Raw genomic sequence first — 1,107,981 nt, 5'->3', positions numbered from 1 at the left:
CAGCTAATTTTTGTATTTTTAGTAGAGATGGGGTTTCACAAAGTTGGCCAGGCTGGTCTCGAACTTCTGACCTCAGGTGATCCACCCACCTTGGCTTCCCAAAGTGAGTGGATCACCCCCGGGATTACAGGTGTGAGCCACTGCGCTTGGCCTATTTTAAGATGCACATCTTTCCATATTTTAGTATCTCTAAGTTGGAGTATGTCTTACAATTAATGGCATCTGACAGTTATAACTGGCAGCATTTGTGACTGAAAAACATCTTAGATGCAATGAAATACAGTGTGTGTGTTTGTATTGTGCTGCAATATAAAATGTATTTCAGGCCAGGTATGGTGTCTCACACCTGTAATCCCAGCACTTTGGAAGGCCAAAGTGGATCACTTGAGCTCAGGAGTTCGAGGCTGCAGTGAGCTGTGATCATACCACTGTACTCCAGCCTAGGCAACAGAGCAAGACCCAGTCTCTAAAAAATAAATGAAAATATGTTTCTTATTGTGGATCACAGTCAAAAGTTTGAAAAAACACAATCTGTTTGAATAGCACTACTTTCTGACAGGAAAACCCCAACAGGATTAGAATCTGTATATTCCTCAGAGTAAGAATTTTTCTAAAAAGTTTTTTAAAACTTGAAGTCTTACTGATCTCTTCCTATGCTCCAGTTTTATAGATATAACTTAGCCTTGCGAGGTGATATAATTAAAGTCTAAGGTCAAGTTGCTGTTGACCATAGATCTCAGATCTTCTGACTTCACAACACCTTTCTCCTACTTTCAGTGGGTTTTTCCCTCCTAGGAACCAGAGGTTCTCTACGGGATTAAGTTTCTCCATCCCTTTTGAACAATCTAGAAGTCTGTTTCTCTTAACCTTCAGTTCCCAATCCCACCCTTTGTAACATATTTCAGGTTAAGCATTTATGGAGTTGCCATGCTTAATTAGCCATTATGGCACTCACTCTATTTCAAAGGTTATCACAGAGTTTGGAGGCTGTAGGGGAATTCAGAGAGTGTGAATTTCACTTAAACAGCACCCTCTGCAGACTTAAAATACTTTTCCTATATCTGAAGACAATAATAATTTCTTAGAATTTGCTAGGCTAAACAACTATTTTTTAGTCCAGTGGCTTGTAATTAAGTCATTTTTAGTCTTTAATTATGTTGGTTGCTTTTAGAATTATCTTTTAGAGTTGGTCTACATCCTTTTAAAACATGGGCAATCCAAATTTAAAACAGTAAATTAAGATACATAAAAAAAAAAACTGCCTAAATTTAAAAAGAAATACTTATAGAATATACTGTATTTTGACACAAGACCAGACTGTGCTATGTGTATGTGGTGTTTCAAGTAATTTAAGAAAACTGCTTGAATTTTCTGCATTTCCAATTTCATAACAAACAACCTCAACAAGGGCCGTTTAACTCAAAATTCAGAGGTATTAATTATAGCTCTGAAGAAAAATACTGATGAGCAGTTATACAAAATGAGAAATTGAGTTCTAAGAAATGTATCCCTAACCTCACCATAAAGATAGCTATGAGAAAACATTCTTTGTACCCAACCATAACTGAATAAAAATCACCTCATTTCTCATCAGAAGTTTACTGAGTTGCCAGTTATATATAGAATCCTGCAAGAGACTCAACAGGGAAGTCCAAAGAGCCAATCAGGAAGGTATGAGCACGGCTAAAGTGGGGGACAATGCTCCATGAGGTTCTTCTTTTGTTGCACCAATATAGCTTCACTGTTAAACCCATATGGTTACAATCCAGGCCTCAGAAAATGTTGCAGATGCCCTCACCAGAAGGCTGAGAACCAGTTCCTCAGTTTGCATGTCTCCAGACAGCACTAGAACTCAAACTCAAATCGCTTACATGGTAACCCTAGTTTACTCCAACACCAACTAGGATATTCCCTCAACGCATGATTTTACTGAAAATATAACCAAGTTTTATTTATGTTTTTTCATTTGATATTTATGTTTTTCATTTGGTATTAGCCATCTGGCATTTGACCTCTAAAACCACACAATCTTCTATATGCTTTTTTCACTGGAATACATGAAACTGCTTACTTTTGACTTAGGTCTATTTGGCTTTGTACAAGCAATAACCCACATTTTAGACAATGTCTCAAAAGGGATTGTGTTAAAGGAAATATCCACATTGCATATTGTTGCTTTTATCTGTTTTGAGTTAGCTTTAAATGTAAAGTTTGACAAAAGCAAAACTACAGGAACTCTTTTAGGGAAAACATGACTGGCTAAAATAGAAACTTTTAATTCCTAGTACAAAGACTATTTACTCTCACCTTGACCTTATAACTCTAAGTGGCAGAGCAAATTACTTTTGTGTGCCCAAAAATGGCAAGTAAATTTAAAGCTATCACCTACTTCACTTTGTTTTTATTAAACATTTGATAAAATTTTCACAACTGCCTTGTGATTAAAATTAAGAAATATGGCCTATGTTATAGTATTGTTATGTGAATTTTCAACCACTTGGCCCACCATAATCAAATAACAGTTCTCTAGTGCAGTACCACAGACCTCTGTCTTTAGATTTACTTTGTCTAGTATTTAAAAACACAAAAACATAAATATCAGATCTGTAAATCACAAAGTCCACATTTTTACTTATTCATGCTAGATAGCAGGCTCCAGATACAAAATTATCTAATGAGATGATAACATACAGCAGTGATAAAGCAAACTCCTAACACTGGAGTTTTTAAAATTAACCATACAGTGGTATGGTGTCCTGAATTGGATCCTGAAACAGGAAAAAAGGCTATGAATAGAAAAATTGGTGAAATCTGAATAGTCTGGAGAGTAGTAACATAACAATGTAGGCTGGGTGTGGTGGCTCATGCCTGTAAACCCAGCACTTTGGGAGGTGGAGGTGGGAGGACTGCTTGAGCTCAAAGTTGAGACCAGCCTGGACAATATAGTGAGACCTCATCTCTATTATTTTTATTAGAAAAAAAAAGTGTCTTAGTTTTGACAAATATACTATGATAATGTAAGATATTAACATAACGGAAGGCAAACTGGTTGAGGGTTATATGGAAAATCTTATCTTTGCAACTTTTCTGTGTATCTAAAGTTATTCCAAAATAAATGTAAGAGCCAGGCATGGTGGCTTACACCTGTAATCCCACCACTTTGGGAGGCCGAGGCAGGCAGATCACGAGGTAAGGAGTTCAAGACCAGCCTGGTCAACATGGTGAAACCCCGTCTCTACTAAAGATACAAAAAATTAGCTGGGTGTGGTGGCTCATACCTGTAATCCCAGCTACTCGGGAGGCTGAGGCAGGAGAATAGCTTGAACCGGGAGGTGGAGGTTGCAGTGAGCTGAGATCACACCATTGTCCTCCAGCCAGGGCGATGGGAAGACTCCATCTCAAAATAAATAAATAAATAAATAAATAAATAAATAAATAAATAAATAAAATGAAACAAAATAAATGTAAGAAAAAGACCATACACGGGCAGATCACTTTAGGTCAGGAGTTCAAGACCAGCCTGGCCAACGTGGTGAAACCCTGTCTCTACTAAAAATAAAAAAATTAGCTGGGCGTGGTGGCACCCTCCTGTAGTCCCAGCTACTCGGGAGGCTGAAGCAGGAGAATCGCCTGAACCTAGAAGGCAGAGGTTGCAGTGAACTGAGATCGTGCCACTGCACTCCAGCCTGGGCAACAGAGTGAGACTCTCTCTCTCTCAAAAAAACAAACAAACAAACAACTGTCTGGAAGAACAGCATGGGAAGCATCTAGAAACCATGTGACCTAAGATTAGATTAAGAAACAGCTGTAGGAACTGAAAGTGTTTAGCTCAGATTTAGCTCAGATGTGACTAAGGGGTATCAACTGATGTCTTCAAGTATTGTGGCTCTTGTAGATAAGAGAATGAAAAGCACAAAAAAGAAAAAAGGCAAAAGTTTTTAAAAGAGAGAATGAAGTAATTTAATTACACTAGAGCCTAGGTGTAATGAGAAGTTAGCCAGCAGGCAAATTTAAATAAATATTGAAGGGCGGGGCGCGGTGGCTCAGGTATGTAATCCCAGCATTTTGGGAGGCCAAGGTGGGTGGATCAGTTGAGGTCAGTTTGAGCCAGCCTGGCCAACATGGTGAAACCAATCTCTACTAAAAATACAAAAATTAGCCGGGTGTGATGGCTGGTGCCTGTAATCCCAGCTACTCGGGAGGCTAAGGCAGGAGAATCACTTGAACTCAGGAGGTGGAGGCTACAGTGAGCCAAGATCACACCACTGCACTCTAGCCTGGACAGCAGAGCGAGACTCCATCTCAAAAATAAAAAATACAAAATAAATAAATATTGAAAACAAATTCACAGCCTGGTGTGGTGGTTCACGCCTGTAATCCCAGCACTTTGGGAGGCGGAGGTGGGGGTGGATCACTTGAGGTCAGGAGTTCGAGACCAGCCTGGCCAACATGGTGAACCCCATCTGTACTAAAAATACAAAAATTAGCCAGGCATGGTGGCATACGCCTGGAGTCCTAGCTACTTGGGAGGCTGAGGCAGGAGAATCACTTGAACTCAGGTGGTGGAGGCCATAGTGAGCCAAGATCGAGTCACTGCACTCCAGTCTGGGTGACAACATGAGACTCTGTCTCAAAACAAAACAAAACAAAACCAAATTCATCTAGTAACAGGACAATTTAGGAGAAGGTAAACTTCCCACTACTAACTTCTCTATGCATCAGTCTGTCATCTGTAACATGGGTACCTGCCCCCTGCCATGGCGGTTGTGAGGAATTCAGAGATGTCTCTGGCTCCAATGTATGACACACACATCATCAAGGTAATCAAGGTCAGGTGCGCGGCTCATGCCTATAATCCCAACACTTTGGGAAGCCGAAGCAGGATTGTGTGAGGCTAGGAGTTAAAGACCAGCCTGAGCAACATAGCAAAACCCCTTCTCTACAAAAAAAAAAAAAAAAAAAAAAAAGCCAGGTGTGATGGCACCTGTAGTCCCAGCTCCTAGTGAGGCTGAGGCAACAGAATTGCTTGAGACCAGGAGTTTGAGCTTGCAGTAAGCTATAGCCATGATTGTGCCACTGCACTCTAGCCTGCACTCTAGTGAGACCTTGTCTCTAAAATAAAAAAATAAAAAAGTAATTAAATATTTCAATGAATATATTCAAAGTTTATTTGAGTAGGTTAGATTCGAAGATTTTTAAGTTTTCTTCTCAGATTTTCTGATTCTATGTGATTGTCCTGAGGCCGAATTAAGCCTTAAATACTGAGATGTCTAAAAAGTAATACAGGGCGGGTGCGGTGGCTCACGCCTATAATTGAAGCACTTTGGGAGGCCAAGGCAGGTGGATCACTTGAAGTCAGTTTGAGACCAGCCTGGCCAACATGATAAAACCCCATCTCTACTAAATACAAAAATTAGCTGGGTGTGGTGGTGCACGCCTGTAGTCCCGGCTACTTGGGAGCCTAAGGCGCAAGAAACGCGTGCACTGGGGAGGTGGAGGTTGCAGTGAGCTGATATAGCGTCACTGCATGCCAGCCTGGGCAACAGAGTGAGACTCTGTCTCAAAAAAACAAAAAAACAAAAAACAAAAAACCCAAAAAAGTGTCAAACAATAAATAAAATAAAATAAAAATATACAGGGCCAGGTGTGGTGGCTTACACCTGTAATACCAGCACTTTGGGAGGCCAAGTCAGGTGGCTCACGAGGTCAAGAGATCAAGACCATCCTGGCCAACATGGTGAAACCCATCTCTACTAAAAACACAAAAATTAGCTGGGCGTGGTGGTGTGCGCCTGTCCCAGCTACTTGGGAAGCTGAGGCAGGAGAATCGCTTGAACCTGGGAGGCGGAAGTTTCAGTGAGCCGAGATCAAGCCACTGCACTCCAGCCTAGTGACAGAGCAAGACTGTCTCAAGAAAATATATATACACACACACACACATATATATGTGTGCATATATATATATATGTGTGTGTGTGTGTATATGCACACAATGTTTTCATATTCTCCCCTAACTCCTAATACCTTCAGGTCTCAGGTATTCCTGGCAGATACCTTCTCTGTCCAGTCTAAATTATGTCCCTTTCTTTTAATCTTCTCCCTCATGGTGTACTTCTCTTTTCCTTCATAGTACCACCACAAGTCAAAATTAGCTACTTTTATTTATTGAATCTTTATCTCCCCCACTAACTATAAACTCAAAGGTCAATAACTATGTCCATTTTGTTCATAGCTCTATCCCCAGTGCCTAGAACGGTGCCTAGAACATAGTAAGCACAATATTTTCTAAACAAATTACTTCACTGACCTACAAAATCTCAGTTTAACACTCATGTAGTCTATTTGTCTTCCTCAAAAAAATTAATCTCTTAATTACCATTTGGTTCAGCCACTTTGGAAACAGCTTGGCAGTTTCTTATAAAGCGTACACTTTGCCACTCAGCCTAGTAATTACTTTCCTAGCTATTTACGCAAGTAAAACAAAAACATCATTACACACAAAACTGTATGTGGACATTTATAGCAACTTTATTAATAATTGTCCAAAACTGGAAACAACTAAATGCCCCTCAGCTGGGAATGAATACACAAACTGTCATACACCCATTAAAAAGGAAGAGATTACTGATATATGCAAAATGAATACATCTCAAATGCATCATGCTAAGTTAAAGAGGCCAGACTCGGCTGGGCGCGGTGGCTCACGCCTGTAATCCCAGCACTTTGGGAGGCCAAGACGGGCAGATCATCTGAGGTCAGGAGTTGGAGACTAGCCTGACCAACATGGTGAAATCCTGTCTCTACTGAAAATACAAAAATTAGCCAGGTGTGGTGGTGGGCACCTGTGGTCCCAGCTACTCAGGAGGCTGAGGCAGAAATGCTTGAACCTAGGAGACGGAGATTCCTGTGAGCTGAGACCGCGCCACTGCACTCCAGCCTGCATGATAGAGTGAGACTGTCTCAAAAAAAAGAGGCCAGACTCAAAATGCTATAAACTGTGAGTCCAGGTATAGGACAGTCCTGCAAAAGCAATGAGGATAGAAAATAAACCAGTGGCTAACAAGTGCTAGGGGTAGAGAGGTTGACTACAAAGGGGCGCAGGTTGCCAGGTGCAGTGGCTCATGCCTGTTGTCGTAGCTACTTGGGAGACTGAGGTGGAAGGATCGCTTAAGCCCAGGGGTTCGAGGCTTCAGAGAGCTATTAGGCCACTGCACTCCAGCCTCTGTAACAGAGCGAGACTTCTCTAAAGAAATTTTAATGTTTGAAGGGGCACAGGTGAATTTTACAGGGTGACGGAACTGTTCCATATTTTAATTGTGGTAATTTGTATACATGTTGAAATTTGCATTAATTATATACTTTTTTTTTTTTTTGAGATGGAGTTTCACTCTTGTTGCCCAGGCTGGAGTGCAATGGCACGATCTCAGCTCACCACAACCTCTGCCTCCTGGGTTCAAGTAGTTCTCCTGCCTCAGCCTCCCCAGTAGCTGGGATTACAGGTATGCGCCACCAAGCCCGGCTAATTTTGTATTTTTAGTAGAGATGGGATTTCTCCACATTGGCCAGGCTGGTCTCAAGCTCCCGACTTTAGGTGATCCAACTGCCTCGGCCTCCCACAGTGCTGGGATTACAGGGATGAGCCACCGCAACTGGCCTGCATAACTACATACTTTTAAAGGATGTGGCAGAGTGCAGCGGCTCATGCCTGTAACCCCAGCACCTCACTAGAGGGCAGGAGGTTGAAACCAGCCTGGTCAACATAGTGAGACTCTGTCTCTAAAAAAATATATATATATATATATATTTACAATATATATATCTCTAAAGTATGGGAGCCTTCCAAATATTTTTGCTTAAAGTTTTCTATGATTTACCTTTTTTTTTTTTGATATGGGGTCTCACTCTGTTGCCCAGGCTGGAGTGCAGTAGCACCATCATAGCTCACTGCAGCCTCAGCCTCCCAGGATGAAGCGATCCTCCTGCCTAAAACCCCCAGAGAAGCTTGGGACTACAGGTGTGCATGACCATCCCCAGCTCATTTTTATTATTTTTTGACAGTCTTGCCCTGTCACCCAGGCTGGAGTGCCCTGGCAAGATCTTGGCTCACTGCAACCCCCACTTTCCAAGATAAAGGGATTCTCCTACCTCTGCCTCAGTTGGGACTATAGGCATGTGCTACCATGCCTGGCTTTTTTGTATTTTTAGTAGAGACGGGGTTTCACAAATCTTCTCGCCTTGGCCTCAAGGAACTAGGACTCAAGGAACTGTGCCTGGCCTTTTTTTCTTTGAGACGGAGTCTTGCTGTGTTGCCTAGGCTGGAGTACAGTTGTGCAATGTTGGCTCACCACAACCTCTGCCTCCCGGGTTCAAGCGATTCTCCTGCCTCAGCCTCCTGAGTAGCTGGGACTACAGGAACCTGCCACCACACCTGGCTAATTTTGTATTTTCAGTAGAGATGGGGTTTCACCATGTTGGTGAGGCTGGTCTGAACTCCTGACCTTGTGATTCCCCCACCTTGGCCTCCCAAAGTGGTAGGATTACAGGCATGAGCCATCAATTGGCCTGCTTCGTTTTCTAATATCCCTTACTTAGAATTATTGCAACATCTTTGTCATTGTCTCCCATAGAGCCCACAAACTAAACCCTGAGATCCATGGGCCTGCTAAAAACAGTACCAAAGTAAATGATAAAAATGTTTAATTGCAAATAATTAGATGAGAAAAAGCACATTTGAATTTCAGGGGTTCTAGCTAAATGAAATATTTTACACTAAAAGATAAATGGTAAGTTACTATGTTTGAAACACGAAGATCACGAAAACCCAATGCTAAAATCTGGCCTATCAATGTAAGCTGTCAATATTCTCCACTAGAAAGAATTGAAACTGGGTTGAGGTTAGTAGGTCTGAACAAATTGTGTCCCACTAAGAGCACATAGGTTCTTCCTTGAGTCACTGCTGAGGCCCTGGTACATCTGAGATTTGAAAGGTAAGTATCAGTTTAACTGGGGAAGATATACAGGAAGACCACTTGAGCCTAGGAGTTGGCCAGCCTGGGCAATTGGCAAAATACAAAAATTAGCCAGGTGTGGTGGCAAACACCTGTGGTCCCAGCTATTCAGGGAGGATCACTTGAGCCCAGAAGTCAGGGCTGCAGTTAGCCATGACTTCCATTCTAGCCAGGTCAAGAGTAAAACCCCGTCTAAACAAAAAGCGCCAAACACTAGCTTGAAATACTGTAGTTCTCACTTTTGAAATCCACTCCAAAAATTTTAACCAATTCCAACATAGTAACTGTCAAGAGAAATGCCACTTCATCTTAAAGCTTAAAAAAAATTCATTTACTGTAGCAAGCTAGTTTGTAATAAATACCAGCAGGTGGTGCTCAAGCCACAGTTGTCTAAGACACTGGATTTCACAGAGAAGTTAATCTCAGTATGCAAGTAAACTCTTTCCTGTTTCCAGTGGAACAATTTTTTCAGTTAAGTCTTGCTTCCTTGCATGTCAACAGAACTCTCCACTGGTAAATCTTACAGCTGTCAGCTGTCAATAGAGGGCGTCTACTGGCCACCTATTAAAGGCCTTACCTGTCTTTTCTACGGTCATCCAGCAAATCTTAGGCAATTTACTTTTGTAAACATGAAGATAGCAAAAAAACTAAAGAACAAAAATCTAATTTAGACTTGATACCTCAGAGAATTGGTTGATGGGAAGGCATTTTACCTAATTCAGACTTAGATGAGGGAAAAGGCTAACATTTCAAGTTACAAACTTGTCTATAGCCAATTCAAGTACCTTTGAACCTTGAGCAACACAAAGGCCTTGTCTCTCGTGCTGCTTTAACTCCTACTTAGCATGTCCTTATAGAACATATGTCCTGGCCGGGCATGGTGGCTCATGCCTGTAATTCCAGCACTTTAGGAGGCTGAGGCGGAGGGATCACTTAAGGTCGGAGTTTGAGATCCTGACCAACATGGAGAAACTTCGTATCTACTAAAAACACAAAATTACAGGCACATGCCTGTAATCCCAGCTACTTGGGAGGCTGAAGCAGAATTGCTCTAACCTAGGAGGCAGAACTTGCAGTGATATTTCACCATTGCATTCCAGCCTGGGCAACAAGAACTCCATCTCAATAAAAAAAAAACCATCACACAAACAAAAAGCATGTCCTTTAATTTGACCTATCCTCCAAACTTAACCAAAAATTTTCCTTATATATCCGAAAAGATACCTTTAGATACTCTTCTACATCTGGGAGATCAGGCATAGTGGCTCATGCCTGTAATCCCAGCAGGAATATCATTAAGTTTTTCAAATGCACAAATGCTTAAGATTCAGGAGTAAGTGGGCTATCACTGACACCTGTTAAGCTTATGACCACTTCATTGCTAGTGACCAAGCAGACAAATTGCTAATCAAAGCATAAAAGGTATTAGACTCTGTAGGAGGAAAGAAACTTAATATTAGGCTCTGTCCAATTTTATAGCTACTTCAAATTGCCATCTTTGTTAGCACCTTGTTCCTATTCTGAATAGCACTCAGTAAAACTTGTGAAACCAACTGGCATAAAGCTAACTCCACTGACTTTAAAATGGATCCCTCCACTCACATAGGGTGTGCACTAGCAACTACTTACTTCTTATGTCAGGGGAAATAGTCAACTTCCACTGCCCAGTCATTTTAACCTGTTTTAAAACGCACATCCCTGTAATTTGGAAACTATTTCATGTTTCCAAAGATTCACTTAACATTGGTTTAACTACATTAAGCTTTCTATGCAACACAAGGACTCTATTACAGCATTTGGCCTTCCTTAGTGACAGGCCATCAGTAACATGCTGCATTTCTCTCCAATGTGGAAATCAAAGCAGCCCTCCCATAGCTTAGATTCCTTCCCCTTCCAAGTACGTGGGAGGAAAACAACCTTATCTCCACCTAGAAGTGTTAACTTGAGAACTACATTTTCATAAAGTTTCCACAAATTCATAAAACCAGAATTACATGTCTTTCTCCTAAGCGAGGTAAAACTTGAAAGTTTCAGTGTTGACCAAAGGAACACACAGGTTTCTCATTAAACTTTTTTAATGGGTCTCAAAATTCTGTGACAAATTTTTGGTCAAGTTGTTTCCATTAAAAAGTACTGATTTTAAAAACTAATAACTTAAAACTGCCACACGCAAAAAAGAAAACCAAAGTGGTCCACAAAACATTCTCCTTTCCTTCTGAAGGTTTTACGATGCATTGTTATCATTAACCAGTCTTTTACTACTAAACTTAAATGGCCAATTGAAACAAACAGTTCTGAGACCGTTCTTCCACCACTGATTAAGAGTGGGGTGGCAGGTATTAGGGATAATATTCATTTAGCCTTCTGAGCTTTCTGGGCAGACTTGGTGACCTTGCCAGCTCCAGCAGCCTTCTTGTCCACTGCTTTGATGACACCCACCGCAACTGTCTGCCTCATATCACGAACAGCAAAGCGACCTATTAAAAAAAAAATGTAGTATTACCAAAACTGTTCACAGTTGTATTTTTCATCTTTAACACAACTTATTTACGTTTAAGTAATCATCCTTACCCAAAGGTGGATAGTCTGAGAAGCTCTCAACACACATAGGCTTGCCAGGAACCATATCAACAATGGCAGCATCACCAGACTTCAAGAATTTAGGGCCATCTTCCAGTTTTTTACCAGAACGGCGATCAATCTTTTCCTTCAGCTCAGCAAACTTGCATGCAATGTGAGCTGTGTGGCAGTCCAACACAGGGGCATAGCCAGCACTTATTTGGCCTGGATGGTTCAGGATAATCACCTTGGAAAAAAAGATTTGCGTTCAGTGTAAATCCAAAGTCTCAAATGACTTTAGCCTCTGCAATAAGGTAGGAACATGTTACTTTAAAAATTGTTACCTGAGCAGTGAAGCCAGCTGCTTCCATTGGTGGGTCGTTTTTGCTGTCACCAGCAACGTTGCCACGACGAACATCCTTGACAGACACATTCTTGACATTGAAGCCCACATTGTCCCCAGGAAGAGCTTCACTCAAAGCTTCATGGTGCATTTCGACAGATTTTACTTCAGTTGTAACGTTGACTGGAGCAAAGGTGACCACCATACCGGGTTTGAGAACACCAGTCTCCACTCGGCCAACAGGAACAGTACCAATACCTAAAAATATTTACAGCATACTAAATACCTATGAAGGAAGATAGTACTCTACCAACTCAAATTCAACTTTGTTGACACCCAACTTACCACCAATTTTGTAGACATCCTGGAGAGGCAGGCGCAAGGGCTTGTCAGTTGGACGAGTTGGTGGTAGGATGCAGTCCAGAGCCTCAAGCAGCGTGGTTCCACTGGCATTGCCATCCTTACGGGTGACCTTCCATCCCTTGAACCAAGGCATCTGAAACACAACCATGCCAATTTGTGTAAGCATGAAATCGCCATTCCCAGAGCTTTTTAACAACGGTCTTGAAAGCCACTTACGTTAGCACTTGGCTCCAGCATGTTGTCACCATTCCAACCAGAAATTGGCACAAATGCTACTGTGTCGGGGTTGTAGCCAATTTTCTTAATGTAAGTGCTGACTTCCTTAACAATTTCCTCGTATCTCTTCTGGCTGTAGGGTGGCTCAGTGGAATCCATTTTGTTAACACCAACAATTAGTTGTTTCACACCCAGTGTGTAAGCCAGAAGAGCATGCTCTCGGGTCTGCCCATTCTTGGAGATACCAGCTTCAAATTCACCAACACCAGCAGCAACAATCAGGACAGCACAGTCAGCCTTTAAAGAAAGCAAAGACATATCCCTGTCAACTCTCCAAAGGACAAAACCAATGCACAAGACAGGCATTTCAGGGGAAAAAAAAAAAAAAAAACAACCTAGAATTATTAATCCCACCAACCTGAGATGTCCCTGTAATCATGTTTTTGATGAAGTCTCTGTGTCCTGGGGCATCAATGATAGTCACATAATACTTGCTGGTCTCAAATTTCCACAAGGAGATATCAATGGTGATACCACGTTCCCGCTCAGCTTTCAGTTTATCCAAGACCCAGGCATACTTGAAGGAGCCCTTTCCCATCTGTAAGGATTAAGAGTTGTTACTTGGTTACTAACACACAAACTCCAGCTTCAATTTCTTTGCCCCCAGCCCTTAATTGGCACATAGTTTCCACTTTACAACTGCAAGTCCTAAGTGATTTTAGTCACTTAGATAGGGTTACAGAAGCAACCAAAAAGCAAACTTTTTAAAGTAGGATCTTGACTATTAATATCCAAATCGAAACTACTCACTAGCAATACGGTTACAGAAGTAACCAAAAGCAAACTATTTTAATAAGTAGGGTCAGATCTAAACCACTCACTAGTTCTGGGGAAATCACTACCACTTAATGATTCTGCTGGTAAAACTCATTTTAGTTCATCTTTCCCATACCTCAGCAGCCTCCTTCTCAAATTTTTCAATGGTTCTTTTGTCGATGCCACCGCATTTGTAGATCAGATGGCCAGTAGTGGTGGACTTGCCCGAATCTACGTGTCCAATGACGACAATGTTGATATGAGTCTTTTCCTTTCCCATTTTGGCTTTTAGGGGTAGTTTTCACGACACCTGAAATGGGAGAAAAAAACTTTGAACCACTGTCTGAAGCTTGAGAATAAGCCAAGATCCAAATTCGAAAAGGGCAAATTCCAAGGAGAATTACATCGAGCGCCAAGCTGGCCTAACTCTTCAGTCTCCACCCACCAAGTGTGGGGAAACTCCACCGCACAAAACCCCTCCCCCAAACCTAAGGAAGACGTACTCCAAAAGCTCGGAGAACTAATCGAGGTGCCTGGACGGCGCCCGGTACTCCGTGGGGTCACATGAAGCGGCGACCGAGGAGGGAAAGGCCCTTTTCCTTTGTGTGGGTGACTCACCCGCCCGCTCTCCCGGGCGCCGCGTCCTCCATTTTGAGCTCCCTGCGGCAGGGCCGGGAAGCGGCCATCTTTCCGCTCACGCAACTGGTGCCGACCGGGCCAGGCTTGCCGACCAGGGCGGGGCGACACACCGCCGCGCGAGGCCCGGCACCAGAGCAGGACGGCCAGCTTGAGACTCCCCCCGTCCGACTCTCGGTGGCCGCGCTCGCAGGCCCCGCCTCGCCGAACATGTGCGCTGGGACGCACGAGCCCCGTCGCAGCCCGCGGCCCCCAAAACCCCAATATCAGTGTGCAGATCCTGGTCCGCATTTATAAGATTATCTCGCCAGAAAAAAGGCGTTGCAGCTGGTCATCAAAAATTTTAAATGGCTAGAAACTTAGTGAAAGCAGCGGGGCAGGCGCGAAGGTGCTACCAGATTCGCACGCGGCAGCCCCAGAGCCCAAGCCAGGCCTCGACTCAAGCACGAGGCGAAGGGACTCCTTAAGTGCAAGGCCTCGACCTCTCCCACCCACTTCCAACCCGAAGCTCGGGATCAAGAATCACGTACAGCGGCCAGGGGCGTGTAAGTAATAAAAGGCACGCGAGGGCCATAGCCCGTAAAGAGGCCAGGCCCGCAGGAGCCACACACAGTACTTACCTGTGTTCTGGCGGCAAACCCGTTGCGAAAAAGAACGTTCACAGCGACTACTGCACTTATATACGGTTCTCCCCCACCCTCGGGAAAAGGGCGGAGCCAGTACACGACATCACTTTCCCAGTTTACCCCGCGCCACCTTCTCTAGGCACCGGTTCAATTGCCGACCCCTCCCCCCAACTTCTCGGGGACTGTGGGCGATGTGCGCTCTGCCCACTGACGGGCACCGGAGCCTCACGCATGCTCTTCTCCACCTTGGTGATGACGAGAGCGGGCGTGTGAGGGGGCGGGAACGCAGCGATCTCTGGGTTCTAGGTTAGTGGGAGTTTAACGACGGTCCCTGGGATTCCCCAAGGCAGGGGCGAGTCCTTTTGTATGAATTACTCTCAGCTCCGGCCGGGGCGGGGGGGGAAGAGGAGGGGGAGGGGGAGGCGACGAGGTGGCGGCCTGGAAGGGACGTCCAGAATCTTTCCTCTACCATTGCTAGCTTAGCCCCAAAGGTTGTGTTGAGATTAGGGTGTACCTTCGCCCCCCAATCAGCCTCCTGTCCTCAGCCTTGCTATCTCGCTAGTCCGTGACAAATCCCTAGAGCGTCGTCTTCTGCCGGTCTCAGCCCAGCCCCGGGTTGGCTCCTCCTCCGCCCCGGCTTCCGCGCCCCTCCCGCGTGGCAAGGAGTACCAGGCCCGGGGACCCCGAGGGGCTTGGGGCGAAGGGTCTGGACTGGAGGACTCCTTAACGGCTCACGGACCTGCGAGAGGTTCGGCTCGATGGCCGTGAGCTCGACGAATCCGCTCCTGTGCTGGCCTCTTGGCTCCTTCCATTCAAAGCCAGCTGCTTTTATCAAAGCCCGTAACACGTCATCTCCCCCTGGTACTCCAGATGTCCAGGCTTTCAGTTTAGAATAGACTCAGTCCTACAGTTAGCTTTAGATCTAATTCTAGTTTTGTTACGCCAAAAAGTTCCTGCGAGTGTGTGTGTGCCTCATGGTACTTTTTAAATTAAAAGGTGTACAGTCATTTGATTGCAAACATAAGGAAGCTAAAAAGCTTTCAAATTCAGATTTTCCACGTGATCTCATGTAGAGACTAAGATCTACAGCATCAGCAAGTTTATCCACCCAGTTTCCTAACCCCAACACTTGCTATGAAGTCACAGCTTCTCCTATTTAAATAAGTGCCTATTATATTTAAATAAGTGCTTTCTTTTTCTGTCATCCTATAGATTGTAACTGCATTTTAGCATAAATCTAGGGCAAGATTGGATGAGCTTGGCCGTTTTGGATGGCTATCAAGACAGGCCTTGGGAAATGCTCCTCTGAGGAATGAAGAACGTTTATTTTTAATGAGCTAATTACTAGATCATTATGTTTCTTCTTCCAGCTGTAGAATATTACTGCCCAGCTTCTCGAACAAACTTATTTATTAACAAGTATTTGAGAACCTACTATGTGGCCAACGCTAAGTACTGTGGAGTTCCTTCTGGAGAGGAACCCACAATCAAATTGGAAGAGGAAAACAAGTTGGGAAGCAGTTAAAGGCAAACGCGTATGGTGCTTTCTTGGTTTTTGTATCTTTGTAGTATAAAGTTTTCCTAGTCCATTCGGTTTTCACAGTCCACTTTTTTTTCCTTTTTTTTTTTTCCGGATGGAGTCCTACTCTGTTGCCCAGGCTGGGGTGCAGTGGCGCGATCTCGGCTCACTGCAAGTTCTGCCTCCCAGGTTCAAGCTATTCTCCTGCCTCAGTCTCCGGAGTAGCTGGGGCTACAAGCGCGCCCCACAAATTTTTGTATTTTTAGAAGAGACGGAGTTTCACCATGTTGGCCAGGCTGGTCTCGAACTGCTGACCTCAAGTGATCCACCCGCCTCAGTCTCCCATAGTGCTGGGATTACAGGCGTGAGCCACAGCGCCCAGCCACAGTCAAAAGTTTTTCCTCAAGCCCCTGTGATTGCGGATAATAGTAAACGCTTTATAAATACCTTACAGAGAATGTTTTTTAAAATATCACGCAAGGAATGGCAAAATTACATGAATCCTTGATTTATACCTTAGTAACCTATTGCGCAACACCGACTGGGTGTTCTGAGTATTGCGATAGTGGCTTGCGATAGAGACTTTCATTAGGTGAAGGGAGATCTCAATTCTTGCGTTTAAGAACCAACACTGGACCGGGCGCCGTGGCTCAATGCCTATAATACCAGCACCTTGGGAGGCCAAGGCGGACGTATAACTTGAGGCCAGGAGTTCGAGACCAGCCTGGTCAACATGGTGAAACCCTGTCTCTACTAAAAATACAAAATTAGCCGGGCGTGGTGGCGCATGCCTGTAATCCCAGCTGCTCGGGAGGCTGAGGCAGGAGAATCGCTTGAGCCCGGGAAGCGGAGGTTGCAGTGAGCCAAGATCACGCAATTGCACTCCATCCTGGGTGACGGAGTGAGACCTTGTCTCAAAACAAAACAAAAAACCAATACCTTTGAGCCCATCGGAGCCGTATTATTGTGCGTTGGGGTAGTCGCTGGCCACGAGCATTTTCTCAGGGCAGAGATCACATATCTGCTCTCAGTCCGGCAGGGGTGGGCCGGAAGCTGGAGAGGGACTGGAACGCCGGTCCCGGGGAAGCCCCGCGCTCACCCGGCGCGCCCGGCTTCCTAGGGAGGGAGGCTGGGGCGGCAAGGCGGGCGCGGGTGGTCCTTGCGCCGCGCCAGCTCGCCAGGCCACATCGCTGGCGTTTCTCCAGCGCTGGGTCACCTGCGGGCCGGCGGGGTCCCGCGGCGAACAGCTGAGCGGTATGGATCCGCCACTCGAGCCTCCCCAGCGTCAGGTCGCCAGGGTCCGCCCTGTCTCTCCCCCCACCTTGAGGTCGCTTTTCTTCCGCCTTCTGACTGCGGAAGGAAAGGCCAGGGAGGAGGCAGAAAACCTCACGTGGCTCGGGGTGAGGGTCGGTTTTTGTCACCGTGAGCTGGCCTCTAAAAAACTTTTTAAGTCTCAAGTCTTTTTTTTCCTTCTTATTTTAAATCCCTTTTTCCCCAGACCCTATGTTTTCAACATAATCATAACGGATTCCCCGCACCGTACGGGAGATCCATTATGCTTTTTACTGTCTTAAATGTTAAAGCGGTAACAGTAATGATGTTGAGGCTCGTAAATATGTTTTGGGGTTATAATCTAAGGTGATATTTGTTGAAGGTTTTTCCTTTTTTTTTTTTTTTTGGAGATGGGGTCTTGCTCTGTCGCCCAGGCTGGAATGCAGTGGCGCGATCTCGGCTCACTGCAAGCTCCCCTTCCCGGGTTCACGCCATTCTCCTGCCTCAGCCTCCCGAGTAGCTGGGACTACAGGCGCCCGCCACCACGCCCGGCTAATTTTTTGTATTTTTAGTAGAGACGGGGTTTCACCGTGTTAGCCAGGACGGTCTCGCTTGCTCATAACCATTTAGAGTGACAAACTTAAAATACATTGTAAGTAAACATCTACATGACCCCTTTTAGGAAGAAAAACAATTATTTCAGTTATTTACATAGTAATAAGGCAAACAAGAATCCTTCTTTGAGGTACATAATTGTGATTCACTGAGCTTTCAATATAGTCTAATCACTCTGCTATTAGTCTAATTTAAAGCAGCCTTAAGTAGTTACATTTTGCCATGGCTTGCCACGTGAAAATGATTTTTAAATCTTTTTATCTGCTGTATCTACCGCTGAAGAAAAGATGATAGCCAGGTGTGATGGCTCACGCCTGTAATCCCAGCACTTTGGGAGGCTGAGGCAGGTGGATCACCTGAGGTAAGAGTTCGAGACCAGGCTGGCTAACATGGTGAGACTCCCGTCTCTACTAAAAATACAAAAATTAACCAGGCATGGTGGTGTGCACCTGTAATCACAGCTACATGGGCGGCTGAGGCAGGAGAATCGCTTGAACCTGGGAGGAGGAGGTTGCAGTGAGCAGAAATCGTGCCACTGCACTCTAGCCTGGGTAACAAAGTAAGACTCCATCTCAGAAAAACACTATATATATATGTGTGTGTATACACACACACACACACATATATATATATATATATATATATATATTTAAAGGGGTATTTTAGAATATGATTAAGCCAAGGAACTACTTGGACTGAGAATCCAAATAAAATGGTGTTTTAGTGTGACAGGCACTGTTCTAGTATTTGCAATATTTATTGTAATCCTACCACCCACATGGTATAGATGGAGCAGCAATGGGCAACAGATAGTTTATGCATAATAAGCAAATATAGACATATATTCTTTTTAAAAATTTTACCTTCTTTTTGCACAAAATGGTAAAATACAATGTGCCACCTTGCTTTTTTCACCTAATACAGCTTGGTGATCTTTTTTCGTGGATACCTTAGGGCCCAGCAGATCAGGATTGGAACCAGGGTAATCTGATCAGAGAGCTGGTCCTAACCCTTACCAGCAGGTCAAGGCAGCCTGGTATAATGAAAATATCAGTGGCATCAGTGTCAGAAAATTAGGGATTTAGTCCTCATTCTTCTGCTTAGACCTGTGACAGCCCAGCAGTTCTGAGTACATCTGTGAAATGGGTCGCCTCTTTGTTCCTACTTAACACCTATGTCACAGTTCTAATATGCAATGACATGAAAAAACATGGGGGCTTTTTATTAGTACAAAAGACAGTGTTTCTATAGGCTTTCTGGAGAATGCCTGTCCTTAATTAGTATGCCTGTGACACCAACTTGAGTCAGTAGAGAAAATAAACTCATTGGTATCTTTGTAATTGTAAGCATTTTTACATAGGTAATACATGTACATGGTAAGAAATTATACAGAGGTTATACAATGAAATATTACTCTCATTTTAGCAGTTTAAAGAAAGTCTGAAGACTACTCCAGGAAAATTGAGGAAACTAAAGCTATTTCTACTACTGCTCTCATAATTGCAAAGCCAGTGCCTGCCATGATAAGTGCTGTCTTACTTGGTATGAGGCAATGATTTTCTTCTCTAACTATTATTTTTAGTAAGTATATTATTTTATTGCTACATTAGAAATAAAAATAAACTGTGAGAAGCTGCAAAAGCATGCAACTTCATGAAGATTATGAAGCAGGCCGGGCGCAGTGGCTCAAGCCTGTAATCCCAGCACTTTGGGAGGCCGAGACAGGCGGATCACGAGGTCAGGAGATCGAGACCATCCTGGCTAACACGGTGAAACCCCGTCTCTACTAAAAAAATACAAAAAACTAGCTGGGCGAGGTGGCAGGCGCCTGTGTCCCAGCTACTTGGGAGGCTGAGGCAGGAGAATGGCGTGAACCCGGGAAGGGGAGCTTGCAGTGAGCCCAGATCGCGCCACTGCCCTCCAGCCTGGGTGACAGAGCGAGACTCTGTCTCAAAAAAAAAAAAAAAAAAAGATTATGAAGCAATGGAGACACTCATAGAGGGTTAAAATTGGCTTTTCCTGTAGGAGGTGCAAAGACTATACATATTGGCCGGGCACGGTGGCTCAAGCCGGGCGCGGTGGCTCAAGCCTGTAATCCCAGCACTTTGGGAGGCCGAGGCGGGTGGATCACGAGGTCAGGAGATCGAGACTATCCTGGCTAACATGGTGAAACCCCGTCTCTACTAAAAATACAAAAAACTAGCCGGGCGTGGTGGCGGGCGCCTGTAGTCTCAGCTACTTGGGAGGCTGAGGCGGGAGAATGGCGTGAACCAGGGAGGCGGAGCTTGCAGTGAGCCGAGATCACGCCACTGCACTCCAGCCTGGGAGACACAGCGAGACTCCGTCTCAAAAAAAAAAAAAAAAAAAAAAAAGACTATACATACACAGGTCATCAATGGTTAGATTATTGGCAGCATCTGCCATGTGGAATTTATGCACCAATGGGAAGATTTTTGGTGTTTTGCTTTGTTTTGTTTTGTTTTGAGATGGAGTCTTGTTCTGTCACCCAGGCTGGAGTACAGTGGCATGATCTTGGCTCACTACAACCTCCGCCTCCCGGGTTCAGGTGATTCACCTGCCTCAGACTTCCGAGTAGCTGGGATTACAGGCGTGTGCCACCATGCCTGATTCATTTTTGTTTGTTTGTTTGTTTGTTTGAGACGGAGTCTCACTCTGTCACCCAGGCTGGAGTGCAGTGTCCCAATCTCAGCTCACTGCAACCTCTGCCTCTCGGGTTCAAGTGATTCTCCTGCCTCAGGCTCCCGAGTAGCTGTGACTATAGGCACGTGCCACCACACCTGGCTAATTTTTGTATTTTTAGTAGAGACAGGGCTTAGCCATGTTAGCCAGTGTGGTCTCGACCTCCTGACTTCAGGTGATCCACACACCTCAGCCTCCCAAAGATTACAGGCATGAGCCACCATACCCAGCCCCCATTATATGATGTTTGAACACCCTCTTTCTCCTGCTGGATAGTTTCCTTGGAAGAAAGAGTATTTTTTTCTCCAGTGTTAGTTTTCTTCAATTTTGACCTATCAAACTTCACTTCTGACAAGTAATGGGTTTATCACTCATCTTAATTAAAAGAAAGCCTGAAGGCTTGAAGACTCGTGAAAGGCTGGGCTGAGACCATATTGCTCACTCTGGACCAGATTAGGGTTCCTGAGCAGAGCCCAGCAGTTGTAAGGCCAGTAGTAGGGCCCCCTCACTCAGTATTCATTTGTGAATCCATATTTTATAAATAATATCAATTTTCCGTATTTGTCTTCATAGGTGATATAGTTAATAGAGCACTTGACTAAGAGATAAGCTGGAATATATTCGTAGCCCCACATAATTTCTTTATCAGAGTGATCTTGAATAAATCACACTTGAGCTCATTATTTCTTTTTTTTATTTTTATTTTTTGAGATGGAGTCTCGCACTGTCACCCAGGCTGGAACGCAGTGGTGCCATCTCTGGTCACTGCAACCTCTGCTTCCTGAGTTCCAGTGATTCTTGTCTCAACCTCCCAAGCCGCTGGGATTACAGGCGCCCACCACCACACCCGGCTAATTTTTTTTTGTATTTTTTTGTATTTTTAGTAGAGACGAGGTTTCACTATGTTGGCCAGGCTGGTCTTGAACTCCTGACCTCAGGATCTGCCCTCCTCGGCCTCCCAAATTGCTGGGATTACAGGCATGAGCCACCGCACCTGGCCTGAGCTCATTATTTCATAGTAAAATAATCTAACATCTATTTCATAGAACTGATCATAAAGATTAAATAAGATAATGGACCAGATGATGCAAACCATTTTTACAAATGTCAGAGCTCATTATACTTAGAAAATAATCATTAGCGCTTTTGTTTTATTTATTTATTTTTTTGAAAGTCTTGTTTTGTCGCCCAGGCTGGAGTGCAGTGGCATGATCTTGGCTCACTGCAACCTCTGCCTCCCAGGTTCAAACAATTCTCTTGCCTCAGCCTCCGGAGTAGCTGGGATGATGAGCACACGCCACCATGCCTGGCTAATTTTTGTATTTTTAGTAGAGACGGAGTTTCGCCATGTTGGCCAGGCTGTTCTCAAACTCCTGACCTCAGAAAATCTGCCCGCTTTGGCCTCCCAAAGTGCTGGGATTACAGGCGTGAGCCACCGCGCCCAGTCAACTCTTTTAAAAAGCAAGAATCTGGCTGGGTGCGGTGGCTCACGCCTGTAATCCCAGCTCTCAGGGAGGCAGAGGCGGGAGGATAGCTTGAGCCTGGAAGTTTGAGACCTACCTGGGCAATATAGTGAGACCCCGTTCTCCACAAAAAAGGAAGAAAAAAAAAAAAGGCAAAAACCTGTTTAAAATGTAGAGAAATTTACTCTACAAATATTTCAATTTCATTTAAGCATTAGAACTATAGATTCACCAATCTATACAGGTGTTATACACATATGTGACCGTGTGTGTTCTGTAAGTGGCAAGGACTTTTGAATTATGACATTCAATTTATGTTGGTGCTGGGCATGGCAGCTTGTGCCACTAAGTCCAGCTACTCAGGAGGCTGAGGTGGGAGGATTGCTTAAGGCCAGCAGTTTCAGGCTGCAGTGAAATATGATTATTGCCATCTGGGCAACAGAGTGAGACCCTCATGTCTGAAAGAAAAAGATGATGGTAATTGCACAGGACTTCTGAAGTCAGTCTTTATTCATCTATCTATCAAACATTTATTGAGCATCTGTTCTGTGCCAGGCACTGAGCTAGGCACTAGGAGACAGAAAACAATCTCTGCTGCGTAGCGTATGTGGCAGAGCCCTGGAGATGTAGGGGAAGGAAGACAAATAGTAAACAGGTAACTCCAGGAGAGCGTGAGTCCTGGAACCAAGTATGCCTAGGGTATGCCTGGAACCAAGTATGCCTTTTGAGCACTCAGGACAGATCCAGACTCAGGGAGGGGATGAGGACAGCAGCAGGCAAAGCTTCCCAGAGGGCAGAGAGCCTTACCTGGGTTTGGAGGACAGCAGCAGGGAAACCTTCTCAAAGGACAGAAAGTCTCACTTGGGGTTGGTATGAACTGTGGGCATAAGCCGGTGAAAGTAGGCTATGAAGGTGGGAGGCTACAGAGGTGACTGCTCTAGGAAAGAAAGTGGGAGGAAGAGTTTACTCCTACAAGACAGTAACAGCAAGATAGATCTGTCTGGGGGCATCCACCAAGGCCTTCAAGGAGCCTGTGAAGAACGCTGAGTCTCTGGAAACAGACCAGCCTGGATCCAAGTCTTGCGTCCACCACTTGCTGAACATGTGGCTCTGGGCAAGGTATTTGGTCTGTTTAAGTTTCAGATCCTGTGTCTGTAGAAAGGAGATAATAATAACTATTCCGTAAGATTGCTGTGAAAAATTAGATAAGAAAAGTATTTCAAGTGCTGAGCAAGATTTCTTTGCACCAAGTTAGAATAGCAATTTGCAGGAAGTTTTTTGTTTGTTCTTTTTTGTTTGTTTCAATCCATTGTGTTAATTACATATTACTTTAAGAGCAAAGAAGCTCTGAAGTTAGAACATTTTCACTCATATCTCTGTTGGCTCGACCACAACCAGAGGTAGAATGTTTAGATGTTTAGCATTTACCTCACTGATTTAACCACTGAATTACCTCAGTGATTTAATCTCACTGGCCTCAGTTTTCATATCTATAAAGTGATGATAATAATAAATAATATCTACCCCATAGGCTCGTGGTAGGGATTAAATGAGACAATCAATATAAAATACTACTTAACCCAGTGCTGGACACGTAGTAAGCATTCAGTAAATTTTAATTGTTCTTTGATTGATATGTTATTTAATTTTTTGTTATTTGAGATTCCTCATTAACTAGCATCTTATTATAGAATGAACTTTCTTTACAAAGAAAATGCCATAATGATCTTGCCTTGAGCTCTGTGTTTAATATTCCTGCATTTTAGGTTTCCTTATTAATTTTCCTATAACCTGCATTTTCAGAATCTTAAAGATGCTGTTCGCTGGGCATGGTGGCTCATGCCTTTAATCCCAGAACTTTGGGAGGCTGAGGCAGGCAGATCAGTTGAGTCCAGGAGTTCAAGACCAGCCTGGGTGACATGGTTAAACTCTGTCTTTCCTTTTTATCTTTTTTTTTGGAGACGGAATCTAGCTCTGTCGCCCAGGCTGGAATGCAGTGGCGTGACCTCGGCTCACTGCAGCCCCTACCTCCTGGGTTCAAGCAGTTCTCCTGCCTCAGCCTCCCAAGTAGCTGGGACTAGAGGCGTGCACCACCGAGCCCAGTTAATTATTTTTGTACTTTTAGTAGAGACGGGGTTTCACTATGTTGGCCAGGATGGTCTTGATCTCCTGACCTCGTGATCCGCCCACCTCAGCCGCCCAAAGTCCTGGGATTACAGACGTGAGCCACCACACCGGCCTATTCTATTTTTTTAAAAAAGAAAAAAAAGATGCTATTTTAGTTCACTTGGGCTGCTATTACAAAATACCTTAGACTAGGTAACTTATAAACAACAGAAATTTGTTACAGTTCTGGAGCCTGGGAAGTTCAAGATCAACGCACTAGCAGATTCTGTGTCTGGTGAGGGCTTGCTCTCTGCTTCAAAGATTGTGCCTTTCAGTTGCATTACCACATGGCAGAAAAGTCAAGGGGATACCCTCAGACTCAGGCTTCTTTAATACAGGCATTTATTAAAGGATAGAGCTCTCATGACTTAATCACTTCCCAAAAGCCCTACCTCTTACTACTATCATACCTATTACATTCCAACTTATGAATTTTGGAGGGACATCAACATTCAGACCATAGCAGATACCATGGCTTTTTTGTTTTTGAGACAGAGTCTTGCTCTGTCACCCAGGCAGGAGTGCAATGGTGCAATCTTGGCTCACTGCAATCTCCCTCTCCCAGGTTCAAGCAATTCTCCTGTCTCAGCTTCCCTAGTAGCTGGGACTGCAGGCATGTGCCATCACACCCAGCCCTGGTTTGTTTTTTGAGACAGAGTTTTATTCTGTCACCAAGGCTGGAGTGCAATGACACAATCATAGCTTATTGCAACCTTGACCTCCTGAGCTTCAAGCAATCCTCCCACCTCAGCCCCCAAGAGTAGCCCGGACTATAGGCATGTGCCAACACACCTGGCTAATTTTTAAATTTTTTTGTATAGACGGGCTCTCCCTCTGTTGCCCAGGCTTATCTCAAACCGCTAGGCTCAAGCTATCCTCTGGCCTCCGCCTCCCAAAGTGCAAGGATTACAAGTGTGAACCATAAAGCCTGGCCAGATGTCATCTCCCTCCCTCCCTCCCTCCCTTCCTTCCTTCTTTCCTTCCAGAGTTTCACTCTTGTTGCCTGGGCTGGAGTGCAATGCTGCAATCTTGGCTTACTGCAACCTCTGCCTTCTGAGTTCAAGTGATTCTCCTGCCTCAGCCTCCCGAGAAGCTGGGATTACAAGCATGTACCACCATGCCTGGCTAATTTTTGTATTTTCAGTAGAAACAGGGTTTCTCCATGTTGGTCAGTCTGGTCTCGAACTCCCAACCTCGGGTGATCTGCCTGCCTCTGCCTCCCAAAGTGCTGGGATTACAGGTGTGAGCCACCGCGCTCAACGATGTCATGTTTTAAATAATTGTGGATGAGGCAGGAGGATTGCTTGAAGTCAAGAGTTCAAGACCAGCCTGGGCAACAAAGTGAGCACACATCTCTACAAAAAAGTTTTAAAAATTCGCTGGGCATGGTGGCACACACTGTGATCTCAGCTACTTAGGAAGTTGAGGCTGTAGGATTGCTTGAGCCCAGAAGTTCAAGGCTGCAGTGAACTATGTACCATTACACTCCAGCCTAGGCAACACAGTGAGACACTACCTCTAAAATGATAAAACATGTAAAAATACCAGCCTGGCCAACATGGCAAAACCCCATCTCTAATAAAGATACAAAAATTAGCTGGGCACGCTGGTGCACGCCTGTAATCTCAGCTACTCGGGAGGCTGAGGCAAGAGAATTGCTTCAACCTGGGAGGCGGAAGTTGAGGTGAGCCAAGATTGCACCACTGCATTCCAGCCTGGATGACAGAGTGAGACCATGTCTCAAAAAAAAAAAAAAAAGTAAAAATAAATAAATTATTATGAACATTATGGAGTTAGAAATATTAAGGAAAACAAGCTTGTTTAAAAAAAAAAAAGTAGGATTTTTTTTTTTTTTTTTTTTTTGATGGAGTCTCACTGTGTCGCTCAGGCTGGAGTGCAATGGTACAACCTCAGCACACTGCAACCTCTGCCTCCTAGGTTTAAGCGATTCTCCTGCCTCAAGCCTCTCAAGTAGCTGGGACTACAGGTGCCCACCACCATGCCTGGCTAATTTTTTTTTTGGTATTTTTGGTAGAGACAGGGTTTTGCCATGTTGGCCGGGCTGGTCTCGAACTCCTGACCTCAGGTGATCTGCCCACCTCAGCCTCCCAAAGTGCTGGGATTACAGGCATGAGCCACTGCGCCCGGCCAAAATCCTAGGATTTTTAAAAGAGGAAAAGCAGCATAAACAATCACTTCTAATTCTAAAATCCTGTCATGTCTTTTCAAAGATTAAATCTTCTTTATTCTTTTTAATTTTTTTCTTTTAAAATATAGTATCTCTTGTATTGTTGCTATGTCATCGCCTTTGTTTATCTAGTACCATCTGCTTCTGCTATATCTATTGGCAAGCTGTTCTTGCTGCAAAAGGAACTTCGCAGATTTAGTTTTAAAAAACGCCCAACCATTTCATATGTCACACACTCATCAATGAAAAGGGAAAACCAGGTCTCAATAACTAGAAAACCACGATGGTAAACTCTTAGATCATCTTCTTTTTTTTTATTTTTATTTTTTTTCTCAAAATGAAGAAAGAATCTGGAAGAAGCCATCACGTGAATACAAACTATTGACAATTCTCTCCATTAATTTGTTGTTGTTGTTGTTTTGAGTCAAAGGTTTTACTCTTGTTGCCCAGGCTGGACTGCAATGGCATGATCTTGGCTCACTGCAACCTCTGCCTCCTAGCTTGAAACGATTCTCCTGCCTCAGCCTCCTGAGCAGCTGTGATTACAGGTGCCTGCCACCACCCCCAGCTAATTTTTTTTTTTTTTTTTTTGAGACGGAGTCTCGCTGTGTCTCCCAGGCTGGAGTGCAGTGGCGTGATCTCGGCTCACTGCAAGCTCCGCCTCCCGGGTTCACGCCATTCTCCCGCCTCAGCCTCCCAAGTAGCTGAGACTACAGGCGCCCGCCACCACGCCCGGCTAGTTTTTTGTATTTTAGTAGAGACGGGGTTTCACCATGTTAGCCAGGATAGTCTCGATCTCCTGACCTCGTGATCCTCCCGCCTCGGCCTCCCAAAGTGCTGGGATTACAGGCTTGAGCCACCGCGCCCGGCCTAGCTAATTTTTTATATTTTTAGTAGAGACAAGGTTTCACTATGTTGGCCAGGCTGGTCTCAAACTCCTGACCTTCAGGTGATTCACCCACCTTGGTCTCCCAAAGTGCTGGGATTACAGGCGTGAGCCACCATACCCGGCCTCTCCATTAATTTGTATATCTGCCACCTGGGGACCCACTGTAAAATAACTAGTACTGTTCTTTTATGGATAGTACTGTATTATTTTCACACCTGATTTCATTAATTCCAGTTAACGTATACCAACCTTTGTGCTCAAGATCTAGAACGCTAAACTCTTCACTTTGGAAAACAGTTTAATCTCCATGTAGTGAAAACCACTAATTTTACAGGTGAGAAAGTGTGGGAATGATTGAGCGATTTGCCCAGTGCTCATGTGGCTAAAGATCAAGCCTGCCCACCTTCTGACTTCCATTTTTTGCTTTTAGTGAGTAAAGCAGTAGGGATTAAAAGTGTATGTTCTAGAGCCCGACTAGCTGGGTTCCAAACCCAGCTCTTAATATTTAATAGCTATGTGACCTGAGGCATATTAAACTCTTTAAGTCTTAGCTTCTTTATTTGCAAAATGAGGATATTCCTTATTTATAAAATTATGACAATTAAATAAGTTAATATACATATTCTAAATTATTTACATTGTCTAAGTATTAACTATCATGTTTTGTTCATTATTCTACCTTCAGGACCTAAAACAGTACCTGCACAATGACTGTTTGCTAAATGAATAATTGAATGGATAAAGGGTTAGCTGCCTCCCTATGCCATTGTTGACTAGTTGACTCAAAAAAAATTTTTGTAATATATATTTTTGTGGAAGGATGGTTCTCACTGTCAGAAATCAATAGGTTAGTTTGAGTTGCAGAAGGTAAGTGAAACCTTTAGGTAGGATTACTTTCAAGATTTTTGATCTACATTAATATGTTATGGAGAAATAATATGGCTGAACATGTCCCAAATTTAGTGAAGGATAGATTCAACACAATGAATGAAAACCAAGCAAGATAGTAAGACTTCGTTTAGGCACATTGTAGTCATCAGTTGGACTAGTGAAAACTAAAGATTAAGAAAAAAACTTGGTTGGGCTTGGTGCCTCATACCTGTAATCCTAGCACCTTCGGAGGCCGAGGCAGGAGGGGATTGCTTGAGCCCAGGAGTTCAAGACCAGCCTCAGCAACAAAGTGAGACCTTATTTCTACAAAAAATTAACTGGGCATGGTGGTATGCACTTGTGGTCCCAGCTAGTTGGGGAGCCGAGGTGGGAGGATCACTTGAGCCCTGGAGGTTGAGGCTATAGTGAGCCATGATTGCAACACTGCACTCCAGCCTGGGTGACAGAGCAAGACACTGTTTCAAAAACAAAAACAAAAACAAACAACACAACAAAAAACTCCTTTTGGAGGGCAGTGGCCAAGTCTGTAAATGCCACTCCAGGAATGGGAGCTGTGATATTCCTTCCTCTTCCACTTTCCATTGCAACCAATAAAGATGGTTTGTAACATTAAAAAAAGAAGGAAGAAAGGAAGGGAGGAAGCAAGAGAGGGAGGGAAAGGAAAGAAAAAGAAAAAAACTGAAAGTTCTCAGAGAAAAACACATTACATACAAGGGATACATTACATACATGGGAGCAATGGTTGACCGCTTCTCATTAGAAACAGGGAAGCTGGGAGGTAAATGAACAACATCTTAAAGTACTGAAGGAAAAGACAAAATCTGTCAACCCAGAACTCTGTATCTGGTGAAACTATCCTTCACAAATGAAGACAATAAAATCACAATGCGATAGCACTACACACCCACTAAAGTAGCTAAAATTTAAAAAAGACTAACAATACCATCTCTTGGCAAGCAATTAGGAGTCTTATACAGCTGGTGAGAATGTAAAATGGTACAATCTTTCAGGAAAACAGTTTAGCAGTTTCTAAAAAAGTTAAACATACATCTACCATATGACCATCCATTCCACTTTCAAGTGTTTACCCAAGAGAAATGAAAGCATATATCCAAACAAAGAATTGGGCCAAAATGTTCATAGCAGCTTCATTTGTAATCACAAACATGGAAACGACCCAAATGTCCATCAACAGGTGAATGGAAAACAAATGGTGGTATATCCATATACTAGAAAACGACTTAGCAATAAAGACAAATGAACTATTGATACATCCAAAAACATGAATGACTTTCAAAATAATTGTGCTGGGCAGGACATGGTGGCTCCTGCCTGTAAATTCCAGCACTTCAGAAGCCCGAGGTGGGAGGACTGCTTGAGGCCAGGCATTTGAGACCAGCCTGGACAATATAGCAAGACCCCCATCTCTATTTAAAAATTTTAAAAAAATGATTGGGCATGGCGACTCATGCCTGTAATCCCAGCGCTTTGGGAGGCTGAGGTGGGCAGATCACCTGAGGTCAGGAGTTCAAGACCAGCCTGGACAACATGGTGAAACCCTATCTCTACTAAAAATACAAAAATTAGCCAGGTGTGGTGGCTGGCGCCTGTAGTCCCAGCTACTCGGGAGGCTGAGGCAGGAGAATCTCTTGAACCTGGGAGACAGGTTGTAGTGAGCTGAGATCGCACCATTGTACTCCAGCCTAGCAACAGAGCAAGACTCCGTTTCAAAAAAAAAAAAAAAAAAAAAGGTCCCCTGTTATTTTCCATTATAGCGTCGTCTTTGTTTCCTTCTAAACACTTACCACAACATGTAATTATCTTATTCATTTGACTATTATTTCAGCTTTGTCTCCTCTACTAGAATTGAAATTCCAAAGCAAGGATCTTTCCTTACTTTTTGTTTAACCATGGTATTCAGTGTGTGGTGCATAGTAGATGTTCAGTAGACATCTGTTGAATGAATGAATAGAGAGGGAATCTGGGAGTGCAGTCTGCTTCTCCTCAGATATATTTATTTCACTGACATTGTCTTCAGTTTTAACTATGAAAACCTGCCTTTGGGTATTAAAAATCATTCTATAGTTCATATGTTTTCCAGCCGTCTTCCTAATGTGCCTTGGTCTTTTTCTAGTTTGGACTTGCACTATGTTTTCTTGCTTGTGGTTTTTGTTTTGTTTTGTTTTGTTTTTGTTTTTTTTTTGTAGCCCAGGCTGGAGTGCAGTGGTGCAATCTTGGCTCACTGCAACCTCTGCCTCCCGGGTTCAAGCAATTCTCCTGCCTCAACCTCCTGAGTAGCTGGGATTACAGGCGTGCGCCACTACGGCTGGCTAAATTTTGTATTTTTGGTAGAGATGGGGTTTCATCGTGTTAGTCAGGCTGGTCTCGAACTCCTGACCTCAAATGATCTACCCACCTTGGCCTCCCAAAGTGCTGGGATTACAGGTGTGAGCCACCCCAACTGGCTGACTTGCTTGCCCTCTCTCTCTCTCTCTTTCTTTTCTTTTCTTTCTTTCAAAGAAACGGTCTTATTCTGTCGCTTAGGCTACAGTGCAGTAGCATGATCATAGCTCACTATAACCTCTGACTCCTGGGCTTGAGGGATTCGCCTGCCTTAGCCTCCTAAGTAGCTGGGATTACAGGCCCACACCACCACACCTAGCTACTTGCTTAATTTATTTTTTTATTTTTTTATTTTTTTGCTTTCTAACATCTTTTACTTCTTGACCTTTTGAAACATCCAAAAATTAGTCATATTATAATCTGTGTCACAATCTTAACAGTTAAGAAAAAACATAAAATGAAGGCCTAGAAAAATCTTTATTACTCATCTAGAATTATTTGGTATAACAGTATTTTCCAATGGAGGAAGACTATTGGATTTCAGGCATAAAACAATGCAGAAAAAAATCTCAAGGCATCATAGGGAGAGGGAGATAACTTCTGACTCTGGTTTCCCATGCTTCAGGCCAGAAAGAGCAAGGGGAGAAAAATATCTGTCCATGGGAACAAGTAATCATGCTTTAAAGGACAATTTCATTCGAACCCATTCATTTCCTTTTCATGCAAAATTTCAAAGATAAAGCAACATAAAATATGGGGCCAAAGAAAAGGGAGAAGGTCTTCAAGGAGAATTTGTGCCTTTAAGTTTTTACTGGTACAACAGTCCATCAGCCTGGAGGTACTCAAAGACGAATCATGAAAAAGAAAAAAAACTTTATTTCAAGCAGGTTCAGTGATATATGTGTGTGCTACAGCAAAGGCTGGTTGTGGCAAAGTTTCATTTCAAACTGTATGATGTGGGCTGGGGAAGGTGGCTCACGCCTGTAATCCCAGCACTTTGTGAGGCCAAGGTGGGCTGATTACCCTGAGGTCAAGAGAGACTGGCCTGGCCAACATGCCAAAACCCCGTCTCTACTAACAATACAAAAATTAGCTAGATGTGGTGGCGCGCACCTGTAATCTCAGCTACTAGGGAGGGTGAGGCAGGAGAATCGCTTGAACCCGGGAGGCGGAGGTTGCGGATCACGCCACTGCACTCCAGCCTGGGTGACAGAGCCAGACTCAAAAACAAAAGAAAATAAAACAAACCAAAATACCAAAACTGCCTGATGCATAATTTTGACATTATGTGGGAACGCTTAACTTCTGCCAAAATGTAGATTCAATCCAACATTATTAATTGTAGTCCCTAAGTTTTCATAACCAAAAAAAAGAGAATAACCTTACAGTTACCTACTAAGGTAATGAACTGTGAAATCAATTCCCCAATATTGCTTTGAAAATAAACCCCTTGGTTGTTATGAGAAACTCCAACTTCCAACTCCATCCGAATGTATTATTTAACCGGTATTCTTCAGTCATCATCTACTGTTGGCTTGATTGTCACTCTTCTTCTTATCTGACCCCAACCAATTAAATGCCAGTGTTTTTCAACTCTTCTGCTAAGGGCAATTTTTTCTCCTATCTCTGTGCACACTGGATTGGTCAAAACAATTTTACACAAATCGGCCTTGACAAGTCTAACTCTCCCTCATGTCGACAGGGATCCTATGTTCACCATGAACACTTCATTCTTAGACAGCTTTTGAACCTTTGCTGCCTTCTTGTCTCCTTCAGTGCGTACACCTAGAAGCCGTCTAAGCAGGAAATAGGAAATTTCCAATTCTGTGAATATCTCAGGTAAAGCTCTGACTGCACCAAGTACTTGCCCCACCATTCTGTCAGCCCGGCACAAAGTGGGGTCAATTTTTGTTCCAACTCCAATAAGACTGCCTGGAGCAGCATATTGCAGATCATGATGCTCTGCAAAAAGTGATACAATTTCGGAAAAGATTGGTTTACACATGAGTTTTCCTTCACTATTTTTGGAAACAATACCAGGTCTTCTATCTCCTGGCCCACCTTTTTTTTTTTTTTTTTTTTTTTTTTGAGACGGAGTCTCGCTGTGTCGCCCAGGCTGGAGTGCAGTGGCGCCATCTCAGCTCACTGCAAGCCCTGCCTCCTGGGTTCACACCATTCTCCTGCCTCAGCCTCCGAGTAGCTGGGACTACAGGCTCCCGCCACCTTGCCTGACTAGTTTTTTGTATTTTTAGTAGAGACGGGGTTTCACCATGTTAGCCAGGATGGTCTCGATCTCCTGACCTCGTGATCCACCTGCCTCGGCCTCCCAAAGTGCTGGGATTACAGGCTTGAGCCACCGCGCCCGGCCTGGCCCACCTTTAATACTCCTTTTAGTATACTACCACCAGCTACACCTCCCTTAAGGTCATCAACTTCACAGCCAGGTTTGTTGACATCAAAAGATCTAATAACAATAAGCCGGGGCTCTGAAGTAAAGTCTCTTGGGGATACTGGAATTTTTCTTTACTATGTACTCACAAACAACTTCAATATTGTATTTCAGCTGAGCCAAAATTGGCATAATGGGAGCTCCCTCTGCTACTGTACCTTGGACAAATGCAAGGATCTGTTTGTATTGTTCTTTAGTCTGACTTTCTTTTACCAAATCAATTTTATTTTGTAGAATCAAAATATGCTTCAGTTTCATGATCTCTATAGCAGCCAGGTGTTCAGACGTCTGAGGCTGAGGACAAGATTCGTTACTAGCTATCAACAGAAGAGCTGCATCCATCACTGCTGCACCATTCAGCATAGTAGCCATCAAAATATCGTGGCCAGGACAGTCAACAAAGGAAACATGTCTGACTGATTTGAAGTTCCCTTTTGTCCCTGCAATGTCTGTAGGAAACTCATGAGGTATACTGCTCCCACAAGATCTATAACATTCTGGCTGAGGGCAACTTGGGTCATCAAGTTTATAAATTTTAGCATTAGCATATCCAAGCTTGATTGTAATATTTCTTTCTAGTTCATTTTTGAACCTGATGGAGTGAACTCCAGAAATAGCTTTGACGACTGTGGATTTCCTATGAGCTACATGACCCATTGTACCCATATTAATTGTGGCTTGTCTGCTGATAACTTCGTGTGAAAGTAGCGTCAACTTGGTAACATCCAACGTGGTGAGATCCTGATGCGAAAGACGTGGCTGCCCCAGAGTCACTCCAGCTTCTTCACCCGCCATGTTGCCGGAAGAGCTACTTGCTTGATTTTTTAAAGTTTGCCTAGGAGTGAGGGTTTCACCCAGGCCCTGGTAGAGGCAGGGAACATCCTTAAACATCGTTGCCTTGCTGTCTACTTAGCAAATAAAGAATGACATTTTCATGTGGCCTAATCAGAAGAGTTGGTCACACTTATAACTAGGACTGGCTTACAGAGAAGTAGGGGATGGTAAGGGCTGAAGGAACTCATTGAGAACAGAGATATGCCTCTGTTTCTTTATCATCCAACCATCAATCCATCCCCTCTTTCAGTAATTATAGTGTACTGATCTCAGACCCAGACAAGAACCATTCTACATGTTTTATACTTATTAACTAATTTAATTCTTACAGTTACTATAAGGGTAAATACTGTTAATATCCCCAGTTTATAAATGAGAAAACATATGGCCGGGCATAGCGGCTGACACCTGTAATCCCAGCACTTTGGGAGGCCAAGGTGGGTGGATCACCTAAGGTCAGGAGTTGGAGACTAGCCTGGCCAACATGGTGAAAACCCATCTTTATTAAAAAAAAAAAAAAGGCCAGACGCAGTGGCTCACGCCTGTAATCCCAGCACTTGGGGAGGCCGAGGCGGGTGGATCACGAGGTCAAGAAATCGAGACCATCCTGGCTAACATAGTGAAACCCCGTCTCTACTAAAAATACAAAAAAATTAGCCGGGCCTGGCGGCGGGCGCCTGTAGTCCCAGCTACTTGGGAGGCTGAAGCAGGAGAATGGCATGAACCCGGGAGGCGGAGCTTGCAGTCAGCCGAGATCGTGCCATTGCACTCCAGCCTGCATGACAGAGCGAGACTCTGCCTCAAAAAAAACCCAACCAACCAACCAAACAAACAAAAAATAGCTGGGCGTGGTGGCGGGTGCCTGTAATCCCAGCTACTCGAGAGGCTGAGCAGGAGAATTGCTTGAACCCGGAGGCGGAGGTTGCAGTGAGCTGAGATTGTGCCATGGCACTCCAGCCTGGGAGACAAGAGCGAGACTCCGCTTAAAAAAATAATAATAAAATAAAATAAATGAGAAACCTGATAAGCACCTATTAAGCATTATTGTTCAGTGGACTTTGAGAATGATCAGATAATCGTTATTGAGTCAGATAATGCAGTTTACAAAAAAAGCTATAATAGTGGTTCACGCCGGTAATCCCAGCACTTTGGGAGGCCAAGGCAGGCAGATCACAAGGTCAGGAGTTGGAGAACAGCTTGGCCAATATGGTGAAACCCTGTCTCTACTGAAAATACAAAAATTAGCTGGGCGTGGTGATGGGTGCCTGTAGTTCCAGCTACTCAGGAGGCTGAGGCAGGAGAATTGCTTTAACCTGGGAGGCGGAGTTGCAGTGAGCCGAGATCGCGCCACTGCACTCCAGCCGGGGTGACAGAGCAAAACTCCGCCTCAAAAAACAAACAAACAAACAAAAAAGCTATGATAATTTTCCAAATCATTTTTGAAAAGTAATGATGATAGAACGGTATTTGAGCAAAATTACATATACTGTTTTAGGATTATGGAAAGTGTTGTTACCATATAAATTATACATTTTAGGATGAAGTCAGTGCTAAACAGGAGAAATAAAGTGCTGTGGCTGCAGGAAGGACACTGGGGGAATGGAAAGAACACAGTACTGGGTTTGGAGAGACTTGGCACTGAATCAGGTCTCTGTTCCTCACGAGTTCTGTGATCTTGGGCAAAGTGCATTAGCTTAAGTTTCTACAATTCTGAGTAAGAGTAATGAAGCCTCTGGAGGTCTTGTGAATTCCCCACATTGAGCTGTGCCCTTATCTGTGCTTTCCCGTCACTGTCTGCAATGTCTTGCATATCATTTGCCACATGGAAAGTACCTTTATTTTTTATTCTATTTATTTATTTTTGAGACAGTGTCTTACTCTGTCGCCCAGACTGGAGTGCAGTGGTGTGATCTTGGCTCACTGCAACCTCTGCCTCCCAGGTTCAAGTGATTCTCCTGCCTCAGCCTCCAGATTAGCTGGGACCACAGGTGCCTGCCACCACGCCCAGCTAATTGTTGTATTTTTTAGTAGAGGCAGGGTTTCACCATGTTGGCCAGGCTGGTCTTGAACTCCCGACCTTAAATGATCCAACCACCTTGACCTCTCACAGTTCTGAGATTACAAGCATGAGCCCCCGTGCCTGGCCAGAAAGTACCTTTTTAAAAAATTAACTTTATTTATTTATTTATTTATTTATTTATTTATTATTTATTTATTTGGGACAGGGTGTCCCCCTGTGGCCCAGTCTGGAGTGCAGTGACACTATCATGGCTCACTGCAGCCTGAAATTTCTGGGTTCAAGTGATACTCCTTCCTCAGCCTCCTGAGTAGCTGGGACCACAGGCACATACCACCCTGCCTGGCTAATTTTTTATTTTTTGTAGAGATGGGGGTCTCATTATGTTGCCCAGGCTAGCCTCGAATTCCTGGGTTCCAGCGATCTTCCCATCTCAGCCTCCCAAAGTGTTGGGATTACAGGTGTGGGCCACCATGCCCACTATAAGCATGAATAAGCCACAATGCCCACTTGTCTTAGTTTGTAAATATACATGCATTGTAGTGAATATTTGATAATTGTCTCCTTTGCCCCTTGCCCCATAGGCCTCAAGAAAGCAAAGACCAGGTAGATAATGGTTCACCACTAGATTACACCTGGGGAATCCTCACAGAGAATATGGGTCTTGAAAGATGTCAAGAGGCTGGACGTGGTGGCTCACACCTGTAATCCTAGCACTTTAGGAGGTTGAGGCGGGTGGATCACCTGAGCTCGGGAGCTCAACACCAGCCTGACCAACATGGAGAAACCCTGTCTCTACTAAAAATACAAAATACAAAATTAGCCGGGTGTGGTAGCGGGTACCTGTAATCCCAGTTACTCGGGAGGCTGAGGCAGGAGAATCACTTGAACCTGGGAGGCAGAGGTTGTGGTGAGCCCAGATCACACCTCTTCACTTCAGCCTGGGTGAAAGAGGGAGACCACCTCAGAAAAAAAACCAACCAAACAAAAAAAAACACACAACAATGTGAATTCATGGTTTGTTTAAGGAAAACTCATGTTTTAGGAAAAGTCATGTGTGGTTCTAGAACAGTGATTCTCAAACCAAGAGTGATTTCATTCCCCCTGTCCCCACCCGCTCCCCTGGGACAATTGACAATGTCTAGAAACATTTCTTTCTTCTTTTTTTTTTTTTTTTTTTTGAGATGGAGTTTCATTCTTGTCATGCAATGGCAGGATCTCAGCTCCCTGCAACCTCTGCCTCCTGAGTTCAAGCGATTCTCCTGTCTCAGCCTCCTGAGTAGCTAGGATTACAGGTGTGCACCACCACACCTGGCTAAGTTTTGTATATTTATTTATTTATTTTTTTGAGATGAAGTCTCACTCTTGTCCTCCAGGCTGGAGTGTAGTGGCACGATCTCGACTCACTGCAACATCCGCCTCCCGGGTTCAAGCGATTCTCCTGCCTCAGCCTCCCGAGTAGCTGGGATTTCAGTGCGTACTACCAAGCCCAGCTAATTTTTTGTGTTTTAAGTAGAGAGAGGGTTTCACCATGTTGGCCAGGCTGGTCTCGAATTCTTGACCTCAGGTGATCTGCCCACCTCGGCCTCCCAAAGTGTTGGGATTACAGGTGTGAGCCACCATGCCCGGCCTGAACTTTTCTTATTGTCATGACTTTGGGATCCTACTGGCATCTAATTAGTGGCAGCTAATGATGCTGCTAAACGTCTTACAGTGCGCACAACAGCCCCCTACAATAAGACACTATCCAGCCCCAAATGTCAACAGTGCAGAGGCTGAGAAACCCTGCTCTAGAAAAAATAAAGCTAGGTACACAGTTTGAGGCTTTATCATGGGACTCCAAGTCCAGGTTTACAATCTCCAACACTGATTAGGGCTAATAAATACTTGGGAATAAATTTAAGCCTTGAAAAACCAGTTAAATGGTAAATTCAGGGCAAATGTTGAAGAAAAATTGACCAGATACAGAAAGGAAGAGGAAGTACTTTTCCTCTTCAGTCAGGCCATCTCTTCAGACATATGTCATCTTTTTTTTTTTTTTTTTGAGATGGAATCTCACTCTGTCACCCAGGCCAGAGTGCAATGGCATGATCTTGGCTCACTGCAAGCTCCGCCTCCCGGACGTGCCATTCTCCTGCCTCAGCCTTCCGAGTAGCTGGGACTATAGGCGCCCGCTGTCACGTCCGTTTAATTTTTTTTTTTTTTTTTTTTGTATTTTTAGTAGAGACGAGCTTTCACCGTGTTAGCCAGGATAGTCTCAATCTCCTGACCTTGTGATCTGCCCACCTTGGCCTCCCAAAGTACTGGGATTACAGGAGTGAGCCACTGTGCCTGGCCATATGTCATCTTTAAAAGGATTTTCAGGCTGGGTGTGGTGGCTCACGCCTGTAATCCCAGCACTTTGGGAGGCCGAGGCGGGTGGATCACCTGAGGTCAGGAGTTCAAGACCAGCCTGGCCAACACGGTGAAACCCCACAACTACTAAAAATACAAAAATTAGCCAGATGTGGTGGTGCGCATCTGTAGTCCAAGCTACTTGGGAGGCTGAGACTGGAGAATCGCTTGAACCTGGGAGGTGGAGGTTGCAGTGAGCCGAGGTGGTGCCACTGCACTCTAACCTGGGCGACAAAGCGACACTGTCTCAAAAATAAATAAATAATTTTTTTTTTAAAAAGAAAGGATTTTCAGGCCAGATGTGTTGGCTCACGCCTGTAATCCCAGCACTTTGAGAGGCTGAGGCAGGTGGATCACCAGGTCAGGAGTTCAAGATCAGCCTGGTCAAGATGATGAAACCAGGCCGGGCGCGGTGGCTCAAGCCTGTAATCCCAGCACTTTGGGAGTCCGAGACGGGCGGATCACGAGGTCAGGAGATCGAGACCATCCTGGCTAACACAGTGAAACCCCGTCTCTACTAAAAATACAAAAAACTTAGCCGGGCGAGGTGGCAGGCGCCTGTAGTCCCAGCTACTCGGGAGGCTGAGGCAGGAGAATGGCGTAAACCCGGGAGGCGGAGCTTGCGGTGAGCTGAGATCCGGCCACTGCACTCCAGCCTGGGTGACAGAGCGAGACTCCGTCTCAAAAAAAAAAAAAAAAAAAGATGGTGAAACCCCATCTCTACTAAAAATACAAAAATTAGCCGGGCGTGGTGGCAGGTGCTGTAATCCCAGCTACTTGGGAGGCGGAGGCAGAGAATCCCTTAAACCCAGGAGGCGGAGGTTGCAGTGAGCCAAGATGGCACCACTGCACTCCAGCCTGGGTGACAGAGTGAGGCTCCATCTCAAAATAAAATAAAATAAAGGATTTTGCTCAGCCAGGTGGGGTGGCTCACGCCTATAATCCCAGCACTTTGGGAGGCGGAGGCAAGAGGACTGCTTGAGCCCAGGAGTTTGAGACCACCCTGGGCAACATAGCAAGACCTTGTATCTGGAGGAAAAAATGGATTTTCCTCTAATAAGGATCACTTTCTATTTCATGTAAAGGTGGATATGTTTGAAACTTAATCCACCAGTTTAAAAAATATTTAATTCTTTGTTTAAATCTTGTTTTTTTTTGAGATGGAGTCTCACTCTGTCGCCCAGGCTAGAGTGCAGCGGCACGATCTCTGCTCACTGCAAGCTCCGCCTCCCAGGGTCACAGCATTCTCCTGCCTCAGCCTCAGAGTAGCTGGGACTACAGGCGGCCGCCACCACACCCGGCTAATTTTTTTTGTATTTTTAGTAGAGGCGGGGTTTCACCATGTTAGCCAGGATGGTCTCAATCTCCTGACCTCGTGATCCGCCCGCCTTGGCCTCTTAAAGTGCTGGAATTACAGGCGCGAGCCACCGCGCCTGGCTAAAATCTTTTCTATTTTAATTTAATTTAATTTTTTTGAGAAGGAGTGTCGCTCTGTCACCCAGGCTGGAGTGCAGTGACGAGATCTTGGCTCACTGCAACCTCCACCTCCCGGGTTAAAGCAATTCTCCTGCCTCAGCCTCCGGAGTAGCTGGAACTACAGGAGCGTGCCCCCACGCCCTACTAATTTTTATTGTATTTTTGGTAGAGATGGGGTTTCACCATGATAGCCAGGCTGGTCTTGATCTTCTGACCTCATGATCTGCCCGCCTTGGCCTCCCAAAGTGCTGGGATTAGAGGCGTGAGCCACTGCGCCTGACCTTTAATTCTTTTAGTTACCTTTTCTAGGCAACTTGATTATCTTTGATTATGTTGTTTCAGCCTATTTAATTGTCTGTTAGATTTCAGGGATGGATAATGGAAACAAACAAAAAGTCTTTGCACATTTAGCTTTTTTTTTTTTTTTTTTTTTTTTCTGGAAGCGGAGTTTCACTCTGTCACCTAGGCTGTAGTGCAATGGCAGGATCTCAGCTCACTGCAACCTCTGCCTCCTGGATTCAAGCGATTCTCATGCCTCAGCCTGTTGAGTAGCTGGGATTGCAGGCACCCACCATCATGCCCGGCTAATTTTTCTATTTTTAGTAGAGACAGGGTTTCACCATGTTGGCCAGACTGGTCTTGAACTCCTGGCCTCAGGTGATCCACCCACCTTGGCCTCCCAAAGTGCTAGGATTACAGGTGTGAACCACCACGCCTGGCCATTAAATATTCTTAAATTGTTTCTTGACTGGGCATGGTGGCTCACGCCTGTAATTACAACACTTTGGGAGGCCATAGCAAGAGGCGCTTGAGCTCAGGAGTTCAAGATCAGCCTGGGCAACATAGGGAGACCCTGTCTCTACAAAATATAAAAATAAATTAGCTGGGCGTGGTGTCACACCTGTGGTCCCAGCTACTTGGGAGGCTGAGGCAGGAGAATTGCTTGAGTCCTGGAGGTTGAGGCTGCAGTGAGCTGTGATCGCACTGCACTCCAGCCTGGGTGACAGAGAGCTTGTCTCAAAAAATAAAATAAAATTATTTCTTGCAGTTACTAAGCATACATTTGAATTTCTGAGGTTAACAGTATGGGACTCCTTTTAGAAGTAAACAGATTACTGAATCAAAAAATAATTAACCAGGCTGGGCAACATGGCGAAACCTCATCTTTACAAAAAACAAAAACAAAAACAAAACTAGCTGGGCCTGGTGGGGAGTACTTGTGGTTCCAGCTACTTTGGAGGCTGAGATAGGAGGATTACTTGAGCTCTCGGGGCAGAGGTTGCAGTGAGCCATGATTGTGCCAGTGCACTCCAGTCTGGGTGACAGAGTGAGACCCTGTCTCAAAATAAAATAAAATTAAAATTAAATAACCAAAATATACAACTATTAATGTAGAAAAGGTACAATATCAAGCTGAAAATAGCAAATGAGTTTAAGAGTAGGGAGTAACTACAGTAGGACTGTTTGCACAAAAAAGAAAAAAGAGGGTATAATGTTGTGGTCATATCACTCAAGAGTTTCCAAAGGACAGTATTAGAGATTGTAAAACACTATGAAGTAGTCACTAATTTCTACTTTAGTCAATCGTTTGCCTTATTTTGTTTAAAAAAAAAAAAAAAAAAAGACCTCTTAAGGTTAAAACTCTTAGTCACAGAGCTTTTATTTTTAATGCTCGATTAGAAGTTAAGGAGAGGCCACTCATGGTGACTCTCAAGCCTGTAATCCTAGCACTTTAGGAGGCTGAGGCAAGCAGATCACTTGAGCCCAAGAGTTCGAGACCAGCCTGGGCAACATAGTGAGATCCTGTCTGAAAAAAAAATCCAAAATATTTAAAAAATAAAATCAAAGAAGTTAAGGGGGAAAGTTTTTAATCAGAATGCACAGCTGGTTGGTAGGAAATCAAGACAGCCTTGTAATACTGTCTAAAGCCCAGAGTATTGAAATGCAAATGTCTGCATTGAAACAACTGATCTCAACATAAGAGTGATTGCTTTGTTCTAGGTTATGGTTATTCCTATGTTGTCTTTTTTAGGATTTATAAATGACCCTGTGTATTTTTGAAGATTTGTGTGAGAGGCTGGGCATGGTGGCCGACACCTGTGATCCCAGCACTTTGGGAGGCTGAGGTGGGCGGATCACGAGGTCAGGAGATCAAGACCAACCTGGCTAATACGGTGAAACCCTGTCTCTACTAAAATTACAAAAAAATTAGGCGGGCATGGTGGGGGACGCCTGTAGTCCCAGCTACTTAGGAGGCTGAGGCAGGAGAATGGCATGAACCCGGGAGGTGGAGTTTGCAGTGAGTTGAGAATAGCACCATTGCACTCCAGCCTGGGCTACAGAGTGAGACTCCGTCTCAAAAAAAAAAAAACCAAAAAAACAAAACAAAAAAAAAACAGTAGTTTTATTACAGAAGGCTGCCTTAATGCTAGAAAGCTAGAAGACAATCAACAGGAATGATTGTCCCAAGACTGGAGAAGATAGAGCTGCAAGGAGAATAGGCAAATGTTTGCACCGTTCTCATAAATCCTGGGCTTCTTTTACACTAGACATTCCATAATTAGTTATATAAGTAGCTATTTTTAGAGTGAGGTCTGCCTATTACAGAGGGTTTTCTTTTCTTCTTGGACAGGGTCTTGCCATGTTGACTAGGCTGCTCTCAAACTCCTGGGCTCAAGCAGTCCTCCTGCCTCAGCTTCCCAAGAAGGTGGGACTACAGGCATGCACCACCATACCTGGCTTTCTCCTTTCTTCTTTCTCCTCCTCCTCCTCCTTTCTTTTTCCTCATCTTCTCTCATCTTCTTCGTCGTTTTTGTTTGCTTTGTTTGAGATAGGGTCTCATTCTGTCACCCAGGTTGGAGTGTAGTGGTGTAATCTTGGCTCACTGCAACCTCCGCCTCCTGGGCTCAAGTGAGCCTCCCACCTCAGCCTCCCAAGTGGCTGAGACTACAGGTGCACACCACCATGCCTGGCTAATTTTTCTCTTCTTCTTCCTCTTCTTCTCCCTTCTCCTTCCTCCTTCCTCCTCCTCTTCTTTCTTCTTCTTCTCCTTTTTTTTTGAGATAAGGTCTCTCTCTGTTGCCCAGGCTAGAGGGCAGTGGCATGATCATTGATCTGTGCAGCTTTGACCTCCTAGGCTCAAGAGATCAAGCTGGGACTACAGATGCATACCACTCAACCTGACTTATTTTATTTTCCTTTTTCTTTCTTTCTTTTTTTTTTTGTAGAGATGGGGTCTTGCTGTGTTGCCCAGGCTGGTCTTGAACTCCTGGGCTCAAACAGTCCTCCTGCCTCAGCCTCCAGAGTCAATTTGCAGACATTCTTACATCTCCTTCTCCACCTCTACACCTCTTTTCAACAAAATCCCTGTTCTTGTTTCATTAGGACTACAACGAAATCCCTATTCTTGTTTCATTAGGACTACAACAAAATCCCTATTCTTGTTTCATTAGGACTACATTAGGACTACCACAAAATCCCTATTCTTGTTTCATTAGGACTACATTAGGACTACCACAAAATCCCTATTCTTGCTGAAGTCAGGAGTCTTTTTTTTTTTTTCTCAAGATGGAGTTTTGCTCTTTTTGCCCAGGCTAGAGTGCAATGGTGCGATCTTGGCCCACTGCAGTCTCTGCCTCCCAGGTTCAAGCGATTCTCCTGCCTCAGCCTCCCAAGTAGATGGGATTACAGGTGCAAGCCACCACACCAAGCTAATTTTTGTATTTTTAGTAGAGACGGGGTTTCATCATGTTGGCCAGGCTGGTCTCGAACTCCTGACCTCAAGTGATCCACCCATCTTGGCCTCCAGAGTGCTAGGATTACAGGTGTGAGCCACCGTGACCAGCCAGGAGTCTTTAAAAAAAAAAAAAAAAAAAAAAATCAATCAGTCAATGAAGGCCAGGCTCAATGGTTCACACCTGTAATCCCAACACTTTGAGGGGGTCAAGGGAAAAGGCTTGTTTGAGCATAGGGCAATATAGTGATACATCACCCCTGAAAAAAAAAAAAAAAAAAAAAAAAATTAGCTGGGTGTGGTGGCACACTGTAGTCCCATCTACTTGGGAGGCTGAGGTGGGAGGATCACTTGCGCCTGGGATGTCGACACTGCAGTAAGTTTTGATCGCACCACTGCACTCCAGCCTGGGCAACAGAGCAAGACACTGTCTCAAGAAAAAAAAAAAAAATGAGTGCATTTCATGATATGTAAATTTTACCTCAGTAAGTTTATTTTTTAAAGATGAAAGTGTCTCAACTACTCATCCCTCTTCCCAAATCATTTTATTTCCTTTGGCAGGATACTGTTAAAATACCAAATTCTCGGCTGGGAGAGGTGGCTCACGCCTGTAGTCCCAGTACTTTGGGAGGCTGAGGTGGGTGGATCATGGGGTCAGGAGTTCAAGATCAGTCTGGCCAACATGGTAAAACCCCATCTCTACTAAAACTACAAAAATTAGCCAGGCATGGTGGTGGATGCCTGTAATCCCAGCTGCTTGGGAGGCTGAAGCAGGAGAATTGCTTGAGCCTGGGAGGCAGAGGTTGCAGTGAGCCAAAATCGCACCATTGCACTCCAGCCTGGGTGACTGAGCAAGACTCTGTCTCAAATAAATAAATAAATAAAATTCTTTTCTAGAAGTCCTTCAGGTCATTAAGTTACCATGTGTTTATATGTGCATAAAAGCATACTGTCCACACATATGCACAAAATTTAATTCAACTCACTGGGCCTCCAGTTATGTTTTAATGACATATGATGACTACATGTGGCCTGGTGCGGTGGCTCATGTCTGTAATCCTAGCACTTTGAAGGGCCAAGGTGGGGGGATTACTTGAGCTCAAGAGCTCAAAACCAGCCTGGGCAACATGGTAAAACCCTGTGCTCTACTAAAAATACCCCAAAAAATTAGCCGGATGTGGTGACACACACCTGTAGTACCAGCTACTCAGGAAGCTGAGGTGGGAGGATTGCCTGAGCCCAGGAGGCGGAAGTTGCAGTGAACCAAGATCATGCCACTGCACTCCAGCTTGGGTGACAGAGTGAGAGCCCCATCTCAAAAAAAAAAAAAAAAAAAAAAAGACAATATCATTTGAAATCACATTACCAGTTTTCGGACCTGAAAGCTGAAACAGCCTTTTTTGAATCAAAAGTGATGGAAAAGAAATTCTTAGAATCCTGTAGAAAGAGGAAAATAGCATTCATATTCCTCTCACCACTACTCCATTTCTCCTAGTTCCTGATGTATTGTGGGTTCTTTTTTTTTTTTTTTTGGTTTTGTTGTGTGTTTTTGTCCTGATACTAATTGTTTTGTTTTGTGGTTTGTGGTTGTGAAAATTGAGTTCGAGAATTGAAGAGAAATTGATTTTCAAGACAGAATAAAAATAACCCTAAAGATTGAGCTTGAAGAGGTCAAATATTTTTTCTTCCTTCTATACTGTAAACAAAGTGCAGGGGCAGGTACATTCCTTGTAGAAAATCATCAAACTTTTGAAATAACCCAAAGATAACTTTTTTTTTCTTTTTGAGACAAAGTCTTGCTCTGTCACCCAGGCTGGAGGGCAGTGGCATTATCTCGGCTCACTGCAACCTCTGCCTTATGGGTTCAAGTGATTATCCTGCCTGAGCCTCCCGAGTAGCTAATATTTTTGTATTTGCAGTAGGAGGGGGGTTTCACCATGTTGGCCAGGCTGGTCTTGAATGCCTGACCTCAAGTGATCTACCTGTCTCCCAAAGTGATGGGGTTACAGGTGTGAGCTACCACGCCCAGCCTGATAACTTTTTTCTCCTGGGAGGTGGCAAGGTTTATCTCGATAAGATACATAACATAATGTCCATCATTTGAACCACGCACAAGTGTACAATTCATTGGCTAAACTATATCCACAATGTTGTGTAATTATCACTATCTATACCTAAAATTTTTTTTATCATCCCTGACAAAAACTTTATACCCATTAACTAACAGCTCTCTCTTAGACAAGGTGGCATGGAAATTAAAAATAAAACAAAACAGAACAAAACAAAAAAATCTCTCCCTTCCCACTCCCCATAGTCACTGGTAGATGCTCCTCTATCAGAGAGTTTTTAAATATTTGAATTTTTTTTTTTGAGACAGATGCTTGCGCTGTCACCCAGGCTGGAGTGCAGTGGCGCTATCCCGGCTCACAGCAACCTCCACCTCCCAGGTTCGAGTGATTCTCGTCCCTCAGCCTCCTGAAGTAGCTGGGATTACAGGGGCATGCCACGACGTCTGGCTAATTTTGTATTTTTAGTAGAGATGGGGTTTCAGCATGTTGGCCAGGCTGGTCTCAAACTCCTCACATCAAGTGCTCCACACGCCTTGTTCTCCCAGAGTGCTGGGATTACAGGCATGAGCTACCGAGCCCAGCCCTTCTGCTCTTTATTAATATGTTTGTTTTTACAGAGGTCTTGATAGCTTATTTAGGCCCCCTGAATTTCTCAAGTTGTGAACACTTCAACATTGCGTTAGAGTGTCAAGTCCTACTCATGTCTGAACAGTGAAAGTACTGATAAAAAAAAAAGATCTTATGCTAGCAAGTTATTATTATTATTATTATTATTATTATTTTGAGATGGAGTCTCGCTGTGTCGCCCAGGCTGGAGTGCAGTGGCCGGATCTCAGCTCACTGCAAGCTCCGCCTCCCGGGTTTTTACGCCATTCTCCTGCCTCAGCCTCCCGAGTAGCCGGGACTACAGGCGCCCGCCACCTCGCCCGGCTAGTTTTTTGTATTTTTTAGTAGAGACGGGGTTTCACCGTGTTAGCCAGGATGGTCTCGAACTCCTGACCTCGTGATCCGCCCGTCTCGGCCTCCCAAAGTGCTGGGATTACAGGCTTGAGCCACCGCGCCCGGCCGCAAGTTATTATTTTTTAAGATAGAACTGGCCCGGCGCGGTGGCTCACACCCGTAATCCCAGCACTTTGGGAGGCCGAGGAGGGCGGATCACGAGGTCAGGAGATTGAGACCCTCCTGGCTAACACCGTGAAACCCTGTCTCTACTAAAAATACAAAAAATGAGCTGGGCATGGTGGCGGGCGCCTGTAATCCCCGCTACTGGGGAGGCTGAGGCAGGAGAATGAAGTGAACCCGGGAGGCGGAGTTTGCGGTGAGCCAAGATTGTGCCACTGCACTCCAGTCTGGGTGACAGAATGAGACTCCATCTCAAAAAAAAAAAAAAAAAAAAAAAAAAGAATACAAACTGTAACTTAATTAACAGCCTTGTTAATTATTCTTTTCCAAAGCTCTTTTTGAAGTTACTCACCTGCTGGTCACATGTGAGGCATTATCTCATTCTCTGTACTTCCCAAATCCATTCATAGTTTGTCCTTCTCAGTAACTTAACTTAGGCCTTCATCAGTGTTAAACTATTCCAGTCCATGAAAAGTAGATTTGTAAGGACCTAATGAAATAGCTAGGGTTTTTATTATTTATTTACTTTTTTAAAGCTAAAACATTACTCAATTTGTGTGGCCATGTTGCAACTGTGAGAGTTTTGGCTAGTCAATATTAGCTCAGGGGTAACATTCATTAAAATTCAAACCAGTTGTTAACTTGAAAAAACAGCAGTGCAATAATACATCCACTTGGAATTTACTCCCTGTTCAGTGCTGTCCTGAGTTCCCAGGGGCTACAAAATAACCACACTGGCCGGGTTCGGTGGCTCACACCTGTAATCCTAGCACTTTGGGAGGCCAAGGTGGATGGATCACCTGAGGTCAGGAATTAGAGACCAGCCTAACCCCATCTCTATGAAAAATACAAAAAAATTAGCCGGGCGTGGTGGCAGGCACCTGTAATTCTAGCTACTTGGGAGGCTGAGGTAGGAGAATCGCTTGAACCAGGAGGTGGAGGTTCCAGTGAGCCAAGATCGCACCATTGCACACCAGACAGGGTGACAGGGCGAGACTCTGTTTCAAAAAAAAAAAAAAAAAAAAAAAGAGCTACACTATCTTTGAGGAGCTTTCATTTCAGTGGGAAAGACAAGATAAATGTACATGAAACTATAATGCATTTATTAATTAAGTAGACAACTCCCATTTGCTGCAAGTCACTGTATTATAAATTATTTAGTCCTTACAACTATTCAATGAGATAGGTATCATAACCATTTCACAGATAAGAAAACAGAGGCTTTGAGAAATTAAGAAACTTGCTTAAGGTAGCAACCCACAAGTGACTGCCTGGCTCCAAAGCAAATTCCTTTTTTTTTTTTTTTTTTTTTTAATAAATTAAAAAAAAGAGAGAGAGATGGGGTCTTGCTATATTGACCAGGCTTGTCTTAAACTCCTGGCCTCAAGAGATTCTCCCATCTCAGCCTTCCAAAGTGCTGGAACTACAGGCATGAGCCATCATGCCTGGCCTCCAAAGCAAATTCTTTTCCTCCTCTACCACTCAGATTATCTAGTCCACTCTCCTCCATTTAAAAAATAAAGAGTTAGGCCGGGCGCGGTGGCTCAAACCTGTAATCCAAGCACTTTGGGAGGCCGAGACGGGTGGATCACAAGGTCAGGAGATCCAGACCATCCTGGCTAACACGGTGAAACCCCGTCTCTACTAAAAAATACAAAAAACTAGCCGGGCGAGGTGGCGGGCGCCTGTGGTCCCAGCTACTCGGGAGGCTGAGGCAGGAGAATGGCGGGAACCCGGGAGGCGGAGCTTGTAGTGAGCTGAGATCCGGCCACTGCACTCCGGCCTGGGCAACAGAGCGAGACTCCGTCTCAAAATAATAATAATAATAAAAATAAATAAATAAATAAATAAATAAATAAATAAAAAGTTAGCATGGGGAAAACAACTTATTTTCTTCCTAACTTATAATAATAGCTGTTGTTAAAATCAGTGTAACAAGAATAATGTGCTTAGGCAAGAAGGTCATGCTGATGTAAGAAGCTCATACCAGACAATTCATTCATAAGAATATGTTTTGCATGGGGTAAATGCTATAAAGAAAAAACATTTAAACTAAAATTTAAAATATTTAATCTAAATTTAACTTAAATTTTTAAAAATTTGCATTTAAATCTAAAGTTATTTTAAAAGTAAAGCTACAGTGCTAGAATCTATCAAAGAAGGTAGATATAACTGTGATTTGGTGCCTATCATGTTTGCAGAGATCATTTAAGTCAGTCCCCAGAAGATCAAGTCAGCCAGTCCTCGGAGGTTTGTTTCTGGAAGACTAGGAAGAAACCAGAATGTCTCCTACTTAGATTTTCAAAAGTGGTAGCTCATTTAAGTAAAGTTCCTGTTGGTCAGCACTGCTAATGTCATCAATAGGTAAAGGCCAGGCTGCCACCAGGGTATTCAGCATGTAGGCCTATGCCAAAATATGCCAGAATTCCTAGGACTTCAAATGGAAGGTGGAGAGAGCATTATCATCCCCTAAAGAGCTTTGTCCAGAGATTCAGTGAGGTTAGGAAATGATAACATAGACACAAATAAAGTAAGGGGGAATCTTGCCTAGCACGATCAGGAAAACAACCAATTAACCAAGATTATGTTAGGATGCTGTGATTGACGGTTACACATAACAAAGTCCTTAGGATTATTTCTAAACATAAATCTTATCCTGTGTGAGTGTTTAATGGGAACTCTCTGAACTCTCTTTGCAATTTTTCTGTAAATCTAAATTATTCCAAAATAATTAGAGAAAATAGTTGAAGAAAAAATCTTATCACTTCCTTGATGGGATTAAGGAGTGGCGGAGTCTGGAGGGGGAGGGTAAGGAAAGCGGGGGTGTTGGAGGGATGCACCTCCCTTCCCAAGCAATGTTTTTTGGAAGCCCCAAGAAAACGAAATCCTAACAGTCTTTTACTGTTAGAATGGGAAGTAAAAGCACAGGGAAGTTACCCTAAGAAGCTAACTATCCTATGTGTAAACTTAAATAATCAGTATTTGTGGCTGGGCATGGTGACTCACGCCTGTAATCGCAGCACTTTGGGAGGCTGAAACAGGAGGATCACTGGAGGTCAGGAGTTCGAGACCAGCCTGCTCAATATGGTGAAACCCAGACTCCACTAAAAAACCACAAAAATTAGCTGGTCGTGGTGACAGGTGCCTACTACTAGGGAGGCACCTGCTACTAGGAAGTCCCAGCTACTAGGGAGGCTGAGGGAGGAGAATCGCTTGAACTTGGGAGGCAGAGGTTGCAGTGAGCCAAGATTGCGCTACTGCATTCTAGCCTGAGTGACAGAGTGAGACTTGGTCTCAAAAGGAAAAAAAATTGTATTAAAAAGAAATAATAGGCTGGGCATGGTGACTGATACCTGTAATTCCAGCACTTTAGGAGGCTGAGGTGTCTGGATCACTTGAGGTCAGGAGTTTGAGACCAGCCCGGCCAACATGGTGAAACCCTGTCTCTACTAAAAATTAAAAAATTAACCAAATGTGCTTGCTTGGATCCAGGAGGCAGAGGTTGAAGTGAGCCAAGATTGTGCTACTCACTGCACTCCAGCCTGGGCAACAGAGGGAAACTCTGTCTCACAATCATCATCATCATCATCATCATCATCATCATCAATATTTGTTCTCACATGGAAATCCATTTTAGTTTTAGTTCCAATTTTATTTACACTGTTAGTGCAATAACTCTTTTTCAAGTTCACCTGTTGTCTCACAGCTGCCGCTAAGAACTCTCAAAATCAATCACTTCACTTTGATGGATCTCTGTTGGTAGCCTTGAACTCGTGGTCGTCAGGGGGAAGCAAGCATTTCAGGGTTAGAAATGTAAATAATAACAGTAACAAGAGTTAGAGGCAGGCCGGGCGCAGTGGCTCACGCCTGTAATCCCAGCACTTTGGGAGGCCAAGGCGGGTGGATCACGAGGTCAGGAGATCGAGACTGTCCTGGCTAACACAGTGAAACCCCGTCTCTACTAAAAATACAAAAAATTAGCCGGGAGTGGTCACGGGCACCTGTAGTCCCAGCTACTCTGGAGGCTGAGTCAGGAGAATGGCGTGAACCTGGGAGGCGGAGCTTGCAGTGAGCTGAGATCGTGCCACTGCACTCCAGCCTGGGTGACAAGAGTGAGACTCCGTCTCAAAAAGAAAAAAAGAGTTACAGGCAGGGCATGATGGCTCATGCCTGTAATCCCAACACTTTGGGAGGCCGAGGCAGGTGGATCACCCGAGGTGGGGAGTTTAAGACCAGCCTGACCAACATGGAGAAACCCCATCTCTACTAAAAATACAAAATTAGCTGGGCATGGTGGCACATACCTGGAATCCCAGCTACTTGGGAGGCTGAGGCAGGGGAATAGCTTGAACCTAGGAGGTGGAGGTTCTGGTGAGCCGAGATCACACCATTGCACTTCAGCCTGAGCTACAAGAGAGAAACTCCATCTCAAGAAAAAAAAAAAAAAAAAGTTAGAAATTACAGATCTACTTTATTTTTAAATTTTATTTTATTTTATTTATTTGAGACAGAGTCTCACTCTGTCATCCAGGCTGGAGCGCAGTGGCATGATTTCGGCTCACTGCAATCCCGGTGTCCCTGGCTCATGCACAGATCACATTTTAAAAGCAAGTAGATATGGCTGGGTGCAGTGGCTCAGGCCTGTAATCCCAGTACTTTGGGAGGCTGAGGTGGGCAGATCATGAGGTCAGGAGTTTGAGACCAGCCTGGCTAAAGTGGTGAAACCCCCTCTCTACTAAAGATATAAAAAATAAGCTGGGTGTGGTTGCAGGCGCCTATAATCCCAGCTACTCGGGAGGCTGAGGCAGGAGAATGGCTTGAACTCGGGAGGTAGAGGTTGCAGTGAGCTGGGATCGCGCCATTGCACTCCAGCCTGGGTGATAGAGGGGAGACTCCATCTCAAAAAAAAAAAAAAAAAAAAAGTAAGTCGATACAACACCTTAGTTGTTGCCTTCCATTGTTACAGATGGCTCCTCTGAGAGACAATGTACTTGGCCTTCCTACATAGCATGATGCTTTCAACACCTGATGCTATGAATATGTAAATGTTTTCCATCTTCTCCCTCCCCTTTCATTTTCCTTCCTATTTCTTCTCCTTTGGTTTCTCTTTTCTGTCTCTAGTATAAAAATGCTGGAAAGTGATACACTAAAATGTTAACAGTGGTTGTCTCTGGTGAGTGCAACTGTGGATGGGTAATTTTCTTTACCTTCTCCACTTTCTACTTTCACCTTTGCCAATGTTAAGTCAGTCAGCAAACTTAAAAAAAAAAAAAAAAATGTAGCTGGGCATGTTGGCTCACGCCTGTAATCCCAGCACTTTGTGAGGCCAAGGCGGGTGGATCACTTGAGGTCAGGAGTTCGAGACCAGCCTGGCTAACATGGTTAAACCCTGTCTCTACTAAAAATACAAAAATTAGCTGGGCGTGGTGGTGGGCGCCTGTAATCCCAGATACTCAGGAGGCTGAGGTAGGAGAATTGCTTGAACCCAGGAGGCGGAGGTTGCAGTAAGCCAAGATTGCGCCACTGTACTCCAGCCTGGGCAACAGGGCGAGACTCCATCTGAAAAAACAACAAAAAAGCCACATGTATATGAGAAGGGAGAACCCTGTGGAAGGAACCACTGGCTGCCTTAAAAAGAGGGAAAGTAGGGAGACTAGTGATATGTTTGTGTTTCTTCACCACTTACATGTAGCTTTTGAAAATAGGAAAAATTAAAACTTTCTCTAGTTTTTTTTTTTTGCTCCCTTTTCTTCCTTTTCTTGCTGATCCTATCTTTTCACCCTCCCCAACTGAGAATTCTTTATTAGCAAAGCAGCTGGCTGACACTTGCTGGAATGAAAGAGCCACTGTCCAGTCTTGCTATTTAAGTTTAAGTCACACTGCATTATGTATAGCCTCTTTCTCCTGGAGGATTGAGATACCTCTTTATAATTCCACTGCTATTTTTAACATCCTCACAGAGCAAAGAGCATGCTAGTCCCTTCATCTTTGAGCTGGTCACTCGTTTTCTGAATCTCCATTTTCCCAGGGCAGATAATACAGAGCAGGAGAGATCTTCACAGTTGGAACGCGGTCTTGGGTCATTACCTCTTTCCATACTCTTAAAGAATCCAGACCTCTTAGTTATTAAAAGGCCATAGGGAAGTCAGGAGAACACATGTATATTGTTTTGTATTGGGGGAATGATCTTATAATCATTTATAACTTCAGCAGCATCACACCACTTTGCTCTCTAATCCTGAGTGCAGACTGCCCCAGACAATGAATAGCTCAGTACATCCGGCAAAGGCAAAAGATATTCCAGCAGGCGCTCCAGGCTCTCAGGCCCCGGGCCATATGGCCTTGATAACTTCCTCGATTACTCTGGAAACTGTTGATTTTTCAGTCTGCACTTGAAACAGAGCTATAATTGTCCATCGAGCACAGAGAAAGAAGGTAAGTCAGCCCCTGGAGAAGGTACCCTGAGCACTGCCCTGTTGCCATGGCTGTGCCCAGGGCACTCGGCTTGCAGACAGAGAATTATACCCAAGAAAAGGAGGCCCAGGCAAGCTGCCTCGCCTGTGCCCTGCTCGGGCAAGAAGGAAATGAATTTTAACTCCAGATGCAGCACTCACTTTTAGCTATGGGGATTGTTTTAGCTATCTCCAGTTTTCCAGTCTGGGTTTATGTTCGAAGTGTGAAGACATTAACCATCCCTCCCAGCCCCACACCTTTTTTTTTGAGACAGGGTCTTGCTGTGTGGCCCAGCAATGGGGAGAGTGCAATGGGGAGATCATGGCTCACTGCAGCCTGGACCTCCCGGGTTCAAGGGATCCTCCCAGCTCAAATTCCTGGAGTAGAAGGGATCACAGGCATGCACCACCACACCTGGTTGTGTGTGTACCATGCCTGGCTGTGTGTGCGTGTGCATGTGTGTGTAAAGATGGGAGTGTCACTATGTTGCCCAGGCTGGTCTGGAACTCCTGGGCTCAAGTGATTCTCTCCCTCAGCCTCCCAAAGTGTTGGGATTACAGGTATGAGCCACTGTGCCCAGCTTAAATATTTTAAATAGTCCTAAAGGCAGAAGTCCCTTGACTCTTCAGAAAAATGGGAAAATAGTTTAAGGCATTCTCACCACCACAAATGGCTGTGGCAGTACATTCACATTTACAGTTGTCAGGGCATTTATAGTTGGTTAGGGATTCGTCCTTTATAAAACTACTTCAACCAATCTTGCTCTCATCTTTCTTTTGATTTTGGGTTACTTTTTAACATTAGAGACTAAATGTAGGCTAATGGGTGAGACTTCAGGGAGAAACAGAAAATGGGAAGTTTTAATCAGGGTTGTAAGCTGAAAGGAATATTTTAACTTGAATTGCCCAGTATAAATATACATAGATAAACCAAAAGCAAAAAGATTTAGAACCTCTCTATTTGCTACATTTATGCATAAGAAAGCCTAGCTAAAATCAGATTCTGTAATCAACAGTAATCTATATGCTTTTCTTAATTAAAATAACTTAAACATTCCAGTGGGTGTTGTGATGAATGACTACTGATGTCATTCAACCACATTAATTCACCCAATATGCCCCAAGGAGTAGCTTAGCCTTAGTGATCCAGAAACATAAAAGACAGGTCGGTCAGGTCCTTCACCCTCTGGAAGGCAGGTGGGGGTGGACTGATGGCACTGGAGGGGACAAGGGTGAACAGAAAGTGATACGTATTTCAGTATGGTATTAACAGGCTCCCACATCCTTCCAACCTTGAAATATGAGGTTTCTGGGCAGCTCAGAAAAGGGAGTCTTACAGGGTTGGGGGTGTCTAGGACTGAGCTTAGTTATTGTCTTGCTTTGCCCAGGACAGTTGCAGAGTTGGGGAAGGGAGGCGGAGGAGCCCCATCCTCCAGGAGGGGGAGCAGCACCTGGCATCTGCTAGGGAACAGCGCACCCACACTGAAGACAGAGGCTGATTTTCCCTCATGTTTTTCTTTCTTCACTAATTTGACCTCTGCTGTTACAGAGGTCAAATTTTGTTCTTTCTCCATCCTCATTCCCCACCTTGCCCCTTTCTTTGTTCTCACTAAACAAAAATAACAAAGAGCCTTGGACTCTAAACTGAGGTATGTTGCAGGTGGTGGGCTTGGTTAGTTAAGATTCTAGAGTCTAGGGCTTCACTTGGTTCTGTTTCTCTCTAATCATAGAGAAACTTCCATACTTGTAAATTTTCCTTCCTTTCTTTTTTTTTTTTTTTTTCTTTTCTTCCCCCAGACAGCATCTTGTGCTGTCGCCCAGGCTGGGTGCAGTGGGACCATCTTAGCTCACTGCAACCTCCCATTCCAGAGCTCAAGTAATCCTCCCACCTAAGCTTCCTGAGTAGCTGGGATTACAGGGGTGTGCCACCACATCCGGCTAGTTTTTGTAGAAATAGGGGGTTCTCTCCGTGTTGCTCAGGCTGGTTTTGGACTCCTGAGCTCAAGAGATTCTCCCGCTTTGGCCTCCTAAATTGCTGGGATTAAAGGAGCAAGTTACACTGCCCGGCCTCGCTCCTTTCTTTTCTAAGTGAGTGTGTGTGTGTTTGTGTGTGTATTTTATTTTATTTATTTTTGAGATGGTGTCTCGTTCTGTCACCCAGGCTGGAGTGCAGTGGCGCGACCTCGGCTCACTGCAGCCTCTGCCTCCCGGGTTCAAGCGATTCTCCCGCCTCAGCCTCCCCAGTAGCTGGGATAACAGGCGCCTGCCACCACACCCGGCTATCTAAGTGCTTTTCAAAATGGCTACCTAACCCTTTTGCCTTGTTTGGTTACAAACTTCACTTAGAAGCCAGTTCTTCCCATTGTTGGCTCTTGGCATTAACAAAATGAACAAGCCGGGCGCTGTGGCTCATGTCTATAATCCCAGCACTTTGGGAAGCTGAGGCAGGTGGATCACCCGAGGTCAGGAGTTCAAGACCAGCCTGGCCAACATGGTAAAACCCCGTCTTCACTAAAAATACAAAAATTAGCCGGGTATGGTGGTGGGCGCCTGTGGTCTCAGCTCCTCGGGAGGCTGAGGCAGGAGAATCGCTTGAACCTGGGAGACGGAGGTTGCAGTGAGCCGAGGTCACACCACTGCACTCCAGCCTTGGTGACAGAGCGATACTCTGACAAAAAAAAAAAAAAAAAAAGAAAACCCTAAATGAGCAGAAATACGTTTTTTATTGATATAGGATCTGTGACATCATCCTTTAAAAAACCCAGGAAAAGCCCACAAGTACCTATGAAATAACTTTGAAGCATTTTTTAAGAAAACATTATCTGGCGGAAGGCCTAAAAAAACTCCGAGGTAACTGGTGATATTTTCAATTTTAAATACTAGGGGATTAAGGCGCAGAGGTGACTAAGGTTTACACAGCAGAAAGCTGCAGCGGCTAGAGTCAATGCCAGTGATTGTTAGCCCTGGACTATTTCTGCCACTATCAGGATTTTCAACAAAAAACAGTACGTGTGACAAAAATCCATCTGTTTGTGTCTCTTTTTGAGTTACTTAACCTTTGAATATTCAACATTTTGCCCTCTTTTGCTTTATGTTTTCATGCCATCTTATCTTCAAAGAAGGGGAAATACTTATCTTCTTTTGTTAGCCTTTGTATCTAAGAACACGAATGAAGTGTTTAGGGACAATTGCTTTGACTTTCACAAGAAAACTCAGTGGCTATTTTGGGTGACAGTATGCTTTGCTAGCAGATAGAAATAGAGAAAATCCGGCATCTCAAGGTGAAATGAGAGTAAACAGTTTCCAGAATTTTCTTCCTCTCTCCTTCCTTAATAATTGCAAATTGCCACTGCTTATAACCATAATAGAAACTAGACATGTCTCTTGGCCTTCCTCGATGAAAAAAATAAAAAAGAAAAGAAACTAGACATGTCATAGAAATGTCACTTATGAAAAAGAAAAAAAAATTCAAAGGAATCTCACTTCTACTTTCAACATCCCTTACCAAATCCAGTTTCTAGGACACAAATCATTCGGCAACCCTCCTTCCAATTTCTTTTTTTTTTTTTTTTTTTTTTTTGAGACGGAGTCTCGCTCTGCCACCCAGGCTGGGGTGCAGTGGCCGGATCTCAGCTCACTGCAAGCTCCGCCTCCCGGGTTCACGCCATTCTCCTGCCTCAGCCTCCCAAGTAGCTGGGACTACAGGCGCCCGCCACCTCGCCTTGCTAGTTTTTTGTATTTTTTAGTAGAGACGGGGTTTCACCGGGTCAACCAGGATGGTCTCGATCTCCTGACCTCGTGATCCGCCCGTCTCGGCCTCCCAAAGTGCTGGAATTACAGGCTTGAGCCACGGCGCCCGGCCCCTCCTTCCAATTTCTAATCCTATTTGAATCATTGAAATGGGCAGAGTCAGATTTTATGTATGACAACTAATCCCCTATGCAAAGTTAAAACTAATTTTAGAGTAAACAAAAAGTTAACTTCAAAGAGCGAGGGGCTGGGCGCGGTGGCTCACGCCTGTAATACCAGCACCTTGGAAGCCGAGGCGGGCAGATCACTTGAGGTCAGGAGTTCGAGACCAGTGGCCAACATGGGAAAACCCTGTCTCAACTAAAAATACAAAAATTAGCCGGGCGTGGTGGCAGGTGCCTGTAATCCCAGCTATTCAGGAGGCTGAGGCAGGAGAACCGCTTGGACCCCGGGGGCGGAGATTGCAGTGAGCCAAGATTCAGCTATTGCACTTCAGCCTGGTTGACAGAGTGAGACTGTGTCTCAAACAAACAAACAAACAAACAAACAAAAACACACACAAAGAGCTAGGAATTAAAATCTCGGGAAACACTCTACTCCTATCACTCTATCACCATAGCTTTCTTGATACCTGTCTGATAACTAAATGTCAGTGCTAATAGCTCAAGCTCTCTCTCTAAAGTTTAGAATTTCCTTTGTTGTTGTTTGTTTGTTTGAGACAGAGTCTCACTCTGTTGCCCAGGCTAGAGTGCAGTGGCACGATCTTGGCTCACTGCAACCTCCATCTCCTGGGTTCAATAGATTCTTCTGCCTCAGCCTCCAGAGTAGCTGAGATTACAGGCACGTGCCACCACGCCCAGCTAATTTTTGTATTTTTAGTAGAGACAGAGTTTCGCCATGTTGGCCAAGCTAGTCTTGAACTCCTGACCTCATGATCTGCCTGCCTCGGCCTCCCGAAGTGCTAGGATTACAGGTGTGAGCCACTGTGCCTGGCCAAGTTTAGAATTTTCTAAGTCACCGAAAGGCTTTGACATTTTAACCATTCGCCCAGACATTTGATGGAGGCCCCTTTGCAATTGGGAAACTACTTGGAAAAGAATAATGTTCATTTGCCACTGGAAATTTTCTTTTCTTTTTCTTTCTTTGAGACAGAATCTCGCCCTGTCACTCAGGCTGGAGTGCAATGGTGCCATCTTGGCTCACTGCAACCACCGCCTCCTGGGTTCAAGCGATTCTCCTGCGTTAGCCTCCTGAGTAGCTGGGATTACAGGTGTACGCCTCCATGTTCAGCTAATTTTCGTATTTTTAGTAGAGACGGGGTTTCACCATGTTGGCCAGGCTGGTCTTGAACTCCTGACCTCGTGATCCACCTGCCTCGGCCTCCCAAAGTGCTGGGATTACAGGTGTGAGCCACCGTGCTCAGCAACCACTGGAAATTTTCAAAGGGATTAGTTGAATTTATCCAGCAGTTCATGAATACCTAGTATCACCAGGAACCAATTTGGGTCTACATGGGTACATTCAGTGGTTACTACCCACTAACCTTATCAGAAGGTGAGTAGGGAATGGATAAGCAAGGAATTCATCCAATTTCTGTCATTGGCCTAGTGACTATTCTCCAAAGAGAACGAATGGAATCTCATGCCCATTAAAAAAAAAATTTTTTTTAATCCTTTAAGGGGGTGTATAATGTAAGAAATGACTTGGATTTCTACTCCTGGATGTTATAGTTTTGGAGATTTAGGCTCCAATCTCTAAAGTTTGCCTCTGTGATTGTGTAATCGTTAGGTATTATTTTATTTGTCTATGAAGTATGACTACAGTTGTATCATAAAACATAATTATTAATAGTAAATCTCAGTTGATTTACTATTAAGTAAAACTTAAGAGGTGTGAGCCACCGCCCCCAGCCAGTGTTTGATTCTTTTTTTTTTTTTTTTTTTTTGAGACGGAGTCTCGCTCTGCCGCCCAGGCTGGAGTGCAATGGCCGGATCTCAGCTCACTGCAAGCTCCGCCTCCCGGGTCCACGCCATTCTCCTGCCTCAGCCTCCCGAGTAGTTGGGACTACAGGCGCCCGCCACCTCGCCCGGCTAATTTTTTGTATTTTTAGTAGAGACGGGGTTTCACTGTGTTAGCCAGGATGGTCTCGATCTCCTGACCTCGTGATCCGCCCGTCTCGGCCTCCCAAAGTGCTGGGATTACAGGCTTGAGCCACCGCACCCGGCCAGTGTTTGATTCTTAATGAATATTCTTAGATACATTTTTGTCGAGTAAACAAATAAAAGTTCCAGTGAATGATCTTTTTGGAAATTAAGTCGATTCCTAAATTACAATGGAGAAATTTAAACAAAAGCCATCTCATGGTTCCTATTGTAAAAAGTGACATGCTGGGCACGGTTGCTCACACCTGTAATCCCAGCACTTTGGGAGGCTAAGGTGGGTGGATCATGGGGTCAGGAGATTGAGACCACTGCTTGAACCCAGGAGACGGAGGTTGCAGTGAACCAAGATCGTGCCACTGCACTCTAGCCTGGCAAGAGAGCGAGACTCTATCTCAAACAAAAAAAAAAAAAAAAAAGGGGGGGGGGGACAACATAGGCTGGGTGTGGTAACTCACATCTGTAATGGGCCTTTGGGAGGCCCAGGCAGGAGAGTCACTTGAGCCCAGAAATTTGAGACCAGCCTGGGCAACACAGTGAGACTCCGTCTCTATTTATGCACAGAAAAAAAAAAAAAAAAAGTGACAACATGACATATTAGGCAAATATTATTCAAGTAATTGTTAGCCAATAACTTAATAATATATGGTATGAGGAACTGTGTGCATGAAATGGACTACAGAAAACAATAATAATTCTAAGGTCAGTTTTTATGGAGGAGACATAACTGAACTGAGCCCTAATTGCTTAGTTTGTAAAAAGCAAAGGAGATAAGCAAAAATACTCCAGTGAAGGGGATATGTCACAGTAGGCTGGGAACAGTGAGAAATCTGCTTGACTAACCTGAAAGTGGGAAGGCTCAGAATACAATGGGAAAGGGTGTGTCAGATATTATAGGCCTTGAAGATCACATAGAGGTGTTTGAACTTGATCCAGTCGGAAACAGGGAGCCACAAGGGGTTTCAATGGGGTGACCAAATTAATGAAAATAATGTATAAGAAAGTTAGCTGGAAATGCCAATAATACTAACTTCCTTCCATTGAACACCTGACGTGTGCCAGGCACTAGGCCAACAGCCCTAAGCTAAGAATTTTTGCTCCCATGTAATGGTTTAGTTAAATGAGAATCCAAGAGGTGACTTACTTGAGCCACAGAGTTAGTAAATGGCTGAGTTAAGACCCACACTTGGGTCCCTATGTCAGAGGCGTGTGAACCAGAGCAACTCCATCTTGAGCAGGGGCTAGGTAAAATAAGACTGAGACCATCTGGGCGGCATTCCCAGACAGTCTAAGTCACAGGATGAGATATGGGGTCAGCACAAGATACAGGTCATAAATACCTTGCTGATAAAACAGGTTATTCTAAAGAAGCTGGCAGTGAGGGTGCAGTGAGCCGAAAGTGTGCCACTGCACTCCAGCCTGGGTGACAGAGCAAGATTCCATCCCCCCCCCAAAAAAAAAATTGTTAAAATACTGTGCTATTTTGACTGAAGGACGAGCCTAGCAACTAGGACATTGGGTAACTTAAGACTAGGAGACAGAGGCGGAAGGGACAGGGTCCACAGACATTTAAAGAATGTGTGCCATTTGAGTGTGCACAGGCAGCTACACATTCCTGCCCTAGGCCTCTGGGATTCCTGCATATTTAGTGTAGGAAGCCATATGCAAGTTAAAATACAAATCTGTATTCCTTATTATTAAAGTGTGCTTTGCCATGGCATTTTTTTTTTTTTTTTTTTTTTTTTTTTTTTGAGACGGAGTCTTGCTCTGTGCCCCAGGCTGGAGTGCAATGGCGCGATCTCGGCTCACTGCAAGCTCCGCCCCCCCGGGTTCACGCCATTCTCCTGCCTCAGCCTCCCGAGTAGCTGGGACTACAGGCGCCCGCCACCTCGCCCGGCTAATTTTCTTGTATTTTTAGTAGAGACGGGGTTTCACCGTGTTGGCCAGGATGGTCTCGATTTCCTGACCTCGTGATCCGCCCGTCTCGGCCTCCCAAAGTGCTGGGATTACAGGCTTGAGCCACCGCGCCCGGCCTGCCATGGCATTTTGAACCAATGATAATCAAATGAGCCAATATTCAACTTCCCACCTCCCCAAAATTGGCCTGAAGGACTGCTTGGAGGGAAGTTTGAAGAGATAGTAGCTCAAATATTTTGCTAATGCAGTTTTGAAAATGCTAGAATAGATGTGAGTAAGATGATATAGCCTGCATCTTCTGTCAAAGGTACCATTTGACGGTTTTCTAATTTTCTTTCTTTCAAAATTTTCAGAGTCTCTGTCACCCAAGCTGGAGTGCAGTGGTGCAATCTCAGGTAACTGCAACCTCTACCTCCTGGGCTCAAGTGATTCTCCCACCCCTCCCGAGTAGCTGGGACCACAGGTGCACACCACCACGTCTGGCTAATTTTTTGTAGACATGGGGTTTTTACATGTTGCCCAGGCTGGTCTTGAACTCCTGAGCTCAAGGGATCCACCCACCTTGGCTTCCCAAAGTGCTGGGATTACAGGTGTGAGCCACCGCGCCAGCCTCTAATTTGCTTTTTAATCATTACTGAAATTCAAGGAAGAATTTACTGGCTCTCCAGTTTGTAACCACCCTGGAGTTTACGTTCATAATCTCCTATTATATGCCACTAAACATCACAGTATTTCCATTTTCTGAGACTGTGGTTCCAAACTAAATATTTAACGATGAATTTGCATTTGCTCAACTAATAGATAATATGCTAGGCCCCAAGGATATATATGTAAACAAGACAGAACAAAAAGTTCTGAATTCCAGAAAGTTGACAGTCTAAAGAGAAGATAGATATAAAAGATGGTAAACAGCAAAACATTTTGGGCCAGCAGAGGAAAAGAAACAAGTGACTCTGACTATAAATGCTGATAAAGATATATATGTATTATGCATTTCAAATATTTTTATTTTAAAATATTATATATACATACATATACATATACACATATATACCTATTTGTGTATGTGTATATATGTATATGTGTATATCATGTATATATGTGTATATTGTATATGTATGTATATGTATATATTGTCTCTTTCTATGTATCTATATGTATATATTGTCTCTTTTTTTTTAAAAAAAGACAGGTCTTGCTCTGTTATTTAGGCTGCAGTGTAGTAGCACAATCATATTGAGAGACAGGACTAGCTGGAATTTCCTAGGCTGACTAAGAATCCCTAAGCCTAGCTGAAAAGGGAAGGTGACCGCATCCACCTTTAAACATGGGGCTTGCAACTTAGCCTACACCTGACCAATCAGAGAGCTCACTAAAATGCTAATTAGGCAAAAACAGGAGGTAAAGAAATAGCCAATCATCTATTGCCTGAGAGCACAGTGGGAGGGACAAGAACCAGGATATAAACCCAGGCATTGAGCTGGCAAGGGCAATCCCCTTTGGGTGCCCTCCCCTTATATGGGAGCTCTGTTTTCACTCTATTTCACTCTATGAAATCTTGCAACTGCACTCTTCTGGTCCGTGTTTTGTTATGGCTCCAGCTGAGCTTTTGCTCGCCGTCCACCTTTGCCCCCGTCGCAGACCCGCCGCTGACTTCCATCCCTCCAGATTTGGCAGGGTGTCCTGTGCTCCTGATCCAGCGAGGCACCCATTGCCACTCCCGATCCAGCTAAAGGCTTGCCATTGTTCCTGCACAGCTAAGTGCCTGAGTTCGTCCTGATCGAGCTGAATACTAGTCACTGGGTTCCACGGTTCTCTTCCGTGACCCACTGCTTCTAATAGAGCTATAACACTCACCGCATGGCCCAAGATTCCATTCCTTGGAATCTGTGAGGCCAAGAACCCTGGGTCAGAGAACACCAGGCTTGCCACCATCTTGGAAGTGACCCACTGCCATTTTGGAAGTGGCCTGCCACCATCTTGGGAGCTCTGGGAGCAAGGACCCCCAGTAACAATAACTCACTCCAACCTTGAACTCCTCGACTCAAGCAATCCTTTGCCTCAGCCTCCCTAGTAGCTGGGATTGAAGGAGTGCAACACCATGCCCAGCTTTTTTTTTTTTTGAGACAGAATCTTGCTCCGTCACCCAGACTGGAGTACAGTGGTGCAACCTCCGCCTCCAAGGTCCAAGCAATTCTCCTGCCTCATCCTCTGGGATAGCTAGGATTACAGGCATCCGTCCCCACGCCCGGCTGATTTTTGTATTTTTAGTGAGGAGGTTTCACCATGTTGGCCAGGCTGGTCTCGAACTCCTGGCCTCAAGAGATTCACCTTCCTTGGCCTCCCAAAGTGGTGGGATTACAGGCATGAGCCATCGCGCCTGACCTGATTTACTTTTCATAATTTGATTTTGAGTCCTGGCACGGTGGCTCATTTTTTGTAGAGACAGAATTTCTTCATGTTGCCCAGGCTGGTCTGGAACTCCTGGGCTCAGGTGATCTGCCTACCTCAACCTAGGCATAGTGGTGAGTGCCTGTAGTCCCAGCTACTTTGGAGGCTGAGGTGGGAGGATCACTTGAGCCCGGGAGGTCAAGGCTGCAGTGAGCTCTGCTTCTGCCACTGCAACACAGCCTGGCTGACAGAAAGACTGTGTTTCAAAAAAAAAAAATTTTTTTTGATTTCCCATTACTTTGAGGGAGCCAGTATAACACATCCTAACTGGTGGCCCCACAGTTATTCCCGGGAGGTGGGGCTTCCTGGTGTGTTTTTGGTGTATTCTTGGTGTGTTCTGGGCTCACAGGGCAGAGTCAGATTTTCCTTGTGCTCAGCCAGCTTGGTGACAAATTGAGGTTGCGTAAGGGAGCAGCGTACAAAGTACATGTGTTGTGCTTCAGTTTGCATCCACTTGGTCTGTTACACATATTATCTGGAAAATACTGTAGGGTGGGTGGTGTGAGGGCAAATTGGGGAGAAGACTAAGTGAAACATGAAGGTGAAGCTGAGCAGAGGTGGGGAAGGGTATGGGACTAGCAGCCAAGGATTTAGGATTTAGACTGCCAAAGACTGTGAACTGAGGTAGAAAATAGGTTCTTGGAGTGACTATGATTACAGCAGGCCAGCTGGGGCTGCCTGGTTCCAGATTCCATGCAAGCCAGGATGATGATGGTCCGCTTGATGTCTTTACTCTGGAGCTTTGGCAGGAGGCTTCAGCACTTTAAAATAGTGTTTGTCATACCTCAGAATACGCCCACATTACCTGGAGGCCAGGTGAACTGAAAACACAGATTGTTGGGCCCAGAGTTTCTAATTTGGTAGGTTTGGGTAGGACTCAGTATTGCCTTTATTTATTTATTTTTGAGATGAAGTCTTGCTTTGTTGCCCAGGCTGGAGTGCAGTGGACTGCAATCTCTCTCTCCTGGGTTCAGAGGATTCTCCTACCTCGCCTCCTGAGTCACTGGGATTATAGGTGCCCACCACCACACCTGGCTAATTTTTGTATTTTTAGTAGAGATGGGGTTTGGCTGTGTTGGCCAGGCTGGTTTCAAACTCCTGTCCTCAAGTGATCCTCCCACCTTGGCCTCCCAAAGTGCTGGGATTACAGGCATGAGTCACCGTGCCCAGCAATAATTTGCATTTTAACAAGTTTAAGAGTAATGCATATTCTTTGAAACTACTGGTCCTTATAGCACACTTTAAGAACCATTGCTTGATGACTGGTTAAGAAACTCTGCCTTGGCCGGGTGTGGTGGCTCATGCCTGTAATCCCAGCCCTTTGGGGGGCAGAGGCAGGCAGATCATGAGGTCAGGAGATCGAGACCATCCTGGCTAACACGGTGATACCTCGTGTCTACTAAAAAAACAAAACAAAACAAAAAAATTAGCCGGGCATGGTGGCGGGCGCCTGTAGTCCCAGCTACTCGGGAGGCTGAGGCAGGAGAATGGCGTGAACCTGTGAGGCGGAGCTTGCAGTGAACCGAGATCGCACCACTGCACTCCAGCCTGGGCGACAGAGTGAGACTGTATCTCAAAAAAAAAAAAAAAAAAAAAAGGAAAAAGAAACTCTTTGCCTTAGAAATCAGACTTAGAAACCAAGTGGCTTGCTGGGGGGTCAAGAAGTTTCCCCAAGGGCCAGTTCCTTACATTTTCCAAGCTTCTTCCTTCCCCAAATCCTGCCAGTCTGCAAGCATCAATTCAGAAATAGTTATTTCCCAGTCATTTTGCCCTTTTAACATATCTCCCAGTTAGTTTATGTGCATGTTGAGTATAACAGTTGAACAAGTATGTCTTTAAATATAATAATGTCTTTTTTTTTTTTGAGATGGAGTCTCGCTCTGTCGCCCAGGCTGGCTGGAGTGCAGTGGCACAATCTTGGCTCACTGCAACCTCTGCCTCCTGGGTTCAAGCAATTCTCCTGCCTCAGCCTCCCAAGTAGCTGGGATTTCATGTGTGTGCCACCATGCCCAGCTAATTTTTGTAATTTTAGTAGAGACAAGGTTTCACCATGTTGGCCAGGCTGGTCTCGAAATCCTGACCTCAAGTGATCTGCCCGCCTTGGCCTCCCAAAGTGCTGGGATTGTAGGCGTGAGCCACTGTGCCCTGCCAGATACAATAATGTCTTTATAAATCAAGAATACCGCTAGATAGGCTGTAGGATAATTTCAAAGAATTCATACTTATAAAATGGAATATTAGACCACTCTCTTAGCAGGACTGCCTTTGGAAAGCACATGGTCAAATCCTGTGGGTTCCAGCAATCTTTCTGGTGTCTCCTTAGTACATTACTTGCCCTTTATTCTGGCTCCCCAGCTGTTGCTGTTTTCCTCTCAGCTCACCTGAGTATGTGTATTGGCCTACAGTGTTCTCTGGAAAAACTTGTGGGAACAGAGCAGTTTGAGAACTGAACAGCAGGATTTGGGCAAGGCATGATGAGGAAGCAGGCTTTCAACTGAGACAGTCGTTCATCATTGTAAAAATTACTACTGCTGCACTGAGCTTGCTCCAAACTCCAGCGGCGCATAACTCCAGGGACTCAGAAGGGCCAAGAACCCTAGCGTGGAAGCCCAGCTGTGTTTGGCACACATAATCAGCATCTCCCTGTTTAACTGAAACGGATACTTGGTTAAGTGATTCCTCTTTGAGTTTGTATGCATTTTATTTAACTGTTTGGCTATAAATTCCCTGGCATATAAGCAAATGATTTTATTTTTAATTGTTATATATTTATTTATTTATTTTTGAGATGGAGTCTTGCTGTGTTGCCCAGGCTGGAATGCAGTGGCACGATCTCGGCTCATTGCAACCTTTGTCTCCCAGGTTCAAAGTGACTCTCATGCCTCAGCCTCCCGAGTAGCTGGGATCATAGGCATCCACCACCATGCCCGGCTAATTTTTATATTTTTAGTAGAGATGGGGTTTCACCATGTTGGCCAGGCCGGTCTGGAACTCCTGACCTCAAGTGATCCACCGGCCTTGGCCTCCCAAAGTGCTGGGATTACAGGCGTGAGCCACTGTGCCCATATTTTCTTGTGTATGTGTGCACTTGCACCTGTATGTGTGTGTTTTCTAGTTTAGTGTGCAGGGCCAATTATTCTGGGAGCCAGGCTGGTGTAGCATGTTCTCCTTCATCTTTAGATACAGGGACCAAGAAGCTTAGTTCCATGTGGTATGTGTTTCCTTGGCTGGGACAGAAGGTGTCTGTGAGCCACTGGTATTAGGGTTAGAAGGAAACAAGACGTGGCATTCAGACGTGACATATTAGGGATAGAAGGAAACAAAATGTGGTACCATTCAGAGGGCCTAGGGAGCTGGATCCTACACCTTGGCAAACTGTTTTGCAATTAGATGCTGTAAATGTTTTGGAGTGTCACCCTTGATGTATAAGCCTTATTTTTCACATTGTTTTTTTCCTTTTCCTTTTTTTTTCTTTGTGAAATGATCAGGAAGAAGACGTATAAGCCTTAAAGCTTAGTAAACCTTTGGGTTCTGTGCATTTGGCCATCGTTTCAGTCCTCAGCATTGTGCAGGACAGGTACTTGAGGTCTGTTATTGAAAACCAGGAACCCGAGGCACAGAGCAAGTAAGTGGATAAAACAAATGCTGTAAGAACAAATAATTTTATTTAAAAATTTATGGTTTTCATTTATTTTTCAGAAGAAGCATTAATGAGTAGGTAGTAGTTTCTGGGTATTAAAAACCATCAGAGACCTTTCTTTTTCCTTATAAAAGAAGTCATAACAGTGAACATTTATAGCACTCAGCTTACTAAGGGTTTCACATCCTATAATCCCATCACTTTAGCAGGCTAAGAGGGGAGGACTGCTTGAGGCCAGGGGTTCAAGACCAGCCTGGGTAACATAGCAAGACCCTGTCTCTATTTAAAAAAATAATAAAAACAAAGGGTTTCACATGTATTTTAGAAATTAGACCTTCCAAAGTTGTGAGATTTATAATAACGCTCATTTCAGAGACTGAAAACTAAGCCTCATGAAGGCCATGTGACTGTCCACCATTGCACCAGTGCTGAGTGGCAGATCTCTGGCCTGGAAGCCACATTCTTCTCACTACACCATGTTGCCATTTTTCACCAACTGGTGCATGATGCATATTCTCCAAGACAGAAGGGAAGGAGGCTTGATTAATTGTGGCTCAGCCTTTCCTCCTAGTTTTAGGGAGGTAAGACCTGTGCATGTGAGTGAACCATAAGGTCTGGTTGCCTCAGAGCAGATTAGTTCACACCTTGCTGCTGCTTTTAAGCAGTGCAGGATGAATGGAGCTTGGTAGCAATTTTCTCTCACTCCTATGGTGGCATCTCTTCAGCTCACTTTCTTCGTGCTGCTCCTCTACGGTTTATGGCCGTGCAGTTGTCAGTGCTCCTGTCAGTCTTTCCAACCTTCCTTCTAAATTCCTGGCACCAGCAGCTGGCCTAGAACACGCTGATCTCAGCACCCTGACAGAAAAGGCTGCTATCACAGTGGAAAGTGTGGCTTCCTGGGCTGCCTCTTGGCAGAGGGCTCTAGCTTGTCCAGATTTGGGTCAGCCCCAGGATTTATCAGTTCCAGGAGAGGTGTTGAAGGGCTGTGACAAATGCCTGCCCTGGCAGATGGAGGAAGCTCTGGCTAGCTTGAGAGCGCAGTGTAATAACAGCTGCCCTGAGAAGGGACTTCCAGTCATTCTTGTGCTCTGAGATGACATCGGCAGCTGTGCTCACCCACCTGTTAGGTGAAGCCTTCACAATCACTAGCATCTGTAGGGATCTTTACTTCCAATTCATTGGCAGTTACCACTACGGTGCCACAGAAAGAATCAAAGAGGGATCCAAAAGAATTAGCCAAAATTCCACTGGGTATGGTGGCTTATGCCTATAATTCCAGCACTTTGGGAGGCTGAGACGGGTAGATCACCTGAGGTTAAGAGTTCGAGACCAGCCTGGCCAACATGGTGAAAACCTATCTCTAGTAAGAATACAAAAATTAGCTGCGTGTGGTGGTGTGAACCTGTAATCCCAGCTACTCGGGAGGCTGAGGCAGGAGAATTGCTTGAACCCAGGGGACGGAGGTTGCAGTGAGCCGAGATCGAGCCACTGCACTCCAGGCTGGGCCACAGAGCAAGACTCTGTCTCCAAAAAAAAAAAAAAAAAAAAAAATTAGTCAGAATTCTTTCTTGAGAGCCATCCTTGTCAAGAAACCTGGGTGTAGGAGGCTGTAGACTTGGATTCCAGGGTTAGCTCTGGTGTTGGGATATTGTTTGATGCTACAGAAAACTGACTCAGTCTGGCTTAAACAAAAGGGAAATTTATTATTTTTCATAACTAGAAGTAGGTTGAGCTCTAGTCCCGGTCTGATCAATGGCTCAGCAATGTCATTAAGGACCCAGGGTACTTTCTGTCTCCCTACTCCTCCTCAATGTTGGTGTCATCCCAACACCAATGCTGCTGATTTTTCCTTATGGTTCTGAGATGATTCCTACTAAGGCTGCCAGTAGCAATCAGAGCTATAGGCTTCTCTTGTAACTATCAGCAGGCAGAAACCTCTCCTATTATGGACTATAAATCCTTTGTTTCAGTCTGATCAGCCCAACTTCGGCCTCCAGTCGACACTCCTGGATCAATAACTGTCACCATGGGAATGTTGTGCTAATGGGCGCAGAACTGCCCTGTCCAATATGGAAGCTACTAGCCATATGTCACTATTGAGCATTTAAAATGTAGTCCGAATTAAGATATGTTGTAAGTGTAAAATACTCCAAAAACTTCAGCTGGACATGGTGGTTCACGTCCGTAATCCCAGCACTTTGGGAGGCCGAGGTGGGCTTGAGCCCAGGAGTTTGAGACTGGCCTGGCCAACATGGTGAAACCATGTCTCTACTAAAAACATAAAAATCAGCCAGGTGTGGTGGTATACATCTGTAGTCCCAGCTACTCAGGATGCTGAGGCAGGATAATCACTTGAACCCAGGAGACTGAGGTTGCAGTGAGCCAGGGGAGGTCACGCCACTGCACTCCAGCCTGGGCGACAGAGCGAGACTTGGACTCTAATTTAAAAAAAAAAAAAAATTCCAAAAACTTCATAACATACACACACGTAAAACATCTATTTAATGTTTTCTTCTTTTTAAAAACTAGCTTTATTTGTATTTTTTACTTAGAAACAAGGTCTTACTATGTTGCCTAGGCTGGTCGCTAACTCCTGAATTCAAGTGATCCTCCTGCCTTGGCCTCTCAAGTGCTGGGATTGTAGAAGTGAGCCACTGTACTCAGCTTATTTATTGTTTTTTATATTGATTACATGTTGAAGGCTGGGTGTGCTGGCTCACGCCTGTAATCCCAGCACTTTGGGAGTCCGAGATGGGCAGATCGCTTGAGGACAGGAGTTCAAAACCAGCCTGGTCAACATGGTGAAACCCTGTCTCTATTAAAAATACAAAAATTAGCTGGGCATGGTGGTTCATGTCTGTAATCCCAGCCACTCAGGAGGTAGGAGCATTGCTTGAACCTGTGAGGCAGAGGCTGCCGTGAGCTGAGATCACACCATTGCATTCCACCCTAGGTGACAGAGCAAGAACCTGTCTCAAAAAAATAAATAAATAAGTAAATAGAATTAAAAAATCAACAACAAAAACAACCATGTTGAAATAATATTTTGGACATACTGAGTTAAATAAAATTTATTATTAAAATTAATTTAACCTTTTTTATTGTTTGTTTTTTTCTTTTTGTGGAGAATGGGGTCTTGCTATATTGCCCAGGCAGGTCTCAAACCCTTGAGCTCAAACTACTCTCCCACCTCTGCCTCACTGAGTGTTGAAATACAGGCATGACCCATTGTGTTTGGCTATTTTTAATTTTTAAATTTTATTTCTTTTTTTTTTTTTGAGATTGAGTCTCACTCTGTTGCCCAGGCTGGAGTGCAGTGGCGTGATCTCGGCTCACTGCACCCTCCCCCTCCTGGGTTCAAGTGATTCTCCTGCCTCAGCCTCCCCAGTAGCTAGGATTACAAGTGTGCATCATCATGCCTGGCTAATTTTTGTATTTTTAGTAGAGAAGGGGTTTCACCATGTTGGTCAGGCTGGTTTTGAACTTCTGACCTCAGGTGATCCACCCACTTCGGCCTCCCAAAGTGCTGGGATTACAGGTGTGAGCCACCTCGCCTGGCCTACTTTTTATTTTTTTGAGAGACAGAGTCTCACTGTGTCGCATAGGCTGGAGTGCAGTGGTGCGATCTTGGCTCACTGCAACCTCCACCTCCAGGGTTCAAGCGATTCTCGTGCCTCAGCCACCCAAGTAGCTGGGATTACAGGCGTGAGCTACCGCACCCAGACTATTTTTAATTTTTTAATGTGGCTACTAGAAAATTTAAAATTACAGGTTAGGTGTGGTGGCTGATGCCTATAGTCCCAGCACTTTTGGAGGCCGAGGCAGATGGATCACTCTGAGGTCAGGAGTTTGAGACCAGCCTGGCCAACATGGCGAAACCCCATCTCTACTAAAAATACAAAAATTCTCTGGGCTTGGTGGCATGTGCCTGTAATCCCAGCTATTGGGGAGGCTGAGACAGGAGAATTGCTTGAACGTGGGAGGCGGAGGTTGCAGTATGAACCGAGATTGCACCACTGTACTTCAGCCTCGGTGACAGAGGGAGACTCTGTCTCAAAGTAAATAAACAAAATGGAATAAAATTACGTTTGTAGGTTGATTTCTGTTTCTGTTTGATAGCACTGACTCAGACAAATCAGGATCTAGTTCCAGAAATGGAGAGGGATAGATTCCTGAACAAAATCATGGTTTTTGTTTTTTTTGTTTTTTTTTAAGAAAGAGGAAGTATTTTCTTTTTGAAATAATCAATGCATTATATTTCTGTACAGATACTTAACAGAGAGGATGGATGGAGGGCAAACAATGAGAGGCTATACATTCACTGAGAACTAGTTATGTGCAAATGTGCTGTGCTCAGTGTTGTGGGGAAAAGAAATTGCTGACCATGTAGGGGAGATAAGATATGTAGGCATGTGAGTGGTGAAGATAAAGCCTGTAGAATTTCAGACTTCAGAGATATTCTGTCTTGTGTGACAATGAACGCTAGCTTGATCTGGGCCTTGAAGGTAGATGGGGTTTCAATAAAAGAAGTCAGGTGGAGAGAGATGGCTCGGGAGGCATTCTAGGTGGAGAGAAAAGCACAGAGAAAATGCTGAGGCAGGAAAGCATAAACTGAATATTTTAGTTTAGCTGAAGCTGAGTGCTAGAGAGAAAGAAGACTGGGTCACACTGTTAAAGGCCTTACAGCACCAAGGTGAATCTTAGTAGCAGCTTTATTATGGGATGCCCGAAGGGAACATTTATTAGAGGCATAGGCAGCAGTAAAACACATCTTAATGTACTTTAGCAGAGGAGCTTAATTAAGCTAGGTTGCACCTCTCCTATTGCTCTTAGGAAGCATTCACAGGTCAGATCAGCATAATTTAGTGCTTGGGAGCATGGTTCTAATCCCACCTGTGCAATTTATTAGTTTTGAGATTTTGGGCAATTTAACCTCTCTTTGTCTCAGTTTCCCTACCTGTAAAAATGGGAATGAAGGCCGGGCGAGGTGGCTCATGCCTGTAATCCCAGCACTTTGGAAGGCTGAGGCGGGCCGATCACTTGAGGTCAGGAGTTCAAGGCCAGTCTGGCCAATATAGTGAAACCTCGTCTCTACTAAAAATACAAAAATTAGCCGACCGTGGTGGTGTGTGCCACTTGGGAGGCTGAGGCAGGAGAATCGCTTGAATCTGGGAGGCAGAGGTTGCAGTGGGCCAAGATTGTGCCACTGCACTCCAGCCTGGGCAACAGAGCAAGACTCCGTCTCAAAAAAAAAAAAAAAAAAAAAAGGAATGATAATAGTAGTACCTACTTCATAGAGTTTCAGATTTAACTGATTTAATATATATGTAACAGTAAGACTACACAGCATCTGCACATACAGTACCTACTATAAGAGTTTGTTTAAAATAATTTGGTTTTTGCTATTGCTAACTACACATAGGCAGCTAGGAAGCCACAGTCAGGAAAAAACTCTTTTTTCCCCCAAATCTGTATATATGTAAGTAATAACTCTATGTGTATAAAGATAATGCACAGAGAGAATCCTGTGGGAAGAAATACCACTGTTAGGTCAGTCTGGCTAGTTCTACATCCCCTGTGGCACTTGCTAACCCTGCTTTGCTGATGTCAACAGAAATTGTTGTGTGCGTTTACAGATAAATCTCCAAGTATTTAACAAAAGTGGAGTAAAATACACTGACTAGGTCTAAGCATTTTTAACAAAACAGGGTATTTTTCAAAGTGTAGTGCTGAATTAGGCTTTTTTTTTTTCCTTTTTTTTTTTTTTGAGATGGAGTCTGGCTCTGTTGCGCAGGCTGGAGTGCAATGGTGTGGTCTCGGCTCACTACAACCTTCACCTCCCGGGTTCAAGTGATTCTCCTACCTCAGCCTCCCCAGTAGCTGGGATTACAGGTGCCCGCCACCACGCCTGGCTAATTTTTGAATTTCAAGTAGAGATGGGGTTTCACCATGTTGGCCAGGATGGTCTTGATCTCTTGACCTTGTGATCCACCCGCCTTGGCTTCCCAAATCTTGTTGTAATCCCAAATCCTGTTGGGATTACAGGCGTGAACCACCGCACCTGGCCGGAAGGGAGATTTAGAGGACAACTTGTCCTCTAAATGGTATGGTATCTTGGGCTGTGGGGCTGGCAGGAAGCTGTCCTGGACAGGGCACAGTGTGGCTGGGACAACAGGGAGGAGAAGCACCGGCCAGGGGGGATTTGCCAGAGGTGGTGCCTCCCTTCCCCAGCAGTGCGTGTGCTCCAGATCTCGTGCCACTTGGCATGCAGAGCCTGGGTGCAACCTGCAGAAACCACGTGGGCTGTGCCCCAGCCTGGGGGTGGGTGTGGACCTGGTCTCTCTGGGGACACTGGAGGAGCCTCTGAGAGATATTTAGGGCGACAGCCTGGACATCTTCTATACCACGCACTGGCAAACACACAAACAACAAAAAATCAGGGTATTCAATATATTCTATTGATTTTTAAATGTTGGCTGCAGCTGCTACATTCCTCGAGAGTAACTGAGTCCCACACAAGAAACCCTAAGCTCAACAGATTCTCTATTAGATGATTGCATTTTTTCAGAAACAATCTCCTAACCACCAGGCCTCTGGCCAATTTCTTTTCCAAGTTCCTGTTCCTGCCAGAAAGGGCAAATTCATATCCTGTGAGGTCCAAACTGGCCTCTTGCAAGTACAGCAAAGCATTTTACCCCTGGCCTGGAAGGAAAGGCTTGCCATGTGAGGCCCTTGGGCTTTTTTTTTTTTTTCGATAGTTTTCTGGTGAGTTAAATAAACGTGCTCAGAGTCCTACCCAACCCCACCCCCATCCCCAGCCCGGGCGACTTGATCTGTGGTCTCCTGGCAATTGTTATTTGCTGCTCAAGTGACCCTGGCCTCTGGGAATGAGGCCCCGGACCTTTGCTTTTAGGTCCCAGAGCTCCTGTGAGTTTTACAAAATTATCATAATTATATTTCAATCTTAAGAGTTAGTTCTTCATTTTAGGCTAAAAAGCAAGAAATGAGGGACAAGAAAGTCACTTGGCTAGTGTCCCTGCTGCCCCCAGCGGCCAGCAGCCTCTAGCGCTGCGGGTGTAGACCCGGGTTCTGAGGCCCCAGTGTGACTTTCCATTGTTCGAGAGGCCCTCGCCGGCTGCGCCGCCCGGGCTGAGTCATTCTAAATTCCTTTCTTTGTGTTTTCTCTCTGCAATTGCGCAGAAATGGTTGCTCTACTAGTCATCTTCTTTCCTTAAACCAAAAAGAAAAAAAAAAATCTAGCCTTTGATAGTTCTTACTCACTAATCAGCTGAAATATGAGTCAAACACAAGTTTCCTGAGAGCTATAAATATTTGCTGTACCCCACCCTACTGGGAAACACCGACAGTCCATGTTTCGCCACCGAGTGGCTCAAATCTGGAGGATTTCTTTGGTGTCTGGGGTAGAACAATCCCTGCTGTGAGTGGTTTTTAGGGCAGTGAAACTGTAATGTATTCCAGGCTTCTGAAGACAGAGAGGGGGTGTGTGTGTGTGTGTGTGTGTGTGTGTGTGTGTGTGTGTGTGTGTTTATGCTTTAACAATCAGTTTTTAAAACGTATTTTTTAAAATACAAAGTCCTTATGGTGAAAGTTATGGACATTGACACTGGGATAACACAGTGGAGAAAGTAGTGAACTGAATGGCATCCTCCAGGAGTGTTAGTGTTTTGTTTTTTGGTGTTTTTATTGGCAAGTAAATATGGGTCATTTGGCATGGCCAGTGGGCTGACATGAATATCAACAAGGTCCACTTTGTAGGCCACAGAAGCCACCTTACCGTCCAGTCTGAGGTGTCAAGTTTGAGGGTGGATTGGGGAGGGTCACTCCAGCCTGAAGCCAAAGGGCCAGAGACCCTGGCTTTGGGGTTCTAAAGTCAGGCAGAACAGTTTTGGGGCTGACCTTGAGTTTTTGTATTTGCTTTTTACAATGCATTCTTTTTCTGATTGTTATTGTTATTTTTAACTACCCAAAGCAATCTACAGTCAATGCAATTGCTATCAAAATACCAATGATATTCTTCACAGAAATAGAAAAAAAATCCCTAAAATTAATATGGAACCATAAAGACCCCAGCTAGCCAAAGCTATACTGAGCAAAATGAACAAAGCTGGAGGTATTACACTATCTGACTCAAAATATACTACAAAGTGATAGTAACTGAAACCGCATGGTTTTGGTATAAAAACAGACACAGACCAATGGAACAGAATGCAGAACCCAGAAATAAATTCATGTATTTACAGCCAACAATTTTTTATAAAGGCACCATGGACATACACTGGGGAAAGGACACCTCCTTCAATAAATGATGCTGGGAAAACTGGATATCCATATGCAGAAGAATGAAACTGGACCCCTCACTGACTCTGGACACACTGCCTATGAGTTAGCCCTACTCCTCACACAGCATCAGGAAAAAAAAAAAAAAAAGTAAAAAGAAAAGCAACTAGATCTCTATTTCTTACCATATACTAAAATCAACTAGTCTGGGTGTGGTGGCTTATGCCTGTAATCTCAGCACTTTGAGAGGCTGAGGCAGGTGGATCACTTGAGCCCAGGAGTTTGAGACCAGCCTGGCTGACATGGCAAAACCCCATCTCTATTAAAAATACAAAAGTTAGTGAGGTGTGGTGGCACGTGCCTGTAGTCCCAGCTACTCAGGAGGCTGAGGTACGAGAATCACTTGAACCCGGGAGGTGGAGGTTGCAATGAGTCAAGATCACACCACTGCACTCCTGGGTAACAGAGTGAGGCCCTGTCTCAAACAAAAAAAAAAGAATAAGACACCTGTATGTGAATGTTTTAGCAGCGTTATTCACAACTGCCAAAAAATAGAAACATCAACTAATGAATAAACAAATAAATAATACATCCATTCAATGGAATATTATATGATAATAAAAAAGGAATAAAGTACAGATACATGCTACAGGAGGATGAACCTAGAAAACATGCTAAGAGAAATAAGCCAGTCACAACAGATCACATATTTTATAAGAAATGTCCAGGCCAGGTGCGGTGGCTCATGCCTGTAATCCCAGCACTTTGGGAGGCTGAGGTGGGCAGATCACACGGTCAGGAGATCGAGACCATTGAGACCATCCTGGCTAACATGGTGAAACCCCGTCTCTACTAAAAATACAAAAAAAAAAAAAAAAAAAAAAAAAATTAGCTGGTTGTGGTGGCGGGCGCCTATAGTCCCAGCTACTTGGGAGGTTGAGGCAGGAGAATGGCCTGAACTAGGGGGTCAGAGCTTGCAGTCAGCTGAGATGGCATCACTGCACTCCAGCCTGGGCAACAGAGCAAGATTCTATCTCAAAAAAAAAAGTAATGTCCAGAATAGTCATATCTATAGACTTAGTGGTTGACTGGGACTGGGAAGAGAAAGGGAATGAAGAGTGACTGTGAATGGATATGAGGTTTCTTTACAGGGTGATGATATGTTCTGTAATTACACATTTAATAGTTGCACAACCCAGAATACACTAAAAAATCACTAAATTGTACACTTTTTTAAAGAAGAGATAGGGTCTTGCTATGTTTCCTAGGCTCAAGTGATCCTCTCTCCTCAGCCTCCTGAGTAGCTGAGCCCTACAGGCACACTCCATCATGCCCAGATGAATTGTACACTTTATTTATTTATGAGATGGAGACTCGCTGTGTTGCCCAGGCTGGAGTGCAGTGGTACAATCTCAGCTCACTGCAACCTCCACCTCCCGGGTTCAAGTGATTCTCCCATCTCAGCTTCCTGAGTAGCTGGGATTACAGGCATGTGCCACCATGCCTGGATAATCTTGTATTTTTAGTAGAGTCAGGGTTTCACCATGTTGGTCAGGCTGGTCTAAAACTCCTGATCTCAGGTGATCTGCCTGCCTCGGCCTCCCAAAGTGCTGGGATTACAGGCGTGAGCCACTGTGCCTCAACATTTTTGAGGTCTCTATATGATCCTGAATTATATTATTCCATAATAAACATCCACCAGATTTAACTTATATTTCCCTCATCATGGACACCTAGGTTGCCTCCAACTCTGTCACAGTAAACAGTGTGGAGTATATGCTTGCTTTTTTTTGAGATGGAGTCTCTCTCTGCCACCAGGCTGGACTGCAGTGGCATGATCTTGGCTCACTGCAACCTCTGCCTCCCGCGTTTAAGTGATTCTCCTGCCTCAGCCTCTCCAGTAGCTGGGACTACAGGCGTGCGCCACCACGCCCAGCTAATTTTTGTATTTTTAGTAGAGACGGGGTTTCACCATGTTGGCCAGGCTAGCCTCAATCTCTTGACCTCGTGATCCGCCTGCCTCAGCCTCCCAAAGTGCTGGGATTACAGGCATGAGCCACCGGGCCCGGCCTGTGGATATGCTTTCTTAGGGACTTCAGCAAATCACTCTGGGACATATACCCAGATGTAGGGCATATATACAGGGCCAAAGGACACATTTTTATTTAATTCAAATACAAACATTTTGCTTTCTGGAATGGGTTTGCCAGTTTATATCCCACACCCACTCCCTTTGTGGACAAGAATTTTTGTCTTCCCACGTCCTTTGCCAACACTTAGCATCAGGTTTTATAATTTTTTTTATTTTTTTAGATGGAGTTTTGCTCCTGTTGCCCAGGCTGGAGTGCAATGGTGTGATATTGGCTCACTGCAACCTCCACCCCCTGGGTTCAAGTGATTCACCTACATCAGCCTGCCTAGTAGCTGGGATTACAGGCGCCCGCCACCACACCTGGCTTATTTATTTATTTTTAGTAGAGATGGGTTTTGCCATGTTGGCCAGGTTGAGTATCGAGCCCCTGACCTCAGGTGATCGCCTGCCTCGGCCTCCCAAAGTGCTGGGATTACCGGTATGAGCTACCATGCCCGGCCATGTTTTCTAATTTTTGCCAATCTGATGAATCTAAAGTAATATTTCACTATAGCTTTAGTGTGCATTTCTTTTCTTCTTTCCTTTCCTTTTCTTTTTTCCTTTTTTTTTTTTTGAGATGGAGTTTTGTTTTTGTAGCCCAGGCTGGAGTGCAGTGGTGCCACCTTGGCTCACTGCAACCTCCACCTCCCGGGTTCAAGCAATTCTCCTCTCTCAGCCTCCCTAGTAGCTGGGATTACAGGTGCCCACCACTACGCCCAGCTACTTTTTGTATTTTTAGTAGAGACAGGGTTTTACCATGTTGGCCAGGCTGGGCTCGAACTCCTGACCTCAGGTGATCCACCTGCCTTGGCCTCCCAAAGTGCTGGGATTACAGGTGTGAGTCACTGTGTCCGGCCTTCTTTTTTTTTTCTTTATACATTTTTTTCATTCTTTTCTTTGTTTTATTTTATTGTTTTATAGAGGAGGGGGGGTCTCACTATGTTGCCCAGGCTGGTCTTGAACTCCTAGAGTAATCCTTCTGCGTCAGCCTCCCAAAGTGCTAGGATTGCAGATGTTACAGATGTGAGCCACCACGCCCAGCCTGAAATATCTTCTTAGTGTTAAAAAAAAGAGAAGTGCATTATAATAGATATTGTAGGCTGGGCATGGTGGCTCACGCCTGTAATCCCAGCATTTCAGGAGGCCAAGGTGGGTGGATCGTGAGGTCAGGAGTTGAAGACCAACCTGGCCACGATGGTGAAACCCCGTCTCTACTAAAAATACAAAAAAATCAGCTAGGTGTGGTGGCGGGCGCCTGTAATCCCAGATACTGGGGAGGCTGAGGCGGAGAATTGCTTGAACCCAGGAGGTGGAGGTTGCAGTCAGCTGAGATTGTGCCACTGCACTCCAGCCTGGGTGACAGAGCGAAACTCTGTCTCAAAAAAAAAAAAAAAAAAAAAAATTACATATTATATGGGTGATTTATACAATATACAGACTTGAATTTCCTCTAACAGTATTCATTACTTCATACAAAACAGTTCTTCTTCTTCTTCTTTTTTTTTTTTCTGAGATGGAGTCTTGCTCTATTGCCCAGGCTGGAGTACAGTGGTGTGATCTTGGCTCACTGCAATCTCCGCCTCCTAGGTTCCAGTGATTCTCCTGCCCCAGCCTCCTGAGTAGCTAGGACTACGGGCTCACGCCACCATGGCCAGTGAATTTTTGTATTTTTAGTAGAGACGAGGGTTCACTGTGTTGGTCAGGCTGATCTCAAACTCCTGACCTTACACTTAAGGTCACCTTCGGCCTCCTTCTCCCACCTCAGCCTCCCAAAGTGCTGGGATTATAAGTGTGAGCCACCATGCCAAGCCCAAAACAGTTCTTAAGCATTAAAAAGACCAGACTCTTTATCCTTTCCAGATCACTTTCAATATCAACAAAACTTCTGGAGAAAGTTCAAGTTTCAGGCTGTAGAGTGAGGGCTGTAAAACGTGCTTAACACAAGGGGCTATTTGTGGTGCTCTAAAGCATGACCGGGACCACGATGCACACTTGATCGGAGAGGCGATAACACTGTTGGACATGTTAGCATATTTCAGTTGTTTCTGACGGTGAGAGTGCTTAAGAAAAAGATTTAATACAATATACATGTATATTCCTATCCCTCTACCAAAGTCTAGACGATTAAGACTGAGAATGTGTGTGAGGGGAAACGGATAGTTTCAATAGTTTTTTAGCTCAGTTGTGCAACGGTGGCTTCTCACTCGCAAGCACAGGACTGGTAGTGATGTAACACTTCTAAGTTTCCGCCTCCCCCAACATCAAGATAAAGTGAAAGTAAACAGATACTTGGAAAATTACTAGTGTTCTTCCTCTTCCAGGCACATAAGAAAAGGGGGCAGAAAATTCCTTACATTTCATTTCCTTTCAGTATTGCTTATGCTCACAGCTTTCCATTGCAGAGCTCCTAGAAAGAATTTTCTATATTATCCTTTGAGAGTACAAACTTTTATAGTTGGCTTTTCTGCTTATGGTTGCTCTAAAAGGCAGAGGCATCTGAAAAGGCTTTGTGATCCGTCTTAATTTGCATGTCTATGAGAAAGATAATTTATTTTTTAACTGAAATTAGATATTTACCCCATGTCTCCTCTTCTGAGGCAGTAACATGCTTTTACTGAGAGGAACCAGCCATTTCCTATTGTGTTCTTCCTGCCTTCATATTTAAATGTTACATCAGTCTTTTTCTGTTTGGGGGAATTTCTCTCTCTCTTTTCTTTTTTCTGAGACCACGCCTGGCTCTGTCACTCAGGCTGGAGGACAGTGGTGTGATCTTGGCTCACTGCAGCCTTGACCACTTGGGCTCAAGCTATCCTCCCACCTCAGCCTCCTGAGTAGCTGAGACCACAGGCACGCACCACCATGGCCGGCTTTTTTGTTTGTTTGTTTTGTTTTTGTGATAGCTTTGGTCCCAATATTTGGGGGAATTTTATTTTGAACATCCAGAGAGGAGATAAGATAATCTACTCTGCAATGGTGTCTAAACTCAGATGCCTCTATTTCTGATTTCCTGAAAATGAAACAAAGGCTGAAGTAAGAAAGACCTTACCATGGCTAATACAAACTGCTGTCTTCAGCGTTTGTCTCATGTTCTTTCATAAACTGGATTCTCAAGGTCAGTTGGCACGCTTCTTTCCCATTGGATTTGCTTGCTGGGTGGATAATAATGCTTTTACATGAGAGGTTTTGAAGGCTGGAGCTTATAAAGAAAAACGTTTGATAAATAAAAGTGTGAGCTCCAGGAGAAAAGGGACTTGGCTTATTATTATTATTATTTTCCACTTCTATGTCCTTGTGCAAAACGCAATGCCTAGTACATAGTGGATGCTCAATAAATACTTGTAGAATAACTGGGAGAAGTATTTTGCATATACAAAACTAAGCTACTCTCAAATACTTTCAGAACTATTTGCTAATAATTACCACTTATAATTTATTTTGATGTTAGCATATTTGTTCATTAAAAGCTTGCACTACTGTTGACCTGGAACCTTATTGAAAAAAAAATTAAAAAGCAGTTGACACATTTATTTAATTTTGGGGGCAGCAGAAAACAACATATGAAAAAAACAATATATGAGATCAAAAATTTCTATTTATTGGCCAGGTGCAGTGGCTCACACCTGTAATCCCAGCACTTTGGGAGGCCTATCTGGGTGGATTACCTGAGGTCAGGAGTTCGAGACCAGCCTGGCCAACATGGTAAACCTCGTCTCTACTAAAAATACAAAAATTAGCCGGGCATAGTGGCAGGCATCTGTAATCCCAGTTATTCGGGAGGCTGAGGCAGGAGAATCGCTTGAACCCAGGAGGTGGAGGTTGCAGTGAGCCAAGATCGTGCCACTGCACTCTAGTTTGGGCAACAAAAGCGAAACTCCATCTCAAAAAAAAAATATATGTATTTATGTATTATTATTTTTTGAGACAGGGTCTTGCTCTGTTGCCCAGGCTGGAGTGGCATGGTGGGAACATGGCTCACTGTGGCTTCAACCTCCTGGGCTCAAGTGATCCTCCCACCTCAGCCTCCTGAGTAGCTGGGACCACAGGCCTGTGCCAGCACACCTAAGTTTTTAGTTTTTAGAACATTTTTTTGTAGAGATGACGCCTTGCCTTGAATTGTGCCTGGTATTGAATTCCTGGGCTCAAGCAATCCCCCTGCCCTAGGCCTCATAAAGTGTTGGGATTATAGGTGTGAGCCTTTGTGCCTGGTCAAAAATATCAATTTATAGTCTATTTAACTAAAGGGTTGTTATTTAATAAGCATCCTAAGTGAACTAAGCACATGTTGTTATAAGTGAGACCATGCTGAGATGAATGGAATGGACCCTGCCTTCAAGATGCTTGTGATGAATCTATTACTGGGACAGACACAGACATGTGTTCATAAGTATTATAAAGAAAGAGGGCTGGGCGCAGTGGCTCATGGGAGGCTGAAGCCGGCGGATTGCCTGAGCTCAGGGATTCGAGGCCAGCCTGGGCAACAAGTTGCAACCCAGTCTCTACTAAAAATACAAAAATTAGCCAGATGTGGTGGTGTGGACCTGTAGTCTATTTGAGAGGCTGAGGCAGGAGAATTGCTTGAACCTGGGAGGCAGAGGTTGCAGTGAGTGGAGATTGTGCCACTGCACTCCAGCCTGGGCAACAGAGCAAGACTCTGTCAAAAAAAAAAAAAAAAAAATGAGGAAGGGGATCAAGGGGTCAGAAGGAGCTCCAGGGAGGGAAAGGGCTGTGTCAGATGCATCTGTGTATCCTTGTTGCCTAGCAAAGAGTAGATACTTAGTATTCGCTGAATGAATGAAGAAATTCTCTCTTCCACAGAACTGAGCCTAAACCCTCGAGTTTAAAATAAAGGAAAACCCAAAAATAAATAAATAATGTGGCATTTTAGCAGGTGAAAGGGAGACACCACATCTAGATCGGGGAGGGTGGAAGAAATTAGGGGTCATAAAGGAGGTGGCAAGGTTGAAGAGAGAAGTTCCAGGCCCAAGGAAGGAAATTAATAAAGGTATGAAGAGGAAAGGGAAGATGGAGAGCAGGCATGGGGAGTGAAGCAGCCAGATCACTGCAACAAGGCATTGTTCTCACCATAAGATAAGGGTAGGGTAGGCTGAACTTACGGGTGAGGAAGGCACAGCTGCTGGGTGGGAGAGTTTACTGGGCAGGCCCAGGGAAGCCATGGGACTCACCATGGGGGTCAGCGTGGGGGAGCACCTTGATCAGAGAGATTAGTTGTATTGGGATGATGAACTCAACACCGGTGGGAAGCTGGGATGGAAGAGGGCAAGACTAAAGGCAGTGATACCACTTAACTTTTCTATTCTAGGTGGAAACAAAAGCTACTAGGCTCTTACTTAGGAGATGACAGAAGATTTTGTTTTGTTTTGTTTTGTTTTGTTTGAGAAGGACTCTCACTCTGTCACTCAGGCTGGAGTGCAGTGAGATCTCAGCTCACTGCAGCCTCGACCTCCTGGGCGACCTCCTGGGCTCAAGTGATTCTCCCAACTCAGCCTCCTGAATAGCTGGGGCTACAGGTATGCACCACCATTCCCGGCTAATTTTTTGTATATTTTGTAGAGAACAGGTTTCACCATGTTGCCCAAGCTGGTCTCAAACTCCCGGGCTCAAGCCATCTACTCACCTTGACCTTCCAAAGTACTGGGATTATAGATGTGAGGCACTGTGCCTGGCCTGGTAGGAGGATTAACAAAAAAAAAAAAAATTCCAGGCCGGACATAGTGGCTCACACCTGTAATACCAGCACTTTGAAAGGCTGAGGCGGGAGGATCACTTGAACCCAGGAGACTAGACTGGACAACATAGTGAAAGCCCATCTCTACAAAATACAAAAATTATCTGGGCATGGTGGTGCAGACCTATAGTACCAGCTAGTCTGGAGGCTGAAGTGGGAGGCTCTCTTGAGCCTGCGAGGTAGAGGCTGCAGCGAGCTGTGATCGCGCCATGCCCTCTAGCCTGGGTGACAGAGTGATACTCTGTTTCAAAACTAAGAAAAAATTCCAGAGACGTGAAAAAACTGAAATGGAAGAGGCAGGTGGGGTTTTTGTTGTTGTTGTTGCTGCTTTTGTTTTTGTTTTTTGACGGGGTCTCCTTCTGTCGCCCAGGCTGGAGTGCAGTGGCGTGATCCTGGCTCACTGCAACCTCCATCTCCTGGGTGGAAGAGATTCTCCTGCCTCAGCCTCCCGAGTAGCTGGGAACCGCAGGTCTGCACCACCATGTCCAGCTAATGTTTTGTATTTTGTAAGACTAAAGGCATGCGCCACCATGCCCAGCTAATTTTTTTGTATTTTTAGTAGAGAAGGGGTTTCACCATGTTAGCCAGGCTGGTCTCAAACTCTTGACCTCAGGCAATCTGCCCGCCTCGGCCTCCCAAAGTGCTGGGATTACAGGTGTGAGCCACCGCGACTGGTCAGCAGGTGGTTGTTTTGACACAGAGTAGGGGGTTTGGTGAGAGGCTAGGGAGGAGGAACAAAAACGACTTTGGGCCAAGCCTCAGTGACTGTGGAAATGTACTTTTAAGAGAAATAAGAAGGTGGCAGCTGGTTTAATTTAGAATGGGGGTGGGAGAGTGAGGTTGGATTTAAATAGTCTCAGGTGCAGGCAAGACTAGCCAGCTGGGAATGTCCAGCAGGCAGCTGAAAACCTAGCAGTGATTACACAACAGCTTGGGCAATGTTTTTAAAACAATATTATTTGGCCAGGCACGGTAATCTCAACACTTTGGGAGGCCGAGGTGGGCGAATCACAAGGTCAGGAGTTTGAGACCAGCCTGGCAAACATGGTGAAACCCCATCTCTACTACAAATACAAAAATTAGCCGGGCATGGTGGTGCGTGCCTTCAGTCCCAGCTACTCAGGAGGCCGAGGCAGGGGAATCGCTGAACCTGGGAGGTGGAGGTTGCAGTGAGCCGAGATTGTGCCACTGCACTCCAGCCTGCAACAGAGCAAGACTCCGTCTGAAATAAATAAATAAATAAATCAAACAATATATTTATTTGAATAGGTCATACTGCCACATTTGGTAAAGTGAAAATTAATTCCCCTTCCTATCCCTAGTTGCCGATTTTCGCTCTACAGAGGTAACCATTGTTTGTGGAAAAATCCACTCAAACTGTGTTTTCTTTTTTTTTTGAGACCGAGATTCGCTCTTGTTGCCCAGGCTGGAGTGCAATTGTGTGATCTTGGCTCACTACAACCTCTGCCTCCCGGGTTCAAGCGATTCTCCTGCCTCAGCCTCCTGTGTAGCTGGGATTACAGACATGCGCCACCATGCCCGGCTAATTTTGCATTTTTAGTAGAGACGGGGTTTCTCCATGTTGGTCAGGCTGGTCTTGAACTTCTGACCTCTGGTGATCTGCCTGCCTCAGCCTTCCAAAGTGCTGGAATTACAGGCGTGAGCCACTGCAGTGGGCCAAATGTGTTTTTTTCTTTTTTCTTTCTTTCTTTCTTTTTTTTTTTTGAGACAGAGTCTCACTCTGTCGCCCAGGCTGGAGTGCAGTGGCATGATCTCGGCTCACAGCAAGCTCCACCTCCCAGGTTCATGCCATTCTCCTGCCTCAGCCTCCCGAGTAGGTGAGCTACAGGCACCTGTCACGATGCCCAGCTAATTTTTTTGTAGTTTTAGTAGAGGCGGGGTTTCACTCTGTTAGTCAGGATGGTCTTGATCTCCTGATCTTGTGATCCACCCACCTCGGTTTCCCAAAGTGCTGGGATTACAGGCGTGAACCACCACGCCCGGCCCAAATGTGTTTTTTTCTAATCTCTCATTCAACAACAATAAACACAGAAGACTTCTGTGATTAAAAGGGTGTGGGTTTTTCCTCACACACCAATTAAGCAATCAGTTCTGCAACAGACACCAGCTGGGTGTCTCCCAATTCAGTGCTGACACCGTCTACCTGGAGGGAGCATCAGATCCCACAGGTGGAAGGCCCAGTCCCCAAGATTGCCCACCACTGCAGACCCCAGTCCCAAGTCTAGGTTTCTGGAACTTGTGACTTGCTGGCTTCAAGTTGAGGTTTTCACAACCACCTCTTTTGGTTCAATCAATTTGCTAGAGTGGTTCGAAGAACTCAGGGAAACATTTATGTTTATCATTTATTATAAAGGATATTACAAAGGACACAGATGAAGAGACGCATAGGACAATATCTGGGGAAAGGGATGAGAAACTTCCAGGCCCTCTCTGGGCGTGCCACCCTCCAGGAACCTCCATGTGTTCAGCTATCAGGAGGCTTCCCAAACCCTGTCTTATTAGGCCTTTTATGGAGACTTCATTGGATAGTCATGATTAACAACCATGAAGAAATGTGATTGGACAGAAAGGGTGTGATCTAACACTAATAGACTCAGAGGGAAACCCAGCAAGACCTGTCCAGATTCTTCTTGGCCTCTCTGTGCGGCATTCTTTCCTCCAGGATATGGAGAGGACCTCTTCTCAAACGTGGGCATGGGGTCTTACGACCTATAGTCCAACAGGGTAGGCCACAGAATTTCTTTTTCTTTTTTTCTTTTTTTTTTTTTGAGACAGAGTCTTGCTGCGTCACCCAGGCTGGAGTGCAGTGGTGCAATCTCGGCTCACTGTAACCTCTGCCTCCCAGGTTCAAGTGATTCTCCTGCCTCAGCCTCCCGAGTAGCTGGGACCACAGGCGCCCGCCACCACGCCTGGCTCTTTTTTGTATTTTTAGTAGAGATGGGGTTTCACCATATTGGCCAGGCTGGTCTCGAACTCCTGACCTTGTGATCCTCCCACCTCGGCCTCCGAAAGTGCTGGGATTACAGGCGTAAGCCACCGTGACTGGCCACAGAATTTCTTTATGACCAGTTCCAAGACAGAATGGTGGGGGAAGATTCCTGCCTTAGGAGAAAAAGCAGCAGGTGAAGGGAGGGCAGGAGAGGATCAAAGAGATTCTGTTTCCTGAGGTTGCTTCTGAGGCCTAAAGGCACCCAACATAACAAGAGCTATGGGAGTTATGAGTCAGGAACCATGGAACCATGGATGAAAATCCATATCTATATCTATCTATAAAATCACACACTGTTTTCCAGTTTCTTATTAGAGATATTCTGTACACTTGTGATTTAATGTCCCCAGGAGATGTCTGTATTTTTATTTAAGGACTAGAGAAGACGTGTGTATATCTGAGACAAAAGGAAAAGAACAAGGGGAGAGACTGAAGAAGTAAATGAAAGAGGAGCTACTAACTGGGCGTGATAGCACATGCCTGTGTAATGCCAGCTACTTGGGAGGCTGAGACAGGAGGATCGCTTGAGCTCAGCTTGGGCAACAAAAGCAAGACCCTGTCTCAATTATTTATAAAAAGAAGAATTACTGAAGGAAGTTCTTAGAGGAGGTGGGAGAGAGAGAATCAGTGTAGCGTGGGCATATGCTTTAGCAAGAAGGTTTGACCCTATTCAGAGCTAGGCAGGGTAGGTTGACGGCAACAGAGATTTCTGATGCAGTATCCCTTAGGAGGCCCAAGTTCCTTGGCTTTGTGGTAGCAGAAATGTGTGTAGAGAAGACGATGGCTCAAGCAGGATGCAGAAAAGATGTCAAAGAGTCACAGTGGACACTAGGAAATGTCACAGAACTGTCAGATCCAAAAATCAATTCACAAAGGTTTATTTTGATGATTGATAAAGGAAACATTGCCATAGCAATTTAAAGCTATTTACAAATTTAAACATAAATTTACATAAATGTATTCACATCACATTAATCAGTTTTAAAATATTACAGGTAGTGTTGAACAGAAAACATAAGCGAAGTTTTAAGCCACATAGGTGCTCTGAAAGCATGCTCAACAACCACAACCACTGGAGGATGGCCCACTGGAAAAATATGATTTCAGGAACCAGAAGTAAAGATGATTACCCTAGTCTCAGGTGATGTGGCCTTTAAAAGTCACTTTAACTTTAAACTGCAACCACAAACTTCGATGAAGACAGACTGAACAAATAGTGAGAATTAGTTTTTAAAAAAATTCTCCTGCAGCTTCAAAAACACAGAACAGGCTGGGCACAGTGGCTCATGCCTGTAGTCTCAACACTTTGTGAGGCCGAGGCAGGAGGATCGCTTGAAGCCAGGAGTTCAAAACCAGCCTGGGCAACAAAACGAGACCCCATCTCTACAAAATACAAACAAACAAAACACAGCACTTAGAAATGTATACTGTGGTCCATGTGAGAGTAGATTTAAACTAGGATGATCTTATTTGTGATGGACTGGGCATCGCACTTTTCTTTTTTTTTTTTTTTTTGAGATGGAGTCTTGCTCCATCGCCCAGGCTGGAGTGCAGTGGTGCGACCTTGGCTCACTGCAACCTCCACCTCCTGGGTTCAAGTGATTCTCCTACCTCAGCCTCCTGAGTATCTGGGATTACAGGCGCCCGCAACCATGCCCAGCTAATTGTTTGTATTTTTAGTAGAGACGGGGTTTCACCATGCTGGCCAGGCTGGTCTTGAACTCCTGATCTCGTGATTCGACCACCTCGGCTTCCCAAAGTATTGGGATTACAGGCGTGAGCCACCATGCCCGGCCGCTTCGCACTTTTCTTTTGCAGGTTGCATGCCAGCCGATATTCCTCTGTGCTGGGAAGGGAAAGTCTGAGGATGTATCAAGACCACAGCAGTGGATCTCACTGCTCCTGCCTACTCAGGGCTTTATCTACACATTAATAGCCCCTCAGAGGAAAGGCACCAGCCGAAGAGTCGACACTGGCTCTGGGCTTGGATGCTGCCTCTGATAAATGCTGGGCACTCTGACCCTGAAGCCAGGGAGGGAGTGCCTGGCAGCTGCCTGGGTACACTCCCCTCAGTCTCGTTGCCAGGCCAAATTATACAGTGGATGGCAGCTCCACGGAGATGCTAAAGTTTGAGATCTAAGTGTCAGAGAGACCTGACAATTTTTATGAGGAAAGTGAACAACAGGTGTTTATCAATACCTGAGAATTATCATCTAGTTTAATTAAGCAAAGGTATTCAGAGCTCTGTTTCAGCTCATTCCCTTAAGTATGGCCCTAAAAAATCAACGGAACTCTCCTACTTCATGTTGCCCGACTTGCAGGCAGGTATGTGAACCTAAAGTAGAAGTCCTAGCATATATATTATTCACAATTAAACACGGTTCATTTTATTAATCTGGCAACTAGTGATACTTCATGATTACAGGCCTTAAAAATCTAATACAAGTACAATTAAAAAGACATAGAATGCTTACACAATACCGAAGGCACTTTGAGGTTACATGATAAATAAAAATACATTAATAGAGGCAGGATTATTTATTGGTTCCTTCAGTGTCTGTGTCCATGGTGATCATCGAGAGCCCAGTTTTGTACTTCACCTTTGGCGAATAGTGTAAAGAAAATGGCACCAAAAACGTTAATAGCAGCAGCAATATAGAACACGGTTTGCCATTCTCCAACAGTGTTCTGTACAGAAAGAAAAAAATGCAAGTGAAATAAAATTTTGTTTGTAGTTCACTTCATTAAAAAGATGATGTCACAAGACTGTTAAAACAGCCACATTATTCATAAAAGCCCCATCCCTGAAACAACCCAAATGTCCACCAGCAGTAGGACAATGGTATAGTTGTTCAATGGAATACGGTACAGCAATGAGAATGGGCTACAACATCATAAATACAGCTCACAAACAAAATGTGAAGCAAAAGAAGCCAGACAAAAAGGGTACATACTAAATGATTCCGTTTACATAAAGCTCAAAGTCAGACCATACTAATCTATGGGGTTAAAAGTTGGGAGAGTGGTTCCTCTTGCTGAGGCTGAAGAAAGAATAGCAGGAAGTGGTACCCGGGATCTTACTGAGGGAGGTAATACTCTGTTTCTTGATTGGGTGCTGGTTACACAGCTGTATTAACTTTGTGGAAATTCATCTAGCTGTACACTTTAGATTTGTGCATTTATTTATTTTTGTTTTTATTTTTGAGACAGAGTCTCACTCTGTCACCCAGGCTGGAATGCAGTGGCGCAATCTCGGCTCACTGCAGCCTCCACTTTCTGGGCTGAGGCGGTTCTCCCAACTCAGCTTTCCAAGGAGCTGGGATTAAAGGTGCATGCCACCATGCCTGGCTAATTTTCTTTGCTTTTTTAATTTTAATTTTTTTTTTAGTGGAGATGGGGTTTTGCCGTGTTTCCCAGGCTGGTCTTGAACTCCTGGGCTCAAGTGGTCTGCTCGCCTCAGCCTCCCACAGTGATGGTATTACAGGTGTGAGGCACCACGCCTGGCCTAGATTTGTGCATTTAAAAAAAGTTATACTTCAATAAAAAGTTTACTGTAGATAGATATACTTCAATAAAAAGTATACTGGTATGTCCCCGAATCATGCCTGACTAACACTAACACTAAGAAAGTTTTAGCCTGTGCATGGTCTCCCAGGGTCTTAGGTGAAAGGTGTCAGGTGGATCAAGTAAATATGGTTAAGATGAACTCAAGTTCAGCTCTGAGGATCTGCCACATCAGAGAGAGGCCTGGCAAGTATAAAAGATCTGAATGGCACATAAAGCAGGATATAACATGGGATCTGCCAGTAAGACAACTGTTCCGTGTATAATCCAATCCTGTGGCATAAAAATATCAGACAGTTATCCAAATTTCTGGGTCATGTGACTACCTTTAACAACCATTTTTTGGATTTTTTCAATTTCAGTCTAACCAGAGTGGTGACTATATTTGCAGCATTAAAAAAAACACACACACACACATGGCCGGGCGCGGTGGCTCCTGCCTGTAATCCCAGCACTTTGGGAGGCCAAGGTGGGTGGATCACGAGGTCAGATCGAGACCATCCTGGCTAACACGGTGAAACCCTGTCTCTCTCTATATTAAAAATATAAAAAACGAGCCAGGCGTGGTGGCCGGCGCCTGTAGTCCCAGCTACTCGAGAGGCTGAGGCAGGAGAATGGCGTGAACCCGGGAGGCGGAGCTTGCAGTGAGCCAAGATTGCACCACTGCACTCCAGCCTGGGCAACAGAGCGAGACTCCATCTCAAAAAAAAAAAAACACAAAAAAACGGGCTGGGTGTGGTGGCTCATGCCTGTAATCCCTGCACTTTGGGAGGCCAAGGTGGCTGGATCACCTGAGGTCAGGAGTTCAAGGCCAGCGTGGCCAACATGGCGAGACCCTGTCTCTACTAAAAATACAAAAATTAGCCAGGTGTGGTGGCAGGCACCTGTAATCCCAGTTACTCAGGAGGCTGAGGCAGGAGAATTGCTTGAACCCAGGAGGCGGAGGTTGCGGTGAGCTGAGGTCATGCCATTGCACTCCAGCTTGGGGAACAAGAGCGAAACTCTGTCTCAAAAAAACAAAACAAAACAAAAAAAACCAGGCTGGGCGCAGTGGCTCATGCCTGTAATCCCAGCACTTTGGGAGGCCGAGGTGGGCAGATCACGACATCAGGAGATCGAGACCATCCTGGCTAACAGGGTGAAACCCCATCTCTACTAAAAATACAAAAAATTAGCCAGGTGTGTTGGCCGGTGCCTGTAATCCCAGTTACCTGGGAGGCCGAGGCAGGAGAATGGCGTGAACCCAGGAAGTGGAGTTTGCAGTGAGCCGAGACTGTGCCATTGCACTCCAGCCTGGGCAACAGAGTGAGACTCTGTCTCACAAGAAACAAACAAACAAACAAACAAACAAACAAGTAGACCAGGCATGGTGGATGCCTGTAATCCCAGCACTTTGGGAGGCCGAGGTAGGTGGATACCTTGAGCCCAGGAGTTTGAGACCAGCGTGGGCGAGGTGGTGAAACTCCATCTCTACAAAAAATGGAAAAATTAGCCGGACATGATGGTGCACACCTGTAGTCCTAGCTACTTGGAAGGCTGAGGTAAGAAGATCACCTGAGCCTGGGGAGGTTGAGGCTGCAGTGAGCCATGATCGCGCCACCGCACTCTAGTCTGGGCGATGGAGACCCTGTCTCAAAAAACAAACAAAACTAAACAAGCAGTAGAACTAGCAATGAGGAAGTGAAAGAGAAGGCACTGGGAAGCCAGTAAGAGGTCATTTATTTGGGAAAACAGGAGAAACATGCAGAAAGAAACACCCTGTGGTGGTTATACTTGTCTGAGATGAATGCATTTTAGTGAAAAAAAGTCTTAGATACTCATCTTAAATTCTGCTGAGCAATCAGTCAATAATTACATCTTATACCAGAAAAATGTTTGAAACAGCTTCTTAGGATTACTAAGACAAAGGTGCCCTGTGTGGTCTCTGGGATAAAATAATACTTCAGTGTTATCTGAAGGCAATGAGTGAACTTAAAATCAATCATTGCACTAGAAGTCTCACACAGCTCCTAGTTTGTTTTTTAACAAAATTTCCACCAGTTTTTGGAGAATACTGTTTTGTTTATAACAACATCGAACCTTAGACACACTTTGAATTTTAATTATTGCATTATTTATTTATATGCTGACTCATGCCACAAAGTTTTTGAGGCAGTGCTCATTCCATAAAGTAAGAAATTACAGGCTAGGTGCGGTGGCTCACGCCTGATACCCCAGCACTTTGGGAGGCTGAGGCGGGTGGATCATTTGAAGTCAGGAGTTCGAGACCAGCCTGGCCAACATGGTGAAACCCCACCTGTATTAAAAATACAAAAATTAGCCGGGTGTGGTAGCACTTGCCTGTAGTACTAGCTACTTGGGAGGCTGAGGCAGGAGAATCGTTTGAACCCGGGAGGCGAAGGTTGCAGTGAGCTGAGATCACGCCACTGCCCTCCAACCTGGGGGACAAGTGAGACTTTGTCTCAAAAAAAAAAAAAAAAAAAAAAAGAAATTACAATTGTGAAGGCAAGTGTGTGCTTTTCCTTTTTTAAAATAATAAACTTTAGAGTTTTCTTTGGCTAGGTGCGGTGGCTCAGTCCTGTAATCCCAGCACTTTGGGAGGCCGAGGCAGGCGGATCACCTGAGGTTGGGAGTTCGAAACCAGCCTGACCAACATGGAGAAGCTCCATCTCTATTAAAAATACAAAATTAGCTGGGTGTGGTGGCGCATGCCTGTAATCCCAGCTATTTGGGAGGCTGAGGCAGGAGAATCACTGGAACCCGGGAGGCAGAGGTTATGGTGAGCTGAGATTGCGCCATTGCACTCCTGCCTGGGCAACAAGAGTGAAACTCCGTCTCAAAACACACACACACACACACACACACACACAAAAAAAAAAAAAAAAAAAAAAAAAAAACCAAAAACAAAAATTAGCCGGGCATTGTGGTGGGTGCCTGTAGTCCCAGCTACTCAGGAGGCTGAGGCAGGAGAATCGCTTGAACTTGGGAGGCAGAGGTTGCAGTGAGGTGAGACTGCACCACTGTACTGCAAACTGTGTAACAGAGTGCAACTCCATCTCGAAAACAAAATAAAATAAAATAAAATAAGTTTTATTTTTATTTTTATTTTTATTTTTATTTTTTTATTTATTTTTATTTTTTTTTTTTTTGAGACAGAGTCTCGCTCTGTCGCCCAGGCTGGAGTGCAATGGCCGGATCTCAGCTCACTGCAAGCTCCGCCTCCCGGGTTCACGCCATTCTCCTGCCTCAGCCTCCCGAGTAGTTGGGACTACAGGCGCCCGCCACCTCGCCCGGCTAGTTTTTTTTGTATTTTTTAGTAGAGACGGGGTTTCACCGTGTTAGCCAGGATGGTCTCGATCTCCTGACCTCGTGATCCGCCCGTCTCGGCCTCCCAAAGTGCTGGGATTACAGGCTTGAGCCACCGCGCCCGGCCTTATTTTTATTTTTTTTTTTGAGACGGAGTCTCGCTCTGTCACCCAGGCTGGAGTGCAGTGGCCGGATCTCAGCTCACTGCAAGCTCCACCTCCCGGGTTCACGCCATTCTCCTGCCTCAGCCTCCTGAGTAGCTGGGACTACAGGCGCCTGCCACCTCGCCCGGCTAAGTTTTTGTATTTTTAGTAGAGACGGGGTTTCACTGTGTTACCCAGGATGGTCTCGATCTCCTGACCTCGTGATCCGCCCGTCTCGGCCTCCCAAAGTGCTGGGATTACAGGCTTGAGCCACCGCGCCCGGCCAATAAGTTTTATTTTATTTATTTTTTTGAGACAGGGTCTCCTGCTCTCACCCAGGCTGGAGTGCAGAGGCGTGATCATAGCTCACTACAGCCTCAAACCCCTGGGCTCATGCATCCTCCTGCTTTAGCCTTCTAAGTAGCTGGGACTACAGGTGCAAACCACACCCAGCTAAAACAGTGATATCTTTTTAACAGCATTAAACAAATGCTATAACATATCCCAAATCAAGCGCAGTTCCCACTTGTAAACATAAAAGACTTTAATCAGGAATCCATATTTCCCTAGCAGAAGCGCTGGCATTATCAGTAAGTGAAACTAACACATGGTAGTGTGCTGACTTAGGTTCTGGTGTTGCCACCCCACTCCATGAGAACAAGGATAATGTTAAACATTTTGGACATGTCTATCCTGAGACACAGAACTTTAGAAAAAGCATTTCTACAACATTCCTTTTTATTAAGTGAGAGGAAATAGTAACAGGGAGGTACTGCATCACTTAAGGAATTAGAAACGGTAGATGTGGAGAAGAAATAGGAACACTATTTGTGGGGAACATATATATGTCTGAAATCAGTATATTTGGTAATAAGAAAGTCTGTAAGTATGTCCTGGAATTCTTTTTTTTTTTTTTTGAGGAGTGTCATTGTGTTGCCAGACTGGAGTGCAGTGGCGATCTCGGCTCACTGCAACCTCCGCCTCCTGGTTTCGAGCAATTCTCATGCCTCAGCCTCCTGAGTAGCTGGGACTACAGGAGCCTGCCACCACACCCGGCTAATTTTTGTATTTTTAGTAGAGACAGGGTTTCACCATCTTGGCCAGGATGGTCTTGATCTCCTGACTCTGTGATCTGCCCGTCTCAGCTTCCCAAAGTGCTGGGATTACAGGCGTGAACCACCACGCCCAGCCGTATGTCCTGAAATTCTAAGGATTACACATGGCGTTAATTTTATCACAGAGACAAAAGAGAAAATTACCTCTTTCAGAGGTTTGAGTTAGCCTCTTAAAGAATACCTTATATACCTTTTTTGAAGGTTAGAAAATCAAAGTTGAAAGGGGCCTTTGAGGCCTTATTTATTTATTTATTTTGAGACAGAGTTTTGCTCTTGTCACCCCGGCTGGAATGCAATGGCATGATCTCAGCTCACTGCAACCTCCCCCTCCCAGGTTCAAGCGATTCTTCTACCTGAGCCTCCTGAGTAGCTGGGATTATAGGTGCAAGCCACAAAGTCCGGCTACTTTTTTGTATTTTTAGTAGAGATGGAGTTTCACCATGTTGGCCAGGCTGGTCTCACACTCCTGACCTCAGGTGATCTGCCCGCCTCGGCCTCCCAAAGTGCTAGGATTATAGGTGTGAGCCACTGTGCCTGACAATGTATCTAGCATATTAATAAGCACCTAAGAAATGCCTGTTGAATAAATGTTTGACTGTTTCAGGGGTTACTAACCCTTAAGGTGGCTCATTCCATAAAGTAACAGCCTTGAACAAAGAATTTTCCCAGTGTCTCTTTATAACTTCTCTCAATCTGTCTTTGTGGAACTGCTGAGAATAAGTCTCCATCTTACATTTAGTAGCCTTTCAAATATGTGAAGACACCTTTTATGTCTTCCCAAATTTTCTGGTCCTCTAAACATTCTCGGTTATTTCAACTTTTCCTCATTAATTCTCACATGATTTCCTGATACCTCGCCTTCATGGGCCTACTTTTTGAATAATTTTACACTGTCAATTTTTATTTGTTCAAATCAAAAACAAAAATTATTTGTCTAGTATAATATCACAAATTTTTCTGAGATGGGATCTCACTCTGTCACCCAGGCTGGAGTGCAATGGCATGGTCTCGGTTTACTGCAACCTCCGCCTCCCAGGTTCAAGGGATTCTCCTGTCTCAGCTTCCTGAGTAGGGGACTACAGGCACGTGCCACCACACCTGGCTAATTTTTGTATTTTGAGTAGAGAAGGGGTTTCACCATGTTGGCGAGGCTGGTGTTGAACTCCCGACCTCGTGATCCGCCTGCCTCGGCCTCCCAAAGTGCTGGGATTACAGGCATAAGCCACCACGTCCCGCCAATATCAAAACTTTTAACTACTTGTGTGGTTTCAGCTACGTCTTCATTTGACTTAGTTCTATTGTTCTGTCTAAAATCCAAAAAGTGTTCTTTGAAAATATACTTTCCCATCCATTAAGGCATTTAGCTTTTTGTTGCTAAAAAGAATTTCATAAGAACATTTAGAATTTTACACTTAATTAAAATACACTGAACTTTGACACAGATGTGCAGCTCCAAAACCTTTCCAGTTTACAAGCAAATTATCTACTTACATCAGGGGTCAGACTTTTAGCAATGACGGGCCCAATCATTCCTGGAATAGTGGCAAATGTATTTGTGATGCCCAGGAGGATACCAGCATACCTGTAGAAACATTTTCATAGAAGTTTATTATTGTGCTACACATTTAAACAGCTTCATTCTTTCCTTCTTCTTTTTTTTCGAGACAGTCTCACTCTGTGGCCCAGGCTGGAGGGCAGTGGCATGATCTCAGCTCACTGCAGCCTCTGCCTCCCGGGTTCAAGCGTGCCTTAGCCTCCTGAGTAGCAGGGACTACAGGCATGCACCATCATGCTGGGCTAGTTTTGTATTTTTAGTAGAGCCGGGGTTTCACCATGTTGGCCAGGCTGGTCTCGAGCTCCTGACCTCAAGTGATCTGCCTGCGTCAGCCTCCCAAAGTGCTGGGATTACAAGTGTGAGCCACCGCGCCTGGCCGCTTCTTTCAATAGACAGCTATTCTGCTCCAGGTTGTGTTCTTGTGAAATTTTATGTCTAAATAAAATGTCCTATTGAAATGGGATTTTATATTCAGCTGGTGAAAAACTTGCATTTCAATAGTTAAGTAGCATTTTAACATTACATAGAGGAACACAGCCATGGAAATAACCCCTTTTATAACGATATAGGAAAGTTCTGAGATATCATTTTCATACAGAAAGCATGGCATGTCTAGCTTAAAGTTTTTTAAGTTAAAAAAAAGTTTATTTCCTGATTTGAAAATTCAATTGTAATTAATTTTTGAAAATTAATAAGAAAAAAGAAAAAATAAGTAAAATTACCTATAATCCTATAATTCTTCCTCATAGAGATAATCAACATTAACATTTTTGTAATATCCTAATTATTTTTTGCTATCTCTATATATTTCGAGCATATTATTATAGACATGAGATCATATAAAACATACAATTTACTTGTTCCATTAATTTGCTTTTTTTTTGAGATGGAGTCTCTGTTGCCCAGGCTGGAGTACAGTGGCGCAGTCTCGGCTCATTGCAACCTCCGCCTCCCGGGTTCAAGTGATTCTTCTGTTTCAGCTTCCTGAGTAGCTGGGACTACATGCACGTGCCATGTAGGTCAGGCTGGTCTTGAACTCCTGATCTCAGGTGATCCACCTGCCTTGGCCTCCCAAAGTGCTGGGATTACAGGTGTGAGCCACTGTACCTGGCCTAATCATTCATTTTTTAAATTGCTGCCTCTTTTTTTTTTTTCTGGAAACAGAGTTTCGCTTTTGTTGCCCAGACTGGAGTGCAATGGCATGATCTCAGCTCACTGCAACTTCCACCTCCCCGGTTCAAGTGATTCTCCTGCCTCAGCCTCCTGAGTAGCTGGGATTACAGGCATGCACCACCATACCTGGGTAATTTTGTATTTTTAGTAGAAATGGGGTTTCACCTTGTTGGTCAGGCTGGTCTCGAACTCCTGACCTCAGGTGATCCGCCCACCTTGGCCTTCCATAGTGCTGGGATTATAGGTGTAAGCCACTGCACCCGGCCTAAAATTGCTGTCTCTTTACTAGGATGTTTGTCCTGTATATATTCATGAATTCTGGACTGTGAAGATTGTATCTCTTAGGTATCGTTTTGCATAATCTTATACCTCCTGTATTTCCTGTACACTGATAGTTTCTAGACCCTAAATCCTAGGGCGTTCATTAGATTTAGGTTTAATGTTTTTGGTAAAACAAACAAACAAACAAATAAAAAAAAAACTTAAAGTGGCGGAGGAGTTCAGTTAAAAAAATTCTGCTTAACTAATTTGGTTATGTATAAAGATCACAAAGTTTTTTTTTTTTTTTTTTTGAGACGGAGTCTCGCTCTGTCGCCCAGCCCAGGCTGGAGTGCAGTGGCGCGATCTCGGCTCACTGCAAGCTCCGCCTCCTGGGTTCACGCCATTCTCCTGCCTCAGCCTCCCGAGTAGCTGGGACTACAGGCGCCCACAACCGCGCCCGGCTAATTTTTTGTATTTTTAGTAGGGTTTCACCGTGGTCTCGATCTCCTGACCTTGTGATCCGCCCGCCTCGGCCTCCCAAAGTGCTGGGATTACAGGCGTGAGCCACCGCACCCGGCAAGATCACAAAGTTTTATGTTCAAGACTTGTGCATACACACAGCACTATAACAAAACCATGAGGCACAGATCTTTTTGGCTTATCCCCTTTAGGGAGTGTATCTAAATTAACCAAGCTTGGCAGAGCCTCTCTTTTTTTTTTTTTCTTTTTAAACCATTAACACCTTGGCAGTAAGAGGAGTCAACTGCAATGCTGCCAGCCTTTCCAGTGACAGATATTAAGTGCAGACGAATGCCGTGAAATTCTAAATGTCAGCAACAAGAAGCTCATTCAAGTACTTATATTTCACTTGGCCAGGACAGGCCATGAAAGATTGATGACTACTTGGAAGAAAACAAGTTGTATGGACTCAGTCTGGAGTCTGTGCTGTTGGAACACTACTGGAATTAATAGCTGAAAATCTATCTAATTCCCATGAATCCGGGCAACAAAATTACCATAGAAAAATCTCTATTTTGGGGCCAGGTGTGGTGGTGCATGCCTGTAATCCCAGCATTTTGGGAGGCCGAGGTGGGTGAATTGCTTGAGCCCAGGAGTTTGAGACCAGCCTGGGCAACATGGTGAAACCCTCTCTCTACAAAAAATAAAAAAACACACACAAAAATTAGCTGGGTGTGGTGGCTCATGCTGTAGACCTGCTACTCAGGAGGCTGAGGTGGGAGGATTGCAAGAGGATTGCTTTAGACTGCAGTGAGCCATGATCTTGCTACTGCACTCCAGCCTGGGTGACAGGGGGTGACCCTGTCTCAAAAAATAATAAATTAATAAAATAAAATCTCTATTTCAGTCTATAGAAGTAAAGGCCTATAAAATCCAAGTACACATTTATATGTTAATAGGAATATTATTTATTGGAAAACCTTGTATCTATTTACTTTTTATTGGAAAACCTTATATCAGACATGTTTATAAGGGTTTTATATATCATATTATATCATTTTAATTATAAAATCAACCCCATGAGGTACGATTATTTTCATTTTATTTTTTAAATTTTAAAATTTTATTAATTTTTTTAGAGATGGGGTCTTGCTATATTGTCCAGCCAGGTCTTGAACTGCTGGGTCCAAGTGATCATCCTACCTTGGCCTTCCAAAGTCTTGGGATTACAGGTGAGAGCCACCGCAACCAGCTGGATTATCTTCATTTTACAGATGAAAAAAACCCATAAAATGTCACCCAATTTGTCTGATTCTGAATCAGTACTTAATATTATAATGTTATAATCTACAATGCTACCTTGTTAAAAAAACAAAACAAAACAAATAAAACAGTAATCACTGAACCCAATCTGTAGGAAAGATAAATTTTCTCATGCTTCACTTTTCACCACAAGCCCTGGTGTTGAACGCTTGTTTATGGTCCTCGAGTGCTCCTGTTCTAACTAGTAGAGTGTTACACTGAATGGGCCCAACTATGAAAAACATAAGATATGTAACCCCCAATAAGATACGTAGCCACGTAGCCAAGACTCCTGCAACTAGAAATAACTGGTGTGCTTTGAACCAAGAAATCCCAGTTGGAAAAGAGAAACTAAAAAGCTCATCTGAAGAGCTGAATCAAAATATAAGAAAGTTATCCTTTGAGCTAGAACTGCAAGGTTTAAAAACACACACACACACACACACACACACACACACACACACACTCTAAGGGAGATAAATAATTTCGATTTTGAGCTGAACCCAAGAGGCGGAGGTTGTGGTGAGCTGAGATCGCAGCATTGCACTCAAGCCTGGGCAACAAGAGCGAAACTCCGTCCCAAAAACAAAATGAAACAAACAACAAATAATAATAATACTTTTGACTTTGATGAGATTTATTTATTTATTTTATTTTTTTGAGACTGAGGTTTGCTCTGTAGCCCAGGCTGGAGTGCAGGAGCACAATCTCTGCTCACTGCAACCTCCGAACTACCGGGTTCAAGCAATTCTCATGCTTCAGCTTCCTGAGTAGCTGGGATTATAGTTGCCCACCACCACACCTAGATAATTTTTTAGTTTTAGTAGAGATGGGGTTTCACCATGTTGGCTAGGCTGGTCTGGAGCTCCTGACCTCAAACGATCCACCTGCCTCAGCCTCCCAAAGTGCGGGGATTACAGGCGTGAGCCGCCTGGCCCGGCCTACTTCCATTTGAATAGTTGTGTCTCAGTCAGCTGAGAGCAAGTACAGCAGTCCTCATTATCTGAGGCATAAAGGCACTTGCTTATCATCCTCCTAACTGCTACAACTATTTGCTGGCATCATTTATGTTACTAAAACTGTTTAGCTTCTTATGATATCTAGATAAATGTCTTTTTTGGCTTATAAGACTCATAAGATTTCAGGGTTGGACCTGGGTCTTTAAGATGTAGACTTCAACCATCCACCTGATGGTTGAAGCTCAGGCACAGGATTCCACCTGCTGCCTGTCCAGCATTATACTTCATGACATGAAGCACCATCCTCCAGGCCAGCTTACGCTTACACAGATGCCAGCAGGAATCATGTTACTTTCATGTTTGTGTCTTCAACATCTGGTACAGTGCCTGGCACAGTGTTTCTCAAATGACTAGATCCGTTAATCAGCATGCTATTACACTGAAATTTAGTAGTGACAAATTTATCTAATTGTACATCCAATTCATCTTTCTCCACCTTGTCCAAAAGGGTATCTATCATAGGAGACCTGGCTGAAGTCCTGACATATCAAATCTACTATATTTTCTTTATTCTATTAGGCTAAAAATTACATTGAGAAATTAGACCGTTTTGCCATTTTGGCTCTTAGTGACCCAGTGGTGGCTCTTTAGTGGTCAGCATTTTCCTTTCTGAAAGCACACCAATCATCACTTTAATATTTTACTTGGATTGATCTGTGACCCTGGTCACCACACCTGACTCAATTACAGAAAACAATTACATTTATTGCATTATATGCAAATACATTTATTGCATTATGAGCAAAGTGTTGTGTGTGTGCTCTATTTAATCTTCACAATGATCTTACTAGGTAGGTACCATGGATATTTGTTTTTTTTTTTTCTATTTTCATCCTTTGACAATAGTGCTAATTTTCTTTCTTTTTTTTGAGATGGAGTTTCACTCTTATCACCCAGGCTGGAGTGCCATGGCCCACCGCAACCTCCACCTCCCAGGTTCAAGTGCTTTTCTGCCTCATCCTTCCAAGTAGCTGGGATTACAGGTCCTAAAAATACAAAATTACACCCCACCTGGCTAATTTTGTATTTTTAGTAGAGACAGAGTTTCACCATGTTGGCCAGGCTGGTCTTGAACTCCTGACCTCAGGTGATCTGCCCGCCTTGGTCTCCCAAAATGATGGGATAACAGGCATGAGCCATTGCACCTGGCCAATCAGAGCTCCAATTTTTATCCGATGATCCAATTTTCTTTCATTGCCAGTTCAAGAGAGCAGGGTTGGGGGCCCTCATCAGATTCCAGAGATTCTGACAAGACTTCAGGAACCTGATGAATCCTAAGCTACCTTTCAGATTTATTAAATGGAATGGGTGACTTACCACCTTCCTCTGGCTGGATGGCTGCTGAACCAATTTTATGTTCCTTATAATTTTTTTTTTTTTGAGATGGAGTCTCACTTTGTCACCCAGGCTGGAGCACAGTGGTGCAATCTCGGCTCACAGCAAACTCCACCTCCCAGGTTCAAGCAATTCTCCTGCCTCAGCCTCCTGAGTAGCTGGGATTATAGGTGTGTGCTACCATGCCCAGCTAATTTTTGTATTTTTAGTAGAGACAGGGTTTCATCATGTTGGCCAGGCTGATCTCGAACTCCTGACCTCAGGTGATCCACCCGCCTCAGCCTCCCAAAGTGTTGGGATTACAGGCGTGAGCCACCACACCTGGCTCAAAAATGACTCATGTTTATTCACATCTTCATGTGTTATAGTGGAGGTTATCGATGGATTCCTCAGCATCCATTCCCACTCTCCACCTCCATCTGTGTAGTAATAATGACATCTGAGGGGCACTGACCCTTTGACCTCTAACTTTTGGGGTAGGTGCTGATTTTCCTAAAGTCACATGACATTCTCTTGGCCATTGGGGTTGGTTCATGTGACTCAGTTTGGGTCAACCAAAATGAAGCCCAGGACTTATTTCCATGGTTGAGAGAGGAAAAGATCTTTTTCTTTCTGCTTGATGTGAATGAAGAAGCATGTAGTCCTGATTGTTGCTGGCAATCATTTCATTGTGTGATTTTATAAGCAGACCCAGTCTTAGGATAAAACTACTACTGTAAAAGACAGAGAGTGAGAAAGAAACAATCTATGGTGATATTAGTAGGCAGCTGGATATCAGCTCTTGCCTGAAGCCTATTATCTCTGGATACAATTAAGTGAATCAATAGATTATGCTGTTCAGCCCAGTTTGAGTTAGAATTTCTATACTTCAACTAAAAACATCCTAAGTGATAACATAGCCTAGAACTATTTCTCGAACTCTCAATTCCCATATCCCTTTGACTGTTCGTCAACTCTAGGCTTGACAAAACCTCAAGTCTTGGCCAGGCGCTGTGGCTCACGCCTGTAATCCTAGCACTTTTCGGGGGCTGAGGTGGGAAGATCACTTGAGGCCAGGAGTCTGAGACCACCCTGGACAAGACAGGGAGACCCCATCTCCACAAAGTATTTTTTGAAAAATGAACCAGGCATGGTGATGTGTGCCTGTAGTCCCAGCAACTCAGGAGGCTGAGCAGGAAGGATTACTTGATCCCAGGAGTTCAAGGCTACAGTGAACTACAATGGCATCACTGCACTCTAGCCTGGGTGACAGAGTGGAGCTTATCTTAAGAGTATTTATTGAAGGGATAGGAGGCTGAAGATTCATAGAAATCAGAAGATTCTGTAGCAGTCCAGGTGTGAAGATTTTGAGGTAGTGAAAAGAGTGTAAGAGTCCATCTGTCTTTTCTCCAAAATAAATTCATATCCATTATTTTTACAAATAAAGTGTATTAAAACTTTTGGGTTAAAATATTTACACAGCTCCCTTATTTACCTTGTCAACTGGCACAAAATGGTTCTAGAAGTATGTGACTCAAAGAATGTTTCCAGAGAGGTAGCTGTAGAAAGAATTTTGGGCTTAAAAGTAAAAATTTTAGGTTCAAGTTTTGGCTCTATCATTTATTATATTAGTTGTGTGCTGTAAGATAAATCACTTCTCTTAAGTTTCTTTAGCATTCAAATAGGGCAAAAATACTTCATAGGCATGCTTTAAGGGTAAAATGGATAGTGTTTATGAAAGTGATGTGTAAACTATCAAGTGCTACACAAATATATTTGCACATAGGTAATACAGTTAGACAAATCAATTGGTCTACTCTTTGACATTCATTCATCTGACAAAATGCCTACTGCATGCCAAGTGCTATGGTGAGCCCTGAGGACAATAAGGGAGTTTCTGCCTTCACAGAGTTCCTAGTCTAGCTGGGTGAACAGACACAGTTATAATGAGTTATTGCAATGTTCTAATGAGAGCACTGTGGACAGAGGTGATGACAGTTAAAAGTTTAAATTTAGAAACAACATCCTGCTTTAATTATTGTGTAAATTAAAATCTTGTAAAGAATTTAAAGTCATTCCTATAGTAGTAAAATCCATAGAGGCAGAAAGCAGAATATTGGTTGTCAGGGCCTGGGAAAAGGGAGAAATGGGAGATAGTGTGTAATGGGTACGGTTTCTGTTGAGAAGATGAAATTGTTCTACAGATTGTTGGTGGTGCTAGTTATGTAACAATGTGAACACTTAATGCCACAGAACTGTATACTTAAAAATGTTAAGTTTTATGTTATATCTATTTTATCAGGGTTTTTTTTTTTTTTTTTAGACGGAGCCTTGCTCTTGTTGTCCAGGCTGAAGTACAATGATGTGATCTCGGCTCACTGCAACCTCTGCCTCCTGGGTTCACGTGATTCTCCTGCCTCAGCCTCCTGAGTAGCTGGGATTACAGGTGCCCGCCACCATGCCTGGCTAATTTTTGTATTTTTAGTAGAGATAGGGCTTCGCCATGTTGACCAGGTTGGTCTCAAACTCCTGACCTCAGGTGATCCGCCCGCCTCGGCCTCCCAAAGTGGTGGGATTACAGGCGTGAGTCACCGCGTCTGGCCTTTTATCAGGATTTTTAAAAATACAATTTAAAGTCAATCACAGCAAATCTTTATATTAGTACTCACGAAGGAGCAATATCCAGATGGTTAATGCTAAATCCAGAAGAGCAAAAGCCTCCCAGTGTTGTTGATATAGTTAGGAAAGCAACGGCCAAAGAATAATCACAGCCAATGAAGCCAGCAGCTACCAGGAATACTGCAGGTCCAATCATTCCTAGAGTTAAAAAGTTATAAAAGGGAAAAATACCCAGCATTAATATTTGCTCTGCCTTAATATGGTATAAGTCTGAAATTTGAAATTGCTGCCACCTACTGTAGAAACACTATATTGCCTGGAAGACTAACAGATTTCATGGAAAAACAAAACAAAACTGCTGGAAAACATGGGCGTAATACAACTAATATACTATAAAAGGAAAATCTCATTATGCAATGTTATTAAATCTACGTGTGGCCAAAACTCAGCTAAAATTCCATGGTGTTAGAGAAGAACGAGACAAGAACAACTTAAAAATACGTTTCTAGAGAGAAGCAATAGCTGACAACAGAATGTGATTTAAAATACATATAACCAAAGGAGATAAACTAAATAATAGACTCTATTGGATGAGGTTAGAAAAAGACTCCATCTTGCCTGGGTGTGGCAGCTCACCCCTGTAATCTCAGCACTTTAGGAGGCTGAGGTGGGAGAATCACTTGAGGCCAGGAGTTTGAGGCCAGTCTGGGCAACACAGCAAAACCCTGTCTCTAAGAAATATTAAAAACAAAATTCACCAGGCATGGTGGTGCACACCTGCAGTCCTGGCTGCTCAGGAGGCTGAGGCGGGAGGATTGCTTGCGCCCAGAAGTTCAAGGTTACAGTGAGCTATGATGGCACCACTGCACTCCAGCCTGGGTTGTCAGAGCAAGACCTTGTCTCTCTTTTTTTTTTTTTTTTGAGACGGAGTCTTGCTCTGTCACCCAGGCTGGAGAGCAGTGGCATGATCTCGTCTCACTGCAAGCTCCACCTCCCAGGTTCATGCCATTCTCCCACCTCAGCCTCCTGAGTAGCTGGGACTACAGGCACCCGCCACCACGCCTGGCTAATTTTGTTTTTTTATTTTTGGTAGAGATGAGGTTTCACCACGTTAGCCAGGATGGTCGCAATCTCCTGACCTCGTGATCTGCATGCCTCGGCCTCCCAAAGTGCTGGGATTACAGGCGTGAGCTACCGCGCCTGGCTAGAGACCTTGTGTCTTAAAAAGATTTAAAAAAAATCTCTGTCTTCATTCTCTCTCCCTCTCTCTCTCTCTCTCTTTTTTTTTTTTTTTTTGAGACAGAGTCTTGCTCTGTCGCCCAAGCTGGAGTGTAGTGGCATGATCTGGGCTTACTGCCACCTCCGCCTCCTGGGTTCAAGTGATTCTCCTGCCTCAGCCTCCTGAATAGCTGGAATTACAGGCCTGGGCCACCACACCCAGCTAATTTTTGTATTTTTAGTAGAGCCGGTATTTCACCATGTTGGCCAGGCTGTCCTCGAACTCCTGACCTCAAGTGATCCCCCCACCTTGGCCTCCCAAAGTGCCAGGATTACAGGTGTGGGCCACCATGCCTGGCTTTGGTTTTTTTTTTCTTCCCCACATAATCTGCAGGAATCCTCCCTAGTATTAACAACTGATAAGAATACACATTGGTCATTACAGGCAGTTAAGCGTAAAATACAGTAAGGGACTTAATGAGTGGGCTGTCAGTTTTTCTGTGTCTATAGCAGTGCTATCCAATAGCTCTCTGTGATGATGGAAATGTTGTATTTGTATATACTGCAACTGAGGAACTTTTAAAAAAATTTCAATTAAATTTATTATTTATTTATTTTCTTATTTTTTTGAGACAGGGTCTCACTCTGTCATCAGGCTGGAGTGCAGTGGAACGATCATGGCTTACTGCAGCCTTGACTTTCCAGGCTCAAGTGATCCTCTGCCTTGGCTTCTTGAGTAGCTGGCACTACAGGTGCACACCACCATGTCTGATTTAATTTCATTTCATTTCCTTTATTTATTTATTTTGAAATAGGCTCTCATTCTGTTACCCAGGCTGGAGTGCAATGGCGCAATCTCAGCTCACTGCAACCTCCGCCTCCCAGGTTCAAGCAAGTCTTGTGCCTCAGCCTCCTGAGTAGCTGGGATTACAGGCGTGTGCCACCATGCCTGGCTAATTTTTTTTTTCCACTCTTTTTGCCCAGACTGGAGTGCAGTGGCACAATCTTGGCTCACTGCAACCTCTGCCTCTGGGTTCAAGCAATTCTCCTGCCTCAGCTTCCTGAGTAGCTGGGATTACAGCCACACACCACCACACCAGGCTAATTTTTGTATTTTTAGTAGAGATGGGGTTTCACCATGTTAGCCAGCCTGGTTTCGAACTCCTGACCTCAAGTATCCGCCCACCTCCACCTCCCAAAGTGCTGGGATTACAGGCAAGAGCCACCGAGCCCAGCCAGAGTCTTTTTATTATGTAATTACTGAAGTATAGTCACCGAGACTTCCAGGGTCTCTACTGGGGACCTTAAAAAAGTTAAATGATTGTCTTAGATAGTTTTATTTTTATGTACAATTTTTTCTAACTATTTTTAGAGACAGAGTATTGCTCTGTTGCCTAGGTTGGAGTGCAGTGTTGTGATCATAGCTCTCTGCAGCCTCAAACAACTAGGCTCAAGAAATTTTCTCACCTTAGCCTCTGGAGTAGCTGGAACTACAGATACATACCATCACGCCCAACTAATTACATAGATTTAAAAGTTATCTTTCTAGGCCGGGCACAGTGGCTCACGCCTGTAATTCCAGCCTTTGGGAGGTTGAGGTGGGAGGACTGCTTGAGCTGAGGAATTTGTGAGTAACCTGAGCAACATCGTAAAACTATGTCTCTACAAAAAATAAAAAATAATTAGCCAGATGCTGTGTCGTGACCCGTATGTAGTCCCAGCTGCTCAGGAGGCTGAGATGGGAGAATTGCTTGAGCCTAGGAGGTTGAGGCTGCAGTGAGCCATGGTTTTCCATCCTGGGCAACAGAGCAAGACCCTGTCTCAAAAAAAAAAAAAAATTATCTTTCTGAAAGTAGAGTCTGAAACACATGATTATTTATGGTTTGAGTTATTTGATTTATAGCTCCTTATTTGATATAATAATGCTAGTAAATATTTTTGGATTGAAACTTAAAATGAATTCACTTAGAAAAGGGATGGAGGCTTAAAAATTCTTTCATTACATCTTGTCTAAAGTTGATATAAAAACTTCATTGCAAAGTCTGAGCTGAAAGCACAGTGATTTACAAAATTGTGAGGGGTGATGTTTGGCACAGCAAGCCATTTTAAAAATAATTATAAGCAATGGTGGAGATAATAGGATATTATAAATCTTTTTTTTTTTTTTTTTTTTGAGACAGGATCTCACTCTGTTGCCCAGGCTGGAGTGCAGTGGTGTGATAGCTCACTGCAATCTCTGCCTCCTGGGTTCAAACAATTCTCCTGCTTCAGCCTCCCAAGTAGCTGGGATTACAGGCACTCACCACCACACCCGGCTGATTTTTGTATTTTTAGTAGATGGGGTTTCACCATGTGAAACCTGGTCTTGAACTCCTGACCTTGTGATCTGCTTGCCTCAGCCTCCTAAAGTGCTAGGATTACAGGCGTGAGCCACTGCGCCCAGCAAATATTATAAACCTTAATCCTCAAAATGTATGATTCAAAAAGAAACATATTGTAAAGAAATGCATCGTAGTGTTTTGTTATGTGAACAAAATAAATGGCTAATATTATCATTTTTATTTTGTCTTGAACTGTTGTGATATTGTGATTAAAAAAAATATGGCTGGGGGCTGGGCGTGGTGGCTCACACCTGTAATCCTAGCACTTTGGGAGGCTGAAGCAGCAGGATTGCTTAAGGCCAGGAGTTCAAGGCCAATGTGGGCAATAAAGCGAGGCCTTGTCCCATTAAAGAAAAAAATTAAACAAAATGGCTGGGGCTGGGTGTGGTGGCTCACTCCTATAGTCTCAGCACTTTGGGAGGCCAAGACAGGCAGATAGCTTGAATTTAGGAGTTACAGACCAGCCTGGACAACATGTTGAAACTCCGTCTTTAGTAAAAATTAAAAAATTAGCTGGGTATGGTGGTGCATGCCTGTAGTCCTAGCTACTCAGGAGGCTGAGGTGGGAGGATCACCTGAGGCTGAGGAAGTTGAGGCTGCAGTGAGTTAAGATCATGCCACCACACTCCAGCCTGGGCTAAGAGTGATCCCCTGTCAAAAAAAAAAAAAAAGAAAAAAAAAGAAAAGAAAAGAAATATGGCCAGTGTGGTGGCTCATGTCTGTAATCCCAACATTTTGGGATGCTGAGGCAGGAAGATCACTTGAGGCCAGGAATTCAAGGCCAGACTGGGCAACATAGCAAGACCCCATTTCTATTAAAACATTGTTTTAAAAAAGAAATATATATTTGGTCTCTGCCCCTGGTTTTTGGCACACAGCTCCTAAAACTTTTGGAATTTCTGGAGTGGTAACAGTATCTTTTGTATGCTAACGAGACAACTGGTGGTTGGGGGTCCCCATACAGCTTCAGGATGGTGGCTGGATTAGAGGTCTGGGACTTTTGGCACCACCCCCAAACTCCAGAGAGGGGAGAGGGGTTGAAGGGTGAGTCAGTCACCAATGGGCAATGATTTAATCAATCACGCTCACTTAATGAAGTCTCCATACAAACTAAAAAGGACACGGTTTGGATGAACTTTTGACGTCGGGGTTCTTGGAGGGTGGTGTTCCAGGAGAGGGCATGAAAACTCCCTATTCGGTCCCACATATGTTGCCCTGTGCAGCTTTCCATCTGGCTGTTCATCTATATCCTTTGTAATACCCTTTATAATAAGTGGGTAAACATAAATAAAGTGTTTCTCTGAGTTCTGTGAGATGCTCTAGCAGATTAGCTGAACCTGACAAGAGAGTCATGGGAACCCTGATTTATAGCCGGTCAGTCAGAAGCAGAGGTCACAAGCTGGGACTTGTGATTGGTATCCGAAGAACAGAGCCCTCAACCTGTAGGATCTGATGCTACCTCCAGCTGGACAGTGTCAGAACTGAATTGCAGGACACCTCGCTAGTGTCCGCTGCAGAACTGGTTATGTGTAGGGAGAAATCTGCACAAACATTTTGGTGATCAGAGCGAAGTGTTCTGTGTTAAGTATTGTGTTAACTGTGTGCAAAAGTGGGAAACACACTTTGTTTTCCTATCTCCAATAACTGTAAACATGGTAAATAACTGTAAACCAAAACAAAATCTGATTTGTTTCACTTACCTATAAGGCTAAAAATTCTGCGAACACATAAAGTTGAAAAATTCCATTTTGCCCTTAAGTTGTCAGCAGCTTGACCAGACAGGATCATACATAACCAAGAGCCTAAATAAGGCAATGAAGATAAAAACCCATTCTGGAAGGAATAAGAAGATACAGGATTAATTATGGTGAGAGGAGAAAACAAAACATACACATTCATCACAGCCAGTGACCACCACTTGAAAGCAAAGGAAATGCATAGCAATATGTTGTTAATTTTTTTATATAATTACAGCAAATAAGTCTGGCTTTCAGAAGGATTATGGGGTTCGGTCCAAGGCAGTCCCTAAGAGTCTGTCTCAGAGGGAAATAACGCTTGCCATAATCCTGTCTGCTTCGGGTAATCTTGACTGTTTCTCTGGGATTTGGGTTGTGGGAGAAGACAAGCCTTCCTGTTAGCCTATGGATTCTCCCTACTGAACATTTTCATCTTCCATTCTCATTTATTTTTTAAAAATATTTTTTACGATAAAACACAGATGCAGAAAACCACATAAGTCAAACATATAGCTTAATGAATCATTCTTTTTTTTTTGTTTTTTTTTTTTTTGAGACAGAGTCTTACTCTCGCTCAGGCTGGAGTACAGGGGTGCGATCTCAGCTCACTGCACCCTCTGCCTCCTGGGTTCAAGGGATTCTCCTGCCTCTGCCTCCTGAGTAGCTGGGGTTACAGGCACCTGCCACCACAACTGGCTAATTTTTGTATTTTTATTAGAGATGGTGTTTCACTGTCTTGGCCAGGCTGGTCTTGAACTCCTGACCTTGTGATCCACCCGCCTTGGCCTCCCAAAGTGCTGGGATTACAGGCGTGAGCCACCGCGCCCAGCCTCATGAGTCATTCTAATGACCATCTAGGTCAAGAAATAGAACATTGCCAGCCTTGCCAGAAGACCCTTTATGCTCCTAGTCCTATCACAGCTCCCTTCCTCCCCCCTCAAATAAACATTAACCTTGTTTTGGTGTATAGTAATCACGTACTCACTTTTATTTATAGTTACATCACCCAAATGTACATCCCTAGACACTTCAGTTTAGTCTTGGCCATTAAAAAATTTTTCGTTTGTCTTTTGTGTCTCTTTAAATCTGTAAATTCCCTTCCATTCATTTTTTTCTTACAATTTATCTATTAAAGAATGTAGGCCACATTTTGCTTTCAAAAGATCAGTGCCAAGTAAAACCATAACTCAAAAGTGCATTACATGTTTATCTACTACACACACACACACACACACACACACACACACACACACGTTTATTTTTAACAGCACCAGAGAGTCTTTTTTTTTTTTTTTTCTTTTGAGACAGAGTCTTGCTCTGTTGCCCAGGCTGGAGTGCAGTGGGGTGATCTCGGCTCATTGCAACCTCCGCCTTCCGGGTTCAAGCAATTCTCCTGCCTCAGCCTCCTGAGTAGCTGGGATTACAGGCGTGTGTCACTATGCTCGGCTAATTTGTATTTTTTGCAGAGATTGGGTTTTGCCATGTTGGCCAGGCTGATCTCGAACTTCTGACATCAAGTGATCTGGCCGCCTCAGCCTCCCAAAGTGCTGGGATTACAGGGATGAACCACTATGCCCAGCCTCTGAGAGTCTTTCTTGATGGTTTCTTTTTCCTCATATTTCACGTCCAATCACCAAGCACTCCCTATTCTACTGCCTTTCAAAAATAAATAAATAAATAAATAAAATAAAGGTTGGCTGGGCACGGTGGCTCATGCGTATAATTCCAGCACTTTGGGAGGCCGCAGACGGAGAATCACTTGAGGACAGGGGCTCAAAACCAGTCTGGCCAACGTGGTGAAACCCTGTATCTACTAAAAATACAAAAAATTAGCTGGGCATTGTGATACATGACTGTAATCCCGGCTACTTAGGAGGCTGAGGCAGGAGAATCGCTTGAACTTGGGAGGTGGAGGTTGCAGTGAGCCAAGATTGCCTGGTGCAGTCCAGCTTGGGTGACAGAGCAAGACTGTCTCAAAAAGAAAAGAAAACAAAAAACAATAAAAAAAACTTCATTCCATTTAGACTTCTGCATAGTGGGATCACATCTATCATTATTTGTGGCAAAATCCGTATAAGAATAAATGGTTTCAAAATATTAGTACTCCTACTACTCCTAAACAAAGAATAAGCTGTAGTAAATCAGAGAAGTGAATTTTCTGATCTTGATTTTGTTTCCTGGTGGGATAAGGTTGTAATTCTTCACAGTTATTGAATTTTTCCACTTCAAGTTGCAATGTTAAAAACTCCTGGCTGGGCACGGTGGCTCACGCCTGTAATCCCAGCACTTTGGGAGGCCAAGGCAGGCAGATCACCTAAGGTCAGGAGTTTGAGACCAGCTTGGCCAACATGGTGAAACTTCATCTCTACTAATAATACAAAAATTAGGCGTGGTAGTGGATGCCTGTAATCCCAGCTACTTGGGAGGCTGAGGCAGGAGAATTGCTTGAACCCAGGAGGCGGAAGTTGCAGTGAGCCGAGACTGTGCCACTGCACTCTAGCCTGGGCACAACCTAAATACACTAAAGTCTTCAGCATTTATACATTCCACAGGCACCTTCCACAGTTTCTCTTCAAGGATATGATCCTTTGTATTCATTTATTTTAAAAAATTGATTCCAATTTTTTTGCAGGTGCAGTGGCTCACGCCTGTAATCCCAGCACTTTGGAAGGCCAAGGCAAAGGGATCACTTGAGGTCAGGAGTTTGAGACCAGCCTGGCCAACATGCTAAAATTCTGTCTCTACAAAAATAAAAAATTTAGCTGGGTGTGGTGGCACACACCTGAAATCCCAGGTACTTGGGAGGCTGAGACAGGAGAATCGCCTGAACCCGGGAGGTGGAGGTTGCAGTGAGCTGAGGTTGCACCACTGAACTCCAGCCTGGGCAACAGAGCAAAACTCAGTCTTAAAATAAAATAAAATAAAATAAAATAAAATAAAATAAAATAAAATAAAATGAGTTTCCAGTGGTGACGACCTACCAACGAGAACACACTTCTTGCAAAAAATCTCCTTCATCCCTCTCCAGAAGAGGAGAAGAGGAAACACAAGAAGAAATGCCTGGTGCAGGACGCTATAAAATCACCATGGTCTTTACTCATGCACAAACAGTAGTTTTGTGTGTTGGGTGTTCCACTGTCCTCTGCCAGCCTACAGGAGAAAAAGCAAGGCTTATGGAAGGATGTTCCTTCAGGAGGAAGCAGCACTAAGAGCACTGTGAATCAAGATGAGTGGAAAACCATCTCAATAGAACACATTTTAGATAAAAGATTTTAAAAAATGAGAGATGTGTGACTCTTGCTTTCACTTGAATACTTGCAGGCCACTGTAGGGTTATTTATTTTATCTTTTTGTGGAGATGGAGTCTTGCTCTGCCACCCAGGCTGGAGTGCAGTGGTGCGATCTCGGCTCACTGCAACTTCTGCCTCCCGGGTTCAAGGAACTCTCCTGCCTCAGCCTCCTGAGGTGCTGGGACTACAGGCACGAGCTGCCACGCCCGGCTAATTTCTTTCATATTTTAGTAGAGATGGGATTTCACTGTGTTGCTCAGGCTGGTCTCGAACTCTCGAACTCAGGCAATCCGCCCACCTTGGCTTCCCAAAGTGCTAGGTGCATGAGCCACCATGCCTGGCCACTGTAGGGTTATTAACTAGCTTAATTTCAATATTGTTGTGTCTCAGGGAATAGGCAAGCTCAAGGAGAAGCAAAGAGATGGGGTGATGGCTGGTTGATGGAGCTGTCAGAAGACACTCAACATTTATTAAGTTTGCCATCTTATATGGGGAAGGATTATGGTGCCCCCAAACAATTACAACATTAACATCAAAGATCAAGAGCCCTGAAGTGAGCACATGCTGTTGGAAAAATGGTGCTAACAGATTTGCTCCATGCAGGGTTAGCACAAATCTTTAATTCATAAAAAATACAATATTTGCAGAGTATAATAAAGTATAGTGCAATAAAAGGAGGCATGCCTGCACCATGCTTCTCAAAGCAAGCTTTATTTTGAACAAAGGCCATTTGATGGCCAGGCAGGGTGGCTCATGTCTGTAATCCCAACACTTTGGGAGGCTGAGGCAGGAGTTTCATTTGAGCTCAGGAGTATGAAACCAACCTGGACAACAATGGGAGACCTCATCTCTACTATTTAAAAAAAACAAAAACAAAAACACCCAGGTCATTTCATGAATATAATATATTGATTTTCAAGAAGAAAATCCATTAAAAAATAGGCTATATAACTATAGAATTATTTTCAAACTCTATTCACATTTCTTTTTATTTTACAGACTGAAAAAAGGTCCTATATTTACATTTCTTTTAATTTTAATTAAGATAATACCTTTTTGTCTATGAATGCAAGATAAAAGATCCTTATTTTAAAGTACACAACGTTAATTACTGGCCAGCTATTGATATTTTATTTCTTCCATACATAGTTCTTCCTGGAAAATGTCAAATAGAAACATCAGTGTAGTAATCTTTAAATATACTTCATAAGTAAAATAAGAGATTTTGTTAATATGATTTTGAGAATTTGCTATTTTTTTTTTTTTTTTTTGAGATGGAGTCTTGCTCTGTTGCCCAGGCTGGAATGCAGAGGCTCAGTCTTGGCTCACTGCAACCTCTGCCTCCTGAGTTCCAGCGATTCTCCTGCCTCAGCCTCCTGAGTAGCTAGGACTACAAGCACCTGCCACCATGCCTGGCTAATTTTTATATTTTTAGTAGAGATGGGGTTTCACCATGTTGGCCAGGTTGGCCTCGAACTACTGACCTCAAGTGATCCACCCACTTCGGCCTCCCGAAGTGCTAGGATTACAGGTGTGAGCCACCGGGCCTGGCTGGATTTGCTATTTTTAATCTTCCTGTGGATCTCAGTTTTACCTCAATGATAATTACCAAATTAACCTTTCAATGCACAGTTGAATGCAATTAATCACTGTAGTAGTATATTATTTATTTTATTTTTTTCTTTTTTAAAAATTAGCCCCACTTTATAGTTGAAATGTGGTAGTAGATTATAATCAGGCTCTGTTAACAGAGAACTTGGGAAAAATAAGGTTGCTCACAATGAATCCATCCCATGATATTGCCAAAGCCTAGTTTCAATTTAACTTCTGTCAGTGCAATTTGTGGATATATTTCTATAGAGTGACCTTGTTTTTCAGAAGTAGACACAGGAGTTCTTCACAGCTTAGCTGTCTGAAGTTTTAAGGTTTGGTCCACATAGCCAGGCCAATGTTTACAGTATACTTTGGAATGTGAGTGACTGAGGATTCACTTTAAGTTTTTAAAGCTGGTAAGTCCATGTAGCCAGTAAGGCTGTGCAGTCAGCCTTGTTAGTTTTTTTTTTTTTTTTTCCTGGGACAGAGTCTTGTTCTGCTGTCCAGGCTGGAGTGCAAGGGCATGATCTCAGCTCACTGCAACCTTCACCTGCTGGGTTCAAGAGATTCTTGTGCCTCAGCCTCCCTAGTAGCTGGGATTATAGGCGTATGCCACCATGCCCGGTTAATTTTTTCTTGTATTTTTAGTAGAGACGGTTTTGCTGTATTATCCAGTCTGGTCTCGGAACTCCTGGGCTCAAGCAGTCCTTCCGCCTCAGCCTTCCAAAGTGCTGGGATTATTTTTGTATTTTATTATTATTATTTTTTTGAGATGGAGTTTCACTCTTGTTGCCCAGGCTGGAGTGCGATGGCTCGATCCCGGGTCACCACAACTTCCGCTTCCCAGGTTCAAGCAATTCTCCTGTCTCAGCCTCCCGAGTAGCTGTGATGACAGGCATGCACTACCATGCCCGGCTAATTTTGTATTTTTAGTAGAGACGGGGTTTCTCCATGTTGGTCAGGCTGGTCTCGAACTCCTGACCTCAGGTGATCCGCCTACTTCGGCCTCCCAAAGTGCTGGGATTATAGGCGTGAGCCACCGTGCCTGACCTTTTTTGTATTTTTAACAGAGACAGGGTTTCACCATGTTGCCCAGTCTGGTCTCAAATGCCTGGCCTCAAGTGATCCACCTGCCTCGAACTCCCAAAGTGGTAGGATTACAGGTGTGAGCCACTCCACCTGGCCTGATATCAGGCATCCTTACATGTGCTTATTGGCCATCTGTATATCTTTCGAGAAATGTGTATTTGTATTCAAGTCCTTTGCCCATTTTAAAAACTGAGTTCTCTTTTTATTATTGAATTGTAAGAATTCTTAATATATCTGGATACTAGACCCTTATCAGATGTTTGATTTATAAATGCTTTCTCCCATTCAGTGGGTTTTCATTTTCTTGATAGTCCTTTGATATATAAGAATCTCTAAAATTTAGGACAGCAGAATAAAATGGAAGATACAAAATAACTTCATTTTATATAGATGATAACAAATTCTGTATATGGTCTTATTATATATATATATAAGAAGCATATATAAGAAGCAGATGATTTTTTCTTACCTCTTGAATATTGAACCTTAGGATCTCCTTCATATACGTAGGCAATAATGTCAATAAAGTATAAAAAGTCCAGTTGTAAGAAAAGTGTGCAACTACAATAGCCCAAAGTGGCAGGGATTTTAAAATGGGTACCCACGGCACTGACTTCTGTGAAGAAAGCTGAAGAAAACAGGAATGATTAGGATAAACTACGGCTATGTTAATGCTTAGATCTGTACCATATCAGCTAAAACTCTATCCAGAATTCATACAGAATATCACCTTAATTAGTAAACTCTAAATTTTTAAATCAACTCCTTTGAAGGGGGGACGGGGGAGGGATTGCATTGGGAGTTATACCTGATGCAAATGACGAGTTGATGGGTGCTGACGAGTTGATGGGTGCAGCACACCAACATGGCACAAGTATACATATGTAACAAACCTGCACGTTATGCACATGTACCCTAGAACTTAAAGTATAATTAAAAAAAAAAAAACTCCTTTGAAATATTAAATAGCAAAATACATGATAAATATTCAGTTGTTTGATTTTTTAAAAATATATTAACTAGACAGTCCATGATTCAGATTACAGGAAAAAGTAAAAATGTATTCATAGAGCTATAATGTCAACCCTAAACATTCCTTATGAATGTCAGAAGTCACCTGCAGCATTGATTTCTCTCTTTCTCTCTCTCTTCCTTTTTTTTTTCTTTTTTTTTCTTTTTTGAGACCGAGTTTTGCTCTTGTTGCCCAGGCTGGAGTGCAATGGCACAATCTCGGCTCACTGCAACCTCTGCCTCCCGGGTTCAAGTGATTCTCCTGCCTCAGCCTCCTGAGTAGTTGGGATCACAGGTATGTGCCACCACGCCTGGCTAATTTTTGCATTTTTAGTAGAAACGGGGTTTCGCCATGTTGGTTAGGCTGTTCTTGAACTCCTGACTGCAAGTGATCCGACCCAAAGTGCTCGGATTACAGGCATGAGCCACTGTGCCCGGCCTGAATTCTCTGTTTCTAAAATATAGTTTCATAGTCAAATTCAGAGGTTGGCATAAGAGTAAAGGAAAGAGATTGGAAGGTCCTGTTAGAAGTCATGTTTAATTATCCAATCTTTATTCAATTGAAATGATTTATAAGAATTAGGCAATACAAGGTTTCTGTAAGCAGTCATATGCAGTAGTGGTCTTTAAAGCAGGGTAAAAGCACCATGGGGGTGTGCAAGATGATCTGCTGGGGTGAGGAAAGACATATTTCTATTTGTACTCATTTTTATTCTAAAAATAAAAAAACACACTCTATTAATATTTAATAAATATGTTGGCCCTGGAGTATGTCAGGTGATCACAAATCATATGAGTCCCCCAATTCAGAGGGGTTAATAATGGCATCCTCACTTGTTTGCTTGCCCTCAAGAGTATTATAGCATATTGCAGTTTAAGTACTATTTTATTTTATTTTATTTTATTTTATTTTATTTTATTTATTTTAGAGAGTCTTGCTCTGTCACCCAGGCTGGAGTGCAGTGGCATGTTCTTGGCTCACTGCAACTTCTGCCTCTCAGTTCAAGCCGGATTCTCCTGCCTCAGCCTCCCGAGTAGCTGGGACTATGGGCATGTGTCACCATGCCTGACTAATTTTTGTATTTTTAGTAGAGACAGGGTTTCAATATGTTGGTCAGGCTGGTCTCGAACTCCTGACCTCAGGTGATCTGCCCGCCTCGGTCTCCCAAAGTGTTGGGATTACAGGCGCGAGCCACTGCACCTGGCTTTTTTTTTTTTTTTGAGATGGAATCTTGCTCTATTGCCCAGGCTGGAGTGCAGTGGTACAATCTCACTGAGATTGTAGAGCTCACTGCAACCTCTGCTTCCCGGGTTCAAGCTATTCTCCGGCCTCAGCCCCACAAGTAGCTGCGATTACAGGTATGCACCACCACATCTGGCTCATTTTTGTATTTTAGTAGAGCGGGGGGTTTCACCATGTTGGCCAGGCTGGTTTTGAACTCCTGACCTGAAGTGATCTGCCTGCCTTAGTCTCCCAAAGTTCTGGGATTACAGGTGTGAGCCACTGCCCCCAGCATAAGTGCATTTATTTTAAGTGTCTTTTATTTATTTTTATTTATTTTTTTATTTTTGAGATGGAGTCTTGCTCTGTTGCTCAGACTGGATTGTAGTGGTGCAATTTTGGCTCACTGCAACCTCCGTCTCCTGGGTTCAAGTGATTCTCCTGCCTCAGCCTCCCGAGTAGCTGGAATCACAGGCGTGTGCCACCATGTCCGGCAAATATTTTGTATTTTTAGTAGAGGCAGGGTTTCACCGTGTTAGCCAGGATGGTCTCAATCTCCTGACCTTGTGATCTGCCCGCCTCAGCATCCGAAAGTGCTGGGATTACAGGCGTGAGCCACCGTACCTGGCCGAGCTGCCATTTTTCTTGAGTCCTTTGTCAGCTACTTCACCAAGCAAATAATGGCAGATCATTAACTATAATATAGTCAAACACATTGCTCCCTTTAAACATTACTATATTAACAAATTATGGCTGGGCATGGTGGCTCACACCTGTAATTCCAGCACTTTCGGAGGCCGAGGTGGGCAGATAACTGGAGGCCAACAGTTCGAGACCAACCTGGGCAACATGGTGAAACCCTGTGTCTACTAAAAATACAAAAATTAGCTGGGTGTGGTGGCGCGACCTGTAGACCCAGCCACTCGGGAGGCTGAGGCAGGAGAATCGCTTGAACTCAGGAGGCAGAGGTTGCAGTGAGCTGAGATCACACCCCTGCACTCCAGCCTGGTGACAGAGCAATACTCTGTCTCAAAAGAAAAGAAAAGAAAAAAAAAATACATACATTCCGATTGTGAGCCTCCCACCTGTTGATTGATTCTTGCATGATCAAGAAAACTTGGATACCACTGATCTAGGGCATCAGATTTTTATGTTTCCGATACACTAAGACTGTTGTTTTTCTCAAAGCAAGAGCAATCTACGTTTCTGCCTTCAGGGTTCACAGTTACTGTTATTTTAAAAACAGGAAGAACCAGTATTGCCCAACCTTCTTTCGGCCTTTTTCATATGGACTTTTTACTTGACATCTTTGTAGATACGCTCTTGTGTTTTCTAATTACAAATTAAAAATAATTATTATTTATTTATGAGATGGAGTCTTGCCCTGTTGTCCAGAATGGAGTGCAGTGGTGCAATCTTGGCTCACTGCAACCTCTGCCTCCGAGATTCAAGCAATTCTCCCGCCTCAGCCTCCCAAGTAGCTGGGATTACAGGCGCCCGCCACCACCCCTGGCTGATTTTTGTATTTTTAGTAGAGATGGGGTTTCATTGTGTTGGCCAGGCTGGTCGTGAACTCCTGACCTCAAATGATCCACCAGCCTTGCCTCCCAAAGTGCTGGGATTACAGGCGTGAGCCAGTGTGCTTGGTTGTATTTTTTTTTTTTTTGAGACGGAGTCTCGCTCTGTTGCCCAGACTGGAGTGCAGTGGCCGGATCTCAGCTCACTGCAAGCTCCGCCTCCCGGGCTTACGCCATTCTCCTGCCTCAGCCTCCCAAGTAGCTGGGACTACAGGCACCCGCCACCTCACCCGGCTAGTTTTTTGTATTTTTGTTTTTTTAAGTAGAGACGGGGTTTCACCGTGTTAGCCAGGATGGTCTCGATCTCCTGACCTCGTGATCCGCCCGTCTCGGCCTCCCAAAGTGCTGGAATTACAGGCTTGAGCCACCGTGCCCGGCCGGTTGTATTTTTTAATATGATCAAAGATGTACAGATGTAGGGAAAGAGAAGGAGAGAGAACATTTATTCTTTTACAGCAGTGGTTTTCAACTCCAGCTATACTTTACAGTTATAGGGGCCTGTGTTCTAAACTCCGCCTTTTGAATAAACAAAACAGAAACAAGTAAAGCAAAAAAAAAACTCTGAGTGTAGGGCCAAGGAATCTGAGTTTTAAAAGGTTTCACTGGTGATTCTGTAGAGCAGTAGGTTCCCAAACTTTGCTGCATATAAGAATCACCCAGGGGAGCCTTAAAAACACTGAGACCAAGGTCACACCGCAGACCAATTGAACAGGTTGTAGGTGGGTGGCAGGTAAGTATTCCTAGTTTATGAAGATCCCTGGGTGATTTCAATGTGCAGCAAGTTTGGGACCCACTGCTGTAGAGATTAGATTTTAAAAGGTCTGCCCTTATCCGTCTTGATTGAAAAGCTCAGGGCAGAGAGTATTTTAGAGTTTGAAGGAATCTGAAACATAGCTCTTTTTATATGGCTTTGAAATCCACAAAGGAAGTGAAATCATTCTTTTATGCCGAAAAGTATAAGCGTAAATGTATTTGATCTCTGAAAACTGAATGTATTCTGAAGAATGTATCCTACCTCTTGGAAATACAACCTGTAATAAGACATATTTAATTTTAGTCACACTGGTATGTTTTTACAACCTATAAATATCAATTGAATTTTTGATAATCTGATGTTTTTGGACAATCACCCAACCAAGATGAGCTGTATGTCTAACACATAAGCCTGACACATGGCAGGTTCTCAATAGCTGCTTATCAAACGAATACAAGGCCCACGGGGTTAGAGGCTTAGAAAGAAGAACGTGAAATGTATGTATTCCAGCTTAGTGTTCATTTGTAACTGAAGTACAACACAACAGTTTTCTGTTCTCCCAATATGAATCGTAAGATCAACTTATAGTATTTCCACGTTACAAGTTATATTTCGGGGGGAAAGTCTTCATTTATAAAAACTTTCAAGTTAAAGATGAATTTTCAAATGTTACTAGGAGAAACTATCCAAGTATCACTACCTTCAACAAGAGTTTAAGGTAGTGCTGTCCAGTGGAACTTTCCATGATGATGGAATGTTCTACGTGCACGGTTATTAAATCCTTGTCCTTCTAACAGGTTGATGAAAGAAAACAAAATGAAACGAAACAAAACCCTTGTCATATGTGTGACATATGTGTGACTAAATTTTTTTATTTTTAGATGGAGTCTTGCTCTGTTGCCCAGGCTAGAGTTCAGTGAAGTGATCTTGGCTCACTACAACCTCCGTCTCCTGGGTTCAAGCAATTCTCCCGCCTCAGCCTCCCGAGTAGCTGGGATTACAAGCACTCGCTGGTCATGCTGGGATAATTTTTGTATTTTTGTAGAGATGGGGTTTCACTAAGTTGACCAGGCTGGTCTTGAACTCCTGACCTCAGGTGATCCGCTCACCTTGGCCTCTCAAAGTGCTGGGATTACAGGCATGAGCCACCACGCCTGGCCAGAATTAGTTTTTTTTTTTTTTTCCTTGAGATGGAGTCTCGCTCTGTTGCCAGGCTGGAGTGCAGTGTCGTGATCTTGACTCACTGCAACCTCCGCCTCCTGGGTTCGAGTGATTCTCTTGGCTCAGCTTCCTGAGTAGCTGGGACTACAGGCATGTGCCACTATGCCCGGCTAATTTTTGTATTTTTTAGTAGAGATGGGGTTTCACCATGTTGGCCAGGATGGTCTCGATCTCTTGACCTCGTGATCTGCCCGCCTCAGCCTCCCAAAGTACTGGGATTACAGGTGTGAGCCACTGCACCTGGCCAGAACTAAATTTTTAATTAAATTAGTTAAATTAAAAGTATAATAGCCACGTGGGGCTAGTGGCTACCATACTGGACAACACAAGGTTGGGCTTAAGAAGGTACAAAACAGCTTTTTTTTGATGTTCTTTATCTAGAAATTATTCTCTTGCTATTGTTTCTAACACACTACTATTTTGCCAATCAAGCAATGTAAACACATTCTCTCGATGGCTTCATCATATCTAATTGTTGGCAAAAAATTAAAAATTATGAAAGCATTTTTTTTTTTTTTTGAGAAGGAGTCTCGCTCTGTCACCCAGGCTGGAGTGCAGTGGCACGATCTCAACTTACTGCGGCATCTGCCTCCTGGGTTCGAGCAATTCTCCTGCCTCAGCCTCCTGAGCAGCTGGGATTACAGGCGCCTGCCACCATGCCCAGCTAATTTTTGTATTTTTAGTAGAGACAGGGTTTTACCACGTTGGCCAGGCTGGTCTTGAACTCCTAATCTCAGGCAATCCACCTGCCTTAAAAGTGCTGGGATTATAGGCGTGAGCTACTGTGCCTGCCGCTGTGCTTGCTTTTTTTTTTTTTTTTTTTATTGATACAGGGTTTCACTCTGTTGCATAGGCTGGAGTGCAGAGGCACCATCACGGCTACTGCAACCTCAGCCTCCTGGGCTCTAGCGATCCTCTCACCTCAGCCTCCTGAGTAGCTGAGACTATTGGCATGTGCCATCATACCGTGTAATTTTAAATTTTTTTGTAGGAATGGGGTCTCCCTATGTTGCCCAGGCAGGTCTCTAACTCCTGGGCTCAAGTGATCCTTCCACCCAGGCCTCCCAAAGTGATGGGATTACAGGCATAAGTCACTGCACCTGGTCCTGAAAGTTCTTATTAGAGGTCTACATTATTCTAAAATACCACTGCTGATAAAAGATGGTACATATGCGTGGCTGGGCGCAGTGGCTCACACCTGTAATCCCAGCACTTTGGGAGGCCAAGGCAGGTGGATCACTTGAGGTCAGGAGTTCAAGACCAACTTGGCCAACACAGTGAAACCCTGGTTCTACTAAAAATACAAAAAATTAGGCAGGAAAGGTGGTGCGTGCATGTAATTCCAGCTACTCAGGAGGCTGAGACATGAGAATCGCTTGAACCTGGGAAGCAGAGGTTGCAATGAGCTGAGACAGTGCCACTGCTCTCCAGCCTCAGGAACAGAGGGAGACTGTCCTTCCCACCCCCACCCCCCCAAAAAGGAAAATACATATGGGCAAAACATTTTAAAATTGCTCAGATCATTTCCTCAGCCAACATTTTGAAAGCAAATGTACTTTGGAGATTTAAATGATAATGGAATTTGTGAAGGAAAAATCAATGAGATCCTGAATCTTGTATGCAGAATGTATCATTGAATTTCTAATAACAGCTCAATCAACTTTTTTTCCATATAAGTTGAAACAGAAAAAGGACAAACTATAAAAATGATTTGTCATGAAATGTATGAAATACAGAGGGTAAGATCACTTGACAAATACTTGAATACCTTCTAATATGCCATTCTACAAAAAAAATTTTCTTGTCAAATGCAAGTAACAGCAGATTGATTTAGCAAAGTTACATGTAATAAATGCTCTTAATTTCTGTCTTAATTTGACAACTAAATATTCAAACCAAGGTCCCCATTTGATTTGCTTCGCAATGCTGCAAAATTGTATACTCTTCCTAAAAGGCATAAAGGAGAAGTAAAAGAGTTACAAAACATGCTCTCTTCAGGCTGGGCATGGTGGCTCATGCCTGTAATCCCAGCACTTTGGGAGGCTGAGGCAGGCAGATTACTTGAGCTCACAAGTTCAAGACCAGCCTGGGCAACATAGCAAAACCATCTCTACGAAAAATACAAAAATTAGCCAGGCTTTGTGGTACACACCTGGCATCCCAACTACTTGGTAGGCTGAGGTGGGAGGATGGCTTGAACTCAGGAGGCGGAGGGAGGTGGAGGCTGCAGTTAGCCAAGATCATGCTATTACACTCTAGCCTAGTCAATAGAACCAGACCTTGTCTCAAAAAAACAAAACAAAAACAAAAAAACCCAGAACCAACCAAACAAGAAAACCCCATGATATCCTTGGAATTAAGAAAAGAAGAAGCCAGGCATGATGGTTCATGCTTATAATTCCAGCACTTTGGGAGGCCGAGGCAGGCAGATCACCTGAGGTTGGGAGCTGGAGACCAGCCTGACCAACATGGAGAAACCCTGTCTCTACGAAAAATACAAAAACTTAGCCGGGTGTGGTGGTGCATGCCTGTAATCCCAGCTACTTGGGAGGCTGAGGCAGGAGAATCACTAGAACCCAGGAGGCGGAGGTTATGATATAGTGAGCCAGGATCGTGCCATTGCACTCCAGCCTGGGCAACAAGAGCGAAACTCTGTCTCAAAAAAACAAAACAAAACAAAACAAAACAACAAAAATAGCAGATATATAGGAAAGAACACTTCGATGGGTGAAGTGGTAATGTCTTTCCATAATTCATTAAAAAGAGATCTTCAACACAGAGGAGTAGTCGATGATCTTAAAGCACTCACTAGTCATGAGATAGCCCTTCTGAATTTAACTGCAGGGTGCAATGAAGGTTTTTTTTTTTTTTTTTTCTCTGTCTCTCTTTTTTCTTTTTTTTTTTTGAAATAGAGTCTTGCTCTGTCGACCAGGCGGGAGTGCAGTGGTACGATCTCGGCTCACTGTAACCTCTGCGTCCCAGGTTCAAAAGATTCTTCTGCCTCAGCCTCTCGAGTAGCTGGGACTACAGGCACACACCACCATGCCTGGCTAAGTTTTGTATTTTTACTACAGATGGAGTTTCACCATATTGGCCAGGCTGGTCTTGAACTCCTGACCTCATGATCCACCTGCCTTGGCCTCCCAAAGTGCTGGGATTACAGGTGTGAGCCACCGCACCCAGCCTATTTCTCTTCTTGTAGACATTTCTGAATCAGAATTAGAACTATATATGCTATCATAATTGTAAAATCCACTTATTGTAAGAATGAAATCACATTTCTACCTATAAGTACTGACTTTGTCTTGGTTGGATAACTGAGAAAACATTCTAACTGCAACTCTTGCTTGTCTAGCTCAGATCTCCTTCGACATGACTGCCAGCATAAGCTATCTAGAATGCAAACCTGATTCTGTCACTTCCAGCTTACAGATACTTCATGGCATCCCAGTGCCTAAAGGATAAAGGCTAAGCTCCTTAGTGAGGCACAGAGGACCCTCCATGACCTGACTTCCACCTGCTTCCTCCTCCTGACGTTTTTTGCCTTTGCCTTACGCAGAAGAGCAACACCCAACAGTCACACTTCCTAGAAGGTGTCACTCTCTCTAGAAGATATCACTCTTTCTCTCAGGAAAGTGAGAAAGAAAAAAGCAGTCAGGCTGGATGTGGTGGCTCCTGCCTGTAATCCCAGCACTTTGGGAGACGAAGGCGGGCAGATCATCTGAGGTCAGGAGTTTGAGACCAGCCTGACCAACATGGAGAAACCATTTTTAGTCTCTACTAAAAATACAAGATTAGCTGGGCGTGGTGGTGCACACCTGTTATCCCGGCTACTCAGGAGGCTGAGGCAGGGGAGTCACTTGAACCTGGAAGACGGAGGTTGCAGTGAGCTGAGATTGCACAATTGCACTTCAGCCTGGGCAAAAAGAGCAAAACTCTGTCTCAAAAGAAAAAGAAAGAAAGAAAGAAAGAAAAAAAGCAGTCCTGGGCTGTGGTAAGCTAAACTGTCCTGGTTCTAACATCTAGGCCTGGGGTTCTCCTGTTGAACCGAAACCAGGCCACTCTATGAGCATGCTGGAGCATGACAAAAATAAGACCACTTTACAGTGAGCCGATATCACCCCACTGCATGGCAGCCTGGGAGACAGAGCGAGACCCTGTCTCTAAAAAGAAGAAGAAGAAAAAACCCACTCCACAGTCATGTTTGAGCACAGACAAAAACAAGAATGCCATAAACTACAAAAAACGCGCAAACGTCTTCCTCTCCTAGCTAATATGAGTGACTGCTGTGCCCTTACTAATCACAGCTTTACCCCACCTTCTAGATAAAAATTCATCATAGAATTATCAAATCCAGAGCAAAACATTAATTCTTTAAACCCTTCCCGAAGTCATCTAATACATGTCTAAACTGCAACAAGTTCCTCTCAACTCTACACTGAGATGCCCTCATGGTCCTTCATGGTGTGCTTTCTTCCTCACTGCAATGAACCAAGACACTCAACTTGTTCAACTGTAAGTGTGTTCCTGATGGGCTTTGGCCAGAAGGCACTGACATAAGGAAGCTTTTCCTATCTGCCCCAGGCTGGCTGAGGACTGCCACCTTCTCTGTTCCAAAGATGTCCTGTACCTTATACACTGCATTACGCAGGCTATATTATATTGAAATTCTGTCCATCCATGTCTGTCTCCCTCTGGAGACCTCGGGTCCCACAGGAACCATGTTTTATTTTTTTCCTCTTACTCATTTTTAAGTCCTCAGCTGACAAAGAACCTAGGTCATAGTCAAGTATCAAAAAAAAAAAAAAAAAAAAAGTTTAAAGAATGAATGAGTAGAGGCTGCACATTTCTTGGGTCCAAGATTTAAAGGTGGAGCTTCATGTAACACATCATTTTACGACATTATCAACTATAACATCATGTGCTTTAAGAATGCAGTCTGGTTGTACGTGGTGACTCATGCCTGTAATCCCAGCATTTTGGGAGTCTAAGGCAGGAAGACTCCTTAAGCCCAGCAGTTTGAGACCAGCTTGATTATCATAGGGAGACTCCATCTCTACAAAAAATAATTAGCTAGGCATGGTGGTGTGCACCTGTAGTCCCAGCTACTTGAGAGGCTGAGGTGGGAAGACTGCTTGAACCTGAAAGGTCAAGGCTGCACTGAGCTGTGATGGTACCACTGCACTCCAGCATGGGTACCGAGCTAGACTCAAAAAAAAAGAACGCAATCTGGGCTTCTCCTCCTAAATCTCTTGCCTCTGGATATTCCTTTTTCTGAAGCGTGTGGAGAAACAACCTAAGTTTGGAAAGATTAAGACACATACCAATGTAGAGAAAGATTTTTTTTTTTTTTAAGACAAGGTATTGCTCTGTTGCCCAAGCTGGAGTTCAGTGGCACAAACACAGCTTACTATAGCCTTGACTTCCCAGGCTCACGCAATCCTCCTGCCTCAGCCTGCTGAGTAGTTGGGACTACCTGGCTAATTTTTAAATTTTTTGTAGAGATGAGGTCTCTCACATGCCCAGGCTGGTCTCAATTCCTGGGCTCAAGCAATTCTTCCATCTTGCCTCCCCAAGTGTTGGGATTACAGGTGTGAGCCACCACCCCTGGCCAAGGGAAAGCTTTTAAAAAAATTTAAACAAACTCAAAAGTTTTATAAGTTCTGGAAGATCATGATAAAAATGAAATATTGGAAGAAGCAAGCTGTTACCCATCAGTGTTGAGAAAATGACAAAACATAGCAAGTTTTACACGGCAACATCTGTTTATAATGTGTTAAATTTTTTTTACCTGTTCCTTAAGGGGAAAAAGTGGGTAATTCAATTAACATCATGCAGGACTCTAAACTTTCAAAGTAACTTAACTTTTTATTTTGAGACATGGGCTTGCTCTGTTGCCCAGGTTGGAGTGCAATGGCTGATTATAGTTCACTGCAACCTTGACCTCCTGGACTCAAGCAGCCCCCTTGCCTCAGCCTCCTGAGGAGCTGGAACTGCATGTGTGTGCCATCACACCTAGCTAAAACTTTCTTTTTATTTGCATTTATTATTATTATTATTATTATTATTATTATTATTATTTTCTGCTGGGAAGACTCAGACCCAAGTAACCTTGGATATGAGCTCTCCGCCTGGTTAAAACTTTATTACAGTGCTGATTTCTTCTGTTTCTGAGTTTTTGCCAAATCAAGACAGTTCATAATTCTTTTTTTTTTTTTTTTTTTTGAGATGGAGTCTGGCTCTGTCGCCCAGGCTGGAGTGCAGTGGCCGGATCTCAGCTCACTGCAAGCTCTGCCTCCCGGGTTTACGCCATTCTCCTGCCTCAGCCTCCCGAGTAGCTGGGACTACAGGCGCCCGCCACCTCGCCCGGCTAGTTTTTTTTTTTTTGTATTTTTTAGTAGAGACGGGGTTTCACCGTGTTAGCCAGGATGGTCTCGATCTCCTGACCTCGTGATCCGCCCGTCACGGCCTCCCAAAGTGCTGGGATTACAGGCTTGAGCCACCGCACCCGGCCCATAATTCTTAAAGTTCAGCTGCTTGTAGAGACATTTATAGCAAAATAAAAAAACTTAAAAATAAATGCTAAAGAGTACATTTTTATTATTTTTAGAGATGGGGTCTTGCTATGTTGTCCAGGCTGGGCTTGAACTTCAGGGCTCAAGAAATCTCCCTGCTTTAGCCTCCCAAAGTGCTGGGATTACAGGCATAAGCCACCATGCCCAGTCAAGACTACGTTTTTAATTTTACTGCCTGGTTATACTATATATAAATATTTAAAATATCAATCTTGGGCTGGGTACAGTGGCTCACACCTGTAGTCCCAGCACTTTCAGAGGCCAAGATGATAGGATTGCTTGAGGCCAGGAGTTCGAGACCAGCCTGGCCAATATGGTAAAATCCCGTCTCTACTAAAAATACAAAAATTTAGCTGGGAGTGGTGGTGTGCACCTGTAATCCCAGCAACTCAGGAGGCTGAGGCAGGAGAATTGTTTGAATCCGGGAGATGGAGGTTGCAGTGAGGCGAGATCATGCCACTACACTCCAGCCTGGGTGAGAGAGCGAAACTCCGTCCCCCCCAAAAAAATAATATATATATATATAAAATAAAATATCTATCATGATAATTTAATAGGAAAAGTTTAAAATATTTTATGTTTTTAAACTAATAAAGTGACTTTGAAGTCAATAAGAATGCTGAAAACAAACTGTGTATATTTTAGTCTTTCCTAATTTTTTTTTTTTTTTTTTTTTTTGAGACAGAGTCTCGCTTAGTCGCCCAGGCTGGAGTGCAATGGCGCGATCTCGGCTCACTGCAAGCTCCGCCTCCCGGGTTCACGACATTCTCCTGCCTCAGCCTCCCGAGTAGCTGGGACTACAGGCGCCCGCCGCCTCGCCTGGCTAATTTTTTGCATTTTTAGTAGAGACGGGGTTTCACCGTGTTAGCCAGGATGGTCTCGATCTCCTGACCTCGTGATCCGCCCGCCTCGGCCTCCCAAAGTGCTGGGATTACAGGCGTGAGCCACCGCGCCCGGCCTCCTAATGTTTTTATGTTCTTCTTTTATTCTACTCAAAAGGCAAACATTTTGTTTCCATGGTTTGAGAATTTAGTATATTGAATTATGATAGACTTTTATTTCTGATTTGCCTTTGTGCTTAAGTGATTGAAATCCGGTTTTAATAAGATACACATTTTTTTCTTTTTTTCTTTTTTTTTTTTTGAGACGGAGTCTTGCTGTGTCACCCAGGCTGGAGTGCAATGGCCAGATCTCGGCTCACTGCAAGCTCCGCCCCCCGGGTTCCCGCCATTCTCCTGCCTCAGCCTCCCGAGTAGCTGGGACTACAGGCGCCCGCCACCTCGCCCGGCTAGTTTTTTTTTGTATTTTTTATTAGAGACGGGGTTTCACCGTGTTAGCCAGGATGGTCTCAATTTCCTGACCTCGTGATCCGCCCGTCTCGGCCTCCCAAAGTGCTGGGATTACAGGCTTGAGCCACCGTGCCCGGCCAAGATATACATTTTTTTCTAAAGACTTACTCTAGAAGAACAAACAGATGCATATCATATAATATTATACCATAATAAATATGCTGTTCTCTTTCTTTAATGACACTTGTTTAAAAATATAGATACGGGTCCAACATCCCTTGTCTGAAATGCTTGGAACCAGAAGTGTTTTGGATTTTGGATTTTAGAATATTTGTATCACATACCTTCCCAGTTAAGCATCCTAAATCTTGTTTTTCTTTTTGAGACGGAGTCTCGGTCTGTCACCTAGGCTGGAGTGCAGTGGCCAGATCTCAGCTCACTGCAACCTCTGCCTCCTGTGTTCAAGGAATTCTCCTGTCTCAGCCTCCTGAGTAGCTGGGACTACAGGTGTGTGCCACCATGCCCAGCTAATTTTTGTATTTTTAGTAGAGACGGGGTTTTGTCAGGTTGGCCAGGTTGGTCTTGAACTCCTGACCTCAGGCGATCCACCTGCCTCAGCCTCCCAAAGTGCTAGGATTACAGGAGTGAGCCATCACAGCTGGCCAGGCATCCTAAATCTTAAAATCCAAAAATCTGAACTCTGAAATGCTCCAATGAGCATTTCCTTTGAGCATCATGTGGGTTCTCAAAAACTTCTGGATTTCAGAGTATTTTGGATTCAAAATTTTCAGATTTGTGATTCACAACTGTATAAACACACTAGTTGGTTTTCTAACAACTAATGGTCAGAATGAGAATCCTTTCATGGATAACATATTTTATTTTCTACCAATCAAGTGGAAAAACAAACTTCAGACTCATTTGATAATCACTACACTAAAAGGTTGAAAATGACTTAAAAATATTTTTTATAGTTTATAAAACTATACTTTCTATAAAAAAATGAAAGAACTGAAATTCTTCAGACAATATTTTATGTATTTTAAAAATATTTTTAAAATGTTTTAAATGTTTTGTAGAGAAAGGGTCTCACTATGTTGACTAGGCTAGTCTCCTAACCTCAAATGATCCTCCCACCTAGACCTCCCCAAATTATTGGGATTACAAGTGTGAGCCACTGCACCCCGCCAGACAATATTTTGGATATTTATTTCATTTGCCTATTCTACTTTGTCTAGAGCATGCACAATAGGAATATCTATTTTTAAAAATTGATATCTTAATTCTGAAGAAAAAAAGGTTCTGACATTATTTTTAAAATGTGTCAAAGTCCATACCTGATTTCTTAATGATGAAAGAATGTATTCCTTTTCACAATGGGTAATTCTCTTGTGTTTTTGTGGTGTGTCACTAACTAACCAGATCCACAAAAGAAACCAAAATATTCCAATAGTACCTTAAAATAGAAAAATAATAGTTAGATAAAATTAGAATATGTCAAATAAAAAACAAAACAAAACAAAAACACAAAATTAGAATCCACCAACAACAATTTTTACATGTCTTGAAAAAATTATGTAACTATAAATTCAATGTAAAACTGACTTCAGTCTGGATTCAATTTAATGGGATAATTGCTATAACTGTATTATTGCTTATACATTTTGAAGAAAACAACTTTTTTTTTTTTTTTTGGAGATAGAGTCTTTGCTCTGTCACACACGCTGGAGTGCAGTGACGTGATCTCAGCTCACTGCCATCTCTGCCTGCCAGGTTCAAGCAACTCTACTGTCTCAGCCTCCTGAGTAGCTGGGACTATAGGCACATGCCACCATACCCGGCTAATTTTTGTATTTTGAGTAGAGACGGGGTTCCACCATGTTGGCCAGGCTGGTCTTGAACTCTTGACCTTGTGATCCACCCACCTTGGCCTCCCAAAGTGCTGGGATTACAGGTGTGAGCCACTGCGCCCCGCCAGAAGAAAACAACTTTTAACCACATGACTTTGCCTATCAGGGTCTACCAGACAAACCTTTTTGAAGATATATTTCCACAGTCTACATATTTCCAAAGGTGTCTGTTTTTGTTAGTTGATTTTTAAATTTTGATTGCAGATACATTTCTTGCATGACACGTCTATGTGAAAATCTAATTTATTAAAAATGTGTATCATGCTGCCAAGGAAACAGAAATAAAATGCCTTGGGACTAAGTAAAAAGAAAAAAAAAAAAACAACAAACATTAAAACCACCAAGTGAGAACATCCTACTTTGCTTGAGAAGAAACTTAAAATACCCAAGACAGTAATTTTTTTGATAGCAAATGTACTATTTAAGTCCAGGATCGAGAGTCATTTCTACCGAGAAATATTCCAAAACTAACATCAGGTCATAATTCAAATAGGTCAAGTAAACCATACCAACTTGAAAAACAGGTTATCAGGAAATGTTTTAGAACTCTGTTTCCGTAATTTGGAAGATATATTTTTAACACATTATTAGGCTACTATTATTATATTTTGAATTTGTTACATTATAATTCAGCCACAGTTTTAAACTTACCAAAAAAGTAGAAGACATAAGTCCAATTCATGTAGTAGCAAATTATTCCAGAAAGAGGAAGAGAAATTACTGTCCCAAGCTGTGCTCCTAAAACAACACATAAGACTATTTTATAAACTTTGGAGAGAGAGACACAAAGATAGGACAGACAGGTCTACTGCTTACAGACAATGGGTAACAGGCTGGGCACAGTGGCTCATGCCAGTAATCCCTGCACTTTGGGAGGCTGACGCGGGTGGATCACCTGAGCCTAGGAGTTTGAGACCAGCCTGGGCAATATGGCAAACTACTATCTGTACTAAAAATACAAAAATTATCTGGGCGTGGTGGTGGCGCACGCCTGTAGTACCAGCTACTTAGCTACTTGGGAGGCTGAGGTGGGAGGATCACTTCAGCTGTTGAGGCTGCAGTGAGCGGCAACTGTGCCACTGCACTCCAGCCTGGAGTGAGACTCTGTCTTAAAAAAAAAAGCCTAACATTTGGTCCCATAGAAACAAGATTAGAAAACAGATATAGAGGTAGTGTAACAGGACAAGCAAAGGAATGGAAGTAGGAAAGCAGAGAGTAGGAGGCTTGGGAACTCCATTTGGGTAAAGGAAAGAAAAAGAAGATAAAGCTGGAAAAGCAGGTTGGACAGTGGAACAGTTACTGAGTACCTACTCCAAGCTAGGCACTATCTGCCAGAGTTATAAGGCTAGCTGCAATAAAGCCGTGAAGACTGTAAAGAATCTTGCCCTTAGTGCAAGGAGTTTGGGATTTATTCAATAGGTAAAGGGGAACCTTAGATAGTACCTGTTCTTGAACCTATCATCAGATTTCTCATCTCAATCTCCACATAGCTGCAAGAATAATCTTCTTAAAATGTAATTGAATCATGCCTCTTAAAAAACAATCTACATTCTTTCCTGTAGTCTATAAGACTTGATATAACCCGACTCTTATCTCTTTCTCTAACCTTATCTTATGCCATTATCCTCCTTACTCACTGAGTTCTAGCGACCCAAAGTAGTTTTCCATTTGTTTAAACCTTTATTATTATTTTTTTTAATTTTTATTTTTTGAGACGGAGTTTCACTCTGTCGCCCAGGCTGGAGTGCAGTGGCCGGATCTCAGCTCACTGCAAGCTCCGCCTCCTGGGTTCACGCCATTCTCCTGCCTCAGCCTCCCGAGTAGCTGGGACTACAGGCGCCCGCCACCTCGCCCGGCTAATTTTTTGTATTTTTTAGTAGAGACGGGGTTTCACCGTGTTAGCCAGCATGGTCTCGATCTCCTGACCTCGTGATCTGCCCATCTCGGCCTCCCAAAGTGCTGGGATTACAGGCTTGAGCCACCGTGCCCGGCCTAAACCTTTATGTTATTTCTTGCCTGAGTGCCCTGGTACATGCTGTTCTGATTGGCTGAAATGCTCTTCTCCCTGCATGAATGGTTTGTTCTTATCCTTCAGATTTTAGCTTAAAAGTACCACAGAGAGGCCTTTTCTCAACTACTATATTTAAAAAGCAGTCAGGTGGAAAAATTTTAATTCAGTCAATGAAAGAAAGGCTAGAATATCTTATGCAATCTGGTAAAATTATAATTCACATATATAAAACTCATCTTATCTCACCTGTAGATCAAAATGATGGCAAATAAAGATGCATAGAAAAAAGACACATGAAGAGAGGGGTTGAGAATCATGATACATTCATTAGTTAACCAAAACAGAAATCACAATTTAAGGACAAAAACATTCAATTTTCTAGCTACTGGCCCTTTTTTTCCTTTTTATTAAAAAGCATCTCTAAACAAGCAAAAATAAATTTTAAAAACCCCAAAAAAGTAAACAGAAAAAGAAAAAAAAAGAGCATCTTTATACCGATATCTGAAAAGGCAACATACTTTGAAATAGATGATGGCAGATGGGGAAAATGACATTAGTCAATTAAGCCACATTACTATAAGTTGTTGAGCCAAAGAGAAAAATTAGTAATAAAGTTGTACTACCGAAACTTAATGTTCTCCCCAAAGGGGCATCCAATCCGACACTGCATCATTCTGGTATGCAGGCACTTTTTCCCCAAGGTTGATATATACATAACATATTACAGCAAAATTTGATAATTGTTATCTCACCTGCATATGAAATGCTAAGAAGCTTGCTTCTTTCAAGAGGGGGAGCCCAAGAAGACCACATGGCATGCATGGCTGGAAATGTAACACCCTGAGAGAAGGGAACATGATATTTCTGATGAAATGTAAGCTAGTTTTGTTAATGTTTTAACGTAAATTAAGTATTTTGCTACAAAAGCATTTTCTGCATCAGAATAAAACCAGAATCAGGTTCCATGAAGTGAGATATTTTTAGTGGTAAGTGAAAATACCTTAAAATGAAATACTTTCAGAATTTGAGGGCTGGGTGTGGTGGCTCATGCCTATAATCCCAGCACTTTGGGAGGCCAAGGCAGGAGGATTGCTTGAGCCCAGGAGTTCGAGATCAGCCTGGGCAACATAGTGAGACCCCATCTCTTAAAAAAAAAAAAAAAAAAGTAAAACTCCCCAAAGATTCATGGATTTTGGAACTGGTTTGAAGATGACAAGATAAGGGTTATAATAAATCTAAAATAGTTGTACTGAGTGAGGACATAAAGGGATCACGCTCAAGGTTAATTTTACTCATTCACTTTATTAATCACCTGAATGAAAGGGAATATTACTAAGTTACAACTTTAAAAAATACTGAGCTAATACTTTGGGATACTGAAAAAAAATTCAAGTTGACAACCAACTGGAAAAACAGTCCTATTAAAAAAAGGATGAATTCAATCAGCATGTTTACAGCCTTTTTTCTTTTTTTTCCTGCAATAACGAGCCTAGTAGATGCCAATTACTGACACGGAGAGCTAATGAGATGTGGAAAGAGGCAGTTTCATAGAGACTGGTTAAATGAGGAGATACCACAGGAGAGTGAGAGAGAATAGCTCTCCTTGGACACTCTCTGTGCCACTTCAGAAAGATTAGTTAACCTCCTTGAACTTCAAGGCAGTTGCATAATTGTTGTAAAAATAAATGGTAGCTAGTGCTATTATTAGTGTAGAGAAGAATAAATGTTTTAATACTTTATACTTTCTGCTGACTCTTTCAAAACCGAAAACAAACAAAAAGGAATTAAAAAACGTAATACCAATGAAGGCAAAGATGACTTAGATACATTGCAGATCAGTAAGAATCTACCTCATGGAGCATCCACAGGATGAGTCATTATAGAAGAAAACTTAAGATGTCTGGAAATGCCCACAGAGATTATGTTGTAGAAAACTTTATTATAAAACCTAGGGACAATGTAGGCATATTTATGGTGAATCAGATGGTAGGAAAGAAAGATAGTAATCTAAGTGTCCTTTATGAATGAGGAAATGCATCTGTGATACATACTGGAGGGATGAAGAAGGATGAGAGAACCTGAGTATAAACACAACTTAAATTCTATTTAGTTGTTGGTCGGACATGGTGGCTCATGCCTGTAATCCCAGCACTTTGGGAGGCTGAGGCGGGCAGATCACTTGATGTCAGAAGTTCGAGACCAGCCTGGCCAATATGGTGAAACCCTGTCTCTACTAAAAATACAAAAATTAGCCAGGCGTGATGGTACGTGCCTGTAATCCCATCTACTTGGGAGGATGAGGAAGGAAAATTGTTTGAACTCGGGAGACGGAGGTTGCAGTGAGCCGAGATCATGCCATTGCACTCCAGCCTAGGCGACAGAGTGAGACTCCGTCTCAAAAACTAGAAAAAAAAGGAAATAAAATGTTACCTGAGATAACAGTAGTAATATGATCAATATGCCGTAATGTTAAATTAGTGGTATAAACTGGAAGTAAAATATGGGAATACATTCAGCAAGGAGATTCAATACTAGGATCAGAGAAAATATGCTAGATTTAAGTATATTTTACTTTGTCAAGAAGAATAGGAACCTGGTAATAGAGGAGTAATTTTAATTTTGTGATCAGGAAGGGTTTACTTTAATAGATCTCTATTGATACGAACAAAATAAAAACATTCAGATGAATGAAACATCTTTAAATAGTACCTGGCAATTTCCAAAGTATTCTAGCAATCCTTATCACCATATGAATTTTATATCTATCCTGTGACTGAAAACAGGGAAGGTATTTTAGTCCCAGTTTAAAAAATGATGGAACTGCGGTCTAGAGATTAGAGCTTACCTAAGGTTTCACTGTTAGATACAATAGAGCTATTATTCAAACTCTGGTCCAGTGTTTATTCCAACAGCATGATACGCTGCTACTTAAAATAATCTTTATGCTCTACACCAAGCCCAGTGGCCATTATCTTGCTTGAATTAAAGAAATGCAAGAGATCAAAATACACCTTTCCCTGGGTTTCAGAGGTAGAAGTTCAAAGTTATAAAGGAAAAGTGAAAATTATTCAGTATGGGGGTACACATGATGTAATACAAAAGAAAAGTGGGACAGAAAAGAAAGACAAGAATCAAAATTTTTAAAAATGATAAAACTATTAAGAGGAGGGAAATAAAAGAGGCAAAAATTAATAATACTTCTAAAAATAGCAGAATCATAGAACTAAATTGAGATAGTTACATAAAATAATAAAATATTTGTCTCTAAGTTACAAGACCAGAAAAAATAAAAGAATAAGTGATAAAAAAGAAATTCAATGCAACTCAACAGTCTATTGTGTAAAATGTGCTTCAGACCTGGGCATCAATGATACAACAGAGTTAAACTGTGGCAAGAGTATAAGAGGTAATGATGGCCAATCTTAACCCTTTTTTTTCTTTTGAGATGGAGATTTGCTGTCATCCAGGCTGGAGTGCAGTGGAGCGATCGTGGCTCACTGCAACCTCTGCCTCCCAGGTTCAAGTGATTCTCCCACTTCATCCTCCCGAGTAGCTGCGATTACAGGTGTGCACCGCCATGCCTGGCTAATTTATTTTTAGTAGAGACAGGGTTTCACCATGTTGGCCAGGCTGGTCTCAAATTCCTGACCTCAAGTGATCTGCCCACCTCGGCCTACAGGCATGAGCCACCACACCCGGCCTATCTTAACCATTTATTAGTGGTTTATTTTCTTCTCTCCTAAAGTATGACCTATGAAGTCTCTTCTGGAAAAACGTTTTCTCTGGTTTTTGAGTAAAGTTTCCAATTTTGGGGTGCTCCTACTAGATACCTCATTTACCACAAACAAAATCTATTCAGGTAAATTTCTAGTTAGTCCTTTCTCTAAAAAATAAACCCCTGTTATCATCCAATGTTATTTTTTGGTTCATATTCATACCAAAGAATGATATCTTTAAGAAGAAGAGAAGGAGACACAGGGTAAGAAGTAAAACCAGAGAGAAAAGGCAATTACCTCTCCTAGTCCTTCTAGTGCTCTGAGTACAATGAGTGGTCCAACTCCTAAATCTGCAGCAATAGGAGTGAACAGGGTGAGGACAGCAGTGCCAAGGATCCCAAATCCTAGCAGCAGTTTCCCCCCTATTTTGCTGGCAACATATCCTCCAGGAATCTGTGTGATGATGTAGCCATAAAAAAAGGAACCGAGAATCCATCCTTGAGTTTCTGCATCCCATTGGTACTTCTTACCCTACAAAAATCAGAAGAGAATAAAACAATCCTTTAAGACCTTCACGCAACAGCTCTTTTCTCTTACTGGTATGCAAGTACATATAAATGAGATTTTGAACCACTATTTTGGACTGAAGAACATGCAAACTTTCCAGTAGGTGGGTGAGTCATAACAATATAGACATACAGTATTTAGAAGTGAATGAAAAAGAACTGACAGCTGTAAACTTCAAGAAGGCTTGCAATTTTATAAAACTAGACTGCAGGATGAGCTGCAGATAGCTTTGTAATAACTATGACCAAGAAGGCTCACAAAAGAATCACAAAAAAGGCTTTGGTGTCTCTGAGCGTACTATGGCTTGGGAGGCTGCCGTCCCCCCCGGCCCTGCCTCCCCCTCCCAAAAAAAGAGTCACAGGCTTAATCCAGAAAGCTATTAAACAGAAAACTGTAGAGGCTGAGCTAGGCTTTGGGAACCAGGCTTGGTTTTCATCTTAGCTCTACTACTTACCGAATGTGTGATCTGGGAAGAGGAAATGAAATAGGCACATAAAATAAGGCTTGATGCACAGTTAATGCTGGCTATTAACATGCATACATATAGATATTAATAATATCTCCCCATTTCAGACCAAGCACTTAAACAAGCATATGGAACTATACCAAAGAGCAAGAATTTAAATCAAGCCACAAACTTCATGCGAGTAGACCTGTGTTTTCATTAGTAGCAGCACATAGTAAGGTACTAATGAAGATTTAGTGACTGATATGAGTATCTGACATCTTTAATGCAGTGTAGCTGTATAACCAAGCCAACATGTCAAGAACCATTCCAGGATTTCTTTCTACTGTTGATACAAGGCAGATGAAGATAAGTAGCAGGGTCAACAAAAGCACTTTGCAAAGAAAAAGACACAAAGCAAACTCATACTTTCCCTTATTTAGGGTACCAATTAGACGTTTATCTGTGGAATTCTAGGATTTCATGTACAGTCCAGCAGTGTTGTCCCTGAAGGTCACAGGTCGGAGTGGAGAAAGTGAGTGATGTGTACCCAAATGTTACTCAGCAACATTATTAAAGTTATATAGAAAGATTTTTGGAGAGATTTATTTTGTTTAGAGAGAAATCCTCTTTCCTGCTTGAATGCTCTGCTTGTAAATGATAGAGGAGATTCACCTAAGTATGAACTAGCACCTTTGTGAGCATTTAAAATGGGTGAAAATATATGCTTTTTTTTTTTTTTTTTGAGACGGAGTCTTGCTCTTGTTGCCCAGGCTGGAGTGGAATGGCGTGATCTTGGCTCACTGCAAACTCCACCTCCCAGGTTCAAGCAATTCTCCTGCCTCAGCCTCCTGAGTAGCTGGGATTATAGGTGTGTGCTACCACGCCCAGCTAATTTTTGTATTTTTAGTAGAGATAAGGTTTCACCATGTTGGCCAGGCTGGTCTTGAACTCCTGACCTCAGGTGATCCACCCGCCTCAGCCTCCCAAAGTGCTGGGATTACAGGCATGAGCCACTGTGCCCAGCCTGAAAATGTGCTTCTAAAAAGAATACTAGCTTTTCTTTCTGTACTATCTCCTTGTGTGATAAGCAACATAAAATGAAGTGTATATAACTTAATTATAAACAAATGATGAACACACATTGATCAATTCCACTATAACATAAGGCAGGCAAAATGACTTATGTAGCTTAAGTTAGGCATGTGTACATGCAGAAGAGAATGTCCTAAGAAACTGGCCAGTTCTTACTTTTCATCTTGCAACTGAGATTATCTAAACTCTCTTGTAGCTGTAACCCTATAAGTGATATAGGGTTATAAATAATATTCCTATAAAAGCTATTTAGAAAATTTAAAACAGTTTAATTTTCTGTTATATAAAAGAGGTTTTTCCAAATTTTCTTCAAGCATGGTATGTTTACAGAGGGAATGGAAGAACTACTTCTCAAACAGATCAAGGTGTATTATGGCATAGCAGTAGTAGCTATAGTTACAAGTTATTGCCCAATCAGTTCCTGGGAAAACACAAAAAGAAAGTAATTCAAACTATACATAAACAAAGTGTGGTTTCTGTAGGATGACAAAAGACCTTTTAATATGTTTACTTGCAAGTATTTTAGAATAATTAAAATTGTTTCCTTAAAAAATAGCACCTACCGTTTGATTATGATGAACTTTTATGGGAGCAGAATGCTCTGGACACGCCTTGGAAGTTCTATTATCTTCTAAAGTTGTATTTGAATCTACCATATCCACTAACGCAACACTCAGATTCACACGTAATGCATACACAATGAAGAAACCAAAAAAGGCCAAAATTGCTAAGTTGTAACGAGCAGAGCAGCACACTGGAGCTGAAATAAAGATTGGGGAAAATTTTTTATTTATTTTTAAATTTTTATTTTTAGAGACAGGGTTTTGCCACGTTGTTCAGGCTGGTCTTGAACTCCTGGACTCAAGCCATCCACCTACCTCAGCCTCCTAAAGTGCTGTGATTATAGGCATTGGCCACCACACCTGGCTGCTTTAATTAAAAGAGTTAATTACACGATATTGTCTAAATAATGAAAAAGGTTGCTTCTGAAAAGTACAAAAATAATTAAGAAAAAATTTTAAAGAATATTCTTAGATTAAGCAAATCTAAGAAACATTTATCAAAGATTAGCTGTTCCTCGTATCTGTAGTTTTGGTAAAAATTTCACACATGAGAGCCTGAACTATAAGAAAGTTCATTAAAACATGGAGGTACTAGCTTTATCACCTTTGCTGAGAAAAAGATCTATTCCAGATTCAAACTGAACCCCTATTCGTTGTCAGCTGGCAAAAATATACGGCATGAGAAAAGCAGGTAAGGAGGTTTAATGGCGTTACTATTCCTGAAAAACTATCTGAAACATGGTCAAAAAGCACTTGAGTACTTACAATGACATGATATATTACTGACTATGAGTTAGTAGCCATCTCATTGTTAAGTGTAGCATAGCAAAAAAAAAAAAAATTAAAAAAAAAAAAATAACGCCAAGGGTAGGGCATGAAATTTCTGTTGATAAATTTCTTACCTCGAAGAGTATCCTCAAAGTCTGGGTTTGAATCAGAAGCCATGATTAATACTTAAAGCCATCATAAACTACATGCATTTAAGAATCTAGAAGCAAACTTGCAGAACCTATGACAGTTGCAGTATCTGTGACAGTTGCTCAGTAGTTATCAAGCTTAAAGGGCTCACAGTAAAACGGGAAATAAGTGAATGCACCACGATGATTTAAAAAAAAAGGAGGCCGGGCGCAGTGAGTGGCTTATGCCTGTAATCCCAGCACTTTGGGAGGCCGAGGCGGGCGGATCACAAGGTCAGGAGATCGAGACCATCCTGGCTAACACGGCGAAACTCTACTAAAAATTTTCTCTACTAAAAATACAAAAAATTAGCCGGGCGCGGTCGCGGGCGCCTGTAGTCCCAGCTACTCAGAAGGCTGAGGCAGGAGAATGGCGTGAACCCGGGAGGCGGAGCTTGCAGTGAGCCGAGATCGCGCTACTGCAGTCCAGCCTGGGCGACAGAGACAGAGACTCAGGAATGCAGAGTAGGTTGGAGGAACCAATAAAAGGATCATGTGAGAGGAGGAGTTTGACCTATTTTTTACTCTAACTGTGGGCTTATGCATAGCTTCTCTTTTTTCTTCTTTTACTGAGTTTCAGAATTGGCGAAGGATGGGATTCAGGATGCTGACTAAGGATAATCAACCTCTTAGTAACAAAGAGAAATTAGCTAATCCAGAGTCTGAACATCTTTACATTTAGTAAACTCTGAGTGGCTGATAAATATCTCTTTAAAGGTATAAATGTGTATTTCATTAAGCAATGACATATTACAACTAAAATGAAATCAAAAATATGTGTGCTTTTATTTGGTAATGACACATCAACATCATGCAAATGTGTGTACATTTTTCCCCTACTTAAGAATCCTGGTATTTTCATTAACCTAGCATCAAAGGGCAGAATATGTTTTACAGAATATGAAAGTCTTGATACTGGCTCAGATGAACTGATTTAGACTGAAACATTAATGAATATGCACAACTATACTTAGGTTTATATTAATATATTATGATCCTACTCACTTTTTTGTATGCCCTCCTATATTTAACAACTGTTATTATTTTTTTCCCCTGTGTAAGATTTACTTCTTTTAAAAGAAAACTTTTCATTTGGAATACTTAAATCCTTTCTTCAGGGGTACAGCTATGAAATTTATGGTACCACTACTATAGTTAGATCCAGATCTGTAAGAACTGAATTTCTAAGGTTCTAATCACATTGTTTCTATCACTAGAATGTAGGCGAATTTGCTTTTTGCTCCAACCAAATGGGCAGTTGTCCAGTTAATGACATTTGGATATTCTGAGGCATGTTTTGTAAAAAAAAAACAAAACATTTTCTTTTTTCTTTTCCTTTTTTTTTTTAGAGACAGGGTCCTGCTCTGTTGCCCAAGCTGGAGTACATTGGGTGATCATATCTTTCTGCACCCTCAAACCCCTGGACTCAGGTGATCCTCTCACCTCAGCCTCTTGAGTAGCTGGGACTAAGGGCATATGACAGCACATCTAATTTTTAAATTTTTACTTGTAGAGTCAGGGTCTCACTATTTTGCCCAGGCTGGTTTTGAACTTCTGGTCTTGAGCAATCCTCCCATCTCAGCCTCCCAAAGCACTGGGATTATAGACGTGAGCCACTATGCCAAGCAGAACACATTTTCTTTATCATTGCTCTGTGTCAGGTGATATTACCTAAAGGTCTAGATGGGAGACTCAAAATCTCGCTAAATTCGTGCATTAAAATGTGTTACTTTGAGCAATTTGGAGCAAGAAAAATCCAGATTTATATATTATGTCTGTTTTGTCAATGCAGTATTTAAAAAGATCATTACCTATTTCAGCAAAGGAGTGACGAGATGGGATTTATGGTTTAAAGAGCTTATCCGGTTGATGGTTTAAAGAGTTCATCTGGTCCCTGCATGGAGACTACAGAGAGGAGAAAAGTGAATGGGTGTGAGGAATATAGAGTCAGGGAGATGACTTAAGGGACTACTGTAGCTTTCCAGGTAAGAGATGAAGGTGGCTTAAACTAGAGTGAAAGCAGCAGTGAAGAAAAATGGGCAGATTTGAGATGTTTAAAGGCAGAATTAACAGGCCTTGCCCAAATGTTAGATGTGGGAGTAAGTGAAGGGGAAGGATGAAATTCTCTTACTCTAAAAAACTATATTTTATGCTATTCTAATTTGTAATGTTATTACTCCATTCTATCCTTATTTGCAGTTATCTTATTTTACTGTATGTTATTAGTTTTCCCTGAGTGATACTTTATTTGGACTATGATATACCTTATCATGTGAATTACAAGGGGCTAGAAGGTTGTGAAGTGAAAGAAATGTAAGTAAAATGATTTCAAATTACAAGTGGTATTACTTGGATATCTGACCTACAAGTTATAGATCAGGCAACTTTAACTTTTGGGTGCATAGTCAATAACTAGAAAATAAAAAGCGGCGAGGCACGGTGGCTCACACCTGTAATCCCAGCACTTTGGGAGGCCGAGGTGGGTGGATCACCTGAGGTCAGGAGTTCGTAGACCAGCCTGGCCAACGTGGTGAAACCCCATCTCTACTAAAAATACAAAAATTAGCCGGGCGTGGTAGCAGGTGCCTGTAATCCCAGCTACTCGGGAGACTGAGGCAGGAGAATCGCTTGAACCTGGGAGGCGGAGGTTGCAGTGAGCCGAGATCATGCCATTGCACTACAGCCTGGGGACAAGAGCAAGACTTCGTCTCAAAAAAAAAAAGGAAAATAAAAGGTCAACTTAGGTGTCACAAAATATATTACTATGAGATTCTAAGAAATAATAAAAATAAACAATTACTAGCTAATAAAATGGTTGCTGATTACAAATAAATTCAATCAGAAAATTTTTATTTCAAGAAGTTATAGCAGTAAAGAAAAACATGCCTGTGAATGTGAATAATCTTTGAAACTGATCCAACAAAAGTATGCTTGCATGACCGAGAGAGAACACCCATTGAGCATCAAGTTCAAAGCAAAATCGTGCTTGCATAAGGAACGTGGCACCCATCGAAACAAACATCAGCTTCTAAAATATGTTTTAAACTTAGGAATGTGTGTGGGCGTAACTGAAAGTACACAGGCTAATTTAGAGTGGGACCTGGGAATGAATCTCTGTTTCTGATTTTCACTGGCTATGTGCTTTTGTAGAAATTACTTAACAGTTTTCATCCTCAGGTTTCTCAGCTATAAAATGAGGAGACTACCATCTACTCACTGGGCTGCATGGGGATTAAATGAAATACTGCACAACATTATAGCAGGCACTTAGTAAAAAGGATTTCTTCCTCCTTTTTATCTGGAGAAAGTTATGCCAATAAGACTAAGTACTATGTACATTTATATAACAAGGAACAAAAGAGGCACACTAATCTGCAGGAGGGGACAGTGGAGACAGAGAAGGCCTCTTGGAGAAGTCTTCTTCAAGGAGCAGGAAGTCACCAGTAGGGACAGGTGGAACAATCCAAGCAAAGGCAGCAGCATGTACAGAGGTATGGAAATGAGACAGATAAACATACGGAGAGCAGAACATTCTAAATGATCTGCAGTATCTAGATTATGTACTGTAGTAACTCTAAGAACTAACACTATTGAGTGGGATAGTGGGTATTAAGTTTAATAACATAAAATAATACATAATTTTTTTTTTTCTTTTTTGAGACGCAGTCTTTCTTTGTCTCCCAGGCTGGAGTGCAGTGGCACGATCTTGGCTCACTGAAACCTCCATCTCCCAGGTTCAAGCAATTCTTCTGCCTCAGCCTCCTGAGTAGCTGGGACTATAGGCGTGCACCACCATGCCCAGCTAATTTTTGTATTTTTAGTAGAGATGGGGTTTCACCATGTTAGCCAGGCTGGTCTCAAACTCCCAACGTCAGGCAATCCGCCCACCTTGGTGTACCAAAGCGCTGGGATTACAGGCGTGAGCCACCATACCTGACCAATAATAGATAATATTTATTAAGCAAGCTGGGCATGGTTGCTCACACTCGTAATCTCAGCCCTTTGGGAAGCTGAGATGGAGGAGGATTGCTTGAGCCCAGCAGTTCAAGAGTAGCCTGGGCAACATGGTGAAACCCCACCTCTACAAAAAAATTTACAAATTAGCTGGTTGTGGTGTTGTCACCTGTAATCCCAGCTACTTGGGAGGCTGAGGTGGGAGGATGGCTTGAGTCTGGGAAGTTGAGGCTGCAGTGAGCTGTGATTGTGCCACTGCACTTCAGCCTGGGCAGCAGAATAAGACTGTCTCAAAAAACAAATATTACTAAGCACTTTCTATATGCTTGGCACTAGTCCAAGTATTTTGCCTGTATTAGGGTTATTATAACGATTCACTGAGTTAGTAACATAAAATACTTAGAAGAGTGCTTGGCACAGAGTAACTGTGAATTATTATGTTTTTTTCCTGGAAATTAGGAATTGAGGTTATTTGTTAGGAATTGAGGTTAGTTCTCATTTGTGAGAAATTAGGATCTGGGAAAAGTAAGAAGTTGTTGAAGAGAGTGGGATCATGAGGTTCTCAGTGAAACACAGGAATGCTGAGCAGATACCCAGACAGAATTGGTGAGAACAATCTGCCCTAGCGTGTAGCTTCATAAGCACTGCATGCCTGTGCTCAGGAGTAGGCACTAAGAAAACAGATAGCTGGCACTGAGATGGATGTGATGACAAAGCAGGGGGAAAGGGAACTGAGAGTCTTGGCAAGAAAACAAAATGTTGGGCTGGGCAGGAGGATTGCTTGAGCCCAGGAGTTTGAGACCAGCCTGGGCAACTGAGACCTTGTTTCTACAAAAAGATAGAAAAAAATTAGCCAGGCATGGTGGCACATGCCTGTAGTCCCAGCTCTTCAGGAGGCTTAGGTAGGAGGGTCACTTGAGCCTGGGAGGTTGAGGCTGCAGTAAGCCCTGTTTGTGCCACTGCAATCCAGCCTGGGCAACAGAGCGAGATCCTGAAAAAAAAGAAAAGAAAATAAAGTGTTGGACTTTGATTGTAACCCAAGAAGAAAGCAAAATGCAGAGGGCTAAAGGTTTAGGAAAACATACACTAGAACATAAAAGTCTATAAGGGCAGGAGCTTTTGTTCTGTTTTGTTTACTTCTTTGTATCTCCAGTGTCTAGAGCAGTGTATGGGAGAATTAGCATGCTGACACAATTTTGCTTTCTATACTTCACATTCTACTTATGGAATACTCATGACAGTAATTCAGACAGACAGACTCATAATCCTATCAAACCTTCAGATCTACTAATTACCAATTTACAGTAAACCAGGAGGGCAGAAGATGTTAAAGGACAACATAGGGCTATAAAATTGCAAGGAAAAAAAAGGAGGGGGTGGGGAACAGATTAAAAGAGACAAAAAACATTTCAATCATTTGGAAGGTATGGACATTACTGAGATCCTGATTTGAACACACTATAAAAAATTAGGACATAGGCCGGGCCCGGTGACTCATGCCTGTAACCCCAGCACTTTGGGAGGCAAAGGTGGGTGGATTACCTGAGGTCAGGAGTTAGAGACCAGCCTTGCCAACATGGTGAAGCTCCGTCTCTACTAAAAATACAAAAAATAGCAGAGTGTGGTGGCGTGGGCCTGTAATCCCAGCTACTCGGGAGGTTGAGGCAGGAGAATCACTTGAACCGGGAGACGGAGGTTGCCCGAGATCACACCACTGCACGCCAGCCTGGGCGACAGAGCAAGACTCTGTCTCAAAAAAAAAAAAAAAAAAAAAAAAAAATCAGGACATAATTGAGGAAATATGAACACTGAGTATTTCGTAAGTATTATTATTATTGTTATTTTATTATTATTTTTTGAGACAAAGTCTCACTGTTTTCCCCTAGGCTGGAGTGCAGTGGCATGATCTCAGCTCACTGCAAGCTCCGCCTCCCGGGTTCACACCATTCTCCTGCCTCAGCCTCCCGAGTAGCTGGGACTACAGGCGCTGGCCACCTTGCCCGGCTAATTTTTTGTATTTTTAGTAGAGACGGGGTTTCACCATGTTAGCCAGGATGGTCTCGATCTCCTGACCTCAGGTGATCTGCCCGCCTGGGCCTCCCAAAGTGCGTAACTATTATTTTTATTTGCTGTGATAATGGTACTGTAATTATGTTAAAAAGAGTCCTTATCTTTTAGAGGTAAACAATTGAAATATTTACATATGAAATGACATGGTATCTGGGATTTGCTTCAAAATACACAGTATGTATGAGCATATGGCAAGACTGGCCATGAATTGATAACTGTTTAATCTGGGTGCTGGTTACATGGGGGTTCATTATATACTTCTCTTAATTGCCATATATGCTCCTCCTCTATAAAACTCTTATCATACTCTAAACAGCAAAAACAGTATGTTACTACTATTTCCACTTCACTTGCTCTCCAGTGGGTATGTAAAGAGGGAAAATAAAAAAGAAAATGGTTATAACAAAGGTAGCCACCTCAAGCCAGGAAGGACAGGGCCAGTACCATAAGATGTATATACTCGACCCCATGAATCAAGCAGCGATTGTTTTTAAAAGTGATGCTATGAGCTACTTTTTAAAAATCAACTTTATTGAAGTATAATTTACATGATAAATTTATACATTTGTCCATCTCAATCTTAATTGAGATGTATAACTTTTCTATCCACATCTCTGCCAACATTTGGTATTCTCTGCCTTTTGGATTTTAGCTATTCTAGTGGGTGTATAGTGCCTCGTTGTGGTTTTAATCTGCATTTTCCTGAGAATAATGTTTAACATTTGTGCTAAATTTTGATTATACGTATACCTATTTTTCAATTGTAACAATGTAATAGTCTCTGGGAAATATCTTTATTATAACTTTTATTTCTATATTTCTATATTATTTTATGAGGAATATCATACAATTTGAACTCTACAAGCCGCAGAAAATGATCAGTTTATGGAACTAAGTCCGACTGCCAGGTAAAACTTAACTATGGTATGGTATTTACAGTTTGTGTTGACTAAAATAAGCTCCCAGCTGCCAGATGGAGCTATAATGTTGCCACCTCTACTGCCACCATCTGGTAACATTAAAAACAAATAAAAATATAGAAAACTATACAATTCTGGGTCAGCCAAAGTCAAATTTCCAATGCAACTCTTACACACAGATCTTTGAAACTATAGAATGCATTCAAACTGATTTGTTCTTTAGTTTTCCTTACTTTTAAATAAACTATATTACAAAAGTGTCAAATAGCAAAATATTTTAATTTTCTCAAATTCAGGGAAGATGCTTTATGAAGTACCTGCTTTTCGATTTGTTCCAAGACCTCTGGCAAATTACCTTAGAACTCTGTAGGTATCCTGAGGATAACTGAACTGTTTCCTAACTTAAAAAAATGTTTTCGATGTTTTTAGTCTCTTACTGTACAACGTCAAATAGTCGCTGGGTTATGCAATAATTGCCCTCTGCATACTCACAAACGTTAACTCCAGTCCTTTTTTGTCTCCCTCCCCGCCTAAAAAGCTACCAGGTCACATGCTGGCGGATACGCAGTGGCGGAAACCTAGCGGTGACAGGGAAGGACAGCCCTCTGCCTACTGATCTGCAGGTTTCTCCTCCAGTTTGCTCTTACACTGGGGTCCTCCGCCCGGACCTTAGCCCATTCATTTGATGGTTCTCTCCCAGTTCGTTCTTCCACTGGGTCCCTTGCTCAGCACTACCCAAAATAACTATCAGCTCAGAGCCTGCTGCGCAGCCGCTCCCCGCCTCCGCCCCGTAGGGCTGCACCCGCCAAGGCCCCGGGTCGGCTCCGCGATCACGGTCGCGGCCCCCGGGGTCCCCGAGGGGCTTCTGCGCACTGAGGCAGGCGGAACTGAGCGGGACTCTGAACGGGCTCCCCTCCTAATGTCCCCTCGCGCCTGAGCAGCTCCGGTCCCGCCAGCGCAAGGTGCGGGTACCAGGGCCACGCCCGCCCAGAGGCCGCCGCCCCCAGGACCGCCGCCCACCCGAAGCCCCTGGACGACCCCGCCGCTTACCGGCTTCGGCCCGTGGGGCGCCCGGCAGAAGAGGCGTGCGGTCCGTACTCTCCTCGCCATCGTTCCGGGCCAGGTCTCGAACTGGGGACCTCATGACGCCTACGTGGAGCAGGTGTCCTCGCCACCTGGCAGAGAAGGGCGCGCCGGCCCGACAGCCCGAAGCCCCCGGGCCAAGCTGGCCGGACCGGGCGGGGCGGGGACGCTGGCACCGCCCTGTGGCCACGTCTTGTCCCCGCGGTCCCGCCCAGAAGTGGCCGCGCCGACTCCGCCCCCGCCGCCATCTTAGGTGTGGGCAACTGTGTCGTGGGTTGGACTAGGGAAGCGGAGTTCCGGGAGTTCTGGCAGGATTGGCGCAGTGAGCTCGTCCCGCCGGTCTACGCTTGCCGGGGAGCCGGTGTTCAGACGACAGTCTCCCGCTCCTGCACCCCCTTGTAAAGTGCAGGGGCCGCCTTTCCCGCAGGGAGGATGAGTGGAAGCTTGCGGGCGGGCAGTGGGGACTAGAATTGCACGTAATTATGGGGAGGGCTTCGCCCGAACTAAGGAAGTGGGTGGTGTGCTTTTCATAATTTGACATTCAGTTGTTAGCACTCAGTGCCATACTGTTAGCAACCCTTGTACGATCTACCCCGTGACTGTGACGGCATATTGTCCCTAAAATAGTTTTTTTTCCCCCCCAGACAGGGTCTTGCTCTGTTGCCCAAGCTGGAATGCAGTGGCGCAATCACAGCTCACCGCAACCTCGAATTCCTGGACTCAAGCGATTCTCTTCAGCGCCCCCAAGTAGCTGGGACTACAGGCGCATGCCACCACGTATGGCTAATTTTGTTTTTATTTTTGTAGAGGCGAGGTCTCCTTGTATTGCCCAGGCTTGGTTTCGAACTCCTGGGCTCAAGCAATCATCCTCGGCCTCTCAAAGTGCGGGGATTACAGGCGTGAGCCACAGCTCCCGGCTCTAAAATAGCTTTGAGGTGGGAAAACAGCAATGGAAATTTGTTGCGTCCTATGATGTTGCTGGTTTTATAGGTAAAAATAATCAACATAGGTAGTTTCATATGGTTCGACCTATGGAATCCTCTGATGTATGATGTATGTGTGCATATTATATCTCCACGATAGAATTTGGATAGATTGTGCTAGCATTTGCGGACTCTGAGAAAGTGAAACTAGGAAAACCCAGCTTGCCTTGTCAGGGTAGATCTGGAGCCGCTAATAAAGGCTGTCTCTGTGGAGGTAGAAAATAAGATGTAGATGTTCTCGGAGAGTTTGGTGTAGACAGGGAAGACCCGCAAGCCACTAATTCAGTAAACCAGGTTAGAAGCTTAGTGAGGTCCACGTGGGAACAAAGGGGAGGGTCCTTTACCTAGAAGGGAGGGTGAGGATTTCTGTAGGCCTTCCAGATCAGTAAATGCTAGGAAAGTTCTCAAGTTAAAGCAGCAAATCAAGCCTTGTTTCTGAGTTACTGAATTACCACGTAGATTTTTACTCTCTAAGGGTTGTAGAAAAATGCCATTTTCAAACTTGATTATGCAGAGTCACCTGGCAAATCCTTTTAAAATGTAGATTCAGATTCGGCAGATCTGGTGTGATGGTTGATTTTATGTGTTAACTTGCTGGATGTCTTTGGATGAGGTTAACACTAAAATCATTGAACTTTGGGTAAAGATGGCTCCCTTCCATAATCTGGGTGAGCTTCATTCAATCAATTGAAGGCCTGTCTAGAATAAAAAATCCGACTTCCCCACTTCTCTTCCCTAAGCAAGGGAGACTTCTCCAGCAGAGTGTCCTCAGACTTGATCTGCACCATAGGTCCTGGGTCTCCAGGCATGTGCACCATCATCTGCTTTGGGTCTGGAGTCGGCCAGCCTATATTGTGAAAGCCAAAACGTTATTACCCAAACTACCCAATTGGGGTTATTTCTCTGAGAAGCCTGTACATCTGGGATGGGCCTGAGATTCTGTATTGCTAACAAGCTTCCAGGTGACCAAGGTTATTGATAACTTGGGCCAGGGAATACAGGTTGCAGCAGACTTGACAGACTTCAAACCAGAGGAATTCTTTTTTTAAATATTTTTTATTTTAGAAATTTTAGGTTTACATAAACATTGCAAAGATAGTACAGTAAGTTCTCCATACCCTTTGCTCAGTTTGCACTATTATTAAGATCTTACGTTAGTATCATGCATATATCATAACTAATGAGCCAGTGTAGATAATTATTAACTGAAGTTCATACTTAATTTGAATTTCTTTAATTTTTACCTAATATCCTTTTTCGGTCCCAGGATCTCATCCAGGATGCCACATTACATGTCTCCTTAGGCTTCTCTAGATTGACAATTCCTGACTTTCATTGCTTTTGCTGACCTTGACAGTTTTGTAGAGTAGTAGGTTTTGTAGAAAGTGTCTTAATTTGGGTTGTCGAATTTTTTTTGAGAAGGGTTCTCCCTCTGTCATCCAGGCTGGAGTGCAGTGGCACAATCTCGGCTCACTGCAACCTCCGCCTCCCAGGGTCAAGTGATTCTCCTGCCTCAGCCTCCCGAGTAGCTGGGACTATAGGTGCGTGCCACCACTCCTGGCTAATTTTTTGTATTTTTAGTGGAGACGGATTTTCACCATGTTAGCCAAGATGGTCTCCATCTCCTGACCTCGTGATCCAACCGCCTCGGCCTCCCAAAGTGCTGGGATTTACAGGCGTGAGCCACCGTCCCCGGCCTGAATGTTTTTCTTATAATTAGACTGGGGTTATGGATTTTTGAGGGAAAGGTCATAGAGGTAAAGGGCCAGTCTCATCTTGTAATGTCAAGGGAATGTGCTGTCAACGTATTTCTCACTGATGATTATCACTAGTGATGTTAAGCCTCATCACATGCCTGAGGTGGTGTTTGTCAGGTGTTTTCACTGTGAAGTTAATTCTTTTTCCCCGGCCTTTTCTCTTTGGGAGGAAATCAGTAGGTGCAGCCTTCACTTAAGGGGTGCGGAGTTATCTATACTCCACCAGTTTGAGGGGCAGGATTCTTGGCTCATTGGAACCTCCACCTCTCAGGTTGAAGCAATTCTCCTGCCTCAGCCTCCCGAGTACCTGGGACTACAGGGGTGTGCCACCATGCCCGGCTAATTTTTGTGTTTTTAGTAGAGATGGGGTTTTGCCATGTTGGCCAGGCTGGTCTCAAACTCCTGACCTCAGGTGATCTACCCGCCTTAGCCTCCCACTTACAGGCATGAGCCACTGCGCCCGGCCTCGTATTTATTCTTTAGTTGATACTTTTCCTTTATCAGCACTTTAGACCAGCATTGTTCAGTAGAAATATAATGCAAGCCATAGATGTAATTTTAAATTTTCTAGTAGCCACATTAAAAAAGTAAAACAAAGCAAAACAAAATGGGGAAATTAATTGTGTAACATGCATTTTTAACCCAATGTATCAGTTCAACATGTAATCAATATAAAATCATTAATGAGATAAGCTCTTTTTTTGGTAGTAATTTTTTTTTTTTTTTTTTGAGATGGAGTCTCGCTCTGTTGCCCAGGCTGGAGTGAAATGGCATGATCTTGGCTCACTACAACCTCCACCTCCTGGGTTCAAGCAATTTTCCTGCCTCAGCCTCCTGAGTAGCTGGGATTACAGGTGCCCACCATCACACCTGGCTAATTTTTGTATTTTTAGGAGAGACGGGATTTCACTATGTTGACCAGGCTGGTCTCGAACTCCTGACTTCAGGCCATCTGCCCGACTCGGCCTCCCAAAGTGTTGGGATTACAGGCGTGAGCCACCACGCCTGGCCTGGTACTAAATGTTTGAAACCCAGTGTGTATTTTATATCTGCAGCACGTCTCCATTAGGACTAGCCACATTTCAAATGCTCAATAGCCACATTGTGTCTGGGTCTACCATATTGGACAGCATAATTCTAGACCATGTGAGGGCTTAAACTCTCTGTCTCCCCCACCCCCCATCCTGTCTTTGGATGGGAAAGGAACACCTTTTGGATAGAGTATCTAGTTCAAAAGCCTCTAGCTGTTTTTCTCAGTTTCTTCTTCTCTTAAATAAAGATAATAATAGAAACATTTTCATAGGGGTGTTGTAAGAATTAGATGATTAAATAAGATAATGCATGTAAATTACAGTACTATACCTGGTGGGCATTGTACTGTAATTATTATATTTCAATATATGTTAGCCATTAGTATTTTTTATTTTTTTTTGAGATGGAGTTTCACTCTTGTTACCCAGGCTGGAGTGCAATGGTGTGATCTCGGCTCACTGCAACCTCCTTCTCCTGGGTTCAAGCGAATCTCCTGCCTCAGCCTCCTGAGTTGCTGAGATTACAGGAGCCCGCCACCTGCCCAACTAATTTTTGTTATTTTTAATAGAGACAGAGTTTCAGCATGTTGGCCAGGCTGGTCTTGAACTCCTGACCTCAGATAATCCACTCACCTCGGCCTCTCAAAGTGTTGGGATTACAGGCATGAGCCACTGTGCTTGGCTGCCATTAGCATTTTTTTTAGAGTTAAATTTGCTTTGCAAAATGAGTTTACCTATCTTAGGAACAACTGGTTTGATTTTAATTATATCTCTTTTAGGATACATATCATTTTCTGTATGGAATTTTATAGTTGGTAGTTGATTGTTTAATGTTTTAGTTTCCTTTTATAACTGTAGGTTTCCTAGGAGCTGGAACCAAGTCTTATTTATTTTTTGCAACCTGAGCAGATCCTAATTCTCGTCCTTTCACTGTGTTCATTGTGTTTCACAGTGCCTTATCATATTGGCCTTAGCGAAATTTTCAAGTATATAGGAATATATGCGGAATAAAAAGTTAAATGGAGGGGCAGATATTTAAATCACCAATTTAGTAATTAATTACTTTTTGAGACAGAGTCTCACTGTGTTGTCTAGGCTAGAGTGCAGTCGTGCAATCACTGCTCACTGCAGCCTCCACCTCCAGGGTTCAAGCAATTCTCCTGCCTCAGCCTCCTGAGTAACTGGGATTACAGACACCTGCCACCACAACTGGCTAATTTCTGTATTTTCAGTCAAGACAGGTTTCACCGTGTTGGCCAGGCTGGGCTCGAACTCCCGATCTCAAGTGATCCGCCTGCTGTAGTCTCCCAAAGTACTGGGATTACAGGCGTGAGCCACTGCGCCCAGCCTGAACCATTAATTTAGATTTGATAAACTTGGTGAAGGAATTTTTTGGTGAACAGTATGGTTCTATAAAATAACCCTTTTGTGCCAGGCGCAGTGGCTCACGCTTGTAATCCCAGTACTTTGGGAGGCCGAGGTGGGTGGATCACCTGAGGTCGGGAGTTCAAGACCAGCCTGACCAACATGGATAAACCCCGTCTCTACTAAAAATACAAAATTAGCCGAGTGTGGTGGCGCATGCCTGTAATCGCAGCTACTCGGGAGGCTGAGGCAGGAGAATCACCTGAACCCAGGAGGTGGAGGTTGCTGTGAGCCGAGATCATGCCATTGCACTCCAGCCTGGGCAACAAGAGCAAAACTCTGTCTCAAAAATAAAATTAAAAAAAAATCCTTTTTTAAAATACCAGCTTTTCCTCTAAAATAAATTATAATAAATTATAAAGATTATTGGCCAGGCGTGGTGGCTCATGCCTGTAATGCCAGCACTTTGGGAGGCAGAGGTGGGAGGATTGCTTGAGCCCAGGAGTTCAAGACCAGCCTGGACAACAAAGCAAGACCCCCCGTCTCTATAAAACAAACAAACAAACAAAAACCTAAAAGAAAAAGTTGGTCGGGCGTGGTGGCTCACGCCTGTTATCTCAGCACTTTGGGAGGCTGAGATGGGCAGATTACCTGAGGTCAGGAGTTCGAGACCAGCCTGGCCAGCATGGTGAAACTCCATCTCTATTGAAAATACAAAAATTAGCCGGGCATGGTGGTGGGTGCCTGTAATTTCAACTATTTGGGCTCAAGCAATCTGCCTGCCTTGGTCTCCCAAATTGCTGGGATTACAGTCATGAGCCATGGTGCTAGGTCTGTTACCCCTTTTAAAAACCTTTCAATAGTAGCTTTTTGCTTAGATATTCACATTTTTGATTGTGCATCCCATCACTAAACATTTTGAATATGCACTGATAAGGGCAGGACAAGGTATCTTTCCTCACACATTGTATGGGGCATGGCTGACACTCGTATAACAAAAGGTTAACAAGATCAGATAACAGATAACAAATTTAATCAAAGTTTTATGTGATATGGGAGCTTCAGAAATGAAGCTTCAGTGACCCAGGGCAAACTCTCTCTTTTTGTGCTTGGGTTCAGCGAAGAATGGAGAGCTGTGTAGAAATGTGATTGAATAAAAAAGTATGATCTAGTGGCAACAGACTGAGCATGGGGAAACCCAGCAAAGCTTGTCAGTTCAAAATCTTAGTCTCTGTGTAGCATTCTTTCCTCCTGGATATCGGACAGGGTGACTCAGGAATGAAGGCCTTCAAGGGAGAAAGGAGAAGTGACCTTTCTAGGTTTTATCACTTGCTTTGGGGGAAAGGGGTTCTAGTTTCTATGACCTGCCTTGGAGAAGAAGAATCCGGGTTTGTATTACTCAGTTTGAAGAAGAAAGAGAACGGGGAGACAGGAGGGCAGGAGAAGGTCAGAGAGACCTTGTTTCTGAGATTGCTTCTGAGGCTTCCCAATCTCCTTTAGTTCAAAGTACTCAGCATGCCAAAGTGCCATACTTTGGGGTATCTTTTTCTGAGCCACAACATATCCAATATGTATATATTTTTCTATAAAGTACACACACATTATAAACACTCAACACTTAAAAAGGATGAATTGCAGACTTTTGATAATCATAATATATAAGGAACTCAAACAACTCAATGGCAAAACCCACAAATAATCCAATTTAAAAATAGGCAAAAGACCTGAATAGACATTTCTCAAAAAGAACACATACAAGCGACCATCAGGTATATTAAAAAATGCTCAGTATCACTAATTGTTAGGGAAATGCATACCAAAACCACAGTGAGATATCATCTCACCCTATTTAGAATGGCTATTACAAAAATACAAAAAAATGACAAATTCTGGTGATGATGCAGGGAAAGAGGAATGCTTGTACACTGTTGGTGGGAGTGTAAAGTAGTACAGCCATTATGGAAAACAGTTTGTAAGTTCCTCAAATAACTAAAAATAAACTATCATATGATCTGGCAGTCCCATTGCTAGGTATATATCTAAAAGAGGAAATCAGTGTATTGGAGAGGTATCTCCACTCCCATGTTTATCATAGCTCAGCTCTAGTCTCAGTAGCCAAGATATGAAATCAACCTGTGTCCATCAACAGATGAATGGATAAAGAAAATGTATGTATATACGATGGAATATTATTCAGCCATAGAGAAGAATAAAATCCTGTCATTTGCAGCAACATGGATGGTACCGAGGGTCATTATATTAAGTGAAATAAGCCAGGCACAGAAAGACAAATTCATATGTTCTTACTCATATATGAGAGCTAAAAAAGTGGATCTCATGGAGGCAGAGAATTGAATAGTGGTTACCAGAGGTTGGGAAGGGTAGGGAGAAGGGGGGATGAAGAGAAGTTGGTTAATGGGCACAAAAATACAGTTAGATAGAAGCAATAAATTCTAGTATTCAATAGTATAGTAAGGAGACTATAGTTAACAAAAATTTGTTATGTATTTCACAATAACTGGATGAGAATTGGAATGATCCTCACACAAAGAAGAGAGAAATGTTTGAGGTGATGAATATTCCAATTACACTGATTTGATCATTACACATTGTATACAGGTATCAGAATATCATATGTATCCCCAAAATATGTATAACCATTATATAGTAATGAAAAGCTCATCTAAATAATTAAAAAGGATGAGAAAATATATAAATGTTCTAATTTTTTTTCTGGATCATTTGCACTTGCTCTTGGGTGAGTGCACCCCACTTTGGAGATCACTGGAGGATAAAATCAAAATTCTTTGGTATAGATCACAAGGCCTTTACAAACTGGCCGCAGCTGACATTTCCAGTCCCATCTTCCACAACTGCGGCCACCTGCTCTGTGCTGCACATGTTGTTCTATTCGTCGAACTTCATACATACCATGTTTTCCTTGTGTTGTTTCCTCCACTGTTTGCTTCTTTTGTGTATGGTAAGTTCTTATTTGTCTTTTGAGGCTAAAAGATAACCTTTTATTTAATGATTCCTTGATAATCTCTCTCTTACTCTGTGCTCTTATGTATATTGTACACACCTTTGTTATAGCATACTGTGTTAAAGTTACCTAAGGCAGTTGAATAGTATGTGAGTCATTCCTTGAGAGCAGGAACCTTGACTTACTTATTTTTCATTTCCTGCTTTAAGCAGAGACAAGTATTTATGGAGCTCCATATTATCTGTAAGGCACTGTCCTGGTTGCTATGGGAGTATACACTGTCAGTAGAGCAGATAGATATACAAAATGTGTAAGTATGGTTTCTGCTTTCAAGGAGCATATAAGTGAAAGGCACTTTGAAGGAAATATTTCTTAAAACTGTGCAAGTGAAATATGGAGTATTTTCCTAACAGTTATGGAAGTCAGAGGACATATTTTTGTAACTATTTTCTATTAAGCAAGTGCCATATGATTAATGTATTCCAGAAGAAGAGGGATTAATATTTTTAGCAAAGGGTTTCAATAATGGAATCTGGACATACTTTCCCATATCCTATTTCCTCTAGGCAGCTGTACTGTCAGATGTCCTCAGATAGTGTTCAAAATATAATCAAAATAGGAGAGGCATTTTTGCATAGTTTTCTGTTTATCTTATGGCATGCACTCATTGTTTTTATAGCAGAATTTGGATTTCCTCAGTGCTTTTCAGCTTAACAATTGGGTAGTTCTTGTGACGTATCCACAGAGACATGAGTATGATTATAACCATTTTAAAGAGGAAAACTAACAGATGGCAACTGAATGAAGTGATTTGTCCGAGGTTAGCGACAGCCACTGTTACAATTCAGATTTATTGCCTTTCATAGTATTCAAATTCTAGGTGGTGCTTCTTCATAATTGTCTTAATTTTGTACATGTTGTATGTTATTTTTGCATCTTAAAACTTGGAGCACAATTTCACTTAGTCTTGGAAGTCATTTCAATGATAAGTATATAATATGTGATCAATTGCTGATTACAAATTATGTGGCATTTTCTTTGTCAATTTCAGTTACTTGCTTTAGGGGAGCTGAAAACACAGTCACTGTAAATATATATATATATATATAAACGTGTAAACACATATATTTATATATAAAAAAATATATAAACACATTATATATATACACACACATACACACACATACACATTAGTAATGTTACATCTGTGAAAAGCTTGGAAGAGAGCAATCTTTCAAATTTAAACACATTGAACAATGTAAAAAGACTTGTCACAGTTTTATCTCTTTTTTTTTTTTTTTTGAGATGGAGTCTCACTGTGTTGCCCAGGCTGGAGTGCAGCGATGTGATCTCGGCTCACTGCAACCCCCACACCCTGGGTTCAAGCGATTCTCCTGCCTCAGTCTCCTGAGTAGCTGGGATTACAGGTGCCTGCCACCACGCCCAGCTAATTTTTGTATTTTTAGTAGAGAGGGGGTTTCACTATCTTGGTCAAGCTGGTCTTGAACTCCTGACCTCATGATCCACCTGCCTTGGCCTCCCAAAGTGCTGGGATTACAGGTGTGAGCCACCATACCCGACCAGTTTCATCTTTTTGACTCCAGAGAATTTGAAATAAATCAAATTTTGCAGGTATTATAAAATATTAGGGGAGCAGATAGAAAATCAGCTGGTAGAATCACACAAGGAACAGAATGACCTTTAGACATGAGCTAAAAGTGCATGCAAAGCAAGTAAAAATTGCGACTCAGGCAGATTAAAAGATTAAGGTTCAAATCTATTCTTTTAAGTAATATGTGAAGCCAAAGAGGGCTGTTGAGTCAGCCTTTCCTGTTAATCCTTTTTGGTCCGTAATCTTTTCACATATCATATATTCATATTTTCTGACCAAGGAAATATACAGGGGCTCAGAAACTAATTGCTGTTGTTTTATAACAGGGGAAAGTCTCAGAATCAATGGAACTAAAAAACTGCTACAATGAAGTATAACTGATATATGAAAATTGCACTATTTAATGTAGACAATTTGGTGAGTCTAGACATATACCCACATCTCTGAAACCATCACCACAATTGAGGTAGTAGACACATACAGCACCTTCAAAAGTTTCCGTATGCCTTTTGGTTTCTTCTGGTTGTTGTGAGAACACCTAACATGAGATCTACCCTCTTAACTTTTTAAGTGCACAGCACAGTATTACTAACTGTAGGCACTGTGTTGTACAGCAGATCTCTAGAATTTATTCACATTGCATAACTGAAGTTTTGTAGATACTAAACAAAAAGTTAAGAGTTAAGACAGTTCTAGAACAAAAGTTCTAACAGTATTTTGAAGGATAGGACAATTGAGAAAAGGTATTTAATCTGTTAAATTTGCATTCTCTTTTACATTAATTTGTGTTTGTTTGAAAAAAATTTAATAGCTCTATTGCTTTATCATTACATGATTGTCTCTCATGTAGCAAGGTTGCCATCTTAGCCATTGTGATGTCAAGAGAGGCAGACCCGGTACAACACTTTTCGTGGAGAAGAGCCTTGGTGAGTTAATAAGGTAATGATAATGCCTTTTATGGGGACAGCAGGGTTGCTTTTGTTTTTCCTGGAAAAAAATCATGGGTGGACTGTGGGGAGGACTTTTACCTGAAGGAGAAGAGATGATTATAGTAAAGCCAGAAACTAAGGTTATTGATATGGTTTGGCTCTGTGTTCCCATCCAAATCTCATCTTGTAGCTCCCATAATTCCCATGTGTTGTGTGAGGGACCTGGTGAGAGATAATTGAATCGTGGGGGCAGATCTTTCTTGTGCTGTTCAAGTGATAGTGAATGAATCTCATGAGATCTGATGGTTTTAAAAGTGAGAGGTACCCTGCACAAGCTCTCTTCTTTTGCCTGCTGCCATGTGAGACGTGCCTTTCACCTTCTGCCATGATTATGAGGCTTCCCCAGCAACATGGAACTGTTAAGTCCAATAAACCTCTTTCTTTTGTAAACTGCCCAGTCTCAGGTGTGTCTTTATCAACAGTGTGAAAATGGACTAATACAGTTATTAACTTCTTAATAACTCTGTGGCAACTGTGCTTGCAAGCTAAAATTCACATGAAAAGAATATACCTGCCACTGCTTTGGTCCAATGTAATAAGAAGCAAAAGAAAATGAATACTCAGTGCCTGCTATGTGTCAGACACCACAGTAAGAAGTTATACATGTTATTTAACTCTCTAGCATCCAGTGTTTGGTATCTTAAATTTCTTTTTTTTTTCTTTTTTTTTGAGACAGAGTCTCGCTCTGTTGCACAGGCTGGAGTGCAGCGGTGTGCTCTTGGCTCACTGCAGCCTCTGCCTCCTGGGTTCAAGTGATTCTCCTGCCTCAGTTTCCTGAGTAGCTGGGATTACAGGCATGCACCACCACGCCTGGCTCATTTTTGTATTTTTAGTAGAGACGGGGCCTCTCCATGTTGATCAGGCTGGTCTCAAACTCCTGACCTTGTGATCTGCCCGCCTCAGCCTCCCAAAGTGCTGGGATTACAGGCGTGAGCCATTGTGCCTGGGCTCCCCCCCAAAAAAATTTAACTGAAGTAGAGATGGGGTCTCACTATGTTGTCCAGGGTGGTCTTGAACTCGTGGGCTCAAGAGATCTGCCAGCCTCAGCCTCCCAAAGTGCTGAAATTACAGGTGTGAGCCACGGCACCCAGCTATGTTTGGTATCTTTATACTCATTATATAGTTGAGAAAATCTGACATCAGAGAGAGTAACCTGCTTAAGCGCAGGAGTTAGAATGTGTGTCAGGCTTCCTCCAGATCCCATGCTTTTTCCATGCTGAGTTCCAGTACATCATTTATGTATTCCTCATGCACAGGGAGGTAAAGATGGTAGAATGGGAGATAGATGGAACAAATTTGGCAAAATAATCTATAGTAGTTGATTATCTTATTCTTTGCCTGGTGTAGATTTGAAATTTTTCATAATGAAAAGGTTCTTTAAGGAATATACCATTTTTAAAGGATGGTGCTGATCTGTTTCCTCATGACAGTAGGGTATAAGAAATGGAATTAGAATATTGTCTAGGTTTCCAAATCACCACCTGTTGCACAACAATGAAGAGGGACAGGGTGGGGATGACTGGGTTTTAACTAAGTAATAATTGGAATTCCTTTTGAAGACTTGTGTTGTATTGACCATCGAATCCAAAGGTAGGATAATTTCCTTAAAACTTTATCATAGCATTCAATGTATACATTCCCATGCCTAAGTAATCAGAAATAAACCAATGAGAAACAATGACTCTGAGATAGAACTGAAGCTATCATTGCAAGTCCTTTCAAGCCTGGGCAACATGGTGAAACCCTGTCTGTACTAAAAATACAAAAAATTAGCCAGGGTGCACACCTATAGTTGCAGCTACTCGGGAGGCTGAGGTGGGATGATGGTTTGAGCCCTAGAGGCAGAAGTTGCATGAGTCCAGATCGTGCCACTGCAGTCCAGCCTGGGCGGGAAAAAAAAGGAAGTCCATCCCTTCCAAGCTTTATAAAGTTATGATAGCATTAATTTCCTTAAACCAGTGTCATAACATTTAATTCACTCATTCCTATGCCTAAATAATCAGAAAATGTCAACAACGAAAACACTCACTCTGAGACATAATTGAAACTATCAAAATAATGTCGGCCAACTGAGCTTTGCCAGAATGGTTGGAATCATACAGCATGTAGTCTTTTCAGATTGGCTTCTTTCATTAACAATAAGCATTTAAGGTTCCTTCATATTGTTTCATTGTTTGATAACCATTTATTTTCTTTTTCTTTTTCTTTTTTTTTTTTTTTTGAGATGGAGTCTTGTTCTGTCACCCAGGCTGGAGTGCAGTGGCACCATTTCTCACTGAAACCTCCGTTTCCTGAGTTCAAGCAATTCTTCTGCTTCAGCCTCCTGAGCAGCTGGGATTACAGGTGTTTGCTATCACAACCGGCTAATTTTTGTATTTTTAGTTGAATTGGGGTTTCACCGTGTTGGCCTGCTGGTCTCCAATTCCTGACCTCAGGTGATCTGCCTGTCTGGGTCTCCCAAAGTGCTGGGATTACAGGCGTGAGCCATCATCCCTGGCCTGGGGTGACAGTTTTTGTATAATTTGATTTATGTCAACTGAAGGGATGAAAAAAAAAGTGTCTGGCCAATAAAGAGCTAAAGCTAGTCAAGGTCTACCAAGTAGTGACTCTTTCTTTCTTTCTTTTTTTTTTTTTGAGATAGAGGCTCTCTCTGTCTCCTAGGCTGGAGTGCAATGGCATGATCTTGGCACACTGCAGCCTCCCACAGGGTTTCACCACGTTGGCCAGGCTCCTGACTTCAAATGATACACCGACCTCGGCCTCCCAAAGTGCTGGGATTACAGACATGAGCCACTTGAGGTCAGGGGTTCAAGACCAGCCTGGTCAACATGGTGAAACCCCGCCTCTGCTAAAAATACAAAAAATTAGGCCGGATGGCACGGCGGTGACTCATGCCTGTAATCCCAGCACTTTGGGAGGCTGAGGTGGGCAGATCACAATGTCAGGAGTTCGAGACAAGCCTGACCAATATGGTGAAACCCCGCCTCTACTAAAAATACAAAAATTAGCCGGGCATGATGGCATATGCCTGTAATCCCAGCTACTCAGGAGGCTGAGGCAGGAGAATTGCTTGAACCTGGGAGGCAGAGGCTGCAGTGAGCAAAGGTTGCACCACTGCACTCCAGCCTGGGTGACAGAACAGGACCCCATTAAAAAAAAAAAAGAAAAAAAAATTAGCCAGGCATGGTGGCACATGCCTGTAATCCCAGTTACTCCAGAGGCTGAGGCAAGAGAGTAACTTGAACCCAGGAGGCGAGGCTACAGTGAGCCAAGTTTGCGCCACTGCACTCCAGCCTGGGTGACAGAGTGAGACTCCATTTCAAATAAATAAATAAATAAATAAATAAATAAATAAACCAAAAACTAGCCAGGCATGGTAGTGCTTGCCTGTAATCCCAGCTACTCGGAAGGCTGAAGTGAGAGAATCACTTAAACCTTGAAGGTCAAGGTTGCAGTGAGCCAAGATGATGCCACTGCATTCCAACCTGGGCAACAGAGCGAGACCCTGTCTCAATAAAAAAAACAAAAGAATTACTTTTTGTCTGGGCATGGTGGCTTATGCCTGTAATTTCAGCACTTTGAGAGGCCAAGGCAGGCAGATCACCTGAGGTTAAGGTTTCGAGACCAGCCTGGCCAACATGGTGAAACCCTGTCTCTACTCAAAATACAAAAATTAGCCAGGTGTGATGGTACACACCTGTAATCCCAGCTAGTAGGGAGGCTGACGCAGGAGAATAGCTTGAACCTGGGAGGCGGAGGTTGCAGTGATCTGAGATTGTGCCACTGCTCTCCAGCCTGAGCAACAGAGCAAGACTCAGTCTGAAAAAAAAATTACTTTTTTTTTTTTTTTTTTTTTTTACAATTAGGAGCATCTTAGTTTTATCAATAACTGTATTACCATTGTCACACTGTGCTCTGGTATGAATGTTTATGTCCCTCCACCCACTACCCCAAATTTGTATGTTGAAACCTAATCACCAATATGGTGGTATTAGGAGGTGGAGCCTTTTGGAGGTGATTAGGTCATGAGGGCAGAGTCCTCATGAATGAGATTAGTGCCCTCATAAAAGAGGCCCCAAGAGAACTGCCTTGCCCCTTCTACCATGTGAAGACACAGCAAGGAAGTATTATCTATGAACTAGGAAAGGGTCCTTACCAGACACTGAATCCACTAGTACCTTGATCTTGGACTTCCCAGCCTCCAGAACTGTAAGAAATAAATTTCTGTGTTTGTGTCTATTTTGTTATAGCAGCCTGAATGGACTAAGAAACATTGTTACAGACATATCTTTTTTTTTTTTTTAAATTTTGAAATGGAGTCTCACTCTGTCACTCAGGCTATAGTGCAGTGGTGTCATCTTGGCTCACTACAAACTCGATCTCCTGGACTCAAGCGATTCTCCTCTCTCAGCCTCCCAAGTAGCTGGGATTACAAGTGTGCATCACCTCGCCCAGCTAATTTTTGTATTTTTTATAGAGACAGGGTTTCACCATGTTGGCCAGGTTGGTGTATATATATGCATATATGTATATACATGTATACACATGTAAAATTTATATATATATAATTTTTAAATTTTAAATGTATAGAGATGGGTTCTTGCTATATTGATCAGGCTGGTCTTGAGTTCCTGGCCTCAAGCGATCCTCCCATCTCGGCTTGCCAAAGTGTTGGGATTACAGGTGCAAGCCACTGCTGCTGGTTTGTAACAGAAATATATGTTCTCTTTCCCTTGATTTTACCCAGTAATCATTAACTCTGAGACACGAGAAAAGGATGAGGCTATGTGGGGTTCATGTAGTATCTCCAATAATATGTTGCATCAACTTCCTTGACCACTAGGTGGCAGGCTGGTGCAGAATGGCAGCTGCTAGGGAACCTGGACAGTGTTCTGACTGAGTTCTATGGACACTGGCATGATGATGACCATCTGCAGCAGGCTTTTCCTGTATTCAGAATGTAAAATGTAGATGAACTCAAGTGTCTGTCACCTTATGGACCTTCAGCCCCAACTGCTATTCTTCATTTCTGCTTTAGACCTTCATACACAAAAAACTAAGTGTCTTATTGAGGAAAATTATTATCTTAATGTTATTCCAGGGGTCCTTAGATAGACATCTGGAATGAAGAGGGGTCACACTCTAAAATTTTGAGTCATTTCTGAAAACCCATATAAACATGTAACAAAGATTAAAAAACAAAACAAAACAAAACACCAAAGAATCCAGAAGTGGTGATGGGAATTGTAAAGAATGTATTAACTACGGTCCCTGGAGAGACACTGCAGCCCAAGAGAATTATCTTCACTTTTCACTGTTTATGAGAAGTCAAAGGTTTCAGGGTGAATTGGCTTTTAGGGGTCCTTCCTTGGTGAGGTGAGGATCCAGCTCTTTTCTCTTCCACTTTACTCTTTTCTCCTTTGTAATGGTATTACCTCCAGTATTGGGAGGGGAAGGCCAGTGTCTCAACCAAAATAAAGCAACTTTTGCTCTTAAGCTCTTTAGATTGAACAAACTCCATTTTGGAGACTGACAAATTGATCTGCCATAAATGACCTCCATGGGAGTGACGTTGTTGTCTGGTTGAGCTACTGCCTCTGGTGCTTGAATCTTTCCAGACTCTCCCCTTCCCTCCCTCCTTCCACTCCAGCTCTTGTCTTTCATGGCCTGACTTCTGGTTCCAGTGCTAGCCTTTCCCCCTGAGGTGAGCTATTTTATATCCTTGCTCAGTATTCCAAAGTTGCCTTGTTAGTCCTGTTGCTGTGTTATTGATGAGGCTTTATGACTGGCACCTGAACTTCTTACTTATCCTACTCTTCTGTTTTGAGACTCTTAGTGCTATTCACACTCAAAGTGTATTCACACTTTTACTTTTTTCATTTCCCTGTGGTTGCTTTATGGAAACAAATTAATAGAAAATTCAAGAGAGCCATGCGTGGTGGCTCACGCCTGTAATCCTAACACTTTGAGAAGCCGAAGCAGGCAGATTGCTTGAGCTCAGGAGTTTGAGACCAGCCTGGGCAATATGGTGAAACCCTGTCTCTACTAAAAATACAAAAAATTAGCCAGGCATGGTGGCTCATGCCTATAGTCCCAGCTACTTGGGAGGCTAAGGTGGGAGGATTGCTTAAGCCCAGGAGTTTGAAGCTACAGTGAGCTGTGATTGTGCCACTTCACTCCAGCCTGGGTGACAAAGCAAGACCCTGTCTCAAAATAAAAAAAGAAAGAAAGAAAATTCAAGAGGCTTTACAGACATACTTTTAGGAACTTATAAGAGTTCAGTGAAGAGTTCAGTAGGGTTGTTGAATACAAGCCCAAAATGCAAAAAATCTTGTATATCACCAATAACCCATCAGGTAATGAAATAAAATAAAATGCACCATTTACGAGAACGTTAGGTCTATAAATCTGACACAGGATACGTAGACATTTATGGAGTAAAGTATGAAATATTATTGTAGTACACAAAAACATCAATATGGAACTATACCATGCTCATGTATAGGAACATTCAGTTTCATAAAGGTGTTGATTCTAAGTTAATCTACAAGTTAAATGGAAACATCATGGCAATAAAAATGCCATCACACTTTTCCCTCTGGAACTAGACGGACTAAAATTCAAATGGAGAAGTAATAGTCTAAGAACAGTCAAAAACAATTCTGAAAGAGAACTAAGGGTGGGGATTTGCCTATTAGATATCAAAACCTAACACAAAGTTATATTAGTTAAAGCATGAGGTGTTTGGCCCAGTGATAAATAAATCAATGGAAGAGAAATGAGAACTTACAGATAGACTGAAGGATACATGGCAAATTGATATACATGTAGTATATTAGTTATCTCTTTCTATGAGTAATAGAAATCTCAAAGTTGCAATGGCTTAAACAAGATAGATGTTTATTTCTCTCACAAGAAGTCCAGAGGAGGGTGGGGGAGTGGTGACTTATGCCTGTAATCCCAGCACTTTTGGAGGCCGAGGCGGGCAGATCACTTGAGCTCTGGAGTTTGGGACCAAGCTGGGCAACATGGTGAAACCCTGTCTCTACAAAAAACACAAAACATTAACTGGGCGTACTAGCAGGCACCTGTGGTTTCAGCTACTTGGGAAGCTGAGGTGGGAGGATTGCTTGAGCCCAGGAGGCAGAGATTGCAGTGAGCTGAGATCACCCCACTGCACTCCAGCCTGGGCAACACAGCCAGACCCTAGTTTTTTTTTGTTTTTTTTTTTTTTGTTTTTTTTTTTAAAGAAAAAGAAAAAGAAAAAAGAAGTCCGGAGGAGCCAGGCGTGATGTCTTACACCTGTAATCCCAATGCTTTGGGAAGCCGAGGTGCAATTGCTTCAGCTCAGGAGTTCAAGACCAGCCTGGGTAACACAGTGAGACCTTGTCTCTACTAAAAATAAATAAGGTTATTCAGGTGTGGTGGCATGTAGTCCCCATGGGCAGGCTGAGGCTGAGGTGGGAGGATCACTTGAGCCCAGGAGTTCGAGGCTGCAGTGAACTATGATCCAGCCATTACACTCCAGCCTGAGTGACAGAGCCAGACACTTCAAAAAGAAAAAAAAAAGAACTCCAGAGGAGTCAGGGACTTAGACTTCTATCATTGGGCATCCTTTTCTTTTTTACTTTTACTTTTTTTTTTTTTTTTTTTGAGACGGAGTTCCACTCTTGTTGCCCAGGCTGGAATGTAGTAGTGCGATCTCGGCTTACTCCAACCTCCACCTTCCAGTTCAAACAATTCTCCTGCCTCAGTCTCCCAAGTAGCTGGGATTACACGTGCGTGCCACACCCAGCTAATTTTTGTATTTTTAGTAGAGATGGGTTTCGCTATGTTGACCAGGCTGGTCTTGAACTCCTGACCTCATGTGATCCCCCCGCCTCGACTTCCCAAAGTGCTGGGATTACAGGCATGAGCCACCGCGCCCGGCTGGCATGGCCTCCTTTTCTAAACTCAACTGCTGGTTCTAGATGGCTGCTCCAGCTCCAGCCACCATGTCTGTATTCCACTAGAAGGAAAGAGGGAAAGAAAGGGAAAAGAAATGCCTCCTCCCTTTGGGGACATTTCCCAGAGGATGCACACACTATTTTCACTAACAACTCCGTGGCCACACTCAGCTGCAAGTAAGACTGGGAAATGTAGTTAATTTTGGGTGCCCATGTTTCCAGCTAAAAATTCTTTTACTATTTTTAGAGCTGAGCCTGGGAGGGTGAGCAGAAGTGAAAATGTGGCAAGTGTGTGAAAGACACAGGCTCAGGGCGAGTCCTGAAGTGGGGACTGCATGGCAAAGCAAGTCCAGCCAGGATGGATGAGATAATGTCAGAACTGAGTCTGACGAAGTATATTTTGCTTGTAGAATGTCATGTGAAATGTAAAGGAATCACCATTGTTAATATAAGTTTTGGAGGAAAAAAGTTATATTCCAAAAGTTTTTAGAGCCCACTTCTAAAGGTTTCTGCAGTTTACAATTAAAATGTCCTTAATCCTGTACCCTTGGATAATTAAAAAAAAAGTTTAATATTTTATCAAGCAGGGAAAGGCAGCATTTCATATTTTAATACTAGCAACAATAGAGAAAACAAATGAGAAAAAAATAGAGAAAACAAATGAGAGAAAAATCATAGATGTTTTTCTTTTCTTTTTTTTTGAGATGGAGTCTCCCTTTGTTGTCTAGGCTGGAGTGCAGTGGCATAATCTCAGCTCACTGCAACCTCTGCCTCCTGGGTTCAAATGATTCTCTTGCCTCAGCCTTTGAGTAGCTGGGATTATAAGCACGAGCCACCACGCCCAGCTAATTTTTGTGTTTTTAGTAGAGATGGGGTTTCACCATGTTGGCCAGGCTGGTCTCGAACTCCTGACTATAGGTGATCTGCCTCCCTTGGCCTCCCAAAGTGGTGGGAATACAGGCATGAGTCACCACGCCCGGGTATAGATGTTTTTCAGTGTGGTTTTGGTGAACCACATTTTACGTGGAAAGTTTATGATAGTGTTTTGTTTTAGAGGAAAATAAAACTATACGTGGCTGATAAAGGATTCAGCCCAAGATCTGGGGCAGGTAACCTAAGAAAGTAAAGCCAAGACCACAAACCCAGAGATATGAGTGAATTTGTGATTCATTTCTATTTGGTTTGTTGCCATTTCAAGCCATTTTTATATTTCTACGACTATTTTCTAAATATATTACATGCAGATTTATGTACGTGTATTATTTTTTATTCTTTTTCTTTATACAATTCCTTTTTGAAGAAATCTGATTTGCTAGAAGTTCAACAGGCAAACACATTTTTGCATAAGGAGGTAAATATAATCTTTTAACAGCCGTTGAAGCTTGATTGATGATACCTTTGACTAAAATGTGCCAGTGGAAGGGCGTGGCATACTTGAAAGAAAAGTATTTAAGAGTAGGTGCGGAAATTGCCCCTAGGCAAAGACGGCTTAACCTTGGTAGAAATCACTGACCTAAAGGGTGTGTTTGTTGTATTTTGTGGGGGCAGACAGGATGTGAAAAATGAGCTTTTGTGTTCTGGATGAGCAGTGAAAGGGCAGTGGCTGCAGAGAGAGCTTTGAGGCAATGGTAGACTCTCCATGCAGCTGGCCAATCTTACCCAAAGGGAGAGTCCTCTGGGGGAAAGGTCCATGCCTGAAAGTCTGGCACTTAGTCAGGAGGTCCTTCCTGCAAAGAGATGGATTGATGGGGAAGAGGGCATTTGGCCCAGTCCAGGGCTGCTACAGCTGCTTTATTGTGCACTTAGTGATCCAGTGTTTTCTACCTCTCATTCCAATCTTCCCTTCTTGGGTGTCATTCATCTTCTGAGTTTCAAAGCATGGTGCCTGGGTTCTGGGCAGGACAAAAGTGGAAGAGCCAAAGGCTAGTTCCCTTGAGGTGTTGTCTCCATTCAGGAAGAGAATGCTTTCTCTTCAGTCTTCATTTTACATCTCTTTGTCAAGGATTACCATACATGGACACGTCTAGCTGGATTGAGCCTAGAAAGTTGCCTATTTTAGCTTTCCAGACTCTGGCAAAGGAATACACAGCAGAAGGAAGGAGTGGATAGCTTTTTAGTGCCCCATCTGCAGTGCTCCCTCGTAAGACAAGTTGGTAGTTACATAGGAAGTGTCTGAAAACCAAAAGTCCATTTAAATCCATGGCTTCGTTCCATCCTCTCTTTTTTACCCCAGTGATATTGAGGTGTAATTGACAAAATTTTATATATTTAAGGAATACAATGTGATGTATGTGATGTTTGATATACATTGTGGAATAATGACCATAAGCAAGCTAATTATAACATCCATCACCTTACAGTTACCATTTGTGTGTGTGTGTGTGTGTGTATGTGGTGAGAACATTTAAGATCCACTCTTTAAGCCAAAGCATATTTCAAGAATACAATACAGTATTATTGTATTAGTCTGTTTTCATGCTGCTGATAAAGATACACCAAGACTGGGTAATTTATACAGTAAAAAGGGCTTAATGGACTTACAGTTCCATGTGACTAAGGAGGTCTCACAATCATGGTGGGAGGCAAGGAGGAGCAAGTCATGTCTTTCACAGATGGCAGCAGGCAAAGAGCGAGCTTGTGCAGGGAAACTTCCACTTTTTTTTTTTTTCTGAGATGGAGTTTCGCTTTTGTCACCAAGGCTGGAGTGTAATGGTGCAATCTGGGCTCACTGCAACCTTCACCTTCCGGGTTCAAGTGATTCTCCTGTCTCAGCCTCCTGAGTAGCTGGGATTACAGGTGCACACCACCACGCCTGGCTAATTTTTATATTTTTAGTAGAGACAGGGTTTCACCATGTTGGCCAGGCTGGTCTCAAACTCCTGACCTCAGGTGATCTGCCCACCTTAGCCTCCCAAAGTGCTGGGATTACAGGCCTGAGCCACCACAACTGGCTGGAAACTCCGATTTTAAAAACCATCAGATCTCATGAGACTTATTCACTATCATGAGAACAGTACAGGAAAGATCCCCCCACCATGATTCAATTACCTCCTATTGGGACCTTCGCACAACATGTGGAAATTCAAGATGAGATATGGGTTGGGACACAGTCAAACCATATCATTCCACCCCGACCCCTCCCAAATCTCATTTCAAAACCAGTCATGCCTTTCCAGCAGTCCCCTAAAGTCTTACTTCAGCATTAACTCAAAAGTCCACAGTCCCAAGTCTCATCTGAGATGAAGCAAGTCCTTTCTGCCTATGAACCTGTAAAATCAAAAGCAGATTAGTTGCTTCCTAGATACAATGGAGGTGCAGGCATTGGGTAAATACAGCCATTTCAAATGGGAGAAATTGCCCAAAACAAAGGGGCTACAGGTCCCATGCAAGTCCAAAATCTAGTCAGGCAGTCAAATCTTAAAGGTTCAAAATGATTTCCTTTGACTCCATGTCTCACATCCAGGTCATGCTGATGCAAGAGGTGGGTTCCCATAGTCTTGGGAAGTTCCACTCCTGTGGCTTTGCAGGGTACAGCCTTCCTCCCGGCTGCTTTCACTGGCTGGTGTTGAGTGTCTGTGGCTTTTCTAGGCACACGGTGCAAGCTGTGGGTGGATCTACTATTCTGGGGTCTGGAGGATGTGGTCCTCTTCTCACAGCTCCACTAGGCAGTGCCCCAGTAGGGAATCTGTGTGGGGACTCCCACCGCCCCATTTCCCTTCACAGGTTCTTGCCCTAGCAGAGGTTCTCCATGAGGACACCACCCTACAACAAACTTCTGCCTGGGCATCCAGGCATTTTTATACATCTTCTGAAATCTAGGCAGAGGTTCCCAAACCTTAATTCTTGACTTCTGTGCACCTGCAGGCTGAACACCACGTGGAAGCTGCCAAGGCTGAGGTTTGCACCCTCTGAAACGACGGCCCGAGCTCTACATTGGCCCCTTTTAGCCACTAGAGTGGCTAGAGTGGCTGGGACACAGGGCACCAAGTCCCTAGGCTTCTCACAGCACAGGGACCCTGGGCCCAGCCCATGAAATCACTTCTTCCTCCTAAGCTTCCGGGCCTGTGATGGGAGGGGCTGCTGCAAAGGTCTCTGGCATGCCCTGGAGACATTTTCCCCATTGTGTTGGTGATTAACATTCGGCTCCTCATTACTTATGCAAATTTCTGCAGCCGATTTGAATTTCTCCTCAGAAAATGGGATTTTCTTTTCTATTGCATTGTCAGGCTTCATATTTTCCAAACCTCTATGCTCTGTGTCCCTTTTGAAACTGAATGCCTTTAACAGTACCCAAGTCACCCCTTGAATGCTTTGCTGCTTGGAAATTTCTTCCACCAGATACCCTAAATCATCTATCTCAAGTTCAAAGTTCCAGAAATCTCTAGGGCAGGGACAAAATGCCACCAGTCTCTTTGCTAAAACATAACAAGAATCACCTTCGCTCCAGTTCCCAACAAGTTCCTCATCTCAGTCTGAGACCACCTCAGCCTGGAATTCATTGTGCATGTCAATATTTTGGTCAAAGCCATTCAACAAGTCTCTAGGAAGCTCCAAACTTTCCCACATTTTCCTGTCTTCTTCTGAGTCCTCCAAACTGTTCTGACTTCTGCCTGTTACCCGGTTCCAAAGTCACTTCCACATTTCTGGGTACCTTTTCAGCAGTGTGCTCTCTGCTGGTACCAATTTACTGTATTAGCCCGTTTTCACACTGCTGATAAAGACATACCTGAGACTGGGCAATTTACAAAAGAAAGAGGTTTAATGGACTTACAGTTCCATGTGGTTGGGGAGGCCTCACAATCACGGTGGAAGGCAAGGAGGAGCAAGTCACATCTTACATGGATGGCGGCAGGCAAAGAGAGAGAACGTGTGCAATGAAACTCCCGTTTTTAAAACCACCAGATCTCATGAGATTTATTCACTATCATGAGAACAGCATGGGAAAGACCTGCTCCCATGATTCAGTTACCTCCCACTGGGTTCCTCCCCTGACACTTGGAAACTGTGGGAGTTACAATTCAAGATGAGATGGGTGGGGACACAGCCAAAGCATATCACTATCTGCTAATGGGCATTTAGGTTGATATCATAGTTTGGCTATTGTGAACAATGCTACAGTGAATATGGGAGTTCAGATCTCTCTTTGAGACTAATTTCAGTTCTTTTTGATATATATTGAGAAATGTGATTGCTGGATCATATGGTAGTTCTATTTTTAATTTTTTGAGGAGCCTCCACATTGTTTTCTCCTTCCTTCCCTTCCTCCTTCCCTCCCTCCCTCCTTCCCTCCTTCCTTTCTTTCCTTCCTTCCTTCCTTCCTTCCTTCCTTCCTTCCTTCCTTCCTTCCTTCCTTCCTTCCTTCCTTCTTCCTTCCTTGTTTTTACCTTCCTTCCTTCCTTGTTTTTACCTTTCTTCCTTGATAGGCTAATTGTCCTTCGTGAAAACATTGTCTTGATGAACAGAACACAGCTTTTTGGCAAATTTTGGTAACTGTCTGTGGTAGATTGAATTATTTGTCCCAATTTTCTCCCATCCATATCCTTTACCACATAATTAAGTTTGCAGTTCCTCTAACCAAAAGGTGGAGTATGCTACCCATTCTTGACTTGGTCCTTGACCATGAAACTTGCTTTGGGCAACAGGATCTTCACAGATGTCAGGTAAACAGGACCTAAAATGTGCTTGAGCAGTGGAGCTTGTTCTCTTGTGCTTCTACCATGACCACAAGAAGGCCATCCTTCTCCCAGACTACTTTTCTGAGGAGAAGAAGAAACACAAAGTGTGATCTGCCTCAGCTGGCCTGCAAACTTGGTATCTGAAGCAGAAGTTTATTGTCGGTGTAATTTTGAGGTTGTTTCTTTGCTGATTAATAGATTAATAAGTTTACAAATTGTCCCATTAGGCAACAAATTCCCAGTTGGCATTGGTAGATGTAATCTCAGATTAATGTATCTTCCCCAGATAGTACTTTGCTGTTCAAAATATAATAATTAAAATCATGCACTAGAAGAACACTAGAAACTTTGTAAGAACTCAAACTGTGATTCCTTTTTGTCTGGTAGATTTTTTTTTTTTTTTTGAAAAAAATACCTTTGCTTTTACTCTGATATTTATGATAATATATTAGTATTTTAATTTCTAATTGGCTGTTGTGCAATAAAAAATACACATATTGGTCTCTGCCCCCTAGTCCCTGGCACAGAGTTCTTAAAACTCTTGTAGTTTCCTGAGCAATAGGAGTGCTAGGAGACTCTTTCATTTTAATGTTTGGTTTCTGCTCTGGTTCTTGAAACAGAGTTCTTAATACCTTTTTAGATAGTGGTGCTAGGATAATCTTTTGTTCTAATATTTGGTCTCTGCTCTGGTTCCTGACACAAAACTCCAAAGACATTTGTAATTTCCTGAATGTTAGCATCTGACACAGAGCTCCTAAATCCCTTGGAATTTTCTGGGCAATAAGAGAGTCTTTTGTACTAATCAGGTAACTCTTGGTAGGCTGCTGGATAGAGGCTGGTCACCAGAAAGATCAGGCTATGATTAGAAGCCTGGAACTTCCAGCCCACCCTCATTCTCTGGAGAAGGGAGAAGGGCTGGAGATGGCATTAATAATTATTCCTATTTGATGAAGCTTCCATAAAAATTCCTGGATTATAGGATTCTCAGAGTTTCTTTTCTTTTTTCTGAGACAGGGTTCCTTTTGTCACTCAGGCTGGAGTGCAGTGGTGTGATCAAGCTCACTGCAGCCTCAATCTCCCAGGCTCAAATGATCCTCCTGCCTCAGCTTCCTAAGTAGCTGGGACTACAGCCACGCACCACCACATCTGCCTAATTTTTTTGATTTTTAGTAGAGACAAGGTTTTGCTATGTTCGAGACCAGGCTGGTCTCAAACTCCTGAGCTCCAGCAGTACTCCTGCCTCAGCCTCCCAAAGTGGTGGGATTATAGGCATGAGCCACCAAGTCCAACTGCTTCTGTTAATTAATTAATTCGTTTGTTTATAAATTATTCCATTGGGTGACATTTTCCAACTTCCAAACTAGCATTGGCAGAGGTCATTTCTTATACCCTTTATTAATAAACTGGGAAACATAAATAGCTTCCCAGAGTTCTGTGAGCTGCTGTAGCAAATTAACCAAACCCGAGGATGGGATTGTGGGAACCCCAATTTATAGCTGTTGGATCAGAAGCACAGGTCACAACCTGAGTTTGTGATTGGCATCTGAGGTTGGGGGCAGTCTTATGGGAAGGAACCCTCAACCTATGGGATCTGCTGCTATTTCCAGGTAGTTTGTGTTGGGATTGAATTGACTTAGATGATGCTCAGCTGAGTCTGCTGTAGAATCTGCCAGAGAATTGATTGCTTGGTCAGCGTGGGGGAACCTCTTCTATGCATTTTGGTGGCCAGTGTGTTATATTGAGTGTATAAAAGTGGGAAAACCACTTTGGTTCAGTTTTTCTTATATCCTTACACTACTTTATAGTCTTAATATGCTTATGACATATTTCTTGATCCAAGAAAACTGTAGACACTTTTTTTTTACTTTATAAGGTTCTTAGTGTCTCAGTCAGTGCTTTAATTCTTCATCCCTCTTTGACTTTGTAAATTTTTGTCATCTGTGCTTTTTAAATTTTTAAGTATTAACACCATTTACATTCTGTTTTGTAAACATTGTGTATTTCACATATTTCATAAAATTTAAGATATTCCACTTACTTTAATACCAAGAAAGAAAATATATTGTCGATTATTATTATGACACCATTGATTGTAAGATCAGAAATGTTAAAAATGTGAAAAACATGTATTTTAGAAATGGCGAAACAGTGTAATTAAATCTTCTTTGTCAATACTTTTATTCTGTTATAAATCAATAAACCATACTTACATCAACACGACTAAATATTTTTCACTGCAAAGCCAACTAATGAATCATGATATTTTCTTTTTTATTCAGTGTTCGCTTTTCCCTTGAATTTCTAAATTCCCTTCCTTTTTACTGCACTATTTTACTTTATCATAGTCTCAGTTTTCTTGTATTTCATTATGTACATCTATTAAGATCCCTTTTACTTCCCTTAAGACCTTACCCCTGGAATTCTTCCTATTACAAGTTCTCTCTTCATTTTTTTCTGGGGTTATATATACATTTCCCTTTTTCTTGGCTTATTTCAGTGGGTTGCTAAATATGTCCTCCTAAAGTAACTTCCTAAAATGAATTTGTGAAAGGCAAAGTTTCTGAGTCATTCCATTTCTGAAAATGTTTTTATTCCTTTTGTTTGTTTTATTATGCAGCTGATGAACTTTTTTTTTTTTTTTTTGAGACGGAGTTTCACTCTTGTTGCCCAGGCTGGAGTGCAGTGGCGCAATCTCGGCTCACTGCAACCTCTGCCTCCCAGGTTCAAGCAATTTTCCTGCCTCAGCCTCCTGAGTAGCTGGAATTACAGGCATGTGCCACCACGTCCGGCTAATTTTGTATTTTTAGTAGAGACGGGGTTTCTCCATATTTGTCAGGCTGGTCTCGGACTCCTGACCCCAGGTGATCTGCCCGCCTCGGCCTCCCAAAGTGCTGGGATTACAGACAGGTGTGAGCCGCCGCGCCTGGCCTGCAGCTGATGAACATTTTATCTAAAAAAGGTTTGTGAAACATGAAGAAATGCTTATGATGGAATAATTAAGTGGGAAAAGTAGGATACAAAGTTGTATTATGTTTATAACGTAATTACTCCTTAAAAAGGATACCAGCAAATTATGTGGAGAAAGAAAGAGAGAAAGGAAATACAATAAAATGAAATAATGCTTGTCTCTGGGTAGTGGTAAGACTGTAGGAGATTTCTTTTTTTTCCTTTTTTTTTTTTTCTTATCTTTCAACATTTTGTGTACTGAGCAGCTACTCTACCTGACCTCTCACCCCTTCTCCAGGGGGCTAGATAGGGTCACCTTCATGTTTCTGCCCTGTTCCTCCCCTCTTCCCTTTCAGCCACCCACCTGCACTCTGCTTTCCTGCTCTTCTCCCCAGCCACCAGAACCCACAGGCAATTAACACTTTCTGAACAAAGGAGCCAAGGTTTTCCCCATCATTTTTCTAAAGGCAAAAGTGCATGGCTGGGGAGGGAGACTAGAAAGGCAAATAACTGCTCCCTGCCAGTCCTGGTCTCACCCCTCCCAATGTCCATCTGATGGGGACATGGACTCAGGTGGCCCCCGGGAAGCCCCCAGCTGGTGTCATGGGCAGAGCAGACTCTATAAAGGGGAGGTGGGGTATGCCATACACCTGTATTTTTTACTTTCTGAAGCTTGGTTTAGAGTGCTAGGCAGGAGAGAACACTTGCCCATATTGTTACCAATGCGCTACTTCACTTTTGTGGGTTTAGGGCCACAATCAGGCCTGTAGCTCCTTTATTTCTCAGAGGCTGTCTTCCTTCAGTTTTTCTGAATTGTGGGACAAATGCACATGCAGCTCTGGACAAAGGACACTAGCTTCTCCTGCAGGTTACCCATGACATGGAAGTTGGAGGTGGTAAGATGGACATGGATTCCACTTCTCAGTTTTTTCTTTATTCTTACCCACATTTAGCTTTTTTCCCCTGGCTGACTCATAGTTATGTTATGCTCCACACCACACACAGGGGCAATGGCCTGCACAAACTGCCCTACCAGCTCCCATGATTGCTTAGGGTCTGTCTCACTCGTAGTGGTTCTGCCTTTCTCATTGAACCACATCTGTATTACTCTGTTCTTGCATTGCTCTAAAGTAACAAAAACTTGAGACTGGGTAATTGATAAACAGAAGAAATTTAATTGGCTCACAGTTCCACAGGCTATACAGGAAGCATGTCAGCATCTGCTTCTAGGGAAGCCTCAGGGAGCTTTTACTCATGGTCTCAACTTGAACATTGCCAAAGTATGGCGGAGCGGACTGATATATGGGTTCATGGCATCTTACATGGCAGGAGAAGGACCAAAAGAGGTGGGGGGAAGTGCCATACACTTTTAAACCACCAGATCTCATGAAGACTGTCACAGGAACAGCACCACAGGGGAAATCTGCCCCATGATTCAATCACCTTCCACCAGGCCCCACCTCCAACATTGGGGATTACAATTTGACATAAGATTTGGGCAGGGACACAGATCCAAACCATATCAACACCCTAAAGACAGCTCAGGAGGGACACAGGAACAATGTGGGATTCTTATCCAAGAGACCATTTGGTTTTCATGCAATAAGCATAGATGATATTTTTGGTATCAAAATTCAGAAATTTTATTCAAAAGAGCTTCTAAGATGCCTTCTCAAAAATTATTTACTAAAATAATATCACTATTATTGTTTTCTTCTTCTTTTTTTTTTTGAGACGGAGTCTCGGTCTGTCGCCCAGGCTGGAGTGCAGTGGCCGGATCTCAGCTCACTGCAAGCTCCGCCTCCCGGGTTCACGCCATTCTCCTGCCTCAGCCTCCCGAGTAGCTGGGACTACAGGCGCCCGCCGCCTCGCCCGGCTAGTTTTTTGTATTTTTTAGTAGAGACGGGGTTTCACTGGGTTAGCCAGGATGGTCTCGATCTCCTGACCTCGTGATCCGCTGGTCTCGGCCTCCCAAAGTGCTGGGATTACAGGCTTGAGCCACCGCGCCCGGCCTATTGTTTTCTTCTTAAAGGAGATATATATTTATTGTAGGAAACTTGGCATATCCAGGTAATCACCAGGATACTAACATTTTGGTGAATATCCTTCAAGTCTTTCTTCAATACATAGATCTGTAATGTCTATGTACACATAAACACACTTTATTTTTTATAAAAATAGAATGAAATGTAAATTCTGTTTTATAAAACAGACTTCTCCTCTGATATGGTTTGGCTGTGTTCCCACCCAAATCTCATCTTGAATTGTAGCTCTCATAATTCCCAAGTGTCATGGGAGGGACCCAGTGGGATGTAATTGAATCAGGGGGGCGGGTCTTTCCCATGCTTTTCTTGTGATAGTGAATAAGTTTCACAAAATATGATGGTTTTATAAAGGGGAGTTCTACATATGCTCTCTTGCCTGCCACCATGTAAGACTTGACTTTGCTCCACATTCGCCTTCCACCATAATTGTGAGGCCTCCCAGCCATGTGGAACTGTGAATCAATTAAATCTCTTTCCTTTATAAATTACTCTTACTTTTATAAATATAAAATTTATAAATTTTCCTTTATAAATTTCCTTTATAATAAAGTATGTCTTTATTAGCAGGGTGAGAACAGAATAATATACCCTCCTTAATAACGTATGACTATTTGCCTCTAGATGATTAAACAAGCTCCAATTAAACAAATAGTTTTTAATTATTTCAGTATTCCATTGCATGGATACACTGTAATTTATTTAATCCTGTTTTTGTCTGTTTTGTGTTGCTATAAGGTAGTACCCAAGGCTGGGTAATTTATTAAAAAAAAAAAAAGGTTTACTTAGCTTACAATTTTGCAGGCTGTTCAAGAAGCATGGCATTGGCATTTGCTCGGCTTCTGGTGAGGTCCTCAGGCTGCTTCCACTCATGTGAAAGGGGAAGGGGAGCTAATGTGCAGAGATCCCATGGTGAGAGAGGAAACAAGAGAAGCGGGAGGTGCCAGGCTCTTTTTAACAACCAGTTCTTGTGGGAACTGAGTACTCACTCACCCCCACCTCCAGGGAGGACATTCATCTATTCATGAGGATCCACCCACAGGACCCAAACACCTCACATTGTGCTCTTCCTCCAACACTGGGGATCAAATTTCAGCATGAGCTTTGGGTGACAAACATCCAAATGATAGCAAACCCAGTATCTTATTGTTACATGTTCAGACCATTTTCAGGTTTCCTTTTGAGACAGAGTCTTGCTCTGTCAACCAGACTGGAGTGCAGTGGCACGATCTTGACTCACTGCAGCCTCCACCTCCTGGGTTCAAGTGATTCTCATGCCACAGCCTCCCGAGTAGCTTTTATTACAGGCGTGTGCCACCATGCTGGGCTAATTTTTGTATTTTTAGTAGAGACAGGGTTTCACCATTTTGACCAGGCTGGTCTTGAACTCCTGACACAAGTGATTTGCCTGCCTCGGTCTCCCATAGTGTTGGGATTACAGGCGTAAGCCGCCATGCCTGGCCCATTTTCAGCCTTTCTTTTCTTTGTTTTCTTTCTTTTTTCCTTTTTTTTTTTGAGACGGAGTTTTGCTCTTGTTGCCCAGGCTGGAGAGCAATGGTGCGATCTCGGCTCACTGCAACCTCCAATGCCCGGGTTCAAGCAATTCTCTTGCCTCAGTATCCTGAGTAGCTGGGATTACAGGCATGTGCCACCATCCACACCTGGCTAATTTTGTACTTTTAGTAGAGATGGGGTTTCACAGTGTTGGTCAGGTTGGTCTCGAACTCGTGATCTTAGGTGATCCACCCGCCTCGGTCTCCCAAAGTGCTGGGATTACAGGTGTGAGCCACCACGCCTGGCCTCATTTTCAATTTTTCTTAATTAAAAAAACCCACTTCTGAGATGAACATTTTTCATTAATCCTTTTAACAAATTTTTATTGAATAGCTACTCTGTACCAGGCATGTAATAGCCTCATCTCTATGCAAATCCATATGCCTAAATTTCTGCATGACTACGCCTTTCAACAAATGTGTATTGTTGGAAGGAGGGCATAAACAGGAAGGTGGCATTACTTTAAAATTCACACAGATTTACTTTTATACAATGTGGTTCTAAGCCTTTCTGTAAGTCTTCTCGGGAGGCGACATTATCAACTAATCTTTTGCAGTCCCTCTTATGTTTGTCTACCTCTAGAATACACCTGAATTTCTTAATCCACCTTTATGAACTGAAAGATTGAGAAGAATTTTCTGTGTTCCTAATTGCCTTTGCTCATCAAAGTGCCCCCAAATCGCCCCCACTTGTAGAGCTTCCATGGCCCACTGTCTTCTAAAGTAAAGCAGAATCCCAGTCCTTGCTCCAGACCTGCCAAGTCAGTGTCTGTTTTCATGTGATTCCCATACAACTGGCATGTGAGAAGCACTGAGTTAGATCTTGGTGCTTGGCCCACCCTTGACCCTGGTCCTCCTCTCTGAACAACAGAGGTGAGGAGACCAGCAGTAACAGCTGTGTCAGGAACAGGTCAGCACCCAGGGATCCACACAGACACTTTTGGTCTTTCCTAAGTCCTGCCTGCAAAGGAAGTTGGACACTAAAGATAGGCTGCCTGTAGGAAACGACATAAGGACCTTTGCAAGCTGTTCAGCAGGGAGAGAAAGGGGTGGAACAGGAAAGGGAGGAAAGCCAAGTTTCTGGACTCCCCAAACCACAGTGTGTCTAGGTGCTACTTTCTCACTTTTCCTTATTTAGCACATAGCTTTGTCATGAGACATCTTTTTGCTGACCTCTTTTCCGTTTGCATTTTGCCCCATATTAGAATGCTACCTTCTAAAACCCCTCTATGAATTAGAAAGTTTTAAGTTGTCAGGGACTGAATGTGTCTGTTTTCCAACAGTTTCTGGCAGTTCCCTGCTTTTATGGTGTAGTCATGGTGAAACCTGAGTCATCTGAAGATGGTGGCAGTGCCAGAGAGCAGGGGAGAGGAGCTGCAAACAAGCCAGGAAGAGTTGGGCATCAATAACTCCTGGGCACCACCGGCCACTGGCCTTCATTCTGACAGGAGAGCCACCCGAACCCTAATTGTGTTCAGACAGATTGCTCCAAGCTTTACAGTTCTACCGAATTCTTTCTGTAGCAAAAACATAAAGGCATCTTCTTATTTTTTTTTTCAAGGTTCCAAGTAGCAACACCTAACGTCTGCAGTGCCAGTTCTTTTCTTCTTTTTGTTCTTCTTCTTTTTTTTTTTTTTTAGGTGAGAAATCATAACATTTTCCTGGAAAGGAAAGCAGTAGACCTCATTTTTTGTTTTAAAGAAAAATAGTTTTTCTCTGTTTCTATTCATATACATTAAGTAACTACCCAGGAAATATGACCCGGTTTGGCGCGCGTGTGCGTGTGTGTGTGCCGTTTCTCTAAAATTCTGACTCATAGTCTGGAGGACAATGATTGACTTTTTTCCACTTCACATAGCTGCTGTGAATTTCTCCTCACAAGGATGGGCCTGTTTACTCACCCTGGGCATCGTTGGTAGAGCGCTAGTGTAAACACCCTGAGGAACCCGGTGGGCCGGGGAAGTGGGCGCGCTCTGTTCTCTGCGGCCAGCCGGGACGCCGGGGCCAGGTGGGGCCGCCTGCGTTTAGCGACTGCTTTCTCACCCCTTGGATTGGCGATGTTTTTCCACAGCAGCGAGAAGCGCCATTGTAATGGGGATGGGAGGGGTGGAGCCTCCAAGTCCTGTCTCAATTTAGATCTCTTACTCTGCTGTTAGGCGCGCCCATTTCAGATTACTAAACTCGAATTAAGAGGGAAAAAAAAATCAGGGAGGAGGTGGCAAGCCACACCCCACGGTGCCCGCGAATTTCCCCGGCAGCGGACTGTAGCCCCTGCAGACGCCGTCGAGATGCAGGGCCCGCAGCTCCTGACCGCCGCCCACCTCCTCTGCGTGTGCACCGCCGCGCTGGCCGCGGCCCGCGGGTAGGAACGTGGGCGCGCGGGGGGCGCGCGGGCGCGCGGGCCTGGGCCGCTCTGTGGCTCCGGGCCGGGGCTTCGGGGAGGTGGCGGCTGCTGTGCCGCAGCGGGTGGGAAACGCCCGCGCGGCTGCAGTCCCCAGCCTGGCACTGGCCTGGGAGTTTGACCATATGTAGCTTCAGCGTGGCTCTCCATGGGACAGTTACTTTCTCTACTCATGAAGTTGTTTAAGCGTCTCCCTGGCCATAACAACTTTCTGAAGAAGAGTCATTTTATTTTTAGTTCACGTTGCCTCTGCCTTTTGCTTTTCAACTTTTTGCTCCCAGATTGCGTTTCTTCTCTCAAAGACATGATGTATTTTTTCTAATCAAGATGTCTCAACCTTAGCATTGCCAAAGTGTGGCGGAGGGGACTGATGTATGGGTTCAGGGGCAGACATTATAGGAAGATAACAACAGCACCCAATAATGGAAAGCCCCATTCATTCCTAAAGATTTCTGTAGTTGAGGCTTAACCCCTAATTAAAGCGGAGAAAGTGCTCCTTTAGTGACTTCTTTTTATGATCCGTTATACCTGGAATTTTCACCAGTTGTAGTTTATTTTCAAATGGTATATTTCAATCAACGGTATTGGTTAAATAATTTTTTATCCTCGTTGGGCAGCAACTCAAACATAAAGGTTTGAATAAGAAACAGGCAAAATCTTAAACACCACCACCAACAAGAAAATAATCACGCTGGGATAAGGTCGTCTGTAAAGGAGAAGCTTAGAGACGTGCTTTGCCAATAACTCCAGTATGCCCCGGTGCAAGCCATTTACATCATGGTTCCTTCTGTGCTGTTCGTGGTTTATAAAATGGAAATAACACAGGCCTTCCTCTAGTAGTGATGCATGAATTACTGCATTAAAATTGATTTATGGGAATTATTGTTGTTTCAGTAGCATTTCAATGCAGTTGCTAAATAGAGCAGTGGGCAATGTTAACGGAAACGACTGCAATTGGCACAGTATGGGGTGCCTATCGCACTAGGAAATCTGAGGGTCACAAAGGAGAGGAGATGTGAGGATAAGAAACTTTGTTTTTCCATTGTTGGGAACTCTTTAGGCCCCGGTTTCTGGTGACAACCCCAGGGATCATCAGGCCCGGAGGAAATGTGACTATTGGGGTGGAGCTTCTGGAACACTGCCCCTCACAGGTCACTGTGAAGGCGGAGCTGCTCAAGACAGCATCAAACCTCACTGTCTCTGTCCTGGAAGCAGAAGGAGTCTTTGAAAAAGGTAAGATAAACAGCATAAAGTCTTACCCTTCTGCAGTAATAATTGGAATATGTTAATAAGGTCATGTGTTAGGTAGTATAACAGAGAAACCCCAAATTTGCAGTAGCTTACCTAATATACTTTTAATTCTCACTCGTATAAAGTCCTAGATAGTGTTCCCGGATGGTCTTCCAAGCGCAGATTCAGAGACCCAGGTTCCTTCCATTTTGTGGCTCCATTATCAGCATGTGGCTCCCAAGACTGCAGGGGAAGAGCATGGAGTTTCTTCATGGGAGAAGGGGAAGAGCATGGGAAGAGCATGTAGAAGGTTTTTATGGGATAGGCCTAGAAATAGCTCACATCACTAATGCTCATATGTATAGGCAAAAGAGGATGGGAAATGTAGGCTAGTGTGTGCCCCAGAAGAGGAAATGGGCTAGTCTCTAACACAAAACCATATTTATTGAGTGCAAAGTATTTTACAGAATAGGCCTGTGGGAAGGAAAGGAAAAACTACACAGTAGTTAAAATCCAGTTTTATGGAATATTTCTTAAGTTTTAAAGTAACAAGAAAAAAAGAAAATAGTGTGAAAGTGGGAGCCATTTGTAACAGAACCAAGTTTGGTTCTTGTTTCAAGTCTGGGTTCTAACATGGCCCAAGATTAAATTGGGCCAATGAATGTCTTCTTTTTCAGTACTAAGGGAAAAATAATTTTGGGGGGAAGAGGTAAATACTTAAAACTTTTTTCATTAAAATGAACTTTTATTGCATTTTTTTTCCTTTTTTAGATTATTATAATTATTTTTAGAGACAAGCTGTCAGCATGTTGGCCAGGCTGGTCTTGAACTCCTAAGTTCAAGTGATCCACCCACCTTGGCCTCCCAAAGTGCTGGGATTACAGGCATGAGCTACTGTGCCTGGCTGAGACATACATTTTTGTAAAGTTAAGAGTTATTTTTAAAAAAATCATTTAAGGCATGTAATGAAGGGTGGATGGTATTCCATAACGGTTCATTATAGAAGTGTTTATTCTCTACGAGCATAGAGAAATGAACACCATCATGAAATGAAATAAAAGTAAAAGTTTATCTGCATCTGTGGTTCTTTCCCCACTGGAAGTTCACTGGGTAGGTATATTTGGAATAGGAGTCAGGACGAGATGGTGTGTGTAGGGGCAAGTCACTTTGTCCCTCATAGAAGCAATGTCAGGGAAGTGGGAGGTCTTATTTCCCTGGAGGGGAAGTATAGGTTAGCCCTTAAGATCTGAGTTTGAATCCTGGTACTACTTTGCTACTAGTTGTGTGATGTTAGGTAGGTTACTTAACTGCTTTGAGCCACAGTTTCCTCTTCTATAAAATGGAAATAATGAAATTGACTTCCCAGGGCAGTTATAAAGTTAAAATCTGTATGTAGTACCTCTTAGGCATACAATAAACAATTGCTAATATTATTAGTATAATAATATTGCAGAAGAGGATGCAGAAAGCCCATTTCCTTTTTACATGGGGGCAGACTTCAACTTTCATTATTGAACTATCATTTCTGAAAATGAATAACTCCTGATTTTATGATAGTTGCTAAAGAAAATATTGAAATATTAAATAACAGGACATAATACGTAAGGTAGTTCCACATTCATTGTTTATTCATTAAGAATTATGAGTGGGAAGAGGGAGGTGATTGAAAAACCACCTATTGGGTACCACACTTATCGCCTGGATGATGAAATAATGTGTACGCTAAAACCCTATGACAGGCAATTTTCTTATATAACAAACCTGCACATGTATCCCTGAAACTAAAGTAAAAGTAAAAGGAAAAAAAGAATTTATAATATTGGCTCCACTAGTGTGGCAGTTTTCCTGCAATGCAGAGGTCCAGAATATATACAGATGTTTTTGATAAATATTTGAGCTTTGCTTGGACATTTACATACTCTAATTTTAGAATTTCACCTGTTAGGTCTTTTCTGTAATCTCCATTATCAGTCTCTCTCTTTTTTGCAACAAATGGTACCTCCATTATCAGTCTCTCTCTTTTTTGCAACAAAAGGGGGTGCATGTTGTTGTGGCTTGGTTTTCAACTTTATTCTTAGATCTTCTTTTGGGAGAAGGTTTCCTCATATGCCCATGGGAAAGTTCGAGTACTCAAGACTGGGTGGGGCAAAGCTGTCCTGGGAGCAGAATGGATCTATGGAAAGGAAAAAGGGAAAATGCTGCTTCTTTCGTGGGCTGTTTTTGACTGTATCGACATAGAGTTTCATTGACAATGGCATTGCTAGGAGCACTCTCCTCTTTCAAAGGAGAATGTTACTGTATTATCAGAGGCTGGGAGTTATTGTTCTCAGAGCAGATGCTTCCTGTAATGTGAGGACTTGAGGATCAAGACGCTTCTCCCTGCTTGTCTTCACTTCCTTTGCTTTATTTGGCTTCTCCAGTTGTAACATATGTAGATAAACCAGGACTTCTAAATCAGGGGTCTGGATCTTCAAGTATCTGGATGTGGATTCGTGTTTTGTTTTTTTCTCCATCACATAAACACCAACAAATAAATACCTTTTGTTTTTAAGAGACAGGGTCTCACTCTGTTGCCCGGGCCAGAGTGCCTTGGTGAAATCATAGCTCACTGCAACTTGGAATTCTTGGGCTCAAGTGATCCTGCTGTCTCAGCCTCCTGAATAGCTGGGACTACAGGCAAGTGCCAGCACGCCTGGCTAGGTTTAAAATTTTTTTTTTTTTTTTTTTTTAGAGATGGGGTCTTGCTATGTTGCCCAGACTGGTCTTGAACTACTGGGCTCAAGTGATCTTCCTACCTCAGCTTCCCAAAGTTCTGGGATTATAGGTGTGAGCCTGATTGTTTCATCATTTTCTTTTGAGCCACCCCACCCCCCCAACAGAAGGTTGGTTTTAATAAAGATTTATCTGGTAGTAGAGCTGGGTAAGGCAGTGGACTGTTTCTTAGTAGCTTATTTCCAGCAGTTCTGGACTTCTTAGAAATCCTCAGGGTAGGGAGGTGTTTTACCCAAACCACAATAGATTTCTGTCTCAATTTGCATCAGAAATAGTAATAACTAAAGGGTTCAAATGGAAAATGTATTTAATAAAGATGAAAAAGTATGGCATTTCTTTAGGGAAGAGTTCATTTGTTTGTTTGACAGATATGGGGGAGATTTTATTTACATTTCTACTTTTATGGCCAGGAGTGTAGGTTATATTACTGTTATTCATTTAAAAAATACATTAATCCTGTATTTATTGGGGATTGATTGTAGTTTTTTTTTTTGAGATGGAGTCTCGCTCTGTCACCCAGGCTGGGGTACAGTGGTGTGATCTTGGCTCACTGCAACCTCCGCCTCCCTGGTTCAAGCGATTCTCCTGCCTCAGCCTCCCTAGTAACTGGGACTACGGACATGTGCCACAATGCCTGGCTGATTTTTTGTATTTTTAGTAGAGACGGGGTTTCACTGTGTTAACCAGGATGGTCTTGAACTCCTGACCTTGTTACCTGCTCACGTCGGCCTCCCAAAGTGCTAGGATTACAGGTGTGAGCCACCGTGCCCGGTGATTATGGGCTTTTTTTTGGTGATTAATAGACCTTTAGAAAAAGTATTTCTGCTACACTTTGCACAGTTCTGGAAAAGTGTATCAATGCCTTTCTAGTAGTGAGATTCAAAAGATTGCTTGTCACTGTCACCACTGTCACCACGTCTACCACCATCAGCATCATTGCCATCATCTCCACAGTGATTAGAACTATGTTCCTAATCTTATCTTCCTTTGCATAAAGAGTTAGTTAAATAAACATAATTGACAAAAACATAGTAAAAGTTCAGCAGGTAATAATTACCAGAGGAGAGAAGATGGCGCAGCTATTGGCATTTAAAATCAAGTCAGACTATTGTATTGGGTGGAGAGTGAGTCTGTCCCTTTATCTCTTCATATATATATATATTTTTCTTTTTCCTTACTGTGAGGTTGCTCTGGAGTTCCATGCCAAATCAAGAAAAAAAAGTTACGAACATTTTGAGAACTGTCCTCTCATCTGTAAGGCACATAAAATAATTTAATTTTTGTGATGTCCTTGAAACCATAATTTCTGTTTTATTTTCCCTTCTTTTTTTTTTTTTTTTTTTGGAGACGGAGTCTCTCTCTGTCGCCCAGGCTGGAATGCAGTGGCGGGATCTCAGCTCACTGCAAGCTCCACCTCCCGGGTTTACGCCATTCTCCTGCCTCAGCCTCCCGAGTAGCTGGGACTACAGGCGCCCGCCACCTCGCCCGGCTAGTTTTTTGTATTTTTTAGTAGAGACGGGGTTTCACCGTGTTAGCCAGGATGGTCTCGATCTCCTGACCTCGTGATCCGCCCGTCTCGGCCTCCCAAAGTGCTGGGATTACAGGCTTGAGCCACCGCGCCCGGCCTTATTTTCCCTTCTTTTGCTACAATTTGACATTTTCATTTGTAAACTTTCAGTAGTTTTCCTGAACAAGAGTCACTTCAAGTAATAAAGAATATAGCCTTTCTCCCTCACTAATGAATTCATCATCATTAGTTTCATGTAAACCTGGTTTAAGAAAAAAATCCTAGAGGCTGAGTGCAGTGGCTCACAACCATAATCCGAGAGCTTGGGAGGCTGAGGTGGGAGGATTGCTTGAGCCCAGGAGTTTGAAACCAGCCTGGATAACACAGTGAGATTATATCTCAAAAACAAAAACAAAAGAACCCCCAAAACCAAAAACTCCCAAAAAGCGAAATCGAAAATGCCTACCGAAAAATCTGGGGACTCTGCATGGGCGTCTCCTGGTAAGTGCCTGCTGGTTTGGTAGCACCATTTTTTAAATGCTGCCAAGCCTACTTCCATCTTCCCATTGAGTTATTGGGGTGGGATGTGCTCTATAAATGTGTCTATAGCCTTTAATAACTTGCTTTTTCTTTTTGCCCTAAAATTCTGGAGAGTTAATGGAGTATTAACCTTCTTTTTTAAAAGATTTTTTTAAAAAATATGTTTTTTTTCCTTTGTTGTCTTTCTCACATTGACTGTGGTATATTTTATTTTCCATCTTGGCTCAGTAAGGGTGGGAAATTTTTAAAAATTGAGATATTAGCTGAAAAACTTAAAAAAATCATCCAGTTCGGTTAGGATGGTTTTCTGGTGGAAACAAAGCTCCTGAACATGCATTTCATGCCTCGTAGATAAAAATCAGTCCCATGGTCTTTATGAAAGTAGATTAATTAGTGTAATGTGTGGGCAGATCTCCCAGAGCAGGTTTTCACAGGCAGCTTTGCCAACAGAACTCAGTCTGAACCTGCAGTTATGTGAGAATTATTTTTAAAGGGTGAAGGCTTTTCATTCACACATCGTCTTTGCTATTGTGTGTGATGTGTATTAACAGGTAGGTGGTGCTTGAGAATAAAGGACCACAGCGTAATCACAATGTGCCTGGGCTCTGGAGTCTGGCTACCTGGGCACAGGTGCTGGCCATTCCACTTAGTGGTTGTGTGGCTGTGGGCAGTCATGATCTCACCAGGCTTCAGTTTCATCATCTGAAAAATAGTGGTTTCTGCCTTATACAATTATGTGGATATTGTGAGGATTAAATGAGGTAACATATTCAAGGCACTTAACACAAAGGAATTATTCAAGAAAATGGTAGCTATTGTTACTAGAAGAGAGTAGCAACAGTTTATGTCGAAGGCAATTATTAATCACCTATTGTGATGGTCTTGAACTGGGAGCTCTATAAAAGACACACCCCTAGGAAGGGATTGGAAGGGATTTAACATATTAAATATCCAGTTTCCTCATAGTACCAAGGACTTTATGCACAATATTTAATTTTAACACCTGATGAAGTAGATACTCTTGTCTTCATTTTGGAGGTGAGGAAATTGAGGCAAAGAGAGAACAATTAGTTTTTCTGAGTTAACCCAGTTAGTAAATGGTGAAGCCTGAATTTGAAGTTAGTTGTATCTGAGGTCCAGAGACAATAAGGTTTTCTATTGCTGGGAAGAGAGTGAAGTATTTTTGTTTCCTTGATTTTGGGATATTGATGCAATGTTGCATAGTCATCTTCCACTATAATCATTTTCACATTGCTTGCAGTAGTGTAGACCTGGATCTTATGAAATCTAATTTGAATAGAAAGAATTACAAGATGAAATGCTAGCTCTCCTCTTAGTTTACTTTCAGCCTCATAGAGTTTTGGAGCTGGAGGGGACCTCAAAGATAAGCCAATTCAATCGCCTAATATATGGCTGAGGAGACTGAGGTGAGGCATGGGATCTGGGGATTTTCCCAAGGTCAAATCACTTATTGGTGGCAGAGTTCAGGTTGAAACAGATTGCAGGTTCCCAAATTTGCAGTCCAGTGCTATTTCCATTATATGCTACGAAACTTTCCTAACATATGGAGAGCTGAGCTTAAGACCTAAGATATATTTACAAATGCTGATTCTTCTGATATGGAAGAAAATAAGGCTAACTAAGGAGTTTAAAAATGCTTACTTGCATCTTGTAAAAGTTTCTTATTTTAGCTCAAGGTGGAGTTGCTCTTTATGCACTAATGGTTCTGTATAAGGGATGGGGGCTGGGTTAGAAGCTTCACAGACCTTTTAAAAACTAAATTCTGTTGCTGTGTTTCTCAAAGTGCAAATTGTATTTATTAAAAAGGTTGATTCATGGCCTCCCTCAAGACATGGGTAAGAATCAAGAATCTCGGCTGGGTGTGGTGGCTCACGCCTATAATCCCAGCACTTTGGGAAGCCAAGGTAGGTGGATCACTTGAGGCCAGAAGTTCAAGACCAGCCTGGCCAACATGGTGAAACCCTGTCTCTACCAAAAATACAAAAATTAGCTGGGTGTGGTGGCGCGCGCCTATAGTCCCAGCTACTCTGGAGGCTGAGGCAGCAGAATCGCTTGAACCCAGGAGGCAGAGGCTGCAGTGAGCCGAGATTGCACTGGTGCACTCCAGCCTGGGCGACAGAGCAAGACTCTGTCAAAAAAAAAAAAAAAAAAAAAAAAAAAAAGAATCTAACCTTTATGTTCCGCCATCACCACAGGTGATTCTTAGTCACATTAGAATGAGAACAACTGCCTTTTGGTATCTCACAAATTGTGCTCGACCAAATGCTGGAGAGCTCGAGGGTGAGTAGCATGCCCCTGCAAGCCTGTGATGATTCATGGCAGCGGAGGGAAGGCTCCTCCTGGACTTTCATGTTTGCTTTTAAGCAGCCTTCAACCCTAAGCGCTGGTGTTCACTTTCAGCCACAGAGAAACATGACTTGGGGTTTGATTGTGAATCAATGATTGGGTGAAGTTAAAAGTGAACACACTGATTCTTTAAACTCCAAATTAAACATGTGCTGCTCCTCTTCTAGCACTGAATGAGTCACTGTCCTAGTGACTCACTGAAGGGGTGTGTTGGAAATAGAAAACAGATCCCATAAGAATTTGGGCTGGGTTACTGTTGATCCTTTATGTCCTGTGAAGAGGGCTTTACAATGCTGAAACTAGTTGTTTCCCCACAGACATTTCTTCTCATTAATGTATTATTTATTGATTATTTGCTGTATGTGAAACATGAGTGAATGGGGAGTGGGGAATAAGAGAAAGGAAGGCACTGGAGGAGATTCAGAGGTCCCAGAAGGATAATATAATATTAATAGTGCAGAAGGCTGGAGGAGTTTTTATTTTTTGTATAAAAAATTCAATGTGGTTTGTAAACAGTGCTTCTTGTATGTGACCCTGTGCCTGGTACTGTTACCTTTTACTTCCAGAGCTATACAGATGTCCATTCATAAATGTCCCATCTCTGCTGACATATTTGGCATTTGGAGGGAACAGTTACTTCCTGTACTAGAGACAGGAAGGGTGTGCCGGAGGAAAGAGCTGCTGGCTAGGTGTGGCAGTTAAGAAAAGGAGTAGGGGTTTGTGTATATATCTTTTGAAAAGATGTTTCATTCTGCTTTGGATATGAGTTTGGGGAGACATCCAGGTGGAGATGTCCAGCAGATAGTTTTGAAACTGCAGCTGGGGAGAGAGATTTAGGCATTGTTTTCATAGAGGTAGACAGTATTTTGAAGTCCTGGAAATACATAAGATGCACAAGAGAGACAGAGCTCATGGGAAGAACAAGACTTTTGAGAGAAGCTTGGAAAGAGGAAAATAAGTTAATGAAAGGGAGAAGACCGGACACAGTGGCTCATGCCTGTAATCCCAGCAACTTGGGAGGCTGAGGCGAGCAGATCGCTTGAGCTCAGGAGTTTGAGATCAGCCTGGACAACATATTGAAACCTCATCTCAACTAAAAATAAAAAAAATTAGCTGGATGTGGTAGCATGTGCTTGTAGTCCCAGCTACTCAGGAGGCTGAAGCGGGAGGATTTCTTGAGCCTGGGAGTTCAAAGCTACAAGTGAGCCACGATAGTGCCACTGTACTCTAGCCTGGGTAACAAAGCACGGCCCTGTCTCAAGAAGAAAAAAAAAAAAAAGAAAAGAAAAGAATAGACAATGAGCAGTCAGAGAAGGGTAGATTGAAAATGTTTCAGAAGTCAAGGGAAGAAGAAGTTCCAAGAAGGAAGGTTTAATAGTATCAATTCTCTCAGAAGGCCAGAGAAGAGAAGATGAGGACAGAGGAAAGAACATTGGTGACCCTTAAGCAAGTGGCTTTAAGTCGAATGTTGGGAGCAAAAGCAAATTTGAAGGAATAAATGGATGGTGATAAATATAATCAGAATTTATTCTTTCCAGAAGTTTGGTGGTTGAAAGGAGAGAGGTGGATGTTCCCTCAAAAGGCACATTAGAAAGGTGAAAGTGGTTAAGGCAAAGGAGAGGGTGGATAATTCCTGGGTTAGAAGGGGTGAGCTCAGTATTAGGGGCAGAGGGAAGTGGATTATCCTTAAAAAACCCTCATACTTTCTTCTTTGAAGAAAGAAAGAAATAGAAGAGAATCAGTAAGGAAAGAAATATTTTGAGGTATGAAATTGAGACGAAGAATAAAATTGAAATACAGTTTTAGGAAAACTTATCTACCCACCTGTAAATTGCACAGATCTGGCCACCACTTTATAGGAAAAGGGAGTAAAAGTTAAAAGTAGTGGCACACCGGAAAGAGAAACACAGGATTGGAGATCTTCCCTGGTGGTGCCCTGAACTGGGTCACCATTGGATTGTAGGAAATTGGAATACAGGGGCTGAAAGTCATATTCATATTTGGGGGAGCTAACACAGAGGGGAAAGAGAAGAGGAAAGGGCTGTTTACCATGAAGATATGCCTCAGTTGAAGCTCAAGAGGACTGGGTGGAATTACTTTATTACTGCCATGGTTGTCAGTGAATTTGTAATTCACCATCTCTTGGTCTGGGCCAAGATGACCAGCATACGAAAGGTGCAATGATAAAACTTGGCGAGGAGGATTAAAGTGGATCTTGGTCTGGCTCTATCTCTTCCACTCTTCACTTCCCTTGGAGAATTCTTTGAGGTGATTTTCTTCCCTTGCAAGGCTCAGGGTGAAATTGGTCAAAGATTTGGTGGAGGGGGTAGCAGTAGGTAGGTAGATGGCAGATCTGTGGGTTGTTAATTCTGAAGAAACGATTCATAAGTTAAATTCCAAAAACCAGACTGGTAAAGAGCTTGGAAATAAATGGAGAGGAACATTTTTAAAGAACACATAGCAGCTCCCTTTTGGCTGGGCTGTGTTAGGAATTTACATTTATGAAAATGTAACTGGCAGAAATGATTTAGTATTACAAACTTAAGTTTCATTGCAATATATGTTAAAGCTCTTCAGGAATATAGATAAGATGGGGAATTTATTATTCTCAGCACTTCAAATTTATTCAGCACCAAACTACATATGGCACAATGCTGAGTGACAAATATTTGGTGACCACACGAGGTTCTTGTGCCCATGCTCTTCGCAGGGAAGCAGAGTAGGCTTCATTTGATGTGTCAGCCCAAGTTGATTGTAGAGGCTGATTGGAGTGCTGTGTTGACAGTTTCAAAGTCAAGCCTGGGTTTTCTGGACTAGAGAGCTGGATGAATTAGCTGTGTCTGCCATGGACATGGGAGTTGGGGAATGTGGTATGAATGCTGCGAAGGATTCTGCAGCCCATCCATACATTTTATTTGTGGATCAGTTGAAGAGGAATGGTCGAAGAGGAATGGTAACCTACAGAGCTACATAGGGGCTTGAGGTAGTAACAACATGGATAAGAGAGGAAAGATGAAAGAGTGGGTGTATCCAAATAGTAAATGAGAGTGCAGCAAGCTACAGAGGAGGAACAAGGAGAGAAGGAATATGAGGTTATGTTTGCACTACTGTTTTGGAAGGAATAGCTAGGTCTGTCCTGCACTTTTTGGGAGGCACAGTGGGTTTGAATGGGCGCTCGGAAACCACACTGAAATTGAACCCTAGCATCACCTAATAATAGTACCCACCTCATAGCATTGTTGAGAGGATTACATGAGATAATACTTAAGAGCTGTATCATCCAATATGGTAGCTACTAGCCACATGTGGTTTTGAGCACTTGAAATGTGGCTCATATAAATTGAGATGTGCCATGAGTATAAAATACACAATGGATTTTGAATACTTAGTTCCAAGAAACGCAATAAAACTTGTGATTTTAAAATAATGATTTCATGTTCAATGTTAATATTTTGGACATATTGAGTTAAATAAAATATGTTTATTAAAATTGATTTCACACACTTATTTCTATTTTTTTTTTAGTGCACATCTTTAAAACATTTATCACAATGCTTGGTACATAGAAAACACTCAGGGAATGTTAACTATGTTGTACCTGGTGTTTCCCAGTATCAGATATTAATACTGATGCCTGACCATGAGCCTGTGGCATGAGTCCAAGTCTCCCTGCTGATGACTCATTTTGGCTTAGGTGGATCTTCAACCTTATTCCTTATCCCTTGAAGAAGAAGAAAATCTCCCTAAAAAGAGCCACAGAGGTCGGCAAAATTTCTGTAAAGGGCCAGATGCTAAGCGTGTAGGTTTTGCCAACCTTCAGGTCGTTATTGCAGCTGCTAACCTCTGCCTTTATAGCTTGGAAGCAGCTGTAGATGGTGCGGAAACAGATGAGCATGGTTGTGTACCAACAGAACTTTATTTACGGATGCTGAAATTTTGAGTTCATATAATTTTTACTTATCACGAAATATTATTCTTCTTTTGATATTTCCCCCAGCTATTTAGAAATGCAAACCCATTCTTAGATCATGAACTGTACAAAAAACAGGCGTGGGCCAGACTGGATCTGTAGGCTGTGGATTGCTGACCCTGCCATTAAGAATGCCCTGTATGGCCGGGCACGGTGGCTCATGCCTGTAATCCCAGCACTTTGGGAGGCCGAGATGGGTGGATCACGAGGTCAGGAGATCGAGACCATCCTGGCTAACACGGTGAAACCCCGTCTCTACTAAAAAATACAAAAAACTAGCCGGGCGAGGTGGCGGGCGCCTGTAGTCCCAGCTACTCGGGAGGCTGAGGCAGGAGAATGGCGTAAACCCGGCAGGCGGAGCTTGCAGTGAGCTGAGATCCGGCCACTGCACTCCAGCCTGGGCGACAGAGCGAGACTCCGTCTCAAAAAAAAAAAAAAAAAAAAAAAAAAGAGAATGCCTTGTACATTTAGCAGCCAAGAACCTTGCTTGACTTTGGGTTTTTCATTTGTACTTAATCTAACATTTACTTTATAGTGCACCATTTTATTTATTTTACTTTTAGTAGGTTTGTGTTTGACCTGCTTTTTTTTTTACTCAGCAGTCTAAATGGAACAAAACTTTGTTTATGAAACTCAAATTTATTAAGATATTTGTAAGCAAAGGGAAACAAGAGAGAAAAATATAAAAGGAGTATGTAAGGGACGAAAGGAGATTTTTTTGTTTGGTTTTGTTTTGCTCAGAATACTTGTGTTTTCTGTGTAGATTGAATTTCCCCAATAGTTATTTTGCCTTAAAGTGACATTAAACTGTGAAGCAGAAACATTGTATTTTTAAATCTTACTTTAAGTTTTTAAAATTTTTTATTTTTATAGATTTAGGGGGTACATGTGCAGTTTTCTTACATGGATATTTCGGGTAGTGGTGGAGTCTGGGCTTATAGTATAAACATCAGCCAGATAGTGTATGTTGTATCCATTAAGTCATTTCTTATCCCTCACCTGCCTGCCATATGAATCTCCAATGTCTATTATTTCACTGTCTAAAAAATATTGTATTTTATACAAAAATTAGCCAGGTATGGTGGCTCATACCTTTAATCCCAGCTACTAGGGGGGCTGAGGCAGGAGGATCGCTTGAACTTGGAAAGCAGAAGTTGCAGTGAGCCGAGATCATGCCACTGCACTCCAGCCTGGGCAACAAAGTGGGACTCCGTCTCAAAAAAAAAAAATTGCATTTTAAAGTTTTGTTTTCCATGAATTTGTGGGCAAAAACCCCTATTTCTCACCTTGTTTATCTGTATATCAAAGAAACTGCTGAAGCATGAGGAAAAAAATTTAGTAAATTGATAAAGAGATCAAAATTTTCAGCTAAAAAAGTGATAAACTTAAATGTATTATTGCATGAGACTGAGTAGCAAAAGGTTGCCAAAAATAATTAAGCAGCAAACACTGTCAGGCATATATATATATATGTATAGTGTATATATATGTATATAGTGGAAAATCCACTTTTTTTTTTTTCATAGAGAGTATTTCTGTACCTAGTTGGATTTCCATTTACACAGTACTCCTTCCCTTCAATGATTTTCCAAAGCTATTTGGTGAGGACAGATGTCAGATCAGAAGAGGCAGCATATAATGGTATTACCGAGTATGTTTAAAAAGTTAAGGAAAGGTTAGTTTTTGTGTATGCTTATTACACAATTTAAAAATAGCTTTGACTCTATTTGTAAATCAAACGGCCAGTTCTCAGGCTGTGCCAAATGCAAAGTCTTCAAACAAGGTTTCTTCCGAGTTGCTTAAGCAGCACTGGGAAGGAGAAAGCATCTGAAAGGGATTTGAGATTGACTGTCTCTGGTTATACACAGAAATGATTGGAGTTTTATAAAGTTATCTATAAAAACGCTAAGAAGAACCTTACATAACAGAGTGTGTCTTTAGTTAGTGATTTAAAAAGAGTGCCATACTGGGTTTCAAGAGGTGGTGACTGTTTCCCGTGTCCGAATGGAGCCTCGCCAAAAGGGAGAAAAATGTTCACAACAATTTGCAAATACTATCTTTTTAATTCTCAACCTAGCAACAGCAGAGAAAGAGATTATTATTCCTCTCTCATCTATACTGCCCCCATTCTCCTCCCTGCTGCTCCGATTTTGTGTTTTGGTTGTGTAAATTATTTCTAAATGAATAGAACTTTCAAATAAGTCCTATGCTAGGACTTCATAAGTGCCTAGGAAATTCCAAGCTGTATTTGTAAATTTAAAGGGAAGATCAGCAGAAAAAAATGTCAAGTACTTAAAATCGACCTTTTAATAAGAACACATGAGACCAGCGAGTAGGCCTTAGATTGGATGTGTCCACACATCCTCTGAGTCGCTCCCTGGATCCAGCAAGAAATAGGGGTGGGTGGGACATCTCTGTCCCTACAGTATAGCGTTTGGGAAGAGTCCTTTGTATTTTGTATTTTTATTTGTTTTTAAATAGAGATGGGGTCACACCATGTTGCCCAGGCTGGTCTTGAACTCCTTGCCTCAAGGGATCCTTCTGCCTCAGCCCTCCCAAAGTGCTGGTATTATAGTCGTGAGCTGCCATGCCTGGCCTGGGTAGGACTTCTGTTTCTAACTCTGTATCTTTCTTGCATCGGTGAACAGATAAGGTCATGTGTCTGAGCACTAGGACCCAGGCATGCAGCTGAACTGCTCTTCCAACTTCTCTCTAGTGAGAGAATTCCTCAAAGATTTGACTTGATTCAGAGCTGCATTAAAAACAAAAGAAAACAAAAAACACTTCTACTATGAAATGAGATTTCCTGCACTTCAAATCTGTTTAGCTTGTTTTGAAGTGCCAGAATACTTGGCCTCCAATAAGTCAATGTCCGAGAGCCTCATTTGGATTGTAGATTCCCAACTGTTTTTTTGCTTTCTCCTTGCTGATGTCATTGGATAAAAATAAATTACCACCCCCACCCCCGTCATTCTTCATCCGTATACATTTTGCTGCCGGTGGGTGGGTGGTAGCTGGTATCAGACCAGGGCAGGAAGGAAGCACATTACTTCCTCCAGTTATGGACCTAGCATAAGAGTCAACCCCTGATGATTTATCCTAATACAATGAAAAATAAGTAACTCTCAATAATGGAGGGTGCTGGTTTGTTGGGGCGAAGCTCACTGCAGTTCGTTTCTATTTTATTCCAGTGTGGGACATTGTGGTGGATGCTGTGTTTTAGGGCCCAGATTGCCCTTCAGGGATGAAGGACCTTTTCCTGAAAGCTGCTGGGAGTGTTGTGCCCAACTGCCTTCAGAGCCAGTTCCCTCTGATGATTATATCAGCTAGAGAATTGCCTTGCCCGTGGTGGCCTCCCTTCTGGGGATGGCCTGCATTATGTGACTGATTGATGTGGGGTATGAAGGTCCAGCCCTTTCGTCCCAGTTCAGGACACCTCTCACTGGCTGTGACTGCTTCTGAGCTGCCCTGGTGGATGCCTCTTTGAAGCCTGCATTACAGCCCCACTGCTGTCTCCCTTAGTCCAGTTTCCCCCGTTCCCTTCTGCAGGTGCTGATCCACTGAATACTCCTTAGTAAACCTCCTGCATTGTAATTACCATCTCAGAGTCGGCTACTGTTTAATTTTCCTTTGAAGAGGAATGTTTCAGATCTTGGAATCAACTTCAAAACATGTCAAAACTGTGTAGTGTGAAGAATTGACATGAGTTGGGAAAGTGTTTAGTTTTTATATCCTTTTCAGAGTTCCTGTATGACACAAATTATTTTAGAGTTAGCTCCGCTGCTGCATTGCTTAGAGTATAACTCTAAGTTTCTTCTAAGGGCAACTTCATGGAAGAAGAATCCACAGGTTCTGGTGAGTGATAAACTTAGAGCTGAGGAGAGAAAAGAGTTCAAGATGACTGAGATTTTGAACATCTGTGATTGAGGAAGTGGTGATAGCAACATATACAAACAGGCTATCCAGGCTGAGAAACTTTTACTATAATCAAAAATATGTATAATAAAAATAATGGTGAGGCCCAGGGCCGGGACCGGTGGCTCATGCCTGTAATCCCAGCACTTTGGGAGGCTGAGATGGGCAGATCACTTGAGGTCAGGGGTTCGAGACCAGCCTGGCCAACATGACAAAACCCTGTCTCTACTAAAAACACAAAAAGTCAGCCAGCTGTGGTGGTGCTCGCCTGTAGTCCCAACTACATGGGAGGCTGAGGCATGAGAATCTCTTGAACCTGGGAGGTGGAGCTTGCAGTGAGCTGAGATCATGCCACTGCACTCCAGCCTGGGCAACGGAGCAAGACTCTGTCTCAAAAACAGACAAACGAAAAAGCAGTGATGAGGCACAGTGACTCACATCTGTAATCCTAGGGCCTTGGGAGGTCAAGGTGGAAGGATCACTTGAGCCTAGGAGTTTGAGAGCAGCCTCGGCAACATAATGAGCCCCCATTTCTATAAAAAAATAAAAAAAGTTAGCCAGGCGTGGTGGCCTGTGCTTGTAGTCCTAGTTACTGGGGAGGCTGAGGCAGGAGGATCGCTTGAGTCCAGGAGTTTGGGGCGGCAGTGAGCCATGATTGTGCCACTGTGCTCCAACCTGGGTGACAGAGTGGGACCCTGTCCCCTCCCCCCCAAAAAAAGTATGTATAATAAAACCAACAGTACAACTGATTCTTTTTTTTATTTTTAATTTTTGTGGATACATAGAAGGTGTATATATTTACAGGGTACATGAGATACTTTGAAATAGTCACGCGATGTCAACAACCACATCATAGCAACTGGGGTATCCGTTCACTCAAGCATTTGTCCTTTGTGTTACAAACAATCCAGTTATACCATTTTAGTTGTTTAAAAATGTGCAATTAAATTGTTATTGACTACAATCCCCCTGTTGTGCTATCAAATACTAGGTCTTATTCATTTTTCTAACTACTTTTCATGCCCGTTAACCATCCTCACTTCCTCTCTAACCCCTCACTACTCTCTCCAGCTGGTCTCAGACTCCAGACATAGGAGACCCTGTGTCTATTTATCTTTAAAAAATAAATTAATTAAAATATTATATCATCTGCGAACAAGGATAATTTGACTTCTTCCTTTCCAATTTGGATGCCCTTCATTTCTTTCTCTTGTCTGATTGCTCTAGCTAGGACTTCCAGTACTGTGTTGAGTAACAGTGGTGAAAGTCTTGTCGTCTTCCTGATCTTAGAGGAAAGGCTTTGAGTTTTTCCCCATTTAGTATGATACTGGCTGTGGGTCTGTCATATATAGCTCCTTTATGTTGAGGTATGTTCCTTCTATATGCAGTTTTTTGAGGGTTTTTATCATGAAGAGGTGCTGAATTTTATCAACTTTTTTTAGTATCCGTTGAAATGATCATATGGTTTTTGCCCTTCATTCTGTTGATATGATGTATCACATTGATTGATGTGCATACAACTATTTTTTTTTTTTATACTCAGAGTCAGTGCAGAGCAGTGGTTTGGAGCTCAGACCCACGAGACAGGTGGCCAGGGTCAGAAGCTTGGCCCCAGTACTTTTTGTCTGTGTGACCCTGGGCAAGTCATTTCACATCTCTGTGTCTCAGTGTTCTCATTTGTAAATTAAGGGTAATAATAGTATTGTTGTGAGCTTTAAACCCATTAATATATGTAATGCTTTGGAACACTCTGTAGGTGATAAGTACTATTATTATTATTATTTTATTCATATAACTAAAAAATTGCATTCTGTCTGATCTGTTGGTTGTTTTATTATTGCTAAACACAAATTTAAGTCTTCTATCCCCTAAACTAGTTCTGTCCAATACAAGTATAAGTCAACTACATAAGTTATTGGAAATTTTCTAATAGCCACACTAAAAAAAAGAGAAACACGTGAAGTTAATTGTAATAATATATTTTATTTAACCCAATAATTTACAAATATTATTAGTTCAACATTTAATCACTATAAAGTTATTGACATGACATTCTACATTTTTTTTTGGGTTGTAAGTCTCAGAAATATGGGGTGTATTTTACACTTGCTGCTTATTTCAGTGGCTCAATAGCCACATGTATTTAGAGGCTCCTGTATGTGACTGAGCAGCTTTAAAGAGTTGCTAGTTAATCTTGCTCATTTCTGAAGTGTTCCAATCAACTGTTGCTGTGAAACAAGCCACCCGCAGATTTAGTAGATTAAAACAACAGTGGTTGATTATTTCTCACAATTCTCATTTAGCCTGTACATGCTAGATTGGTGATTGTTGCCATTATTTTTGTGATAGTTGTGAAATTTTTGAATTCCATGATTCCTTCTACAATTATTAGTTGGAATTCTGTGGTAAGGAATAACTCTTTCTTCTCTTTCACTCAGTCATGTATTTAATTGTCTATCAGCATGAACTCATAGATTCTTGTTTTATTCAGTAGGTTGTAACCCATTATTTATTTTAATATTCAAGTGACCCGACCATAATATTTTAAATTAAGAAAACACCCTCTCCACACATGCTGAGGTACCTGGTGAGATCAGAACAAATTCTGCTATATGGATGGTATTCTCAGTTCCATCCACCACCACCCCTGTATTGCAATGTTTAAATGTTTCAACCCAAATATTTCACAAAGTCTGCTTGCAGAGCCCCATGCTTCTCTTCACAAATGTTTTTACAGTACAAAATTTGCCCTGTAAATTGTCTCTCTTTATGGTTCCTTTGAAGGTTTTACCAAGTTTACTTGCCGAAATATCCTGGGGCTTTTCAATTTCACTTCAATTCAGTATAGAATATAATAAGTCTTTCCCATTAAAAGTAAGCTTAATGAACAGAAGTTTCTTCCTACAAGGTAAGATACTCCCAAAGCACAGCTGGTGTATATCCAACGATATAAAATCAGTATGTTAAAGAGATATCTGCACTCCCACATCCACTGCAGAGTTATTCCCAATATCTAAGATACGGAGTCCATGTTAGTGTCCATCAATGGATCAATGGATAAATGGATAAAGAAAGTGTGCTGTATATACATAATGGAACACTATTCAGTCTTATAAAAGAAGGAGGTCCTGTCATTTTCAGTGACGTGGATGACCCTGGAGGACATTATGTTAAGTGAAATAAGCCAAGCACAGAAAAACAAATATTGCATGATCTCACTTATATGTGGAGTGTGAAAAAGATGAGCTCATAGAAACAAAGGGTAAAATGGCAGTTACCAGAGGGTGAAAGGAATGAGGAGATGTCGGTCAACGGACACAAAATTCAGTTATATGGGAAGAATAATTTCAAGAGATCTAGTGTACAGCATGGTGACTATGGTTAATATCAACATATTGTATACTTAAAAATTGCTGAGAGTAAATTTTAACTGTTTCTTTCCACAAGTAGTTATGTGAGCTAAGGCACATGTTAAATAGTGTGATTTAGCCATGCCATAAAGTATACCTCATTCCATAAGGTATGCATGTATCATCTATATGTGGTATACCATGAATATATACAATTATTACTTGTCAATTAAAAAAAGAATAAAACATTTTCAAAGTTAATTTATGTGCACATTAAACCCATCCTAGAATAATAATTTTCTAACCAAAAACAGATCCAGAACAATGCTAAATCAGGATGCTGGAATAACAGTGTCAACGGGGATAATCCTGGTGAGGACTCGTCTTGTCCAAAGAGCCCCTTGTGATCGGGCCAAGCCTCCTGGCTACTGTTCTCTTTCTGTCTGTGGTCTTTGCTCACCCAGCTCTTTGGTTTAGTAGACTCAGGTTGATCTCCACTGCTTTGCATTTGCTGCTCTTCTGCCTGTAACATTGTACCCCTCCTTGCTCATATGGCTAATTTCTTCATATCCTACAACCCTAGACACTGGCATCATTTTCTCTAGGTGCCTTCCCTTCATCCCTCCAATGTGCTCCTTGTCCTACCTGTACTACATGTATCTGTTCCACAATACTTCCTTCTTCACCTTTTTGAAACACCATGTTCAATATCCTGTTGTTTAAGAATCTTACTCTTTGCTTCCTACGATGACAGTTATTAGATGAACTGATCTGTGCTAGGTGGTAAGTGATGGTGATGAGTTACTTATCTGTTCCTGAAAACATACTTGTATTTCATTGTGGCCCACTGGGGTGGTAGTCTTCAAAGTGGGTGTGCACACATCTAAGAGTATATAAGACCATTTATAAGGATGGAAGTAGAAGATGTAGTACTTTTTATTTCTATTATTTTATTAAGCAAAGCTAAGAAGTTAAAGTTTTTCTCTTTTTCTTTTTATTTATTTATTTAATTTTAAGACAGAGTCTTGCTCTGTTGCCCAGGCTGTAGTGCAGTGATGTGATCTCAGCTCACTGCAACCTCCACCTCCTGGGTTCAAGCAATCCTCCTTCCTCAGCCTCCCAGGCAGCTGGGACTACAGGCACGCCAGTATGCCTGGCTAATTTTTGTAGTTTTCAGTAGAGATGGGGTTTTGCCATGTTGGCCAGGCTGGTCTCGAACTCCTGACTTCAGGTGTTCTGTCTGCCTCAGTCTCCCAAAGTGCTAGGATTACAAGTGTGAGCCACTGTGCCTGGCTATAAATTAAAGTTTTTCTAATGTTTAATATTTTGGTTGAGAAAATACATGTATATAAGTTTATAAATCTAATTTGACATTGGTAAGGTATACTAAGTGTTTTTATTGATGGAATACTCTATCATAAAAATTTGAAGACCATGTCTGTAGGGGCATACTGACATCCCCAATGGAAAACTCTTCAAGCTTTTTGACACTATAATAGCTAACATATATCAAGTGTTTTCTATGTGTCAGGCACTGTTCTATATGGTTTACAGGTATCAACACACTTATTCCTTACAACCACCTCATGAGATTGGTATGATTGTTAGCATCCTCATCTTATGGATGAAAAAAATTGAACTGGAGAATCAGGTAATTTGTTTAAGGACGGGCCAGTATGTATCAAATTCTTGATGTGGTCTGATTCCAGATGCTGCTAGCTTAACCCCTGCTGTGTACTGTGCTTTGCCCTGGTGCCTCTGCTCTCACCTGATAGACCCATTTGGCTTCCTGGAGGAGAGGGACCACATCTGTCTTGCACATTGTGCTATTTTTTAAATGAATGAAGGAACCGGGGCCTATTCTTTCCCTCTCTCTCTTTAAAATCATCTTTTGCTCCATTTTATTTCCCAAGGGCCTGCCATCTTCGATAGGAACTTTGGACAAGTACTCTTTTATTTTTAACATGAAACCATTTTTCCCCCGGAGATAAATGGATCTGATGAGAAATTGGCATGAGTTTAATTAGCAGTCCTATGTATAGAAACTTTACATGAAGAAAAGTCTGCATCACCCTAGTACTCATGAGTCAGTTATGAGTCCCAGCTCACCCCTGACATGACTAATGCCTTCCTTTTTTCTTTTATCACGAGGGTGTGAGAACAAGAAATAAACTTCAGGCTACTACTGTACAGTGAAGTGCCCCGCAAGCACGTATGATCTTAAAATAGCAACAAGGGCAGCAGCACCATGACAACAAAAGTAATAATGGCAAAGAGAAGCAGAACCTAATGTTTTTGGGTTCGCCCACTAGATACCCTTTTAATCCTGATTTTTAATCATTTGGCACAAAGATATGTAATAACTTATTGGGTCTTCTGGGCATTTAAATGTTATTTTGGTTTGACCAAATGTATTTATGATTCCATCTACACATATAAGAGTATTGGGAAAGTTTTGGAAGGTTTGTGTTCTATCATCATATTCAAATTGTGCTAACTCTGTTTTCTTTTCTGTTTTCCTTTTAGGCTCTTTTAAGACTCTGACTCTTCCATCAGTAAGTATTCATTTAAAAATTTTGGTTTCAGAAATATATTGCATCAGTGAGCTAAATAAATATTTCATTGGATTTTATGTCAATTCACATATTTCACATAAATTTGACTTGAGTTTAGTTCAGCCTTCAGATTATTTATGAATAATATTATTTCAAGGACATTGATTATGAGGCTCTTCAAACTCTTGGCAGAGATTTTCCTCTTGTAAAATAGAGGACTTCACTGAAGGAAACTAGCCTGGACTATTAGCACAGAAATCTGTACTGGTCATAAAAAAGAATGAGACCATGTCCTTTGCAGGAACATGGATGGAGCTGGAGGCCATTATCCTTAGCAAACTAACATAGGAACAGAAAACTAAACACCACATGTTCTCACTTGTAAGTGGGAGCTAAGTGATGAGAACACATGGACACATAGAGGGGAACAACAGACACTGGGGCCTACGCGAGGGTAGAGGGAGGGAGGACGGAGAGGATCAGGAAAAATCGCTAATGGGTTCTAGGCTTAGCAACTGGGTGATGAAATAATCTGTGCAACAACCCCCATGACACAAGTTTACCTATGTAACAAACCTGCACTTGTACCCCTGAACTTAAAATAAAAGTTAAAAAAAAAAAAAAAGGCATCTGGACTGGTTTGGTCCTACTTCTGTGGTAATGAGCCTTCTAGTGTGGAACTCTGCTCCTCAGTTTCCTTGTCCTTGAAAAGAGCAGTGCCATGCTGAGACATACTAGAACTTGAGGCAAAAGGAAAAATCGGTAACATTGACCCTGTCTTTGTTTAAAGCGTCGACTTTTTTGTTTATAATTTTTTGCATTAATTTTGGTATTTTAAAATATTGTATTAAAATATTATTTGCTTGATTGCTAAGTTTTTTGGTACCCCCTTAAATTTTGCACCTTAGACAAGTGCCTCATTCACGTCACCATAGCCCTGGCCTTGGAAAAGAGAATGAAGATACCATCTTTATCTCACAGCATGTCCTGGAGTGAAATGAGATGTGGAAGTGTTGTAGCACTTGCTATAGAAATGGAAAGGGGTTATTATTTTGTTGAGAGAGTCATAAAACCTCATTATTAAATGTTTGCGAATGAATCTTCCTATAGCTTTGATTTAGAAGTTTATACTTTCATTACTATGCTTTGTTTTGGGGCTTTGCATGCTTAATGTACGGTACAGTAAACCACAGCATCCAACATCAGGTGCAATTTGATATATGTAATTTTCTGAGAACAGATGACTAATGACTTAGGCCCTGACACATTGCATACTTGATTAGTATCAGTATTACCTCATAAGCCAGGTTTGCTTATTACCTTAATTTTTTTTTTTTTTTTTAGACAGGTCTTGGTCTGTTGCCAGGCTGGAGTTTGGTGGCACAATCATGGCTCACTGCAGCCTCAATCTCCCAGGTTCAAGCAATCTTCTCACCTCAGCCTCCCGAGTAGCTGGGACTACTGGCATGTGCCACCATGCCTGGCTAATGTTTTATTTTTTGTAGAAACAGGTCTCCCTATGTTGCCCAGGCTTATCTCAAACTCCTGGGCTCAAGCATCCCTTCTGCCTTGGTCTCCCAAAGTGCTGGGATTACAGGAGTGAGCCACCACACGTGGGCCACTTAGTACCTTTTGAAAGTTACTTGTCAAGCACGTTCTGAAACCACATTTATATTGGGGGGTTCATAAAGAATATTATACTCTCAAACAATACTTTATAAAAATTACTTAGTATGCTATATCTATTCTGTTTCTTACATATTATATTTGTACTTCCTTTCCTAAGAAATATACTGTTGCTGATAATAGAAAGCGGAGGAAAAAAAAGGCATAAGCAGGCAGAAGTAGGGGGAAAAACCCTAGAATCTTTGTGGCAATAAAACATTAGATTGCATTAAAATAACCTAAAACATTAGATACTGGCCCCAGGGCCTGTGTGCAGAACTTTGTTGAAAGGGTATTCCAGTGGTAAGAAGAAAATAAATCCTGTGTCATATATTTGCCCTATAGCAGAAGGAGGGTGGGGTTTAAGCTCAGGAATCACAGCCTAAAGTACAATAATTGTCTGGTTTCCTCAAGGGAGTTTGCAGTTTCACATACCAGAAGTGTAGAAAGGCTGAAAGGAGAAGGTGGGGCAAGATCATGAGAGTTTCTTTCAGTGATACTAGTATAAACTGTTCGTGTCTGAGCTACTATTAACTAGAAATTTGGCAACTACACTTCTTTTTTTTTTTTGTTTTTGAGACGGAGTTTCCCTCTTGTTGCCCAGGCTGGAGCACAGTGGCGTGATCACGACTCATCGCAACCTCTGTTTCCCGGGTTCAAGATTGTCCTGCCTCAACCTCCTGGGTAGCTGGGATTACAGGCATGCACCACCACGCCCAGCTAATTTTTTTTGTATTTTTAGTAGAGACAGGGTTTCGCCATGTTGGTCAGGCTGGTCTTGAACTCCTGACCTCAGGTGATCCACCTGCCTCAGCCTCCCAAAGTGCTGGGGTTACAGGTGTGAGCCACTGCGCCCGGCCTACTGTACTTCTTTTAAGTCTTAAGTATATGAAGTACTAACTCTCACATCCAGTATTTGTCTCTGATATTATGCCATTTCAATTGTATATAAATATAGCTATTATTTATTGAAAGCTTTACTAGATATTATATTTTGGAGTATATCTCTTTTTAGTAAGGCACGGTTTGAAAGACTTAGAAATAAAGTGTATGGACAAATTGGAAATGCTTGACAAAAAAAGAAGGCTCTGCATTTCAATGAGTTTTCAATTAAAGCAGAACCAACTTTTGTTTTTTCCCAGTGAGAACATACCTGTGAATAGAACCACCTTTTAAGTGCACTTGCATTCTGACATTTGTAAATGTAATATTTTAAATTATTTTTAAGGTCTTTATGGCTTTTTAGTGTACAATATAAATATTTCAAGAGTGTATTAACACAAATGTGTTTTTTATTTCTGATTTACTCATTGTACTTCAAGACACTAAAATAACCCTCAATATGAAGTAAATAAAAAACATAAATTGAGACAGTATAAATATTATTGTTTTGTACACAATATGGCAGAAAAACTTATTTTGTTCTCTTTGTCAAATGAGGGAGTAGTTTTATTTGATTAGAAATGTTTTTATTGTGTAAGTATAATTACTAATATATTTTTAATGGAAACTATCATCTTAGATTTCTCAATTTTATTTTGAAAAATTGTCTCCATTATGTTTAGTAACTGGCATTATTCCTGAAGTATATGAGGATAAATACTATTGTGTTGTCTCAGTTTCCTTATAGCAATGAATCCTTCAGAGAAGGTGAAATGGCTTTAGACAGCCCAGATTAGAATAAGTAATCCTTATTTATTGTCTAGCAAGAATGTTTTTGAGCATGCTTACCTTATGTATCCTAGGCAGAGAGCTATCATCTCCTCAGAGAGTTTGCATTTATGTATACACAAAATAGACGTGTATAAGTGAGAATCAACACACCCAATCCAGAGGCTGATTGATATTCTGTTGGTCAAAGCTTTGGGATATTGTCAGTTCCCAGACTCTTGTCCTGCTTTCAGACAGCCTCTCTCTGTGGGAACTGCACCTTCCTCCAGCCCTGTGCCCTCTGGTCAAGGAGTCCAAAATCTCTGTGGGTAAATAATTGACTCTGTGTAAGAGCTGTGGAAGTCACTTATCAAGGAACAGCTTTCCCTCCCCCACCCCCACCAATTTTGGGAACCCTTTTCAATAACTGTGGCCCAAGAAGGCAGAAGGCAATTTACCAGTAAAGATGCAGGAGCTTCTATTACCTCATGGTGTCCACTCTACTCTGGGCAGGTTATAACCCACTCCAGATCAGGCACAGAGAGAGAAACTTTCATTAAAATTGCTTAAAGTCAATAATCTTTTCTCCAGTCTCATTATGTGCCCCCATTGTTAACAATGGAGCACTGAAGTCTGCATTGACACCGCAAGACTCTGGAGCACCACCCAGAGAGCATGGTGACACCCCAAGACATGTGGTGTCTTGCGTGATGACCCGTGCTTCGTACAGGCACCCATGTCTAATGACTCACCAAGGCCCATATTGTCATCTCTGGGTGGCCTCCCTGGGATTAACACTGAGTCTTTGAGGATCCAAAATTACCTAAAGTTTATATATGGCAAGGTGGGGTGTTTAACAGGGAAAGTTAGAAAAGCAAATTAGTTAAGGTAACCCAAAAGAGCAGCAAGATAGTCAGTAATGTTTCCCCTGAGTCAGTGTCAGCTCCCTGAAGGAGGGTGGACTAGGAGGTAGAATAAAATGTTTTTGGGCACAAAGCATGTGTTTATTTTAATTCTTTGACCGTTTAGGCTGCTTACGGTTAATAGGCTTCTTTAGCTCTAGGCCTCTGTGTCATTAATTTGACATCAGTCTTCAATCTAGCATCTGTTCTGGGACCTCTGTGCCACTAAAAATGATAAACTTATGTCAAATCATGAAGAGCAATCCCATCAAATATATTTTTAAACATGAAATATTTAGAAGTCGATGCCATTTATAAGCATGTTATATTCTGTTTCCTGTGCCAGGAAACAGAATATTGTGTGCTTATAAACAGAATATTATATATATATTTTCTTGTTTATAATATTAGAAAATCTGATTCAAAGAGTCTGAGGACTGAAGTATCACTTGAGAAAGTAGGATTTAAGCTTGCAAGTTCCAGGCTAGACTCTCTGCTCTACCAGGGAACAGGTCTTTGGTTCCTGTTGTATCCCACGTACCCAGGATAACCTGGTACACAAAGGGTGCTCAATAAATACTTCTTTAGGCTGGGAGTGGTGGCTTACATGTATAATCCCATCATTTTGGGAGGCCAAGGCGGGTGGATCACTTGAAGTCAGGAGTTCGAGACCAGCCTGGCCAACATGGTGAAACCTCTTCTCTACTAAAAATACAAAAATTAGCCAGGCGTGGTGGCGCACACCTATAGTCCCAGCTACTTGGGCTGCTGAGACAGGAGAATCGCTTGAACCTAGGAGGTGGGATTGAGATTGAGCCACTGCACTCCAGTCTGGGCAACAGAGCAAGACTTCGTCTCAAAACAAAACAAAGCAAAACAAAAAACTTCTTTATTGAAGAAAAGCAAAAATTGACACCAGAAGTCATTTGAAGGTAACATACTGATTGTTTTTCCTAACATTTTATTATTAACTTTTCAAATATAGAAAACATTTCATAATGAACACTCCTATATTTGCCATTTAGGGTCTACTGTTAACATTTTACTATACTTGCTCTATCATACATCTATCCATCTATCCATCTATCCATCTACCCATCTTTCTATCCATTTATTAATTCATCTTATTTTTAAATGTATTTCCAAGTAAATTGCAGACATCAGTACTCTTCTCCCTAAATACTTCCTGCTGACCATTTTATTGTTGACAGTGGTTTCTTGCACTTTCTTCATATTCTTAACTACATTGATAGCATTCTGATGTCTGCTATTATTGGAAAATCCCCTTTGAGTTATCTGTAGACAAAACTTATTTGCAAAAATGAGTCAGGATATAGTTTCAGGACCTCAGTTTTAATATGAAAATCAACTAAAAGTCAAGCATGCTAGTTATCTATTGCTAAGCAACCCTAAAACTTTGTGTCGAACAACAATAAGTTATACTTTTATTACTTCTCACAGTCTTTGTGGGTGAAGAATTGGGAGCAATATGGTTGGGCATTTCTGATTTGGTGTCTCACGAGGTTGCAATCAAGATATCAGCCAGGACTGCAGTCATCTGAAGGCTTCCCCAGGGCTGAGACATTCTGTGAGGCAGCTCATTCACCAGGCTGACACGTGGTTGGTGGTGGTTGGTGGGAGGCCCTGGTTCCTCCCAATGTGGACCTCTCCACAGGCTTCTCTAGTGTCCTTACCACACCACTTTGGCTTCCCCCGAGTGAGTGATCCAAGCGAGAAAGAGAGACAACAGGGCAGAAGGTATTCTTTTTCTGACATAGCCTAATTCTAGGATTTAGAAGCAAATCGCTAAGTCTGGGGAATTAGGCTTCACCTTTTGAAGGGAGGAAAGTCAGATAATTTTTGGACATATTTTAAAATTACCACATCAAGGTGTGTGCGTGCGTGTGTGTGTGTGTATGTGCAGTGTGTGTGTCTGAAATGATTTTAATAAGAATATCCACCTGAGGGATTGTCGTGAATTAAAATGACATAGTGCAGGTAAACTGCTTAGTATGACTTTGGTCTGCTAATGCTAGAAGGTAGGATTTCTGTTGTTATTATTGTTATTATTATTATTATTATTATTTTGAGACAAATTCTCACTCTGTTGCCCAGGTTGGAGTGCAGTGGCACGATCTCGGCTCACTGCAACCTCCGTGTTCAAGCGATTCTCCTACCTCAGCCTCCCAGAGTAGCTGGGACTTCAGGCGCGTGCCACCACACCTGGGTAATTTTTGTAGTTTTAGTAGAGATGGGGTTTCGCCATGTTGGCCAGGCTGGTCTCGAGCTCCTGACCTCAGGTGATCCGCCTGCCTTGGTCTCCCAGAGTGCTGGGATTACAGGTGTGAGTTACTGTGCCCGGGAAGGATTTCTGTTATTCATAGTAGTAGCAGAGGTAGCAGCATCATCATCCCTCCCAAGACTATGACACATAGGCACAAGATGCATTAGGAGAATGCATCTCAGAAAACAGATTGAGAGAATATAGCAAGAAAACAAGTTTTGTGCAAAAGAGCCTTTCATCAGTTGACTACCTCAAATAGGGTGATCGTGGGAAAGAAGGTTGAAGGATGTTAGATATTCTGACCTGCAATAACTGTTACGGAGGATGAATTTGCACTTGGAATAGGAAATGGCAAGGTGACTCCTGCAGAGGGAGAGCACTGGGTTATGTGTCCCCCATTCCAGGAGCCCTGTGATGTAATTGGAGAGCAAACTGCAGGATGTTAAAAGAGGGAAAACAAATTATTTAACTCTGATGCCTGGGAGGGGCAAAATTTCAACATCGCAGTTACTTTTGATATTACTGTGTATTTACGTTTTTTATTCTAACTTGTAATTAAAACATTTTTGAGGTAAAATAATGAGACCTTGATGTGTGATCTCTTTTTCCCCCCAGCTCCCTCTGAACAGTGCAGATGAGATTTATGAGCTACGTGTAACCGGACGTACCCAGGATGAGATTTTATTCTCTAATAGTACACGCTTATCATTTGAGACCAAGAGAATATCTGTCTTCATTCAAACAGACAAGGCCTTATACAAGCCAAAGCAAGAAGTGAAGTTTCGCATTGTTACACTCTTCTCAGATTTCAAGCCTTACAAAACCTCTTTAAACATTCTCATTAAGGTAAGTGCCAGACAGAAATGAAGCAAGGAATTGTAGCCATCTTACTAAACCCCTCTGGGAAGTTCTGCTTGTGTTATTGACACTGGAATATCTTAGAATTCACCTAAGATAAGCTTCCCTCCCAACATGGAACTCCTCCAATAGGAAGGGAGGTGGTGCATGCAGCACTGGGTTAAGAGCTCAGCCTCTAGAGTCAACCTGCTTGAGTTCCAGGCCTAGCGTCTTCATTGATTTATATAGTTGTCAAACATTTATTAAACTTCTGCGTTCCAGGCGCAGCTATAGGGCAGTGAACAGAAGAGATTAAGTCCCTGCTGACACTAAGTTTATTTTTCAGTTGGGTAGTAGGAGACAGACATAATAAACATACAAATATATATTTATAAAGGGACAGATATATATATGTATTTGTGTGGGTGTATGAGAGAGAAAAAGAGAGAGAGTTTGTGTTTGCTACTTTCTTTCTTTTTTTTTTTTTTAAGATGGAGTTTCACTCTTGTTGCCCAGGCTGGAGTGCAATGGCACAATCTTGGCTCACTGCAACCTCCACCTCCTGGGTTCAAGTGATTCTCCTGCCTCAGCCTCCCAAGTAGCTGGGATTACAGGCATGTGCCACCATGCCCGGCTAATTTTGTATTTTTAGTAGAGACAGGTTTTCACCATGTCGATCAAGCTGGTCTCGAAATCCTGACCTCAGGTGATCCACCCACCTCGGCCTCCCAAAGTGTTGGGATTACTGGTGTGAGCCACCGTGCCCAGCATGTTTGTTGCTTTCTCTAGGGTTGTCTGGGAAGACTGATTTGAGCAGAGAGCCAAAGGCAGTAAAAAAAAAATAAGCCCATACAGAGGGGGAAGCACATGGAAACACCTCGAGGGGGAGCTTGTTTGGTGCATTGGAGGAACAACAAGCTGGCAGTGTGCTGGAGCCCCGGGAGTGAGGGGACAGGTGCTAGGAGATGAGGTCATATACAAGTAGGTGGGTTAGGGTGGGGCTCATGCAGGGCCTTATTGGCCATAATAGGGACTTTGAAACTTATGCTAAGTGAAGTGAGAATTCACTGGAGAATTCTGAGGACAGACTTGATGTAATCTAACTTAACATCTTAAAAGGATCACTGTCAGCTCTAAGAAGAATAGATGCTAGATGCTAGCTGTGTGATCCTGGGTAAATTTATTAACCTTCTAGAACCTCAGTTTCCTTATCTAGAAAATATGTAATAATAGTAAAACCTCACGAGGTTTTTTATGAAGATTAAGTGAGATAATTCAAATAAACCATTTAGAACTGTGTCTGGCACATAGTACATGCTCACTAAACGTTAACCATTATTATTATTTTAGGAACCCCTTTTGAAAGGTAGTAATTTTGTCTGCTGCTTAATACTCTGATGATTTGGAGGCACTGTGGTTAGCACACTGAGTGCTTTCTTGTGAGAATCAAGTTGAAGACAACTGAGATCCAGCTGGGCCTGCTTTTCTATATTTAAACAGAGAAGAACACTGGACATTTGATCGTTACTTGGAAATAGGGTGACTAACATCCCAGTTTGCCTGGGATGCCCCTGAGTTTAAAACTGAAAAGTCTCTGGTCCTGGGAACCTCCTTAGTCTCAGGACATTGGTTACTCCAAATATTCTAATGAATAACATAGGGTGGAAGGTAAAGTAGGCCTTTTAGTTTGGTATCTTCCTATTCTTAGTTTATTTGTTGTTATAAATTAAAACAACAAAACCCAATCAAATAAACATGTATGCATTTAACTTTGAGCCAAGATATGTTTGTAGCCAGTACCACATTGGTTGCCATGGTGCTCAATGCATATTTCTTGAACTGAACTAGCATTATTTCAGAGTTTGCCTTTGCTATGTAATGGAATGTTTGTAAGGCAGGTTGACAGAGTGAATAGCATTTCTAAATTCATGTCACCCTCTGAGCAGAGTTGAACTGGCTCCATTCATACCATCCTTCATCATTTATCCACATATATGGAGAGCTTACTGTATGCCAGAAAGTATGTGTACAATAGATGGTTTAATAAATGTATGGCTGTCTGTGGGTGTTTACATTCAATGCTTCCTTCTATTGCAGGCAAATAAAAGCACTGCATAAATTACCTGTTCTAGACACTAACCCAGAACTAACCCTGCTGGTTCTGGATAGTCTGTGCATTTTCATAGTTCTGCCTCTTTGCACTGGTATCTTCCTTTGAATATTTGATTTGCAGATTCTTTGGGCTCTTCTGTGCAGTTTGGGACTTAGCAGACCACATTTGGCTTTCTGAAAAGGGCTCAGAGAGACATTCCTCTTGTTAGCTCTGGTACTGATAGGACCCTCTTGGTCAGGGGAGGGGAGTTTAAACTAAAATTCTACCTGGAGCCCAAAGTGTTTTGGAACTGTGAGTGAGGGGTGGCCATGCTCCTGTCTCTGTACCTGGGAGGTGATACTCAAGGTGGACTCAGGTCTAGCTGCCTTCCTCCTTGTAACTTGCAGAGGCCAGGTGGGAGCACTGATGTGAACTCTTTCAGCTGAAAACAGACAATTGGTGGCTTGGCAAAACTTTTCAGAAAAAATTGGGACTTAGCCTAACTGGAGCCCCTGACTGAGACAGTTGTACTCCTTGGCGCAGCACCACCTGCAGGCTGATGTGGAGAAGTGCACTTGAGAGTTAACTTGGGGCCCATCTTGCCCAGCCAGGAATGGCTGCAGGATGTAGCTAAGATACTGACTGTCACAGCACATTCAGGGTGTTCAGCGTTGTTCTTGGGGACCGCGGGCCATCTTTGGGTATTACTCATTTTGCATGCCCGGATAACTGGTCTTCTTAGGAGGGAAAGGAGCTTCGAGGCCTTTCGGCAGTAGAAAAAGCATAACCTATGTCTCCCATGCTTCTGGCCTCCTCTAGCCAATTTGGCCTGACACAGTGGAAATGAGTGCCTCTGACACTGCGGTGGCGGCTGGCATGGCTGGTTTCTGCTCTGACCTCTCCGTTCAGAAGCTGTTGGTACGGGTGAATGATCTTGTAGGGGAACAGGTGTTATTGGCTTGGGGGTATATCCTGTGACTGTGCCCTGACACTCTGTTTTGGAGCAGTGGTGGCCAACTCAGAATCTGACCCCTGGCCAGGTGAGGAGCCTACCTTATTTGAGTGATTTGAATTCTCTAATTCTACATGCTGGACAGACATGTCCTTCACACATAATCCAGAAATAGTACTCATGGACATATTCTCCAGCCAGGGAGCTTACTGCTTGAGACAATCAGGTACCGTGTGCTGTGTTGAGGCATCTGACAGAGATCCAGAGCCATCTAAAGGTGACTCGAAGGGCATGTGGGGCCACTATTCCAGGATCTCTGGCCTGAAGCTTTTCTGGCTGTGACGGGGCCATCGCTCATACTGTATGTGGCTGTGTTGTAGCAGCAGATGACCACATGTAAATGCTGGGCTCTGCTGTGACACCACCGTGTTTGGCTGGTTCAAATCCTGATGTGCCTTGTAGACTTCTGGTGTTTCTGCATTCTCCACCTCTGCCTTATTGGTGACAGTTAGACCTAGGTCCAAGACAGGCGTGGGAAAGCAGAGGAATTATCTCATTCACCCCCAACACTCCAGATCCCCCAGGTGCAAAGTCATCCATGAGGTCAGTTCAGACTTCATTGTCCAGGAGAAATGTATGCCCTCACTACCATAATGTTTCAGTCGAATATGGGCTTTCCGTTTTCCTACACTTCAGGTAACACCAAGAATTATTGTTGTTATTATTTTTATCTGTGTCAGTCTGACAGAAGAAACACAATATTATATTGTTTTCGTTTGTATTTCCTTAATTAGTAGGCAGCATTTATTTATTGGCTATTTGTATTTCTTCCTTTGTTCCTGAGCCTTTGAACTTCATAGCCTTCCCATGCATCATGCCGTGGCAGGCACAGTAGGACCAACTGCTGATTACAATGCTTGGCCCAGGAGTTTGCCAAGGATACAGCGACCTGCTTGTTCTTGACTTGCTTTTGGTCTCTGGTTTTCACAATTGGTTTCTGGCTTATTAGACTGCTTTCTGCACAGTTCTCAGCATTGTACTTACCCCAACTGTCATATCTCCACTCTGGGAGAGAGGTTTCTTCTGGTTTCTAATAACTGGCCCCACTCACTACTTCTAGTCAAAGTTTAGAGAATAAGACTAAGGGAAAATATTCAACCGCTGCTCTCAGTCACAGTCTAGTTGGGAGTAATAAAATATAAATTTTTGGCAAAATAAAATATGTAAAAGAAACATATTTTACTGCCTTTAACAAAAATATGTACTCAAGAGAGAGAAACTCCAGATATACTAGGGACTTTCCAGGAAGCAATCACCTCTGCCTATTGGAGGCATGTATAGGAGGCAAGAAGCTGAAACTGATTTCACCAGTGGACAAGGAAGGGAGGGATTTCCATGCAGCAGTTGCAGAGACCTGCATGCATGGGCTTTTGGGAGTAAACTGCAAACAAATCTGTACGTTTGGAGGAAGATGAGCCTAGAAATGTAGATGGAGTCATATTAGTAAGGGCCTTGTAAACTATGCAAAGGAGTGTAGACTTCCTGTAGGCAAACAAAAGCCATGAGTACCTAGTGGTCTAATATAATAATCATATACTATAATCAGGGACTATAAAAAGTGTATAGTCACTGCTTTTTATATACCAGGGACTATGCCAAGTATTTTAACCACTGTAACTCATTCCCAGATTTGTGTTTCAGATGGATCACATTATTGGCAGCGGGGAAGATGTATTGGAGAGGGCAAGACTAGAGGGGGAAGATTAGTTGCATTAGTTAGAAAATAGGACATGGTGGCTGGATGTGAGGATGGAAAGAAGGAGACAAATTAGGGATATATTAATCTAACAAAGTTAAAAGGTCTGGAAATATGAGAGAGGAATCTAGGATGACTGCTGGAATGGCTTGGATGAATGTGCATGAAGGATTGTTGTTTGGGAGGTTATAGGAAGAGTGAAGTGTTTTTCATGTATATCCGTGATTGAAACATCTCTCCAATATGCTTTTGTTGAGTTAAAAGGCAGACATGAGTTTGGATTCTGAATTTCATCATGCACTGGTGCTGTAATATTGAGTCATGCCAGTCACTTGAATGCTCTGATCCCTCTCCAGGCATCAGTTTTCTCAACTATAAAGTGAGGATAACCCTGTCCTAAAGGAGAATTGTAATGACTAGAGATAAGGCAGAGTGCCTGACACATATTGGGCCTTTAATAAATAGGGCCTGTTATCTCTACAGTTAGATTTTCTTTTAACACTACTACCACCACCGCTGCCACCAGGGGTTTGGTGATGTATGTGTTGTAGTGTTTCATGTAGAAGGAAACAGGGTGCCAGGAATTAAAAGGTGGAGCAGAATCAAGATGAACTCAGGAGAAATATGAGAAAAGAATAAACTTTGATTTGTCTTCTTTAGTAATATAAAGCCTACATTTTCCAAAAACTATTCTTGTGTCATATTTTGGAGTAAAGTTCTGGATCTGGGTGGGAATGCGGCAAGGCATCATTCCTAACCTGATAAGATACGCATGCACATGGGCAGCCTCTACATAGTTACATGTCTGGTTTTCATTTTAGGACCCCAAATCAAATTTGATCCAACAGTGGCTGTCACAACAAAGTGATCTTGGAGTCATTTCCAAAACTTTTCAGCTATCTTCCCATCCAATACTTGGTGACTGGTCTATTCAAGTTCAAGTGAATGTGAGTATAAATATATTTTTTGGGGGAATGTTAAAGTGATTTAATTAGGTCAGGTGGGGAAATATCTCCAAAGTCGTTTATACAATGAAGAGAAAAAAATTAAGGTGAACATTTAGACAATTTAAGCGGTTTATTTTTAACTTACGATGTTTATCAAGGGGTTATTTAGCCTTCATTCTAACATATGAGAATTTTCATCACTGTTGTCTTTTTCTATGATATAATGTGTAAAAGTTAAAACATTTTGACATTTTAGTACACAGTGTTTACTTATTTGTTTCATGCATTGTTTTAAAAGTAAGTAATGAATACATAGCTATTATTTGGCAAATTTTATGCCTTAGAATAATGACTCCTAATGAATGATTAGACTAACCTACTTTTATCTTTGTTTTAAGAAACAGTGATTTAAATAACCACACCAACCTCTGATCCCCAATCCTTTCTCCCTAGCTTCTACACCTATTGCCTTTATTTGCTGCCGACTTGTATAGCTCTGAAATCTAAATGGAGGGCATTAAATGGCATATAAATCTAAATTAAGGGCATTCATTGAAATGAATGAGACACAAATACAATGAGACATAAACACTTTTAAAAAGCAATGAGACTTAACTGTTTTATGTGATATAAATTGGTCATTTAGTATATAACATGTAAACCTTTATATTTTTCTATAATATATTTATGTGACATATAAACATATAATATATAATAAATTTTTTCTGTATCTAAAGGGGAAGATATGTAATATGAAATGCATGAAATTATAGCTTATTCTAAGCATTGTTGCTGAGCCTTGAGTAGGTGGGACTCGTGTGTGAATTGACCTGTATGAGTGAGAAGAGTCTGGAGGCACAGTGGACTCTCACCATTTGCTTCATGGCTACCCTGCATCTTTATGGGTGTTTGTATGATGTGTTTACCAATATTACCCTTTTTAATGTAGCAGAAGCTCTATTGAATGTATGATGTGGTTTTTAAAGAACACTGGAGGCCATATTATGAAAGGGGTTCATACTTTTAGAGAACAATGTAATGCATGACCATTAAAGTCATGGACAATTTGCAGTGTGGTCTTTGCTTATTTTCTTATTTATAACAGTGTAATAATAAGCACTGTTATAAATGGAAGCCTAGAGCAGGGTGTGATGAGTTCTAGGGGCAGTGGGATTCTTTATATCTGAGCTTGTAGAGAAAGTGGAAAGAGAAAGGCATTTGTGAAACTTAGAAGATAGGGAAAAATTGGTGTAGGAGTAGGGAAATGGAAGAGAACCTTATGTGTCCGGGGATTTGGGAGAAGTTGATGTTACTGGAGCATGTGGAGAATGATGGCGATGTAGATTAGGAAGCACACTGTGAATTTAAAGTAGTTTGAATATTATTTTCAGTTCCCACTTAAATTCTTCAGAATCACCTTTTTTGTCCATCTGTCTATCCATCCATCCATCCATCCATCCATCCATCCATCCATCCATCGATCCATCCTTCCATCGATCCATCCTTCCATCCACCCACCTACCCACCCACTAACCCAGTATGTGTTAAAGACTTATATGGCTGTGATGAATACAAAGAAGGGAAACACATGACCTCCATTTTCAAAGGTCGTTGTCGTGGTGACACGAACAATATGATAAAAATTAAATGACATAAGGGGGACAGACAAACACAAGGCAGTGCAGTAGCAGAGGAATTGTAAGGTGCTCAGACCAGCTTGGTGATAAAGAGGGTTTATCGTTAGCACAAGCACTGATGTTTTGGGGCCAGCTGCTTTTTCTGTCTCCCATGGTCTGCTCTGTTCTCCTTTCACTCTTCTGCCAACCTTTGAGGTGTTCTTCAGTTCTCATTCCATTGGCTTAGCTAAATAACCATCATGCCCAGAGTCTTTATTTTATTTATTTATTCATTTATTTTTATTATTATACTTTAAGTTCTAGGGTACATGTGCATAACGTGCAGGTTTGTTACATATGTATACATGTGCCATGTTGGTGTGCTGCACCCATCAACTCGTCATTTACATTAGGCATATCTCCTAATGCTATCCCTCCCCCCTCCCCCCACCCCACAACAGGCCCCGGTGTGTGATGTTCCCCATCCTCTGTCCAAGTGTTCTCATTGTTTAATTCCCACCTATGAGTGAGAACATGTGGTGTTTGGTTTGCTGTTCTTGCAATAGTTTGCTCAGAATGATGGTTTCCAGCTTCATGCATGTCCCTACAAAGGACATGAACCCATCCTTTTTTATGGCTGCATAGTATTCCATGGTGTATATGCACCACATTTTCTTAATCCAGTCTATCATTGGTTGACATTTGGGTTGGTTCCAAGTCTTTGCTATTGTGAATAGTGCTGCAATAAACATATGTGTGCATGTGTCTCTATAGCAGCATGATTTACAATCTTTTGAGTATATGCCCAGTAATGGGATTGCTGGGTCAAATGGTATTTCTAGTTGTAGATCCTTGAGGAATCGCCATACCGTCTTCCACAATGGTTGAACTAGTTTACAGTCCCACTAACAGTGTAAAAATGTTCCTATTTCTCCACATCCTCTCCAACACCTGTTGTTTCCTGACTTTTTAATGATCGCTATTCAAACTGGTGTGAGGTGGTATCTCATTGTAGTTTTGATTTGCATTTCTCTGATGACCAGTGATGATGAGCACTTTTTCATGTGCCTGTTGGCTGCATAAATGTCTTCTTTTGAGAAGTGTCTGTTCATATCCTTTGCCCACTTCTTGATGGGGTTGTTTGATTTTTTTCTTGTAAATCTGTTTAAGTTCTTTGTAGATTCTGGATATTAGCCCTTTGTCAGATGAGTAGATTGTAAAAATTTTCTCCCATTCTGTGGGTTGCCTGTTCACTCTGTTGGTAGTTTCTTTTGCTGTGCAGAAGCTCTTTAGTTTAATTAGATCCCATCTGTCAATTCTGGCTTTTGTTGCCATTGCTTTTAGTGTTTTAGTCATGAACTCCTTGCCCATGCCTATGTCCTGAATGGTATTGCCTAGGTTTTCTTCTAGGGTTTTTATGGTTTTGGGTCTAACATTTAAGTCGTTAATCCATCTTGAATTAATTTTTGTGTAAGGTGTTAAGGAAGGGATCCAGTTTCAGCTTTCTATGCATGGCTAGTCAGTTTTCCCAGCACCATGTATTAAATAGGGAATCCTTTCCCCATTTCTTGTTTTTGTCACGTTTGTCAAAGATCAGATGGTTGTAGATGTGTGGTATTATTTCTGAGGGCTCTGTTCTGTTCCATTGGTCTATATCTCTGTTTTGGTACCAGTACCATGCTGTTTTGGTTACTGTAGCCTTGTAGTATAGTTTGAAGTCAGGTACTGTGATGCCTCCAGCTTTGTTCTTTTGACTTAGGATTGTCTTGGCAATGTGAGCTCTTTTTTGGTTCCATATGAACTTTAAAGTAGTTTTTTCCAATTCTGTGAAGAAAGTCAATGGTAGCTTAATGGGGATGGCATTTAATCTATAAATTACCTTGGGCAGTATGGCCATTTTCACGATATTGATTCTTCCTATCCATGAGCATGGTATGTTCTTCCATTTGTTTGTGTCCTCTTTTATTTCACTGAGCAGTGGTTTGTAGTTCTCCTTGAAGAGGTCCTTCACATCCCTTGTAAGTTGGGTTCCTAGATATTTTATTCTCTTTGAAGCTATTGTGAATGGGAGTTCACTCATGATTGGGCTCTCTGTCTGTCTGTTATTGGTGTATAAGAATGCTTGTGATTTTTGCACATCAATTTTGTATCCTGAGATTTTGCTGAAGTTGCTTATCAGCTTAAGGAGATTTTGGGCTGAGCGATGGAGTTTTCTTAATATACAATCATGTCATCTACAAACAGGGGCAATTTGACTTCCTGTTTTCCTAATTGAATTCCCTTTATTTCTTTCTTTTGCCTGATTGCCTTGGCCAGAACTTCCAACACTATGTTGAATAGGAGTGGTGAGAGAGGGCATCCCTGTCTTGTGCCAGTTTTTAAAGGGAATGCTTCCAGTTTTTGCCCATTCAGTATGATATTGGCTGTGGGTTTGTCATAAATAGCTCTTAATATTTTGAGATATGTCCCATCAATACCGAATTTATTGAGAGTTTTTAGCATGAAGGGCTGTTGAATTTTGTCAAAGGCCTTTTCTGCGTCTATTGAGATAATCATGTGGCTTTTGTCTTTGATTCTGTTTATATGCTGGATTACATTTATTGATGTGCATATGTTGAACCAGCCTTGCATCTGAGGGATGAAGCCCACTTGATCATGGTGGATAAGCTTTTTGATTGTTGCTGGATTTGGTATGCCAGTATTTTATTGAGGATTTTTGCATCGATGTTCATCAGGGATATTGGTCTAAAATTCTCTTTTTTTATTGTCTCTGCCAGGCTTTGGTATCAGAATGATGTTGGCCTCATAAAATGAATTAGGGAGAATTCCCTCTTTTTCTATTGATTGGAATAGTTTCAGAAGAAATGGCACCAATTCCTCTTTGTACCTGTGGTAGAATTTGACTGTGAATGCATCTGGTCCTGTACTTTCTTTGGTTGGTAGGCTATTAATTATTGCCTCAATTTCAGAACCTGTTATTGGTCTATTCAGGAATTCAACTTCTTCTTAGTCTTGGGAGGGTGGATGTGTCCAGGAATTTATCCATTTCTTCTCGATTTTCTAGTTTATTCGCATAGAGGTGTTTATAGTATTATCTGATGGTACTTTGTATTTCTGTGGGATTGGTGGTGATATCCCCTTTATCATTTTTTATTGTGTCTATTTGATTCTTCTCTCTTTTCTTCTTTATTAGTCTTGCTAGCAGTCTGCCAATTTTGTTGATCTTTTCAAAAAACCAGCTCCTGGATTCATTAGTTTTTTGAAGGGCTTTTTTGTGTCTCTATTTCCTTCAATTCTTCTCTGATCTTAGTTATTTATTGCCTTCTGTTAACTTTTGAATGTGTTTGCTCTTGCTTCTCTAGTTCTTTTAATTGTGATGTTAGGGTGTCAATTTTAGATCTTTCCTGCTTTCTTTGTGGGCATTTAGTGCTATAAATTTCCCTCTACACACTGCTTTGAATGTGTCCCAGAGATTCTGGTATGTTGTATCTTTGTTCTCATTGGTTTCAAAGAACATCTTTATTTCTCCCTCTATTTTGTTATGTACCCAGTAGTCATTCGGGAGCAGGTTGTTCAGTTTCCATGTAGTTGAGCGGTTTTGAGTGAGTTTCTTAATCCTGAGTTCCAGTTTGATTGCACTGTGGTCTGAGAGACTGTTATAATTTCTGTTCTTTTACATTTGCTGAGGAGTGCTTTACTTCCAACTATGTGGTCAATCTTGGAATAGGTGTGATGTGGTGCTGAGAAGAATGTATATTCTGTTGATTTGGGGTGGAGAGTTCTGTAGATATCTGTTAGGTCCACTTGGTGAAGAGCTGAGTTCAATTCCTGGCTATCTTTGTTAGCTTTCTGATTCATTGATCTGTCTAATGTTGACAGTGGGGTGTTAAAGTCTCCCATTATTATTGTGTGGGAATCTAAGTCTCTTTGTAGGTCTCCAAGGACTTGCTTTATGAATCTGGGTGCTCCTGTATTGGGTGCATGTATATTCAGGATAGTTAGCTCTTCTTGTTGAATTGATCCCTTTACCTTTATGTAATGGCCTTCTTGGTCTCTTTTGATCTTTGTTGGTTTAAAGTCTGTTTTTTCAGAGTCTAGGATTGCAACCCCTGAATTTTTTGTTTTCCATTTGCTTGGTAGATCTTCCTCTATCCCTTTTGAGCCTATGTGTGTCTCTGCACGTGAGATGGGTCTCCTGAATACAGCAAACTGATTGGTCTTGACTCTTTATCCAATTTGCCAATCTGTGTCTTTTAATTGGAGCTTTTAGCCTATTTACATTTAAGGTTAATATTGTTATGTGTGAATTTGATCATTATGATGTCATTATGATGCTAGCTGGTTATTTTGCTCATTCATTGATGCAGTTTCTTCCTAGCATTGATGGTCTTTACAATTTGGCATGTTTTTGCAGTGGCTTTTATCAGTTGTTCCTTTCCATATTTAGTTCTTCCTTCAGGAGGTCTTGGAAGGCAGGCCTGGTGGTGACAAAATCTGTCTGCATTTGTTTTCTGTAAAAGATTTTATTTCTCCTTCAGTTATGAAGCTTAGTTTGGCTGGATATGCAATTCTGGGTTGAAAATTCTTTTCTTTAAGAATGTTGAATATTGGCCCCCACTCTCTTCTGGCTTGTAGAGTTTCTCCCAGGAGATCCACTGTTAGTCTGATGGGCTTCCCTTTGTGGGTAACCCGACCTTTCTCTCTGGCTACCCTTAATATTTTTTCCTTTATTTCAACTTTGGTGAATCTGGCAATTATGTGTCTTGGAGTTGCTCTTCTCGAGGAGTATCTTTGTGGTGTTCTCTGTATTTCCTGAATTTGAATGTTGGACTGCCTTGCTAGATTGGTGAAGTTCTCCTGGATAATATCTTGCAGAGTGTTTTCTAACTTTGTTCCTTTCTCCCTGTCGCTTTCAGGTATACCAAGGAGATGTAGATTTGGTCTTTTCACATAGTCCCATATTTCTTGGAGGCTTTGTTCATTTCTTTTTACTCTTTTTTCTCTACACTTCTCTTCTCACTTCATTTCATTCATTTGATCTTCAATCACTGATACCTTTTCTTCCACTTGATCAAATCAGCTACTGAAGCATGTGCATGCATCACGTAGTTCTCATGCCATGGTTTTCAGCTCCATCAGGTCATTTAAGGACTTTTCTACACTGTTTATTCTAGTTAGCCATTCATCTAGTCTTTTTTCAAGGTTTTTAGCTTCTTTTGATGGGTTCGAACATCCTCCTTTAGCTCAGAGATGTTTGTTATTACCGATCGTCTGAAGCCTACCTCTCTCAACTCATCAAAGTCATTCTCCGCCTAGCTTTGTTCCGTTGCTGGCGAGGAGCTGCATTCCTTTGGAGGAGAAGAGGCCCTCTGATTTTTTGAATTTTCAGCTTTTCTGCTTTGATTTCTCCCCATCTTTGTGGTTTTTTCTACCTTTGGTCTTTGATGATGTAGAGATGAAGTTTTGGTGTTGATGTCCTTTCTGTTTGTTAGTTTTCCTTCGAACAGTCAGGACCCTTAGCTGCAGGTCTGTTGTAGTCTGCTGGAGTTCCACTCCAGACTCTGTTTGCCTGGGTATCACTAGCGGAGGCTGCAGAACAGCAAATATTGCAGAATGGAAAATGTTGCTGCCTTATCGTTCCTCTGGAAGCTTTGTCTCAGAGGGGCACCTGGCTGTATGAGGCATTAGTTGGCCCCTATTGGGAGGTGTCTCCTAGTTAGGCTACCTGGGGTCAGGGATCCACTTGAGGAGGCAGTCTGTTCATTCTCAGGTCTCAAACTGTGCTCTGGGAGAACCACTACTCTCTTCAAAGCTGCAGATGTTTCTGCTGCCTTTTGTTCAGCTATGCCCTGCCCCCAGAGGTGGAGTCTACAGAGGCAGGCAGGCCTCCTTGAGCTGTGGTGGGCTCCACCCAGTTTGAGCTTCCCAGCCGCTTTGTTTACCTACTCAAGCCTCAGCAATGGCGGACTCCCCTCCCCCAGCCTCACTGCAATGTTCCAGTTTGATCTCAGACTGCTGTGCTAGCATTGAGTGAGGCTCCGTTGGCGTGGGACCCTCAGAGCCAGGCACAGGATATAATCTCCTGGTGTGCCATTTGCTAAGACCGTTGGAAAAGTGCAGTGTTAGGGTGGGAGTGTCCCAATTCTCCAGTTACCATCTGTCATGGCTTCCCTTTGCTAGGAAATGGAATTCCTCGACCCCTTGCACTTCCCGGGTGAGGCAATGTCCCGCCCTGCTCCGTGGGCTGCACTCACTGTTGGACAAGCCCCCGGTGAGATGAACCTGGTACCTCAGTTGGAAATGCAGAAATCACCCATCTTCTGCATCGCTCACACTGGGAGCTGTAGACTGGAGCTGTTCCTATTCGGCCATCTTGGACCCTCCTCCGCCCAGTCTTTAACGGAGCCTCTGCACAGGTGGCTGGCAGCCTGTGGGTGGGCTGCCCTTGGGTCAAGGTGTCCATTGTTGGTCCATTCAGATGCCACCTCTGCACAATGACCAGCAAGAGCAGTTTTAGCTGGATAACAGGTGCAGAGGAATTAATTTGTTCATTGAATGGTGGACAGAATAAGTACCCGATGAGAGGGGGATAGAAAAATAGAGGAAGACTTTGCAAAAGATGTGAGATTATACTTTGAAAGATTTGTAGGATTTATCATGTTGTGGTTTGTGGTCTTGGCTTGTCATATTGCTTTTATAGAAAGACATGTTCTTAAGGAAATTTAAGTGCTTAAAAAATGAAAAGCATTTGCAAGATCTGGCCCTTGCCCACCTTTTCAGCCTTGTAAAGTGCCGCCCTTCCTTTTGAACTGTATGCTTTAGGCATCTTATGTCCTTTATGTTTCTTAAATTCACCCATCTGTCTCATTCTAGAGCCTTTCATCATGCTGTTCTCTCTGCTGGGAATGTTTTTTCTTCCTTATTCTTGCTACTTGCTTTTAACCTGCAGGCATTCTCTAAAGTGGCCTGACTGTTCCAGACATTCCCATAGCGCTGTGTGCTTCCCTTAGTTCATTCATGTCACTTTTAATTAGTGGTCCATGATAGACAGTAGCCTTTGTAAAGCTGGTGGCCTTCTGGTCTTGCTCACCTTTCTATTCCTGGGACAAGTTCAGTGCTTTTGCATGTAAGTAGAAAGCAGTATTTGCTTAAAACGAATGTGTGAAAACTATGTTACGATAATTTGTCTTGAACCAAATATAATTTTCCCTTTTCTATATTCTATAAAGCATCTTTATCTTTTTGAAGACAAGTATATTGGTCAGGTACTGATCATTAGAGGTATGTTAATTTGAGTCATTCAACTAAGAAAAAATAAGCCCCTTAAAAAAAGAGCCCTTTTAGGACCACCAGGGGTCAGTATAACCAAGGAAATGTTATGAGAAGCAACTGAGGCCTTGGTCTCTGGCTTTTGTTTTTCTTTGACTAGTGCGCAGCCTTAAAGGACTGTATATTGCTTATTATTAAACCCCTTTTCTTTTAGTAGTGAATTATAACGTGGAGGAAATGTATTTATTATTTAAATAGCCCACCATTAGAGACTATATTTTTATTTTTCGGAGGCAGTCACCATTCTCAGTATAAAACTCAGGGAGAGGAAAATACTTATTTTCAAGAAAGTGTTTTTTAATTTTTTAATTTTTAAGAGACAGGGTTGCCCTCTATCACCCAGGCTAGAGTAAAATGGCACAGTTGTAGCTTACTGCAGCCTCGAATTCTTGGGCTCAAGTGATCCTCCTGCCTTAGCCTCCTGAGTAGCAGGGACTGCAGGTATGCACCACTACGCCTGGCTAATTAAAAAAAAAAGTCTTTTTCATAGAGACAGGGTCTTGTTATGTTGCCCAGGCTGATCTTGAGCTCCTGGACTCAAGCAATCCTTCTGCCTTGGCCTCACAAAATGCTGGGATTACAGGTGTGAGCCATCATACACAGCCTTTGGGAGAGTGTTTTGAAATTCAATTTTGTCTGTAGAAAAAATATGGAATGATATGAGTGCTCCCACTGATGGACAATTTCTTTAAGAATTACCGGAGTTATCAGAGCTTTGATTTGTAATGACTATACAGGTGGTTAGAAAGTGCTGTTCTTCTGTTACCCTTTGTCCTAGGTCAGGAAAAGGATACTTTAAGTAAAACATACTTGAGGGCTCCTTGGCATTTCTCCACTTGTATTAATAATATGTTTGTTTGTGGAATAAGAGTGAATAAGTCCTTTATGATACCGTGTTAACCTTTCTAGATTAGTCTAAATTGTTTGCCCTTCAAGTATTGTATTGCTTTTCACCTTCAAAATATTTTATGATAGTAATGGTGAATAATCATTTTGGTCTAGTAGGATTTCTAGTTTTCTTCTTTTTCTTTTCTATTTTTTTGAGACAGAGTATCACTCTTCTGCCCAGGCCATGGTGTGATCTCGGCTCACTGCAACCTCCACCTCCCAGGTTCAAGCGATTCTTCTGCCTCAGCCTCCTGAGTAGCTGGGATTACAGGCGTGCACCACCACACCCAGCTAATTTTTGTATTTTTAGTAGAGACGGTTTCATCATGTTGGCCAGGGTGGTCTCAAACTCCAGACCTCAAGTGATCCACCCTACTCGGCCTCCCAAAGTGCTGGGATTACAGGCATGAGCCACTGTGCCTGGCCAAGAAAGGAAACAGATGTTTTGGGGGATTAGTTAAGTGATTTGCCCGATGTCCCACAACTTCCCAAACTAGGATTAGAACCCAGGCCTTTTGACACTAAGTCCAAGGCCCTCTCTACACTGCCACCTTGCTTTTCCATCTTATATTTTATCTCTTTCATTGCTCAGCATATGATGGTGGGACGTAATAAGTTCTCAATATATACATAGACTTTTTTTTTTTTTTTTTTTACAATGCTAGTTTAATTAATTGCAAAGAAACTCTTGATGATTATAATTTTTAAGACCTCTTAAAATTAGTAAAGTTTAGTAAGAACCCTGGCTTTTTTTGTTCTACTTATATATATGCTCAATTGACATACATATTCTAGTGTGAATAGTTCTTTGCTACTTTGGGGATTGTACTTCTTCTCTTGAGAATATGACCAAGTTTTCTACCTCTGCCATACTTTGATTGCCCAGCTCTTCATCATTTCTTTGTCTAGAGCACCAAGCCCTCCCCTCAGAGGGCAGAGGTATATTTTAGCTATAACATCTTTTCATAGAAGTGTGTTTTATAGGGCTGTTATACTTCAGGTACATTATAAGTTGAGTGTGGGAGTATATTCTGATTTGATAATTGACTTGAAAATAAACCTTAAGAAGATAATGTGTTTTAAAAGTTAGACATTCCTTGTATTTCATTTTTTTGCAATATACTTCTCTAGGAACCTTACCTTATCTTTAGGTATGTTACCTCTTGATTGGTGTTGACAGCTTTCTCAAATAATTGCAAATGGTTTTTTTTTTTTTTTTTTTTTTTTTTTTGAGAAAGAGTCTCACTCTGTTGACCAGTCTGGAGTGCAGTGTGCAGTCTCAGCTCATTGCAACCTCCACCTCCCGAGTTCAAGCGAAATTCCTGCCTCAGCCTCCTGAGTAGCTGAGATTACAGGTGTGAGCCACCATGTTCAGCTAATTTTTGTATATTTTTAAAAATTATTAGTATACTTTAAGTTCTAGGGTACATGTGCACAACGTGCAGGTTACATATATATACATGTGTCATGCTGGTGTGCTGCACCCATTAACTTGTCATTTACATTAGGTATATCTCCTAATGCTATCCCTCCCCCCACCCCCTCCCCACAATAGGCCCTGGTATGTGATGTTCCCCTTCCTGTGTCCAAGTGATCTCATTGTTCAATTCCCACCTATGAGAGAGGACATGCGGTGTTTGGTTTTCTGTTCTTGTGATAGTTTGCTCAGAATGATGGTTTGCAGCTGCATCCATGTCCCTACAAAGGACACAAATGCATCCTTTTTTATGGCTGCATAGTATTCCATGGTGTATATGTGCCACATTTTCTTAATCCAGTCTGTCACTGGTGGACATTTGGGCTGATTCCAAGTCTTTGCTATTGTGGATAGTGCTGCAATAAACATATGTGTGCATGTGTCGTTACAGCAGCATGATTTAGAATCCTTTGGGTATATACCCAGTAATGGGATGGCTGGGTCAAATGGCATTTCTAGTTCTAGATCCTTGAGGAATCGCCACACTGTTTTCCACAATGGTTGAACTAGTTTACAGTCCCACCAACAGTGTAAAAGTGTTCCTATTTCTCCACATCCTCTCCAGCACCTGTTGTTTCCTGATTTTTTAATGATTGCCATTCTAACTGGTGTGAGATGATATCTCATTGTGGCTTTGATTTGCATTTCTCTGATGGCGAGTGATGATGAGCATTTTTTCATGTGTCTGTTGGCTGTATGAATGTCTTCTTTTGAGAAATGTCTGTTCATATCCTTTGCCCACTTTTTGATGGGATTGTTTATTTTTTTCTTGTAAATTTGTTTGAGTTCTTTGTAGGTTCTGGATATTAGCCCTTTGTCAGATGAGTAGATTGCAAAAATTTTCTCCCATTCTGTGGGTTGCCTGTTCACTCTGTTGGTAGTTTCTTTTGCTGTGCAGAAGCTCTTTAGTTTAATTAGATCCCATTTGTCAATTTTGGCTTTTGTTGCCATTGCTTTTGGTGTTTTAGACATGAAGTCCTTGCCCATGCCTGTGTCCTGAATAGTATTACCTAGGTTTTCTTCTAGGATTTTTATGGTTTTCGATATAACATTTAAGTCTCTAATCTGTCTTGAATTAATTTTCATATAAGGAGTAAGGAAAGAATCCAGTTTCAGCTTTCTACTTATAGCTAGCCAATTTTTCCAGCACCATTTATTAAATAGGGAATCCTTTCCCTAATTCTTTTTTTTTTTTTTGTATTTTTAGTAGAGACGGGGTTTCACCATGTTGGTCAGGCTGGGCTCAAACTCCTGACCTCAGGTGATTCACTCGCCTCGGCCTTCCAAAGTACTGGGATTACAGGCATGAGCCACTGTACCTAGCCTGCAAATGGTTTTTCCCTCCTTTTTTTTTTTTTCCTGTAATAAAATACACGTAACATAAAATTTACCATCGTAACCATTTTTAAGTGTATAGTTCAATGATATTAAGTAGATTCATATTGTTGTACATTCATTACCACCATCCATCTCCAGAACTCTTTTCATCTTGCAAAACTGAAAATCTATACCTGTTAAACAATAACTCCCCATTCCCTCACACCCCCCAGCCCCTGGCAGCCACTGTACTTTCTGTCTCTGTGGTGTTGGTTAGTCTTGTATCAGCAGAATCATACAGAATCCCTTTTTGAGACTGGCTTTTTTCTCTTAGCATAATGTTATTATGGCTCATCCATGTTGTAGCATGTGTCAGAATTTCCTCTCTTTTAAAGGCTGAATAATATTCCATTGTGTGAATATACCACATTTGGTTGCAAATGTTTTTGCATCTGTGATTTAAAAATTATATTCCAGGTTACTAGAAGGTGACTTTAGGTGTTCTTTAAAAGAAAGGCTAATGTTGGTGTCTGAGAACCAGGCTTCTGGGAGCCAGTAGGGATCTGGCCAGAGCAGTGCAGCCCACAGCCCAGAGTTCTAGGTCTCTGTGTGACCCAAGCACTGGTGCTCATGTTCCTCCGAGAGCCCAAAAGAAGAGCCTGAGTCACTGAGAGATTCCTGGTCATTTGATGACGGCAGCCCTGTGCTTTCTTTCCTCAGTGTCAGATGGAGGTCTTTTCTTCCTTCTAGAGTGGCTCAGGCATTTGAGTTTACCATAATGGCCACCTGAGGCTGCAGCTGGTTCTGAAACATCAGTGTGCCACAGAATCAATGGACTAGGAGCTTGTTTAAAGATGCATAGTCCAGGTCTCACTCCCAGATCACAATTTACTAATTCTGGCATGGGACCTAGGAGTTTGAATTTTAAATAAGCACTCCAGGAAATTCTACTGGTTTTTTGAACCACATTTCGAGAAGTGCTGATAAATGCCCGCAGCTAGGCATCTTTAGAATGCATCTTTTCCATTGAGAGGCAGTGTTGGGCAGTCAACAAGGTATGGAACTGGGGACAGGCCATCTGATTTATTCTTTGAATTCCCCAGCAGTGCTACTTTCTCTATTTACTTTACCTTTCTAGGTAATCAGCTCAGTAGAGCTCCCCAGCACCTGAGACACACCTAAGTCAGAATTTTTGGGACAATGTATGTCCTTACCAACAGCTTCTCTAGTGCTTCAGATGCACAGCCAGCTTGGGAACCGCTGAACTTGATAGTCTTGTAGTCTTTTCTATCTGTCACCAACTACAATTTCTTAACCCTTGTCTTAATCTTAAGCCATTGTTAGGGGTAGGGAACAAGAAATAGCAAGCCGAAAACTCAACAGGGTTAAGGCTTGAAATCATTCTTCTGGAGCCCTGTATAATGAAACGGGGTATCAAATTATTATGTAACTCAGAAGCAATCTACATTGAGTTATTTCTTTGCTTCTAACAGTTATATCTAGTTTCTTTTGAGTTAGTTGTTTTTTGTAGATTAGGTGAGGGTTACCAACACCTTACTGCTTTTTATAACCTTTCAGGATATTCCTTATTTTTTCTGGCCTTGTTGCCCAGCCTCTGCCTGGGTCAGCTTGCTGCTTCTGTTAAGTTTCTTTGGAGCTGTTTTTCTTTTGCAAAATAGCACATCTTTGTTTGGACAGTTCTTGTCCCTAAAGCACTCTACCAGTAGCATCTGCTTAACCCGCCTGGCTTGTGATGACAACTTAACAGAAAGTAAGGAGCAAAACTTTGACAGGTCAGAACAGAGTGGCATTCTCTCTGAAATGTGGTTGTGGCTTCCAGAATACTTTTGCTAGTCTTTGCTTATAAGAAGAATGCTTTTTTTGGGAAGGATCTCAAGCTCTTACTTCCTTGTTCAGTGAGAAAGGGAGGAAGGAGTTGGTTTTAGAATATTGATTTCTTAGAGCGTCAGCTGGCAGAGCTCAGCACTTTCTCCTCCATTCTTCCAAAGGCCCCGATAAACACCCCTAGAATAGCATTTATTAATCAGTGTAGTATTATTTTCCTTTTAAAAAATTGTGGTAAGATGTACATGTAAAATTTACCATTTTAACAATTTAAAAGTTAAGTAGCATCAAGGGCATTCACATTGTGGTGCAACCGTCTACCACCATCCATCTCTAGAACCTATTGTTATCTTCACATACTTAAAAAAATGTCTGCCTCATTTCTTAAATTGTGAGCTCCTTGAAGACAGGAATTCTATTTGATTAATTTTCATATTTATTCTAATGTAATATCTGACCTGTTAATGGGAACTCATTCGTGCTTGTGGCATGAAAGAATGAGTGGATAGAGATTCTTCTAGATGATTGTTGTTATTATCCTTTGTGATGTTCTTTGACTTCTAGTCCCATTCTGCTATATGATCTTGCAACTTAGTAGAAATATCTTTGTATATTTTCATTTTGAGAATATATATCGTTGCTGTATTTGATGAACCTGTGAGCTAATGGAAAACGGGACTTTTGGATTAATGCCCTGGACTTTCTTGTTTTGAAAATTAAAAAAAGATCTTAGGCAATAACTAAATATTCTAGTTTGTTATACAGTCTAAAATGCACTCATAATTTTGGTGCCGTATTATTCTTGTGTCTTTATTGAGCCATTTGATCTGCTAGTGCCAGTCCTTTGGCAGTGTGCATTTTAATTTCTAGGCCTCATATACAGATTTTTATGAGGAGTACTTTGTTTTGTTCTTTCTTTCCAGAAGCCACAGGACCCCTCCTTTCAAATGTGTCTTCTGTACCCCTCTCTGAAGGTACATGTTTTTGGCATCAGTTAGAAAACTTTGGGGTCAGACTTTAGGATGTTGTGTTCATCAGTGAAATGGAGGGTCTGAATACGTAGCATCATCAGCACATATCATAGGGTCTCAGTGCTATAGAGGATCCTAGAGGTCACCTAGATCCATCTCCCCGCTTTATGGAGGGAGAATCTGAGATAAGTGACGTGACCTGGTTAGGCTCACACAGTGTGTTGTGGGAGGGTCAAGACTAGAAGCTATTTTACTGATACTTTCAGTTCTTTTTTTTTTTTTTTTTTGAGACGGAGTCTCGCTCTGTCGCCCAGGCTGGAGTGCAGTGGCCGGATCTCCGCTCACTGCAAGCTCCGCCTCCCGGGTTTACGCCATTCTCCCGCCTCAGCCTCCCGAGTAGCTGGGACTACAGGCGCCCACCACCTCGCCCGGCTAGTTTTTTGTACTTCTTTTTAGTAGAGACGGGGTTTCACCGTGTTAGCCAGGATGGTCTCGATCTCCTGACCTCGTGATTCGCCCATCTCGGCCTCCCAAAGTGCTGGGATTACAGGCGTGAGCCACCGCGCCCGGCTACTTTCAGTTCTGTAAAATTAAATTATTTATTATGTGCAGCAATTGCTGTTTTATTTATTTATTTTTTCTGAGACAGAGTCTTGCTCTGTCACCCAGACTGGAGTGCAGTGGTGCCATCTCAGCTTTCTGTAACTTCTGCCTCCCGGGTTCAAGCGATTCTCCTGCCTTAGCCTCCTGAGTAGCTGGGATTACAGGCATGTGCCACCATGGGCCTGGCTAATTTTTGTACTTTTAGTGGAAACAGGGTTTCACCATGTTGGCTAGGCTGGTCTTGAACTCTTGACCTCAGGTGATCGGCCCACCCCGGCCTCCCAAAGTGCTGGGATTACAGGCGTGGCCAGCAACTGCTGTTTTAATATGGCCTCCTTTTAAGGTTTAATTTAGATGTCAACAGGGCTTGCTGTATGCATTGGTGGAGAAGATACCCACTTCTTTTATATGACTTGTGGATGCCACAGGGATCACCTTGTTTGCACATTGGATTGTTCCCACCGTGTCCCAGATTCTGACCACAGCAGCCATGTGTTTAGATTGAAGATTTGAGTCCAGCATGTAGGTTACTTGGTTGATCTATTTAATATCCATTAATATACTATTAAGGATTACGCTGCTGTCACCTCACAGCCTCTATAACCTTGGTCATATGAGGCATACAAAGATTTTTTTTTTGTTGTTTGTTTGTTTTTGAGACAGTCTCGCTCTGTCGCCCAGGCTGGAGTACAGTGGCACAATCTTGGCTCACTGAAACCTCCGCCTCCCAGGTTCAAGCAATTCACCTGCCTCAGCCTCCCAAGTAACTGGGACTACAGGCACCCACCACCATGCCTGGCTAACTTTTTGTATTTTTAGTAGAGACAAGGTTTTGCCACGTTGGCCAGGCTGGTCTTGAACTTCTGACCTCAAGTGATCCACATGCCTCTGCCTTCCAAAGGGCTGGGATTACAGGCATGAGCCACCGTGCCCAGCCAAGAAGATTAATTTTTAAAATAACTGTTTACCTTTAGGTAGATTCACAGAAAGTTGCAAAGATAGCACAGAGAGGCCCTATATAATCTTTACGCGGTGCACCCAGTGGTTATATCTTATGTTATTATAGTACAATATAAAAAGCAAGAATTTGATGTTAGTATGGTATGTGTGTATAGTTCTATATGATGCTTTGTTTTCAGTGGCATAGAGGGAGTTTTGGAAAATGATAACTCACTGGGCTCTGACTAGTGGTGGCAGCCCTGGGTGAGGGGGAAGATGGCACTGAAATGAGTACCAAGTCCCTGGGTGGAGTGAGGAAGGGGAGAAAGAGCAAGAAATGGAGTTATTTTCCCTCAAGGGTAACTTTCCTATTCAATACGAAGCTGTAGCTATGCTACTGCTTTTTTTCCCTTGCTTGAGATAGGTGCCCAACAAAGGTGGTCATGTTACATGTCTTTAAAAACCATAATTCCTTCAACTTTGAGTAGGAACAGAGAGGGTTAAATGGGTGGTTTTTGTTTATTGTTTGTTTTTAAAGGGATATGTTTCTAGTTAGTACTTTTTTAACATTAAGGAAACAAGTTTGTCCCCTGTACTGCAGATGGTAACACTGTTTTAGGAGTATGAATGTGCTTGTGACACTGGATACCTGGCCACTCTCCTGCTAACTGGAGGCTTGTATGGTTTATGTCTTGGTCATTGGTTAGATCCATTATTCCCAAGTCCTATCACTATGAGTGACTGTCAGTTATAGACCAGCTTCAGTTCTTCAGGTGTTTAGTTCCGGCCTTGATAAGAACCAGAATAATATTTGTAATCCTTTCTAATGAGGGACAGGATTCAGGAAAAAAACTGTCTCCTGGGGAGGTTCTTATTCCTCCCTCCTCACACTCAGCAGATTATCTTCCTTTCCACTTCACAGAGAACACAGTCATCAGATGGGAATTTCTTTCACTTTTTCTGCCAGATTTGCATGTCTTGTCTGTGCCCATCTCGTGCTTATTCTCTTCTTTTTACAGGAAAGGTCCTATTCTTCATATCTAAGACCAGCATCCTGATTTCTGCCTTGGCTTCTTTCTTCCTCTACTTTCTCAGAAAACTTACAGTGTTGACAATCTGTTTCTTCTCAGTCTTCAAACTGGATCTCTTTCTGTCTTCGATCTTTTTACAAAATCTAATATGTTTAATTCCTTCTCATTGAACAAACCAAAAATATAGAGAAATACTATACTTTAACTGTACTTCCTTTTCAGTGACTTCACATTCCCATTCTAGCCAGTCTTCTAAAAAAAATGTTGTCTAATCTCTCTGCCTCCATTTCCCCAACTCACTCCAATTTGGCTCTGAGATTTCTTTCTACTTGCTTGGTTTCTTCTTCTTGGTCACTTTTGTCATTTACTCTCTATTACTTATTGATATCTTTCATTTCTCACTCTAGGGATGTTCTTCCACAGACGTGGTTTCAGTTTCCATCTATGCACCAGTGAGTCTCAAATTGGCCTCTCTGAGAGGACCTACACCTCTGAGTTATAGACCTTTAAAACTATCTACCTATTCAACATCTGTACTTGGATGTTTCAAAGCACCCCAAGCTCTTCATGTCCAGTATCATTCTTAACAATCTTTCCCCACCACACCTGGCTCTTCTGTAGCATTTCCTATCTTATTTAATTGCTCTATCCATTCAGTTGTGCAGGCTGGTAACCTTAGAGTTCTTGACACCTCATGCTGCCTGACCACCCACATTCAGGCCTTCACCAATTCCCACAGCTTTTGTCCTTAAATACATTTCTTTCCTTCCATTTTTTTTAAACCCTGAGACAGAGTCTTGCTCTGTCACCTAGGCAATCTCAGCTCACGGCAACCTCCATCTCCCGAGTTCAAGTGATCTTCCTGCCTCCGTCTGCTGAGTAGCTGGGAGTACAGGCGTGTGCCACCATGCCTGGCTAATTTTTATATTTTTTGTAGAGATGGGGTTTCACTATGTTGCCCAGGCTGGTTTCTAACTCCTTAGCTCAAGCAATCTGCCTGCCTCAATCTTAAATGTATTTCAAATCCACCTACTTCTCTATTTCCACCTCTCCCTCCTGTGTCCAAGTCACTATTATATTGTTCCTAGATATTACAGTGTCTCCTAGTCTCTCTGCAGTTAGTTTTTTTCCCTTTGCAACCAATTCTCTACACAGCAGTAAAAATAATCTAAACATTAGTTGGATCATGTTATTCCCCAGCTTAAAACTCTTCAAAGACTTTCCACTGGCCTCAGAACAAAATTCAGATGTTTTCCCATGGCCTACACAGGGTCTTACCTGATCTGACTCTGTTTTTCCCATCTCATCTCCAGATTTCATAACTCTCTGTAAATGTTAATTCACAGTTTTTATCATAATTTGTAATATATACTCACGTATGTGGTTATTTGATAAATATCCTTCTTTCCACCAGATCAGAAGGTCCGTGCAGGGTTGTATTCCTATTACACTTGACACTCAGGTGCAATGAATATCTCTTGAAGGAATGGATGAATGAATACATTTGTTGTGTTTGGGCCTCGGCCCTGGTAATTCTGATTCAGTAGCTCTGGGGTAGGAACTGGACCTCTCTATTTATTAAACCCACCACAGCTGATTCTGATGCTGAGTTTGGGTTGAACCCTCAAGAGAAATACGTTGCAACTACAGTTTAGACCACAGATGTTTAGACTGTAAACAGGAAAGGGAAGGAAAGGATGATGTAAATGTTAACCAACATTTTCTCTCATTTTGCAAACCCTATTGACTCTGTCATTCCTCTAAGTAGGTCAGTGTACATCAACTGACACTTTTACAGGATGATGTTTCCATTGTGATTTCTTGTTTATTTTTAAGCTCTCCCAATTTTATGGTAAAAATAAAAGAGGGGAAAAATAGGATATTACATGATTGCTGTTATGTAGGCAATAGGTTTAGGCATAGTCAGATTAGCAGGGATCTGAAGAAAGCTAAAAATATGAAGCTTTTCTGTTGTATGCGAGGGTGGGAAGAAACACCAGTCAGTACAGCATCTAAAGGTGATAAGACACAGACCTGGCCTTCAAGGAGCTTACAATCAAAGAAGCTTCGTCTAACAAATGCAAAGAGCATTAGATTAGGAGTCCTAAGACCTGGGTACTGTGCTCTAGTCAAGGGTGCATGGCATTTCAGCTGCGGTTCTCCATTTCCTCAGTGGTAAAATAAGCAGTTTGGATCAAGGGATTTTTAAGGATCTTCACAGCTTTACAAGTCCAAGATAGGGCTGGAGGGGACTGTAAGACTTTGATGGGAAGTGGTGGGCTCTGAGCTGGCTGACAGGGCTCTGGGGCCGGGAGCAGACACTGGCTGGAGTGGAGGGCTTGTAGAGAGTAGTAGTTGAAGAGAAAGATGGGGGAGTTTGTGGGCCGAGCTGTGGAGGTTATTGGCTAACAGGCTGAAGTTTTATATTTCGTTCTGTAGACAGCAGAGAGCTCTAAAAACTTTTGTGTGTTTTACTTTGAATTTCAATCAATGACGCAAATTTCAATATAGAACTTCTGAGGACAGAGGAAACAAAATGTGTGTGAATGAGTCTCTCTCAAATTATAGAAGTTATAGGATCATACATTCATAATTTTCCTCTAATTATAAAAGTAATGCACGAATAAGGTAAAAACATCCAAACATGATAGTGTAGAAAGTGTGACACCCTTATCATAAACTTCCAAACAAATAAAAATCATCAGTATGTGTTGTCTTCTTATTGCTTGAGTAGAAAGTTTCTACATAATAGTATGACATGATTAAAGTTGCATTTTAGGAAGATCACGTTGGTGGCAGCATGTGGGGTGATTAGAGGGAGAGAAGCTAAAGTCCAGGGGGCTACCAGGGAGTTAGTATTATTGTTTAACAATATACGAATACCTTCAATGTTAGCTTGTAATCAAATACCTTCATTGTTAGTAAGTTCAAAGGTAATAGGGGGCTGCTGTATGAGAGCAGAAAAAATTAAAGAGGAATGGATGAATTCTAGAGACACTTAAAGGCAGTATTATTAGGGTTAGTGACTGGATTTCGATTGGACAGAGGAGAAAGAGGAGCAAAAGGTGCCTGAGAATTTCAAACTGGGTCTTTGGGAGAATCACCCGTGATCAGTTCTAGAGAAGTCAGGGATGGAAGCTCAGTTTGGGTGAGTGGTATGAGCTGGATGTATTTGGACTGAGCCATCAGAAATCACATTTAGGAGCAAAGCAGAGAAGCCATCCAAAGCAATAGAAAAAGAACAGCCAGTTTTGGGAAGAGAAAAGCCAGCAAGTTCAAGCACAGAGCAGAGGGGAAGAGATTCAGAGAGAGTGGCTTTCCAGGTGCTGCAGAGGCCTCAAAGAGAGTGAGGCCTGAGAAAAGTGACGGGCGGTTAGACGAAAGCAACGTGGCATACCGAGCATCTTCTGGTGCCAGTGAAATGGGAGAGGCAGAATCCAGATTTCAAGGGCAAAAAAGCACATAAATAGCTATACATAATATAGCTATGTAATGTAGGCTATTGTATACAAGAGTCTACAACTTCTGTTCCTAAGAAGGAGAGAATTAATATGATTATCTGGTGGAGGCAGCAGCAATATAATTTCATTTATGTTATGGTATTCCTATTCTTACTTAACGTATTCCTGCCCAGTTATTTATGTGTAACTGTGAGGTTGAACATTTATTACTTGACAGGTGAAGTAAAAAAACACATTATTCTTGTACCATTTTGTCCTGTTCTTTGGGATGAATTCTTCTCTACTCCTTGGATAAAATGCAGGGAAAAATCCCATCATTTTTATGGTTACTCTTTGGTAACAAAAGGTCCTGTCACGTTTGGTTACTTTCATATACACAAACGGTCTACATTCAGTGATTAATATGTACAGTCTAATAAAATAAAATGCTCCCTTCTCCAGCTTGGGTCTTCTTTGGTCTGGATGCCTGCCTCCAACTCACTAGGCTGCCTTTGACTCCTCCAGATTGAATTGGGTGGAGGAAAGAGAAGTAAGGGTAACAAAATTCTCATCTGATGTATAAGGATGGGTCATGTGAACTTGCTAATATTTGTCCTACAAAAATGGCAATTTAACGTAGTTCAATGTAATACTGTTGTCATCTGCATTAGACCTCTCTGGGAGGTCAATGGAAAAACTAACATTTTTTCTTTTTAAAACTCCTTTCTGTATTCCTAGGAGGACCCTTAAGATTGCTGGGAGGTCTTTCATCCAAAGTACCCTGGATGCTTTTGAATCTGTCTCCTCCAAATGGCAGCTCATAACTCCATCTTTAGCTCCTGGGCATCTAGATCATACACCTCCAGCTTCCCTCTTCTGAAGGCTTGCCTTATTCCTACTAAGGCTATTTTGATCAGGAGAGAAAGCAGTCCCATGCTGACTTGCTCTTTTGGCATGTCTAGTTGAGGGAAAATGCTCATGCTTTCTCTGATCCTCAACACCCAGGAGATGCAGACCACTTCTAGCATAGCACACTCTTAGCTCCACTGTCAGCACCAATATTATACCCTTTAGAGTTTTCAGGTGTGTCAAGAGCCTACTCACTGACAGCTTGAGGATGCTCCCAGGGACACATACCCGGTTGTCTGCATTGTCTATGGAAGCCCCTTTCCCTAGGGCTTGAAATGAGGGCCAAGCAACTCTACCTGATGCCCCAGGGTGGAGTGTGTGCCACTCCTAGTTCATTGAAAGCTCTCTCCTGAAATTCTCGTCTAGTTTTATTTTTATCTTGACCTTTCCACCTTGGTGATGGGTTAAGAGTTGCAAAACCAGTTTTTGGAAACCTCCTTTGCAAGTGCTATGTGGTAGTCCTTCACCTATGGAAGGTGGACATAGTTGACATCTATTGTCTTGGGGGACAAATGCAAAACTGAGTCTGACATAGTTCCCTTTTAACCTCCCGTTATGTGCAGATCTCACAAATTCAGTGCCTTTCTTAATCTTTAAGTAAAAGGTACATCCAGACACTGGAGAGTAGTGCTAAAACAAACTATTAGGGAACTGAAATGACCATAAAAGAACATAATGAACAAGCAGAAATAATCCAACCAGCACCTTAGTTTTGATTCTGGCATTGCTTTTTACTCCAGAAGCAAGAGTTGAAAGAAACTGACCTGCATTTTTAAATGTATTTTTTAATGGTCAAGGAATATGCTATATTTCTTCAAATTTGTTAAAAATAGAAACTCAAGAGTTGGATGGCATCATGGTTAGGGAAGAAAAATTCTGTAACTGAAATAGATGGTTTTAGTAATTCACATGTCTCAATTTGTATTCTAGTCATAGCATACTTCTTAAAAGGGTGGTAAAAATAACGTGTTTTCTCTTTCCAAATTCATTTGTCTAGTTTCTGTAACATACACCCTCACAACGAATTACTAACTCAGGGACAAGAGGTAGAGAAATTACAGCGGTTGCTAAGAATACCTGCTGACTCTTATTTTCTACTTCTGCTTTAGAAGTTGTTTAGAAAATCTAATCAAGACAGGCTTACATCCAATAGAAACAGAGAGTGAATACATGTGCTTCGGAGCAGGTTTTTAGGAGAGAGCTTTCCCCATGGAACTGTGACCATATTGGGGAAAGAAGAGCTCAGAAGACATGAGTTATGCTTCTCTTGCCTGGGGAGGTGTTTGCTTAAAAAACATGCTGCCCAAGTATTTAAGCCTTCAGGTTAGCCTTTTTCCAATTGTTGGCAGAGTGAATGAGCATAAACTATATCTGATGAACTACAATTAGCACAAATACTCATTTTGAAGAGGATAAAATTATTTCAAAACTGAAGGAAAATTGTTTAGTAAGAGAAACTTGTACTTCCTACAAAAGGACTGGATTTTTTTGCTACACCTTTTTAGTAAAGTTTAGTAAAATTTTGTTTAGTTAGCTAGAATGAACAGAAGAGTTTGGGAATACATTTTATTCATTTTTTTAAACTAAAGGTTAGCAAACCCTGGCAGAAAAACCAAATGTAGCCTGATACCTGTTTTTTGTAAATAAAGATTTATTGGAACATAGTCGTGCTTGTTTGTTTACAAATTGTCTCTGGCTAACAATCTCTGTTGCATTGCAACAGCATTGTTAAGTAGTTGGGACAGAGACCATATGGCCTGCAAAGCCTAAAATATTTACTATCCTGTTCTTTACAGGAAAAGTTTGCGGATCCCTGTTCTAGATTAATGAAAGTACTCAGTATCGGTGTTTTTGTGGTTATATATGGCATAAATGGCTGTTAATTCTCTGAATTATTATTAATTTTAAATATTTCAGTGTCTTTTGTACTTGATTATATATTTCATTAAAACAACTGAATCAATTCTGAAAATTGGTATGGCCTGTTTGCCTAAAGGACAATACACTGGACATTACAAAACTCATTTCTGCTTTTCAAATCCCTTGGACAGTAAAATAATTTATTTGTTGATTTGCATTTTACTACTTATAAGCACCTTGGGAAGACATTGTGTAGTAGAAAGCATGCTGTCAGCACTCACTTACAAAATGTTTTCTAGATTTATTGGAACAATTTAAAATGTCAGTGAAAAGAAAAACTTTTCTTCCTTTGTGTTCTTCGGTTTTCTATGATGGCTGGATGCCTCCACTCCTTGGGGCATTCATGTTCCTTCTACGTAAAGGGCAGAGAGTTAAGGTTACTCTGTGGATCATTTGCCTCTTCAGGGTTGTTTGATCCTTCTCAAGAGAAGATTATTTTAATGCGTTGCAGGAGATGCTGCCTAATAACTGAGGCTGATTTATTGAGTACTGTAAGAACCAGACTGGGGACAAGAATGGACTCATTTATTAATTTATACTTATGTTTATTTAACAAACATTGAAGGCATGCTTTACCAGGTTCTGTGCTCTCAAGGATTTCATAGTCTCTTACAGGAGATGGACACGAAGCAAGTGATTATCATATATTGTGTTAGGCAAGATGATTGAGTTATAGACAGGATATTATAGGAGAGAAGGGGCATCTAACCCACCATGGGGAGAGGGCAATCAAGAAAAGCTATTTGAAAGAGGCTAAATCCAGATCAATAAATCCAGGACATTGTGTCAGAAGTTGAGGTGGAGATGTCTAGCAGGTGGATTTGAGTCTCAATCTGGGATAGAGATAAGGATTTAGGTGTCTTTATGCTAGAAATGGCAGTTAAAACCCTGAAGAGTGGGAAGAGGGCTCAGCATGGGAAAGGCTAACATTTAAGGATCAGAAACAGGTGCATAAAGGAAACAAGGAAGGTGTCAGAGAGATATTTAGGAGTAACAAGAGAACAAAAGACAAGAGTGTTTAGAGACTGAGTGAGGGGATGGAGACGGTCAGTGGAAAGATGGAAAATCCAGGACTGATCAGGGACTGGCAGTGTAGGAGGAGGAGGGGAGATGAAATTCATTTCAAATATAATCTAATGTAAACTACTTGTGTGTTAAACAAATGATGACCTAAAACTTAGTTTCAGGCTGTTGTTTTAAGTAGGCTCAAATAAGTAAGTTGATTTCCTATATTTGTAAAAGCCAATAATTTTTATTTAATCAAACACACATTTATTGAGCACTTATTTTGTACTAGGTTGACACCTCAAGGGACAAACTATGAGGGATACAAAAATGATCAAAAAATGAAGTAGCAATATTTAAGCTAAGCCCTGGAAAATGGGGAGGGATGGAAGTACATGTAAGTCAAGAATAGGCAAGAGTTAGAGCAAAAACACAGTGCATGAAACCCCAGGACCCTGTCAGTCTTGAATTATCGTTCTTGACTATGTCTGTCTCCACCACTAGACCCTCTAATGCTGAGGACTGTGATTTATAGAGCCTCAGATGGTGTTTTGCATGTCGTATTTACTCAGTTAATGTTTGCTATACGAATGAAACTTGAGAAACAGAAACATCATAATTGTTACTTATTCCATAGTCTTGCCTGTGCTGGCCTCAGTAATAAAGCAAAAACTAACTTAAAGACTAACATTCCTATGTTCATCAGTAAAACAGATAATAGGTAAATTACCTTCTTGATTTGACTTTTGAGAATGACATGTTAGAACTTATAAATGAATCAAATACATGTAATTTATAATGTTACTATATGATATGAAAACAATTTGAGATAGAAGCCACAAATATGAAATTCCTTAAGACTTTGATCAAAACAGCACAATTTCTTGAGATTTCCTTTTTTATTAAAAAATTTTTATTTTTCAACAACAGCTAACCAAAGATGGGATCTTCTTTACATGACAATGTCGAAGTCAATTTATACACAATTTATTTGTTAGCATGTTAGTGATTATATTTGTTTTATATTTTGAAGTGAACTATGGCCTTCTTTTAGGACTGAACAATAACTTCTTGGTGTACAGATGCTTTAGATTAACCAAGGGTACTTGTTAACAAAAGCTATTATTTTATAGCTACATCTCAATGTTTGAGTTGATAAATTTGGGAATTAAATTTACAATACAAATTTCATTAGTGGAATTACATAGCCAGTTTGGAGAGGTTCTATTTATTGTGCTACCTTGATTAGAATGAACGATTTAGAAATATGAAGAGTTGACTGGGCATGGTGGCTCACACCTGTGATCCTAGCACTTTGGGAGGCCGAGGTGGGCAGATTGCTTGAGCTCAGGAGTTTGAGACCAGCCTGGGCAACATGGCAAAATCTCATCTCTACTAAAGAAAAAAAAAACAAAACAAAACCAAACATTAGCAGGGCTTGGTGACTCGCCTCTGTAGTCCCAGCTAGTTGGTGGGCTGAGGCAGGAGAATCGCTTGAGTCCAGGAGGTTGAGGCTGCAGTGAGCCATGTTTGTGCCACTGCACTCTAGCCTGGGTGACAAAGTGAGACTCAAAAAAAAAAAAAAAAAAAAAAGAAGAAGAAATATGAAGAGTTAGATAAATGATATGGTAATAGCCCACATGTTTTCTTGTTGATTGTGGAAAAGGAAATAATTAGCAGTATCTATTATAACAGCATAGGATGTATTGATTTAAGGATTATAGGAGAAAATAATTCAAGGAATTGGAAAGGTGAAGCATGTCGTTCCCTGAAGATTTTCCATCCTTAATTATTTATAAGTATTTGAGTTATGTGTAACTTCACTTTCTCCATTAATTTTTGATAATGATATCCAAAACAAATCTGAAGTTATTTGTTAGTTTGACCTGTGTTATCCTTGCTTCATAAATTCCTGAATTATCTAGTTTAATCTAGTGCTTATTTCACAAATGATGGAAGTCAGATTAAGCAGTTTGTTTAAATGACCTGCAATGAATTATAAAGATAGGTCACCTTTTTATGCTAACGGGTTGGCAAGAAAAATTCCTGAAATTTTACGGGCTTCATGCTGCAGTTGTCTACAAATACACTTCCATAAATGAAAATAAACAGGTTTGTTCATTGTATCATTATAAATGTAATTTAAAAATTAATTTTCTAAATTGTTTTATGCAAGTAAACAAGCAAGCAAAATAAATAAAAACTCTTATATTTTCTTGTCTTTTTTTTCCCCTGCCCAATAGGACCAGACATATTATCAATCATTTCAGGTTTCAGAATATGGTAAGAGTTCCTCAACCTACTTTGGAAGAAAAAAGCATTTGTTACTTTCAGCAGAGATTAGAGAAATTTTTAAGAGATGTGTTATTTGAAGTAAAAATATCAATGGAGTTAAAATTCTGGTTTTTTTTTTACAGGCCTAAACATATTTTTTTTTCCTTTGTAAAATTTCTAAAATCTCATTATACAGAAAAAAGTAGAAAAAAATCGCTTATAGTTGTATTATGCTAGTCTTTTTCTTATCCACAACATAATTTTTCTATTTTTCTACTTTGTCATGATCATAAAATATTTAAAATGTTGCACTTAAAAATACTTAACAAATTCTCTTCCATATTTTTCATTTGATTGGCATTGGTAAAGATGGTCTGTTTCTCAGGTAAATCCTTTTCTTGCAGGTGCCATACTTACAATATCAGTTAGAAACCCATAGATAAAAACAGTGGGACCCATCTATTTTGTTGGTGAATGGAGAGGAATGAGAGATGAGAGTGAAAGCATAGGATCTTAGTATTAGTTATAATTTGAGTAGTTATTTTGAGGTTACACATGGAGTTCTTCATTTGATTTGAGCTTCTTTTTGAGATTGGGTTTTATTTAGGCAGTAGAAATTATAATATACAGGTAGTAATATCTCAGGCTCTGTGGGCCATGTGTGTCTGTCGTTACTACTCAACTTTGCCTTGGTAGCATGAGAGCAGCCAAAGATAATATGTACATGATTGTTGCTGTGCTGCAATAAACTTCATTTTATGGGCATGAAAATTTGAATTTCATATAATTTTCATATGTCATGAAATATTTTTCTTTTGATTTTTTCCAACCAGTTAAAAATTGTAAAAAATGTTCTTGGTTCATGCTGGTCATAGTTTGCTGAAGTCTGATCTGTAACTGTGCTCTCCAGTAGCGGGGCCACTTGCCATGTGTGGCTCTTGAGCGCTTCAAATGTGGCTAGTCCAAATGGAGACACCAGATGTCAAAGACTTAGTACAAGAAAAATGAAAGCAAGAAAAATAGTTCATTAATAACCATTTTTAAATTTTGGTTATTTGTTGAAATGATAATCTTTTAGATATATGGGGTTAAGTAAAATATAAAAATTAATTTCACCTGCTTATTTTTGCTTTTAAAATTTGGCTACTAGAAATGAAAAATTACACATATGGCTCCCATTTTATGTCTTTTAGACAGCCCTGATCTAGAAGAATAAATCATAGGGGACCAACATTTTTATAGGCTATCTTTATATCCCATTGTGGTGGTATACTGGGTGGTTGTATGTTGTTGCATGAGGTATAGTGGAGGTGGGGAATTGATTGCAAACCTGTGATGTTTGAGGAAGAGGCATTTGGAATTCCTTGGTGGTGGGGGTTGGGAGAGTCATAGTTGACTCATGTGACTTTTTTGGTCTCCCTGTCCTAGACTGGTCTAGAGTCTAGGAGTGTCTTGGTACATTCAGGGCCATTAGCCTTGATTGGAGCTGAAGGTCTGCCCTATATTGTTGACCCTTTGGTTTTTTTGATACTTCTCTTATGTTAATTGAATGGTGAGGTGCCTTGTTATGATCCACCTGCCTCAGCCTCCCAGAGTGCTAGGATTATAGGCATGAGCCACTGCTCCCGGCCTCATACCTTCATTATATGAGTTGCTTCTTTCGTCAGAGAACTATAGAAAAAAAGTTTTACAGACTGGAAAGAAACACACATTTTTTACTCTGGTGGAGTGCTTTATATCAATTATAGTATTAGTACTTATAAAATGGTTTATACCTTAATTATTATTATTATTTTTTGAGACGAAGTCTTACTGTGTCACTCAGGCTGGAGTGCAGTGGCATGATCTCAGCTTACTGCAACCACTGCCTCCTGGGTTCAAGCAATTCTCCTGCCTCAGCCTCCTGAGTAGCTGGGATTACCGGTGCGCACCACCATGCCCAGCAATTTTTGTATTTTTAGTAGAGACGGGATTTCACCTTGTTGGCCAGGCTGGTCTCAAACTCCTGACCTCAGGTGATCCACCTGCCTCAGCCTCCCAGAGTGCTAGGATTATAGGCATGAGCCACTGCTCCCGGCCTCATACCTTAATTATATAAGGCTGACCAAACTAGGGATTTCTAGTTTTGGGTGAAACAAAGGGCTTTTCATCTGTCTTAATATGTATTTGGATTCTAATGAATTTAAGTTCAAATAGTACAAATTATCAACTCCTTCAGAACAATTTTATTTTTCATTTTGTTCAGTGGAAGATGATAGTGAAAAGATTTACCCTTGCTTTTCTTTTCCAGTATTACCAAAATTTGAAGTGACATTGCAGACACCATTATACTGTTCTATGAATTCTAAGCATTTAAACGGTACCATCGTAGCAAAGTAAGTGTCATTTTTCTTTTGATATGACTTGAAACCATTATAAGACTGTTTGACCAAAAGCTGATTATATACTTCAGAATATTAGGGCAATTTTTGCTTATTAAAATACCTTAGTGGACAGTAAATGACTATTTCTAATAAATAATGAAGCATAGGACAGATCTCTACATTTCTCTGCATCCATCGCTCTGCTTGCAAGCTGACCCAGTCCTAAAATATTTCCAATAGACTAGGGTCTTTCTTAGACTTATTAAGGGATTTATATTATAGATAGCCCTTTTTTTTTCAGATGACATGGAATTGAGGTAACTTATCTTTACTTAAATTCTATTTTTTTCCACTGATAATGGAGATAGAGCTCTTGGGGGAGAGAATAGGTTGCCTTATTACAATTAACAGATGAGTAAATAATCCACATTTATCCATTACATCACATCGTATGAACACAGAGACTTCCAACCCACCTAACACAACAGATCTATGGTGGCTGTCATGCTTTTCACTCACTGTGTTGAACAATGCAAGGCATTTTGTTTTGCTGAGGCAAAAAGCGTCATCAGAGTTCCAGACTAGTGGTTCTCTGAAGTGCAGGCTGGGATTGCCCTCAAGTAATTCAAGGACTCTTCTCTTGTAGCTTGAGAGTGAAGTTCAGATTCTTTAGTTTATTTTGCAGGGCTCTTTTCTGGATTCATGTCTTTTGAAACATTCCACCTTTCTCTACTCCAGCCCATTCTCTACTGTCCCAAACTCTATTCTCACATTTTACTTTAGCTTCTAAAAATGTAAAATGCTTTTTTCTAATAGACCATTACATAGGTAATTTCAAGGCTTACTACTTGCCCCCAACCCTCCTTATAGCCTTCATAACACTAGTCACACAGTGCTGCTGTTTGCTCGTCCACCTTTCTGAACGTGGCTCTGTGTCTTATGTACTATAGCACCTTGGTGCCTACTACAGTGCCAACCGTGGAGTAGGTATCCAATATATACCTAGTAAAAGAACAAATAGGCCAGGCACAGTGGCTCACACCTGTAATGCCAGCACTTTGGGAGGCTGAGGAGGGTGGATCACTTGAGACCAGGAGTTTGAGGCCAGCCTGGCCAACATGGCAAAACTCCATCTCTACTAAAAATACAAAAATTAGCTGGGTGTGGTGGCACACTCCCAGCTACTCGGGAGGGTGAGACATGAGAATTGCTTGAACCTGGGAGGCGGAGGTTGCAGTGAGCCAAGATTGTACCATTGCACTTCAGCCTGGGTGATAGAGGGAGACTGTCTCAAAAAAAAAAAAAAAAAAAAAAAAAAAAAAGGAAAGAACAAATAGATAAGCAACATGACCCTTAAGATTTCAGCTCTAAGCTATATGTAGCACAGCAAAGGTCTTCATACCAAATCAAAAGCCAGATATTTGGAGTTCTGTGGATATAGGAAAAAAGAAATTCAGTTTCTCCTATATCCACATTCAACAATTAACACAGAAGACTTCTGTGACTTCTGGTCAGGAAGAAGTGGGTGAGGATTTCTCCCCACCAAAACCCAATCAATCAGTTCTGCAGGGGACACCAGGGGGTCTCCTCTAGTTCAATTCAAGCCTGACACTATCTACTGGGAGACAGCATCAGATCATAGATGACAATTTGCTCCAAGACTGCCCCTACTCCAGATGCCACTCACAAGTAATAGATTGTCACGTATGCTTCTGACTGATTGGCTGTAAATCGGAGTTACCACTACCTTCTCTTTGGGTTTGACTAATTTGCTGGAGCTGCTCACAGGACTCAGGAAGACACTTTGCTGGCTTATTGCAAAGGATGTTACAATAGATATCCTTGTAGAACTGGAAGAGATGCGTTGGGCGAGGCATGTGGGAAGCAACACAGAGCTTCCATGCCCTTTCTGAGCACGCTGACCTCCAGGAACCTCCATGCTTTCAGGTCTCTGGAAGTTCTCCAGAGCCTGTCCTTTTGGGTTTTATGTTTTCTTTTTCTTTTTCTTTTTTATTTTTTTCATTTACCACTGATCAGAAGGGAAGGTATTATTTTATAATCTTTTTGTCCTTTTTTGTGCTATGGCTGCTTTCAGAGAAAAAATTCCTTGTTTTGTTAATGATACTATCCTAGAATATTTTTATTTTTTATTTTATTTTATTTTTTAAGTGATGAAGTCTCACTCTCTCACAGGCTGGAGTGCAGTGTGCAGTGGTGCAGTCATAGCTCACTGCATCCCTGAACACCTGGGCTCAAGCGCTCTTCCCACCTCAGCCTCCCGAGTTGCTAGGACTACAGGTGCGAGCCACCATACCTGGCTCATTTTTTTTTTTCCTTTATAGAGATGGGGTCTTGCCATTTTCTCCAGGCTGGTCTTGAACTCCTGGCTTCACACGATACTATTGCCTTGGTCTCCTAAAGTGCTGGGACTACCGGCATGTTCCACCACTCCTGGACTGATTTGCTTTTTAAAAATTAGTCAAGCTTTTATTTTCTGAGTGATTAACTTATCCCAAATGCTTCCAGGTTCTATTTGGGACAATAATTGTATCTTTGTTTCACAATTATTATAGCCAGCTTTGTGTTTGGAAAACTAAATCTGTTTCACATTAAAGTCAAAATTAAAATTTTTGTGTCTGAGAGTACTTTAAATTATATTTGGTTTTTAAAGATCCTTTTACTATCATGTGATATAACTCTGTTAAAATACAATATCCTGGCATTCTAGTTTTGCTTTTATTTAATCTTTAGCACGATACAAGTAGAGTCAGGTTTTGAAGACTCTTGAATGAGTGAATTTGATGCTAAGGTTGCTAACCAGGGTTTCCACTGACTTTACTGTTTTTATTTGGAAGTGTGGGGCATTGGAACGTGGATTTTTTTTTTCTTCTTAGTTTGGAATATGCTATATTTTAAGATTTGCTTTTGAGTTGAGTTGATCCAGATGAGGGGCTGTTTCTGTGTTCAGTTAATGGACTCAGGAAGCAGCCATTTACTGCTATGATTTATAGACTGCAAAGCAAAATTGACTTCCATGTCTGGCTCAGCATTTCACAATAGAGATAGAAGCAACCCAGGAAATGTACTTAAAAAAGGCTTTCTGGCAGTAAAATGTATTGCCTCTTCTTCACGTGGAAAGACTTTCCTATAATGAGAGAGGATAAAATTAATACGTAGAAAGAAAAGTAGCAGAGAATGATATTTGACTCACGAAGCTAAGTTTGGACTGGGCTAGGTGGCTCGTTCCTATAATCCCAGCACTTTGGGAGGCCAACATGGGTGGATCACTTGAGATTAGGAGTTCGAGGACAGCCTGGCAAATATGGTGAAACTCCATTTCTACTGAAAATACAAAAATTAGCTGGGTGTAGTGGCAGATGCCTGTAATCCCAAGTGCTTGGGAGGCTGAGGCAGGAGAATCGATTGAACCCGGGAGGCAGAGGTTGCAGTGAGCTGAGATCATGCCATTGCACTCCAGCCTGGGTGACAGACTGAGACTCTGTCTCAAAAAATAAAATAAAATAAAATTCGCTGGACGTGGTGGTGTGCGCTTGTCATCCCAGCTACTCAGGAGGCTGAGGCAGGAGAATCTCTTCAATCCTGGAGGTGGAGGTTGCAGTAAGCCGAGATCATGCCACTGCACCCCAGCCTGGGTGACAGGGTGGGAGTGTGTCACAAACAAACAAACAAACAAACAAACAAACGAAAAAACAAAATAAAACAAAAACAAAAACCAGAAACTAAGTTTGGTATTATGGATTTTAAAAATTATTCTTATTTTAAATTTTTCTGCAAAAAATCAATTTTTGACAGCCATGAGCACATTTGGTGCTCCAGAATCTACGGTCTAATAAACCTTCCTGGCTGATACCGGAACATGCAGTAATAGACCATGGTGATTGCACTATCAGCTGACATTCAAAAATCTTTTAAAGCTGTGAAGTTTCGTGGGCAAGCAGTTAATGGGCCACTCCAGATTTCTAGGAGTGAAAGATTTATGTAATCTTTAAAAAATCTTTGGGCAGGAAACTGTCACTCCCAATTATGATCAGGTGTTTTCTGGAGTCTTTCAGATGGTCAGAGGTTGGGCAGAGTGTGTTTTAAGAACTGTTTTAAGGTACTATAGTTAAAAGTCTTCCCATTTTGGAAGCTTAATTTCAAGGATCACCTTTTATTATTTGTTTAGTTTTTGAGATGGAGTCTCACTCTGTTGCCCAGGCTGGAGTGCAGTGGCACGATCTTGGTTGTGGCCTCCGCCTCTTGGGTTCGAACAATTCTCTGCCTCAACCTCCCGAATAGCTGGGATTATAGGCACCCACCACCATGCCCGGCTAATTTTTTTGTGTTTTTAGTAGAAATGGGGTTTCACCATCTTGGCCAGGCTGGTCTTGAACTCCTGACCTCGTGATCCACCTGCCTCAGCCTCCCAAAGTGCTGGGATTACAGGTATGAGCCACTGTGCCCATCCAGGATCACCATTTATTAAATACATTTTTTGTTGGTTTTAGTTTAAAAAATTACAGTAGTAGTATGTTTTTAATGTAATTTTTTTTCTTTTTAAAATTTTCTTTTTTTAGTATTTTGCCATCCCATAATGTATTATTTATTTATTTATTTATTTATTTATTTATTTTGAGACAGAGTCTCGTTGTGTCGCCCAGGCTGGAGTGCAGTAATACAATCTCAGCTCACTGCAACCTCCACCTCCTGGGTTCAAGCAGTTCTGCCTCAGCCTCCAAAGTAGCTGAGACTACAGGTGCCTGCCATCATGCTCAGCTAATTTTTGTATTTTTAGTAGAGACGGGGTTTCACTATGTTGGCCAGGCTGGTCTTGAACTCCTGACCTCGTGATCTGCCCGCCTCGGCCTCCCAAAGTGCTGGGATTACTGGCATGAGCCACCAGGCCCAACCCAGTGTAATTTTTAAAAAAATGTTGGATTGCTAATGTATACTATTGAAAGTAGTATTTGTATTGTGTTCTGACAATATCAAGTTGATACATAAAAAGACTATGTTTATAATTATTCAGGTATACATATGGGAAGCCAGTGAAAGGAGACGTAACACTTACATTTTTACCTTTATCCTTTTGGGGAAAGAAGAAAAATATTACAAAAACATTTAAGGTAACTTTTGCAGACGTTTTATAACTTGTGATGGGTAAAATATGTGTATTTTTTCTAGAAATAAGATTTAGTATTGACTTAACAAAAAGTTAAGTGTAAGAAAATCAAGAGCTTTCTAGCACTGAACAAGTGAAAATTTACGCAATTATAGTGATTAAAATGGTACTAGAGCTAACATATTTTGTGACTTAGTTTGAGTTTTATTTCTAAAATTTGAATTGCTAAAATGATAATACTGAACTTTTAAACAAAACAGATAAATGGATCTGTAAACTTCTCTTTTAATGATGAAGAGATGAAAAATATAATGGATTCTTCAAATGGACTTTCTGAACACCTGGATCTAGCTGCCCCTGGACCGGTAGAAATTTTAGCCACAGTGACAGAATCACTTACAGGTTTGTAGACTTTAAAGTGAAGGTAAAACGATTTATGTGACACTGCTTTATCATCTTTCTTATTATAACTGGCATTTTCATTTGGGAGCATCACTGGCTTTCTAAAGATGCTATTTAATGTTGAGATTGTTATGACTGTTAGTCTAAATTGCAGGATGATTTTGTAATGGGGGACCTTATTTTCTATGGAAGTCACTACTTCAACCACATGTGATAGCTCTTTGTAATTTTTTTTTTTTTCCCCATTTCTACTCTTTCCCCCTGAAAACTACATGGAAAGGCTTACATTTTCAGCTGGTTACCTTCTTTTTAAACTCGCTGAAATCTCAGCTGCTTCTACACAGTTTTCACTTTTAATATGCAAATAAAGTTTAGTTTCTTGGACCTTTCTGTTAGTATTTCAACAGCGTTAGCCAATCCCCGAAAGAGCAAAAGACTATTCTTTCATTGGCCTTAATTTGCTGCTGTTGTACATGTCACTGTGGTAGAATGGCGGCAATGGTGCTTAGAAGGATCCATAGAGAACATAATAGAACTGTGTGGTGCTTGTAGTGTCAAAGCCAATACGGGAATGAGGCTTATGTGCTCTGATATTTTAAACCTGTTTGGCAATAGGTTAGATGGAGAGATTTGGTGGATAGAAGCTTTTGGTGAAACATTACTTCTGTTTTCTAAATTGTGCAATTTCTGAAAAAGGTATTGCAAGAAATGCAAGCACTAATGTGTTCTTCAAGCAACAAGATTACATCATTGAATTTTTTGATTATACTACAGTCTTGAAGCCATCTCTCAACTTCACAGCCACTGTAAGTTGGTATATTTATTTCCAGTCCATAGCAGTAAGTTCAGCTTAATGAAATAGAATGGGAAATAATATTTTCAATGCTTTTCCAAAAATTTAAGCCAAACAGTATATAACTTTGTTTCTTTAGATATGGGGGGCATGTAGATTTGTTTCCAAATGACCTTTGTCTATTTTTTCTAAAAAAGTAGTTTTCAACAATAAAAATATTTTTTTGAAAATGTATTTTTTTATAAGCAATTTAAGTTAGATGTGGATTGCTACACTGAAGCTTTTATTAATTAATTGAAATAATTAGATGGTAGTCAAAAATTGCAATTTCGGTTTGGTTTTTATAATGATTAATTATAGTTCTAGCAAAGATGTTACATTAAAAATTATCAACAAATTTCATTTTTTTGAGATGATGTTGAATTAACACATTAATTGTGTGAATTTTGACAACGAGCAAGGCATGGTGTTGGGCAGGGCTATGGAGCTAAGAAGGGCTCAATCTCTACCCTCAGGTTCACAGTTTTTGTGATGGTGACAGGAAAATATATACATAACTGTAACTCATGGCAGATTAAGATTAGTGTTACAAATTACTTTCTGTAGGGATTTAAAGCAGGGGTTGGAAAACTTTTTCTGCAAAGGGCTAGATAGTAAATATTTTCAGCTTTGTGGCCATGCAGTCTTTGTCACAGCTACTCAGCTCTGCCATTGTATCGTGAAAGCAGCCAGAGCGAATTTATAAATACGTGAGAGTGGAATGTGTTTCAGTAAAACTTTATTTACAAACATGCTGGATTGGACTATCAGCTTGCAGTAGTTGGCTGACCTCTGATTTAAAGAAAGGAGGAGTCAGGCTGGATGTGGTGGCTCACTCCTGTAATCCCAGCACTTTGGGAGGCCGAGGCAGGTGGATCACCTGAGGTCAGGTGTTCAAGACCAGCCTGACCAACATGGAGAAACCCCGTCTCTACTAAAAATATAAAAAATTAGCCAGGCATGGTGGCACATGACTGTAATCCCAGCTACTGGGGAGTCTGAGGCAGGAGAATTGCCTGAAACCGGGGAGGCGGAGGTTGTGGTGAGCGGAGATCATGCCATTGCACTCCAGCCTGGGCAACAAGAACAAAACTCCGTCTCAAAAAACAAAACAAAACCAACCAAACAAAAAACACCAAAAAAGAAAGAAAGAAAGAAGAAAGGAGAGGTCACTTGTTGAATGGGTCAATTATTGTTTCAAGTAGTTTCTAATTGCCGTGATCTTAATTTAGTTTGAAAAGGTAAGTTAAAAAAAAATTGAAGCTGCAAATGGTAATTTCTGAATGAGTAGAGTGAAACCATGGGTGTTCAGGGAGGGAGAGTTGGCTGTGGGATAGGCATGGAGGTTATTATGGGATGCTTTATGGAAGAGGACGGTCTAAACCGTTTTTTAAAAGATTAGTTGGATTTTAAATGCTTGGGCATGGGAGTGGGAGGTGGGGAGCAAGATAAGAAGTGAGACAGGAAGGCGAGCTCTGCTGGCAAGTTCAGGGTGCACTCAGAATTTGAGGGAGACTGCTCAGGCTGTGTGCAGGAGGAAGGCAGTAGCCCAGGAGTAAGGGGATGGGCAGCCTTGTGGTGGTAGCTGTGGGAGTAGAGAGGATGGAAGAGAGAAGCTTAGGACTTTGGTGTTCATTGGATTTGGGGGACGGGGGGGGGGAGAGGGAGGGAAAATTCAGAAATGTAAAGTCTTGCAGAATTGTGATGTTAGCAAAAATAGGAAAATGACATGGTTGCTCATTTTAGATGTGTGAATTTGAGGTGTCTAGGATATCCAAGTAGAAATTTCCTGCAGGTAATTGGAGGTGTTGGGCATGAGCTCCAGAGCAAGGCGAGGATGGGAATTTTGGCTTCAGGGTGCAATGACAGAGATGACAAGCTAAGCCATAGGAGTGCTGAGACCTTGGAGGAAGAGAAAAGAACAGATGTCCAAAATTCCCACATTTAGGGAGAGGGAAGAGGAACTGAAAAGGACACTGAGAGGATGCAGAAAGAGAGGTAGGAAGTGAAGGGGGTTGTTTTAGAGCCATGGAAGGTAAGGGAATCCATAAGATAAACAAGGGAGTATTCAGTGATGCTGGATGCCTCCTAGAGAGAGGCCACCGAATCTGGATATTATAGTGCTATCAATAATTTTTGAGAGTTCAATTTCATGAGAATACTACAGATGGGAACTGTATTTAATTGTATTTAAATCCTTGGGTTTTAAAGATGTTTTGTTTTGACCATTAGGTGAAGGTAACCCGTGCTGATGGCAACCAGCTGACTCTTGAAGAAAGAAGAAATAATGTGGTCATAGCAGTGACACAGGGAAACTATACTGAGTACTGGAGCGGATCTAACAGTGGAAATCAGAAAATGGAAACTGTTCAGAAAATAAATTATACTGTCCCCCAAAATGGAACTTTTAAGATTGAATTCCCAATCCTGGAGGATTCCAGTGAGCTACAGTTGAAGGTGCCATCTGTTTCCCATCATTGTATCACTGCAACAACACCATTACAGTTGTAATATTGTGGTAGGCACTCAACCTGTCAGACCTGAAAGTACATAGGAAGTGGACACATGTTTCTATTTTATAAAATGGAGGAGAGTGGTAAAAGTAATTTAATGACAGTGACTGAAGGTTAGACTAAATTTTTCCTTGTAAGTTCATTTTGAAGAGCACAGCAAAATACTGCAATGTGAAGATATGATGAAGTTCCTCAAACCCCTAGTCTAGGGTTTGAGGTCAGTCATTTGAAATTTTATTTTGGCAGAAACTGAAAGAACTGAAAGGAATATATATACACATACACACACACACACACACACACACACACACACATATATATATACACCTTTCCTGTGTTTTAAAGCTATCAGTTTCTTTACAGTATAAGCTATAAAATGATGAAAATCCAATGTCTGGTGAATGTATTTTTCTTGCATTAAAAAAAAGTGAAAATAAATTTGGTTTTTAATAACTGTTCAGCAGGTAGCATGTTTTCTCAAGGTGTTATTAAAAATGAACATTTATAGCTCCTTTTCTTTTGTTACAGGCCTATTTTCTTGGTAGTAAAAGTAGCATAGCAGTTCATAGTATGTTTAAGTCTCCTAGTAAGACATACATCCAACTAAAAACAAGAGATGAAAATATAAAGGTAATGCTTACAACTCACTTGATAATTGTAATATAATTGGACTATCTTGCTTTCGATATGTACATATTAATTAAGTTTTTTTTCTAGGTGGGATCACCTTTTGAGTTGGTGGTTAGTGGCAACAAACAATTGAAGGAGTTAAGCTATATGGTAATCTCTTATAGAATCTAAATTAATGATCTATTATAGAATCATCTTTTTATTCACATTTAAGTTCAGGGGTACATGTGCAGATTTGTTATATAACTAAACTCATGTCATGGGGGTTTGTTGTACAGATTATTTCATCACCCAGGTATTAAGCCTAGTACCCATTAGTTATTTTTCCTGATCCTCTCCCTCCTCCTACCCTCCACTCTCCCATAGGCCCCAGTGTCTGTTGTTCCCCTCTGTGTGTCCATGTGTTCTCATCATTTAGCTCATACTTATAAGTGAGAACATGTGGTATTTGGTTTTCTGTTCCTGCATTAGTTTGCTAAGGATAATGGCCTCCAGCTCCATCCATGTTCCTGCAAAGGACATGATTTTATTCTTTTTTATAGCTGCATAGTATTCCGTACTATATATGTACCACATTTTTTTTATTCAGTCCACCTTTGATGGGTATTTAGGTTGAGAATGATCTTAAATGGTATCTACCTTATATCTACATTAAACTTACTAATTTTTATAACTCAGCCTCATACCTTTTTAGCCTGTCCTTTCTACATTGAAATCAAATAAAAAACCTTTTTCATTTCTTCACCTATATTTGCATTTCCAATTTAAAATAGATAACTAAATCTTGTTTTATGTTTAAGATTTAAAATTCTATTTGATAAGCAATATATATTCATTATAGAAAATTATACAATGTAAGAAAAACAAAAAAGAAAATAAAAAGTGCTATCCATGACCATGTAATTTTGCTAATTCAACTTTCCCAATGGTGCCCTGTATTCCTTCCAGTCAAAAATAGATTCTTGACTATGAAGCTACTGTTGCTCCAATCAGTATTACTTTAATCTTACCATTTTCTGTTTCTCGGTGTATGCTCTCTGTGTTTGTCAGAGAGGTTTTCCTGCATTCAAAAAGACTTTGAAGCTGGTTTAAGTCAATAATTTGTGTGTATGCATACAATTATGATTAATTTAGTTTCAGTTGAGATCCTACTAGGTTTGGCAATAAATTAAACCCATCTACTATTCTTTTCAGGTAGTATCCAGGGGACAGTTGGTGGCTGTAGGAAAACCAAATTCAACAATCTTCTCTTTAACACCAGAAAATTCTTGGACTCCAAAAGCCTGTGTAATAGTGTATTATATTGAAGATGATGGGGAAATTATAAATGATGTTCTAAAAATTCCTGTTCAGCTTGTTTTTAAAAATAAGGTAAGATTTAAGGTAATGATGTTTAAAAGAAAACTATATTAGTGAAGTCTGAGAAATGTAATTTTTTTTTAGAAAAGTATCATTAAACCAAATTGGTTAGAAATTTACATTATTCTATTTCTAGAACTATGGTTAAACTTTTTAATATTTAGCACTACATATGTATTTTCACTTGTGGAGTTATTGGGGATTGATAGTCTATTTGTAAACTATGGTTCTGGTCTTTTAAGACTTTAACTCAGATCATGAAACCGTTTCAGAATTTTTCAAATGGTTGAATTAATATTGTTCAGGAACAAAATTCCAGTGGTAACATGGAATTCGTGTGGTGTTGATATTGCAGTGATGATATAAAGGGTGTGGGAGGGAGTAAGGCCATCTAGGATAATATGTGGAAGCAGAGCTGGGCTTTCATTCATCTATTTAATTAGCTGGAAACTAGCCCAGGGCAACTTTTCAATGAGCTTGATTACCTTGCATGTGAGGATCCGTGTGGAGTCTAGTCTCCAAGTGCACCAGTGTCTTTTTTAGCCCAATGTGACCAGCTTGAGTAGGAAATCCCTTTGGAACCCAGCTCTGAAAAGAAACTTGATTGCATCATCTTATGTATATCAGAATGAGCCATTGCTCTCACTAACAACTGCTGCCCTCTTGGTCCTCTTATGTAAAAAATTATTGCTTTAAATAGTGATTTGCAGAGTATGGTTCTTCTATTTCTTTTTTCTTTATTTGTTAAAATATTTGAGAAGTAACAGTACTGATCTGTACCTTCTTTTTTTAAAATTTGTGTTTATTTATTTTTTGAGACTAGGTTATGAGATTGGCTAATTTTTGTGTTTTTGGTAGAGACAGGGTTTTGCTGTGTTGCCCAGGTTGGTCTCTAACTCCTGGGCCCAGGTAATCCACCTGCCTCAGCCTCTCAAGGTGCTGGGATTACAGACATGAGCCACTGCGCCAGGCCTGTACTTTACTTTTGTTGAGAATTATTACTCTCACTTTGATTGTTAAAACATAATACAAACTTCTGTGTTTTTTAGCTTGTGAAAAGAGTTCTTGCAAAGATAACACTATGTTTTGTTAGTGTTAGAGCACAATTTTTGACTTCTAGTTATCCTAGTAATTGCCTGACAAAGGTGAATTTTAAAGTAGAAGTTATGGAGGCTTAAACATTTCAGAAAGCAAGACCAGGTTCTAACGCTAGTTACAGTGTAAAAGATCATGGACTTTGAGGAAGCAGAGTAGGTTAATAGCATACTTTCAAGCAATTTCTTAACTATAAGAGATTGGAAATTAGTTTCAGTTCCATTTGCAACGATATATCTTCCTCTTATTTTTATGTGATAATCATCACATTTATAAAGAAACAACATAATTAGAAATGGAGTATGTCTAAGCAAGAGAAAGTTAGTGAATGTTTATTAATGTTCAGTAATGACTATGGAATAAGTGAATGAGCTGTAGGAGGAGCAAGAGATGTAGGTTTAGAAATCATCCACACAGAAGTGCAAGTTGAAGCCATGGGGCTCTGAAGTACAGAGTGAGAAGCACAAGGTCTAAGACTAAGCCTTGAACATGCTGCCCCCTCTCCCCCACCTGTTAGTGTGTAGGTGGAGAAAGTAACCTACATACAGTGGTTTGAGAGGCATGTCAGAGAAAAATTGCACTGGACGAGTTAAACAGGTAAGGAAGGCTTTATTCAAGACTATTGCAATAGAAGAGAAAGATTAAACTCAACTCTGCTGAAACAAAAGGCAGGAGAGTTTTTAAGCACTGGGGTGAACTCATCTAAAAGTGCTGGAGGACATTGTTGGGAGGTTGGTCAATGTGATTAGGTAGTCTGTGTTTGCTAATTAGTACTTACTGAAGTTAGGCTTCCACCCTCCCACAGAGACTGAGATCAATTGGGACTCTGTCTTTCTTGATGATTATACTTCAAAGGGATGGCCCCGAGGTCCTTGAGAAAGAATGCCTGGGTTGTAAAACTGCCCAGAGGCTGGGAGAAGATTTATATCTCAAAGGGTTGGAGAAAGAATTTATAATTGCATATTTTCTAAAATAAATGCTCTAAGAAAAGGGCGCTCAGGGGCTTATAGTTAGGAAGAGGCCTGTCTTTATGAAGTAGAGTCAACTTAAGGGGAACGTTAAGGCCCTCTTGGTCAGACATTATAATCACTGGCACAGCAGAATGTTGAGATAGAGCTAGATGAAATGAAAATTCCCAGTAGGGGTCAGGTGCGGTGGCTCACACCTGTAATCCCAGCACTTTGGGAGGCCGAGGCAGGCGGATCACCTGAGGTCAGGAGTTGGAGATCAGCCTGACCAACATGGTGAAACCCTGTCTCTACTAAAAGAGATACAGAAATTAGCCAGGCATGGTGGTATGCACCTGTAATCCCAGCTACTTGGGAGGCTGAGGCAGGAGAATCACTTGAACCCAGGAGGCGGAGGTTGCAGTGAGCTGAGATCGTGCTATTGCACTCTAGCCTGGGCAACAAGAGTGAAACTCCATCTCAAAAAAAAAAAAAATAAAATAAAAATAAAAAAGGAAAATTCCCGGTAGGAAGGGGCCTCATGACAAGGCCATTTGGTTTAGCAGGGATGCAATGACTGATGCTCTTTATAAAGTATTAGATTAGCAGGTCCAGGACCATGCTTTCCTGAGGGTAATGGTGAGGAAGTTTAGAAGGCCATGGAGACACAGAGCATGAGGGCCTGACTAGTATTTGCTCTAACCACCCCCTCCCTTGGAAAGGCCTCCTGTCACCCCCAGTCCAGGGTGGTTCTGTGAGTCCCGGAGGAGCTTTCCTTGCTTTCACACCTAAGTTCACATCACCAACACGTAGGCATCCTCTTTTGTGTTTCTCCTTTGTATAGTGGCCTTCCCCAGGTATGCTAGACACTGCTGTCTTCTACTCAGCACTGGCTGGGATCTGAGGGCTGGGAGATGGACAAAGGGAAGAAAAAAGATTCAGAATTGAAGAATAATTCAGATTTATACCACTGTGAGAAGTTCTATGACTTGCAAACACTCTGGGAGTAGTTTTTTTATTCCTTTCCCTAGAGAAGGGTTATGTATGGTTTTAGAATTATCCCTGAGCCAAGGCAAATGTAGAATCTTTGCTATATTTTGAGCCATTGATCTGCTATTGGCAAAAATATGCTTTAAAAAAGTGAAATAAGTTAATCCTCCTTTCTCTCTTTTTTAGATAAAGCTATATTGGAGTAAAGTGAAAGCTGAGCCATCTGAGAAAGTCTCGCTTAGGATGTCTGTGACACAGCCTGACTCCATAGTTGGGATTGTAGCTGTTGACAAAAGTGTGAATCTGATGTATGCCTCTAATGATATTACAATGGAAAATGTGAGTTTAGCTATTTTTTCATTATGAAAATTCATATTACAAGAGAAAAAAGAAACTTTATTGTATTACTTTAAATATTTAAAGAAAATTTCATTAGTTCCTTTGCATGTGTAAGTCAATAATTAGCAAAGCTTCCAAATAAAAAATAATCTGTATGGTAATGGTTATGTTGGAAAGAAGCTTATGTGGTTAGTGTCCTTGCTGTCTTTCATGAGAATTATCACCTAAAGTTAGATGGGAGGAATAAGTTCTGGAGACCTATGGTACAACATGGTGACTATAGTTAATGTACCATATACTTGAAAATTGCTAAGGGAGTAGATTTTAAATGTTCTCACTGCAAAAAATGATCAATATGTGGTATGTAAGGTAATAGATATGTTAATTAGCTTAATCATTCCACAGTATATACAAATATCAATATGTCACACTGTACTCCATAAATATATACAATAAAAAAATGCCACTTATAGTTTTCCTTCATTTTCATGTTACATTTTAAGACACTCAAGGAAGTACTAGGAAATTGACTTGCATAATTCTGGGTTACATTAGATAAGAGAGCTTTAGATAATTTTTGAAGCGTGTTCTATTTTGGTTATACATAATGGTTATAACTAATTACAGTTCCCATTGGGCCGGGCATGGTGGCTTATGCCTGTAATCCCAGCACTTTGGGAGGCCGAGGCGGGTGGATCACGAGGTCAGGAGATCGAGACCACCCTGGCTAACACAGTGAAACCCCGTCTCTACTAAAAATACAAAAAATTAGCTGGGCGTGTTGGTGGACGCCTGTAGTGCCAGCTGCTTGAGGGGCTGAGACAGGAGAATGGCGTGAACCTGGGAGGCGGAGCTTGCAGTGAGCCAAGTTCGTGTCACTGCACTCCAGCCTGGGCGACAGAGCGAGACTCCGTCTCAAAAAAAAAAAAAAAAAAAAAATTGCAGTTCCCATTGAATCAGGAATTTACAGTATATTCATGGGGTGAAATCATGTTACTCTGCAGAAAACTTATAAACGAAGAAGTATATGAACATCTAGCATTGCATAAATGAATCCCATATTCATTAGTCATTTGATTTTTATTTATATGTTCTTGATATATTCTTGTGTACCATTGTCAGTTGTAAACTAGATTGTATAATTTATGTCTATTAATGGATTCAGTAGAGTGATTAACAATACATCAGGAAGAAAGTTATACATAGGTTGATTTGGTCATTATATTGTAAAATTTAATTTACTTGTGAAAAATTGTACATTTTCTTCAGTCTATACAACTATTTTTTTCAATCTTTTCTTTTTGTTTTGAAAACTTGTTTTACAACCAATTGGTCATTTTTTTCTCTTTGACTTTTCCTGAGTTCACATTATTTTTATAAGTCTGTAGATCTTGCATTTGATTTAACTGAATATAATAGCATCTGTTATTTTATAGCTTTCTAAATACATTGGTAAATATATAATTACATTTTTTTCTTCTCTACATATGTGTATGTTTGTATGTGTGTACGTGTATGTGCTGTGCTCTATTTACATTTATACATATGCATGTAATATATATATATTTACAAGCATATTTATATATACATATAATATGTGTATATTTACAAGTATATTTATATATACAGATAATATACGTATATTTACATTTTTTTTCCAGATATTAAGATTGCTTTCTCAGCTTTCTTTTGGTTCATATTTTCCTGGTGTATTTTTACATTTCTTATTTTCAACCTTTTGTAAGTTTTTAAGTGTATCTTTTAAATAGCATATTACCATATTGCTTTTGTTTTTCAATCTAATCTAATAGCCAACATCTTTTAATAAGCTTTTATAAGTATGGTAATTCTTTTTCTAATGGGGACTTTTTTCTGCTTTTTTTATATTTTAAAATTTAGATTCTTTTTCCGTGGGCTAGATTAAATTTGTTTTGCTGATTTAGAAGTTATGCATTCTATTTTTGTTACTCTGTTAGTTAAACTGTACCCATATTAATTTCTCCTTGTTGGTTTCTAAAGGTTATCAATATTTGAATCTAGTATGCTCCTATATCCTTTTGGTCTCTACCTCTGTCTTTTCCTTCTCCTCCTACCCTGGCCAGATCATTCTGTTCGTGTACAGATTTTTAGCTCCATGTTATCATAGACTGCCCTTTCAATCTATGCTGTTCTTTCATTTTTTAATTGTGGAAATCTGTGTTGATTATTTCTTCCTCTCCATTTTATTTTTTCTTTCCTTCTGGGACTTTTGTTATTTAGAAATTGACACTTTTACTTCCATCCTGCATATCTCTTAGTTTTTTGTTTTATGTTTTCTAACTCTTTGTCTTTTCTGTGTTTCTCTGGGAGAGTTCCTCAGTTAACTATTCAGCTTAGTGATCATTCATTAGCTGTATTTCTCCTACTTTAATCTCTTATATTGTGTCTTTTATGTCAGCTATCGTTTTTAGTATCTATCATTTTCCTTTGTTTCTTGTTTTTGTTTTATATTCTAATATTTCCCATTATCTCCTTGTGTGTATTTGATATGCGTATTTTAAATTATTGAATTGACCTTTTCAGTAATTTTGTGTCACATGCTATATGTTGTCTAGTTGGATGTCTTACTTTTACAGTATTTATACTCTTTGGAAGTTTAGTTGATTTGGCAGATCCTGTGATAATATCTATTTGGGAAGACTGAGCATCAGGTTCCAATCTGTGTAAGTCCTGTGAATCCCTCCTGAGGGGAGAGGACTAGCCTCATGGACTAGAGAATTACTCTTGATCCTTTCTGCAGCCTGCCTCTATTCAGAGTTTCACTCTTAAACCCTTGGGGAGAAGAGCACCAGTAAGAAAAGGTCTCCTGAGGTTATGATTCACCAGCCCTGAGCGTTTGGAGGAGGAGGAGAGGAAGAGTGAATGCTTGAGGGACATAGTTCTGTCTGCTGTTTTCCTCACTTTCCCACACTAGAAGGGCAGAGGTGCTGACCTGGTATTATCTTTTGGATACTTGCACAGGCAGTCTGAGCTGCTACTGCTGTTGATTTTGGCAGCGAAGTTGCCAGGACTGTGTGTCCTGAGCAACCCCCTGGAGGGAAATAAGGGCAAAATTTAAAAACCTCTCCTCCAGCCTGTTTTCTGACTGCTATGTCTGCTGCTGTGTCTGGCTGCCTTCTGCCTTAGACTGAAGCTGTGCAATTTCTCCCAAGACCAATTCAAGATGTCCGCCACTCTTCCTGGGGTTTTCTCATTATGCATGTTGAAGTTTCTTGCTTGCTTTTATTGTTTCTCCAGTTGGTTCTGGAGGAGGGAGTCAGGAGCCTGTCATAGTAGACTGTTTTGGCGTCTTTTTTTTTCTTGTTAAATTTACATGTATTGTCAATAGCCTCTTGAATGCCTTGGAATAATTTAAGTATATAGATCTTCCAGGAATAATTTTAGATGTTAGCCTTCTTGTCGTTAGCCTATGCTGCAGCTTTGACAATGCTTTGTTTATTGAGCCAGTGAGAACAGGAAGATTTCTTTATGAGATAGATGCTGCTTTTTCTTTTTTCTTTTTTTAAAAATAAATTTTATTGTGTATATTTGAGGTTTGCAACATGATGTTATGGAATACATATAGGCAGTATAGTGGTTACTGTAGTGAAGCAAATTTACATATTTATCATTTCACATAGCTACATTTTTGTGACAAAAGAAGTTAAAATTGATTTAATGAAAACTCCAAATATCAGAATTCTATTAACTATATCTCTCATGTGGTAGATTATATAACTGCATTTTTTCATCCCACATATCTGCTATTTTGTATCCTTTGATGTCCATATTCCCATTTTCTTCTTCCTTCCCCCCTTGCCCCTGTAACCATGTTTTGTTTATTCATTTATTTATTTAAACTTTTAAGTTCAGGGGTACATGTGCAGGTTTGTTACATAGGCAAACTTGTGTCATAGGGGCTTGTTGTACAGATTATTTCATCACACAGGTATTAAGCCTAGTACACATTAGTTGTTTTTCCTGATCCTCTCCCTCCTCCCACCCTCCACTGTCTGACAAGCCCTACTGTGTGTTGTTCCTCTCTATGTGTCCATGTGTTCTCATTATTTAACTCCCACTTATAAGTGAGAACATGTGGTATTTGGTTTTCTGTTCCTGCGTTAGTTTGCTAAGGATAATGGCCTCCAGCTCCATCCATATACCTGCAAAGGAGATGATCTTGTTCTTTATGGCTGCCTAGTATTCCGTGGTGTATGTGTACTATCATTGCTGGACATTTAGGTTGATTCCATGTCTTTGCTATTGTGAATAGTGCTGCAATGAACATGTGGATGCATACATCTTTATAATAGAATGATTTATATTCCTTTGGATATATACCCGATAATGGGATTGCTGGTATTGAAATGGTGTTTCTGTCTTAAATCTTTGAGGAATTGTCACATTGTCTTGTACAATGGCTGAATTAATTAACACTCCTACCAACAGTGTATAAGTATTCCTTTTCTCTACAACCTCACCAGCATCTGTTATTTTTTTGACTTTTAAATGATAGCCATCCATTCTGATTGGTGTGAGATGGTATCTCATTGTGTGTTTTTATTTTATTTTATTTATTTTTGAAACAAAGTCTCACTCTGTTACTCAGGCTGGAGTGTGGTGGTGTGATCTTGGCTCACTGCAACCTCTGCCTCCCGGGTTTAAGCAATTCTCCTGCCTCAGCCTCCTGAGTAGCTGGGACTACAGGTGTGCACCACCATGCCTGGCTAATTTTTAAATTTTATTTTAGTAGAGATGGGTTTTACCATATTGGCCTAGCTGGTCTCAAACTCCTGGCTTTGTGATCCATCTGCTTTGGCCTCCCAAAGTGCTGGGATTACAGGCGTGAGCCACCACGTACATGGTCTGTTAGCAAAATTTGCTTGACAAAATCTCGGTCTGTTACCCAAGCTGGAGTGCAGTGACGTGATCTTGGCTTACTACAACCTTCACCTCCTGGGTTCAAGTAATTCTCCTGCCTCAGTCTCCCAAGTAGCTGGGATTATAGGCGTGAGCAACCACGCCCAGCTGGTTTTGTATTTCAATAGAGACAGGATTTCACCATGTTGGACAGGCTGGGTTCAAACTCCTGACCTCAAGTGATCCTCCTGCTTTGGCCTCCCAAAGTGCTGGGATTACAGGTGTGAGCACTGCACTTGGACTCTTTATGGTTCTGATTTTCATTTCTCTAATGATCAGTGATGTTGAGCTTTTTCTCATATGATTGTAGGCCACATGTATGACTTCTATGACTTCTATTGAAAAGTGTTGGTTCATTTCCTTTGCTCACTTTTTTTTTTTTTGGAGATGGAGTTTCCCTCTTTTTGCCTAGGCGGGAGTGCAATGGCATGATCTTGACTCACCGCAACCTCCATCTCCGGGTTCAAGCGATTCTCCTGCCTCAGCCTCCCAAGTAGCTGGAATTACAGGCATGTGTCACCATGTCTAGCTAATTTTGTATTTTTTAGTAGAGACGGGGTTTATTCATGTTGGTCAGGCTGGTCTCAAACTCCTGACCTCAGGTGATCCGCCTGCCTTGGCCTCCCAAAGTGCTGGGATTATAGGCATGAGCCACTGTGCCCGGCCCCTTTGCTGGCTTAAAAAAATTTTTTTTTTCTTGTAAATTTGTTTAAGTTCCTTACAGATGCTGGATATTAGACCTTTGTCAGATGCATAGTTTGCAAAACTTTTCTCCCATTTTGTAGGTTGTTTACTGTGTTGATAGTTTCTTTTGCTGTGCAGATCTCTTTCATTTAATTTGATCCCATTTGTCAATTTTTGCGTTTGTTGCAATTGCTTTTGACATCTCTGTCATGAAGTCTTTGGCTGTGCCTATGTCCTGAATGGTATTGACTAGGTTGTCTTCCAGGGTTTTTATAGTTTTGGGTTTTACATTTAAGTTTTAATCCATCTTAAGTTAAGTTTTGTATATATGGTGTAAGGAAGGGGTCCAGTTTCAATCTTCTGCATATGGCTAGCTGGCTTCTGCTCCCAGCACCATTTATTGAATAGGGAATCCTTTCCCCATTGCTTGTTTTTGTCAGGTTTGTTGAAGATCACATAGTTGTAGATGTGCAGTCTTATTTCTGGGTTATCTATTCTGTTCCATTGCTCTGTGTGTCTGTTTTTATGTGAGTCATGCTGTTTTGGTTACTATAGCCTTGTAGTACAGTTTGAACTCTGATAGCATGATGCCTCCAGCTTTGCTCTTTTTGCTTAGGATTGTCTTGGCTATACGAGTTCTTTTTTGGTCCCATATGAATTTTAAAATAGTTTTCTCTAGTTCTGTGAAGAATGTAGTAGTTTAATAGGAATAACATTGAAAGATAAATTACTTTGGGCAGTATGGCCATTTTAACAATATTGATTCTTCCTATTCATGAGCATGGGATGTTTTCCCATTGGTTTGTTCATCTCTGATTTCTTTGAGCAGTGGTTTGTAGTTCTCCTTGTAGAGATCTTTTACCTCCCTAGTTAGCTGTATTCTTAAGTATTTTATACTTTTTGTGGCAGTTGTAAATGAGAGTTTATTTCTGATTTGGCTCTCTGCTTGTATGTTGTTGGTGTATAGGAATGATAGTGATTTTCACACATCGAGGCTTTCCTGAAGTTGTTTATCAGTTTAAGAAGCTTTTGGGCTGAGACTATGGGGTTTTCTAGATATAGGATTATGTCATCTGCAAACAGGGATAGTTTGACTTCCTCTCTTCCTATTTGGATGCCCTTTATTTCTTTCTTTTGCCCGATTGCCCTGGCCAGAACTTCTAGTACTATATTGAATAGGAGTGGTGAGAGAGGGCATTCTTGTCTTGTGCTGATAACCGCTGTTTAGATGCTGCTTCTTGAATAGTTCTATGAATTGGTGTCTGAGCAAGAGCAGAAGCAAATCTTCATGTATTTGTATTTTGTGACAGAGTTAGAGTCATGGAACTATAGCCTTTTTCTCTCCAATATGCCTGGCTCTGGCTCCATTGTCTACTTGCCAGCTTGTTGAGACATTATGAAAATTTTTTCTTATTTTATTGTTTTCTTACTGGTGCCTGTTCTAGTTACTTACTGTGGATGCAGCTGTAGTTGTTGTTAGCATTGTAGAAATAGTGGTTGCAGGTGTTTAATTTTATGCTGGAATGTGTTTTTTTCAACTTAGATTTTTTTTGTGATTTTTAAATTCTGACTTTGTCTTAATTTGGTTAATGTAAATTAGAGAGAAGTATCAAAATCATTATCCAAAAAGGTATAATACTTGATTGAAGTAACTTTATTGAAGTTAAATATATATAAAATAAAATTTGCTGTTTTTACCATTTTAAGTGTTTAATTCAGTGACATTAATTACTTCACAATGTTGTATGACCATCACCAATATTTCCAAAGCATTTTCATGGCTCCAGACAGAGACTCTGTAATCATTAAGCAATAACTACTCATTTCTCCCTCCCCACAGCCCTTGGGAACCTCTGGTCTGCTTCTGTCTTTATGAATTTACCTATTCTAGATATTTTAGATTTATATAATATTTGCCCTTTTATATCTGGCTTATTTCACTTAGCACAGTGTTTTCAAGATTCTTCCATGTTGTAGCATGTATCAGAGCTTCATTTCTTTCTTTGTTTTTTTGAGACTGAGTCTAGCTCTGTCGCCCAGGCTGGAGTGCAATGGCACGATCTTGGCTCACTGCAACCTCCGCCTCCTGGGTTCAAACCATTCTCCTGCCTCAGCCTCCTGAGTAGTTGGGACTACACGTGCCCGCCACCACGCCCGGCTAATTTTTTGTATTTTTAGTAGAGACAGGTTTCGCTATGTCGGCCAGGCTGGTCTCAAACTCCTGACCTCATGAATCGCCCGCCTTGGCCTCCCAAAGTGCTGGGATTACAGGTGTGAGCCACTGCATCTAGCCTCAGAGGTTCGTTTCTTTTTACGGCTGAATAGTATTGTGTTGTGTATATACACTACATTTTGTTTATGCATTTTTCTGCTGATGGACACAGGTTGTTTCCACCTTTTTGGCTGTTGTGACTGATGCTGCAATGAACAGTGGCATGCAAGTATTTCTTGGAGTTACTGTTTTCAGTTCTTTTGGGTATATACCTAGGAGTGGAATTACTGGGTCATATTCTAATTCTATGTTAATTTTTTGAGGAACCAACAGTTTTACTCACTCTTTTAGCCCATTTTACCCATTCTTGCTAGCAATGATACTATTCTTTTTAAAGAAAGCATTGCTAATGGGGTACATGCAAATATCTCACTTTTGAAAAAACTGTATCTCATGGATGTTGTCATTTGCCTTGCTTTGATTATCAGTGAGGCTGAATATTTTTCTGCTTATTAATAACTTATATTCCTACTTTTGTAAATTGCCTCGAGGTTTTTTTTTTTTTTTTTTGTAAATGTAGGTCACTGACATTTTGCAGAGTTTATATTAATCTTCAACAAAGTTAACCTGTTTATCTCTGCCAAAAGTATGGGTCATTTTTAATGCTGACCTCTGCCTGTTGGTCTTGTCAAAGAGTAACATGTAAGTTCTCCCTGGCAGAACTCAAGTCCAGACTTCTTAGGAACTCTGAATTGTTGAACAGAGTAAAAGTAAGTGTAGGTAAGAAATGTAGTTTTGGCTGACGGAATGATGAACAAAGCAATTACATATTCACTGCTCCTCAATTTGTGTCATTTTCAAGGTGGTAAACATGAAGGCTAAGTCTTATCTAAGTTACTTGGAAGAAGTGTTGTGGAAGGTTGCTATGAATCCATTCATTCTGTGTATTTTATCTTCTCCTTAGGTGGTCCATGAGTTGGAACTTTATAACACAGGATATTATTTAGGCATGTTCATGAATTCTTTTGCAGTCTTTCAGGTATGTTTTGCTTACTATATTGAAAAGATATTAATGCTTTTTACTATTGCAAACCCTTTCAGAATTAGTGATCATTTTGAGATGTTAACCTTTTGTTAAATGTGTCACTGAAGTGCAGTCTCATGTAAGTATAATTTGAAATGGAAAGATAATCATCTTTCCAGTTTTAAAAGTGAATGGAACAATTCACCATTGGAAAAGTTAATAGAATTGACATTAAATAATTTTTCCTTTATGTACATGTATTTCCGTATAAATATATTTTATATATATTTCCTTGACTGAAATGGCTCTTTATGCATGAGTGTGTGTGCGCGTGTGTGTGTAAGATCAATGTGTGTGTTTGAGTGTGAAAGATCGATTTGTGTGTGCGTGTGTGAAAGATCGATGTGTGCGTGTGTGTGAGAAAGATCGATATGTGCATGCGTGTGTGTAAGATCGATGTGTGTGTGCGTGTGTGTGAGAAAGATCGATGTGTGCGTGCGTGTGTGTAAGATCGATGTGTGTATGCGTGTGTGTGAGAAAGATCGATGTGTGCGTGCGTGTGTGTAAGATCGATGTGTGTGTGCGTGTGTGTGAGAAAGATCGATGTGTGTGTGCGTGTGTGTAAGATCGATGTGTGTGTGCGTGTGAGAAAGATCGAGGTGTGTGTGCATGTGTGTGTGTGTAAGATTGATGTGTGTGTGCATGTGTGTGTGTGTTTGAGTGAGAAAGATCGGTGTGTGTGTGTGAGAAAGATCGGTGTGTGTGTGTGTGTAAGATCGATGTGTGTTTCGTGTGTGTAAGTGAGAAAGATTGGTGTGTGTGTGTGTGTGTGTTTGAGTGAGAAAGAGAAAGGTTGAATGTATGTGCATGTGTGTACCTAAGCTCTCAAAAATGAGCACAAGTGAGCAGTGTGGGAGAATGCCTTGATAATTCAGAGAGCATTTAAACTGGTGTTTTAAAAGAAAATTAAAATTATTCTTTTTAGGAGTGTGGACTCTGGGTATTGACAGATGCAAACCTCACGAAGGATTATATTGATGGTGTTTGTAAGTAATATATGGCAACATGCTTGTATTTGTCTTTCACATGATATTCAACACTACTTATATAGGTATGAGTATTTTCTAGATGAACATAGAGATTGTGATTTTCATTTTTCTGTTCTCTTCTCCCAAAATGTTTGGAGTTTAATGTACTTGGAAGTATATCTGGGCCATGACATGGAATGTTCATCTGAGCTCCTGTCTAGATCTTTGAAGTGAATGCTTTCCTTTTTCTCTTGTTAATCCTCTGAGGTAGTTATATTTTTGGACATACTGGAAGCTGCTGTGCCTCTGATTTGTATCACAAACTGTGCTATTCTTTTGGAATTATTTAAAAGGAGCAACATATTTTTGAAATATTTTTGTTCTCTAGCTTTTTGATGTTCACCTAGAAAATAGCCCAGATGCCATCATGCCATAAAGTATTCTGGTACACACACACACACACACACACACACACACACACACACACAGAGACATAGACACCACAGACACACACACGCACACACAGACATAGACACCACAGACACACACACACACACACACACACACACACACACACACACCCATCAATCTGAGTTCTTCCTGGGCAGGATTATATCTGTACATCCTAGTTTCTTGAATTGCTAAATATAGTTGGCTACCAACTAATAATAAGTGTGCTTTTAGAAAGAAGTCATAAAATATTTTGACTGAAGGAAATGTATAAATTAGAATGGTTAACCTTAGAAGGGGTTCTCTTTTCTTTCAGGTAAAATTATACTAATATCATCTTGAAAGGCTTCTAGAACTGTCACAGTTTCTATCCCTGAATTCCCTGTTTCTGTCAGGTATTTTGTTATTCCGTGCTAAGCCCCAGGGTCTCTTTGGGCTGATTCTTACCTGATCCTCTGTCCTGAAACTTAAAAGATAATTTTATAGTCTTGAAGATGTTATGAAGTCGTTATGATTTCTCTATATTAAAGACATGTGATTCATTTGGCTTTCTTCACATAACCCTGTATCGTAGACAGTCTTCCAAGCATCTTTTTCCATTTTTCAGTCTCAGTTTTTGCCCATCTTTGTTCTTTTTTACATATTGAATCCTTCTTGATGCCCACTGTAATACCCATTCTCTTGCCAGTAATACTTACTGTATCCTTTACCTTTTCTGAAAACCTTCTTCTACCTTTTCACTGTAATAGAAGGAACCCGAACTCTCACTGGCACATTATGTCTCTGGACACCTTCCCAAGTGATTGACATTCATTCTGTGTGTGGAGTTTACAATTCATTCTCTCCAGTGACTGTTTTTCTAACTCTTGTCCATGTTTATTTATAGATGACAATGCAGAATATGCTGAGAGGTTTATGGAGGAAAATGAAGGACATGTTGATATTCAAGACTTTTCTTTGGGTAGCAGTCCACATGTCCGAAAGCATTTTCCGGAGACTTGGATTTGGCTAGACACCAACATGGGGTAAAAACTTACAAAGTTCTTTGCCCATATATATTTTGTTCAGTGTTTGTTTTAAATAAGCTTTGCCCTCTTTCTAATGTTTAAGTACAAACATAGTGTAACTAAGAACTAAGTAGACCAAAATGATTTTTTAGGAAATGATATTTATTGAATCCGAATACAGTTTTTGATAAAGCCACACACAAATTATGGCAGGAAGGTCTCATCAATGAGGAGACAGGCTTTTTTTTTTTTTTTTTTTTTTTAATTAATGAAGGGCGATTTTGACTTCCTTGAAGTCTCATGATTCTTCTTGAAGAAAAATTGCTGGGAGTACATTTGTTGTCACAGGATGGGAAGCACTCATGATTATCTCCTGCGACCCCTGGCAGTGCTGCTAACTGAACCATACTCCTCACAAAACATTCCCAGGAGTCACAGGGAGAAGGGGCATGGGTGGTGGAAGGAATTCAGCTTAGCTGATAAAACCCGTACTACCTGGCCTGATAATTGAGCAGGTAAATCATGAAATCCACATCGTATTTTATAGTCAGCTGTTTAAAGATACTTGAGTTAGCACATGAGTGAAATCTCAGGTAAACAAATAACAGCATTGACAGGGATACACAGAAAATCTTCTGCAAATTTAGAGAAAAAATTGGAGTTAAGGTTGAAAATATGTATTTATTATTTATAAAAAATTTGTGAAAAAGTGATGTTTATTCTGAAGATGTAAATATTGCAGGAAGATTTTATTAGAATATGGATTAATATGCAGTATTATGACCTTGCGATGACCTATTCTTTGAAAAGTTGGGATCTACTATTTTATAGTTAAACCTTTTAAATGGTTTTAAATTCAGATATGCAAATAATATGAAAAATTGAACTTCTTCCAAAAATAGTTTAGATTATGTTGACTTATTTCAAAATGTATCGGTTCTTGGTTTTTGTGATGTTTATGTTTATTATCTTGACTTCAGTTCTAGGATTTACCAAGAATTTGAAGTAACTGTACCTGATTCTATCACTTCTTGGGTGGCTACTGGTTTTGTGATCTCTGAGGACCTGGGTCTTGGACTAACAAAGACTCCAGTGGAGGTATTGTATTAAAGAGCTGCTTATCAATGTTACAGTGACATTAAGCTAATAGAGCATCAGCTCCTCAATGTTTTCTTTTTTTTTTTTAAATGACTGCTTATAATGTTTATCACCGTTTAGAGATTCCTTGGCTTCGTCTTTTGCTTTTTATCTGTTTTATATTTAAGAATGTGAGCTATATTTAGCTTTATAAACTGTTAAATATGGGAAGCCCATATTAACATTTGGGTAGAAAAGTTTATTATTGACCTGAACTAACCATCTCCAAAGGCCGGAAGAGAGAGAAAGGAAAAGAAAGAGAGAGAGAAAGGAGAGGAGAGAGTGAGTTTTTCTATTTGTCCTCTTCAAGAATGAACAGAACTTCTCAAGATGTTCGCTAGCCAATATTCCATCATGTCTTTTGGTCAAATTGCATCATATATTGTTTTCTAAGCCAGTCACTGGCAGGAGGAATATAATGGCCATGAGTGGCCTGAATTGTCTCATTTGAAATTGAAATGTAATTTCAATTTACAAAATAGTTGTATTCATGAAAAATTCAGTGTATATTGAAAAATGCTTTGGGTTTATATAGAAATTGGAATTAGATTGTAAGCTCAGGCCATTATAAACAGACAATTCAGCTACATAAATGTCTGAAGGGACATTCAAGAATCATGAGGAACATGGGGCAATTTTTCATTGTCTGGGGCTATCCTGAGTATTGCAGACTGTCATCCACTAACTACCTATAGCACCTTCGAGTCATGGTGACAGTCTAAGACACCTTCACAAGTGTCCAGATAAACTCTAGAGGGAGTTACTGCTGCCAGCAAAACCACTGGCCTAAACTAATCCAAGTTTAGCTTTAGATGCAGGGGTGGGGCTTGGCCTTTTCTGTAGGACTTGGCCAATAATATCAGAATTGGATCACTGAGGAGGAAGCACATGTATTCAGATGTCCCACACATTTTCTCATCTGTATGTAAAAATAAATTGTATATATGTTTTAGAAATAATTTCCAATTTCCTCTTTAAATTTAGTCAGGAGGCACATGTATTCAGATGTCCCACACTAGAACAGGGGCTGCTGGATTTGGCAGGACTTTTAAAGCAGATTGGTGGAGTCAATACAGTATGAAAGAAGAGCAAATTGCTTTGGAATTAGACAGGCTGGGTTCTAGTTCTGGCTCCTCTACTTGCCAGCAATATGAATTTGTACTAGTTACAAAAATCTCTAAAATTTAATTTTCTTTTCTATAAAGTAGGAGCCTAACAGTAACCTCATGGGGTTGTAATGACCAAACAAAATAATGTATGTGAAGATCTTGGTTGCTATAAGGCACTGAATAAAGTATCGTGATGATTATGTTAAGTAACATAAATCAAGTCAATTTGCCATCATTCATTTGTGATAAGTTGCTGTTTGCTTTCTGTTGATAGCAAGTTGACATTTCTAGCTGAAGTTAAAAGCTTCACAGGTTTTATGAAGATTGCATTTAATTGCATAAAATGTGAAGAATTTTGACCTGAATAAAAATATGTACTCATTGTGTTCTTTCCAGCTGCAAGCCTTCCAACCATTTTTCATTTTTTTGAATCTTCCCTACTCTGTTATCAGAGGTGAAGAATTTGCTTTGGAAATAACTATATTCAATTATTTGAAAGATGCCACTGAGGTAATATATTCAAACTTTTGTTGATCATTTACACTACAGGAGAAAATGGAGGTAGCACGAAGGGATTGGGTTGTGTAGTATCTGGGCATTTGGGATTCTAAGCACTTTATACATTTCTGGGAGACTGAAAATAGACCTGTCTTTTCAGTGATTTCTTCTGCTAATTAATGTCTAAGGATATCATTAGCATGTCTACATATTACCTCCTTGAATTTTCAGCATAGGTTTTCTACTTTTGCCATGGAAGTTCCTTATTGTCCCTGAAGCATGCCTTTCTCTTTCCTGCCTCCCTGCATTTTCCCCTGGTTTTCCCCACATCTGGAATGTGTGGCCACTTCTCACTGCCACTCTGTGCCCACTGCAGTTTTTTTTTTTTTTTTTGAGACAGGGTCTTGCTCTGTCGCCCAGGTTGGAGTGCAGTGGCGTGATCTTGGATCACTGCAATTTTTGTATTTTTCATAGAGACAGAGTTTTGCCATGTTGGCCAGACAGGTCTTGAACTCCTGGCCTCAAGTGATCCGCCTGCGTTGGCCTCCCAAAGTGCTGGCATTACGGGCATGAGCCACAGAACCCGGCTGCCATTCTGTTATGTTTGTAGCCCCCATGTTTATATTTTCAAGGATTCACTATTGGATTCATGTACTTTGTATCTCCTTAGCTAGTCATTTCCCCAGGAGGCAGGAATTAGGTTCACTGTTTGTGTTGTGCCCACAGTATGTTAACCAAGTGACTGATTTTTCTTCCCCCAGAATAAATAGGGATATGTAATTAACTTTATTACATGCATGAAAATGCCATAATCTCTTTAGGCACTTTATACATAAACTTTTTAAATTAAAAATTTAATTTTTTAAGCTTTTTATTGGCATACTTGGCTGACAATGTGGGAAGTCAATTTTTTTTTATTTTTAAATTTTACTTTTTAACCCGGTCATCATGGTACTGTTTAACAAGCAAAAGATCTAGAGTCAAAAGGCCTGGATTCAATGTTGAATCTACCACTTACCAACAAGTGACTTAATTGTAGTTTCCACATCTATAAAATGGAAATGATAATTATTATACCCATAAAAGATACTCTGAGAAGCAGATGAAAAAATCAATGGGAAAATAATTAATAAAATGTAAGGCCTAGATAAATGCTATTATTGATGAGACTGGTAACTTTGGGATAATTTATAAAAGTTTACAACCAAGATATGCTTCAGGACTAATGTCTGAGTTGTACTTTCCCTGCAATAGTTTTTTACAGAGACTTTGATAAATTCAGTAACATTTCATGCTGTTTTCTTCATATTTTTCTAATGGGACCAGTATGTTCCAGGATGACATAGTTAAATCAAGCTGGTGGTAATATCAATATATGAAATAGCCTTTCTGTGCACATCCTTAGAGAGAATTTAATATTAGCGGGACGACTAGAAATGGGGCTAAAGAGTGCGCTTTCCCCACCTATCTTGAGGTTGAGGGGAAAGCATAGAAAGGAAAGGAAGTTTTTCCTGATACCCTTTGATACTCTCCTTGGTCAAATCTTTGTCTCGTCTTTTCTCTAGTCTTTAGCCTCACAGATTTGACAGTACTTAAATTGGTGATGAAAGAGTACTTTACTGAAGGGCATTTATTATACAAAACCTTTGATTTGTTTTTTCTTTCAGGTTAAGGTAATCATTGAGAAAAGTGACAAATTTGATATTCTAATGACTTCAAGTGAAATCAATGCCACAGGCCACCAGCAGACCATTCTGGTTCCCAGTGAGGATGGGGCAACTGTTCTTTTTCCCATCAGGCCAACACATCTGGGAGAAATTCCTATCACAGTCACAGCTCTTTCACCCACTGCTTCTGATGCTATCACCCAGATGATTTTAGTAAAGGTAAATATTTGATGTCTGAAAGCAATGAAATGGAAATACATAATTAAAAAGAGCAGAAGATTTTTTTCTCTTGGTTAAATTTTTTGGCATATCTAGTAGGTCGTCTTCTTTACCCTTCTGGTAATGCCTAATCACTTTGTCGTCTGTATGTAAAAATAAATCATTGAGAAATAATTGCCAATTTCCTCTTTAAATTTAGTCAGGAATGTGACTATAAAGACTAACATCTCTTTTGCAGTCATTTACATCTACAGACTGTGTTACATTGGGATCCTATTAAAACACGGTCAAGTTGATTTGTGGATTTGGAATTTTGGAATGTTTCAGTGAAGGTAAAAGAGATTTTGTAGATTTTTTTCAGAGAAGACATTCTAGACAGAAAGATAATGAGCATAGTGGATGAACACTTGTATTCTGGGGTGAGGCAACCCTGTGTTTGAATCTCAGCTCTGCCAAGTATGATTTTGAACAAGGCATTTAATCTCTCTGTCTTTGGATAATAATAGGAACTACCTCAAAGGGTTTTTCTCCTTACATTTTCATCTTCTTCTCTGTCATTTCCTTTTTTTTTGTTATTATATTTGAAGTTCTAGGGTACATGTACACAACGTGCAGATTTGTTACGTATGTGTACATGTGCCATGTTGGTGTGCTGCACCCATTAACTCGTCATTTGCATTAGGTATATCTCCTAATGCTATCCCTCCCCCATCCCCCCACTTCACAACATGCCCCGGTGTGTGATGTTTCCCTTCCTGTGTCCAGGTGTTCTCATTGTTCAATTCCCACCTGTGAGTGAGAACATGCGGTGTTTGGTTTTCTGTCCTTGCGATAGTTTGCTGAGAATTATGGATTCCAGCTTCATCCATGTCCCTACAAAAGACATGAACTCATCCTTTTTCATGGCTGCATAGCAGTCCATGGTGTATATGTGCCACATTTCCTTAATCCAGTCTATCATCAATGGACATTTGGGTTGGTTCCAAGTCTTTGCTATTGTGAATAGTGCCGCAATAAACATACATGTGCATGTGTCTTTATAGCAGCATGATTTATAATCCTTTGGGTATATACCTAGTAATGGGATGACTGGGTCAAATGGTGTTTCTGGTTGTAGATCCTTGAGAAATCACCAAAGTGTCTTCCACAATGGTTGAACTAATTTACAGTCCCACTAACAGTGTAATAGTGTTCCTATTTCTTCACATCCTCCCTAGCACCTGTTGTTTCCTGACTTTTTAATGATCGCCATTCTAACTGGTGTGAGGTGGTATCTCATTGTGGTTTTGATTTGCATTTCTCTGATGACCAGTGATGATGAACATTTTTTCATGTGTCTGTTGGCTGCATAAATGTCTTCTTTTGAGAAGTGTCTGTTGTTTGCCCACTTTTTGATGGGGTTGTTGGTTTTTTTTTTTTTTTCTGTAAATTTGTTTGAGTTCTATGTAGATTCTGGATATTAGCCCTTTGTCTGATGAGTAGATTGCAAAAATTTTCTCCCATTCTGTAGGTTGCCTGTTCACTCTGATGGTAGTTTCTTTTGCTGTGCAGAAGTTCTTTAGTTTAATTAGATCCCATCTGTCAATTTTGGCTTTCATTGTCATTGCTTTTGGTGTTTTAGTCATGAAGTCCTTGCCCATGCCTATGTCCTGAATGGTATTGCCTGGGTTTTCTTCTAGGGTTTTTATGTTTTTAAGTCTAACATTTAAGTCTCTAATCCATCTTGAATTAATATTTGTATAAGGTGTAAGGAAGGGATCCAATTTCAGTTTTCTACATATGGCTAGCCAGTTTTCCCAGCACCATTTATTAAATAGGGAATCCTTTTCCCATTTCTTGTTTTTGTCAGGTTTTTCAAAGATCAGATGGTTGTAGGTGTGGTATTATTTCTGAGGGCTATGTTCTGTTCCATTGGTTTATATCTCTGTTTTGGTACCAGTACCATGCTGTTTTGGTTACTGTTGCCTTGTAGTGTAGTTTGAAGTCAGGAGGTGTGATGCCTCCAGCTTTGTTCTTTTGACTTAGGATTGTCTTGGCAATGTGGGCTCTTTTTTGGTTCCATATGAACTTTAAAGTAGTTTTTTCCAATTCTGTGAAAAAAGTCATTGGTAGCTTGATGGGGATGGCATTGAATCTATAGATTACCTTGGGCAGTATGGCCATTTTCATGATATTTATTCTTCCTATCCATGAGCATGGAATGTTCTTCCGTTTGTTTGTGTCCTCTTTTATTTCACTGAGCAGTGGTTTGTAGTTCTCCTTGAAGAGGTCCTTCACATCCCTTGTAAGTTGGATTCCTAGGTATTTTATTCTCTTTGAAGCAATTGTGAATGGGAGTTCACTCATGATTTGGCTGTCTGTCTGTTATTGGTGTATAGGAATGCTTGTGACTTTTGCACATTGATTTTGTATCCTGAGACTTTGCTGAAGTTGCTTATCAGCTTAAGGAGATTTTGGGCTGAGACAATGGGGTTTTCTAAATATACAATCATGTCTTCTGCAAACAGGGACAATTTGACTTCCTGTTTTCCTAATTGAATACCTTTTATTTCTTTCTCTTGTCTGATTGCCCTTGACAGAACTTCCGACACTCTGTTGAATAGGAGTGGTGAGAGAGGCCATCCCTGTTTTATGCTGGTTTTCAAAGGGAATGCTTCCAATTTTTGCCCATTCAGTATGATATTGGCTGTGGGTTTGTCGTAAATAGCTCTTAATATTTTGAGATATGTCCCATCAATACCGAATTTATTGAGAGTTTTTAGCATGAAGGGCTGTTGAATTTTGTCAAAGGCCTTTTCTGCATCTATTGAGATAATCATGTGGTTTTTGTTGTGGGTCCTGTTTATATGATGGATTACGTTTATTGATTTGCATATGCTGAACTAACCTTGCATCCCAGGAATGAAGCCCACTTGATCATGGTGGATAAGCTTTTTGATGTGCTGGATTCGGTTTGCCAGTCTTTTATTGAGGATTTTTGCATCGATGTTCATCAGGGATATTGGTCTAAAATTCTCTTTTTTTGTTGTGTCTTTGCCACGCTTTGGTATCAGGATGATGCTGGCCTCATAAAATGAGTTGAGGGAGGATTCCCTCTTTTTCTATTGTTTGGAATAGTTTCAGAAGGAATGGGACCAGCTCCTCCTTGTACCTATGGTAGAAATCGGCTGTGAATATGTCTGGTCCTGGACTTTTTTTGGTTGGCAGGCTATTAATTATTGCCTCAATTTCAGAACCTGTTATTGGTCTATTCAGGGATTCAACTTCTCCCTGGTTTAGTCTTGGGAGGGTGTAAGTGTCCAGGAATTTATCCATTTCTTCTAGATTTTCTAGTTTATTTGCATAGAGGTGTTTATAGTATTCTCTGATGGTAGTTTGTATTTCTGTGGGATCAGTGGTGATATCCCCTTTGTCATTTTTTATTGCGTCTATTTGATTCTTCTCTCTTTTCTTCTTTATTAGTCTTGGTAGTGGTCTATCAATTTTGTTGATCTTTTCAAAAAACCAGCTCCTGGATTCATTGATTTTTTGAAGGGTTTTTTGTGTCTCTATCTCTTCAGTTCTGCTCTGATCTTAGTTATTTCTTGCCTTCTGCTAGCTTTTGAATGTGTTTGGTCTTGCTTCTCTAGTTCTTTTAATTGTAATGTTAGGGTGTCAATTTTAGATCTTTCCAGGTTTCTCTTGTGGGCATTTAGTGCTATAAATTTCCCTCTATACACTGCTTTAAATGTGTCCCAGAGATTCTGGTATGTTGTGTCTTTGTTCTCATTGGTTTCAAAGAACGTCTTTATTTCTGCCTTCATTTTGTTATGTACCCAGTAGTCATTCACGAGCAGGTTGTTCAGTTTCCATGTAGTTGAGCAGTTTTGATTGAGTTTCTTAATCCTGAGTTCTAGTTTGATTGCACTGTGGTCTGAGAGACTGTTATAATTTCTGTTCTTTTACGTTTGCTGAGGAGTGCTTTACTTCCAACTATGTGGTCAGTTTTGGAATAAGTGCGATGTGGTGCTGAGAAGAATGTATATTGTGTTGATTTGAGGTGGAGAGTTCTGTTGATGTCTATTAGGTCTGCTTGGTGCAGAGCTGAGTTCAATTCCTGGATATCCTTGTTAACTTTCTGTCTCCTTGTTCTGTCTAATGTCAACAGTGGGGTGTTAAAGTTTCCCATTATTATTGTGTGGGAGTCTAAGTCTCTTTGTAAGTCTCTAAGGACTTGCTTTATGAATCTGGGTGCTCCTGTTTTTGGTGCATATTTATTTAGGATAGTTAGCTCTTCTTGTTGAATTGATCCCTTTACCGTTATGTAATGGCCTTCTTTGTCTCTTTTGATCTTTGTTGATTTAAAATCTGTTTTATCAGAGACTAGGATTGTAACCCCTGCCTTTTTTTGTTTTCCATTTGCTTGGTAGATCTTCCTCCATCCCTTTATTTTGAGCCTATGTGTGTCTCTGCATGTGAGATGGGTCTCCTGAATACAGCACCCTGATGAGTCTTGACTCTTTATCCAATTTGCCAGTCTGTGTCTTTTAATTGGAGCATTTAGTCCATTTACATTTAAGGTTAATATTGTTATGTGTGAATTTGATCCTTTCATTATGATGTTAGCTGGTTATTTTGCTCATTCATTGATGCAGTTTCTTCCTAGCATCGATGGTCTTTACAATTTGTCATGTTTTTGCAGTGGCTGGTACCGATTGTTCCTTTCCATGTTTAGTGCTTCCTTCAGGAGCTCTTGTAGGGCAGGCCTGGTGGTGACAGAATCTCTCAGCATTTGCTTGTCTGTCAAGGATTTTATTTCTCCTTCACTTATGAAGCTTAATTTGGCTGGATATGAAATTCTGGGTTGAAACATCTTTTCTTTAAGGATGTTGAATATTGGCCCCCACTCTCTTCTGGCTTGTAGAGTTTCTGCTGAGAGATCACCTGTTAGTCTGATGGGCTTCCCTTTGTGGATAATCCAACCTTTCTCTCTGGCTACGTAGTTATCATGCCTTGGTTTTCAGCTCCATCAGGTCATTTAAGGACTTCTCTACATTGGTTATTCTAGTTAACCATTCGTCTAATCTTTTTTCAAGGTTTTTAGTTTCTTTGCGATGGGTTCAAACTTCCTCCTTTTGCTTGGTGAAGTTTGATCGTCTGAAGCCTTCTTCTCTCAACTCGTCAAAGTCATTCTCCGTCCAGCTTTGTTCCATTGCTGGCGAGGAGCTGCTTTCCTTTGGAGGGGGAGAGGGGCTCTGATTTTTAGAATTTTCAGCTTTTCTGCTCTGTTTTTTCCCCATATTTGTGGTTTTGTCTACCTTTGGTCTTTGATGATGGAGATGTACAGATGGGGTTTTGGTGTGGGTGTCCTTTCTGTTTGTCAGTTTTCCTTCTAACAGTCAGGACCCTCAGCTGCAGGTCTGTTGGTGTTTGCTGGAGGTCGACTCCAGACCCTGTTTGCCTGGGTATCAGCAGCGGAGACTGCAGAAGAGTGAATATTGCTGAACAGCAAATGTTGCTGCCTTATCATTCCTCTGGAATCTTCGCGTCAGAGGGGTACCCGGCCGTGTGAGGTGTCAGTCTGCCCCTACTGGGGGGTGCCTTCCAGTTAGGCTACTCAGGGGCCAGGGACCCACTTGAGGAGGCAGTCTGTCCATTCTCAGATCTCAAACTCCTTGCTGGGAGAACCACTACTCTCTTCAAAGCTGTTAGACAGGGACATTTAAGTCTGTAGAGGTTTCTGCTGCCTTTGGTTTTGCTGTTGATGTTCTTCTTAATGTTAAAGTCTCTGAAAAGTATTCAGGGCTCCTTCAGCGTTTAAGAAGTAGTCATCTCCATGTTTACACATTTTTGTTTCATTTTTTCTTTCCAAGCTTTCCATCCTCTTTTCAATAAAGGAACTGCATCTCGCTCTGTTGTCCAGGCTGCAGTGCAGTGGCGTGATCTTGGCTCACTGCAACCACCGCATCCTGGGTTCAAGCGATTCTCCTGCCTCAGCCTCCCAAGTAACTGGGATTACAGGTGCCTGCCACCAGGCCCAACTAATTTTTGTATTTTTAGTGTAGATGGGGTTTTACCATGTTGGCCAGGCTGGTCTCAAACTCCTGACCTTTAATCTACCCACCTCGGCCTCCCCCAAGTACTTCTTCTTTGTCATTTTCAAGGCCAGTCCATGAGATGCCTTATCTAATTTAACTAGAACTTACTAACAGATTTGAAGTAAGAATAACAAAATTTTAGGCACTGTGTCATCAGATTTAATTCAGTTCCATGGAAATGGTGCCTATTAAGTGTAAATCCTATTGAAAAACAAATTTCAGTTAATGAAGTGTACTGTACTTAGTGAGAAAATGTAAAAGTAGGAAAAATTAATCAAAGTTATGGTAATTTATTATAATACAAACTAACAAGAAAACTCATTCTGTGAAATGAATATATTACTTGTTTAAATAAAATATCTAATTTAAAGAAAACAAAAGAAGAAATGATAGGTGCTTATCTAGCCATACACAAACCTTAGACATAACAGGTCAGATGTTTGTGTTCATATCTGTGTATAGTTCTCTGTAAATATGTGAGTAGAGACCATGTTGATTGTGTTCATTTTTTTCAACAGGCTGAAGGAATAGAAAAATCATATTCACAGTCCATCTTATTAGATTTGACTGACAATAGGCTACAGAGTACCCTGAAAACTTTGAGTTTTTCATTTCCTCCTAATACAGTGACTGGCAGTGAAAGAGTTCAGATCACTGCAATTGGTAAGAATAGAGTATATCACCATTGATTGATTTAATTGTATGCAATCATATATGTTGTTCCTGTAATTATAGATGTATTTTCTTATTGAGTCCTAATAAGAAGAGATGGCAAAAGTTTTAAATTGGGCCCAACAACTGATTATAATATGAAGGCTGGCAAATCATGTATCCTAAAATAGTTCTCAGTCATCAATGTGCATAAGAATCACCTGGGAGTCTGGTTTACTAGGTCTGGAGTGGGGCCTGGGAATCTGCATTTCAAACAAGCTCCTAGGTGTTGGTGATAGTTTTGGCTTGTAGACCACACTTTGAGTAGCAAGGCCTCACTATACTGTGACTGGAGGTAGGGGTCATTCCTAAGACCAGAGCTTCTGGCTTCTGCGGCTCTCCGCCACTGGTGAATATCAGAATCTTCTAAGGAGCTCTATAAATACAGAAATGTCTAAGCTCTACTCTAGACCTACTAAGTCAGAATCGCTTGGGCTATGACTTGGTCATGTATATCTTAAAAAGCTTTCACAAGTGATTCTGATAACCAAAGGTTGAGTACTACTGCCCAGAGCAGTTCTCTGTGCAGGATATGAGTAACCTTTACAGTAGAAAGTTACTCACTGACTTCAGTCACCTCTCCTAGTTACTTTCCGTAACATAATAGTACTTTTCAAAAATTGGCAATTTATAATTGTATAAATTTATGGGATACAAAGTGGTATTATGATTTATGAATGCAATGTGGAATAACTAAATCAAGCTGGTTGACATACTCATCACCTCAAATACTTAACTGTTTTTTTTGGTGGGGGAGAACATTTGAAATTTGCTCTCTGAGCACTATTTATTTATTTATTTTATTTTTGAGATGGAGTCTCACTCTGTCACCCAGGCTGGAGTGCAGTGGCGCGATCTTGGCTCACTGCAAGCTCTGCCTCCCAGGTTCATGCCATTCTCCTGCCTCAGCCTCCTGAGTAGCTGGGACTATAGGCACCCACCACCACGACTGGCTAATTTTTTTTGTGTTTTTTAGTAGAGATGGGGTTTTACCGTATTAGCCAGGATGGTCTTGATCTCCTGACCTCATGATGCACCTGCCTTGGCCTCCCAGAGTGCTGGGATTACAGGTATGAGCCACTGTGCCTGGACTTTATTTATTTATTTTGATGGAGTCTCTCTCTGTCTCCCAGGCTAGAGTACAGTGGCGGGATCTTGGCTCACTGCAACCTCTGCCTCTTGGGGTTCAAGCGAGTCTCCTGCCTCAGCCTCCTGAGTAGCTGGAATTACAGGCGCGTGCCACCACGCCCAGCTAGTTTTTGTATTTTTAGTAGAGATGGGCTTTCGCCATGTTGGCCAGGCTGGTCTCGAACCCCTCACCTCAGGTGATCCACCATCCTTGGCCTCCTAAAGTGCTGAGATTACAGGTGTGAGCCATGGCACTTGGCCTTTCTTAGCAGTTTGGAAATGTACAATACTCTTGTTATTAACTATATTTACCATGCTTAAAGTACTTTTTTTTTTTTTTTTTGAGATGGAGTCTTTCTCTGTACCCCAGGCTGGAGTGCAGTGGTGTGATCTCAGTTCACTGCAACCACTGCCTCCTGGGTTCAAACAATTCTTATACCTCAGCCTTCCACGAAGCTGGGACTACAGGTGTGTGCCACCATGCCCTGCTAATTTTTTGTATTTTCATTAGAGACGGGATTTTACCATGTTGTCCAGGCTGGTCTCAAACCCCTCACCTCAGGTGATCCACCTGCCTTGGCCTCCGAAAGTGCTGGGATTACAGGCATGAGCCATTGCGCCCGGCCTAAAAGTATTTTTTTAATTAAACACAGTGTCTATACAATTGGTGTTATTAGTCAGGGTTCTCCAGAGAAACAGAACCAATAGGAGATACTTATATATAAAAGGAGGTTTATTATGAGGAATTGGCTCATGCAATTATGTAGGCTGAGAGGTCCCATGATCTGCTTTTGCAAGCCGGAGACCCAGGAAGGCTGGTAGTATAATTCACTCCGAGTCCACAGGCCTGTGAACCAGGGGAACTGATGATGTAAATCCCAGTCCTCGGAGAAGATGAGATGAGATGTCTCAGCTCAAGTAGTGTGGCAGGAAAAAAAGGTGAATTCCTCCTTCCTCAAGCTTTTGTCTATTCAGGCTCTCAGTGGATTGGATGGTGCCCACACACACTGGGGAGGACAATCTGCTGGACCCAGTACACCGATTCAAATGCTAGTGTCATCTAGAAACACCCTCACAGACACTCAGAAACAATGCTTAATCTAGGCATCCCTCGGCCCACTGAAGTTGACACACAAAATTAACCCTCACGAATGGTTTGTTTATATAGTTGTGCTTTACAAATAACTGAAGAAAACATTTTAATTAATGACGTCTAATAGTTTGTTAGGTCTTTTTTTTTTGTGATGGAGTCTCGCTCTGTCGCCCAGGCTGGAGTGCAGTGGCAAGATCTCCGCTCACTGAAAGCTCCGCCTCCCGGGTTCATACCATTCTCCTGCCTCAGCCTCCCGAGTAGCTGGGACTACAGGTGCCCGCCACCACACCCTGCTGATTTTTTGTATTTTCAGTAAAGATGGGGTTTCACTCTGTTAGCCAGGCTTATCTTGAACTCCTGACCTCAGGTCATCCACCCGCCTCGGCCTCCCAAAGTGCTGGGATTACAGGCGTGAGCCACTGTGCCTGGCCTGTTTGTGAGGTCTTTAAGGTGTTAGGACCTAAAACACGTTTTTACAGTTCTTTTATATTTTCACTGGCAGGTGTAATGCTTTTTTATTATAACCCAAACAACCAGTCCGTAGGTAGAGGACTTTCTTTGGAGGCATATATATATGTGTGTGTGTGTATATATATATGTAGATATATACACATATATATACACACATATATATGTGTGTTTGTATCTATCTATCTATCTATCTATCTATCTATCTATCTATCTATATATTTTTTTTTTTTGGAAGAGAGGGTTTAGCTATGTGTGCCCCAGGCTGGACTTGAACTTCTGAGCTCATGCAGTCCTCCTGCATCAGCCCCTTGTGTAGCTGGGACTACAGGCATGCATCACTGTGCCTGGCCAATTCTTAAAAGGAATTAAATAAGCTCTCTGTTTAGGGGAATAAATTCTTTTTAAGCATCTCACACAGTGTTGGGATGCTGGGAAATGCACTACACATACACACACACACATGCACACACGCACACATATACACAGAGGGAAGGAGCCTGGCTTTTTAAATATATACCATCACTCCTTACATAGGAACGATTCTATCTGTGGTCATGGAAATACCCTGAGGCTTAATTTTTATGCTTGATGTAAAGAATGGATTTTCAAGTTTTATTTTTACATGTTGTTTTAAAGGCCTATTTTGTATCCCAGAATGTATGAATTTTAGCTTCCTTCTTTGAACTTTGATAGTCTATGTTCACTTTGAATATTAAACACATAGCCTGCAGTGGTAATAATATAACCTCTATTTTTTTCTTTGTATTCACATCTAAAATTTAAGCAATGCTGGCACAGCTCCGGCCTATTCATATGAAACAGGTTCTTTTCCCTTTTTTTTTCATAATTTTTAGGATCACATTTTCACTAGGTATTTGGACTTGGCATGGTATAAGTTTTCAAGTAAACGACATAGAAGGATACTGTTATCTATACAGCTTAATAATGGCAGGGCCAAAATTAGAACTCAGCCTTCATATTTCTGAAGTTTTACTATTTTTCCCTGAGTTGTGGTGTTGGGATGTGGGTAGAGGGTTTTTAAAGCATGTGTTTTGTTTAATTTTAGATTACTAACTTTGAAGAATATTCCTAATCCTTTTGATCCTGAGATTAATTGAAATAGTTGTATTTGTTGTTGCTAAATAGAACACATTGGAAAACACTACAATCCTCATTGTTTTTTAAAAAATTATTTCTGAAGTGCTTGTGGTGTATTAGTAAGAAATAAGAATAAAATTTTGTTTGCGTGAATACTACTAATAAAACGTTTCTTTCCTGTATGAGTGATGGTGTCTTACTGATCAATTCTGTACATTTTTAAAATTTTTTTTAAAAATTATTTTTTGCCTAATTTATGCCATATGCTTAACTGAGCTAAAAATGTCATCTTTCATCACACGACCTACAAGTTCAGTACCAGAGCATTGTTATTTTTTTGACCAGTCTTCTAAAAGCTTGATGTAAAGTTTCAACTGTGTTCTAAGCAGTGGAATATTCATATTGCTTCAATGACAGAGGCCTTCTGTACTCAGTGGAAGTCTCTTTGCCACCAGCAGGTAGTTGTTACCGAGTATTTACTGAATGAATTGCATGTCTTGTGCTTCCAGGAGATGTTCTCGGTCCTTCCATCAATGGCTTAGCCTCATTGATTCGGATGCCTTATGGCTGTGGTGAACAGAACATGATACATTTTGCTCCAAATATTTACATTTTGGATTATCTGACTAAAAAGAAACAACTGACAGATAATTTGAAAGAAAAAGCGCTTTCATTTATGAGGCAAGGTAAGCATTTTAGAGACCTACATTTGTTCGTAGAAAAAAATTTGTTTTTTTTTTCAGGTAAGGTTCATTCTAGACCATATTGCAAAATAGGTGGATTTTGTCTTAGGTAAGTGATGGGCTACACGGTGTTGACATGTGCAGGAAGTGCAAACAGTGGAAAGCTGTTACTATTCTTCCTTTAGCTAACTGTTCACTCACTGCTACTAAGATGTTTGTTAGTAATGGCTTAAGAGTTAGTTTCTGGAGGGGACTTGTAGTATACTAAGGGATCTGAAATTTAAAACTCCTTAAAAATCTAGAGGAATACTCATTCATTCATTATTTACACATTTGTGGAGTGTTTCTTAGTGCTAGGATCAGTTCTTGTGCCAAAAAAACAGAGGGAGCCAGGGCCTGTCTTCTTAAGGAATTCGCTGCTCAGTGGAGAAGATGGTTTGTATGTAAACAGATGCAGTGCTGTGTGGTGGGGACCTTCTCGGTGCATTTAAAATGTCAAGCAGATGGGGGTTAGGGGAGAAATGTTTGTATGAAGAGGACCTGCTGGACTCGAGGAAATGCCATGCTAGTGAAGACTGTATCCTGAATCCTTGAAAGGTGGCAACTGTTCACAGGCACCCAGATCCTTTGTTTTGGCAACTTGTTAATAATAGCAGTTGACATGAGATGAGCGTGTCCTGTGTGGCAGGCAGTGTTCTAAGCACTTTACATCTCATACCTCATTGAAGGCTCACCATTAGTATTAGCATGATCCTGTTTTTTGCAGATGAGGAAGCTGAGGTGTGGAAAAGTTAGCTAACTTGTCCAGGGTCATATAATCATATAGAGCTGGGATTTGGACTCTGAGCCTATGCTCTTGACATCCATACCTAGGAGGAAACAAAGAGATGTGAGACACATTTAATGATAATAGTAAAGTAAATTTGATTTTCTGAAATACTCCGAAAGCCAACCAAAAATTACAGTCTCAGTTTTTCATTTCCTTATTAGTGGACCTCTAGCACAAACTCTCCGGCTATTTATCTCTGCACAATTTGTATGATGTATCCTGTCCATCAAATTCATGAAGATTAGAAGGGCTCACACAAACTGATGAAAAATGAGGATTCACTATAATCTAAGAAAAATGTAGTTCCACACTTTCCAACTCCTATTTTTTTTTAGTTTTTGTTTTTTGTAACAAATGGATTAAATGAAAAGTAGAGGCAAGCTATTAATTGATTGCTGATTTTTCCACAGAAGAATTAGAAAACTCGGTAAAGACGCCATTTTAATACGAGCTTTTCTTCCAGTTTCCCGTATTGTGTAGAGATTTTTTTTATTCTAAACTAATTCTATGTAATGACAGTAATAGCAACTAAGTCTGTTTAAATGTTTTATGCATGTTTCATTTAATTCTTACAAAAACTCTAGGAGTAGGTGCACCATTATTATTTCCATTTTATAGATGAGGAAATTGAGGTACAGAGAGGTTAAATAATTTACCCATGGTGGCCTGGCTCCACCGTCCACCTTGTTCCTCAGAACACTATGGGATAATTCTGATTTGCGGTGTTCTCGGGTTTTTAGAAGCAATGGGATATGATGGAAAGGACCAGGAATCGGGACAGGATGCTTGAGTATCACCACCGTGTAAGAAGTCTTACTGGAGGTTTTGATAAAATAGTAAGGGAGGAACATGGGATCCTGTAGGGAAGGAGGCACCAAAGGTTAGAATATGGAGTGTCAGATTAGACTGAAGTAAGCTATAAGGTGTTGGGTTTAAGTAGATGAGCTAGAGTCAGTGTCTGAAGATCTCCCTGGGATAGAATGGCACAGACAAAGGCTGAGTGGGAGTCAAGGGGTTGTGGGTCAGGAACAATGCAGTGTATGAGACCACAAACCAAGGGAGACCAGCGTTTAGAATCAGGGCTGAGTGTGGCCTGAGTTCTGATGTGGGGAAGGACATAGTGGTATATTTTCTCTTAGATTAGGGCCAGACCCTGCAGGCACTGTGACCAGCCCTGAAACGCAGCAGGTGGTTAGGTCCTCGGGGAAATTTGTAGAGCTCCAGCAGTTGGAATTTCCTGTATAGAGTTGCCCATGTAAAATTATCCTTGTTTATACACATTTGTGGATTGGTCATGTTTTAAATATATACATACAGGAATAACCTTTTTCAAACCTTATTATAATTAAATTTAAGTGGTATCAAGTGGTCTCTGTGGTATATTGTGTGCCATGCTAAAAACAAATGAGATCTTTACACATTGGCATAATGGCTGTAATTAAGGAGATAAGTAAAAATTATTTGGAATTATCATGATTGAACTTTGTAGCTTTTGAAAACAAGATTCCAATTTGTATTCAAGATTTAGTTTGTTTTGAAGTAGAAACTACATAGGGATTAAACTGGTGCTTTATAATTTGGTATATATTCTTTGGGATATTTTAATACAATAAGGTAAAATATTTTAGAAAATGCCACATAACTCCATATTTATATATGCTTTATGAGCTGTAACTTTGGCTAATCAAATATTAATGCTTTAAAAAGATAGAATAAATTTTACATAGCTTGAAACATGTAAGCAGTGAAAACTCATTCCTTAAAAATAATTTCAGTAGGTGTTTTAGATACTTTCGCTGTCAGCAGCCATCCTACAAAATGAATGGTCCAAATCCTCAGTATCTGTTGTTTTCCCAAAGCAGTGCTAGTCCCTCAGGTCAGTCCTGGCCAGGTAGGTGGCCAAACTGTAGTTTTTCGAAGTAACCCAGTGAGGGTCTCTACTACTTGCCTGAGATCCCTCCTCACATCTGTTGGTTGTTAGAAAGTGCAGTGGCCAGAGTGCAAAAAAAGCATCATTCTCTAAATGCCAAGTAGTCCTCCCAAGTGTTGAGGATGCTGAGCGCTACAGCTGTTAAGTAGGCGAGTCCCCCCTTGGGAGGAAGTAGATTGGGGCATAGCACTGGCTGTGGAGGCAGTCAGACCTAGGCTTGCATCCTGGCTCCCACCTTGGACCAGGTCCTTAGTCTCTCCAAGGCTTGGTTTTCTCACCTGCAAGACAGGGATAGTAAAAGAACCCGCTTGGATAATAAAAGAACTCCTTGTTTTGAGGAGTCAGTGAGATATGTCAGCATTTTATTCAACACATAATAAGTGCACAACGAATATCAGCTATATTAGAATTGGTTGCCTCTAACTAGGGAGTTAGGGGTTAATGTCAGCGAATAAATGCTGTCCATTCTCCCTCTAAAAACTGATATGAAATTCTTCTACTTCTCTCCATCCCACTGCTTATTGTTCCATACAAGCATGATTGCTCGCTGGACTACTCCAATGGCTTGCTGAGTAGTCTGTCTTTTTCTGTGTTCCCTTCCCTTCTGTACATTCTCCATATAATATGAAAGGGATCTTTGAAAACGTCAGATCTTGTCACTTGCTTGCTTACGATCCTGCAGTGGGCTCCCAGCTTCAGCCTACAGGGTCCTGGGTGACCTGGCTTGGCCTCCCTCCTTAGCCTCATCTGGAGCTGGCTGTGTCTGGAACACTTTGAGCTCCGTGCTGCTTCAGGGACATGGCGCTTGCTCTTCCTTCTCCTGGCATGCTTTCCCCCTAGATCTTTCCATGGCTGCTCCTTTTCATCATTCAGTTGATGTTTGCCTCAGAGTGGCCTCCCCTGACCACTTAGTAACTCTAATTTGTACTACTCCATTTTATTTCTTCACTTAACATTATTTAAAATTCTCCTGTCCATCATCTGTCCCTGCATTTAGAGGGGGAGCTCTGTGACAGTGGGGACCATGTTTGACCTTCATTGTATAGCTATGTGGGCACTTCAATAAATCCAGAATGGGTGAATGACTTATTATTAATATTAACATTTTTGGACTTTAGGTCCATCATCCTAATGTGAATATTGGGTCCAGAAGATCTCTGAAGCGCCCCACAATGTAGTGTGATGATCTCTGGGCACTAATGGGTCTACCTGGCCTTGGCATTCTCTTAGCAGCTAAGAAGTGTGACCAGTGATTTCCATGTGCTACTCTTTGAGCTGGTGAAGTGGCTGATGAAAGTCAGCACGGTGGAGCTTCCCAAAAATACATCATCTCACAAACTGAACTAAATTATATTTCAAAGTATTGGACAAAAGCTTCTCGGTATAATGCTTTTCATTATGAAATCAGTGTCTCATTTCAGAGTCTCTCTTTTTTCTTTTGCCATCACATTTGCCAAAGTCCTTTAAATATACCGTAGTTGTTTTTATTGTTTTAAGAAATTAAAGTAGCTTCGGTGTGAGTCATGATTATATTATTTAAATGTCATTTATGGAACAGCGCATTGTTTTACTTAAATCATGCTTGGCCCAGGAGTTCTGTAACCTAAGCTATTATTTTGTTGGTCGAAACAACAGCTACATCATTGAATGAAGTGTCTTTGCTGTCAAAAAGCAAAACGGAACCATAACATGAAAACTGTTTTTGATAAGGACTGGAAATCCTGAACCTGTTAATTGAAGATTTAAACCATTTGTTTTCCTCAGATATTTAAATCATAGTGCTTGCAGTTCAACTTTTTAAAGTGAGACTCAAACCAAGTCTAATTGAAAACATTTTATTTCCTCCATTGAAATAAAAACAAGAGAAAGAAGGCTTCAGAATTCGGATGTTGCCATTGGTCACAAGTATGGCTAGTGGCCATAGCTTAAAAAACAGCTTAAAAAACCGTGATGTTCTCCCTTTCCATTTCATGTCATAGAAAGTAAGCAAGTTCATAATGATTTCTTTTAATACAGAGAATTTTTTTTATCAGCTTATTACCAGAGAAAATTCTTGAAATAGTCACAAGTAGCCAACTTTACTTCTTTTATTTACATGTAATTTTGACACTTAAGGTAAATCAAGTTAAACTATGTTTAGAATGTTACTTTTTCATTTGTTTGTGAACAGTGTTTTTATCTTTATTACAATAAAGTTTGAAATTTTACATTCATGGCTATTCCAAAGAAAATTTGTAACCCAGAACAGGATGTGTCTTATCTGACCGTTTATGAAGGGCTCATGGGTTTTTATCCTAATAGCCTCTGGACTTCTCCTGCATTTCAATATTCAGAAGTCTATGAAAGTTCTGAGCATATGATTACTTTTCAAACTCAAGAGCTGTTCCTAAAATGATTATCTTATAGGTGATACTCTTATTTCTTCATAAACTTTAGGAGAGAGCTGTTTTTGCCTTTCTCATCTCTTGTGATGTAAAGTCTCCAACGTAGATGACTGCTCTGGAAAGCTGAGTTGTTGTATTAACAACAAACATTATAGACAAGTCATCAGTGTCCTGTTTTTGAGATGGAGTCTAGTCTGGAGTGCAGTGGTATGATCTCGGCTCACTGCAACCCTCTGCCTCCCAGGTTCAAGTGATTCTCCTGCCTCAGCCTCCCAAGTAGCTGGGACTACAGGTGTGTGCCACCACACCTGACTATTTTTGTGTTTTTAGTAGAGATGGGGCTTCACCATATTAGCCAGGCTGGTTTCCAACTCCTGACCTCAGGTGATCCACCTGCCTTGGCCCCCCAAAGTGCTGGGATTACAGGCATGAGCCACTGTGCCTGGCCCTGTTTTGTTTATGGAATGGAAATTAGGCTTGATACACTGGGACGATTTGGAGGACAGACAGCCGAGGGATCCACAATGATGCATGCTGGTTTAAGATGAGGAAGGAAACCTCACAGGAGACTCCCACAAGGAGACATATGAGTTCTCTCTAGGTTCCGAATTTCTCCCTTACTTTTTCATGGGAGCAGAGCTAGTAGTTTGGATTCTCAGTGTTATCTAAACCTGCTCAAGAAATTCACTGCAAAACAGTGATTGTCTGTGGCCTCTTCTCTGGGCTGGCTGCCTCTAGTGGAAGAATGGTGCTAGTTGTTGATATTAATGGGGAATGTTGGAGGTCAGCCACCTGAGGGGTAATTTCCATAAGCACTGATCTCATCTTCATGATCTCATCTCTGACCAGTTTCACAATATCTCATACTTGGAACTGCCGTTGTTGATGTGATCTGGGGGCGTGGAGGCACATGGTCCTCTCCTCGAGGTTGGTCTTTCTGTCACAAAAGTACCTCCTGTAGGGATTGAGGGCCTCAAACCTCTTTTCTTTTTTCTTCTTCCCTCTCCTCTCCTCCTCTCTTCTTTCCTTTTCCTCTTTTTTCTTAGATTGAGTTCATAAACTCTGGCTATCTGAAGAATTTAGTCCTTAATTGAAAATTGAGGGAGAATGCCCTGGACTCTCTTGCTGACTTTTTTGGTGAACATTAATTATTTTGCTTCTCTGTGATCCCTGGCTGCCTCTGAAAAATGAGATAGTATACTGCGTTTTTAAAGTTTATGTGAAAACTAAAATATGATAAAATGAACTAGAGTAGTGATAATGCCTATCATTTAATTTTTTCCCACTTTTGTTTATGTTTTGAACATGTAGAACATTAACATGCTTCCAAAAGACAAACTGATTGATTTTGAGAAGTATATTCAAAAGAGTATCTCTTCTTCCCCTTTTCTTTTTCCCTACTCCTCGTTGGTAACTGTATCAGGCAGTTCTTGCATTACTATAAAGAAATACCTGAGGCTGGGTAATTTATAAGAAAAGAGGTTTAATTGGCTCATGATTCTGCAGGCTGTGCAGGAAGCATAGTGCCGGCATTTCCTTCTAGGAAGGTCTCAGGAAGCTTACAATTGTGGCAGAAGGTGAAGTGGGAGCAGGCATATCACATGGTGAAAACAAAAACAGAGAGACAGTGTTGTGGGGAGGTGCCACAAACTTTTAAATGACCAGATCTTGCGATCACTCACTCACTCTCTCAAGGACAGCACCAAGATCCAATCACTTCCTACTGGGCCTTACCTCCAACATTGAGGATTATAATTGAACAGGAGATTTTTTTTTTTTTTAAAAAGACAGGGCGTCTCCCTTTGTCCAGGCTAGAGCGCAGTGGCACAATCACGGTTCACTGCAGCTTTGACTTACTGGGCTCAGGTGATTCTTCCACGTCAGCCTCCCGAACAGGTAGGACTACAAGCACGTACCACCATGCTATTTTTTTTTTGTATTTTTGTAGAGACAGGCTTTTGTCATATTGCCCAGGCTGGTCTCAAACTCCTGGGTTCAAGTGTTCCACTCGCCTTGGCCTCCCAAAGTACTGAACCTTGGCAATAAGTGAACCTTGGCGCCTGGCTTCATTTCCCCTTTTTATTACACAGAAGGTAGTATATCTAGATGTACTATTTTATACTTTGCCTTTTTCACTTCACAGTGTATCCAGGAAATTACTCTGCATCAGTTGACCGAGATATTCCTCATTCTTTTTTTCACAGCTGCATAGTACGCCATCATGTGTATGTGCCATAGTTTATTCAATCAGTCTCCAGTTTTTGGGCACTAAGATTGTTTCAGTTATGTTACAATTACAAATAATGCTGTAATGAATAATCTTCTGCATATATATTTTTGTATTATTGGAGGCGTGTCTTCAGGGTAGATTCCTAGAACTGGAATTACTGGGTTGGGGGGTAAAGTCATTCCCCTACATGGTAGTTATACCCTTCTGAATTCCCTCTAGCAGTGGTTTCCATACAGCTCACTGCTGGTTTCCATACAGCTCACCCAACAGAAGTAGTGATCAAAATTTTGAATCTTAATGCTAATCTGATGGGAGAGAAATGGTATTCAATGTAGGTTTAATTTGAGTTTCTCCTATTATGAAGTTGAACATGTTTTCTATATTGAAATTTGTCTTTATATTTTTGTCTTTTGTGACTCATCTCTTTTGTCTTTTATTCACTTATTTTTATAGGACTTTTTATCCTTTACCCTACTTTTTAAAAAGTTCTTTATGGCCAGGCGCGGTGGCTCACGCCTGCAATCCCAGCACTTTGGGAGGCCGAGGCGGGTGGATCACAAGTTCAGGAGATCGAGACCATGGTGAAACCCCGTCTCTACTAAAAATACAAAAAATTAGCTGGGCGCGGTGGCGGGCGCCTGTAGTCCCAGCTACTCAGGGGGCTGAGGCAGGAGAATGGCGTGAACCCGGGAGACGGAGCTTGCAGTGAGCCGAGATCACGCCACTGCACTCCAGCCTGGGTGACAGAGTGAGACTCCGTCTCAAAAAAAAAAAAAGTTCTTTATATATGTATGTACATGTATGTAATAACATATAAACATACACAAAAATTGTATAATATTGATATTAGCTGTTTATCCATCTTATATGTTGCAAATATGGTCTTTTAATTTATTTGTTAAGCCTTGCTTATAGTCTTTTTTGCCTTGGAATAGTTTAAAAACTTAAAAAAAAATCAAATGCATCAATGTTTTTATTTTATTGCATCTGGTGCTTAGAGAGCCTTCCTCTACACCTATTAGAGAGTAATGCCTGTTGTTTGTTGAGAGCTTTCCATGTAAACGGTGCTATACTGAGGACTTTTCTTCTTTTATCATGTTTAATAATTGGAAGAGCTCTGTGATTTACTAGGAGCCAGTGGCCTTGGAGCCAGTGAGACCTTGGCTGCTCAACTTCACTCCGTCAGTGGTGTGATCTTGCACATGGTGTCTGTATCCGCTGAGTTTCAGTCTCATTATCCGCAAAAAAGGGAATAATAATAGCGTCTATGTCAGAGGGTTCTTGTGAGAATTACCTGAGTTAATCCTGCAAAGGACTTTGAACAATTCCTGACATCTAATGAGTGCTGAATGAAAGTTGGCTAATTACTGTACCATAATAATTCAATTAGAAACATAAAGGGTATAATCTAATGCTCCCTTCTTCAAATTGAGCAAAGTTCTGTCATCACTTTAAATGTTTATATTTCTTTTACCATAAGTTTTAAATATCACCGTGAAACAGAGTATCTTGTTTTCTTTTTTTCTTTATGTATTTTGTTTTATTGTAACTTAAATCAGATACTTAAGTCTAGGGTTTCTTTTGGAAAGACTCAGGGAGAAATTTGGGACCTGAAGGTGAGAGCACATTAACCGTAATTTCAAACCATTAATGCTTATGTTTCGTTAGTCAAATAAGAATTGTGTTATAGTTCTGGATGCTTCTAAAATATGATGTTCATAAAGTCAAACTTGTTTATTACTGCAGTTCATTGGGGAATGATTTCAACATTTTACAAATGAGTATGGTTGCCCGGCTTTGCCATGGCTGTGCTGCAAAGCTCAGGCTGTGTGCCCTTCTCTGCTAATAGTGGAATCCTGTAATTTTTAGAAGGATTTTTGGCTATTAGAGAGTCGTTGATAATTCCTTGAGCTGGAAATGTTCCTGCTAATGCTTGCTTTTTTAGTGATAAGTTATTGCTGTCTTAACTTTATTTTTAGCAAGTTAGTTTATTGCGGGTTGTTTGGTGAATCCTTTAGTGTTTGGCCTATGTTTACTCACACTGGACTTGGAGATCTGCGTGCATTGCTTTGCAAATGTGAAACATCTGCTTTTTATTTGCAATCATTTATTTGTAACTATTTGCAAATATGACACATCTGCTTTTATTAATGCAGATATATAAGCCTTAACCCCCTCCCTAATTTACTTCTGTAATGATGCTTCATTGCCACCACTGAATGTATATATATGGAAACATGGAATTGCTGGGTAGGCAGGCAAGTTGGTTTTTTGGTTTACCTCAGTTGGCGATGGCCCCAAAATTTAAGAGCCACTGTCTTAGATTATTTAGCATTTCCTCCTCTGTATTGCTGGTCTAAGAATAGAAAATGCTTTTATTTTCTACTTTGGCCTTAAACTTTAATTAATGATATCCTACATAGTATTTTTCTTGTGTAGCAAACAATTCTAGATTACTAAGCATTGAAACAATTATGGTGAACACTAGAGAGTTAAATAAAAGTCTACCTTTAATTTGCTTGCTTTTGAATGGCTAGAAGTATTATCTATGCCATGGTGATCTTTAAATTTACTTTAATTTGGGATACCACAGGTTTTTTTTTTTTTTTTGAGATGGAGTTTTGCTCGTTGCCTAGGCTGGAGTGCAATGATGCGATCTGGGCTCACTGCAACCTCTGCCTCCTGGGTTCAAGCGATTCTCCTGCCTCAGCCTCCTGAGTAGCTGGGATTACAGGCATGTGCCACCATGCCCAGCTACTTTTTGTATTTTTAGTAGAGATGGGGTTTCACCATGTTGGTCAGGCTGGTCTCAAACTCCTGACTTCAGGTAATCCACCTGCCTCGGCCTCCCAAAGTGCTGGGATTATAGGCGTGAGCCACCATACCCGGCCAGGATATCACAGTTTTTATTTTATGCATTTTGCTTGAAAAGTCCTGGATTTTAAATTTCCAACAGCACTTAAAATAGAAGCTACTCAATATTAGTTCTTGGTTTGATTTCTTCTTTCCCCTCTCTGCCCATATTTCCTCAAAATGAAGTCATAATTAGAAACTTTCATCCATTACAAGTTAATGATTACTTTGAAGATCTGTCCATTTTTATGTCTTTAGGTTACCAGAGGGAACTTCTCTATCAGAGGGAAGACGGCTCTTTCAGTGCTTTTGGGAATTATGACGCTTCTGGGAGCACTTGGTAAGTGTTTTTGCCAACTGAACAAATCTGTGTCATGGAATGAAATTGACAGATATATCTCTATATATTGTAGACTGGGAGGTTACTTTTTCCTTAGTCTGACTTTAAAAAGAAATTTTCTTTTTAAAGTATTATTTTCAAACATTAACAAATCAAATGTTTTTATTTAGAAAAGATAAGTTATAAATCTTTTTGTGTGTGTGTGTAAGAAACAGAAATAAAAATACTTTATGATGATGGTGCAGCTGATAAAATCAGTTAGAAATGCCGGGTGATTGTGGCACAGCTTTTTTCTTAATCTTCCACGACTAATGCAAGTGTTGTGTTAATGGAGTCAAGGTAGTTTCTTTAAGATTTTGTGTGTGTGTGTGTGTGTGTGTGTGTGTGAGAAAAACAAACACTGATGGAATTAAGTATGAACAGCCAGTTTCCTCCAGACTGGAATCTCTATGTGGCTGATTTTGGATGATTAATCTCTCTTCTTGTACTTATCTTCAATTTGCTATTGTACTCAGAAAAAGATTAACTCACTGTATCAATCAGGATAGACTAGGAGTGCTGTAGTAACAACCAACCTACTCAATCTAAGCAATTAACAGTGAAGGGATTTCTTGTTCTTGCTGCCTTTCCATTGTGGTCAGCAGGGGGCTCTGCAGCTGCCAACGTGTCCACGTCTCCAGTAGGAGGCTCCAGGTTTGCCACAGCCCGGAAAGAGGAGGCTGGAATCTATAGCACTGGCAATTAGAGACTTCATCCTGAATGTATCATTTCTACTCATTTTATCCTTCTCAGAGCTGGTCACGTGGCTATGCCTAACCTCACTGGGGCAGGAAAGTGAATTCCTCTGTGTAACCAAAGTAAAAGAGAACTGGATATTATTGAATATTAGTAATGTTTACCACACGAAACTTGATATAACATGAAACAGATCTGCTTCACATTTTCTCTTGGCCTTGGCCTGAGTCAGGATATAGAACCATAAATAGAAACCTTTTAGTGTTTTAGTGCTTGATGTTCTTTTTACCTCAGTATAGTGTTTTGTAGCAGGGACTGGCCAACTGTTCTGTAAAGGGTCAGATTTTAAGTATTTCAGGCATTTCGGGCCACGTAGAGTCTCTGTTGCATGCTCTTCCCTCTTCCTCCCTCTCCTCCCTCTTTCTTTCCTGTCTTTGTTTTTTTCTTTTCCTTCTCCTTTTAATTTGGCAGGTGGGGGCTGGGGTGGTACACACATAAACAGGCCCTGAGCTGTATTCTGCTTGAGGGCCAGATTTGGGCCGGGCAGATTTGGCCCACAGGCTGCCGTTGGCTAACTCCCATTCTATAGGAGAGAAAAATATTTCCCCCACTTGAAGTACTACAGTTTGCTTGTGAACTATGTGTACATTCTTCATCCACAGCTTTGGGGTTGAGTGAAGTGTGTCAGAGCTCTTCTTTGGTAAATATCTAGAACAGTCCAAAGATGAATAACCTTGGACAATTTATTTAACTCTGTTGGACTGTCAAATTCTCAGTCTACAAAATAATGGAGCTGGATTACATAATTTCTAAATTCCTTTTCAAATCTGAAATTTTTGAGTCAACATGGAATTTCTTGGCCAAGCTCAAGTGGAAACCAGGTCTGCCTGCTAGAGAGAGTTGCTTCCCTTGTCCCTTTGCTCTTTCTTTTTTGCTTTTTTTCTTTCCTTTGTTCTATCTTCAGTGATTCCCCCTTTGGTGAATCTTCTGATGGGGAGAAAGTGTTGTTGTTTTGCTTGCTCAGTGTTATTTGATGGACCTTATAAAGTGCATTTTATGTAATTTTTTTCCCTTTTCATAAAGGTTGTCAGCTTTTGTTTTAAGATGTTTCCTTGAAGCCGATCCTTACATAGATATTGATCAGAATGTGTTACACAGAACATACACTTGGCTTAAAGAACGTCAGAAATCCAACGGTGAATTTTGGGAGCCAGGAAGAGTGATTCATAGTGAGCTTCAAGGTGGCAATAAAAGTCCAGTAACACTTACAGCCTATATTGTAACTTCTCTCCTGGGATATAGAAAGTATCAGGTATTTCATCTTTAATTTAATAAATGATAGATGGGAAACACAAGGAAGGTAGGTCTTAATGGGTCAAATATGTGTGTGGAAACTTAACAAGTTGCAATTTTACAGCACATGTGAAATCTGAATTTGAGTACTCTTTTGCTTTGCATTTTGTGGCCATGTTCCAAAATCTGAGAATAAAAACATTAACCCACTCTTTCAGAATGACTAAGAGAATTCTAAAAATGCTTTTTAATGTATGTGTTGTACTTGCTATTGGTAAGATAAGTCAATACATGTTTTATCATTGAAAAAGTTAATTTCTGAGGGGAAAGAAAATTATTTAAAATTTGATAATGTGTTCTAGCAAGTTTAGATTGTGAAGGATTTTTTTTTATTTCTAAAACATCATGGAACAGTTACAATATCTGTTAATTTAGTGCTGAGAACACTCATACCCTGAAAAGTGTGTTGAATGGGCATGGATGCCTGGATGAGAATGAGTGTGCATGGAAAGGTATGCTGACGAGCTTAAGTTTGCTCCAGAGCTGTCCTGGTGATTGATACCGTTACTGCTTACTGCCTACTGCATTTTATGAGATCACCAAAGCCATTCTCTTTATTAGGCCCCCCACTATTTTCCTATTCTACTACTAGGCATGTAGAAGCTAAACTTTTCCTGAACTTAGAGCCACAATAACAGAGATCAAATATAAGAAATATATTTCTCAAGCAGTTTGCTGTTCTTGTCTGAGTTTATGATACTGAGTGGGAGAAATACTAGCAAAAGCTCTACATTTTTCTTCCAGGTAATGATGCCTGTTATAAAAACTGAAAAAAAGTATTATTTTCAAAATGCATGGCAAATCTTTAAATGTCAATGATCATGGTTGATTTTCATTGCCTAGGACAAGGTCAGGTGCTTCATAGACACGGAACTTATTTTTTAAATGCATGTTTCAAAGTACTTTTTGTTTCAATATGTGGTAATGGGTTACTTTGGATAGTAAAAAATATACTTTTTTTCTTCCAAGCCTAACATTGATGTGCAAGAGTCTATCCATTTTTTGGAGTCTGAATTCAGCAGAGGAATTTCAGACAATTATACTCTAGCTCTTATAGCTTATGCATTGTCATCAGTGGGGAGTCCGAAAGCGAAGGAAGCTTTGAATATGCTGACTTCGAGAGCAGAACAAGAAGGTAATGTGCCGGGCCCACTTGAGGTTGTTATGCATTATGAAATATATAACTTACGTGAGAAAAATTTTTAGCCAGGTTTGAAATTGATTACATCTACATCTTTTGGTGAAAAGTAAAACACACAATGAGATCAGGATGGGCCTGACATGGCCACAATACTTCTGGTCTCCCCAGGGTTTTTTTCTACAGAATTTCAGGGCTCAGTGTCTCTTTATTCTAGATATGTCATGCCCTATGTCACTTACCCTTTGAGTGTCTGATACCATTTCAGGTTTGGCAGCCTTGTAGTTTTCCAAGACCTTGGGTTCTGGAGAGACTTAGGTTCAAATTCTGGTTCTGCAAGTTACCTTTATGAGGTTCGGTTTTATCAACTGTACAGTGGGAATAACACCTATTTTAGAGTGGCTGTGAGGATTAATGTGCAATGCTGCTGCATAGCAAATGCTCAAAAATAGGAACGAAAATGCTAATTAAAAGAAATGTGAATACCAAAAAACGCTGCTAGTAAGTGGATTATGTGTATTTTATATATGAAGTAGACAGGGATCCAGGTGCGTGTGTGTGTGTGTGTGTAAGAAACAGAGAGAGATGTGAGTGGGTTGGCAGAAATAAGATAATGTCCAGTGATTCAAATTTCTGTTAATTCAAGAAGGGATAATTGTGGAAAGTGTTTAGAGGCTTCTTCTGAGACTGTAAAATATGTTGTATTAACAGTAACTTAGATTGAATCCTTGTTACCTATTCCAAAGCTGGGGACTAGAAGATTATCGCATAGAGGCTAAAGCAGTCTTTGACATTTTTTCTTGTCTGCTTGGCTAAGTGGTAGTTATGTAGTATTCTACCTAAGTGTAGTCATCATCTAAATAGTAATATTTGAGAGAGGGCACCAAGTGGGATGGTCCTCTGGGGGCTAGAGCAGAATTATCTCTAGGAAGGTTGTTGAGTTAGCTGGGGTTCCTAATTTTTTTCTTGGGGGCTTGAACCTCAAACTCATAACACCAACCTTCAGATAATGAAAATAGGAGAGTCTTCCCAGAATAGTAGAGCTAGTTAATGGCAGATTCCCAGAATAGGATTCTTTTCAATGTGTCCTAAAATATTTTGGGGATGGCCTGGTCAGATAAGTAATGTATATTATCTTCTGGAATATATTATTTTTTTCCTTTTATTTATAGCTATTTAGCCTTGAGCCAAACGTATGGAATTTCTCTTAGGAAAATTATTTTCATGAAAACATCCTCAAATGTAGGCAATGGGAAAAGGATGAAAATTTATAAATATATATGTTGAGCATCCCTAATCCAAAAATCTGAAATCCAAAATGCTCCAATGAGCATTTCCTTTGAGTATTATATCAGTGCTCAAAAAGTTTCAGATTTTTGAGCATTTCAGATTTTGGAATGTATGTATTCTGTAAATATTCCAAAAATTCAAACATAACAGAAATTGGACACACTTCTGACCCCAAGGTTTTTGGATAAGATGTACTTAACTTGTAGTAGTTTAAAAAAGTGACACATAGGCACATGTATACATATGAATGTGTGTGTGTGTTTGTGATAAATACATGTTTGGCATAAATCAATACATGTATACAAATAGATGTATTTTTATGCTAGTTAAGCACAACTTGGACCAGAGTAGGAATATTTAATTGTATAAAATGTAATTTTTCTGGATAATTGATCAGAATGTTTTTATTTTTCTCTTGTAGGAGGCATGCAATTCTGGGTGTCATCAGAGTCCAAACTTTCTGATTCCTGGCAGCCACGCTCCCTGGATATTGAAGTGGCAGCCTATGCACTGCTCTCACACTTCCTACAATTTCAGGCTTCTGAGGGAATCCCAATTATGAGGTGGCTAAGCAGGCAAAGAAATAGCTTGGGTGGTTTTGCATCTACTCAGGTGAGAGATGATAGTTTTTTCCCTTTAAACTATAATATATATAATATATATTTCTTGTTAGATATATTTTATATATCTAATAAAATATAAAATATATTTTATTATATAATTATATATAAAATTTATATTAAAAATTATGTAAAAATGTGTATATATAAAATTATATATAATATAAATATTTAATATAATAAAATATAAAAAATAAAATATAGTATATATTATAATATATATAAATTATATATCATGTATTAAAATATATATTTAAGTATTTGGTTGCATTTTTTCCTTGATTTCTTAAAATTACTTTGTAGTTTCAAAGTTTAGTAACTTAAGCAAAAGGCTAAATTCACTGATTTTAATTTTTTTCTCCTCATTATTATGAACTTTATATCTGATATTTATATGGAATAAACCAGTTCCCCATCTACATTTGCCATTTTTCATCTGTGGTAACTGATACAAGAGTAGATGTTCAGTTCCATATAGCAAATATTTTCTATTTTCTTTTCTTCTTTTTGGAAAGGAAAAACTGGAACTTTTAATTTATTGATAATATGTTCATTTATGTGCAAAATTGAGTGGGATTACAAAAATGCTACTAGGATTAACAAGTGAGTTTAGTAACATTGTGGTATAAAAAATCAATGTTCAGAAATCCATTGTATGTATATATGAGCAATGGAAACTCAAATCAAAGTAGCATAAAATGTTAACTATTTAGGGATTAATCTGACAAAAATCAGTAAGATCTGTACACTAAAAACTATGAAACATTTCAGCAAACATTTTCTGAGCCTCTCCTGTACTCTAGGCCAAGGAGATTCAAATATGAGTCAGGGAGCATTCTGCTGTGAAGGAAGGTGATTGAATGTCCAGCAACAAAACACTACTAAATTTACTCTTTGAAGACCTTGACATATACTTATATGTACAAATGTTTTTTTTCCCTCAACAGGATACCATTGTGGCTTTAAAAGCTCTGTCTGAATTTGCAGCCCTAATGATTACAGAAAGGACAAATATCCAAGTGACTGTGACGGGGCCTAGCGCACCAAGTCCTATAAAGTTTCTGATTGACACACACAACCGCTTGCTCCTTCAGACAGCAGAGGTGTGCACAAGGGGCAGTTATTTAAAAATCAGTGTAGACAATTCTTTATGCTGGAATACTGCTTTATTTGTAATCTGTTGATTTCAACAAAGACTTGTTTCCAGAGCTCTGTAGAGGAATAGGGAGAAATGGTGCCCTCCTTTGGTTGAATTTGCTGAGCTCTGGAAGGGCAGGGAACTTTGGAAAGATTGGTGGAACAGGAGAAAACACGGGCACTGTAACATTGAGAAAGGAATGAACATAGAACCCTGTTGCGTTTCTGTTCTTCATAGGCACTGTGCTAGATTACTTTACATATTCTATTGCATTTACTTCTCAAAGTAACTCTAAGAAGTAAGTACATTTATCCCTGTTGTACATATGATAAAACCGAGGCTGAGAGAGGTTAAGTGACTTGCTCAAGATCATGTTACTAGTAACAGTTGAGCTAGGGTTTGAACTCATCATTCCAAAGACCATGTTCTTTTCAGCTGCTCCACATGTCTTCTTAGGAGAATTGATAGAACCAGTATTCTTACTTTAACTGGAATAAAAGAATATGCTAGTTCTTAACTTTATTCCCTTGATAAATTTGTGGGAGGTTGAGTACAATGGATGAAGGTGATAACTTCAATTCTGGAAAGTGAGGAAGAGTGGTGATGATAAAGGAAAAGAAGGAATAAAGTTAGGCACAGTCATAGACAATGTGTTATTGTGCTCCTGGGAAAGCCAGGGGATTAAGCCTTGATTAAGGGAGGTCAGGGGAGGGAGATGACTTTAGTTTCTTGTCTTTTATGCTTCAACCCCAATAGGAGGACAGACTTGTCAGTAGCACTAATGTGCCCTCCCATGAGCAGAGGTGAGGGAGCTTGGGGAGTGTGCACTTTTCCTTCCATCACCTTGCTTACCTATTTGACCCATAGCTTTTGATATGTGAGACAGTATAAAGCTTTTAGTGCTGTCAGTGATTGCTTCTGCTCCTAATGAGGGATAGGACTGATCTGTTGTGCTACTTGGAAGGATCTACATATGGAAAATTAGCCTCATTCACTTTTTTTCACCTTGATTCAGCTTGCTGTGGTACAGCCAACTGCAGTTAATATTTCCGCAACTGGTTTTGGATTTGCTATTTGTCAGGTATGTAATGATGCTTATTTTTTTAAGTTAAATATGACTTTTTATAATAATTATTTGGTTTGGGGCTTTGCTAAATCTTAGATAACTTGAATATAATTCTTAATAATTTACATCTATGACTTAAGCAAGATATATCACTGTCTTTAATAAAAAGTATTAGAGATGTTGCCAGCCAGTGAATAGAGAGCAATTATATAGATTGATTTTCTATTTGAAAAATATTTCTTGGATATTATTTGCTTTTTGAAGTGAGGGTTAATGTCCTCCAATGTGATTCCTGATAACAAATACATGTTTTACTTACAATTTCTTAATATTCATCTGAGAATATGAAAGTCAACATGGTAGAATTACTGACTTGAGGGGAGGAATTGTGTCCCTTTAAAATTAATAAAATCTCATATAATAGTAAATATAACAATTAGAGCATAATTATGTTCAATCCTCTGGTACAGAAAGAAAATCTAAAGAAATCTACATTTTTATGGTACAGCGGGAGCTACAATAAAAATGGAAGTAGTATGAAAAATACTGAATAAGATAATCATTACACTAAATAGTACATAAAAATATTGAGGACTTTAAAATCATCTCATTAGAACCTCAAGATAATATGTGATAGGACCAAAAATGGTTGCGTGCTTAGGTAGAAACAAACAACCAAACAACCAAACAAAAACACTGAAACACTTACTGAGAAAGGAAAAAAATGGCTATTATGGAGAAAAAGTACTTTTTTCAAAAACCAGCACTATCATTCTAGTTGAGAGAGCAGATATACTTGCTGAGTAGGGCAGGTATACTTTGCTAAGCAGGTATAATTTAGAAACTTCCAAATAATTCTAAGATTATTTTGCATTACACTCAGAATACAGTACACATTTTTTAAAACTAAAGGAAAAATGATCACAGTGAAAAGGAATGGTATTTAGTGAAAAGGTCAGAAAGAGAAAGTAAACAATTTATTTTGATCTTTACTAACAAAGACCATGGGAAAATTCTCATTCTCAAACTGTCTTGCAATCCAAGAGTAAATCTAAAAGTAAATATGCTGTGTATTCTAGATAAAATTGAAAAACTATATGTACTTAAATCACCAAGTTGGTTGGAATTCATTTTTGATAAACCAAATGTAGAGAAATTACTGAAACCAAGTGATGTTTTACTTGAGGCTTGAAGCACACAGGGGTGAATGTGGTACTTGCTGGTCAGAATGTTCATCAATCCCATGTCAATCTCATAATGCAGAAAACAAAAGGAAGGAACCAGTAGGCACTTCTCATGAGGGAGGAAAAAAAATTACAAAGAAGTTGGACACCCAGAAATGGGTATTGAGATTTCTTACAGTTGATATTTTTATATGTGCTCTGGAAAAAGGAAGGCAAAGAAAACTCATGAGTTTGTAGTAAATATTACCCTCTTTTGGGTAATAAAATATTAAACTGTTGGAAATAAACTGCAAGATCTTTTAAAGTTCCCTGAGTGAGCAGTTGAGCTTTATTGCCAAATGTAAACCCTAATACTTAGTTATGGATGGGCATTAATTATGACCCGAGAGACAAATAGAGTAGTCCTTGTTTGTTTCCTGATAGCATTGGTCTCTAAAGGGATAATTGCATGCCACTGAAAGGGGAATGATGGAAATAATAGAGAGCATCTCTCCAATTTTATGAGACTATTCTTCAACTGCTTCAGGAATACTCTATAATTTAATCGTTATACTTTAAGGAAGAGTTGACAAATGTCCAAAGTAAGATAACCAGAAGGATCAAGTGGATGACAGATTATATGAGTTTGGATTGTGGCAGAATAAGAAGACTGCAACTTTTAGATTTGAAAAATGAAGGCTTAGAGGACTTTTTTAAGTGTGCAAATCCATGAGGGACATTAGATGTTAGTTCTGAGGTGTGTGTGTGTGTATGCACATGTGCATATGTGTATGTGTGTTAGGTATAAGTTAAAAGAAAACACAACCTTACAAAGTAACAGTAAGCTTTACGAACCTTGTTATAAAAAAGGGGATGAGGTAAAACATTTAAGTAGATTGCAATCCATCCGGGGATGAGACTGGACTAGGAAGTTTTGAGTACGTGCCTAAGCTTCTGATTTAGGATCCCTTTGAGAAAGACGCAGGTCCTCAGGCTCTCCCATTATGTCTACAGCACCTTTAACATCAGTGGTGGGTACAGAGTAGATGCCGAGAAAGACCCAGTTGACCTGAAAGCTGTCATTTTATCATCTTTGACAAACGTTGTATGAACAAAAAGAATCCTCAGCAATGTTCAGCTAAGGCTCTTCAATGTTTTAGTTTTGATTTATCCTACTGAGAGTTTGTGAAGTTCTAGTTAGAGAGAAATGACTCCATTTGGGCAACTAATTTCCTTAGAAATTAGTGAATGCTCTCAAGATGGTTTTTTCCTCAAGGGAATGTTTACCCTCTTTGACAAAACATTATCCCCAAATATCACCCATGGTGTTTTATTGTACTTGTTTTGGAATATTACCTAACAATGTTAAAAATAATTTTATAAATTGTAATACTACTTGTTAATAGTGATACTTTGTTAGCAAGTAAAATTAATTTTTTTTTCTAGTTTGAAGATTAAAAATCTTACTGGGTCCATCCAAAGAGAATCATTACCTAATACAGTATTTAGAAGGCATAATGATAGAAGTTTATGTCCAATTTGTTATTTATGCTAGTTTATTTTTTACAGCTCAATGTTGTATATAATGTGAAGGATTCTGGGTCTTCTAGAAGACGAAGATCTATCCAAAATCAAGAAGCCTTTGATTTAGATGTTGCTGTAAAAGAAAATAAAGATGATCTCAATCATGTGGATTTGAATGTGTGTACAAGGTAAGTGTCTGCTTAGGTCTCTCTCCTTTTTTTCCTTTAGAAAATAGACTTGAAGGTTTAATTATTTATAGTTGTCTAACTATATAAATATAAGAAGTTATACTGAACAAAGAATTCAATTATGTACTACACTTCAGATTACAAACTAGAAATACTACTAATTATATTCAAGCATTTATTAGATGCATACAAAAATTATTTACAGGTTTTCCCTGAATGTATAACAAATTTGAATAGAACAGTGTGTATATAAATTAATAAAACTCAGGTCTAATTTAGGAAATCATATTTAATACTTAGAATGGTTATTTCTTGTTATGAGTTATTTTTCTGTTGAAATAATTATTTCAGGTTCATACTGAACTTTAACTGTTAGGCATTTAACCCAAAACTTTATGATAACATGCAAATTCAATCAAGAGGACAGGTTTTTTTTTATATACATTGAAAATATTCCAGTTTAGGAGTTTCTCATATTGGATAATTAGACACTTAACAGCTGAAGCTTCTGGGAGTACTTTTTAAGTTGACTCTTAAATTGTTCTATATCCAAAGCATCTGAGAATCTTGTTAAGTAATAAAGAAAAAGGATTCTACCTCAACCCTACCAACTTCACAGTAAGACTGGGAAGCTGCAGAGTTTTGGTCATTCCACTGCCCACAGGAATTTGAGCACACTCCTTGTGAAAGTTTTTGAATAGAGGCTTCACATTTTTTTCTTTCGTGAATCTATTCTGTTACATCTGCCTTATTTGGTCTTGAGCTGGGACTTAAAGATGCTCTGGCATTGAGGAGCTGCTGTTTGCTCTTCTAAAATATCCCATAGTGTCCTGGTTTCACTGAGCTTATTGTTGAACTAGAAGTCCCTGGTGTGGTCCTGAGCTGGCAGATGTTCTTCAAGGTCATCTCTGGGTGTTCATCCAGGTGGCCAGCCTTCACAGCCATTGCCTGGACCCAGTCTCCACCATTACCGCTACTGTCTGTCTTTATCTTTAGACCTTCTTGTTCATGATTTTGGGGTAAAATGTCCCACATTTGTCCCATTCTTCACCTTCTTGGGCATTTTGGGCCAGCAGTAAGAGGATATCAGAATCTCTGCAGTGGCATCCTTTTCAGCTGAGAAGAAAGTGGGACTCCAATTATTTTTTACTAGTCTTCCAATTGGTCTCTGTTATAGAATAACAACTTCAAGTTATTATTATTATTATTATTATTATTATAAACAATAACAACCTACAGTGATTACAAACTTATATGCCAGGCACCGCACCAAACACTTTTACATGCATATCATTTAATTCTTACAGTAACTCTGTAAAGTATGTGTTATTATTATCCCTGCTTTTCTCAAATTCCTGACCTCAAGTGATCTTCCTGCGTTGGCCTCCCAAAGTGCTGGGCTTACAGGCATGAGCCACTGTGCCCTGCCTATTCCTGCTTTTCTCATTCATTTATTTATTCCCTCAGCAAGTATTGGTTGAGCCTCTACTATGTGCCAGGCATGGTGTCTGTGTGTCAGGTGTGGGAATGTAATTGTAAGCCAAAAAAGACACAAGCTCTGCCCTTGTGGAACTTGCTGTTTGAGATGGATACAGAAATTAATGGAAACAATCCCCTAAGCAAGTCTCAAATTCCAATTTTGAAAAGGGCAAAGAAGAAGACCCTCATGGAGTTATGAGAGGGAGACTTTTACCTCTTAAGAGACATCAGGTGAAGAAACATGAGGAAAATGAGGTGGAGCCAGGATTCAGACTATGAAGAGACCTCGGCATTTATAGGGGTTCATGTAAGAATGCAGGATTTCCAATCTTAAGCATCAGGAATCAGATGGACAACAGAGTTTGGGTGGTAGGTAGAGCCTGAAGAAGGGAACTGTTTTCATGTGAGGGTAGGGGTTTCATAAAAAGGTTTTAAATGCTGCTACTAGTTTTCTGAGAAAAATCTGGTATGAAAGACAAATAATATTTAAGTGTATTTTTTCACCAGCACATTATAAAAAAGAGGAAATGACGAGTTGATGGGTGCTGACGAGTTGATGGGTGCAGCACACCAACATGGCACAAGTATACACATGTAACAAACCTGCACGTTGTGCACATGTACCCTAGAACTTAAAGTATAAAAAAAAAAAAAAAAAAGATTACCTGATATTTCAGACACTTTATCCTATCAACAGGGTCCAAGACCTTACCTCATACCAGGCTTTCTGTGTGGCATGATAGTTTAACAAATTCTGCCCCAGGCTGGTAGAGAGATCAGATCAACCAAGGTACTTTTAATATGTACCAAAAGTATAATCTGCATTGTGCTTTTAAATGTTTAAGCATATTGACTGCTTTTTCTCATCTATATTTTTTCTCATATGCAAACACCTCTAGTTTCAATCCATTTATTAGTTCTTAATAACATCTACTTTGGCTCAGTGCATTGCCAGCAGATGGTTTCAGTTGCTTGGGATTGCAGAACCGGCTGAAGTCAGCAGTTGTACTCTATGGCTTTTCAATCAGTCATGTTTGGCAGGCATAGGTTTTCTGCTCTAAAAAGCAAGGTTTTTCTAACAGCCCTTCTTGCTTTTGCCATTTAAAAGGACAACAGGTACTAACTTAATGCTATGATCCTTTTAAATTGGAGGCAAACATCTTTCCATACTCACTTAGCTGGGCTCCTTCTGCTCCAAATGAAAAACTCTTGCCATCAATTCATTTTAGAAAAATATTTATTTGTAAGGAGATAAAATGTTGTTGGTGCCCGGATCCTCTGATGCTCACATCATGTACAACAGGGTGAGAGAAGGATGCAGTGTAATAAAACTTTCCAAGGCTTGTAATTCCCTCATGGTGTCCAAAGAAAACACAAAATGTTCTTCAAGTATATGGGAGAACAAAGGGAAGGCCTTTCCCTACTGGTCTGAAGTTTCTAAAACCAGATGAATAAAAGGTTGCTAAGAACTTGGATGGGACTATCACTAAGTGGTCAAGTGAGGCCTCCTTCTCAGGGCCTGGCTTTCTTGGAAGTTTGGTGCTGTCAACTTTTGACAAAAGAAAAAGTGCAATTCGGTTTGGAATCACTGCTAGAAAATAGAGTTGTCTGTTGAAAGGATGTATGTTGTACTGTCACAGTTTATAAGCACAAGCCTGTTACACTGCAGGCATTGCACACTATCTGTCAGATGAACACATTGTTGTATCATTGTTCCTTATATGGTTGAAAGTTATAAGATTACCACACATATAAGAAAACGATAACCTGTTTTAAAATTCTCTATAGTGAATTTTATTTGAACTCAAACAGTATTTGGAATAACATTTGGTGGGTTTGATTTTTGTATGAAGATAATTTGATAACAGCTGTGGGTTTTTCCTGAGGAGTTTTCATTCATCTCCCCCTCTTTGATTTAGGTTTTTGGGCCCAGCTAGGAGTGGCATGGCTCTTATGGAAGTTAATCTACTAAGTGGCTTTATGGTGCCTTCAGACACAATTCCTCTGAGCGAGACAGTGAAGAAAGTGGAATATGATCATGGAAAACTCAACCTCTATTTAGATTCTGTAAGTAGGAAAACATAAGGTAACCTGTTGACAAAGCTACTATGTTTTGTGTTCGGATGTCTACCTTACTTTAAGTATGTTTTCTTTAAGTCATTGTTATTTCAAGTTTTTGTGTCCCTGAATGAGTTTAACATGGCAACCATATACTTATCTCCATTAGAAAGACATAACTATAAAATCAGTTTAGAGAGTTGCTGTTAATGACGAGCCTGATGCAGGTCTTCGTAACTAAATCTTTATTTCATGCCAGATGTGAAATACATAGAAATTTCCATATTATTATTAAAACAGTTCAGTCTAGATCTGAATTTGAGAGCCTCTTTGCCTCAGGGAATTGCCTAGGCTGGAGTGCAGTTGTGCAATCATAGCTCACTGCAACCTCCAACTCCTGAGCTCAAGTGATCCTCCCACTTTAGGCTCCTGAGTAGCTGGGACCACAGGTGCATGCCACCTTGCCTAGATAATTTCATGAGAATTTTTTTTATAAAGACGGGGTCTCACTTTGTTGCCCAGGCTGGTTTTGAACTCCTGGCTTCAACTGATCTTCTGGTCTTGGCCTCTCAAATTGTTGGGATTACAGATGTGAGCCGCGATGCCTGGCTGGAAGACGAATGCCTTCATTACACATTTTAAAATTCTTCCATGAAGCTTCTAACAAACCTTGAAGGGGTTAATGTTCTTACCTTGAAAAATTAGGTGCTAAATCATGGAGGATTATTCTCAGAGATTTGATCTTGACATAGAATTGTTACATAACCTTCATGTACTCTTTCCATCGCTGAATGACTACTACTGATTCGAGAATAAGGTGAATACAATGTGTAGGTGAAGGTAAGTGAAGAATTCCAGACTCTGCTTGGTATGTCTCAAAACTGGTGGTATGTAAGTTTATTCTTTTCTTATAGCATTTATATGAGCTTCATAGGTTGAATTGATATTGAGTTCATAGTATTCTAAGGATTTCATATTACCTGGGTGGGTTTGATGTTTCTTATTTCAGCTTTGCTAAGTATGAGTCAGAAATATATTGCTAAATATGTACTTTTAAAAAGACAGTTCTTGAATGTTCTCATTTGTTTTAGCACTTCAAAACCTCTTTGGTTCAAGCCCCGTTAAAACTAATTCAGTCTCAATATAATGTTAAATAACAGTCTCTAGATTCTTTTGCTCTTTAGGAATTATCTTACATTAATCACTGCTCGAAAGCCATGGGCCTGATTTGGAACTTAAAAAACAAATTTAAGGTTTTAATTTAGTAGTGTAATTGGTTTTGGAGTTTGTCTTCTATCTTTGATGCTCTTGTTAATGGTTATTTTAATTTGAGTGCCCAGCACTCTTTGAGTGGTCAGTTTGACTTTTCATTTACTACTATTGGCAAATAAGGGAATGTTTGAAGGAATTTACTAATTTCTGATTCTTTAACGAGTGTTGTTTGCCAAATTGGCCAAATCTATTCCTCTTGGAGACAGAGAGGCTGGCCTTGTGTACCCCATCTCAGTCATTGGCTGTGGAGTACAACCCCATCTTAGTTACCTCACGTACTGGGTAACATGGCTTGCATGAACTGAGGGCGATTCCCAGGAGAAGGAGGCTGTGAGCCATTAGTAGTAACTGGGGGTGGGGTACACCATCTGAGACAGGAGATCTAGGTACATGCACCCTCAGGCTTGCTACTTACTTAACCACTCTAATTCTCAGTATCCCATTCAGCAAAATGGAACTAAGAACAATACCTTTTTGTAAGCATTGTTTTACAAGTTAAATAACATAGTTCATAGGAAGTACTTACTGCAGTATCTGACATGTAGAAATCCTCCCTAAGTGTTAGTCTCTGTTTCCTAAAATGGTAAGAAAAAGAAACGTCTTTACTTAATGATGAACACACAGTGTGCCAACCCCTTAAGACTGTTTTGCATTTCTCAAGGTAAATGAAACCCAGTTTTGTGTTGATATTCCTGCTGTGAGAAACTTTAAAGTTTCAAATACCCAAGATGCTTCAGTGTCCATAGTGGATTACTATGAGCCAAGTAAGTATGCTCTGGAGTTCTTAATACTTTAGAAATTAAGCCAGGCATTCGTTCACTTATTGGAAGTGACCACCTGTTGGATTGGTTCTGTGGCGAGGGCAGGATTTGGTAGGAGGAAGTATAGGCGGTGGGGAGGCAGGAAGTAAGCATCCCATTTCAGTGAAGACTATTGATAATTTACAAGGGTCACATGATAGGTTTTAGCATATGAAATTTAAACACGATATATTTTTTTCATGTTTTAGGTTTTTAACTCTCACAATTATAAACTTTACAAAGAAAAATTGACATAGAGAGTCCAGTTATGTTTCATTTGCAAGGTATTGCTTCTATTCCAAGCACCCATTCCATCTGGTTCCAGCTTTAAAATGGGAGTTCTTCTAAAAGTAGAGCTACCATTTGTTCCCACAATCTCATTACTGGGTATATACCCAAAGGACAATACATTGTTCTACCAAAAAGACACCTGCACTCATATGTTTATTGCAGCACTAATTCACAATAGCAAAGACAGGGCATTGACCTAGCTGCCCATAAACTGTGGATTGGATAAAGAAAATGTGGTACATGTACATCATGGAATACTATACAGCTGTAAAAAAGAAGTAAATTATATCTTTTGCAGCAACATGGATGCAGTGGAAGGCCATTATTCTAAGTGAATTAATGCAGAAACAGAAAACCAAATATCACATGTTCTCACTTATAAGTGGGAGCTGAACATTGGGTACACATGCACATAGAAATGGGAACAGTAGACACTGGGGACTTCAAAAGTGGGGAGGGAGAGAGGGGAACAAGGGCTGAAACACTCTCTGTTGGGTACTATGTTCATTATTTGGGTGACAGGGTCAATAGAAGCCCAAACCTCAGCATCACATAATATACCCTTGTAACAAATTTGTACATGTACCCTTGAATAGTAAATAAATAAATAACAAATAATAAATAAAATGGGACTTCTTCAGGAGAGAACATGAACAGCATCTGCAATGCAGTAGCATTGGCTGGAGTTAACTGTTTCTCTATCAAGGGACTCTGGTATTTTGCTGAAACCTACCCTTGATAACATGTTTTTAAAAGTGCATCAAGAAAAATATAGCCTGTTTGGAGAATAACTTGAGCTTCTTTGATTTTTCTGGTAACTCATTTTTATAAAATGATGGAAATTTAGGATGTAAAAAGAGAGAGCTGGTCTGGAGATGGCCCAAGTTTAATAGGACGAATCCATGTTCAGTCAGAGTGACTTTTTGTATGTGATCTCTGGCCTAATGTTTCTAATTGTAATATGTCTTATTTTGAATAAGTACTTGTGGTGGCTCAGAATCATCACAATGCATGAGACGCATGAGCATTTTTATGTGTTAGGTCGTTGTAGATAATTACACTTTAAATGAGATGAACTAGTTCCCATTGTTATTAGTGCTTCATAGAGTATTCAAGACTAAGATGTAGCACCAGTTCTCTCCTCTTAGTCAACGAGCCAGTTCCTCTTGTCTTTTGCCTCCTGTTGGCGCTGAGGAAGAGGATTCACCCAGGTTCTTGTGGGACATTTGGGAAACAGTGATGTGACTCTTTTTTCCTAGTGGACGGATGGAATACACTGTGGAGACCCAATGACAGTAACTAGTTATCCAACTTTATTACTTAACTTAGTTGCAAAATTCCCCAACTTATATTTCTTGGGTACATGGGGAACATTTTAAACATCTGAGAAACAAAAATAATTCAATCTATGCAAATTTTTATGGAAAACAACTTACTTATGAGGAGGCCATTTTAAAATGAAAATATGGGAAAGATCAGAATAAGCTAAACCTTCCAACCCATTTTAAAAAATCCCGAAACACATTTACGATATGGACAACAGTCTCTGAAAAATCATGAATAAATTTGACAATAGAATATGTTTTTAAAACATTATAAAACTCATTTCTGTTTTACAGTGAGTTTACTGTGGTGTTATAGGTACTTTATGTAGTTTTTTCATGTTAGCTTTTAGATACTATATGCTCAGTGTTTTAAAACAAGGTATTGCATAGGCAGTCTTCCCTTCATATTTATGTATTTTTTTACTAGAGCCCAGGGTAAATGCCTCTTTTCAGTAGTTCTAATGATTAGAATTTGATTTGAGTGCATAGAGAATGTCATCCTAAAATAAACTCTTGAGGAGGTTAAACAGTCCTCAACTGAAAATTCTCCCTGATGCAGTAAGAGATGAAAGTGGTGCTTTTGATTGCAGTGTGCAGCTGCAGTCTATTTGCTGTCTTTTAATGCTGGCCAACTGCTGGTGGTAGACAGATTGGACTGAATGCATTGTTTCTCTTTTGGATTTGGTTAGTACTTTGGATCATTCTTGGACATTTCAGTTGTTTCTTGTAAAGACAAATAAAATTAGGTGAAGAATGGAAAACTCAGAAAAGTGTATCGAAATGCTCTTATGTTTTGGCAAAGTCAAGGTTTCTAAACAAGGGAGCCGTGTGAACTGATGTCTGCTTCTTTGAACAGGGAGACAGGCGGTGAGAAGTTACAACTCTGAAGCGAAGCTGTCCTCCTGTGACCTTTGCAGCGACGTCCAGGGCTGCCGTCCTTGTGAGGATGGAGCTGTAGGCTCCCATCATCACCCTTCAGTCATTTTTATTTTCTGTTTCACGCTTCTGTACTTTTTGGAACTTTGGCTGTGATTTATTTTTAAAGGACTCTGTGTAACACTAACATTTCCAGTAGTCACATGTGATTGTTTTGTTTTCATAGTGGAATACTGCTTCTATTTTGAAAACAGTTTTTTTTTCTTTCTATGGGGTTATGGGGGTGGTGTACAACAGGTCCTAGTATGTATAGCTGCGTAGATTTCTTCACCTGATCTTTGTGTGGAAGATCAAAATGAATGCAGTTGTGTGTCTATATTTTCTCCTTTCAAAATCTTCTAGAATTTTTTTGGAGGTGTTTGTTTTCTCCAGAATAAAGGTGTTATTTTAGAATAGGCATTCTCCTCATTTTGTGAAAGAAATGAACGTAGATTCTTAAGCATTATTACACATCCATGTTTGCTTAAAGATGGATGTCCCCAGGAATGGGAGAAAACAGCTAGTAGGAGGAGCTTCATCTGTTCCCTTCCCACCTCCAACCTAACCCTACTGCCGACCCCACCCCAACCCACCCCATGCCCAGTGGTCTCAGTAGATATTTCTTAACTGGAAATTCTTTCTTTGTAGAATCTACATGGTGAATTTTTTTTTTTTAAGTGGCACGGTCTTTTTCTGCTTGAAACCTGATCACACACCCCAGCCATTTCCCTCCCTCTCTTTCTCTTCTGTAGAGAAATGTGAGGGGCAGTACATTTCCCTGTGCTTTGCACACCATCTCAGAGGTTGAGGAGCATACTGAAAACTGCCCTGGGGGTTGCTGGGTGTGCTGTGTCCTTCCCACATCCTCAGCCCCACACCAGCTCTATTTCAGGGGTGAGAGTCAGAGAGCACAGAAATATGTGCCTCATGGGACTTCGATTAGAAGATCCTAGACCAGGAGACACTGTGAGCCAGGAGTACAGCAAAATACTAGATAAGTCACTGCAGACCAACCTCCCCGCAGTTTGGGAAAGAAGCTGGGTTTGTGGAGAATCAGAGCATCTTGACATGATTGCTGACCTACAGATCCCTGGCATTGGCCCGGGATCCTGTGTCAACTGTTCTAGGCTCAGGGGTGTGAGCATCAGACTGCCAGTTGTCTAGTGACATCTCATGCTGGCTGTGAACTTTTAAGATCCCCGAATCCTGAGCACCTCAATCTTTAGTTGCCCTGTATTCTGAAGGGTAATATAATTTATCTGGATGGACATTTTAAAGATGAATCCCCCTTTTTTCTTTTCCTCATTCTCTCTTTCTTTTCTTTCCTTCTCCCTTTCTTCTTTGCCTTCTAAATATACTGAAATAATTTAGATATGTGTCAACAATTAATGATCTTTTACTCAATCTAAGAAATGGTTTAGTTTTTCTCTTTAGCTCTATGGCATTTCTTTCAAGTGGACATGGGAAAAAGTAATTGCCATGGGCTCCAAAGAATTTGCTTTGTTTTTAGCTATTTAAAAATAAATCCATCAAAAAGAAGGTATGCAAATGTATCTTTTAAAGTTGTTTTTTAAAAATGCTCTTGCTTTAGTGAATTTTCAGAAATTGTAGTGGAATGGATGCTCATATATTGCTTATGGATATTTTGGATACCAGGGTAGGAATAACTGACAATCAGTATTTTAAAGCTGGCAAACCTATACGTAGAAAATAGATTCTCAGACAGTGGTCTATGAAGAGGGCAGTTAAGTATCGAATACCTACTTTTCTTGCCTTTTTTTTTTTTTTAGTGGGAAAAAGTTTCTAGATCTCTTACACTTCTGACACAATCTGTTCTAAAACAGGCACTTGTTATGCTGGGGCCTCCTTGTAAACGTGTTTTTGCCCTTTATACTCTGGGAATTCTTTAAAGGTGAAATCATCTTATAAAGAAATCGGGGGAGGGTCTTGGCAAAGGATTTTCCCTTCCTCTTCCCTGGCCTGGGAACCTTATACTGACAATCAATACTTTATATTTTAAAGTACATAATTTATAGTTAACTTTTAGTGTAATATATTAGGAAACACTAGAATGGAAAGGCCATTGGAAGACAGGTCGTATCTTTTTCAGACCATATTTCCTTGTTTAAAAACTAGCATTTGAATACTTTTTCTATGAAGAACTCCAAGTTTTCAAGTTAAAAGTCACCTCCTAGGCTAGGCACAGTGGCTCACACCTGTAATCCTAGCACTCTGGGAGGCTGAGGCAGGTGGATCATAAGGTCAGGAGTTTGAGACCAGCCTGGCCAATTTGGTGAAACCCTGTCCATACTAAAAATATAAAATTTAGCCAGGCATAGTGGCATACACCTGTAGTCCCACCTACTCAGGAGGCTGAGGCAGGAGAGTCACTTGAACCTGAGAGACAGAGGTTGCAGTGAGCCGAGATTGCGCCACTGCACTCCCACTTGGGGGACTGAGCGAAACTCCATCTCAAAAAACAAAAAACAAAAAAGTCACCTTGTAACTCATCTCTTTTTATTGTAAGTTTATTAAAAGTGAAGAGGACAACAATGAGAAGGAAGAGAAAGGGTTAGCAAGCACTGCCTCCTGGGGCATGGGGCTGTGCAGGTGTCCCGGCCACTTCTTCCTTCATACTTCCCTTAGAGAACTTGCTCTGCTACAAGCAGTGGGGTTGGACTAAAAGTGATTAAAATACCACAGGCATAAGGAGAAAAGGAGAATATGTAGTAGTAATAATTAATAGTATAAATCATTTTCTTCATATGATATGAGTAATAATATTAACTCATTTCACCATTAAGATTGCTTATGCTGAAGCTCTTCCATTTAGAATACTGTCAATGTCATTTACTGGTATGAACTAAAGTCCCCCTTCTTTTCTACTCACTGTGAACCTTAGTAAGACACCAGCATATCTCACCTCCCTTTCTGATTGGCCAATGCTTCCAGAGACTGAATGTTGGGAAAACCTAGTAGCCAAACAATTCTAGGACAGAATAACACTTTTATATTTGGTTTCCCCATCTTACTACCTTTAGTTAGAGTTTTAAAAAAGAAATTCAAGCCCATTAAAATATGCCTGGTCAATGAAATGCTTCCTTTTATTGTGTTCTATTGTACATTGTTTTTCAAAACATTCTAAAAATAGTATCTTTGGTTTAATATTTTGGATTATATATTATAATCTGAGGAGCATTTTGCTTATATAGAATCCAGATATATTTCTGTTACTTAGGAGTTGTTACTTACATGTGCAATACCGTATCCTGCATGTGGGAATTTTCAGAATTGTAGATAGCATAACTCTCCCTGCTCCTGTTGTTTTGAGCCTAGGTATAATTTTTTTTTTTTTTTTAAGAAAAAGATGTATTTAGCTTTAATTTCTATTTATGCTAAAGATAGTTATAAATAGTCTGTCGATATAGTACCAACTATTTTTATTTTGACATAATTCAATTATTTCATTTGACATGTCTGGCTGAATCAAGACATTAAAAAATTGGATCTATGTTGAGACCATCCTGGCTAACACGGTTTCTTTACTAAAAATACAAAAAATTAGCCAGGTGTGGTGGTGGGCACCTGTAGTCCCAGCTACTCGGGAGGCTGAGGCAGGAGAATGGTGTGAATCCAGGAGGCAGAGCTTGCAGTGAGCTGAGATTGCACCACTGCACTCCAGCCTGGGCAACACAGTGAGACTCCGCCTTGAAAAAAAAAAAAAAAAGGATCTCTTATTTTTCTTTGTCATTTTTAAAAAAAGAACCATTTTATTAACCTGCTGGCATATAATCTGGAGTTCTTTTGACAACCTTACTTTTTCTGATTTGCTTTATTGAATGATTGAATACTCATTTCTTTCTAAAAATATGTTGTAAATTCTCCCTTGGCAAGATTTCTCCCTATGAGGGTACTTATTATTTGAGTCTGCCAAGTGGTTACCATTGGGCAAGGTGCCATGATATATTCTTGGGTGCATTAGTTTTTTGCACGTTGTAAATTTAAGACACTTATAGTAAGTGGACTCATTCGTGGATGAGCTTCAGAACCTTTTACATTCTCAGTAGAGGCTTCTGTTGGACAGGCAGAAGAGTATCTTCCTCACTTTTTTTTTTTGTTTTCAAATTCCAGGAAGGTATAGCACTTTTAAGAAATTAGAATTTTTCTATCATCTATGCAAATGATATTTATGTTAATATTAAATATCTTATGTTACACTGGGAGTAATTTGAGGTGCAATTATTTTTATCACTACTTTGAATAGAGGACCATTCTCCTTCTTTCTTCAGAAAACTAAGCAGTAAGTATAACTTTTAAAATAAGTATGTATCAGTGAAAGTAGGCTTGTTTTACAACTATTTCTAGCCAGTGAGTTGTGTTTTCATGTCTCATCAAGACGGTACCACATTGCATCATTTTACAAAATACATTGTCATTTTCATTTCAACTGTAACATAGGAAAATAGATATTTCCTAGATGATTTCTGAGTTTCTTACTGCAAAGAAAAGTTATCAATTGGTATACATGTGTCTCTGTAATAGGGATAAAATTGCTATATCTGTTGCGACATATTCAAGAATCATTCTATCTTATGTTGTCTTGAGGCCAAGATGTACCACGTTTGCCCTGTATATTGAATTGGTGGTAGAAGGTAGTTCCATGTTCCTTCCATTTGTAGATCTTTAAGATTTTATCTCTGATAACTTTAATAGAATGTGGCTCCATTCTGGTCCTTCAAGCCTTTATGGTTTGGATTTTCAGCAGGGGACAGTTGATGTGGAGTCAATCTTTTTTGTACACGGGAAGCTTTATAAAATTTCCTTCACGAATCTCCTATTTTGGGAAGCTGTTTTGCATACGAGAAGAACACTGTTGAAATATTATTTTTCCAGGAACTAAAGCTTTATATATTGATCAAGGTGATTCTGAAAGTTTTAATTTTTAATGTTGGAATGTTATGTTATTGTTAATTATACTTTATTATGTATTCAATAGAAAATCATGATTTATTAATAAAAGTTTAAATTCCCATCTATTTATTATGTGTTCTTTTTATTTTAGCATAAAGCATGTCTATAGCACACCTCCCTTATGTAAGCCTATTTATGAGAAACAGGATATTTGAGGCTAGCTTAGAGTAGGGATTATTGTGTTGCAAGGTAGCAATGTAATGAAGTTGAAGAAATTTGATCACCAGCCTCCTTTACCTCCCCACTCAGTGGAGAGGTAAGTAATACACAAATTGAAAAAAATTAATGTGAGGTGAGCACTCAAGCTCTGGAAATTATATAGAAGTATATAGAACACATAGTTTTTATACACACAGGAAAATGGAGGCACGGATTGTCTTAGCCAGAACATAAGATTTCATGTACATTTTCTTAATTCCCATCCAGTGTTATTTAATATTTCTGTTGCCATGAATTTTCTGGGCTTCTGTGAAATACTAAAGATGGCATTTCACAATTGGGGGTTCTCAACTGGAAGTGATTTTGCCTTCGGCTACCATTTGCCAATGTCTGGACATGGTTTGGTTAACATAGTTGGAGGTAGTGCTGTTGTCATCTAGGGAATGGAGGCCAGGGATGCTGCCAAACATCCTACAATGCATCAGACAGCTCCTTACAACAAAGAATTATTCTACCCAAAATATCAAAAGTTCCGAGGTTGAAAAGCACTCTAACTAAGTGATGCTGGGCCCTTCTAGATCACCTCATGATGCCAATTATTTAATATGATTAAGTTAATACACTCTTATACAGGAGTAGAGTCATTGGAATCACTGGACAGATATTTAGATTAACCAATAAGTTTATATCCCAAGTCTAGGAAACTTAGCTTGGAGACTGGGAAAAGATGAAGTAATTAGTTTTTGAAAATATCTACAATGGTAGTTTCCAAACTTGATAGCCATTAGACTCTCTAAGAGCTTGGTCTGATAAAAATTTCTGGCCTTACTTTAAGAAATCCTAATTCAGCATATCTAGAATCAGGTTCTGGATCTGAATTATTAAGCAAATAGGTGATTCTGACGATTATTTTAATCTGAGAACCACTGGATTATTTAATGAGTTTTCCAGGCCTCATTGGCGTGGGTATGAAATGGGATCCCGGAAATAGCATCATCCATGCCATCTAAATGATGATGTAGGGCCTCCAGCCCCGCCGGACAGTCCTTCCCAGTGATTCCTGGGGGCTTCCAGGACTGTTCCATGCTCTCACAAAAGATCCCAAGAGCTGTCACCTGGGATTTGCTTTGTTCTTTCTCTCCTATCTGGCCCACTTTGTTGATGTTCAGTGTAGCAGAGACTGCCACTTTCTTCCTCCTATTCAACCCCTTCTCTTCCTCCTCCTTAGTCTCAGGAGGAGCTACATTTCCCAGATGCCTTTGCAGCAAGGTTGAGTTCTCGACCAGGTTCTGGTCAGTGGGATATAGGCTAAAGATACTAGTGATACTTGTGAGAAGTATCCTTAAAAGGAAGGGAGTAGGTATCTTGCACAATTTTTTTTTTTCTTTTTCTTCATCCTGCTGCCTGGATTGTGGATGACTGGCTGAAGCTCCATCAGTTTTTTGGTCCTTTACGGGGAAGACCAAACCCTCAGGACTGGAGGCTGGAGAGCTTGAAGGAGCTGGGGTCCCTGATGACTATGGTGCCACCCTGAACCACCTACCTTTGGATTTCTTCTGCAAGTGAGAAAACATCTACTTTGTTTAAACCAGTTGTGGCGGTGGGGAGGCCCTAGGGTGGGCCCCATGGCCCTTGCCTGCTGGTGATCAGGCCATTGTGGATCCCTTCCCTTGAGTGTGTGTCTGACTCGTGACTTGCCTCTGGCCAACAGAATATGGCAAAGGCGACAGAGTGTGTATTAGATTGTAGTTACCCGCTTGCTGGAGTCTCTCCATCCTTTTCTGGCTTGGAAGAAGTGAGCTGCCCATGTGGGCTGCCAATTTTGGGCAAGAAATTAAGAGCAGATTTTAGGAGCTGACAGCAGCCTCCAGCTGACAGCCAGTAAGAAACTGAAACCCCTACAGCTGTAAAGAACCGAGTTCTGTCCACAAAAGTGGATGTTTCTCTCGTTAAGCCTCAGAACAGACTGCAGCCCCAGCTGGTGCCTTGATTATAGCTGCAGGAGACCCTAAACAGGGAACCCAACTACATGCCCAGTCTATTGATTCAGAGAAACTGTGAGAAAAAAATGTGTATTGTTTTCAATCACTCAGTTTGTGCTAATTTGTTATACAGCAATAGAAAACTAATAAGAAAATAAGTTAAAAAATTAATTGTGATGTATGCAGCTAACATTTCTAACTGGCAGCACTTGGTGTTGCCATCTTTTCTACCATTAAGGGCCTATAAACACATGAGCATTAGCCCTGGTGCCCAGTCCTCCCTGAGTTTTGCCATTTCCATCTCTGTGCCAAAGATGAACTGTGTTCTCTGGAGGCCTCATTGCTCTCAAGCCACAGTGAGTTCCACAATGAAGTGAGGAGTTATTCTCTCCCTGTCTCTGTGCTATATACTTTATCGTTTTGTATTCTTTTTTTTTTTTTTTTTTTTTTTGAGACGGAGTCTCACTCTGTCGCCCAGGCTGGAGTGCAGTTGCCGGATCTCAGCTCACTGCAGCTCCGCTTCCCGGGTCTACGCCATTCTCCTGCCTCAGCCTCCCGAGTAGTTGGGACTACAGGCGCCCGCCACCTCGCCCGGCTAGTTTTTTGTATTTTTAGTAGAGACGGGGTTTCACCGTGTTAGCCAGGCTGGTCTCGATCTCCTGACCTCGTGATCCGCCCGTCTCGGCCTCCCAAAGTGCTGGGATTACAGGCTTGAGCCACCGCGCCCGGCCGTTTTGTATTCTTAGTAGGGCTAGTTGTGCCTCAGTGCTCACAGAGTTTTTAAATGACAACTGTTCTTTTAATTTCTGCCTGCCCCCCTCCTCCCCATGCTCTCTCTCTCTGAGACCTAAGATCCGGGGGCTGGACCTTAAGCCATGAAGTACAGGTATTTTACTGTCCTCCTAATCTCTCTTCTTTCTGACACAATCTCAATCTCCCTGTCTCCCTTTCTCTCTCTCTCTCTGTTATTGCTCCAAAATCTTCAAGCAAAATTGACTCCTTGTAGCCCTCCCTGCCAATAGTGCACTAGACACATTCATCTATAGATACTGTGATGGGTAAGAGCATGGGCTTTGGTGCCAGGAAGGCCTGGCCTTGAGTCTTGGATCTGCCTCTTGTTAGAGGGGAGAGAGTTTTCTTTCCTGGTGTGTATGAGGTGGAATTTTTCCTTAAATTTTCTTAGAGTCTCTTCCTTCACTTGCTCCATCCCAAAGGAGACAGAGAGCTTTTCTGCACTGTCAAGTTAGGAAGAATTAAATGGCAATGGTGGGCTCATCTCCCTCTTGGGTTCCACCCTGACATCATCCTCAGTTCCCCTGTGCTGACCTAGGTCTTGCCTAGGCCCAGAGCTGCCTGCAAAGGTTGAGGAATTCTGGCCAAGAACGGGCTATAGTGGGAAGATCCATTAGGTACTCACACCAGGTTGTGTCCCCCATTTAGCCTTTATCGGTAATAGGGTGAATATTTTGGTTCCTTCATTTGTTAGCTTTTGTTTACCAGATGGGAATGAAGGATTTATTGCATTTCCTCAGTAACCCCAACACCTCCACCAAGAGCATGATATTGGGCAGGTTTGCAGTATCTAGTATATATTAGGTGCTTAGTAAATCATGGTTATAACTATATGTGTGCATACATCGGTGGATACAGTTTAGGTGTTAGCTGTATATGTGTAACTTTGGGTAGGAGGGAAGGGAATTCTATTATTCACTAGCTGAGCTGCTGCCGAAGGGTGGGTCTCTTTGATGCCCTGTAGCCTGTACTGATGTTATCTCTAATAATTACAATGGGCTAGAGGTGGTACTTGACTTGGGGGCTGATGGATTCTCTTCTCCTTCCCACTACTGCCTGTGCCATCATTTCTACTACAGTGAATTCATAAATGGGACCACAAAGAAGGAAATAATTTATTCAAAATCACTGGTGATAAATCCCGATTATAAAGATGCAGATATAGGAATATTGTGGCCCCTGATCTAGTTGCATTGTCCTGTCAGCCTGTACAGGAATATTAGACCTCACTGCCCAGACTTTGACAGTGTCCTATGCTAGCAGAGAAACTTGTGGGTGGATTCTCGTTGCTTTGTTTAGGCTATGTCCCTCTTCTTCCCTACAGAAATCCCCTATTTTATCTCTGTTTTTCATTCTGAAATTCCCACGTTTTCCGCTTTTCCTGTCAGTTACTGTGTTTCAAAATCAGCAAGTCCCAGGTCTCCCTTTTTGCCTTAAGTTTTCTGTTTGTTTCATGGAAGTTGTGGGCCAAAGCTTTCTGTCTTCTGCCCGTCTACTGCAAGGTCATATCCCTAGGGTAAAGGGGTGATGAAAGAACTTTGGATGATTCTCCACTCTGATTGGTAGTTGGCTTTTATTTCCTTTTATGTTATTCCAATTATCTAAAAAGTCAGACAGCTGCGTGAGTTCAGGATGAGAGGGAAATTAAATTGCAGCACCCATGAGAAAGACTTGATGGTTAAGAAAAGTATGAGTCAGTGACAAGACAGCAAATGCTTCCCGTTTTCACATGAAGGAGGGTATTAGTTCTGCATGTTTCAGGGTATTATGTCCAGTTACTAATGTCACGATTTAGGAAAGTAGACCAACTGGAGTCCACATGCAGCAAAGCAGCCGTAATGGTGTCAGGATGAAAGATTAAAGGATATGCAGAGACTCAGCTGGTGGAAGAGACAACTCAGACTCTAACACTTCTCTTCAAATATACGAAAGACTGCTATGAGCAAGCTCAAGTCGCAGAATCATTCCAAGTGGGTAGAGTTTGGCTCAATATTAAGAAGAACCAAATAGAGCATCCCTGAATCAGAAGGTAGTGAGCGCATGGTCCCTGAAGTTGGTTAGTAGAGTGGATGCTAATTAGTGGCTGACGCTTCTTAAAATGGTATCTTATCCATTACTATTTTTTTTTTTTTTTGGCATCGAGCGTTGAATATGGTAGAGGTTAAAAGGTTTGTAAATTGAGCTTGTGTTGTGGGTTGAATTGTGTTGTCTCCAAAAAAGTATGTTGAAGTCCTAACCCTTAGTACCTTGGAATGTGACCTTAGTTGAAAATAAGGCCATTGCACATTTAATTAGTTAATATGAGGTCACACTGGAGTAGAGTGAACCCCTAATCCAATATGACTGCTGTCTTTATAAGGTTATAAGAAGACAGCCATCAGGAGACAGGGGCATACAGAGAGAGTACCATGTGATGATGAAGGCAGAGGTTGGAGTTATGCAGCTGCGAGCCAAGGAACGCCTAAAGTTGCCTCCAAGCCACCAAAAGCTAGGAAGAGGAAAAGAAGGCTTTCCCTACAGGTTTCAGAGGAAACATGGCACTACAGACGTCTTGATTCAGACGCAGCCTTCAGAACTGTGAGACAATACATTTCTGATGTTTTAAGCCACCCACTTTGTGGTACTTTGTTATAGCAGTCTTAGGAAATGAACACAGCTCCCCAATTATACTAAGACCTAGGGAGATGAAGTGCCTTGCACAAGTCCTAAAACTTCTATTTTTTCCTCCCTTCACAACTTCTCAAGAGCAAAATCAAGACGTCTGTGTGGCATGAAGCAGGGACTCCATGACTGTTGTGGCATGAATTTCCTTAAGTCTGAATTCTAGCAGGTTGATGGCTTTCCCAGTTCCTGCTTCCTGTCCTGTTCCTAGCCAGTGCTGTTGGCTCAGCCCCAACACTTACCCTTTGCTCTTGGCACACCTGCCTGCAGTCACAGATGGGAGGACTGGAATTGCCATCCATTCTAGGAAAACTTACTCATTGTGTTTTTAAAAATAAACTCTTACAGTTAGGATGCCAAATTGATGTCCTCTTGAGTACCAGCTGAGATCAGTTGGAAATGACTGCCCTGGGGGATTTTGCCAGAGTTTTGAGGGCCACTTCTGAACCTGGTGGGAATAAGAGCTGGAATTAACTGTGGATGTCTGCACGGATGAGGCAAGGCCAGATGGTGGCATTTGAGCGGGAACTTTGCCATTCCCACTTTAGGATCTGTACTATACAAATTACCATTTAACTATGTTGCCTCGCATTGTGAACTAATTTTTTTTTTAAAATTGGTGTTGGTTTTAATTCACAGTCCACATCTTAAGTTCACATCTTTAGAATTTCTATCCTACACCATAGATTCTATCTATCATCTATCTATCTATCTATCTATCTATCTATCTATCTATCTATCTATCTATCTATCATCTATCTATCTATCTATCCTATCATCTCTATCTCTCTATCATCTATCTAATAAATGCTGAGATCTATGATAGATCGATCTATCTATCTATCTATCTATCTATCTATCTATCTATCTGTCTGTCTAATACATCTGACTGAGGTACTCAGTGTTCTCTGTAGGCTTCACATTGTATAATTTAGAAATAATGATAATGTTGTAATAATAAAGTTATGCACTAAAGGTCTTGGCATCACAAACAAGTGAAAATGGACAACTACCTTTCTTCCTGGAGTCTTTGATTTTGTAGTTTTCATTCCCCCACATCCCCCACAAGTTACCATACATTTTGTTTTCTTAGGAATTGGTTGACAGATATTGAAGAACAGGGTAAATTATTTAGGAATATAAGATTATATGGCAGGTTGGTAAGTAAAAACTCGTGGTTTGAAGGATTTTATTTTTCTTTTTTTTACTATAAAGGAACACATAGGAAGGGACTTTTTTCTATTATTAGGAAATGCAAACTAGGTTTACATTTCTCTCGGTAGCTTCTGAGAGTCCTATTTTCACCTCTACTATTGCCCCTGTTTCCCTTTATCTTTTCTCTACTCTGCATATCAATGCAATGAGAAGCACATTGCTGGAGGGCAGGGGTTATGCCTTACTTAGTTTTTAATCTTCACTATCTACACAGAGTTCAGCATATAGTAGATACTCAATATGGCAAATGCCAAAACATTTAGTTTATTTAATGAAGGAAATAATATTTATTTTTAAATCCTATTGTCTGATATTCTGCAGAAACTCAGTTAATTTGTTTAGCTACTAATTACAAGGACAAGTACAATGCTCTGTCTCTCACAGCATCTAACATTACCTTTAACGCTGTACATGTTCAGGAATGTGTAACTGAATAGAATTTGAGGTACCAGCAATGAACAACTTTCCCACATGAATAAATAAAAGATAAAGAAATGGCAGTAGAAGTAAAGGGAGAAAATGATGGAAAGAAAGAAATGCAAATGAGAGGGAAATAAGAAATAGTTCTAAGCATGACTACTGGGTGATTTGTTAAATTTCAGTTATGGAGATTAGTGCAGAATCTCAGCTGAGTCTCAAACACCATAGATATTTCAGTCTTGTGTTTAAACTGCCAAATAAAAAGTTAACCTCACTCATACAATTATGAGCGAATGCTGCTCTGTGTGTTCTTATTAAATTATTTACTTTCTTTCTACGCTTGCCCAAGTCTGCAGGAATAAGGTTTCAATTGTTTTTGGTTTTAACTAATTTCAGTAATTAACATAGTAGTTGTGAATTATTAAATATACTTTTGGAGTATTATAATGACAAAATAAAAGATATTATGAAAAGATAGTAATTGACTTCTCTCTAGCAGAACTGAAAAAAATCCTAAAGCTTCCCCTCAAAAATTCTGCATCTTTCTCAGCTTTGACTCTATCTCATCTCTTTTCATAGCTAAACTTCTTGACAGAGTTTTTTATATTTATTACCTACATTTCTTTGTCATTCCTCAAGCCACTAAAACCTGGGTTTACCTTGCATAAGCTACTCTAAATCTTGTGATTGGCTCTCTACTTCTCCATCTAATGGACAGTGTCCTTGCTTGTCTTCTTGACATCTTAGCATTTGGAACTGTTGACTACTCTTCTTCCTGAGTCCCCTTTTTCCTTTACCTTCTTTTAAAAAATTTTTTAATGATTGTGAGTACATAGTAGGTGTATACATTTATGGGGTACATGAGATATTTTGATACAGGCATGCAATGTGTAGTAATCACATGAGGGTAAATGGGGTATCCATCACCTGGAGCATTTGTCATTTGGGTTACAAACAATCCAATTATAATATTTTTGTTTTTAATAATGTATAATTAAATTACTATTGACTCTAGTCACCCTGTTGTGCTATCAAATACTAGGTCTTATTCACTCTTTCCAGTTTTTTGGACCCATTAACCATCCCCACTTCTCCCCATCCCCCGACTACCCTTCTGAGCCTCTGGTAACAATTCTTCTACTCTCTATTTCCATAAGTTTAATTGTTTTAATTTTTAGCTCACACAAATAAGTGATAACATGCAAAGTTTGTTTTTCTGTGCCTGATTTAGTTCACTTAACACAATGACCTCAAGTTCCATCCATGTTGATGCAAATGACAGGATCTCATTCTTTTTTATGGCTGAATAGTACTATGTTTTGTATATGTATCACTTTTCTTTATACATTCATCTGTTGATGGACTCTTATGTTGCTTCCAAATCTTGGCTATTGTGAATAATGCTGCAACAAACATGAGAGTGCGGATATTCCTTTGATATACTGATTTCCTTTCTTTTGGGTGTATACCCAGCAGTGCCATTGCTGGATCATATGGCAGCTCTATTTTTAGCTTTCTGAGGAATCTCCAAACTGTTCTCCTTAGTAGTTGTACTAATTTACAGTCCCACCAACAGTGGATGAGGTTTCCTTTTTCTCTACATCCTCGCCAGTATTTGTAATCATGTGTCTTTTGGATAAAAGCCATTTTAACTGGGGTGAGGTGATATTGCATTGTAGTTTTGATTTGCATTTCTCTGATGATCAGTGATGTCACACACTTTTTCATTTGCTTGTTTACCATTTGTATATCTTCTATTGAGAAATGTCTATTTGGATATTTTTCCCATTTTTAATTTTTATATTATGTATTAATCCCTTGGCAGATGAGTAGTTTGCAAATATTTTCTCCCATTCTGTGGATAATCTCTTTATTTTGTTGTTTCCTTTGCTGCGCCAGTAGTTTTATAGTTTGAGGTCTTAGATTTAAGTCTTTAATCCATTTTGATTTGATTTTTGTGTATGGTGAGAGACAGGGTCTAGTTTCATTCATCTGCATATGGATATCCAGTTTTCCCAGAATATTGAAGAGACTGTCATTTCCCCAATGTATGTTCTTGGCACCTTTGTTGAAAATGAGTTCACTATAGATGTATGGATTTGTTTCTGGGCTCTCTATTCTGTTCCATTGTGTGCCTGTTTTTATGTTAGCACCATATTGTTTTGGTTACCATGGCTTTGTAGTATAATTTGAAGTCAGATAATGTGATTCCTCCAATTTCATTTTTTTTCTTGGTATAGTTTTGGCTATTCTGGGTATTTTGTGATTCCATATAAATTTTAGGATTTTTTTTTCTATTTCTGTGAAGAATGTCATTGATATTTTGATAGGTATTGCATTGAATCTGGAGATTGTTTTGGGTAGTACGGACATTTTAACAATATTGATTCTTCCAGTTCATGAGCATGTGTCTTCAATTTCTTTCATCAGTGTTTTATAATTTTCATCATAGAGATCTTTTACTTTTTTGGTTAATTCCTAGGTATTTAATTTTATCTGTAGCCATTGTAAATTGTAAAAAGAAAGCCATTACTTTCTTGATTTCTTTTTCACATTGTTTGCTGTTAGCATATAGAAATGCTACTGACTTTTGTATGTTGATTTTGTATTCTGCAACTTGACTGAATTTGTTTATCAGTTCTAATAGTTTTTGGTGGAGTCTTTAGGTTTTTCCAAGTACAAGATCATATCACCTGCAAACAAGGAAAATTTGACATCTGCCTTTCTAATTTGAATGCCCTTTATTTCTTATTCATGTCTGATTGCTCTGGCTAGAACTTCCAGTACTGTATTGAATAACAGTGGTAAAAGTGGGAATCCTTGTCGTGTTACAGATCTTAGGGGAAAGGTTTTCATTTTTTCCCCATTCAGTATAATATTAGCTGTGAGTCTGTCATATATGCCTTTTATTACATTCAGGTATGTTTCTTTTATAACCAGTTTTTTGAAGGTTTTTGTCATGAAGGGGTGTTCCATTTTATCTTTTTTTTTTTTTTTTTTTTTAGTATCAGTTGAAATGATCATATGTTGATATGGTTTGGGTGTGTCCCCGCCAAATCTCAAATTGAATTGGATCTCCCAGAATTCCCACAAGTTGTGGGAGGGACCCAAGGGGAGTTAACTGAATCATGCGGGCTGGTTTTTCTGTGCTATTCTCGTGATAGTTAAAAAGTCTTATGAGATCTGTTTGGTTTGGCAGGGGTTTCTACTTTTGCTCATTTTCCTCATTCTCTCTTGCTGCTACCATGTAAGAAGTGCCTTTTGCTTTCCACCATGATTCTGAGGGCCCCCCCACCAAGCCATGTGGAACTGTAAGTCCAATTAAACCTCTTGTTCTTCCCAGTCTCTGATATGTCTTTGTCAGCAGTGTGAAAACAGACTAATACAATAAATTGGTACCAGTAGGGCATTGCTGAGAAGACAGCTGAAAATGTAGAAGCAACTTTGGAACTGGGTAACAGGCAGAGATTGGAACAGTTTGAAGGGCTAAGAGGAAGACAGGAAAATGTGGGAAAGTTTGGAACTTCCTACAGACTTGTTGAATGGCTTTGCCCAAAATGCTGATAGCGATATGGACAATAAAATCTAGGCTGAGGTGGTCTCAGATGCAGACAAGGAACTTATTGGGAACTGGAGCAAAGGTGACTCTTGTTATGTTTTAGCAAAGAGACTGGTGGCATTTTGCCCATGCCCTACAGATTTGTGGAACTTTGAACTTGAGAGATATAATTTAGGGTAGCGGCAGAATAAATTTCTAAGCAGCAAAGCATTCAAGAGGTGATGTGGGTGTTGTTAAAGGCATTCCATTTTAAAAGAGAAACAGAGCATAAAAATTCAGAAAATTTGCAACCTGACTATGCAATAGAAAAGAAAAACCCATTTTCTGGGGAGAAATTCAAGCTGGCTGCAGAAATTTGCATAAGAAGCAAGGAGCCTCATGTTAATCCCCAAGACCATGGGGAAAATGTCTCCAGGCCATGTCAGAGACCTTCATGGCAGCCCCTCCCATCACAGGCCAGGAGGCCCAGGAGGAAAAAACAGTTTTGTGGGCTAGGCCCAGGGTCCCCATGCCGTGGGCAGCCTAGGGACTTGGTGTCCTGCATCCCAGCCACTCCAGCTGTGGCTGAAAGGGGCCAACATACAGCTCAGGCTGTGGCTTCAGAGGGTGGAAGCCCCAAGCCTTGGCAGCTTTCATGTGGAGACTGTGGGTGCACAGAAGTCAAGAACTGAGGTTTTGGAACCTCCACCTAGATTTCAGAAGATGTATGGAAATGCCTGAATGCCCAGGCAAAAGTTTGCTGCAGGACTGGGGCCTTCATGGGGAACCTCTGCTAGGGCAGTGCAGAAGGGAAATGTGAGGTGGGAGCCCCCATGCAGAGTCCCTAGTGGCATGCTGCCTAGTGGAGTTGTGAGAAGAGGGCCACCAATACCTTCAACCTTGCACCTGGAAAAGCCACAGACACTCAGTGCCAGCCCATGAAAGTAGCTGGGAGGGAGGGTGTACCCTGCAAAGCCACAGGGGCAGAGCTGCCCAAGATCATGAGAATCCACCTCTTGTGTCAGCAAAACCTGGATGTGAGACCTGAAGTCAAAGGAGATCATTTTGGAGCGTTAAAATGTGACTGCCCCCCTGGATTTCGGACTTGCATGAGACCTGTAATCCCTTTGTTTAGGCCAATTTCTCCCATTTGGAATGGCCATATTTACCCAATACCTGTACCCCCATTGTATCTAGGAAGTAACTAGCTTGCTTTTGATTTTACATGTTCATAGGCAGAAGGGACTTTCCTTGACTCAGATGAGACTTTGGACTGTGGACTTTTGGGTTAATGCTGAAATGAGTTAAGAATTTGGGGGACCATTGGGAAGGCATGGTTGGTTTTGAAATGTGAGGACCCAAGATTTGGAGGGGCTAGGGGCAGAATGATATGGTTTGGCTGTGTCCCCACCAAATCTCAACTTGAATTGTATCTCCCAGAATTTCCACGTGTTGTGGGAAGGACCTGGGGGGAGGCAATTGAATCATGGGGGCTGGTTTTTTCTGTGCTATTCTCATGATAGTGAATAAGTCTCACAAGATCTGATGAGTTTATCAGGGGTTTCCACTTTTGATTCTTTCTCATTTTCTCTTGCTGCTGCCATGTAAGACGTGCCTTTTGCCTCCCACCATGATTCTGAGGCCTCCCCAGCCAGTGAAACCTCTTTTTCTTCCCACTGTCTGGTATGTCTTTATCAGCAGCATGAAAACAGACTAATACATATGGGTTTTGTCCTTCTTTCTGTTGATATGATGTATCACATTGATACATTTGCATATGTTGAGCCATCTTTGCATCCCTGGGATAAATCTACTTGGTCATGATGAATGATCTTTTTAATGCATTGTTAGATCTGGTTTACTAGTATTTTGTTGAGGATTTTTGCATCAATATTCATCAGAGATATTGGCCTGTAGTTTTCCTTTTTTGATGTGTGTTTGGTTTTGGTATCAGGGTAATACTGGCCTTGTAGAATGAGTTTGGAAGTATTTCCTTCTCCTCTATTTTTTGGAATAGTTTAAGTAGAATCAGTATTAGTTCTTTAAATGTTTGGTAGAATTCAGCAGTTAAACCCTCGGGTCCCAATTTTTTTTTTTTTTTTTTTCTTGGGAGACTCTGTTATGACTTCAATCTCATTACTTGTTATTGGTCTATTCAGTTTTTGGATTTCTTCATAGTTCAATCTTGGTAGGTTGTATGTGTTTAGGAATTTATCCATTTCTTCTTGATTTTCCAATTTACTGGCATGTAGTTGCTCATAATAACCACTAATGATCCTTCAAATTTCTGTGGTATCAATTGTAATGTCTCCTTTTTAATCTCTGATTTTATTTATTTGGCTCTTCTCTCTTTTTTAATATTGTTTGTTCTGGCTAAAGGTTTTTCAATTTTGGTAATCTTTTCAAAAAACCAACTTTCATTTCATCCATCTTTTTTATTGCTTTCCTTATTTCAATTTCATTTATTCCTACTCTGACTTTTATGGTTTTTTTTCTTTTTCTAATTTTGGGTTTGGTTTGTTTTTGCCTTTCTAGTTCTTTAAGATGCATCGTTAGGTTGTTTATTTGCAGTTTTCCTACTTTTTTGCTACAGGCACTTATAGTTATAAACTTTCTTCTTAGTGTAACTGTCTCTGTATCCCATAGGCTTTAGTATGTTGTATTTCCATCACTTATTTAAATTTGTTTTCAATTTCTTTCTTAATTTCTTTATTGACCCACTGGTCATTCAGGAGCATATTGTTTAAGTTCCATGTGTTTGTATAGTTTCCAAAATTAATGTTGTTACTGATTTCTAGTTTTTTTTTTTTCATTGTGGTTAGAAAAGATGCTTGATATTATTTCATTATATATTCAAAATTATGATATAGTTTTTTGAATGTTTTAGACTTGTTTTGTGACCTATGGGCTATCCTTGAGAATGATCCAGGTGCTGAGAAGAAGAATGTGTATTCTTCAGCTACTGGATAAAATGTTCTGTAAATATTTATTGGGTCCATTTGTTTTCTAGTACAGCTTAAGTCTGATGTTTCTTTGTTGATTTTCTGTCTGGGAAATCTGTCTAATGCTGAAAGGTGGGGGTTGAAGTCTCCAGCTATTATTGTGTTGGGGGTCTATTTCTCTCCTTAGGTCTTATAATATTTGCTTTATTTATCTTGGTGTTCCAGTGTTGGGTGCATATATATTTACAATTATTATATCCTCTTGCTGAATTGACCCTTTTATGATTATATAATGGCTTTGTCTGTTTTTGTAGTTTTTGTCTTGCAATCTATTTTGTATGCAATAAGTATAGCTACTCCTGCTCTTTTTGATTTCCATTGGCATGGAATATCTTTTTCCAACCCTTCATTTTCAGTATATGTACATCTTTATAGGTAAAGTGTTTCTTGTAGGCAAGAGATTACTGGGTCTTGTTTTAAAAATCCATTCAGCCACTCTTCATTTTGATTGGAGAGTTTAGTCTATTTACATTTAATACTATTATTCATAAGTAAAGACCTACTCCTGCCATTTTGTCATTTGCTTTCTGGTTGTTTTGTGGTCTTCTCTTTCTTCTTTCCTTCCTTCTCGTCTTCCTTTTAGTGAAGTTGATTTTCTTTTGTGGTATGCTTTAATTTCTTGCCTTTTATTTTTTATGTACCCATTGTATATTTTTTGATTTGAGGTTATGGCTTGCAAATAATATCTTATAATCCATTATTTTAAATTGATGAAAAGTTAACACTGATTGCATGAACAAAAAAGCAATAGGAAAAGGAAAAGAAACTCAACACTTTTAACTTTGTCCCCCTGCTTTTTAACTTTTCATTGTTTCTACTTATATCTTATTGTACCGTCTATTTCTTGAAAAGTTGTTGTAGTTATTATTTTTGATTGGTTTACCTTTTAGTCTTTCTACTTAAGAGTAGTTTATATACCACAATTACAATGCTATAATATTTTGTGTTGTTGTGTGTACTTAGAATTACCAGTGAGTTTTTGTCTTCAGATAATTTCTTAAGTTCATTATTTTTTTTCCTTTCTGATTGAAGTACTCCCTTTAGCATTTCTTGTAGGACAGGTGTTGATGAAATCCTTCAGCTGTTGTCTGGGAAAGTCTTTATTTCATCTTCAGGTTTCAAGGATATTTTTGCTGGATATACCATTCTAGGGTAAAAGTTTTTTCCCTTTGCACTTTAAATATGTTATGCCATTCTCTCCTGACCTGTAAGGTTTCCACAGAAACGTCTTCTGCCAGGTGTATTGGAGCTTCCTTGTATGTTATTTGTTTCTTTTCTCTTGCTGCTTTTAAGGTCCTTTCTTTACCCTTGACCTTTGGAAGTTTGATTATTACATGTTTTGAGGCAGTGTTCTTTGAGTTAAATGTGCTTGGAGTTCCATAACCCTCTTGTGCTTGGATATTTATATTTTTCTCTAGGTTTGCGAAGTTCTCTGTTATTATCCCTTTCAATAAATTTTCCACTCTTATATATTTGTCTGCCTCCTCTTTAAGGCCAATAACTTTTAGCTTTGCCCTTTTGTAGTTATTTTCTAGATCTTGAAGGCATGCTTTATTCTTTTTTATTCTTTTTTTCTTTTATCTCCTCAAATGATGTATTTTCAAATAGTTTATCTTCAAGCTCATGAATTTCTTCTTCCGCTTGATCAATTCTGCTATTAAGAGACTCTGATGCATTATTCAATATGTCAATTATATTTTTCAACTCCAGAATTTCTGCTTGATTCTTTTAAGTTATTTCAATTTCTTTGTTAAATTTATCTGATATAATTCTGAAATCTTTCTCAGTATTATTTTGAATTGTTTTGAGTGTCCTCAAAAGAGCTATTTTGAATTCTCTGTGTGAAAGGCCACATATCTTTGTTTCTCCAGGATTGGTCCCAGGTGCCTTATTTAATTTATGTGGTAAGGTCATGTTTTCCTGGATGGTCTTGAAGCTTGCAGGTGTTTGTTGGTGTCTAGGTATTGAAGAGCTGGTATTTGTATTTATTGTAGTCTTCACAGTCTGGGCTTGTTTGTACTTGTCCTTTTTGGGATGGATTCTCAGGTATTCAAAGGTACTTGGGTGTTATGATCTAAGCCGTATCTGCATTAGGGAACACGAGCACCTCCAGCCCAGTAACACTGTGTTTCTTGCAGACTTAGTGGTCTTGGATAAGATCTGGAAGAATTCTCTGGGTTGCCAGGCAGATACCATTGTTCTTTTCACTTACTTTCTCTCAAACAAATGGAGTCTTTCTCTCTGTTCTGAGTCACCCAGAGTTGAGGGAGGGCTGACACATGTACTCCTGTGGCCATCGCTGAGACTGTATTGGGTCATACCTGAAGTCAGTACAGCACTGGGTCTCACCCAAGGCCCACTGTAATCACTACCTGGCCACCACCTATGTTTAAGACCATGGGACTCTACGATTAGCAGGTGGTGAAGCCAGCCAGGCTTGTATTCTTCTGTTCAGGGCAGCAAGTTACCCCAACTCCTGGGCAGGTCTAGAGATGCTATCCAGGAGCCAGGGAGTGGAGTCAAAAACCTTAAAAATCTGCCTTTTCTTCTATTCTACTACAGTTAAGCTGGCACTTAAACCACAAGACAAAGTTATTTCCATTTTCCTTCCCCTTTCCGCAGGCATAGGAGTCTCTTCCTATGGCCATCATTACCACAGGCCCATGGAAAGTACTGGCAGGCTATGGTCAATGTTCTCTTAAGGCCCAAGGGCTTTTCAGCTAGCTTGTGGTGAATTCTGTTAGGCCTGGGACTCCCACTTCGGGGCAGTGAATTCCTCTCTGGACCAGGATAGGTCCAGAAATGTCATCCACAAGCCAAGGCCCAGAATCGGGGACCCCAAGAGCCTGCTTGGCGCTGTCCTCCACTGTGGTTGAGCTGGTATCTGTATCCTGATTTCTGCTTCTTATGAAGATGCTTTTTTTTTTGTATAGATAGTTACTAAATTTGGCTTTCCTGCAGGGGGGACAATCATTGGAGGCTTCTATTCAACCCTCTTGCTCTGTCCCCTCCTTTGCCTTCTATGTTCGCACACTCTCCCACTTGTCAGATGCATTCTCTCAGTTTCCTTTGAATTCTCATTTCCCTTTGTCTATTCTTTATATGCAGACTTGGGGTATTTTGGAGGTCTTATCAGTAAGACTTGGGAATAGATTGGATGTAGGAAGTGAGGAAAACAGAGGATTCAAAAAGTCTGGCCTTACTTCTAAATATGAAAAGCCCAGAAAAAGAAAAAATTTCTGGCCTTAGTAACTAGGGGATGGGAGAAAGGCACTTACTGAGATGAAGAAAGACAGAGAACGTGAAAGTGTATGTGTGTGTGTGTGTGTGTGTGTGTCTGTGTTTATCAAGGATTCATTTGAGTGAAGCTTATTTCATCTCATTTCATCCCTAGTGAGGAGAACCAGTAGATAGTCAGGACCCGTGAGTAATCTGCCAATGCACAGAATAACAACGTATTAACTAATTATTCTTATACAACGCTCTATTCCTATTTTTGTTCTTTCATAATTTAGAGGAGTTTAAACATTATTGAGAAATTCAGAAAAATCCAAAGGAATCCATACTGTGAACTCATTGGTGTGGGCTATAGAATTTTACTTTAAAAACATTTTTAATTTTGAAATAATTATAGACTCACGAAAAGTTGTATGATAGTACACAGAGGTCCTGCATGCCTGTCATCCTGTGTCCCCCAACAGTGACATCTTATCTAACTATGGTGCATTATTGAAGCCAGAACATTGATTAGCCGGAAACAATTAACTAGACTACAGACCTTACTGGGCTTCATGTTCTTTTTACAGGCATTTATTTTTACATGTATTTTTTGTATAATTTTAGGACATTTTCATCACAGGTACAGATTTATGTAACTACCATTTATAGTTAAGACACAGATTTGTTTACTCATCATGAAGGAACTTCTTCATGCTGCTTAGGGTCACACCCTCCTTATCCTTCCTTAATCGCTAGTAACTACTTATCTATTCTCTGTCTTGATAATGGTAATTTTGAGAATGTTATACAAATTGTCATACAGTATGTAAGCTTTGATGATTTTTTTCCCATTGAGCAAAATGCACTTAAGATCATCCAAGCTGTTGTGTGTGTCAATGTTCATTTCCTTTTACTGCTGAGCAGCATCTCAAGGATTTGCTTTTGATACCCTGCTGGAGTTGTAGCTATGGAGTGTATATTAGTTTATCAACCTGATATGGTGTTCAAATAAAATAATTGAAGTTGATATATTGGGACATAATAGGTGTGACAAAGGAAGAAGAGTCACAAAGAATGAAATTCTCAGTCATCCTCAGGAGAAAACAAGAGGGTTGAGAATAATTCTTAGATACCAACACTTCCCCAAATGGTATTTTGTAGGACGCTAACAGGTCTAACGTGAAAAAAAGTATTTAATGGCAAAGTTTAGGAAATCACAAAAAGCATCATTGCTGTAGGATTTATCTTTAATATAATAATGTATACTTTGAATTCTAAAAGAAGGATATGATATTCCATGCTTTCTGAACCTTTAGCCCAGCACATGAATGTCATTTTACCCAGAATACCTCTGGGCGTTTTCCAGGGAAAATATTTTAGATAAAGTTGTTGTAAGTTAATACACAATATATAAGTACTAGAATAATCGTGAAGTTTTATTGCATAGTCAGATGTGTTTATTAAATTGGTTTTAAGGTTTATGACAGGGGTAAAATACAATAGAGTTACTCTAATGGTGGAAATATAACAACCAGATATTCAAAATGGCAATTATCTTGTATGACATAAAAATATGCGACCATTAGAGGGCAGAAGAGGATTAGAGGGAAGAAAGTACCTCCCCCAAATTGTTGCCTAATTTCAACGTTCCTGTTGAATACTAAGAATGAAACGAGATCTCAAGGCTTTTTCTCTTTTCTGGGAAAACAGGTGATAAGGTTATTAAAATAATCTGCTTATTTCTGTTACCACATACTTTTTAGGATGTATTCTTATTTTTGGCATGTAATTTATGCATAATAATTTGTTATTCTTAGAGTAAAAAAAAAAGCCATGTACAGAGTGGGAGTTTCTTTTTGACTTTATAAAAGTAAATCCTGATTTTCGAAACTGAAGAAATCATTAACCTCTGGACAGTTTAGAAAGAGGTACTATTGCCAAATTCTACTGTCATTTCTCTAGCCTGTTTTGGTTAGGGAATAAGTTATGGCAAGTAAAGTTTGACCTAGAATTTGTGGAATTTTAATCTCCTAATGGAATCAAGAATCCTGATTAATCATAGAACACGTATTTATTACTATTTTTTCCACCCACTTTTGCTTTGTACTTGAAGTATGTTTCTCCCCAGGGTGTCCTCTTTTATAGTCACAGCTGGAGAAGAATAAACATGACAGAAAAGACAACAAAATGGACTTGTTAGTGGAGGTTTGGTTGCCTGGAGGGCTTCTCAAAGCCCAACTTCATTGTACAGCACTCAACTTCTGCGTGTTCTTTTTCATTGTGAACTAGCTTTTCTATAGAGAAACGTTTTATGATAATCCAGGAAACCCTTCTCATTTGGGAGGATTGTCTAGAAATTCTCTAACAGGAAAGTGCATTACTGGGTTTGATACCATAATGAAGGGAGCTTACCTCCATAAGGCCCAGCCATCCTCTTTTTCCCTTCAAGTGAATACTTGTTTGTGACACAGTTGTCCTGGTGAGAGAGGAAAGGTGCTGGGGTGGGAATTTCTTCTCCCTAAAGGAGACAGTAATTCCTGGGACCGTAATCTGGGGGAAGTTGTGGGTCCTTAGGAAGAAAACTGGAAATCGGGAGGTGGGAGAGGGAGCTCTTGCATTTCTCTGGGTATTGCTGTCTTGGCTTTGGGCAGGGATATTTGGATACGCCTGTGGATGCTCCCAGGAAGGAGGGGTTGAAGACACCTCTGTCATACAGACAGGCTGGGAAACAGGTGAAGATGGGTGAACTGTGCCACCTAAACCAGATTATTTAGTTGCCCATTTTCTTCTCATTCTGTTTTCCCTTGGATGTTAGTGATTTCTAAATGTTTTGGACCTATTTCAGCTATACTGAATGGAATTTAAGAAAGCTAAAATTGTAATGTGAGAGCCATGCCTCCAGGAGAGGCCAGCGTAGGGCCTAGCCCTCCTTTTGCATGAGAGCGTTTGTTTGTTCATTGCCACCTTAAAGTGTGACAGGGATTCCACTCAGAGACAGTTGTTCTTTCTTTTCACATAAAATGCTACAGAGAGCTGCACTCTAAGCTTCCCCCTTGACGGAATTCTTTCAAATCTATCAGTTATTGGGTAGAAGAAGAAGGCCAAGCAGAGGACTTATCCGTTTGAAGGAGAAGGCCAAGCAGAGGACTTATCCGTTTATTATCAATTTAGAACTGACTCCCTCACCCAGCTGTTTTCAGGTGAGGAAACCAGAAACAGGTTCAGAGAGGCCGAGTAATGTTCCCCACATTACAAGGTTAAAGTTGGGGCAGGGGCTAAAACAGGTTTCCTGCATCCAAGTTGTTTTCACATTTCCCCAGATCAGGATGTTTTCGCTTTCTTGGCTAGGTCTTACTTTGCAATGATACAGAAGTGTCAAGATACAAGAGACAGAGACCAGTGAAAAGAGGTTTCTGCAGGTTCTTTACTTTAAGACAGTGCTGTGCAATATTAGGTGTTAATTGCATTGTCTTCAGTCCCTGTGTTGAAAGTGGGGTTCTTTCAAGGACTTTGTGGCCCATTGGTTGAAGGGCTGAAATAGAAGGATTCTCCTGCACCTGCATTTGAAGGCACGACAAAGTGAGTGCTTCAGTGTGTGTGTGTGTGTGTGTGTATGTGTGTGTGTGTGTGTCTAGGTGTAACTCCTTTTACTGCTTCTTTGGGAAAGATACGTTGTGCCAGGTTGCTGTCAGATCACTACCCTCTTCCTTTATCCAGTACACAGAAGGATAAGTCCTCTCTAATGCTGGGGGGACGTGAAAGAAGCAAGCCATCCCAATTTTAAACAAAGGAGCTTTGAGCAGGAGAGTCCAGATGTTTCATTTTCTCTTCCTCAGGGCAGTTTATTTCCTGGGAAAAGAACACCAAGATGTTGATGACAATTGCTTAGTAATCACAGAGTATGGACTCTGTGTTCTCTGTGTTCCTGTGAGAAAGGAAAATCATCATATGGCATTGTCAAGGGGCTCATCCATAACACTTGTCCAGTCTTCTCTCCAATAGGGCAGCTGTTGCTGGCCACCATCTGTCACTTGTGGCAGCAGCTAACATTGACTGCTTGACTACAATGTGTCCAGCATTGTTTTAAGTGCTTTACATGTTTAATGCCAGGTAATCCTTCCAAATGCCTTACAGGGTAAGTGCAATATTATAGACGGAGACACTGACAAATGAGGTGAACTATGTATCACATGATAGTAGGTGTATAACCTGGACTCATATCCTAGCAATCTGGTTCCAGAGCATGTGTTACTAACCATTATACCACCCTGCCGCCTCATTTCACTCACTGACTTTCACCAGATCCTATTGACCAAGATTAAGTCTTGCAGAATTGATCCACAATCCCCTAGCTCCTGGTGTGATCACAAACATTGAAGATGTATGTTTTGGGGAAAGCAATCTAGAGTAAAAACTGGAGTCTGATGATAAAACACTACAATGCCATTTCAGGAATAATAGGATCTGGTATATCATTGTGTATTCTTAATATTATCTTCAAATATTCAGCTAATATGTATCAAAATATTATTTAGTACTTAAAGCAAATGTTTTAAATTTATTGCCTCTTAATTCATCTAGTCACCAAATGGGGAAAGTACAATTATTGTCCCTAGTTTAAAGATGAGTTTAGAGTTGTTGAGTTATTTCCCAATGTTATATAGCTTCTTAAGAGCAGAAGTGAGATTTGAACCCACACTGTGGCTCCAGTGCCCACTTTCTTAATCACAGAGTTTATATCAGCCTTCTAGTTGGCTCTCTTGCAATTCAGGACAGACATCTTTCCAATCAGTGAGCGTTCCTGAGGATCTTGGGGCAGTACAGGCTTGGTCTTTGTGTTCTTGAATTTTGTTTTGCTGATTCCGTTCTTCTCTTGAACCATCTGTGTGCCATTCTTTCTTTAGTATTCAGCTTTTGTCGTCTGGCTTTGATTTGCTCAAACTCTTTTCTTTATGCAATTTGTATTGTTTTGGTTTCTTTTACTATGGAAACCATTTTTTTGGTAGTTAATGTAATAATACATGTTTTTACTACTTTAAAGTCTTCTTTCACTATAGTAAAGGAATTTATATAATATGAATTCTGGTGTTTTTAGTAAAAATTATATATAATGATACACATATATAATTTTAAGTTTATAAACTTTTAGCCCTGTAATTATCCTTATGAATTGTTTGTCAAACACCACAACTGACCCAAGCTTGCTTGCCAATGCCACCTTTTCCCTGCAGTTAGATTTGTAGAGTGTAGAAAAGTTTCTGCCCTAAAATATTTGTTAATGGCATAGAGAAATAAAACATTTTATCCAGAAAGTCTTGTGAAACTGCTCACAGGATCACTCAAGAAGGACCATGTGTTATCATAAGAGCCAAATGGGTTGTTTTGAGTTGCAGAGTGGGATGCAGCCCTTGGGAAAGGGATTTGGGACATGTAAATTCCTCCCTAGTACAGAGTAGTTTATTTAAGGTATGTATGGGTGGGCCAGTGAACTTACAGAATCTGATAACCTTAGAGAATGTAGGTGCCAGTAAGAGCAAGGGATATGAAGAGAAAATGAGCAATTTGGAAAAGTATGGAAAGCTAAATATGTGTGTGGGTTTGTAGCAGACATCCGTGTAGCTACCTGGCCACCCCAGTGGTTTTTCCTTCTCTGGTAACTCCTCATTCCTTGCCCCTGCTTCACTGCCCCCCACCCCAAGGCCATTTACGTGACTACAGTAGGAGCATCCAGGTTCACACAACCTGTCTCTGCCTTCACAGGTGATTGGACAAAAGTGGGGCAATGTATCCCTTCTCACATTTAGCTCTGAGACCAAGAGATTCAAGACAGTGGTTGTTCTCTCAAACAAAGGAAGTATAAACCAAGTCTGCAGTGAGCAAAAAGAATGAGGCAGATGACAGACAGTGGCAGAGATGAGAAATAGGATCTTCTGGTTCTCTCCAGTGGTCTAGTCACTTTTCCTAATTCATTTCCCCAGGACCATGAGTAGCTCTGCCATTGGCATTGACAGACTCCTCTGCCTTATAACATATCTTCCTTTTTGCTTAAACTAGGGCACTTTATTGAACTCCCTTCATGCATAACTTGCAACGCTTTTATCATGGTAAAATATATATCATATAAAATTTTACCATTTTAACCTTTTCAAGTGTATAGTTTAGTGGCATTAAATGCATTTCACATTGTTGTGCAACCATTACCACCATCATCTCCAGAACTTTATTTCCCTAAATGGAAACTCCATATCCATTAAAGAACAACTCCCCATTCCAGCTCTCCACAGCCCTGGCAACCACCATTCTGCTTTTTGTCTCTAAGTACCTCATATAAGTGGAATCATACAGTATTTGGCCTTTTGTGACTGGCTTATTTCACTTAGCATAATGTCATCAAGGTTCATCCATGCTGTAGCATATCAGAATTTCTTTCCTTCTTAAAATTGAGTAACATTCCATTGAATATATATACTTTATTTTGTTTCTCCATTCATCTGTCAATGAACACAGGTTGCTTCCTTTTAGTTATTGTGATTTATGATGCTATTAACATAGGTGTACAAATATCTGTTTGAGTCCCTGCTTTCAATTATTCTTTTTGAGTACGTAACTAGGAGTGAAATTGCTAGATCAAATGATAATTCGGTGTTTAACTTTTGGAGGAATCACCATACTCTTTTACACAGAAGCTTCATCATTTTACATTTTCACTAGCAGTGCACAAGGGTTCCAATTTCTTCTCATTCTCACCAACACTTGTTATTTTCTGTTATTCTGAAAGTAACCATCCAAATGGGTGTGAAGTGACATCTCGTGGGTTTGATTTGCATTTCCCTATTGACTAGTGATGTTGAGTATCTTTTCAAGTGCTTACTGGCCATTTATATGTCTTCTTTGGAGAAATGTTTATTTAAGTATCTATTGTTTAGTTGGATGTTTCTTTCTTTGTTTTTTATTATACTTCATGTTCTAGGGTACATGTGCACAACGTGCAGGTTTGTTACATATGTATATATGTGCCATGTTGGGGTGCTGCACCCATTAACTCGTCATTTACATTAGGTATATCTCCTTTGTTGCTGAATTGTAGGAGTTCTTTATATATTCTGGATATTAATTCCTTATAAGATATATTATTTGTAAATATTTTTTCCCATTGCATGAATTGTCTTTCACACTGCTGATAGTGTCCTTGGATGCACAGAAGTTTTAAATTCTGATGTAGTCCCACTTATTTATTTTATCTTTTGATGCCCATGCTTTTGGTGTCATATACAAAAAAAATCATTGCCAAATCCAATGTCATAATGTTTTCCCCCATTTTCTTCTAGGAGTTTTAGCTCTTACATTTAGCTCTTTGGCCCATTTTTAGTTAATTTTTCACATGGTGTAAGGTAAGGGTCTAATTCCATTCTTTTGCATGTGGATATTCAGTTTTCCCAGTGGAATTTGATGAAAAGACTGTCCATTCTCCATTGAATGGTCTTGGAATACTTATAAAAATCATTTGATGATATATAGAAGGATTTATTTCTGTGCTTTCTATTCTATCCCATTGGCCTATATGTCTGTCTTTATGCCAGTATCACACCATTTTTATTGCTATAGCTTTTATTTATTTATTTGACCTGCTCCTCATTCTGAGACATGATTACTATAGCTTTGTATTAAGTTTTGAAACTAGGAAGTGTGAGATATCCAAATTTGCTCTTCTTTTTAAAGATTGTTTTGGTTATTCATGGTCCCTTGAGATTCCATATAAATTTTAGGATGGATTTTTCTATTTCTGCAAAATTGTCACTGGGATTTTTTTTTTTTTGAGACAGAGTCTTGCTCTGTTGTCAGGCTGGAGGGGAGTGGTGTGATCACAGCGCACTACGGTCTCAACCTTCTGGGCTTTAGCCATCCTCCACCTCAGCCCCCGAAGTAGCTGGGACTACAGGTGTGCACTACCATGCCCAGCTAATTTTTGTACTTTTTGTAGAGACAGCATTTTGTCATGTTGCTGAGACTGGTCTCCAACTCCTAGACTCAAGCAATCCACTTGCCTTGGCTTTCTATAGTGCTAGGATTACAGGCATGAGCCACCATTTTGATAAGGATTTTCTTGCTTGAACTCCTGTATTTTTGCTGTGAGCTCCTGATTTATAGAACTAATTAGTTCATTAAGTTTTAAAGTTTGCTTTTATCTGCTGCATGGAAACAATTTTTCTTGTATTTTTTACCATTTGTTTTATCAGTTCTCTCTTCTCTTTTATTCTTTCTCCCTCTTTTATACTACACACACACACACACACACACACACAAACTCAAACACACGAACAGACACATAGACATGCAGAGACAGACACATATGTGTAGGTTTTTAGGTGGTATTTTGGTGAGGTTCATCTGATGGCTCCTTTTTTGTTTTTTCGTCTCTCATTCTTGAACCAATCGTGTTCTTTCTGTACTGTATATAGTAGAGAAGCTTTATGTGAAACAGGGGTCAGGGAATTTTCCCGGCTTGTAGAACATTTCCCTTACAAGTAAAATTCCTTATGACACAGGGTTATGTGGGTAAACTCTTTTAGCTTTTATTTCTTCCCAGCCACCTGAGATTGGCAGGCCAGCATGTATGTAATGTATTCTACTCAGCCTTACCTCCCTTCCTGACAGTTTTCTGAAAATATGGTGTGTGTGAGTAATTGCTGGTTTACCCCTACCTTTCCTAATCCTCCTTGATCCAGGCTACACACTCTCTCAGGTTGTCCTACAAGCCATGGAGACCTGTACTCTTTTGGCTTTGTTTGAAATCTTCAGCTAAATACTTCATTTCTGGGTGTCTTCCCATACCTCCATTTGACCTGCAATGCATTTAGCAGCTCATCCTTATGTATTATGTTTTGAGATTATAAAAGTCTCTGAATTTTATTAAAAATAGAGCTCACCTTTCTGTTTCTCATTCTAGTAGTTGTTTTGGGGTGATTTCCTGACGGAGAAGAAACTAGCCTTATGGTTTCCAACACTGAATCTGGGAAGCAAGAATGTTAACTAGTTGATATAACAATTATAGAAAGTTGACTTTCACGGGCAAGAAATGTGAGGAGAATGGATAATATCAGAATACTAAACAATTTCTTTATGGTGAATTTTAGCTAAGTAAAGATACCTGCATGTCTGGGAGAACCCATAGATGATGAATGACAACACGTGAAACGCATAACTGATGTGAATTTGCTGCAACTGCCCTTAACAGTTAACCTTAGGGTGCTCTGGAGATCTCTGCTTTAGTGTTGTGTGTGTTTCTCAGATTTCCCTTTTGAATCTAGGATTGTCATTTGGTGTTTCCACCTCTAACTATCCTGGCTCAAATGCTTTTCATATTCTTCCCTGTGACCTTTATTTTGTCTTGCTTGGTCCATTGTCTCTATTTTCGTTTCTCCCTTCCACCCATCACCGGTAACCAAGTATCTGCTTAGAAGACTGGGCAGATTTCTGGATTTTCAAGATAATGTTAATGTGACAGGAAAACAGTTGTCTTCATTTCTATTAAGGCTGTTGTAACTGGAATTACAAAGAAGAGATAAGAAATCTATGCTTGTCACCATGACACACGTTTACATGTGTAACAAACCTGCGCACCCTGCGCGTGGAACTTACAATAATAATAATAATAATAAAAAGAAATCCAGATTGTATCTTACATTCAGGACATCATCAGAAACTGGAATCAGGTGTATAAAGAAGAATTTTGCATTCTACATGAGATTGAAAATGTTCAAATAACACTAGTGCTTGGCCAGTCAAAAAGTGGCAATGGATATTGCAAGGAGGTGATGTGCAGAGAGGTTTAGATAAGGGGTTTGTTTCCTTTGTAGTTGACACCTACAGAAATATTATCTGGAACAAAGTGCTCCATAAAATACATTAATGGGTAATATCAAAGTGGTATGTTGAAGAGGAGTGGCTAGGTAGAGTCTTTAAAGCAGTGGATTCATTCAAGTAGTGGCATATGGTAATAGTCCATAAAACATTCTCAAAGAAAATGGGTTGGACTTCCCCTTTATTTTTCCAACTGTGCCCTTTTCATATTTTTCTTCTTGTGATTCCTTTTCTCCTTCAGATCTGCTTTAGATGTTCATTTTCTCTTGTATAAAATTGTGAGATGTGGCAGATGATTGAAGAGGTTGATGAGCTCACACCTGTAGAGAGGTCCTTATGTTAAGCCATGTAGATATCCTTGATATTACAACAAAGAATAGAAGCGTTATTTAACCAAGGTCATAAGATTAGCCATCAAAATACTAGAAGTAGAATACCTTTTAAAGTTCTCCTATAGTCCTGGTTACAGTTTCCCTTATGTTAAAGCATATTACTTCTAGGTGTTGCTTCTACAGAGAAATAATGTGTCTCCTGAATCTGTATATTAAGGAAGGAACAGATGTGTATGTGCTGTTATCAAGCATAATCAAGTACATATGTTCTAAGTTATACAGTTAATTGTTTAAAGTTTTTAGAAGAACAAATTTCATAATATACATTTCAATTTCCAGGTAGCTTAGGGTATTAACAATTACACACTTTCCAAATGAAGAAAATCGGTTATATTAGAAAAATTAAGAGAGAAACCATATACTTGGTTCTAAAATGAAATAATGTGTTGTCACATTCTTTTAAAGTTGTCTAAAATCTCTTATGTGCTATATATATATCGTAATAAGAATGAATTGATCTCACTCTTTTCCAACTGCATCTCTTTCTATTATATGAAATACATGTTTTTCAAGTTCCAGGAAAGATTCTTTGTCAAATTTATATTTGGCTCCTTTAGTTCCCAGAGCTTGAGAATAATGTTGGAGTGGGAAATATTGTGAATTATCCCAAATAATTGGAATTTTGGAAGTGAAATTATTACTCCATACAAGTAAAATAAAATTTTTGCCTATAGTATGTTAATTCCAATTTTAATACCCATCTTATTTGTAAAGTTTCCTTACTTTTTATATGGAAAATGTAAGGAATAGAGTGGCTATAGACATTTCAATTATGAGAACCTCTATAGTAAAATAAGCCAAATTGTTAAAAATGTGCAACACATTTGCACTTCTAGAGTAAATATTTCCATAACTATTATATAAGAAAGGGGATCTTTCAGTGCTCTTTTCCAAATGTGATATATCTTTTAAAATAGCGCATGGAAGATTTATTTGAATGATGAACCCAGATTCTAGAGAGTTCAATTTTTCAGATGTCCAAAGTAAGATACAATCCAGAGTTCGAACCAATTTTTCTTCCCCTCAAAGGAGAAATAGAATTCCTATGTTTTTCATTTACATAGTATAGAATCTTGTTGGCAGAGATCTAATTTACATTTTAAATCCATAGAGGTTACTTATTTTCAAGCTATTTGATCCAAGAATGATGGGCCTCTTCTTGGTTGTTTGTTTCCTGGCCATGTTAGTTAAGGGTTGTTAAACTAAAACATCAAAGAAGTAAGCTTAGGTTAAAAATAAAAACTGTGCATTGTGATTGGGTGCTAAGTTTGCCAGATATTTTTGTGCAATCTCCTGGTATCCATTAAATGGGTTTGATACATCCGTAGGAAATGATGCCCCAGTGCTTTATAGACTGATTAGATGCATTTCAAGTTTAATGGCTGGTATTTTCATTTTTCATTAAGCATTTGTAGTGTAAGTAGTAACATTGAAAATCTGAGCTGTGATATGAGGATAATGTGAATCCAACAAGATGCATCTCTTCTTATTGTTAAATATTATGTAAACATTAGAAAAATTTATTGAGTGCCTAATATGAAAAAAATCAGTGTATTTGCATATTATAGTACACATATGCTTTTACATAACATAATGCACTATTTATTTATTTTTATTTTTATTTATTTATTTTTAATTGTTTGTTTTTTATTATACTTTAAGTTCTAGGGTACATGTGCACAACGTGCAGGTTTGTTACATATGTATACATGTGCCATGCTGGTGTGATGCACCCATTAACTCGTCATTTACATTAGGTATATCTCCTAATGCTATCCCTCCCCTCTACCCCCTCCCCACAATAGGCCCCGGTGTGTGATGTTCCCCTTCCTGTGTCCAAGTGATCTCATTGTTCAATTCCCACCTATGAGAGAGAACATGCGGTGTTTGGTTTTCTGTTCTTGTGATAGTTTGCTCAGTATGATGATTTCCAGCTGTATCCGTGTCCCTACAAAGGACACGAACTCATCCTTTTTTATGGCTGCATAGTATATATGGCCACATTTTCTTAATCCAGTCTGTCACTGATGAACATTTGGGTTGATTCCAAGTCTTTGCTATTGTGAATAGTGCCGCAATAAACATACGTGTGCATGTGTCTTTATAGCAGCTTGACTTATAATCCTTTGGGTATATCCCCAGTAGTGGGATGGCTGGGTCATATGGTATTTCTAGTTCTAGATCCTTGAGGAATCGCCATACTGTTTTCCATAATGGTTGAACTAGTTTACAATCCCACCAACAGTGTAAAAGAGTTCCTATTTCTCCACATCCTCTCCAGCACCTGTTGTTTCCTGACTTTTTAATGATTGCCATAGTAACTGGTGTGAGATGGTATCTCATTGTGGTTTTGATTTGCATTTCTCTGATGGCGAGTGATGATGAGCACTTTTTCATGTGTCTGTTGGCTGTATGAATGTCTTCTTTTGAGAAGTGTCTGTTCATATCCTTTGCCTACTTTTTGATGGGGTTGTTTGTTTTTTTCTTGTAAATTTGATTGAGTTCTTTATAGGTTCTGGACATTAGCCCTTTGTCAGATGAGTAGATTGCAAAAATGTTCTCCCATTCTGTAGGTTGCCTGTTCACTCTGATGGTAGTTTCTTTTGCTGCATAATGCACTATTTCTACATGCAAGATATATTGCTAGATACTGTGGGAGATAAAAGTTAAGGAAGGTACAATTTCTCTCTTCCAGGAAATTAAAATCTAGCAGAAGTGATACATGTACACAAATAAATGGAACATGAGGCAGAGTAAGGAAAGAGCTAATGTTATTAACTGAGTTTCAAATGTATGTAAGAAACATTTATAAATAGAAAACAAAACATAGTTTACTTGCATGTTAATTAATATTCAATTTTATTAAATGTGTACATTTTAAAACGTTGTTTTTTTATGCCTGTAAAATCAACTTATTAATTTAATATTTTACTAATAAATTTGATTTTTTTTGCATTGCAGTCACTTTTACATTTGTTTTTGGAATAATGTTTAATAAATCTTAAAGTTTTAATATATGAAATGTTTAATATATAAATATTTAATGCCATTTGTACGCTTGATTAAATTCTCTTAGTCATTTCAATCTTGCTATGGTTTGAGTTTGTCCCCACCAAAACTCATGTTGAAATTTGATCCCCAGTATGGCAGTGTTGGGAGACGGCGCCCAGTGGGAAGTGTCTGGGTCATGTAGGAGGCTCTCTCACGAATGACTTGGTGCTGTTCTTGTAGTGTGTGAGTTCTCCCTCTGTTGGGACTGCATTAGTTCTCTTCAGAGTAGATTAGTCCCTTGAGAGTAGATTATTTAAAAAAAAGCAGGACATCCTTCAGGTTTTGCCTCTTCAGATGTGTCTACTTCCTCTTTGACCTTCTGTACCATATTTTGACTCAGGATGAAAACCCCCTTCAGAAGCCAGGGCAATGCCCTTGAACTTCTCAGCCTGCAGAATCGTGAGCTAAATAAACTTCCTTTCCTCTTAAATTACTCACTCATAGGTATTCTGCTGTAGCAGCACAAAATGAATGAAGACAAATCTACATTTGCAAATTTAAAATAATTGATTCATGAAAACTTGTAAAATACTTATAAGGTAGTGTTATATATTTAACAAACATAATATATCTTATAAATATTATACTATAAACTTCATATACTTAGTATATCAGATCATGTTAGTGTTTCAAAGTCTTTAAAAAACAAAATATACACAAAGTAATATAAAAATTACAAAACCTATAAATACCAATACTTAATTTACCCCCCAAATTAATACTATGTAATTAATTAATTTATTCATCATATCTTTTAATTCCATCTCTTCCTGGGATTGCAAGAGGAGCAGAATTGTCTGCGTAAGGCTGCAGAGTTACTTGTTTTGGTATTTGAAATTGAAACATGGCACTTGAGTGAACTTTCTAGGATGGTTTGTTCTAAACAGGTGCTTTTCAGGGTAAACCTCAAAAGGTAGGTATGAAAATGTGTTGTGCTAGGGATTTGAACTTTGGTAAAAACTATTGTAGACTTTTGAGTAGAGAACGTACACAATCCGGGTTGGGTTTTAGAAAGATTGATAGTTTCAAATTGTTTTCATGTATGTAAGTGTATAAATTCTACTTTGAATAACTGTAGAGAACAAAATTTTGTTCTATAATTTTAAAAAATCAGAGTATATAATAGATAAAACCAATTCAGAATGAACATGACTTCCCTCCCTTCTTTCCTCATCTCTCTCTCCTCTTTGTTTTGCTTTCATCAGTCATTTTATACAACTTGTTCTCAAATAGGGAAGAGTTTTTATCTTCCTCCCCAGAGTACATTTGACAATGTCTGGAGACATATTTGGTTGTCATTTCTGGGGAGAGGTAGAGAGTATGTGCTGCTGGAATCTAGTGTTTACCTGAGACCAGGGACTCAGCTAAACATCTTACAAGAGTAGGACAGTTATCCACAACAAATGATTATCTGGGCCAAAATGTCAATAGTGCTGAGGTTGAGAAACCCTGGTCTACACATGTTGTGGGAATACTCTATGCAAAGCACTGAACTAAGCTTGTCACTCTCTAGTTTTCAGTCCTGTTTGATTGTCATTTTGGTGGGAATATAGGCCTCTTTGAGGGACCTGGGTGATCGTTTGTATTTTCTAACATCTGGATGATTATATAGAATATGCTTTGAAATTAAGTTTTTAAAGTAATTCAGTATTAATAGTATCTTTATTTTTATTTAGATATGTTTTTGTTTAAGTCACATTTCCTAAAATATAATGTATGAACATAGTGAAAAATCAGTAAACAGCTTACATCACAGGTATTACTGCGGTCTCACAAAACTAGAGTTATAGAAGGTCGAAGTTCATATGAAAGGACGGTTTAAAGATTCTATGTTATTTACCTCAACAATAGTAATGTTGTAGTTATTTTTTCAAGGTAAACTTTTAGTAGCTTAAAAAGCAACAAGAAGTGGTGATCATATTTTTTAGATATTCTTAGGAAGTCAATCTGAAAATATATTTGATTTTGAAGTAACTCAATTTTTAGAAATCAAGACCTGATTTCTAAATCAATCTGGATTTAGAAATCCAGATTATGACCTGCATCAAGACCTGTGCCTTTGTGACAGGATTTTAAACTTGTAACACTTTATTTGGAAAAACTTCAAATCTTGCAAGAATAGAACAATGAATTTGTGCATACTTTTCACCTAAGATCACTCATTACTAACATTTGTCCTATTTTCTTTCTTTTTCCTTCTCTTAATGTGTGTGTATACAGATATAATGTTTACTTCTTTTCTGTGCCTCCTAAAAACAAGGAATTCATTTATATAACCGTAATCACACTATAATGATCAAATTAAGAAAATTTAAAATTAATACAATAATTATCTGACATAGAGGTCCTATTCAAAATTTGCCAACTGTGCCAATATTGACATTTATAGCATGCCATATCTCCCTCATCACTTTAATCTACAATATTTCCTCAGTGTTTTTTATGACTGATATATATTGGGAGAAGACAGGCCAGTTATTTTGTAGAACATTTCTTAATTTAGGTTTGTCTGATTGTCCTTCATTTTTTCCAGATTATGATTATTTGGTAGAGTTATTATGATATAAGATATGCTGTGTCCTTCTCACTGTGTCATACCAGGAAGCACCTGATGTCAGTTTCTCCCATTATTGATGGTAACTTTGATCAGCAGGTTCAGGTGGTATTTTCCAGATTTCTGTACTATAAAGGTACCATTTGCCCCCTTTTGAAATTAATTAATAAAATTTCTGTGGGGAGATATTTAAGACATTGCAAATTATCTGTTCCACACAAATATGCATTAGGTGATTTTAGCATCCAGTGATAGTTCTTGCCTGAACCAGTTATTAGTATAATGGTTGCAAAAGAGTGATTTTTCCAGTGTGATTATTTCTTCTATATTTATTAGAATGTGGCTTTCTAATTTAAATAACATTTTCTCTTAGTTAACTTGTTGTTTGCTTTAGTCTCGGTATGGATTATTTTTATTCAAGGTACTATATAATCTGTGACTTTGATTAGTCATTTTGATGCTTAAATTGTTGAAAGTATGGACACTAGAAACTGTCAGCCTGGTTTCTGTGTCGTTTTGATAGATCCCCATCATTTCTTGAGCCCCACTTATTGGCATATTAAGATATTTCAGGTTCAACTTACATTTTCACTGGAATCAGCCTTTCTCCCTTTAGTTAGAAATGGTATGTAGAAAACAAGATCTGGATGTCAGATGTGCCCACTGCTACTGGGGATATCATTGCCTCTAGGCCATTTCAGTAGTCAGAACTAGAAATATATATATTTTTTCTTTTAAAATTAGTTTAAAAATTTAATTGTGGTAAAAGATACATAACATAAAATCTACTACCTTGACTTATTTCAAGTGTTCTGTTCAGGAGTGTTAGGTATTTTCACAATGTTGTGAACCAATGTCCAGATCTCTTTTTGTCTTGTAAAACTAAAACTCTGTACCCAACAACTCCCCATCTACCATCCTCTAAGCTCCTGGCAACCACCATTCTACATTATATCTCTATAAAGTTGACTTCTCTACCTCTTGTAAGTGAAATTATACAGTATTTGTCTTTTTGTGACTGGCTTATTTCAGTTTAGGTTTATTTTTAAATCATGAATTGAGTAAGAGTATTTTTGAAGCATCATGTAATGGATTTTATTAAAGTTGATGAAACTTTTTTTGACAAATATTATTGTAGAAATAAAACTTTCAAATATATTTATTATAATTAAGGATGTTGATCAAGTATTTGGCATCTAAATAACTGTCAGTTTCATTAAAAAGTAAAAGTTTGTCCTCAGTAGCTTATGAATCTCATCTACTTTTTTCTCAGCACACTTATTCTTTTCTTCTAGAATTGTGTGAGTACTTAGAAAAGAGAATATGATTTAAGGTGTATTCTCTTAAATAGGACTGGGATAAATAAATTTATAAGTAGTTAGTGAAACTATCACTGAAGAACATGAATTTTGTGTTACATTTTCTAGCTGGAGCGCTGAAAAGTCACTGAATCACATTTTAAGATATAAAATATATATCTACATATCTATCTATATATAGGACAGACATATATTGAAATAGTAAATATCTAATTTCCTAAGGGAGTGTTTCAAATATACGAGGTGATGCTTTTGATAACTGACCAGTGAAGCCAAGAATTACTGAGGGCTGTAGAAGATGGACACTTTGGAACTGCATGTAATTTAGAAGATTTTTGGATGGATTCCCAGAGTCTAGGTTAGGCAGAATATGTGAACAAATTTGGGTTTGATTTGTGAAGAATTTTCTTATCATATCATGTAGTAATGAAAGTTGCTTGAACATGAGCTAAATAAGACAAGACATTCTAACCATCTCCTTTTCCTTTAAAAGATCTACTGTAGTGTACTCATTATTTAAAATGATATAAATTAGCACTGTCTTTTGGATTTGGATTGAAGAGATCTGATGAAATTCACTGTGAAATATGGGCCCAGGAAGTAGGTATAAGAAATAGAATTGGTTCCCCCAAATGAGTTTTTCATTAGGGCCACTTAGTCACTGGGCCAGAAGGCTCTGGAACCATAAAGATCATCTAGTCTAAAACTCTTTAACTCTCTCAGATACATTGCCAAACCTACACCCTCACCCTTTCCTAAGGCTTATGTTTCCATCATTAGAAATCTCTGGCTGCTAGAAAATTGTCTCCTGATAGCTTTCACCCACTTATCCTGGTCTATGTAGCCATAGAGAAATGTCTAATCTCTAACATATGACCAGCTTTCAAATCTTTATAGACAATATTCTATTTTCAAAGACTGAAATCTTTCATCAATATAGCCCAGGGCTCAATTCAAGATGCAGAACAGATTGCAGAAGAGGAAAACAAAGAACTGACAGATCTGTCCATTCCCCTTCCGTCCCCCACTTCCCATTACTTCATACATCAGAACAAGATTTGCTGGTTCTGCCAGCCAGGGGTGGTTTCCCCACTCTGCCCCCTACATGCAGCCCTGTTGTCAGTTAGCCTAGTGCAGGTATACTTCAAATTCCATAGCCCGCTCTCACAGTATTTTGTTGCTTTTGATTAAAAAAAGTTGGCACGTGTGGATAAATTTTATACTCCACTTCGTAGCCATTTAAGGATGAACAAAACTTGCTGTTTCACAATTAAGAACAAAACAGGAAAGTGAAAATTACCATTCTTATCAAAATCGCCACTATATCCCAACCTGGGCAACAGAGAGAGATCCTATCTAACAAAAATAAAATTAAATAATAATAATAAAAAAAGCAGGGACTGAGTGTGAAGGTCATTATGTTCATCTTTTCATTTGACTAGAACATTGACTTTCCTACATGTATCATGTTTGGGGTGCTAATTGTTATAAAAATCATATAAAAACTGTGTAAGGTTTATGACGTGTGAGTCTAAGAGCTCAGAAAGAAAGAAGAGTGGCCTGGCACGGTGGCTCACACCTGTAATCCCGGCACTTTGGGAGGCCAAGGCGGGCAGATCACGAGGTCAGGAGATTGAGAGCATCCTGGCTTACATGGTGAAACCCCGTCTCTACTAAAAATACAAAAAATTAGTCGGGTGTGGTGGCGTGCGCCTGTAGTCCCAGCTACTTGGGAGGCTGAGGCAGGAGAATGGCGTGAACCCGGGAGGCGGAGCTTGCAGTGAGCCGAGATTGCGCCATTGCACTCCAGCCTGGGCGACAGAGCGAGACTCCGTCTCAAAAAAAAAATAAAAAAAATAAAAAAAAAATAAAAAAATAAAAAAAAGTTAGTAAATAAACAAAAAAGAAAAGAAGAATACCTTGAATTCGCTTCCAGCATTCTCACTGTCTTACTGCTTTCACTGGTTTGTACTCCATAGCAGGTAGCGATGGTGCTGTGAACAGCAGAACCATGATTTTGCCCCAGGATTCACACTTCAGTTGACTGTGTGCTTCAAAGGAGAAGGCCCTGTATCCAGCCCCAAGGGCTGATGACAGTGATTCTTAAAGTTGGGAATCCGTATTTTAGACAACAGGTGAATTCTTTGCTTTGTGGGAACATATCATGCATTGCAGGACATTTGACATCCTTGATTTCCATTGTCTAAATTTCAAAAACATCTCTGATCACTGTATCACCTAAATACTCCAAACATTTCTAAGTATCCCATGTGAACAGGGTATGGGGGGAAGTGTAGGAGGACATGCTGAAGTGTAGGTAGGAGATCTGGTTCCATGTGAGAACCACAAGTCCAGGGCAACACGGGGCCCCTTTCCTCTTGCCAGTGACTGGTGTAGGCATGGGGATCTGACACAATTCTGATCAATGAGATGAGAGGGAACGTCTGCTGGATGGCTTCTGGGAAAGTTTTAAGCCGTTGTTAAAAATGATACATGAGAAGAAATAGTTTCTTATTGGTGTCTTGCCATTTTCATGAAGATATGTTGTGTAGAAACTGTGGCTGTCATTTGTCAGAGGATGAAGTGAAGTTGCCGAAGACAACTGAGAAAAAGAGGAAAAGAACCTGATCCGTAATGGTGCCAGTGAGCTGCTAAATTAATCAGTCCTGGAACATTTTGTATTTTGACTTCTTGCTATGTGAGATCATAAATTCCTTATTGATTGAATAAATTGAACCGAAGTTTTCAGTTACTTAAGTTAAAAGCATATTAAATGATATGTTTTATCCTGTTTTCTTTCTCCCTCCCCAAATCTGAAAGATCACTTTGTTAACACAAATCAATATTAAAAAATATCCACATTTGAAGAAACATCAATCCTCTTTGAAAGACCGACCTGGGTATGTATTCTACACTCTTCATTTGTTAGATTGAAAAGTCTTCTATTTTAACAGAATAATAACTTCAAAAATCTGAATGTTTGGACCACAATATAGTTGGGAGATTTGTCCTCCCCAAATCTCATGTTGAAGTGTGATCACCAGTGTTGGAGCTGTGGCCCAGTGGGAGGTGTTTGGGTCATGGGGATGATCCCTTTATGAATGGCTTGGTGCCCTCCCCATGCTAATGAGTTCTCACTCCATTCACGCACAAAGGAGCTGGTGAATATAAGTCATAAAAATAAAGGCTGTGTCAATTCAAATAAATGATTCCAAAGCTAGAACTAATTCTATGAGTAGTTAAACGTTTTCCTTTTAAAAGTTTACTGGTATTTGAATATTATTCATATAATACCATGTCATGTCACAACATTTAGTCATGGTGGCCTTGTCTTTTTCTTTTTGTATTTTTACTTGAATTATAACATTAATTTTAAATTTTTTTTTCCAGTAGATGTTTTCCAATTTGACCATGGCTTTTGCCTGAAAATAAACACATGCTTGGAAACTAAGGGCAATGTCTCATGAATGAATCTGTTAGTGGTGATCTTAGATCTTATTTTAACACCACAGATCTGTGGAATTTTGGTGCTTGGGTGGACATCAGAGGTAATCTAGTATGCATAAATCATTTTTAAATCCTTAATTGGAAGGGGGAAAGTGGGTGGTAGAGTGTATTTTAAAGTTACTATGAATTATTTAAGAAATAGCATGGCATGGTGAAATAAAAGGCACAGGTATTGGGGATGAGAACACTTCATTTCTTCTGATCCCAGGTATGATGTTTCCCAGGTGCATGGTATGAGTACATTATTTACCTCGGTTTCTTTATAAAATAGGCTTAAAATAATGCTCTGCTTGTGTTGGAAAATTGTAATGAGAATTAAATACAATGTGTTATCCAGATGGCAGATTTTTTTTTTTCTTTTCTTTTTCTTTTTTGAGACAGAGTCTCACTGTGTCACCCAGGCTGGAGTGCAATGGCGCGATCTTGGATCACTGCAACCTCTGCCTCCTGGGTTCAAGCAATTTTCCTGCCAGCTTCTCAAGTAGTTGGGATTACAGGTGCCCACCACCATGCCTGGCTAATTTTTTGTATTTTTAGTAGAGATGGGGTTTTGCCATGTTGTCCAGGCTGTTCTTGAACTCCTGACCTCAGGTGATCTACCCACCTCAGCCTCCCAAAGTGCTGGGATTACAGACGTGGGCCACCGCGCCTGGCCTGACAGCAGATGTTAAAAACAATCACAACTACCACAACAGCACCCTGCTGGGTGAATTTATTTTCAGTAAAAACCATTGTAGATACAAATGAAAAATAAAAACTCAGCCAGGAGCAGTGGCTCACGCCTGTAATTCCAGCACTTTGGGAGGCCAAGGCGGGCGGATCACGAGGGTCAGGAGATTGAGACCATCCTGGCTAACATGGTGAAACCCCATCTCTACTAAAAATACAAAAAAATTAGCCGGGCATGGTGGCAGGCGCCTGTAGTCCCAGCTACTCGGGAGGCTGAGGCAGGAGAATGGCGTAAACCCGGGAGGTGGAGCCTGCAGTGAGCCGAGATCGCACCACTGCACTCCAGCCTGGGCGACAGAGCAAGACTCTGTCTCAAAAAAAAAAAAAAAAAAAAAAGAAAAAATAAAAATAAAAAATAAAAACTCCATTGCTTGCTAGAACTACTTTCCTCCTTCTGTCATCAGGTTCACTCATTATCTGTCATCAACCTCTGCTCAGACATCACTTCGAGAAGCTTCTGCTTCCTCTTAAGAGCAGTTGAAGTCAGGTGCTCTGCCTTGTGCTCCTTTAGTCGAGGACAGCATTTATTTGTCACTGTCTTGCTCTTCAGCAGTGGTTCTCAAAGTACCTAAGAATCACTGGGAAACTCATTAAATAAGAGATTATTGGGCCCACTCCTGGAGATGGCGATTCAGTAGGTCCTGAGACCTGGGAACTTGAATGTTTAGCAAGTCACTACTGGTGCTCTAATGAAATGATCTTTGGGCCGTACTTTGGGAGCTTACTAATCTTGAGGATGATCTCCACGAGAGCTGGGCTCTTATTTTCCTCTTGCATTCCTTGTACCCAGAACCCCTTGTACCTAGAATATATATATTATTCATTTGACTTCCCACATATAATTCAGACATATTGCAAAAAGCAGTACACACCTAAAAAGTTTTGCTTTTTGTGGTCTGTATTAGTTTGTTTTGGAGTACTATAAAGGAATACCTGAGGCTGGGTAGTTTGTACAGGTGTTTATTTGGCTTATGGTTCTGCAGGCTGTACAAGCTTGGCACCAGTATCTGCTTGGTTTCTAGTGTGGCCTCAGGGAGCTTTTATTCATGGTGGAACGTGAAGGGAGTGGGCAGGTGGGTCACATGGAGAGATTGGAAGCAAGAGATGTAAGGCTCCTTTATTTATTTTTATTTTTGTTTTTATTTTTTTATTTTATTAATTTTTTATTTTTATTTTATTTTTATTTTTTATTTATTATTATTATTATTATACTTTAAGTTCTAGGGTACATGTGCATAATGTGCAGGTTTGTTACATATGTATACTTGTGCCATGTTGCTGTGCTGTACCCATCAACTCGTCATTTACATCAGGTATAACTCCCAATGCAATCCCTCCCCCCTCCCCCCCCATGATAGGCCCCTGAGATGGTGCATGAAATGCTTTTGTGAGCATAATCTTTTATTTATTTATTTATTTATTTATTTATTATTATTATACTTTAAGTTCTAGGGTACATGTGCGTAACGTGCAGGTTTGTTACATATGTATACTTGTGCCATGTTGGTGTGCTGCACCCATCAACTCGTCAGCACCCATCCCTTCCCGAGTCCAAGTGATCTCATTGTTCAGTTCCCACCTATGAGTGAGAACATGCGGTGTTTGGTTTTCTGTTCTTGTGATAGTTTGCTAAGAATGATGGTTTCCAGCTGCATCCATGTCCCTACAAAGGACACAAACTCATCCTTTTTTATGGCTGCATAGTATTCCATGGTGTATATGTGCCACATTTTCTTAATCCAGTCTGTCACTGATGGACATTTGGGTTGATTCCAAGTCTTTGCTATTGTGAATAGTGGTAAGGCTCCTTTAAACGGCTGGCTCCTTTGTGCATGAATGGAGTGAGAACTCATTACTATGGGAAGGGCACCAAGCCATTCATAAGGGGATTGCCCCCATGACTCAAACACCTCCCACTGGGCCGCAGCTCCAACCTTGGTGATCACATTTCAATGTGAGATTTAGAGAGGACAAATATCCCAACTATATCATGGTCCAAACATTCAGATTTTTAAAGTTATTATCATTCTATTAAAATAGAAGACTTTTCAGAATGTTTTTAGATGTCAGAGAAATGCAGAGAAAGTGCTCATTAAAATAGTAATTTATCAGTTGCTTTCAGCGTGTGTACACTGTGTTGGGGAACACAAAGATGGAGGTATTACAAACAAGCGTAAGAGTTCAGATGCTCAGGAAATAAAAGGTGTATAAAATAACTCTGCACTAATATGAATGATAGAATGTAAATTAGATGAGGTACAGGGAATAGGATTATTTAGGAAGAGATTTGAGGAGTTGCTGAGCCTTGAGGAACTGGAAAATGAGAGGGAAATACTTTTGAGGAAGGTGGAACTATCTTATAAAAGGCTTAGAATCAACACTAACATGACTGTGTCAATATAAAAAATATGAAATGATGGATATGTTAATTTGCTTCCCTATGGAAACCATTTTGCTGTCTATATGTATCTTATAACATCATGTTGTATGTCTTAAATGTATACAATAAAATTTATTTAAAAAAACAGGCCAGGCGCAGTGGCTCACGCCTGTAATCCCAGCACTTTGGGAGGCCGAGGCGGGCGGATCACGAGGTCAGGAGATCGAGACCACCCTGGCTAACACGGTGAAACCCTGTCTCTACTAAAAATACAAAAAATTAGCCGGGCATGGTGGCGGGCGTCTGTAGTCCCAGCTACTTGGGAGGCTGAGACAGGAGAATGGAGTGAACCCGGGAGGCGGAGCTTGCAGTGAGTTGAGATTGTGCCACTGCTCTCCAACCTGGGTGACAGAGCGAGACTTAGTCTCAAAAACAATAAATAAATAAATAAATAAATAAATAAATAAAGCAGGTAGGAAGGAGATTCGGACAGAGTAAACAATAAATGACCACCCACCAAGAGCATAACAATATTGATACTTGCTGAGAAAGGCAGCCATGAACAGCTTGCTTGACCCTTGCAGTGTCTGATACAATTGTGCCTCAGGCCTGGAGCATTTCCTTCCAGAGAGACAGGGAGCCATCATAGCTTGTACTGGACTCATCATCTTGTTTGGAAGTATCTTTCCCTGTTGTTTCCTTGATGTGTGCTTTGTTCGGCTTGAGCGTGTTCATATCATGGCTCCTGACCAACCCTTAGAGGGTTGCGGTGCAGACTGTCTACCTGCATTGGCTGTCGGGTGAGTCCTGCTGGGCTGTGGGGGACCAGTGCTCACTTATTAAAGCTGATCTCGCTCTGTGTCTTCTCTGTGAGTAAAGTGTTATTCCATTTATAATCACAACAACAACAACAACAACAACAAGAGGTATGGCTCTAGCAGATAAACAGTGTTAGAGGAGTAGTGGGTCTCAATAAACCGTGCCTCCTCCTCCTTCCCTTACTGCTGAATAAACAGAAATAAAACAAAGGAATGGCAGATGAGAAACCAAGACATCACATTCATTTCTAATAAAGGTTAAATCTGATATTCTAGTTTTGTGTGAGACCCAAAAGACCTCATAACAGATCCCTGAAGGAGTAGCATAATGAATGATATCTATAGGCAGCTCACTCTTAAGAGGAGGAAAGAACTAAACTGGGCATGCTGCCCACATTTGCTAATCATGTGAGTCACTGCATCTCATCTGCTTTGAGAGAGGAAAGTGGCAGCAAGAGGTCAGAATGGCCACTTCAGTTAAGCAACCTCTACCTGGAAGGAAACAACAGGAGTGTCGAGGAATGTTTCCCCTAACATTCTCTGCCTTGTGCTCTCTTGCTCATTGGGCTTAATCATTAAGCTCAAGGTCAACCGGGGGCACAACCATCCCCTTTGGGTAAGATGATCGCTGTCTTCAGGATAATCCTGATCCCATCTTCACCTGGTTACCCTTCAATACCAAACACTGTTCCTTTAGTTGTTATTCTGGGACCAACTGGTAGGCAACATAGATTTTGACCCAGAAAGTACATACGTGGTTAAAACATATTAACGAAACTCAAAAACCACTTTGTGTCCAAGGGTGAAAGTTATTTCCTCTTCTAATTGCTATCCCAATTTATGCCCAACATTGTCTCTCAAGGTTTTGTTGTGATTATATGACTGGTAAATAAACATAACAATAAAACCCAGCATAAATCCTTTGCCTTTTAAAGCGGTAATTAGTTTAGCTTTTTCCACAACTTTGGGATGTCCAAAATCTGAATTCAAACTTCTGCCCTTATAAAATTCCCTGAGAGAAATTAAAATGTATATTAAAAAATTAAGGTCACAAATCATGTTCTGTTGCTTTTATGAGTTAATAACATAAATTACTGTCCTTCCCAGTTTCTCATTCTGTTCAGTCTTGGTTAGAAGTCCTTGGCCTCTGTGTACACACCTAGATCCCGCATGCCACTCATTTGTATGGGTACAATTGACTTAGGGCCTCAGAATCTCTGATGCCAGTTCTCTGACAAACCTCCTTTTTGAAAAGAGTACAAAGAGTCAACAGAGCCTCACAGTGCTAGTCCCACACCCAACAACTTTAGTGAGTAACTTAAATGATATTCCCAGAACCCAGTATGTAGTGTTGCCAAAGATCACAGAAGAAACCCTAGTATCTGATGTTAGAAGTTTAGATGAAACCAGACAATAATAACCAACCAACCAATGACAGAAACCAATAGTTGGTTTTAGTTTTATCAGGATGCCAATCAATGCCAGTTGTCCAGAAACCACAATGAATTAATAACCTAATATCAACTGGAAGAAATTTCTCATCAGTTTTGTTTAAGGGAAAAAAATCCATCCTATTTTCACTCTCAGAAAGTGGTACCTGAGACATCGCTACCTTCTTGCAAAGTTGAGAAATTTGCAGTGGTGGCAGCCCTACCACCCTTTCTTGTGCAACCATTTTGGTCCTGCACCCCTGTAGCTGTTTTCACGATTTCTTCTGTGGAGCTGCGTAGGCCTGTGAAATCTGCCCCCTGGGGAAGGGTACTTTCTCACGTATGATTCAATTCAGAGCCTAGTTGATAGTCTTTGCTAGTGAGTAACTGTAGATGTGTTGACAAACCATGAGGTTGGTCGTGCTACAGCTCCCTCTTTGGAAATGCAGAATGAAATTCTGTGCAGCCAGCCCAGAACCTAGTCCTGGCTCTAATGAGTTAAATCTAGAACCTTGAGCGTGCTCAGTAACACTGGTAAAATTCATCTGCCCTGAAGACCTGGCTGAGAAACACAACAGCCTGAAGGACTGGGGAAGAATCTATTCCACCTATAACAGAGTCTTTACCCCAGCCTGCCTTTGTGGCTCACTGGCTTAGTTTGGGATGCTCAAGGCACAACTCCCTCCTCCCACTGCAGGTTCCTTCAGATGTACAAGTTCATGGTTAAGCTCTACAGCTGTGTCCTGAGGCTGCCTGTGAGGGCTCACTTACCATTTGCCTCAGCCTACCCTGTATCTCACTGTAAGCGAGAGATTCAAGTGAAAAGCCCCATGTGCTTGCCATTCTTCCTCATGATGCTCTCTATTCTTCCTCGTTTTTACTTAAGGCCAGGCTTGCTAAAGACCCTCCTCTTTGCTGAGGCCCTCACAGCCCATTATTACCTAGTTCAGTTCCACTTCAGGCTGTCCAGGTCAAACTGTCTGTGGTTAGCTGCATTTGGCTGAGTTCTTTCCAGTCATTGGAACTATTATCTGTGGGCAGACATTTAGGATAGGAAGGGTGAGTCTAGTCTGGATGTTGTGGTGAGCCATTTGAATAAGAATTGTTTTTGTTGTTGCTATTCATTTGTTATTGAGTTGGGGAGTGTCAAACTGCATAAACTTTTTTTTTTTTTCCCATAAAGGCAAATGTGGTATGTGGGCTGATTTGGAGTAGATAAAAAGGTTGATTTTGGAGTGGCTATGGGGATTTTGGGAGGTTATTCCAGTAATCCAGATCACAGAGGTGGTGGGGACAAAGGGAATAGTTTCTGAGATATTTACTAGCATTGGAAGGAATAGATGACAGGGTCAATGGGATGCAAAATCCTGCAAGCAGTCTTGGCTACAGACTCAGGGATGCCCTCCCCGCTTTTCCTTTCTCTCTGCCCCTGTGGCTTTTGGGGGGAAGGACACATCACCTAGGGGGATTCAGGGGGAACATTCATTAGATAACAATGGAGTAGTTATAACAGATGTCATGAAAGAGTCTTGGCGTGTCTTGAGTTATGTTGTTGGACAGCATTGGAATGTGTCTGCTTTTCCCTCTCAGGTAGTTAAATGATGCCCTCCTATCCTGAGATAAGATCCATCCCAATGGTAGTTTTAGACATCTGGGGCTAAGACAGTGCTCTTGATGAATAGCTAATATTTTTAATAAAGGAAAATATTGCATCAGAGGATTTTGCTTATTTCTCAAATGGCACTAAAGCCACTAGATGTGTCATTGTTAAAAAGTCTCCTGGACTCTGGAGAGCTGGAAGTAATGAAGAGAATTTTGCACTTTTTTCCCAAATTTCTAGGCCCTAATTTAAAGAGCATTCCCCTGACAGACTCATCGCCTTGCCTCCTGTAAAGGGAGATAAATTACTTTTTATCCAATGACTATTTGACCATCATGGTAATGATGTCCACCTGTTTTCTTTTTTAAACAAACACAGCTGTTTTCTTTCATTCCAGGAGCACTGGGCATAAAATGTCTCACCCACCGTCAGCACTTGGCCTCTAGGGCTTGAGCAGCATCCAGATCGACTTAAATTCCTAGCGATCTTCTAATGAAACACAGCCTCACAATCCATAAGTGATGTAAGGTGTCCTGTCCTAAACTGGGCCCCATGCAATTCACCCCAGAAGAAATGGGGATGAGATATTTTTGTTTCAGGGAATTTTCAATTTTCCCACTCCTGCCCCCAGGGCCATTTGTAACCCATCACTGCGATATTTTATTTAATAAACTATTTCACTAAACTCCAAGTGAGAGGGAAACATCTGGAGGAAAACAAGAGTCTGTTTTTGTATTAAAGGAAAAATGCCACTTGATAGTTGCCATAAAAATGGGCCTGTGAAGGAATTGAGCATTACTTAATGATAAGGCATTGGGCCTAATGCTGAACAAGATTAAACAAAGAAGACGATCTAGTCCCTGCCAGCAGGGGATATGCAATCTGCAGGGCCTTCCTGCTGTTGGCCACTGGCTGGCCTGACTTGACAGGCTGCTGGCCCCCTTCTCTACCTTACAGTGGAGACCTTTCCTGGGCAATCTGTGCTTTATTCTCCCCAAACCACCAAACTAGCTGTTTAGGTGTTTGCAACTTTCTTTACTAAGGGGCCTAGGCAATTAAAAATAAAAATAAAAAGAACTTAAAGGAAGTGGGAAGTAATATGATGTACTTAGTGATATTTTCTCCGAAATCCAAAGAGCAAGCAGTTAAGAAAGAAGCAAGCCCTTCTGTTTGAGAGGGTTTGGAGCACAAGTCCCTCTGTAGGACCAGGCCAGGTGAGGGCCCATCTGGCTATTTACCATTACTCCTGTTAAACCCAACAAGTGCTCACGTATCTCCCAAGGTTAAGTTTTAATTCTTGGGCAATGGATCGTTTCAATTCCTAAAGAAGACGAAATTGTTTTCTTGTCTTATAGTTTGCAAGCTGTTTCTCTCTTTTCATGTAGGCTAGCATTCTTTTTATTCCTGTTTCCAGATCACGCACCTTAGGGACTGCAAGGGCAGGAAAGGATCTGCATCCCTTTCTGTCTTTTTCTTTGCATGTATAAAGGCAATCTGTGAGATGACTGTCCTAGCAATGATTTTTCTTAATCAAGGAGCTTATTAGTCTCTGGGGCAAGGCAAGAGGTAGGGCCTATAGTCTAGCCACATCGTTTCTAATCTTGCTAATAAGGCTATATATCTTAGTTATTTAATTAGCACCTTCCGAATACTAATGAAATCAAACACTTTCATATATTTATCTCTCGATTTGTATATCTTTAGAAAATTGTTTGTTCATATTTCCGCAGGCATGTCACGCTTTTTAAAACGGATTTGTAACAGTATGAGCACAAAATTTGGTAGTGTATGCCGGCATGCAAAATTAATGTGTTTTCTCCCTCCTCTTGTGTAGTAACTATTGTGTTCTGAGAAAATTAGGCCAGATAAAGCCCTTCTGATTCTGTTTGTGGTAGAATGTTTGTCATAATTTGAAGGAACAAGATTGAGGATTTGTATTAAATAGGAAGTATGATACCTTATTTATATATTGTTTTATAACTTAAAAAGGATCTTTTATACATGTAATCGTATCTGGAACCCAATGAGGTGTTCTCTGAGTTCTTAGACCAACTGGAATGGAGTCTCTTTGCATATATCATAATGATTTGATCTGTATTAACTTGTTATTGTTTATATTTCATGAGACTTTCAACTGCTTGGCTGTGGGCTTTGTATTACAGCTAAATGCTATGACTCTACCCTCGTTAATGCTAAGCGATGGAAGAGAAAGGAGTGTGTTCCTTGGCACTGATGTTCAATTTGGCTGATTCACAGTTGGACTGGGATTCAGTGTATCTCAACTGGAGGTGCCATTGCATTTTTAATGGTGGTAAAATATATGTAACATAAAATTTACCGTCTTAACCATTTGTAAGTGTACAATTCAATGCTGTAGAGTACTTCACATTGTCGTGCAACCAATTCCATTGTCCATCTTCAGAACTCTTTTAATCTTGCAATACCAAAACTCTCTACCCATAAGATAGTGACTCTCCATCCCTTCCCTGATCCTCATTCCCATCTGCTGGTGACCACCATTATACTTTCTGTCTCTGAATCTGACTACTCTAGATACTTCATATAAGTATTTCTCTTCTTGTGACCGGCTTATTTTACTTAGATAACTTGCATTTTAGTGGGGACAATTCTTGGTTGTATGGGAGTGTCCAACTGTCTCTCACATGACATTTGGCTCCTTGGGTTACCCTCAGATGGGAGATGCCTGAGGAATTATCCCCACAATGTGGCAATCAAAACTGTGGGACAGTATTTCTCCCAGTTGAGGACTCCGCCTTTGACTGGGTCTCCAAATAAAACCTGCAAACCATCTGAAGTTGTTTCTTTCAAGGGCAAATATGTATTTGAAATGTAAATAGCTTTTTATCCCAATCTTTGTAAACAAGTCCCAGATGCCACTCTCTCAGACCTGTGAAAGCCAAAGCCAAGTTTGATCAAAGGCTCTTTCAAAGTTCAGTTCCTTACTAGTCACTTGTAAACATGTTTAAATGCCCTGCTTGAAGTGTGTGGTTGGGACTGTTAGAATCCAGAGCTCTTGACTTCTTCCAGCAGAAATAGACTACAGTCTTTTCCTCAACTCTCCAGTCAACGGCTTTTGATAATCCCACTTAATGCTCTCCACATAAACAGTTTACCATCACATTTATTACTTACTGCATTTTTCCAAGTATTATTTTAGTAGAAATGCCACAAATAGCTTTGAAATACTTGAAGTAGCAAGCTTGTTTTAAATGCCAGCATGGAAGTTGGGCTTGAGGCAAATAGCCTTTCTAGTAGAAATGGGCATCCTGATAACTCCAGGCTTTCATTAGGCACAAAGAACAGGTCATCTTGAGGGTCATTGTGAGACATATTCACCAACTAAGCCTTTATTTTTTGAAATTTCTTTGTATTATAAGAGTCCAGGTTTACACAGGTGGTGATGTTTCCATTTTAGGCACTCCTTTTAATGTGGATTAACCATGTAGCTGTTCTCTACCACATGGTTAATGCACACCTTGAGGATTCAGTGATGGTTATTTGTGCATTGAGTCTTCCTAATAGACAGTACATTCCTGGAGAGCCTGATCTGTAACTTACATTTCCCATGACTTCCTCATAGCATAACACACAGATGCAGAGCCCTCATGTGCATGGGTTCATGCCCATCTGCAGTAGGGTTTTCAGTATAATAATTTAAAGAGCATCACTGCATCACAGGGTTGCTTTGCATGCAGTTGGGGGTGGAAAGAGGAAGAAGATGATGGTGATTTGGGGATATAACCTCAGGCATCAGTGAAGGGAAGAGAGAAAACAGAAGGTTGGAAAGAAGGGCTTCAGATTACCAGGATAAATTTTATCTACATTCAATTTTTCCTAGAGGCAGGCCTGAAGGTGGAAAGAGTTTGGCTCATGTTCAGTCTTTTGGACAAGAATACTTGGAGAGAAGGACATGTACACTATGTCACAGGTCAAACCCTACCCTGCCACCTCTGCTCAGGTGTGCTTCCTGCTTTTACCTTGTCATTCAGATCTGGGCATAAATGTCATTTCTCTGACATTTCCCTGTCCACTCAAGCTAAGGTTACCCTGTCTTCTACCTCCCTGAAGCAATCACTTTTTTGATGCATTTTGGATTTCTTTCTCTATGGTCCTTATCACTAGTTGAAATGTTACTAATTCTTTTATAAACTTACCATTTTATTGCTTGTTTTCCCCAGTAGATTATAAGTTCTAACTCTCTCTCTCTTGATTTCTCTTGTTTGCTCTTAGAACAGTTCCTGGTGCTCAAGAAATGGTGGTTGAATAAATAAACAAATAAGTTACATATAGTCACAATTAGCTGTAAGGAGACATCCAATTAATCTGTTGACTTGAAATTTTATTATCAAATGTTGCTTTAAAATTGTACTACTGGCCGGGCGCGGTGGCTCACGCCTGTAATCCCAGCACTTTGGGAGGCCGAGGCGGGCGGATCACAAGGTCAGGAGATCGAGACCATCCTGGCTAACACTGTGAAACCCCGTCTCTACTAAAAATGCAAAAAATTAGCCGGGCGAGGCGGCGGGCGCCTGTAGTCCCAGCTACTCGGGAGGCTGAGGCAGGAGAATGGCGTAAACCCGGGAGGCGGAGCTTGCAGTGAGCCGAGATCGCGCCACTGCACTCCAGCCTGGGCGACTAAGCGAGACTCTGTCTCAAAAAAAAAAAAAAAAAAAAAAAAAAAAAAAAAAAAAAAAAAAAAAATTGCACTACTGTTGGAAGGCTGAGGCAAGTGGATCACCTGAGGTCAGGAGTTCGAGACCAGCCTAGCCAACATGGCGAAACCCTGTCTCTACTAAAATTACAAATGTTAGCTGAGTGTCGTGGCACATGCCTGTAGTCCCAACTACCAGGGAGGCTGAGGCAGGAGAATCGCTTGAACACAGGAGGTGGAGGTTGCAGTGAGTTGAGATTGTGCCACTGCACTCCAGCCTGGGTGACAGAGCAAGACTCCTTCTCAAAAAAAAAAAAAAAAAAAAAAAAAAAAGTTGCATCATTTGGATCAGTGTTGGAACTACTTAAGCACAATTTTTTTGTAGGGGAAATGCAACTTGAACTACTATTATTATAGTACCTATTATGTTACCACTACATGGCCACGGAAGATGGTGGTTAGTAGTTAGGATAGAAAAGAAAGCCACTATAACATCGGGGACCGAACAATGGACCAGGTGTAAGGCTCTCTTATCTTAGTTTTATCTCAACTGTCAGATGACAAGGTTGGTGTATCGATGATCTCCAGGGTACACTGTAATTATGTGAGCTTTTTGTGAGAAGAATTAAGAAAAAACAGAGAATCTTAATATGTGCATATAAACTAACATGTTAGAACATTTCTTTAGAAGAAAATAGGACATCCTTTTAAGCCATTGTGAAGCATGTCAATGAATTAAATGATTATGGTTCAGTCTTGTAGGAAGAGCTTAGAGAAAAATATGAGGGAGGAAACAATTTCCAACATTTCATTGTTGAACAGATAGCTGTCTAGTCAATACAGGAATTTTCCTTTAATTTAGACCCTAGTTGATGACATAAGTTGGCTAATCCAAGCATACTGAGAAATTTGTAGCCAAACTTGAAGATTTCTTTTTTAATCATTATTTTTAATCAGAACTCGTGCCCCAACTCAAAGAATAAATTACTGCTGTTTTCCTTTCCAGCTGCAGGCTATTGCTTTTAATTTTACCTGATTGTTATCTTGGCACTAGGTTTGGTATGTGTGCTAACAGAAGCATTTAAAGTAGAAGCTAGTAGAAGGCCAATGGTTCATTTACAGATGCAGGTAATTTGGAATCCTCCCCGTTTCCCTTTTAAAATCCACTACAAATAAATACATAAAATAATGGCAATGCTTAATGAATGGAGAAGCTGAAAAAGGAGTGCCATCGTAGTGAATTGTGACAGCAACGTGCTGAATGACGGAGGGTCTCTGAGCAGGTATAACTCACTTTCATTAGATACTAGATCCTTCCTACTTTTTCTTTAACTTATTATATTCACCATTTAAGAAAATGAACTTTCCGCTGGGTGTGGTGGCCCATGCCTGTAATCCCAGCACTTTGGGAGGCTGAAGTGGGTCGCTTGAGCCCAGGAGTTGGAGACCAGCCTTGGCAAAACCCTGGTCTCTACAAAAAAATACAAAAGTTAGCCGGGCGTGGTGGTGCGTGCCTGTAGTGCCGGCTGTTTTGGGGGCTGAGGTGAGCAGATCGCTTGAGCTGGGGAGGTTGAGGCTGCAGTGAGCTGAGATTATGCCACTCTCTCCAGCCTGGATGACAGAGTGAGACTCTGCCTTAAAAAAAGAAAAAAAGGAAGTTAACTCATGTTTCTGTTAATGACCGTTAAGGTAATTTTTTCCAAATAAATGAAAAAAGAAGAAGAAGAAGAAGAAGAAGAAAAAGGCATGTATAGAGCAAATCCCAGGCAGGAAATCTGGATTAGTTAATTACCATTTGTTTTTGCTGTGCTTATTTAAGTAAAGCTATAAATACCATTGATGGTTTTATAGGGAGACACAAATATGTTCTGATAGTTCAGCAAAATTTCTTGGTTGTGAATTAAAACATGATGGATTGAATGAGATTTCCTTTAAAAATTTATCTTTGGCCGGCGCGGTGGCTCACGCCTGTAATCCCAGCACTTTGGGAGGCTGAGGCAGGTGGATCACGAGGTCAGGAGATTGAGACCATCCTGGCTAACAGGGTGAAACCCTGTCTCTACTAAAAATACAAAAAATTAGCCTGACGTGGTGGCGGGCGCCTGTAGTCCCCAGCTACTTGGGAGGCTGAGGCAGGAGAATCAATTGAACTGGGGAGGTGGAGGTTGTGGTGAGCCGAGATTGTGCCACTGCACTCCAGACTGGGTGACAGAGCGAGACTCCGTCTCAAAAAAAAAAAAAAAAAAAAAAAAAAAATTCTTCCAAAATGTGTATATACATAATTATCAGAAAAGTAACATAGTGTGGAAACAATTTTGGACTAGTGGTCAGGACATTTGGGTTCAAGTCCTGGCTCTCTTTTAAGAGCTGTCCTGGCCGGGCGCGGTGGCTCAAGCCTGTAATCCCAGCACTTTGGGAGGCCGAGACGGGCGGATCACGAGGTCAGGAGATCGAGACCATCCTGGCTAACACAATGAAACCCCGTCTCTACTAAAAATACAAAAAAATTAGCCAGGCGAGGTGGCGGGCGCCTGTAGTCCCAGCTACTCGGGAGGCTGAGGCAGGAGAATGGCGTAAACCCGGGAGGCGGAGCTTGCAGTGAGCCGAGATAGCGCCACTGCACTCCAGCCTGGGCGACAGAGCGAGACTCCGTCTCAAAAAAAAAAAAAAGCTGTCCTACAGCTACCTTATTTATAAAATGTCTTGATTTGGACTTCTTCCTGCCGTACAATCCTACAGAATTTAAGATTTATGTAAAAATTGTATTGATCTTTGAAAAAATAAATGTGAGGAAATCAGAATGAATTTATATGATTTTAAAGACAGTCTTTGATTATTTTTACTAGGATTTCCTAATTCTTGCTTCATCCTCTTTTTGCATGGGAACACAAACTCCCTATAAGATTTAGGAAAAAATATTTTTCTACCCAGTTGAGAGGTAGAGTTGATTCATCCTGGGAACAGTGCTCCTGGTTGGATACATCGTTCAACTAAAGATTCCTCTTGTCTCTCCCCCGAGCTGAAAGGCAGGAGAATGAACTAGAAAATCTTCAGATGTGTCTGGATTGGCAGCCCCAAACCTTGGTGTCTTCTGGACTTTGCTGTGTGTCTTGGGGCCTCTGCCTAGGAGCCCAGCTCCTCTGGTTTGTGTGTGTGTGTGTGTGTGTGTGTGTGTGTGTGTGTGTATACATCTGTGTATGTATGGAGGGTAGGTGAGAGGGGATGAGGAATTTATTTTTGTCTTCCTGGAAGGATAGATTCTTCTTTTTTGAATTAGCCCCATTAAATTTTTAAGTAATGACTCCTGAAAAAGGACAAAGGGATAAGACTCTTTTCCAAAGAGTTATCATTTTGTGCCAGCAATCAGTCATTACTCCCATACCATGCCATGTGACACAGGATGTGGTCTGATATTTAGTTTAAATACATGCTTCACTTTTTTTCTGCTACAGAGAAGGCAATTGTAATGCTCCTTTTGTTATGGAAATGACTTCTCCGAAAAGTGCCTTCTCTCCTCCTTAAAAGCTAGATTTATTCAGACTAGGGTGGAAAAAAAAGTCAATCCTGGCATTTAAGTGCTTTCTGGCCCCCAGAAGCCATCTTAGTAGAAGGTGATGAATATGTTTAGTGGCTTCCTACTTCTGGAATATGAGCAGGGTCAGTTTATAGCAGAGTCAGAAGGGCTGTCCCTCCAGGGATCCAGGAGGGCCTGCTAACCTCACTGTATAACCCAGTCTTTTGGGGAACAAAGTTGACACTTCTAAATTGTCCTGTATTTCATTTCTTTGGACCCTACCCCACTAAACTATACATAAAATTGGGGCAAGTGGAATGAATGTAATAAATCATCCTTTTCACTCACATATGTTAGTGGTATATTATCTTTTATGTAACAAAATGCCTTAAGTTAGTTATTGTATTTATCTAGAATTTTCCATGATGGGGAGGTTATTTCTTATACAGGGTTATTTCAAATCAAAGCAATATAGTTGTATGATTTGCCTACAAATATGAATAGCTATTGATATTTTTATTAATTTGCTGATGTTCTCCTTAAGTGAATAAAGCATATCATTAAATAAAACTTTTGTGAGGCCTTTAACGTTTCTGGAATGCTGGCTTCCCTGCCCCCTATGTTGTTTTAGTTACTTCTGTTGGCTTTAGCTATGCTCATACATGACATGTGCTTATATTTTCTTTTCTTGCCCTGTTCTTATATAGTTTTGGGGAAAAAAATGGCCTGATTAAACAGGCTTGCATTCTTTTACTGTTTTTGTGAATGATTAGTAGTAATATAGAATTTAATGATTCAGTCACACAAAAAACTGTTTGGTGTTGTTTTTTCTTTTTCTTTTGTGGGGGAAGTGAGATCTTTACCTTTTCAGATTCTTTAGTCCTAATTGGCTTATCTAAGTTTTCTATTTTTTTCTTGCATCAGTTTTTGCATTTAAAAATTTTCTAGCCATTTAATATTTTCATCTAGATTTCAGAATTATTCACATATAATTATTTATAATATTTTTATTATTTTTTAAGTTCTCCCAAATTTCTATGGTTAGTTTCCATTTTTTCATTCTGCATTTTGTTGGTCAATATTATTAGTCTGTTCTAGAATCAGCTTTAGTTTTATTACTTTTCTCATTATTTAGTATTTGGTCTCTATTCTATGTATTTTTCTCTCTGTCTTTATTACTTCCTTCCTTCTTACTTCTTTAAGTTTATTCTGTAGCCCTTTCCTTAACATCTTGAGTTGAATGACTCATCAATTTATTTTTAAATTTTCTTGTATCTTGACAAATGTAACGTTAAAATTTCTCTGAGTACTGCTTTAGGTATGTCCAACAAAGGCTGAAAAGCAAAGTTGGTATTACCAGTCAGTTCTTTATATTGTTTCTCTTCCTCTTTAACGCAGGGACAATTTGGCAACATACATTTCCAAACAGGTGAGGTTTTTTTTTTTTTTTTTTTTTTTTTGAGACGGAGTCTCGCTCTGTTGCCCAGGCTGGAGGGCAGTGGCCGGATCTCAGCTCACTGCAAGCTCCACCTCCCGGGTTTATGCCATTCTCCTGCCTCAGCCTCCCGAGTAGCTGGGACTACAGGCGCCCGCCACCTCACCCGGCTAGTTTTTTTGTATTTTTTTTTTTTTAGTAGAGACGGGGTTTCACCGTGTTAGCCAGGATGGTCTCCATCTCCTGACCTCGTGATCCGCCCATCTCGGCCTCCCAAAGTGCTGGGATTACAGGCTGGAGCCACCGCACCCGGCCTTTTTTTTTTTTTTTTAAAAGCTCTCTGTTTGTTTGTTAGTAGTCACTAATTTTAATGCATTGTGCTAGAAGAATGCAGTATATAAACCACTGATACTGTGGAATGCATTGAATCTTCCCTTATAGACAAATACAAGATTTAACTTTTTAAGTGTTATACGGTATGCTTAAAAAGATCCAATATTCTCTTTTAGGTGAAAAGTTCTCTATTGTCTAATAATTGGAACTTATTGTTTAAATTTCTTCAGGTTATTGACATTACTGCATATTATTTTTTTCTGGCTGATATATTAGTCTCTAAGAAGGTATGTTAAAATCTATATCTAAAATTGTTGATACACTGCATCATTGACTGACACATTTTTCAATTGTTCCTGTTTTTTGTAACATTCTTCTTTATCTCTTATGATTGTTTTTGCCTTGCATTTTTATTTTTCAGAAATTATGATTCCCATCCCATGTTTCTTTTTCTTTTTGTTTAAATTTTTAAATTTATAATACATATAAATTTATATTAGCCCACTCCTTCCTTCAGTGTGCCATGGATGTGAGACATGGTGTCAAAATAGATTATTTTGAAGTTTTGATTCTTAAAGACTGCCCTACTGGGTTTCAAACTTGCATGTGGCCCAAAGACCTTTTGTTTTGACCAGTTTCTCCCATTTTGAATGTCAGCATTTACCCAATGCTGGTACCCCCATTGTATCTTGGAAGTAACTTATTTTTGATCTTACAGGCTCAAAGGCAGAAGGGACTTGCCTTGTCTTAGATGAGACTTTGGACTTGAAATTTTGAGTTAATGCTGGAATGAGTTAAGACATCATGTGACTATTGGGAAGGCATGATTGGTTTTGAAATGTGAGAAGGACATGAGACTTGGAAGGGGCCACAGGTGGAATAATATGGTTTGGCTCTGTGTTGCCTCCCAAATCTCATCTTAAATTGTAATCCTATGTGTCAGAAGAGGGACCTGGTCGGAGGTGATTGAATCATGGCGGATGGACCTCCCCCTTGCTGTCCTCAAAATAGTGAGTGAGTTCTCATGAGATCTGGTTGTTTGAAAGTGTGTGGCACATCCCTTCCTACTACCCCTACTCTGCCATGGTAAAATGTGCGTGCTTTCCTTTCACCTTCTGCCACGATTGTAAGTTTCCTGAGGCCTCCCAGTCACACTTCCTGTTAAGCCTGTGGAACTCTGAGTTAATTAAACCTCTTTTCTTCATAAATTACCTGGTCTCAGGTAGTTCTTTATAGCAGTGTGAGAATGGACTAATACAGGTAGTGTAATGCCTTTAGCTTTGTTCTTTTTGCTCAGGATTGCTTTGGCTATCTGGAGTCTTTTACGTTTCTGTATGAATTTTTAAAGATTTTTTTCCTATTTCTATGAAGAATGCCATTAGTATTTCGATAGCAATTGCATTGAATCTGTAGATCACTTTAGGTAATATGGACATTTTAACAATACTAATTCTTCCAATCCTTGAACACAGGATATCTTTCCACTTATCTGTTTCTTCTTTAATTTCTTTCATTATGTTTAGTAGTTTTCATTGTAGAGATTTTTCATCTCCTTGGTTAAGTTTATTCCTAGGTATTTTATATTATTCATTGTAGCTATTTTGAAAGGAATTATTTTCTTGCTTTGTTTTTCAGATTGTTTGCTATTGCTATATATGAACACTACTTATTTTCATATGTTGATTTTATATTCTACAACTTTACTAAATTCATTTACAAGTTCAAACAGTTGTTTTTGGTGTAGTCTTTAGGGTTTTCTCTATGTATAATCCTGTAATTGCAAACAAGAACAATTTGACTTCCTTTTTTCCAAATTTGAGGCTCTGTTTCTTTTGCTTGCACAATTACTCTGGCTAGAACTTCTAGTACTATGTTGAATAAAAGTAGTGAAAGTGGGCATCCTTGTCTTGTTCCATATGTTAGAGAAAAAGTTTTAGCTTTCATCATTTAGTATGATGTTGGCTGTGGGTTTGTCACATATGACCTTTATTTTGTTGAGGTATGTTCCTTCTATGTCCAGCTGGTTGAGAGTTTTTATGATGAGGGATGTTGAATTTTATCATATACTTTTTCAGCATCTATTGAAATAATCATATGGCATTTGTCCTTAATTCTTTTAAAATATTTTCATTGACTCATTGGTTATTCATAAGCATGTTTAATTTCCATTTATTTAAATAATTTCCAAAGTTCTTCCTGTTTTTGATTTTTAGTTTTATTGCACTGTGGTCAGCAAATATACTTGATATGATTTCAATTGTTAAAAATTTTTTGAGACTTGTTCCTGTAGTTGATCCTGTAGAATGTTCCATGTGCTGTTAAGAAGAATGTGTATTCTGCAGCTGTTCAGTGGAATGTTCTGTAAATATCTGTTAGTTTATTTGGTCTAGAGTGCAGTTTAGGCCGGGCACTGTGGCTCATGTCTGTAATCTGAGCACTTTGGGAGGCCGAGGTGGGTGGATCACCTGAAGTCAGGAGTTCGAGACTAGCCTGACCAACATAGTGAAATCCTGTCTCTACTAAAAATACAAAAATTATCCAGGTGTGGAGGCGCATGCCTGTAATGGCAACTATTTGGGAGTTTGAGGCAGGAGAATTGCTGGAACCTGGGGTGGGGTGCGGTGTAGGGGTGGAGGTTGCAGTGAGCCAAGATGGCGCCATTGCACTCCAACCTGGGCAACAAGAGTGAAACTCTGTCAAAAAAACAAAAAACAAAACAAAACAAAACAAAACAAAAAAACGGCGTAGTTTAACTCCAATGTTCCTTTGTTGATTTTCTTACTGGGTTATCTGTCTATTGCTGAAAGTGAGATTTTGCAGTGCCCTACTGCTATTGTATCACGGTAAATCTATCCCTTTAGCCCTGTTAATATTTGCTTTATATACTTAGGTGCTTCAGTGTTGAATGTATATATTTAAAAATTATTAAATTATCCTGCAGTATCGACCCCATTATCATTATATAATGGTCTTGTCTTTTTAAAAAATAATTTCTGACTTAAAGTCTATTTTATCTGATAAGTATAGCTACTCCTGCTCTTTATTAGTTTCTGTTTGCATGGAATATCTTTTTTTCATTCCTTTGCTTTCAGTCTATGTGTGTTTTTATAGGTGAAGTGAGCTTCTTGTGGGCAGCATATGATTGGGTCTTTTTAGCCATTCAGTCACTTTCTGTCTTTTAGTTGGAAAATTCAGGCCATTTACATCCAAGATTATTATTGATAGATTAGGACTTAATACTGATATTTTGTTACTTGTTTTTTTGGTTATTTTATAAATCTTCTCTTTTTTTTTCTCCCTTTCTTATAGTCTTCCTTTGTGGTTAACTGATTTTCTCTGGTAGTAGGTTTTAATTCCTTGCTTTTTGTTTTTAGTGTATCTATTGTAGTTTTTTGCTCTGTAGTTATCACGAGGCTTACAAAAAACATCTTATAGTTATTATAAGTTACAAAATTTTTCAGACCTTGTATAATTGAGAAATTTTTTACTATATGCTCAGTGTTGAATGACTGGATATAAAATTCCATATTCAAGACTTTTGCTTGAATACCTTAATAAATTACTTCACTGTTTTATTTCATCTAATTTTGCTTTGAGAAGTCTAATGCCAGTCTACTTCTTGATCTTTTGTAGGTGATGTGCTCTTTCTTTCTGGAATCTTTGAAAGTTTTGTCTGCCCTTAACATTCTAATTTAACTTTAATATATCTCTGTGGCTCCCCAGTCTCTTCTGTTTGGCACAGAATTGGCCTTTTTAATGTGAGGTCTTTCATCTTTCTCTAATTCTAAGACATTTAATTCTATTACTTTTTCTAATATTTCTTCATTTTTTGCCTCCTTTTAAGACTCTTATTATGTGGATGTTGCTACATTTAGTTTTGTACTCTCTGTATGTTTTTCCTTTTCTCTTTCTCACCGCCTTCTGGGGAAACTCCTCAACCCAGTCTTCTTACAGTTGATTTTTAAAGCATCTGCCTGCTATTACACCAATCTACTATGTTCTCTCTTTTGAGTATTTCATAGATAATATTTCCACTCGGTTGTTTGAAAAAATTTTTCTTTGTTTTATTTTATTTTCCCCTTATCTTCTAAAGAAAATCTATCATGCTTAATTTAAAATCTTGTCTGTTCCAACAATATTGTTTCAAATGATATATATTTTTCAGTTTGTTGACTTAAATAACTTATACTTCCCAGATATCTTGTTTGTTATTTGAGTCTGTAAGGCAATGTTTTCCTGGGACTACCAGCTATTTTGTTTGGTAATATGTTAGGAAGGAGATAAGTACTAACCCCTACTCAGTCAGCAAATTAGGAAGAGGGAGGAGGAAAAGTCCAGGAGCCACAAACATTCATTGATAGTTGCTGTTTGCTGCCATTCTGCTCAGCTGCTCTCTGGTCAGGGACTGATCTTGAAATTCCTGGAAAGAGACATCACTGGAGGAGACAGCCTCCTGTGTTTAATCCACAGCCCTGGGTTTTGAAGAGTTGAGGATGGGTGGTCAGTCGGCATATTTTCCAAAACTCTTTACCTCAAATGGACTTGTGCACTGCTCTGATATTTCCCCTCCATGATCACAAAGGGCCCAGGAAGTTGCTACTATCTGTGATATAGCGTCAGGAAATGAGTTTTCCAAGACAAAGCGGGGGTAAGACTGGAGAAAAAGCTTTCCTCCAACCCATTCCCTCATCACTGGCTCCTGGGTTTTGGCCACCCTACTCTCACACAAATCAATTTATAGCAAGCTTCAGTCTGTGTGGTTTTCTTACCTTTTTTTACTTGCTGTTAATTGCTGCATTCTGTGTTTCCATCTAGCATCTATAGTTTTTCTAGAGTTGATTTTGGGGGAGGGATCCAGCAGCCTGTCCTAGATTAACTCTTGGCAGGAACCAGAGCTATCTTACAATTTCTCTTCCTGTAGCCCTGACCTCATTAATAGTTGTTCAGAGTGTATGAAGCAAATATTTGGGAGGTAATTTATGAAGTCTATTTATTTTCATCCAGTAAATTATATAAGCATCTGCGGACCCCTGTTTATCCTCTTAGTAGGAAAAAGAAGCTTCGTTTGTGCAGACATGTTGTAGCAAAACTTCCCCCATTCCCTTTTATTTTTCCAAAAGACATCTAGAAAACAAATTTTATAATGGATAAAAGTAAAGCAGCTCAACTGGAGTAGGAGAGGGGCTGCACTAGGCACTCAGCTTATCCACCTCACAGTGCAGTACATGGGGTGGCCTCCAAGGCACTGCTGCAGAACCTCAGGCTTCCATCAGTTAGGAAATTCACTTTTTAAGTCTTCAGAATATTTTTTCTTAATAGCTCTACTTGAGACTAACAACGTAGGAGGCCATTTGCCTGAGGATGTCTCCATACTTTGAGTTCCTATGTAACAAACTACAACCTAACTTAGTATGTAAACAAACAAAAGCCTAACTTAGGAGTGTAACAAACAGCCAATTCTCAGACAATCATAAACAGCCAAGCTTCAGCCATTATGGGCAGCCAAATGATCAGACCATACACAACCAACACAAATGCTTATCTGCAGTCAATCAGATGACTTCTCTACTTTGCTTCCATATTTGTGTTATAAAACCTCACTGTTCATGCTGCTGGGTGGAGTTCTCTGAACTTCTCTGGTTTTGAGTGCTGCCCAACTCATAAATCATTCTTTACTCAAACTCCGTCAAACTTGCTTTGTCTAACTGGGCACAGTGGCTCACACCTGTAATTCAAGCACTTTGGGAAGCTGAGATGGGAGGATACTTTGAGCCCAGGGGTTCAAGATCAGCCTGGGAAAAAAAAATAGGGAGACCACATCTCTACAAAAAAAAAATTAAAAAATTAGCCAGGCATAGTGGTGCATGCCTGTAGTCCCAGCTACCCAGGAGGCTGAGGTGGGAAGATTGCTTGAGCCCAGGAAGTAGAGCCTGCAGTGAACTCTGATTGCACTACTGCACTCTAGCCTGGTGACAGAGTGAGCCTCTATTAAAAAAATTAATTTGTCTGAAGTTTTTCTAACACAAGTTGTTTGCCATACCTTGCCTAATAGTTTTACTTTATTCTTCCTACAACTTCCTCAAATAAAATAATTCTACCCATTAGTGACAATTACTTGGTCTTTATTATATTAATAAAGTCATTATGATTTTTTGTTAATCAATAGCCATTACTTGTATAACAAGTCATTTTCATGTTGAGTAAGAGAAACTTTATTTATTTTTACTATCATTGTATTAATATTTTTCAGTACATACAAATAGACTATACCATAAAACACATTTACATAAATACATATGCTTTAGAAAAACAGCCTTCAAGATTATTTTCCTTTTGGTACTATTAAATACATTGAAGAAATAATAGTTTTCTTAATATGAGTCCACATAGTTTTCAAATAATGGTAACACTTCTTTTGGCATTTATTAAATTGAGTTTTACTATCAGATTATTACATATTCATGATAAAAACTTAGGAAACACAAAAGAGAAAAGGAAGAAAGAAAAATGGAAAGAAAAGTTGTCAACAATTCCATTATTCATTGCTAACATTTTGGGCTATAACCTTCGTCTCCTCCCCATGTATATGCATTTTGTGCTTTCTTTTTGGTAGAAATGTGAGATTATATTGTTTTCTGTTTAGGTTTAAAACTTAGCATATAGCCAATATCTTTCCATTTCATGATTTATTTTTCCACAGTACATTTTCCTATTCTTGGATACTTAGAATGGCTCAAGGCCCACTTTTATAAATAGTTTAGTGCATTAGTTAAGGTGCTTTCAGTGGCAAGCACCAGAAAACTTGATTTATAGGAACACTCTTGATTGACATAGAAGAATGAGGATCTGGGAATGGGGTTACCTTTACCTGACTCACATGGAGGAAAGAGTAACATCTGTAAGGAAGAAGGAAAAATAAATTTTGAATAGGCATCCAGCACTACTATCACAGAATTAACTTCAAATTATTATCTCCCAGTGAATGTGCCAACATTCTTGCAATTGTGTGATGGATCTAGAGTAGGCAATATCAGATCTTCTCTGATAAGAAAAGCACTATGGAAGAGAGCTCCTTTCTACCTGCTTTCGTCCTTTCTGCTTGGAATGCTGAGAGCATGACTCTCAGATCTGTTGCAGCCATCCTATGGTCATGAGGGAAGACACTGTTGTGCTGAGGATGGCAGATGGGAAGAGTGGAAAGGGCCAGAGTCTTAGTCGACATTGTTGACTTAGTGAATCCACTTGGGACCATCTATCTCTCTACTTGTAAACAGTAAATGTCTTCATGGTTTTAGCCATCATTAGTTGTGTATTCTGTTACCTGCAGACAGATATATCCTAAATGAAATAGAGTTTGTCTAATAAGTAAATCAAAGCAGATTTTCTCCAATTCCCATCTTGATTTTATATTCTTAGTAATACCAAATAAGACATCACCTAATTATGACAAATACAAATGTATGATTTTTTTTTTTTTTTTTACTATATTTTCCCTTCTCTTCCAGACACCCCATTGTGGCATAGATAGACATGCTTTTCTGAAGAATGCTTTGGGCTGGTGTTTTAGAACCTCTGTTTCAAAATAATGGAAGCTAGAATGGCATTCCAAAACCTTGCTTTTGTCATACAATTGCTGATATAAACAAATAGAATGTTCAGACACATAATAAAACACACTGTTTGTATCATTGTCTTTTTTAATAAGAGGAATTGTATTTTCACCTGACACATTTTCGTAAGTTGGTGTGTCTCTCCTGATGTTTTTACAAAGTCTGACATGGGGTGTCTGTTTCAAAGTCCATACTACAAGGCCTTAAGTCATTAATTTGAGTTCTAGGATTGGCAAGCCTCCACTTTATAAATTTTGTGAATGTTCAGACCTTTGATAGGAAGGGAGCTAGAATTTGGAAAATGGAATTTTGAACTAGAGGAAGTCTGGTGAGTTAAGAATTTCAGTTGTGGATTTCATGGAACAAGAGACAGTTTAGATGCTCACTGAACATAACGAATATTTATTTCTGAGTACAAGAAAATATAGATAGTGTGTATATGATTAGAGTTGTTTTCTATCATTCTTAATACTCTTCTTATATTGCTCCAGATGTTCTTAGTCTCAGGATAATTGGTTTCCTTCCTGTGTTTACAAATATGTAAAAGTTAAACCTTAGCATTTTTTGAACTTAAAAAATTTTCAAAATATTCTCCCTAGCCTAGTTTTTATTCTGATTTTGTAACTTCACAGTGATAGAAATAATGTCTCTGAAAAATCCCTCCCTGATATTGTGTTTTAGACAAAGACCAGCAAAGTGAGCACCAGCCTAATTATAGATTTTCCAGATAACTTTGAACAACTGAAACATGTTAGTTTTAAAAGACATTTTAAATAGTTCTCTTGTGGAATTTATGGCTTCTGATGCAATTTTACACTGTTCATACTTTTAAAATAAAGTGCTATTAAGGCCATAAAAGTGTCTAGGACACACAAAACAGAAACTTTGAATGATGTTGTAGGCAGATTCTAAGATGACCTCCAATGACTCTTACCCTTGTATGATCCCCTCTCATGTAAGTGTGGGTAAGTGTAGGAGAAATTACTCTCATGATATGTTATATGACAAAAGAAAGATTATCTGTGGGAGGAGGCTTGAAGACCACTGATTAGGGGCATTTTATACCTTCCTCCTTTACTGAGAACCAAAATTGTGAGTACATAATCACACTTAGAATAGATAATCCAAAAGAGAAAACTAGAATTCAAAAGAAAAGTGACAGAAAATACTTAAAGCAAGGAAGGAAAAGGGAGCAAGGCAACCTGCTCAGCCAGGATCATCTGGGAGCCAAGAGACTCCCCAATACAGGGAAAGGGGAAGTGAAGAACCCTTACTGGTACGCATTTCCACAACGAACTCCTGCATGCCTAGCCATGAGAGAGCCTATCGACCCTTGCAGGTCCTGAAACGAACATAGGGAGCTACCAAGAAATCGTGGGATGAAACTGTCCAAAGAGGGAGCTCATATGGGGTCCCACACATTCCCTGGGACCTAAGCAGCTATAGCAAGGCTCCGATTTAGAGTTCTACCCCCAGGAGACTGAATACTGTCTGGAAGCCCAGCAGCACTGGGCCTAAGGCATGAGAGAGGCATGGCTGCTGCCCATAAGGCTTAGATGTGAGTGGCTGCAGGCTACTGCAGCAGGGGCTGAGGCATGGCCAATGCACGGGCTAAAAATGTTGGGCCTAAGGCCTGAATGTGATGCTGCACATTAAGCAGTGGCTTAGGCATGAACACACTGGGGCTAAGGCATGAGAGGTGCATGTGTTCCTTACCAGCCAGCCTAGGCTGCCTGCCACTGAAGGCAGTACCACCCTCCACAGTGGAAAGGTAGCAGTGTGGTCACTGTCACCTCTCACTTGAGTATCCTACCAATGACCTGGGGATTTCCTGCCCCTGTCTACCACAGCACAGACCACTGGGGTCCTGAGAATAAACCTGCCCAGCCTAGCTTTGCTCCTCAGTGCCAGAGTACATAGTCTAAGGGCTAAGAGATTGCCCAGTTTCATCTACTTCCATTGGCATCTGAACAATCCTCCTGGGGGTGTGAGGTTGGGCCTCCCCACTCAGATGCTATACCATAGTTGGCACTTACCTGCACACGCCTCTTGCAGGCCTGGAGACAGACACACTCAGCCTATCTAAGCCAACACCAACACCAGCATACTGCCCAGGAATTGGAAGGTCATCTCACTACTGCCACTACCATCATCCACACCATGCTAGCCTCCCAGTGGCCCAATAACTCATCGTGCTTTCCAACCCACTGCTGCGGCTACCAGCAAATGAGTAGGCCACATGGAGACCCGAGAATCAGCTTGCTTAGACACACTAACTCCAGGTGCCAGCATATCCCGCCTGGGTCCTGGGGATAGGCAAGCTCAGCTCACCACTGAAACCACTGAGGCCTGAAGACTGGCCCAACTGGCATCCTAGTCCCCAGAAAAACTTCACCACAGCCTCCAATAATAACTGCACCCTAAGCCACTGAGGAAATCACAGATATCACTGATGCTATTATCTGAAGAAATCACACAGAGACTACATTCCTGCATGCACCCAGAATTGAAGCCAAAGTGCCCTACTTAACCACCATCATAGATTCATCTCTAGGAAATAGTCCCCTCATATGAAGGTAATTCAAAAAATTAGAAGAAGCAATGGTTACACCAGATGAAGAGATATCAATATAAGTATGCTGGAGGCATAAAAAAGCAAGGGAACATGACACCTCCAAAGGAGCATAAAAATTTTCCAGGAAGAGATCACAACCAAAAATAAATTCACAAAATCCCAGAAAAAGAATCCAACTTATGATTCTAAAGAAGCTCATTGAGATACTAGATAATTTTGAAAAACAATAGAAAGATAGCAGAAAAGCAATTCAGGATATGAATGAGAAATTTACTAAAGAGCTAGATATTATACAAAAGAATGGAATAGAAATTCTGAAACTGAAGAATTCATTGAATGAATACAAAATACATTTGAGAGCTGCAGCAATAGACTAGACTAAGCAGAAGAAAGAATCTCAGAAGTTGAAGACAATCTTTTCAAATAATCCAGTCAGATAAAAATAAAGAAGAAGAAGAAAAAAGCAATAAGCAAAGCCTTTGTGACTTATAGGGTACCATAAAGTGACCAAATATTGAAATTGTTGGGATTAAGAGGTTTTCACTGGAAGGTGAAGAGAAAATGAAAACGTTAGAAAACCTCTTAACAAAATAATAGCTGAAAACTTCCCAAGTCTAGCAAGATATTTAGACATACAGATACAAGAGACTCAGAGATCCCCAAAGAGATACAAAGCAAAAAGGTCTTCTCTATCACACATTATAGTCAAACTGTCTAAAGTCAAAGACAAACAGTGATTAAAAAAAACAGCAAGAGAAAAACGTATAGCCACCTATAAAAGAACTCCTATCAGACTAACTGTAAACTTCTCAGCAGAAACATTACCAGTCAGGATAGAATGGAATAATATATTCAAATTGCTAAAATAAAAAAAAACTCTGCCAGCCAAGGAAACTATATCCAGTAAAATTATCCTTTATAAATAAAGGCAAAAAAGTATTTCCCAGACAAGCTGAAGGAATTCGCTACAAAAGCTGAAGGAATTCACTACTACTAGAACAGCCCATTGAAAAATGTTTAAGGGAGTCTTAAATCTAGAAGTGAAAGGACAAGATTTACTATCATGAAAACAAAGTTAAAAAACTCACAGGCAAAGTAAACACACAAATGAGGAAGAGAAAGGACTCAATTAGTACCATTACAGAAAACTACCAAACCACAATACAAACAATAGAAGAAAATGACAGGAACAAAGAAAAGCAAAACAACCAGAAAATATGAATAATATGACAAAAACAAAACTTCACATAACAATAAGAACATTGACTATAAATGGATTAAATTCTACCCTTAAAAGATGTAGACTGGTTGAATGGTTAAAAATGTATATGGTGCCTACAAGAAATGCACTTTAACTATAAAGACATGAATGGAAAAAAGATATTTCACATAATCAGAAACCAAAAGTGAGCAGGAATAGGTATACCTATATCAAATAAGACAGACTTCAGTCAAAAGCAGTAAAATACAACAAAAAAAGATGTGGGGGTCTGTCCCGCAGACCCTGACCCAACAACAGATGAATAAAGTATGCTGACACACAGATATTCTGCCTTGTCAGTTCGGCTGAGCATCTGGGTCACTTAGTAGCAGCCGTGGCCTTGATCAGTCAGTGAGACTTGTATTTATTCAGTAAAGATTAATGGACAAAGGTCACGAGTAAACACCACTAGAGGGTAATTGGCATTGTGGACCTCCTAAGTAGAAAGCAAACACCCGAGATAGATCAAAGGTTAGTCTTAGGACCACATGAGTAAACAAGCTAGTTAGGTAAACTACTCTATCTTCCTTTGTACCCACTTTAAGCTATTTACTCAAGGTAAGGCTTAGGTTGCCTTCAGCCATAACCTTATCCTGAGGCTTTTGCAAAAACCTTCAGGCCTTCCAAGAAGGTTTGTGGCTTATAATTTTACCCACCATCCTGACTAAATCCCTACAAAAAGACAAAGAGGGTCGTTATATAATAATAAAGGGATCAATCCAGCAAGAAGATACAATTCTAAATACATATGCACTTAACACTGGAACACCCAGATTCATGAAGCAATACTACTAGACCTAAAGAGAGAGATAGATTGAAATATAATAATAGTGGGATACTTCAACACCCAAATTTCAGCCTTAGATCATCTAGACAGAAAATCACCAAAGAAACTTTGGATTTAAGCTGGTCTTTAGACCAGATGGGCCTAACAGTCATTTATAGACCATTCTATCAAAAAACTGAAGAATACAGATTCTTCACATCAGCGCATCAAACATTCTCCAGGATAAACCATATGTTAGCCCACAAAACAAATCTCAGCAGATTAAAAAAATCAAAATCGTATCAAGTATCTTCTCAAATTATAACGGAATAGAACCAAAAATCAATACCAAGAGGAACCTTGGAAACTATACAAATACATGAAAATTAAACAACATTTTCCTGAATCATTATTTGATCAATAAAGTAATTAATATGGAAATAAAAACAATTCTTAAAACAAATGAGAGCAGAAACATAACATGTAGACCTGTGGGACACAGCAAAAGCAATTCTAATAGGAAAACTTATAACCAAAAAACCTACATCAAAAAGTAGAAAGATTTCAAATAAACAATCTAAGGATGCACCTCAAGGAACTAGAAAAGGCAGAACAAGCCAAATCCAAAATTAGCAGAAGGAAAGACATGACACAGACCAGAGTAGAACTAAATGAAATAGAGAATAAAAATTACAAAGGATCAAAAAACAAAAGTTGGTACTTCAAAAACATACACAAAATTGATAAACTGCTAGCTAGAGTAAGGAAAGAAGAGAGAAGAGCCGAATAAACAATATCAGAAATGAAAATGGAATATTACAACTTATATCACAGAAATACAAAATTCATCATCACAGTGTATCATGAACAACTATATGCTAACAAACTGGAAAACTTAGAAGAAATGAACAAATTCCTGGAAACATGTAACCTGCCAAGATTGAATGAGAAAGAAGGAGAAAACATCCAACCACCAATATTTAAAGTGAAAACCTCAATAATGAGTAGTGAGAGTGAATCGGTAACAAAATATCTTCCAACAGAGAAAAGCCCAGGACCAAATGAATTTACTGCTGAATTCTACTAAACGCATAAAGAAGCTAATACCAACCCTACTCAAACTATTCTCAAAGATTGAAGAGGAGGAGATTCTCCCTAGCTCATTCTATGAGGCTAGTACGATTCTGATATGACCAGACAAGTACACAGAAAAAAAAATCCTTCATGAACATAAACGCAACACCCTCAACAAAATACTAGCAAATTGAATTCAACAGCATATCAAAAAAAGAATACCCCATGATCAAGTGGGAGTTATGCCAGGGATGTCAGGATAGTTTAACATACCCAAGTCAATAAATGTGATACATTATATCAACAGAAGTAAGGAGAAAAATCATATGATCATCTCAATGACACAGAAAAAGCACTTGATACAATTCAGTATCACTTTATGATAAAAATGCTCAACAAACTGGGCATAGAAGGAACATACTTCAAAACAATAAAAGTCATATATGACAAACACAGAGCTAACATACTGAATGGAGAGAGAAGATAGACAATTGAAGAGATGCAGCTATGAGCCATGAAACCTCAAAGATTGCCACTAAACCATCAGAAGTTAGGAAGGGGCAAGGAAGTTTTCCCTTACAGGTTTTGGAGGAAGCATAGCTCTAATGACACCTTGATTTCAGACTTCTAGTTTTCAGAATAGTAAGACAACACATTTCTGTTTATTATATTAGGAAACTAATATACCTGCTAATACCTTCACTGAATTAAAAAAACCTGACCCACTTGTACCTGGCTGTAGGTAGCCTGAAGGAATTATGTGCAGGATGTCAGTCATGCCAAAGAGCTTGGTTAGCTGCTAACTGCAAAATGAATGGTGGCAGAGATATCTCTGGGAAATGTTGCCCCCTGCCACTGTCGCCCTGCTCTTTCCCAGCCAATCCTAGTTTCAGGTGAGTGTGACTTTGATTAATACTTTATCAAGGGATCCACTTAATACCCTTTGGGTCACAAAATCCTAGGTCTTTTTTCATTTATTTACATATTCTGTAGAAACCTCTACCCTCTTAAATTTTTTAATAATTCTGCTTTCTTGAGGAAATTTTCTTTCTTGAGAGTGTTTTTTTGAGCCGTAATTCTTGAGAGTAATTTTCAAACATCAACACTTTTGCTAATAGAAAACTTTGAATGATGTTTCTCAAAGTGTGTTTTATGGACTCTCAAAAGATACTGTTTAATAAAAGTTTTTCTGAGGCCAGATACATTTAGAAAACAGTGAATTAAACAAAACTAAACATGTTTCTTCCTCCATTCCTTCCTTTTAAGATTTCTCATGGCCTTCAATAGGTTCCCTTGTATTGGGAATTTCTTTTTTTCTTCTTTTTTTGAGACATAGTCTCGCTATTATCACCCAGGCTGGAGTGCAATGGCATGATCTCAGCTCACTGCAACCTCTGCCTCCCAGGGGTCAAGCGATTCTCCTGCCTCAGCCTTCTGAGTAATTGGGATTACAGACACCTGCCACCATGCCCAGCTAATTTTTGTATTTTTAGTAGAGACGGGGTTACATCAGGTTGGCCAGGCTGATCTCGAACTCCTGACCTCAGGTAATTCACTTGCCTCGGCATCCCAAAGTGCTAGGATTATAGGCCTGAGCCAAAGCGCCCGGCCTGTATTGGGAATTTCCTCTTCCTCTTCCTTCTCCTCTTCCTCTTCCTCTTCTTCTTTTTGTTTTTTACAGTTTCAAGTCTTTTGTTTGTTTAAGTCCTTAATGTGTTTTGAGTTCATTTTCATATATGATGTGAGATGAGAGTCTAATTTCTTTCTGCATATGGATATCCAGTTTTCCCAAGACCAAGAAGAGATTGTCCTTTCCCCATTGCAAAAGGCCATTGTTTTTGGCCTCTTTACTGAAAATCAATTGACTTTAAACATGTGGATTTATTTCTGGACACTCTATTCTGTTATGTTGATCTATTTGTCTCTTTTAATGTCAGTACCATGCTGTCTTGATTACTATAGCTTTGTTGTATATTTTGAAGACAGGTAATGTGATGCCTTCAGCTTTGTTCTTTTTTTTAAATTATACTTTAAGTTCTGGGGTACATGTACAGAACATGCAGTTTTGTTACATAGGTATACATGTGCCATGGTGCTTTGCTGCACCCATCAACCTGTTGCCTACATTATGCATTTCTCCTAATGCTATCCCTCCCCTAGCCCCCTACCCCTTGATAGGTCCTGGTGTGTGATGTTCCCCTCTCTGTGTCCATGTGTTCTCATTGTTCAGCTCCCACTTATGAGTGAGGACATATGGTGTTTGGTTTTCTGTTCTTGTGTTAACTTACTGAGAATGATGGTTTCCAGCTTCATCCATGTCCCTGCAAAGGACATGAGCTTATCCTTTTTTATGGCTGTACAGTATTCCATGGCATATATGTGCCACATTTTCTTTATCCACTCTATCACTGATGGACATTTGGGTTGGTTCCAAGATTTTGCTATTGTTAATAGTGCCGTAATAAGCATAGCTGTGCATGTATCTTTATAGTAGAATGATTTATAATCCTTTGGGTATATCCCCAGTAATGGGATGGCTGGGTCAAATGGTATTTCTATTTCTAGATCCTTGAGGAATCACCACACTGTCTTCCACAATGTTTGAAATAATTTACGTTCCCACCAACAGTGTAAACGCATTCCTATTTCTTTACATCCTCTCCAGCACTTGTTGTTTCCTGACTTTTTAATGATCTGCATTCTAACTGGCATGAGATGGTATCTCATTGTGGTATTGATTTGCATTTCTGTAATGACCAGTTATGATGAGGATTTTTTCATATATTTGTTGGCTGCATACATGTCTTCTTTTGAGAAGTGTCTGTTCATATCCTTTGCCCACTTTTTGATGGGGTTGTTTGATTTTTTCTTGTAAATTTGTTTAAGGTTTTTGTAGATTCTGGATATTAGCCCTTTGTCAGATGGATAGATTGCAAAAATTTTCTCCCATTCTGTAGGTTGCCTGTTTACTCTGATGATAATTTCTTTTGCTCTGCAGAAGCTCTTTAGTTTAATTAGATCCCGTTTGTCAATTTTGGCTTTTGTTACCATTGCTTTTGGTGTTTTAGACATGAAGTCTTTTTCCATGCCTGTGTCCTGAATGGTATTGCCTAGGTTTTCTTCTAGGATTTTTATGGTTTTAGGTCTTACATTGTATCGGGAATTTCTAATGAATAAAATGAAAATGTGAATAGATTTGCGTGGTCTCTTAAAGGTTTTTGCATATGTACAATTTTTGTTTTGGAGAAAACATTAGAAGGACCACTGTTTCCTAAAATATACTTTGAGAAATGCTAGCAAAATGATAAGATTTTTAGAGCTGGAATACAATTTGGAGATGACTTATTCTAATCTTAAGATTTTAAGTTATCTAAAGTCACAAAAGTAGTTAATGGCAGAAATGAATCTTAAAGCTCAGGCATTCTGAAGCCCAGTATAGCTGCTGTCAACCATTTTGTATAACTTACATTTAAAAATAAATATCTAAAATTATATAAGTTTATTATAACAAAATAAAGGAGGTTAGCCTGGGCTTTTAAAGTTTTAATGAAATATAAAAGTGATGATCTATCTTTCTGTTATCTGAATAATATTCTCTAGAACTGTTGCATTTCCTTCTCGATCTACAGTAATCCTTTTGATTACTATGCATACTTTTCATGAGAAGAAAGTGTTATCATTAGATTTTGGCATTGTCTGTCAATGCTGAAAGCAATTCAGAAACAGATGGAGACCAGGAGGTGTATAGATGGCAGGAGTGTGGGGGAATGGGAGACAGCAAAGGAGCCATCCAAGTGAAAAATGTTGGAATGGCTGAATCAAAGCGGAGCTTTATTAAAGTTTCCAGTTTCTGTTCTGAAATTTGGAAATGTTACCATTCTGTAATTCCTCTAGGGGTTTCTACTTGCCTTTTTTTCAGACTGGAGAGGAAATGGCAAGCAGCCTTGTTCTATCATCAATCCCAGGGAGCTCTTGCATCTCCAGCCCTCATGCTCTGTGTGCATGCCAGCAAGTTGATAATTCCAAGAAGCTGATCTCATCTCAGGCACTTGGGAAAGGTATGAGTTCTAGGACTGGGAAAATCTTTGTCAGTTCATTCTATTGGGCAACATTGAAGATAACCATGGCAGTCTTCTCAAATCAATTTCCAGGTGTTTTGTCTTCCTTACCTGATATAGACCCCACCCAAAATGCAACAATCAAATGAACCTTTGGAGATGTCTGGGATCTAGTCCAGTGTCTGATAATCATCAGTCTGTGGACATTTCACAGGACCCTGGATGAGATTCGAAGGGTCTGAGAACCCCTGAAATAGTACACAAAAGTTGTGACCAAGTTCGTTCTTCTGAGAAAGGAGTTTATAATTTCATTAGATTCTCAAATGGGTTGATATCTCCAAACCATTTAAAAACCACTGATCTAGTCTCTCCATCCTAGATTACACATTTGAGGAATTGAGCCTCAGAGGGGCTTAATGAATGAAATTATTTAAGAATAAAACCATGCAGTTTTCAGAGGAGATTAGGCTTATAGTAGTTTTCTAATTCTATTTAAATTAACCATCAAGCATTAAATAAGTAACTTTTTAAGAAATAATAGTTTTTCATATTTGGACTTTCAAATTTTGAAGAGAATCTGGCTTCCATGTGGGATTAACTATTCCAGGATGAGGTTCTTTTTTCTTCTCTGTTGTTTTGAGACAGAGTCTTGCTCTGTTGTTGCCCAGGCTGGAGTGCAGTGGCACATTCTCAACTCACTGCAACCTCTCCCTTCTGGTTTCAAGTGATTCTCATGCCTCAGCCTCCCAAGTAGCTGGGACTACATGCGTGTGCCAGTATGCCTCAAATTTTTGTATTTTTAAAAATAGAGACAGGGTTTGACCATATTGGCCAGTCTGGTCTTGAACTGCTGACCTCAAGTGATCCACCTACTTTGGCCTCCCAAAGTGCTGGGATTACAGACATGAGCCACTGTGCCTGGCCCAATATGAGGTTCTTAATAGTTATTTGTGAGACATTCATAAGTGAGAGGATAAAGTCACTCCCTCTGCTATGATATTGCTCATACGTTTTCATCCACTCGTCTACTAAGCATCTCTTTTTTCTTTTTTCTTTTTCTTTTTTTTTTTTTGAGACGGATTCTCACTCTGTTGCCAGGCTGGAGTGCAGTGGTGCAATCTTGGCTCACTGCAACCTCCACCTCCCTGGTTCAAGTGATTCTCCTGCTTCAGCCTCCAGAATAGCTGGGATTACAGGCACCTGCCACCATACCAAGCTATTTTTTGTATTTTTTTTTTTTTTTTTTAGTAGCGATGGGGTTTCACTATGTTGGCCAGGATGGGCTCGATCTCTTGACTTTGTGATCTGCCTGCCTCAGGCTTCCAAAGTGCTGGGATTGCAGGTGTGAGCCACTGTGCCCGGCCGCATCTCTTTTTTCCTGGTTACTTACATACACCCATAATGAGGAACAAAACTTGCAAGGAAGTCTCATCGTGTATGTAGGATCAGTATCAGTTAGAGTCCAGCTAGGAAACAGTATAATCACTATAGCTGTTCAGCAAAGAGAATTTAATAAAGGCAATTGGTCAAACAGATGATAAAAATGCTCAGCAGCCAAACAGGGTATAATAAGGCAATCCAGAGAATGGCAACAGCAACACACTACTCTCTCCATCACATGAGAAAAACAATGGAACAACTAATGTTTTCAGACCCTAAAATTTTAGAATACCTGGAAAAATTTAGGAGCATGGTAGAGGCTGCAGCTGAGAGCTAGTACTACAGAAGAAATACAGCCATTGCCAGTGGCACCACCAAAGGCAAAGAGAGAGAGGGAAAAATACTCTGGCTTCACTACTCTTCCACTCCTATCTTCTGCCATTGCCTGTCATTGCCAAATCTTCCAGAAAGGCGGAAGATAAGACATCCTGGGAATTTTAGTTTTCTGAAATACAGGACATAATAGGAAATGGGAATATGAGCAACCTGAGAGCCAAAAACCAGTCATATGGCATAGATTCTAAACCTAATATAAAAAGCAAGGGCCCCCACACTACCATTGCCACTGCTGCAAATGTCCACACAAAGACTGGCAACCCTGTACCTGCCAGTGCCCCACCTCACCCAAAAAGCATGCACCAATGCTGCACTACTGCTGCTGCTGCTGGCAAGTGTGAATGAGTATGGATCCTGCCGCCACTGCCTGATGAAATGCTTTGGCTGGCACCACCAACAGTCTGGGAACACATTGGCCCCTCCAGTACAGCAGGTTCCTAACCTTGAGGACCCAGAGAACAAAGCTGTGGATGTGACACCAGTACCCCCTAGAGTTCGAGAATGCAATTCAGAAGTCCTGAGCTGAGCTTTGGCCCCCTAAAATCTTCCAGAAATGAAGCCAGTTGACTGAACCCACCTTATACCACCATCAAACCTTCAAGGACATTACAAGGACAAAGGAAAAACAATCCAACCAAAAGACAGTAATTTCAAAGATTGAAGAACATCAGATCACAAAGATAAGAAAGAATTCTGGCAACTCAAAAAGCCAGAGTCTTCTTATCTGAAATGACTGCACTAGTTCCCCAGCAACAGTTCTTAACTAGGCTGACATGGCTGAAATGACAGAAATAGGATGCAGAATATGGATAGGAGTGAAGATTATTGAGATTCAGGAGAAAGTTGAATCCCAATGGAAGGATTCTAAGAAATACAACAAAATGATACAGGAGATGAAAGGTAAAATGGCCTTTATAAGAAAGAACCAAACTTATGTGATAGAGCTGATAAATTCACTACAAGTATTAATATTTCAGAACTCAATTGCAAGTATTAACAGCGGAATCAACCAAGTTGAGAAAAGAACCTCAGAGCTTGAAGACTGAATCTCTGAAATAACTCAGACAAAAATAAAGGAAAAACAACAAAAGAAGGATAAACATAACATCTGAGAAGTATAGGATTATATAAAGTGACCAAATCTATGACACACTGGCATCCCTGAAAGAGAGGGAGAGAAAGCAAGCACCTTGGAAAACATTTTAGGATATCATCCCTGAAAATTTCCCCAACCTTGCTAGTAAGCCTGACATTCAAATTCAGGAACTGCAGAGAACCCCTGTGAAATACCACACAAGAAGACCAATCACAAAACACATAGTTATCAAATTTTCTGAGGTCAAAATGAAAGAAAACATATTAAGAGCAGCCAGAGAGAAGGGTTAGGTCACCTACAAAGAGAACTCCATTAGGCTAACAGTAGACCTTCTAGCAAAACCCCTATAAGCTAGAAGAGACTGGGGGCTCATATCCAGCATTCTTAAAGAAAAGAGATTCCAACCAAGAATTTCACATATAACCAAACTAAACTTTATAAGTGAAGGAGAAATAAGATCCTTTTTCAGACAAGCAAATGCTAAGAGAATTTGTTACCACAAGACCTGCCTTATAAGAGGTCCTGAAGGAGGTGCTAAATATTGAAAAGAAAGACCATTACTGGCCACTAAAAAAACACACTTTAAATACATAGACCAGTGACACTATAAAGCAACCACACAAACATCTGCATAATAACCAGATAACAACAAGATGACAGAATCAAATCTACACATATCAATACTAACCTTAAATGTAAAGTAGCTAAATGCCCCAATGAAAAGTTATAGGGTGGCAAGTTGAATAAAGAAGGAAGACCCAATGCTATGCTGTGTCCAAGAGCTCTATCTCACATGCAATGACACCAATGGACTCGAAGTAAAGGGATGAAGGAAAATCTACCAAGCAAATGAAAAACAGAAAAAAGTAGAGATTGCTATTCTAATTTCAGACAAAAAACAGACTTTAAACCAACAATGATCAAAAAAGACAAAGAAGGATATTAGATAGTGGTAAAGGGTTGAATTCAACAAGAAGATCTAACTATCCTAAATATATACACACCCAACACGGGGTGTCTCAGCTCAGTCAGTGGCGTTTCCCTTGGACAGAGGATACAATGTCAAATCAGCTCTAGGATGCTGAGCTGCTCAGCTTAGCCAGGGCACCGATTCTGCAGGGTGCCATTTGTCAGTTTGGCTCAGGCCTGGGTGTCGTGACTACTCTGGGTGGCCCAAGCACTTTATCCCTGGGATGCAGGTTGGAGCTTTGGCTTAGGTACTATGGCGCATAACTGCTCTGGGTGACCAGGCAATGTTTCTTGAGAGGTAGGGCATTGCTTCCATTTAGACACCTGAGAGGCGTGATTGCTCTGAGTTTCCAAGGTACTGTTTGCTCAGGATACAGGGTGGTGCTTCACCTCTGGCCCAAGGGGATGGGGGGAGAAGTAGGTGGCAACCTCTGCTTGGCCCCATGGAAAAGAGTATAAGAGATGCTGACAGCTCAGCTTGGGGATGTCAGACCATTGGACTGGGGTGGTTTGGTGGTGGCTTAGCCTCAGTATGAAGGAGAACCATGGCTACTTGTCTCCAGAGCAAGACACTTCCAAGATGCTTAGTGCAGTAGCCATGTGGGCCACAGAGGGTGGGGCACAGTGTTGGCATCTTTTCTGGAGGGAACATGGCTATGTGGACTCTAGCCAGCTCACTCAGCTGGGCTTACTGCCTGTGGCTGTAAAGATGGCAAATGACTCCAGTGGTGAGGTCTGTAGGTGTCCAAGGTGTTGTCAGGGGTTGCTGTGATCCACCTGCTTATCACCTTGCCTTGGAAAGAAGTTCCTAGAGATTTCTAGCTTATCTCAGTTAGGGGATGGGATGGTGTTGTCCTGAGATTTCCTCTGATTCTCTATGTGGCCATCCTGAGTTTCTGTGCTCACCAAGACTTCTGTTACTTCTCTGATGCGCTGTGATGCTCTCCTTCAGTTATTTTGGGAGGGGATGAGTGCTAGGGGCTTCTAGTCTGCCATCTTGCTGATGTCACTAGTTAGTTGTGGTGACTGAACAAACAAACCAAATAGGTGGGATACAAGTTGAATAATGCTGGTCTCAAGTAACTTATAACCCTCTGGTTGTTTTTGGCTCCTCCAGCAGAAATAAGAGTGTCATCCCTAGGTGGATCACCACTTTCAGCAATCTATTTTAGCCTTTTAAGTCCTTTAGGAACAGTGTAGTATAGTGAAAAGTGAATGGGTTTTGGAATTAGAAGAACTGGGTTCAAATTTCTGCTCGATAATTGTCTGTTTGACTTTGGACTAGGCATATAATCTGCTAGAGTCTTTCTTTTCTTATGTGAAATGAAGAAAATAGTACCTACTATGTAGAGTTGTGAGGATTCAAAATAATTACTGTAAAACATCTGATCTGAAAGCAGGGCCTAATAAATTGTGGCTATTATTGTGGATTTATATTTATATTACAGTTATATATAACTCTCCACATATTTATAGAAATCTATATATATAGATTTATATATTATATTATAGTTACCCCACACTGGCTTTATTAGACTTTGGTTGCTGAAGAAAGATTCATTACTTTTGAAAGGAGAGTTCCAGCCAAAATTTAACTAAAAAAAATCCATTTCTCCTCAAGAGTTTCTTTTCTCTATTGCAGCTTTCTACAAAGGTTCTTTTAATTTTTTTTTTTTTTTTTTTTTTTTTGAGACGGAGTCTCGCTCTGTAGCCCAGGCTGGAGTGCAGTGGCCGGATCTCAGCTCACTGCAAGCTCCGCCTTCCGGGTTCACGCCATTCTCCGGCCTCAGCCTCCCGAGTAGCTGGGACTACAGGCGCCCGCCGCCTCGCCCGGCTAGTTTTTTTTTTGTATTTCTTAGTAGAGACGGGGTTTCACCGTGTTATCCAGGATGGTCTCGATCTCCTGACCTCGTGATCCACCCGTCTCGGCCTCCCAAAGTGCTGGGATTACAGGCTTGAGCCACCGCGCCCGGCCGGTTCTTTTAATTTTTGTTGTTGCAGTTTTCTATGAATTTGGGAGTCCTTTGTTGCACAGTTTGAAGGAGTGCTGCAGAGCTAAATGGTTGTACTTTTACTTAATGGACCTCCAGTAGGCTAGTACCAGTTGTGTATCTTCTTCTTCTTTTTTTTTTTTTTTTGAAAATTATAGGGTTTTATTGTTTATAAAATTCTATTTTTTAAAATTTAGATTTGGGGTAAATGTGCAGGTTGGTTACAAAAGTATATTGTGTGATGCTGACATATGGGCTTCTAATGAATGATTCCTTTGCCCAAGTAGTGAACATAGTACCCAATAGGTAGTTTTTCAACTCTTGCCTCCCCATCTCTTTTCCTCCTTTTGGGATCCTCAGTGTTTATTGCTCCTATCTTTGTGTCTGTGTGTAGTCAATGTTCAGCTTACACTGATAAGTGAGAATATGTGGTTTTGATTTTCTGTTTTTGTGTCAATTTGTGTAGAATAATGGCCTGTAGCTGCATCTATATTGCTGCAAAGGACATGATTTCATTCTTTTTTATGGCCGTGTAGTATTCCATGGTGTATATGTACCACATTTTCTTTATTCTATCTACCATTGATGGACACCTGGGTTGATTTCATGTCTTTGCTGTTGTGACAAGTCCTGTGATGAACATACAAGTGCAGGGGTCTTTTTGATAGAACAATTTATTTTCCTTTGGGTATATACCCAGTAATGGGATTGTTGGGTCAAATGGTAATTCTATTTTTAGTTCTTTGCAAAATCTTTAAAGTGCTTTTCACAGGGGCTGAACTAATTTGCATTCCCATCAACAGTGTATAAGCATTCCCTTTTCTCCACAACCTTGCCAATTTCTAATTTTGGACTTTTTAATAACAGTCATTCTGACTGGTGTGAGATGGTATCTCATTGTAGTTTTGATTTGCATAGCTCTGATGATTAGTGATGTTAAGCAATTTTTTCCACATTTATTGGCCACGTGTGTGTCTTCTTTCAAGTGTCTGTTCATGTCCTTTGCCCACTTTTTAATAGGGTTATTTGTTTTTTCCTTGTTGAATTGTGTAAATTTCAATAGATTATGGATATTAGTCCTTTGTTGGATGCAGAGTTTACAAATCTTTTCTCCCATTCTGTAGGTTGTCTGTTTACTCTTTTGATAGTTATTTTTTTCTGTGCAGACTCTAGTTGTTTACCTTTATAAAGGTGCTGTGAATATGTGAATCAAAGCAAAATGAGATGTTTCTTAATTACTTGGGACATTCTAAATATGAAATTTGGAAATAATGCCACCTAAACTACATGTTCTAGGATTATTTAGATTGTTCTGCTCATTTTCTTTGAGGACATATTTAATCAGCTCTTAAGGATGTTCTTCACTGTTATTTTTTTATTTTTATGGAACAGAGTCTCGCTCTGTTGTCCAGGCTGGAGGGCAATGGCAATCTCAGCTCACTGTAACCTCTGCCTCCTGGGTTCAAGCAATTCTCCTGCCTCAGCCTCCTGAGTAGCTGGGACTACAGATGCATGCCACCACACTGGCTAATTTTTGTATTTTTAGTAGAGATCTATTGTATGCATATGTACCCCAAATTTCTTACTATCCTTCTAAACTTTTTAATATGGCATTGTCAGACTTTCTGAAGTTATAGGCTTAAAAAAATTCCAAATAACAAGTGATAGGTAGAATATTGACTTTGTTACTGTCTGCAGTTCTCACGAGCAAGGACAAGACTGTCGATTTGAGGCTGAGAGTGTAATCTGGAGAAAGAGGAGAGAAAAGTAAAAAATTTAGGAAATATACCTGTTTACAAACTGTAATCTCTTTCTTCCTGTACTTTTTTTTTTTAACCACTTCTTTAGTTTCTAATTCTGCATTTTCATCCATGGATTTGTTACTCTTCCTGTAGGACATCAACTTTATTATAGCCAAAATTACAAAACACATTCTCATAGTATTTCTAAGGTAACCTGTAACTTTTCAGTGTTACACTTGCACAACTTTTCAGCGAACTTCCATTTGTCAAGTATGGAACATAAGGGACAGAGGGAGAGAGTGAGACAGGGAAGGAGCAAAATAAGGGAGAAAGGGAAGGACCAGGTGATTTCTTACAGTGCCCTGGAAATAAAGGGATGGTAGAATAGCTCCTTTAGATGAGAACCTTATCTTTATCTCCGTTTCTGAGCCTCTAGTTTCAGCCTCTCTCTAATCCCTTCCAAAATGCTCTTTCCTACATGTAAGCAGATGCAGAATTCCCCATTGTTTACAGAAAAGCTTAGGAGCACAGCATCTAAAACTCTTTAAAAACGCTTTTCAGCCTTTCTTTCTCCTATTACATTCTTCAATTTGCTTTCTGTGCCAACCCTATTACACTTCTAGATGTTTCCTGAAAAGTATATACTTTTCTTTTTACATATAAAAATATATTTATATATGTGTAAGATGTAAAGAACAGTAATGAAGTGACTACTCTTTTATAAACATTACCAGTATCCCAAAAAGCCCACGTGATCCTTCTTACTGCTCCACCTTTCCATATACATTTTTTTGTATTAGTATTTCAGCTGGAAGCAATACAATCTTGAACTAAAAATGGCTTAAATAATAAAGACATACATTATTTGGATAACAAAAAGCCCAGTGGCAGATGGTGTTGATAATTCAGCTGCACAAGGACAAAACCTTTTAATGTTTAATTTGCATTCCACACATGTCAGCTGTGGCCTGTGTTCATCCCCAGCCAGGCTTCACACAATCACATCCAAAGAAGGGAAGACGTTTCTTCTTGCATTTTCTTTTCTTTTAAGTCAGAGAGGAAAGTCTTTTCCAAGAAGGCCCCCAGCTAACTTCTTCATAGGTCTCGTTTGCTAAAAGTATGTCCATCCTTAAACCTGTCTTGACAAAATATCACAATTTTATTAATCCCATGTACCTGAGCAGGATCTCACCTCTCTGGAGGGTAATGCTGCCTAACTTTTGAAAAAGCAGGGTTCTAAAAGTCAGGATGAAATGGGGTTGCCATTTATTTAATGTACTCTGTGTGTTTTCAGAAGTTGTCCTAACAGTCTTGAATTCCCTTTTTTCTCTTCTCTACCTGGCTTTGCTGTTTGTAAAGATGTATCTTAAAATCATTTCTATACAACATTTCTCCTAACTCACTTTACCATGTAGCATTGCTTTATTCAAAACCACATTTTTTAGTAATGACAGAAGAAATTTACAAAACCACAATGATAGTGTGAGCCTTGAACATGGATCTCTAGGAATCTGATCTATCAAATTAAAAACAAAAAGTCGATGTGTAGGGAATTTGAATAATAAAATTAACAATTTTTCTCTCTTTCTCTTTGTGCCTACCATATAAAAATATTTATTCTATTAAAATTATGATGTAACATTTATAATCATGTTTGTTAGTCACACAAAATTTCAGTGATTTTCAAAGTAAAAATAATACACACTATGTTTTCTGAACACATGAAAGGAAAAAAATAAAAACTGACAAAAAATTAAAAATGTTACCTATACATTTGAAAATTCAAAAATATTTTTCTAAAAACCTTTTGAACTGAAGACTCAAATAGAAAGTAAAATAATTGTCTATTAGAAATGAATAAAAGTTAGACTACTTACATCATAAAAATTCTATAATATACTGCCTAAATAGTACTAAATAGTCTTAAAGGCATGTATTAAGAAATGAGTATCTTTACAATTTTGGATTTTATGAAAACTAGATAATTGGAAGGCATAGAGAAAAATATTAAAAGATTTAATTACATAAAATGTTAAAACTTTGATATGGCAAATGACACTATAGTTACTATTAAGAAATAAGTTCACATATTTGCAACATGTAAAATAAAGGCTTACTATGCAAAAAATATAAAGATAACATACATATCAATAAAGGAAGAGGCCATCAATATAATAGAAAAATGGGTGAAAGATACAAACAGGCAATTCAGATGAAATACAAGTGGCCAAAAATCTTAAAAATATGTAAATTTAAAAAATGAGGTAATACTTTTAGACTATAAAGTTAGTAAACATTTTAAAGATTGGTAATGCTGGTATGGGTGAACATATGAAGAAGCATATACTCTCACAAACTGTTGCAGGCAGAGTAAATTAATACAGCATCTTTGGTGGGCAAATTGGCAATACCAATTTATGTTACAAACACATATGCCCTTGAAACCAGTAATTTCAGTTCTAGAAACCTATTCTACAGTATTTGTACAAGGATGGTCATTTTAGCAATATTTATAAATGAGACAAACCATAAAATTGCTATTGGGATGCCACTGCTCCCAGGCCCTTTCAGTGAATAGAACTAGAGAAAACAAGAATTAATATGTGCTTAAATTTGGAAATTATTAAGTAAATATGATATATTCATATTATAAAATGCCCTTTTAGAATGTGTAGATCTATGCATAATGATAAAAAATGACTATTATATTTTGTGAGAGAAAGGAAGTTGCACAATGATGCTGAAATATGATCATCTTTAGGTTAAAAATTTGTATTAATACCAAGTTTCCATATTTCTAAGATGTGCATTTCCTTCTTAATATATCTGTAATTGGAAGGTGGTGTGGAAAGACAATCTGTAATTGTCTGCCAGGCATAGGAAAGTTGTCAGTGTCACTGTACATGCAAAAACTATGTTACCCACAGATGTCATCAGTTTACATAATCACCACTTCAGTATAATTATGTCATTATTATCTTCACAAGTGATTGAGTTTTAAATATGGATCACTAATTGTAACACAAAACATATTCAAAAAGATGGTATAATTATGTATTAATAGCAGTAAAACAAAAATTTGTTCCTGTCAAAGAATGCGTGACATTCTATAGACAATGCAATGAGAAGTAGTAGAAATTGTCAAATGTCTTAGAGTATATCATACAATTTTCAAAGCTAAGAGAGCTTGCTCTTTTTTTGTGTAATTAAGAGATTATTGTACATATAATGAACACATTTCTGTCAAAAATTCACCTGACTTTCAGGAAAGACTGTGTAACTTCATTTGATATGGAGGTCAACTAGGGAAAAAATAAACAAGAAATGGAGTTAATATCTTCCATATACCTTGAGATTCCACTGTCAGTCTTAAATATGGTGAAAAGTCAAGATCATTATCTTGCATGATAAACAGCAGATCATTCATGGTGCTATGCATAACTGCTGATGTCTAAAAGTGATTGAGAAGAGTCATTAAATTTTGTCCACGAAGAAGCCCTAAACTCAGACCTTGAGTGTGATACTGGAGAAGAAGGCAGAATGTAATCACATGAGCCCATGGCAGATTGTTGTGGATTCACGTATCTGTTAGAAATGCATTCATCTCTAAGTAACAGAAGACCTAACTGCTTAATGGCTGATATGACTGGGATTTTCTTTATAGCTCCCTAATACCATTTGGCAGGGAAGCTCTCAAGGGCTGTATAGGAATCCCAGGTTCCTTCTAGCTTTTTGCTCCACCATCCTTAGTGACGGCTTTTATTCTTGTGGATCCAAGACGGCTGCTCTATTTCTGTATATTATATCCATATTCTAGGCAGGACGAAGGGAGGAAGGTAAAGAGAATAGGAATATACTAACTGAGTCTTTTCATTTTTAAAGCTCTTTCCTGGAAGTTCCATCCAGAAACTCATCGATCAGATGGTGTAAATGCACCAACCCCTCTTTGGCTGGGGACAGTTTGCCCATTGTCTCAGATTGAGTTTCTAGGGGGACAGACTTTGAGATGAGTATTTGCATGCAGGAAATTTACTGTGGCAAATCCTCAGGAAACTTACCTTTGGGAAAGCAAAAGGAAATTGTACTGGGCAGAGGAAAGGGTTGGATTGAGATGTAGTTGTAAAAAGATCACCTCCAATCCCTGCCATCATTTTGATGATGGTGCAGACTTTTAGAGTTTGGTCACTTAAAGTAGAGTAGCGTTGGATCTTTGTGTTCTATATTGACCGGTTGAAGATGCAGACTGCTGCTGAGGAGGAGTGCAGACTTGGGCAAGGCGGCTCTCTTTGGCTGGGGACAATCTCTTAGGAATGGCTTAGCTGAGAGGGGCAACTGCCAACACTCCTGGAAGCTGGAGGAATGAATGCCTCAGTTCTAAAGGGAGCATCTGGGTAGCCCAGTACAGCATCTACAGCTGGATACCGTGCTTCTCTGAACAAAATTCGGCTTTGTTTGCAAATGTTGCAAATGCTTTTGTTCAGTTTGCTATTTCCATTGAATTTATTTGTTCTTGGCTATATAAAATTTGAAACAACATACCAGTTTTTTTCTCTATGATACTCTTCTTTGCTGTTTTGTTGAGAAAGTTCTTCATTCAATCTAATTATTTTAAAGTTTTAGCAATTTTTTTTTTCTAAAATCACAAGCCTGAGAAAAGTTATAAGAAGAGGAGAGAGAATACTTATTCCCTGAACTATTTGAGAGTAACTTTATGATCTTATGCCTTATCCCTAAAATATTTAATGTGCATTACTTAAACTCATCTAAATCCCAGGACATTCCCCTACATAACCACAATGTAAACATCAAAATTGGGAAATTAACATTAATACATTTATACCATGTAATCCTTCAATCTCACTCACTTTAATAACTATCACAATAATATTTTTCCTATTAAGTGGATCTAATTTAGAACCACAGTTGTTATGTATTTTTTAAGTTCCTTCAGTCTTGAGCAGTTCTTTAGCCTTTTAAAAATTTTTGTGTCTTGATAATTTTGAAGATTCCAGGCCAGATTTTGGTAGCATGTCTCTCAGTTTGGTTTTATATCTTATATTTCCTCATGACAAGATTGAAGCTAAACATTTTCTTTTGTCAGGACTATCACAGAGGCAGCACTGAATGCTTCTCATTGTATCCTACCAGGTAGCATGTGATTTCAATTTGTTTCACTAATGATTTAAATTTTGATCACCTGATTAAGATGGTACCTGCAAGGCTTCTCTGGGTTAAAGTTATTGTTTTCCCCTTTGTAAGTGATACATATTTTGTGTGGAGGTATTTTGAATCCATTTCTTATCAAATAGAGTTTTAATTCATTCACTTATTTATGTTGACATGGACTCAGAATTTTCTATTTTATCTTATGCATTATGATGATTACAATCAATTATTTTGATGCTCAAATGTCTCCTTATTTAGCTAGTGAGAGTTTATTCATGTTGGTTTCTGTGTCCTTTTGGCATTTCCCCTTCATTATTTGACCACCTTCTTATTTTTTATTTTTTGACACAATGAGATGTTTGTTTCACACTCATTTTGTGCTTATCCTGCCTCAGCCTTGAAATGAATCATTTCTCCAAAAAGAGTGGTTCTCTTGTTCCTCTTAGCAGAGATGGTCTTTAGAAGTCAAAACATGGGTACCTGGTGGGCTCATTGTTATTGGGATGCCATTGCTCCCAGGCCCCTTCAGTGGATAGAGCTAGAGAATATATTGTATATATTTACATCTCTCTATATCATCCAAATCTTAGGGAGTTAATTCTAGTTTTCTCTTTTTCCATTTTTGTAACTCTCTTCTCCAGTATTATTTGTTGTTAAATCTTTTGTTGCTATTGCTTCTCTTCAGTCCAGTGGAATCAGCATTCCATGTCAGGGTGCCCCTTCATGGTAATAACCTCCTCACTTCATTTGGGCTCTAATACCCTGTGGCCATGGGCACACACTTCCTCACTCTATTCTTGGCTTGATTGACATCTCCCAAAGTAAATATGCTCACCCTGCTCAAACTCTGAGACCTGGTGCCAGGAATTGTACCCTTGCCCCAACATGGATGTGCTTTTCATTCTTCTTAGGCTCTGACACCCAAATTTGGGTTGCTGCGTTTCCTCTGTCTTTGATGTGGACACCTAACCTTATTTTGCCGCAGCCAATGGCTTTAGAAGTAAACTATTAAACAGCAAGGGAAGTGAAAAAAAGGAAAAAAAATGAAGAGGAATAGGAAGGGTTATGGGCTGAATAATTCCCTGTCCCCCACTCATATATTTAAGTCCTAAACCCAAGTCTCTCAAAATGTGACTGTATTTGGAGATAGGGTCTTTAAAGAAGTAATTACATTAAAATGAGATCATTAGGGTGGGTCTTAATTCTAAATGAGTGATATCCTTATACGGAGAGGAAATTAGCACACTGACATGCAGAGAGGGAAGACTATGTGAAGACACAGGGAGAGGATGGCTATTTATAAGCCAAAAGGGTAGGGGCCTCAGAAGAAACCAATGCGGCTGACACCTTGATCTTGGACTTCTAGTCTGCAAAATTCTGAGAAAATAAATTTCTGTTGTTCAAGTTACTCAGCATGCAGTACTTTGTTAGGGTAGCCATAGCAAACTAATACAATGGGGATTTAATTTTTATATTTAATTTTAACATATTTTGGTATGTTGAGGTAGGAATTTAGTTTAATTCAACTTACCCCTAACTCTAAATATATAGCCAGTTGTCCCAGAGCTATTTGTTAAATGATCTTTCCTTTCCCCATGTATTCTCTTTTCTTATAAAATCCTAAATTTTTATAATATTAGGGTCTATTTTGGGGCTTTATGTTTTGTTTAATTTGACTACTCTTGCCCCATTCAAAATTATTTAAATCGGTATATTCTTTTAAAATGTTATGGTATTCAGAAGCATAAGTCCTTCTACTTCCTTCTCTCTTTTTCTAAAATGTATTCATTATTTTCACATGTAGAATCCCTTTACAAAATAAAATGATAATCTTGTTTAGGTTTTCAGTTGTAGTTGCATAACATATACGCTAATTTAGGACACATGAACATCTTTAAAATATTGAATCTTCTCATTCAGAGACATAGAATATCTCTTACTTTTTAGAATGTTTTTAAAAACTATGTTTTGGTAATGTATTGTTATTTTCTTAAAAAATGTTCTGTACATTTCTTATTAAGCTTATTCCTACCATCAGGGACTACAAAAGTAACATGGTCTGTTGACCACAATGCTAAACATCCTGAGACTGCCCTTCTTATTGACTGCTTGATTCTAATTTTATAGCTCTTATAGTTTGCACTCTTTCTGTCTTACAGTATGCTGTTGATGCCGACTGCTGCTCAAAGGTCTCATTTCAAATGTGCTGCTTCTAATGTGACATGGGCTGGGTAATTAATTATTAATGATGACCAACAGTCATTGGATATTTAACTTGGAGAGGTTAAATGATGCAGCCACGTTTACACAGGCAATAATGCTGCGTCTGGGATTCAAACCCAAGTAGTTTGACTTCAAAGCTGTTTTCTTACATGTCAGTGCATCTTAAATATTTGTCTGAAATAAGAGTAATTAATGTGCTTAAAGTTCTGTTTGGTTGCCTAAAGTTGAGTTTATTCAGTGGCTTTTAAAATATTGTTCTTGGTTCCCCATGTTCTTCTATCTCTGGGGCAGCAGCTACCATTGGGTGATTGAAGTGATGACCAAACAGTGATGTATTATTTTTGCTATTCTTCCACAAATCTTGCTTGTATTTTTTATGATTACTTAAAAAAGCTATGAATTTTAACCTCAGTGTTAGATGTACCAAAATCAAATTCAACCATGGTGACCTTGATCTCATATCTGAGAAGGTTTTCTATAATTTCAGGAAAACTCTTTCCTCTAAAGCATTTACAAGAGGGAAATGAAATGAAAATAATAGGTATTGTACCTAGCATTTTGTTTTCAAACCTGAGTTAAGTGCTTGATAAAAATAATTCTGCTTTCTGATTCATGGCTAATTTCTCCATTAAAATGAACCTTGCCCAATATCTTCACTTTTATGATCTTTTAAAAATGTACATATTTTAATGCATAATTAGTCTTCCATTGGAATAAGCATAGCTAGGTTTTAGGAGTCACAGAATGGGAATCTAACTTGAAAATCCTCTCCTATATCTGCTATTTGAAATATTCCCTATTCATCTCACTTGCCATTTTAAAAAATGATCTCCTTCTCAACATTCAGTTAAAAATTCTGTGTCCTTGTGGTACCTTGATTGTCTTTTCCATGAGACTGTAGATTAAAATGTTGAGGGCAAGAAACAGGTCTCCTTTGGCTTTAATCTCCCATAGGCTTTCAGAGTTTATATATATGGTAAATGGAATATTTCTGAGAGCAAAAGTTGAATGTGAAATAAGCCTGTAGGGATTAGATAGTTCAACAACTTAATTTATATGGGTGGTGAGTATGGCAATTCCTCTGGCACAGCAAATTAGTTTGTATGAGGAGAAGGAAAGGAAGAGAGGTATCTAGTTTATATATTTGGGTTAGTCATATTTTTGTCCATCAATTAATCATTTTAAGTTTTTATCTTAATACATTTTCTTATTTTCAATCCAAGCCTATTCAGCTGTTTTGTTTTGAGGAATTACAAGTAATGAGCACAGGGTGGGGATTGTATGAAAAGATTGGCACTGAGCTCTTTTGATGTTTAGTTTTTTTATTCAGAATATTTTAAAAGATCTGTATCTAATTTCATCACAGTTTTTATCTAAAGGAAATGAAAAGTTAAAGCCATAAATTAAAAGCTGCAAGCTATAACAGATGAGTCAGCTGTTTGATCATTGCTAAAGTGCAAAATCCCTTAAAGCAATGGCTTACTACATTCATTTTAGCAGCTGTGAGAGAGATATAGAGTGGAAGAAATGGGCACTAGATTCTAGTTCTGGCTACGCTACTTACCGACCAGGGGCAAATCATTTATTCTTTATCTGTAATTAATTTATTATTTATCTGATTTAATTTCTTTATCTGTAAAATAAGATGACTGAAGATAATATTGGTAAGTTTCTTCCATCTCTACTGTTCAGTGACATCTTCCAGTGTCTAGTAATTCCTGAAAAGTCTCAGGTATTTTTTTTCCTTAAGTGTGCAGTCACTTTAGTAAATGGCACAGATTCTTCTGGGGAGAATTCGGAGGAAAATGTATAGTCTATACTTGTGACAATGCTGAAGGATTCTTCCTCAAGGGGACCTGGCCTCCCCTTCACTCAAGATGCACCAGGTGTATAAATTTGTTTAGGACTGAAAACAGAATGAGAGCCATGACCCTCCACTGTAATAAGTCAAGTTTCTGGTCACCAAGCTGGGAGATTTTTCTGAGGTATTGGTGTTTCTAAGATAGTAACATTTTAGTAGGCTCTCCATCTCTTTCATTCCCAAGGACACTGTGACTTAGCCGTGCCAAGGATTCCTATAGGTCGAATAACTCTGATTGCCATAATGCCCTACTGCCCTTTATGGTGAATTCATCCACGTTGTCTCTGGCAGCTAAGCACTGTCACCTGGGCTTTGTCACCTGGTCATGAGGTCACCAGGATCTCATCATCTCCACGGAAATCTGGCAGTCATCTCAATGGTGTCATCTTCTACCATGATACATGGCCTACACAGAAAGCAACAACAGAGCTTTTCAAGAATGTTAATACCCTTCTTACTAATGTATTTCTTAATGCCTTGGTAAGGGGAGTATCCTCGGGGAACTCTCAAGGGATGTAGCAGGAGTGAATGTGAATGCAAGTCACATATGATACATTTACTTTACCATTCCTATCTCCCTTGACCTTTGGTTTCCTTGCTCTGCATTATGTCAGGGAGGTTCTGAGACCCCAGCTTCATTAAATGTAGGTCAAAGTTAAGTCAAAGTTTTAGCCAAAAATGAAATAAACTATAGGAGCTAATTCCAGTTGCACATTAAACCCTAAATCTCTGGAAGTCTACCCATGTCACTAAATGTAGCCAGATTCAGGGTTATAGTCTGTTCTCTTTGGTTGCAGGTATATATCTACACACATGAGTAAAATCTCATAATTCTTTTGGTATATACGGTATCTCTTTTTAGTTTGAACTTTGTCCTTTCTCCCAGGAGCATGATGAGATGGAACCCTAGTATTGGGTCTAATGGCAACAAATGGTAGTTGGGGTGAATCTTGGTGAGAAGTCATCGTCCTTAAAAGACATCTGTCCCAGATGAGGCATTACATGATGTTCAAGCAAGGGATGACTATTTCCTTAGACCTGGGAGGGCAAGCTGGAACAACTGGTAAAAAGAGCTAGTTTCTGCATGCATGGTAGGAGGAGTGGTGAGAGCTGAAGCTGATTTAGAATCCTTTAATAAATACCTGATAGAATACACTTTCAAGATGAATTATGCCTCATGAGCCATGTTGATACACATGCTTGAATAAAGCTTCTGAGAAAGAAGTAAGTAGTGGAAAAACAAAACAAAAAAACCTGATCATAAGGTCATTTACAAGATGGCAAGTACTGCAGTATCCACTGAGCTGTCTATTCAGTCTTAAAGCTGCTTCTACTGCTAGAATGTTATGTTTATAATAGTTCAATCATGAATACTCATATGGACTAGGTTAAATACAAAAAGGCTACCTTACCTTTATTGTATTGTATTTCTTTGCACAACATGCTTTAGAACTTTCACTTTCTCTTAAATCCACTTATTGGAGGCATTTCTTGACAATGGAAATATCTCCAGTACTTTTTGTTTGTTTCCTACACTGTTCATGGTTTGCTCTTTCCAAAACCTTTCATCTCTGCTAACCCCATCCCAGCCGAAACATTTGTGGACAGCATACAAACCAGAACTACTTTTGGATAGTTCAATATTTTCTTTCCCAAACAACACACACACACACACACACACACTTCTAGCCTCTTGCCTTTCATTGGAGTATAATTCTCCCCTGTGTACATTTCAAGTTTAGCTTCATTCTAATATCATAACAGCTATTTTCATTTTTCTCGTATTTGCTTATTTTTAAAAGCTCATTTAAAGAATGATTTACCCACTTCACAGACTCGTCATTTTTGGACAAGAAAAAGATCAACCCTTAGATCATCTGGTTTCTTTCTGCCTCCTACTGCCAGAGCTGTTCCCACAATGCATTTGCCAGTGACAATCTTAGTTCATTAAAAAAACTTTCAGGCACTAGCACTTACACTATTCTCTTGGGGTATGACATACAGAGTAAGACACTTCATTTAGTAAAATGTTCTTTTCCCACTGTAGATTTACTTAACCTCCACTAAAAACTTAAAAATAGTCACACATGAGTAATATTTTGACTTGGTTTCTACCTTAGGAATTGGTTTCTACCTTAGGACTTGGTTTCTACCTTAGGAATTTTCATATTATGGGACTTTCAATTGAATAAACTCTCATCTGTAAATTCTCTTAAAATTGGAACTTTTCTGCTTTATATGCAGCGACCTTGATTTTCTCTCTTTTTTTAAATTGTCTTTTAACATCATAACTGTTTAACATGCATCTGTAGAGACTTGGTAGGTCTTAAAATGCCAAGTATATTTAAATACGACTTATTTTTCATTTATTTACTTATTTTTATTTAATTTTAAAATTGATATTTTACATATTTATGGGGTACATGTGATATATTGTCACATGCATAGAACAGGTAATGATCAAGTCTGGGTATTTAGGGTATCTGTCACCTTGAGTATTTATTATTTCTGTGTTGAGAACAATTCAAGTCCTCTCCTCTAGCTACTTTGAAATATGCAATATATTGTTATTAACTGTAATCACCCTACTTTGTTGTCGAACATTAGTACTTGTACCTTCTATCTAAATATATGTTTACACACACTGACCAACATCTCTTCATCCTCCCACCCTCTGTCCTCCATGCCTTCCTAGTCTCTAGTATCTTTCTATTGTCTACCTCTATGAGATCAACTTTTCAAATAGTCACTCTTCTCTACTGTGAAACATTAGAACTTATACCTTTTATCTAAATGTGCCTTTGCATTCATTAGCCAACATCTCTTCATGCCCCCGCCTACCTACACACCCTTGCCAGCCTCTGGTATTATACTGTCTTTCTCCATGAGATCGAGCTTTTCAGCTTCCACACATATGAGTGAGAACATGGAATATTTGTCTTTCTGTGCCTGCGTCATTTCACTTAACATAATGGCACCCAGTTTTATTCATGCTACTGCAAATGACATGATTTCATTCTTTTTCATGGTGAAATACTGTTCCATTGTATATACATACCACATTTTCTTTATCCACTAATCTATTGATTGACACTTGGTTGATTAATATCTTTGCTGTTGTAAATAGTGCTGCAATAAACATGGGAATGCAGGTTTCCCTTTGATATGCTGATTTCTTTTCCTTTGGATAAGTATCCAACAGTGGGATTCCAGGATTATATGGTAGCTCTAGTTTTAGTTCTATGAGAAATCTATGCACTATTTTCCATACTGGTTATACTAATTTACATTCTCACCAATAGTGTATAAGCATTCCCTTTTTTATGCATCTCCACCAGCATTTGTTATTTTTTTGTCTTTTTCATAACAGGCATTTTAATTGAGGCAACATGATATCTCATTGTAGTTTTGATTTGAATTTCTCTAATGATTAGTGATATTGAGACCTTTTTAATACACCTGTTGACTATTCTTACATCTTCTTCTGAAAATTGTCTGTTCATGTCATTTCCTCATTCTTTGATGAGGTTATTATTATTATTATTATTTACCATGGAGTTGGCTGAGTTCCTTGTATATTTGGGGTATTAGTCCCTTGTTGGATAAATAGTTTGCAAATATGTTCCACCATTCAACAGGTTGTTTTTTCATTCTGTTGATTGTTTCCTTTGCTGTTCAGAAGCTTTTTAGTTTAACATAGTCCCATTTGTCTTTTTTTTTGTTACCTGTGCTTTCAAGGTCTTAACCATAAAATCTTTGTTATTTTCTCTATCCCTGTATCATGATATAATAATTTTCTTTGTCTTTTTTTGCTTTTGTTTTGTCTGTTTTATCTGATATAAATATAGCTATTCCCACTAGCTTTTGTTTTCCATTTGCATGGTAACTTTTTCTATTCCTTTCCTTTCAGTGTATAAATGTCCTAAAAAGTAAAGTGTGTTTCTTATAGGCAGCTGATAATTGCATCATGTTTTTTCTTTTTAAAAATCCTTTCAGCTAGTCTATATCTTCTAAATGAATAGTTTAACTCATTCACATTCAAGGTTATTATTGTTCTGCAAGGTTTTGTTTTTCTCATATTGTTAATTGTTTTATGTTTTTAAAAATATATTATTTGTTCCTTTCTTTTTCTCTTATTGTTTTTCATTGTAGTTTGGCTGTTATTCGTAGTGGTACCATTTGAGTTCTTTCTCTTTCTCACTTGTGTGTTTGCTTTACTATTGAGTTTTATACTTTTGGGTGTTTTCATAATGGTAAATGTTGTCCTTTTGCTTCCAGGGCTCCCTCGAGTGCTTCATGTAGGACTAGTCTAGTGGGGATGAATTCTCTTAGCTTTTGCTTGTCTGGGGAAGACATTTTTTTTTTCTCCTGCATTCAGGAAGGATAATTTTGCTGGATATTGTATCCTTGGCTGGCAGTGTTTTTTCTTTCAGCACTTTGAATATACTATCTCTTTCTCTTTGATCTGGAAGATTTCTGCTGAGAAGTCTGCTGCTAGTCTGAAAAGGATTCCTTTATAGGTGACTAGATGCTTTTCTCTCTCTCTCTCTCTTTTTTTTTTTTTTTTTTTTTTTTTTTTTTTTTTTTTTTTAGAATTCTCTGTCATTGATTTTAGATATTTTGACTATAACATACAGTGGAGACTTTTTTTTTTTGCATTGTATTTTCTTGAGGATCACTGGGCCTCCTGTACCCAGATGCCTAATTTTTTGCTAGATGTGGTAAGTTTTCAGCTGTTATTTCATTAAATAGGTTTTTGAACACTTTCATTTTATCTTCACCCTCTGGGATACCAATAATTCATAAATTTGGTTGCCTTATGGTGTCCCATATATCATGAAGGCTTTGTTCACTCTTTCAAAGTGTTTTTGTTTTTATTTTTGTCTTACTGTGTTATTTCAAAAGACCTATCTTCAAGTTCTAAGATTCTTTTGCTTTATCTAGTCTGTTTTTGAACTGATTAAATGTGTTTTATAGTTTATTCAGTGAATTCTTCAGTTTCAGTATTTCTGTTTGGTTCTTTCATGTGATATCTATCTCTCTGGTAAATTTCTCATTCATATCCTAAATTGTTTTTCTGATTTATTCATTTTCTTGAAATTCTCTGCTATCTCCCTGAGCTTCTTTAGAATCAATAATTTGAATTCTTTTTTTCCAGGATTTTGTTAATTTCTGTTTGATTAGGATCTATTGCTGGAGAATTTTTTGGTTCCTTTGGAGGTGCTGTATTTTGTTTTTCTTTTTCACATTTCCTGTGTCCTTATGTTGATATCTGTGCATCTAGTGTATCCATCATGTCTTCTACTTTTTTGAATTTGCTTTCATAGGTGATTACTTTTTCCTGAAGATGAATCCAGGGTGTTGACTGGGTAGAGCACTTTGGCTTTGATTCTTGGTGCATGCAGCAGTATAGTCTCTGATTTTTTTTGTCTGTGAACAGCATCAGTTGTATCTATGATTTCCCTTCTGGCTTAGGGTGTGGTTGTTAGTTGAGGCTGTGGTGATGTTCTGCTGGAGACTGGGATGCCAAGTAGGCCAGTCTTTGGGCCTCAATGGGTATAGTGGTGGGCTAAGCATGCCTATCCTTTGGTCCCAGGGTGGCATATGCTGGCATGGGTGTTAGTGGGTCTAGGCAGGCCAATTCTTGGGCCTGTTGGTGGCTTACTCATGGCTTACTCAATGTTGTCAGCCATGGGCTGGGCAGATGGGTGAGTTCTCAGGCCCCTGGGCAGCCAGTGCCACATGGGTAATGGCAGTGACAGGATAACCCTCTGGGTCCTGAGCAGTATGCGATGGTGTCGGCAATGGCCGTGATGGGCAGGGTAGCCCAGTCTCCAGGCCTGCGGGTGGTTCCAGCTAGGTGTCAGATATGGTGGTAGTGGCTGGCTAGGTAGGCTAACCTCAGTCTCTTGGGAGAAGTGATCAGGTGGTGATGCTGGTGAACTGGGCTGGACAATCCTGTGGCTCCCAGACTGTGTGCTCTGGCATGGGGACAAGGGGCAAAGTGGGCTGGGCTGGATCATTCTGAAATCCCCTCATGTTGTATATAGGCACTGACCATGGTAGGCATGGTAGGCAGGGGTGGGACAATCCCTCGTGCTGCTGCCCTGCCACTGTGGTGGGAGGTCACTGCCTTCACTAATGGCATTCTAGACTGGTGACTGCAGAATATGTGTACCACTTGCTCTTCAGCCCCAGGTGCAACTGCTTGCACCTAAGACCCCTAGTCAGCAGCTAGCTCTTCTTTTGCAACTTAGCCCCAGAATCACTGGGCTCCAGAATGGTTCACATTATGTTGGGTTAGGCTCTTACATGGTGCTTCACTTGAGTCTCAGTCCTAAAAGTGGCATCCTGCACCTCCTTCATGCTTTTGCCTCTGGTGCTAAACTCCAGGGGCAGCAGCCTGTGCTTCTCTTGAACCTCAGCCCTGGCACTACTGGGGTCCAGGCTACTCTTAAAAAAAAAAAACTTTTCTAAGAAAGGAAACAATCAGATAGGCCATAGTTAGAGGGAGATTTGGGGTTAAGGGGAGGGTCTTAAATATGGAATAGGTTTGTTCATGGGAATAGGCTGAGAAAAAAGGCAGCAGGAAGGGAGAAGTAAAAGATTGTCTTGATGTGATAGAGTCCCTAAGACAATAAAGGGGTTGGGATACAAAATAGAGCAGAGAGACTCACTGCAGACTGAAGAAAAGACAGTGGTGCATGGAGATGAGAGAGAAAAATGGGTGGATAGATGTAGAGAGAGGAATTTGAACTTTCTTATTCCAAATATTGACCGGGCAGAGCAAGGCCAAGGACAAGAACATTTATCCAATCTGCTCTAGGCATCAACTAAGAGTTAGAAAACGTATTCACAGAAGCTTGTGCCAATGACCTTTATTTTCTTTGTGAAGTAGATAATGACCATTAACTAGGAAGGGGAGGGAGAAGTAATAGGGCTAAATACTTGAACAGACTTATGAAGATATGAAAGAGCCTCAAGATGGAATATGAAGAGAAGCCATTCAAGGACACAGAAAACTGTTTGCCAGCATTAAAATCATAATGGAGTTATATATGTGCCACATTTTCTTAATCCAGTCTGTCATTGATGGACATTTGTATTGGTTCCAAGTCTTTACTATTGTCAATAGTGCAACACGGCACATGTATACATATGTAACAAACCTGCACGTTGTGCACATGCACCCTAGAACTTAAAGGATAATAAAAAATAAATAAATTAAAAAAATATAATGGAGTTCTACATCATAAATATGTAGGAGCTCAAATTCTCTCACCTCATACTTCATTTGTAAAATCTCTGTTCAATGGCACTTAATAACCTGGATATGGAGCAAAGAAGAACAGCTGGATTGGTTCAGAGGTGTATTTCTAAAAAAGCGAATGGAAGGGCAAGTGGCAAGGGAGTTTGGATTTTAGTCAAAGTATGTTTTAAATGATGATCATGGTAAATAAGGAAGAAAAAATATAAAGTGGAGGAATAAACCATACTGGAGGACATATCAAGGATGAAGAATAACCTCAGCAGGAAAAAGAGAATGAGAGAGCAAGGTAGACAAGAGACAGATATGAGAGAGAAGACCACTGAAATTTGACATCTCAGGGCTGGGGAATCACTCAATAAGGACAGGATGCCAGGCAGTGGCCAAGGGAGGGAATGGGGGAAGGAGGAAGGAAATAAAATTTGTGAAATTAGAGGAGGTTAGGTAAAACTGAGGTTGTAGAGCGTACTTGAACACTGAATTCCTTCAGGATAATGAAAACCAAGATGCCATACATCCTTACTTGTTGCCCGAAAGATAAAGACAGTTATTTTCCAAATACTGGCCAGCAAAGCACAAGATTATGGCTTACTTGTGTTTGGAATTTCCAGTGTATAGCAAAATGACTGAGACATATCAGTGCTCAATAAATCTTTGTTGAATAAATAAGAAATCTAGATGTGATAGGTAAGTTTATGTTCTTCCAATTTATTTATTTCTCAAATGAAATAAAGGAAATGACATTCCTTGTTTTCCACCAAAGGATTAAAAAAAGGTAAGTAAAGCTGAGAATGTGCAGAAATTATGAGGATTTCTTATGGAAGAGGCTTGTGATTTTGGCTCAGGTATTTGAGATTGTTACCATTATTGATTACTGTGCCTAAGCTTATAATTAAAAAACACTGTAAACTAGGCCAACACATCCAAAATTGATATGTTCTATTAATTATTTTTTGGCATTAAGCCCTGGCCAACAAGGTAGGGAAACATAAGGCAGCAATTGGGAATACAGCCAGGTTAGGTCTTTTTTTGTTTGTTTGTTTTTGTTTTTTGAGATGGGGTCTCGCTCTGTCACCCAGGCTGGAGTGCAGTGGCACGATCTTGGCTCACTGCAACCTCTGCCTCCCAAGTTTAAGTGATTCTCCAGCCTCAGCCTCCCAAGTAGTTGGGGCTACAAGCATGCACCACCATGCCTGGCTAATTTTTATATTTTTAGTAGAGATGGGGTTTCACCATGTTGGCCAGGCTGGTCTTCAATTCCTGACTGCAAGTGATCTGTCCACCTCGGCCTCCCAAAGTACTGGGATTACTAGCATAAGCCACCGCGCCTGGCCAGGTTAGACATTTTCTGTGTCACACCTGCATCCCCTAACTCTTCGTGGTTGAGAGGGCAATTCTTGCTCTTGCTTCAGTGGAACAAGAAGTCAGTCCTGAGGCTTATGATCTTCCATTTCCCTGTCCATGTGTTTACTGCTTTCATAATTTTAGCCGGGCGTGGTGGCACACGCCTGTAGTCTCAACTACTTGGGAGGCTGAGGCTGGAGAATCACTTAAACCTGGGAGGCAGAGGTTGCAGTGATATTGCAGTTGTATTCCAGTACAACCTGCTGACTCCTTCATACAAATCTGACAATTGGCGTTTACAGAGGTGCCACCAACCCGTCCTTACCCTCAGCCTTACTTTCTCTGACTGTTGGCTTCCGTTAAACTTGACTTCCTATTGATATTCTGCATCTCCTTGGCTGAGTTCCTCTAGCTTGCAATTTCTTTGGCTCCTTTTCCAGTTTTTGACATTTGACTCATTCCATTTGGCAAATGTATTTCCTTTGGGGATGGAAATGGCATGGATGATGTGAAAAGAGGGTCTGAAGTGGCCCAGGAGAAATTTTACTTACTTTATTATATTCTGGGGATCTCACTGATATTCCAGTTCTGAGGATTGGTAGTAACAACAGACTTTAATAACCATGTATAATTATTTCTTTTGTTATTTTTGGTAGTATTTAGTTAAATATCACATGTTTGGAAGGTGTTCACAATGCATTTACTAGTGTGGGTTTTGTTCTACTCAAGCAATCCTTTTGTTTTCTCACAAAGGCTTTGAGTTACAAGCATACCTTTAGATACGACCAAGGTGAGATCTCTGAGCTGGGTAAATCTGGGTTTATATTTAAAGTATTATGGGCCAGGAAGAAGACTGTGACTGAAAGGTGCCCAAAGGCCTTTGCCTGTTTGACTGTTCCATGTGATTAGAATGGTACCTGCTCTTTTTGTAATAAAAATATATTCTATAGTGCTTTCACTATTTTAACTATAGTCTCTCATAATGATTTTTTTCATCTACTTAAAGATTTGTAGTAATCGAAACAGCATGAGGCATTCCAATAGAATGCTAGTAGTCCTTTCTGTTGAAATGATTATCCACATTTTAGAGGTGCTTTAGATAAACATAATTTTCAATAATGATATTCCATAAACTAAAGGCCAAAAGACATTTTAATAGCATGAATAAAGGTCATTTGGTCCATCCTGTCTGGTAAAACACATTTTGTTTTTTAGATGATAGCATTTGTTTCCTGTGCCTTTATATACACTTTGTGCAAGCTGTAGAAGTGTAAAATGCAAAAGTTATTTATTTTATATTCCTTATTCTTATGTTACGTTTATAGCAATGTCTTTGTGTTTTTGGGAACTTATTCAGCATTGTCAAACTAATGTGTTTGACAATGATTAATGCAATGTAAAATACACAGATTCAAAGATTAAATTTCTGGCTATTCTATTATTTTGCTCCTCCCATATTAGAAGATTAAAATAATCTTATTTACTTTACTCAACAGAAATGCATAGGGACCCAATTTGTTCATCCTTTTCAAGTGAATTAAAAGCTTGAATGCTTAGTTGAGATGGTTTATTTTGATGCTGAGGATTTTTCATAAATTTAATCCTCTGAATATACCTTATTTATTTGTGGAATTCTGGTATGTTTTATTTTTTCTCATTTTCTGCTGCCAAAAGTGTTAATTTCATGAACATTGGGAATTTGGGCCAGGATTAGTTTGGTTGGTAGTATTTTTGATTTTGCTGTCAATCTCTTTCAATGTAACTAATTGGGTAAGTAAATTTTTGTTCTAAAACAAGTTGGCCAGGAAACTTCTCCCATCAGCTTCCTACAATATCTCTACCTTATATTTTTGTACCACAAAGGCAGTTTAGGAATGCAATTCTAACTCCTGCAGTTACCAGATCATTGAGGTAAAAAAACTTTTAGATAAAAAACCTGCAATAATTCCACTATTGATTCACAGTTAAAGTTTGAGGTCAGGGCTCAAGGTTTTAAAAGAGAGTCTGTGGGCCTCAATGCTCATGGGACTTAGGTGCTAATGTACTTGGTCACTAAAGGGTTTCTGTGGATTACACTGCTGCTTGAACTACTATACACAGAGGTACTTGTTTGTTTGGTTAAATTATTGAATCAAGATCCCTGCAATAAGTAGACTAGATTTCAAGGATGTTTTACAATGATTGTATTAGGGGCAAAAATCACCAGGTCATCGCTACCACTTGATGGCCCATTACCCTATATACATGGGAGAATCAGTTTGGTTTGTCATGCAAACTAGAAATCACAGCATGTGTATATATGGGCTGGGAGGGGAGGGGTGATAGTGGCAGGAAGTTAAGGGTAGCCTGGCTCCAGGGGTGGTGGGATATACTGTCAGGGTTATACATTACAAACAAATTGTAGTCTTTCAAATTCAAAGTTTAAGGCACTGTTTAATTTAATTTTATCATTATTATTATTTCAGTAGTTTTTGGGGAACAGGCAGTTTTTGGTTACATGGAAAAGTTCTTTAGTGATGATTTCTGAGATTTTAGTGCACCCATCACCCCAGCTGTGTACACTGTACCCAATGTATACTCTTTTATCCTTCACCTCCCTTCCACTATTCCCCCCGAGTGCCCAGAATCCATTGTATCATTCTTATGCCTTTGTGTCCTCATAGCTTAGCTTCCACTTATAAGTGAGGACATATGATGTTTGGTTTTCCATTCCTGAATTAGTTCACCTAGTGTAATGGTCTCCAACTCCATCCAGGTCACTGCAAATGCCATTATTCCATTCCTTTTTTGTGGCCGAGTATTATTCCATGGTATGTATGTGTATGTGTGTATGTGTATATATATATACACACACACATATATATATATACACACACACACACACACCCCATTTTATTTTTTCCACTTGTTGGTTGATGGACATTTAGGCTGTTTCAACATTTTTGCAATTGCAAATTGTGCTGCTAAAAACATCCATGTGCAAGTGTCTTTTTCATATAATGACTTACTTTCCTCTCGGTAGATACCCAGTAGTGGGATTGCTGGATCAAATGGCAGTTCTACTTTTAGTTCTTTAAGGAGTCTGTTTTCCATAGTGGTTGTACTAGTTTACATTCCCACCAGCAGTGTAAAAGTGTTCTCTTTTCACCACATCCATGCCAACATCTATTACTTTTTGATTTTTTGATTATGGCATTCTTGCAGGAGTGAGGTGGTATCACACTGTTGTTTTGATTTGCATTTCCCTGATAATTAGTGAAGTTGAGCATTTTTTCAAGTTTGTTGGCCACTTGTATATCTTCTTTTGAGAATTATCTATTCATGTCCTTAGCCCACTTTTTGATGGGATTATTTGTTTTTTTCTTGCTGATTTATTTGAGTTCTTTGTAGGTTCTTGATATTTGTCCTTTGTCAGATGCAGAGAATGCAAATATTTTCTCCCATTCTGTGGGTTGTTTGTTTACTCTGCTGATTTTGCTGTGCAGAAGCTTTTTGGTTTAATTAAGTCCCATCTATTTATCTTTGTTCTTGTTGCATTTGCTTTTGGGTTCTTGGTCATGAACTCTTTGCCTAAGCCAACGTCTAGAGGAGTTTTTCTGAAGTTATTTTCTAGAATTTTTATGATGACGATCCAGTTTCATTCTTTTACGTGTGGCTTGCCAATTATCCCAGCACCATTTATTGAATATGGTGTCCTTTCCCAATTTTGTGTTTTTGTTTGCTTTGTCAAAGGTCAGTTGGCTATAATATTTGACTTTATTTCTGGGTTCTCTATTCTGTTCCATTGGTCTACATGCCTATTTTTATATCAAAACCATGCTCTTTTGGTAAGTATAGCCTTGGTTCGAAATCGGGTAATGTGATGCCTTCAGATTTGTTCTTTTGTCTTAGTCTTGCTTTGGCTCTGCGGGTAAGGCTCTGTTTGAAAGTATGATGTGTTGATCACCTGCAGCAGATTTCTTGGGGTGCTTATGAAAACGAAGATTCTGAGGCTTCACTTTGCACCTTATGAATCAGAAACTCTGAGTGTTACAATCAGGAATCTGTATTTCCAACAGTCTCCCTAAATGATTCTAGGATGTTGAGAACAACTGCAATCCTAAGTAAACAAGGCATTTGTCTGCTTTCTATCACTCCAACCACTAAAGCACCATCTGCCATCCTTTTATAGTCAGAGATTTTAGCATAGCACTTCAAAATGGCAGCCTTCTGGGTTACTAAAAGAAAACACTTGCAGATTTTAGATCAAGTAAAATGAAAAGTGTTACGGAATTCTGAAATTCCCATTGCTTGGTAACAATCTCATTATTTTGGCCACAAAGAGTTTTTAAAAATTCTCTTTATGTGAAATTCCTCTTTTGGAGAAGCTCTCATGTGCCCCTTGCCTGTTAAGCAAAATGCAACTATGACTGTCCGGATCTACACAGAAAAGGAAGAATATTATTGTTTAAGTAACAAACTTAACACATTTAACACAGAATTTAGCTTGCTAAAATATAGAATTCTAACCCAGTTTTTAGTACTTCGTCTATTATGTAAATTGAGATAACCTTTTGATGTGGTTGGCTAGAAAATGGCTTTGTGTTGTGGGAAACCTGGAAAGGTCGGGAGGATTCAGCGGGAAAATGTATAGGTAAGTTAAAATTACCTGGAGTGCAACTAATTTTACCATCTCTGCAGAAACCCTGTATTGTGTGATAAGGCTGATTGGTTGTTGACCAGTCACTGACTCAATGCTCATTTCTGAGCATTTGGGATATGTGATTTCTGGAGGAACTGCCAAACTCAATTACTTGTACCTGCTGGGACCTAACACAGGCGAAGCCCAACTCATTGCAAATCTAAAATTCTGACATTCTTTTTCTCTAAAACTTTGGGCCTTTGAAAATATTGTCCTTAAGCAATAGAGACCTTAGCTCCAATGGTGTCTCTCCCAGTTTTTGCCATAAATAGTCCCCTTCTGGACAACTCGTACATACCTTTTACCTCTGTTTTTGTTTTGGGTCCTTTACTTCTCTGTCTTGACATGCATTTTGTTGTATAACCTTATATCAGCAACAGAGAAGTTGTCTGCCTCAGGCAGTTTGGAATTATCACAGGGCCGAAACAAAGGGGCTTTTTGTGTTGTTGTTATGGCATGTTCAGGATTTCACTAGTTGATCCAGTAATTCTAACAAACTTAAATATTTAGGATTTTAAATGCATTTTCCATCTTATCTGTTCAAAAATTGCTTCTATTTTAATAGTATTCTGGATATGATCTTTGAAAAATGAAATGTTTCTGCTCTCACCACATGCTTTTCCCTAAAAAAGAGCCAAGGATTTAAGTTCAGTAATTTATATCTGTTGGTTGATAGTTTGATTGCATTTTTGTAGGAACCCATTCACTTTAAAGTGTTACTACAACTAGCATATATGTCTGTTTGGACTTTTAACTCTAAGAGATTAAAATGTTTTGTTTTTTCCTTTTAAAGCAGTTTTAGATATCAACAAGGAGATAAAATGAAGGCAACACCTCAAGGTTATAACTGGGATGTGAGTTGGGATAATAAAGGACTAATGACACAAGAGATGGTCTGGGGCATCTTCTCCAGAGTGCTCCCTCCACCCTAAGGCAGATGAGCTTACCTGGTTTAGTGAAGGATGCTGGAGTTCTTAATTCATCATTGGATTCTGCCAGGTCCCAGAACTTTTTGGGTATGAGTAACAAGGACCCCAAATAATGGTGGCTTACCCAAATTAGAATTTTTTCTCCTACATACAATTTTGTAAGTAGACAATTGTTGTGGATTGAATTGTGTCCCCCCAAAAGATATGTACCCCCAGAAAGATACCTTTCCCCTCCTTACCTGTGAATGTGAATGTGGCCTTACATGGGAATAAGCTCTTTGCAGATGTCATCAAATTAAGATGAGGTTATACTGGATTACAATGTACTCTAGTCCAGTGACTGGTATCCTATTAAGAAGAGGGAAATTTGGACAGAAAGACACAGAGACTGTGCCTTGTGATGACAGAGGCAGAGACTGGGACGATGTAACTACAAGCCAAGGATTGCCTGTGTAAGGGTAAATACAAATTAAAAATAAGAGGCTTAATTTTCCCTGTGAACATTTACTTTAGGAAACTTGTAATTATAAATTCTTTATCTGCCTGTTAGAAATTATGTAAATCTTTTAAAAGGTAAATAAGCTTCTTTTCAGCTTTCTTCTCTTTAGAAATGTCTTTTTTCCCTTACCTGGGAGTCATCTCTTTGAAATTCAATCATTAAGGAAGATAGTACCCCTATTTCCCAGTCTTCTTCTTCTTCTCCTTCTTCTTCTTCTGAGTGGGAGCCTAACTTGGGCAGGCACCACTCTCTAAAACTATCTCTTGCCACAAAGATAGGAGAAATTTATTTTTCCTTTGGGTAGATCCAATCAGCAAACACAGACTGTCACCCAGCTGCCAGGTGAATCTAGGATGTGTAACAAATGGTGCAGTCAAGTCCTCTTACTTAAGGACTAGTTATTTGTTTATCTTGAGAACATGTATGGAATGAATTGTATAGGCCCGTCTGTAGAAAAGAGTGAATTTTGTTTCCTAGGTTTGCAATCTCATTTCCTAGGTTTGAAATGCCTATGATGAACATCCCATTCTAGTTCACGCTTACTGATTAATAAAATTTTCTTTTTCTTCTAGCTTTGTTGAAAGGTTTTCTGGGTTAAGTGACTATTTTGTTTTTAATTCATTTTCCCAACACCAGCAAACACCAGAGACGGGAGAGGCCAGGAAGGATCCATACCTAGAGGCTTCAGAGTGAGCATGGCCTTGGTTATGTGTTGATTTTGAACTTCTAGCCTCTAGAGCTATGAGAGGATACATTTTTTCTCTTTTAAGCCACACAGTGTGTGGTATTTTATTTATTTATTTTTTTTTGAGATGGAGTTTCACTCTTGTTGCCCAGGCTGGAGTGCAATGGCACAATCTCGGCTCACCACAACCTCCGCCTCCTGTGTTCAAGTGATTCTCCTGCCTCAGCCTCCCGAGAAGCTGGGATTACAGGCATGTGCCACCACGCCTGGCTAATTTTGTATTTTTAGTAGAGATGGGGTTTCTCCATGTTGGTCAGGCTGGTCTCAAACTCCTGACCTCAGGTGATCTGCCCCCCTTGGCCTCCCAAAGTGTTGGGATTATAGGCGTAAGCTGCTGCACCTGGCCAGTTTGTGGTAATTTGTTATGGCAACCCTAGGAAAGTAACGTAGTAATCTAAGGCTGGATGGTAGCAATGCTTCTCAAAGTCCTCAAGGACTGAGTTCTTCTCTGGCCTTTATTCTGCCTTCCCTAAGGTCCTTGTCTTCATAGTTCGAGATGGAGATGAGGCCATCACATCTGTATCCAAGCAGCCGGATGGAGGAAGAAGTAAGAAGGGGCCAACAGCTAATACCAATTGTTTCTTTAGGAAATCTTCTGCAAACTGTTACAGGAACTTCTACTTATATCCCATTGGGTTAAAGATCACTGAGCCACATCTAACTTGTTGGAAATTTAGCGCTTATTGAAAGTGGTCAGGTGTGTAGCTGAAATGTGGATTACTATTAGAAGGGTGTAAACCAAAAAAGTGTCTAAGATAGTTCTCAATCAGTTTAGAGGTTTATTTTGCCAAGGTTGAGGATGCATCCAAGGAAAGAAGACACAAGCCACTTTGGCCTGTACTTTTTCCAAAGAGAATTTTGAGGGCTTTAATACTTAAAGGGGAAAAAGCAGGCAGGAGGATAAGGAGAAAAAAAAAGAGACAAATGAGACAAGCGGTTACATTCTTTTGAGGCTTTGAGTAGCACTCACTGAATCCATATGTTGCATGGGAAGAGGAGCGGGTAGAGGAGTTTTTAATTATGTATTCATCTTATACTCAGTAGGTCTATATTTGACATAAGATAAAGTAAACATAGAGTAGAGGAAGATGTCCAATAAGCATTCATCTCAAGGTGGGTGGAGGGGCTATTTCTAGTCTCCTCTGTCCCACACCCATGAAGATAAGCTGTCAATTTACATTTGTCTGGTGAGGGAGGCCCCCTGTGAAGATATGTGGACTTCTATTTGTAGCTGTTTAGGAACAAAAGGAGAGACAGCTGTTTTTGCATGACTCAGTTTCCGAGCTTAACTTTTCTTTTTGGCATAGTGAGTTTGGGGTCCCAATATTTTATTTTCCTTTCATAAGGGGAAAAATAGAGATGAAGGACAACTTGTACTCTTTAATGTTCCCTCCTGTCCCCTTTCTTAGTTTGTCTTCCTGAATACATGACACATTCCTAATCTGAATTTAACACCTCTCACACTTTTTCTCTCCCCAGGATGGTTAGAGCCATATTTTGTAATTTTCTCTCAGAGTCAGATGTTATTTGATTAGTTTAAAAATATTTTCATATACATAACATCCTTCCCTCAAATTGATGTTCCGAAATGAACCCCCATGATTGAAAAACCAGGCCCATCTCAGGCAGTAAGATTTCCAACCCAGCAAGGTGGCTTTGGGAATTCTTCATCAATGTTGAACTGTTACCATGGATATGCTTTCATAGGAAAAACGAATTCAAGAAGAAATAGAAAATAAAACTGTCCTTAAATAATCCATAAGTGACCTAACTCAATAGAAAGGCTGTTACATTGCAACACGTGGTACCAATTTCAAAATTATTGTCTTCCCACAAGCATCACTGTTTTAGAAAATATAAAGAATGTAGTCTAAAAACTACAGAAATATTTTAATTTTCAGCTTTTATCATACTAATAAATAATGTGGTCTTTTAAAAAGATGTGACTAAATTTAGTTTTTTAATTGAATATTAATTTTGGGGGGTAGAATAAGTGATGGTGGTGGGGTTTCCGGGTTTTTAAGCTTTGCTCTTCAATTCTACATTATCTCTAAATCCTTACAACAAATAAAGTTCCCATCTGTTTCACAAAACATTGAAAGACATTTAATTAGTGTTCATAAATACATCTTTCAATGAAGAGAGATTCTTCTTCCTTTTTTTAGTGTGTTGAGTGCTCAGTTTAGCTGTCTTCTCACTTTATTCTTGGTGTGTTTCTGTTTTGTTTCAGCAATCTCTACAGCAAATTCTTGTTTGCACTAAAAAGTTGTCATATGGATTGTTTTGACTGTTTCCATGACATGTAAATGGATAAGGATTTTAAAAAATGTTCTCGGCTTTAAAACAAACTATATTTATTTACACATCTAGGTAACCAGACCTCCTCTTAAACTTTATCGCTTGTTCTTCCTCTGGCTGAAAAGAGAACATTTCTGTACTTTTATGAGATATTGGCAAAATGCCTGTTAATGCTCTAACCTACTGCTAAATATCACTCTGGCCTATTACCTGCTTTATAGCCTTTTAGTTAGTAGTAGTACTCCTGGACAACGGCTACCACAGCTCTGCCCATAGCCAGTTGGACAGAATTTCTATCTAGTAGGTTGTATTAGCAAATGAGGCTAGAAGCTGAGCAGGGAGCTGAAGAGCCTTCAGATTTCTATGAAGCAAAAATGCCCTGACATAAGGAATCTCTAAGGGCTCAGCTGCCTGTCTGAAATAGCAGAAGAGGAAAATGCAGGGAGAGGCCAAAGTTAGTATCCCGATAAAATGATCCTGTCACTTATGAATGAAATTCAGAGCTAGTTAGGAAGACTTGGGAGGCATTTGTATAGAGATGATAGTTGAAGCTTTCTAAAAAAGAGAATAGTTCAAATGAAGCCTCAGAGAAACTCTGGGCAGAAGGAAATAGAGTCAGAGATGCAGTATCAGGTAGGTCAATGAAGATAATGATGGAGACAAGGCCCCTAGGTTTACTGGTTGAGAAACCAGTTTTAGAAGCACGTAGGAAAATAAATCTGATTTTCAGGGGATGAAGAAATAAGTAAATGATAATATGCAAACAGGGGTACAGATAGCCCCTTTGAGAAGTTGCATGAGAAGGAACAGGATGGAGTAGCTAATGAAGGTTGTATGGGGGCGGAAAATGTTTTTCCAGGCTAAGAAGATTTTTGATAGCTTTGTGTGCAGGGGGAAAGGAGAGATGGAGGATGCAGGAGGACCCAACAAGGTTAAGGGGAGGCTGTTGTGTGTAGGGAAAAGAGAGTTTAGACCCTGAAAGTGCTTGCTAGAATCCTCTAGCTATATATTGGTCAATTTAATTGGCACACCGGAATCATTTTATTCGTCAGCAAAATAAAGACAAAATGCAGATAAAATAAAGATAAAAGTCTAGTGCAATAGTCTGACTCCTAGTGTGATTGAAGCATGAGGAGAGATGACAGGATGTTAGGGCTGGGAGACTGTCTAGTGACAACATGCTTATTTTACAAAGAAATGACACCCAGAGGAATAGAGTGGCCTGTTTAAAGTTATGCAACTGGTTGGAGAACTAGAATCTGCACCTGGAATTTCTGATTCTTAGTCCTCTTCTACTATGTCATAGCACTGACAGAGGAGGAACTTTACAGGACAAACATTAACAGTAACGCTCTAGGCTTGGCTTAAAGAACAGGCTACATGAGTACAGTTCGGAGAGGAAGGTTAAAAGGACAGTTGACTTATTACCAGTTTAGATAGGATAAACTTCAGGGATCTTAGTTTTCCACAAGTACAATATGAGCCAACAGTACAATCTGCTTCTGGAAAGGGTGACTCGGGAGACGGCCCAAACTGAGGATTTCAAACCACACCAGGAGTGTTCTGCCCAGTGGGGTTCCTTGGTAACTCAATGTGAGACCAGAGGACCAGTGAGCAGAGTGGTGAGGTGGCAGTTTCCTTTGGTGAAGAGTTTTAGGGTTAAAATAATAATATTTAAAGGACTATTATGACTATTTAGACTTACAGAAAAGTTGCGGAGATAGCACAGAGAGTTCCCTTTATACCCAATATACAGATCCACTTTGCCCATCCATTACTGGAGACATCCAATTGCTAAACCAACCTTGCCTCATAACAGCGCCCAGTCCCTAGTTAATCCTTATTTTTCCTAGTCTTGCCCCAAGAAACAGCAACCAATGTAGAACTTGTCCCTGCTTCCCTTAGATCTTCCTCAGAATCTTTCACAGAAGACAAACTTTAGAAAAGTTGCTTCCCTCCTCCTACCTGCTGAGTAGCATTCTGTGTTTGCTTGGTTGTGCCCTCCCTTGCTGCATCTACATTGATAAATCTGAGTTTGTTAGAGTACTGGCTTGCCTCCAGTGGTCTTTGGCAGATCAGACTTTAATAACTTATATAATAGGAGGTCTGCTAGACTCCGCCATACTTTTTAGAGATTTAAAGTTGATTTTGTGCATGAATGTACTGAATAGCCTATTTGATGCGATTTTGAAGGCAATGGATGAGCAGCCCTCTGGTGTGTCTGAAGTGGTGGTGAGGTTGGTAAAGATGGACCAGGGCTTTGCTATACTAGATTAAAATTTTTATATACAGTGTCTATTTTGTTAATGAACAATTAGAGATGGTAACAACACTAATAGCCTCCTCGGTTTTGGTAAATGCCTTTTCTTGAATTCACAGGATGCACTAGGCAGTGTGTCAAGTGCTTCCAGACATTATTTCATTTTATCCTCACAACACTTCCAATTTTCGAACAGGGAATGTGTGGTTCTGAGAAGTCAAGTTAGTTTTCTTTTTTTTTTGCTGGGAATATTTATTTATTTATTTGGTCTATTAACACCAAGATCTGCAAAAAACAACCTCTAAACACAAGATAAGAAAACTCGAACATTAACATTCTTCAATTTTGTGTAAACTCCGCAGTACGGAAAATATACAAACTTCAAACAGCTGCAAAAATAGTGTCTTTGGGAGAAAATAGAGTTTCTACATCGATACAAGAAAAATAGGCATTTTTCTAATCCAATCCAGCCCTGGGGCGGGCGGAGAATATAGATTTGCCATTTGCCACCTGGAGGAATGCCAACTCTCCTCCCCACTACCCATCTGGGGCTGGGCGGGCTGGCCTGCTACTTAAGACAATCTTTAGTCAGGGTGAAAGCGAGATGAAAATGCCACTTGGGGAAACACTTGTTTCCTCCTTCTGCCAGCAGCTGAATTGGTCAAGTGTTATGGCCCATTAGGACTGCTTTGGTCAGCTCCTCTAATGAGAGGGAGGCGTCGGGATAGGGCTGAGAGGATGGGGGATCTATCTTATGGTCTCCTGGAAGGGAGGGAAGGAAATCTATGGCGTCCTCTCTCCTTCATTCATGGCCAGCTTGCTCTGTGACAAAAATAAGGGCCTCCTATACAGTCATTTGGACTGACACCCAGGGGTGAGGGACTCCAGACCTTCTGGGTGTTTTCCACCAAGTGAGGGATGTGGCAGCTACACAGGTGTGAGTTGTGAGCTGCCCAGCTGCTAGTGGAGAAGGCAGGTCCCATCACGTTCAGAGGGGCCAGTGCCCATCAAAAAGAGGACCCAGGACTTTGACACGATAAGTGAAAGAAAGTGCTCAAAGGCCGAGAGGGAAGGGCCCCTCCATACCCCATCTCAGGGGACCTGGGGAGGGACCTGCCACCAAGGCACTGGTCTCTATGGTAAAGTGGGGCAGGGATGGGACCCTCAGACCATCAGGGAGCTCTGGAAAAGCACAGACTCTTCTGATGGTGGGGTGCGCTGCCATGGCTCGAAGGGCAGTGGGGAGGCCTTGGAGGCCTCCGGATCCTTCCGAGGTGGTGGCCTGGGGCTGGCCGGGGGAAGGGGAGACCCCGGGTTTGAGGGGCAGTTACGGAAGATGAAGCCCATGCCAGGGAAGAGGGGCTTCATCAGGTTGACGGGGCAGAAGGCTGAGCCGGTCGGGTTGAAATGGACTTTGTTCTTGTCAGGACAGGAAGTCAGGAAGGCCGGGTCAGGACCTGGGGACGTGGCTTCTTCAAACACACGCACTTTCTCACAGCCTTCTGGGGGCTCCCGTTTGAAGACGTAGCTATGATTAGGCCGAGGGGAGGCAGCAAAGGCAAGGACAGGAGATGGGCTGCCATCTTCAAGAAAGGCTGGGTGGCCTGGAGAGGAGGCTTTGTCGTTGGGGGTGGATGCCAGCTCCTCGGCGGCACCCCGGTGTTCCTCATGACTGGCCGGGCCACAAGGCTGGGGGGATGCCAAGGAAATGGAAGGAGAGCTGGCAAAGTTGCCAGACTCCAGGAGGAGGAGGGGATGATCACAGCTGCCACTCTGGGGAGGAGCTGGGGCCCGGTTCCCATCAGGGATCTCAAGGATCCTCAGCAGCTCCTCTTCTCCCTGCTCCTTCACAAACACCTCCTCCAGCTCTTGGTTGAGCCCTTCCAGGCTCCTGTGCAGGCAGGGGCTGAGTCGCAAGACAGGGGACCCTGAGGGGAAGCTGGGAGGGGACACCCTCAGTGCTCCCCGCACTGCGTGGTCCCCTGGGAGTAGGGAACCTCGCTCCTTCTCTTTCCCACTGCGGCTCAGCTTTTGTCCTCTGCAGTTGTTGCTTCAACTTGGAAATCTCTTTTCGGTGGTCTGTGCTGCCCCAGGATGCTGAGCGCTTGTGTGCACAGGAGCTGGCACGCTCACCTTCTAGCTCTTGCCAGGACAGGGGTGTCTGGGTGGCCTTGTCATTGGTGCAGCAGGTGAAGGCCCCATCAGCATCTCGTGGCCACTGGCTCGGAAGGTAGGAGCTGAGGATGGTGTCCAGGGAGAATGTACGCCGGACCTGAAGTGGCTGAGGCCTAGACACTGACTTTTCTGGGGCCACCGAGCATGGGACGCTGGCTGCACGGCCACCCCCGTCCCGGCGCTGGTGCGGCTGCTGCAGCTGGAAGGGGATCGTGGCCCTGAGCGGCTGCAGCCCAGCCCGGGGGGAGCCGGCGGGGGCTGGGGGAGAGCAGCCCCGTCGGAGCACCCCCGACCCTCCGCGCCCCGGCCCCCAGGCACCTCCGCCTCTGCCGCCCGCTGCGGCCCCTGCCATGGCCAGCCCGGCTGCCTGCCTCAGCCCCACAGCGAGCCCCACGCCGTCAACTTAGTTTTCTAAGATGGAAAGTAGCAAGGTAGGATTTGGACTCAGGGCTCTCTGATTCTGTCTTCTTAGCTTCTGTTAAGTTGTTTCGTTTACAGATTTTTAGGAGCTCCGAAATTGTGAGTTTCCACCCAACCCCCTGTCCCCTGCCCCAGTTAAGTTTCAGAAAAGTCCTTTAACTTTTGTTCATTGTAAAATGTATCTCCAGTAGAAGGGGTATGATATGGTTTGGTTCTGTGTCCCCACCCAAATTTCATCCTGAATCGTACTCCCATAATTCCCACGTGTTATGGGACAAACCTGGTGGGAGGTGATTGCATCATGGGGGCGGGTCTTTCCTGAGCTGATCTCGTGATAGTAAATTAGCTTCAGGACAGCTGATGGTTTAAAAAAAAAAAGAGAGAGTTCCCCTGCACAAGCTTTCTTTGCCTGCCGCCATCCACTTAAGATGTGACTTGCTCCTCCTTGCCTTCTGCCGTGATTGTGAGGACTCTCCAGCCATGTGGAACTGTAAGTCCAATAAAACCTTTTTCTTTTGTAACTTGCCTAGTGTCAGGTATGTCTTTATTAGCAGTGTGAAAACGGACTAATACAGGGCATCTGGCTTTTCGGGGTTTTGCCTGCACTGACGGAGATGTGGCAGCCATTGTCTCTGGTCTCTGATTCTAGTTTTGGCTTTCTATGATCTTCTCTGCTGTCTTTGTAGGGACCAGAGTCATGAAAATAACCCTCACTAAGGTGACCTAATATCCCTTTCAAATTTTAAACTGATGTGTGTATTTGACATTACTGCAAGTTTTAATGACGTCTTCTAAATATTTACTACCTTATTGTAAATCTCTTGCTTAATGAGGAGAACCCAATGGAAGATTCTGATACTCTGACTTTGGTTTTTGTTGTCTATAAGGACCTTGAGCTTCTATATCTCTCGGCTTGGCAGAGTTTGATTAGGACAGAGTACAAGTTGCTTCTCATGCAATTTATGTGGTTGCGGCCCAGTGAAATAGTTCTTTTAATGTTTGGGAAACACTCAAAGGGAACTGAAACTTTTTTTCCCATAGGAACCCTTCAGTGAATATGCTATTTCAATAGGCCAGCTAATAATTCTCTGAGAGCTGGGGACTCACATGGGTCCTTGCCCACTTCTTTTTCCTAAAGAACCTTAGGAGCAAGTATTTACCACAGATGTGACCACTAGCGGGGCCCCTGAGAATACTCAGCCTCTCTAAGGTTTTGGTTCAGGTCATTTTGTTCTTTGCAAAGTCTTTTGCTAGTGACAGAAAGTATCTGTTGACCTGGTCTGTCTATTGCAGTTAAGTGATACCTTAGCCACTGAAAAGATTATTCCCTTGAGTAGAAATGGAAGAATGTTTCTATTTGGTAAACAGAAAAGTTGGAGAGTGGGAAACTATAACTGTGACAGGCTGGAAATGGGGGTTGGGAAATATTTGACAGCATTTACATGGCAATCTTGGATATTGGGATGGCTTCATAGGGGGTATGCAATAGAAAAATGTGATATTTATTATAAATGTGTTTGGAAAAATAAATGCTTTATACAGAAAAATTCTAGCCTTGGCAGGAAGTAGTACTCCCTGACCTAAAAGGCCTTTTCCATATTGAATTCATCTGATTCAATCAAGGTTTGTGAGTCATGAAGAAATGTATATAAAGGTTACAGCTTCAACAGAAGGGCAAAAGATGTATTCCTTAGTAGAAAGCCGCAGAGCCCAGTAAAAAACAACACACACACACACACACACAATTTGAAATCAGAAAAATCTAAAATCAAATCCCTACTTTGTTACTTTCTGTGTAATGTTAGGCAATTTGCATAGCCTCCGATTTTCTTGTCTGTAAAAGTGAGGTAACAATACTCATCTTATAGGATTACACAAAAGAACATAAGTAGAGAGTAGATTAAAAAAGGATAATTCTCATGGTGGTTATGTAGTCCCTGTAAATAGGATGGAGTCCCAAATCAAAGAACAGGCAAATGAGAACAGAAATATTTAACTGTGGAACCAAGAATTGCTTTAAAATTTAAAGCACTTTAAAATTCATATTAAAGTGAGCTGAACAGTAGTTTAAACTTTCAAATATAAAAAGTTGGTTTGGGAGAAATGAAAGAAGAATAGTTATCAGCTCCTGAAAATGGTGAGTGCTCCACGCTGGCCCTAGAAAGCAGCCCAAGCCTCCAAAGGGCTGTTTAGCCTCACCTGTTGGCAAAAGGGAACACCTGAAAGGATGATTTGGGAGTTCACTATTGCACCTGGCTCTATAAACGCCGATTTCCCTTCTCAGACATTTTAAGAGTCTGGCAAACAGAGCTTCTCTTTGGCTAACAGGAAGTCTTGCAAGAGTATTCTTAGAGTCCAATTAGGGCATTTGTTTCCACTTACAATTAGGCAGCATTTGCTCAACTGTCACAAATAATGAGGGATCTAAGAGCTCAGAGGGTGGTAGCAATATAATTTAACTCTTTCATAAAGATCTTCATGATGTTGTACTAGGTGCTTGGGTGATATTTGGTCAGCCTACAGTATGGCCAGGTTAATCTGGAATGACCAATCTCGTGAGCCTATTTCATTATAGATTCATTTTCCTTTTGCTTTATAGTAAGATATAAATTCCCCATTCCTGTCAAAAGTATCTTCACTGTCTCCAGGCCCAGGGACTTGGTCATTTGTCTTTAATTAACTCAAAACACACCTCAAGTCCTCAAGTGTCACTATGAAGGTCTCTCTCCTCCTTACTGTCCTTTCCTTCCTTTGGACCACATAAGTTAGCACAGTTGCTAATTGAGCATTTGGATTTCTTTTTCTTCCTCACTAGGTTGTAAATCTAAGAGTTGGTCTTATATATCTAGCTTTAATAATTATCGATTAAATGATTTTTAACACTCATGTTAAAATTATAATATGCTGAAGCAAAATAAGGTTATTTGTAGACTAAGCACAAGAACATGCAAAGAAAGCATAAAAATAGCAATTCTCTTTTTATTTAATGTTGCTTGGCTTTAAAAGGAATTGGTTTTTGATTAGCCAAGCACAAAAATGATCTGTTTTTTGAGACTTTTCATAGTTCCTTTAAGTCTTCACCAGAGGTGGTTTTATTCTGGGGGGTGTGCTGTAGGATAAGCTCCTGTCCTTGTTTTTATTCAAATGACATTATTACATGATTCAATAAACCCCCTTGATTGCTTTGAAAGAAAGCACTTGCTGACTTGACTGCATTATATCCACTAGATGGCAGGCAACTGTTAGAGAAAGAAAAGGGAGAACCTGAATTACGATTTTTTTTTTGGCAGTGGTGGGGGTGGTGATTGGTATATTTCCACTGACCTGTCTCAGTCAGCAGGCCTTGCCAATAACTCCTTAATTTCTATAAAGTTCTTCAGCTTTAGCTTTCCAGAGATTTTAAAAGTGATTGCAAAACATTCCATAAAATATAGCAGCCAGATATTTTTCCACTACAACACTGAACCCTACACTGACCTTTTATTCCCCCTAATTTTCTTAAACTATAAATGGTGTCCTGACCTAACATGGGAATTAAAATAAACTATAACGAGGAAAAATGTATTTTTCAGAGAAATGGAGAAACCACACAAGTTTTTATGTATATGAAACCTGCAGTTTAAAATGTCAGAATTATTATTTTTTAAAACAATGATGTGAAATACAGTTTTGCCTACATGTGTGTAAGCGCTCTTTGAGAGAGCTTGGTGCACACTGTATCATAGATGCCAGCGCTTCCACTTGACATTCCTGTCAGTGTTTGAGATGATTGCAATGCCTCTCAGTAAATCTCCATTCTACTCCAGTGCACTCGCTTCCCAAAGTAGTCAGATGCTACTGTTTGTGCATTTCAGTGACTGGTAGGCTTCCTCTACCCTAGTTATGAGTATTTTCTTATTTTCTGCTGCATTTTTCATATGTGATTGGTTCTCTAGGTATGCTAATAAGATTCACAGATGAAATGGATGGTAAAATGAATGAGATTTAATTCAACTGTGCTGGTTCCCATACCTTCTTTAGAATCACATATTTCCCTATCACTATGAATAAGACGAGGTGAACACTGCCCAATTAACTTATGGTGTTCAGAATTATAACTTGGAATTTGTTACATTAAAAAAACTAAACAATATTGCATATGGGCTTATTAAAAGCTTTATATTTGCTGCCTTCAACATTTGTATCCTTATTTGGTTTAGTTTATTGAAAATGAGGCTCTAGCAAGAACTATGAAAGTTTGAAATGTGAGAGAGGAAATTTTGACATAATTACTAAACTCATCAGTCAGATTTTGAATATCAGGACAAATGAACAACACCTGCATCTCACACCTGTGACTCCAGGATCCTTGCTGAATGTTGAGAGAGAAATGGGGAGTGAAGTGCCTGGGGTCAAAGGAGCTGCTTGCCAGAGTGCAGCACTTAAACTCTAGCCCTTCTCAGCTGTTAAGGATTTTTTTTCTCTCTCTCTCTCTTTTTTTTTTCTTTTTCTGAGACAGAGTCTTGCTCTGTCACCAGGCTGGAGTGCAGTAGCGCGATCTCGGCTCACTACTACCTCCGCCTGCCAGGTTCAAGCAATTCTCCTGCCTCAGGCTCCCAAGTAGCTGGGACTACAGGCACAAGCCACCACGCCCGGCTAATTTTTATATTTTTAGTAGAGATGGCGTTTCACCATGTTGGCCAGGATGGTCTCAATCTCTTGACCTTGTGATCCACCTGCTTCAGCCTTCCAAAGTGCTGGGATTACAGGCATGAGCCACCACACCCAGCCGGTTAAGGATTTTTAATGGATGTGTAGAAATGAAAGCTCAGGATCTCTGAATTGGGCTTTTCATACCCTCCCATGTGCAATAAAAAGTACTATTTGAAAAGTGGCAAGATGGCTGAATAGGAACAGCTCCAGTCTGCAGCTCCTAGGAGATCAATGAAGAAGGCAGGTAATTTCTGCATTTCCAACTGAAGTATCCAGTACATCTAATTGGGACTGGTTAGACAGTGGGTGCAGCCCACAGAAGGCAAGCAGAAGCAGGGTGGGGTGTCGCCTCACCTGGGAAGTCCAAGGGGTCAGGGAACTCCCTACCCTAGCCAAGGGAAGCTGTCATGGATTGTGCTATCCAGCCCAGATACTATGGTTTTCCCATGGTCTCCCAAGGTTTCCCAGGGAACCTTGGTAGGTTCCCAAGGAGATTCCCTTGGGTACCTACACCACCAGGGCCCTGGGTTTCAAGCACAAAACTGGGTGGCCATTTGGGCAGACACCGAGCTAGCTGCAGGAGCTTTTTTCATACCCCAGTGGTGCCTGGAATGCCAGTGAGATAGAACCATTCACTCTCCTGGAAAAGGGGCTGAAGCCAACGAGCCAGTGGTCTTGCTCATTGGATCCTACCCCCATGGAGCCCAGCAAGCTCAGATCCACTGACTTGAAATTCTCGCTGCCAGCACAGCAGTCTGAAGTCGACCTGGGATACTCAAGCTTGGTAGGGGGAGGGGCGTTGGCCATTACGGAGGCTTGAGCAGGTGGTTTTCCCTCGGTGTTAACAAAGCCACTAGGAAGTTCAAACGGGGCAGAGCCCACCACATCACAGCAAAGCCACTGTAGCCAGACTGCCTCTCTAGATTTCTCCTCTCTGGGAAGGTCATCTCTAAAAGGAAGGCAGCAGCCCCAGTAAGGGGCTTATAGATAAAACTCCCATCTCCCTGGGACAGAGCACCTGGGGAAATGGGCGGCTGTGGGCGCAGCTTCAGCAGACTTAAATGTTCCTGCCAGCCGGCTCTGAAAGGAGCAGTAGATCTCCCAACATAGCACTTGAGCTCTGCTAAGGGGCAGACTGCCTGCTCAAGTGAGTCCCTTACCCCTGTGCCTCCTGACTGGAAGATACCTCCCAGCAGGGGTCAACAGACACCTCATGCAGGAGAGCTCCGGCTGGCATCTGGTGGGTGCCCCTCTGGGATGAAGCTTCCAGAGGAAGAAGCAGGCAGCAATCTTTGCTGTTCTGCAGCCTCCACTGGTGATACCCAGGAAAACAGAGTTTGGAGTGGACCTCCAGCAGACCTGCAGAAGAAGGGCATGACTGTTAGAAGGAAAACTAGCAAATAGAAAGCAACAGCATCAACAAAAAAGGAGGACCACGCAAAAACCCCATCCGAAGGTCACCAACATCAAAGACCAAAGGTAGATAAATCCACGAAGATGAGGAAAAAGCAGCACAAAAAGGCTGAAAATATAAAAAACCAGAATGGGTCATCTTTTCCAAAGGATCACAACTCCTCGCCAGCAGAGGAACAAAACTGGACAGAGAATGAGTCTGACGAATTGACAGAAGTAGGCTTCAGAAGGTTGGTAATAACAAACATCTATGTGGCTAATGAACATATGAAAAACTAATCATCACTGGTCATTAGAGAAATGCAAATCAAGACCACAATGAGATACCATCTAAGGCCAATTAGAATGGCAATCATTAAAAAGTCAGGAAACAACAGATGCTGGAGAGGATGTGGAGAAATGGGAACACTTTTACACTGTTGGTGGGAGTGTAAATTAGTTCAACCATTGTGGAAGACAATGTGGTGATTTCTCTAGGATCTAGAGCCAAAAATATCATTTGACCCAGCAATCCCATTACTGGGTATATACCCAAAGGATTATAAATCATTCTACTATAAAGACACATGCACATGTATGTTTATTGCAGCACTATTCACAATAGCAAAGACTTGGAACCAACCCAAATGTCCATCAATGATAGACTGGATAAAGAAAATGTGGCACATATACACCATGGGATACTATGCAGTCATAAAAAAGAATGAGTTTATGTCCTTTGCAGGGACATAGATGAAGCTGAAAAACATTATTTTCAGCAAACTAACGCAGGAACAGAAAACCAAACACCACATGTTCTCACTCATAAGTGGGAGTTGAACAATGAGAACACATGGACATGGGGAAGGCAACATCATACTCCGGGGCCTGTCAGGGGGTGGGGGCCAAGGGGAGGGATAACATTAGGAAAAATACCTAATGTAGATGATGGGTCAATGGGTCCAGCAAACCACCATGGCACATGTATGCCTATGTAACCTGCATTTTCTGCACATGTGTCCCAGTACATAAAGTATAATTTAAAAAATACTATGTGATTATATTCTATGCATTTAATAGTTAATTTAACTTTCATCTTTTCGATGTACAATTATCTTTAGTTTTTCTCTAAAATATGTTGGGTTACCTAGTAGGATAAGACAAATGGAAGCTTATAACTATTACTGCATTTGCAAATAGACATAATCAAGAGACTTTGTCCTGGCAGTAACTGATGGTTGTCTTTGGCAAAAACTGTCAGTTTAGCTCAAGGAGTCATTGGGAGAAAAATCATTGAATGAAAATTAATTAATTCTGATAAGTATTTATTTCATGCCTAATATTGCTAAAACAGTTTCTTGAAAGAAATGGAAGATAATGAGCTAAACGTTCTTGCAACAGATTTCTGCCCTTGTCCTAAAGACTGTTTGAAACCATTTGAAATGATCTCACCATTAGAATGAGCTGGCCCCATCTTTTCCAAAGATTGCCTGCTTTACAACCATCTTATTTTTCCGTGCTGCTCATTCAAAATTGTATTCCCAGCATTCAGCATAGTACCTGGCACTTTGTTTGTGATAAATGAATAAATATAAGTGCTCTCAGGCCTTGAAATAAATTTTGACTCTTTTGCTCATATTTTGATTTTTTCGTTTAAAGTCTGGTTATGTTTTCCTTTCTTTATTTTGTTTGCATTTTGGAAACCAAATTTTATTTTGGCTAACAGACCTTCCTGGATGCTCTAAAGTATAACTTAACATTCTTTTTAAAATAGTTACTTGGGTGATTTTTCAGTTTGGTTTTCTGCCTTGACTAGCTGGGAAGATGTGATCATTTTGCCTAAAAGTATGGTGGCTGTGTAATTCATTGTTTCCAAATCAGGATGCTATTGTGAATAACAGGGCATTTAATAATTATGTCAGACAATGTGTATAAATTGGAACCATCCCAAGAACCTCAGCTTGTATGATCACCTTACTTAGCCCACTTTTGGCCTGGCTTATTCTTGTACTTCCTGCTCATATTTGAGAGTAAATAAATTTCGATGACCAGTTCCAAGGTAGGTGATGATCTCACAAAAACTATCTGATTTTTTCTTTTTCTTTTTTTCGAGATGGAGTCTCGCTCTGTCGCCAGACTGGAGTGTAGTGGTGCAATCTTGGCTTACTATAACCTCTGCCTCCCAGTTTCAAGCAATTTTCCTGCCTCAGCCTCCGGAGTAGCTGGGACTACAAACTTGCACCACCACGCCCAGCTAATTTTTTGTATTTTTAGTGGAGTATGGTTTCACCATGTTGGCCAGGATGGTCTCAATCTCTTGACCTTGTGATCTGCCCGTCTCAGCCTCCCAAAGTGCTGGCATTACAGGCATGAGCCACTGCGCCTGGCCTACTACCTGAGTTTTCTTGCCAGCTCATCAGAAATTCCCAACATTGTGCACTGTAGATAACTGGTTTTTTCTTCTTTCTTTTGTTTTTCATGGCTTTATTGAAGTAGAATTGACATACAAAAACTGTACATTTAAATTATACATTTTGATAAGGTTTGACATATGTTTATACCTGTGAAACTAACATCACAATCAAGACAATGAACATATCCATCACTCTCAAAAGTAATCCCCCTTCTTCTCTCCCTACCTGCAGGTGACACTGATCTGCTTTGTTTCAATAGATTATTTTGTGTTTTCTAGGATTGTATATGAATAGAATCATATAGTGTGCTATCTTTTAGTCTTCTATTTTGTCCTGGCTTCTTGGAGAGTCAAGAAGATTCTTCTGATTGTTTTTGAGTAGTATTTCATTGTATGGACATTTTGTAATTTTGTTTACCCATCTGTTTATCACCATTTGTGTTTTTTTCCAGTTTTCAGTTATTACAAATAAAGTCCCTATGGACATTTTTGCATCTGCCCTTTCATGGAAAGATGCTTTCATTTCTTTGGGGTAAATACCTAGGAGTGGACTGACTAGATTGTCCTGGAGAGTTATATGTAACTTTTAAGAAACGATCAAAGGTATTGTTTTCTAAGGTGTTGTACCAGTTTACACTCTTATCAGAAATGTATGAGAGTTCTAGTTGCTCTACATCCTTGTCAACACTTGGAACAGTCAATCTTTTAAAAAGTTTTAGGCGTTGTAATAAATGTGTAGTGATTTTATTTGTAGTTTAAATGTGCATTTCCCTAACAACTAATAATGTGAACATCTTTTGGTGTCCGTATTTGTAATGCATATATTATCTTTGGTGAAATGTCTGTTCAAATTACCCATTTTTTATTGGGTTGTTAGTTTTCTTGTTAGTGAGTTTTGAGAATTAAAATATATATATATTTATAACAAGCATTTAATCAGATATACAATATGAAAATATTTCTCCTAGTTTGTGGCTCATCTTGTCATTTCTTAATGTCTTTTGAAAGCAGAGTTCTTAATTTTGATAAAGTTTAACATATAAAATTTTTCTTATAGGAATCATGATTTCGTTGTTGTATCAAAGAAATCTTTCTCTAACCTGAATGAGTAACTGATTTTTAACCAAGAGTGACCAGGGTGAATTTAAATGAAATAAAAACTGATATTAGAAAATTGGGACATCTAGTCATACCAATCTATATATTACTTTTATTTTGGTATCAATTAAACTTCTGGAAGGGTTCAGTAATTAGTAATATATGATTTCTATTTTCAACATATAACATGACTGATTCTCACTTATTTAAAACACAACTTGTATCGAAGTTCCTTAATTAAAGGCATGACTATAAATGGCCTGCCAGATTTTGAAAGCAAAACAAGTGGAAAGAACCTTCCTGATAACTCTCTTCCCAGTCTAATTACCAATTTCTATAGGTCCCATGTAGACTCAAACTGAGCCTCTGAGACTTGCTTGAATTCATTCACTCCTCTCCATTTCTTCAGGCACTTCCCTAGTAACCATCATCTTTTGCTGAACAGTTGTCTAACTGCTCTCTTCTTCCAGGATGGTGCCTCCAACTTATTCTCTATTCAGATGCCAGAATAATCATAGCAGAATACAAATGTGAATATGCCATGTCCTTGCTTATAATTCTATGAATTACCCTTTATTTTTAAAAGAGATTTTTTTGGGGCTGGGTGTGTTGGCTCATGCCTGTAATCCCAGTATGTTGGGAGGCTCAGGTGGGCAGATCACTTGAGGTCAGGAGTTTGAGACCAGCCTGGTCAACCTGGTGAAACCCCGTCTCTACTAAAAATGCAAAAATTAACCTGCATGGTAGAGCACCTCTGTAATCCCAGCTACTCAGGAGGCTGAGGCAGAGGAATCGCTTGAACCCAGGAAGTGGAGTTTGCAGTGAGTTGAGATCGTGCCATTGCACTACCACCTGGGTGTTGCAGTGAGACTTCATTTCAAGATTTTTGAAGGTTTTTTCCTGTCTCTATCTCCTTCAGTTCTGCTCCGATCTTAGTTATTTCTTGTCTTCTGCTAGCTTTTGGATTTGTTTGCTCTTGCTTCTCTAGTTCTTTTAATTGTGATGTTAGGGTGTCGATTTCAGATCTTCCTAGCTTTCTGATGTGGACATTTAGTGCTGTAAATTTCCCTCTTCATATTGCTTTAGCTGTGCCCCAGAGATTCTGGCACATTGTCTCTTTGTTCTCACTGGTTTCAAAGAACTTCTTGATTTCTGCCTTATTTCATTATTTACCCAGGAGTCATTCAGGAGCAGGTTGTTCAATTTCCATGTAGTTGTATAGTTTTGAGTGAATTTCTTAATCCTGAGTTCTAATTTGATTGCACTGTGGTCTGAGAGACTGTTATGATTTCAGTTCTTTTGCATTTTCTGAAGAGTGTTTTACTTCCGATTATGTGGTCAATTTTAGAATAAGTGCCATATGGCACTGAGAAGAATGTATATTATGTTGATTTGGGGTGGAAAGTTCTGTAGATGTCTATTAGGTCCACTTTATCCAGAGCTGAGTTAATGTCCTGAATATCCTTGTTAACTTTCTGTCTCGTTGATCTAATACTGAGAGTGGGGTGTTAAAGTCTCCTACTATTATTGTATGGGAGTCTAACTCTCTTTGTAGGTCTCTAAGAACTTGTTTTATGAATGTGGATGCTCCTGTGGGTGCATATATATTTAGGATAGTTATCTCTTCTTGTTGCATTGATCCTTTTACCATTATGTAATGCTCTTTGTCTTTCTTGATTTTTGTTGGTTTAAAGACTGTCTTCTCAGAGACTAGGATTACAACCTTTTTTTTTTTTTTTTTGCTTTCCATTTCCTTGGTAAATTTTCTTCCTTCCTTTTAGTTTGAGCCTATGTGTGTCTTTGCACATGAGATGGGTCTCCCGAATACAGCACACTGATGGGTCTTGACTCTGTATCCAATTTGCCAATCTGTGTCTTTTAATTGGGGCATTTAGCAAATACACATTTAAAGTTAATATTGTTATGTGTGAATTCGATCCTGTCATCATGAATGATGCTATCTGGTTATTTTGCACACTATTTTGCAGTTTCTTCATAATGACATTGGTCTTTATATTTTGGTATGTTTTTGCAGTGGCTGGTACCAGTTTTTCCTTTCCATAGTTAGTGCTTCCTTCAGGAGCTCTTGCAAAGCAGGCCTGGTGATGACAAAATCCCTCAGCATTTGCTTGTCTAGAAAAGATTTTATTTCTCCTTTGTTTATGAAGCTTAATTTGGCTGGATATGAAATTCTGGGATGGATTGATAGGTGCAGCAAACCACCATTGCACACGTATACCTGTGTAACAAGCCTGCACATTCTGTACATGTATCCCAGAACTTAAAAAAATTGCCCAGAAAAAGAGAAAAAATAGAGTTCAAGCTCCAAAACATGGGCCACAATTAGAGTGAGCGTGTATCTCAGTTTAAGCCATTATTATTCCAGTGTGTTTATAAATAGCAACTGCATTGTAGTTCCAAAGTGTCCTTGTTTGGTTAATAATTTATATGGTCACTCTACTTATAAGACCTCACTCCTTTGCACTTCAGTTATACCAATTTCCTTTTAATCCCCTTTATTCATGTGGTATCATTCACCACTGAGCCTTCATGTGCTCTGTTCTTCCTACCTGCAAAACACCGTTTTGGCTGGCTAGTTCTGATTTTTTCAATTTACCTTTCAAATGTCAACCCGCATTGAACTACTTGTATAAAGCTTCACATGATGTTCCATATGTTTGTATTCTTTTACTTGTCTATGTACCCCCACTAGACTAAGTTTTTAGAGGGTAGAGGAATCTATGTTTCCTCCTTTAATATATCCAGCACTTAAGTAGCTGTTAAACAAACATTTACTAATCAAACTCTTTGCATATTAGGACTTTGAGGCAATAGGAGGCATCTTTTTCTACTTTCCTGAGTGTATGAATCACTCAGGAAACTCTGATCTTGAGCAAAAATACTGACAGCTCCCATTACGGTCTAAGCAAATGAGTAGCTTATATAAAAATATAAAACTCTCCAAAGATTGAGTAAAATTCTTCGATGAGAAATGCCCAAGTGTGAGATTCAGGTGTTTTACAACATCCTGTGTTTTTGTCTTGCCTTGTGGCATCTATCATTTTAATTTCCACTGTGCTTCTTGACTCTCAGAATTATGGTTTTTTTTTTTTTGTCTTTGGCCTTAATAAGAAAAAAAACCCCCTTAACTTCTATTATACTTAGGCAAAAATAACTAGAATCATTTTCTGATAGAGAATACAAAGAGCAATGACAACCCAAAGAAAGGGAAAACCCGGAGGGAGGAAATAACAATAACCACGAAAGTTCCAAACCTCATCAAAATAAAGTCCTCAAAATACAATTTTTAGTTCTAAGTATCCAAGTAAATGTAATTACATAAGCTGGACTGTGCTTCACATTCCCTTATTTCCTTATTGTAAGATAATGTCTATATTCTAGTCTCAAATAGGCTGTCAAAGTTCCTTCTCTGTTCATGTTGAAGCCCCTGGGTTTTATCTTGTTTCCTCACATCTGGAAAATATTCAATTTAGAAATCTTATCCAGTTAAAGGCAAATACCAACTTCCTGAACTCTTTTCCTTATTCAACTTTCCTCTTTGAGTGTCTTCCTCTTAGACATGGTTTCTGTTGTAAAGTAAAGCCCACAGTACAGTTGCAGATTGCTAGCAAAGGATACCCTGAGGCACCACTGAATTGTCCTAACCTTCTAGGTCAAGGTTTCTGTTCTGCACTTTTCTGAAACATGATGTGCTAGCTCACCATTTGAGTCCCTAGCATACATATATATGCTATGCTATATGCATTACAATATACAGGAGAGAACCCAGTCCAGGTTTATTATTGCATTTAAAAAATATAGTTCTTATGCCATAATAATTACTTGCATAAAATAGATTGAAACTAATAATCACACATGACCCACTCTCTAGATGTAAACTCCTTTGGGTTGTTTTGTATGACCTTCAGAGGTTGGTAGGATATTCTAAAACAGTACATCTCAAAATATGGTTCCTGGAGCAGCAGCATCATCATCACCTGGAAACTTGTTGGAAATGTAAATTCTGGAGCTTCACGACAGACCTCCTGGATCCAGAACTCTGGATTTGGATCAGAATGCAGATATCTATGTCTCAGCAAGCTCTTCAGGTGAGTATGAAAAAATCTAAAATTTGAGGATCACTATTTTAGGAGAATGAATCATTTCTAGTCTAGAAAAATACATATGGTTGATTGTACTCAGCTATCAAGTGCTTTGATAATAGGAAGAACATTAAATAGCAACAAAAGAAACTTCACCTCTTCTAGCAAGTTTCTTGGTGCCCATTAAAAACAGAGGATTTAGTAGGAATGGAGTGAGGTTGAAGGAGAAAGATTACCATTTCTGAAACAGTGAGTAAATTAAATTCCCCACTCCTTGTTTTAGTTGCAGTTAGGAAAAAAGAAAAAGAAAAATGAAAAACCCTCTTCATAAATCAGAGCAGAACCTATATGTGGGCAGAATCAGGGTACTTCTTAGATTGGAACATAGAATAGGCTGTGGACTATTGGCCATGGTTAGAGAAAGCCCTTACTCCACATATGTTGCAAGTTGTGAGTACTAATTCTATCCATATTTGTCTTTCATTTATGTGACTTTCATTTGTGACTGGGTCTACCTTACAGCTGCCCTGTGTTCCAGAGAGTAGAGATGAAAATACTTCATGAAACCTTCTTTTTCAGGATTTCAGCAATGTATAGTTATGAAATATCCATTCGGTGTTGCTTTTTTTTTTTTTTTTTTTTGTAAATGAGACATCTAGGTTTCTAAAGGGGAAGATATTCCTATAAAACAGCAACAACAAACAACAATTCCTGTGTAGCGACTTCAACTTAACATTTACATTCAAGTTGTCAACATGCTGTTTTCCCATAATCATTGCAGAGCACATGGGCTCTAATAAACCCAGGGAATAGATTTAGCATTGTTTCACTTTGCCAAGAACTTTTAATTGGCATTGGCTGATTTATATTTCACATAGCAATTATCTTAAATCTTGCCCTGCTCAAGCAGTTGACACATGATAGAAACTCCTCAGAGGCAGCAAGAAGCTATCAAAAATGTGCAGTGGGTGTCCTGACATGGCCAAGTTGACTTGGCAGGGGAAGGGGAAACAAGACAGTTTTTCCACCTTCTGCCTATAGCATCCCGCCATATCCTGTCTGGGATATAGAGTCATTTTTGGCTTTTAAAACTGGTGCCTCATCTGGAAACCAAGTTTTCCTTCATCTGACCACTTATGTTAGAATTTGTGTGAGGAGTCATCTGGCATCCTACATTATTGATCTGAATATACTAGGTCCATTCCAACATATGCTGCTGCCATCTACTTTTTCTCCCCCTAGTCTTGGCATTACATTTGGGAATCAGAAAAATGTTAGCTTGTTCTAAGAACCATCTTTATGACTGCAATATATGAAAAATGCATCTGGATGAATGTTTTTCACATAGTGCCCTTTGAGCTCCAGACATGTTCTAAGGGTATGGCTGGCAACATGTCACGTCTGACACCAAGGGTTTCCTGGGGCTTCTCAGGCTGACTGCATGCCATCCATCTCATTCTAGGGTTCTGCCCTTTTCCTCTCAGTGTTTTGTGGGCATCAAATCCAAATTCATCTGTTATTTATGTATATATTTTTTTGTTTTTTGATTTCACCAGTATACATCAAATGCAGATCTAGTAGCTGATTTTCTTTTGAAAATTATTTTTTAAAAATTGACAAATAAAAATAGTGTATATTTATTGTATACAACATAATGTTTTGAAATAGGTATACTTGTGGAATGGCTAAATCAAGCTAGTTAACGCTTGCATTACTTCACATATTTATCATTTTTTGTGACCAGAACACTTAAAATCTTCTCTCTTAGTGATTTTCAAGAATACAATACATTGTTATTAACTGTAGTCCTCATGTTGTTCAATAGATCTCTTGAACTTATTCCTCCTATCTAACCGAAATTTTGTATCCTTTGACCACCCATTTCCCTCTCCCTACCCTGGTAACCACCATTCTACCCACTGCTTATATGGATTCAACTTTTAAAGATTCCACGTGTAAGTGATGTCACACGATATTGTCTCTCTGTGCCTGGCTTATTTCACTTAACATAATATCCTCCAGTTTCATCCATGTTGTCACAAAGGACAGGATTTCCTTTTTTTTTTTTTTTTAAAGGTGAAATAGTATTCCATTATATACATACACCACATTTTCTTTATCCATTTACCCACTGATGGACACTTAGGTGTGACGTCATATCTTGGCTATTGTGAATAATGCTACAATGAACATGGGAGTACAGCAACTTACTGGTTTCATTTTCTTTGGGTATGTAGTGGAATTACTGGATCATAGGGATAGTTCCATTTATATTTAAGGTTATTTTTTTAATTTTTAAAAATTTAAAAAAATTTTTTGAGGGACTGCCATACTGTTTTTTATAATGGTGGTGCTAATTTACATTCCTACCAACCAAACACAAGGGTTCTCTTTGGTCCACATCCTCCCCAGCACTGGTTATCATTCATCTTTTTGATAATAGCCGTTCTAACAGGTGTGAAGTGATATCACATAGTTTTAACTTTAAACTTCCTGATGATTTGTGATGTTCAGTATTTTTTCATATACCTGTTAGTCATTTGTATATCTTCTTTTGAGAACTGTCTATTCAGATCCTTTGCCTATTTTAAAATTTTTTTTTTCTTGCTGTTGAGTTGTTTGAGTTTGTTATATATTTTGGATATTAACCTCTTCTCAGATATATGGTTTGCAAGTATTTTCTCCCATTCTATAGGGTGTTGATTTACTCTGCTGATTGTTTTCCTTGATTTGCAGAAGGTTTTCAGTTTGATGTAATTCCATTTATCTATTTTTGCCTTTGTTGCCTGTGCTTTTGGGGTTATATCCAAAAAATCATAGTTCAGACCAATGTCATGGCACTTTTTGTCTATGTTTTCTTCTAGTAGTTCTACAGTTTTAGGTCTTATATTTAAGTCTAATTTATTTTGGGTTGATTTTTCTATACAATGTGAGAAAGGGGCCTATTTTTTTCTGCATGTAAATATCCAGTTGTTTCAACACCATTTATTGAGTACACTCTCCTTTCTACATGCGTGTTCCTGGCACCTCTGTTGAAAATCAACTGATTGTAAATGGATAGGTTTATTTCTGAGCTCTCTGTTCTGATCCACTGGTTAATGTGTTTTTATGCCAGTACCATGCTGTTTTGCAGGGTATTTTGAAGCCAGGTAGTATAATGCCTCCAGTTTTGTTCTTTTTGCTCGAGATTGCTGTGATTATTCAGGATTTTTTATTGTTCCAAACAAATCGTAGGACTGTTTCTTCTATGTCTGTGAAAACATGTTTTTGGAGTTTTGACAGGGATTACAATGGATGTGTAGATAGCTTTGGGTAATATGGCATTTTAACAATATTCTTCCAGTACATGAACTTACCTTTTCATTTATTTGCATCTTCTTCAATTTCTTTCATCAATATTTTATAGTTTTCAGTGTACAAGTCTACCTCCTTTGTTAAATGTATTCTTACATGTTTCATTTTTGGGTTAGCTGTTGTGAATGGGGTTGGCTTCTTAATTTCTTTTTCAGACAGTTCATCATTAGTGAATAGAACTGCTACTGAATTTTGTATGTTGACTCTGAAACTTTACTGAATACATTTATTCTAACAGTTGGTGAATTTAAGGTTTTTCTCTCTCTCTCTCTCTCTCTATATATATATATATATATGATCATCTCATCTGCAAATAGGGGCAATTTGCATTTTGAAAAATAATTTGTATGACTTTTATTTCTTTTTTGCCTAATCGCTATGCCTAGGACTTCTAGTACTATGTTAAATAGAAGTGATGAGAGTGTGTATCCTTGTCTTGTTCCTGATCTTAGGTGAAGAGGTTTCAATTTTTCATTGTTGAATATGATGTTAGCTAAGGATTTGTCATATGTCAGATATGGCCTTTATTAATTTGAGGTACATTACTTCTGTACCTAAGTTGGGGGTTTGTCATATATGGCCTTTATTAATTTGAGGTACATTTCTTCTGTACCTAAGTTGTTGAGTTTTTTATCATGCAAAGATGCCAAATTTTGTTAAATAGCTTTTCTTTATCTATTGATGATCATATGGTTTTTGCCCCTCATTCTATTAATGTGGTGTATCACATTTATAGTTTTGTCTATGTTGAACCATCCATGCACCTCAAAGGTAAATCCCACTTCATCATGGTGAATAATCCTTTTAATGTGCTGTTGAATTTGGTTTGCTAGTATTTTGTTGAATTTTTTGCATCTATGTTCACGAAAAATATTGATCGTATGGATCTATTTTCAAAAAGCCCTCTTATTCTGGCACATCAGTAAGTGAAAAAGAATACAGTCAGCTCCGATAAATTGGTTGTCAAATGGGATGCATCTGTGGGATGTTTACCATTCTCAGAATTCCATTCAGGGACATCAGTTATGATTACAAGGTCTTTTAGTAGGGCGTATTTTGGATTAAAGCAGAATATCTTGGTTCTTATGGTTCTGAGACCAACAGGCTACGTGAATTTAAGTGAGACAATTCCCTCTCTGTGCTTTTGTTTCCTCATTTAGAAACAAATAGTTGGGATTCCTTAGTTTTTAAAACTTTTAAAGTTAAACAGTCTAAGAATCTTACTAGTGCCATTCAACAGTTATTAGTCTTGAGTTTCATCTCTACTTGGTTTTGTCTTTCTCCACTTAAAATCCTCCCACACCTTATCAGAAGAGCTTGAATGAAGGAAAAGAAAGATCACAGGTTAGAGACAAAGGAAGAAATTGTTAATAGGTAATTAGCAAGCAGTGTCAGTTTCTGCCTATCCCTGCACCATCTTGGGGCTTATTGTCAAAAGGTTTACCTCCCAGCATCAGCTCTGTGTGGTTCCTGAGACATTGAGAACCAAGCCAGGTAGCAGTCAGGAGCTCTATCTCCACCACTGGAGAAAGAGAATAGAAGGGATGTGATACTTGTCTGAATCACTGACTAATTGCAGAATCTCCTGGTCTTAGGAAGGCTCTGGGTATACTGAGGCACAGCTTTCAAATTCTAGGCCCCTTCTCTGTTTCTTGTATCCCAGTTCTCTACTCAAACTAGAAGGCCTTGACCTTCTACTTAGCTGTTATAAGCTGCCTGCTCCTCTCACTATAACAGATGCTGGATCTTTTCTCCATATCCTCAGTCACTGTCTGACATCTAATTTCACAGAACATAAGCCTCAATGTACCCCTAATGCTTTTACCCACTAGACTAAAAGTATAAGTGCACCCTGCTGACTTCTGCTATTGACTTCCTTTCACCATATTGATCTTTGGGGTTTGGACGTTAGTATTAATTGAGCACAAAGTTTTTATGTGCTCTTCCTTTGCAATTTGGACTTCAGATCACCCTTGATTCATAATTCAGTTAGATCCTAGTCTCATCCTTCTGTTCAGTCTTTCTTATGGACTACCATTGGAATCTTAGAATTTCTACCAGTTAACCATATAGAGTTTGACAAACAGGAAAGTAAGCTCTCATATTACTAACATTTTTGGAGTGGTGTTGTGCGGTGGAGCCTCCCAGGGGTTTTCATTGTTTGGCATATATTTCTCCTGGAAACCTGAGATATAAGCATTCTAGAAGCAAAATATTTTAGAGTTGAGTTGACCACATCATCAGAAATGCTTACATGCTTTTCTTATCTTTAATAGGTAATAACTGCATTGCAAATTGCCCTGCCAGAAGTAGTGAGGAAATTAATTGTCTGTTTATAAAACATGGAGTCATTTCTGAGTATGCTCAATTCACTTGTCCAAAAATAACTCCAAAAATGAATTGCACATTAGATTTACTGCCTATAATTTTGTAGCTTATAGATGCTATGATAGGAAGCACCACAAATTTAATAAGTTAGAAACAATTTGGGAATAGTTGAGTGGATATAAAGATATGTGATTCTGCTTTATGTTCTCACATTTTGAGAGAAGTATTTATGAGTTTGACCAGAAGGAGCTTTTGATTCCCATTAGTGGTCACAGCTGCTCACTGTGAATGTAGCAAGTTTGCTACATTGAAATGTTAATGTCTAACAGCTTAGTTGTCAGGTCAAAAGATATGAGGCAAAATTACAAGATGTTTTTAAGTGTTTGAAAATTCCTGTGGAAATTATTCTTATTCCAAATGGTATAAATTTAAAAGAAATAAATGTTTTTTTGGCATTTGAAATAATTATTTGGGCATCATCATTTATAATGGCTCTAGCTCTTTGACCTATTGCCAAGGCAACTGCATTGATAATATAGACCGCTTTATGGTATATAAAGTAGGGAAATTCAAGACCATGGAGGTTTGTTGGAATTCAAGACTTAGTTCTTGCAAAATTGATTTCAGAGAATTATAGAGGGTTAAATCTGCAAGTGTCCTTTGAAATCATTTAAACGAGGCCCTCATTTTAAAGTTGAAGGAATTGAGATACAGGAGGTTAAAGGAGTTGATCAAGGTCACACATCTTTTTAGCAGAAGAAGTTGTTGCAGAATTCAAGACTCCTGAGTCCCAGTTTGATTTTCTTTGTATCATAAGCTGGTAAGAAGTAGAACTAAATAAGAGAAACAAGAGCTAAAACATTGCTTTCTCAGATGCCTTTATATAGATTTCTGGAGAGGAAACTGAGAAATATAAAAGGGGATCTTACTCACCTTTTAGTACCCTTCTCTGAGATGGGTCTATAGTAATTTGTTTTTTATGTTTCCAGTTTGATACTTTGACTGCTTTTGAATTTTATGCATAATTAAAATGGATGATTCCTTTGGATTTATGGGTTGGCTTTTGTTTTCAGTCAGTTCTGGAACTGATGCCAGATAAATGAGTTCCAATGAATTATTCAAAGTTTCTGTGAAGTGAGGAATAACTATCCCACATGCTAAGAAAACGTGCCTTTGCCTTCTTGTTTGGTGACTGCATGTATTTAATTATGCACAGAATGTACTGCTGAAACTCTGACTGAATACCCTCCACTTAGGAAAAGCTAATTAGTGACAGTGATGTTCTGAGTAGGCAGCTGACCAAGAGGCTTCGTGATGGCAGCCAGATGGGGCAACTGAGCAGATAGCACAGGGCTCTGGAAGGCAGTGTCAACTTACCAGTCAGCCATCAAGCTATGTGTTTCAGGCTAAATGGAATGAAAGGTACTGAGTATTTTGGATGTGCACTGTTTTTAGAGTTCAAGACATGCAGAGATAAGTAATTATGTATTGGGTTAGTACTTTTTTTATCCTGGTTGTCCTGCCTCATTTTGGAGTTCTAACCTGTGTGATGTAGAGAGAAGCTCACTAGACAAGAGTGTCAGCAGATCTTCAATCTAATTCCAGTTTACCACTAACCAGTTGTGTACCCTTCAGCCTCCACCTTCAGTGTCCTTATCTAAAAAATTAAGTAGTTCTATGATTTTGTCTCTAAAAATCTCTGAGCCATCTTGCTCTTCTTTTCTGCCCAATTTCCCTAGGTCCTGATTATCGCAGTTTTGCTTACCTCTGACTTTAAAAGAAGTACATCAATATTCTCTCTGTAGATAAACCTTCTTCTGCCTTGGCTACCAGGTCAGGCTTCTCTTTCAGGAGAGATGCTTTTTGACCGCATCACCCTTTCAAGGTAGTGACTGTGATCTGCCATCAAGGCTCACCAAAATAGTCTATTTGCAAAAAGTGCTTAGTGATGGTGATGGTATTCATAACTGGATGGCAAAATCAGTAATTCATGACCTTGTTTTATTGATCCTTGTATTGGGTTAAATGGTGCGCCACCTCCCCCTTCATATGTTGAAGTCCTAGTCCCCAGTACTTCAGAATGTGACTTTATTTGGAAATAGCGTCATTGAAGATGTAGTAAGTTGTTAGGATAAAGTTATACTGCAGTAGCGTGCGTTCCTAATGAAATACAACTGGTGTCCTTATTTTTTAAAAAAATTGGACACGGACTTTCACACAGAGAATGTCATGTGAAGATTGGAGTTATGCTGCCACAAAAAGTACCAGAAGAGGACTGGGACAGACCTTTTTCTAGTGACTTTAGAGGGTACATGACCCAGTCAACACCTTGATCTTGGACTTCTAGTTCCCAAAATGGTGAGACAATCGATTTTTGTAGTTGAAGCCAATCAGTGCATGGTACTTTGTAATAACAGCCCCAGCAAATGAATACAATCCTCATAGAAATTAGATAGGTCATTGAAACGTGTAAAACGTGGGTTTTTCCAGATGGCTAGGAAATCACAATGACTTAGTCCTGCCTCCTGCAATGAACTGTATTCTCCATCAAGGTCAATATCACTGGGTTCTTCAAAATGATAGTAATTTTTGTATAACTTAGGATACACGATACATTTATTAGGATGAATGCACCCATTCAGGGGTAATACCATTTATGATTCTTTAACATTTGAAAATGTTTATGGTCGCTCAACTTAAACTGGCCTCAGAAGCAAACAGATATATAAAACTAGCAAACAGATATATAAAACTATCTTTGACTTCAAATAGCATTTAAAGTGCAGAAATTCTCATTTACCAAATAAACAAGGGGAAAAGTTTGATCTTAAACTTTTCCTCACAGGTCAATTCACAACTCTAGCTTTTGATCATAGTAGCAATGAAGAGAGGAATTAACTGTGATCACTTTCTGTTACTAAGACCTGTCATCTAAACCTATCTCCAAAATACCCCAAGCCCAAAGTATACTGAGAAAACTAGAAAAGAAGTTATACAGCAGGGAGTGGTATGTGGGTGTGTGACTAGAAAAGCCTAGAGTGAAAGACACATTTTTTCAGCTCTTAGATCCCAGCTGGAACCTCATTAATACTTATTAAAAAGGGTCATCTCTAGATATCCCCTGTTTTCTAAGTGGGGGAATATTTTCTTTAAATCAACATATGCTACCCAGAAAAATCCAGGAATTTTAGATATTTTGGAAATTATTTGGGAATTCTATGGCTTTGGTTTATGTTATTTGTCTAGTACTCTATGATACTCCCTCAAGCAGATAGTCACTATGTCCCTATGCAGTCAGTGAGATTCATCTCTGCGTTGGTACCATGTGGATCTCCAAATACCTTGCTGGATGCTCTGTGATGCTAAGACAACTTTAGTCTGGGAGACTAATGTTGGTCTGCCTGCAGATTCAAGTTCCAGGCATGAACATGGTCAGTACTATCTTTTTTCTTTCCTCAATTTGGCTTTTGATCTTGAGATACATTTTCAGTGAGTTCCTTTACCTTATAAGCACGAAACAAAAGATTAGCATTATCTCTTTTTGGTACTAAAGAGAAAAGATAACTTGTTTCAAAAATATTTCTGACAAATTCTAATTATCAGAAGAGGGAATGATGGTAAAATATATTTTCATGCTGTCTTGGTAATCAACTGGGTAGTTAAAAAATGTATGTTTTTTAGTCCTAGATAGGGTGCAGATAATCTACTTATTCTACTTTAGAGGTAGAAAGAAACTGAGGGTTTACATTTTATTATTTTTCTATACTAACCTAAACTCTAAATTTCCTAGCCATAAAGGTAAATAAAGATATCATGATTTCAAGCTTCTATTTTTTAGTAGAAAGTAATGTGTCATTTAAACAAGAGAGAAATAAATAACCAGCCTTGGTTTGTTGGAAACGTCCTGCTTCTTGGTGATATGTGCTAGGTTGGTAGATGTCTTGGCAAAAGTTTTATAGAAGAATCTATTCCAAGTTAAAGGAGACCCTACAGATACTGTTTTATAAACAAGGCATAGATTTGTGAGTTATCATGTATAAAATAAGTTGATGGTAAAAATATAACTATCATATGATCCAGCAATTGTACAACTGGCTATCTACACAGAGGAAAAGAAATCATTTTACCAAAAAGACATCTGCATTGCAGCACTATTCACAACAACAAAGATATGGAATCAACCTAAGTGTCCATCAATGAATGATAAAGAAAATGTGGTATATACACAATAAAATACTATGAGCCATAAAAAGGAATAAAATTCTGTCATTCACAGGATCATAGAGGAGCTTGGTGGACATTATGTTAAGAGAATGAAATCATGTCTTTTGCAGCAACATGGATGGAATTGGAGGCCATTATCTTAAGTGAAATGACTCAGACGTGGAAAGACAAATACTGCATGTTTTCACTTATAAGTGGGAGCTAAACAATGCGTACACTTGGAAGCAGAGTATGGAGTGATGGACACAGAGACTCAAAGGGGTGAGGGGAGTGGGAGGAGGGTAGATGATGGGAGGTTGCTTGATGAGTACAATGTGTGTTGCTCCAGTGATGGATGCACTGAAGGCCCTGACTTCACCAAAATACAATATGTCAGTGTAGCAAAATTGTACTTGTATCCCATGAATATTTACAAATAAAATAATTTGATGGCAATACATCTTCTTTGACAAAAACAGGGTGACCCATTTAGAGTCTTTTTCCATTCTATGGAGCTCTTTGCTCTTGTTTCTATGGAACATAGATTCTCAATCAAAATCACATGAAAATTGATAACTATAAGCCATCAATTGCAAGTACTGAAATATCTTTAATTACTCCTAATTGTATTCCATGGACAAAGTTAACTGTGGATTGCACTAGCTATCTGGTTACTGGGCAGAGACCTTCTCAGTTCCTTTTCACATTGACCTCTCTTCATAGAGCAGCTTACAACATGGCAGCTGACTTCCATCAGAGTAAAGAATTGAGAGAGCAAAAGAAGGGGAAAAAGAAGCCAGAAGCCAGGGTCTTCTAAAAATCTAATACTGAAAATGATGTCCCATCATTTGTCATATTTTATTTAAGTGAGTCAGTAGGTCCAACCCATATACAAGGGGCGAAGGCTCCATAGGACATGTGAAAACCAGGAGCAGGGCATCACTGGGAGCCATTTAGAGGCTATCCACATAATAGGTTTTTCTGAACTAACTGTAGTTAATTGAATAATTTGAAGTGACATAGCCCCTGTGGGACAGACTATCTTTCTACTTAAAAGGTAGTCTGTCCCACAGGGGCTATATAGAAACATACATATTTAGTAGGCTATTTTCCTTTACTGTTTCATGATATAAAATAATATTTATATGGCGTTTTAATGTTTTCAAAGCATAGAAATGCAAACATTTTCAAAAGCCCTGTAAAGGAATAATTAATATGGTCATTTTACAGGTGAAAGAGGTATCATTTAGAGAGATAACTGTATTTTACAATATTATGCAGCCAGAAATATGGTTTTCATGATTATTTTAATGCATAATTTATAAGGACTTTTTTTCATCAAAAAGTTTTATACAAGTCTAGGGAAAAGGTGCTTAAGTTGTTTCTTTTGACTATCATTTGGTCATTTATCTGTAAAGGTAGCCAAAAACATGTATATACACACAAACTAAATTGTGTTATTTGGAATCCCTTCCAAATAATAATCCTACAAAACTAAACTGAGTTATTTGGGCCCTAGTGACACTGGCCTAGAATTGAGTTGCTTTAAATTGGGTTTCATGGCAGAATATTTCTGCTGTGAACTATTAGGAATAATCAAGTACGTGGATCTGTTGGAGCTTGGTTCTATATATATATATACACACACAAATATATATATATTTTTTCTACCAGTATGATTCTTTGAGAAATCTCTATTCTCTTTCTACTCACTTTCGAAATGTAGAGAAGTAGAGGCTACCTCTTGAAGATGGACAGAAAATACAGGAAGGAAGGGAAGGGAAGGATGAAAAATTTCAAAGCTGGTAGACTGCAGGGTAGGGCATGTGCTGGACTGTCAGCTATGCACTCAAGATCAAGCTGCCCTGAAAGAGCCACTGCATCAATCCTGGCAATGTGGATCACGGGTGACTGCTCTGTCCGCTTTCACACAGGTCTGGCTAATGCTTATGGACATAACACCCTGGTCAAGTCAGTCATAAAAACTGGGCAAAACAGGTTGGAGATAATGGATTTTTTGACAGAGTTAGATGGTTTCATATAGATTTTTGATCACCAGAATGGTGAAATTAACTGTGCATGTAGAAACTTCCATGTTTATAGTCCACTGGATGAAAAACAGTAGCATATACCACGTAAATTATAAGAAAACATCTGAACTTCATAGTTGCCTAAAGGTCAGTGGTTGGCCACAGTCAGGAAAAAGTTTCTCAATTTTTTGCTAGTGTTCACAGTGTGAACTGCCTCTATGGAAAATAAATTCAGTCTGTTTAGCCTCATAAATGTGTTACTGCTTTCATATTTTCTCCTAAAATTGCCACTCCCACAAGTAAAGAGGAATTTGAAAAACATGTATCAGATTATATCACTCCCCTTCTTAAAACTTCCAGTGACTTCCTATGTCAAGTAGATGCAAGTCTACATTGATGACCAGACCCAAGGCCCTGTGTGATGGGGCTCCCCTCTTCTGCCACCATCCTCCCCACTGATGTTTGTGCTCCAGTTACACTGGTCTTACTTTTATTCAGACCACTCCAGTTTATTCTCCCCATGGCTTTGCCTTTCGCATCGCTTCTGATTAGAGTGTTGCTTCCCCAAAGCGTTATGTAACTGGCACCTTCTAGTCACTTAAATTTCAGCTCAAATGCCATCTCCCCAGAGATATCTTCCCTGATTATCCGGTCTAAGCTAGAGTTCTGTGTACTTCTGTTCTATTTTCCTATTTTATGTTCTTTGCAGAACTTACCACCATAAGACATTCTTTTTTGTGTGTACTTACTGATTGTCTGTCTCTACCCACTGGATTGGAAGCCCCATGAGCAGCGGAGCCCCCTCTAGCCTGTTTGACTTCTTCACAGTGATATCCCAGCACCTGGAACAGGGTTGGGCTGCTGTAGGTGCCCTAAGCACTTTTTTACAAGTTGAATTAAACCTGTATTTAAGCCAGACTGGTCTAGTTACAGGCTCCTAAATATGTTTATACTCCTTGAATTTTGAAAACCATTTCCTTTGGTTGAATACTTCATGCTTTCCCTGCCTATGTTTGAGCATTGTTCCCAACTTTCAAATCCCCATTCAGATACTGTATTTCTCAACCACTTTAGCATGTGGTTGTGCCCCCTTTTCTGTAGTCCTGTGCCTATAATTGTCAGTCATCAGCTCTTAAATTTGTCAACTTAAAGTATAGATTATCTTTTTATGTGTATATATCTTTTGTCCTTGACTGGATTAAATTTTCCATTGTTATCAAATCATACATACAATAAGCATTGAATAAATATTTGTTGAAAATTAATTTTTATTATATCTAATGATCAGTTTATAGATTTGAGATAATTCCTGTCCTTGGGTGATACACCATTTTAAGGATGTATCTGCAGAAACTAATTTTGAATGATCTTAAGGATATATTTGCAGAAACTAACCCAATCAGAAGCTGTCATAATGAGCTGCTGATCTCTACTATTCCATTAGTTTGTATAGGTAGATATGACTTTTAGAGATCTGTAATGGACATGATAAAGCTTAAAGAACACTTGTAGAACAACTAAACCAGTATATGCATAGTCAAGAAACTTGAGATGTACTTTGTAAGGAGGAAATATTTACCAGAACTCAAACGTTATTTCATAGAACAATTATCTTAGTGAGTTTGCACAGCTGTAACAGAATACCATAAACTTGGGGGCCTAAACAACAAATATTTATGTTTCACAGCTTTTGAGGCTAGAAGTCCAGGATCAAAGTGCCAGAATGGTTGGGTTCTGGTGAAGGCTTTCTTTTTTTGTTGCAGACTGCTGACTTCTCATGGTATCTACAAATGGTGGAAAGAATGTGAGAACTCTATGGGGTCTCTTTTATAAGGGTTCTAATCCCATTCATGAGGGCTCCAACCTCATGACCTAAATAACTCCCAAAGGCCCCATTTCCTAATACCAGCACATTGAGGGTTAGGATTTCAACATGTGAATTTTGGGGGAACACAAATATTCAGTCCCTAATACCCAGGGTTGGAATCATGCTGTGAGGTAGGGACAAGAGATTGAGGGATTGAGGACTATGGCAAAGGAGGATCTGGAACAACAGATCTGGCAGGCTGGGCAATGAAGTGAGCAAGAAGAGAGGTGAAAGCTGGGGAGAAAATATGAGGTGGAAACCTCCATGAAGTTCCAGGGTGCAGGTTTGAAGACAAGGAGCAGGAAAGCTGGCATATTCAGGGAGTGAGAGTCTCAGAACTGAAGATTATAGAGAGAGAGCTGGGGGAAAACAAGAAATTTAAACTAACCTTAAGGAAAGAGACTGGCTATAATATAGACTTGCAAAGAGGTAGGGGAAAGAAGTTGACAAGTCTGTCATAATACAATCAGCAAAGGTTAGCTATTTTAACCCAGAACTTAAGAGCCTTTAAAAACATATATATGAACATACGTAAAACATATATATATATGAACATACATAAAACACATATTATATATATATACGGCTTGTATTTTTCCAAGTAACTCCAGGGGTTCTGTTCCAAATTCCTGCATCTTCTGTTTGTCAGCTATTTACCCTTGGGCAAATTCCTAATTTCCCTGAGGTTTAATTTCTTTGCCTGTTAAAGGGGGATGCTATTGCCTACATTCCATGGATTTTCTGAAAGTGAGTTCATTTTGTGATAATTCACTGGAAAACTTAAGATTTATGTACTTTTCTGATCATATGGTATGTATCAATGTTTATTTGAAATATTTAAAGAACACATAAAAACACATGTATGTTTTTAAAGGCTCTCAAATTCTGGGTTAAAATGTATAGAGATGGTTTCATTCATATATATTATTACTAATATATACATATATATTATATAACTTACTAATTACATGTATATGTATTTATATATATATAAATACATATACATATATGTATATATATATTTGTATTTATATATATAAATACATATACATATATGTATATATATATTTGTATTTATATATATATAAATACATATACATATATGTATATGTATTTATACATTTATTAATTAGTAAGCCAAACAAGTGGAAGCTTCATTTTTAGTGGAAGATCTTCCGGGAAGTCACATATAATTTGGAGGCTTCTTTTTATCCTAGATGAATAGATTCATTGCATTCTATACTTTAAAGAGTATTAAGTTTTATAATGTATACTGAATTCATACATTCAAATTAAGGTTAAGTGGACCATAAGAATGAAAACGCTTTGTTTTCTGTTGATAATTAAAAGGCCTCTTATTTCTCCTCAGAGGAAAGTGTCAGATTACTAGTGGGTAGAAGCCTGCTGTTTGGAAATGACTCTACCACTGGCTGCCATGGACCTTTGGGGAGGGACTTGTGGATATCTGGGCCATTCTACCTGCTACCAGCGCTAACTCCAGTATTGGTGAGGGTTTCGAGATGCCAGGCTTTATCCAGTGAATGTTTCTGAAAAATTTTCTCCCTGAAATATGTTGAAACCATCTCTAAATTACACACACTTAGCTTCACTTGGAAGGAGCTTGAATTTGCTAATTAATCACAATTAGAAGCCACATTATAAATGAAAGGGCTTAATAAAGAATTAATGACAAATTGCACTTCAGATGTTGGGGATGTAAGAGGTGACGTTACCATTTACATGTTAGAGGTTTTATTCCAGCACATCCTGCTGGTTATTATGATTTCATGTTGTTCAATGTTTTCTAAATCAATTATGCTGTCTGTGGTGCCTATATATTAACCTAAAACACAGAGATGAAGCTCTCAAACCAGCGTAAAGAGATGGTTTTTGTTATTTCGGGCTCACCTCATGGATGCAGTTGCATGTGTGTTTTAGAGTCCGGAGTACATTTTCTTCATTTTCCATTTCTGAACCTGTGATTTCTGGCACAAATAGCAAAGCAGAACTAAGTGAAATTTGCAGTGCCTGAGGATCTTCAAAGGAGTTTTCTAAAGGTATCATGAACTGATAACTGATAGACTCAGCCATGCAGAGCATTTGTTTGTTGCCTCTGATGGTTTGGATCTCTCCTTTTATAAACAAATTCTTTTTGAATAATAACGGACATCAAATAAAACCTCATGCTAGTGCTCCAGATGCTGGCACTCTTCAGCAGTTAAGCTCTGCTCCCAAGATTTAGAGGGAACTGCTGATGGTAATTTACTAAAAATACTCTGAAGTCTAACTTTAAAGAACTAGGAACTCTCACGATAGTTTGTATTAATTAATTAACTAATTACTGCTGTTGTGGGGAAGTTTCCAACCGATAAATATAACACACCATCTTAGGGAACAGAGTTTTAGTGGTTGACATAGTATTTAAAACATTTAGCTTGATAAATCTGCCTTTGTTCTAAGAATAAATACTGAATTTTTGATTTGAGAGGACAGAAAATATATTTTCTCTTAAAATATGTCTATCACTACTGGCCTGGGTTGTGGTAATTAGAGAATGGACAAGTATCTTTTTAGAAAATATTATTTTATTTTGTACTTCTATTTTAGGTTCATGTGCTGATACATGTGCTGATTTGTTACATGGGTGAATTATGTGTCACTGAGGCTTGGTGTACAAATGATCCCATCACCAAGGCAGTGAGCACAGCACCCAATAGGTAGTCTTCCAAACCACGCTTTCCTCCCCACTCTTTCAAGCAGTCTATACTGTCTATTGTTCCCATCTTTGTGCCCATGTGTATTTAATGTTAGCTACCACTTATCAGTGGTACTTGGTTTTCTCTTCCTGCATTAGTTTAGTTAGGATAAAGGCCTCCAGCTATACCCATGTTACTGTAAAGGGCATGATTTCACGCTTCTTTATGGCTGTGTAGTATTCCATGTTGCATAGGTACCACATTTCCTTTATCCAGTCCACCGTTGATGGGCATCTTGGTTGATTCCATGTCTTTGCTATTCTGAAGCTGCAATGAACATACGAGTGCATGTGTCTTCTTTTTGTAGAACTATTTATTTTCCTTTGGGTATATACCCAGTTGTGGGATTTCTGGGTCAAATGGTAGTTCTATGTTCTTTGAGAAATTTCCACAGTTTTCTGCAGTGACTGCTTTTCTCTACAATCTCTTCGCAGGTTTTTATTTTTTTACTTTTTAGTAATAGCCATTTTGACAGGTGTAAGATGGTATCTTGTGGATTTGATTTGCATTTCTCTGATGATTAGTGATGATTAATATTTTTTTCATGTAGTTTTTGGCCACAATATGTCTTCTTTTGAGAAGTGTCTGTTCATGTCCTTTGCCCATTTTTTAATGAGGTTATTTTTTTTTGCTTGCTAATTTAAGTTCCTGATCTATTTTGAATATTAGACCTTTGTTGGATTAATAGAGTGCAAATATTTTCTCTCATTCTGTAGGTTGTCTGTTTACTCTGTTGATAGTTTCTTTTGCTATGCAGAAGCTCTTTAGTTTAATTAAATCTCACTTGCCAGTTTTTTTTTTTTTTTGGTTGCAGTTGCTTTTGGGGACTTAGTCATAAATTCTTTTGTTGAGGCTGATGTCGCTGATCTCCAGAATAGTATTTCCTAGGTTTTCTACTAGGGTTTTTATTGTTTTAGGTCTTATGTGTAAGTCTTTAATTTATCTTACATTAATTTTTGAATATAATGAAAGGAAGGGGAAAAGTTTCAATTTTCTGCATCTTGATAGCCAGTTATCCCAGCACCATTTATTGAATAAGGAGTCCTGTCCCCATTGTTATGTTTAAAAAATTATTCAAAGCTTTACATATGTCTTACAGAAAACTGAGAAAATATAACCAAAACAGCCTAAACCATTCCACATAAAGAAAACTATGTATTCTAAATAGTATAGTACTCATTCTTCTTGATTTATATATCCTATACTGTGATATCTTATGGCACAGTGCCTTGTCTGACTTCCAGTTCTCATCATCTATACCCGTACCATAGCCTTAACTGAATGCACCTTTCGTGTTTGAAGATTCACATTCCAAGAACTGAGATATTTGGGACAATGAATAGATACACTGTGAATAGTATCATGCATGACATACTTGAATAGATAAATAGTTATGAATGGTCACTCAGTGGCAATAACCATGAAGTGACCTATTTGGAACATAGAATAATGGTCTGTAAACCTCAAAAATGTTCTAGACAAACATGCTTAGTGCACATGTATTATGATTTGCCTGTGGTATATTCTCTTTTCTACTAAACCTGCTTATAATTCAGATCCCATCTTTTATCTGTGTTTAATAGAAATTTTATATTTTCTATTCTGGTTAGAATATCTTTTGTTTTAAATCTTAGAGATTCTTCTGAATGTTTAATACTGGTCATTGGATTGTGGGTTTATCTCAGACAGTTATTGGAAACTAAACTGGGCCAAGACAATGATGGCATCTCTGCTCAGTAACCACTAATCCTAATGCTGTAAGTACCCTCCAGGGACTTATACCATGAGTATGCTGAGGTCAGTATTGACTTTTTCTTAGAAATGGGCAGTCTGGGGAACCTTGAGTACATTTTGATTTGATTTTTGGTGTTAGGCTTAAGAATGTTCAAATGGCACCAGAACACAGGACCTGCATGGTTCTATAGATTAATGACAGCAAGAAGACGTGTCTAGTTCACTTTGCTTCAAGACATTTAAGTAGCTTCTGAGGCCAAACTCATGATGTTAACACATTTAATTAATTAAAGTCAGTTGAGAATTCAAAACAGAGGGCAGAAAGGAAATTGACACAATAATTTTTTTTTCTCCACATACATGTGAATATTGTCTTAAATAAGTAAATTGAATAGGTCGTGCTGAAAGTAGTCATGGCTAATACAGCACTGGCATGTGATCCACTGGTGGAAAGGAACTCCTCTCCTCCTAGTAAACATAATGTATTGCTTAATTCTGGAGTGGCCCTGAAAGCCAGCAGCAGAAGAGTTGCCTGATTGGCAAATGATCTGAATGATTGAGATGGTTTTAGTGAGAAATGTCAACCCCTCCCCTGGGAGTGTCTGTGATGTGCTTGTGTGGGCAATAGCAGGATTGGGTTGGGCCGGCAGGGGGTCAGGAAAGTGCCAGACAGATGTCCAGGTCTGAATTAAGTCAGTGATTTGGGAGCCAGAAAATGAAGACCAGGGAGTCAGTAGTTGATTGTGGCCAAGAACAAGATGGAGATCAGGAAGCCAGGACATCAGACCTGTATGGAGAAGAATAATCAGGCCTGGGTGGTGAAGAATGAAAGAATGAGATGTTTAGAAATTGAGTTCACTTGCAGATCTGGCATAGCACAAGCAAGCAAAATGCAAGCAAGAATTGAACCAGCAAATGTGCAAGTCATTTATGGTGTTTTGTGCGTCTTCGTCTGGCAGGGTAGGGCTTGTAGTATTTTTCCAAGTAACTCCAGGGGTCTGTTCCAAATTCCTGCATCTTCTGTTTGTCAGCTATGTACCCTTGGGCAAATTACGTAATTTCCCTAACGTTTAATTTCTTTGCCTGTTAAAGGGGGATGCTATTGCCTACATTCCATGGATTTTCTGAAAGTGTGTTCATTTTGTGATAATTCACTGGCAAACTTAAGATTTATGTACTTTTCTGATCATATGGTATGTATCAATATGTTTATTTGAAATATTTAAAGAGTTTAATTTTTTTTGCTTATTTTAAGAATATGTTTATTTTAACAATGTAGGCTGGCAACAGTGGCTCACACCTGTAATCCCAGTGCTTTGGGAAGCCAAGGCAGGTGAGTAGCTTGAGCCCAGGAGTTTGAGGCCAGTCTGGGCAACATACTGAGACTCTGTCACTATAAAAAGTAAAAAAATTAGCTGGATGTGGAGGCGTGCATGTTAATCCCAGACACTTGGGAGGCTGAGGTAGGGGAATCTACTGAGCTGGGAGGTCAAGGCTGCAGTGAACTGCGATCACACCACTGCACTCCAGCCTGGGTGACAGAACAAGACTGTGTCTCCAAAAAAAAAAAAAAACAAATAGATAAAAAATTATACTTTGCGTGCGTGTGTGCGTGTGTGTTCCTGGCAGATAGTAGAAACTACTGTTTTTAGATGGTTTAAGAAATGCTGTAGGAAGCAGAAGTTTTAAGTAGATTTTTCATAAAATCTTATGTTATATTTGAGCAGATTCTTTAAACTTGTCTATAATTAACCAAGCTTGTTTGATATATGGCCATTTGCTTCTTTAAACACAGGCAAATGCTTCTTTATTTGTGAAGGCTATAGGATTTCAGTTGGGCCTATGCAATACCAATAAGTAAAATAATCAGATAATTAAATAGATATTTCGGTTGCTACAGTGAATCAAACACCCAGATAGGCAAACATATCCTTTTTTTTTTTTTTTTTTGAGATGGAGTCTCACTCATTCACCCAGGCTGCAGTGCAGTGCCACAGTCCTGGCTCACTGCAACCTCTGCCTCCCAGGTTCAAGTGATTCTCCTGCCTCAGCCTCCTGAGTAGCTGGGATTACAGGCACGTACCACCATGCCCAGCTAATTTTTTATTTTTAGTAGACACATGGTTTCATTATGTTAACCAGGCTGGTCTCAAACTCCCGACGTCAGGTGATTGCCCGCCTCGGCCTCCCAAAGTGCTGGGATTACAGGTGTGAGCCACCGTGCCTGGTTTATATACCTTTGTTTAGCTAAACTGTTAAATTTAAATTCTGCTGTTTGGAATTATGAAACTACAATTTTCCAAATTATGGAAAATTATGACATGTTAATAAGTGCTAAGGGCCAAAAAACTTCCATGGCCAACTGAGTTTGGGTAACTTATAGTGTTTGCTTCTTTAGAAGTAAATGGAATTTTGCATTTTTTTTTTAAATGGAACCATATTCTCAGGAAGCTAGTTGGGATATTGATGTAGACATTTTTTGACTCACAGTTTGGGTTGAAAGAGAAGATTTGTTTGGTTAATTGATACTGGTATTCCTACAAAGTAAGAAATTATAATTTCCTCAATTCTTAGGCCACCATTACTACTTTATTTGAAAATTAGGAATTTACTGTTATGACTCCATCTAATGGACTTCAAATTTTTCAAGGATGGTAACTTTATATATGTATGCGCCCAGCTTTTGTACTTAGTAGGGATCAAGTAAATAAATAATAGGCCAGACTATAAGCACTTGAAAGAAGTTTGGGATATGAAAGGTAGGCATTTTCGTGAACTTTTAATTCTTCTGGATGGCTAAGGACTATGGAATTTGAGAAGATAATTTACAAGTAATGTATTAGTCCATTTTCATACTGCTATGAAGAAATACCCAAGACTGGGTAATTATAAAGAAAAAAAGGTTTTAATAGACTCACAGTTCCACATGGCTGGGGAGACCTCACAATCATGGTGGAAGGTGAAGGAAGAGCAATGGCATGGCAGCAGGCAAGAGAGTGTGTGCAGGGAAGTTGCCTTTTATAAAACCATCAGATCTTGGCCGGGCGCGGTGGCTCAAGCCTGTAATCCCAGCACTTTGGGAGGCCGAGACGGGCGGATCACGAGGTCAGGAGATGGAGACCATCCTGGCTAACACGGTGAAACCCCTCTCTACTAAAAAATACAAAAAACTAGCCGGGCGAAGTGGCGGGCGCCTGTAGTCCCAGCTACTTGGGAGGCTGAGGCAGGAGAATGGCGTGAACCCGGGAGGTGGAGCTTGCAGTGAGCTGAGATCCGGCCACTGCACTCCAGCCTGGGCGACAGAGCATGACTCCGTCTCAAAAAAAAAAAAAAAAAAAAAAAACAAACCATCAGATCTTGTGAGACTTACTCACTATCCTGAGAACAGCACAGGAGAAACATGCCCCCGTGATTCAGTTACTTTCCACTAGGTCCTTCCCATGACACATGGGGAATATGGGAGCTACAATGCAAGATGAGATTTGGATGGAGACACAGCCAAACCATATCAAGTAGTGTTTCAGAATTCTTTTGGCCCTAGATTTTATAAGGTATTTGCAAGGATCGGTAAGAATGAAGATTTTCATTCTCACAGAAGGCTTTTCTTCCTAGTCCCTCCGTTCATTCACTGGAACTGCGGAAAACATTCACAAGTGATAATCTCTGAAGTAGTCTCTTTGGCCTCTGCCTAATATTTCTGTTCTGCTATGAAAGTTCTTTCTAAAACATGAGTTTAAATTAGGGGTCAGCAAACTTTTTCTGTAAAGGGCCAGATTGTAAACATTTTAGGTTTCATGGGCCGTATAGGCTTGGTGTCTATTGCAACTACTCAATTCTTTCCCTTTATAGAGCAAAGGCAAGCACAGAGAACTTATAAAGAAGGAGTGTGACTGTGTTCCAATAATACTTTATTTATAAGAATGGCAGATTTGGCCCTCAGGCTATTGTTTGCTGACTCCTGATTAAAGTTATGTCACTACATTACTGAAAATTGCTTGATGGGTTTCCATTGCAACAGAAAAAAGTTCAATATAACTAGCCTAGTATACAGCAGTCTGTAATTCTACCCCAGTCTATCTTTCTACCATTATTTCAACTACATCTCAAAGTGAGAACCATTATAATTTGCTGATTACATTCTGAGTGGGTTACCCACCAACAGGGCTTTATGGTCTTCAGCAGCCCTGTTATCCTACACCCTGAACTAAACCAGTATCTTTGCTACAGCTAATCTTGGTGTAGGACCAGATATTTGATTCTATAGGCACTGAGGTGTAGTTTGAATTGTAATCCCCAAATCTTAACTAATAACCAGAGATGCCTATGTTTAACCTGTTGAGTTGTCATCAGAAAATGGGCATGTAGTGTCCATGTGTATCGGTTGTGTAAACAATTCAGACTGTTAATTTTTAATATACATCTTCTTTTCTTCCTTTTTTAAAGGGTAGAATAAAAGTTTGTCATTTACAATTGATGACAGTTGGGTATGTAGTCTTCATACTTCATCTTTCTTTTCTGAACATAAAAAAATTATGTGTTTTAAACATCCATTGGCTGGTTATGTTTTCAGAATACATGGTTAGATTAATTCATTAATGGCACCTTCAAATTTTCCTTCGTTAGCTCCAGAAAATTCACTCATCTTTTATTCTGTTTTGAAAAGTGGAAAGTTAGCATGCATTCGACTTCCACTCTGAAGTAACATCCTGACAGTAATCTACGTCTACTTCAAGGAATACCACTCTGGTATACTTTTCAGAGAGAATGCAAGAAAGACTTGATCATTTTGCAAGGCCTGCACCATGAGTCTGAAGAGTCAACTACTATGAGCTTATCTCCTGCGCTGTCCAGGCTTCCTGAGAAGCATGTTGCTTTTCATCTGCTTCACTGTTTTGGGTACTAGAGTCTGACAAGTGACCCTAAGGACCCTTACATACATTTTCAACTCTGAGTTATTGAACATATTCATCAAATTCTTCAGCAAATTCAAAATGGTAGTAGCTATTTAAGTTTCTTAAATACCTAGTTGGTGGAGGAGGACTGAAGTGGGACACTGCCCAAATTTATCATTACCTGTTATTTTTATCAAGAAACATTTTCAGTTCTGAAGATGATTTTAAAAATCCATTAAATTATTAGGAGAGATACAACAAAAGATTGGAAAACTTGAATAGAAGTGTTAATAAACAGGGTTCACAGAAAAGAAAAAAATATTCTTTTGGTTTAAAGTTTCTTAACTTTTGAGTGTTCATTCATTTGTTCATGAATATTTATTGCTGATCTACTATGTTTGATATTCTGGAATACAGAGATGTTAAAGATGTTATGAATAAATACCTGTGACCAGAATTTTGGATATTGCCCCAGTGAACATTTAAAACAAATGCCATAGCCTGGCCCTCTGACTCTGTTCTGTGTGTGTGTGTGTGTGTGTGTGTGTGTGTGTGTGTGTGTTGTGGTAAGACAATGTTGGGGGTTGGGCATTTTAAGTGCTATCTTGTGTGGAAAAACACTTAAAGATAATGCTATTGTTATTTCAGCAAAGTAGTCCTTCATGTTCTATTTGATATGATGCTTTTTGTCAGTTGGTTTCTCAGTGTTAATGTCTCTACCAGATTAAAATAACCCGTCATCTTTTAGAATATTAGCCACATTTAACTCAAACTAATTCTCAAATGAAAGATGACATATTTAATCAAGGTAAATACATTGATGGCCATTTGAAAATACATTTTTAAAAGTGACTTCAATCAGACAGTAACTTAAAGAAATACTCTGTAGAATGTAAACATGAAGTTGACTTGTAGCAGGTGTAGATTACCTTCCTTATTCCTTGACCAAGGATGATTCGGGAAAGTGCATTGACCGCACCACAAAGGGAAGACTCTTGCACAGGGCCAATGGGAGTGACTAGTGCACAAGTGCTGGATGTGATTTCTCTCTGTCTTCGGGTTCAGCTCCCTTGGGAGCCTCCTCTTGATGGCCACTCAATTGACAGCCTGTTTTCCAAGAACAATTTTGGGCTCAAAATTCTAGACTAGCTATCTCTGCTCAGGGCGTGAGCAAATATACTATTGCTCTGACTGTTTTTCTCTTTGGCTTGTTCTGTATTAGTCTTCCTTTCTTAAGAGTGGGAGTACCTCATATTTGATTGAGGGTATGGGAGGGAGTGGGCAAAGCAGGCCATTGTTGTTGTTTTGGCTCCAGGTTACATATGCTTTCCTAACCCCTTGGCATAAGGAGTCCCTTGATGGCCTACCACAGCTTATAGTGCTTGGCCACAGGCTCAGAGAAGTAGGGTGTTTACTTGATGGCCATTTCCCTCTGTGCACATATTTCCTTCCGTGTGTATGTATTTCTCAGACCCTGCACGGAGAGGAGGCAGTTTGAGCACAGGATTTTGGATTAAGTTCCCATGACTAAGCCATGTTTTTCTTTGTTTTTATAATCATAAATCTGTACCCCTTACTGATATAACTTATATGTGCTTTAAAGGAACCTAGACCTTCAGGTATAGTTGAATAATTAAATTTTATTTATTTTCATATTATAAAATGCTGTATACATGGTAAAAAGTCAAACAATAAAACTAAGTTAAAAGTGATTATTCTATTTGTAACCTAATGTTTCAATTGCCAGAGGTAATATGCCTTTCAATAGTTTCTGATGTATGTCTCCAACACTTTGTATGCATATATGCCAGTGCATAATTTAGAGGCATATAAAAGAAATTAAAACAGAATTATTTAAAAAATACATAGCACAAATGAGATCAAGCAATTGTGTAATCTGCTTTTTAAAATTTAACAATATCTTAAAGATTGTTTCAGGACCTACCTCAATCTTTCAATGGCTGCATTGTTTTCACAGCAGAGATGTATACTAATTTATTCAATGAGTGGTTGATTAGTTTAAAGATAATAAACAGGTTATTGAACAGAGAATACTAAACTGAAGTTATTTCTCCCAGAGTAAAGATCTTTTTCTAACCTACCTCTCTTTTTTTTTTTTTTCCTGGAAAATAAAATTTCAGGTCTACATTGTTGGAACTGTGAGTTTTGGAGATGCTAATATTAACATCAGTTGGAACAACAACAATAAAAAGAATTACAACAACAAAAATTGTGGTTGGATCATATTGTAAGGTATTAATCCATGTCAAGTATTTCTTTCTTCTGTAGTATCCTGACAGACCCTCCTTTTAGACTGTTGTGGAGACAACAGCCACCTGCATCTGAAGCAGCCCCAAAGATGAGGGCATTTTTTAAGAGAGGCCAGTGGCTAAAACGACAGGGAGATTCAGAGAGGTTCTCTGAGCTCTCAGAAACTAGGTAATACTTGGGCTGGGGAAGAGGGAAAGAGAGGCAAAAGAACTATTCATAAGAGAGGCAAAATAACTACTCATAAGAGAGAAAGTAATATGGGAAAAACTGGGGAGAGGAACACAAGAGAACCACTCTGGGAGCTGAGTGAATGTGGACTCTGCTCTGAGTGAGTTCCTGTTCCCAGGACTCTCCCTGGTGTCTGGTTGTCTCTCCCTTTTCTACTGTTCTTTATTTCCTGTGATCAGTCTTGGAAAGGAAAGTTGTTGTTGCTGGGGAGCTGAGACATCCTAGAGTGGCCTTATCCCCTGACCAAAGCAGGACAAATGAAGTGGTTGGAAATATGCTGGTGAGCTAGGTCGGTAGTGGGCACACAGGTCTCATACTCAACACTGTAGTCAAAGCAAACAGAACACAGATGTGAACAAAGACCCTTTGAGAAATGAAGTTAGTATGGACAGCTCTTTTGAGTTTGCTATAAAGAGGAGCAGAGAAATGAGACTATTGGGTTAAAGGAAGGTGGTAATACAGTATCATTGAAAATACAGCTATTCATATATATGAAGGCTTACTATGTGCAGATGCTGAGCATTTTATCTATATTATCTCAATTAACCATATGGGAAATAGGTAGCTAGCTAGATGAGATTGCTGGAGACAAGAAAATTTTTCTAATTTTACAGATGAAGTTGAGGAGGCTTGGGATTTTTATGAAACTACTTGTCTGAGGTTTCACAGCTAGTTAAGGAGAGTCAATATCTGAATTCAGGCAATCTCACTCTACAGCCCAGACTCTTAGCCACTGAACCACTCCCTTGATTAGTAGGAAAATTAATATTAGGTTGATGCAAAAGTAATTGCAGTTTTTGCCATGACATTAAAAAGGCAAAACCACAATTACTTTTGCACCAGCCTTGGAAGAGTATCTACATTCTCTGACTGAGGACGGGTCAAAGATAGGAGGTGTAAAAAAAGGAATGCAATTGAAGGAGAGTGCTGGAGTTATCTAGACTATGCCGTCTTGATATTTTTTGAGAAAGATAAGCTAGGGAAGTCACCTTCAAGTCATCTAGGGCAGACAATACAATTCAACGGGTGGAACTGGATTTAGATGGGAGGTGAGAGGATGGTGGAGCTCAGTGCAGAGGCCTATGAGCCTCAGGTGCTGGGTAGTTTTGGAGAGAGCAATTTTGTTTGAACATGAATGTTTTACTTGAAATGCTGACAAAAGATCTTGTTTTCCTTAAAGACTGAGGCCTAAAAGAGGGATCTTAAGATGTTCTTCATGACTATGTTTTGCATTTGTAATTTGCTACTTATTTACTTCTTAGATTGAAAATACATTTTTTTTTAAAGTAAAGTGACTTGTGCATATGAACGGGCCATTTGAAATATCAAAGTGAGCCCGAGGCGGCAGTGGTGCTAGTGATTGTCTGCCACCCCAGCATCCCTGTTTCCTTCTGCCAACAGCTCCAACTTTCATTTGGGTGCCTATCTCTATTTCCACCTAAGGCCTTAGACAATTATTTCCTTATAGTTCTATGGCTACAGTGATTGGCTTAGCCATGGACATGTGACCTAAGCTACTTTAAAAGAAATGTATCAGGTTTTTTGGGCATGCTAGAACACAGATTTTTCTTTTGTCCTTTGGGTTTGAACCTGGGAGGATTTAACCCTGACTGCTGCTGGCAACCTGCTGACCAGAGGGGACAGCCTGTGTAAAAAGGAAGTTTTCATATATAGGTGAGCAGAGCCAGTTCTAGAAATAGAGTATTGGTTCTGTTTTCATTACTTTATTCCTTTTATCAAGCCATATCTGAGGGAAATCCTTCCCTGGACTTTGCAGTTAGGGGAGACGAAATTTTATCTTTTTACTTAGCTCACTTGTGATTGGAGTTTCTGTCATTTGCAACCAAAATAATCCTAGTTAATATATAGGAGAGAATAATTATTTATTCATTGGACAAGGCGGAAGAAAAGATCAGTGATGAATGCAAGAGGCTTCCTTTTTGGGGGGTCTCTAAAAGCTTCAAAATAGAAAATTATTAAGGTTGCCAAATAGATAACTCTCAAACTTCTTATGAATAAATAACGAATAAGAGATGCCACTGGAAACACTTGCTAAACTCATGATACACCCCTGAAAAATAAAATAGAATTAATAGTCTATGAATAGCACTGAGCTATAAACCACCCTATGGAGCAACTTGCTCCATTCTTAGTTTCGGTACAATATTTTAGTCTGTGAATTATTCAGAGAGATACACAGGATTTTTATATGGCTTTAAAATTTTAGAAATATATTCTGGTTTTATTTATAACAGCCATTGATCAATCTTGCATTTGTCAAATATAAAATACTGTATAGTGACAGACAAAAAGGATAAACTATTAAAAAATAAACTTTACAGTCAATTTTTAAAAAAACACTTATTTGTAGTTTTTTACTCATATTCATTTTCAAAAATAGTGACTGCAGTCTTGTCAACATTTTATTTTAAAGATTTTTTTGCCCCAATTAGAATAATATTAATATTTTGAAATTTATAAATCCTAAAGCATTTTCTTTGAAAAATTTAACCCGTGTCAGCATATCATGCCTAGAAAAGTTTGATAAGTGGAATATAATGGAGAAAAATTAAGGATGGCCAATATTAATATTTTATAACTAGAAGAAAATTATTAAACTGATCTAAAAGTATTTTCCTGATATTCTACTTGGAGAATGGAATCTTAAGCTTCTTAATTCCTTGTGATGATGTGGTGTAAATTAAGAAATTACCTCGAGGTAGTCTAGGCTGGACATGTTATTGTAAAAAGGGGAAAATAAATGTCTTTCTAATTGTTATGGGTTCATTTTAATAAAGTTTTACATTGTATATATTACATTAGAAAACTTATTTTTCCTCTCAATATCTCTAAACATAAGTTTTGTTTTGTACAAAAATGAAGATATTTAAGTTTTTATAGAGAAACAAGCCATGAATGAAGGAGGCCAGAAAGCATTAAAGATACTCCCTTTGACTGTTTATTTCCATTACAGGTAAACAATTGTTTAATAGCATCTTTAAAAGCATATATTTTCAGAAAACCAAATATTCTTCCTTCCAGTGTGTCTTTCTAAACAAGTAGTATAGAAGGGAATGACCTTAGCAAAATATCTCTTTGTATTTGGGTGATAACTTCCTTTCTGCATTTTAAAAGATAGGAACCTTAAAAAATCGCCTGTACTTCTCTGTGTGGACTGCAGTCATCATATGGTGAAGATGTTAAGAATATAATTTTTATTTATGGCAAGTATTTGTCTAGATTTTACTAAACATACCTTTATAACACACATTTATTTGTCTAGAATCCAAGTATCTAGAAATCTTATATAAGCAGATTCCCTTCCACTCCCTGCCTTTATGATAGAACCATGACTGGGCAGTGGTTGAGTAAGATGAATGGGAATAGACTGGGGAAAGGAATCCAAGGTGGTCTGCTATGTTTAGATAAAATAACTGGTCTTATTTTTGGATATGAGGAAAAAAGATCTACAGGTGATGAGACCAACCCATCTAGAGGTCTAAAATTGCTCTTAGCTGTGCCATTATTGTATCCACTCTTAGCACATAGCATTGTCCAGGCACTTTGTGTAGTGGAAATGAATGTGTAGGTAATATGGACCAAGAAGGCCCAATAGCAGCAGCTATTGGGAACTCAGTGATACAAAGACAAAGATGGGGAGGGGAAACCTAGCTATGGTGAAGACCAGCATGTTCACATTCTTGTGAAGACTGCAAACTCCTTGAAAGCAAGGAAGCAGGTTTAGTTGGTTTCTGTAATCTCTCTAACATAGTTTGATGCATAGTAGGTGATATGATTTGACTGTGTCCCCACCCAAATTTCATCTTGAATTGTAACTCCCACAATTCTCACATGTCATGGAGGGGAGGAACCTGGTGGGAGGTGACTGGATTATGGGTGCGGGTCTTTCCTGCATTGTTCTTGTGATAGTGAATGAGTCTCACAAGATATGATGGTTTTAAAAACAGGAGTTTCCCTGCACAAGCTCTCTCTTTGACTGCTGCCATCCATGTAAGATGTGACTTGGTCCTCCTTGCCTTCTGCCATAATTGTGAGGCTTCCCCAGCCATGTGGAACTGTAAGTCCATTAAACCTCTTTTTCTTTCCAGTCTCTGGTATGTCTTTATCAGCAGCATGAAAATGGACTAAGACAGTAGGTACTTGTTTTCTCATTTAATTTCTCATCTAGAGGGTAGAACAAGATGGTGGAATAGAAACCTACACCATTAGTCCTCCACCATGGAGGAATGCCAAATTGTAACAACTGTCTGTGCACAGTAAAGCACTGTCACAGAAACCAAAAATCGGGTGAGCAGTAACAGTACCTGGTTTTAACTTAATATCACTGGAAGAAGTAGTGAAGAGAGTTAGAGAGTCCTGAATTGCCAACACCAATCCTTCCCCATCCCCCAGCAGCAGCCATGTGGCACTAGGCATCTGTGCATTCTGGGGTGGGACTTGGGGGGAGAGCACAGCAATTGGGAAACTTTATTTTGAATTCAATGTTGCCCTGTCATAGTGGAGAGCAGAGCCAAGCTGGGTTCAGCCAGTACCTGTGCTTAAAGGAAACATTTGGACCAGCCCTAGCCAGAGAGGAATCACCCATCCTAGTGGCTGGAACTTGAGTTTTTCTCCAAGCCTCACCACTGCGGGCCAAAGTACTCTGGGGTCTTAGGTAAACTTGAAAGACAGTCTAGGACACAAGGACTGCAGTTCCCAGGAAACTCCTAGTGGTGGGCTGGACTCAGAGCCAGAGAACCAGGGTAACACATGACCTATGGAGACACTGGCCTGGGTGGCTAGGGGAGTGCTTGTGCTGCCCTTCCCCAAACTCCAGGCAGTGCAGCTCTTACATCAAGGAAAGTGAATCCTTCCTTTTGCTTAAAGGAAATGACAGCATAGAGCAAACAGTAAAGAGGACTTTGTCTTGCATCCCAGATACCAATTCAGCCATAGTAGCATAAGGCATTGGGCAGAGCGCTGAGGCCCCTATTCTAGGCCGAAGATTCCAGACGACATTTGCAGACATACCCTGGGATGAAAGGGAACTTGACACCTTGAAGGGAAGGACCCAGTCCTGGCAGGATTTATCACTTGCTGACTAAAGAGCCTATGGACCCTTAAATATTTAGGAATTGATTAAAAAAAAAAAGATCTCGATAATGAAAATGATAAAACACTGATGGAAAAAATTGAAGAGGATACCCCAAAATGGAAAGATATTCCATGGTCATAGATTGGAAAAATCAATATTGTTAAAATGTCCATACTACCCAAAACTAATCTACATGTTCAATGCAATTCCTATCAAAATACCAATGACATTCTTTACAGAAATAGAAAAACAATCCTAAAATTTATATGAAACAACAAAAGATCCAGAGTAGCCAACATTATCCTGAGCAAAAAGAACAAAATGAGAGGGATCATATTACCTGATTTCAAATCATATTGCAGGGCTATAGTAAACAAAACAGCATGGTGCAGGAATAAAAACAGACACATAGACCAATGAAACAGAATAGAGAACCTGGAAACAAGTCCACACACCTACAGTGAACTTATTTTTGACAAAGGTGCCCAGAACATGCACTGGGGAAAAGACAGTCTCTTCAATAAATGATGCTGGGAAAACAATATCAATATGTAGAAGAATGAAACTAGATCCCTATCTCTCACCATATACAAAAATCAAAATGGATAAAGTACTTAAATCTAAGACCTCAAACTATGAAACTACTACAAGAAAACATTGGGGGAAACTCCAGGACATGGAACTGGGCAAAAATTTCCCATGAGCACAGACGACCAAAGCAAAAATGGGCAAATGGGATCACATCAGGTTAAAAACCTTCTGCACAGCAAAGGAAACAATCGACAAAGTGAAGAGACAACCCACAGACTTGGAGAGGATATTTGTAAACTACCCATCTGACAAAAGATTCACAGTAGAATATATAAGGAGCTCAAGCAATTCTATAGGATGAAACTTTAATAATCTGATTTAAAAATAGACAAAAAATTTGAATAGACATTTCTCAAAAGAAGACATACAAATGGCAAATAGGCATATGATCATGTCACCCCAGTTAGAATGGCTTTTATCCAAAAGATAGGCAATTACAAATGCTGGCAAGGATGCAGAGAAAAGGGAACTCTTGTTCACTGTTGGTGGTAATGTAAATTCATACAATCACTGTGGAGAACAGTGTGGAGGTTCCTTAAACTAAAAACAGAGCTACCATATGATCCAGTAATTCCACTGCTGGGTATATACTCCCCAAAAAAGGAAATTAGTCTTATCAAAGAGATATCTGCACTCTCATGTTAGTTGCAGCACTGTTTACAATAGCCAAGTTTTGGAAGCAATGTAAGTGCCCATCAACAGAAAAATGGATAAAGAAAATGTGGCACTTATATACAATGGAGTACTATTTAGCCATAAAAAAGAATGAGATCTTATCATTTGCAACAACCTAGATGGAACTGCAGGTCATTATGTTAAATACAATAAACAGGCACAGAAACACAAACATTGCATGTTTCCACTTGTGGGATCTAAAAATAAAAACTATTGAACTCATAGAGATAGAGAGTAGAAGCATGTTTACCAGAGGTTGGGAATTGTAGAGGTCATGGGGGGCATGGGGAGGAGATAAAGATAGTTAATGGGTTGAAAAAAATAGTTAATAAGATCTAGTATTTGATAGCACAACAGAGTGACTATAGTCAATAATTTAATTATACATTTAAAAATAACTAACTGTAGGGGTTCAGTCAGGATGGTGGGAAAAACAGTAAAATTAACACAAACCCTCTTGGCAGGCCTGGGGGTTTGCATAAAAAGTTTGGCTGAAGACAGCTAGATTCTCTTTTCAGGAGTCAGAGAGCTTAGGGCACTGATACATAGGAATGTATAGTAGTTTATCTAAATAGCTTGTTTATTCATGTGGTTCTAAAACTAACCTTTGATCATTTGTAGGCAGGATGGTGCTCTGGAGGCAGGGGGTTGGTGTGGGGAAAGGTGACCCGGTTGATTACCCTCTAATGGTATTGATTCAAAGCCTTTGTCATTTAATGTGTGCTGAATAAATGCTGGAGGGGTGGCCAGCGGGTTGGAGCCCCTGGTTGCAACTCTTTACAGCACTCTCCTGGGAGTCTATAAGCAGCCTGGACTCTCAGCCAGGCTGACAAGCATAATATCTGTGTCAGTGTACATTATTCATCCGTCGCTGGGTCAGGGTCTGCAGGATGGACCCTCGCAACTAATGATATAATTCGATTGTAACACAAAAGATAAATACTTGAGAGGATGGATACCTCTTTTCCATGAAGTGATTATCATGTATTGCATGCCTGTATCAAAATATCTCATGTACCTCATAAATAGATATACTTGCCATGTACCCACAAAAATTAACAATTCTCACCTATTACATGATGAAAAAAGGTAGAGGCTCATTTCTCTCAGAGTACCTGTGAAACAATTAATTTACTGAGAAACTAGGTGTGAAGGAAAGTCTTAGATGTGATATAGAATGCAAAGAAGAAAATTGAGTTCTGGTTGATGGGGGATGAAAGCATCAAGACACGTGATAACATTAATTTGTTCACCCAACAAATATACATTGAACATTTGTTCTGGATCATGTGTTGCACAAGGGAGAGAAGCATGAATAATATAGACAAGAGTTTCCTGGTTGCATTTGGGCTCTATCAGGAAGACTTGAATATGACAAAAATTTAACCACTAGTGACACGTGCTCAGAAGACAGACATGCTATGATGAGCATGTGGTGGTGCTTGAATGGGGTGTGAGCAGAGAGGCTTCCTAAAGTGATATTTAATCTGATTCCTGAAAGAAAAGTATTGGTTAGGTCAAGAGGAGATCTGCTTAGACAGAGACAGGACCATGTGTAAAGATACTGAGGTGGACAGGAAGTTCACCCTTGTGACAAACTGAAAGAAGCCTGCATGGCCAGTAAGTGACATGGAAAGTAAAATGAAGAGAAATTAGAGACTAGGAAGGAATCAGATTATGCAGAACCATGAAAGCCACCTTCAGAATTATATAAATTAAGTTTCTTTTGCTTGACAGTGAAAGGAAATAATATATAAATGAAAGGAAATAACAACCAATATGCAGGACAGATTGGGTAGATCCAGTAATCTTTTATTTTTATTTATTTTTTTAAATTTCCACTTTCATTTTAGATTTACATGGTACATGTGCAGGTTTATTACATTAGTTTATTGCATGATGCTAGGGTTTGGGATATGAATGACCCTGTCACCTAAGTAGTGAGCATAGTACCCAATAGGTAGTTTTTTTTTTTTTTTTTTTTTTTTTTTTTTTTTTTTTTTTAGCTCCTGCTCCCTTTCTTATCTCCCCCATCTAGTTGTACCCAGCCTCTATTGTTCCTATTTTTTTTTTTTTTGAGACAGAGTCTCGCTCTGTCACCCAGGCTGGAGTGCAGTGGTGCGATCTCAGCTCACTGTAACCCCTGCCGCCTGGGCTCAAGCAATCCTCCCACCTCAGTCCCACAAGTTGCTGGGATTATAGGCATGAGCCACCATGCCTGGATAATTTTTGTATTTTTTTGTAGAGATGGAGTTTCACCATATTGCCCAGGCTGGTATTGCTCTCATTTATTTTTTGTTTATTTATTTTATTTATTTATTTTGAGACGGAGTCTAGCTCTGTCGCCCAGGCTGTAGTGCAGTGGCGTGATCTCAGCTCACTTCAAGCTCTGCCTCCTGGGTTCATGCCATTCTCCTGCCTCAGCCTTCCGAGTAGCTGGGACTACAGGCGCCTGCCACCACGCCTGGCTAATTTTTTTGTATTTTTAGTAAAGACGGGCTTTCACCATGTTAGCCAGGATGGTCTTGATCTCCTGACCTCGTGATCCGCATGCCTCGGCCTCCCAAAGTGCTGGGATTACAGGCGTGAACCACCGCACCCGGCCTATTGCTCTCATTTTTATGTCCATGTATACCCAATATTTAGCTTCTACTCATAAGTAAGAATGTGTGATATTTGCTTTTCTGCTCCTGCATTAATTTCACTTTGGATGATGGCCCCCAGTTGAATCCATGTTGCTGCAAAGGACATGATTTCATTCTCTTTTTTATGGCTGGCTAGTATTCTATAGTATGTAGGTACAAATTTTCTTTATCCAATCCACTGTTGGGCACCTAGGTTGATTCTATGTATTTGCTATTGTGAATAGTGCTGCAATGAACATGCAAGTGCATGTGTCTTTTTTGTAGAATAATTTATTTTCCTTTGGGTATATACCAGTAATGGGATTGCTGAGTCAAAAAGTAGTTCTGTTTAAAGTTCTTAGATAAATCTCCAAACTGCTTTCCACAGTGGCTGAACTAATTTACCTTCCCATGAAAGTATATAAGCATTCCCTTTCTCTGCAGCCTAACTAGCATCTGTTGTTTTTTGACTTTTTAATAATAGCCATTCTGACTGGTTTAAGGTGGTATCTCATTGTGGTTTTGATTTGCATACCTCTGATAATTAGTTATGAATATTTTTTCATATGTCTGTTTGCCACCTGTGGTTTCTTTTGCGAAGTGTCATGTCCCTTGTCTGCTTTTCAATGAAGTTATTTGCTTTATGCTTGATGATTTAAGTTTCTCATAAATTCTGAATGTTAGACCTTTGTTGCATGCATAATTTGTAAATATTTTCTCCCATTTTGTAGGTTGTCTGTTTACCATGATGATAATTTCTTTTGCTGTGCAGAAGCTCTTTAGTTTAATTAGATCCGACTTGTCAATTTTTGTTTTTATTGCAATTGCTTTTGAGGACTTAGCCATAAGATCTTTGCTCAGGCTGATGTAGAGAAGGATATTTCCTAGGTTTTCTTGTAGGATTCTTACAGTTTGAAGTCTTACATTTAAATCCTATCCATCTTGAGTTAATTTTTTCATATGGTAAATGGTAGGGATCCGGCATCAGTCTTCTGCATATGGCTAGTCAGTTATTCCAGCACTTTTTATTGAATACACAGTCACTTCCCCATGGTTTATTTTTGTCAATTTTGTTGAAGATCAGATGGTAGTAGGTTTGTGACTTTATTTCTGAGTTCTCTATTCTATTCCATTGGTATATGTGTCTGTTTTTGTATCAGTACAATGCTGTTTTGATTACTGTAGACTTATAGTGTAGTTTGAAGTCAGGTAATGTAATACCTGGGGCATTTTTTTTTTCTTTCTTAGGATTGCTTTCCTATTTGAGCTCTTTTTTTGGTTCCGTATGAATTTTGGAATAGTTTTCTCTAAATCTGTTAAATGACATTGGTAGTTTGATATAGCATTGCATCTGTAGATTGCATTGAGCGCTATGGTTGTTTTAATGGTACTGATTCTTCCAAACTATAAGCATGGAATGTTTTTCCATTTGTTCATGTCATTTATAATTTCTTTCAGCAGTTGTCTTATAACTCTCTTTGTAGAGATCTTTCACCTCTTTGGTTATATCATAGTTGCCTTTCCAGGCATTTGTCCATTTCCTCTATATTTTGTAGTTTGTGTGCATAGAGGTATTCATAATAATCTCTGAGGATCTTCTGTATCTCTGTAGAAATGGTTGTAATGTCATATTTGTAATTTCTGATTGTGCTTATTTGGATCTTTTTCTTGTTAATTTAGCTAGTAGTCTATTAATCTTGTTCATTTTTCAGAAAACAAACTTTTATTTGACACCTTGTGTAAATTTTGGGGTCTTAATTTTATTCAGTTCTGCTCTGATTTTAGTATTTCTTTTCTTCTGACAGTTCTAAGGTTAGTTTTTCTTGTTTTTCTAGCTCCTCTAGGTGTAATGTTAGATCACTAATTTGAGATCTTTCTCTCTTGATGTAGGGCTTTAGCACTATAAACCTCTTAACACTGCTTTTGCTGCATCCCAGAGATTTTGATATTTTGTAACTGTTTTCATTTCTTTCAAATAATTTTTTAATTTATGACTTAATTTCGTTGTTTCCTCAAAAGTCACTCAGGAGCAAGTTGTTTAATTGCCCTATAATTGTGTGGGGTATTGATTTCTAGTTTTGTTCCACTCTGGTTTGCGAGTATGGTTGGTATGATTCTGACTTGTTAAAAATATATTGAGACTTGCTTATAGCCAAGCATGTGGTCAATCTTGGAGGATGTTCCATGTGCAGATGACAAGAATGTATATTCTATGATTGATGAGTGGAATATTATGTAGATGTCTATTAGTTCTAATTGGTCAAGTGGTGAGTTTAAACCCTGAAATTCTTGGTTAGTTTTCTGCCTTGATGATCTGCCTAATGCTGTCAGTGGGGTGCTGAAGTTCCCCACAACTTTTGTTTTGTCCAGGTCTTTTCGTGGATCTAGAAGTACTTGTGAATCTGGATGCTCCAATGTTGGCTGCATATATATATATATATATATATATATATATATATATATTTAGGATAGTTAAATCTTCTTGTTAAATTGATCCTTTTATTATTACATAATGCCTTTCTTTGTCCTTTATTACTGCTGTTGGTTTCAAGTCTGTGTTATCTGATATAAGAATATTGACCACCTCCAAGGATCTTGACTGCAAGATATTGTATAGGTAGTACTTTCACTAAACATTAGCAAAAGGTATTCTTGTCCTAGGCCCTGTCCTTTGGAAGGTCCTGTTTTGTCCTTCTTTTAACGATACTCTTCCCTCTGGAGGAAGGGGTTCTTAGGGCCAAGTGTAAATGCCTACCCAGAGCCTACATCCATCCTCTAGATCACACCATGGTATTTGGAATTTGGTTTTCTCTGCTCTAAAATTACCATCCCTACTTTTGGAATTTGTGTGTATCTCTTACTCCCCAGTATAGAATCTTCCATTAGAGTGAAAACCCTGGAAACATCCATTTGAGGTTTTGTTTGGAGATAGGACACGAAAACTGAGGTGATACCGATTTTCTACCACATTGTTTGGTGCATTTTAGGTTCTCAAACACTGCTGATCAATGAATAAACAGGACTCAGTCAGAAGATATATAGTGACATGCACACAAGGCCCTTAAAGAGTCATATGAAAACACCTGGCAGAAAAAGAATTCAGGTAGAATTCTGAATCATTTGGTTCAGAATTTTCAGGAACGTGAAAATTCTAAATTTGAATCTAGGCTTCCAGATCACTATGAAGGATAGCAGACAAAATATATTCCTGTTAATGAGTTGTAAGCTTGGCTCATAACTTTTACATATTTCAACATGTGGCATGTTGTTTTCTATTTGTACTTTTTACCCTGGGCCCTGCAAGTATTACAAATAGGTCTGCTTGTGAACTTTTTCTAGGGCCCTTATATTAAGTAGGGTCAGGAATTAACTATAGTTGCTGGTATCTATTCCCTTTTCTTAGATTTCAAATTCCCAGGAAGGAGAATCATTTCAAGGCAGGGCCACATGGAATAGACATAAAGACTAGGAAAAAATTCTGGAGGTTGAACAGCTACACTTATGGATATGTGTTTTAGGAATTTAAACTTAGCTAAGATTGGTGAAAAACATTGAAAGGTTTTAAGCAGGTAAGTGACACGGTTGGATCTGATTTTTTTTTTAAAGTTCTAGGGTACATATGCACAATGTGCAGGTATGTTACGTATGTATACATGTACTATGTTGGTTTGCTGCACTCATTAACTCCTCATTTACATCAGGTATTTCTCCTAATGCTATCCCTCCCCCATTTGCCCCCCCATTACAGTCCCCAGTGTATGATGTTCTGCATCCTGTGTCCAAGTGTTCTCATTGTTCAATTTCCACTTATGAGTGAGAACACGTGGTGTTTGGTTTTCTGTCCTTGCGATAGTTTGCTCAGAATGATGGTTTCCAGCTTCATCCATGTCCCTACAAAGGACATGAACTCATCCTTTTTTATGGCTGCATAGTATTTCATGGTGTATATGTGCCACATTTTCTTAATCCAGTCTATCATTGATGGACATTTGGGTTGGTTCCAAGTCTTTGCTATTGTGAATAGTGCTGCAATAAACATACGTGTGCATGTGTCTTTATAGCAGCATGATTTATAATCCTTTTGGGTATATACCCAGTAATGGGATGGCTGGGTCAAATGGTATTTCTAGTTATAGATCCATGAGGAATCGCCAAAGTGTCTTCCACAATGGTTGAACTAGTTTACACTCTCACCAACAGTGTAAAAGCGTTCTTATTTCTCCACATTCTCTGCAGCACCTGTTGTTTCCTGACTTTTTAATGATTGCCATTCTAATGGGTATGAGATGGTATCCCATTGTAGTTTTGATTTGCATTTCTCTGATGACCAGGGATGATGACCATTTTTTCATGTGTCTGTTGGCTGCATAAATGTCTTCTTTTGAAAAGTGTCTGTTCATATCCTTTGCCCACTTTTTGATGGGGTTGATTTTTTCTTGTAACTTTGTTTAAGTTCTTTGTAGATTCTGGATATCATGTCATCTGCAAAGAGGGACGATTTGACTTCCTCTTTTCTTCATTGAATACCCTTTATTTCTTTTTCTTGCCTGATTGCCCTGGCCAGAACTTCCAACATTATGTTGAATAGGAGTGGTGAGAGAGGGCATCCTTGTCTTGTGACAGTTTTCAGGGGTAATGCTTCCAGTTTTTGCCCATTCAGTATGATATTGGCTGTGGGTTTGTCATAAATAGCTCTTATTATTTTGAGATCCATTCCATCAATACCTAGTTTATTGAGTTTTTAGCATGAAGGCTGTTGAATTTTGTTGAAGGCCTTTTCTGCATCTATTGAGATTATCATGTAATTTTTATCTTTGGTTCTGTTTATGTGATGGATTATGTTTACTGATTTGCATCTGTTGAACCAGCTTTGCATCCCGGGGATGAAGCCCACTTGATCATGGTGGATAAGCTTTTTGATGTGCTGGATTCAGTTTGCCAGTATTTTTTGAGGATTTTTGCACCGATGTTCATCAGGGATATTGGTCTAAAATTCTCTTTTTTTGTTGTCTCTGCCAGGTTTTGGTATCAGAATGATGTTGGCCTCATAAAATGAATTAGGGAGGATTCCCTCTTTTTCTATTGATTGGAATAGTTTCAGAAGAAATGGCACCAACTCCTCTTTGTACCTCTGGTAGAATTCGGCTGTGAATGCATCTGGTCCTGTACTTTTTTTGGTTGGTAGGCTATTAATTATTGCCTCAATTTCAGAACCTGTTATTGGTCTATTCAGGAATTCAACTTCTTCTTGGTTTAGTCTTGGGAGTGTGTTTGTGTCCAGGAATTTATCAATTTCTTCTAGATTTTCTAGTTTATTTGCGTAGACGTGTTTACGGTATTCTCTCATGGTAGTTTGTATTTCTGTGGGAATGGTGGTGATATCCCCTTTATAATTTTTTTTTTTTTTTTTTTGAGACGGAGTTTCACTCTGTCTCCCAGGCTGGAGTGCAGTGGCACGATCTCGGCTCACTGCAAGCTCCACCTCCTGGGTTCACGCCATTCTCCTGCCTCAGCCTCCCGAGTAGCTGGGACTACAGGCGCCCACCACCACGTGCAGCTAATTTTTTGGATTTTTAGTAGAGATGGAGTTTCACAGTGTTAGCCAGGATGGTCTCAATCTCCTGACCTCGTGATCTGCCTGCCTCGGCCTCCCAAAGTGCTGGGATTACAGGCATGAGCCACCACGCCCGGCCCCCTTTATCATTTTTTATTGCATCTATTTGATTCTTCTCTTTTCTTCTTTATTAGTCTTGCTAATGGTCTATCAATTTTGTTGATCTTTTCAAAAAACCAGCTCCTGGATTCATTGATTTTTTTGAAGGGTTTTTGTGTCTCTATCTCCTTCAGTTCTGCTCTGATCTTTGTTATTTCTTGCCTTCTGTTAGCTTTTGAATTTGTTTGCTCTTGCTTCTCTAGTTCTTTTAATTGTGATGTTAGGGTGTCGATTTTAGATCTTTCCTGCTTTCTCTTGTGATCATTTAGTGCTATAAATTTCCCTCTATACACTGCTTTGAATGTTTCCCAGAGATTCTGGTATGTCGTGTCTTTGTTCTGATTGGTTTCAAAGAACATCTTTATTTCTGCCTTCATTTCATTATGTACCCAGTAGTCATTCAGGAGCAGGTTGTTCAGTTTCTGCCCTGCTTTGGCTCACCCTCTGTGGGCTGTACCCACTTTCTAACCAGTCCCAATGAGATGAACTAGGTACCTCAGTTGGAAATGCAGAAATCACCCATCTTCTGCCTCGTTCACGCTGGGAGCTGCAGACCAGAGCTGTCCCTATTCAGCCCTCTTGGAATGGACCCAGTTGGATCTGATTTTTTGAAGGATTCTATTTTTGTTTGTTTGTTTGTTTGTGGAGAATGAACTAGAAGGGCCAAGAGTAGATGCGGGGGGTGGGGGGTCACCTAGGAAGTGCAGATAAGACATGATGTTGGCTTAGAAAAGAGTCTTGGATGGTGGCAGTAGTCATGGAAAGAAGTCAGTGGAGATGTGTTTACAAGTAGAATCAATAAAACTCACCAAATCATTAACTCTAGAGGGTGAAGAGGGTAATATCAGGAATTAACCCTACATTTCTGACTTGGGTAAGACTGACCTAATGTTAATATGGAGAACTGCATTCTCTTTTGAATCCATTCCAATTAAGAGTTTTGTCTCTACCACTTCAGCCAAATTCACCTTATCAAGGTCATCAGTGATTTTCCTTTAGTCAAATCTAGAGGGTAAATGTCAACTCTCTCATCTTACCCTCCTGTTAGAAGCATCAGACAAAGCTAGTCTTTCTGTGAAACCCTTAGTTAGGCTGTAGTGGAACCTTCCTTTCCAGGTTGCTTCATTCCACCAGGTGTTCCTTCTTAGCCTTATTTGTTGGATCCTTTACTCCTTTGCTACCTTCAAAGATTAGAGACCATCCAAGGGTTGTGTCACTGGATCATTTCTCTTTATTTACTTTACTCTCTAGGTAAATTTATTTAGTTCCTGGCTTTAAATTCAACTGACCACTTCCAAATTTATTATTTATTTCCTGATTTCTTCCTTAGACTCCAGACTTATAGCTTGCTCTCACCCTCTGCTCAAACCTGCCATTTTCACAGTCATCCCACCCCTTCCATATATGATAAAACTCCATTCTCCAGTTGCTCAAGCCAAAAAGTTAGAAGACATCATTGATTCCTTTCTTTCAGATACCATACCCAAATCATCAGAAATTCCTGATGGGACACTGAAACACATGCAGAATCCAACCACTTCTCATTGCCTCTTTTGTGATTATCTCAGTCCAAGCCAGCACCTCCTCCATGTGGATTATTGCAAACTACAGTCTTGCTTTCACCCTTGTTCTAATGCAGCCAGTTTACGACACAGCAGCTAAAGTGATCCTTCTAAAAAAGAAATGAAGTCAGTCATCATTCTACCTAAAGTCTGCTTTGGCTTTCCATTTTATGCTGTGAAAATCAAAGTCCTTACTAAGACCTACTTAACTCTATCTTATTTGGCTATCTGATACCTCTCTAATGTTATCCTTTTTTTTCAGTGATTGTACATCATTTCTTTCCTTTTTTAAAATTTTAAGTCCTGAGATACATGTGCATAATATGTAGGTTTGTTACATAGATATACATGTGCCATGGTGATTTGCTGCACCCGTCTACCCATCATCTAGGTTTTAAGCCCTGCATGCATTAGGTATTTGTCCTAATGCTTTTTTTCCCCTTGACCCCAACCCACCGACAGGACTTAATGTGTGATGTTCCCCTCCCTGTGTCCATGTGTTCTCATTTTTCAACTCACACTTATGAGTGAGAACATGCAGTGTTTGGTTTTCTGTTCCTGTTTTAGTTTGCTAAGGGTGATGGCTTCCAGCTTCATCCACATCCCTGCAAAGGATGTGAACTTATTGTTTCTTATGGCTGCATAGTATTCCAAAATGGGAGTTTCTCTCCACAAGCTCTTTCTTTGCCTGTCGCCATCCTTCTAAGTTGTGACTTTCTCTTCCTTGCCTTCTGCCATGATGGTGATGCTTCCCCAGCCACACGGTACCATGAGTTCTCCATTAAACCTCTTTCCTTGTAAATTGCCCAGTATCAGCAGTGTGAAAATGGACTAATACAGTAAATTGATACCAGTAGAGTGGGGTGTTGCTGAAAAGATACCTGAAAATGTGTAAGTGACTTTGGAACTGGATAACAGGCAGAGGTTGGAACAGTTTGGAGGGCTCAGAAGAAGACAGGAAAATGTCAGAAAATTTGGAACTTCCTGTAGACTTGTTGAATGACTTTGCCCACAGTGCTGATAATGATATGGACAATAGGCCGGGCGCGGTGGCTCAAGCCTGTAATCCCAGCACTTTGGGAGGCCGAGACGGGCGGATCACGAGGTCAGGAGATCGAGACCATCCTGGCTGACACGGTGAAACCCCGTCTCTACTTTAAAAATACAAAAAACTAGCTGGGCGAGGTGGCAGCGCCTGTAGTCCCAGCTACTCGGGAGGCTGAGGCAGGAGAATGGCGTGAACCCGGGAGGCGGAGCTTGCAGTGAGCTGAGATCCGACCACTGCACTCCAGCCTGGGCGGCAGAGCGAGACTCTGTCTCAAAAAAAAAAAAAAAAAAAAAAAAAAAAAATGATATGGACAATAAAGTCCAGGCTAAGGTAGTCTCAGATAGAAATGAGGAACTTCTTGGGAACTGGAGCAAAGGTAACTCTTGTTATGTTTTAGCAGAGACTGGCAGCATTTTGCCCCTACCCTAGAGATTTGTAGAACTTTGAACTTGAGAGAGATGATTTAGGGTATCTAGTGGAAGAAGTTTCTGAGCAACAAAGCATTCAAGATATGACTTAGGTGCTGTTAAAGCCATTCAGTTTAAAAAGGGAAACAGCATAAAAGTTTGGAAAATTTGCTGCCTGACAATGCAATAGAAAAGAAAATCCCATTTTCTGATGAGAAATTCAAGCTGGCTGTAGAAATTTGCATAAGTAATGAGGAGCCAAATGTTAATCCCCATGACCATAGGGAAAATTTCTCCAGGCCATGTCAGAGGTCTTTATGGCAGCCTCTCCCATAGCAGGCTGGGAGATCTCGGAGGAAAAAGTGGTTTCGTGGGCTGGGCCCAATGTTTCCATGCTGTGTGCAGCCTAGGGACTTGGTGCTCTGTTTCCCAGCTGCCCCAGCTACATCTGAAAGCAGCCAACATAGAGCTTGGGCCATGGCTTCAAAGGGAGCTTCCACATGGTGTTGAGGCAGCTTCCTCGTGGTGTGGAGCCTGTGAGTGCACAGAAGTCAAGAATTGAGGTTTGGAAACCTCCACCTAGATTTCAGAAGATGTATGGAAATGCCTTGATGCCCAGGCAGAAGTTTGTGGTGGGGTGGTGGGGGGGTGGGGGGGTGGGGGGCGATGTCCTCATGAAGAAACTCTGCTAGGACAGTGGAGAAGGGAAATGTGGGCTGTGAGCCCTGACACAGAGTCCCTACTGGGGCACTGTCTAGTGGAGCTGTGAGAAGGTCATCATTCTCCAGACCCCAGAATGGTAGATCCACTGACAACTTGTACCATGTGCCTGGAAAAGCTGCAGACACTCATTGCCAGCCTGTGATGGCAGCTGGAAGGGAGGCTGTATCCTGCAAAACCACTATGGGTACCTACCTTTTGCATCAGTGTGACCTGGATATGAGACATGGAGTCAAAGGAGATCATTTTGGAGCTTTAAGATTTGACTGCCCCGCTGGATTTCAGACTTGCATGGGGTCTGTAGCCCCTTTGTTTTGGCCCATTTCTCCCATTTGGAATGGCTGTATTTACCCAAGTAACTAACTTGCTTTTGATTTTACAGGCTCATAGGTAGAAGGGGCTTGCCTTGTCTCAGGTGAGACTTTGAACTGTGGATTTTGAGTTAATGCTGAAATGAGTTGATACTTGGGGGACTGTTGGGAAGGTATGATTGGTTTTGAAATGTGAAGATACAAAATTTGGGAGGGGCCAAGGGCAGAATGATATAGTTTGGCTCTGTGTTCCCACCCAAATCTCATCTTGTAGCTCCCTTAACTTCCACTTGTTGTGGGAGAGATCTGGTGAGACATGATTGAATCATGGGGGTGGGTCTTTCCCATGCTGTTCTTGTGGTAGTGAATGGGTCTCATGAGACCTGATGGTTTTAAAAATGGGAGTTTGCACAAGTTCTCTCTTTGCCTGCTGCCATCCTTGTAAGATGTGACTTTCTTCTCCTTGCCTTCCAACATGATTGTGAGGCTTCCCCAGCCACATGGAACTGTGAGCTCTCCATTAAAGCTCTTTCCTTTGTAAATTGCCCAGTCTCACGTACATCTTTATCAGCAGTGTGAAAACGGATTAATACAGTTGGTTTAAAGTCTGTTTTGCCAGATACTAGGATTGCAACCCCTGCTTTTTTTTTTTCTTTTTTTTTTCTTTGGCTTCCCATTTGCTTGATAAATTTTCCTCCATCCCTTTATTTTGAGCCTATGTGTGTCTTTGCATGTGAGATGGATCTCTTGAATACAGTAAACCAATAGGTCTTGACTCTTTACCCAATTCTCCAGTCTGTGTCTTTTAATTGGGAGCATTTAGCCCATTTACATTTAAGGTTAATATTGTTATGCGTGAGTTTGACCCTGTCATCATAATGCTAGCTGATTATTTTGCACACTAGTTAATGCCATTTCTTCATATTGTCATTGGTCTTTATGTTTTCATGTGTTTTACAGTGGCTGGTACTGGTTTTTCCTTTCCATATTTAGTGCTTCCTTCAGGAGCTCTTGCAAGGCAGGCCTAGTGGTGACGAATTCCCGTAGCATTTGCTTGTCTGAAAAGGATTTTATTTCTCCTTTACTTATGAAACTTACTTTGTCCGAATATGAAATTCTGGGTTGAAAATTCTTTTATTTAAGGATGTTGAATATTGGCCCCCACTTTTTCTGGCTTGTAGAGTTTCTCCTGAAAGATCTGCTGGTAGTCTGCTGGGCTTCCCTCTGTAGGTGACCTGACCTTTCTTTCTGGCTGCACTTAACATATTTTTCCTTCATTTCAACCTTGTAGAATCTGATGATTATATGTGTTGGGGTTCATATTCTCATGGAGAATTTTAGTGGGGTTGTCTGTATTTCCTGAATTTGAATGTTGACCTGTCTTGCTAGGTTGGGGAAGTTCTCCTGGATAATATCCTGAAGTATTTTTTCCCTGTTGGTTCCATTCTCTCCCTCTCTTTCAGGTACTCCAATCAGTTGTAGGTTTTTTTTTTTTTTTTTTTTTTTTTTTTTTTTTTTTTTTTTACATAGTCTCATATTTTTGGATGTTTTATTCATTCCTTTTCACTCTTTTTTTTTTTTCTAATATTGTCTGCCTGCCTTATTTCGGTAAGATAGTCTTCCATCTCTAATATTCTTTCTTCTGCTTGGTCAATTTGGCTATTGATACCTGTGTATGCTTTACAAAGTTCTTGTGCCGTGTTTTTTAGCTCCATCAGGTCATTTATGTTCCTCTCTAGGCTGTTTATCCTAGTTAGCAGCTCCTGTAACCTTTTATCAAGGTTCTTAGCTTCTTTGTATTGGGTTAGAACATGCTCCTTGACCTCAGCAAAGTTTGTTATTACCCACATTCTGAAGCCTACTTCTGTCAATTCATCTGTCTCATCCTCCATCCAGTTCTGCACCCTTGCTGGAGAGGGGTTGTGATTATTTGGAGGAGAAGAAGCACTCTGGCCCTTTTGGTTTGCAGTATTTTTTTTTCATTGATTCTTTATGATCTTCATGAATTTGTCTAGTTTTAATCTTTGAGGATGCTGACCCTTGGAGGAGGTTTTTGTGGGGACTTTTTAAATTGATGCTGTTGTTGTTGCTTTCTGTTTGTTTTTCTTTCAATAGTCAGGTCCCTCTTTGTAGCACTGCTGTAGTTTGCTGGGAGTTCACTGTAGGCCCTATTCATCTGGTTTGCTCCTGCACCTGGAGATGTCACTCAAGGAGGCTGGAGAACAGCAAAGATGGGTGCCTTCTCCTTCCTCTGGGATCTCTGACCTTGAGAGGCACTGACCTGATGCTAGTAAGAACACTCCTGTATAGGATGTCTGACAACCCCTGTTGGGATGTGTGCTCACCCAGTTGGGTGGCACAGGAAGCAGGACCCATTTAACAAGGCATTTTGGCTGTTCCTTGGTGGAGGGGGTGTTCCCTGAGCCCCTGGCATGAGTTGGAGTTCCTGCAGCTGCAATGTTGGCTGCTGCCCCTCCTCCAAGGAGCTCTGATGGCTTAGACAGCAGGCGGCCACAGCAGTGGTGATGGCCACCCCTCCCCCTGGGAACTCAGCAGGCTTAGGCTAATTCTAGCCAAGTGGGTGTTGGGAATCTGTGCTGCTCCATGGTTGGGGCCCAAGACTCCAGTAGTGTGGGCTCCCGAGTGGGATCTTCCAATCCGTGGGTTGAACAGTTCCATGGAAAAAGCATAGTTTCCCAGGTTGGGTAGTAGGCTCCCTTGGCTGGGAGTGTGGGCCCTGCCCCACGTGGCTCTCAGGTGTGCTGTTGCACCATACTGCTCTTCCTTTCTTTCTGAGTGTCATCCAGCTGCCTAGTCAGTCCTAATGACAGAATCTGGATACCTTGGTTGCTGGTGCAGGATTCACACACTGTTTTGAATCTTTTTGATGGGAGCCTCTGATCACCACTGCTTCTAGTTGACCATCTTCAGACCAAGTCCCATTACCTATTTTTCTTGAGCTTATTGTTACTTGTTTCTTCTTTGCCTTTGCCATATTTATACAGTATTGTTGAGTTTTTTTCCTTCCTAATATGAAACTTTACATTACTATCTGGATTTAATTCCCTCTGATAATTTCTTTTTGATCCTTATCTTTCAGTTTTTTATTCCCCCTTCTGATATGAATAATTCATCTATTTTGAAATATTTTATTAATATAAAAACAAATATTTATTTTTAAAATCCAAAGTATCAATAAAGTGAGTAATTCAAACAAAAACTTAAATTTCCTATGATAGTTTCTGTCCATAAATTTTCTTGGGCAGTCCTGTTTTTAATGTAGAAATGCTTTTGGACTTTTGCACGTGTTTCTTGTGCCTGAAATATACTTATTTACTTGCCTAATACCTTTTCTCTTTCAAACTCTCTAGATTGATGGTACCATTATTTATCTTTTCTCTAGACTCTAGCTTTTCTGCTTTTTTGCAGCTTTGAGAGTGTGACTATCAATTTATGCTTGCCTAGATTAAAAATTTTAAGGGCTAGAGAAAAAAAATCCAGGAAGGTCTTATCTATTTTAAATACAATCTGAATATGTTCCCAATTAGAAATAATTTAGTGCAGTTCATATTTGCTTGAGGTGGTCCCTGGTATTACTGCTGACATTGACATTCCCTAGACTCCTTAATAAAAGTCAGACATATTCATAGTAGCATTGGTAAAAAGGGTATGTGGAAAGCTGGTGAGAAGATTTAGAGCTTCTGATGGAATCTCCCAGTCTATGTTTCTTTCTCCACATTCAGATTAGTTTTTAGTATGAATGATGTTTAAATTTCTCAGTAATACTTAAAGCATCCCTTAAGTTAACTTTTGGAATTTTTTTTCCCTCTAACTTGAGTTTTTCCTTCAGATTTGATGATATCTCATTTGCTAATATATTGGAGCTCTGTAATTTGCATGACATTGTTTTCTCCAAATATTCATCCATATACCCCTCTTCATGACCAACTCTACTTTTTATCCCTGAGTTCTAGTCCCCCCCGAAGAAAAACAGGATGAAAATGGTGCTTTTCAATATATGGCTGAATATTTTTAGTCCTGTGTGGGTTAGTAGAGCCTGCATTAATGTGTCGTTGAAAGTTTGGAGATTTATTTTTCCCCTAATGGGTCAAATAAACCAAAAGTTACAGCCCAAAACACAGGGTCTTTTCCCCTCCATTTGGTCCTATTGTGACAATGAGAGAGTAAAAATTTTAAGGCTTAAAAAGGGTCACACATTGACTAAATGGACAAAAGGTTAACACTCCATTATTTTAATGTCTTTGTTTCCAAGAATACCCTTTATCTGAATTTTTAATTTCGTGAATTCCTCTTCTTAAGGAAGTGCATTCTCAGTAGTGTTCAGTAAGATATTATCAATCATTAACACACCCTTTAACTAGTTACCTAACATAAATGTAAGGGTATTGATTAGTTTTGGAGAGAGAAAAATTCAGACGTTAGAACATGGGACATCAGAGCAAATGTGATGAAGGCAAAGCTGGAAGAAACATTGGAGTAAGATAAGGACACTAGGAGGATGGAAAAGTGAGATTAAATTTTTCTATGGGAGGTTTCTTCAGAACGAAACATCAGAATAACACAGTTTAGTGGGAATAATGTGCTATCTCTAAATTCTGACTCAGCCTGACTCATACTCAACTTTTTGACTTTAAGGACATGTCCTTTGACCAATAACCATTCACTTGAGACATAAAGCAGCTGGATCTTATGTTTGGAGTTTGGTGGCCTGGAAATTTTAAATGATAAACAGCCAAACAGAGTTTACCGTAAAATAAATAAGATGCATCTTAAATTAGACTTGAAATATTTAAGTGAATGGACTCTAATAACCTTTCTAATTAGGCTTGATAAAGTCTTGGGAAATTGATTTCAGTCCAACAGAGAAAAATACTACAAGATTGGATCATTCAAGGCTGTGGTTTACTGGTCTACAAAATTAGTAAATTTTATAAAAAATGAATATTGTTTTGGTGACTAAATTGAAAGATTTATAAGACAATATCAATACTTGCATATATATGCAAAAATGCTATAAGTGTGAATAGATCTTGAAAACTTGGTATAATTTAAATAATTTTATTCTTTCTTTTCCCTTGAGATGGAGTCTTGCTCTGTTGCCCAGGCTGGAGTGCAGTGGTGCAGTCTCAGCTCACTGCAATCTCTGCCTCCTGGGTTCAAGCAATTCTCCTGCCCCAGCCTCCTGAGTAGCTGGGATTACAGGCACCACACCACAATGCCCAGCTAATTTTTTTGTATTTTTAGTAGAGATGTGGTTTCACCATGTTGGCCAGGCTGGTCTTTAACTCCTGACCTCAAGTGATTCACTCGCCTCCGCCTCCCAAAGTGTTGGATTACAGGCATGAGCCACCACGCCTGGCCTATAATTTTATTCTTATAACTATATATATAATAAATTATAAATGTGGGGATGCAGGGGTTCTAATGCACACCATCCCTGGTACAGTGCCTATCATGTACAACAGAAATACTTCTGGGTATGATAAAGACCTGGTAAAGTGTTTATTGTAATGTAATTCATTTTTTTTTTTAATCATGAAAGAAGATAAAAATTCCTTGAAGTATATGATGGTTAAGTTTTCTTTATTTGCTTGAAACATTATTGCGTTGTTTATTTCTCCTTTGCCCTTGCATCTGATCAGTTAAGAATGTCTGGCAATTCTTTTACTTGCCCTCTCACACACGTTCCTTTTCTTCCGTCCCCACTGTTACTGCCTGTTAGGTCAGTCTTTCCTTAACTTGCATCTCTCTGGGGATTATTGCTATAGCATCTCCCTGTATCTAGGCTTTCCTTGTGCTTCATGTTTTCATTAAAATGTGGTATTCCCCATCACTTTATTTTAGCCTTGGTAGTAGGTATAAAATGGTATCTCACTATGGTTTTAACTTGAGTTTCTCAAATGATTAGGGAGCTTGAATACCCTTTTTGCACTTATTGGCCATTTGGATACCCTCTTTGTGAAATACCTTTGAAACCTCTTGCTCATTTTTCCATTAGGTTGTCTGTATTATTCATTTTACTTTATAATAGTTTTTCATATATTAAGTATAGAAGCCCCTTGTTAATTGTGTGTGTGGTGAGGATCCTCTCTCAGTCTGTGCCTTGGTTATTCACTCTCTTAATAGTGCCTGTTAATGGGAAAAATTTACTAATATTCTTGTTGTTAAATTTATCAATTTTTCCTTCATGATGACCATGTTCTATGTCCTGATTAAAAAATTATTTCCTACCAAAAAGTCATAAGAATAATCTCTGATATTATCCCCTATAAACTTTGTTGTTACTTTTTTTCAGTTGATTCATAATCTGTTGGAAATTGATTATTGTTATGGGATGAGGTAGGAGTTAAATTTTACTTTTTTATGCAGATGTCAGATTGCCACAATAAAATTCATACAAAAGGCTTTATGTACCAACGGCTCTGCCATACCACCTTTAACATAAATAGTGTTATGGTGGTCTTTTTCATGATTTCTATTCTGTTCCATTGGTCTGCTTCGTAAAACTGTGCCAAAGCTATGCTGTTCTTGTTGATTTTCTTGGAAAGAAAAAAAACTACACTGTGTATGGATTTAACTCAAAGTACTAGGTAGTACAAAACATAGATTTTATATATATATGTTTTAATATATGTCACATTTATTGAGGTATAATTTATAGACAGTAAATACATTTTCATATATATGAACATACATATGCAGTGTGTCATATGTCATATACAGAGGTATAATTTATACACAGTAAATTTACTCTCTTTAGATACAGTTCTGTGAAGTTTGAAAAGTGCGTACAGCACTACCACCATAATCGAGATGCAGAACATTTTCAACACCTCAAGAGTTCCTTTAGGCCTCTTATAGTCAATCCCTCTTCCTACTCTCAGTCCCTGGCAAGCACTGATCTGTTTTCTGATCCTATCATTTTCACTCTCTTAACAATTTATTTTGAAGAGCAGATATTTTTAATTCGGATGAAGTCCAATTTATCGTTTTTATTTATGAATCATACTTTTGGTGTAGCATCTAAGAAATCTTTGTCCAATGTCCAAAATTTTTTCTCCTATAGCTTTATTATTTTAGGTTTTACATTTAAGTCTATACTTATTTTGAGTGTCAGGTTCTTTTTTCATACAGACATTCAGTTGTTCATTGACCACATACATAGGTCTTTCCTTTATCTATTTGTCTTCCCATATACTTTTAAAAATCAGCTTGTCAGTTTTTGTAAAGAACTTGTGCTGTGACTTGACTGGAATTGTATTGACTCTATGGATCAGTTTAGTGAGAATTGACATTTTCACAAGATTGAGTCTTCCAAACCACAAACCCAGCATATCTCTGTATTCATTTAGATCACTAATTTATCATTTTTTTTAGCTTTCAGCATATCATATTCATATTTTATTAGATTTATGCCTAAGTATTATTTGTTTTTGTTGCTGTTGTAAACAGTACTTAAAAAAAGTTTAATGTTAATTCTTCTTTAAGATAAAAACTGGAAGGCTGGGAAAATGGGCATTAAATTTTTATGTGGGAAGATTCTTTAAAAGAAAACAAATCAGAATAAAACAAAGTACAATAGGAGAAATATGCATATATTACACATTTGAAATATGTAGACATACATACAATTGATATTTTGTATACTGGTCTTATGTCCTGTAACTTCACACTTACTAATTTTCATGGTTTTTGGGGATTCTTTGGGATTTTGTCTGTAGATAATCATGTAGCCGGTGAATAGAAATAGTTTTATTTCCCCTTTTCCAATTTGTTGGCCTTTTCTTTTTCTTGCTTTATTTGTACTGTCTAGTTCCTCAAGTATAATATTATAAAACTAAAATAAAATTTCAGGACCTTCTAAATTTATGCCAAGGGAAAAGTTAAGCCCTGAAAGCTGACTCACATAACAGTTTTTTTTCTTTGGTGCATGGTGGTTACTTTCTGACCTTTGTGTTGAGATGTTATACATTAACCAGACTCTCTATTCCATATTTAAACCAAGCTAAATAACGTTGGAGATAGAGACCTCTGTGCTCTCTATGTTAGCTTTTGTATGGAAAATGTAATTCTGTTTAGCACCTCTGTTTTAGCCTATGTAAATGACCCCCATTTTTCTCCACATTGGGAGCACTACTTACCATTCATCAGTGTAGCTCTGCTCCCCAGATGGCCACCCTCATGCTTTGTGGTTGAATAAGCTCTTTTAACTGGACCCTTAGCATCTGGATTATTTTAGGTTGGCAATGTTGAATATAACTGGTGAGGACAGATATTCTTGTCTTGTTCCTGATGTTAGGGAGACACTATTGTCTTTCACTATTAAGTACGTTGAAGCAGGTATTTTTGTAGATGCCCTTTACCATGTTAAGAAAGTTACCTTTTGTTCTTAGTTTGCTGAGGGGGCTTTTTTTTGTTTTTGTTTTTTTTTTAAATTAGAGAAAGATGTTGGGTTTCATCAGGTGCTTTTTCACCTATAATGACTGAGATGATAATACGATCATGTTTGTCAGTTATGTGGTTAATGATATTGACCAATCTGATTTTTTTGAATGTTGAATCAGTCTGGCAATACTTAGATAAAAACCCCACTTGTTTACAAAGTTTGTTTGTTCAAAATATAATATTGCTGAGTTTAATTTGCTAGTATTTTGGTGAGAATCTTTTTGTCTATGCTCATGAGAGATAGTCATCTGCTGTTTTGTCTTTTTTTGGTAATATCTTTTCTGATGGTATTATTGGGGGTAATGCTGGTCTCATAAAATGAGTTAAGTGTTTCCTCCTCTTCTGTATTCTGAAAGAACTTTTAAAAATAATTGTTAACATTAATCCTTAAATGTTTGACAACATTTGCAATGAAAGTATCGAGGCCTGGAGTTTTCTTTGAGGATTTTTATGTATGAATTCAAAATCTTTAGTAGGTATAGGATTAACCAGGCTATCTAATTTTTTTTTGAGTGAACTCCAATAGCTGGTATCTTTCAAGGAATTTTTCCATTTCATCTAGCTTGTTAAGTTTATGGGCATATCTTTTTTTGCAATATTTCTTATTATTTTAGTGTTTGTGAGGTCTGTAGTGATTTGTCCTCTTCATGATTTTTGTTATATGTCTTCTGTTTTTTTAAACTTGTTCAGCTTGGCCAGAGGTTCATAAATTTTGAGAAATCAAATTTGGTTTCATTGATTTTCTGTATAGTTTTTTCATTCTTAATTTCATTGGCAACCACTTATTTTTATTTCCTCCCTCTTTTGCTATGGGTTTAATTTGCTCTTTTTAGAAGTGTTCTTATTGTGGATGCTTAGATATTTATTTTGACCTTTCATCTTTCTTTACTCTTTTTTTTTTTTTGAGAGGGCATCTCACTGTGTCACCCAGGCTGGAGCGCAGTGGCACAATATCGGCTCACTGCAACCTCCGCCTCCCGGGTTCAAGTGATTCTCCCACCTTAGCCTCCTGAGTAGCTGGGACTACAGGCATATATCAACATGCCCGACTAATTTTTGTATTTTTAGTAGAGATAGGGTTTTGCCATGTTGGCCAGATTGGTCTCGAGCTCCTGACCTCAGGTGATCCACCTGCCTCTGTCTCCCAAAGTGCTGGGATTACAGGCATGAGCTATTGCAATCGGCCAACATTTCATCTTTCTTAGATCCACTGCTTCAGCAGCATCTCAGAAGTTGTGATATGTTGTGCTTTCATTTCTTTCAATACTAAGCACTCCCTAGGTTCCCTTGTAACTTCCTTTTTGCCCCATGGGTTACTTAGAAATTTGTTGTTTGATTTCTGTATATTCAGGGGTCTTCCATATATATATTTGTTATTGGTTTTATAAACCAAAAAGTATCTGAGACAGGTTTCAGTCAATTTAGAAGTTTATTTTGCCAAGGTTAAGAACATGCCTGGAGAAAAGGGAATACAAAACAACAGGAACAAATCTTTGGTCCACGCTTTTTTCCAAAGATGATGTTAAGGGCTTCAATATTTAAAGAAAAAAAGCAGCCTGGAGGGCAAAGAGGGAGGGTGTGGTTACATTACTGAATCCATATGTTGCAGGAGAAAAGGAACAGGTAGGGGAATCTGCAGTTTACATAAGACGAACATAGAGTAGTTACCTGTGGAGATATCTGGCTTTTTATCTTTAGCTATCTGCTAAGAAACAAAAGGAAAGGCAATTTCTTGTATGACTCAGCATTCAGCTTAATCTTCTGCTTTTGGCACAGTGAATTGGGGTCCCAAGATTTTATTTTCCTTTCACATTTCCTAACTTAACTCCTATAGGAGTTAATGTGAGAAACTGGGTTTGGGTTTTACAGTTGCTATGACTATCTTCAGTATGCTACTGTCTTTAAATTTATTTAATAATGTCTTGTGCTTAGGGTGAAGACCTGGGTGCCTCACACTTTATCTCAATGTTTGCTTTCAACCCTCAGCTTTCAGCTGTCCTTCTTTGTCTACACCTGAGAGGGGGCCATGTTCCTTCCGTTCTCCCACTGGTAGACTGTGGTCATTTCTCGTTTGTAGTCAGTATTCACTCAACTGGTGGGAAACAGGGCAGAAGGCCTGTTCTGGCCTAGTCTCTATTGTTCCGGTCCAGCCTCATGCTAAGGTGCCTGTGCCTCTAGGGGTGCAGCTTCCTCCTCCTTGTAGCAGGCACCCAATTCTCTGCCTGTATCTATGGCAGGTCTTGTGAAGATTTTCTTTCCCTACTTCAGTGGTAGGAGACCTCTAGTAGTACTGGTGTAGGATTCAGGGCTTAGGACTTTTTTTTTTTTTTTTTTTGCTCCTCTCCTGGAGATAGAGGTGTTTTCTTCTATCGTTTTAGGGAAGAATGGTTCTGTCCTGCTGGAGGTGGCAGGTTTTATTGCCTGTACCCCAGAGGCTTAATTGAAGCCTTTTGAGAGAAGGCTCTAAGCAGAGGAGCAGGGCGTCATGCCTGCCAGTGGTGGTGCTGATTTTCTCTTCTTTGACTATGTGTACCACAGAGGGAGTCTGTCTCCAAGCTCCTGTCTTGCCTTTACTATTTCTTGTGAGCACCAGGTGAGCATCTACCAAAACAAAACAAAATAAGATAAATAAAAAATAAAATAAAAAAGAAGCCTGGCTATGTGTGGGAACTTCCTTGGTTTTACAGCTTTCTCTGCTGCTAGGGTAGCCTGTGCTAATGCTGGCTGACTTTTTTTTTTAACCCACTTGAATGGAAGCCTCATCTTCCTCCCATGCTGTCACAGGTGAGACCGTTCTTGCTCCCATCTCACCTTGGTGAGGGGACCTCCTGGGATTTTAGGTTGCTTGATTCTTCTACAATGTCAGCTCCCCAACAGGGTCAAGAAAAGTGATTTTGCAGTGCATCTGGCTTTCTGTCACTGTTAGGAAAGGAATGACTCACTTTTACATTTCTACACTGTAGGTAAAAGTAGATAAATAAAAAGTTTCAATGCTTCATCAGAATAAATGGTCAGTCTTTCTGAGGTGATGTGATACATTTTTATTTGTCAGGTATTTAACATAAATGTTAATAGCATCACAGTGTTTTCTAAGGTACTGTACAATGATAAGCATTCAGAAGGATGACATTGAAGCATTTTCAGGACCCCAAATTGGCATTAAAATCCTCAGAAAGTGTTAAATTAAATATAGCTTCTGGATTATATTCATTTGAGAAATTGTTCTTAAGCACTAAGAACCCAGATATGGCATCTATGATTATATCCAATTAATTAATTTTTTTGCTTACTGAATTTGAATATGTACAATTTTAATCTGTTTGTGGGTAACTGAAGGCAATACATTTTTAAAATGTTGAGTCTATAGGAGATGCTGCATGCAAAATTTTGTGCAATGCCTGCATCATCTTGACAGAAGAAAGAAGAAAAGTCAAGTCACATGTGCCTTACACCAACCATCTTTTTTCTTGTTTCCCTACATAGCTGAATTTCTCCCTGGCCTTACAGTATTAAAGAGTCAAAATTTATAATGTTATAAGCATATCTCATTGTATGGAATCCAAAACTGAGCTATGAGGGTCAAGGCTTTTTCTTCTGAATCACATTTGTAATTCATTCTAAGACTCATTTCACAACAAGAAAAAGATTAATCATGTCATATTTTTTAAAGGCAACTTATGTAGTAAGTTAAAGTATGTTCTGCATATACCAAAAAAAAAAAAAAAAAAAACCCCAGATGTTGAATATGATCTTTCAGGGTAAGTAAACATCAAAAATATTCCTTTATAGTAATTGATAGCTATGGGAATTTCTAAAGTACAGAATGTACTATACTACTTCTAATCAACAGGTGTGCTGAACTATCACCATTTGCCAAATGAAGTATAATTATTTATACCTGATGAGTTCCAGCAAAGCGTTATATGCCATCCTGTATTTTCTAGATGTTATATAGTTGTAAACTACATCACAGGATGAAATCCAGCTTTTTAAAATTTCTGCAAAGAGTAGAAATATAAATCTCAACCAGAGTAAGATAAAATTACACTGGATATCCTTGTTAACTTTCTGTCTCGTTGATCTGTCTAATGTTGACAGTGGGGTGTTGAAGTCTCCCATTATTATTGTATGGGAATCTAAGTCTCTTTGTAAGTCTCTAAGGATTTGCTTTATGAATCTGGGTGCTCCTGTATTGGGCACATATATATTTAGGATAGTTATCTCTTCCTGTTGAATTGATCCCTTTACCATTATGTAATGGCCTTCATTGTCTCTTTTGATCTTTGATGGTTTAAAGTCTGTTTTATCAGAGACTAGGATTGCAACCCCTGCTTTTATTTATTCTCCATTTTCTTGGTAGATCTTCCTCCATCCCTTTATTTTGAGCCTATATGTGTCTCTGCATGTGAGCTGGGTCTCCTGAATACAGCAAACTGATGGGTCTTGACTCTTTATCCAATTTGCCAGTCTGTGTCTTTTAATTGGAGCATTTAGTCCATTTACATTTAAGGTTAATATTGTTATGTGTGAACTTGATCCTGTCATTGTGATATTAGCTGGTTTTTTTGCTCGTTAGTTGATGTAGTTTCTTCCTTGCATTGATGGTCTTTACATTTTGGCATGTGTTTGCAATGGCTGGCACCAATTGTTTCTTTCCATGTTTAGTGCTTCCTTCAGGATCTCTTGTAGGGCATGCCTGTTGGTGACAAAATCTCTAAGCATTTGCTTGTCTGTAAAGGATTTTATTTCTCCTTCACTGATGAGACTTAGTTTGGCTGGATATGAAATTCCGGGTTGAAAATTCTTTTCTTTCAGAATGTTGAATATTGGCCACCACTCTCTTCTGGCTTGTAGTGTTTCTGCTGAGAGATCTGCTGTTAGTCTGATGGGCTTCCCTTTGTGGGTAACCTGACCTTTCTCTCTGGCTGCCCTTAACATTTTTCCCTTCATTTCAACTTTGGTGAATCTGACAATTATGTGTCTTGGAGTTGCTCTTCTCGAGGACTATCTTTGTGGCGTTCTCTGTATTTCCTGAATTTGAATGTTGACCTGCCTTACTAGGTTGGGGAAGTTCTCCTGGATGATATCCTGAAGAGTGTTTTCCAACTTGGTTCCATTTTCCCCGTCACTTTCAGGCACACCAATCAGATGTAGATTTGGTCTTTTTACATAATCCCATATTTCTTGGAGGCTTTGTTCATTTCTTTTTCCTTTTTCTTCTCTAGACTTCTCTTCTCGCTTCATTTCATTCATGTGATCTTCAATCATTGATACTCTTTCTTCCAGTTGATCAAGTCAGTTACTGAAGCTTGTGCATTTGTCACGTATTTCTCATGTCAAGGTTTTTATCTCTGTCAGTTCGTTTATGGCTTTCTCTGCATTGATTATTCTAGTTATCCATTCTTCCATTCTTTTTTCAAGATTTTTAGTTTCTTTGTGCTAGGTACATAGTTCCTCCTTTAGCTCTGAGAAGTTTGATGGACTGAAGCCTTCTTCTCTCAACTCGCCAAAGTCATTCTCCGTCTAGCTTTGATCCATTGCTGGCGATGAGCTGCGTTCATCCCTCTTTGGAGGGGGAGATGCACTCTGATTTTTTAAATTTTTTGAATTTCCAGCTTTTCTGCCCTGCTTTTTCCCCATCTTTGTGGTTTTATCTGCCTTTGGTCTTTGATGCTGGTGACGTACTGATGGGGTTTTGGTGTGGGTGTCCTTTCTGTTTGTTAGTTTTCCTTCTAACTGTCAGGACCCTCAGCTATAGGTCTGTTGGAGATTGCTTGTGGTCCACTCTAGACCCTGTTTGCCTGGGTATCGGCAGCAGAGGCTGCAGAAGATAGAATATTGCTGAACAGTGAGTGCTGCTGTCTGATTCTTGCTCTAGAAGTTGCGTCTCAGGTGTGTACCCTGCCGTGTGAGATGTGAGGTGTCAGTCTGCACCTAGTGGGGATGTCCCCCAGTTAGGCTACTCAGGGGTCAGGGACCCACTTGAGCAGGCAGACTGTCCATTCTCAGATCTCAACCTCCGTGCTGGGAGATCTGCTGCTCTCTTCAAAGCTGTCAGACAGGGTCATTAACATCTGCAGAGGTTTCTGCTGCTTTTTTTTTTTTTTTTTTTTTTGCTATGCCCTGTCCCCAGAGCTGGAGTCTACAGAGACAGGCAGGCCTCCTTGAGCTGTGGTAGGCTCCACCCAGTTCGAGTTTCCAGAAGGCTTTGTTTACCTAGTTAAGTCTCAGCAATGGCTGTGGCCCCTCCCCTAGCCTTGCTGCTGCCTTACAGTTAGATCTCAGACTGTTGTGCTAGCAATGAGGGAGGCTCTGTGGGCATGGGACCCTCTGGACCAGGTGTGGGATATAATCTCCTGGTGTGCCATTTGCTAAGACCCTTGGTAAAGCGCAGCATTAGGGTGGGAGTTACCCGATTTTCCAGGTGTTATGTGTCTCAGTTTCTAAAGGGATTCCCTTCCCCCTTGCACTTCCCAGGTGAGGCAATGCCTCGCCCTGCTTCAGCTCTTGCTGGTCGGGCTGCACTAGCTGACCAGCACCGATTGTCCGGCACTTCCCAGTGAGATGAACTGGGTACCTCAGTTGAAAATGCAGAAATCACCCGTCTTCTGTGTTGCTCACACTGGGAGCTGGAGGCTGGAGCTGTTCCTATTCGGCCATCTTGCTTGCACCCCCCAACCACATACTTCTAAATCACACATGGTTTAATGAAAAAATTCTCAAGAGAAATTAAAAATTATTTTGAATTAAATGAAAATGAAAGTACAACTTCTCAAAATCTGTGGGATGCAGTCAAAGTAGTGATTAAAGGGAAATATATAGCATTGAATAGTTAAGTTGTTAAAAATGCAGATTCTGGGTTCTTGCTACTGAGTGAGTGAATTGGATCTCTGGAGTTGGGGTGGACCTTAGGAAACTTCAATTTAGATGACAGACCCAGGTGATTTTAATGTACCCTAAAATTGGAAAGTTCCTGGATTAAATCTTTTTAAATTTTCAGTTTGTTAATCATGAAAATCAAATCCATTAGTATTGAACCTTTCTAAGGAACCTAATTCATTTGGTAGAAATCAAAATATTTCTTTTTTTTCAGTAACAGCCCCCTGCCATTTTGTGCTATTTAAATATATATTTCCAGTGGCTGGAAACATGCTTAAAACATCTTAAGCCAAATCCTGTAACTTCTCAGCCGATTTTAAACATTTATTAGAATGGTCTTAACCTGGTGCTTACTATTGACATCTCTTTATTTAAAACCTTCTTAATTATCTGCTTAAAAGATCTTTTTTTTAGGGCAGGCTAGCGTGGGTCCAGGGAAGAAGAGAGCTAGAGGAGGGTAGAGGAAAGGCAAAAGTGTTCTAACTTTATAAGGTTGGCTCTTCCCCTGGGTTAGATGCTGTTGAATTTGTTGCCCATGGGCTTGGATGGGTAGTGGTTTCAACACTTACCTCCAAGCAGCACCTCTAAGCATTTGTGATTCCTGGTGAGATTTGTTCATATTTTCTGGGGTTTCCCAACTAATGTCACCATATGCATCTCTCTCTGCCCCCTACACTCAGTGGTCTCAACAGATTGAAGCCTTTAATATCACCTACTCCCCTAGGCCAGTAGTCAGACTTGTATGCACATGGGGAATCCCTTGAATATATCTCTTTTGAACAAAGATTTCAGGTGCCTCCACTCCACCTGACAGTCCTTTATCATTTTGTCTTTTCGTGCTTGTTTTTCTCTTGTTTGCAAGACTTCTGGCTGAATATTCAACTGGGGCTCCTGTCTTCACATCTGAATTATTTCCCTTGGCTTTAGACAAGGGATGTACTGACTTTCCTCAATCACAGGACAGATGAAACAGTCTCAAAAACAGTTTTCTCCCCTCCTGATGCCCAACTGTCAAGCTGACCTCCATTACCTCTTAGTCTTCTTCTATTTTTTGGTGTGTATGTGTGGAAAGTAGGAATTTGTTGTAAAGCCCAACTTCTGAATTATTAGGTTGGTGCAGAAGTAATTGTGGTTTTTGCCATTACTTTTAATGTTTCTACTAGTAAGCCTCATATGGGGGTCATTGGTTTGTAGAACCTAGAAAATGGAGTGGCCATTTATTGTCCTTAGCTATAAGCCTTGGCCTTGGTTCCAGAAATAAGTAAAATCTCACTTAACATCCTGTTACATTCTCTGGCAGAAGATTAATACTTATTTCTGAGCAAAGAATAGCAATTGTCATCAAAGCTGTTTATACAATATACTAACCTATTCTACATTTTAATGATATGAATCATTGTACATGAATTTATTCTCTCAGAACCAATGAAAGACCACAAATCATAACAGAAACTTTACCTGTGCAGATTAAGATAAGCTGAAAAAGTTATATAAGTATGGTTCTGCCTAATACCTTCCTAGTTTATCGGTTTGAGCATGGCAATAACTGGTCAGGTTTTGTAATATCAGTATTATGTGGCTAAAATGCTTCATGTTTGGAAAACTGGTCAATTATTAAAAGACTGCCATGGGCAGAGGGTGGGTGATTGGTGCATTGCAAAGCTTGAGTTAACTGTAAGAAATTTTGGTGCAATAAAATCAGCCATGATTATTGACTATGCAGTTATATTCTTTCATCCAGTCAAAACTCTTTGCAAACCAAAGCATTCTTTCTGTTTGTTGTCATTGAGTTTTATTTCAGCAGCAGTTTGTACTGTAATGAGTTTTCTCACTTTCAGCTACTGAAATGGGAAAACCCTGAGTTTTAAATTTCATAGCAAAAGAACAAAATTTGAAAATATGAGCAAATTAAAAATTGATAAAATTATTTTTTATAATGGTTAAGGCTTAAACCAAGTGGGAATTATTGAGATTGAGGTAACAATGAAATAATTTAAGCATGTATATGAACATCAGAAAATATTTTTAATGAGCTTGTGATCTTTTAAGTTTACAAATGTCACAAATTAAAAAATATTTGACATTTAATAAAGTCCAAGCTCATTGTACCCAATAATTTCTCTCCATATTTATTTATTTTTGAACCATATGTAATTTTTTAAGGGAAATGTAATTCACATGTTTTGGACTCATTTGGCTATGTCATCAAAATTCTGTTTTGTAAGAACTATACTGCATCCAAGTAGACTTTCAGTGTATTTTTTATGTCTTTCTTCCCCTTGTTAAATAAGACCATATTTTTGCTGTGGTAACAAATTCAAACACAAAATTTTTTTTTAAATTAATAATTCTGTAGCTCTGAATGATAGATTATTTTATTAAACTAAAAAGTTAATTTCTTATTAAAATAATAAATCTTACTGTCTGCATTTGAAGAGCATTTCATTAGTGGTAATGATAGGATTTGGTAATTGTGAATATAATCATAAAGGTTTACATAATTATTTTGTAAGTTATAAACTGAAAGTTCCAAACCTAATCTTACTTTTGACACATGAAACAGGATCTAACTAGTACTGTTAAGAGTATAGTATGTGTCAGGCAATGGGTTCAACATTTCACATATAACTTAAAATAATTTTATTTTTACATCTGAGGTGAACATTTCACAAAAGAGACAGGGAAGATTCAGTTGGGTTAGATAAATGTTCAAGGCCATACACAAAAAAGTGGTAAAATCAGCATTTGGATGAAGGCAGTCCAATTCCAAAAGAGATTCTTTGTTGCAGAAAATATTTCAAATCTGCGTTGATTACTGTAGCTAAAGTAGAAATGTATTAATGTATTATTGATTTGCTTAGAGATTAAATCAATTTGAATAAAAGTCATACTCTTTATATGCTGTAATTTAAGGATTCAGGATACCCATGGACGTGAGGTTATTTGCCAAAATGCATATTAATGTCCTGTAGTTGGACCACTTCTTAAATTTACTTATTATATACTTATTGAGTGCCTACTATATGCAAGTAAGTTATTATTGAAAAAATAATTATAGATTTCTCAATATTCTGTCACAAAAATTCTGCACAGAGAGTACCAATTAGTTTTAACAGAGAATTAGTCTTAGTAGATCACAGTTATTACTGCTGCCATTATACTACTGTACTATATTAATGTGCTTCAGAGCAAATTTTCTTAGAAAGATTTTAAAAGTTTTTCTGTAAGGCCAGGCATGGTGGCTCATGCCTGTAATCCCAGCACTTTGGGAGACTGAAGCAGGTGGATCACGAAGTCAGGAGTTCGAGACCAGCCTGGCCAACATAGTGAAACCCCGTCTCTATTAAAAATACAAAATTAGCCAGGCATGGTGGCATGTGCCTGTATTCTGAGCTACTGAGTAGGCTGGGGAAAGAGAACCACTTGAGCCTGGGAGGCAGACGTTGTAGTGAGCAGAGATTGCACCACTGCACTCTAGCCTGGGCAACAGAGCGAGACTCTAAAAATTTTTTTTTTTCTGTAGTGATTGATAAAGGTCAGATAACGCTGCAGTAAGAAACGGCCCTCACATCTCTGTAGCTTATAACAACAAAGGTTTATTTCTTGTCCATGCTCTCTGTCCAATGCAATTTGATAGCAGTAATAGGGAAACTTATTTTAGCCATTTAGGAACCAATATTGATAGAGTTTCCATCATAATAGATGGGAAAAGCCAGATAATTTCTTCTTTTAACAACTGATTTTCCAGAGTTAGTCACATAGCATGGTAAACTTCAATGAGGGCAGGATGTGCGATTACAAAGCCGAGGGGAACCAGAAGTCAGTGAATAGTTTAATGTCTGCTACCATGTCTAACCTGTCTTTGTAATAAATGAACTAATTCATTCAGACATTGTGCTGATTTAGAATCACTTTGGAAATGAAAAAGAATTAGATTATGTCCAGAATAGATCAAATTTGCTTAATATGCAAGTGTGTTTCTTCATGTCTTCACTATGTACTTTTTTTAGTTGTTAAAAGTACAATCTGGGATTTAATTTAACTATTAAATTATTCAATCTGAACACTTGATACAGTTTCTGCCAGGGTCACCATATTGTTTTAGTAATCTGGTAGTTGTGTTAGATATTAGATGTGTTAGGGAGTAGTTGATATTAGATGTGTTAGGGAGTAGTTAAATGATCCTCATTTCTACCAGACATACTCTTTCCATTTTCTTCTCCATTACTATTTTCTCTAGTCTACTTTATTACAGGAATTTTTAAACCCAGCACTTTTCCTCTTATGGGCTTATAAATTAACTCTGGGGTCAAACAAGATCACTGTAGGTAATGAAGCAGAAGAGACAGATAAATTTTAACCTGGGTTCATCTCTCTGAAATGCAAACCCAAAGCCTTCTATTTTCCCTATGGCTTTACCATCTGTAGTAAAGCTGTATGGAAGAAGGCCAGAAAGTTAAAAAAATAAATAAACAAAAATAAAAAGGTGTTGGAAGCTGTTGGGAATAAATATTTTTTAACCCTAATGATAAATCTATTTTGTTTAAACAAAGATTTTCTTTTCTCGGCAATCCTTAGCATTCATTAAAATTTCTAGTACTTAACTGAATTGTTGTATAGTATTGGAATTACAATGTTATTAGGTGAGAAAAATTATTCCATATAAAGTAATGATGGTTTGCCACATTCTTAAGAAAATGTGTTTCTTGATCTAAAAGACTTTAGATATCTTAGGTCTAAGGCTCTTTTCCTCCCCCAAGGGAAAGCATCTGTAATACGATAATGTGAGTCAATACTATCAGTTTATAAAAATTAAGTTTACAATTTTGAATGACTTTTTTTTTTTTTTAAAAGAGAATCAAAATACAATGCCTTTAACATAAGTCGCTTTATTGTACTGGTTGTAAGAAAGAAAAGCATTATTTGTAAGGAATAAATTCAGATGTGAGAGCATCGGCAAATGGGCAAATGTTTGTATAAATGGTTAAGAAAATAAGATGAAAAATTCAGTTAAAGCATGTGAAGGAAAATGATGGTATTTGGTACATTCTGTTTCTTTATAAATAATTAAGTAATTATTATTTTATTTCCCTCCAACTCCAATGTACAAGAAGACATTAAAAGCTTCCAATGAGATTTAAGAAAAATTAAATGACCTAAAGAAAACTATAAATAACGAACACGGAACTACTTCCTTCAGGTTGTTCAATTTAATTATTTTCCTCAGAAAATAAATTGTGACATACGACCTTGTAGTTGTGTTCATTTTATTGTTTATTTGCTGCTCTATTGAAACCAGACCTCACACCAGTTTAATATTGAGGTGCTTGGCAATTGTTTACTTGAGAGAGTCATTCTGAAAATACTTGTACTAGAATAACTTTTGGTCATTATATTCAATTAAATCAAATAGATGACTAGTGCAATTTAATTATCATTACATTATTCATATTTATACTCCGAAAGTTTAAGGAAATTTTCTGAACTCAGGAGATTTCCCAGTGGCCCTGGATGGTCAGTGTAGTAGGTAAACTCAGATTTCTTTTTTTTCTCTGAATGTTTTTACTTTAAAATCTGTGCTCAAAACTTTTTGAGCATTAGCAGTGAAGTGATATTACTTTGAGGTTTTAAAGTTAGTTCTGTCACTGTCACCTGTTTCCCTAGTTTAGTGGTGAAAAGAGAATATTATTGATACCATAAACAAAGACATTTTATTCTGTGGATAGTTAGGCAATTACTTACACCATCATTTGTTAACTCCCGGGAGTGTTCACTTCTCCACAAACCTCTGTTTTTGACTGGTTGCAGCCTAGCATTCTGCAATTTGTCTTTCATCCCTTTGGTTATGGTTTTGTTCTGTGTTGAGAGAGGAATAGCTTATAAGAAGCATTTGCAACTTATCAGCCATTTCTACCTCTTAGTGAATGCATTGAAAAAATCCTTTCCTATGTTTTTTACCAGTGAGAGAAGAACATAAGGTATGTCAGGGGTAGAGTCTAGTGGAGAAAGCAAATAGCTTTGCAGAAATAATGAGAAAGCCAGTAGGAAGTGCTTTTTGGATCTAACCTAGGCCTTCCCTTAATTTTCCTGGATAGATTTAAACATGTGGGACAGTGTTGATCAAACTTTTTTCCAAACTAGTAAAACACGTTTTTCAAATATTTTGGTATCTTGCTTTTTGATTTCCTTCAGCTACACAGTGACTGAATTATTTCTAAGTCAACCACCTTTTGATTTTCAGGGAAATGGATCTCTTCAATAGTCTGCACAAAGACTGTAAGAGACTGGTCTGACTAAACATTACAAGTTACTAAGCATGAGGATGCAGATACAACGTTACATCTATGTTTATAATCCAACCGCTAACCAAATATTTGCTGATTTCTTAAAGGAAATGTTAGCCTTGAAATTTTCTTCCAGAGTTAGAGTTAGACATTGGTTTTTAGCTGCTTAAAGATGTGTATGTGGCAAATAGCAGTACTAGTTTTCACCTGCCACTTAAATCGTAAAGCAAGCATTTCTCTGTCACACCCTTAGAGCAGATGAAGCAGAGGATGTGAACTGTGGGAAGACATCTTGGATGCTTATTCTGTGGGTATCATTAGCTGCTGTGAGGAAGCAACATGAGACCCTGGGAAGCAACTGCAACACTAACCAGACTTTCCAGATGCTCTTGAATATTCTCACCCCTGTGCTAGAAGGAAAAGAGCTTTTTGGAACCGGGCCACTTTCTGCAGCTTTTGCAGCTGCTGTGCCTGAGGGGCAGAGGATGGAGCTGGGACAAAGTCTAGTTCCAGGAGCTATAAGGAAAACACATTTCCTTTCATAGGGCGTTAAGTAATTCTGTGAGCTAAAAAAAAGTCTCTAATTTTACCTTATTTGAATATTTCTAGGAATTATACAATTGGACAGTTATGGAAGTGGAAGATTCCTCAGATGTCTGACTCCCTAGTTTTGTAGACAAAAGAATTAAGATCCAAAGAGGGTCAAGAATTGCCCAACTGTGGAGCCAAGTTTGTGTAGGGGCTGATGATTCAGTCTTCACTGATTTTTGAATAATTTTCATTTAGAAAAGAATCTTAATTGGCAAACACAGGAATTCGGGTTCTCTACCATGTTATGTTATGCTATGTGTTACGTTTTGTTGTGTTATGTTACATTACCACATTGTGATTCATGCTATGTTAATGCTCGGTTGTTGAAAGCAAATACATTATAATTTCTGGGGCTGTTCTTACAGTCTAGAGTTCACAAAACAATTTATTTAATACCTGCTTTTCCAACAACAGAGCTACTTACTTTTCCTTTCCTAAAAATGTTCCTCATGGCACTAAACATTAAGTAGTGCTTAAACAGGAAGCAGAGTGTTGTGATCCCTAAAATGTGGTTCTCCTCTCTTGTCAATACTTGCCCCAGAGTGCACACATAGGTCTTTGCCAGAGACAGTCCCCTGCTGGACTCCCATGCAAATGGCAGATTAAACAGTAGCGTGATTGGTCCAGTTCCTAATGCCCTATCACATACTCTGAGCCCTTGGTTTTCTATTAGACCTCAAGGAATGACCTCATGTCTTGTGGTTTGGGGTCCCACGTATTTAGTTCTCCTTGCTTTTCCCGTTCTCTCCCTCCAGTCAGGCTACTCACCGCTCAGCCTGCTCTTTCCCATTCACTGAGAGAGTGAATGTATCCTTCTCTTGTCTCTATTTCTGCAAAAGTTATACTTTAAAATGCTTCACTATGATAGACTATTTAATGTCTTTGCAATGAAACAGTTGAATCTCACATTTTCTGTTATCTTATTAATATTATCAAAACTACATTAATGGGAATTGGTAAAATAACCTCATTTGCTTAATCTCAGCATTTGTATAAACTCAGGGGGTTTTGCTCTTTTTTTAACAACCTGACATAATTTAATTTCAAGTTAAATTATTGATTTTGCCTTTATTTAAATAGCTCCAACTATTACTACAAATGACAGCCCATTTAAGATTGACAGTTCAAAGGTACAGCCAGTCACCCTTATAGAAATTTTTATTTTACCCTAAAGTCATGGTGAATTGATACTCTTTTGAGAACTGTTTATCTTTTTTTGTTTTTAATCATTACAACTTCTATTTTAGATTCAGGGGGTGTCTGTGCAGGTATGTCACATGGGAACCCTGTGTGATGCTGAGGTTTGGGGTATGGATGAGCCCATGATCCAGGTACTGAGCACAGACTCAGTAGGCAGTTCCTCACCTCTCAATCCCCTTGCCCTCTTCCTTCTCCAGCAGTCCCCAGTGTCCATTGCTTTAATCTTTTTTTCCATGTGTACTCAATGTTTAGCTCTCACTTACAAGTGAGAACATGTGGCATTTGGTGTTTTGTTCCTGTCTTAATTTGCTTAGGATGCTAGCCTCCAGCTGCATCCATGTTGCTGTAAAGGATATGATTTTGTTCTTTTTTATGGCTGCATAGTATTCCATGGTGATGTACCACATGTTCTTTATCCAATCCACGGTTGATGGGTACCTAGGTTGGTACCTAGTTATGATAGGTTGATTCCATGTCCTTGCTATTGTGAACAGTGCAGTGATGAACATGAGTACATATGTGTTTATGGTAGAGTGATTTATTTTCCTTTGGATCTATACCCAGTAATGGGATTGCTAGATTAAATGGTAGTTCTGTTTTAAGTTCTTAGAGAAATCTCCAAACTGCTTTCCGCAGTTACAGGGACTAATTTACATTCCCACCACAGTTCTGACAGTGAACTAGAACAACTACCTTTTCTCCTTGGCACTGTGAGGAAAGATATTTTTAACTAAAGATTTTGAACATTTGTATTCAGTCTTGCTCAGAGGGAAGCTTATATAAATCTTTAAAAGCAGAAGCCCTGTTTTAGTTCAACTCTGAAAACAGAAAAGTTAACTTCCCCTCTCTCTACCCATCTCCCACACCCTCCTCTTCTAGGTTCTTGCTCCTTGGTCCTTGACAGAGCAAACCAGAATACAGTTTAAGAAGCATAATTTTAAACAACTAAAATATTCACACAAGCACCCTCAAAATTCAAAGTGGGTTATATTCCCAAAAAAACCCCAAAAAACCTAGTAAATTAATTGTTCAAAGCCCAGGATTTATTACTTCTTAAGATGTTTCTGGTTGGAGAGTAAATTGGTATAGCATTTTGAGGGAAGAACTTGATAATGGAAATTAAAATTATTTTTCTACTCTAATAAGAGTCAGGAATTCCACTCTTGGAATTTATCTCTTAAAAATAAATACTTAGAGAAATGTCCAAAATGTATGTATGTTGATCACAGTGGTGAATGAGATAGTGAAATATTGAGAACAATCTGAATGCCAGATGGTAAGGCCATGTTAATATAAATTATGATGCATTAATTCAGTGGAATACTAAGCAGCTTTAAAAACTTGTTATATAGTTATACCTTCTCTGTTTGTGTTTGGCATGGAAACGTGTCCATAACATAATAAGTAATAAGTTAAATTGAAGGCAGTGTGTATACCTTATTTAATACTATTTTGGATTGCACATGTGTGTGTGTGTGTGTGTGTGTGTGTGTGTGTTAATATAAACTCTGGATGAATGTTTACTGAAATATTCAGTGATAATTTATACATGGTAGAATTAGAAATAATTTCCAAATTATTTTGCCATCTTTGTGCATTTCTTATTTTAAAATAATAAATGTGATACTTTCATAGTCAGAAAAAGCAATGGTGTTAATGGTGTTATTTTTGGCATTTTTATTAATAAAAGATTGTTATATTGCTATACATTTTCATATTAGCCAGTTATTTCACAGAGAGAATAAAGAAAGTGTTACCAGTAGACTTATATGTCCACAGAAAGTACACTTCTTCCCTTTTGCATTCTGAAATGAAATCTTGAATCTTTTGAGCTTTCAATCCTGTGCCCTCTCTAGGACTATAGGTGGGTTGAGGCTGAGAGGGACTGTAGGCTGCTCTTGGTGAGAGCTCCTCCAGTGGAAAGAGGGGTACTTGGAAGGGGTCCAGAGGAGTAGGAAGCCTCCATGATGGGGATGAGGTCATTCAAAAGTCACATGTTCTTGAGACGGAGGCTGTGTGTACTAGACATCACCATAAAGTGATATCAGCCCTAAATTAAAGTAGCAGTTATTCATTTTTTACCTGAGCCCCTAAGTCTTGTTCCGTGAAACCAGTGAAGGGCTATTCGAAAGTATACTTTCTAGTACAGCTCTCGCTGGCTTGAAAGATGAAACTCTCCTTAGTCATTCTGAAGCATTACTGCAGTCCAGATGTATAGTTCATATCTTCCAGCAAACGTCTGTGGGAATTATTTCCTTCCAGAGGTATTAGATTATATTTTTCCAAGTCAACTCTTCCTGGCTGCCCTTCAAGGTTCTAAAGATTCTCTACTATTGTAGTGTAACTAGTAAGAGGCAAAACCATGAGAATCAGAGGTAAGTGCTTATCAAAGGAATGGAACCAAGAGGACAAATTCTACTCCAACAATGCCATCCTTAAATGAGAGGTCAACGGTTTGTCTGTTTATAGGAATGTATCTAATCTATATCTATGTCTGTGTCTATATTTATATCATCAGACATACACATATGTGTGCATGTGAACACACGTGGCAGAGTTCTTTCAACAAAGCCAAATAAGAAAGTTAAACTATAGCTGAGTCTGTACAAGTCCACAATCTTGATAAGAAAAAGTTCAGCAGTAGTTAATTAAGCTGTTTTTGTGTACACAAACTACCCTGTATTGGATATAACTGGGGAATATGAAATAGTGAGAATGAGGCTATTGAAATACCTCAGGAGAAGATAAAAAGTTTACTATGGAAGTCAGTCTTCCAGAGGAGAGACCTGAAGTGAAAAAGAGTCTTTCTTGGAAGATAATACTAGATATGGATTATTGAAGAGGAGACGCAAAAAATTCCAAGGAAAGGAACAGTAGAGGAAAAACACAAAGGCAGGGTGGCTGTGATTTGTGGAGGATGTGAGGAAACTTGGTGAGATACAAATTTAGGGGTCAGAGAGTGCTGGGGAGACTGGTGGGGACACCATGGTTACTTGGGTGAATATTTTCTCATTTTATGGGAATTTCAGGATGTTAATCGTCCTTGGCCACTGGGTAATAAAAGGCAGTAGCTCTTTCCAGTCATTGTGACAACCAAAAATGTCCCACAAGTTTCCAAACATCCTCCATGGGAGATTTATCATCCTGTCTGAAGAACCACTGGGCTAGATAATGAGAGCTTCTGAATGCCAGGATGAAATGCCAGGATGCTGTCAGGTTTTTATGTGTGAAATAGTTCTGTTTTTATTTTCCTATTTATGTGAGCGTACGTAAAACTTTACTTTTCTTAATGGTATTTACAACCCATCCACATCTGTATTTTCTGTGGCTAAATTCAGTTCAGAGTTAATTCAAATCAATTATGATTCCTATGGCATTCATTACATACTGCCTTAACCTTAGTTTATTGCTGTTTATAATTATCTTTATTTATAGCAGGTTTGGGTGAAACTTAGGGGAACCAAGGGGTTCATCAACATCTGGAACAATTTTTCGAAAATTTCGGATTTACTAAAACCCAAACATGCTGCCAAGCACCTCTTCCCACCCTCTTTCTCTAAACTTTGAAAACACATATATTTTAGAGAACATTGATTCCATGTGTTTTTAATTCATTTTAGTTTGTATCATCAAAATTTTTAAAAAAGTGATTTGGCATCCAGGAAGCCCATTGAGCCTTTAAAATAAATAAACTTTTAACAGCTTAAAAATATCACACAAATATCTTGAAACAGCCAAAGGATAAAGTTTTGATGGATACTGATTGAGATTGAAATTTGGCAAAATTATTTTTCCACATTGATTTATAATGTTTCATCCAACTTCCAATCCACAATCTGGAGAGAATGAATTGAGTAAGTTAATCTTAGAAAAAAAATTCTCTTCACCAAGACATACATCATTAGGGAGAAAATATTTAAAAATCAACTTGAATCATGGTGTGTTAATTTTTAATATTGAGGATTTTTACTATATATTTGGTGATAATGTAAGAAACTTTTAGGACAAAATGGAACATGTGAGAAGTAACAAGGATAATGTAATTTGAAGAGGAAAATAAATTTAGTTATGAGTGACTTATGATTGTGACATAAGTCAGTGATTCCTATGGTTTGAGAGAAGATTGGAGATTAGCCTCTCTCTGTCTCTCTCTCTCTCACACACACACACACACACACAGAAAGAGAGGGAGAGAACTATGTAAATATCCTGGTTCATTTATTAATGTAAATTCCACTACACCAATTAGACTGAGACAAAAGAGGTAAGTGATGCAGAATAGATAACAGTCCTATTTAAGCCTGTCTATTTGAAATAACTCGTGAAAATTTTCAAGAGGATTACAGAGATGACTTTTGAGCATTTCAAAGTAAGAACTCTGGAGTTACTCTAAATAATACAGATATAGATTACTTAACAAAGTTGGTGAAAAATGTCAAATATTATTGGTATGGTAATGGAAATTTAAATGAAATGCCATTTTTTTCATGTTAGAAAAGATGTTTTTCTGAAGAATGTCTTAGGGTCTTCCACATCTTTCTTCCATATTATTCAAGGTCTCCAATAGGAATAGTCATGTGTTGCTGATAAAAATGTAAAATAAATTTGAAGATGTATATTGAGTTTAAAAGTGTTAATACAGTAGTCCCTCCTTATCCAAGGTTTTTACTTTCTATGGTTTCAGTTACCCTTGGTCAACCACAATCTGAAAATATTAAACGGAAAATTCCAGAAATAAACAATTCATAAGTTTTAAATTGTATGCCATTCTGAGAAACATGATCGAATTTCTACCATCCCATTCTGTCCCACCTGGGTAGTGAATAATCCCTTTGTCTAGCGTATCCACCCAGTAGACGCTACTAGTTACTTAGTAGCTGTCTTGGTGTCAGATTGACTGCTGTGGTATCTCAGTGCTTGTGTTCAAATAACCTTTATTTTACTTAATAATTGCTTCAAAGTGCAAAAGTAGTGAGGCTGGCATATTGTTATAATTGTTCTTTTTTATTAGTTGTTGTTAATCTTTTACTGTTCCTAATTTTTAAATGAAAGTTTGTTATATGTATGTATGTATAGGAAAAAAACAGTATATATGGGGTTCAGTACTATATCTGGTTTCAACCATCCACCTGTCTCCTGTGGATAAGTGGGGGGACTACTGTAATCTTTAACCCAGTAATTCTACTCTTGAGAATGATTATATGTTCAGTTGAGGCAAAAAAAAGTGAAACAATCTAAGTATCTAAACATAAGGAAGGGTTAAACATCTTATAATGTGCACACAATGGAAAAATAATGTTCATGAAAGGCTTATGATAAATTAGAGAAATGTTTATGTAAAGTACAATACAAAATATGGCAGTGTTTCAAGTTGCATAGAAGAAATATAGAATACACAAAGAAGAAATATACACAAAAGCAATAGTGATTTTATTCTATTCATTTCATAGCACTGAGTCAGTACTGGTGGAAGAACTCAAGTATTCAATAGTTCCTAACTTTATTTTAGCAGACCGTAAGTGCTCAGAAATGGAGGCTATTTTTTATATTAAAGTTCTCAAATTAATCACATGTAAAGTTATTTTTCTTCTTTAATAAAAAGGAAATTATTGGAGGAAAAGTAAGACTTTTCTCATAGCATTTGAGAATAAAAGTTATGTGGTTACCTAATTTTAAAAGCTAAAGTTTCAGAAACATAAAGATTTTTGAATAGCAAAATCTTCATACTTTAAATTACAATTTGATTTAGGTTTAATAATTGTGAAAATTAATTTCTCCATTAAAAGGTAAATTCTTACATTAACATTTTTACTATGTGTAGTTGGCATATTGAATTTGAGGGGCAAGTTGCATGCCCTAGTCAAGCCAGACTGAACTACCATTGCCAATAGGAGCAAGAAGTCCAGTATATTCCCCTCCAAGGTCCCATTATTTTTCTTTATACTCCTATGAGTCCCTATTTTCAGTGATCTGGAAAGTGGAAGAGAATTCTCTGATTTATTCCTAGTTCAGTATGCCAGCTGTGGCAGAGGGTTCCTGTCTCCAGAGTGGAAGCTGCCTTCCTGGGCTGTGTTGGAAACAAGAAAGGTGGTGCAGAGTTCCCTGTGCAGCAGTCATTCTGAGTTCTGAATCAATCCTGCCTAGTTCTGGAAAGGTGGACTCTTCCAGTTTCTAGGATACCTCTGATTTTAAAAAGAATTCCCCACGAACTTATCAGTGCCTTCAAGGTCAAAGTTCTATCAATTCCTGAGCCAAAGCATTTCCATGAAGCAAAGGCTACCTACAGGAGCGAATCAGGGCACGTTTTGATGCCCATCGTCTTTCAGGTAAGTAATGACGATGAGTGGGGCTCCAGTGGAAATAGCCATTGAGTAAGGCTGATTAAGCAGCCAAGCTGTATCCTGAGGGAAACATGGGCAAAGGAAAGCATCAGATTTCCTGGATCAAAGCTATCCTGAGCTCAGGAACTGGGCTAACTATCTCAGATTCAGCCCTCTCAGGAAAAGGAATGTAGATTCTTATTTCAGTCTCAAAAAGAAACTCTGGGCTTTAGAGAACTGAGTCTCCAGTGTTTCAACCCTGTCAGCATTCTGCACTACTATTAGGTTGAACTACATGAAATGGTTATTTTTGTAAGTCACCAATGGTTGGATGCTGGCAGTTTCATAAGGTTCATTCTAATAGCTCCTGGGACACAAATGACTCGAAGTAGGTCAAGACAGGTTCAGCACTTGTACTGTGCATGTTAGTGTGAGTCCTCCAAGAAGCAGATGCCAAGATGGAATAAAACAGGCAAGGATTTTATTAGGAGGAAATGCCTGCATGTAAAAGAAGTAGGAAGAGAGTTGAGCCAGTCATCAGAATGTGATGCTAGTCTGACCTCAAGTGAAGGAGAGAGGGAGAGAAAGTTGGCTGCAAGCCTCCTAGATTTCTATATGGTCTCAGGAAGGTTTGATAAAACTTTAGGGGAGTTCTCGAGCCAGTCAGCCAAAAAGAAGTCTCATGTCTCCCAGAGACAGGTCATTGGCAGGAAGCAGCCTATGGGAGATGTGGCCATGGCACAAATGCAGGGATAGGTTTCAGGGAGTGGTGGCTGGGGCCTTAGTTAAACACGCTTCTTGTGGGTGGAAGTCCACCAGGTGTATTCTCGTGCCTACCACACCCTGAGACTCAGAAGCACAGATGATACCCTGATTCATTCCAGGCCTTGCTCACTCCCTTCACTCTCTACCTTTGTTTTAACCATATTTTAGGAGTCTTGTTGTTCATCGTTGCCTCATGAGGCCATCTAAATCTACCCTGACCTTTATGGAGAGGAAGTTGGTGACAGAGACTAGGACTGTGGTCCTTTCTATTACAGAAAATCATTGGCTCCTCGTGCAAATTGACCCACCCCTTATTATTGCTGTGCATATTAGAGGAGGGAGTGCTTTGACAAGTAAAACAAAAATCTCTTATTTTTTATTTCCAAGCACAAGGTTCAGTGTGACAAAAACCTGCAAAAGTAATAGAGGCTCTTAAAATATGCTTTGGATGACCTTTCCAATGCCTGTGTAGAGCATCTAGCTGCTTTTTGTCCCTATCGAAGGAGAAATTGCATCTGCTAGGGCTCCCAGATGCATAGCTAACAGCCTGTTAAAAGAAAACTGAAACAATAACAAAGTTAACACTTACCAAATGTGCAAGTAAAACCTTATATTATCAAATATCCTCTCTAAATATCATTTAATTTTTATATAATCAAAATGTGAAATTTGAAAGGGAAATCTACATAGATCTATATCTTATAGATGTGCTAACACGTTAGAAATAAAACAGAGAATGCACATTAAGTTTTTACTAGGAAAATTAAAATGGAAATTGAATAATTATTTAGGTAAACCAAATTGAAGATTATTTTCGGTCTAGCTTAGTTTCTTTGCTAATACAAAGTGTGTGTGTTGGGATAAAGAAGTTAACCAAGCTTTTTGGATAATTTTCATTCTGTATCTATTTCCCTGGTATGTAGCTAGTATTCTTTTGGGAGAATTTTTTAACCAAGATCTTAAAAGGTACACATAAATTAAGCTTATGTGCAAAACAAAAACAAAAAAGAAAAATTGTAAAAATAAATGTTTAAAGGAAGAACTTCTTCTATTTGAAGAAGAGATTAAAACTATCCACAGAAAGCATCCAGGAGATCTGGCAAACATGTCCTTGCATTTTCCCTACACAAAAGACAGAGTCTTACACAATTCTTCCATTCACTCATGGGCTCACGTCTGTTGGCCACCCATGCTCCCTGAAGACAGCTTATGGAACTGGATTGCATCAGCAAGACGTGATGGATGAGCAGGGACATCACCAGGGAGGGAGTACTCTGCCTTTGGCTTGGCTTAGTGTCAGATGTGAAGGAAAGAGGAGTAGTAAATTTGGAAACTATGTTGGAAGAAACTAAAATTTATTTTTAATCTCTAAGTTCCAAAGAAGGAATAAAACATGCAAATTTGATGGTGAGATGATAGGGCTAATTTGTAATGTAATTCATCAAAATACAAGAACTGGAGTTGAGCCCATCAGGCACGGGGAGATGCCTAGGAACAACTGCATTTTAATTTCCCCATTTGGATTTCTTATATAGACTTCAAATTCTAATTCTACAAGTGTAACTAGAAAGTCAGAAAAACTACAGTCTTCTTTAAACTTTGCTTTGTGATCCAGCTAGGTTTTGATATGATATTGGAACAAAACCTCCTTGAATAGGGGGTTAAACAGAAATGAAAAGGATTTAACATATCAGCACATAAATTTAATTAAGGGCTAAAACCTAGCAGTATCACAGGAAGCTTAAATCAACAAGCTTCAGAGGGATTTACCAAATTAATTTTGTCGATGCTACCAATTAATAGCTGCATTTAGAGCTGAAAGCTGTGAGGAGAGATATTTGCAAGGATAGTTACGGAATTTCCTTGATTCTTGTGTCATCTTGCCACCAAGATTGTGCTTGTGTCTATTGGTTTTGTCGAATGCATTTTTGTGGCAACGTCTCTCTGCTCGTTTTACAGTAATTCTCAGTAGGCTGTGCAAGGACCATACAATACTTCAGTGATGCTGTACTCTCATTTAGGCAAATAGGATCCTGAACTGCCAATTAAATTTATGCTAACAGGATCAAAGAAGGACTTTTCATAACTATTTTGACAATCAACATACATTGTTGATGATGTAGTATGTGGAAAGCCCTGCACTGGTGATAATGGTGGATACAAAATTGTATAATTTATAGATCCTGTCCTTATTGACTTACAGTTCATATGTAGGATAAGACATACCCAAATGACTAGAATAGAAAGTATAAAATGAAAAGTATTGCAAAAGAATTGTGGATGGTTTGAGAAAGTCAGAGGGGGTGAGAGATTACTTGCACATGTGATGGAAATAAGGATCTCTTCAGAGATGAGGAAAGAAATTCAAGACAGCAGAAAGTGTGAACAAATTGTGATGTTAAAAATGTCAGAGTATAGATTGGAATGAACAAGTGATTCAATTGGGCTGGAGTAGAGGAGTCATTAAGAAGAGTAGGCAGGAAAAAATGTTGGAAAAATAGGATATGGGCCATGTCATAGGAGCTTGAGAATGGTAGAGAAAAGGGGGTTGGCTCTATAATAGTGAAGAGCTAATGAATGTTTTTGAGCAGGTAAGTAGTTTATTCAGAATTGTGAGCAGGAAGAGTATACTGTAAAGTGGATTAGGACTGGAGGATATTCTGAGGGCAGAGAGACCCATAGGAGGCCTTTCTAATATCAGTTGAAGGGTGATAGGGACTAAAGGACAGAGGAAGTGTTAACAGAGATAAGAATTATTTAGAAATATATTGCAGAATTGAAATGTATAGAATTTAGCTAAAACTTGGAGATGGAGGATAAGAGAAAAAAGTGAGAGACTTGATGTAGTTTATATATGTGTCCCTACTCAAATCTCATGTGAATTGCAATCCCCAGTAATGGAGGCAGGGCCTGGTGGGAGGTCATTCAATCACGGGGGTGGATTTCTCATGAATAGTTTAGTGCCTATCCTCTTGGTGCTGCCCTCTTGATACTGAGTGACTTCTTGGGAGATCTGGCTGTTAAAAACTGCATGGCACTTTGCTGTCTCTCGCTTGTGCCTGCTTTCACCATGTGAAGAACCTGCTGCCACTGTGCCTCCTGCCATGAGTAAAAGCTCCTTGAGGCCTCCCCAGAAGCAGCTGCCACCATGCTTTCTGTACAGCCTGCAGAATCATGAGTCAATTAAATTTCTTTGGTTATAAATTATTCAGTCTCAGGCATTTCTTTATAACAATGTGAGAGGGAACTAATACAGAGGTGATACCAGAATGTTAAATCTTGATGCCCAGGAAGATGGCCTCACTATTAGTAAAACTGGAGAAGTCAAGAGGAGTAGCTGGATGAAGGGAGAAGGGGGCAAATATACTGAGTGTGAAGAGCAGATGGGACAGGTGGACGGCTTCAGGAAGCAGCTGGAAATACACAGCTGAAATGTAAAGGAGAGAACTTAGCCTGGATTTCAGATTTGGAGGCCATTTTTATAGAAGTGTCAACTGGAGACAGGGGATTGAATAGATTGTTCAAAGGAATGAGGTAGTTGAGAAAGAGAAGTGAAAATGTTAAGGGTAAAAACTTGGATCATATGCATTTCAGGAGTGAAAGAAAGAAAAAAAGAGAAATCATCAGAGGTTCTGGGAGGAGACCCAGAGAACAGTGTCTCATTGGAAGCCAAGGTAAAAGAAGACAAAAAGAAGGTCATCAACAGGAGAGAAAGAATGAGAGAATGGGGGAAAAGAGTACTGAATCTTGGTGTTTGTTCATTTAGGCTTCAAGTCCTCTAGATTTTTCATTTGAAATATTTCCTTTTTGGTCTGAATTATTCTTTTTGCACATTAGCTTTGCCCTAACCTAGGCAGCTTGCTCTCAAATTTGTTCTAAAAGACACAGTTGTTTTAATATTGTATAAAGCCTCATTTGCAACTTCCTCAGTAATAAATAATAACTATATGCTAATGTTTCTTATGGGTCTGCAATGCACTAAGTTGTTTATATGCGTTTTTTAATTTGATTCTCATAAATAGGTGTGTCACTTTATTGTGACATTTAACAGATAAGGAAACTGAGCACATATAGGCTAATTTTCTTTTTTAATTATTTTTACTTTTATTTTATTTTTCTAATGAATCTGTATCTTTATTCATGGTTTAAGCATTACTTCCACTTAATTAAAAATGAATGCGTCCCCTGGAACTTAAAAGTTGAAAAAAAAATGAATCCATCTTCAATCTTTTATGGTTACAAATATGATGGAAAAATTGTTTCTGCCTCAAAACTCTACTTTATGAATAATTAATGAAATATAGACATTGAAAAACATCTCTAAAATTGCATTTCCCAGGGATATATCTCATTCTTTTTTTTTGAAGTAAATTTTTAAATTAAATTCATGTTACATTATCAGTAAAATAATTTTTTCCTTAAATGGAAGATTTCCATCATCAAAGTGATAGTTAAAATTACAAGTTTCAAAAAAGATATTATGGATTTAATTTTTTATTATTATACACTAAGTTCTAGGGTACATGTGCACAACGTGCAGGTTTGTTACATATGTATACATGGGCATATTGGTGTGCTGCACCCATTAACCCATCATTTACATGAGGCATATATCCTAATGCTATCCCTCCCCTCTCCCCTAACCCCATGACAGGCCACTGTGTGTGATATTACCCATCCTATGTCCAAGTGTTCTCATTGTTCAATTCCCAGCTATGAGTGAGAACCTGCAGTGCTTGGTTTTCTGTCCTTGGAATAGTTTGCTCAGAATGATGGTTTCCAGCTTCATTCATGTCCCTACAAAGACATGCACTCATCCTTTTTTATGGCTGCATAGTATTCCATGGTGTATATGTGCCACATGTTCTTAATCCAGTCTGTCATTGATGGACATTTGGGTTGGTTCCAAGTCTTTGCTATTGTGAATAGTGCCGCAATAAACATACGTGTGCATGTGTCTTTATAGCAGCATGATTTATAATCCTTTGGGTATATACCCAGTAATGGGATGGCTGGGTCAAATGGTATTTCTAGTTCTAGATCCTTGAGGAATCGTCAAAGTGTCTTCCACAATGGTTGAACTAGTTTACAGTCCCACCAACAGTGTAAAAGTGTTCCTATTTCTCCACATCCTCTCCAGCACCTGTTGTTTCCTGACTTTTTAATGATCGCCATTCTAACTGGTGTGAGATGGTATCTCATTTTGGCTTTGATTTGCATTTCTCTGATGGCGAGTGATGATGAGCATTTTTTCATGTGTCTGTTGGCTGCATAAATGTCGTCTTTTGAGAAGTGTCTGTTCATATGTTTTGCCCACTTTTTGATGGGGTTGTTTGATTTTTTTCTTGTAACTTTAAGTTCTTTGTAGATTCTGGATAGTAGCCCTTTGTCAGATGAGCAGATTGCAAAAATTTTCTCCCATTCTGTGGGTTGCCTGTTCACTCTATGGTAGTTTTTTTTTGCTGTGCAGAAGCTCTTTAGTTTAATTAGATCCCATTTGTTAACTTTGTCTTTTGTTGCCATTGCTTTTGGTGTTTTAGTCATGAAGTCCTTGCCTATGCCTATGTCCTGAATGGTATTGCCTAGATTTTCTTCTAGGGATTTTATGGTCTTAGGTCTAACATTTAGGTCTTTAATCCATCTTGAAATAATTTTTGTATAAGGTATAAGGAAGGGATCCAGTTTCAGCTTTCTACATATAGCTAGCCAGTTTTCCCAGCACCATTTATTAAATAGGGAATCCTTTCCCCATTTCTTGTTGTTGTCAGGTTTGTCAAGGATCAGATGGCTGTAGATGTGTGGTGTTATTTCTGAGGCCTCTGTTCTGTTCCATTGTTCTATATCTCTGTTTTGGTACCAGTACCATGCTGTTTTGGTTACTGTAGCCTTGTAGTATAGTTTGAAGTCAGATAGCATGATGCCTCCAGGTTTGTTCTTTTTGGTTAGGGTTGTATTGGCAATGTGGGCTCTTTTCTGATTCCATATGAACTTTAAAGTAGCTTTTTCCAATTCTGTGAAGAAACTCATTGGTAGCTTGATGGGGATGGCATTGAATCTATAAATGACCTTGGGCAGTATGGCCATTTTCACGATATTGATTCTTCCTATCCATGAGCATGGTATGTTCTTCCGTTTGTTTGTGTCCTCTTTTATTTCACTGAGCAGTGGTTTGTAGTTCTCCTTGAAGAGGTGCTTCACATTCCTTGTAAGGTGGATTCCTAGGTATTTTATTCTCTTTGAAACAATTGTGAATGGAATCTCACTCATGATTTGCCTCTCTGTTTGTCTGTTATTGGTGTATAGGAAAGCTTGTGATGTTTGCACATTGATTTTGTATCCTGAGACTGCTGAAGTTGCTTATGAGCTTAAGGAGATTTTGGGCTGAGACAATGGGGTTTTCTAAATATACAATCATGTCATCTGCAAACACGGACGATTTGACTTCCTCTTTCCTAATTAAATACCCTTTATTTCTTTCTCCCGACTGATTGCCCTTGCCAGAACTTCCAACACTATGTTGAATAGGAGTAGTAAGAGAGGGCATCCCTGTCTTGTGCAAATTTTCAAAGGGAATGCTTCCAGTTTTTGCCCATTCAGTATGATATTGGCTGTGGGTTTGTCTTAAATAGCTCTTATTATTTTGGTATACGTCCCATCAATACCTAATTTATTGAGAGTTTTTAGCATGAAGGGCTGTTGAATTTTGTCAAAGGCTTTTTCTGCATCTATTGAGATAATCATGTGGTTTTTGTCTTTGGTTCTGTTTCTATGATGGATTACATTTATTGATTTGTGTATGTTGAACAAGCCTGGCATCCCAGGGATGAAGCCCACTTGATCATGGTGGATAAGCTTTCTGACGTGCTGCTGGATTTGGTTTGTCAGTATTTTATTGAGGAATTTTGCCTTGATGTTCATCAGGGATATTGGTCTAAAATTCTTTTTTTGTTGTGTCTCTGTCACGCTTTGGTATCAGGATGATGCTGGCCTCATAAAATGAGTTAGGGAGGATTCCCTCTTTTTCTGTTGATTGGAGTAGTTTCAGAGGAATGGTACCATCTCCTCTTTGTACCTCTGGTAGAATTTGGCTGTGAATCCGTCTGGTCCTGGACTTTTTTTCGTTGGTAGGCTATTAATTATTGCCTCAATTTCAGAGCCTGTTATTGGTCTATTCAGGGATTCAACTTCTTCCTGGTTTAGTCTTGGGATTGTGTATGTGTGCAGGAATGTATCCACTTCTTCTAGATTTTCTAGTTTATTTGTGTAGAGGTGTTTAAAGTGTTCTCTGATGGTAGTTTGTATTTCTGTGGGAATGGTGGTGATACCCCTTTATCATTTTTTATTATGTCTATTTGATTCTTCTCTCTTTTCTTCTTTATTAGTCTTGCTAGCAGTCTATCAATTTTGTTGATGTTCTCGAAAAACCAACTCCTGGATTCATTGATTTTTTGAAGGGTTTTTTGTATCTCTATCTCCTTCAGTTCTGCTCTGATCTTAGTTATTTCTTGCCTTCTGCTAGCTTTTGAATGTGTTTGCTCTTGCTTCTCTAGTTCTTTTAATTGTGACGTTACGCTGTCAATTTTACATCTTTCCTGCTTTCTCTTGTGGGCATTTAGTGCTATAAATTTCCCTCTACACACTGCTTTAAATGTTTCCCAGAGATTCTGGTATGTTATGTCTTTGTTCTGATGTTATGTCAAAGAACATATTTATTACTGCCTTCATTTTGTTATGTACCCAGTAGTCATTCAGGAGCAGGTTGTTCAGTTGCCATGTAGTTGTGTGGTTTTGAGTGAGTTTCTTTAATCCTGAGTTCTAGTTTGATTGCACTGTGGTCTGAGAGACAGTTTGTGATAATTTCTGTTCTTTTACATTTGCTGAGGAGTGCTTTACTTCCAACTATATGGTCAATTTTGGAATAAGTGCAATGTGAAGCTGAGAAGATTATATATTCTGTTGATTTGGGGTGGAGAGTTCTGTAGATGTCTATTAGGTCTGCTTGGTGCTGAGCTGAGTTCAATTCCTGTATATTTGTTAAGTTTCTGTCTCATTGATCTGTCTAATTTTGACAGTGAGGTGTTACAGTCTCCCATTATTGTGTGGGAATCTACGTCTCTTTGTATATCTCTAAGAACTTGCTTTATGAATCTGGGTGCTCTTGTATTGGATGCATATATATTTAGAATAGTTAGCTCTTCTTGTTGAGTTGATCCCTTTACCATTATGTAATGGCCTTCTTTGTCTCTTTTGATTGTTGTTGGTTTAAAGTCTGTTTAATCAGAGACTAGGATTACAACCCGTTTTTGTTTTGTTTTCCATTTTCTTGGTAGATCTTCCTCCATCCCTTTATTTTGAGCCTGTGTGCATCTTTGCATGTGAGATGGGTCTCCTGAATACAGCAAACTGATGGGTCTTGACTCTTTATCCAGTTTGCCATATGTGTCTTTTAATTGGACCATTTAGTCCATTTACATTTAAGATTAATGTTGTTATGTGTGAATTTGATCCTGTCATTATGATGTTAGTTGGTTATTTTGACCTTTAGTTGATGCAGTTTCTTCCTAGCATTGGCATTGGTGGCCTTTACAATTTGGCGTGTTTTTGCAGTGGCTGGTACCAATTGTTCCTTTCCATGTTTAGTGCTTCCTTCAGGAGCTCTTGTAAGGCAGGCCTGGTGGTGACAAAATCTCTCAGCATTTGCTTGTCTGTAAAAGATTTTATTTCTCCTTTATTTATGAAGCTTAGTGTGGCTGGATATGAAATTCTAGGTTGAAAATTCTTTTCTTTAAGGATGTGGAATTCTCTTCTGACTTGTAGAGTTTCTGCCAAGAGATCCACTGTGAGTCTTATGGGCTTCTCTTTGTGGTTAACCCTACTTTTCTCTCTGGCTGCCCTTAACATTTTTCCCTTCATTTCAACTTTGGTGAATCTGACAATGATGTGTCTTGGAGTTGCTCTTCTCGAGGAGTATCTTTGTGGTGTTCTCTGTATTTGCTGAATTTGAATGTTGGCCTACCTTGCTAAGTTGGGGAAGTTCTGGATAATATTCTGAAGAGTGTTTTCCAACTTGTTTCCATTCTCCCTGTCACTTTCAGGTACCCCAATCAGATGTAGATTTGGTCTTTTCACATAGTCCCATATTTCTTGAAGGCTTTATTTATTTCTTTTTACTCTTTTTTCTCTAAACTTCTCTTGCTTCATTTCATTCATTTGGTCTTCAATCGCTGATACCGTGTCTTCCAGTTGGTCGAATCGGCTACTGAAGCTTGTGCATGCATCATGTAGTTCTTGTGCCACGGTTTTCAGCTCCATCAGGTCATTTAACGTCTTTTCTACGCTGTTTATTCTAGTTAGCCATTCGTCTAATCTTTTTTCAAGGTTTTTAGATTCTTTGCGATGGGTTCAAACATCCTCCTTTAGCTTGGAGAAGTTTGTTATTACCGATCGTCTGAAGCCGCCTTCTATCAACTTGTCAAAGTCATTCTCCATCCAGCTTTGTTCTGTCGCTGGCGAGGAGCTGTGTTCATTTGGAGGAGAAGAGGTGCTGTGGTTTTTAGAATTTTCAGCTTTTCTGCTCTGATTTCTCCCCATCTTTGTGTTTTTATCTACCTTTGGTCTTTGATGATGGTGACGTGCAAATGGGGTTTTGGCGTGGATGTCCTTTCTGTTTGTTAGTTTTCCTTCTAACAGTCAGGTCCCTCAGCTGCAAGTCTGTTGGAGTTTGCTGGAGGTCCATTCCAGACCCTATTTGCCTGGGTATCACCAGAGGAGGCTGCAGAACAGCAAATATTGCAAAATGGCAAATGTTGCTGTCGGATTGTTCATCTGGAAGCTTTGTCTCAGATGGGCACCCAGTCATATGAGGTGTCAGTTGGCCCCTACTGGGAGGTGCCTCCCAGTTAGGCTACTCGGGCTTCAGGGACCCACTTGAGGAGGAAGTCTGTCCACTCTCAGATCTCATACTCCATGTTAGGAGAACCACTACTCTCTTCAAAGCTGTCAGACGGGGACGTTTAAATTTGCAGAAGTTTCTGCTGCCTTTTGTTCAGCTATGCCCTGCCCACAGATGTGGAAACTAGAGGCAGTAGGCCTTGTTGAGCTGTGGTGGGCTCCACCCAGTGGGAGCTTCCTGGCCGCTTTGTTTACCTACTCAAACCTCAGCAATGGCGGGCGCCCCTCCCCCAGCCTTGCTGTCGCCTTGCATTTCGATCTCCGACTGCTGTGCTAGCAGTGAGTCAGGCTAAGTGGGCGTGGGACTGTCCAAGTCAGTCGCGGGATATAATCTCCTGGTGTACTGTTTGCTCAGTTGGAAATGCAGAGATCACCAGTCTTCTACATTGCTCATGCTGGGAGCTGTAGACTGGAGCTATTCCTATTCAGCCATCTAGGAACCTCCAACCTTTTATTTTTATCTTTTAATTTTATTTTTAAAGAGCAGTTTTAGGTTCACGGTGAAATTGAGAGGAAGCACAGCTATTTTCCATATACTCCTGCCTGCAGTCACGCATAGCCTCTCACATGATCAACATCCATCACCAAAGAGTACATTTGTTGCAATTGATTAAACCTACATTGTCACATCATAATCATTCAACGTCCATATTTAACCTTAGAGTTCACTCTTGCTAGTGTACATTCTATGGATTTGGACAAATGTATAGTGACAGATAGTCATCATTAAAGTGTCATGCAGACTATTTTCACTGCCCTAAAAAGCCTCTGTGCTTCACCTACTCATCCCTTGGCCCCACCCCTGGCAGCAACTGATCCCTTTTACTGTTGACATATTTTTGAGGCTAAGTAATTTTCTTAATGTTTATAGACTCAGGGGTACATGTGCAAGTTTGCTACATGGATATATTGTGTAATGGTGAAGTTAGGGCTTCTAGTGCACCCATCACCTGAAGCGTGAACATTGTACTCAGTAGATAATTTTTCAACTCTTACCCCCTTTCCTTTCTTCCCGCCAGCTTAAGTAGTTTGTCCATGATCTGATAATTGATCAATGAACAAGTTTCTCTTAGTCCTAACCTTTAACTACTAGTCTACATTATTTCCTTTGTGTGTGTACATGCCTTTACACACATAAAAGTACCAAAAACCTGAAAAAAATGTGTATCTGTGACATTGGTAGGTAAAGTAGTTAAGGTGGTTTGTAATAGAAGGTTAAATTGCTTCTTTGATAATGTTTATATATGTTTTCTTTCAATACGAATTTCTTTTTTAGCTCTTTCTTTTTTCTCATAAATGTCATATGAATCAAATATTCATTTAATAATGAAAGTCAGATACATCATGGTTTTATAATAACAAAATCTGGAAATAGCCAAGAGAGTTTGAATTTAATATAACACATGGAATATTAATGGAAAAAAATCAATTTTTTAAATCCTGATCTTTCAGAAATGTGACATCAGGTCCTCATTCACAATTCGCAAAGCTCAGAAATTTGGCACTTTGGGCTCACAGAAAAGATGAACTGAAACATTACTAGTAAGCTCAAAATATCCAAGGAAATGGCAAATGTGTATGCTATAAAGAACTTTAGAGAGAAAAAAGCAGCAAAATCATTTCTCATTTTTAGAAGTAATAAAATATTTTTAGAAAGACCACATTTTGATTGACTCTCTAGTTAAAACTTTTATGACTAGAGAATTATTTGAATCATCTGGTGATTTTTAAAAAATAAAGTTCTACTTCCCTATCCCTTAAAAAATCAACATCCATCACCAAAGAGTACATTTGTTGCAACTGATGAACCTACATTGTCACATCAAACTGTTTGCTTATCAATCTGGTTGGTTACTTGGGCAAATACTCATACTCATCCAGAAACAGGTTACACAGAGTATGAATTATCTTGATCTCTCCTCCCCTTCTCCCTCTCTTCCTTGCTCTCACTCTTTTACCATGCTGATTTCTCTTCTCTTACTTCAGTGATTCCCAAGAAGGTAATCTAGTTTTGGTAATCATTTCTCAAGTAGAGGAGATTTAAAAGTCTGTAATCTCTCTCCTCAGCATAGCTGAATAAAAAATGGGGTGTTCTAATGCTTTGATAGCATCCATCTGTACCAAGCAGCCCATGTATCTGATACCACCTGCAATTCAGATTTACACAATGTGAATTTTCACTTGGTACAATTACACTTCTTTATTGCTTTGAAGATGGCATAACAGACTTACCCACTTGATTGTTCAGGAGAGATGAAGATTGATGCTCTAACTTTATCTCAGTCACTCACTGACAGCACATAAGAATGACTGTCCAATGTCTGGTACTGTGAGTTCAAAGACATGGCTCCTATTTGTAGTAGCTATGACCTCAGGTGTCCTGATCTTAAGTATAAAAACCCAAATGTATGTAATGTCTTATATTAACCAAACTTCTCTTTACTGTGTGTCCTATGCATTTGGCCTCAGAATTGTATTTAGAGAGAAAACCTCCAAAACATGGAGATTTGGGAAAGGAGATGTGTTTGAGTATTTGGGAGAAAAGTCTGTTTTGAAAGGCATTATTTTATTATTCTATCCAGCCTTATTTTAAAAACACAGAAGTAACCTCTAAGCTAGGACTGGGCTGTCTTAAAAAGCTTTTGACATATACTGTTGAATTTTGTTGAGTAGTCGAAGAAGCTTAATTTGTAACTTAGTGTTTGGTGAAAACTGAATATTTAAAAGGTTAATTAAGTCATCTTTATATCCTCGATATCTAGCAACTATTTGTTCTTTGAATGAGTGAAACTACGTGGTTCTCTAATATTAGAGACAGAACAAAGGAAAATGAACCTACATGGTTTTTTTTCCCCTTTGGGAGAAATATTTAACATGCTATAGAGAACCTACAGTTTTTAAAGATCCTCAGACCTTTAATAAAACCCTTTTTGCTTAATTTCAAGCAATTTTTATACTTTTGATTTCATTAAAGCATATATCTCATTGATCTTTGGAAACACACATCAGAATTAAGTGGAATCACATAATCAACATGAATTATGTTAGTTTTAGAAATACATTTTATAGCTGTCATGTTTACTTGCATTCACCTCATTAATTTGAATTATTAAAATGTTATATTTATGTATATAACTTTCTTCTTACATATATAGTCTCTGCTGTTTATCTCACGAAAGTCAATTGAGAATTTAAAAGATTTAAGTATCACTGCTTGTAAGCAGTGAAACTATATTAATAGAAAACATCACAGAAAATAATTGGAAGATATAATTTAAATTAATTTATATAACATAATTAAAAATAATTTTAAATAAATACCAGGTAAACTGTCTAGTAACAACTTCTCTTAGTTAGGGATATGATTTTCCTGACATAATGGTGAGAACACAGTTGTCCTCAGACACTTAGACTGGAATTAAGGAAGTACTAGAGTACATGCCATGAAAGAAAGATTAGACTGAAGAACCTTTTGGGTGAATAATCCATTATGTCTTTCCCATCTGTTTTATGCTGTTCACAGTCTCCCTATGTGAAGTTATTCAGCCACTGGAGGTCTCTGTTTCTCTGTGTAATTTTAGCAAGATGCATGTTTATCATTATTATAAAGAGAACCATTCCCTTACAAAATCACTGATATTGAATAAGGGAAGCTAATTAGCTATATTTCTGTTTTCAATAGCTAGAAACTGTATAAACCTTCTATCTGTTATAGCCAGTTTCAGTTTATACAGGACAAAATTTGTGGCAATTATCTTGGGTGGGATTGGATGAATATCCACATTTCAGGATCTTCAAATAGCTTTGTCTTCAGTATTATTTCTATTTATGTGACAAAGCACCAACTATAATTGGTGAATTGATTTTGCCCTTTCTCAATTTTCTTATTTGGAAAATTTATATAATTTTCTTTAAAATATAAAATAACCTGTGTGTGTGTGTGTGTCTGTGTGTGTGTATATATATGTGTGTGTGTGTGTGTATATATATATATATATATATTTTTTTTTTTTTTTTTTTTTTTGAGACAGAGTCTAGCTCCATCACCCAGTTGGGAGTGCAGTGCCATAATATCACCTCACTGCAGCCTTGACATTCTGGCCTCAGGTGATCCCTCTACTTCTGCCTCCTGAGTAGCTGGGACCACAGGCATGCACAGTGACCACAGGAAGCTAAGTTTTAAATTATTTGTAGAGACAGGGTGTCCCTATGTTGCCAAGGCTGGTCTTGAACTCCTGGACTCAAGTGATCCTCCCACCTTGGCCTCCCAAATTGCTGGGATTATAGGTTTGAGCCACTGTTCCCAGCCATAAAATTCTTCTGAAAAAGGATTTCAAGGAATTAAGAAAATATTTGCCTACAAACTACCTTGAAATGTATTTTAAGACTAATACAAATTCAAGTTAGAACTATGTAAGGATTGAAATATTGAAAATGTTACAGTTCCTGGGAGCAATGCTTCATAACCACAGACTTTAATGTTGAAGGTACATTTCTATGAAAAAGTATTTACCGAACACTTACATTATGTAAGGTAGTGTGATGTTGTATGGGATATGCAGGTAATGAAGAGAGTGTTTTGAAGCAAGTTCTAGCAGATAGAGGTGAGGATAAGACAAAAAAATGTACTTAGCAAAATACATTACTATGGAGGCTCAAATATAAAAGAGATCACATCTGTTCCAAGAACATCAGAAAAAAATTCTATGCATGCTGAATTGGGTTGGGTGGGACTTCGGTAGACAACTATTTGGTCAGCGGTCAGGGCTGAGAAAATATGGGGTAATTTTGTGGAATAGCAGGTGATATAGGTTGATTGAAGGACAGAGTATATGACATGCAATGATGTGGTTAGGGCTTTAAATATCAGCCTGAAATTAAGAATTTAATTTAGAGGGGTACAGGAAAAGATGAAATTCATACTTAATGAATTTATACTATAAGGCATTCCTATCTTCGGTACTTTTAAAATGATAACTCTTCTAAATATTACCACCATTTAATGGCCAGTGATGCTTAGACATAAGGAGATGAAGTTGTTTACCTAAGGTGACAATTTTGTAGTCAAATTGAGTAAGGAAAGAAGAAGAGATATATACTTAGTGAATATCACTAAATCTAAGATGCCATCATTCTAAGATATACCATTATTTTATGAATCAGTAAGATAGAAAAAAATTACAAAATTAAACCAGAACACAATATTTATTGTAATATGTATCTTGGTTTCAGAGACGGTAAAATATTTTTTAAAGAGTGTCTTTAAATTGAGAAAATAAGGGTAATTTCAGGAAACCAGGGGAAAGAAGAAAAGCTGGTCATTCCAGGTACCATATGAAAAGAGTAAACTATGAGCAAAGAGCTCCTAGTTGTAATAAAAAGATGATATCTTTGCAGGGTCTCTTATAACTGTTGAATTGTTTTCAAATACATTATTTCACTTGAGCCTCACAAAACCTCTGTTTCTATTATTTCCATTTTATTTCCATTTGAAAACATAAAAAGTAACTTGGTTATTATGTTTAACATAAAACATAAAAAGTAACTTGGTTATTATGTTTAGCGTGATCTAATTTTTAAGAAAATTTCATACTATATAATGCATACCATACAATGCTATTTTTATTAGTAGAAATTATATACTAATTTACATATTATTTGTATAAAAATAGAAGATAGCAACTATAAGTAGAAATATTGATTAGGGTGGGAAGTGGGGAGAGAGCAAGCGTTTCACTTTATATAATTTCATATTATTTGAGATTTTTGCAGTAAGCATGTATTTAAAATCCAATACAAAGTTTTCAAAATAAAAGAGAAAACAAGGAAGATCAACAGCGTAGAGAGTGTCTGTGATTTTATGAAGGTCACACACTGGTAGTAGTAGGTGAGAGAGTAGAGAAACACTGTCGCCTAAAGAACCATACTCCTTACTGTTCTGTGGATATTGGTGGAGGCCAACAGCCAGTTATTTATTTGACAAAACAGGAAAGGAGGCGTGGAAGGCAATTTTACTGGAAATCTATGCTTGAAAGAGAATTAATCATTGGGGAATTATGCTAAATAATCCGCTTTCTTCTTCAAGTAGTCATTTTAATGCAGCTGAAATAAGGATGTAAAAGGCAGTTTCAAAGGAGAAAGTCATTATACAGGGATCCATGTGAAGATGTGTATGGTTCAGAGTATTGAAGAAAGAGAAACTGGTCTACCTACATAGCCCAGTTTATAGCAATGGACGTTCATTGACCAAGTATGTATAAAAGCTGAAAGAAAGCAGGACCCATTTTGGGCAGTCTTAACAAGGTATCCTGTTCAAAAGAAACACCACTTAGATGTTCCAAAAATCTTGGAAAAGCTATTTAAATGTGTACTGAAGTCTTGTGAAGAAATTTTAAGGTGAATTCCATTTACCACACACAGGAAACTATCTTAAAATACTTATTCTTTCCGTCTCACATTAGCTCAAACATTACTGTTTCACGCATGATACTTTCTCAAAATTCCCTAGAATTCACTCTCCAAACGCAGTTCACACTGCTCTTCCCATTCTTTTCATCTCCTTTCCATCATTCTGGTTTAGTTATTTTCTCTTACTAGAGTGGTTAGCCGCAACACACCAAAAAGGCTAGGGAAGCGTATAATGAACACTCCTTGGAAGAGAACCCTTCTTGGAAGGAGGCTCTGTGAACATGTGTATAATCGGAATATAACCGAGTCCCATGTGACCCAGGGTCTGTGTTGTATCACTGTCAAAGAAACAGCAGTTTGACGCTAGAAGCCAAGACAAATAATGTTGATCTTTAAGTGTTTTGAAAGAGAATAGTGCAGAGGTTTCACACAGCACTTTATGTATAAAGCTTCTTAAAAACTATTTCTACTTCTCTCTTTGTCCCCGACGCATCCAATTTAAAGGCAAAGGTTAGGAATCTCCAAGTAGGGGCATTTATTGGATCACCACTAGGGGGAGGGTGAGAGTGGTTTGTGCTATGCCTGATAAAGGATTCATCCACAGCTTGCTTTCATTCCATCAGTCAGCAGGCTACAGGCTGGGCACTGTGATAGGAACTAGGGACACCATAATGAATATGACACTTAGAGTCTGTCAGAAAATATATCTCAAGCCTTAAAATTGTATGAGTGTTATATTAATATCTTGCATATGTTGAATGCTAGCTCTGTGCTGGGTATTGTGCTAAAAGCTGTACATTTAATCTTCATTTAATCGTACAATATTTTCAAGAAAACAGTGTGATAAATACCACTATTAGCTCCATTGAACAAATAAAGAAAATTGGTGTTAAGAACTTACCCAAAGTCACATGTTTAGTAAAAGTCACATGTTTAGTAAAAGTTGGAGCCAGGATTTAAAACAAAGTTTACCTAACTTCTGACCTGAAGTTCTTAGCCAGTGTTAAAGTGCTCTTGCTTTCTAGGAGGGAGGGAACAAAAAATGGTGCCATCATGGAAATGAATAGAAAAGATTCTGCCCCCTCATTTCAAAAGTTGGGGGGCCTGCCAGCAGCGGAACTCAGGGAAGCAAAAGGACAGAATATCCAGAGGAAAACCTCCTGGGGATGAGGACCTGGTGGAGGCTACAAAACAGCTTGGCTCATAGTGTGCAAAGCAAGGTATGGGGAATGGACCTTTAGTGAGGGGAGGCCAATTCTGCAAAGAGACTGTGTGGTCACCGTATGAATGGACTCTTAAAAGATTGGCATTGTTAGGAGTCTCAATTTCTCTCAGGGATGTAACAAACATGAAAATGCATATAATCAACAGCATCAGATCTGACCTCAAAGCAGGTTTGGGGTACAGCTGCAACTCATCAGCTGTGGGGTGGGGCTTTGGGTATAATCTGCTCCCCAGTTTACTTATGCATAAGTAATTTGATGTTTCAAATGAGTAAGTATGTGGTAATTGTTAAGATTATATTGTATGTAAAAATTGCTTTGTCCAGTAACAGGTATGGCGTATACCTGAAAAAAATGATAGGTGTTACTACTGCAGGCTGTTTGCAGATTAAATGTTTGCCTTGTTGTTTTCTATGGACCAAATTTCTTTCTTGTGTTTTGAGAATTTAAACAAATAGATCTTGTTGCACTACTCGATATGCAGTGTGTTTTTGGCATTCCAGATGGAGCATTATTAATTTTAATTCTTTTAATCTATTCCTTTAATTACCATTTACGGGACATTTACTACATCATACAGCATGCTAAGGAGTTTATATATATCATGGCATTTCATTCTCAGCAAATCTACAAGGCGAGCGCTATGATTAATCCTGTTTTAGAGATAAGGCTTCTTAGGCATAAGTGACTTGCCAAAGGCCACATATGGGTAGATCTTGGTGCCAGGTTTTGAGTTCATTTCTGCTACCTATGCTTAAAGAGAGATATTTTCAAGGAGGTGACTAGTCGCTCAGGTGGGGCAGTGTGGCAATCAGAGCTTCCTTTCTCTGTACACATCAGGCCTCCTCCTTGGCCCACCCTGCTTGTAAGCTTTACCTTGATACGTGTCTAAGTCATCACAGACAGCAAGATCACCTACATGGAGGAGGGGAGGGAGACGTAGGCCCACTCCAGGAGGGCTTGTGCTCCCACTCTGGAGGTGGCATCTAGGTCTGTGATCCATGAGCTACTTTTGTAAATGAGGTTGAATTAATTCCTGTCCTCACTACTGCTGACAGGAATGGGCATGGGGACTGTGGTTTAGCTGTGGAATAGCTGTTGCTGGGACTACCTCCAGCTCTGGGTTGGGCCTTTTAGTATGAGTGATGTATTTCACACCCAGTGGCTCATCTGAAATCCTTTAAAATGCCCATGGGTCTCTGAGCTCTAGAGGTGAAGTATTATGAAAGGGTGAATGTCCAGGGAGTGGCAAAACTTGAGGAAATTCAAAGCTTTCCATGTAGTGACAGCATGCAGTCACTCAGGCTCCATTTCTTCTTGGAAAGTTTTCTTTCTTTTTTCTTTCGGATATTCTATCTGACTGGGATTATCACATTTTGATTTTCTTGGAATGGCTCAGAGCTCAGAACTGTGGAAAATGGAAAGCTAGTGTGAATGTTCTTTCCCTTCTCAGGGATTTGGAGTCTTGTTACTGTATGGTTTCAGCTTTCCATGATTTGTTTTTTAATGTCATGGTCTAAAGAAAGTGTAACACTATCATTTTGCTTTCCTGGGATTTCTGTCAGAGCTGTCATTGTTTATAATTTATAACCTATTCTATTTTCAAAAAAGGATTTGAAGTAGTTTTCAATATGAAATGAATATAATACAGTACAATTATAAACATTCCCATGTAGATGCAATATTTTAATTAATAAAAGGTGATAAATAGATGTAGTCATTATCTGGAATTAGTAAACAATTACAAGTGAAATTAAAATTTAGTTATGAGCTTCTTGGAAAACAAGGTAAGGTCAACCTGATGGAGTTTACAGTTTTTCTGAACTTAAAAAAAAGAAAAAAGTAGAGTAAGAGCTTCATATCCACTAGTTCTGCATTCATGGATTCAACCAACTGCAGATCAAAAATATTTGGGAAAAAAAGATTGCATCTGTAGTCTGTATTAAACATGTGCATACTTTTTCTGGGTCAGTATTTCCGAAACAAAACAGTATGACGATTTATATAGCACTTACGTCATATTAGGTATTATAGGTACTCTAGAGATGATTTAAAGTACATGGGAGAATGCACAATGGTTATATCCAAGCATTATACCATTTTATATCAGGCACATAAGCATCCATGGATTTTGGTGTCCATGAGAGGTCCTAGAACCAATCCCCAATGGATATTGAGAGATGATGGTATACAAGTTGTTCTTGTAGGGAGAGAATTCTTCCTGGAACAATATTCTAGTTGAAGAAATGTGTAAGTTTTTGTATTATAGAAATATATGAGGGTATAGGTATAAATTTGTCCTTATATACATAAATAGATATGTGTGTACAGGTATACAAATGAAATATATACATATTTGCCTTGGTATGTGTATGCATACAGGCATACATTCATATTTATTGTGTTGGGCAGACTAATGGCCACCCCCAGATGTCTACATCCTATTCCCTGGAATTTATTAATATGTTAGGTTAGGGGAATTAGTTTGCATATTAAGGTTTCTAGTAATTTGAATCTAGAATAGAGAGATTATCCTGGATTATTTGGGTTGGCCCAGTGCAATCACAAGGGTTCTTAGAAGAGAGAAGCAGAAGAGGTCAGAGTCATACAATAGGAGAAGGACTCAACCTGCTGTCTTTGAAGGTAGAGAAAGAAGACCAGAAGCCAAGGGATGAGGGACATCTCCAGTAACTGGAAAAGGCAAGAAGACAGATTAACTCATAGAGTCTCTGGAAAGGAACTCCGTCTTGCTGACACCTTGATTCTAGCCCCATGAGATCCCATGTCAGACTTTGACCTACAAAGCTGTAAGATAAATCTGGGTTAAGCCACTAAGTTTGCGGTAATTTGTTACAGCAGCAATAGAAAATGAATACATACGTATGTATATGTATATAGTCATAAATAAAGAGGACTAAAAAAGAGAAAAAAGACATCAGTAAAGATATTTCTATAAGGAGTTAAGATAATGCCATTAGTCTAGGTACCTTGACTGCAAAGATACAAGTTGGTTCTCATATGTAAATACAATTATACAATTGTATACAATTGTGAAAAAATCCAGCAACTTATGGTTTCTTGGATAGTCAATAGAATTTTAAAATGTAGTTCACATTAAAATAGAATTCTTGACTTCCTCAAGGCTTGTAACTACCGATAATGTGCTGGAGCCAGTTTCTACCAGGTCCCGAAAGCCAACTGGCGACCATTTCTCATTCAGTGACATTACATATGCAGGTGGAATTAGGCAATGGTGGGAGTATTTATACCCTTGATATGCCAAACACTGCAAATCAGGGATTTTTTCTTCTTGAGAGTTGATTGTGAAACATTTACCAGCAGATCATTGCTTTAACAGGTTTACCCATTTCAGTAAGTGGTATGACTGTCCACTTAGGTGCCAAAAATCTAGAAGACGTCTTTGATTTCTCTTCCCTTCATGGCATAATCTAATTAATTGGCTAGTCCTGCCACATCTATTTTGAAATTATCCCCACTTTTAAAAAGCTGCACAGTTACCACTCTAAGCTATCAGTATGTCTCGCCTGGACCATTGCAATGGATTTGTAATGGACCTTCTGGATTCTACTGTTCTCCCTTTCCATCTTTTTATATGTCACATCATATCACTTCACTGCTTAAAACCCTCCACTATTCTTAGAATAAAACATAAGCTCCTTAACTCCAGTCTACAATCCCTCCCTTCCTTGCCTTGCCTCAGTTCAGCTCTCCAGTTTCATCCTGACTTCTCTCCATGAGCTCCCTGTGTTCTGGCCTCATTGATCTCTCTGTCCCTTAATTCACCAACCTCATTTCTGTCCTAAGGCTTTTGCCATAGCAGTTCCATTTGCTGTGAGTGTCCCTCTGCCTCCCCTAAGATCTTTGCATGGATGCCTCTTTCTTATCAATCAGGACTTAGCTTAAATGTTTCCACTTCAGTGAGGCCTTCCCTGGACCAACCAATCTAACATGGTCTGTAACATTCCTATACCACCCTGTATCATTTTCATCTTAGTATTTGTTCTTACCTATTATTTGCTTATTCATTTATGATGGCTGGCACATGGTAGTCTAAGAATTGCTTGTTGAAAGAACAAATTAACTTAGAAGGCATTTAGAGTGTTATAAACAGTGTCTACACTTCTATGAGGAAGTATGTCAGACAAAGAAAAGACAGTTTCTTTCCTGTCTGGGACACAGTGGCAGGGGTGGGAAGGTAAAACCTTATTAATGCTGACCTGGGATAAGAAAGTGGAAAATGGATGAGGTAGCAGAAATGTAAGTCAGAAGGTGAAGCAAGCAAGTGTGCTTGGGTAAGATACTGCAGTCTCAGTAAAAGGTGTCTAAGTGTCAGATACCTGGATGGAGATGGTGACTAAGAAATGCTGAACTGTAAGCAAGAAAAATATGAAGGCAGAATCGGGCCAGTCCTGGGTCTTGAACTAAAAGGCAGGGGAGCTAGCAGTGGTGCTCAGATGTCCTCCCCAATTCTGTAAGATGGTGCTTCCCTTCCCTGAACTCTTTCTGAAGCCCTTCTCCAGGCCTGACTTTGCCCATCCTAAAGGCCTAACTCACTTTCAGATACCACAGCTGAGTTTCCTCCTTGGAGATGTTCCTGCAGAGAGAAATACTACACTGCTAGAGCTCATGGTTTTTCCCATAATAGAGTGATGGTTGTGTTCATTCATTGATTTTCATGGTCTCTAGGCATAAAAAGGAAAACTTGTTTTTCATTGTTACATTGATGATTTTCTTTAACAGAACTTTCTAAGAATTACTATTCTTACCATCATAGATTCTTATTGTAGAAAGAGCCTTGATTAATTATTTATTACTTTCTAAGAATTATTCTTACCATCATAGATTTTTATTGTAGAAAGGACCATGATTAATTATTTCAACTGGCTTCTTATTTTACAAAGAGATTTGTCTTTTGATCTACTTCAGGTCGCAGAGATAGTGGCAGACTCAAGACAAGAATCTCTATTTCCTGGCTTACAATTAGTTAATTTGAAGTGGAAACAGGCATTAAATTGTCATATGCAAAGTTAGAGAAAAATAAGTAAATATGTTACTATGAAGATCATGGATTTATTAAACAATAGCAAAGCCTTCCCAATGTCTTAGAGAGTGGGCTCAACTTAGTCTCTTCTTATCCTTCCAACCTGAAAAGGCAATGACAAATGACATTCTGAATGCTGGTCAGGAGTCTGGGAAGATTCTGAGGGAGTTTGGATGAAGTATAGATTAGACTATGTTAGATATAATTTTTCATTATAGCATATTCTATTATTTTCTAATGCTTTGAAAATTTGTAATACTTGGCTACTATGTTTAGCCAGAGGCACTCATTTCTTGATTACTTCAGATAAAGAGATTTTGACTGTGTTTGAACAATTTTGATAGTATTTTACAATTCTTACTTTTAGACTCTTCCTCTGTAATGTAAATGTTTTAGTTTATTCTTATTTCTTCTTGAAGAGAATTGGCTTATAACATACTGGGCTTATAGTAGATACAGTGGTCATGAGAGAAGAAAAACTCAAAATGTGCATGTAAAACAACTATAACAGAAGGACATAGATGATGATAGTAATATGATATTAATTATCTTCAGAACTCTGAGTTAAGTCTCAAAGTGTTGGGTCAGAATATTCCATTTTCTTCAGCCTTTCTCTTCCAAGTTTTCCTTTTTAATCCTTTAATTGCCTTTTGATAATCCCTGTTTAATAATTAAAGTCTTGTATGTTCTTTATTAATTTGGTGGGTGTAGGATATGATAGTGTTCTAAGTCCTAGGAATTGCTGAGATTGGCAATTTAATAAGATTTTTTGAAAGTTATTAAAGTCATTGAATTTCTATAATTCACAAAGCACTGTAAGAGATGAGCTCTGTCTTCTAGCTTACATTCCAGTCATTGTTTTCATAGCATGTTTGGAACCTTGTTCAATAAATGGAAAGAGAAAGACCATATTTTGTTTCCTATGCCAATGTTCCCTAAAGCTAGCAATGCCCCATGAAAAAGGAAATGACATGATAATGGAAATAGAAAATTGGGCATTTTTCCACATTAGGAGGGAGGATAATTTAGGTTCCATTAGAATCTGAATCATTGTTTTGGTTGTTTGAATAGCATATAAGTTGAATTATAGAAGATGAGAAAAATCCTCTGAAGATAGGGAAAAGAAAATAAGTCTTCTTAAACATAACTTTTGGCATATTAAAAATGCAGAGTGCTTTGACAATTTTATATCTCAATTTAAAAAATAATTTTATATGTGGGTAATTATGGGAGATAAAGCAGAGGTTAGGTGATGCCAACTGTTATTTTCTTTGGCTTTGGGTGATACAAGCCAAAGGTGCAGACTACTCATATGTATTATAAATAAATGGCATTGAAATACTGGGTAGGTGAGGACAAATGGAGGTAATTATTTACCTGTAGAAGCCAGTGCAAAACTGCTTGTAGCTATCTATATGTTTTTTGCATGGTGGCTTCCTCTCCCAAGACCTGAATTTTAGGTGAAGTGTTGGGGCCAGAAGATCATTTCAATAACTAGCACTCAGTACTTTGGGAGCTCTCTAATTTATATAATAAACATTTTTAGAATGCACATTATGTTTCAAGGTATTGGACTGGGTACTGTGAATATAACACTAGACATGTCAGAGAAAGTCCCTGCCCTCATGGAACTTACAGTGTAGTGGAGAGGAAGATACTGCACAAATGATTATGAATGTGATAGGTAGTACAAGAAAATTGAGAGTGTTCTAGAATCACTAACCTCATCCAGTCTGGTAAGAGGTAATAATTTATATAAGCAAGCAACATTCAAATTGAGATGCAAAGGATTAGTGTGAGTTAGTAGGGTGTGTATTTGTGTACAAGAGAGATGGAGAGATATAGTGCTATATCCAGAAGGCGAAAATGAGTTAGAAAAATTTCAAGTAGAGAAATGCCTCATTTGAGGGAACCTAGATGTGGTTGGAGTGCAGTGAGTAGAGGTGTGAGTTGGGACATGAAGCCAGGTAGACTGACATGAACCTGATCATTCAGAGTTGTGTCAGATTTCTATGCCTTGTCATGAGGGTAACCGGGACGCTGAAGGGGAGGATTTTATTTGGTAAGAAAAGATCCCCTGGCTTCAGTGAGGCAAGGATAGAAATGACTGCATCAGTCAATGGCCTGTTGTAGAAATCTAAGCGGGGGGGCTGTCTCAAATTTTCGGTTATTAACTCCCTGTTAGCCATCTTTGGGGATATCTCTTTCATTTGCCCTCTCCTTTTTCATTTTGGCTGTCCTTGGTATAAACTCTTTCTTTCCAAGTCTTTTCCATCTCCAATCTGTTTTGTAAACTACGGGCCAATTAATCATCTTAAAACACGTGTATATCTCCTCCCCATTTACAAAGCCTCCCGGAAACCTCTCCGGTGTACCCACCTCCGCGCCTGCGTGGTTACCATTTCTACTTTTGGACTCTCTAGTCCTCATGGATCCTTGTTGGTCTCCCCCTTGTCACCAAGTGCACCGTAGACACGGCTTCCTCGGCCTGAACTATCTTTCCATTTGCCTGTGTCATACTGAAGCTGAAGAAGTCTCAACTCCTCTGCGAAACCTCAGATTTTATGTTCTTCCTTAATTTACTTACTCCAGGGAACCCAATGGCACCAATTGTTTTAACAACTGCTACATTCTATTGTAAGTCATTGTTTCAAGTATATTTCTTGCTCAACAATTGTATTGATAGCTTCTTTCTTTACAAACAAAATATACAGTAAATGAAGAATATTGCTGTTATCAAAAGTAACATTTAAGAATAATGACAAATATTATCCACTTAAATAATTTATGGCTTCCAATTGCTTTATCATTTTTGGTTAAAGCTGATGGAGTTTTTTCCCTAAATTATAATTTTAAAAATAATTTTATTTTTAAATGCATTACATACATATATTAGGTTGGTGCAAAGTCGCGGTTTTTGCCATTACTTTTAATGTACATTAACTGCAATTACTTTTGTACCAAGCTGTACTTAATGACATACTTTTATTTGAAGAATAAGACACTTAAAAAAATACAAAGATGTTACATATATTGCTTTAGTGCTAGTGAATACTTCTTTTTTCATATTTTGGAAAGGAGAGTTTACGGTTAATGGAGATGTTTCATGGAAATATTTAAAACTGGTCGTATTTACACATGAATTAAATTCCTTTTCCCTTCAGTATAAACATTTTTTTTTGCAGAACAGAAAGAATATTCTGTGCTGAGAAATTCCTTTCTCTTTTACCTATACTGTGTTGAACTTAGGCAAGCACATAGCATATGCTATATTAAATCAGAATAGACCTACTTATTTTGATTAATAATGACTTTTTGAGCCATCTAGTATTTCTTCATTGAAGAATAACAATGTTACTGTGGGACTTTATTTTTTTTAGCTCTAAATAGAACTATATTCAACTAAGGGCAAGCAGATTTATTTTCTTTGACTCAGAAAATATTTATTGAGTGATAACAGGATGTCACACATTGTATTAATTTCTGGAGAGTCTCTGACTTCATTGAGTGTTGTCTAGAAGGAAATTAATGAAAGAAAATCATCAGTTATAGCACACAACACACACATATTTGACAGGAAAACTATAATATTCTCTGGAGCATTCCTAAGCCAGGTATCAGGGAAGACTTCTAGAAGAAGATGACCTTCACTCAGGTGCTATCTTAGCGGGTAACAGGTATTAAGGTCCTATGGTGATAGACCAGTCCTGGATTTCAGGATTGAAGAGGTGGAGGCATAAATGAAAGGAAAGACAAGATTGAAGTAGTGTATGTCCAAGGATTCTGAGTTGGAGCCATGTTGGAGAACTTTGCAGCCATGAAGAGAAAGTCTTTTCCCGAGTGAAGCTGCTTTTTCTTTTTTTTCTTTTTATGTTATATTTTTATTCTTTTTATGTTATATTTTTATTCTTTTTATGTTAAAAAGACTTTAAAGGAAGAAGTTACCTTCACGTTAAACAGCCAAGATTTTTAGAATGTAGAGCCTATTTATTCTTTACATCTGTAAAATTAAAGATTTTGTGCCTTTTCTGGCCTCTTAGAGGTTTCTTAAGCACAGAGACATGAGCTCCAGTTACATTGAGTTACTGAGTCAAGTTGCTGGAAAGGAATACTTCTGCCGCAAGACTCTATCCCTGAAAGGATATTTGTCTGTCTGTAGAATGGAACCTTACAGCTGTGGAAATATCACTTATATGGGGCTCAGAATTATGTATTAAGAAAAGAAATGTGATGTCCTGAGAAGAGGAAGTAATGAATATCACAATGCCCACAGAATCTTGTTGGCTGTTTTAATAAAAAGATTTTTTTCAAGTTAATTATTGGTAATCATGATTACAATTAGATATTTTCCCTACTATTTTTCACCATTAGTGACTTGAATCCCTTTTAATTGAATTTCACAAATGATATGAATAGAGACAGAGGACAATGAAGGCAGATCTGAACTGTCACCAGAAGCTGTGCCTTATTTCTTGCCCTATTGGCCACAATTTGAAGAATACCAGTTTGATTCAAGGAGTTCTGACTGGTTCCAAAGGACAATCTAGTTCAATTTGTATGGTGAGATGGAGAAACTGAGACAAGTTCCAAACTTCCTTCTAGTGGCTTAGAATATAGAATGCTTATTTTAAAAAAGCAGACTCAGAGACAAAGAAAAGAAAAGAACACAGAATGCTTATTTTAGGAAAAAAATTCTGCCAAGTTTTCTTTTTTCTTCCTTCTTTATGTTGATGTAGACTTAAGCTTTAGCTTTTGAATATATATTTGAAGTGACTGTTCGTATGGAATACCATCCAGTAGAAGAATAAAGTATTTCCAGATGCTGTTCCTTTGTAACCAAGTGTTAGATTTGAAAGAAATCAGAGGAATTTTGCCACCTGACATCGCAGCTCCCTGGAATGACCGCCTGCCCTGCCACTGTGGCAAAGGAAGCAGATCACAGGTGTTCCCTTCCCTGCAGTCTTTTCTCTCCATCTTCCATCCCAAAGACTACTGAGTATTATGGTTGAGAAGTGAGAGTCTTTCCTATCTTTGGGTGGTCATAATGTCTTCCTCCTTCACTGTTGAAGGAATATATCTTCTTAAAGTGAAAAGGTCATGTGAGACCTGCACAGTTTGATTCTAGGCAAGGTAACCTATCCTACTTAATAAAGTTCTTTCCTTTCAGGAGCACTGTCCCCTAGGGCCATGCAAGGCCAGGTTAAAATTAGGGCAACACTATGTAGGATGTGTTGTCTAAACTCCTGCAATTAAGTCTTTGGTCTGAGAGGTTATCAGTCCTTGACCAAGTTTATTTTTTTTCTCCATCCTTAATTATGAACATTTTTAAAAGAAAATTTAAAGGAATAAAGAGTTGGCGATTTTACTGGCCAGTATTTTTAAAAAAACTGTCCAGAACTCTGAGGGGTCTGAGATTTACCCTACTTATAAGCTAGTAAGTTAGTTTGTTATAGTTTTATGAATGCTACCAGAAGACACAGGCCTCCTAGGTCAGAGACAAAGGACATTGTTACTCATAGTACAACAAGCAGCATGGGCATCAGCATCTTTGCATCAGTTCTTTGAGTCCTGAAGGCAATACCAGGAGGGTCAGATGACGCGTGCACATGCAGTGAGTTGCAGTAAAGGACAGGATCCCTGAGTTCAGAGAACTTGAATCTTTTATAATGGACTTTAGTCATGCTTGCCCTTTGGTCAAGAGAGAGATGTGTCCCTATCCTACATGGCTGTTTGCTATATATGCATTTTTGATAAGATATTCTGAAACAAAAGACAGTGCCACGTGGAGAAGCACAAAAAACCTGTAACAAATTTTCTCTCAAAAAAAAATAATTTTTCTATTTTTCTGGATTTCTAAAACTATTAAAGTAGATGTGATTCCAGGGAATAAGGAGAAAAAAGAAAGGGAGAAAAAGGCAGATATTTAGTGCAAGTGTGTGGAGGTGACAAAGAAAAGTTCTTCCTGAGATCCTACAACATATTCCTAATTCTGAGCAATTAATCAGTTCTTAAAGTTAGCATTATATGTTGTGTGCTATTCATAGGAATTAGCTTTTATTTTTGACAATTAATTCATGGCCATAATGGTTTTGGAGTATAACCTATTTAAACAATTTAGACTGTGTCTAATATGTTGATCGGAGGCTTTGCAGTATTACATTTAAAATTCAGATTTATATGAATATTTACATGTTTTGCGGAAAAAGGCATGATAATCTTACATTTTTGTGAAGTATGCATTGCTGTTTTCAAAACAGTTTCGAACATTTTTATTAAAGAGAATGTGTATCTTCTGGGAAGAAAAGAGTATGAAAATTTACAAGCATCTTACATGAAGTTTTCCTCTATGTAACTATTCTGGTTTTTGGTATTAAGACTTTGGTTTTGTTAGGATTGAATCCAGTCAGAAATAGTTGTGTGTTTCCAAAGAACACAGGCTAAGGAAGATTACAGATACTGAGTTCGTGTCAGACCTACTTGCTTGAAGGAAGAGGAAACCTCTGTAGAAGCTGGGAAAAAGCACTTCAGATTTTTGTGGCAGGCTTTATTGAAAGAAAATGGATATCGAGGAAGCATTTTCAAAGAAAGTACCAGAATCCACACTTTAAAGATTTGTATGCACTTTGAATACTTGATTAATTTGTTAATATTTGGGTATTTCTAAATTTATACAAATGTGTATAAATTAGATTTCCAATGCTAAAATTTTACAGATCTTCTGAGTACTCACGAAGTCCCTGTAATATGCCAAATGATGGATAATAGACATGGGTGAAACAGTTTTTATCTCTGTAGGGGCAATTACTATGAGCTGCAAGACAGAAAAAAATGATTAAATAAATTTCTTATATCTTCTCCAAATTGTGGAGATACAAAGTAGTTTAAAGAGAAGAAGAAAACAAATGAGTGCCGGCTTTCCAAAGGGAATTGTTCTTTTTGATGGCTAACTACCAAATCACACAATCCTAGTGCATCTTTCCATCATTGACTAGAAGACATTGATATCATTAGTGGCATTGTGGCTAGGGGGACAAAGGATGGGGAAAGAAAGGTGAAGTATAGAAAGAACCAGACAGCAAGATCCCCTGTCTTTCCTAACTGCAAAGTGTGGTTGTGGGAAAGTGGAAAATATATTATTGTTTTTGAAAATGAAGACACATTATCTACGTAGCCTAACTGCCATTCCCTTCATGGAAAACCCGATTAAAGAGGTAAGTGGTGATGAGAGCAAATGTCCTGGCTTGCTCTGTAGTTACAGTAAAAGGGAATTCCATGGGAAATAGGTGTGTGGGAAAAAGGGCAGCATGCTTTATATCTTCATGTCAGTATAGCCCAGCCTCAGTTGACTAAGACCACCATAGACTTTGACTACTGGAAAGACTGAGGACAGTAATGTCAGCCCTACTTTTTGATATCTATGATCTCAAAGCTTTCTCCCTTTCCTTATTCTGTTATCCAGAAAAGGGGTTAGAATGAAGTTCTCAGTGAAATATACTGGGAGGAATATTTGGTGGGAGGAGTAAGGGATTGTCAACAAAACATTTCTATAGAAACTTTCTGCTGAGGGGAATGCTTTAGTTCTGTTCACTCCCATCATGCTGGTGGATGAATGCCAGATTTTAGGGAATCACCCAGTTGAGGGGTATAACTTCACCCTTATAAGTCCTGATCAGTATCAGGGTGAGACCAGTGGGAATTGAAATGAGTCACTTAACATTGGCTCAAGTCTTTGGTTTAGGGATCGCTTTCTTGTCTGGGTCTCTACTCTAGGACTGGAGTGTAACAACTAGAGTTATAAGACAAGCATATGATTATGGGCAATTTGCTTTCCTGCCTCTTTCTTAGTCCTGTGCTAAAAGAAAAATTGGTGCTCTAGAGGCCAAATAGGCCATCCTATTCAGCACAGTAGAAGTTTCTACTGGAATTATATGTAGTACTGAGCACAGTGTTCATTATCTAATGTAGGAGTCAACCCATTCTCTAGAACATGGTAAGTGTTCAGTAAATATTTGTTGACTAGATGAATGAATGGGGGTCACTGTGGGACCTTATGCTGTAGTAAATGCTTGCCCAAAGGTTTGAAAATTCTTGATCAGAGGTACAATTGGCAACTGTCTAGTCCTAGAAAGCTCAGTAAATATTTGCTGACTGGATGAATGAAAGGGGGTCACCAGGGGACCTTACACTATAGTAAATGCTTAGCCAAAGATTTGAAAATTCTCAATCAGAGGTACAGTTGTCAACTGTCTAGTCCTAGAAAACCCATAACATATCTATGGACACATCTCTATAAACCTGGTTTTATTACCAATCAGGTAACTCTCAGGGTTACTTACCATAAGTTTCCAGGCCAAGTCAGGCTCCAATCCCATTTAACATTTTAATTTGTTTCAGGATGACCCTGACAATTCTGATTTGGTCCAGGACTCTTTAACCATCTCCAGACAACATTAGGGAAAGTACATTGATTTTTACCTTTCTGTTTTATCTGCTATTCTTGGGATGTGTTAAATGGACTAAATCCAGGCTAAGAAACTGCTGTCCGTATTTACTGAGCACTTACTCTATATCTAGGAATGCAACAGATTTTAAAGAACCAGAAAGACTATTATATGGTTTATTTTTTCAAGAGTTCCCAGTCTGGTGGAGGAGATGAGCAGGGCAACAGATAATTAATGCTATATGTGTCTCTTTAAAAATTTCCTCAAAAATGCTCAATTCTAGGCATTCCAGCATAAAACCAGACCACTGGACTAATCAATTCCCATTGATTAGTATTGACAATGCATTTCCAATATCTAGTGTAGCTCCTGGCGTATAGTAGCACCTCAATCAATGATTGTTGAATGAATGAAGGAAGGAAGGAATTATGAGTGGCAAACTTAGTAGGATAATGCTACAGTAAAGAAACATAACATATATGAGGAAAACAAAAGATCAGTAATTAGTAAGTATGCAAGGTTATAAGACACAATTCTGTCATAAAATTAAACATGAAATAAATGGCCTCGGCTACCCAAAATAAAATCAAAAGTCTCATACTCTGTAATGACACAGCCCATATTTTTGTAGAGTATCCTGTAACAAATACATAACTGAAATTAATGCACAAGATGTATATATGATTTTATTTTGTTTTGTTTTTAAAAGATGGGGGATCTGGCTGTGTTGCCTAGGCTGGTCTTGAACTCCTCGGCTAAAGCGATTATCCTGCCACTATGCCAGTCTGTGTGTGTGTGTGTGTGTGTGTGTATATAATATTGTGTGTATATATTGTGTGTGTGTAAATATAGTATATATAATATATATACCCTATATATACACTATATATACTTTACACTATATATAATGTATATAAATATACACTACACTATATATACACTGTATTTATACACACTACATACAGTGTATGTAAATATACACTATGTACACTATACATACAGTATATATAGTGTGTATAAATATACACTATGTACACTATACACTATACATAGTGTGTATAAATATACCCTATACACACACTATACATAGTGTGTATAAATACACCCTATACACACACTATACATAGTGTGTATAAATATACCCTATACACTATACCCTATACACTATACATAGTGTGTATATACCCTATACACTATACATAGTGTATATATACCCTATACAATATATACCCTATACACTATACATAGTGTATATAAATATACACTATACATAGTGTATATAAATATACACTATACATAGTGTATATAAATATACACTATACATAGTGTATATAAATATACACTATACATAGTGTATATAAATATACACTATACATAGTGTATATAAATATACACTATACAGTATATAAATATATTGTGTCTATAAATTGTGTATATAATTGTGTATATAAATATATTGTGTATATAAATATATAGTGTATATAAATTATATATTAATATATACAAATATATAGTGTTATATACAAATATATAGTGTATATAACACTATATACAAATATATACAAAAATATATATAGTGTATATATAAATATACACTATATACACTATACATACACTATATATAGTGTATATAAATATACACTATATATACACTATGCATACACTATATATAGTGTGTATAAATATACACTATGTACACTATGCATACACTATATATAGTGTGTATAAATATACACTATGTACACTATGCATACACTATATATAGTGTGTATAAATATACATTATTACACTATGCATACACTATATATAGTGTGTATAAATATACACTATGTACACTATGCATACATTATAGTGTGTATAAATATACACTATATACACTATACATACACTATATATAGTGTATATAAATGTACACTATACATACACTATAGTGTGTATAAATATACACTGCATATACACTATATATAGAATTTTTAGAAAGAAAACTTTAATTTCCTTCTGTTGAGGAATCAAGTTACTTTTAAATTTATTTGATTTTTGTAGTATTGACATGTATTTACATCAAAGGAGTTAATATTTTTACGAAGCATGAGAGAGAGAACAGAAACTGTATCTATAAAATACACATTATTCTCTTCATTTAGCAAACTATATTCACAGCAAGTAGTTAGAACACTAGATCTTGCTAATTAATTGTTCCTTAATCATCCAGTTTCAGCCTTTACCCACCATTTTCAGCAGAAGCCAAACAGGTAAATTGCTTTTTTGATTATACAATTTTTTCCCCTTTCAAAGATGGAGCTATAAATATTTTTTAAAAGCAGTTTTATTGGAAACTAGCTGATTGCTGACTGGGAGACAGCATCTATAGGCTTCTATAGGCAAGTGTTTGTACATCCTGAAAAGTGGGGATGAGTCTATTCACTTACTCACTTTTTAGATAATGCCTGTGAAATTTAAATATTACAGGACTGGTTCCTTCTTCCTGAAGTTCTAGGATTTTGGGACAGTTCATTGATAAGGGCTATCTATTTACCTCAGAAACTACCACAAACATGGAATGGAAAGACTGACTTTTTGACCAAATTTTCTCAGGAAGCCCATTTGCCAGGAAAACATACTTACCTTTCTATATGTTGCTTTTAGGCTTCCTTACCTTAAAATGTCCCTGGAACAATTAGTTCATGGCATAGCTGTTAGCCTTATCTGTTCAGGTGACTACTAGTGCCAGAAAAGATAGTTTTGCTTTTAAAAATGGAATGTGCACTGGTTGGACTAAACAGACAGACAAGAAGGAGTGTTTCAAAGGATACAACTTGTAGGCTTTTGGGCTTGAACTAGGAGAAGAGGACTGACACACTCTGTCAGGTAACAAACGATGACATTAGCAAAGTTCAAGGTTTCAGGACACCAGTTAGAAATCATCTAATAATCATAACAACAAAAAATGTGGAGATGATTGCTTTTAAGAGATAGCTAAAAGCAATGCAAGGAAAAGGAAAATAGTCAAACGTTCTTTTTTTTCTGGATTAGAATTTTGTTGAAAACCAGATGATGCTGGTTAGGAGACAGATCCTTTCGGTAAATGTTTAGACATCCTGAAAAGTGGAGGAGCATCTATTTACTTACGCACTTTTCAGAAAATGCCAGTGAAGTTTAAAATAATAAATAAATATGAGTTTAAAATCTTAGTAAAAGTAATTACTGTTGTTACATTAATAGCTTCAGTGATCTGAAACTCTTAGTGAGGACTACCACTTGCAAGCAGGAAATGATTTTTGGAATGTAAATGCAAAAGGGCCAAAACGGAGTAACGTCAAAGGGAGCAGGGGGGCATTTCATTGATGTCTCAATTCATTTACTTATTCCTCCCAGGCATTCATTAATCTGACAAGTATTTATGATGCCTACTCTATGTGGCAGGTATAGTCCCAGGTACTGGAGAAATCGCTATAAACAAACAGGCAAGATTACTTTTTTTTGGTCACAAGTAAACCAAAGGTACATAGGCATACCTCATTTTATTGCACGCTACTTTATTGAGCTTTGCAGCTATTTTTTAACAATTTTTTTTTTAAACAAATTGGAGGTTTGTGTCAACCCTGCATTGAGCCAATCTATTGGTGCCGTTTTCCCAATAGCACGTGTACACACCTCACGTCTCTGTATCACATTTTGGTAATTCTCACAATATTTCAAACTCTTTCATTACTATTTTATCTGTTATGGTGATCTGTGATTAGTGATCTTTGATTGTAACTGTTTGGGGGTGACAGAATTGTGTCAACATAAGACAGTGAACTTCATTGATAAATGTTGTGTGTGTTCTAACTGCTCACCAACCAGCCTTCCCTTCATCTCTCTCCCTCTCCCTCTCCCTGGGCCCCCTATTCCCCGAGGCACAATAATATTAAATTAGTCCAACTAATAACCCTACAATGGCCTCTAAGTGTTCAAGTGAAAAGAAGAGCTGTACATCTCTCACTTTCAATCAAAAGCTGGAAATATGCTTAGTGAGGAAGGCATATCAAAAGCCAAAATAGACTGAGAGATATGTCTTGTATGCCAAATAGCCAAGTTGTGAATGCAAAGGAAAAGTTCTTGAAGGAAATTAAAAGTGTTATTCCAGGGAACACAAGAATAATAAGAAAGTGAAACAGCCTTATTGCTGATATAGAGAAAGCTTTGATAATCTAAATAGAAGATCAAACCAGCCACAACATTCCCTTAAACCAAAGCCTAATCCATAGCAGGCTCTCTCTCTCTTCAATTCTATCAAGGCTAAGAGAGGCAAGGAAGCTTCAGAAGAAAGGTTCAAAGCTAGCAGAGGTTGGTTCATGAGGTTTAAGGAAAGAAGCTATTCCAGGACATAAAAGTGCAAGGTGAAACAGCAAGTGCTGATGGAGAAGCTGCAGGAAGTATCTAAGAAGATTTATCTAAGATAATTGATGAAGGTGGCTACAGTAAACGACAGATTTTCAGTGAAGGTGAAACAGCCTCCTATTGGAAGAAGATGCCATCTAGGACTTTGATAGCTATAGAGGAGAAGTAAATGCCTGGAGTCAAAGCTTCATAAGACAGGCTATCTCTCTTCTTAGGGGCTGATGCAGCTTGTCACGTTAAGTTGATGCCAGTTCTCATTTGCCATTCTGAAAATCCTAGGGCCCTTAAGAATTTTGCTAAATTGACACTCTCTATTCTCTAGAAATGGAATGGCAAAGCCTGAATGACAGCACATCTATTTACTATATGATTTACTAACATTTTTAAGCTTACGCTTGAGACCTACTCAGAAAAGAAGATTCCTTTCAAAATATTACTGCTCATTGACAATGAACCTGGTCACCCAAGCACTCTGATGGAGATGTGTGATGAGATTACTGTTGTTTTTATGCCTGCTAACACAACATCCATCCTGCAGCCCATGAATCAAGAAGCAATTTTGACTTTCAAATATTATTTAACAAATACATTTCATTAGGCTATAGTTGCCATAGACACTGACTTCTCTGATGGATCTGGGCAAAGTAAATTGAAAACCTTCTGGAAAGGATTCACCATTCTAAATTCTAGTAAGAACATTTGTGATTCACAGGAGGAGGTAAAAATGTCAACATTAAGAAGGATTTGGAAGAAGTTGATTGAATGATTTTGAGGAGTTCAAGACTTTATTAGAGGAAGTAACTACAGATATGTTAGAAATATCAAGAGAACTAGAAATAGAGCCTGAAGATGTGACTGAATTGCTACAATCTCATGAAAAACTTGAGTGTGTGATGAGTTGCTTCTGTGGATGAGCAAAGAAAGTGGTTTCTTGAGATGGAATCTACTCCTGGTGAAGATACTGTGAACATTGTCGAAATGACAACAAAATATTTAAAATATTACATAGACTTATTTGGTAAAGCAGTGGCAGAGTTGGAGAGGATTCATTCCAATATTTGAAAATGTTCCACTGTGTGTAAAATGGTATCAAACATCATCACATGCTACAGAGAAACGTTTTATGAAGAATCAATTGGTACAGCAAAATCCATGGTTTTTTTTTTTTTTAAAGAAATTGCCACAGTCACCCAATCTTCAGCAACCACCACCCTGATCAGTTAACAGCCATTGAGACTGAGGCAAGACCCTCTACCAGCAAAAAGATTATGACTCCCTGAAGGCTCAGATGATCATTAGCATTTTAAAGCAATATTTTAAATTAAGGTATGCACACTGTTTTTGTTTTTTAGGCATTATACAATTGCTTACTTAATAGACTACAGTATAGAGTAAACAACTTTTATATGCACCGAGAAAGCAAAAAAATGTGTCTGACTTGCTTTATTGCAGTGGTCTGGAACCCAACCTGCAATATCTCTGAGGTATGCCTGTATATACACATATTCAAATAGTGAATTATTCTGTGAAGACAAAGTAAGCTCTTAAAGTAGATAGGGTGTGATGGGGGAGGTCAAGTCTGACAGGGCATTTCAGGATTTGCTGATGGTTAAGAAGTCCAGAGAGAAGGAAGGAGAGCAGTTACAGAAGACAGGAAGACACTGGGAAAATGGGGAACCCTCTTTATGAGATGGGGAAGACTGGGAGAGGAGAAAAATTGCAGAGGGATAGGGGGAGTGTTGGGAAATCAGAAGTTCATATTGAGTATGTTGAGTTGAAAATGACTATTAAATATTCAAATAGAGTTGTTGGGTTGGCAGTTGTATAGCAAGCCTGGAACTCTGGAAGAAGTCAGGGTTTCATATATAAATCTGGGAGTCACAAATGTATTAATAGTATTTGAAACCACAGAACTGCGTAAGATAACTTAGTGAGAAGTATGAGTATAAATCAAGAAGAAGGCTGAGGATTGAGTCCAGGGACATTCTGATGTTTCAAGGTCAAGTGGAGAAGGGGCAACTAGAAATAGAAACGGGAAGTTGTAGCGTGTTTGGTGGGAAGAGAACTGAGAATGTGTGGTGTCCCAAAAGCCAAGAACTCAAAGCAGAAAAAGAAAATAGTGAGCAATCATATATGATAACTGCTGCTGGGAGTAAGATGAGTCCTGAGAAAGGACTTCCATTCATCTAAATAGAAGACAAAATAATTTAGGAAGAAAGAACACATGATAAAGAGTGAGGGAGAGAAATACTAGTATAGTAACTGGCTATTAAGTTCCTCCAGATATCTGATGCAACTTCCCTTAGCAACATTATCTATCATGATTTAAAACTTGAGAATTTACCTCAGTGAATTCCAAAGGGAGCTTTGTTTTATAACACAAGAGGCAGTTTATATCCAAAGTCACCAGGGACTGTAGTTCAATGCCATTTGATGTAATTTAAATCCCTGCTTCCCACCTGCCCTAGAGTTGGCAGGTGTGTATTATTTTTACTATAATACGGGTCAGTATGTGTTAGAGCTGTCTACTTCTCCCCATATCCACTTCCAACACCCCCTCCAAGCTGTCTACTTCTCTCCATATCCACTTCCAACACCCCCTCCAAGCTGTCTACTTCTCCCCATATCCACTTCCAACACCCCCTCCAAGCTGTCTACTTCTCCCCATATCCACTTTCAACACCCTCCAGGTGTCATCTTTTACCTGGACCACTGCGATTACTCCTGTGCTAATTCATTGGGGAGGCAACCACCAAGACAAGATTCAATGTGAAAGAGATTTATTGGGGGAAATGCCTGTGAGGGATAAAAGGGAAGGGCAAAGGATTAGACAGAAGAGTATTCAGGCTTTGGGGTGGGTCTGACACCTGTGCAAAAGGAGGGAGGGCAGAAAACTCTCAGACCATGGAGTTGTTCTAAGAAAGTTTTGACCATGATGGTGGGAAGTCCCTAGACAAAGCTGTCCATCAGAGGAGTCCCACATCCCTTAGGAATGAAGGCTGGCACTGGTACCACTAGTGTGCCTAGGCATTAGCAGGAATTGAGCAGGGGCTGGTGGGAGGGGTGGAGGTCAGTGGGTGGGGCTTTGACTTCAGCTCAGTTGTGGTGATGGGGCCATAGTGGAGGTGACTGGATGCTGTCAGTCAACTAAGTTTCCCATAGCCAATTATCTTGAAGAAGATTTGAGCTTAATATGGTTGAAATCACGAAATCTTAAAAACTTACAGAAGGAATCCCACAGAGCTGAAACTTCAACCTTTGAGGTGTTGGTATTTCTCAGCAGGGATCCCGAGACTGGTTTTGAAAGTGCTGGAAAACTTGCAAACTAGATTCATACAGTTGAAGGAAGGACCTGCTGCTGCTAGGGGCAAGAAGTACTGCTTCACAGGAATTGTTACAGACAAGAAGTCCTCAGGAAACACAGGGGGAAAGAGCCAATCTCTTTTTCCTCCTCCGGTGTGGAAGTCTCCATGCAGAGTCCCCTGTTTGAGAAGCGTAACAAGGAAGGATTCAGTAAAGCACAAATGTAGTTGGTAGAGTCCCAAATGCAGTGTGATAGTAAAGCAATGTAGGTTTGGGGCTGAGGGACAATAATATAACACCTTAATAACTGGCACAACATGTGATCTGCTTTCCATTTTTTGTAGTCAGGGGACTCCTGTGTTTTGCTCATTTTTATGGTGGATTTACAGATATCTCTGGGCCCTTGTGATATGAATAGCCTTGGGTCATCTCTCCAGATTGAGGCAGAATGCAATAAGATAGCATATTGGGGCCATCCTGGCCAACATGGTGAAACCCCATCTCTACTAAAAATCCAAAAATTATCTGGGTGTGGTGACATGTACCTGTAGTCCCAACTACTCAGGAGGCTGAGGCAGGAGAATCGCTTGAACCTGGGAGGTGGAGGTTGCAGTGAGCCAAGATCACGCCACTGTACTCCAGCCATGCGACAGAGCGAGACTCTGTCTCAAAAACAACAACAACAACAACAACAGAAACCAAAAAAAAATTTAACACATTGGGGATGTTCTTGTGCTAGAGACTATTCTGTTTGTTTCTAGTTCCCTCGAAATTGGGGGGCCGGGCGCGGTGGCTCAAGCCTGTAATCCCAGCACTTTGGGAGGCCGAGACGGGCGGATCACGAGGTCAGGAGATCGAGACCATCCTGGCGAACACGGTGAAACCACGTCTCTACTAAAAAAATACAAAAAACTAGCCGGGCGAGGTGGCGGGCGCCTGTAGTCCCAGCTACACAGGAGGCTGAGGCAGGAGAATGGCGTAAACCCGGGAGGCGGAGCTTGCAGTGAGCTGAGATCCGGCCACTGCGCTCCAGCCCCGGCGACAGAGCGAGACTCCGTCTCAAAAAAAAAAAAAAAAAAAAAAAAAAAAAAAGAAATTGGGGCCAGCCTGTCTTCTTGGAGACAAATGCCCCCTCTCTTTCCTCTGGATCTTTATTTCTGTTATTGAGTTTTGTTACTCGAGGCCTTACCTCTCTCAGCTTCAGGATCCTTCTCTCTGGGAAGGATTTAGCTGCTGCTTTACCAAGGGGTCTCCCTTAGCTTTCTGGTCACCTCAAGTCTTTCCAGTTTACTCCCAAGAAAACACACAATCCTTACTTTCTCCCCAAGGCACTGCACATAGTAGATGTTCATTAGATGTAGCTTGAACTGATGGAATTTGTGCAACAGCCCTGGACCATGAGGGGTACATGTGCAGAAGAGTTATCTACTGCAGGTGGTCCTCAAATCCCTTGAAGGCCTTTCTCTCTTTTTTTTTTTTTTTTTTTTTGAGACGGAGTCTCGCTCTGTCACCCAGGCTGGAGTGTGGTGGCCGGATCTCAGCTCACTGCAAGCTCCGCCTCCCGGGTTCACGCCATTCTCCTGCCTCAGCCTCCCGAGTAGCTGGGACTACCGGCGCCCGCCGCCTCGCCCGGCTAGTTTTTTTTTTTGTATTTTTTAGTAGAGACGGGGTTTCACCGTGTTAGCCAGGATGGTCTCGATCTCCTGACCTCGTGATCCACCCGTCTCGGCCTCCCAAAGTGCTGGGATTACAGGCTTGAGCCACCGCACCCGGCCGAAGGCCTTTCTCTTAAAGGACCAGATAATAAATACTTTAGATTTTGCAGACCAACAGGCAAAATTTATAATAAAATAGAATATTTTCATTAGGGTTGCCAAATCAAACATTGAATAATATAAGTATGTTCCATACAATATTTGGGACATATTTATACTTAAAAATTGTTATCTGAAATTCAAGGTTAACTTGGCATCTTCTATTTTTATTAAGCAAATCTAACTTATGTAATCATTTAACATGTGACCATTTAAAACTGTGACACCCATTCTTACCTCTCAGGCTACAAAAAACAGCTGCCCACTGTGGCTTAGGGGTATAGTTTGCTGACATCTGACCTACTGCATTATTCAAAGTCTGGTTTCAGGAGGCAGAAGCCACTGGCGGAAAGGGATGTAATATAGGGATTTAAGTATTTACAAAAGGTCTGGAATAGCTGGAGGAATAGGGTTTATGCTAGACCACCAGGAATGAGCCCCAGATCAACATGCTAGAACTGGCCTGCCAAGGAGACTGCTTATTCCAGTCAGTTTTCAGTATTTTCTGCCTCTGGGAGGCCTGCTGGCTCCAGGAACATACCATCTTACATCTGATGGATCAATTGGAAGCCACTCCCAGAACTATGGATTTCAGAGCCACATGGCTGCTAATCGGCACTACCTTATTACATCTCAAGTGTTTCTACCTCTCTCTCCATTTACTTCAATTATAAGTCTCATGCACAGGCATCTGATTGGCAGGCATACCCAGAACAGTAGCTGCAAGGGATCTGAGAAATAAAGCTTTTTAGCTTTCCAGTTTCTGCAGAATGTGGAAAGCTGATGAGGAGAAGAGCAGCTTCCATGTGGAGCAAACTGTTTACCATGTCTGCTACCTTCCTCCTTCCTAGCCTTCTCTTAGCACTTTTACTACCTGGGGTTGTACTGCACAGAGGATGTTCACTTGTATCTCTGAAAATAGAGGTCAGGTCTGCAGTGCTATACCAATGAACATAAATATTCTCTCTATTCTGAATCCTCATCATTCCTCTTTCTTTTATTTCTGTTAGGAAGCAGACAGGGCTTTTGTTCCTTATGGTTTTGTTTACAGCAGTTGGTAATTCCCTAAATCTAGTGATTTTTTTACTTCACCATCCACCGTCTTATTTAAAAATTGCTTGAACATATTCTTTCTCAATCCAATGGAAATAGAGCATAGAGACAGGACACTAGACCCAAAGCTGAATTCGATCAAAACCATTTAAATGAAAAATTCAAACGAAGCATAAGATTATTATGCACGGTTTATACTTGACATAGTTTGTTTGTTAATGACAACCATTCATAAAGACTTCGGAGGAATTTGGACTAAGTTTAAAATTACTCCCTTTCTCAAAATATCTTGTTACATGCATTCACTGAAATCTTCTTCTTTTTGTTCTTTTTCAGAGACAAGTTGTTTATCTTCTTTCCAGGATGAATCCTTCATCTTATGCTTTGTATTCATTTTTTCCCCAATTTCTTCATGCCTTACTTCAGCATTATTCCCTTTCTTTTCAGTACGTTTATCCTTTCTCTCTCTACTGGTATCTTCCTCTCCCCTGCAAACTTACTCAGTTCTCCCTGAGTTTGTATACATCGTCTGATTCTGCACCTCTTGAATTATTACCCATTCATCTCATTCTCTTCAGGAAAGTTCTCAAAAGAGTAGTTCACATTTACTGCCTCTACTTCCTACCTTTCCCTTGTCCTTCTGCAATCTTGCTTCTGTTCCCAACAGACAGTTGAAAACACTCCCTTCCAAGGCACAGTTTGATCTCTTAATAGACAACCAACGACCCTTTCTAAGATTTCTTCGTTCATCTTTTTCAAACATTTCAAGCTGTTAATACTCCTATACCTATTTTTAATGTCTCTTTCTTTGACCTTCGTGATGCAACATTGTCTTATTTCCCCTTAACATATAACTGACTATTTTTGATTCCTTTCCCTTTTGTCAACCTTGTGAAGTTTTTCTATTCCTTTTCTCATTTTATCTTCATGCTTCCACTTTCTAATGACCACGTCATTTCCTGCAAACATGCCTTATCCTCTCTATTCACAGAAAAGAAAAATCCTTCTCTTGAACCTGATTTCCTTCCAAGTTTCTATCCTACTCCTCACATTGTTTAGACTTCCAAAATTCTTGAAAGTGTATTATATCTATACTGTCTTCGGTATCTCAGTACTTATTCTATTGTCTGCATAATTTTTACAACTTCTCTAGCTTTTGAAATTCTCTCCTTCCTTGGACCCCATGATTTGCCATATGCTGGTCATTTTATTATCTTCTGATGGCTCCTTTTGTGTCACCAGTTTTCCATTTCTCCTTCCTACTCCTAAAAGTGGATATCTTCTAAAGCTATATGATTCTTTTAGTGCCATTCTATTATCATGATTTCTTTCTCAGTTCTTACTTCTATTCAGTTGCTAGATTCTGTAAACTCTTCATGATATTTCTTGTATTTGTATTTACCTATTGCCAAAGTCCCATGCCTCCTCCACATTTGCTCTTGCTTGGTCATGTCAATGGTTTTCTAATTAATCTCTTTATATGTGCTGTCTGAGGTTGAGCATTTGAAAGACACTTAAAAGGTTACACACCCATTACCAACTGCTTGCCTCTAAGGCACAAAAGATACAGAAAATACTCTATGAATTAGGACCCTGAAACAAGGGTGATTTAGGAAGGTGTGTTCTCTTGGTTGTCTTTGATGTCATTCTCTGGAGTCCCTTTGCCCAACTTGGGCCCTGCTAGTGGGCCCATATGTTTGACATCTGGCTCTTGGTCTGTAGTCCACTTACACCTATTCTCTCCAGTCTTTGTTTTTATACACAGCTACTTAGATCTCTCACAAGTGACAGTGTAAGAGGAAACAGTTGAACTGTAGATGCACACAAATATATTTGCTTTACCCATGGTAGAGACTGAAAAGATGTTCATCTCTCTTCAGGATGGTCTTTATAAATTAGTATTTGGGCACCTGCTTTTATATGTACACACTGTCTTCACATCCATCCACCTGAGTTCTACACTCAGCTGAAAGATGGAAATTCATCACAGTTCTGATTGCTGCTCTTCATTCTTTATGAAGAAAAGATGAATTCTACAGCCTAAAATTCAAGTTCTGATGTAATCTGATCCCAAACTAATATTCCAATAAAAGGTCCAAAATCCTTTTTGGAACAAGATAAGACATATATAAATGAACAAATGATTTACCAATATTTCTTTACAAGGGCCTCTTTATCATACCGAGGATATGGTCAACTCCCTTATAATTTTCCAACTTTTTTTTTTTTGTCACAACACCCTCCTACAATGCCCACCTCCTTCTTTGTGCCTTTAAGAACTCGGTTCAAACTCACCTCCTTCAAGCATTTGGTTTCCGCTCCAGCCCATTATGACTCTTCATGTGCTACAAATCTCTGTGTTGACTATAACCTTTGCCCTTGTGCCTCTGCTTCCTATCGCTGCAAAGTTTTAATGAGTCTCTTGTCACTTTGTCCAGAAATTACTGGGCCATGATGCATTTTTATTTTTAATTTATTTTATCAAGCAGGTCAGACCTTTGAGTGTTGGTGGTATATTATTCATTCTCTGCTGATGTATTTTACCTTGCATCACTTGTGTTAAGGTCTTTTTCATCTCAAACTGGAAGGTCAGCAAGCATTACACTACAGTTGCATTCCCCTGCTTTCCACTGTTCCAGAACTTTTTTTTTTTTCAGAGACGTGGCCATGATAGGTCTTAGAGTTGTTGCATAAATCCCTTGGCTTCTACCAATCTGCACAATCACCATACTGAAAAATGTTAATAATAGGCTTAGATTGCTGAAAGGAGCCATACACAGATACCACTTGGGTAAATCAAATTAGGTTTAATTATCTAAAATAAACATAAGGAAATTAGCTCAATAAGAGTACACAATAGAGAAATCACAACATTGTTTAATGACAGGTAAAAAGTCTACGTCTATGGAACTCTCAAACTGGACCTACCAGTGGAACACAGTTGCATATGTTGTTTGAGTGAGCAGGGATCACAGCAGATCTCATAAATTTCAGAGTTGCACAGTGTACAGTATGACTGCAAAGGTAAGGAGCACTGTGCATCCAGTACACTCAGCCCTGAACATCTTATCTATTATTCCCAACCTCCCCAGCTATCCCAGCGTGGGACAAACATATTTCTAACTTAATTTCTGTAGAGCTATGACAAGAATCTATTATCCAGATGTTTTTGGGAATCTGGAATTTGGCAGGCCTTTAGAACTGCCAGTGGGCCCATTGTGTGTAAGATTTATATCCCTGTAGCAATTTCTGTATGTACCTTTTCCTTTGTCACTCAGGTTTTGTTCTATTACAGTATCATTTATATTTTTGTTAAGATCTATAGGAACAAATAATACATTTTAATACATTTTACATCCACAATGCCTAACTCACCATATTGCACTTAAAAATATCGTTTTGTTAGACATTGGTTGTACACTTACTGAGTTTCAGGCACTATAATAAAGGCTGGAAATACAAATAGACTAAACTTTGGTTTCTGGCTTAGAAGAATTCAGCATTTTAGCCAGCCTGGTGCAGCCATGAAGGTGTATTTCTTAGTTCTTCCTTCTAGAGAGAACCCGCTTTTCCATGCAGTTCTGACTACTCATGTTTTTGGTTCAACTGAGGTGAGTCAAGCTCTCCCCAGGGAGCTCCCTGTCAATTACTGAGCATAATGAAGATGCCAGGCCTCACCATATTTTTACCCAAAGCAGGACTGCTCCACTAGTAATTCTTGTGCTGGATTCCCCTGTGTCCTGCCCAAGACTTTCCTAGTGCTCCCCTGAACTTCCTACCCAATCCTGCCCTTTTCTCTTTCTTCTTGTTTCACAGGTGTCAGATCTGCATCATGGTATAAAGGCTTCCCCTGCTATTCTTTTTCCTTCTTTTCTTATGTTTCTTAACCTTTACCCTCAACACATTTCTTATACTTCATCTTGGTGTGTACTTCCAGATTACCTGAACTGACAACACACAGACACATACAACAATCATTTTAAAACGTGACAATTGTTATAGTCAGGAGTATGTTCAAGCTGTTATGGGAAACTTTTCTTGCCTTCCATAGAGACCTAGATAATTTTTCCCTTATGCGTTCTATTTTACCTTTTATAAGCTCTGCCTTTATTATAGAACATCTCTTATTGTTTTATAATTGCTTGCTTGTATGCTTATCACTCCATTAGTCTGTGAACTTCTGTGAATGAAAATTATATTTAATCTTTATGTACTAAAGGGCCTTTAGCAAGCTCAGTGGTGCCAAAAAATGCTCATCAAGAAATGCACAGGACTTTGAGGAAAGCATCACAGAGTAGGAATCAATTATCTGGATTTTGAAGAATGAGTAGATTCTTTTCAGGTGAACAAGGGGAAGGATGAATATCTGATGGAAGGACCATCATCTAGAATCATGTGCTAGGCACAGAGAGGTATGGACAAATGTATTCAGGAAGGCACAAGTCCCTTAGGCTAGAGCTTAGTGTGTTTGTGGGTGTTGAGGAATGGGAGATGGTGATGGGAAGATAAGTTAATCTTGCACAACATATATAATTGCTGAATGTTTGTATATAAAAACCATATATGTCACTCCTCAAAATATGTTATTTAAGGAATTGCATGTGTGTATGTGCATAGTAAGATGAGGCAAGGTGACTGAAATAAAAAGTTTTGGCCATACAGTCATCCCTTGGTCTCTATGGGGGATTGGTTCTAGGACCTCCTGCAGATACCAAAATCCATGAATGCTCCAGTTCCCGATACAAAATGGTGTAGTATTTGCATAGAGCCTATCGACATCCTCCTGTATACTTTAAATAATATCTAGACTACATATAATACCTAATACAATGTAAGTTCTATGTAAATAGTTGTTATACTGTATTGTTTAGGGAATAATAACAAGGGAAAAGTCTTTACGTGTTTAGTGCAGACACAATATTTTTGACTGTTTTTGAACCATGATTCGTTGAATCTGCAGATGTTGAATTCACAAATACAGAGAGCCGACTGATTTCAGTTTGATGAAGAACAGAACAAAATTATGACAAAAAATTATTTGTGATTATGAATGTTTCAGCTTTCTATAAAGAGATCAAGAGAAAAAACAAATTTGTTTTCTTGTGATGCCGTAACAATGCAAATACGTTCTCCAGACCTCAGGACTATTTCTGACTACTCTTCTTTGGCACATAAATCCTATTATATGCTCAATATTTATGGATTTTCCTCTGGAATAATTCAGGAGTCATTTCTTTTTATCCATATCTATAGCATCACGCTTCTGCACACAATGCAAGCTTCCTGTCAAGTTTCTATTTGAGTCTCAACATCTCTAATTAAAGCATTGCAAACCTTTACTTAAATTGCAAGAAAAACATATCACATCTCATTATTTCCTAAACAATGTAATGTAACAACTATTTATATAGCCTTTACATTGAATTAGGTATTATAGGTAATCTAAATATTATTTAAAGTATACAGGAGGATGTATATAGCCTATATACAAGTACGACATTATTTGGTATCTGGAACTGGAGCATGCATGAATTTTGGTCTCTGCAGGTATCTGCTTTTATTACATTGCTTTCTTAGGAAAGTATTTTTTTTGTTATTAGTTATGACATATACAAATGTCTCAAGCCTGGTCTTCAGGATCTTCTAATTTCTACTTCTGTGTATCAACATCTAACCAGCCTTATTTCTTGGTACTTCCCAACATGGCCAAGGATATCCCTCAGTTGTTTCCTATACAATATACTTTTTTAGCCTTTCTTATGATATTTTCCCTTATTTGGAAGTCATTTTCATTTTTATTATACTAATATATTTTCTTATTTCCACACCCACCTTTACTCTGACTTCACTCAGGTATCCGTATATATACACACACAAGCAAACATTCACATAAAATATATATGGGCATAGATAACATATGTTTATATTTATTCTCCCTTATTTTATTCATGTATGTTTTACTTTTCCTTCTTAGACTAGGTAAATACTGAGTCTTTTAAGTATTTTGACTGTGTCTGATAATAGTCCCTGTTTTAAATCCTACAAGCTCTTAAATAGGAAGTAAGTGGAGGACTAAAATGCACATCCCTCTGATAACATATTTCAAATCTTGATTGCCATTAACTCCCTCTTTCAATCACCTACTGTCTAGATTTCAGCCTTTTCCTTCCCCTACAGATCTCAAAGGCAGTAATTATTAACTGTGGTTGGGAGGATGAGGAAGAGAGGAGTGATATAGAGAATGGTTATGGATAGCACTACGCAGGAGACCATATTGTAATCAAGCAAAGGCGTATGTCGCTTGAAGACATTTTCTCAGAATTATTATTTTCTCCCTTCAAGACATATCTTTTCCTTTTACCTTGACAAAAATCACTAATCACCAAATTATGGTATTCCTTAGAATATTCCACAATTGGGTTTATTTGATTTATTTCATTATATTTTCACATATAAAATGTTAGATCCAGCTGAATTTTTGAACATAGCCATAAGCTAGAACTAGTCAATGCAAGTAATTAGACAAACATCAGAGAAGGGAAGCAACTGTCTTTGTAAAATTCACCATAAGATTGATAGCTAATATTGAGTAATTTGATTCATAGAGTGTCATATGTAGCAACCAGCAAATATTGTAAAACCACTACACTAAGAGGCAAGACTCTTGTTTTCTCTTAGCTCTGCCATGCTTCATGAGGGTAAGGTGTTTTACCTACTTACAGTTCTAATAATCTTTTTAAATTCCTACTGGGTGCCAGGCATGGTGCAAAATGAATAAGTATAGAAGACTTACTTTCTGCTTTCAAGGTGGTAGGGAATCTTAGGGAAACAATACCATGGGTGCAAACTTCTTCCTTGGAAATTATCTATAACAATTTATGAATTTACAAAGACTGTAAATATACTGTCAACAAATTCTCAGAAGAGAATATCTTTCTTAAGAAAACCCCAGAGATACCAAACCTTCAAAAGTTTATGAGATCAGTTATGTTGTAAAAAGAAGTTAAAGTTGTAATATGGCAAATATTTAAAAATTTTCATTAAGATGGGAAACAAAAACCTAACACCATCATCTCTAAAAAATCTGTGCTTTCTCTTTTCTTCCTGCCGTGTCACATATATTAACAATTCTGTGCCTATGAGGAAGAGAGGCAAAGAGAAGGGAAGGGTAGCTGAAGGAAGCCTGTTGTGTCTCTGGAATTGGCTTCCTTCCATGAGCTGCTTTATTGAGCACCTCCAGATATTGTGTTTCCAAAGGGCAAAATTTTGTCTTTTTCATCTTCATTTCCTCAGAGTTCCTAGCAAAGGTTACAGAGTCAGTAATTATTTGTTGTCTAGCAGATGAATTGGAATGATTTGAGAATTATATCTCACATTTGTTAGGCAACCTCTTTTTTTATTATTTTTATTATACTTTAAGTTCTAGAATACATGTACACAATGTGCATATGTGTACATATGTACACAAATGTGCCATGTTGGTGTGCTGCACCTATTAACTAATCATTTACATTGGGTATATCTCCTAATGCAATCCCTCCCCACTTCCCCCATCCCACGACAGGCCCCAGTGTGTGATGTTCCCCTTCCTGTGTCCAAGTGATCTCATTGTTCAATTCCCACCTATGAGTGAGAACATGCGGTGTTTGGATTTCTGTCCTTGCGATAGTTTGCTCAGAATGATGGTTTGCAGCTTCATCCGTGTCCCTGCAAAGGACATGAACTCATCCTTTTTTATGACTGCATAGTATTCCGTGGTGTATGTGTGCCACATTTTCTTAATCCAGTCTATCATTGATGGACATTTGGGTTGGTTCCAAGTCTTTGCTATTGTGACTAGTGCCACGATAAACATACGCGTGCATGTGTCTTTATAGCAGCATGATTTATGATTCTTTGGGTATATACTCAGTAATGGGATAGCTGGGTCAAATGATATTTCTAGTTGTAGATCCTTGAGGAATCGCCAAGGTCTTCCACAATGGTTGAACTAGTTTACAGTCCCACTAACAGTGTAAAAGTTGTTCCTATTTCTCCACATCCTCTGCAGCACCTGTTGTTTCCTGACTTTTTAATGATCGCCATTCTAACTGGTGTGAGATGGTATCTCATTGTGAATTTGATTTGCATTTCTCTGATGACCAGTGATGATGAGCATTTTTTCATATGTCTGTTGGAGGCATAAATGTCGTCTTTTGAGAAGTGTCTCTTCATATCCTTTGCCCACTTTTTGATGGGGTTGTTTGATATTTTCTTGTAACTTTAAGTTCTTTGTAGATTCTGAATATTAGCCCTTTGTCAGATGGGTAGATTGTAAAAATTTTCTCCCATTCTGTAGGTTGCCTGTTCACTCTGTTGGTAGTTTCTTTTGCTGTGCAGAAGCTCTTTAGTTTAATTAGATCCCATTTGTCAATTTTGTCTTTTGTTGCCATTGCTTTTGGTGTTTTAGTCATGAAGTCCTTGCCCATGCCTATGTCCTGAATGGTATTGTCTAGGTTTTCTTCTAGGGTTTTTATGGTTTTAGGTCTAATATTTAAGCCTTTAATCCATCTTGAATTTTTGTGTAAGATATAAGGAGGATCCAGTTTCAGCTTTCTAGAAATGGCTAGCCAGTTTTCCCAGCACCATTTATTAAGTAGGGAATCCTTTCCCCATTTCTTGTTTTTGTCAGGTTTGTCAAAGATCAGATGTTTGTAGATGTGTGGTATTATTTCTGAGGACTCTGTTCTGTTCCATTGGTCTATATCTCTGTTTTGGTACCAGTACCATGCTGTTTTGATTACTGTAGCCTTGCAGTATAGTTTGAAGTCAGGTAGCATGATGCCTCCAGCTTTGTTATTTTGGCTTAGGATTGTGTTGGCAATGTGGCAACTTCTTAAGTGATGTCATGTTTTTAGATAGTCGACTCCTCTCTTTCTTTCAGTGGTCTTCTCTTCTCATCATTTCCAAATTTTTCTGTGTTTGGTTAGGGGCACCTAAGGTGCTTGAACAAAGAAATTAAAGTGTTCGGTGGCTGAGAGACTAGGCTTATCGTTCCTAACCTTCTCTGAGGTTGGTAGTAGGCTCTCCTCCATGCAAGTATTTTGGAATCAGGTGAATAATGTGGCATTGCTATTGTCAACAACTCACATTCAAGGTTCCTTATCAAAAGGCTCCTCAGTGCTTAAAAGAATGGAGGAGAACCTTGAGGCAGATGAAAGGGCAAAGAACAGAAATCTGGGGCCAGGGAATTACGCTTAAACAAGTTAAACACATAATGTATGCTTCAATCCCATGGTGAAGCTCTTAATCATAGCCTACACTTAGAGCGTGGGGGCTGGAGAGCTCAGTTTCTTGCTGGGCAGTGAAGTCACAACTACAAATTTTTTACAGTGGAAGAAGGGAAGAATCTTATTTTCATTTTTGGACAGCTGGCAGCCTCTGCTACATTTTCTTTTCATCCCAGCAATTTGCTATATTTTTATAGCAAATATAAAATTTATGGACTCAGGCTCTAGAAAACATTTTAAAGAAGATATATTTTTAAATTTTTCCTCTGGGTGCTGATTTCCTTGTCCTCACAGTGGTTTTGTTCTAATGAGAATCCTGCTCAGGGCTAGTGATATTACTCAGGTAAAAGATATTTCTATCCTGTCTCAGTTACTTTGATATGTCTGGGGAATCTAGAGTTTATTTCTAAGATCTTGGTATTTGTTAGTTTTACAATAACAGAATCTTATATTTCTGTTGCCAAATTGTCAGAACAATTTCTTATCAGTGGTCTAAACCAAATAACGCAAAGTGCTTAAAATAATGCAGGAGTGCCCTGAGCTAAATTTTAAAGCAAATGTAATTCTTCGATCCATTAGTATAATTAGAGTCTTTGGTTTGAAATACATTCCTCATGCAGTTTGCTGTTAAGTAATTGCTGTGATATACTATTCTGTTTGTTGGAATTTAGTAAGGAATTGTTTTTCCTAGGTTTTGTATTTTGAATTATAATCTAGTATATATTCTTTAATAACTCTAAAGTTAGCTAGGGTTTATAAAAGGCCAACTATGAATATTTGTACAAATTTGCCTCAAGAAGAATGGCTAAATAAGAGAGAGACAAATCTATAACAATTAGGATGATTTTTCAATTTCTCTTTATGACTTCCTCTTTATGTATTTTCACCAAACCATTGAGGATACTACAACTGCATTTCCTTGGCAAAATAATTTCAAAGAGTGTTGAAATGAAAGATCACTTATGTTTTAATGACTCTACCTGTCAACAGCTGACCTTCTGTTAGTAGCAGAGCACACTGTACTTGCACAAAGAGGGGAGTATAAAACACATTCCTTGAATTGTATACTCTTAGGGTCATCTGAGTTATTACTTGCTAATTTTAGAGATGCTGACAAGTATAGAAGAAAGTACAGATGGTTTTTTTTTTTTTTTTCATGGACTGTCTTTTCGTGAATTGTAGAGGAAAACTATGATGTCTACATAGTAGATCAGAAGGATTTTAATTACTTTTCTTCTCAACATATATTTTAGTACAGAACAACTATCTGTCATTACAGAATTAAAGAAAAAAGATGCCATGGTAAATACTTTCTCTATTAGTTGCCTAAAGTTCATGATTAAAAATCTAGATATTTTTAGACCAGGGCTAGTTGGATGTGATTGGTATCAAAGAACCTGATAAAGTATTTACAGAGGTCTATGTGTATAGGGAAAGTATTGCGGGGAAATAATCATCATCATCATCATTATCATCATCATTATCATCATCAAGTGCTCATATTTCAGGTATTGTGCTTAGCATTTTATATCCACTATTGTTTATACAAATATGGCTACAATCCTTAAGTGACTTGATGGTTTCTTTAAGGACGGGAGAGTGATAAAGTAGTAATGGGCAATCTTTAAGAAAACAATTTAAATTCCTCTAATTTCCTTTTAACCAGAATGGAAAAGTCTAAAAATTCAAATATTTCGTTCTTAGGATTTTCACTTTGAAGTTTACCTTTAACTGTTTTTATTCTATTAATCCCAGGTGAAATAATGTTTTTTTCCCCTCAAAACTCCATATTTAAGAGTTTTAAAAAAGAAAAACAATGATAGAATGACAAGAGAAGTTCTCTTCTCAATATTTTCATCTTTGTATTAAAGAAATTTGCAGGAGGATGGTGGGGATTTATAAAAGGAACATCCTACTGAAAAGGTCAGCTGTTTTCCCCTTGTGGAGGTATCAAGGAGGGAAAGTGAAGGAAGAACGCTTTCCCCAAAGTTTGCGAATGTGCTATCCTGCCCTTCTTACGCTTTGGTTTTTTATTTATTTAGTCTCTGTGGTCCTGGGGAAGGTGATTTGCTTTCATCTTCACATAGTGAGCCACACAGGCTGCCAGCCCCACTTGGGGATTTTGCAGGATGTCATTTCATGTTGAGTGCATGGACGGTGTCCAAAGTTAGAAATGAGCTGATACATTTTATTATAGGATGTTGCTTTTAAAAAGCGTTTATTCCTAATAGTCCTTTGTCAAAGCAGAATATAGTGTATGGAAAAACTGAAAGTTCCAGGGGAAGTGGAAAGAATCCCCACCTGCAGAGTCAGATATTCACTTCTGGTAACTCTGTGGACCTTTGCCAGGGGCTTCAGAAGAGGAGATGCTGTTCCTGGAAGGAGCAAAGAATTGGGGTCTGTGGCTGTATATTCTTTACATTTTTATTTTTAGAATGCAAAGTTTATTTTATGAATTAAAAATTACACACATAAAAGGTACCATTATGTTATCTTCCTTACTTGAAGATAAGATTTCTTTTAAAAAAGATTTGTCTCTTCATGGTTTTGATTTGTATTTCTCTATCAGTGATGTTGAACTTTGATTCATATGTTTCTTGGCCACATGAATGTCTTCTTTTGAAAAGTGTCTGTTCATGTTCTTTGCCCAGTTTTTAATATGATTGTTAGTTTTTTTGTCTGTAAATTTGTTTAAGTTCCTTACATATGCTGAATATTAGACCTTGGTCAGATGCATAGTTTGTAAACATTTTCTCCCATTTTGTAGGTTATCTGTTCACTCTGTTGGTAGTTTCTTTTGCTGTGCAGAAGCTCTTTAGTTTAATTATATCTCATTTGTCAATTTTTTGCTTTGGTTGCAATTGCAAAAGTTCAGAATGCTCATTCAGAGCCATGAAATGTATTCCAAGTACCGCTATAAGGATGGGGAGCATAGATAATCCGATCAAAATCACTATATCTTCTTGGGTTGTTATAAATATGTAAAGTAATCATGAGAGAGTCCAAAAGTAGTGTGATCCTGACCAATTTTCACCAATCCTGTTAAATTTGGTTCTATAAGAAAAATATAATGTTTCTATAAGTGTCATATCTCTTAAATTCCGGCCTAGATAAGCTGCCTTACTTGAGGTGAATTTCCGGATTTAGTGTTTAAAGATTTCCCAGGGCCCATATTAAAGAAAAACGAATTGGACAACTCCAGGTTTGACTTCATTCTACTTCTCCAAATGTACTCTCCACTTAATTAAGGACTAGAGGATCTTTAATCTGGTAGTGAGGTACTTGGCAACTTTAAAAGCTGATTGAGTTATTGTAATAAATGGGTTGGAGTAGAGGTTAGTTTCAAAGAGTACACATAATTTTTGTCAATGACAGTTATATTTTTATGTTTCATCTCCTTGAATCTTGAAATTAAAACTAATTTATAAATAAAGAGTAAAAACAGCATATTTGACCTTTTCTTAAATTTATTTATGAGACTATTACTGCCTGAGAGTACTTTGCGTTTTTTCAAAATTATTTGTTATTTGTTCAAATGGATTCTAATACATACAATATATTGTCCAGATACAGAAGACATAGAGCAGTTTTGAATAAAATGATGTTCTTTTGAAAACGCTTCATGGGAGCCACTGGAATCTTTGCCGGAAATTCAGAGTGACACCAATTGAACATCCTTAGAATAGAACTTGCTATGGTCTAAATGTTTGTATTTGTCCAAACTTCATATGTTGAAATCCTCATCCCAAGAGTGACGGTATCGGGAGGTGAGAGGTGGCTGGGTCATCATGGTAGAGCCCTCATGAATGGGTTTAGTGCTGTTATAAAATAAGCCCAAGGAGCTCATTGGCCAATTCCACCATGTAAAAGATGCAGCAGGAAGGTGTCATTAAAGAGAAATGACCCTCACCAACACTGAATCTGCCAGTACCTTATCTTGGACATCCCTGTCTCTCCAGAACTCTGAGAAATAAATGTATGTGTATTAGCTACCCAGTTTATGGTATTTGGTTATGGTTACAGCAACCTGATGACACTAAGACAGAACTTCAGTAGTGGAATTCCAAGGAAGGTACTGGGGGATTTTTTTCTACCCTAATTTAAGTCCTAGGTTAAGGGAAGAAAAACATAAATAACAGACATTTTATTGATAGAAATGCTGGAAAAACGTTCTGTGTTATAGGGGACTCAGTGAAAAAGTGGATTTGAGAGATCTAGAGGGACGTAAGTGTACCAATTGGACACTTCATATGCCCCATTGGCATCCTCTCAGCTTCATCTTATAGTCTGACCAAGGCTATGATGACCAGTTCTGGACTGGCTTTGATCAGTTTTGAGCAGATGTATCCTGACATAGGCTCACTCTAGGAACATATTGTGAGTCCCTCTCTTCCTGCCCTAATGTTTAGGGTTCCATAGGAATCACCTGGCACTCAGGCATGGACAACCACAAGGAAGTGTGGGATAGTTTACACCCAGCAAATCAGCCAACTCTTGACCAATGGATACAGGAACCTAGACATAAATGCTTCCATCTTCCTTCATGAGACGTATCCTGTAAGGCAGGGGTCTCCAGCCACCAGGCTGCGGACTGGTACTGGTCTGGTCTGTGGCCTCTTAGAAACTGGGCCACACAGCAGGTGGGGCAGAGGGCACACTGCAGGAGGTGGGAGTAAGCAAGCATTACCACCTGAGTTCCACCTCCTGTGAGATCAGCAGTGGTACTATATTCTCATAGAAGCTCGTAACCTATTGTGAACTGCACATGCAAGGGACTTTGATCGTGTGCTCCTTATGAGAATCTAACTAATGCCTGATGATCTGAGGTAGAACAGTTTCATCCTAAAACCATCCCCGCCGCACCATGCCCCTCGATGGAAAATTTTCTTCCATGAAACCAGCCACTGGTGCAAAAAAGGTTGGGGTCCACTGCATAAGGCTTCTCAGAAAGTCTGTTAGTTTTTCACAGTTGTATATTAACTTGGAAAAACTGGCTGTATTGACTCTCTTCTTCCACATATACTGCTGTCCCCCACCTTTGCTTTCTGGGATCATGTTCCTCAATATAGCATGCATACATCAATGTTTTCCTCAAGATGCACTTTCAGAGGATCTCAGAGAAAAATTCTATAAATCAATACTAAAAGACAACTAGCACACTAGCAAAATAGGCAAATTATGTAAACTAGCAGTTTAACAAAAATTACAACTTTTACAAAAATAAGAATATAACTTTTAATCATTACAAATAGAAATTAAAACAAATTTTAAATAAAATTTTAACTTATTAGAATAGCAAATTAAAATGGATAACTTTATTGTAGTGAATGTTTGAGGAAACAGTCTCCAACTTGGTGGAGATATCACATTGTAGGTTAATTTGATATAATATTTTTGGAAGTCAGTTCTCTGTGCATAGTCTCACATTTCTGCATGATTTGTGATTTCTGAGCAAGGGACATGTTTTCATACAAAGGTCTTGGAAACTAGAGATTGTGAATTGCTCCAGAGAGTTGTAGAAACTTACCTCCCATGGACAAATATTCAGTTACCTTCCAGGGTTGTAAGATTTCTCTCTTTCTCTGTGTACATAAGGAGAGAGAGGAGCAGATATACCAGCGACCCTATATAAATCATTAGTCTCATAATTTCAGGGATCTTGTTCTGTGGTGCAAACTCTGCCACACATATAGGTCGATACCGTGTCCTCATTGCATTGCCCTGTGAGGAACTGGGGCATGGGGAACTCATGCAAGATATTACTCTTGCTGCTCTTTTTGCTGTGAGTAATATATGATTTGTTCTCTGGTCCAGATGTCTAGTGTTTCTGTCAGTACATATATATATACATATGCATACACATATGCATGTGCAGACATACACACTCATAACGGTGGCAGACTAACTTGTAAGTAAAATAAATATCTTTGACTCATGGGACTTTTGGATGTAATGTATTTCTCAAAAGTAAAGGTGAGTATAACATTTTTACATAGTTTTAAATCTCTAGACATTTATTTTTCATACATACTCATTCACACATTGTGTTGCATGTAATGTAATAAAACTGACATCAGTAAAAAAAGGAACATTTGAAACTATACAAATACATGGAAATTAAACACCTTCTTAAAAACCGATGGGTGATGGAAGAAATTAAGAATGAAATAAAATATTTGAAATGAATGAGAAAAGAAACACAGCATACCGAACCTATGAGACACAGCAAAAGCAGTATTAAGAGGCAAGTTTATAGCAATAAATGCTTACATCAAAAAACTAGAAAGATTTCAAATAAACAACCTAATGATGCACTTCAAAGAACTAGAAACCAAACCCTAAAATAGTAGAAGGAAAGAATAATGAAGATTAGAGCCAAAATAAAAATATACCACAAACCCATAGCAAATATCTGAATGGGGAAAAGTTGAAAGCTTTTCTTCTAAGGACTGGAACACAACAAGAATGCCCACTTTCATTGCTTATATTCGACATAGCACTGGAAGTCCTAGCCAGAACAATTAGGCAAGAAAAAGAAATAAAAGACATCCAAATCAGAAAGGAGAAAGTCAAAATGTCTGTGTTTGCAGATAATAGGATTTTATATATAGAAAAACCTGAAGACTCTACCAAAATAAACTCTTAGAAAAGATAAACAAATGCAGTCAAGTTACAGCAGAATACCAAATCAATATCCAAAATCAGCATGATTTTTCTGATACAGTACTTACACAAAATCAGTATTGTAAATAAATAACAGCCAAAACAAGAAACCAAGAAGGCAATCCCATTTATGACAGCCACACACACACATAAACAACTGAGGAATAAATTTTACCAAGGAGATGAAAAGCTTTTACAAGGAAAACTGCAAAACCCTGATGAAAGAAATTGAAGAAGATACAAACAAATGGAAATAAATCACATGTTCATAGATCAGAAGAATTAATATTGTTAAAATGACAATACTCCCCAAATAAATCTACAGATTTAATGTAATCCCTGTCAAAATACCAATGACATTCTTCACAGAAATAGAAAAAAATCTTAAAATGTGTATGGAAACACAAAAGACCCCAATAGCCAAAGAAATCCTGGGCAGAAAGAACAAAGCAGAAGGCATCACACTGTTAGATTTCAGAATGTATCACAAAGCTGTATTAACTAAAACAGCATGGTACTGGCATAAAAACAGACACATAAAACAATGAAACAGAATAGGGAACCCAGAAATTAACCCACCTATCTATAGCCAATTTACTTTTGACAAAGGTGCCAAGACCACTCACTGGGGAAAGGAGACTTTCTTCAGTAAATGGTGCCAGGGAAATTGGATATCCATATGCAGAAGAATGAAACTGGACCCCCACCTCTCACACTGTACAATAAAACCATTAGAAGAAAATGTAGAGGAAATGCTTCAAGACATTGGTCTGGGATAAGATTTTATGAATAAGAGTTTAAAAACACTGGCAACAAAAGTAAAACCACTGGGATTATATCAAACTGAAAAGCTGCACAGCAAAATAATCAATAGAGTGAGAAAAGACTACCTATAGAGTGGAAAAAAATTTGTAAACTACTCATTTGAGAGGGATAAATATCCAGAATATACAAGGAATGGAAACATCTCAAAAGCAAAAAAAAAAAAAAAAAAAAAAAAAAAATAATAATAATAAAAAAAATAAAAATAAATCGGATTAAAAAAGGACAAATGATCTGAACAGACATTTCTCCAAATAAGATATGCAATTGTCCAACAAATATATAAAAATGCTCAGCATTGCTAATCTTCTGAGACATGCAAATCAGAAATGAAGTATCATCTCACCACAGTTATGATGGCTACTAAGATGGAGAGAAAAGAGAACCCATACACTGTTGGTGGGAACATAAAGTAGTATAGCCACTATGAAGAATAATATGGAGATTCTCCAACAGACTCAGAACTACCATATGATGCAGAAATTCCACTACTGAGAGTTTATGCAAATGAAAGGAAATTAGTATGTTGATTAGACATCTGCACTCTTGTGTTTATTGTAGTGCTATTTGCAATAGCCAAGATATGGAATCAATCTAGGTGTCCAACAGCAGGTGAATGGAAAGTGTGGTTTATATATTAAAGGGAATACTATTCAGTCATAAAAAGAATGAAATCCTGTCATTTGTGGCAACATGGATGTTAATAGAGGACACTATGTTAAGTAAAATAAGCCAGGAACAGAAAGCTGAAAACTGCATGGTCTCACTCAAATGTGGAAACTAAAAACGTTGATCTCATAGAAGTAAAAAGTAGAAGAGAGAGGATACTAGAGGCTGGGAAGGATAGGGGGAAGGGAGTAATAGGGAGAGGTTTTCTAAAGGATATAAAATTACAGCTATATAGGAGGAATAAGTTCTGCTGTTCTGCAGCACTATAGAGTGACTATAGTTAAAAATACAGTCAATAATATATAGTATCAAATAGCTAGAAGGAAGATATTGACTGCTCCCAGTATGAAGAATTGATAAATGTTTGAGATGATGGTTTTGCTAATTACCCTGATTTCATCACTATGCATTATGTGTATCAATACATCACTATGTACCACATGAATATGTACAATTATTATTTATCAGTAAAATAAGCAGTACATAAGAACAATAAAATCTTATGTTGTCATTAAAAAGAATAAGGCAAATGTACCTATTATGAGAAACATTATATAGTGAGAAAAGCAATATATATATTTGAATGTACTTACATGTATTTGTATAGGAATAGAATATCTCTTGAAATATAAAGAAAATTTTGGCTACCTGGATTGCCTCTGGAGAGGATAATCAGGTAACTGAGAGATAAATGTGGACAAGATTTTTTCCTTATATTTTACTATATACATTTATACTCGTTTTGAATTTATAGCATTTGTATATAAGGTTATTCACACAATATAATTTAATTATGAACTAACTGTATGAATATTTTACCATTTTAATGGCTGCGTTGTGTTCTATGTATTTTATGCTTGATCAATTTCCTGTTGAAAGTTAGCTTTTACTTAGTATGTCTACTTTATGAAAATTTGTGTTGATTTCCCTATAATCTTTTGTAATTATTTTTGAAGTAAAAGAATAACTAGATGTTTGTATCAGTTAGGGTTCAGCCCAGGAAATAGAACACATTCCAGGAATTTCAAAGAGAAAAATATTTAGTAGAGGGAACTGAGTTCTTACAAATTTCACTGGAAGGGTGGAGGAGTAGAAGTCATGAGAGTCACCATCAAGCTATTAGTTTTAAGGTCAGATTTAGACAGAGGAAATCCACAGGTTAGGAAGCTGCTGCTGCTTCTGATATCACCATTCCCATACTAAAACGTCTAGCGACCAGGAGATCGTGACTACATTCTGGAATGTGAACTCTGACCACTACAAAAACTCATGTGTTGGAAATTGCTAGTTAATTGTTCCAGCCACAAAAGAATGACATCTACCTTGTGTTTTGTCTTCCAAATCTTGTGGCCATATATCACACTGGCAGAATCAAGATTGCATCACAAATCCTGGTTATTAAGAAGTCTGGGAAATGTAGTATTAGACTTCTTGCTCCTGCAACAAATATATGTGTGTAGAGCAGAACACAGAGGAGGGTAGAAACAAATGTCCAATATAAATAGGTGTTCAGCAGAAGAGGACACTGACGCAGAGAAAAGATAAGAAACTTTCACAAGAGAAAACCTGCTTCTCTATGATCACAGTGATCATAAAATAAATATTATGATGATAAAATGATGATTATGTGAGATAAATGCCTTGAAATCATTTTAACAACAGGTGAGTCAAACCTATATGAAGAAACTATAGTGTTGGTGGTGCTAGATTTTGAAGCCAGGCAGCCGCCACTCTGCATCAGTAAATTATCTTTAAAATCTGTTAGTCTTTTTCTTTAAATTTTCAAATGTTGCTGCCACTCTTGGAATGGCCTTCCCTGCCCCCAAATTATATACATTTTACTCCTATTTTCTTAGAGAATTTTATAGTTTATACATTAAAACATTTCACTTATTCAGAACTTAGTTTTGTATAGGGTAATATTGAAGCATATAAATGTATTTCTTCCTAGTTAGTCAGTTATGCCAAGAACATTTGTTAAATAGTCTATTCTTTCTTACATGGATTTGGAATACAGTCTTGATTGTAAATAGTTTTTCCATTTAGTATTATGGTATGATTTACCATTTATTGACATTTTTTCTTATGTTAATTGGGAAACTATAGTTTCTTCATATAGGTCTAACTCATCTATTGTTAAAATGATTTCAAGGTATTTATCTGACATAATCATCATTATTTTATCATCATAATATTTATTGTATGATCACTGTGATCAGGCACTTTAAAAATTTATATTATGTTATTAATCCTAGTAATTATTATTTACAGATCCTGTTTTACTGTTGTGTAGATGATTTAAATGAATTATTTAGGGGCATAGGGTACTTAAAGGATAGAGTTTGGATTTGCAGTTTTCTTATTGTCCTGAATATATCCTTTATTCCATAATATTTTCTGATTGTTGTTTGTATTTCAGAAAGCTATTGACTTCAGATTATTTATTTTGAAACTTCCTTCTCTCTTTTATTGCTCGATTTTAAAGCCCCTTATACAATAAGAGACATCTTAAGAAATATAAGGAAAGCACATATATATCCCCAAATAATAATGAGGAAAGCTTAAAATGAATCAGTTCTGGCTCTTGGCTGGAATAGGAGGCAAAAAGAATTGTGGAATCAGAGCACAACATTGGGAAACTGTAGTCGTCTGGGTTAGGAGTTAACAGACTGCTTAATCTCTACTATGAGTAGCTACTTGTATCCAGAGCCAGTCCTTTGACTGCTGAGGATGTGTATAGGGGCACACACAAGGCTGGGTGCCTGCTCAGTATCCATATGATATGGGTTGGCTCTGTGTCCCCACCCAAATCTCATCTTGAACTGTTATCCCCATAATCCCCACGCGTTGAGGGAGGGAATTTGTGGGATATGATTATTTCATGGGGGCAATTTCCCCATGCCGTTCTCGTGATAGTAAGTTCTCACGATATCTGACAGTTATATAGGCATCTGGCATTTCCCCTGCTTGCTCATCTTTCTCCTGCCGCCATGTGAAGAAAGTCCTTGCTTCCCCACTTTCCACCATGATTGTAAATTTCCTGAGGCCTCTCCAGTCATGTGGAACTGTGAGTCAATTAAACTTCTTTCCTTTATAAGTTACCCATTCTTGAGTATTTCTTTATAGCAGTGTGAAAACAGACTGATACACCATTCTTCTCCTTTCCAACAGCGCACAGTTTCTTTTGCAGAACTACCTTCCTCTATTGCATAGTAACTGAGCAGTTTTGGGGGGAAGCAGGGGGTTGACTTCATCTCAGTCCCCAGAGTGAGTCCTCACAGGCGTGAGCAAATCAGCCTAACCTGACACAGCTGCCATGATGACTGAATCAGTGACTAGTTTTAAGACTATCAATTCTTGTTACTTACCTGGAAATGATTATTTTTAAATATTGAGCCAAGCAGGGTGAAATAAAGAACTTCCCTTCTAAGGTAGGATGAAAAGAGAATCTCTTTCTCTGAATGATGTGGGGTACAGATGTGAGGCCTGGAACTACTGCAGCCGTTTGTAATCATGGAGGGAAACTAGGCTCAGGTTTAAAATGTTAATAGAAGACTTTGAAAGATTTAGAGAAAAATGGAGCAAATGCCCTGATACACCATACCAGAATTCTCTGAATTTCCATTTTGTGTGAGTAAATGAAATCCTTAATTGTCAGGTTGAGTTGCATTTCCTAGTATGTGTAATAACAACCCACCTTTTTGTTAAAGGGTGGAACAGAAGAAGTAGAGAAACCAGTAATCAGCCTATCCCTCAATAGATTTCTTACTTATGTACATGTCTAAAATTCTTACCTTGAGAGATTCCTTAGTATTAAACGATTGATCTAGACCACCACTGTTTAATAGAACTTTCAGTGATGATAATGTTCTGTATCTGTGCTGCCAAATATGAGATCCCCTGGTACATGTGACTGTTGGGCACTTGAAATGTTGCTACTGACATGGAGGAAATGAATCTTAAATTTCATTAATTTTAAAAAATTTAAGTTTAATTTTAAATAGCTACATGGTGTTAGTAGCTATTGTATTGGACAGAACAAATACAGATTGTTCTGTTTTTTTCTAAGGTCCCTAGAAGGATAATAAATTGGTTTGCTATGGACCCAGTTGTGTTCTCTCAAAATTCATATTGAACACCTAAGCGCCAGTGTGATGTATTTGGAGATGGGACCTTTCAGGGGTAATTAGGTTAGATGAGATCCTGAGGGTGAGGCCCTCATGATGGGATTGGTGACCTTACAAGAAGGAGAGAGCAAGGGCTGACAGGCACCGAGGAAAGCCTATTTTAGGATATACTGAGCAGGTGGCCATCTATAGACCAGGAAGGGAACCCTCACCAGAACCTGACCGTACTGGCACCCTGATCTTGAATGTCTACTCTCCAGAATGGTAAAAATAAATAAATAAATAAACTTCTGCTGTTTAAGCCACACGGTCTATGATACAATAGTCTCCACTTATCCATGGGGAATATGTTTCAAGACCTCCAGTGGATGACTAAAACCATGGATAGTGCCAAACCCTCTATATGCTATGCTTTTTCCTATACATGGGTACCTATGATGAAGTTTAATTTATAGATTACTGTAAGAGATGAATAACAATAATAACAAAATAGAAAAATTATTTCAATATACTATAATAAAATGTATGTGAATGGGCTGGGTGCAGTGACTCACGCCTGTAATCCCAGCACTTTGGGAGGCTGAGGCAGTCAGATCACAAGGTCAGGAGGTGGAGACAATCCTGGCTAACATGGTGAAACCCCATCTCTACTAAAAATACAGAAAAATTTGCCTGGTATGGTTGCGGGCACCTGTAGTCCTAGCTACTCTGGAGGCTGAGGCAGGAGAATGGCAGGAACCCAGGAGGCAGAGGTTGCAGTGAGCCAAGATCATGCCACTGCACTCCAGCCTTGGTGACAGAGCGAGACTCTGTCTCAACAAATAAATAAATAAATAAAATTTATGTGAATATATCTTTTTTCTCTGTGTCTCTCTTAAAATACCTCATTGTACTATGCTCATCAATTTTCAGACAGCCATTACTGCAGGTAACAGAAATTGTGGAAAGCAAAACTTAGAGGGGATTAGAGGGGATTGCTGTAGTTTGTTATGGTAGCCTGAGCTGACTAATACATAGTCTCAGAACATTTTAATATGAATTCTTAAAAGCTTCTTCTTGGAAAACTTAAACTTGGGACTGAAACAAAGGAGGTTTGTTATGTTTGATAATTTGATATTTTTTGGTGGGAGGGCGATGGGGTCATATAGGAGAGACTCAGGTTGGGGTAATACTTTCACCCTTTGTCCCAATTGGAAATATCAACTTTTAAGGGTTCACTAGTCTTTGAAATTATTTTAAAAGGGTAAAATAGGTGCCAATTTTTCTTGTTATAGGCAGTATATTTTCTTATTTTAGTTTCACCTCAATGGAAATATAAACAAAAGCAATATAAATAAATATATCAGAAATTCCTTACAAACGCGGTAAATGATGTATTCCAGATGTGTGAGTTTTTAAAACAGACCATATTACATCAATGAAACTCCAATTAAGAAATAAAATGGAAGTCTCATAACTCTCCTTCTTTTCTTCCTTTTTTTTTTTTTCTCTCTCTGTCTTCTTTCATTTCAAAAATAATTGTTAAGGACTTAGAGTATAAAAGACACTGAGGTCACAGAAAGGAACAAGAAAGATATGGTCTGTTTCTTAACACAGTCCCAGAGCTTGTGCAGGAAAGAGGTAACAAGCAACCTAAATAAAGTTGTAATATGAATTCTAATGGGGAAAGTATTATGGAAGTGTAGGACTGGGGCATTGAAACTGCTTGAGAGGACACAAGGGGAAGGTCTCAGAAATAAGTAATAGCAAGTTGATACCTGAAGAAACCCTAGGAATAAGCACAGGAAGAGGGTGCTGAGTTGGAGGAGGAAGTCAGAGAGAATAGAAAGTGTAAAGGCCAGCATGTGAGATAGAGTCTTGAGTAAATACAATGCCAGAATAGGGTGTGGTAACAAACAAAAGTTTGTTATTGTTTAGATGGGAATGTAAAGATGCAAAGGTGAAGGTGATGGCCCAGCCAGACAAATTTCCCTATGACTTCAGGGAGGAAGAGGAGAGAGACGGGAGAGAGAATGAATGAATCAATGAATCATAGCATGTTACGTGGGGTGTCTCTTTTTTTTTTTTTGAGACAAAATCTCGCTCTGTCCCCCAGGCTGGAGTACAGTGGCATGATCACAGCTTACTGCAACCTCTACCTCCCAGGCTAAAGTGATTCTCTTACCTTAGCCTCCGGAGTAGCTGGGACTACAGGTGCGTGCCACCATGCCCAGCTAATTTTTGTATTTTTTAGTATAGACGGGGTTTCACCATGTTGGCTAGGCTGGTCTCAAACTCCTGACCTTGTGATCCATCTGCCTTGGCCTCCCTAAGTGATGGGATTACAGGTGTGAGCCACTTCGCCCAGTCTCATTTTTTGGTAAGTCAGCATTATTTCCCGTTTCACTTCTCTGTATACTGGAACTGGAAACCTGGAAATACATTTTCCAAAATCCCTGTTAGCAAGGTTTCCATATAAATTCTGTCAGTGAGAGGTACGGACATGAGATTTGGGAGTCAGGGAGAAGCAAAGGCACCATTTCTTTTTTTTTCTAATTTCAACTTTTCTTATAGATTAAAGGGTACACATGCAGTTTTGTTACGTGTGTAAACTGTGTGATACTGAGGCTTGGGGTCCCAACAATTCCATCACCCAGGCAGTAGGCATAGCATCCAACAGGTGGTTCTTCAGCCCATTACCCCCTCCTTCCTTCCCCCATCTAGCGATCCCAGTGTCTATTATTCCAGTCTTTACGTTCATGTGTACTCAAAGTTTAGCTCCCACTTATAAGTGAGATCATGTGTTATTTGGTTTTCTGTTCTTTGGTTTGCTGTTAGATTGCTTAAGATAATGGCATCTAGCTCCACCACTCTTTTTTATGGCTGCATTATACTCCATATATGTACAACATTTTCTTTGTCCAGTTCACTGTTGATGGACACTTAAGTTGGTTCTGTGTCTTTGCTATTGTGAGTAGTGCTGCAGTGGACATATGGGTGCATGTGTCTTTTTGACACAGTGAATTATTTTCCTTTGGGTATATACCCAGTAGTGGGATTGCTAGGTCAAATGGCAGGTCTATTTTAAATCCTTTGAGAAATCTCTGATCCGCTTTCCACAGCAGTTGAATTAGTTTGCATTTCCACCAATAGTGTATAAGCATTCCCTTTTCTCTGCAGCATCACCAGCATCTCTTATGTTTTGTCTTTTTATAGTAGCCATTCTGACTGGTGTGAGAAGGTATCTTATTGTGGTTTTTGATTTGCATTTCTCTAATGTTTAGTGATGCTGAGCATTTTTTCATGTTTGTTGGCCACGTGTATGTCTTCTTTTGAGAAATATCTGTTCATGTCCTTTGCCCATTTAATTGGATTTTTAATTTTTTGCTTGATTTAAGTTCCTTGTAGATTTTGAATATTAGATCTTTGTCAGATACAGGTTGCGAATATTTTCTTCTATTTTGTGGGCTGTCTGTTTACTCTGTTGGTAATTTCTTTGCTGGGCAGAAGTTCTTTAATTAGGGTAAAGAGGTTAAAAGATCTCTACAAGGAGAACTACAAAACACTGTGGAAAAAAATCAGAAATGACACAAATAAATGGAAAAATATTCCATGCTCATGGATTAGAAGAATGCATATAGTTAAAATGGCCATATGGCCCAAAGCAATGTATATTTTCAATGCTAACCCTATCAAAATACCAACATCATTTTTCACAGATCAGGAAAATCTATTCTATATTTCAGTTGGAACCAAAAAAGAGCCTGAATAGCCAAGGCAATCCTAAGCAAAAAGAACAAAGCTGGAGGAATCACATTACCTGACTTCAAACAATATTTAAGCCTACAGTGATTGGAACAACATGGTACTGGTACAAAAACAGACATATAGACCAGTGGAACAGAATAGAGAAACTCCAAATAAACCCTGCACACCTAAAACCGTCTAATCTTTGACAAAAGCAATAAAAATAAGCAATGGGGAAAGAACTGTTTAATAAATGGCACTACAATAACTGGCTAGCCATATGCAGAAGAAAGGCACTATTTCTACTGGGGAAGTAATAGCTAACTTGAAGTTTTGTGTCTTGAGAATCATCCCTTTCTTTCTATGGGCAGTTGAAATCATCAGGGCTATCTCCCTGCAGTTTCTTCATTTTCCATGTCTTCCCATGATTTTTAAAATTCTCTAATTCCCTGAATTAAATCCCTTTGTGCTCAAAAAACCTAAAATGTTCCTTATTTTTCTGATTGAATTCTGACTTATGATATAGCCATCAGGCTGAGAATTCCCTATAGCATGCTTAGAACTTAGTTCTGCCAGTCTTCTGACATACTTTCAGAACTAGCTCCATTGTGCTTCACACACATTTGATGTGGTTACCCTCAAAGGTCTAAACATCCTTCCCAAACATTATCACCCAGACTTTCCTTCCCATGGTACTCTGACCATAATCAAATTGAATTCAATGTTCTTTCATTCCCTTTTTTTCTAAAGTTGTGTATGTACCTTCTGGAGTGCTCCACCTGTGTCCAGCAAACCCCACCGTTTCCTCAACATCTCCTCTGAATGCTCTTTCTACCTATTAGCCAGATAAAAACCTAGCTGTCCTTGAGGACATTGCATTCCCTAGTCATGTATCCCAGGGTCAAGATGTGGGACAATGCTTCCCTTATTTTCCAGTGTTCCATGGCTGTCTCCAAGCTGTTCCTTCTAGCTCCTTTGAAGTTATTATTTGCTGATATCATGCCCTGCCTTCTCACTGCTGATCTGCAATTATAGTCACTTGATGGTATGCATTGTTCAACTCTTCTCTGTGATTAATATTAGATTTGCAACTTTCCCATCCAGGATTATTTAAAATTCATTATATTTAAAACATTTAGGAGAGTGGCATAAATTAAGGCCTCAATGAGTATTGCTACCATTGTCATCATTCTCATTTTCCCCTGCTTGCACTAGAGCAAAGAAACTGAGATTTTCAGTTGTACAATTTACAGAAAAAAAAATCATGAGAATTCATTATTATAGACTTCAAGTTGGCCCTCATCACTGCCCAGTAATCAGTCCTGTTCTCTGTTAAGCTTGTCTTCCCACTGAAGGTGATGATTTGTTATACTTTCTTTTTTCCTATACTCCACACCCTTTCACTCTCTCAGCTGATAATTTCAGCTCACACTTAATTGAGACAATACATATTAACTTGGAAACTCTATCTTCCTACAACCAAATCATTTTTCTCTAGTGCATCTGTGCCCTTTCTTTCTTCCTTTCTATTTCCATGAAGGAAGTAATTATCCTTTGATCACAGCTGTATTAGGGTTCTCTTAGAGGGACAGAATTAATAGGATATATATATATATATATATATATATATATATAAATAAATATTTATATAAATATAAATAAAGTGTTAACTTACATGATCACAAGGTCCCACAATAGGCTGTCTGCAAGCTGAGGAGAAAGGAGAACCAGTATGAGTCCCCAAATTGAAGAACTTGGAGTCCAATATTCAAGGGCAGGAAGCATCCAGCACGGGAGAAAGATGTAGGCTGGGAGGCTAGGCCAGTCTCTCCTTTTCACGTTTTTCTCCCTGCTTTATATTCGATAGCAGCTGATTAGATTGGGCCCACCAGATTAAGGGTGGATTTACCTTCTCCTGTCCACTGACTCAAATGTTAATCTCTTTTGGCAGCACCCTCACAGACACACCCAGGATCAATACTTGGTGTCCTTCAATCCAATCAAGTTCACACTCAATATTAACCATCACAAATCCACCCCTTGTCAACTTGAACCCATACACATCTCCTGAGATCATACATACTCTTCAAATAAAAACAAGAATAAGGTCATAATTACACCTAACATACAGATATCCTTTCTACAACGAGAAACACACCAATCCCAAACCAAATACTATTCCGTAAAGTTAATAATACTTACATGCTGATATGAAGTCAATAAATCTTACTTCACATGATAAAGGAAAAGGAAATAAAATGAAGATATTTTCTTAGTACAAGTGTATCAATGCAAAAACATGTTTTTTAACAAAAGAAGGAGGAAATACTCATGACAAATACAGTCCTCACATCTGCAGCTGGTTACCTGGTCATAGCTGGTATTGATGACTACCTTCTTCCAGTATCCATTCTGTATTCCCTTTGACTTCAGCAAGCACCTCAGCAGGTTGTGGTTTTTTTCCTGGTTGAGTGACCCAAACCTTCATTCCAGAAGGGTCTGGGTCATTTGTAGTCCTGCCTGGACTGGGCTGTTATAGTTTCCCGTTGACCTTAATCACAGATGGTAATACTAAGAGACACCCTAATGAATCTCCTGTATTCCATGCGCACTCTTCCTTAACCTCTGTTGTGGAGTAGTAGACTGATTTCATCTTGATAGTCCAGGTCAGTCACCCCAGCTAACACTGTAACTCCCTTCTAAGCCTGTTGACTTCAAGGTAGGAGGAGCCCAAAGTGTCCAGGTGGCAAACTTAACTTCTAGTTTAATGGAATTGTTGTTGTGTCTCCTGGTGGCAGCATTCCTCCCTCTGGAACTAAGACCTCTAGGACATTAAAACATAATGTCGCGGGAACAGGAAGCAAAATTTTTGCTAGTGGATCACCAGAGGCGATGGTGAGTGGTGGCACTTCCCCTTCCACTGCTTGATTCCTGAACCTATGAATCCTGGCTATGGGAGAAACAGTACCATATATTGGACACTGACTCAGAGCATACACGGCCTTCTGGAGAACTTTGCTTCAGCCCTGCAAATCAATCCAGCTGCTTCAGGATAATGGAGAACAAGAGCCAATCCCACTTGTTCCTTGCTTCCTCTTTCCTTTTTTCTCCTAGGACCAATCCTATTATCCACCCTTCCATTGGATCAATATCACCAACCAAATAATGAAAAGTTTCAAAAACAACTTCCTCCAAATACCCTCTCTCTGTTCCCATTTATAATAAAACTTCTAAAATAGCATTCTGTAATTACTGTCCCCACTTCCTCACCTCCTATTCCCTTCTACCTCTTTGTTATCTAGTATCAGATCCCACACCTCTGCAGAGACCAAGGTCACTCTTGATGATGTCAACATCTTCATGGAGCCAAATCCAATGGCCTTTGTTTGATATTCATCTTAACCTAACAGTAGAATTCAACCCAGTGGAACCATTTTCCCCTTCTTGAAGTATTTTTTTTTTTCTGTTTTACTTATATGACCCCACTGCTCCTTGGTTTCACTCTAGGTTCTCTTCTACCCATCCTTTATACTGGGGAACGCTTCTGGGCTAAATTCTTGTGAATTCAGATCTTAATCTTAGATCATCTCCTGAAGTCCTGAGTCTGTAAAGACTCATATAAAATGGAGGACAAAAGCATGGACTCGGGAGCCAGACTATCTGCACACAAGTCTTGGTTCCACCACTTGCTAGCTGTGTGGCCTTTTGCAGATTACTTGACCTCCCTGTTTCTGTTTCTTTATATAATGAGGATAATTATGGTACTTTAGTTATAGAGTTATGGTGAGGAGGACTATGTTAACAGTGTGTGGCTTGTACTAAGCACTCAATAAAGGTTAGCTGTTATTATATCCTGAAAACTCGAAAATTTATATCTCCTGTCCAGACCTACCCACTAAGATTTGGACTCGTGTGGCTGCCCACTTAAGAACTCCACATGGATGACTAGTAGGATCTCCAAATTAACATGTTCAAAGCAGAATGCAGAATTCTTGATTAACTTTTGAACCTCTTCGTCTCAGTCTTTATGCTGTCACTAAATGTCACTGTCTTCATCTATTCAGCAAAAGATTATCTTTGAAGCTGGAGGGGCCTGCCAATGCCTCCTGTAGCCCTTAACAATCTAGAAAATTTGACTATAACTAGGTCTGAGATATTAAAACTATTGTAGTGTTTCTTAGATTAGGTAATTTTGCCATCAGCCCAGAGTATCTTGCTGACCTGTTGTGATACAGAACTCTCTACTCTGTGTGTGTGTGTGTTGGCAATGGTGTGCTTGCCAGTTAGAAGTTAGAATAAAAGTAACACACAGAATAAGAATAGAAAATCTTGTCCCATAACTTCCATTTTAGAGGAATGTTTTAAATTATGCAGACAGTTAATGTAGTACTATAGAATCCTACATATCTTTCAAACACTTAAGAAACAACCTTGTACTATCAAAGTAACTGCTAAATGTCTGCCATGTCTTCATGATTATATTTGCCACTTGTTTCCCTTCAAATATTGCTTCTAGGTGTTTTTATGACATTTTCTCTCAAGCAGTTATTTATTTCCTGCAATATTCAATTCTGCTGGTTCTTGCCTTTATGACTAGTTTTTGCTTGTTTTCATGATTTTCAAATATATATACAGTATTCTGTTATGGCCTAGTTATCAAAGGGAAGAAGTTTCAGTTTCACAGAGAAAATACTCTGAAATTTAATGATGTTAGAAATTCAGTGATCTTTTAGTGAACGTTATAGCCACTACACAGTACCATTTATGAAATACACACTACATTTCATACATTTGACTAAACCATTTTCATTTTCATGCATTTTGTCATTTAAGAGTTGTGGTGGCTCATGCCTGTAATCCCAGCACTTTGGAAGGCTGAGGTGGGTGGATCACCTCAGCTCAGGAGTTTGAGACCAACCGGGGCAACATGGAGAAACCCAGTCTCTACCAAAAATACAAAAAAGAAAAATTAGATGAGTTTGGTGGCACACACCTATAGTCCTAGCTACTGGGGAGGCTGAGGTGGGAGGATCACTTGAGCCTGGAAGGTAAAGGTGGCAGTGAGCTGAGATTATGCCACTGCATTCCAGCCGGGGTGACGGAGTGAGACCCTGTCTCAAAAATAACATAAAATAAAATAAAAATGAAAAAACAAAAAAAGAGAGAAACATAATCACTCTAATAACTCTACCTGGTAGGAGAATTATCAACACCACATGCCAGATGCTGAAATTGGGCTAAAAGAGGCTAAAGAATTTGCTCAGGCTCACAAAGTTAGTAAATGACAGAGCCAACATTCAAGCTCATGTCTTGGAATCCCCAAAGCCCACTGGTTCTTCATCATTAATTTAATTTAAACCTTTTACATAGTGATTACAAAGAAAGTTTATTTGGTAGTATGTCTTAATAGTTTATTAAGTGACTACTTATATTTTGTCTTTTTCCATTTTATGAGTTCCTGATTTTTCAAGATTTTTATGTGAGTAGCTTTATTAAATTTTTTTTGTTTTTGTATACTGAATAAGAAACTTCATTACCTCATTCTCCATTATTTACCCAACCGGTTACATTCAGCTTCCAAGTTTCAGCTACGGGTTTATAAATCAGTTTTTGTTGTATTCACCATTTCTCTTAGTACTATGGTTTCATTGTATGATGATCATTTTGAAGTCTGCATTTATTGCAAAGGTAAAACTTTCCACATAGTTCTTTTAAAATAGTTCTTTTAAAAATTTAGTTTGATTCCCAGATCATGTTCTCAGGCTGCCAAAATTGCTCTGTGGCAATGTTGAAACTGATGATAGAGAATGTTTACATTGAGACTTGTGAAACTGGACTTAAGCACTTATCTTTAGATCCAACTTTGGTGATGTATGTATTATGATTCCTGGCAAGAGAAAAGCCGTTTCTAGTTGACGGAAACTTTTTTTCTGAAGTAGACTCTCATAGAAACTCCCTAGGTAGCGATGAAAAGAAAATGTTGAATTCTCTGCCTTTGTTATTGAAGAACATAACAGGCAGTGTCTTCAACAGCAACTTTACCAATCGTGCAGAAAATGTCTTCATATGGCTGAGTTTCCACAATGTTGGCTTTCAATTGTGTTTAGGGAATCAATTGACAATATAGTTTTGAATACATTCCCATAGGGAGCTGACATGATGTAGGCCAAGGAAGTAATTTTCTCTTGACCAGATTGGATGATGAGGAATAGGACTGAGGTTATTGAGTCAGAGTGATTTAGCTAGAATATTTCTTAGATTTTTTGTCAGCCTTAATTAATCAACACCTTGGCTCATTCTGTAAAACAACTAAAATGAACATATGCAGCTCAAAAAACATAAATATTTGAACAAATCTGGGCAAAGTGAAAAGTACAGCAAGGAATTAATAAAGCAGTAGTAAGACTGATGCCCAGAAATGTATAACACACCACTCTATAGAGTAGCTAAAAGTGGCTGAGAATTTGGCTCTAAGTTGCCTAGAGGCTGAAGAAAAATTAAAAGATAATTTTAATAGTCAATGTCCATAAGATAGAAATCAATTAGAGATTCATGAGAAACACAGATATTTCTGATACCAAAACTTGAATTTTTCTTCCATGGGTATTCATAAACAGCCTAAAAATGTCCCTAATGATACTTTCATAGTTGATACAGTTTGTGATAGTTAATCTTATATATCAACTTGACGGTATTGAGGGATACCCAGATAGTTGATAAAAAATTATTTCTGGGTGTGTCTGTGAGGTTACTGGAAGAGAATAGCATTTGAATCAGTACACTGAGTGAAGAAGATATGCCCTCACCAATGTGAGCAGGCATAATCCAATCCACTGAGGGCCCAGATAGAGCAAAAAGGTGCAAGAAGGGCAACTTTGCACCTTTCCACCTTTCCTCCATCCCCCAACAGTTTCTCAGGCCCTTGACCCTGAACTAAGAATTATACCACCAGTAATACTGGTTTTCAGGCCTTCATTCTCAGTCTGAATTACACCAACGACTTTCCTGGTTCTCCAGCTTGCAGACAGTATTCAGTGGGACTTCTTGGTCTTTGTAATCACATGAGCCAATTCCCATAATAGATTCCCTTTTATATATCCATATATGTACTATTGGTTCTGTTTCTCTGGAAAACTGTAATGAATACACAATTATACAGTTATACATTCTAATGTTTGAACATCGTCTTTGGAGTAAGCTGAATACATGATACAGCCTTATAATTCAGTGAAAGCAGTTCTGTTGCCAGTGTTGGGGGTGAGCATAAATAATTTGACCTAGATATTTAGCTCTGAGATAACAAGGCTGTTTCAAGGGAAAAGTTAGAACAAGTAGTGATAGCATACAGGAATGGGACTGCACATTTTTAGAACATAAACATTTTCCAATTAAAAATAATATTTTGCTATTATAAAAGCAGTATATGTATATTGTAGAAAATCAACGGATACCTATAAATAAAAAGAAGAAAAAAACCATTTTATCCCTACCCAGAAAAAAATAAACATAGTATGTGTTTTGCAAAAAAAGTCACATTATGCATGCTATTTTGTAAGTTGCTTTTTCTGGTTAAATTATTGGTTAAAATATTTACTTTTCATGTCAATAAATTTTGTCTCAGCTAATAACCAGTCCATACTCCATATGCCCCAATTGTTTCCCAAATGTTCTTTATATAACTGGTTTATTGAAACTGGAATCCTATCCAGGTCTATGTATTGAATCTTATGTTGGTTAAGCATTTGTCCATCTAGAGCAGTGCTTTATTATTATTATTATTATTATTATTATTATTATTATTATACTTTAAGTTCTAGGGTACATGTGCATAACGTGCAGGTTTGTTACATATGTATACTTGTGCCATGTTGGTGTGCTGCACCCATCAACTCGTCAGCACCCATCAACTCGTCATTTACATCAGGTATAACTCCTAATGCAATCCCTCCCCCTTCCCCGCTCCTTATGATAGGCCCCGGTGTGTGATGTTCCCCTTCCTGAGTCCAAGTGATCTCATTGTTCAGTTCCCACCTATGAGTGAGAACACGTGGTGTTTGGTTTTCTGTAGAACAATGCTTTTTATCATGACTTTGACTTGCTGAAGAGACTGCTATTTGTCCTGCAATATATTTCATTTTCTATTTTATCGGGTTTCTCTCTTGTGGAAAATCATCTGTATTTCCTAATTAATATGTGTTCATCATATTGCATTAAATCAGGAGACACATTATATATGGTTACCCCATTCTTAGTAATGTTCAGACTGACCCATGAATTAGAGTGATAAAAGCCTGGTCCCCCCTTTGTACAAATGTGTCTTCTAACTGAATCATGATAGTAATCAATGGAGTGTTACTTTTTCACTACATATATGTCAGTTCTCCACCAACTGTTCACCTAATGGTCTTAATTATAATCGATAATCTTTAATTAATATGCTTTCTGTTATGTGACATTTATTTGCTAGCATTCTCCTGGAATATAGAAACATAAATTTAAGTCACCTATTTAGTTATCTTGAAGTACAGTTTTTATTGAAAAATCAGGATAACTATTTAATTTTTCATTTAATCAATTTTCAAAATATGAATTTGGCTTAATAAATACCTCAAATATTAGCAGCTAAATTTTCTGGTGTTCTCTTTCTATTATATTGTATCCATGAAGTCCCAGGAAATTCATGTGGCTTATTTAATTAGAACCATTATTACTTTTGTTCCCTTATATTAGCTTCTGGATGTCCCCTTTTATTAGTTTTTGATCAACCCCACTAATCTTTGAAAGCTTCTTGCTTCCTGTCACAAGAACATATCTCAAACTCACCTTGTACCATCCCTACCCTAGTCTTGGAATCAGCTATTTCTCCAGGTGAAGAATGGTATGAGAGACTAAAATATGACATGATAGTTACTGTGGTCATGTTACTTTTAACAGCTATAAATATTATTTTCTCCAAGTTAAGTAAGCATGGGCAGCTGAAATTTCAAAGATGTGTTTACTGCTTATTATCTAGAACAGTTAGGTTACTTATTAAGAACAGATGTTTATAATTAACGACCAGTCCAAAGGTAGAACATGGTCCTTTAGTAAAAATTAAGAAGCCTAATCAAGATTGATACCTGAATGAATGGCATTCTCACCTTTGCATAAAAAAATTAAAGACAAGTCTTCGATTCTCAGCCAATGTAGTTATTATGTGCATCACAGTATAGCAAAGAATAAAAATAGGAGATTTGTGCCTAATTCAGTTCTTTTTTTCTTAGTGTTTTTTTTTTTTTTGTTGTTGTTTGTTTGTTAACGACACAGCCCTTTAGTTCATGAAAATCTTATTTGAGAGTTTCATTCATTAAGTGACTTAACTGTAAGTCTGGCCAGGAGACAGAAAATAAAACTTTTGTAAATAGAAAATTTGATCCACAATTGTCATTAAATAGTATCTCTAAAACCTCTCACTTATCTTTGTAATTTGAAAAAAAAGTACAGAATATCAAAGTTTTTTAATTTAATGAATGCTTTCTGTTGATTCTCCTTAATGTGGGGCCTTTTTAATTTTAGTAGTCCAATTTGTCCTTGACCCAAAATTGAAGAGTCATAAGTTGGGATTGTTTGCTAATTTTTTTTTATTAAGATACCTACAAACATTTATTTATTTATATCCACATCTATATCTGTGTCTTAGTTGTCCACAACCAAGTGCTGAGGATTGAAAACCAAGTTGTTAAACTACTCTAGCCTTACAATTTTCTGATTTATGCAGAGGCAAGGAAGAAGAAATCTCTGACTCTTTCTCAGAAAAGGACTCACTTTTGAAACTCTTTTGCTGCTCTCTAATCCAGGATTGTCTTAGAATAAGCATTTGAAGTGAGAGTAAATGTTATTGCAATTGAATTTCTGAATATTTTTAAAGGAAAGATGGTAATTTAAACATGCAATAGAATAATTACATTTTAAAAATCTTGACTTCATAGAATAAGTGCATAGATTTTAAATATTTTTCAATAGAAAGTAGGGGCCTTTCTTATTACTGTTTTCTACTCAAGTATGATTTAGGTCTTAGTTTATCTTAAAACATAATTGGGAAGTTTTGCTTCTAGTAGTAAGTAGAGTAGCTAGTGCTGGATTGACCATCTCACAGAAAAGAATAATACATTCTAGATAAAAAAGAACTACTATTTGAAGGCACTGTAGACTGACTAAAAGCAGGCAGAAACTGGAGGAGTGTAGACTCCTGAAAAGGGAAACTTCACTGAGTAAATTTCACGTTTATGAATTTTCTTCTTGAGGGCATTCTTCATTCAGAGTGACTTGGGGTGGCTGGAACTCAAGTAGAACTTGTAGTCTTACTGACTTAAGATATCAGAAGATAGAGTTCAGTATTGCCAAGGTAGATGAAAAGAAGAAGATTCTTGGAAAGCCGGAGCTAGTTGAGGTGGAGGCCCCCACGTCAGCATGTAAACCCTATTTAAGTCCTTGATTGATCCCTGAACTATGCATTTATGGGGAAATTAAGCAGATCTGGAAGAAAGCAGAACTGAGCGGAAATTTCAGCTGCTCACAGGGGAGCCAGAGTTTGAAGTTTGAGTCCAACCCAGTTAACCAACTGCTAAAAAGAAAAAGAAAATCAATACTTTATTGAAAACGGTAACAAAATCCAGAATATTAAAATACATAATCATAATGATCAGTACAGAATAAAAATTACTTGACATGTAAAGACACAAGAAAATGTGACTCACAGATAAGATAAAAATCAGTAAATAGAAATCAACCACAAAATCACTCAGATATTTGAATTACCAGACCACTACTTTTTAACTAAGTAAGTATTTTAAACTAAGTAAGTATTTTAATGGGCTGGAAGAAAAATATGTTGTAGTGAATGAACAGATGAGGAATCTCAGAAGAGTAATGGAAACTTTAAAATACAACCAAATGGAAACTGTAAAGTTGAAAATATGTTATCTGAAAAATTTGAGCTGGATATGCTTAATATCAGATAAGAAGTTGCAAAAGAAGGAGTCAGTTAACATGAAGAGAGATCAATAAAACAGGAAAAAACTGAAAAAAACACATTACCAGCCTTAGTGACCTGTGGGAAAATATCAAGTAGTCTAAAAATCCATGTAATTAAAGTTCCAGAAAGAAAAGAAAAAGATAGAATTGGGAAGAAGGAATATTTGAAAACATTATGTCTAAAAAATTTCCCCAGTTAGTGAAAAACTTGAACTTGAAAATCCAAGAATCTCAGAAAACTCTAAGTATTAGTGCAAGGATAAATGTAAATAAAGCCATACCCAGTAATATCATAGTCAAACTGTGGAGATTCAAAAATATAGAGAAGATCTTGAGGGCAACTTGAGAAAATTGACACATTACATATAGGGAATAATGATGCATGTAATTACTGATGGTAATATACATAAAGAAAAAAGGGAGGCCCACAGATAATGAAGCTACATAGTTAAAGTACTGAAAACCAAGAACGAAAAAAAAAACCCCAACCCTATCAATCCAGATTTTATGTCCAGTGAAAGTGCCTGTGAAAAGTGAAGCCACAAGAGCTTGTGATACCTTTGGCAATATGCAGAGTGGAAAAGGGAGAGTGTACGTCTCACGAGGGGAAAAATAACAGTATATTCTAAGAAAGTTCATGTGCACTCCAAGGCACTCTGATGCAGTCTGCCCCCTGGTTCGTAGCCTGAACAATATCTCAGGTGGAAAGATGAAAGGTATTTATCTGAACATAAGGACAATGAGGTTCCTTCCAGGTGCATTTCCCCTTTTAACACCAAAGATGTGCTTTTGAAATGACTGGTATAACTACTATTTTAAACCTCTGAAGTTTCGAGTTTATTTGGAACATTGGGAAATGACAAGAGGCACTATGAATTATTATGCCAAGATAATATGCATAAACCTAGACTTTAAAAAGGAAAATGAGGATGTATGTATACATTTTCTCATTGAGGTTTAAAATAATTTCAAAGGCACTTAAACTTCCCCTGACTGTACCCTCTGGTTTAATATTTAGTTCATACATAGCTTGTTATAAAGGTTGGTTAAACTCTTCTGTGATAAATTCTTTTGGCTTCTGTGATAAGCTGAAGCCAAGAAAGATTGAAGTCTTTCTGTTATTCTTGTTGAGCTGTGTTTGGGCGGCTCCTACTTTGAAAAGACTTCCATCATTAAGACAATTTCATAGAAAAATCAAAAGAGGTTAGAAACGCGAATAGCCAGTACTGGGTTTCATTTTGAAAGGTGTTGTACCTTATGAAATGGGCACCATCCCCCAATTCTTCCTCTCACTCTACAGATAGTAAAAGAAGCCACATAGATACCACAGGAGACAGAGAAAAAAGGACATTTTAAGAAAACATTGTTCCTTGACTTAAGAAATCCAGTACACAATGGAAAAACCAGGGAGTCATTTAAAATATTTATTTTCTTTAACATAAGGTGAGTTTGATTCTTGATTAACCAGGATAATGGTGGTGAAGAAACCTATGAAAACTCAAACTCACAGTTATAAAACTAGTCAATATGATATACAATAGGATAATTGTAGACATATTTGGTTAAAATTGCATTAGATATTTGAAAGCATATTCATTTATCTACAGATATCCACATGTGAAAGTAATAGACATAAAATGGCTTAGGAACATGAAACATCATATAAATTGTTTGATTAAAAAAGGGCCACAAATCTGTTGAGAATGTTATTATCTGTTTTTTTTTCCACCTGGTCTTTCTCGCTCCTCTAGTCTCTCCCTCTCCCTTCCTCTTTCCTCTTTCCTTTCGCTTTCCTCCTCTGCTTCTCATTCACCCACCTCCCCAGTAGAATGAGAACTGTGTTGAACAGATATGCAGAGATATGTACATGCATTTACAGTCCCCAAACTGAGTCAGCCTCTGCTATATCCCTGTGCAGCCAGTTCTCTGGCTACTTGGTAGAGGATGACTCATTCTCTTATGGAAGTGTATATAAGCAGGTGTCTATCAGTGTGATATGGGACCAAATATTAGAAGTAAATCTCCTAATTTAGCTGTCTCTGTGTGTGGAGAAGACATTTGGACAGGGAGGGTAGGGGAGGGGAGGGAATGCCTTCCTGGGAATGGAGCAGTAGGAGCTGAGCCAAGGCTCTACGGGGGTGTTTCTGCAAAGTTTAGAGGCTGCTTTCTCAGCACAGTACACATAGTTGTTCTTTCTCAATACGTGGTCCTTGCACATGCCCTGGAGTTAGGATGAGCCTCTGATCAGTTTCTTACTGCAGCCATTCATGCAGTTTTCAATCCATAACCCCAAGCCTCAGCCAATGCTCTTTACGATACCAAAGAATTCCCACCAGTTGCTAGATACCCTTTGATCTTTATTAGATCTTTGAAGGTACTTTGAGATGCCATGAAATTGGAGTTTTAATATTGCTGATGCTCTTCTTTACTTGGATCCAGCATTACCATATCCACATCTTTTAATCAGTTACTACAGATCAACATGGTTCCTCAGATCACAAAATAAATAGCAGAGAGGTCCAAGTGGACTAACCATGGTCCACTGTGGATTCCCTCACTTGCAGGTAGTGTGCTAGAGTGCACACTGGCCTAGGGCATTGCTGCAGTTCATAGCTTATACTGGCAGAGAGAACGGGAGCTCTGAGAGCACTGCCAAAACATGCATTAACAGCTCTGTAATGAAAACAAACGCAGTCACTATTCAGAATCAAACCCTCTTAGATACATTTTGTTCTACGTATGTACAAACCTGTAGGGCATTTCTGCAGTAGAGGCTGTCTGGTGGCATCCCTCTTAGCTGCACTTCCTTCTCCTTTCTCAACCCATATACTTACCTGCATTCATATCTATCTTTGGCACAGTCCCTCTTCAAGAGAGGATCTAGACTTTCAGATTAAAGCTACTTCCTCCCCAGGGCCTCTGTGATAAATCCTTTCCTTTCACATCTCTCATCAGGGACTTCACTTGATTATTCCCCAAAGGGTGGGAAGTGCTGCTGCCAGTACAAAACTTGGTTGTAGTAGCAAATACTCAAAATTGTGGATAGTGTCTGTTTTAATTGTTGCTTGACATTGAGAAATTCCCTTACTTCTCTTTCAACTCTACAGCTCGCAGTAAATAGACCTCTTCCAGGGTCCAGTTTTTCTGGGGCAGCTGCTAACCACAACTCTTGGGATGTGCAGTTTTCTCTGTTGAAAGACTATCTCTCCTAATTTTTTTCCCCAGTCTGAGCTCTTAATAGTAGAGAATTGTCTGTAGAGGAATAACTGAAAGCTTATCTCTTTTCTCATGGTAAAAAAATACATACTGAAATACATACCGAAAAAATAAATTCCCCCCCAAAAAAACCAAAAAGTCGAAATCAAAACCAAACCAAACCTAACAAAAGTGTGCTCTTTCTCTACATCTGAATCTTATTTTGTTTTGGGTAAGAAGCTCAATATACAGAGGAGTGTTAAAACAAACAATTAACACAAAACAACCACAGATTCACATACACGAATCACTCCACTGATTCAGAACATGTTTTTGGTATTGCAAAGTAGTAAATGGATTAAGTAGATTTTTCTGGAGTTTAAAAACAGGCTGATTTCTATAAGTTATAATCGTGAAAAGGACTGCAGGTCATGCATTGATCTTTGTCACTTGGTTTATTTGCTCTCTCTAAATCTCAGCTCCTCATCTGTAAAAATGGAAAGAATAATATCTATCTTACATAATCACAGGTTATGGCCACTCATTGATGCTACTGCCAGTAGGACCATCTTTGCATGAAAGAAAGACAGTATCCGTATTGTAATTAAATCTAAGAGGGATAATAACCTTAAGAGGCATTTACTGTAACCTGCTACTTTTAATGATCTTTCCCTTTAAGTGTCAGTAAAAATAAGGAAAATATTTTTCTTTTTTTTTTTAAATTGATTTATTATTATTATACTTTAAGTTGTAGGGTACATGTGCATAACGTGCAGGTTTGTTACATATGTATACTTGTGCCATGTTGGTGTGCTGCACCCATCAACTCGTCATTTACATCAGGTATAACTCCCAATGCAATCCCTCCCCCCTCCCCCCTCCCCATGATAGGCCCCTGTGTGTGATGTTCCCCTTCCTGAGTCCAAGTGATCTCATTGTTCAGTTCCCACCTATGAGTGAGAACATGCGGTGTTTGGTTTTCTGTTCTTGTGATAGTTTGCTAAGAATGATGGTTTCCAGCTGCATCCATGTCCCTACAAAGGACACAAACTCATCCTTTTTGATGGCTGCATAGTATTCCATGGTGTATATGTGCCACATTTTCTTAATCCAATCTGTCACTGATGGACATTTGGGTTGATTCCAAGTCTTTGCTATTGTGAATAGTGCTGCAATAAACATACGTGTGCATGTGTCTTTAGAGCAGCATAATTTATAATCCTTTGGGTATATACCCAGTAATGGGATGGCTGGGTCATATGGTACATCTAGTTCTAGATCCTTGAGGAATCGCCATACTGTTTTCCATAATGGTTGAACTAGTTTACAATCCCACCAACAGTGTAAAAGTGTTCCTATTTCTCCACATCCTCTCCAGCACCTGTTGTTTCCTGACTTTTTAATGATCGCCATTCTAACTGGTGTGAGATGGTATCTCATTGTGGTTTTGATTTGCATTTCTCTGATGGCCAGTGATGATGAGCATTTTTTCATGTGTCTGTTGGCTGTATGAATGTCTTCTTTTGAGAAATGTCTGTTCATATCCTTTGCCCACTTTTTGATGGGGTTGTTTGTTTTTTTCTTGTAAATTTGTTTGAGTTCTTTGTAGGTTCTGGATATTAGCCCTTTGTCAGATGAGTAGATTGCAAAAATTTTCTCCCATTCTGTAGGTTGCCTGTTCACTCTGACGGTAGTTTCTTTTGCTGTGCAGAAGCTCTTTAGTTTAATGAGATCCCATTTGTCAATTTTGGCTTTTGCTGCCGTTGCTTTTGGTGTTTTAGACATGAAGTCTTTGCCCATGCCTATATCCTGAATGGTACTACCTAGGTTTTCCTCTAGGATTTTTATGGTATTAGGTCTAACATTTAAGTCTCTAATCCATCTTGAATTAATTTTCGTATAAGGGGTAAGGAAAGGATCCAGTTTCAGCTTTCTACTTATGGCTAGCCAATTTTCCCAGCACCATTTATTAAATAGGGAATCCTTTCCCCATTTCTTGTTTCTCTCAGGTTTGTCAAAGATCAGATGGCTGTAGATGTGTGGTATTATTTCTGAGGACTCTGTTCTGTTCCATTGGTCTATATCTCTGTTTTGGTACCAGTACCATGCCGTTTTGGTTACTGTAGCCTTGTAGTATAGTTTGAAGTCAGGTAGCGTGATGCCTCCAGCTTTGTTCTTTTGACTTAGGATTGTCTTGGAGATGCGGGCTCTTTTTTGGTTCCATATGAACTTTAAAGCAGTTTTTTCCAATTCTGTGAAGAAACTCATTGGTAGCTTGATGGGGATGGCATTGAATCTATAAATTACCTTGGGCAGTATGGCCATTTTCACGATATTGATTCTTCCTATCCATGAGCATGGTATGTTCTTCCATTTGTTTGTGTCCTCTTTTATTTCACTGAGCAGTGGTTTGTAGTTCTCCTTGAAGAGGTCCTTTACATCCCTTGTAAGTTGGATTCCTAGGTATTTTATTCTCTTTGAAGCAATTGTGAATGGAAGTTCATTCCTGATTTGGCTCTCTGTTTGTCTGTTACTGGTGTATAAGAATGCTTGTGATTTTTGCACATTAATTTTGTATCCTGAGACTTTGCTGAAGTTGCTTATCAGCTTAAGGAGATTTTGGGCTGAGACAATGGGGTTTTCTAAATATACAATCATGTCATCTGCAAACAGGGACAGTTTGACTTCTTCTTTTCCTAACTGAATACCCTTGATTTCTTTCTCTTGCCTAATTGCCCTAGCCAGAACTTCCAACACTATGTTGAATAGGAGTGGTGAGAGAGGGCATCCCTGTCTTGTGCCAGTTTTCAAAGGGAATTTTTCCAGTTTTTGCCCATTCAGTATGATATTGGCTATGGGTTTGTCATAAATAGCTCTTATTATTTTGAGGTACATTCCATCAATACCGAATTTATTGAGCATTTTTAGCATGAAGGGCTGTTGAATTTTGTCAAAAGCCTTTTCTGCATCTATTGAGATAATCATGTGGTTCTTGTCTTTGGTTCTGTTTATATGCTGGATTATGTTTATTGATTTGCGAATGTTGAACCAGCCTTGCATCCCAGGGATGAAGCCCACTTGATCATGGTGGATAAGCTTTTTGATGTGTTGCTGAATCCGGTTTCCCAGTATTTTATTGAGGATTTTTGCATCGATGTTCATCAGGGATATTGGTCTAAAATTCTCTTTTTTTGTTGTGTCTCTGCCAGGCTTTGGTATCAGGATGATGTTGGCCTCATAAAATGAGTTAGGGAGGATTCCCTCTTTTTCTATTGATTGGAATAGTTTCAGAAGGAATGGTACCAGCTCCTCCTTGTATCTCTGGTAGAATTCAGCTGTGAATCCATCTGGTCCTGGACTTTTTTTGGTTGGTAGGCTATTAATTATTGCCTCAATTTCAGAGCATGCTATTGGTCTATTCAGGGATTCAACTTCTTCCTGGTTTAGTCTTGGAAGAGTGTAAGTGTCCAGGAAATTATCCATTTCTTCTAGATTTTCCAGTTTATTTGCGTAGAGGTGTTTATAGTATTCTCTGATGGTAGTTTGTATTTCTGTGGGGTCGGTGGTGATATCCCCTTTATCATTTTTAATTGCGTCGATTTGATTCTTCTCTCTTTTCTTCTTTATTAGTCTTGCTAGCGGTCTGTCAACTTTGTTGATCTTTTCAAAAAACCAACTCCTGGATTCATTGATTTTTTGGAGAGTTTTTTGTGTCTCTATCTCCTTCAGTTCTGCTCTGATCTTAGTTATTTCTAGCCTTCTGCTAGCTTTCGAATGTGTTTGCTCTTGCTTCTCTAGTTCTTTTAATTGCGATGTTAGAGTGTCAATTTTAGATCTTTCCTGCTTTCTCTTGTGGGCATTTAGTGCTATAAATTTCCCTCTACACACTGCTTTAAATGTGTCCCAGAGATTCTGGTATGTTGTATCTTTGTTCTCATTGGTTTCAAAGAACATCTTTATTTCTGCCTTCATTTCGTGATGTACCCAGTAGTCATTCAGGAGCAGGTTGTTCAGTTTCCATGTAGTTGAGCGGTTTTGATTGAGTTTCTTAGTCCTGAGTTCTAGTTTGATTGCACTGTGGTCTGAGAGACAGTTTGTTATAATTTCTGTTCTTGTACATTTGCTGAGGAGTGCTTTACTTCCAATTACGTGGTCGATTTTGGAGTAAGTACGATGTGGTGCTGAGAAGAATGTGTATTCTGTTGATTTGGGGTGGAGAGTTCTATAGATGTCTATTAGGTCTGCTTGCTGCAGAGATGAGTTCAATTCCTGGATATCCTTGTTAACTTTCTGTCTCGTTGATCTGTCTAATGTTGACAGTGGAGTGTTGAAGTCTCCCATTATTATTGTATGGGAGTCTAAGTCTCTTTGTAAGTCTCTAAGGACTTGCTTTATGAATCTGGGTGCTCCTGTATTGGGTGCATATATATTTAGAATAGTTAGCTCTTCCTGTTGAATTGATCCCTTTACCATTATGTAATGGCCTTCTTTGTCTCTTTTGATCTTTGATGGTTTAAAGTCTGTTTTATCAGAGACTAGTATTGCAACCCCCGCTTTTTTTTGTTCTCCATTTGCTTGGTAAATCTTCCTCCATCCCTTTATTTTGAGCCTATGTATGTCTCTGCGTGTTAGATGGGTCTCCTGAATACAGCAGACTGATGGGTCTTGACTCTTTATCCAGTTTGGCAGTCTGTGTCTTTTAATTGGAGCATTTAGTCCATTTACATTTAAGGTTAAGATTGTTATGTGTGAACTTGATCCTGCCATTATGATATTAACTGGTTATTTTGCTCGTTAGTTGATGCAGTTTCTTCCTAGCCTCGATGGTCTTTACATTTTGGCATGTTTTTGCAATGGCTGGTACCGGTTGTTCCTTTCCATGTTTAGTGCTTCCTTCAGGGTCTCTTGTAAGGCAGGTCTAGTGGTGACAAAATCTCTAAGCATTTGCTTATCTGTAAAGGATTTTATTTCTCCTTCACTTATGAAACTTAGTTTGGCTGGATATGAAATTCTGGGTTTAAAATTCTTTTCTTTAAGAATGTTGAATATTGGCCCCCACTCTCTTCTGGCTTGGAGAGTTTCTGCCGAGAGATCTGCTGTTAGTCTGATGGGCTTCCCTTTGTGGGTAACCCGACCTTTCTCTCTGGCTGCCCTTAAGAATTTTTCCTTCATTTCAACTTTGGTGAATCTGGCAATTATGTGTCTTGGAGTTGCTCTTCTCGAGGAGTATCTTTGTGGCGTTCTCTGTATTTCCTGGATTTGAATGTTGGCCTGCCGTACTAGGTTGGGGAAGTTCTCCTGGATGATATCCTGAAGAGTGTTTTCCAACTTGGTTCCATTTTCCCCCTCACTTTCAGGCACCCCAATCAGACGTAGATTTGGTCTTTTTACATAATCCCATACTTCTTGCAGGCTTTGTTCATTTCTTTTTCTTCTTTTTTCTTTTGGTTTCTCTTCTCGCTTCATTTCATTCATTTGATCCTCAATCGCAGATACTCTTTCTTCCAGTTGATCGAGTCGGTTACTGAAGCTTGTGCATTTGTCACGTATTTCTCGTGTCATGGTTTTCATCTCTTTCATTTCGTTTATGACCTTCTGTGCATTAATTACTCTAGCCATCAATTCTTCCACTTTTTTTTCAAGATTTTTAGTTTCTTTGCGCTGGGTACGTAATTCCTCCTTTAGCTCTGAGAAATTTGATGGACTGAAGCCTTCTTCTCTCATCTCGTCAAAGTCATTCTCCGTCCAGCTTTGATCCGTTGCTGGCGATGAGCTGCGCTCCTTTGCTGGGGGAGATGCACTCTCATTTTTTGAATTTCCAGCTTTTCTGCCCTGCTTTTTCCCCATCTTTGTGGTTTTATCTGCCTCTGGTCTTTGATGATGGTGATGTACTGATGGGGTTTTGGTGTAGGTGTCCTTCCTGTTTGATAGTTTTCCTTCTAACAGTCAGGACCCTCAGCTGTAGGTCTGTTGGAGATTGCTTGAGGTCCACTCCAGATCCTGTTTGCCTGGTTATCAGCAGCAGAGGCTGCAGAAGATAGAATATTGCTGAACAGCGAGTGTACCTGTCTGATTCTTGCTTTGGAAGCTTCCTCTCAGGGGTGTACTCCACCCTGTGAGGTGTGGGGTGTCAGACTGCCCCTAGTGGGGGATGTCTCCCAGTTAGGCTACTCAGGGGTCAGGGACCCACTTGAGCAGGGAGTCTGTCCCTTCTCAGATCTCAACCTCCGTGTTGGGAGATCCACTGCTCTCTTCAAAGCTGTCAGACAGAGTCGTTTGTGTCTGCAGAGGTTTCGGCTGTGTTTGTTATTGCCCTGTCCCCAGAGGTGGAGTCTACAGAGACAGGCAGGTTTCCTTGAGCTGCTGTGAGCTCCACCCAGCTCGAGCTTCCCAGCAGCTTTGTTTACCTACTTAAGCCTCAGCAATGGCGGGCGCCCATCCCCCAGCCTCGCTGCTGCCTTGCTGGTAGATCACAGACTGCTGTGCTAGCAATGAGGGAGGCTCCGTGGGTGTGGGACCCTCCCGGCTAGGTGTGGGATATGATCTCCTGGTGTGCCTGTTTGCTTAAAGCGCAGTATTGGGGTGGGAGTTACCCGATTTTCCAGGTGTTGTGTGTCTCAGTTCCCCTGGCTAGGAAAAGGGATTCCCTTCCCCCTTGCGCTTCCCAGGTGAGGCGATGCCTCGCCCTGCTTCAGCTCTCGCTGGTCGGGCTGCAGCAGCTGACCAGCACCAATCGTCCGGCAGTCCCCAGTGAGATGAACCCAGTACCTCAGTTGAAAATGCAGAAATCACCAGTCTTCTGTGTCGCTCGCGCTGGGAGTTGGAGACTGGAGCTGTTCCTATTCGGCCATCTTGCTCCGCCCCGGAAAATATTTTTCTTAAGAGCAACCTAAAGTAAAATAACAGCATAGCAGGGTGAAGATTATAGGAAGAAAGATTGAGCAGGGCATTAGAGATGTTTGGGGAAAGGGGTAGAGAAATTGAAAACAAGACCATGCCAAAAGTGATTTTAGATATCATTTGGAGCTAGAATTGAAGTAGTATCAAGCACTCATTGATTACACAATCTAATGCTTAATGGGAAATTTTGTGTATTGTCTTCCTTATTAATCATATCAGCTATATAAGAGATACTATTCTTCCATTTGTATAGATGAGGAGCTGAGATTTAGAGCAAATAAACTGAGTGACATATCTGGTTGGCGGCAGGATTTGAGTCTAGGTCTCTGACTTCGTGGCTCAAGTCTGTCCACTTTCTAGAAAAGGAGTAAGATTGAACAAGGAACTAAAATGTTGCAAGCTCCCTTTCAGTTCTTACTTTCTACTTAAGATTCCTATGTACGTTTTTCAAGATTATTTAATCAATTATTACATCGTGTAAAACTGTAAGAGGCAATATTAGATTCGCTGAAAGGGAATTTTAAAGAATGTAATTCCAAGAAATAGCCAATACTATCAGAAAATCCCATTTCAAAGATAAAGTAGTGTCATCTTTAACACTGAGAAATTGATAATTTTAACATTAAAAAACTTGCAATTTTCTGGTGAGTTAGATAAGTTATATATAGATTTAAGAATTCTCCTTTTGTATAATTTCAACCCTGTTCCTCAAAAATTAATAATAATTTCATTTTTGGTTCTGCATTATGGGAACTGGTTTAAGCCTTTTTTTTTTTTTTTTTTTTTTTTTGAGAAGGATTCTTGCTCTGTTGCCCAGGCTGGAGTGCAGTGGCGCGATCTTGGCTCACTGCAAGCTCCGCCTCCCGGGTTCACGCCATTCTCCAGCCTCGGCCTCCCGAGTAGCTGGGACCACAGGCGCCCGCCACCACGCCTGGCTAATTTTTTTGTATTTTCAGTAGAGACGGGGTTTCACCGTGTTAGCCAGGATGGTCTCGATATCCTGACCTTGTGATCCACCCACCTTGGTCTCCCAAAGTGCTGGGATTACAGGGCGTGAGCCACCGCGCGACAATTTTAAAAAGTTTTGAGAGCCTGGAAATTGCTTTCCAAATACAAAACACTAAGTCCTATATTGTTAAAAGAAAACTTGTGTGTGAACATGCCATTTTATTTAAGCAGCCCTTATAAAATGTTACTGGTAAGAGTGGATAAGTGAGACCTCTACTTGTCATATGAATGCTTGTGGCCAAGGGAGGGTGCGTTGCTTGCATGTTTCTGGGCAGAAAAGGGATACTGAACTCGTGAGAACTTGTCCAAACTTCCCATTTCCTAAACAAGCTCTGTGATTTCTAAATAACTAGTCTCCAATCTAGCATTCCACCAGAAGCACATCATGACATCCCTGATTTATTGATCCATTTATTCCTGAGTTTATATATTATTCCTTTTTTCCCTAAAGTTTTCTAGGCCTTGAATAAGCTTCAGAAAAAGATTAGTCTTAAAACCACTCTTTGAAAAAGCATAATATAAAATGATGTAAAACCAGCTTCATGTCATTAGTTAACCACAGTCATCTGAAGACCAATTACGTGGTTCATTTTTGTGGAATTACGTATGTGTAAATATATTTATTTTAATCTATGTATTTATATAATGAAAAATTACTAGTCCATTGCTATGGACACTGGAGGACTGGTGAATTTGATGAACTCTCTGAGCTTCAGGTTATTATCCTGGGTGGCTTGAAAGTATATGAGGCTGGGTCCGTACTGATGCCTTGTTTTGCCTTTTCCTTTAGCCTTATCAAATGTTGTGCTCTTTCCCATTTCTTTGTTTTGGAAATTGTCAGTCTTTCTTTTTTGAATGTTTTCTTCCCTTGCCCAAATCCTACCCAGGATTTATTTGAGAGTGTCAATAAGGAAGGAAATGTCCCAATGAAAAGTAAAAATTGCCTATAGATTATAGGAAGAAGATTCCGAAATGGTTTTCTTCAATTATTAAATACTAATTGAGCAACTCTGATGTACCCTACACTGAACTAAAGATAAAACTGGAAATAAACCAAACACAATCCCAGCCCAAACATAATTGTCTTACAGGGTAATGTGGAAGACACTAAGTTCATCAGGAAGATATTTATGCAGTTTCCCCTGTGGAGTTTTAAAGAATGTTAAATATATTATTTTTCTGAAGTGATAGAAGAGGAGGTATCTTTTTGATAGTTAAACACAAGTATTCAATGAAGTCAACTATGTTCTAGATGCTGTGCCATTACAGAGAATGTGATGAACTAATATTTGTGTCTCTATCCTCATCAGCTAGATGATATTTTACTTTTAATTAAAATGCATCTTGCTGCATCTAAGCCAGGTAAACCACCTGTCCCAGTATAGCAACTACAAATTACTTAATTTTTTATCAAAGATATAAATTCACAGAGTTTAAAAATCAAATGGTGCTTGAAGGTTTATAACAAAAAGCAGTAGCTCTCACTGGACTTCACCCATCATCTAATTACTCAATCAGTGAATACTTTCAGCTCTTTTAGCAGTTTCTCCTGGTATTTACATATTTTGGAATAATGCACTTCTATTGCCTTTTACTATTTATCAATTTTAAGTACTATATATTGACTACTTATTAAAGTAGATAAGCATTTACTTTTCTAATATGAGAATGAATATTGTGGGATACTTGGAAGTTTCTGCTACACTTGCCAAATATTCCAATAAAATTGTAAAATCTTTCAACATTGTGTTTCATAGGCTTGAACACATTAGATAATCTATCAGTGTCTTTATTTCTGAAGAATTTCCTCTGGGAACTTTAAATCCTGTTCCACATTGGCCTGATTGCTCTCTAGGGCCCGATAGCATCCTGGAACATTTCTCCTGATTTTCTTTGCTAGTATCCCAGGCAAGAACTCTTGTTTCCTAAATTATATGTATTCTTCCTTCTGTACTCTTGTTCATTTTATTTAAACACATCTTTCAGCAGTTTTCTGAGGAAGGGTACCTACAAGGTAATTGTTTTTAAGATTTGGCAAATGTGAATCTGTCTGCATTCTTTCCTTATTCTTGATTGCTAAGTTGACCGGATACAATATTGTAAATTGAAAATTATTTGTTACTCAATGTTTTGAAGAGAAAGATTAGTCAATGAAATTTATTCAAGGAGTTTTGGAAGATGGAGGTAACTGTACAGTTTAAAAATTTCACCGAATTTTCTCATAAAACAAACAGAACAACTAGGATGGAAAACTAGAATAAAATACAATGAGCAACCTCTACAACAAAACTAGATGTCAAAGAAGTCCAATAATGACTGGACTTCAGAAGTCCAGATGACAAAGAAGTCCAGTAATGACTGGCCAAAATATGAGTGCATAGTGCATAGGAAAAAAACCATCACTAGCTACAGAACCCATGTGGTAACAGAAGCAGTTTAAGAGGAAGAAGAGAGATGACAGTAAGACTTTGAGGATCCAAAGAACTGTAGAAAACTGCTATCACAATTAGGTACTCACTGGAGAGCTTCGTAGGCAATTCTATGGACAGTAGCTGAAACTGGGAGAGAATTGTCAATCTTAAATTGAGTGTAAGAGGGCCATAGGACATTCCAATGATGCCAGGGCAGTTTGGCAGCCTACCCTTAGAAAGATAAACTATCGTAAATTACTTTACAACACAGTAATTTGACTATATATTCCTAGTTCTGTGAACAAAAGAACTGCAAAATATCTTAAACTGTTATACTACTCATATTGTTAATGCTAGTGCTAGGATTGCTATTCTTGGATAGTTTTGCATGCATATAATCAAGCAGATAATAATTATATTGGCGTCCTTGCAAATAAAGTTGTTGCTATTGTTATGAGAGAAAGGACAGATGTAAGATTCACAGGGCTAAGTCGAAGACCCATATATTGCATTTTAATTGGAATAATCAATAGTGCATTGTTGATAATATTATATCATGCTACTTTTTGTCTTGAAAAGTACATATTACATATAGCTTTGTCAACTAGAGTCTAGAAACAATGAGCAACCTGTTATCATTGAAACTACTAGACTGTGTTCCTTAAATAACATTTCCTCTAAAAACAATGATCATTGGAGAAATGGCTTATTCCAGGTCTGGGTCAGAAAATATAATAGATAAACCTGGGGAAGTCATACTAGATGAAAAAACAAGAATGCCATCAAAACTACTGGATCATGTCAGAAGGACTGAGGGGCCCCTGAGGCTTACACTAGCCAAAGATGGGACAATTTGAGCATCAATAAGAATAATAACCCCAATGATTGAAGCAGATGAATACATCAAACATACTTAATATCTTCTTTTGAGACAAAAGTTTCATTGATTATCATTGGAAGATAAGTCATTATTTTGAAAATAGATAAATAAGGGAAAACAAGAATTTATTCTGCTTTTCCAGTAGTAACTATGTCAGGTAACTAAATAGTTGATAAGATGACATTTCTTTCTGTTTGTATAAGTATCCCAGTTAATAAATTAAGACGGAAAGACAGAATGAGAGTAGCATTTTGCAATCACCAATGAATGCATGGATTCAGGCAGTGATCATCAATGGCTGCTTACGTCATCATCCTGTGTCTCCTGATTGAAATACAGAACACAGCTTATGAAGTTGTTGACCTAAAAAACTACTTTAACCTAAATCTGTTCAAACCTCAGGATCTAACTACAGGATTACTTGTAGGAAGTACAGTGGAGAGAGGAACACATTATATGATACTACAGAGAGATAATCTGCAGAATCTAAGCAGTGGGAAACTAAAGGAAAAAACAACTCAATTTCTTCAACAAAAATTTTGCAAGAAATGAAAGAGAATTGGAGAAGGAACTTATAGACTAAAAAAGATCACAGACATATTAACAGCAGCAATGTATGTATCTTACTCAGATCCAGATTCAAACTATTAGAAAAAGAAAAGAAAAGAAAAGACGCCTAGTGTGATGGCTTACACCTGTAATCCCAGCACTTTGGGAGGCTGAGGCGGGTGGATGGCTTAAGGTCAGGAGTTTGAGACCAGCCTGGTCAACTTGGTGAAACCCTGTCTCTACGAAAAATAGGAAAACTAGCCGGGTATGATGGCGTGTGCCTGTAGTCCCAGCTACTCGAGACTGGGACTGGAGGCTGAGGCAGGAGAACCACTTGAATCCAAGAGGTGGAGGTTGCAACGAGCGGAGATCAAGCCTCTGCACTCCAGCCTGTGTGACAGAGCAAGTATCTCAAAAACAAAAAACAAAAAACAAAAAACAAAAAACCCCAAAGAAAATAAAACGTTAAAAGATAATCATGGTCATGTGAATACTGAGTTGGTTGATAAAAAATTTTTGAATAATTATCTGAGGGTGGGATAAAAGTATAGTTATGTTTTAAATGGGATGTTCTTGATTTTACATATGTAGTAAAATTATTACAAATGATATATGTTGCTAAGACTTTCTTCTAAATGTTCATGGATGAGGGAGAAATAGTTTATAGTAAAGGTTGGCCATGAGTAAATAATTATTGAAGCTGGGTGGTAGATATATTGAGATTCTTTATACTATTCTCTTTATACGTACTTGAAATTTCCATAATCAGAAGTTAAATATTTGTGACTGTCTTCCAATTCTTGATTATGCTATTGAAAAGTCTCACACTATTCTTATTATCAGTACTTTGTATATGACCTTTATTGTTTCTCTCCAGAAGCTGTTAGACTCTTACCTTTACTTGTGGTGTTTAAAAATTTCACAATGACGCACCTTGGTCTGGGTCTTTTTTCATTCATTGTGCTGAGCAGTTACTGATACTTCAATCTAGAAACTTATTTATAGTTCTGGAACATATTCCCTCATTATTTATTTGATACTTTCTTGCCTTTTATTTTCCCTGATACCTATTTTTGTAATACTTAGTCAAATTGATTCCTGAGTGAGCCTCTTATGTTTATCTCGTCTCTCCTACTGTTCATCTCTTGTTCTTTTAAATACTGCTTTCTGGTGGAATTTAATTTTTCAGTCCTTCTGTTAATTATGTTTTCTTTCTTCTGTTATGTTTGTAGATTTAATATTTTTTATTTTTATATTGTTTTATCTTTATTGTCTTCTGCTCCTTACCTCCCCACAAATGCAATATTTTTTCTTTGAGAGGTTATTTTTTAAATTTCTTCTGCTTTGCATAGTGTTTATTTTCTTGGAGTATTTTTTTGTTTGGGTTGGGGGGGTCACTGCTTCTTTCATATTAGAGATTTTCCTCAAATATCTGGTGATCTCTGTACACTCATATTTGATAGTGAGGAACTAAAATTCATGGGATTCATAGGATCAAAAACTTTTTATTGCATTGTGGATAACTGAGTATCAGTCTCTGTAGGCATTTGCAGTTGAGTCCACTAATACTCCTTGAGACTATAACCCTAGTTCTTGCATTCTGGGAGCCAAAGCATTGGGTACAAGGAAGGGAACTAGATATCTCTCTTCTCTGTATATTAACTTTTATTAAATTCACCTGAATTTAGCAAGCATGCCTTCATCAGCTCTCCCCAGTATTTTCAATACATAGTCCTCATTTTGCACAATCTCTGGAGAATAATCCTCTGCTAGACTAGATGAGACAATCAAGATCTTTAATTACATCTTTGTGACTTTCAACCAGTCCTAAGATTGTTAGCCCCACTTTGTCTTAAGACATACCAGAATCCTTAAATTCCTGACTCTTCTAGATCAGAAATAGCAAATAGGTTTCAACATTTGGGTGCCACATTCAATCAAAATGCTTATCTCCAAACCTGTGTTGATATAGATTCCGTTTGGGTAAAGTTGGTGCTATGATAGTTTAGGAGTCATGGGCATCACAAAGGTTTTGAGACAAGAGTTTGAAAGAGTGTCTTGAAGAGTAAATAGTGATTTTACGGTATCAATTGGAAAGTTGAGCAGTTTGATGTTAATTTAAATGGATCATTGGGAAGTTTTAAAATGAAATTCATTAATACATTCATTTGCAACCTTTTTCCCTTGAGCAAAAGTTTCCTGGAGTAATAAAGTCATGTTGATGAAGGCAGTTCAAGAGTACTTTCATATTATTGATGACAGCAAGCTGAATGGATGTAGATTATTTCATTTTTCACTAATAGTAGTAAAATGAGAAGGATTCCACAGCTATTTCAGGAATCTGGCAGAAAAATATTGATTCTGTTTATATTAGGCAGGATTGTTTGGGTTGTGCACCAGTAGCAATTATCAAGTTTAAGTGACTTAACTTATTGGTGATGCCCTCCATGTGGGTTGGTGGGACACCCTGCTTCACATGTAGCTGGGCTGACAGAGGCTCCCTTGCAGCTATACCCTCTGAAACTCATGGAGAAGGTTAGAGAGTGAGAGGATCTTGCCCTTGCAATTAAATTCTTTGGTCAGGAACTGAAGCATACTACTTCAGTTCGTAGCCTACCAGTCAGAACTAGTTACATGGCCCTGCCTAATTACTAGCAGTCTGGGATATGTACTCTTCCATAGACTTAGAAAGCAGAGGTAAACAATAGTAAGTTTACCACATTGCTTAAAAAACAGCTAAAAGTTATTAAAACCACTGGCAGAATATACATTTAAAAATATTTTGACATTTCTTAATTATTGAGCTATATATTGCTTATTGGTATCCAATTCTAATGGATTGATGTTTATATTAAAACCTCAGTCTTAGGGCTTTTTACAGGTAACTCTCAGAACCTTTTACTTTCTTTTCATCTCCCATTGATGAAAACATAAGGATAACATAGAGTTATTCTTTATTTATTTTTAATAATGCTGTCTTTACTAGGCCTAGGAATGAGCTATTTTGTAATAACTGGAAAGGTGGACCTGAAAATAACTGTGAAACTTATATTGTAAAGTATCTAAACTTGGTTTAGTGTCAGAGAAACCGCCAGTCTCTCAACTCACACTAAATGTGCTTCTCTTATGGCATTTTCTATACTAGACTAGTACATGTTTTTGCTTCCATCTGGACCTAATTCTGAGCTATGCACTGATGACACTGTCCAGACTATAATGCAGATGGGATTAGAGACAAGGAATGTCTGTGATCACATGCACAGGCACTCTTACACAAAAGATGGCCTATAATCCAATATAGTTGTGAGTTATATGCTCCATGTGTGAGTGGGGCCGAGTGTGATATGGATGTTATTGGAGATTAACATACTTGTTTTTGGAACAGAATGAACTTTACATGCTGTCTCTTAACCGTGTGTATTTTTGGAATTACACTGAATTGAAAATTTTAGTGTTCATTCTCCTAGACAAAAATGCAAGCAACATTTTTCCTTTTAAAATATAGCCAACAGTTTCTGAGGGCTTATTATGTACTGAAGAGGAGAATAGTAAGTGCGTATATGGATAACTCATCCAATTCTCAAAAGAGCCTGTGATATTTATGCTATTATTATCTACCTATTTGGAGATGGGGAAACAGACTTAGGGAGGCCAAGTCACTTGCTCTGGCTGCATATATGGAGCTGGGATTCTGACTTGGCATCTGACTCCAGAGCAGCCGTGGTTGAGATTTCTCCTGAGCTAAACTACCACATACACATCCTTTTTAGTTGTGTGTTCCATTGGAATTTTGTAAAAATGGGTTAGGAGAGGCCATGATATACAATTATAGGCAACACTGAATGTCTAATAATAATTGCTCAACTCTAATAATAATTGCTCAAAGTTCAGGATCCTGAAGGAAGCCTCAAAAAGATTTTTTTATATCCAACACTGATTCAAATTAAAAAGATAAAAAAGGAATGTTATTTATTATGCTAGAAGATATACAATGGGATTGATTTTTAAGGTCTAAATGGTATTTTTTAAACACTTTTGATCTTACCTGGTTTTTAATTCTATATTTGCTTTCACCATTTTCTTTAGGCTTTGATAACTTAAATTTATTCAGTTTTGGTTACCCTCCCTGAAAAACAAGATTATTACTACCTTAAATTCCTCAGGGAGTTGTTGGAATAACCCAATGTGTGTAACACAATCACTATGAAAACACACATTTAATTATTCTCTTCCTAAAATTTTTGCAATCTATCCACCTGATAAGGGTCTAATATTCAGAATCTACAAGGAACTTAAACAAATTTACAAGAAAAGAGCAAACAACTCCATTAAAAATTGGGCAAAGGACATGAACAGATACTTCTCAAAGAAAGATAAAAAAAGAGAATTTTAGACCAATATCCCTGATGAACATCGATGCAAAAATCCTCAATAAAATACTGGCAAACCGGATTCAGCAACACATCAAAAAGCTTATCCACCATGATCAAGTGGGCTTCATCCCTGGGATGCAAGGCTGGTTCAACATTCGCAAATCAATAAACATAATCCAGCATATAAACAGAACCAAAGACAAGAACCACATGATTATCTCAATAGATGCAGAAAAGGCTTTTGACAAAATTCAACAGCCCTTCATGCTAAAAACGCTCAATAAATTCGGTATTGATGGAACGTACCTCAAAATAATAAGAGCTATTTATGACAAACCCACAGCCAATATCATACTGAATGGGCAAAAACTGGAAAAATTCCCTTTGAAAACTGGCACAAGACAGGGATGCCCTCTCTCACCACTCCTATTCAACATAGTGTTGGAAGTTCTGACTAGGGCAATTAGGCAAGAGAAAGAAATCAAGGGTATTCAGTTAGGAAAAGAAGAAGTCAAACTGTCCCTGTTTGCAGATGACATGATTGTATAATTAGAAAACCCCATTGTCTCAGCCCAAAATCTCCTTAAGCTGATAAGCAACTTCAGCAAAGTCTCAGGATACAAAATTAATGTGCAAAAATCACAAGCATTCTTATACACCAGTAACAGACAAACAGAGAGCCAAATCAGGAATGAACTTCCATTCACAATTGCTTCAAAGAGAATAAAATACCTAGGAATCCAACTTACAAGGGATGTAAAGGACCTCTTCAAGGAGAACTACAAACCACTGCTCAGTGAAATCAAAGAGGACACAAACAAATGGAAGAACATACCATGCTTATGGATAGGAAGAATCAATATCGTGAAAATGGCCATACTGCCCAAGGTAATTTATAGATTCAATGCCATCCCCATCAAGCTACCAATGAGTTTCTTCACAGAATTGGAAAAAACTGCTTTAAAGTTCATATGGAACCAAAAAAGAGCCCGCATCTCCAAGACAATCCTAAGTCAAAAGAACAAAGCTGGAGGCATCACGCTACCTGACTTCAAACTATACTACAAGGCTACAGTAACCAAAACAGCATGGTACTGGTACCAAAACAGAGATATAGACCAATGGAACAGAACAGAGTCCTCAGAAATAATACCACACATCTACAGCCATCTGATCTTTGACAAACCTGAGAGAAACAAGAAATGGGGAAAGGATTCCCTATTTAATAAATGGTGCTGGGAAAATTGGCTAGCCATAAGTAGAAAGCTGAAACTGGATCCTTTCCTTACTCCTTATACGAAAATTAATTCAAGATGGATTAGAGACTTGAATGTTAGACCTAATACCATAAAAATCCTAGAGGAAAACCTAGGTAGTACCATTCAGGACATAGGCATGGGCAAAGACTTCATGTCTAAAACATCAAAAGCAACGGCAGCAAAAGCCAAAATTGACAAATGGGATCTCATTAAACTAAAGAGCTTCTGCACAGCAAAAGAAACTACCATCAGAGTGAACAGGCAACCTACAGAATGGGAGAAAATTTTTGCAATCTACTCATCTGACAAAGGGCTAATATCCAGAACCTACAAAGAACTCAAGCAAATTTACAAGAAAAAAACAAACAACCCCATCAAAAAGTGGGCAAAGGATATGAACAGACATTTCTCAAAAGAAGACATTCATACAGCCAACAGACACATGAAAAAATGCTCATCATCACTGGCCATCAGAGAAATGCAAATCAAAACCACAATGAGATACCATCTCACACCAGTTAGAATGGCGATCATTAAAAAGTCAGGAAACAACAGGTGCTGGAGAGGATGTGGAGAAATAGGAACACTTTTACACTGTTGGTGGGATTGTAAACTAGTTCAACCATTATGGAAAACAGTATGGCGATTCCTCAAGGATCTAGAACTAGATGTACCATATGACCCAGCCATCCCATTACTGGGTATATACCCAAAGGATTATAAATTATGCTGCTCTAAAGACACATGCACACGTATGTTTATTGCAGCACTATTCACAATAGCAAAGACTTGGAATCAACCCAAATGTCCATCAGTGACAGATTGGATTAAGAAAATGTGGCACATATACACCATGGAATACTATGCAGCCATCAAAAAGGATGAGTTTGTGTCCTTTGTAGGGACATGGATGCAGCTGGAAACCATCATTCTTAGCAAACTATCACAAGAACAGAAAACCAAACACCGCATGTTCTCACTCATAGGTGGGAACTGAACAATGGGATCACTTGGACTCAGGAAGGGGAACATCACACACTGGGGCCTATCATGGGGAGGGGGGAGGGGGAGGGATGGCATTGGAGTTATACCTGATGTAAATGACGAGTTGATGGGTGCAGCACACCAACATGGCACAAGTATACATGTGTAACAAACCTGCATGTTATGCACATGTACCCTATAACTTAAAGTATAATAATAATAAATAAATAAATAAATAAATAAATAAATAAAAATAAGAGATTTCCAAAAAAAAAAAAAAAAAAAAGAAAGATATGCGGTCAACAAACACATGAAAAAAAGCTCAACATCACTGATAATTACAAAACCACAATGAGAACATCTCATGCCAGTCAGAGTGTCGATTATTAAAAAGTTAAGAAACAACATATTTTGGTGGGGCTGTGGAGAAATAGGAAGGCTTTTATACTGTTGGTGGGAATGTAAATTAGTTCATCCATTGTGGAAGACAGTGTGGCAATTTCTCAAAGACCTAGAGCCAGAAATACCATTTGACCCAGCAATCCCATTACTGGGTATATACCCAAAGGAATATAAATTATTCCATTATAAAGACACATGCACACATATGTTCATTGCAGCACTATATACAATAGCAAAGCTATGGAATTAACCCAAATGCCCATCAATGATAGACTGGATAAAGAAAATGTGGTACATGTACACCAAGGAATATTATGCAGCCACAAAAAGGAATGAGATTATATCCTTTGCAGGGACATGGATGGAGTTGGAAGCCATTATCGTTAGCAAACCAATGCGGGAACAGAAAACCAAACACCACATGTTCTCACTTATAAGTGGAAGCTGAACAATGTGAACATATAGACACAGGAAGGGGAACAACACACACTGGTACCTGTTGTGGGGTGGGTGCAGGGGGAGGGAGAGCATCAGGAAAAATAGCTAATGCATGCTGGGCTTAATACCTAGGTGATAGGTTGATAGGTGTAGCAAATGACTATGTCACATGTTTACCTATGTAACAAGCCTGCACATTCTGTACATGTATCCCAGAACTTGATAAAAATTATTCTCCTCTTGTACTCCATGCCTTTCTTCTCTTCCTCCTCCTTTTCTACATCACCATTCATACATATTTTCTGTTAGTGATTGCCACCAACAAAACTTAGAAATTCAGCCTTTTGACTGAATTTATGATTTGTGAAAGCAAACATTTGAGTCGGTCTGTGGAATTTCTATATGTTTTTAAACATTTAGCTATTAATTATCATGTTTTTCTGAGTTAAATAGTTGTTACAATGGTATATCTAGATTTATTTATTTATTTTTTGAGACTAAGTCTTGCTCTGTCACCCAGGCTGGAGTGCAGTGGCATGATTTTGGCTCATTGCATTCTCCACCTCCCAGGTTCAAGCGATTCTCTTGCCTCAGCCTCCTGAGTAGCTGGGATTATAGGCATGTACCACCATGCCTGACTAAATTTTGTATTTTTAGTAGAGGCAGGATTTCGTCACATTGCAAGGCTTGTCTCAAACTCCTGACCTCAGGAGATCTGCCTGCATTGGCTTCCCAAAGTGCTGGGATTACAGGCATGAGCCACCATGCCCCACCACATATTTAGATGTTTTTATTCTTATATACATAGCCTAAAGAAGCATAAGTTTGAGGAAAATTGAGGCTTTCAGAGATCATAAAATTTCTGTATTAAACTCTTGGAACAGCAGGTGCTAGGTCAATAAGCTAAAAACCAATTAGCTTAAGATAAATGTAAAGAAACTTAATTCATGAAATGTACTAAATCTCTTTACTAAAATTTTGTTTCTTTTAAACTGTTGTAAATGTTTACATAAATTGTGGAATATTAACAGCTTATAATGATTACTGCAAAATTTGATTGATCAATTGTTTTATAGTAGCCGTAGAGAAACTTGAACTTACCAAAGGCTAAAATCATAAGGTGTTTTTATCTAACATGAGTGTATTTAATATTTTAAAAAGTATATTTTAAAGTCAAATAAAATTTCAAAACTGAGCCATGGGGTTTTTCTGTTTATATTGAATTTGTTTGGATCATATTTTTGATAATTTTTTATTTTGCTAAAATTTTAGCATTTTATGATTTTATTTTCAGTTTCTTAAGTAGCATGCCAATCTTGGTTTATGATTTGTAGCAATTAGTAGCCAAAAGTTATTATTAATTGCCAATACATTTTTGATTTTATCCTTCAATTTTGGGGGATTTTTAAGCAACTTACTTTTGGAAATTCCTTTATCATTTTACTCATGGTTATTCAATACAAAATTGTAGGTACCAATTATGTGATTAATTCCAATAATTCCTTTCTGGCTTTCCTCCTCAGTTCTGTTCTATTGGGTTAAATGTTTCACACTTCCATTTACATTTTCATGTCTCTCCTTTCTGTAAACTGCTACCAAACTGATATACTCCAGTTGTTCCTTATAAAGTAGAGAAAATTGGAGAATTTAACTCTATGGGTATTGTTTTAGATGCTTGTGATTTATTTGGATGCTTTTGGATATCATTTTATTGTTTCAAACTTTAACCACTTTTAGTTTTTCTTTTCACCAGTTCATCATATGGTATGTGTATTGGTCAGGAAGTCCAGAGATAGGGCCAAACATGAATATTTTTAAAAGTTCCCTAAGTGAGTCTCATTTATTGCCAAGATTGAAAGCCATTGGCTGGGATGCTGATTTTCATTACATCCAGTATGCAAGGTTCTTTGTGGCACTTGTTCCCAGAATTCAAGAGGTTTGTGAACTGGTATAAGCTTGGTAACCAGGTAAGAGCCTGACAATTCTAATCAGAGTGATGAGTCAGGTTGCTGCCTACTTGATGTCAACTTTTCCTGTTTATAAATATTAAGGTGCACCTACCACAGTTTTATCACTAGGTGCCCCATGATCATTAGCCATTGCCCCAGATACCTGTGTTGGTCAAAACGTTGCAGTCTTTCTGCTCCTTAGCTCAGCTAGGTTTGAGTTCTTCAGGAAGAATTAGGTGCTCTGACACTGGAAAGTGAGTGGAGGAGAATTTATTAAGCGAAAGGAAAGCTCTCAACAAAGAAGGGATGTGGTGTGAGTGGTTCCCTTACCTGACGGCTGGAAAGCCCCTTCCCTGTAACTTGGTCCAGGGTCTTTTATGGACTCAGAATGAGGTGTGCTTGCTGATTGGTTTTTTAGTATGAAAATAAGGTTGAAGTAAATACACCCCTCAAAGGTGGGCATGACAGTGTAGAAAATCAATTAGGAAAGGGTAGGTGTATGTAAAATAGATGAAGGGTGGGCATCAATTAGAGAACAGCATGCCAAACAGGAAGACAAGTTCTCAATTTGGTTCAAGGGTTTAACCTGTAGCTTGGCTTTCAGGCTTTAAACAGTCTTCAGCTTGGAGGTGGGGTTTCACTGGGGACCTGCTCCTATCTGCCTAGACATTTGGCTGCCTCCTGTCACTCTCAAAAACATTCTGATTTCTACCCTGTCTTTACAGCTGATGTAGTTCTAAAGGTTAGGTAGCTGGCTTCTACCTTGCCAGGGTCCCACAGTCCCCATTAAACTAAGAGCTTGATTCTTTTGCAGTATATCTCCCCATCATCTATACTCTATAGAAGATAGACTTCACAGAGCTTTCTAAGAATGTCATTGCCTCCTTCACCAATACACTTCTTAATGTCCTTCTGAAAATGTGTCCCCCTCGGCCCTTCAAGGGATTATGATTAGGGGAATGGCTGGGCAGGCTGCAGGTACTCTAATCTTCATGGGATTTTGAACTCTTTTTGATAGAGGCAGGAGTCAGAGAAATTCTAGGCAGACAGGGGTGGGTCCCTGGTGAAACCCCACCTTCAAGCCAAGGTAAACTGAAACCAGTGGCCCAAAGTGAAAACTTCTATTCCTGTTTTCCTGCTCTCTCCTGATTGGTTCTTTCTGAATAATGTGTTTTTACCAGTTGAATGTTGCTGTTTCCAAAACTACCTATGGCCTGCTCCACCCCCATTCTGAGCCTATAAAGACCACAGACTCAGTTGGTAGAAAAGAGACAGTGGGACTTTGGGGAAGAGAGACAGCTTGATTTAGGGGAAGAGATATCTGGACTTTGGGGAGAAGACAACCTGACTTCAGAAAGACTACCTGCCCTTCCTGTACCCTCTCCAGCTCCCCTCTCTGCTGAGAGCCATTTCCACTGCTCAATAAAATTCTCTGCCTTCACCATCCTTCAGGTGTCTGCATAACCTCATTCTTCTTGGACACTGGAAGAATTCAGGACCCCCCGATTGCAAGTACCCAAAAAGGCTGTCACACTGGCCCTTTGCACTTGCTGGCGGAGGGCAGCCATCTCATGTGATGAGGCAAGGGGCCAACTGAGCTGTTAACATAAAGCTGTCTGCAGACAGCAGAACTATAGGAGCCTGTAACACCCCCCTCTGGGGCTTTGGGGTGGCAGGCATTCCACACCTGGGAACCACCGCATGGAGCTTGCTCCTGCCATCAGAGTGGCCAACTGGATCCCACACTTGTTTGCTCACAGCTGGTCTGGCCATGAGCCCCACATGGAGCTTTCTACTGCCAGCACCCAGAGCGGCTGGCCGGATTCCATACTTGTTTGCTCACACCTGGTCTGACCATGGGCTCTATGTGGAGTTTCCTCCTGCCAGTGCCTGGAATGGCTCACCGGATCCCTCACTCACTCACTCACTCACTCACTCACTCACTCACTCACTCACTCACATGCTCCCTCCTGAAAGGGTTTGTGCACAGCAGGCTGAATAAATGTTTGCCCCTGTTGCGAGTCCAATGAAGGGGCTGAGAAAAAAATCCTGCATCACCTTCTCTATAGTATATCAGGAATTTAAGTTCTAGCATTTTGGTATCACTGATTATAAGCCATGGATAAGTCTAAGCTTCAGTTAATCTACCTAGTAGACTGTTACTGTTACTGGCATTTGCCTGTGGAAACACAGTATACATTAAATCTCAAATCCTCTGTGATTATACCCTATCAGTTTATTTGCTCCATTTTAATGAATGTAATATTAGAATCCACACATGTATGTGCATTCTTCTCAAATTCTTGCTGATTCACGTTGCCAAGATCCTGCATTTCTTTTAGGTACATAGGCTATCTACTTCTGGATCAGGCCTTATTTCTCTCTGACTGGGTTATGGTGGGATTCAACTTTAATTATGGACCTGGAGATGACGAAGGATGTTGAGGAAAGGTCCTCAGGGAAATAGGCAACTGCCTTTGTCTTATTAGTCAACTACTCCTGGTGATACCAGGGGAAGGTTGCTTCCTCTCTGCCAGGAGAGGAGGGGCTGCTTCTGCTGGTAGACAAAGTTCAGGGAGATTTGGCGACTCAAAGTTCTCAGTTTTGTCTTGTCTGCCCAATGTCCTTATCTCCTGTCTTAGAGCTCTGCTTCTTTCCCAATGCTCTTGCCTTGACATGAGACATGTCAAGGTTACATATTTATTTGGTGTTGCACCTCCTAAATCCTTACATTCAAGTCCTCTAGTTGATCCTTAGCCATACCTTCTGTATGGATACTGACAGTAAGGGATTCTTTTAGAGCTGCTGTAGCACTTTCTGATTTTCTACTTGTGCCTTGTGTTGTACATTTGAAGCTTTCAACTTGTCCTTTTTTGTATAATGTTCTCTAGAATTATAAGAAGCTATCACATGACACAATTTTTATAATCATCATTATCACCCAAGCAACTACATGCCACATCCATTTTATCTCTTCCCTTTTATGCCACTACTGATAATTTGATCATGATGCTACTGAATGTCATATCTTCTCCCCTTCCCCATCAAGGAAGAAAGTTATACATATGCCCATCAAATATTTAAGCAAACGTATTCCATAATACAATTCTAAAGGTCTGTTTCCTGGGGCCTATATTTGTACCAATTATTATAATTTTTAGGATCCTGGGAGAAAATTAGATGCTGCATGCAGTGAGGGTGAATATGCATATGTGATCCTGAATTCAACCCTGGACTAGAATTTTTGCATAGAAGACATTATTAAGTCAACTGGAAAAATTTCAGCAAGATCTATAGTTAAGATAATAGTATTGCATTAATGTTAATTTTTCTTATTTTCAAATAATGCTATGGATATTCAAGGTAATATCTTTAGTCCTTGTTTTTAGGAAAACACACACACTGAATTTGCTACACAGGGCATCCGACATAAAACTTTCAAATAATTCAGAAAAAGTAATAATTACACACACATGCAGAGTGATTGTTTATGATATTGAACATTGGGGAATCTGAAGAAAAGATATAGATGAGTTCTGTACATTAATTATTTTCTAAACATTTAAACATATATCAAAATAAGAAATAGTGTTGGAAAAGAATTCAAGAAAGTGTCTATAACATGGGCAAAGTTAAAGATAATTAACAGGGATGATGAAGTATCCCAGGACTGGCAACAGGAGGGAGTTGCTTCCAATTCTATGTTTGAAAGAACAAGTTGACTGAGCAGTTACTGGAGGTCAGCAAGACTTGTACCTGTTAGAGAGGGTAAACCAATGGGAAATATTGTCATAGGGGAAAGGAACTTAGCCCCTGTCAACCTGTGGCACAACAGGAAGGAACTCAAGAAAATAAATACCCTCACCATCTTGTATTCTTATCATATGTTAGGTCAGGTGCTCCAAGAAGAAGATACCAAGGTGGAATTAGACATGCAATAGATTTATTGAGGAAATGCCCATAAGAGAAAATAGGGAGGAAGCCAAGGAGGCTGTGAGAATCATCAAACTACCACATAAAGTCTGTGGGGAGAGGGAAGGGAGATTTGGTCTTCCTCTGATGCAGTTCTAATAAAGCTGACATGCTGTTCTAATAAAGCTTCAAAATGGAAGTCGTCTATTAATGGAGTCTCAGGTATTCTAGGAATGAACCTCCCTTAGTTTCTTTGATGTGTTCAACGATTGCTTGGGAGTAGCCCATAGGATGTGGCCTTCAGACACATATGTGGTGATGAATTTCAGAATACACAACTGGGGTTGTCAATGAATTATACTCCCGAGAGTTGGAATTCTGAAAGATGCATTTCTGTGGCTGCCATAACCCCCACTGGCCACCAGCTGAGGTATAAGGAAAAGGAGGCAGGTTGATAAGGTTCATAAAGGTCCAATTTCCTGGAGAATGTTGGAGGAAGTTAGAGTAGGATGGGGCAGGGTGGATCTACAGAGTTGATCTAATCCAGCCCGAGTCAACAAAGAGAATTTCAGACAGATGTAGGACCCCTTGAAGACATTCTGGGTAGTTGTACTTGAAGGTTGAGTGCAGTGAAAAGGTCAGGCAAGGTAGAACCCTATGCAATTGAGGGTTGAAAAGGAAAGAAGGAAAATTGCCCAATCCTTGACCGTGATGAATTCGGGGGTGGGGAGCAGGGAAGGGGAACAAAGATTCAAAGTGTGATATGGCTGAAACCCAGGGGAATAAATATATATGAAGAATTTTTAAATAACATGACAGCTAAGATTTGTGACATTAGGAATTCAAGTGAGGTCAGCTGCAAAGGAAAGAATTGTCCTCCCTCAGAGAATCATGGAAGCCCGTGATGGAAGATGGCCGGTAAGCCTACACATGAAAGCACATTCTAAATCTATTAGCATCTGTTTTGCTATCTCAGAACACTGGCACCCTTGAGACAGTGAAAAGAAATCGTGGTAGTGAATTGATTAGAACTCAAGTTCTTCCTGACTGTGTGGTTTGCTGAGAGCCCTTCACCAATTCTGGACAGACTGTCTGATGTAGGGACAATTTCAGACCAAGGCTGAGCCCCTCAAAATTTCTCTAAAGGAAATTTGAAAGGATTGACAAATTTGGGTACAAAAAGATTATGGCCTAATAAAAACAACAGACTCAATCCTAATGATAGACTGACAGGGACTTTTTAGGAGTTTTTCCATTTTCATATGTCTGAAGGAGAAGGAAAATGAATAGATAACAAAGTAAACGACAAATCTTAGACCATTACCTCTTGTTTAAGAAACTCATGAGTGATTACTAGGGGGCCAGAATACCGTGGTTAAAGAAAGAAAGATTCAAGGATAAGAAAAGGAGTAATTGCTTTCTCTAATAAGATATAATTAAATGGCAAGAGGAGAAGGTTGAAAAGAGAAAAACAAAATAAAACAAAAAGAAGCTTCTTTATTTAATGAAAGAAGCTGTGATATAATGTTTCCAAAATTCAGACCTCTTTCTATAAAAGACTAAAAGATAAATTGTTTTTATGAATATCCTCTAGTCACCTCAGTCTTACTACCACTGTAGTGATGTATTAACTGATTTCTAGGGTTTTTTCACTGGAGATTTGGGGGAAAAGGTAGGGAAGTGGGCACTTTTTAAAACAAATTTTCTAATATTTCAATAATTCATATTTTGAGAATTAGTACCCTTTTGGAAACTCTTTCATTAATGAAAAAAGATTATCTAGTGAATATTTTCTAAGATTTATAACAGATGGCAGTTACAAAATATTAAAATAATTTAGTGTTCTAACAAAAATACCTATGAGAATTTATAGCTGTGATGTTGTGTGACACTTTTTTGGAGGACAGAGTGTAATATAACACACATGCTTCTGATTATAATACTTATTTTTCAGGTTTGTTTAGCAAAATTCCTAACCATAAATATTCCTAGCTGAAGACTTCATTTAATTATAAATACAGATGGCTTTCCTAATAGGGTTGCCTTTCTTATTCTAAAGGTTACGATTTTTTTATTATTGTTATTTTCTGGGATGACAATCAATCAGGGTTTCTTAATGATATTACTCACCTATTTATTCCACTTAGCACAGAGCATAGTGCCTGGCAAGCAGTGATTCTTGTTGAATAAGTGAATGTAAGTGATTGTAGAAGAAAAACTATATGCTGGATTCTATTGGTCTATTAGAAAATGAAATATTTCAAAAGATTTCATAAACTTGGATTGTAGTTTCTTTAAGTCATTTATTGCTCATAGTGTTTAATTGAAATATAATTATTTTTATTTGTAGATTCACCGTTACAATACTTTTTAGGGTTTATAGACTTACAGTTGCAATGTTAACTGGGTTACTTCAAACCACTAAAAGTAAGACTGAAATGTCCAGAATCAGCAGTTTCTCTGATTTCATATTTTTATTATGAATAATAGCATTTTAACTATAATGATAACTATATTGTTGTATATACCATATCAAGTAAAACAACTTGGTTTTCATAGGAAACAAAGTGATGCTAGTTTTGATCTGAAATGGTAAAAAATCTTGAGTTTTTACCTTTAGAATATTAAATCAGTCAAATTAGTGTGTAAGAAAATTTCAAATTTGTTTTTTGATTTTACTGGTGAAGTAATCAGTTGATTCAAATACTTGACCTTTGTAGTTCTGTGTGGTTTTAAAATCTTCACTTCTCATATAATCCAGTGGAGAAATATTGTGGAATTCTTGGGTACAGAACATTCTGCTCTTTTGAACTATTGTATTAAGAAGAACATAGAAATAACATAATACATATTGATTTAGCAGTATGATTATTATAACAAGAATTTTTTTTTTTTTTTTTTTTTTGAGACCGAGTTTTGCTCTTGTTGCCCAGGCTGGAGTGCAATGGCACAATCTCAGCTCACTGCAACCTCTGCTTCCCAGGTTCAAGTGATTCTCCTGCCTCAGCCTCCTGAGTAGCTGGGATTACAGGCATGTGTCATCACATTTGGCTTATTTTTTGTATTTTTAGTAGAGACGGGGTTTCTCCATGTTGGTCAGGCTGGTCTCGAACTCCTGACCTCAAGTGATCCACCCGTCTCGGCCTCCCAAAGTGCTGGGATTACAGGAATGAGCGACCACGCCCAGCCACAAGGCATTATTTAGTGTTGACATCACTACCATTGTCATTATAAAAATATGTATTAACAATCCCTAAGCTTTATAAACATCTGACATGTACACAAGCTGCTTTAAACAAATATGATTTTTATTCTATGTAGTTTTAATGGTTTTCAAAACTGATGGTATTGACAAAACAATCTTTAGATATTGTAATATTTAATTTTAAAGTTTATTTTTGTTACTTTTATTATTTTTAAACCCACTTTACTGTATTTAACCCACTTGCACTCTTTTATCATCTCTGTTCTTTCCCCTCTCAACTCCTATCACTGGAAATATTTTCTGTAGGGTTTCTTTTTTAAACTTTTGTTTTAGGTTCATGGGAACATGTGCAGGTTTCTTATACAGATTAACTCTTGTCATGAAGGTTTGTTGGACGGATTATTCTGTCACCCAGATACTAAGTCTAGTACTCAATATTTTTTCTAATCCTCTCCTTTCTCCCACCTTCCAACCTCAAGTAGGCCCCAATGTATGTTGTTCCCCTCTATGGGTCAATGTGTTCTCATCATTTAGCTCCCACTTATAAGTGAGGACATGTGGTATGTGGTTTTCTGTTCCTGCATTAGTTTGTTATGGATAATAGAATCCAGTTCCATCCACGTTCCTGCAAATAACATGACCTTGTTCTTCGTTATAGCTGTATGGTATTTCATGGTGTGTATGTACCACATTTTCTTTATCCAAATTGCCATTAATGGGCATTTAGGTTGATTCCATGTCTTTGCTATTGTGAATAGAGCTGCAATGAACATATGTGTGAATGGGTCTTTTTGATAGAATGATTTACAATCCTTTGGGTATGTATCAAGTAATAGGATTGCTGGGTTGAGTGGTATTTCTCTCTTTAGGTCTTTGAGGAATTGTTACACTGTCTTCCAAAGTGGTTGAACTAATTTACACTCCCACCTACAGTGTATAAGTATTCTCTTTTCTCTGCAATTTAACAGCATCTCTTATTTTTTGACTTTTTAATAATGGCCATCCTAGCTGGTGTGAGATGATATCTCATGGTGGTTTTCATTTGCATTTCTCTAATGATCAGTGATGTTTTTGGCTACATGTATGTCTTCTTTTGCAAAGTGTCTGTTCATGTCCTTTGCCCACTTTTTGATGGGTTGTTTTTTTTCTTGCAAATTTGTTTAACTTTCTTATAGATGGTGAATATTAGACCTTTGCCAGATGCATAGTTTGCAAGAATATTCTTCTAGTATGTAGGTTGTCTTTTTAATCTGTTGATACCTTCTTTTGCTGTGCAGAAGCTCTTTAATTAGATCCCATTTGTCTATTTTTTGTTTTTGTTGTTATTGCTTTTGGTATCTTTGTCATGAAATCTTTGTTAGTTCCTATGTCTAGAATGGTATTGCCTAGGTCATCTTCCAAGGTTTTTACAGTTTTGGGTTTTAAATGTAAGTCTTTAATCCATCTGGAGTTGATTTTTTTATATGGTGTAAGGAATGGGTCCAGTTTCAATCTTCTGCATTTGGCTAGGCAGTTATCCCAGCACCAGTTATTGAATAGAATAAGAAGTCATTTTCCCATTGCTTGTTTTTTCAGCTTTGTTAAAGATCAGATAGTAGTAGGTGTGCTATCTTATTTCTGGCCTTTTTGTTCTTTTCCATTGACCTATACATCTATTTTTGTACCAGTACCCTCTTTTGGTTACTGTAGCCCTTTAATATAGTCTGAAGTTAGGTAAAATTATACCTCCAGCTTTGTTTTTGTTGCTTAGGGTTGCCTTGGTTATTTGGGCTCTTTTTTGCTTCCAAATTAATTTTAAAATAGTTTTTTTCCCTTTCTTGGGAAGCATGTCATTGGTGGTTTGATAGGAATGACATTAAATCTGTTAACTGCTTTGGATGGTGTGACCATTTTGATGATATTTATTCTTCCTATCCATGAGGATAGAATGTTTTTTTTTTTCCCATTTGTTTGTGTTACCTGATTTTTTTGAGCACTGGAGCAGTGTTTTGTAATTCTCATTGTAGAGATCTTTCACCTCCCTGTATTCCTGGTTAGCTGTATTCCTAGGTATTTTATTCTTTATGTGGCAATTGTGAATGGGATGTATTCCTGATTTGGCTCTTGGTTTAGCTGTTGTTTGTGTACAGAAATGCTAGTGGTTTTTGTATGTTGATTTTTGTCTCCTGAAATTTTGCTGAAGTTGTTTATCAGCTTAAGAAACTTTTGGGCTAAACCATAGTGTTTTCTAGATAGAGAATCATGTCAGCTGCAAACAGGACTTCCTCTCTTACCTATTTGGATACCCTTTCCTTCCCTTGCCTGATTGCTCTGGCCAGGACTTTCAACACTATGTTGATTAAGAAGGCTGAAAAGAGGGCATACTTGTCTTGTGGAATGCTTCCAGCTTTTGCTCATTCAGTATGATATTGGCTGTGGGTTTCTCATAGATGGTTCTTTTTGTTTTGCGGTATGTTCCTTCAGTACTGAGTTTGTTGAGATTTTTTTAACATGAAGGAATGTTGAATTTTATTGAAAGCCTTTTCTGCATCTATTGAGATAATAAGATGGTTTTTGTCTTTAGTTCTATTTATGTGATGAATAATGTTTACTGATTTGCATATGTTGAACCAACTTTCCATCCCAGGGATAAAGCCTACTTGATCATGGTGGAGTAGCTTTTTGACGTGCTGCTGAATTCAGTTTACTAGTATTTTGTTGAGGATTTTTCCATCAATATTCATCAAGAATACTGGCCTGAAGTTTTCTTTATTTGTTGTGTCTCTGCCCAATTTTGGTATCAGCATGATGCTGGCCTCCTAGAATGAGTTGGGGAGGAGTCTCTCCTCCTCAATGTTTTGGGTATAATTTCAGTAGGAATGGTACCAGCTCTTCTTTGTACATCTGGTACAATTCAACTGTGAATCTGTTTAGTTCTAGGCTTTTAATGGTTTCATTTACTAAACCACAAAATCATCGAATCAGGCTATTTATTTCTGACTCTTCTAGGTTTCCTAAAGGTATTGATACTGATCTCTCATGATTGGCTGTACTTCTGTGGAGTCAATGATAACATCCCCTTTGTCATTTCTAACTGTAATTATTTGTATCCTATCTTTTTTCTTCTTTTTAGTCTAGCTAGCAGCCTATTAATTTTTTTCAAAAATCTAACTCTTGGATTTATTGATCTTTTGAGTGGTATTTTGTTTCTTGATCTTCTTCAGTTCAGCTCTGATTTTGGAAATTTTGTTTTCTGTTAGCCTTAAGGGGTTGGTTTGCTCTTTCTCCTCTAGTTCTTTTAGTTGTGACATTAGGTTAATTTGAGATCTTTCTGAATTTTTGATGTAGGTGTTTAGTGCTATAAATAATCCTCTTAAAATTGCCTTAGCTGTGTGCCACTGATTCCTGTTTGCTGTATCTTTGTTCTTATTAGTTTCAAGAAACATTTTTATTTCTACCTTAACTTCATTACTTACCCAATTGTCATTCACAATCAGGTTATTTAATTTCCATGAAATTGCATTGTTTTGAGTGTTTTGATTTTGGTGTTGATTTCTATTTTTATTGCTCTGTGGTCTGAGAGTATGTTTGGTATAATTTTGGTTCCTTTGCATTTGCTTAAGATTGTTTTGTTTTATTGTGTGGTCAATTTTAGAGTATGTGCCATGCGGTGATGAGAAGAATTTATGTCCTGTTGTTCATTGAGGGGAGAATTCTGTAGAGGTCCATCAGGTCCATTTGGTTCAATGTTCAGTTCAGGTCCTGAATATCTTTGTTAATTTTCTACCTTGATGATCTGTTTAATACTATCAGTGGAATGATGAAGTCTCCCACTATTATTGAATGGGAGTCTGTCTCTTTGTAGATCTCTAAGAACTTGCTTTATGAATCTGGTCGCTCCTGTTCTGGGTGCATGTATATTTAGGACAGTTAGATCTTCTTGTTGAATTGGACCCTTTACCATTATGTAATGCCTTTCTTTGTCTTTTTTGATCTGTATTGGTTTAAAGTCTGTTTTGTCTGAAGTTAGGATTGTAACACCCGCTTTTTTCTGATTTCAATTTGCTTGGTAGATTTTCCTCCATTTCTTTATTTTGAGCCTATGAATGTCATTGTGTGTGAGATGGGTATCTTGAAGACCGTATACGATTGGGTCTTGCATTTTAATCAAGCGCGCCACTCTATGCCTTCTAAATGGGGGCATTTTGCCCATTTACATTCAAGGTTCATATTGATATGTATAGATTTGAACTGTCATTGTGGTGTTAGCTAGTTATTATGCCAGCTTGTTTGTGTGTTTGCTTTATGGTGTCACTGGTCTTTGTACTTAAGTGTGTTTTTGTATTGGCTGGCAAGGGTCTTTCTTTTCCATATTTAGTGGTACTTTCAGGATCTCTTGTAAAGCAGGTCTGGTGGTAACAAACTCCCTCAGCATTTGCTTATCTGAAGAGAATGTTATTTCTCTTTTGCTGAGAAAGCTTAGTTTGGATAGATATAAAATTATTGGTTGAAGATTTCTTTCTTTAGGAATGTTGAATATAGGCCCCCAATTTCTTCTTGCTTGTAGGATTTTTGGTGAGATATCCACTGTTAGCCTGATTGGGGTTTCCTTTGTAGGTGACCTGCCCTTTCTCTCTAGTTGCACTTACCATTCTGTCTTTTATTCTGACTGTGGAAAATCTGATGATTATGTGTCTTGGGGATGATCTTCTGGGGTAAAATCTTGCAGGGGTTCTCTATATTTCCTGAAGTTGACTGTTTGCCTCTGTAGTGAGATGGGGAAGTTTTCATGAGCAATATTCTGAAATAAGTTTTCCAAGTTGTTTGCTTTCTCCCCATTCCTTTCAGAGATGCCAGTGATTCGTAGATATGGCCTCTTTACATAATTCCATTTATTTCAGAAATTTCGTTTATTCCTTTTCATTCTTTTGCTTTATTTTTGTCTGTCTTATTTCAGAGAGCCAGTTTTCAAGTTTTGGGATTCTTTCCTCAGCTTGGTCTATTCTGCTGTTCGTATTTTGTGATTGCATTGTGAAATTCTTGTAGTGTGGTTTTCACCTCTATTAGACCAGTTAGGCAATTTTTTACTGGATATTTCATCTGTCAGCTCCTATATTTTTTTATTGTGATTCTTAGTTTCCTTGGATTGGGTTTTGCTGTTCTGAATCTTGATGATCTTAATTCCTATCCATATTCTGAATTCTATTTCTGTCATTTCAGCCAACACAGCTTGGTCAAGAAGCTTGCTTGTAGAACTAGTGTGGTCTTTTGGAGGCTGTAAGACTCTGAAGATTTGAGTTGCCAGAGTTACTGCATTGTTTCTTTCTCATCTCTGTGTGTGGGTGTTCTTTTAACTGCTGGGCTGCCTCTGATTAAAGTGGCCAGGTAGGGGCAGGGTGGTGATACTGGAGTCCCAGGTTGGGCCACCCAACCAAGTGAGGAGAAGTGAGAACCAGGACTGCATGAAGAATTTGTCTGGTTACTTTTCTGCAAGGTGGGTGCTCTATGCTGGCAGTCCAAACCAGCCTCTGGTCCCTGTGGACTTTCCAGAGCCTGGAGACAGCATGGGCAAGGACTGTGAGACAGCAAAGGTGGCACCCAACCCCCCTACTGGGAGCTGTGTCTCAGGGAGTTGCAGAGCTGCTACTTGCTTGATAGTCCCTGCTGTGGATAGTTGGAGGCCCAAACCAAGAGAACCCACCCAGTGAGGAGATATGGGATTGGGGACCCATGTAATAAACAGTCTGGCCACTTTTCCATAGGGCTGCTGAAGTTTGCTGGGGGTCCACTTCAGTCCCTAGTCATCTTGGATTTTCCGGCACCTTAAGGTATCAACAGTGAAGGCTGTAAAACAGCAAAGATGGTGGCTTGCCCTCTATCTGGGAGCTCTGTCCCAAGGAGGTATGAACCTGTTGCCAGCAAAACTGCCTCCATACCAGTGGAGGTGGTTGTAGACCTCAGCTGGGAGATTATGCCCAGTCAGGAGACACAGGATCCAGGACCAGTGTGAAAAAGCAACCTACTTGCTTCTTCTAGAGCTGCTGCACTGTGCTAGTGGACTGCTTCAATCACTAGTTGCCTCAGACTCCTTGGAACCCAAAGACAACAATGGCTAAGACTGTGAAACTGGAACAATGGCAGACCATCCCTCCCCCTGGGAGCTCCATCCCAGGAGGCTTGGAACCACTGCCAGCTGGAAAACACCAGCGAGAGTGACTGGTGGCCCCAGTCTGGAGGTCCCTCCCAGTGAAGAGAAGCAAGGTTAGGGACCCACACAAAAAAAGCAGCCTTGCTGCTCTTCCACAGGGCAGCTGCGGTGAAGGCAATAATGGCTACGCCAGCACTAAAGCAAAGATGGCAGCCTGCCCCTACCTCTCAAGGCTCTACCTCAGGGAGGTGTAACACTGCTACCAGTGGCTGGCTGGAGTTCCAAGCTAGTGGGTCTTATTTTGTGAGGTGCTGTGCAAATGGGGCCTACCGACTGTTGCTGCTCAGTCTCATGCATTCAGACCCTTTTCTAGGGATATGTGTGGGGGTCTAACATTCTACTTTGCTGGAGTTGCAGCTGCTATTGCTGGGAAGCTCGGATATCTAAAGCTCCTGGGGCTCCATATGTGCCTGAGTGGCTGCTCTGCCAAGACTTCATGTAGTTCTGTATGTTGGACTGTGGCCCCTGGTGGAGTGGGTTTACAAGGAGATTGCCTGACCTGAGGGCTGCAAAGATCTATGAAAGAAGCATGGGTTGCTCACTCACTCACTGCTTCCCTGGGTGGGGAGGTTCCTTTGGCTCTGTGTCATTCCTGGGTGGGTGGTTGTCCTGCCTTGCTTTTCTCTATTCCTCGTGGGTTAAGTTGTTTTCTTGATGAATTCCAATGTGTGGACCTAGATGTTTCAGTTGAAGGTGTTGTATTTATTTGCCCCTTCTGTTTCTCTCTGTGAGAGTGGTGCACACTAGCTGCTTCTAATCAACCATCGTGAAAAGTCTTTAAGTTTTAAATTTAAATTAAAATATTTAAATATTTTAAGATTTGAAGCTATTAGTCTGGCAGAATGAGGTATGCTGGTATACGAATAAATATAAATGGAAAAAACACTTCCAAAATAGTATAGACTTTTTTCATTGTAAATGAGTTAACTTTTTGATGAATTTAGGAGCAGAGATAAATTATTGATTGTATTTAAGAAAAACTCCATAAACTTACCTGGACATCCCTACTTTGAAGGGAACTAAACCTTATTTAGCCCCTGCTTTATGTCGGAAATTGTACTGAGTTCTTTGTTTACTTTATGGAATCTTCTATTTGAGTTCATTTTTAGTAAGCATTTGTAGATTATTTATAACTCTAAGACATTGTCCTGAAGTTATATCTACTGCTTTATACAGTAAAATAGTATCATTTTAAACTTGGCTATAAATCATAAACTGACCTTAGATAGCATCAGGTCTTAGTACTTGACCAAATAACTTCATGGAAAGCAAGATACTTCTAAATGTTTATATTTAAAGTTACTGTTTTCTTTCTTTACTTTTCTCTTCTCTTCTTCCTTCCTTCCCTTCCTTCCCTTCCTCCCTTCCACCCTCTTTCCTCTCTCTCTCTCTCTCTCTCTCTCTCTCTCTTTCATTTGGAGAATGTGAAATCTAGAAGACCACAGATAAAGTTTTTAAGTTCACTTTTCTTGAATCTGTTTAGCTTTAAACTGAGGTGGATTAAGAAGAAAGGGATGCTAACCACTTACAAATACGATTAAGTCTTCTAGACCTTGAACACTGAGTAAGAAGGGCTAACTGCCCAATTTTCAGAACTCCACTTATGATTATTTGTATGAACATGGCAAAAAATCAAAGACAATTTTGCCAATTAATGTGAAGAAACATTTGAAACGTCATAATATTTGTAGTACAGTAAATTTCTCTGATCTATTTGTAGTTCTCAAGAAATATATTTACTTCTAATTGTTACTAAATAATTCTTTGAGAGTAATCAGTTGGCTTTTCAATGGAGTTTAATGTGACAACATATATAAATGTACTAGTCACAGAGTCTGGCCCATAACAGACACACCATGATTGTTCACTTTTTTTTGTACCCTAGACATATTTGCTATGTATTCCATATTTTAATAAAAGGTATGCAATTTCTTTCATGTTTATCTCTTCTGTTATTTAGCTATAGTCATGAACCTCCATCTCCAGCATCTTGAACTGTTTTTCTTTATTGTCTCTCCTCCCAGTTTAAAAATGTGCTTATGTCTCCCCAGTCCTTAGCAAACACACTAACTACAGTCTTCCTCTAATCTTGCCTTTGAAACATGAGCACTAACTATTATGGATGTTCTGTGCTGTCCGGTCTTTGTGACCTTGCTCCATGCTTTGGCTCTCTAATTGCTCCTTCTCATTCTTTTGCTGTCTCTTTTCTCCACCACCTGTAGGTACCAACTATCCCAGTTTGCCAAGGATTGTCTCAAGTTTAGCACCAAAAGCCCCTGTCTGAGGAAATCCTTCAGTCCTGGGCAAACTAAGAAGGTTGATTAACCTAAATTCAACCCTTAAATGTTGGCATTCCTCAGACTTCCAACCTTAGTTCTCATCTCTTAGCGAGAATTTTTGCATTCTGCAGAGGCTTCAACTATAGTCATGTACCACATGAAAATGTTTTGGTCAATGATGAACTGATTACATGATGGTGATTCTATGAAATTATAATGAAGCTGGAAAATTCCTGTTGCTTAGTGATGTAGCTGTTGTAATGTCATAAAATCATAGCATAATGCATTGCCTCCCCTATGTTTAGATATATAATTTTTTACCATTCTGTTACAATTGCCTACAGTATTCAGAAAAGTAACATGCTGTGCAGGTTTGTAGCCTAGGAGCAATAGGCTGTATCATGTTGCTTAGGTATATAGGAGGCTACAGCATCTAGGTGTGTCTAAGTACACTCTATGATGTTCACAAAATGAAATTACCTAACAATGAATTTTTAAGAAAATATACCTGTTGTTAAGCGACACATGACTGTATTGACAATGTATCACTGATGACCAATTTTATACCTCCAGTCATAAGTGCTCTGCTGAATCACAAACACTGTTTCTGAGAAAAGGACATGGGTTGTGGGGTGGGTTCATAAAATCTTGTGTTCAAATTCGAGCTATACCAGCTACTAAGTATGCAGTGTTGCATAATTACTTACCTCTTTGATTTATAGTTTACTATCTTACAAATGAGGATAATGCTCAACTTAAAAGATTGTCATGAGTGTTAATGCTAAAAATTGTCAGGTTCTCAGTGCAGTATTGGTATGAAAAAATACCCAATAATTTGCAACTATTTTTATGTTATTATTGCTACTATATCTTATTCTAGTGCTTTTCAGAAATTGTTCCACCCTAGCTCATCTGAAGGATATAAAAATGCTCCAATAAATAGAATGGCTCAATATGGAAGAAATTTTCAATGGAGAAGAGAGGCATGTCTAGCTTAGAAAAAGGCCCCCAGGTAGTCCTGGCATTCAAGCTCTTGGGAGATCAGAGTCCCTTCAGCTCTTCTGTCTCCATGCTCTTGTTCTAACAAGTTCAAAAGACTTTGTTTTCATGGATATAAATTTAGTTAGTATATTTAAAAATAAAACAATTATTTTCTTGTATCCTCCTTACATTCCTGAACGTTTCCTTATCCTATTCTATGTGCTTGTTCAGTCACCTACCACTCGTTAATTTAATCCAATCTTTTTTTTTCTAGATTAGAAATTCTTAAAAGTTAAGTGTGCCTTAGAAATATCTGGAGGTTGTGTTAAAACACACATTTCTGGCTCTTCAACCAGGGTTTCTGATTTGCAGGTCTGGAGTGAGGTCTGAAGATGTGCATTTCTAGTGAACTGCTAGATGATGCTGGTTCAGGGACTATACTTTGAAAACTATTTAAATGACATGACAGTTTAACTTATTTTTAACCTCAATTATTTGTTTTATTTTTCCTCCTCTTTCTCCTGCTGTTATTTCTCCTTCTCTCCTTCATTCTTTTAGCTTTTCTTACTTGGAAATTGGATTTTCTTCCTTGCTCTTTGGCATTATAAATGAATGAGACCTTGGAATTCTGTGTAATTTTGTTATTTTATCTAACCTTTATTTCCATATGCAATTAATCAGGAATCTAGTATAGTATGTGAATTCCATGTCATCCCTAGGTCTTTACATTCTTAGATGTGTGAAACCTGATATTCAGTCAAGAGCTTCAGTGAAAGTTAAGTTTAGTTATGTTTAAATGGCTTAAATTTTACATTTTATTATGCTTATTCTGCTTGATTATTTATAAAATGTTGAGTAAAAATGGAAAAATGTGCATATAATAAAATTGTAGACACCACTGAGCATGACCACTCTTTTATTTTATAGACCTAGCATGAAGAATTTAAATTATGTTCTGAAAGTCATAATGGTAGCTCAAAGAAGAACATTCAGAATTTCTTAGTGTCGTACATTTCCTGGTCCATTACAGCTTGTCTTAATATCATAACAATTCAGTTTATGGATTGAAGTAATATTTAGGTCACTCTTAGGGTAGTGACAGTCCTAGAGCTGTCTATGGATTGATTTCCATATTAGTAGAATTGTTGACTATACCTTTCTGGAATAGAGACATCCAGCTAGGTAAAATAAAATAAAATATTGTATTTTTTCTATTGTCTAAATGGTTGATTTTTGGAAACTTAATGGGAATTTTTTTCTTTCCTCCTTGCTTTTCTGCCTGTGAACACAACCATTGCGTGTGTGTGTGTTTTAATACTGTGGAGCACAGCAGCATGTGGAACGTGAGTGAGCATCAAATGGGGAACACAGAACATTTTAACCTAATGAGAGCTTTCACTTTCCAGGGTGACCTGTTTGTACTCTGTGCCAAGAGACCTCTAAGAGGTCTACAGCTGCTTTCATTTTTTCATTGTAGACATGAAGTGCAGCCGCTGCAGCAGCTGCAGAGCCCCCCACCTCCCATTCTGCATATACTAAGAAAAGGGACTCTTTAATCTCTGGGCTTGAGAAAAAATTTATTAAGGAATGAAATAGGGCCACAGAATTCCTGGGGTGAGCCTCTGTAACACAGCAGGTGGTGGCCAGGAAGCCATGACAAAATCAAGGAAAAAGATTCAGTTTTTTTTTTTTTTTTGAGGCTATGCGTGATTAGCAAAAGACATGTGGGTTACAGCTGTCCCTTAGAGAAGACCACATTTTGCATCTTGAAGAATGAGGGGCGGCTTTCCCTCTAATGAATTTGAAAGACTTTCTTGGCAGATTGTTTTGTTATAAGCTCGATATCTCCAGTTTTATTTTATTTTTTTGTTCTTTTCTAAACTAGTTCCATCCAGCCTAATGAATCTGAAAGCTCTTCAAAAGTTAGCAATAGGAAATGAGATTTCTTGTCTTTCCTCCTTCCCTTTCTTTAAAAATATTTATTTTATTAAATATGGTCTTTATTTATTCTTGGACAAGGCCTCTATGTGTGTTGCATCAATTTCAAGACCTATCGGTGATGGTTGTCTGTCATTCTGCTTCCAAAGAAACTAACTGGATATTGAAGCAAAGGCAGAAATGAGAGGACAAGGGCCAATACCAAAGACGAACAGAAGCAGCAGTAACAGACCCTTAAAGAACTGTTTTTTTAAAAGTCAACATGAGCTTTTTGATGTGTTGCTGAATCCGGTTTGCCAGTATTTTATTGAGGATTTTTCCATTGATGTTCATCAGGGATATTGGTCTAAAATTCTCTTTTTTTGTTGTGTCTCTGCCAGGCTTTGGTATCAGGATGATGTTGGCCTCATAAAATGAGTTAGGGAGGATTCCCTCTTTTTCTATTGTTTGGAATAGTTTCAGAAGGAATGGTACCAGCTCCTCCTTGCACCTCTGGTAGAATTCAGCTGTGAATCCTTCTGGTCCTGGACTTTTTTTGGTTGGTAGGCTATTAATTATTGCCTCAATTTCAGAGCCTGCTATTGGTCTATTCAGGGATTCAACTTCTTCCTGGTTTAGTCTTGGAAGAGTGTAAGTGTCCAGGAAATTATCCATTTCTTCTAGATTTTCCAGTTTATTTGCATAGAGGCATTTATAGTATTCTCTGATGGTAGTTTGTATTTCTGTGGGGTCGGTGGTGATGTCCCCTTTATCATTTTTTATTGCGTCAATTTGATTCTTCTCTCTTTTCTTCTTTATTAGTCTTGCTAGCGGTCTGTCAACTTTGTTGATCTTTTCAAAAAACCAACTCCTGGATTCATTGATTTTTTGGAGGGTTTTTTGTGTTTCTATCTCCTTCAGTTCTGCTCTGATCTTAGTTATTTCTTGCCTTCTGCTAGCTTTCGAATGTGTTTGCTCTTGCTTCTCTAGTTCTTTTAATTGCGATGTTAAGAGTGTCAATTTTAGATCTTTCCTGCTTTCTCTTGTGGGCATTTAGTGCTATAAATTTCCCTCTACACACTGCTTTAAATGTGTCCCAGAGATTCTGGTATGTTGTGTCTTTGTTCTCATTGGTTTCAAAGAACATCTTTATTTCTGCCTTCATTTCGTTATGTACCCAGTAGTCATTCGGGAGCAGGTTGTTCAGTTTCCATGTAGTTGAGCGGTTTTGATTGAGTTTCTTAGTCCTGAGTTCTAGTTTGATTGCACTGTGGTCTGAGAGACAGTTTGTTATAATTTCTGTTCTTGTACATTTGCTGAGGAGTGCTTTACTTCCAATTACGTGGTCAATTTTGGAATAAGTGCGATGTGGTGCTGAGAAGAATGTATATTCTGTTGATTTGGGGTGGAGAGTTCTATAGATGTCTATTAGGTCTGCTTGCTGCAGAGATGAGTTCAATTCCTGGATATCCTTGTTAACTTTCTGTCTCGTTGATCTGTCTAATGTTGACAATGGAGTGCTGGGATGCAAGGCTGGTTCAACATTCGCAAATCAATAAACATAATCCAGCATATAAACAGAACCAAAGACAAGAACCACATGATTATCTCAATAGATGCAGAAAAGGCTTTTGACAAAATTCAACAGCCCTTCATGCTAAAAACGCTCAATAAATTTGGTATTGATGGAACGTACCTCAAAATAATAAGAGCTATTTATGACAAACCCACAGCCAATATCATACTGAATGGGCAAAAACTGGAAAAATTCCCTTTGAAAACTGGCACAAGACAGGGATGCCCTCTCTCACCACTCCTATTCAACATAGTGTTGGAAGTTCTGGCTAGGACAATCAGGCAACAGAAAGAAATCAAGGGTATTCAGCTAGGAAAAGAAGAAGTCAAATTGTCCCTGTTTGCAGATGACATGATTGTATATTTAGAAAACCCCATTGTCTCAGCCCAAAATCTCCTTAAGCTGATAAGCAACTTCGGCAAAGTCTCAGGATACAAAATTAATGTGCAAAAATCACAAGCATTCTTATACACCAGTAACAGACAAACAGAGAGCCAAATCAGGAATGAACTTCCATTCACAATTGCTTCAAAGAGAATAAAATACCTAGGAATCCAACTTACAAGGGATGTAAAGGACCTCTTCAAGGAGAACTACAAACCACTGCTCCGTGAAATCAAAGAGGACACAAACAAATGGAAGAACATACCATGCTCATGGATAGGAAGAATCAATATCATGAAAATGTCCATACTGCCCAAGGTAATTTATAGATTCAATGCCATCCCCATCAAGCTACCAATGAGTTTCTTCACAGAATTGGAAAAAACTGCTTTAAAGTTCATATGGAACCAAAAAAGAGCCCGCATCTCCAAGACAATCCTAAGTCAAAAGAACAAAGCTGGAGGCATCATGCTACCTGACTTCAAACTATACTACAAGGCTACAGTAACCAAAACAGCATGGTACTGGTACTAAAACAGAGATATAGACCAATGGAACAGAACCGAGTCCTGAGAAATAATACCACACATCTACAGCCATCTGATCTTTGACAAACCTGAGAGAAACAAGAAATGGGGGAAGGATTCCCTATTTAATAAATGGTGCTGGGAAAATTGGCTAGCCATAAGTAGAAAGCTGAAACTGGATCCTTTCCTTACTCCTTATACAAAAATTAATTCAAGATGGATTAGAGACTTAAATGTTAGACCTAATACCATAAAAATCCTAGAGGAAAACCTAGGTAGTACCATTCAGGACATAGGCATGGGCAAGGACTTCATGTCTAAAACACCAAAAGCAACGGCAACAAAAGCCAAAATTGACAATTGGGATCTCATTAAACTAAAGAGCTTCTGCACAGCAAAAGAAACTACCATCAGAGTGAACAGGCAACCTACAGAATGGGAGAAAATTTTTGCAATCTACTCATCTGACAAAGGGCTAATATCCAGAACCTACAAAGAACTCAAGCAAATTTACAAGAAAAAAACAAACAACCCCATCAAAAAGTGGGCAAAGGATATGAACAGACATTTCTCAAAAGAAGATATTCATACAGCCAACAGACACATGAAAAAATGCTCATCATCACTGGCCATCAGAGAAATGCAAATCAAAACCACAATGAGATACCATCTCACACCAGTTAGAATGGCGACATTCAAAAGTCAGGAAACAACAGGTGCTGGAGAGGATGTGGAGAAATAGGAACACTTTTACACTGTTGGTGGGATTGTAAACTAGTTCAACCATTATGGAAAACAGTATGGCGATTCCTCAAGGATCTAGAACTAGATGTACCATATGACCCAGCCATCCCATTACTGGGTATATACCCAAAGGATTATAAATCATGCTGCTATAAAGACACATGCACACGTATGTTTATTGAGGCACTATTCACAATAGCAAAGACTTGAAATCAACCTAAATATCCATCAGTGACAGACTGGATTAAGAAAATGTGGCACATATACACCATGGAATACTATGCAGCCATCAAAAAGGATGAGTTTGTGTCCTTTGTAGGGACATGGATGCAGCTGGAAACCATCATTCTTAGCAAACTATCACAAGAACAGAAAACCAAACACCGCATGTTCTCACTCATAGTTGGGAACTGAACAATGAGATCACTTGGACTCGGGAAGGGGAATATCACACACCGGAGCCTATCATGGGGGGGAAGGGGGGAGGGATTGCATTGGGAGTTATACCTGTAAATGACGAGTTGATGGGTGCTAACGAGTTGATGGGTGCAGCACACCAACATGGCCCAAGTATACATATGTAACAAACCTGCACATTATGCACATGTACCCTAGAACTCAAAGTATAATAATAAAAAAAAATAACAAAAAATAAAAAAATAAATAAAAGTCAACATGAGATAACTGTACATATTTATGTGATGTATGTGATAGTTTCATGCATGTATCCAATGTGTAATAATCAAATCAGGGTAATTTGTATATTCATTACCTCAATCAATTATCATTTCTAGTTATTTTTACAATAAACTATAGTCACCTTGCTGTGGTATAGAACACTAGACTCATTCCTACTATTTAATGGTAATTTTGTCCCTGTTAATCTACCTCTTCTTATCTCCCTCACCCCTTTCAGCCTCTGGTAACCCGTATGCTACTCTCTACTTCTATGAGATCAACTTTTTAACGTTTCCACATGTAAGAACATGTGGTATTTATTTTTCTGTGCCTGACTTATTTCACTTAACACAAATGTTCTCTAGGCTCATCCATGTTGCTGCAAATGGAGATATTTAATTTTTTATGGCTAAATAATTTTCTGTTGTGTATATATATACCACATTTTTTCATCCATTAATCTGTTGATGGACAATTAGGTTGCTTCCAAATCTTGACTATTGTGACTAGTGTGATAAACATGAAATTTCAGATATCTCTTCTACATAATGATGTCCTTTCCTTTGCATATATACTCAGTTGTGGGATTCCTGGATCATATGGTATTTCTATTTTAGTTTTTTTTGGGAATCTCTGTACTGTTTTCCATTATGTCTTGCTAATTTACATTCACACAAACAGTATATGAATTCTCATTTCTTCACATCTTTGCCAGCTTTTGTCTTTTTGATCATAGTTACTCTAACGGGGGTGAGGTGATATCTCATTGTGGTTTTCATTTGAATTTCCAAGATTAGTGATACTGAACATTTTTCATATACTTGTTGGCCATGTGTATGTCTTCATTTAAAAACTATTCTGATCATTTGTCCAGTTTTAGTTGGATTATTTGTTTTTGCTTTAGAGTTGTTTGAGTTCTTTACATATTGTAGGTATTAATTTCTTGTCGGATGGATAGTTTGCAAACATTTTAGTCCAATGTATAGGTTGTCTCTTCACTCTGTTGATTGTTTCCTTCACTGTGTAGAAACGTTTCAGTTTGATGTAATCTCATTTGTCTGTGTGTGTTTTTGTTGCCTGCACTTTTCCGGTCCTATTCAAAAAAAATTCTTGCCCAGACCAATGTGATGAGCATTTCCCTTATGTTTTCTCCTAGTAATTTCATAGTTTTAGGTCTTACATGTAAGTCTTAATCCATTTTGATTTTTGTATGTGGTAGGAGATAGAGGTCTAGTTTCCTTCTTCTGCATATGCTTATCCAGTTTTCCCAACACCATTTATTGAATAGTCTGTCTTTTTCCTATTGTACGTTCTTGGCATCTTTGTTGAAAATGAGTTGTCTGTAAATATGTGGATTAATTTCCGGATTATCTATTCTGTTTTACTGGTCTATGTATCTGTTTTTATCTCAGTACCATACAGATTTGGTTACAATAGCTTTGAAATTGTAGTGTGATGCCTCCAGCTGTGTTCTTTCTTCTCAGGATTGCTTTGATGGTTCAGTCTTTTTTTGTTTCCATATAACTTTTAGGATGGATTTTTTTTGTGTGTTTTTTTGTGAAGAATGTCAGCCACTTTGGATAGTATGATCATTTTAACAATATTAATGCTTCTAATTCATGAGCATGATATACCATTCCATATTTTTGTGTGTGTCCTCTTCAGTTTCTTTCATCAATCTTTTAAAGTTTTCAGTGTAGTGGTCATTCACTTCATTGGTTATATGTATTGCTAGGTATTTTAATTATTTATTTTTGTAGCTATTGTAAAGGGATTGTTTTCTTTTTTAGATTGTTCACTCTTGACATATAGAAATGCTACCGATTTTGTAGGTTTTGTATCCTGAAATTTTACTAGATTTGTTTATCAATTCTAAGAGTGTTTTGGTAGAGTCTTTAGGCTTTTCTAAATATAAGATTATGTTATCTGCAAAAAGGGACAATTTGATTTTCTCTTTTCCAATTTGTATGCCCTTAATTTATTTCTCTCACATAATTGCGCTGGCTAGGACTTCCAGTACTATTTTGAATAAAAGCAATGAAAGTGGGCGTCTTCGTTTTGTTCCAGATCTTAGAAGAAAGGCTTTCAACATTTCCTGTTTAGTATGACGTTAGCTGTGGGATTGTCATGTTTGGCCTTTGTTGAGTTGAGGTACGTTCTTCCTATACCTGATTAGTTGAGACTTTTTTTTTTTTTTTTTTTTAATCACGCAGGGATGTTGAATTTTATCAAATATGTTTTGATAAAACTGAAATAATCATATGTTTTCTGTCCATTCTGTTGATGTGTTGTTTATTGATTTGCATATGTTGAAACATTCTTTCATCACTGGGATAATCATCCCACTTGATCACAATGTGTAATCTTTTAGATGTGTTGTTGGATTCAGTTTGCTTTCAGTATTTTGTTTAGAATTTTTTCCATTTGTGTTCATCAGGAGTATTGGCCTATGGTTATTACGATTTTTTCTTTTTTTTTGTTGTGTCCTTATGTGCTTTTAGAATCAGGGTGATACTGGTCTCATAGAACAAGCTTGGAAAAATTCCCTCCTCTTCAATTTTTGGAAAACTGGAAAAGAATTTTTTTTTTTTTTTTTAGATGGAGTCTCGCTCAGTCGCCCAGGCTGGAGTGCAGTGGCACTATCTCGGCTCACTGCAAGCTCCGCCTCCTGGGTTCACACCATTCTCCTGCCTCAGCCTCCTGAGTAGCTGGGACTACAGGCATTGACCACCACACCCCGGATAAATTTTTTCGTATTTTTAATAAAGACAGGGTTTCACTGTGTTAGCCAAGATGGTCTGGATCTCCTGACCTCATGATCCGCCCGCCTCGGCCTCCCAAAGTGCTGGGATTACAGGCATGAGCCACTATGCCTGCCCTGAGAAGAATTTGTATTAGCTCTTCTTTAAAAGTTTCAACAATTCAGCAGTGAATTCAGTCCTAGACTATTCTTTGTTGGGAGATTTTTGATTACGATTTAATCTTATTACTAATCATTGGTCTGTTCAGGTTTTCTATTTCTTCATGGTTCCATCTTGTAGGTTGTATTTGTCTAAGAATTTATCCATTTCTTCTTGGTTTTCCAATTTGTTGGCATATAGTTTTCATGATAGTCTCTCGTGATCTATTGTATTTTTCTGATTATCAGTTGTAATATCTCCCTTTTCATTTCTGATTTTATTTATTTGGGTCTTCTCTCTTTTTATCTTAGCCTAGCGAAAGATTTGTCTATTTGTTTACCTTTTTTAAAAAACAACTTTTTGTTTTGTGGATATTTTGCATTTATTTAGTTTTCATTTCATGTATTTCTGCTCTGATCTTTATTTTTTTTTTTCCTTTTATTAATTTTGGGGTTGTTTTTCACTTGATTTTCTAGTTCCTTGAAGTACATCATTAGGTTTGAAGGCTTTGTACTTTTTTGATGCAGTCATTTGTTGCTATAAACTTCCCTCTGTACTGCTTTTGCTGCATCCCATAGGTTTTAGTATGTTTTGCTTGCTTTTTTCTTGTTTTCAAAAAATTTTATCATTTTTTTAAAGTTCTCCTTTGATTCATTTGTTATTTAGGACCATGTTGTTTAATTTACATGTATTTGTACAGTTCTCATAGTTTCTCTTGTTATTGATTTCTCATTTTATTCCATTGTAATCAGAAAGATAGTTGATATAATTTCAATTTTAAAAATTATTTTGAGGCTGCTTTGTGTTCTAATATATGGTCTATCTTGGAGAATGCTTCATGTGATGATGAGAAAATATGAATTCTGCAGCTGTTTGATAAAATGTTTTGTAAATGTCAGTTAGTTTTATTTGATCTGAAGTGTAGTTTGACTCCAGTGTTTCTTTGTTGATTTTATGTCTGGATGATCTGTCCCATTGCTGAAAATAGGGTATAGAAGTCTTCTATTATTGTATTGCAGTCTATCTCTTCCTATAGATCTATTATTATTTACTTTATATATTTTTGTACTTTGGTATTGTATGCATATATATTTATAATTGTTATATCCTCTTGCTGAATTGAGCCCTTTATTATTATATAATATTATAATTTAAATAAAGAGAACTTCTATGTCTCTTTTTACAGTTTGTGACTTAAGGTCCAATTTATCTGACATAAGTATAGCTACTCCCACTTGATTTTGGTTTCAATTTGTATAAAGTATCTTTTCTCCACTCCTTGACTTTCAATCTATGTGTGTTCTTACGGCTAAGTCCCCTATAAGCAGTATATAGCTTCGTCTTGCTTTTTCATCCATGTAATAACTGTGTGTACATATGTGTGTTATATACACACTGTGTTATGTATACGCACAGTTATATGTATATACATATACACATGTATACACATACACAGATGCATATATGTATATACATACAGTGTTATTACTTCTATTATATATTATATATAAAATATATATTATGTATATATTATATATAAAATATATAATGTATATATTATATATATTGTGTGTGTGCGTATATATATTTTTTCTTTTTTTGAGGCAGAGTCTCATTCTGTTGCCCAGGCTGGAGTACAGTGGTATGATCGCAGCTCACTGCTGCCTCGACTTCCTGAGCTCAGGTGATTCTCCCACCTCAGCCTCCCAAGTAGCTACGACTACCAGTGTGTACCACTATGCCTGGCTAATTTTTTGTATTTTTTTACAGAGACACATTTTTGCCATGCAGCCCAGGCTTTTCTTGAACCGCTAGGCTCAAGAGATCTACCTGCCTCAGCCTCCCAAAGTGCTGGGATTACAGTCATGAGCCACCACGCCTGGCTAAGTAACTGTATGTATTTTCATGAGATAATTTAATCAATTTACATTCAAGGTCATTTTGATAGGTATGACTTACTCCCGCCATATTTGTTCATTGTTTCCTAGTTGTTTTGTAGATCCTTAATTCCTTCTTCCTCTCTTATTTTCTTCCTTTGTGGTTTGATGGCTTTCTGTAGTGCTGTGCTATGATTCTATTCTTTTTATCTCTTTTAAAAATATATGTTATAGGCTTTTCCTTTGTGGTTATCCTGAGACATACATAAAATATTTTATACTTATAACACATTAACTTAAGCTGATAACAGCTTAATTTGGAGTACATGCACAAACTCTCCATTTTTATTGCCCCTCCTCCTGCATTTTATGTTTTTGATGTCACACTTCATGTTTTAAAATAATATGTATTCCTTAGCAGGTATAGCTTTCATTGTTTTAATAGTTTTGCATTTTGAGCTTTACGCTAGAGATATACTTGATTTACCCACCACCATTACTGTATTAGAGTGTTTTGAATTTGATGACGTAATTCCTTTTACTCGTGAGTTTTATACTTTTGTATGTTTTTATTACTAATTAATATCTTCTTCTTTCAGCTTGAATAACTTCCTTTCACATTTTCTTGTAATACAGTTCAAGTGGTGATAAACTTTCTCAGCTTTCATTTGTCTGAGAAAGTCTTTATCACTCCTTTGTTTTGTTTTTGAAAGATGGTTGCTGACAAAGACAGGGTTCTTGGTTGGCAGCCTTTTTCTTTTAATACTTTGAATATATCATCCCACTGCCTTCTGAGCTTCTCACGTTCCTGCTAAGAAATCTGCTGATAGTCTTATGGAGGTTCTTCAATATGTGGCAATTTGACTTTTCCTTGATGCTTTTAACATTCTCTTTTTCTTTAACTGTTGACAGTTTGACTATGACATGTCATGGTGTGGATCTCTTTGGATTCATCTTATTTGATGTCTTACTGGCTTCTTGGAACTGGCTTTCTAATTTATTTCCCAGACTTGGGAAGTTTTCTGCCATTATTTTTTTGAATATGTTTTTTATCCCTTTCTTTGTTGTTCGTCCTTTTGGCATTCTAATACTGTGTAATTTCTTCTGCTTGATGGTGTCTCATACATCTTTTAAGCTATCTTCACTTTTTCATTCTATTTATTTATTTATTTTTTTATTTATTTTGCTCCTCAGATTGGATAATTTCCTGTGCTCTACCTTCAAGTTCACTGTTCTTTTTTTCTGCTTGATCTAGTCCATCATTTATCCCCTCTATTGAATTTTTTAGTTTGGTTATAGCGTTCTTCAAATTCATGATTTCTGTTTTGTATTTTCAAAAAATACTCTCTATTTGTTAAAAGTTCTCGGTTTTTTTCTTGCACTGCTGTCTTTACCTCTGTGATCATCTTCATGTCCATTATTTTGAGTTTTCTCTCAGGTAAATCATAAAACTCCACTTCATTTGGGTCAGTTCCTGGAGATTTATCTTGTTCTTTCATTTAAAATATATTTTCATTTTATTTGATTCTCTGTGTTGATTTCTGTGCATTAGATAACTACCTCTTTTTAGCTTGTTAGACTATATTTGTGTAGGAGAGGTTTTCACCAGTCCATCCAGCCAGAGATTTTAAGGTGCCTCCCAAATCTTGACACTTGTCCAGTCTTCTATATATGGTTTTGGTGGCCCCCTAGAGCTTAGGATGTGCCATATCTTGTCAGTAACCTGAGATTAGTATAATAGGAGCCAGACTCTTTAGATGTAGCTGGAAAAGTTGGGGCGTTAAATGTGAATTTTAGTTCTATGTTTGCAGGAAGGCTGAATATGGGTATCGATATCCCATTCTTTCTGGACTAAACTGGAAAGAATACCTCTGGCAAATTCCTGTACCTTCTGACCCAGAAGGGATAGCTTCTGGAAGTGGGCCCATTATTTGGCCACCTGTTTATTTTTTGTGGTCTTGGGTTATTCAGGGTCATAAAGCCCCCTTGACTTCCAGGGCTAGGCCATTAGGAGACAGTCTGTTAGGTGGGAGCTATGAAGTTGTGGTTGTCAGTGAATGGCCTAATGCCTTACAGAAAAAAAAAGCATGAATAGGTCTGGATTTATCTCTGGGACAAGCTGGGGAGTTAGGGGTTCTAAGTGCTGAGCTCCAGCTCTAGCTACCAAGGAGCTATTGTGTATTTGTCCCTTTACCTCCACTATGCAAGTTCATTAGAAACCAGGCTGTCAAGTAGCCACAGAGTGTATGTTTCATAAGCTTCTTCCAGGCAGAAAGTGAAAAGTACACATTCCTGCCTTGTTTTTTTTTTTTTTTTTTACTACACCAAGAGGGTAGAGCCCCTGAAAGTGTATGGATGCCTGTTTAAAACCACTTATTTGTTCTGAGATGAAGGGAGACTCTCTCTCTCTCTCTCTCTTTCTGTCTATATATATGCTTATTCACTTTTGTTCTCAGAGCTATGACGTTTAGGATGAAGTCATTTTGGATGTAGCCTTAACAATTGGGGCTCTTGGTGTGTGTTCTAAACCCCTTCTGGGGTTAAACAGTGAGTTGCATTTTTAAAGTTCCTTCTCTGCACTGTTTCCTAGGGGATAAAATTCTTGGAGGAGCTTGCACATCATTTAAAAATGCTGCATTTATCCTAAGATATAGAGAGACATATGTGTGCCAGTTCCTTCTGTTCCCAGGGCTAGGAGATTTAGATGCAGTCCCTTAGGTGGATGTTGTAAAAGTCTGGGCTCTTGATATGAGTGCAAATTCCCCCCATTCTGGTGGCAGGTTAATTATTTACTTCCCTTTAACTCCCCAATACAAGTTAATTAGAAGTCAGATTGCCAGGTAGCAGCTGGAGAGATGTTTCATAAACCTCTTCCAGGGGAATTGGGGGGATGTGTTTTGTAAGCCCCTTTGTGACACTTCTAGGAGGATGAAGTCTCTGAAAGTGCTTGCAGCTCATATAAAACTTCTGGTCTTTAATTTTTTTCCTATGATTTTTAGAGAGACACACATGTGTTTACTCCTCTCCACCCCTGTAGCTGGTGAATGAAGAATCAAAATGTGGGGAAACTTAGGGTTGGGGTCCTACATGTGAGGTCTAGACCCTACTCTTTATAGGGAAGAACTGTGTGTTGGAGATTTCTTTCCCAGTTTTATGACTCAGTGCCCAAGGTGAGTCTGTGCCCCAGTGTGCTTCAGCTTTTTCTATCCATTCAATATGGATGTTTTCTCAGTTGCCTGGTGGGTAGGAATCTCCTGACTGCTCTCTGACTCTCTCAAAGGGAACTGATCCATGGATAAATGTTTATGTGATGGATTTGTAGGTGGAGGAAGAGTCAGGAGCTTCCTATTTTGCCATGTTGGTGATGCTGTCCTCCTTGGAGTTTTTAAAACACCAGTAATACTGGAAATTTTTAGGGTTGATTGATCATAGAAAAATTAACAAAAATCATTTCAGTACAGACTCATTCTTGATCTCTCATAATTGTGACATCATCAAGAATGTTCATGACTTTCAATATGTCATATTAATGAGAAATTAGGGCAGTTTGATTCTTTCTAAATATTGATAATTATTTTGTCTCTTGACTATAGGCATTTAGTGTGTTGCATCCTGTTTATATTATCTCCTGGGACACCAAATAATTAAAGTAGATTAAACATACACATTCCTCTGGTTTGTAAATGTTTATTATGCTACTTACTGTGTATTCACTGTTCACTGCATATGATATTCACATATTTTTAACATTGATTTGTTGGTATCCACATATCTACCAATGGAATCAAATTGGTAGCAAAGCTATTTATTTATTTATTTATTTATTTATTTATTTATTTTACTTCCTCCTTTTAGCAAATGAAGGTAGAGATCAAAATAATTTGCTCCAATATGTTATCCAAATATTAAAAAGCAAACAAACAGAAAGCTAAAAAAACTTAACTGTTTTTGCAGAGAACCTTTATATTGTTTGTTATATTTTAGTCCTGACAGACAAGAAGGTATATAGGAAATCATTTGAGTTTGTAGCCTGATACCTTAAAAAATATGGTAAAATATGGGACCCTTCCCTTTTCAAGGTAACCTATTTATAGTCAGCACCAAAAGCTCCCAAGAACTGCCACACCTCACATTTTGCTACGTCAGACATAAACTATTGACATTGCAGCAACTGTGGATTCTCCATACACTCTGAATGTTGCCTTCTCTCCCTCTTCAGTGACTCCCCTTTCCATACCCCAGGTCCCAAGGTTTCCTAATGACTAGTAGTTCCACAAACCCACCCTGCTACCAAACCTGCTGGACCCTTGGCCTACAATGCCTTGCCCCTCTTTCTCCACTTTGTTAACTCTTACTCTCTTTCAAAATGTAGCCTAAATATCGCCTTCTCAAGGAAGCTTTTCTTGACCCATCATCTCCCTCACCCCAATCTGATATGGTTTCTTCTGTGTGCTTGCACTCTTTGATAACTTGTAGCAAAATTATTTGTCTGCTTGTTTTCTTTTCCAACTACTTTGAGGATTTGGGTAAAAAGTATGTTTTACTGGTTTCCCTATCCTTTGTGCCTATAGTGATTAGGAGCTGAAAAAAGTGCTGTCAAATGAAAGGTTAAATGAATGACTCCAGGCAGATATTCAAGGTATATTTAAAGAGTGGTATATTATGCTAATGCAAGGTGTTTTTTTTCAATAGAATGCAAAATGTGTGTGTCTCAAACACAGTAGACATCTAGTTCTTGCTCACATAACTGTTTGTGGTGGTGCTTCTGGTTGGCGGGGACAGAAATTTCTCCATGGGATCAATCAGTAATCAAAACTGAGCGAGGCTCTGCCATCTTTGAAACGTGACTTCCAAGGAATGTAGTCATCTAAGTCCTAGTTAGCCAGGAGAGGAAAAAAGCTAGGAGGAACAGTCCCAGGGGGCAGAGGGCATGCCTGTGAGAGACTCTTATGGGCCAGGCCTGGCCACGTTTCACTTTCACGTGCATCCCACTGGCAGGACTCAGTCATTCAAGAGCACAAGCCTCTTCAGGGCTAACATACTAGCACCTGAATTTATAAAAAATATTAATGTGACCCCTTTTCAAACTATTTCAACCATTAATTATATTTCTATAAAACCAGGAACTTGCTAGTTTCTGAATGTTTTACTTTATGTCTTCAAAAATAAAGGCCTTCTTGTTCTATTATAAAACACTTTTGAAACTTGAAAATTCTAACAAAAGATAACTGAAAATATATTTTATTTCCCTATGTACCACCACATGTTTCCTTGTTCTATTCTGGATTCTGTAGTCCAATGTGTGTGTGTGTGTGTGTGTGTGTGTGTGTGTGTGTGTGTGTGTGTGTGAAAGAGAGAGAGAGAGAGAGAGAGATACATTCATTAACCCATCTATTCATTACTGTTAGGCACCAGGTGCCATGTTCAGTGCTAAGTATACAAAATGAGTGAGACATGTTACCTTGTTTTAAGTTTTTAATAATCTGGTGAAATTCACATAAATAGAACATTTTGAATCTGTGTGGTAAGTATGCTTCTTTCTTACTGTTATTCGTTTTCGATCTATTCCTTGACGTTTTCCCCTCCTATCCATTTTTTTTCCCCAGAGTTGAACTTCAGAGCCTCCAATCATGTGCAGTCAGTCACAGACCTTTAAAAATTCTGTCTATATCCTATCTAGAAAGCAGGTCTCATGTACAAAATCTCTTCAAATCCCTGCCAGTGATTTGTGAGAGCTGCAATTAGACCACGGGTATTTTTATTTTGTATGTTCTTTGGGGGAAGAAAACAGACTTACTTAATGAGTCATTTTACAGCCTAAAATCATAATTAGAAAATATAATATTCCATCCTTACACACACACACACACACACACACACACACACACACACGTGGATTTTTCAAATAATTTTAAGAAATTCTGAAATTTATAATTTCTTTCTTTTTTTATGTGCGATAAGGTCTGTCAGCCAGGCTAGAGTGCAGTGGCGTGATCATAGGTCACTGTCACCTTGAACTCCCGGGCTCAAGTAATGATCCTATCTCAGCCTCCTGACTAACTAGGACTATAAGCATATGCCACACACTGGCTAACTTTTAAATTTTTTGTAGAGTCAGGGTCTCACTATATTGCCCAGACTGGCTTCACACTTCTGGCATCACACTCCTGGCCTCAGTTGATCCTCCTGCCTTGGGCTCCCACAGCACTGGGATTAGAGGCATAAGCAACTATGCCAGGATCATTTTCTTTTATTTAAATTTGGAAGGATTTATAATAAAAGAAATTTCACTATTATTCATCTTATACTACCTTTGGTATAATGTTTTCTTATATCACAAGGGAATAATTCTTTTATAAATACTTTCTATACATATATTTTTCTATGCAAGTTTTAGCAGATTGGTCTAGGTGAAAAAAACTTATTTCAAAGAAGTTCTGGAAAGAATACATTTTTCTCCAAATGGATTTATATAAAGAATATTAAAATTGCATAGTGTAAAATGAAGTATTACACTAAATGTTGACTAAATGTTTTATATGGTTATGCTTCATATCATCATTGAGATTGCAAGCTTCTTGAGGATTGAAATCCACATTTTATTTCTCTTGTAAACTCTGTTATGATAGAATATATCATAATGACTAATTATTGGACCATGTATTCTTTTTTGCAATATAGGTGGCTAACAATTTTGCTGTTTATTTTTATCTATATTTGCTTTTTTGAAAATTTTGTTAGTAATTGCAATTTACTATTTACTTATAATTATGCTGACCTTAAATCAGTCATTTAGAAAGTAAAGTAAATCTCAATTTTCTTCTCTCAGGAGATTTTCAGATAGGTTAAATATAATACTTCATAAGAATGGCTGTCAAAATATTAGACAAATCATCTAAAATATTGTAAAAGGCAATATACATGGAAATTAAATCATTTCTAAGACTCACAAGAATGAAGGGAATAAAAAGAAAATCAGCCTTGGCAATGGAACTGTGAGTCAGTGGTTCCAAATTTCATCAAAGACTTAAAAAACAAAACAAGAAAAAAACAAAGAAAGAAACCAGATGCACATTCGAGGCCCATCTATGGAAAGTATTCTATATTTTTATGATTTCAACAAAGGTACTAGAATAATAAAATGATTATGCTTCAGTAGGACTCTTAAGTGAATAAGCAAGTTAATATTTTTTTAACACTGTTATTTGAACACTGTCAGTTGATGGTACTTTTGCCATCAGTTAGAAATCAGGATTCCTCTGATCCTAATGGAATTCAGTAAAATACCCTTGAAAAGTGGCAGTTTGCAAGTTTTTTTTTTTTTTTTTTTGAGAATAGATACCACTCATAGCTGGATGTGCAAAGTAGGTGCCATAGTTATGGAGAATTACAAGGAAAGGGATTGCAAAAGTCCTCAGATTTGAACAGGCCACTACAACTTGTAATTTATGGCAGTCTGAAGACCACATTGGGGGGAGTGCCGCTGGCTTTCCCAATCTATCTGTCTGTCTCTCTCTCCCTTTCTATCATCTATCTCAGCATAATTGAGGTATAATTTACATACATTAAAACTTAGCTGTTTTAAATCAACAGTTGGCTGAATTTTCTTTTTTTTTTTTTTAAATTTATTTATTATTATTATACTTTAAGTTGTAGGGTACATGTGCATAACGTGCAGGTTTGTTACATATGTATACTTGTGCCATGTTGGTGTGCTGCACCCATCAACTCATCATTTACATCAGGTATAACTCCCAATGCAATCCCTCCCCCCTCCCCCCTCCCCATGATAGGCCCCTGTGTGTGATGTTCCCCTTCCTGAGTCCAAGTGATCTTATTGTTCAGTTCCCACCTATGAGTGAGAACATGCGGTGTTTGGTTTTCTGTTCTTGTGATAGTTTGCTAAGAATGATGGTTTCCAGCTGCATCCATGTCCCTACAAAGGACGCAAACTCATCCTTTTTGATGGCTGCATAGTATTCCATGGTGTATATGTGCCACATTTTCTTAATCCAATCTGTCACTGATGGACATTTGGGTTGATTCCAAGTCTTTGCTATTGTGAATAGTGCTGCAATAAACATACGTGTGCATGTGTCTTTAGAGCAGCATAATTTATAATCCTTTGGGTATATACCCAGTAATGGGATGGCTGGGTCATATGGTACATCTAGTTCTAGATCCTTGAGGAATCGCCATACTGTTTTCCATAATGGTTGAACTAGTTTACAATCCCACCAACAGTGTAAAAGTGTTCCTATTTCTCCACATCCTCTCCAGCACCTGTTGTTTCCTGACTTTTGAATGATCGCCATTCTAACTGGTGTGAGATGGTATCTCATTGTGGTTTTGATTTGCATTTCTCTGATGGCCAGTGATGATGAGCATTTTTTCATGTGTCTGTTGGCTGTATGAATGTCTTCTTTTGAGAAATGTCTGTTCATATCCTTTGCCCACTTTTTGATGGGGTTGTTTGTTTTTTTCTTGTAAATTTGTTTGAGTTCTTTGTAGGTTCTGGATATTGCAACCAGCACCAAAATCCCTCTGAAAAGTTTACTCCTATACTTCTGCAATTGATCCCCTCCCCTGACCTTTGGCCCTAGACAGCCACTGATCTGCTTCCTGCTACTTCAGTTTTTCCTCTTCTCGAGTTTCATATACATGGAATTATATAGTATGTAGTCTGTTGAGTCAGACTTGTTTGATTTAGCATGATGGTTTTGTGATTCATCTATGTTATTTTGAACATTAGTATTTTTTATTGCTAAGTAGTAGTATTATATGGATATATTTCATATTGCTTATACATTTACTTAGGCATTTGGATGGTTTCCAGTTTTTGGCTATTATGATTAATGTTGCATTGAACATTTGTGTACATCTTTGTGTGTTTTCATTTGTCTTGAATGAATATCCAGGAGTGGGATTCCTGGGTCTATGATAAGTGTATGTAAAATTTTGTAAGGTACTACCCTACTATTTCCTAGAGTGGCAGTATCATTTTTCCTTCTTACTAACAATGCGCAAGGATTCCAGTGGCTCCAGTCTCAACAGTGCTTGATGTGATCAATCTTTAAAAATTATAGCCACATCAGTGAAGAGGTAGTGATATGTCATTGTGATTTTTAATTTACATTTTCCTGATAGCTAGTAATATTGAGCATCTTTTCATATGCTTCTTTTACATTTGTATATATTCTTTCATGAACTCTCTGCTTAAGTCTTGTGACCATTTTGTAATTGTCTTCTAATTACACGGTAAGAATTCTTTATATATTCTTTCCGTATAAGCCCCTTGTCAGATGTATGTTTTGAAATATTTTTTTCCAGTTCATGGCTCATCTTTTTATTTTCTTAAGTATGTATTTCAAAGAGAAAGATATTTTAATTTGATGTTAAAATAATGGTTTATAATATTTGGCATGATCATAATTATTTTAAAAATATTAAATTTTAGTTATTACAAATATGTAGAAATATATAGTTTTATTGTATGTTGGTCTTTATCCTGCAAACTTATTAATTGATTTATTATATCTAGTAATTATGTATATTTTGTCAGATTTTCTACACAGATAAACACAGTTTTATTTGTTTTCCAATCTGGGTTACTTTAGTTTTTACTTATTTATTTATTTTTAATTTTATTGCTCCAGTGCAATGTTGAATAGAAAAGGTCAGAGGAAGCTTAAGGGATATCATCTAAGCTTTACCAAGAAGTATGATGTCAGTTTTAGATTTTCTCAGATCTCCTTTATTGTATTGAGGATCCTAGCTTGCTGAGAATTTTCTTCTCCTTTCTTTTCTTCACAAATAAATGTTGGATTTTTTTTCAAATGCTTTTTCTCCATCTGTTGAGGTGATCATATGGTTCTTCTTTTTATATGATTAATTCTTAAATGCTGAACAATATTGCATTTCCAGGATAAATCTCAATTGGTCATGCTGTATTATGTATATATACTGCTAGATTGGGTTAGCTAAAATTTGTGTTAAGAATTTTTGCATTTGAGACCAGCCTGAACAACATGGTGAAACCCTGTCTCTACTAAAAACACCAAAAATTAGCCGGGTGTAGTGGCGGGCACCTGTAATCCCAGCAACTCAGGAGGCTGAGACAGGAGAATCGCTTGAACCCGGGAGGCAGAGGTTGCAGTGAGCTGACATTGTGCCATTGCACTCCAGCCTGGGCAACAGAGTGAGACTCAGTCTCAAGGGAAAAAAAAAAAAAGTGCATTTAGATTCATGAGAAATATTTGTCTATAGTTTTCTTTTCTTATAATGGTTTTCTCTAGTTTTGTGATCAGTATAATTGCTGGCTTTATAGAATGAATTGGAAAATATTTTCTTCTCTTTAATTTCCTCAGAGACTGTTGAATTAGTATTATTTCTTCCTTAAAGACTGAGAGAGTTCCCCTCTGAAGCAGTCTAGGTCTGGAGATGTCTTTGAAAAAATAAAAGACAAATTCAATTTCTTCAATAGTTATAGAGTTATTGAGGTTATATATTTCTTCTTTAGTGAATTTTATTATGTGTCTTCTGGGAAGTTTGTGCATTTTATTTAATTGTCAAATTTATTGTTATAAAATTTTTCATATATATGTTTTTTGAGATGGAATCTCACTCTGTTGCCCAGGCTACAGTGCAGTGGCATGATCTTGGCTCACTGCAACCTCGCCTTCCAGGTTTAAGTAATTTTCTTGTCTCAGCCTTCCAAGTAGCTGGGACTATAGAAGCACACCACCACACCCAGCTATTTTTGTGTGTGTCTGTGTGTGTGTGTTTTTAGTAGACACGGGTTTTGCCATGTTGGTCAGGCTGGTCTCGAACTCCTGACCTCAGGTGATCCATCTGCCTTGACCTCCCAAAGTGCTAGGATTACAGCCATGAGCCAATGCGCCTAGCCAATTATTCATAATATTCTATTCTTATTCTTTTTTTAAACCAAACTATTTTTGAGATAATTGTAGATTCACATGCAGTCATAAGAAATAATACAGAGATTCCATGATGTCTTTACTTAGCTTCTGCCAATATTAGCATCTTGCAAAATTACAGTTCAGTATTGCAACCAGTGTATGTACATTGATACATTCAAGATGCGTAACATTTTCATTACCATAAGGATTTCTCTTGTCACCCTTTTATATCAAAACCCATCTCCCTCCCCTCCATCCATAATCTTTGACAACCTTTAATCTGTTCTCTATTTTTATAATTTTGAGTTTGAAGATGTCATAAGTAGAATCATAGACTATGTAGCCTATTGGGACTGGCTTTTTTTTTTTTTTTTTTTTTTTGACTCAGCATCGTTTTCTGGAGATTCACAAAGGTTCTTGCATGAATCAATAGGCCATTCTTTTTGATTGCCAAGTAGTATTCTATGGTATGCATGTACGACAGTGTAACCATTCATCCTTTTAAGATAGGTGGGTTCTTTCTAGTATTTCTCTCTTATGCATAAAGCCCCTATAAACTCCTGTGCATAAGTTTTTGTGCAGACATCAGCTTTCATTTCTTTGAGATAGATTATAGGGTTATAAGGTAATTGCATATTTAACTTTTAAAGAAATACCAAAGTATTTTCCAGAATGGTCATACAATTTTATATTACCACCAGCAATGTATAACATTTAATTTCTCCACATATTTGCCAATATTGGATGTTTTCATTGGTTTTTATTTTAGTGATTCTGATAGGTATGTAGTGATAACTCGTGACTTTAATTTGCATTTCCCTAATGAATTATGATATTGAATATATTTTCATGTGGTCATTTCCCATAAAAATATCATCTTCAATGAAATGTCTGTTTAGGTCTTTTGCCCATTTATAATTTGACTGTTTATTTTTTAAACTAAGTTTTGTGAGTTCATTTTTTTTAATATACTTTAAGTTCTCGGGTACATGTGTACAATGTACAGGTTTGTTACGTAAGTATGCATGTGCCATGTTGGTGTGCTGCACCCATTAACTCGTCATTTACATTAGGTATTTCACCTAATGCTATCCTTCCCACAGTCTCCCATCCCCCATAGGACGCGGTGTATGATGTTCCCCACCCTGTGTGTCCATGTGTTCTCATTGTTCAATTCCCAACTATGAGTGAGAACATGTGGTGTTTGGTTTTCTGTCCTTATGATAGTTTGCTTAGAATGATGATTTTCAGTTTCATCCATGTCCCTGCAAAGGACATGAACTCATCCTTTTTTATGGTTGCATAGTATTCCATGGTGCATATGAGCCACATTTTCTTAATCTCGTCTATCATTGATGGACATTTGGATTGATTCCAAGTCTTTGCTATTGTGAATAGTGCTGCAATAAACAAACGTGTCCATGTGTCTCTATAGCAGCATGATTTATAATCTTTTGGGTATATACCCAGTAATAAGATCGCTGGGTCAAATGGTATTTCTAGTTCTAGATCCTTCAGGAATCGTCACACTGTCTTCCACAATGGTTGAACTAGTTTACAGACCCACCAACAGTTTAAAAGTGTTCCTATTTCTCCACATCCTCTCCAGCATCTGTTGTTTCCTGACTTTTAATGATTGCCATTCTAACTGGTGTGAGATGGTATCTCATTGTGGTTTTGATTTGCATTTCTCTAATGACCAGTGATGATGAGCATTTTTTCATATGTCTGTTGGCTGCATAAATGTCTTCTTTTGAGAAGTGTCTGTTCATATCCTTTGTCCACTTTTTGATAGGGTGGGTTGTTTGTTTTTTTCTTGTAAATTTGTTTAAGTTCTTTGTAGATTCTGAATATTAGCCCTTTGTCAGATGGGTAGATTGTAAAGATTTTCTCCCATTCTATAGGTTGCCTGTTCACTCTGATGATAGTTTCTTTTGCTGTGCAGAAACTCTTTAGTTTAATAAGATCCCATTTGTCAATTTTGGCTTTTGGCTTTTGTTGCCATTGCTTTTGGTGTTTTAGTCATGAAGTCTTTGCCCAAGCCTATGTCCTGAATGGTATTGTCTAGGTTTTCTTCTAGGGTTTTTATGGTGTTAGGTCTTACATTTAAGTCTTTAATCCATCTTGAGTTAATTTTTGCATATAGTGTAAAGAAGGGATCCAGTTTTAGCTTGCTACATATAGCTAGTCAGTATTCCTAGCACCATTTATTAAATAGAGAATCCTTTCCCCATTTCTTGTTTTGTCACGTTTGTCAAAGATCAGGTGGTTGTAGATGTGTGGTGTTATTTCTGAGGCCTCTGTTCTGTTCCATTGGTCTATATGACTGTTTTGGTACCAGTACCATGCTGTTTTGGTTACTGTAGCCTTGTAGTATAGTTTGAAGTCAGGTAGCGTGATGCCTCCAGCTTTGTTCTTTTTGCTTAGGATTGTCTTGGCTATACGGACTCTTTTTTGGTTCCATATGAACTTTAAAGTAGTTTTTTCCAATTCTGTGAAGAAAGTCGTTAGCTTGATGGGGATGGCATTGAATCTATAAATTACTTTGGGCAGTATGGCCATTTTCATGATATTGATTCTTCCTATCCATGAGCATGGAATGTTCTTCCATTTGTTTGTGTCCTCTTTTATTTCACTGAGCAGTGGTTTGTAGTTCTCCTTGAAGAGGTCCTTCACATCCCTTGTAAGTTGGATTCCTAGGTATTTTATTGTTTTTGTAGTAATTGTGAGTGGGAGTTCACTCATGATTTGACTCTCTGTTTGTCTATTATTAGTGTATAAGAATGTTTGTGATTTTTGCACAGTGATTTTGTATCCTGAGACTTTGCCGAAGTTGCTTATCAGCTTAAGGAGATTTTGGGCTGAGACAATGGGGTTTTCTAAATATACAATCATATCATCTGCAAACAGGGACAATTTGGCTTCCTCTTTTCCTAATTGAATACCCTTTATTTCTTTCTCTTGCCTGAATGCCCTAGCCAATACTTCCAATAGGAGTGGTGAAAGAAGGCATCCTTGTGTTGTTCCGGTTTTCAAAGGGAGTGCTTCTACTTTTTGCCCATTCAGTATGATATTGGCTGTGGGTTTGTCATAAATAGCTCTTATTATTTTGGGATATGTTCCATCAGTACCTAGTTTATTGAGAGCTTTTAGCATGAAGGGCTGTTGAATTTTGTCAAAGGACTTTTTTGTATCTATTGAGATAATCATGTGGTTTTTGTCATTGGTTCTGTTTATGTGATGGATTATGTTTATTGATTTGCATATGTTGAACCAGCCTTGCACCCCAGGAATGAAGCAGCCTTGATCGGATAAGCTTTTTGATGTGCTGCTGGATTTGGTTTGCCAGTATTTTATTGAGGATTTTTGCATTGATATTCATCAGGGATATTGGCCTAAAATTCTCTTTTTTTTGTTGTGTCTCTACCCGGGTTTGGTATCAGGATGATGCTAGCCTTATAAAATGAGTTAGGGAGGATTCCCTCTTTTCTATTGATTGGAATAGTTTCAGAAGGAATGGTACCAGCTCCTCTTTGTACCTCTGGTAGAATTCGGCTGTGAATCCCTCTGGTCCTGGACTTTTTTTGGTTGGTAGGCTATTAATTGTTGCCTCAATTTCAGAACCTGTTATTGTCTGTTCAGAGATTCAACTTCTTCCTTGTTTAGTCTTGGGAGGGTGTATGTGTCCAGGAATGTATCCATTTCTTCTAGATTTTCTAGTTTATTTGCATAGAGGTATTTATAGTATTCTCTGATGGTAGTTTGTATTTCTGTGGGGTCAGTGGTGATATCCCCTTTATCATTTTTTATTGAGTCTATTTGATTCTTCTCTTCCTCATTAGTCTTGCTAGTGGTCTATCTATTTTGTTGATCTTTTGAAAAAAAACATCTCCTGGATTCATTGATTTTTTTGAAGGATTTTTTTGTCTCTATCTCTTTCAGTTCTGCTTTGGTTCTGCTCTGATCTTAGTTATTTCTTACCTTCTGTTAGCTTTTGAATTTGTTTGTTCTTTCTTCTCTAGTTATTTTAGTTGTGATCTTAGGGTGTTTATTTTAGATCTTTCGTGCTCCCTCCTGTGGGCATTTAGTGCTATAAATTTCCCTCTACACACTGCTTTAGATGTGTCCCAGAGATTCTGGTACATTGTGTCTTTGTTCTCATTGGTTTCAAAGAACATCTTTATTTCTGCCTTCATTTCGTTATTTACCCAGTAGTCATTCAGGAGCAGGTTGTTCAGTTTCCATGTAGTTGTGTGGTTTTGAGTGAGTTTCTTAATCCTGCGTTCTAATTTTATTGCATTGTGTTCTGAGAGACAGTTTGTTGTGATTTCTGTTCTTTTACATTTGCTAAGGAATGTTTTGCTACCTATTATGTGGTCAGTTTTAGAATAAGTGTTATGTGGTGCTAAGAATGTATATTCTCTTGATTTGGGATGTAGAGTTCTGTAGATGTCTATTAGGTCCTCTTAGTCCAGAGCTGAGTTCAAGTGCTGGAGATCCTTGTTAACCTTCTGTCTCATTGATCTGTCTAATATTGGCAGTGGGGTATCAAAGTCTCTGATTATTATGTGTGGAAGTCTAAGTCTCTTTGTATGTCTCTAAGGATTTGCTGTATGAATCTGGGTGTTCCTGTATTGGGTGCATATATATTTAGGATAGTTAGCTCTTCTTGGTGAATTGATCCCTTTACCATTATGTGGTGACCTTCTTTGTCTCTTTTGATCTTTGTTGGTTTAAAATCTGTTTTATCAGAGACTAGGATTACAATCCCTGCTTTGTTTTGCTTTCCATTTGCTTGGTAGATCTTCCTTCATCCGTTTATTTTGAGCCTATGTGTGTCTTTGCATGTGAGATGGGTCTCCTGAATACAGCATACTGATGAGTCTTGACTCTTTATCCAATTTGCCAGTCTGTGTCTTTTAATTGGGGCATTTAGCCAATTTACGTTTAACGTTAATGTTAATGTTGTTATGTTTGAACTTCAGCCTGTCACTATGATGTTAGCTGGTTATTTTGCCAATTAATTGATGCAGTTTCTTCATAGTATCAATGGTCTTTACCATTTGGCATGTTTTTGCAGTGGCTGGTACCAGTTGTTCCTCTCCATGTTTAGCACTTCCTTCAGGAGCTCTTGTAAGGCAGGCCTGGTGGTGACAAACTCTCTCAGCATTTGCTTATCTGTAAGGGATTTTATTTCTCTTTCACTTATGAAGTTTAGTTTGGCTGGTTATGAGATTCTGGATTGAAAATTCTTTTCTCTAAGAATGTTGACTATTGGCCCCCACTCTCTTCTTACTTGTAGGACTTCTGCTGAGAGATCCTCTGTTAGTCTGATGGGCTTTCCTTTGTGGGTAACCCAACCTTTCTCTCTGGCTGCCCTTAACATTTTTTCCTTCATTTCAACCTTGGTGAATCTGATAATTATGTGTCTTGGAGTTGCTCTTCTTGAGGAGTATCTTTCTGATGTCCTCTGTATTTCCTGAATTTGAATGTTGGCCTGCCTTGCTAGGTTGGGGAAGTTCTCCTGGATAATATCCTGAAGAGTGTTTTCTAACTTGGTTCCATTCTCCCTGCCACTTACCGATACACCAGTGAAATGTGTTTTTGGTCTTTTCACATAGTCCCATATTTCTTGGAAGCTTTGTTGGTTTTTTTTTTTTCACTCTTGTTTTTTGTTTTTTTGTTTTTTGTTTTTTTGAGACAGAGTCTCGCTCTGTCGCCCAGGCTGGAGTGCAGTGGCCGGATCTCAGCTCACTGCAAGCTCCGCCTCCCACGTTTACGCCATTCTCCTGCCTCAGCCTCCTGAGTAGCTGGGACTACAGGCGCCCGCCCCTCGCCCGGCTAGTTTTTTGTATTTTTTAGTAGAGATGGGGTTTCACCGTGTTAGCCAGGATGGTCTCGATCTCCTGACCTCGTTATCCACCCGTCTCGGCCTCCCAAAGTGCTGGGATTACAGGCTTGAGCCACCGTGCCCGGCTTTTTCACTCTTTTTTCTCTAATCTTGTGTTCTCATTTTATTTCATTAATTTGATCTTCAGTCACTGATATCCTTTCTTCCACTTGATTGAGTCAGCTATTGAAGCTTATGCCTGCATCATGAAGTTCACGTGTCATGGCTTTCAGCTCCATCAGGTCATTTAAGGTTTTCCCTACACTGTTTATTCTAGTTAGCCATTCGTCTAACCTTTTCCCAGGGTATTTAATTTCCTTGTGATGGGTTAGAACATGGTCCTTTAGCTTGGAGAAGTTTGTTATTACCGACCTTCTGAAGCCTACTTCTGTCAACTCGTCAAACTCATTCTCTGTCCAGTTTTGTTCCCTTGCTGATGAGGAGCAGGGATCCTTTGGAGGAGAAGGGGTGCTCTGTTTTTTGGAATGTTCAGCTTTTCTGCTCTGGTTTCTCCCCATCTTTGTGGTTTTATCTACCTTTGGGCTTTGATGTTGGTGACCTACAGATGGGGTTTTGTTGTGGATATCCTTTTTGTTGATGTTGATGCTATTCCTTTCTGTTTGTTAGTTTTCCTTCTAACGGTTAGACCCATCAGTTGCAGGTCTGTTAGCATTTGCTGGAGGTCCGCTCCAGACCCTGTTTGCCTGGGTGTCACCAGCGGAGGTTGCAGAACAGCAAATGTTGCTGCCTGATCTTTCCTCTGGAAGCTTCGTCCCAGAGTGGCACCTGCCTGTTTGAAGTGTCTATCGGCCCCTACTGGGACGTTTTTCCCAGTCAGTCTACACAGGGGTCAGGGACCCACTTGAGGAGGCAGTCTATCTGTTCTCGGAACTCGAATGCCATGCTAAGAGAACCACTGCACTGTTCAGAGCCATCAGAAAGAGATGTTTAAGTCTGAAAAGCTGTCTGCTGCCTTTTGTTCTATGCCCTGACCCCCGAGGTGGAATCTATAGAGGCAGTGGGCCTTGCTGAGCTGCAGTGGGCTCCATCCAGTTCATGCTTCCTGGCCTCTTTGTTTACACTGTGAGGTACTCAAGCCTCAGCAATGGCGGATGCCCCTCCCCCCATCAAGCTGTGGCATCACAGGTCGATCTCAGTAAGCAAGGCTTGTGGACATGGAACCCACCGAGCCAGGCACGGGAGGGTATCTCCTGGTCTGCAGGTTGCTAAGACTGTTGGAAAAGCACAGTATTTAGTCAGGAGTATACAATTTCTCTGGGTACAGTCTGTCATGGCTTCCCTTGGCTAGGAAAGAGAAATCACTCAACCCCTTGTGCTTCCTGGTTGAGGTGATACCCTGCCCTGCTTCAGCTTGCCCTCTGTGGGCTGCACCCACTGTCCAACCTGTCCCAATGAGATGAACCAGGTACCTCAGTTGGAAATGCAGGAGTCACCCATCTTCTGTGCTGATCTTGATGGGAGCTGCAGACCAGAGTGTTCCTATTTGGCCATCTTGGAAGCAACTCCGGGAGTTCATTTTACATTCTCATATTGTTCTTTTGTTGGATATATGGTTTGCTAATATTCTCTCCCTATCTATAGTTTTCATTTTCATTCCTTTATAGGGCTTTTTGCAGATCAAAAATACTTAATTTGAAGTTCAATTTATCAGAATTTCTTCTATGGGTAGTGCTTTTGGTGTCAAAGCTAAAAACTCTGCTGATCCCTAGCTCTCAAATTTTCTTCTATTTTTTAATGCAAGTTTTATAGTTGTACATTTTACGACTAAGTCAGTGATCCATTTTGAGTTAATTTCTTTCTTAAGTGTAAGACTTAAGTTTCACTTTTTTCCCTGTGCATATCCAGTTGCTCCAACACTTTGTTGGAATGGCTATTCTTTCTCCATTAAAGAAGGCATATTTGTGTAGGTCTGTTTCTGTGTTCTCTATTCTAGTCCATTGATCTATATTTCAGTCCCTCATTTTAGCTATTTGAGTTCTTTTCTATATAACATTTTATAATTATCTTGTCTACATCTAGAGAAAATCTTGCTTTTACTTTATCAGGAATTGTGTTAAAACTTTATGTCAATTTGGAGAGAACTGACATATTTTCGATACAGTGTCTTCCAATTCATGAACACTGTATGTCTTTATATTTGTTTAGATCTTTGATTTATTTTATCAGCATTTTGTAGTTTTTACATGTCCTATACATGTCTTGTTAGATTTACACCTAAGTGTTTCATGTTTTGACTAATTTTAAATTATGTTGTATGTTTAATTTTAGCATCCATGTAATCATTGCTATTACACAGAACAGAAATGTAATCAATTTTTAATGTTTATCTTGTATTCTGTAAACTTCTAAATTATTTTATTCTACATTTTTTGGATAGATTTCTTGGGACTTCCTACACAGACAGTCATGTCATCTGCAAAAAGGGAGAGTTTTTGTTTTTCTTGTTTACTGATCTATGTGTCTTTCACATCCTTTCGTTTCTTTATTACACTGGCTGAAACTTCCAGCACTATGTTGAATAAGAAATAGTGGAATCAGGCATCCCTGCTTTGTTCCCAGTCTTAGGGGGAAAGCATTCAGTCTTTCATTATTAAGTATAATATAACGGCACTGTAAGTTTTATGTTGATATTATTTGTCAAACTGAGGAATGTGAAAGTTTTTAACCATGAATGAGTGATGGATTTTGTCAAATACTTTTCTGCTTCAATTTATTTATTATTTTTCTTCTTTAGCCTGTTAGTGTGGTAGACTACAGTAACTGATTCTTTAGTAATGAACCAGCTCAAGTAAATCTCATTTGATCATGGTAAGTAATTTTTAAAAATATATTGCTGAATTATATTTCCTGTGTTTTGCTAAGGAGTTTTGCATCTATATTCATGAGTGATGTTGTTCTATTGTTTGTTGTTACTTTGCATTTTGTCTGATTTTGGTATCAGGGAAATGCTAGCTTCATAAAATGAATTGGGAAATGTTCCCCTCTATTCTATTTTCTGGAAGAGATTATGTAGAATTGGTGTTAATTACCTAAGCAGTTCATAGAATTCTCCAAAATCATCTTGTCCTGGAGATTTCTTTTTTGGGCGGAGCTTTAAACTTATTAATTCAATTTCATTAATTATTTTGGAACTATTCAAATTGTCTGTTTTTTTAATCGGGTAAGTTGTGGAGACTGTGTTTTTTAAATAATTGGTCTATTTTAACAAATTTGTCAAATTTATGAGTTAGAGTTGTTCACCGTATTTCATTATTACCCTTTTGATGTATCCAAGTCTGTAATAATGCACCTTTTTCATTCCTGATTATGGTAATTTCTGTCTTTTCTTTTTGTCAGCCTTGTTGAATATTAATTTTATTGTTATTTTTAAACAACCAACTCTCTTTCTTTGATTTTCTTTTTTTCTGTTTTTAATTTCAGTGTTCTCTGCTCTTAATTATTGCCTTCCTTCTGCTTTTTTTTCATTCTTTCATGTTTGGAGGCAGGAACTTAGAGTGTTGATTTAAGATGTTTTCTATTTTCTGATTTTGTTTAGAATTAGGGTTCATTTGTTCAATGATTAAAGTCCTACGTGATTTGAGTTCAGATCGGAGTAATCCAGTAGGCATTTAGTGCTATATATTTTCTTCTCAGCATTGCTTTAGCTGTGTCTCATAAAGTTTAATATGTTGCATTTTTCCTTTTCATTCAATTCAACGTAATTTTAAAATTTCCCTTGAGACTTCCTCTTTCTCATGTGGTTATTAGAAGTATATTATTTTGTTTCTAAGATTTTGGGTATCTTCTTTTCATACTGATTTCTAGTTTGATTACATTGTGGCTGGAGTGCACACTCTATATGAGTTCAATTATTTTAAGCATGTTAAGGCCTAGGATTTTGTCTATCTTGATATATGTTCTGCGGACATTTTAAAAGAATGCTTTTGTGTGGCGTGTTCTATAAATGTCAATTATATTCTTATGGTTGATGGCATTATTCAATTCTTCTACATTATTGTTTTTCTGCCTACTTCCATTAATTTCTGAGAGGGGTGTTGAAGTTTCCATCTATAATTATTGATTTGTCTATTCCTGTTTTTAATTATGTCAGTGTTTCTTTACCTATTTTGCAGCTCTGTTTGGAGCATCCAAATGCAGGATTGCTTGTCTTCTTGTTATACTGCCTCTTTTACCATAACATCTCTGAAAATTTGCTTTGAAATCTAATTTATTTAATATTAGTGTAGCTATTCTTGCTTTCATATAAATAATGTTTGCGTGATATATCCTTTTCCATCTTTTTACTTTCAACTTGCCAGTATCTTTATGTTAAAGTGAGTTTCTTATAGATAACATACAGCTGGTTATGTTTTTCAATTCACTCTGCCAATCTCTGTCTTTTAATTGATATACAAAGGCCATTTATGTATGTAATTATATGTTAGGCTTCAGTCTGTCATTTTAATTTTGGTGTTCTATTTCTCTTTGTTTTTCATTCCTCTGTTTTATTTTTTTCTGACTTCTTCTGGGTTATTTGAACAGTTCCATTTCTAGATATCTATAGTGTATTTCAGTGTATCTATTTCTATAGCTCTTCCAATTATTTTCAATTATTATACCATATATACATAAGTTATCACTATTATATCATTTTACAGATTATAGTGAATTGTAGATATCTCCCTTTCTGTCACTTTACTTTCTCATTTTTAATAGAATCTTATAAATATTAATGTATATTAATTGAAACCACATCAGACAGTGTTGTAATTTTGCTTCAACTGCCAAACATAATTTAGGAAACTCAGTAGGAGAAGGGAAATATATTTACTCATAATTTTTACTCTTTTGATTTTTTATTCCTTGCTGATGTTCCAAAATTCTGTTACTATTTTCTCTCTCTTTAGAAAACTTCTTTTACTCATTCTTTTAATTAAGGTCTGCTGAGGACAAATTTTCTTGGTTTTTCTTCATCTAAGAATGTCTAGATTTCTCCATCATTCACTGGATGTACTGTATTCACTGGATATAGGATTCTGGTTTGACAATTCTTTTCTTTAAGCTCTTGAAAAATATTGTGTTACTTTCATCTGGCCTCCATGGTTTCTGATGAACATTGCCTGTCTTTTTAATTATTATTATTATTACTATTATTTGAGACAGTCTCGCTCTGTCCCCCAGGCTGGAGTGCAGTGGTGCAATCTCAGCTCACTGCAAACTCTGCCTCTGGGATTCACGCCATTCTCCTGCCTCAGCCTCCTGAGTAGCTGGGACTACAGGCACCCGCCACTATGCCTGGCTAATTTTTTTGTTTTTTTGTATTTTTAGTAGAGACGGGGTTTCACCGTGTTAGCCAGGATGGTCTCGATTTCCTAACTTCGTGATCCGCTGGTCTCAGCCTCCCAAAGTGCTGGGATTACAGGCGTGAGCCACCGCGCCTGGCCTTAATTACTATTTTTTGTTGTGTAAGACATTTCTCTCACCTTGCCTTCAAGATTTTTTTTTTCCTGTTTTTGCAAGTTTCAATATGATGTAGCATGATGTGGATTTCTTTCTTTTCTTTTTTTCTTTTCTTTCTTTTTCTTTTTTCTTTTTCTTTTTATTTTTTTCTTTTTGACAGTCTTGCTCTGTGGCCCAGGCTGCAGTGCGGTGGCACCATCTTGGCTCACTGCAACCTCCGCCTCCCGGGTTTGAGCAATTCTCCTGCCTCAGCCTCCCAAGTAGCTGGGAATACAGGCACATGTCACCACACCTGGCTCACTTCTGTATTTTTATGTAGAGATACAGTTTTGCTCTGTTGCCCAGTCTCCTGGGCTCAAGTGATTCAACCTGCCTTCGCCTTCCAAAGTGCTTGGATTACAGGTGTAAGAGCCACTGCATCTCGCCAGATTTATTTTCTTGTCTTTTTTTTTTTTTTTTTTTTTTCAATTCTACTCATTCACCTTCTTAAAACTGTAGATTTGGGTCTTTTGCAAAATTTCGGAAATTTTTAATCATTAATTCTTTGTTAACTCTTTCAGCTCGTTTTTCTCTTCTTCCCTGAGACTCCAATAACATGAACATTATTACACTTCTATAGTAAGGTATAACAGTCTCTGAGACTGTTTTTCATAGTCTAGGTTAAGTATTCAAAAATATTTTTACATCATACCTCCTCTAGTTTGTGACTTCACTTCTGTTTTAACATCAGGTTAATTTGTTGTGCAGATTTAAAGGTAAATTGTCATATCTCTTTTTGATCTTGAAAATTAAGAATCCCAGGTATTTTCTATTTTATAAGAATAATGGATTTTTGTTGTAATAACAAATATAAAATAATTAATATGCTTTTCTCATATGTATATAAATTAAACCATGATAAATCAAGCAAATGATTTTCCCCCAGTGCATAGATTCAATTATAGCCAAAAGAAACTGAAGGTCAGTATCTTGGAGGTTGTGATAAAAAGATGGAGATATATGAAAAAAACCTTTTGTGTTGGATATGTGACAATTGCTTAGAGATGCTTAGAATAGTATGTATATTAGACACTGAATGAGATATGCTGATAGGGTGAATAGAAAGAAGCACTATACAAGTTCTTAATTGATAATAACTCTGCTTCTGCTTTTTCTAACTCAGTTTATGTTCAGGGTTATTGTGTTGAAATTAATTATGGGTAATTGCTTCCAGGCTCCATAGGGAGGAGTGAAGTGATTGATTAATAATATTTTCCATGGATATATGTATGAAGGGACTGGTAGCATTCTATCTATGGTGTAGGAAATGAAAAGGTCATTTCATTTGGCAGATACTGTGGTAACCTCTACTTAGCAATTTTTCTTTCTCTTTAATATTGCCGGCGGGACTCACCTTCCTGCCATAAAATGGAATGATAATGCCAGATACTTGATTTTCTAGCCTGCTCTTGGAAATGTGCGTGTGATTCAATTCTGGCCAAAAGAAGCTGAGGGCCAATATCTTGGAGTTGTGATAAAACAATACAGATACATGAAGAAATCCTTTTCCTCTTGGATATGTGACAATTACTTAGAGATGCTTAGAGTTTCTGTGGTTCATGTGTTACCTTGAAGGGAAGACCAAAAGAGTTGTAGACAAGGTATCCCAAGACCTTAACATTCTTGAGTCAATAAATTAGTACTGTTCTCATCTTTCTCCTTACTTCTGGCTATGTAAGAAAAACCACGATTGTTGGAGTTACTGTTTCTCAAATATTAATATAAATATGAATCGCTTGAGGATCTTGCTAAAATGAAGATTTGGATTCAGTGTTACTGGGTTAGAGCCCAATACTTTACATTTTGAATTCATTTGTAGGTGATTCTGATACTATTTTATGGGCCATACATTGCGTAGTAAAGGATTAAGCCATTTTGATCAGGACTTTTCAGAACTGAAACATCATGAGAGTCACTGAGCTTATAGCAGCAAAAGAGTCTGGCAAAAAAAAAAACAAAAAAACAAAAAAACACTATCTTATAACTTTTAAGGAATTTGGTGATAGAATAAGAGTTGAAAGATATTTCAGGCTAAATACAATAGTGTGCTGATAAATGTTTAACAACTAGCTCTGTGAGGGTCAAAAAGGCTTGGATATTTTTTTAAAAAGGTCTCTAGGGAAAAAAGAAAGCCATGCCAATTTCTATCATGTAAGTACTACCACCATGTCTGATTTCAAACTCCTAACATACCATCACAGAAAGTTAAGTTGGGAAGAGATATGTATACTTGGCTCTTGTGATCTGATATCAGTCAGCTCTACCACACCACTGGCTACATAAATCATATTCCATTAAATTCACTAAACACCAAAGAATGCTCTGATTTGAAAAACAATATTTCTTATTCTAATTATAAAATAACCTACATTTACACAGACAGTGAACTTGAGTATAAAGAAGAAATCCAAAATAACTCCAAAACCTTTCAGATAAATTATCCTTAACAATTTGGTAAATATCACTCTAAGTCAGGGTTCTTAATTGTAAGCAATAGAAGCTGATTCTGTTTTAATTAAATAGGAAACTAATTTATTAAGTAAATATTGAGTAGTTTAGAGAATTTTGGAGAAGTCAGGAGAGTCAGGTTTACTAAGCAGCCAGGGAAAATAGCCCAAACCCAGAACATTTTCAGTAGGAGGAACTCTTCCTTGCTGCTGCCAAACACAATACTCCCTGACTTTTACCTCTTTGGACAGTAACTCTCGAGCCAGTCTTCGACAATAGCATAGACTAATTTCCATGTCTATGCCTTAACTGTGAAGGAACTTGGGAAAAGGAGTATTGGCTCCTAAATTTTGAAGGTCACTCTTGCCTCTCACCAGGAGTTAAAAGGTAGAAAATTTCGCTAATACTGGATGGATGTTGAGTAGTCAAAGAATACATTTTCACCATTATATTAAGATTGAAATCTTATAAAATAGTTATATACTTTGATTTTTTACATTGGTTATTATATCATGAAAATTTTTGTCATTATGTATTCTTTTGAGCATTTTTTACTACTAATTCGAGATACTGCTATGTGAGCATGGGTTTAATGATTGCATAATTTTCTACCAGGTACTACTTCCCAATTACACAAGTTTCAGGGTGCTTTGTTTTTTTTTTCCTGAAAATTTTAATCCTTTAAAATATCTTTACACTCTTTTGCAACTTTCAATTTCAATGACAACTATTTGACTTCATATCATCAATCAATCTGTGAATTAACTTTCTTGGTTTCTTAATCTTAGTACAGTCTTTCATAATTTAAAACAGTTCAACCATTTAAAAATTTTTGATATGTAACTTTAAAGAGTGTCTGTTTCCAAAGACGAAATGCCTTTGTGGCATCTAGCATACAAATGATGCTGTAATGTCACTTTCTAGGTATCTATCAGAGTTGGCCCAAGTTTTGTTTTTCCCTCCTTTTTTCTTCTTCTCTTCTCTTTTCTCTTCCTCTCTCTCTTTCTTTCTCCCTCCTTCCTTCCTTTCCTTCCTTCCCCATCCATCTTTTTTTCTTTCTTTCTCTCTCCTTTCTCCTTCCTCCCTCCTCCTCCCTCCCTCCCTCCTCCTCCTTCCCCTCCTTCCCTCCCTCCCTCCTCCCTCCCTCCTCCTCCTTCCCTCCCTCCTCCTCCTTCCCTCTCCCTCTTTCCTTCCTTTTTTCTTTCCTTCTTTTTGGCTGGCTTCCTTCCTTCCTTCCTTCCTTCCTTCCTTCCTTCCTTCCTTCCTTCCTTCCATCCATCCATCCATCCATCCATCCATCCATCTTTTCATTTCTTTCGCTTTCTCTCTCTTTCTTCCCTCCCTTTCTTATGGTGTCCTTTTTTGGCTTTGGTATCAGGGTAATGCTGGCCTCATAGAATGAGTGGGGAAGTATTCTTTCTTCATTTTTTAAAAGAGTTCAACTAGAATTGCTATTAATTATTCTTTTAGTATTTGGTAAAATTCAGCAGTAAAGGCATCAGGTCCTTTGATGGGTGACTTTTTTATTATGGCTTCAGTTTTATTGCTTATTATTGGTTTGCTGAGGTTTTCCATTTCTTCTGGTTTAATCTTGGTAGGTTGTATGCGTCCAGGAATTTATCTATTTCTTCTAGGTTTTCAAATTTGTTGGAGTATAGTTGTTCATAATAGCCTCTGATGATTCTTTGTATTTTGATGGTCTTGATTGTTGTGTCTCCATTTTCCTTTCTCATTTTACTTTTATTTTTTATTTTTGGAGGCATGTAGGGATATATATTTATGGGGTACATGAGATGTTTTAATACAGACATACATTGTGACATAGGTATATCATAGAAAATACAGTGTCCATTCCTTCAAGCATTTATCCTTTGAGTTACAAACAATCGAATTATGCCCTTTAAGTAATTTTAAAATGTACAATTAAGTTACTATTGACTATAGTTACCCTATTATGCTATTAAATGGTAGTTCTTATTCTTTTTTTCTATTTTTTTTATATCCATAAACCATCCTCATCTCTACTCACCCAGTCTCCTACTACCTTTCCCAGTCTTTGGTAACCCTCCTTCTGCACTCTGTGTTCATGAGTTCAATTGTTTCAATGTTTAGATCCTACAAATAAGTGAGAACATGTGATATTTATCTTTCTGTGGCTAGCTTACTTCACATAGCATAATGATCTCCAGTTCCATCTATGTTCTTGCAAATCACTGGATCTCATTCTTTTTTATGGCAGAATAGTACTCCATTGTGTATATGTACCACATTTTCTTTATGTATTCATCTGTTGATGGGCACAGGTTGCTTCCAAATCTTCACTATTGTTAACAGTGCTGCAACAAGCATGGCAGTGCAGATATCTCATCAATATACTGCTTTTCTTTCTTTTAGGTATATACACAGTAGTGGCATTGCTGGATCACATGCTAGCTCAATTTTTAGCTTTTTAAGGAAATTCCAAGGTGTTTTCCATAGTGGTTGTACTAATTTACATTCTCACCAGTGGTGTACAAGGGTTCCCTTTTCTCCAGATCCTCACTGACATTTGTAATTGACTTGTCTTTTGGATATAAGCCATTTTAACTGGGGCATGATTATATCTCATTGTAGCTTTGACTTGCACTTTTCTGATGATCAGTGCTGTTTGGTACCTTTTCATATGCCTAATTGCCATTCGTAGGTCTTGATGAATGTCTATTCAAGTATTTTGCCTAGTTTTTTTATTGGATTATTCCTTTTTTTTTTTTTTTTGTAGTTGTTTGAACCCCTTATATATTGTGATTATTAATGCCTTGTCAGATACGTAGTTTGTGAATATTTTCTCACTTTCTGTGGGTTGTCTCTTCACTTTGCTGATTGTATCCTTTGTTGTGCAGAAGATTGTTAACTTGATGTGATCCCATTTGTCTATTGCTTTGGTTTCCTGTGCTTGTAGGGTATTGCTCAGGAAATTTTTGCACAGACTGATGTCCTGGAGAGTTTCCCAGTGTTTTCTTGTAGTATTTTCATAGTTTGAGGTCTTAGATTTGTTTAATTAATTTTGATTTGATTTTCATGTGAGAGACAGGAGTATAGTTTCATGTCTTTGCATATGGATATCCAGCTTTCCCGGCACCATTTACTGAAGAGACTGTCTTTTCTCCAGTGTATATTCTTGGCACCTGTGTCAAAAATGAGTTCACAGTAGGTTTGTGGACTTGTTTCTGGGTTTTCTATTCTGTTCCACTGGTCTATGTGTCTGTTTTTATGCCAGTACCATGCTGTTTTGGTTATTGTAGCCCTTTAGTATAATTTGAAGTCAGTTAATGTCATTCCTCCAGTTTTGTTCTTTTTGCTTAGGATAGCTTTGGCTACTCTGGGTCTTTTGTTGTTCCATGTAAATTTTAGAATTGCTTTTTCTGTTTCTGTGAAGAATGTCATTTGTATTTTTATAAAAATTGCATCGAATCTGTGAATTGCTTTGGGTAGGATGGACATTTTAACAATATTGATTCTTTCAGTCCATGGGCATAGAATATCTTTCCAATTTTTTGTGTCTTGTTCAGTTTCTCTCATTATTTGTTTTATGGTTGTCATTATAGAGATATTTAACTTTTATGGTTAATTCCTAGTTATTTCATTTTATTTGTGGCTATTGTAAAGGGAGTACTTTCATTATTTTTTTTTCAGATTGTTCACTGTTGGCATATAGAAATGCTACTGATTTTCATATGTTGATTTTGTATCATGCAACTTGACAGAATTTGTTTATCAGTTTGAATAGTTTTGTGGTGTTGTCTCTAGTTTTCTCCAAATCTAAGATCATATCAGCTGCAAAGAAACAAATTTGCATTCTTCATTTCCAATTTGGATGCCCCTCACTTTTTTTTCTTGTCTAATTGCTCTAGCTAAGACTTTCAGTACTATGTTATACAACAGTGGTGAAAATGGACATTCTTGTCATATTCCAGATCTAAGAGGAAAGGCTCTGATTTTTCCCCTATTCAATGTAATACTAGATGTGGACCTGTCATATATGACTTTTACTATGTTGAGTTATCTTTCTTCTACACCAAGTTTTTTGACGATTTCTATCATGAAGAGATGAGATGTTGAACTTTATCAAATGCTTTTCCAGCATCAACCAAAATGATCATATGAGTTTTGTTCTTCTTTCTGTTGATATGATGTATCACCTTGATTGATTCACATATGTTCCTTGCATCCCAGCGATAAATTCCACTTGGTCATGATGAATGATCTAATGTATTGTTGAATTCAGCTTGGTAGTATTTTGTTGAGGTTTTCTGAATCAATATTTATCAGTGATCTTGGCCTGTAATATTCTTTTTTTGATGTGTCATTGTCTGATTTGGGTATCAGACAATACTGACTTCATAGAATTAGTTAGGAAGTATACCCTCTTCCTCTACTTTTTGGAATAGTTTGAATATGATTGGTTTTAGTTCTTTAAATGTTTGGTAGAATTCAGCAGTGAAGCCATCACATTCAGGGATTTTCTTTACCAGAAGACTTTTTATCATGGCTGCAATCTTGTTATATGTTTTTGGTCTGTTCAGGTTTTGGGTTTCTTCCTGGTTCAATCTTGGTAGGTTGTATGAATCTAAGAATTTCATTTATTCTAGATTTTCCAGTTTATTGAGATGTAGTTACTCATAGTAACCACTAATGATCCTTTCAATTTCTGCAGTATCAGTTGTAATGTCTTCTTTTTTCATTGCTGATTTTATTTATTTGTGTGTTCTCTCTTTGTATCTTAGTGTGGCTAAACGTTTGTTAGTTTTGTTGAAGTTTTCAATAAACCAACTTTTAATTTCATTGATCTTTTGAAATTTTTTAATTTCCATTTCATTTATTTCTGCTCCATTCTTTATTTCTTTTCTTATACTAGTTTTGGGTTTGGCCTTCTCTTGCTTTTTTAGTTCTTATGATGCACCATCAGATTGTTCATGTGAAGTTTTTCCTCTTTTTTTGATATGGGCACTTATAGCTATAAAATTCCCTCTTAGTAGTGCTTTTGCTGTATCCCCTAGGTTCTGGCATGCTGTGTTCCCATTATCATGTGTTTCATGACTTTTTAAAAATTTCCTTCATGATTTCTTCATTTATCCACTGGTCATTGAGGAACATATTGTTCAATTTCCATGCATATATATAGCTTCCAAACTTCCTCTTGCTATTAATTTGTAGTTTTATTCCATTGTAATCAGAGAAGATACTTGATATTATTTCAGTTTTTTGAATGTTTTAAGACTGGTTTTGTGACCTAACATATGGTTTATCATTGAAAATGATCCATGTGCTGAGGAAAAGAATAGATATTCTGCAGCTTTTGGATGAAATGTTTGGTAAATAACTATTAGATTCATTTGGTCTATAGTGCAGATTAAGTTTGATGTTTCCGTGTTGATTTTCTGTTTGGAAGATCTGTCCAGTATTGAAAATAGGGTTTTCAAGTCTCCAGTTATTATTGTATTGGGACCTATCTCTCTTTTTAGCTTTAATAATATTTCATTTACATATCTGGGTGCTCAAGTGGCAGGTGAATATATATTTTAAGTTGTTATATCCTTTTGCTGATTTGACCCCTTTATCATTATATGTTGTTGACCTTCTTTGTCTTTTCTAGTTTTTGTGTAGGAATCTATTCAGTCTGCTATAAGCATAGCAACTCCTGCTCTTTTCTTGGTTACCATTTACATGGAATGTCTTTTTCCATCTGTTTATTTCCAGTCTATTTGTGTCTTTATAGGTGCAGTGTGTTTCTTGCAGACAACAGATTAATAGGTCTTGTGTTTTTTTAAATCATTCTGCCATGGTATGTCTTTTGATCAGAAAGTTTAGTCCATTTACATTCAGTGTTATTATTGATAAGTAGAGACTCTTGCCATTTTTTTAATATGTTTTCTGGTATTCTATTCTTTCTTTCTTCCTGTCTTGCTCTAGTGAAGGTAATTTTCTCTGGTGATATGATTTAGCTTCTGCCTTTTATATTTTGTGTTTGAAGTTACCATGAGGCTTGCAAATACTACCTTATAATCCATTAATTTAACCTGATAACAACTTAACACTGCATCAGGAAACAAGCAAGAAGAAAACTAATAAAAACTCTGTGCCTTAAGTTCATTCCTCAGCTTTTTAACTTTTTGTTGTATTTATATTTCATTGTACTTTGTCTTGAAAAGTTGTGGTTATTATTTTTGATTGGCTCATAATTTAATCTTTCTATTTAGAATAACAGTAGTTTACACATCCCAGTTACAGTGTTGTAATTTTCTACGTTTTTCTGTGTACTTACTACTGCCAGTGAATTTTGTACCTTCATGTGATTATTTATTGCTCTTTAATGTCCTTTGCTTTCTAATTCAAATACTCTCTTTTGCATTCTTGTAGGACAGGTCTGGTATTGATGAAATCCCTCTGCTTTTGTTTTTCTGAGGTAGTCTTTATTTCTCCTTTATGTTTGAAGGATATTTTCACCAGATACACTGTTCTAGGATAAAAGTTATTTTCCTTTATTTTATTTTATTTTATTTTATTTTATTTTATTTTATTTCGAGACGGAGTCTCACTCTGTCGCCGGGGCTGGAGTGCAGTGGCCGGATCTCAGCTCACTGCAAGCTCCGCCTCCGGGGTTTACGCCATTCTCCTGCCTCAGCCTCCCCAGTAGCTGGGACTACAGGTGCCCGCCACCGCGCCTGGCTAGTTTTTTGCATTTTTTAGTAGAGACGGGGTTTCACCATGTTAGCCAGTATGGTCTCGATCTCCTGACCTTGTGATCTGTCCGTCTCGGCCTCCCAAAGTGCTGGGATTACAGGCTTGAGTCCTTTTGCACTTTAAATATATCATGCCACACTCTCTCTTGACCTGTAAGGTTTCCACTAAAAAGTCTGTTGCCAGACATATTGGAGCTCCTTGTATGTTATTTTTTTTTTTCTCTTTTCTCTTGCTGCTTTTAGTATCTTTTCTTTATCTTTGACCTTTGCGAATTTGACTATTAAATGCCTTGAGGTAGTTTTTTTTTTTTTTTTTTTTTTTTTTTTTTTTGGTTAAATTTGCTTGGTGTTCCATAACCTTCTTGTACTTGGATATTGCCATCTTTCCTAGGTTTGGGAAGTTCTCTGTTATTATCCTATTGAATAAACTTTCTACCCCCATCTCTTTCTCTACCTCCTCTTTAAGATTTTCTAGATCTTGTAGGTGTGCTCGTTTTTTATTTCTTTTTTCTTTTGTCTCCTCTGTGTATTTTCAAACAGCCTGTGTTCAAGCTCACTAATTCTTTCTTCTGCTTGATCCAATTTTTCTTTTTAAGCTCTCTGATGCATTCTTTAGTATCCTATTGCAATTTTCAGATGCAGAATTTCTGTTTGGTTCTTTTTAATTATTTTATCTCTTTGTTAAATTTATCTGCTAGAATTATGAATTCCTTTTTGTATTATCTTGAATTTCTTTGAGTTTGTACAACACTGCTATTTTGAATTCTCTGTCTGAAAGTTCACATATCTCTCTTTTTCTAGGATTTGGCCCTGGTGCCTTATTTAGTTCACTTGGTGAGGTCATGTTTTCCTGGATGGCGTTGATGCTAGTAGATATTCCTCATTGTCTGGGCATTGAAGAGTTAGGTATTTATGGTAGTCTTCACTGTCTATTCTTACTTGTAGCCATATTTCTTGGGAAGGCTTTCCAGATATTTGAATGAACTTGGGTATTGTGATTTAAACTGTATCTGCTTTAGAGAGCACCCCAAGCCCAATAATGCTGTGGTTCTTTCAGACTCATAGAGGTATGACTTTTATGGTCTTGGATCCAGGAGAATTCATGGATTACCAGGCAGAGGCTCTTGTTCTTTTTTCTTACTTTATCCCAAACATACAGAGTCTTTTTCTCTGTTCTGAGACACCTAAAGATGGAGTTGGAGTGACACAAGTACCCTTGTGACCACCACCACTATGACTGTGCTGGGTCAGACCTGAAGCCAGCACAGCGCAGTATATCACCCAAGGCCTGCTATAACCACACCTGGGCCATTTCCTATGGTTGCTTATGGCCCTGGGGCTCTACTGTCAGCAGGTGGCAAAGCCACCCAGGCCCGTGTCCTTCCCTTCAGGGCGATAATGTCCCCCATGCCCCGGGTGGCTGCCGAAGTGCTGTCAGTGAGTCAGGGACTAGGGTCAGAAATCTTAGAAGCCTACCTCGTGTTTTATCATATTGCAGCGAGCTGGCACTGAAACCACAAGATGCAGTACTTCCCATTCTTTCCTCTGCCTTCTAAAGTAAGAGGAGCCTCAACCCATAGCCATCGCTACCCCAGGCCATAAGGAGTGCTGCCAGACTACTGTCATTATTTCCCTTAAGGCCCAAGGTCTCTGAAGTCAGCTTGTGGTGAATGCTGCCTGGCCTGGGACTCAGCCTTTAGGGCAATGGGCTCCCCTCTGGCCTAGGGTAGGTCTAGAATTGCCATCCAAGAGTCAAGTCCTGGAATCAGGGACCCCAAAAGCCAACTTGATGCTCTACCACACTATGGCTATAGTAGTACCTAAGGTGCACAACAAAGTCCCCTTTCCTTTTCCCTCTGATTTTCTCAAGCAGAAGGCATTTTGCCCCATATCCACACCAGCTGGTAATGTGCTGAATCTCACCTTAAGTCAGCAAGTCTCAGAGGCTCACCCAAGGCCCTCCATGTAGTAGCTGGGTATTGTGCTGGTTATTCAGAGTCCAAGGGCTATTCAGTAAGCAGATGATGAATGCTGGCAGAACTGGGTCCTTTCCTTCAAGCAGGTTCCCTTCAGACCCAGGGTGTGTCTAGAAATACCACCTTGGAGCTAGGGCCTGAAACAAGGGACCTCAAATCTCTTACCTGTACCCTATCCTCCTGTGGCTGAGCAGGTATCCAAGATGCAAGACAAAGTCCTCACCACTCTTTCCTCTCTTCTCCTCGAGTGGAGGAAGGGGCCTTTTTTGGAGCCACAAGCAATGAATTCTGGGTTTAGAGGAGGGGTGATGCCAACACTCTATTGGCAACCCCAGTTGGTGTCTTAGCATGTTGCGTGCCCTCACAGTCCCCTAGTCCCTCTGGGGCTAGTTAAGTCCTAGGACTCGTCTAAGAGTCGCAGTCCTTACGGCCTAGACTGCTTTTCAAGTTTACTTAGATACTGACAGCACTTTGGCCCTTGGTGGTGAGGTTTGTGGGCACTCAACTGTGGACCTCTGGGATTAGTGATTCCCCTCTGGCTAGGGCTGGTTTAAATGCTCCCCCTGTGGTGGGCATCAGCTGAGTTTGGTCTGGCTTTCCTTTCTACTCCAACTGAACAGCACTGAGTTCAGTGCCTCACAGTTGCTTTGTTCTTCCTACCCTGGTGCCCAGAGAAGCTCTCTGCACCATGTAGACTCTGCCAGGGGTGGAAAGGGGGTAGCATCTAAAAATTCAGGCCTGTTTTTTCTAACTCTTCAGTTCCTCTTTCAGCAATATGAAGTTAAAACCAGAACCATGAGTCCTCACCTGACTTTTGGTTCTTATGAAGGTGTTTTTTTCTGTGTAGATAGTTTTTAACTTGGTGTCCTTGGGGGAGGATGATAGGTGGAGTTTTCTATTCTGCCGTCTTGCTCCACTTCTCTCACTGTGGTTTTGATTTGCGTTTCTCTAGTAATTAGTGATGTTGAGCAATGTTTTCACATGTTTATTGTCCACGTATATGTCTTCTTTTGAAAAGTGTCTGTTAATGTTCTTTGCCCACTTTTTAATAAGGTGATTTGTTTTTCGTTTGTTCATTTGTTTAAGTTCCTTATACATTATTGAAATTAGACCTATTTGGTTGCATGGTTTGCAAATATTTTCTCCCATTCTGTACATTATCTATTTACTCTGTTAATAGTTTCATTTGCTGTGCAGAAGCTCTTTGATTTGATTAGGTTTCACTTACTTTTTGCTTTTGTTGCAGCTTCTTTTGGCATCTTTGTCATGAAATTTTTTTTTTTTTTTTTTACTTTTTTAAAATTTATTTATTATTATTATACTTTAAGTTGTAGGGTACATGTGCATAACGTGCAGGTTTGTTACATATGTATACTTGTGCCATGTTGGTGTGCTGCACCCATCAACTCGTCATTTACATCAGGTATAACTCCCAATGCAATCCCTCCCCCCTCCCCCCTCCCCCCTCCCCATGATAGGCCCCGGTGTGTGATGTTTTTGCCAGGACTTATATTCAGAATGGTATTTCCTAGATTTTCTTCCAGAATTTTTATAGATTTAGGTTTTACATTTAAGTCTTTAAGTCATCTTGAGTTGATTTTTGTATATGGTGTAAAGAAGGGGTCTAGTTTCAATCTTCTGCATATGGCAAGTCAGTTATCTTAGCACCATTTATTAAAAAGGGAGTGCCATGAGAAATTAATTTTTATAATTCATTTGTTGGAATCAGGTTTTAAACAAGGTTCGCTTATTGTATTTGGTTAAAATGTCTTAAGTTTATTTTAATCTATGGTAGTTTATTCTTAATGCTACTTTTTTAATATAAAAAGTTTATATTTTTTAAATTGCCATAACATAAAGTTATAAATAATAAAAAAGTTGCATATAAATTAATTAATAGCATTCTGTTTTCTTGTGATGTAGTAAAAATGGTGCATCTCATAATGACACTTAGCTCTGATGAAAGAGAATAAAAGTCAGTTAAGTTTTTCTGTGTTCCAGCTTCCTCTGCTGTACAACTAGAAGATTAGATAAAGAATTCTGAGGATCTTTCTCATTCTAAAAGTCTATGAATTTACACATATGAAAAGATCCTGTAAGCTAAGCTAAGCTAGTAGAAACAGATCTAAGTAACTTCTTTGCCTTCCTTGAAGTAAACTTAGAATATCTGTACATGTCTCCCAAACAAGTCCAATTTCACAGTGTTGGAGTATAATATCTATACTAAAGATTTTGTGGGTGATACAGAATGTAGTGTCATAGGTTATAAAGCAAACATTAAAAAACAAAGCCACTAAAAGTTCTTGTTCCATCCCTCTCCAACTTCTTTTTTAGCCTCTGCTTTTTCTGTTGAAACTCATCATCACAGGTTCTTCAGTTTTGTTTTATCCTTCTCTGCTTCCTAGAATTCTTATCAAATATTTATATCTTTACATTTTCTCAAGCTTCTCTTTATTGCCTTTTTATCCTCATACCCACCACACTGATCATCAAACAAGCTACTTCTTTAGAAGGCAAGTGGGAAACGGGGAGGTTTTCTTCATAATAAATAATATTTTACAGGTACATTTATACTGAATTTATGCCCTTACGAAGCACCTATGTGCCAGAAACTAGGCAATATGCTAGGAATAAAAAAAAAAATCTTCTGTCTTTTCGTCATGAATTTATAGCCAAATTACTTACATGAATTAGAAAGAAGTCAAGGTTATGTATGAAATAAAAGACAGTGTGGTGTGATTTTTTTTAAAAAAGGTAATTCATAATTTATTCCACTTTGCAGTCATTAGATCTCCATGGAATATTTGCATATTCCCTTAGTGTTTGTGGGTGATAGAAAGCTACTGTGAAGCCAGAATTCTCCTGCCAGGATTCCATCAGATGTTACATGCTGGCTCTATGTCCCAGTGTGTGCTCAAAGCAGGATGAGAAAGCTTTGCCACAGGAAATGAGATAATGCATCTATGAACTAATTTATCTTCTCAGGAAAATACATTACTTTAAGATGTATCTTTGTGCTCTACACATTTTAACAGACACACAGCAGTTACCCTTGGTTTTTCTTCTTTAGTGTCACTGATTCACAGTCATAATTAAAAATGCCAAATGCATCTTTATGTGAAACAAAAGAATTTTTTCTTATTTTTATAGACAAAATCACCCAAAATGACATATTTTTCTTCATAAAAGACAGCATTTTGGTGTAGGAAAGAGAGTTAGTGTGCTATGGAGTTAGAAGACCTGGATTCCACCATTTAAAAGCCGTGTGACCTTAAGCCAGTCCCTGAGCCTGTTTATTGATCTATTAAATGAAAAATGAGAATCTCTCTAATTCATGAAAACTTTGAGAAGATTAAATTAGATAAGGTGAATGAAAAGAATTTCAAATATACAAATCACATGCAAACAAGGCTTGGCTTATTAGTTTACTGGGAGCAGATTACTACTTTAAATCTTAATACCCTCTCTTTCAGGTTAATATACAAAAATACATACAAAACACTTAAAATGTAAAAAGAGGTAGTGACATCACTTGCTGACTTAAGTCTGAACTTAAGTTAGTTAACCTGCCTATATATGGAAAAATTTCCATTTAAACGGAAACATTTCACTAGCCCACAAACAGCCTTAGATGTGGTTTCCTGTTTACCTTTAAATGGATGTTGTGGTTTCTTCTTAATGATTGGAGGAAGTTCCAAATTTTGGTGAAATGATCTCATTTAAACGTAGAGCAGGAAATGAGAAAGAATGATTAACTTGTGGCTCTGATTGATGTTATATATTTCACACACAGCTGGATAAGTCTATTAATGTAATAATTAAATTTTTATTTCACTAATTTATTTTTTCTGTTCATGAATATTAATTATGTCCTAAGCATTGTTGTAGAGATTAATAATGACAATAATGAAGAAGATATTGTCCTTGCTTTCAAGGAGTTGTTAATTTAGTTTAGAAAATAGGAAAAGAAATCAGTGATTGCAATATAAAGTGTTAACTGTCTTTAGAAGTTGGTGTGGTCTGTTTGATATTAGATGTTTCTTGGCTGCTACCTCTGGAGTAATTTTTAATGGTGCTACGTAAGAATTCCATTGTTTCCATAAGTACGCAATGGAAGGTCTACTTTTCAGCTCAGATTCATTTATTGTTTCCCACCCTCTTTCCACAACCCAGAAGGTACTTAGTGAGTCTCCTTAAGTGACAAAGAGAATTTGACTCTTTCCATTAGAATTACTCATGGTTTCTTTTCCCTTGTCTAATATTCACAATATTTCTGCTAGAACAGAGAGAAGACAGTCCTCAGAAATACAAACCCAAATTATTTAGTTTAGTTAAATTATAAGGCCACAGCATTGCATATTCACAGGCAATATTTTGTTGAGTAAAATGGCGGGAAGGCAAAACTCTTATAGAAACCAGCTGATAATTCAACATTTAAAAACTGTGATTTGAAAATGTACAAGTGAAAGACGATTTCTTAGAAATGCAGTAATATTTTAGCAACCGTATCAGTGCTGATAGCAGGGGACAAGAGGGTCACAAAGAGATTCCAGAAAAGAATTTGTTATTTGTCTTGCTTACTCTGGGTTAGTTATTACCAGTTTTCTGGTAAGGAAGAACTAGAGGTAGATATCAGTACTTACTAAAGATACCACAGGTCATTGTTTAGTGGCTACTATTTTCACAGGGGTATGTGAAAAATGTAACTCCTTCCCTTTTCTTGCATGTCAATTTGAGCTCACTTAGCCCTCTTTCTGCTAGATAGTAGGAAACTTTAGATAGTTCCAGGTGAGCCTAGACATCATCCAATGTTTCACCAAGTGTTTTTTTTTTTTTTTTTTTTTAATTCCAGTTTCCCTGTCCTCCTCTTCATGAAAGCATCTAAGATCTCCAGCTTCGGCATAACTATCAATCCATGCTGGCACCTGTCCAGATGCCTGTGTTTGCCTGTCTGAGCTCTGCTCCTGGTGACATGACCTTTCCAGATCTACAGATTGCTTCTTAGCTAACATCAGGCTCCTTTGCTGTTTTGCTTGCCGCTTTAAGATGGGACTGCAGAAGCCTCCCTGAGTTACAAGCCCGCTGGCCAGGCTCCCCTGCAACCATTCTGTCCCCACTTTACCATGGAGGTAGGAGAAACTTTGGCAAGGTTACCACCCTTACAGTCCAGACAGGCAGGGTGCACCCTTCTACTCTGGGACTCCTCTAAATCTATCTTTCATTAGAGCTCTGCCTGGGCCACTGCCTGGTGCCCTCCACCTTCTAGGCCCTAAGGGTCTTTAGCTAGTTTCGGGGTGGAAGGTGGTGATAAAAAATTCCCATGTTATCACATTTTCCTTCAAATATTACTATTATACAGCTAGACTGTGCTTTCAAAATGAAAATCGGATAATTTTATGTCTTGTTTGCCCCCTGATTCTGCACACCTTGGGAGTGATGGAAGACTTATATTTAGTTCTGTCAGGTAGTATGAAAAAACACGGTACTGTGAAGAGAAGCAGCTTTTCTTGACAATGTGCATAGTCATTCTTGAGAATTCTGCTGTTGTCTTCATAAAGTTCTGGGGTTAGTAATGCCTCCAGGTGTCTTTGCAGGTAAATATGTCTACTAGGTTTCCTTTCGGATGCAGCTTTAATGCTTAGGGCTGGTAAAGCTGGTAAGAACTATTCTTTAGTTAGAATTCCATCTAACAGTTTATCTGTGTCTAGAGTAGTAACAGCTGCTTGTGTGCAGAGAGCAAAGAATTACAGAAGAGGATTTATGTTAACATTTTACTTCAGAGACAGGTTTAATTTATTTTACTACATGTGCCTCTTTAGATATGGAGCTGATAGTAATTTATTGCTGCAAGTATGACCACTTCATTGGAAACTTGTTAAGGAAAACGCCTGTGTATTAAACATCACCTTAGTCCTTACTTGTAGAAGAGCGCATAATAGTACCTTAAATTTTATCGAATGAGTAGAATTTCAGGCTACAATGTACCAACTTGCCCTCTAAGTTTTGTCAGGTAATGTTGGTACATTTTTCAAACACATTTCTTAGGACTGTCAAAAAAAAAGCAGAGACAGAAATTAAAGTGGTGAAAAGAAATTTTATTCAGGACTATTGCAATAGGGGAAGAGAGACCCCCGTATAGAACTGTGCTTCATTCTAAATACATCAGGGATAAATAGGGATTTATAGCCGAAGAGCAGGGATCAGAAAATTTTTAACAAGAGATATCAAGTCTGGGGGAAATTCTGGCAGAACCAACCTAACAGGATTCCTGCTGAAAACAGGCCAGGGTGATCAGCTAACAGGAGTGAGCAGAGAAAAATTTTGATCAGATATTGAGAGTGATCAGATATCAAGGATGAATAATTCTTGCTAAAGCGTATTGGTAAACTGGATTTTATAATGATGTGCACAGACAGGCCCAGGAGAAAGTTCAGAAGCCTGACTAAAGTTTGGCCAAGCAAAGAACTGTTGTTAGAATACAGTCCCACAAGAAGCCAAATGACAAAAAAATAAAATAAAATAAACAACAGAAGAAGAGCTTTTGGCAAGTAAGTTTGAGAAATAGCTGAATATCACATGCACCTTTGAGAGTGTATTTTAAATAACATTATACCAAAATTTCTTCATTTGTTCTTTCTGTATCTACTCTATTAATATGCTTCTTTCTTCTTTTTCTCATTTATTAAACATTAGGATTTAATATACTAACTTCTATTATTAATAACTGATTATCATGACAGTCATGATTAATTAAATATTACATATGAATTGTATTGAGGCAATATGGAAAAAAAGGTAGGTTTTGTTTATCTGTAGACACTTCAATTGTACTGGCTCTTGATATTTTTAGTAAGAGTTTTCATATGAGAAAGTGCTCAAATTTGAAAAAAAAACACTTTATAAATCCAAAGACTTAGAAGGAGATTCTAATGCATAATACAAATGCCAACAATTAAGCAATCTGAGGAATTTTCTTACTGACCTTCTTTTTTAATTTAGAGTTTTGTATAAAAATTAGTCTTCCTGATTCTTCATGGCTGTGCTTGATTGCATAAAGTTACTTTTACCTGGCCATCTTTTAACATTTTATTTTTTATTTGGAGGGGCTAAGTTAAAGGAAGGAAGCTGTCACAAATTGCTAAAAATAATACATTGGACTGTAAATATGAATCATTTAGATTCCAGTATATTTATTTATATACCACCTTATTTCTGAAATAATTTGAAGAAGCTTATTACTTTATGTACAGAATTTTTTTTATGTACACCATAATGACTACAGTGAACACAGCTGTAATTACTATTCCAGCCCTGAAAGCCACTGTGATGAAGTCATGGAATTGTGATCTCTTCTAAGCTTATAATTGTGAGTGAACATATGTACAAGTTTATATTACTGCAGTGGGATCCTCAGAAAGAATCACATTCTGGAAACATTTAAGACAAAATGAGCCTTTCTGATCTGCTAATAAAGTAAACCATCTTGATTTAAAAAGAATAAATCATGAGTTAGGGACAAAAATGTCAAGTTCTTTGTGTGAGATCACAGCTCAGTGCTGTCTTCAAAAAAAAAAAAAAAAAGTGATGCAGTTGTTTTTATTGTTTTAATATAAATAATTCACATTCCAAAAATGTCTCCTCAGGCTAACTCAGTATCACTTTAAGGTATTTTTTTTTTTGAAGTTTACACTTGACCTGAATCTTGTCTCTCAAGCAGATAGGACATGTTCTCTGGAATAATTGGCACATTAATAATTAGCCAACCCTGGGGCACAGGGAAGAAAGAAAACATTTCAGGGCTATTAGACACCAAACACCACCTTCAAACGGGGCTGTGCCTAGTGAGAAAGGGGGATGGCCATCCAAATGTCTTCACTTGGAGATACTGCAACGAGGCTTCCCCTTGCAATGATTCTTTATGCAGCCCACATTTTTCTGTGAGAAGTGGCAAGACAGAAATGAAAGCTGTGAATTGACCTGCCTGCTCAGTAAGCCAAGCTTATAAAAGAAAAAAAAATTGCTCAAGTTTTCTGACCTTGTCACCTTGTTTAAGAGACTGAAAGAACCTGGCCTTTTCTTCTACCGTTTTGTCTGCAACTTGGCATGAATTGTGATTTGGAACAGAGTTAAAATCTCTTTTGGTGTTAGACTTATCCAGGGAAAAATATATCCAAGGATATATAATTCTCAACTTCCAAGAAAAAAATCCAAAATGCAGCAAGTAATGCATTTTAAAGCAAACATGGAAGTATAATTTGTGTTAAATTGTTAAAGGGTTTTAAAACATTAAAATTCATTTATTAAAATAACTTGCATTTTACATGTATTGTAGAAAACCTGAAAACTCTAGAAAAATATAAAGTAAAACAAAAGCGTCCATATTTTTGTTATCCAAAAAATGCCCTATTAATCTTTTAGTGTTTTTCCTAAATATATATAATAACAGGCACTGCATTTAAACATAATTTTTATACATTCAATAGTTTTGTCTATGGCCATGATAATCTTAGAATATCCGAAAGAGCCAGCATAATCTGTAAAGTTGCTGAGTGTCTATTATAATATAGAATAAATGACATCATGAAATATATTGTCTCAGGGGATATCTGCATTATTTAAAACTCCTTTGAACAACCATGTGAATGAGTTTGGAAGCTGATTCCCCCTCAGTCCAACCTTCAGATGAGGCCTCAGCCTTGGCCAGCTGCTTGACTGTAACCTTATGAAAGACCTGCAAGCTGGAGGCATCCAGCTAAGCCACATCTGAATTCTCAACACACAGAGACAGTGACATAATGTTTGCCATTTTCAACCACTGAGCTTTGAAATAATTTGTTATGGAACAATAGGTAATTAGGATATAGTATAAAATAATTAAATGCACTTTGGTCATTACACAAGCTCTGCCATTCAGTTTACTACAATGTTCATCAAATCACTTAACCTCTCTGGTTCATAGTTTGCTTACTTGTGGGATTTGGCCAGATTAGTGTTTCTCAAACTTCAGTCATTTATTTATTAATATTTTCTATACCTACTTGCAAACTGTAGTGTTATTTACTGAATTCTTCAAGTTTTATTATGATGCAAAAATTACTTGAAGCTAATTGGGCCATTCAGCAAACATTTCTTTGGTAAATATTGGTAGTCTTCTAGTAGTTACACGTTGGTGAAGGATATTTGCCTCTTTCTAACAACTTTTTTTAATCAGATGATATATTACAGTGAGTGAAAGTCTCAGACTAAATTCTGTCAAATGTACAAACATTTACTGTATTTCACCAAAACTAAGATATCATCTACTGCAAGATACACAGTAATATTATGGAACAGTGAGAGTGAAAGAAACACTGCTGATCATAATTACAAAATATAAGACATATCCAATTCCAGATATGTTAAAATGTGAGAAAAAAGTGTGTGCTTTAAGATTAAAGAAATAAGATATTAGCAACTAAGCACCAAAATATGTCATCATCCATTCTATTCAGTACTTTTGAGGTTACACTTTTGACCTAAGGACATGAGCCCTAGCAAGAAAGTTTACTCCAAGAGGGATATCCCATTGTTCTGATGCCAGAAACAGCAATCTTTGTAATAAGATCACGCTATGGGGTTCTCCATGCAACGGAAGAATGGAGGAAGAATTGGTACTCATCTTAAGTGCTCCTGATCTTGTGTGCTACACTTGGCTTCTCAGGGTTTATGCATGGGTGGTGGGGTTTGCACAGTATTCTCAACTCACCTATTTTAAAGAACACCCATTTAAGCCAATAAAGATTATTTCTAACATACCTTACACTAATTAGCAAAGCCTTTGGTAGAGCTTTGATTATGGACATGCTAACTTTTAATTGTAGTTATCCTTAGATGTTGAGTCCTGATTAGTACTTCAAATATTAATCATTCCGGATATGTAGATTAGAAAAAAGTACTTCAAAATACACATCCTGCTGTTTATAATGAAGCATTTTAAACTAAATGATCACATCTAGTATAAAAACACTTATTTTTTCCAAAGTACATTCAGGTAGTTAGGAAACTACAAGTTACTACTGTAAATAGGAAGTGAGCAATAGTGCTATAAATATAGAAGGCACCTGTGAAAAGGAACACATACATCAAAACAATGCTTGGTGCCATTTCCTAGTTTAGATTCTAAACTTGAGGCCAGCTCTCCCTTTGTTAAAGAAGATTAGTAATTGAGGTTTATTTCCTTGAATTAATCAGGGGAAAAAAAAAAACCAAGGCAGTCATTTTCTTATAATGTCACTCCAAATTATTTAATGCTCTGTACATGTACCACCAGGGTCTGGGTCCCATACTTTGTGAAAAACTAGATTACATGATTTCAAAGTCTCTGACAGGTCTAATATTCTTTGAGATACAATTTTTCTTGTGCTTCTTTTGTAAAGCTGTGGGTGGAAACGGATGTCATTTCAGAAAATAGTGCATAGGTCATTGGCATCTTACACAGATTTGTTGCTGTGAATCCTTGAACTGGGAAAGTATTTGTTTTTCTAATTAGCTCATTAATAAATGAGAACATTATAAACAATTGTGTATTTTTTCCTCATGGTGCTCATATTATGCACTTATCATATTAAAGACTTTTAGGCAATATTAAAATGTAGACTCAAGCCTTCTTGTTTTAGAACCAATAACAACAATACAACAACAAATAACTTATTTGTCTGAAAGGCACCAGGCTTTGATAAGCATTTTCCACCCCCGCATTCTACCTGTCAGTGATGATACTGCAGTATCTGGTATGATTTGATTTTTGGTACCACTTTGTCCTTATTTCTGGATATGGAGCTTACATTCTTCACTGGATAAGTACTTCCAAGTGGACCTTACAAAGGAATCACAATGTCAGATAAGCTAAAAATGCCCATTCTGATAACCAATAGTTTGGTTTTCTATCTTCTTGGAAACATTCTTTGGCAGGGTGTCTGCATTCTTTTTGACTTATTACAGAAGAGAACCATTCTCTAAGTAACTCTTACAGGAAAAATGAGAAAAACTGTTTTATGAGTTCCAAGAGTGAAATAAGTTCTGGAATCAGTGACCTGTGAACAAATGTTACCCATACATTTCTAATAGCAGGATAGGGAGTTCAGGGACAAATGCTCGACCATTTCTTATGTTTTTCCTCGTTTGTTTTAAAGCTCATCCTTAACTACATGTTTTATTAGCCTGACTAAAAGTTTGAGAGGGATACCTATTTTAATTCTTTTTTAAAATTCTCTAGCAGTCTAGCTGAATTTCTTTTATACACTTTGACCAAGAACTTAGAAGGCCAAGTATTAGTATCTGTATTACAGAGCTTATCAATTGGTATCTCTTGCCAAAACTTCTGATCTCCAATAGTCTTATATTTTATTTTAATATTAACTTTAATATTTCATTGAACTTGAAAACTTCTGATATTTAATATCAAAACTAGTTTTTTTGCTTATCTTAAATATTATAGTAATCATCCCACAAGTGTTTTTTTCTAGTACCCTAACAATATTAATAACTAAAGGTGTGTTGTATTATAGACAAGATTTAAGAGCACAATTACAACTAAAAGTAAATTAGCAATTACTTGTTGAAAGTGTCTTTAAGGCTGTTCTGACTCCCTAGTACCACTTATTCACTTCTGTTTTTTGATTTTCTATGCTTCCAAACTTTGCTTCCATCTATCAATATTTAAATATGCTATGTCTCACTCTCATAGGGGCTAATATTGTAGTTTAACCATCTGCAAGGTATTTGTTATTGACAGCTAACAGTTACTATTTTCCTCAAAGGCAACAATGCTAATTGACACAACTGTCTTTTATCCAACCCAGAGCAGTGACTGACAGTGACAGTTTCGGCACTGAGACAGGAAAGTGACAAAAAGCTTTCTGTTATAATTTGTTTTTTTTTTTATGTGTGTCAAAACACACCATGCACATAGGTAATCTATGGCATAGATTTCTATCTAAAGGAGAGTATAATTTTCATTATAGTTATACTTTTGGTTCACTCTGCTAAAAAAGCTTTTCCTTTCAAAAGAATATGCTTCTCATTGAGGTACAGATACGCTAAATCTGACATTTAAAATCTAAAACATGCTGTATTATCTGAGACAAATAAAGCTTTGGAAAAATTTATCTGATGGAAAATAACTGGACTGTTTTTTTTTTCATGGTGCCCAAATATATTTTTCTTTAAACATTTCTCAGCTAATCATTTTGTAGTATTAGAAAAATCAACATTTATTTAGAAGAACATATAGGCTATTAAAACCAGTCATGACAGGAATGATAATCTTGGAAGTTGATATGCATATCCATTCCAGTGGCTTTAATGCTGCCACAAATGTTTGATTTTTGCAATCCATGTGATTTGTTTAGCTCAAGTTTTTTCTTGTTTTTTACATTGAGAAATGCAACAGGTAAGCATTGAAACCTATACAAATGGTAGCAACTTGACAACTACATGGTTTTATATGCAAAAAATGGATTGTTGGGTATTTATAGATTGTATTCCAGGTATGCAGTTACATTTATTAGTGCACAGTAGTTGTGCTTTTAACAAAATGTTTAAAGTGGTTTTTGACTTTTATTTCACTTGTCCAATGACTTATGTTGGTTTTGAAGTATAACCAATGAATGCATTCAGGATGGAGGGGCCTTACTGAAGGTGAGAACAGATGCCGTAAAGATCTGGTTAACAAGATGGATCTTACAGTCAAGCAGCCTAACTCGGTCTCTGCTATTCTCTTACAAAAGTCATTTAACTTCAGCAGGCTTAGCTTATAAACTGGGATTATAAAAGACCTGACTGTGATAATCAGATACATAAAGCAAATAATACTGTGTCTGGCATATAGAAGGTGCACAACTAATGCTAAATTTTACACAGTGTGTAATCTTAGGGAATTAAATTGTCCAGGAGATGTTTAGGATTGGAGGGATGGTGGTTAGGATAGTGCTAGATAAAATTAATGGTCATAATTTGTCGTATTGACATGAATTCTATATATATTTTCTTAGGCTGATTTACTCTTTCAGAAATGTTTTATTATTTTAGCAAGACCAAATTAAGGTATAGTGATGCAGTGGAAAGAGCACTGGGACTTAGAATAAGGGATTACCTTTCTAGCCTTAGCTTTGCCACCTGTTTTCTGGAAATGAGAGTGGCCCAGCGAAAGGTCCATGGGGACATATGACATAGAATGGGATAACTGACCTAGTGAGCTCATCTGTTTACCTCTCTTTGTCACCTCTCTTGGTCTGTATCATCCAGTGTCAGAAAAATACAGCGGTATAACTCTGCAACAAAGGATATTTAATTAGCAAGGCTCCCTTGTCAGAACCTCGCTAAATTAACTATTGATCTTGTTTTAGTGTAGATTCTTCCCTGTTGCCATGCCACAATAATTGTAGCAAAGTTGTGGTTAGCTGGCTCTCAGGCGCTTTAGAAGTGCCCTCCAGCTTTTAAAGTTGAATAAATGATATATAAGAGCTTTCCACTCTCCTTAAGTACCACTGTATTTTTTACTCAGACACCACAGTGGACATTTGGGGTCAGAGACCCACAAATGCTGCTGAAATTACACAGTTTTCCAAAAGCAAAATGAAACAAAATTTTAAAATAAGAAAATCATCTTCTTCCAGCCATCCCCAAACAATTCTGAAAGCCATGTTAAAATGTACTCTGTAAGCCTTCCTAGAAGCCTTAGTTCCTCAGTTGCCTTCCTTCAGGCAAGAGAGGTCCCACATGGGGTCTGAGCTTTAACACCACAGATTCCATATGAAACCTGTTCTTTGATTATCTCCTCTTAAGGAATGGGAATATGATGTTGGATTCAGGGCACCTGTCTCACTCTTATTGCCACATCTCAAACACGCCTCCCAGAGGCGGTCCCTTAAATCTTGGTGCAATGCATGCCAGCCTCCCTGGAACTTATGGGGCCCCCAATTGATATCTGGTTATCTTTGACCTTTATCTTGGAATTCTTCTTTTTAATGCATCCCACACTTCCTAAAATGTTAAACAGCTAATGTTGTATGATTCATGAAAACATTCTAATGGGACTGATGATATTCACCTATTATTGGAGAATGTATCATTTTTGTCAGTGACCTTTTTAGGTAAGTGCCATTGTGTTTGCCTTCTTTCTTCTTTCTTTTTTTTTTTTGTATTTTGCAATACCATGGTATTAATTTTTAAGTTTTAAATTGAAGTACATCATACAAACCCACAAGAAGAGTACAGCTTGATAAGCGAGATCACATCCATGTAATCACTACCCTGATCAAGAGGTTGACCACCTCTTTTATCAGTTTTCCACTTTTGACCAGAAATATAGAATCTCACCTGGGTGAACAACTGAATCCAAATTATCTTGAATAATGAGAATTTCTAGTGTTGTAACTTGAGACTTTGCCCATGGCTTTGTTTTATTCAACATGTGTATTGATGACTTGGATAAGATCATGGAAGGCAAGCTTATCGAATTTATGATTAAGGCAGAGGGAAAAAGGAAATCTGTCTTTGCTTTCTAATTGCAGAGATTGTCCTTTTTTCCCTCCACTTTACTATTATTCTTTTTTTTTAGTTCAGGAAGTGGGGAGGCAGAGAAAATGAGAGATAATATTGCTTCTAATGGCATTTTAGAGATAGTCAACTACTTGCCTATCAAAAGTTTGTTCTTCTTAACAACCACTTTGTGTCTTTTACTCTTTTGTATGATTATAAGATTCTTTGTGAGCATGGGCTAGTTTTACAAAGATTCCCGGGGGGACGACATTGGCGATTCATTCTAAGAGAAAATAAATGAAATTGACTTGGGAGAGTAATACATTTTTTCCTAACTTGAGAAAACTCCCTGAGGCAGTTCTGTTTACTAATACCTGGATTCCACTGTTATGGTAAATTTAGCATCTTTCTGGCTCAGCTTGTCCTTATTTCCCTGTTTTTAATGTCTCCCACGCAGATGACACTCCCAAACAGATGTTCTGGGTCTGCACTGCAATGTCTACCTCGCAGCTCTTGGCTGCTGCAGTTGCGTGTTTCTCAGCAAAAGTTTCTCCTGGAGTAGAGGAAGGCTGTATTCCATCACCAGGGAAGGTCTTTTCATCACCTTTGCTCTTGTTATTTTTTGTTCAATTCCAATATAATTTATTTCTGTTGCTGCCACCACTCCAACTACCTCCCATATCAGAGAAAAGGACCCATGTCTTCTAGAAGACATAAGATTTTATTTCTCTTGATATGCAGAAATCAGAGACCATATGTTACTAATTTTTTAATTCCAATTCCATTAATAGTAATTAATACATGGTAAATAAAAGTCTCAATGTTGCTGAATGCACATTTTAGACACCATCCAATTCTCTAATAAATAAGAAGAAATATGACTTTTACTAATTCATTTCTTTTTATGTTCATTTTATAAATTCCACTTACAGTTATCTCACTAATAGATGAGAACAGAAGCCATAAATTCATTAATATGCAACTGAATCCCCAGCCCATTTCATTTGGAATGCATTTTGTGTTTACAGGCAGATTCATTTGTCTAAAGCCTAAGCACTACTAATAAATTAAAAAGCCAGGATATCTACCAATTTAGGAGGAACTGGGAATATCTCCAGTTTTTTTCTTCTATTTTTCTTTCTCTATCTCGCTGCACCCTATACCTGGGCATCTTGGTCAGTCTTATTCTAAAGCAAAGAATGAACAGAAGTGCCCTCTCAGACCTTTCCTGGAAAAAGCAGTCATTTAAATGTCTGGAGTTAAAGGCCGCCTTTGTATAGTATACAGAAAATAATTAGACTCCAAACCCTTTAGACAATCAATGCATGTATTAAATGCATGACATATCAGGAGTATTAGAGAGATAAAAATAGAGCCAAATCTTATGATGGAGGAGGCCAAAAATCCCCCACAGAAAAAAACCTACATGCCAGACAGTACTTTTTTTTTTTTTTTTTTTTTGGCCAAGACAGTCTCCTATGTGGCACAGACCATAAAAGCTATGGACCTTTAGAGGAAGAAGTAATTTAACCAGGGAGTTAAAAGGAGACAAGTGGATGGGGAACCACTGAAATGAAAAAAATATTTATAAGACAACTAGACAGCTACTGTCAGAGAAACCAGCTAGAAAGTACTTTCAGTAAGACAAAAATGTGTGGTAAAAAGCCCTTGAATAGACTAATAATCAGGGCTGGTTTTATGGGCCTGAGACCTATGGGGTCACGCAAGATTCCACACTAGAAGGGCCCCATGCTTCATTTAATGCTGTGCTGTGGCTGTCTTTAAATTCTGAATAATTTTTAAATAGAAAACTCAAAATTTTCATTTTATACTGGGCCCTGCAAATTAAGTAGCTTGTTCTGCTGGTTATATGGAAATTAATGAAGGTGACATGAACAAGAGCGTGAGAAAGGATTAAGGGTTGTCGCTGTATGACCAGAGAGTAAGAATCTATAGGGTAGTAAGTTAGAATTCCCACATTACAGACAATTCAGGAAGAATAGTATTGAGGACTACTCTGAGCAGGCAATCTCTTTGGAACCATTGTGTTGGAGTATTAAAGGCTAGAGGCATATAACAGGTTCCAAATATGCATGAAAAAATGGCAAAGAAAGTCACAAGTTTGAAGCTAGGTAGGCAGCCTAGGAAGGCATGCATTCCAGGTATTGGGACAGAGAAAAATGGGCAGCCTAAAATCAAGTCACAGGACAAGTGGTTTGTAAGAGGAGAAGGAAGAAAGAAGGCTGAAGAGGCCTCAGCAATGGGCATAATGACAAGCCTAGTGACTGCGGTCATTGTGTTTCACAGAAAATTGTAAGAAAATCTAACTCTTGTGGAAAGATGATGAACACTTTTTAGTTTCCATGGTGGTGGTGTTCAAGCAAGAACTGTCCAAGATGCTATTGGAGAAAAGAATATGGAGCTGCTAGAAGAGCTCAGGCACAGTGACAGATTTAACAATGAGATCTAACATTTGTTGCAGGCTCACCTTGTACCACACACCATGTTGCATCCTTCTCTTGTTGTAGAAAAACACCAGATGATATATAACATCCTTTCAGAGGGAAAGGTAATGTCTTATAAGAGGAGAAGGGCTTGTGAAAGCTAGACTTACAAAAAACCTTGTTACTATATTTTGGTTCTATATTTAAGCCCCTTCCTTCACTCACTCAAAAAGTATTTATGCAAGATATTACTACTCTTGTGTTTAAGATGTTCATTTTAGCTCTTACTTTTTGTGTGTGACAACTGAGATATCAAGATGACAGAGAAACAAGATACAGTGAGGTTGCCATTATAACCTGTAGAAATAAAAGAAATTAGCCCCATAAGTTTCAGAAACTCAAGTTAAGCTTAATGACAGATAGATTAGTCAAAGTATACTAGGTTGTAGTAGATATTTTTCATTTCTGCACAATCAAAAATTTTGAACATCTTCCCTACATGCTAGTAATGTATGAGGCCCAAATTCTTAAGGTAGAAAACCAGAAAATTAGAAATGTCAACCTCTGATAAGCTAGGAGTGACCATGTGCTCTGGTGGGAGTCCCTGGGAAGACCCATCATCTCAAATAAAATTTCAAATTGAGAAGAGTTTTACACTTTGCCCTTTGGCTGTTCTTTATTCTGTTCTGCCTGAAAATCAGATATATTACCTTTCAGGGTCTCACCAAACCTAAGATGTGCAGCATTCTCTTTATTATGACAAATGCTCTTCTATGCTAAGTGTGGTAGATCAGGGAAGATGGAGGTAACCTAGGCCCTAGATGGCATCCTTACTTCAGCTCTGGACATCATGGAATCTAAGAAAAAGAAAAAGCAAACAAACAAAAAAATGAAGCTGCTGTTGTTTGAGTTTTGTATTCTTTGTATCCCAGTGAATAATTTCTGGTTAATCAATGGGGCATGTCACAGAATCTGAGGGCAATGATGTGATTAGTTCTCAAGAGCATCCAGGACTCCAGTGAAATCAGGACTCTCTCTCAATTTCCACTTTTCTTTCTACTTTGGCTTCATTCTTTACTTGCAGTAGAGTAGTTTTGTGGTTGAAAACATGGCAACTCCTACCTCCCAGTTTTATGTATTACAGCTTTTGCCACCAGGTGACTTCATTGATTTCAGGTCTCCAAATCCAGAAAAATGGTTTCCTTGTCATGGCTTAGGTCAGATTTCATTTCAGCATCAATTGATTTTGGCCAGAAGGTTGAAATCTTTTAAGAATTTAATAATTCTCAGGAAAAGTATATATAGACGGAGAAAGGGCTGGGGAAGCTCTCAAAAGAAGGCATTGGAACTAGGGGTGTTCTAGTTACATAAAACAATAGCCCCAATTATAATTTGTATTACACAGGAGCAAACTGTATTATGAGTCTGATTGCGCACTATGAGCTACATGTTTTACACAGTTAAGAGAAAGAGTAGTCCTCTCATCTTTTTCCTTAAATTTGTAATTTTTGTGGCTTATTTTTAGTACCCAGGCTTAATAGAGTTGAGCAAAATAGAGATTACATTTCCATGACATAATAAATTTTGGTAATTTCAGAAAGCAGAAAATACTGGAATATTTTCAATCCAAGTTGATTGGATACATAGCAGTTCAATTTGAACATAGCAGTTCAATTTATTTGTTAACAAATTCTGTAGTGTCTTCCTGTAAGAACCTGTAAAAATCCTCATCAGTATTTGAAGATGCACCCCATCACTTTTGTAATTGGTAACAGAAGCTTCTGTGTTTTCACATCCCTTTAGTGATCTCAATGTTTACTCTTGAAGCTGTATAGTGGCAGCTGTTTATATGCTTGTGTACACAATGGTTTATTGGAATGTTCTCTTCAAATTGAAATTATTTATGTTTCAAAATTGATATTCACATACTATCTATGAAAAATCCTGCACAACTGTGTATTTTTTTTTTTTTTTTGCTGTGGATACTGCGTAAATAAAATTTAAAATAAGAAAGATGTTTCTCTTCTTTACATTATCACTCTGTCTAAGCCTACTGATATTAAACATTGTTATTTTCTAGCAATGATGTCTCTGATGTGTGACACATTCTTGCTGGAAAACAGCCTGTGGCTGATTGTATTTTCTAGAAAGCTCTGCACTAATACATAGCCCATCCCCATGCTCTTCTTGCAATGTGACAATGATAAATGACATTGTCTAACCTACGTTGGGAATGATAGTCCCTGTCTTTGAATCTGGGTAGAGTTTTGTAAATGCTTGGACCAATAGAATGTGGCAGAAATGATGCTGTGTGCCTTCGGAGACTATGTCATAAAAGACGATGTGGCTTCTTCCTGGCTCTTTCTTGGGATGTTTATTTTTGGGATCTGGCTACTAATTTGTGGGGAAGGCTAGGCATCATGGGGCAGCCATGAATATGCTGTTCCGGGCTACAGCTGCAGCAAAATTCTCAGCTGACAGCCAACATCATGTGTCAGACATGTGAGTAAATGATCTCATTTTATTCCAGACCTCAGCCTTCAAGTTTTCTAGCCGAGGCTAGGTGATTTCGTGCCACTTGGTCTGGGGGTAGTTTTTTTTTTTCTTAATATAAGCATAGTAATGGAACAGAGTCCATTCTGTTTCTGAAAGACAAGTGTAAAAATAGTAAAACTAAATTATCTCTTTCTAATAACACTACATCGTATATACCATAGAAAGCCTTTATTCAGATTACAATGAGCTATTCTAAAGGGGAATGTTTAGATATAGCTTTGGCTTGTTATTATAAAAAAAATCTCAGAGTGATCATTTTCTATGCATTTGGCATATCAGAGTTCAAATAATCTAGGAAAAATACATAGGAGAAACAAGACCTAAGGAGATGTTCCTGTGATGGAACACTGAAATGGGATACTGATCGAGACAGGGTTCTCTAAAATTATTTGAAAATAAACCAGGTTTAATATTCCATATAGAAAACAGAGCCATACAATATGGCTTCTATCACTGTACTACACTGCGTTTCTTACTTTTTAAAAGAGTTATTTAAATTGCTAATTTAAGACTTTTTAAAATTAATGAAATTTTAAATTTTATTTGTAAGGTGTTTAGTTTGCTTTCTGACGAATTTCTGAATTAGCATGTCATGCTACATAGAACACTTTAGTATCCCTGAGACTGAAGCAGATTTTCACATTTGGATTCTTATCTGGCCATAATTTTTTTGGATTGTTTTCATATTAAGCTTTACATCTTCGAATACTTGTTGCTGCATATGTCACATAATTAGAGTCTTTTAGTACCTTTGAGGCTCTAACACAAATGCAGAATCTAAACAAGCAATTAAACAATAGCAGGATATTCAGCTGGAAACTATAAGTACTGCCAGTTAGAAGCTCAACCCTCTAGAATAAACTCTTACACTAAGAGCAAAGTTTATAGCCACTCCACAATTTATTTAACGCTTCCCAGCTCCTTCATTTATAAACCACATATGTATATTTTCTTTCTTTTTTTCTTTATTGAGACTGTCTCACTCTGTAGCTCAAGCTGGAGGGCAGTGGCATGATCACAGCTCACTGCAGGCTCAACCTCCCAGGCTCCTGATTTTCCTGCTTGAGCCTCTTGAGTACAGGTGTGCACCTCCATGCCTGGCTAATTTTTTATTTTTATTTTTGTAGAGACAGGGTCTTGCTATGTTGCCCAGGTTGATCTCGAACTCCTGGGCTCAAGCATTCCTCCTGCCTCAGCCTCCCAAAGTGCTGGGATTACATGCATGAGTCACTGTGCCCAGCGCCATATATTTTCTTGGTAAGTGTGCAATACTCGGGTTTTCTTTCTATTAGCTTGATTTAGTTATACAGAGAATTGCACTGGCAAGCTGTTCAAAACCTCTTCTTTTTTATGTAAATGACGAGTTAATGGGTGTAGCACACCAACATGGCACATGTATGCATATGTAACAAACCACGTTGTGCACATGTACCCTAGAACTTAAAGTATAATAAAAAAGAAAAAAAATAAGGCAAACACAAACAGAAAAAGTAGGTGAGACATGGAAAAAAAGAAAAAAAAATCAAGAAAAATTCTGAAGGTAAAAACCACTCTGGGTCACAGGCTTTGGTTACAATAGCTCAGTTAGGGACTTGTTCTTTCTTTCTATCCCTTCACACACCAGGAGCGACATTCTTTCTGGTACTTACTATGTGCCACAAGAAACTGATTATTAGCCTTCACCAAAATTTAAACTCTTCGCCTTTCTGCATTTCTTGCCTCAATTATAACCCAACCTACTAATCAATTGGCCAAACTAGGGATAATCTTAGGCCCTTCCTCTTTCTCCACGATCAATTGAATTTCTTTCCAAATCCTGCTGTCCTGTTTCTGTAATCATTTATCAGATCTGCTTCTTCCCATCTCTGCTTGCCACTGCCCTAGCCTGATCTAGATACTTGTAGCATTTAATAGGCTATGTTACTGGTCACGCTTTCTTAGATATGTCTTTACTCTGACATCAGAGGAATGCACATAAAATACAAATCAGATGCTGTCAACCCACTGCTTAAAAATCATTCAAAGCTTTCCATTACCTACAAGATAAAGTAAAATCTATTTACATGACATGCTGGAATTTCTGTAGCCCTGTTTGTCTCTCTGTGTCTATCTTTTAGATATCCTTTTGGCTCTTCTTTTTCCTTTTCTTAACTTAGTATCCTACATGGATGCTGAGTTTCCTGTGACTCCCTCAGGCACCTTGAGTTTTCTCTCTTTGTGCATTTCTTTGTTTTCATTCCAGCTCAGGCAACACCTGTTTCAGGAATGCTTCTCTTTTGTCCTCCACCAAAATTTTCAGTGACCATTTCTTTCATAGTGCTTACTTTATTATAATGATATTTTGTATTCTTTATATATTTTTTTGGATGTTGTCTCCCTGATTAGGAATGTCCTTAATTTTTGGAGTCATGACAAATATTTTTAAATGATGCCATGGCTTTGTTTGTATTGTAGTTTACATAAAATTTTTCATTTACATAGTTATATATGTAAGTTTATATATGTAGTTATGTATAGACAACTGTGTAATGTGAAATGTTACTAAATCCATGCTGATATGCTTTATAAACAGTCTGTTGGAATCCATCATGACTGGTGACCCAAAGTTGAGCCCAATTTCATGGAATTTTCTTCACCTTTTTTATAGGAAACTTTTGTCTCCCTTTCTTATTTCTGTGAGAACCATGGCAAATTGTAAATCTTTATACGATCAGTACAAATACTACACAGTGCATAACTATTTGTTGACCTGAAGTAAACCAAATTAATAAAGCATACACTCTGGATTGAATAATCATAAGGTCCTTAACCAAACTCATTTCCCTGAGCCTGGTTATTGGAATCTAAGCATCCAATAAAGACTTGCTTTATCTAAATGAACAGACATAGATTAACTCTTTTTTTCTTAAAAATAAAAATGCATTTTATTTTTAACAAGACAGTTTTCACTGATTGGGCTAGGACAATTTTTGAAAGTGAAGATAAGAACTTCAAAGCCCCCACAGCGTCTACCATCTTCATTAGTTTACTATTGCTGTTATAACAACTAAACATTTAGCAGCTTAAAACCCCACATATTTATTATCATATAGTTCTGGACGTCAGAAGTCTGAAATGGGTCCACAGGGCTACATTTCTTCTGGAGGCTGTGGGGGAGAATTGCTTCTTGACTTTTCTAGCTTCTGGCTGCTGCCTTATTCTTTGGCTGGTGGCCAGGGAGATGCATCCTCACATCTCCTATTCTGATTCTGACTTTCCTAACTCCCTCTTTTCTCTATTAGGGACCCTTGTGATTATGTTTGGCTCACCTAGATAATGTAGTAATCCTCCTATCTTGTTATCTTTAACTGAATCACATCAGCAAAACGTCTCCTTTGCCATATAAAGTAACATATTCACAGGTTCTGGGGACTGGATTTCTTTGGGAAGCCATTATTCTACCTACCGTACCATCCATTTATATTGCTATGCATGACATCTTTTGTTTTTCAACTGAGAAACAACTGTACATATGGGTTTGGATGGGAAACTGAGGGATTGAGAAGAAGATAGGAAATGGAGTGGATTATTTTATTCCATTAAACTTAGGGGGTATTTAAGTTCCTAAATTGGACAAAGAATGGTCCTTAACTGGAGGATATTAATTATTGTTGATTAATTGACTGGTTCATTCCCATCTTCTCTAACAGGATTGCCAAAACATGAGCTACTTTGATCTTCCATCCATGATTGCAATCTTCTGTTAAGTATGTTCTCTATACCCTCTGTCTTCTTATATTAGTTCTTCACACTATAGTCAGAGTGTGTTATAATAATTAGTCTGAGAATTCCTTTGGACTTTCCATGTAGACAAATTGTATCTACACATACACAAACAATCTGTGAATAACTGACAGGTTTTTAATTAGTTAATATTTTAACACAATTAGTTAATATTTTAAATATTTTAAAACTCAAATCTGATCATATTAAGCCTGCCCCTTAAAGCCAGCTGTGACTTCCCATTACTCTGAAATTTGTTTTCTTAGTTAATTTTCTATTGCTTGTAACAGTATTTGAAACTGGGTAATTTATAAAAAATGAAATTTATTTCTTACAGTTCTGGAATCTGGGAAGTCCAGGGTTGAGAAGGTTTATTTGGCAAGAGCTTTCTTGTTGATGGGGATCCTCTGCAGAACACTGTGAGGTGGAGCTGGATGTGCTAGCTCAGATCCTTCTTTCTCTTCTCATAAAGCCACCAATCCTATTTCCATGATACATTTTAAATGAGTTTAGAGGGGACAAATATTCAAATCATAGCATTCTGTCCCTGCCCCACCCCCAAACCCATGCCCTGCTCACATGCCACTCAGAATTATTGCAGTGAGGGCTCTCTGCAGTGGCTTTTCCCTGAAACAAGTCTCTGCCTGGGTCCACTAGGAATTCAACAACATCCTTTGAAATCTGGGTGGAGGCTGCCAAACCTTCACAGCTCCTTCTTTCTGCAAGCTTGCTGAATTAGCACCACATTGATGTTACCAGGTTTACAACGTATGCCTTCTAAAGCTGGGGAATAAGGCATACATGGGACTTATTCAGCCACAGCTGGGGTAGCTGTGAAGCACTGCACTGTGGTACAGGGATCAGAATCCCAAGGTGGCCATGGGCAGTGATCTCATGGAGAGCATGATGTCCAGTCTCTGGAAATTATTTTGCTCTCCTAGACTTCTTGGCCTGTGACGAAAGGGGCAACTTCAAAGTTTTCTGAAATGTCTTTGAGGTATTTCTCCCACTGTCTTGAGGTATAGCACCTAGCTCCCTTCTATTCATGCTAATCTCTTTGGCAAAAGGTTACTGGGCTTGGTTTCTTCTCCTGAACACACTTCTCAATACTTTAAGTGCCAGGCTGAGAGTTTTCCAAAGAATTCACTCTTTTTCCTTTTTGATTATAAATTCTGTCCTTAAGTTATTCTTTTGCTCCCAAATCTCAGCATAAGTGGTGAAAAGTAACCAGGAAGCTTCTTCTATATTTTCCTTAGAAATTTCTTCTGCCAGATACCCTAGTTTATCATTCTCAAGTTTGGCTTTCTACAAAACCCTCAGGCATGGAAACAATTCAGGCAAGTTCTTTGACAGTTTATAACAAGGATGACTTTTACCCCAGGTTCCAATATGTTGTTCCTCAGTTCCATCAAAGACCTAATCAGAATGTCCTCTACTGTCCATATTTCTATCAGAATTCTGGTCATGATCACTTAACCAAGCTTAAGGTATTCTGGACTTTCACTAATCTTCTTGTCTTCTATGTTCTCACTAGAATCTGTTTTTTTTCTAGCCTGATCCTTTAAATTCTTCTAGCCTCTGTCCATTGCCCATTTCCAAAGCTGCTTCCACATTTTCAGATATTCATTCTTGGGAACATCACACTTCTGATACTAACCTTCTGTCTTTAGTTTTTTTTTTAATTGTTTCTTATAACAGAATACTTGCAACTGAATAGTTTATAAGAAGTGAAATTTATTTCTTGCAGTTCTGAAGGCTGGGAAGTCCAAGGTTGAGGGGGTACATCTAATAAGAGCCTTCTTGCTGTGGGAGACCTGCTGTAGAGTCCCAAAGTAGCATAGGGCATCACATGGTGAGGAGGTGAGTGTGCTATCTCGGGTCTCTCTTACACTTTTTATAAAGCTACCAGTCCCACTCCTATGATAAATTTCAACATGAGTTTTGGAGGACACATATTAAAATCATAGCGCTTTCCTATGAGATCATGAAAGGTCTGAAATCAGCCTGCCTCTCCAGCCTCATCTTGTATCCCTTCCCTCTTGATTTTCAAGCTCTATTAACTACACTGTCTCTGTTCATAGAGATGTATATTCAAGTATCCTTTGTCTGGAATGCTTTCATTTTATAATTCAGCTAATTAGCTCCTTCTGATATATCGTATGGTTAATTGATATTTTGTTTTGACAGATTTCAATTTGAGATGTTGTGCTCACTTGATGTAACTACTTTTTAACATATGTTCCTTTAAATAAAGAATAACACAAGAGTCCCACTATTGAAACTTATATTTAGTATTGTACTGGAGATTCTAGGGAAAATTTTTCTATAAGGATTAAAAACTCCAAACTCATGTTGAAATTTATCATAGGAGTGGGACTGGTGGCTTTATAAAAAGAGGAATAGAGACCTGAGCTAGCACACTCAGCCCCCTCACCAATGTGATGCCCTAGGGCTACCATGGGACTCTGTAGAGAGTTCTTACCAGAAAGAAGGCTCTTACCAGATTCAGCCTCTTCACCTTGGCCTTTCCAGCTTCCAGAACTAAAAAATACAACAACAACAACAAAAACCTAAATTATTTACAGTTGATATGTGTGTTTGTCTATATGGAAAACCCAAGAGAATTATCAGACTAATTATTGCAATTAATTAGAAAGTTTAGCAAGGTTCAGAGAAATAAAATCAACACATAAGAGCTAATTGCATTTTATATGCAGTTAGATGATTCAATTTTTAAAAGACCATTTTTATGATAACCAAAAAACTACTTGTTAGTAAGAATACTTAAGAATTTTGTTCATCAAAAGATATCAATAACACAGATAAGTAAAGCAAATTTTTAAAGAAAGAACATTGGAGAAAAGCCTTAGAAACCTCAAGGCTCAAGTCTCAAGTACACAACTAACAAACAGGCTGTTTACTTACAAAAATGTCTGAGTCTGTATTTCCTTCTCTGAAAAATAGGATTTTAAATAGACAATCTTGCAGTCTTCCAGCTGAAGTTCTTGGTTGTTGTGAGATAGTCACTCTTTGCAAACTTGTCTGTATTGATTTTTGAAAGGCAGACTAAGGTTCATCTTTAGAAGGATACATTGTATTCTGATTATTCTCTATGAATATAATGAATTTGAAGACTTCCAAGTAGTTTATCATATTAGCATATATGGACCTGTCTTATTTACTTATATTTTACTCAATATTTTTCACACTGGACCATAAGTCATTCACTATAACTTGCTATTTTCTGATTCTGATTTTTCCTGCAGCTTAAGAGGAAATTTAAATACATGCATTTATTCTTACCTTGGATTTATAGTGATGCTAAATAGACGTAGTTTGAGAGGGATGAATTTAAGAATGTGGCTAAGGAGTGTAGTGGGAGGTTTATTTCTGATGCTAGAGGTGTTGTGGGAGGGGTTACCTATGATTATAAAAGAAATAAAATATACAAAGCCCAAAGAGATAATTATCACATTGAAGGATTTCTGTTTTACCAGCAAATTACTTTCTATAACTGTCTCCATGTCATAAAGCTTTGTTTATGTGTCACATCTGAAGACAAAGTCTGTATCATGAAGTGGTTTAACATGCTGTTTGGTCTTTGTGAAGCAAATTTGGAGTTTAGCTACAAAATTATTGGAGGACACTGTAATTTAGAGTAACAAAAGCATTTTATCCTGTGATTTCAGGAAACCAAGAAATTATTTTGCATACCACACTGCCACACTGAATACAAAATTTAAGTTAGCTGTATGTTTATGAAATATAATACATATGATAAAGCATATCCTCCCTTATTCATCTTTAAAATCTGTTAAAGTATATAGAATAAACATTGACAAGTAATGGTAAGTTGGAAATATAATTTCGGTTTGCAGACAGTAAGTAAATATTTGAATAATTTTGATAAAACGGACCACCATTTTATAGGTGCTTCTGTCAAATTACTAAGTCAAAATATTATGGAATTCTTTCAGTTATTAAAACTGCATTTGAATTTCTTTAGATAAAAAAAGCAAGGTTGCAGACAGGCTACATATCAGTTAAATTGTGAGCATTCTGTTCTAATTTTCCCCATAAATCAGAAATATTAAGTGTCATGCTAACATCTGTGGCCTGAATATAAAGTTGGCAAAAATCAACCCTAATGGCTTTTCTCGCTGTAAAATAATGTCTAGTTTTAATCTGCAGTTTTTTCAAGTCTGAAGTGTCAAAGTAATATGTCTCATGTTTCTAACCAATTTGTGTTTTCACAATGAATATAGTTTCACTAGAATCTAAGTTCTTTTTTTAAAAGTTGGTTTATGATGACATTTTGTTCTCACGTGGTCTCAAATATTCTTTTAGTTAAATAATCAGAACCATGAGGGTACTAGTAATCATCTAATACAACATTTAATTTTTTGACATGTAGAGAGAGAGCCCTTTTTATCCCATAGGATTTAACTCAGTAGAAAATGAAAACAAATTCTCCACAAATGGGTTCAAAGATGTAGGTGGCTGTTGTATTTATTCAGGGATGTTTTCTGATAGTAGTGGGATACAATGTGTGTGGTTTATCACATACTTGTGTATGTATATAACAAGATTCTCACTAGACTGTGGTTAGACTTCTCTACATTGAAGGAGATTGTATTCACAAGGTCATAGTTTCTCTTCTCTGTGTATAGCCAAAGCTACATTCTGAGACATCTCTGATTTCTGATCCCCAGAATAGCTTATCCTTTGCTTTTTACTTTCCCATAGGGAGTGGATGTCCTTTGACTCAGCTAATCACAGTGGTCCTATTTCTTCCAACTGTCCTGTTTGTGGTTACATCCCTTTGGTTTTTCATCTCAAATTACTGTGAGATTTAACTGTCAAGTCTCTGTCACATATATAGAATACAGCTCAGCTGAGTGGCAGCAGGCTTTGTTTTGGAACTGGCAACACTTTAGGAGTCTGGTTGTGTTCCTTGAGTAAATTTTTGTCTTGCTATTTGTTATTGGTGTGGTTTCTAGGTGACTCTAATGAAAACATCCAGGAAATTGCATGCGATATTCCTGACAGTTCCAAGTGTAACAGCTGCTTATTAGGATAGACATCTGACTTTATCTGGTGCTAATGATTTTGTTGTGGTTTAGTATTCCACCGACTGGATTGTGTTAGGTGGTATTCATAACAGATACACAACTTAGTCTCTGCCTTCTGGGAGCTGATGATCTCTAATTCACAGAGCTTAAGAGGGCGCAAAGCCATCCACAGTGTGTCTGGAAAGCCAGTGAACTTTTCCTTAGCACTCTCAGCTTTTGAATTAATTTCCCTTTTTTCTTCTTGGTGGCCTACATCCTAATCTCACTCTTTTTATTCATATTCAAAAGAATAATTTACCTCAAGCAACATAAAGAACTATCTCTACTGAAGTTACATGAATTTTAACACTGAATTAATCTAAAAAATAGACATGTTATAATATTTGAGTTTAAAATGTTAGTGACAGAGGAGTAATTTTGCACAATAGAGTCTTCTCTTCATTACTTACTATTGGCCCATGTGACCATGAATCTAAGTATGATCCTTAATAAGCAGATTCACATTATGTTAATGTGTGTATGTCCTTCTCAATAACTCCTGACAGAACAAGTCATTTCATCAAGAGTTGGGGAGGTTATCAGCTGATCCATCTGTGGATTAGTAATCATGCTCAGCTGAATGATTAGACTGTTATAAAGAGAAGTTATCACAGCACCTGACTTTGAGTCAAGGCATGCATTTGGTTATGAGTATATTTTGGGTGTACATGGCATATAGAATTCAGGAAAGAATATATGGGATTTTAAATTTATTTCAGTATGTAAAATGCCATATTGTATTAGTTATCTGCTGCTATATAAAAAGTTACCCTTAAACTTAGTGACTTAAAATAACAAGCATTTATGAAATCACAATTTCTGTGAGTCAGGGATTGGAGAGAGGTTAGCTGAGGTTCTGGTGTAGTTTCTCAGTAGTCTGCAGTCAAGTTATTGGCTGAGGCTATAGTTATCTGAAAGTTTGACAGGGGCTATAAGACTCACTTCTAAGATGTTTCACTCACATGGTTCTTTACAAGAGTCCTCAGTTCATTGTCACATGGGCCTCTTTATAGGGTGGTTGAGTGTCCTGAAAGCATGGCAACTGACTTTTTTCAAAGCAAGGGGTCTAAGAGAAAGAGCAAGAACCCTCAATGACTTTTATGCCTCATCATATTCCATCAGTTCTGCCACAATCTATTGGTTTGAAGTTTATTGTTATAAATCCAGCCCACATTTCAGAAGAGGGGAATTAAACTCCACTTCTTGAAGTGAGGAGTATAATATAAAGGAGTTTGCAGATATATTTTAAAACTACCATATGCATTGAAAGGACAGAGAAATAATGCTCAGGAAACTATCCAACATAATTGAGCCACTAAGGATCCAGGTTTGTTTTGAAAGTTTTCTTTTCTGTTTCTCCTATTAGCAGGAAAATATCTTACCTTGACTTCTGAAGCTATTGATATATATCTAATTGCTATAGGTATATTCCTAATAAAGTCTAAACTAATTACTAGGGAAAGTGAACCCACAAAATTATGTTTATTTTTCCTTAATTCTAGAGTATTAATGTTAAATATGACCCTCCTGTCCCAGAATGTCAGCAGAGGCTTCGAAGCTGGGAACATTATATTTTAAGTGCTCTCTTGTTCTGAAGACCAGAGACATTTCCAAAGGACTTGCTAAAGAGTGGACATAAAAATGATCTTATGATCTTTAGCCAATGTGACATGAGATAATAAATTTGGAGAAGTAGGAGGAAGATGCTTTGAAAAGGATTGTTGGCTTACTCAAGAGGAAGCTGTTTTCTCCTAACTCAGCTAAGTGGTGGAGGATGTCTTCTTATAATGAAGGGAGACTGCCGTATTGTCCCTGGTGGTTGTTGGCTGAGCTGTGGAAGTGAGCTTGGGTGATGCTGATCTGTTTACCCTGGCTTCAATGTGCACAAGGAATGTGTTTAAGTTTTACCTAGAAGAGGCTCAATTATGAAAAGCTACCTGGAGTAACTGCTAAAGAACAAGTAAGGAGAGAAAGCTGCAGTGGTAGCAAATAAATCCATTAGTAGGAGGGACAGGTACAGTTACTGGAGCAAGAGAAGGCACTGTGGAAGGAAGCAAAATAGAGCCCTTTAGAGAGGATGTCCAGTGAGGCAAGTTGACCCAGCAAAGGAAGGTTCTGTGGGGTGCCATTAGAAATGGGGATTGTGGATAAGCCACTTGAAGGCATCCAGAAAAAATGTTGCTCACTGTTAAATGATGTAATGTTGAACACTCCTACGGGAAAGCGTCTCCAGAGAACCCACCAAAACATCCCTTGTGTGAGAGAGCCCATGTTTGGACATCTTCCGTGACAGAGGATTTCCAACAACCAGGAGAAAATACAAATGCTGCCACTAATTTTAAACAGATGTTTCCAATTTAACATGCATCCCTCTTCCCAACCCACATCTAGGGGGAGCTAGAGGCAGTGTAGTGAGTCAGGAATGAAGTTGGAAGAGAAAGGTGGAAACATAGTAAAATATCATGATATGCTCTTGCTTCCAATTACTATGAAACTGAGAGTCAGTTCTGAGTGAGACTGGGAAGTGGAAGCTTAAAATTGAGTGAGAACTGAATGCTTTGATGTGTATTAAACTGGAAAGAAGATGGAAAAGGAGACTGTTCCAATGCCTGAAAGTAATCAGAAAGCTATGGAATCTAAGATATGGCCAAGGGGTAGGGGAAGGAAAATACAACAAAAGAGGTTTGAGGACAGATATGTATAACATTTTTAAAATATCCTACTTATATTTTTCGGTTCATTCAATAAATTGGTTGCAAAAGAGCTTGTTGGACACAATGTTTTTGAGTTAATGTCCTGTGGCATATTGGATCTCTTCACATATGTTCATCAAGTAAGAGAAGTTTATCTCTATTCTCACCTGTCCTGTAAATGCTGTGGAGTGAAGTGATGAACTGAGAGACTCATGTAAAAGAGTACTGAGGATAAGCTGGCACTGAGCAAGAGGGGAGAGGACTAATAACTATATTGTCAAGTACTGGCAATGAGAGACTGCATGTACACTGGAGTGTACAAAATATTGCCTTCCTGGTCAGAGAAATGAGCAGATCTGAGTAGACAATTTTTTTTTTTTTTTTGAGATGGAGTCTCTCTCTGTCACCCAGGCTTGAATCCAGTGGCATGATCTTGGCTTACTGCAACCTCCGCCTCCCGGGTTCAAGTAATCTCCTGCCTCAGCCTCCCTAGTAGCTGGGATTACAGGCGCCTGCCACCACACCTGGCTAATTTTTGTATTTTTAGTAGAGACAGGGTTTCACTATGTTGGCCAGGCTGGTCTCGATCTCCTGACCTCATGAATCGCCCGCCTTGGCCTCCCAAAGTGCTGGGATTACAGGCATGAGCCACCTTGCCTGGCCTGAGTAGATACTTTTGTTTTTGTTTTTTTGTTTTTGAGATGGTGTCTGGGTTCTGTCGCCCAGGCTGGAGTAGTGCAGTGGCCTGATTTCAGCTCACTGCAAGCTCTGCTACCCCGGTTCATGCCATTCTCCTGCCTCAGCCTCCTGAGTAACTGGGACTACAGGTGCCTGCCACCACGCCCAGCTAATTTTTTGTATTTTTACTAGAGACAGGGTTTCACTGTGTTAGCCAGGATGGTCTCAATCTCCTGACCTCATGATCCGCCTACCTCAGCCTCCCAAATTGCTGGGATTACAGGCATGAGCCACCGCTCCTGGCCCTGAGTAGATATTTTAACAGGCAGTGACAAGTGAACAGGTAACACTGAATGCTTTTCTAGACACCATAAGAAATAATTGCACTGTGGCTATTTGTTATTTATTTGGGAATTATGTGGAATCTTTTAATCTCTTCACTTGAACTACTGCAAATTTATGATATTTGGAAGTGCACCTGGAACTACTTTTTTTTTCTTTTTCTTTTCTTTTTTTTTTTTCTTTTTCTTTCTTTCTTTTTTTTTGAGATGGAGTCTTCCTTTGTTGCCCAGGCTGGAGTACAGTGGCATGATCTTGGCTCACTGTAACCTCCACCTCCTGGGTTCAAGGAATTCTATCTTAGTCTCCCAAGTAGGTGGGATTATAGGCATGTGCCACCATGTCCAGCTAATTTTTGTATTTTTAGTAGAGACAGGGTTTCCCCATGTTGGCCAGGCTGGTCTCAAACTCCTGATCTCAGGTGATCTACCTGCCTCAGCCTCCCAAAGTGCTGGGATTGCAGGCATGAGCCACCGTGCCTGGTGCGAACCACTTTTGTACATAACAAAAGGGCTGAAGTTGAAGGATGTCCACAGGGAAAATATAGTGTAAAAATAATAATGATAATGATATATACAATAGTTCAGGATTGTTCTAAATGTTTTACATACATTAACTCATTTGTTTGGATACATTTGCCTTGCCCTATCATTGGGCAATGATTTTCACAAATTTTTAATATATCTGACTTTAAACATTTTTATATTTGTAATCTGCCATAGACATCCTATTTAAATTTAGCTTGTTAAGATTGCCTTATTGGTGGGCATGGGCGCGGCCTGGGGCAGCACAGGATCATCATGGCGGAGTTGCAGCAGCTGCGGGTGCAGGAGACAGTGGACTCCATGGTAAAGAGCCTGGAGAGAGAAAACATCCAGAAGATGCAGAGTCTCATGTTCCCATGCAGCACCAGCTGTTGTGAGGACAGCCAGGCATCCATGCAGCAGGTGCACCAGTGCATCCAGCGCAGTCATGTGCCTCTGGCTCAAGTCTAGGCCTTGGTCACCAGTAAGTTTGAGAAGTTCCAGGACTGCCAGGCCTGGTGCACCATACATTGCAACGACAAAACCAAAGATTAAATAGATGCCGGGAGTAAGGAGCTTCAGGTGAAACGGCAGCTGGACTGTCGTGTGACTGAGTGTATAGATGACCACGTGCACCTCATCCCAACCGTGACCAAGAAGAAGGAGGCTCTCTTATCCATTGGGTAATAAAAGTCCTTGCCAGTGGCTATCAGGAATGAGGGCAAAAATATATTTTTTAATAAGGAATTGGGAATTTTAGTCTTTTAAGCAAAGTTTATGAAGAAATTAAGGATGGCAACAAGTGTAAGGCATATGTCGCTTGCCTCTGGACACTGGTTCTTTCATGTTTCAGCCCTAAAAAGTGAAATGGGAAAAAGTGATGCTAAATTGCATCAGAGACGTTACAGAAAGTTTTAGAGCTTATGTTCCTGTGGCTAGTGCTTGTCCTGGCAGTAAGGATCTCACCTGTAACAAGCCAGAGCCCTCCAAGCTACCAGACTCTTCTTAATACCAACAGGCTGGCAGGTTAGACTTGCTGGAGTTTGAGGAGAGATGTTTTCTCTTTGTTGCCAAATATCCTGTTTACCAGAAGTGTCATCACACCATTTTCTATAGGCTGTGAAACAAAATCCATGAGGTCAATAACTTAGAAGGGAGAAAAAAATTTCTGGGTCTTTGTTTTCTTGATTTTGTGTAATTGATACAAGGGTATACAAGTTGATGCAAGTTGATTTTAAAATGTGGAATTGGGAGGGAGAGTAGTTTGGATAAGAACTTTGAAGATCCTTGTGGATCCCCATTTCTGGTCAAGATGTAGATGTACATTTCTCAAAATTATTACATGCTGCATCTTTCAACCTGGATACCGTGCAAAAACATGAGAGGCGACGACACACTAATTATGAGAAGCAGAGCTTCCCTCTTACTGGCTGATGGGCCTTGAGGATGTGTGTAGCAAAATGACAGGACAATGTTGCAGTAACACTTTCCCCTTGAAGAAGAAAGGGGTTTTGATTGTGATATATATTAGTATCTAGTAATGAATAGTAAAAGAGGAGCAATTGGCTACTTGCTTATAAGAGAGTTATGAAGTACTGGATTTGGAAAAACCTGGTTTTTATAAAACAGAGTGAAATGGAAGCCTAAACCTAGCATTATTTCCTTAGCTCCCTGAATTAACAGAGCCCAATTGAGACCCCTGGCAACAGGAAGTTCAAGGGAGAAAAAGTGAACAATTTGGGCTAGGATGAGCTGACTCTCTTAGAGCAAAGGAGAGGCAGCCCCCATTATCAAATACCATTTTTGCCCGGGGCTTTCGCAGCTTGCATTGTTCCTGCCCTGGCATGGCTCCTTATTATTTTGATACCAACCTCATTGTATTTTCACCAGCTTATTACTTGAAATGATAATACAGCCTGTCCATTTGCTGTTTTCAGGCTGTGATATATTTTCTTAGTGGTTTGGTTTTAAAAATAAATAAGGTTTAATTCCCCCCTCCTTGCCACAAAAAAGATTGCCTTATTCATTACTAAATAATTATATATCACTTTTTAGAAGTGTGTGATGTTTTCTAGCTATATTTTTGACAAACCAGGCTTTTAGAATTGGCATTTATGATCATTCTTGCAGTACAAACTAAAACTAAAATCCGTTACTGTTCAGGTTTATAAAACAAGTGCTGTTCATCAGGGAAAAGATAGAATACTTATTTTCTTTTTCTTTCTTCTAAGAAGAGTTTTGTATAAATAATTTCTTTTAAACATTTGTGATACTTTTCACCCAGAAGAGGTGTTGTTTCAATTGGGAGTTGTGACTAATTTGTTTCAATTAAAAATACTTTAATATCAATATCAAATGCCTCTTAGATGATATGATCTTGTTACCATATGTGGTAGTTTGCTCTACATACTAGCTATTTAAAACAGATGTAAGTAAAACAAGATTTGTTTGAGAGGACTAGGGTTTCTCCAGAGTAAAGAATACAGAGACCAAATGGAAACATACTTGCTTCACTGCACATGGTTTCTATACTTGGCTGTGCTGGCTTACCATTTTATGGTTACCAGATTTACATCCTTTGAAATTATGGACATTGGATCAAATCCTCATGTTGGAAAACACTCTAAGGTAACATTAAATGAGCATGTGATTTGAATAACCTACAATTTTCACACAGGTTTTGATGACCAAAGTCAAAATATTTCCCATAAAATATTGTAAATTTGCTAAAATATATACAAAGCTCCTACAGTGTAATAACACGAAGAAACTTTGTTTACTGAAAAAATCTGTTTTTTTGGATTTTATTTTAAACATTTTTTTAAGTTTGTATTTTTGTCTTATTTAAGCTTATTTTCTTTCTTTCTTTTCATAATTTCTTCTAAAAAAATGAGATACATATGCAGAGCGTGCAGGCTTGTTACATAGGTTTATGTGTGCCATGGTGGTTTGCTGCACCTACTGGCCCATCCTCTAAGTTCCCTCCTCTCACCTCCCACCCCCCAACAGGCCTTGGTGTGTGTTGTTCCCTTCCCTATGTCCATGTTTTCTCATTGTTCAACTTCCACTTATGAGTGAGAAAATGAGGTATTTGGTTTTCGGTTCCTCTGTTAGTTTGCTAAGGGTGATGGCTTCCAGCTTCATCCATGTCCCTGCAAAGGACATAATCTCATTCTTTTTTATGGCTGCATAGTATCCCATGGTGTATATATACCACATTTTCTTTATCCAGTCTATCATTGATGGGCATTTGGGTTGGATCCACGTCTTTGTTATTGTAAATAGTGCTGCAATAAACATACATTTGGATGTGTCTTTATAGTAGAATGATATATATCTTCCTTTGGGTATATACCCAGTAATGGGCTTGCTGGATCAAATGGCATTCTGGTTCTAGACCTCGAGGAATCTCCATACGGTCTTCCACAATGGTTGAACTCATTTACATTCCCACCAACAGTGTAAAAGCATTGCTATTTCTCCACACTCTCACCAGCATCTATTGTTTCTGACTGGCGTGAGATGGTGACTCATTGTGGTTTTGATGTGCATTTCTCTGATCATCAGTGATGTTGAGCTTTTTCTCATATGTTTCTCGGTGACATAAATGTCTTCTTTTGAGAAGTGTCTGTTGATATCTTTACCCACTATTTTGCTGGGGTTGTTTTTTTTCTTGTAAATTTGTTTAAGTTTCTTGTAAATTCTGGATATCAGACCTTTGTCAGATGGGTAGATTACAAAAATTTCTCCTGTTCTGTAGGTTGCCTGTTTGCTCTGATGATAGTTTCTTTTGCTGTGCTGATGCTCTTTAGTTTAATTAGATCCCATTTGTCAATTTTGGCTTCTGTTGCAATTGCTTTTGGTGTTTTTGTCATGAAGTCCTTGCCCATGCCTATGTCCTGAATGGTATTGCCTAGGTTTTCTTCTAGAATTTTTATGGTTTGGGGTTTGACATTTAAGTCTTTAATCCATATTGAGTTGATTTTTGTGTAAGGTGCAAGGAAGGGGTCCAGTTTCAGTTTTCTGCATATGGCTCACCAGTTTTCTCAGCACCATTTACTGAATAGGAAATCCTTTCCCCGTTGCTTGTTTTTGGCAGGTTTGTCTAAGATCAGATGGATGTAGATGTATGGTGGTATTTTTGAGGTATCTGTTCTGCTCCATTGGTCTATACATCTGTTTTGGTACCTGTACCATCCTGTTTTTGTTACTGTAGCCTTGTAGTATAGTTTGAAGTCAGGTAGCATGATGCCTCTAGCTTTATTTATTTTGCTTAGGATTGTCTTGGCTATATGGGGTCTTCTTTGATTCCATGTGAAATTTAAAAATAGTTTTTTTCTAATTCTGTGAAGAATGTCAATGGCAGTTTGATGGGAATGGCATTGAATCTGTAAATTACTTTGTGTAGTATGGACATTTTCATGATATCGATTCTTCCTATCCATGAAGATGGAATGTTTTTCCACTTGTTTGCATCTTTTCTTATTTCCTTGAGAGTTGTTTATAGTTCTCCTTGAAGAGTTCTTTCACATCCCTTGTTAACTGTATTCCTAGGTATTTTATTCTCTTTATAGCAATAGTGAATAGGAATTCATTCTTGATTTGGCTCTCTGCTTGTCTATTGTTGGTGTAAAGAAACATCTCACAGATACTAAAGAAGTATGTCATCAGTTCAGTTCCCTAATGGGGTAATTTTTAAATGAGCTGTAATGACTGACATGATAACACTATCAAAGAAATTTATTAAAATTATAGAATCGTAGAACTAGAAGATTCTTAGGTCTACAGTCACTATGTTAGCAGATTCTTAGATTAGTCATAATTGACTCAGCAAGTACAGTATTGTATTTGTATTAGTTTCTTTTTGTATTAGTTTCTTCTTTGTATTTGTATCCCTGATTTTGTATTAGTTTTCTTTTTCTTTTTCTTTTCTTTTTTTTTTTTTTTGAGACAGGGTCTTGCTCAGTTGCTCAGACTGGAGTGCAGTGGCATGATTACAGCTCTCTGTAGCTTTGACCTCCTGGGCTCAAGCAATCCTCCCAGCTCAGTCTCCTAAGTAGCTGGTACTATAGGCGGACACCATCATGCTTGGGTGATTTTTTTTTTTTTTGTATTTTTTGTAGAGACAGGGTTTCACAAATTGCCCAGGCTGGTCTCAAACTCTTAGACTCAAGTGATCCACCTTCCTGGGCCTCCTAGAGTGCTGGGATTACAGGTATAAGCCACCACACCCATGATTGTATTAGTTTTCTATTGCTGTGCTACAAATTACGACAGACTGTACAGCTTAGAACAACACATATTTATTATCTTACAGTTGTGTAGGCCAGAAGTCTAGGTACAATGTCATTGTATTCTCTTCTCAGGGTTTCACTAGGCTGAAATCAAGGTGTTGTCCAGGGCTGGGTTTCTTATTTGGAACTTGGGATTCTCTTCCAAGTTAATTTGGTTGTAGGCAGAATTCATTTCCTTGAAAGTTTATGACTGAGTTCCTCATTGTCTGCTAGCTGTCAAATCTCTGACTTCCTCTCCTGCAACCAGCCAGATAAAACTCTTTGTTTTTAAAGGGATCATGTGATCAGGTTAGGCCAGCCTAGATAATATCGTTTTTGCTCTATAATATAGTTTTGGAGTGATATCTCATCATATTTACAAGTTCTGCTGACATTCAAGGAGAGGAGATTTTTACAAGGGCATGGGTCATGGGGAACAAGTTATCTTTTGCCACACACACACACACACACACACACACACACACACGGTGCGCAGGATTATTTGTATCTAGGAAATCTGCCTTCTGAACAGTGGTCAGCAACTCTGGCTTGTCTGGTTATTGCCATCTGTTCCCATTTCATTTTACACACGTACCCCTGGCCCTAATGTGCTTTTTGGGAAGTAGGCAATACTCTCTCGTGCTTATCTGTGGCTTAGCAGTGCCAATATTCCAGGCTCTCTCCTTTGTTCTCACACTGGAGACTACTTCAATGTTCATGGCAAAAGTGCACACTCCAGTTTCATAGTATTTAAAATAAAGTGACTATATTTCCTACAATTTTTGGCTCATAAATTTGTATATAAATACACTTTTTAAATAATTCTCAGGCACAGTTTCAAATACTAAATTGCTCCTTTCCCATTTTTCCTGTAATGCACAATAATGTATGTCCCTTGATCTATTCCCAGAAAAGGTTTCCAGGAAGATTTCTGAGAAAAGCATATATGTGACATTTTCTGAAATGAACTTGCTCAGCAACATGTACTTTTTTCGTTTTTGTTAATGTCACCATATTTGAGCAGAAGGTACAATTTTGTTTACATGTATAACTTTCTTCAGTTTTTCACACACATTTTTAAGAATATGCATACTGAGGTTGGTGGGTTATAAAAGGGATTAATAACCCTTTTGGCATATATTTATTGGAAAGACCAAGTTGCCAGGGTTCTTTGAAGAATTCAGACAAATACATCTGACTATTTTCCATCAAACGGGAGGTAGAGGATCAAGCATGGATTTGCTCTTTATAGCACTTCTGGCAAGAGGCTTTTGGAATAAAATTTATGTATTCCTTCTCAATTTGGTTAACCGCAACATCTGTTTGTCTCCATTGGCCTTTGGCCATTGACCTACTGTCTCCTGTAGAAGACACCCACCATCCCTCTTACGACCAAATGTTGATGGGAAACAAGCAGTTCTCAAGTGATTTTAGTCATGGAAATAGTCATAAGCCAAAAGCATGGCCTAATTATATCATCTAAATTCATGGAAAAGGGAATTAATTTTATATTTTATCTGATGTTGGGGACTGAATTATTAATAGTACCAACTTATTTGGACAGGAAAAGGTCAAGGAATTTAGACAGGAACACAGTAAATAGACCCTTCTCATTCAAGACAGCATAGGACATGTAGATTTACTTTTTGACTACAGGAACAATTAGAGGAATCTAGGTGATTTTTCCAAACTTACGAAATGAAGGTTTAACTAAAATTAAATATATCTGTATGTTTATACATTTTTGAGATAAAACACTATTTTTCTAGTTTTTTAAAAGTGATTTTTTTCTAATTTCTAACAATAGCTTATGACTTTACTACTCAATTATTGCTGCTTCGAAAACTGATTTGCCACTGTGAGGCAGAACAAGCAAAGGTTCAGGAGAGGCCAACGCCTGTGAGGCTGTGGTACCAGGATCTTCCAACAATAACTTGGAGCCTGACAGGCTATGCTTTGATCAACGGCTCTCTCAGTGTTGGTACCTCTTGCTGCCTCATCCTTCTTTGTCTTGGCCAGCCATACCCTGTCCAGCTGTGAAAGACCATTCAGTTTCTGCTTTTTTCTTTAATTTTTAGATTTTTTTTTGTTTACCTCAAATTATTCCAATTGCATGATAGCAAAAGTAAGCCAGGTTCCTTTAAGAAGCACTGGACTGAAAATCCAGCTTCTGCTGTAAAAACTCATCTCCCCTCTCAAGGCATTTTCCTTCTGATTTCAGAGGTGAGGTGCTCAGATGTGCATTTGCTTTTGCCTCCAATCTCAGCATCTTCTGTTCATTTGTTGCCTATTGTATGCTTTCAGTTTCTGCTATAGCCACTCAGTCTTCCTCTGTTCTGGTCTCAAGGTGAGCATTTTCTGCTACCCTTGTGTCTTGTGACACCTCCCAGTTTCTGGCACATATCTCTTTTCTCTGGTTCTCTCTTAAGACCTTGGTTTGTCTCTGGCCCAATTCGGGCCACGATTTCTACCCACCTTGACCTTTGCCATGGTTGGAGCTGTATCTTATGACACTGTGTTAGCTGTGTCTTATCACACAAACCTGTGGGAACAAGAGATGTAGTATCTACCCACAAGGAATCTACAGACTAGTGGGAATAGCAGACCCTCATTAATTATTAGCATTAATTCTTCATGCTTGTAATCCTAAATTTTTTAAAAATTTGAGAACCATTTTTTTTTTCTGTCTAGTTTGTGTGTTGGCTATTCCTAAATATTTTGGTACTGACTTGTTTACATGAAAGCTGGTTTCTAACCTGGCTGCACCTCTGCTGGTGGGTGCTCACTTTATCCCTAACTTTTGGGTCAATAGGAAGAAGTAAGACACTGAGTGAATAAATTTGACCTTAAGCTGCTCTTTGCCATGGAGGAGTCCTGGCCCCTAGTGTTTGACTGTCGGTGGTTCTTTATCCCTTAAAATTTTCATCCCTAAGAAAATGCTGCCATGTAACTGACCCTACGTGCTGAACCAAGATAAATTAAGAATAAACCTAATTTGCTTCAGAAAAGAATGTTTCAATATAGAGGAATTCTTTCTTATTTTAACCTTAATAATTTTGCCTGTAACATTTTCTGGAAAATATCTTAGATAAGTATGCAGAGTCTTACTTATATTTATAGTAAAATAAAATACAGTAAGGTTAACGGAATTGTCCAGAGACCCACAACAGACAGAGGGCAGATCACAGAACTCCACACTCATACTCATGTTCTAGCCATTAGGTCTCTTGGCCTCTCTTTGTTCTATTTGCCAAGGTATGACCAGAGCAGAAAACATCTTCAGCCAATTAGTCAAACTCCCCATCTGGTGATTAGCCTTGCTATGAAGACATCTTGTGTATTGCCACATTTGTGACTGCAACTGGAACTTTATTCACCATTGGTGGTATAGCTCTTTCCAAGGAAATGACCTTCTAACTGAGCCAGGAGGGGCTGGGTTAAGTTTTTTTCAGCTGGAAATTACACATTACATATTTAGTATGTTTGGTCACTTTAGATCTGTGTGAGGCAGGGAAGGAGAAGTTTATGCATTACAAAGTTCCTAAAAATATTTACAATTTTGTAAATCAAAGTGGGTTTCTACTAGATTTAGCTTTGTGTAAATCTTTATGTCTGTGCTTTCAGTCTGATTTTAGAAGAGTACTATTACAGTGTTTTAACTTTTATTGCAAATCCAGGCTTTTAAAATTTTTTAATTTTTAATTTTTGTGGGTACAAAATAGATGTATACATTTATGGGGTACATGAAATATTTTGCTATAGGCATGCAAAGCATAATAGTCGCAACATGTAGATTGGGTATCCATCCCCTGAAGCACTTCTCCTTTTTGTTACAATTAAATTATAGTCTTTCAGTTATTTTAAAATGTACAATTAAATTATTTTGATGACAATCACCCTGTTGTACTATGAAACACTAGGTCTTATTTATTATTTCTATCTTTTTTGTACCTATTAACCATCTCAATCTCCTTCCCACTACCCTTCCCAGCTTCTGGTAACCATTCTTCTATTCTCTCTCTCCATGCATTTAATTGATTTGATTTTTAGATGCTTACCAATAAGTGAGAATATCAGACGTTTGTTTTTCTCTGCCTGCCTTATTTGACTTAATGTAACGAATTCCAGTCCATTCATATTATTGCAAATGACAAGATTGGATCTAATTTTCTTTTATGGCTGAATAAGATACTTCATTGTATATAAGTGTCACATTTTCTTCATTCATCTGTTGATGGACACTTAGGTTGCTTCCAAATCTTGGCGATTGTGAACAGTGCTGGGACAAACATGGGAGTACAGCTATATCTCTTCAATATACTTGTTTCCTTTCCTTTGGGTAAAAACCCAGCAGAAGGATTCCTAGATCGTAAGGTACCTCTATTTTTAATTGTTTTGAGAAAACTCCAAACTGTTCTTCATAATGGCTGTACTAATTTACATTCCCACCAAGAGTGTATGAGGGTTCCCTTTTCTCCATATCCTTGCCAGCGTTAGATATTGCCTGATTTTCTTTTTTTGAGACAGGGTATCACTCTGTCACCCAGGCTGGAGTGAGGTGTTGTGATCTCAGCTCACTTCAGCCTTGACCCTGTGGGCTGAAGTGACCTCCCATCTCAGCCACCTGAGTAGCTGGGACTACAGGCATGTGCCACCATGCCTGGCTTGCCTTACTTTTATATAAGTCATTTTAACTGGAGTGTAGATGATATTTCATTATAGTTTTGATTTGCATATCTCTGATGATCAGTAATGGTGAGCACTTTTTCTTATGCCTGTTTGCCATTCATATGTCTCCTTTTGAGAAATGTCTATTTAAATCTTTTGACAATTTTAAATCAAGTATTAGATTTTTAAGTTTTTTGAAGTCTAGAAATTTTAGAGTTGTTTGAGTTTCTTATGTATTCTAATTATTAATCTGTTTTCAGATGAGTAGTTAGCAAATGTTTTCTCACAATCTCTGTGTTATCTGTTTACTTTGTTGATTGTTTGCTGTGCAGAAAGTTTTTAATTTGATGTGATCCCATTTTTCCATTTTTGCTTTGTTTGCCTATGCTTGTGGGGTAGTACTCAAGGATTTTTTTTTTTTTTTTTTTTTTTTTTTTTTTGCCCATACCAATATCCTGGAGAGTTTTCTCAATGCTTTCTTGCAGTAGTTTCATAGTAGTTTGAGGTGTTAGACTTAAGTGTTTAATCCATTTTCCTTTGATTTTTGTGTATGGTGAGAGTTCATTCTTCTGCAGGTAGATATCGATATGGATATTAAATTTTCCCAGTACCATTTATTGAAGAGACTGTCTTTTCTCCAGTGTATATTCTTGGCACCTGTGTCAAAAATGAGTTCACAGTAGGTGCATGGACTTGTTTCTGGATTCTCTATTCTGTTGGTCTCTGTGTCTGTTTTTATGCCAATACCATGCTGTTTTGGTTACTGTAGCCCTTTAATATAATTTGAAGTCAGGTAGTGTCATTCCTCCAGTTTTGTTCTTTTTGCTTAGGGTAGCTTTGGCTACTTTGGGTCTTTTGTGGTTCCATATAAATTTTAGAATTGCTATTTCCATTTCTGTGAAGAATGTCATTTGTATTTTTATAAAAATTGAATCGAATCTGTGAATTGCTTTGGGTAGTATAGACATTTTAACAATATTGATTCTTCCAGTCCATGAACATAGAATATCTTTCCAATTTTTTGTATCATGTTCAATTTCTCTCATTATCATTTTATAGTTGTCTTTATAGAGATCTTTCACTTTTACGGTTAATTCCTAGTTATTTCATTTTATTTGTGGCTATTGTAAATGGAGTACTTTCATTCTTTTTCAGATTGTTCATAGTTGGTATATGGAAATGCTACTGATTTTCATATGTTGATTTTGTATCCTGCAACTTGATTGAATTTATCAGTTTGAATAGTTTTTTTGGTGTTGTCTTTAGTTTTCTCCAAATGTAAGATCATATTATCTGCAAAGAAATATAATTTGCATTCTTTGTTTCCAATTTGGATGCCCCTTATTTTTTTCTCTTGTCTGATGGCTCTAGCTAAGACATTCTGTACTATGCTGAACAACAGTAGTGAAAATGGGCATTCTTGTAATGTTCCAGATCTAAAAGGAAACACTTTGATTTTTTTCCCTATTCAGTGTAATACTAGCTGTGGGCCTGTTATATATAGCTTTTTAAATGTTGAGTTATAGCTCTTCTAAACCAAGTTTTTTGAGGATTTCTATTATGAAGATATGCTAAAGTTTATCAAATGCTTTTTCAACATCAATCGAAATGATCATATAGTTTTTGTTCTTTATTCTGTTGATATGTAGTATCACCTTGATTCATTTGTATATGTTGAACCATTCTTGCAGCCCCGGGATAAATCCCACCTGGTCATGATGAATGATCTTCTTAATGTATTGTTGAATGTAGTTTGCTAGTATTTTGTTGAGGAGAAAACCTAGACTATTTCACTATGTTTATGCTTAGCTATCATGCCCAAATCAATTTAGTACATTGTTTAAATATTCCAGATACTCTAAATCTGGCAACCAGGAAAGAAAACTGCCATAAAGCAATATATATTTAGATACTAATATTTCCCTCACACTTTCTTTTCTCTTCCTTATTTCGTTTCTTTACTAATTTGTTGGCTATTGGTTTATGGCATATTGAGGCCTCAGTCTATAATAACCATTTTTATCTGACGTACAGCTCTACACATTTTATTTAACTCTGTGATGGCAAAGTCTGGTATTTTTGTCACTCCCTTGCCTCTTAGGCTCATGGCAGATTCCACTAAACAGTGACAATATTTTTTGCTACTAACCTGTGGGTTTGGCCTCAGGATCCTTCTTAATGCAGTAGTGTATGCATTATAAGCCTATAGAAGTGGCTTATAAGTTTAAGTCTGTTAGCTTTTTCTACTGTTTTAGCATTCCTAAATGCTGTTTAATTAGATGTAAAAGAAGGAGATGAGAAGTTAAATATGGACTAAGTGTGATAAAAGAAAATCTCTGTTAACTTAGGATATCAGTGAGTCTGATAAAAAGGCTTTAAAATGCTCTAGGAAGTATTTCTGCCTGGGATATTTGAATTGGTCTCCAAAAGTAGGTCATTCTCCTTTTGTTTGAATATTTTCAAAAATGATAAATATACTTGTTGTTGTTTTGAGACAGAGTTTCACTTTTGTCACTCAGGGTGGAGTGCAATGGCATGATCTTGACTCACTGCCACCTCCACCTCATGGGTTCAAGTGATTCTCCTGCCTCAGTCTCCCGATTAGCTGGGATTACAGGCGCCCACCCCCACACCCGGGTAATTTTTGTATTTTTAGTAGAGATGGGATTTCGCCATGTTGGCAAGGCTGGTCTCAAACTCCTGACCTCAGGTAATCTGCCTGCTTCTGTCTCCAAAAGTGCTGGGTTTACAGGCATGAGCCACCATGTCTGGCCTAGAAATGATAAATATAGTTTAATGAAATAGCTTATTCTATGTTTGAAGTTTCTTAAGTTTAGAAAATTTTATGTCAAAACAAAATTTCTTTTTCTGTAACTTATACCAGTTTTTCTTGTATTCCTTCAATGGAAAACAATGTTTTTTTATGTTTTATCTTTTTGAAATTAAGGTATCATTTATTTAAAATAGAATAAAATACAGAGGTTGTAAGTTTTCACTTTGATGATTTTTGAAAATTGTGGACACCTATGTGACTACTACTCAACATAAGATATAGGACATTTGTTTCATTCCAGAAAGATCACTATTCCTGTTTCAAGTTAATTTCCTGCTCTTCGTCCCCTAAAGGCAATCATTTTATTACTTCTGTCACTATTGACTAGTTTTAGTGATAATAAAAATGGAATTATACAGTATGTATTATATCATATGTATATATAGATGTATTATAACAGTAAGGTTATGAACATTTCTGTAAAAACTTTAATGAACATATTTTTTGTTGCTTTTGGGTAAGTATATAGGAATAAAATTGCTAGGGCAGAAGTTATATTTAACTTCTTAAGAAATAGTCAAACAGTTTTCCAGAGTGATAGTACCCTTTTGCATTCTCACTAGCAATTAATGAGTTCTAGTTGTGACATATCTTGCTAGTCATTTAAATATAGCTATTCTGGTAGTTTTGAATTTGTATTTCATTCTGGTTTCAATTTGTATTTTCCTGATGACTATGCCTTTTAGCAGATTGATAGGGTTATTAACCCTTTAAAATAAATTTTAACTTCCCAACTCATTTTTATTTAAGCTAGTACTAATTTAAATCTCCCCTTATATGTGCCATTGTTTGAAATAAAATGTGTGATATTAAATTTACTTTAATAACATTAGATATTACGTATGATCTTCACCTATTAAGATAATTTTAATTTTTTCATTGTATTAGTTACAAATATGTATTATAGATCTCCGGCTGATTTAACAAAAAATACCTGAAATACCTGGCTTTATATCTGCACCACTACTGCATATTGAGGGACAAAGCTATGAGTAGAATCCTGTACTTCCTCATTAGAAGAAGCATTTTAAATTAATATTGACTCTTGAGGTGATTGTATAACCTGCTTGTAAAACTACTGAATTTTTTCATCAACCCATATTACTATATCTCATTGATTAAATGCTCATGAGGAATTTGACAAATGACTTAGCAGTGTCATAATCTGCTAAACTATGAGAATATGCTGTTCTAATATCCTAAAAATGCTATAAGGATGGAGATTATTTCAGATAGTAGCTCCTAATTATTGCAAAGCCATGATATAACAAAAAGATCACTAGACATAATCATTAAAAATTTCGCTTTCCAGCTGGATTACCAGGAGAAGTCACTACATTTATCTGAATTCTATATTTCACGTCTGTTAAATAGTGTCTATTTTGTCTACATCATAGGGTTGTTGTGATTATCACACTGGATATTGTATGTAAAGTGTTTCGTGACTAAAAAATAATACATATATAAGATATTAAATGCTTTTATGTTGATGTCACCAGTTTATAGCATAGTGTTTGCACATAGTAGGTGCTCTAACAAAAGTAGCTTTTGTTAAATGATGGCTTGATGAACAATATCTCAAAGCAATTTTGTTAATAAACAATTATAGAAATTGTTAAATATCATATCAATATTAATACTAAAATTCCTGCTCCTCTTTAATAAAAGTCACATTTGTTCATTTATAGTCTTTTGGAAACCCTCATATTCTTTGTGGCTACTTGTGATACATGTCAACAAGTTTGAGATCACTCAGCCAGGTACTTGAAGAGGCCCTGCCAACAAGTCATTTATGGCAGAATTCCATTTTTACAAATATCAAGGGCTTGCCTTTCCACTCCTTATTATTGAACTCACCTTTAATTTGAAGACCATTTTTTTTAAATTTATTTATTATTATTATACTTTAAGTTGTAGGGTACATGTGCATAACGTGCAGGTTTGTTACATATGTATACTTGTGCCATGTTGGTGTGCTGCACCCATCAACTCGTCATTTACATCAGGTATAACTCCCAATGCAATCCCTCCCCCCTCCCCCTCCCCATGATAGGCCCCGGTGTGTGATGTTCCCCTTCCCGAGTCCAAGTGATCTCATTGTTCAGTTCCCACCTATGAGTGAGAACATGCGGTGTTTGGTTTTCTGTTCTTGTGATAGTTTGCTAAGAATGATGGTTTCCAGCTGCATCCATGTCCCTACAAAGGACACAAACTCATCCTTTTTGATGGCTGCATAGTATTCCATGGTGTATATGTGCCACATTTTCTTAATCCAATCTGTCACTGATGGACATTTGGGTTGATTCCAAGTCTTTGCTATTGTGAATAGTGCTGCAATAAACATACGTGTGCATGTGTCTTTAGACTTCATGTCTAAAACACCAAAAGCAATGGCAGCAAAAGCCAAAATTGACAAATGGGATCTCATTAAACTAAAGAGCTTCTGCACAGCAAAAGAAACTACCATCAGAGTGAACAGGCAACCTACAGAATGGGAGAACATTTTTGCAATCTACTCATCTGACAAAGGGCTAATATCCAGAACCTACAAAGAACTCAAACAAATTTACAAGAAAAAAACAACCCCATCAAAAAGTGGGCAAAGGAAATGAACAGACATTTCGCAAAAGAAGACATTCATACAGCCAACAGACACATGAAAAAAATGCTCATCATCACTGGCCATCAGAGAAATGCAAATCAAAACCACAATGAGATACCATCTCACACCAGTTAGAATGGCGATCATTAAAAGGTCAGGAAACAACAGGTGCTGGAGAGGATGTGGAGAAATAGGAACACTTTTACACTGTTGGTGGGATTGTAAACTAGTTCAACCATTATGGAAAACAGTATGGCGATTCCTCAAGGATCTAGAACTAGATGTACCATATGACCCAGCCATCCCATTACTGGGTATATACCCAAAGGATTATAAATTATGCTGCTATGAAGACCATTTTTAAATAAGAAATATTTAAGCAAAAATTTCTATTTTTCTTGATCATTGACCTGCTCATTGCTATTTGTTACCTTTCCCAATATCATTAGGTGATAGTTTAATTTCTTTGTTTGCTTTTTACTGCTCTGAGCATTTTTAAAGTGCTTGACTGATTTATTTTAATCCTGCTATTACATGTTTTCCCCAAGTCTAAGGCCTTATCTTATTTCCTCTCACAGTAGCATTTGACACAGTGGACAATGCCCTTTTCCTTGAAACTCTTGATCATCACTGTGTGGGCTCCCTATTGCCTGATTCTCCTCCCACTTCATTGTCTGTTCCTTCTAAGTCTCCTTCACTGCCTCTTTTTCATCTTCTTCCATGAGACTATCTGAAGATTTATTACCAGAAATCTTGCAGAACAGGAGGGAGTGGGATGATGTAGTCAAAGCAGTAAAAGAAAAAAAAATCTGTCATATAATGATAAAATGGTCAATTCAACAGCAAGTTATAACAATTACAAATATACACATACCCAACATCAGAGCACCTAAATATATAAAGCAAATACTAAAAGTTACAAAGGGAGATTGACAAAAATACAATAATAGTAGGATACTTCAGTGCTGTCCTTTATAGATAGAACATCCAGATACAAAATCAATATAGAAACAGCTAACTTGAAGAACACTATGGACTGAGTGGACCTAACAGACATACACAGATATTTCCATCCAACAGTAGAAGAATATATATTTTTTTCAAGTGCATGTGGAATGTTCTCCAGGATAGATCACATTATATCACAAAACAGGTCTGATGAATTTAAAAAGATTAAAATTACCCCAATTATCTTTTTCAGCTACAATAGAATAAAACTAAAAACAATAACAGTAAAAAAATGAGAAAATTCACAAATACATAGAAACTAAACACACTCTTGAACAAACATTGGATAAAAGAGAAAACATAGTGGGAATATAAAAAGTATCTCAAGATAAATGAGAATGCAACCTATGAAAACTTATGGATGCACAAAGGCAGTACTAAGAAAAAAGTTTATAATGGCAAAAACCTAATTTTAAAAAGTAGAAAATTTAAAATATTTTAAATTAAAATTATTGGAAAAAAGAAATAATAAAGATAACAGTAGAAATATGTAAAATGCAGAATAGAAAAAATTTGAAAAAACTAAGAGTTGTTTTTTTTGAAAAGATAAACATTGACAAACCCCTAGCTATGCTAACTAATAAAACAGAAGATTCAAATAGTTAGAATAAAAAAAAGAAGAAATTATAAGAGATGACTCATAAATAAAAGAATTATAAGCGGCTGTTATGAAAACTTATACTCAAACAAATTAAATAACCTCGAAGAAATGGATACATCTTTAAAAAAAAATACAACCTACAGAAACTGAATCAAGAATAAATGGAAAACTTAAACAGATCAATAATAAATAAGGCGATTGGATCAGTAGTCAGAAACCTTCCAAGAACTAGAAGTCCAGGATCAGATAGCTTCATTGGTGAATTCCACCAAATATTCAAAGAATAATTAATGCTCATTTATTTCAAACTCTTCCAAAAAAGTGGAAAAGGGGGAATATTTCCAAACATATTTTATGAGGCCAGCATTATTCTAATACAAAAGCCAGAAAAAGATAACACAAGCAAAGAAAACATAGGCCAGTATTCCTGAACATAAAAGCAAAAATTCTCCACGAAATACTAGCAAACTGAATCCAATAACACATTAGAAAGATACATGAACCTATATGTAGTATATATGTGTATATGTAGTATATATAAAATGTCCATTCATCTATTGATAGACATTTAGGTTGTTTCTATATCTTGCCTACTGTGAATAATGCTTTAATGATCATGAGCGTGGAACCAGCTATTCCAGATAATAATTTTATATGTTTTAGATCTATATCTAGAGCTAAGGTTGCTCTGACAATGTGCATGTGTGTGTGTGTGTATTCTAACTGCACACACACACAATCCATGCAATAGGTTAACATTCCACTGTAAAAAAAAAAAAAAAAAAAAAAGGAAACCTTTTCATTTGTGACAAGGTGGATGAATCTGAAGGACATTATGTTAAGTGAAATAAGCCAGACACAGAAAGACAAATATTGTTACCACGTCACTTAGATCTGGAATCTAAAATAGTCAAACTCATAGAAACAGAGAGTAGAATGGTGGTTGCTAGAGACTAGGAGGGAGAAAAATTAGAAATGTGGGCCAAAGGGTATAGACTTTCAAATATACAGTATGAATAAGTTCAGGAGAGCTAATGTGAACATTGAAATTTCCTAGGATAGTATCATATTTTCACCACAGACATAGAAGAGAAAATGGTAACTCTGTGAGAAGATGGACATGTTAATTAGCTTGTATAAACCCAAAATAAAATTCTGAACCTCTTAACCAACTGATGGACCCTCCTTCTTGGCCAAAGGGACCCCAAAGAAACCTGTTCAGGCCACGATGGGAAGGGGGGCATGTGACATGCCTTAGTATATACCCTTCCCTTTGGAATTTAGGCACAACTGACCAGCTTTAACATTAAATAGAGATCTTAAAACTGACAACACTTTTTGTAGCAATAAAATACCAAATTCCAACCTTATGCTGATGATGCATCACATGTCAGTTAGGAGGCCCTGCAGAGGGTCAAAGTATTTTACCCCAAAATATATTTCTTTGACATATTTTGAAACGGCCCTGTGAAGCTATCTCTTGTTGGGGAAATGTGCATTCTGTAGACAATCTTCTTCTCTTAAAAATCTTTTCTGGTGAGTCTGACACCTGTTAAGGTCCAATAAGAGACATTTACCATCTGTTCTTTCTGAAGCCTGTTGGTGGCTTCATCTACGTAAAAAGAACGTTGACTTCCTTTCCTTATTTAACTCAATTATTTCTTTATGCTGCGTTCAACTCTTCAGGCAAAGCTTAATTCTTTCAACCATTTGTCAATCAGGAAATTTCTGACTTCACCTATGACCTGCAAGTATTTAGTTTGAGATGTCTGCCCTTCTGGGACTAACTAATGTATACCTTACATGTATTGATTTATGCCTTTGCTTGTAACTTCTGTCTCCCTAAAAGGTATAAAGCCAAGCTGTAACCCAACAACCTTGGGCACATGTTCTCAGGACCTCCTGAGGTGGTCACAGACCATAGTTCTCATATTTGGCTCAGAATAAACCTCTGCAAATGTTTTACAGACTTTGGGTTTTTTGGTCAATGCTTGATTGTGCTGATTATTTCGCAGAGTATATGTATGTGAAAACATCAAGTTGTACACCTTAAATATATATAATTTTTAAAATTTGCCAATTATGCCTCAATAAATGTGAGGAACAAAAGAGGTTATAGTGTGATGAATTTAATAAACTTCTTTTATAACATATATTTAAGTAACAAGTTTTGGTGTGTAAAATGTTGCTATTTTTACTGAATATTCATGAGAATTTTTCGATTAAAGTATTTACATATGTAATTCGAACAGAAAAGTAGAATTTTAACTTTTTTTAGTTTTGATATAAATGCTTTAAAATAGAAATTGTGACTCTAAATTTTAATCTTGATTTTTTCCAGAATATGACTTGAATTTTTTTTTTGTTTTGTTTTTTGTTTTTGAGATGGAGTCTGGCTCTGCCGCCCAGGCTGGAGTGCAGAGGCAACATCTCGGCTCACTGCAAGCTCCGCCTTCCGGGTTCATGCCATTCTCCTGCCTCAGCCTCCTGAGTAGCTGGGACTACAGGCACCCACCACCACGCCTGGCTAAGTTTTTGTATTTTTAGTAGAGACGGCATTTCACCGTGTTAGCCAGGATGGTCTCGATCTCCTGACCTCGTGATCCGTCCGCCTTGGCTCCCAAAGTGCTGAGATTACAGGCGTGTGCCACCGCACCCAGCGACTTGAAATATTTTAAAGAAGAAGATCTTGTAGCATAGTTCGAAGTCAGGTAGCATGATGTCTCCAGCTTTGTTCTTTTTGCTTAAGATTGTCTTAGCTATATGGGCTCTTTTTTGGTTCCATGTGAATTTTAACATAGTTTTTTCTAATTCTGTGAAGAATGTCCATTGTAGTTTAATGGGACTAGTATTGAATCTATAAATTACTTTGGACAGTATGGTCATTTTCACGACATTAATTCTTCCTATGCTTTAGCATGGAATGTTTTTCCATTTTTTTGTGTCCCCTCTGATTTCCTTGAGCAGTGATTTATAGTTCTCCTTGAAGAGATCCTTCACATCCGTTGTGAGCTGTGTTCCTAGGTATTTCAGTCTCTTTGCAGCAATTGTGAATGGGAGTTCAGTCATGATTTAGCTCTCTGCATGCCTGTTGTTGGTGTATTGGAAAGCTAGCAATTTTTGCACATTGATTTTGTATCCTAAGACTTTGCTGAAGTTGCTTACTGGCTTAAGCTTTGGGGCTGAGACAGTGGGGTTTTCTAGATATAGGAACCTGTCATCTGCAGAGATAATTTGACTTCCTCTCTTCCTAGTTGAATGCCCTTTATTTCTTTGTCTTGCCTGATTGCCCTGGCCAGAACTTCCAATGATATGTTGAATAAGACTGGTGAGAGAGGGCATCCTTCTCTTGTACTGGTTTTTAAGGGTAATGCTTCCAGCTTTTGCCCATTCAGTATGATGTTGGCTGTCGTCTATGGCTCTCATTATTTTGAGGTTTATTTCTTCAGTACCTAGTTTATTGAGAATTTTTAAGATGAAGGGATGCTGAATTTTATCAGAGGCCTTTTCTCCATCTTTTGAGATAATCATGTGGTTTCTGTCTTTAGTTCTGTTTGTGTGATGAATTTTAATTATTGATTTGTGTATGTTGAGCCCAGGGATGAAGCCAACTTGATTGTGGTGAATAAGCTTTTTGATGTGCTGCTGGGTTCGAGTTGCCAGTATTTTATTGAGGATTTTTGCATTAATGTTCATTAGGGATATTGGCCTGAAGTTTTGTTGTTGTTGTTGTATCTCAGCCAGGTTTTGGTATCACGATGATGCTGGTCTCACAAAATGAGTTAGGGAGTAGTTCCTCCTTTTCAATTGTTTGGAATAGTTCCACTAGAAATGGTACCAGCTCCTAACACCAGTGAGAATGGTGATTATTAAGAAGTCAAGAAATAACAGATCCCAGCAATGCTGCGGAGAAAAAGGAATGCTTTTACACTGTTGTTGGGAATGTAAATTAGTTCAACCATTGTGGAAGACAGTGTGGTGATTCTTCAAAAATCAAGAAGCAGAAGTATCATTTGATCCAGCAACCCCATTACTAGGTATATACCCAAAGGAATATAAATCATTCTATTATAAAGATACATTCCACATATATTCATTGCAGTATCATTTGCAATAGCAAAGACATGGAATCAACCCAAATGCTCATCAATGATAGACTGGATAAAGAAAATGTAGTACATACACACCATGGAATATATATGCAGCTATAAAAAGGAATGAGATCAAGTCCTTTGCAGGAACACAGATGGAGCTGGAGGCCATTATCCTTAGCAGACCAACACAGAAACAGAAAACTAAGCACCGCATGTTCTCGCTTATAAGTGGGAGCTGAATGATGAGAACACATGGACACAGGGAGGGGAACAACACACATTGGGGCTTGTTGGAGGCAGTGTGGGGAGGGAGAGCATCAGGAGGAATATCTAATGGATGCTGGGCTTGATACCTAGGTGATAGGTTGATCTGTGCAGCAAACCACCATGGCACATGTCTACCTATGTAACAAACCTGTACATCCTGCACACGTATTTTGGAACTTGAAATAAAATTTGATGGGAAAAAAGTAATCTCACTTCCATAAGAGAATGAAAATATATGAGTAGGGCAGTATTTAGCTGAACTATTCATAAGATACCTCATAATATCACATTATGGCTAACGTGAATTTTTGTTGTTTGGACAGTGTAGCCTGGACAGACTTTCTCTTTGTTTTTTATTAAAAATGAAGCATCTACAGAAAGCCAAGAAAAAACAGAAGAAAATCTTAAAAATTTTAAAACAGCTTTATTTAAAAATTGATCATGTATGAATAAATTACCATTTTAAATGTGAATTCCCTTTTTAATGGGAGTTTTAATATAAATGTTCAAAAATAGTTAATCATTATTGGAAGTCATTTTAATATTCTATTCTTACAATGTTTCTAGTGTTTATTAAAATAAACTGCTTTAACATCATTTATTTTTCTGTAGAATTAGTATATCAGAATTGCTATTTGTGCTCATAAACTTGTCATGAAATAACTCACAAAAAATGTTTATAATCTAAAGATATTGACATACCAAAATGATTTTACACTTTTATATATTTAAAAATCATAACTATGCACTATTTCTCTTGAATGGTCATTAATGGATGTACATGTGTAGAGGGATATTAATAATTCTGAGTATACATGGAGAAAAATTCTCTTTCAGTCATTTTTCCTGAATCTAATTTCTGGCAAAATAATCATTAAACTGTTTTTTTTTTTTTTTTTGCCAAAAATGTGATTTGATTTTTTTTTTTAAAGTAAGAGGAATGGGGCGTGGTTGGGTGTGGATATAGATATTTGGACAACACAAATCTTAAAGATGAGCAAAGACCTTGAAGTCATACCATCCTTTTTTCTTGCTCTTTATTTCTCCCTAACCAACAGAGACATTCCAAAATTCCTCTTACAGTAAACTTGCTTTAAACTTACCTACACAGTAATTTAACCCTTTGTTGTTAGCTATGAGAACAATGGGTATTCCTTCACAATGAAATTTTGAAAATAATTACCAGGTCTTGGCATGGTCTTTCAAAGAGAAATTTAAGTTTCTTTCACAGAATTGCAAAGGAATTGACTAAATTGTGTAGTATTTTTTTGCTTTTCTCAGTGGTTGGACATTAATTCAAACTTTGGCATTTTATGTGTTTGCCAAGGAACCTTACTTAATGGATTTGTCTATGAATAGCCTCTGGAATAGGCTTGGCTTTCTGTAGATGCTTGGGACTTTCAGAAAATGGGTAACCAGAAAAATGGCTTGCTGCACTTCATGAGTAAATAGTGTCCCACTGTAAGGTAAATTTGTCTTCATCCTCACTCCCTTATATACATGACTTAAGTAAGGGGAAAGCCTGGGAAACCATTTCCCAGATTCCCTTACCAGGAGTGTTTCAGGTTAGATTCTGCTAATGGGAAGCAGTAGGACTCAATTTGGAAACTGAAAGAGAAGAAGCCGTTCTCTGGCAGCTCCTATAAAGGAGGCTACAGTGGGCACTTTCTTCTTTTTTTTTTAGATGGAGTCTGACTCTGTCGCCCAGGCTGGAGTGCAGTGGCATGATCTTGGCTCACTGCATCACTGCAAGCTCTGCCTCCCGGGTTCAGGCCATTCTCCTGCCTCAGCCTCCCGAGTAGTTAGGACTACAGGCACCCTCCACCATGCCTGGCTAATTTTTTGAATTTTTTTTTAGTAGAGATGGGGTTTCACCGTGTTAGCAGGGTGGTCTCGATCTGCTGACCTCGTGATCACCCACCTCGGCCTCCCAAAGTGCGGAGATTACAGGCGTGAGCCACCGCACCTGGCCGGCACTTCTTAATTTCCTGAATTCTATCAGCAGTTTCCCTGACTTTTGCTCCTTCAGCCCTTCTCATGGTTGTATGACCCACTAATTCCCTATATTAAACCCGTTTCAACTTGAGACCTGTAAGTTTTATTTTTTCTTAATAAAATCCTGAATGGCAACTCCAAAACTATTAAATCTCAGAATTATCTCAACAAATGCAATGAGAATATGGTTAAAAAGTTTTAGCGGACTGTGTGATAAGAAGATTGAATACACATAGGTTCTGTCACCATTGTCTTTGTTGTGTTTCCCTAGAAGCACACTTGGAGATTAAAATTCGATAAAAATATAACTCCAGGAAGCACTAATAGGACAAGCAGAAAGTAATGTAGGGAAGGGAATGAAGCTAATACTGGGAAAAAAGCATGTTGTGGTGGGGTATTGCCTGTTGTAGTTTGTTATTTTATTTGTTACTAGTATAATCCTAACTGATGTCATGGACCACTGTGAACAAAGGTATGTTTTTTGGAATTAAAGTAATTAGCCTAGTTTGCCTGTAATAGGGAAGGAAGAGATGTTGGAGAGCGCTGAATTCCAGGGAGATGGTGTTGACTTGCCATTTTTCAGAACATTTCCGAGACAAGCAAGGTGAAGCCCATTAGATTGATTACACTCACCTAAAGAAAGAGGATTTAGAATTTGAAACATTGCAGATATTTATTACCACTGGCCAAATGTAATATCAAGACAGCTGACAAGTTCAAGTGGATGAGCACAGCAATAGAAATAGCTTGGTCCTCTTGTAAAGACCTAAAAGAGGAATGGCTATAGAAAGATACAGATGTTTTATGATAACTGCAAAGTATACTCAATGATCGAAAAAGAAAGTGTTTATTATAATTTTCTCAGATCCAAGTGGATCTGTATAAAGACCTAAATAGTAAGGTTTTCTATAACAGGATAGTTTGATGCCATTATTATTATTGACTGCTGTCTTTTTTTCTTGTTTTTGTTTTTTTAATCTTCTTTTGTATAAAATCATCCTTAATGTCTGTGTTTTTGGCATGTTGGCTGGCTGGCATATTTAGCTAATACAGTATATTCGTTATTGGAGAAAAGTGTTAATTTTTCAAAGTTTTTTTTTCCTATTTACTGTTCCTATTTACTTCTTTTTTTAACTAGTGGCAGTTGATTCTAATAAATGCAAGCAAACCATACTGTAAAAGAGACAAATTTGATATCACATATGTACAAATTAAACACAAAATACAATAGCCCAAGAATCCCCAAAAAGATATGTGACTTGCACAGAAACAAGAAGCACAACCTTGTGCTAGTTATGAACCACTTTTGGATTCCTTGTGTTGACATGGAGCAGAGCCGTGGGGACATGGATCTTGGAGGAGTTGACGACTTTGGAATAGTAGCAAGGAAGAAGTATATACTTATTTCTAGATAAAATTCAGAAGGCTTTTTTCTGACTTTTGATGACAGTTTGATTATTGCAGTCTACAATGAAGATTCATGAAATTGATTTGTCAAAGATTTCAAGAATAAAACAACCTATACTGTTGAATATTCGATCAGGTTTTAAATATTTGGGATTTGAAAGGCAAAACTGTAAATTTGCATATGCTATCACTAAAGGTTGGTATTTTATTTAATAAAATTTGTCAAGAGACTAACTTTTCAAAATTCATTCTTCTGTTTTAAGAGAGTAAGCGAAAGGAGTAGAAATAGAGCCTGTTGATGCCCACAAACTTATGTTAAGAGTTTACACATATCTTGTTAGGCTTCTCAACAATGCTATAAATTGTGGTTTTTGTACCAGCTTTACAAAAGAGGGTCATGAGGCTAAGAACATTTCTTTAGAAACTTGATTAAGATCACAAAAATAAATGTGACAGAACTAGGATTCAAATCCAGGTTTATATTACTGATTGATTCATCCAAAAATGTTTATTTACTGTGTGCCAAATATTAAGCTAAATATTGTATTAGTTTGCTAGTGTATCCATAGAAAAGTGCCACAGACAGTATAGCTTGAAAAACAGAAACATATTTTCCCACAATTCTGGAGAATAGAGGTCTCAGATCAAGATGCCAGCTGGGTTAGTTTCTTCTGAGGCTTTCAGAAGATGGTTAAGCCAAATTGTTTATTCTTAAACAGCACAAACTAACTTGTCCTCAAAGAACTTCATCAACTTGAATATTTTCAAAGAGCTCTATAAGGCAGCTCATCATGGCAGTTTTTTTTTTTTTTTTTTTACTAAAATATCTTATCTGAAAGATGGCAAAATAGACCTGGACCTTCACAAGTCCATGGTTGCTTATATTCCTATCACAGTTCGCTTGGGTAAGTGGTAACAACAGAATAAAAAGCAGATTGCCTCCATACCTGGTTGGGTAGGATAGCTTCATTTTTGGAAAATCAACTGAATCATGAAAATCTTCCCAATGGTATAATTTGTTCCGGAGTTCTTTCAATAGTTAAGGGAAATAGTAATCATCGTGAACAGTCTTTATTTATTTATTTTACAAATACTCTTTCATATGGCATTCTCCAGCCATCATTCTATGGTGAGGTGACTGACTGTACTCCATGTAGGTCATCTCCTTGCCATATCTTCCCATGGTGTTCCCTCTGTGTGTGCACATCTGTGTGCTAATCTCCTTTTCTTTTAAGGACATCAGTTATATTGGATTAGAGCCCACCCTAATGATGTGATTTTAACTTAATCACCTTTTTAAAAACTATCTCCAAATGTAGTCACTTTCTGAGGTATGTCAACCTATGAATACAGGCACAAAGCTCAGCCCATAAATGATGTTGTGGACCCAATGTCTAACAAAGGCCAAACACTGTCCCTGACTTAAGAGAATTTACAGTTTAGTAAGGGAGATTAGCATTAAGCAAAAAATAACATATATATATGTACACTGCTATAGTAATAAGAACTCCAAAGGGGAATTAAAGGATGTTACAAGAGTTTGAACACATCCATGGGGATAGCAAAGACTTTCTTGAGGAAATAATGACCCAGTTAACTCTGACAATGAAAAGGGAAGTGAAGTCTGGTCCAGGCAGATAATCTACTTGTGCAGGGAAAGCTCCTATGTGGAGGGAGCTTAGGGAGTTTAAGGTTAGAAGAGAGAGTAGCCTTGTCGGTTTTTGGTTAGAAATTTGGTCTTTATCCCAAGAGTAATAGAAGCAATTGAAAGTTTCAGAGTTGATTTGTATTTTGAAAAGAGTACTCTTTCTGCTTATAAAATACACAGTTGATTAACCACATTTTTAAATTGACTTTTCAACTCGTGGTTGTTCTATCATGCACACACAGAAAAATTTAAAAGTTAGCTTAACTTTTTAGCACTCTCATTACTTACTATTTTCTAGCTTTAAGTTAGCAAGAAATGAAAAAAAAAATTATAAAATTTTACTTCAACCTTTGAAAGGGAGATTCCATTATTTAGAAAATTGGAAAAGAAGACAAAAGACTGAAAACTTTGATGTTAATCAGAATCTGCCTTAGAGTAAAATCTTTCTTTGGTATTTCCTGTCTGTCTCCACAAAGTTGTCAGATATTTGGACCTATTCTTTATACGATGAACATTACTAACTGCCTTTAGTCCCAGTAGGAACTATGTGCTTGCACTGAAGAAGAAGAAAAAAAAATGTCTGAAAGGCTAATGACAAATATAGTGAGGTATATATAGAGGGAGAAGTTGGTGATTAAAATATTAAATGCTTCCAAATGGTACAATTTGAGATTCTGGGTATAAAATTGAGTATGAATGATTAAAATAGTGAAGTAATTTCCATTTACTTCTGAAAAAAAGAAGCTATTTGTTCAGTTTCTTTTTTTAATTTTAAAAATTATGACTTTTTATTACATAATATTCAATCTTATTAACATTGAATGTATTTTTTCAAAATAAAATTTTTCTTCACCTTCAAAAAAGACTTCTATTATATTAAAATGATGTAGAAACCAGTTAGCCTTAAGTTTAAATGGAGACCAATATATTAATTTTCAAGTTACAGAATTCCTACCAATGGGGATAGAAACAGCTATCTAATACCCTGTGAGAAATAGAACGATACAGTAAATATCAGCAGTAACAAACTTATGAATTACTTTCAAGCTTTATCATCAAATTCCTCTTGTTTCATAGGAGTACAAATAAATATGTTAAAATATGATATTATTAGAACATTAATTGGTAAGAGTCACAATGTGTATTTTGTAGATCTGTACAATGAAAAATGAATGACTTAATGTAGGCAGGTGAATAGTTTTAGGAAATGATTAGACTTTCAATAAAACACAACATTGTATAGATAGCATAAGGCTAGTTAAAATATGAGAAATCAAATGCTTTCCTGAGGTTTGCCAAATGAGTAGAAGTGAGGTAACTCCAGAGTCTGACTCAAATTAAAATCTCTGTTTCCAGACTCAGTCTGAATGCTTCCTTTTTCCTTTATTGCTCAGAGTAAATTTTATAAGTATTGCCTGGAAAAATAAGCTATATTATATAATAAAATATATGCTATTCTTTCTTTAAAAATTCAAATAAACATACTTAGTTGCCATCATTACTCATGTTTGTGTTCAAGGGTAGATAAAAGAGGAGTAGGGAAAGTAGTACTCACTTGAGCTGATAAATAGCTCTAGGAAAATTTTAAAATACATGTTTAAATTTATGTGTAAGTTTTATTAATTTTTATTTGACATTTAAATTTAAAATATTTTACCATTCAAACATGTTTCAGCTATAAAATAAATAACAGTTAAGGATTTAAAAATATTTATACTCTGAACTGTAGAAATATTAGTCCCTTGAAAGATCTCTTCATTTCCAAAATATTTCTATTGCAAGTGTCAGAAATGGTAACCATATAACAATTGAGAACATAGGAAATTATTTATTCATATATGAATTCCCACTCATAAATTTTGGCTACCTTCACTTGAAGGCTTTCACCAAAGTGCTATCAATTTTCACCTCTCCTTCATTCCCATGATATCTTGCAGAAACAAAAGGAGGAAGAAAAAATAATCTAAAGATTAAATGGCTGTCCCACAAATTCACAGCCAAAGTTAAAACAAGAACATTTTTGGCCTACTTAATATACTTACTTTCCCCAAAAAGAATCTCATAAAAATTGGTACCAATTATTGTTACACATAAAAATGCAGACGTAATTTCCTTTACATTTGCTGGCACATACCTGGTCTTGTAAGAAAGTGAAAATAAATAGTATGCTTATACTGTGTGTACTGTGTGGAGCTCCCTCCACACAGGAGCTTTCCCTGCACATATAGCTCTTTGTACAGCCTAATGTGCTACCACCACTTTACTAATAATATTTTTGTTGCAATGTTAATTTTAAATTTTAATATTTAACTTTCAACAAGATTGAAATAATATCCTAGAGTTCTATGGAAGAAGAGAAAAAATTAATCAGCACAGCAATTATTATATATATTTAAAGCAAGTTACCAGTGACACACGCAGTCATCTGTCTAATGTGTGTTCTAAGGGGATGTTTTTATTTGTTCCATTTTATTTGTCCTATATAATATGTATACTGTTAAGTAAAAGAATATAAGAAACACATGAATAAATTTAGACCTTTCTTTTAAGAGTGATTAAAATGTTTCTCTTAGAAGAGTAGTATTTACTTCTTTAGGTAACTAATGACTAATATTTTTACTTTCTCCAGGTAACTAGTGAAAGTGTTTAAATATCTAAAGTTAGAACCACAAGACAGTAAATTATTTAAGTTGTAAAATAATACTATAATTGACATATTATACCAAAATCAATTACAATCTCCCATAGGACCAGAAACCATGAAAAATCATATATTTCAACAATGGGAACATTTTTAAACTGAAGAAAATAATTATATTTTAATAAAAATACACCTAGCTCAAAACCTTTCCCTAGTAACAATTTAGTATGTGTACTGAACTATTCATCTTAAGATCATGGTAAGAAATTTTTATATACTGTGTTTCAATCACAAAAAGGAAATGCATAAATTCACACAACTTGTTTTTCTACTAAAACTTTTAGTTCCAAAATGGAAAAATAGCTAATTTCCCAAAAATCTGTTATAAATACTATTTGATAATTATTTAAAACTAGAATTTTTAACTCTATATTTACCTTCACTAGGCTATTCTATGCTTTCTAGGTCATTGCTTAAGAGTCTCATGTTTTAATAAGACACAATTGTGTAAGTTAAAAGATTATATTTGTATCTTGGAAAGAATGGTATCTAAATTTGGAAAGATATATTTTAACTGAAAAATGTGCTCAACCAGAATTAACAAACTATATGAAATCCAGGTCTACCATTTACTAACTCTGTAATAAAGTTTTTAATTTCTCTGGGTTCCAAATTTCTCACCTATAAAATGGCAATGATAAAAAGCAACACCATAAGGCTACTGTGAAAATTATGAACAACTTACAAAGTATAATGCTTAATGTTTGATTTATTGTAGCTATTATTTTCATTTTTAACAGTATGTATATATATGTAATATTGGATTTTATTTTATTTAAGACATATTATGTAGAAAAATTAACTTCCTATGCCATATATAACACAAATGTATTAAGAAACAATTGTGCTCAATTAAGTGAAGTTAAAAAGCATATGATTCTTCATAACAAAACTATATATAATCCTTTCAAGAACAGTCAAAAGATATGCTAGGCAATAGAGTGCTGAAAAATGTTTGGTATCATCTCTTTGAGAAATGAGGTAATTTTAATTTTTTGCTTCTTAAAACATAAAGATGGATTTAGGAGCAATATAATATATCCTTTTCTATATGGGTAGGTATAGACCAATAAAAGTGAATCAATGTATTGAGGCAATTATATGTACAGTGAAAAAAGTGAAGCTAATTAGCCGGGCACGGTGGCTCAAGCCTGTAATCCCAGCACTTTGGGAGGCTGAGACGGGCGGATCACAAGGTCAGGAGATCAAGACCATCCTGGCTAACACGGTGAAACCCCGTCTCTACTAACAAATACAAAAAACTAGCCGGGCGAGGTGGCGGGCGCCTGTGGTCCCAGCTACTCGGGAGGCTGAGGCAGGAGAATGGCGTAAATCCGGGAGGCGGAGCTTGCAGTGAGCTGAGATCCGGCCACTGCACTCCAGCCTGGGCGACAGAGCCAGATTCAGTCTCAAAAAAAAAAAAAAAAAAAAAAAAAAAAAAAAAAAAAAGTGAAGCTAATTTAGTGAGGTCTTCTCTCATCTAGATATTTTAGCTCAAATGCCTCAGGAATGAATTATCTCGTATAAGCAAATCACTTACTCTCTTGTATTTACTAATATAGTTTTTGCTTATTGTTTATTATGACTCATGAATTTCTGTTGCGATAATAGATAATACACATGCCTTAATCTATATTTCAAAGAATAATTTAAAATATTTTAAATTACACGTTGTTCTTGTAGTTTCTTAATCAAGCATTTTGCCTATTCCTCAAAGAAAATGGTAATTTAAAAAAACACTTATAATTTCCAGTTTCTATTTTTCCCTTTCCCCCTTGCTTATTTGGAGCTGACTCTGAGCAAATCTGTGAAGCAATAGATTTGTGTTTTCTTCCTAGTTTCCTTATCTGTAGATGACAGTATCTATCCCTGTGCAGTGCCGGGGCATGTCCTTAGAGTTGTTTTTCGGGTAGTAGTGATGGATTTACATTGATCCACCTATACTCTTGGGCCTAGTTTCTTTTGTGGCCATCATCCTGCATTTGCTGGAATCCAGGCTGAAATTATTCTGGTTTTGCCTCAGAACTGAGTAAAATTAGTTATGCTAGCTGGAGACTATACTAAACTGGCTCCAAGTAAGCCAAAAGTAGGATTGCCCTTCTCCCCTCTCCAACCTTCTCTTTCCTAAACTTTCCAAAATATCATAGATGTGCCTAAGTGCTAAGAGTTCTAGGGAAGTTGCCTGTATTTAATCCTGTCTTTTCTCTACAGGTAAGACTCTAGGACACTAAGACTTAATAAAAAAATTTCTAAGTGATGTGTGTTTTAAAAAGAAAGCCTAGGAATTATAAACCGTACACAAATAAGGGACATTGTATTTTTAACGTTCTCTACTTCAGTTGTACACTATCCTACTAAAGGTGATGATATCTTCAATATTCTGCTAGAGCCACTCCTCACTTCATGTTGCCTTGTGTGCCTTGTATATTTTGCCTTTAAAACATTCATAATCCTTTCAATTGTTTAACTTTTACATTTTCAGACAATCTAGTCATCAGAGAACTCATATTTCTGAGTTCCTTGCTTAAACAATATTTAGCCAGCTGAAGGTTTCAGTTAAGAGACTATATTATTAGCCTCAGATCAAGAGTTCCTAAGCAACAATAGAAGCATTGTCAGATAATCCACTTGTCATCTCTGATAAAAGAATATATATTGTCTTTCCTAAAAATATAGGATTGTTGCAATATGTCAATCTCTCTATTTTCCTAATATATTCATTAGTTCACTCTTCATATCCCAGAGGATAAAATGTCTTGATTACCTGTTTAGGAATTGCATTTGCCATTATTCCCTGAAAACGTTTTGCACTGTGTATATTTAATGCTGTTTATACAAAAGAAAGGCTTATTTTTTTTTTTAAATCTACTCCAACAACATACAAAGATTACTCTTCCTCTTCCTGTTCCCTTTCTTTTCCAAGCAATTCAGACCCCAAACCGTTAGGTGATGCCAAGAAAGACAGGGAAGCATCAGTGCTCTCAAAGTGGTCTCAAAACCTGAGCAGAATGAGATAGCTGTCTGTATTGGAGGGCTTAAATCTTTTGGCATAACATTCTGTATTTTCCCTGCCCCAGACATGAAGTTAACCATTTCTCTAAGGCTCCTTTTGTTGAAGGAAGATAGTTAGAAGTAAAGACCTGAGGGGTAGATTTGCTAGTTGGTGTTGCTGTTCTCAGACCATTTTGGTGGACAAAGCTAATTTTATTTTTTTATCTATCTATATGTTTGTTGAAATGGATGAGTTCATACTGATATACCCAATTCCAATCTGACATCGCATGGTTCATCCTAGTTTTCTCTCTTTCCAAATTTTTAACTTCCTTCAACTACAGTGATAATGCTGTCTACAATTATTCTTAATATATATACTTATTTGATCAATCCCCTCCATGTAACCAGTCTTCCATTGCCATTGCTGTACCCTTCCCTGCATAGATACCCTCTCCGTCTTGCTCTGGGCTCTAACACCACAGACCTGGCTATCCTTCTCTATATGGGCACTTTTCTCACTACACTTGTGCCCCAATAGCTCACACTGGGCAGCCCTCCAATACAGACAGCTATCTCATTCTGCTCAGGTTTTGAGACCACTTTGAGAGCACTGATGCTTCCCTGTCTTGCTTGGCATCACCTAATGGTTTTGGGTCTGAATTGCTTGGAAAAGAAAGGGAACCGGAAGAGGGAGAGTAATCTTTGTATGTTAAAGACTCAAGTTAATGAAAAAGATCCTACCATATGGCATTCTGTTGCACTCTTTGGGATGCGTTGCATGTCGTCTCTTACTAATATTTTACAGTTTAGGCATGTTTTCTTCTTTTCTCTTGAAAGATTTTTCTCTCTTGATTGCTAAGGCCACATCCTGTTGTGATTATTTGTATTTATTATTGATTATTTTTTGTAATCTTCTTCATTGATTTCATTTGTTTTTGAAACATAGTTTTAAATTTTATTTTAGATTCAAGGGGTACATGTGCAGGTTTGTGACATGAGTAAATTGCGTGATTGCTGAGATGAATGATCCCATCCACACAGGGATTGAGCCTAGTACCCAACAGGTAGTGATATGGTTTGGCTGTGTCCCCACCCATATCTCATGTTGAATTGTAGCTCCCATAATTCTCACATGTTGTGGGAGGAACCTGATGGGAGATAATTGAATCATGGGGGTGGTTTCCTCCATACCGTTCTTGTGGTTGTAAGTCTCGTGAGATCTGATGGTTTTATAAGGAGTTTCCCCTTTCACTTGGCTCTCATTTTATCTCTTGACCGTTGCCATGTAAGACGTGCCTTTTGCCTTCCACCAAGATTGCGAAGCCTCCCCAGCCATGTGGAACTGTGAGTCAATTAAACCTCTTTTTCTCTACAAATTTCCCAGTCTCAGGTAAGTCTTTATCAGCAGCATGAAAGTGGACTAATACAGGTCATTTTTCAGACCTTCCCCGTACCTTCTCTCCCTTCTAGTCATCCCCCGTGTCTATTGTTGCCATCTTTATGTTCATATGTACCCAATGTTTAGTTCTCAACTTGTAGGTGAGAATGTGTAGTATTTTGTTTTCTGTTTCTGTGTAATTTGCTTTGAATGATGGCTTCTAGCTGCAACATGTTGCTACAAAGGACATGATTTCATTCTTTTTATGACTGTGTAGTATTCCATGGTGTATATGTACTATGTTTTTTATCCATTCCACCATTGATGGGCACCTAGGTTGATTATATGTCTTTTCTACTGTGAATAGTGCTGTGATGAACATACGAGAGCATGTCTCTCTCTCTCTCTTTTTTTTAAGTGGAACAGTTTATTTCCCTTTCGGTATATACCCAGTAATGAGATTGCAAAGTCAAGTGGTAGTTCTATTTTAAGTTCTTTGAGAAATCTCCAAACTGCTTTCCACAGCGGCTTAAGTAATTTACGTTCACTGTTGTACATACGCAATAGCTTATAAGCATTCCCTTTCCGCCACAGCATCGCTAGTATCTGTTATTTTTTGTCTTTTTGATAATAGCCATTCTGAGTGGTGTGAGACGGTATCTTGTTGTAGTTTTGATTTATGTTTTTCTGTTGATTAGTGATGTTAAGTATTTTTTCATATGTTTGATGGCAGCTTTTAGTTTCTTTTCTTGTGCTCCTCTGTTAAATAATAATGTTACTCAGAACTCTTTCTTCACATCTCTGCTCCATGGGAGAGCTGCTTAGTAGAATTCAGCAATGATCTACATACTATTGACTTTAAAATCTAATTGTTAGGCCAGACTTATACACTTCACAGTCTGAAACAAAGAGGAGGTCCTGCTTTAGCAGCATGCCCCACAATAACATCCTGGACCCTTGAAGACTAAGTGAGCCCTTGGAAAATAAGCTACAAGTTAATCCGTGGTTTGATGATGTAACCCAAGTTATCATAAGCATACCTGTAGGTCCCAAGTCCAGGTATAAGATCAGAATACCACCAAATTTTGGCAAGGGCTTAGTCCATGGGCTTTGGTTCCAAAATTAGTGATTTGTATCCGATGAGATAGTTATCACCATAGGTTATCTCGGGTTTTTGGAATTGAGAGAGTGGGTAGTAATCAAAGTTGAAAAACGTATGGGACCAAGATCAAGAGAACTAAAGAAAAATCTAGGGGTTTGGAATAGATGGCTGTTAGGGAGAGTGTCCAAGGAATACTAAACAGAATAGTGTTGGCATTCTGGAAGATAAAGCATCAGGACTGGGCATGTATGTGTGCCAGGGGTCAGAGAAAATAATATTTTTACCCAGTCTGGCAGCTGGAGGTCAGAATGCACTTTGTGATCGCACCCATTTCTCTTTATTAATGTCTGTTTCTCTTTATTAATTGGTGAAGTTCTATTTGTCTTTCTACAAAGAAAATAAAACTAAATTTATCCAAAATAACTTTTAGAAATATTTGGGCAAAGGATAAAACTGAGCTGAAAGTAAGGAATTCCAGCAATATAACAAATTCATATGCTGATTTCAACACAAATAAGAACAGAAAATAGAAAAATTTTTGTACCATAGTACCTGATACTATTCTTAATCAATCAATTTTAGATTACTTCTTTGCTCTCAGAGAAATAGCACATGATCTAGTTCTTTTTTGTTTGCTAATTTGTTTCAATAAAAGTCACTTTTGGAACTACTGAGCAATTGCAGGGAAGTAATTCTTTTAACCATGACCAGGTAATTTAACTACTTTTAAAGCAATGGCATTAACGGGACTAAATGGCATGTTTGAAAATAGACTGATTGAATCAACCAAAGTAGAAACTTGCAGATTATTCTGGCCCTGTCCTCATTTCATCTCCCTTTGACATAATCTCGTTGATAGAGGAGTAAGGACAGGCTGAAAGGCGGGATGTGGAGGAAGTAACAAAAAGAAAAACAAAAAAAGCTGAGCTCATATGCAGCCTGGGCTGCATCTCAGCACTGATCATATTTATCAGAGATCCCAAGTGTGATGGTGACAAATGTTTTTTCCTGGCTTCTTGCCTTACGCAGGATTAATAAATAATGAGCTCAGTATTTGGGAAAGAATTATTTCATTATTATATCTTCCTAAAACAATGACTTTGGCTCCTAGCCGTTATTGATTTATATTTAAAACACACACTACAACCTATATCTATAAATTTCAGATTGGAGACAGCAGAACATAGCCCACATGCATAATGTATGTATATGTACGTAAATAAATTGTTGTAACACTAATGAATGATAATCACTTTCTAATGCCAGCTTAAAATTTTATTCTTTAAAACATTTATTTTGATTTTATGGTTAGATTTGAAAAAGGTACCTTGAAGAATGATAATTGCAGATAATTCTGTCGGAAGCTAAATCTTCTGGCTTCTCATATCTAATCCCAGAAAACATCCTTGGTAGGGCGGAGGAAGCAGGTGTAAGTAGGCGGAAGCTGAGAGCTGCTCTAAGCACACATGTTGCTGCCTGCGGCACTGAGCCTTCCTTGGAAGGGTAGATCACCTAGAGGAGCATTTGTTTGAGAGTCATTCTTTCAGATCAGCACTTCTCAGGGAGCAACTGCCACCATTTAGAAATTCGTTATCTCTTTGCTGATTTATTATTTGGAGTAAAATAATTGTAATTCTCTTCCCAATGAGCAGAAGTGTTCTATATTATTTAGGTGTCAAAGGAGAAGGATTAACCAAAAACATAGATGAATGCAACTGTGAGATGTCTGGTAAATACCACTGTGCATCATAAACATACAATTGACGATAACTTTTATCCAAAAGTGGATTAATTTGATCCAAACCAGATGAATAAGGAAAGCAGCTACTGTGTAAATAGTTCACTTGCTATATTTCCAGATAGAAAACAAACTAGCTATAAATCATTATTTGACTATTTAAAAGGCTTTCACAGTTTGGTCAGGATGACATTAATTTTTGGACTGTTTGGAATGTAATGTTTTCCAGAGATAAACTCTAAAGGGATAGATGAATAAATAGACACACAAAAATATTTTAAGTGATACAGCAGCAGGTTTCTCCCTGTGTTTTTTCGGTCTTAGGCTGGGACTGTTTTTTCTTGGTAGTGCTCTCAGGGTGCTATATTTTAAAAGGTATGAAGAAAGTTGTTTTTTTGTAGACCTAGTATAGCATGACACATCCACAAAGAAAGAATAAAAGTCTTCGTGGTATTTGTTTCTGACCGCCATGTCTTGGCTACTTAATTTACTATCTACTTCAGCAAAAAACAAGCAGTGAAGTTTTCAGTGAAGAATGTTGTTACATAACCATTCATCAACATGTAAATGATCAACTTGTTCCAGCCAGTTTTGTTAGCCTGGCTTTAAGTCCTTCACTCTCTCATCCCTTCATACGTGGATGTTTAAGAGAAATGAAGAGGAAGAACAGAGGGAAGAAAGGAGTAGAGAAACTTTTTAGACAAAATTTTAATCCCTTCCCCTCCAAAGAGAATTTTTTTTTTTTGTAACATTTATTCCTGATACAGTTCCTGATTCGGTTGTTCTGAGGATTAAATAAGTTTACATGTTTATAACCCGTTTTACAATATTAAACAATGATGTAAGTTATTATTAAGGTATTGAAAATCTTAAACAGGGGTTAAAAAACTATTTTGGACTAAGGATTTTAAAAATAAGGTTACTGTTGAGATCTTTTTTTCTTTTCTAGGACAAAATCACTATTTATACTTTTTAAATGTGTTTATGATTGGTTGTGCCTTGTTAGTCTGTCTAAAATGTACAACGTGGTAGCTAGGAGTACGCTTCTGAGGCCACTGTGCTGGAGTTTGAATTCTTGCTCTAGTACTTTGCTGCTATATAATCTTGGGCAACTTTTCAATGTCTTAGTTTCCCTATTAGTGAAATGATAATAGTAAAAGAGGTGACCTCATGGGGTTAGGTCATTGTGATGATGAAATGAGATACCGTAGAGATCATGCTTTTAGCAGATTTTGAGGTGTACTAAGTGCTCAGTATATGCCAGCTATTACTTTAAATAGAATAATCCTATTTTTTTAAAACTTATTTTTACACTTCTTTATGGAATAAATATTTCACCATATTTCGAACTAACAAAAGGGACATGAAGTAAAAAAGTAAGATGGCAATTGACAATTCTTCACTTAGCTAAATGAATATTTTTAAATCACAGATTGATTTTACAAAATGATTAAATCTGTTCTTTCAAACTATTGGTGAACGTAGTAAAATTGAAGATCATTCTGACAGGAAAAACTTATGATGTCTTGGTCACTTTCCTCTTAGTTGAAATGAATAGAAATACACATTAAAACAGTGCAACTTTTCAAAGGGACTTTTGTGAATAAGTACTGGACATTTTACAGAATCTAAGATCAGTGAGGCCACAAAAGTACTTATTCCAGGAGCAGGTAGTAGTCTCAGTCTTTTTGTTTCTACTTTTCTACTGCTTTGGCTTAAATATGGTCCACACTGCTTGGGTAGGACATGGGGTTGTGAAAGGTAACATGGCTGCCGAGGGACCACTACTAATGTGTGGGGCAGATCTTACTCATAGAAATTGACTACGTTCTAAGCAATACCCAGAAGATCTCTACCACAGTAGATTTTGTGTAAAATAAATGTAAACTATAGGGCCCAAACAGAAAATCTTGCAATGTCCCCTGCCTTTAAAAGAAAAGCAAATTTTAATTTTATTTTTTAATTGACAAAAATTATATATATTTATCATGTACAACATGATGTTTTGAAATATGTAGACATTATGTAATTGTTCAATGGAGCTAATTAACGTATGCATTACTACAGATTTTTGATAAACAACAACAAACACTCAGAAGAAAGATAATAATACTGTGTTAAAATCTGCTGCATACATTGTTTCAAAATGGAATGGGCTTATTTGTTTACTCCCAGAAAATTGATGAGATTAAATGTGTTTTTGATAAGTCTATTTTGAATAGAACATTCAGTACTGTTTAATATTCATTTTTATGGCCAAATAATATATTAAAAACTACTTGAATTTCAACACTGGGCAAGAATATAGTGGCAAAATTCCTATAGATTTAAAAGCCCTCTGTATTTCAAGTTGATTATTTGATCTTACAAGTAGAATTTGTGCTCACGGAGTAGCTATAATAACTCACTCATGCGAATTACTGGTTGGCTACATTTTTAGTCTGCCCCCAAATTGTTTTTGGAAGCTTCTTAATCTCTTCTGGCTTGATGGGAGTTGGCAAACAAGGCAGCAGGGAGCTATAATGAATTTGCCTTTTGATTTAGGGCCAGAGCTCCTGCTTCTGTCCTCAATTAGGCTCATTGACAATGTTCCCTCCCCATCACTCCACTCTTTCCTACACTTTAGGATTTTAAGTTTCAGTTGTATGCAAACAACATACATTTGGGAATTGGGTAGGAAACTCAGGATCTGGGAGGATGAGTGACAAGAGGAAAACTAAGAAAAAGATCTTTTAAGCTTAGGAATTTACATTTTCATTATCTTGATTAACATCTTAGCACTCTTAGTTCACAAGCTAAAATATGTATATGTGTACACTTTGTAATGGTATTTGCATGTGTGTACTGAACATATGGCAAATAGAATTTTACTTTCAATGTTTTTAGTAATACTTATAGGTTGCAAAGAAATAACAATATACAATATCTCTGACTAAGATTAATCGATTGAATTTAACAGCATTTATTAGAATATGTAGTTGTCTGGCAAGTATGACATTAAATAAATTAGCAGACAGAACCTCTACAATGGTTTATTTTACATATTGCTTTAACTGATGGTTGATGCCAAGTAGCACAAATAACTGATGATGATAGTGATGATGATAAAATCAGCACCAGGGCTTACTTCATGAAGAATCTTTTACCTGCCATTTTTAGAGAGACGTGATCATTTAGAAATACCTAGGCAGCCTTGGAATAATTTTTCATTGGATAATTATTCTGACACTTCTTTTTATAATAGTGTTTACTTTTGAAAGAACAAGAAATTCCATAGTTTATCCTAGGCTGCTGTTATCATCATGGATACTATACATAACTGTTCAGAACTTTATAGGTTTTGTTACTTTAATCAAGTATCTGATTTGTACTAGACAAATTCTGAGCCTCTGTATTACTGCATCTTTTCATTTATGAAGTGAGCCTGTAAAATGAGATGGCTTATAATCTTCAAAGATTTCTTTTCAGATTTAAGAGCATCAAAAGACCTGTGAATCGTAACTGAGCCTGCCTGCAAAGATCTATGGACAGAGGCAGTAACTTGATTGTGAAAGTCAATAATTCTGTTTGTCTGGGATTTCACTGGGAAGAGCTCAGAGTATAGCAGTTTGCTGCAAGGAATCATAGTGTTGGAAGTAACACAACAACCAAAGCAAAACAAGGGCTCTCAAGAAAGGATTATATTTTTTATTTTCCCATATTTGCTTACGTTTTTATTACATTGAAGATTTGCTATGGTTAAGATAAGCCAAACTATGGGTCTTTTTATTCTTGCATTAGCCTTTCTTGAATGTTGGGTTTGTGCTTGAACTTTGGCTATACTTATCAAGGACAACATGGAAGTTTTCTTAGAATGATTCTATAATATAATAAAAAAAGTTATAATCGCAGCCATTTTAGCACAAAATATTTTTTCCCACAAGTTATAAGTTGCTCTAATCAGGCCTATACCTCTGGTACATAGTAAGTACTTTAAAAAGAGTTTCATCTTGAACTCCTGGCCTCAAGTGATCCTCCCACCTCAGTCTCTCAAGTTGCTGAGATTACAGGAGCAACCCACTGCCTGGCAAAAAGTTTGTGGCTAAGTCCTCAAAAGCAATTGCAACAAAAACAAAAATCCACAAGTGGGACCTAATTAAACTAAAGAGCTTCTGTACAGCAACAAAAACTATCAAAGGAATAAACAGAGAATCTACAGAATGGGAGAAAACATTCACAAACTATGCATTCGACAAAGGTCTAATGTCCAGCATCTAAAATGAACTTAAACAGATCAGCAAGCAAAAAGCATTAAAAATTAGACAAAAGACATGAACAGACAATTCTCAAAGGAAGACATGCTAGTGGCCCACAAACATATGAAAAAATGCTCATCATTTTTAATCATTAGAGAAATACAACTGCAAATCAAAACCTTAAATAAGATAACATTTCACACAGTTGGAATGGCTTTTGTTAAAAAGTCAAAAAAATAATAGATGTTGGTGAGGCTGCAGAGAAAACGGGACACTTATACATTGTTGGTGAGAATGTAAATTAGTTCAGCCACTATAGAGAACAGTTTGGAGATTTCTGAAAGAACTCAATTGAACTACCGTTTAACCCAATAATCCCATTACTGAGTATATACTTAAAGGAAAACACACTGTTCTACCAGAAGGACACATGCACCCATATGCTCACCACAGCTTTATTTATATTAGGAAAGACATAGAATCAACCCGGGTGCCCATAAATGGTAGATTGGTGCCAAATAATGTCCAAAAATGTGGCATGTATATACCAGGGAATACTATGCAGCCATAAAAGGAACAAAATCATGTCTTTGCAGCAGCATGGGTGCAGCTGGAGGCCATTATCCTGAGCGAACTAACACAGAAATAGAAAACAAAATACTGCATGTTCTCACTTACAAGTGAAAGCTAACCATTATATGTACATGAACATAAAGATGGCAACAGCATACATTGGGGACTACTAGATAGGGAACAGAGAAAGGGAAGCAAGGGCTGAAAAACTACCTATAGGGTATTATGCTCACTGGGTGACAGGTTCAACCATACCTCAAATCTCAGCATCATGCAATCAATATACCTTTGTAACAAACCTGCACATGTACCCCTGATTCTAGAATAACGATTGTAAAAGAAAAAAAATAGTTTACTGGGTATACTATTCAGAAGTTTATTCTGAATAAACTTCTTTTCAGAAAGAAGTGTTACAGTGTTTGAGTAGAGATGAATTCAAAAAGAACTAAAGCCTGAGTATGAATTTATTCTTACAACTAGTACCCCCATGAGCAATTGTGTTTCTTGATGTAATTATAGTTAAAAATAATAAATATGTCCCAAATTAACCTTATTTTAAAGCAGTACTGATTCTCTTTGTTATAACTCCTTTCCCGTATTTCCTACATTTTATGATTGCATTGTCTCTTCTTCATGTTTCTTTTCCCCTTGCTTTCCCTTTGTATCTTCCTCCTCTTCCTGTCTACTATTTCCTTTCTCTTTTCTTAATATTTTCCCCCTTATTTTTAGTAGTCAGCAAATGAAGCAGAAATTTTTCATATAGAAAATTCATTTCTGGCCAGGCGTGGTGACTCATGCCTGTAATCCCAGCACTTTGGGAGGCCGAGACAGGTGGATCGCTTGAGCTCAAGAGTTTGATACCAGCCTGGCCAATATGGTAAAACCCAGTCTCTACTAAAAATACAAAAATTAGCCAGGTATGGTGGCATGCACCTGTAGGCCCAGCTACTTGGGAGGCTGAGGCAGGAGAATTGCTTGAACCTGGGAGGCAGAGGTTGCAGTGAGCCGAGATCGTGCCACCGCACTCCCGCCTGGGCAACCCAGCGGGACTCCATCTCAAAAAAAGAAAAAAAAATAATTTCTTCTACCATAAACTTGTTTTACTTTTGCAATTAAATGCATTTATGATACTTCCTAAATCTTAAAAAATCTGTTTTTTTCTCATGTTTAATTTAATTTCCTCTTTGAATCATTTAAAAGTTTTCCACAGATACAAACATCTTGTTAGAATAGATGTAACTAATCAGTATATGTTTTATCAGGGAATATTATTTGAATTTATACATTTATGATTACTATTTAGAAAGAGATCATGGAGAGCATTCTAAACTTTGGAAAGGTATTAATTTTAGGTCACAATAAGCCTCAAGTATAAAGTTTCCAAGCTACTTTATAAAGAGAAAAATAGCAAGTACTTTCCTTGGCACCAGCTCACTACTTTTCTAATAAATCAATTCTAAGTGATAAATCTATCATTGGTTGGAAAGAGAGATTAGTGTGTTACTTTCTATAGTCCTTTTCAGTAAGCAGGTGCATGGAAACACAGAGAAAGGACTAGACAGAAGTAGGAGACATGAAATAATGGTTCTCCCAAGATGAGAGAAGAAATACGAGTGTGTCGTAGGGTGCGTTTAAGACTTATGTTTAACCAGGTCCCTCTTTTCACAGCAGTGTCACACTTATGCAACCCACTGTGTCCCCAGGGGATCAATGACTACCTGCATCCCATTTGATGAACAGGAAGACGAGAGCCAAATTCTAGGAGAGAATATCAGCAGGATAATGCATTGTCATGGAGTTAATGTTACAGATAGTTGACCCTGTGTATTATTATCCATAAAACATTTCAAATGTGTCCCAAATGGAATTTCTCTTACGACAGATGAAATCTAGTACCCATGACTCCAATTATAGAAAATTGTATGGAGCTGCATACCATAACTCTTTTTTTCCCATACTCCTTACCCACTGAGGATGTATGGGAAATATCATTAGCTCTCTTAGCAGAAATTTAATTAACAGTCTATCTTTTTCAAACTCTCTTCCTTTGGCTTCCATAAAATTATTTTCTTTCATTTCTTTTTATTTCCTTTTTTTAGATGGAGGCTCACTCTGTCACCAGGCTGGAGTGCAGTGGCACAATCTTGGCTTACTGCAACCTCTGCCTCCCAGGTTCACGTGATTCTGCCTCAGCCTCCTGAGTAGCTGTGGTGCATGCCACCACACCCAGCTAATTTTTATATTTTTAGTAGAGACAGGGTTTTACCATGTTAGTTGGCCAGGATGGTCTTGATCTCTTGACTTCATGATCCACTCGCCTTGGCCTCCCAAAGTGATGGGATTGTAGGCGTGAGCCTCCGTGCCCGGCCTTCCTTCATTTTTATCTTACTATTCCTTGAATGTAACGCATAAATTCATAAGTTAGCTTACATGAATTTTTAGTTTGTATGAATCATTGGTCTTTCACTAAGATACATTTCTCTTTATCTGATAGTTGATGAACTTTGTTTATGTTAAGATACATTTCTCCCCATCTTATATTTAATAAATTTTGCTTATATTGAATTAGCTCAAGGATATAGAGGGTAATGGCTGAAGTAACTGGTGGGATGGGGTGGTGCAGAAGTAGTTCAAGCTGATACTGTTTTGGATTAAACTGGTGAAAAATTAACTTTAAATATTTTGATGAATAAAAATTAGAGTTTTATATGAAATCTCTAAAATTTTGCTTGATATACTTCTTACTCTTTTTGGAAGAAAACAACATTTTGAAGATAAAACATTTAGGGAGAAAACACTGCGTTTTTATATATTGACAGATTACTACAACAGTAAAATGCAAATTATTTCGAAGGACCATAATCTGAATACCAGATACAGCATTTATCTGTTTGAACTAGATAAATATGAGCTCAAGAGCAATATTTCCACATTATTTTGCCTGCAAGTGATTAAATTGGAGTACTCTCTAATGTCTGAAATATGATTATTTTCTAAGCCTTTATTTATGCCCAGAGAAGGGCCACATTGCTGTTCCCTTTCTGGATGATTTACTCAAATCCTCTGAAATCTTTGCGGACATCTTTCTGTTCCATAATCAAAACCGTTGCCTCTTACACAAAATTAAAGCTTTAAAGAATAGGTAGTAAGTGATAAAGAAAATGGAGATACTTAGCTTGCAGAAGAAACACATATTTGAATGGTTGTAATTTGGAAGAGGAAGTTATAATCCAGGTAACACTAATTATGTGATTATTGCTCAATTTAAGTGCAAATCAACATTTTGATGCAGACATAATTGTTTATATTCTCAGATCATTTCTGTTTTCCAGATGGAGAAATTGAGGCATAAAGAAGTTCAGTAATTTTCCTGCAGACACACAGATACTAAATGGTGGGGCCAGGATTTGTACCTGGATATTTTGACCCCAGAGGACTAGTATTTAACCACTGTAGCTCACTACCTCCTTTGCTTTGTGTACTTCTGGCCAACACAAGAAATACTGACCAATAAAAACCAAATCAAGGCAGATGCAGGCTGAATATAAATAGAATTTTCTTTTTTCCTCACTTTTATTGATGCATACTATTTTACTTATTAATGCAGTACATGGGAATGTTTGTTACATGCATAAATGTATAATGGTCAAGTCAGTATATTTGGCATATCCATCACCTTGAGTGTTTATAATTTCTACATGTTAGTATCATTTCAAGTTCTCTCTTCTAGTTACTTTAAAATATACCAAGTACTTCTGCTAAATATAGGCATCCCATTCTGCTGTACAACGTGAGAACTTACTCTGTCTAACTGTATGTTTGTACCCATTAACCAGCTTCTCTTCATTCCCATTGCCACTCATCCACCATTCCCAGTCTCTGGTATCTATCACTCTATTCTCTATGTCCATGAGGTCAAGCTTTTTGCTCCCACATATGAATGAGAACATGCAGTATTTGTCTTTCTGTGCCTGGCATATTTCCCTCAACATTACAACCTCAGTTCTATCCATCTTGCTGCACATGACATGATTTCATTATTTTTATGGCCAAGTAGTATTCCACTGTTTATGTATACCGCATTTTCCTCCTTCATTGATTCATTCATTCATTGATGAACACTTAGGTTCATTGCGTATCTTTGCTATCATGAATAGAGTTATGATAAACATGCAAGTGCATGTAGTGCATGTATCCCCTTTATATGCTGATTTCTTTTCCTTTGGATTAATACTTGTAATGGGGTTGTTGGACTTTATGGTAGCTTTATGTTTAGTTTTTTTTAAAAAAAATCCCCATACTGTTTTCCATAGTGACTGTACAAATTTACATTCCCACCAACAGTGAATGAGTTCCCATTTCTCCACATACTTGCCAGTGCCTGTTACCTTTTGTCTTTATTTTAATAATAGTCTTTCTGACTGGGGTAAGATGATAGTCTCATTGTGGTTTCGATTTGCATTACCTTGATGATTAGTGACATTGAACATATTTTTTCATATACCTATTGACCATTTCTTTGTCTTCTTTTGAAAAATGTCTTCTTTTGAACATGAAAAATTCATGTTCCTTGCTCACTTTTTATGGGATTATTTGATTTTTTTTACTGTTGAGTTGTTTGAGTTCCTTGTATATTCTGTATATTAGTCTCTTGTTAGGTAAGTAGATTGCAAATATTTTCTCCAATTTAAGAGGTTGTCTGTTTACTCTATTAATTGTTTCTCTTGCTGTGCAGAAGATTTTTAGTTTAATATAGTAACATTTGTCTGTTTTTGTTTTTGTTGCCATTGTTTTTTTTTTTTTTTTTTTTTTTGCTTTCATGGTTTCTTTTTTTTTTTAAATTAATTAATTTATTATTATTATTATACTTTAAGTTCTAGGGTACATGTGCGTAACGTGCAGGTTTGTTACATATGTATACTTGTGCCATGTTGGTGTGCTGCACCCATCAACTCATCAGCACCCATCAACTCGTCATTATGAGATCACTTGGACTCGGGAAGGGGAACATCACACACCGGGGCCTATCATGGAGAGGGGGGAGGGGGGAGGGGGGAGGGATTGCATTGGGAGTTATACCTGTTGCCTGTGCTTTTGAGGTCTTAGCCATAAAATCTTTGCCTAGACCAATGTCCTGAAGAGTTTTCCCTATATTTTCTTCTAGTGAAGTTTTGGCTTTTACATTTAAGTCTTTAATCTACCTTGAGTTTACTTTTGTATAAGGGGAGAGATAAAGATGTAGTATCATTCTCCTGCACATGGTTATCCAGTTTTTCCAGCATCATTTGTTGCAGATGTTTTCTCCAATGTATGTTTTTAGCAGCTTTGTCAAATATTATTTGACTATAAATATGTAGATTTATTTCTGGGTTCTCTGTTCTGTTCCATTGGTCTGTGTATCTATTTTTATACTTAAACCAATCCATTTTGATATTACTATATCCTTATAATATGTTTTGAAGTCAGGTGATGTGATGCCTCCAGCTTTATTCTTTTGCTCAAGATTACTTTGGCTATTCTGGCTCTTTTTTGGTTTCATACAAATTTTAGGTTTGCTTTTTCCATTTCTGTGAAAAATAGCATTGATATTTTGACAGGGACTGCATTGAATCTAGAGATCTGGGGGGCAGTATGGTCATTTTAAATATGCTAATTTTTCTGATGTGTGACCATGGGATGCCTTTGCTTTTGTTTTTGTCTTCTTCAATTTCTTTAATTAGTGTTTTGAAGATGCCTAGTAGGCATCTTACACTTTCTTAGTTAAACTTATTCCTAGGAATTCAATATATATGTTTGTAGCTATTGTCAATGGGATTGCCTTCGTGATTTCTTTGTCATCATTTTGTTATTTCTGCATACTACTGAATATTGTATGTTGATTTTCTATCCTCCAACTTTACTGAATGTGTTTTTCAGTTCTAAGAGTTTTCTGATGGAGTCCTCTATTTTTTTTCTAAATATAAGAATGTGCCATTTGCAGAGGGACAATTGGACTTCCACTTTTCCAGTTTGTATGTCCTGTATTTATTATCTTGCTTAATTTCTGTAGCTAGGACTTCGAGTACTATGTTGAATAGGAGTGGTGAAAGTGAGTATCCTTGTCTTGTTCCAATTCTTAGTGAAAAGGCTTTCAACTTTTTCTCATTCAGTATGATGTTATCTGTGGGTTTTTGATATGTGGCCTTTATTATTCATTTCCTTTTTTATCATGAAAGGATGTTGAGTTTTATCAAATGCTTTTCTGCACCTATTGAGATAATCATATGGTTTTTGTCTTCCCTTTTGTCAATGTGATGTATGAAGTTTATTGATTTGCATATGTTGAACTATTCTTGCACCCCTGGGATAAATCTGGCTTAATTATGGTGTATTATCTTTTTGATATGCTGTTAGATTTTGTCTGTTGTATTTTGTTGAGGACTTTTCCATCTATATCTCAGGGATATTGGCCTGTAGTTTTCTTTTTTGGTTGTGCCCTTGTTGGGTTTTGGTCTCATGGTGATGCTGGCTTCATAGAACGCATTCAGGAGAATGCGTTTTGGAGTAGTTTGAGGAGGATTGTTGTTAGTTCTTCTTTACATATTTGGTAGAATTCAACATTGAATTAAGTCCTGGGCTTTTTTTATTTTTGTTATTGGAATACTTTTTATTATTGATCTGTTCAAGTTTTCTGTTTTTTAGTCTTCATAGGTTGTATTTGTCCATACACACAGTCTTCACAGGTTGTGTGTATCCAGGAACTTATCCATTTCCTCTGGGTTTTCTAGTTTGTTAGTGTATACTTGTTCATAATAGTCCTGATCTTCTGGTATTTCTGTAATATCAGTTATAATGTTTCCCTTTTCATTTATGATTTTGCATATTTTATTTTCTTGGTTAATCTTGCTTGCAGTTTATCAATTTTGTTTATCTTTTGGAGAACAAACTTTTCTTTTTTTTGTTTTCTTTTTCTTTTGAGATGAAGTTTCACTCTTGTTACCCAGGCTAGATGGAGTTCAGTGGTGCAATTTCAGCTCACTGCAACCTCTGCCTTCCAGGTTCAAGCTATTCTCCTGCCTCAGCCTCCTGAGTAGCTGGCCTTACAGGTGCCCACCACCACGCCTGGCTAATATTTTGTATTTTTTTTTTTTTTTTTAGTAGAGTTGGGGTTTCATCATGTTGGCCAGGCTGGTCTCCAACTACGGACCTCAGATGATCCACCTGCCTCGGCCTCCCAAAGTCCTGAGATTATAGGCATGAGCCGCTGCGCCCGTCCTGGAAAACCAACTTTTCTTTTGGTTGATTCTTAGTATTTATTTTTTGTCTCTATTTCATTTAGTTCTGCTGTGATCTTTATTGTATTTTTTGTTTTAGTAATTTTGAATGTGGTTTATTCTTGCTTTTGTAATTTTCGAGGTACATTCTTAGATTGTTTATTTGAAATCTTTCTACTTTTTTGATATAGGTGTTTATTGCTATAAACTTTCCTCTTAGCTTTGCTGTATCCCACAGGTTTGGATATGTTTAATTTCCATTTTCAGTTGTTTCAATAAATTTTAAAATTTTCCTCTTAACTTTTTTTCATAGACCCAGTGATCATTCAGAAGCATGTTGTTTAATTTCCATGTATTTATAGAATTTCCAAAGTTCCTCTTGGTATTGACTCCTAGTTTTATTCCATTGTGGTCTGAGAAGATACTTGATGTGATTTCAGTCTTCTAAAATTTATTGAAACTTATTTTGTGGTCTAAAAAATATCCTGGAGAATATTCCATGCACTGATGAGAAGAATGTGTATTCTGCAGATACTGGGTAAAAATGTCTGTTAAGTCCATCGGTCAAAAGTCCAGCTTCAATCCAGTGTTTCTTGGTTGCTATTTTTATCTAGATGATTTTTTTTAATGCTGAGTTGAGGGTGTTGGAATTGCCCACTATTATTATATTGGGGTCTGTCTCTCTCTCTAGATCTAGTAATATTTGCTTTATACATCTAGGTGCTCCAGTGTTAGGTGCATACATATGTAGAATTATTATTGTATCCTCTTGCTGAATTGATCTCTTTAACACTAGGTAATGATTTTCTTTGTCTTTTAAAATTCTTTTTGACTTAAGGTCTGTTGTATCTGATATAAATATAACTACTTCTGCTCACTTTTGGTTTCTGTTTGCATAGAAAATCTTTGTCTTTTATTTTTGTCTCTCTTTTTTTGAGTTGGGGGTCTCCCTTTGTCACCTAGGCTGGAGGCAGAGGCAAGATCATGGCTCAGTGCTTCCTATACCTCTTTGGGCTCAGGTGATCTTCCCACCTCGGCCTCCTGAGTAGCTGAGACTACAGGAGCATGCCACCACACCCAATTAATTTTTGTATTTTTCTATAGGGATGGGATTTCACCATGTTGCCCAGGCTGGTCTTGAACTCCTGGGTTAAAGCAATCTGGCCTCCTCAGTGCTAGAATTACAGGCATAAGACACCATCCCTGGCTGGGGAATATCTTCTTTTAATCCCTTGTTGTTTTTGTAGACAGCATATAGTTGATTATGTTTTGTTAATTCATTTAGCCAGTCTCTATCTTTTCAGTGGATAATTGATGTGTTTACATTCAAAGTTATTGGTGAGGTTTCGTTTCTATCATATTGTTAGTTTTATATATTCTTTAATCCTTTCTTTTTTTTTTTTTTTTGCTTACTATTCTTATGGTTTGGTAGTTTTCTATAGAGGTACCATCTGAGTCTTTTTTCTTCCTTATTTCTATGTATGCTTTACCAGTGAATTTTATACATTTTTGTTTTCATGATGGTAACTGTGATTCTTTCACTTTCAATTTTAGGGCCCCCTAGAGTATCTCTTGTAGGACCAGTAAAGTGGTGATGAATTTCCTTGGTATTTGCTTATCTATAAAAGACTTTATTTCTCCTTCATTTGTGAAGGATAATTTCACTGGATAAAATATCCTTGGGTGTCAATTTTTTAAAGAAAAATTTTCCAATTATGAGATCTGTGTAAAGCACAGTGGTGTGCATTAGAAATTACTGACATCTCTTTGGTCAATGTAGTTTAATTACAAATGGAATGAAGACTCGTTGGAAATTTTTACAGTGGTTATTTTTACTTAAGACCAAAGGTGAACTCTTAGTAAAACTCCCTCATTTCCACGCCATAGCTCCCATCCTGAAGTCTATAATTCTATTTAGAAAAGTAATGTCCAAGTGATCTCATTGTTCAGTTCCCACCTATGAGTGAGAACATGCGGTGTTTGGTTTTCTGTTCTTGTGATAGTTTGCTAAGAATGATGGTTTCCAGCTGCATCCATGTCCCTACAAAGGACACAAACTCATCCTTTTTTATGGCTGCATAGTATTCTATTTCCAGTTAACTGATAATATTCAGCAAGAGATGGCTATTCACAAAGGGAGAAACATCCTGTTAATTTAGGAGATATGTAGAACTTTGAGAAATTAAAGGCTAATCAGGTGAAATAACATCGACAAAGTTTATATCACAAGCATAACTTCTGTCTGGTAACATGGGTTCAAGCAGTATATGTAAGTATTGTTAGTCACAAAATGTATAATAGTGACCACTTTTGTAAAAAGATTCCTAATAAAAAAGACATATTTAGGAAGAGAATATGCAAAGTTGTAAACCTTTGGAGAATTAGTTACTAGCCTATTACATACAAATGTATTCTGGACTTGAACCTAACTTAGTCACTGTGACCTTAAGAACAAAGAGACCATAGTATTCCATGGTGTATATGTGCCACATTTTCTTAATCCAGTCGGGGGGGCGGGGGAGGGATTGCATTGGGAGTTATACCTGATGTAAATGACGAGTTGATGGGTGCTGACGAGTTGATGGGTGCAGCACACCAACATGGCACAAGTATACATATGTAACAAACCTGCACGTTATGCACATGTACCCTAGAACTTAAAGTATAATAATAATAATAAATAAAAAAAACCAAACAAACGAAAAAGAAAAGTAATGTCTGTGTGAATACATCTAATAGTAACTTTGTCAGAAAGTATAGCTGTTTCTTAAGTATCCTGCCACGAAGTACTTTAATCTACTTAGCCTTGAAACTTTTGTAAACTATATTAGACTAGCAAATGAAGTCTGAGTATGGAAGAGAAGAGGTGGTGAAGTGACCTTCAAAGTATGTAAAGAAGATGAAGAAAGAAGACAAAATGCAGAAAAATGAAAGAAAGACAACAAATAAGTATATATTCTTTCTAAATTAATAAATAATTAAAATAGTGTATCTGCATACAGGAAATAGAATTCTTCACATGTGGTATAATTCTTCACATGTGGTATAATAATATCTCTATATTTAGAAATATTCTTACAGTTGAAATGCTTATTCTGTGTGTACAATCTTTTTTCATTTTCTTATCACTTATTTAAAAACGCAATCATTTTTATTTTCAGCATAGTCATGTGTCTCTTTTTATTTGCATTTCTAAGCCTCTCATTTCTTTTTCACTTTTTTGGAAAAGACAATGTGTTAGGATAATTTATGCTCAAGCAACAAAAAATGCCAAAATCTCAATAGCTTAACACACCCAAAGTTTACTTAGGTGCTCCTGTTACATGTCCACTGTGGGTCACTTGTGGAGGTTGGGTGTCTGTTCCACAAAGCCACTCCTCACTATCCTATCCTGGCTCCATTTCAATGTATTGCTTCATAGTTTTCAGCTCCTGGGGTAATGGGGGCAGGAGTTAAGCACTTGAAATCAAATGCTTCCTCTACAAATGATGTGTATTATTTTCCCTCATATTTTTTTTTGGCGGGGGGGCGGGGAGGGGGCGGCAAAATGAAGGCCCATCACCACTGTTGCCTTCAAAGAGATAGAGAAGCACAATTTTTGTATATTTAGAAGTAGAGAACAGGCTATTAGTAAACATTGGTAACAATCTACTATGTACTAATTTTTCCTGTTCTTAAACCTTCTCAAATCTAAGCACAACCACATAACACATGCCTTAGCAGATTAGTATAATATGTGAGGCAATGGTTAAGGCTAAAATGAATACATTTGTAATCTGTCGATGGTGGGCAGAGTTGATAAACTTTGCTCCAGGTGTAGACTTGTTGTGTGTCTGTAAGGGTACTTTAGTGGTAAGTAACACAATACTGGAATGGATCCTTTGCACTGAGCCTTGTAATTTCCTGTGGTATAGGCTTCCTTCTTGAGACGATTGTCACTTGCCCACTTGTTAAGTTTTGACAACTTGGGTGACAAATCTTCAGCAAGTTCTAGGTTTTGACTTGTGTAAAGAGAGTATCTGAATTCTTGGAGAAAGTGTGTAAGGCCATAACTAATGTCCAAATATGAGTACTTCTTAAGTTAACAGATTTAGAGGCAGTTTTCAGAGACCTCGAAGGTTCTGTAAACAGTCTTTTTACCTACCCCTGAAAACTCGCTTGAAAGTTTTTTTTTCAGGTTTCTCAATTCATAGTTTGCACACAAGCAGCTGCTAACAACTGAGCAGCTTGTTGTGCGCTAACAGCTGTGAACTGAGAAACTTGAGTTCTCCATTCATAGCCGGGAACTATGAAAAAAACTCTTCTCAGATGCTTCTTGTGTGCTAACAACGATGAACTGAGACCTACTTTGTAAAAGTAATAGGAAGGCAATGAAAAGGATGTTACTGATTTTACTAAAATAATAATTATTTTTAAAACGTATTAGCTCAGTGACATAAACTTAAATTCTTGGCCTTAGCTTCCATACAAATTCAGAAGTGGCTCATTAACTTTTGCTAGTGAAAAAGAGAACAGTCTTTCAAGCCAGTGTTCAGGGATAAGTAAAACGAGTATTTACAGAACCTTCGAAGTCCCTGAAAACTTCCTGTAAATCTGTTTACTTTAGAAGTACTACTTATATTTGGACATTAGTTATGACACTACACACTTTCCCCAAGAATTCAGACATTCTCTTTACACAAGTCAAAACCTCAAACTTGCTGAAGATTTGTCACTCAAGTTGTTAAAAACCTAACAAGTGGGGAATTGACAGTCCTCAGAAACAAGTTCCTCAGTTTGATTTCTCAGAGATGTGAATATTGCTTATGTAGTCCTTAAATAACCACAACAATGACCTAATTATTACCAACCTCCTCGTTTTTTCCTCCCTCCCCACTCCTTTCCTTTTTTTCTTCCTTTGTTCCCTTACATTTTCTCTCTTATTTTGGTTCTCTCACATGCCTTCTCTCTCTCTCTCTTTTTCTCTCAGGCTATTGTTTTCTCTCTTTGTTTCTCTTTGCTTTCATTCTTTGAATTAACAAGAAGTAAATAGTTCTTTCTGAAATGCTTTGCTTAGCAACACAGCTCTAATTATTTAACTAATGTTCTCTTGAGAATAACTTAAACATGACACACATAAATGGAAGGTACTCAGACTAATTGCTCCTTCTTTATTTAGATGATTAAGTATGTTTTGTAATTTGAAAAAAATTAAAAGTTATGCAATAATTAATTAAAAGTTTGTTTTTCTTTCTCTTAGTTTTCTATTTCTTAGGAAGGAAATAGGATATAATTTTGTACTGCTGAATAAATCCTGGCAGAAGCGAGACTTGCTATGGACAATCACTTAGGGTAATCAAATGGAACCTTGTAAACTCCTCTCACCATGTTCCCTATATTATTGCTGACTTAGGGAGCCCTGTGACATGACATGACTTCTCTCTCAGCTTTGTCTTCCCACCTTCCAAATCTTTGTGTTTTTCAATGACAGATCTCATTGATAATTTATGAAAATAAACTTCTGAAGTGACAGGAATAACTTCTGTTCACTGACAAGAAATAAATGCATTTTAAAATTATTTAGTTATTTATTTTTTAGATGGAGTCTCTCTTTGTCATTCAGGCTGGAGTGCAGTGGGGCGATAGCTCACTGCAACCTCTGCTTCCTGGGTTCAAGCGATTCTCTTGCTTCAGCCTCCATATGTGCATTTTTAAAAGAGAAAAGTGTACAGCTTTTCCATGGCCCAGTAGGAATCAAAATGATTTCTAATAAATTTCCACCAGGTGGCACCTGCCTTTTGAGCTTTGGAAACAGATTCTAAAGGCTGAGGAAAGCCACTTTTACTTCAGAAATAGGGTTGGTTGTGGAAAAGAATTCTAGTCAGTGGAATAGCATTAATAGAAAACAATACCCTTAAACTCTTCTAAGATGCTTCCAAAGTAAAATACATGATTAAATAATATGTTTAATTTGGAAAAAAATTAGGCTATATACATAAGGCCAATTCTAGTTTCATCTGAACTCCCCAGGACGTAAGTTCTACAAAGCTATAATTTTCAGTCAATCTTTCTAAATGGCTCTCATTTTGAGTGTCTCCCTAACTTTTAGTAAGCACAGCAACCAGCACATACTTACCAATCAAGTGTCTTCTTGACCTGATTTAATTTATAAATCAGTCATCAACTTGTCAGTCAAAACTTCTTAGGTAAACACTTTAACATTTTATCCAAAACCATGGGATTGGTAGTGTGAATCTTCCAAGTAAAACAAAATAGGTCAAGCATACTTCTTGTCTATGCACATGGCTCTTTCCAAATCTCTGGCTAAACTGTCGTCCCATCCTTGCTGCTCTTCTCAGATCTTTTCGTGTGGATCAGGACATAATACGCATTACCAGATGTTACCACAGTCATGGAAAAGCAGCCAGTTTCACAGTCCTGCATTCACTAAAGATACTAATTTTTACTGAGCAGAATCCAAATTGGGTGATGTCTTTTGTTTTCTTTGGAGTTTTATTCATTGATGATAACCAACCATGCTGAGAAGTCAGGAACAGATTTTTGTTATTTAGAAAGAATAACAGCAAATGAGAAAGATCCATCCAGAAATGTACATTTGAGGCTGCAGAGCAGGGCTTCCTGCACCTGTTGATGCTAGTGTGTGATACATAGCCTGTATCCTGAGGCTGGTAAAGTCAGTCAAGACTAAAGTCAAGACTAAAGACTGTCAGAGAGGATGGAAGGAGCCCATTATAAGACTGACTGACTTAGCTGGAACCATGAAGTTTTTTTTAGAAATGGTTTTTCAATAACAATTTTTGTATACCTGCTTAAAAATGAGATGTACCCTCCTTGTCACAATCTTCTACATATGGATGCTGAGTTTGATAGTAGTTATTTTATCATTACTGAGTTTTCTCTAAATCAAGATACTAAGTATTTCTACTTGAGAGATGGGATGGCAAAAATAGAGAATTTTAAGTTTTAGCAATGGCATTTTCTTCTTCCAGTATAGTTCATATTTTAGACAAATGTCGCATTATTTGATTTCTAAAAGGAAAGTGTCAACTGTAACAGTTGATAGGCTCATAAAAGATGTGTTTTTGATAAGGGACCTAAAAATTCTATGGGAAATGTTATTTACTTCTGCCATGATAAAAGCATCTTAACCATCTGTCTACATGATTGCCAGATTTAATAAACTGGTGCTCAGTTTGAATTCAGATAATTATAAATGTGTTAAATGTCACAAATATTGCATGAGAAATACTCTACAAATTATGTTAAAAAAACTATTTGAGGTTTATCTGAAATTCAAATTCTACTGGGTGCCCTGTATTTTTTCTGGCAATTTACCTGGTAGGTGACTCATTTATGTGCCACCCTCCTTCACAGTTGCCACAGCAAGGATGGCAGAAAACCTTCTGCAACAACGTGCACCTCAAGACCCTCAACTCTCGCCAGCATCTTATTTTCCAAGTAAGGGTTCCAAGTGTTAAGAAAAAGACCACTGCAGCTTGCTTTCATTGGCAAAATTCTATGCTAATTTCAACTGGAATTGCAGAGCCAATATGATAGAACGGTGTCAGAGTGGTACCTGGACTCTCTGAACAGTCTCCTGAGAAGAGCTACTCCTGCAATAGCTCCCCAAACTTCAGTTCACAGGGCTACATTAAATAAACTACCTGAGGAGCTCTGGTTTGTGAATGGTCAAACTAAATTTCATTTTGGTCTTATCTAGCAGGAAACAGATCCAGGAGAAAGTTATCTAACATGATGATTATAATATTTTACCTTTGCTCCTGCCCTCCATGTCCCTATGCTCTGCAATGGGAATGACTACAGAGAGTATGAATTTTTCATACTTGTCACAGTTCATCCAAGAAGAGTTATGAAACCAACCCTGTACTATTTCTTTTCTTTGTTGGTGGAGAACTAGCATGTGCCTTGGGTATGCACTCAAAGGCTCATCCTGGTTCTCATTTCTGTTGATCACACATAGGGGAACTTATAACCCTTCTTTGAGAAATATACCAAAAAAAACCTTTTTATGAAAGAGGAAGAAGGGAAATTGCAGAACTATAATCCTCTCTTATACTATACTTATACATGTTTAACTTTACTTATGTATATACTTCTAAAAATACCTGAGATTTAGTAATGCATGTATTATTATGTTTAGCATCAATAGGTATAATGGGTACAACAAAGATAAAAAAATCAGACTTTTTACATCATCTGAGAATATAGTTTAGCAGAGGCTGCTGATGCATGGCTATGAATCAATTGAGTAACAATGCAATGTCGTATATGAAGAAGTGCCATTGTTGGTCACAGAAAGAAGAAAGGTACACTAGTTCAGTGAAATGGTAAATACGTGTAGTCTTAAATGGACCTTGATGGGTTCCATGTAATTAATGAAGAGATATAGGAAACAACATAAAGGAAGGCTGAAAAAGAGCAGGGGCACTCAAGGGTCAATGAGGACTGGGTCTAGATGAAGGAGAAGACTCCTGTGGAGGCAAATGTGGAGATACCTTGGCAGAGGGAGAATGATGCAATATAATGACAAGGTATGGTGTTTGAACTTGGTCCTATAGGTGGTGGAAAGCTGTTGGAGATTTTAGAGTCCTCGAGTGACATGATGAAAGGGTTCTAGCAGCAATATGTAAACTAGACTAGAAGGAAAATAGTGAACTTTGACAGTGTAGGTGTTGGTTGTGCACTTTCACTCAGAGAGAGTCTGAAAGCCAACAAAAGATTTAATGTAATGTAAAACACACACACTAATATACATAGAGATGCATATGAGTATAAAGCAGGCTCTGCTTTCTTTTTCCTTCCCAGAGAACTGCGCTTCATGATGCTATGCAATCCCCAGGAGAAGCACGTTGAAAGCTGAGTGAGTTTCTTACATTACCTCTGTTCTTTGACGTGACTGCATTGAGGTCAAGCTGTACGTTGTGTTCATTCTGTTTCTTGGTATTCCACCATTGTTATATTGCAAAGGGAGAGGGGTGGGAAACTATAGCCCTTCTTGTCCAGGAAGAGTTTTTATTTTTATTTTTTTTAAAGATTTTGCTAGGCTTCATGATTATAAATAAATTAAAACCAGAAACTGTGTTTTCTCTTGGGCACATAATTAAAAATAGTCTTTGAAGTGACATGGTTAAGTGTCAAAGGAAACCCCCACTGCAGTCAATTTTAGAATAATTCCTAAGGACCGCAGGAATGTGCAACCCACTGTTATATGCAAGTGGAAAATATGCTGTTTTTTTAAAAATATATACATTAGAAGGGAAAAGCAAAACTAGCGTGATGAGATCACTGATGTTTTCAATATGAAAAGAAAGTATACTGTCAATAACAAATAGATTTTAACTTCATTCTAATTTCCCCTGTGCTGCAAGAAAAATAAAAGTTCCAGAATCCTGACAGAAAACAGAATGGGAATAATGGTATTCTTAAAAATCTTTGATGTTCCAAAAACAGATTTCCTGTTATTGTGGTACCTATAACTTCTTGTTTTTATTACTGCTTGCAAGGTAATCTCAATTTTTATTGTTGTCTTAATTCCAAAGTCCTTTGGGCTTTATCTTCACCATGAAGTCAAAAGTAGAGAGTGGAAACTGGATTAAATTCATAGCCTTGCCTCAAGTGTCTGATGGGCGTTTGTTAATCAAAATGTCAATCTCCGTGTCCTTAGGCAATTCAAATATTACTCAAATGGTGATCTTTCAGAAGAGATTTAACACCTTTTCTGTCCCCAAATAGCTTTCACTTTTATTCAAATTTAGATTTGGTGGTGGAGAGGAAGACATTCAAGAATCAGTGAATCAATTATTTTTGCACTTACCATTCTGAAAAGTGCTATGGGGGAAAATCTAACAGATGGAATTTTTTATATATTTGTAGAAGATGAAGAGCAGGAAAGAGAACATTCTAGACAGACTGCATGTGGCAAGAACTTAAAGCAAGACACTAACACATGAGGAAAGAAATAGAGACCAATATGGTGGAGCTCACCAAGTGTGCTGAATTATATATTCTTTCACAATTATGTATTCCTTTTCTGCCCTTGGATGCTTCCCTGCCTAGACTTTGGGCTTGGCCTTATTATATATTTTTGGACATTGGAATATGAATAGACATAATATTTTTTCATACATGAGCTAGTGCTTTCGATGCAATGGCATGGCTTAACTAGGATTCTCTTTCCTGCCCTCTGCCTTGATAGACCAGCATGCACTGAACCCAGGTGGATCTTTCACCCTTCATCCCCAAATGTGAAGACAGTGGTGAAAATTGCCCTCACATGCTAGAGAAGAGTCTCAGAGATTAGCTGGCCCAGATTTGGTGTGTAATGTGAGCAAAAATGACCCCTTGAAATTTTAAATCACTGAGATTTGGGGGAGTTGTTTGTTGAGCATTATTATTAATTTAACAAAAGCTGGCAGATATTGAGGATAAAAAAAAAAAAAAAAAGCCAGATCATGCAGGAACCTGTAGGCAATATTAAGGATTTTGGTTAAACATAAGAATAATGGGAAGTCATTGAAACGAGGTCTTGACACAATCAGGATTTTGTTTAAGAAGAGGAGAAATCACTCTGGATATACCAAAAACCAAAACAAAATAATAACGCCAAGTGGGCAAAAATGCAGATTAATGTTTTTAAGTTATTGCAGCAGGGAAGGCTACCTAAAATGTGTTGAATACTTGTTGCCAGGCTTTCTTCTAAGGACTTTACACAATGTAATGGCTAATTAAATCATCATAATGAGGTAGGCCATTTTATTTTTCCTGTTAACTATGAGCAAATTGAGGCACAAGGAAGATGTCTGAGTCCATTTGGGCTTGCATAACAAAATACAGTAAGGTGGGTGGCTTGTAAACAATAGAAATGTGTTTGTCACAGATGTGGAGGTTGCGAAATCCGAGGTCAAGGTGCCAGCAGATTTAACGTGTGGTAAGGGCCTACTTTCTGGTACACAGATAGTGACTTCTGGCAGTGTTCTTATTTGGTGGAAGGGGACAAGGCAGACCTCTTGGGCTTTTCTTATAAGGGTAACTAATCACATTCATAAGGGCTCCACTCTCATGATCTCATCTCCTCCCAAAGGCCTCACATTGTAATATCACATTGGTGATTAAGTTTGTAAACCAGAAATAAAAGTCGAAGTCAATTCTAAGCCCACCTCTCCCTTTGGCCAAGGGCATTCCAAATTATTCGGAAAAACTAGTTTAGGCCATGATGGGAAATGGGGGTCAGACATGCTTCACAAACATCAACACAGAGATCTTAAGACTGATAGAACAGACTCTTTAAATCTGATAAGAAACATTTACAGTCTATTTTCTCTGAAATCCTGCTACCTGGAGCTTTCATCTGCATGATAAAACCTTGGTTTCTACAATCCCTTACTTTATTTTATTTTAATTAATTAATTTATTTATTTTTGAGATGGAGCCTTGCTCTTGTCACCCAGGCTGGAGTACAATGGCGTGATCTTGGCTCACTGCAACCTCCACCTCCCGGGTTCAAGTGATTCTACTGCCTCAGCCTCCTAAGTAGCTGGGATTATAGGTGTGTACCATCATGACCGGCTAATTTTTGTATTTTTAGTAGAGATGGAGTTTTGCCATGTTGGCCAGGCTGGTCTCGAACTCTTGACCTCGTGATCCGCCCGCCTCCACCTCCCAAAATTCTGGGATTACAGGCGTGAGCCACCGTGCCCAGCCCCACAACCCCTTATTGTAACCCAGAAATTCCTTTCTATTGATTCCAGGTCTTTAGATAATAACTCTTTCAACCAATTGCCAATCAGAAAATCTTTAAATCTATCTATGACCTGGAAGCTTCTGTTTCAGGTTGTCTTGTGTTTCCATACCAAACCCCTGTACATCTTACACGCATTGATTGATGTTTCATGTCTCCCAAAATGTATAAAACCAAGCTGTACCCTTACCATCTTGGGCACAAGTTGTTAGGACCTCCTGAGGCTGTGTCTCAGGCGCATCCTTAACCTTGGCAAAATACACTATATTGATTGAGACTTATCTCAGATACGTTTTTGGTTTACAAGTTTCAACATATAAATTTTAGACCACATAAACATTCAAACCATAGCAGAAAAGGAACAATTTTACCAAGGTTCCACATATATTAAATGGCAGAGCCAGGAATTCAATTCAGACAATCTGGTTTCACTGCCTGAGTTCTCAGCCAGAGGGATCCAGAAGAGAGAGGATGATGATGGTTTGAACTAGGGCTGAAGAAAGAGAGATGGAGAGGTTCAGAAGAAGTTGATAGATATTTACAAAGTAGAAATATCAGGACTTGATTTTTGACAGGCTGTGGGACATAGGAGAAGGAGATTTTAAAGATAACTTCCTTATATGAGAAATGAGTAATATACTGAGATGGGGATATTGAAGAGGACAGGTTGGGAGGTGAGATTCTGAATTCTGATTGTAAGCTGCTTGAGAGTAGAAGCTGTGTAATAACAAGTCTTTTGCTTTGTCTGTTGTAGAGACGCAGTGACAATACGTAAAATAAATGAGTCATATTATTTACAAAGTCCATTTTAAATAGATCAAGACTTTGGTATGACAATTCTTTTTCATGAAGATGAATTTCTCCGAAGTGTTTCTTTTGCTTAAGTTCACAAATTTGAATCAGAATGAACACTCATGTTTGGCATGGATGTCTTCTCCATACACACAAGATCAATTCTTGTGTTATAGTTTGGTACTTCACTGCTACTTCATTTTATTAGTGGAAAATGCTCTTTCGTGAGATGTACCCATATACCATTCTGCAGCTTCATTGTCATGTTAGTGCTAATTTAATGTGATTCAGAGTTTCAGCATAGAACAGCATTTATTTTGTTAATACATCAATGAAAGAGCAAGCATTTATTACAGGACTGCCCTGTGCCAACACTATGTAAACAGCTTATAACAAAGTTATTTCATTGAGTCCAACTATTCTTTCAGAAATTGTAGGTGTTTTTGCCTTGGCCACAGTTTCCTCCTGTTACATTGCATTTCTGGGCTATAACAGTCATTAGATTATACTTTTTAAAAGAATATTTTAGAATATTATTCATACTTAATATTCATTACGTGTGAATAATAAAGGTAAACTTTCTTTTAATTTACTGAAACTCATCTGGCCAAATTATGTTGCTGTCCCTTAAAGTGGCCACTTAAGGAAGTTGGAGTCTTTTAGAATCAATATGACCAAATTACATCATACGTTGTAAGGGTCCTGAAGAGACTTGCTGCCCTTATGGTTTAATGAAGCCCACTATCCTTTTGTTTACCTTTTCCCCATTCTTGGCTGTGCCTAGTGCCACCTGATTGTCTTCAGCTGAGACACTTAAGTACAATCTTGAAGCCATGTTAAGAGCCTCATGAATAGAGACCCATGGGACTGTCAGGCCAGAAGAAAACATAGACTGGAGTAAGATTTATGTAGGGATGCCAAGAAAGAACTACTTATTTTTGTATTATCTGTCTGAGATAAATGTGTGTGATCAAGGTGACATATAAAATATTCAACAACTAGTATGGCATATCTGTCTCTAATCAGAAAAGGTGCAGTCACCCATTAGGACAGAAATCAATCACCAGTCATAATAAATAGCAACCACAAATAACTATTAGGGCCTACAGATGGTTTCTGGTTAAATATCAGTCTTGGGAGCAGTTTGTCAAGTGGTGTAAGTGTGAGTTGTAAGAAGGCTAGGGCTGCTTATGCTATGTAAAATTATGCACTTATTTGTCTCAATTACAGGACATAACTGACTGAAAAAGGTGTACAATGACATGTTTTAAGAAATAGGTCAACCCTAAGGAAGATATTTGTTGACAAAATTGATAGTTGTATTTCCTAAAACATTATGTGTATTATCTAGTGCTTTATAATTTATGAAGTATGTCTATGTCTGCCATTTCATTGGAACCTTACTGGAGTCCTGAGAGGTGAACAGGATTAGAGAGGTTACGTAATTTTCCCAAGGCCATATGGCTAATAAACAGAATAGTTATAATGAGATGATAGTCCTTTTAGAAAGATGTGAAATTGTAGAAATAAATTAATGGTTCTCTTATAAAAGTTGAATGGCTTCAGAACAACATAGGGAGGTTCAAAATTACAGTGAAAATAAATAGTAACAAATTTTTTTCTTGGGCAATAATAGTGAAATAAGGTAAATTTTTAAAAATAATTTTGTGTATAAAACAAAGTTTGTGTATGTTGAACTATCAGAAAACAAATGTGTCACTGTCTCAGCCACCCACATGGACAATCTGTGTGTGTTTAGCATCACCATCATTTCTGACTCTGGATTTATATGCTACTGATAATTAATAATTGTTTTATACTTACTCACATACAAGCACTTAAGAGTGAAAAATGTGACATACCATTAATTCAGTAAAATAATAATAATAATAATAATAATAATAATAATAATGTGTACAGGGTGACTAAGCAGCACAGTAGCATCACCAGAACACCTGTATCAGCTGCTGAACAACAGCAACCACAAACAATGGCAGGCTTTCAGCCTCCACCTGTGAGGCTCTGTTTTGATTGAAAGGTTACTATACATTGTACTTTTTTTTTTTTTTTTTTGAGATGGAGTCTCACTCTGTCACCCAGGCTGGAGTGCAGTGGCTCATGGTCTCTGCTTACTGAAAACTCCGCCTCCTGGGTTCACGCCATTCTCCTGCCTCAACCTCCTAAGTAGCTGGGACTACAGGCACCTGCCACCATGCCCAGCTAATTTTTTGTATTATTATTATTATTTTTTTAGTAGAGATGGGGTTTCACCATGTTAGCCAGGATGGTCTCAATCTCCTGACCTTGCGATCCACCTGCCTTGGCCTCCCAAAGTGCTGGGATTACAGGTGTGAGCCACTGCGCCTGGCCTACATTGTACTTTTTAAATTTTGATACTGTGTTAGTGCTTATGAAAATAAAAAAGAAGGCATATATTTGATGGCCTTTCAGGACACTGATCTTGATTCTGTTAAAAGCTCATTTTTTCTACTCGTTGTCCAACTCCAATAAAATGAACAAGGAGTCCTTGGAGAAATGGCTGAGTCTAAAGCAGAGGCAGAAAAAGTACAAGATGAGTCTCACCATCTTGCATTACCAGGAAATAAATTGTGAAAACAAAAAAAAGCAGAAACAAAAGGATGCAGCTATGTTCAAGGGACATGGAAGCCAATTTGAAAGAGCTCCCAATGGCCAAAGCTAAACAATTTGAGTAACAAAATGAGTAATGTAGTATTGAATTATAGTATAAAATATAAAATAAGTATCCATGGATCTATAGTGATAAATATGATCTGTTGAATAAATATATTGGGGCAAGGAGATAAATATTCCTTACATAAAAATTCCTAATTTTCTAAAATCCCTTCTCCAGGAGATGAAGTTTGCCACCTTTGAGTGTGAGCCAAACACTCACACTCAATTGCTGAATATTTTATATTTTAGTGATTTTCTTCCAAAGAATAGTGTATGGAAAGGGAAAAACAGTAACTTTACAGTGAAGAAACCTGGTAATCACCACCTTAACCAAATGATCAAGGTTAACATCACCAGTAACAACTAATGTTCATATCATCTACCCCTGATATTACTTATTTAGAAGGGTACTTTACATTCAGTGTAATTTTTCCAAAAACCAATAACCTCAGTTTAATCGTAAGAAATACACTAGACAGGCGGCGGAGCAAGATGGCCGAATAGGAGCAGCTCCAGTCTCCAACTCCCAGCGCGAGCGACACAGAAGACCGGTGATTTCTGCATTTTCAACTGAGGTACTGGGTTCATCTCACTGGGGAGTGCCGGACGATCGGAGCTGGTCAGCTGCTGCAGCTCGACCAGCGAGAGCTGAAGCAGGGCGAGGCATTGCCTCACCTGGGAAGCGCAAGGGGGAAGGGAGTCCCTTTTCCTAGCCAGGGGAACTGAGACACACAACACCTGGAAAATCGGGTAACTCCCACCCCAATACTGCGCTTTAGGAAACAGGCACACCAGGAGATCATATCCCACACCTGGCCGGGAGGGTCCCACACCCACGGAGCCTCCCTCGTTGCTAGCGCAGCAGTCTGTGATCTACCGGCAAGGCAGCAGCGAGGCTGGGGGAGGGGCGCCCGCCATTGCTGAGGCTTAAGTAGGTAAACAAAGCTGCTGGGAAGCTCCAACTGGGTGGAGCTCACAGCAGCTCAAGGAAACCTGCCTGTCTCTGTAGACTCCACCTCTGGGGACAGGGCACAGTAAACTAAGACACACAGACACCTCTGCACAGACGCAAACGACTCTGTCTGAAAGCTTTGAAGAGAGCAGTGGATCTCCCAACACGGAGGTTGAGATCTGAGAAGGGACAGACTCCCTGCTCAAGCGGGTCCCTGACCCCTGAGTAGCCTAACTGGGAGACATCCCCCACTAGGGGCAGTCTGACACCCCACACCTCACAGGGAGGAGTATACCCCTGAGAGGAAGCTTCCAAAGCAAGAATCAGACAGGTACACTCGCTGTTCAGAAATATTCTATCTTCTGCAGCCTCTGCTGCTGATACCCAGGCAAACAGGGTCTGGAGTGGACCTCAAGCAATCTCCAACAGACCTACAGCTGAGGGTCCTGACTGTTAGAAGGAAAACTATCAAACAGGAAGGACACCTACACCAAAACCCCATCAGTACATCACCATCATCAAAGACCAGAGGCAGATAAAACCACAAAGATGGGGAAAAAGCAGGGCAGAAAAGCTGGAAATTCAAAAAATAAGAGCGCATCTCCCCCGGCAAAGGAGCGCAGCTCGTCGCCAGCAACAGATCAAAGCTGGACGGAGAATGACTTTGACGAGATGAGAGAAGAAGGCTTCAGTCCATCAAATTTCTCAGAGCTAAAGGAGGAATTACGTACCCAGTGCAAAGAAACTAAAAATCTTGAAAAAAAAGTGGAAGAATTGATGGCTAGAGTAATTAATGCAGAGAAGGTCCTAAACGAAATGAAAGAGATGAAAACCATGACACGAGAAATACGTGACAAATGCACAAGCTTCAGTAACCGACTCGACCAACTGGAAGAAAGAGTATCAGCGATTGAGGATCAAATGAATGAAATGAAGCGAGAAGAGAAACCAAAAGAAAAAAGAAGAAAAAGAAACGAACAAAGCCTGCAAGAAGTATGGGATTATGTAAAAAGACCAAATCTACGTCTGATTGGGGTGCCTGAAAGTGAGGGGGAAAATGGAACCAAGTTGGAAAACACTCTTCAGGATATCATCCAGGAGAACTTCCCCAACCTAGTAGGGCAGGCCAACATTCAAATCCAGGAAATACAGAGAACGCCACAAAGATACTCCTCGAGAAGAGCAACTCCAAGACACATAATTGCCAGATTCACCAAAGTTGAAATGAAGGAAAAAATCTTAAGGGCAGCCAGAGAGAAAGGTCGGGTTACCCACAAAGGGAAGCCCATCAGACTAACAGCAGATCTCTCAGCAGAAACTCTACAAGCCAGAAGAGAGTGGGGGCCAATATTCAACATTCTTAAAGAAAAGAATTTTAAACCCAGAATTTCATATCCAGCCAAACTAAGTTTCATAAGTGAAGGAGAAATAAAATCCTTTACAGATAAGCAAATGCTTAGAGATTTTGTCACCACTAGGCCTGCCTTACAAGAGATCCTGAAGGAAGCACTAAACATGGAAAGGAACAACCGGTACCAGCCATTGCAAAAACATGCCAAAATGTAAAGACCATTGAGGCTACGAAGAAACTGCATCAACTAATGAGCAAAATAACCAGTTAATATCATAATGGCAGGATCAAGTTCACACATAACAATATTAACCTTAAATGTAAATGGACTAAATGCTCCAATTAAAAGACACAGACTGGCAAACTGGATAAAGAGTCAAGACCCATCAGTCTGCTGTATTCAGGAGACCCATCTCACACACAGAGACATACATAGGCTCAAAATAAAGGGATGGAGGAAGATTTACCAAGCAAATGGAGAACAAAAAAAAGCAGGGGTTGCAATACTGGTCTCTGATAAAACAGACTTTAAACCATCAAAGATCAAAAGAGACAAAGAAGGCCATTACATAATGGTAAAGGGATCAATTCAACAGGAAGAGCTAACTATCCTAAATATATATGCACCCAATACAGGAGCACCCAGATTCATAAAGCAAGTCCTTAGAGACTTACAAAGAGACTTAGACTCCCATACAATAATAATGGGAGACTTCAACACTCCACTGTCAACATTAGACAGATCAATGAGACAGAAAGTTAACAAGGATATCCAGGAATTGAACTCATCTCTGCAACAAGCAGACCTAATAGACATCTATAGAACTCTCCACCCCAAATCAACAGAATATACATTCTTCTCAGCACCACATCATACTTACTCCAAAATTGACCACGTAATTGGAAGTAAAGCACTCCTCAGCAAATGTACAAGAACAGAAATTATAACAAACTGTCTCTCAGACCACAGTGCAATCAAACTAGAACTCAGGACTAAGAAACTCACTCAAAACCGCTCAACTACATGGAAACTGAACAACCTGCTCCTGAATGACTACTGGGTACATAACGAAATGAAGGCAGAAATAAAGATGTTCTTTGAAACCAATGAGAACAAAGATTCAACATACCAGAATTTCTGGGACACATTTAAAGCAGTGTGTAGAGGGAAATTTATAGCACTAAATGCCCACAAGAGAAAGCAGGAAAGATGTAAAATTGACACTCTAACATCGCAATTAAAAGAACTAGAGAAGCAAGAGCAAACACATTCGAAAGCTAGCAGAAGGCAAGAAATAACTAAGATCAGAGCAGAACTGAAGGAGATAGAGACACAAAAAACCCTCCAAAAAATCAATGAATCCAGGAGTTGGTTTTTTGAAAAGATCAACAAAATTGACAGACCACTAGCCAGACTAATAAAGAAGAAAAGAGAGAAGAATCAAATCGACGCAATTAAAAATGATCAAGGGGATATCACCACCGACCCCACAGAAATACAAACTACCATCAGAGAATACTATAAACACCTCTACGCAAATAAACTGGAAAATCTAGAAGAAATGGATAATTTCCTGGACACTTACACTCTTCCAAGACTAAACCAGGAAGAAGTTGAATCCCTGAATAGACCAATAGCAGGCTCTGAAATTGAGGCAACAATTAATAGCCTACCAACCAAAAAAAGTCCAGGACCAGATGGATTCACAGCTGAATTCTACCAGAGGTACAAAGAGGAGTTGGTACCATTCCTTCTGAAACTATTCCAATCAATAGAAAAAGAGGGAATCCTCCCTAACTCATTTTATGAGGCCAACATCATCCTGATACCAAAGCCTGGCAGAGACACAACAAAAAAAGAGAATTTTAGACCAATATCCCTGATGAACATCGATGCAAAAATCCTCAATAAAATACTGCCAAACCAGATTCAGCAACACATCAAAAAGCTTATCCACCATGATCAAGTGGGCTTCATCCCTGGGATGCAAGGCTGGTTCAACATTCGCAAATCAATAAACATAATCCAGCATATAAACAGAACCAAAGACAAGAACCACATGATTATCTCAATTGATGCAGAAAAGGCTTTTGACAAAATTCAACAGCCCTTCATGCTAAAAACGCTCAATAAATTCGGTATTGATGGAACGTACCTCAAAATAATAAGAGCTATTTATGACAAACCCACAGCCAATATCATACTGAATGGGCAAAAACTGGAAACATTCCCTTTGAAAACTGGCACAAGACAGGGATGCCCTCTCTCACCACTCCTATTCAACATAGTGTTGGAAGTTCTGGCTAGGGCAATCAGGCAAGAGAAAGAAATCAAGGGTATTCAGTTAGGAAAAGAAGAAGTCAAATTGTCCCTGTTTGCAGATGACATGATTGTATATTTAGAAAACCCCATTGTCTCAGCCCAAAATCTCCTTAAGCTGATAAGCAACTTCAGCAAAGTCTCAGGATACAAAATTAATGTGCAAAAATCACAAGCATTCTTATACACCAGTAACAGACAAACAGAGAGCCAAATCAGGAATGAACTTCCATTCACAATTGCTTCAAAGAGAATAAAATACCTAGGAATCCAACTTACAAGGGATGTAAAGGACCTCTTCAAGGAGAACTACAAACCACTGCTCAGTGAAATCAAAGAGGACACAAACAAATGGAAGAACATACCATGCTCATGGATAGGAAGAATCAATATTGTGAAAATGGCCATACTGCCCAAGGTAATTTATAGATTCAATGCCATCCCCATCAAGCTACCAATGAGTTTCTTCACAGAATTGGAAAAAACTGCTTTAAAGTTCATATGGAACCAAAAAAGAGCCCGCATCTCCAAGACAATCCTAAGTCAAAAGACAAAGCTGGAGGCATCACGCTACCTGACTTCAAACTATACTACAAGGCTACAGTAACCAAAACAGCATGGTACTGGTACCAAAACAGAGATATAGACCAATGGAACAGAACAGAGTCCTCAGAAATAATACCACACATCTACAGCCATTTGATCTTTGACAAACCTGAGAGAAACAAGAAATGGGGAAAGGATTCCCTATTTAATAAATGGTGCTGGGAAAATTGGCTAGCCATAAGTAGAAAGCTGAAACTGGATCCTTTCCTTACTCCTTATACGAAAATTAATTCAAGATGGATTAGAGACTTAAATGTTAGACCTAATACCATAAAAATCCTAGAGGAAAACCTAGGTAGTACCATTCAGGACATAGGCATGGGCAAAGATTTCATGTCTAAAACACCAAAAGCAACGACAGCAAAAGCCAAAATTGACAAATGGGATCTCATTAAACTAAAGAGCTTCTGCACAGCAAAAGACACTACCATCAGAGTGAACAGGCAACCTACAGAATGGGAGAAAATTTTTGCAATCTACTCATCTGACAAAGGGCTAATATCCAGAACCTACAAAGAACTCAAACAAATTTACAAGAAAAAAACAACCCCATCAAAAAGTGGGCAAAGGACATGAACAGACATTTCTCAAAAGAAGACATTCATACAGCCAACAGGCACATGAAAAAATGCTCATCATCACTGGCCATCAGAGAAATGCAAATCAAAACCACAATGAGATACCATCTCACACCAGTTAGAATGGCAATCATTAAAAAGTCAGGAAACAACAGGTGCTGGAGAGGATGTGGAGAAATAGGAACACTTTTACACTGTTGGTGGGATTGGCAACTAGTTCAACCATTATGGAAAACAGTATGGCGATTCCTCAAGGATCTAGAGCTAGATGTACCGTATGACCCAGCCATCCCATTACTGGGTATATACCCAAAGGATTATAAATTATGCTGCTATAAAGACACATGCACACGTATGTTTATTGCAGCACTATTCACAATAGCAAAGACTTGGAATCAACCCAAATGTCCATCAGTGACAGATTGGATTAAGAAAATGTGGCACATATACACCATGGAATACTATGCAGCCATAAAAAAGGATGAGTTTGTGTCCTTTGTAGGGACTTGGATGCAGCTGGAATCCATCATTCTTAGCAAACTATCACAAGAACAGAAAACCAAACACCGCATGTTCTCTCTCATAGGTGGGAACTGAATAATGAGATCACTCGGACTCAGGAAGGGGAACATCACACACCGGGGCCTATCATGGGGAGGGGGGAGGGGGGAGGGATTGCATTGGGAGTTATACCTGATGTAAATGACGAGTTGATGGGTGCAGCACAGCAACATGGCACAAGTATACATATGTAACAAACCTGCACATTATGCACATGTACCCTACAAGTTAAAGTATAATAATAATAAATAAATTAAAAAAAAAAAAAAAAAAAAAAAAAAAAAAAAGAAATACACTAGACAAACCCAAATTGAATGGCATTCTATAAAATACCTAATAAGTACTTCTCAAAACTTCAAGGTCATGAAACAAAGGGAGACTGAGAAACTGTCAGGAGCTAGAGGAGCTCTTCAGACATAAGAAGTAAGTGCAACTCTCCTAAGTAAACCAGGAAGAAGCTGAATCCCTGAATAGACCAATAGCAGGCTCTGAAATTGAGGCAATAATTAATAGCCTACCAACCAAAAAAAGTCCAGGACCAGATGGATTCACAGCCGAATTCTACCAGAGGTACAAGGAGGAGCTGGTACCATTCCTTCTGAAACTATTCCAATCAATAGAAAAAGAGGGAATCCTCCCTAACTCATTTTATGAGGCCAACATCATCCTGATACCAAAGCCTGGCAGAGACACAACAAAAAAAGAGAATTTTAGACCAATATCCCTGATGAACATTGATGCAAAAATCCTCAATAAAATACTGCCAAACCAGATCCAACAGCACATCAAAAAGCTTATCCACCATGATCAAGTGGGCTTCATCCCTGCGATGCAAGGCTGGTTCAACATTCGCAAATCAATAAACATAATCCAGCATATAAACAGAACCAAAGACAAGAACCACATGATAATCTCAATAGATGCAGAAAAGGCCTTTGACAAAATTCAACAGCCCTTCATGCTAAAAACGCTCAATAAATTCGGTATTGATGGAACGTATCTCAAAATAATAAGAGCTATTTATGACAAACCCACAGCCAATATCATACTGAATGGGCAAAAGCTGGAAAAATTCCCTTTGAAAACTGGCACAAGACAGGGATGCCCTCTCTCACCACTCCTATTCAACATAGTGTTGGAAGTTCTGGCTAGGGCAATCAGGCAAGAGAAAGAAATCAAGGGTATTCAGTTAGGAAAAGAAGAAGTCAAATTGTCTCTCTTTGCAGATGACATGATTGTATATTTAGAAAACCCCATTGTCTCAGCCCAAAATCTCCTTAAGCTGATAAGCAATTTCAGCAAAGTCTCAGGATAGAAAATTAATGTGCAAAAATCACAAGCATTCTTATACACCAGTAACAGACAGACAGAAAGCCAAATCATGAATGAACTCCCATTCACAATTGCTTCAAAGAGAATAAAATACCTAGGAATCCAACTTACAAGGGATGTAAAGGACCTCTTCAAGGAGAACTACAAACCATTGCTCAGTGAAATAAAAGAGGACACAAACAAATGGAAGAACATACCATGCTCATGGATAGGAAGAATCAATATCGTGAAAATGGCAATACTGCCCAAGGTAATTTATAGATTCAATGCCATCCCCATCAAGCTACCAATGAGTTTCTTCACAGAATTGGAAAAAACTACTTTAAAGTTCATATGGAACCAAAAAAGAGCCCGCATCTCCAAGACAATCCTAAGTCAAAAGAACAAAGCTGGAGGCATCACGCTACCTGACTTCAAACTACACTACTAGGCTACAGTAACCAAAACAGCATGGTACTGGTGCCAAAACAGAGATATAGACCAATGGAACAGAACAGAGTCCTCAGAAATAATACCACACATCTACAGCCATCTGATCTTTGACAAACCTTAGAAAAGCAATAAATGGGGAAGGGATTCCCTATTTAATAAATGGTGCTGGGAAAATTGGCTAGCCATAAGTAGAAAGCTGAAACTGGATCCTTTCCTTACTCCTTATACGAAAATTAATTCAAGATGGATTAGAGACTTAAATGTTAGACCTAATACCATAAAAACCCTAGAAGAAAACCTAGGTAATACCATTCAGGACATAGGCATGGGCAAGGATTCATATCTAAAACACCAAAAGCAATGACAACAAAAGCCAAAATTGACAAATGGGATCTAATTAAACTGAAGAGCTTCTGCACAGCAAAAGAAACTACCATCAGAGTGAACAGGCAACCTACAGAATGGGAGAAAATTTTTGCAATCTACTCATCTGACAAAGGGCTAATATCCAGAACCTACAAAGAACTCAAGCAAATTTACAAGAGAAAAACAAACAACCCCATCAAAAAGTGGGCAAAGGATATGAACAGACATTTCGCAAAAGAGGACATTCATACAGCCAACAGACACATGAAAAAATGCTCATCATCACTGGCCATCAGAGAAATGCAAATCAAAACCACAGTGAGTTACCATCTCACACCAGTTAGAATGGCAATCGTTAAAAAGTCAGGAAACAACAGGTGCTGGAGAGGATGTGGAGAAATAGGAACACTTTTACACTGTTGGTGGGATTGTAAACTAGTTCAACCATTATGGAAAACAGTATGGCGATTCCTCAAGGATCTAGAACTAGATGTACCATATGACCCAGCCATCCCATTACTGGGTATATACCCAAAGGATTATAAATCATGCTGCTATAAAGACACATGCACACATATGTTTATTGTGGCACTATTCACAATAGCAAAGACTTGGAACCAACCAAAATGTCCATCAGTGACAGACTGGATTAAGAAAATGTGGCACATATACACCATGGAATACTATGCAGCCATAAAAAGGATGAGTTCATGTTCTTTGTAGGGACATGGATGCAGCTGGAAACCATCATTCTTAGCAAACTATCACAAGAACAGAAAACCAAACACCGCATGTTCTCACTCATAGGTGGGAACTGAACAATGAGATCACTTGGACTCAGGAAGGGGAACATCACACACCAGGGCCTATCATGGGGAGGGGGAAGGGGGAGGGATTGCATTGGGAGTTATACCTGATGTAAATGACGAGTTGATGGGTGCTGACGAGTTGATGGGTGCAGTACACCAACATGGCACAAGTATACATATGTAACAAACCTGCATGTTATGCACATGTACCCTAGAACTTAAAGTATAATATTAATAATAATAATAATAATAAGAAGAAGTAAGTGCAATATGGAATCCTGGATTGGGAACTGGAACAGACATTTCCAGAAATGGAAAAACTTGTAAAATAAGAATAAAGTCTGGAGTTGAGTTAAAAGTAGTGTAACAATGTTGGTTTCTTCATTTTGAAAATATATCATGGTAAAGTCAGACAATAGGGTAGGGGAAACTGAAACCAGGGTATATGAGAACTCTGTACTATCTTTAGAACTCTGCTGCCAATCTAAAATTATTCCAAGATAAGTTTATTAAAAACAAACTATTTGTTTCAAAGAAAGTCCTTGTGTTCACGAATCTATGAATCTGTCTGTATATGCATATATGCATGAATGTCAGTTAGTAGAATTTCGAATATTGTTGACAATTTCACAATATTGAGTAATAGTGACTATTTTTTGTTTACTGTTTCTATTATATTTTGGCCATTGTTTTTACATGTTCATAAACCCGCATGATTTTTATGTTCATGTTGTCATACTCAAGAACATCTTCATTATTTATGTATACTTTCTTTCAACTCTGAAATGAAAGTGTTTTAAACATCAACTTCTGTTCAGCATTACAGGCTCTTCTATTCAGGGACGTGAGGCAACGGATAGCCAGAGCACATACCTGCTTTTATTTCTACAATGATTAAAGAGTCAAAAGCCTCCTTGGGGTAGCATTCCATAGAACAGGGATTTGTCTTTTAGTAACAGTGAAGAAACATCACATCAAGTTCTTACATTCCTCTTGAGCTTCCAGACCTCACACAGTTTCTGTCTCTGTTGATGCTCAAGTTGTTAAGTGATGATAATGGCAAATATTATCTCTTTTTCAAGAAAAAATAACTTGGCATATACACTTATCTGTAGTAATATGTCTAGGATGAATAAGAAAATTTGTGAAAGTAGAACTGGCTATTTTGTGAAATGAGAAGAGAATTGTGGAAGGCCAGCATTTCCTGGAAAGGTTTGTTGTTCATCAAGCTCAATTTGTTATGCCTTGGAGGGAAGAATAGGAAAGAATGTATCAAATTCCCTAATGTTGAACTTACTAGTATATCAATAACATCACCTATTCAAGGCTTTATATCTCTACACTAATCTGGCCTGATTTGAGGAAGCTACTGATCCATTTTTCATGTCTATGTACTTTCCAAAATGACTTAATATTTTTGTTTGTCCTCCCAGATTTTCTCAGTCAATTCCCCTGTCCTTCAGACTGTGTACATGAGATACCAAACCAACTAGTAAATTTATTGAGAAAAAAAAAAAACCAGAAAACAAAAGCTATATTAATCTTATTGGGCGTTGTTTTGATAAACATGTTGATTGATGATGGCTCTTGTTCCAATCTATTGCAGAGTTGTATAGACACAGCCTCTTATTCTGCCATACAGCAGTGTGGGGAATTTTTTCTTGACTTGAATAATTTGCCAATGTCTACAATGCAGACATAAACAATTTCCTCATATTGCTAGGCTCTAAATAATGATAAAATTTAATGCTAATATTTGGAAACATCCTGGCAATTGTTTGGGTTCTCTTTTTATATTCAATAATTTTACATTGATTATAGTTCACACATTTTAACAAATAAATGCTTAAGTAATGTAACAGCTGTGAACTAAACCAATTTTTTAAAACTAGATAATCCAAAATTTCAAATATATAGAAATTAACACATTAAAATCCTTCCTCACATCTAAAATGCTTCTTCAGTGGTAAAATCAATCACTGAACTATGAAAGGATGGGTATTCTTAATCGTTAATCATTGGACCTAAATACGTTACCAACATAAATGTTAAGATTAGCAGCTTTTAGATTCTGATTTTACATACATATTTCCTCAAAAGATTATAAAATCAAAGATAGTAAGATTTCTCCTCCTTTTTTAAGTAAAATAATTAATTGGTGAGAAATGTTTTCTCTTAAAAATATTAACTTGCTTTCCAAGGATATGTTAGTCAGTTTTTATTATTGCTTTTTTCATTTCCTCCTTTTGGATTATGGGCTCTCAAATCTGATCCTTAACACTCATGCTCTTGAAATTGGAGGCTACTGAGATATTTTGATTTCTTATCCCCACTCCCTGAAGGTATGGCCTGCTATGCTTTATGGGATGATGTTTTACTGAGGCAACTATTTACAGGATGGGGTCTTCCACATGGCACTCTGGGGGAGGTGCCCCCTCTCCCTAATTTTGTGGAGCTATTGCAGTAAACCTTTGGGGGTAAGAATAAGGGAGAAGAGATTGAATATAAATTCCCAAGACTTTGCTAGCAGTAAATGTTTTAACCAGGACATTTTCCAGAGTTATCTGATTCTTAGGTGTAATAAATTCTCTGGTAGGGTTCTGTGGAAAATGGTCTACAGTAGTGAGAGTTTGTGTTAATGGGGTCTGGAACAGAGGCAACAAAATGTTCTCTCTTTTTCACTGTTTTTTCTGTTTGTCCCAAGTGTAATCTTTGGTCAGAATTCTTGCTCCTGACTTCACCTCTGAGTCTGTTTGGAGAAAGGGCTTAATGAAAACTTAGTATTGTTTTTTACTTACCTTTTTGACTGAGGGAGAGCAAATAATTTTTAAGCAGTAAATTTTAAAATATAAGCTCTTAGTTTCATGGGAGCTAGACATCTTTTCTTTACTTGCTTCCAGGTATTATTCTTTACTGTCTGTAAATTCGTTGTAATTTTTCTTTGCAGAAACTGTTTTCTGAAAATAAAAACACATCATGCCAAGGACCTTGCAAAGTCATGTCTGAGGAACTCAGATGCAAGTGTCTTGATTCCTGCCCTTTGGGAATGTGAATAAGAGAGGGAACAAAGGATGAGTCACTTGTCATCCAAAGGACTGATATGTATGGAATATTTTGAAAAACAGTAAATGACATTAAAATTTCTGAGTACATATAATGGAATTTATATGTTCTGGTTTTCAAAGTAATCTAAATGTATTACATACATTTTGAAAATAGGAAAGGAAAAAGAAGAAATCAATCAAAAACTGAGAGGTAATTATAACATTTTGGATCTTTCCTTTGAATTTTTTTTAAAAATGGAATTATTTAATAGTTTCAATACTCGTATCTTTAAAATACTAGAAGAAAAATAAATCTTGGGGTAATTTAATTTAATATTTCTGTTTTTCAAAGTAAAACAAATGCTCTTGTTGTTGCTACTGTCCCAGGTTTATTATTACTTTAAGAGTAGTGATGTTTTATTTGTTTCTCTCAAACTTTTTAAGAACAAACGAAACCTAGATTGTTCTAAAGCATGCTATTCCTTTGGATATGGACTTTTGAATCTCAATCTGCTTGATTATAATAAATCCAAAGCTATGAAGACAAAATTCTCTGATATTTGTCTTACTAAATGGAAGACAATAATGGAGCAAATTAACATTGATTGAATAAAATAGAAACACTCAATGTTCTGTATAAATATTCTTTTCAGAATTATTATACAGGCTACAATATTTTGTTTCAAATTTTGAATCTTCAACTTAGTATGATTATTTAAAACACCAGTTTTGTTATTTTTTGTTGTTTGTAAAAAACCATCAATATGAAAAATTTGGTAGAATTGACCCAAGACTTCTACTCACTTTTCTCTTGGGACAGGATAAAGGGGGAAATAAGAGGAAGGGCAGAGTGCTGTTGAGTTCAGCACTTTGGTCTATCAGCTTTTTCAGTGACCACAGATTGAACTTCTAATGCAGCCAACTCTCTCAAAATACTTGTTCTTGGTCACAAAGGGAAACAAAATGAGGGTGTATGAGTCACTCTACATTCTTTAAAGTTACTTGCAAAACAATTTTCTTAAGAGGGGAAGCGGTAGTGTCATCTTTATCTTGAAAGACCATGTCTTCAGTAATTGAATAATATGAGCAAACTACCATAAGAGATGATGTAGACATTTATTTTTAATTATGGGTTCTAGCTATATCCTTTGCTAGGATTAAACACAGCAAAATAGCAGAAATTCTAGAGTTTACTAGATACCTCCTAAGAAATCCATCTGTCAAAGAACAGGCTCCTGTACCCAGAACACAGCTGCTAGCTATCCCCTTGAAGCAGTAGATTCTGTGGTGGAATTAGTTGAGAGAAGATAGTACTTTGAGACTAGGGCCAGAAACTTTCTCCTTGAAAAAGATGGGCAAATGTTGGGTCAGAGAGTAATAGAATTTATTGGAAACTTCACTGGAGAGCCTGGTGAACCAAACCAACACTGCCCCATTTATTTCTCTGAAGAAATAGCCCTAAAGGAGAGGTGATCTTGGGAAGTTTAATCCTGCGTATTTCTATGCAGGATTAGAATATGGTATGCAAGACAGCCAATGCATAGCTTCATATTAATAAGTTAATTATCTGCCTTAGCTGATATCATTCTGTGTGTGATTTATAAATATAATAACTATCAAAAGTAATACAATTATCAGTGTTATGAATTGATTAAAAAGAAGGGGTTTAGAAAAATGAAATAGTGATAGCCGTTAGACAATTTCTGTACCAAAGAAGGAAATACAACCTAAAGAAAGAAAATATAGATGAAAAGTACTTTGCTCAAGTGTAGATGGAATAGATGTTTCCTCAATTAGCTGAGAATACATGTATCAGTTTCCATTTCCTATTGCCCTGGAATAAACAGTGATATCCTATTACAAGAAAGGAAAGGTTAGACCTTGAAACAGGCTAAAATCCATAGTATTACAAGTTATATATTTTTTATTTTGATACCACTAGATTCTTTAAAGAAATAGGGAGAACAATATGGTTGATATTTTTATACTACCAAATAAGGTCTCTCATACCACTATGCATATTTTTAATTGAAAACTGTTTTTAATATACTTAGTAACATTCTGCTTAAGTAATGAGAAAGCAGTTTTTTTCCTACCAGACAAAATAATGGACTTAGAACTTCAATCTTTAAAACATATGCAAGTATTTATGTATCTGCAACTGAAGAAAAATGTTTTCACAACACTAACAAAAATTTAAATCTCTGCTTTATTTTTATATTATTGTAACATTTCAGGTGTCTCTTAAAAGACAATTTAAGCTGCCAGCTTATAAAAATATTGACTGTCTCCAGCCAAATTTTTAGGTAACTTAGTGTTACGGATCATTTACTAAAAGCTGACAACTAGATATTTACTTGTTTATCTTTTGGGCATGTCCTTTTTTTATAGCTTAATTTATTTACAAATAATTAGAAAGTGTTATCAAGTGAAAAATTAGCATTTTTATTTGAAATACAAATTCTTTAAATCACTCAGTCTTAATTTAAAGTCAAAAGAATTCATTAGAATCACATTTCTGTATCACTCGTTATCTAGGGTACTCACTTTACTCATTTATTAAACATTCTAGAATATCCATGAGGAGCTAAACATTATGTTAGAAGGTAGGTTTACAGAGATAACAAGAAATAGTTTTTTCCTTAAATAGTTGAGAATTAACTACAGTTATATTGTATTATAAGCATGTAATAAGTAATTATAGAGGATGTTGTGAGAGAAGAGAGAAGGATTTAGTGAAGTTCGGGTATACATTTAAGAACACACTGATAAGAAAAGGTGACATGATCTGATATTTGAAAGCTAAGTACAACTATTTGTGTTACGGTTAAAGGCTGAATTCAAGTTAATCTTTCCCTTATAGAAGAAGTATTTACACATACATTTTGTTTAGATATGGGTCTCCTTCCTCTAGAGTCTCCTCTTGAATAGTCTTCCTGCTTACCTTTGATCATATAATTACTGAATTGCAAAGATGACAGGTGTTTTATCCATCCTTTATCTAAGTAGCTCTCAAATTTTGGTGTGTGTGAGGATTATCTGGATGAATTCTTAAAACTTACATTGCTGGACACCACCCAAAGTTTCTGATTCAGTAGGTGTGGGGTGGAAATAAACAATTTTAATTTTAAACAAGTTTCCAGGTGATGCTGATGTTATTGGTCTAAGTCAGTTTGGGCAGCTATAATAAAAAAGACATTGGGTGCCTTGTACATAACATAAATTTATTTATCACAGTTCTCACAGTTCTGGAAGTTGGGGTCTGAAATAAGGTGCCAGCAGGGTCGAGTTCTTGCTGAGGGTCCTGTTCCTGGTTTATAGACAGCCATCGTCTTGCTGTGTCCTCACATGGTACGAAAAGAACTAGCTGGCTTTCTGGCATTTTCTTATAAGGACACTAATCCCACCTGTGAGGGCTCCTTCTCCTGACCTAATTACCTTCCATAGACCTCACCTCACCAAATACCATTACATTGGGATTAGGGTTTCAATATATACATTTTGGGGAGACACAAACGTTTAGTCCATAACATGGACCGTACTTGAATGATTATCAGAATAAACTGGGAATGTATTAAAATCTAAACTTTTGGAGTCCACTCAGAGAGATTCAGATTTATTTGGATGGAAACAAATCTGTATGTTTATATATCTCCCCAGTTGATTCTGATTATCAGTGAGGTTTTGAATCCACTGGCATTGTCCAGTCCTCTCATTTCACACATGATAAAACTGAGATGTAGAAAAGGTATGAGAATTCATCAAAAATACACAACCGGCAAAGAGCAGAGCAATCTTTTTCCCATTATACCTAGTTTTATCCCTTCAAGAAACCACAGTGACAGTTCATGCTCTACTGAATCGAATCAATACTTTCATCCTAACATTCAATGTTTTTCCGAATCTATTTTTTGCAAACTGTTGTCCCAGTAATTAGTCTTGAATACAATTAGGCTATCCCCAATTTAATTAACAAGAAAAAAGTATCTGCTATATTCTGTGTGGGATAGGTAGATTCAGGCTAGAAGAAAACTCAGTCCACTCTTTCAAGGAACTTCCATAAAAGCAGCAAATATTACATCCTCACACATGCACAAGAATATACCCACATACAATGTAATAAAAGACAGATTTATAGTCTGTGTTATTGAAAAAGTACAGAATAGCAGAGGAGCTTCAGCATTATGAATATTTCTATGATCTATTTGCCAGACGTTGTGCAAACTTCTTAGGGATTAGAAGAGCATCAAGTCTTTATTTTCTTTTCTACCTAAGGAAAGCATCATATAAAATAAAACACAACTGACTCCATTATGTAACATAATTAAATCTATAAAAAGGACATGAACAAAATTCTATCAGAGGATAGAAATGGGAGTGACTAATTCAGTTGACTATGTGAAAATGTTTGCTGAAAGGGTGACTGAAAGGCATTTACACATTTGTAAGTGTGTTTTGTTTAGTTTTGAATACGCTTCCTCTAGTCTCTCCTCTTATTTTACCAGATAAAGGAAGGGCAGAGCAAAAGCACCTATAGCCTACAAAGATAAACCTACAGCATGGACGTCTACAGAAATAGTTAATAGGCTAACATAGGCTAGAACACAAAGCATGTGGAATCAAAATAGTATTCTTTAAGGTGATTTTGACCTGGGCTTTGTAGGAGGCATAGAAGTTGGTAAATAATGTTAACTTTTGAACACATTATTAATTATATTAATTCTTTTTAAAATTCTTTCTCCTTTATTTTTTAATAACAAAAATCGTACCCATTCTCCAGGTTCAAATTAAAGTTCTTTAAAGTTCCATGTTAGAGTTTCTTACCCTGCCTGAACATTACAGTGGTCTCTGGTGTTTAAAAAAGTATAGAAGCCCTGCCCCAATTTGGCAGATTTTGATTTTGGAGATTTTATTCAAGATGCCTGATAGTAGAAACCAGAGGTTTCTAATTGGTGGTTTATCACAGCTCATTCTGATCTAGCAAATACCGAAACCTAGGATAAGTTAAATATATAATTGTTGAATGTTTATCTGCAACCTAAATGCCTAAATTCTCTTCACAAATTTCGTTTCCTTAATACCAGGAACACAGTTTTAATGACTACACTTACTCTTCAATCCTAGTAGTTCGAATCAGAAAAGAATTTCCTACATAAACACCTTGGAGATAAGGAAACCCCAGTCTTTCCACTTATCTGCTCATGTCCACACTCATGCTTCCATCAAGAAATGCCATCCTGGGCACTGGAGGTGAAAAAACACACCAAGACACTGTGCTTGTTTGGACTGTTAACAGCAAGAACAAAAATACATTCTAACTGCACACATGATTTTTCAGTCAATTATTCATATATAGCTCTAAGATAAATTTTAACTCAGCCAAATTGAACTAAATCATTCTAATTTCCTACATGTTGCAGAAAACATCAAGAATTCACGATGTCAACTTGATTCTTATCCAATATTGAAGAATTAGTCATCATTGAGTGTTGCTGCTGTTGTAAATTTTGTGCTTTTGATAGTCACAAAGTCATAGAGCTTTGTGTAGGTGGATAATGTGGTTAGAGAAGTTAATGACTTGTTTTTCTTTGATCCTTTAGTAAGCCTTTTGAATGAATAAGGTTAGAATTATTTGTATGCACTCACACACCATAATGAATTCATCTTTTCAAAATATAAAACATTTTTATCTCTGAGACATAATGTTCTGAAGAGTGAAATCCCTTAGCTATCTATTTAATTAAAGCATACTGGATTAGGACTTTATTATTAGTCATTCTATTAGCTCAATACTCAAGCACACTGCAGATATGACTAAGAAGACTGTGTTTCCTCATGGACAAAAGATGTGACCCTGGAGGGAAAAGCAAAAGATATTCTTAATTTTATGATATTTGAAAATATTTTATAATTAACTTTTTGTGAGTGCTGGAGATACAATAGTCTCCACACTTCCAATCCTTTAATGAGAGGAAATTTGAGCATGGATAATACACAAAGGGCTAATATTTGGGGATTCCTCTAAAAACAATACAGTGTAAAATGCCATTCCAAACTATAGTGTTTATAAGCTGTATCTTGTGTGAAAATCATTTTCCCTCTGTTGATAGTGTATACCTCTTCATTTTATTATGTGGAAAGCTTATAACATGTATATCAGATATTGTATTTCAATGCCATGTGTTTAAATGTGATTGAATATGCTATTTAAATTTTAAAATTAACATAGGTAAAAATTTGTGGGACCTAAGATATTTTATAGAGTAGTAATAGTAGGCAACATTGTTACATGTAAACTTGGAATGCTACTTGATATGTGTGTGATGATGAAGATTGAAAGATAATGGAAGAATCTTACTATAACTCAACTCAGGTAATTTATTAGAAATAGCTAATTTGATTCTCACCACTACTCTAAAGTAAATATTATTGTTATCTCTATCTTACAAGTGAAGAACTTGTAATAGAGAGTGTAAGTAATATACCCATAGTCAAGTAAATCGCAGAACTGATATAAGAACCTAAGCCATAAACTCCAGGGTATCTGATCTTAATCACCATACAATACTGAAAGAAGAATTTTCATATATAACTTTCAACATTATGATTCAGAGTGGGATTAATAAAGACTCATGTTAAGATGAAAGGGTAAAATCTGCAGCTATTCAGTGTGGCACAAATTATTTTAATGCTTTGTGTTAGTAGGTACTCTGTTTTATTAGAAAGTTAACTTGCTGAGGTAGAAAAATAAAGGTTTTAGAAATAAAATATATTACCTCTGAATTTTGAATATAGTGGAAAGAACATTGAACATAGAATCAGGAATTCTGAACTCCAGTGCGCTCTATCTTTGGCTAGCCCTGTGGTTCTCTAACTGTGCACCAAAGCCTCTGGAACATGGCAGTAAACTCACAGGGGACAGCTAGTGAAGTATTCTAATATTTTCTGAAGGTGACACTTGACATTCATTGGATACTGCACACACTAGTAGCTCATAGTAGTCCACAGTTTTACATTAGTTCACATTACAACTTCTATAATTAGATCATATTTTTTGTGAGGCTGAGTTTTCAACAGTTGCTGTGATAAAAAGCAAATAGTATGTGAAAATCAACATGAAACAGGAAATGAGGGTGGCAGTATACAACGTTTCCAAGGCTTGGCAAATCATGCAATGCCTAGCAAGAGCATGGATACTGTTAATAAGTAATTGTGGTTAAGAATGGCATAAAGATACTATTTTTTTCCTCTCAATTTACATGTATCATTTAAGTAGCTATTAAATTGTAGGATAAAGTTTTTAATAAATTTAATTAAAATATTGTTTGGATGTAACTACTTAATAAGGGGAACTTACAAGCATTTCTTTTGTACTATGAGCACCATGAAAAAGCTACTGAGAATGTAAGGGCCCTGTGAACTGAGAAAGTTTAGGAACCTCTGGAGTGGAAGTTTGTTTCTTGCTATATTGAAGCATTTTTTTTTCTTGGCTTCATTTTCTTACCTGAGAAATGAAAGAGCCAGAGGTGGTGATCTCAAATTCTCATCTACCTTTAATAGTCTATGATTTTATGATGAGGCAGAGGGTAATGTAGGTGACTTTGACAATTTAATATAACCTATAGTATATAAACACTACCTTAAATTGGGAAAAATGCAGAGTGTAGCTGTTCCACTTAATTATTTTCAAATATATTTTAAAATAAATCTTTAAAACAAATTAACTGTTAGATATAAATGAGTTAATCATTTAAAAATATATCTCATCTTTCTCTTTATGGAGCACGTGGATTTTGTGTTTGTTTTGCTTCCTTTCGTTTTTGGCATGCAGGTGTTTTCTCCACTTGCTAATGCATTGAGTTAGAAAATTCCCAGAGTAAATGAAAATCAGTACTTTGTAAACATTTGAAAATCTAGAGCGTCTGAACTACCTAAGAAAATATTGTTGCATGAAAATTTCAAATATAAAACAAGTAGCCCACTGTTTTCAATAAAAATTCTGGCTAATAACCACACTACAACTGCATTCTTCTTGATTGCCAACTTACACAGGAATACGCCCATTTAAGAATCCTTTGAATATGTGTGTATAAAAATACTTGTTACATGAACAAATAATGGGCCCTAATTAGGCATCTATCAAATAATTGCTGTTTGATTTTTTTAACTGAGATACAAAACATTTGTGTTTGCTTGGTTAGTATGTTTCTGGCTAAAAATGTGGGACCAAACTAGGTGTTATGCTACACCCAGATGATTAACACATTTGATTTTATTGGCAATACCTGAAGGAATGAAAATTACAAAATATTTTTGAGATATCGTTGGGTTAGTGAATTTCGAAACAGAAAAATAAGTCTTCCATTTTGAACAGCTGTATAATGGCAGAATGTCCCTGTGAATGGATTGTGAGCTGTTACATAATATATGTATATGCTTAATGTGTGTTTATTGAATTAAACCAAACAAAAACAACAAAACCCCAAATTCCCAAACATCAGTCCAATTTTGTAGTAACATGCATGCATGGAAACAAGTGATTCAATTTCTTTCTTAGTCATATGGCAATAGATATGATTCATAGTTGATTCATCTGAATAAAGTTGTAGACTATTTAGACAAATATACCAGTTTATTTCCTTTTTTAACAGTAATAAAGACTTTCTTTAAGTAGCAATGAGAATACTTGATGCTTTAAAATTAAAATAAAGACTTGTACATCTATAAAACTTAGAGATCATCTTAATATTTTCAAATAAAATTTAGATGATTTATACATCCTTGGTTAAGTCACAATAAAGTTATAGACCTGGAGAAAAATCAGCAGTTGTTATTTTGTACAAACAAACTGAGGTGGTGGTAACAGTTCTACATATTTTTGTGAGCAGTCTATTCAGGTGTTTGTATATGTTTGTTCAAATACTATAACTATAAATTTATTGGATTAAGTATATTAATTTCTTGTTGCTGTAGCACATTACCATACACTTAGTAGCTTAAATTAGATAAATTGATTATCTTATAGTTCTGAAGGTCAGAATTATCACTGGGCTACAAACAAGGTGTCAGCAGGGCAGTGTTTCTTCTGTGGTTCTAGGTTAGTGTTTCTTTGCCTTTTCTAGCTTCTAGAGGTGATCCTCATTTCTTGACTTGTGGCCCTCTTCCCTCTTAAAAGTGAACAGTCACTCCAACCTTGACTTCAGTAGTCACACCTACTCTGACCCTTCTACCTCCTTTCTCTCTATATAAGTATTGGTGTGATTATGGAGGAAGTAATCATGATTGTGTTGGTTTCACCTAGATTTTCAGAGTTCCTTTATCCCTGTAAGGTAACATCTTTGGAGGACATTCTTCTGCTTACCCCATTAAGGTATGCACCTTGCTGCATGTAATAAAGGATTTTAGGAGGCTGTATAAATATTTTATGAAGGCTCTACATTTAATAGATTAAACCTGCTTATTTGACATGCAGGTTTCCATGTCATAGAATTATTCTAAATCATACAGTAATTGGGTCTTACCATAAATTTCTTTCAATGCAGTTATAAGTCGCAGCCAGAAAAATGAAATGAGACTTGAAAAAGAGTTGCTAAAATTTGAAAATAATTTTTTAAATCTAAAGTTTGTATTAAATGAAGGAGATGACTTTGAAGAGTTTGTATGGGCCAGATGATGGCCTCTTGTGGGCTAAAATGTTATTAAATTTGGATTTTTTTTTTCTAAGTACAACGAGAATATATTAGAAGAGTCATAGGAACAGAATAATGACTATAAACCCAACGTTTCCTGTTATTGACTCCCTCTCTCCTTGTTCTCCATCAGGGGACCTATCACTCAATTTCCTATTTATTTATTTTATGGCCTATCATCCAATATGGAATATGTACAGAATATATGGAATTTTTATATTGCTTATCACGGTATCCTAATACCTAGAACCCTGCTGACATGCAAATTTGGTCTTAGAAAGTCGTTTGCTGAAGGTGTGAGTGGGTAGGATTTATTGGTTGATAGGCTTGAGGAGAAGAGAAAAAGGAAGAGTTCAAAGTAACAGGATTTTTGTTTTGGAAGTGCAGAGAAAATGGTGCAGTATATCACAGCTCAAAAAAATAATAAAATCATAAACTGTTTGAAGACAAAGGAAAAAATGAGTTAAAAAAGCTAGGATTAATATAGCACTGAGATGTCCAAGGGGGGAAACGTTCTGTAGCAATTTGGGGAGGAGCAACTCTTAGAGCAAATCTTATTCCCACAGAACAGCAGGCACGTATGATTTAATAGGTGTTTTGCCAAAGAAAAATCATCGAGCTGACATGACCTCACAGGATCGTGCTTTCATCCCTTTCTTGGCCTTGGTACTTTTTCAGGTTTTCATTTTAATCTGTATTAATTCCTTTTTCAGCATTTCCTCATAGATAGTTTTTATCATTATGACAATGATTTACTGTAATTATCATTGTCATTGTATACATCAAAAATTTTATATTTTTATGACATTCTAGCTTACTGTATATATAGTCGTGTGCTTCAAAACATCTTTGTCAACAGTGGACAGCATATACAACCGTGATCCCATAAGAGTATAATAGACCTGAAAAATTCCTATCGTATGATGTAGCCACTGTAATATTGTATTGCAATGTATTGTTCAAGTGTTTGTGGTGATGCTGGTATAAACAAACCTGCACTGCCAGTCATGTAGCACCTACAATTATGTACAGTATATACTACTCGATAATAAACAATTATATTATTGGTCTTTGTATTTATTATACTATAATTTTTATTGTTTTGGAGTGTACTCTTTCTATTTATTAAAAGAAAATAACTGTAAAGCAGCTTCAGGCAGATCCTTCAGGGGGTATACCAGAAGAAGGCATTGTTATTGTAGGAGATGACAGCTCCGTGTGTAAGTTATTGACACTGAACACCTTCCAGTGGGACAAGATGTGAAGGTGAAGACAGTGATATTGATCATCTTGACTCTGTGTAGGTGTAGGCCAATATGTGTGTTTGTGTCCTCGTTTTTTTTTTTAAGTATAAAATATTAAAAAATTAAATAGAAAAATCTCATAAGAATATAAAGAAAACATTTTTGTACAACCATACAATATTTGTTTTCTAAACTAAGCATTACAACAAGAGTCAAAATATCAGAAAATTTAAGGTTATAAAGTAAGAAAGTTACATTAAGTTAAGGTTAATTATTGAAGAAAGAAAAACATTTTTTGTATATGTAGTGTGGCTTAACTGAAGAGTATTTATAAAGTCTACAGTAGTGTGCAGTAATGTCCCAGGCCTTCACGTTCACTTCCACTCACTCACTGACTCACCCAGAGTAACACTGAGTTTTGCAATCACCATATACAGTAAGTGTTCTATACAAGTGTACCATTTTTAATCTCTTATAATTTATTTTTACTTTACCTTTTCTATGTTTAGATACACAAATACCATTGTGTTACAAATGCCCTCAGTATTCAGTACAGTAACTTGCTGTGCAGCTTTGTGGCTTAGGAGCAATAGGCTATGCCATGTAGCCTAGATGTGTAGCAGGCTGTACCATCTAGGTTTGTATAAGTACACTTTATGTTATTCACACGATGATGAAATCACATAACAACACATTTCTTAGCATGTATCCATGTCATAAAGATACACAAGACTGCATTTGAATTTTTAACATTTTTTTAAACAAATTTTCTGCTTGCACTTAAAACTTGTATTTTATCTTTTATTGTTCTAGAAAAAGCAAACAGTATGTAGATATGTGGCAAGCATCTGAGGGGACTATCTTAGGAACTGCCATGCCCTGAAAAATAGTGGTTTATATTTGGCCCCTCCCATTCCCATTACTACCAGTTGACTTTATGTCATTGTCTTAGCCTCCTAGTCTGAGTAACAATAAAAGTTATCATGACATTTTATTTCTGTGTTTCATATTTTCTATTGTAAATAATATTAGTGTTATGATTAATTATGTTTCTCCCCAAATTCAAATGTTGAAGCCCTAGCCCAATGTCACTATATTAAAAGACAAGGTCTTTAAGGAGATAATTAAAGTTAAATGAGGTCATAAGAGTGGGCCCTAATCCAATATAACCGATGACCTAGAAAGGGACACTAAAGATACAGATGCACAGAACAAAGACAATGTCAGGAATCAGTGAGAAGGTGGCCACCGGCAAGCCAAGGAGAGAGGCCTCAGGAGAAAACAAACTTGCAGACACATTAATCTCAGACTTCCAGCCACTAGAACTGTGAGAAAATAAATATCTGCCGTTTAAGCTACCCAGTCTTTGGTTAAGGGAGCCCTAGTAGACTAAAATACTGGGTTTCTAAACGATCACTGCTGTCCATCAGGCTTGCTATGACACACATAGCTTCCTCTCCTAACCCAATGGGCATAACGAGACTCATGGTTGCACCTCACCAAGAGGCAAGGGAAGCGTAGTGAGCCTGAAGGAGGGCAGGAACGGTCGTTGGGCAGCACTAGTAATGTGTACCATATGCTCAGCTGTTGTTTGTTTTTCTTAATGAATTACATTGATTTCTCCTCCTCTTCATATCGCTTCTCTAAGACTTTGTGCTGTCCTTGACTTGCACCCACATTTGATTCCACTTTTCTTACTTTTAGAATGTAAGTTGTTCATAATTTGCTATTCATTACGACTGTTATATAGGTGACCTGCTCTAGGAAGCCTATTGAATTTCTCATTACAAAAATGTTCATATACAGGAGATTAAAATTGCAATTCCTGTAAGAAGAAGTCATGAATTAGTTTAATAAATAGATATTTTAATTATTAATTTAATGGCTAGCTTCACATAGAAATTATGTGATATATGTATAACATATACATGTCATATAAAAACACATATATATTTCTTTGCTCTGACAGCTAAGAAGGCCTAAAAGAAATAACACTTCAGTAGCCACAAATATACTTCATGCCCATAACTTGGTTTCTAATACCATTTTCCAGTAAAAGGAACCAAGGAACCAAGGTTCTTTGGAGAAAGAGCTAGGACTGGGGCAGAAAATATACAAGATGATCCTGTAGCAACTTACAGTGCCAGAAAGTCAGGAAGTCTCCCCAGTCCCTCACAAAAAAACAAAAAAACCCACAATGATGGAGCACAGGAGTCAAGTAAAAGAGCTATCAACACTGGAGCACTGTGAGCAACAAAATAAGTAAAGTCATATTGGGTTATACCCAGGGAATGAAATGAATAACCATGAGTTAATAATGATGGAAATAAATCGTTGAATACATTAACACATAGAGAAGAAGAGAAACACCTATTCAGAAGAATTTCAAAAATAAATTGTTTATATACTCCACACTAAAGGAGGGGGAGCATAAGTTCCCACTCCTTAAGGGTGGGGTGTGCATAATGACTTTATTATAAAGAGCAAAACGTGGGAAAGAGGAAAAAGTAGTGACTGTGTGGTGGAGACATCAGAAAAGCAGCAAGACTTCAGGCAATGATGTGATCAAGGTCAACATCAACAGTTACAAATTATATTGATCGTGTGTAACCTTGACATAATTTGATAAAAATGGTACTCTGCCTCTGTGGTCTTCCTCCAGTAAATCCACAACACTAATCTAATCATGAGAAAAGCATGATTTCTATGGAAGGGGCATCCTGCAATGTATCTGACCAGTACTCCTCAAATCTATCAAGGTCATCAAAAATAAGGGAAGTCTGAGAAACTGTCACAGCCAAGAGGAGCTTAAGAAGACATGACAACTAAATGTGATGTGGTATCCTGAATGGGATCCTCAAATAGATAAAGGACATTAGGTAAATGTTAAAGAATTAAATAAATTACAGACTTCAGTTAATAATGGGTCAATACCAGTTTATTAATTGTAACAAAAGTACTATACTAATATAAGACATTTAAAATAGGAGAAGCTGTACTTTGTGTACTGTCTGCTCAAGTTTTCTTTTTCTTCGAAAACTGTTCTTTAAAAAGTACATTTGTAATAGAAAGTGATTGGGAGAAAAAAATCTCAATTACTGATTACCTCCTTTGAAAGGCACTTTTGTTAATCTTAGCTCAGGAAAACATCTGCCTATCTGAAGTGAATAACAGTCATCTTGAATATTGCTAGGGGAGACACTTACGTTGGAAAACAAAACTCCATGTATTCAAAGTTTTATAACTTTTTTCTCTTACCATACAGCACACTGATGTAAGGATGAGTGAAATAATTTAATCGTGTTTAATGTTAGAATGATTTTTAATTGCCTCCATATGTAAGAATCTTTTTTCTTCTAATGCTGATTTAGCAAACTTTAAGATGAATGTGGTGCATACTGCCAAGGTACATGCACATTTTTTAGATGTCTGGTCTTAATTTGACAGTCTTTTGGACTTTAGTGTATTCTATCCACCATCAGCTGACATCATAATTTTAGGGAACTGATATTAGGATTGACAATGTTTCTACTATATCTTACTGATAAAAAATAAATCATGACTAGGGACAAATGAATTCTCTGGGGCTATTCATAAGGTAGTTGTATAAATCAAAGAGGAGAACAAAAACACCTGGGTAAATTAATTTAGGAGCAGTATATACTAATTTTGAGTATCAGTCAAACATTCCTCAATGCTTTTCAGAACGGCAATTCCGTGTGACTTAATAGGTGTTCTGACAAAAATGGTGGTCATTTGAGTTTTGAGAAAATCTAGGTTTAGCTAAATTAAATGAGAGATACTTCTAAGACTTCTCATAATATACTAATACATTTGGTGATCCCTCAAGTTCATATAATTTCCTAATCTTTTGATCACAAATTTATTTTCAAAGAAAACTTGTATTTTCCTAAGAAAAAGTTCCTATTTAACTCTACCTTGGAAACCTTGGTCTAGATAAATGTTTCTCAGAGTTTAGTCTCACTATCAGCATCACTTGGGGAATTGTAAGAAACGTAAATTATTGTACTGTACCCTAGATCGCCTCAATCAGAAACTGTCAAGTTGGGGGCCAGAAATCTGTGTTTTAGCAAGCCTTTCAGGTGCTTCTGAGGCATGGTAATAGAGCACTATTAATCTAGAAGCTTCTCACATCTTGAACTTAGAGACCAATGTTGTTGATTTCTTAATACCTTTACTACAGTTTTTTCTTTTTTAAGGAAATTGGCTAAAAGTCATTACTTTATCTTGACCTTCAAAAGAGCTATATATAAGTTCTTAGTATTCAGAATTAAATCAATGGGATATATTGCTTAAATTATCTGAGATGAAGCAAAATAGCTCTTTGACTCTTTGAGTACCTGACTTCTGTTTAATGTGGAATGAATAAGAAGGTCCTATTTCTTTGGTAGGACAGGAGAGTAGGATGACTTTATAGAAAAAAGATACATAAGATACATGAATATTTTGTTGTAGACTATGAGAAACAGTTTTATTTTAAGGCCTCAATTTACTTAATGAATATAAAGAAGGTTTAATAGATTGGCATGTAAAGTCTGCATAATTAGGGACAACATGTAGAGTACTTAATATCATAAACTCTACAGGTCCAGACTGCTTGGGTTTGAACCCCCGCTCTATCTTGGGCATGTTATGTACTCTCTCTACTTCAGTTTCCTGTCTGTGAAATGCAGATAATAATCATACCTACCTCATAGACTCTTATATAAAGTTAAAATTAAAGCATTAATATTTTTAAGCGCTTAAAAACTTTGGGTAAATTCAGTATAAATGTTAATAAAAGCTGAATGTGAATAATAATTGATTGTAGCCTTATATATGTGATCACAAGGGTTTTCTTTGACAGTAAAATATTAAAATCTTTATTGTATTTCAATGCATATTATATTAAAAATCATTGAGGAGGCAATAAAATTGCATGTTATAATATGGGTGCCTCATTCATTCACTCTACAAATTCATATTAAATATTTCCTATTTAAAAATAAAATTTCTTGATCTCAAAATGATTAAGATTGGGCTGATTTTAAAAATGTTTAGTTAATTGATTCTGAACTTAATACAATGAATTTCTTTTATGTATGTTTGTTATATAATTTGATTTACTATTTTTCTCTTACTTCATAGGTAGGTTGTTTAATTTGCTTAAATACGTGTTTCCACATTCACTGATCAGAGAAGGCTACTGATTTTTAATAAATAGAATTGAAAATATATGAGGCAGAAAAATTAGGAGTTATAATTTAAGAATAAGTATATTTTAAAAATAATTATTTGAGAAAAGACATATTCTTGGTCAGAAGCTAAACTTTTTTTTTTTTTTCCTTCAACTTTTAGGTTCTGGGGTACATGTGCAGGATGTGCAGGTTTGTTATATAGGTAAACACGTGCCGTGGTGGTTTGCTGCACAGATCAACCCATCACCTAGGTATTAAGCCCAGCATCCATTAGCTATTTTCTTGATGCTTTCTCTGCCCTTCCACCCACACTCAACAGGCTGCAGTGTGTGTTGTTGCTCTCATGCGTCCCTGTGTTCTCATCGTTTGGCTCCCACTTATACGTGAGAACATGTGGTAATTGGTTTTCTCTTCCTGCGTTAGTTTACTGAGGATAACAGCTTCCAGCCTCATCCATGTTCCTGCAAAGGACATGATCTTGTTCCTTTTTATAACTGCATAGTGTTCCATGGTGTATATGCACCACATATTCTTTATCCAGTCTATGACTGATGGGCATTTGGGTTGATTCCATGTTTTTGCTATAGTGAATAGTGCTGCAATGAACATGCACATGCATGTATGTAATAGAATGATTTATATTCCTTTTGGTATATACCCAGTAATGGGATTGCTAAGTCAAATGGTATTTCTCCCTCTAGATATTTGAGGAATCGCCACACCATCTTCCACACTGGTTGAACTAATTTATACTCCCACAGACAGTGTGAAAGTGTTCCTTTTTCTCTGCAACATTGCTAACATCTGTTGTTTCTTGTCTTTTTAATAATTGCCATTCTGACTGCCATGAGATGGTATCTTCTTGTGGTTTTGATTTGCATTTCTCTAATGATCAGTGATGTTGAACTTTTTCATATGTCTGTTGGCTGCATGAATGTCTTCTTTTGAGAAGTGTTTGTTCTTGTCCTTTGCTCACTTTTTAGTGGGGTTGTTTTTTCTTGTAAATTGAAGTTCCTTGTAGACTCTAGATATTAGACCTTTGTCAGATGGATAGATTGCAAAATTTTTCTCTCATTCTGTAGGTTTTCTGTTCACTCTGATGACAGTTTCTTTGGCTGTGCAGAATCTCTTTGGTTAAATTAGATCCCATTTGTCAGTTCTGGCTTTTGTTGCAATTGCTTTTGGCATTTTTTTCATGAAATCTTTGTCCATGCCTATGTCCTGAATGGTATTGCCTAGGTTTTCTTCTAGAGTTCCTATAGTTTTGGGTTTTGCATTTAAATCTTTCATCAGTCTTGAGATGAGTTTTATAAAAGGTGTAAGGAAGGGTCTAATTTCAATTTTCTGCAATATGGCTAGCCAGTTCTCCCAGCAGCATTTATTAAATAGAGAATCCTTTTCCCATTGCTTGTTTTTGTCATGTTTGTCAAATATCAGATGGTTGTAGGTATGTGGTCTTATTACTGAGTTCTCTATTCTGTTCCATTGGTCTATGTGTCTGTTTTTGTACCAGTACCATGCTGTTTTGGTTACTGTAGCCTTGTAGTATAGTTTGAAGTTGGATAGTGTGATGCCTCCAGAGAAGGTAAATTTTAAAAGGCATTTGGAGACATAAAGCTAGTTAACTAATGTAAACTTCATTTAAAAAGTGTTTATGCATCCAAAATTTAGTTATTAGTTAATAATTTGTTGGAATCTCTTTTAAGAGCAGAACTAAAATAGTCTGAAGATGAAGCTCAAAGCTTCTCATAGTGAGACTACATCTCTACAGCTTTTTTTTTTTTTTTTTTTTTTTTGATTACCTAGGTGTGGTGATGTGTGCTCGTAGTCCCAGCTACCAGGGATGCTGAGGTGAGAGAATTGCTTGAGCCCAGGGTATTGAGGCTGTGGTGAGCCATGGTTGTGCCACTACACTCCAGTCTGGGTGAGAGAGTGAGACTCTGTCTCAAAATAAATGAATAAATAAATAAATAATAAAAATTTTAAGAAATTTAAAAAATAAAATTTAAAACAGATAAAGCTCAAATAATGAAGTAAGCATAAAACAGAATTCATATATACTTTTAATTTAATTTTGGCATTTTATTAGGTTATATACTTGAATATGAAAATTTACAAATATGTGCACTACATTTATATTCAATGACAAACTTATTTAATGAATAATTAAATTTGAGCTACACAGCTATAAAACCAAAGAACACATAAAATACAGTCTCTTTAAATTTCTATTTTTATTTTTGAACCTTGACTAAAAACTTATTGTTTCCACATTGGCTAGAACAATCAGTCTGTTTACATAAATTATTCTGAGTATTCTGTATTTTTTGTTCCATGACAATGAACATTCCTTTATTTTTTATTAAAGTTTTCTCTTCTAGACACATAGTCCCTTTTTCCCTGACACCCCACTACCCATAAGTAGCATGTGTCCTATTTTTTAGAACACTTGGTAACAGTTACTGTTTGCATAATTTACTTGGGGTTTGTATCTTTAGTGGTGGGTATAAAAGTGATTTGTGGGTGTTTTTTCCAGTTATAACTTTTGTGCATAGATTTCTTTTAAACGCTTTGCCTTTCGTGGCCATGTCTCCAGAGTTCTATGTTAACTCTTCATTTCTGAATGCTGCATTCTAATTGATCTCTTTTTTCAAAATCTAATAACGACCATTCCTTGAAATACTGTCTTGCAGTGTTACTTAATTGTTTCAGGTATATATGCCTCATCTTCAAATGAGTTGTTAGGCCCTAGGAAGGCAGAGAGTCATGCTATACAAGTAGTCTGTGTCAGTACATTTTGTGGATGGATAAAGTACATTCAAATATTTTTTGAATGACAGATGAAAGATTAAAAACGACCTTCTGGAGACAACATATTTTTGCTTACTTAAACAAGTGTTGTCTAATGTCTACTATATGAGTTAAGTGCTTTACAGATATTAGCTCATTTGATTTTCATAATTAATCATCTCTATGGTTGGAATTCTAATTTCCAATTCACTACTTATGTAATCTAGGGCAAGTTACTCTTCAGAGTGTCAGTATTCTCATTTGTAATATGGTGATAAAGATAGTTTTCCCAAAGTATTTTCTGAAGAGTAAATAATATACCATTTGTAAAGTTCCTGGTACATAGTAATCATTTTTTAATCTACATTATAGATTTTCCTAGAAATCACTGTAAGTGACCACTGAATGTATTTTTTTCTATAGATTCAAGGGGTACTTGTGCAGGTTTGTTACATGGATATATTGCCTACTGGTGGTGCTTGGGTTTCTATTGTATCCATCCTCCTTGTAATGAACAATGTATCCAATAGGTAGTTTTTCAACCCTCACCTCTCTCCTACCTCCTCCCCTTTTGGAGTCCCCAGTGTCTATTTTTCTCTATGTTTGCCCATGTATAATCATTGTTTAGCTCCCACTTATAAGTGATAACATACAATATTGACTTTTCTGCTTCTGAGTTATTTCACCTAGGATAATGGCCTCCAGCTCCATCCATGTTGCTGCAAAAGACATGATTTCATTCTTTTTGATGGCTGTGTAGTATTACATGGTGTATATGTACCACATTTTCTTTATATCTAGTCATCTGTTGATGGACACAGATTGATTCCATGCCTTTGCTACTGTGAATAGTGCTTCAATAGACATGTGAGTGCGAGTGTCTTTTTGATATGATTTCTTTTCTTTTGGGTGGATACTCAGGAGTGGGACTGCTGGGTCAAATGTATTTTTAATACCTAAAATCTTTCATTTTTACAAGGCCTGGAAGAATCTGCTGATTTGTGTAATGGGTTGTCAGTCAGGTTTGATTAGGGCAAGGAAGAGAACAACCTAATCTGAAAACCTTAAGTAGAAATATTGGTGGGTCAACAGGAAAGCCAAAAGAAGTCTTTCAAAGGAAATATTGCTAACAATTTTGTCTGGGGAAAGGTCTCAGTGTATAAGCACCCTACACGAGAAAGAATTAGCATGTAGAATATATCACCCCTAGAGGGCACAACCCTAGGTGACAACTAAATCAGTCACACACAGCATTTCTGCCTCTTAACTTTTCTTTCTCAGATTAGTCCTCCAGAGATCTAAAGCAGCTGGAAATTTGGGAAATTGATGAAAGAAAAGTCTATACCAAAGCCCTCTGCCCTACCATACGCTTCCAAGGGGGAGTCAACCAGAGCAGAGAATGGCAAGACTATTTAAATGAACTTTAGAATTTTATGTAGAATAGACTCTCTATTACCATGGAAAGAGACTGTAGTGACCAGAGAAGCTGTAAGTATTGCCCTAATTTTATCTAAAGGCGAGTGGAAATCTTGGGGCACATTTGCAAGGATAGTAGGAAACGATAAAATTGCTTTGTTTTTTTACACCTTACGATATCCTACTCATTCAATAACTATTAGGTGACAATTAAATTAATTAAATCTTTATTTATAGTTTCTTTTTTAGTCAGAAAATAAAGTAAATACTATTTCCTATAAGCTTGGAAATATTATAAGTGAGACAGACTTAAAGCTGAGAGCAAGACTCATGCCTAGTACACAGGAGCCCTAATTTTGAAAGCTGACATTCTTCTTTCTTTTGTACCAGGCTTATGTATATTTGTCACTACCAAATACACTCATAATGATTTCATGCTAGAAGTGAGTAGACTGAGGGCAGTCTAACTTTTTCTAGATTAATGTGGAACACATGTTAAGAAGTCGCTGCAACAATTCAGGAATGAGGAATAAGTACCCAAGCAAAGGTGTAGCTAATAATAAAAACAGAGGACAAAATAGATCTAAAAGATATTTTGCAAGAAAAATTGTAGTACTCATTTACTAATTGATAAAGGGTTAAGGATATCAAATAGTCCAAAATAACTTCAAAATTTCCAGGTTTCATGTGAACTGTATAATGTAAATGCTTTTTTTAGTCTATAAGGTATAATAAAATAATTTTGTTTCTATAATAACTTAATTTACACTTTCTGACCTATTATGCTTCTGGAGGGCTTTGCAATGCTAAGGGTTTGGGGATTGGGTATTAGGTAATGAGGGATCTGGTTATTGGTAGCCATCTGTTGGTGCTAGCATCTGCAAAGAAACCTACCTTCCCATCTGATTTTTGCCCCGTTACTGTCACTCCCATTTCTGTCTATATGAAAGGCCACTAGGACTAATGGGGCTAACGGGCTGTGTCCTACTGCTCTTAGTGGCTTAAGAAACTGCACTTTTCTGCCTCCGTGAAACACAGTAGGATGCACAAGGATGCATAAGGGCTCCATATTCATAAAATCCCTACAAGAAGTAAATGGCACACTCAAGTTAGTGTAATTCAGGGATAGTTTATTTACACAGAAACTAATTACGAAGATGTGGGTGAATGTACAGACACCAAAAATGATAGTACAAATACACAAAGCTAGCAGCAAACTCTAAAAGTGAGGGAAGAATTGGCTACCAGAGCCTATAAGCAAAGACAATTTAGCAGTGAAGGCTGACTTGGAAGGAGCCTCGATTATTCAAGGGATGCAGCCAACCTAAGATGACTCTTTAGGGAAAATTTTAGGGGAGTCAATATCTTGACACCACTTTTTTTCCTCCATTTTGTTTTTCTGTGGTTCTCATTGGCCAAACCCCACTGGAAGCCAGTAGGAAGAGAGCAGAATGAAGAGGTGAGAAGAATGAATCTGGAGGTACAAATGTAAGATATCTGGCAAGAGCTATCAGATATGTCTGGTTACATATTACCTCTAGTAAATTATTCTCTCTCGCTTTAATGCAATGATGAGTACAAGGTTTTTGTTCATTTGTTTTTTACCATACTTGCTTTTTTTCTGTGCCGAACTGGAGTCAAGAACCTCTTGCTTCTCCTTGTAAGTCTGTCAGCAACATCTAAGATTTCCCCTCTGGGCTTGGCATTCATTTCTTCTTAGGGACAAATAGATGACTGTAGGTATGTGGCCTTATTTCCGGGTTCTCTATTCTGTCCTATTGGTTTATGTGTCTGTTTTTGTAACATTACCATGCTGTTTTGGTTACTGTAGCCTTGTAGTATAGCTTGACATTAGGTAATGTGATGCCTTCAGCTTTGTTCTTTTTGCTTAGGATTGCCTTGGCTATTGGGGCTATTTTTTGGTTTCATATGTATTTTAAAATAGTTTTTTTCTAGTTCTGTGAAGCATGTTGTTGGTAATTTTATAGGAGTAGCATGAGTAGCACTGGATCTGTAAATTGCTTTGAGCAATATAGCCATTTTAATGATATTGATTCTTCCTATCCAAGAACATGGGGTGTTTGTGTCTTCTCTGATTTCTTAGAACAGTGTTTTGTAGTTATCATTGTAGAGATATTTCACTTCCCTGGTTAGCTGTATTCCTAGGTATTTTATTCTTTCTGTGGCAAGTGTGAATGGGATTGCTTTTCTGCTTTGGCTGTCTGTCAGTTGGTTTGGTTGTTGTTGGTGCATAGGAATGCTAGTGATATTTGTACATTGATTTTGCATCCTGCAACTTGGCTAAAGTTGTTTATCAGCTGGAGGAGCTTTTGGGCTGAGACTATGGGATTTTCTAGCTATAGAGTCGTATAATCTGCAGAGATATTTTGACTTCCTCTTTTCCTATTAGGATGCCCTTTATTTCTTTCTCCTGCCTGATTGGTCTGGTGAGGATGTCAAACATTACGTTGAATAGATGTGGTGAGAGAGGGCATTCTTGTCTTGTGCTGGTCTTCAGGAGGAATGCTTCCAGCTTTTGCCCATTCAGTAAAATAATGACTGAGAAATATCTAAAGCATTTTCTCTCTTTCCAAACTTTCTTCACTTTCTCTCCTTAAAAGGTTTTATTTCTAATTGGTTCTTATTACTGATATCTGATGATTCTTAAAAAGTAAGCAAGCATCAGTTAGTTCCAGATACATACATTACAATGACACCAGAACATGACAGAGTTGAACCAAACAAACTCAGAGTGGTGACAGAGGTGGGGACTCTAAATAGAGGCTTCATGGGAAGTAGGGCCCTCAAGTCAAAACATTTGAGTACAAAAAGTCTTAAGTCTGGCATTTAAATAAGTATGTGGATTCAGAGATGTACAGATGTAGATCTTGAGCTGCATACATTGGAACTGCACTGAATTTAAGCAAATATCTTATTCTTCATTCTTATTTTATACCATTCTTTGTTCCCTATAAAGACATCTTCTTTGAGTGGTTGTCAAAATCACATGTTTTCTATGTTTGGAACCCAGAGAATTATCTCAGACACCTTTTAACACTTCAGTGTCCAACAGCAAAAATTAACAGAAGACTCTAGCAATCAACAGCAACAACAGAGGGGTGGGATCACTGAGAATTCAAACCCTTCAGAAATGATGGTTTGTATTAATTCATTTGGAAAAGAATTTAGTCCAGCTGATTTTCTGCTTGAAGGCAAAATAAATGTGGAATGGATGGTGGAAAAAAGGAAACAATAAATATCAACTACAGCTTTGCCTTATTACCCACTAATTATAATGTTTGTGTTTCATTGCACACCAGTAAAATGTTGACGAGAAGTGGTGCTAGCACAAATCCTCATCTCTGTTTCCTGATCTCAGCAGAAAGGCTTCAATATTTCACCATTAAATATATTTGCTGTAGGTGTTTTTAGTAGGTCTTTAACAAATTAAGGAAGTTCCCTTTTATTCTTTATGAAAGTTTTCACAATGAATCAATATTAAATTTTGTCAAATATTTTTCTTTCTGAAAAAAAACCAGAGATAATCATATACCTTTAAAAAATGTTTATGTGGTATACATTGAATGATTTGTTGAGTCTTGACCCAACCTTGGATTCCTGAACTAATTCTTACGTGGTCGTAATATTTTTTAAAATATCACTGCTTTTTATTTGCTAATATTTGTTGAGTATTTTAGTATTTATGTTCAAATGACAGATAGGAAATTTTCCTTTCTAACAAAGTCTTTGTCAAGTTTTGGCATCAATGTTAAGATAGCCTCAAAAAATTTTGGGAAATGTTTGTATTTCTTTCTGTTCTCTGGAAGACATTAGGCAAGACTGATGTTATTTTTTAATTACATGAAAGAAAGAGTTATGTGGATGAATTTATCAATAACATCACCTGGGTCTAATGTTTTCTTGTGGGGAAGTGCTTAAGTACAGGTTCTGTTTCTTTAAACAATATTGTACTATTCAAATATTTTATTTTTTCTTGTCTTGATAATTTGTATTTTTAAAGAATTTTGTCAATTTAATATAAATTCTGATGTTGGCATAGAGGTGTTTATAATATCTTCTGGTTGTCTCTTTTAATGCATGTATTATCTGCAGTGATGTACCCTTTACAGTCCTGATGATTTGTGTTATCCCAATTAATCTTGTTAAAGATTTCTCAGAATTATTAATATTTTCAAATAAATAACTGACTTGACTTTTCTCTATTTATAGTTGGATTCCTGCTATTATATTTATTATTTCTTTCATTATACATCTCTTTGAGTTTGATTTACTGTTCTTTTTTTAAGTGCCTAGGATGGAAAAAATAAAATTAAAACCCAGAGAATTGATGATCAACCTGAAAGTGATACATTTTCCTTTAAGCACTACTTTAGAGAAATTTCACCATTTTCAGTATGTACTATCTTCATTATAATTCAACTCCAATTAAATTACAAATTTTACTTTTCCATATTCGTGTATATATAAGTCGTTTATGATCATTTCCAAGAATTTGATAATTTAGTGTTTTATTGTATTTTTTATTTCTAGCTTAATTCTATTGTGTTCAGAGAATATACCATATGTAATTTCAATCTTTGAGTTTTGTCAAAACTTTGTTGAATTAGCATGTCATTAATTTTGGTTAATAATGCATGTTTGGCTGAAAGGATGTTTAACCAGTTGTTGTTAAATGCAGTGTTTTATACATATTAATTAGAGGAAATATATGAATTGTGTTGTTTAGAATTATATCCCTTTTGATTTTTGTCCTGCTTGTTTTATTATCTATTAAGGAAAGTATAAAATTGTTCACACAGTGTTAGGTGTGTCTATTATTTCTTTTATTCTGTCAATTTTTTTGCTTTATGTGTTCTACTTTTTTCTTTCTTTTTCCCTCTGTGGCTCAGGCTGGAGTACAGTGGTGAGATCTCAGTTAACTGCATTCTCCGCCTCCTGGATTCAGACAAATTCTCCTGCCTCAGACTCCCGTGGAGCTGAGATCACAGGCATGCAACCTCACACCTGGCTAATTTTTGTATTTTTAGTAGAGATGGGGTTTCACTATGTTATCCAGGCTGGTCTCGAACTCCTGGCCTCAAGTAATTCGCCCACCTTGAGCTCCCAAAGTGCTGCGATAACAGGCGTGTGCCGCTGCGCCCAGAACTTTATATATATTTTTCAAGATATGTATGTTGCTGAGCGCACACACAGATTTAGAACTGCAGTATCTTCCTGGTGTTATTAACTACCTCATATTGAATGTGTTGTTATAAAAGATCCATTTTTATATATAATAATGCTTCATTACTTAAAATCTTCATTGATTGCCTGGGTGAGGGGGGCTCACACCTGTAATCCCAGCACTTTGGGAGGCAGAGGTGGGTGGATCACTTGAAGTCAGGAGCTCAAAACCAGCCAGGCCAACATGGTGAAACCCCGTCTCCACTAAAAATACAAAAAAACAGCCAAGCATGGTGATGGGCTCCTGTAATCCTAGCTGCTCAGGAGACTGAGGCAGGAAAATCACTTCAGCCTGGTAGGCAGAGGTTGCAGTGAGCCAAGATCGTGCTACTGCATTCTAGCCTGGGAGACAGAGTGAGACTCCATCTCAAAAAAAAAAAAAAAAAAAAAAGAAAAAAAAAAACTTCATTAATTTGTAGAATAACCATACTAGCTTTCTTTTGGTTAGTGTGTGCATGGTATATATTTTTCTAGTCTTTTACTTTAAACATTTCTGTGTCTTTATATTTGAGATGTATCTCTTGCATGCAGCATATAGTTTTTTCCTGAATTAATCTAATATATGATGATTTTATGTTTAGCATTTAGTCCATTTGCATTCAACATAATTATTGATACAACTGGATTTTTATCTATCATTTTATTTTCTCTTTGACCCCCCTGTTTTATATTCTATTTTCTCTGCCCTGTTTTTTATTTTGGATTAACAAAATATATCTTATTTTTCCTACTATTAACTTGTTAATGACACTTAAAAACCAGCTTTTACTCTTACTAGACAATCTCCATTTTTGCTTTATAATAATCTAACACAAATGATCTCATTTCTGCTTCTACAATTATGCTAGAACTCTAAATCATTTAACTCCTTTTACTATCGTTTTATTCTTTACGTCTTTGTTGGCATAAGTTTTATTTCTACATATATTTTAAACTATATTATACATTATTATAATATTTTGTTAATCAAATCTGTTTATGTTTACCCATACATTGATATCTAACATTTTTGGCCATTCTTTCTTACTGTTGTTCAATTATTGTGTTTTCCTTTAGAATGATTTTACTTCTTCCTGAAGAACTTCCTTTAATGTATCTTTTAGAGCATGTCTGCTGGAGACAAATTCTATAGTTTTTGATTGTCTGAAAATGTTCTTAGTTTTCAAGGATAATTTTCCTGGAAATAGAATTCAAGATGCCAGTTATCTTGTTTCCTTACCTATAAGATGTGATTTTACTGTCTTCTTTCATTGTTTCTGTTAAGAAATCATTTGTAAGTCATACAGTAATATATATTTGTTTCTTTTTTCTTTTGAAATTCTTTTCTTTTGTCTTTTTTTCCCTACAGTCTTGCTAAGATATATTTTGTGATTTTCTTTTCACTTATCTGGCCTAGAGTTTGTAGAGCCTCTTGACTCAATGACTTGATGGCTCTACTAAATGCACAAAAATTAGCTTGGCATGGGTGTGCATGCCTGTAATCCCAGCTACTTGGGAGGTTGAGGCAGGAGATCGTTTGAACATGGAGGCAGAGGTTGCAGTGAGCCAGAATTGCGCCACCGCACTCCAGCCTGGGTGACAGAGAAAGACCCTGTTTCAAAATGAATGAATGAATGAATGAATGAATGAATGAATGAATGAATGAAAATAAAGAAAATAAATCTGCAAGCAATCCCTGAGAAAAAGTGGATGCAGTTGTCTGTCTACTATTCCCTCTGGGATTTTCATATTTCTCTTGCTCTGTTCACAGGGACCTCTCCTGTTGGAGCGTCTTTATCTCTTCAGAATGAAAACACTACTGAATTTTGTGTTGTGATTAGCAGATGTTTTTAATCTTAGTTCTTTGTCTTCCTATGCAGTGCAGCTTCAACTCAGGCAAATATTTTGAAGGGGAAACCTGTCTTTCAGTGAAGGCTCATCAAGTCTCTAATTTTGTAACTGTCCTATTGCAGGAACACCAGAAGTTCTGCTAGTTTTTCTATTCTCCATCTAAATTTCTTTTTAAGGTGCTAAGTTTAAGTTTAAATTCCCTGATAGTATATTTGCCGGAAATTGATATATGATCCTATAGAAAAATAGTTGTAGATCCTCTGATCATCTCTGAGTGTGCTCTCCTCTCTGAATTATTAATTCCACTGGTGTTCAGTAATTCCCATGCTTTCTGCTGGCTTTAAACACATATATTTTGTATGTTATTTAGCTTTTAGTTATTCTTTGTTGGGAGTGCTCATCTTCAGCAAACTACTCCATCTAACTCAACAGTAGAGTTTTCCTCTATTGGATTTTTATTTATTCTGTGATAGGAAAACCTGGCATCTGTTTTTGAAGGTTCTTCCAAACTAATGTTTCTTATTACTGGGCATGAACATCTTTGGAAAGCCAATTACTGTGTATACCATAGTCAGCCCTCTGGCTCTCAAAAATTTACATCTGTCTCACATCCAAAATAGATTTATGCCATCCCAAGGTCTCCCAAAGTCTCAGTTCTTTTATAGTATAAAGTTCAAGATCTCATTTAAGACATCATTTTCAAAGTACCAGATATCATTATGTTCATCATCTAAATTAGGCATTGGTGAGGCTCAAGATATAATCGTTCCTAGGGAAAAATTTCTCTCCATCTGTGGACCTGTGAAAAAAGAAAACAAATTATCTGCTCCCAAAGTAAAATAATGGGACAGGGATAGGTTAATAGCTGTACACATCCCCACTTAAAAAGTAGAAAAGTTTTTTTAAAGAAAGTAGAAAGCAATAAATGGAATCGGTGTCCTGAGCAATTTCAGAATACAACTGGGCAAATTTCCTTAGGATTAAGGCCTGGAAATAATCCCCTGTGGCCCATTGCTCCATTTTCTAAGCCCATTTCTCTGCCCTTCTGGTTCTTGGCTCCACCTTTGAGGTCATCCTTCTTCATCTTTTTTTTTTTTTTTTTTTAAATAAAGGGTAACATTTGTTTGCAGATAGGTAGTTTTATCCTGTTTCCTGCCTGTAGAATTGGGAGTTTTACAGCCTTTTAAAATTTTGTCCTTTGTCCATCATTTTCAATCCAAGTTGCACTCTTTCTGCTGATATATAATTCTCAGGAACCTTGTGAGTCTCCTGTGTATATCACAGGGACTTATTAGACAAAGGGCTCCTCCACAGATTGTTTCTGAATAACCGCATCTATATTCTTTGTTTCTGCTAATATATCTGAGATGTGTGGCAATTTATGAGTCTAATCTTTTCACAGTGTCTTCTGTGAGAATGAACATTCTGATCTTTTTGCCCTTCTGAGGCACCTGGAAAAAGTTTCATGCTCTTGACTTTCTCTTCAGAGAACATTTTGCTAACAAGAAATTTCCCAAGTTTAGCATGTTTTGCAATCTAGATAGGCTGATGGGTTCCCAAATCATGAAGTCCAACTTCCTTGAGCTTAACAATTCTTCTCAGTCTGTCTCTTTCCTCTCACATTTTACTATATTTGCAGCAAGGAGAAACTAAATTGGACTGTCAACGTTTTGCCTGGAAATCTCCTGAACTAAATATACATGCTCATCCACTACAAGTTCTCCTTTCCACATCACTGTAGGAAATAATTCAGCTAAATTTTTCTGCCATGATATAGCAAGGTTCAAATAACATGTTCTTTATTTTCTTCTCAGACTTCACCGGCAGTGCTTTTAATATTCATATTTTTACCAACAGATGGCTTATGATGATTTTATTATTTTCTGGGCTTATACAGGTTTTCTCTACCATACTCCTCACTTCACTCTGAGCCTTTACCAGCAGTGCCTTTAATCCACATTATGCTCCAAGCAACTTAGTTTTCCTATTATGTTCCTCAGAATTCTCCCAGTCCATTACCCAATTTCAAAGCCTTGTCTACCTATTTAAGTGTTTATTTCAGCAGTGCCCCACTTACAGTGACAGAACCTGTATCAATTTCCTTTTGCTCTGGCAAAAATTATGACAAACATTGGATTAAAAAAAAACACAGGTTATTATCTGGCTGTTAGAAATCCAAAATGGGACAGCAAGGCTACATTTCTTCTGAAGGCTTTAAGAGAGAATGTTTCCTTGTCTTTTTCAGCTTCCAGAGGCCACCTGTATTCCCTACCTAGTGATGCTTTCCTCCACCTTTGAAGCTAGAAACATAGCATCTGGGAATTTCTGGCTTTGACTCTGTCTTTCTGTCATGGCATCTCTGTTTCTTTTCTAACTCTAATCTTCCTGTCTCTCTCTTAATCAGAAAGGTTCTTATGATCACATGGTACCTATCAGGATAATCCAGCATGATCTCTTCCTCTAAAGATCCTTAACCAAGTCACATCGGCCTTTTACCATGTAAGGTAACATACGCACAGTTTCTGATTAGGATATGGACTTATTTGGGTGGCCACTATTCTGTATAACATGTGCACCTATTTTGGGGTCATAAATTTCAAGCTGAATCTTACAGGATTTGAATTTTTAAATTAATTTTTTCCTACTTAAATTATTTTTGTTCTGAAGTGATAAATCCTGCATTGCTTTTGTTTCCTAGTCTTTTGCTGGCATCCTTTTTTTTTTTTCCACAGAGAGGCAGGATGCTCTATATGCTGGAAGGGCCATATAGTACACTGGGAATGGGGATTGAATACCTCTTTTGATACTTCAGCATATCCAAAGATGATGTTGTCTCCTAATTTTTTCTTCAAAATGTCTGTTTTTACCTTTTATAATGAAAAATCAAAGTATTTCTCCAGGATAGTGTCAGCTAAACTAATAGAATTATGTAACATGAGACTTTTATTAGATGTTAAACAAAATGAATAGAAATAATGCTTTCATTAAAAGGTCATACCTGGAATACAGTGTTTGAGATGAATAAACCTGAAAGGCAACAAAATCACACTTGTTGTCTTTCCTGATAACATACTTGTTTTTATGTTTGAAGCATAATTTTGATAGTTGAGATTTTAAAAACTTTTAAGTACTACCAGTTAATGGTCCCATCCTTTTACTTGGGCCTTAGCATGCACAACTGTTTAAAATGCAGTGAGGTTCTTGCACTTAGTCTAACAACTGTATCTGGACATCCTCCCTTTTAAAGTTACCCTCTGGAAGGATGTTTTGAAACTGAAGCAAGCTCCCCTGCAGCAAGATGAAGTACAATTTTAACATCTTTGCACAATCAAATGATCAAGAGAGTGCTTTAAAACGTCTATAGGGGGAAATCAACTGTGTAAGGCTCTATAGAAAAAAAAAATGTATGTTAAGCCTTTTAGAGATTATGGAATTTGGCACAGTTGAGGAAGCAGATATGGAAAGCCAGTGGTTTTTTTACACTGTAATCCATGGAGCTCTGGGGATTTTGTGGAAGAGTCTCAGATTGTTGCAAAGAGTAAAAGGGCCAAGCAGGCAAGTCTTCAGCCAGAGTGTTCTGTTTATCTGATGTATGTGTATGTGTTGGTTCTGAACACCTTTTGTTTGAAAAAAGTTTGTAGGTTTTTCGTTTGTTTGTCTGCTTGCCTTGGCTAAAACAGTTGGACAGGAATTGCATCAAATAATTTGACCTGAATTGAAGTCACTGAGAAGCAAGGCTATGACTAGATTCTAGTCATTTCTTTCCCTTGCTTATATCCCTTCAATGACTCCCTGTTAAGTTCAAAGTAAAATTTATACTCTTTCACCGTGGCATGCATTTTCTTACCTTCCTGATCCTTGTCTCTTTCTCTAGCTTATTTTGTGCTCTGACGTCTTCTTAATGCCCTGAAGATTCTTTCCACAAGTTATGTATTACACCCAGAGTGTTCATCCTTGCTGTCCTGTTACCTGGCAATCTTCATAACCTTATTTTTGAACTTAAAATTAAAAAGAACATCTTCAGAGTGAACATTATCAGTCATCACTTAACTCACCTCTTAAACTCAAAATTTGTCTCTTCTGCCATTTTGATTAGAGATAGGTGTTATTTTGGAAGCCAAAATTGTAAAGCAAATTTTACTTAAGTAATAACACACAAAGTACTTGTCTTTTAGGCTTTTTCTATTTAAACAGGTATTTACTAGATTATCATGTTCTATGTGGAGCAATGTATCTCTAAACTTGAAATTCTATTATCTGAGCATTTGGGTGACACTTTGGGCTCAAAATTTTCTCTCAAATGGCAACAGATAGGTAGCTTACTGATGTACCAGAAATTGTGTTTCACTAATAGTTCTCAAATCTTTTTTACTATGGCCCATTTCAATAGGGAACATAATTTGTTAGTTGCTGACCTTCCGTGGTCCTATTTTGCAGTGAAAAATAACTTGATAATAACAAAGAATCAAAGACACTTGAAAATAACACAAGGCGGCCGGGCGCGGTGGCTCAAGCCTGTAATCCCAGCACTTTGGGAGGCCGAGACGGGCGGATCATGAGGTCAGGAGATCGAGACCATCCTGGATAACCCAGTGAAACCCCGTCTCTACTAAAAAATACAAAAAAAAAAAACTAGCCGGGCGAGGTGGCGGGCGCCTGTAGTCCCAGCTACGCGGGAGGCTGAGGCAGGAGAATGGCGTGAACCCGGGAGGCGGAGCTTGCAGTGAGCTGAGATCCAGCCACTGTACTCCAGCCTGGGCGACAGAGCCAGACTCCGTCTCAAAAAAAAAAAAAAAAAAAAAAAAAAAAAAAAACAATAACACAAGGCAAAATAATGAAAGAATAATCACAGTCAGCCATGGTAGGGTGTGCTTTCAGTCCCAGCTGCTGGGGAGGCACAGGAGGAGGGATTGCTTCCAGCCTGGGAAACAGAATGAGATCACATCTCTTAAGGAAAAAAAAAAAAAAAAAAAAAAAAACAGAAAAGAAAAAGAAAAAAGGAAAAAAGAAAGAAAAGAAAAGAAAAAGAAATGGAAAAAAAGAAAGGAAAGGAAAGGGAAGGGAAGAGAAGGGAAGGGAAAGGAAAGGAAAAGGAAAAGGAAAGGGAAAGGAAAAAGGAAAAGGAAAAGAAAAGGTTTGGAAAAGAAAAGAGAGTAACCTACCTAGCATCAATTGATGACTGCTAGCAATGGAGAAAAACACAAAACACTGACAATCCGCTGAGAGATATCTGTGATACAGGCCATCAGCTTACTTGTAGGTCCTTAGTAGACTTTCCTTTTTAGCTGTAGACTGGGACAAAGCAGATTGCTTGGGTGTGCTCCTCTTGGCCTAAAGAATTTGGAGGCTCCTACTTCAGCATCTAGATCAAGCCCATCAACTAATCATTTTACATTTTCACATCAAGTGAATAAAATCCAAAAGCTATCTTCTCCCTATTTTACTTCCAAGAAAAATGCTGTATAAACATTGGTATGGTTTGGATTTGTGTCCCCACCCAAATCTCATGTCAAATTGTAATCCACAGTGTTAGAAGAGGAGTCTGGTGGGAGGTGATTTGATCATGGGGGCGGATTACTCTGTTGTTGTTCTTGTAATAGTGAGTGAATTCTCATGAGATCTAGTTGTTTAAAAGTGTGTAGCACCTCCCCTTTCTCTCTATTCCTCCTGCTCCAGCCATGTAACGCGTGCCTACTTCCCCTTCACCTTCCATCATGATTGTAAGTTTCCTGAAGCCCCCTGAGCCGTGCTTTCTGTACAAACTGCAGAACTGTGAGCCAATTAAACATCTTTTCTTTATAATTTACCCAGTCTCAGGTATTTCTTTATAGCAATGTGTGAATGGACTGATACAAACATGTAGTATTTATAGTTAGCACACATATACAACTTATATTTTACAATTTCTAAATAAGTTGCAATCTAGTGTGCATAGATCAATCTATCAGGTAGTTTTATTAATGATTTTATTTCCTTAGCATTAAAAACACAGATATTAAATATATCATGAAGTTTTTCTCACTTTCCTTTCATTTTACTTCATTTTATTCTTTTTAAAATAATATAACAACTACTGGATTTTTGGCCGTTACACATCCTCCAGCTTTCTTTTGATTTGCCACAACCATAATTCACGAGGACAGCATGTAAAATGTTGTTCTGAATGGCAAGAAAGAACAACTTCTAAATGTGGTTAAGAAAACTAGTAAAGTCCTTTGCCAAGAGACATTCCTCCTAGAAATTGTCTGTTCTTTTCCCTTGCAAATAGCTCCCAAAGAATGCCAATTTTAATGTATGTTAAGACACTTCATTAAGAAGATCTAAAGAATAAATCTAATTACTGTATGTCAATAATGTCCCAATGCAGAAATTGTCATATCTAAATACATGTAGGAAGAAATACATTTTCTTGGCTTCTCTTTTGAAAGACTTTTCAAATAATTAACTTAAGTGCATAAAGTAATACAATTTCGTAAGGGAATGCTTCAAACATTTAGCTTCTAAGTTAATTTCATAGAGTTTGAAAGATAGTATATTAATATAAAGTTATAATAAAGAATGTGTATTTCAGAGTAATATGTAGAGTACTAGGTGTGTATTCAGCAATACTTGGTGCTATTTAAAGTATTTAGCTTAATTATATTATCAAAGAACATTACCTTTTTATTCTATAGTATTTCATTTAATATCAACTGTGGTGAATTAGAGAATTTCTGAAAAATTATAAACTAAACTAGAAGTATATTATAAGCAATTTTTCTCAGTAAAGGTTTGTGTACAGTAAATTAAATTATACCTGAGTTTTTTTTCAGATATACTTTCTAGAACTCCATACATAAGAAATATTCAAAATAATTAAAGATTGTCTTGATTTTGCTGTAGATTCTAGAAACTTAGTTCCTCGAAAGTTTTTCTCCAAGCATTACAAGAGTTTTGGTATTGGGGGGAAATAAAATTTTTATTGTATACTATAAGATATGTTAAGGTATTAAAAATGAGTGTTATGGCAGATTTTGAGTATAAGTCAGATGCAAAAAACTAAAATTTAAATGATATAATGATTAAATATGAAACAAAAGACGAGTGACTCAAGAAAACTATGCTCTTTTCCTGCTTGTCCTCACAAGTGGCTAGATTATCAGCAATCTTGAAGCAATTCTGCTTCACAGTTAATAATAACCAACAAAGTGTTAGCTCCCATTTGATCAAACTCACATAGATAGAAGCAATCATTTTGTTTTCTGGGGTCAGATTCTGAGCAGAACTTGATCTTGAAGAATATTCAAGCAGACACAAGGAACATTTTATTTCCTTCCTCATCTGACCTTACAAAGCAATATGACTTTCTATTTCATCGGCTATGCCACATTTCACAATCTGCCAAAAGCATAACAATAAACTCTTAGAATTTCATATCAGAAGAATAGCATCTAAGGGTTAATAATGAAAATTTAGGAGGAGATATATGTTAAAATAACAATAATAAAAACAATAACAAAATTTTGTACCTTTTTTTACCCATTTTTGTAGCACCCCTTTCAAAGACATTCCTGTTCAAATGCATTGCCTGTTCAAATGGGCATTCTTTGATCATTACAGAGTCTAGGTAATAAATATGGTGTGAATAAATAGATTAAAGTTAGTGTCAGGGAAGTTTCCTGTGCATAAAAACCAGAAGAGGATGGAAGTGAGCATCAAGATATATAGGTGCTGGCCCAAAACCCGCCATAAAACAGCTGTGTGTTCTAGAGACATTCACATAAATCTTTGGGCCTAAATGGCTTAAATTCTTTCTAAGTATATCATTTTTGGGATTCTAATTTTTTCAGAAAACAAATTTAATATTTAACTGGTTATTTGCAATGTACAAACAAATCAAATTTATAGAAGTTTAACTTTTTCCCTGCACCAGAAGATTTCTTTGAAGTTAGGGTGAAGGTGGGGAGGTGAAATTACTGTAAAACGGTTGACGTGACTGCCTTTGAAACAGTTTTGCAAATATCTTGATGAAGTGCATAAAAAACTCATAAAACCATTAGCTAACAGAACTTTAACCATGGATTTTTAAGTTCAAATACCAAAATATCTCTTTAAAATAAATATATGTGCACATAGTAGAAGGAATAAAGGCACAATGTCAAAATTAGTTTTTAATGCTAACCCATTGGATGAAAGCATGCAAATTATCCTTGGAAAAATGGAAAATGTTAACTCATTTACTGGAACTGAGAAAAGGCCTATGTACTTGATAATATTTATTTTCAGATAAACAATCGAATAGTTGTTTGAGAATTCGTATGGTATTAAAAGTCCAGAGAATATTGCCAAATTATTAACATTTTCCAAACTCTGTCTTTAATACTTCCATTTTCTGTTGTAATTTCTAAATATGATGGCATGAAGAATCATATAACAGAAGACTAGATATATTATTTCATGCCCCAGAAACCACAAATCTGAGAAGGAACGTAGTCCCGAATGTGGAACACACAACTTGTTGTTACTACAATGGGGAATAACTAAAGCATAAACTTGTCTTTGCTATATATTTAATTTTTTCCTATTATTTTCTTTTTATGAATTAATTAGCAATTGTTAAAAAATGTAAACATCTTACCTATGTTTGTCACAGAATGTGAGAGCCTCCTGTAATCACAACCCCTAGAGAAAATATTTCCTAGCACATCAGCAGGTTCATGTACATGCCTCCCGATTTTCTCCTTGCATATGTCAACACATACAATACATTACTTGATATTTATATGCTGGGCCATGGGAAGAGGTGACATAATTATTCTAGATAGCTGAAAAAATCTAAGAAGTGCTTACAATTAACTTTGTATAACAACAAAAACCCAACTAATTGTTATCTTTAAAACACTTTCAAATTAATAATATTAATAATAAACATTTACTGAGGAGTTACTATTTTATTATGTGCAGTTATTGTGTTAAATGCTTTATATGTCTAATCTTTTTTAAATCTTACCATCCCAGATGAGGAGGTACTACAAATTACTTCCTGTTTTATTTTGGGAAAATGTAATTTACAGCTATGCATTTTACATCCAAAGTGAAGAATAACTTAGTCCATGTAGCTAGAGGACATATGGCAGTCTGTCTGCTCTCCTACCAGTCGCGCACTCAAAGTTCAGAGCTTCTTTGCTTCGGGTCCTAGTCCCCTTTTGCAATCTACAGAGTTCATCAATCTTCTGCATTCCATTTCTGGAAGAATAGATTCAAAATTCCTTGTATGAGCCATCAAATCTCTTTGATCTCTTTCCAACCGAATTTGCTTACTTAAAGCTCGGCTGTTTCCCCATGCTCCAAATAAACCAAACTGCTTGGTAATTTAATGTCCTTCTCATCTCTTACTCTGTCTCTCTTATGTATTCTTTACCTGTGCCTCCTTTCTCCACCTATCAAAGATCTATTGACCCTATAGGGACAGCCCAATTACTAAGTCATTTACTAAGCATTCTTTGGTCATCTTTACGGAAATGGGCTGTCCTTCCACTCTTCTATAGCATTTTTGTTTGACTCTCCTGTGATACTTGTCACATTTTACCTTATTTTAGGATAATTTGTACACACATTATAGACTATAGATTTTTGGCATCCCATCTGGAATATCATCTATTGGTCTCTACATAATAAATTCTTGATAAAAGCTTGTTGAATTCCATTGCCTGCCCATAGTTTGAAGAACATGTTAGTACCAATGTATCTGAAGTAAAGAGCAATAATCTTGTATAATAGTTTACTTGGTGGCATATGAGGAAAATGGAATAGAAGAGGAGGTGAAGATGGGATATCTGCAGATAAATGATTCTTCTAGAAATTTATGACTGTGAGCTAAACTGTATTGACCTGAGAGACAACTATCAAGAAGAATATAATGTGGGGAAAATGATACCATCTCATGTTTCTTCTGATTTTTAATTCGGCTACTAGTAGCCATACAAAATATCTCAGATTTTCTTCTTTGGAGTAGGGGGTGGGGTAGGAGGGCCATACACTGGTCCTCTGCTTGGACTGTTACTCCACTGTGGAGCCTATCAAAGCAATGCTTTGGGGAAGGCAATCCTCAACATCATCCAAAGTTGTGGGACTCTCATGGCCTAAGCCTTGAGCAGATCTCTTTGAGCAGGTACCAGTGCTGTCAGGGCATACATATAGATAGCTGTGTGGTGTTGACCAGCCCAGGAGATCTCCACCAGGGCTGGTCCTGGTAACTGCCATTTCATAAACTCAGAGCTATGTTGCCTCCTACCCTTCCCATTAAACTTTCCCCTAGGCTGGGCTAAATATATATATTTTTAAAAAACCTTTTTTTTCCCCAGTAGCTTTTGGGGTACAAGTGGATTTTGGTTAAATGGATGAATTACATAGTGGTGAATTTTGAGATTTTAGTGCACCTGTCATGCAAGTGGTATATGTTGTACCCAATATGTAGATTTTTATCCCACACCCTCATCCCATTCCCGCACTTCTGAGTCTTCAAAGTCCATTATATCACTTGGTATGTCTGCGTACCCATAGCTTAGCTCCCACTTATAAGTGAGGACATATGGCATTTGGTTTTCCATTTCTGAGTTACTTCACTTAGAATAAGGTCCTCTGGCTCCATCCAAGTTGCTGCAAAATACATTTTTTCATTCCTTTTTATGGTTGAATAATATTCCATGGTGTATATAAACCACATTTTCTTCATCTACTCATGGGTCCATGAGCACTTAGGTTGGTTCCATATCTTTGCAATTGTGAAGGGTGTTGCAATCCACATATGTGTGCATATGTTTTTATTTATATAATGACTTCTTTTCCTTTGGGTAAATACCCAGTAGTGAGATTACTGGATCTAATGGCAGATCTACTTTTAGTTCTTTAAGGAATCTCCATACTGTTTTCCAGAGAGGTTGTCCTAATTTATATTCCCACCAGCAGTGAATAAGCTCTCCCCTTTCACCACACCCACACCAGTATCTGTTGCTTTTTTGACTTTTTAATAATGGCTCTTCTTGTAGGAGTGGTTTTCATTTGTATTTCCTGGATAATTAGTGATGTTTAGTATTTTTTCATGTGTTTCTTGGCCATTTTTATATCTTCTTTTGAGAAATGTCTATTTGTGTCATTTGACCACCTTTTGATGGGATTATTTGTCTTTTTCTTGCTGATTTGTTTGAGTTCCTTACAGATCTGGCAAACATCTTTTAAACTAGAGGTAACCAATGGCAGGCTAATCCATTCTGTAGCTGTGTTTTCTTTGGCCTGTGTACTGGTGTTCGTGTGTGTATGTGTGTGTGTAAATTTGCTGTCAGTGTTTATAAATTGAGTGGTTGTTTTGTTTTGTTTTGTTTGAGATGGAGTCTTGCTCTGTCACCCAGGCTGGAATGCAGTGGCACCATCTCAGCTCACTGCAACCTCTGCTTCTCAGGTTCAAGTGATTCTCCTGCCTCAGCCTTCTGAGTAGCTGTGATTACAGGTGTGTGCCACCACACCCGACTAATTTTTGTATTTTTAGTAGAGATGGGGGTTTCACCATCTTGGACAGGCTGGTCTTGAACTCCTGATCTCGTGATCCACTGGCCTTGGCCTCCCAAAGTGCTGGGATTACAGGCATAAGCCACCACGCCTGACCTAAATTGAGAGATTTTGTGTAAAAATATGAGGTTTGGATTGCTTGAAAAAATTAACAATAGATTGCATCAAAAGCATTGAACATCCCCTCAAGGCTGTAACTGAGTAGCAGGTGCCCGTTTCCCCTGGCTTGTCCAGTCACACTAACCCCGCCCAGATAACATCACTATGTTTTATCTATATTCATTACCCATCTAGTCTCCGAAAACATCTGAGATTTTGTCCCCTGCTTAATTTAAGCCCCAAAGGATCATGTAAACCTGTCTCCTAAACAATCAGGACTACTTGACCTTCATTTATCTTTCTAAAGAATATGATTTTAATTATTTTAAATTTTTGACCCTTTCAGGAAGGATATCTGCAGAGAGTCATATCAGGAACACAAGCATAGTTTCAATATTAGAAACCGTTAGAAAATATATTTTATGTAATATATTTCAGTATATTGCTGGATGAAAAAATATATGACAATCTCCATATGTGTGGAAAAATTTGATAAACTTCAACATTAATTTCTAATACAAATAACCTTTAATAAAGTATGAATAAATTAATACTTTATTAACACAGTAGCCACCACAAAACCTAATGGGAAAGTCTAGAAGCATTCTCATTAAAGTAAGGAAGAAGGCATTGGTGTTCTTTATGCTAACTGTATTGTATCTGTTGACTTTTTTTCCCATTTAGTAATAGATGGTTGCTGAGCTAGTCTGTATTTTCCAGCTTCACTGCTAAGTGTGGCTGTGGCCATGTGACTTAAGTTTTGAACAATGAGTTGTACATGGAGTCATGTGTGCAGTCTCCAGAAAATCTCCTTGAAGAAGATAAAGGTTCTTGTTCAGGGGCATTCTTTTCTCTCTCTTGCTGTTAGTTGGGAAATGTTGACAAATGCAGGAGCCCCTTTGGAAAAAGAGATAGAAGCCATACATTGAGAATCACCCAGTCCTAGGTCACTCACTTTGGACTTCTACAGGTTGAGAAATAAATTTCTGTCTTACTTAAATCACTGTATTTTTGTAACTTTCTTTTATAGTAGCTTAGCCTGTACCTTCACTAATACAGCATCTATTATTTAATAATGTTAGGGAGTTACTATCCAATATAATTTGCAAGGAAAAAAGCTTAACAATTATAAAGGAGGTAAAACTAGCTTAATTGCAAATTATGTGATTATATCCGTAGAAAACCCAGGATAATCCATTGAAAGACTGAACAAATAAGATAATTTATTAAATTGCTCGGGAAAAATAACATATGAAAAATTAACAGATTTTCTGTTTACAAACATCAATCAGTTACAAAATACAACAAAAGCTTCTATTTATAATAATAACATAAATACTTCTGGAACAGACTTAACAAGAAATATACAAAACCTATTTGAAAATTTTTCTCAGGGATATAAAATTGGAGCTGAATAAATAGAAGTCATATCTGGTAGTTGGACATAAATATCTCAATGTCATGTCATTTCTCTCTAAAACTTACACATTGAATAAGATTCTCTTTTTCACACTGAAATGGACATTGGTATCAACCCAACTCCATTCTCAACTGCCTTCTATTTCATTATAGAGGCTGGGAAAGCTAAATATCTCTTTTCTGCCCTTTCTGGAAGTTGGATATGGCCATCTGATACTTTTCTGCTAATGATATTTAAGTAACTTTTCTGCTAATGATATTTAAGTGGAAGTTGGATAAGATAGCTGTGAGGTAGCATCATTTTGTATGTGTGAGAAACAAGCCAAAACACTCACAGAGACCTTGGCCTAACATCTCAGAACTGTTGAACCAAAGCCAGCTGCTAGGTACTTCGAGACAAAGAGAAAAGTAGGCAACTTTTTATTTAAGCACCCCAAATACTTTTTTGTTACTTTAAGTCCAAAGTTTTCCCAACTGAATTAAACACCAACGGAATCTTTTTTAACCCATGAGGCAAATTATAAAATTAATATATGAAAATAACATGCAAAAATATTGAAGGAAATTCTAAAAGGGAAGAGAGATTGGCCCTACAAGGAAATAAAATACAGTATAAAGCTATACAAATTAACACAGTATATAAGGAAACAGACAGATTTTTGGAATAAAATAGAACTTAGTAGAAAAAAATAAGAAAAATAATGTAAATATTCATGAAAGAATTGGCTCTCTTTAATATAGTTTTAAATTTTATTTATTTATTTATTTAGAGATAGGGTTTTGCTCTGTTCCTCAGGCTGGAATACAGTAGCACAATCTTAGCCCACTGCAGCCTCGGGCTCCCGGCTTAAGTAATCTTCTCACTTCAGCGTCCTAAGTAGCTGGAACTACAGGCATGCACCACCAGGCCTGGCTAATTTTTTTTGTATTTTTTTGTAGAGACAGAGTTTGCCATGTTGCCCAGGCTAGTCTTGAACTCCTGGACTCAAGCAATCCTCCTGCCTCGGCCTCCCAAAGTGCTGGGATTATAGGCATAAGCCACCACACCTGGTCTGTCTCTTAAATGCATGAAAATATGCTTCATTTTATAATTTGAAGAAATGAAAATTAATGATAGGATTGCATTTTTCACTTATTGGTTTATAAAAGGATGTTTCTTCCACCTTCAATAACACAAGGTGGGAGAAACATCTTCCACATATTTCTTTGGTTTTGTTGAGAATATAAAGTGGTACAGCATCTACAAAAGGCAAATTTGACAACATCTACTAAAAGTAAAATTAAACACTCTATTTCAAATTATTTATTCTAAATATATACTTTCAATACGTGTACACACACCAGGTATATATGTGTCTGTGTATACTTGTATATATGTGCATATATGCACATATGGTATCTCACATGTATTCCATTTGCTAGAAGTGACTTGGTAATAAATTTGGGAGAAGTACATTTTAAAATAAAGCTAAGAATATAAATATATAAATATATCTATATAAATATATAGAGATAGATAGATAGATAGATAGATAGATAGATAGATAGATAGATATTAACAAAACACCGCTGGCTCTCCACAGTGTTGCTCAGAGGTAGGTGTGAGGCAGGAGGGTGTGTCCTGAGTTCTCAGCTTGAATTGGTACGAACTGGAGCCCTTGACCGCAGTTTTTTGAGGAAAGGCAATCTTCAGCAGCACCTTATGTCAGCATTTATTATCATGCTAATTCCCAACGATTAGGGCCAAAACCTTTATATTGTTGCCATGTGAATTATGAGGTTTTTCCAATCTGGCTGTTGAAAACAATAGAGAAAAGTTCTTTATAAAAGGAGACTCCTGAAGTCTCAGACAGATAAATATGTAGGAAAAATGAATATACAAAGGTTGAGGTACTAGAAATAAACTTCCTTAATATCATCCTTTCGTGGGAATTCCTTAGAAAGTCTCAGGTAACCCAGAAATACATATATCTCAGTTTGAAGACTCTTCTTTTAATTCAGATAATATTTCATATATATATACATATATACAGATAATATTTCAAATATTCATAAATATTTTTTATCCTGAATATTAGAAGAAGTTAGGAAGTATATCTTGGAAATGTCTGAAGAAGGCTTATTTTATGTATTATTTTCAGGAAAGCTCTAAGTATTAATTTTCATTTTGTATTATGTTTTCATTATGTTTTTTACATAACTGAATTTTCTTTATATCAGAGTTGCCTTTACTTTTTATTCATATAATGGCACAGAGAACACTGACAGATGAAAGAATAAAAACTATTTCCTACTCAGTATCTCCCTACAGAAGTGCAGTTATGACATCAGTGCTTGGAATGAACAGTCGCCTTCCTCAGGAAGGCAGCGTAACCTTTCCTGTTTTTATGATGGCAGTGTCCCGGAGGCATCATATTTCATTGATGAAACTCTAATCTCTAGCTTTTTAGTATCAAACATAAATTGTGATTGTTTTGTTTAGTTTTAAAACCAAAAATGATCATCAAAGCATTGTTAGTATCTCATGAGTGTGTGTGTATGTGTGTGTGTGTGTATGTGTGTATGTGTGTGAGATGGAGGGCTTCTTTTCAGTAATAACATAAGAGCATTGTTGGTTGAACACTGATTGCTATATATGTTGAAAGAAATTATAATATAAATGCCATTTGTTGGAACTGACTTGGGAATAAATTTGGGAGAAAACACATTTAAAAGTAAAGCTACGAATAAATATATCATTGTGTATCTATCATCTTAAAATATTCAGAAGTTTGGAATGTGGAAAATAACTTATAGTTATCTTACATATAAAGAAGTACAACAAGGCAATGGAATCTTTAGCTACCTTAATATGAGAAGAGAAAGAAGATAAAAACAATCTCTTCAGAAATGCTTACCCATTTGAGAAGACCTCATATATTTTCTATCCAGTAGAGAGCAGTCAAAGTCCATGATTCTGTCATGAAATTCAGCCCTTAGTATTACAGGCATGACTGTTAACACTGAATCATCTCATCCAGGTCCTTTCTGAGAAAGGATCTTTGAGAATACTGGACTAGTAGTCTTTCTTTGCATACAATATTCTTTCTCATACCTGTCCTTTATATTAAATACAGTATTTATTTGTATGTTTACACAGAAGTTTATTTGGACACAAAAAACACATAGCAACCTTGTGGTTATTGGTTGTGCTTTTAAAAATCTATAGTAAGTCTACAAACTATGGTATTTTTAAGAAGTTTATGAAATAGCGACAAGCAGAGAGCATGAAGTGGGGTGAGCTTAATATTCCGGGAAAGAATATCCTAAGTGCCACCAGATAGGCAAGACTCATAATTACCGGAAGCTAACTTATAACATCCTCATGGCAATAGTAGTGAAATACAGGGATTTTTCACAGGTAGGTAAATTAAAGAATAATAAAATTAAAAATCACCAAGAGATGATTAGATGATATAGTGGAATATCTATGTAGAGACCACCAATTCCATCCTTGTTACCTTTCTCTTTTTCTTTCAGTGTGCCAGAGGAGATTAAAATATGGAGGGATGTTACCTAGTTATACAGATAGAAAGTATATCTTGCCACTGTTTCTTCATTATCTAAGGTTTTGATAGTTACTATATAAAATCTTTGCACATCACTTCTGCTTTGCTGATGCAACATAATCTCTGATGCAACATGATCCTGAGGGACTACTCTCAAGAGACAGCATCTTGCAAATGCACATGACTGTTCTATTTCTCTGTTTAGTCTCATAGACAGAAATCAATCTGAAATTGTCACTGAAAATAAGAAGGAGATGTATTAGGAAAGCAGTAAAATTAAATTTTAGTATGTATATTTTCATGGGCTCTCAAAAATGTGTTCATGTCTTCTCTTTATAAAATTAACGTCAAACAATTGGATACTCATTTAGTATACGGCGTTAAAATGCTGTCTCTATATATCAATGGCACTATTGATTAATCATCAACAAGGAAGAGAGTTTAAGGTGGTTTTTCCCAGTACAGATGTTGTCACAAGACAGCCACATTCTTTTATTTGGCCATTCTCACAACCAAAGTCATACACTTTAATTGGTAGACAAGAGTGAGGTATATAATTTGTGGTCATGAAGCAAACTGGAACTAACTATCCCACATGTGGTGAGCTTAAATGTCAGACTGGTCGGCTCTACTCTTGCCAGCTGAGCTAGTGTATCAGAGGGACCACTGTTAAGAATGATTTGATCACAACTGTTAACAACCTCCTGTACTTTCCTTTAAAATGTATGCTTTCATGGAGATTCAAATTTTTGTCATTGAGGAATTAACAATAAGTTTGAATTTGTGATGTTTCCTTAAAATATCAAGATTCCTCAACAAACAAAATAACTATTTTATTGAGTACATTTGAAAATATTGTTTCTATTATGAAATTTTATTGGGCAATAGCTATTAATTAAAAACAATTTTTTAAATTATAATTTAGTCATACTCTAGGTTATTTGGTAGCCACATTAGTTTTATTTTGGGAAAAATAATGAGATACATATCATCATAGGTCCTTGTGTTTAAATTTGAATAAGACAATGTATTGTAACAAGTACTTGGAATTTAGTTAGGAGCCATGGTTTTTATCTTAATCTTGTAATCTAAAGCCCCTCATGCTCTACACACACCATGCTGTATATTGTACAAATAAAAAACTATGACCAATATGTATAGAAACAAAGCAAAATGGGCCCTAAGTATCAGTGAGAGCAAGGAGTGATTTGGGTGATCTCTACCCCTCATATTCCCAGTAATGTTCATCAGCCCTTCATCTTACTCTTTAATTTGGATAATGGATTTCTGCAATTCCCTCAATTTTAATTAAAATGTTATACATGTGCAGCACCAAAACAAGTCTCCTAGACCATTCTTTCTTTTTGCTTGCTTCTCTAAGCTGTTTATACAGATAAACAATTCTGAGAATAAAGGTGATGATACAGTTCAGTAGGTAAGGCCACTTTCCAAATCTCAGGGTTTAGAGTCAGGCTTTGGGGAGATCAGCTCATCTCAGGAGAGAATGAGAACATGGTCTTGACGCGAGATGATGTGGATCTAAGCCAGCTGGTGGCTCCAAGAATCTAGTCTGAGATAAGGCCTAGAGCCAAAAGACATTTCAAGGAGGCATGGTGGGTGAAATTTGGTATATGAGAGCATGTGGCATGAAGAGAAGAAAACATGAAACACAACTGTACATTTTCTGGTCTCTGAAGGCGTGGAACATTTTGTGGAGAAGGATAAATCTGAGTGTAGACATGCCAAAACCTAAATGACTTTATGTTATCTTAGACGGGATGTTTCTTAGATATATTCACACATAGGGTGGATTTCAGGTCAGAGATTACAACATGGGACACATATTTAAGAGGAGATAAAATATGACACTGCTTGTCCTTATCTGATCTCTTACTACCATACTTCCAATTCTTTTTGATCCTTTGACCGTGGGAGTTGGGAATTTTGCCATGACTTTTAATTTAACCTGTTTTAGTGGTTCAGTAGTTAACAATGTATTCCATAACTTAGCTGCCTTTTTGGGCCTGGGAAGTTCTTGCAAAGCTTTGTGGAAGTTTGACTTGTACTGGCAATTTAACGGAAATAAAACTCCAAAAACAATAACAAAAAATAAATCTCTTTTGTACATTGTGTGGACAAAGCATCCACATAGAGGAAATAATTTTGAAGATTTTCAATAGCAATTTATCACACCATCCAGATGTGATTATATTTAATGTCCTCTGAGAGTCCATACTTTGCATATAAATGCTATGAATTACTTGTTTTTTTTTTTTTTTTTCCCAGCAAATATAATGAACTCTGCTGTGTTCCAGGCAGTTTTATAGAGAAATAGTGTTTGGGTAATAGTGGAGAATAAATAAATAAGACTTCAATTCATATTCCAGGGTGATAAATAGACAAAATATATATGAACCAATACGTGGTAGGTGATTTCTAGATAGAGTTAAGGCTATGAAGAATGTAAAAAGAAGTGTTGTAATAGAGGGTTTCAGGATACTGGATTTAATTTGGAAGGAATAGTCAATAAGGAATTGAGTCTTGAATTGAGAGCTGAAAGACAAGAGTGTTTAAGGAATGTGAGGACATGGAACTAACATTACAAGGAGAGTGAACAGAAAGTGCAAAGAGTATGGCAGAGACAAAGTTGGCTATTCAAGGAATATAAAGGACAATATGGCTAAAGTATAGTGGGAGGAGGAGAGAGGGAGGAGATGTGGCTGGAGAGGTAATTGGAGGCAGGTTAGATAGGGCCTGGGGGGCCATGAAAGATTCTATGGACTTTATTCCCATTATAGTGGGAATTCATGCAGAAGAGTAGGATGTTGTGGTACTTCTAATTAATTATTCTTTTTGTAGAAAACTGACATTTGTCAGCTTGCATGCATTTACATTTGTATTTTTTTAAAGTTAAACAGCTTCTATGTTCTGGAATTTTTATGTTAGAATATACCAACATCAGGGTAGAAATATACATACTATAGTGCATTAAAGATATGCAGGAAATGTAATAGGTTCAGTGTCCTCACAGTCAATATGAGCTTATGCTTCAACGATTGTTTTGTTGACCCAGTGAGACTGTGTTGTAGATGGTTCACCTTTGCCAGGCAGAGTGGTACCATAAAGACAGACAGGTCAAGACAGACATATTTTCATTGAATAGTGTATCGGTGACCAGCCTCTCTCACACATCCAGAGCCATAATATGGGTGTTTTTAAAACACCCTGAACCTGAATGTGAATTAAAACATGTTTTTTACACACCTGTTGCTCAAAATATGTAGGATTATTTTAACTGTTTGGAAAATATAAATTCAGTATTTTCATTTGACTTTACTTTAACCAGATGGACTCTGATATAATATCTACAAATAATTTGGCAATTTCTTTCCCTCACAATTAAGAAAACACTCTGCCCTTAGCAAAACATTTTTTTTTCCTTTGGCATTGACTTGGAGCTGACATCTTCTAATTTGAAGTTTGGGAATAATAGTTTTCTATTCAAAAGCAAACTGTGCTAAGGCTTTATTCTCTTTTTGGAAACAACGAGGATTTTGCATGTTCTTGTCTATGATGAGGCTATATGAGGCTCTTGGTTTTTGGAGGATCTGTCCTGTAGCCTGATAAGTGTGAAGGGTGTCCATGTGGGCCAGCCTCTGACCTCTTTCAGCTTTAACAGATGGGCTCAGATCTTGGGAACTGTATTTCTGGAGAGTTATTTGCTAGGATTCTCAAGAAACTAGAGGTGAAAGGATGAAAGGAAGAAAATGACTGTATTTCAATTTCTCACCCTATTTCTAGCTATCAGTTCTAAATGGAACACTAAAGTTTGAGAATATAGTGAAACAAGAAATACATCATAAATGTTTTCTAAATCTCCTCTTCCAAATTGTAGGTTTTGTTTTATACATGTGTTCATATATGCATATATTTGTATATATGTATACAGTCAATTCTTGTTACTTTTGACAGTTATGCTTTAGAAAATTGGCATATACACTAAATTAATAAACACTGAACTATTGCTCCTAGGGGAAATACAGGGTTAGGTTCCCATAAGCCTATCCTTGTGATATTTTTATCAACTAATCCATAATATGAAACCTTGTTTTATGAGTTTTTCTGTTTAGTCACTTTATTTAATATATATTTGTGTATATGTGTATATGTGTGTATACATATGTGTGGTAAAATATCACATTTGTGGGAATATGCGTGTTTCAGAGACACACTTTTTTTTTTTTTGGTCACTCTATGAATATCTGTGAATGACTGCAAAAGTGCCCGTAGTATCCATTTTGCAGTTAAAATACATTTTAGTGAGTGAATTAGCAAATACAGAATCTGGGAATAATGTGGATTGACTGTATATACATATACACAGATTTGCATATCTGATTTTTTGCTATTGTATCCATTTTTTTTATGTATAGAGGTGGGAAAATCTCTTTGTTTTGACACCTTCTTTGGATAATTTTCTAAGAGTAATAACGATTGCTGTAAACACATATTCTGAAGGAAAGCTTTTATCTTTTCTTGGAAACTGGTATTTTGCTCTTTTTAATCAAAGTAAAAAGTTTCAAATGCTCAGTGAAAGGATAGCCAGAAAGTATCAGTTCCCATCAACAAATGCACAAAGGATTCTAGAGTTTAGATTTTTTTTCCTTCATAACTTGGGAGAGAAATTGAAAAATATCTCAAGTAGATTTTCCAGCAGAAAATAGGAGCTTATTTTTGAATCCCTACCCAGACACATTGGAAGATAATACAACTGAAGACAATTTGCTTTTTAAATTAGTGGTTATTTTTCCTCTTGAAATACAAGCATAAGTTCATCCTCTATAAATCAATAAAAGCTTGAGATTTTTATGTTTTGTAAAAAGGAAATTGCATCATAATAGTAGTCTTGAGATAAATGAGAACTGTTCATTCCCTAATGTCAGCATTTAAACCACAAATTGAATACTAAGACCTCAAATTGTTATTTTCATAGAATTTTTAAGTTAGAAAAAACATTCACAGTGATCTAAACCAAAATAAATAAAAATAAATCCTGAAAATTATATTCGATTGTTTTTTATCAGGACAACACGTGGAAAAAATCTAAAGAAGAAAAAGGTTGGTAGAAAAATGTAATTTTGACTTGTAAATTTGTAAATTAAAGCCATCAAAGAACCCAATAGCAAAATATAATCCACATTAGTTGGACCATAAGTTTGTAGGACTACCTTAGTAGAAGGCTTGTACCTGAAGCACTGTGTGCTAGAAAGAACACTAGCGTGATTCTTAGGAGGTTGGGATTCCAGGTCCATCCCAGCTACATATAGCTCTCAAGTTGTGCGCACTTGGGTTGAACATTCTCAACCACAAAATATGAAGCTTGAATTATGTAATCTTTAATATTTCTCTCATTTCTAAAATTTGCTGAGGCTCCAGCACAAAACATCTACGTTAGGCATTCATTTAGTTGAATTTCAGAACATAGTTCAAGAGTTTATTGTAAACAAAAAGGAGTCATAGAGTAATCCCTAAAGAAACAATGGTGAATCTGACAATCACATAATTTATCATAAAACCTGGGTATCTTTGGAGTGAAATGTGATGCTATAATAATAAAAAATATATAAGCTTTTGAGATCTATGTTACTTTACTAACAAATTACTTTTATTATACTGGTGAACATATAAAATAATTCTCATCAAAAACCATATTCAAAAACAAAATGTTTGAAAGTAATATTTTATTTATGAAGGTGATATAAGCATTCTTTGTATTGCTTAATTTTAGAGATAACATAAAATATTATTGGTTCATATTTAGAATTTTAATCAGTGTTTCATTTGATGATTTTTTAATTTCTCTTTTGAAAAGTTTTTTTTAATTTTTAGATTGACATATGATACTTGCACATACATATGGAATACATAGTAATGTTTTGATACATATACTATCTAGTGATCAGATCAGTATAATTAGCATATCCATCACCTCCAACACTTTTCTTTAGCAATAACAGTTTCAAACAGCTAGAAGGAAGGAAGATAGTGAATGTTCTCAACACATTCACTATCTTCCTTCCTTCTAGCTGTTTGAAACTATGTATTATTGTTAACTGTAGTCATCCTACATTTACACCTAGTGGTATAAAACAGTAGAACTTATTCCTCTTATCTAGCTGTTATTTTGTAGCCTTTAAAAAACCTTTCCCTATCCCCCTTCTCCCATCCTTCCCAGCCTCTAATATCCTCTGTTTCATACTTCTACAAGAGAAAAGTTTTTCAGCTTCCACATCTGAGTGAGAACATGTGGTGTTTAACTTTGTTCTTAGCCTATTTCACTTAACATAATGTCTTCCAGTTCCAACCACGTTGCTACAAATGACAGAATTTCATTCCTTTTTATGGCTGAATAGTATTCCATGGTGTACATATACCACGTTTTCCTTTTCCATTCATCTGTGGTTGGACAACTAGGTTGATTACATATCTTGGCTATTGTGAATGGTGCTGCCATAAACATGTGGGTACCGATGTGTTTGATTTACAGGTCCTCTTTCCTTTGGAAAAAAGCCCAGAATTGCTGGATCATATGGTAGTTCTAAGTGTAGTTTGCTAAGAAACCACAATAGTGTTCTCCATAGTGGTTATACTATTTTACATTCCCACCAACAGTGTATAAGAGCTCTGTTTTCTCCACATTCTCACCATCATGTGTTATATTTTATCTTTCTGATCATCTTTATCCTAACTGAAGAGAAATAATAGCTCCCTGTGGTTTTAATTTGCATTTCCTTGATGATTCGTGATGTTGAGCATTTTTAAAAATGTATTTTTTGACTATTTAAATGTCTTATTTTGATAAACATCTGTTTATATTATTTGTCCATTTTATAATTGATTTTTTTGCTGTTGAAAAGTTTCAATTCCTTGTATATGTGAATATTAATCCTCTGTCAGATGAACAGTTTGCATATATTTTCTCCCATTCTGTAGGCATAAGAAACTGTCCTAATTTCCTGCATATACAATTTCTACATCAATCTTATAAGGATATAATTCTGTAATGTGTTTAATTTGTTCTGCCTATGATTATCCTCAAGAATCACACACAGTTTCAGGTTTCATATTTACATTTTAATTGATTTGGATTTGATCTTTATGTTTGGTATAAAACAAGAGTCCAGGCCAGGTACGGTGGCTCACGCCCATAATCCCAGTACTTTGGGAGGCTGAGGCAGGCAGATCACCTGAGGTTGGGAGTTCGAGACCAGTCTGACCAACATGGAGAAACACTGACTCTACTAAAAATACAAAATTAGCCAGGCATGGTGGCACATGCCTATAATTCCAGCTATTTGGGAGGCTGAGGCAGGAGAATTGCTTGAGCCCAGGAGGCGGAGGTTACAGTGAGCTGAGATCTCGCCATTGCACTCCAACCTGGGCAAGAAGAGCAAAACTTCATCTCAAAGAAAAAAAAAGTGTCCAATTTTGTTCTTTTACATGTGAATATCAAATTTTCCCAGCACTATTTGTTGAAAAGATTATCCTTGCGCATTATCCATTCTTGGCACCCTTATTGAATATCAATTGATTGTATATGTGTGAATTTATTTCTGGGCTCCCTGTTCTGTCTCATTGGTCAACATGACTGTCTGTATGCCAGCAACACAACTGTTTTGATAGCTAAGCTTCGTAATATATTTTGAAATCTGAAAGTGTGATGCCCGCAACTTTGTCCTCCTTTTTCATGATTGATTTGGCTATATGTGGTCCTTTGTATTTCCATAAGAGTTGTAGGATTTTTTTTTCTGTTTATTTAAAAATGTCTTTAACAACTATAAAATTGCAAAAAATATATGTTTTTTGCAATTCCATTAAAATAAGCTCAAATGAGTTTGAGTGTCCTCCACTTGATAGTTCTAATTTGTGCCAAGGTCTCTCTTGTCTAATTGTGTGTGAGAAACCCATGAAATATGCAGAGTTCTTAAAGACTACCTATGTCTACCATATTTCATTTCTCCGAAAGAAAGAAAAAATATTTTCTCTGCAGGTTCTAAGTTACCTGGAAAGTTCTGAGCAAATTCTTATTAAATAGAGAATATACTCATTTCAAAGGTTTTTTCTGTTGTTGTTGTTTTGGGGTTTTTTTTGGAGACGGAGTCTTGCTCTGTCGCCCAGGCTGGAGTGCTGTGGCACAATCTCGGCTCACTGCAAGCTCTGGTTCCCGGGTTTACACCATTTTCCTGCCTCAGCCTCCCAAGAAGCTGGGACTACAGGCGCCCGCCACCATGCCCGGCTAATTTTTTGTATTTTTTAGTAGAGATGGGGTTTCACCGTGTTAGCCAGGATGGTCTCGATCTCCTGACCTTGTGATCCACCCGCCTCAGCTTCCCAAAGTGCTGGGATTACAGGCGTGAGCCACTGTGCGCGGTCTCAAAGGTTTTTAAATTGAAATTTTTAAATATTTTAGTCTAAACATTTTAACAGATACTGTTTTTAATTATTCAACAAATATTTTCAACAAAACATAGTTAAATTAGTTGGTTCTATTTATGTCCCTTTTAACTTTTTTCAAATTTAAATGCTGAAAAATTATGAGTATGCATTTATCCAGTTGAATATAGAAACTGTATTAAAAAGATTCTTCTCTTATGCCAATATGCTACAAGGAGAAATAGTAAAATTTCAAAATTAAATTTCATGCACTTTTGAGTTGATGTCATTTAATTGATACAATTTCTCCTGTGTTTTTATTGGATTAAATTTTGATGTCTTTGCTATTGCAAGCTTGATTTTCGATAAATGCAATTCACTAAATGTTTAAATGGTATTTTTTGGTAGTCCATTTTTGGCATCTTGTATACCAGCTCAGCCTCAGCAGGATAAGGCACCAGGCAGAGTTGTGAAGCCCCCATGCTAGGCCCTAGCTTCTGGATGACATTTCTAGATATACCAAGGGCGAAAAGGGAACCTGGTGCCTTCACGGACCCAGTCCTTGCAGGATTTATCACCTGTTGACTAAAAAGCCCTTTGGCCCTGATTAACCAGAAGTGATGCCCAGATAGGATGCCATGGGCCTTGGGCTCTGAGACATGCCAACTATAAGTGTGACCCAGCACATTCCCTGCTGTTGTGTCTATGGTGAAAGACTCCTTCTGTCTGACAAAAGTGGAAGGAAATGTAAAGGGTACCTCAGGTAACAGTTCAGCCACAGTGGGGTAGGGCAAGAAGCAGGCTCTTGGGATTCCTAAGTCCAGGCCTAGTCTCTTGGAAACCATTTTGTAACTTTCCCTGGGCCAGAGCAGAGCCTACTTCCCTGAAGGGTGAGTACTAGTCCTGGCAGCATTCAGGATAAGCTGACTGAAGAGCCTTTTGGCTTTAAGTGAATCTTGGTTGTGGACTGGCAGAAACTCCACCATGGGTGGTGGTGGTGGGCACAGGGAGAGGCTCTTCTGCCTATGGAAAGGTTAGGGAAGAGTAGGAAGGACTTTGTCTTGTAGTCTGAGTGCCTATTGACTGCAGTAGAATACAATATCAGGCACATTTCTAGAATTTTTGACTCTGATTCCCAGCTCCCTGACATCTCTGGACCCATCTGTGGCCTGTGGGAATTTCCTGCCCTAAAGGGAAGGACACAAACCTGTCTAGTTTCAGCACCTGCTGGTTGTAGAGCACTAGGGCCTTCAGTGATGATAGGAGGTAGCCAGCTAGTGTTTACAGTGAGCTATAGATGAGACCCAGTGTTCTGCTGCCTTCAGGTCTGACCCAGCACAGTCGCAGTGGTAGAGGCCACAGGGTTGCCTGCATTAGTACAAACCCAGTTCCAGGTGGCTCAACACACAGAGACTTTGTTTGGTGGAAAGTAAGGGAAAAGAACAAGAGTTTCTGCCTGGTAATCCAGAGGATTCTTCTGGATCTTATCCAAGATCACGAAGGTGGTACCTCTAGAGTCTGAAAAACAAAAACAAAACAATATTGTGTTTCCAGTAAAAGTCCCTTAAAAAACCTGGAAAGTCTTCCCAAGAAGGATGGGCACAAACAAGCCAAGACTGTGAAGAATACAATAAATACCTAACTTTTCAATGCCCAGACACTGAAAAATAACTACAAGCATCAAGATCAATCAGGAAAACGTGACTGCACCAAACAAATTAAATAAGGACCAAGGACCAATCCAGGAGAAACAAAGACATGTGATTTTTTCAGAAAGAGAATTCAAAATAGCTGTTTTGAGGAAACTCAAAGACATTCAAAATAACATGGAGAAAAAAAATCAGAATTAGATAATAAAGAGATTGAAATAATAAAAAAGAAGCAGAAATTCTAATGTTGAAAAATGCAATTAACATACTAAAGGATGCATCAAAGTAATATGATAGCAGAACTGATCAAGCAGAGGAAAGAATTAGTGAGCTTGAAGACAAGCCATTTGAAAATATACAGTCAGAGGAGACAAAAGAGAAAAGAATAAAAAAATAATGAAACATACCTATGAGATAAAGAAAATAGCCTCAAAAGGGCAAATTGAACAGTTATTTGTCTTGCAGAGTTAGTAGAGAAAGTTCTCTATTATTAGGAGACAGCAAGTTTATTCAAAGGGATAATAATAGAGAACTTCCCAAACCTAGAGAAAGATATCAACATTCAAATACAAAAAGGTTGTGGAACATGAAACAGATATAATCCAAAGAAGACTACCTTAAGGCATCTAATAATCAAACTCCCAAAGGACAAGGATAAATTAAAAATCCTAAAAGCAGAAAGAGAAAACAATAAACAAATAAATAACATTACAGGCCAGGAGAGAATGGTATGACATATTTAAAGTGCTGAAAGTTGGGGGAAAAGACCTTTTACCTTAGAGTAGTGTATTCTTTGAAAATATCCTTCGAGCATAAAGGAGAAATAAAGACCTTCCCAGACAAACAAAAGATGAAGAATTTCATCAAGACCATATGTATCTGATCTAACAAAAAATGCTAAAGAGATTTTTTCAATCTGAAAGAAAAGGATGTTAATGGGCAATAAGAAATCATATAAAGGTGCAAAACTCACTGGTAACAGTAAGACACAGAAAAAACACAGGGCGTTATAACACTGTAATTGTGGTGTGTAAACTACATATTTGTAAGTAGAAAGACTAATAAACCAATCAAAAATAATAACTACAACATCTTTTCAAGACATAGACAGTACAGTAAGACATAAAGATAACAACAATTTTCAAAGTGGGGGAATGAAGTACAAAAATTAATTCAAGATGGATTAAAGACTTAAATGTTAGACCTAAAACCATAAAAACCCTAGAAGAAAACCTAGGCAGTACCATTCAGGACATAGGCATGGGCAAGGACTTCATGACTAAAACACCAAAAGCAATGGCAACAAAAGCCAAAATTGACAAATGGGATCTCATTAAAGAGCTGCTGCATAGCAAAAGAAACTACCATCAGAGTGAACAGGCAACTTACAGAATGGGAGAAAATTTTTACAATCCACCCATCTGACAAAGGGCTAATATCCAGAATCTACAAAGACCTTAAAGAAATTTACAAGAAAAAATCAAACAACCCCATCCAAAAGCGGGCAAAGGATATGAATAGACATTTCTCAAAAGGACATTTATGCAGCCAACAGACACATGAAAAAATGTTCATCATCACTGGCCATCAGAGAAATGCAAATCAAAACCACAATGAGATACCATCTCACACCAGTTAGAATGGCAATCATTAAAAAGTCAGGAAATAGGTGCTGGAGAGGATGTGAAGAAATAGGAACATTTTTACACTGTTGGTGGGACTGTAAATTAGTTTAACCATTGTGGAAGATAGTTTGATGATTCCTCAAGGATCTAGAATTAGAAATACCATTTAACCCAGCCATCCCATTACTGGGTATATACATAAAAGATTATAAATCATGCTACTGTAAAGACACATGCACATGTATATTTATTGCAGCACTATTCACAATAGCAAAGACTTGGAATAACCCAAATGTCCATCAATGATGGACTGGATTAAGAAAATGTGGCACATATACACCATGGAATACTATGCAGCCGTAAAAAAGGATGAGTTCATGTCCTTTGTAGGGACATGGATGCAGCTGGAAACCATCATTCTGAGCAAACTATTGCAAGGACAGAAAATCAAACACCACATGTTCTCACTCATAGGTGGGAATTGAACAATGAGAACACTTGGACACAGGATAGGGAACATCACACACTGGGGCCTGTCATGGAGTGACGGGGTGCGGGGACAGGGAAAGATAGCATTAGGAGATATACCTAATGTAAATGATGAGTTAATGGGTGCAGCACACCAATATGGCACATGTATACATATGTAACAAACCTGCACATTGTGCACATGTACCCTAGAACTTAAAGTATAATAATAATAATAAAATAGAACCTTTCTAAGTGGTGTAGGTTGAGAATAGTGCCTGCCTCCTGTTTGAACACTTGTCACTTGATCTTCTCAACTACACACGTTGAATAGAGTATAATAAACTCAAAAAAAAAAAAAAAGTTAAAGTGTAGGGTTTTCATTGATTTTCTTTTTCCTGTTTATTTATGGAATCAGTGTTAACCTGTTATCAGTTTAAAACACATAGAAGGAAAACACAAACAATAAAAATTAAGAAATTAAGGCATATCACCAGAGAAAATCACCTTCACTAAGAGGCAGGCAGGAAGGAAGGAAAGAAGAAAGAGAAGACCACAAAACAACCAGAAAAAAAACCAATTGCAAAATGGCAGGAGTAAATCTCTGCTTATCAATAATAACATTGAATATAAATGGACCGAACTCTCTAATCAAAAGACATGGAGGAGCTGAATGAATGAAAAAACAAGGCCCATTGATCTGTTGCCTGCAAGAAACACATTCCACCTATAAAGATACACATATAACATGCCTGTAATCCCAGCACTTTGGGAGGCCAAGGCAGGCAGATCACAAGGTCAGGAGATCGAGACCATGCTGGCTAACATGGTGAAACCCCATCTCTACTAAAAATACAAAAAATTAGCTGGGTGTGATGGCAGATGCCTGTAGTCCCAGCTACTAGGGAGGCTGAGGCAGAAGAATGGCGTGAACTCAGGAGGTGGAGCTGGCAGTGAGCCGATACCGCGCCACTGCACTCTAGTCTGTGCGACAGAGTGAGACTCTATCTCAGAAAAAAAAAAAAAAAAAAAAAAAAAAAAAAAAAAAAAAGGATACACATATACATATACTGAAAGTAAAGGCATGGAAGAAGATATTACCTGCCAATGGAAACCAAAAAAAGAGCAGGAGTAGCTATATTTAGACTAAATAGATGTCAAGACAAAAACTGTAAAAGAGACAAAGAAGGACATTATATGATGATAAAGGGGTCAGTTCAGCAAGAGGATATAACAATTGTAAATACACATGCACCCAATACAGGAGCACACAATACATAAAGCAAATATTATTAGAGCTAATGAAAGAGATAGATCTCAATATGATAGTAGCTGGAGGCTTTCACACCTCACTTTTAGCATTGGAAAGGTCTCCAAGACAGAAATTAATGCAGAAACATCAGACTTAATCTTCACTGTAGACCAACCACAGATACTTACATTTCATCCAAAGCCTGCAGAATACACAAACTTCTTCTCAAGCACATGGATCATTTTAAGGATAGACCACAAGTTAGGTTACAAAACAAGTCTTAAAACATTAAAAAAACTGAAATTTATATCAAGAATCTTCTTTGATAATAATGAAATAAAATGAGAAATCAATAATAAAAGGAGTTTTGGAAACTATGCAAACACATGAAAATTAAACAACATGCTCCTGAATGACCAGTGAGTCAATGAAGAAATTAGGAAGTAGAAAAATGTCTTGAAACTAATGATAATGTAAACATGCATACCAAAACCTATGGGATACAGGAGAAATAGTACTAAGAGAGACATGTATAGTTCTAAGTGCCTACATCAAAAAAGAAGAAAACCATCAAATAAATAACCTAATGATGCATCTTAAGGAACTAGAAAAGCAGGAGCAAACTAAATCCAAAATTAGCAAAAGGAAAAAAAATAAATATTAGAGCAGAAATAAATGAATTTGAAATGAAGAAAACAATACAAAAGATCAACAAAACACAAAGTTGATTTTTTGAAGCAATAAAAAATGAACAACTTTTGCCAGACTAATGAAGGAAAAAAGGGGAAGACCCACATAAAAAAATCAGAGGTGAAAAACAGGACATTACAACTGATACCTCAGAAATTCAAAGGATCATTAGTGAACAGAAAAAAAATTACATGAGCAACTACACACCAATAAATAGGAAACTCTAGAGAAAATAGATAAATTTCTAGATACATGCAACCTACTAAGATTGAATCATGAAGAAATCCAGACATGAGCAGACCAATAACGAGGGATTAATTTATAATAAAAAAGTCTCCTAACAAAGAAAAGCCTGTGATCGGATAGCTTCTATGTTGAATTTTATCAATGGTTTCAATAATATCAGTTTAACTCAAAGTATTCTCAAGAAACAGAGGAGGAGGGAATAATTCCAAATGTTGTGATAGGCTGCTATTACCCTGATAACAAAATCAGACATAGACACATTAAAAAAAAAAAAAAAAAAAAAAAAGAAAGAAAACTACAGGTCTATGTCTCTGATGAAATTGTTGCAAAAAATCCTTAACAAAATACTAGCAAATTGAATTCAACAATACGTTAGTAAGATCATTCATCAAGACCGAGTGAGATTTATCCCAGGGACACAAGGATGGTTCAACATATGCAGATCAACCAGAATAATACATCATGTCCACCAAATGAAGAACAAAAACCATATGATCATTTCAGTTGATGGTGAAAAAACATTTGATAGAATTAAACGTCCCTTCATGATAAAAATCTTCAGAAAACTGGATTTAGAAAGAACATACCTCAACAAAATAAACACCATATATAACATCCATACAGCTAGCATCATACTGAATAGGGAAAAAGTGAAAGCCTTTCCTGTAAGATTTGGAACATGACAAGAATGTCCACTTTCACAACTGATAGCCAATATTTTTTGAGTCCTAGCTAGAACAATCAGAGAAAAGAAAGAAATAAAGAGCATGAAAGTTAGAAAGGAAGATATTAAATTATCCCTGTTTGCAGACATGCTCTTACATTTGGAAAAACCTAAAGACTGCACCAAAAAAACGTAAGTGATAATAAATAAATTCGGTAAAGTCATAAGATACAAAATCAACATATAAAAATCAGCAGCATTTTTATATGCCAACAGTGAACAATCTGAAAAAGATATTGAGAAAGTAATCCCATTTACAATAGCCACAAATGAAATGAAATACCTAGGAATTCATTTAACCAAAGAAGTGAATTATTTCTACATTAAAAACAATAAAACTTTGACAAAAGAAATTGAAGAATAAATAAAAAATGGAAAGATATTCCATGTTCATAGATTGAAAGAATCAAAATTGTTAAAATGTGTATACTACCAAAGCAATCTAAAGATTCAATGCAATCCCTGTCAAAATATAAATGACATTCTTAACGGAAATAGAAAAAAAATCCAAAAATTTATATGGAGTCATGAAAGACCCAGAATAACCAATGCTATCCTGAGCAAAGAGAATGAAACTGGAGGAATCCCATTACCTGACTTCAAATTATACCACAGAGCTTGAATAACGAAAACAGCATGGTACTGGCATAAAGAGAGACACATAGACGAAAGGAACAGAATAGAGAACCCAGAAACAAATCCACACACCTACAGTGAATTCATTTTTGACAAACTTGCCAAGAACATACATTGGGGAAAAAACATTCTCTTCATTAAACCATGCTCGGAAAACTGGATATCCATATGCAGAATAATGAAATAATACCCTTGTCCTCCTCATATACAAAAATAAAATCCAAATTGGTTATTGAAATTACTACAAGAAAACATTGGAGAAATTCTCCAGGACATTCACTGGGGGAAAATTTCCTGAGCAATATCCTACAAGTGCAGGCAATGGAAACAAAAATGGACTAATGGAATCATATCAACTTAAAAATATTTTGCACAGTGATGGAAACAGTTAACAAAGTGAAGAGACAACTCACAGGATGGGAGAAAATATTTGCAAACTACCCATCTGTCAAGGGATTAATAACCAGAATATTTAAGGAGCTCAAACAACTCTATAGGAAAAAAATTGATAATTCAGTAAGATAATGGGCAGAAAATTTGAAGAAATGTCTCCAAAGAAGACATACAAATGGCAAACAGGCATATGAAAAGGATCTCATCATCATCTATCATCAGAGGAATGCAATGATATATCATTTCACCTCAGTTACAATGGCTTTTATCCAAAGACAGACAATAACAAATGCTGGTGAGGATGTGGAGAAACAGGGACCCTCATACACTGTTGGTGGGAATGTACATTAGTACAGATACTATGGAGAACAGTTTTGAGGTTCCTCAAAAAAGTGAAAATAGAAGTACCACATGATCCAGCAATTCCACTGCTGGGTGTATACCGCAAAGAAGAGAAATCGGTATATTGAAGAGAGATCATCACTCTCATGTTTGTTGTACCACTGTTCACAACAGCCAAGATATGGAAGCAACCTAAGTGTCCATCAACAGATGAATAAATAAAGAAAATGTTGTACTTATACACAATAATGTACTATTTAGCCATAAAAAAGAATGAGACCCTGTTAGTTGCAGCAACGTGGATGGAACTGGAAGTAATTATATTCAGTGAAATAAACTAGGCACAGAAGACAGACATCACATATTCTCACGTATTTGTGGGATGCAAAAATCAAAACACTTGAACTCATGGAGATAGAGAGTAGAAGAATGATTTCCAGAGGTTAAGAAGGGTAGTAGGAGGTGATGGGGAAGTGGGGATAGCTAATGGGTACAAAAAATATAGTTAGAAAGATGAATAAGATCTAGTATTTTATAGTACAGCAGAGTGACTATAGTCAAAATAATTTACATGAACATTTTAAAATAAATATAAGAGTATAATTGAGTTACTTGTAACATAAAGAATAAATGCTTGAGGGGATGGATAGCCTATTTTCCATGATGCAATTATTATGCATTGCATGCCTGCATCAGAATATCTCATGTATTCCATTAATATATACACCTACTGTGCACATACAAAAAATGCAGACAAATTTTAAAAAGAAAAGAAGACTTAATAAATTGAATTAAATTTCTACAAAACATAAAATTACCAAAAAATACCATATAGTTAGCACACTGGACAAGGCCAAAATTAATCAGACCTGGATCTTATCTTTAAGGATCGTACAACCTGGAAGGAAAGATTAAACGTGTTTTATATTTACATACAAGCATACACACAATTCTGGGCTGGTTCATTGATTTTCTTTTTATCACTGTTCCTGACATCATTCTTTGTGATAACTACCTTGTTTGTTATATACCTAATATCTTGGTTTCTCCATACTTGACGACTTCTGCAATATTTTTTCCCAACTCCCTCAGCCTCCCACTCTCATGGTTTATATATAACTCTAAATTATATTTTATATAATTTATATACTTTATGTAACTCTAAATTAATAATGACTATCTAAACTCCAAAATCTCAATTTTAGGAATCCAGGTGTCCAGCCACCACCTCCTATTCATTTGGCTTACTTATTCTAGTACTTATGCAGCCATAATTCTTCAACCTCTTTGGTAATCCCACCCCTTTTGACTCTTATTTTCACTACTCAGAATTCCCTTTATAGTTCAATTTCCTCCTTACAGACATTAAAATATATGATTCCATGATGTGTCACTATAATCACTTTCCTTTACAAACTCCTTTTCCTTTCTTACTTTAATACAATTAATTCCAAAAAGTCCCAGCCTTAGACTCACCTCATTGGAAAAAATAAGTCTTCTTAATAGTCGCACAATAAATAATGACCATAAATTTCAGATGGTATCCAAACAGTGGCTAAAAATTCTCCTGCATTTTTCTATGAACTTTCCTCTACATCCCAAGAAATGTATTCTGTACCTTCAATTCACATCACCCCCAGCTCTGACATATGACCTCAGACAGTACAAGTTGTAAACACACAGACCCATGTCATCATCTTATTAGACTGACCTTCATCTATGCTAGGATACTTTGCTTCACCTCGTTTTCAGATAAAAAGAGTCAATGACCCTATCTGTAGTCAAATAAACTCCCTACTTTTGTGTACTCAGAAACTTCACTTATGTAAATTTCTTCTCATCTCCCTCTCCCTCTGTTGTCTCTCTCTCTCTCTGTGTGTGTGTGTTTCTCTCCCTTTCTCCCTCACTTCCCAACTTCAATTTCTCCCTATACTGAAGTTCCTAATGGCATATACAAATTCACTAATATCTTTTGTCTGAGACAAAAAACACACCTAATTTCAAATCCTTCTACCATCTTTCTACACTTAATAGAAAGAAAAGACTTATCAAAAAGATAGCTTATGCATTTGCTTCCCTTGCTTCTCTCTCTATTCTTTCTTTATTTTACTATAATCAGAGTTTCTTCACCAAAGGATCTACAAATTTACCCATTTTCAAGATAACCAATAGCTTCTTTCTAAGTTCACTGGTTGTGCTCTGCCCTCTTCCTACTTGATTGTTCAACAACAGTTGACACAACTAAGCAACCTCTCCATTTTCACATTTCACTCCCTACACAACCCTGGGTAAATTATTTAACTTTCGTGTTCCTCAGCATATTCACTTACAAAATAAAAGAAAGACTGCTTGCTTACTCAAGTGTTATGAGAATTAAATGCGACGATATCACTACAATGTTCTTTTGAAAACTGCTCTCCCTTATATTCTTACCTCTCTAAAATCTATATTCTAAAAAGTAGCAGAGGTAAGAGATGAATGACAAAAGGTGATTCAGAATTAAATGACAAAATGTGATTCTGACTTGATATATAGGTATCTCTTATAGACATACCTAATATATGTCTACATGCCTAATGTATGTCTACAAAAGATATCTATATATCAGATCAGAATCACATTTTGTCATTAATGTGTACACATTCTGGGGCAGAATAAAATATCTGGCCCTATTCCAGACTATGGTGTCCTTTGTTCATCCTGGTTCTACCATAATGGTATTTTTCTGTTGGGCAATGTTCCTGTTACCTTTTGCTGCATAATAAGCTTCTCCAAAACTTAGTGGCTTAAAACAACAATTTATCTCAAGTTTGTGAGTTAAGAAAGAATTCTGGTAGAGCTTGGCTGGGTGACTGTCCTGCTGTTCATGGTATATTCAACCAGCTGCCAGACTGGAGGTTCCAAAATAGCTTCACTCATGTGTCTGGAGCCCTAGATGGGCTAACAGAAAAGCTGTACTCAGTGTGGCCTCTCTCTGTTTCCCCCTCCTTATAGTAGCAGGCTTTCTCCATGTGGTCTTTCTAGGAAAGTTAAGGAATGTTCTGTGTCCTCTAAGGGATCTAAAGAATCCAGCAAAATCTGCCAGTCCTTTAAGGAATTAGCCCAGAACTGTCACAGCCTCACTTCTAACACACTCTATTGGTCAAAGAAGTTGCAAGCCAGCCCAAATTCAAGGTGAGGGCAAATAGACACTGTCTCATGATAACTGTCAAGAATTTGCCACCTTCTTTGATGCACCGTAAGACTACTCCAATATCATTTTTGCTGTGTACCTGACACCCTTGTTTCTGCCTTTAGGAATTCTGCCCGCAAATCTTTCCATGGCTGACTCCTTCAACTCTCAGCTCAGTTATCACTTCCTCATTAGATAAAAGCTTTTGTTACTACCTTATCTAAATATATTTCCTACTACCATCACTATGTACTCCATCAGCTCTTTTATTTTCTTCTGTCATTACCTTACTTATGATCTACTGCCTTCCACTGCAATGTCAACTTCATAAGCACAGAAACTGTCTTTCTTGTCAACTCTGGTTGTAGAACCCAGAATGATGCTTGACACATAAAATTTGTTCAATAAATGTTTTCTGAAAGACTAAGTCAATTATATATAGTTCATTCATAAATGTATAAAGAAAAATTAAAACTACTATAACATAAGTTTTGATATTATCTGCACTTACATTTTCTCTAAATCTATGCCATTTTGATTAGAGATAAAAGTGACCTATCAGGTGAAAAGGTGGGGTTTTTACAGTTACATAATGGTACATTTTTCTTTATCACAATTTTGAGATGAATCTATTTGAATGGCACTTTTACCTAGAATTACTTCTTGTTTGGGGGAAGAGGGACATCTCTGGAAAAAATTATACAGATTTTTACTCTCTTTCTAGAAATAACATTATAGATTTCAAACTAACTTAACATTAATGTTAAAAATAACCTATACCTACTGTTTTTCAAATTTCTTCTTGTTGTGTTAAAGAAAACTTAGATTCAGTAAAGAAACCATGACTTTTGGTACAATAAGTAGTTCTTTAAAAATAGTATGAATTAAATGAAAGAGATTGAAAACATGGCTTCATGTGTTTTTCAATATAAATAAGCATGTGATGTTTTCTGAAAAAATAAGCTTAGAGTTTATCGAACCCAAAATGTGTGGAACATTTAGTCCAACATGCATCTGATCTCACCTTTCCCATACTACATCCAAGATAATGAAGATTTTCTAAACTACCAAGTAACAATTTTGAGAATAAAAGAGGAATATGTTTTTAAGTTCAGGATCAAACACTGGTAAACATAGAGATAAGTTGTTTTTTTACTTTGTGACATAGCCAAAGTCATGGCAAAACACTAACCTTTAAAAGTTTGTTAAATAAATGGATTCAGGATATTTTTTCTTCTTTTTATGGTCCTCTGGTGACTCTTTTGTGCCCTTTTACTCCATTTTAAGTGCTCATAATACTCTGCCTTTCTAATGGGACTCTGACTTGCACATGGTTGAGATTCACTTCATATCAATTCGATTGAATAACTATAAAAGCACCAGACCTTTCTTAATCACATTGTTTTCTCTCATAGGTTTATGTTGTGTTATTCAAATGAGATACTGAATCAGCTTGGAGCCATGGACACATTCACATTAATATACTTCAAATTTTGTGAATTTCCTCTGACTCACTTTTCTCTTGTCTTCATTCTACTCTTCCCTCCCTCCCCGTGTGGTTTTTCTTTTCAATTCCCTTATAACTTGTCTTTCTTCATTAATTTATCTTAATGTTTAACTTCAGATTTAATGTTAAATTATCCTTTTTGGTGAGTCTGTAAGATAGATTTGAAATATGACATAAAACATTCCAAAAAAGAGATGAGCTCATGAATGTTCATTCAAGAACATGTTAGACATATAATCAGGCAACAGCTTATTTTTGGTTTAATGAGAAAAACAACTTGGCGCTTGATTTTAAGTAAAATAAAATTTGCGGGATGACATCCCCATAAATGCTGTACTAGTTGGCTGAGGAAAATATAGCATGTGTTAAAACATTTCTCTTTTAAATTTCAATTGGCAACATGTTTTTGCAATTAGAAGTAAATGTACTCTATTCTTCCCTCATTAATGTGCCTAATTTTTATATAATTATTGAAACGAAGAATGGTCACTTCAAGTGAAATCATAAGGTCTAAAGGATCATTAAAATGGTGCAATATTCTTACATTCTGGGAAAGGGGAAAGAGAGCTAATATTTTTGAGCGCATACTATAAGGCATCCCTGAACTAGACACTTTCTAATACTGTAATAACATTATTTGTTTTTTTTACAATACCATTGTAATTGGTAGTCCATATAAAGAGATACCAAGTAACTTGCCTAAACCCTAGAAGTAACAAATGGCCAAGGGAAGATTTAAGCTTCAGTCTCCCTAGTTCCAAAACCAGACATTTTCCTATGAAAAAAGTTATCTCCTATATTTCGTAAACAATGAAGTCTTTTATTAGTATGTGCTTGATAACATACACAATGATTTGTCAGAACAAGTAATGGCAAAAATGCAGATGAATTATATTAAAAAATGGATGACAGAGATTATTATAATGCAGATATGACCATATTCTTGAAAGTTAATTCTATAATGTTCAGAAATTAATGCAAAATTTATAATGGTATTGAAAAAACTGTCAGAAATGCTAGTAAATTGCAGTGGAAAAATCAGCTTATATGTAATAGCATTTATCAACAAACACATTCTTTTCCAAACTGAATGAAATTATTTCCCTTAGTACAAAAAACTGACATATCTCATGCCCAAGTAGCATTTGCTAAATGAAGAATTTAAGCAAGATAATTAAGCAAATGGTAGGATTCTGCAGTGGCTACTGATGCTAGATCATTTACACAAAAGAGTTCTCAAGGCAGAGCCAGTTCCAAATGATGGGTCAGCTGGGTATTGGACAGGCTTTTCTGTTCTTGAGTTAATTTATATAATGTAATTGATGTCTTAGTTAGAAGCCAAGATTATTGCCAAGATAGAACAAAGAATCTTGGTCTCTTCCAAAGTAATTTTAAAACAGGATTGTACCTTTCTCAGTGGACTAAGGATTGGGAACTTTGTTTCTATGCTAGCTTTGTAACTACCTTTACATATAAACCTAAATACTCACATCTTCCTTGTGTCTCAGTGTCTTCATCTCTAAAATGAGCATATTTCTCTAAGGAATGTCTTTTTAATCTTTAAAAGTGCTGAACTAGAATTTCTGAGGGGATAATTTGAGATAAGTGCTTGATGACAAAAAAATAAGGGAATTAGGCGAGAAAGGGAGACGAGGAATAAGAAGAGGGATAGGAAGAGAGAGGGAGAGAGCTAATGCATGAGTTACAGGAGAGTTATCTATGGAAATAGAGATTTCTCTATCAAAACAAGGATTTACACATTGCACTGAAATGTCATCTTTCTATGAATTTAGAATATTTTGCTGTTTTTAGCGGCTACCATCAGAATAGAAAACAATTGGATAAGATGGCTTAAAATGTATGAAAAACATAGCAGAGCAAGAGGTAGGTAATGCAGAGATCAATTTTAGAAATAATATATAGGATTAATTAATACTCTGTCACTCTTCAACTCAGTTTCACAGACAAGTGTAGGGGGACCCTCATTCTTCTTGTTCTCCATCACAATCAGGCTGAACCTTGACAGAGAGAGCTACCTAAAGCTAGTTTCAACAAGATGAGTGCAACCTGGGCCTTGAGGGGTACTCTAAAAGAACAATGGCATGAAGTGCTTGGGGCATCAGAACCAGAAATTACTTGAACCTAATTTTCAGGTGTCCAAGAGGCCAATGTATTATAACATGAGGATTACAAGAAATGGAAAAAGTGAAATATACTGCATAATTTTGGATGGACTTCAAGCATGTGATGGATGAATGGAGAAGGGCAGCCAAGGAGTTGTTAAGTGATGACTGGAGCTAGAGCCAGAGTCTTAGAAGGCCACAAGTAAAAACATTAACAGATTTTGGAAGGATTAAATAAGTTACAATGAAAGGATAACTCTGGTGGTAAGATTTCACTGGTAAATAATGATAAACTGGCTACTCAATTTCCAAATGTCTCAATGAAGAGTGAAGAGAATACAGTATCTGGACACTTTTTATTGTTATTATTATTAATTTGTTTTTAGTGTTGTAATTTTGTAATTCAGAGACCTGATGAGTTGTATTATAAGGATCATTTTTCTTGGCTCTCCTTTGTCTACTAAGTTAAAATGAACTTCTTAGCATGCAAATATCAGCATCAATATCCATGATCTGGCTGACTCTGACCTCCCTTCTTAATACTCTGCCTAACTACCACCTCATCCATTCTCCATTGTCTTCTGCAATACTTACCTAGTCGCTGTTCACTGGAAAAGTCCTGCTTTGCCCACCTCTGTGCCCTTCCTTGCTCATAGAATTTCCTTCATTTTCCATATCTTCCTATTTCTTTCTATCTAAATCCTACTCAGAGTGTGAAATCTCTTGTATGAACTTTTCCTTGATTCTTTCAAAAGAAATTGTTTTACCCCCTTTGATGGATTGCAAGAATTTGCCTTCTGATTACAGCATTTCTCATTATAGAAATGATCCAAGCATATTTCCTACTAGCTGACTTGTTCAGTTGTCAGTTTCTCCCAGTGGGCTGTGCTTTACTTAAGGCATGAATTGTCTTGTTTATCTCCATCCTCAAATGCGTAAAGTGTATGTCTAAGTTTTACTTTAATTGATGTGGAAGACTTTTGGTTTAGGAGATGACAGTTTAAATTAGACGATCAGGAAGCAATGGTTACTATTATGGCTTTGATTTGCCATGCTGTAATCTCAGCATGTGGGAAAATATTGAGCATTCATAGTGATATCAATGTTTCCAAAGCCTTAGAAGACAGAATGAGGCATATGTATGTGTATAATTTAACAATTTTATCTTAGCTATTTTCTTTTTTTTTTTTTTTTGGCTATAAAAATGCTTGTTTAAAGCATGAAATGAGCTGAACAATAGAGATTGACAGGGTATTATTTCTGTGCCCACTTCCACCCTGACTTTGTGAATTTAGATAAGTTATTAATACTTTTGTGATTCAGTTTCCTCAATTATCTAATAAAGGTGTTGTTGCCGTGTTGATTTCCAAGTTGCAGCTCAGCTTTGTAACTTCATGATTGGATTATATTCCATACTAATGTAAGTAACAACTTAAGATTTATTTTCATCATTTTGGTTTGTATATCAGATGTGTATTCATGTCTAACAGGCAGCTCTGATTAGAAGGGTTTGGTGAGGAAGAATAATGATCTGGATACTTGGAGGCTGACAACCAGTTCTCCCCAACCCTCCATGGTCATTGAAAGAACAGAAGTGATTCAGTAGCCCTCAAGGCACTGATCAAAAGAAACCTTGAGAGTGCCAAACTGGGTAAGGAAAAATACTCTTGGCTGGAATTCAGGGAAGTCGAATCGCTCCATATCTTATTCAGCTGAGACTGCTATAACAAAATACCTTTGGCTAGGTGGCTTGAAAAACAAACATTTTTTTCCCTTGTAATTCTGGCAACCAGAGGTCCAAGGTACTGGCAGATTTGATTCCTAAGGAAGGCTTTCCTCTTGACTTGGCTGCCTTCTTGCTGTGTCCTTCACAAGGTGGAGAGAGAGAGTGAGGGAGAGGGAGAAAAAAAAGAGAGGGAAAGTATGCTCTGGTCTTTCTTTTCTTTTCTTTTTTAAATTATACTTTAAGTTCTAGGGTACATGTGCACAACGTGCAGGTTTGTTACATAGGTATACATGTGCCATGTTTGTTTGCTGCACCCATCAACTTGTCATTTACATTAGGTGTTTCTCCTAATGTTATCCCTCCACCAGTCCTCCACTCCACATTTTTTTTAAATCCAGTCTATCATTGATGGACATTTGGATTGATTCCAAGTCTTTGCTATTGTGAATAGTGCTGCAATAAACATACGTGTGCATGTGTCTTTACAGTAGGATGATTTATAATCCTTTGGGTAGATACCCAGTAATGGGATGGCTGGATCAAATGATATTTCTGGTTCTGGATCCTTGAGGAATCGCCACACTGTTTTCCACAATGGTTGAACTAATTTACACTCCCACTAACCATGTAAAGGTGTTCCCATCTTTCCACATCCTTGCCAGCATGTGTTGTTTCCTGACCTTATAATGATCACCATTCTAACTGGTGTGAGATGGTATCTCATTGTGGTTTTGATTTGCATTTCTCTGATGATCAGTGATGTTGAGCATTTTTTACATATGTCTATTGGCTGCATAACTGTCTTCTTTTGAGAAGTGTCTGTTCATATCCTTTGCCCACTTTTGGATGGGGTTGTTTGTTTCTTGTAAATTTGTTTAAGTTCTTTGTAGATTCTGGATAATGGCCCTTTGTCAGGTGGGTAGATTGCAAAAATTTTCTCCCATTCTGTAGGTGCCTGTTCACTCTGATAATAATTTCTTTTGCTGTGCAGAAGCTCTTTAGTTCAACTAGATCCCATTTGTCAATTTTGGTTTTTGTTGCCATTGATTTTGGTGTTTTAGTCATGAAGTCTTTGCCCATGCCTATGTCCTGAATGGTATTGCCTAGGTTTTCTTCTAGGGTTTTTATGGTGTTAGGTCTTACATTTAAGTCTTTAATCCATGTTGAATTAATTTTTGTGTATGGTGTAAGGAAGGGATCCAGTTTTAGCTTTCTACAAATGGCTAGCTAGTTTTCCCAGCACCATTTGTTAAATGGTCTTTCTCTTCTTATAAAGACATTAATCCCATCTGGGGAGGCCCACCCTCAAGACCTCATCTAAACCTAATAACTTCTCAAAGTCCCATCTTCAAATATCATCACAATTAGTGTTAGGGCTTCAGCATGTGAATTTTGAGAAGACATACACATTCAGTTCACAACATCTATAATTACTCACTTTGGATGAGTGTGATAGTCCCAGGGATAGGGGCTGTAATTAAGATAAATGAAAATCAGACCAGTAAAGAAGTTTCCTGGGAGGCCAAGAGCCCAGGGTAGAGGGCTGTGTCTTTCACACAGACTGCAGTAGTGATGGTTGTAGCAGGTAGATTGTCTAACAGGGCCAGCCCTTGATCATATTGGGATTGGTTGTCTGAGGACAGTGACCAGCTAATCAACAGGCCAAACTGCAATTCCTAGACTTCTCATTTACCTTTTCCCATTTTGAGCCAGAAAGAGACAAGAAAGAGGCTCAAACCCCCAAAATGGTTGCAGCATCAGCTTGCCTCCTACAACAAGAGGAAAATCAAATTGTTTTTGATCAATATTTTAATTATCTTATTTGATTTTCCCTGGCACATCTTTTCTGGTAGCATTTAGAGACAATTAATAATAAAATCTCATAGAGATGATTCTAAGGATGCCTCCAGCTCTAATTCCCTGTATCTTTAAGTACAAATTTAATTTAAGAGGAGTGAAAAGTGCATAGGTGAACTTCTACTAGCATAATACATATACTACAGCTATGAAATTTTGTCTTTAAAATTTTGGCAGGGTAATGAAGGTGAATTGAAGTTAAGGCTGTATGCAAGAGAGGAACTTTGTATACACTACACTCTGAGAGCTGATAGTATTTTACTTTTATATTTAGAAAAATATACCTATGTGAAAATGACTTTTTGTTTTGTTTTTTTTTTGGGGGGGATGCAGTCTTACTCTGTTGCCCAGGCTGGAGCGCGGTGGCATGATCTTGACTCACTGTAACATCTACCTTCCAAGTTCAAGTGATTCTCCTGCCTCAGCCTCCCCAGTAGCTAGGATTACAGGCGTGGGCCACCACACCTGGCTAATTTTTGTATTTTTAGTAGAGACAGAGTTTCACCATGTTGGCCAGGCTTGGTCTCAAACTCCTGACCTCAAGTGATACACCGACCTCAGCCTCCCAAAGTGCTGGGATTACAGGTGTGAGCCACTGTGCTGGCCTGACTTTTAAAAGCCTTTTTTAAAAAAGAGAAATCTCTGATTTTTGTGTTGGGAATATAAAGGACTTCACTTTGGAGGACAAAATCTTGAATAATGTGCTTTGTCTATGGTGTGTATGCTTCTTAACAACAACAGAAAAACAAATTTCTAGGAAATTAAAGACTTAAGAAAAACTTACTTTTCCCCATAACAATACAGTGTCATTGTATTTTTATTCTTGATCCCATGTTTGACTTGATTTGTGATTTACCATTTGCTAAAGACTTTAGACGTCCTGCCTGGACACCCAGAAGTTATTTCTGTTTTTTAGAGTCAGCATATGAAATGTTATTTAAAGCCCACATTTTGCTTTTTAAATACTACCCAGTGGTTTTAGTTATACAAAGGTCAAGTTTCAGCCCAACTCCTTGGACTTCCAGGCATGGAAACAACGTAGCAAGCTCTGTTTCTGTTTCTTTCTCCCGAAACAGTTGTCTCTGCAGACAGAGGTTTGGCATCTCTCTACCCCCTCACATATAATATATTACTATGGAGTCCCTGGAAACCTGAAATGCCTCCTTGATGGAAAACATGAGACAGATGAGAATCTCTGGATGTCTACATTTGGATGTTTAATATTTCTGTATTCATGAAGTTAAAATTTAGAAGTGAAAACTTAAAGTCAGATAGTTTAGAAAGAACACAATGTACTTAAGTGGCTAGTTAATTCATTTTGAAATTTCAGCTAATATAGAAACCTGTTCTATGGTGTATTTTAAAATACGTTTCTGAATGATCAGATTTTTTTCTGATCCTCCAAAGTCTCTTCTAGATGTGACAGTCTTATATTTTTGCCACATTAGGTCAAAACCCAATTTATTATTGCTATTTCAGCTCTCTAGTGGCAAAATACTAGCTATAAAACTCCCTGAGTCCAGATCTCCTTGTGATTGAATACCCACTTCAATGTGCAGTGTATTCAGTATATTGTATAGCATGGTTTGGTGACCTGAGAGTAAAGCTCTGACAAAGTCATTCACATCTATGATTGAAAATAGTATTAAAAAGTATTTCTACGGTTATATTCAATTTTTAAAGGGATAATACTATTTTGATTTTATGTCTTTATTAAGTTTTGCTAGTTTAAATTTTATTTATATTCACAGTTCTTGAGGAAAGAATTCAAAATTCCTATAAATCTTATTTTAGGGAAAAGGAAAAAATGCACAGATACATAATTTTATGTTTTCTGTTTCCTCCCTCTCCAGTAACATTTTTATTCAAGGTTACTTGAAATATTAAAATATCTATCTTTCTGATTTATTTTTTATTATTACTTACATTGTCACAATAAGAGTTAGGGTGGCTATTAAAATGACAGGATCTAGTTTTAATTCTAATTTTTATGAATAAGATTTAAATGATGCATATAACTGGGCATAGTTGTGTGTGTCTGTGGTCCCAGCTACTCAAAAGTGTCAGTCAAGAAGACATCTGGAGCCCACAAGTTCGAGGCCACACTGGGCAATATAGCAAGACTCTCTTTCTTTAAAAAAAAAAAAAAGCATGTTTACAATGCGATATATATGTGTATATTTGTTTATAATGTGATATATATACATGTATATATATATTCAGAGTTCTTGAGAAATGAATTCAAAATTCCTGTGAGGCTTATTTCAGAGAAAATAATGCACAGATAAATAATTTCATGTTTTTCTGCTTTGTTCCTCTCCAGTAAAATTTTTATTTATTTACTATATGTATACATTAAATAACATACTTTTATTTATATTATACATACATACTATTTTGCAACAATTTGAACTCTTATTATCTGTATTTCATGCCCTTAGTTTTATTATCTTATTTTTCTCTTGTCAAGTATACTACTTTAAGCTTGTGTGTATAATTGTAAACTATTTTTATTCAAAGTCTGTGTTCTCAAATTTATTTTTGTATATTCAACTATTTTGTTATTTATTTACTTATTCAGTTATTTTTGTTTACTCATTACATTCCTTATATTTTTGTTCTCTATTTTATTATCTAGGTTCTTTCATTTATTTTAATAAGTAACTCTTATGGCTATGGATTTGATTCTGAGAAATACTTTGCACATTATTCTTATTTTATATAAAGTTTTTAAAAAACTTGGCTCATGCCTGTAATCCCAGCACTTTGGGAGGCCAAGGCAGGCAGATCACCTGAAGTCAGGAGTTCGAGACCAGCCTGTCTAACATGGTGAAACCCCATCTCTACTAAAAATACAAAAAAATTAGCCAGGCGTGGTGGTGGATGCCTGTAATCTCAGCTACTCTGGAGGCTGAGGCAGAAGAATCGCTTGAACCGAGAAGCGGAAGTTGCAGTGAGCTGAGGACACGCCATTGCACTCCAGCCTGGGCAACAAGAGTGAAACTCCATCTCGACAGCAACAACAACAACAAAATTTCTAAATATCTTATGATTGCAGCATAATTTCCTATTTCCTCCAAAAGCTTTTAGGTAAAATATTCTTATTTTAAAAATTTAATTTCCATATAGTCCTTTATATTGGAATTTACTTTTTACATACTTGTTCTGTGTACTACAGCATTATTTCTACAGATATTTCTTGTATCTAAATATTTTTGTTCAATTTTATTGCTATGTTATTTATAAAGGTTAATCACTGTTGTAGGCAAATTTATAAATTTTATTTAAAAAATCTCTTCCTTGTTTATTTCCCCAGAATCCTACATTACTATCTATTCCTCTTAAAATTCCTATTTTATTTTATTGTGAATTTTCTTCTTACATATTTTCACAACCTGTTCGTGTGTGTGTGTGTCTGTGTGTGCATGTGTACCCAAGCTAAGAGTCTTTGTCTTTTTTTTCCCTTCTAAACAAAACAAACAAACAAAAAACAGGATACACATGCAGAATTGCAGGCTTGTTACATAGGTATATGTGTGCCATGGTAGTTTGCTGCACCTACTGACCCATTCTCTATGTTCCCTACCCTCACCCACCTACCCCTCAACAGGTCCTGGTATGTGTTGTTCCCCTGTGTTCTCATTATTCAATTCCCACTTATGAGTGAGAACATGCGGTGTTTGGTTTTCTGTCCCATGTTAGTTTGCTGAGGATGATGCTTCCAGTTTCATCCATGTCCCTGAAAAGGACATGATCTCATTCCTTTTTATGGCAGCATAGTATTCCATGGTGTATATGTACCACGTTTCTTTATTGAGTCCATTATTGATGAGCATTTGGGTTGGTTCTATGTCTTTGCTATTGTAAATAGTGCTGCAATAAACATACGTGTGCATGTGTCTTTACAGTAGAATGATTTATATTCCTTTGGATATATACCCAGTAATGGGATTGCTGAGTCAAATGGTACTTCTGTATTCTTGAGGAGTCTCCATACTGTCTTCCATATGGTTGAACTAATTTACATTCCCACCAACAGTGTAAAAGCATTCCTATTTCTCCACAGCCTCACCAGCATCTATTGTTTGCTGACTTTTTAATAATCATCATTCTGACTGACATGAAATAGTATCTCATTGTGGTTTTAATTTGCATTTCTCTGATGATCAGTGATGTTGAGCTTTTCTTCATGTGTTTGTTGGTTGCATAAATGTCATCTTTTTTTTTTTTTTTTTTTTTGAGACGGAGTCTCGCTCTGTCGCCCAGACTGGAGTGCAGTGGCCGGATCTCAGCTCACTGCAAGCTCCGCCTCCCGGGTTTACGCTATTCTCCTGCCTCAGCCTCCCGAGTAGCTGGGACTACAGGCGCCAGCCACCTCGCCCGGCTAGTTTTTTGTATTTTTTAGTAGAGACGGGGTTTCACCGTGTTAGCCAGGATGGTCTCGATCTCCTGATCTCGTGATCCGCCCGTCTCGGCCTCCCAAAGTGCTGGGATTACAGGCTTGAGCCACCGCGCCCGGCCTAAATGTCATCTTTTGAGAAGTGTCTGTTCATATCCTTTGACCACTTTTTGATGGAGTTGTTTTTTTTCTTGTGAATTTGTTTAAGTTCCTTGTAAATTCTGGATATTAGACCTTTGTCAGATGGGTAGATTGCAAAAATTCCTCCTGTTCTGTGGGTTGTCTGTTCGCTCTGATGATAGTTTGTTTTGCTGTGCAGAAGCTCTTTAGATTAATTAGATCCCATTTGTCAATTTTGTTTTTTGATGCAACTGCTTTTGGTGTTTTAGTCATGAAATCTTTGTCCATGCTTATGTTCTGAATGGTACTGCCTAGGTTTTCTTCTAGGGTTTTTGCTGTTTGGGGTTTGACATTTAAATCTTTAATCCACCTTGAGTTAATTTTTGAATAAGGTGTAAGGAAGTGGTCAGTTTCGGTTTTCTGCATATAGCTAGCCAGTTTTCCCAGTACCATTTATTGAATAGGTGATCCTTTCCCCATTGCTATTTTTGTCAGGTTTGTTGAAGGTCAGATGGTTGTAGGGGTGTGTGTGTGTGTGCATGTTTGTATGTGGACCCAAGCTAAGAGTCCTTGTCTTTTGGTAAGTTTTGTTTTGTTTTGTTTTGTTTTGTTTTTTGAGATGGGCTATCAACAGGCTAGAGTGCACTGGCACTATCTCGGCTTACTGTAATCTCTGCCTTCCGGGTTCAAGCCATTCTCCTGCCTCAGCCTCCTGAGGTAGGTGGGATTACAGGTGCCCGCCACCACACCCAGCTCATTTTTGTATTTTTAGAAGAGACAAGATTCCACCATGTTGACAAGGCGGGTCTAGAACTCCTGACCTCAAGTGATTTGCCTGCCTTGGCTACCCCAAGTGCTGGGATTACAGGTGAAGGCCATTGCACCTGGCCTTGGTAAGAAAATTAAATCATATGTATATATTGTAGTGACAGATTTAGCAATTTTTACTTAGATCAACTCATTCACTATTTTTGTACTCCCATTTTGTTTTCTGTATTTTGTATTTTTTGTCTCATGAACTAAGGTTTTTCTTTCTCTTTTAAAATTTTCCAGTAGTAATGAAGGATAAATTAATGTTTTGTTTACAACCTTTGTTAATCACATAGTTTTGAAAAATGTATTGAACTAATCTTTTACTTATTATCTAATTCTTATTTCACTTATTATCTGAGGATATTATCTTCCTTGTATTGATCATTTGTGTTTCCTGTTCTTGTTAGTATAGTCTTGTGTTTAAAATAGTTTTTAATCAAATTATTAAGTGTTGTAACTTATGCACTTCTTTACAAATATTTTAGCATTTATATAATTCTGATATTATATAGATATTATATAAATAGTTGCTGTGGCAACTATTTAGTTTTAATTCCATATTTAAGTGATTTTAATGGTCAATACAATTTTTTAAAAGTTTCATTTTTAATTGACATATAGTTGTACATATTTATGGAGGTACAAGGGGATGTTTTGACACATATAGAGAGGGTTTTAAATTGTCAATACATGTTTGAGAAATATTTTCAGCTTGGACCCAAAGGTAGAATATTTCCTGAGTCCTTACAGATCTGATAATGATTATCTATTTCTTCATAAGTCAAACAAACAAGATTTCAGGGTAAAATAAAAACATTCTGGGGTCATAACATTTCCACTCAAAACTCTATAGTCATTAATATATCAATTTCATGTTTAATGTAATAAAGAATAAATATGAATCAGTCAGAGTTTTTTCTTTTCTTTTTTTTTTTTTTTTTTTTTTTTGGAGACGGAGTCTCGCTCTGTTGCCCAGGCTGGAGTGCAGTGGCCGGATCTCAGCTCACTGCAAGCTCCGCCTCCCGGGTCTACGCCATTCTCCTGCCTCAGCCTCCCGAGTAGCTGGGACTACAGGCGCCCGCCACCTCGCCCGGCTAGTTTTTTGTATTTTTTAGTAGAGACGGGGTTTCACTGTGTTAGCCAGGATGGTCTCAATCTCCTGACCTCGTGATCCGCCCGTCTCGGCCTCCCAAAGTGCTGGGATTACAGGCTTGAGCCACCGTGCCCGGCCAGTCAGAGTTTTTTCATATCATTTTCTATTTTTCTGGTCAATATTTCTTATTTACCTTGAAATAAAAATTTTAAAAATCATTGGGTTAAAAATGAAACACTGCAAAACCTATAAACCCTAATACTATGGTAAGGAATCAAATTATTCTCATACAATGTGGTGGAATTTTATGTGAAAAAATTAAGACAGGTCAAAAAGGAAAAAAAAATATATAAAATATATAAAGTAGAATTATATGCTGTGTGAATACATATAAAATATGTATATACTACCTATAATATAGTTAGATGACCTTTACTAAAAAAAATGAAAATCTATTAATTTAGATCGAGAAGAGGGATGCATGGGGAGAAGAAAGAAGCAGATAACCAGAATTTTATTTATTTATTTGTGCAATTTTGAGTACAATAGATATTGAATCCTATATGCTAGGGTGTGTGCCATGTGCTGAGTATATGTGCTTTTCCTTGGGAAGTTAATAGAGGGAAAAACACCTGCAAGACCTTAAATAAGTGTAAAAAAAAAAAATAAAGTCATGTCAGCAGGATAATAAAAGCCTATCAAGGTTGTTATTAGATCAAAGAGGAAAGAATATGGTCAGTTTTGATCCAGCAGGTCATAGGCCTCAGGGAAACTAGGAAACGTGTCTGATTTTTACATAGTAGTTTTATTCCTTAAGAGAAATGTTGGTCCCAATGAAGTCTAACACTTAAAAATGAAACTAGGAATTTTAAAAACTAACTTAATTAATGCAATTCCCTGGTCAAGAGACTGGGTGACACAAGTATGGAGAACACGTTTTCTTTTTTTATTGCAAACAAATTGTACCCAAATTTCAAAACAGAGGCACAGAGGGCAGAGGTAGGACTAGTGTTTGCCATATGAAACTACAAATAAAATATTTGAAATTTTAAAAGTTTGTTTTGCAATATCTTTTCTATATTTTTTATTGTAAAATTTGCCACTTATAAAACAAGATTTATTGGAATTATTGGTGAGAAGAGAAAATGTTTTAGTTAAATGTTCATCAGTGAAAAATAGCTCAACTGACTGTGAACTAGATAAGCTCACATAAATCAAAAAGTGGGGTACTGATTGACATAGTCTGTCCTTTTAAAATCATGAATTATTCTTTTTGTTTTCGCAAACATGCCCAGTTACCTAGCTCTAAATTAAACCACATGTTAGTATCTATCCCTTCACTTCATCTTCCCCACCCCAACCCTTCTATAAATGCAGGGCAGTGATTCAGTGCTTCCGTGTATCATATCTTCAGTCCTGGCTGTGCATTCCCAGTACATGGGAAGCTTTGAAAACACTGGAAGCTGGCTTCCCTACCTACTTTCATTAAAAAAAAAAAAAAAAAAAAAATATATATATATATATATAAATCACTATATATATAGTGATTTAGCAGAGCTGTTCCGGGAGCCCACAATGGTATTTAAAAACAAGCAGACAAACAAACAAGAAAGAACCTTCCTATGAGGCTGTAATGTAGAGGCACTGACTACTGAGAATCACTAACATTTAGGAAATCAGGAAATCAACTTTCTCCTAGAAAAAGGAAAAGGAATGATTTTATTATGTAATTTTATAATTATTCTTTTTAGCACCTGGATATTGCTACTACTATTATACTACCAATATTAAGATATTAAAACTTAAAGTTAGAGACTATGAGAGAATAGTAAGTTAGAGGACATTGTTTTCTGTTTTTTTTTCCCCTCAAGGAGCTTGTATTAGGAGATAAATGTGATAAAATCCTTTTATATTGTATATATTATATATGTATTAAGAAAGTGGTATGCATAAAATGGGATTGTAATACAGCCATTAAACCAGTTAAAAGTGGTAAAAGTGAGGTCGAATGAATGCTACAGAAATAAAAGGGGGTATTTGAGTTAAACTTCATATATAATTTTCTAAGCATAGAAAGGAGAAGTTGGGAAGAGGGCGAGGACCAATATTCCAGATGGGAGAGAGCAACACAAGTGTTTTACCCATTTTACTGATGAGGAAATGGAGGCTTAGACTAATTTCATGGCTTACTAAATACTGTTATTTGGCATCAGAGTTAAGACAACAACTCCCTTATTTTTAAAACATGTTTGATTTAGTGGACTTTTAAATAAACTGTGCCACTGAAGGACTGGAAACCTTCCAGGTATCAAAACTGTTTTCCCATCTTACCAACTTTTCTAGCCTTCTAAAAAATATATTTTTAGAAAATACAGTAAAAATAGATGGCATTTCACTGGGATATATTGATCTTGTTAAGATGAGCAATTTAAAAAGTGAATTAACAATACTATTGCTATTTCTAGAAAATAGAAGCTTATGTAGAAAAGTAACTTGCAATTGGGAAGCTGCAGTTTACTTTATGTTGCTTAAAATCACACTTACACTGTACCTATACTTAAAATTTTCATGCAGTTTTTTAAATTATCTTTTCTGCATAAACATGTCTTCTATTTATAAATAAATGTTTGAAATGTTATTTGATCACCTGTACAAACTTTAGGAGAAATTGACCAACAACTGATATTAGTGCCAGATTCTACAACACATTTATTTATAACTAATATATATATTTTTTGATTTTTAGAAATGTGTTCAGTGTTTTTTTATTCTTTGAAGAAATAAAAGTATTCATTTACTTTAAAACATAAAGAGAATTATAAAATTATCACTATCACATAACTAATTGTAGAATATTTAAGATGAAATATACATTCTCTGGATTGATGGATACATCATGAAGAATGAATTTTGAAGCTATATTTTGATGGCATTTGGGTTTAAAGCTCAGATTCATCACTCTCTAACTTTGTGAACCTGGATGAACATTTAAAACTTCCATGACTGTTTCTTCACCCTTAAATAAAAATTATATATGGTTATTTTGAGGATTTAAATCTATGTCTAGCACACAGCAAACATTTAAGAAATGTTGCGGGAAGTTAGGGACCCTGAATGGAGGGACCGGCTGGAGCCACGGCAGAGGAACATAAATTGTGAAGATTTCATGGACATTTATCAGTTCCCAAAATTAATACTTTTATAATTTCTTATAATAATTTTATAATTCCTGTCTTTACAGTAGTCTCTGAACATAAGTTGTGAAGATTTCGTGAACATTTATTACTTTCCTAATAATACTCTTATAATTTCTTATGTCTGTCTTTAATCTCTTAATCCCGTTATCTTCATAAGCTGAGAATGTACGTCACCTCAGAACCACTGTTGTACAAATTGATTGTAAAACATGGATGTTTGAACAATATGAAATCAGTGCACCCTGAAAACGAACAGAATAACAGCAATTTTAGGGAACAAGGGAAGATAACTGTAAGGTCTGACTGCCTGCAGGGTCGGGCATGATAGAGCCATATTTTTGTTTTTGCAGAGAACCTAAAATGGACTTGCAAGTAGGAGAGATATCACTAAATTCTTCTCCTAGCAAGGAATATTAAATATTAAGACCCTAGGAAAAGAATTGCATTCCTGGGGGGAGGTCTCTAAACGGCCACTCTGGGAGTGTCTATCTTACGCAGTTGAGATAAGGACTGAAATACGCCTTGGTCTCCTGCAGTACCCTCAGGCTTACTAGGATTGGGAAATTCCAGCCTGGTAAATCTTGGTCAGACCAGTTCTCTGCTCTCAAACCCTGTTTTCTGTTAAGATGTTTATCAAGACAATATGTGCACAGCGGGACACAGACCCTCATCAGTAATAATTTTGCCCTCGCCTTGTGATCTTTGCTTTGCCCTTTGTCTTGTGATCTTTATTGCCCTTTGAAGCATGTGATCTTTGTGGCCTACTCCCTGTTCATACACCTCCTCCCCTTTTAAAATCCCTAATAAAGACTTGCTGGCTTTGCGGCTCGGGGGACATCATGGACCTACCGATATGTGATGTTACCTCCAGAAGCCCAGCTGTAAAATTCCTGTCTTTGTACTCTTTCTCTTTATTTCTCAGACCGGCTGACTCTTAGGGAAAATAGAAAGAAGCTACGTTGAAATATTGGGGGCTGGTTCCCCTGATAAAGAAAGATCAGCCATAGAAAGCCATATTTCTCTTTTGTTTTATCTTCTGAGTGGGTCTCTAGTAAAATGTTCTGGCATCGGTTTCTATGACAACTTGTGGCTGATGAGAGGAAGAGACACAGTGACAGCTTTCTCTGTGACTCACCAAATTGGTATTAATAATCAACTGGCAACTATTTCTGGTTTGCATTATGGAAATACTGCTAATGCACCATAGTTTGAAGGTCTGCCTGCTCTGGGCATAATGTTTTGGCTAAAGTTGTAAGTTACGGTCAAGTTCGAAGATGTATTTAAAGCAATGCCTAAAAAATGATTTAACACATGATTTCACAAATACAGTAGAAAACATTGAAAATTATTGATTCATTTTATAGGATAACTATATATCAATTACTAGAGAATTTTAAGCATAATTACAAATATCAAAACATTTAAAAAATTACATAGTGGGGTCCTAATATAAAATTATAACTCTTCCTCTGTTGAAATTGATAAAACCTGTTTCAATATAATGGTGAGTTTTGTTTTGCTTTTTAAATAACAGCAATTTCTTTTTTTTAGTTTGGATGGTTCTCTGTTATGTGTCTCACTGTATTTCCTCTTCCCTGGGCTGTGCTGAAGTATCTTTTTTTTTTTTTTCATATATTTCCCCAGCTTTATTGAGGTGTGATTGGCCAGTAGAAGTTGTATATATTTAAGGTGTACAATTTGATGTTTTGATATATGTAAACACTATGAAATAATCACCACAGGCTGGGCACGAAGGCTCACGCCTGTAATCCCAACACTTTGGGAGACTGAGGCGGATGGATCACAAGATCAGGAGTTTGAGACCAGCCTAGCCAACATAGTGAAACCCCATCTCTACTAAAAATACAAAAAATTAGCTGGGCATTGCGGCGGGCACCTGTAATCCCAGCTACTTGGGAGGTTGAGGCAGGAGACACTTGAACCCAGGAGGCAGAGGTTGTAGTGAGCCAAGATCACACCCACTGTGCTCCAGTCTGGGCAACAGTGTGAGACTCTCAAAAAATTAAATAAAAAATAAATACTAGTAATAACAATCATCATAATCAAGCTAATTAACATATCCATCATCCCACATAGTATCCATTTTCTTTTCTTCTTTTGGGTTTATTTTTATTTTTTTGTGGTGAGAACACTTAAGATCCACCCTCTTAACAAATTTCAAGTATACAACATTGTTAACTATAGTCACAGTGTTGTACATCAGCACTCCAGAACTTACTCATACTGGATATATGAAAGTCTGTAACATTTGACCAGCATCTCTCCATTTCCCACTCCCTCCAGCCCTGGCAAAACCCAGCAGAACTCTGATTCTATGAGTTTGATTATTTTAGATTTCATATATAACTGAGATCATTTAGTACAGGTATTTGCCTTTCTGTCTGGCTTATTTCACTTAGCATAATACCTGCAAAGTTCATCCTCATGTTAACTAAGTGGCAGGATTTTCTTCTTCCTTAAGGTTTAATGATAAAAAACACATTCCCTCTATAAAAAGCAAGCAGGGATGGTGTTCATGGTGGAGGTAGGAGGTGAAGTGAAAGACTGAATTGACTGTCTGCTGTTTTTCCTAGAGTTGATACCAGATATAAAGATTCAAAATTTTTCATTGAAGTAATATTTTACATTTTGATTGTAAAAGTTTATGCAAAATCAAATCAGTTACATTGATTCCCATTTTCTACAAATTAAGATAAGGGTATTTCTGGTTTTCTTTATTCCATTTATAATCTATTAGAGACATTAAGAACACAATCTTGGGGGGGGGGGGGGCGGAGCAAGATGGCCAAATAGGAACAGCTCCAGTCTCCAGCTCCCAGCGTGAGTGACACAGAAGACAGGTGATTTCTGCATTTTCAACTGAAGTACTGGGTTCATCTCACTAGGGAGTGCTGGACAATTGGTGCTGGTCAGCTGCTGCAGCCCGACCAGCAAAAGCTGAAGCAGGGCGAGGCATCACCTCACCTGGGAAGTGTAAGGGGGAAGGGAAGCCCTATTCCTAGCCAGGGGAACTGAGACACACAACACCTGGAAAATTGGGTAACTCCCACCCCAATACTGTGCTTTACCAAGGGTCTTAGCAAATAGGCACAGCAGGAGATTATATCCCACAACTGGCCAGGAGGGTCCCACACCCACAGAACCTCCCTCATTGCTAGAATAGCAGTCTGTGATCTAACGGCAAGGCAGCAGCCAGGCTGGGGGAGGGGCCCCCCCGATTGCTGAGGCTTAAGTAGGTAAACAAAGCTGCTGGGAAGCTCGAACTGGGTGGAGCTCACAGCAGCTCAAGGAGGCCTGCCTGTCTCTGTAGACTCCACCTCTGGGGACAGGGCACAGCTAAACAACAACAACAACAACAACAACAACAAGCAGCTGAAACCTCTGCAGACACAAACGACGCTGTCTGACAGCTTTGAAGTGAGCAGTGGATCTCCTAACATGGAGGCTGAGATCTGAGAAGGGACAGACTACCTGCTCAAGTGGGTCCCTGACCCCTGAGTAGCCTAACTAGGAGACATCCCCCACTAAGGGCAGACTGACACCCCACACCTCACACGGTGGAGTACACCCCTGAGAGGAAGCTTCCAAAGCAAGAGTCAGACAGGTACACTCGCTGTTCAGCAATATTCTATCTTCTGCAGCCCCTGCTGCTGATACCCAGACAAACAGGGTCTTGAGTGGACCTCAAGCAATCTCCAACAGACCTACAGCTGAGGGTCCTGACTGTTAGAAGGAAAACTAACAAACAGGAAGGACACCCACACCAAAACCCCATCAGTATGTCACTATCATCAAAGACTAAAGGCAGATAAAACCACAAAGATGGGGAAAAAGCAGGGCAGAAAAGCTGGAAATTCAAAAAATAAGAGCGCATCTCCCCCTGCAAAGGAGCGCAGCTCATCGCCAGCAACGGATCAAAGCTGGACGGAGAATGACTTTGACAAGATGAGTGAAGAAGGCTTCAGTCCATCAAACTTCTCAGAGCTAAAGGAGGAATTATGTACCCAGCACAAAGAAACTAAAAATCTTGAAAAAAGAGTGGAATAATTGATAACTAGAATAATTAATGCAGAGAAGGCCATAAATGAAATGAAAGAGATGAAAACCATGACACGAGAAATATGTGACAAATGAACAAGCTTCAGTAACCAACTTGATCAGCTGGAAGAAAGAGTATCAGCGATTGAGGATCAAATGAACGAAATGAAGTGAGAAGAGAAACCAAAAGAAAAAAGAAGAAAAAGAAATGAACAAAGCCTGCAAGAAGTATGGGATTATGTAAAAAGACCAAATCTGCGTCTGATTGGGGTGCCTGAAAGTGAGGGGGAAAATGGAACCAAGTTGGAAAACACTACTCAGGAGATCATCCAGGAGAACTTCCCCAACCTAATAGGGCAGGCCAACATTCAAATTCAGGAAATACAGAGAATGCCACAAAGATACTCCTTGAGAAGAGCAACTCCAAGACACATAATTGCCAGATTCACCAAAGTTGAAATGAAGGAAAAAATCTTAAGGGCAGCCAGAGAGAAAGGTCGGGTTACCCACAAAGGGAAGCCCATCAGACTAACAGCAGATCTCTCGGCAGAAACTCTACAAGCCAGAGAGAGTGGGGGCCAATATTCAACATTCTTAAAGAAAAGAATTTTAAACCCAGAATTTCACATCCAGCCAAACTAAGTTTCATAAGTGAAGGAGAAATAAAATCCTTTACAGATAAGAAAATGCTTAGAGATATTGTCACCACCAGGCCTGCCTTACAAGAGACCCTGAAGGAAGCATTAAACATGGAAAGGAACAACTGGTACCAGCCATTGCAAAAACATGCCAAAATGTAAAGACCATCGAGGGTAGGAAGAAACGGCATCAACTAATGAGCAAAATAACCAGTTAATATCATAATGGCAGGAGCAAGTTCACACATAACAATCTTAACATTAAATGTAAATGGACTAAATGCTCTAATTAAAAGACACAGACTGGTAAACTGGATAAAGAATCAAGACCCATCAGTCTGCTGTATTCAGGAGACCCATCTCACCTGCAGAGACACACACAGGCTCAAAATAAAGGGATGGAGAAAGATCTACCAAGCAAATGAGGAACAAAAAAAAGCAGGGGTTGCAGTACTAGTCTCTGATAAAACAGACTTTAAACCATCAAAATCAAAAGAGACGAAGAAGGCCATTACATAATGGTAAAGGGATCAATGCAACAGGAAGAGCTAACTATCCTAAATATATATGCACCCAATACAGGAGCACCCAGATCCATAAAGCAAGTCCTCAGAGACTTACAAACAGACTTAGTCTCCCATACAATAATAATGGGAGACTTCAACACCCCACTGTCAACATTAGACAGATCAATGAGACAGAAAGTTAACAAGGATATCGAGGAATTGAACTCATCTCTGCAGCAAGCAGACCTAATAGACATCTATAGAACTCTCCACCCCAAATCAACAGAATATACATTATCCTCAGCACCACATCACACTTATTCCAAAATTGACCACATAATTGGAAGTAAAGCACTCCTCAGCAAATGTACAAGAACAGAAATTATAAGAAACTGTCTCTCAGACCACAGTGCAATCAAACTAGAACTCAGGACTAAGAAACTCAATCAAAACCGCTCAACTACATGGAAACTGAATAACCTGCTCCCGAATGACTACTGGGTACATAATGAAATGAAGGCAGAAATAAAGATGTTCTTTGAAACCAATGAGAACAAAGATACAACGTACCAGAATCTCTGGGACACATTTAAAGCAGTGTGTAGAGGGAAATTTATAGCACTAAATGCCCACAAGAGAAAGCAGGAAAGATCTAAAATTGACACTCTAACATCACAATTAAAAAAACTAGAGAAGCAAGAGCAAACATATTCAAAAGCTAGTAGAAGGCAAGAAATAACTAAGATCAGAGCAGAACTGAAGGAGATAGAGACACAAAAAACTCTCCAAAAAATCAATGAATCCAGGAGTTGGTTTTTTGAAAAGATCAACAAAATTGACAGACCGCTAGCAAGACTAATAAAGAAGAAAAGAGAGAAGAATCAAATAGACCCCCCAAAAAAATGATAAAGGGGATATCACCACCGACCCCACAGAAATACAAACTACCATCAGAGAATACTATAAATACCTCAATGCAAATAAACTAGAAAATCTAGAAGAAATGGATAATTTCCTGGACACTTACACTCTCCCAAGACTAAACCAGGAAGAAGCTGAATCCCTGAATAGGCCAATACCAGGCTCTGAAATTGAGGCAATAATTAATAGCATACCAACAAAAAAAAGTCCAGGACCAGATGGATTCACAGCTGAATTCTACCAGAGGTACAAGGAGGAGTTGGTACCATTCCTGCTGAAACTATTCCAATCAATAGAAAAAGAGGGAATTCTCCCTAACTCATTTTATGAGGCCAACATCATCCTGATACCAAAGCCTGGCAGAGACACAACAAAAAAAGAGAATTTTAGACCAATATCCCTGATGAACATCGATGCAAAAATCCTCAATAAAATACTGGCAAACTGGATTCAGCAGCACATCAAAAAGCTTATCCACCATGATCAAGTGGGCTTCATCCCTGGGATGCAAGGCTGGTTCAACATTCGCAAATCAATAAACATAATCCAGCATATAAACAGAACCAAAGACAAGAACCACATGATTATCTCAATAGATGCAGAAAAGGCTTTTGACAAAATTCAACAGCCCTTCATGCTAAAAACGCTCAATAAATTCGGTATTGATGGAACGTATCTCAAAATAATAAGAGCTATTTATGACAAACCCACAGCCAATATCATACTGAATGGGCAAAAGCTGGAAAAATTCCCTTGGAAAACTGGCACAAGACAGGGATGCCCTCTCTCACCACTCCTATTCAACATAGTGTTGGAAGTTCTGGCTAGGGCAATCAGGCAAGAGAAAGAAATCAAGGGTATTCAGTTAGGACAAGAAGAAGTCAAATTGTCCCTGTTTGCAGATGACATGATTGTATATTTAGAAAACCCCATTGTCTCAGCCCAAAATCTCCTTAAGCTGATAAGCCACTTCAGCAAAGTCTCAGGATACAAAATTAATGTGCAAAAATCACAAGCATTCTTATACACCAGTAACAGACAAACAGAGAGCCAAATCAGGAATGAACTTCCATTCACAATTGCTTCAAAGAGAATAAAATACCTAGGAATCCAACTGACAAGGGATGTAAAGGACCTCTTCAAGGAGAACTACAAACCACTGCTCAGTGAAATAAAAGAGGACACAAACAAATGGAAGAATATACCATACTCATGGATAGGAAGAATCAATATTGTGAAAATGGCCGTACTGCCCAAGGTTATTTATAGATTCAATGCCATCCTCATGAAGCTAACATTGAGTTTCTTCACAGAATTGGAAAAAACTCCTTTAAAGTTCATATGGAACCAAAAAAGGGCCCGCATCTCCAAGACAATCCTAAGTCAAAAGAACAAAGCTGGAGGCATCACGCTACCTGACTTCAAACTATACTACAAGGCTACAGTAACCAAAACAGCATGGTACTGGTACCAAAACAGAGATATAGACCAATGGAACAGAACAGAGTCCTCAGAAATAATACCACACATCTACAGCCATCTGATCTTTGACAAACCTGAGAGAAACAAGAAATGGGGAAAGGATTCCCTATTTAATAAATGGTGCTGGGAAAATTGGCTAGCCATAAGTAGAAAGCTGAAACTGGATCCTTTCCTTACTCTTTATATGAAAATTAATTCAAGATGGATTACAGACTTAAATGTTAGACCTAATACCATAAAAACCCTAGAGGAAAACCTAGGTAATACCATTCAGGACATAGGCATGGGCAAAGACTTCATGTCTAAAACACCAAAAGCAATGGCAACAAAAGCCAAAATTGACAAATGGGATCTCATTAAACTAAAGAGCTTCTGCACAGCAAAAGAAACTACCATCAGAGTGAACAGGCAACCTACAGAATGGGAGAAAATTTTTGCAATCTACTCATCTGACAAAGGGCTAATATCCAGAACCTACAAAAACTCAAACAAATTTACAAGAAAAAAACAAACAACCCCATCAAAAAGTGGGCAAAGGATATGAACAGACATTTCTCAAAAGAAGACATTCATACAGCCAACAGACACATGAAGAAATGCTCATCATCACTGGCCATCAGAGAAATGCAAATCAAAACCAGAATGAGATACCATCTCACACCAGTTAGAATGGCAATCATTAAAAAGTCAGGAAACAACAGGTGCTGGAAAGGATGTGGAGAAATAGGAACACTTTTACACTGTTGGTGGGATTGTAAACTAGTTCAACCATTATGGAAAACAGTATGGCGATTCCTCAAGGATCTAGAACTAGAAGTACCATATGACCCAGCCATCCCATTACTGGGTATATACCCAAAGGATTATAAATCATGCTGCTATAAAGACACATGAACACGCATGTTTATTGCGGCACTGTTCACAATAGCAAAGATTTGGAATCAACCCAAATGTCCATCAGTGACAGACTGGATTAAGAAAATGTGGCACATATACACTATGGAATACTATGCAGCCATAAAAAAGGATGAGTTTGTGTCCTTTGTAGGGACATGGATGCAGCTGGAAACCATCATTCTTAGCAAACTATCACAAGAACAGGAAACCAAACACTGCATGTTCTCACTCATAGGTGGGAACTGAACAATGAGATCACCTGGACTCGGGAAGGGGAACATCACACACCGGGGCCTATCATGGGGAGGGGGGAAGGGGGAGGGATTGCATTGGGAGTTATACCTTATGCAAATGACGAGTTGATGGGTGCTGACGAGTTGATGGGTGCAGCACAGCAACATGGCACAAGTATACATATGTAACAAACCTGCACGTTATGCACATGTACCCTAAAACTTAAAGTATAATAATAATAATAATAATAATAATAATAATAAAGAATTTTAAAAAAAAGATTCTGGAGACCCATACTGTGAAAAATTAGTAAACAGATGTTACTAAAAATTTTATTTTATCCATTGTTTAGGTATACTCTATTACATGTAATTTTGGGAAGTTTTGGAAAAAATACATATTAAATTGTGCTTATCTTGGTTTGGAAACAAACATTGAGACTATGCTAATTTTTTGCAGGTGGCTAAATGATTGTTTCTGTTTTATTAGGGAAATTTTGAATAAACTTAAAGTTGGTAACTGAGCACCAGGAAAATGTTCAAACCACGTAATTGTTAAAGAATGGGTGTTATTTGCTTACAAATAAGTTTGAGTGTAAGTTTGTAATATACTGAAATTCAAGTTGAGTAAATAAAAGGGGATTAGCAGCTGTCTGACACATCTTAAGCAAGAATAAAGTCAAAATCACGTTACCATCTACGCAAGTTTTCCACTGGAGCTATAACAGATTACCATAAACTTAGTGGCTGAAAACAACATGAACTTCTCATCTTACGGTTCCGTTATTAGAAGTATGACACAGGTCTCACTGGGCTAAAATCTAGGTATCTTTAGGTACTGGTTGGACTGTGTTCCTTTCTCTAGACTCCAGGCAAGAATCTATTACTTGCCTTTTCAAGCTTCGAGAGGATCCCTCATTCCTTGGCACATGCATCCATTCTTCCATCTTCAAAGAGAGCAACATTGCATGTCTCTGCCTCTCCTTTTATTGTCACATCTCTTTCTCACCACAGCTGGGAATGATTCTCTGCTTTTAAAAACTATAATTAGATTGGACTCCTTGGATAATCCTGGATCATCTCCCCATTGCAATGTCATTAGCCTTAATTAAACCTGCAATGTCCCTTTTGCCATTTTGCCATGTAAAGTAATGTGTTCACATTTCTGAAGATTGAAATATGGACATCTTTGGAAGTCATTGCTCTGCCTACCACACCACCTACTTGATTTTTGGACTTAGGTACTATGTGGGCATCTCATTTCAAAAAGAACAAATGATACCTGTTCAAATGCAGAGAATCGTTTCCTGTTCAACCTTTTTTAAGAGCTATTAAGGGGCCAGGTGCAGTGGCTTATGCCTGTAATCCCAGCACTTTGGGAGGCTGAGGCAGGCAGATCATGAGGTCAAGAGATCGAGACCATCCTGGCCAACATGGTGAAACCCCATCTTTACTAAAAATACAAAAATTAGCTGGGCGTGATGGCGCATGTCTGTAGTCCAAGCTACTAGGGAGGCTTAGGCAGGAGAATTGTTTGAATCTTGGAAGTGGAGGTTGCAGTGAGCCAAGATCACGCTACTGCATTCCAGTCTCACGACAGAGCGAGACTCTGTCTCAAAAAATTAAATAAATTTTTTTAAAGTTCTGGTAAGAATATGTATGTGGACAGGAAAGTGGTTCAGATTTACCTGAAAGGCTCAAACTACAGACATGTTTCTGATAAAAGCAAGAATTGGTATGATAGCCTAACTGGATTATCTCTTCCCCCGTTTTCCTACTGAACAGAGCTTTCATAAACCTCTTTTACTAATGAAATTTTGTTATGGTCATGTGTTTGGGGGATAGAAAAAAAGGATGAGAACTAATGTTTGACTTTCTGTATACTATTAACTCTGGCTTGATTTAGCCAGAATAAAAGAAATCTGAACTCAACTAAGAATGTGTTTGCTATGTTTCAATCTTTCAAAACAATCTAAGTAAATATTTCTGAAGCTTGAAAGTCTTATGACTATTTCCTAACATGTACTTTATTTTGTTTAGTCTCCTTAGACAAGCCAAAATTACTGACATTTGTATTAGTAAAAGCCCTTTCTTGAAGTTTAACAAGTTGGTTTTCATTGTTTCTCTGATCCAAAGCATGGCAAGGCAGGTCTCACAGACAATTATGCTAGTGAAATAATGGGAACATTTTCTGAAAATGCCTTGTAATTAAACACGGTAGAAATTACAGAAGCACTTGGATTAGACAACTCAATGGCTGAGAAGTAAAGCTTTGGGAAAAATTGATTTTATGTTTGAAACTATTAACAGTATATCTTATTAAACAAATTTCTTTTATAAATCTGGAAACGTTTATATCTTCTAATACGTTTGTGCTTCTAATAATAGCTATTCATGTCTCAAATAAGAATTCTAATTTTGAGATAACTTAAACCAGATACATTGGGGAGAAAAATATTTGCAAAAAAAATTTCTTTATAGAATTTCAGAGAAAAAAATGAAGCCATTTTGACAGACTTAGAAAGTATCTTAACAATTACTAAATAAGCACATCCTGCTCCAAAACTCTATCTCTTAACTGAAATTTATTGGGATAGCACTTCTAAGTCAACACTGTCTATTAAGGAATACATGTTTAAATACTGATGCTAGATGTCATGAAGCTGTAGGAAGCCTTCAGTATATGTTTGGGAAATTAATTATCGAGTGCATGGGTATAATATCCATTTCATCTGAGGCAATAATAACGGTCCAGGAATTTTATTTTCTTATTGGCACCTCTCCTGATATAACTTGTCTTTGCCACTTGGTGAAATTATTTATATTCATTATAAATTAGTCACCCTATTTTCAAATAAAGTTGATACTCTTAATTGTTTGAGTCAGAGTTTAACATAGGAAAGATTTAACATAAAAAGATAAACATAAAGATTTTTTTTTGAGATGAGGTCTCTGTCGCCCACGCTGGAGTGCGGTGGTGCTATGTAGACTCACTGCAACCTCCACCTCCCGGGTTCAAGCAATTCTCTGCCTCAGCCTCCTGAGTAGCTGGGATTACAGGCACCCACCACCACCACGCCCAGCTAATTTTTTTGTATTTTTAGTAGAGACAGGGTTTCAACATCTTGGCCAAGCTTGTCTTGAACTCCTGACTTCGTGATCCACCTGCCTTGGATCCCAAAGTGCTGGGATTACAGGCGTGAGCCACTGCGCCCGGCAACAAAAAGATTTAAAATAGAAGTAATTATGTAAAATATAAAACACTGAAGATATCTTACATTCAGAATCAGAAGTATTTAAAATTATTGGCATATTCATGATGAATTCAAATTATATTTTACTTGTAAATATTTTCAAGAGATTTTTCAGAAAGGACAACTGAAATATAGGAATATTTCAGAGCATTTTCTAATATTTAGAAATAACATAAAACTGCTGTTATTATTTGCCATGGTTATTTGAAATCCAATGAACATACTAGTTATTGATGATATTAATCTGTGCTATACAGTTTTCTACTGTTGTTAGTAAATAGGAATCCAAGGATCAGACACTGTTTTACTTTCAGAAGTTACACAATGCAGAAAATCAAATAACTGAAAGAAAACATTATCTTAGAGGTTTTCCTCGAGATGTTTTTCTTAAAGGAAGCTAATAGACATTATGAACTATGATTTCTGGTATATTAAGGATAACAAAAGACATGTAAGATTCTGGATGTGGTGATAATTGCTAAGCTTCTTACAACAACTTTTTAGATAAACTAGAACCAGACAAAATATTCTTGTCATTTGTGGTAAAATGATGCCTGGCACTGCCATCTGTTAATAGTACTACAAAAAACAAAGATGGTTGCCTGAGTACAAAAAAGAGGAGCCATGATTTAGTTATAAAGATAGCACCACCACTCATGGAAAGCATATGGTAACTGTGAAGAAATATTTATCTCCAAAATAAACAGATTGGAACAAGAGAACCAAAGAATGCTTTTAGAAAAAGGCCAGTCACCTGGTAGCAACGAGGATAATGCTTTATGAAGCACAAGAAGATTGAAGCGTTAATGTAAAACATTAATTAGTGTTGTGTGGACAGAAATGAACTTTGTGAAAAAGTTAACTACCACTTATATATATTTACTCTGTTCCAAATACTGTTTGAAGTGCTTTACATTTAAGCCTTACCCTAGTACTATGATACCTCCCCCATGTTTCTTTGCCTGCACGAAGTTAGTTGTCCATGACCACAACCCACATTGCTTTGCTGGCACATGTGTGCAGAGGTTGACCTTGCCTTCCCTTTGCCACCAATGTGCACGTGCACCTGCACCACCATTGTGTCAGAGCCTTGGCAGGCATAAGCCCACTGACCCCCATCCCCATGAGCCCCATCCCCATCCTATAATTATCCCCACTTTATAGGGGAGGAAATTGAGGTACAAACAAGATTAGTATCTTGCTCAGCATTCTATAGCTAATAAATGATAGAGGTGGGAGTTGAATGCCTGCAGACTGATTCTGGAATCCATGCACGTAAACACTGTGAGACACTGAGGTTCAAAAGGAACTGAAGTAAGGTTAAGGTCCAAAGAGATTGTACCACCTCAGTGATATTTGGCATGCTAAATTGTTTGGACTTCAGACATTTTACATTTGGTGGTCAAGCCAGGCCCCATTTGAATACTAGTTACCTTATCATTAAAAAACCTTGGAATTCTACACTGAAAAATGTTTAGTCTCCATGCCTTCAATATTAAAAAAGACTCGAGTAAATTCCAGTCATACTTCTAACCCAGAAAGACTGACAACCTTTAGCAACCAAAATTAGAGCCCACCCAGAATTCATAAGATTCTCATTTTGGAGAAAATGCAAATTTTCTACTGTTTCATCCCACTCCTTTTGATAAAACGCAGTTTCCATTCTTTAAAGTAATTGTCTTTGTCAATATTGCTTACAAAAGGAATGTGGAAATTAATAGAAATGACAGACAGACCACATTGTTCACATAAGTGAAGTGACTGTGGTGTCACAGAAAATGACTATTTTTTCCAGCCTATATTTACATTTATTATACTTTAAATTCTGAGCTTGTTACATAGTTATACATGTGCCATGGTGGTTTGCTGCACCCATGAACCCGTCATCTACATTAGGTATTTCTCCTGATGCTATCCGTCCCTTAATCCCCCAACCCCCAACAGGCCTTAGTGTGTGATGTTCCCTTCCCTGTGTCCATGTGTTCTCATTGTTCAACTCTCACATATGAGTGAGAACATGAGGTGTTTGGTTTTCTGTTCCTGCATTAGTTTGCTGAGAATGATGGTTTCCTGCTTCATCCATGTCCCTGAAAAGGACATGAACTCATCTTTTTTTATGACTGCATAGTATTCCATGGTGTATATGTGACACATTTTGTTTATCTAGTGTATCATTGATGGACATTTGGGTTATTCCAAGTCTTTGCTCTTGTGAATAGTGCTGCAATAAACATAAGTCTGCATGTGTCTTTATAGTAGAATGATTTATAAAGGGAAAAATTTTTGCAATCTATTCATCTGACAAAGGGCTAATATCCATAATCTACAAGGAACTTCAACAGATTAATAAGAAAATAATAACACCATAAAAAAGTGGGTGAAGGATATGAACAGACACTTCTCAAAAGAAGACATTTATGCAGCCAGCAAACATATGAAAAAAAGCTCATCATCACTGGTCATTAGAGAAATGCATATCAAAACCACAATGAGATACCATCTCACACCAGTTAGAATGGCGATCATTAAAAAGTCAGGAAACAACAGATGCTGTTGAGGAGAGGATGTGGAGAAATAGGAACACTTTTACACTGTTGGAGGGAGTGTAAATTAGTTCAACCATTATGGAAGACAGTGTGGCGATTCCTCAAGGATCTAGAACCAGAAAGACCATTTGACTCAGCCATCCCATTACTGGGTATATACCCAAAGGGTTTTGCATCTTTATCCAACTTGCCACTCTGTGCCTTTTAGTTGGGGCATTTAACATATTTACATTCAAGGTTAATATTAATATTTGTGGAATTGATTCTGTCATATTTTTAGCTTGTTATTATGCAGACTTGATTGTGTAGTTACTTCATGGTGTCAATGGTCTATGTACATAGTATGTTATTGTGGTAGCTTATAATGCTCTTTTCTTTCAATATGTAGAACTCCTTTAAGGACCTCTTATAAGGCAGGTCTGCTGAATTCCTGTAGCATTTGCTTATCTGAAAAGAATCTTATTTTTTCTTTGCGTATGGAGCTTAGTTTGTCTGGATATGAAATTCTTGGTTGAAATTTCTGAAATTTTTTCTTAAAAATTTTATGGAGACACAGTAGGTCTATATATTTTTGGGGTACATGAAATACTGTCATACAAGCATCCAATAAGTAACAATCACATCATGCCAAAGGGGGTATGCATCCCCTAAAGTATTTATCTCTGTGTCACAAACAATCCAATTATACTCTTAGAATAAATGAACAGGGGCTCATATTTGATAGCACAACAGGGTGACTATAGTCAATAATTTAATTGTACACTTGAAGATAACTAGAATCATAATTAACATTTTTATACCCTATTAACCATTCCTACCTCCCTCCCAGTCCCTACAAGAAGCTGCTCCACTTCTTGTAATTATCTTTCTACTCTCTATCTCCATGAGTTCAATTGTTTTAATTTTTAGATCCCACAAATAAGTGAAAACATGCGATATTTGTTTTTCTCTGCCTGGCTTATTTCACTTAACATAATGGCCTCTAGTTTTATTTCATGTTATTGTGAATGGCAGGATCTCATTCTTTTTTTTATGGCTGATTAGTACTTGATTGTGTATAAGTACTACATTTTCTTTATTCATCCATCTGCTGATGGACACTTAGGTTGCTTTCAAATATCGACCATTGTGAACAGTAAAACATACAAATGCATGTATCTTTTCCATATATTCATTTCCTTTCCTTTGGGTAGATCTAGCAGTGGGATTGCTGGATCACAAGGTAGGTCTATTCATTAGTTTTCCAAGGAACCTCCAAATTTTCTTCATAGTGGTTGTACTAACTTATATTCCCACCAACAGTGTATGATGGTTCTGTTTTTCTCTACATTCTCACCAGCATTTGCCATTGCCTGTCTTTTGGATAAAAGTCATTGTAACTTGGATATCTCATGGTAGTTTTGACTTGCATTTCTCTAATAATTAATGGGATGTTGAGCACCTTCTCATTTTTCACGTTTATGTTTTCTTTTGAGGAATGTCTATTCAAATATTTTGTCATTTTACAAAACGGGAATTATAAGATTTTTCCCTATAGAGTTGTTTGAAATCCTTATATATTCTGGTTATTAATCCCTTGTCAGATGGGCAGTTTGCAAATATTTTCTCTCATTCTGTGGGTTGTCTCTTCATTTTGTTGATTGTATCCTTTCCTGTGCAGAAGCTTAACTTAATGTGATCCCATTTGTGTATACCTACTCAATAAAATTTTGCCCACACCAATGTCTTGAAGAGTTTCCCCAAAGTTTTCTTGTAGTAGTGTCATAGTTTGAAGTCTTAGATTTAAGTCTAAATTCATTTTGATTTGATTTTTCTATATGGTGAGAGATAAGGGTCTAGTTTCATTCCTCTCCATGTGGATATTCAGTTTTCCCAGTGCCATTTATTGAAGACATTGTCTTCCCCAGGGATGTTATACGCAGCTTTTTGGAAAATCAGTTCACTGTCAGTGTGTGGATTTATTTCTGGGTTCACTATTCTTTTCCATTGGTTTTGTGTCTGTTTGTTTCCAATACCATGCCATTTTGGTTACTATAGCTCTGTAGTATAATTTGAAGTCATGTAATGTGATTCCTTAAGGTTTGTTCTTTTTTGTTCAAGATAACATTGAGTATTCTGGATCTTTTGTGGTTCCATATAAATTTTAGGATAGTATTTTTTTTTTTTAATTTCTGTGAAGAATGTCATTCGTATTTTGATGGGGATTGCATTGAATCTGTAGATTGCTTCGAGTAGTATGGACAGTTTAACAATATTGATTCTTCCAATGTATGAACATGAAATATCTTTCCATTTTTTGGTATCCTCTTCAATTTTTTGCATCAGTGTTTTATAGTTTTCATTAGCAAGATCTGTTACTCCTTTGGTTAATTCCTCAGTATTTAACTTTATTTGTCGTTATCATAAATGTCATTAATTTTTAATTTGTTTTTTAGATTGTTTAGTATTGGCATTGTAAACCAAAAAATATCTGAGAAAAGTCTCAATGAATTTAGAAAGTTTATTTTGCCAAGGTTAAGGATGCACTCATGACACAACATCAGGAAGTCCTGAAGACATGTACTCAAGGTGATTAGGGTACAACTTGCTTTTATACATTTTAGGGGAACAGGAGACATCAATCAGTATGTACATTGGTTTGGTTCAGTAAGGTGGGAAAGTTCAACGCAAGGGGCGGGGGGGGGGGGCGGGGGGCTTCCAGGTTAGAAGTAGATAAGAGACAAAAGTTTTCATTCTTTTGAGTCTTTGATCAGCCTTCCAATGAATATGAAATTTAACCTGGCTCAATTAATCTACATTTTTACATAAACAATGGGGCAGAAGAAGCAATCAGATATGTGTTTATCTCAGGTGAGCCTCAGAGGGATGACTTTGAGTTCTGTCTATCCTTTGTCTAAAAAGAATTTCCTTGTGGGCAACATGTGAGGGAGGGATACAGCTTTTTATCTTTGTAGCTATCTTATTTAGGAATAAAATGGGAGGCAGGTTTGCCTGACATAGTTCTCAGCTTAACTGTTTCCTTGGCTTAGTAATTTCGGGGTCCTGAGATTTATTTTCCTTTCACAGTATATAGAAATGCTACTGAATTCATATGTTGATTTTATATCTTGCAACTCAACTGAATTTGTTCATCAGTTCTAATAGTTTTTTGGCAGGCTTTTTAGGTTTTTCCAAATATAATATTATCTGCAAACAGGAATAATTTGACTTTTTTCTGTTCCAAATTGGATGCACTTATTTTTTTCCTCTTGTCTGATTGCTCTGGCTAAGACTTTGAGTACCATGTTGAATAAACAGTGGTGAAAGTGTGCATTCTTGCTGTGTTTCAGATCTTAAAAGAAAGGTTGGTATAAATGCTCCCTCAATTGGCAGGCATCAGATTATTTTTGTCTGGTTTTGCTTTCTGATGTAACAGGACAGCACTGAGTTTAATGTCTCACAATTGCTGAGTTCTTTCTCTGCCCAGTGCATAGAAATGCTCTCTACATCATGCCACAACTGCGGGAGGATGAGGGAGGAGTGGTTTCAGAAATTTCAGATTTTTTTTCCTATCTCTTCAGTGTCCTTTTCAGTGATATGAAGTTAAAACAAGTTACTGTTTTGCTCACCTGAGTGTTGTTCCTTATGAAGGTACTTTTGGTATAGATATTTGTTAAATTGTGTTCTTTCATGGGGGATGATCCATGGAAACTTCTATTCCACCATCTTGCTCCACCTCCCAAGTTTCTTTTATTACTTACTTAATTATTTATTTATTTTAGATTATACTTTAAGTTCTGGGATACATGTGCAGAATGTGCAGGTTTGTTACATAGTTATACATGTGCCATGGTGGTTTGCTGCACCCATCAACCCCTCATCTACATCCTAATGCTATCCCTCCCCTAACCCTCCACCCCCCGACAGGCCCCAGTGTGTGATGTTTCTCTGCCTACGACCATGTGTTATCATTGTTCAACTTTCATTTATGAGTGAGAACATGCAGTGTTTGGTTTCCTTTTCCTGTGTTAGTTTGCTGAGAATGATGGTTACCAGCTTCATCAATGTCCCTGAAAAGGACATGAACTCATCCTTTTTATGACTGCATAGTATTCTATGGTGTATATGGGCCACATTTTGTTTATCCAGTCTTTCATTGATTTGGGTTGGTTCCAAGTCTTTGCTATTGTGAACAGCGCTGCAATAAACATACATGTGCATGTGTCTTTATAGTAGAATTATTTGTAATCCTTTGGGTATGTACCCAGTAATGATATTGCTGGGTCAAATGGTATTTCTGGTTCTAGATCCCTGAGGAATCACCAAGTTTCTTTTTTTAAAGAATGCTAAATACGGGCTCCTAATCTCTTCTGAATGGTAGGGTTTCTGCTGAAATATCTACTGTTAACCTGTTGGGGTTTCCTCTATAAATGATATTCCCCTTCTGTTTAGCTGCCTTTAACATTTTTTCTTTTATTTTGACCTTGGAGAATCTTATGAAGACTATGTGTCTTCCGGATGGTCATGTTGTATAGTATCTCACAGGGGTTCTCTGCATTTCCTGAATTTCAATGTTGGCCTCTCTAGAGAGGTTAGGGAAATTTTTATGGATAATATCCTCAGATGTATTTTCAAAGTTGCTTTCTTTCTTTTCATCTCTTTCAGGGACACCAATTAGTGGTAGATTTGGTCTTTTTACATAATCCCATGTTCTTCAGGGGGTTTGTTCATTATTTATTATTTTTTTCTTCATTTTGGTTCAATTGAGTTATTTTGGAGAACATGTTTTTGAGCTCTGACAGTCTTTCCTCAGCTTGATCTATTCTGCTGTTAATACCTGTGATTGTATCATAAAATTCTTGACATGAGTTTTTCAACTCTGCCAGATCAGTTTGATTCTTTCTTAAATGGCCATTTCATCTTTCAGCTCTTGTATTGTTTTATTGTATTCCTTACATACCATGTGTTGAGTTTTAACTTTCTCCTGAATCCTGATTATCTTTATTCCTATCAGTATTCTGAATTCTAAGTCTGTCATTTCAGCCAGTTCACCCTGGTTAAGAACTTTGCTGATGAAGTAGTGTGGTCATGTGGAGGTGAGAAGACACTCTGGCTTTTTGAGTTGCCAGAGATCTTTCACTGTTTCTTTCTCATCTGTGTGGGCTGATGTTCCTTCAGTCTTTGAAGTTGCTCTCCTTTGGATGGCGTTTCTTGCTTTTATCTTCCTTGATGCCCTTGGGGGCTTAATGCTGGTGTAAGTTGGGCTCAGTAAACTGGCTTCATTTCTGGAAGATTTTAGAGAGGAAAAGACTTGGCTCAGCACTCCTGGAATGTGTGCTCTAACTCTGGGGGGCTGGTACTCTGGCTTTGTTCTCTAGCACCTCAAGGTTTGGAACCTGCTGTGCTGGAAGGGTCAAGGTGTTCCCAGTCTACTTCCCACAACACTCTCATGGGTGGTGTCGACCAAAGTCCTTCTTCAGGTCAGTCACAGCAGGATCCATGCTTGCATGCACGTAATAGCATCTGCAGCAGCACAACAGGGTGATGCATATCAGCTGGGGCAGGGCATTGGCAGGAGTGGGGCAGTGGTATTCCTACCCATGCTTGTACTGATATTGGTGAAGGTAGAGTACTTGTGGGCACAGGAATATCAGTATCAGTGCATGCACTTGCACTAGTGGTGGTGGTGCAGAAGGATGTCTGTGAGTCAGTGAGGTATAGGGGCACTGCGGTGCACTTGTGCTAACGGTGGTGGTGCAGAGCAGTGCACATGCACCCGTGTGCTGGCAGGGCAGGAGTGGTGAGGCCTCCCCATTGGCATGTGCCAGCAAAGTGGTTGGGGGATGGGCATGGGAGAGTGTATGCCAGTAAAGCAGTAGGGTTATGCCATGGTGAAGGGAGGCTACAGATAGGCTGGTGCATACTGGTGGGGCTGGTCTGCTGGAGCTCTCTGATGGGCATGTGTGATGGTCTGCTGTCAAAGTAGCTGTAATGAGAGCCCACAGAAACCACTCCGGTGCATCTGAGGCTGCACTACAGGAGGGTGTGGTCATGCTGGGGTTCCATAAGAGGCCAGCAGATGGACAGGCACTCACAGCAGTCTGGCCCCATCCTTCAGGCAAGACCGCCCTACTCTGTCCAGGTCCAAAAGTTGCCCTAAAGATAAAGTCCTCTGAAAATATGACAAGCCTTAGGCTATGGATGTTGCTGGCTGTACTCCACTACAGACATTCCTGCACCAAACGCCGTATGATCTGCACAGGCTGGAGTCCTTCCTCTTCCACTTTTCTAAGCAGCTCTCCCTCCCCACTCAAGTGTCCATGGCAGTTGTGAAATGTCCTGCTACTAGAATTCTGCAGGTCTGTGGCAAAAGCGGGCCAGTCCTTACCTGTTCAACTCACCCCTTCTCCACTAGTCTCTGGTAGTCAAGAATCAACCCCTGGTGCTCAGCAAAACCAGGGTTCCATGCTTCCTTCCACTTCACCCCAGTGTCTGCATCCTCCCTCCATCCACTCTCAATGCCTTCCCTCTGAAGATTTGCTGAAAATGTGCCAGTCTACCCAAACTCCATCTCTCAGTGGGAGATGTTCCTCCTAGCTGTGTCTATTTGGCCATGTTGACTCCTCCTTCTGGGGCTGCTTTAAAATCATTGTCAGATATTCTGACATCTGTGCCACCTCTGTGTATCTTTTGATTGTCTTTTCTCATTTCTTTGAGATTTTTCTACTTTTTGGTCGAAAAGTACTTTTGGCTTTAGATTGTGTCAAAGGCAGTTTGAACATTGTGTTATCAGCCTCTAAGTGCCGTTTAAAATTTCTATTTTAGCAAATAGTCAAAGTCAACCAATTTAGGTTTAGAAAGCAACTCTTGGACCATTTTGTGGATTGTGATTCAAATGTCAGTTTAGTTTTCAGAGACTCTTCTGTGCTATTGTGGTTAGCTCTGTTTGTGTGCTACCCAGAGGCCAATTTGAAACCTGAGTGCCATTACATACCATAATTATGTTCTCAAACCATTTGCTGTGCTGATTCTGGTCAATGCCATGCAGGGGCTGGTGGGGACCTTCCCAAGACTTTAAACACACAGATTTAGAGAACCATTTTCTTCAGCACTGTGTGCTCTGTAGTTCTGCCCCCACTCACTAGTTCAAAGGGGCTAGAGTGCTATCTATTTGTTGTTGTTCACTTAATGTAGGCAGGGATGATTGAGAATAGTCCACTCACATCTCTACAGAGCCCAGTGGGGAGAAGGAAGGGCACGGCCTCTACTCACAGTACTGCAGAGTGAGTATGGTCAACAGGGCTGCACCCCACCTGCTTTGAAGCACCTGGTGGGGAGAGTTATTTCAACTCTCATTTGAAGGGTGGGGATGGTTGACAAAGCATCACCCACAGTCTTCATGGAGCCTAGTGGGAAGTGGGAGAGGTGGGCATAATTGCAGAGCTAATAGCTGTGGAGCTGACTTCTTCCTGGTCCTTTGGCTATAGAGAAAAAAAAGGCTTATGCTTTTCTTGAGCTTTTTTTGGCATGTGTCCATTTGTGTTTCTAATTGCAGGATGCTTTGTTAGATCCCTCAATCTCTTGTCAAAGTCTCTAACTTTTTTCTTTACATTTCAATGATTTTTTTCATAGTTATTTTATGCATTTTGTTGTTGTCGGTTTTTTTTTTTTTTTTTTTTTTTTTTTTTTACTGTTGTTGTAATTAGTGTGAGCAATAGAGTGGAATGTGCTTGTTCCATCTTGTCCAGAACCAGGAGTTTTTTATGCTTCTGCCTGTCTTATTTTTCCTTTTATTGCCTATTTCTTTTTCTCTTGACCACCTCCTTTTTCTCTTTAAAATTTAGCCCAGAGGAATCACCATATTGTTATCCACAATGATTAAACTAATTTAGGCTCCCACCGACAGTATATAAACACACCTTTTTCTCCACAACCTTGTCAGCATCTTTTTTTTTATTTTCGACTTTTTAATAATAGCCATTCTGACTGGTGTGAGATGACATCTCATTGTGGTTTGATTTGCATTTCTCTAATGATCAATAATGTTGAGCTTTTTTTCATATCATTGTTGGCTGCATGTATGTCTTCTTTTGAAAGGTGTCTGTTAATGTCCTTTGCCTACTTTTTTATGGGGTTATTTTTTTCTTGTAAATTTGTTTAAGTTCCTTATAGATGCTAGATATTAGACCTTTGTTGAATGCATAGTTTACAAAAATTTTCTCCTATTATGTAGGTTGTCTGTTTACTCTATTGATAGTTTCTTCCGTGCAGAAGTTCTTTACACTATTCACAATAGTAAAAACATATAATCAACCTAAATACCTCTCAGTGATAGACTAGATTAAGGAAATGTATGTGATACATATACACCATGAACTATGCAGCCATATAAAAGAATAAGATCATATCCTCCGCAGGGACATGAATGGAGCTGGAGACCTTTATCCTTAGCAAACTAACACAGGAACAGAAATCCAAATACTGTATGTTCTCACTTATAAGTGGGAGCTAAGTAATGAGAACACAGGGACACATACAGGGGAACAACACATGCTGAGGCCTATCAGAGCGTGGAGGGTGGGGGAAGGAGAGGATCAGGAAAAATAAATAACTGATGGGTACTAGGCTTAATACCTGAGCAATGAAATATTTTATGCAACAATCCCCCATGACACAAGTTTACCTACCTAAAAAACCTGCACATGTACCCCTGAACTTAAAAGTTAAAAAGGGATTTTAAATAATATAAAAAATATCAGGCCAGAGTTTATCTCCTAAATGAAGCCTCCTTGGTACTCATAGGCTGCTATATATGCCCATTCTTGTCAGCATTAATCCTTCTAATTGTATTTACTTCATTGTTTATTTCTATGTCTATTGTTCTGATCATATTGTGTGTGAATTCTTTTAGGGAACTCAACATTGTAACCTCAGTGTCTAATTTCCTGACATATGGTAGGAACTTAATAAATGGTTCTCAAATAAATGAATGGGAGGAAGAAACAAGTTATGTATTTATTCATATTTCCTTTAATTCAATGATTGGAAATTTCTTATTTTGTACCTATTGTGTTCCAGGAATCCTTCTTGGCACTGGGAATATAGAGGTGATGGGCAGAAAAATTCCCTGATTTTATAGAGCTTAAATTCTTGTAGGGGAGACAGACAATAACAATGAGTAAATGCTAGACCTTTATAATTAATCATAAATGTTGTTTGCAGTGAAGAAACTGAGAAAGAGGGTAACATAGATCAAATGTTAGAGAACGTTTTATTGAGGAGGGGACATTTGAGTTAAGACAGGAATTCTAAAAGGGAGCAACCAAAAACATGTTGGGATACACAGTTCTAGGCAGATGGAACAGTAATTGCTAAGGATCTCATGAAGCAGATTTATTAGTTTTTGCCACATAGTTCCAGTTACTAGGCACACTGCCGTGTTATAGTAAATTATCAATAACTAAAGGTGTCAACATTGTATTTAAGCCATCTTTCTATCTCTCAGGGCCCCCAGTGGAGTCTCTTACATAGTAGTAGGTGCTCAGACTATAATAAATTTCAAATGAAATTATTTTTACTGATGTAGAAACTCATCATATTGACTGTTTATTTTTTATATCAAAACCATTTCTATAAATAACTTTGTTTCTGAATCTCATGGCTATTATGGATTTATTTTATTGTGTCATAAGAATTGATGTACACTTAGGTATCCTTAGGTGCCTCAGAATGTAGTATGGTCAGAGACCGGTATTCTATTTATGTTTGCCTATCTAGTGTCTAGGAAAATGTTAACCAAAAAAAGGTGCTTATTGAATATATGCATGCTAGACAATACAAATTTATTTTACTGGTCTTTAGGTTCTTATAATTATAGAAAAAATAGTCCTTTCTATGTTGCGTATCTTTATAAATCCTCAAAGACATGATTATGCCTTTTGCTATGTGTCAATTATGAACTCTGCTTGAACAAAATACTCTCAATTTCACATAAGATATACAGGCTTTCTTCAGAGCCTATAATACTTTTTGTAAAAATAAAATTGAAGTTATCCCTATATTATACTTTGTTTTTATTCACATTAAATATGTGTGTATTTTTAAACTTATTTTTATAAAAGTGCTTCAAATAATTGAAATATTATGACCTCCAGTTTTGTATTTATAACAAAGAAAGAAAAAAGAATATTCTTTGGTACTGTTAAAATTTATTTTGAAAATCTTTGTTGCTGAGCAGCAGCTAAAATAAACTCAAGCCTCTTTCATCTTATGAAAGGTTTTTCCATTGTTTATAATCACAAAGACAGTACAATATACAGTGACATTCCATTTTATAGATGGCATTCTTGGAACATTTTTAGTATGGCAGTGCGATATAGTGAAAGCATGGACTTTGAACCTGATAATACCTATGGTTGAACCTAACTCTAGTTAAGATCTTAGAGTCTGATTAACATGAAGATTATCACCATTCACTTACAGGGTTATTGAATGAAAAAATATATGTTAAGCACCTATTCCACTGGGTTGCTTGAGACTGAAACCTGAGACCACCACCCTGGTAGAGGTGGTCAGCAGCAGACAGCCCACACAAAGATGGCTTCTTACTTCCAACCAAATACAAAATACAGTCCTCGCTTCATATTGGATTCCTCCTCCCTCTTTCAACACCAGGAGTAGGGAGATCAAGAAGTACACTGGATCAATTCCTCTTCCATGAAAATGAAAAGTCAGACCACCCTCTTTTTACCTTCTCATACCTAAGCAAATCCTGGCCAGCGAGTGGTGGTGGTGGTGTTGCTGTAAAAATTCCATTTAGAGTCAGATGTGATATTGGAATATCAAAGTAGATGTAGTTTTATCAAAAGTGACTGGGAAAATCAAGAAAGAAAACTCATTTAGGTATAATAATGGAATAAAAATAAAACTATTTTACAAATATACACTGTTATGATTAAGATATGGGCCCTGGAGGCAGAACCATGATATATGGATTCTGATTTCACCACTTCCCAGCTATGTTACTTTGGGGCTTAGTTTTCTTCACTGGTAAAGAGGAAATAGAATTCTTCCTAGAAATGTTGTGAAGATTTGATAAGACTATATTTGTGTTTAGAATAGTGCTAGGTCCATAGTAATTCCTCAACAAATCATGTATTTATTCAGCTGTCATCATCATCATCATCTCACTGAATTGAGATTAATTTACTTGTTACTTGTGAGATCAGGATTTAAGAATCTGCAGAGTAAAGGATTGAAGATACTTTAGGCTCTCTGTCTAGATTGCTCTAATCCCCAAACTTTCACTTGACTTCTTGTCATTCAGAATATCTAAAGTAGCTTCCTCTTCTATCATCACTTTCTAGCACATCTCTTTAATATACTGTCTTTATTACACATATCACTTTCTTTATTTGTGAAGTTTGTTATTAATAGTCTCTCTTTATGCCATAGACTATATTTCATGAGGGTAGGGACATTGTCTATCTTATTTACTGCCATAATTTCACTGTCCATAATAGCAGGTTCTTAACACATATATTAATATTTGGATTAAGTCACAATCTTTTTTTTCAGAATCAATTGCTATTTAATTTATAGACTACATGTATAATCTAGGCATATGTGAATCATTTTGCATTTATTTAAATTTAATTGTTAAAATATTGTTATTAAATTTTACAACATATTAATCCTTTTCAGGCTATATGCTCAATTTCAGGATTTGGATTTTGAAAAGATCGTTTAATGCGATGCTGTCAATTAGCACACTAAAACTCTATCTGGATAACACACAGAAAACAAATTAAAATACAAATAGCTCAATTGTAGCACTGGAGAATTTTTTTTTTTTTAACTAATACAGTGTAGAATTAGTATAGCAGACTAAATATTTTGACACTATATTGGTATAAAACAACTAGATTAAACGAGTAGCTTGATTTTACAGTTTAATGAAAGTATTTAATTCCTCGTTTAAAAATTCATTAATTGTCCAAGTTAATATGTTGGCAGGCATGTTAGCTATGTTAAAGCAGCTCTTGAAGGTGTCACAATTAAGTTTAAAAGCTAATGTTTCTGCTCTCTTTTAAGAGGCAAAGGTAGAAAACCGTTAAATATCTACAGTAGCTTTAACTTATATATTAAATGTGGTTGCCAGTTGATAAATACAACAATTTATTTTTAAATCTGGTTGAAATGTTATAGTGATTAAAAAACAAGAACAAAATGTCTTTTATGTTTACCTTCATTTTAGCCTTCTATGTTGATTATTTCCTGTGTAAAGTTTGCATCTGGTATCACAACCCTGTCTAAAGAGCTGCCTTCCATATTGACCCCAGGTATTCCAATGAGAGAGACTTCTGGCTGACTCCAGGCTTTCTAACAATAGAGACACGTGGGCGACCCCAGGCATTCTAATTGGAGAGACCCCCACCGACCTCAGGCAGTCTAATGACAGAGACACCTGGGCGACCCCAAGCATTCTAATTGGAAAGACTCCCCGGGGGGGCGCCAGATGTTAAGTTTCAAAACAATGCAATGGAGTCAGGCACGCTTAGTCAAATTTTTAAATACCTTGTTCCAATTTTGCTATGCCTCATAGCACCTCATGGCACATTTCAGTTTAATAATAATTGTTAGAACACCCGTAAATGCTTACATAGTCATGTACTGCATAACAGAGGGAAGTGGGTGTCCCACGACGAACAGTCTTGGAGAGGTGGCAGGAGAAGGGACTAGGAGGAGAAAACAGAACACACGAAGGGAAATAGTTTGCTTGCCGTTCAAGCGCAACGTTCCTTTTCTCCAGGGGACTTTTTAGCTTCAAATTGTTGCATTTAAAAAGACAGTGGCTTTGAACAAAGTTAGAAGTTGCTGCTCCTGTTCGATTCCCACAGGTGACATGCCCCTGGCCCTCCAACCAAGGGCACAATCACTTTGGTTGGGCGCACACCGCCTCTCTCTGCCCCCCAAGGCTGGGCCCTGCCTGAACTTGGAGGTGGAGCCTCAGAGACATCCTGGCTTAGGGGGTGGGCCCTGACCCTCTTTAGATTCTAATTTCAAAGATTTGGAATCGATGACAAAGTACTGCTGATTCTCATTATTCAATATAGTTACGTTCAGTAAAGTTGCTATGAACATTAAGCTAGCAAATATTGAACCATTGCTCTTATGGGACATATATGGTTAGGTTTCTGTGAGTCTTTCATCAAAATATTTTTGTCAACTAATCAATACATAGTCTGGATGTGTATGTGTTTCTGTTTAAAGACACCTTATTTAATATACATTGTTGCTTCATCAACATTGAACACATGACCTACAGCACTGTAACTCATGCCTGAGCAAAACTTATCTAACACACATGTACTTCCATGAGCTATATCACAGTCTTGTGTTTGGGAACACTAGACAAGCACCTTAGCACCCTGCTTGGGAAACATTTTAAACAGAGAAATCAGTGACAAAAAGCACAACAATGGGGAAAATGTGGCATTAAATAAACTGAAGAAAGGACACACTTATTTATAGTAAGAAAGCTGAAAACAAGAAGCAGAGCACCGTCTTGTTTAAGCTCAGCTGAGAAAGTATGGGCAGGTGACTCACAACTTTTCCCACTCTGCACAAGTCTGCAAATGACTGAAAGCGCTGAGAATATTGATTCTGAGGTTAAAAATACATTTTAGCAAGCAGGTAAACTGGCAAATATGAAATCCCTACATCATAAAAATGGACAATTTGAGCTCTAAGTATAGGATCATGAATACCATTGGGAAATGAAGGCAAACCTGAAAATCACTGAGGAAAAGTATACAATTTGATAGTCACTGTTGACATGTATCATACTTAGGAAACAAATATTAAAATAATTTTAATTATGAAGAACTTGGAAGATTCCTGTAAAGACTCCATTCACTTTAGCTTCTTCAGTAACTTTAAGTGGAAGAGTCCAAGGAAACCACAAACAAGGTAGGGATACCATGGTACCTCTAATGTGTGAGGAGAAATATTCTTATGAACAGTAGAGTACTGTCAGGCTGGGAAGTCCTGAGTTACTTTAGATTTCTACAATTTATTAATTTTAAATAACAATTATCAGTCAATGTTAATTTTTTAAAAAGTTAAGACAGATTATTTTCCTTTCTAAATAAAAGTAAAATAATGTATAAATGGAAAGTAAAATACAAATAAAAAAGAACAAGTACTCAGGAAAAACTGTAGAAAGCAATAATAAAAGCCTAAAGTCATCACTAAATAAAGAGACAAACTCTGGATACAGAACTTCTGGATACAGAAATTAACAAAAAGAGACTCTGTTTCTAATGTCGAGAAAGCTTGGCATTCAGTGTTAAATGTCATAACCTTTGTTCCTCTTTTTCTTTTTTGTGCTCGTTTCAATTGGTACAGCATGTCTTCTGTAGGAAATAATCAGTGCATTTGACTAAAAATAGAATTCTGAAAATGTTTTCTCTTGAATATGAATCTAAAAACAGCTAGTTATATAGAAAACTAAAATCAAGGACTTCAAGATGACTTACCTTTATTAGAATGGACACAACATCTTGGAATGAAATGCTAATTTAAAACTTATTTATAATAACAGCAAAACCAATAAATCTGCTTTGAAAAAGAAAGCCCCAAAAATGACTTGTAAAAAGGAATCAACACTGTTCATTTATCTTGACCAAGCCATTTTACCTTAATCTAAAGTGAGAGAGGAAATAATAAATGCTAATGTTTGCTGAATAATTGCAAAGTGTCAGGAACTGTTCCAGTGCCTATCATATAGGTGCTGTTATTATTCTGATTTACAGACAAAACATTAGAGATGCAGAGAAGTGTCTTGTCATGTCTTACAACTACTAGGTGGAACAGTTGGGATGGAAAGCCAGGTGGTACAATTCCAGAGCCCATGCTGGACACCACGTAACACCATGGACGCCATGTCCATATGGTGTGAAATGTTATTTCCATGAGTAGAAGAAAAATAAATAGAAAAGTATTTTTACAATAATGAAGCGCCACATAAAAATTAGAAAACATGATGTTGACAGTTGTGGACCCTATTCAATTTGAGGTGACTGTGGTCAGGTTCAGAGTCCCATAAGGACATATAATCAAGGGGACCTAATCTAGTATAGATATCACATTCCAACTGAGATCTGAAAGATAAACATGGACTAGCAAGGTGAGGTGTGTGTGTGTTTGTGCATGGGTGTGTCTGTGTTATTCCTGACAAAGTATTGACATGTAAAACACTTGTGAAAATTCCCTGTGGTGGGAAGGAACTGAAAGGAAGCCAGTATAACTAAATTTTGTGTGCAAGTCACTGTTTTAGGGGCAGTGGTAGATTGAAAGAGACAAAGTGAATCTAAATTATAAATATGTTTATTTACTCACACATTGATATATTTGATCTAATAAAACATACACAGTGTAGGAATCTCTCTCATTAAACACAATTCTAAACATTGATTTTATTACTATATTTTAAGTTCTAGGGTACATGTGCACAATGTGCAGGTTTGTTACATATGTATATATGTGCCATGTTGGTGTGCTACACCCATTAACTCATCATTTACATTAGCTATATCTCCTAATGCTATCCCTCCCCTCTCCCCCCTCCCCACAATAGGCCTCAGTGTGTGTTCCTCCCCTTCCTGTGTCCAAGTGATCTCATTGTTCAATTCCCACCTATGAGTGAGAACATGTGGTGTTTGGTTTTCTGTTCTTGTGATAATTTGCTCAGAATGATGGTTTCCAGCTGCATCCATGTACCTACAAAGGACATGAACTCATCCTTTTCTATGGCCGCACAGAAATCCATGTTGTATATGTGCCACATTTTCTTAATCCAGTCTGTCACTGATGGACATTTGGGTTGATTCTAAGTCTTTGCTGTTGTGAATAGTGCTGCAATAAACATACATGTACATGTGTCTTTATAGCAGCATGATTTATAATCCTTTGGGTATATACCCAGTAATGGGATGGCTGGGTCAAATGGTATTTCTAGTTCTAGATCCTTGAAGAATCGCCACACTATTTTCCACAATGGTTGAACTAGTTTACAGTCCCACTAACAGTGTAAAAGTGTTCCTATTTCTCCACATCCTCTCCAGCACCTGTTGTTTCCTGATTTTTTTAATGATCGCCATTCTAACTGGTGTGAGAAGGTATCTCATTGTGGTTTTGATTTGCATTTCTCTGATGGCAAGTGATGATGAGCATTTTTTCATGTGTCTGCTGACTGTATGAATGTCTTCTTTTGAGAAGTGTCTGTTCATATCCTTTGTCCACTTTTTGATGGGGTTGTTTGTTTTTTTTTTGTAAATTTTTTTGAGTCCTTTGTAGGTTCTGGATATTAGCCTTTCATCAGATGAGTAGATTGCAAAAATTTTTTCCCATTCTGTAGGTTGCCTGTTCACTCTGATGGTAGTTTCTTTTGCTGTGCAGAAGCTCTTTAGTTTAATTAGATCCCATTGGTCAATTTTGTCTTTTGTGGCCATTGCTTTTGGTATTCTAGACAAGAAGTCCTTGCCCATGCCTATGTCCTGAATGGTATTACCTAGGTTTTCTTCTAGGGTTTTTATGGTTTTAGGTCTAACATTTAAGTCTCTAATCCATCTTGAATTAATTTTCGTATAAAGAGTAATGAAAGGATCCAGTTTCAGCTTTCTACTTATGGCTAACAAATTTTCCCAGCACCATTTATTAAATTAGGAATCCTTTCCCCATTTCTTGTTTTTGTCAGGTTTGTCGAAGAATAGATGGTTGCAGATGTGTGGTATTTCTGAGGGCTCTGTTCTGCTCCATTGGTCTATATCTGTTTTGGTTGCAATACCATGCTGTTTTGGTTACTGTAGCCTTGTAGTATAGTTTGAAGTCAGGCAGCATGATGCTTCCAGCTTTGTTCTTTTGGCATAGGACTGACTTGGCAATGCGGGGTCTTTTTTGGTTCCATATGAACTTTAAAGCAGGTTTTTCCAATTCTGTGAAGAAAGTCATTGGTAGCTTGAAGGGGATGGCATTGAATCTATAAATTACCTTGAGCAGTATGGTCATTTTCACAATATTGATTCTTCCTATCCATGAGCATGGTATGTTCTTCCATTGATTTGTGTCCTCTTTTATTTCACTGAGCAGTGGTTTGTAGTTCTCCTTGAAGAGGTCCTTCACATCCCTTGTAAGTTGGATTCCTAGGTATTTTATTCTCTTTGAAGCTATTGCGAATGGGAGTTCATTCATGATTTGGCTCTGTTTGTCTGTTACTGGTGTATTAGATGCTTGTGATTTCTGCACGTTGATTTTGTATCCTGAGACTTTGCTGAAGTTGCTTATCAGCTTAAGGAGATTTTAGGCTGAGACAATGGGATTTTCTAAATATACAATCATGTCATCTGCAAACAGGGACAATTTGACTTCTTCTTTTCCTAACTGAATACCCTTGATTTCTTTCTCTTGCCTGATTGCCCTAGCCAGAACTTCCAACACTATGTTGAATAGGAGTGGTGAGAGAGGGCATCCCTGTCTTGTGCCAGTTTTCAAAGGGAATGCTTCCAGTATTTGCCCATTCAGTATGCTATTGGCTGTGGGTGTGTCATAAATAGCTCTTATTATTTTGAGATACGTCCCATCAATACCAAATTTATTGAGAGTTTTTAGCATGAAGGGCTGTTGGATTTTGTCAAAGGCCTTTTCTGCATCTACTCGGATAATCATGTGGTTTTTGTCTTTGGTTCTGTTTATATCCTGGATTACGTTTATTGATTTGCGTATTTTGAACCAGCCTTGCATCCCAGGGATGAAGCCCACTTGATCATGGTGGATAAGCTTTTTGATGTGCTGCTGGATCCAGTTTGCCAGTATTTTATTGAGGATTTTTGCATTGATGTTCATCAGGGATATTGGTCTAAAATTCTCTTTTTTTATTGTGTCTCTGCCAGGCTTTGGTATCAGGATGATGTTGGCCTCATAAAATGAGTTAGGGAGGATTCCCTCTTTTTCTATTGATTGGAATAGTTTCAGAAGTAATGGTACCAGCTCCTCCTTGTACCTCTGGTAGAATTTGGCGGTGAATCTGTCTGGTCCTGGACTTGTTTTTGGTTGGTAAGCTCTTAATTATTGCCTCAATTTCAGAGCCTGCTATTGGTCTATTCAAGGATTCAATTTCTTCCTTGTTTAGTCTTGGGAGAGTGTAAGTGTCCAGGAAATGATCCATTTCTTCTAGGTTTTCTAGTTTATTTGCATAGAGGTGTTTATTGCTGGCGATGAGCTGCGTTCCTTTGGAGGGGGGAGATGCACTCTGATTTTTTGAATTTCCAGCTTTTCTGCACTGCTTTTTCCCCATCTTTGTGGTTTTGTCTGCCTTTGGTCTTTGATGATGGTGACGTACTGATGGGTTTTGGTGTGGGTGTCCTTTCTGTTTGTTAGTTTTCCTTCTAACAGTCAGGACTCTCAGCTTCAGGTCTGTTGGAGTTTGATTGAGGTCCACTCCAGACCCTGTTTGCCTGGGTATCAGCAGCAGAGGCTGCAGAAGATAGAATATTGCTGAACAGCGAGTGTTGCTGTCTGATTCTTGCTCTGCAAGCTTCGTCTCAGTGTGTACCCAGCTGTGTGAGGTGTGATGTGTCTGTCTGCACCTAGTGGGGGATGTCTCCCAGTTAGGCTACTCAGGGGTCAGGGACCCACTTGAGCAGGCAGTCTGTCCATTCTCAGATCTCAACCTCCTTGCTGGGAGATCCACTGCTCTCTTCAAAGCTGTCAGACGGGGGCATTTACCTCTGTCGAGGTTTCTGCTGCTTTTTTTTAGCTATGCCCTGTTCCCAGAGGTGGAGTCTACAAAGGCAGGCAGGCCTCCTTGAGCTGTGTTGGGCTCCACCCAATTTGAACTTCCCAGTGGCTTTGTTTACTTACTTAATCCTCAGCAATGGCAGGCGCCCCTCCCCCAGTCTCGCTGCCGCCTTGCAGTTAGATCTCAGACTGCTGTGCTAGCAATGAGGGAGGCTCTGTGGGGATGGGACCCTCTGGGCCAGGTGTGGGAAATAATCTCTTGGTGTGCTGTTTGCTAAGACCCTTGGTAAAGTGCAGTATTAGGGTGGGAGTTACCTGATTTTCCAGGTGTTGTGTGTCTCAATTTCGTTTGGCTAGGAAAAGGAATTCCCTTCCCTCTTGGGATTCCCAGGTGAGACAATGCCTCACCCTGCTTCAACTCTCGCTGGTTGGGCTGTACCCACGGACCAGCGCCAACTGTCTGACATGCCCCAGTGAGATGAACTCGATACCTCAGTTGAAAATTCAGAAATCACCCGTGTTCTGTGTCGCTCATGCTGAGAGCTGGAGGCTGTAGCTGTTCCTATTCGGCCATCTTGGGCACGCCTCTACATCTATTTCTTTATCTACTTCTATGCTATAACCTATCTTTATCTTTCAAGTTTTTTTCTTCCTCAAAGACAAAAAGGAAAATCTAAACACAACTAGAATGTTATACAAAAAGGAATGGGAGGAAAAAGTTTTTGGAACAACAAAATGGATCAGAAGATGGTTCATTGTGTTCCAGTTAATATTGTTGCATAATCAATTATCATAAAATTAATGTCATAAAAAATCCCTTTTATTATGCTTACAAAGTCTGTGGGCCAAGAATTTGGATACAGCACAGTGGAAATTGTTTGCTTCTGCTGTAATCTGTCTGTATCCTCAGCTGGGACAAGACAGCTTGGATTACTTGACAGCTGGAGACTGGAGTCATTAGAAGTGTCTTTAGTCATTTGTATGTTGGCTGATTCTGGATGCTAACTGGGATCTCAGTTGAGGCTGTGACCAGAGCCTCATGTGGTCTTTTTTAGAAGACTATTTCCTCAAGTGACCTCATGATGATCAGACTTAGTAAATGGTCATTCAAAGCTCTTAAGTCAGTGTGTCTGTAAGGTTAAAAATTACATTACTCTTTTTGGCTGCATTGAAATATATGCAGCTGCATATTTGCCACAGTCAGTTGGTTAAAAGCCAGTAAAAAACCAAAAAGTTTTATAGTGGGGAGAAGTGTAGCATAAATCTCATCTCTCAATGTGGGAGAGGTAAAGTCACATTGTAGAAGACTTTGTGAGATGGGAGATATTTTTGTGGCAAGCTTGTGAAGATATAAAATGTCACAGGGGCAGAAGCATAATAGATATAACCCAAAATTTTAAGAATTTAATTATCAAAAGCCAATATAAAACATTTTATTCATATAAAATCTGAGACAATTGATTATGAAAAAAACCATTTTAAAAGATCTTCTATAAGATACATGCCAGGAAATTGAATAAAAAATGAACTAAGTATCAAGAAGAAATGATGAAAAATAAATTGGTAACTATATGAGTAAACAAACAGCACAGAATGTAAAGATTTATAATAGTATCTAATAAGAATAAAAACAATGTGGAACTAAAATACTGGATGGCAATAAATTAAGGGAAACGTGGTGATCAGAGTTAAAATGCTCTCATTATTATTTACGAGGACAGAGGAGCTAGTCATTGTGTCTAAATCAAACATGTTCAAGAAGCAACAAGAAAGCCATATATAGAATGTATAACATTATATGGGACAAAGTGCATGATATCAGTGCTTATACTAAATCTGGAGAATTACTTTTACCCGTTAAAATATGGTAAAAATAAATTACAAAATAAAATTTATAAGTGACATCTGAATATAAAGGATACAGGAAGATTTATAAAAGTGAGATGGAAAACATAACCACATAAATATTAGCCAAAAGTGAATGTTTAGGTATTTTTTAATGAGAAAAATACCTAAATACTGGTCAGAGTGATAATGAAATAATTCACAATGAGGATAAAAAGTTTATGAATCTATATATTTAATGTTATAGCCCTAAAATACATTTAAAAAAAGGAAATTGACAGAAGTAAAAGAAAAAGAAACAAAACAATTCAGTTATAGAGGGAATTTTGGCACACTTATTTTGAGGGGGGTGTTGGGGAAGGGGTTGATAGATCAAGGTATTCACTGATGAGAAAGAACAGAGAGGTAGAACAAAATAGTGGATAATAACCCTCCAACAATCATTCCCTCAGAGGAACATCAAATTAAACAACTATTTATGCAAGAAAATACCCACTGTCTCAAGAGCTAAATAAATCAGGTGGGAGATCGCAGTACCTGGTTTTAGCATAATAACAAGAAAGACACATTGAAAAGGGTAGGAAGGCCAGTCTCAAGTCACTCATGGCATGTAGCACTCCTGCCCGAATCCCAAGCAGCACAGCATAAGAGATAATCGGTCTGCATGGGGGAGGGAGAAGGAAGTGTATGGGACTTTTTTTTTTTTTTTTTGAGACAGAGTCTCGCGCTGTCGCCCAGGCTGGAGTGCAGTGGCCGGATCTCAGCTCACTGCAAGCTCCGCCTCCCGGGTTTGCACCATTCTCCTGCCTCAGCCTCCCGAGTAGCTGGGACTACAGGCGCCCGCCACCTCGCCTGGCTAGTTTTTTGTATTTTTTAGTAGAGACGGGGTTTCACTGTGTTAGCCAGGATGGTCTCGATCTCCTGACCTCGTGATCCGCCCGTCTCGGCCTCCCAAAGTGTTGGGATTACAGGCTTGAGCCACTGCGCCCGGCCGTGTATGGGACTTTATGTTAGAACTCACCATAGTAAAATACAGCACCAGGCAGAAACCCATGGCCCTTGATTATAGGCTGGTGCTCATGGAGGGAGCATCTAGACCCACTCTGGGACTGAAGGGTATTGGCTGCAGCAGTGGGAAGAATCGAGTCCTGACCCGTTTCACCACCAGCTGACTAAAGTGGTCTAAGGCTCAGAATATATTTCATTGACAGGCAGGCCATAATAGCCACAGTCCTTGGGTGAGCGCTATTGCTGTACTAGTCTGTGAGGCCATGGGCTTGGGTGTAAACCAATATCAGTTGTGCTGGCTACAGAAGTGCATGCATCACCCCACTCCCAACACCAGGGAGTGCAGTCAGAAGAAAAACTCCTCCTTGCGGGGAAGTTAGGGGACTTTGCCTGGGAATCTAGTACCAGCCCTGGTATAGTAAAACAGGGCAATGAACAGAATCCCATGACCCCGATTCCAGGCTGGTACTCCCAAGAATGCTTCTAGACCCACCTCAAGCCAGTAGGGAATCTGCTGCCAGGTGGAACAAAGCTGACTCCAAGCCAGCTTTACCTCTAGCTAAATAAAGTTGCCTTGAACCCTGCATAAATATCAACAGCAGCCAGACAGTAGTAATCAGGGACCTTTGGTGAGCCCTGATGCTTCACTCAACTAGGAGGCTGTGGTCCAAGCAGGTATGGTTCCAGATGAAGTGGCCACAGCAGTGTTTGCATCATCCTTCCTCCAACTCCAGGCAACACAGCACAGTGAATGACTCCTTTGGCTTGGGGGAAAGAGATGGGAGTGAGCTAGGGACTTTACTTGGGAACCCAGGGAACTTTCTCTGATTATCACCAAGCAAATCAGGGCTAGGGACCTAGGATTAGTCAAGAGAGCCACAGCTTACTTGGGATTAGGGTGCCCTCTTGTGCTGAAACAGCTGCAGTAACAACAGTCAGCACCCCTTTAAATTCCTGGAAGGCCCTCTGGACAAGTACAAACAAGCCAAGACTGCAAAGAATGAAATAAATACCCAACTCTACAGTACTACCCCGACATCAACAGACTTCCACAAGCATCAAGAACATTTGAGTAACTATGACCTCACCAAACGGACTAAGTAAGGTGCCAGTGACCAATACTGAAGAAATAGAGATACTTGACTTCTCAGACAGTGAATTCAAAATAGATGTTTAGAGGAAACTCAATTAACTTTTTAAAAAACACAAATATGCAAATTCAGAAATTTAACAGAGATTAAAATAATTTTAAAAACTGGAGCTTAAAAATACAATAGATGAACCAAAAATTGCATTAGATAGTCTCAAGAGCAGACTTGATTAAGAATCAGTGAGCTCAAAAACAGAATATTTGAAAATTCAAAGTCATAGGAGAGAAAACAAAAAGGGATGAAGAATGCTTATGAGATCTAGGGAATTACATCAAAAGAGCAGATTTAAGAGTCATTGACCTTAAATAGAGGGTAGAGAAAGAGAAAGGGGTAGAAAGCTTATTCAAAAAGATAATAACAGTACACTTTGCAAACTAGGGAAAGATATAAATATCTAGGTACAGGAAAGTCAAAGTCATCAAGCAGACTCAACTCAAAGAAGACTACTCCAAGGTATATAATAACCTAACTTTCAAAAATCAAGGACAAGATATGATTATAAAAACAGTAAGAGAAGAGAAGCAAATAATGTGTAAAGTAGCTCCAATATATCCAGAAGCAGGCTTCTTAATGGAAACCTTACAGCCTGGGGGTGAGTGAAATGACATATTCAAAGTGTTGAAGGAACAAGAAGTAAACTGGCAACTGAGAATACTGTATCCAGAAAAACTATCTTTCAAACATGAACAAGAGATTAAAATGCTCCTACACAAACAAAAGTTGAGGAAATTCACTACAACCAAAATTGTCTTACATAAAAAGCTAAAGAGAGTTTCTCAATCTGCCTGAAAAAAGAGCATTAATATATAACAATATAATATCTGAGGGCGTGAAACTCACTGGTAAAAGCAAACATAGTTTACCCTTAAACAGTGTGAGAGTTAGAGGCACCAACACCTTATGCAGTCAAAAATTCACATAAAACTTTGTACTCTCTTAAAGCACAACTACTGATAGCCTAGTATTTACCAGAAGCCTTAGCAGTAACAAGAACAGTTTAACATGTATTTTGTATGTATTATATATCGTATTCATACAATAATTTAGAGAAAATAAAATATTAATAAAATCATTCAAAAGGCAAATATATATTTACTGTGCATTAAGTGGAAGTGGATCATCATCAAACCTTTCATCTTCATTATCTTCACATTGAGTAGGCTGAGGAGAAGGACTAAGAGAAAAGGTTGATCTTTCTGTCTCAGGGTAGCAGAGATGGAAAAAAAATTGTTGTATAAGTAGACCTGCACAGTTCAAGCACTGTTGTTCAAGAAGAAACTATATAAAGAGAAATTCAGAATACTCTAATACCATAATTGAGGTGTATAAAGACTAAAATACATAAATATTTTAAAAATAACTACAACAATTTGTTAAGATATAGCCTATACAAAAAAATGTAAATAGAGAAGTCCAAAAGTCAAAATTTGGGGATGGAGTTAAAATATAAAGTTTGTTTTTTGTTTGTTTTCTTTGCAATCAAACTTAATTTGTCATCAGTTTAAAGTAACTTGCTATAGCTATAAGAATTTTTTTAAGTCCTCATGGTAATCACAGGGCAAGAACCTACAGTAGACATACTAGAAATAAAACAAAGAATTAAAACATATAACCAGAGAAAAATCACTTAATCACAAAGGAAGACAGTGAAAAATGAAGAAAGAAAGAGGGTAGTGATAAAACAATTGGGAAGCAAGTAACAAAATGATATTAGTAAACCTTACATATTAATATCAAAAAAGAGCCCGCATCTCCAAGACAATCCTAAGTCAAAAGAACAAAGCTGGAGGTATCACGCTAGCTGACTTCAAACTATACTACAAGGCTACAGTAACCAAAACAGCATGGTACTGGTACCAAAACAGAGATATAGACCAATGGAACAGAACAGAGTCCTCAGAAATAATACCACACATCTACAGCCATCTGATCTTTGACAAACCTGAGAGAAACAAGAAATGGGGAAAGGATTCCCTATTTAATAAATGGTGCTGGGAAAATTGGCTAGCCATAAGTAGAAAGCTGAAACTGGATCCTTTCCTTACTCTTTATACGAAAATTAATTCAAGATGGATTAGAGACTTAAATGTTAGACCTAATACCATAAAAACCCTAGAGGAAAACCTAGGTAGTACCATTCAGGACATAGGCATGGGCAAAGACTTCATGTCTAAAACACCAAAAGCAACAGCAGCAAAAGCCAAAATTGACAAATGGGATCTCATTAAACTAAAAAGCTTCTGCACAGCAAAAGAAACTACCATCAGAGTGAACAGACAACCTACAGAATGGGAGAAAATTTTTGCAATCTACGTATCTGACAAAGGGCTAATATCCAGAACCTACAAAGAACTCAAACAAATTTACAAGAAAAAAACAAACAACCCCATCCAAAAGTGGGCAAAGGATATGAACAGATATTTCTCAAAAGAAGACATTCATACAGCCAACAGACACATGAAAAAACGCTCATCATCACTGGCCATCAGAGAAATGCAAATCAAAACCACAATGAGATACCATCTCACACCAGTTAGAATGGCGATCATTAAAAAGTCAGGAAACAACAGGTGCTGGAGAGGATGTGGAGAAATAGGAACACTTTTACACTGTTGGTGGGATTGTAAACTAGTTCAACCAGTATGGAAAACAGTATGGTGATTCCTCAAGGATCTAGAACTAGATGTACCATATGACCCAGCCATCCCATGACTGTGTATATACCCAAAGGATTATAAATCATGCTGCTATAAAGACACATACACACGTATGTTTATTGCGGCACTATTCACAATAGCAAAGACTTGGAAACAACCCAAATGTCCATCAGTGACAGACTGGATTAAGAAAATGTGGCACATATACACCATGGAATACTATGCAGCCATCAAAAAGGATGAGTTTGTGTCCTTTGTAGGGACATGGATGCAGCTGGAAACCATCATTCTTAGCAAACTATCACAAGAACAGAAAACCAAACACCGCATGTTCTCACTCATAGGTGGGAACTGAACAATGAGATCACTTGGACTTGGGAAGGGGAACATCACACACCGGGGCCTATCATGGGGAGGGGGGGGGAGGGGGGAGGGATTGCATTGGGAGTTATACCTGATGTAAATGACGAGTTGATGGGTGCTGACGAGTTGATGGGTGCAGCACACCAACATGGCACAAGTATACATATGTAACAAACCTGCACGTTATGCACATGTACCCTAGAACTTAAAGTATAATTAAAAAAAAAAAAGTAAAAGAAAATGGGTAACAACAAAAAAAAACATAATTATATAAAAGTACTGAACTCTCCAATTAAAACATAGAGTGGCTGAATGGATAAAAAACAAAACCCAATTATATGCTGTCTATAACAACTGTATTTCATTTATAAAGATACACATAGACTAAAAGAAAAGGGATGGAAAAGGATATTCAAAGTAAATAATCAATATACTAGGGCCTGACAGGTGCGAGTAGGGAGAGAAAGAGCCTTAGGATAAATAGCTAATGCAAGTGGAGCTTAATACCTATGTGATGGGTTGATGGGTGCAGCAAATCATCATGGCACACGTTTTTCTGTAAAACAAACCTGCACATGTATCCTGAAACTTAAAATGATTTTTTTAAAGTGAGCAAGAGTGGCTATACTTATATATCAGATAAAACAAAGTTTAGATGTAAATTATAAAAAAAGACAAAGGTCATATATAATGATAACAGAGTCAATATAGCAGTAGTATATCAAAATTGTAAATACATACATACCCAACACTGATCTACTTGAAAATATAAAGCAAATATTAACAGAATTAAAGGGAAAGACACACTCTAATACAATAGAAAACTTCATCCCATTTTCAACATTGGACTGATCATTCAGGCAGGCAGTCAAAAAAAACCATCAAAGTTAAACCACATTCTAGACCAAATAGACGTAATAGACATTTGCAGAACATTCTACCCAACAGCTGCAGAGCACACATTCTTCTCAATAACACATGGAACATTCTCCAAGATAGACCATATGTTAGGCCATGAAACAAGTCTTAAAATTTTTTAAAAAGTAAAATCACTTCAAGTATCTTTCCTGAACACAATGCAATAAAACTAGAAATCAATAATAAGCAGAACTTTGGAAACTCTTTAAACACATAAAAATTAAACAACATGCTTATGAACAAACAATGAGTCAATGAAGAAACTAAAAGGCAAATTAAAAAATTCTTTAAGACAAATGAAATCACAACATACACCTATGAGACACAGCAAAAGCACATTCAAGGTGGAGTTTCTAGTGATAAATTCCTACACCAAAATCTGAAATAAACATCTTAAAATAACCTCAGGGAACTAGAAAAACAAGAATATATAAACCCAAAATAAATATAAAATAGAAATAATAAAGATCAGAGCAGAGAGAGGTGAAATAGATACTAAACAAATATAAATGATCAACAAAAAGCTATTTAAAAAAAAAAAAATCACCAAACCTTTAGCTAGATTTTTTTAAAAAAAAAAAAAAAAAGAAGAAAAGGAGTTTTTACAATTATTGATACCACGGAAATACAAAAGATTATATGAGACTACTGTAAGAAATGACACACAAGCAAGTTGTAAAACCTAGAAGAAATAGAGAAATTTCTGGGCAAGTACAACTTGCCAAGATTGAATCATGAAGAAATAGAAAATTTGAACAGACCGATAATGAGTAACAAGATCAAAACAATAATAAAAGTGTTTCAATCAAAGAGAAGCCCAGTACCTGATGGCTTCACTGCTAAATTCTACCAAACAGTAAAAAACAAACAAACAAACAAAAAACCCAAATAATTACGTATCAATTTTATGTGAACTGTTTTAGAAAAATGAAGAGGAGGAAAAACTTCCAAACTCATTTCACGAGGCCAGCCTTTTTCTGATACCAAAACCAGACAAGCAGTGGTGTATCTGTGGGAACGCTGGATGTTGCTTTTCCACAAAAGTCCCTTGTAAAACATTTAAGAAGAATCGCAGCTCCAACTGAGGCCTGATGACCTCCTTCCCATGGCTTTTCTGACTTGGAAACAACATCTTAGATCCTGTCCCTGAGGTACCATCCCTGGGTCCACTTACCCACTAGCTTCGCATCTCTTAGTCCCTGAGAGTTGTTCCTGGCTGCAGTTCCCATTCCACAGTTCTCTCCCTACTAGTCCTAACCCACCTGTACCCTGAAGAGATGTTTCTTACTTTTACAGTGACCAGATCTGGACTTCCCCATCCAGTGGGCTCCAACCGTACCTTCTCCAGTGAAGTATGATATCCAAACTTGAGAAGGGACCTTTACAAAGTTTGTCCTGTTTTAGGTCCTCTCCTTCAATCTCAGATTACCTATTAGAGTTCTCTTTATGTCTATAGTTCTCTCCTATCATAGTTTACATAATTCTTTATATTAAACCTCCCTGTTTAAAGTTTAAAAATAAAAACAGAGAAGGACACAACAATAATAACAAAAATAAAATTACAGATCAATATTCTCAAGGAACATATATGTAAAAATCTTCAACAAAATACTAGCAAACTGAATTCAACAACATATTAAAAGATCATTCACCATAATCAAGTGGTATCTCATGGCTGCAAGGATGATTCAACATATGCAAATCAATAGAAGTGATACATCATATTAACATAATCAAGGATGAAAATCATATGAACATTCCAATAGATGTTGAAAAAACATTTTAGAAAATTCAATATCACTTTAAAATAAAAACCCTCAACAAATCATGTATAAAAGAAATAGCCCAACACAATAAGGATCATATATGACAAACCCACAGCTAATGTCACACCAAATGGGTAAAAGTTGAAATATTTTACTCTAAGATCTAAAACCAAAAATTTATGTCCAATTTTACCACTTTTATTCCACATAGTATGGAAAGTTCCAGCCAGAGCAATTAGGCAAGAGAAAAAAAAAATGGGCATGAAAATTGGAAAAGATAAAGTAAAATTGTTCTTGTTTACAGACAAAATGATCATATATAGAGAAAACCCTAAAGATTTCACTCCAAAATTGTGATAATAAATGAATTTAGTAAAGTTGCAGGATACAAAATGAATATAAAAATATTGTAGCATTTTTATACACCAATAGTGAGCTAAGAAAGAACTGCATTTACAATATCTAAAAATAAAACAGAATAAAACACCTATAAATAAACTTAACCAAGGAGATGAAAGATCTCTACCAAAAAACTGTAAAATACTGATGAAATAAACTGAAGAGTAAATAAATCAATAGAAAGATATATCCTGTGGTCATAGACTAGAAGAATTAAATTTGTTAAAGTGCCCATATTACCCAGAGCAATCCACAGATTCAATGCAATCCCCATCAAAATGCCAATGACAATCTTGACAGAAATAGAAATAAAGAATTTCAAAATTCATATGGAAATGCAAAAGACCCCACACTGATGAAGCAATCTTCAACAAAAATAACAAAATGGGGGTACCAAATTATGTAACTTCAAAATATACTACAAAGCTACAGTAACCAAAACTATATGGCACTGTCATAAAAACAGACATACAGACCAAAGGAATAGCACAGAGAACCCAGAAATAAATACATGCATTTAGAGCCACCTGATCTTTGACAGAGGCCTCAAGGACACATATTGGGGAAAGGACAGTCTCTTCAAAAACCGTTTCTGGGAAAACTGAATATCTACATATAGAAGAGTAAAACTATACCCCTATCTCTCACCATACACAAAAATAAACTATAAATGGAACAAATACTTAAATATAAAACCTGAAATCATAAAACTACTAGAAGAAAATAGAAGAAATGCTACATGAAATTGGATTGGACAAGGAATTTTTGAATAAAACTTCAAAAGAAAAGGCAACAAAAGTGAAAACAGGCAAATGGGATTGTATCTATTTAAAAAGCTTTTGCTGACCAAAGGAAATAATCAATACAATGAAAACCTACAGAATGGGGGAAAGTTTTGTAAACTACATTATAAGGGGTTAATATTCAGAATACACGTGGAACTCAAACAACTCAACAGCAAAAAACAAGTAACCCAATTAATAGGTTGGCAAAAGATCCGAGTAGATATTTCTCAAAGAAGACACAAATTGCCAACAGATATATGAAAAAAGCTCGACATCAGTCATCATCAGGAAAATGAAAATCAAAACCACAATGAGATATCATCTCACCCCAGTCAGAATGCTTATTAACCATAGACAGTATAATAAAGATGAAAAATAAATTCTTGTGAGGATGTGAAGAGAAGGAAATCCTTATACATTGCTGGTGGAAATGTAAATTAGTAAAGCCATTATGAAACACAATATAAAGGTTCCTTTAAAAATTAAAAATATAAATACCGTATGATCCAGCAATCTCAACATGGGAATACAAAGGAAGTGAAGCCAGTATGCTAAAGATACATCTGAACACCCATATTTATTGAAGCACTATTCACAATAGCTGAGATATGGAATCAACCTCAGTGCTCATCTACAAGTGAATGTATTTTTTAAAATGTGATGTATACAAAGGAATATTATTTAGACACAAAAAGAATTCAATTCTGTCATTTGCATCGACATAAATGAACATGGATGACATTACATTAAGTGAGATAAACCAGGCACTGAAAGACAAATATCATATGATCTCACTTCTGTGGAATCTAAAAATCATGGTTTTGTAAAAGTAGAATGTAGAATGGTGGTTATCAGAGGATGAGGAGGATTGGGGAAAGAGAAAGCCAGGAGAGGTTATTCAGCGGGTACAACGTTACATTTAGTTAGGAAGAATAGGTCTTGGTTTCCTTTTACACAATAGGGTGACTACAGCAAATAACAATTACACCAATTTGATCATTAGACTATGTATAATGCACTGAAAAAATACATGATACCCAATTAAATATGTGCAATTGGTATGTATTAATTATTTGTAAAATCTTAAATGAAAAAAGAAACACTGTGTGTTTAAAACTGAATCAGTTTCAGAATACAAGTTATATATATATTTTATATATACTTTATATATACATATATACTTTCTCTCTCTATATATGTATGTATATATATACACACACACTTTAAGTTCTGAGATACATGTGCAGAATGTGCAGGTGTGTTACATAGGTATACATGTGCCATAGTGGTTTGCTGCACCTATCAACCCGTCATCTACATTGGGTATTTCTTCTAATTCTATCCCTCCCCTAGCCCCCACCTCCAACAGGCCCTGGCGTATGATGTTCCCCTCCCTGTGTCCATGTGTTTTCATTGTTCACCTCCCACTTATGAGTGAGAACATGCAGTGTTTGGTTTTCTGTTCCTGTGTTAGTTTGCTGAGAATGATAGTTTCCAGCTTCATCCATGTCCCTGCAAAGGATGTGAACTCATCCTTTTTTATGGCTGCATAGTATTCCATGGTGTATATGTACCACATTTTTTTTTAATCCAGTCTATCATTGATGGGCATTTGGGTTGGTTCCAAGTCTTTGCTATTGTGAATAGTGCTGCAATAAACATACGTGTGCATGTGTCTTTACAGTAGAATGCTTTATAATCCTTTGGGTATATACCCAGTAATGGGATTGCTGGGTCAAAAAGTATTTCTGGTTCCAGATCCTTGAGGAATCACCACATTGTCTTCCACAATGGTTGAACTAATTTACACTCCCAACAACAGTGTAAGAGCTCTCCTATTTCTCCACATCATCTCCTCTCCAATACCTGTTGTTTCCTGACTTTTTAGTGATCGCCAATCTAACTGGTGTGAGATAGATAGTATCTCATTGTGGTTTTGATTTGCATTTCTCTAATGACCAGTGATGGTGAGCATTTTTTCATCTGTTTGTTGGTTGCATAAATGTCTTCTTTTGAGAATTGTCTGTTCATATCTTCTGCCTACTTTTTGATGGCATGTTTTTTGCTTATAAATTTGTTTAAGTTCCTTGTAGATTCTGGATATTAGCCCTTTGTTGGATGGATAGGTTCTTTTGCTGTGCAGAAGCTCTTTAGTTTAATTAGATCCCATTTGTCAATTTTGGTTTTTGTTGCCAATGCTTTTGGTGTTTTAGTCATGAAGTCTTTGCCCATGTCTATGTCCTGAGTGGTAATGCCTAGGTTTTCTTCTAGGGTTTTTATGGTTTTAGGTCTTACATTTAATCTTTAATCCATTTTGAGTTAATTTTTGTATAAGGTGTAAGGGAGGGATCCAGTTTCAGTTTTCTGCATATGGCTAGCCAGTTTTCCCAACACCATTTATTAAATAGGGAATCTTTTCTCTATTGCTTGTTTTGTCAAATTTGTCAAAGATCAGATGGTTGTAGGTGTATGGCATTCTTTCTTTTTTTTTTTTTTCTTTTTATTTATTTCTTTTTATTTATTTATTATTATTATACTCTAAGTTGTAGGGTACATGTGCATAACGTGCAGGTTTGTTACATATGTATACTTGTGCCATGTTGGTGTGCTGCACCCATCAACTCGTCATTTACATCAGGTATAACTCCCAATGCAATCCCTCCCCCCTCCCCCCTCCCCATGATAGGCCCCGGTGTGTGATGTTCCCCTTCCTGAGTCCTAGTGATCTCATTGTTCAGTTCCCACCTATGAGTGAGAACAGTATGGCATTATTTCTGAGGTCTTTGTTTTGTTCCATTGGTCTATATATCTGTCAAATTGTCTCTGTTTGCAGATAACATGATTCTATATTTAAAAAACCCCATCATCTTAGCCCAAAATCTCCTTAAGCTGATAAGCAACTTCAGCAAAGTCTCAGGATACAAAATCAATGTGCAAAACTCACAGGCATTCCTATACACCAATAATAGACAAACAGAGAGCCAAATTATGAGTGAACTCCCATTCACAACTGCTACAAAGAGAATAAAATACCTAGCAATCCAACTTACAATGGATGTGAAGGACCTCTTCGAGGAGAACCACAAACCACTTCTCAAGGAAATAAGAGAGGACACAAACAAATGGAAAACATTCCATGCTCATGAATAGAAAGAATCAATATCATGTAAATGGCCATACTGCCCAAAGTAATTTGTAGATTCAATGCTATCCCCATCAAGCCAGCACTGATTTTCTTCACAGAATTAGAAAAACTACTTTAAATTTCATGTGGAACCAAAAAAGAGCCCGCATAAGCCAAGATAATCCTAAGCAAAAAGAACAAAGTTAGAGGTATCACACTACCTGACTCAAACTATACTACAAAGCTACAGTAACCAAAACAGCATGGTACCAAAACAAGTGTTGTTTTGAAAAGTATTCGTTATAAGATCAGTTTTTAAAAGAGCTCTAATAGGCCTATGCCACGAGGGAATATAGCTTATTAATCTAGCGTATTCAATCAGAAGGGTTTAATTACAGAAGAATCTGGAAATTACAATGAATGGCTTACTGAGTGTCTAATCAATGATCATGAAAACTAAAGAGCTTATTAAATCGGTAAATGACCAACAAACTTACACTTGACAGAAGAAAAACCAAGGCATAATAAGAAATCTGAGACATCTGGATGTCTAAAACTATAATATCAAGAGGGGTCTCCAAGAAAGTGTTTTTAAAGACATAGCATATCAAGTCTAAGTCCCAGCATTCTCATGACTAACTACAAAAGTATAATATAAGAAGGATGTGGCATATGTGAATACAAATGTAGAGTCATAATATTTAAAAATTTTGAATTACTGAGCTATTACAAAACAGAAAATGTAGCTATTTCATTTCAATGTTGATTTATGAGTAGTAACATGAACTTTTAAAAAATGTTTAGTGAAAAATACTAGCTGCAAAACGATATGAAGAATACTACTTGAGAAGTACTATTAATACATATGTTGAACAATAAGCATAAACCAGACTATCCTGGACAAACCAAGATGTAAGTTGTCATAAATAATATATTGTTATTGGAAAATTTAAAACACATAAAATAATAGTATAGAAACCTGTTTAATGAATATATTTAAAAAGCATAAACATATTTTGGGAGTGAGGAAAGTGAGGAAGGAGAGAATTGAATCTTATATACATGTTTTTATGAATCGGGGAAGCATCCCATGCTATAAGATAAAATAAGTGCACCCATGAGCTGAGCAGAGAAGACTGGCTTTATAGTCAGAAAAAGGCTAAAGAAAGCGTAAATGAAGAATTAATCCTGGAAAACAATAATAAAATAAAGGCAGACTGGTTGTTTCAAAGTTACTTCCCACATGGAGTTAAAATAGAGAAACCTTTGGTTAACTGCATGCCTTCTGAATGGTTGCTGTGAAACTTCTGTGGTTTTGTTGGTTTGTTTTTTGTTTTCTTATTTATTTTTCTTTGTTTTTGTTTTGAAAACTGGCCTGTTTCAAAGTTCACTTTGATTATGTGGCACTTAGCCCAGGTGACTCTTCTGGATTGGCCTGGTCTGCTGGTGTTTAGTGCAGGAGCTATCCAAAACAATTACCTCCCATAATTTTTGTTTAGCATATGATAGGCTGAATAATACTCTCCCAATGATGTCCACATCCTAAATGTTGGAACTATGAAGATGTAAGTTTACATGGCAATGGAAAATTAAGATTGCTAATTGAAATTAAGGTTGCTAATTGGCTGACTTTATGAGAGGAATGTTATCCTGGATTATCCCAAGTGGGCCCAATGTAATCACAGGGGTCCTTAAAGGTGGAAGAAAGGGGTCCTTAAAGGTGGAAAAGGAGGTCCAGGGCTGTGATGTGAGAATGATTCAACCTATCATTGCTGTCTTTGAAGATGAAGGAAAGAGTTCATGAACCAAGGATGCTGGCAGTCTCAGAAAGGGAAAGGGAAAGGAAGGAAAGGAAAGGGGAGAGGGAAAAGCAGAGGGAAAAGGAGAGGGAAAAATGAGAGGAAAAAGGAAAGGAGAGGAAAGGAAAGGAAAGGAAAATTTCTCTCCTAAGAGCCTCAAGAAGGAATGCAGCCCTACTGGCACCTTGATTTTAGTCCAGTAAGGCCCATGACAGATTTCTGACTTCCAAAATAATAAATATTATTTATTTATATATTATTAATAATATATTAGTTTTAGGCAAGTTTCTTAGAGTTTAATGTGATAGCTGTAAAAAACTTGCTTTCTTTCATTAAGGCAAAAAATATAAAATTTGTGGGGTAGGAATAAGTGTCTGTTCTATTATATATATTTATATAATGTATACTTTAAAAAATATGTAGCATACTTACATATGTTTCACATATGTAGCTAAATATAAGTAGAATTATTTTGGCTTAGTATTCATTTAATGTTGATTTAAAGAAACAGTGGTTTGCAAAAAATATATTTCAATATAGTTAAACATATAGACTGTAAAATTAATGATATGGTTTAGATCTGTGTTCCTACCCAAATCTCATGTTGAACTGTAATCCCAAATATGGGAGATGGGGCCTGCCTGGTGGCATAGTCTAATTTTTTTTAACAATTTAAAGTATAATTTTTTTAACAATTTCTGGATTATTTTTGTTATTATATGTCAATAATAACCAACAACTGAAGTAACTAACTTCACTGTGTGTAGGTGAGGATAATTAATTTCTTTAAGATTTTGTTACACTCAAACTTTATAAATATATGATCAAATCAGAATAATCCAACAACATTGAAAAGCATTAAGACACAAGAAGAAAAAAGAAACAGTCACCAACCACATATAATTCTAACTAAATTGATAAATTGGCTGAATATGTCATAAGTTTATAGTTCTAGAAGTAGGAACAGTAAGTTTTCCTTTCTAACCAGCAAAATAAATTTTTAAAGGAAAACTTCTGATTTTAATTTATTCTTTCATAAAGATGTTGGCAATCGACTTAGGACCCACCTTGCAGAGATATTCTTGGATAAATTTTCTGTATTCTTCCTTCCTTTAGGTCCTGAGTTATGTTTATTAGCTCTTAGTCTTAGACATATTATAAAGATGCAGGGTGATGCTTCTGACTCGTACAAGAGAAGTCCAGCCTCTTTCTAGGAACTTTTTCCTTTAGTCTACCACTCTGAATACAGCCTATTTCCTCATGTGTGGTTTGCAAACATTGTCAGCTAACAATATTTTACTTTTAATTTTTCTTCTAATTGCTGCTGAAGAGTGTTCTCTTTGCAATTATTCTGACCCAGCAATTTATGTAAATAAATCTTTACCACATTGCAATCTTCTCAGTAATATTTTTAAATATTAGCACTAAATACTAGCAGCTTAAAATCATTTGTATTCATTGACTAAGTTTTATTTTCCCAACATGTCTATTATTTATTTTTCCTATTAGTAGTGTGTTTCCCTTCTTTGTTATTTTCAGTGTAAGCAATGATTTTTAGATATATATTACCTTTTACAATAATTAATTTATATTAATAGATAATCCCTGCACAAAATACATGTTTAAAAGGAAGAAATTAAATGATAGCTAGGTCTGCCACCCACTCTGTATGACAGCCGATCTATTTAATCCTCTTTCATAGTTTTTATTAATAATTTTTATCTATCTTTCTGGAGATATTCCAAGTGTTTATGAGTATATGAATACATTTATAATTTTAAGCTGTGCATAATTTACAAAGTGTTATAAGTTCTAGCTTTTTCTCAAAATAGTATAACTCATTGAGTATTTCATATTGAAACAAATAGGGCTGCCTTTGTGTTTTTTAACTTCTGCCTAGCATATCTATTAACACTGCCTACCCTCATTTACTAAATTGTCTCATATATGGACATTTGGGTTGTTTTCAATCTTTTATTATTACAACTAATGATTCAATAATTATTTTGATACATAAACCTCTGAAAATTTTTTGAAATACAGATGAAGGATAAATTCCTAAAGGTAAAAATTCTGGATAGAAGAATAGGTGTATTCACAATAGATAGATAGTAGATAGACAATTAGATTGCCAAATTTTACTCCATAGTAATTGATGAAATCACTTTTTGTGATTTTTTAAAAATTTTTAATGTTTTTTGGTACATAGTAGGTATATACATTTATGGGGTACATGAGATATTTTGATACAGCATGCAATGCATAATAATCACATAAGGATAAATGGAGTGAGTATCCATGACCTCAAGCATTTATCATCTGTGTTACAATCTAATTATACTTTTAAAATGTACAATAGATAGTTGTTAACTGTAGTCATTCTATTGTTCTATCAGATACTAGATCTCATTCATTCTATATATTTTTGTACCCATTAACAAAACCATTCCCAGCCCCTGGTAACCATTATTCTACCCTCTAATCTCCATGAGTTCAGTTGTTTTCATTTTTAGCTCCCAGCAATAAGTGAGAACATGTGAATTTTGACTTTCTGTGCCTGGCTAATTTCACTTAACATAATGACTTCTGGTTCCATCCATGTTGCTGCAAATAACAGGATCTTATTCTTTTTTACTGTGTACAAGTAGTACATTTTCTTTATTCATTTTTTGGTGGACACTTAGGTTGCTTCCAAATCTTGGCTATTGTGAGCAGTGCTGCAACATACATGGGAGGGCAGATAGCTCTTCAATATACTGATTTCTTTTCAGCATAGTAATAGGAATTGCATTGAATCTATAGGTTACTTTGTGTAGTCTGGATATTTTAGCAGTGTTGATTCTTCCAAAACATGAACATAAAATATATTTCAACTTTTTTGTGTCCTTTTCAATTTCTTTCATCAGTGTGCTACAGTTTTCATTGCAGAAATCTTTCACTTTTTGGGTTAATTTAATTCTTAGGTATTGTATTTTATTTGTAGTTATTTTAAATGGAATTACTTTCTTGATTTCTTTTTTAGATTGTTTGCTGTTGGCATATATAAATAGTACTGATTTTTGTATGTTTATTTCATATCCTGCAACTTTACTGAATTTGTTTATTAGTTCTAACAGTTTTTTTTTTTTTTGTGGAGTTTTTAGGTTTTTCCAAATGTAAGATCGTATCATGTGCAAACAAAAAAATTTGACTTCTGCTGTTTCAATTTGTATGCCCTGTATTTCTTTCTCTTGTCTGATTGCTCTAGTTGGACTTCCATACTATATTGAATAACAGTGGTGAAAGTGGGTATCCTTGTTGTGTTCTAGATCTTAGAGGAAAGGCTTCAGTTTTCCCCCATTCAGTGTACTATTTGAGGGTCTGTCATATATGGCTTTTATTATGTTGAGGTATGTTCCTTTTATACCCAGATTTTTTAGGGGTTTCTATCATAAAGGGATGTTGAACTTCAGCAAATGCCTTTTTAGCATCAATTGAAATGATTGTATGGTTTTTGTTCTTCTTTCTGTTGATATGATGTATCACATTGATTGATTTGAATATGTTGAACCATGTTTGCATCTCAAGGGTAAAACCCACTTGGTCATGATGAATGACTTTTTAATGTGTTGTTGAATTTGATTTGCTAGTATTTTGTTAAGAATTTTTGCATCATTGTTCAAGGATATTGGCATGTAGTTTGTTTTTTGATGTATCTTCTGTCTGAATTTGGTATTAGGGTAATGTGGGCCATGTAGAACAAGTTTGGGAGTATTCCCTCCTCCTCTACTTTATAGAATAATTTGAATAGGATTGGTATTAGTTCCTACTTAAAGGTTTGGTAAAATTCAGCAGTGAAGCCATTGGGTCTGGGCTTTTCTTTCATGAGAGACTATTATGGCTTTGATATCATTACTTGCTATTGGTCTGTTCAGATTTTGGTTTCTTCATAGTTCAATCCTGGCAAATTATATGGGTCTAGGGATTTATCCATTTCTTCCAGATTTTTATAGTTGCTCATAGTAGCCTCTAATGACCCTTTGAATTTCTGTATTCTTGGTTGTAATATTTCCTTTCCATCATTTCTAATTTTATTTGGGTCTTCTTTTTTTTTCTTTTAAAACAACTGTTCGTTTTGTTGATATTTTGTATTGTTTTCTTCATTTCAGCTTTATTTATACATGATCTTTATTATTTCTTTAGTTCTATTATTTCTGGATTTAGATTGCTCTTGCTTTTCTATTTAAGATATATTGTTAGGTTTTTTATTTGAAGTTTTCTTCTACTTTTTTGATGTAGACACTTATAGCTAAAAATTTTCCTCGTATTACAGCCTTCACTATATCCCATAGGTTTTGGTATGTTACATTTCCATTATCATTTGTTTCAATAAATTTTATTTTAAATTTTTTTATTGACCCTCTGAAAGAGCATATTGCTTAACTTCCATGTGTCCAGACCATCTCCAAAATTCCTCTTGTTATTTATTTCCTAGTTGTATTCAATTGTGGTCATAACTACAATTATCATATTATCTTGTTTAATTGGCAACCTTGCATTATGTACCAACCTTCTTTGTCTCTTTTTATAGTTTTTGTCTTCAAACATTTTTTTTTCTGCTATAAGTATAGCTATCCTTGCTCTTTTCTGATTTTCATTTGCCTGTAGTATCTTTTGCCAGCCATTTATTTTTATTCTATGTGTGTCTTTATTGATGAAGTGTTCTTTTTAGGCAACAAATCAATGGATCTTTTCTAAAATTTATTTCACCACTCCATTTCTTTTTATTTTATGATATCACTGTTTTAAAAAAAATTCCTTCAGGGACCAAATAACTAAATAATAATATGCTGTACTTAACAATATCTTTATACCTCAATAACAAAATGGGACTACCTCATAAATTTAAAGTGACTATATAATTATAACCCAAATAGTTTAATTCCAGAATCAAACTTTGAGAGAACTGAGGAGGAGAAGGCAGGCAGAGAGATCCCTGTGGTGTAATATTTTGGTTTTTGCTTCAGGATTTTTGTTGGAGTCATTTAAAAATTAAATCAAAATACATTTTGTACGCAATACTAGTTTGATTTAGTCTAAAATAACCTAATTTACATAGAATACAGGGGAAAGGATTCTGTGGCTATATATTTTTCACAGTAGTTTGCTTGCATTTAGTTAGGACTTGCAAGATATATAGAACATAATCACGTACTAACTCATACACTGTTTTGAACTTCCAGTCTAGAAGAAGGATATGCTTAGTTTTTCTCTTTTATTATTTATTTATTCATGAGTGCAGTGGTGCAAGCTTGGCTCACTGCAACCTCTGCCTCCCAAGTTCAAGCAGTTCTCCTGCCTCAGCCTCCCTAATAGCTGGGACTACAGGCATGTGCCACCACGCCCAGCTAATTTCTGTGTATTTAGCAGAGACTGGGTTTCACCATGTTGGCCAGAATGGTCTTGATCTCTTGACCTTGTGATCTGCCTGCCTCAACTTCCCAAAGTGCTGGGATTACAGATGTGAGCCACTGTCGCTGTCCAGTTTGTATATTTTATAATAGCAAAAAAGAGTGTGAAAGACACATTCAATTTTGGACTCTGAAATTTGGTATTTTCAAATTTCATATCTCATCTGCTTTCCTTGTCTAACTCTCCAGGACAAGAAAAGCTCATATATTTCCTTGATCTCTTCTTAACACCCTCAAGTGTCTTCAGAAAGGGTTTATATATTGATTGACATGAAAACATTTCTTGATGAGTATTTTATGCATTAAATAAATATAATAAACTCTGATTGCCTATGGCACAATGTAGATATTAACTTCTCTTTTTAAAGGAAAGAATCCATTAAGGAAAACACTGCAAAATCATAATAGACTTGAGTAAAAATCCACAATAATTTCCCATTTCATAAACAAAGTCATTTTAAGTACATTAGAAAATACTAATTTTTATTTTAGCTATTTCCAAGGCTCATATTCATGCATTATATTTTTATCAATTTACAACTTTCAATAGATTTCCATATCCTAGACAATTCAATACTTATTGTATGTCTTCAGAAAACAACAAATTCCCAGTTGTATACGAGCGAATTAATCAGTCTAAATTTTAGAAAGTTAATATCAAACCCATAACACTAAGTCATATAAACTAAGCAATTCTTATGTATTCCTCATGCCATTAAAGAGCCAGTTACTAATGGAAAAGTGATTTGCGCACATACACCCTTGAACACTCAGTCACATGCACACACAAGCATCATTTTTTATTAACTCAACCAATTACTTTTTGTCAAATAACTGGTGAATTAAACATTGTAAATAGCTAAATCTCCCTTTTGGTCAGGTTAGATTATTACAAGTCTCACTGTACACTCAACTCAAAGTTTCAGCTCATCTAAGACTAAACCAGGAAGAAGTTGAATCCCTGAATAGACCAATAACAGGTTCTGAAGTTGAGGCAATAATTAATAGCCTACCAACCAAAAAAAGTCTACTACCAGAAGGATTCATAGCTGAATTCTACCAGAGGTACAAGGAGGAGCTGGTACCATTCCTTCTGAAACTAATCCAATCAATAGAAAAAGAGGGAATCCTCCCTAACTCATTTTATGAGGCCAGCATCATCCTGATACCAAAGCCTGGCAGAGATAAAACAAAAAAAGAGAATTTTAGGCCAATATCCCTGATGAACATCGATGCAAAAATACTCAATAAAATACTGGCAAACCGAATCCAGCAGCACATCAAAAAGCTTATCCACCATGATCAAGTGGGCTTCATCCCTGGGATGCAAGGCTGGTTCAACATATGCAAATCAATAAATGTAATCCAGCATATAAACAGAAACAAAGACAAAAACCACATGATTATCTCAATAGATGCAGAAAAGGCCGTTGACAAAATTCAACAGCACTTCATGCTAAAAACTCTCAATAAATTTGGTATTGATGGGACGTATCTCAAAATAATAAGAGCTATTTATGACACACCCACAGCCAATAGCATACTGAATGGACAAAAACTGGAAGCATTCCCTTTGAAAACTGGCACAAGACAGGGATGCCCTCTCTCACCACTCCTATTCCACATAGTGTTGGAAGTTCTGGCCAGGACAATCAGGCAGGAGAAAGAAATAAAGGGTATTCAATTAGGAAAATAGGAAGTAAAATTGTCCCTGTTTGCAGATGACATGATTGTATATTTAGAAAACCCCATTGTCTCAGCCCAAAATCTCCTTAAGCTGATAAGCAACTTCAGCAAAGTCTCAGGATACAAAATCAATGTGCAAAAATCACAAGCATTTTTATATACCATTAACAGACAAACGGAGAGCCAAATCATGAGTGAACTCCCATTCACAATTGCTTCAAAGAGAACAAAATACCTAGGAAACCAACTTACAAGGGATGTGAAGGATCTCTTCAAGGAGAACTGCAAACCACTGCTCAATGAAATAAAAGAGGACACAAAAAAATGGAAGAACATTCCATTCTCATGGATAGGAAGAATCAATATTGAGAAAATGGCCATACTGCCCAAGGGAATTTATACATTCAATGCCATCCCCATCAAGCTACCAATGACTTTCTTCACAGAATTGGAAAAAACTACTTTAAAGTTCACATGGAACCAAAAAAGAGCCCACATTGCCAACACAATCCTAAGACAAAAGAACAAACCTGGAGGAATCACACTGCCTGACTTCAAACTATACTGTAAGACTACAGTAATCAAAACAGCATGGTACTGGTACCAAAACAGAGATATAGACCAATGGAACAGAACAGAGCCCTCAGAAATAATATCACACGTCTACAACCATCTGATCTTTGACAAACATGACAAAAACAAGCAATGGGGAAAGGATTCCCTATTTAATAAATGGTGCTGGGAAAACTGGCTAGCCATATGTAGAAAGTTGAAACTGGATCCCTTCCTTATACCTTATACAAAAATTAATTCAAGATGGATTAAAGCCTTAAGTGTAAGACCTAACACCATAAAAACCCTAGAAGAAAACCTAGGTAATTCAGGACATAGGCATGGTCAAGGACTTCATGTCTAAATCACCAAAAGCAATGGCAACAAAAGCCAAAATTGACAAATGGGATCTAATTAAACTAAAGAGTTTCTGCACAGCAAAAGAAACTACCATCAAAGCATACAGGCAACCTACAGAATGGGAGAAAATTTTTGCCATCTACTCATCTGACAAAGGGCTAATATCCAGAACCTACAAAGAATTCAAACAAATTTACAAGGAAAATTAATTCAAGATCGATTAGAGACTTAAATGTTAGACCTAAAACCATAAAAACCCTAGAAGATAACCTAGGTAATACCATTCAGGACATAGGCATGGGCAAAGACTTCATGTCTAAAACACCAAAAGCAATGGCAACAAAAGCCAAAATCGACAAATGGGATCTAATTAAACTAAAGAGCTTCTGCACAGCAAAAGAAACTACCATCAGAGTGAACAGGCAACCTACAGAATGGGAGAAAGTTTTTGTAATTTACTCATCTGACAAAGGTCTAATATCCAGAACCTCTAAAGGACTCAAACAAATTTACAAGAAAAAAGCAAACAACCCCATCAAAAAGTGGGCAAAGGATATGAACAGACACTTCTCAAAAGAAGACATTCATGCAGCCAACAGACACATGAAAAAATGCTCATCATCACTCACCATCAGAGAAATGCAAATCAAAACCACAATGAGATACCATCTCACACCAGTTAGAATGGCAATCATTAAAAAGTCAGGAAACAACAGGTGCTGGAGAGGATGTGGAGAAATAGGAACACTTTTACACTGTTGGTGGGAGTGTAAACTAGTTCAACCATTGTGGAAGACAGTGTGGTGATTCCTCAAGGATCTAGAACTAGAAATACCATTTGACCCAGCCATCCCATGACTGTGTATATACCCAAAGGATTATAAATCATGCTGCTCTAAAGACACATGCACACATATGTTTATTGTGGCACTATTCACAATAGCGAAGACTTGGAACCAACCCAATGTCCATCAATGATAGACTGGATTAAGAAAATGTGGCACATAGACACCATGGAATACTATACAGCCATAAAAAATGATGAGTTCATGTCCTTTGTAGGGACATGGATGAAACTGGAAACCATCATTCTGAGCAAACTATTGCAAGGAGAGAAAACCAAACACCACCATGTTCTCACACATAGGTGGGAATTGAACAGTGAGAACCCTTGGACACAGGGTGGGAAACATCACACACCAGGACCTGTCATGGGGTTGGAGGAGAGGGGAGGGATAGCATTAGGAGATATACCTAATGTAAATGATGAGTTAATGGGTGCAGCACACTAACATGGCACATATTTACATATGTAACAAACTTACAGGTTATGCACTTGTACCCTAGAACTTAGGGTATTTTTTTTATTATACTTTATGTGAAAAAAAAAGTTTCAGCTCATCTAGACATATATAAATATAGCATTGTAATTTACACTACATATGTCTCTCATAGCACATTATATACTTTTTTCCTTTTTCCAGGGGATGAAGTAGAAATGTATACATTCTCCTGACCCCGTTAGACTAATGGTGATATATAAGGTGACTTACCCAAAGTCACACATCAAATCCTCACAACTGCCTTATATATGCAGTATCTGTAGAATGGATCAATAATACTGAGTTTATAAGGGCTTAAAACTGTGTCTGTCACATACCAAATCATTGCTTAATAAATAATAAATGCTCTATTAAGAAGATGGATGATTGGTTTTCTGTCCTTGCGATAGTTTGCTCAGAATGATGCCAAACACCACATGTTTTCATTCACAGGTGAGAATTGAACAATGAGAACACTTGGAGACAGGGTGTGGAACATCACACACTGGGGCCTCTAGTGGGGTCGGGGGATGGGGGAGGGATAGCATTAGGAGATATACCTAATGTAGATGACGAGTTAATGGGTGCAGCACACCAACATGGCACATATATACATATGTAAAAAACCTGCACATTATGCATGTGTACCCCAGTACTTAAAGTATAATAATAATTTTTTAAAAAGAAGAAGATGGATGAATCACTATTACCATGAGTCTCCAGCTAGGTCCAGGACTTATTTGCATATATAAAGCTTACCTTTTGAAGTCGAGTTTGTTGAAAAAGAACTCAGAATTTGGAACCCTTATAATAGATTAATTCATGCAATCTTTATAACAACTCTGTGAAGTAGTTGCTATTGTTAGCCACATTTCACAGATGAGGAAACTAAGTCACAGAGTCAAGTCACTGGCTAATTTGTTATAGTTTATAAAACAAGGATTTGAAGCTAAGTAGTTTGATTCAATGGCAAGGACAGTAAAGCCCTGCATTATATTGTCGTAAGAACATAGACTCTCTGAGGCTCAAGGATTCCAGAAAGAGAATTCTTTCTGTAGATACATTTAAGGTCTAAAGGGAAACCTTAAACAAAGGCAGGAGCAAGTGAGAAAGCTATTTAATAGAAGGACGAATTCTCTCAGCTTTTTATCCTGCTCCTAACAATACCTGTTTTAGGAGCAGTGTATAGGACATAATGTGCATGTGTATCTCATGTTGTGATTGGTCTTTTGAAAGATTCCTTGGTGGACACTGAAAACAAAAAAGATAAAAAGTAATGAATCAGGCCAGTTATGGTGGCTCACACCTGTACCAGCACCTTGGCAGGCCAAGGGAGAAAGATTGCTTGAGCCCAGGAATTTGAGGCCAGCCAAGGCAATGCGGGGAGACCCCCATTGCTACAAAAAAAAGTTATTTAAAAATTAGCCATGTGTATTGGTGTGCATTTGTGCTCCCAGCAACTCAGAAAGCTGAAATAAGAGGATCACTTGAGCCCAGTAGGTCAAGGCTGAAGTGATATACTCACACTATTGCACTCCAGTCTGGGTGACAGAGCAAGACCCTGTCTCAATGAAAAGATAGTAGATAGTGATTCTCTATCTCAATAAAAAGAAAGTAATGAATCAAGGAAGATTATCAAAATAATCATCCAATCACAAAATAAAAGAGAAAAATGAAATAATAAAACATCACAAACAAGCATAAAACAACTGAAAAATAGCAGTAGTAAGTCCTTACCTATCAATAATTATCTTGAATGTGAATGGATTAAATTTTCCAATCAAAACACATAGAATGGCCAAATAGATTTTTTTGAAAGAACAACAATATATTGCCTACAAAAGATTCACTTCACACTTAAAGACACAGACTGAAGAAGGCATGGGCAAAGATAATTCATCCAAATAGAAACAAAAATAGAGCAGAGGAAGCTATACTTATATCATCAGATGAAAGAGACATTAAGTAAAAAATTATAAAAAGAGACAACATAATCATATAATGAAAAGGGAGTGCATTCATACAAAGATACAAAAATCATAAGTATATATGCACCCAACAGCAGAGCACCTGAAGCAAATATGAAGCAAATAATAATCTATTTGAAGGAAGAGATAGACTGTGATGAAATAATAGTGGACAATTTAATACCTCACTTCTAGTGACAGAAATATAATCCAGACAGCAAATCAATAAGGAAGCATTGGAATAAAGTCTAAGCACTTTAGACTAAAGGGACTTGATGGTTGTATACATAACATGCTATCCAGAAGCAGAAGAATACACCTTCTTCCCAGGAACTCATGAAACATTCTTCAGCATAGATCACATGTTAGACTGCAAAACAAGTATTAACAAATTTAAGAAGATTGAAATCATATCATGTATCTTTTCTGACCATCCTAGTTCTAAACTAAAAATGAATAGTGGAAGGAATTTTAGAAAATTAGCAACCACATGAAATGTAAATAACATGCTTCTGAACAACCAAAGTATCAAAAAAGAAATTAAAAGCGAAATTTAAAAAATATTTGGTAACATCTGAAAATGGAAACACAATATGCCAAAACTTATGAAATTCAGCAAACATGATACAAAGTGGGGAGTTTACAGCAATAAAATTCTACATCAAAAAAGAAAGAGGAGCCAAGATGGACCACTAGATACAGCCAGAAGGAACATCTCCCACCAAGAGATCAGGACATTGGGAAGACTGGTACATTCTGAACAGACCTTTAGAAGGAAGGAACTGAAAGGTGAATAGGGAAGGGTGCAGATGCTAGGATTAAAGGGGAGAAAGCCGGGAACCTAGCACAGGGCTGCTGAGCACCAGAACTCACTCCTGGCCCCCAGCGATTCCTGGGGAAGGGGTGAATTGAACAGGTGAGGAGTAGCCCATTCTCACCCTGGACCTCCAGAATCCTAAAAGCAGGAGACCCCATGACATCAATGGACGCTTGACTTGGTAGGGAGAGTTGCTTAAAGAAGTGTCAGGAAACTTTGCATAGAACTCCAGGCTGTAGAGTTTGGCAAGGGAACAGTTGTAGCAGAGTATGGGAGATGAGCAGAGCTGCCCATATCCCACAGCTTGCCATTCTCCTCTAAAAATAATGTAGCCTTAGAGTGACTTTCAAACCTGGACAGAGCAGAGCAGTCTTGTCCAAGTGATGAGTCTAGTCTGATCTGAGCACCCCATGTCTGCTGGCCTCTCCTTGGGATCCAGCGTCACTGCACCCTCTTGTAGGGCAGCCTCATTGCCAAACCAGGGTGCTTCCTGGAGACCCTCATCATAACTCCTTTGCTGGAAGGCTTATGCCTGACTGTTGGAGAGCTTCAGCAGACTGGCCTCCACTGAGGCGTACCAGCCCACCCGTAGCTTCCTATCACCGCAGCATTGGCCCTCTGCTTTGCTGGCACACATTTTCCATACGCTCCACACAACATGGACATGCAGAACCTTACTAATTATTATTATTGATTTGCTGTCTAGATGATATTTGTATTGCTAGAAGTGAGGTATTAAATTCCCCACTATTATTTCATTGCAGTCTATCTCTCCCTTCACATAGATTAATACTAGCTTCATATTTGCTTCAGGCACTATGATGTTGGCTGCATATATATTTATAATTTTTATATCATCATATGAATTTACTCCTTTATCAATATATAATAAACTTTGTCTTTTTTAACAGTTTTTTACTTAAAGTATATTTCATCTGATATTAGTATAGCTCTATTCATCTTCCTATTTGTATGAAATAGATTTGTCCATGCAGGTGCACTTGTGTGGATGGAACTTGCCTCTGTGACCCTGCCAGTGTGCAAGTGCACGCACACCCTGCCACCCCACCACTGTCGGTGGGAGCATACCTGCTGTCCTCCTGTTCTTGGAAAACAAGAGCAAACCAACCCCAAAGCAGGAAGAAGACAAAAAATTACCAAAATCAGAGCTGAACTGAATGCAACTGAGCTACTTAAAACCATATTAAAAATCAACACTTCCATGAGTTTGCACTTTGTAAAAATAAATAATATTGACAGAAAACTAGTTAGACTAAAAATAAAAAGGAACGAAGATCCATATAAACACAATCAGAAATGATGAAGGGGACATTACCACTGACCCCACCAAAATATAAATACCTCTCAGAGTCTACTATGAACACCTCTATGCACACAAATGACAAAATATAGAAAAAATTAATAAATTGCTAGAAACAATTTCCCAAGGTTGAACAAGGGAGAAATTGAATCCCTGAACTAACAAATAATGACTTCTGAATTGAATCAGTAATAAAAAGCCTACCAACCAGAAAAAGCTTAGGACCAGCCAAACATATATTCACAGTCAAATTCTACCAGATATATAAAGAAAAGATGTTATAATTCCTACTGAAACTATTTCAGAAAGTTGAGGAGAGACTCTTCCTTAACTTACTCCATGAGGCCAGCATCATCCTGATACCAAAACCTGGCAGAGACACAACAAAAAAGAAAACTTTGGGTCATATGCTTGATGAACATAATGTGCAAAAATCTCAACAAAATAGTAGCAAACCATCAAAAATCTAATCCATCATGGTCAAGTAGGCTTTATTCCTGGAATGCAAACTTGGTTCAACATGCAAATCAATAAATGTGATTCATCATATAAACAGGTATAAAGACAAAACCACACGATCACCTCAACAGATACAGAAAAGACTGCAGATAAAATTCAACATTCCTTTATGTTAAAAACCCTCAACAAATTAGACAATGAAGAAATATATCTGAAAATAATCAGAGCCATCTATAACAAATCCACAGCCAACATCATACTGAATGGCCAAAAGCTGGAAGCATTCCTCTTGAGACCTGGAGCAAGCCAAGGATGCTCATCCTCACCACTCCTGTTTAGCACAGTACTGGAAGTCCTAGCCAGAACAATCAGGCAAGAGAAGGAAACAAAAGGCATTCGAATTGGAATAGAAGAAGTCAAGGTATCCCTGTTTACAGACATTGTGATTATATACCTAGAAAACTCCATAGTCTGCACCCCAAAGTTCCTAGATCTGATAAACAACTTCAGGAAACTTTCAAGATATACAGTTAATTCACAAAAATGAGTAACATATCTATATACCAACAACACCCAAGCTAGAGCCAAATCAATTCCATTTATAATAGCCACAAAAAGAATTAAGTACCTGGGAATACAGCTAACCAGGGAGGTAAAATACTTCACAAGGATAATTACAAAGCATTACTGAAAGAAATTAGAGTTGAAATGAACAAATGGAAACACATTCGATGCTATAGGTAAGAAGGATCAATATTGTTAAAATCAGGAGATCGAGACCATGGTGAAACCCCGTCTCTACTAAAAATAGAAAAAATTAGCCGGGCACAGGGGCGGGCGCCTGTAGTCCCAGCTACTCGGGAGGCTGAGGCAGGAGAATGGCGTGAACCCGGGAGGCGGAGCTTGCAGTGAGCCGAGATTGCGCCACTGCACTCCAGCCTGGGCGACAGAGCGAGACTCCGTCTCAAAAAAAAAAAAAAAAAAAAAAAAAAAAAAAAAAAAAAAAAAAGAAATTTACAGGTTCAATGCTATTCCTATCACTCTACAAATGACATTCTTCAGATAATGAGTAATAACTATTTTAAAATTGATATGGAACCAAAAAAGAGCATGGATATTTGAGGCAGTCCTAACCAAAAAGAAAAAGGCTGTAGGCATCACATTACCCACCTTCAAACCATACTACAATGCCACAGTAATAAAATAGCATGGTACTTGTGAAAAAACAAAAACAAACAAAAGATGCATAGACCAATGGAATAGAGAGACCAGTAATAATGCTGTACATCTGCAACCATCTGATCTTGAATAAAGTTGATAAAAACAAGCAATGGGAAAAGGACTCATTTTTCAATAAATGATGCTATGATACATTGCTAGCCATGTGCAGAAGATTGAAGCTGGAACTCTTTCTTACACCATATACAAAAATCAACTAAAAGATAGGTTAAAGACTTAAATGTAAAATGTAAAACTATAAAAACTCTGAAAGATAACCTAGAATATCTGGAAGATAACCTAGGAAATGCTGTTTTGGACAATATTTTTTTAATAAAGTCACTGGCAAATTTTTTTTTTATAAAATTTATTTTTATAAAGCCACCAAAAGCAATTGCAACAAAACCGAAAATTGACAACTGGTACCTAATTACACTAAAGAGCTTCTGCTCCTTGCACATTTTTGGTTGGAATGTAAATCGATACAGCCATTATGAAAAACTATATGAAAGTTCCTCAAAAAATTAAAAAATAGAACTTATGATCCAGTAATACAACTACTGGCTATATATCCAAAGGAAATAAGATCAGTATGTTGAAGAGAAATCTATATTCTCATGTTCATTGAGTATTATTCATGACAGATAATATATGCAATCAACCTAATTGTCCATGAACTGATTAATGGGTAAAGAATGTCTTATACATACACAACAAAGTACTACTCAGCGCCTAAAAAGAAGGAAATCCTGTCATATGCAGCAACATGGACACACCTGAAGGATATTACATTAAGTGAAATAAGTCAGACACAGAAGGACAAATATTGCATGATCTCACTTATGTGTGGAATATTAAAAACTTGAACTCATAAAGGTAGGGAGTGAATGGTGGTTACCATGAGCTGGGAGTGGGGGGTTGGGGAGTTGTTCGTCAAAGGATACAAAATTTCAACTAGTTGAGAGGAACAAGTTTGAGGGATCTATTGTATAACATGGTGTCAATAGTTGGTGACAATGTATTGTATCACTGAAAATTGCTAAGAGAAAATTTTAAGTGATCTCACCACAAGAACTGTATGTGATGTAATATAAATGTTAAATATCATGATTTAGTCAACCACAATGTAGGCATATAAAAAAATTTTTGCACATGATAAATATGCAGATGTTCTTTGAATTACAATGGGGTTACCTCCTGATAAATGCATTATAAGTTGAAAATATTGGAAGACAAAAGTGCCTTTAATACTCCTAACCTTCTAAACATCATAACTTAGCCTAGCCCAAATGGAAAGTGCCCAGGGCAGTTACATTAGCCTACAGTTGGACAAAATCATCTATCACAAAGCCTGCTTTGTAATAAAGTATTGAATATCTAGTGTAATTTGTTGAATACTGTACTGAAAATAAAACCAAAATGGTTGTATGGGTACTCTAAGTACAATTTCTACCAAATGAGTATTTCTTTTGCTCTATTGTAATGTCAACAAATCAAAAGTCAAACCTTTGTAAGTCAGGGACTGTCTGTTTAAAATTTTTCTTTGTCAATGAAAAAATAAATTATTTTAAAATATTTGTATTTTAAAATATTAATTTCTAATTTTTATTGCTACCATATATAGTATTGATTTTTTACACTGACTTTTTAATTATGACTTTTCTAAACATATTCTTTTTGGCACTGCATAGACAGCCACTCATTTGCCTGTGTGAAGAACCAATTCTGGCCACAAACAGTAAGAAACACCGAAGACCAACACTGAAATGGAGGCCCTGTTTTTAGTGGCTTCCATTGATTGTGCCAGCCCACTACTGACCTTTTTCACTTTTGGAAAACTTTGATTTGCTTTCTACTTTGATTAGACATGGAGGCCTCAAAGTCCGTCATGACATCAGTATACCATCTAGTCATAGGTATACCATCTAGGTCTTTCATGATTAAGCCCCAGTGAACCTCATATATGACTATAATTATGATATTTTTCATATAACTGTCAGCTTACAAGGCAAACAAAAATGAACCACAAAAAGTGGCGGGCCCCCAAACAACAAAATAAATGTACTTGTTTATATAAAATTAATGTACTATACATCCTTGCAGTCAGATTCAAATCCTAAGATGTAACACTGTTTGGAGAAGGGGGGATATCTTTGTGTATAACAGATAACAAGCTATAAAATTTCTGTTCACCATTAGAAAAAAAATGTGTTTATATATAAACTTATGTGTATGGATGACCTTCAATGAAATCTAAAAAAATCTTGGACACCAAGTATCTAGACGTGGCATAAGATTTGTTGGAGTGTGGGAGAAAGTGAGAGTGTTTTAAGCGTGTATGTTCTACATTTTTAATCCCAAACATTAAAGTTCCTTTTTTCCCCCCCAAGAGAAGCCTAGGAATAATAGCCAGGCATCTGGGCTTTCCTTTTAGTCATACAATACATGCAGCTAGGTCTGGGTTAATTTTCGTATAGCATGGAATGAATACCAGCACATATCCTCAAGTTCCCTTGAGGTCAAAGTCCATGTAAACACCAACTATGTAAACAGGAGGCTCAGTCACAATGGCATTTGTCGACTCATATCCTCAGACGGTCAGTGTTAGCAAAACTATAATTTTAGCTTGTAAAGACCCAAGCCCCCAATTTTGTAATACTTCATAATGTTTTACCAAAATTTCTTAAATAAAGGAGGAAATAAAAGACAGAAGAGAGTTTTCTCCATTCCTAGGTTTCAAAGCATGTTTTTGGTGTCATCCAAAAATCTTGGAAGATTCCACAGAGGCCACATGCTACTGTCCCAGAAAACAACTAGGGAAATTCTGCTGTGGAAATTCATTGCTCCTGAGAAGAAACTTGCTTTTAATTTGTACATACTTTGCAGCACTGGGCCCATTGCTCAAGATACCCTCTACAATCATATTTTCTCAGTGGTTTCTGGACAGAACTCCATCTTGTCTCCTTTACTTCCTTTGCGATAAGATTGCCAAGTAATTGCAACATTTTACAGTCTCAGTAGCCTGTTATTTGTATTTGGAATTAGACAGTCCTGATTCATATTAACTGTTCAATAAAGGTTGGGTGAATTAAACTGCATTAGGAAATAGAAACAAATATTACCAGGAAAGTGTTTAGTCCTATAGGACTTTGGTTAAAATTACAATTTTAGACCATTTTTAACCTTAAAAGTAATATGGGGAGTTTGAAACAGTTTCCTAACATTCTTTTCATTTTCAAAATTGTATTTTTATTAAGTATAGGTAAATTATAAAATTTAAGATAAAATATATAGATTTTATTTAGATGAAATACAAATATATTGAAATGCATCTTAAATTCTGACCAATTGTTTTGATTTAGATGCTGTATAAATATAGCTTGTGATTGTATGTTTGCTCGTTTTCATCTATATGATGCAAAAGTTAGTAGATAAAGTTAGGATTATATTACAACCATTTGTTTATTCTATATACCCAAATATTTTGTTACACATTTTATTATATTATGGAATTGACTAGTTATGCTGCGGTTACATATATGAAGCCATATTTAAAGTTTTTTTTTAAAAAAGAATAAAATAAAATATGATCATACAAAACTCAATGTATAATTGGAAACATACTTACTAAAATGAAAAGATAAAGCTAAAATATTTGCCCCCTTATGAAGCCACATAACTTACTAAGTATATTTGTTTTAATTTGCCTACATAATTAGAATATTGTATAAGTCTTTAAGGTCACTCCTTTTATTCTGTTGTTGAAGTTGTTTTCTTGGTGAATAATCATTTCCCCATATAATTCTATTTTTAGATTTGTTTACCTCAATGTTTTCCGACATTTAAAAATTTTTAAACTGAGTCTTTAGTAAAATTAGATTGGGAAACACTGAATAAAACAAAATAGGACAGATTATGGCAGGAATGCTCAGAGACTTTAAGATACTAGTGTACATTATAAATATCAAACACAGGGTAACTAGAAAGTGGTAATTTCCAGACTTACTTGGCCATGAATGCCTTTTAGTAGAGAAATGTACTCTGTGAATAATGCTACCTAGATTTAAATTTTTTTGATGTGCATAATTTAAGTGGTTAGGAAATCTCACTACTTAAAAATAGATTGTTTTTCATCCATAGTACATGTTTATTTGTACGATATACATTATGTTCAGTCAATTAGGCTTCTTAGCATCAGTGAAAATTAAAATATATTTTTTCCTTTTGAAAAAAAAATCAATTTTTGGGGCAAACTGAAAATCTTCAGTATTTGTTTACTATTTTAAAAATAACTAGATATATGCCTGTATAAAACTTGTTTCTTTATGATCTACTAAAATTATAATCTCCTAAAATCATATCATTTCATAAATTTTGTTCCAGCTTTTAGATCTACAATTCTGGGACTTAAATAATTTATGTCTAATAAATTTTTATCTAAACCCAGTTCTGAGTCTGTTTTTAAAGATTGCTTTGATTATAGTCTTCACATGTTTTTGTATGTATGACTTTGAGCATATGAACAACAACAAATTTCATTTTACCATGTAATGCTTAACACTGAGTGTCAACTTGATTGGACTGAAGGATATAAAGTATTGATCCTTGGTGTGTCTCTGAGGGTGTTGCAAAAGGAGATTAACATTTGAGTTGGTGGGCTGGGAAAGGCAGACAATCCTTAATCTGAGTGGGCACAATCTAATCAACTGCCAGCATGGCTAGAATATAAGCAGGCAGAAAATTGTGAAGAGAGACTGGCCTAGCCTCCCAGCCTACATCTTTCTTCCGTGCTGGTTGCTTCCTGCCCTTGAACATTGGACTCCAAGTTATTCATTTTTGGAACTAGGACTGGCTATCCTTGGTCCTCAGCCTGCAGATAGCCTATTGTGGGACCTAGTCATCATATGAGTTAATATTTAACAAATATATATATTATTTAACATATATATACACACATATATGTATATGTGTGTGTATATATGTGTTGCAAGAGCAAACACATTCAAAAGTTATACATATATGTGTGTATATATATGTGTGTGTGTATATAAATATATATATATATTTATATATTTTACTTCATTGGCTAAGGGGTTTCTGGAGTTGGCTTCTTGATATGATTAGCTCCAAAAATGCTAAAGACTCTACTTCTAATAGTATGGAGAACACTGATAGTCCTTTGCGTGAGTTGTTTAGACAGTTATCCAAAATAAATACATCTGACACTCCTGATTCATTGCTTGTGAGAGGAAGGGAGTTTAGTGACTCTCTCTATATATAATACCTTTTACCATAGGTGGAGGACCAAGGAACATAATAAAACTGGTTGGTTGCTTCTAAGTTCAGTGTACAAAGTGATGAAAGAAAATGATGAACTCAGGGATTCTATCTCCTGGCTTCAGACACAGATTCTAAGCCTCAAATCTCCCAAGATTGCCCAGAGTGAGAGTATTGTCTCCTACAGAGAATGACCTGAAATTGTGGAAGAACAGACACAAGCTCTTTTCATGCTAGTGGCTGACCTGCAATGAAAGGTGCATGCACAGCTTCATCAAATGTCTACTGTTAAAGTGAGGGCATTGATTGGAAAGTAATGGGACTCTGCAACTTGGAATGGGGATTGTGGGTCGACCCTGATGAAGCTGGGGACACTGAGTTTATAAACTCTGATGAAGCTTTTTGGCCAGAAACAGCATCCCCATCCCGAGTAGTGGCAACATCCCCTCCCAACTCATGTGGCCATCAGCCTTTCCACCTCTGTCTGGGAAGATGAACCCTGTGCTGCCTGAGGTAACAGTGGTGGCCTCCCCTGAGGCAGTCACCAGGCAGGATAACATTGATTCTCCTCGAACCACCCCAAACATCCCTGTATGCTTTTAGACCTAGAAGTCCCAGTGGGCCCCTAGAAGTGAGGTTGAGAGTGGGACCCATGAAGAGGTATGCTACACTCGAAAAAAACTGCTTGAGTTTTCTAATGTTTATAAACAGAAATCTGGACAACAGGCATAGGAATCGATATATTCAGGGTGTGGGATAAGGGTGGAAGGAACATATAGTTGGATCAGTCTGAATTTATTGATTTGGGTCCACTAAGTAGGGACTCTGCATTTAATGTTGCAGTTCGGGGCGTTAAAAAAAAGGTTCTAATAGTTTATTTGCTTGGTTAGCTGAAATAATGGATTAAAAGGTGGCCCACTGTAACTGAGCTGGAAATTCCCGATGTCCCTAGGTTTAATGTAGAGGAAAGGATCCAAAACTTTAGGAAGATTGGGATGGCTGAGTGGATTACTCACTTTAGACCTACTCATCCCAGCTGGAAGGTTCCAGAAGATACACCCTAGACCAATGCCTTGTGAAATAGATTTGTGAGGGTAGCACCTGCATCTTTGAAGAGCCTTATAACTGTCCTTCTCTGTATGTCAGATCTAACACTGGGAACTGCAGTCACTCAACTACAAAATTTAAATACAATGGGGATAATTGGATCTTGAGGTGGCAGGGCCAAGTGGCAGCACTCAATCATCAAAAGCAAGGTGGGCATAGCTACCATAATGGACACCAGAGGCAAAGTGGCAATCAGAATAGTCTGGCTTGTTTAGAGCTCTGGCATTGGCTAATTAATTACAATGTTTCTAGAACTGAAATTGATAGGAAACCTACTGCACTCCTACTTAACTAACATAAACAGGAAACTTCTAGGTTGAATGGATGAAGAGCTAATTTGAATAATAAAAACAGGTAATCATAACCCCTCAGTCAATTTCCAGACTTGAGCCAGTTTACAGACCCAGAACCCCTTGAATGAAGGCAAGGTGGGTCTCCATGAGGAAGGACCCCACTACATTACCAAGAGTTGATGTAATGAATCTTTCTCCCATCCTTCCCCAAGGAGACCTCTGGCCTTTTGCTAGGGTAACTGCACTGGGGAAAGAGAAATGACCCAACATTTTGGGATCTGTGGGACCGTGGCTCTGAGCTGATGTTGATTTCAGGGGACCCAAAATATCATTGTGATCCTCCAGTTAAAGCTGGGGCTTAAGGAGGTCAGATAATTAATGGAGTTATAACTCAGGTCTGACTTACATGGGGCCCAGTGGGCCCCCAGACTCATCCTCTGGTCATTTCCCCAGTGCCAGAATGCATAATTGGCATAGACATACTTAGCAGCTGGCAGAATCCCCACAGTGGCTCCGTGACTGGTAGGGTGAGGGCTATTATGGTGGGAAAGGCCAAATGAAAGCCATTAGAGCTGCCTCTACCTGGAAAAACAGTAAATCAAAAATGATATTTCATCCCTGGAGGGATAACAGAGATTAGTGCCCCTATCAAGTACTTGAAAGATGCAGGGATGGTGATTCCCACCATATCCCTGTTCCACTCCCATTTGGCCTGTGCAGAAGACAGACGGATCTTGGGGAATGGCAGTGAATGACAGTGAATTACTGTAAGCTTAACCAAGTGGTAACTACAATTGCAGTTGCTATACCAGATGTGGTTTCATTGCTTGAGCAAATTAACACATCTCCTGGTACCTGGCATGCATCCATTGACTTGGCAAATGCCTTTTTCCCCATTCCTGTCCATAACACCCATGAGAAGCAACTTGCCTTCAGCTGGTAAGGTCAGCAATAACCTTTACTTTCCTACCTCATGGATATATCAACTCTCTGGCTTTGTTTCATAATCTTATTTGGAGAGACCTTGATTGCTTTTGGCTTCCCAAATATATCACACTGGTCCATTACATTGATGACATTATGTAGATCTGAGAATGGACAGACTGCCTGCTCAAGTGGGTCCCTGACTCTTGAGTAGCCTAACTGGTAGAAATCCCCCACTAGGTGCAGACCAACACATCACACCTCACACGGCTGGATACACACTGAGACGAAGCTTCCAGAGCAAGAATCAGACAGCAACACTCACTATTCAGCAATATTCTATCTTCTGCAGCCTCTGCTGCTGATACCCAGGCAAACAGGGTCTGGAGTGGACCTCAAGCAATCTCCAACAGACCTGAAGCTGAGGGTCCTCACTGTTGGAAGGAAAACTAACAAACAGAAAGGACACTCACACCAAAACCCCATCAGTACATCACCATCATCAAAGACCAGAGGCAGATAAAACCACAAAGATGGGGGAAAAGCAGTGCAGAAAAGCTGGAAATTCAAAAAATCAGAGCGCATCTCCCCCTCCAAAGGAACGCAGCTCATCGCCAGCAATAGAACAAACCTGGATGGAGAATGACTTTGACGAGTTGAGAGAAGCCTTCAGTCCATCAAACTTCTCAGAGCTAAAGGAGGAACTACGTAACCAGTGCAAAGAAACTAAAAACCTTGGAAAAAGAATGGATGAATGGATGACTAGAATAATCAATGCAGAGAAGACCTTAAAAGAACAGATAGAGATGAAAACCATGACACAAGAACTACATGACAAATGCACAAGCTTCAGTAACCAACTCGATCAACTGGAAGAAAGATTATCAGTGATTGAAGACCAAATGAAATGAAGTGAAAAGAGAAATGCAGAGAAAAAAGAGGAAAAAGAAATGAACAAAACCTCCAAGAAATATGGGATTATGTGAAAAAACCAAATCTATGTCTGATTGGTGTGCCTGAAAGGGGGAAAATGGAACCAAGTTGGAAAACACTCTGCAGGATATCATCAAGGAGAACTTTCCCAACCTAGTAAGGCAGGCCAACATTCAAATTCAGAAAGGAACAACCAGTACCAGCCATTGCAAAAACATGCCAAAATGTAAAGTCCATCGATGCTAGGAAGAAACTGCATCAACTAACGAGCACAATAACCAGCTAATATCATAATGACAGGATCAAGTTCACACATAACAATATTAACGTTAAATGTAAATGGACTAAATGTTCCAATTAAAAGACACAGACTGGCAAACTGGATAAAGAGTCAAGATTCATCAGTTTGCTACATTCAGGAGACCCATCTCACATGCAGAGACACACATAGGCTCAAAATAAAGGGATGGAGGAAGATCTACCAAGAAAATGGAAAACAAAAAAAAAAGCAGGGGTTGCAATCTTAGTCTCTGATAAAACAGATTTTAAACCATCAAAGATCAAAAGAGACAAAGAAGGCCATTACATAATGGTAAAGGGATCAATTCATCAGGAAGAGCTAACTATCCTAAATATATATGCACCCAATACAGGAGCACCCAGATTCATAAGGCAAGTCCTTAGAGACCTACGAAGAGACTTAGACTCCCATACAATGATAATGGGAGACTTTAACACTCCACTGTCGACATTAGACCGATCAACGAGACAGAAAGTTAACAAGAATATCCAGGAATTGAACTCCACTCTGCACCAAGTGGACCTAACAGACATCTACAGAATTCTCCACCCCAAATCAACAGAACATACATTCTTCTCAGCACCACATCACACTTATTCCAAATTGACCACATAGTGGAAAGTAAAGCACTTCTTAGCAAATGTAAAAGAACAGAAATTATAACAAACTGTCTCTCAGACCACAGTGCAATCAAACAGAATTCAGGCCTAAGAAACTCAATCAAAACTGCTCAACTACATGGAAACTGAACAACCTGCTCCTGAATGGCTACTGGGTACATAATGAAATGAAGGCAGAAATAAAGATGTTCTTTGAAACCGTTGAGGAGAAAGATACAACATAACAGAATCTCTGGGATACATTTAACGCAGTGTGTAGAGGGAAATTTATAGCACTAAATGCCCACAAGAGAAAGCAGAAAAGATCTAAAATTGACACCCTAACATCACAATTAAAAGAACTAGAGAAGCAAGAGAAAACACATTCAAAAGCTAGCAGAAGGCAAGAAATAACTAAGATCAGAGCAGAACTGAAAGAGATAGAGACACAAAAAACCCTCCAAAAAATCAGTGAATCCAGGAGCTGGTGATTTGAAAAGATCAACAAAATTGATAGACCGCTTTCAAGACTAATAAAGAAGAAAAGAGAGAAGAATCAAATAGATGCAATAAAAAATGATAAAGGGGATATCACCACCGACCCCACAGAAATACAAACTACCATCAGAGAAAACTATAAACACCTCTATGAAAATAAACTAGAAAACCTAGAAGAAATGGATAATTTCCTGGACACTTACACTCTCCCAAGACTAACCCAGGAATAAGTTGAATCCCTGAATAGACCAATGGCAGGCTCTGAAATTGAGGCAATAATTAATAGCCTACCAACCAAAAAAAAAATCTACTACCAGAAGGATTCACAGCCGAATTCTACCAGAGGAACAAGGAGGAGATACTACCATTCCTGCTGAAACTATTCCAATCAATAGAAAAAGAGGGAATCCTCCCTAACTCATTTTATGAGGCCAACATGATCGTGATACGAAAGCCTGACAGAGACACAACAAAAAAAGAGAGTTTTAGACCAATATCCCTGATGAACATCGATGCAAAAATTCTCAATAAAGTACTGGCAAACCGAGTCCAGCAGCACATCAAAAAGCATATCCACCATGATCAAGTGGGCTTCATCCCTGTGATGCAAGGCTGGTTCAACATACCCAAATCAATAAACGTAATCCAGTATATAAACCGAACCAAAGACAAAAACCACATGAGTATCTCAATAGATGCAGAAAAGGCCTGTGACAAAATTCAATAGCCCTTCATGCTAAAAACTCTCAATAAATTTGGTATTGATTGGACACATCTCAAAATAATAAGAGCTCTTTATGACACACCCACAGCCAATATCATACTGAATGGCAAAAACTGGAAGCATTCCCTTTGAAAACTGGCACAAGACAGGGATGCCCTCTCTCACCACTCCTATTCAACATAGTGTTGGAAGTTCTGGCTAGGGCAATCAGGCAAGAGAAATAAATAAAGAGTATTCAGTTAGTAAAAAAAGAAGTCAAATTGTCCCTGTTTGCAGATGACATGATTGTATATTTAGAAAACCCCATTGTCTCAGCCTAAAATCTCCTTAAGCTGATAAGCAACTTCAGCAAAGTCTCAGGATACAAAATCAATGTTAAAAATCATGAGCATTCTTATACACCAGTAACAGACAAACAGAGAGCCAAATCATGAATGAACTCCTATTCACAATAGCTTCAAAGAGAATAAAATACCTAGGAATCCAACTTACAAGGGACGTGAAGGACCTCTTCAAGGAAACTACAAACCACTTCTCAGTGAAATAAAAGAGGACACAAACAAATGGAAGAACATACCATGCTCATGGATAGGAAGAATCAATATTGTGAAAATGGTCATACTGCCCAAGGTAATTTATAGATTCAATGCCATCCCTATTAAGCTACCAATGACTTTCATCACCGAATTGGAAAAAACTGCTTTAAAATTCATATTGAACCACAAAAGACCCCGCATTACCAAGACAATCCTAAGCAAAAAGAACAAAGCTGGAGGCATCACGCTACCTGACTTCAAGTTATACTATAAGGCTACAGTATCCAAAAGAGCATGGTACTGGTACCAAAACAGAGATATAGACCAATGGAACAGAACAGAGTCCTCAGAAATAATACCACACATCTACAGCCATCTGATCTTTGACAAACCTGACAAAAACAAGAAATGGGGAAAGGATTCCCTATTTAATAAATGGTGCTGGGAAAATTGGCTAGCCATAAGTAGACAGCTGAAACTGGATCTTTTCCTTACTCCTTACATGAAAATTAATTCAAGATGGATTAGAGACTAAAATGTTAGACCCAAAACCATAAAAATCCTAGAAGAAAACCTAGGTAATACTATTCAGGACATAGGCATGGGCAAGGACTTCATGTCTAAAACACCAAAAGCAATGGCAACAAAAGCCAAAATTGACAAATGGGATCTCATTAAACTAAAGAGCTTCTGCACAGCAAAAGAAACTACCATCAGAGTGAACAGGCAACCTACAGAATGGGAGAAAATTTTTGCCATCTACTCATCTGACAAAGGCCTAATATCCAGAACCTACAAAGGACTCAAACAAATTTGCAAGAAAAAAAGCAAACAACCCCATCAAGAAGTGGGCAAAGGATATGAACAGACACTTCTCAAAAGAAGACATTCATACAGCCAACAAACACATGAAAAAATGCTCATCATCACTGGCCATCAGAGAAATGCAAATCAAAACCACAATGAGATACCATCTCACACCAGTTAGAATGGCAATCATTAAAAAAATCAGGAAACAACAGGTGCTGGAGAGGATGTGGAGAAATAAGAACACTTTTACACTGTTGGTGGGACTGCAAACTAGTTCAGCCATTGTGGAAAACAGTGTGGCGATTCTTCAAGGATCTAGAACTAGAAATACCATTTGACCCAGCCATCCCATTACTGGGTATATACCCAAAGGATTATAAATCATGCTGCTATAAAGACACATGTACACGTATGTTTATTGCAGCACTATTAACAACAGCAAAGACTTAGAATCAACCCAAATGGTCATCAGTGACAGACTAGATGAAAAAAAATGTGGCACATATACACCATGGAATATTATGCAGCCATAAAAAAGGATGAATTTGTGTCCTTTGTAGGGACACGGATGCAGCTGTAAACCATCATACTCAGCAAATTATCACAAGAACAGAAAACCAAACACCGTATGTTCTCACTCATAGGTGGGAATTGAACAATGAGATCGCTTGGACACAGGAAGGGGAACATCACACACTGGGGCCTATTGTGAGGAGGGGACAGCGGGGAGGGATATCATTAGGAGATATACCTAATGTAAATGACGAGTTAATGGTACAGCACATCAACATGGCACATGTATACATATGTAACAAATCTGCACAGTGTGCACATGTACCCTAGAACTTAATGTATAATAATAAAAAATAATTAAAAAATACTAAAAAAAAATCAAAAAATAAAAAAATGAAAAAGAAAAGAATATTCTTTTTTTTTTTCTTTTTTCTTCGAGACAGAGTCTCTCTCTGTCACCCAGGCTGGAGTGCAATGGTGCGATCTGGGCTCACTGAAAGCTCCACCTCCCAGGTTCACGCCATTCTCCTGCCTCAGCCTCCAGAGCAGCTGGGACTACAGGCGCCCACCACCACGCCCGGCTAATTTTTTGTATTTTTTAGTAGAGATGGGGTTTCACCGTGTTAGCCAGGATGGTCTTGATCTCCTGACCTCGTGATCTGCCCGCCTTGGCCCCCCAAAGTGCTGGGATTACATGCGTGAGCCAATGCACCCGGCCGAAAATAATATTCTTTAAGCATTTTTCCTAAGATTATAGAAAAGTAGCCACTGAACTTTATAGTAAAGAAATTTATCTTTATTCATAGACTAGGTTAGGACATGCTCTCTTTCATAGCTTTGTACCCATTTTGTGTCTCTATATTCATGAGTGGATTGAGAACAATAATAGTAACTACTTCATTAGGGCTGCTGTTATTTCAATAAATTAATACTTGACATTTATAACACTGGCACCTAGTATGTTTTGAATAAAAATTATTATTATAATCTTGTTATCATTCCAATAATCTTTATGTCTTTAATCAGAAGTAAGCCTAAATAAGTCGCCATTCTTTTAGAGGTACTGCTTTCATGCCTTTTCCAATTAGAAACAAAATCTCATCTGTAATTTTGAGGGGCGATATTTGTTTGCTGGTATATACCTAAGAACAGCACTTAATGTAGTTATTTACATAGAACTCTATAAGAATTATAATAAACTGAAAATATTAGATGTTTTGAGTGGAGAGTTTCTATAGTTTATTATGGAACATCATAATTGAGCATCTGGTATTCATTAATGTTTCCAAATCTTCCCACAAGAAACTCATGAAAGCCTCTTAGACTATTCTCTGAGTGCCAGATTTCTCGTCTTGCATTCTTTATATTCTACCAAACTTCTTTATATGACATTAATTATTCACCTAGTACTCTAACACTATGTGTTCATGGCAGATTTTGTTTGTGGCATCTCAACTTGATTTTCACACTTTTCCTTATGTAAACTATACTTTCGTGCTCTTCCATAGCCTGCAGTGGAAGACCATATCTATGTAGTTAATTATAAACTTGCTCCAAGTTCACTGTCAGTAGAGTCTTTATATGTGGGTCCTCCTGACCATAAATTTATCGTTATACCAGAAGTTTCCTTTCTCTCCTGCTTGGGGCATTATGAAGGCATCAATGAAAATGTTATAAACATATTGTTGTATTAAAGGTGTGTTTTTTATATGTGTTCATTGCTGAGGGTGGTTGGTTTGCTCCTTATTTCAGTCAAATTCCAGTTAGCAGGAATATAGATGTCATAAAACTTGTGTAATAACATCAAAATTTTGTCTTGCATACATGTAGGTTATATTTCTACACATTTCTGATTTTTTAAAAACACTGTGTGAGTATCTTGTAGGTGTACATATTTATAGAATACATGAGATGTTTTGATATATGCATGCAGTATGACATAAACACATCATGGAGAATGAGGTATCTGTTCCCTTCAAACATTTATCCTTTGAGTTACAAAGAATACACTCCAATTACATTCCTTAAGTTATTTTAAAGTGTGCAATTAAGTTATTATTGACTATAGTTACCCAGTTGTGCTATCTAATAGCAGGTCGTATTCATTCTTTAACTATTTTTTTGTGCACATTAACCATCCCCACCTTCCCCATCCTCAGCCTCCCATTACCCTTCTTAGCCTCTGGTAACCATCTTTCTACTCTCTATGCCATAAGTTCAATTGCCTTGATTTTGAGATCCCACAAATAAGTGAGAACGTGCAATGTTTGTAGTTCTGTGCCTGGATTATTTCATATACCATAATGATCTCCATTTCCATCTATGTTGTTACAAATAACAGAATTTCATCCTTTGTTATGGTTGAATGGTACTCCATGGTGTATGTGTACCACATTTTCTTTATTCAGTTACTTGTTGATGGACACTTAGGTTGCTTCCAAATCTTAGCTGTTGTAAACAGTGCTACAACAAACATGACAGATCAGATATCTCTCTGATATACTGATTTCCTTTCTTTGGGAGTATATATCCGTCAGTGGGATTGCTGGATCACATGGCAGCTCCAGGTTTAGTTTTTTGAGGAACCTCCAAATGGTTCTCCATAATGGTTGTAGTAATTTACAACCCATCAACAGTGTTTCAGGGTTCTCTTTTCTCCACGTTCTTGACAGCATTTGTTATTGTCTTTTGGATATAAGCCATTTTAATTGGGGTGAAATGATATCTCATTGTAGTTTTGATTGCAGTTCTCTGATGATTAATGATGCTATGTAGTTATTATTTTCAATGGGTTCATTGTTTAGTATTTCTACTTAGGATAAGAATAGCTTACACACCAGTTACAAGGTTAATACAGTCTGTGTTTTTCTGTATACTTACTATTACCAGTGAGCCTTGTACCTTTAGGTGGTTGTTTATTGCTCATTAATGTCCTTTTCTTTCTGATTGAAGATCTCCCTTTAGCATTTCTTGTAGGACAAGGCTGGCATTCATCAAATCCCTCACCTTTCATTTGTCTGGGAAAGTCTTTGGTTCTTCTTCATGTTTGAAGGATATTTTTCACTGGATATATTAATACTATGCTTGGACAAAGTTTTTTATTTTCTTCATCACTATAAACGTGTCATACAACTCGCTCCTGGCCTGTAACGTTTCCACTGAAAAGTCCGCTTCAAAAGGTATTGCAAATCCATTGTATGTTATTTGTTTCTTTTTTCTTGCTACCTTTAAGGATCCTTTCTTTATCCTTGACCTTTGGGAGTTTCATCTGTGGCCACCACCACTATGACTGTGCTGGGTCAAACCTGAAGCCAGCAGAGCACTGGGTCTTACCCAAAGCGTGCTGTAACCACTCCCTCACTACTGCCTGTTTGCTCATCACCCTGGTGCTCTACAATCATCAGGTTGAAAAACTAGCCAGGACTGTGTCCTTTCCTTTAGGGCAGTGAGATCTCCTTGGCCCTGGGTGGGCCCAGAAATGCCATTTAGAAATCAGAGACTAGGGTAAAAAACCTTAGAAGTCTACCTGGTGTTCTACTGCATTGCTGCTGAACTGGCACTCAGACCACAAGACCCTGACGTTTCCACTATTCCCTCCCCTTTCCAATGGCAGAAAGGCCTCACCCCTTAGCCCCACTGCCACCACAGTCCATGAGGAGTACTCCCAGACTACCACAGATATTCCCTTAAGGCCCAGAGGGTTTAAGTCAGCTAGTGGTGAGTGCTGTCTGGCCTGTGACTTCAGGTCAATGGGTTCCCCTCTGGCCCAGGGTAGGTCTAGAATTGCCATACAAGTCAGGTCCTGGAATTGGGGACCCCAAGAACCCACTTGGTGCTCTACCCCTCTGTGGCTGTGCTGGTACCTAAAGTACAAGACAAAGTCCCCTTTACTTTTCTCTCTGCTTTTCTCATGCGGAAGGATTTTTTTTCCTGTAGCCACCACAGCTGGAAATGTGCTGAGTTTCACCTGAAGCCAGCAAGTCTCAGTGGCTCACTAAGGCCAGCGATATAGTACTTGGATATCACTGCTAGTTATTCAGGGCCTGAGGGTGCTTCAGTTAGCAGGTGATAAATGCTGCCAGGACTGGGTCCTTTTCTTCAAGCCAGTGAGTTTCCTTCTGGCCCAGGGCATGTCTGGAAATGTCGTCCGGGATCTACAGCCTGGAACACAGGCATCACAACTCTGACTGGTGCCCTATCCTTCTGTGGCTAAGCTGATATCCTAGGTGTAAGACAAAGTCCTCCTGACTGACTCTTCCTTCTTCTCTCCATAAGCAGAAGGAAGGGGTCTCTTTTGGAGGTATGAGATGTAGAGCCTGGGCTAGGGGAGGGGTGACACCAGCACTCCCTTGGCTGCCCCAGCTGGTGTCTCAGTAGTTTGCTTGCCCTCCCCGCATCTCCCCCCCACCCACAGTCCACTGTCTTTGGGCGTAGTTCAGCAATAGGACTCCCCTAAGAGTTGCAGTCCTTATGGCCTAGACTGCCTTTCAAGTTTCCTTGGAGACACAGAGTGCTGTAGCCCTCAGTGGCAAGGTTTGCAGACACTCAAGTTTGGACCATGGGGATCCAGGATTCCCCTTTGGCTGGGGCTGGTTTAAATACTCCCTCCGTGTGTGGGCATCACCTGAGTTTGGTTCCATTTCCCTTAATGCTCTAACACAACAGCCCTGAGTTCATTGCCTCACAATAGCTGTGCTCTTCCTCCCCAGCACCCAGAGATGCTCCCTGTACTATGCTGACACTGCCAGGTTGGGGGTGGGGTGTGGTGGGGTGTAGCCTCAAGGATTCAGGACTGTTTTTTCTATCTCTTCAGTGTCATTTTCAGCGATCTAAAGTTAAAACCAAGTATTGTGAGCACCCACCTGGTTTTTTATTTTTGTGAAGGTGTTTGTGTGTGTAGATAGATAGTTGTTAACTTGGTGTCCTTGTTGGGGAAATTATCGATGGAAATTTCTATTCTACCATCTTGCTCCTCTTCCCATTCCAGATTTTTTGTCACATTTATTAGGATATACGATTATAATTTATCTGGCATAGCTCAAGCTTATATTATTTATTCATTCAAAATATATACTTCACTATTAACTAAGGCAGACATGGCCATTGTTCTCATAGATCTCTTAATTTAATCATGAAGATTCTGGTATGGTGTTATGAAATGGATCTTACTTTACCTTGACATAGTTTGGGTTTAATATGAGTGTGCTTCTAGATAATTTGAAAATACTTAATTAGCTGCAGAGGGATAGATTTCTGTTCTAAATATTTATTTTTAAATTTCTCTCAAAAATTGAAGAATTATACTATTGTTATCCAGGTTTCTAGTTACCTGGCCTCTTACCCTGTATAAACTGCAGATTGTAGAGTGTAGGGTCTTGTTCATTGACTCCTGCCTCTTTAGGGAAGAGTCTTAACTTAAACAAACATTTCTAAACTTATGCACTTTTCTCCTTTAAAATGTACTCACAGAATTAGATATTGACATTAATATTAACCATTTAAATATTCAAATTTTATATTTAGAGAAACCTGTGTTCTTTTGCTCTACTTTCAAAAAAAGACATCTCCATATGCAAGTTAATGGGCTAACTTCATTCATTTGGAATGCTGAGGTTGAATACATTTTTAGCCACTTTACCTAATAAGGTAAACCATTCCGATTGGGCCATTTCAACTAAGCTTGGAGAAGAATCTCAGATTTGGTTTCCTACTGCCAGAAGACTTACAAACCACAATCAAAGGCATGCAATCAATAATATATTACAAATCCAAGATGACATGTCATCAGGATATGTTTATCACTCCATAAGAAAAATATGTAATACTAACTTCTGAAATTGCAGTGTTTCATTGTAACTGTCAGTTGCCAAAGATTACAAAAGCTGTTTCTGTAAAAGCATCATAATCTAATTGCTCTTACGGTCTATTAATTCTGGGTGTACATCTTTAAGTATTCAATTGCCTTTTGGAAATGAAGGTAAAATTTGAACTCAACTTTAAGGACAAGTTCTAAATTTAGCTCTTCCTTAGTAGAAAAGCCCATTTTCAGTGATTTCTGTCTTTCAACACTTTGTAGGACATACTACGTTTTCACTATTATTTTATTCCAAGATTTATTTCAAACTGGCAATAGTAGTATATTAATTTGTTTTCACACTGCAAATAAGGACATACCCAATACTGGGTAATTTATAAAGAAAAAGAGGTTTAATGGACTCACAGTTCCATATTGCAATCATGATGGAAGGCAAAGGAGAAGCAAAGGCACATCTTACATGGCAGCAGGCAAGAGGGCTTGTGCAGGGGAACTCTCATTTATAAAACCATCAGATATCGTGAGACTTATTCACTACCACAAGAACAGTATGGGGTAACCACCCCCATGATTCAATTATCTCTACCTGGCCCTGCCCTTGACACGAGGGGGTTATTACAATTCAAGGTGAGATTTGGGTGGGGATATGGCCAAATCATACCAAGTAGGGTACATATTTCAGAGAATTATATCCTCTGACTATCTAACTTTCTGTTAATGATGAAATTCTGTTGCAAATTCCGATGATAAGGTATATTCAATGGCTTGAATGGTCTCCTTCATACATACTAATTATCAAGATTTTAAAATAATATTTATAATTTAATATTAGAAAACATCCAAGGCCTATTGTAAAATGCATAGGGGAATGTTGTGTCTTAAAATAGAATTTAAAGCAGGAAAGCTTAGTAAATAATATATAGATATAAAATCCTAGAAATAATTGTCTTCAATATATATGTTAATTATAAGGTTTCATTCACAGGAAGATGTATCAGCATATATATATATACACACACATACACTCCAACACTGGAGATTTATAGTTAAAGTAAAATATGGATACATTTGGTCTTGATGAAATAGAAGGCAACTTCCCTTTGAATAGAAGTAAAAGATGGTAGACATCTGCTCCCTTTTAAGGTCTATTTGTCAAGGTTGTTATAGAAGTTTACACCTCTCTGCCTGCCCATCCTTTCTCAGTCAATAGCTGTTTTAAGATTATAGTATCTATTAATGTTGGAACCTGCTGAATTTTGTACTGGAGTCTTTTAATCAATAGACTATCACAAATATAACATTTTTGCTTCAACTAAATAAAAAATTTACATTTTCTTTATAATTTTTTATCTAGATAAGATTCTCAGGTTCTTCAGTCAAGTTCTGTGCCAAAGATTCTGAAAGTGAGATTGTCTTATTAAACTTGTGAGGTAACTTTGTATTTATAGAAGTAAAGATCCATATGATAAATTGTATTCTCTAGATCCACTTTGATGTTGGTAGAATGTTCTCTATATACCCAATGAGTCTTAAGTCTGTTATCTTCAGACAATTGTTCAAATATTCAAATAAAATTTCAATCTCTTTCTTTGAAGTCACTTTCTTTCCATTGTTAATTCTCTTGTCTAATTGACCAGAAACATGGGTTTGTAATAGTGTGCTGCAGGTGGGAAGGCAGGGGAAGACGGCGGAATCAAAACCTCCACAATTAATCCCCTAACAGGGACACTAATTTAACAACTATCTACACAGGGAAAACAGCCTCATAAGAACCAAAAGTAGAACAAGCTCTAATAGAACCTTGTTTTATCTTCATTTTGCTGAAAGAAGCACTGAAGTGTTCAAAAAAACACTCCTGAATCACCACCACCACCCCACGCCTATTCCCTGGTGGTAGTGGTGTGGTGTGGAGAGTATCTCTGAGCACTAGTGGAAGGAGAGTACAGCAATTGTGAAGCAGTAAACTTAGGGCTATCCTGTTAAAGCAGAAAGGAAAACTGGACAAAACTCAGCTGACTCCTGCCCATGGAGGAAGCTTCTAAATCATTCTTAGCCAGAGGGGAGTCATGAATCTCAGCTGTCTGACTTGATTTCACACAAACTTTGCCACCATGGGCTAAAGAGCTCTGATCTCTACGTAAACTTGAAAGGTAGTCTAGGCCATAAGGACTGAAACTCATAGGCAAGTGCTAGTGGGCCCAGAGTGGACTGGGGAAGCATGTGACCTAGTAAGACAACAGCTTGGGTGGCTAAGGAAGTGTTGGGATCACACCTATCCTAAACCCAGGCTGCATAGCTTGCAGCTCCAAAAGAGACAACTTTCTCCCACTTGCATAGAGTAGAGAGAAGTGTGGGGAAGACTTTGTATTGCATCTAAGACACCTGCCACAGCAGTATAAGACAACAGTCAGAGTCATAAGGTTTGTGTTCTAGGCCTTAGCTCCAGGATGACATTGCTAGACATGCCTTGGGCCAGAAGGAAACTCACTGTCTTAAAGGAAAGGTCCAAATTCTGCCAGCACTCATCACCTGCTAACTGAAGAGCCCTTGAGCCCTGAATAATCAACAGTGATACCCAGGTACTACACACGGGGCCTTGGGTGAGTCTCTGAGACTTGCTGACTTCAGGTGAGACTCAGCACATTACCAGCTGTGGTGGTTACGGGAAAAGAGTCCACTTAAGAAAATTACAGTGAAGGTAAAGGGAACTTTGTCTTGCACTATAGATACCAGCATAGCCACAGTGGGGTAGAACACCAAATGGGCTCTTGAGGTCCCCAATTCCAGGACTGGACTCTTGGACAGCATCTCTGAACCTGCCCCAGGCCAGAGGAGAGCCCACTGCCCAGAAGGGTGAGTCTCAGGACAAGCAGCATTCAGCACAAGCTTACTTAGGAGCCCTTGGGCCTTAAGGGAATATCTGTGGTAGTCTGGCAATGTTACTCATGGCCGGTAGTGGGTGAGGCTCTTCTACCTTTGGAAAGGGGAGGGAATGGTGGGAAGGACAGCATCTTGTGGTAAGAGTTCCAGCTCAACAGCAGTTCAGTATAACAGAAGGTAGACTGCTAAGATTTTTGACCCTTATTTCTGACTTCTGGATGGCACTTCTGGACCTACCCCAGGCCTAAGGGGAACTCCCTGCCCTGGAGGAAAGGACACAGGTCTGACTGGCTTTGCCACATGCTGACTGCAGAGTGTCAGGGTGTTGAGTGAAAATGTGTAACAGCAAGGGACTAGTTACAGAAGGCCTTGGTGAGGCCCAGGACTATGCTGATCCCAGGTCTGACCCGGTGCAGTCATAGTGGTGGTGACCACAGTGGGGCTTATGTCACACCACCCTCAGGTTTAGATGGCTCAAAACAGAGACCCATATCTGCAGGAAGTGTCTATTCCAGTGAGGAAAAACCTCTGCCCTTTCCATGATGGAAGAGGTCCAATATAATCAATCTGCCACCATGTGGCAGGCTGATCACCACAACGAATGGTGCCATATCGAGGGCTCAGTGTTTGTCTCTGCTACTGGCAAATTGGGCCCTTAGCAGTGGCTGTAGCCAGGTCACCCTTTGTGAGTGTTAGTTTATGTTGCTGAGCCCATGTGTAACCTCCATCCCTACCACCATGACCACTTTGTTCATGGGCCCTTGGGCAGTGACAGGGGTGGCTGTGGAAAGAGGCTGAATGGTATCCAGAGAAAGGGTCATCTTATCCACTTAATTGTTAAAATTCTCCTCTGCTGAAGTCACCCGTTGGTGAGCACTCACACAGAAGACAATGATCTTCACAGTTTTTGACCACTCAGAGAAGCCCATCCACATACCTGTTCCCCAAATCTCTTTGTCACCAATTTTCCAATCATGCTTCTTCCAAGTCCCTGACCAGCCAGGCTAACCATTGGACAGAGTTCATGAATCAGCATATAATCTCACATCTGGCCATTTCTCTTTCCATGCAAAGTGCACAAACAGGTGCACTGTTTGAAGTTATGCCCACTGGAAAGATTTCCCTTCACCACTGTCCTTTGGGGATATCCTGGAAAGGGGTTGTAGTGCTGCAGCTGTCCACTTTCCGGTGGTGCCTGCATATTGTGCAGAACCATCTGTGAAGCAGGCCCCAGTCTTCTCTTCCTCTGCCAACTGATCATAGGGAACTCCCCATGAGGCCATCAGTGTAGGCTGGGGGAGAGAAGACAAGGCGGAAGGAGTGGAGACCATGGGCATTTGAGTTAATTCCTTATGTCACTTACTTGTGCCTTCAGGATCTGCTCGAGCCCGATCATGTATATATCACTTCCATTTGATGATGGAATGCTGCTGTGCATGACCCACCTGATGGTTCGATGGGTCAGAAAGCACCCAGTTCATGATAGGCAGTTCAGGTCACATGGTGACTTGATGACTCATAGTCAAATGTTCAGTTTCCATCAAAGCCCAGTAATAGTCCAAAAGATGTCTCTCAAAAGAAGAGTAGTTATCTTCAGAAGATGGCTGCACCTTGCTCCAAAATCCTAGAGGCCTCTGCTGTGATTCACCTGTCAGGGCCTGCCAAAAGCTCTGAACAGCATCTCTATCTGCCACTGACACCTCCTTGGATCTGCTGACTCATATGGCTCAGGTGGGAGAGCAGCATGCACTGCAGCCTGGACCTGTTGAAGACCCTTCTCCTGTTCTGGACCCCACTCAAAACTGACAGGCTTTCAGGTGAATTGATAAATGGGCTGGAGTAACACACCCATATGAGCAATGTGTTGGGTCCAAAATCCAAATAGGCCCACTTGGCATTGCACCTCTTTCTTGACTGTAGGAGAGGCCAAATGAAGCAACTTATCCTTCACCTTAGAAGGAATATCTTGACAGGCCCCACACCACTGGACCCCTAGAAATTTTACTGAGGTAGAAGTTCCCTGAATTTTAGTCGGATTTATTTCCCATCCTCTGGCATGCAAATGTCTCACCAATAAGTCCAGGGTGTTTGCTACTGCTTGTTCACTGGATCCAATCAGCATAATGTCATCAAAGTAATGGACCAACATGATGTTTTGTGGAAGCAAAGAGTGATCAAGATCTCTCTGTATAAGATTATGACACAAACTCAAAAGTTGATACGCACCTGAAGTAGGACAGTATATGTTATTGCTGGCCTTACCAGCTGAAGGCAAATTGCTTCTGATAGGCATTATGGACAGGAATGTAGAAAAAGTCATTTCTCAAGTCAGTGGATGCATACCAAGTACCAGGAGATGCATTCATTTGCTCAAGCAATGAAACCACATCTGATACAGCAGCTGCAATTGGAGTCACCGCTTGGTTAAGCTTACAGTAGTCCACTGTCATTCTTCAAGATCCATCTGTCTTCTACACAGGCCAAATGGGAATGTTGAATGGAGATTTGGTGGGAATCACCATCCCTGTGTCTTTCAAGGCCTTGATAGTGGCACTAATCTCTGCAACACCTCCAGAGATGCAATATTATTTTTGATTTACATTTTTTCAGGTAGAGGCAGCTCTAATGGCTTTCATTTGTCCTTTCCCACCATAATAGTACTCATCTTACCAGTCAGGGATCCAGTGTTGGGGTTCTGCCAGCCGCTAAGTATGTCTATGCCAATTATGCATTCTGGCACTGTGGAAACAACCACAGGATGAGTCTGGGGACCCACTAGATGGACTATACGTTGAACTTGAGCTGAAACTACGTTATTTACCTGACCTCCATAAGCTCCTACTTTAACTGGAGGACCACAATGACATTTTGTGTCCCTTGGAATCAAAGTCAGCTCAGAGCCAGTGTCCAGTACTCCCTGAAATATTTGATCATTTCCCTTTTCCCAATGCACAGTTACCCTCTTAAAAGGCCAATGGTCTCCTTGGGGAAGGATGGGAGAAAGATTCATTGCATCAATTGTTGGTAATGTAGTGGGGTCCTTCCTCACAGAGACCTGGCCTTCCCTTCACTCAAGGAGTTTCTGGGTCTGTAAACTGGCTCAAGTCTGGAAGTTGACTGAGGGGCCTTGATTACCTGTTTTTATAATTCAAATTAGTCTTTTGTTCAGTTGACCTAGAAGTTTTTTGTTTTTGTAAATTAAGTAGGAGTGCAGTAGGCTTCCTATCAATTTCACTTCTAGGAACATCGTGATTAATTAGAAAAGGCCAGAGCTCTACAGGAGTCAGACTATTATGATTGGTATTTGGCCTCTGCTATCCTTTACCGTAGCTATGCCCACCTTGCCTTTCATGGTTGAGTGCTGCCACTTGGCTCCTGACACCTCAAGATCCAATTCTCACTCTATTTAAATTTTGTCATTGAGTCACTGTGATTTCCACTCTTAGATCTGACATACAGAGAAGAGCAATTACAGGGCTCGTCACAGATGCAGGTGCTGCCTTCACAAATCTATTTCTCAAGGCACTGGTCAAGGGGATATTTTCTGAACCCTCCCAACTGGGATGAGTAGGTCTAAAGTAAGTAATTCAATCCACTATCCCAATGTCCATAAGCCTTTGGATCCCTTCCTCTACATTAAATCAAGGGAGATCAGGCATTTCCAGCTTGCTCATAGTGGGCCATCTTTTAATCCATATTTCAACTAACCAAGCAAACAAACTATTAGAACTTTTTTAACTACCCAAGCTGTGACATTAAAAGCAGAATCCCTACTTAGTGGACCCAAATAAATAAATTCTGCCTGTTTCAACTCTGTGTTCCTTTCACCATTATCCCACACCCTCAATATCCATTCCCATGCCTGTTCTCCAGATTTCTGTTCACATATATTAGAAAACTCAAGCAGTTCTTTCCAAGTGTAGCACATCTCCTCATGGGTCACACTCTCAACATCACTTCTAGGGGCCTGCTGGGACATTAGTCTACTTCTAGGTCTAGAAACAAACAGGGATGTTTGGGGTGGCTCCTGAGGAGAAACAACATTATCTTGTCTGGCAAACTGCCTCATGGGAGGCCATCACTGTTGCTTCAGGCAGGGCAGGGTTTACCTCAGACAGATGTGGAAAGGCTGATGGCAGCATGAGTCGGGGAGGGGATATTACCACTACTGGGGATGGGGTAGCTGTTTCTTCTGGTGAAAAAGTTTCATCAGAGTTTACAAATTCAGTGTCCCCAGCTTCATCAGGGTCCTCCCGCAGGTTCCCAATCCAAGTTACAGGGTCCCATTCTTTTCCAATCAATGCCCTCACTTTAACAGTGGACACCTGGTAAGGCTATGCATGCACCTTTAGTTACAGGTCCACCATTCGCATGATAAGAACGTGTGTCTGTTTTTCCACAATTTCAGCTCTTTCTCTATGGGAGATAAGACTCTCACTCAGGGCAATGTTAGCAGGTTTGAGGCTCAGTATCTGCTTCTGAAGCTGGGATATAGAATCTCTGAGTTCATTATTTTCTTTCATCACTTTTTCCAGTGAACTTAGGAGCACCAACTAGCTTCATTATGTTCCTTGGTTCTCCACATATGGTCACATGTATTGTGTATAAAGTCACTAAACTCCTTGCCTTTCATGAGCAATGAATCAGGAGTGTCAAATGCATTTATTTTGCATAACTCTTTATATCATTTTGACCAAGGACTATCATTGTTCTCCATACTATTAGAAGTAGAGTCCTTAGCATTTTTGGGTGTAATCATATTAAGCAGCCAACTCCAGAAACCCCAAAACCAACAAAAGACTCCATCCTTAATATTCTGTTCCTCTAAACCACTCCTGGTACCAAAATCTGTATTAGTCAGGGTTCTCTTGAGGGACAGAACTATTGGAATGTGTGTGTATATATATATATATCTATATATGTGTGTGTGTATATATATATATATGGAGAGGGATAGAGAGAGAAAGGCACAGAACTGTGTGTGTGTGTCTATATATATATAGAGAGAGAGCACACAAATGGAATATAATATATATATAATTATGCACTAATTGATATATACACTAATATATATATATGAATTTATTAAGTATTAACTTATACGATCACAATGTCCCACAATAGGCTGTCTGTAGGCTGAGGAGCAAGGAGAGCCAGTCCGAGTTCCAAAACTGAAGAACTTGGAGTCGAATGTTTGAGGAAAAGAAGCGTCCAGTATGGGAGAATCATGTAGGCTGGGGGGCTAGGGCAGTCTCTTCACATTTTTTTGCTGACTTGTATTCTAGCCAATCTGGCAGCTGGTTACACTGTGCCCACTCATATTAAGGGTAGGTCTGCCTCTCCCAGCCCACTGACTCAAATGTCAAATCTCCTTTGGCAACACTCTCATAGACACACCCAGGATCAATACTTTGTATCCTTTAATCCAATGAAGTTGACACTCAGTATTAACCATCACACATGATATTCCACATATCATTGACTCTGACCAAGGCACTCACTTTACAGCCAAAGAAATGTGGGAGTGGGCTCGTGCTCATGGAATTCACTGGTTTCACAATGTTCCCCATCATCTTGAAGCAGCTGGACTAATAGAACAGTGAAATGGCCTTTTGAAGTCACAATGCCAACTAGGTGACAAATACTTTGCAGGGCTGGGACAAGGTTCTTCAGATGGTTATGTATGCTCTGAATCAGCATCCAATAGATGGCAGTGTTTCTCCCATAGCCAGGATTCACAGGTCCAGGAATCAAGGGGTGAAAGTTGAAGTGGCACCACTCACCATCACCACTAGTGACCCACTAGCAAAATTGTTGCTTCCTGTTCTCCTGGCCTTGAGGTCTCAGTTCCAGAGGGAGGATTGGTGCCACCAGGAGACACAATAATGACTCCATTAAACTGGAAGTTAAGAATGTTACCTGGCCACTTTGGGCTTCTCCTACCTGTAGGTCAAGAGGCTAAAAAGGGAGTTACAGTGTTGGCTGGGGTGACTACCTGGAATATCAAGACGAAATCAGTCTACTACTCCACAATGGAGGTAAGGAAGACTATGCATGGAATACAGGAGATCCCTTAGGGCATCTTTTAGTGTAACCATGTCCATGTGATTAAGGTCAATGTGAAACTACAACAGCCCAATTCAGGCAGGACTACAAATGGCCCAGACCCTTCAGAAATGAAGGTTTGGGTCACTTCACCAGGTAAAAACCCATGATCTGCTGAGGTGCTTGTTGAAAGCAAAGGGAATACAGAATGGGTAGTAGAAGAAGGTAGTCATCAACACCAGCTACAACCACGTGAGCAGTTGCAGAAATGAGGATTTTGATTGTCATGAGTATTTCCTCTTCCTTTTGTTAAGAACATGTTTGTGCATGTATACACTCATACTAAGAAAATAAAATATCTTCATTTTTCTTTCTTTTTTATCATGTGACATATGATTTATTGACTTTATATCAACATTTAAATGTTGTTAACTTTATGTAGTAGCATTTGGGTTGGGGATTGGCACGTTTCTGGTCATATGAAAGATAGCAGTATTTTGTTAGGCATAATTATGACCTTATTATTGTCTTTATTTGAAGATTATGTCTCACTTCAGGACATGTGTATGGGTTCAAGTTGATGGGGGTAGATTTGTGATGGTTAGTATTGAGTGTCAACTTGATTGGATTGAAGGATGCAAGGGTGTTGCCAAAAGAGATTAACATTTTAGTGTCTGAAAGTGTCTGCAAGGGTGTCTGTAACATTTGAGTCAGTGGACTAGGAGAGGCAGACCCACCCTCAATGTGGGTGGGCAGCAAGCACCATCTAATCAACTTCCAGCACAGCTTGGAGAAAAGCAGGCAGAGGAACGTGGAAAGATTAGACCTGCTGAATCTTCTTGTCTCCATCTTTGTCCTGTGCCGGATGCTGCCTGCCCTTGAACATCAGACTCCAAGTTCTTCAGCTTTTGGATTCTTGGACCTACTCCAGTTGTTTGTCAGGGGCTCTTGGGCCTCTGGCCATAGAATGAGGGCTACACTGTTGACTTCCCTACTTTTGATGTTTTGGGACTTGGACTGGCTTCCTTTCTCCTTAGCTTGCATATAGCCTACTGTGGGACTTTAACTTGTGATCAAGTAAATACTCCTTAATAAACTCCCCTTTATATATACATCTATCCTATTAGTTCTGTCCCTCTGGAAAACCCTGACTAATCCAGGTAGGTAGGCAGGCAGGTAGGTAGGTAGATAGATAGATACATACATACATAGATAGATAGATAGATAGATAGATAGATAGATAGATAGATAGATAGATAGATAGGATTTATTAGGAGAATTGTCTCATGGGGTCATGGAGGTTAAGAAGTCCCAAGATAGATTATCTGCAAGGTAGAGAACCAAGGAAACCAGTGGTATGGCTTAGTCCAAGTCCAAAAGCCTTACAATGAGGGGAACAAGTAGTGTAACTATCAGCCTATGGCTGAAGCCCAGAGAAACCAGGAGGCAGCTGGTGCACATTCTAGAGTCCAAAGGCTGGAATGCCTTAAGTTCTGAGGTCCCTGGGCAGGAGAAGAAGAGCGTCCTAGCTCCAGAAGAGATATGATTTGCCTTTCTTTTGTTTGTTTGTTTTATCCGGGCCCTAAGCAATTGAATGGTGCCCACTCATATTGAGGGTAGCTCTTCCTTACTCAGTCTACTGATCCAAATGCCAATCTCCTCCAGAAACCGTTTCACAGACACACTCAGAAATAATGCTTTACCAGCTCCCTGGGTACCCCTTAATTCAGTAAAGTTGACAACTAAAATTAGCCATCAAATATGACAAGAGATTATATCATTAAAACTGGAATTGGAGGTTGCAAGGGAGTGAGAAAACAGTTAAGAGTCCAGGCCACTTAATCTTTCTCTTTTTATGACCATGAAGCATAAACAGGTATGACTTACACAAGGTCTAAGCACAAGTTTTAAGAAACATCTAAACTTATAATAATTCTCTTACTCTTTTCTGTTTCCACATAGGAACTGTTCCTTTAGCTTGAGCTCTGGAATGGAAAGACATTCAGTGGAGTGACAGCAGTTAACCCACAGCCACTGACACCTAAAACAATAAAATAATGACTATAACAATTTTGATAGGTAAACCTATCAGTATGTTTACAGCTTTTTGTTGATGGCGGGGAGGGAAACTAAATGTAGGGTAGAAGCTAAAATAGAAGATTGACAACTTCTCTAAGACAAATTATGGCTATAAAATTTTTATAGGCTGGGCGCGGTGGCTTAAGCCTGTAATCCCAGCACTTTGGGAGGCCGAGACGGGCGGATCACGAGGTCAGGAGATCGAGACCATCCTGGCTAACACGGTGAAACCCCGTCTCTACTAAAAAATACAAAAAAAAAAACTAGCCGGGCGAGGTGGCGGGCGCCTGTAGTCCCAGCTACTCGGGAGGCTGAGGCAGGAGAATGGTCTAAACCCGGGAGGCGGAGCTTGCAGTGAGCTGAGATCCGGCCACTGCACCCCAGCCTGGGCGACAGAGCAAGACTCTGTCTCAAAAAAAAAAAAAAAAAAAAAAAAAAAATTTTTATAAAAGCAAAGCATAAGGGACCTGCTAAGAATCATGTTTATATTTGCCATAAAAATCACTCCTATAATCAACTTTAGAATTGTGAATTCAGGAATTTTTCTTCTGAGAGACCTCATTACCTCTTTATAGTCCCCAAGGAGTATGTATTACTCTTCTGCTTTTTAGCCCTTGCTAAAAATCCTAAATGATACGGCCCTTCAAGCCAATCACTCTCAGACTAGTTCTTGCCCATTATCATCATGTCTCGACCAAAAACTAATTGAATGTCTGCCACTTTCACTCAGGAAGTAAGTCACTGTTTTATTTTTATGGAGCCAAAAGTTTAAAAAGTAAAAGTATAGACATGGGAATTTAATATTTGCTGCTGAATCAATAGGAAAGAACTAGATTCTTGAACTTCTGTTTTCTATTGAACATTTCCTCCCTACATTGTGCTGCACAGTTGATCATCATATGCCTGTGTACAGAATCAATCCTGGCTAAAAAAGTGAGAACAGCTCTGATGAAATACATATAAAGTAGATAATCTACATTTTGAAACTATAACAATTTCTTGATTATTTATTTATTAACACATACCCATTCGTTTTTTAATAGTGTAAGGCATTGCTTTGAATGATTTTGGAGACACAAAGATAATTAGAACCAAGCCCCTTTGATAGGAAGATTTTATCCTATTGTAGGCAGATAGGCAATATCCATTTTGGCTTGCTTATTTTTGCAGCCACCAGTCAGAACTTGAGTGATTGATTGTATGTACAAAATGTTTAAAATCACATTACTTTTTAAATAGTCCTCTGGGCTAATTATGTATGACCCTCTATATGTGTAGTTCACCTATGAGTATGGCAAGTAGTACAGAGAAGAAATCCTACTTACTTAAGTGATGGAGTAAAATGTTACCAATGGAGAGAAAGATAACAGATATAATAAAGTAATCATCAATCTGTGGTCAATAATTTGACAAATTCTATGAAAATGCAGAAACAGTTGGCATATTTAGCTATGTAGAGTAGGCTAGCATGTATTAATCAGCAATTTTAACATTGGAAATTTTTGTGCTAAACCTTGTTCATCAAGTTCTGGTCTAGAGTTCTCTATCCTCTATGGCTGGGTCCATTTATAAGGTAGCAGCATGGTCTTCAAGAATCTTTATGCTGCTTTCAGACAAGTCATTCAGTAGCTTTCACTAGGAAGAAAATTGTCAGAGACCTACTTTGGATAAATCAAATTACTCATCAATATAGTTTTTAAAAGTACATTTCCTAAAGATTATTTTCATCATTAATATATAGAAATATATCTCCTACAATGTCATATAAGTGTATGTTACCATAAAACATCATTTTGCTTCTTTTAATAATTTTTATGTAAAAGTGCCTTTGATGAGAGTCTTTAAAAGAACAGCCTTGTATCATGAAGGTTGTTACAACTAAAAGCCTTTTTATGTATTATAAACGTCAGAATTAGTCTTTGAATTTTGGCAGAGAGGTACTATAACATTCTGGGCAGACACAGTGTTTACTGCATGCCTATGAACACAGTGTGGCTAAAAACCTTCTCAGGAAGCTCATATCCTGCCCAAAAGTCTTACAATTCTTTCTCTTTTGAAATTATGATAGAGTCAGCATCCAACAGGATTTAAATAACATCTTAAAATAAGGTTACCCCTAGGTGGCTAAGAATTCAGACACACAGGTATGTTCTTGAGTATAAATTTGACTTTAATGAAACGGCTTGGACCTAACATTTTGATGAAACACAAGTTTTATAACTCATATTTATCAGAAATGTTCAGAACAAACTTTATAGTGGTTTATTAAATTCTTTGGGCAAATCCTCCACAGTTCACCTCCATATGGCAAAGAGATGCCTTTCATTCAATGAGAATAACTGATTAAACTCTTTCATCTTTATAATTGCATACTAAAGGCCCATTTAATCCTGCCTTTTAATAGCGACAAGAACATTCCCAGACCCAGCCTCTATCAAAATATGTAACTTTCAACTCCTGCTATCTAGATCATATTATAACCTCAGCAAGGAATGTTTTCCAGATCTCATTTCTAAGAAAATCATTAATTATAGTTGGTTGTAATTTTTTGTGAAAGGCAGTAGAAATAGAATATTATAAACCTTAAATACTTTCAATAAATATTGGTTAAAATGAAAGCCACAAATGACAATGACATTTAATATAAAATTTTAAAAATCAGTAAGACTGCTATTTCAAAGAACTATACCAGTCATTATTGTTTTATGCAAAAGTAAGGGGAAAAACTGGAGAGTATTTTTCATACCAGTGTGCACACAAACACTCGCCAGCTGGGGCAAAAGCGTTATTTTAAAAATATATTTTTGTTTTAGAATTTAGTTTTATATTTACAGAAAATGTGGAAGACTCATACAGAGATTTTCATATACTCTTTACTCAGGCAGTTTCTCCTATAGTTAAGACATTACATTTCTGTGGTACATCTGACACAACTAAAGAGCCAATGTCAGTATATTACTACGAACTAAACTCCACATTTTATTCAGATTTCACTAGTTTTTCCCTAATGTCTTTTTTTGTTCCAGGATACTATTCAGGACACTACATCATATTTAGTCATCATGTCCCATTGACCTTCTCTCCCCCATGACAGTTCTGTCTTTGCTCGTCTTTGATGACCTTGATGGTTGCAGTGCTGTTTAGATATTTCGGCCCTCGGTTTGGGTTTGTCTGATGCTGGATTGTGAGTTTTTGTGAAGAGTGACCACAGAAATGAAGTTTCCATGCTCATCACATGTTCCTGGGGAGTACATAATATTAATATGACTAGCTTATCACTGGCTATGTTAGCCTTCATTACCTGGCTGATGTGTGGGCCAGGATTCTCTACTGTAAAGTTTAAAGTCTTATTTTTGTTTTTAATTCTATACATGTTCTGTAGCAGCTATTTGCACTCTTTTTGGCTGCCCTATTCTTTGAACCCTTTTCCTTTCATAAAATTTTTTTCAGCACGTGAGTTCTTGCCTTGCTGAGGCACAAGACCAGCACGCCTTCCCAGCCTCCCTGTGGTTGCTTAAGCGGGAGGAGCTCTTGCTGTAGCGGTCAGAGCCATCCCGTCTCCAGATGCTGAGGCAGACATCAGGTGGGATCTACTCTGGTGAAGAGATGGCAGAGATAGCAAGCTATTGAGGCAGCAGTGACCAGAATGGGCTTATTTGTCAAAAAGCCTTAGGATACTGGTCTTGGCTTTCTCTGACAGATCAAAACACTAATTCTATCCGAGTCTTTCTAACCACAGCAAAAGGCAGAGTTCTTCTACAATATGTTACTATTTATTTTTCAACACTGGGAAAATCTTAAATTTGACGAATTATTTATATTAAAAATTAAGTCAGAATGAAGTTAAGATTCACCTAATGATTACACTCTTCTTATACCCTTGCATCCCATTATCTTTCTTGACAGAGGAAAAGATGAAGTTGCACCTGGTACATGTGGGAGTGTGTCATACATGACACTATTATCTGGTGTGAATTAAAATGAAAAATATTTGAAAATTGATGAACCTCATCCTCTCCTTTATTTGTTTAAATTCTGTTGTTGTTGCTGTTGTTGTTCATAAAGATGACCAAATAAAAGTTTATACTTTTGGACCATATTACATTAGATTTTTCAGTAAGTCATTGTGACCAAATAATGTTTGAACTGTTACTATCTTCAAGCTTTGACAAAAACTTACTGTAAGTATTAGATGTACAGTTTTAATTTTGGCATTTTATGTTGCTCACACATTTTTATGAAAGGAGTACTCATTTTTACCTACAAAATTAAGAATAATTAAGAATAATCAAATTTGATTTTCCTTGAAAATTGAATATATTTTTTGTCTCTAATCAAGGAACTGCCTTAGTGTATTAGTATGGTAAGTAATGCCAACCGTTGTAATAAACAAACTCAAAAATTTCTGTGGCTTAACACAATAAGTGTTATTTATCACTCACACAAGAGCCAGTGTGGGTACTTCTGGAACCAAGGTGTGAATCGCCTTTAATGTGGTCATTCAAAAACCCAGACTCCTTCGAGTTTGTGAGTTCATCCTTCTTTAAATATTAGAGTTGGGAAAGAGTGAGAAAATTATGCATGAGAGGCTTGTGTAGCCTCGGTTTAGGAGTGGTGCACATCTCTGTGGCTCATATTTCCTTGATCAAGAATCAGTTATGTGGCTACCATAACTGCAAGGAGAGTGGGGAATACAGCTTAACTATGTGTCCAGGAGGAAAGGAATTAGGTGTTGGTTTATGCCATATTTGGTTCCTTGACATTACAAGTCAGGTTTTATGCCTTATCATGTCTTTTTGATGGTACCAATTGCCATTCTTAGTATATCTTTTTCTCTCAATTTTCAGATTTTCTTTTTCAATGTAGTTATGATATATTCTATGTATCTATTTTGCTATTTTGTTATTTTTTGGCAAGGAAATGAGAAATACATAAATTCAGTATACTCTAAAGAAGTTAAGTTAAGCAACATTTCAACTGCAGAAGTGTTTTTGTTTTTATTTTTCAAAATATTATCTTTCTTGTTCTCTAATACGCAATATGCTAAAATTAACAATCAACATGTATGCTGTTATTACACAATAAAAAATATTTGAATTAAAAATGAAAAGTTTGGTCAGCAATCCGTATATTAGACTATGTAAAGCCAAATATAACATTAGAAATATAGAAATAATAGTATTTCATTTTATAGACATAGATTTTATCAAAGTAGTTTATATCTGGAATATGGATGATAAAACTTTATTTTCTATTAACTTTTTAAATATAATATTTTTATTTACATAATCTGAAATTTTCTTTCTAGGTGACATTGAAAAAGGGTGGCAGTCTCATGCTATTTGATTGTTCATCATAACAATTCAACAACCTAATTTAGTTGAACTCTGTGATTGTATGAGTTCAGTCAGTCCAGCTTCTGCTTTTAGACAAATAGACCCCAATGAAGATATTGTAATTTACTTCCTTATAGCCCTGCAAAAAAGATTTTACAAGCCTTGATGATTGCAGCATGCTGCAGTAAAGGACTGAGGTTAGTCATAAGAAGGAGACCACTTTCCCAACTGCAACTCTCCCATTAGAATCATATAATAGAGGAGATAAGAACTGAATTTGAAAATCATTGTTTCATAAAAAGTCCTCAAATAAACAGGAAAGTCAGTTCTGCTCTTCAGTAATTTTTGATTCCCAAATCATTATTTCCACTGTAAAGTATTACTGTCTTTGTTGTTTGAGCTATTATTAAGAAATTAGGGCACAAATCAAAGTAGCTAGAAATCAGTGAATAGATGGAAAATGTGGCATTTCTTATAGAAGTATTTCTAAATTTTACATCAGTTGTGGATTTGTCAAATATCCTGAAGAAATACTGGAAAGAAAACACTAAGTTTAATTCTGCAAGTTTTCCCGCAACAGTGTATATATGTAATTAAGGAGAAGACTTGATCTATCTTTAGTGTGAGTTAACATCTCAAATATGTATGATGTAAAGCCTGAATCCCTGAAGCACATAAGCTTTCCCGTTCCTCTCCAGACATGGACATTCCTTTCCTTCCTCCCTTTCATCCTTTTCTGGCATGACAAATATAGACATGAATATGGAAACTGTCTATGGAGTTTTAAAGGACAAGCATTTCAAACTGTTTTCCAGAGCAAAAGTTTTCCTATGTAATTTTTCTACACTCTAATATTTTTTCAGGTTTTATTAACATTTATTAATATTCTTCAACTTATTTTTCATTTTCATGCCAGAAGCTTGATCTCAAGGATGCTTTAAAGGCAACTTAATCAGTCTCCTTCCAGACATATGATATGAATTTGCCATGAGTTAATTTTCAATTAGTAACTGGTAATGTGTATTATGCCATGAAACTGTCATCTGGTCAATGGTCTATATTGAACTATTGAGTATATAAATCTTCAAGTATGATAACCTGCATTCTGGTATTGGAATAAAAGACTGAAGTTGCAGAATGAAATAATGGCACTTTATCTTCAAAATGGACAAATTTTATTTTGTGAATTAACTGAGATAAGTTTTAGTTTCCTGTTGTGTTTTCTCCCTGCACAGTCCCAGGCCAAACTCTGTTTCCCATATTAGCTGACATGTGTTTAGTCATTGCAGACTGTTCTTCTTTTGAGCCTAATGACAAAATAATTAAAAGAGAAATCTTCTGCTTTTAAAATAGCGTACACTATAAAACCACATACTAATGATATTCGGATTTTTGCATTTTTTCAATATCTCAGACCATAACTACTCTTTTCCTGGGCAGCAAATGGTTCATTAACTTTGGTTCCCTTATTTAGCACATTCGGCAGCTTGTCACATCCAAAGAATAAAAAATGAAGTCTCATTTTCTTTAAACCTTAAAACCTTGTATCTGCTACGTTCCCTCTAACAAAAAAAAGGGGGTTATAAAAAGAAATTCTCAGTTCCTCATAAAAGGATATAAAAAAAATCCAGATTCCAATTCTATGTGTTAATTATGTATAATATTGGAATAGAGATAGCATTTAAAAGAAAAGATGGTTAGCTCAGTATAAGGATTCAAGGTAGGTTTCTGAGAGGAAACTTGATGGGGACTGTAGTTGATAAAAGACATTCCAAGTAGAGGGAACATTTATATGAAAGCGTTAGTGGCATGAAGCAGTAGGGTAAGTTCTAGAGCTATGATTGTACATTGTTAGGTAGAGTATAGGTGTGGAGGTAAAGATATGGGTAAGTGTGGGGAGGAGTGGGGTCAGACCCTGCTGTGTCAGAGCACTAGTGGTTCATGTCTGTTATCCTGGCATAATTATTAAGAAAGCCCTTTTTATTTCCAAAAGTGTCCTGTTGGGATGGTAAATTACATCACCACTTTGGGGCAAGGGACTTTTGCAAACCATACAGTGCTGTTTCTTCCATTTCCTGGTCCTACTGACACTACCTCATCTTTTTTAAATACTATAGTCTTCTAGTCTATAATGAGCAGGAGAGAGGCAGAGGCCAGATCATGAAGGATTTTATAAATCTTGCTAAAGAGAATAAACTTTAAAGCCTAAGGAAAAGGTCTAGTGAAAGGTTTCAAGCAAGAAAAATACATATCTACTTGTTTTACAAAATGATTTGGAGGACAGGAATGAAGCAAGCCACTTGGCAGCCAGCACCAATGACCAGCCATATGAGTGAAAACATTTTAATCCATCCAGCCTTGTATTAGTCAGGGTTCTCCAGAGGGACAGAATTGATAGGATACATATATATATATGAAAGGGAGTTTATTAGGGACAATTGGCTTACACATTCCCAAGGTAAGTCCCACTATAGGCCTTCGGCAAGCTGGGGAAGAGAGAAGTCAGTAGTGGCTCAATCTGAGTCCAGAAGCCTCAAAAGCAGTGAAGCTGACAGTACAGCCTTTGGTTTGTGGCTGAAGGCCTGAGAGCCCCCAGCAAACCACTGGTTTGAGTCCAAAGGTCAAAGAACCTGGAGTCGGATATTCAAGGGCAAGAGGAACAGATGGAAACATTCAGCATGGGAGGAAGATGAAAGCCAGAAGACTCAGCAACCCAGCTTATCCCACCCTCTTCCAGCTGCTTTGTTCTAGCCATACTGGCAGCCGATGGGATGGTCTCCACCCACACTGAGGGTGAGTCTTCCTCTCCCAGTCCACTAACTCAAATATTAACCTCCGCTGACAATACCCTCACAGAGAAACCCAGAAACAATACTTTTATCAGCTACCTAGACATCCTTCAATCAAGTTGACACCTAATATTAATCACCATAAGACTCTAGTAAGTTGCCAGATTATTTCAATTTTCTTAAGCCACCTAAATGGCTGAGGTGGGACAGACATAATAACTGCCCAGCAGAGCACAGCCCACACTGCTATTCATTGAATTGTGAGAAAATAAAATGGTGGCTGTTTTAAGTTAGTACATTTTGAGTGGTTTGTTACACAGCAATAAGACATGGTTTCAGCTTTTTCTTAGAAAATATAATAATATATCAGAAAGTTTAAAGAGAGACTACATTACTATACAAATCAAAAGCAAAAGTAAATATACTTAACGAAATTCTGCGTTTATTCATGATTCAAAATTCTTAGAAAAACTTAAACAAGAATATACTTTTTCAACCTGCAAAAGAATATTATTTTTCAATTATCAGCCAGTTGTATGCTTAATGGTAAAACATTAGGGAACTTCTCATTAAAGTCATGAATAAGACAAATAGGCCAACTATCAAATGTAATTGCTTAATACTGTTTTACAAGTTCTAGACAATGTGATAATATATTCATCAGAGACATGAGACCTAAATATCAGAAAGAGATAAATTGTGATAATTTTTAGATGTGATTGACTACTCAGCATTTTAAAGTAGCCTATGGGAAACAAATGCCTTTTTTTAAAGTTCAGAAAAATGACTAAATGCAATATAAGTTGTAACAAATATGTATTAAGCAAGAATCAATAAAAAATATAGAAAATCTAAATTACCACTGTAAGATAAAACAAAAATGAAAAACAATAAAATAAACCCACCTAAGAATAATAGGACCATCTAACCAAGACTAATATGAAGAAACTACAAAATTTTTTAAATAAAACATTTTAAAGGACTTGAGTAAAGAGAGTTGCATATCATAGACCTGGATAAAAGGACTAATCATGATAAATTTGTTCCATCTAACCTTAAATCAAAATTTATTATATTATTATTTTGGTACTTTATAAAGTATAGTAAACATAAAAATGTATGAGTATAAACAAAAATGCTGGAAAAAAATAAACTTCAGGGTTACGATGTGTAAGATACTACAGGATAAGAAAAAGCTAGAGTCATTGTAATTAGGAGTACTTATGAAAGTATAATGTGAAGAATGGTACAGACTAGAAAGCCAGGAAACAAACCCTAGTACATATATCAGGACTTGTTTTATAACAAATATAAAATCACAAATCATGAGTAAAGTTGTTTTCTGTTGAAAAAAAGTCTTCACAAAAAATAAACTATACTTACATTAAAGAGATAAATATTTGAAATTAATGGTAGGTTAGTATTTGTTTGGTTTGGCATGAAGAACTTTCTAAGTAAATAGGAGGACTTTAAGAGAGAAGAAATAGTGATTTTTGACTATAGAGAAAAAATTCAAATTCTGTATTTTTACAAAAACAAACATAATGAAGAAATGGTTATGCTGCTGAGAAATTTTTAAAATGCTTTATTTATAAAATGAAGAAATAATTATGGTTGGTCTCAAGACTAAGTGGGAAAGATAGCTATTAAAAATGTTACCTATTCCTAATGTACAAATAGCTCTAATGAATTACTGGGAGATAAACTTTCCAATAGAAAAATGAAGTCAAACAATATAAATAGGCAATGTTCAAAAAAAATTGCAATACTGAGTAAACATGGGAATATGTTTAATCTTACCAACAATTATAGAAATAAAAACTAAATCAGAGAAATGTCATTTACTACTTACCAATTATTCATTTAAAATTATACTAATATACTTAGTGTGAGAAATATATTCAAATGAGTGCTAGCACATATGTAGGGATGAAAATAAAAATATTTTACAACTAGTACAGCCTGGAGCTGACCAATCAAAAGAGACATCCAACCAAACAACTCTGTGTATATTCTGACTGCAGCATAAACACTTACAAATACATTATACTCTTTGACACATAAATTCCTTTGTACATGTATCAAATATCTCTGATAATTCCAAATCTTTTTCCAGAAATGTTTTGACAATTTACATGTTTACCAGCAGTTAATGAAAGTCTGTTTCCTTACATCCTAAACAACATTGGAGGTTTTCTAATTTATTTTCAATTATTTTTCATTTTTTGCCATTATAATAGGTAAAAATACTATGTGATGATGAGTTTGATTTTCCTTTCTTTGGCTACTAATGGAGTTGCTTTATTTCTTCCTTTGTGTACTGACTGTTCTTGTTCTGTTACTGTTTCATTCTATAGCCTTTAATCCTGTTAGTATAAGAGTAGAAGAAAAGAAATTTAAATGATTTATCTTCCATTCACATAATCATACCAATGATTGCTTTTGGTGGAAACTAGTATCTTTTATAACACAGTGTTCTGAATAGAAAACTCAAGAATGAAAGAAAGTATTATGTGGCATTTTGTCCAAGAACAAATCACTAAATTTAAAATGGCATGCATCACAACAGAAAGGGGTGGATGTTGACTGATGAGTTAGTATCTTAGCTGCATTTAACTCTGTAGGCTTGTCTCTAGTGCCTCATGCATTGCTTCACTTCTCCTCTGGCCCCTGCCAATACAGGACCACCCAAGCTCCTGAATGCAGTTCTTTCTGTAAGACCTTGAGGAAAGCCCAAATTGCAGGGTGGAAGGTCTTTAGTTTGTTTGAGGCATGAATAATTTCTCTGCCATCTCTTTCACCCTACTCTGGTTACCATGCAGAATGCCACTCTGGGTAGCTTGGAAATGGTTCTAGGCTTGTACTATAAAGAGGTCCAGACATTTTTTGTGGACTTATGACGGTAGGGAGAAAATAAGAAATGGATGCAGAGGTTGACCTAGCTATCCTATCCAAGTCGACTGGGGTTTGGGGTTTCCAGAATTGTTGTCATGTTTGGGGAGCCTTGCAAGTGGATTAATGACAAGGCATTTTGAGGGCTGCTGATCCAGGGAATTGGATCAAGTTGTCTGGGTACATGGCATTCCATCTGTTTATGTACTCCATCTTGTATTTAAAGGGTAAACCTGGTATTGTGGGGTTGTTGACAGTTAGCTATATTATTGGCTCTCATAGAAGAGGGTCTCTGAGAAAGTTTAGAACCACATTTTGGTTACGAAAAATTGGATAATTATTATGTTTCCCCAAGGAGAATCGACTCCTTGACTGAGTTGTACCCACAAGTTTTTCAATATTTGTCTGATTCCTTGTTTGCCAGTGACTAACCTTTAGAGGGCTTCAAATACATATTCATAACAATAAAAAACAGCTTTTGCCTTATAGTAGAAGCTGTAGAAAATGTTTCAGAAACTGGCTTGTTCTTTGTGCAGTCATATATTATACATACAGACACACACAAACATATACACACACACACACACACACACACATATATATGTATATACACACACACACAGAGAAGAAGTTGCTTTACCAAATATGATAGTAAATCTAAATGAATCAAATGTTAATCTCCTTTGGAATGCCTTCACAGACATACCCAGGATCAATACTTTGCAACCTTCAATCCAATCAAGTTGACACTCAGTATTAACCATCACATTAGGTTAAGCTGATCAGCACATTCCATCCTCCAGATGCAGAGAATCGTTCAAAAATAGTCAAATAAACTTAGCCGCTATGAACGATGAACATTTATAACAACTTTTTCCGCTAAGACAATGACATTGTCCTACTTGATGGGACTACAGGAACTTGTAGAACTGAGAGATTATGGAAGCCATCTGGTGGTCTTGAGGCATAACTGCCTGTGATGAAGCCTATATCAAAACTTGTAGAACGAGGAGATAGACCAAAACCAGGTCCTTCGTGTCAATGCTGGACCACTAGATAAAACCTCTACCTGAGCCAGCTTTACCTGTAGACCTTTTAGGATATTACATTCTATTAACTGAATAAGCAAGTTTCAGTTGGGTTTTCTATTTCTTACAGCCAAAAACATTCTATTGATTCAGTCTGGCAGTTTCCTGTTTAATTGACAGAAGAAAGCAGTGTATTCAGAAGTCCCTAAAATAATGAAGGTCAGATTTTGAAATTCTTATTACACTGTAACTTTTATTTATTTTTATTGTTAACTTCTGTTTTAGGTTCAGGGGTACATGTACAGGTTTGTTATACAGGTAAATGGCATGTTGTGGGGATTTGGCATACAGATTGTTTCATCAACCAGGTAATAAGCATAGTACCTGATAGGTAGCTTTTCAATCCTCACCCTCCTCTCAACCTCCACCCTCAAATAGTCTCAGTGTCTATCGTTCCCTCCTTTGTGTACATGTGTACTTATGGTTTAGCTCCCACTTATAAGTGGGAACATGCAGTATTTGGTTTTCTGTTCCTGCATTAGCTTACTTAGGATAATGGCCTCCAGATCCAATGACGTTGCTGCAAAGAACATGATCTCATTCATTTTTATGGCTGTGCAGTATTCCGTGGTGTATATGTACCATATTTCCTTTATCTGGTCCATGGTATTGAGATTGATTCCACAGACTGAAACTTTTAAAAATAAGTTGGATGGTGTTCTCTAGTGGTTTGCTTATCAAGGGACTGCCTCCATAGATAGGGTGACCACTGGTCCTGATTGGTTTGCAAGAGTCCCTAGTTTATGCCTCTTGAACCAGCATATTTTTTAAGAGCTCCTTATTTCATAATTAAGTATCCTTGTTTGGACAATAGGTTCTATGGTCACTGTACTAATAACATATCCAAGGCTCAAATAATTATTTAGCTTTGGTATGTCTATTATCAGATGAAACACAGGTTAAAGCACATCGGTTTAGAAACATTTTTTATCTTGCTCATCACCATATTCCCATTGTTTAGAAGAGTGATGGGAACATAGTGGGATGACTATTTTTTAAATGAAGGAATGAATGGTGTCAGTGAGCATGACTTATAATTCAAAGCCATATAGCCTCTCTAATGATAATTTACTCATCTGCAAAATAATATTAAAAATAAATATACCCCATCTACCTTATGAATTTAAGAGGATCAAATAATTTAATTGTGTGAAAAACTAGCAAAAATTTAAAATTATATACATGTGGTATTTAATTATATCCAAAAGAGTGCAAATGTTACAAAATCTTTCAATTTCTACCCAAGTAACAAGTACACCTAAATTTGAGTCACCAACACCACCATGTTGCTTCCATATATTATCATCACCTTTTTCCCCAATTTTAAAGCACATTGAAACAGATTAAATAATTCATCAGAAAAATCAGATTATATATGGAAAAATTCCATTAAGAAATACATTGAAAAATTCAACCACTACCATAACCCATAAATTGAAATTCTATATATCCACAAATATGGTAACTATTAGCAAAGCTTTATTTTTCTTAGGCATCAGAAACAAATTATTTATTTTATTGATTTGTTATTGATTCAAGTATTTAATAAGATCTTATATAGAGAATTTATAGATTATTTTAGAAAATACACTTCAGGCCAGCCGCAGTAGCTCTCGTCTGTAATCCCAGCACTTTGGGAGGCCGAGACTGGTGGATCACCTTAGGTCAGGAGTTCGAGACCAGCCTGGCCAACATGGTGAAACCCCACTTGTACTAAAAGTACAAAAAAATGATTCGGGTGTGGTGGTGGGTGCCTGTAACCCCAGCTACTCAGGAGGATCTCCTGAGCCTAGGAGGTCAAGGCTATACTGTGCTGTGATCATGCCACTACCAAAAAAAAAAAAAAAAAAAGGACTAAGAAAAGAAAGAGAAAGAAAAGCAACTAAGTGAGGGCAAAAAGAAAGAGAAAGAAAAGCAAGTGAGGGCAAACAGTACCTGAGAATATGAAGCATTTAAGGAGGGCTGGGGACAAGATACCTCTGGTGTACCCACCAGCCCAGGCTTTTGCTATTGTACAATAGAGAAACAAGGAAAATAAAAGAAGGTGTGAAGTAAACCTCTTGGTTTAGTGATTATCAGCGCTTGAACGGAAACAGAAGTAAACCTGTCTGTAGAAAGATCAGTCAATGATGGAAATGTAAAGACACTTTTATCAGGTCCTTAAGCTCAGTATCAAACCGGAAACCAGCAATTAAGTTCTAAATAATTATAATCTATTTTATAATTTTTGTGAGTTTGGTCTAATGATCAAGCAGCAGCATAATTTTGCTAAAAATAAATTTATGTTGCCTTAATATAAGAGCCACTTATTGAATGTGTCAATATAAAGGTGGAAAATTTTAAAGCCCAATAGAAATACTCTAAGTTCAAGAATAGCTTTGCTCAGTCACTGGATAATTATTTATATTAAATGGGTGAGAGGCCAAACTGAGGCTGGACCCTGCATGTCAGGGCTGGAGCCTGGACTGTATCTTAGGTTTCTAGAGGCATCACCAATACCACTTTCCTGCAGCCAGAGAGACCACAGGTCCAACAACAGGAATACCACCTACAAAGGAATCTATGGGCTCACATAGTGAGTCTGTGTAGCAAGAAGGGGAGAGTAATAAATTATCTACACATTAGAAACAGGAAGGGAGACAGTGTGTAGTAGCCAGAAAGCAGAACAGAAAGAACACCTGGGAAGGCCTGAGAACCAGGTGAATGGCCTGGAGGAAGGATGGGGGCAAGCAGTGTGGATAGCTGGTCTCAGGGGGTTTGACCATTTAATATTGTAAACTGCTGAAACACAAGGGCTCAGGGGACTCTGGTTATTTCTGTAGGCAAGCAAATATACTGCATGAACAAAGAATAGTTCTTGTATTAGTTAAATTTAAAATGTAATTCTTAGGTAACAATATAGGAATTCTGTGGATCTTCATGAACTAGTTTCTGTATCAAGTTTGACTACATTTTATAGGATGAGAGTATGTAATTTCATTGGCATACTTTCGGGGAAAGATCAGATAAAAAAAACTTGCCCACTTTGTCCCAAAAAAGGCAAAAGCTCTGGGGAACCAGGAGGAATCTGTTATTTCCTTTAATCCCCTAATAGTAAGGTTTTAATAGGTTCTTAGACATTGATCAGAACCATCTGACGGTGGTAAGTGGGTCAAGGCTTAGCTCTCTGCCCCTGTTTGCTGTCTTTCCACACAATGGAGTATGTGAGTGAGTAAGCCTGTTGGAAACTTATTTTTAGTTTCTCTAAAAGGAATTACACACGGCCATCAAATGAACAGTTAGGCTTTTAATGCCACAAAGGATCTGTTCCACATAGATGCAAGAATGTAAGCATTGTTTGTGATCTCTAAAGAGCAATTATATCAAGCAGGAAGTTTTTTTCCCCTTCTGTGAAGTATATCATTTGTACAGTACTTGATATTTTAGTTCTTCCTACTACGATTCAGAGGTTTTCTGGTGTTTTATTTAGAAATACCAGATGTTACACTATAAGTAACTGTGGAAGATTGTGTATGAATATTGAAATGGAAAAAGTAAAATTCTTTTCTCAGGGAAACAAATAACCACTTGCTCAGTAAAATAAGATAATCGAAAGCAGAAAGACTTGAAAACCTTAGTAGAATGGAAATCATATCATGCAAGAGAAATTGTTTATTTTGTTAGCATATAAAATTTCAAAAAGAAATAGGCTAACTATAATCTTTCCATATCTATGCTAGACCTTTTTGGTGAGTGCAAATGGTCTGTCTGTCCACACAATGGAGTATCTGAGTGAGTAAGCCTGTCGATGATGAATTTTGGCCAAATAAAAGTGGTAGATTTGTTTCACTTGAAAGGTTTTGTTTAGAAGAATAGATTTGAAGTGAAGTAAACATGGATTATTTTAAATAACGTTTAATATTGAACTCTGTAGGCATATACTTTTTTTCCTAAGTATATGTTTTATTACATTATTTGGACTGTCTTTGACACACATATAATCCAGTTACTCCCACTATATAAATCCATGTAACGGTTTGAATCAGCAGAAAGCAGAGTAATGGAAATGTCCTTGTGCCAGAGTGCAGGGCTTTCCATTCATGTACCGCCAGGTTAAATGGAGTGCTATTTACAGGTCTAAAAATCCACAGGGAAATTCTGATTTAAGACTGACTGCAGTACTTAATAACTATCAGGTAGCATCACTCTGGCTAGCACATTCAGTTTGATAAGCGGGGTCTTAAGAAGACATAGTAATATGGTTACTAGAACCTAGGCTTGGAATCAGAGACTTCAGAGTTTACACAGGAATCTACCTTCAGTTGCTCACCAGCTGTCTGAATTTGGCTAGTTACTTAACCTCTCCAACTCATTTTCTTAATAGGCTTACTAATGTGTCTCTTGGATGACTGTTGTAAGTTTGAAATAAATTAAGCTGTCTGGGGCATATAGTCTGCTCAATAAATATTATTTCCTTTTGCATTTTATATATTATTTAGCTACAAAAAATGACATAAACCTTTTGTTTGTTTTAATCAAGCCTAAGGAAATAGAGCAGAAAGTTCACAAACTATTTGTCAAGGATGCTGGAAATAGCATAGAATACCACCAAAACAATGTTAATATTAGTTTGTTATGTTTCAGATAAGTACATGTAATTCAAATTACAAAAGAAAATCATGCAAAATAATAACTACTCATTAGAAAGTACAAAAAATTACTACAGGCATGCCATCTTCTCACGATAACTGTGACTTGAACCCAGTTGTCTAAAACATGGTATTAAAGAAGCCAAGGCTGATTGCTGGATTGCAAATGACCTTTGTAACTTAATAGGCCCTCAGCCTAGAAAGACAAATAGTGCATGATCTCACTTATATGTGGAATTTAAAAAAGTTAAAGTCATAGAGCCAGAGAGTGGAATGGTAGTTGTCAGGGAGGCAGAGATGGGGAGATGTTACCCAAAGGGTGCAAATGTTCAGTTATAAGATGAACGGGTTCTAGGGATCTAATGCAGAGCATGATGGCTATAGCTAGTGATCCTGTATTGCATACTTGAAATTTGCTAAGAGAGTATCGCGTATTCTCACCCCCTCACACACACACAATAATAACTATGTGTGGTGATGGATGTGTTAATTTGATTGTGGTAATCATTTCACAATGTTCAGTATATGTATATCAAATCATCATGTTGTACATCTTGAATATACATGATTTTTATTTGTCAATTACACCTCAATAAAGCGGGAAAAAAAATAAGTCCTGAGTCTTCAATCTCAAAATCTCAAACCTGGCCAGTGCGGCCTAGAGACGCCTAGAAAAGAATCCTTTAATTATTTGAGGTTTCCTTACTTTTTTATTCTAACATTTTGTAACCACCTTTGGTTCAGGAATTCTTCAGAAATATTGCCTAAGATATAGATTTTTGTATGTGTCAAAGCAGTAAAACGTGAAAGTATATTAGTCAGAATACATGGAAATACTTATGGCTATCAACATAAATATTAGTTATATGTTACCTGTGTTAACTAAGATAATGGCAGAGCAGAATTTTAGCTGATTATTAATTAAGCATAATTTTGGAGTTAAGAGGGTAACAGAGCGGCCTAGAGTACCACAAAAATGAGTGGAATTCAATATGCTAAATTCTACTACTTCATATGTCAAACTGTACCAAATGAGGGATGCAGGTCATCTCAAGGAAGAACAGTCTCGTAGAGCATTTTCTTGTTGCTCCTCTCCAAGGAACGTGCCCACTGATTGGTTTGTCTTTCTCAAAGTCCAGGAAAATGATTTGAATTTGAACTACCAAAGGTGGAGAACTTCATTCTTCCACAATGAAAATAATATGAATACCAGATCAAAGTTAAGAAAACCCACCCTGTCCCACTCCCTATCTCCTCCTCTGTGTGTTCCAGGCAAACAATATTAAGGGAGGAATAAATTGTCCTTTAAGTCAGTCAGTCACCTGTGCCTTTGCTCTTGGTACCTGTGCCCTTTCCATGTTCCAGAAATCCTTCTAAGAGGCTAAATGTCATCTCTACTGATTATTCCAACAATTTTATACAAGGTAAATAGATCTTCTATTATCCCCATTTTACAGATTAATAAACTGAATTATAGGGCTAAGTCAGCTATTTAAGGCCTTATATCTGAAGGTGCTTGTTCTCTAGTTTTAGAGCCCATGTTCTTAACCATTAAGTAAATGATAAGATATGCTAATTAGGGCTTTAAAAATAAAATTGAGTGCATACGCTAATTCTCCAACAAATGCTTGGCCTCGTTCTTCAGGTACACCAGATGTAAGGATGACTAGGGACCCATCAATACCTCTATTGGAAAGTTCAATTTAATTTATTTCACTCTATGTATAACTTTATCCTTGTGTTTTCCAGAAAAATGGCTTCAAACATGGCTGAATCCTAACTCCTTGAACCTGTAAATATGCTAGGCTATATGACAAAGGAGAATGAAGTTTGCAGAGATAAGTAATGTCGCTAATCAGATGACATTAAAATATGGAGATTACCTTGGATTATGCAGGTGGATCCAATGTAATGACCTTAAAAGGGGAAGACGTGGGGCAGAAGAGAAGGTCAGATTAATGTGAGATGAGAGGTACTCAACCTTCTGTTGCTGACTTTGAGGAAGAGGGGGTGCCGGCAATCCCCGGTGCCCCAGAGGGTGTGTTACCGACTCAGTGGGTCTTTTGCTTCATCACGTGGGGTGACTGCCCTCTGCCAGCAAGGACAAAGGGCCAGTATGACAGTCTTTTTGTGTTCCTGCACTTAGTGCATCCCGAATTCTTGTCTGGTGTCCAGGCAGAATCAGGTCACATGAACAGTTTACAAGGTGAGGAATGCAGAGTTTTTATTGAGTGATGGAAGTGGCTCCAGTGGAAGGGAGCTGGTAAGGGGATGGTGTGGGAAGGAGGTGATCTTTCCCTGAAGCCTGGCCACCTCCTCTTTGAAATTGTGCCGTCTGAGTTTAAGCTGTGTCTATCCATAGTCTCTGACAACGCTCAGTAGCTTCTTCTCCTCTTGATATCCAGCAGCCTGTCTCTCTGTCAGCTGAGATCTGGGGTTTATATGGGCATAAGAGAGTGGGGAGGACATGCCAAAAAGCAACATTTGGGTAGGAAAACAGGGATGTGAAGTGTTCATTTAGGGCCAGGGGCCCAGGCCTGAGGGTGGAGCCCTTGCATGGGACCCCACCCTCTTCTGCCCAGTATTTCCTGGCCTCCTGACCATATCATAGCCAAGGAATGCAGGCAGCCTCTAGAAGCTAGAAAAGACAAACAGATTTCCTCTGGAGCCAACAGAGAGAATGCAGCCCCACCACCACCTTGATTTTAGCCCACTAGGGCTCACTTTAGACCTCTGACCTGCATAACTGTAAGGTAGTAAATTTCTGTTGTTTTAAGCCAGTAAGTTTATGAGTTCACTATGACAGCAACTGAACACTAATATGATCCTCCAAAAATAAAAAATTAAAAATAAATAAATAAATAAAATTCTCTGAGGTATTTTCATCAATGAGAGTTATCTCATTGCTCCTCTCCAAGGAACATGCCCACTGATCTATTTGTCTTTCTCAAAGTCCAGGAGAATGATTTGAATGTGAACTACCAAAGGTGGAGAACTTCATTCTTCCACAATGAACATAATGGATGTGTGGATAATGAATAGTGATTATGGATAGTGGATAATGATAGTGATAGTGAAAATAATGGATGTTTTTAAACATTTACTCAGTAGGTAAGGAAATTCTTTCAGAGGCCCAATTCAAACTCCAATGTTAGGGTGTTTTATCTTTGTCTTGCCCTCACAGCTCTGTCCTGAATGTCTATACACCTTTTAATCAAATAGAAAGTTTTGACTGGCTATGTTAGCCCAACATGTTAGTTCAAACTAACATGTTTGGACTGGCTATTACTTCATCTCAATTTTAACTTAATCTTAATATTTTCTCCTTATTGGTCAGCATCAGCACAGAGTGTTCACCTTATTAATGGGTACCTTCAAGCCATGATTCATTCCCTTGAGAATAAGAATTAGGTGTAATAACTAGGGAAAATTGACTATACTCATTGATGATATTATTCCGTGGAAAATATCATGTACATCTTGTCTGTCATCATTCTGCTAAATAGCTGTGAATCAATACATTGTAGCTGTACTGAAGACAAAGGTTGTAATCAATTTATGGTCTTAGGCTATTTGCATGATTGAAATCTGAAAACTCCATGAAATTAGGGATAATTACAAATATCCCAATGCCTTGTGCCAGCCACAGAAACTCAATAACAGACTATTTGACAGAATGGTGTCATTTTAATCATGACATTACAATGGAATATGAGAGGAGTCAATAAAACACTGATAGTGGAGCAAAAATCTGGCATGACACCTGACATTGAAAAAGTCAGATGGAATACAACCACATCGATTTGTTTCCATGTTGTTTATAGCGACTTTCACACAGAAACTGCACAATTGAGTAATCGTGACAAAGACTGTACATCCCACAAAGCTTAAAATATTTACAATCTGGCCTTTTAGAGAAAAGTTTTATGACCCTTGCAATATAAACACAGAAATCTCCGAGATGCTGTCTTCTTCTTAACCTTTAATATTTAATTCTACTTCTGATTGTGGATGAGATTAGATCCTCCAACTTTCCATGTTTAAGACTCATTCAAAAAATTCACAAATCTCAAAATGTTAGAAATGCAGGATATTGACTGATGATTTGTCAATTAAACACGATAAATTATCTGAACTATATAATTAATATGCTGGATTAAGAAATAATCCTCTTTGTGCCTAAGCTTCTAGGGCAAGAAGAAAATGATCAGAAGGAGGAAGGTAGTTTCCCTCCACCTCAGAAGAAATCCTATTGTCATCTATATGTCTCTGGAAAACATTTTTTGAACAAATATGCCAACTAAGCAAAAGATGAGCATAAGAAAAAGCTCAAGAGAGAAAAGACACTATTGAAATGCTAGGGGAATAGCACTGGCAACAGTAATATGATAATACAGTTAAATATATTAAAAACATATTAAAAATATATTTAGTGAAATAATCCAAGGATAATATTTAGAACACATAGTTTGAAATTATTGGAAAGTAGAGAAGTGAGGAAAGTAAAAGAGTTGTAAATAGCATTGATATATAAATTGTAGTCAAAGTTGTACCATACTTGACTTTGATAATTAGAAAAATATAGATTAAAGCTTGTTTCTCAAACACTGAAACATTTTAAGTATTATTATTTATTTAATTTAAAATATTGTATATATTATAATATTTGGAAAATATTAAAGTGGCTAAATCATAATTAATAAAGCAAAAATCAGAAAGGAATATAGTAAGTGAATTTTAAAATTTAGTCTTCTGTAAAAATGCCCTTTAAAAGGCATTCGGCTATTATAAATGTAAGTTCTTAATGAAGTTTAAATAAAGGGAGAAAAAGAAAGATCTCATATGTTTTACAAAAGACAAATAAATTAAACAGAAACATTAAAAGATTAATAACTCTAAAATATGGTTATTTTAGAAAAAGCTACCAGTAAAATTTTAAAAAGGGGGGCAGTATAATAAAATTAGGCAAAAAACAGAAAACAGAAGTAAAACAAAAATAGAAAGGAGAATGTGGAAATATCAACAATAAAGAGTTTTGCTAAAGTGTAAGAAAAACTATGTAATAGCTTTTGCTCATTAATTTTGAAAAAGTGTTTGAAAGATACTAAAAATAATTAAAAATGAGACAATATATAGCAAAATTAAAACACAAAGGAAATAGCAGATTGACAACCATGTAAGCAACTAACTTTTTTTTTTTCAAAGAATTACATATGAAGACAGCTCCAGGTCCATTACGGGGCATTCTTTAAAATTTCATATAATATGGACTCTTTCCAAAGATTCAAAACAATGTACAGCCACTACCATTTGCTTGAATTAGCTTTATAATGATAGTAAAAGCTAATAATAGCACAAAAAGAAGAAAGGTAAAGATAATTATATTTGTGTGATACAACAATTCTAGGTATATATTTAATTAACACATTTCAATAGCTCATAGAAAGACCTACTCACTCTAACAAGTAGAATTTATCTTAGGAATTAAAGGACGGTACAATGTTACAGAAATATTAGTTAAATACCTCATTATCAATAGGTAGGCTATAAATAGACATATGGTAATATCAACAGATTTTTATGCCATTTTATGATTACATTTAATACATACTGATTTTTGAATAAAACAAACTCCTAGATAAGTAGGAACAGAAAGTTCCATACTTAATATAATAAAAACTATCTTAAACTAATAGCCAGATGTGTACTTAAAATGGAGCTCAAAAACTGTTTCCCAAATTGTTGGCTTTTTTGTACACCAATCTTGCACATTGTTTCCTTAAATAAAGGAGGCTACATGGTCAAAATCTTGGATAAGGCAGCCTATTCTTGGTGTTATACAATTTATAGAATTTTAAAGGCTCCAAGAAGTCTATCAGTGAAGAGACCAGACTATTTTGTTCAACCATCCTTTTTCAAACTAAAGGAACACAGAATTCATTTTTTCAACCACATATTAATATAAATTATATTCCACAGAACAGGCAGTATGCATACTCATTAAAATTAAGAAAATGGCAAGGATTCTAGATTTCATCACTGCTGTCCAAAATTGTTTTGGAAATTCAAGCCAATATCCTCTTGCTTTCTTAAGTTAGAGAAAATGATCATAAGTCTCCTGGGGATATCTGTCAGTCAAAAGATGAAGATTTGAGTCTCTGAATCCTCATTTGTAGGACTGCTGCCAATTCACATTAAAAAAATCTTCCTTGGGTTGGTACAACAGTGAGGAATAAAGTTCTATTTAAGTCCATACATACACACAGAGGCACAAATACACACTGACTATTTGGTACCAGAGTTCAGCCCCCTATAACTAATACACTGATTACCAAGAAGAGCTGATGGTTCCACTAACCTCTAAACATATCCAAAATTTGTTCAATACTTTCCATTTTCTGCTACCAGCTTTGTTCAAGTCTCTATCGTCTTCTAACTGAACTGTTATAAATACCTCCTAATGTATCTCCTTACTTCCACTGCTGCCTCCCTACAATCCATTCCCCACGGAAAAACTAAAGAGAGGTTCATACTGTCTTTTTAACAAGAAATCACATCATAACTGTTATGGCTGAATTTTGTTCTACTGATTCATATGTTGAAGGCCTAACCACCAATACCTCAGAATGTGACTATATCTTGGAGACAGAGCTTTTAAAGAAGCAAGTAAGGTAAAAATGAGGCCATGTGGGTGGGCCCTATCTAATATGGCTGGTGTCCTTGTCAGAAGAGGAGAGTAGGATACAGGCAGGCATGGAAAGAAGACTGTGCTAAGACACCAGAAGCAGATGGCCATGTGTAAGGCAAGGAGAAAGGCCTCAGAAGAAGCAAACCCTGCCAACTCTCCATCTTAAGAACACCTCAATCTTGGACTTAATGCCTCTGGAACTGTGAGGAAATATATTTCCATTGTTTGAGACACCAAGTCTTTGGTGCTTTGGTATGGCAACCCTAGAAAATGAATATAATATCCTTATCCTGTTTAAAACTCTTCAATAACAAAATAAAATCTCAATATCTTCGCTTGGTGGAGAAGCTACTGCATTATCTGGCCCTCCTGTATCTTGCTCTTCTCATCTTCTCCTACTCAGCACCTTGTCCTCATTCATCTTCAACAGCACTGGCATTTTTTTCCTTCCTTAAACATATTAAGACCCTTCCTGCCTCAAGTCATTAGCACTTGTTCCTCCAATTAAGACAGTTGTTCCTGGGTAAGATGGCTGAAGAGAAGGTGCCACCAATTGTCCCCTCAGCAAGGACACCAAGCTAACAACTATCTACACAGAAAAAACACTTGATAAGAACCAAAAATCAGGTGGTCACTCATAGTACCTGGTTTTAACTTCATATCACTGAAAGATGCACTGAAGAGAGAGGAAAAAACAGTCCTGAGCCACCGATATTACCCCTCTCCCACCCTTCAGCAGAGGTGGCATGGTGCTGGGAAACCATCTCTGGGTATTGGGGGAAGGACAGCACAGTATTTGTGAGGCATTGAACTCAGGGCTGTCTTAGGAGAGTAGAAAGGAAAACTGGACCAAACTCAGCTGATGCCCACCCATAGAGGGAGCATTTAAACCAATCCCAGCCAGAGGGGAATCTCCAATCCCAGCTTTCAAAATGTAAGTGCCTACAAGCCTCGCCACCACAGGCTACAGCACTCTGTGTCTCCAAGAAAACTTGAAAGACAGTCTAGGACATAAGGACTGCAACTCTTAGGTGAGACCCAGTGCTGAACTAGGCCCACAGACAGTGGACTGGGAGGGCATATGACATACTGAGACATCAGCTGGGGCATCCAACAGAGTGCTGGCGTCACCCCTCCCCTAACCCCAGCCTGCACATCTCACAGCTTCAAAAGAGATCCTATCCTTCTGCTTTAGGAGAGGAAAGCAAAAAAGAGGGAGGTCTTTGTCTTGCTTCCTGGATACATGCTCATCCACAGCAAGATAGGCACCAGTCAGTTGTGAGGCCCCCATTCCAGGCCCCAGCTCCAAGGCATTTCTAGACACATCCTGGGCTAGAAGGGAACCCACTGCCTTGAAGGAAATGTCCCATTCCTGGCAGCGTTCATCACCTACTACCTGAAGATGCTACCTTGGGCCTTGAATAACCAGCAATGATACCCAAGTACTACATTGAGGGCCTTGGACACGTCTCTCAGACTTGTTGGTTTCAGGTGAGACTCAGCACATTACCAGCTATGGTGGCTATGTGGCAAAACTCTTTCTGCTTATAAAAATCAGAGGGAAAAGTAAAGGGGATTTTGACTTGCACCTTATGTAACAGAAAGGCCACAGATGGGTAGAACACCAAGTGGGCTTTTAGACAGCATTTCTGGACCTGCCCTGAGCCAGCAGGGAACCCACTGCCCTGATGAGTGAGTCCCTGGCGAGGCAACATTCATAAGCTAACTTAAGAGATATTGAAACTTTAGGGAACATCAGCGATAGACTGGCAGTACCCCTTGTGGACTGCAGTGCCAGTGGGGCTATAGGGTGAAGTGTCTCTGCTTTTGGAAAGTTGAGGGAAAGGTGGGAAGGACTACAATTTGTGGTTTGAGTGCCAGTTCAACTGCAATACAATAGAACACCAGGTAGACTTCTAACGTTTTTTACTGTAGTCCCTGACTCCCAAATAGCACTTATATGCACCCAACTCTGGAGCATCCAGGTATATAAAGCAAATATTATTAGAGCTAAAGAGAGAGATAGACTTAGTGTAACAACAGTTGAAGACTTCAACATCCTACTTGCAGCATTAGATAGATCTTCCAGACAGAAAATTAACAAAGAAACATCAGACTTAATCTGCACTATAAATAAAATGAATCTAATAGATATTTACAGAACATTTCATCCAAGAACTGCAGAATATACAGTCTTTTTCTCATCACGTGAACTACTGTCCTGGATAGACTATATGTTAGGTCATACAACAAGTCCTAAAACATTTTAAAAAATTAAAATAATATCAAGCATCTTTTCTGACCACAGTGGGATAACATTTTGGAAACTATACAAATAAATTGAAATTTAACAATATGCTCTGAATGACCAGTGGGTGAGTGAAGAAATTAAGAAGGGAATTGAAATATTTCTCAAAACAAATGATAATGAAAACATAACATACTAAAACCTATGGAATGCAGGTAAAACGGCACTAAGAGGGAAGTTTGTAGCTACACATGCCACATCAAAATACAGGAAAAACATTAAATGAACAGTCTAATGATGCATCTTAAAGAACTAGAGAGGCAAGGGCAAACCAAACCAAAAACTTGTAGCAGTAAAGAAATAATAAAGATCAGAGCAGAAATACATGAAACTGAAATGAAAAAGGAAAAAAGAAAGATCAATGGAACAAAAGTTGTTTTATTGAAAAATTAAACAAAATTAATTAATCTTTAGTCATACTAAGAAAACAAGAGTGAAGATCTAAATAAAATCAGAAATTACAAGATAATAGAACTGATACTGCAGAAATTTAAAGGACATTGGTGGCTACTATGAGGAACTATTAATATATGCTAACAAACTGGAACATCTAGAATAAATGGAAACATTTTGAAACACTCACAACCTACCAAAATTGAACCAAGAAGAAATTCAAATTCTGAACAGACCAATAACAACTAACAAGATCAAAGCTGTACAAAAAAGAATCCTAGTAAAAAAATAAAAAAATAAAAGCTTGGGACCTGATGGCTTCACTGCTGAGTCTACCAAACATTTAAACAAGAAATAATACCAATTCTACTCAAACTATTCCAAAAAATAGAGGAGAAGGGAATACTTCCAAACTCAGTTTATGAGGCCAATATTGCCTTAATAGCAAAACCAAAGACACATCAAAAAAAGAAAACTACAGGTTAATATCTCTGATGAATAGTGATACGAAAATTCTCAGCAAAATACTAACAAACCAAATTCAACAATACATTAGAAAGACCATTCATCATGACTAAGTGGGATTTATTCCTGGGGTGTAACAATGGTTCAACATTTGCCATCATCAATCAATATGATTCATCATATAAACATACTAAATAATAAAACACATATGATCATTTCAATTAATGCTAAAAAAGCATTTGATAAAATTTAACGTCCCTTCATGATAAATATCATCAAAAAACTGGGGACAGGAGGAACATACCTCGACATAATAAAAGCCATATATTACATACCCACAGCTAGTACCATACTGAATGGGGTAAAACTGAAAGCCTTTCCTCCAAGATCAGGAACACAACAAGGATGCCCACTGTCATCACTATTATTCAGTATAGTACTGGAAGTCTTAGCTAGAACAATCAGACAGGAGAAAAAAATAAAGGGCATCCAAATTCAAAAGGAAGAAGGCAAATTATCCTTGTCTGCAGATAATATAATCTTATATTTGGAAAAACCTAAAGATGATACCAAAAACTATTAGAACTGAAAAAAAAATTCAATAAAGTTGCAGGATACAAAATTAACATACAAAATTCAATGACATTTCCATATGCCAACAGTGAACAACGTGGAAAAGAAATTTAAAATGTAATCTTATTTACAATAGCCACAAATAAAATGTAATACCTAAGAATTAACCTAATCAAATAAGTGAAACATCTCTACAATGAAAACTAAGAGAACTGATGAAAGAAATTGAAGACACCAAAAAAGGAAAACATATTCCATGTTCTTGAATCAAAATTGATAAAATGTCCATGGTACCCTAAGCAATCTACAGGTTCAATGCAATTCCTATGAAAATATTAATGGCATTCTTAACAGAAATAGAAAAAATATTCCTAAAATTTATATGAAATCATAACAGACCCAGAATAGCCAAAGCTATCCTAAGCAAAAGGAAGAAAACTGGAGTAATCTCATTACCTAACTTCAAATTATACTACAGAGCTTTAGTAAACAAAACAGCATGGTATTGGCATAAAAACAGACATACAGACCAATGGAACACAATAGAGAACCAAGAAACAAATTCACCTACAGTGAACTCATTTTCAACAATGGTGCCAGAACATATACTAGGGAAAAGACAGTCTCTTCAATAAATGTTGCTGGGAAAGCTGGATATTGATGTGCAGAATAATGCAACTATATCCCTCTCTCTCACCATACACACACAGAAAAATCAAATCAAAATTGATTAAGGACTTAAATTGAAGACCTCAAACCATAAAACTACTACAAAAACATTGGGGAAAATCTGCAGGACATTGGTCTGGGCAAAGTATTTCTTGAGCAATACCCTAAAAGCACAGGCAACGTAAGCCAAAATGGACAAATGAGATCACATTAAGTTAAAAAGCTTCTGCACAGCAACGGATACAATCAACAAAGTGAAGAGACAACCCACACAATGGGGGAAAATATTTGCAAACTACCCATCTGACCAGGGATTGATAACCAGAATATATAAGGAGCTCAAACAACTCTGTAGGAAAAATATCTAATAATTTGATTTAAAAAATGGGCAAAAGTTTGAATAGACATTTCTCAAAAGCAGACATACAAATGACAAACAGGCATATGAAAAGGTGCTGAACATCATTGATCATTAGAGAAATGAAAATCAAAATTACAATGAGATATCATCTCACCCCTGTAAAAATGGCTTATATCCAAAAGACAGGCAATAACAAATGCTGACGAGGATGTGGTGAAAAGGGAACCCTCACACACTGTTGGTGGGAATATAAATTAGTACAACCACTGTGAAGAACAGTTTGAAGGTCCCTCAATGTAATGGTTAATACTGTCAATTTGGTTAAAGGATACAAAGTATTGTTCCTGGGAATGTCTGTGAAGGTGTTGCCAAAGGAGATTAACATTTGAGTCAGTGGGCTGGGAAAGGCAGACCCACTCTTAATGTGGGTGAGCACCATCTAATCAGCTGCCAGAGTGGCCAGAATACAAGCAGGCAGAAAAACATGAAAACACTAGACTGGCCTAACTTCCCAGGCTACATCTTTCTCCCATGCTGGATGCTTCCTGCCCTTGAACATTGGACTCCAGGTTCTTCTGTTTTGGGTTTCAGACTGGCTTCCTTGCTCCTCAGCTTGCAGACAGCCTATTGTGGGGCCTTGCGATTATCTGAGTTAATACTCCTTAATAAACTCCCATTTATATATACATCTATCCCATTAGTTCTGTCTCTCTAGAGAACCCTGACTAATACACTCAAAAAACTAAAAATTGAGCTATCATGTGGTCCAATAATCCCACTGCTGGGTATATACCCCAAAGAAAGGGAGTCAATATATTGAAGAGATATCTGCACTCCCATGTTTGTTGCGGCACTGTTTACAATAAGTAAGATTTGGAAGCAACCTAAGTGTCCATTAACAGAAGAATGGATGAAGAAAATGTGATACACATACACAATGGAGTACTATTCAGCCATAAAAAAGAATGAGGTCCAGTCATTTGCAACAAAGTGTATAGAAATGGAGATCATTATGTTAAGTGAAATAAGCCAGGCACAGAATGACAAACATCACATGTTCTCACCTATTTGTGGGATCTAAAAATCAAACAGTAGATATAGAGAGTAGATAGTTGGTTACCAGAGGCTGGGAAGGGTAGTGGGAGGCTGGGTGGGAGGTGGGGACAGTTAATGTGTACAAAAAAAAAATAGTTAGAAGAACAAATAAGACCTACCACTCAATACAATAGAAGGGATACTATAGTAAATAATAAGTTAATTGCATATTTTATAATTAAGAGTGTAATTAAATTGTTTATACCTCAAAAGATAAATGCTTGAGAGTATGGATACCCCATTCTCCATGATGTGTTTATTTCAAATTCCATGCCTGTATCAAAATATCTCATGTACCCCCCAAAATATGTATACCTATTATGTACCCACAAAATTTTTTTAAGTAAAAATTAGGGTAGTGGGGAAACAAAGAGAACTCTTCCCATTGGTCTTCATGGGATAGATCCTTCTCATCATTCAGGTCTCAGCTTAAATGTCACTTCCTCAGAGGAATCTTCCTGGCTACTTTGTCCAATGTGCTTTAGCCTCAGGTGGGAATAACTTTCCATTTTCTTTATAGCATTTCCCCTAATTTTCTTTATAGCATTTACCAGTTGTGAAATGCTCTTGTCTATTTAGAATTTAAGCTCTACAGTAGCAAAGATGTATGTTTGCCACCATATTTCTGGAGACTGAAATGGTTATCGGCCCATTGTAAGTACAAAAGAATATAAAATGCATTATCAAGTACTCTTGAGAGCACTTTAAACCACTGCTAGTCAGAATATAGGTTGGTATCATCTTTGTAGAAAGTAATTTCCCATTATGTCTCAGTTCAATGATTTTCAAACCTGTTTACTCAGTAACACTATTTCTATAAAAACAATTTTAAAAATCAGAGTTAAGAGCAAAGATTTATAGAGTTATACAATACACATAATATAATATATACACCTACTATGTATGCACATAATTATTTAAAACAAAAATTAAAAATTTAAAAATATAAGGTAGGAAAACATATTATTATATATATACATAAGCATATATATACACACATATATATAGTAGCATAGTGTTATATATGATAAAATTAGAAACACCTCAGAGGTCTGACAAAGAGGAAATGGTAAATTAAACTATGATATCTTCACACAAATGGCAGTATTCATTCCACCTTGCTTTGGTAATCATACTTCCAAATATCTCTCCCCTACTGGATATGAGATTAGGTGTCCCATATCTCCTTAGACAAGGGATAGACATTTGACCCAAGGAAAGCCAATGGAGTCCTTATCTGAAATTTGAATATTTTGCACACAGAAAGGAAAAATGAAATATTTATTTATTCTTTCCATTGCTGGTACCTAGACAAGGCTCTCAAGCAATTTTTGCTGATAAGCTTCACCAGGGATCTCTGATTTCTGCTATGGCTGACATCCCACTGGATACACTGTTCTGCCTTTCTGGTTTGAAATAATTTTAAAATATAAAATTATTTCTAAACTTATTCATAAGTAGCTGTTGCCCTCTGAGAGTTCTTCATTGCCACAGCTAACCCAGCCTCTGCCCAGGTACCCTCTGCATGACCCAACATTCCAACAAATAAAGGATATATACCCAGTAATGGGATGGCTGGGTCATATGGTACTTCTAGTTCTAGATCCTTGAGGAATCGCCATACTGTTTTCCATAATACTGGGTATATACCCAAAGGATTATAAATCATGCTGCTATAAAGACACATGCACACGTATGTTTATTGCGGCACTATTCACAATAGCAAAGACTTGGAATTAACCCAAATGTCCATCAGTGACAGACTGGATTAAGAAAATGTGGCACATATACACCATGGAATACTATGCAGCCATAAAAAAGGATGAGTTTGTGTCCTATGTAGGGACATGGATGCAGCTGGAAACCATCATTCTTAGCAAACTATCATAAGAACAGAAAACCAAACACCGCATGTTCTCACTCATAGGTGGGAACTGAACAATGAGATCACTTGGACTTGGGAAGGGGAACATCACACACCGGGGCCTATCATGGGGAGGGGGGAGGGGGGAGGGATTGCATTGGGAGTTATACCTGATGTAAATGACGAGTTGATGGGTGCTGACGAGTTGATGGGTGCAGCACAGCAACATGGCACAAGTATACATATGTAACAAACCTGCACGTTATGCACATGTACCCTAGAACTTAAAGTAGAATAATAATAAAACATAAATTTAAAAAAAAGAAAAAAAATAAATAAATAAGAAAACCAAAATAAATAAATAAATAAATAAATAAATAAATAAATAAAGGGATAATGCCTAGCTCAGCAGCTGCATGGTTGGCTTTGGTTCAGAAAGGTACAGTGATTCATGCCATTCAAGATATTTTCAATTCCACTCTTGCTTCCTGTCCTTAACAAATCCCTTTGATTTTGTGTGTTCAGTCATATTTTTCCTTTAATTTCATATTTGCTACGTTAGTTCAATTCAGTATTTGTGACTGGCAAAAGAAGAATTCTATTTGATGTATTCTAAGTCTTGTTTTCAATGTTGGAAAATTCTTAATAAGTCAAAAAAATAAGGACACAAAACTATGTGAGGCCTAATTTTATTTAAAATATATTTTGGCATTTATATCAAATATTCACACGCATATATACATGGATACATGTAAAATATAGCAAAATCTTATAATGCTAATCTTCTGGTATTATAAAGAAAATATTCTTTATCATTTTCATTATTTTCCAAACTTTCTGCATCTATGTATGTATACACTGCTAAAGTTATATAATTTTAAAAATAATTAGGATGGATTATAGCTCTATCAGAGGGCTCAGCTGTTATGTCAGGAATTGTTAGAAGTGAATTTATAACCCTAATGACTAGGAATATTTTAATTGCACATGTTGATCTTCTTAGCCTCATATATCTATGTCATATACATCAATTTCATGATGTGTAATTCTTGCTGTGTCAATAAACAGACTTGATGCTAACTTATATCATCTTACAAGATAAATTACATGGTCACCCAATCTTTAGCAGTTATGCCTATTCTCAATTCATATAATGTTTAGGAAACTATTAACCCTTCAGCTGTCATTGGCCTTTACTATGGTACTGGAGTGTACCTAGGAAAAATTTCTATCTAGAAGGCATTGAAACACAAATTCATTCACTTTTTAAAGGGAAAAATTGGGAAACATGGTGGTATTGTCCATGGATAGAGTTTGTAGCTAGATCTTTTCTTGTATGAATGCTTTGAAAAATGCCACATTTTCATAAAATTCTGGAAAAATATTCTCACTTCAAATTGCTGAATTAGTGTTTATAAACCAGAAGACAGAAAGTGTTGTGTTCAACAGCCAAACCTCCTGGTGACCCACAGCTGTGTCTGGACCAGGACTGCACATTTAACTCAAGGATGAACTGCCTCTTTGGGTACCTCACTCCCCAGCATGGAATGTTAATGAGAATTCTCTACCAGATGTGTGGATTTAATGCTAGACAGGAACAATATTGAAAAGTATGCAATTAAACTTTTAACTTCTTTTTTTTTTTCAGATAAAAAGAATGGGAAGGTATTATAAATAAATATACTTTAATGGTTATTACCATTATATTAGAAATTAGTTGCATAATTCAGTTCACAGTTTAATAATAGGTAAAATTAATTGAGGCCACATGTACCTACTTATGGCCATTTGAATGTGTCTAGTGTGGTAGGTGACCCTTGCAATTGTTCCTGAGATTCTCTACTGGATATTTCTCTTCTCTCATCTCCTGGCCAGACTCAGAGGAACCAATGGGGTATTTGGAGCAACCACTATGTGGAAGGAACCCAGATCCTGAGTAAGCAGGTGGGCCACCAGCCAAATAATTAATTGACATGAATGAGAAATAAAGATGATGTGTTAACAAATAAAGACACATACAGAAATAAGCATATTCGTGATATATAATATACACTTATAATATCTAAATAAGTATAAAACTTTGCCAACATCATAAGGAAAATAAAAGTCTTGTAGGACTTGAATGAAGAGGAAAACACATCTGGAGAGGATATGACTCAGGATAACCACTGCCTTTTCTAGCAATTCCTGACTGCTCAGGTTTGATTAGCATTTCCCACCTGACCTTGTGTGAAGCCCACTTGGCTTATTTGTCTGAATCCCATCTGTACAGTAAGCTCCTCACAGCCAGGCTATTATCTTATTTATTTTGAATTACTTGTAATCACTTAGTCCCAGAAACATACATAGATGTTTCTCAGTAAATATTTTTTTAATGAGTGATGTATGAAAATGAGAAACATTTCACAGCTGGACAGTAGAGATTGCATTTGTTAATAGAATTTTGATGGTGGCAACTCTGATGAAAAGGACATTCCAGTTGGAGCAAACAGTGTTAACAAAGAGCATCATAAAAAATAGGTGAGCAAGGCCATACAATGCTAGGCTGGAGGTCTCTGTAGCTAAAATTCACATTTTCTAATGCATGTTAGTAGGATAAATGTCTTTTTCTTTGTCTACCGGTGTTTGCCTCTGTTTCTAATGTGTGTATGGCAGCATATGTGAATTTCGACAGTGAGCACAGAGAAAATGGATAACATTCTAGAATATAAAACTAACATAGTATCACAGAGTTTCAAAATGACAATGACATCTACATGTAGAAAACAAAGTTGGTGAACATTAACAACATGAACTTTCTATTTTAATAAGAAAAATTGAAAATAAAGAATAATGGTATTGTGGATATCAAAATAATTTACCAGTAAGATTAAACATTTTGTTAACTAGCTTTTTACTGATAAATCATGTAAAAACCCTTACTTCGTCAAAGTATATTGATTGAGTGTGTATTATGGGTTAAGTGCTATTCTGAGTGCCATTTATGCACTGGGAATAAAATAAACATAGTCCCTGCTCTATTTGTAACTATAGTCTGGTAGGTTAGTTAGATAAATAAATAGTGTAAAATGATAAGAATCATGATGAATACTATGAATAAAGTAAACAGAGTGCAGAGAGATAAAATAATTGTGAAGAATCTACTTGTTTAGAATAAGTAGAGAGGCCCTTCTAACAATGTGACAATTAAGGTTACTCATGTAAGGCAGAATCAGGCAAGCGTGTTCTAGGCACAGTTCCAGTTGCAGATGTTATTCCAGATATTAGTCAGAGCACCTGCCATCCTTCCTTCATTCGCCAAATATTTAGTGTGCGTCTACATTAGGTAAATCAACATACTCAGTGCTTAAAGAGATAGAGAAATGGACCAGGCACAGTGTCTGTCTTCAAGGAGGGACTGTAATTTTGAAATTATAACTGGCCATGTTGTGCAGCAGCTGGCTCCTACACATATGAGAGCTGCTTGTTAAATAATCAGGAATGTTGTAACCTGCTTGTTAAATAGTTGGTAGCCTAAGTCGTCCATGGTAAGAGTATTTACACTACAATAATTGGCAGTCATTATAAATCAGGGTGTTTTCTTTTCTCCAGAGAGTTTGTGGTTAAATATTTACCAACAACCCATAACTCATCAGTTGTAAGGCTGACTCAAGAGGAACTGAAGCTACTTGTTGACTTTAGGCTCTATTATATTCTACTATCAACTGTTTACATAGGGTGCAACTTTGAAAAAGTACAAAAAGGATTATTTTATATTGCCCTCTCAATATTGATAATGCAAAGTGCTTTCATTAGCTTTTAGGGTTGGAAATTTGGGACTGTAAACTTGATAACATCGACATTATGACTCTTATTACCCCTCTACCCTCAGCATTAGCCAGACCTGTGATCACTGCTCGTGGAGTTTGCTCTTCCAGGAATACACTCCCCATCACAATCTCCATCTGTCCAATCCTGTTGTCTTACACGTATGAAATGATATATCCCATCTTAGAAGAAAGATTTCATTTCCCCCACACCCCCTCTTTCAATAGCTCCATTTCTTCATTTTTCATTCCAAGTTCCCATTTTCATCCCAAGTCCCAAAGTTCCTATTTCAAGATTTTGTCTCCATCACATCACTAAACTGTTCCTGTGAAGGGCAGCAAATTCAAAGGACAATTATCAGTCCTTGTCTTCCTCAATCTTGCAGTGATATTTGACACAGATGGTCCCTCATCATTCTTCACACTTGCTTGTGTGAAGCACATTTTCCCCATTTTCCTCCTACAGCACCGGCCGCTTCTTTCGAGTCTCCTTGGCTGTGTATTCATCCCAATTTCAAATTCTAAATACAGGAGTTCCCTAGGTTCAGTCATTGGGAATTTTTCCTCTCTACTGACTTTAATTGGTACTTATGAATTGATTATGTATTAGGTACTGATGACTGACTTATTCTGAGTTCCAAGCACTTAGCACAGCATAGAAAGCCCCTTCACAGTCCAGCCTCAGCCCAGCTCTCCAACGTCATGGCCTTCCATGCTTCAGTTGACTCACGATGCTTGATCACACAGAAGTTCTTATTTTTTTCTTGAAGAAATAAAGCTGAGTCTTTCTTTAACATTTCATTTCAGTTTCCCTCTGCTTATAATACTCTACCCCTATTTCTTCAATGACTTACTGACATACTTTTTTCAGGGCCCTGCTCTAATGTCGTCTCTCAGACCATCTCATCTAGAATGTCAACACCATAATCTCACAATTCTTTAGTTTTCTTCATACTAATTATTTTTGTGTCTATGTAATAAATATATATGCACACACATCTGTATATAATCTCACTAATATAGTGGTAAAACACTTTCTAAAATGTCTATCAACACAATATTATTTAATATACTATTTAATATATAGCATAAATTGCAAAGTATAGTACTTAACGTATAGTGTAATGTCATGTAATATAACATAATACACTCTCCCCAGAATGTAAACTTCCTGAGAACAGAAAGCTATCTTTCCATCGTTTCATTACCCAAAAACAGTGTCTGACACATAGTAAGAACTTAAAATACATTTTTTGAATGACTGAAAAAATCACTGAAAAATTAATAATCCCCATGTAGTCTTTTTATTTGACTATTTTTACACTTCTTTACCCTCCTCCTTTTATCCACTGAAGGCACAATAATCTAGGCCATACAGTAGTAACTTATGAGAACCAGGGCTTGAATCCAGATATTTTCATTACTTTTTATTTCAAATACATTTTTTCCATTATATTGCCACCTCTAATTATATATATATTTTTAGAACCAGTTAGTTTGTAATATTAAATGCCATTGGCAATTTCTGGCCACAAGATTTAATCATCAGGAAGATCTATTGAATATCTATGAGGTGTGCACTTTATTGGTGCTTGGGATCCAAAAACAAATAAAACACTGCTCTTGCATCAAAAGGACTCTGTCTTACACAGTATACATGCAAGAAATCATTGCACTAATTTCTGGGGAAATTATGTACACCTTGTACAGCAAAAGCCTCATATTTCAATGTTAGAAATTATTTTTGCAGAATGAATTTCTACACAGACATGCACATATGCACACACACATATGCACAATCATACATATGCACTTTTTAACAACCTTAAGTGTATGAGTACATGATATGAACTCTTTCTTTTTGAGGATATTTATATTTCAGGGCCAGATATAACCACAGAAACATCTGACCTTAGCAGAAATATTATTCCTTCTTATTTGTCAAAAGTTGAGCATTAAAATCAAATGTGAGACTAGGAAATAGCAGCTTCACTTGGAGATTTCTCCACAGAGTTCTTGCCTTCAAAATAAAGTCAGTGGAAAAGAAAACGCAAATCCCTTTTCAATTATTCATTTTTTCCAACTTGGAAATTTTTTCAATACTCATTCTTTACTCTGGATATCAGTTATTCTTTTCACTGACTTGCATTATCCTTCCATATACACATATTTTCCAGGAGCGTATTTGGCCTACAAATAACCTCACAGGTAATTTATTTTGCAAACAGTTCATGTTTGATCTAGGTGGCAAGGCAAATAGTTTTCATATTATTTAGGTGGAAGGTGGAAAAGAAAATTTTATTTGACATTTCCTGTCAGTAAGCTGCTAGCGCTAAGAACAGAAACTCTGCATAAGTAATAGCACTGGCTACTAAACTCTTTCATGCAATGATGATGCTAACTATATCTTAATAGAATGATGTTGGCATGTCTTCCTTGAATATATTAAAAAGTGTATAATGTTGATCAAACAGTCCCAAGCAGTCAGCGTTGCTCTTGGTAAGAATGTATTCCAAAAGCAATATGGATTTGAAAGTGTCATCTAAAAAGCACAAAAAGCTTTTATTGTAAAATTTGGTATCTAGCCTCTACAATGTATAATGATGTTGATTTTTATTACCGTTCTGAATACAATAATTAAATTGAAGATTGATGGCTTAAGACACCCTCTTCATTTAGAATATGCAAGAACAATACTAAAATATTAATGATGATAATAATTAACATTTATACTACGTATATTTGTCAGTCTTTTGCAATATAATTTCTCTGAAGACTTTAAGAAATCCTTCAATCAGAGATCTATGAGGTAATATAAAATTTAACATAGATAATTCATATTTTTAAGTAATACCAGCCTGTAAATTTTTAAAAATCATAATTTATAGTTATCTGGCTTTCTACAAAAATTATTCTTTGGAAACAAAAACCTCTCACATTCGCCACTCATTGTTTGGGGGAATCTACAAGTTTATTCCAGGAATGTGCTGCACAGTAGTGTCCTTGGCCACTGGTTAGCACCCACTATTTTCCTGCCCCAATTCCTGCTTGCTGTGGTGGAATCTCCTGTCTCTGTTGATGCCAAAGCAACAAATGTGCCATCAAATATCCTGTCTATGGGGAAAAAGGAAACCTCAATCTGAAACAGCCAAAGAAAACTGCTGACATCAAGGCAGTTCACAGCATGAACTATGAAAGTTCCATAGAGAATTTACTCAAAGACCATAAATTTTTATTTGCCTCCCCTTTTTTTTTTTTTTTTGATAGTACAAGTTGAACTCAAAAATTGGGCCATCCTCAGAACCAACTGACTCCTCAGCCCTTCAACATGACATTGAAACAGTTTTTCCCTTCAAATTTACAAGGAGAAAGGCCATCCCAACAATGTTAACTATCACTTTCCTATGAAAGCCATAAATAAGAATGTTTATGTGCAATCTACTGATTTTTAAGTCTTGATAGCTAATTTAAACCTTGTGAATAACATTCTTATTATAATATAGAAGTAAACTTTAATTATGCATTACACATAGAAAAAGAAGAGTTAGGATGTTTATAAAGAAGATTATTTTTAAATCAATTCAGTTCAACAATATTGTTTAATAGTTGGAGGAAAATCTAGGTTTACAATCAAAGCGCATTAAAATCACAGCACTGGTTAACTAGTCTACAGGATGAATTCGTCCTTCTTCATCCTCAGGAAATATTCCTGAATACTGTTGTGGGAACAGCTCTTAACTGGACAACTGTTATATACATCTTTAGTAGAGACGAGATTCCTGAAAAACTCTTATGTGGGATGTAATTTTGCCTCATACCTCCTCTTTAAAGAAAAGCAAGAAGTTCTGACATGGATAGCAAATAAGAAGCAAGTAAAAAAATGTCAACACTTCCTGTGTGGCACAGCGTAAATAATACGGCTGTGTGCAAGAAAACTATAGAGAATACAAGGACTTTAGGGAAAACTAAGGCTGATGGAAGGGATAATGGTTAAAACAAGGAGTAGCCTGGGGGACCATAAAAACTCCATGATCTCTACCAGTCTCCATCAAGCCACCTGAAAGAGACATACTAAAGAAAAAGTCTGTTCGCTATGCAAATATAGCCTTGAGACAAATATGCTATTCCACCCTTCAAAAAAATTGCTGTCCATAAATTTCCCTTGTGAGGTAAGGCAAGAGCAGGACTGCGGGCGGGGGGGAATCAGCACAGTACTGAAGTGTCACTGCTGCCCAACATGTCTACACGGAGGAAAGTAAGGTAGCTACCACAAGTCTCTGGACTCCTATGGTAATATAAGGGTAATAACAAAGAAAATGCATGCAATTTTTGTATCATGACATAAAGTAAAAGGAGATTTTATAGACAAAGTTTTGAAGTTTTGAAGTGAGCAATTAAGCTTATGATTAATCACAGAAAATATGTTATTGTCCTTGATTTGAGAATAGCTTCTGGCAAGAAAACTCAGCAATGTTGCACTCCATCAGATTCCACTCTGCAGTAGAGAAAGTAATCTCCCTAAAATAAAGATGACTCAGCACCATAGTTCTCACTCCATGAGGTTTAGATCTGAGTATGAGATCTGAGTATGAGATCAACATTTATCATGATGAGAGCTACCTATCATTTATTAAATTTAATAAAGATCTTAAATCAGTGAATGATAAATCATAGTCATTTCATTTTTTAAAATTTTACATAGTTCTTCTTGGCTGTGTATGTATCTAAAAATGATTGAATTTAGTTTCTGTTGAAACTTGTTTCTTCACAGCTTGAACAGAATTCAATGTGATCACATAAAACTAAAACTGATAGCACAAAAACTTCTCACAAGACCTGAAAATAAAGTGAATACCAAGAAAAAGAATGGTATGGTTAAAACTGTTGTACAAATCTTAAACAGATTAACATAACTTTATTAATTGTACTACATCATTTAAATATTTGAGACTTTCATATTTTCAACAAAGGCGGACTCTGACAAATTTTATATACTGTCAGAAAGGCTTAACATCAAAGATTTATCTGGAAAATCTGTGTGGTACTTCATTGTGGATTTCAATCTACTGTGAAATGCCCTGAAAACTGATCTTCTGAACCCCAGATTTTCCTGATATACTTTAGCATGTGATTTGAACAGCTGCTAATTCCACTTGCAATTTAGTCATCAAAAGTGGCTAACAGATTAAACAATAAAGTGGCAAATGTCATCTCATACAAAGAATAACTTGTGAGTGATTATGATTTAGAATTCATGAAGTTTGCCTACCAAACAGGGACATTTGGAATTGCCTATGGCGAAAAATTTACTATGCAATTTTTCTTTGGAGATAATTCTTTTAGAGACTATTAGAAATATAATACTGTAACACTGATTGTCTTAAAAATAATTTGTCTGTCACTTTAGCCCAGAGTCAGGCAAACTATACTCCCTGGGCCAAATCTGCTGTATCTCCCATTTTTATAAATAGAGTTTTTTGAAACACAGCCACACACAAGCATTCCTTATTGTCTATGGCTACTTTTGTGCTACAACAAAAAAGTTGTTGTTACAGAAACTGTATGGTCTGAAAACCCGAAAATATAGTCTTGCTCTTTGTAGAAAAAGCTTGTCAAGCCCTATTTTAGTCTTTATTATTTGTTATACAAACAAGACTTAACATTTATCATGAGAGCTACCTATCATTTATTATCCACCAGGCATTGTATTAAACCTTCCCATACTTCTTTTGTCTCACTTCAGTTCTGTTAAGTATTGTTATTCCCATAAAATGTATGATAAATGAGAAGCTTAGGAAGTTTAAGTGCTTTGCCCATGTAAACAGTGGAACCAGGATCCAGCCTCAACTCCGAATCAAAATCCATATTATTCCTCTTAATCCATCTCATCTCCAGTAACTCCATGGTATTCCTTTCTCCAGACAACTTGCATGATTTGAATCTAAGAGAAATAGTGCCAATAGATTAAGTAAGTGTCTTAGCCACTTGGATGTGAAGTTATGCTTAATATAGAAGAGAGGGAGAAATAGCTTTTAAAGTTTCTTGGAAGTGTAAAGAGTTCAATCTAAGTACTCAGATTGCCACAGTCTGTTTCAAAGTTTTCAAATAAGCCTGTGACTACTGGGAGGCACAATTTGGTTATTAATAAGTAAGTGTCTTTTGGCAAACAACATATGTCAAGTTTCACTTCTTCATCTTTTAAGAAGGAATAAAAATCATGGGAATTTGGGGTTATCACGAGAACATCTGCATGCTCAGTCTTGTCTGGCCAGTTTGACCTTCTGTCAAAGTGTTATGAAAAAATAGTTTTTACTCAAAGCAGACAGGCAAAACAGTCAGCTGTGACTTTTGGCAGAGGACTTTTTTCTCGCACCCCCACCCGCCTGTCCATGGACTATTTATTATTTTTCTCCTGAAACAGGTATGCCTCGCCTGTTCTCCAAGATATATCATATATTTCTTGGGAATTATCAGCAAAGTATCTCAACGTGGTCTTTCTCTTCCATTCCAGGATGACAGCCTTAACCCAAGTTTTACTACTCTCATGGGAAACTTGCAAAGTAGATGACTTGTTTGTTTACATCTTTAACCCCACATTTACCCATGGAGAATTTGAGATAGTTCCAAGAATATAAACGTTAAATTAACAGGCTGTATCATCTGAAAATAGCAACTTGATTCTGTTCTGGCAACTTCCAGAGGTGGGATATTTTCACACAGAAGGATACATCCCTTGGTGTGGAAGGGAAAAGAAAGAGAATAGATATATGTCATTATAGTTTGAAACTCTTATATGAAAACCTTAAAATTTCAAAGGAAAAGTATTCTTAAAAGACATCTAGTCTAACTCCCAATTTGCGAAAGAGTAAACTGACGACTTCATCCCAAGGTAGGATGTAAGAGGCAGGCTGTCCCTGACTCCACTTCGCAACTGTGCAGTCAAGGAGCATCAGTCACATGGACACAATGCAGAACGCTCCAGGCATCCCGTGATAGACACTGGGCTATCCTGTAAATCTACTAGTCATCTAGGGAGCCCTTCTTTTGAGTTTGGAAATTATGCAAATTAAGAAACTATATTTGGTTTACAAAGAATAAATAAGGTTACCAATAAAATGACTTTGAAAAGTGAAATCATTATGCAATCTGAGATGATCTTATTAGTAATAACCTGCTCTCCACTCCCTTCTAAAAATTTTAGTACTTATGACAAAAGAAAAATTATGGAAATTTGACATTAATTGTTCAATTGTTTTCTTCTAGTTGTGAAATCTTTTTTTTTTAATAGCCTAGTAAAAGCAAGGGCCATGTAAAAAAATTATTTTCTTCATCTTTTCGTCTTTCTTCGGCCCTTCTTCCAATTCCAACCCTTGCTGTCTCTCCCTGTTCCCAGTCCCCTTTGTGTCTCCACCCAAGAGTGAAATGCTATTTCTGAACCATGAAAATGGGGAGACTGAGATCAAGGAATTTCTGGAATTGTTGAGTTTCCATGCTGGAGTGTTCTTTGCAACAGTGGCCAAAGTTCAAATATTAAATAATACATTTAAAATTACATTGACAGAACTCAGGGGCATATTTTCACTAAATGAAAAGCACAGGGCTCTTAAGTACATATTTCCTCATTTGGTTTCATTTCTTAGACCAAGTTCACATTTTTTTTCACTGTCTAAATGTGTACAGAGTTTCTAGCCAGGCTGTGACACCCCACTTCCATGTTCCTTCCACAAATTAAACCATTAAGGACATTTTCCTGCTCATATTCATCATTTATGTGTCCTCGTGGTATTGCATTTGATAGTGGAAAATATTATCAGCATATTATTCCAATGACTTTGGCAAAATATACTCTCTTTAATTGTAGTCTATTCCATACACTATGTGAGACCAAGACTTGCAAAATTTTTCCTCCGTTTCCTGAGTCATCTTGTCTGGCATTTCACAATACATTCCAAGGAGCAACAGAAGGAGAGTAACCGCAACAGTAGCAGAAGCAATTCTTTGAGAGGAAATGCCTTTGTTTGAGGGGAAAAACAGAAAAAATAAAGGGAGGCAGAGAGAGGGGGAATCAGCACTGTGAGAGATTAAGAAAATAAGGAATATAGGTTATTCATTACTCACCTTCTTGTAGGATGGTTCTAACAACTCAATGGGTGAAACAGTAGACGATAAGGATAAAGTAACTCAGAAAAAGAAATTAGAAGCAAAAACAGGTCTTGATCTTGGTCTGTCTTCTACCCAATTATACTTTGGTTTTGTTTGGGGGCAGGCCAAGCAGATTTAGGACACTTTAGGATTGGTGCACTGGGGAAGAGGTATGAGCTTCCAAGTTTAAGTTTTAGCCTTTGATATGGTGCTATTATTTAGTCTAAGGATTTTCCTGCTGTGTTCAGTGGCATTAAATACAAATAAATACCACTTTCCTTTCCAAAACAATCTCCGAGTGTGGATGATTGAGGAAAGTGGCCTCAAATTTTCTGTTGATCTGGGGGATATTTATCCAGTTTTTAAGGGAAAATCAAGGATTTTTTTTTCTCACCTATCAAGCGAAGCTACTATTAATTAAATGGCAGAGTCCACCAAAAAGACCTATCATCCCAGAAATAAAGGTATGCAGTTTGCACCTACACTTTGACTAATTATTGAATAGTGGTAAATGGATGTATGACAGCACAGACAGGAATAGTAAAGGATTGTATGAGTAGGATCAAGCAGAAACATATTCTCAAGCTGTTTCATGCTCCCAAAAAGATTCCTGAAAATTGTACATACTGTTCAAAATATTTTTGAGACAATTTTTCTGACATCTTGCTGACCTTGTATTTCTACAATTTGAGTTTCACAAAGACAGTATAGTTAGACAATATACTTTATAATAGATATTCTTTGTATAAAAATAATATTACCTTGTAACAAAGCAGACAGAAGGTTGAAACTAGCTCCAGGTCAACTGCCTTAAATGGTTGCATGTTAGGAACACTTTAGATTAGGGTCAGGAAAGGAGAGGTAACTTCATCAACTGGCTTCATTGCCATAGTAAAAGAATTTAGTTGTCATCTAATAATTTCCCAAAGACAAGAAACCTGGGGACAACAGGGCCTAGTGACACTAAATGCACTCACATAGATGGGATGGAGGCAGAAATTGAGATTAAAAATCCTGAACTTTCTAGAGCTTATTCATTTGTTTATATTACAGAGTATGGGGTTAACGAGAGGCTGATTAATGAAGTTTCTACAGGAGGATTTGTGTAACGTTCTGTCATTCTACCACAGAAAGGTTGTCAAAGCATTTGAATTGAGTTTAGGTCTCACATCCACCTACATAGAACTGGGGAGAGACTGAAATGTATGCTTGCAAATGACCATTAAGCTGGGTTAATTCTTCCTCAAAGGGAAAAGGAACAAAGGAGAAGAGTGTTACAGCATCAGGGAGCCATTATACAAGACTGGAGTCCCAGGAGGGTGCTTCAGTCTTTCTGTGCTCCTGCTTTTTTTCCATAAGAGAGTGCAGCTAGGAGTTGTTGTTGTTGTTGTTTTTTAATATAACATTTATTTTAAGTTCAGGGCTACATGTGCTGGGTTTTTATATAGGTAAATGTGTGTCATGGGAGTTTGTTGTACAGATTATTTCGCCACACAGGCATTTAGTCTAGTACCTATTAGTTATTTTTCCTGATCCTCTCCCTCCTCTCACCTCCAGCCTCTGGTAGACCCCAGTGTGTGTTGTTCCCCTCAATGTGTCCATGTGTTCTCATCATTTAGCTCCCACTTATAAGAGAACAACTGGTATTTGGTTTTCTGTTCCTGCATTAGTTTGATAAGGACAATGGCCTCCAGCTCCATCCATGTGCCTGCAAAAGATATAATCTTATTATTTTTTGTGGTTGCATTGTATTCAATGGTGTATATGTACCACATTTTCTTTATATAATCTGTCATCGATGGGCATTTAGGTTGATTCCATGTCTTTGCTATTGTGAGTAGTGCTGCAATGAACATACACATGCATGTGTCTTTATAACAGAATGATTTACATTCCTTTGGGTATATACCCAGTAATGGGGTTGCTAGGTCAAATGGTATTCTGTTTTAGGTCCTTGAGGAATAGCCACACTATCTTTCACAATGATTTCAACGAATTTACACTCCTACCCACAGTGTATAGGTGTTTTCAATTTTAAAACTTGTAATTAATTCTCTCAGCAGAAATAATTTCTGCAGGCCTCTGATGGCAGTTGACAACATGCTCATCTTTGACAGAGTTTACCAGTTATTTACAGCCAAAGTAGTGTTGGATAACAAATCCCAGAAAACTCAGCAGCTTAGAATGATAAATATTAGCTAGCTTATAGGTCTTTAGGTTAGCAATTTAGATTGGGCTTAGCGAGGGTACCTGGGGTGACTCAGCTCTCCTTCATGTCCCTTTTATCCTCAGAAGGCCCACCTGTGTTTGTTCTCATGGTGGTCATCATGGCATGAGAGGGCAAAGGTGGTAATAAACAAGTACTTTTCAAGCCTCTTCTAGTGTCAACTCTGCTAACATCCCATTGGCCAAAGGCAGCCCCACTGCCAAACCAGAGTAAAGGGGACATCACCCCAACCATGGCAAAGAGTATAGATGCACAGTGAGTGAAGTATTGGAGTCATCAATCTAGTGTTTCACTCAAGGCAAACACGTGTAGTTATTTGGGCAGCCTGTGGGCCTTCAGCTTTCCTGGAATGATAAGATGCTGGCAGGAGAGAGATAGCAGTAAGAGGGGAAAGACTTTTAAAGAAAAGCAATGTTTTTAGTAGAGTTAGATGAGCCTTTGGCCAAGTAGAAGAACAAGCTATGAAGATCTGTGTGAAATGACCTGCTGATGTGATTGGCAGGACATCAGCACTTTGGCTGGCTGTTTAGGGAAGAAAGAAACCACATGCTTTTTGTTTGTTTGTTTGTTTTACATATTATCCATTATATGCCAGAGTCACATTAGGCTATTAGTATTCCTCATTTCAATGAACCTTTGCAATATTTCTAATGTTTTTGTGTAATTATCTCCATTATCTCCATTTTATAGGTGAAAACACTGAATATGGGTTAGCTTTTTAAAATATAACAGTGCAAGCAAATGGTGGAGTTACCTTTTCTGATTTCAGATGTTATACTCTCTGTACCACTGCGTTCTGTACACATATTTACATCTAGTATGAATCATCTCCTGTCAACTTTTTTTCCTAAAGAATTCCCTCAGGAATAATGAGTTGTGAAAACAGGCACCAGTCTGGAAAAAAAAAAAAAAAAAAAAAAAAAAAAAAAAAAAACTGGCATAATTCACTTTTCTGACCTTTTCTCCCAGGACTGTTTTGAATGGTTTTTCTTTGTAATAGATGAAGAACACATGCACAGGTCCAACCCAGAGCACAAAAGGCAGAACATCTACATGAAGCAGGATTTTTTTTTTTTTTTTTTTTTTGAGACGGAGTCTCGCTCTGTAGCCCAGGCTGGAGTGCAGTGGCCGGATCTCAGCTCACTGCAAGCTCCGCCTCCCGGGTTCACGCCATTCTCCGGCCTCAGCCTCCCGAGTAGCTGGGACTACAGGCGCTGCCACCTCGCCCGGCTATTTTTTGTATTTCTTAGTAGAGACGGGGTTTCACCGTGTTAGCCAGGATGGTCTTGATCTCCTGACCTCGTGATCCGCCCATCTCGGCCTCCCAAAGTGCTGGGATTACAGGCTTGAGCCACCGCGCCCGGCCATGAAGCAGGATTTTTTAAGCAGGATGTTTTCTTGACTTTAGGTCACCTGGGAATAATTATCTGCACTTATGCTTTAAGGTATTTTATCTCATTGAAAAAATATAAGACAAACGTTGTATGAGGGACTTCTGACTTTCATGTATTTGCTGCTCTGGGCTGACAAAATGTTCAGCTCTCTCCTGTAACATATGCTTCAGTATTACTGGTCATCGACAAAAGGTACATGCCCCAAATTTCCACTTACTGCCATTGACTTCTGGCCACAAGCAAACTTCTTCACAGCATGTATGATATTAGCATTAGCCACCGAGTCACTCTGCTGGAAGACTGTGGAGATGGCATGTAAGAACCAGCACCAAAGCCTGGGCCCCACCTTCATCCAGGAAACCCTCAGAAGACTCTACTGACACTGGGTATCTAACTTTCAGCTTATTCTTGGCAACTTGGACATCTGTATTAGAAAGGTTTCCTTGAGCAGAATTTATATTAAGCCTATACGGGGCAAAGCAACTCAGCTCACTCATGCTGGTTCATGAGACTCATTAGATCATGAGCGACTATAGCCCCATCTCTTGATACCCTTTGTACCCATTCAGGCTACACGATTTCAAATAACCATTTGTCATGTCTCTTTCTACACTGAGTGATTGATTTGATGCTGGAGTATTTGTATACAGCCTCTGATTCAAGGGCTTGACTTCCACAAGCACTGAAATACAAAAAAAGCAGAAGTAAGGGAGGGCAGCTTGGATCCAGACTACTGTTGAAGCCCAGCTCTAAAATATATCTCTAGACACATCTTTTATAGAATAAATTTTTATAATAGAACAGGGTATAAAAGTTAAAAATAATAGAAAATTAAATATTTTCTGTTATATATTCTTGACCTCCTGATGTTCCCACCTCAGCCTTCTGGGTAGCTGAGACTATAGGCATGCTCCATCATATCTGGCTAATTTTTTGTATTTTTTGTAGAAATAGTGTTTTGCCATGTTGCCCAGGCTGGCACCTACCCTTTCTTGATAAACTGTCTATCTAGATCTCTGGAACATAAACTTGGAGCATTCCAGATTTTGTCTTCTCTTTCATATCCTTCGTCTGATCTTATAATAAATCATTTAGAGTTTCCCTCATAATTAGGCCTCAGACAACATTCTTCCCTCAATTCCAACTGTCATTTCTTTTGTTAATATTCTAATCATTTTTCTGTTGGATTCTTGCAATAGCCTCCTCATAGGTCTCATCCTCTCTACATTTTCTACATTTAAGGAAAATTATCTTTAACTTCTATCTTAATTTCAGGAGTATGTGTGCAGGTTTTTCATGTAGGTAAATTTGTGTCATGGGGTTTTGTTGTAGTTGTGCAGATTTCATCACTCAGGCATTAAGCCTGGTATCCATTAGTTATTCTCCAGATCCTCTCCCTCCTTCTTCTCTCCACCTTCCAATAGGCCCTAGTGCATATTGTTCCCCTCTGTGTATCCATGTGTTCTCATCATTTAGGTCCCACTTATGAAGGAGAACACGTGGAATTTGGTTTTCTGTTCTTTCATTAGTTTGATAAGGATCATGGCTTCCAGTTCTACTGATATACTTGCACAGGACATAATCCTGCTCTTTTTTGTGACTGCATAGTATTCAATGATGTATATGTACCACATTTTCTTTATATAATCTGTCATTGATGAGCATTTAGATTGATTCCATGTCTTTGCTATTTTGAATAGTGTTGCAATGAACATACAAACATGTGTGTATTTATAATAGAATGATTTATATTCCTTTGGATATATACCCAGTAATGGGATTGCTGAGCCAAAGGGTATTTCTGCTATTAGGTCTTGGAGGAACTGTCACACTGTCTTCCACAATGGATGAACTAATTTACACTCCCTCCAACACTGTATAAACATTCCTTTTTCTCTGCAACCTCACCAGCATCTGCTATTTTTTACTTTTTGATAACAACCATTCTGACTAGTGTTAGATGGTATCTCATTGTGGTTTTGATTTCCATTTATCTAATTATCAGTGATGTTGAGCTTTTTGAATAGTTTGTTGGCTGCTTGTGTGTCCTCTTTTGAAAAGTGTCTGTTCATGTCCTTTGCCCACTTTTTAATGGGGCTGAGTTGGAAAACATCACTGTCCTGCTACAAATACTTCAGTAAAAATCCTGAACTCTTTCATATGGCCCCAAAACACTTTGTAAGCAACCCATGTCTCTGGCTGCATGCCAACCACCCCCTACAATGCTGACAGAAGGAAAGGATGGATGAGGAGTTGGTTAAGTTTTGAAATGTAGGAGAAAGAAGCAAGTTAATATGATTAATGGGCCTACAACCATGGCACCCAGGAATCCAAATGACTTGTCTTTATTGATTTGCTCATTTTATTAACAAATACTTTTCTGTGAGCCTCCTGATAATGGCTGGAGGCTAGGGATCTAGGAGTGAAACAAAGTACATCTAGGTGCTAGGGATGTATCAGTGAAATAAAACAAATTATTGTTCTCAAGGGGGAAATAATGACAACAAATAAAAACATAAAACTATAACATAGCATACTGGCATGTAATGTGAAAAAAAAGAAAGGAAACAGGATTAAAGAAACATGCTGGGGAAGAGGTTGTTAGAACATGCTATTTTATACACCAAGAAGGTGATATTTCAGCAGAGACCTAAAGAAAGCAAGAGAGAGTATGCCGTGAAGATATGTATGGAGAAAGTATTCCAGAGAGAGAAATAACAAGTGCAAAGGTCCTGAAGCAAAGTCAGGTTAAGGATATTTATGGAATATAAATTAGACCATGGTGGCTAGAGCAGAGAAAGTGAAAGGAGAGAAGTAGGAGGTGAAGTCAGAGCAAGAATTTGTGAAAACTTGAAGGTCATTCTAAGGATTTTGGCTTGTACTAAGAGGGAATTGGGGAGCACTTGCAGAGTTTTGAACAGTGACATGATCTCTCTGGACTTCTCTCTTCATATCCATGTTTTGGGGAGGGGCACACTACTTGGATTTCCTTATTCTTACTCTCCTGAGTATCTCTGTATGCTGCTACCTTTGCCTGGAACATCCTTCCCACTCACATCTGACCCTCATTTGACTGTCAGTCATATAGTACATCTTCAGGTTTCATCATATATATGGTGGAAGCATCAATTCTTCTCCAAGAACGATGGAGTTGGTGCGCTTCCTAAGTGCCCCCATGACATTTTCTGTCAGGATGATTTTGGGCATAAAAAAGAAAGCCTAACAGTGGCTGAAACCACAAGAAATTAAATGCTTGCCTGTGAGATATCCAGAAGTAGAGAGTATTGATATTAGTTAAGCATCTCAGGAATATTCACAAGGATCCCGGCTCTTGCTATTCTTCTGCTTCACCACTATTAGCATGTTGTCTTTCATGTTCCAGCTTGCCCGTAAGGGTTGCAATGTGATCACCATCTTGACCTCGCAGTCATGTGACTTCAAACAATGGAATCCAAAACAAGGTCAGAGAGAAGGGATTCCTAGAGCTTTCCTTTTGCAGTGTCCTTGCCTCTTGTCAGGGGAGAACAGCTTTCCCAGAAGCTCACTAAAAGTCTCTTTATGTCTAATTAGCCAGGACTAATGCATATCTTTTACATTAAGTTTTTATTTAGCAATTTATTTTTAATCTTTTAATTTTATTTTAGGTTTGGAGTGCATGCACAGGTTTGTTATATAGGTTAACTTGTGACTCAGGGGTTTCGTGTACAGATTTATTATTATTATTTTTTTTGGCACCAAGGTACCAAGCATAGTACCTGATAGGTTTTTGTTTGTTTTTTCTAAACCTCTCCCTCCTCCCACTCTCCATCCTTTGATAGGCCCCAGTGTCTGTTGTTCCTCTCTTACTGTCCATGTGTTCTCATCATTTAGCTCTCACTTATAAATGAGAACATGTGGTATTTGTTTTTTTTTCCTGAATTAGTTTGCTAAGGATAATGGCCTTCAGTTTCATCCATGTTCCTGCAAACGACATGATCTTGTTCTTTTTATGGCTGCATAGTATTCCATGGTGTATGTATACCACATTGTCTTTATCCAGTATATCACTGATGGTCATTTAGGTTGATTCCGTGTCTTTGCTATTGTGAATAGGAGGAGTGCAGTGAACATATGTGTGCATGCATCTTTTTGGTAGAACAATTTATATTCCTTTGGGTATATACCACAATAGTAGTTCTGTTTTTAGTTCTTTGAGGAATCATCACACTACTTTCCAGAATGGTTGAACTAATTTATACTCCCACCAGCAGTGTATAAGTGTTTCCTTTTCTCTGCAACCTCTTCAGCATCTGTGGGTTTTTTTGTTTGTTTGTTTGTTTTTTACTTTTTAATAATAGCTATTCTAACTGGTGTGAAATGGTATCTCATTGTGATTTTGGATGGTATTTCTCTAATGACTAGGGCTATTCAGCATTTTTTCATTTACTTGTTCATATTTATGTCTTCTTTTGAAAAGTGTCTATTCATGTTCTTTCCTACTTTTTAGTGGGTTTGTTTTTCACTTGTAGGCTTAAGTTCGTTGTGGATCCTGGATATTAGACAAGAAATAAATCACACACCTACAACCATCTGACCTTTGACAAAGCTGACAAAAGCAAGAGGAAAAGTACTCTATTCAGTAAGTGGTGCTAGGATAACTGGCTAGCCATATGCAGAAGATTAAAACTGGACCCCCACTTTATACCATATACAAGAATCAACTAAATGATTGAAGACCTAAATGTAAAACCTAAAACTATAAAATCCCTGGAAGATAATCTAGAAAATACTGTTTTAAACATAAGAACTAGCAAAGATTCCATAACAAAAATGCCAAAAGCAATTTCAACTAAAGCAAAAATTGACAAATGAGACCTAACTAAACTAAAGAGCTTTAATTAAACTAAAGAGCTTCTGCACAGCTAACTAAACTATCAACAGAGTAAACAGGCATCCTACAGAATGTGAGAAAATATTTGCAAACTATACATCTAATTCGTATTTATAAGTGCATGTTTACCGATATCACCCAATCATTGTACCCTAACACCTAACCCAGATTGTGACACATAGTAAGTGCCTTGATAAATACTTGTCGAATTAATCAATGTTTCATGACTTTAATTCTTTTTGTAAAATGGAATGTGAAGTTGGGGGTGGGAGTTTCATGAAAATCACATACTTCCCAGAAAAGAAAACAAATGGTGATTAAAAATGAGTAAAACAATTACAAAATTGTATTGTGGCCTTACCTATATCAGAGAATAGCAAAATAATAATGTTCCAATTTGTATTTTAGAGTTCCCAAATAAAAATTTACAAATCCCAAAAGGGTTGTACTGAAGTTTGTATTCCTAAAACCATGGAATTTAAACATTCTTTCAATATTTCCTCCACCCTGGTTTTGGTTCATGGATAATAATCTTCAAAAAATTGTTCTCATCCACTGAACTGTACCTGAACATCACTGGTCAATTGCATACTATCAGCCGTCCAAAATAGGACAAGCACGAACACAAAATCACACACACATACATACACACACACATACTCACACACATATACAACCGTGGGGAACTCTGTTGTTGATGGTTCAGTGGGAAATTTCCAAATTGGTACAGGTATACATGATATTTAATAGTTTAAAAAGGAAAGTGACATAGAGTCAGTGAATTTTTTCAAGTATCACGTGCCTAAAGCTGGTGGCTAAGCATACTTAATACCTTTTTGAGTCCCTCCTATCTTTGAGCCAACCTACAGGTTCCCTATGGAATGTCCTAGGGCTACAGCCTGGAGACTACTTCTAAGGGAATCTCTAGGCCGACCTCCCACTTTCTACTGCAAACCACGTGGTCTTAGTGTCCTCAAAAGACCAAGAGCTAAAGTCTGAATCTGGCCAAGTGGACTCTTCTGCTGAGAAATCAGTCTGAAGGTCCTGGGAAATAAAAAAGAATAGGATGGAAAATGAGGACGCTAAGACCACGTGGTTTGGAGTAAAAAGTGAGATCTTATTGAAATAGAAAGATTGTGTATTATCTTTAATGAATTTCACTTGGAATTTTGACTAAATATTAACTTAAGGATAGATGCAGGTAATATAAAATATAGACCAGAAAAGACAAATAAATAATGTCTGATTTATTTAGCTATTTGGCTTTCTTTGGCCTATTAAACACATCACTGTTAACAAACTTTTCACAACCAGAGAGCTCTAGAAAGTTTTATGGCAGCCATTTAAAAAACGACATGTGTATCAGTTTCTCCCCTTGACTGCATTTTATAATGTGAAACTTTCGTTTAAAGGAACAATTATAGGGCCAGGTGCGGTGGCTCACCCCTGTAATCCCAGCACTTTGGGAGGCAGAGGCAGGTAGATCACCTGAGGTCAGGAACTCGAGACCAGACTGGTCAACATGGCAAAACCTTGTCTGTACTAAAAATACAAAATTAGCTATGTGTGGTGGCACACACCTATAATCCCAGCTATGTGGGAGGCTGAGGCAGGAGAATGACTTGAACCCAGGAGGCAGAGGTTGCAGTGAGTTGAGACTGAACCTCTGCACTCTAGCCTGGGTGACAGAGTGAGCTCTGTCTTAAAACAAAAACAAAATCAAAAATGAAATAAAAAAACATAAAAGAATGAACCACTATAGAATATCCCATTGTTGTGATTTATCTGAGTCCCAACCAAATATGTTTTATCTAGCTCAGAAATTCTCAATTTAGCTTATAAAATTCTATGCTTTACAATACTATAGTTTTAATATTGTTCTTTTCATACAGTCATACAGATGACTATTTTAGCACACTAATGTTGAACTCTAGTAGAATCTTTCATGAGACCCATTTGCTGCAAATAAAATAGTTTTCATTTTGATTACCCATTGTTTTAAATGCTATAAAATATTCTATTATAAAAAATAACTGCAATTAAATTAACATAATTAAATTTGATTTTATTCAAGCATTACTATTATCTGACTTAAAGTGTTCTATAAGAAATAAAAACAAAATTTTCACAAAATTGTGGAGTGGAGCATAAATTAAAAGAACCAATACAAAATAAACCTATAAAACTGGCAGCACTCACTCACCTCATAGTTGGAGTTCTTGACTTTATAACTATATTTAAATTGATCTAACTTTTTTGAAAATCAAACAATCCAGCATTTGAAAAATGTATGTACCTTTTCAGGTAAGCAGTATATTAATAAAGCATATTTAGTTTTCAATTAAGTTTTTAAATAATTTTGCGAAGGTAAGGTATTAGTTCTTATCCTTATAGACTGGAGAAATCAAAGCATAATGATATTGTCTTTAATCACAGCTAAATTTTTAAATGGATTAGAACACTGATCTTTTGAATTTTTTAATGAAGTTAATTGTGTTTTTAAAGAAGTTGAATCTAGTAAGTATCTACTTATTACTTTCTTTGTAAAAGAAGTAAACCAGTTTTTATCTTGATACATGTAAACATTTATTCTTCCCTTGTATTAAGTGACATAGGGTCAAATTTAACTATTAGCATAAAAGTCTGAGAACATTTTTACTTAAAATATATATAACAGTTTAGGGATGTCATTAAAATAAAATTATTGTATATTTTTATATGCCCAATATACATTGGTCCCTATGGGTACTAACACAAATTTAGTCAACTAATAACTTGAAATACAAAAACACTTCGCTTTCTGACTTAATAAATTAATACAATTTACAGTGTTTAGAATAAAAAACTACTTGTGTAAATTTAAAACCATGTTAATAAAGTTCTATATCATCTTTATAGACATCTCAGTTACATTGAAATTATCTAATTACTAGTCTTTTCTCTATTAGAACATATTTTTCTCAGAGAAAAACAGTCTATATTCCATCTATTCTATGTCCAAATTATGGCATAAATTATGCCATAAAGTAGAGTAGTAGTTGAATGTGTCCAATCATAAATAACAGTTGTCTCTAGTCTTCTTGCTAAGTTTACTCAAGATCTTTGACAATGCATGTTTACTATTTTTATTTTATATTTGATATGGTTAGGCTTTGTGTCCACACCTAAAACTCTTCTTGGATTGTAATCCCCATAATCCCCACATGTCAAGGGAGAGACAAGGTGGAGGTAAATGACTCATGGGGTCAGTGTCCTCCATGCTGTTCTTATGATAGTGAGTGAGTTCTCATGAGATCTGATGGTTTTATAAGGGGCTCTTCCCACTTTGCTCAGCACATTTTTTTCCTTGATGCCTTGTGAAAAAGGTGCCTTGCTTTCCCTTCACCTTCTGCCATGATTATAAGTTTCCTGAGGCCTCCCCAGCCATGCTGAACTGTGACTCAAATAAACCTCTTTCCTTTATAAATTACCCAGTCTCAATTACTTCTTTATAGCAGCATGAGAATGGACTAATACAGTAACTTGGTACCAATATAGTAGGGTGCTGCTCTAAAGATACCCAAAAATGTGAAAGCAATTTTGGAACTGGGTAGTGGGCAGAGGCTGGAACAGTTTGGAGAGCTCAGAGAAGACAGGAAGATGTGAGAAAGTTTGGAACTTCCTAGAGACTTGTTGAATGATTTTGACCAAAATGCTGATAGTGATATAGACAATGAAGTCCAGACTGAGGTGATCTCAGATAGGTATAGGGAACTTACTGAGAACTGGAGTAAATGTCACTCTTTCTATGCTGTAGCAAAGAGGCTGGCAGGATTTTGCCCTGCTCTAGAGATTTGTGGAACTTTGAACTTGAGAGAGATGATCTGAAATTGGAACTTATGTTTAAAAGGGAAGCAGAGCAAAAAAGTTTAGAAAATTTGCAGCCCAATGATGCAATAGAAAAGAAAAACTCATTATCTGGGGAGAAAGTTAAGCTGTCTGCAGAAATTTCCATAAGTAATGAGGAGCCAAATATTAATTGCCAAGACAATGGGAAAAAGTTATTCAGGACATGTCAGAGGTCTTTATGGTGGTCCCTCCCATCACAGGCCCAGAGGCCTAGGAGAATAAAATGGTTTCATGGGCCTTCCTGCTTTGTGCAGTCTCAGGACTTGGTGCCCTGCATCACAGCCATGGCTGAAAGGGGTCAACATAGAGCTCAGGCTGCTGCTTCAGAGGGTGCAAGCCCCAAGCCTTGGTGGCTTCCACATTGTATTGGGTTTGCAGTTGCACAGAAGTCAAGAATTGAGGTTTGGGAACCTCCACCTAAATTTCAGAGGACCTAAGGAAATGCCTGGATGTCCAGGCAGAAGTTTGCTACAGGAGTGAAGCCCTCATGGAGAACTTCTGCTAGGGCAGTGTGGAAGGGAAATGTGGGGTTGGAGCCCCACACAGAGTCCCTATTGTGGCACTGCCTAGTGGAGCTGTGAAAAGAGGGCCACCATCGTCCAGACCCCAAATAGTAGATCCATCAACAGCTTGCACCATCACCATAACTTTGGAAAAGCCACAGACACTAAATGCCAACCCATGAAAGCAACCTAGAGGGAGGCTGTACCCTGGAAAGCCACAGGGGTGGAGTTGCCCAAGGCTGTGGGAGCCCACCTCTTGCATCAGTATGACTTGGATGTGAGACATGGAGTCAAAGGAGATCATTTTGGAACTTTACAATTTGACTGCCCTGATGGGTTTCAGACTTGCATGGGGACTGTACACCCTTCATTTTGGCCAGTTTCTCCCATTTGTAATAGGTATGTTTACACAATGCCTGTACCCCCATTGTACCTAGGAAGTAACTAACTTGCTTTTGATTATAAAAGCTCGTAGGTGGAAGGGACTTGCCTTGTCTCAGAGGAGACTCTGAACTTTGACTTTTAGGTTAATGCTGGAATGAATTAAGACTTTGGGGGACTATTGGAAAGGCATGACTAGTTTTGAAATGTGAAGGGGACATGAGATTTCAGAGGTGCCAGGGGAAGAATGATATGGTTAGGTTTAGTGACCCCACCCAAATCTCATCTTGAATTGTAATCCCCATAATCCCCAAATGTCAAGGGAGAGACGAGGTGGAGGTAATTGAATCATGGGGGTGGATTCCCCCATGCTGCTCTCATGATAGTGAGTTCTCATGAGATCTGATGGTTTTATAAGGGGCTCTTCCCTTTTCACTCAGCACTTCTCCTTCCTGCAGCCTTGTGAAGAAGGTGTCTTGCTTCCCCTTCACCTTCCACCATGATTGTAAGTTTCTTGAGGCCTCCTCAGCCATGCTGAACTGTGAGTCAATTAAACCTCTTTCCTTTATAAATTACCCAGTCTCAGGTATTTCTTTACAGCAGCATAAGAACAGACTAATAAAATATCCCTTCTGTTTTAATTTAGAGGCACATTTTATTATTCTCAGTATTTTTCCTTGACTCACAATTTACTCCTTTTAATTTTAAAATACGTAATTTTGGGGGAAAGTAATTTCTATGAGTAGTTGTAAGGGTCACTAATTTTGGTATGAAACAGATCATTCTCTCTACATTTGAAAACAAACCAACAAAGTCTTGTTCATTATACTAAAGATATCATGTGTTCTAAGTAATTTCATTTTCTAGTAAATACACGATTAATCAAGTAAACATTTTGATTTAAAATGGAGTCACTTAAACAGCACACTTTGCTGTTTTATTAATATTTTATGAAAATATATGCATTGATTAGAAATTTTCTACAGTAGTTTTGTAAACACATTGTGCATCTTCATAGTGAAGGATGTATAAAAGATTGAATTAAAAGAAAACTTGTAGTTTGCTAAATAAGTCTTTTCTTTCTTGTCACTATCTCCTAAATTTAAGCTTAAACAAATAATTACACTGAGATATAAAATATGAATTCCAAGTCATCAATATTACTTTAGAATCAATAATTAGAAGGAATTCCATTTTAATAAATGAACAAATCCACATTACAAATCATTACTGAAAGTATCAACCACTCACTGGTTATGAGGTTTCTTATTAATTATTTTGGCATCAAAGAGAGAAAAAATATTCAGATACTGAGTCAGTTCTCTCACCGTTCTGTGTATATTTTCACTAAACCATAAATACTCAGAAATTTTTGAAGATAAAAAAGTCAATGATGGAGTATAGGAGAGAAAGGAAATTAAAGTTTCAGGCTAGTGTTACTGATTAAATGATAATTACAATTGCATTAAATTCAGAAGAGAAATTATTTTATTTGGGGGGAGTTTGAACTCTTTGAGTTTGAGATACCACCACCAGCCTACTGTTGGCAATGAGGCATTACAGTTTACAACCATGTTAACACAGCCACAAATTATGTTTAGAATCCCCTGCGAGGAGGTCAGAACTGAATATTAAAGTGAATAAGATTACTTTGAGAATAAATGTGTGACACAGAAGTGAGAAAACTAAGGAAAAACACTATTATCTATAGTTTGAAAATTATATGAGAAAGAGAAGCCAGCAAACAGGCAGGGAAAAGGTCAGAGATATTGGAAGATAAACAGATGATGGAATGGTAAGGAACCCAAGGAAGGAAAGAATTTTTACAACAGAGATAAAGCCCAAACCAGTGGTTTGGTGGTCTATAAAATTTGTACTGACATTCCTCCTAAAATAATTTTGAAAAACTCTGGCCCCTCACACATGTTTAACATCTAAAAATATTTAACACGAGTATAAATAATTTTAGAGAATGTAATATACAACATACTATAGATGTTGATATAAAATAGTGTTATATGACTCTTCTCAATGTATTCAATGGAACATAAAAAACAGCAAGTTGACACCCACCATCATCTACTATAAAAATAGATTAGAGGAGGCAGGGTCAAGATGGCCAATTAGAAACAGTGGCGTTCAGAGCCTCCCATTAGGAAAACAAAACAAAACAAAACAAAAGAAACAAAGCAAAACAGAATAAGCTTGTGAATCCTTCACTGGCAACCAAGATATCCAGGTTCTCTCATCAGAACTGACTAGGAGGCTGGCATGACCCACTGAGAGAAGGAAGAACAGTGTGGTGTGGTGGCCCACCTGAGAGCCACACAGGGTAGGGGACCCCCTCCTTCCAGTCAAGGGAGGCAATGAGTGAGCATGCTACCCAGCCTGGGAAATCATGCTTTTGCCACAGAACTGTGCAACCCACAGACTGGAAAATCCCACTCTCAAACCCATGCCACTGGGGCCTACCTGTCCCAACCCTGGAATGTTCAGATTCTCAAAAGCCTCTCAGCTGGAATCTGCTTAAGCCTACCAAACTCCTGCAGGAAGGGGTGACCAGCACCTGCAGCTGTGGCTGCCTGCTGTCTAACCTGTTTGAACTCCTTGGGGGAGGGGCAGCAGCCAGCACTGGGACTGGCAACTGCCTAACACAGTAAAGCTCCCTAGACAGGGGAAGGGTGGCATCCATCTCGGAAGCTACAGGCTGCGCTTTTCCCCTGCTAGAGCCAGGGAGACTGGACAGCTTGGTCCCAAGACTTGTCCCCAACAGCCTAATACATTGGCCGTGGCAGTCTGCAGCCAGAGTGCCCCTTCAGGCCTGACCATGACCCATGCATCATCATTGGGCAGGGCTTTCCTGCAGGAGGAACTCCAATAACTCCAGGCAGAGGCTCAAGGGCAGAACCAGGATCTCCCTGGGCCTGAGCCCCTAGAAGGAGGGGTGGCTGCAGTCTCTGCAAACCAGTAGACCTAGCCTTTCCTCCTGGTAGTTCTGAGGAATCCAGGCAGCCCAGTCAAGTGGGTTTCCCTGTAGCAAGGCACATCCCCTCCACCAAGGGACAAAGTGCTTCATTAAACGGGTCCTATTCCCCATGTCACCAACTGGGTGAGACCCTCCAACAGGGTGGTCAGACACCTTATACAGGAGCGATCCTCCTGGCATCAGGTTGATGCCCCTTGAGGTTGGCAGTCCCAGAAGAAGGGGCAGACACTCATTTTTGCTGTTCTCCAGCCTTCTTGAGTGACAACTCTGGGTGCAGGAGCAAATCAGATGAATAGAGCCTGAAGTGAACCCCCAGCAAACCACAGCATCCCTACAGAAAAGAAACCTAACCACTGAAAGAAAAACAAGCAGAAAGCAACAACTACAGTATCAACAGTAACAACAACAAAAAAAGCTCCCACAAAAACCCCATCTAAGTGTCAGCAGCCTTGAAGACCAAAACTAGACAAATTCAGGAAGATGAGAAAGAATCAAAAAAATTCTGAAAACCCAAAAGGCCAGAGTGTCTCTCCTCCTCCAAATGATCACGATGTCTCTCCATCAAGGGCACAGAACTGGATGGAGGATCAGATGGACAAATTGACAGAAGTAGGCTTTAGAAGATGGGTAATAAAAAACTATGCTGAGCTAAAGGAGCATGTTCTAACCCAATGCAAACAAGCTAAGAACTTTTATAAAAGGTCAGAGGAATTCCTAACTAGAATAACCAGTTTAGAGAGGAACTTAAACTACCTGATAGAGCAGAAAAACAGAGCATGAGAACTTTGTGAAGCATACACAAGTATTAATAGCTGAACTGACAAAGCAGAAGAAAGGATATCAGAGTTTGAAGACCACTTTTCTTAAGGCATGCAGACAAGACTAGAGAAAAAAGAATGAAAAGGAAAGAACAAAGCCTCCAGGAAATGTGGGAATTCATAAAAAGACTGAACTTATGACTGATTGGAGTACCAGAAGGAGAGAGAGAGAATAGAAACGAGCTGGAAAACACACCTCAGGATATTATCCAGGAGAACTTGCCCAACCTAGTAAGACAGCCCAACATGCAAATTCAGGAAATTCAGAGAACACCATTAAGATACTCCATGAGAAGATCAACCCAAAGACACATCGTCATCAGATTCTCTAAGATTGAAATGAAGGAAAAACTGTTAAGGGCAGCCAGAGAGAATGGCCAGGTCACATACAAAGGGAAAACGATCAGACTAATAGCAAACCTCTCAGCAGAAACTCTACTATCCAGAAGAGATTGGGGGCCAATATTCAACATTCTTAAAGAAAAGAATTTTCAACCTAGAATTTCATATACGGCCAAACTAAGCTTCATAAGTAGAGGATAAATCCTTTCCAGACAAGCAAATTCTGAGTGATTTTGTTACCACCAGGCCTACCCTGCAAGGCCTGAAAGAAGCACTGAATATGGAAAGGAAAAACTGGTACCAGTTACTGCAAAAGCACACCAAAATATAAAGACAGATAACACTATGAAGAAACTGCATCCAATAATGTGCAAAATAACCAGCTAGCATATGATGACAGGATCAGATTCACACACAGCAATACTAACTTTAAATGTAAATGGGCTAAGTGCCCCCAGTTGAAAGACACAGACTGGCAAATTGGATAAAGAGTCAACATCCATCGGTGTGTTTTATTCAGGAGACCCATCTCATATGCAAAGACACACATAGGCTCAAAATAAAGGAATGGAGGAAAAATTACCAAGCAAATGGAAAGCACAAAAAAGCAGGGGTTGCAATACCAGTTCTGACAAATAGACTTTAAATCAATAAAGATCAAAAAAGACAAAGAGGGTCATTACATAATGGTAAAGGGATCAATGCAACAAGAAGAGCTAACCGTCCTAAATATATACGCACCCAATACAGGAGCACCCAGATTCATAAAACAAGTTTTTAGAGACCTACAGAGAGACACTCCCACACAATAATAGTGGGATACTTTAACTCCCCACTGTCAGTATTAGACCAATCAACAAGACATAAAATTAACAAGGATATTCAGGACTTGAACACAGCTCTGGATCAAGTAGACCCGGTAGATGCCTACAGAATCTGTACCCCAAATCAATAGAATATACATTCTTCTCAGTGCCACATGGTACTTATTCTAAAACTAACCACACCATTGGAAGTAAAACACTCCTCAGCAAATGTAAAAGAACTGAAATCATAACAGTCTCTCAGACCACAGTGCAATCAAATTAGAACCCAGGATTAAGAAGCTCACTCAAAACCACACAATTATATAGAAATTCAACAACCTGCTCCTGAATGACTCCTGGATAAATAATGAAATTTAGGCAGAAATCAAGAAGTTGTTTGAAACCATTGAGAACAAAGAGACAACATACCAGGATCGCTGGGACACAGCTAAAGCAGTGTTAAGAGGGAAATTTATAGCACTAAATGCCCACATCAGAAAGCTAGAAACATATAACATCACAATTAAAAGAGCTAGAGAGGCAAGAGCAAACTAATCCAAAACTAGCAGAAAATAAGAAATAACTAAGATCAGAGAAGAATTAAAGGAGATAGAGACATGAAAAACCCTCCAAAATAATCAATTAATCCAGGAGATTATTTTTTGAAAAAATTAACAAAATATATAGACCACCAGCTAGACTAATAAAGAATAAAAGAGAGAAGAATCAAATAGACACAATAAAAAATAATAAAGGGGATATCACCACTGACCCCACAGAAACACAAACTACCATCAGAGAATACTATAAACACCTCTATGCAAATAAACTAGAAAATCTGGAAGAAATGGATAAATTCCTGTATGCATACACCCTACCAAGACTAAACCAGGAAGAAGCTGAATCCCTGAATAGACCAATAACAAGCTCTGATATTGAGGCAATAATTAATAGCCTACCAACCAAAAAAAAAAAAAAAAGCCCAGGACATACACATACATAATTTACTTATCTTTTGTATTTATGTTTCCTTGTCTGTTTTCACTTACTAGCATGTAAGCTCCATGTGAAAGGCAGTAAGCTTGCTCACTTTTTCCTTCCTTCCTTCCTTCCCTCCTTCCTTCCCTCCTTCCTTCCTCCCTCCCTCCCTTCTCTTCATCCTTCCTCTCTCTCTCTCTCTCTCTCTCTCTCTCCCCCACACACACACACATACACACACACCCCGCTCTCTCTCCCTCCCTCCCCAAACACCTAGAATAATGGCTGGCAAATAGTATGTGCCCAGAAATGGTTTTATAAATAAAAATCATTGAAACTTCACATATACTTAATTTAATGTATGGAAAATAGCCCCATAAAAAATAAATTATCAGGTCAGTCCCAATTATCAACCTCAGCTAAATCTGACATAAGTTCTTCCCAAAAGTGTCTGATTTCCTCTTTCCTTTTTAAATAACTGTGTTAGTACTCAACTTCAAGGCAAGCATCATAATTTTGAATTGGAATTCTAAAAGAGCTAAGTAAGGCTGGCAGGGAGATTCAGTAGAAGGATGAAGCGCAGGACCTTGCCCAGAACTGGTGACCTGGATGGAATGAGGTGCTGCTACCTTCAGTACTGTTTCCTTTACTTTGCCCACAGGGGAACCTCCCTTCAGACCACTATATTCTTTGAAGGTAGGCCAAGGATGAAATCAATGAGGGTAAGAATAAACATTCTCATTGCGCTGGGAATTCAGAAGAGTTACACACATGACACAATCTCAAAGTTCTAAAATCAAGTTTAACGTTAAGGACATATGTATATAACAGAGACAGACAAAACAGCCAGCCCAGGCCTTAATCAATATTTTGAATTGTCCCTTTATTTGCAGCCAGAAGGCTCTTTTACATCCTGCACTCCCCGACCCCCACCCCACCCCGCTCCTTCTTCCAGGGGAATGTATTTTAGTAAGATTGATAAATGAAAGTTATAACTCTCTTTTCTAAAATGGGAAAAGGAGTTGTCGTAAAGCAGAACCAGAGTAACACTTAAATCCAGGACAAGTTATGTAATTTGTGAACTGGAAATGTACAGCTCTTTTTATTTAAAAAAATTATTAAGAATTTTCAGATGGTGACAGAGAGCATTAAACCACTGTGTGACCTTGTGCTACTGCACAGATCACATGCCCATGAAGCTGGCCCTGACTGAATGACTTCAACGTACACATTCCAGGGGCAAGTCAGTTTTGGGAAAGAGTACCTAAAGAAGGTGAGAACTTAGAAATAGATCCCCTTATGACTCTCCATTTTCACTTGTCTCTTAGAAATTCTGTGTACCATCAGAGATATGTGAACTCCAGCTTATCTAGGGTTTCCCACAAACTACATCCTCAAGTAAGTTCAAGATTGAGTTACACATTGAGAGGGTTTATGTCACAATTATTTTCTGACATCAGAAAATTCAAAAAAGGCATTTTAGCTTTGCTTTTGAGTTACTCCTGTTGACTGCATGAAAAAGTTATAGCTCTGGGCAACACAGCATGAATTCCTTATTTTATATCTATGAAATCCACAAGATAGGAAGGCCAACTAAATCTTATCAGATACCAAAGAAAATAGAAAGTAATAGACCTCAATAAATCCTATAAAAATGCTACATATGTGATTAAGGCCTTTAAATTTATGACCATTATTAAAAACTTCCAACATTAAAAATGGATTTATAAGGAATTCTGTGTGTTTGAAATTATTAAAAAGGGGAAATAACTGAACAACAAAGTAAAAAAAGAGTTAACTGGGACAGAGATCAAGGAATTAAGCTGCATAGTCACTGTGACAATGACTCAGGATTGTTAAAAGAGGATTGGATGACTCTTAAATGTTTATAGGACACCTCTCTGCAAGCTGATGACTGATCATGTATCTCTGGAATATATTATATCAGGGGTCCTGGTGTCTGGGGTTATACATGAACAGTTGCTACTTTCTGGTCTCCAAGGCTCTACTACAGTCTGCAAATTAATTTCATTACAACTATTTATAATTAATTTCATTATAATTTCATGAGCATTTGAAAACAGTTCATCATGGGGTTTCTTAAAGTTTAGTTCCCTACCATCTACCTCCTCTGTATCAGAATCCCTGGAGGGACATCCCAGGAAGCTGTATTTTTGAAAAAACTTCCTAGATGGTTCTTGAGCATCATCTAGTTTCGGAAAATTTTTGTATCGTGAGATATGGAAAACCTAGATGCCAAATTTTATCCAACACCTGTTTTTGTAAATAAAATGATTTTGTAACACAGCCATTCCCATTCATTTACCCATAGTCTATGATTTATTTCATACCAAAGGACAGAGTTGAGTGGTTGGGTCACAGACTGTGTGGCTTGCAAAGCCTAAAATGTTTACTGTCTGACACTTTACAGAAAAAGCTGACCAATCTCTTTTCTGTCCTTTCAAGCAAACTTTAACTTATTCATCCCAATAATACTTTTACCAGTACTGATGATAAATTTTGAAATTTTGAAAAGGATTTCCATTTTTTTTCCTTAGTAGAAAAGTAGTGTTAATCTAGAGTACATATTTGTGGTGAAAGATGGTCTTTGTTGCTGCCTAAAAAACAGAATGTCCCAGATGCAATCCATAATCTTCTCACTGGGGCTATATTTCAGCAAAGATTCATTCACTGATTCACATTTCAGTCTATATTTATAAAGCAAAACTTTGGGTCTTTAGTCCTTTGCTCAGACCCGTAATTTCAGGATTAAATTACACTCTGCTCCTCTCTAGAGGCTGAACCTTGAGGAAAGACCATCCAGTTTTAGTTCTGCAAGTCTCCAAAACTCTGAGGCAGTCTGTGACCTTTTATGGCTAAGTTTTGCTTTCTTCATCTCTTGCATGGCTATACAAACTTATAGCTCACAAGGTTAAAGTTATCACATATGCCTTTGAAAATATAGAAGGACTGAGATATCTGTCTGTCCCAATAAATACTCTATTAAGCTTATTTAAATAAAAGAAGCATCAATTGATGGCCTTGTGTGTTTAATGCTTCCTCAAAGGAATATATATGGAATATTCTGTTTGAGCTTTCTTTTTCCATTATAATCATGTGATTTTTGGTCTTAGAACATATACTCTGTTTGAATAACATTAGATGTGGATTACTTACATTGTGCACTACTCATTTGAGATGTTTTGACTCAAAGAATTCAGAAAGTATCATTGACAACAAATATGCCCTTCTTATTATTTTTACTAATGAGTATATCTAGGCTCCAAAAAGCTTATATAACTCATAAATAGTTGATCAATACAATAACTGTCAATTGAACACTAGACAATGTACTAAAGCTTTAGCAGTCCCAGATTTTGATCTGTCATCAATTGATAATGTTCTATTAGGAGAAAATGACCAAAGCTATTTTATAGGAAAATTAATTGGCATTTCAGATGATATGAAAATAAGATTTACTTAGATTATTAAAATTTTCAGGATTATTTATTGATAAGATTTTCTATTTAGAAGACATAGTATGGAAAAGTGATGAAACGTTACTGTTGAAGGAACTTTAACTATTTTTCAAATCCATGTTCCTTCATTTTATATAAGTTATTTGAGGAGAGTTGTTCCCTGCTCTATATAGACTATAATTTCTCTGACACTGGAGAATTTGATCCTTACCTATCTTTCCTCCCATATTTCCCATACCCTATAAAAACCCTATATTCCTACCAAATGGAAGACTTACCTGGATGTGGTTTCTAATATCCCACCTCTTGCTTACTGTCATCCTGGAGTGTCCTATTTCAGGATCCATAGTCATTTAAGTCCTACCATCTGTTATCTTCACAAACTTATAGCTAGCTTCTTTTGCCTGGAATATGGCACATCCCTGACTCTCTCTCTCTTTCTCTCTCTTCTTTCTGAGTAGTTGAGTCAAGGTTGAGTCCACTCAACCTTGTTTGGTGTGCAGAACTTGGGCCTTGGGATGATGATCAAGATTTAAGACACAATTCTGAATGTAACTTTTGGTAAGTTATATTCTTACTGTGGTAAGTTTCATAAAAATATTGTTACAAAAACTGAATTGGGTGATGTGTATTAAAATAATTTGTCTTTGAGAAGTTCTACACATAAGTTGCTATAGTCATGTATATATTTTACTCCTTATAAGTGCAAGCACGGTCTTGTTTATCTGTGCATCCATGAAGGCTAGGAACGTGTTATATGTTTCCTGGTATAGTTAGCACCAAACACAATGCCTGGCATGTTTGATATTCCGTAAGTCTTTATTACCTAACTGATTGATTGATGAGTTGATTGATAAATGAGTAAATGATTAAGAAATGAAAAGGCATTTAATAAATACAGAAAAGTATGTCCTCTCTTGTCCATTTTTATAAATGCTTTTTTCTTTTCTTTTCTTTTTTTTTTTTTTTTTTTTTTTTGAGATGGAGTCTTGCTCTATCGCCCAGGCTTGAGTTCAGTGGTATGATCTTGACTCACTGCAAGCTCCGCTTCCTGAGTTCACACCATTCTCCTGCCTCAGCCTCCCGAGTAGCTGGAACTACAGGCGCCTGCCACCACATCTAGCTAATTTTTTTTTTGTATTTTTAATAGAGGTGGAGTTTCATCGTGTTAGCCAGGATGGTCTCAATCTCCTGACCTCGTGATCTGCCAGCCTCGGCCTCCCAAAATGCTGTTGTTTTTCTTGGTCTGAACAATTAACAGTACATTAATTTGTATTTCCATAGTATTTGGAAAATAACTTTAGACATAGTTTTTGACTTTATAACTTCCTTTGGCATGATTGTGATTCATCATATTGAATAGTAATTGTGTAACAATACAGTCATATCAGAATGAGATTAGCTATTTTATTTTGTGTTAATCTCAGTACCTTCACTGTGTCAGAGACAAAATAGGTGCTCAATAAAGTTTTGTCACATTGGATTAAATTAAATGTGTTGCTTGTGCTCTTGTACCATTACTCTGTTCTCTCTATCATAAAGAGGCCTCCCATTCACCCTGCTATTCTTTAGTTTTGCCTCCTGAGCAGTGGGGGTTTTTAGGGGATGACATGGGGGAGGGGAGATCCGAATTCATATTTACTACATCTGAAGCAGATCATCACATGGGGACATATGAGGTGTATGTATAGGAGTGAGGTCAAGTCAAAGGAAAAGAATGGCTCCCCTTCTGCTACATTCATGTGCTCTATTTGATATTAATTGCCTCTAGATGATCAAATATCTGGCATATGAAAATACAATTATGTACCTCTCTGAACTAAACCCTTCAATGGCCCTGGGGATAAAGTTCAAACACTTTAAAATAAGGTTAGCAAGTTCTTCTTCACTTGGTCCTCCTTATTTCTAGGCTCTAGCCACAAGCAGCCTCTTGCAGACCTTTGTACCTACTGTTTTCTCCCTGCCTCTGCCTAGAACATTCCATATGCCTCTTTGCCTTCCTCACTCTTTCTCACCTTTCAGAAATTCCAGTGGGGCACTTAAGTTAGTTATCATGTAAGCCAGAAGGCCAGAATGGAAACTTGAGAGTAACATGATTAGTTACAGAAAACATAGGGAACTAAATTCTTCACATCCTGAAAGTTACACCAAACTTATTCCTCAGATATTGGTAGTTCTCAATGTCATCAACAAATAAACAACAAAAATGTTTTCTTCAGCATGCTAGTCTTCACTGGAAGGATCTTAAACAGAAAGATCACTTCCCTTCTACACTGGTCTTTGAAAGAACATTTTTCTTTTCTTAATCTCTTTGTTTCTCACATAAAATGCAAGTAACCCAGACTGATTAAATAAGCTTGTTCATCAAAAACAAAATATAAACACAAAATGTCATTTTGCATTTCATAAATATTTTTTTCTGGCCTTAAATCCACTGAAAAATGCCCCCCACCAAAAAAAAAAAAAAAAAACAGTGAGACTTACAGATGAAGCCTTATGACTGACCACATATCAAAGAGGCCCTGAGTCTTTCAGTATCTTCTTGACCAACCAGGCCTGCTCCCAGCCACACTTTCACCATTGACTCTCCTCCTGGTTACCCATGGGAAGGTTTCACACCACTTTCCTTTTTATCTGCTTGCCATTTCTCACTGAGATTTGGCAGTCAGAATATGGCTTGTCTGGATTCCAAGGGCATCCGAAATTTAGAACCCAAATAGAAATGTGAAAAGGGAGGTTTGGGTTAACCTCTGGCCACTTGAAGGGCAGTCCTTTCGAACATTAGAAGGTCCATAGTTCGGGAGAATGGGGAAAAACATTAGAGCACAATGATGTCCTCTAAAATCTTAACATGTACTGGAAGTTGATCTGATAAATGATCTCTTTCTATTAACTGCAAACAGACTTCCCTCCTTAATATCTCAAGTAGGTCAGAAAGCTTGTTTCTTGAGATAAAAATAATAACATTTTATTTCACTTTTCTATTTTTCAAATGTGTGCATATGAAACTTTTCAATAAGGACACAAAGAGAAAGGACAGTTTTTTTTCATAATTCCCATGTTCAATATAGTATAAAACTTAAATTTTCATCCAAATTACCTTACTTCTTTCTCTTAAATAGGTTATTCATTCACAACAACTTCCTGTTAAAAATGTTTGTCTTGAGAGAGCTATTGTACTAGAGTAAGCGAAGAGAAGTAAAATAACAATGAATATACTCTACCTTGAAACCTCTTAGGGATGATCAGATTCTTTCTCTTTGTCCTGCTCCCATGGATGGACTTTCTCAAATCTAAAAAAACAGGATTATTTTTACAGGAAATTAGTATACAGTGAAGAAAACCTAAAGGAATGAAAATTTTACCCAGAGATGTTTTTTGTATTAAACTAGCAACTATAGACCCCAAATAGATACAATAATTAACCATCAATGAATGAGCCAATGAAGTTGTAAGACATTGTTAATTTTGTTACAGAAGTTCAAATACTTCCCTGATTTTTCTCTAAAATAACACCCTGAACATATCTATAGTCCTTTTCAATTTACAAAGGGATTTTTTTCTCATCTCATGTCTCATTTGAGCCTTATAACAAAGGCTTCTTTTGAGTCAAAAGTAAGTATCACTTTTAATACAAACTTGTATTAAAATTCGTTTATTATTCTTTCCCGTTTTACTTATTATACCTCCTTGTCATAATTTTCATGTTCTTTTAAAAAAATAGTTTATCAACCAAATTGCTGTTTATTCAACACTTTTATGCACATGTCACCCTGCAGTTCTGAAATAAAACTGTATAAAATATAATCTCCCCAAAGGAGTCTGTATTTTATTTGGATAGAGAAAAATAAACTCTAATATATATTCTAAAATTACAACTTATTTAAATAAATGTTTATGATGCTCATATGGTTAATGTCAAACACTCAAAGCATCATATATAAATTGATTTCAAATAAGTAGTTAAAGAACAGGTACCAGTATGATTCCTTTCAAGCAAAAATGTAGAATGTACATATTTGAGAATTTAAATTAGTGTTGCCAACCCTTGAAATTTTCACATTAAGATTGCACTTTTTTTTTTCTTTCTTTCTTTTTTTTTTTTTTTTTTCACTTAGCATCCATGGCAATGTCAGGCCCATATTCCCATGTAGTTCACGTGAATGGCTTGGAAGGAAGGCAGCTTTATCCAAAAGAGGTAAGTTGCATCCAACATTGACGTTCTGTAAGGAACTATCTTGCTACAACCAGCTCAGTTCATTCATTAAGATCCTGACCTCCATATGCAGCTAAGCTTGCAAACTCTGTGTCAAACTAATAACTGCCGTGGACATTTGGAAGAGTGAGATACCACAGGCTTGGGTTCTAGGGTCCTAAAGAAGATAGGGATGTATGATATGAATTTCATGGGAAAGGAAATAGCTTTGTGCTCCCACAAAAGCACACAGAAAAAACCAGAGGTGGCTTTAATAAGAAAGAGGTAATCTGGTGGGCTAGATCACAGTGTTCAGTGTATCACCCAAAGGTTCTTGAAAAGGGGAATCACATTGGTGTTCTCTTTTATGTACTCCAAACTGTCCCCTACTAATTGTAATCTGACTACTTCCCAGTCAGGACTTGCTTTTTGTGCTGGTCTGTTTAACCTTTAAAGTGGCAGTCCTCAGTGGCTGTTCATCCAGCATGATCTATCCACAGTAGACATGATCTCCCTGTCATGGTTGGTGACTCATGGTCAGAGCCACTACTAGAGTAATACGCATGGGCTCCTACTGGGGATAAAGAAAATAAGAATACATTTTCCTGTGGCTCCTCCCACAAACCCTTCTGATAAGTAGTTGCCAAACAGTGTTCTCCTAAAACTGAAAAAATTGTGTTTCTGGATTATACTAAAGTCAGAAACACTCTAACTTAAATATTTACTTTTTGTTTGTTTAAAGAATATGTTGGAATTATACAGACAGAAAAATGGAATATATAATAGAATAACTATAAATGAACTTCACTGCATACACTCACAAAAAGTTTATTTTGCTGGCTTAATAAAATATTAATTTTGGTGGAAACTAAATGATTTAATATGAATAAAGTAAAGCAAAATATAAAAGGACTTTTATTTTTTGTAAGGAAGCAGTACTTGTAGAACAGAGCATGTAAAACATGACAAAGTAACTAACAAAGTCACTGATTCCTATTAATTTCCCCAAAATACTGAATGATGTCAGCCTGTGAAAATGAATTGCATTACTGTCAAGGTAATTCGGTTGCCGTGTATAAGTTCAGTGGCTACAATGTCATAGTAATGAACATTAGTCTGTGGAAAAAAGTTCAATGTGTGCTTTGGAATGTCCTGCATCTCTGCCCTTTGAAACTTCATCTGGTCCAAATTACCATCTGCTTCTAATTTGATTCAGTGGCAGAGAATGAGCTGGGCTTCTGTACTTGAGCCGAAGCAGACATACTTCATTAGGTCTGGTTCTCGTGTTGTTCTTTATATATCAGCTAAAGTTTATAGTAACTTTATATAGACTTAACAACTTTATGAAGTTCTATTCATAATGCATAGTGTTGCGTTTAAGTAATGCCTTTTTGGTCAGTTAACTATCAAATTAACTTGAAGCTTGTATGTGATTTTTTAGCTGAACAAATAAAAGCTTCTGCTATATCTCTTATATTATTTTGTCTTCCCACCTCAGAATTGTTATCATAAAGCAATTGAATGTATTCATTTTGAACAAATTGGGTATATGTTTGCTAGGGGTCTAAGAGTCACTGGCCTATTCAGTTTATCTAATATGTAAAGATTGCTATTATGTGCCAGGTATTGTACACAGCCTTTGCCTTCCTTGAATTATCAGGCTTTTGAAGAAGACAGACATTAACCATGAAGACCCCAAAGCCAAAACTGTCTTAACAGTTCAAAGGAGATGCTCTGTTTACTCCTCACTACTATTCTGTACCCACAGTGTCCTTAGGTGCTAGTCAAAACAGAACTGGGTGTGATCAGCTCTGGCCATATTCACCACAGGCATAGCAATGTGGTATGTGGATGCTGCTCAGGCAAATTCTCTGATTCCTAGCCTTGTTTTTCCATCCAGACAAAAATTCGTCTATTCATCTAAGGTCAAATCTGGCCTGCTGCCTGTTTTTATATGGTCCAGGAGCTAAGAATCATTGATTTTACACTTGTAAATGATTAAAAGCAAATCAAAAGAAGAAGAGTATCTTATGACACACAAAAATTGCATGAAAATCAAATTTCAGTGTTAACAAAGTTATATTAGTATACAGCTATGCTCACTCATTTATATATTGTCTATGTCTGCTTTCACAGTACAATAACATATTGAGTGGTTATAATGGCGGCAGTATGGCCTACAAAGCTGAAAAATTCACTAACTGTCCCTCTATAGAAAAGTTTGCCAATCCCTGGTGTTAAGTGCCATATTATCTCTTTTCTGATTTTTCTCATTAATCTATTCACTGTATAATGGAAACTGCCTAAGATATTATTTGTTCATTTCTTCTTCTAGTTCCTGAATTTTTCTTCCACACGCACATGACAACCTCACATTACAAAACCCTACAGTTTATTATTCCCAATTTAGAGAGGGCAGGTGACAGCTAGCCAGAAGCACACGACCCCTGGGAATTTGACCTGATTTTTTTCAGCCTCATAATGTGACACAATTCACTTACCTATGTTTAGGGTATTTCCATTCTAAGGACAAAAACCACATTCCTCCAATTAGCTACTAGATGCCATATTTTGAATAAGACAATTCTATAACATAGTTTGACACATAATACATTTTGGCTTCTTAATTCCCTAAAATCATCAGGGGTAAGATTACATAAGTTTTAAATGAATTTGACAATTAGCCCTAATTTATAATATCTTTCCTCCTGTAAAACTTCTAAGAATTTCTGTAGTATAAATATTCATAAATAGCTAATATATTTGCAAAATGGCAAAATTTGACCACTATAGCCAGCTCTAATAAGCACTTATTTAAATATCTAACTATGCTACATACTTACTGAAACTCTCAAATATATAACAGTGATAACTGATTTATAGGAGTGAATTATATTGTTTAAAATACATTTCATCTTCCGTATTTATCTGCATACAATATGAATGACTGATTATAACTATCTAATATTTTCCATTTTAATGTTTTCTGTACACAGATAACTAAAAACAGTTTTATCTATCATAGCATAATTTCACATGCCATTAAAATGCTGACTTCAAAATATAATGAAACTTCATTTGATTCTCTTCATCAAAAATATTACAGCAAGCTAAATACATTTAAACCATTTTTATTAGATTCTTAATTCTGAAAAATAATGTTTTATCATGAAGCAATATACTTTTGTGCCAAGAGAAAATAATTATATTTAACCTAATTCTTTGAAGAAGACCCAAATGCTTTCATTACGTTTCAAAGACACTTCTCCAATTGTTAATATTGAATAAAATCATACATTTAAATAATATGTGTAGGGAAACAAATGTCTAATATTTGGCTTATACAGAAAGAAAAAATGAGCTATAAAATTATTCCTCAGAAAATTAAAGAAAATGAGTCACAGATCTTTATATTATTCACAGCATAGACGCTTAACAAAGACTGGACAAATATTTGTTGAAATTGAAGTGGAAGCTCTGCCTTGAACTGTGTAACCTTGGCCAAGTTACTTAATCTTGCAAGACTCATGTCTTTAATTCTAAAGTGGGAATAATAAGATTATTTGCTTAGTGAATATGTAAAACGTAGATTCAATGGTTTAAAAAATTTAAAGCTCTGGACTATTTGCCTGACACAGAGTAAGCAATCGCCTTTCTTTACTCAGTCTCTTTCTCTTTTCCCTGTTCTGTCTTCTATTTCTTCTAATTATAGATTACTATTCTCTTTTGTATTTCATTCTTCCTTGTCCACTGTTCCTATACTAGGTACTATTAACATCACTGGAAGAAATCAGTGGATAAAATTAGAAGAACTAAACATGCCAAACTTCTGTTTCAGTCTATTTCTAATCCCCTTTTATAAGTGATTGTTTTGTTGCTTTCTTCCTTAAGGTGAAGGAAAAGTTAAACTATTAGAGTAAAAGTTTGTTCTGGTTTCAGAAGGGAATCCCCTTCCTGGTGGGCAATCTGTGCTTTTCTGCATAAAGAGGGTTTTCTATGGCTTAGATGAGAATGAGGGGGTGTGTGTGTGAAAAATAATTGCGTAAATATTTGAAAGAGTAAAAGTTTAACATACAACCAGCTTCCCAAAACATTTTACCTGGGAACTTATTCTAACCCAGGAAAAGACATTATCAAACAATGGCCAGATCAAAAGAATAATGGGCAATGCATTATAAAGCATATAATTATAGATTGCACAACTGTACTAACGACGAAGAACACAAAGGAAACTGGTGGACATAGGACAGGGAACCACAGGCTATCAATGCACCAGTGAAGAATGGCTTTGGGTTGTGAATATTATTTATACTTGACAACTTGAAATAATAGATCTAATTTCTCACAATATCTTAGAAAACCAGTAACAACATGCTAAAAGTTAAGGCTCTGCAATCTGCGCTTCTTCCAGGTAGTTTCTGAGACTGTAGTGGATGGTGAAAGCAACTGTCTGGTCATGCTTGGATGAGATGGCTGACCTCTTTTCCTGAGAAGTATTGATGCTGGTGTATAACAGAGAAAGAAATTGAAACCCAAGCATCTCTTTGGTTTTCTCAGAGCCTGCAGTTAATCAGTATTTGAACCTGAATCTCAAGGATCTTCTTATGCTAAGCCTGAGACCAGACCAAAAGGATACATGGCACAGTGCTTTTGACCATCTTGACCAGAACCACAAAACACAGGAAATTTCTCAGAAATGGATGTTCTCTACTGATTTCCAAACCTTAGGTATGTCCTCTTAGGTAAGTGTCAGGAAAAATACGATGCCTTTAAAAGAAGCTTCCAAGCCACAGAAACTACATAGAATAGAATTGAGACAATGTTTGACCTTGTGCCTATTTAATTTATGACATATTATACTTGTCTGCTTTTTTATTCAAAGCTTTAAAGAACACACTTCCTTTGCCCTCATATCTCTAAGGAACTTCAATATACAATTTTGTAGGATGTAACAAGAGACAGAAACGTCACAAGATAAACTAGTTTTATTTTATTTTATTTTTAGATTTCTATATTATACCAAAGTAATGATAACACTGCCCAATTCCAGTATTCAACATCTATTTAACTGGTTCTTAGTATAGCTAAGCATTAACTTCCTAGAGCAAGACATTGAATCCAAATTTAATTTTATGTAACTGTAAGTTCAGTTTCATTCAACAGACATTTATTGAGTGTCTGCTGTATTCCAGACCCATGCTAAGTACTGGGATGAATGAATTGTGAATTATTAACAGTGTCTGCTCTCCAAAAGATTTTACTATAGTGAAAAAAATAAATTGCTAAGTAAATTAATTTAATATTATATAGTACAGGCTAACTGGGAAGCAATAGGGATATGTCAGGGATAGTTAAGCTACTTAGCCTCAATAGAGGAAAGGTTCCAGGAAGGAGAAGCTACCCTAGTTGTAAGTTGTAGTAGGAATAAGCTTTCTTTAGGGGATATTGAGCAGTAGAAATAGTCTGAACAAATCTATACAGTGTAAAATTTCATAATGTATACATTCTGCATATGTAGTAAATATGAGGAGGGCAAGATGAGACTGAAGAAAAGATCAGGGCTAGGTCATAGAGGGATTATTTTATGTCACACTGAGGAACTTGATTCTATAAGCAAGAGGACATCATTTAAAAACAAGTACATGGTAATGTCATCACTTGAAATGAATTTCCTAGAGTACATCACGGAGGATGGTTGTCAAGGGGCCAAAAGTAGAGGTAGAAAACAGGTAATAGGCTGTTGCAGTCCAGGAAAGAGATGATGCAAGCCTGATACAGGGCAATAATAGCAGGACAGGAAATGGAAAAAGCAAGATATAAAAATATTTGAAAATTAGAATTTCTAGGTTAAAACAATTGATTAGATTTGACATTATTCAAAGAGAGGAAAGCCTATGGCATGCTTCTGACCAGAGGAAAAATTGGATAGTTGAGTCATAGACAATAATAATAATAGAAGAAGAGAAGAAGGGTTTAAGGATGCACGGATAAAATAATGAAAGAAGTTTGTCATAGTCACATGTGTCTTGCAACCAATGTTCATATTTTGAATTTCTTTCTTATCTTTACTATTTATATATTTTATATATAATTAAGTTGATACTGCATTAAAAATTATATATTCTGCCTTTCATTTGACAATAGCATTATTATTTTTTTAAAAATTTATTTATTATTATTATACTTTAAGTTGTAGGGTACATGTGCATAACGTGCAGGTTTGTTACATATGTATACTTGTGCCATGTTGGTGTGCTGCACCCATCAACTCGTCATTTACAACAGGTATAACTCCCAATGCAATCCCTCCCCCCTCCCCCCTCCCCATGATAGGCCCCAGTGTGTGATGTTCCCCTTCCTGAGTCCAAGTGATCTCATTGTTCAGTTCCCACCTATGAGTGAGAACATGCGGTGTTTGGTTTTCTGTTCTTGTGATAGTTTGCTAAGAATGATGGTTTCCAGCTGCATCCATGTCCCTACAAAGGACACAAACTCATCCTTTTTTATGGCTGCATAGTATTCCATGGTGTATATGTGCCACATTTTCTTAATCCAATCTGTCACTGATGGACATTTGGGTTGATTCCAAGTCTTTGCTATTGTGAATAGTGCTGCAATAAACATACGTGTGCATGTGTCTTTATAGCAGCATAATTTATAATCCTTTGGGTATATCCCCAGTAATGGGATGGCTGGGTCATATGGTACATCTAGTTCTAGATCCTTGAGGAATCGCCATACTGTTTTCCATAATGGTTGAACTAGTTTACAATCCCACCAACAGTGTAAAAGCGTTCCTATTTCTCCACATCCTCTCCAGCACCTGTTGTTTCCTGACTTTTTAATGATCGCCATTCTAACTGGTGTGAGATGGTATCTCATTGTGGTTTTGATTTGCATTTCTCTGATGGCCAGTGATGGTGCTGGGAAAATTGGCTAGCCATAAGTAGAAAGCTGAAACTGGATCCTTTCCTTACTCTTATACGAAAATTAATTCAAGATGGATTAGAGACTTAAATGTTAGACCTAATACCATAAAAATCCTAGAGGAAAACCTAGGTAGTACCATTCAGGACATAGGCATGGGCAAAGACTTCATGTCTAAAACACCAAAAGCAACAGCAGCAAAAGCCAAAATTGACAAATGGGATCTAATTAAACTAAAGAGCTTCTGCACAGCAAAAGAAACTACCATCAGAGTGAACAGGCAACCTACAGAATGGGAGAAAATTTTTGCAATCTACTCATCTGACAAAGGGCTAATATCCAGAACCTACAAAGAACTCAAATAAATTTACAAGAAAAAAACAAACAACCCCATCAAAAAGTGGGCAAAGGATATGAACAGACATTTCTCAAAAGAAGACATTCATACAGCCAACAGACACATGAAAAAATGCTCATCGACAATAGCATTATTTTTTTAAAAAATTTTACATTGAAAATTATTTTTCAACATACTTTTCAATGACTGTATATTTCTGTTGGTAGATTTACCATATTTTCTTAAAATATTACACCTAGGCAATAAAACACTTTTTAAGAAATCAATGAGAACTCCTTGCAAATGTGCTTGCTATAACTCTATATATTACAACTGAATTAGATTCTACCTAAATATTTGGTTAGATTGAAGTAGCTCATAAAGTATTCTACCAAAAAAATCAGATTAATGTTTTTTAGCAGCAAGTAGTTCACAGGGGTCAATCAAATACAACATATTAAGATAAAAATATTAAAAGCTTCCTTTATGCAAAATATTGAATAAATATTCAATATTTGTATTGTATTAATGCTATAATACATTTGTATTAATGCTATAATAGCATTATGTTCTGGTTAGACTATGGTCTTAGAGTTAAAAGAGATATATATCCAAGAAAGAAAACAATGAGATTTGTCATCAATCTTTTTCCTCTTCTTTCCAGTTACATGGGTCAGAGGGACAAAGTCTTCAGAAAAAAGAATTTCTTTCCCCAGAGCTGGTCTTAAGCAAATTCACATAGTCAATCACACAGATAAAATGCTGGCTACAATGCCTATTGTTTTTAAAAACAGGCAATAAATGAAACACAAGAAATAAATATGACCAAGTATTTACAATCCTCACTCCTTGGTTGGAATAGTCTAGAACTATTAAATATACAGACTTAATATTACCATTATTGTTGGGCTTCTCTTTTTTTGCCATATTCTCAACAGGGAGTTTCAGTATAGATTTTTGTCCTTTGGCTTCATCTTTTGGAAGCTCATGAAAAGTGATATGTAGGTGGTTCACACTCAGTGCCAGAATCAACACTGTTTCTGTTCTGAAAAGCTGAGGATTTGAAAACATTTCTTCTTCTCATAAGGATTTACTCAAGTATTTATATATCCTGTAGTATTTGGCTTCAGTAACATTATTCCTTCATATTCTTTGATATTTTCACTTAAAATAACATGCTTCATAAGCAAGGAAGCAAACTACCACCAAAGAAACGAATACAACTTTATTTCCAATTATTTTTCTTAATGTCACTGTGGAAGTTGCATTTAAATATATTTCACGCATATGTCCTATTTTCCTTAAGTGGAAATCCTAGTAATTCAAGGGGAAAATGATGATATATTTGGTACTGTGTCATCTTTCACTGACTGATGAAGACCCAATTCAAACATAGAACAGTCTTTGTACACAAAATACTGGTTCAGTGTAAGTTCAGATTTAGTAGCTTAGACTTTAGAGATTTGTGTGTGTGTGTGTGTGTGTGTGTTTGCCAGGGTGGTGGTAATCAGCGGTTACCAGCAGATACTTAAGTTACTTGTTATGCAAAGTTAAATAGAGAAAAAGGAATTCCTAAGTGTTTATAGGCTTAGGAATAGAGCTGTGCCACAGAGTAAATGGTATTTCTGCAGTTTTCAGTCAATTTTGAGAGATTTTATAATCAACAATTTTTTTCTACAAAGCAAAAGGTGCTAAGGTGAACAATAATTCATATTTTTGAGCAATCTTTCCTGAGCACCAGATTAGTACACACGACATAACAAAAATATAAATATGAGGACTCCAGGGGTGGAGGATGACTAACTAGAGGCACCCTGCACTCACCTCCTCCACAAAGAAGGACCAGAAGAGTGAGTAGGTAACTGCACGCTGACTGGAGCTTCTAGGAGAGAACACTGGAAAGAAAGTGACAGGGAAACTCTGAAGCATGGAACAAGGGGGAAACAAAGCAGCCAGCAGGTCCAGGATCAATTCAGAGCCAGGGGAACTCCGTATTGCAGGGAAAGTTAAGTGAGAGATCCCCCTCAGTTCGTATTCCCACCACGGGCTCTTGCAATCCTAGCCATGGGAGAGCCCTTCAACCTTTGAAGGCCCTGAGACTAATGTAGCCCTGAACCTGACATCCCCATGATGACACTGTTTCAGGGAGGGAGTTTGGACTGGGTCCCACTGTACTCTCCCTGCAACCTGCTGAGGCCCAAGCAGCTGCAGCCTAGAGCTATTTTGGAAGCTGAGCCCCCAGCAAAATACATCTTACCCTAGGACCCAATCATCTTTGCATCTCCACATCCCTGGAACCCTGTTGATATCCCCCAACGTCCACTCAGGAAGCTGCAGTGTGATGATGCTAGCTGGACCATAGGTGTGGCCAGATCCCCAGCACTCTAACCTACAGTTTCCTGCACCCCATGGAACAGGCAGTACAGTGGACCAAGGGGGCTGTCTTCAGAAAAAGGGAACTGAAGCATGCGCTCTCCAGAGCCTGACAGCAGCCTGCCTAGCACCCCTGCCACTGACAGCAACCACGTCTCATCAAGTGATTTCATAACTAGTCTACCCTGCCTGTTGCTGCTGCCAGCACTCATGCACACCAACAAGGCCTAAGGACAGTCAAGCCTTGCCTGCTGCTGCTGCCAGAACCTAGGCATATCATCTGAGGACCTGCAAATCAGCCTGACATGCCCACCACCACTGGTGCCCAAGAGTACCATCCAGTGGCCTAAGAATGGGCCTGCCCTATACATTATCACCACTACCAGCACCTGTGCACAACATCCAAGTTTCTGCTACCACCAACACCAGTGCCTGAAGTTCAAGAACCTGAGGACAGGCCCACTCTACACACTGCCACCACTTCCAGTGCTCAAGAAAGCTGTTCAGGGAACTGCGGATTGACCCGCCCTGCCTGTGTCTGTATTGCCACAACCAGCACCTGTGCATGCCATTCAGGGTCCTGGGGAGATGCCTGACCTGCCCACTGGTGCCACTGCCAGTGCCTACATACTTATACTGTGGTCTGATGACAAACCCATCTCACCTGCCATCATGGCTCACATATACTGTCTGTGGGCCTATGGATAGGCCTTCCCTGTCCACCTCCACTGATGCATGTGTTCACCATCCAGGATCATAAACACTGACCTACTAAGAGCCTGCAGGAACCTGTAAGGGGCTTGGGGAACATTTTGTCCAACCTGCCACTACTGCCACTTCCAGTGTTCACCTGGGGGCCTGGGGACCACCCAACCCAGGCCAGCATTACCGCCACAGGTACCTTCACACATCACTTAGAACCAAGGATCTGCCTACCCAGTCTGCTGGTGCCACTGTTGGCACCTAAGCATGCTGCGTATAGGCCTGAAGACTAGCTCACCCAAACCCACCACCACCAGCACCAGCATATGCTGTTAAAACCCTAAGGACTATAAACCTGTTAAAACCTCAGGCACAGTATGCCTGCCATCACTACCATAGGTATCCAAGGTCTGGCCCACTCTGTCCTACCAAAGCCTCACCACAACCTTCACTAACAACTGCAGTCTAAACCACTGAGGAACTTACAGATACCACTAATGCTGACTATAGCCAAGAAAGAAACCATATGAAGATTATACTACTACATTCACCCAGAATTAAAGAGGAGTCTACCCAATAAACGCTATAGATGCATCAATAGGAAAAATCTTTACCTACAAAAACCAATCTATAATATTGGAATCGGTGACTGTTACACCAGTTAGGCAGATATTAAAATAAGGAAACAAGACACGTGAGAAAGCAAGAAAATATGACATCATAGTTCTCCAGTAACAGATCCCAAAGAAAAGAAAATCTGTAAAATGACTGAAAAGAATTTTTAAAGTAATATTAAAGGAAATTAGTGAGATACAAGAGAACACAGACGAACAACACAAAGATGAGAAAAACAATTCATGATCTGGATGAGAAATTCAACAAAAAATCAGATATCATTAAAAAATAGAAATCTTGGAAATAAATAACTCAATGAATGAAACAAAAACAATTGAGAACCTCAACAATTGACTAGTTCATATTTCAGAAAAAAAAAATGTCTGAACTTGAAAATAGGACTTTTGAAATAACCCAGTCAGAAAATAAAAAAAAGAAAGTTAGTTGAAAGTTGAAAGACGTCTACAATGAGAATTACAAAACACAGTTCAAATAAATCAGAGATGGCACAAACAAATGGAAAAACAACCCATGCTCAAGGAGGGGAAGAATCAATATAATTAAAATGGCCATACTGCCCATTGAATCTACAGATTCAATGCTATTTCTATCGAACCACCAATGACATTCTTCACAGAACTAGAAAAAGCTATTTTAAAATTCATATAGAACTAAAGATGAGCCCAAATAGCCAAGACAATCCTACGCACAAAGAACAAAGCTGGAGCCATCAGGTTACCCAACTTCAAACTATATTACAAGCTATAGTTACCAAAACAACTTGGTACTGGTACAAAAACAGGCATATAGACCAATGGAACAGCACAGAGAGCCCAGAAATAATGCTGCACACCTACAACCATCTGATCTTCAGTAAAATTGACAAAAACAAGCAATGAGAAAGGAATTCCTTCTTCAATAAATAGTGCGAGGATACTTTGCTAGTCATATGCAGAAGATTAAAGCTGGAACCTTTCCTTACACCATATACAAAGATCAACTCAAAATGGATTAAAGACTTAAATGTAAAACTCAAAACTATAAAAACCCTGGAAGACAACCTAGGCAATACCATCCTGGACATAGGAACGGGCAAATATTTTATGACGAAGACACCTAAAGCAATTGCAACAAAAGCAAAAATTGACAGGTAGAATCTAATTAAACTTAAGGGCTTCTACACAGCAAAGAAAATTATCAAAAGAGTAAACAGACAACCTACATAACAGGAGAAAAAATTTGCAAACTATGCATCTGACAGAAATCTAACATCCAGCATCTATAAGGAACTTAAACAAATTTACGAGAGAAAACCCCATTAAAAAGTGGGCAGAGGACATGAACAGACACTTTTCAAAAGAAGACATACATGTGGCAAACAAGACTATGAATAAAAGCTCAATGTCACTGATCATTAGAGAAATGCAAATCAAAACCACAGACAGATACCATTTCACACCAGTTAGAATGGCCATATTTAGAAGTCAAAAAATAACAGATGCTGGCGAGGTTGCATTGAGAAGGGAACACTTATACAACTGTCAGTAGGAATGTAAATTAGTTCAACCATTGTAGAAAACAGTATGGCTATTCCTCAAAGAGGAATATAAAAAGAGAACTACCATTCACACCAGCAATCCCATTTCTGGGTATACCAAGGAAAATAAATCATTCTACTATAAAGACACATGAACATGAATGCTCACTGAAGCACTATTCACAATTGCAAATACATGCAATTAACCTAGATAAAGGATATAACAATTGTAAATTGTATCCAATACCAGGGCACCCAGATATATAAAGCAAATATTATTAAAGCTAAAAAGAGACATAGACCCAATACCATCATAGTTGGGGACAGCAACACCCCACTTTCAGCAATAGACAAATCACTCTGGCAGAAAATCAACAAAGAAACACCAGCTTAATCTGCCCAACAGACCAAATGGACCTAGCAGACATTGACAGAATATGTCATCCAACAGCTGCAGAATATACATTTTTCTCCTTCACACACAAAACAGTCTCCAGAATAGAATATGATTAGGCAACAAAACGGTGTCAACAAATGTTAAAAAATTGATATTGTATTAAGTATCTTCTCAGACCAAAATAAAGTAAAACCATAAATCAATACAACAAGAGGAACTTTGGAAACTGTAAAAATATATGAAATTAAATGCCTTGCTCCTGAATGACCACTATGTCAATAAATAAAGAAAAACAAAACATTCCTTGAAACAAATGAAAATGGAAACACAACATTCCAAAACCTATGGGATACAAAAAAGTAGTGCTGACAGGGAAATTTATAGCAATAGATTTCTATATAAAAAAGAAACTGAAAGATTTCAAATAAACAGCCTAATGATCCATCTCAAGAAAATAAAAAGCAAGAACACACCAAACCCAAAATTAGGAAAATAAATAAATATCAGAGTAGAAATCAATGAAATGGAGACTACATAACAATACAAAGAAGCAACAAAATCACAAGTATTTTTTAATTTTATTGATACATATTAGATATACATATTTTTGCACTACCTGTGATTTGATATAATCATGTAATCAAATCAGGGTGATGGGAATATCCATCATCTGAAATATTTATCTTTAAGCTAGGAACATTCAAATTATTCTCTGCTGGTTGTTTCAAAATGTACAATCAATTAATGTTAACTTTAGTCACCCTACTGGTCTAGTGAACACCAGGTCTTAATTCTTCTAAATGTTTATTTATACCTATTACTCAACCTCTCTTCATCCCTCCCTTCCCCATACTCTTCCTTCCTCTAGGAACCAACAATCGACTTTCTATTTTAACTTTTGATCTTCCACATATGAATGAGAATATGTGATATTTGTCTTTCTGTGCTTAGCTGATTTCACTTAACATATTGACCTCTGGTTCCATTTATGTTGCTTCAAATGACAAACTTTTATTATTCTTATGCCTGAATAATATCCTATTGTATAACAATAACATATTTGCTTTATCCTTTCTTCCACTAATAGACATTGATATTGATTCCATATGTTTGCTGAATAATGCTACAACAAACATGTCAGTGCAGGTATTTCTTTGATATATTGATTTCTTTTCTTTTGGATGAACACCCAGTAATGTGATTGCTCTATCACATGGCAGCTCTATTTTTAGTTCTTTGAGAAGCCTCCATACTGTTTTCCATAACAGCTGTACTAATTTACATGCCCACCAATGGTGTACCAACCCTGGAGAAAGTTCTCCGTTTTCCACATTCTCACCAGTATCTATCATTCCTTATTTTTTGATAAAAACCATTTAATTGGAGTGAGGTGGTATCTCACTGTAATTTTCATTTCACATTTCTCTGATAAGTGATTTTGAGCTTTTTTTTTCATATAGCTGTTGGCCATTTCTCTGTCTTTTTTGAGAAATGTTTATTCAGAAGTTTTGTCCACTTTCTTCATCTTTTCTTTTCTCCTTTTTGGCTGTTGATTTGTTTGAGCTACTTTTACGTTCTTGTATCAATCTCTTGTCAGAATAGTTTACAAATACTTTGTCCCATTCTCTGAGTTGTCTCTTCATTTTATGATTGTTTTCTTTGCTGTGCAAACTTTTGAGCTTATGTAATCCCATTTGTCTATTTTTATTTTTGTTGCCTGTGCTTTTGAAGACTTACAAACATATTTGCTCAGACCAATGTCCTAAAGAATTTCTCCAAGTTTTCTCATAGCAGTTTCATAGTTTGAGGTCTTTGAGGTCATCGTAGTTTCATGGTGTGAGTCTTTAATCCATTTTGATTTCATTTTTTTGTATATGGTGAGAGACAGGGTCTAGTTTCATTCTTCTGCATATGGTTATCCAGTTTTCCCAGCACCATTTATTGAATAAATCATCCTTTCCCCAGTGTATGAAATGAATTGGCTATAAATATATGTGTAGTTATATCTGGATTCTGTATTCTGTTCCATTGGTCTATATGCCAGTACCATGCTGATTTGGTTACTAAAATTTTGTAATGTAAAGTCAGGTATTCTGATTTGTATAGGCTTGTTCATTTTGCTCATGATTTTTGTTGTTGTTGTTGTTGTTTGTTTGTTTGTGTTTTTGAGGTATTTTGTGGTTCCATAAAATGTTAGAATTTTTTTTTCTGTTTTGTAGATAAGATCATTGGTATTCTGATAGGGATTGAATTGAATCTGTCAAGTGCTTTGGGAAGTTTTGTCATTTTAATAATATTAAATTCTTCTAATTCAGACTCATGGACTATCCTTACTTTTTTGTGTCCTTTTCAATTTCAACCTATCAGAGCTGCTGAGACTGCATTCTGGGTCTTTTATCTCAGCTGGATTATTCACATCTGTAAGTGTAAACCACTGGCAGTCAACTTATAACCATAAAGTCAACTTCATCTGAGATTTGACAACTACTTCTCTACAACAAGTAAAAGGCAGAGCCAAGGGTTACAGAGAAAAAGCATGTCCTGATGATATAATTTACCACGGTCAAGCTTTGACCAAAGCTAGACTTATTCCTGAACATATTGGTTAGCTGAGGCAATAAATTTTATTTTTGTTTGAGCCAGTTTGGTTTGGATCTTCATTCACTTGTAATCAAAAGAAATCTAACCTTTACAACTTAGCTATAAAAAATGTCCTGTCCTTTTTTCCCCAGACAGCAGAAAATTTCGAAATAACCTTTCTTTAAACATTTTATTGCAAAACTATGATACGTTACAAAATTTAAAGCATTTGAAATCTAAGAAGAATGGCATTTCTGTGGAAATATTAAATGACTATCTGTGGAAAATTATAGTACTGTCCTGCCTATTTTAAATTATGGTATAAAGTTCACAGCTGTATATTCTTCAATTACCTGAAATCTGAGAAGTCTGCTATTTAGGCTCTTAAACAAACCTATGTTTATTTCACTTTTGAGATAGCGAGAATGCTAAGAAGTAATCATTTTATTAAAAACAATAATTAGAGTTTACTTTTTATTTCTAAGTAAAAATATTTTCAAAATTAAATAGTTCTTGTTTTCGAGTCTCACATTTTAGTGGAGAAGATGAACACACAAACCACTGAAATCAGTGGTTTGCTTTTATTTTTATGTTTTAAGGATTGCTAATTGAAATGCATTTACATCCTATTTATCTGAAAGCAAATGACAGCACTGATCAGGTATTTAGAGCAATTTTTTCCCACTACATAATGGACATCATTAGGAATTGCCCTGGAAACACTGTATTAGGTATAAATCAAACAGACTTTCAGACAGGAATTGCTTATTTGATGCTTTCTTAACCTAAAGTTTTCCTCCCAGTCAATTATAACTTACACAGTCTTATTTGTATATGCCTTTTGAGCATCTACAAGGATTCCAATTTCACTAATCTACCTTCTTTCCTTTTGAAGATAGAGAAGGTAATAGAACTTGACCCTAGAAAGGAAACATAAAGTTGTAGAGTTTCCTTTTCTTTTCCTAATGAAGATTTGGGAAGCTTTTCTTAACTCTATTTCTTCACATGCTCCATAGTGTTTATGTAATAAAACTTTCAGTAGCAACCTAATTTTCACAATTGAGCAGATACAATGGAATTTGATACTCCTTCCAATCCTATTAATGACAAAAACTGCTGCTTACAACTGCACATATTATGTGCCAGATATTGTTCCGGTATTTTTGCATACATTAATTTATGTAATTTTCATTACCACTCTATGAAGCAAAATGAGGTTAAGAACTTTGCCCAGTGTCTCATGGCTGCTCAGTGGCAGAGTGGCATAGCCACCCAGTCTATTAAGACTCTTGCTCTTAACCATAGCACGCACTGCTTCTCTGCATTGGAGGGCTGTGTTGAAAAGAGGACCATCAAGTAATTAGAATTCTGCTAGACCTTCTCACTTCTATTTTCCAGGCCAAAAAAAACAAAAAACAAAAAAACAAAAAAACAAAAAAACACTCCATGCAACTCTAATCCTATGGATAGAGTTTGATTTTCTATAACTAATTCCATTGTTCAGCCCCAATGACAGGACAGCAGAAGAACCATCACTCATCCTTGCATAGCTATGAAATGTTTAATACTGATTCTAATTTCCTTCCCTCTAGGTGACATTTAAAATGTCTGCTAACCAAATATGCTTGATATTTTGTACTAAATAGCAGTTTAAAATATGCAGGCAAGGTTATAAAGTAATCCCCAAATGTTTTTCGTAACAGAGTCATTAAGGTTTCCTTAATTAGATGAAAAGTGACAAGTGCGAAATACATTACACATTTTGGTATTTAACAGCTATATTAACACATTGTATATCTCAATTAGTTCAAAATATGGAATATTTATTTGTAATTAGAACTTAATTTCTTATTCATGTATATCTATATTAAAGATTTGCAGGATAAGAAATACAGACTGAGTTACTAAAATATGAATTGCAATACATTTGAAATCCTAGAGGATTTTAAATATTAGAAAAACAAAGTGCATTTTTGAATCAGGAAAATAGAACTAAGTCAATTTCCTGTCCCCACACTCAGAGACTAACTAGTAGATCAGTATTCCATGGCACAATTTCTGAATTTAATTTCTGACCTTAAAAAAAGGAAAGGTTATGGTCTTTTACCCACCCTACCAAACCCTAGCTATATTGTCAGATGTTTGCTAAACTTCTTTAAGAAATTAGCATATTTTATATTTTTGATATTTTTACCTGCTATAAGTCATAGAGGCAATAAAGAAATGAAACTGATGAAGCATAATGTTTAGAGGTTGAAATAACGGTGGAGAGATTTGGGCTCCATTGTCTCCAGCTGTGGTGGTAGACAAGTCACTTGGCCTAATTGAGGCTTAATTTTCTCATCTGTAAAATGAGGGTAAAAATACTTCCTTTTCTAACTACTTCACAGGATTATCAGGAACAGTACATGAAATAATGTTTCTGAATGGGACTTGTAAATTTTCAAGAGCTAGACAGAATTAGTCATAACTATTCTATGGGTTTTCTAGGAGGAGTGGCAGGTCAGAACCAGTTGGGGAGGCTGTGTATTGCACAAAAGTATCATATCACATCACATAGATTTCTATATGAATGCCAGTAATTCTGCAGCAAAAGGTGATAGAGAATCTTGTTCTAATAACTTCTGCGTGTTATGACAATTTTCCAATAGGAAGGAGTTCTTTTTCTAATTCTTACAAAGACCCTTTGTGTTGTGATAGAGGAAGCATTTTCCTGGCTTCTTGTCTCTTCCTTTCTCCAGTTCAATATTCATGCTGCAGTCTGATATCATTCCTAAAATGCAAGCTTGATAATGTTATTTTTCTGCCAAAATCCCAACCATGTCTCCTCAATTGCCTCCAGAATAAAGTGTAAATTTCAAAATTTGACAAAGCTCTTGGCCCCTTGTCATCACCCTAATCTCCTCTCTCTCTGCTCTTAGCCAGCTCCAGCTTTACTCCAGTGTGTGGAGAGACCCACAGTCCCTTAAACAGCATGTGTTTTCTCACCTCTGAGCCTGAGGAATTACCTTCTGCCTGACACATCCTTCTGCTTCTCCATCACTCTAGGTGGTTTAAATGCCACTTCATATTTCACCTCCTCCAAGAAGCCACCCTAATCTAACCTTTAAACTCAACCCTGTAAAAATCTTTGTCCCTTTGTTCTTTTATAGTGACCTGTTAAGCCATTTGACTCCCTCAAGTAGATAATGAGCAACTGAAGGACAGAGAGTGTGTACAACTTGTCTTTGCACCTGGCACAAACTAGACCCTGCATACATTTGCTGAATGAAACAGAGTCTAGCTTTTAGTGGTCGATCTTCTGCTTATTTGCTTTGTGATTTTTGAGCAGACCTTTTAATCTCTCTAATTTTCCTGCTAGTAAAATGGAAGCATGAATTAGTCAATCCATAGAGGATTTTGGTAGTTCTACATTTCTATAAATCTGAAATACAGCTTATCTTAAAATCAAAGAAACAATTTAGTAAATGCTGTTATTATCCAGATAATAACTTCATATATTTGAACATAGCATAGGTTCCTAATAGTGCCATAAATGTGAAAACTATAAATAGCAACAACTAAAACATGAACCTGGTTTAATTTCTGCAAAGAAATATTTTGTTCTTTTCTATCTAAATGCGAACATGTAAAAAAGTTTTATATTCTAAGAATATTTTTAATTAAAATATTTGAACCAACTTTTGAATCCTGTCTAATCTCAGCTGTTACTGTATTCGGGATGTTTATTAAATTGGAGTGCAAAACCCAATGGAAGAGCACTCACATCTTCATCTCTTATTGCTAAGTTTAAAAAGCAACAGCCCAAATACCATAGCAGTTGCTTATTATTGTACAATTGTCCCTCAGTATCTGAGGGAAATTGGTTCCAAAATACACACACTTATCCCCTCCCCCACTACCCCATAAATATCAAAATCTTTTGATGCTCAAGTCCCTGAATTAAAATGGCAGTGTTTGCATATAACCTAGTCACATCCTCCTGTATGCTTTAAATCATCTGAAATATCATAACAAATATTTACGTAGCATTTGCATTATATCAGGTATTATAAGTAATACATAGGTATTTCATACAATGCAAATGTTATGTAAATATTTGTTACACTGTATTGGTTTTAAAATGTGTATTATTTTTTATTGTTATATTGTTATTTTTTATTGTTTTTCCCCAGATATTTTCCATTGGCCTTAGTTGAATCTGTCCTGTGGATATGAGGGCCTATTGTAATGGCAGGTTTTATTTATGTGCATCTACTATTATAACCTAACATGCAATTCAGGTTTACCATTCCCTGGACATGTTGCAGATAGAGTTGTCCATTGCAGGAAATAAGGTCACAAAAGCACAATGAGATCTACCAGAACTAAAACCAAAGATGTTAGAGAAATTCTAATATCTCAAATCATTACAGAAGTAATGAGAATTCAAAATTAATTAATTAAATGAATTAAAACAGTTCAAAAGTTTGTTTTTACGATCAGCAATATTTTCATTCCCCCCAAAATTGTGATTCTCTCTTAACTACTGTAGACATTTGACTTGGTTATAAATGAAACGAAGTCAAATAAAAATAAAATATATGGGGGCTATTCTTAACCTTTTACTGAGACCACGGTAACAATTTGAATGCTAGCATCAATTGCCAACCAGGTCTACCCAGTTCCCCTATCATGAGCTCTTTCATTAAGTCATCTCTGACCTTGTCTGTTGGATATAATAGAAGAGAGAAGACAGCTGACTATATAGGCTTATTGAAGGTTTATGATTTCCTTACTTAGGTTTTGTACTCTGTAAGAAAGGGTCTTATAAGTCATTATACACCAGAACATACATGTAGGAGAACATGTAGACTTAGAAATACATTAGACTTTTTTTTCAGAAAATTTAAAATCTTTTATTTTTTGCTGCAGAAATGGAAAAGAAAAGGAGGAGAAATGTTTTGGTGGCTGAAACTCAAATACACACCAAGTTAGTGTGTGTGTGTGTGTATGTTTATTTCCTTCTTAAGAGTTAATATTCCTAATTGAGAAGGTTTTCAACAAATGGTCATGGTAATGGCAATGAAAATGCTTGGCAAGTGAAAATCAGTTATTTTACAGTGGTTTAACATTTTCCAAATACCAAATGTAATAGGTGTTTGACATTGTACATAATTCACTGGACCTTTATTTCATTTTTTACAACAAATTTATGGATTAAGCTTCAGGGTAAATTACTTCAACGCACAATCTGAAACTATTCTGGGAATGTGGAATGAAGAGCTGTACAATTATCTCATTAATTTCAAAGTCAATATGCAATAGTCAAGTGCCAGCTCCTCCTGGGCAGTAGTGGCTTAAGCTTAATCATCCTGAGGATTATGTGCTGTGAGCAGAGCAGTGTATCATTAAGATGTGGGTGGAAGTGGCAATAAAAGAAAGGGTTACTGGAGTTTGGAGATGGGGGTAGGAAAGAAAGAAGTGAATCACAGAGGGAAGTTGTAAAAGATGCTAAAACCCATGTGCCCTACATTTTAATATACTGACCAATAATATCATGTATCTAATGTTGATCAGTGTTTTTTAGCATGTTCCCTTGGATACATATAGGACATGAATGCCTCTACGACCCCCACCAATTTTGATACATCATACTGAGTGTGATTCCCAGAGGAATCCATTATTTTCTGTGTATTCTTGTAATAAAATATTTTGTTGAGGTTTTCTTTCTGTAGATTATATGATGATAATAATACAGGAAGTTTTTTCCCAAAAGAAAAAATTAGAGTATAACATTGAATTTGGGTTTTTAAAGTATACATATATACTTTCCACACTCATGAGATTAAAATACACCCCCATGGATGATATCATCCCAGATTGAGAATCATAGATTTGCTGGATGTTTAAGAAGCAAAATGTACCATAGAGAATGACATTGAAAAAGGAAATATAACTGAGCTACATTTGATTTAGAGCTATTCATTAATAAAATCCTTGAATCATTAAGAAATTCATCTCATGTGAAATGAATACAAATCCACTGGCTGCACCAGGAGCCACAGGTAGTTTTAATAGATTCAGCCTGTTGATATGAGAAACTGTATACGAATATAGGGATAAGAGTAACTGTTCGTACGTAATTGAAAACAATCTACAACATATAGTTAAATATTAAACCATGCCTCTACTGCCACATCTACCATCTTACCTGTATCTGTACCCATGTGTCTGCCCTCCCTCATGTTACTACTGATGGATGGCCCCATACCTAACAAAGTTCAACACCTTCCACTCAACTTTCACCTACTCAGGGTCATTGGTTCATGTTTTTTCTTCTTTTCCTTGCATTATGAATTTTTTCTCTCCACTATGTAACCCCATTTGGCAAACGCAATTTCTCTCCACTTAAAAAACAACCAACCAAACAAAAATATATCTCCTGAATCCATATCTCCTTCCAGACACTTTTCATTTCTTTGTTACCATTGATTGCAAAACTCCCCAAAATTATTTATGTGTGCTATCTTTAATTCCTTTAATCTATCCTCTTTTGATCCCACTCCAATCAAGTTCTTGCTAAAATCCTTCCACTGAAACAGCCCTTTACTCTGTCACCACGTACTCCACTCCTCAATGCAAAATGCAATTCTCTGTTGTCATCTTGCTTGATTTATCAGGAACATTTGGCTCAATTGATCTCTCCTTCCACCTTGAAACACTTTTGTCCCCCTCTTGGCTTCCAAGACAACGCACTCCTGATTTTCCTCTTTTCACCAGCTGCTCCTTTTTAGTCTCCTTTGTTGATTTCGCCCCAGTTCCTCAGTCTTTACTCACATCTTGCAACTTTAAATACCATCTATATTCTGAAAACTTGAACACTTTTATCTTCAACCCAGACCTCTTTCCCAAACTCTAGACTAAATCAAATGCCACCCACTCCCTCTACTCCACCCAGCCTGAAATCTCTACTTGGATATCTAATCAGAATCTCAAGCAAACATGTCCAAAAGTGAACTGCTAATCTTGCCCCCAAATGATCCTCCCACAGACTTCCCATCTCAGTAAACGACATCTTTCCAGTTGCTCTGGCCAAAAATTTGCGATCATCTTAGGATCTCTCTTTCTCTCAAAATCCTCACTGAGTTTCTTCTCAAATCCCATTTACTCTTTATTTAAATAATTTATTCATAATTTGAATATAACTTGCTACCATCTTTCTTAGCTACATTACTCTAAGTAGAATCTACTCTTGCTTCCTCATGATCTATTCTCACTATAGTAGAGAGAGGGATTTTTTTTTTTTTAAATAAGGAGTGTCGCTCTGTCACCCAGATTGGAGTGCAGTGGCGCGATCTCGGCTCACTGCAAGCTCCGCCTCCTGGGTTCAGGCCATTCTCCTGCCTCAGGCTCCTGAGTAGCTGGGACTACAGGCTCCCGCCACTACGCCCGGCTAATTTTTTGTATTTTCATTAGAGACGGGGTTTCACCGTTAGTCAGGATGGTCTCGATCTCCTGACCTCTTAATCTGCCCTCCTCGGCCTCCCAAAGTGCTGGGATTACAGGCATGAGCCGCCGCATCCGGCCCAGGGACATTTTTTTTTTAATGTTAAGTAAGATGATCTCATTCCTCTGTTTAAAATTCTTCAGTGATGACCTGTTTCACTCAGAATAGGAGTAATAACATACACATAGGTACTCTATAAATAGGTATGAAATAGTAAATTACCATTTTCTTTGTTTTAAAATATAGTTAATTCTATACGCCAATTGAAATGTATTTTATATTATGATGAGATATGAGATTTAAACATATTTTTCTTATAAATTACTAATTATTTCTCTCAATAGCAGCCTTGGGTGAAGCTAAATTGTGATGTTTCTTTTGTTCTGTCATAATACCACTTAGTATTAGATTCTGTATTTCCCTCTTACTGCATCATGCTTTTAAATTTATTTTTTAAAAAGAAAATCATTATATTTATGCTTTAACAAAGGATAGAGCTAGTCATCCCATTTTCTTTTTATTCACAACTTTCTCGTTCTTCCCAGTTTATTTCTGTATATGCATGCCAACTCACTCACGTACTACATCCTGGTCAGATGAATGATAAGAAGTAGCGTCTCTTTCATACTTTTATGTCTAGACTCTTTTCTATGTACTATTTCTACTTAGATTTGCTACTAGAATTTTGGGATTTCTGACATGATGCTTGAGACATGACATATATAAGGTAAAATATTCCTTTCTTTAATGCTTAGGACTGAAGTGTCAGATTTTTTTTTTTTTAGTTTTTTTCAGAGTTTTGAATATCTGTATTAGGTTTGAGCATCCCAAACCTAAAAATCCAGAATCCAAAATCCTCAGAAGAGTATTCATTTTGAGTACTATGCTGGTGATAAAAATTTTAGGATTTTGGAGCATTTCAGATTTTGTAGCTTCAATCTGTATCTCCTTCCCTCTAATTGGCCACCAATTCTGTCTGCTGTCCTTGTGTTGAACCTTGTTTTATCACACTTTCTAATTCTATTTGATTGTCTGCTGTTGGCGCCTGTCACTCCTGAGGTGAGGCTTCCCCCTATTTTAGCGACATCTGCACACTCCCTACTCCATACTCCACAACTGAACAATGATACGAGCCTCTGAACATATATTTTTTTAATGGGAGTAAATTTGGACTTTTGAAATTAATTTTATAGTTTTTCCTTCATTTTTTGCTTAAAATGTTTCATTGCAAGTTTGTCAGTGTTCTCTTATAATTTGGGTAAAATTATTGACATCTTTTAAAATAAGAACATTTTATTTCTTGTCATTCAAATTTTCTTATACTCTGTTGTTATTTTCTCTAAATTGGTAACATGTTTCTTATTAGAGGCAAACGTGGATGTTTGTAAATTAATTGCTATTGTGAATTAGAGTTCTTTTGCATTGCATTTATAGGTGATATTTGGGATGATAGGCTTTGTGCCTTGGAAACTTTTCTGGGAAAATTTATTTGGTATTTTGGCATCTTTTATAATTCTTCATTATGAAAGAATTTTTAAACTAGTTTTCATAATGTAATATATGTCATAATTTTGTCTTTTGCTGTATTTATATGCTTTATTTTGGCTATTTAAGAACTTTTGCATAACAAAGACTTGTAGAAAAAAGAATTTTATAAAAAATGATATAAATGCTTATTAAGATTTAAAATTTATTTTTAATATTACGTTCTAAAATTGTATATGTTGTGTGTGTATGTTTACAATATGGTTTGGTTGTATCCCCACCCAAATATATTGAATTGTCATTCCCATAATCCCCACATGTCGTGGGAAGGACCTGATGGGAAGTAATTGAATCATGGGAGTTGTTACCTTCATGCTGTTCTTGTGATAGTGAGTGAGTTCTCACAAGATCTGATGGTTTTGTAAGGGGCTTTTCTCCCTTTTGCTCTGCACTTCTCCTTCCTGCCATGATGTGAAGAAGCACATGTTTGCTTCCCCTTCTGCCATGACTGTAAGTTTCCTGAGGCTTCCTGAGCCCTGCAGAACCGTGAGTCAATTAAACCTCTTTTCTTTATAAATTACCCAATCTTGGGTATTTCTTCATAGCAGCATGAGAATAGACTAATACAATTTTTCAGATTATCTAAAGTATAGGACATACATACACTAACCATGTTATTTCCTCACCTCCCCTAAACATCACAATGCATTCCTTGAATTATAATGTATTCCTTGAAATACAAATTAATGCATTCCTTGAATTAGAAAATTTAAAAAGTAATTAATGGGAACAGGACTTGGTATAATGACTATTTTTCACCATTAGTGTTGTATTTTTTTCTATCACAGTGTCAAGACATACACTTGGAAATTGAACAAGTATAACCGTTATTATGGAGCACTTGGCTCTGTCCTTAGAATGAAAGTAGCTTCCAGAAGAAGGTTGGTTTCAGAAAACCTGAAAGAGGTGGAACTAGCATGAATATGTTTCTCTGAAACTGAGAAATTTTTAACCTTATTGCACTCAGAATGAAAGCAATAAAACTTAGTAGCAAAATAATAGCCAGATTCACAAGTTTAGACTTTATCTTTTAACCCAAGGCTACTGGAGAAAGGTTAATGCTAATGAAGATAATCTCATAAGCAGAACACTCAGAATAGAAATGGGGAAAATTAGAGAGCAAGCCCAATGAAAACACTGGATTTCCTCATTGAAGTCTTAATGTAATTCTATGAACATAGTATGCTAAGTATAGGAATGGATTGAAATAAGAATCAGTAAAGATGCTTGCACAGGAAATATCCCTGGTTGGGAAACACACACAGACACATTGATGCATACAAATGTATCTTGGTAATTCTGCTTGTGCTAGGCTAGAAAAGCATTTCTTTAACATTCAACATGGGCTTATGGAGCCAGATACCAAAAAACTTACAGAGTGAGAGGTTACACAGCCCTGAGATGTAAGATTTGCTAAGGAAAATCCAAATACAGATCTTTTTTCTTAAGTAACAATTTTAATAGTCTATGTTTTGTATTATAACACTTTTTGTATTATAGGATTACAATATTATTTTTTGTATTATAAAATTTTAAGATGTTAAAAAATAGCTATTAACCTGAAAGTAAGGTTGATTTTAAAACACATTGCTTCCTCATCACCACTGATATTAAAATAATCAATGGACAGCACTGGCATTCATATTAAATCAAGTTAAACATATGCACAGTCTACCTCCTTTCCTCAGTTCTGCCAGTGTCACTAAGTTGGCTTTTCCAAAGTCTACATAACGTCACAAACTAAGATGAGACATTGGTCAGCCTTTCTTCAAGTTCTCAGTGCAAAAATGTTTATTTTACATCTTTAAGTACAACTTTGATTTTGGGAAGACAAATGGAGAATTTGGGGGAGGGTTCTGTGTAAATAAAAATATTTTTAAAACATACTTCATTTTAAGATTTTTAAGGAAAGCTATCCAAAAATTATAGCACAATGATAAGCTGATACATTGTTTTGTCTAAATAAATCCATTCGCCGCAGCACTGATTCTAGGATATCTTCCAAAGCTACAGATCTTTGGTATTTCCCTTGGTGCACGCATGTGCATCTGCTGTGCCAGGGTGCTGTACTGCTTTGACTCAAATGTCCTCCATATCCAGGCATTAAGTCACTATACTGGACATGCACCACTGGAATGCTGTGGCCTACATAACGTGTATGTGGTTTACATTTTCAGTAACTGGGAAGCAATTTAATTGTCTGACTCAATTACAGTAAGTAAGAGCCAGACTGCCAACTCTTCATTCACCTCACTGAAAACGAATGCCTCAAATTCAAGCCAAATTCTCGAAGGAGAAGCTGGGTCAACAAAGCTGTTGCTGAAGCACGTGTGTTCCAGTCTGTATTTTGAGAAAATTGTTGGTTTTCCTTGATCCTTTATTTCCAACTCTGGATCTCCGAAGCTGGTCAAACTCTAGGATAAACCGTGCAATTGAGTTTGACTCATAGCTGAATGGGGATTCTATTTTGGGCAACTGCTACTTAGATTAAAGCCAAAAGAAATAGTACCCAGTAGGAGGAACCATAATGAAACTGGGTTTTGATTAAGATGGAGAGTGTACATTTTCCAAGCAGCATTGATATGCTAGAATTCCACTGTGGTCTTAATCTCTGGTGCAGAGGAGTAGCTTGGACTCTTGGGACTGGACTCTTGGGACTACACTATCTCATGTCTTCTATGGTTAACTGCCTGAAGATTAGTTTGCCAAGTGACTCCATCTTTGACATGCCAAAACTGGCTTCTGACAAGAAGGTTGGGGTATGCCTCATCACAGAGCCGACATGTGTCAAGAAACAGCCCAAGTGTCTATGAGAAACAACTCTTCCAACTCTGTTTCTAATGAGCTAAAGGAATCTGTACAAATCTCTTTGGGATTTGCCAAGCAGTAGGCGTTAGATTTTGTCATCCCTTCTTTGGAAACTATGTAAAAGATAATCAGTAGGGGTGGTGATCAAGGCTGCCATTCACTATGATAAGTCCTAGGGAAATTAAGAAAAATTCTAGTAAGAAAAGGAAAGCCATAGTGAGAGATCTATTTTTTTAATCTATCAACTCTGAAAGCAAGTAATTCTTCAATATTTATAGTAACTATGAGAAACTATATAAATTAATAGAAACCATATAAATTAATTAACCATATAAATTAATAAATTAATTTACTGCTGACATAATTAATATGTCAGCAGTAAACCACTGACATATCTTAAAAGTTGTAATGATTATGATAGAAAATTGTTCTTCTTTTGCTCACAAGCTGAATTTATTCAGTTAAAGGAAGACTCAGAGTGGGGCAGAAGAGAAGGCCGGGAGAGAAAACTCTGACCTGAGACCAAAGCTATTTTGTTTTCATTTTTACATGTATTTTGTTTGGCAAAATACAAATAACATAAAATTTATCATCTTAACCTTTTTTAACGTGTGCAGTTGAGTAGTGTTAAGTACATTCACACTGTTATGCAAGCACACTCCAGAACTCTTTATTTTGGAAAACTAAACTTTTTATCCATTAAACAACAACTCCCTGCTGTTTTGTTTTCAAATATTTTAGAAATCATTATGCTTATGAGTACAGAACAAATAATTTCTATTTTTTAACCCACTAAGATACCAACAGGTACTGTGGAAGGCTTTTTGCTTACTACCTGCTCAATGTATTTGAGGGAGTTGTAAGTCCAACTAGTTCGTTTTTTGTTTCTATTTTATCGGTGTATTTAGGATGATATGGCTATGTTTGAAAGATCAATGGATCAGGAATTATTATTTCAGTCCCATGACAGTATGTTTTTTTTTTTAAAAAAAATACAATATAAAGACGATGTAATGACATGAGATAAACTCTTTAACTGATTATGGCATTATACATCACCATTAAGGGATTAAAAGACAGTCTATTTTATAAACATAATGTTAATCAACAGTGTCTGGCTCTTTCAAAGTCTTCACTTGTTTTCCACATAGTACATTTTTAAAATAGTATCTCATAATTTTCTAATAACTAATACGTTAAGAAATTTTCTTTTGGAAATCTTTTACCTTGAAAGATACTCTTTTAAAAAATGGTTCACATAGTTGTTGGGGCTGGTAAGGATAGGGAAGTGTGGTGGAGGATAGTGGCTCTGGCATAGGATCTAAATAGATTTGGGCCCAGGCTCTGCCACTTTGTAACTGTTGGTTATATCTTTCCTTTTCTACTCACTTTATCTATAAAAAAAAAAAAAAAAGAAATAATGCATGTAAAGTTCAGCATAGTGCATGACACGTAGGAAACAGTTAATAGAAGTCACTGATTATTACTACTGTCCTAAAAATAAGAAAAAGGGGTACATACATATATACAGTGTCCTTTATTCCATTTACCAATGTCCGAGATTGAAGTATTTCTTTAAATTATGATGCAAAGACCTCCAGTATCTTTGCTCTTACACACAGTCTAGAAAATACTTGGCAAGTAAAATGTGGAACCACTTATGGTTCCTAGTTTCCTACTTCCCAGAAGACCCCATTCTCCTCACTGCTGAGGGCTAACATTTTAAATACAAATAGTATCAGCTTCCTCTTACTCTATTTTATTAATTATTTCCCTTCTATTCCCTTCTTCTCTCTTCTCCTGTCTAGAAAGAAGACTGAGATGTGTTGGCGGGCTTCTCAAGATCCCTATCGATGGCAGAAGGCTGACATGAGTTGCCCATAGTACGGGTACACTGAGTAGGACTGCAAAATCAGTGCTAACAGCTGCCAATCATTCTTCATCTTAATGTTAAGATGAACATGTTTTTGGAGGAATATACTTTAAATTCTGGGTGGTAACAACATCTTTTAAAAAGATGATTTGTGTATTTTTAATATTTTGGCAACAAATATGTCACTTCTATAACCAGAAATAATAAACATTTAAAGAAAAGAAACAAATAAATCGATAGCATGATTAAGAGAGTGCTTATCCAGGGAAGGAATCATTTGTTCCCTTTCTGCTGTTTCTACAATTTTTAAGAATCTTGACTACATGGAGATGTAGATGACTTGGACATCTGGGTTACGCATTTTATTGTTCTTGTCATTCCTCGTGACATTTCTGACAACTTCCCTTGGGCATAAAAAATTCTATGAAGTACACTGACAAATGACATACACACACACACACACACACACACACACACACACACGTATATGATTATTCAAATATATATATATTTATTTATTTATTTATATTTCCTCCCTGGAGTTTCTACAACTTGTAAATTAAATTGAAAATGTACAAATTATTTCCTTTATTTGTCTGCTTTTTGGCCTGAGAGGTTTTCTCACATATTTACTTTTTCCTTCTATTCATATGACGTTTGAGAATGTTACATGCTTAGGCTTGTATCTTATCTTCTACAGAAGCCTTTGGTATGTCAGATAAATTTCTCTTGCTCACATGGAGTATATTTCAGTGGCATGACCCATTGATGTATACAGTTAAAAAGAGTAAACATAGTGGCACTCAAAGCATTTTCTGAAAACAACATGTTGAAAATGAAATTGATAATATATTTTAAAATTTACTTAGAAGAGCAATATCTCTGGTACATGGACATATTTTTCTGGCGTGGAATTTTTCTAAATTTCTGTATATCTATTTTAAGAAATTAGAACATTTACAACTTCCTTAGTGAGAAAAAAGGTAATTTCATATACCACTTATTCCATATGCCTCTGTTATGTGAAAATCTCTAACATTTTGTTTTTTTGGTCCAGTCGGCTATGTCAGGAAACACATCAGTTCATGACACAGGAACAATCCTTGAGTCTATTTTCTTGTACTGCTTTTAATTGTTTGTTTTTTTTTTCCCCTTTGCGAGTCAAGGACATCAGTTTCAATAAGCCTAGTGTATCAGGAAGCATGTGGACCACCTAATCACATAGACTTATAGAAAGTAGCATAATACATTATGGGCCAGGAACTTCAGCTTCCTGGACGACTTCTTCCCCAAAATTCCTTACATGAAACCTGCTCTGCCAGACCAAGGCAAAGTTATTACCCACAAAACTTGGTGGAGTCCCTCTTCTCATGAGGCAATTTTATCTCAAAATCATTTTTTTGTAAAAAAATGAATAGCCTGACTCATAAATATGAGTAACAACTGTCATACTCAATTTCTAAAAATTTTGAAAATAAATTAAACAGAATGGAGGAGATTTGCAGTAGGAAAACTTTGATGAGTAGCTCTTGAAATAAGTAGGAAAGAGTCTGCTCTATTTACAGAGACTTTCCAAGTCCACAGAGGCACATATTGAATATATTATGGGCCATTTTCTCCTCCTTTAATACATAAGATGCTACTTTTTTTTCTCAGATTCTCTGAATTGTTAATGTACTGATTGTTCATACTTTGGCTGCCTCGTGCATAAAAAATAAGCCTCATCATGATTTTTCAGAGAAGGTCTCTGTAATCTTACCTGCATATGGCATGTGTCATTGTATTGATCATTTCTGATGTGAAAAGACAGGACACCACACACTTTCAAACTCTATTTGGTGAATCTCCAGAAGTGAGTGATGAGTTCTTATGAAAATGCAAAATTAGGGGGGCGGAGCAAGATGGCCGAATAGGAACAGCTCCAGTCTCTAACTCCCAGTGCGAGCCACACAGAAGACCGGTGATCTCTGCATTTTCAACTGAGGTACTGGGTTCATCTCACTAGGGTGTGCCGGACAATCGGTGCTGGTCAGCTGCTGCAGCCCCACCAGCAAGAGCTGAAGCAGGGTGAGGCATTGCCTCACCTGGGAAGCGCAAGGGGAAAGGGAATCCCTTTTCCTAGCCAGGGGAACTGAGACACACAACACCTGGAAAATCGGGTAACTCCCACCCCAATACTGCACTTTAAGCAAACAGGCACACCTGGAGATAATATCCCACACCTGGCCGGGAGGGTCCCACGCCCAGGAACCTCCCTCATTGCTAGCACAGCAGTCTGCGATCTCGCGGCAAGGCAGCAGCCAGGCTGGGGGAGGGGCGCCCGCCATTGCTGAAGCTTAAGTAGGAAAATAAAGCCGCTGGGAAGCTCGAACTGGGTGGAGCTCACAGCAGCTCAAGGAAACCTGCCTGTCTCTGTAGACTCCACCTCTGGGGACAGGGCACAGATAACAACAAAAGCAGCAGAAACCTCTGCAGATGCAAACGACTCTGTCTGACAGCTTTGAAGAGAGCAGTGGATCTCCCAACACGGAGGTTGAGATCTGAGAAGGGACAGACTGCCTGCTCAAGTGGGTCCCTGACCCCTGAGTAGCCTAACTGGGAAACATCCCCCACTAGGGGCAGTCTGACACCCCACACCTCACAGGGTGGAGTACACCCCTGATAGGAAGCCTCCAAAGCAATAATCAGACAGGTACACTCACTGTTCAGCAATATTCTATCATCTGCAGCCTCTGCTGCTGACACCCAGGCAAACAGGGTCTGGAGTGGACCTCAAGCAATCTACAACAGACCTACAGCTGAGGGTACTGACTGTTAGAAGGAAAACTATCAAACAGGAAGGACACCTACACCAAAACCCCATCAGTACGTCACCATCATCGAAGACCAGAGGCAGATAAAACCACAAAGATGGAGAAAGAGCAGGGCAGAAAAGCTGGAAATTCAAAAAATAAGAGCGCATCTCCCCCGGCAAAGGAGCGCAGCTCATCGCCAGCAACGGATCAAAGCTGGACGGAGAATGACTTCGACGAGATGAGAGAAGAAGGCTTCAGTCCATCAAACTTCTCAGAGCTAAAGGAGGAATTACGTACCCAGCGCAAAGAAACTAAAAATCTTGAAAAACAAGTGGAAGAATTGATGGCTAGAGTAATTACTGCAGAGAAGGTCATAAATGAAATGAAAGAGATGAAAACCATGACACGAGAAATACGTGACAAATGCACAAGCTTCAGTAACCAACTCGATCAACTGGAAGAAAGAGTATCAGCGATTGAGGATCAAATGAATGAAATGAAGTGAGAAGAGAAACCAAAAGAAAAAAGAAGAAAAAGAAATGAACAAAGCCTGCAAGAAGTATGGGATTATGTGAAAAGACCAAATCTACGTCTGATTGGGGTGTCTGAAAGTAAGGGAGAAAATGGAACCAAGTTGGAAAACACTCTTCAGGATATCATCCAGGAGAACTTCCCCAACCTAGTAGGGCAGGCCAACATTCAAATCCAGGAAATACAGAGAACGCCACAAAGATACTCCTCGAGAAGAGCAACTCCAAGACACATAATTGCCAGATTCACCAAAGTTGAAATGAAGGAAAAAATCTTAAGGGCAGCCAGAGAGAAAGGTCGGGTTACCCACAAAGGGAAGCCCATCAGACTAACAGCAGATCTCTCGGCAGAAACTCTACAAGCCAGAAGAGAGTGGGGGCCAATATTCAACATTCTTAAAGAAAAGAATTTTAAACCCAGAATTTCATATCCAGCCAAACTAAGTTTCATAAGTGAAGGAGAAATAAAATCCTTTACAGATAAGCAAATGCTTAGAGATTTTGTCACCAACAGGCATGCCTTACAAGAGACCCTGAAGGAAGCACTCAACATGGAAAGGAACAACCGGTACCAGCCATTGCAAAACCATGCCAGAATGTAAAGACCATTTAGGCTAGGAAGAAACTGCATCAACTAACGAGCAAAATAACCAGTTAATATCATAATGGCAGGATCAAGTTCACACATAACAATATTAACCTTAAATGTAAATGGACTAAATGCTCCAATTAAAAGACACAGACTGGCAAACTGGATAAAGAGTCAAGACCCATCAGTCTGCTGTATTCAGGAGACCCATCTCACATGCAGAGACATACATAGGCTCAAAATAAAGGGATGGAGGAAGATCTACCAAGCAAATGGAGAACAAAAGAAAGCAGGGGTTGCAATACTAGTCTCTGATAAAACAGACTTTAAACCATCAAAGATCGAAAGAGACAAAGAAGGCCATTACATAATGGTAAAGGGATCAATTGAACAGGAAGAACTAACTATCCTAAATATATATGCACCCAATACAGGAGCACCCAGATTCATCAAGCAAGTCCTTAGAGACTTACAAAGAGACTTAGACTCCCATACAATAATAATGGGAGACTTCAACACTCCACTGTCAACATTAGACAGATCAACGAGACAGAAAGTTAACAAGGATATCCAGGAATTGAACTCATCTCTGCAGCAAGCAGACCTAATAGACATCTATAGAACTCTCCACCCCAAATCAACAGAATATACATTCTTCTCAGCACCACATCGCACTTATTCCAAAATTGACCACATAATTGGAAGTAAAGCACTCCTCAGCAAATGTACAAGAACAGAAATTATAACAAACTGTCTCTCAGACCACAGTGCAATCAAACTAGAACTCAGGACTAAGAAACTCAATCAAAACCGCTCAACTACATGGAAACTGAACAACCTGCTCCTGAATGACTACTGGGTACATCACGAAATGAAGGCAGAAATAAAGATGTTCTTTGAAACCAATGAGAACAAAGATACAACATACCAGAATCTCTGGGACACATTTAAAGCAGTGTGTAGGGGGAAATTTATAGCACTAAATGCCCACAAGAGAAAGCAGGAAAGATCTAAAATTGACACTCTAACATCACAATTAAAAGAACTAGAGAAGCAAGAGCAAACACATTCGAAAGCTAGCAGAAGGCAAGAAATAACTAAGATCAGAGCAGAACTGAAGGAGATAGAGACACAAAAAACTCTCCAAAAAATCAATGAATCCAGGAGTTGGTTTTTTGAAAAGATCAACAAAATTGACAGACCGCTAGCAAAACTAATAAAGAAGAAAAGAGAGAAGAATCAAATAGATGCAATAAAAAATGATAAAGGGGATATCCCACCGACCCCACAGAAATACAAACTATCATCAGAGAATACTATAAACACATCTACGCAAATAAACTAGAAAATCTAGAAGAAATGGATAATTTCCTGGACACTTACACTCCTCCAAGACTAAACCAGGAAGAAGTTGAATCCCTGAATAGACCAATAGCAGGCTCTGAAATAGAGGCAATAATTAATAGCCTACCAACCAAAAAAAGTCCAGGACCAGATGGATTCACAGCTGAATTCTACCAGAGGTATAGGAGGAGCTGGTACCATTCCTTCTGAAACTATTCCAATCAATAGAAAAAGAGGGAATCCTCCCTAACTCATTTTATGAGGCCAACATCATCCTGATACCAAAGCCTGGCAGAGACACAACAAAAAAAGAGAATTTTGGACCAATATCCCTGATGAACATCGATGCAAAAATCTTCAATAAAATACTGGCAAACCGGATTCAGCAGCATATCAAAAAGCTTATCCACCATGATCAAGTGGGCTTCATCCCTGGGATGCAAGGCTGGTTCAACATTCGCAAATCAATAAACATAATCCAGCATATAAACAGAACCAAAGACAAGAACCACATGATTATCTCAATTGATGCAGAAAAGGCTTTTGACAAAATTCAACAGCCCTTCATGCTAAAAACGCTCAATAAATTCGGTATTGATGGAACGTACCTCAAAATAATAAGAGCTATTTATGACAAACCCACAGCCAATATCATACTGAATGGGCAAAATCTGGAAAAATTCCCTTTGAAAACTGGCACAAGACAGGGAAGCCCTCTCTCACCACTCCTATTCAACATAGTGTTGGAAGTTCTGGCTAGGGCAATTAGGCAAGAGAAAGAAATCAAGGGTATTCAGTTAGGAAAAGAAGAAGTCAAATTTTCCCTGTTTGCAGATGACATGATTGTATATTTAGAAAACCCCATTGTCTCAGCCCAAAATCTCCTTAAGCTGATAAGCAACTTCAGCAAAGTCTCAGGATACAAAATTAATGTGCAAAAATCACAAGCATTCTTATACACCAGTAACAGACAAACAGAGAGCCAAATCAGGAATGAACTTCCATTCACAATTGCTTCAAAGAGAATAAAGTACCTAGGAATCCAACTTACAAGGGATGTAAAGGACCTCTTCAAGGAGAACTACAAACCACTGCTCAGTGAAATTAAAGAGGACACAAACAAGTGGAAGAACATACCATGCTCATGGATATGAAGACTGAATATTGTGAAAATGGCCATACTGCCCAAGGTTATTTATAGATTCAATGCCATCCCCATCAAGCTACCAATGAGTTTCTTCACAGAATTGGAAAGAACTGCTTTAAAGTTCATATGGAACCAAAAAAGACCCCGCATTGCCAAGACAATCCTAAGTCAAAAGAACAAAGCTGGAGGCATCACGCTACCTGACTTCAAACTATACTACAAGGCTACAGTCACCAAAACAGCATGGTACTGGTACCAAAACAGAGATATAGACCAATGCAACAGAACAGAGTCCTCAGAAATAATATCACACATCTACAGCCATCTGATCTTTGACAAACCTGAGAGAAACAAGAAATGGGGAAAGGATTCCCTATTTAATAAATGGTGCTGGGAAAATTGGCTAGCCATAGGTAGAAAGCTGAATCTGGATCCTTTCCTTACTCCTTATACGAAAATTAATTCAAGATGGATTAGAGACTTAAATGTTAGACCTAATACCATAAAAACCCTAGAGGAAAACCTAGGTAGTACCATTCAGGACATAGGCATGGGCAAAGACTTCATGTCTAAAACACCAAAAGCAATGGCAGCAAAAGCCAAAATTGACAAATGGGATCTCATTAAACTAAAAAGCTTCTGCACAGCAAAAGAAACTACCATCAGAATGAACAGGCAACCTACAGAATGGGAGAAAATTTTTGCAATCTACTCATCTGACAAAGGGCTAATATCCAGAACCTACAAAGAACTCAAACAAATTTACAAGAAAAAAACAAACAACCCCATCCAAAAGTGGGCAAAGGATATGAACAGACATTTCTCAAAAGAAGACATTCATACAGCCAACAGACACATGAAAAAATGCTCATCATCACTGGCCATCAGAGAAATGCAAATCAAAACCACAATGAGATACCATCTCACACCAGTTAGAATGGCGATCATTAAAAAGTCAGGAAACAACAGGTGCTGGAGAGGATGTGGAGAAATAGGAACACTTTTACACTGTTGGTGGGATTGTAAACTAGTTCAACCATTATGGAAGACAGTATGGCGATTCCTCAAGGATCTAGAACTAGATGTACCATATGACCCAGCCATCCCATTACTGGGGATATACCCAAAGGATTATAAATCATGCTGCTATAAAGACACATGCACACGTATGTTCATTGCGGCACTATTCACAATAGCAAAGACTTGGAATCAACCCAAATGTCCATCAGTGACAGACTGGATTAAGAAAATGTGGCACATATACACCATGGATTACTATGCAGCCATAAAAAAGGATGAGTTTGTGTCCTTTGTAGGGACATGGATGCAGCTGGAAACCATCATTCTTAGCAAACTATCACAAGAACAGAAAACCAAACACCACATGTTCTCACTCATAGGTGGGAACTGAACAATGAGATCACTTGGACTCGGGAAGGGGGACATCACACACCTGGGCCTATTATGGGGAGGGGGAAGAGGGGAGGGATTGCATTGGGAGTTATACCTGATGTAAATGACGAGTAGTTGGGTGCTGACGAGTTGATGGGTGCAGCACAGCAACATGGCACAAGTATACATATGTAACAAACCTGCACGTTATGCACATGTACCCTAGAACTTAAAGTATAATAATAAAAAAAAAGAAAATGCAAAATTAATTAAAATAATTACATTTGTTGGGTATTTAGACCTTCATATATATGTGTGTGTGTATATATATGTATATGTATGTTACTGTATTTAGCATATTAAAATGCTGTGATTATTTTATTACATTTTATTAATTTATACAGCATAATATATAATTATTCTCTCCTCTATGTTAGCTTGTTTTACCATGATGATTTTGTACCATATTAGATTATATTATAACACTTCTTTACATGAACCGAGATTATCTACAATGCAATGACTGGGTCTTACTCTTCCTTAGCTTTGGAGTGTTTTGCATGATTATTGGCACATAGTAGACAGCCAATGTACACTAGAGTTAAGTGAGTGAAGATCAGATAAATGGTTAAATCGATGGTGGGCAGTCATAAGCATATATTCCATACTATAAGATTGTCTGTAAAACAAATGCAAGAGGATTAACTGGATTTTTCCTATAGAGCTCATTAGAATTAAGCATGACGTAAATAGAATGATTAAGTAATACTACACAACAGGGTTTCTCATCAGTGGCAATGTGAACAATTTGGGTGGGATAATTCTTCATTGTGTGTGCTATCCTATGAATTATAGGATATACAGCAGCATCTCTGGCCACTTCCCAGTAGATGCCAATAGCAATCCTACTCGCTCCAGCTCTGAAAACCAGAAATGATTCCAGACATTGCCAACTAGCTGTGAGGCAGGGAGGGACAAAATCTCCTTCAATGAAGAACCTCTGTATATAGTGTCTGATTTCAGGATAGTATTACACATTTGTATTATATTTTCTTTTTCCAAAATGTAAATACATAATTGGGCAGGGAAATAAAGGGAATAGTAATGACATTTTCTGCCCAGATTGGGCAAAATGGAAAGCAATATTTGTCTTCCAGAAAAATTGTTTCAAGAAATGTTATTTATTCTTGTAAGCTGCATATTTTCAGGCTGTAAAGTAAAAACAAATCTCTAGATGCCAAAATCCTAGTGTTTTGGGCTCTCCGATGTGGTTTCCATGGGCTCTCCATGTGGTTTCCTCCTACAACGTATAAATTCCCACCTCTGTTGGAAGAGCCCTACACTGCCTTCTTGAAGGTTTTATATTTGACTTCTATTTTAGAACTGATATGGCAATTTTCCTAATTAAATATACCCATCATCCAAATTCTGCAGGATTTGTCTGTATTTTGTTTCCTTCTACAGGCTGTACAAAATCTGAGTCCTGAACTCCTTAGTCTGTACAAAAAATTTAATTAAATCTAATAATCATTTTACTGACATGTTTCCAAAACACTTGCATTAAAAAAAAAAAATTTCCTCACTGAAGAGTCAGATAAGATAAATTCTATGTAATAAACGAAGAATAAGGAAATGGAGACGTAGAGAATTAGGAAATTGTGAGCATATTACTGATAGAACTAGATGTAAATCTAATGCCTTCAGTCCCAATTCCAAACTCTGAACTTGGAACTTCCACATATGTAAGAATGGCCTTGGGAGCTTGTTAAAAATGCACACTTTATGCAGCATATGCAGATCTTCTGCTTCTGTGGGTGTCTGTCCAAGAATTTCCTTTTTTACAATATTTATTTATTTATTTTTAGTATCTTGAGTGCTCAAGATTGCCATCATTATACTGGTCTAGGTCATGGTCCACCTTTTACAGGACTGTTCTGATTATTTTGTTTTTTCCCTTTTTTCCAGTTTCCATTCTTCCCTCCCTTTCTCTAACATGCACATCGATCTTAATATGTTTCATGCATGTTCTTAGATATCTGTGCAACTTTGAAAATCTATAGGTTGTTTTGACTGTACCTGTGTTTTTAATTTTCAAAAAATGGTATTTGAAAATACCACAGATCACTTTATGGCTTTAATTTTTTATCAGCACTACATTATTAATATTTATTCACATTGCTATGTACATTCAGTTCTTTTGAGGGCATAGTTTTTATATAGTATACACTCAACACGTTGCCTTGTTCATTTCCTTGAAATGGACACCTGAATTATTTCCATGTCCCAGTTGCCATACTCAGGGTAATGTTGAACGCCATCAAATTCCTTGATTGGCTTGTGAGAAAGTTTCTCTTCTGAAGACTTGTTTCACTGGGTCATAAGATAATATATAACAAAATTTGACTCATTACATTCAGAATGCTGGTAGGGAAGGATATATTCATACACACCACTATGGTGGTACACTTCAACTCTCATCCCTGACCCCACATATTCTCGCCAATATTTGGCACTATCTTACCTCAATCTTTGCCAATACCACTAGTATTAAGCGCATCTTTTGCCTATATTTTTAGTAAAAACTGTATCATCCTGTGAGAATTCTAATATTGGGCATCTTTCCATATTTTTTTTGGACATTTATGTTCTCTATTCTGGTAACCAGCTATTGTTTCCTCAGTTTTATTTATTTTCATGTTTATTTCTTATATCTTGTAAATCAAATATCTCTCAGTTTTAGACATTGTGAATGATTTCTGACAGATTGTTAGCAGGCAGTTAATATTTTTGTAAGAAAATTCAGTTTTAATAATATCACAACTATTAATTCATACCTCTAATCTATTTGGTATTTAGCTTTGTGTATATTGTAATGTAGAGATTCAATTATATTTTTTCTCTTTCAAGTTTGCTGATATGTGGTGCCCTCTGTATGATAAAGTTCCTATATATCCATAAACCTATTTCTGGGTCATATTCAGTTCGATGGATCTATTGATATAATCCTCTACCATTACCACAATGACTTATTTTCTTGCTCTTTGTTTCTTGTCTTTCTTGTCTCTCCTTTCTTCCTTCCCTCCCTCCCTCCCTTCCTTCCTCCCTTCCTTCCTTCCTTCCCTTTCTTCCTTCTTCTTTCTCTTCTGTTTTTCTTTCTCACTTTCTTTCTTTTCTCCTCTATTCCTTTTCTTCCTTCCTGTTAAAATTTTCATCACTGTTCTTTAAAAAAATTCAATCACTATAGTTTTGTAGCATATCTATTGTAACTTGTCAGTCAGTGTTCTCTAGAGAAACAAAACCAATAAGTGAGGTAGGTAGGTAGGTAGGTAGGTAGGTAGGTAGGTAGGTAGCTAGATAGATAGATAGATAGATGGATGATAGATGATACATACATACATACATATACAGATTGATCTTAAAGAGAAAAAAAGAGAGATTTATTTTAACCATTTTCCCATTTAGAAAAACAAAGTACAGCTTGCTGCCAGCACCTATTCTACATAAATAAACACACTTTTTGAGGATGAAGCAAATTTGACTGATTTTCAGTGTAAAAATAAAATAAAAACAGTTCTTAGAGTTATTTCTAAACAGCACTGACATCAGAATCATCTGAATCATCAGGATCATCTATTTCAGAAACATGAGATTCATCACATGAATCCTCGAGAATGATGTTGACATCACACGTAGGAATTCCACATTTTCTAGGACTTGACATTTTCAGCGGTCGAGAATTACTGTATTTTGTAAATGGAAATACCACTACTAAAACTAGAATGCTATAAATAGAATGATGTCTTTTGTTTCCAAAGTTGATATACTAGAGCAATACAAAAATAATAATAAAAGCAAGATATTTCATGGCAAAGTTATCTCAGAGTAAACACTTCTGCAAAAGTGCCCTGTTCTCAGGGCAAACCGTCAAAGGATTAAGGAATTGGCTCATGTGAGTGCAAAGAATGAAAACTCTGAAATCAATAGGACAGACCAGCAGAGTAGAAACTCAGACAGGATTTCTACATTACAATCTTGAGGCGGAATTCTCTATTCTTTGGAAAACCTTAGTGTTTACTCTTAAAACCCTCAAGTTACTGAGACCCACCTATATTAACAAAAGTAATCTCATTTACTTCAAGTCAACCAATGGCAGCTATTAATATCTACAATATACCCTCACAGCAATATCTAGACTAGTGTTTTTTGTTTGTTTGTTTTTTTGTTTGTTTGTTTTTTGAGATGGAGTCTCGCTCTGTCGCCCAGGCTGGAGTGCAGTGGCACGATCTCGGCTCACTGCTTCCTCGCCTCCCAGGTTCATGCCGTTCTCCTGCCTCAGCCTCCCAAGTAGCTGGGACTACAGGCACCCACCACACCAGCTAATTTTTGTGTGTGTTGTTAGTAGAAACAGGGTTTCACCATGTTAGCCAGGATGGTCTCAATCTCCTGACCTCATGATCCACCCACCTCAGTCTCCCAAAGTGCTGAGATTACAGGCATGAGCCACCGCACCCAGCCTAGACTTGTGTTTTATCAAACAACTGGGCATCATAGCCTAGACAAGTTAGTACATAAAATTAACCATCATGGTGTTGGAAAAATTGTATGCAGAAGAATTAAACTGGACCCCTACATTTCACCATATAGAAAAAATAACTCAAAATGGATTAAAGACTTAAATGTAAGACCTCAAACTATAAAAGTTCTAGAAGAAAACCTAGGAAATACTCTTCTAGTCATTGACCTTGGCAAAGAATTTATGATGAAGACCCCAAAAGCAAATGCACCAAAATAAAAAATAGACAAATGGAACTTGAACTAAAGAGCTTCTACACAGCAAAATAAACTATCAACAGAGCAAACCACCAGCCTACAGAATGGGAGAAAATACTTGCAAATTATGCCTCTGACAAAGCATTAATATTTAGATTCTATAAAGATTCTAATATTTAGATTTTATAAACAATTCAAACAAATCAACAAGAAAAATAACCTCATTAAAAAGTGAGCAAAAGACAGACATTTCTCAAAAGAAGATATACAAACAGTCAACAAACATTTGAAAAAAAGTTCAACATTACTAATCATCATAACTAAATAGAAATAAAAAAATATAATAACCAAAATAAAATCTCAATAGATGAACCTAACTGCAGAGTGGCGGAGACGGAGGAAAGGATTGGTGAATTTGAAGATAAAATAATAGAAATTACTCAACCTGAACAGCAGAAGAAAGTGGACTGTTAAAAAATAAACAAAGCCTTAGGGACCTGTAAGGCTATAATAATAGCTCTAAATTCATGTTAACAGAATTCTGGAGGAACAGGAGAAACACAGAGGAGCTGAAAAAGTAGTTTTAAAAATAATGGGTGAAATGGTAGAAAATATGTAAATCTACCTGATTCAAGAAGTTGAGTAAACCCCAGAAATCCATGCCAAAACACATCATAATGAAATTTCTAAAAACTAAAAACAAATATAAATCTTGAAGGCAGTAGGAAAAAAAATCTTACCTATGGGGGGAAAACAATTTGAATGACAGCAGATTTCTCATCCAAAATTGTGGAGGTGAAGAGGAAGTGATACAATACTTTTCAAGTACTGGAAGAAAAGAACTGTCAACTTAGGATCCTACATCCACTGAAATATTCTTCATTAATGAAGAGGAAAGCAAGACATTCTCAGATGAAGAAAGACGACTGTAGTTTTTCACCAGCAGACCTACTGTAATGAAAAGCTAAAGAAAATTTGCTAAACAAAAAACAAATTATAAGAGAAAGAATCTTAGAACATCAGCAAGCAAGAAAGAAAAATAGGAAAAGTAAAACTATAGGTAAATATAATAGACATTTCTTTTATTCTTGAGTTTTCTAAATTATATTTGACAGTTGAAACAATAATTTTATCACCATCTGATCTTCTAAATGTATGTAGGGAACATATTCAAAACATTTATATTATAAATAAGAGATGTTAAAAGAGTATAAAGGTAGGTAAGGTTGCCACACTTCAACTTAAAAAGTGTTGCAACAACTGACTGTGATAAATTACATATGAACAATGTGATGATAGTATGACACATATGATTCCATTTAGATTATAATCTTGAAATTACAAAATTATGGAGACAGAGAGCAAAATGTTGTTTACCAATTGTTAGGGATAGTTGGAGGAAAGGATGGGTGTGACTATATAGGAGTATAGAGAGGGATGTCACTGTTATAATAATTTTGTACCTTAATAGTGATAGTGTTTACACAAACCTGCAAGCAATAAAATGGCATAGAACTATATACATATATTGTACCAATGCTAGTTTCTTGGTTTTTATACTTCATTATTGCTGTATTAGATGTAACTGAAACACAGAAACTCTCTATACTATCTTTACAACCCTCTGTGAATTTACAATCAATTTCATATAACAAAATTTAAGCAAAATCTGCATCATCTGTCAACATAGTAATAAATTAACTAACTTTTCAAAATAGACTCAGAGTGGAGAGATTTAATACATTTTTTTCCTTTTTCTGGGATTTAGGAGGTCTTACATTTTGGAAAGATGCAGTCATTCCAGGAGACAGTATCACTGTGTAGAACTAGATTAGGCTGTGAGCTCAGTTATTCTATCATGCATTCAAAGAAATAATGTAACTGCTTTTTGAAAAACATAATGCTAGGTGGGAAACTCAAAGTCAAGTAAAACAAAGTCCTCACTGCCTAGAGACCTAAAGCTTATCAGAGGAATACAGGCATGTAACCAAATCAAGGCTCTAAAGTCCTATAGATCATGTAGCTCTTTGTACAGAATATATTGAGAGTTCAAGGTAGATGTTGCACTATCAAGGCTGCCCAGAGAGAGAATGCTTCTTGAAGGAGAGAATCTTCCATCTGAGAGTTGAAGGATGAATAGTTCTTCAGATACAAAAGGATGAAAAACAGGGCAAAGAGCTCATATATAATTTCTCTTTGTAAATGTAGCACCTAAAACTGATGGCTATTATTGAAGAGGCACTCCATAAATATGTGAAACCCTGGGAAGTTAGGACTGTATGGAAGGAAGGGAGATGAATTCTAATCATGAAAGGTAGGCAAAAGAATAAATTCCTATTTTTTCCCCTGAGTAGTGTTTTACCAGGGGTGGCAAAATTTACTTCTCTTGTATGTGTGTCTAACTAGAGACAAACTGAACAATAGAATTTTTAAAAATAAAACAAATTTTCAGGGCTTTTGTTCTTTCAATTTTTTAAACAGAGCTTAATGAATAATTTTAGTAAATTATTGGAATTTGTAAGTTCTAAAGTTTTGTATTACTTTTTGTGTTTGTTTCTAAAAATGTTAACCATTGTAAAATAGAACCGAACAAAGATTTTGATCAGCCTATTTGAAACTGTAATCAACAGAAGATACAAAAATAGATCTCAAATTCTTTAGGCAATATCTATGGAACATATAAAAGTTCTTGTTATTGAGTTGTTATTAAAATGGCAATTATATAACTGCTCACTACTATGTGTGAATTTAAGACTTGGAGTCTAGCCCATGCTCAATAGTTTATTAAAATTGAGGCAGAAAGTTAGAAGTGGAAAACTAGTTAAATGTGATCTTTAGATCTCCACAGGATAGATGAGTTAAATGGTTATATAAAATTCTCATTTCTCAATAAATAATGATGCCTCAGAAGACAGTATTTTGTTTTCACTTCTCACAATAACAGAATATTTTAGCAAACAAAAGCTCTTATTGGCATTTAAAGACACAGTGGAAAAATATATGCAATTGGTGTTGGCAGAGTTGTGCATCCTATAACACATCATTTGCTGTTATATTCGCCATGATCCTTGAAATTTCAAGTCAGGTGTTATATAGGCAAGCCAATGTTTAGAGCTAAATTTATATGATTTTTCCTCATGGTAGACAATGAGGTGTTTAAATTGGAAGTTATTCAGTTGTTATAATCCATTTAGATGGACAATCAGATAATTTATATTGCAAGCCACAAAACAGGACATTTCTGAATTTTTACTTTTATTAGAGATACATATGTGAAATAACAAGGAAAAAATACAGTGGTAACACATTAACTATTCAATAAAGATAGCATATAATACATGTAAAATACATATATGTGTATATGTACATGACACATGTGATATATGTGTGTATGCATATGTAAATATATATATAATATTATAACCAGGTATCTTTCTTGAATGTGCTAATGAATATTTCCTAAATGCTGGGCTCTCTACATAGTATTTTATTTTTCCTCAAGAATTTTTATCCTCAAGAATCCTAAGAGATATGTAATATTACTATCTTCATTTAATAGGAGAGACCACTGAAGCCTAGAAAGGTTAAGTGACTTGACCAAATTCACCCAGCTGGTAAGAGGTCAAGCCAGAAAGCTAAGATAAAAATGGTAAGCCTGACTTTAGAGGCCATATACGGAGACAGTAGGCACCCCACACATTTCTAGTGAAGCGAATGGCCTCTAAACATGGCAAATGCATTGGAATATGTGTCTCTTAGGCTTGTTTAACTTAATTTTTTAAAACCACAGTCAACATTTCTCAAAGGGTTCACTTAATTCATTATTGGGAATTTTTCAAAAGTCATTCCACAGCAATTTTCTAACATAGGAAAAAAATTGTGACATTTTCAAGGAATACAAATTAAGCAGTCCATATGGCCATGTTTCTCCTGGAAACGACATATTTTGGCTCAGTGCTGGACCGTGCATCAGAGACTGGGCAGGCTCTAGCACATGTCCCAGAGCCACTTGATGATTGTTTTAGCAGGAGTTACCAACACTTTAACAGAGTTAAGCCAGGCACTTGTGCAAATGAGTTCTGGCTCTACCTCCATGAACAGCTGATAGAAGACAGACTTCAAGTGTTCTAGTCTGGGAGAATATCAGGGCATGTCATGGTGTTTTTAGTCATATGCTCACATTAACCTGCTTTACAGAATGATTGAACTGGAAGGTATCAGAGAGAATGTCTCACCTAACTCCCACATTTGGCAGCCAGGACTGGAGAATAAAGTGATTGACCCAAATCCATGCAAATAATCAAAGGCAGAGTTAAGGGGAACTGAGATCTCCTGGCTCAAACAGTGATTTCAGCCACTCCTAATAACAGCTGAGAAGTAGTCTTTACATTTTAAGTATGAAATCTCCTAACTTCAGGGGCTGGAGTTTAAAGGGGAGTATTTTTGGTTTGTGTGACTGAAACAGCCACCACAATATCAACAATGACTAGATTTTCTCTTCATCTTTCACCAGTATTTTCTCTCTATTGACTATTCTCAGGTTTCCCAATGTAGCAGATGACTCTAGCAGCTCTAGCTTCAGCATCTTCGTAAGTTCAAGTGAAAAGGAAAAGAGAATCTCTTTTTCTTCAACAATTTCAAACTAAAATCTTGAGTCTGACTTTTCCTGGCCAGAATTAAATTTTTACTTATCCCTGAAAAACCATCAATGCTACGTTCGTGAATTTACCAATTGAGGCAGAATTTAGGTCACATGACTCTCCAAAGCCTCTTCAAAACCACATGACTCAGAGTGAGGCAGAGGTATTTGGGATATTTTCAACAGGAGAAAGGAAAATGAATGGAGGGTGCCAAAACAACTTATGTCAATTATACAATTATAAGTACAACCAAAAGAAAGTATGGAAATCAGTATTTTCACCTATCTAAATAGAGTGAAAGATTTATTCTGTTGAATATTTGCCATATTTCACTTACTTTCCACATTCAGCACTCTGCAATATTTAAAGAAGAAAATAAGTCTCCATATACTGAATAAAGACATATCAAAATTTGTGTGACAACATATTCCTTAGATTAGTTACATTTTTTGTTTATTTGTATGTTTGTGAGACAATGTTTCACTCTGTCACCCACACTAGAGTGTGGTGGTGTGAACATGGCTCACTATAGCCTCAACATCCTGGGCCCAAGCAATCCTCACACCTCAGCCTCCTGTGTAGCTAAGACCACAGGTGGGCATCGCCATGCCCAGCTACCTTTTAATTTTTTGTAGATATGGGGTCTCACTGTGTTGCACAGGCTAGTCTCAAACTCCTGGGCTCAAGTTATCCCCCCAACACTTCGCCTGACCTCCCAAAGTGTTGGGATTACAGGCGTGAGCCAGTGCACTCAGACTTACATTTTTAATAAATGAATTTAAACAAAGGAACAGAAACATATTTTTAAACACAACAATTAACAAATCAAAGTGTATTGCAAAGTACTGGAAGGGACAGCAGGGTGAAAAAATGTTACCCCACCTGCTGGAGGTGGAAAAGGTGATAATATAAAATAAATATTTTCACCTATCCTAATAGAGTAAAAGATTTACTCTGCTGGATATTTTCTGTATTTTGCCTGCCTTCCACATTCAGGACTCTGCACTCTCTTGCCCAACTATTCCTTTTAATTTTCCCATGATACATTTTTAAAATATTTTATATAATATATGTATTTGTTATTTCTTTGTTTTACTAAACTGTGTTTCCTACTGGAATGTAAGCTTCAAAAATTTGGAGATCTTTGTACTTGTTGCTGATACAGCCTAATGTCTAAAAGAGTGCCCAGCATACAGTGGATATGCAATAGATATTTGTTTAATGCTATAGAGTCTTACTTGGTAGCCATTAGCCACATATGACTATTTACATTGTAAGTTAGATTATTAAAATAAAGTTGATTTTAACATTCAGTACATTATACACACTAACCACATTTTAAATGCTTAATAGTCACATGTGACTAGAGGTGACCACGTCAGGATGATGCAGTTATAGATCATTTCTATTATTTCAGAAAGTTGTAGATGGCCGAATAGGAACAGCTCCAGTCTCCAACTCCCAGTGCAAGCGAAACAGAAGACAGGTGTTTTCTACATTTTCAACTGAGGTACTGGGTTCGTCTCACTAGGGAGTGCCGGACAATCGGTGCTGGTCAGCTGCTGCAGCCCGACCAGCGAGAGATGAAGCAGGGCGAGGCATCGCCTCACCTGGGTAGCACAAGGGGAAAGGGAATCCCTTTTCCTAGCCAGGGGAACTGAGACACACAAAACCTGGAAAATCGGGTAACTCCCACCCCAATACTGAGCTTTAAGCAAACAGGCACACCAAGAAATTACATCCCACACCTGGCCAGGAGGGTCCCATGCCCACGGAGCCTCCCTGATTGCTAGCACAGCAGTCTGCGATCTCACAGCAAGGCAGCAGCGAGGCTGGGGGAGGGCACCCGCCATTGCTGAGGCTGAAGTAGGTAAAAAAAGCCTCTGGGAAGCTCGAACTGGGTGGAGCTCACAGCAGCTCAAGGAAACCTGCTTGTCTCTGTAGACTCCACCTCTGGGGAAAGGGCACAGATAAACAACAACAAAAGCAGCAGAAACCTCTGCAGACGCAAACGACTCTGTCTGACAGCTTTGAAGAGAGCAGTGGATCTCCCAACATGGAGGCTGAGATCTGAGAAGGGACAGACTGCCTGCTCAAGTGGGTCCCTGACCCCTGATAGCCTAACTGGGAGATATCCCCCATTAGGGGCAGTCTGACACCCCACACCTCACAGGGTGAAGTACACCCCGGAGAGGAAGCCTCCAAAGCAAGAAACAGACAGGTACACTCGCTGTTCAGCAATATTCTCTCTTCTGCAGCCTCTGCTGCTGACACCCAGGCAAACAGGGTCTGGAGTGGACCTCAAGCAATCTCCAACAGACCTACAGCTGAGGGTCCTGACTGTTAGAAGGAAAACTATCAAACAGGAAGGACACCTACACCAAAACCCCATCAGTACGTCACCATCATCATCAAAGACCAGAGGCAAATAAAACCACAAAGATGGAGAAAGAGCAGGGCAGAAAAGCTGGAAATTCAAAAAATAAGAGCGCATCTCCCCCGGCAAAGGAGTGCAGCTCATCGCCAGCAACGGATCAAAGCTTGACGGAGAATGACTTTGACAAGATGAGAGAAGAAGGCTTCAGTCCATCAAACTTCTCAGAGCTAAAGGAGGAATTACGTACCCAGCGCAAAGAAACTAAAAATCTTGAAAAAAAAGTGGAAGAATTGATGGCTAGAGTAATTAATGCAGAGAAGGTCATAAACAAAATGAAAGAGATGAAAACCATGACACGAAAATACATGAAAAATTCACAAGCTTCAGTAACCAACTTGATCAACTGGAAGAAAGAGTATCAACGATTGAGGATCAAATGAATGAAATGAAGCGAGAAGAGAAACCTAAAGAAAAAAGAAGAAAAAGAAATGAACAAAGCCTGCAAGAAGTATGGGATTATGTAAAAAGACCAAATCTACGTCTGATTGGGGTGCCTGAAGGTGAGGGGGAAAATGGAACCAAGTTGGAAAACACTCTTCAGGATATCATCCAGGAGAACTTCCCCAACCTAGTAGGGCAGGCCAACATTCAAATCCAGGAAATACAGAGAACGCCACAAAGATACTCCTCGAGAAGAGCAACTCCAAGACGCATAATTGCCAGATTCACCAAAGTTGAAATGAAGGAAAAAATCTTAAGGGCAGCCAGAGAGAAAGATCGGGTTACCCACAAAGGGAAGCCCATCAGACTAACAGCAGATCTCTCGGCAGAAACTCTCCAAGCCAGAAGAGAGTGGGGGCCAATATTCAACATTCTTAAAGAAAAGAATTTTCAACCCAGAATTTCATATCCAGCCAAACTAAGTTTCATAAGTGAAGGAGAAATAAAATCCTTTACAGATAAGCAAATGCTTAGAGATTTTGTCACCAACAGGCATGCCTTACAAGAGACCCCGAAGGAAGCACTAAACATGGAAAGGAACGACCGGTACCAGCCATTGCCAAACCATGCCAGAATGTAAAGACCATTTAGGCTAGGAAGAAACTGCATCAACTAACGAGCAAAATAACCAGTTAATATCATAATGGCAGGATCAAGTTCACACATAACAATATTAACCTTAAATGTAAATGGACTAAATGCTCCAATAAAAGACACAGACTGGCAAACTGGATAAAGAGTCAAGACCCATCAGTCTCCTGTATTCAGGAGACCCATCTCACATGCAGAGACATACATAGGCTCAAAATAAAGGGATGGAGGAAGACTTACCAAGCAAATGGAGAACAAAAAAAGCAGGGGTTGCAATCCTAGTCTCTGATAAAACAGACTTTAAACCATCAAAGATCAAAAGAGACAAAGAAGGCCAGTACATAATGGTAAAGGGATCAATTCAACAGGAAGAGCTAACTATCCTAAATATATATGCACCCAATACAGGAGCACCCAGATTCATAAAGCAAGTCCTTAGAGACTTACAAAGAGACTTAGACTCCCATACAATAATAATGGGAGATTTCAACACCCCACTGTCAACATTAGACAGATCAACGAGACAGAAAGTTAACAAGGATATCCAGGAATTGAACTCATCTCTGCAGCAAGCAGACCTAATAGACATCTACAGAACTCTCCACCCCAAATCAACAGAATATACATTCTTCTGAGCACCACATCGCACTTATTCCAAAATTGACTACATAATTGGAAGTAAAGCACTCCTCAGCAAATGTACAAGAACAGAAATTATAACAAACTGTCTCTCAGACCACAGTGCAATCAAACTAGAACTCAGGACTAAGAAACTCAATCAAAACCGCTCAACTACATGGAAACTGAGCAACCTGCTCCTGAATGACTACTGGGTACATCACGAAAAGAAGGCAGAAATAAAGATGTTCTTTGAAATCAATGAGAACAAAGATACAACATACCAGAATCTCTGGGACACATTTAAAGCAGTGTGTAGAGGGAAATTTATAGCACTAAATGCCCACAAGAGAAAGCAGGAAAGATCTAAAATGGACACTCTAACATCACAATTAAAAGAACTAGAGAAGCAAGAGCAAACGCATTCAAAAGCTGGCAGAAGGCAAGAAATAACTAAGATCAGAGCAGAACTGAAGGAGATAGAGACACAAAAAACCCTCCAAAAAATCAATGAATCCAGGAGTTGGTTTTTTGAAAAGATCGACAAAATTGACAGACCGCTAGCAAGACTAATAAAGAAGAAAAGAGAGAAGAATCAAATTGATGCAATAAAAAATGATAAAGGGGATATCACCACCGACCCCACAGAAATACAAACTACCATCAGAGAATACTATAAACACCTCTATGCAAATAAACCAGAAAATCTACAAGAAATGGATAATTTCCTGGACACTTACACTATCCCACGACTAAACCAGGAAGAAGTTGAATCCCTGAATAGACCAATAGTAGGCTCTAAAATTGAGGCAATAATTAATAGCCTACCAACGAAAAAAAGTCCAGGGCCAGATGGATTCACAGCTGAATTCTACCAGAGGTACAAGGAGGAGCTGGTACCATTTTTAATGAAACTATTCCAATCAATAGAAAAAGAGGGAATCCTCCCTAACTCATTTTATGAGGCCAACATCATCCTGATACCAAAGCCTGGCAGAGACACAACAAAAAAAGAGAATTTTAGACCAATATCCCTGATGAACATTGACGCAAAAATCCTCAATAAGATACTGGCAAACCAGATCCAGCAGTACATCAAAAAGCTTATCCATCATGATCAGGTGGGCTTCATCCCTGGGATGCAAGGCTGGTTCAACATTCACAAACAATAAACGTAATCCAGCATATAAAGAGAACCAAAGACAAGAACCACATGATTATCTCAATAGATGCAGAAAAGGCTTTTGACAAAATTCAACAGCCCTTCATGCTAAAAACACTCAATAAATTCGGTATTGATGGAACGTACCTCAAAATAATAAGAGCTATTTATGACAAACCCACAGCCAATATCATACTGAATGGGCAAAAACTGGAAAAAATCCCTTTGAAAACTGGCACACCCTCTCTCACTACTCCTATTCAACATAGTGTTGGAAGTTCTGGCTAGGGCAATCAGGCAGGAGAAAGAAATAAAGGGTATTCAGTTAGGAAAAGAAGAAGTCAAATTGTCCCTGCTTGCAGATGACATGATTGTATATTTAGAAAACCCCATTGTCTCAGCCCAAAATCTCCTTAAGCTGATAAGCAACTTCAGCAAAGTCTCAGGATACAAAATTTATGTGCAAAAATCACAAGCATTCTTATACACCAGTAACAGACAAACGGAGAGCCAAATCATGAATGAACTTCCATTCACAATTGCTTCAAAGAGAATCAAATACCTAGGAATCCAACTTACAAGGGATGTAAAGGACCTCTTCAAGGAGAACTACAAACCACTGCTCAGTGAAATTAAAGAGGACACAAACAAATGGAAGAACATACCATGCTCATGGATAGGAAGAATCAATATCGTGAAGATGGCCATACTGCCCAAGGTTATTTATAGATTCAATGCCATCCCCATCAAGCTACCAATGAGTTTCTTCACAGAATTGGAAAAAACTACTTTAAAGTTCATATGGAACCAAAAAAGACCCCGCATCTCCAAGACAATCCTAAGTCAAAAGGACAAAGCTGGAGGCATCACACTACCTGACTACAAACTATACTACAAGGCTACAGTAACCAAAACAGCATGGTACTGGTACCAAAACAGAGATATAGACCAATGGAACAGAACAGAGCCCTCAGAAATAATACCACACATCTACAGCCATCTGATCTTTGACAAACCTGAGAGAAACAAGAAATGGGGAAAAGATTCCCTATTTAATAAATGGTGCTAGGAAAATTGGCTAGCCATAGGTAGAAAGCTGAAACTGGATCCTTCCTTACTCCTTATACGAAAATTAATTCAAGATGGATTAGAGACTTAAATGTTAGACCTAATACCATAAAAATCCTAGAGGAAAACCTAGGTAGTACCATTCAGGACATAGGCATGGGCAAAGACTTCATGTCTAAAACACCAAAAGCAACAGCAGCAAAAGCCAAAATTGACAAATGGGATCTAATTAAACTAAAGAGCTTCTGCACAGCAAAAGAAACTACCATCAGAGTGAACAGGCAACCTACAGAATGGGAGAAAATTTTTGCAATCTACTCATCTGACAAAGGGCTAGTATCCAGAAGCTACAAAGAACTCAAACAAATTTACAAGAAAAAAACAAACAACCCCATCAAAAAGTGGGCAAAGTATATGAACAGACATTTCTCAAAAGAAGACATTCATACAGCCCACAGACACATGAAAAAATGCTCATCATCACTGGCCATCGGAGAAATGCAAATCAAAATCACAATGAGATACCATCTCACACCAGTTAGAATGGCGATCATTCAAAAGTCAGGAAACAACAGGTGCTGGAGAGGATGTGGAGAAATAGGAACACTTTTACACTGTTGGTGGGATTGTAAACTAGTTCAACCATTGTGGAAAACAGTGTGTTGATTCCTCAGGGATCTAGAACTAGAAATACCATTTGACCCAGTCATCCCACTACTGGGGATATACCCAAAGGATTATAAACCATGCTGCTATAAAGACACATGCACACGTATGTTTATTGCGGCACTATTCACAATAGCAAAGACTTGGAACCAACCCAAATATCCATCAGTGACAGACTGGATTAAGAAAATGTGGCACATATACACCATGGAATACTATGCAGCCATAAAAAAGGATGAGTTTGTGTCCTTTGTAGGGACATGGATGCAGCTGGAAACCATCATTCTTAGCAAACTATCACAAGAACAGAAAACCAAACACCGCATATTCTCACTCATAGGTGGGAATTGAACAATGAGATCACTTGGATTCAGGAAGGGGGACATCACACACCGGGGCCTATCATGGGGAGGAGGGATTGCATTGGGAGTTATACCTGATGTAAATGACGAGTTGATGGGTGCTGACGAGTTGATGGGTGCAGTACAGCAACATGGCACAAGTATACATACGTAACAAACCTGCACGTTTTGCACATGTACCCCAGAACTTAAAGTATAATAAGAATAATTAAAAAAAAAGAAAGTCGTTTCAGACATTGCTAGTTTAATAAATGAATACATGTTCAAAGTAATGAAGAAAGTAAGTGGGTGTCATGATAACTGTCAGATTAATGAGATTAACATTTAAAACTAGAAAGCTACACTAAGTCTTGAAAGACTGTATAGAAAATTAGAAACAGTTAAGAGTATCAATAAAAAGTTTCTGATAAAACCTGTCTGAATTTGAATCTAGATTAATTAGGTAAAAGTAGAGAGACTGAACCCTTTGGGTACAGATCTGAAAGTGGAAATTAGTAAATCTTAGCCCATTAAACGTAATATTCATAACATTAATTTTAAAATTGCACAAAAAAACCTTTTCAGCCTATTAGTCTCAGAAAAATTACTTCATAAAAATAAGAAAAATAGATATAGAATTTTTAATAAAAATAAATGACATTTGTAAACTAGAACTACACTATATGAACATGGACAGCCAATGGAGGAATGAAGCCTGGCACAACATCAGCTTTCTAGTGTCTCATTTTTATTTTTAAATAGGCAGCCAAGGAATCACCAGGCCTTTGTGAAAAGTCTTTGACTTGGAAGAGTGAAGCCAAAATAACCTCATGGAAAAAGGAATGTTAGAAACAAGAGATAATATTAAGCCCAGGAAGAAAAGTCCTCAAAGAAAGATTATCTTGCATCTATGAAAGAAAAATATGGTGTCATAAAATGTAGTAAGGAAAAGAGAAGAGATTAAAAGAAAGAAAAAAAGAAACATTAAAGAAAGAAAAGAGGAAGCAAGTATGCAAGCACAATCTGAAATAAAAAATAAAACAACAATTGTTTTTAATTAAAAATAAAATGATTTTTTTAAATGACAGGGTTAAAAATGAGAACTTTATACATATTATTTGAAAACCTGGTACATTTTTAAAACATCTAAAAAAATTGGAAACAGGGTTCCTGTTTTCTTTTTTAAAAAGGAAAAACATTTCATACTCATTGATAGGAACCATCAATATTGTTAAAATGGACACACTTCCCAAAGCAATTTACAGATTCAATGCTATTCCTATTAAACTACCACTGACATTCTTCACAGGACTAGAGAAAACTATTTTAAAATTTATGTGGAACAAAAAAAGATCCCAACAGCCAAGGCAATCTTAATCAAAAAGAACAAGGCAGGAGGCATCACATTATCCAACTTCAAACTATACTACAGGACTACAGTAAGCAACACAGCATTGTACTGGTACCAAAAACAGACACATAGACCAAAGGAACAGAATAGAGAACCCAGAAATCAGACCACACACCTACAACGATCTGATCTTTGGCAAACCTCACAAAAACAAGCAATGGGGAAAAGATTCCCTACTCAAATGGTGCTGGGATAACTGGCTAGCTATATGCGGAAGATTGAAACAGGACCCTTTTCTTACATTGTATACAAAAATTAACTCAAGGTGGATTAAAAACTTAAATCTAAAACCTAAAAATATAAAAACCATGGAAGAAAGCCTAGGCAATATCATTCAGGACATGAGCATGGGCAAGGACTTCATGACTAAAACATCAAAAGCAATGGCAACAAAAGCCAAAATTGACAAATGTGATCTAATTAAACTAAAGAGCTTCTGCACAGCAAAAGAAACTACCATCAGAGTGAACAGGCCACCTACAGAATGAGAGAAAATACTTTCAAACTATGAATCCGACAAAGATCTAATATTCAGCATCTATAAGGAACTTAAACAAATTTAAAAGAAAAAAAAACATCAAAAAGTGGATAAAGGACATGAACAGACACTTTTCAAAAGAAGACAGCATATGGCCAACAATCATAGGAATAAAAGCTCAACATCACGATCATCAGAGAAATGCAAATCCAATGCACAATGAGATACCATCTCATGTCAGTCAGAATGGCTATTATAATATTAAAAAGTCAAAATATACAGTTACTGGCAATGTTGTGGAGAAAAAGGAACGCTTATACACTGTTGGTGGGAGTGTAAATTAGTTCAGCCATTGTGGAAGACAGTGTGGCAATTCCTCAAAGACCTAAAGACAGAAATACCATTTGACACAGCAATCCCATTGCTGGGTATATACCCAAAGGAACATAAATCACTATGTTATAAAGACACATACACACACATGTTCATTGCAGCACTATTCACAATCTCAAAGACATGAAATCAATATAAATGCCCGTCAATGATAGACTGGATAAAGAAAATGTGGTACATACACACCATGGAATACTATGCAGTCATTAAAAAAAACAATGAGATCATGTCCTTTGCAGGAACATAGTTGGAGCTGAAGGCCATTATCCCTAGCAAACTGACAGAAACAGAAAACCAAATACTGCATGCTCTCACTTATAAGTGGGAGTTAAATGATGACAACACATGGACACATCGAGGAGAACAACACACACTGGGGTCTATTGAAGAGTGGATGATAGGAGGAGAGAGAGGATCAGAAACAACTAACTAATGGGTACTAAGTTTAATACCTGAGTGATGAAATGATATGTACAATAAACCCCTATGACACATGTTTATCTATGTAACAAACTTGCACTTGTACCCCTGAACTTAGAAGTTAAAAAAAAAATTTTAATCTCTAAAAGTTTTTGTAGTATTATTTACATCTTAAAACTATCTGCATGTAGTGTGCACATAAAAATAAATCAATAAGCTGTTAAAAACTAAATATTTTAGCCTATAATTAATCAAGAACTAAAGGTTCTCCTTTTTTCTTCTTAGCTCACTTTTTGGAAAATATGATTATTATCTTCATAAGCCTCTTTATTTCATAACCAAAGGAAACCTCAGCTTTGCAGTCTCATTATTATCAGGATTGTAGTTCCAAGTGACTTTTTACCATTTTAATGTTTATTTCTAGCAAGTTGCAATAATTATAGGCCACAGAATGAAGGATGCATTATTCTGTTAGTTTATATACATACTAGATTATATATTGTATTAGAGTTTCTTCTATTACCCTTTCTAATGTTTGTGAATACTTTTCTATTGTCTAAACAGTTTTAAAAACTGCCTCTAGTTTTCTATACCTGTAAAAAATAAAAAGCAAAAACCAAGACTGACATTTGTATTAGAATATTATTTATGCTTACTGATCTGGAGAACTTCTGTCTCTGTGTGAAGCTTCAGAACATAATTTTATTTTCCATTAGGTGAGTGCATAAGCCTAGTTTTGAACAACAATCTTAATGCTACTTTTAAAAAATGTTTGTGGATACATAGTAGGTATGTATGTATGTGTGTGTGTATATATATATATATATTTATGCAGTACATGGGATATTTTGATACAATCATGCAATGTGAAATAAGCACATCATTGAACATGGGGTATCCATCCTCTCAAATATTTATCCTTGGGTTACAAACAATCCAATTACATTCTTTACTTTAAATTACACAACTAAGTTATTACTGAATGTAGTCACCCTATTGTGGTACCAATAGTAAGCCTTCCTTATTCTTTCTGTGTGTTTTTTGTGTTTTTGTGTTTTTTTCGTACCCATTAAAATATTCACACCTCCCTGCCAGCCTCTGACTACACTTCCCAGCCTCTGGTAACCATCTTTCTTCTCTCTATGTCCATGAATTCAATTGTTTTGATTTTTAGATCCCACAAATAAGTGAGAACATGTAATATTTGTCTTTCAGTGCCTGGCTTATTTCACCATGTCATTGCAAATGACTGGATCTCATTCTTTTGTGGCTGAATAGGGCTCCATAGTGTATCTGTACCACATTTTCTTTATTCATTCATCTGTTGATGGACACTTAGGTTGCTTCCAAATCTTAGCTATTGTAAACATTGCTGCCACAACAAACATAGGAGTGCAGATAGCTCTTTGATGTACTGATTTCATTTATTTTAGGTACACACCCAGCAGTGGGATTGCTTGACCATATGGTAGCTCAATTTTTCATTTTTGAGAAACTTCTGAACTATTTTACATAGTGGTTGTACTAATTTAATTCCCACCAACAGTTTACAAGCGTTCCCTTTCTCCACATCCTCACCAATATTTTTTATTACCTGTTTTTTTAATATAAGCCATTTCAACTGGGTGAGATGATGTCAGTGTAGTTTTGGTTTGCATTTATCTGAATAATGCTACATTTTCAACAGAACTCTTCAGAGCGTGTTTGATAGACCAATGAACTAGCCACCATTCAAACGTGCATGCCTACATGTATTCATTCAACACACACCCATCAAGAACTCACTAGAGCTGCACCAGTCATTGCAGTTTTCTCAAAGGCCTCACTAGAATTTAAGCTTCATAACAGTAGAGTTTTTGTCTACTGTATTCAATGTCATCTCTCTATCACAGAAAATGGTGCCTGGCATGTGGACGATGCTCAATAAATGTTTGTCTCTTGACTGATGCACAGGAAATACTACTTAGTGTTTTAGGGTTGGATGATAACTAGATTAAAACCATAGCTCTGAGGCTTTTCATATCTGTGATCTTGTCAAATATCTTAAATCCTGTATACATACACTACCTTATCTATGAAACAGAAATAAGATGCACATAGTTCTTGTAAAAATTGAATAAGGAAAAAGTATAAAATGCATAACATAGTATATACTTAGAAAAATGTTATAAAATATATAACATTGGCTAGTATAAAAGTAAATTCTCAGTAAATTATATCTGTAATTATTAAGGCAGTAAGCCTCATAAAAAATATAATTTATTTATAACCATAACAAAAGTGAAGTTTACTACAGCAAAGGTTTGTGCCAATAAATTAAGAAATGCAATTTACTAGAGTTTTCTCACTGAGTAATTATCAGAAAAACATTTCTGGAAGGATGGTTCTCCTAATTTCTATTTTTTCTTTGTCTATAGAACAGGTAACTAAATTAGTACTGATGATATTTTTAATGCTAAATTTTATAAATATTAGACTTCTGATGATCCGAAATCACTCATATCTATCTGTTTAAGTTTCAACAGTATAAGCTAGGAAATGTGTTACTGGGGGTAAAAACCAGTCTCAGACCAAGTGTTGAAAAGTGCCCCCCTCCAAATGTCTTCCCCAGATCATATGCAGCCCCTGTGATGAGTATCTGGCTTGAGTCTGGTTACTTGTTTGGGTAGATGTTTATCTCATCTAAATCACTAAAGCTACTTTTTAGATGGAGTCTCACTCTGTCGCCCAGGCTGGAGTACAGTGGTGCGATCTCCATTCACTGCATCTCATCTCAGTTAAGATGTTAACTGAAAGCTTAAATTGGAGTGTTAGTGACATTGTTTAGACATGACCCTTTCAAGATGGTGTTTGAGTAATTCATATGCAGTGAGTGCTAAGAAAAATAGATAGAAACATTGGGTGAAACATGTCATTTACCCATTTGTCAAAAGATTTGAAAATTCTCATGCTTTTCCTAACTGTAGTAGAGATATTTGGTTGGAAGATGTAAAAATCAATACTATTGAGAAAAGCTAGTTATAACTAGAGAAATTCTTTACAATATTCCATGTGACCTCTATTCTTTTCTAACTTAAACTCACATGCAACCACTAAAGAGACTAAAACATGTTCTAAAGAAATTTATGAGAAAATTATCACTATTGATTATAAGTGTTTCCTTATTAATACATATATATCCTTCATATCTATATATATGAAGGATACCAGATACCATTAGTTGACTTAGACAACATACTAAAAGCAATAACAATGACAACTGATGATATTTTATGATTTGGTCAGAGGAACTTTTATGTCTGAAAAGAAAATAAAAGGACTATAGTAATATAGAAATCATCTATAACTTAATATAGGAACATAATCTAAAAAATAAAATTCTCCACATAGTTTGTAAAAGAAAATATAATAATTATATGGCTACAATAACACAAGAAGAAATAAAACCACAAAAGGATGAGCCAGAATTGCAGTGGAAAAACTCTAAAGAACAGACCATCACTCAAAACTGATGATCAACTTCTAAATAAATTAGAAATAACAATGAATATAATACAGTTGAACTGAAACGGCTTCTATAGAGAAAAGCATCAAGATTACTACAGTGAATTCAGAGGAAAAATAATGCGTATGAAGAAAAGATTCCTGAAATGAAGGAAGAATTTCGTCTGCAGAGGAAAGAGCATACCCTATTATAACAAAAATTAATACGAAGCAATGAATAAATTGTCAGGCATATCCTGGGTGAGTTATGCTACTTCTGAGATATTAATAATAATTCTTCAGACATCCAAGTAAAAAAGCAACTCATTTATCAGACAAGAGGAAGAAAAATTAGACTAGCTTCAGACTTTGTCCCAGGCACATTTAATGACAGAGCACAGTGGAGCAATGTGAAGCTTTAGAACACAATTTTATTTTCCACTAGGCATGTATAAGCCCAGTTTTGAGATACTTTTTTAGATGGAGTCTCACACTCTGTCACCCAGGCTGGAGTACAGTGGTGTGATCTCCACTCACTGCAACCTCCACCTCCTGGGTTCAAGCAATTCTCCTGCCTCCATCTCCTGAGTATCTGGGATTACAAGTGCCTGCCACCATGCCCAGCTAATTTTTGTGTTGTTAGTAGAGACAAGGTTTCACCATGTTGGCCAGGCTAGTCTCCACCTCCTGACCTCAGGTGATCCACCCACCTTGGTGCTATATTTTCAGTGCTATATTTTCAACAGACCCCTTCAGACTGTGTTTAGCGGTCCAGTGGACTAGCCACCATTCAATAATGCATGCCTACATGTATTCATTCGATAAATACCAACCAAGAACTCACTAGAACTACATTACTCATTGCAGTTTTCTCAAGGATCTCATTAGAATTTAAGCTCTACGACAGCAGAGTTTTTGTCTATCTTATTCAATATCATTTCCCTATCACAGATAATGGCACCTGGCATGTGGAAGATGCTCAGTAAATGCTGAGCATCAGATGTGTTTGTTGACTGACTCACAGAAGAAATACTACTTAGTATTTCTTAGTAACACCATCTTGGGAGAGTCATGTCTAAACTATGTTAACTAACACTTCGATTTAAGCCTTCAGTTAACATCTTAGAGAGATGAGAGGACATCTACCTGAACAAACAACCAGATACAGGCCAGATATTCATCCCTGGGGCTGCCTAGAGGCTGGAGAAAACATTGTGAGGGGCACTTTTCAACACTTGGTCTGAGACTTGTTTCTACCCACTGTAATACATTTCCCAGCTCATACTGTTGAGGTTTGAAGAGGTAGATATGAGTGATTTGCTTCACAGTGGAGCTAACGGTGTGGAAAGACCCCACAATAATGCATGCTATTGTCATGCTGGCATTCAGGATAAAGGCAAGTAGACACTTTCAAATTTTAAAGAATTCAGGGACTAAAGCACTCTTGAGCTCTAGTTGAGAAAAAGAAAAGCACCAAACAAAGAAATCAAACCAACAAAGTCATGAATGGGAAAGTCATGGTGAAAGCCATGTTCACTCAATATCATAAGACCATGAAGCAATGTGTATGAAATGCCAAGAGAGAAAAAAAGTGTGACCAAATTCTGTATTTGACCATATTAATGTATTATTAAGGCAATTGGCAAATGTTCTCAAGTCTACAAGGACTCAGGGAATGTTGAAGTTCTCTTCAACAAAAGATGGTGAGATTCAGTCAATCAGAAGATTATTTAAACTGAGATCAGAAGTGGAAAAGCCACAAGAAGACTAAATACAATGGAAATCATTAATACATAACAGAATGTAAATGTTATTATGTTTTTATCAACTTAAAAATTTCTAAATAACAAAATTTAGGTTTAGAACACACAGTGTCAAGTGGAAATGCACTAATTTCCTCATATTGAAACTGGGAGCCAGTGTTGCTATTCAAAAGTAAACTGTTTATTTAAAAAATATGTCTTTAACTTTTTAAATCTTTATAATTTTAAAAAACTTGAATGTGCTTTTAGAGATTAATATCTCTTATGCAGAAACATTTATTTGAAATTCAACTATTACTTCCATTCCCTCCTATTAAACTTAAATGTAATAATTTATATATTTAAAATAGTATGTACAGTATAATAATATTTTTACAAACGTACTTATCTTTCAGTTTGTATGTATGTATATAGGCATAGATGCCTTGAATTATGTCCCTCTAGTATTAATGTCTTTCTAGGCGGTATTAGTTTTTTTTTTTTCTTTTCCGTACTGACTAAAGTTCTTGTAATAAGCATGCATCATTTTTATAAAGTAATAATATCATCTTTCTAAAAATTTATTTCTAAAGGAACAAGAGAAGAGAACAAATAAGAGAAGTCAGTGACAGCATTAGACCAAATAGCCCCAGGTCTGAAGGTGTCATTTCAGGTTAATCCTGTTTCATTTGCATAGGACTATATTCATCAACATACAGAGACACCCAGTAAAAGTCACTCCCATTCCTGAGAAAATACATTTCAGATTTTTTTCTGGCACCCAGAGAAATGTGTTGTGTAAAGGCACTAATATCAGCTCTGTACTATTGATCACATGTATTGATTATATGTCTTTCCTTCGTGCATAGTTTAGCATTATTTATATTTTCTTTGACATTTTATACCCAGAGAAAATTAATCTATTATTTCAGCAAACACGTATGTATCACTTACAAATATGAGGTCCTAACAGGTGAATGTGACCACCATAAGCTTATAATTTTCTCTGGGAGACAAACACAGTGACAGACCATGAGGATAATTAATGATTTGCTAGACAACTGAGAAACTGCTGGTTTGAGAAATCACTATTTTCTCAACTTGTACTACCATATCCTTAGTCCCACAGTTTGTTCCTTCAAACAAATTAAGTTCAATGCCAGATGGATATGATGTGATTTATAAAAAATAAAATAAAATTGATTTGAAATGTTTCTATTTGAAATGTGTTGGGAGTATAAGTTATACATTATGCATTATTTATATTCTTTCTTGGTAAACAAAATTAACTTTTTAAAATAATAAATTCTGTGGTTTACCATATGGTCTCCTAGAGTCCTTGTTACTATTTGTGTTCAGTGCCATTCAGTTTCTTTTTAAATGGATTTTCCATTGAAAGCTTAAACTGATGTCTAATGGAATTAATGTATGAAGTTAGGGTCAGACAGCATGAATTATTCATTGGATTCTCACACTTGCATTTATGGTTAAGTCATCATAATATATCATAGTTGCCATAGAGAATGTTAACCTAAAACCGATACTTATGGCTCTTTTTAAAGTTCCTTTATATGTCATATATGTGTTATAACCTTCCTAGTATAAGGGACAAAAGATTGTTACTTAATAAAATTACACTATAGCTTTAAATAAATTATCTTTAATGAACACAGAGTTGTGCACATATACTTTTTGAATAAATTTCACAATATTTTAAGCTTTCAACTTCTTTAAATACTGCTTGAATTAAATATATATTTTAATACATTAGTCTAGAATTAATACTGAATTCTATATCCCTTAAGATTACGCATGAACACAAAAAGAAAGAAAGTATCAAATTTGATCCGCAATATAAACATTACTAGTGTTATTTAGGTATGTCTCTCTTTTTTTAACTTAATTATTTAATTTGAATTACTATAACTTAGAGTAGTGACATACGGTTAGTTCATTTCTAAGGCATGTGTCTGAAATGGAGTTTACAGGCTATGAGTACCAGTGCACTTAGAATAAAATATAAAACTCCTCCTGATGACCTGCCCAGGTTTGCGAGATTTGCTCTCTGATACAGCTGCTCAAGCTTTCCCTTTACTTGCTAGCTACTCTCTAGCCACACTGACCTCTCTGAACACTGTAAGCTCATTCCTGACTCTCATCTGGCTCTTCTCTCTGCCTACCAGGTTCTCCTCAAATCACACCGTGTCCAAGTCGAAAATTAAGGTCTTAGTTCAAATATTTTGGGGAAAACATTTTCTTGTTACATTTTCTTCATAACCCATTACTGTTTGAAGTTACCTTGTTGATGTATTTCTGAGCTCACAAATGATAATCACACGTTGAATACTGTCTCACTTCTGGGATGTAACCCCCAAGAGACGAGACACTTTTCATCTCTTGGTCTCTGTGTTCCCTATTACCAGGCCAAGGAGTACATCCAAGATGAAATAAGCTATCATCAAATATTTGTAGAGGGAATGAATCAGGATCATGTACAGCAGAGGTCTGCAAACTTTTTCTGTAAAGGCCAGATAATAAATAGTTTGGCTTTGTGTCTTTTTAATTTCTTTCTTTCTTTCTTTTTTCTTTCTGATTAAAAATGTAAAAACTACTTAGGCAGGCCTTACAAAGGTAGGCCATTGGCTGGATTTTGCCCATGGGTCATAGGCCTGCTGAACTGTACATTGCTGCTCCAGAACCACGAATTGAAGTCTCTCTAGAAATGGGGTTCAGAAATCTTCATATTCTCAAGGATCTCAATCCATTTTTAGCCATTGATAAATTTGAGAATTAGGGAATTAAAATGTAGAAAATAAGTTTAGTAAGCTCACCTAGGAAAGCAAATAATATCAATAAATTTACACTAAATAATATATTTTTCAACAAAATGTTAAACAATGGTTTAATTTTTATAAGAATTATTTATATTCTTATAATTTTATAAGAATTATCAATTAATCTAAAGTCTCCATGTCTAATGAGCAGCAGCAGCACTTTATCCACTTTTTTAAGACACTGGGAACTGGAGTTTGTTTATTCTATTCCATTATAGAACTGAGTTCTAAAAATGTAAACTTCAATTTCAATCAAAATTTCAACACTTTGTTCTTCATCCATTTTCAGACATTGCAGCAGGCACCAGTGCTCACTACAAAGCCAAACCCTTTTTTCAGCAAAGACTGCCATGGAGTTGGGTCACTAAAAGGAAGAAGGCTTTTAACAAGACTTTCTTCAAAAGGCTCTTACATTGTATTTCTGTTGATTGGTGCAGCAGTATTTTAGTGAAATGGAAAGTGCAGCTGTGACTCTTCTTACTTTCTACATAGTAATCCTTCATTCAGTACAAACCTTGAAAACATTTTTCCTTCTATAGATTTTAGTGGCAAATGTGATTTATTATTTGCTGGATGCTAGGGCAAAATATAGAAGGAAAAATAATTAAAAGGAACAACTGTGATCTATTTTTAATGTTTTGAATACATGTTTTACGATTTATATTAAGCCTAGACCATGTTTTCTCATGTTATCTTGTTTCAAATATGTCCAGTTCAAAGCTTTGTGACTCATAATTTATCGTTCTATTATTTTTATACATTTATTAGTAGTATTTATACCCTTATTACTTACTATACTGCTTATTTAAACTTTAACTATGTTCCAGGACTGCACTGAGCACTCCTATGCATGTGCACCCTGGAACAACTCCTACTTTAACTCTCTTTTTACTAATTGCCATCCTCATTTTGTGGAGGAAGAAGTCAAAGCTGAAAAAAGAATAGGAAGTCAACCCAGGCCACACCCTGGTAAGAAGTAGAGCTGGGAGGGTCATCATTTCAGGCAAGTCTGAAAAATGCCAATAGAGAAGGGGAAAAAAGAAAGAATGAAGCAAAGATTATGAAGAAAAACAAAGAAAGATGTTAAATAAGGTGGTAAGGGAGAAGTTGGGAACAAAAAGTGATTGTGGGTTTTTCCATTTGATAAGGCTCTCAAGATAATGACAAAAAATGAAGAAAAGTATTTCTCTCCATGGATCTTATCTTCTGTTTAGTGTTTTAACTTCTCTGTGGAAAGTATTATGATGCTGCATGAAATAAGGTGTATGTATTTTAATATTTTTCCTAAATTTCGAGTATTTTGAAAATAAAAGACCTTACCAGACACAAAAAGGAAACCCTACTTAGCCAAATCACATTTACTAAACTTCTATCACTTCAAGGTAATTTTTACCCCAGTAAATTACCAATTAAAAGTCAGATAAAACATAACCGATCTGAACCAAAAGTTTCTATTTGATTGTATATTTGATTCTCATTGATTCAACATTCTGTCTTCAAAGGAAAGTTTTCTCAGAAAACAAGCAATTTCTAATAGATTCCAAAACATGGGGTCATAGAGTGCTAAGAGCCCAGAACATCAGGTAGAAAGTAGATTAAAATATGAATAGTCACATACATACACATGTCTGCAAGATCATGCAGATGCACACACAAACACACCCAACTTTCTCTCCAGAAAGTGTTTGAAGTACTTATTGTGCTGCTACCATGTAGACATATAGAAACTGATTTCTATGGTTATGTCAGTTGTTTTAAAAAGCTATTTTTTGGCTGGGCGCGGTGGCTCAAGCCTGTAATCCCAGCACTTTGGGAGGCCGAGACGGGTGGATCACGAGGTCAGGAGATCGAGACCATCCTGGATAACACGGTGAAACCCCGTCTCTACTAAGAAATACAAAAAACTAGCCGGGCAAGGTGGCGGGCGCCTGTAGTCCCAGCTACTCTGGAGGCTGAGGCCGGAGAATGGCGTGAACCCGGGAGGCGGAGCTTGCAGTGAGCTGAGATCCGGCCACTGCACTCCAGCCTGGGCTACAGAGCGAGACTCTGTCTCAAAAAAAAAAAAAAAAAAAAAAAAAAAAGCTATTTTTTATATTCATTGCCAATTGTTTAAAACTATATTTATTATAAGATCTAACTCTAACTGCTCTTAAGCAATTGAAGCTCTATACCTCTGAGATCTGTTTTATTTTTTCCAATGATAATTTTTACATGATAAAGAGATGATGATAGATGCCTAATAAATCATGACCTACAACTCTCAAGATAAAGTATTTTGGCACCTAAGCCTTTCAGTTCTTTCTAAAATGAGTTTTCCTCAAGGATAGGGACCTTATTGATTCATCACTGCATCTTCTGTACCATGCAGCATACATATTATTAAATTAATGTACTGAATAAACAAATGAGTACTTCTGATCCTTCCCAATCAAACTCTTCCCCTGTCAAGAATTTTCCTACTTTTCCTATGTCTTTCTAGAAGAGGAGTTACTACTCCAGTTGCTAAGAATGTGAAACATTAGTTAAACCACATTCAGTGATGTATCAGTTAACTATACCTTACGGGTAACAAACTTTCCCACTTCTTCTTCCACTATCAATGCATCAGGATCTCTTCTTCATTTTTCACCTGGACAGGACTTCTTTTTGCTGTGAGAAGTCTATCCCTTTCTCTGTATGACCCAGCTCTAAGAATGTGTGACTGGTTGGGTAGACTTGAGATCTACCCCATATTCACAGTCACATCACTCTCTCTTCCCATAGGCATGTGTGAGCATGTGGGTTCCAATATTCAGATTCAAAATATTCAATAGAAAGCCCAAGTTTGGCATGATACCGAAGCCACACTAAAATATCCAATGTTTTCTACAGCTTTGCTTTGTCATATAAAACACTTTCCCAGATATTGATCAAATTGTTTTGTTTCGTGAGCAACTTTCATTATTTGTGCATCATCTTCCCTTAGTTAAAAACTATAAAAGTGAAGGAAAGTTAATGATAGTAGTTTTGGAGTACTCAAGCTTTACCTTCAAATCTTAACCAATACTTATTTCTTTGTATACCCCTTCATACCCAATGTAGTACTTAAATAGTCGTGTAGTACACACCTTATACTTACAGTGAGGATTTCCTATTTTTATGAATTCATTTAATACTCAGTAGAAGTAAGAAAGCAGAAAAAGTTGGTTCCAGACTACAGCTAAGGCAGAAGCTGTGTAAGGACTGAACTTAAATTTTAGTCTAAGTAATAAAGGTAAAAGGATGTCAAGGGGTGGGACAGCGAATGTTGGGAGCATCAATGTATTGGACATTCCAGGAGAGATGCTGAATTGTTGGCATGGGGGTTCTGGAAGGAGTGAGCTTAAAAGAGCAAAGGTATTGGTCAGGGATTGGTATGCATGGCAAGTGTTGCAGTCATTGATAATGACAAAGTCTAGGTAATTGTCATGAAGGAAAGAGCTGAGGAAGTGTGGAGTCTGGGAAAACAGGAAGGAAAAGTGCTGGAAAAAATCATCTACTTATATAATAAAGACAAGAATAGTATCCGAACTAAAACCATCAGGAAATGAGAGGCAATTAGCTGAGGCTAAAATGGCAGTGACAAGGTATTAAACCAATCATGTGAAACTTAGGGAATAATTTTTTTTTTTTTTTTTTTTTTTTTTTTTTTTTTGAGAAGGAGTCTCACTCTGTCGCCCAGGCTGGAGTGCAGTGACACGATCTCGGCTCACTGCTACCTCCGCCTATTAGGTTCAAGGGATTCTCCTGCCTCAGTCTCCCGAGTAGCTGAGACTACAGGCGCGTACCACCACTCCCGGCTAACTTTTTGTACTTTTAGTAGAGGTGGGGGTTTCACTGTGCTAGCCAGGATGGTCTCGATCTCCTGACCTCATGATCTGCCTGCCTCAGCCACTCCAAGGGCTGGGATTACAGGCATGAGCCACCGCGCCCGGCCCACGGAATGATCTTGAATAGACAAAAAAGATACCCAGCCAATATTTAGGCATGGCAGTATAAGCGCTATAAGGGAAAAACAAAACAAAACAAACAAACAAAAATGGCCCACTAATTATAGAGCTGTAGGAGTCGCAGGGTATTCTAGAGAGAGCCAGGTTTCCACAATGGCAAGAAGGTGAAGGGTAAGTTCAGAAAAGAGGACAAGAAAATAGCAGATTTTTGCTCAAGATGAACTGAGAAATCCAGAGAACACAGAGAGTTTCAGGAGTTGGAGGGAGGAGAGAGAAAGACACAGACTAGAACATGGACAGAGTGGGGCCTCTGAGAGCTACGACTTACCATGAAGCCTGACAATTTAAAAAGGGGGGCAGAATGAGTCTTGGCCTAGTGGGCTCAAAATAGATAGCAGTGACCAGGCTGTCAGTGTTGTGAGGTAAGGAGAAATGGATTTCTGTAGCAACCCCCTTACCCCATGCTAAATGTCTCAGTCCCAGTGTACAATTCACCCTTAACTCCTGATGGGAGAGAGATGACCTGACTCTGAGTGGATATGCCCACCTATGACCTCTGTAATAGAACTGAAACTTCTCTAGAAGCCAAAGTCACTCCCTTCCCCATGATGCAGTATTCAAACATACTGAATCACTCTTCATTCTTTAATAGCTACGTAACTCTGGGGAGGTTAATTTTTCTGAGCCACTGTTTCCTCATCTTAAAACATTTATAGAAACTGTGATAATTAAATGAAGTAACATGAATTTCCTGGGTTTGTGCATGGCTCTTAGTGAACACTGAATATATGTTAACTGTCACTGTTTCCCCAAACCTTAAGTTAGTCACTCAGAAAAGAAGATCAAAGCCCTTTGTTTTGTTCCTCTAGTTAAAATAAATTTATCTGCCATACAGAAATTTAACCACTCATTTCAATAAGTTAGTTAACTTTTATCAAACATGTCTTGAGTATAAATCATTTGTGTTAGCACCACTACAGCATCTAGGATGGAGAAATGGACTTTTTACATGAAGAAGATGTGCTGATTTAAAACTATTTGGTAATTATTGTCATGTCTAATAGTCTTGAATATATTACATGTTGTGTTTAAACATTCTGTTTCTCTAACAAATGATACTCTGTAGATTTCCTGACCTGTGACATTCACAGTGAAGCTAAGCACTATAGTTCAAAAGCTGTGATTAAAACAAAGCAATAAAAACTATAGTTTGTTCTTTTTTTATTGGGATATAAATTGGAAAATATATAATGGAGATGACATTGAGATCATACTTTTTCCTATGAACAACATAGGAAAATCAGAATAGTGAATATTCAAACCTCTGAAGATATTTGATTTTTCCAATGTCATTTCATGCTACTCTAACTCATATGTCTGAAGAATAAAGAAACGCTGATGCTATTAAAGAATGTTACTTTTCAAGCAAAATCATGTAATAAAATACAAGAGATTTTTTAAAGTGTATGTTTTAATAAAATATTTAATCATGCTGAAATTTGAATTCAACATAATTTTTCCATTTGTACTATTTTAATGTTTGAGCCTTCACCACCTTATAGTTAAGAATTTCATTATATGTATGACTCCTACTTTTTGATTTCTGAAATAAATATTTTTACATAAGTGAAATGTTTTAGGAACATCAATGTTTTGATCATACTCTTTTACTTCCTAAAAACCTTGATTTAAGTAAGATTTTAACTTCTGAGTCTCTATTCTATTATTTTCATTATTGTCATATTTTAAACACAGTTTGTTATAGGGTTTTTTTAATTCTAGCATTCTTACATTATCCTTACAGAAAATAAAATA

The 1,107,981-nt window shown here is 38.2% G+C and overlaps 3 protein-coding genes, 3 long non-coding RNA genes and 3 pseudogenes across 15 annotated transcripts; 4 read left to right on the top strand and 5 right to left on the bottom strand.

Moving 5' to 3' along the window:
• Positions 1 to 11,065: 11,065 nt before the first annotated feature.
• Positions 11,066 to 17,434, bottom strand: EEF1A1 (eukaryotic translation elongation factor 1 alpha 1). 2 transcript variants are annotated; one of them, XM_015448808.4, is made up of 8 exons: positions 17,026 to 17,434; positions 13,442 to 13,615; positions 12,908 to 13,087; positions 12,490 to 12,786; positions 12,256 to 12,406; positions 11,912 to 12,168; positions 11,580 to 11,814; positions 11,066 to 11,485 (listed from the first exon to the last, which is right to left on the bottom strand). In XM_015448808.4, the coding sequence occupies exons 2-8, from the start codon at positions 13,583 to 13,585 to the stop codon at positions 11,361 to 11,363; spliced, it is 1,389 nt and encodes a 462-aa protein (XP_015304294.1). In that variant the 5' UTR covers positions 13,586 to 13,615; positions 17,026 to 17,434; the 3' UTR covers positions 11,066 to 11,360. The 2 variants fall into 2 exon arrangements, with proteins under 2 accessions (XP_015304294.1, XP_045247078.1); XM_045391143.3 differs by lacking the exon at positions 17,026 to 17,434 and adding an exon at positions 14,562 to 14,596.
• A 13,509-nt stretch (positions 17,435 to 30,943) lies between these two features.
• LOC102132274 (eukaryotic translation initiation factor 2 subunit 3-like) lies at positions 30,944 to 34,410 on the bottom strand (annotated as a pseudogene).
• Positions 34,411 to 87,123: 52,713 nt separating this feature from the next.
• SLC17A5 (solute carrier family 17 member 5) lies at positions 87,124 to 148,505 on the bottom strand. 7 transcript variants are annotated; one of them, XM_005552545.4, is made up of 11 exons: positions 148,305 to 148,505; positions 139,355 to 139,551; positions 136,982 to 137,215; positions 133,721 to 133,808; positions 131,609 to 131,695; positions 130,385 to 130,503; positions 115,868 to 116,026; positions 109,391 to 109,523; positions 104,142 to 104,289; positions 95,881 to 95,971; positions 87,124 to 88,949 (listed from the first exon to the last, which is right to left on the bottom strand). In XM_005552545.4, exons 1-11 carry the CDS (start codon positions 148,396 to 148,398, stop codon positions 88,812 to 88,814), a joined length of 1,488 nt encoding a protein of 495 aa, XP_005552602.2. In that variant the 5' UTR covers positions 148,399 to 148,505; the 3' UTR covers positions 87,124 to 88,811. The 7 variants fall into 7 exon arrangements, with proteins under 7 accessions (XP_005552602.2, XP_065399893.1, XP_065399892.1 ...); XM_065543821.1 differs by lacking the exon at positions 148,305 to 148,505 and adding an exon at positions 142,122 to 142,215; XM_065543820.2 differs by lacking the exon at positions 148,305 to 148,505 and adding an exon at positions 140,257 to 140,685.
• An 83-nt stretch (positions 148,506 to 148,588) lies between these two features.
• LOC135970590 (uncharacterized) lies at positions 148,589 to 174,893 on the top strand. 2 transcript variants are annotated; one of them, XR_012433661.1, is made up of 4 exons: positions 148,589 to 148,735; positions 148,982 to 149,114; positions 158,919 to 158,994; positions 170,868 to 174,893. It is a non-coding gene; the product is annotated as an uncharacterized lncRNA (long non-coding RNA). The 2 variants fall into 2 exon arrangements; XR_012433660.1 differs by having other exon boundaries at positions 158,919 to 159,007.
• A 4,622-nt stretch (positions 174,894 to 179,515) lies between these two features.
• Positions 179,516 to 181,327, bottom strand: LOC141410097 (uncharacterized). The gene is made up of 2 exons (XR_012433659.1): positions 181,121 to 181,327; positions 179,516 to 180,880 (listed from the first exon to the last, which is right to left on the bottom strand). It is a non-coding gene; the product is annotated as an uncharacterized lncRNA (long non-coding RNA).
• CD109 (CD109 molecule) lies at positions 181,049 to 319,546 on the top strand. 2 transcript variants are annotated; one of them, XM_074037657.1, is made up of 33 exons: positions 181,049 to 181,227; positions 182,681 to 182,853; positions 203,798 to 203,826; positions 210,943 to 211,173; positions 216,786 to 216,911; positions 244,445 to 244,484; positions 246,766 to 246,850; positions 251,868 to 251,964; positions 252,221 to 252,362; positions 253,059 to 253,168; positions 255,427 to 255,651; positions 256,236 to 256,337; positions 256,425 to 256,487; positions 257,532 to 257,708; positions 260,915 to 261,067; positions 269,866 to 269,940; positions 270,911 to 270,971; positions 272,290 to 272,428; positions 273,391 to 273,508; positions 275,053 to 275,166; positions 276,822 to 277,040; positions 283,636 to 283,780; positions 288,128 to 288,304; positions 298,786 to 298,867; positions 300,686 to 300,914; positions 301,925 to 302,090; positions 303,805 to 303,995; positions 304,951 to 305,106; positions 306,157 to 306,222; positions 308,940 to 309,082; positions 312,481 to 312,628; positions 314,553 to 314,655; positions 317,164 to 319,546. In XM_074037657.1, exons 7-33 carry the CDS (start codon positions 246,813 to 246,815, stop codon positions 317,337 to 317,339), a joined length of 3,615 nt encoding a protein of 1,204 aa, XP_073893758.1. In that variant the 5' UTR covers positions 181,049 to 181,227; positions 182,681 to 182,853; positions 203,798 to 203,826; positions 210,943 to 211,173; positions 216,786 to 216,911; positions 244,445 to 244,484; positions 246,766 to 246,812; the 3' UTR covers positions 317,340 to 319,546. The 2 variants fall into 2 exon arrangements, with proteins under 2 accessions (XP_073893758.1, XP_005552607.3); XM_005552550.5 differs by lacking the exon at positions 181,049 to 181,227 and adding an exon at positions 181,495 to 181,581.
• Positions 319,547 to 431,193: 111,647 nt separating this feature from the next.
• LOC102129570 (protein FAM117A pseudogene) lies at positions 431,194 to 433,536 on the bottom strand (annotated as a pseudogene).
• Positions 433,537 to 517,326: 83,790 nt separating this feature from the next.
• Positions 517,327 to 1,084,400, top strand: LOC102128930 (uncharacterized). Its single transcript, XR_006697640.2, has 4 exons — positions 517,327 to 517,464; positions 774,891 to 774,945; positions 1,066,842 to 1,066,922; positions 1,084,014 to 1,084,400. It is a non-coding gene; the product is annotated as an uncharacterized lncRNA (long non-coding RNA).
• On the top strand, positions 717,971 to 718,381 carry LOC102129192 (protein FAM136A pseudogene; annotated as a pseudogene).
• Positions 1,084,401 to 1,107,981: the final 23,581 nt, after the last annotated feature.

This window comes from Macaca fascicularis, chromosome 4 (assembly GCF_037993035.2).
Source record: "Macaca fascicularis isolate 582-1 chromosome 4, T2T-MFA8v1.1".
Lineage (NCBI taxonomy): Eukaryota > Metazoa > Chordata > Mammalia > Primates > Cercopithecidae > Macaca > Macaca fascicularis.
The sequence above is the reverse complement of the archived record's forward strand: the minus strand, read 5'-3'. Positions and strand labels throughout refer to the sequence as shown.

Bases quoted from the DNA above. Each gene is read 5' to 3' on its own strand.
- EEF1A1 (XM_015448808.4), bottom strand. From the start codon at position 13,585: ATGGGAAAGGAAAAGACTCATATCAACATTGTCGTCATTGGACACGTA. The intron at 12,787-12,907 runs GTTGGTGGGATT...CTTTCTTTAAAG, and splicing joins TGATTACAGGGACATCTCAG to GCTGACTGTGCTGTCCTGAT. The intron at 12,169-12,255 runs GTAAGTTGGGTG...AAATATTTTTAG, and splicing joins GGATGTCTACAAAATTGGTG to GTATTGGTACTGTTCCTGTT.
- SLC17A5 (XM_005552545.4), bottom strand. From the start codon at position 148,398: ATGAGGTCCCCAGTTCGAGACCTGGCCCGGAACGATGGCGAGGAGAGT. The intron at 130,504-131,608 runs GTAAGTTTAAAA...TTCTATTTTAAG, and splicing joins TTATGTCTTCTACTTTTTTG to GTACTATTGGAATATTTTGG. The intron at 104,290-109,390 runs GTAAGTGAAACA...TTTTAACTCTAG, and splicing joins CAGAATTTTTAGCCTTATAG to GAATGATTGGACCTGCAGTA.
- CD109 (XM_005552550.5), top strand. From the start codon at position 181,508: ATGCAGGGCCCGCAGCTCCTGACCGCCGCCCACCTCCTCTGCGTGTGC. The intron at 256,488-257,531 runs GTAATCTCTTAT...TATTCTTTTCAG, and splicing joins TGAAGGAGTTAAGCTATATG to GTAGTATCCAGGGGACAGTT. The intron at 302,091-303,804 runs GTAATGTGCCGG...TTTCTCTTGTAG, and splicing joins TTCGAGAGCAGAACAAGAAG to GAGGCATGCAATTCTGGGTG.